Below are 1,153,433 nucleotides of genomic sequence, written 5' to 3' on the forward strand. Positions count from 1 at the left end.
CCGAATTCATCTATTCTACAGAAGAATCCTACGGAATTCTTCTATTCTGTAGATGACTCTCCTGGAGTTTTTCTACTTTATTTTCGCGATCACAAGGTTCCTGTTCTATTCTTGAGAAGTCTCTTGGGGACTCAAAATAGTTTCCCCAAAAAGATTAATCACTTAGATATATCTCCCTGCCACTAGAAAATAGATTACTCAACTAAAGTGTCTGACCCCATTTTCTCTTGAAAGACAAAAACTACACGTTCGTCGCTGTCTTGTTCACTAGAGTAATTCATCATAATTTTTTGAGGCATACATGTCAGTTAGCCGCAACACTTCTGTTAAACTTTTCTAGTCGCCTTGCAGCAAATAATCCGCCTAGTAGGCATTTGAATGAAAGATGACGATTTCTCAAATTCAAAGCACTCAGTCAGTAAGTCAGGCGGCCTACCCGTCAGCAATTCATCAGTTCATCCATCCATCCATTTTGACAGTAGATTCAAAACAAACATAACTCATAATCCTAATGAGGCATTTAATTTTGTTTTCGTTTTTCTTATTTCTACTGTCAGAATTAAGCCATAACTAACGAGAACTGATCATATGTGTGAGATAAGATGGATTTTCTGGGGGTTTCTTTTGTTGAGAGACTCACGTACGAATTTTGTACTATGGACTACTAGTACTACTCACTGATGGCTACAACTTTGATTAAAGTTAAAGATTGGCATTTGATTGCTGTTGTTGTTTTTAGGAGTAGAGTACACCAACAAACAGCCACACATTTTAAGCCCTTCTTCCTACTTACATCTCGGGCTACTTCATCTGTGGCTTCTACATACTTCATTAACTCTCAAGACAAATGATGAAATATGATTATGATTTATTATCAACGCTTTAATAATAAAGCAAACACAAAAAGACCGGCATTTTTTAAAAATCTATTTTGTTGGCCTGCTGAGATTGAGTGTAGATTTTACACTCGATTTAAAAAGTTTGCAGTTTAACAGAATATGGTTGAAGGTCTTTTCAATGTTTACCTTAGTCCATAAAAAAGGCAAACAAAAGCTGTTCTTATATCAAAATGGCAAAAATGTTATATGTACCTATATATATATGACATCGTCATCGAGAAGTATTGCCAAAGATAATGAATTGATTTCAATTTATTGTTTGTACAAAAAAAAACACAATTGATATCACAAGCGATAAGATTCTTGGGAAAATTGACTATATGTTTCTGAACAAATTTAGAAATTACTTATCAATCAAGTGGGTGATAATTTTGGCATGAAGGAAATGAACAGGCACAAGTGTGAAACTTCGTAGCACTGATGGTTCAGAAATCGATTTTCCTGGCCAAAACCCCAATTTTTGTCGTCACCGATTGTTAATTTCTGTATGAGATGATTCGATTGTAAACATATTGAAAGTAAAGAGACCAAAAATTAGGTCGAAATATTGGAAGATGTAAACGTGGCGTGCCACAGAGGGGAAACTTGTGTTAAAATTTGATCAAAAGCCCTAGAAAGCTCATTTATAGTCGGATTGATATAAAATTTTGCACAAAGCATATCTTCTGTACAAGGATTAATCCTATAGAAAATAATGAAAATCGGTTCAGATTTGGATGCAGCTTCCATATATATTCGCATCTGATATGAGATAAAAATGCACCAAAATCACTGAAATTTGACACATGCAACTAGCCTAAAAAACATTGAGCCAATTTTCAAACAAATCGGTACAGATGTATATATAGTCGCATATACATACATATATTTCATTCCAAAATTTTATTTTTTGAAACTTACTTAAATAAAATTTTTCTCAATTCACATGAGAAAAGCCGTGAATGTTTCTGAATAATGCAAACATATTTGATAGGTGTTGGTTTAGTTTGATAAATTAGAGCCCCGGTTATAACGCGGAGCAAAATTTAGTGTGAGTAAACCTCTCAATTCCATATAAAAATATTTCATATTTTAGTTGAGAAAAATTAGATTTTTTCGGAATGACGCAAATATGCGCAATTTTTTATGATTGAATCTGATATTTGAGGCTCAATCGCATAAAACATTAGAAGAAACTATGGTCGGAAAACGACGGGGAAATAGACTTTTTCACTATTGAAATTGTAGTAATCTTAAAAATGATCATAAACAATTTTCATAAAGAGGATATGTATTACCATTATTAAAGAGCAAAGATGTAAAATCAATCTGAAAAATTTAAATGCTAATCTTGTTCGGAGACTGTACAAAAACAATAAATCTTTAAAAATATTAGTTTTCGCGAAAATAATGTCATTTTAATGTTCACCTAATTTAGTTAGTTTTCGAAAATTTACTTTTTGTTTTCAGTAAGGCTGAGTTCAATCGACTGCTGCATTGGATTGGTTAATCTTACAAAGTCGAGGATGGTTATAGCAAATGTACAAAAGAGTCTGGTTGCCGTTTATCAACATTTTTTCATAAAAAAACGATTTTCATATTTTCAGTTTTGAGCAACTTTATGCCTATGTGCCCTCTGTGCGTCCGTACAAAAAAATTTAATCAAACTCGTCAGTTCTACTTGTTTTTGTTTTAAATTGATAATCGGAGGGTATACTCGTACATATATTTCGGCAAAATCTACTGAAACTTTCTAAATTCTTTCTGTTGTTGTTGTTCTTTTTGATATAAGATACAGCAGATTCAATACGGAACATCAATTTTACATCGCATTGCATTACAAATTGTCTTAGAGAAAAGAACACATAAGCATATGGGGTCCTAGTATAGGAAAAGTTGAAAAATTTAGCAAATTTTATTAATTTTTAGTGGTATAGGAAATTACCCTCGGAGTCGACTCCGGAGTCGGAGTCGTGACAAAAAACTGGCCTGGAGTCGGAGTCGAAGGAAAAATGGCTCGACTCCGAAACCCTGGTTTCCTCAATATCCCACCGAAATGGCTAAAATTTGGTAATTAGTTTTCGTTGGAGGTATAAATCTTTCCCCCAGAATTTTGTCGTTATAGGTTCACGCCTTTATCTCCCGATTTTCGGTATATTGAAGGTTGTGGACACAATAATCCACTGATACTGTATTTATTAATTTGGTATTTAGTCTTCATTTGGGATATAAAACATTCCACCTGAAATTTGTCGGTATAGGACCACGTTTTCATGTAGCGTCCATAGAACTGTAACTCCCGATTTGCGGTATTTTGAAGGTTTTATCCTCATTAACACCCCGAAATAGCTGGAATTTGGTATTTAGTCTTCGTTGAGGGTGTAAAACTGTTTTCATATAGCCCCCATAGAATAGTACCTCCCTATTTTCTTCAATAAAGATCGTGGTGGAGGCTATATAAAGCTCGGCTCGGCCGAACTTAACACCATTCTTACTTGTTCATTTTTCGTCGTTTCTTTCATAGGATTTTGGAGGAGGGATGGTTTATTAGCCCAACGCCCAATTCAAGTTTTTAACGTTCTTATGGGCGAACGTGCGGCACATGTTAGCTCACTACCTTTAACGGGTGTTAAAGGCAGCTCACCAGGTGACACCACGAGGATGTCAGTGTTCATTTGAGATGAAGAAGGGACCAAGATAAGTCCTAGGCTTTGCCATGTTAAAGTCGGTCATGGCCGCCACTTGGTCGCCAGATGAATTTAAACAGCTCCATGTCACCCTTAAACTTTTTCTAATATCTTTTTGTTGAAAATGTATAATGGAAGCGTCACGATCCGATCAAATATTTCGACAAGTAGCGTGATTGATCAGACTCAGTTCGTCGAATCACTCATTTCGGTTACATACATATATAAACGTGGCCTACGTTCATTATTTCGACGTATTAATTTTGTGTCAATCCTAACTTATAATACCCCCTCACCTAGTGATGTAAGATATAAATATTACTAACCGATTATAAGTTTACATCAAAACAAATGGTTACACATTTCAATCACATATATTTCGGCAAAATCTACTGAAACTTTCTAAATTCTTTCTGTTGTTGTTGTTCTTTTTGATATAAGATACAGCAGATTCAATACGGAACATCAATTTTACATCGCATTGCATTACAAATTGTCTTAGAGAAAAGAACACATAAGCATATGGGGTCCTAGTATAGGAAAAGTTGAAAAATTTAGCAAATTTTATTAATTTTTAGTGGTATAGGAAATTACCCTCGGAGTCGACTCCGGAGTCGGAGTCGTGACAAAAAACTGGCCTGGAGTCGGAGTCGAAGGAAAAATGGCTCGACTCCGAAACCCTGGTTTCCTCAATATCCCACCGAAATGGCTAAAATTTGGTAATTAGTTTTCGTTGGAGGTATAAATCTTTCCCCCAGAATTTTGTCGTTATAGGTTCACGCCTTTATCTCCCGATTTTCGGTATATTGAAGGTTGTGGACACAATAATCCACTGATACTGTATTTATTAATTTGGTATTTAGTCTTCATTTGGGATATAAAACATTCCACCTGAAATTTGTCGGTATAGGACCACGTTTTCATGTACCGTCCATAGAACTGTAACTCCCGATTTGCGGTATTTTGAAGGTTTTATCCTCATTAACACCCCGAAATAGCTGGAATTTGGTATTTAGTCTTCGTTGAGGGTGTAAAACTGTTTTCATATAGCCCCCATAGAATAGTACCTCCCTATTTTCTTCAATAAAGATCGTGGTGGAGGCTATATAAAGCTCGGCTCGGCCGAACTTAACACCATTCTTACTTGTTCATTTTTCGTTGTTTCTTTCATAGGATTTTGGAGGAGGGATGGTTTATTAGCCCAAAGCCCAATTCAAGATTTTAACGTTCTTATGGGCGAACGTGCGGCACATGTTAGCTCACTACCTTTAACGGGTGTTAAAGGCAGCTCACCAGGTGACACCACGAGGATGTCAGTGTTCATTTGAGATGAAGAAGGGACCAAGATAAGTCCTAGGCTTTGCCATGTTAAAGTCGGTCATGGCCGCCACTTGGTCGCCAGATGAATTTAAACAGCTCCATGTCACCCTTAAACTTTTTCTAATATCTTTTTGTTGAAAATGTATAATGGAAGCGTCACGATCCGATCAAATATTTCGACAAGTAGCGTGATTGATCAGACTCAGTTCGTCGAATCACTCATTTCGGTTACATACATATATAAACGTGGCCTACGTTCATTATTTCGACGTATTAATTTTGTGTCAATCCTAACTTATAATACCCCCTCACCTAGTGATGTAAGATATAAATATTACTAACCGATTATAAGTTTACATCAAAACAAATGGTTACACATTTCAATCACTCCAATCCCCTGGGTGGTCCTCCTATTTGCCTCATTACTTTCCAACACCTTTTTTTGTATAAATAAATATTGATACCACCCATCATCGTGAACATATTGTTTGTTTTTATTGAAGAGACAACAAAGTTACGAAAAATTATCGAATGTAGGTCTGTCTGTTTGTACATATGTACGTACGTAGGTGCCTTTATCTCGTTGATTTAACCTTTTATTGATATTTACGATATTTTTGCGTTAACTTTGTTAATTTAGTTTGTTTTTTTCGTACTGTGTTCGCCCTTTTTGATGGAACATCATCCTCAAGCAACCACACGATCACGTCATGTTTTACTGGCTGATTTTGTTGGATAACAACCAACACAACAGACATCATGGCCAACGGAAATCATGACAATAGCCAGAACTTGAACTGTTTGGAAAACGTTTAATCATAAAGTTGTTAATTGCAACAGCTTTCAAAGGAAGCATGTGCCACGCATGTGTTAAAAGTTTTTTGAGGCAAGAATGATGAGATAATTAATTTATAAGGAACTAGCAAATGCCCGCTACTTCGTATGCGGAAAGGAAAAAATATATATAAACAATATTTAATACGGGAATGGTAAATACTGGAGATTCTGTTGTACTAAGACCTATTTTATTACCAATATATTTTCGATTGTAGTCAGAATTTACAAAAAAAAAAAAAAAAAAAAATTGCAGTATCGCTTCCTTACAAACTACCATATTTTTTATAACTACGTATCATATTGCAAATTTTAGATTTGACTCCTGGTTTTAACCCTTCACTAACACAGCATTGCCTTCCAGTTCGAATTTCCAAACACTAAACTTTATTTCACCCCTTCACAACAACAATCCCGCACATTTACAATGCAAGGTTCTAGCTTTAGCGGTTTCGCCCAGAGCCCGAATAGGTCCGTTAAACTTTCGGCATTCCAAATGGTCATAAATATCCACGTTTTCGTATATCCCCATATAACGGTACCTCTCGACTTAGTGTATTTTAAAAGAAGAACAAATCTATATTGTCCAATTATCTTTAAATTTGGACATTGAATACTCAGAGGATATAGAAGTTTAATTTAAAAAATCTCCAATTCAATCCACATTTATTAGAAAAGATATTTCGAAGATTTAGAGTATTTTGAAGATCTTCGACACATTTTTCAACTGAAATTCGGAATTTGTGGCATGAAAGGTTAGAAAAACTTTTTTACAAAAAATTTTACTTAATGTGCACGGGTATGTCCACCGTATATAACGGAAATTTTTGTAGGCATTTCAATATAGGTGTTTTTATTATCAGGGGGTAAATAACTTCTAGTTAACAAAATTGTCGCATTGGATCACGTTTTCAAGTTAACAAACCAAAGCGGTCAGAACAAAAACATTTTTGAAAATATACTTCACGTTTGACTACTTAATTTCAGTCCACTATTTAGAAACGCCTTGGCGTTAACATCAAATCAATGGAACAATATTCAGTAAATTTTTTCAAACTCAGAACATTGTCTCTAATTTTAGAGTGATCTTCATAACAAATATTTTTCCATTTCTTATTTTTTTGTACAAATAACGTATTTCCAAATTATATAATCCCAGCTTTGTTCCTACACCCAACACCAAATTTATTACCTTAACTGTTTACACAATGCCAAAATGGTTTTGGTACCAACATGTTACCCAACTTTTCGTACACATAGGTAAACGTTTCAAAAATTACTTCCTTATATTCAACTTATATCCTAACCCCAATTCACTTTTCCAGCTTTATCCGTTCCTTTGAAACCCATTATAGTACTATTTAGTACTTTTTGTATAAATAAGTACGAATTTTCAAAACCACCTCCCTACCTCCACTCTAAACACCAATTGCTAATCTAATACCGAAATTCAAAATTCCAGTTCTATCCTTTACAAAATCACAAATTGTGAAAAAATCTGTACCATATAGCAAATACCAAAAGGTACCAAATTTTGTATAGCACTTTTCGTACACGAATTTCCAAAATGTGCTTTCATATCTCAGCTCTATTCGTTCATCTAAACCCAATTTATAGCCAATGTAGCTCCATTTAGCACTTTTCTATAAGTACGAATTTCCAAAACTACCTGAATCCTGCACTCCAACAATAATCTGTTTACGCAAATACAAATTGTGCTTCGTTCACATTAGTACGATTTTCTAAAGCTACCTCCATATCTCAATTCTATATTCCAACAACAATCTTAATTCCAAATTTCAGGATTCCAGCTCTTCAAATCCAAATCATACTAAACTCACTACCATTTAGGCCCTTTCGACCTTTGGTACTTCTTTCTTACTCTTCATCAGTGACCCCATTCCAAATTTCAGGATTCCGGCCCTATTCGTTAACCCATATCCAAATTTTACTATATTTAGTACTTTTCGTATACTTTTAATTCGAATTTCCAAAAACCTTTCTTTTTACTCTCCATCAGTGACCTTAATTCCAAATTTCAGGACTCCAGCTGTATTCGTTCACCCAAACCCAAATTGTACTAAATTTAGTACCATTTATTACTTTTCGTACACTTATAGTTCGAATTCCAAACTTTCATTTTTACTCTTCATCCGTGATCCTCATTCCAAATTTCAGGATTCCAGCTCTATCCGTTCACCCAAATCCAAATTGTACTAAATTTAGTACCATTTAGTACTTTTCGTGCATTTATAGTTCGAATTTCTAAAAACCTTTCTTTGTTACTCTCCATCAGTGACCCTCATTACAAATGTTAGGATTCCAGCTCAATCCGTTCACCCAAATCCAAATTGTACTAAATTTAGAACCATTAAGAACTTTTCGTGCACTTGCAGTTCGAATTTCCAAAAACCTTTCTTAATTACTCTCCATCAGTGACCCTAATTTCAAATTTCAGGATTCCAACTCTATCCATTCACCCAAATCCAAATTGTACTAAATTTAGTACCATTTAGTTCTTTTCGTACCCTTATAAAACTTTTACAAAAATCTTACATTGTTACTCTTCATCAGTGACCCTCTTTCCAAACGTCTGTATTCCAGTTCTATCCGTTCACCCAAACCAAATTGTACTAAATTTTGTACCATTTAGTACTAGTACTTATAGTTCGAATTTCCAAAAACCTTTCCTTAATTCCAAATTTCAGGATTCCAGCTCTATTCGTTTACCCAAACCCAAATTGTACTGAATTTAGTACCATCTATTACTTTTCGTACACTTATAGTTCGAATTCCAAAAACCTTTCATTGTTACTCTTCATCAGTGACCCTCATTCCAAATGTCTGTATTCCAGCTCAATCCGTTCACCCAAATCATAATTGTACTAAATTTAGTACCATTTAGTACTTTTCGTACCCTTATAGTTCGAATTTCCAAAAACCTTTCATTGTTACTCTTCATCAGTGACCCTCATTCCAAATGTTTGTATTCCAGCTCTATCCGTTCACCCAAATCCAAATTGTACTAAATTTTGTACCATTTAGTACAATTCGTGCACTTATAGTTCGAATTTCCAAAAACCTTTCTTTGTTATTCTCCACAATTGACCCTAATTTCAAATTTCAGGATTCCAGCTCTATCCGTTCACACAAATCCAAATTGTACTAAATTTAGTACTTTTCGTACACATAAGTACGAATTTCCAAAATCACCCTCATGTCTCAATCCTACACTTCAACAGTAATCTTAATTCCAAATTTCAGGATTCCAGCTCTATCCGTTCACCCAAAATCCAAATTGTACTAAATTTAGTACCATTTAGTAATTGTCATACACAAAAGTACGATTTTCCAAAACCACCCTCATTTCTCAATCCTACACTTTAAAAGTAATCTTAATTCCAAATTTCAGGATTCCAGCTCTGTCCGTTCACCCAAATCCAAAATGTACTAAATTTAGTACCATTTAGTAATTTTCGTACACATAAGTACGAATTTCCAAAATCACCCTCATGTCTAACTCCTACACTTCAACAGTAATCTTAATTCCAAATTTCAGAATTCCAGCTCTATCCGTTCACCCAAATATAATTTGTACTAAATTTAGTATCATTTAGTACTTTTCGTACACATTAGTACGATTTTCCAAAACCATTTAATTACATCAACTCCACTTCCCAACCTTGATTTCCATACCAAATTCCATGATTCTAGCTATATCCGTTCAAAATATAAAATTGGTACTAAATTTTGTAAATTTTAGTACTTTTCGTACACTTAGAGGTCGAATTTCCAAAAACCCTTTGGTACATCTTTCTAGCTCTCCATCAGTTACCCTCATTCCAAATTTCAGAATTCTAGCTCTTCCCGTTTGCCTAATACAAAGGGTACCATATTTAGTACCTTTTAGTACTTTTCGTACACTTCTAGGTCGAATTTCCAAAAACCCAGCCTTATTTCACCCCTACACACCAACAGCAACCTACACCCAAAATTTCAACTTTCTAGCTTCAGCGGTTTCGTCTGGGCGTTGATGAATCAGTCAGTCAGTCAGTCAGTCAGTGAATACCTCACCTCACTGCTCTTTTATATATATAGATTAATTTGCTATTATTAGTGGAATATATTTTTTATATATTTCAATAAAATGACAAGCCCCTTTTAGTACGAAACATTGATAAATTTTAGCTATTAATATTTTAATTTGGTGTGTAGATCCTGTTTTAAGACGCAGGCGATGAGTAAGTGGAATTTGTTCAATAGCACTTTTGAGAGAAAGATAAAATACTGTAGTTTAGAAAATTATCAGAGTATGGACATACATACGTTTAACATACGTTTTGTGCTAACTATTCCAATCCACTGCCCAACTCTAAAGAGATATACCCACGACTTGGAAGGTTAATTGAACATGGATCATCTGTTTCTTTTTACAAGTCATATATTGAGGAAATGATTTAAAATTAGTCATCAGTTAACAAAACCCAGCAATGTGGTATCAATAACCTCTTCAAAATGTTGGGTATTTAAACGATCATCAAATAATAATAATTAATAACCAATCCCCCTACAATAATTTACTCTAATATCCAGATCACATTCTTTGCTGCTGTCTTCATTTAGAAACATTTCTTCTTAAAACGCGATATGGCAATTTGAAAAAGATGAAAAACAAAACAAAAAACATTTTAAGTCAAACATCATCACAACGACGTTTTTTAATTACATTCATCAACGTTATTATCTATTAAATTGAGGAGTATTTCCTTCTTAGCGGTAACATTTGAACAGAAAGCTAAACCTAAAATGGATTTTCAACTAAATATTGAAAGCCAGCTTCTTTAATTAACTCAAGAATTTTTCAGAAAAAAAAAAAACAAATATGAAAGAAACACTTGTGTTCTGTGATCTCGAACTCCGTTATATTTCCCATTAAAAATTTTTGTTTTACACCCTCCTCCTCATTCGATGACATCACATAATAAAAACTATGTTGTGTGTATGAGTAAGCCAAAAAAAGAAAATAGAAAATCCATTGTTTTTCACAGGTTCACTTCTCTGAACTTTAACACAACAATTAACACTTTCCTGTCACGGTGATAATTGGAAAACTCACAAACTCGCTCGGATCTACTCATTTACCACGATGATGATGAATTCTTTACATATTTACTTTTGTTATTTGGACCACATATGTATGTCCATAAGTCAAAACCAAACAGTAGTCAACCAAAAACAATTTCGAAAAAAGGTGCATGACAGAAGAAAATATTTCCCATAAGGCAAATGTGCAGCCAATAGTTAGTTAAGAAGTGTAGGTGTGTCTAGGTTGGCCACAAAGGGAGTATCATCATCTTTTTCTTCTCTGTGTAAGATTTCGCATCTCTTCACACACACTTGTTTGAAATAGTATTTTTTTTTTTTTTTGTGTATTTAACTGGAAAAAGTTAAAATTTTGTCCATTGGGTCACCCTGAATATTCAAATCAGTACTCACCTCTGCAGTCCTTCTCACCGCTCATCCAGCTGTTTCAGCATTACAATGGATATTCCATCACGGTCCAACGCTTTCGATGATTTAGCATTCCTGGCATTCGCAACATCATCCATTGTAAATTGTGGTGATTCCTCCTGCTCGACAAACTATCAATTGAAATAATTTGCGCACCTCCACGAATCAGTCAAAGTAACGTGGCCAACGTGACTGAGGTCTTGTCTTCCTTCTTGAGTGACTTAACCCACAGTTCACTTATTCCGGCTCCACTGATGCAACTCTTCAGATGATTTAACTTCTAGCGTCAGTTCGCTGACTCTGTGGTTGGGTGGTTGGCTCGACGAAGCTCATCACTCTCATTTGCTAATCCCGTCGCATCCGCTGGGGAATCTGGTCTTACTTCGGGTATTCGAGCAATGGGTATTTAGCGAGCGGCTGCAGTAGTGATGATGTCTCGGAACATCTTCTCTGCTACCCGAACATAAGTGTTGGGCAGATCTCCAAAATATGAATCTGTTCATCCAGCACTATACCTTTCCCCCAAGACCAGTCCTCGGCCTATTACCTGCAGTACAGCTTTTTATCGGCGGAATTATACGTTAAGTAACTTTACCTCTGCAGCTCCACATTTGACCCTATACATACCGTTTATTAGAGCAACTCAAGCGAGATAGGTATGTATTGAACAGACTGGTGAAATTGGAAAGTTAATCCTGATCCGATCCTTCCTCAATGCGTTGTAACCAACACAGCGCCTCGACCATGATATTCTTCCGGCTCATGACAATTTTTATTCCCTCGATCTTGCTTCGGTGTCCATTGCAATTAATTTTCAAATAAGATGCATTTTCAGGGATTGAAACAGCAACGGCTGTTGTTAAGTGCTGCGTGTGCGGCTGCTGTTGAGGTGTGTGGAGGATTCTCGTATTCTGATGACGACGTCGCCCTGGGGGCTGTGTTCACGCAGCATGCAGCGACATAATTCCCCACATGGACGAGTCCAGAGCAACCCCTGATATGCACTCCCGTCATCTGTTGCAGCTCACCGAAGGTTTGAGTGTGACAAACCGAGCACCTTCATATTGGTCATGGGTTTTCCTCCGTTTCGGACCAAAGAATTCGGAGCAGGCCTTCCAGGATATGCAGTTCCCAACACACAAAAACGATACAAATACATAAGTACACTGAGGTGGTAGTAGCTGGTCAATCCGGTATCGAAGAACCCAACGCAGTGGGAATGAACACAACCCCCTTGCTCTTTCCTGTGAAAGAGGTTTTTATACCCTCCACCATAGTATGGAGAGCATTTTAAGTTTGTTTCCGTTTGTATCGTACTGAAATAATCATATGCGATCCTATAAAGGGAACAATCCTCTTATACTACTGAAATTCAGAGTAGTATCTTTATTGTTGTATTTGGAACCGTTTTTAATAAATTAAATTATGCTAATCACTCTAGCATCCAGATAAATTGAGCCACATCAAGAGATGGGCTATATCGGGCCACGTTTTGGAATAGTTCTCTTATAACGATACCACCCGATTTCAGGTATTATGATGTTTTTAGCAACATTTTGTGACCGAATTAGCTATAATTTGTCATTCAGACTTTCTAGTGGTCAAGAAACTTCTCCACCAAAAATTGTTGATTTAGGTATACGTATCGGAATAGGCCTAATATAACGGTACTGCCCGACTTCAAATGTTTCTATGTTTTTATCGACGAAAATTTCAAAGATGTCAATATTACAAGATAGGAAAAGTCAATTGTTAAAAATTAACTGTAGAGGGAGTTAACCTCTGTTGCTACGATGTCATAGCAACATTCTGTAAAACGAAAACTGTTACTCATTGGAATATTGACAAGAAAAACATTAAAACTCAAGTTTGACGGCATTCACTTTTGATTTTTATACCCTATACCACAATGTGGAAAAGGGTATAATAAGTTTGTTTTCCCAAAAATTCATGTAACGCCGCGAAATATTCGTCGTAGACCCCTCATGTGGTATACCAAACTTCATATCTCGACGAGATAAAGCGATTTAGCGATGTGTGTCCGTCCGTCCGTCCGTCCGTCTGTCCGTCCATTAAAAATTGTAATCAAGCTAGAGGCCGCAATTATGGACCGATTGTCACGAAATTTAGTATGGAGGTCGGGTTTGGACCAGAATAGAACTGATTAGTTTTTGGCGATGATCGTGAAATGTTAAAGGGATGAAATGGACCAAAAACAAAATTTTTGCTCGATTTTGTAGCCGCTCTGTAGGTCGCAATAATAGTCCGATCGGCGCGAAATTTTAAACGTAGTTTTGGTTTGAGATGAAGAAGTAGCGTGCAAGTCAACGGTATGATCGGATAATATTTAGCGGGTTAAATTGATCAAAACTTTTGTGTGAAAATTGGTAAAATTTCTAATGCACATCTTATAACAGCTAGCCCGGAAAGCTAGTGCACAGGGATAGTGGTATAGGGTATCACATGGTCGGCCCCGTCCGACTATAGTCTGTTCTTACTTGTTTATTAAATAAGCAATAAAAAAAGTAAAGAAATAAATTTCAGCCACAAAACAAAACGTTAATGTTTTCTGCCGCGAGAAATGGGAATCAAAAACTATTGGCATTGCTGTTATCAATTCCAGTGAGTTGTGTAGCCATCTGTAACCAAAATGTGTAACTATTAGCATATGTTTTTGGAAAATGCATTTGTTCGGGACTTTATTGCTATACGTCTTTGAAAATTTCGAACATAGGTACCAGTCGATATCAAAGAACTTCTCCACCAAAAGTTGTGAACATATGTCCATGTTTTGGGACAGTTCCCATATTACGGTAACTCGCAATTGTCGGTATTTTTAGGATTTTAGCTACAATTTTTAACCAAACTAGCTGCAATTCGACATTTAAATTTCCTAGTGGTTACAAAACTTCTTCACTAAAAATTATCAACCTAGGTTCATTCGTATTTTGGTAAAGATCCAATATTACGGTATCTTACGATTTCAAGTAGTGTTCTCAGTGGTTAAAAAACTTCCCTACCACAAATTAGGGATATAAGTACTTTCGTGACAAAGAGAAAACTAATTATTATATTTTAGTTCAGAATATTACACATTACCGGCTGGATTTCTTGCTTAAGTTATTTCTGGTAAAAGACTTACAAAGACGTATAGCAATAAAGACCCGAACAAATGCATTTTCCAAAAACATATGCTAATAGTTACACATTTTGGTTACAGATGGCTACACAACTCATTGGAATTGATAACAGCAATGCCAATAGTTTTTGATTCCCATTTCTCGCGGCAGAAAACATTTACGTCGTGTTTTGTGGCTGAAATTTATTTCTTCACTATTTCTTATTTTTTATTTAATAAAAAAACAAAAGTCAACGCCATAAAAATTGAGTTTTAATGTTTTTCTTGTCAATATTCCAATGAGTAACAGTTTTCGTTTAACAGAATGTTGCTATGATATCATAGCAACAGAGGTTAACTCCCTCTACAGTTAATTTTTCACAATTGACTTTTCCTATCTTATAATATTGACATCTTTGAGACTTAATGGCAAAGGGCAACCTAGTTCGAATTTGGCTCGACCGTTATTTATAGTTGTACATTGCGTTTTCTTCTATTCCTGTGCTGCTTATATACCGAGGCTTTTTATTGGGGTTTGAAGACATTCGACGTATTGATATTTAGGTTCTAACTAACAAAAGTTATTATATACTTCATATCCTACTTAGTCCATACTTTTATCCCCTTCGAGTATTTCTCCAACGATTTCTTTTAACAAAGATCAATCAGCAATCGATCGAAATTGCTTTTCCGTACCACGAAAATGTTGATTACATTTTAAATATTTGTATAATTTCTTATTTCATTGGCCTTCTATCCTAAATGCGATAATTGTTGGAAAGTTTTCATTCAATATTGCAAAATATGTATAAAACATTTTTCCTCCAACAAAAACAGCTTGTTCAAAATGTAATGAAGCTTGACATGAACATACCACAAAAATGCCATATATTACAACATTTTATTTGTAAAGAAATTAGTTACAAACAATGAACACGGCAGACAGCATTTTGCAAATCACAGCAACAACAATCGGCAAACTACAAGTCCATAGTGTGGCAAACACCAAACAAAGTCCATAAATCCGTGGAAACAACTTACTTTTAATATTGTTTCCTCTTAATTTCTTTTAATGTGCCGTTATTCCATTACCAATCATTACAATTATTAGCGGCGGTTGTTTTCATCTCTTCTCACAAGACCAAAAAAAAAAACCGATGGCAGTGGATATAACCATCGCCATTAACATCATCATCGTCATCATCACCACCATCAACATCAGCTGGGTTGGTAGCAAATAACAATGATTTCCAAATGGTGGCAATTGGAGCTAATTTTACCGGGGCACTTGTAATAGGCTATAATGACACTCGCCTCTCTGTGGCTCTTATATCAGATATCTACTATGTAGCTAGACTGACAACTGTAAAAATCTATAAAAATCAAACTTATAATGGAATCTCTGATGACGGTGACTCTTTCTGTCCGCTGGAAACTGAACTGAGAAAAGACATAAAAGTTATTTAAGTTTTGTTTGAAACGACTGAAGTTTCATGACACCGAACCGATGGTATGTATGGTGCATGATGGTATTTGTGGCATGGATTGGAATCGAGTCGAAGCAAATGAAATAAATGGTGTTTGAACTTGAACAGATGAAACAGATTAACACCCAGATGCACAGCTGACAGCTTTGAGGTTAATAAGACAATTTTGTGATACTCGGAAAAATTAACCGGTGACAGGTGTTTTTAATTCCACGATAATTTATAGAGATATGTAAATTAATATGGCTAACCTTAAAAAAATACCAAATTTCAAATTTCAGGCACTTCGCTAAGATAATTTGGCTAAAACCTTCAAAATACCGAAAATCGGGAGGTACCGTACAATGGGGGCTATATCAAAACGTGGAACTATACTGACAAATTTCTGAGTAAAAGTTGTGTAGCCCCAAAGATAAGATAATGTGCAAAAACATTAAAAATGCCGAAAATTGGAAGGTCCCGTTCTATGGAGGCTATATAAAAACTTGGACCTACACTGTAAAATTTCTGAGGGAATGTTGGTTGTGTAGCCCAGAAGAACAGAAATTGTGGTTAAAACCTTTCAAATACCGAAAATCGGAAGGTACCATCCTATTGGGGCTATATAAAAAATTGGACCTATACCGACAAATTTCTGAGGGAAAGTTGTGTATCGCCAAAGAAGACTAAATACCAAATTTGACCCACTTCGGCAAGATAGTGTGGCTAAAAGCATTAAAATGCCGAAAATCGGAGGTTTCGTTTTAGGGAGGCTATATGAAAACATGGAACAATACTAACTAGTTCCTGGGGGAATGTTTTGTAGCCCCAAAGAAGACTAAGTACCAAATTTCAGCCATTTCGGTAAGATTATGTTGCGAAAACATTCAAAATACAGAAAATCTGGAGGTATCGTTCTATGGGGGCTATATCCAAACTGGTCCAATAATAACAAGGTTCTCTGGAAAAGTTTTGTAGCCCCAAAGAAGACCAAATATCAAATATCAGCCATTTCGGTAAGACAATGTGTCTGAAACCTTCAAAATACCGAAAATCCGAAGGTGCCGTTCTATGGGGGCTATATCAAAACGTGGACCTGTACTGACAAATTTCTAGGGGAAAGTTGTGTACACCCTGAGAAGGCCAAATAACAAATGTCAGCCACTTCGGTAAGATAATGTAGCAAAATCTCTAAAAATACCGAAAATCCGAAGGTACCGTTCTGTGGGGGCTATATCAAAACGTGGACCAATACTAACAAGTTCCTGGGGAATGTTTTGTAGCCCCAAAGAAGACTAAATACCAAATTTCAGTCATTTCGGTAAAATAATTTGGCAAAACCTTCTAAATACCGAAAATCGGGAGGTACCGTTCTATGTGTGGTATATCAAAACGTGGACCTATACTGAAAAATTTCCGATGGAAAGTTGTGTATCCCCAAGAAAACAATTGCCAAATTTCAGCCATTTCGGTAAGATAATGTGGCCAAAACCTTTAAAATACCGAAAATCAGGAGGTTCCGTTCTATGGGTGGTATATCAAAACGTGGACCTATACCAGCAAGTTTCGGGGGGAAAGTTTTGTGGCCCCAAAGAAGGCTAAATACCAAATTTCAACCATTTCTTTAAGATAATGTGGCTTAAATCTTCAAAATACTGGAAATCGGGAGGTACAGTTCTATAGGACCTATCTCAAAACGTGGACCTATACTGACAAATCTCTGAGGGAAAGTTTTGTAGCTCTAGAGAAGACTAAATATCAAATTTCAACCCCTTCGCTAAGACAATGTCGCTAAAACCTCCAAAATACCGAAAATTGGGAGTTGCCGTTCTATGGGTGGTATATCAAAATGTGGACCTATACCAGCAAATTTAGGGGGGAAAGTCCCAAAGTCCAAAGAATACCGAACACCAAATTTCAGCCATTTCGGTAAGATAATGTGGCTAAAACGTTAAAAATACCGAAAATCGGAAGGTACCGTTCTATGAGGGCTATACCAAAACGTGCATCTATACTGACAAATTTCCGGTTGAAAGTTTTGTAGCCCCAAAGAAGACCAAATACCAAATTTCAACCACTTCGGTAAGATAATGTAGCAAAAACCTTAAAAATATCGAAAATCCAAAGGTACCGTTCTGTGGGGGATATATCAAAACATTGACCAATACTAACAAGTTTCTAGGTGAAAGTTTTGTAGCCCAAAAGAAGGTTACATACCAAATTTCTGTCACGTCGGTAAGATAGTATGGCTAATACCTTCAAAATACCGTAAATCGGGAGGTATCGTTTTGTGGGGGCTATATCCAAACGTGGACTAACACTAACGAGTTTCACGAAAAAAGTTTTGTAGCCACAAAGAAGACCAGATACCAAATTTCAGTTACTTCGGTAAGAAAATGTTGCTTAAACCTTCAGAATACCAAAAATAGGGATGTACCATTCTATGGGGGTTATATCAAACCGTGGACCTAAACCAATTTCTGAGGGAAAGTTGTGTAGCCCCAAAGAAGGCCCAATACCAAATTTCAGTCGTTTTGGTAAGAAAACGTGGCTAAAATCTTCAAAATACCGAAAATCGGGATGTATGGGTCTTCTACATATCTCTATCCTAAATTTGCTGCTTGTTCGGGTCTGTTTATTCAATATAAACCTTCAAATTTAATCCTAATTAGGGATTACGCTCTATACACAATCTGGAACATATTCTGTACCTTGTAGAAAAAACAAAACTATTTATGGGTATTCTACATAGCCTTCAGCATCGCTTATCTGAAAGTACAAGAATTGATTCTTTTTATCACATAATCTTAAATTATTATAACATATAATGCAAAAACTTATTTCCTTCTCTATTTATTTTTCTCTCTTCCCAACAGTTTTCTCGTCATTAGATGCCATTACTGGTCAACCGGGAATTTTAGCCGAACATTCAATGCAAGTCTACGTAAACTTCCACAACAACAACAGCAGCACTTCTTTATTAACTACTTTCCCCTCAACCTTCCTACTACTTTCCACAACTCAATCTCGATCTCTCGAAAAATGTCAGAACCACTTAGTAATGATGTCAGCACCGAATCCTTGTGTACAGTTATAGAAACCAGCAGTAACGAATATTTATCCAATAAATTCAACAAAGATCCCATTAAATGTGCTTCACTAGAATCCCTGGATACCAATCGGATATCACCCATAAATAATCTCAAAACAAATGGTTGTTTGCGTAATTCCTTAGATGAAAGCTGTGATACGGACACTACCGAGAAGTCCATAAATAACGCCACGACAGAAGAAGAGGGAGAGGTGGTGGAAAAGAAACCACCCAAGACGAAATTGAAAAAGTCCGTTTCCTTTGATCCGAATGATGAAAAAATAAAGAAATTCATTGCCGGAGAACCGATTGTAGATCAACAGAATCCTTTCAAGACGAATGGTTATTTGAGTACAACAACACCAACCACAAATGGTAATGGTAGTGCAAAGAGAAAAGATAAGAAGACACCACCACCAGTACCGGCAAAACGTTCAACATTAAGTGTTCGCAAAACTGTTACCCAACAATTACGTGAACGGGAGCGAGAGAAGGAAAAGGAACGAGAACGCCTCAAAAACGAGGCCAATCAGCGCAAAAGTAATGGTATCATTAAATCACCTTCCGATGAATTTGTCACCACAGAAGAGGTCCTAAAGCAGTCGAAATACGTCAAGACCTATATTAAAAATCCTGATCCCTACTTTGTGTACGATCCAACAGTATTAGCAAGATTAAAATTTGAGGAACTTCGGGATATAGCTTTAAAAAAGCCACCAAAGAGAATAATAGCACAGAATGCGCCGCCACAGCCCCAACCCAGAGAACGTCTTAAGGAATTGAAAAATCGCCAAAACGAAAATAAACCCACAAAGCTGCCACTGACATTTAAGAAGTGCTCGAAACCGAATTATCCCGAATTGTCAGATTTAAAAATAAAAACTGGTACAGATTTGGAAGACAGTCTCTATAATCCGCTGGAAGTAACAAAGAATGCCAAGAAGTTTGATGAGCGTGTAAAGAAACTGCACATATCCTCGGATGACGATTTAGATGAAATTGAAGAACCGCTAACGAAAAGTGAATCCAGTGATGATAACAATATGAGTGGAACTCAACAAAACGCCGAAAAAATGCCACAAAATGAAAACAACAATAACAATGGTGGAGGCGGTGGAGGAGAACAACCATGCAGTAGCCGAGAACCATCACCACCACCCACAGGTACCTTTACCAATACCATAAAATCGAAAGAATTCCAAGAATATCTCGAAAAGAAAGGTCTAACATTAATACCCAAAAAGATACCGAATGGCGCCCAACCCATGTATGGCAATAAACCCCAACCGTATGTGGCAGGAGGTCCCATTAAACAAATAAGCTTTAAGGCAGAACCTGAACGTATCCAATTTCAAAGCAATGGTTCAGATAGTGTGGACAGTGCCGCAGCACGCAATAAACCATCAGTATTTCAGAGGCTTTTGGCTAACAGTATTTTTGCATCTCGACGGAAGACAACACCCAAAGAACCGGTTCCTATAATCAAGCCATTGTATGATGGCAGCAGCAGCAGTGAAAATGGTTCCTTAAAACCCATTAAACGAGTTGTTCTTGAACGTCAAAGTTTCCATGGTAGACCCAAGGCGGGAAATTTACTGAGTCCCGCAGAGGCTTTGGAGTTGAAACAACAATTGGAGAGATCTCGCAAAAGTTATGCCAGTGGGGATGACATTTCTCTATCGATCTCAAATGCTTTGGCAAATCGTGAACAAAATGGTAACGAGAATCTCACAAATACCACCAAATCCAATACCATTGGAACTCCTGGTTTGAGACGCAAGGAATTGCAAGGCAAGTCCATAACCAAGCCACCAAGAAGGACGTTGTCGCGTGAAAGAATTACAAAATATGAACCACCCAAAATGGTGCTAAGTGAAAGGCCAACAAATGTCAACAATAATCTCTATACATTGGCACGTGAACAACCGGCTCCAGCTCGGGAAAAGAACGATAGTAATTTCCGAAGAACCATGGATCGTCAAAGCATGATACCGAAACGTACAACCCAACAACAAGATAGGCAACAAGTTTTTGGTAGATCTTCATCAATGGACCGCAATGAAATTTTGAGAAGAAATGCCAATCGTGGCGCCCAACCCACATCGCCACCACAGCAACAACAGCAACACCATCAAAGATCCAACAGTGTCACAGGAGACACCTTATTGGCTCCCATAACCACTCGGACAGGAGATAATGTACAAGAGACCACATTCCCGGTAAATGATGGTCCACCCATTACCTCTACACCCATACGTGGTGGTGGCGCAGGTGGAGAGGGTACACAAACATCTGCCATCAGTACAAAAAATATTTCACCAATATCTTCAGTACCCAAAAAGGCTTCCCAATTGGGAGTCTATGTGGATCAACAGGAATGGGAACGTTTAAGAGCTATAAAGGAGCAAACCGATCGCGAGTTATACTATCGTGTTATGCAGCAACAACAGAAATTGCAACAACAACAAGATCAACAACAGCAGCAGAACATGAAATCCAAGGATCAACAGGATACGCCGATGATGGGTTCACCCTCCCAAAACCCTGGCAAATCTTCTCAAAATTTGGAAAATATTTATGAACATTTACCCGGTGGAAGTCAGGTACGTTTGGGTTCAGGACAGGAAGGCCAGTTCAGCCGAGGGTCACCACAACGCAACACATTCTCTGGGGTAATACGTTCCAATGCCAATCGCCAGGTGAAAATTATTGATGGTAAGCCCATCATAGCTCCTGAGGCCACAAACAAGACCAACCAGAATACCATGCCACGTTCCCAAAGCGTTTTGGGTAATGTTACAGCAAGGGGAGGTGGTTATGATAGTGAAACTCCAGAAACCCCAGTGGTGCTGCGGCGCAAAGGTGATAGCAGCAATCAACAAGCCACAACCACGCGACGCATAGGTGGCCTTTTGACACGAGAAGAAATTTTACAAAAAATTAAAGAATTTTGTCGCAAGTCTTTAAATAAAACACCAACCAATCAGCAGCCTGCCCAGCTGCAGGCCATCTATGAGAAACAACCAACAGCTACAGATTTATCGCCCGTATCATATGTTTCCGTGGAGACTCATCATAGACCAGGATCACGTATGTATGCTGCCCCCCAGGTGCCACAGCGAATGCACAGTTTACCAGCCCCAGCTACGGGACATTTTGTACCCATAGCCCAGGAGATTGTGACAGATCCTAATACCAATTCACCCATTTATGCCCATGTCGTCAAAAGAGGTAGTCTTCAATCCAATCAATCGGAATTATATGAAATACCACATCGTACTGCATTGGTTGCGCCACCAACACAATATATAATAAGAAGAGAACCAGAGTTGAAACCTGTCTACATACGTCCTGCTGGAACTTTGCAAAGACCTGAAAGTGCCTTTTCTCCAGCTCCCACACAATACATCTTGGTCGATGGTGATAAGTTACAACCAGCACAAATTATTACAGCCTATCCACCGGCCACGGAGTTATATGCCCAACCCCAATATATAAGACCTCATCAGCTGCAAAGCATGCCCGGTGCTGCTAGTTATGGCTATATAACCGTCCGGGAACCCTTGAATATACAACCACAAATTATACGACCCCGTTTGCACGACGGACGTAGTACTCCATTGATACTTGATCGCTCAAGTCAACAAGTGAGTCAAATCTATTGGACACCCCAGCATCATAGACTGCAACAGCAGGCGGGACTATTAACTGATCAAATTAGTCCACGTTACGCTCTAAAGCAGTCATCGGTATTGATGACCACGGCGGCAGGTCCAATGCAACAATCACAGTTTCAAAATCGTGCTACAACTCCCCTAATAATGGCGCAACAGCAACAACAACCATCTCAACTTTCACCCCATTTACAAAACATTCCATCGCAACAACTACAACAGCAACATCGGCAATATTCTGCTTCTCCTCTAATTAGGGAATCAACTCCCACCCAGCAAAGCATGCAGCACCACCCCAAACCACAACAGCCACAAATTCAAGAACTAACCAACTCCGTTTCAAATGCCCGACAAAGTCCAGCCTTTGATTGGGAAAGTGGTTCGGAGGCCGGAGAGGTACAACGTATTATGGAAAAGCAACAACAACACGATCAACACAAAAATGGTGAGTTAAAACGTGCAACACTCTTAAGGAATTTCAGGCTGAAAATGGCAAATTTACTTACGGGCAAAACTAGAAAATAGTAATCTCTATCAACTTCTTTCCTTCTATTTCTAATTAATTAGCAACAAAACTAATCATGTTTGGGATTGTAAACGAAACATAACAACAAGTGCTATGCTTAGTAGATTTAAGTAAAACTTAAAAAAACGAAACACTAACCCATTTAGTTATCTAAGGCATGTTGTATTTTCTTTTTCTAATTTATGGTTTTAAGTATTTAACAACAAAGTTTATGTTTAGATTTTGATAATACAACAACAAGAACAACATGTAGAGGTTTTGTTACTCACACACAAAAAACAATTTTTAACATTGTTGTAATTGGAAAAAAGAATAAAGTTGGTCAAATAAAACATAAAGGTGTACCTGTGTTTCTTCTCTATTATTTTCAATGTTTTTCAAATTTAACGGACAATTGGGGTTAGTGTTTATTTGCTACTAAAATATACAACACTGAATTGGTCCACACAAGTTGTGTTAGCCAATATTGCCAGATCGAAAAAATGTGGGTTATGGTACGGCAGCATTGCCAACAGTATAATTATACTTAGATAATAATACAGTGTTGTCTATAGTACATATACGAAATCGAATGGATTTCAACTGTCAATTCCTTTGCGTATACGCATGGTGTAAGAAAAAAGTGATACAATAATGCTTGGTTTACATTCGGCGTCTTTTCGTGATTTCGAAGCCGTTTCGTGATTTCGCGCGGAATCAAGCAAAATTTATCATGATTTCGCATACAAAAATGAAATCATATCATTTCGTGATTTCAGTGAAATCAACATCGAAATCACAGTACACATGATATACAACACTGTTGTTGCCTAAAAAAGTACCAAAAATTGCAACACTTTTCACGTATCACAATAAACAAGGTAGATGGTCAATTACTGCAACAAACAATTTTAGTATAAAAACTTGTAAACAATGTGAAAAGAATATTAAATTAGTCCATATTTACATTAGGCAATTTTCCTTGCGGCAATTGTCAGTTTGAAGGAGAGAGGGGTGAGGAATACGGTAACCCTTTGCCTCTCAACACCCTCTCTAAACGACAAACTGACAATTGCCGCAAGGAAAATTGCCTAATATAAATATGGACTTACTTTGTTACAATGCTATTTTTCAATGTGTTCCTGTACTTTTTTAATGGTAATGTTAGAAAAAAGAGCGAATTGTAAAAAATTGCTTCCTCATACAAATTTCTTAAAAAATACGGGAACGGAAAAATGACGGAAATTGCAAAAACAGGAGAAGATGGTGTTATTCGACGCTATTTTTGTTTAAAGAGAAGTGCAAGTCTTGCTAGATTTCGGAGTACGGGAACGCTCTAAAAGGGAAAACTACTGCAAGTAGTAATATTTTGCAGGTTCTGAGCACAACTTTTATCTATCAAAATTTATTATTAAGATGTCTCAACGATAAATTCATTTATTAGTACTATACACTATTAATACGATATATAGATAATTTTACTATAATCTTCGAAATAAAGTTGTAAAGTTCTATATTGTCGTATATTTTTGATGATTAATTCAATTTACAACAACTTGTTTTGAAAATTCATGTTCATCAGCTGCGCATAAGCATCTACCTTGATCATTGTGATATGTCTGAAATCAACAAAAAAATAAGTGTAAACACTAGGGTGTATTTCAGGATTTCGTGAAATCCAGTGGATTTTGGAGCGCAAGTGTAAACTTGGCATAAGCCTGTTCGATAACTTCGCAAGTAAAAAGTATTTGCAAATTCTTGCAAGTACTTGCAACTACTTCTCATTTCTCTTTTACTAAACAAGTTTGTTATCGAACAGCATTTTGCAAAATTTTGTACAAACTTTTGGGTTATCGAACATACCAACTAATGTCTTCACTTGCTGTCAAATCATGTTTTTAGTCAAAACTAAATAACAAATACAGTTGAACCTCGATTATCCGTGAATCGATTATCCATAAAACTCCATTATCAGGGAAAGGAAAACTCAGTTTTTTTGTTTAGTTTACCCCGATTAAAAAAGAAAATCTCTATTATGGGGGATTATAATTCATTCGACCAAATTTCAATGGACAAACCCATTGCTCAAATGAATTATTTTTGAAAAATTTCAAACTCATGGTAGAATAAAGTAAAGGTAGGCCACAGCTCACAGCTGATTACAATTTTTTTCTTTTTATGGCCTGATATGTCAAAAGCAGGGTTGACATTTTGTACTGCTTTTGTCATTATGCAATCATAAAGGTAGATGTATCGCTGAAGTGTTCCAACAAAAGACTTCTGCTGTAACACTATATCTTAAAATTGAAAACAAGGACAAAAATGTGTATTCGCGTGGCAAAATAAAATTGATGATTTTTTTAGCAAAACTTACGAATGAAAGTTTTATCAAATATTGATATTAATTTAAATTTGTTCCAAAAGTACGGGAACGTAAAAATTAAAATTTTTGTAAAAATTCTGCTGACATTTATCTGCAAATCGGATGCCAGCAATCACGATGTCAGATTAGCCAAACTTGTCAAGTAGAAAATAAGTGAATGAAATTTTTTCACTGTCATAAGTTTGGGAAGAACTTTTGCTATGTTTGGAACACTTTACCAACAAGAATATTCTGGGGCCTAGCCAAAGAAATGGTTTTACACTATATGGCACTTTTAACATATAAAAAGTGAAGCTCTAAGTTCCATATGTTTTTGTAATACGGGATAGCTATGCAGGTACATCTACCATTATTATTGTACCATGCCATTTGACGTTTTAAGCCATGGCTGCAGGGTAGCATTTCTCAGTGATTTTCATACCTGGCCTACCTCTCCTTTATTGTACCATTAAATTTATAATTGCTCTAATTTGTAAATATTTACAATAAAGCATATTTTTTATCAAAATTACAGGAAAACAGCGTTACTCCATTATCCGGGAAAATCGATTATCCGTGATGCCTCCGGTCCCGATAATCGAGGTCGACTGTATTTCGCTTCTATAAAGAACATTTGTGTACAACATATTTATTTAAACTTCGCAAAAAATACTTTATGGTTATCTTCTATCTATTGTAGATTCCTCGCGTATCAACTTTTGACAGCAAATAAAGACTACACCCCTGAATTCGCCTTTTGTATCACCTTCCTAAATTCTAATTTTTACTATTTTTTTTCTGATATCATAAAGGAAAAATTGTTAATGTAGTAAAAATTAGTACATTCTTGCAGGTTCTGGAACAGAGCATAAATATGCTTTATAAAATTTTTCATTTGACATTTATTTCCTTTATAAAAGTTTTCTTTTCAAATTTTCATAGAACAAGAATTGACCCCCAGTAATATTTATTTCCGAACAATTCAAATTAAAAGAATAATTTTGAATTGATAAATTAGTATAATTAAGTTTAAAGCGCCCTTGAATTTTTGGCCTTAAATTATTAACCAATACAGAATATATAATGGTCCACGCCTTCGATTAAAATCAGTCAAATTATCTTAAAATTACTACAATGAACTATGACCAAGCTCCCCGCTGATGTATGTATGTATATTTTATCATTAATTTGTTAAAACTCCAGTTTATGGCTATATTACACTATATGCTTTTTCACATGTATGTAATCACTTTGGGTATACTAATATACAGACCAGCTGATGTCATACATGTGAAAAATATATGGTGTAATATAACCATTATTTTGCTTTTCCGCTTGTTCCTAGACAATTTCTTCACACTGTGCAACCGTTGTATAGATGACCGAGATAACTCTCTCATCTTCCTATAGTTTATCTGACCTCTTCAAATTTCATGCTGGCAATGCCTCACGGAACAAAATAACAAAAAGAAATGCAAAAACACAGAATAACAACAAAAAGAAAATAACAAAAATTATTTTCATTCTCGTTCGTCGCCTGGTTTTGGTTTCAGCAGTTGTTTGACAAAAATAATTACGTAGTTTTCAAACAAAAACCAAAGCAAGTGGACGGTGAATCGGAATATAAATGACGGGCAAATTGTAACAAAATAAAGCAATCAAAAAGAAAACTTAAATAATACATAGCTGAGTGATATAGTATATAAGCCTTAAATGGCGGTGCTTGGTGGTGGTGTTACAAACAAGCAACAAATGAAATGCATCTTGAATTTTATTGCTGAAATTAATTAAACAAGAAACAAATTAATTACAGAAAATTAACAAAAAAATAGAGGAAAAGAAAACAACTTAGCAAATTTCAAGTTCTTTGTTGGATATTTCTACAAAGTGTTCCTGAAAATTGTTTGGGATTATAACAAGTGCAGCGCAGCGAGCATACATCATATTTGTAAGCCTGCATCTTTTGTCTACCTAGTTGACCAATTTTGCGTAAGTTGATGTTAATATTGTTATTGTTTGCTTTAGTACATTTGTAAATACTTTGTACTACTTCTAGACTGCCCGTCCTCCTATTTCCTGCTATTTTTGTATTGGCATTATGACAATTTATTAATGCTATCATCGTCATGCCCCTGCACAGTAAACAATAAAAAGCTATTTGTTTAGAATTATTCTTGGCCTTAGCCACTCATATCCATTGCATTATCACTATCAATCGATTTTCGGTTCATGGTTATCTTACATACCACCATTTAGCTGGTTCGATTGTTCTGGGGCTTACTTACCTTGAGAACGTCAAATGAAAAGTTGAAGGATTTTTGATTTGATTTAGATACATATGTATATACATACCTACGTGTTTACTTATTATGACGACAATTGTTTAGTGACCATGCGAAGTATGAGGAAAAATTTCTTCTTATAGCTAAAGGAGGAGTTTGCTTTATTATTAATTTGAAATGAAAAAAGGAAAGACTAGTTTTCCAACTATATTAATAACATCACCAGGATTATCATAAACATTTGAAAATTGGGATCTTTAAGGAAACGGGCGTAAAACTTATGTTTGTATCCTTACATGGTTTCAGTAGAGGGACTATCCCGCCCATTTTTAAGATATCGGGCACGATGTGGGTTGCTAGCGACAGGTTGAGATCTTTCGTAAGATAGTCGAGCCATTGTTTCAGCATTACCATGAAAATAACGAATGGTCCTAACGGCTTAGTTGATGGCATTTGCAACATCATTCCATTACAAATTGTGGTGGTACCTCCTCGTCTTAAAGAGATTTAAAACGTAGTGCTCTTTCTTCGCCCTGTCACATCCGATGTGCTAGACAAAATTGTCGATTGATATAACCCTCTTCGGATCAGCGTAACGTGACCAAGCGTGACTGAGGTCCTACCATCCTTCTTCCCAGGGTTTCGTGAGTGATGACTTAACCGGTACTCAAAATTAATTTATTTCAGCTACCTACAATGTTGCAACTCTTCCAGATGATTGATAGCCACTTGTTCCAGTTATGCTTACCGACCAACCTGTTAACTTCTAGCGTCAGCTTCAAAACTCTGGGGTCACTAGGATTGGTATTCTCCCAGCTTCTCCTGGGAAATGTAGTAGTTCTCTATTTAATTTAATGAATTAGATCTCTGTGAAACTAGGCTAATAAGCTTTCCCATGATTGGTGAAAGAGTTCCGTTCAGAGGTGATGAAGTCGGGCTGTCTGCTGGTGGAGACAAGACTGACCCAAGACAAAACGACGGGTCGACAGGTAACGTCAGTACCCCTTTGGTCATTATCTAGGACCGAATGTCAAAAACAAAATGGCAATACAAAATAATAGAAAAATGCGAAAATGGAACATACATATCTCACGAAAGTTTAAATTTTTTATCAGACCCTATACGTTAAGCACCGTTACCTCAGCTGTTCCACACCTGTAGGGGAATTCTGTAACTAATTTTTTGAGTTACCGACAAAAATCGGTAAAATAAAAATGCAAAATAACTTACAAAAATTTCTTTAATTGCTGAAATTATATGCATTTTCGTCGGTAACTCAAAAATGAGCTATTGAATTCTACTACTGACTGCCATAAAATCACTAGTGCCAGTCTCGGCGAGATAGGTCGGCATTGAGCAGCTGGTGCAACATGGAAGCTAGCCGCCACCTCCGCTTCTAGTGCAATTCTTCAATTTGTCATTCCGTTTGTAACGCATCGAAATATTCATCGGATACCCTATATAGTATATATATTCTCGATCAGGGTAAAATTCTAATTCGATCTAACCATGCCCAATGCAATTTTTAACATAGAGGTTTGTAATTTAGTATAGAAATTTCTATTACTTCTAGGATGTTTGGTATTGCAAATGGGCTATATCGGTCCACGTTTTGATATAGCCGCCATAAAGCGGTACCACCCCATTTCGATATTTTGAAGGTTTTAGCTTCTTGATCACACCGAAATGACTGAAAATTGGTACTTAGTCTTCCTTCGGGGTATACAACTTTACCCTAGAATTTTCTTCTTCTTCTTGTTCAGGGTGAAATTCTAAGTTGACATAACTATGTCCGTCGGTCCGTCTGTTTAGATCAAGATACAGCTCACAATTTTTAACATAGAGCTTTGTAATTTGGTATAGAAATGGGCAATATCGGTCCACGTCATTACATAGCTTCATTGTCACACCAAAATGGCTGAAATTTGATACTTAGTCTTCGTTGGGGATATAAAACTTTTCCCCAGATTTTTTCGGTATAGGTCCACGCCTTCATACAGCCCCGATAGAAGTGTACCTCCCTATTTTCGGTATTTTGAAGGTTGTGGCTTCAATATTCCACCGAAATGGCAGAAATTTGGTATTTAGTCTTCGTTGATGGTATAAGACGTTCCCCCAGAAATGTGTAGGTACAGGTCCACGCCTTAAAATATCCCGATTTTCGGTATTTTGAAGTTATGGTCACAATAATCCATCGAAGTGGCTGCAATTTGGTATTTAGTCTTTGTTGGTGGTATTCAACTTTCCCCTCTAAATATGTCGGAATAGGTCAACGCCTTCATACGAGTATAGCCCCCATAGAACGGTACATCCCAGTTTTCGGTATTTTCAAATTTAATATTATTCCATCCAATGACTGAAATTTGGTATTTAGTCTTCGTTGGGGTTGCAAAACATTCCACATGAAATTTGTAGGTATAGAAGAAGTGTACCTCCCGAATTTCGGTATTTTGAAAGTTAGTCTTCTTCATAAATCAAAGGAAACTAATCGTTCACAACTCGTGGTGGAAGGTAAAACAAGTTCTTACTTAACGCCATTCTTACTCGTTTTGTTAATTATTTTTTAATTTTAATTTTAGTTTGATTTGTCAACTGCAACTGAGTTAAAAATAAATAAATATTTTCAATTTTTTAAGGAGCTAAAATGGGTTGCTGTTCCTTACTGCACTCACAATATTTTTCTCTAAAATCTTCAGAATATAAATTTGATTTAATCTTATTATTTTAGCAGTTTAACCAATTCTCTTTACAATTACATTACATCCAAATGCCGTTCCAGTCACCTCCGGAATATAAATTGCAAGAAATGTTATAAAAGGTTAGCCAAATTACAATTGTGTGTTTTAGAAAACTTCAATGCATTGTAACTATAGAACCGAAAATATTCCCACTATTTAATCGTGATATTTATGGACACATTTAGGTACTTCTGGAGAAGAATCTGAATAATGTAAAAAAACATTCGCGTTCAAAAACCCCAGTATTTATTTAAATGTAGTAACATATTATTTTCCACCGCTTTGCAATATTTAAATTTATTTTTACGTAAACGAGCAGGAGTCAATACGTCGCACCTGATATTGCTTCTTTCATCGACAAATGTACGTGCAAAAAATCAATTTCTACCCGTTTAAAATAAAATACTTCCTAATGCGGATGTATTTATAAAATTTCATTTCAACTAAATAGAAGTATTTTTGTTAAAAATATTGTTTGAAAATTAATACCAATGTAAATTTAAAGAATAAATATAACATTTTGTAATCCATTCGTTTTACTCCAAGCTTGTGCAGTTTTTATATTGAATTGTGAAATTCGTACATACATTTAGTATTTGAAAGGTGTTTTTGCGATAATTCTTTTTATAGATTTTTTAATGCAAAATATCTGACGTGTTTTTTAATGCAAAATATGTATATGACGTGTTTTGTTATTAATGTGCCACAAGAAGACACGTATGCAGTTTGGTGTATGAGAATATTTCTTATTTTTCTGTTTCACAAAATTGCATCTTTGAGATACTATTTCTCTGTCAACTACAAATGGTCCAATAGCAAAAGCACACGACAAACGTAAACAACAAAAGCATTCAAATGACAAAATCTTTAGACATACTCACTGCCAAATTGCCTAGCAGAGTACATGCACATATATACTAATAAGGAATAGGAAAGGTGATAATTTAATAAAAAATAGGTCATTATTTGTATAATGTGGTTTTATATTTGGACGATATGAAATCTTTTTATGGTATCTTAGATTTGAAGTTAAAGAATTTTTTATATTGAATCAGATTAATAATTGTTTTGTTAATATGATTATAAATACAAACTCATATAGGTGTACTTGATTAATTAATTCAGAATAGAGAATACACCCATATTACATGTAATTTTTCGATGAGGCCAAGTAGGGCACTTTTGATGAATTTGTTCAAAGAATATAACAATTATTCTCATTCTCTCATGTAAAACCTAATCATATTCTGGAAAGAAACCGTTTATTATATTATATTGACGAGAGAGAAAATGACCTCTGGCCTCTCGATGGCCTATCCAACGCCACCTTCCGTATCCTCTAACTATTTTTGGTTCTCGAATTATTTGTCGTTTTCTGTAGTGGGATCTGTATGTTTGTACATGTATGTATGCGGCTAACTGACATACGTATATATGTATGTACGTATTTGTCGAATACGTTTTTAAAACTTGTTTACATGCAGTTCTAACTGTCATACTATACATAACGTATTTGTATTCGTATTCGCTAGTTAAATACATATTTATTTTCTCGCACATTCACAGGCCGATCCATCGTATTGTGAGAGCTCAGCAAGTTTATTTGTAGCATTTCTTAGGGGCATTCGGATTGATCTTAATAGCTTTTTATTGCGCTGAATTTGTATTCACGAAAGGCCAAAAAGTTTTAATCTGTATACATAACAGTGTAGTGTGATGTGATTGGCGCTAACAGGAGCCTGTCACCAAGTGGAACGAACACTGATCTTTGACACGGCCCATTCTCCTTCACTGATAGGTGAATGATGATTTACAATACTCTGACTCTGACTAGCTTTCTTTGATCATGGAGAGCAGTAAAGTCTCAAAGGTTTTTTTACAGCCGCTAACAAGAGTAGAAAACGGCCTACACAATAATTGTAACTCGGAACAATTTCTACAGAACAGGGGTAATATACTGTCTTTGTATACCTGTATTAGATTCGACCTTATATTTACAGGTCATTGTCAAGTGATGTTTGGAAAATCCATGTAAATTCTTTGTTCCTGGATATGAATTAGACCTTTATTATCTTTGCTACTGGCGACAAAGGTAATATTGGTCTGTACGACACTATTTTATCGAAATACTTACCTCCTTTATATAGCCGACCTCTCTACCTACCCTACCCCAGGGTTGAAGAACAAGGACTTCTATATCCATATAGGAACTTAAATGTAGTTGTGGAACCTTTATAGCAGGGACCAGCTTCTTTGCAAAGACTGTATAGTGAGGTGCCCACTGAGTTGTTTTTGTATTTGCTTCTCTCTCTCACTTACAGTTTAAGTGAATGAAAATAAACATCATGTGGTTGTTGTTTTCTTCACTCATATATACACACATACTAATGGAAATTCTTGGGTGACTTCTGCATGAGTTTGGAAGTTATAAAATCTAATATAATTTTATCTTTAAATAACTAGTAATTTGTATGGTTTAATATATAACTGGCTGATGAAATAGATTCTGTAGCTGGTTTTCGAATTCTCTTCGTATACGCCATCATGATGCGGATCATGGTGTGTACGCGATCCCCACAAAAGGGGGGATTTAAGTTAAGAATAACCCCCTATATTTCAGGTCAGATGACTGTAGAGTAAAGCCCTCACATAAAGATGCCGTTGGTTTATTTGGCATTTTAGTGGGTAGGTATACTATTGTTCACCAATGTTTTGGTGTGGGCCCGATATATCCGTACCGTCCGATTTCAGGTATTTTGAGGCTTTTATCGACATTTTCATCCCAAATGAGATGTAATTTAGCCTTTAGAGTTCCTAGTGACCAATAAAATTTTGGTACCAATAATTTTGGACATAGGTTCCCGTTTTGGGGTTGCCCCATATAACAGTACCGATTTGAGGATTTTGTTTTTAGCTACATTTTCTGACCGAATTAGCTATAATTTGGTATTTGGTGGAGGGTATGAAAAATTCGGCGTGACCGAACTTGACGCTTTTTTGTACTCTACACCATAATATGAAGGATATAATAACTTTCTCATTCCGTTTGTAACACATCGAAATATTCGTGGGAGCCCTATTCTTGATCAGCATACAATTCTATATAACGGTAACTCCTGATTTTCGTTATTTTATATGTTCTAACCTCATTATCACACCGCAATTGCTGAAATTTGTTCTTAAGTCCTTCTTTGAGCTACAAAACTTTTTTCTAGGAATTTATCAGTAAAGTTCCACGTTTTGATGTATCCCCCATAGAACGGTACCAACCGATTTTCAGTATTTTGAAGGTTTTAGCCTTCAGTATTTAATATATAATCTTCAATGGGTGTATAAACATTCGAACTGAGAATTGTCGATATAAGTCTATGCCGCGTTTTGACATAACTCCCACAGAACTGTAACTTCCGATCTTTTTTTGAAGGTTTTACCCAAATTAAATAACTGACATATTTATGTTATTCTTCGTTGGGAATATGAAACACTCCCACAGAGAATGGTCGGTATAGGTCCACGTTGTGATGTAACTCCCATCGAACGGTATATCCCGATTTTTGGGTATTTCGAAGGTTTTAGCCACATTATCCAAACGAAAAAGCTGATATTTGGTTTCAATATAAATATCGGTGGAGGGTATAAGAATTTCGGCCGGGCCGAACTTAACGCCCTATATTACTTATTTAATTTTATTTATTTTCAAATCTTAATTTTTTTCGTGCAAACTAAATACACAGTTTCGATTTCCAGACTAGAGAAAATATTGAGTAGTGATAACATACAATAAATTGTTATAATTTAATTCATCTGTTTTGGCCCGATGGCTTTGAATTAATGTTCGGTTGTTAAATAAATAGAATAAATATCACATTCTTCAGAGGTGGCGGAAATCTGTCGGAATATTGCTCTGTTCCAGAGCATGCAAGAATCTAAAATTTTACTACGGTAACAATCTTTACTTTATAATATCGAAAAATAGTAAAAATTTGTAGATTCTTACAGTTCTGCAACAGACCATATAATTCATGACATATTTGCTCTGTTCCAGAAGCTGCAAGAAGCTACTACTTTTTACTACGATAACATTTTTTCATTTATGTTATCGAAAAAAATAGTACAAATTAGCAGATTTTTGCAGTTCTGGAACAGACCAATTATTATTAGGTTTGTCCTCGTACTTACTAAATGTTGCTGAAAGATTTTTTCAGCAACTTTTCCTTTATACAACTGTCAAAATCTGCAACATTAGTAATAATTATTTAATTTAATTTAATTAATTTAATTTAATTTATTTGACAATCACAGTAACCTAGCCCATAGGGCCAAGAGCGATTCTAAAAACAGCTATACAATAGCATAATTATCACGTAAAAAGACACAGCTATTATTACAAATTATCGAGTTCGCAGACAGGCATATTATGGAGTACACGGACAGGCATATTGTTGTTGTAATAATAAAAATTGTTGGTCGGTTTTCAATTGGTGTGTCTTTTTACTTACTAAATGTTGCTGATACAATTTTCAGCGACTTTTCCTTTATACAACTGTCAGTTTTAGAAACATTTGTAATAATTTTTACAAATTATCGAGTACGCGGACAGGCATATTATTTCACTTTTAAACAATTAATTTGGCAACCCTAATATTTCGTATACCTCCCACAAACAAAATCAACACACAAAACATGAAATTATTTTTAAAAACAATCCACACGATCTTTGTTTTTCGAGATCATTGGACACAAGACGTTTTTCTTAATACCACACTCAATATTTTTGCCGGCCCAGCACCAACAACAGTTGCAGATAGATAGGTAAGCGCGTAAGCAGCGTGCGGGCCCATCATTAGCAGACAAAGAAAATAAGAGCTATCTTTTTTTCAAAATTAATAATTGCGCCTTGTTTTGGCTCACAGAAAGAAGAGGGAGGTTTAGTGAATGAAACAAAGAAATAGTTTTGTAAATATTCACAAGATATTGCAATACGTACAAGCAAGTTCAGGTACGTTAGACTTGATACATTTCTAGACGCGTCAGTTATCATCTGTAAGGCAATGTAGTTCGTCAGCGGTTACATGCTTGTTGTTTAGTATACCTGCAACTGATAAGATAAACACGCTTGAGAGAGATATTTATAAATGTACATAAAATATATTGTTTATTTTTTATTATTTGTGTGTTTTCTTTTACTCAATATTAATTTTATATTGTTGTTCTTGTTTGTTTTCAGATCTAAATTACATACATTTGGATTTGCATAAATCACATCAACTACAACAGATTCAACAGAATGGATAAATCTGAAAAACCGGAGCAGGAGGCAGCAGTTAATAAAGATCATAAAAAAGATTTTAAAACATCAGACACCACCAAACTCAGCAGTAGTAGCACAGCACAATCATTAGATAGTAATTCCTCCCCCCACGATGATGATTCAATTACCACCAGCACTGAATCTTCAGACACCTTTGAAACATGGACCTTGGTAATGGATAAAAAGAAGACAAACACTGAAGGAGAAGAACGAGTAGAAATTTTAAATAAAACCGATGATGAAGACAGTATTGAGGAAGCCGTTGAAAAACATGCCGATGAGGAAGATGAAGAGGACGAGCATCAAGCTACTGCAATGGATAGCAAGAAACTTCAAGAGTAAGTTCTTATATAAAAGTATAAACCAATATTTTTTTAACTTGTTTACCTCCTCTCCAGATTCATGCATGAAGCTGATGACCTATCCGATGGCATCTCAATTATCAGTGAAACAGAGGAGGTTGGCCGGCTATCACCTCATCCTTATTTGAGAGATCATTTGCATGATCTGAATTTAAAATTTGCCACAATACCCACACCAGAAGAGGAGGAGATTATGACAAAGTTAAGGGATGAACGTGTGGTGCAGCAACCAATAATTGTAACAAGAACAGAACAAGAATTAAGACAACGTCCTGGAAGATCCGATGAGCGAAACGAAAACGACAATGAAGACGATAATGATAAAAACAAAGCCATACAAAAAATGGCAAGCTGCCAAACAATAGCAGAATTAGGCAACCTAACACCTATTGTAAAACGTGGCCTGCAAGGAATTTTCTATGTTGGAGTTGCCTTGGCATTGCTCTCTTTACTTGGACGTTTGCGTAATCCAACATGGGGCTCTTCGAATCCGTCCTCTGCAGAACTGGAACAAAAACTCACTGATATGGAACTGCAAAATAATCTTATGAGAGCTGAAATTGATTTACTAAATAAGCAGGTCAAATATTTAAGCAATCTAAATGATCAGCATCATCAAAGGAAGACAGATAAATACAACAAGGGTCAATACGACTCTCAACCCTATGAGGGTAAGCGCTTCAAAGCTTGGTCAGGTAATGGTGACTCCCTCAGGCCTGTTGAAATTACCAAAGAAGACCTCCGTAAGCCCTACAGATGTCCTGATGGCTCATTTAGAGAATTTGCTGGTATGTGTGTAGAGAACAAAGGCAATGAACCCAATATTGTTGAACAATTTGGTCAAGTTGTTGAAGATTTTAAACAGCAATCCGATACAATACAGGCGTTTGAAAGGGTGGCGGAGGATTTACATGGCCTAACTGAAAATCCTTTTGATCAAATTCAGCAAATTCTCAGCGAGCAACAGGAACCGGATATGAAACTGAGACAAAATTTCGATAAACAGGCAAATCAGTTTTTAAAAAATAAACCTGTTTATCAAAGTAATGAGGATCCCAAGCAGTTTGAAACAACAGAAGATAAAACCGGCGAAACGTTAGCAAACGAAAAACAAGGAGAAAAGGTACCCGATTTCGATATGTCCAAAAGCTATTGGAAAACTAGAGGCAAACGTGACAATAAACATCGTGGGGCTGGTGGTAGTTTTGAGGCCCAGGCTTACGAGAAAGAATCCAAGAAATCCTCACCAGCAGAAGGTGGCAAAAATTTTGAGCATCACTCCAAGGAAAATTTTGAAAAATTTAAAAATGAAGCCAGGTCTAAATACTACAGCAAACATAAGGATGATGATGACGAATCAAAGGAACGTTTTAATAAGCAACGTGAGAGAAAAGACTCCAAGGAACATGACTACAATAAGAGACGTGGAGGAGAACACAACAACAATTCAAAAGAACGTTATCAAAAACGTGGCAGTAAAGAAAACAACAACAATTCCAGGGAACGTTGGAACCACAAACATGACAGCGGTGAAGATAATTCCAAAGAACGTTTTAACAGCAAACGTTCTAAACCAAACTCATCCAAAGAACGTTTCAATGACGAGAAAATACCACATGGTGGTAGTGGCGAATGGCAGGAACAATATATGAAACACCGAGAAGAGTTGCGCAAACAAAATGAACACAAGTACAGTGGAGAGAATAAAAATTGGTTTATGAAACGTGGTGATGGTAGAGAATTTAAACGTAATGCTGATATACGTTATAGATGAACCGAAAGATGGAGGTTTGATTTTTACCAAGGTGTGTTGTACTGAGTTAGAAATTAAATTTTATTGAGAAACACATTTATTTTGTAAAGGAAATTTCATGTGAAATTTGTGTAAATTGTAATTTAAGCTAAAATTTTCTTATAGACCTGACGATTATATTAGTATATAAGTTTGATATCCAAAGACATATTTCAAAAATAAATGAAACGTAAAACATGTTTGTTACCCTATAGCCGATTCTTTGTGATACAAAGTGCAGCTTTGCCTAATCTGTTTCGATGCAATGCATTGTGGGATCAGCATGCTTTCAGGTGTATTGTGAAGTTATCCTCTAATCACAAAACAGAAGATGATTGGGACTGGGAATGTTAGACAATGGTCAAACAATAGTTCAGCCTTTATTTCCCTCCTATCCTTCCATCGACTATGTTCTTCCTCAAGGACTATGTTTTACTATGGCGTACAAGAATTGAACAAGAAAACATAAAATTCACATTAGGCCTACTGGTCAATAGATGACATTTATCCACATTTAGAGGGCTTCTTGTTGACATTGACTGCCTCATATCTTGTCGAGATATACCGATCTATATTAGACTTGTGTCGTTCTTGAACGAACCGGTTCAAAAGAACGACTCCGTGAAAAGAACGAACGGATCCGTATCCAGCACATTCTTTTATATCGTTCATTTAGATCCCTGATGGCCAAGACATTGCTGCTTACAAAATTAGCAGCAGAACCATCACCTTTTGTTTTACAAAGATTTAAGATTTAATTTATTTGGCCTTTCATTTACAAACATTATAATTAGATAGAGTTGTTATGATATTATGTAAAACTTATGATTTTAATTAGTTTTACAAACAAACTCACGCAATCAACTCCAAATTTGCACACGCAAAACAATCTATGATTCAGTTAGCTACAATCGTTCAGTAAATCAATGGCTCATATGGTTCATCTCGTTCTCTAAGCTCCTCTGTTTCTTTTTGCTTCTTTCGTTCATATTCAAAAATGTTACCACCACCATTTTTTACACACAGACAAACTCACACAAGCTGCGTCAGCGCTAGCATCACAAAAAGCGCTAGCATCACAAAAGTGGCTCATATCGTTTCGTTTGAACGAAAAAGAGCCAAAGAACGAAGTGAAAGATCCGGATCTTTTTTGTGAACGGAATGAAAAAGATCGATCCGCTCAATGAACGAGATTGCCCAACACTAATCTATATATGAAAAAGAGTGTGGTCTATAATCACAATTTTGGGTTTCGGATATAAGCTAACGTAGATCCTAAAATTGTGTTAGTTTAAATTTATTTTTTGAAACTCAGTTCATTCAAGAAACATTTGTCTAAAGTTCCTCTACAAAATTTGTTTCTCCATTTAATTTAATTTCTGACAAAGAAATATGTACTAAAATTTTCACAGATATCTCCCTTAAATACTAGATTAAGATTTTATTAAAATTACTTTCAAAACAAATATTTGTACTTTCGAAAAAAATCCAAATTTGGTTAATTTATGCAAATTACGTTATTTTGTGTTGTGATAGTTGAAAAACTCCCCGTATAATACATAATTACCTATGTACACCTAAATACATACATCCATATATACATATACTTAACTCCCAATTGTAAAAAATGCTGTTTTTATTTACCATATTTTAAAAATGTTTTTAATATATTTTATTATAAAAAATTTTATTTTACATTTTTAAGATATTTTATTTTTTTCTTCACAACTAAATAGTTTTTACCTTTTTGCACATTTATTTTTAATTTCATAACCTATATATTATGTATATGTATTTACTTTGTGAATTTATTTGTTGTATATTTTATTTGACCATATAATTGTATAAATTAAGGCCACTTCTCAATAATTGTTATTCATCCCATTAAGAAAAGAATTTAGAAATTTAAATATATATTATATCAAATATCCTACATTTGTATCTATGTAATTATTTAATAATAATAATAATAAAAGAAAAATTATACTAAACAAATTAATAAAAAATATATAACGAGATTTTTTATTTACCAGGTGTTATCAGGAGGAGTTTATTAAGCGCATATGATTGCCCAGACTCCATTCAAAGACATACATACAATTGTAGAGTCTAGACAACTGCATTTGAAAAATAGTTACAGAGGCATGTTAAAATAAACAAAACTAACACAACAACATGGTACCAGAGCCAGTTTTAAGTGATACTAGTACAAAATTGACCCCTAAGTAATGCAAACGGAAAAAATTGACAGCTTTTGAGTCCTAAATAAACGAAAGGCCGTCATTTGCGAATATTAAATCTCAAATTAAAATCACCACCTTCGTAAACAACAACAGAAGAGAGGAACGATACAATATACTGGGATATGACTACAAACATAGTAACCTGTAAAATAGATAGTACCACTTACGTGTAATGCATAATGGCTTACGTTCGAGGAAAGAAAGTTTACAGTTGATTGCACTGTGAGGGGTCTAAAGTGGAACTAGTTACTGTAACCTTGAGAATCGAAAAATTTCCGATACGGAACTAGTTCATATTGCTAGCGGGTGGTGCATAAAGGCTGCCTTCTGTTCATCTGTGTACAATCCTCTGTACCCCTGTTGCAATGTGGGAGAAATTCAAGCTAATTCGGTTGGAAAATGTGGGCATGTATCTAAAGTTAGCATATTCTGACTTGCAGAAAGTTTCTCTTAGAACCAGAAATGACAAAATTCAGGGAATTTAGACAAAAAATTTACGGATTTTGAAAGTTTTTGTAGAATTCATTTTTAGGCACAACAATGAACTGTCCAATTTAGTCGACCTGTGTGCCGTGACGTAGGAAAACTCAGGACTAATGGATATGATCGGTTTGTCATACCGCATCCGCCACATTCAAACTTCGATGAGATGTAAATACATAGCTCCCAGTGAGTCGTTATCAGAGGGCTATAGAACTGTGTTTGAGGTACATGAAGGAGTGGACAAACATATACCATATTTGAACCTGATCTATATCTGGTAGATATATTAGGATGTATAAATATGGACCAAATAGGTCAGTCCCTTCAAGAGTTATCGTGCGCTAAATTTTTCCGAATATTTTTGAACATTTGTGTGCGAGGTTCCTAAAGGAGCGGACCGATATGGATTATCTTCGAACTTAAACTATGTTTGGACAAAATATTACGAAGGCCAAATTTTGGAGCGAATCGGCAGATCCGTTGGAGAGTTATCTTGCGCTCCAACCACTACACACTGTGTCATAGTAGTTTTTTTTGCAACGTTCAGTATATTTTCTCAGGAAGTATGGACTTGCCCAGATGAAACTTGTACCGTCGTATGGGGGACAGCGAATACAAGTTGCTACAACAAAAATCAAAGCGGTTCTAGAACAGGTCCTAAACAGACCTTTCCGAAATTTTGTGTGGGAGGTACCGGAAAGCGTGGACCGATTGTGTCCATATTGAAACCTCATCTAAGTCTGGTAGAAGTTTTACGATATGCAAAGTATGGACCAAATCGGTTACTCCCTTCAAGAGTTATCGTTCGCACAACTTTTCCGAACATTTGTGGAGGAGGTACTGGAAGGAGTGGACCGTTATAACCCATCTTCGAACTTAAACTAAGTTTGGTGCGCACGATAACTCTCGAACGCATTAACCGATTCGAACCAAATTTTGCACTTGGTAATATTTTGCCCAAACTTAGTTTAAGTTCGAAAATGGGCCACATCGGTCCACTCCTTCAAATACCTTCCACACAACAGTTCAAAATTTGTCTGTAAAATGGTGTGAACGATAACTCTTAAAGGGAGCAATCGATTTGATCCAAATTTTGCAGATCGTATAGTTCCATTCAGATATAGATCGGGTTGGAATAGGGACTATATATGCCCACTCCATCGGGAACCCCCCACACAAAATTCGGAAGAAGTGAAGTTTAAGAGATCTCCTCGGATCGTTTTGATTTTTTTTCAACAGGTTGTCCTTGCAGCTCCCTTTACGACGGTAAATTTTTTGTTTCGGGCGCGAGTCCATACTTCCGGAGATAATGGCCTAAACTCTTCAAGAAACCCTGACTACACGAAATAAAATGGAAAATCTGTAAAATAACTCTTGCAGGGAGTTTCTGATTGATCATGGACATTCTATGGACATTGTATTAATTCACCCAGTCGTGTATCAGGTTGGAATATGGGCTACATCGGTCCACTCCTTCGGGTACCTCACACACAAAATTCGGAAGAAGTATAGTTTAAGAACTTCTCTTGAATCGTTTGAAAATGTTCAGTAGGTTGGCCCCCTTTACAACGTCAAAATTTTTTTCGGAGTAAGTCCAAACTTCCTGATGATAGCCCAAAAGCTCAAAAAAACCCTGTCTGCGCATACTAAAATGGCAAGTGTGAAAGATAACTCTCAAACTTTTTCAAAAATTGTCTACAAACTTAGTTTAACGTATTTTTTATTAATATTCTCGTTTATAGTTAAGCTTGATGATCGAAAATTTTTTGCAAGTGAAAAAGGAAAGCCAAGACTCGAACCCACACAGTCACCAAATTACTTGATCTGGTTTCGCTGTTAGTTGAGCTCTTCAGACGTATCGACAGTGCACTATAGGTCAAACAGCCCATTTTACTGGCCAAAAGTCAGATTTCGCACTTTGTATTTTCACTTATTTTGTGTTACATTCTTGTAAGAAACACTTCAAATATAATAAAAATAAATTTTGTTTTTGTATGAGAAATTATACCGTTACATGGCAGGCTGCCAAATATGTATTATCCAAATATCTTTAAAAACTTGTTAACGAAATATGTTTACTTGTATACGTTCCGGGTGAAACAAAATCACAATATTAGCATAAGTAACGATTTGATTAAAAAGTATTCGATATCTATTTATCAAAAATGCCATCCTATCATCATTTATGTGTATAAATAGTTATTAAGTGGGTGTTAACTTTGAATTTTCGAAGAAAGTAGAACATTTTGAGGTCATGTACGCTTGTAAAGCCTCGGCAACGTTCGGCAATGAAAGTGAAAACTGAAATTGGTTCATTAACTCGTACCGAATGCAGAAAATTTTATGTGATTTTGCGTAAATTTGCTCGACAGGAATTATACAACTTTTTTTAGGTTACCATATTTTCCATAATATTGATTTTTTGAAGTCAGGGTTAAACCTCTTACCAAATAATGTTAGCCAAATTGGAGTCTACAGCATTCTGCTGTGTTCTAAAGTAAAATTATTTACAAATCTTTTATAAATATATACAGTTTTAGTTAAAATATGTAACATCATATTGTGGGATTTTCAAGGTAATAATTTTAAGGCATATTCACATTAGAACTAAACTGAAACACAACAAAAAAACTTCTGAACATATCGAACGTCGATGCCTTCAATCCTGTAGACAAATAACAGACCTTCCAGTTTTTGTCCCCAGCGGGTTAAGGTACCAGTTGTGTATTTGGTCCATAAAGGGTTAATTTTTTGGCCCACGTTGTTCCATTTTTCTCCCTGAACCTAAAAACGCTATATTAACTTAAACCAAATACTTGTTTTAACTTTAAGACTTTTGGCCAATAAAATGGCCCGTTTGACCTATAGTGCAGTGGGATGGTTTCTCTGTCCTAAAACTTTTAGTTTTTCAAATGCAAATGTGTTTTTATACATTAACGGATATTTGGCCGTTGAAATGTATTTCTTCATGACAAACGCTTTTTTGCGCTGCCTTTGAAGTTATGAGTTTGGCTTTGAACGCAAACACGCCGTGACAAAATTTTTTCATATGTTTTCAAGGACGCAGGTTCAAATCGCAGCCGGGCTCAGTCTATTTTTTATTTTTGAAATTTTGCCTGTTAGGGCGAAGATCATTTTTAATGATTTTTATTAAGTTTCTTGTTTAGAGTTAAGCTGGATGATCGACAATTTTTTGCAAGTGAAAAAGGAAAGCCAAGGACTCGAACCCACACAGTCACCAAATTACGTGACCTGGTTTCGCTGTTAGTTGATCAGCTCTTCAGACGTATCGATGTTTTTATTAGTTTAACATAATTTAATATTACGAGTTACCTATCAGAAGTCAGTGTTCGAAAATAAACACTATGGTATCGTACCGTACCGTTCTGTACCGTACCAAGGTGGATAGGTACACTACGATAGTGTACCGCTCCGGAACACAAACACTAAAAAATATTTTAGTGATACTGTACCGGAACACAACGATAAACGAAGTGTACCGCATGCCGGAGCACTAAAAATCGTAGTGCTCCGACTGCGGAGGACTAAAAATCGTAGTGTTCCGACTGCGGAGCACTAAAAATTTTAGTGTTCCGACTGCCGGAGCACTAAAAATCGTAGTGCTCCGACTGCGGAGGACTAAAAATCGTAGTGTTCCGACTGCGGAGCACTAAAAATTTTAGTGTTCTGACTGCCGGATCACTAAAAATCATAGTGTTGGAACACTAAAAAATAATAAAGGTATTATGTTTTCTTAGGAAAATTAAATATTTGGTTAAATTTGATCATATAAAAATTAAGATAAACTGTTACATGCATGTATGTTTAAATATTTTAAACACATTGCGAAATTTGGTCAAAATTATGAAAAAACAAGTAAAAAGTTGTTAAGTTCGGCCGGGCCGAACTTTTTATACCCTCCACCATAAAATAGTCTTAATTAAAATGTAATAATTAGGGTCCTTTCACAATTTTAGCTGGAACAACTTTTCGACAATGGATAGAAGCCTACTGCCTCCCACTATTGCTTAAATTACACTGTGAACACAAATGTTGGGGCAGCGATAATTCCTTTTGGAGATGAAAGCCATTGGTGTGTGTATATTAAAAACCCCGAAGGACAGATGCGCCGTGAGTCGAACTTCCGTGCTATGGCGTGATGAAGTTTTTGCAAGAGACCTCGTAAGCCATCATGAATTAGCATTATATCTTCGTTTGTTGTTTTTGTAGAGCACTTAAGCAACAGTGAACAAAGATATAACGATAATTCCTGATTGCCCACAGGGTCTCTAACAAAAATTTTATCACGCCATAACGCGGAAGTTCGACTCACGACGGATCAGTCCTTCGGGTTTCATAATATACTCACCAAGGCCTTTCTTCCCCAAGAGGAATTTTCCGTGCCCCAGATTTTCACCTCCATTTTGTTGCACAGTGTTATCTAATCTAATCTAAAAAATGTGTTCAACTAGGTGAAAGGTACCACCTACGGGACTATATCAAAAAGTCAACCTATCTTTAAATTTTTTTGGCGGAAAAGTTTTATAGCTGCAGGGAACTTCAAGAGTCAAATTGAGGGTAATTTCATCAAAACAATGTAGACCCTCAAAAATGGACCCATGTTGACGAATTTTAGTGAAGAAAGTTCGTGACCACTGAAAATTCCCGAAAATCGGGAGGTACAGTTATATGGGGACATATACCAAAATATGGACCTATATTGACGATTATTTTTTAATAGACAAAATTGTAGCTAAAATTCTCAAAATACCGATCATTACAGCTAGTTCGGTTAAAAATTGCAGCTAAAATTCTCAAAATACCGAAAATCGGGAGATACCGTTATATGGGGGCTATACCAAAACATGGACCTATGTTGACGATGTTTGGTGGAGATGTTTCATGACCACTGAGAACCTCAAATGGCAAATTACAGCTAGTTCGGTTAAAAATTGTAGCTAAAAATCTCAAAATACCGAAAATCGGGAGGTACCGATATATGGGGGCTATAGCAAAACATGGACCTATGTTGACGATGTTTCGTGGAGATGTTTTATGACCACTGAGAACCTCAAATGTCGAATTACAGCTAGTTCGGTTAAAAATTGTAGCTAAAATTCTCAAAATACCGAAAATCGGGAGGTACCGTTATATGGGGGCTATACCAAAACATGGAGCTATGTTGACAATGTTTGGTGGAGATATTTCATGACCACTGAGAACCTCAAATGGCAAATTACAGGTAGTTCGGTTAAAAATTTTAGCTAAAATTCTCAAAATACCGCAAATCGGGAGGTACCGATATATGGGGGCTATACCGAAAAATGGACCTATGTTGACGATGTTTGGTGGAGATGTTTAATGACCACTGAGAACCTCAAATGTCAAATTGCAGATAGTTCGGTTAAAAATTGTGGCTAAGATTCTCAAAATACCGAAAATCGGGAGGTACCGTTATATGAGGACTATACCAAAACATGGACCTATGCCCATATCCTTTGGGATATAAGTTTGTTGATCACTAGGAACCCTTAGTGCGAAATTATAGCTAATTCGGTCTGCAAATGTGGCGAAGAACGTCAAAATACCTCAAATCCGGAGGTACCGTTATATGGGGGCTATACCAAAGAGTGGACCGATATAGCCCATCTTCGAACTTGACCTGCCTATGGAAAAAAGACCCTCGCGTGCAAAATTTCAGCACTCTATCTCAATTATTGCGGACGCTAGAGTGATTACAACAGACGGACAGACGGACAGACAGACGGACAGACGGACATGGCTAGATCGTCTTGGAATTTTATCCTGATCAAGAATATATATACTTTATAGGGTCGCAAATGATTAGTTCGATGTGTTACAAACGGAATGACAAACTTAATATACCCTCCATACTATGGTGGAGGGTGGTATAACAATATTTAGTTTTTTTGTGGAATGAAGCACAAAGATCGTCGTGCCGGAGCACTAAAAATCGTTTTTTACCACGTTTTGAAACTATAAGGTAAAGAACCATACATGAATTTATTATGATTTCTGAGGAAATTAAATATTTATATATATTTTTTAATAAATAAAAATTGAAAGAAAATGTGAAAAACATCTGATTTGGTTCTTGGACAATGGAACACTAAAAATCGTAGTGCTCCTCAGTCGGAACACTACGATTTTTAGTGATCCGGCAGTCGAAACACTACGATTTTTAGTGCTCCGCAGCCGAACACTACGATTTTTATTGTTCCATTGTTTGGATTTTTAGAGATCCGGCAGTCGGAACACTAAAATTTTTAGTGATCCAGCAGTCGGAACACTACGATTTTTAGTGATCCGGCAGTCGGAACACTACGATTTTTAGTGCTCCGCAGCCGAACACTACGATTTTTATTGATCCATTGTCCAAAAATCAAATCAGGCGTTTTTCACGTGTTCTATTAGATTTTATTTCTTAATTTGTGTTTATTAAAAAAAAATTAAAAAATATTTAATTTACCTCACAAATCATAATAAACTCATGTATCCACAGTCAGGACACTACAATTTGTAGTGCGCCATTGTACGACAACCGAATCAATGTTTTTTATATTTTCTACTTAAGTTCCTAACGTTATTAATTAATATGTATACATACATGGATTTAAGAGGTGTATCTGAGTTTTTATGTCTTAATTTGTACTTATATCAAAAATTATAAATATTTAATTTTCATCGCAAATCATAATAAACTCGTGTGTGGTACATTATCATTACGTTATTTTTTAGTGTTCCGACATGTGGTACACAACGATTTTTTAGTGCTCCGACTACGATTTTTAGTGTTCCGACTGCGGAGCACTACGATTTTTAGTGTTCCGACTGCGGAGCACTACGATTTTTAGTGTTCCGACTGCGGTACCCAACGTTTTTAGTGTACCAAAATGTGGTACACTACGTTTATCGTTGTTCTCCGGAACAGTATCACTAAAATATTTTTTAGTGTTTGTGTTCCGGAACACTAACGCTAAAAATATTTTAGTGATACTGTACTCGGAGCGGTACACTATGTTAGTGTACTGTTTATTTTCGAACTCTGTCAGAAGTTTGCTCACTAAAAAATGTTGGTATATGCCAATGATTTGGTAGCCCCACATTACGGTACCTACAAATTTCACCTATTTTGAAGCAAACTCGTGATACAAAATCAATATATTTTTTTGGTCAGAGGCTGAGGGTATATCTCCGTCAGCAAAGCTGACTGGTACTTTCTTACTTTTTTAAATATTAAATCGAGAAAATTTCACGGAGGCCCATTTTATTCTATTTTTTATTAGATAGGTGATAAACAAACAAAAAATACAAAAAAGATTTTGTCTATTTGGACCAAACTTAAAGAAGTTATGGAATAATGCTTTGCCTATAGTTTTTAGAGAATTCGACTTTTTCAAGGCTCAATATCCATGGAACCGTAAAATTGAAAATGTACCGAAATGTTTTGCTGATGAGCTGCATCACCACATCAAAAAATAAAGGAAATCGAAAACCACTTTTTGAAAAAGTTTCCGGTTTTAGTCAGAAATGCCCACATGTATGTATGTCGAGATTTTGGTATAGCTCCCATATACCGTACGATTTCAGGTATTTTGAATTTTTTAGCTACATTTTCTCACTATATTAGTTATAATTAGGTATTTGTGATTCCTAGTGGTAACAAAACTTATTTGTCAAAAATTATGGACTTAGGACCATGTTTTGGCATAGCCCCCATATAACGGTAGCACACTATTTCAGCTATTTTGAATAGTATAAAAACTTGTATACATATCGCTCATTTACTCAAAGAGTGACACATTTCAAAAAAATCCACTTTCGAGGAAAACGCGTTTTAAGTTGACGAATGAAATTTGACTTTCCTCCTTTAAAATATTGTTGCACAAAAACTAAAATAACTACTTGGGCCATATTTCGCAAACAGCTAGCCGGATATCAGTGCTAAATTTCTGTTCAAGATCAAGCATGATTTGAAGTGTCTTAGTGCTTCATAAACTCAAAAAACTTTTGTGTTGAATTATGCGAACCTCGTAGTAAATGAGCTGTAACTCGACGAGTTTTAGAGATATCAGCGAGAAAATTTGATTTTTTGAGTTATGCCACTCTTTGAATAAATGAGCGATATGTAGGTCTACGTTTTGTTATAGCCACCGAATTTCAGGTATTTGACGTTATTGTCTGCATTTTCGGTCCAGAATTATTGTAACCCACCTACCAGTTGCTGATATTTTTCGAATTTTAGCCACAAGTTTCGAAAACGATATCATTCTCGAATGTTTGGCAAATTTTTATCTTGTGTTTTTCTTTTTTCGCCAAAAGTTCGAAAACGATATCATTTTCTAACATTAGGTGAATGTTTTTCTTCACAAGAAAAATTGTTTGTTTTAAAAAATATTCTTTAGTCTGTTCCAGTACTGCAAGAATCTACCAATTTTTGCTATTTTTTCCGATAACATAAAGGAAAAATGTCATCGTAGTAAAAAATAGTAGCTTTATGGCCGAGTTCGAACGGCGTGTCCTAAGAGACATGCAAGTGGTACAAAATTTTCCAAAATGCTGTTCGATAACAAACTAGTTCAGTGAAGAAGAAATGAGAAGTAGTTGCCAGTACTTGCAGGAACTTGCAAATACTTTTTACTTGCGAAGTTATCGAACAGACCTAAGATTATTACCTAGATTCGAAATCGAAGGTTTTCCAGCCACAAAGTCATAGACCAGGGCTGAGCTCGCATGTGTACTAGCACACAGGCAAATTGTGAAAACGTACTCTTAGTTTTTATGAACCATTAATAACACTGTGCTACAGTGAACATTTGCAGGGGTTCTAATGCATAAATTCGGTTTTGTGGGAGTCCATAGAAGACGAAAATACCTTTGGTTTCTTTGGGTCACTTCGGTTTTTGATTTTATAACGGTAAATGTAGTGAAAATGGGCTTTCTTGGATTTTCAACTTTAAACGGACATTACTTCTTTTTTCCACAACCGATTTTCACACTCTATTCTTTTTTAGAAAGGGGAGAATATTGTCTTTCGAACAAGCGATAGATTTTTAAAATCGGTTAACAAATGGCTAAGTAATAGTGGTTTTTATGTGACAAAAACGCATTAAAAACAGTAAAATGTTTTTCCGCTCTAGGCTGCGTAAACGATACCTAGCAGTACAATTATTCAATTATTTACTGTTAGCAAGTAGGAAATTTAGTTGGTTTTCCAAAATGGAAAAAAACCAACGAAATCGGTTGAAAAATGAATGCGCTATGGCATTTTTTGTGTTTCAACTTTTTGGTTTTTTTCATATTTTCCTTTATAAAAGATTGGTACCTTAGCATGTATGATTCTAATTGTGATTATCTTGCTTAACAATTACGCACAAGGTACCAATCTTTTATCCCTTAATTGCATGATTATTTCTTTCTTGGCGAAATTAATGGAGGTGATATATTTCGAGCTCCTAATTACGGAAAAAATAGTTAACAATTTTTTTGTTTGTATTTTTAGTATAATCTGAACAAAATACGAAATATTTCTTCATGTAATATTTTCTATACTTTACGAATTTTTCTTCAAGCATTATTTTAAAAAAATCATAAACCCTCTTTACTAACGGCATCTCAACTCATTATCACTTTTTAATCTCCAGAATTTTTAACTAAAAAAAAAAAATTAAAATAAATATAAAATAATATTTTTTGGCGTTTTATTTTCAAACAGCGGATTTCTATCTTTAGGCTCATTTTACTGTTAGTTACAGTTGCTCTTTCGAACAGTTATATATTTTTTTCTATGCAGTGGACCTTAAAAAGATATCTTGACACGATAAACGTAAAGTGAACTTGTCCTTTTATATATTTTTTTGGGATTTAATGAAATGATGGAAATTTCCATCTATATGCAAAGAAGGGTTATAAAGGAAAATATGAAAAAAAAAACAAAAAGTTGAAACACCTGCAAAAATCTTTTGTCAACTTTTGTATCACAGTGTAATTAAACGTTTATGCAATTTTGTTATTTATATTTTTAATAATTTGCATTGTGGACGATTTTAGACTGCATTAATGTTTAAAAAATGTTGAAATAATCAATGAAACATCAAGAAAAATTAAACATTAATTCTCCCTTAAATTTCCCACTCTCGATTTCATAGACTAATGAATCGTATAGACAAAGAGATTGTAGTGTGCTTCTTTTTTGTAGGTGTCGCCTTTACGGAAACTGCTTAATCGTTTCACTCAATTGCACAATGTTTTGGGATAAATTGCAGTATTTAGTTGAATTTGTTTATATGAGGATGTAGATCTGGCCAAAGATTATCCACATGTTGTCTTTTATCAGAATAAATAGTTTAAAATCTATAGTAACTATAAATAAAACTACTAACGCCATCTACCAATGTTCGAAAATTCGAACAAATCTATGTCTATACGATTCATTAGTCTCTGTTGATTTTGCTCAGCCCTGCTATAGACTAAAGCGGGGTACACACCGACAGTCAAAATTGACAGTCAACGTACATACATTTAGGATAATTTTCTGGCAAATAAAAACTTATGTTTTGCTAAACACTTTTGAAATACATTATGTAAAGTATTATTTGGAGATTAGAAAAGCAATTATTCAGCTAGACTTTGATATTAAAAAAATAGACCTCGATGACTGTCAGTTTTGTTGGTCAATGTGTACTATGCTTAATGAATCGTATAGACTATGCAAATTCCCCTAGTGGGAAAAAGTCGAAAAATATTGGTTGATTGGTTCAGAGCTGAAATGTGTATGTGTCTGTGCTGTGTGGCATTGCCATGTAATATTACAATTATTATAAAATAATTATTAGCAAAGACCTATAACTAGTATTGGATAAAGTGCATTTTCCAACGAAAATCCAATCTTGAGGTATAGATGGCGTTGAAATCGACTGGAAAATGCTTTTAGGTTAAAACTTTTGCACCATTTTCGGAATCCTAATAACACTGTGAACCGAAATTTTGGGGGATGGAAAATTCCTATTGGAGATGAAAGCCCTTGGTGAGTATATACAGAACCCCGAAGGACAGATTCGCCGTGAGTCGAACTTTCGCGATATGGCGTGATGAATATTTTGCTGGAGACCCTAAAAGCCATGTGGAATGAGCGTTATATCTTTTTTCGCTGTTGTTTAAGCTTATATTTAAGATGACATGTCTTCAGTCAAATCAAATGAGGATTTTTTTCGTAGAACATATCGACCTTCTAACATGCTTCCTTCAATGTCCTTTTCGTCCTTTATTTCAAGAACCGCAATAAAAGTGGCACAAGATGAAATTTTTCAGCTTCGGAATATTCTACAAAAATGTCGCTCGGAAGATTTTAGGTACGGTTCCCAAAGACATAAAATCGATAAAATCTAGTTTAAGCGGTCGTTTTTCACTTTTACCCGAATCTTGCTCAGACAGCCCTATATCTATTTATTTCAATACATTATTGTTAACCTATTGATGAACTAGCATTCTCGGAGCCATTAAAACAGTTGTATCTTGTTTTGCTAAGCACGTTAATTTCATTATTTTTTGGAATAAATATCCGGATATCCGAATTATGGAACCGGTTATTCTGATATTAAAACCGAATTTTTATCCGGTTTTTATGAACCGAATAACCGTATATGTAGATCATTAGAAAGCTATTAAAATTGTCCAACAGATATGACTAATATGCATTAGACGTTTTAAGCGGTTATGGTGCTGGAACAAAAAAACCGTTTTTTTTGAACCGTTTCTTAACGTCTGTGCGGATACATTTCTGTGCGTGAAAAAAATTATGATCATGACCTGGGGGGTGAAAAATTCTTTTTGGAGGTGAAAGCCCTTGGTGTGGACATACAGAACCCTGAAGGGCAGATCCGCCGTGAGTCGAACCTTTGTGTTATGGCGGGTTGAATTCTGCGATTGTGACCCATTATTGCAAGCGTAAAAAGTTACGTAACTGAATTTGAAGTGGGTTTAGGGTGCTACTGGGACAGTATGTGCTATGTCGGCGTAAGAATATTTTCGTGATATGCCCTAGCCTACTTAGGTTGTAAAAATTTTTGTTAATACTATTTATTGGCCTTGGAGGCTTTAGTATTAAAAATGAATTGAATAAATAAATAAATAAATAAATAAATAAATAAATAAATAAATAAATAAATAAATAAATAAATAAATAAATAAATAAATAAATAAATAAATAAATAAATAAATAAATAAATAAATAAATAAATAAATAAATAAATAAATAAATAAATAAATAAATAAATAAATAAATAAATAAATAAATAAATAAATAAATAAATAAATAAATAAATAAATAAATAAATAAATAAATAAATAAATAAATAAATAAATAAATAAATAAATAAATAAATAAATAAATAAATAAATAAATAAATAAATAAATAAATAAATAAATAAATAAATAAATAAATAAATAAATAAATAAATAAATAAATAAATAAATAAATAAATAAATAAATAAATAAATAAATAAATAAATAAATAAATAAATAAATAAATAAATAAATAAATAAATAAATAAATAAATAAATAAATAAATAAATAAATAAATAAATAAATAAATAAATAAATAAATAAATAAATAAATAAATAAATAAATAAATAAATAAATAAATAAATAAATAAATAAATAAATAAATAAATAAATAAATAAATAAATAAATAAATAAATAAATAAATAAATAAATAAATAAATAAATAAATAAATAAATAAATAAATAAATAAATAAATAAATAAATAAATAAATAAATAAATAAATAAATAAATAAATAAATAAATAAATAAATAAATAAATAAATAAATAAATAAATAAATAAATAAATAAATAAATAAATAAATAAATAAATAAATAAATAAATAAAATAAATAAATAAATAAATAAATAAATAAATAAATAAATAAATAAATAAATAAATAAATAAATAAATAAATAAAAAAGGCATTTATTACAGCTCTCTCACGAAAAATTATGGCTACCAACATTGAGCAAAATGTTAATGTTTGTCAAAACATTAGTTTTGTTCCAGAACTAAAAAGTTTTTACAATTTGTACGACTTTTACAAAAAAATTCTAAAATATTCACTTCTCTTTAAAAAAAAAATGGCGCTGAATGACACTCTCTTTAAAAACTTTTTGTCGGCGTCTGATTGGCTGGTACACCGACTTTGGCATTTGTTCCAGCTTTTTTGACGTTTTTTTCCATTTTTGCGTTCCCGAACTTTTTGAAAAAACTGTTGTGTGACAACAATTTGTCTCTCTTTCTCTGTTTTACGAGTTTTACTATTAAAAAGTACGGGAACAAAGCTATTGTTGTCCCTCGCTGAAAGTAAAGAAAGTTTAAATGGCATATGTCAAAAAACAGTAGACAGACAAGACAAATGGCAGAATCAGAAAAGTACGCCCCGTGTGCAATGAAATAAGGATAAATCACATTCCATTTCATACAGAATGTTGACGCTGTGCCTGATTTAAAGTTGATGCTGATAAATGAAATAATCAGGACTTCGATCTAGCATGAATTTATCCATACAAAAACGATGTATATTTGTTACAAGGCAATTTGTCTTGATTTGCTATTACCATTACAATAAAAATGTATAACATAAGTCAAAGGGTTTTGCTTATTCCATGATTTTTATTGACACCTTTTACCTTTGTCCATATTTTGATATTTTCTGTCGATAGGGAACTCAATATGCCAAACTTTGTCTAATACCTTTTTATAACTGAAACCGCTAGATACGATTATAGTAAAATATTCACCAATAACAACAATATTTCACAAGGTACGCTAAAAACTGGATTGCAAACCCCTCAAAATACACAGGTATTGGTATATGGCAGCTATACCAAATCATTGACAGCCAAACTATCTGAAATAAATTTTAAAATTTACCCGGCAACAGTTCTCAACCTGTAGTTAGCCAAATTTTTTGAACTTTTGTGGTAGTTGGCGGAAGGATTGGACCGATATAGTCTATCTTCAAATTAGTTTTAAGTTTGGAAGAACTATTACAATGTGTAAAGTTTGGACTAATTCGCTAAAAGCCATTTTAGTTGATGTCTGTATGCTTCTTACCGTTTTAGGGTAATTATCTCTGGAAGTATGAACTTGCCTCAAAAAAATTATATCTTCGTAATGGGAGATGCGATGGCTACCTGTTGTTAAAAATTCAAAACGATCCGGTGGATGGACTTACTTTTAGCATCTTCGCGAAAAATAACAATTTTGTGGGGGAGGTACCCGAAGCAGTGGACAGATGTAGTACATATTCGAACTTGAAACTTTAAGAGGTGTAAGTCGGTTGATTAGTTCAAAAGTTATCGTGGCCACAAGGCAAACGGACGGAAAGGGATAACTCGACTCCAAATGGTCTGAAATGGATTTGGTCTTAACATCGTATCTAATTGTGTATATCCTCGGTAACCTAAATGCTGTGAGTATAATTACATATAGGGGTTAGCTCCGTTGTTTGGCCACCTACGGCTTTGGCAGACTTTTGATTTGAATCTGGCTGCTTGCCCCACCCGGGATTTTGAAGAAATTTTACGATATTCCAATTTTTACTTAAATCAAATACTCAGTTCTTAACTTATCGTGTTCTTTTAGTTATTTTCGTTGTTGCGGTTGAGGATTTTTTAACAGTAGTCTTCCCATTGAACATAATTCAATTTGCATATAAAAACGAATAAATATTTATTAATAAAGACACAATTTTTCATAATACAAAAACAACATAGAAATATAAATTGAAGGTAGATTGTTGATGCTCAGTTGATGGCATCGTTGATGCCACGATTCGACAACAATGATAACACTCTAGCTCTGTTCCTTTACGTGCAAGAATCTTCAAGTTTTACAACTTTTTACTCGAAAAGCGTTCCTTTACTTCAGACACCATACAATTCATATGGAAGCAGATTACAACTTTTGCTACTTTTGCCGGTTTTACCACTTTCAAAAGTAAAGGAACAGACCATCTGTATTACATTAATAACAGCCCGTCCAATGGACATAACCGCAACTTCACTGGCATAATAAAAACTACTAATGGCCTGTTTCTCTAAGACGATTCAAATTCAAATTCGTTCGAACTACGACCAAACTCCTGTCATTTTCAACAAATTTTATTTGATTGAAAACACGAATGAAACATATTTTTGCTAACAAACAGAAGTTTGGTAGTAGTCGAACGAATTTGTATTCGAATCGTCTTAGTGAAACAGGCCATAAAAAGGTTAAAACATTAACCCAGCAAAATGTTCGATGCCAAAGATGACATTCAATCATGGGTGCAAGTGATCTAGCATGTCATCTTTTTAGCATCTTCATCGATGAATTTTATATGAGCGTGGACCCCAAAAGATGACGTTCTTTTCTGGATCCTAAGCATTTCATTTTAACCAATGCGTTGACATGTCATTTCCACCAATGCTTTGTCATGTCATTTCCACCAATGATTTGACATGTCATTTTTACCAATGCTTTGGCATGTTATTTTCACCAACCCCTTGGCATGAAATTTTCATGTCTTGTTTGGAAAATGGGAATGCTGTATTGAAATATGGTTTTCATGAAAAACAAAACTCTTTATTAATTCAAACGAATTCATGAAATAGCTACAATTAATTTATCAGTTTAGTTTTTCAAAAGTTTACATCCAAAATTGCAATGTAATCACCACCGCTGCAACGCAAAAGATTACTTCCTCCGTTCTCCGCAACTGATATTCTTTCATCTTACAAAAGGTTTTTTCAATTATCTTCCCATCACCAGTTCAGATTTCAACATGGACTCCAAATGCACTCATTTAAGTATTTTTATTTCGTAAATTACTTTTATTTTATAATTTTGTTATTTTATAACAACAGTTTGGTAATTTATACTCTATTGTTTAGTGACGGAAATATGTAGGGATCTACAACCCGGCTTGCTTTAGGGATCTCTAAGAACAAAATGTAACGAACGGGGAGGAGAGACTTTTTATGGAAAATACCATTTATGCTTAATTAATTTATTTTTAATTGTTTCTTTCCAATAGTAGTTTCTTCTTTATTTTCAGATTCTTGTTCCTTTTCGTTTCGGACTTTTTTTTTCAAATTCTAAGAAGCGAGATTTGATTGATTTCATTCTATGTCAGATTTAGAACAGACAAGGGAACTTTTAAAATAGCAATGTGTGCAGTCCGATTCTATTTTTAGCTCGATGGTTGGGACTTCATATTGTTACGGAATTAGATTTAACTAATCTCCGTGTAGACGTTGTTTTATTCCCCGATACGATTTGTACCAAATAAAACATGGTTCGTTTTAGATTACGTTTCTACAATGCTTTATTTACTTTATTACACTTATTCAGAACCGACTTTAATTACAAAGCACACAGCAAGTCTCTAGTTAGCACACAGCTCTTATTTCACCGATCTGTTCAGTTCAACGCTTAAAACACAACTCACTCGTCATTGCCAGTTCCCCTGTATTTATATCCCAAAGTCTCCCTGTTCGAGAGTCCTCTAGAAAATGTCTGGCAACTCCTCGAATATGTACAACGAACACACAGACGCACATTCGCACTAAGCGAACAACCAGACTCACATACATGGGGGATGATCAATGACGTAATTACAACAACAAATAAATGCAAGAAAAGAAGTAACAAACTAAACGATAATTACATGATTTTGGCAAAACAAACAAAAGAACATTAACAAAAGGTAATGTAACGACTAGAATGATGAAGAGAGTTCTACATGGTAGTTGTTGTTGCTTAAATAACATAACTGCGTAATAAAACGTTACGTTACAATTCAAATTTTTAAATTAACGGAAATTAAACTAAATTAACTTAAACCTATCAGTTACATTCGTAACATTGCCTCCCGCTTAAGCCTGTTCGTCCCGAATAGGCACAGTTCCCTCTCGGTGGTATGGGCATTGGTAACGCTGCCTCCCGCTTAAGCCTGTTCCTCTTGACTAGACGCAGTTCTCGTTCCGTAGTGGTAGCAACCGATTTAGATATACCTTCTACGCCGTCAGCTTTGGACTTTCGCTCCTCTGGACGTCGTTGTTTTCTGTCCAGCAATCGCAACGTTATGTCTTCTTTCTTCGTGGTCACCCTCCTAAGTGCCACCTGGTCTTCATCGGACTTTTCCTTCCTTGCTGTACGGCTGCTTTTCGATGGACCTTTCCTCGACGTACATATTCGCTTTTTCCCCCTCGTTGCGGGATTTTTCCACTTTCCTACGGGCCAATTGTCGGCGGCTTCCACCTTCAGCGTCCGGACATCGACAGTGATCTCGCCGGATTCTGCCTTCGGGCGATGTTTGCTTTTCTCGTTGTAGCCCACACTTATCGGTATTTCCACATTGGACCATGTCATCACACGGTGCTTTATGTCCAGGTTGATATCGAAGGCAATCATGAAGTCTACCCCAAGTATAACTTCTTCCACAATATCGGCCACTATAAAATCGAAATTTACAGATTTTCTACCCATGCTCAGCCTTTGGTAGGCCTTTCCATGAACCGTTGTAGTCTCGCCTGTGGCCGTCCGCAATTTGACTCCATTTACCTGCAATACCTTCCCTTTTACCAAATCCGGTCTAATAATGGACTTTGCTGCACCGGTGTCCAATGTCAAGTTACGCAAAACACCATTGATGAAGCCTTTAACCGTTAGGTTGTGATTCTCCTGCTGGACTATGGCTATAGAGATTGTGGGACCATCGTTTTCATCCTCTGCCAGCGGCGCCTCGTGATTGACGAAATTCACTTTATTTGATTCACCTAATGTCTCTCTTTCCAGATTCTTGACCACCGGTTGTTCGTCGCTTTTTGAAGGCGGTGAGGGGGATCTGGGTCTTGCTTGCCGCAATCTGCATTCTCGGGCCATGTGTCCAGTTTTCCGACAGTTATAACAAGTCTTTTTCGTTCTAGCAGCCCCTCGTTTCGCAAGCATTAGTGAATCTTTCAGCAGGTCGACAACGGTCTGGGAATTGTTGTCCTCAACTTCCAGCCTCCGCACGTTGTAAGCTTTAGGTTTCACCAGCATCTTCGCGGTTTCTTGGGCCAGGGCAAATGACACGGTTTCTGCAAATGTTCCCATCGGTGCCGCATACGTCGCATCGATCTTTATGCGGTCCACCAATGGATGTGTCTCTCCTGGATATGCCAGCTGCGCTAATCGCTCTATATCAGCCGCAAAGTCTTGTAAGGTCTCATTTGGCTTCTGGACTCTTCCCCTCAGTTCCATTCGGTAGATCTCTTGCTTGTGTTCACTACCGTACTTACGTTCAAGAGCAGCCATTATATCTCCATAACTGTTTCTAGAAGCGGCGGGAATACTCTGTAATACGTCAGCAGCATCACCCTTCAATGCCATAAGGAGTGATACCGCCTTTTCGTTGTCGTTCCAAGAATCTCTAGCAGCCACTGTCTCGAACTGTAATTTGAACACATTGAAAGATGTAGAGCCGTCGAACACTGGAGGCTTAATTTTTAACGCGTTATGGATAGCTCTCACTGGACCGCCTTTAATTTCCAGTTCCGACATTTTCTTTTCTATGCCCAGAATCTTCTCATCTTGAGCCAGAAATTTCTCGTCAACAGACAAAATCTTTTTATCCAACTCTTTAATTTGTACCTCCACGTTTTCTACTCTCTTTTCAGTCACTATCGTGATATTCTCGAGTTTCTCGTTAATTTTTCTAGAATTCTCTTCCAACTCCTCTTTTAAGTTTCTTGAATTTTCTTCAAACATCCTAGAATTCTCTGCCATTAAGTTTTCGGTGATTTTTCTGGAGTTCTCTTCTAACTTTTCCTCTAATTTGTCGTCGAATTTGGCAAATCTTTCCTCCAATTTTCTGGAATATTCTTCACTCTTTCTGGAATTTTCTTCCATTTTAGCATCTAATTTCTCCATCATTTTACTGGAATTTTCTTCATTCTTTCTAGACATCTCGTTTAACATCTTACTGTTGTCAGATCATCATAGCCAGCATTGATTTCAAATCGTCACCCCTGGCAGCTACTGAAGAAACTTCCTCAACGCTGGATTCGCCCTTTGTCGATAACTCGACTTCCTCCTTACCGTCGAACTCATATTCATCGATGTTCATTCCACGGCGCTCGAACTCTTCCAACAAGCGTTTTCGTAGTTCGGGCTTGTTGCCAGTAGAACACAACTCCAACTTACTTAGCTCCTTCTTCAAGTCTTCCACTCGTAGATCCTTAAACTTCATTGTAGGATGATCGTAATCCCACTTCTGACACCAATTGTTACGGAATTAGATTTAACTAATCTCCGTGTAGACGTTGTTTTATTCCCCGATACGATTTGTACCAAATAAAACAGGGTTCGTTTTAGATTACGTTTCTACAATGCTTTATTTACCTTATTACACTAATTCAGAACTGACTTTAATTACAAAGCACACAGCAAGTCTCTAGTTAGCACGCAGCTCTTATTTAACCGATCTGTTCAGTTCAACGCTTAAAACACAACTCACTCGTCATTGCCAGTTCCCCTGTATTTATATCCCAAAGTCTCCCTGTTCGAGAGTCCTCTAGAAAATGTCTGGTAACTCCTCGAATATGTACAACGAACACACAGACGCACATTCGCACTAAGCGAACAACCAGACTCACATACATGGGGGATGATCAATGACGTAATTACAACAACAAATAAATGCAAGAAAAGAAGTAACAAACTAAACGATAATTACATGATTTTGGCAAAACAAACAAAAGAACATTAACAAAAGGTAATGTAACGACTAGAATGATGAAGAGAGTTCTACATGGTAGTTGTTGTTGCTTAAATAACATAACTGCGTAATAAAACGTTACGTTACAATTCAAATTTTTAAATTAACGGAAATTAAACTAAATTAACTTAAACCTATCAGTTACATTCGTAACAATATAATACCAATTGTTTAGAAGTTTTAGTTGTTTGATATGCAGGAAATGTAAGACAACATCACGACGACAGTTCTAACAACTTTGGTCTGTTCCAGAAACTGCAAGAATCTACTTATTTTTACTACGATAACAATTTTTCCTTTATGTTATCGGAAAAAATAGTAAAAATTAGTAGATTTTTTTCAGTACTGGAACATACCAAAATGAAAATAAACAGGTGTGTAAATAAAATATTGGATCGATGGAATGGGTACAAATGCTGATGAAAATATCGGATCTTTCACGACTTCCTTTGCATTGGTTCAAATCCTAATGAAAAGATCGGATCTTTCACGACTTCCTTTGAACCAATGCAAAAGATGACATGAAATCACGTCATCGCAAAGAACCCCTTCCGTCAAATTTTGCTGGGAACATTTCTGTAAATTGTCTACATATTAACTTTTTTGATATTTATGATATGCATCTTTCTGCCTAATGCTTGTTCCGTGATTGGTATTTCCTATTTTTGAAAGCGTTTTATTATATTTTAATTGAAATATTGACATTTCGATATCGAACCTAAATCAAAATATTTAAAGGTACAATGAACCAAAATATAAAATATATGTTTCATATTGTTTCAAATATAAATTTCTACATACATACGTTATGTGTATATATGTAAGTTCAGTTATAAACATTTAGAAGTGATAAACTGCCACTATTATTGTCTAAGATCAGTTATTTCATTGTTGTTTGAAATTACATTAAGTGTGATTCTAATTGCCCTGTCGAAACCATTTGATAGACGTTTGGTTTAAAGTGAATTGAAAATAACAGTTATGTATAAATTTTATACGTATATACATACATATGTACGTATGTATGTATACAGGTTAACGTTTACTTTGAATATTAATTATGAACATGTTCTGTGTGTTCCCGTACTCAAAAACTTGCAAAACTTTCCAGATGTATAAAGGACAAAATATTAGAAATGTCGAATATGGTAGATACTTCAGGTTCTAGAAGGGACCATATATTTGTTTCAAAATTATATTTTATTCTTTGTCTAAAATACAATTACCATGGGAATTTATTTATAATTAACCACGATTACATTAAAAAATTACGTGAGTAGGCGGTTTGTGAAATAATTATTACAATTTGTTACCGAAAATGTTTTGAGAACATTCTAATAGCAGAGACAAGAACCTGTCAGTAGCAGAATATCGAAAAGTCTTCTGCTCACAGAAAACATTCAGCAGGTATCTTATATATAAAATACAATGTGTGTATGTTTGTATGTTCCGATTGTTCTTGAAAATTTCTGAGAATGTACAGGGAACACCCGTAGTGAAAATAGGCAGTATATTTTGTTGAATTTCGGAGGGGGCGGGGCATCTCCGCTATGCCCAACTCTTTTAAAAACGCTATTTTTGAAAAACATTTGCTAGGCAACGGTGGTTGAATCTCCGACCCTAGGTACTTATTTAGGGCCTAAAGACCCTACCACGCCAACTTGTACAAGAACGACCCCTGGTGAAAATATATTTTGGACGTACCTACCTAGACCCTATTTATTAAACCAGCTATTTTTGAAAACTTGCGAACGTATCGGTTAGAAAATAGATTTGCGAGGCAACGGTGGTTGGATCTCCGACCCTAGAACATTATTTAGGGCCTACAGATCCGAACACGCCCATGCTTTTAAATATGTTATATCTCTGAAACTACTCAACCGATTTTCCTGAAAATTTCAGAGAATGAAGAGGGGTGACCCCTGATTATAATATGATATATTTTTTATTTATTTTTTAATATTTATTATAATTATAAATTATAATAAAGAAAAACTATAAAAAAGCTAGCAATAAAAGCTATCGGCTAAGATGTGAAATAACTTAGGTATATGAGCATGGAATAAGGTGATATATTTACAATGTATAAACACAAATGCTATTTATATTTCATGATGTAAATTTAGGAATTTAAGCAGATTGTAAACACTGGATACATTGATGTGTGTAGCATCCAGATGGTTGGTTTGAGGATATATATTTTTTTGAATTTCGTAGGGTTGTGTCTCCGACCCTAGCCACTTATTTGTGGCCTTAAGACTCGACCACGCCCACATTTTATATTGTCCACCATAATATGAGGGTATAATTAAATTGCTCATTCAGTTTGTAACACATCGAAATATTAGCCGGAGACCCTATAAATAATATCTATTCCTGATCAGTAGACAGCTGAAACCTATGCAAATGCATATATGGTTAGGATGGTCGTAGAGAAAATCTGATTAGACATTTTGACATATTTTTACATATTTGCATAAAACGAGCATATGCAAAACAATATGCAAAAATATATACAAGGTTTTTTGGTCTAAATATCCCAACGAAATGGGATATTTTGGTATTAAGTCTTCGTTAGGAGTATGAAATTTTACACTTGAAATTTGTCGGTATATGTCCACGTCTTCATATAGCCCACACAGAACGATACCTTCGGATTTCTGGTATTATGTGGCCTCAATATTCCTCCGAAATGAATGAAATTTGGTATTAAGTCTTCCTTGGTGGTATAAAACTTTCCACCTGAAATTTTTCGGCATAGGTCCATGTCTTCATATAGCCCCTATAGAACGATACCTCCGGATTTCTGGTATTTTGAAGGTTGTGGTCTCAATATCCCTCAGAAATGGTTTAAATTTGGTATTAGGTCTTCCTTGAGGATATTCTTCCTTGAGGATATAAAACTTTCCGCCTGAAATTTCTCGGTATATATCCAAGTCTTCATTTAGCCCCCAGAGAACGATACCTCCCGATTTCCGGTATTTTGAAGGTAGTGCCCTCAATATCCCATCGAAACGGCTGAAATTTAGTATTTAGTCTTCGTTGGTGGTATAATATTTTCCACCTAAAATTGTCCGTTATTGCTACATGTCTTCATATAGCCCTCTTCGAACTGTCCCTCCCAATTTTCTGCATTTTGAAAATTTTGGCTCCAACATCCCGCTGAAATTGCTGGTCTTAATTGGCGTATAAAATTTTCCACCAGAAATGTGTGGTTATACATTTCTCTATTTTATTGACTTGTCTGAAGAGAATTTTAAAAAGAAAAATTGTACACACAAACGTTTTTGTACCTATTATTGAAATTTTTGTTGCATACGAAAATATGTAAAGTGCATAAATTTTGCATATGCAAATTTTTATGCATTTTGCATATTTTGCATATGTCATATGTTTCGATTGTAATTTAATCAGAACCCAAAAATATGCCCAGTCCCAAAATTTGACATGAATCGGACCAAAAATAGGGGTTGCATAAAATTCCGCTGTCTACTGATCAGCATAAAGTTTTAAGTCGATATAACCATGTCCGTCTGTCCGTCTGTTGAAGAGATACAGCTCGCATTTTGTATGATAGTAATTTGGTATAGAAGATTCTATTACTCCTAGGATGTTTGGTATTGAAAATGGGCCTTATCGGTCGACGTTTTCATATAGCCTCCATAGAACGGTACCTCCCTATTTTCGGTATTTTGAGAATTTTGCCCTCATTATCACACCGAAATGGCTGAAAATTGGTATTTAGTCTTCGTTAGGGGTAAAAAACTTTCCGCCTGAAATTTGTCTGTATAGGCCCATTCCTTCATATAACCCCCCTTTTACAGGTACCTCCCGATTTTTGATATTTTGTAGGTTGTGACCTAAATATCCCACCGAATTGGCTTGAATTTGGTGTTTAGTGTTCGTTGGGAGTATACAACTGTTCACCTGAAGTTTGTCGATATAGATCCACGTCCTTAGATAACCCCATAGAACGGCACCTCCCGATTTTCGGTATTATGAAGGTTGTAGCCTCAATTTCCCTCCGAAATGGATGAAATTTGGTATTTAGTCTTTGGGATTTTCCACCTGAAAATTGTCGACATAGGTCCAAGCTTTTATATAACCCCCATAGAACAGTACCTCCCGATTTTCGGTAGTTTGAAGGTTTTGTCCTCAATATCGCACTTAAAAGGCTGAAATTTTGTATTTATTATTCGTTAAAGGTATACAGATTTCTATCTGAAATTCGTCGGTATAGGTCAACGCCTTCACATAGCCCCCATAGAACGGTACCTCTCGATTTTCGGTCTTTTGAAGGTAGTGCCCTCAATATCGCATCGAAACGGCTGAAATTTAGTATTTAGTCTTCGTTGGTGGTATAATATTTTCCACCTAAAATTTTCCGTTACTGCTTCATATCTTCATATAGCCCTCTTTGAACTGTCCCTCCCAATTTTCTGCATTTTGAAGATTTTGGCTCCAACATCCCGCCGAAATTGCTGAAATTTAGTGTTTGGTCTTAGTTGGCGTATAAAATTTTCCACCAGGACTACCTACATACTTCTTCATATTGCCCATGTAGAATGGTACCCCCGATTCTCGGTATTTTGAAAGTTTTAGCCACATTATTTAACCGAAATAACTGAAATTTGGTATTTAGTCTTCGATAGAGATACAACACATTTTTACAGGTACAATACACCCCTTGCAAAAAATCAGACAGCATAGGTCCACGCTTTGGTATAGCCCTCATTTAAAATTTTTTCAAGATCTTATTCACATTTTTATGTCAATTGGTTGTAGAATTTTAGAATTTTGTGTTCCGAAAAGATAGAAAACTTACTCTCAAGAAACAATTCAAATCTAGGAACCGAGATTGCTGCAATTTGTTTTTGCCAATTCAAAAATTGTAAATATTGGACAATGTTTTGGAAATAACAACGATGACGCCCCATATGAGTTCTTTTGGAGGGAAAGTAGAAAGAGGAAGAATTTCGTACTTTCATAAACGAAAGGAACCTAAGAGTTCCTATTCACTTCAATACAGTTCGTGGTGGAGGGTACAAAAAGTTTAGCCCGGCCGAACTTAACGCCGTTCTTACTTGTTTAAATATGTTATATCTCCAAAACTTCTGAACCGATTTCCATGTAATTTTCAGATGATGTACAGGGATGGCCTCTGGTGAAAATAGGCTATATATTTTGTTGAATTTCGCAGGAGCGTGTTACCCCTGTGCCCTATTTTGTAAATGCGCTATATATGTAAATCTTACGAACGTGTACGCTTCCCCGACCCTTGGTACATATTTTAGCCATAGGACAGACGGACGGACGGACACACATAGCCAGATCGACTCGTCGAGACAATCATTTTGGTATTTCGATGCGTTACAAACTTTTTGGTCAAAACCAACTTAAAATACCCTCCCCACATAGTGGTAAAGGGTATAAAAACCAATGGAAAGAATGTTATGGCAGGCCTCGAATAGTTTCCTGTTATGGAGGTCCCGTCAAAGGTTTATTCCTTTTCCATGGAGAATTCTTGAAAATACCCCTATGTAAGATCTGTTAGGGGTTTTAGTCCATATACAGGTGGTTTTCTTGCAATGGTATTCCTTTGGACGGTATTGTTCCAACTTCTAAATGTATTTTCGTTTGGAAGGAATGTATTTTCGTTTGGAAGGTTATCTGTCTACTCGTATACCTTTGACATGTATTCGGTGTACAGAAGTTTATAAATTATATTTTGTGTACAGAAGCACTTTGACGATTTTCTGTATAGAAGTGAGCTTAAATTGATTTATTTTTGGAAAATCTGTATTTTGATAACTTTTGGAAAGTTGTTTGTTTCAGTGAGATCTTTAGAAGGACATTTGGGAAAATTATTCGTTCTCAGAAGGACTTCTTTTTATAGATTACTTTCTTCTATCTAAAGAAGGTCATTGAGTCTATAAATCACCTTTAAAGACCTCTGAATGGTATTCTGTCTGAATAAAACCTTTGAATGGTCTATTTGTAAAAATAGCTTTGGAAGGAATCTCGTTATCTACTGCAAAAATTCTACGGTCACAGAACAGTTTTTTATTTTCTTCGAAAGTTCGTTTTCTTCCAAATGATGAATACCATTGAAAGTCTATATCGCTCATTCACTCAAACAGTGACATAACTTAAAAAATGCATTTTTGTTTTTTCCACGACTTCTACTTTATCAAATGTTCATGTTGGTATCTCTAAAACTAAACAAGTTACAGCTTATTTTCTAGGAGTGTGACATAAATCAACAAAAAAAGTTTTTTGAGTTGATGAAGTACTAAGAGCCTTCAAATCATGCTTGATCTTGCAATGAAATTTAGCACTGATGGTCCAAGTAGTTATTTTTTATACCCTCCACCGTAATATGGAGGGTATAATTAAATTTGTTATTCCGTTTGTAACACATCGTAATATTCATCGGAGACCCTATAAAGTATATATATTCTTAATCAGGGTAAGTTTCTAAGTCGATATAACCACTTCCGTCTGTCCGCCCGTCTGTTGAAATCAAGATACAGCCCGCAATTTTTATGATAGAGCTTTGTAATTTGTTATAGAAGTTTCTATTACTCCTAGAATGTTTGGTATTGTAAATGGGCTATATCGGTCCACGTTTTGATATGGACCCCATTGAACAGTACCACCCGATTTTCGGTATTTTGAAGGTTTTAGCTTCATTATCACACAGAAATGGCTGACATTTTGTACTTAGTCTTCGAAGGGGGTATAAAACCTTCCCCCTGATATTTATTAGTATGGGTATACACCTTCATATAGCCCCCATAGAACGGTACCTCCCGATTTTCGGTATTTTGAAGGTTATGGCCACAAATAATCCTTTGAAATGGCTGAAATTTGGCATTTAGTCTTCGTTGGGGGTATTTAATTTGTCGCTTTAAATTTGTCGGTATAGGTCCACCTCTTCACAGACTGACGCAGTTAAAATTATTTATGTCAGATTACGCCTTCCCAGAAAGTATTTCTGTGGCTTACAGTAACAAAACTTGATTACTCAGCTGAAAATCTTTGAAGTTTGCTATAAAAATAGCAAATTGAATTCACATTGACAAACATTGTCACGTTTTCCTATGGGAACTTTGCAAACAAAAACAAGTAAGAACGGCGTAAAGTTCGGCCGGACCGAACTTTTTGTACCCTTCGCCACGAATTGTATTGAAGAACAAGTGGGCGCGATATCTATCGAAAAGATATGACTCTCAAAATAAGATCCACTTCCACAATGGACTATGTCGGTCCATTCGTTCAAGTACCTCCTCCGCAACATTATTAAACTTTAATCCTATTCCACATTTCTTTCGGCAAGTTCAAATGTAAAAAAGGGACACAAAATAAAAAGAGACACTAAATACATTCGATCTGTTCGTATATTAAAGTTTCAATTTCGGCAAATCCTTCTGATACTGTTTTACTTGTTTATTATACCTTCCACCATAATATGGAGGGTATAATTAAATTTGTCATTCCGTTTGTAACACATCGAAACATTCGTCGAAGACCCTATAAAGTATATATATTCTTGATCAGCATGAAATTCTAAGTCGATTTAACCGTGTCCGACTGTCTGTCTGTTCGTCTGTTGAGGGGTACAAAACTTTTCAGCTGAAATTTGTCGGTATAGGTTCACGCCTTCATATTACCCCATAGAACGGTACCTCTCGAATTTCGGTATTTTGAAGGTTGTGGCCTCAATGTCCTACTGACATAGCTGAAACTTGGTATTTAGTCTTTGTTGGGGGCACAAAACTTTCCACCTGAAATTTTGTTGGTATAGGTTCACGCCTTCATATAGCCCCCATAGAACGGTACCTCCCGATTTTCGGTATTTTGGAGGTTGTGGCCTCAATATCCCTCATAAATCTCTGAAACTTGGTATTTAGTCTTTGTTGGGGGTATACAACTTGTCATCTGAAATTTGCCGGTATAGGTCCACGCCTTTATATAGCCCAATAGATAATCGGATGAAAATGTGCACAAGTAAATTCCATTTGTGGCAAACCGTACTGAGTACATTTATGCTAAAAAATGTCAAGCTTTCCAATTGAAATGCCAAATGTTAGCCTGGCGGCCGATTTTTCATTACATTTGCATTTACGGTGTTCCGCACAGACTTCTTCACAGTGTCGTCCGTCTTTATTCGTCAAAAACAAAGGGAATGAAAAATCGGCCGCCGATTTTTCATTCCCTTTATCCTGCTCACCACCACCGAGAATAATTTGTCATACCTTTCTCATCCACTGTTTTTCGAAGTATTTTAGAAATTTATTAAAAATTTCCTTATCGTTTTGGGAAAAATTCTCTAATTCATTATTAAGTGTTATACATTTTTTGCCCAAAAATTTGATTTTCGTCGGTTAGTACAAGTAATTTGGAATTCTTGTGAAATCCCGACATGAATTCGAACTTCAAATTTAATTTTTCAACATCCATTTCTTTTTTTATTTTTCTTCAATTTTCTACCGCACTATTCAGTTGACACTTTCAGAATGAATCTCCAATTCAATAGCACATCACAAAACAGCTTCTGAGTAAACTACTCACTAAATAACGGTTCTTTTCATCGAAATTTTAAGTTTTGATATTTTTGGACATTGTGTCACCCCAAAAGTGTCATAATGTCCATGGACGTATTGTCGCAAATTTTTAGATTTTATGACACTCCCAAATGTGTCATTTTGTCCATGGACGCTACGACACTTTTTTTGGTGTCATAGCGTCCATGGACGTTATGACCCTGGACGTTATGACATGCCACCGAAAAAATATATTCATCAGAAAAAATAACTATTTCCCATATCAATATATTTCTTCATATCAATGATATGTAACCTCCTCCAAGTCCGAACGACGTGCCGCACACTAAAACACCGCTTATAGAAAATCTAACGAATTTTCATTCATGTTTTCCAAAATATTCAATCAAATGTGAAAAAATATTAGTTTTTTAAATTCCAATAATTTATAGACATTTCCTTATTTTGTTTACATTTTCCGATGACACTATCATTACAAACAAAAACAAATTTCTATGTGGTTGTTGTTGAGTTGTACTTGTTGTAGTATTTACTTTACATTGTTTCTACTACCATGCTGGCACGTGTACTCCCGTAAATTTATTTCTTTACTATATATTATAGCACAGAAGAATGGAACTACATATGTATATTGAATAACCGATATTACAGACATATCATTGAGTAATAAATAAAATATGTTACTTTGCAATATAAAAAAAATTTTCGATTGTCTTCCTTCGTTCAATTTGTGTTTGTTTACCAATATCTCACATGTGCACAAATGTTTGGTTTTTGGTTGGTATGCTAATTAACTGAACGTCGTTGATCTAAACGATCATTTTACAAACAAATTGTAATAACAGCCAATTGTTCTTATATTATAGTTGTCTTAATGTGACGTTTTTGCCAAGGCAAATAGTATGTTCTCAGATGCAGCAACAACAAACAACGAATGCTTATCATATCACTTACGTTTGCAATCTATTGGCTTGTTAGATTGCCCATCTGTATATAAAGATGCTTTAACGTTGTTTAAAAAACCAGTATTACTTCGTGTATAGTAAGATGAAGCTTCATCAACTAATAACAAAAAGTATTGGAGCAATAATTTTAGTTTGCTCCACAGCAATAACGGAAACAACAGCTCAACGTTTGAATAACCTAAGGAATTTAGGAAGTTCGACCGCTGATATTATACGTGGAGTTGGTTCACAAGCAATTAGAGAAATACCAAAACCGGAGGAGCTGTTCTACACCTCAATTCAAGTTTTATTTGGATTACCAGAAAAAACCGTTTTTAGTGTGATCAATCAGGCATGTAAGTTGGAAGAAAATGTTTTGGTTATTGAAATCATTTTAAGGCACTATAACGAACTAATCATTAGCGACAATATAAAGTATATACATATATTCCTAATCGGGATAAAATTCTATGACTTTCTAGACCTTAAAACCACTCTAGCGTCCCCAAAAATTAAGATAGAACGCTAAAATTTTGCACCCGAGTATCTTTTTTCTATAGGTAGGCCAAGTTCGAAGACATGCCATATAACGGCATATCCCTATTTTCGGTATTTTGAGGCTTTTAGCTCCATTTTTGACCGAATTAGCTGAAATTTGACATCTGAGGTTTTCAATGACCAAAAAACTTCTCCGCTAAAAATTGTCAAGATAGGTTCACGTTTAGGTATAGCCCCCATATAACGGTACCTCCCGATTTAAGGTATTTTGAGAATTTTAGCTACATTTTCCGCCCAAATTGGCTCCAACAGGTTAAAAAACTTCTGCACCAAAAATGGTGGATATTGGTCCACGTTTTGGTATAGCCCCATACAACGGTACCTTCAGATTTAAAGTATTTTGAGGCTTTTTGCTAACTTTTCTGATTGTATTAGCTGAAATTTGACACTTGAGGTTCCCTATGACCAAAAAAAATTCTCCACTAAAAATGGCCAACAAAGGTTCACGTTTGGGTAAGCCCCTACATAACGTTACCTCCCGATTTAAGGTATTTTGGGGATTTTAGATAAATTTTTTGACCGAACTAGCTATAATTAGACATTTGAGGTTCTAACTAGTCCTCAAACTTCGCCAACAATAATTGTCAATATAGGTCCATGTTTTGGAATAGTCCCCATATATCGGTACCCCCGATTATCGGTATTTTGAGAATGTTAGCTACAATTACAATAACCGAACTTCCTGTAATTTGACAGTTGTGGTTCCTAATTATAACTAAACATCTTCACCAAAATCTGTGAACATAGGTCCACGTTTTTGTATATCCCCCATATAACGGTACCCCCGATTTTCCGTATTTTGAGGATTTTAGCTACTATTTTTAACTGAACTATTTGTAATTTGATACTTGAGGTTTTCAGCGGTCCGTTTTTTGATATCCCCCATATAAAGGTACCAACAGATTAAAGAAATTTTTAGATAAATTTTTTGACAAAATTTAGGTATTTGTGGTATCCGTGGTCGAACAATTTTCGCACCTAACAGGAAACTAATTATTCGCGTTTAGTTCAGAATATTTTATTGTTGAGGGTATAAAAAGTTCGACCCGGCCGAACTCTTTATGTTTTTACTTGTTATTATACCCTCAACATTTATTCTAACGAGGGTATACACAGTTTTATACGGGCAAAATGGTTTTAGACCTCAAGTATGTTCGGACGAAATCCGTTTCAGACAATTTGGATTTGTTTTAGCCGTCCATCTTTCTGTCTGTCTGACTGGCTGGAGAGCATAACTCTCGAACGGATCAACCGATTCGGTCCAAAATATGACTTTTGTAATATTTTGTCCAAACTTAGTTTATGTTCGAAGATGGGCTACATCGGTCCACTCCTTCAGGTACCTCCACCACAATTGTGTCCACGATAACTCTTGAAGGGAGTGACCGATTTGGTCCATACTTTACACATCCTAATATATCTCTCAGATATAGATCAGGTTCGAAATGGCCTATATTTGTCCACTCCTTCGGGTATCTCCCACACAAAATTTCTTATAAATTCACTTTAAGACCTGTTCTCGAATCAGTTTGATTTTTGTTGAAGTAACTTGCATTTGCTGCCTCAATCAGTTTTTAGGGGCAAGTCCATACTTTCTGACAAAACAGTCCGAAAGGTGTAAAAAAACCCCTATGGCACCATATGTAGTGGCAGAAGAGCACTGATCAACCGATTTTGTCCAAAATTAGGCCTTCATCATATTTTGTCCAAACTTAGTTTCTGTTCCAAGATGAGTAGTACCGTTCCATAACTTCCGGTACTTCCCCCAATATTTAAAAAATACCACTAAAACGTTATCTCTTGAACAGGGCAACCAATTTGGTCCAAACTTTTGATCTCCTAATATTTTGTCCAAATTTAGTTTAACTTCTAAAATTGCCCATATCGGTCCTCTCCTAAGGCTATCTCCCCTACAGTAATTCAACATTTGTGACAAAAGTTATGCGATGACCCACTGAAATGACTAGTGGGCGCGATATCTATCGAAAAAATATGACTCCCGAAATAAGATCCACTTCCAAAATGGATTATGTCTATCCATTGCTTTCAGTACCTCCTTTAATCCTAATCCACATTTTTGTTGGCAACTTCAAATGACCGAAAAGGGCCACAAAATTCTGAAAAGACTCCAAATACATTCGATCTGTCCGTAGATGAAAGTTTCAATTCACATAGGCTAAGGCTATATCTCTGTCGGCAAATCCAACTGATACTTTTTTATTTGGTTTTTCTTTAAGGTTCCCTGTACTTGTCTTCCGGTGCAATAAATCCTCGTGTTACCCCCAATGTGGAGGAAATGTATTTTCAGTTGAGAACACCTTGTAAGAATATTAGTGTTCCTTTGTTGCAACCAGAAGAACTGGTTGCTCTACCCGAATTCGATATTACCCAAAAAACTGTTATCTTTGTTAGTGGCTGGAATTCCAATGGCAATGAATCTACTTATATTCAAGATTTTGCCAATGCTTACAATTGTCGTGGTGGCTATAATTTTGTGGTAAGATAAAAAGTTAAAATAGAATGGAAACATTTTAGTCTGTCATATCTCTTTTGTTCCCAGTATTTGAATACGGCCGATTCCATTCAAACCCTCTACACCTGGTCTGCTTACAATACAAAGGAAATTGGAGAGATTCTTGCTGAAAGTCTAAACAAATTAACTGATTACATCCCAGTGGAGAGCATTCATTTAATCGGACATAGTTTAGGTGGACAAATTGTTGGTTTTGCAGGAAGGAAATTTAAGGAATTAAATGGTGAACCTCTTCAACGTATAACCGGTTTAGATCCTGCCAATCCTTGTTTCAATGAAGGCGAAACTTTATCGGGAATTTCACGTGACGTTGCTGAGTTTGTTGATATAATCCATTCAAATCCTGGTGTTTTGGGAAAACCACAATCATTGGGTGATGTTGATTTCTATGCAGAAGGAAAGGCAGCTATAAAACCGGGATGTGTAAATTTTGGATGTTCACATGAACGTTCAATCCGTTATTATATTGAAACAATTTATCCTGGTAATGAACGTAATTTTTTGGCACAACGTTGTAATTCACTGGCTAGCCTTAATGGCGGCCGTTGTAATGGATCTGAGGAACCGTTGGGTTATGCTGTACCATACGACTTAACGGGAGATTATTATTTGAATGTAAATGCTAATCAGCCATATGGTAAAAATGCTCCAGTCGATTCAGTTGTCCAACCGAATCGATGTGGTCTTTGTGAAAGTCAATAGAAATTGAAATTCTGGACGACAACTAAATTTCAAAATAAATATTGTATGTATTTATTTATATTAAGCACTTGTTAATCAAATGTTATTGTTATCAAAATTATGTTAAATGTTATAATAAAATTCAATACATACCAAACTGTATATGAGAAAAAGTCAAAATTTTTTAATATTCCATTTGAAAAAAATTAAAATTTTTTAAAGCTACATGAAAGATTTTTAGTACATGGATTGAGAAAAAATTTCCTTCTCAAATCTGTTCGAGATATTAATTTTGGTTATTGCGCGCAAAAGTTATGGCCGTTTCAATTCTGATTATAACAACCAAATCTTATAAAAACGCTATTCATTATATTGAGAAACAGTGTTAATTCATGGTTTCCTAAATAATATATGCTTACTGAGGTCCCATAACTTTACTGAAAAAATTCTAAATTTTCGCGGAAATTAAGAAAGAATTCAAAAAAATTAGTGGTTTGCAAATAGTTTTAATAAAATTCAAACTGTTTATGCAACTTAAAAATATTTAAAAAATATGCACGTAATCTAAACATCACGAAGATTCAAATGAAACCAAAACTATAAAAATTTGTTTAGCGGTTTGCATATTATAACAAAAACAAAATATGTATTGAGGAAATTTATAACATTTTTGCAAGGGAACGTATTTTTTCAAATTTATTTTTTCAGTTAGTTGAAGAAAATGTAGGAAAACTAGGTCGGAGTTATTCATCAATTTTAGGTAAAATTCACGTGAAAACGCACATTTATCATTGTAATCACTTTTCGAATACATGCTAACATCTTGAGGAAGGAAGAGTAGATGTTCGTATAAATTTTGGGTACCTTTCAATGGGGAATAATTTTGAAGGAAGACTGTATCGGGTAATATATATTTTGAAATGCGTGTAAATCGCGAAATCGCTAATAATATGTACCAGGGACGTACGCAGGATTTCATTTCGGGGGGGGCCCAACTTGACCAAAAATCATGAAAATTAAAAATGTTGTGTGTCGTTACGTAAAGCTATTTTAAAGGGGTTTTAATTGATTTTATGTATATTAAATATTGCCACAAAATATATACATTCAAAAGAGAGAGATCACAATATTTTAGATACAAGATTGATTGATTGAGTCCTTGGATGAACCATATCAGACCACTTTCGGCATAGTTTCCTTACAAACGTTTTTAACCAAATTCTCCAACAGAACTGAAGTAATAACTAAAAAATCTTTCAATTTGATATTACCCATATAGATGTACGTTTTGGTGTATCCCAGAATTTTCGGTTCTAAATCCCGCAGCGAATAGCTTTCGAAACATTTTCTATATTCGAGGCTATTGGCATAGTTTTTAAAAATATCGTCAGTAATATGGATTTTGGAAATCATTTTGTTGGGAGAATTTCCATGCAAAAAGTGGTGAAAATAGATCCACGTTCGAACGCAGGGATTGCATTCGCGAATATGTCGAATAGATGTATACATTTTTTGGAGGATATAAACAGTTCGATCTGAACATAACGCCGTTTCTTCTTTATCACCCACTAACTTCAGTGCCATTAAAAAAGTTTTGTATTATTGTAAGAAAATGATATTCTTTAAGTGCATAAAAACACCAAAACTTTACTATTTTACCAGAAGTGATAGAGTCCGTGAAAGCCAACTAATAATTCAGAAAATTACAATAATAAAAGAAAAATATATCAGGAGCCGGGCTATGCAATCCACGACTCATAGACTCCGAATCCCACTCGCAGTACTGTTTGAGACTACGCAAACACATGGTCGAAAAAATATCTCTCAAAAAAGATCGGCAACATTTTAGCTAAATCCTGAAGAAATAGCTTAAGACGAAAAACTCCATCCATTTCTCCATTTCTATCTTAATTGTATGACTAGATGTTTATGGACTCGATGACGATGGTACAGCGGAGACAAACTTATGAAAATTCATAACTTTTGTTTTCTGTAAAACAAGTAAAAAGTAACAATCGGGTTTGCCTACAGAGATATACCTTCAGCCTGTGTGAGTTGAGACTTTTATATATAGACAGATCGAATAGGGACAAGATAGCCAATTTTTTTCTATGAATTGTATAGCGAAGAAATTTCAGAATTTAATATGTACGTTATTTTAGGATGTTTCGGTCAAATCGGATAATTGAAATTTTGTGTTGGAGGTATCTGAAGACGTGAATCGATATAATCCACTTTCGAACCTACTCTAGGTCTCGAAAAAATCGGATTGGACTTTGCTCAAGATTTTAGAGAAACATTTTGAAGTCTGATGTCCAAAGGAAGGTTGGACAAAATATTGCGAGATCCAAAATTTGGACCAAATCTGTTGATCTGTTCGAGAGTTATAATGGGACCGAGCCAGATAGACGGACAAACTGGGATAAATCGACTCCAAATTGTTTGAAGGGTGTTTCGTCCAAACATATGATTAGTCTAAGAACATTATTTCGATGAGGTACATTTTTATCGTTAGCCTAATGGTTGCGGGTTCAATATCACGGTGCTCTTGAACCAACGTTAAATGAATGGAGCTTACAACTGGGAAGTTTTTGTGGATTCTGAAACATCAATGTTCATAGATGAGAAAAATCCCAAAACAAGAAAAAATCGATGGAGGGATTTTTAAATAAGTTCACATTTCGTTCGAAATGGCGCTAAAGAAAATGTTGTAACTTTGAAAATTTGTTTGATTTGTTCCTAGGTTTCACCATTTTTGAGATATAGAAGTTCAGGTCACATTTTTAGGGTTTTTTGTTAGGTTTTCACGATTTGCTTCAAAATAGTAAGTCTTGTCGAATTCTTTACAAGATGGGGATTCGTAACTTTTTTACTCGGTTGTACCATTTTTTAACTTAAGTTGGGAAATTATAGTCCTGACATTGTTTTATAAGGAGATACAGTCAGTGAATTGTTTAAATTTGAATGGTAAAACCTACGAAAATACCTATCAAAATATCAACAATATTGTAGAGAATTTTTACTGCTAGAACATTTTCTTTAGTTCCATTTTGATAGGGCTTGTGGTTTCCCAGCAAAACCGTTAAAACCTAAAAAACCCTAAAAATGCAATTTTTTGTTTTTTGATTTTCTTCTTTCATTTAAAGTTGGTTCAAGAGCACCGTAATATACGATACAAATAACAGCAGATTTTAATACAATACCATATAACGAAAGTTTGAGCATTAATTTCGTTTATGGTAGTTTTCTGCTACAAATTTGTTACTGATAGGAAAAAATTCCGATGGGCACGCTATTTATAGCAGATATTATCACTTTATTATGTACAACAATACATTTTTCTCCATTATTTTATCCCAATGTTTTGCAACAAATTGATATAAAATAGGAATACAACATTTTTATTAAGGCAGTAAAACAATGTTCTAACAGCTTTTCGAGATATACTCCACGGAAAACCCTTGATATGTCGTATATATTGTCCAATAGACATTTCATTTTATATACTTCTAATCCGCACAATACTGAATTTGTAAATATTTTGAATACAAAATGAGTTTAAAGCCTCAAGACCTTTATATTTATTACAGAACTCCAAAACACTGGCATGGCAGTTCCAGTTTTACTGGAACTTTGTCTAAAAAGAGTGTTCAAACAAAAAAATTTTAAATATTTCTTAGACAACTTGATGACAAAGTACATTTTCAGTACAGAACCTTCAGAACAATATCAGTTATCATTTGAAATTTTAAAAACAAAATATATTTTATAGCATAAATGGTAATAATTTGATAAGTAGCTCAAAAAATTGTAGTCGACCAAACCATTTCGGGGGGGGCACGGGCCCCCAGTGCCCCCCCCCCTGCGTACGTCCCTGATATGTACAAAGTGCGCACACTTTTTATGCGCATCCGATTTCACTATCAACAGTGAAAAAATACATGGATCTAAACCTATTTCAATAAATGTAGCATCACACAGTATTTTTGGGATAAATCGGATACAGTTTCCATACGGCTTTACTTTTTAAACCTCTGTTTCCGCAAAAACGCGACAAATTTTTCAATTTTTGCAGTAGCCGATTTTCACGATCTATGATTTATTTGAACCGGACCGCGGAAAAACTAAAATATTGCGGGGTACCAGCACACTCAAAAGGATATTGTAAATACTGTACCCAAAAAATAGGTTTTTTAGAAGAAAAATGTCGTTTGTTTGGCCTTTGGCAGTAGATTACTGTGATGCTGTGTGGGCTACATGGTCAATATACATATCAAATTATGAGTAATCGCGAGTACTTTAATTCTATGATTGGTTTCTTCAAATACCTAAAATCCGGTTTCAAAGTAATTTTATAATGTACAATTTGATCACGACATTTAATTTAGCATCATTATACTCTACACCACTATGTGGAAAGGGTATTATAAGTTTGTTTTGGTAAAAATTCATGTAACACCGCGAAATATTCGTCGGAGACCCCCTATGTGGTATACCAATCTTCATATCTCGACGAGATAAAGCGATTTTGAGATGTGTGTCCGTCCGTCTGTCCATTATATCTTTGTTTCTGAAAGACACATTCCTCCCTCGTGAGTTTTATTTGGAAGACGATCTCTTGACCTCTCCATTGATGTCATTTATGTTGATGTATGTGATCAGATAACAGAGTTACAGCCTAATATATCCATTTTGTTTGTTTGTAGTGTAATCATAAACACGCTAGAGGTCGCAAGTATAGCTCGATAGTCACGAAATTTTGCACGAGGTAAGAGTTTACGTTGAAGAAAATGCCTATAATTTTGCATGATGATCTGATATTATTTAGCGGCTGGCATAGACCATTAATTTCGTATGAAAAATATACAAATTTTATTTTTTGTCTATGTTTTATTTCCTGGAGGGCATATAGCGGCAAAGTAGCAAACATGTGGAAAAATAACTACTGACCTTTCCCCTGATGCCATTTGCAACAATGTGTCTGCTAGATAGCGGGCCTACTGCCTAATATATAATGGGTTTTGTGTAGAGAACCACAATTTCCTCACATGCTACAAATTGTCTCTATCATGACAGAGAAAATTTCAGTTCAGTTGTCCAATTGAATGTTTATACAAATATTGCGGCATGGGGTCCCCTCACCACCTATTTTATACCTCAGGATTTACTGTAAAGGGGATACATACAAAATACGACCAAAGATGTGTCTCATCGAAATAATGGTTTTACATTTTTTTCGAAAAATTGTGTGAACGATAACAGGCGAAGTTAGCGATCGGGTAAGACTTTATCGGTCCACACCTTCGGGTATGTCCCACACAAAATTCGGAAAAGGGAAATTTAAGAGTCCTTTCGAATCATTTTGATTTTTTCAGCAGATTGTCCTTGCGGTCCCTTTTACGATGGTACAAATGCAATATCAAGTCCATACTGCCTGAAAAACAAACAAGAAACCTAAATAAAATGGCAAATCCGCAAGATAACTCTCAAGGGGATTTTCTGATTGGTCCAAACTTTGCACATCGTATTATTTCATCCAGTAATGTATCAGGTTGGAATATGGACTATATCGGTCCCGTGCTTCGAGTACCTCCCACACAAAATTGGGGAAAATTGCAGTTTGAGGACTCGTATCGGATCTATTTGAATTTTTTGAAGTAGTTTCTTTTCGCGGTCCCTATTGCAACAGTACAATTTTTCCGGGTTAAGTCCATTCTTCTTGAAATAGTGGTCCAAGGGAGGGACAAGGGAGGCTTCTCTTATATCAATGGATTCATATTAAGTTATTGATATGTGACCTATTTTTTATCGCTGATTCCAAACGGCGTGTCCTAAGTTGCCACTTGTAGAGACGATTTTCATGGCTGAAATACTCAGGAAATATCGCCAACATTACAAAGCGGTATTTTGCCACCGTTGAAAAGTTGATGTGGCCAGGCCTGGGAATCGAACCCGGACATTCAGCGTCAAAGGCGGTTGAACGTAGCTAATTCCTAGAGGTTGTGGTGTAGGGTATCACATGGTCGGCCCGTCCGACTATAGCCTTTGCTTACTTGTTTTTTATACAACAAAAACATTAAAAAATCGTTAAGTTCGATTAGGCCATTTTAGTTAGAACGGTTCTTTGTTTTCATTCTGTTACGAAAGTCCACAATTTTAGGTGGAGAAGTTTCTTAACAACTAGGAACCCTATATGCCAAATTATTATAATTTATTATTATTATTTATTAATAGATTGATAGTATTTCAATAACCCAGTAAAGTATATACGTTAGGGTGACCAAAAAAAAAAAAAATAACAACATTTCTTTTTTTAAGTTTGACCCAAAAACCTTATATATGAAATTTTATGGCGATCGAGTAACGTTAACCCATGCTAACCTAGCGATCCTTTTTCCATAGTAATTCGTATAGGGCCAAAGTAGCTTTTTCACCAAAATTCTCTAAATGCCACAATTATGGTTCATAATTGTGGCTAAAACACGATTTCTACGAACAATTTTGAAAATTGAATCGGATTTTGATATAGCTCTATAGGGCCCAAAATACTCAAAATCGACCAAATATCCATATTGGAGTCAAATCAAAATCTGATCCGATTTTCAATTTTCAATCGTTTTTTAGCCATAATAATGAACTGCTAAAGATTTTTCATCGATTGGACTATAATTGTGGCGTTTAGAGAATTTTGATAAAAATCTGCCTTTGATCCCATACAAACTACTATGGGAACAAAGATCGCTAGGTTGGCACGGGTTAACGTTTTTTGGGACACTCTAATATACATACATAAATAATTAATATACCATCTATACTTGGCGTAGCAAGAATGCTGTTTGCCAATTTATACAAATACTAGCAAAGTGCACGCTACTTATGCGGAAAGGATATAAAAGACAAACAAAATAACATTTAATATGGGAATGGTGAACACTGACATTTTTTTGTACTTATACAAATTTTAATTATTATTTATTTTTATTTAAGTTCTGTTTGCAACACTTTCGATTTAAAAAAATAAGCAGTATCTCACCCCTACACATCAACATGGAGCCACACTTTTTGAGGTATTTTAGTTAAGGGATTTCTGTCTTCATGAGGTAAAACATTCTTCTAAAAACTACACCCAAGCCCAATTTTAGTACCATTTAGTACTTTTTCGTTGCTTTAAAGAAGGTACTTCCAATTAGATTTTAGTCCTCAGCGAACATCATACCAAATTTCAGAATTTGTACGCATTTCAAAAAAAAAAACTTATTATATTATCGTTCACGCGTTACCAAAATGGTACCAATTTTAGTACTTTTCGTACACCTGGCTATAACATTCAAAAATTACCTTCTTATATCAACCCGCGATTCTCATTTCCAACTATATAAGTTCGTCCAAAACATATAAATACATAAGTACGAACTTCCGAAACTTTATCCCAATATATCAAAATTCCTGCTAAGCTCTTTACACATTAAGAAAATGTACCAATGTCTGTACCATTTAGTACTTTTCGTAGTATGACTTTCCGAAGCCATTTCCATATCTTAAACCCACATACCAACAATGGCTCTAAGAACAAATTTTAGAATTCCAGCTCTGTTCCTACACCCAATACTAAATTTATGCCGATTTGGTACTTTTCGTAAATTTATGATTCTGAAACCTCCCCATATATCAACTTCCTCAATCCCATACTCTAACAGTAATTTTCAGGATTCCAGCTGTATCCGTTAACCCATAACTAATTTTTACCAAATTTAGTACCTTTTAGCGCTTTACGTACCCATAAGTACGAATTTCCAAAACTACGTCAGTTCTACACTCCAACAGTAATCCTTATTCCAAATTTCAGAATTCCTACAACCTACAATCCAACAATAATCTTTATTCCAAATTTCAGGAGTCCAGCTCTATCCGTTCACTCAAATCCAAATTGTACCAAATTTAATACTTTCCGTACCAATAAGTACGAATCTAAGGGGTCGATTATGGATGGCAACCCAACTCCAGTTGCGTTGCCAGCAGCAAATTTAGTGATAGAAGATTCCATTTCTGTATTGAAATTCATACTTTTTTACATCTAAACGAATAGCCAAAGGCTCAAAACGCTGATATTGAATGAATTTGACAAAAATTTCTGTCGTTTCACTTATTTGTATTGTGTGATTTGCACTTCTGAGTTGCCATCCATAATCGACCCCTTATTTCCACATTTCAGGATTCCAGCTCTATCCGTTCACCCAAATCCAAATTGTACCAAATGTAGTATTTTTCGTGCTTAGGATACGAAAAGTACTAAATGGTACTAAATTAAGATTAATTCCACATTTTAGGAATACAGCTCCATCCGTTCATCCAAATGCAAATTAAGATTAATTCCACATTTCAGGATTCCAGCTCTATCCGTTAAATTAAGACCTTCCTTTCGTACACATAAGTACGAATATGCACAACTCTCTCAGTCCTACGCTCCAACGGTAATCTTAATTACAAATTTCAGGAGTCCAGCTCTACCCGTTCACTTAAATCCAAATTTCGTAATGTTCGTACGAATTTATAAAACTTCCTCAAACCTACAGTCCAACATTAATCTTAATTCCAAAGTTCGTACCCATAACTTCCGCCAATCCTTCACTTCAACAGTAAACTTAATTCCAAATTTCAGGTTTCAAGCTCTATCCGTTCGCCCAAATCCAAATTGTACCAAATTTAGTACATATTGTACACATAAGAAGGAACTTCCGAGACCATTTGTTTATTTCGACACCACTTCCCAACCCATACAACATTTCAAGATTCTAGCTATAACCGTTCAAAATATGCAATTCGTATCAAACTTAACGTAACGTAAGTAACTTTTAATACTTTTCGTACACTTATTGGTCGAATTTCCACAAACACTGTGGTACATATTTCTAACTCTCTATCAGTGACCCGCATTCCAAATTTCAGAATTATAGTTCCTCCCGGTCGCCTTATACAAAGGGTACCATATTTTGTACCTTTTTGTTTACTTTTCGTATCCTTCTTGTTCGAAATTCGAACAACGCACAGAGGGGAAATTTGTGTTAAAAGTTGATCAAAAGCCCTAGAAAGCTCATTTATAGTCGGATTGATATAAAATTTTGCACAAAGCATATCTTCTGTACAAGGATTAATCCTATAGAAAACAATGAAAATCGGTCCAGATTTGGATGCAGCTTCCATATATATTCGCATCTGATATGAGATAAAAATTCACCAAAATCACTGAAATTTGACACATGCAACCTGAACTGGCCTAAAAAAACATTGAGCCAATTTTCAAACAAATCAGTACAGAGGTATATATAGTCCCATATACATATATTTCATTCCAAATTTTATTTTTTGAAACTTACTTAAATTAAATTTTTCTCAATTCACCTGAGAAAAGCCGTGAATGTTTCTGAATAATGCAAACATATTTGATAGGTGTTGGTTTAGTCTGATAAATACGAGTCCCGGTTATAAGGCGGAACAAAATTTAGTGTGAGTAAACCTTGCAATTCCATATAAAAATATTTCATATTTTAGTTGAGAAAAATTGGATTTTTTCGGAATGGCGCAAATATGCGCAATTTTTTATGATTGAATCTGATATTTGAGACTCACGCGCATAAAACATTAGAAGAAACTATGGTCGGGAAACGACGGGGAAATAGACTTTTTCACTAGTAGTAGTAATCTTAAAAATTATCATAAAAAATTTTCATAAAGAGGATATGTATCACCATTGTTAAAGAGCAAAGATGTAAAATCAATCTGAAAATTTTAAATGCTAATCTTGTTCAGAGACTGTAGTTTTCGAAAATTTATTTTTTGTTTTCAGTATGGCTGAGTTCAATCGACTGCTGCATTGGATTGGTTAATCTTACAAAGTCGAGGATGGTTATAGCAAATGTAGAAAAGAGTCTGGTTGCCGTTTATCAACATTTTTTTCATAAAAAAACGATTTTATATTTTGAGTTTTGAGCAACTTTAGGCCTATGTTTCCCCTCTGTGCAACGCAGCCTTATCTGCACACCAAGAACAATCCACACTCAAAATTTCAAGTTCTAGCTTTAGACGTTTCACCTGATCGATGATCTGTCAGTCACGCACTCAGTTACTTATCACTAATCTCTTTTATAATATTAAGATATTGACACAAAGTATATAAATTTAATAGAGAGAGTTCATAATATTTTAAATGCAAATTTGAAATTTGAAACAGAGTATGATAATATCTTATTCCTTTGATGGCTGAAATTTGGTACTTAGTCTTCGTTGGCGGTATAAAGCTCTTCCCCAGAATTTGTCGGTATAGGCCCACGCCTTCATAAAGCCCACATAGAACGGTACCTCCCAATTAGCGGTATTTTGAAGGTAGCGGCCTCAATTTCAACATTTCAAGTGTAGAAACATTTCATACAACAGTGATCCTCATTAATAATGTCATTCATCGGTTCGTTCAATACCAGTGCTTCAATGTTTAATATTATTTAATACTTATAGTATACTTATTTTACGACAACCTCTAGCAGTGAGCCTGATAAATATATAATAAATCAGAATTTCTGCTCTATTCATTAGCCACATTTTGTACAAATTAGCACTTTTCGTACACATAAGTAAGCATTTCTAGAACTATTTCATATCTCTATCCGTTCACCCAAATCCAAATTCTAACAAATTTGGTATCATTTAGTACACATAAGTACGAATTTACAAATCTACCTCCATATCTCAATCTTACACTCCAAAAGTGATCTTAATTCTAAATTTCAGAATTCTAACCCTATCTGTCCCTCCAAATCCAAATCGTACCAAATTTAGCATCTTTTCGTACACAGCCTCCACTCCAACAGGAATATTAATTCCACATTTCAGTATTCCAGCCCAATCGGTTCACCCCAATCCAAATTCTACCGAATTTACTGCCATGTATAACTTTCGAAGGAATCCTAATCCTAAGTACGAATCCTAATCCTAATTCCAAATTTCAGGACTCCAGCCCTATCCGTTCCTCCAATCCAAACTGTACCAAATTTGATACCATTTAGTAACCATAAGTACGAATTTACAAAACTGTCTCCATATCTAAATCCTACATTCCAACAGTAGTCTTAAATCCAAATATTAGGATTCCAGCCCTATCCGTTCCTCTAAATCCAAATTGTACCAAATCTCCAAAACTAACTACAACAGTAATCTTAATTCCAGCATTCCAGGCATATCCGTTCACCGAAATCCACATTGTACCAAATTTGGTACCATTTAGTACACATAAGTCCGAATTTAAAAACTACCTCAATATCTCAGTTTAATCTTGATTCCAATTTTCGTGATTCCAGCTCTATCCATTCACCCAAATCCAAACTGTACCAAATGCGAGTTTCCAAAGCCACCTCCGTATCTCAACGCTATACTCTAACAGTAATCTTAATTACAAATTTCAAGAATACTGCTCTATCCAATCACCCAAATCCAAATTGTACCAAATTTAGTACCATTTAGTACTTTTCGTACACATAAGTACGAATTTCCAAAACTCTTTCCATATCTCAACCCTACACTCTAACAGTAATCTTAATTCCAAATTTTAAGATTACAGCTCAATCCATTCATCCAAATCCAAATTGTACCAAATTCAGTACCAATTTCCAAAACTTCCTCCATATCTCAACCCTACACTCTAACAGTAATCTTAATTACTTACCAACCTTGATTCCCATACCAATTTTTAAGATTCTAGATAAATCCGTTCAAGATATCAAGATAGTTCGAATTTCCATTTTTCTATCTTCCCATCAGTGACCCTCATACCAAATTTCACAATTCTACCTCTTCCCGTTTACCTAATACAAAGGGTACCATATTTAGTACCTTTTAGTATTTTTCGTACACTTCTAGGTCGAATTTCCCAAAACCCAGCCTTATTTCACCCCTACACACCAACAGCAACCCACACCCAAAATTTAAAGTTTAGTGCCTCAAATTTCAAAATATATGCAAAAATTCAACAATTTTTTACATTTCGCACCGTATCTCTAAAACCGTTATTTTTTTCTGAATATTTTCTTTTGGAAAAATATTCCCTGGAATGCAATACACAACTCTTCAGAACATGTCATTGTTGTAAAATGCCTCTATGCCGTTGTTTTCAGTACATTTTTCAACGACGATTTAATAAAAACAAGTAAGAAAAGTCTATAGTCGGACGGAGCCGACCATGGGATACCCTATACCACTATCCCTGGACAATTGTTCTCTCCGTAACTTTTTTTCAATGATTATGAAAATTAAATTATCAAATATCAGAGATGTAATGTATAATACTTATGACCAAAACCAAAAAGTTATCTAGCATGGCAAAGACATTTTTGTAGCAGGAAAGGAAAATTTACTTCACTCAAACTAAAATGTAATGAAACCCACTTATGTAGTACTACTACTTCCGTTGTTTAACCAATACGTTATTGAAATTTTTACCAATTTCACACAAAAGTGTCAGTCTATTTAACCCGCTTAGTATTATCTGATCTTCACGTTGGTTTGTACGCTTCTTCTTCATCATAAACTCAAAGTTTTTTTTTTAATTTTGCGGGTTATTGTTTTGACCTGCAGAGCCGCTACAAAATTAGTTAACATAGTTTTTGGTCCATTTCATTCCCTGAACATTTCATGGTCATCAGCAAAAATTAATCATTTCTATTCTGGCCCGAACCCAACCTCCTTAAAAAATTCGTTACAATCGGTCCATAACTGCGGCCTTAAGCTTGTTCACAATTTTTAATGGACGGACACACATCGCTAAATCGCTTTATCTCGGCGAGATATGAATTTTGATATACCAAATAAGGGGTCTAGGACGAATATTTAGTGGTGTTACATAAACTTTTGGAGAGACAATAAAAAAATTGGATAAAAATGTGGTTCTCTACACAGAACCCATTATATATTAGGCAGTAGGCCCGTTATCTAGCAAACACTTTATTGCAATTTACATCAGAGGAAGGGTCAGTAGTTTTTTTTCCATATGTAGGCTACTTACCGAAATATATATGTCCTCAAGGAATTAAAATATCGACCAAAAATAAAATTTTTATATTTTCAATACAAAAGTATGGGCCATTTCACCCGCTAAAGAATATCAGGTTATCATTCAAAATTGTAGGCATCTTTTTCGACCTATACTCTTACCCGGTGCAAAATTTCGTGGCTATTGATGTATAATTGCGACTTATAGCGAGTTTATTATTACACTACAAACAAATAACGGGATATATTAGGCTGTAACTCTGTTATCTGATCATGCACACCAACATAATTGGCATCAATTGAAAGGTCAAGCGTTCCACTTTCAAGTATATTTCACTTGTCCGGAATGTCACTTCCAGGAATTAAGATATAAGCTGTATATTAAAAATTTTCACAATTTTCACACAAATGTTTTGGTCCATTTAACCCTCTAAATATTATCCGATCGCCATCTCAAATTGCAAGCTTCTCCTTTGTGATATACTCTTACCTTATTTAAAATTACGCGTTGATCGGACTGTTATTGAGACCTACAGAGCCGCTAGAAAATTGGATAAATATTATGTTTTTGGTCCATTTCACCCGCTAAATATTTCACGATCATCACCAATAAGAATAGGGATCTATTCTGATCTGAACCCGACCTCCATACAAAATTTCGTGACGATCGGTCCATAATTGCGGCCTGTAGCGTGTTTACAATTTATAATGGACAGACGGACGGACGGACGGACGGACGGACGGACGGACGGACACACATCTCAAAATCGCTTTATCTCGTCGAGATATGAAGATTGGTATACCACATTGGGGGTCTCCGACGAATATTTCGCGGTGTTACATGAATTTTTACCAAAACAAACTTATAATACCCTTTTCCACATTGTGGTATAGGGTATAAAAATATCAATATCAGAAATGCGAGAATAAACTGTTGGTGTGAACTGTGTTTGAAATACGTGTTGTAAAAGATATGATGCAAAATACCGCTGAAACAACATGAAGTTTAGCCGATCCGATCCCAATAGTTTAGCCGATCCTGACCAGAATTTCAGCAATAATGTAAAATTTTCTATATTTTATAGATTTTGATGCCCTAGATGGAGTTTTTCTTATGTGGTTTTTTCAGAAGATAAGTTCTACTAATTTAGGGCTACAATATTGGTAAGGACAGCAAGGCCAAATTCCTATTCGTTTCTGAGATAAAGGCCTGATAAATGCAAAAAAGTGTAGATTTAGCCCGGTTTACAGGACAAACCGCTACTAGGGTATTTGTAGTCTAAATATTAGTGTTGGGCAATCTCGTTCATTGAGCGGATCGATCTTTTTCATTCCGTTCACCAAAAAGATCCGGGTCGTTTACTTCGTTCGTTGGCTCTTTTTTGTTCAACAATACATTTGACTGTATTATTTTCTTTTGAAGTCGTTCGTTCTCTGCTGCATATGACTCCGTCGTTCTTTTCACCGAATCGTTCTTATGAAAATGTTCGTTCACGAATGACACAACTGTTGTGTTACTTGCTTGTTTGTGTGCTAATGGGGGTGGTTTTGATATGAAAGAACCAGATGAACGAATTATGCAAAAGAAAGATATGACCGACCGATATGTGCTACTGAATGAGAAGAGTTACTGAGAGAGAGTAGCTCTCTGAATCATTGTTTGTTTTGTGTGGAAATTTGTGCTGCTTGCGCTAAGGCAGCGTTTGTTTAGAGTTTGACTGCAAAACCAATGCTGTTAATTTTGTAAGCAGCAATGACTCGTCCATCGGGGATCTAAATCATAGCCGACCAAGAAGAGCGAGCGCTTAAATTGTTTATGTGTGGGTAAAATTACACTGACAGAACAGGGTGATGATTTTCATATTGAGTGTGAAATGAAAAATATATTGTTGGCGCGTTCGCTTTGTATGACTTAAATTAAAAATAATATAAATAACTTCATAATTTGAAAAGTATTTTTCTTCATATGTTAATTTTTTTGAGAGAAAAAACAAATTGTATATAAAAATGATTTTTTAAGACTTTCTAAGCATACATACATTTTTTATTGTTGCATTGCAGACGAGGCATTCTGCGTCATTAAAAATATTAATACAAAACAAAAATCATTTTAAAATTCTTCCCTCCACATATTTGCTGTACAACTGCAAAATCTTTTCTGTGTACCCAAAAATAAACAAATAAAGCGGCATCAACCTGCTTGCATGAAATTCAGTACAAGACTGAAGTAAAAAAATCAAAACATTTGCTCTCTTACTTTGCGTTCGGGTCGCGTGTGTGTGATTTGCCGAAAAACTTCGTAACCAAATCAATACCCACGAACGGGTTTGATCTAAATGAACGATAGAAAAAAATGAGCTGGATACGAATCCGTTCGTTCTTTTGACGGAATCGTTCCTTTGAGCCGGTTCGTTCATGAACGACACAACTCTACTAAATATGTACTTTCAAAAAATGCATACTAGAAGTTGTTTGCATTTTCAGTGTTGCATAGTGTAATATAATAAATACCAAATTTTAGCCATTTCTGTGGAATGTTGAGGTCACAACCTTCAAAATACCTAATTTCGAGAGGTATGGGAAAAGTTTAATACCTTCTACGAATACTAAATATTATATTTCAGCCTTTTCGTCTTGATATTGAGGCCATAAACTTCAAAATACAGAAAATTGGGAAGTATCGTTCTATGGAGGCTATATGAAGACGTGGACTTATACCTAAACAAAATTTGCATTTAAATTAAAAATGGTGACAAAATTTAACGGCAAACGTTTTACTACTTGACGCTACTTGACGCTAAGCTTTGCCGACAGAGATAATATCTCAGGCTGTGTGAATTGAAACGTCCATCTATTGACAATATCGAATCTACTAACTACGGATTTTGAAGCTCTTTTTGAAATTTTCCGACAAAAAATATATTTGGTTTGAAGCTCAAAACTTTTGGGGAGGATGTACTTTAAGGAATTGACCGACATAGTCCATTTTGGAAGTGCATCTTGTTTTGGGATTCATTCCTTTTGATAGATTTTGTGATCACCAGTCATTTCAGTTGGTCAGCAGATATAGCGCGTACTATTTTAGTGACATTTTTTTAACTTTTGGGGGTGGGGGAAGGCACCGAAAGGTGCGAACCGATAGTGCCAATCTTCAAACTTAAACTTAGTTTGGACTAAATACTACGAAGGTCAAATTTTGAACCGAATCGGCTTATCCGTTCGAGAGTTATCGTACGCATAGTGTCATAGGGATTTTTATAGCTATTTTCTCAGGAAATATGGACTTGCCCCTAAAAAAACTTGCACTGCCGTAATGGGTGCAGGGAATACAAGTTGTTACAACAAAGATAAAAGCGATTCGAAAGCAGGCCTTAAATTGCATTTTTCTGAAATTTTGTGTGGGCGGTGCCTGAATGAGTTGACATATATAGTACATATTCAAGCCTGATCTATTTCTGGGGGAAATATTACGATGTGCAAATGATGGACCAAATCCGCCATTGTCTTCAGGAGTTATCGTGGGCACAAATTTTCCGAATATTTTCCAACTTTTGTGGGAGAGGTACCAAAGGGAATGGACCGATATGGCCCATCTTCGAACATAAACTAAGTTCGGACAAAATATTACGATGACCAAATTTAAGACAGAATCGGGAGATCCGTTCGAGAGTTATCGTGCGCCTACACTTGTGCCATAGGAGATTTTTACAACTTTCTGGCTATTTTCTCAGGAAGTATGGACTTGCTCCAGATAAAAATGTGTAACTTCATAATGGGGGCAGCGAATACAAGTTGCTAAAACAAAAATCAAAACGATCCGAGAGCAGGTCCTAACCTGAACTTTTTCCAAATTTTGTGTGGGAGGCACCCGAAGGAGTGGGCCGATAGAGACCATATTGGAACCTCATCTATGTCTGGTAGTAATTTCACGATGTGCAAAGTATGGACCAAATCGGTTACTCCCTTCAAGAGTTATCGTGCGCACAAATTTTCCGAACATTTTCCAACTTTTGTGGGGGAGGTAGCTGAAGGAGTAGACCGATAAGGCCCATATTCGAACTTAAACTAAGTTTGGACAAAATATTAAGAAAGCCAAATTTTGAACCAAATCGGCTCGAGAGTTATCGTGCACACCAGCCAGACAGACAGACGGACGGACATTGCTAAATTGACTCCAAATTGTCTGAAACAGATTTCGTCCCTTGTCCTTGTCTGTCCGTCTGTCTGTCTGTCCTGCTGGCTGGAGCGCACGATAACTCTCGAACGGATGAACCGATTCGGTTCAAATTTTGGCTTTCGTAATATTTTGCCCAAACTTAGTTTAAGTTCGAAGATGAGCTACATCGGCCCACTCCTTCCGGTACCTCCCCCACAAAAGTTCGAAAATGTTCGGAAAGTTTGTGCGCACGATAACTCTTGAAGGGAGTGACCGATTTGGTCCATACTTTGTATAGCGTAAACTTTCTACCAAAGTAATATGTGGTTCCAATATGGTCAATAGGTCCACTCCTTGGGGTACCTCCCACAGAAAATTTCGGAAAAGTTCAGTTTAGGACCATCTCTCGAATCGCTTTGATTTTTGTTTTAGCAACTTGTATTCACTGCCCTCCATACGACGGTACAAGTTTCATCAGGGGCAAGTTCATACTTCCTGAGAAAATAGCATAAAAGTTGCAAAAATCCCCTATGACACCGTGTGAGGTGGTTGGAGCGCAAGATAACTCTCGAACGGGTCTGTCGATTCGGTCCAAAGTATAGCCTTAGTAATATCGGTCAACTCCTTCAGGTACCTCCCCCACAAAAATTCAAAAACGTTCGGAAAAATTGTTCGTACGGTAACTCTTGAAGTGAGTGGCCGAATTGGTCTATACTTTACACATCCTAATATATCTACCAGATATAGATCAGGTTCAAATATGGACTATATTTGTCCACTCCATCCGGTACCTCCCACACAAAATTTCGGATAAGTTCACTTTAAGACATGCTCTCGAATCACTTTAATTTTTGTTGAAGCAACTTGCATTCGCTGCCTCAATTACGATGGTAAAAGTTTTTTTAGGGGCAAGTCCATACTTCTTGAGCAAACAGCCCGAAGACTGTAAAAACCCCCTATGGCACCATATGTTGTGGCTGTAGATTCACTTCCATAACGGTTAATGTCGATCCTTTTAGTATCTCCTCCGCAAAACTTTTGATCTTTAATCCTAATCAACATTTTTGTCGGTTCAAACGCCCAACATTTTGAAAACCCCCTAAATACATACGTAATTTGGGAAAAAATTGTTTAAATATACACAGGCTGAGGGTATATCTCTATCGGCAAAGCCGACTTATACTTTTTTATACTTGTTTTAATTATTTTTTATTTGTGATTGTGTTTGTTTGAAAAAACAAGTAATAAAAGTCTATAGTCGGACGGAGCCGACCATGGGATACCCTATACCACTATCCCTGGACAATCGCTCTCCACGGAACTTCTTTTCAATGATTGTGAAAATTTAATTATCAAATATCAGAGATGTAATGTATAATACTTATGACCAAAACCAAAAAGTTATCTAGCATGACAAAGACATTTTTGTAACAGGAAAGGAAAATCTAGTTCACACAAACTAAAATGTAATGAAACCCACTTATGCAGTGCTACTTCTTCCGTTGTTTAACCGCTACGTTATTGAAATTTTTACCAACTTCACACAAAAGTTTCAGTCCATTTAACCAGCTAAGTATTATCTGATCTTCACGTTGGTTTGTACGCTTTTTCTTCATCATAAACTCAAACCTTTTTTAAAATTTTGCGGGTTATTATTTTGACCTACAGAGCCGCTACAAAATTGGTTAAAATTTTGTTTTTGGTGCATTTCATCCCCTGAACATTTCACGATCATCACCAAAAACTCTCCTTAAAAAATTTGTTATTGAAGTTCAAATTGCCTTAAGCTTGTTTAAAATTTTTAATGGACGGACACACACCGCTAAATCGCTTCATCTCGTCGAGATATGAATTTTGGCATACCAAATAAGGGGTCTAGGACGAATATGTTGATGTTACATAAACTTTTGGAGAGACAATAAGTAGCATGGGATAAAAATGTGGTTCTCTACACAGAACCCAATATATATTAGGCAGTAGGCCCGTTATCTAGCAAACACTTTATTGCAATTTACATCAGAGGAAAGGTCACTAGTTTTTTTCCATATGTAAGCTACTTTGCGAAATATATATGGCCTCAAGGAATTCATATATCGACCAAAAATAAAATTTTTTATATTTTTCATACAAAAGTAATGGTCCATTTCACCCTCTAAAGAATATCAGATCATCATTCAAAATTGTAGGCATCTTTTTCGACCTATACTCTTACCCGGTGCAAAATTTCGTGACTATTGATGTATAATTGGGACTTCTAGCGAGTTTATTATTACACTACAAACAAATAACGGGATATATTAGGCTGTAACTCTGTTATCTGATCATGCACACCAACATAATTGGCATCAATTGAAAGGTCAAGCGTTCCACTTTCAAGTATATCTCACTTGTCCGGAATGTCACTTCCAGGAATTAAGATATAAGATGTATATTACAAATTTCCACTATTTTCACACAAAAGTTGTGGTCCATTTAACCCTCTAAATATTATCCGATCGCCATCTCAAATTGCAAGCTTCTCCTTTGTGATATAGTCTTACCTTATTTAAAATTACGCGTTGATCGGACTATTATTGAGACCTACAGAGCCGCTACAAAATTGGATAAATATTATGTTTTTGGTCCATTTCACCCGCTAAATATTTCACGATCATCACCAATAAGAATAGGGATCTATTCTGATCTGAACCCGACCTCCATACAAAATTTCGTGACGATCGGTCCATAATTGCGGCCTGGAGCGTGTTTACAATTTATAATGGACAGACAGACGGACGGACGGACGGACGGACTGACGGACGGACACACATCTCAAAATCGCTTTATCTCGTCGAGATATGAAAAATGGTATACCACATTGGGGGTCTCCGACGAATATTTCGCGGTGTTACATGAATTTTTACCAAAACAAACTTATAATACCCTTTTCCACATTGTGGTATAGGGTATAAAAACAAATGTTCTCTTTTTAAATTGACGCTGACCGCAGAAGGGGCTCCCTTGGAAACACAGTTCGAAAATAAACAGTACACTAACATAGTGTACCGTTCCGAGTACAGGTCGAATTTCCACAAACCCTTTGGTACATCTTTCTATAAAGTTCCTCCCGGTCGGCTTATACAAAGGGTACCATATTTAGTACCATTTTGTTACGTTTCGTATCCTTCTTGTTTGAATTTCGAAAAACGCAGCCTTATCTGCAGAGCAATCCGCACTCAAAATTTCAAGCTTCTAGCTTTAGACGTTTCGCCTGGGCGATGATCTGTCTGTCACTCACTCACTTTCTTATCATTTATCTCTTTTATATATTAAGATATTGACACATGGTATATAACTTCAATAGAGAGAGTTCATAATACTTTTAAATACAAGTTTGAAATTTGGAACTTAGAATAATAATATCTTTTGATGTTTAGAATTGAAAATGAACCAGATCAGATCACGTTCGGTATAGTCATTCCACAAAAACTAAATATTGCTTTTTTTTTCATATTTTTGACCAAATTTCGAAACTTGTTTAACTAATTTAAACATACATGGATGTAACAGTTTATCTTAATTTTTATTTAATCAAATTTAACCAAATATTAACCTTTGTTATTTTTTCGTGTTCCAACACGTGGGGCTGTTGCAACATTACGATCTTTAGTGCTCCGTAGTCGGAACACTACGATTTTTAGTGCTCCGGCATGCCGTACACTACGATTATCGTTGGGTTCCGGTGCAGTATCACTAACATATTTTTAGTGTTTGTGTTCCGGAGCGGTACACTATCGTACGGTACGGTACGATACCATAGTGTTTATTTTCGAACACTGCTTGGAACACCCTTGCTGTAATTTAATATTGTGCGTTGCCAGAGGACAAAAGCTAAATACGGAAAATTGTAAATATTTTTTCATGGTTTGACGCCCCATATGAGCTCATTTAAATGGAGTATTATCAGTTAAGATAGCTTAAGAGTTGCTTTCATAAATGAAAGGAAACAAATTGATCCTTTTTGTTTCAAAATAGTTGGAGGGTATAAAAAGTTCGGCTCGGCCGAACTTTACGTTTGTCTTACTTGTTTAATAATCATACTTTATCCCATTTATGTTGCTGTAATATTTAGTTATTACAACTAGTATATCACGAATATTGTCAATTATTTCATATTCCATTTCAGAAAAAAGGGATAAATTTTTTTCGCGCTACATCAACGATTTTTGATATGTAGGTTAAGAAAAAAATTTTTGTTGCGGACAATTTTTGGTTGTTGCGGACAAAAGTTATGGCGCTTTTATTTCGCTTTTTAAGAAAGAAAATATTATAAAAACGCTAATTATTTTATTGAGCACAATTGTTACAAAAAAGTTCTTTCGAAGTGACTTCAGCGAGTAGATTGCATAATACCTGCAAAATGTTACACAGAATTCGCGGAATGTACATAAAATTGATAAATGATTGAATATAAGTCAAATTTTTTCAAAATTAAGACCCATTTAGTGGTCAAAAAATTACATAAAAATTTGTTGTGGATCAAAACTTCACGGCGAATCAAATGAGACTACAATCATACAGATTGGTGTTATAGTTTCGATGTTACAGCCAAAATAAGCATATATTTTGGTCAAAAAAAAAAAAATAAATACACAACAAAAAAAAAAAAAAATAATTTTTTGTTTGAAAAAAATTTTTTTCGCATGCATTATGTAGTAGAAAATATTGTAAAAATCTATAGGAATACTTCCTTCATTTTGCTTAAATCCCCCAATAAAGTAGACGGATTTTGCTTTATTGACATTCATATTAAAGCTTTCTCATTAGGGAAGGTAATTGGGTTGATGAGGATATATCTCAAAGCTTCTGAAATGGAAATAGATGTCAAATAACCCATTTTAATATATATGCATTTTAAAATACGTGTAAATCGCGTAATTATCAAAATCATTTTGTCCGCATTTGATTTTCATGTACAGCAAGACCATATCTATTAAGTTGTATATATTTTTCGAAATATAATTTGGTGGCTAAGATGTAGCATCGGTTGCATCTTAGCATTAAAAAACCTATAAAATATCGCTACTTTGCGCAAAGTGCATACAATTTTTGTCCGCATCCGATTTCAGTGTCCACCGTGAAAATCTACATCGATATATATCTATTTGAAGGCGATCAATCAAGAACCGTGGATGTAGCATCACACAATTTTTTGGTATAAAATGAATGTAGCTTCCCTATCAGTGAAGTTTTCAAATCTCTGTTTCCGCTAAAACGAAGATGCTGCACTAGTTTTTTCATTGCAGTGGAAACGATCCGAAGAAAACGCGATAAAATACGCGATATTTTCGCGTATTTTATCGTAGGGGATGGAAGATACCAAGGAACGGTCCTGACCGGTTTTAACATGGCAAAGCCCAGGATTTATCTTGGTCCCTCTTTCATCCCAAGTGGACACTGACCTCCCCGTGGTGTCACCTGGGGAACTGCCTTTAACACCCGTTAAAGGTAGTGAGCTAACATGTGCCGCGCGTTCACCCATAAGAACGTTAAAAACTTGGGTTTGGGCGTCGGGTTAGTAACCCTCCCCTAGAAAAAACAGCCTACTATGAAAAAACGAAAGAAAAGAAAAACAAACCCCTCTAAAGTTGACGAACCCCGCAAACGTTTTAAGGACCATGATCTGCGAATCTGCACCTGGAATGTTCGCACTCTTTATAGAGAAGGTGCAGTCTTCGCATTGGCAGACGTACTTGAAAAGTACAAGACCGATATTACTGCCATACAGGAAATACGATGGATTGGGAAAGGCGTCACAACAACACCTAAAGGTGACGCACTGTATTATAGCTGCCATGACGTAAAGCATGAGTTTGGTTGTGGATTCGTAGTTAGTCGGAGACTAAAACATCTTGTATCCAGCTTCACTCCAGTGAATAAAAGACTTGCTGCTATTCGAATAAAAGCTAAATTCTTCAACATCAGCTTTATTTGCGCTCATGCTCCCACTGAAGAAAAGGACGAACAGACCAAAGATATATTTTACGAGCGCTTAGAAGAAACATATGACCGTTGCCCTGCCCATGACATTAAAATCATTCTAGGCGATTTTAATGCCAAAATTGGAAAGGAGAATATCTTTGGCCCAACAGTCGGGAAATTCAGTCTCCACAGTGAAACATCTGACAATGGTATGAGACTGATAGACTTTGCAGCTGCAAAAAACATGGTAGTTAGCAGTACCAGATTTAATCATCTCGATATTCATAAGGGCACCTGGCTGTCTCCAGATCAGAAAACAAGAAACCAAATTGATCATGTTGTGATAGATGGAAGACATTCATCGAGCGTGTTGGATGTACGATCGTTCCGAGGCGCAAACATTGATTCGGACCACTACCTTGTTGCAGCAAAGGTACGTACCCGCTTAAACGTAGCAAACAAAGTACGAACAGACACAACACGAAAGTTAGACATCGGTAAGCTGCAATCACAACAGATAGCCACAGCATATTCCACTCAACTAGCCCAATTGCTTAATCAAAGCCCTCCTCATCCCGATAACATATCAGCGCAATGGCAAAGCATTGCCCACTCCATGCAAACAGCCGCAAAATCCATACTTGGATACCAGAGACCTCCACCAAGGAATCCATGGTATGATGAGGAGTGTCGTGCTGCCACAGAAGAGAAAAATGCGGCATATAAGGCTACTTTACAATCCGTAGCAACGCGTAGCGCACGAGAGAGATACAGGGAGAAAAGGAGAGAGGAGAAACGTCTTTTCCGCGGGAAAAAGAGAGAGATGGAAAAGCGGGAGTGTGAAAAAATCGAGATGTACAGGAGTCAGAATGAAGTCCGAAAATTCTACCAAAGAGTCAAGCATCAAACTGATGGCTTTGGTACAGGCACATCCTCCTGTAGAGACCAGCAAGGTAATTTGGTAACTGATACAGATAGTGTACTCAGGATATGGAAAGAACATTTTTCAAATCTGTTGGTATCCAATAGCAGCGAAGACGACGAAGATACCACAGTCCCAATCCCAGAAGATGGTATTGAATGTATACCGCCCAGCCAAGATGAGGTAAAGACAGCAATAAATCGGCTGAAGAATAATAAGGCAGCAGGGGCCGATGGCTTACCAGCCGAGCTGTTCAAAACCGGAGGCGACACGCTGATAAGGTGTATTCATCAGCTAGTTAGCACCATCTGGCAGGAAGAACGAGTACCCGACGATTGGAACCTGAGTATCCTGTGCCCCGTCCACAAGAAGGGAGATAAGACTGTATGCTCTAACTATAGGGGCATAAGTCTACTCCCTATTGCCTACAAGATCGTGTCAGGGATATTGTGCGAACGACTAAAGCCAATGGTCAACGAGATTATTGGACCATACCAATGCGGCTTTAGACCTGGCAAGTCCACCATTGACCAGATATTTACCCTGCGGCAAATCCTGGAGAAGACCCAAGAGATGCAGATCGACACCTACCACCTTTTTGTCGATTATAAAGCAGCCTTCGACAGTCCGCTGCGCTCAAAGGTATTCCAAGCCATGTCTGAATTTGGTATTCCCGCAAAGCTCATCCGGCTTTGTAAAATGACTTTAACTGACACGAGGTCCTCAGTTAAAATAGGAAAGAACCTCTCCGAAGAGTTTGGTACCAAAAGAGGTTTCAGACAAGGAGACAGCCTTTCGTGTGACCTCTTCAACATCCTGCTAGAAAAGGTTATACGAGAGGCAAACGTCAAAAGAAGTGGCACAATATACACCAATAGTCACATGTTACTTGCTTATGCTGATGATATAGACATCATGGGTCGATCAGTAAAAGAAGTAACTGATACCTTTATAAAGGTCGAAGGAGAATCTGCTAAAGTGGGTCTGGCGGTAAACGGTGAGAAGACCAAGTTGATGGTGTGGACGCGCAATGCGTCCATTGAGCTCGGACCGACTGTGGAAGTTGGTTCCTATAATATTGAGGTAGTAAAAGACTTCGTCTACCTCGGCACCTCCGTCAACACAACAAACGACATCAGTTGTGAAATAAAAAGAAGAATTGTATTGGCCAACAGATGCTACTTTGGATTAAGTAAGCAGTTTAAAAACAAAGCCACATCTCGTCAAACAAAAATAACGCTCTACAAAACACTGATACTACCCGTGCTGATGTATGGCTCCGAAGCCTGGGTACTTGCGCAAGCAGACATGGCAGTGCTTGGTGTGTTTGAGAGAAAAATTCTTCGAAAGATCTACGGACCAATCTGCGTTGACGGTGAATATCGACGTCGCATGAACCACGAGCTGTATCTGCTATACAACGACATCAATATTGTTAAACGTATCGAGAAGCAGCGATTGCGTTGGCTAGGCCATATCAAAAGAATGAGCGATGATGAACCCGCTAAAAAGGCGTATGAATACATGCCACATGGCGGTGCACGCAGAATTGGCAGGCCAAGGAACAGATGGCGCAAACAAGTGGATGATGAGATGAAAAGGCGCGGTATTCCAGAGTGCAAAGCAACAAATAGAGAGGAATGGAGATCTCTTCTTAGTTCGGCCTATAGAACAAATGTTCTGTAATGGGCCAGCTAAGTAAGTAAGTAAGTAAGTATTTTCGAAAACAATTTTAAGTGATTTTTCTACTTTGGAATTTCTCGTAACTCGCGTTTTAGTAGATGGATTTTCAGGAGGAATGATTTATTAGATCCGGAACGTAAAAAACTAAAATGTGCAATGGAGTACGAAGTATTCTAGAGACAATTGCAAATATTAGACCCGAAAAATATGATTTTTGGAAAAATGTTCGCACAAAATTTCCGCATTTGGATGCAGATTTCTATGAAGCTGTGCAGACTACATTCACAATATACGTATCAATAACTCAAAATCGCAAGTATTACAATCCTCTATATGATTTTTTGAAAAACCTGTATGCGGAATAAAATTAGAAGAAAATTTCAAAAAACACTGTAAATTTGGCTTCAAAATGTCAGCATCATTTAATGGTAGAAGCAGTTCAAATTTTGGAAAGTGATACATTAGTAAGATAATCCTTATTTAGTTTGCTTCTACTTTTACTTTGACAGGAAAATCGGGAGAAGTGTGGTTTACTCACAAATCGAGAGAAAACAAAAAAAGACATGGTGGCTTCAACCCATTTTTACCCATTTTTTAACATAAATATAGCCACAGCTTCCACGCAAATTATCTTTTAAGGCCAATATTTTTTGCCACGTCCAAAAACATTTCATTTTATCCAAAAATATTTAATTTGTATAATATAAAATCACAAGTCGCGTGTTCTAAAAGGGTAAACCTTGGCTTCAGCTATGTTAAGTTTTCAAAAATATTGGTGATATATTGGATGGGAAAAAGTAATACTATATCGAGGGGGAAGATTCTGCTTCATAAATTGAAGAAATATGTCTCTTTTTAATGAGTTTCCTCTAAATATAATACCTTATTGCAGGAAAATTAATTCCCCTTTGTGATGTGGTCAACGATCTACTGTTTCGTTCTGTTTTATCTGTTTTCAAGGTTTGACATTAAACAATGCAATTTGATAACGAAATGCCCCACATAAATATCTCCGAGAGAATCATTGGCTACCTGTGCTTTTTATTTTTCTGCACTCAAAAACAATCAATTTAGAGAATAACATCGCGATAGATATGGTGAGTATCAGTTTTTCACAAATCCCCATACATGAACAGCATTTAAATAGACCGTTTGTTTCGAGATGCAGCTTTTATTCGCTTTATAAGTGTCGTATTGTTCAGTTTAACCAAGTTGCGGGTTGTTGTTTTTTATTAAATAATTGAAATTGCGTCAATGTGTTTTCGTTTTGAAATACTCAACAAGTGATAATGGATTCATTGAGTATTACTTTATGTCTGATTTTCGGTATTTTGGGGCTTTTTTATGCATTTCTAATATGGAATTTTGGTACCTGGAAGAAACGTGGTGTTCCTGAGGCTAAAACATATCCTGGCATTGGTACATTTCCATCTTTATTTACCCAGAAACGTCATGTTATCTATGACATTGATGAGGTTTATAGGTAAGGTATTTTTGTAAGTATGTATTTGATTATCATTCAAAACATTGAAAATATATTCAATTAAACACTTGATGTGAAATGAAAACTAGAGAGAGAATAAATAAAATGTCATTACTTAAATAAACAAGTAATAGTAGTGTAAATGAAAGTAAAGAATTAGAATTGGTTCCGATGAATTTTTATACTCTCCACCATGACACTTGCTAAATTGAATTAAACTGAAGCTTAAAAATGACAGACAATTTGATTAAAATGCAACATACAGCCTCGGAAAAAGTAGCAATACTGTCATGCATAATTATAATATTATTTTATTAGACAATTCTTTTTAAGATTCAGACACCTTGCTTTAGTAATAATTACACCGATAATAGATTTAAGAAAATTATAATAAATAATTTTTCTTATTTTTGTAAATTTTATACTTTTGCCTTAAAACTTTTCCAATGTATTTGCATAACTAAAACGTTTTCAAATAATAATTTTATATGTTTGGTTCATTGCTGTAATAAGTCCAAATTTATATTAGGCAATTTTCCTTGCGGCAATTGTCAGTTTCATGGAGTTTGATGCCTCTCAACACCCTCTCTCATCTACAAACTGACAATTGCCACAAGGAAAATTGCCTAATGTAAATATGGACTAAGCAAACCAACAATTTTTATTATGTTGTCATCGTTGTAAGTTTTGATACCAAACAAGTAAGAACGGCGTTAAGTTCGACCAGGCCAAACTTTTTATCCACCACGAACTGCATAGAAGTGAATAAGAACAATTAGTATCCTTTCGTATATGAAAGTACTCTTATTGCAAGAGTAGTATATATTAGGCCGGGGCGATTTGTGTGGAAGGAAAAAAGTGTTATCGGGCGCCTGGAGTTTCTGATTCTTGGGATTGTACTGAGCAAAAAAGTCAACTAGACCATATGTCTACGGTGAAAATCGAGCCCCCGGATTTTGACTTGAAGTTTTTTTTCAAGGTTTTTTGGATATTTTGGCATATAACAACCAAACCACTGAGATTTTCGATCCAACACAAAGACAACAATTGTAGCCAAGACAATAATAAAGAACTCTCTAGTACATCGCAAAAGCATTGGAACGCTCCTTCAGGTAGTTATGGCCTCGAGAAGGTGCACATTTTTCGGAAAATATCGATAAACGACACTGTGCTACAAAATGGAACTCAAAGTCAGTGGGTGGAAAGTTTCTTTTGGAGATGAAAGCCCTTGGTAAGTGTACTGAGAACCCAAAAGGAAATTTTCACCATAGGTCAAGTTTCCGAGATATTGCGTGATTAATGGTTTAATTTTGGCCCCTTAATTTGTGATCAAATAGCTTTATATCTCTCTAAAGCGTTATTGTAGCTTCATTTTGACATTACATGTCTTCAGTCAAATCGAATGGTGAATCTTTTTGTAGAATATTTCATCCCTCTAACTCAATTCCTTTCATGTCCTTTTTGTCCTTTATTTTTTGAACCGTAGTAAAAGTACCAAAAGGCGAGATTTTACACCATCCAAATATTCTACAAAAATGTTGTTCAGAAGATTTTAGGTACGGTTCTCATTGATGAGTAATCGATATTTCCCCGTTTTCATGGTTCTTTTTGACATTTTACCGGTTTTCGTTCAGAAAACTACGTTTTGTTTTTATGTATATTCATTATTGGTCTGTGGTGCTTCTGAAATACTTACCATAAATAGCTCTTGTAATGACGAACACTTTAATAACAAATGTTATTGGAGGACAGATCCGGTTATCTAAATTTTTGAACCGGATATTCCAATATTAAAACCGATTTTGGAACCGGTTTTAAGTAACCGATTAACCGAATATGTGTATCATTAGTAAGCTAATAAAATGGTCAATCAACGTAGCGTAATGGTTGAGTGTGTGGTATTTCGCTAGAATTCATTTTTCAATACAAAACTCCTTAGGCCATGTTAGCTCGATTAATCCAATTAATTATAATGTTTTTTGTTTTGTTCAATATTTATTTTGAAAAGCTTCGTAACCGACAAAGTTATAATCAGCTACTTGCTGTCATTTAATTGACCATTTTATTAGCTTTCTAATGATACACATATTCGGTTAATCGGTTACTTAAAACCGGTTCCAAAATCGGTTTTAATATTAGAATATCCGGTTCAAAAATTTAGATAACCGGATCTGTCCTCCAATAAAATTTGTTATTAAAGTGTTCGTCATTACAAGAGCTATTTATGGTAAGTATTTCAGAAGCACCACAGACCAATAATGAATATACATAAAAACAAAACGTAGTTTTCTGAACAAAAACCGGTAAAATGTCAAAAAGAACCATGAAAACGGGGAAATATCGATTGCTCATCAATGAGAACCGTACCTAAAATCTTCTGAACAACATTTTTGTAGAATATTTGGATGGTGTAAAATCTCGCCTTTTGGTACTTTTACTACGGTTCAAAAAATAAAGGACGAAAAGGACATGAAAGGAATTGAGTTAGAGGGATGAAATATTCTACAAAAAGATTCACCATTCGATTTGACTGAAGACATGTAATGTCAAAATGAAGCTACAATAACGCTTTAGAGAGATATAAAGCTATTTGATCACAAATTAAGGGGCCAAAATTAAACCATTAATCACGCAATATCTCGGAAACTTGACCTATGGTGAAAATTTCCTTTTGGGTTCTCAGTACACTCACCAAGGGCTTTCATCTCCAAAAGAAACTTTCCACCCACTGACTTTGAGTTCCATTTTGTAGCACAGTGTCGTTTATCGATATTTTCCGAAAAATGTGCACCTTCTCGAGGCCATAACTACCTGAAGGAGCGTTCCAATGCTTTTGCGATGTACTAGAGAGTTCTTTATTATTGTCTTGGCTACAATTGTTGTCTTTGTGTTGGATCGAAAATCTCAGTGGTTTGGTTGTTATATGCCAAAATATCCAAAAATCCTTGAAAAAAAACTTCAAGTCAAAATCCGGGGGCTCGATTTTCACCGTAGACATATGGTCTAGTTGACTTTTTTGCTCAGTACAATCCCAAGAATCAGAAACTCCAGGCGCCCGCGATGGTGTTCAAATCGCCCCACTCTAGTATATATTCCAATTGATAATACTTCCTTCAAAAGAGATCATAGGGGCGTCATCGTAGTTCTTCCCAAAACATGGATCAATATTTAAAATTTTTCGAATTGGGCTTTTGAACTCCTGGCAACACACAGTATTAAATTATAGCAATCTCGAATCAAAAATTTGACAAAAAACCCTAGAAAAACATAATATTTGACAATGCCTGACAGTGTGTTTGCGAATTAACGACCAATTCCGTAGAAAATTGTCACTAAAATCGTCAAAAAACTTTAAATGTTGGCTACGTTTTTATTGGGGCTATAACAAAACTTCATCGAGCCATAACGCGGAAGTTCGACTCACGTCGGATCTGTCCTTCGGGTTTCTCAATATACTCACCAAGGGCTTTCATATCCAAAAGGAATTATCTCTTCTCCAAAATTTGTGTTCACAGTGTAACAGGCAAAAGCTCATTCATTCGTGCAAAAGGAAGTAATTTTTTGAGATTTTTTTCATTTCATATTATTTTTTTAAACCTTGGTTTGTGCGTTACCTTTTTATATCCTCCACCCATAAAGTATGTATATTCTTGATCAGGGTAAATTCTAAGTCGATATAACCATGTTCGTCCGTCTGTCCGTCCTCCTGTTGAATTCGAGATACAGCACGCAATTTTTAAGATAGAGCTTTGTAATTTGGTATAGACGTTTTTATTACTCCTAAGATGTATGGTATTACAAATTGGCTATATCGGTCCACGTTTTGATATGGCCCCCATAGAACGGTACCACCCGATTTTCGGTATTTAAAGGCTTTAGCCTCATTATCACACCGAAATTTGGTACTTTGTCTTCGTTTGTGGTATAAAACTTTCTCCCAAAAATTTGTCGGTATAGGTCCACGCTTTCATATAACCCCCATAGAACGGTATCTCACGATTTTCGGTATTTTGAAGGTTGTGGCCTCAATATTCCTCCGAAATGGCTGAAATTTGGTATTTAGTCTTCAGTTAGGGTATGAAAGTTTCGATATGAAATTTGTTGGTATAGGTCAACGCCTTCATATAGCCCCCATAGAACGGTATCTCCGGATTTTCGGTATTTTGAAGTTTGTGGCATCAATATTCCAACCAAATTGTTGAAATTTGGTATTAGGTCTTCATTTGGGGTATAAAACTTTCTATATGCAATTTGTCGGTATAGGTCTACGCCTTCATATAGCGCCTATGGAAGGGTGCCTCCCGATTTTCGGTATTTTGAAGGTTGTGACCTCAATATTCCTCCGAAATGGCTGAAATTTGGTACTTAGTCTTCATTGGTACTTAGTCTTCCCACAGTAGTTTGTAGGTATAGGTCTACGCCTTCATATAGCCCCCATAGAAGGGTACCTCCCGATTTTCGGTATTTTGATGGTTGTGGCCTCAATATTCCTCGGAAATGGCTTCCTTGAGTCTAAAAACTTTCCGCCAGAATCTTTTCTGTATATATCGAAGTTTTGATATAGCCCCCATAGAACGGTACCTCCAAATTTCGGTATTTTGAAATTACTGAAATTTGGTATTTAGTCTTCATAAACATAAGGGAACTAATTGTTCTATTTTACTTCAATACAACTTGTGGTGGAGGGTGGGGCTTCGGAGTCGGAGTTGGAGTCGGAGTCTAGCAAATTTTGCTGGAGTCGGAGTCGGAGTCGTGAAAAAAGCTCGACTTTGACTCCGGGCAACAATCTGTTCTACATTTATCAAAATTTGTCAAATCAATTTAAATTACACTGTGCAACAAAATGAAGCTCAAAGTCTGGGGGGTGGAAAATTCCTATTGGAGATGAAAGCCCTTGGTGAGTATATACAGAACCCCGAAGGACAGATTCGCCGTGAGTCGAACTTTCGCGATATGGCGTTTTTGCTAGAGACCCTGTAAGTCATCAGGAATTAGCGTTATACATATCTTTGTTCACTGTTGCTTTAGCTTATTTTTGAGATGGTATGTCTTCAGTTAAATCGAATGAGGATTATTTTCGTAGAGCACTTCGACCTTCTAACTCGCTTCCTTCAATGTCCTTTTCGTCCTTTATTTTAAGAGCCGCTATAAAAGTACCACAAGATGAAGTTTTTCAGCTTCGAAATGTTCTGCAAAAATATCGGCCAGAAAATTTCAGGTACGGCTCTCATTGACAACAAATCCATTTTGTCGAGTCTTCGTGGTCGTTTTGTGCATTTACACTGTTTTTGTTCAGTCCTTCGGGGTTCTGTATATACTCACCAAGGGCTTTCATCTCCAATAGGAATTTTCCAACCCCCAAAATTTCGGTTCACAGTGTTATTTAAATGATCATAATTACAAAAAAAAAATTTACCCCCATTAGTCTTCTTTTGTTAGATTTTGGATTTACCGAACAGATTTATAGCGTTCCGGTTAACTTAAAGTTAAAAGTGATGATTGAATTTCAAAAAGGAGTTTCTTGAGTTTCAATGTAACAAGTAAAAAAGTATCATTCGGCTCTGCCGACAGAGATATACCCTCAGCCTGTGCAAATTGAAACACTTTTTTCACAAAAAAAAACTTATGTATTTATGGGGTTTCAAAATTTTGGTCGTATGAACAAAAATGTTGATTAGGATTAAAGTTCAAAAATTGTGCGGAAAAGGTACTTAAAGGAATGGACCGACATAGACCATGGGGGTGCCATAGGGGGTTTTTACAACCTTCGGGCTGTTTTCTCAAGAAGTATGGACTTGCCCCTGAAACAACTTTTACCATCGTAATTGAGGCAGCGAATGTAAGTTGCTTCAACAAAAATCAAAGTGATTCAATAGCAGGTCTTGAAGTGAACTTATCCAAAATTTTGTGTGGGAGGTACGGGATGGAGTGAACAAATATAGTCCATATTTGATCTATATCTGGTAGATATTATGAGAATGTGTAAAGTATGGACCAAATCGGTCACTCCCATCAAGAGTTATCGTGGCCCAATTTTTCCGAACATTTTTGAACTTTTGTGGGGTAGGTACCTGAAGGAGTGGACAGATATGGCTTATGGTTTGTTTTTCAACTTTCAGACTATTTTTTCAGGAAGTATGGACTTGCCCCTGAGGAAACTTGTACCTTCGTATAGGGGACAGTGAATACAAGATGTTACAACAAAAACCAAGGCGATTCGAGAGCAGGTCCTAAACTGAACTGTGGGAGGTACTCGAAGAAGTTTACCGATTGAGTACATATTGGAACCTCATCTAAGTTTGGTAGAAATTTCATAATGTGCAAAGTATGGAAAAAATCGGTTATTCCCAACAAGAGTTATCGTACGCACAAATTTTCCGAACATTTTCGAACTTTTGTGGGGGAGGTACCGGAAGGAGTGGACCGATATAATCCATCTTTGAACTTGAACTAAGTTTGGACAAAATATTACGAAAGCCAAATTTTGGACCGAATCGGCAGATCCGTTCGAGAGCTATCTTGCGCTCCAACCACTACACACGGTGTCATAGGGTTTTTTGTAACTTTCAGGCTATTTTCTCTGGAAGTATGGACTTGCCCCTAATGAAACTTACAGCGTCGTATAGAGGACAGCGAATACAACTTGCGTAAACAAAAATCAAACCGATTCGAGACCAGGTCCTAAACTGAACTTTTCCGAAATTTTGTGTGGGAGGTACCCGAAGGAGTGGACCGATTGAGTCCATATTAGAACCTCATCTAAGTTTGGTAGAAATTACACGATGTGCAAAGTATGGACCAAATCGGTTATTCCCTACAAGAGTTATCGTGCGCACAATTTTTGAACATTTGTGGGGGAGGTACCTGAAGGAGTGGAGCTATATGGCCCATCTTCGAACTTAAATCGAATCTGGACAAAATATTTCGATACCCAAAATTTGAACCGAATCGATTGATCCGTTCGAGAGTTATCGTGCGCACCAGCCTGCCAGACAGACTGACAGACGGACGGACATTGCTAGATCTACTCAAAATTGTCTGAAACGGATATCGTACAAATATACTTGGGGTCTAAAACCATTATTTCTATGAGGCACATTTTTGGTCGTATCAAAGTGTAAATACCCTCTTTAGCCTAAAGGCTGAGGGTATAAAAATATATTTTTAAAGCCTACAAATGGTTTCTTTTGGGTTTTCAAATCCATCAGACAGTAAAAGAACACATATAATAATGGACCATAATCTCTATTTTGACTACAAAATGCATATCGGAAACATTTTTGGGTCAATTGATTGGAATAATGTTTGCATGTTCCAAATATACTTAGGGAAGATCTTTTAGAAGATTTACAGGCCATTTTATAGAAGACTAACTGGTCTTCTCTTTTTTTTATTAGAAGTCTGCTGTGAAAAAACCTGTTTTACTTCTATGAAAGACATTGTAGTGCTTTAAGGGAAATCATACGAAAGACCTACTAGACTTCTTGCTGAATTTGTATGGGAAAAGTTAGAATCTTCTTAAAGACGATGTTCCTGAAGTCTGCTTTTTTATAATAGAATAGTGTGTGGTTATCTATAAGTAAACCTACTTAACCATTTCTCTCTCTATTTAAGGAGATATTCCCATGCTATCCTGTTGTTCTTCGATGAGAAGAGATCAAATGATTTTTCGATTATGTCATGCATCTGGGATAAATTTGTCAATATATTTATGCTGAGGAATGAAAAATATTTAACAAATTGACGTTAAATTATGAGCATTACCTCTATAGGATGGTGGATATATAAATTTCTAGAACTATTTAATCATTCCCGATTGTCAGTTCGGCTTAGCCGTACTAAACGTTGGTTTTACTTGTATTCTTTTTGAGGTGGTAGACAAAAGACACTTTCCACCATAAGATACTAACTTGTCATTACGTTTGAAACACATCAAAATATTCGTCGGGAACTTTATAAAGCATAAAGATGTGAAATTGCCGGTATAGGTTTACGATTTAGTATAACGGCACGGCCCGATTTTATGTATTTCGAAGGTTTTCTTTTGTCACATTACGGACAAGAATCCGAGATATTGTCCCTGAAGATGAAGAGTTATGTAGACAAAGGCCTACAAGTGTAAATCAAAATTCTTAACGGTTTGAAGAAAATTATCCTTTTTGACATAAAGGTTTCAAGTAACCTTAACCACGAAAGTGTATGTTAAGGGGTACTACGCTATTTTGGTCTTCTATCACGTTGCGGTGTTAAAATATCGTTAATTTTCCATAACTCAAAAAATTACAAAGAGTTTTACCGGTCAGTAATTATGGGAATTTGGCATTTCGAGGCTCATTGGGTACATGTCGGTGTTTAGGTAGAGAAACCTTGTACCGATACCGTCCGATTGCAGTTTCTTGGAAGGGGTTTGCTACATATTCTGAAGTGTGAAGTATGCTGAAATGCTTGTTACTTTGTATTCCGTATTGTCAACGAAAAAAAACGAACAATATAGGTCTATGTTTTGGTATCCTCCCAATGTAATGCATCTTGAAAGTTAAAACTGCGATGACTGTAATTTAAGTTGTGAATTTCATTTTATCTATTTTCGGAGTCGACTCCGGAGTTGGAGTCGGAGTCGAGAAAAAAATTGGACTGGAGTCGGAGTCGGAATCTGACCAAAAATGTCTCGACTCCAAAGCCCTGGGAATTTAACACCGTTCTTACTTGTTAATACTTAAATATAATTAACTTTTTTTATTCATTAATAGGCAAAAATTCATTTATTCTTGCTGCAGGAAATAATTTTTGAGAAAAAAATGTGAAAAGTGCCGAGAAAATACTCTTACTATTTTCCTAACAAATTCCTGACATTATATGAATGTAACATTTACGATTAAATTTTATTTGCATATTTAAATTTTTTATCAAAAGTCGAAAATTACAAAAAAAAACGAATTTTGTGAATTGTTTGCGTTTTAAGCCAATTGCCTGGAAATGCATGGACCTAATGAAGACTTATAAGCAAAAATCCACAATCCACAAAAAATTGTGGACATATCCGTGTTTTACGTCAATTTTTTCAACCATTTTTGTGACGTTTAATGTACTGTATATCTAACCATAAGTTATTTGTTTTCTTTGTACAGAAAATATCGAGATTCAAATAAATTTGTTGGCGTTTATAGCGGGCGATCACCACAACTTCTTATATTAGATTCCGAGTTAGTGCATCGAATTCACGTCAATGATTTCAAACATTTTCATGATAATGGAATTGGCGATACTGTAAGTTCTATGAAAATTTCACAAAGAATAACAAATTTAATAAGATCTATTTGAAAAATAGATTGATCAAAAATCCGATCCAATTGTGGCAAACAACCCATTTATGTTAAAGGGCGAGGAATGGAAAGAGAGACGCAATGAGTTAGTACCCGGCATGTCACCGATTCGGGTAAATCTTATTTGTTTATTTTTTTATTATATTAATTTTTCTTTTTTTCTCTCTCTCTCTAATTTAAAATGTTATGCCCAGATTAAAAATATTTATCCCGTAACTCTGGAGATCTGCAAACGTTTAACGGACTTTATAAGGGAGCAAACTAAAGTTGCAAATAAAAATGGATTTGAAGCCTATGAGGTAAGTAGAAAGAAATATACTTTAAGAAATAACTGCAGAAAAAGGAAGAATTTATTATATTATCTCTAAAGCTATGTCGAATTGGTGTTCTCCCCTCTTGGTCGGTAGAGCTCTAAAGATAATCGTTGCATCTCAATACGTTTATCTATACTGATGTCGTTGTTTAGCAAATACAGCAAATACGTCGACATTCACCGTCAAAGCAGATTGGCACGTAGATCTTTCAAAGAATTTTTCTCTCAAACACACCAAGCACTGCCTTATGTGCTTGTGCGAGTACTCAGGCTTCGGAGCCATATTTTAGCACGGGTAGTATCAGTGTTTTGTAAAGCGTTGTTTTTGTTTGACGAGATGTGGCCTTGTTTTTAAACTACTTACTTAAGCCAAAATAGCATTTGTTGGCCAACACAAATCTTCTCTTTATTTCACAACTGATGTTGTTTGTTGTGTTTATGGCGGTGCCGAGGTAGACGAAGTCTTTTACTACCTCAACATTATAGAAACCAACTTGCACTGTTGGCCCTAGTTCTATGGACGCATTGCGCGTCGACACCATGACCTTTGTCTTTTCGCTGTTTACAATGTCATCAATGTCATCAGCATAAGCAAGTAACATGTGGCTGTTGCTGTATATTGTGTGTTTTCTTTTGACATTTGCCTCTCGTATAACCTTTTCCAGCAGGATGCTGAACAGGTCACACGAAAGGCTGTCTCGTTGCCTGAAATTTCTCTTGGTACTGAATTGTTCGGAGACGTTTTTTTCCTATTTTAACTGAGGACCTATATGTGTTAAAGTCATCTTACAAAGCCGAATAAGTTTTGCGGGAATACTAATTTAAGACATGGCTTGGAATACTTAAGGCGTAGGGGCTGTCGAAGGCGGCCATATAATCAAAAAAAGGTGGTAGGTGTCGATATGCATCACTTGGGGCTTGTCCAGGATTTGCCGCAGGGTAAATATCTGGTCAATGGTGGACTTGCCAGGTCTAAAGCCGCATTGGTATGGTCCAATTATTTTATTGACCATAGGCTTTAGTCGTTCGCATAATATCCCTGAAACTATCTTATAGGCAATAGGGTGAAGACTTATGCCCCCATAGTTAGGGCATGCAATATTATCTCCTTTCTTGTGGACGGGACACAGGATACTCAGGTTCTAATCGTCGGGTACGTGTTATTCCTGCCAGATGGTGCTAACTATAATCCTTTAGCCGGATTATTGCAGACTTTACCTCATCTTGGCTGGGCGGTTTACATTCAATACCATCTTCTGGGATTGGATCTGTGGTATCTTCGTCGTCTTCGCTACTATTGGACACCAACAGTTTGTAAAAATGCCCTTTCCATATCCAGAGCACACTATCTTTATCAGTTACCAAATTATCTTGCTGGTCTCTACAGGAGGATGTGCTTGTACCATCAGTTTGATGTTTTACCCTTTGGTAGGACTTTCGGACTTCATTCTGGCTCCTGTACATCTGCATTTTTTCACACTCTCGCTTTTCCATTTCCCTCTTTTTTTCCTGCAGAAAAGACGTTTCTCCTCTCTCCTTTTCTCCCGATACATCTCTTGTGCGCTCCGCGTTGCTATGATTGTAGAGTAGTCCTACATGCCGCATTTTTCTCTTTGGTAACAGGACGACACTCCTGGTCATGGATTCCTTGGTGAAGGTTATAGGGACAAGGAGTGCTTTGATTAAGCAATTGGGCCAGTTGAGTGGAATATGCTGTGGCTATCTGTTGTGATTGCAGCTTACCGATGTCTAACTTTTGTATTGGGTCTCTTCGTACTTTATTCGCTACGTTTAACCGGATACGTACCTTTGCTGCAACAAGGTAGTGGTCCGAGCCTGTGTTTGCTCCTCGGAACGAACGTACATTCAAAACACTCGATGAATGTCTTTAATCTATCACAACGTGATCAATCTGATTTGTTGTTCTTTGATCTGGAGACAGCCAGGTGTTCTTATGAACATCGACATGCTTAAATCTGGTACTGCTAACTACCATGTTTTTTGCCGCTTGCGAAGTCTATCAGCCTCATTCCGTTGTCAGATGTTTCACTGTGGAAACTGAATTTCCCGACTGTTGGGCCAAAGATATTCTCCTTTGCAATTTTGGCATTGAAATTGCCTAGAATAATTTTCATGTCATGGACAGGACCACGGTCGTATGTTTCTTCTAAGCGCTCATAGAATTTATCTTTGGTCTGTTCGTTTTTGTCTTCGGTTGGAGCATGAGCGCAGATAAAGCTAATGTTGAAGAATTTTGCTTTTATCCGTATTGTATCAAATCTTTTATTCACTGGTGTAAAACTGTGTGTGCTGTGTCATAGCAGCTACAATACAGTGCATCGCCTTTAGGTGTTGTTGTGACGCTATTCCCAATCCATCTGTTTTCTGTATTGCAGTAATGTCGGCCTTGTACTTTTCAAGTACATCTGCCAATGCTTAAATGCACCTTCTCTAGAAAGAGTGCGAACATTCCAGATGCAGATTCGCAGATCATGGTCCTTAAAACGTTTGCGGGGGTCGTCAGCTTTAGATGGGGTTTGTTTTTCTTTTCTTTCGTTTTTTCATGGTAGGCTGTTTTTTTTCTAGGGGAGGGTTACTAACCTAACGCCCAAACCCAAGTTTTTAACGTTCTTAGGGTGAACGCGCGGCACATGTTACCTCACTACCTTTAACTGGTGTTAAAGGTAGCTCCCCAGTTGAAACCACGGGGAGGTTAATGTCAACTTGAGATGAAAGAGGGACCAATATAGATCCTGTGCTTTCCCATGTTAAAGCAGGCCAGGACCGTTCCTTGGCATCTTTCATCCCTTACGTCACCCCATTTCATAATATGGAGGGTATATTTATATTTGTCATTTCGTTTGTAACACTTCGAAATATTCGTACCTAAAATATATACATATGTCTTCCTTCGCTAAGACATTTCGAATTCAAATTCGTTCGAGTTACTACTACGCATTTGTATTCGAATCGTCTTAGTGAAACAGGCCAATATATTATTGATCAGCATAAAATTCTAAGTCGATATAACGACGTCCGTCCGTATGTATGTTGATATCAAGAAACAGCTCGCAATATTTAAAATAGAGCTTTATAATTGGTTGGAGGTGTCTACATTTCTCCTGGGATGTTTATACCCACAGCATTTATGCTAACGAGGGTATATACACTTTCACACGGGCAAAATGTGCCTGATCGAAATAATGGTTTTAGACCCCAAGTATGTTTGGACGAAATCCGTTTCAGACAATTTGGATTTGATTTAGTCATGTCCGTCAGTCTGTCTGGCTGGCTGGAGCGCACTATAACTTTCGAACGGAGTACCAGATTCGGTCCAAAATTTGGCTTTCGTAATATTTTGTCAAAACTTAGTTTAAGCTCGAAGATGGGTTATATCGGTCCACTCCTTCCGGTACCTACCCCACAAAAGTTCAAAGATGTTCGGAAAATTTGTGCGCACGATAACTCTTGAAGGAACTAATCGATTTTGTTCATACTTTGCACATCGTGAAATTTCTACCAGAATTAGATGAGGTTCCAATATGGACTCAATCGGTCCACTCCTTCGGGTACCTCCCACACAAAAGTTCGGAAAAGTTTAGTTTAGGACCTGCTCTCGAATCGTTTTGTTTTTGTTGTAACAACTTGTATTCACCGCCCCACATACGACGGTACAAGTTTCAGCTGAGGTAAGTCCATACTTCCTGAGCCAATAGCCTGAAAGTTGCAAAAAACCCCTATAACACTGTGTGTAGTGGTTGGAGCGCAAGGTAACTCTTGAACGGATCTGCCGATTCGGTACAAAATTTGGCATTCGTAATATTTTGTTCAAACTTAGTATAAGTTCGAAGATTAGCCATATCGGTCCACTCCTTCAGGTACCTCTCCCACAAAAGTTCAAAATTTTTCGGAAAATATGTGCGCACGATAACTCTTGAACGGAGCGACCGATTTTGTCCATACTTTACACATCCTAATATATCTACCATATGTATATCAGGTTTGAATATGGACTATATTTGTCCACTCCTACGGGTACCTTCCACACAAAATTTCGGATTAGTTGACTTTAATAGCTGCTCTCGAATGACTTTGATTTCTTGAAGTTGAAGCAACTTGCAATCACTGCTTCAATTACGACGGTAAATGTTTTTCAGGGGCAAGTCTATACTGCTTGAGAAAACAGCCCAAAAAGTGTCTAATATTAGTTTCAGTCCGAAGATAGGCATCAACTTCATGTACTTCCCTCCAATATTTAAAAAATGACACTAAAATGGTATGCACGATATCCCTTTAACGGGGCAACCAAATTGGTCAAACGTTGGATCTCCTAATATTTTGTCAAAGTTTAGTAAAATGTCCGAAATGGTACCTCCCCCACAAAAGTTCAACAATTGTGTCGATCTGTCCGTAGATGAAAGTTTCAATTCACATAGGCTGAGGGTATATCTCTGACTGATACTTTTTTACTTGTTTTATGTTAAAATGGGTTATATCGGTCCACGTTTTGATATAGCCCCAATAGAACGGTAGCTCCCGATTTTCGGTTCCATATCTTCATATAACCCCAATAGAACGGTACCTCCAGATTTTCGGTATTTTGAAGGCTGTAACCTTATTATACCAACGAAATGACTGAAATTTGGTATTTCGTCTTCGTTGGGGCTACAAAACTTTCTTCCAGAAATTTGTCGCCCCAGGTCCACGTCTTGATTTAACCCCATAGAACTGTACTTCGCGATTTTCGGTATTTTAATGGTTTTAGCCTCATAATCCCACAAACTACAAAACTTACTCCTTGAAATGTGTCTGTGCAAGTCCACGCCTTGTTATACCCCCATAGAATGATACATCCCGATTTTTCGGATTTTGAAAGTTTTAGCCTCATTATCACATCGAAATGTCTGACATTTCGTATTTAGTCTTCGTTGGAACTTCAAAACTTTCCCCCAGAAATTTGTTTTAACTTCATTATCCCACCGAACTGAATGAACTTTAGTATTTAATCTTCGTTAGGGCTACAAAGCTTTCTCCCAGAAATTTGCCAGTGCAGGTCTACATCTTGATATAGCCCCTATAGCCCCTCACCATCCTAACGAAATGACTGAAAATTGGTATTTAGTCTTCTTTGGGGGTAAATACTTTCCACCAGAATTTTGTCAGTGCAGTTCCACGTTTTAATATAGCCCACATAGAACTGTACCTTCCGACTTAAGGTATTTTGAAGGTTTTAGCCACATTATCCAGCTGAAATAGCTGAAATATATTTATTCCTCTTTGGTGTATTAAAACATTATCGCAAAGAATGATCGTTGCAGGTCCTCGTTTTGATAAACCCCTCATTCAAGGGTACCGTCCGATTTTAGGTATTTTTCGCCACGGCTGAACTTAACAATTTTTTTACTTGTTTTCTTTCAGCTCTGTCTTCGTTACACCACCGAAGTGGTTAGTGATTGCGTTTTAGGTATACATGTTGGAACGTTAAATGACAAACCATCCAGTTTTCTCGATAGAATCAAAAATCTATTCACCCTTACACCATCTCAGATTATGTATCAAATATCGGTTGCTTTTGTTCCCAGTCTGAAAAGGTTCTTTAAAACTTATTTTTTCACCAAGGCTAATGCAGAATTTTTCTTCGATCTTATGGCGAATTCCATTGAATTGCGGCGAAAAGAAAATAACCCAAACCGTGCAGATTTTCTGAACTTTTTACTGCAATTGAAGGAGAAGAAAAATTATGCAAATACAATTTTAACGGCACATGCTATGACATTTTTAACTGATGGCTTTTTAACGACATCACAAAGTGTCGCCCATTGCCTATTGGGGGTAAGTCGGGAAGAAATTGTTGTGATTTTCTTTAATTTATTATTAATGGTTTAAACTTTCAGCTGGCTAGAAATCCAGAGGCCCAAAAGAAATTGCGCAATGAAATACTCAGTAATATTAGTGAAAGTGGATTTGTTAGCTTTGAAAGTCTATCGGAAATGCCTTATTTGGACGCATGTTTTAATGGTAAGATTTTTACTTTCGGGAGGTACCTTTGTACGGTTATTTAAAAAAACCTCCTTTATTACTCATTATAGAGGCCATACGTTTATTTTCACCATTGTCTTCGAATACAAAGCTTTGCACCCAGCCATACGAATTTGTAGATACCGATGGAAAATCGTTCGAAATGAAGAAGGGTGAAGTTGTGTTTATATCCTATCACAGCATACATCATGATGAAAGGAACTATGAGGACCCAGAAGAATTTCGACCAGAAAGATTTTCACTCGAAAATGGTGGGGCAAAAAAATTCCGAGAAGAGGGAAAATATATGGGTTTTGGCGATGGACCCAGAATTTGCATGGGTAAGTATGATGTTTAATGTTTTACTTTTCTTTATTATATTAAAAAATGTCTGCTACTTTTTAGGAATGCGCTTTGGAGCAACACAAGCAAAGGCAGCCATTGTTGAAATTGTAAGAAATTTCCACGTGACAGTGAATTCGAAAACACGCAGTGATAATTTGTTGGACAAAAAGGAATTTCTAGCAATGTTGGATGGTGGCGTTTGGCTCGATTTTGAGCCGTTATAAGAGCTACAATATCGAAAATAATATAATAATTATAATTTTGTAATCAACCATGAAGTAGTTTGACAAAAAAAAAATTATACCCAAACATCAATCGTCTGCTCGAAATATAAGAGTGGGCAAAGAAACAATCTCCCATATAAACCCAACAACCATGTTTGTTTTTTTGTATTTTTTGTTGTTTTAAAGATTTTCAAACAAATTTTAAATTGGTTGGTACCCTTGCATGGTTGGTTGGTACCCTTGCTTTGGCAAAACGTTTTTCAAATTGGACCAATATTACAGAAGTTATGAGTATTTCTTTGCATGTAGTATTTACAGAATTCGACTTTTTCAATGCGCGTTATCACTGGAACCGTTAATAAAAAATCCGAAAATATACTAAAAATTTTTTTAAAAAACACTTTTTGAAAAAGTGTCCGATTTTACAAAAAATAAAGAAAAAAAATACCCATATATTCTTAATCAGGATAAAATTCTGAGTCGATATTGTCATGTCCGTCTGTTGTAATCACACTAGCGTCCGCAATATTCGATCTAGAACGCTGAACCAGAGTGTCTTTTTACCATAGGCAGGTCAAGTTCTAAGATGGGCTATATAGACCCATGTTTTGATATAGCCCCCATATAACAGTATCTCCCGATTTTAAAATAAATAAAATCAGCTGAGCCAGGCTGGGGTTTGAACACACGTCCTTGAAAAACACAAGGAAAAAAGTGTTGGCACGGCGTGTTAGTGTTCAGAGCCAAACTCATAACTTTCAAAGACTACGCTAAGCGTTTGTCATGAAAGCCATTGAACAAATATTCAGCGTTGTAAAAAAATGATTTTTGAAAGAGGAAAAGTTAGATGATAGCGAAGCCGTCCCACATCCGACATGTCTGAGAAGCCTTTACCAAAGGCGAAACATCCCCCTATACCAAGTGCGGATATTCCCCCCATACCAAGTGCGAATGTTATTCGAATGTCCGGCGCAACTTTCGAAAACGATATCACTGTCGAAGGATTAGCAAAAGGATACAAATACATGACAACAATGTTTATAAACAGTTACATGCATTGAATCGCAAACATTACAAAGAAGAAAAGGTACATAACAGAAATATCAACAGACGTCAGATAAAGTTAATCATGTCATAAAATCGGAACTCCGCTAAAAAATGCTTTTTCGGCAGTATCGTAAAAACTATCATCTTTCCTTCACTAATAATATTATTGACGATATTCGAATTCGAAGGTTTTCCTGCCACAAACTAAGCGACGGATGAATCGTTTTCAATTCGTTCTCGTGTGTCGCTTTCGAACAAAACATCCGCAAAACTATCGAAAAACATTCGAAAACGGATCGTTTGCGACAGCAATGGTATGGGGGGTTATTCGAATGTCCGGCACAACTTTCGAAAACGATAACACTGTCGAAGGATTGGCAAATGTTTTTCGGGTGTACACAAGCACGTTGTTCTTTTGTTCGTCAAAAGTTTAAAAACGATATCGTTTTCGAATATTTGGCGAATGTTTTTTCTTCACAAGAAAAAATGTTATGAGAAACATTTTTTACTTCGGAATTTTTTTAGTTTTAAAAAATAATTTTATGTAGTTCGTATAAAATTCCCATTTGCTTTTTCAAATATTTTCGATATAAATGCTACTTATAATATAAACAAGAAGTGATGATAAACCCAACATATGGCTAGGTTACAAATACAAGACAACAATATGTGTGTCTGGTTACTTGCAAGTTCTTGCTAGAAGAAATTTCTCCAGCAAAAACTTGCAAGTTCTTAATGAATAACAGAGAGTTAACAGAGACAATGTGAGTTAACAGACAACTTTCAGTAACAATTGGTACAAATTGTTGCAAACTTTTGAGTAACCAGACAGACTTAATGTTTATAAACAGTTACATACATTGAATCGCAAACATTACAAAGAAGAAAAAGGTACATAACAGAACTATTAAGAGACGTCAGATAAAGTTAAACATGCCATGTCCGCCAAAAATGCTTTTTCGGCACTATCGTAAAAGCTATCATCTTTCATTCGCTAATAATATTATTAACGATTATCGAATTCGAAGGTTTTCCTGTCACAAACTGAGCGACGAAGGAATCGTTTTCAATTCGTTCTCGTGTGTCGTTTTCGAATAAAATATCCACAAAACTATCGAAAAACATTCGAAAACGAATCGTTTGCGATAGCAATGGTATTTAGTACTTTGTCTTCATTTGGGGTATTAAACGTTCCATATGAAATTGTTCGGTATATGTTCACGTCTTAGTATAGCCTCCATAGAACGGTACCTCCCTATTTACGCTATTTTAAGGTTGAATTCTCAATATTGCACAGAAATGGCTGAAATTTGGTATTTGGTCTTCACTTTGCGATATTAAACGTTCCATATAGGTCCACGCCTTAGTATAGCCTCCATTGAACGGTACCTCATTATTTCCGGTATTTTGAAGGTTGTGTCATCAATATTCCACAGAATTGGGTGAAATTTGGTATTCAGTCTTCATTTTGGGGTACCAAACGTTCCATATGAAATTTGTCGGTATAGGTCCACGCTTTACTATAGCCCCCATAGAACGGTACCTCCCTATTTCCGGTATTTTGTAGGTTGTGGCCTAAATATTCCACCGAAATGGCTGAAATGCGGTATTTAGTCTTTGTTGGAGGTAAAAGCCTTTCTGACTGAAATTCGTCGATATAGGTCCACGTTTCGACATAGCCCCCATAGAAAGGTACCTCCCGATTATCGTAATTCTGAAAGTTCTGGCGTCGATATTCCACCGAAAATTCGAGAAGAGTATTATATTCAAGAAGAGAATTATCAAGAAAGGTCCGCGAGTTCTTATATTCCCCATAGAAGCGCATCTCTTAATTTTCCGTATCTTGAAGGTTTTACCGGAAATTTGGTATTTAGTCTTCTTTGAGCCTAAAAACTGTCCGCCAGAAATTTTAGGTATATACCGACGTTTTGATATAGCCCCAAGGAACGGTACCTCCCGGATTTCGGTATTTTGAAGGTTAGCCACTTTGTTTTGCCAAACAAGCTGGAATTTGGTATTTAGTCTTCTTCATAAACGAAAGGAAACTAATTGTTCCATTTTACTTCAATGAAACTCGTGCTGGAGGGTATAACAAGTTTGGCCCGGCCGAACTTAACGCCGTTCTTAGTTTTTTTTAATATATTTTCTTTCTAATTTACCGTTTTTATACTCTCCGTCATAATATGGAAGGTATAATTAAATTCTGGGCCAGCATAAAATTCTAAGTCGAAATAACCATGGTCGTCTGTTGAAATGAAGATACAGTTCGCAATTTTGAAGATAGAACTTTATAATTTGGTAAAGAAGTTTCTATTACTCTCTAGGATGTTGGTATTGAAAATGGGCTATATAGATCCATGCATTCATATAGCCCCCATAGAACGGTACCTCCCGATTTTCGGTATTTTTAAGGTTTTAGTCTCATTTTCATAACGAAATGGCTGAAATTTTAAATTCGGATAGGTCCAAGCCTTTATATAGAACCCATAGAAAGGTACCACCCGATTTTCGGTATTTTGAAGGTAGTGGGCTCAATATCGCACGGAAATGGCTGAAATTTGGCATTTAGTCTTTGTTGGTGGTATTAGATTTTCCACCTGAAATTTGTCGGTAGAGCTCAACGTCTTCCCCATAGAACGGTACCTTCCGATTTTCGGTATTTTGAAGGTTGTGTCCTTAATGTACCCCCGAAATGGTTGAAATTTGGCTTTTTGTCTTTGTTGGGGGGTGTAAAATTTTGCAACTTAAATTTGTCGGTATAGATGCATGTCTTCATATAGTCCTCGTAGGACGGTACCTTTCGATTTTCGGTATTTTGAAGGTTGTGGCCTCAACATCCCACAGAATTGCCTAATATTTGGTATTTAGTCTTCGATGGGTGTATACAAATTTCAACCATAAATTTGTCGGTATATGTCCACGTCTTCATGTAGTCTCCAAGAAGGGTACGTTCCGATTTTCGGTATTTTGAAGGTTGTGTCCTCAATATACCCCCGAAATGGCTGAAATTTGGTATTTAGCATTCGTTGGTGGTATAAACATTTTCACCTGAAATTTGTCTGTATAAGTCTAAGTCTGCATATAGTCCCCATAAGACGGTGCCTTCCGACTTTCGGTATTTTGAAGGTTGTGGCCTCAACATCCCACAGAAAAGCTGAGATTTGTTATTTATTATATTATACATATGTATATACATATATTTTGACAGGTACAAAACATTCCTTGCAATCGGAAAATATACGTCCACTCTTTGCCAAAGTCCCCATGGAAATTTGAAGGTTTTAATCACATGTCCTACCGAATTACTTGCAAAAAATGGAATTTACTTGTGAACATTTTCGTCCGATTCGTGCATCGATCAATCTTTGTATGTCAATAGAAAACTGGTTTAATGAATTCAATCGTGGGCGAAACTCGCCAATAACGAAGGTCGTCATGGTCGCTGAAAATATGCGCTTTTCCCTGAAAAAATTAAGCCGTGCGTGAACAGATAATGATAAAACGCCATATTATATACCGTAAAATATAGTCATCCTGGGGCATTTCTTCCCTCAACTAACATTTGATATTGCATGAACACCTGGCCTCATAAATGGATTCTTCTTGTTAGATCCAACAAAATTGAACAATCAAAAAATCAAAAAAAGGGCCTTGTGGATTGGTGCAAAGAAATTGTGAATAAAAACGATCACGGTGGTTCTAATGCCGTTTATGAGATCGGCAGAGATGAAGATCTATGCACCTTGGATCTGTGCTTAGGAGCCCCAAATGAAACAGGAATCGACCGTTTGGGTCTTCGAAAGAGAGCCAAATCTAAGGAAAGTGGTTCATGTAAGAAGCATATGGAAGCAAATGGTCTGTTTCTGTTTCTTCGACCATTTGCCGTAGCGACTACACGGCTTGAGAAATTAATTCTGAGTGGTATACTACAATTTGTTTGCCTGAAGTTTCCTGAGAAATTCGAAAAACAAACAAGCGAAGACGAACGGTTCTGCATCATGACAATACGAGCTCTCACACATCGTTTCAAACCGAGAAATTGACTTCAATTGATACGTGCATATTAAAAAAGGGGTGGTGATGCTGTAAAAGCGTTCAAAGCCCGTGTTTTGAGGTGTCTAAATCGGAGTGGAAGAAGTGAATCAACAATGGGTTTGGGCGCATTAAAAAATTTATAAATCATGCCGTTGGCTAGTTAAGGAAACAACAAAACTATTTTTGCTGGTAAATATTCTCGTTCTTGTTGTTGGGTCAAATAGTTATCGTCCAACCCTTGTATAACTTTTGTCTGCAACAACCAAAAATAAGCGTATTTGTACTTGGGCATTTTTTCTTAACCTATGTAACAAAAATAGTTATTGGCAACATTTCCTTATACCTCCTTAACCTGAAGGCAAAGGGGTGTAATGACTGGTTCTGCTCCGCTGCAGTGGTGTAGGGTAACACATGGTCGGTCCCTTCTGACTATAGCTATTTGGTGCTTTTGCGCCTAATACACTCAAATAGTTTTGTTATTACAACGCTATTGTAATTGTCCGACCAATCATTAAATGCAATTCATATAAATAAATTCCTTTCCCCTCTTTGCAAGACATATGTATGTATGTATGTACGCATGTATGTATGTGCTGCAATACTGAGCACTTGTTGCTCATCACTGATAGGCAGTACAAGAAGATAACAAACCTCAGCTATGATACTAGGCTTGAAATGTAAACATTTAATTTCAGTTTTTAGTCAACGACCGATGGAAACGGACAATAAATAGATCGGGGAAATAAAACATCGGAATAAATAAAAAATAAACATTTTTCTCAAACTGAAACATTGTGTGCGGAAATGATGCTCTTAATAACGCTCTGGCTAATGGCAGCCGCTAGCGGCTTGTTCTACATATTTTTGCGTTGGAATTTCAACTATTGGTGGTATTCAGAAGTAAATGGGCCAAAGCCTGAAATTTTCTTTGGAAATTTACCCAGTGCTGTAACGAAAAAACGTCATGTGGTCTACGATATGTGTGATATTTATAAGTATGTCCGTATGTGTGTGTATAATAACGGTGTGTGGAAGTTCTAATAGTGAAAAGGGTTGAATTACATACATATGTATATCCCTAAGTGAATTTGAACCCACTCGGATGGTTAATAACTGATGCAAATTTTTTTCGACATAGACCATTCAGTTGAATAACTTTCAATTGCTTTTAATTAGGCTCATAGAATATGAATCGATTGAATGAGTTGAGTGAGAACCTGGACCTATGTCCCCACTTTTTGGCGGAACAGCTTCATGGTCAATGAAACTCCAAATGGCAATTTACAGCCAATTCGGGCCGAAAATGTAGATAAAAACTTCAAAATACATGAAATCGGGAGGTACCTTTATAGGGGGGCTATACCAAAACCTAGACCTATGTCCACAATTTTTCGTGCAGTATGTTTCTGACTATTGGGAACTTTAATTACCAAATTACCGCCAATTCGGGCCGAAAATGTGGATAAAACTTCAAAATACCTGAAATCGGGAGGTACCGTTATATGGGGGCTTTACCAAACCTGAACCTATGTCCACAATTTTTCGTGCATAATGTTTATGACTACTAAGAACCGTAAATACCAAAGTACAGCCAATTCGAGCCAAAAATTTAGATAAATGCTTCAAAACACCTAAAATCGGGTAGTACCGCTATATGGGGGTTATAGGAAAAACTAGGCCCATATTAATATTAATTTTTTTGGGAAGAAATTTCAACAATTTCGATAGGAAAATGTGGCAAAACTTTCAAAATAATGGGGGCTATATCAAATCGTGGATCTTTACCGATCATTCTCAGCAAAAAATGTTGTGCAACCAACGAAAACGAAATACCACATCAATCGGGAAGAATGGTCTTAAATCAAAACATAGACCTATATCGACAATTCCTGACAGGAATGCTGTATATCCCCAGTGAAGACTATATAACGAATTTTACTCATTTCTGTAGAATAATGCGTCTAAAACCTTGAAAATGCCGCAAATCGGCAGGTACCTATTATAAGGGCTATATCAAAACATGGACCTTTACTGATAATTCTTTACAGGAATGCAGTACATCCCCAACGAAGACAACATATCAAATTTTACATATTCCTGTGGGAAAATCGAAAATCGAAGCTACCTTTTGTGGGACTATATCAAAACGTGGACCTGTACTAAGAAATTTTCGGAGGAATATTTTTTGTTTCAAAAAGACTAAATAGCTAATTTCAGTCATTTCGATGAGATAATATGGCCACAACCTTCAAATTACCGAAAATCGGGACGTGCCGTTCAATCTGGGCTTTATGAAGGCGTGGACCTATACCGACAAACTTCTGGTGAACACTTAGAAGACTATGTACCAAACTTCAACCATTTCGGAGTAATATTGAGAGCACAACCTGCAAAATACTGAAAATCGGTTGGTACCGTTCTAAGGGGCTATATAAAGTCGTGGATCTTTACTCAAAAATTTCAGGTGGAAAGTTTCGTACACTCAACGAAGACTGAATACAAAATTTCAACCATTTCTGTGGGTTATTGAGACCATAACCCTAAAAATACCGAAAATCGGGAGGTAGTGTTCTATGGGGGCTATATGAAGTCGTAGACTTCTACCCACAAATTTCAGGTAGAAAGTTTCATACCCCCAGCGAAGATTAAATACTAAATTTCAGCCATTTCAGTGAGATAATGAGGCTAATACCTCCATAATACCAAACATTTTTATGTACCGTTCTGTGGGGGCTATATGAAGGCGTGGACCGATATAGCCCATTTTCAATACCAAACATCCTAGAAGTAGAAGAAACTTCTATACCAAATTATAGAGCTCTATCTGAAAAAATTGTGCGCTGTATCTTAAATTCAACGGACAGGCAGACGGACGGACGGACATGGTTATATCCATTTAGAGTTTTACCCTGATCAAGAATATATATACTTTATAGGGTCTCCGACGAATATTTCGATGTGTTACAAATGGAATGATAAATTTTATTATACCCTCCATATTAAAATTCCAAATTCATCTATGGGGCTATATTAAAACATGCATCTACACCAAAAATTCTCTGTAGGAACGTTGTATTGCCATATCTAAAACCAAATATGAATTTTCAATACTGACAAATTTCTGGAGAACCATTGTGTGGCCACAAAGACGAATAAATACGAATTTTCAACCATTTCCGTATGAGAATGATTCTAAAATCTTTAAAATTTCGAAAGTTGGGAGGTCATGTTCTTTGGTGGCTATATGAAAACGTGGACCTCTACCGACAAATTTCTGGGGGAAAATTTATTGCTCCCAACGAAAACTGAATACGAATTTTCAACTATTTCTGTGTGATATTGAAGCTTGATCCTTGAATATACCGAGAATCGGACAGTACCGTTCTATGGATGCTATATCAAAACGTGAACTTTTGCTGTCCAATTTATGATGGAAACATTTTGTAGCCCCAAGGAACACAAAATTCTAAGATGTATCCATTTCTGTAGTATAATGCCGCTAAAACCTTGGCAACACAAAAAATCGGGCTATGCCGTTCCATGGGAGCTATATCAAAACGTGGACCTGTACCAACAAATTTCTGCGAGACTGTTTTATATCCTCACAGAAATCTATATACTAAAATATTTAGCCACTTCGGTATGATAATAAAGCTTATACCGTGAAAATACCGAAAATCAGACGGTGCCGTTCTATGGGTTCTACTATATGAAGACGTGGACCTATACCGAAAAATTTTCAAGTGGCTAGTTTTATACACCCAACGAGGACTAAATGTATATAAATAAAAATCAAATGTCGTTCGTTGGTAATGGCATCAGTTGAGAACGGCTGGAATGATTTCGATAATTCTTTCTGTAAAATGTTCGCCATAACCCGACTTGGGTTTTTATGCAAAGAAAATTTGACTTGTGTCAATTTTCAATTTTCATCATTTCTACAAAAACTACTAAACCGATTTTCCTGAAATTTCCAGGGCATGTACAGGGATGGCCCCCGGTTAAAACAGGCTACAAATTTAGTTGAATTTCGGAAGGGGCGGGGAGCTTCCCCTATACCATATTTTTTAAAAATGTTATATTTACAATAATTACGAATGTATATATCCCTTGGTCCGAAATGCTATATATTTGTAGACGAATTTCGGGGCCTATTGTTTTATAACCGCTATATTTGCTGAACTTATGAGTCCATCGGGTTGCAAATTAATTTTCGAGCCATGAAAAACTAAAACATATAAGTCCCAATAAGCGGGATAAAGACAGGGACATACGAGTACATGGACGATAATAGATCCTAAAAAGCATAATTATAATAATAATTGTTCCACAAACATCCCATACGGGACAAGGGACACTTCTCTCATATCAATGAGTGCACCCCGATTCATATTAGCTCAATGATATGGGACCTACTGTTTATTGCCGAGTCCGAACGGCGTGTCTTAAGACACCACTTGTAGAGAAGTTTTAAGCATAAATTGTCGAAAAAACCCGACAAAGTCCGTAAGAGGGTATAGGGAAAGGTTGCAGACGAAATCTGTTGATAAATTTAAAATCCTTCTCGGTTTGACAATGGACCGAAGAAGTGAGGTAGAAAATACCTGTTTTGAATTGTCAAGCATAAAGTCGATAAGGAGTTGTCATTAAAAATCATTACGACGGGCCAGCAACGAGTACCAGGGTCTAAGGGTATCGAATATATACGACCGATGAATATCCGCGTTCATAACCACTGAACCCAGATCAGAGAGCTGTCCATTCCCTCAGATCCATTCCCTCATCACGGTAGTAGCAGCTTGCTACATACCTGCTGGTCGAATAGCTGAAATAAAACCAAATTTCTCAGCAGAGACGACGGACCAGCAAATGAGCGCGATGAGCTTTGTCGTACGAACCCTGAAGACGCAAGAGTTAGAGAATATACTCTTGAAGTCAACAGGCGAGTAGTCGAACATAAGCGGGTAATGTTACTAGACCACCTGAAGCAATGCAGCATTGATACAGGTAGAGACATTTTCATAATATTTTTGTTCTACAGATAACTAATCAGCTTTCCGATGTATTAAAATCATTTGAATTCTAAGACGATCTAGTCATGTCCGTCCGTCTGTTTGTTGTAATCACTCTAGAGTCCGATTTAAGGTATTTTGAGGCTTTTAGCTACATTTTCTGACCGAATTAGCTAAAATTTGACATTTTTCCCAATGACCAAAACACTTCTCCACTAAAAATTATTATTATAATTAGGTCCACATTTTGATGTAGCCCTCATATAACGGTACCGCCGGATTTCAAGTATTTTGACGTTTTTAGCTACATTTGCAGACCGAATTAGCTATAATTTGTCATTTAGGGTTCCCAGTGATCAAGAAACTTCTCCAACAAAAATTATGGAAATAGGTCAATGTTTTATTGTAGCCCTCATATAACGGTACCGACCGACCGATCAGAATATTTTATGGTGGAGGGTATAAAAAGTTCTGCCCTGCCGAAAGTGCCGTTTTTTTTACTTGTTCTCAAAAAAATCTTTTTTTTTCTAATATTAAAATAATATTTGGGGTACTCTTATAAAAACTCATATATTAAATATTAAAAAAAAAAACATGTCCATTTGTGTAAAAAAGTTATAATTTATATGGGAAACGGTATGGAAACAAGTAAAAAAGTATCAGTCGGCTTTGCCGACAGAGATATACCCTCAGCCTGTGTGGATTTAAATACCTTTTCCGACAAAAAAACTTGTGTTTGTAGGTTTTTTTTTTTTAATTTTGGGCGTATGAACCGACAAAACACATTTGAACATAAACTAAGTTTGGACAAAATATTTAGAGATTCAAAGTTTGGACCATATCGGTAGCTACGTTTATGAGATACCGCGCTTACGATTTTAGCGAAGTCAAGTATTTTGACGTTTTTAGCTACATTTGCAGACCAAATTAGCTATAATTTGTCATTTAGGGTTCCCAGTGATCAAGAAACTTCTCCAACAAAAATTATGAAAATAGGTCAATGTTTTATTGTAGCCCTCATATAACGGTACCGACCGATCAGAATATTTCAGGGTAGAGGGTATAAAAAGTTCTGCCCTGCCGAACGTGCCGTTTTTTTTACTTGTTCTCAAAAAAATCTTTTTTTTTTCTAATATTAAAATAATATTTGGGGTACTCTTATAAAAACTCATATATTAAATATTAAAAAAAAAACATGTCCATTTGTGTAAAAAAGCTATAATTTATATGGGAAACGGTATGGAAACAAGTAAAAAAGTATCAGTCGGCTTTGCCGACAGAGATATACCCTCAGCCTGTGTGGATTTAAATACCTTTTCCGACAAAAAAAAACTTGTGTTTGTAGGTTTTTTTTTTTAATTTTGGGCGTATGAACCGACAAAACACATTTGAACATAAACTAAGTTTGGACAAAATATTTAGAGATTCAAAGTTTGGACCATATCGGTAGCTACGTTTATGAGATACCGCGCTTACGATTTTAGCGAATATTTTCGAACTTTTGTGGGGGAGGTAAAGGAAGGAGTGGACCTATAAGGCTTATAGTATAAGCACCACCTTCAAATTTCATATAATATTCGAAGAAATATTACTATATCCAAATTGTGGATGAACGCATTATTCGGTTCGAGCTCTCCAGCCACAACATATGGTATAAGTTGCTTCAATAAAAATCAAAGTGATTCGGGAGCAGGTCTTAAAATGAATTTATCCGAAATTTTGTGTAGGAGGTACCCGAAGATGTGGACAAATGTAGTCCATATTCGAACCTGACGTATATCTGGTAGATATATTAAGATGAGTAAAGTATGGACCAAATCGGTCACTCCCTTCAAGATTTATTGTGCGCGAGAGCAGGTCCTAAACTGAACTTTTCCGAAATTGTGTGTGGGAGGGACCCGAAAGAGTGGACCGATTGAGTCCATATTGGAACCTCGTCTAAGTCTGGTAGAAATTTCACGATGTGCAAAATATGGACCAAATCGGTTTCTCCCTTCAGGAGTTATCGTGCCCACAAATTTTCCGAACATTTTCAAACTTTTGTGGGGGAGGTACCGGAAGGAGTGGACCGATATAACCCATCTTCGAACATAAACTAAGTTTGGACAAAATATTACGAAAGCCAAATTTTTGACCGAATCGGTTTATCCGTTCGAGAGTTATCGTGCGCTCCGCGACGGACATGGCTTTATCAATTCCAAATTGTCTGAAACAAATTTCGTCAAAAATTAATTGGGTTCTAAAACCATTATTTTGATTAGGCACATTTTGCCCGTATGAAAGTGTATATAAGCTCGTTAGCATAAATGCTGAGGGTATAAAAAACACACATTTTTACACATGTAATTTCAAACCATTTATAAAAGTGTTAAACGAACGGAACGGGACTTGTACAAAAGTATATATGGACAAAAAGAGGACACTCTCAGGCATCATTCTGTGAAAACGAAACTTTGTTCCAAACTGTTCACTAAAAGATCTAGTTCACCAAATATGAAATTTCACTAAAATTTAGTACCTGAGGAAAAATAAAATAGCTCAATTCTTGTAAACGGTAGCTTTCACTGTTATTTGCGACAATATCAGATGTAGGAAATAGTTTTCAAGGCGCTGACCGACAGCGCTTGGGGTTATGACAAAGGAAAGTTGTAGACCTCTTAAAAAGCAATGGACCGGACTGTGGTAAGCTACGCTGTTCCTGTGTGGTGTGCAATATGATCTGATGTAGACGAAACGAGTCTGGTAGGATATGTAATATCTATAGAACATATGTGAGTTGAAGACCCGACGGATATGATTGGGGGTACTACCTATTTCATCTTAACAATTCTTTAAATTATTAATTTAGATTTGGAAATTTGATTAGATTTAATTGAATTACAAAATTATTAATATTAATCGTTGCAGTACCTATAAATATACAGATGATTTTGTTGGAATTTTTAAAAATCGTACACCACAATTGTTTATAATAAATCCAGAGTTGGTAAGGCGAATATATATTCAGGATTTTAAACACTTTCACGATAATGAAAGTTCTGTTATGGTAAATATTGTAATCAAAACAAAAATACCTGGATCTATCTCCCCTTTTCTTGTTTCAGATTGATGAAAAGACGGACTTTCTCTTTGCCAATAATCCCTTTGTAACCGGAGGAGAAAAATGGAAACAGCGTAGATCGGAAATAATTCCAGGGCTTACATTAAGTCGAGTAAAACAATATCAGCATCTGCATACATATGCATGAATGTGAAAAAATTTAATTTTCGAATTAATTTTCAGATCAAATCTATGTTTCCCATAACTCTGGAAATCTGTAAGCGTATGACAGATTACATAGAAATGGAGTTGAAAGTACCGTCTAGTGATGGTATGGATGCAAAGGATGTAAGTTTATAAAATTAACAAGTAAGGACGATATTTAGTTCGGCCGAGCCGAACAGAACTAAAATATTTTGAACTAAAATGGAATAATTCGTTGAATTTTTGGAGCAAAATTTGTTCTACCACGGATACCCCAGGTGCCTAAATATGGTAAAAAAGGTATTAAAATACATTAAATCTGTAGGTACTGTTATATGGGGGATATATCAAAACGTGGACCTATCTTGGTAATTTTTAGTGGAGAAGTTTTTTTGGTATTGGGATCCTCAAATATCAAATTTCAGCTAGTTCGATGAGAAAATTTAGCTAAATTGCCAAGATAGGTCCTCGTTTTGGTATAGCCTCCCATATAACGACACCTCCGGATTTTAGATATTTAGAAGATTTTAACTTCTTTTTTGTCCGACTTAGAAGTAATTTGACATTTGAGGTTCCCTGTGGTCGCAAAACATTTCCATCATAAATTGTCAACATAGGTTTATTATTTTTTATTATAACGCCGGTATAACCACACCTATGGATTATTTTTTTTTTGACAGATGTAACGGCAATTTGACATTTGAGGTTCCCAGTGGTCAAAAAAATTCCCCACTAAGAATTATTAATATAGGTCCATGTTTTGGTATATCCCCAATATATCGGTACCATCCGATTTTCGATATATTGGGGATTTTAGCTAATTTTTTTGTCCGAACTACCTGCAAATGACCTTTTGAGGTTCGCTGTGATCACAAAACATCCCCGTCAAAAATTGTCAACATAGGTCCATGTTTTGGTATAGCCCCCAGATAACGGTGCCTCCCGATTTCTGATATTTTGAAGATATTGGCCACATTTTTTATCCAAATAGCGGTAATTTGACTTTTGAGGTTGACAGTTGTCACAAAACTTTTCCAACAAAAATTGTCAATATAGGTCCATGTTTTGGAATAGCCCCCATAAAACGGTACTTCCCGATTTTCGGTATTTTGAGGCTTTTATCTCCATTTTTGACCGAACTAGCGGTAATTTGACATTTGATGTTTCCACTCATATCAATATGAGTTCATGGTTTGTTATAGAGTCACAAAACTTCTCCACCAAAAATTATTAATATCGGCCTTTGTTTTGGTATAGCCCCCATATAACGATATCTCCCGATTGTCGGTATTTTGGGGATTTTTGGTACATTTTTGACCGTACTACCTGTAATTTATTATTTAAAGTTCCCAAGACTTCCCCACCAAAAATTATAAATATAGATCCATGTTTTGCTATAGCCCCAATATCGACAATTTTAGGTATTTTGAAGATTTTAACTAAATTTTTTGATCACACTACCTGTAATTTGATATTTGAGGTTCCTAGTAGTCACAAGACTTCTTCACCAAAAATTGTTAATATAGGTCCATGTTTTGGCATAGCCCCCATGTAATGGTACCTTCCGAGTGGTCACAAAAATTTTTCCATTAAGAATTATTAATATAGTCTATGTTTTGGTATGACCCCAACATAACGGTATCTTTCGATTTTCGATATTTTGAGGATTTTAGCTAAATTTTTTACCGAACTACCTGTATTTTAACATATGAGGTTCGCTATGGTCACAAAGCATATCCGCCAAAAATTGTCAATATAGGTCCATGTTTTAGTACAACCCCCATGTAACGGTACCTCCCGATTTCAGAGGATTTTAGCTACAATTTTTAATCGAACTACCTGCATCTACCTGCATATCTGCACCAAAAATGGTCAGCATAGGCACACGTTTTGGTATAGCCACCATATTAGGGTACCTCCCGATTTTTGGTATTTTGACGATTTAACTACATTTTTAGGCGAACTACCGGGAATTTAACATTTGAGATTCCGTGTGTTCTAAAATTGTCAATATAGGCCCATGTTTTGGTATAGCTCCACCCCTATAACGGTACCTCCCGGTTTGTGATATTTTGAGAATTTTACCTACACATTTTAACCGAATTTTCTCTTATATCCATTTGAGGTTCTCTGTGGTCACAAAAATTCTCCACCAAAAATTGTCACAACACCTCTTTACTGAGAATTGTCAATGTAGGTTCATCTTTTGGTATATCCCCAATATAAAGTTACTTCCCGATTTTAGGCGTGTGGAGAAGTTTATCTACATTTATTGACTGAACTATCTGTAATTCGACATTTAAGGGCCTCAGTAGTCACGAAACTTCTACACCGAAATTTGTCAACATATCGCTCATTTACTCAAAGAATGACACATCTCAAAAAATTGAGTTTCGAGAAAAACGCGTTTCAAGATCAAACTTGATTTGAAGTGTCTTAGTGCTTCATAAATCCAAAAACCGTTTTGTTGAATTATGCCAAACTCGTAGTTAATGAGCTCTAACTTGTTGAGTTTTAGACATATCAGCTTGAAAATTTGACACCAGATGCAATAGAAAGAAGTCGTAGAAAAAATAGAAATTGCTAACTCAGAAAACGCATTTTTTGAGTTTTGCCAGTCTTTGAGTAAATGAGGGATATATCCACACTTGGATATAGCCCCATACAAAGGTGCCGCCCGATTGAAGACATTTTTACATGCATTTACCTTATTTAGGCACTTGAGGTATAAGTGGTCACAAAATATCTCCACCTAAAATTATAAACAGGAAAGGAAATAATTATTCCATTTTAGTTTAGAATATCTTATGGTGGTGAGTATAAAAGTTCGGCCCGCCCGAAGGTAACGCCTTTTTACTTGTTATTTCTATTTCTATATAACTATTTCAAAAATGTCTTTACTTCTTTCCAGTTAACATCTCGTTTTATGATCGATGTAATAGCTGACATTGTCATGGGCTTACAAAGTGATAGCTTTAAGGATGTGAAGTCTCCACTGCTAGTGAAAACACACGAAATGTTTCGATTTTCTCCGGTATATATGATCCTAGTAGGTCTATTACCCAGCATTGCTAAGATTAAGAAAGTTCGTTCTATAAGTAAAGAATTTGAAAACTATTTTGTTGAACTGATGAAGAAAACCATTGAAATGCGACAATCTCAGGCCGAAGCTAAAGGCAGGGTGGATTTTCTAAATTACCTTCTGCAATTGCAAGAAAAGAAAAATCTCACACACATGGAATTGTGCGCTCATGCCATGACATTTATATTGGATGGGTTTGAGACGGTATCTTCGACATTGGCTCACACTTTACTATTGGTAATTGTTATTGATTGATTTCGATTTTTGATATTTTGCCCATTATAAATTTGGTTTTGCAGTTGGCCCGTCATCCTCAAGCTCAGCAAAAATTACGCAAGGAATTTGAAGAAAATTTGTCTGCGGGAAATCGAGATTTTAATACAATTCATGAACTGCCCTATTTGAGTGCATGTATACTTGGTAATAACTATTGGCGTAAGGCGTAAAAAATAAAGTCCCACTAATTTAGTTTCTTTCAATTTTATTTTGCAGAATCTCTACGTTTGTTTCCTGTAGATTTATTTTCACGAAAACTTTGCACTGAACCCATTGTGTTGACAAATAAAAATGGCAAATCATTCAAAGTTCCCCGTGGTATGTTGGTCATAATACCAAAATATCCCATAATGATGGACAGCGACCACTATGAAGATGCGCTGGAATTTCACCCGGAACGATTTCTAGAAGAAAATGGTGGAGTTAAAAAGTATCTCAACAAAGGTGTCTATTGGTGTTATGGTGATGGTCCGAGAATATGTTTGGGTAAGTAAAATGAAGAGGTGAGCAAACATATGGGAATGAATTTAAATTGATTTCTCCTTATTTTCAGGTGTTACCTTTGGTTTTGTGCAGATTAAAGCAGCCTTGGTGGAACTATTAACGAAATTTCGTGTCAAACCAAATCCCAAAACTCGCACCGATTATGCCCTGGATCCCGTACATTTCGTGGCTCATCTCGATGGTGGCATATATTTAGATTTTGAATTACTATAAGTTAGATCTCATTTTCGCTATTCCACGCTAATTAATTGATTTACGCATTTGGAGCAATTAATGAATAAAGATCATGTTATAAGTCCTTCTTTAATTTTTATTTTTTTTTTATGCTCTTATAACTTGAAGGTTAATAGTTATTTGCTGGCAGAAGTGACTTAAATGTAGGTGAAACCCTATTTGTGGTAATTTGGGACGTTTTGGGATAGATATTTTGGAGTTTAATTAAAGCATGTAAAAAATCGATAAGTTCCGCCGGAGGAAAAGTTGTGTGACTGCAGGGAAACTACCGGTAGTTCCGTCAAACAATATAGCTAAGACCTTCAAATAACCGAAAATCGGGAGGTGCCGTTATATGTGGGCTATACCAAAACATGGACTAATGTTGCATATTTTTTTGGGGAACTGTTGTGATCACTAAGATCCTCATATGTCAAATTACAGGTAGTTAGGTTAAAAATGTTAGCTAAAATTCTCAAAATATCCGGAATTCGGGAGGTACTGTTATATGTAGGCATCGGATTTTTGCATATTTTTAAAAATTATAATGCAAATAATTCGTTTATTAAACAATAGAAACAGGAGCATTGTACGTATTAATGATTATTTTCAATATGACATCGAATGTCTGTCATTGGAACCATATAATGGGGGGCTATACCAAAACATGGACTGAAAATACCAAAAATCAAAATACCTACATATTTTGAAAATTTTCTTTAGGGAAGTTTTGGGTCTGCGGGGAACCTCAAATGCAAAATTAATTGTAAATTAGTCACAAAATGTAAATGAAACCCTAAAACTACCAAAAATCGGCAGATATCGTTATATGGCAATATACCAAAACATGGACCTATGTCCATAATTTTTGGTGCTATTCCAAATCATGGTGGAGAAGTTTATTGACCTGAAGGAACCCTAAATGCCCAATTACATCCAATTTGGGCAGAAAATGTAGACAACAAAAAATCAAAAATCTAGTCTAATCTCGATAATTGTGAAACCTCCGAAAATTCTGGTGTCCGGATTATCGAGAATTATCCCAAATACCGAATAGAAAGAAAACAAATGATTTTCATTGATGAAGTTCCTTATAGTAGGCGCATAATAATAATTTGTGTGCCCTCCGGCATAATATGTAGGTTATAATTAAAATTGTCATTCCGTTTGTTATACTTTGAAATATTAGTTGGAAACCCTATAAAGAATTGATGATGAACAAAAAATATGATAAAATTTTCCCCTAAACTGTATGTAACAGATCACAAACAACAACAACAAATTGCAATCAATTCCATCGACAACGCACAATTTGCATATCGTCGTTTATATGTCTGTACGTATGTTTATTGATCTTCATTTGATCGTACGCCCACGCAATGATGTGTACATAAGTTAATATGTAACATGCCTATGTAGTGCTAGGCCTCTGTCAGATGCTGCTTTCAAATTAGCTTAATTCTGTCGTTCTTCCCTGTCTTTCTTTAACGTTACTAATGTTCTTACTATACATACAATATGTACATATTTATCATTGACTCAGTCCATGCAAAACAATAGCTGTAACCATTTTTAATATGTTTCAAATAATCACTTTAACTTCGCCCTTAGTAACAAAAAGGTTGTAATAAAATAAGCATCGCGAATAAAGTCTAATTTACTTTATGATTTAATAAACTTTGTTTTATTTCTAATCAAGTATATATATTCTTGATCAGCATAAAGTTTTAAGTCGATATAACCATCGCTGTCTCTCCGTTCGCCTGTTGAAATCAAGATACAGCTCACAATTTTGAAGATAGAACTTTATAATTGGGCTATATCGGTCCACGTTTTGATATAGCTCCCATAGTACCGAAATAACCATGTCCGTCTGTCTGTTGAAATCAAGATACAGCTCGCAATTTTTAAGATAGAGTCCAATAATTTGGTATAGAAGTTTAAATTACTCCTTGGATGTTCAGAAAATGGAAAGGTCCATCGGTCCACGTTGTGTTATAGCCGCCATTGAACTGTACCTCCCGATTTCGGGATTTAGAAGGTTTTAGCCTCTTTATAACATCGAAATGTCTGAAATTTTGTATTTAGCCTTCGTTGGGGGTATAACATTTTTCATTTGAAATTTGTCGGTATAGGTTCCCATTTTCATATTGCCACCATAGAACCGTACGAGGGCTGAACGATAACTATCTGCCTAACAATGAAACCGCGAATATTTACTATAAAAAATAGTTTTATTGGTTTCCTTAGTAGTCTCCAGCATGATTTTTACGCCTTTTTTGCGCTCAAACCAATTGCTGAATCCCTTTTCCCACTCTGATTTAGACACCTCCAAAACATGGTTTTTTACAGCATCTTCTGGCTACGAAAATCGTTGACCACGCCTTTTTTTTCTTGATATGCTGGAATAAAATAAAGTCATTGGATACCCTGTCAGGGCTGGTTTGAATCGATGTGTGAGAGCTCGAATTGTCATGATGCAGAATGATTCGTCTTCTTTTGTTCGTTTTTTGAAATTCTCAGGAGACTTCTGGCAAACAAATTGTAGTGTAAGACTCAGAATTAACCGCCCTAAAATTTTGAAGCCGTATAGTCGCCACAAGGTCAGTTTTGCTGAAGAAACATGCGTCCATTTGCTTTGAAGTGCTTCTTACATGAACAACTTTCGTTGGATTTGGCTCGCTTTCGAAAACCTAAACGGTTTTTTCGGGCTCCTAAGCACAGATCCATGATTCGTAGTCTGTGACGATTTTATAAACGCCATTTGAAGCACAACTATCGTTTTTATTCACAGTTTCTTTGCACCAATCCACAAGAGCCTCCAATTTTTCTGGATATAACGAGAATAATCCATTTTTGCGGTTAGGTGTCCATGCAATATCAAATGTTGGTTGGTGAAGAAATGCGATACTGCATTATCCGTTCACGCACGGCTTAATATTTTGCTGGCACAACGGCCCCCCGACCTTCGTTTTTTGGCTAGTGTCGGCCACGATTGAATTCATTAAACCAGTTTTTCATAGTGCTATAGGATGACCCTTTATCCACATACAAAGATTTAATTTGATCGAAGTTGTGAAAAATGATCGGTCGAAAATGTTCACAAGTAAATACCTTTTTTTGCAAAGTGATTTTTTCAAGTCACTGTAAACAACACAACACAAGGTCGTATGACAAACTGTCTTGAGTACGTATAGCCAAAAAATTGTCAAACTGTGCAAAAAAATTCAAATGGCGCCTGGCAACACGGGATGTTGCCTTGGTCAGATAGTTTTCGTGTAGCCCTCGTACCTCCCGTTTTTCTGTAATTTGAAGGTTGTGGCCTCAATATCCCACTTAAATGAAATTTTGTACTATGTCTTCGTTGGGGACATGCAACTTTCCACTTGAAATTTGTCTGTATAGGTCCACATCTTCATATAGCCCCCAAAGATCGGTAACTCCCGATTTTCAGTATTTTGAAGTTTGTGGCCTCAATATCCCAACGAAATGGCTGAAATTTGGTCTTTAGTCTTCGTTGGGGCTACTAAACGTTCCACCTGAAACTTCGCGGTAAAGGTCAACGTCTTTATATAGCCCCCATAGAACGGCACCTCCTGGTTTTCTGTATTTTCAATGTCCCACCGAAATGGCCGAAATTTGGTATTTTGTATGTAGGTATAGGCCAAATCTTCATATAGCCCCCAAAGAACGGTAACTCCCGATTTTCAGTATTTTGAAGTTTGTGGCCTCAATATCCCAACGAAATGGCTGAAATTTGGTCTTTAGTCTTCGTTGGGGCTACTAAACTTTCCACCTGAAACTTTGCGATGTAGGTCCACGTCTGTATATAGCCCCCATAGAACGGCACCTCCTGGTTTTCTGTATTTTCAATGTCCCACAGAAATGGCCGAAATTTTGTATTTAGTCTTCGTTGGGCGAATAAACCTTTCCACCTAAAATCAGTATAGGGCTACGTCTTCATATAGCTTCCATAGAATGGTATCTCCCCATTTTTCGATAATTTGAGGTTGTGGATTCAATATCTCACCGAAATGGCTGAAATTTAGTATTTAGTCTTCATTCATATTGCCTTTATAGAACCGCACTCACGGAGAAAATTTTAAGTATAAAGTGATTATCATCAGTTAAAATATTATTCGTCATCGTAGATGACGAGCGTAGTAGTTTCTAATAGTTCGGCTCTGCCGAACTTAACGCTATTGTAAAAAAATAAATACATTTTCCTTCGTGATTTGTATGTAGTGTGACTGTCATTTCTTTTAACCGTTCGTTAAATTCTTAAAACAATTACAATCGTAAAGGTAAATATGTACGCTCTTTTCTGTCTTTGCAGTAAAACTAACTCAAAAAGACTCATAAACAATAAAAACAACCATGGTAGGTCCCTTTTAAAAATGTTATTTTATTTTTTTAAATTCTAACCAAATGTCACCCTCAAGTTGAGATTGCAAATGAATGGGATTGAATTGATTATCTCTTCTTGTTCTGGCGTTAACTGTGACTTCAAAGTTGCGAATAATTTCAACTAATGCACCTTTTAATTGTACTAGAGCAAAGTTCACACCTATAATGTAAAATAATTAATATGTTTCTAGGTTATGTAATATACATATTTTTATTTTCTTACCCAAACATGCTCTTGGCCCATTGCTAAATGCCACAAAATATCCTTTGTCTTTGTATCGTTTTAAAACTCCATTTAGAAGTCGTTCCGGTTGAAATGCATTCGGTTGGGCATAATACCCTGAATCGTTTAAAACAGCATGAATCGGTAACATAATTGTTGTTCCTGTAGCTATTTTCAATATTTCACCGTTCTTAGTTTTTAATTCGGCCGGTTTTGTACAAATTCGCATCATAAACGTTGTTGGTGGAAAGATGCGTATTGCCTCTGGAAAGAAAATTAGAATGATGAGAATGTTCACAGAGGATATGTTGGTTACAAGGTGGTTTAAGGCTGGAAATACTTTAAATTAACAAGTAAAAAAGTATCAGTCGGCTTTGCCTACAGAGATATACCCTTAGCCTATGTGAATTGAAACTATCATCTACGGACAAATCGAATATCGGCTACGAACAGACTCTAAACTGCACCTCAACAAAAATGTTGAAGTTTGTGGGAGGTTTCGGAACTTATCCGAAATTTTGTGTGGGAGGTACACGAAGGAGTGGACCGATAGAGTCCATATTGGAACCTAATCTATGTCTGGTAGGAATTTCACGATGTGCAAAGTATGGACTAAATCGATTACTACTTTCAGGAGTTATTATACGCACAAATTTTCCGAACATTTTCGATCTTTTGTGTGGGAGGCACCTGAAGGATATGGCTCATCTTCGAACTTAAACTAAGTTTGGACAAACTATTACCAATGAAAAAATCGATCAAATCCGTTCGAATGTTGTCGTGCGCTCCAGACAGACAGACGAACGGACATAGCTAAATCTACATTTTGCCCGTTAGTATAAATGTTGAGTGTATAATCAAGAATTTTTTTTATACTACGCTGAAGGCCTGTGCATAGCATTCTAGTTTATGTTACATCTGCTAAAAGAATAAAAAAAGTAAAAACCGTTAATGGCGGCTATACCTAAAAATGGACCTATGTGGACGATTTTTGGTGGAGAAGTTTCGTGACCGCTGAAAACCTCAAGTGTCAAATTACAGCTTGTTCGGTTAAATATTGTAGCTAAATTCCTTAACATATCGAAAATCGGGAAGTACCGTTATATGGGGGCTATACCAAAACATGAACCAATGTTGACGATTTTTGGTGGAGTAGTTTCGGGGCCACTGAGAACCACAAGTGTCAAATTACAGCTAGTTCTGTCACAAAAATTAACAAAAATCTCCAAAATACCTTAAATCGGGAGGTACTGTTATATGGGGCTCTACCAAAACGTGGACCTATATTGATAATTTTTTGTAGAGAAGTTTTTTGGTCATTGGGAACATCAAAAGTTAAATTTCAGCTAATTCGGTCAGAAAATGTCGCTGAAATGCTAAAATAACGGCAATCGGGGGTACCGTTATATAGAGGCTTTACCAAAACAGGGTGGAAAAGTTTCGATTTTTGGTGGAGAAGTTTCGGCACCACTGATAACCACAAGTGTCAAATTACAGCTAGTTCTGTCACAAAAATTAACAAAAATCTCCAAAATACCTTAAATCGGATGGTACTGTTATATTGGGACTATAACAAAACGTGGAGCTATCATGATAATTTTTTGTAGAGAAGGTCGTTGAGAACTTCAAATGTTAAAGTACTTTAAATCGGGAGGTAAGTTTATAAGGGGCATATACCAAAATGTTGACCTATCTCCACTTTTTGGTGCAGAAAATATAGCTAAAGTCCTCAAAATACCTTAAATCGAGAGGTACTTTTCAAAATTTTTGGTGGGAACCTTATTGGGAACCTCAAATGTCACATTTCAGCTAGATCGGCCAAAAAATGTGGCGGAGGGTGTAAAAACGACGGAGCAAAATTCGAACTTATGTACGAGTACCAAAGGTCTTTAATAAACTTGGGCCGTAGTAATCATATAGTTGTTCTTGGCGTACGTCATATAAAAGTATAATAATATCACTGCCTATAATATATCTCTGCTTACCATGAATGCATGCATTCAAATACTCCAATTTGGAAATCTTTTCAAAATCATTTCCTTCGCCCAATTGTTCAATTATCTCCTTGAACAACATTCTTTGACGTATTGGATCACGAGCTAACTAAAAGTGCAAAAGAAAAGAAAATAAATATTGTTTAATTTTTTGCTCCCGAAAAAATTTCACAACCCACCAATAAAAGACAATGAGCTAATACTTGAGAAATGGTCACATAACCATCCAAAAGTACACTTATGGCATGTCCAGTTAATTCATTCACTTTTAAATGTTTCTTTTCGTGAAGCTGCAGCAAATAGTTTAAGAAATCCGAACGATTTTTTTGATCTCTCTGTTGTTGCCTCCTCTTGAAGGAATCATGGATTAAGCGTACAAAAAAGGTTTCTATCGATTTTCGCACAAAGCGTAATTTTTTAAATCTCTTTAAAGCCGGTATCAGACCCGTAAGTACCATGTAGACGATATATATAAATGATTGCTCTGCATATGCTTTAGTATTGTAAAATATTTGCGGTGGGTTCTTTTTGGAAAATGTTTCCGCTTTTTGACCCAAAATACTGTCGCTAACAATTTCGCAGGTCAACCGTAAACTGAGCTATAAAATAACAAAATTTTGTTTAGTAATTGTTTTTTATTAATGTGTTTTATTCATGTAAACTCACATCATTGATGTTAAATGTCACCTCCGAGCCAAGCTTCTTATTTTCTTGGTCAATATAGTTTATTAATTTTTTGCAAATTTTTGAAGTCACCGAAAAGCCGGACTTTAGCTGAAATGATGACAAATTTTCAATAAATTAAATTTATTTTTTGCTAGTTTTATCCACTTACCCTAGACACTACCAAACCGGGTACGATTTCAGCTCTTCTTTCCACCCATTCATCTCCTTTCATAGCTGTGAGATTGTTGGCGAATGTGAAATCAGAATTTTCATCAACCTGAAACAAGGGAGGTGCCAATAGTAGTTAAGGCGAAAACAAATTTGAGTTTTAGGTGTGTGGAGATTCATTTGAATATGCACTTTTAAAGTCTGTTATTCGGAAGCTTATTGATAAAAACCAAAAATGTTTTACAATCGATAAATCCGAGTTTCAGCTGCGAACTGTTAACATATTCTATATAGTATGACTAAAATTTTTAAAATGAAATGTTGTATGAGGAATGCCATAATGTCGATGCTGTGTTGGCATCAATGTAGAAAAATGTGTAAAAATGGGTTGAAGCCAACCAGTTTCTTTATTTCCCTTCCGATTTCTAGCTTAACCGTACATTTTATAGGCCTATGCCCAAAGAAAGACTCAACGAATACTCCATGGCCAACATGATACTAGTGTATGATTTTTCGATATATCCACTGCATCCACCTAAAATTGATGCCGACATTTTGAAGCCGGAATTTCGTTTTTTTTTATTTTTTAATAATTTGTACGCTCAACAAGGTATTTTACATCGTTTAATGTATATCTCATGAGTGTGCTTTGTACAGCATCCTAATAATGATACGTGAATTTTCTTAAAAAACCTATTTTTGCGAGTAAAATTTGGTGTCATTAAATTTCCTTTGAACCCCGCGTGAATTTATTTTTTATGCAGCGCATCTAATGAGCCCATTCGCGTTTGAAACCATTCACTAAACGGTGGATAACGAAAATAGGAAAATTTGTAAAAATATATTTTGGCAAATCCGCGTACCAAGCCGCGATTTTTTCGAAATATCTGTATTAATAAAAGAGTAAAGTGATTGACTGACTGATTGATTCATCAACGCCCAGACGGAACGGCTGAAGCTAGAATATGGAAATTTTTACTTATGTACTAAATGGTACTAAAATTGGATTTGGGTTAGCGGATAGAGCTGGAATCCTGAAGTTTGGAATTAGGATTACTGTTGGAGTGTAGGTTTGAGATATGGAGGTAGATTCTGAAATTCGTAATTATGGGTACGAAAAGTTCTAAATGGAACATAATTTGGTACAATTTGTATTTGGTTTAACGGATAATGCTAGAATCCTGAAATTTGGAATTAAGATTGCTATTGGTGTGTAAGATTGAGACACAGAGATAGTTTTAAAAATTCGCACTTATGAGTGCGAAGTTGTACTAAATTTGATACAATTTGGATTTGGAGGAACGGATAGAGCTGAAATCCTGGTATTTGGAATTAAGATAGCTGTTGGAGTGTAGGATTGAGATATGGATATGGAGATATGGATGTAAAGGGATATCGATACGCTCAGAAGGCAAGATGCACATTTAAGTGTGGGGACAAAGCAACCCTCCATGTGCTCTGTTAAATTGTGTATCTATGATTAGGCTAAGTTAGATTAGTTTAAGTAGTTCTTAAGGAAATATTTTTACCCAGCAAAATTTGCGATGGCGTGATTTCATGGCATCTTTTGCATTGTTTCAAACGAAGTCGTGAGAGATCCGATCTTTTCATCAGCATTTGAACCCATACAAAGGAAGTCGTGAAAGATCCGATCTTTTCATCAGCATTTGAACCCACACACACACATACACATTTTTCTAAATATATAAGTTAATTATTTATGATGTTGTCGGAGACTCGAAATCACAACCAACGTTATTAAAACTCTCGTCGTAATGATAATGTCATTGCAAAGAGTTTGTGAAAATGACATGCGAAAGCATTGGTGGAAATGACATGCCAAAGCATTGCTGAAAATGACATGTAAAAGCATTGGTGTAAATGACATCCTTTGGGTCCAAAAATGAATAGCATCTTTTGGGGTCCACGCTCATATAAAATTCATATGTACGGGGTAAATAAAAAATCCGTTTTCATCTTCTCTTCTATTAATGTGAACTTGTCGCTAACGAAGTAGCGGGCACATGCTTGTACATAGATATTGAAAGAGAAATCGAATGCGCACCAACTGATTTTAACTAATTCGCGAATTTCCCTTAATTTTCTTATCGTTATAAGGTATCACTCTAAGCAACTAAGCCTTCGTGATTGTAAACCATATTTCTTGATGAAGTTTTAGCAGAATACATTAATTATTGTATGGGATTTTAGCGAAATAGTTGGAGAACTCCCAAATTTTTTTTCTAATTTTTCTAATCAAACCAAAAAATATATTTGAACAATATTCCAAAAGTAATTTTTCCTCTATTGTTTTGGCTATAATATGTAATTTATATACCCAATCTCTATAAATTTGCTATCATATTTTTCTACGCATTGTCCAGATTTCATAGATATTTATAATTTATTTTAATTTAAAATTTCGTGACGATCCGATCAATATTGCGACCTGTAGCTTGATTACAAAAAATTGAAAAATGGGATGCATTACCGACTTTTGCGATATCTCCGTTGTTTGGCCACCTACCCAAACCTACTTTCCAATAATGTAAAGGATCCTTCCATCGACAGGCTTTCCTTTTGGAATACACCTTCTAGAAGCGGAGATAATCGCATATGAATAAAACGTTGAATTTTCACAACACAAGTCCTGCACCAGAGTTCGTACAAAGCTTAAAAAAATAAATTAAAAATATCTACAGAATCTAGACAATGCGTAGAGCAATATGAAACCAAATTTATACAGATTGGGTATATAAATTGCATTTTATAGCAACAACAAAAGAGAAAAACTTATTATTGGAATATTGTTCCAAATATATTTTTTGCTTTGATTTGAAAAACAGTTGCATCACACAATGCAAAAAACCTTAAAATGAGTAAAAGTCGCGCAGAACAGCGGATGTGCCTCCAGATTCTATTTTTTGTAAAAGACCCATATTATTCGCGTATCTCTGTAATTTATGACATGCTTTTTCGCAAATATTATAATCGCGTTTAAAGGATACCATATATATAAATTTTTTCAAAGAAAATCGCGGCTTACTACGCGTATTTGTCAAAATATATATTTGCAGATTTTCCTTTCTTCAAGGTATATACATATATACACCGTTTTAGTGGATGGATTCGAATTCGAATGAAACAATTAGTTTCCTTTCGTTTATGAGGAAGACTAAATACCAACAGCAATTTCGTTTATATATATATGGGGATTTCTGAGTGAAATCGGACACTTTTTCAATATGAGGTTTTTGATTTCCTTTATTTTTTGCTGTGGCGATGCTGCTGATTAACAAAACATTTTAGTATATTTTCAAATTTTTTTTACTAACGGTTCCAGAGATATCGCGCCTTGAAAAAGTCAAATTCTGTAAAAACTACATGCAAAGAAATACTCATAACTTCTTTAATATTGGTCCAAATGGGACCAACTTTTTTTTGATTTGTACCTATGTTTTTTTGTTAGCTATCGAAAGAAATATTTAAAAGAAAAATGCACAGTGGGCTTCAATGCAATTTTCGGGATTTAATATTTAAAATCAATTTTTAAACATGATTGCACCCTTCGATTTTTTCAAAAAATATTTATGTTAAACTACGTTCAATTACAAAAATTTTAAGCCCCATGTGGTAAGGGGATTCGGAAGATTACTATTTTTTCTGAATTTTTTAAAATTTGTAAAATAGCTATCTTTCGATATCTATATATATATATATGTACCGACAAATTCCTGCAGAATGTTTTTAGACGCAACGAGGGCTAAATACCAAATTTCCGATATTTCGGTAAGATAATGTGGCTAGAACCAACAAATACCAAAAGTCAAGAGGTATGCTTCTATGTGGGATATAGGAAGACGTGGATCTATACTTATAATTCTCTTCTGGAATATTTTATAATCCCATGGAAGACTAAATTACAAATTTCTGTCATTTCGGTGGGATATTAACGTCACAACTTTTAGAATGGCTAAAGGCTATATAAATTTCAAATGGAAAGTTTTATACTCCAAATGAAGACAAAACACCAAATTTCAGCCAGATTGGTGGAATATTGAGGCAACAACCTTTAAATTAGAGGAAAAGTTAAATACCCCACCGAACACCAAATACCAAATTTCAGCGACTTCGATGGAGTATTGCGGCCGTAATCTTCAAAATACCGAAAATCAGGATTTACCGTTCTATGGGGGCTATATTAAGGGGTTACCCCTACTTGTCACTTTCAAAAAATGGGAAAAATTTTATTAGGTTATTTTGAAGTATAGGTTTTATAGAGTATACCACAAAGTAGATCGGAGCAAAATTGGCTGAGATATAACCGTTCAAATTGAAGAATCCGTTGAGTTTTGTGTGTAGAGGCTCAACTTAAAACGCGTTTTTCTCGAAACCCTTTTTTGTAAAAGCGTTTTGCGGCGCCAACGATAGCTCGAAAACGATTTGACCGATCTTCATATGGTTTGGTGAGCTTATTTTATACATAAAAAGCTTTTCTTCAAGTGAGACAGATTTTCTTTAAAAAATTTTTTGCCCGATTTTTGGACAAAAAAACGGAAATTTTTTATCGCTAAAATCGAAATTTTGACTTTGACAGCTCACAATTTTGTTTAAACCCGATTTTTTAAAATTCTGTTTCGCTTTAAGATAAGATTATTACGTTCTTAAAACGCCCACAAAAATCCGTTTTCGAGCTATCGTTGGCACCGCAAAACGCTTTTACAACAAAGGGGTTTGGCAGGTAGCCATTTACCACAAAGCTATGCAACATTTTTCAACAACAAAAATTCCAGAAGTAGTTTAAGATGTGTTCTTTCAGGAAGAAAAACATCTACCTAAAATATTTGTAGTTTCTTTGAAAAAAATCATGAAAAAAGGTTTTTTTGGTTACCCCTTAAGGGGTAACCCCTTAAGGCGAGGACAATTGGAACTATATGAAGGCGTAGACCTATATCGACAAAATTAGAGGGGAAAGCTAAACACCCCCACCGAACACTAAATTACAAATTTCAGTCACATCGATGGATTATTGTGGACATAAGCTTCAAAATACCGAAAATCGGGAGGTACCGTTCTACGGGGGCTATATTAAGGTGTGAACCTGTACCGACAAATATCTGGGTGAAAGTTTTGTATCCCAAAAGAAGACTAAATACCAAATTTCCGTCATTTCGGAGGAATATTGAGGCCACAACTTTCAAAATACCGAAAATCGGGAGGTACAGTTCTAAAGGCAAAAAATTTCATATGGGAAGTTTTATACCCCAAACGAAGGCTAACTACCTAATTTCAGCCATTTCGGTGGAATACTGTGGCCACAACTTTCAAAATACCGAAAATCGGGAGGTACCATTCTATGGGGGCTACAATGAAGGCGTGGACCTATACCGACAAAATTCTGTGGGAAAGTTATATACCGCCAACGGAGACTAAGTACCAAATTTCAGTCATGTCGGTGTGATAATGAAGCTAAAATCTTAAAAATACCGAAAATCCGGTGGTACCGTTATATGGGGGCTATATCAAAATGTGGACCGATATAGCCCATTTGCAATACCAAACATCCTAGGCGTGATAAAAACTTCTATACCAAAATACAAAGCTCTATCTTAATAAATGCGAGCTGTATCTTGATTTCAACAGACGGACGGACAGACGGACATGGTTATATATATATATAATTGTTCCACAACATCCCATAGGGACAAGGGAGACTTCTCTCATATCAATGAGTGCACCCCGATTCATATTAACTCAATGATATGGGACCTACAGTTTATCGCCGAGTCCGAACGGCGTGTCTAAGACACCACTTTTGTAGAGAAGTTTTACATGGCTGAAATACTCAGGAAATGTCGCCGACATTACTGAGACATGGACATGGACATTATGGACATGGTTATATCGACTTAAAATCTTATCCTGATCAAGAATATCTATACTTTATAGGGTCTCCGATGAATATTTCGATGTGTTACAAACGGAATGACAAATTTAAATATACCCTCCATATTATGGTAGAGGGTATAAAAATAGGTTTTTTAAGAAAATTCAAGCATTAAATTGTGGACTTTAGACTCCAATTACTAGGATACTGTAAGGAGCATACTCATGAGACATACATTAAACGACGAAAAATCACGAGTTCTATAATCCTATTATGAGTTTGGAACCTTATCTTTTCCGGATTATTAAAAAATTCAAAAAACCCCGAAATTCCGGCTTTAAAATGTCAGCATCAATTTTAGGTGGATATATCGAAAAATCATACACTAGTATCATGTGGTCCATGTAGTATTCTTTGAGTCTTTCTTTGGGCGGTGGCCTATAAAATGTAAGGTTAAGCCAGAAATCGGAAGGGAATAAAAAAAAACGTGTTGGCTTCAACCCATTTTTACCCATTTTTCTACATTGATGCTTGCACGTAAATTAATTTTAATGGTCGACATTATAGGATACCTTCTAAAACTCTTCATTTTAAAGAACTTCAGTCATACTATATAGAATATGTTAACAGTTCACGAAATCTGAAAGGGTGAAACTCAGATTCATTGATTGTAAAACATTTTTCGTTTTTACCATATGTACTCGATTTTCATCCAAAAACATTGGTCACCATAGCTATACCGGTCCTTCTTTTTGAGGATTTATTTGACGAATACGCAATGGTATTGACATTTGATTCCACCCTATATCAGGTATTTTACGTTTTTAGATCCGACCGAATTAAAAAACTTATCACCCAAAGGTTGTGGACATAGGCATGGAATAGCCTCGATATAGAGGCTCCGCCTGATTTCTGGTATTTCTAATTTTTTAGCTACATTTTTGGCAAAAATTTGATGTAATTGTAGATTAGGATCGCCGGTGGTCAGAAAACTTCCCCACAATAAATTCAAACATTGATAGTTTCGTATCTCGTAGTTGGTAGACCATGCCTAATCCGGCAAAAAAAATGGCACCAATATCTGGTTTGTATTTAAAATGCGTTTTCTTCAAAATCGATATTCGATATGAAAGTGTTTATATCAAAGCGTGTCGCTAAAATTCCCATTAAAACATGTTTTACGAAAACAGATGTATTTTTAACTCGCCTCTAACTTACCATTGTGGAAACTTCATTATCCCGAAAATGTTGAAAATCTTTAACCAATATTTGTTTTATCAAATCAGCATTGGTTATCATCAGCAGTGGTGTCCGGCAATTGTAAATACCCACATAATTATCTGTGTTTTTGTATGTTCTTGTGGAGAAATAAAAAAACATATGTATATTTCAAATACTATGTGAAAACGAGCATTTTAAGACGTGCCTTCCACTCACTCATATATTTCTTGTATATCACAGGCGATATGACGTTTCTGCGTAAATACACTGGGGAAATTGCCCAAAAATGGTCTAGGTTTGGGGCCATTTACACCACGTTTTTTCCAATAGTTAAAATTCCAAGCCAAAAATATGTACAACAGAACTAAATTGAAGAAAATCAACCAGAGTATTGTCGTTATCATGGTTTTTTATGCACTTTATTTAATATAACGCGTTTTGTTTCAAACACACAGACACGCTGTTTCCAGTAACATGCAACAAAAATGACTGGTGCCGGTGTATCAGATTTACTATTATTTTGCGTAGGTCAACTATGTTTATGAGATTTAATAATTGTTTTAAATTAAAAAAAACAGAAATTACATTCAGAGTTACATTTGAATAGGGGTGCGTATTTCATATTAAACCTAAATAAGCACGAAGTCTGAACCATAGCACATGTACAGTAGATGCCCGCATAAATGTTGCAAATGAAATGATGGTGTACATTCAACGTGTTGATTTTAAGCCGCGACAGATCATAGAACATAATTCTGTGTTTGAAACTTTTTTGAAGTAAACTGTAATGTGTTGGAATACCGTATATAAAATGAGTAAAGAAATAAAAACAGCTGAAACACGGTATGTTTAATAAAACTTTACAGGAATCTAATCAGTCTCTGATCTTTTTCTCTATGTCAACCGTTTTATTACGAGGAATCCATGAAATTAAGTGCTGGTCAAATTCAAATGAATCCAAACTGTTAAATATGAGTCGTTTATTTTATTTGGAAAATAATTCAACATTCTTAAAATAATAAAAGAAAATAAGAATTTTATTTCCAATATAGGTATTTAACTTCTTGGCCTTTCCCTTGATGAAAATTACAATGATATAGCTGTCAAATTCGACGTGCGTATAAGGGAAAATAGAAAAAATCCCCACAAAGCTGAATTTTTGGTGGAGAGCTAGGGTCTGCCATTAGAAGTAACGTTCTAAAAGTCCCCATCGATCGAATGTGTGCAAAAGAAGTTATTCAAAGTCAAAGGTAAATTTTTGGAGGCCTTATTCAGTTATATTTTTTCAAAAACGGTAAGATTTACCAAAAAGTAAGAACGGCGTTAAGATCGACCGGCCCGAACTTGTTATACCCTCCACCACGAGTTGTATTGAAGAAAAATGGAACAATTAGTTTCCTTTCGTTTATGAAGAAGACTAAATACCAAATTTTAGCAAGTTCGGTAAAACAATGTGGCTAACCTTTAAAATACTGAAATTCGGGAGGTACCGTTCCATGGGGGCTATATCAAAACGTCGAACTATACCTAGAAATTTCTGGGGGAACGTTTGTAAACTCAAAGAAGACTAAACACTAAATTTCCGATATTTCGGTAAAACCTTCAAAATACCGAAAATCAAGAGGTACGCTTCTATGGGGGGATATAGGAAACCGCGGACCTATACTGATAATTCTCTTCTGGAATTTTTTTATAAACCCATAGAAGACTAAATAAAAATTTCGGTCTTTCAATAGGATATTGACGTCACAACCTTCAGAATTACGAAAATCGAGAGGCACCGTTCTATGGGGGCTATATCGAAACGCGGACCTATACCGACGAATTTCATTCAGAAAGGCTTTTACCTCCAATAAAGATTAAATACCAAATTTTAGTTATTTCGGTAGGTTGCTGTGGCCCCAAACCTTCAAAATACCGAAGATCGGCAGGTACCGTTCACAAACTTCAAAATACCGGATATAGGGAGTTACCGTTCTATGGGGGCTATACTAAGGCGTTAACCTATACCGACAAATTTCTTATGGAACGTTTAAAAACCAAATGAAGACCAAATACCAAATTTCAGCCATTTTGGGGGAATATTGAGGGCACAACCTTCAAAATACTAAGGCGTGAACCTGTATCGACAAGTTTCTGGGGAAAAGTTTTACACCTCCAACGAAGACTAAATACCAAATTGCAGCCATTTCTGAGGAATATTGAGGCCACAACCTTCAAAACACCGAAAATCGGGAGGTACCTTCTATGGGGGCTATATGAAGGCGTTTACCTATGCAAACAAATTTCATATGGAACGTTTAGTACCCCAAAGGAAGACCAAATATCAAATTTCAGCCATTTCGTTGGATTATTGTGGCCACAACATGCAAAATACCTAAAATCGGGAGGTATATGAAGGCTTGGACCTATACCGACAAATTTCGGGGGGAAAGTTTTATACCCCCAACGAAAGCTAAATATCAAATTTCAGCCATTTCGGTGTGATAATGAGGCTAACCCCTTCAAAATACCGAAAATCGGGTGGTACCGTTATGTGTGGGCTATAACATGGATCTGTATAGCCCATTTGCAATACCAAATATCCTAGGAGTAATCGAAACTTCTATACCACATTACAAAACTCTATCTTAAAAATTGCGAGCTGTATCCCGATTTCAACGGAAGGACCGACTAACCGACAGACGAACGGACAGATGGGCAGAATTTTACCCTGATCAAGAATATATATACTTTATAGGGTCTCCGACGAATATTTCGATGTGTTACAAACGGAATGAAAAATTTAAAGTTTATTAAAATCAGCTAAAGTAGAAGTTGTACATTTAAAAAATTCTCTACAAGAATTGTCTGTACGAGTTGTTATAAGGAGGCGAACAGATTAAAATAACAACACCATGTGATACGTATTTCTATAAGCTTTTCGATACCCATTTTCAACAGAACCGTGTCTAACCCGGTTTTATGTTGCCAGTATTGGCTATTTTTTCCAAAACTGGAGATATTTTTCGGAAATGGGGACAACAATTTGTAATTGGTGATATGGGGATTTTAATGAGGAGAACATATCTAATTTTGGGAATTTTATGGGAAATTTTTGCGAGCAATTGAAATTTTTATAAAAAAATACGATACCCCATGAAATTAATAAAATCACTTGGGTTTTCAACTATAGTAGCTCTATATAAACTTCCCATGAAGGTATCACTGTTTTTTTATGTCAAATCTTTATCCACAAATACTGAATTAGAATTCCTATTAGTAAGTTGCAATAAACAAAATCTCTAGAAGGAGTTATTCCGAATTCGATATCTTGATAATCACTGTGACAATTCAGGAATATATAAATAAAGATAATTAAAGAAAATGTTTTGACCGGGTCATTATATACGGGAACAATAAATTGTGGTCCTATCTTCAAATGTTTTTAAAACAATATTAATACCAATTTACAGGAATATTCTAATAAAACATTAAAAAATAATTTAAAGATACGTCTATCGTTGTTCTAGCAACTGAAAACGTTTAATATTAAATTACAACTACTTTGGTCGGTCAGAGTAACTTAAACCTTGAAACACCCTAAGTCGGGAAGTATCGATATGTGAGATACATCAAATAGTGGATTTATATTTGCAGTTTCTGATGGAAAGGTGTACCAAGCCACAGATGTTTGAAATTGTGAGGTACTGTTGTATGGAGGCTGTATCAAAACGTAGGCCTATTTTGACTATTTTTAGTTTGAACATCTTACGACTGAAAAACCGAAAGTCCTAATAACAGGCTTTTTGGTATCACTGAAACCCTAAAATACAAATTACAGCTGGTTTGGTTTGAAAATAAACAGGGACTATACCAAACTTGGGCTTTGCCAATCGGAAAGGGTCTATAGAGTTCGGAAAGGGTCTATAGAAGCACCCTTTCTTTCGGAAAGGGTCTATAGAAGCACCCTTTCTTTCGGAAAGGGTCTATAGAAGCACCCTTTCTTTCGGAAAGGGTCTATAGAAGCACCCTTTCTTTCGGAAAGGGTCTATAGAAGCACCCTTTCTTTCGGAAAGGGTCTATAGAAGCACCCTTTCTTTCGGAAAGGGTCTATAGAAGCACCCTTTCTTTCGGAAAGGGTCTATAGAAGCACCCTTTCTTTCGGAAAGGGTCTATAGAAGTACCCTTTCTTTCGGAAAGGGTCTATAGAAGCACCCTTTCTTTCGGAAAGGGTCTATAGAAGCACCCTTTCTTTCGGAAAGGGTCTATAGAAGTACCCTTTCTTTCGGAAAGGGTCTATAGAAGCACCCTTTCTTTCGGAAAGGGTCTATAGAAGCACCCTTTCTTTCGGAAAGGGTCTATAGAACCACCCTTTCTTTGGGAACGGGTCTATAGAAGCACCCTTTCTTTTGGAAAGAGTCTGTAAACACCATTTCTTTCGGAAAGGGTCTGTAAACACCATTTCTTTCCGAAAGGGTCTCTAGAAGCACCCTTTCTTTCGGAAAGGGTCTCTAGAAGCACCCTTTCTTTCCGAAAGGGTCTATAGAAGCACCCTTTCTTTCGGAAAGGGCCTATAGAAGCACCCTTTCTTTCGGAAAGGGTCTATAGAAGCACCCTTTCTTTCGGAAAGGGTCTATAGAAGCACCCTTTCTATCGGAAAGGGTCTATAGAAGCACCCTTTCTTTCGGAAAGGGTCTATAGAAGCACCCTTTCTTTCGGAAAGGGTATATAGAAGCACCCTTTCTTTCGGAAAGGGTCTATAGAAGCACCCTTTCTTTCGGAAAGGGTCTATAGAAGCACCCTTTCTTTCGGCAAGGGTCTATAGAAGCACCCTTTCTTTCGGAAAGGGTCTATAGAAGCACCCTTTCTTTCGGCAAGGGTCTATAGAAGCACCCTTTCTTTCGGAAAGGGTCTATAGAAGCACCCTTTCTTTCGGAAAGGGTCTATAGAAGCACCCTTTCTTTCGGAAAGGGCCTATAGAAGCACCCTTTCTTTCGGAAAGGGTCTATAGAAGCACCCTTTCTTTCGGAAAGGGTCTATAGAAGCACCCTTTCTTTCGGAAAGGGTCTATAGAAGCACCCTTTCTTTCGGAAAGGGTCTATAGAAGCACCCTTTCTTTCGGAAAGGGTCTATAGAAGCACCCTTTCTTTCGGAAAGGGTCTATAGAAGCACCCTTTCTTTCGGAAAGGGTCTATAGAAGCACCCTTTCTATCGGAAAGGGTATATAGAAGCACCCTTTCTTTCGGAAAGGGTATATAGAAGCACCCTTTCTTTCGGAAAGGGTCTATAGAAGCACCCTTTCTTTCGGAAAGGGTCTATAGAAGCACCCTTTCTTTCGGAAAGGGTCTATAGAAGCACCCTTTTTTTCGGAAAGGGTCTATAGAAGCACCCTTTCTTTCGGAAAGGGTCTATAGAAGCACCCTTTCTTTCGGAAAGGGTCTATAGAAGCACCCTTTCTTTCGGAAAGGGTCTATAGAAGCACCCTTTCTTTCGGAAAGGGTCTATAGAAGCACCCCTTCTTTCGGAAAGGGTCTATAGAAGCACCCTTTCTTTCGGAAAGGGTCTATAGAAGCACCCTTTCTTTCGGAAAGGGTCTATAGAAGCACCCTTTCTTTCGGAAAGGGTCTATAGAAGCACCCTTTCTTTCGGAAAGGGTCTATAGAAGCACCCTTTCTTTCGGAAAGGGTCTATCGAAGCACCCTTTCTTTCGGAAAGGGTCTATAGAAGCACCCTTTCTTTCGGAAAGGGTCTATAGAAGCACCCTTTCTTTCGGAAAAAGGTCTATAGAAGCACCCTTTCTTTCGGAAAGGGTCTATAGAAGCACCCTTTCTTTCGGAAAGGGTCTATAGAAGCACCCTTTCTTACGGAAAGGGTCTATAGAAGCACCCTTTCTTTCGGAAAGGGTCTATAGAAGCACCCTTTCTTTCGGAAAGGGTCTATAGAAGCACCCTTTCTTTCGGAAAGGGTCTATAGAAGCACCCTTTCTTTCGGAAAGGGTCTATAGAAGCACCCTTTTTTCGGAAAGGGTCTATAGAAGCACCCTTTTTTTCGGAAAGGGTCTATAGATGCACCCTTTTTTTCGGAAAGGGTCTATAGAAGCACCCTTTCTTTCGGAAAGGGTCTATAGAAGCACCCTTTCTTTCGGAAAGGGTCTATAGAAGCACCCTTTCTTTCGGAAAGGGTCTATAGAAGCACCCTTTCTTTCGGAAAGGGTCTATAGAAGCACCCTTTCTTTCGGAAAGGGTCTATAGAAGCACCCTTTCTTTCGGAAAGGGTCTATAGATGCACCCTTTTTTTCGGAAAGGGTCTATAGAAGCACCCTTTCTTTCGGAAAGGGTCTATAGAAGCACCCTTTCTTTCGGAAAGGGTCTATAGAAGCACCCTTTCTTTCGGAAAGGGTCTATAGAAGCACCCTTTCTTTCGGAAAGGGTCTATAGAAGCACCCTTTCTTTCGGAAAGGGTCTATAGAAGCACCCTTTCTTTCGGAAAGGTTCTATAGAAGCACCCTTTCTTTCGGAAAGGGTCTATCAAAGCACCCTTTCTTTCGGAAAGGGTCTATAGAAGCACCCTTTCTTTCGGAAAGGGTCTATAGAAGCACCCTTTCTTTCGGAAAAAGGCCTATAGAAGCACCCTTTCTTTCGGAAAAGGTTCTATAGAAGCACCCTTTCTTTCGGAAAGGGTCTATAGAAGCACCCTTTCTTTCGGAAAGGGTCAACAGAAGCACCCTTTCTTTCGGAAAGGGTCTATAGAAGCACCCTTTCTTTCCGAAAGGGTCTAAGCACCCTTTCTTTCGGAAAGGGTCTATAGAAGCACCCTTTCTTTCGGAAAGGGTCTATAGAAGCACCCTTTCTTTCGGAAAGGGTCTATAGAAGCACCCTTTCTTTCCGAAAGGGTCTAAGCACCCTTTCTTTCGGAAAGGGTCTATACAAGCACCCTTTCTTTCGGAAAGGGTCTATAGAAGCACCCTTTCTTTCGGAAAGGGTCTATAGAAGCACCCTTTCTTTCGGAAAGGGTCTATAGAAGCACGCTTTCTTTCGGGATGGGTCTATAGAAGCACCCTTTCTTTCGGAAAGGGTCTATAGAAGCACCCTTTCTTTCGGAAAGGGTCTATAGAAGCACCCTTTCTTTCGGAAAGGGTCTATAGAAGCACCCTTTCTTTCGGAAAGGGTCTATAGAAGCACCCTTTCTTTCGGAAAGGGTCTATAGAAGCACCCTTTCTTTCGGAAAGGGTCTATAGAAGCACCCTTTCTTTCGGAAAGGGTCTATAGAAGCACCCTTTCTTTCGGAAAGGGTCTATAGAAGCACCCTTTCTTTCGGAAAGGGTCTATAGAAGCACCCTTTCTTTCGGAAAGGGTCTATAGAAGCACCCTTTCTTTCGGAAAGGGTCTATAGAAGCACCCTTTCTTTCGGAAAGGGTCTATAGAAGCACCCTTTCTTTCGGAAAGGGTCTATAGAAGCACCCTTTCTTTCGGAAAGGGTCTATAGAAGCACCCTTTGTTTCGGAAAGGGTCTATAGAAGCACCCTTTCTTTCGGAAAGGGTCTATAGAAGCACCCTTTCTTTCGGAAAGGGCCTATAGAAGCACCCTTTCTTTCGGAAAGGGTCTATAGAAGCACCCTTTCTTTCGGAAAGGGTCTATAGAAGCACCCTTTCTTTCGGAAAGGGTCTATAGAAGCACCCCTTCTTTCGGAAAGGGTCTATAGAAGCACCCTTTCTTTCGGAAAGGGTCTATAGAAGCACCCTTTCTTTCGGAAAGGGTCTATTGAAGCACCCTTTCTTTCGGAAACGACAACAACTCTAGTTGGGCTTTGTTGTGTCAAATCCAGCTTGGGTTTTATGGCTCCATTAAACATAATTAAATATTGACATTTATAGCAATTCTGGGCTATATCTCTGAAACCTTTGTGAATCTTCATCTGACCTCTGAAGCACGTTTGTAGAGAAGGGAAAGAATAAAATATTTGTAGAAGTAATGAACTCGAAAAAATACTTTTATTGCCTCAAATTTTATAAAATATATATTTCGCACCATATCTCCAAAACCGTTAATTTTTTTAATGTTTTCTTTTGGAAAAATATTCGCTGGGATGTAGTACACATACATATCTTCAGAACATTCCATTGTTGCAAAATGCCTCTATCACGTTGTTTTCGGAATAAACGACGATTTAATAAATATGGCAATAATATGGTGAAATCCGAAATGTGAGAATAAATTGTTGGATTGAACTGTGTTTGAAATACGTATTGTAAAATATATGATGCAAAATACCGCTGAAACAACATGAAGTAAGCATTTAAGAGTTTCAGAATGTTCTGAAGAATTTTTGAGAACTTTATTTGGACGATTTTTGCAAAAAGTTACTTGCTTCAACTACCAATAGTTTAGCTGATACTGACCAGAATTTCAGCATTTATGTAAAATGTTCGATATTTTATCGATTTTTATGCCTTAGATGAAGTTTTTCTTATGGGATTCTACTAATTTAGGGCTACAATATTGCCGAAGACATTAAGGCAAAATCCTAATCGTTTCTGAGATGAAGTCCCGATAAATGCAAAAAACTGTAGTTTTAGCCCGGTATAGATGAGGCCATAAAATCCGAACTGGATGTGACAGGACAAAACCCTACTAAAATCAACGCAACCCCTTTTTTTAATTTTTTTGTTCCGAATTGCAAATGGAATAATTAGAATTACAAATGGAATAATTCAAATTACAAATGAAAAAATTCGAATTACAAATGGAATAATTCAAATTACAAATGAAATAATTCGAATTACAAATAGAACATTTCAAATTACAAATGGATGGAGGGTATAACTAACTTTTTAATTCCATTTGTAACTTCGAAATATTCTTGATCGGCATAAAACTAAGTCAATATAACGATGTCCTTCAGCTGAAATCAAGATACAGCTCGCAATATTTAAGATAGAACTTTTTAGTTTGATACAAAACCCGATTTTCGGTATTTTTAAGGTATTAGCCGCATTATCCTACCAAAGTGGCTTAAATTTGGTGTTTAGTGTTCGTTGGGGATATGTCCGCATATTAAATTAATCAACCGAAATGGCTACAATTCGGTATTAAGTCTCCCTTGGAGGCATAAAATATTTCTACACATAATTATTGGTTTAATTCTACGTTCCGATATAGCTACCGTAGAATAGTATCTCCCGATTATAGATATGTTGGAGGTTTTAGTTTTATTGTCCTACCGAAATGGCTACAATTTGGTATTTAGTCTTCTTTGTGTGTACAAAATCTTCCCGTATAGTATATTTCACATATTTATATAGCTTCCAGAGAACGGAACTTCCCGATTTTCGGTATTTTTAAGGTTGTATCCACATTATTCAACCCAACATTATAGCAACATTATCCAACCGAAATTATTGAAGTTCGGCCCAGGTGAACTTAACGCCGTTTTACATGTTGACAATGAACACGTTTTCATGTAATTCATAAAAAAATACATTTAAATGCAAAATGATTTGTAGCCGAACACAATACACACTGTGCCACACGTACGAACATTAAGGTTTGTTTAAACGCTTGAATGTGCACAATCATCTGCTTTTTATTCTCTTAGGATTTATAGACTGTACTCATAACTTATACCCCGGTTACACTTAACCGGATTAACCCAGTGGGTTTGGATTTAAAATGTCAATTCCATAGCGCAAGCGTCAAATAAATCCTCTCGAAGTGGGTGAACCCGGAAAAAAAACTCTAGTGTAACCGTACTATTAGTAAGGGTAATATAAGTAGTTATATTTTTTTACATTACTTTCTAATGGGCTACCTAATAACTAACGGATCCGAATTTTTAGCGTAGTTCATCTCTTTTATTTTTATGGACCTATACTGATAATACTCTTCTGGAATACTTTATACCCCCCATCGAAGACTAAATACACTGAAAAGTTCTAATCTAAAATCGAGAGAAACCCTTCTATGAGGGTTAACTTAAGACGTGGATCTATACCGACAAACTTCTGGTAAACAGTTTTATATCCCCTACGAAAACTTTATACCACATTTCAACCCAATTCGGTACGATATTGAGGCCACAACCTTCAAAATACCGAAAACCGGGACGAAATATGATTCATGGTACCATATTTTGAAAGAAAAATATATATTATAGATATATGGTAACCTCTATCATATTCTAATAATAAAATTTTTGAAATATTTTAAAATGTCGTGGTAGCAGCAGAAACATGTTGTTTTTGCCTCTAATAAGTAGTATTTTTTATTGGAATTGTGATTTATTGCCCATTACAAGTTTTAAAAATATATTTTAAATAAAAGTTTTAGTTATTTAAGATCAACTTGGATATAATAGAATAAATAAGTATAATATAGAATACACTTATACTTTATAACAATACAAAACACCATTCAGTTCTCTCTGTAGTCTCTCCGTTTTGTTCCATACAAAAAATACATACATTCTTTTGTTTGTCATTTCGATCACTTGCATACGATTTATTTTATTTAATGTGGGGTCATTGACAAAACAAAATAATGCATAAAATTTGCACGAAACATTCGAAGATTCTTTTTATTTAAGAAGTGTTTGTTACATAAACCAGTAAGGAAAGGATCAAAGTCGGGCGGGGCCGACTATATAATACCCTACACCACTGTGAATATGTAAAATATATAAGGGAGCTAAATCCAAATCAGAACAGATTTTGATATTATTTTTCACATTTATTTGTAGAACAAATTCCGTCACATAGTTCAAATTTCATAAAAATTGGACATATATAGCGTGTTTCGTGCATCAAATGACTCAAATCGGTCGAAAATATATATGGGGGCTATATCCAAATCTGAACAGATTTCGATATGATTTTCCACAGTTATTTCTAGACTAACCACCGTCACACATTCCAAATTTCATTGAAATCGGACATATATAGCGTGTTTCGTGCATCAAATACCTCAAATCTGCCTAAAATTGTATATATGAGAGCTATATCCAAATCTGAACCGATTTCGATATAATTTGGCGCACTTATTTCTAGGCCAAATCGTACATATATAGCGCGTTTCGTGCATCAAATGCCTAAAATCGGCCAGGAATATATATAGGAGCTATAGCCAAATTTGAACCGATTTCTATATAATTTGGCACACTTATTTCTAGACTAAATACCGTTGCAAATTCCTATTTTAATTGAAATCGGACATATATAGTGTGTTTTGTGCACCAAATTGCTTAAATCGGACGAAAATATATATGGGGGCTATATCCAAATCTGAACCGATTTCTATATAATTTGGCACACTTATTTCTAGACTAAATTCCGTCGATCATTCCAAATTTCATTGAAATCGGACATATATAGCGTGTTTCCTGCACTAAATGCCTTAAATCGTTTGAATATATATGAGGACTATATCCAAATCTGAACCGATTTTTACCAAAATAAATAGCGTTCGTCCTTTGGCCAAAAAACTATCTTCCCCAATTTTCATGCGAATCGGACAATAAATGCGACCTGTACTTTGTTTACAAAAATACATGGACAGACGGACAGACAGACGGGCATGCGTAAATCGACTCAGAAAGTGATTCTATGTATATCCCTAAAAGGAACTATGGGTCTATCTCGTTTCCTTTTGCATGTTACAAACTAATGTACAAAGACATAATACCCCTTACCACAGGGTGGTGTAGGGTATAAAAACGAAACACAACTCAGGCACTGATATCTTTTTGCTACTTTTTGATTTTTCTTTGTACACATGTTCATAGCTTCATTCACAAATTTCATTCATTCATTTTGCTGAGCGGCAGAACCATTAATGAGAGAGCATTTGCTTTTGGCAGTGAACAGCTGACGTGCGTGCACCGGGCAAATTTCTTAGTTTTTGAGACGTTAAGCCCGATTGTGGTTGGATTGAGCATCAGATAATTACGAAAATATTACCATATATCGAGATTTTGGGATTTCTTGTTGTTGTTGTAGCAACGCATATATGTTCGTTCGTGTATTATTTCAGTTATCAAGTTCCTCTGTATCCAGACTCAAGAATTCTGCAACCTGGACTGGTTGCGTCCATAAAGAATGAGGAGACAGGTGAGTGGGGTTAGCTGGGCAGTTGAATAAATGCAGAGTATCGTGTGGTCCCAATCCACATGCTGGGCATATGTTGGGTATCGTGGCGTCAATTCTGGCCCAATACGAATTGAGGCGGCTGCATCGTCCGGATCTTAACTGAGCTAAAACCACTCGTGTTTGCCTTGGCAGCTGTCGTTCTTCTGCTGCGATGGATGGGGGATGGTTTCCAAGTACGGCATTCACACTGTATCTTCGTACTGCTTGTGCAACCATGTTGGTGTGAATGCGATTCAAGCCTGCCTGATAGGCTCGTTGATCTAGCGGTTCTCTCTCTAGATCATGAAGGTCTCTCCTGACGTGCCTGGGTGGGGGGCGCCTGTCCATTAAATCGTGACAGGGATGCTCACTGCGGTAACACCCAAGCAGGTACTGCATCGACAACATCTTATTGTGCTGACGCACCGGTAAAACCTTCGCCTCCTCATGAAGATGGTCCACTGGTGTCATGAGGAGGCACCCTGTTGCAGTCCTCAGGGCGGCATTCTGGCAGGTTTGAATCTTCTTCCACTGCGATGCGCTAACCTTTGCGGACCACGCTGGCGCCGCATAGCTTACCACAGACCGGCCTATTGCATTGTAGGTGGTCAACAAGGTTTCTTTATCAGCACCCCAAGTGCTGCCGGCCAGCGACTTGAGAACCTTGTTCCTACTTCTGATCTTATTGCAAATAGCTGTGGCATGCGCGGACGACTTGAACATGCTATCGAACGTTACACCCAGTATTTTAGGGTAGTTAGTGGTCGGAATCAGTGCACCATCGACCAATATGTTCAGTGGGAGCCTCATCTCAGCCGTCTATGTGGTGAATAGCGTGGCTGTGTATTTAGCGGCGGATATTTTCATATTCCTCAGATGGAAGAACTGCACTAGGTCAGCTATGTAGACATTTAACCTATCACATATGTCATCGACGATAGGACCCGACGCCAAGATCGTACAATCATCCGCATACATCACGATCTCTATGCCGTCTGGAGGGTGTGGAATTTCAGAAAGGTAGAGGTTAAACAGTTCCGGAGATATCACCCCTCCTTGGGGAACTCCCTGTTTCACTCTACGGGTTTTGGACTTCTTGTTTCTGAATTCTACAAACGACTGGCGTCCACACATATAGTTGATTAACCAACGTTTCAAACATGGCTGGAGATTAGTTTTCTCTATATCCTCGAACAGCTTGGCATGGTTGACGGTATCGAAGGCCTTCGATAGGTCAAGAACCACCATGACTGTTCGGTCGCACGGCCTTTTCTGGTTCAGTCCTCTACTGATATGTGTGGATATGGCGTCTAATGCTGTTGTAGTACTATGCATATTCCGAAATCCATGTTGATGTTGGGCAACTGCAAAACACCTTTTCATCGTGGGGAGGAGTAGCGCCTCTAGGATCTTTGCTACTGGCGACAGGAGTGAAATCGGCCTGTACGATTCACCTCTGCTGGCATCCTTGCCAGGCTTCAGTAGCGGGACCACCCTGCCAACTTTCCAGGCATCCGGTACAACATGGGTGGCTAACGATAGGTTGAGAACACTTGTTAAATACTCAACTCCAGGTTCATCCAGCTGCTTAAGCATTACCATCGATATTCGGTGCGGGCCCAACGCTTTGGATGATTTAGCGTTTCGGATGGCATCTGCAACATCGCTCATCGTAAATTGTGGTGGTACCTCCTCGGCTGGAAGAGTTCTTCTTATACGGCGTAGCACACTTCTCTTCGCCCTATCACTCTCGGGGTGCTCTATGAACTGCCGGTTAAAATAACACGCGCACCTCTTTGGGTCAGTTACTGTCACGCCGTTGAAAGTAACAGCCGTTCTGTCATCTTTCTTTTCCGGACTCGAGAGTGATTTAACCGTTGCCCACAATTTACTTATTCCTGCACCAATGTTGCACTGCTTCAGATGGTCTAGCCACTTTTTCCGCTTATGTTCGCCCACTAGCCTGTTGACTTCAAGAGTAAGTTCTCTAACTCTTGGGTCTTCGGGGTTCGTACGACGAAGCTCATCACGTTCATTTGCTAGTCCCGTCGCCTCTGCTGGGAAATTTGGCCTTATTTCGGGTATTCGACCAGCAGGTACGTAGCGAGCGGCTGCTTTAGTGATGATGTCTCGGAAAGTTCTCTCAGCTACCCGAGGATCTGAGGGGGTGGGCAATTGACTGAAGCGGTGATTGGTAAATTCTCTGAAACCTTGCCAATCAGCTTTCCCATGGTTCAGGAAAGTACGGCGTTCAGAGGTTATGAAGTCGGGTGGTCTGTTTACGGAGACGATGATAGGGAGGTGGTCCGAACTAAGGGAAATGACGGATTGCCAGGTTACGTCATTTATCAGACCTGGTGCCACAATGGTGATATCTGGCGAGCTGTGGCAGTTAGGAGCGTCTTGTAGGAGCGTCTTCATTCACCGTGCAAAACGTGGAGCTATCGATTTGCTCTGCCAGCGCTGTACCCCGCTGGTCATTACCTAGGACGGAGTGCCAAAGCTCATGATGAGCATTGAAGTCCCCTAGCACCAGACGGTTATCGCCCTCTAACAGCGAACTAATATTGGGCATATAACGTCGGGCACAGCTATTCATCGGCGGTATGTACACATTAAGCAGCTCTACCTCGGCAGTACCACTGCTACCCCCATACACTCCATGTATGGGTCACTAGAGCCAAGCTCAAGCGAGATAGGTCTGTACTGGACAGACTGGTGTATTAGGAAGGCAAGTCCTCCTCCTCCGCTTCTTGTGCGATCCTTCCGCAAAACGTTGTAACCATCACAACGTAAGCTACAGGTGGCGGTGAGCTTTGTTTCCTGGATCGCGGCGACCATGATGTTTTTCCGACTCATAAAGTCCACAATTTCACTGACCTTATTGCGGAGACAATTATGTGTTTGTGTTCGTGGGATTTCTTGTTGTTTTATATGGTGAACAGAATCAAAATTGGCAATATACATTATCGCCTTTAAAATAATATGTGCACCACAAACATTATTTGGTGCCAGACAAAATAAAATTTTGCACACCACCAGTTAAAAAAAAATATTTTTTCTCTGCGTGTATGGGGGCTATATCAAAAGCCCGTTTTAAATACGAAACATCCTAGGAGTAGTAGAAACTTCTATACCAAATTATAAAGATCTATCCTATATATATATATATATTGATTTCAACAGACAGACAAACGGACGGAAATGGATCTAGCATGGCCGTTAAGTTCATTTGCTGATAAGTTGATTTTGACATTTCTGACATTTCATTGTGGAACCGTTAAGTCTACCTTTCATCAAAACTTCATATCAAACGTAATGTGATTAATGTCTTTGCCGGAAAGAAATCATGATAGTGAAGGTAAACAGCAAATACTACAATGCTATTCGATTGAAAGCATTCCCTGGAGGAAATTAAATTAGTTTAAAAGTAGTTTATAACTGGTGTAAAAATAACCACAACTGGTTATTTTTCGATTATTTTACATTACGCCAACTAACTATGTTAACATGGGGATGAGCTAGGCGGTCGATAATTGTTATGGACTAATTATGGACTAATTTATAACTATTATGGACTAATTTATACCTAACTACTTTTTGATTTTTTATAGTCTGTTTAAAAATGTTGTTTTGTCTTAATGACAGTGAAAAACATTCTTTTATTCATTTTTTATTTCTTTTAATTTTCTCTTTTGGTTTTTTCTTTGACTTTTTTGACACCAGTAGTTTCTCAGATATGTTTCCTTGTTGTTCATCTTTTGGTATGGAGAATGTATCAAAATTAGTTTGTATAATTGTGTGTTGCATTTATATCGAAATAATTACGAATTCAACGAATTTATAGTTGATTGTAGAATAATTGCTTTGTAAATTACTATTTTCAAATTGGTTGATAACTAGTTGAAAAGTAGTGCAGTGATAATCAGTTTTCCATTTTGTTAGTTTTCAATCTGGTTGATCTACATACATATGACTTTTCAACCAATTTGTAGTTAGTTGTAGAATAATGCATTATATATGCTTTTTGCATAAATAGAGTGGTATTAATAAAAAATGAAAAACTATTTCAGAATTAATTACACAATCATTGAATATTTAAAAATGCAATTGCTGGTTGTAATAGTTGTAATTGCAAAACAACTATGATGATTTGCAATTTATTTGTGTACGTGTTTTAAATAATATATTAATTTAATTAATTTATTGTTCGTTTGTTATGCAAATTTGTGTAACGTGGTCACACTTTCGTTTTTTTATATGGATATGCCAAAAACCAAGTACGGTGTGATGTGCATATTAAGTGCATTTGTTTCATAAATAAATACATTGTTCAAGTTCTATTTCTTTATAATAAAAAAATTATTTATGGCTAATCAAGACATTTGGTTCACACTTTGCATATTTTGGTATTTTTTCCAGGCACAGATCAGCTTCGAATATGGACTATATCGGACCAACAAGTAACTTGCTTAAGGAGTAGGGCAAAGCCTTGTCAGAAATTTCACTTAATTATACAACAAATCATTTTCAAAGCAGGATATACGGATGTATTCTTAAGCAGGAGGAATATACTTATATTGAATATTACTGAAAGTTCTTCGTTTTCAATATAGAGTGAATATGCATCCATATTCTAATACAATCTTTCTGTAGCCTAAATTTGAAAGGGGGGTTCTATACAAATCATCCAAATTTTTTACTTGAATTTTTTACTTTATTTTGCTTTCGTTGTATAATTCATATATAAATCGGATTTGAATACAAGGGAATGACTAGATTTACTCCAAATACATGAGACAAAATATAAACAAATAAAAAAACGAACCTTTTATACCCTCCACCATAAAATAGTCTTAATTAAACTGGAATAATTAGTTTCCTTTCACAATTTTAGGTGGAAACATTTTTCGAACACGTATACTCCAAATACCTAAATTATCTAATCTAATCTGAAAAATGTGTTCAGTCAGTTGAAAGATACCACCTATGGGGCTATAACAAAGTGTCGACCTATCTTTACAATTTTTGGAGGAAAAGTCTTATGTTGACGATTTTTAGTGAAGAAGTTTCGTGAACACTGAAACTGTCAAATTACAGCTAGCTCGATTTTCGGTGGAGAAGTTTCGTGACCACTGAGAACATTAAATGTCAAATTATATATTGTGGCAAAATCTACAAAATACAGAAAATAGGGAGGTACCGTTAAATGGGGGCTATACCAAAATATAGACCTATGTTCCTGACCACTGACCACAAATTACAGCTTGTTCGGTTAATAATTGTAGCTAAAATTCTTAAAATACCTAAAATCGGGAGGTGCCGTTATATGGGGGCTATATCTAAATATGGACCTATGTGTACGAGTCTTGGTGAGAAGTTTCCTGACCACTGAGAACCTCAAATATCAAATTGCAAGTAATTTGTTTACAAATTTTAGCTTAAATCCTCAAAATACTGAAAATCAAGAGGTACCGTTATATGGGGCTATACCAAAACATGGACATATATTGACGATTTTTGGTGGAAAGGTTTCATGGCTACTGAGAACCTCAAATGTCAAATTATAGCTAGTTCAGTTAAAAATTTTAGCTAAAATTCTCAAAATACTGAAAATCGGGAGGTACCGTTATATGGGGCCTATACCAAACCATGGACCTATGCCCATATCTTTTGGAATATAGGTTTGCTGATCACTAGGAACCCTAAATGTCAAATTATAGGTATTTCGGTTTGAAAATGTGACTAAAAACGTCAAAATACCTGAAATCGGATGGAACCATTATATGGGGACATACCCATAATCGAACTTGACCTGTCTGCAAACAAAAGACACATCTTCCCAAAATGTCAGCATCCTATCTCGATTTTTGTGGATGCATACCTTGATCGACTGAGAATTTTACCCTGATCAAGAATATATATATATATATATACTTTATAGGGTCGTAAATGATTATTTCAATGCATTTCAAATGGAAAAACAAACCTAATATACCCTCCATACTATGGTGGAGGGTAAAACTTCAATACTTCATATCTTGTATAAATCGGAAAAATGGAGGTTGAAAAAAATTTGGTAGGGTTTCTATTCAAGTGAGCGGCAGTGTATGTATATATTCTTGATCAGGATAAAATTCTAAGACGATTTAGCCATCTAGCGTCCGCAATTATTGAAAAAAAAAAGTTGTCCACCCGAGTGTCTTTTTTTCATACGCACGTCAAGTTAAAACAGTGTCAAGTTTCTCCACTAAAAATTGTCAAGATAGGCCCAAGTTGGCACTAGCTGAAATTTGACACTTGATGTTCCCTTCCCAATGACCAAAACACTTCTCCAATGAAAATTACCGAGATAGGTCTACGTCTTGGTATAGCCTCCATATAACAATACCTCCCGATGCAGCTGTCACGAAACTTCTGCACCAAAAATCGTCCATTTTTTCGGTATAGCCCCTAGAGAACGGTACCCACAAAAAAAATCGTCTAAATAGGTCCTTGTTTTGGTATATGCCCCATATAAATGTACAGACAGATTGTTAAAACTTTTATATACATTTATTGACCTAATTTAGGCATTAGGGGTATCCGTCGACGAACAATTTTTGCACCTAATAAGAAACTAATTATTCCATTTTAGTTCGTTATAGTTTGTTATTGCGGAGGGTATAAAAAGTTCAACACGGCCGAACTTAATGTTTCAATTGTACAAGTTCCAAGCTGGACTACATCAGACAACCCCTTTGGTTACCTCTCTCACAAAAGTTCAACATTTTTGCTTAAGTGCAGTTTAAGGGACGTTCGATTATCATTTGATGATCATCCTGCTTACAGCGGTATAATATGTTTCGTGGGCAAGTTCGTGCTTCCAGACATAATGGTCTAAATGCTCAAAAAAGTCCTACTGGAATCAACTTAAATGGCAAGAGGCCACGATAATTAAAAGGAGTGACTGACATTGGTTCACTGATACTTACCCCACAACCACCAGAAAATGTACGCTAGAAACTTACAAAACGGTTGGCAAAGCTGCCTGATAATTTTTTACTTCTTACTTGAACTTGTTGAAACTTTGCAATTTCAATCCATGGAATTGTTATATATGTTTTTACAAATTTATTATATATAAAATTATTTCTCTAGTTTTAAATGTCCTACTCAATTTATATTATTAAATTCCAGCCAAATGCCACCATCAAGTCTCATCAAAAAGTAGGTGGGATCAAATTTATTGTCTGTGCGAGTTTTTGCATTGATGCGAATTTCAAAGTTACGTAGAATCTCCACCAGAGCTCCTTTGATTTGGGTCAATGCAAAACGCATACCTGCAACCCAAATTATGCTTATTAATAACATCAGAACTTTTTAGAAACTTTTCACAACTTACCTAAACATATACGTGGACCATCACCGAATGCCAAATATAAGCCCTGGTCTTTGTATTTCTTAAGACCACCATTGAGGAAACGTTCCGGTTCAAATGAAGAAGCATTCTCATAATAATCTTCATCCATTAGCACAGCTTGTAAAGGTAGAATAACAGTCGTGCCAGTTTCTATCAGCAGTGTTTTTCCGTTTTTATTCTCAAATTCAATAGGTTCTGTGCAAAGTTTGGTGGAAAATGCTCCAGGAGGGAATAGACGAAGCGTTTCTGAAAAATAAATAAAGAACGAAAGGGTTTATTGTCATTGGTAGTTTCACTGGACAGTTTTTAGGCGCCCGGACATAACTCTCAAAATGACTTGGCTTTGGGAGTTTTGCTAAAGCTTTGCACGTAGAAGGTCTGTGACCTGATCATCACATTTTCGACTTCTTCGTCGTTAGACACGTCGTTCGAACCCGGTGATAGGAAGTCCCATATTAATGACAAAACAAGTTAGAACGGCGAACTTTTTATACCCTCCACCAGGAACTGTATTGAAGTGAATAAGGACAATTAGTTTTCTCTCGATTATGACTAAGCTCTACCTCTTATTGCAGGAGTAGTATATCCCAACTGATAATACTCCCCTCAAAAGAGCTTATATGGGGCGCCATCGTAGTTCTTCCCAAAACATTGATCAATATTTACAATTTTCCGTATTGAGCTTTTGAACTCCTGGCAACACATTATATTAAATTACTGTAATCTCGCGTCGAAAATTTGACAAAAAAAAACCTAAAAAAAAACATAAATTGACCAATGCCGGCTAGACTTAAAGTTGAATATATATAGACAGTTAGTTTGTGATTAAGTTTTCCATCTTCTAGGTACACAAAAATCCAATTAACGACCAATTCGGTAAAAAACAAACCCATTAAATGGTGGCCTATACAGTCTGATTTTGTCAAGGGATATTTTGTACCTGTATAAATGGCTTGTACCTTTAGCGAAGACTAAATACCAAATTTCAGTTATTCCGTTTGAATAATGTGGCTAAAACATTCGAAACACCGAAAAACAGCAATTTCCAGGAAAATGGAATTTTTCATTGAAATTTTTGAAAAAATATTTGGTATTGTTTTTGGAGTTGTGAAGTTGTAAGACTTGAAAAAATGTATTTCATCGCCATCCTTATATAAAAAAAGTTGACTCAAAACGTATAAGGAGTTTTATATAGACCTGTAGTGCGATTCTCTAAATCATGTTTTGAGTTACCGACAAAAATTGGTAAAATTAAAACGCAAAATTATGAATGAAAAGTTCAAACAAAAGTTGACAACACTCTTGCTATCGGTAGAACTTTAGACTGATTTTTATTTATCGCTATCTTACTGAAAAACATCGTAATTACCGAAATTATAAGCAGTTTAATTTTATCGACAATTGTCATTAACTCAAAAAATGAGTTAGAGAATCGCACTACTGGAGGTATTTCAAGAGCTAAGCGGACAGATAACTTATCGAAACCGCCACTAAACTCACATATAACCACGTAAAAGCAGTACCTTTTGCAAATATGTTTGTGTACTTATCGGACCCGGTCAGCTTAAGAGATCTGAATTTATATATGAGATTCCGGAACCCTAATATTAAATCTTTACTGTTAAATACTGTCATTTAACAGGTATCCTTAGAGCACAGGTTTACAAAGGATATAATAATATGTTTAGTTAACTGAATTCCTTTATGGTGTCTTTAGATAATGAATAAAAGGTTTATCTCTCAATATATTATCAAAACAAAAAAATCTTCAGATTTTTAATCAAATTTTATCAGTTGCAAATGTTTTGAGCAGAACCAACTGTGAGTTCGAGTTTTGTTTTGTATATTTTTGTAAAATAAGTGTATTTTTTTCAAATTATTCTGTAAATCTTTAACAATAAACAATCAACCTACAAAAATATTTGCATTTGAAATCCATAAAATACCTCAGAACTATATAAAACGTGAAATTGTCATTCCAGTTGCAAATGTTTTAAGCAGCACTGTATATATATGTACTCCATAGGATCTCCAACGAATATTTCGATGTGTTACCAACGGAATGACAAAGTTAATTATACCCTCCATATTATGGTGGAGGTTATAATAGAATCAGGTTTCACTCATTTTAGTTTCCCTTGATCGCGGTAACTAATATATTCTGCTTATCATTTGCGAACAACCCAGCAAACCAATCGTACCGACATCGGATCAGAAATCATAACGATATCTTAACGAAAGTTGTATGAAGTGGTTGACATAATTTCGGAACGAAATGTCGGAGCGTAATCGGATCGTTTTCGGCCAGAATTCGGAACGAAATCGGAAGAAAATCCTTGGGAAATTCGGAAGGCGAATTTTGTCTTCCGAATTTTCGTGCAGATTTCTGAACGATTTCGCAATAATGACGTATGAAAATCGTAGATACCTTTCGAATCTTCGTAAAGATTTCTGAACGTTTTCGTAATAATGTCGTATAAATATCGAAGGAAAAAATTTTTCTCTGATGCCTTTTTATACCCTCCACCATAGGATGGGGGTATATTAAGTTTGTCACTACGTTTGTAACTACTCGAAATAATCATTGTAGACCCCACAAAGTATATATATTCTTGATCAGCGTGCAATTCTACATCGATATAGCCATGTCCGTCCGTCTGTCTGTCTGTCCGTCTGTGGAAATCACTCTAGCGTCCGAACGGATTGACATAGGTTGATGAAATTTTGGGAAAATATGTTATATTTACGTAGGACTTTTGGTATTGAAAGCGGACTATGTAGGTCCACGCTTTCGTATAGCCCCCATACAAAATGACGCGTGACGCGTCGTCGTTTTAAGGAATTTTTAAGATATTTGGCCCATTTTACCACCGAATTGGTTGTAATTTGGTACTTTGTGTCTCCAGAGGCCAAAAAATATTCCTACCAAAGTTGGGTTATATAGGTCCACGTTTTGGTATAGCCCCCATATAAGGCCCCATATAAAGTACGCATCATTTTAATATATTTTGAATGTATTAGACCCATTTGACCACAAAATTGGTTGTAATTTGGTAGTTTGTGTCTTCAGAGGCCAGAAAACATTCCTACCAAAGTTGGGTTATATAGGTCCACGTTTTGGTATAGCCCCCACATAAGGTCCCTTATAAAGTACGCGTCATTTTAATATATTTTGAATGTATTAGACCCATTTGACCAAAGAATCGGTTGTAACTTTGTATTTTGTGTTTCCAGAGGCTAAGAAACATTTCTACCATAAAATGTTTATATAGGTCCACGTGTTGATATAGCCCCCATAATACAATATCTCCCGATTTTCGATATTTTGAACGTTTTAGCCTCATTATCACACCGAGATGGCTGAAATTTGGTATTTAGTCTTCTTTAGGCGTATAAAACTTTCCCCCAGAAATTTGTAGGTATAGGTCCACGCCATCATATAGCCCCCATAGAACGGTACCTTCCGAATTTCGGTATTTTGAAGGTTGTGGCCACATTAGTCCAACGAAATGGCTGAAATTTGTGGTGGAGGGTATAAAAACTTCGGCCCGACCGAACTTAACGCTCTTCTTACTTGTTTATTGATCAATTTTTATTTATTTAATTTTTTATTGGAAGATTGTAACGTTTCTAATGTGTTTTACTGTTGTTATCATTTTGTAGTTGCAGTAGAACAATGTAAACGATGTATACGAAGTATGTTGTATCAACACTAGCTTGAGTTATTATATGTTGCATTTATATTTAAAATATTTAAAAATTGTATATGCGAATTTTATAGCCATCCACTTGGTTTTTCGACAACAAACTAAAATGAAACCAACCCCGTTGTTGTTAAATACATACAGAAGGTGGTTGTTGTGCGAAGGGAAATTTGTTTCCGACATTTCACTCTGAATTCGTACCGAAATCGGAAGAAAAACATTCGTAGATTGGAAGGGAATTTTCCTTCCGACATTCTCTCCGAAATCGGAACAAAATCTGAACGAATTCCCCTACGAAAAATCGTATAGAAATCGGAATGAACATTTGGTTTGCTGGGAAGAGAGACATATTTTTAATTCTCATGGTTTTATTGCAGAAATTAAACAAAATTCTTAAAAATATTAAAAAAAGTACAAGTCGACAGAGATGTACCCTCAGCCTGCCATATAACGATATGTTGTTTTTCCAAAACATTACTGCTGTAATGAATAATGCGAAAACTATCCGTGATAAAGTTTATAATAAATCCGCGAACACGTCTGAACCTGTTCATAAGGCTAAATGTTTGAATTTTTGTGGGGGAGGTACCGGAAGTAGTGGACCGATATAGCCCATATTCGAACATGATTTAATTGTGACATAAAAATTACGAAGCACCAAGGTTAGACCAATGTCAATCACTCCTTTCGAAAGTTATCGTGCCAATTAGGCGCTTAAGTTGGTTGTCTTAGTATTTAGATCTTCTGGAAAAGTATCAGGTAAAATGGACGTGCCCATGAAAGACATAATATCACTGTATACAGAACCACAAGAAGTATTTACCTTTGGTAACAATTTCAAAAAAAAATCTCGAACAGCCCTTAATAGACCCTCTTGGAACTTAATGTGCGTTTGGAGGAAATTTTACGTTGAGCACAATTTCGGCCAAATCCAATACTCAATTCGTCAATTATCGTGCTCTTGTTGTTGTTGTTGTAGAAACGCAAATACGTTGTTGTTGTAGCAGCATTAAACATACGTAGAATCATAGATTTAATGCTGCGTTGGCAGCTGCTCACCGAAACACTATAGTTTCGGGCCAATCCGGTATCTAAGAACCAGCCGCCGTGGGCTTGACGTTCGTCTGTATATTTTATTCAGTTATCTGGTTGCGATTTCACTGTATCCAGATTCAAAAATTCTGCAAACTGAATCGGCTGCGTCCATAAAGAATCACGGGGTTAGATGGGCACCTAAACAAATGCAGCGTGTCGTGAGGGTATCGTTCCTTCAAATCGGGTCCAATATGAACTGTGGCTGCTGCATCGTCCAGATCGTAACATGACTAAAACCACTCGTGTTTTCCTTTACAGCTAGCGTTCTTCTGCTGCGATATATTTGGTTGGTATCCGAGTACGGCGTTCACACTAAATTTTTTTCTACTGCCTGCGCTACTGCATCAGTATGAATTCTGTTCAAGCCTGCCTGATAGTATCGTTGATCTAGAGGTTTTCGTTTTTCCATTTAGACCTCTCTCTCCAGATCATGTAGATCTCTCCTGATGTGCCGTGGTGGGGGAAGCCAGCCCACTATTTCGTGACAGGGATGCTCACGCTGGTAACGTCTTGTTTTGTTGATGTACAGGTAAAATCCTCGTCTCCTCATGAATATGGTCCACTGGTTTCATGAGGAGGATTCTATCACTTTGTAGCGATAATATTTGCATATGACACTTTAATCTTACAACAGACTTCCAACAAGTTTTCTTTGTCGGCACTCCAAGTGTAGCCGGCCAGCGACTTGAGAACCTAGTTCTCGACTTGAGAACCTTGTTTTTTCTAATCTGGTCGCAAATAGCTGTGACTAGCGCGGATGATTTAAAACGTTACCCCCAATATCATGAGATATCAAGGCACCATCGACCAATATGTTCAAGAGGAGCCTTATTTCAACCGTTCAAGTGCTGAACATTGTGGCAGTAGATTTGGCGGCGGATATTTTCGTATTTCTATGTTGACATTTAACCTATTAGATATTTCATCAGCGATAGGACTCGACACCAAGATCGTACAATCTGGCGTAAGGTAGAGGTTAAACAGCTCCAGAAGTTTTCTCTATATCCTCGAACAGACACCATCACACACGGACCTTTTCGGATATGTTACTGTCAGGCCGTTGAAAGTAACTCCCGGGTTGCCAGGAAACGTCATTTATCAGACCGGATGCCTCTTATCCTCGTAGGAGCTTCTTCATTCACCGTGCAAAATGTTGATTTATCAGTGTGCTCGCTGTACACCTCTGGTCATTGCCATTGACGGAATGCAAAAGCTCAACAAAAAGCTATAACCTTCGCATGTTTAGTATTGAAAATGCCTCCCGATTTTCGGAATTTTGAAGTTTGCGGCCTCAATATCCACCGCTATATCTGGAATTTAGTATTTAGTTCGCTGGTGGAAGGTACAAAAATTTCCACCCACATAGAACGGTCCTCCCGATTTTCGGTATTTTGGAGGGATGAATTTTGATATTTAGTCTTCGATGGGGGTATAAAATACTTCGGAAGAGAATTATCGGTATAGGTCCACGATTTCATATAGCCCCCATTAAAAGTCCCTCCCGATTTTCGGTATTTTGACTATTTTTGCCACATTATCCAACCGAAATGGCAAAAATTTCGAATTTAGTATCGGTTTCATTCATTCAAGAAAAGAATTCTCGGTAAACGTCCTCGTTTTCCTATGCCCCCATAGAATAGAAACTTCCATTGTTGAGAATTTTAAAGTTTCAGCCAAATTTCTAAAATCTGGTTTCAATTATTTTTATGGTGGTGGGTATAAAAGGTTTGGCCCATCCGAACCTAGTACCGTTTTTACTTGTTGTTTTTATGTTAATTTGTCATGGTTTAGAATTTTAAACTTACCATGTATGCATGCATCCAGATAGGGCAGATCTATAATTGTATCGTAATCATTATTTGAACCTAATTTTTCCTGAATTTCGTTGCGAAGAATCTTTTGGCGGTTAGTATCACGGCCCAACTAAAATTAAATAAAAAACAATTATTTAAATAACGTGAATTACACGTACTAAGAACCAATTACCAAAAGTAAACAATGCGATAAAACATTAGCCGTCGTTTCAAAACCATCCAATAAGAAAGTCATGGTATGAGCTGTCAATTCAGGAATTTGTAGATTTTTCTTCTCTTGCAGATATAGCATATAATTGATAAAATCGACACGATCTTCATTAATGCCCTGTTGTTTTTGTTGTTTTCTCATGCTCAGTGAATTCTCCATTAAATCCACAAAAAACACTTCCACAGGCTTTGAAATGAAACGTAATTTTTTAAACTTTTTTATCCATGGCAACATACCAGTCAACAGCATATAAGCAATGAACACAAATGTTTGTTCAAAAAGTTTCTTGGTCATATCCAAAATGGGACTTGGTTTGTTGGTGAAAGTATCAGCTGAGAGACCCAGTACACAATCGGTTACAACTTCGCACGTGTAACGTAAACTAAGCTGATGTTATAAAGAGAGAAATAGAAATGGAATTATAATATTCGATTATTACACGAGTGATTGCTTACATCTTTGCCATCGATGCCATCTTTATTGCCAATTTTCATTTGTTGTTTTATATAATCGACCATGGTATGACAGACTTTATTTGTAACTGGAAATACGGTTTTAATCTGAAATGTGTTGTAGTTTGTAATAAGTTTTATTCGAAGTTGTAATATATTTTATGAAATTTCAATCTTACACGGTTTGATGTAAAACCCGGAGTCACTTCGGCTCTTCGTTCCTTCCATTCTTCGCCAGTTAGTACAAATGGATTATTACCAAGTATAAAATCTGTCTTTTTATCAATCTATAATAAAGAATTTAAAAATGTGTTTAATATTTTAAATAATATTGGGAAACAATTAGTGGTTCTCTAATTAGCCATAGTTTGGAGGTTATATTATATGTGTTACAATCAGAAAAACAAACTCAATATTCTTGATCAGGATAAAATTCTAAGGCGATCTAATCATGTCCGTCTATTGTAATCACTCCAGCGTCCGCAATAATTGAGATAGAAAGCTAAAATTTTGCACCCGAGTGTCTTTTTCCCATAAGCAGGTCATGCTTAAAGATGTGTTATAAAGGTCCATGTTTTGGTTTATCCCCCATATGACGGTACCACCCAATTTAGGTATTTTGACGATTTCAGCTAAATTTTTTGCTGAAACTTGACATTTGAGGTTCCCAATAGCCAAGAAATTTCTCCATTAAAAATTGTAAAGATAGGTCCATGTTTTGGTATAGGCCGAATTAGCTAAAATTTCACATTTGGTGTTTGAGGTTCCCATACACACAGTTCTTTATTATAAAACAGCATTCCGCAGCAGCGAGAGTCCTGTTTTTACTCTCTTTCACAAAAAACCTCTGTCCACCCATAAAAAATATGTTCTAACATAAAAAACAAATACAATTGAGATATGTTACAAAATGTTGCAAGCATATATTTGTTTGGACACAAACAAATTATGTTTGGATCCAAACATACATTTGTTTGCAATCAGTCCCAAAAAATGTTTGTTTGGATCCAAACATATTTCTAACATATATTTTTCTGCATGTAGGTACCAACAGAATGAAGAAATTGTAAGATACATTTTTTGACCAAATTTGGGTATTTGGGGTATCCGTTGTCGAACAATTTTTGCACCTAACGGGAAACTAATTATTCCACTTTAGTTCAGAATGTTTTATAGTTAAAAGCTCGGCTGGTATAAAAAGTTTTTTCATGTTGTTTTTTCTAATGTTCGTCGTAGTCCAGCTTTGGGCTTCCTCCCCTGTACACGATTTATACCCTATATCACACTCTGATTTGTAATATGCAAAACAAAACAAGATAGAGAATATCCATATGATCACATATGAGGCAATTTACGTATTTCCGTCTTTTTGTCCATGTATTTTTGTAAACAAACTAAATCGGGGAAGAAAATTTTTTTGTCCAAAGGACGAACCTTATTTATTTGGACAAGAATCGGATCAGGTTCGGTATAGCTCCCATATTTTTTTTTTCACCGATTTCATGTATTTGATGCTCCGAACAGGCAATTTAAGTCCAATTTCAATATAATTTGAAATGTGTGACGGAATTTAATCCAGAAATGAATTTGCGAAATTGTATTGAAATCGGTTCAGTTTTGAATATCGGTGGTGTCATGCTTAAGTGTTCCATACGCCATTTTTAACTTTTTGAGATGCAGTTGGTTTCTAGGTGTTTTCGGTATGTTCTTTCTGAATTTCAGACTTCTCCTATCTGCTCTAGTTTCCGAGATATCCACCCTTCCACGGGATAGCTTAAACTTTTTTCAGTTACAAATATTATATTTTAAGAACTTACATGTTTACATTTAAAAACCAGCAAGGTAAGGATCAAAGTCGGGCGGGTCCGACTATATGATAACCTACACCACTGTGAATATGTAAAATATAAATCGGAGCTATATCCCGATCTTAACCGATTTCGATATAATTTTTCACATTTATTTCCAGACCGAATTCTGTCACACATTCCAAATATCATTGAAATCGGACTTATATAGCGTGTTTGGTGCAGCAAATACGTGAAATCGGCCGAAAATATATATGGGAGCTATATCCAAATCTGAACCGATTTCGATATAATTTGGCACATTTATTTCTAGACCGAATTCAGTCACACATATCAAATTTCATCGAAATCGGAAATATATAGCGTGTTTGGTACAGAAAGTACGTGAAATCGGCCGAAAATATGTATATATGGGAGTTATATCCAAAGTTGAACCGATTTCGATATAATTTGTGACATTTATTTTTAGACCGAATTCAGTCACACATTCCAAATTTCATCGAAATCGGACATATATAGCGTGTTTGGTGCAGCAAATACGTGAAATCGGGCGAAAATATAATTTGGCACATTTATTTTTAGACCGAATTCAGTCACACATTCCAAATTTCATCGAAATCGGACATATGTAGCGTGTGTGGTACAGAAAATACGTGAAATCGGTCGAAAATATATATGGGAGCTATATCCAAATCTGAACCGATTTCGATATAATTTGGCACACTTATTTGTAGACCGAATTCAGTCACACATTCAAAATTTCATCAAATGGACGTATATAGCGTGTTTGGTGCAGCAAATACGTGAAATCGGGCGAAAATATATATGGGAGCTATATCCAAATCTGAACCGATTTTCACCAAAAGCAATAGCGTTCTTCCTATGGCTAAAAAAATTGAAGTCCCCAATTTTCAGCTGAATCGGACAAAAAATGCGACCTGTACGTTGCGAACAAAAATACATGGACAGACGGACGGACATGCATAAATCGACTCAGAAAGTGATTATATGTATATATTTAATACGGCGTTTATATTATAGTTTTTGCAGGGTTAACCTTCTTTGTGAGGATTAATTTGAAGTATACACAATGGAAATGGCATTTGAAACCCAGACCCACTGGGTTAACCCGGTTATATGTAAACGGCCTTTTAATTTTCAATTTAGAAGTTTTAAATTTATTGAGGCAAAAATGGAAAAATTGTTTTGTCACTTTGTTCCATATGGTGTACAATATTTCACATTTGTGTTATAAGCATGGATATGGAACAGATATCCATTTTTATACCCTCCACCATAGGATGGGGGTATATTAAGTTTGTCACTACGTTTGTAACTACTCGAAATAATCATTGTAGACCCCACAAAGTATATATATTCTTGATCAGCGTGCAATTCTACATCGATATAGCCATGTCCGTCCGTCTGTCTGTCTGTCCGTCTGTCCGTCTGTGGAAATCACTCTAGCGTCCGAACGGATTGACGTAGGTTGATGAAATTTTGGGAAAATATGTTATATTTACGTAGGACTTTTGGTATTGAAAGCGGGCTATGTAGGTCCACGCTTTCGTATAGCCCCCATACAAAATGACGCGTGACGCGTCGTCGTTTTAAGGAATTTTTAAGATATTTGGCCCATTTTACTACCGAATTGGTTGTAATTTGGTACTTTGTGTCTCCAGAGGCCAAAAAATATTCCTACCAAAGTTGGGTTATATAGGTCCACGTTTTGGTATAGCCCCCATATAAGGCCCCATATAAAGTACGCGTCATTTTAATATATTTTGAATGTATTAGACCCATTTGAACACAGAATTGGTTGTAATTTGGTATTTTGTGTCTTCAGAGGCCAGAAAACATTCTTACCAAAGTTGGGTTATATAGGTCCACGTTTTGGTATAGTCCCCACATAAGACCCCTTATAAAGTACGCGTCATTTTCATATATTTTGAATGTATTAGACCCATTTGACCAAAGAATCGGTTGTAACTTTGTATTTTGTGTTTCCAGAGGCTAAGAAACATTTCTACCATAAAATGTTTATATAGGTCCACGTATTGATATAGCCCCCATAATACAATATCTCCCGATTTTCGACGTTACGTTTTACCCTCATTATCAAACCGATATGGCTGAAATTTGGTATTTAGTCTTCCTTAGGCGTATAAAACATTCCCCCAGAAATTTGTAGGTATAGGTCCACGCCATCATATAGCCCCCATAGAACGGTACCTTCCGAATTTCGGTATTTTGAAGGTTGTGGCCACATTAATCCACCGAAATGGCTGAAATTTGTGGTGGAGGGTATAAAAAGTTCGGCCCGACCGAACTTAACGCTTTTCTTACTTGTTTATTTTTTTTTAAGTTCTCTATACTTTTGTATTCCAGCACATATTCCTCTATATTTTTGCAAATATGTTCTATACACTATTATTAATAATTCAATTCAAAATTATAAATATTTTCTTTAGTCAGCTCCACGCAGTTGTGACGCAAAACATTAAAATGCGATTATCTTAAAACATGCAAATGGCGTATGAAACACTTAGCCCACTTAACGCCTCGTTTAAACGTCACCAAAAATTGTTGCAAAAATGGACGTAAAATTCAGGTATTTTCGCATATTTTTGTGGGATTTTTTGTATTTTGTTATAGTATTTTCTGTTATCTGTCATTCCACGCCTATAAAGTTTCATTCGTCCTACGCATTTCCACGCATCTAAAATTCAAAAAAATCAACTTTTTGGTAATTTTCGACTTTTGATGAAATAAATAAATAAATAAAATTAATCAAAATTTTAATAAAATAAAATTTTAAACAAAAATGTTACATTCATATAACTTAAGAGATTTCTAAGGAATATAGTAACAGCATTTTCTCAATCAAAAAACAAGGGATTGTCATGTAGTAATACACCTAGTATATATATTAATTACCCTTCAAAGCTTTCGGCACTTTTAAAAGAAGGGTCGATTGCAGGAAAACTATTCGTTTTAGAGAAAATATATATTTTTTAAGAAATGTTTATAAAGTTTCAAAAATATAATTTTCATACAAAGTTTTAAGTTTTCTCGCAAAAAATCTCGGCGCTAAGTGGGTTAAGCATGACACCGACGATAAAGCTCCCATTTATCAGGTATGTGATGGAAAACGATTCGACTTGTTTTGCCATATATCGAAATCGTATATCTCTAATTTTGGTGAATATTTTAATGGAATTGAAAATGGATTATAAAATATTATTTAAATAAGGGACGTTTGTGAAGCAAAACTATATATATCATCAACGGCACTCCGATTATATACCATTCCGATTCTGCAAATCGAGTCGATTCGGTTTTCATCACATACCTGTATATTTTCGACCGATTTCATGTCTTCGTTGCGTCAAACCCAAAATTGGACAGACATTTTTATGAATTTTGTCAAATTTGACGGAACTTGGTCAACTTATATTAAAATCTAAGCCTGCCAGACATTGATCCATTCTTTACTGGGTTTTAAAACGCTATATTCAGAAACCTATTTGACGTATCTCCTTGAAAATTAATTTGCGAGAAAATGGCGGTTGCATTTCAGATGTAGGTACTTCTTTGAGGACAAATTACTGGACCGGTTTTCAAGAAATTTGCAGCAAATGTTCAAGGTTTGACGTGGTATTTTTATGGATTTCATACCTTTCCCACGTGATTTTTTTAAACGCTATAAACAACTTATTATCATATCGTTTGAGCATTTAATTTAGCTAAATATTTCAGAAGATGTTCAGGAATGAATTTCGGATGGCCTATTGTTTCCGAATCGCTATATTTGTTAAATATATGAACGATACGGCTTGCAAATTATTTTTGCGACACAACGGTGGTTTTGTCCGCGATCAAATGTTCTTAGTTGGGGCCCGAAGTTCCGACCAGAAACACTTTTTAATAAGTTTATCTCAATGTTCATGAAGAAACCCGAATCTGTCACCGTACTATGATTTTACAAATTGCCATAAATGGGTTCAGCGATACAAAAATATAGATATGTACAGCAGCAATGAAAAACTAAAATGATAGTCGTATATCATTTTAAAAAAAAATTCGACTTTAACAATTTTCTTTAACTTTTATAAATAGATCGCGTTACGATGAATATAGGGAACGGGGACAGTATCATTTACCGGAAAAATATTTTTAGGGTTTAAGCTACATTTTTTAACCCAACTAGCTGTAATTTGACATTTGAGATTCCCAGTGGTCACAAATCTTCTCTATTAAAAAATGTCAACATAGGTCCATGTTTTGATATGGCCAACATATAACGGTACCTCTCGATTTTTGGTATTTTGAGGAATTTAGCTACATTTTTGAGCGAACTAGACTCTAAACTTTAGTGGTTCCCCGTGTTTACAAAATTTCTCCATCAACAATTTTCAACGTAGGCCCACACTTCGATATAACCCCCATATAAAGGTACCGTCCATATTTTGGTATAGCCCCCCTATAAGGGTACCTCTCGATTTTGGGTATTTTGAGAATTTTAACTACATTTTTCGAAACTGCGATAGTTTAGCATTTGAGGTTCCCTGAAGTCACGAAACTTCTCAACAAAAATTTTCAACATACGTCCATGCTTTGGTATAGCCTCCATATAACGGTACCTCCCGATTTTAGGTATTTAGCAAGAGTTTAGCCATATATGTTGACCGACCTGTTTTTTGGCCTGTGAGGTCCACTGGTCACACAACTTCTCTACTAAACATTTCCAGTATATGTAGGTTTACTTTTTGTATAGGTCCCATATAACGGTACCTCCCGATTTTCGGTATTTTGAGAATTTTAGCTACTTTTTTGACCGAACTACCTGTTATTTTACATTTGAGGTTCTTAATGGTAACGCAACTTCTCCATAAACAATTATCAACCTAGGCCTCCATGGGGCCTAATATAACAGTAATTCCCGATTTTCGGTATTTTGAGAATTTTAAACACTATTTTCGCCGAAATAGGCATTTGAGGCGACGAAACTTCCCCAGCAACAATTCTGAGCATATATCCATGTTTTGTTATAGGTCCAATATAACGGCTCTTCCCGATTTTACGTATTTTGAGGACTTGGGCTATATTGTCTGACCGAACTACCTGTTATTTGACACTTGAGGTGACTAGTGACTATAAAACTCATCGAAAAATGAAAACCTAGGTCCATATTTAAGTATAGCCCCATGTAACGATACTTCTCTATTTTCTGTATTTTGGGAATTTTAACTACATTTTTACCGAAATAGCGGTAATTTGATATTTCAGGTTCCCAGTGGTCACAAAATTTCTGCACTCAAAAAATTATCAACATAGGTACATTGACATTTGAGATGCCCGGTGGTCATAAGACGTCTTCACGGTAAATTGTCAGCATAGGCCCATGCTTCGATATAGGCCTCATATGACCTCCGGATTTTAAATATTTGGAGGATTTAGTTGACCAAACTATTTGTAATTTGACATTGGAGGTGCCCCATGGTCACAAAACTTCTCTAATAAAAATGTTTAACATAGATCTACACTCTGTTAATTCTCCCCATTTAAAGGTGCCGCCGGATTGTAGACATTTTAGGATAAATTGTCTGGCCTAATTTAGGTATGATGGAAAAACTTTTTCACCTAAAATTGTGAACAGGAAGGAAATTAATTATTCAATTTAGTTCAGAGTATTTTATGGAGTGGCTATAAACAGTTCCTGTGAAAAAAGTCGAAAAGTCATCACGCTGGTGAGCAGACATACGTTTTATTTGGGAGCATATAACTAATGGGCTGTTTCACTAAGACGATACGAGTACAAATGCGTTCGAACTACTACCAAACATCTGCTTTTCTTTCTGAAATTTGGAATTACTATTACTGTTGGAGTGAAGGATTGAGATATGGAGGTAGTTTTCGAAATCCGTACATATGGGTACGGAAGGTACAAAATAGTACCAAATAAGGTACAATTTGGATTTGCGGGAACGGAAATTTAGAATTTGGATTACTGTCGGAGTGTAGGATAGAGGTATTTTGGAAATTCGTACTTTTGGGTACGAAAAGTACTAAATGGTACCAAATTTGTTACAATATGAATTTAAGTGATCGGATAGAGCAGGAATAGTGAAATTTGAACTTATGGTTACTATTGGGATACTTGTGAAAATTTTTACTTATGGCTACGAACAGTACTATATGGTACCAAATTTGGTACAATTTGGATTTGGGTGATCGGATACATTTGGAATCCTGAAATCAAAAATTAAGATTACTGTTGAAGTGTTGGATAGAGGTAGGGTTGGAAATTCGGACCCATGGGAACAAAAAGTACTAAATGGTACTAAATTTGGTACAATTTGGATTACGGTGATCGGATGCAGCTGTAATCCTGAAATTTGGAACTAAGATTACTGTTGGCGTGTAGGATTGAGGTAGTTGTGGAAATTCGTATTCATGGGTACGAATAGTACAAAATTTGGTACAATTTGGATTTGAGTGAACGGATATAGCTGGAATCCAGAGATTTGGAATAAGGAGTACTGTTGAAGTGTAGGATTGATAAAGTTTTGGACATTTTTAGTTATCAGTGGGAAAAGTACTAAATGGTACTAAATGTGGTACAATTTCTATTTCAGTGATAGGATACATTAGGAATCGTGAGATTCGGAATTTTAATTGATGTTGGAGTGTTGATAGAGGTAGGTGGATTTGAGTTATCGGATGTATCAGGAATACTGAAATTCGGAATTAAGCTTATTGTTTGAACTTAGCACTGAGGTAGTTTTGAAAATTTGTACTTATGAGTACGAAAAGTACTAAATGTTACCAAATCTGGTACAATTTGGATTTGGGTGAACGGATATAACTGGAATCCCGAGATTCGGAATAATGATTACTATTTGTGTGTAGAATTGATGAAGTTTTTGAAATGTTTAGTTATGGGTACGAAAAGTACTAAATGGTACCAAATTTGGTAAATTTTAATTTGTGTGATCGGATACATTTGGAATCCTGAAATTCGGAATTACGATTACTGTTAGAGTGTTGATAGAAGTAGGTTTGGAAATTCGTACTGGATACGAAAATTACTAAATGGTACCAAATTTGGTACAATTTGGATTGCGGTGATTGGATGCAGCTGTAATCCTGAAATTTGGAATTAAGATTATCGTTGGCGTGTAGGATTGAGGTAATTGTCGAAATTCGTACTCATGGGTACGAGTAATACTAAGGTACAAAATTTGGTACAATTTGGATTTGGGTCAACGGATATAGCTGAAATCCCGAGATTTGAAATAAGGAGTACTGTTGGAGTGTAGCATTGATAAAGTTGTGGAAATTTTAAGTTATGGGTAGGATAAGTACTAAATGGTACTAAATATGGTACAATTTGAATTTCATTGATAGGATACATTTAGAATCGTAAAATTGGGAATTAAAATTGATTTTGGAGTGTTGATAGAGGTAGGTTTAGAAATTCGTACTTTGGATACGAATAGTACTAAATGGTACCAAATTTGGATTTGAGTGATCGAATATATCTGGAATCCTGAAATTTGGAATTAAGGTTATTGTTTGAACATAGCACTGAGATAGTTTTGAAAATTTGTACTTATGGGTACGAAAAGTACTAAATGGTACTAAATTTGGTAAAAGTTGGATTTGTATGAACGGATAGAGCTGAAATCCTGAAATGTGGAATTGAGATTACTGTTTAAGTGAAGAATTGAGGCAGTTTTCGAAAACCTTACTTATAGGTACGAAGAGTACGAAATGATACAGTTTGGATTTGGATGAACGGATACACCTGGAATCTTGAGATTTAGAATTACGATTACTGTTTTTATTTTGTATTCAAGTTAGTGTAGGATTAAGACATGTCGTCGAAAAACGTGCTATAAGTGTACTCAATTTGTTCGGTGTAGGGACTGTGCTGGAATCTGTATGTTTTGGAGTTAGAGTGTGTATTGCAACGTTTGTCTCGCTGTTAATGTGTAAAGGTGAGATAAGACTGATCTTTTTGAAAATCGAACTAAAAAGGGACGAACAGTACTAAAATAAATATTGATTAAAATTCGCCATTTTCATATTATATATTGTTATTTGTTTTTATACCCTTTCCGCATACGAAGTAGCGGGCACATTGCTAGTTATTAATAATTTATCAAGTGCTTTCAAATCGAATTACAATTGAAATATTTCGAATAAGATCTAAAATAGGTGTACTAACAAAATCACACTACAGGTCCTTTTATATTCTTGTGACTTAAATCTCACTTATTTCTAACATTTCAGATATTCTGAAGTTTGGATTCGATTTCATCGATTTATATTCCCAGGTTAAATTAAATCCAAAGCGTTGCAAACATATGGACCAATCAGTTTTTTTATTTTAAAACCCACATAACGTATGGTTAACAAAATTAGAACTTACCATAGTTGAGGCATCATTGTCGTGAAAATTCTTAAAATCCGTTACTAAAACTCGTCGTATTAATTTCGGATTTATTACCAATAACTGCGAAGCACGACAGTTATAAATTCCAACGAAATCGTCTGATTTTTTATAAGCTCTAAAAAACGTATATTCATTATTTCCACAATATAATCAAATGCTTTGCAACCTACTCATAAATATCGCGAATATCACATGCTATATTACGTTTTTGTGTAAATGCACTAGGATAATTTCCCACAAAAGGACGAGGCTTTGGACCATTAACACCACGTTGTTTCCAATAATTATATGGCCACACTAAAAATAAGTACACCAGTAATAGAATTGCACATAATAGCCCCAAGGTAAAAGCTATCATCGTTTTTTTGCCGATTGGGTTGTTATATTATGGAGATCAGTATTTTTGTTTATTATTTTCTGTTCTATCTAAACGACCGTTACTATTTTGTTGAGAGTTCCATTTGCGAATGAAAAAGTTCAGCCTAATATTGCTCTGACTTAAACTATTCACAAGCCCATCTTGTTGAGTTGAAATTAAACAATTGTGGCAAATAAAATCTGTCTATGTATACAATTACGTGCAGCTGTCATTACGGACGACAACATCGAGTAGAATATTGAATTTTACGCTGACTCATTTCACTTGACAGTTATATACGTACTCAGGGGTGGGTAGAGATTGCTTAGATAAATGGAAAGCATATGAAAGAGATCATGTATTTATATCACGAAAGTCGCTGTCGAAATAAGTGAAATAAGTTTAATTAAAACGTTTCGACATGTTGCACATAAAAAAACGTTAAAGTACCGTTAATAATTGTCTATGATACTCGGGAAATTAATCCCCACAGCGTAGCGTAATCTGCGAATCTACACATGGAATGTAAATATTCTATATACGGAAAGTTCAGTTTACGTACTTGCGCATGTACTTGCAAAGTACAAGGGTACTGTTACAGATATGAGATGAATATTATGTATATATTGTTTGTTTTTTTTATTGTTGAAGTTCACTCTCATTTTCGATTGTTTGAGTGGAGTATTCCCCCATTGGCTCAACTTCATTTATTACCCTCTATTACAGAGAGTAATGTTTATCAAAACGAACTGACAGTGTTGCAAAATCTTACTGATCGCTACCAATATCATGATTTCATCCCGGCGAAGGGAATTATCAATTGGCTTCTCAGTTTTTGAAATGATGCCTTTTTAGCGAAAAACCGAACTCTTTAAGTGTCTAGTATTCTCATATGAATGAGAATCACACTCACTTTTCGGCTTTTCCAAAGAAGCACCAAAATCAAAATATTTTGCAACATGTCAGCACGTATCAACTAAGAATTCTTCGAATTCTGTGAGTTGAAAAGAACACCAACACAGTTGCCTGTGAGGTTGTTTATTGGAATTTTTTTTTTTTTTTGTTTTTTTTTTTTGTTTTTAACAAAGCTCCAATTCGTTTTGATAAACATTACTCTCTGTAATAGAGGGTAATAAATGGAGTTGAGCCAATGGGGGAATACTCCACTCAAACAATCGAAAATGAGATTGAACTTCAACAATAAACAAAACAAACAAAAAACAGCCGAGGCACGGGCGAATTGGAGCTTTGTTAAAAACAAAAAAAAAAAAAATTCCAATAAACAACCTCACAGGCAACTGTGTTGGTGTTCTTTTCAACTCACAGAATTCGAAGAATTCTTAGTTGATACGTGCTGACATGTTGCAAAATATTTTGATTTTGGTGCTTCTTTGGAAAAGCCGAAAAGTGAGTGTGATTCTCATTCATATGAGAATACTAGACACTTAAAGAGTTCGGTTTTTCGCTAAAAAGGCATCATTTCAAAAACTGAGAAGCCAATTGATAATTCCCTTCGCCGGGATGAAATCATGATATTGGTAGCGATCAGTAAAATTTTGCAACACTGTCAGTTCGTTTTGATAAACATTACTCTCTGTAATAGAGGGTAATAAATGAAGTTGAGCCAATGGGGGAATACTCCACTCAAACAATCGAAAATATTATGTATATATTATTAATTTTTTATACCCTCCAACATAGTATGGAGGGTATATTAAGTTTGTTTTTCCGTTTGTAACGCATTGAAGTATACATTTTCGACCCTATAAGGTATATATATTCTTGATCAGGATACAATTCTTAGCCATGTCCGCCTGTCCGTCTGTTTTAATCACTCTAGCGTCCGCAATAATTGAGCTAGAGCGCTATATTCCGCATCCGAGTTTCTTTTTTCCATAGGCAGGTCAAGTTCGAAGATGGGATATATCGGTCCACGTTATGTTATAGCCCCCATCTAACGGTACCTACCGATTTTTGATATTTTGGGGATTTTAGCTACATTTTTTACCGAAGTACCTGTAATTTAATATATGAGGTTGCCAGGGGTCACAAAATATCTCCACCAAAAAATGGTCAACATAGGACCAGGGTTTGGTATAGCCCCCATGTAACGGTACCTCCCGATTTTCGATATTTTGGCTACATTTTTTGACCGAACTACCTGTAATTTGACGTTTTTGATTTCCCAGTGATCGTAAAATTACTCTATCAAAAATTGTCAACATAGGTCCAGGTTTAGGTATAGCCCCCATATAACGGTACCTCCCGATGTTCGATATTTTGAGGATTTTAGCTAAAATTTTTAAACGAACTACCTGTAATTTGACGTTTTTAGCTAATTTTTTTTATCGAACTACCTGTAATTTGACGTTTTTGGGTTCCCAGTGATCACAAAATTACTCCATCAAAAATTGTCAAAATAGGTCCAAGTTTTGGTATAGCCCCATATAACGGTACCTCCCGATTTGAGGATTTTAGCTAACATTTTTAAACGAACTAACCGTAATTTGACGTTTGAGGTTCCCAATGGTCACAAAACTATTCCACCAAAAATTTTCAACATAGGTCCAGGTTTTGGTATAGCACCCATAAAACGGTACCGGTGAAGGGTATATCTCAAAAACCTATTAAAAAATTGTTTTACTGTCTTAATCACAATTTCGTATTCCTATTTTAGATCAATTTGTTGCTACATTTCAAATATTATTGTTATGCGTCATAATATGGTAATATCTGCTATAAGTAGCATGTCCACCTGAATTTTGTCCTATCATTAACAAAGTTTTAGCTGGAAGCAACTGTAAACGAAATCAGTGCTCAAACATTAGGTATATGGTATTAAGATCTGCAGTAATTTGTATTGTATATTGTACCCTCAGCCTTTAGGCTAAAGATAAAAATTTACCTCATCTAAGTAATGGTCTTAGACTTCTCATATGTGACGAAACCTAGTTAGACCAGTTCGTCCGTCTGTCTGGCTCGAGCGCAAGATAACTCTAGAACAGATTCGGCCCAAATTTCGGATCTCGCAATATTTTTGTCCAATATTTTGTCATATCGGTTCACTCTTTCGGGCACTTCCCCCACAAGACTTCAAAATGTTTCCCTAAAATGGTGCGCCTTAACCTATTTTGTGAGGACTTGGCTAAAATTTTGCAGAGCTTTTTAGAGATATTTCTTTGATCACGTTTTTGCGTAGTCTCAAACAGTACTGCGTAGTTTGTATCGCCAGACTCCTGATAAAAATGTTTTCTTTTTTCTTAATGTAATTTTCTGAATTTTGAGTTGGCTTTCACGACTCTATCACTTCTTGTAAAATAGTAAAGTTTTGGTGTTTTTCTACCCTCAGCATTTATTCTAACGAGGGTATATAAACATTCATACGGGCAAAATGTGTCTCCTCGAAATAATGGTTTTAGACCCCATGTATGTTTGGACGAAATATGTTTCAGACAATTTGGAGTCGATTGAGCAATGTCCATCTGTCTGTCTGGCTGTAGCGCACGATAACCAAAATTTGGCTTTCGTAATTTTTTGTCCAAACTTAGTTTAAGTTCGAAGATTGGCTATATCGGTCCACTCCTTCCGGTAACTCCCACACAAAATTTCGGAAAATTGCAGTTTTGGACCTGCTCTCCAATCCCTTTGAGTTTTGCTGTAGCAACTTGTATTCACTGCCCCCCATACGACGGTACAAGTTTCATCAGGGGCAAGTCCATACTTCCTGAGAAAATAGCCTTAAAAGAAGAAAATAGCCCCATGACACCGTGTGTAGTGGTTTGTGCGCAAGATAACTCTCGAACGGATCTGCCGATTCGGTCCAAAATTTGACTTTCGTAATATTTTGTCCTAACTTAATTTAAGTTCGATTATAGGCTATATCGGTCCACTCCTTCAGGTACCTCCCCCACAAAAGTTTAAAAATTTTCGGAAAAATTGTGCGCATGATAACTCTTGAAAGGAGTGACCGATTTGGTCCATACTTTACACATCCTAATATGTCTACCAGATATAGATCAAGTTGGAATATGAACTATATTTTTCCGCTCCTTCGGGTACCTCCTACACAAAATTCCGGATTAAGTTTAAGGTCCGCTCTCGAATCATTTTGATTTCTGTTGAAGCAACTTGCATACGCTGTCTCCTTTACGTCGGCAAGAGTTTTTTTCAGAGGCAAGTCCATACTTCTTGAGAAAATAGCCTGAAAGGTGAACAAAATCCCTATGACACCGTGTGTAGTGGTTGGAGCGCAAGATAACTCTCGAAGGTATCAACCGATTTGGTCCAAAATTTGGTCTTCGTCATATTTTGTAAAAACTTTGTTTCAGTTCGAAGATGGACAATATCGGCATTTCCCCCAAAATTAAAAAAATTTCACTAAAATGGTATGCTCAATAGATCTTGAACGGTGCAACCAATTTGGTCCAAACTTTTGATCTCCTAATATTTTGTCCACATTTATTTTAACTTCTAAAGTAGTCCATATCGGTCCTCACCTTATGGTTTCTGTCCCACAATAGGTCAACATTTGTGTCTAAGTGCAGTTTAAGGTCTGTTCGAAGATCCTTGGGAAATGTATACCGATGCTGTTCGTTGTGGTCTCGTTTGCAGCGACATTATGTTTTCCGTGGACAAGTCCATGCTTCCTGGCATGCTGATCGAAAGGGAATACTATGACCCACTAAAGTGACAAGTGGGCGCTATATCAATCGAAAAGATATGACCCCCAAAATAAGATCAACTTCCATAATGGACTATGTCGGTCCATTCCTTCAATTACCTCCTCCGCAACATTTTGAACTTTAATCCTAATCCACATTTTTGTAGACAAGTTCAAATGTCCAAAAAGAGCCACAAAATTATGTACGTAGATGAAAGTTTCGATTCATATAGGCTGAGGATATAACTTCAATGAGAAGTTTTTCTTTGGCAACCTCACACAACTCCGACGAAAGTGTTTGCGAAACAAACCAAACCTTTTCCACTGTTATGTGTCGTTCATTTTCAACGAATGCATCATAACAAAATGATATTGGTAGCTAACCAACTATACAAATCGTGCCAGTGTTTCTCAAATAGAACATTGGTTGCGTCATTTTTATTGGGATAGCTGATACAATTTTGTTTTTTTTTTTTTCAAAATAGCCTGGCTTAATCCCATTGTTGTTGTTTTATTATTTTAAAACAACTAATTTATTAGTGGAAAAAGTCATCCAGAATAATTCGAAAAAACAAACACCCACATAAACACTACTTTACAACAAGTAAAAACAAGTGATCAAAGGCTATAGTCGGGACGGGAATGACTATGTGATACCCTACACCACTATCCTGTGCATAAGATTGTCACCGGCAAATATTTTTAGGGCGATACTAAAGTTATCAGCCACCCTGACTTTTATACTAAATAACTTAGAGCTAACTGAACCAAAATAATTAATAATTAAAATCAGAAAATGCAAAATGGAATGTACGAGTATTACCGACTATATCTTCTTCTTTTATTGACGGGTTTTATTTTTAGAATACCTCTACTAGAAGCGAGATATTCCCATATGAATAAAACGCTGAATTTTCTCCACATACGTTTTTTGGCATTCCGACCCCTGAATACCATCACCAAAATCAATAGGATTCTTCCTCTCTGGGACCCACATTGTTTAACCACCTTCGCCAACATGCGCAGGTGTAAAGACGATATTTTGTCTAGTTGAGATATTCGCTTTGGAATAAAACGCTGAATTTTTCTCCAAATATTTTTTTGTCCGTTCTTCATCTTCGATCTTCACTTATTCTTCCCCTCCAGTATCCATATCAAAATTGCGACTTGTAGCGTGATTACAAGGTTTAGGTGGACAAACACACATAGTGTTCGAAATACGTTCGAACAGAATCATCTTTTTGTATTGATAACTGCTAGATGTTTAGGTTTAGAAGATCTTCTTACTTTCATAGATCATGATAAGAGTACTTGATATTTAGAGCTCTTTACATTTCTAATACATTTATTCTTAGTTGAATAGGCTAGAGAATATTATTTTAAGTTTTACGAGCGTCTTAAGTGCAGTGGGCACTTATGCCCTTTATTCCTATCTGCTAATGTAGCGACCCTTTGCGGGGGTAAATAAAATATGAATAGCCCACATTGTGCGATAAGTAGCGTTTAGTAGTTTAGTAAGATATGATTGTTAAAACACATAGCCTGATCGACTCAGCTCGTCGTCAAAAAAATGTGTGCAAATGTTCCCTTTATATGAACCTTATTTTAGGTGTCTTTTTTCGATAGATATCATGCCTACCGCTCAACGTACAATTAAGAGCTTTTGAAATGTTATATCGACAAAAATTTCAAAAGAATTCTCGAACAGAGGTACCGAAAGGAGTGGACCGATAAGTAGCATCTTCAAACTTTATCTAAGATTCACAGAACAAAATACGATATGCTAAGTTTAGACCAATGCAGTATCCAGTTCGAGAGTTGTTGTGCACATCAGCCACTACACATGGTGGCCTTAGATGATTTTTTACAGTTTTTAGGCCATTTGCTCTGGAAGTATAGAATTGCCACTGAAAATACTTGTACTAGTGTAATAGTAGACCAGAGCGCAACCTGTTGCAAAAACAAAATCAAAACTTTCTGAGAGTCGGTATTAAACTGCACTTTTCCGAAATTTAGTGTGGGGGTGGCCGAAGAAATGGACCGACATAGTCCATATTCGAACCAGACATAGGTCTGGTATTTATATTACGAGGTGCAAAGTATTGACCACATCGACTTCTGCCTTCCTGCGCACCATTTTAGCGAACAATTGTGAACCTTTGCGGGGGAGGTACCCGAGGGCGTGGACCGATATGGCCCATCTTTGAACACAATCTGAATATTACGATTGGATCTAGATTTACCCTTTAACAAGTAAAAAAGTATCAGTCGGCTTTGCCGACAGAGATATACCCTCAGCCTGTGTATATTGAAACAATTTTTCCAAAAAACGTATGAATTTAAGGGGGTATTAAAAATTTTGGGCTTTTGAACCGACAAAATTTTTTATTAGGATTAAAGATCAAAAGTTTTACGGAGGAGATACTAAAAGGAATGTATCGACACTGATTATTATGGTGCCATAGGGTGTTTTTATACCCTTCGGGCTGTTTGCTCAAGATGTATGGACTTGCCCCTGAAAACGATGTATAGACGATTTTTAAAGGTCAAAATAGCAAAGCAAATGGGATTTTTATGCTGTTTTCTCTGGTTCTGGTCCACAGATACTAAACCGTTATTCAATTCAAGAAAACATATATTCAAGAAAACAACCAACTACAATAATGTAGCAAAGGCATCAACAAACAACTTTCTGGGACATGCGAAATATCTATGAACGGTTCTGTACGGCAAATCTTTTGAAAATATTAAATTTTTAGAATTTTTCTCCGACTCTGTTCCAAAGATACCCAACTATCCAGAAATTTGATAGCTGTAAAAATTTTAAAAGAAATTTGACCTTGGCGATTTTGTCCTTACAGATGAAATTTGATGGATTATATGTATGTGTTCACAATTTTTGTTCTTTAAGACAAGAGCTACAACTTTGCCTCTGAGATAAATTCAATTTTCCTAACGGTTTGGAAGATATAGTCTTGACTAAATGACCCTTTTTACATTAAAGCCTCAAATTTTTGGAGGCCTATAACCGCAAAAGTTGATGACATAGGAAAAAACGGTGAGACACGTGTCCTCTCTTTTTTGGTCTTATGAATAATAATTTTCTTGCTGCACAGTGTAATCATTTAGAAATGTCATAAGAAAAATATAGGTAACTGTTTCTTTTTCACTCGTCCCTCTTAAGAAGCGTGTCGGATATGTAGTATTTAGTATATGTAGCCTTAATTAATTCCGTTCTGACTATAAGTACACGCGAACTATAATGATGACTTCAATATTTTATTATTATCCCTTATGTATACACGCGTGATATTTTTTAATAAAATGATAACCTGAAATCTGAACCGATTTCACAATAATTCTGCACACATTTTACAATAGCGTGTTTGGTGCATCAAATCAGCCGAAAATATGTATATATTGGAGCTATATCCAAATCTGAACCGATTTCAATGTATTTTGACATACTTTTTTCTACCCCAAATTCCGTCTTACATTCCAAATTTTATTGAAATTGGACAATTTTATTGAAATTTGATGCATCAAATACATGAAATCCATGAAAATATATATATCACCAATATTTTTGAAAATTTAACATAGCTGAAGCCAAGGTTTACCCTTTTAGAATACGCGACTTCTGATTCTATATTATACACATTAAATATTTTTGGATAAAATGAAATGTTGTTGGGCGTGGCAAAAAATATTGGCCTTAAAAGATAATTTGCGTGGAAGCTGTGGGTATATTTATTTTAAAAAATGAGTAAAAATGGGTTGAAGCCACCATGTCTTTTTTTTGTTTTCTCTCGATTTGTGAGTAAACCACACTTCTCTCGATTTTCCTGTCAAAGTAAAAGTAGAAGCAAACTAAATAAGGATCATCTCACTAATGTATTACTTTTCAAAATTTGAACTGCTTCTACCATTAAATGATGCCGACATTTTGAAGCCAGTTTTACAGTGTTTTTTGACATGTTCTTCTAATTTCATTCCGCAAACAGGTTTTACAAAAAATCGTATATAGGATTGTAGAACTCGCGATTCTTAGTTATTTTATATATGTGTCGTGAATGTAGTCTACACAGCATCATAGAAATCCAAATACGGAAATTTTGTGCGAACATTTTTCTAAAAATCATATTTTTCGGGCCTAATTTTTACAATTGTAATTCGATTTCCTCGTACTTGATTGCACATTTTAGTTTTTTACGTTCCGGACCTAATAAATCATTTCCCGTGAAAATCCATCCACTAAAACGCGAGTTACAAGAAAGTCCAAAGTAGAAAAATCACCTAAAATTGTTTTTGGAAATATCGCGTATTTTATCGCGTTTTCTGCGGTTCGTTTCCACTGCAATGAAACAACTAATACAGCATCTTCGTTTTGGCGGAAACAGAGTTTTGAAAACTTCACTGATAAGGGAGCTACATTCATTTTATCCCAAAAAATAGTGTGTGATGCTACATCCACGGTTCTTAATTGATCGCCTTGAAAAAGATATATATCGATGTAGATTTTCATAGTGGACATTGAAATCGGATGCGGACAACAATTGTATGCACTTTGCGCAAATTACGATATTTTATAGGTATTTTAATGCTAAGATGCAGCTGATGGTACATCTTAGCCTCCAAATTAAATTTCGAAAAATATATACAACTTAATAGATATGGTCTTGCTGTACATGAAAATCACATGCGGATAAAATGATTTTGATAATTACGCGATTTACACGTATTTTAAAATGCATATAAATAAAAATGGGTTATTTGACCTCTATTTCAATTTCAGAAGCTTTGATATATATCCTCATTAACCCAATTAGCTTCCATAATGGGTAAGCTTTAATATGAATGTCAATAAAGCAAAATCCGTCTATTTTGTTAGGAGATTTAAGCAAAATGAAGGAAGTATTCCTATAAATTTTTACAATATTTTCTATTACATAATGCATTTGAAAAAAATATTTTTTCAAACAAAAAATTATTTTTTGACCAAAATATGTGCTTATTTTGGCTGTAACATCCAAACTATAACACCAATCTGTATGATTGCAGTCTCATTTGATACGCCGTGAAGTTTGGATCCACAACAATTTTTTATGTAATTATATGACCACTAAATGGGCTTTAATTTAAAAAAAAGTAGACTTATATTCAATAATTTAGCAATTTTATGTACATTCCGCGAATTCTGTGTAACATTTGGCAGGTATTATGCAATCTATTCGCTGTAGTCACTTCGAAAGAACTTTTTTGTAACAATTGTGCTCATTAAAATAATAAGCGTTTTTATAATATTTTCTTTCTTAAAAAGCGAAATAAAAGCGCCATAACTTTTGTCCGCAACAACCAAAAATTGGCTCGCGACCAGATTCGTACTGGGAATCTTTTTCTTAACCTACATATCAAAAATCGTTGATGTAGCGCGAAAAACATGTATCCTTTTTTTCTGAAATGGAATATGAAATAATTGACAATATTCCTGATATATACACGAAAATATATATGGGAGCTATATCCAAATCTGAAACGATTTCAATTATATTTGGCATACTTATTTCTACATCTTTTTCCTTCACACATCCAAATTTTTGAGACTATATCTGTTACCGTTCTATAGATATTGTATAGATATCGGCTGTAAATTGGTCGAGTTTTTGATTCACGTATGAACGTCATTTCAGTTTTATATAATATATATTAATGTTAATATTAATATTAATTATATAATATACAGTCTGTCGCAAAAGTTAGTATACACCGTTGAAACCAAAATGTATTAAAGATAAATATCACTATAACTTCTTGAAAACAACAAACAATTAGTTTTATTTGATAGACAAGAAGGTTGTCTTCCGTATCAACAATTGAAAGTGTGCAATATTTGCATACATTAGCAAATGTACGGTTCGAATCCCAAAAATACCAAAATTTATGTCGCAAAAGTTAGTATACAACGGAGAATCCTCGTGGAACTGTGTAAAAAATTCTTGATATTTTTGAACAAAATGAAGCTAAATCAGTACTTAAGATCATAAAGAGTATATTAATTGGTTTTAATGGCAGTTATAGTACTTATAGTGACAAGTCCAACGTACACTGGATCGTAAAATCCACAAAAATTGGTCATCTACAAATACAACAACTGTAGCGGCAAAATTCCGAGTGTTATGTCCTGTTTATGAATTCTAAAGCCATGAAATGCTCAGAAAAGCTCTAAAGTTTCAATTTGGGGTGATCGTGATCGAGTTTCGACTTGTCCTGTTTGAAAGAACGGAAATTTCTTGAAGGAAATCCATACTTTTGAGGCCATTGTCCTTTTGAAACATGTAATAATCCTTAATCCTTACACATAAGGACTTTCCTTTTGAATCAATTTTCTCACAAATGTTGCCCCTTTTCATATTCCTACCAAAAATAAATAGTAGGAGAACCTCAAGTTCTGGTGTAAGCTCTACAGTGATACTCCACCACCACAGAAGGATATGATAGCTAATTTAAAATTTTAATACAGAGCTTTCTCTGCTGTTATAACGCATGGATTGTGCAAACACGTTCTGAAAAGCTGTGTTCGCTTCACTTAGGACCAAAATACAACTAAATGGATCAGTTAGAAGTAGTTCATTAGACATTAGTAGTAAATTATACATTAGGGATACGAGAAGCATATCCGCTACTGCTGAAAGGACGGTGGGACAGTATAACTGTAAGGCTTACAACGGACCATGAGGTTCTCCTACTATTTACTTTTGGTGGGAATATGAAAAGGGGCAACATTTGTGAGAAAATTTACTCAAAAGGAAAGTCCTTATGTGTAAGGATTAAGGATTATTACATGTTTCAAAAGGACAATGGCCTCAAAAGTATGGATTTCCTTCAAGAAATTTCCGTTTTTTCAAACAGGACAAGTCGAAACTCGATCAAGATCACCCCAAATTGAAACTTTAGAGCTTTTCTGAGCATTTCATGGCTTTAGAATTCATAAACAGGACATAGCACTCGGAATTTTGCCGCTACAGTTGTTGTATTTGTAAATGACCAATTTTTGTGGATTTTACGATCCAGTGTACGTTGGACTTGTCACTATAAGTACTATAACTGCCATTAAAACCAATTAATATATTCTTTATGATCTTAAGTACTGATTTAGCTTCATTTTGTTCAAAAATATCAAGAATTTTTTACACAGTTCCACGAGGATTCTCCGTTGTATACTAACTTTTGCGACATAAATTTTGGTCTTTTTGGGATTCGAACCGTACATTTGCTAATGTATGCAAATATTGCGCACTTTTAATTGTTATTACGAAAGACAACATTCTTGTCTATCAAATAAAACTAATTGTTTGTTGTTTTCAATAAGTTATAGTGATATTTATCCCTAATACATTTCGGTTTCAACGGTGTATACTAATTTTTGCGACAGACTGTATATAATTATTATATTAATTATATTATTAATATTAATAATTTATATTAATATATTAAAGCGGTAATAATAATAATATAATAATAAGTGGAAGTCGATTCTTACTTGGGATTATGGGACAAATATTCTGTATCGAATATTAATATTAATATTATTTTTATTATTCTTACTTAAGATTATAGGACAAACATTCTGTATCGAACCACCTCAATAGATGAATGGGTTAGTATATAGTAGATGAGTTAGTATTAGTTTGATACTATGAGTTTTGAAACGGTGACTACTCATTTTTTTGTATTTAAAATTAGTTTTGTTATTAAATTAAAACTAAATAATGATTGGTGGAAATGTGTCCCAAAATAACACGAACTACAGCAGTATCTACAATGATATGCCTCATTCACTGTGGTCCCCTATTATATTTATAAACAAGTAAGAACGGCGTTAAGTTTGGCCGGGCCGAACTTGTTATACCCTCCACCACAAGTTGTATTGAAGTAAAATGAAATAATTTGTTTCCTTTCGTGTATGAAGAGGACTTAATACTAAATTTCAGCAATTTCAGTAAAACAATGTGAGGTAACATTCTATGGGGGCTATTTCAAAACGTCGATCTATACCGACAAATTTCTTACGAAAATTTTTTAGGCTCAAAGAAGACTAAATACCAAATTTTCTATATTTCGGTATTGGCTATTTATTTCGGTGTGGCTAAAACTTAAAAAATACCGAACAGTTTTATATCACATTGATGACTAAATACCAAATTTCAGCCATTTTGGTGGAATATTGAAGACACAACCTTCAAGATAAGAAAAATCGGGAGGTACCTTTCCATGGGGCTATATGAAGGCGTGAACCTATACCGACAACCTACGAAGTCTAAATACCAAATTTCAGCCATTTGGGTGGAATATTGAGGCCACAACGTTCAAAATACCGAAAATCGGGAGGTACCGTTATATGGGGGCTATATGAAGCCATGGACCGATACCGACAAAGTTCTGGGGGAAAGTTTTATACCACCAACGTAGACTAAGTACCAAATTTCAGCCATTTCGGTGTGCTAATGAAGTGAAAACCTTCAAAATACCGAAAATCGGGAGGTACCGTTCTATGGGGGCTATATGAAGGTGTGGACCGATACCGACAAAATTCTGGGAGAAAGTTTTGTACCCCTAAAGAAGACTACTTAAAAAATTTCAGCCATTTTGGTAGGATAATGAAGCTAAAAACTTCAAAATACCGAAAATCGGGAGGTACCGTTCTATGGGGGCTATATGAAGGTGTGGACCGATATCGTCAAAATTCTGGAGGAAAGTTTTATACCCTTAAAGAAGACTATGTACCAAATTTCAGCCATTTTGGTAGTATAATGAAGCTAAAACCTTAAAAATACCGAAAATCGGGAGGTACCGTTCTATGGGGGCTATATCAAAACGTGGACCGATATATCCCATTTTCAATACCAACCATCCTGCAAGTAATAAAAACTTGTGTACCAAATTTTGACTCTCTATCTTTAAAATTGCGAGCTGTATCTTGATTTCAACAGACAGACAGACGGACGGACGGACAGACGGACATGGTCAAATCGACATAGAATTTTATGCTGATCAATAATATATATACTTTATAGGGTCTCCGACGAATATTTCGATGTGTTACAAACGGAATGACAAATTTAATTATACCCTCCATATGGTGGAGGGTATAAAAATATAACAAGTGGAATTGAATTGCCCCCACTCAACATTTAATACAATTTCGGCCACTTATCACTACTTTACATACGCTTTGATTGATAAACATCGTTTAGATCAATTAAAGTAGTGCTTCTCATGTGTGCGCAGTATACTCTCTCTTGCACCATTTCACTCAATACCTTACAATGTTGATATTTTTAATATGATAACAATGACAAAATGTATACAGTAGAGGCATTTTTCGTAAAAAACTGTGTAGAACCAGGGAAGCCAACTGTTCCGAGGTAAAAATCGCTACATCCACATACGCACCATAGATCTGTAGCGATTTTAACCTTAAAACAGTTGACATTCCTGCTTAAACAGTTTTTTTGTACGGCAAAAATCACCACAAGTAGCGGGAAAACCACTAACTTGGCACCCCTGTGTAGAACATAGATGGGCAAAATAGAGAGTATGTGTGAGAGAGAAAATGAAAATGCACTTTAAGAAATTACGTGCAAGCATTTTGTGGTCTCTGTCTTAATGATCTGTAAACATGTACATCACCTTGTTTGCTTTTTACATTTAAAACATAGAGTAAGAAAATAATAAAAATAAGAAATAAAAATTTATATTTAAACTTTTATATTTTTTGATCATATTATATCATTTTTTCCATAACATTATGCGCCATTTAATTTATGATAAAATGGGCAAAAATGTTTTCTTAAAACGTCAAATATTTTTTGTAAAATAATAAAAATTGTATTATTTTGTTAAATATTTTTTTTAACAACATAATTCCCCGAAAAAGAATTGTAGATTTTGTACATAAGGAAATCAAATCTATTTTTTTCTACGACTTCTACTTTATCTTGTGTCAAATTTTTATGTCAATATCTCTAAAACTCAAAAAGTTACAGCTCATTTACTACAAGTTTGACATAATTCAACAAAGAAGTTTTTCGAGTTTATGAAGCACTAACACACTTCCAATCATGCTTGACCTTGCACAGAAATTTAGCACTGGTCCAAGTAGTTATTTTATTAGAAAACTAATAATTCCATATTAGCTCGGAGTATTTCATGGTGGAGGGTATAAAAACTTCGGCCCGGCTGAACTTAACGCTTTTTAAGCACGATGTACCTGAGCTAACTTTGCTTACACCCGAAAATTGCTTACACCTGGGAAGTTTTTGCGGATTCTGAAAGTATAATATTCATACATGAGAAAAAAAAACAAAAAATCGACAGAGGGCTTTATAAATAAATCACGGTCAGAGTTTACGTGTTTGTTTTTTAGGTTTTTGGGACAATGCACTGTATCGCCCCCATATAAAAAATGTCATGCATGGTGCAACTTAACTAACTTTAAATGAAAACCGCTTACACCTGGGATTTTTTGCAGATTCTGAAACAGCAATGTCAAAGTTCACATTTTTAAGGGGTTTTTTAGGGTTTCAGGATTTTGCATGGACATTTCCACTGCTATAACAGTTTCTTCAGTCCCATTTCCATAGGACTTGCGGTTTCCAAAAACGTTAAAAAGCTCTTATTATTATTTTTCTCATCTATGAACATTGTAGTTTCAGAATCCGACAAAAAATTCCCAGGTGTAAGGACCTTTCATTTAAAGTTAGTTCAGGCGCACCATGCGAATATTAAAAAAAAAACAATATTTCAGATTTTTATATTACTTTTTACCAAAGGTACCCCAAAGTTTCAAAACCTCGAACAGCATTGTTATTTGCACAATTAAAAAAAATGGAAATTTCTCAATCATGATTGAAAAACTTTGCTATTATGATTGCGACATTTTGTAACATGGAAGGTAAATATAGTTCTGAACACACAACCCAAAACGATAAAGGACAGTAGTTTCGTTATATAACCGTTACATTGCACAGTGGATCTACTCATTGACCAAAAATAAAAAAAATGTATGTCAAATTTTTGGTAAAACATCTGGCAACTCTGAAAGCTATGACATGGACATTTTTAAAAATATATTAGTTTTTGTTCCATTCGCGTTCCTCTTAAGAATAGCTCCAAAATTAAGAACATTTGTTTAATATTTTTTGTAGCGAGTACAACTCACATTTTACGCGCAATATATTCAAAATATCGTGAAACTAATACGGAATACGAAATATTATAATGGATTTTAAAGACGAAAGTAATAGCTTAATTTTTGTTAAAAAATATCGATTTTACATCTTGTGGAATTCCAGTTAGCTGTATGTTTTCTTAGTGTATTTTGTAATGCCAATTCGATCCCAGCAAAATAAATTGGAAGTAGTGCAATGTGGACTAGTTCTGTCACGGCATGTTTTGATGCAGTTCAACTGGAGTCGTGAAAAAGGCACTCCAGTCCTCACATTTTAACCGCATTTGGATGCAATCCAAAGAATCACATCCACTTGTCACATTTTAACAACATCCGGATGCAGTTCAACGGAGTCGTGAAAAAGGCACTCCAATTCCTCACAATTTAACAGCATCCGGATGCAGTCCAAACGGAGTCGTGAAAAAGGCACTCCGTTCGCTACATTTTATTAGCAATTGTTAGAGATCCCTAAATGTACATAAATCAGATTGTACATCTCTACAGGCAGCGGCTTACATTTTCCAAAAAGAGATAAGCGTGTTAAATTGTCCAAACATTTGTTAATACAAACTAAATAATATTTAATTTGTGAACATTTTTCCGGCAACTCACGAGAAGAAAATTTCCGAATGGAGTGCTGTTGGAGTACGTGTCGAAATCTTAACTGGTGATGGGAAGACAACCCATTTAGCAAATGAAGGAAAAACAGTTCAGCTTGGAACAAATGCAAGCGGAGGAAACACGCATGCTTGCGATTGAATTCAATGGAGAAATTTCATAATTTGTGTTAATGTAATAAAGTTGTTAATATTTTTGTTTTACACAAATAATAAATGCACTTTATTTGTTCTGGCATATTTTGTAATGGCTTGTACAATTTCCGCAGAATGCCTGTATCAAAACACGTGCTTTGGACTGCCTCCTATTCTACCCCAAAGGGTTAGTTAAAATGCAATGCCAAAGGGTCAGTTAAAATGCAGTGCCAGAGCGTCAGTTAAAATGCAGTGCCAAAGGGTCAGTTAAAATGCAGTGCAATGGAGTGCCTCTTTCCGTAGTCACGCTCTTGTAAAAATCATGAGTGAAAATGCATAATTTGATGCACTTCCAGATCACTTGTACATATTATTTAACTGATCATCTGTATTAATATGAGCTGCCATCTAGTGCCAGACTTTAAATGGTGGATCGCACACTAAGGCTGCCCTATAATATGGTTTCTATGGATATATTAGGGATAACTCTTTTATCTGACCACGTACATTAACATAATTGACATCAATGGAAAGGTAAAGAATTCTTCCAAATATGACTTACGTGGGCGGCATGCGTCCTTGAGGAAAACACTATAAGATCTATATCAAAAAATCTACCAATTTTCAGACAAAAATATCGGTCTTTTTAAACCGCTAAATTGGTGGGTTTTTATTTTGTTTTGTAGATTGTTTGGTTTTCCCATGCCTATTTTGGCATCGTCTTGTTCATGACAGAATGTATTAACGGCATAAAACAATTCATACCTTATACCCCCTCCAGAGGGGAAAGAGGGGAGAATGCTACGCACAGGGTTTCTTAAAACAATGTTCGCAGTAGCACAAAGCTGTTACCAGCGCATTAGCTCGATATTTACACTGGAAATATTTTTGGCCACTTTCTCCATACAAATGGATCCACTGTGCAAGTTATCAGGAAACAAATATGCTATTAAATATGTAGTTAAAAATATAAATTAATATTATTAATAAATTTGAATAGTTGCAATAAGGTGCTGACATAGCTGTTAACGCCCTGATTGCGACAATAAGAATATTAAGTAGGGCAATAAGGTGCTGACTTTGTGTCAATGCCCAAATTGCCACAATATGCTTATTATACAATTTGGTGGTGGCTAGCTATACTTTTAGTTTTAGTTCAATTACATTTATACCTTTAATGGGAGCGGTTAGCTCGTACTAATAATAAAGTAATTCAGAAATCAATAACAATGTTGTGTTATTATTATGCATTGACCAAAGGCCAATGTGATGAAATAAAGATATTAAATGGATAATTGGCGCCCAACAATGTAAGATCATCCACGCCCAACTATAACAACACCATCATCTACATTTGGATCAACAAGCAACTGGAGATTTAGTTTATATTTGTAAATATTAAATTAATCAAAAATAAAGACATGTAAGTAGACTTTTTGATAAAACATAGACTTCAAAATTTTATGCACTTTTTGAGAAAAAAAAAAGAATTAAAAAAATAATGTGGAAATGTGTTTTAGAAAATGTGACAAGAATTTAATAATTCAGTGTAAGTGATATCGTAACATGTAACTAAAAATAGTTTTTTCGGCTAAATTTTTCTTTCGTGAAAGTTTCATCCTGAAGTGCTCGTCCATAATAGACATGGATATAATCGAGCTACAGAAGGTGATAGAAGCGGCGGTGAAAAATGCCGTCCGCGAACGAACGGAGCGATTAGAGAAACAATTCCAGCTTCAATTTGACGATATAACATCAAGATTTGACCACATTTATGCCAATAGATACTCCTTAGGTACGGAAGAGGATAGACGGAAAATTGACGATAGTTCTTCATGTAAAAACATGAATGTTTTTTCGGAAAAATGTTCGAATTCTATCGAAGCGAAAATGGTCAACTCTTCAGTTAAAATTGGTTACGGGACACCCGATGAACAAATAGAATTCCCTAATAAATTAAAGGAAACAATTAAAAAATTTTTGAACTAAATAAACCCAAGGAATTACTGACCCCTAACGAGGCAGTAACCTTAAACAGTTTAGTTCCAATAAATACAAATAATTCAAATTCAGTTCAGATAATTGAACAATCAAAAAGCCGTAATAAAATACGGAATAACTTTAAGAAATCGGACTTGAAGAAATCTAAGGTATATTCGACCTCTAACGAGGCTATAACCTTAAACACTTTAGCTCCGATAATTAATCACACGTTACAAAAAGTGTCGAGCACTTATAAACAATTGGATATAAATAAACCGAAAGAATTTTTGACCTCAAACGAGGCAATAATCGAAAAGTCTTTGGTCTGCTTAAAGTCTGATAATAAAATTATACCTATTAAAGTTAAATCTCAATTTAAAAATAAAGGACTTAGATATCCCCTATTTTTGGAGGACAAACAAAAAGAAAATAACAGTAGCGACAAGTTAATTGAAAATTTAAATGAAATAAATGAAGTTTCCATTATGGATTACAAGAAAGATTTTAGAAATTATAATAAAATGTATCTTCATGACTATATCAAAATCAGATTAAGTCAGTTTAAAAGTGAATTAAAAATAAAAAAAATGAAATACTTCAGCCAAAAGAAGTAACACAGTCTGATAAAAATGACAAGAGGGTTAAATATATTAATAAAAATTTTGTAAGAAAGAATTCACACAAAATTATAACACATGGTTTGCTCTTAGAAAAGAAGAGTCGATATAAAGTACTACATCGTTTGCTAATAAACAATAAAAACCCGTTAAGCAGATGTAATACACACAGGCAAAATAGGGTGTTTGACAAAGGCAAAAAAGCCTACTATCCATATTTCATACTTATTGCTCATTTTATTAAATTTTTTTTGCAATCTTTTATCTTATTTAATCTTATTTGTATTTAATCCAATTTAGTTGATTTTTAAGTTTGTTTTCTTAAAAAATATTAATTTATCCATTTAATATTTCGCATTATTAGTAATATTCATTAATCTCATATTTTGCCCATAGTAATCTATTAGAGTCCTCGTTTCTTAAAATTTCGAAAGTAGTAAATACAAGCAAAGCATCAAGTGAGCTCCTTTATAAGATTTTTTATGAGTATTTTAGAAAAATGCGAAAAATTAATAAGTTCTAAGGTTTTTCCACAAAATTGGTTTATAGATATGATTAAGTGTTTATTTCAACACCAAATGATACATTTGTTCATACAAATTTTCTAAAAACGATTTAAAATATCATACAATCCCATTTTTAGCATATTATTCAGCAGACAGGTTGAAGTTTTATAAGACAACCGAAGAAAAAATTGCAAACTGACGACAGCTTTAGCAAACCGTTCTATTTAAGCCATGAATGATTACATGATTTTCCGCACTTTAAGAAAGGGATTGTTCTTTCTTAGCCAAAGTAAAAAAATCATTGGTGCACTCAGATTTTTTCTCTAAATTTTTGTTCTTTTTAATTTTCCTTTCTTCGGACATTGTTTTATGGAAGAAAAAATGTTTAACGATCTTAGAAGTTTGATTAAAGGACACTCTTGATCTGTTAAAAATTTGTTTTTAACATAATTGAATTTTATTAAATGAATTTATTAGCAAAGATCTCACTTTACCATTAATTAGAAATTTCTTAAATCCTTCTCTGGATTAAATTCAAGTTGAATTAACAAACGAACCTCCACCAAAATTCAAAATTTACCCTAATTTCTTTACTACAATAAATATCCGCAATTTGTCCAATTGCTTAGTCCATCATTAAGATTGGCAGAATAATAGTAAATCAAACGCAAACAAACGATCCAAGGCAAATGTTGGTCTATTAATAGAGCAATTTCTAGTATCATTAAAACAAAACACATATTACCATCAGATATCTTCTACAAGAAACCTCTCAGAGCTGCGAAGGTAGAAGGTAGAATTTAAACTATAGGCATTTGTAAACAAAACAAAGGAAGTGTCAATAAAATATTTTAATTAAAAAATGTAACATTTGATTAAATATAATTTTCATTTTTAACGTTTCTATGTCATTTCACTAATAACTCGCAGAAAATATAACTCTTTCAAAATACTCGAAATCGCTAAGAATTAATTGACGCTTTTCAAACCCTTGTTTTGCAACTCTAAATTCACACGTACATATGCATATTAGGGCTTTATTTTTTCAAATTCAACAAAATACCGCACATATTAACAAGGTTTTCGCATTGTATCCACTTAGGTATTGTTTGTTCTGAGTTGAATCTATTGCAAACTTTACCTTATTTCATGAGCATTAGGCAACTTTAAAGTTGGTGTCAACTTTTTATTAATTAAATTTATTAATTTGGATTACATTTATGTTTAAAATATGATTTACATATCGCAATTTCGCTCACCGCTACCTTAACTTGACAGACTAGGTATTTCCTAAATCGGATGTACATGAATTTTAGAGAAAAATCGGTCACTAAAGATGTTCAGTAGATCGACATGTTTGCTATTGTAATGAATACACAAAAGCTCTTAAATTTTGCATGTGAGAAAAAAGGGCATAATAATGTTTAGACAATCTTGGACATTACTTTAGCCATAGCTAAAACCCTTAGAACTGATTGCCGCATTCTCTGAAAACTCTATCATGGATATGAGTGAATTCATCCTCCGTGGGAAATGATTTTAATGGTATTTTAACCTCATCGAAAATAGAAATAAAAGCACAAAATTTCGTTTTGAAATGGACACTTATATTACAGCACAGGTCAGCAATCTGAGTTTTTACTTATATAAATACTCCATGACTAGTATCATAATAATAATTCGAACAATTTTTCGACGATTTTTAAGAAGGGGAGTGGCCCGAAAGGTCAATTTGCGATAGATTTATTTGCTTTCTTTCCTTTTATTGCATTGTCCAAGCTGTATTTTTGTTTCTGTTTAATAAATCAATATTACAATAGCATTGCCGTTAGGTCCACAAAGATAATTCAAGAGATCAATTTCTTTTTTATACGCCGGTTAAAAAATCAATAGCGAAATGGGACGGAAAGGCAAATGAAACCAACTCATAGGCAAATCTTGGATATAAGTAATAATAGTGACCAAAATTGCACAGTTTCGCTCAAATTCTGAATTTTAAGATTACTGTCACACTAGCTAAATATAACGTTAAAAACTCCCCAAATTTAGGGAATAATAAATTGAAGTCTAATTATTGAAAGGTTTATAATTTTGCAATTTAATTAAAATTATTAGTTAATGTAAAATTATTAATTAATGTGAATTTATAATAACCATTTAGAATAAGTTATGTAGTGCATGTATTATTTATAATATATGTAGCTCACCTGCGATCGGATTGAATAATAAATCACCAAACAAACAGCAACCACGATGATCGAGCGACGACGATCTAAACGCGCGACTAAATAATGGTCAAGATATATTTACCAGGTTACATAAAGAGCACAACAACAACCCAACTTTGGCCGAAAATTCTTCAAAATATCAAAATGTTTGTTTAAGTTTTCAGACAGAAAGTTTTGACAGATTGAAACCAACCACCAAGCTATTTTACGCCACCTTATTATTCCATCATGCGCACTACTAAGTACCGATAGTGTCACCATAAGACATGTTTTCACCCACACTCCTGGATCCACTCGCTTTCACGAAATCCGAATATCCTAGAGTAGAGTCCAGCTGCCAAGCGGTCATAATATTTCCTGTAAACCATAACGACACCATATTGCAGTTGGAAGAAAATACAGTTGCAGAATGCGACGATAGGGTCATAGCTGTCAACAATTGTGCAAAGGTCAACCAATCAACATTCTGCAGAGTAATGAAAAGCGATACCTGTGCGCGTGCAATTCATTCAGGAGGTTCTGCCCAATGCCACACACAACCAAGTCACTTAAGACCTATAACCATCGTGGACGAGGGTGTAATAGTAATCAACGACCAATCCGTAAGGGTTAGAACAGATAACAGCCCTGAAATGACCATAAGCGGTACTTATCTCATCACCTTTGAGAACACAGCTACAATAAATGATACCAATTACATAAACCACAATGGAAACCTAATGAAAGCACCAGGAATAGCCTCTTCACCGTTACTGGACATCATTGGCCATAATGATGTTTTAAGCCTGCCGATGTTGCACCGAATGAATGAGCAAAACCTGAAAATCATAAAGGAACTTAGGGGTGACGTTGCATCAGATGGCTCCCCAAAAATGTTGTTAAAAATATAAATTAATATGTAGTTAAAAATATAAATTAATATTATTAATAAATTTGAATAGTTGCAATAAGGTGCTGACATAGCTGTTAACGCCCTGATTGCGACAATAAGAATATTAAGTAGGGCAATAAGGTGCTGACTTTGTGTCAATGCCCAAATTGCCACAATATGCTTATTATACAATTTGGTGGTGGCTAGCTATACTTTTAGTTTTAGTTCAATTACATTTATACCTTTAATGGGAGCGGTTAGCTCGTACTAATAATAAAGTAATTCAGAAATCAATAACAATGTTGTGTTATTATTATGCATTGACCAAAGGCCAATGTGATGAAATAAAGATATTAAATGGATAATTTGCATTGGTATAATTTCCATTAACGGAGAGGTGAAGTGTTGGTATTCAAGTTTCACGTTACTAATTTTTTTGGAATATGCCCACAGAATTTAAAATATGCACCTAAAATTGTATTTAGATATTTTTTTCTGAAAACAAATTATGGTCAATTTTAACCGCTAAATACTATCCGGTCATTATCCAAAGTTTCTTCAATTTCAAACTACGACAATATGAATGGTCTTCTATTTTGATCATGGATTGAAATATTCCCATTAAAAGTTGTATTGCTTTTGACAACAACAATAACATTTCAATACACAGACAAATATTAAAAACAATTTCTATAACGTCAAAAAATTGGGAAGATATTGATATTGGTCATGTTGTCATAGGCACGTCAAGTTCAAAGATGTGCTTTAACGGACCACGTTTTGGTATAGCCGCCATATAACGGTACCTCCCGATGTTCGATAACATGATGGGTTAGCTACAACTTTTAACCAAACTAACTGTAATTTGACATTTAAGGTTCTTAGTGGTTCCAACACATCTCCGCCAAAGTTTGCCAACATAGGTCCATGTTTGGAATAGCCACCATATCACGGTACCTTCCGATTTTAGGTATTTTAACGATTTTAACTCAATTTTTAACCGAACTCTCTGTAATTTGACATTTGAGGTTCTCACAGATCTTCTCCACCAAAAATCGTCAACAAACAAAACACGTAAATAAAGTTCCATGTTTTGATATAGCCCCCCTATAACGGTACCTCCCGATTTTACTTGTTACTTACTTGTTTGTTAATATTTTGTAATACATTAAATAATGACTTACGGATGCGAATTTTTACTGTATTAATCTGTGAACTGCTATCTGAGTATACATTTATTTACAAGATTGTCAGATATTATCATAATTCCAATCTATCGATGTTTATAGTCTAATATCTATATAGAATTACTATTGATTAAAATAACAATTTACGTGTGTTTATTGTAACAAAAATTTCCTTATTTGTGCTTTTCAAAATTCAGCCAAATACCTCCATCAAGTCTCAACATAAAATAGGTGGGATCAATTTTATTGTCACTGCGTGTCTTGGAATTGATGTGTATTTCATAATTGCGAACGATTTCGACAAGAGCTGTTTTGATTTGGGCTAAAGCAAAACGCATTCCTAAAAAATAAAATATTTATTATACCAACAATTTCTAGCAATTCACAAATAGAAACGTTTGCTTACCCAAACAAATGCGAGGACCATCTCCAAATCCCAGATATACGCCCTGCTCTTTATATTTCTTGAGGCGACCGTTGAGAAAACGTTCTGGTTCGAAATTATTGGGATTTTGGTAATGTTCTTCATCCATCATTATGGCTTGTGAGGGTATAACAACCGAAGTCCCAGCATCTAAATGTAAAATATTTCCATTTCTGTTTTCCAAGTCAGTGGATTCGGTACATATTTTCAACTGAAAACTCACCGGCGGGAATATACGTAGACTTTCTGAAATAGATATGAGACATGTTACATCGGCGTTATGTTCGGCCGGGACGAAATATGAACAATTAGTAACTTCTAAGCTCTTCATATACGTTAAGTATAACTCCTTAGAGGAGAATAATACCTTAAATGATGATAATCACTTTATACAAATAATCTGTGTGGAATTTTTTACCCATTGAGATTCCAAAATACTAAGTTACATCCATTCCAGAAGGAAAATGTAGCAACACTCTTTAAATGAGCTCGTCGTCGTTCTTCCTATCCTCTGACCAAACTCAATACCAAATTACAGCAATCTCAGTTCGAAATTGAGACCACAACCTTCAAAATACCGAAAATCGGGAGTAACCGTTCTATGGGGGCTATAAGAAGACGAGGACCTATACCGAAAAATTTCATTTGGAAAGTCTTATACTCCCAACGAAGACTAAAACCAAATTTTAGACAATTCAGTGGGATACTGAGACCATAAACTTCAATATATCAAAAATCGGGAGGTACCGTTCTATGGGGGCTATATGAAGACGAGGACCGAGGACCGACAAATTTCAGTTGGAAGCCTAAATACCAAATTTCAGCCAATTCGGTGTAATATTGAAGCTAAATCCTTCAAAAAAACCGAAAATCGGCAGGTACCTTTCTATAGGGGCTTTATGAAGACATTGATATATACCGACAAATTTCAGGTGGAATGTTTTATACCACCAACGAAAACTAAATACCAAATTTCAGCCATAGAAAAGGTATATTGAGACCACAACCTTCAAAATACCGAAAATCGGGAGGTACGGAATGTTTCATACCACCGACGAAAACTAAATGCAAAATTTCAGCCATTTCGGGGTATATTGAGGTCACAACCTTCAAAGTACCGAAAATCGGCAGGCACCGTTCTATGGGGGCTATATGAAGAAAAATCTTAGGTTAAAAGATTTATACGAAAACAAATTTCAAATTTCAGCCATTGCAATGGTATATTGAGACCACAACCGAAAATCGGGAGTTACCGTTCTATATGACGACAAGGACTTATACCGACAAATTTCAGTTGCAAATTTCAGACAATTCGGTGGGATATTGAGACTAAATCCTTAAAAATACCGAAAATCGCTAGGTGCCGTTTTATGGGCGCTATATGAAGACGTTGACCTTTACCGACAAAATTTCGGATGCAAAAGTCTTGTACCCCCTAGCGAAGTCTAAGTACCAAATTTCAGCCATTTCGGTGGGATAATGAGGCTAAAACCTTCAAAATACCGAAAATCGGCAGGTACCTTCTATGGGGGCTATATGAAGACGTTAACCTATACCGACAAAATTCGGGTGCCCCAACCGAAGTCAGCCATTTCGGTGGGATAATGAGTCTTAAACCTTCAAAATACCGACAAGCGGGAGGTAAGGTTCTATGGGGGCTATACCAAACAACCTAGGAGTAATAGAAACTTCTATACCAAATTATAAAGTTCTGTCTTATAAATTGCGAACTGTATCCTCAATTCAACATACATACGGTCGGACGGACCCTCCATATTATGGTGGAGGGTATAAAAATAAAATGTTACACATAAAAGTGTTAACATCTTGCACTCTCCTTACCATGTATACATGCATCCAGATATGGCAATTCCATAATTTTATCAAAATCATTAACATCGGCCAATACTTCGTTTATTTCTTTGCGTAAAATATTTTGGCGTTTCAAGTCACGACCTAACTGGAAGAGTACATATCACATTAAAACACCCAAAGGCAAAACGTTATTTTTAAAGCTTACCAGCAAAAGACAATGCGACAAGACATTAGCCGTAGTTAGAAACCCATCAATTAAGAAGGTCATTGTGTGAGCTGTCAATTCATTTAAATTCAATTTTTTCTTCTCTTGCAGGTGTAGCATAAAATTCAGAAAATCCACACGATCCTCATTTACACCTTTTGCTACTTGCTCCTTTCTCATGCTTAGAACATTTTGCATAAGGTCCACAAAAAACCTTTCTATCGGCTTGGGTACAAAATTAACTTTTTTGTATTTTTGTATCCATGGACAGAGACCGTGAATCAGGGAATAGATAATGAATGCAGGCGATTGATTGAATATTTGTTTCGTTTTGTCCAAAATAATGCTGGATTCTTGTGAAAAGTTTTCAGCTTTTATGCCCAAAACACAATCGGTTACAACTTCGCATGTAAAACGTAGGCTAAGCTAAAACAGAAGCAATTTCACCATGGATTCGTGTGAATATCGTGTTTTTTTTTCAACTTACATCATTTGTATCAATACCATCCTTGCTTGCAAGTAATGTCTGCTGAGCAATGTATTCTACCATGGCTTTGCATACCTTAGCAGTGACTGGAAAGACATTCTTAATCTGAAAAGAAAATTTTTAGTGAATGAAAACCTTCAAATCAATTATAATAGATTGGTATGATTGCATGCCAGTCTTACTCGATTTGTTGTAAGTCCAGGTGTTACTTCAGTTCTCCTTTCCTTCCATTCGTCACCGGTTAACATAAAGGGATTATTGCCAAATATAAAATCGGATTCCTTATCAATCTAAGGAATAGAGTAAGGTGGTAATGAAGTTAAATGTAGTCCAAATTCTTTGAAATGAGCTCAAGAAATACGTTTAGATTACTAAATCAGTTTGTTACTGAAATAAACCTAACGTCTAATTGGAATCTCTTCCCGAATGCTTTAAGACTAGTATGTTAGCTTCGAATAGTACCCGTGTTAACAGTAAATTTTCACTGTTCTTTACTAATAATTAGTCAGCGGAATTTTGACAAAAATAAAATAAATGCAAAAAATATGCAAAATGCATAAATTTTGCATATGCAAACAAATATTTCTATATGAAAAATGTAGAGAGGGTATTATAAGTTTATTCTGCGAACATCTCTTTTGGTATACCGATCTTCATATCTAGATCAGATGAAGCGTTCTAATTCTGTTCGTTAAGGTAGTATCAAGTAAAAAGTGCTAAATTCGGCCGGACCCAGGGACGTAGCCAGGATTTCATTTCGTGGGCCCACCTGACCAAAATTTTGAAAGTTCATGTTAGCGAACATTTCTTATTTAGTAATGATGTAATCCTTATTTTATACTTATAATACTGATGAAATAATTTTCTTTACTATTTTTTAATTAAAATGACGTAAGATTTCTTGGGCAATTTCCCCTTGTTTTCAGAACAATATATTCAAACAATATATATATATATATATATATATATATATATATATAGTAATGATGACTCACTGATTCACTGACTCACTGACTGACTGACTGATAACACTGCTCAACAAAATTAAAAAAGTTGAATGTTTCAGACAAAGTTGCAGTTGTTTCTAGATGAAATCGGCAAGTTATTTTCAAATCCGGTCCCGGTTTTTCTCCATCAGCTCTTGTTTTTGAGATATAGCTCAAAATCGGTTTTTACGAGTTTAACCCAGACTTTCGTTATTTTCGGATACAAACAAATATTTTTTGGTGGGTTTTTCTACATTAATATATTAAGGAGATTTTGTACGCTCGATACAAATCGTTTTTGAAATAGTTATGGTGAGTATATATCAAAAAATATAGAAAATGTACGACGGACCTTGTAAAAATTGCATATTTTGAGTACTTTAAGCTATAATTACGTCATCGGGGGAAGTCATAGGATCTTCATATGGCAATGCGGATATGCTTATGGTGTCTACTATATAGTCCACTATTCAAATATATAATATAAAGTTCATACCGCCCATGATTTGACCATAACCTAAAAATCATCATGAAGACTGCCATTGAAAAGTAAATGGTTTATGTGGTAATGATATATATCACTGGTAAATTATTTCCCTTTAGCAGTCTTCATGGCGATTTTTAGGTTATAGCCGAATCATGGGGGCTATGAACTTTATATTATACATTTGAATACTGGATTATATAGTAGACACCCTAAGCATATCCGGAGTACCATATGAAGATCCTATGACTTCTCCCGAAGACGTAATTACAGCTTAAAGTACTCAAAATATGCAATTTCTACAAGGTCCGTCGTATATTTTCTATATTTTTTTGATATATACTCACCATAACAATTTCAAAAACGATTTGTATCGAGCGTACAACTTCTACTTAATATATTAATGTCGAAAAACCCACAAAAAATATTTGTTTGTATCCGAAAATAACGAAAGTCTTGGTTAAACTCGTAAAAACCGATTTTGAGCTATATCTCAAAAACAAGAGCTGATGGAGGAAAACCGGGACCGGATTTGAAAATAACTCGCCGATTTTATCTAGAAACAACTGCAACTTCGGTTGAAACAAAAGTCCTGTTGACCAGTGTAATCAACGCCCAGACTAAACGGCTGGAGCTAGAATCTTGAAATTTTGGGTGAGGGTCACTCATGGTCCGAATAGGTCAGATAAGGCTCGGTTTTTGGAAATTCAAACTAGAACAGTACGAAAAGTACTAAAAGGTACTAAATGTGGTACCCTTAGTATTAGGCAAACGCGAACAGCTAGAATTCTGAAATTTGGAATGAGGTTCACTGATGGAGAGTTAGAAAGGTGTACCAAAGGGTTTTTGGAAATTCGAACTATAAGTGTAGGAAAAGTACTAAAAGTTACTAAATTTAGTACCATTTGGTATAACGTGAACGGACAGAGCTAAAATCTTGAAATTTGGAATGAAAATCAAGGTTTAGAAGATAAGTTGATATTAGGAGATGGTTTTGAAAATGTGTACTCATGTGTACGAATAGTACTAAATAGTACTAAATTTGGTAAAATGTGAATTTGGGCGAACCGATAAAGTTGGAATTCTGAAATTTGGAATTACTATTACTGTTGGAGTGTAGGTTTGAGATATGGAGATAGTTTTCGAAATTCGTACATATGGGTACGGAAGGTACTAAATAGTACCAAATAAGGTACAATTTGGATTTGAGGGAACGGATGGACCTGGAATCCTGAAATTTAGAATTAGGATTACTGTGGGAGTGTAGGATAGAGGTATTTTGGAAATTCGTACTTTTGGGTACGAAAAGTACTAAATGGTACCAAATTTGGTACAATATGAATCTAAGTGATCGGATAGAGCAGGCATAGTGAAACTTGAAATTATGATTACTATTGGAGTGTGGGATTGAGATACTTGTCAAAATTTATACTTATGGCTACGAAAAGTACTATATGGTACCAAATTTGGTACAATTTGGATTTGGGTGATCGGATACATTTGGAATCCTGAAATTGGAAATTAAGATAACTGTTGGAGTGTTGGATAGAGGTAGGTTTGGAAGTTCGGACCTATGGGAACAAAAAGTACTAAATGGTACTAAATTTGGTACAATTTGGATTACGTTGATCGGATGCAGCTGCAATCCTGAAATTTGGAATTAAGATTACTGTTGGCGTGTAGGATTGAGGTAGTTGTGGAAATTCGTACTCATGGGTACGAATAGTACAAAATTTGGTACAATTTGGATTTGAGTGAACGGAATAAGGAGTACTGTGTAGGATTGATAAAGTTTTGGAAATTTGTAGTTATCAGTGGGAAAAGTACTAAATGGTACTAAATTTGGTACAATTTGGATTTCAGTGATAGGATACATTTGGAATCGTGAGATTCGGAATTTAAATTGATGTTGGAGTGTTGATAGAGGTAGGTTTGGACATTCGTACTTTGGATACGAATAGTACTAAATGGAACCAAATTTGGATTTGAGTTATCGGATGTATCTGGAATCCTAAAATTCGGAATTAAGCTTATTGTTTGAACTTAGCACTGAGGTAGTTTTGAAAATTTGTACTTATGAGTACGAAAAGTACTAAATGGTACCAAATTTGGATTTCGGTGAACGGATATAGCTGGAATCCCGAGATTCGGAATAAGGATTACTGTTGGTGTGTAGAATTGATTAAGTTTTTGAAATGTTTAGTTATGGGTACGAAAAGTACTAAGTGGTACCAAATTTGGTACAATTTTAATTTGTTTGATCGGATACATTTGGAATCCTGAAATTCGGAATTACGATTACTGTTAGAGTGTAGATAGAAGTAGGTTGGGGAATTCGTACGTTGGATACGAAAATTACTAAATGGTACCAAATTTGGTACAATTTGGATTGCAGTGATTGGATGCAGCTGTAATCCTGAAATTTGGAATTAATATTGAGGTAATCATGGAAATTCGTACTCATGGGTACGAATAATACTAAGGTACAAAATTTGGTACAATTTGGATTTGGGTGAACGGATATAGCTGAAATCCCGAGATTTGAAATAAGCAGTACTGTTGGAGTGTAGCATTGATAAAGTTATAGAAATGTTTAGTTATGGGTAGCATAAGTACTAAATGGTACTAAATATGGTACAATTTGGATTTCATTGATAGAATACCTTTAGAACCGTGAAATTGCGAATTAAAATTGATGTTGGAGTGTTGATAGAGGTAGGTTTAGAAATTCGTACTTTGGATACGAATAGTACTAAATGGTACCAAATTTGGATTTGAGTGATCGGATATACTATCTGGAATCCTGAAATTTGGAATTAATGTTATTGTTTGAACATAGCACTGAGATAGTTTTGAAAATTTTCGCTTATGGGTACGAAAAGTACTAAATGGTACTAAATTTGGATTTGTATGAACGGATAGAGCTGAAATCCTGAAATGTGGAATTAAGATTACTGTTTAAGTGAAGAAATGAGGTAGTTTTCGAAAACGAAGAGTACGAAATGATACAGTTTGGAGTTCGATGAACGGATACACCTGGAATCTTGAGATTTGGAATTACGAGTACTGTTTTTATTTTGTATTCAAGTTAGTGTAGGATTGAGACATGTCTTCGAAAAACGTGCTATAAGTGTACTCAATTTGTTGGGTGTAGGGACTGTGCTGGAATCTGTGTGTTTTGGAGTTAGAGTGAGTATTGCAACGTTTGTCTCGCTGTTAATGTGTAAAGGTGAGATAAGGCTGATCTTTTTGAAAATCGAACTAAAAAGGTACGAATAGTACTAAAATAAATATTGATTAAAATTCGCCATTTTCATATTATATATTGCTATTTGTTTTTATACCCTTTCCGCATACGAAGTAGCGGGCACTTTGCTAGTATATATATATATATATATATATATATATATATATATATATATACTTTTAGTATAATTTATCAGTGAGTGTTACAGTGAGTGTTATGTAATTCAGTGATATCACTTCGGTAAGACCAAAAAAAAGATTATACAATCAGAAAACCTTAGAAATATCTTAACTTTTCCTTTGGTTCCTACTTCACAAAAGTTCAAAATCATGGCTTCAATTTTCCAAGGAAAATGGGATTAGTAAAGAATTGATTTATGCAGAGGGAACGTTCGGATATCATGGCGCACAGTGTCTTAACCGTGGCCAAAAATGGTCAAAAACAAGTACTTCGGAATACAAATTTATTGATGAGAATTGATAGTAAACATTTCAATTTGAAGGAATTTTAATTATGGTATTGATTTGTCAAGTTGTTTTGTCCATGTGAAGGTTCAAACCCGATACTTATTGGAAATATGCATTTTTGTTCTTATTTTACTAAAACTAATGACTTTTACTATGCTCCATTTTTTTCATATTTAAAGTAATTTATCATTTTAAAATCAATTTTTACAGCTGCTTTGGGTGTAATATACGTGGATTTACTTTTGTTTAGAAGTAAATAGGGATCATATTGTGTTTGCAGCTACCCAAGTCCGTAGTACTTAGTACATCGATTTTGTGAACCAAATTTTAAAATTACCCAGCAAAATTTGACGGAAGGGGTTCTTTGCGATGACGTGATTTCATGTCATCTTTTGCATTGGTTCAAAGGAAGTCGTGAAAGATCCGATCTTTTCATTAGGATTTGAACCAATGCAAAGGAAGTCGTGAAAGATCCGATCTTTTCATCAGCATTTGTACCCATTCCATCGATCCAATAGAGATGATGTTTGTGTTTTTATTTACACACCTGTTTATTTTCATTTTGGTATGTTCCAGTACTGCAAAAATCTACTAATTTTTACTATTTTTTCCGATAACATAAAGGAAAAATTGTTATCGTAGTAAAAATAAGTAGATTCTTGCAGTTTCTGGAACATACCAAAGTTGTTAGAACTGTCGTCGTGATGTTGTCTCACATTTCCTGCATATCAAACAACTAAAACTTCTAATTGGTATTATATGAAGTCCCAACCATCGAGCTAAAAATAGAATCGGACTGCACACATTGCTATTTTAAAAGTTCCCTTGTCTGTCCTAAATCTGACATAGAATGAAATCAATCAAATCTCGCTTCTTGGAATTTGAAAAAAAGTCCGAAACGAAAAGGAACAAGAATCTGAAAATAAAGAAGAAACTACTTTTGGAAAGAAACAATTAAAAATAAATTAATTAAGCATAAATTGTATTTTCCATAAAAAGTCTCTCCTCCCCGTTCGTTACATTTTGTTCTTAGAGATCCCTAAAGCAAGCCGGGTTGTAGATCCCTACATATTTCCGTCACTAAACAAAAGAGTATAAATTACCAAAATGTTGTTATAAAATAACAAAATTATAAAATAAAAATAATTTACGAAATAAAAATACTTAAAGGAGTGCATTTGGAGTCCATGTCGAAATCTGAACTGGTGATGGGAAGATAATTGAAAAAACCTTTTGTAAGATGAAAGAATATCAGTTGCGGAGAACGGAGGAAGTAATCTTTTGCGTTGCAGCGGTGGTGATTACATTGCAATTTTGGATGTAAACTTTTTTGAAAAACTAAACTGATAAATTAATTGTAGTTATTTCATGAATTCGTTTGAATTAATAAAGAGTTTTGTTTTTCATGAAAAACATATTTCAATACAGCATTTCCATTTTCCAAACAATACATGAAAATTTCATGCCAAGGGGTTGGTGAAAATGACATGCCAAAGCATTGGTTAAAATGACATGTCAAAGCATGGGTGAAAATGACGTGTCAAAGCATTGGTGAAAATGACATGTCAAATCATTGGTGGAAATGACATGCCAAAGCATTGGTGGAAATGACATGTCAACGCATTGGTTAAAATGACATGCTTAGGATCCAGAAAAGAACGTCATCTTTTGGGGTCCACGCTCATATAAAATTCATCGATGAAGATGCTAAAAAGATGACATGCTAGATCACTTGCACCCATGATTGAATGTCATCTTTGGCATCGAACATTTTGCTGGGTAGTGAAGTGGGAAAAAAATGTATAAAAGTGTATGTCGATATTATTTGCTGTTTGAGTTGTGAAAAGGGAGTACTTCAAATGTATGAAGGTGCCAGCTGCAGAGGTTTGCAGACGAACATGTCATTTCTCTTTTTTAGTGACCACCTCATTAGGGAGTTACCCCCTTTTTATATAAATGTTTTGCGGTGTCTACTAAAGCTCAAAAACGAATAAACCGATCATCACATATTTTTGTGGGCTTATTATGTACCTAATAATCTTGCTTTTGGACGAGAGACTTTTAAAAATATAAATTAAAAAAAAAAACAAGTAAAAAAGTATCAGTCGACAGAGATATACCCTCAGCCTGTGTGGATTGAAAGACTTTTTTCAAAAAAAAAAAAACTTATGTGTTTAGGGTGGTTTTATACACCGACAAAAATATGGATAGGATTAAAGCTCAAAAATTTGCGGGGTTATCAATGGATATGTCTTTTTTATCACACTAGCCTGCGAAAGACATAATATAGCTATATTCGGTAATATATTCGGTTCGAGCCCTCCAGCCACTACATATGGTGCCATAGGGGTTTTTTACAACTTTCGGGCTGTTTTCCCAGGAAGTATGGACTCGCCCCTGAAAAAACTTTTACTGCCGTAATTAAGGCAGCGAATGCAAGTTGCTGAAACAAAAATCAAAGTGATTCGAGAGCAGGTCTTAAAGTGAATTTATCCAAAATTTTGTGTGGGAGGTACCTTATCTATGTCTGGTACATATTTTAGGATGTGTGAAGTATGGACCAAATCGGTCACTCCCATCAAGAGTTATCGTGTGTACAATTTTTCCGAATATTTTTGAACTTTTGTGGGGGAGGTACCTGAAGGAGTGGACCGATATGACTTATCTTCGAGCTTAAACTAAGTTTGCAAAAAATATTACAAAAACCAAACTGTGGACATAATCGGCAGATCCGTTCGAGAGTTATCTTGCGCTCCAACCACTACACACGGTGTCATAGGGCTTTTTTGTACCTTTCTGGCTATTTTTTCAGAAGGTATGGACTTGCCCCTGATGAAGCTTATACCGTTATATGGTGGACAGTGAATGCAAGTAGCTACAACAAAAATCAAAGCGATTCGTGACCAGGTCCTAAAATGAACTTTTCCGAAATTTTGTGTGGGAGGTACACGAACGAATGTACCGATTGAGTCCATATTGGAACCTCATCTAAGTCTGGTAGAAGTTTCACGATGTGCAAAGTATGGACCAAATCGGTTACTTTCTTCAAGAGTTATCGTGCGCACACATTTTTCGAACATTTCCGAACTTTTGTGGGGGAGGTACCGGAAGGAGTGGACCGATATAACCCATCTTCTAAGTTTGGATAACATATTGCGAAAGCCAAATTTTGAACCAAATCGGTTCATCCGGTCGAGAGTTATCGTGCGCACCAGCCAGACAGACAGACGGACGGATATTGGTAAATCGACTCCAAATTGTCTGAAACACATTTTGTCCAAACATACTTGGGGTCTAAAACCATTAGTTCGATGAGGCACATTTTGCCCGTATGAAAGTGTATATACCCTCGTTACCATAAATCCTGAGGGTATAAAAATGTTGAACAGCCAAAGTCAACATTAGATTGACCGTTTTTTTGACCATTAATCACTCAAAAAACGTTTTTAAAGAAAAATTCTCATCTTTGAAGACAGCAGTTCGATGTATTCAATAGGCCCACAAAAATATGAAGACTGAACACCAAATTTCAGACATTTCGGGTGGATATTGAGGGCACAACCGAAAATCGGTAGGTACGCTTCCATATGGGCTATATGAATGCGAGGACCTACACTGACAGATTTCAGGTGGAGAGTTATATACCCCCACCGAAGAATAAATACCAAATTTCAGCAATTTCGGTGTGATAATGAGACTAAAATCTTCAAAATACCGAAAATCGGGAGGTACCGTTATATGGTTATATCAAAAAGTGGACATACACCCACAATTCTCTGTTGGAATGTGTCATACCTTTGCCGAAGACTAAACCCCAAATTTCAACCATTTCAGTTGGTTGTTGTGACTAAAACTTTCAAAATACTGAAAATCGGGAGGTACGGAGGCTATATCAAAATGTGGACCGAAAATCCCAGTTTTTTGTCCTCGACCAAAATTGATGCACCTATGATAACTCCTTCTATTTGTGGCCACAGTTAATATGAATTCGCGACATAGTGTGGCGTTATCCACTAGTATTTTTTATATTTGCAGGTAGATTTAGGAGTTATATAAATATAGGAAAACATGCCGAGATACGTGTCTTCTTTTTTTGTCTGTTATCACGCTGCGGTGTCAGAATAGGGTCAGTTTTTCAATTTTGGAAATTCAAGTGTCCAATCGTTGTTACTGTTATTGTCATTGAAGTTATTCCCTAAAGATATTTTGGCGTTAGTCAAAATGTGCCTCATCGAAATAACGGTTTTCTTTTTTGCAACAATTGTTCTCGGGCCCCTATTACTACAATACAAGTTTTTTCGGGGACATGCCCATACTTCCAGAGAAAATGGCCCGAAAGCTGTAAGGATTTTGGTTGTGTAGCCGCTATTCGATCTGTGCATAGATTATAGTTTCAGTTCACACAAGCTCAGGGTATATTCCTATCCGCAAAGCCGACTGATACTTGTTGAGGTTTTGACGAATGTGAATGTGTTTCCGATTTTTCTTTTTTGATTTCGTTTGTCGTTATAAAGTCATTTGCCGCAGACGGAAAACGAAAAAAATCTAGAAATGTGCATCCATTGAAAGTACTTCCCAAAATAAAATTCAAAAGAAAAATCCCTGAAGATGAAATTCAATGTAATTTCGTAATATTTGAAATAATATGCAATAAATAAAATATAACCATTGACCTCTATCTCAATAATCTTAGTTTTTTTTAACATTCGATAGATCGAACAAAACATAAAAATACGACAGAAAATCCTTTTTGTACAATAGCATTTACTAATTTGTAGGAAGACACTGCGGACACCATGAACTGTATTTTGTATATGAAAGTACTACGCTCTTTCTATTATTCCAGTAGTAGTATATTCCAACTGATAATGCTCCATTCAAAAAAGCTCATATGGGGCGTCATCGTAGTTCTTTCCAAAACATGGATCAATATTCACAGTGTTAAATTACAGCAATCTCGGTTTGAAAATGGAACAAAAAAACCCCTTGAAATACATAAAAATGGGAAAAACTATACTGGACTTAAACCTGGGTATATATGGACAATTAGTTTGCGTGTAAGTTTATTATCTTCTGGCAAAACAAAAATTTAATTAACGACCAATTGAGTAGAAAAATGTGACTAAAATCTTCAACAAATCTTAAATGGTGGCTACCCTTATATGGCGGCTATAACAAAACGTGAACCTATAGCGTCTGATTTCTTGCAAGTGACGTTTTTTACCTGTCAAAACCCCAAACACCGGAGAGTACCGTTCTAGACGTGGGCCTATACAGACACGTTTCTGGTGGAAAGTTTTATGCCAACAAGGAAGACTAAGTACCAAATTCAAACAATTTCGGTGGGATATTGGAGCTAAAATGTCCAAAATGCCGCAAATTTGGAGGGGCAGTTCTACGGGAGCTATATGAAGACTTGGAGCAATACCGAAAAACTTCATTTGAAAACTTGTATACCCGCAACGAAGACTAAATACCGAATCTTAGCCGAATTTAACCTATATGTAGACCGATGTTGACAGTTTTTGGTCGATACGTTTCGCGATTGCAAGGAATCTCAAACGTCTGCTTACGGGTAAACACAATAATTATGCCGTATATAACAAAGTATGCTTTAAAATCTGTAGGTACCGTAAAGTGGGGCTATACCAAATCACTGACATATACCAAACTTCTTCATAAAGAACTCGACATTTTAAATTAGTTTTAGAGTTATCTTGCATAATAGCCATTTTAGTATGAGTCGGAGGAATATCAAGGTCGCTGCGGTGCAAGAAACCAAGCTCAACAACAACTGCAGCTTACAACGCACAATGGTGCCCCAGTGGACAAAAATCGAAAAATGTGTTTTTGACTTTTTTAAAATTTTATGATTTCATTTTATTGAAAACACTTCAAATAGGACAATTCTGAAAGAATATTGTCGATATATGGTGTTACTATAAAGTTATAGCCCCTCAAACATAGAACATTTTTCGTTGGTAATTTATATTGAAATTTATATAAACGGACCACATGTTCAAGGAACTGTATTTAAAAAAGTTAATGGAATTATTACATCTTTTGAGATGGGAATTAAAGAGTGGTCAATGGACTTCCTCTTTGTGAAAAAAATGTGTACATAAGATGTACCGTTATGCTGATTGAAGCAATAAAATTTTATACAAAACTAATGCATTTCGTTTCTTTCATGAAACGTATCTAAAAATTGCAGCTTCGGCCATTTGGTACAAGAAACAGACATCCCTTTCGAATAAAATTATGCAAAAATTACATCCGACAAAATCCGATTCTTTGAGACACAACCAGATTATCATTGACAGTTTGAACGAAAAATCCATGTTTTCTTATTTTGCCTCAGTTTACCAATTCACTTTAGTTGACTGCATCCTGTTATTTTTGTTAATACGTTGTCAAAAAAAACTTAAAAAAGCTCGAATCTGGAATAATTTTGCCAATAGTTAATGCCAGTATTTTGATAGGAGTGGGATATTGTTGTTATATGTATGATAAATTCAAACTACAAACGTTCTAATTTTAGACATAGAGTATATTACAACGTTTGATTTGGGAAATAAAGAGTGAACATTGGCCTAAAAAAATTTACATTGTTATGATAATGAATCTATCTTGATTTAGTTGTCATGTGTTTTCGGACATTTTAAGTCAAATAAATCGAGATAGAAAACCGTTTGTATAAACATGACTATAGTTTCAATTAATTGTATTTCAAATTTAAACGAACTATGTGACAACTCCAGAAAATTTGTTAAAGAGGGAATATTAAAAACAAAAGTACCATTATATACAGAGACTTCATCCAAATCTGAAAAATTTTGTTTAAATCGGTTAAATTGAAGCAAAAAATCGCATGGTAAATTCGAAGGCTATTAAATTAAAATTGACTGAGTTATAACAAAATCGGAGAATGGTATACCGGGACTATATTAAAATCTGCCCAATCCTTCTGATGTTCGGGTAGCGGAAAGGACGTTCCGAGACATCATCACTGCTGCAGCCGCTCGCCATATCCCTGTTGGTCGAATACCCGAAGTAAGACCAAATTTCCCAGCAAAGGCCACGGAATTAGCAAATGAGCGTGGTGAGCTTCGTCGAGACAACCCCAATGACCCCAGAGTCAGGGAGTTGACACTGGAGATTAACAGGCTGGTCGGCGAGCATAAGCGGAACAAGTGGTTAAATCATCTGAAGAGTTGCAACATTGGTATAGGTGAATTGTGGGCAACGGTTAAGTTGCTCTCGAACCCTGGAAGAAGGGAAGATAGAACCTCAACCACGTTTGGCGACGTTACGTTGACTGACCCGAAGAGGTGTGCATTAGGGTTAGTCATTTTTTTTAGATTCAAAATCTGTGGAAATAGCATATAGGGCAGGCAAAAACAAGCAGAATTGCGTTTTTACTTTTTCGAAATTGTGAAAAAAATTTCCGCACAAAATGCAATTACTTTAGCTCAAAACCGACTTTTTTATTTGAATTTTTTTGTGATTTTTAAAATTTGATAATATTTTTTTAGATTTTTTTTTAGATTTCTCAAGCACTAATCCTCTATATCTTTCAATTATATTGATTTCTTTCGGAAATTCGTATCATCATCTTGCAATCGAGTTGTTAAGACGTACACAATGAACGCTCCCCCAAAAAACTCTTTGCGCGAAGTGTTTTAAATCTCTTGGTGCTAATATTATTGCATGTCATATTTGCAAAGCTAAATTGCATTTCTTCTGTGCTAAATTGGAGGAAAAACATATTGCTTTATTAAATCAAAACATCAACATTGTATTTAATTGTGATGACTGCCTGTCTGTTTCTTGTGAAATGATTTCTCAAATCTCTTCAATTTCAAATGAGCTAAGAGAACTAAAAGATAATAAGTTTTCTAACTTCATGGACGAGTTTAAAGAGTTGAAAGCAGAGTTCAATAAACTCTCGCGTAACCTTGAACAAATGAAGAAAATCAAAACAAACATTTCTATGCCAATGCCTTTCTGCTGTAACAAACCTGCAGTCCAACAATAATAGCAATAACACACGGTCTCAAGTTGATGCTATTTCGCAACAACAAGGCATTGTTTCTATTGATGATGCTACTTCTCTTTCTTCGTATCCAACTGCGGCTTCGGAAATTAGATCGAACATGTCTGAAGTTGCTAAGAATGATGAGTGGTCGAAAGTCAAACGACGTAGGCGTCGTAAACGCGTTCTTGCTGTCGGACAGAATTTGTCCAATGATTTGGATGTTGTTGCTAAAATGAAATATGTTCATGTTTCTTCATTCAAACCGACTACTACAAGTGAAAAAATAATTGAGTATGTCGTTTCAAATTCAGCGATTATAAAAGAGCATATTGTTTGTACGAGGCTGGTTAAAAAAGATGTCGTTGTAAATACACTAAAGCATGTGAATTTTAAAATTGGCGTTTCCCCTTGCTTTGGCCTAGAAATATAAAAATCCGACCCTTTGTGTTTTTTCCAAGAAAGGCAGCTGAGGAACCTGTCGAAGTCTAAGGTGAACACCTCAAAACTGAAGTTTCTGTATCATAATATATCTGGTATGCGGTCTAAAGCTGACAATATTCTTCAGTTTTCGATATCATGCGATTTTGATATTCTGATCATTACCGAAACATGGCTGAATGATGATTTTTACAATGCAGAATTTTTTGATCTTAACCAATTTCGAGTCTATAGAAAAGATCGATGTTATGAGAAGCTTGGTCTTACTAGAGGTGGCGGTGTTCTAGTGGCTGTCAAAAATTGCTATAATTCATATTCTTGTTGTGATGTGGTCGTTGATGATATATTGGATCAGCTTTTTGTGATGGTTCCCATGGAAGAAGGCATTATGTGTGTATGTGTTTCATACATCCCCCCAAACAGTTCTAATGAGTTATACGCTGAACATATAAATAATTGTTCTGTTCCAGAACTGCAAGAATCTACTAATTTTTACTATTTTTTTCGATAACATAAAGGAAAAAATGTTATCGTAGTAAAAAATAGTAGCTTTTTGCAGGTTCTGGAACAGAGCAAATATTCGTACTCTTTTTGAAAAAATGGGTTCAAATGCTCATTTTATTATTATGGGTGATTTCAATTTACCTGATTTAGTTTGGGTTGAATTGAATGGTGATTTGATTCCTTTTAATGCAAATAAAGAAGCAGAAATTAATATCATTGATTCTTTTTGTGACATTGGCCTTGTGCAAATAAATAATTTATTTAATAAACTCAATAAGTTATTGGACTTAGTTTTTATCCAAAATGTTTTTAAAACTAATGTATGTGAATATTTGATCCCATTTTTTCCTGCAAATTTACATCATAAACCTATATCAATTGAAATTGAATCTATACATTTCATTAAAAATTCTAATATTTTGCACTCTAAGGAATATGATTTTAAAAGGTGTAATTTTGATGTTTTAAATTCCATCTTTATTAATTTGAATTGGCCTGAATTATTTTGTGACGGAGATACAATGTCCTGTTATAATATATTTCTTAATAGTATATTAAATGTTTTTGAGAAGTATGTTCCGGTTAAGAAACCTATTGTCAATAACCATCCTTGGTATACAAAGGGATTAAAAGCTCTAAAAAATAAGAGAAACAAACTGCACAAGTCTTATCTTAAGACAGATTGTGTTGAGGTGTTTAATCAATATAAGTTATGCGTAAAGGAGTTTAATTTCCTCAATAAATTTTTATATAAACAATATTTACTTAAAATTGAAAATAATATTCATACAAATCCAAAGAATTTTTGGTCTTTCGTGCAGGCTAAAAAACGCTGTACTGATATTCCCTCTGCAATGGCCTATGATAATAACAGTTCTGACAATGCTGAAGAAATTGTAAATTTCTTTGCGGACTTTTTTCGCTCAAACTTCGATGTAAGTGTAAGCGATCATCATACTAATAATATTTCGTCAAACTTAAATTTAGGGCAAATAACTTTGACTGCCGATAATATTCGGAGTGCTATAAATAAAGTAAAAAATTCAATGAAGATTGATTCTGATGGCCTATGTCCATTTTTATACCCTCAGCCTTTAGGCTATGAAGGGTATATACACTTTCATACGGGCAAAATGTGCCTCATCGAAATAATGGTTTTAGACCCCAAGTATGTTTGGACGAAATGTGTTTCAGACAATTTGGAGTCGATTAAGCAATGTCCGTCCGTCTGTCTGTCTGTCTGGCTGGCTGGAGCGCACGATAACTCTCGAAGGGATGAACCGATTCGGTTCATAATATTCGGTTCGTAATATTTTGTCCAAACTTAGTTTAAGTTCGAAGATGAGCTATATCGGTCCACTCCTTCCGGTACCTCCCCCACAAAAGTTCGAAAATGTTCGGAAAATTTGTGCGCACGATAACTCTTGAAGGGTGTAACCGATTTGGCCTATATTTTGCCCATCGTGGAGCGTGTACCAGACATAGATCAGGTTTTAATATGGACTCAATCGGTCCACTCCGTCGGGTACTTCCCACACAAAATTTTGGAAAAGTTCAGTTTAGGAACATCTCTCGAATCGCTTTGATTTTTGCTTTAGCAACTTGTATTCACTGCCCTCCATACGGCGGTATAAGTTTCATCAGGGGCAAGTCCATACTTCCTGAGAAAATAGCCTGAGCGTTGCAAAAAACCCCTATGACACCGTGTGAGGAGGTTGGAGGGCAAAATAACTCTCGAACAGGTCTGCCGATTCGGTCCAAAGTTTGACCTTCTTAATATTTTGTCCAAACATAATTTAAGTTCGAAGATAAGCCATATCGGTCCACTCCTTCAGGTACCTCCCTCACAAAAGTTCAAAAATTTAGGGAAAAATTGTTCGTACGGTAACTCTTGAAGAGAGTGGCCGAATTGGTCCATACTTTACACATCCTAATATATCTACCAGATATAGATCAGGTTCAAATATGGACTATATTTGTCCACTCCATCCGGTACCTCCCACTCAAAATTTCGGATAGATGTTCACTTTAAGACCTGCTTTCGAATCACTTCGATTTTTGTTGAAGCAACTTGCATTGCTGCCTCAATTGCGATGATAAAAGTTGTTTCAGGGGCAAGTTCATACTTCTTGAGCAAACATCCCTGAAGTTCTAAAAAACCCCTATGGTACCATATGTAGTGGCTGGAGATCCATTCTTTTTAGTATCTCCTCCGCAAAACTTTTGATATTAAATCCTAATCAACATTTTTGTCAGTTCAAACGCCCAAAATACATGCGTTTTTTGGAAAAAAATTGTTTCAATATACACAGGCTGAGGGTATATCTCTGTCGGCAAAGCCGACTGATACTTTTTTACTTGTTAATAAAGAATTGCTTACAGTCACTAATAGATCCAATTCTTCACATTTTTAATAAATCTTTAACTGAAGGAGTTTTTATTGATCGTTGGAAAGTGTCGTACATAACTCCTGTTTATAAATCAGGTAGTCGCAATGATGTTTCCAACTATCGGTCAATTTCCAAGTTAACTACTATATCTAAAATCTTTGAACATGCTATTTATGACATTTTGTATTTTTCCACAAAGTCACTAATTATTCCTCAACAACACGGCTTTCGTAAAAATAAGTCTACAATATCAAATCTTTCAGTTTTCTCTGACTATTGTTTGTCAGCAATGGAAGAGAGTCTGCAAGTTGATGTAGTATATGCAGATTTTTCAAAAGCATTTGACAAAATTCCACATAACTTGTTATTGGAAAAATTATTGTCCCTGGGTATACATTCTTCTGTTCATAAATGGTTTTCATCATACCTCTATAATAGAGTATGTATAGTCCGTATTGATAAGTATGAATCTTTTCCTTATTTTCAGGTTTCGATTGTCCCCCAGGGCAGTATTCTGGGCCCCTTATTGTTTATTCTGTACATAAATGATATATTTGTTTGTTTTAAAAATTCAGAATTTTTGCTCTATGCGGACGATTTGAAAATTTATTCTAAAATAAGATCTTTTTCGAATATATCAGCTATGCAATTAGATCTTGATCGTTTCAATGATTGGTGTTTCTCAAATGGCTTAAAGGTTAACTTAAATAAATGTTTCAATGTAACGTACACAAGGTCACGAAACCCGTTTACTATTTCATATTTTTTGGGAAATTCAAGTCTAAAAAAGGTGGATGAAGCTATGGACTTGGGTTTTCTTTTTGATTCTAAGTTTACTTTTAAATCTCACTTGGATCAGTTAATTCCAAGAGTTTATTCGACACTTGCCTTTATTAAACGCAATGCTAAAGATTTTTCTGACCCTTATACTCTAAAGACTTTGTACTCCTCGTTTGTGCTGTCAAAACTTGAATACGGTTCATTGATTTGGCACCCTAATACACAGATTCAAATAGCAAGAGTTGAGAAAATACAAAAGCGTTTTATTAAGTTTTCGTTACCTCATTTGAATGCTATACATCCACGACCATCCTATGACATTCGCTGTGCTCATCTTGGTATGTTATCGCTTGAAAAGCGGCGCAAAATCAATTCAATGTTGTTTATATTTGATTTAATAAATGGAAATATTAATTGTCCACAACTCTTGGCTAAAATCCCATTTTGTATACCTACCCAGCAAAATGTTCGATGCCAAAGATGACATTCAATCATGGGTGCAAGTGATCTAGCATGTAATCTTTTTAGCATCTTCATCGATGAATTTTATATGAGCGTGGACCCCAAAAGATGACGTTCTTTTCTGGATCCTAAGCATGTCATTTTAACCAATGCGTTGACATGTCATTTCCACCAATGCTTTGGCATGTCATTTCCACAAATGATTTGACATGTCATTTTCACCAATGCTTTGACACGTCATTTTCACCCATACTTTGACATGTCATTTTAACCAATGCTTTGGCATGTCATTTTCACCAACCCCTTGGCATGAAATTTTCATGTCTTGTTTGGAAAATGGAAATGCTGTATTGAAATATGGTTTTCATGAAAAACAAAACTCTTTATTAATTCAAACGAATTCATGAAATAGCTACAATTAATTTATCAGTTTAGTTTTTCAAAAGTTTACATCCAAAATTGCAATGTAATCACCACCGCTGCAACGCAAAAGATTACTTCCGCAACTGATATTCTTTCATCTTACAAAAGGTTTTTTCAATTATCTTCCCATCACCAGTTCAGATTTCAACATGGACTCCAAATGCACTCCTTTAAGTATTTTTATTTCGTAAATTACTTTTATTTTATAATTTTGTTATTTTATAACATTATGATAATTATACTCTTTTGTTTAGTGACGGAAATATGTAGGGATCTACAACCCGGCTTGCTTTAGGGATCTCTAAGAACAAAATGTAACGAACGGGGAGGAGAGACTTTTTATGGAAAATACCATTTATGCTTAATTAATTTATTTTTAATTGTTTCTTTCCAAAAGTAGTTTCTTTATTTTCAGATTCTTGTTCCTTTTCGTTTCGGACTTTTTTTTCAAATTCCAAGTTAAATTTATAGAAGGTATGTGCATGAATTACAACAACTAACAAATTTACAAAAACAACATTGTTGGTATTGAAAATTAATTGTCAAAGAAAATATTGAATAATAGGGTCGTTCCAAAAATTTCCTCAGGAAAAACATAAATACATTGTGAAAATCCCCCAAAATAGAACAAATTTGAATGACAATGTAAATATAAAGCATTCAGAACTGTGGTAGGTCATTTTTACTACAAGTTTAGGAAGAAAAACAGTATTTTATGGAAGCAAATTTCGAATTTTCAAGAGTAGACCCTATTACATTTTGAAAACTAAATTTACAAAAAAAGTAAGAATACAGCTGATTGTCACTTCTACCTTCTATAAATGTACCTTGTCAAATTCCAAGAAGCGAGATTTGACTGATTTCATTCTATGTCAGATTTAGAACAGACAAGGGAACTTTTAAAATAGCAATGTGTGCAGTCCGATTCTATTTTTAGCTCGATGGTTGGGACTTCATATAATACCAATTGTTTAGAAGTTTTAGTTGTTTGATATGCAGGAAATGTAAGACAACATCACGACGACAGTTCTAACAACTTTGGTCTGTTCCAGAAACTGCAAGAATCTACTTATTTTTACTACGATAACAATTTTTCCTTTATGTTATCGGAAAAAATAGTAAAAATTAGTAGATTTTTGCAGTACTGGAACATACCAAAATGAAAATAAACAGGTGTGTAAATAAAAACACAAACATCATCTCTATTGGATCGATGGAATGGGTACAAATGCTGATGAAAAGATCGGATCTTTCACGACTTCCTTTGAACCAATGCAAAAGATGACATGAAATCACGTCATCGCAAAGAACCCCATCCGTCAAATTTTGCTGGGTAGTAGAATATCTTTTCGGCATAGGAATTTATTCTATACTGAAATATATCAAAGAAATTATACCCTTAATGGTCCTTTAATTAGGGGATTAAATTATTTAAATTCTATACCTAATAGCTATTTAATGGAATTTAACACATCAAAAAGGAATTTTAAAAATTTTTTGATAGATAATTTAATTTAATCTTATTATTGTAAATTAATAATAATAATTTTGTAATATTAATAGTCTGTAAGAACGTTGTTCATTAGACTCAATAAATAAATAAATAAAAAAAAATGGTATAGCGGCAAAACAGCTTTTTTATTTCATTCGGTATTTTTGCTTTAAAATTTTTGACCCAGTTATCACTGTTTTTTTGGACATTTTTGCAACTTTTTTTAAACGACATGGCGATGTGAACACAAACTATGAAAAAATAATTTAAAACTCAAAACGATATAAATTATGTATTATGACATTACTTCTGTATTGTCAAACTTTTATTAGAGCAACTCGTTTAAAATTTTTAAAACTGGGAAATGAAACCGAGTTGCAAATTTTAAAATCGATGTAGCTTAAAAACTAAATGACAGATTTTTGATCAAATTGCATATTTGAAATCGATGCACTAAAACCAACTAAAAAAAATTATTTCCAAGATTCTCAAATTTAAAAATTAAAAAAAAAGTAAACTAAAAAAGTTTGTTTTTAGCTAAAGTAATTGCATTTTGTGCGGAAGGGTTTTTTACAATTTCGAAAAAGTAAAAACGCAATTCTTATTATTTTTGCCTGCCCTACATGCCATTTCCACAGATTTTTGATATTCGAAAAAAAATGAAAAAATGACTAACCCTAGTGTGCATGTTACTTCAATCGACTGTTTGTCGAGCACCCCGAGAGTGACAGGGCGAAGAGAAGAGTATTACGTCGAATTAGATCTCTTCCTGCCGAGGATGAACCACCATAGTTTACAATGGATGATGTTGACAATGCCATCAGGAACGCTAAATCATCCAAAGCGTTGGGCCCTGATGGAATCTCCATGGTAATGTTAAAACAGCTGGATGAGCCGAGAGTGGAGTATCTCACTAAAGTTCTCAACTTGTCGCCAGCCACCCTCATTGTGAACCGTACAGGCCGATTTCGCTTTTGTCGCCCATAGCAAAGACCCTTGAAGCCTTAGTCCTCCCCAGTATCAGAGATAGCTATTAAGTTGCCAATCATCAGCATGGATCCGTAAGCAGCACAGCATGACAACAGCGCTGCACGCCATTACCACATATATTTGTCAAGGACTCAACCAGAGACCGCCGTGTCATAGAACAGTGATGGTGGCGCTTGACTTATCAAAAGCTTTTGATACAGTCAGGCAGTCCGGCCAAGCTTGAAACGTTGGATAGTCAATTATATATGTATGTGGACGCCAGTCGTACGTGGAATTCAAGAACAAGAAGTCCAAACCCCGTAGAGTGAAACGGGGAGTTCCCCAATGTGGGGTGATATATCCGGAACTGTTTAACCTCTACCTCTCCTGTAAGGAGCACACTCATGTGATATGCATTAAACGACGTAAAATCACGACTTCTATAATCCCATTATGAGTTTTGAATATTATCTTGTTGCGCGTCCGAATTATTAAAACAATTCAAAAACCCCGAAATTCCGCCTTCAAAATGTCAGCATCAATTTTAGGTGGATGCAGTGGATATATCGAAAAATGATACGCTAGTATCATATTGCACATGAAGTATTCCTTGAGTATTTCTTTGGGCATATGTCTATTAAATGTAAGGTTAAGCCAGAAATCGGAAGGGAGCATTAAAAAACTTGTTGGCTTCAACCCATTTTTGATTCTCCTAAAACACTTCATTTTAAATAATGTATATCATACTATATATAATATGTTAACAGTTCGCGAATTCTGAATGGGTGAAACTCGGATTCATCGATTGTAAAACATTTTTGGTCTTCGCCATAGGTGTATACTTTACAGGGTCGGAAATAATTATTTCAATGTATTACGAACGGAAAAACAAACCTAATATACCTTCCATACTTGGTGGAGGGTATAACAACAAAATTTCGGCTTCAAACCCCTCAATACATTTTATTCCTTCTTTATACCCTCAGCCTTTAGGCTAACGAGGGTATATACTCGTACACTTGGATACGAAAATGATGTACTTAATCGAAGTAATGGTTTAGACCCTACATATGTTTGAACGGAATCCGTTTCAGACAATTTGGAATCAACTTAGCCCTCTCCGTCCGCCTCTGCATATGGCTGGCTGGAGCGCAAGATAACTCTCGAAAGGAAGGGGTCCAAAACGGAACCCTGAGCTACACCATTATTTACGGGTAACTCGATGGAAGCTTTATTTTTTTAAACATTTGTGAAAGATTATTTAGATATTAACGTAGTAGACGGCAAGCCGTAGTCGAAAAGTTAAATAATTTCTCAAGCTTCAGAAGAAGAATTGAATCATTGACAGTGTAAAAGGCTATGTAAAAGGCTTTACTATTTGCTTACTCATTAAGTTTTCCATCACTTGTGTCAATAACGGTAACAATCCAATCGAGCGATAACCATTGTTTGATTTGGGAACAGGTATAACAGGTATAACTGTGTTTATGATAATGCGTTATGTGAGGAAGAAGTTGTGGCAGTAATAATCTTAAAAGCTTTGGGTTAATTCCAGCCAGTTCTTCGGCATTCGAAGTTATTTCTTTAAACGTTGAGATGACCTCAGCCAGCTCGACACATCTAAAAGAAAAATCATATTCTTTTCGTACAATGTTCAATTTGGAATATACATTTTTAGAAAGAGAAACATGATTATCCCCAAAAAACTTTGAGTTTATGTCATCAATATCAATGTCAGCATGTGAATTTTATCTAGTTTTCTGTATTTTTCGCCATTTACTTTTGCCGGTAACTGCTATAGAAAATCTGTTTTTGTAGTAAGTGGATTTAACTTTTTGAATATTGTAAGTAACTAGCTGTCTTGATGATTTAAACTTTCAGGCTTTTTATACTTTTTCCCTCTTTTATAGGTCATATCTCTTTGATAAATGAGTTGCTTTATGTAATTATTGAACCAATGTTTTTCTTTGTGCTTCGGCGATATAGTTTTTAGTGGCACACAGTTATTGAAAATGTGATTGCATTTTTCCTGAAAAGCAATTAATTGGTCGTTAACATCAAGCATTTGATCCCAATTTATGTGGAGTATGTTGTGATGCAAAACGCCATAATCAGTTTTATTGAAATCACGAAACGAAAATGTTTCCCTGTGGTAGTAACAGCAATATCATAAGTCATAAAAATCAGATCGTGTTTAGAGAATATTGATCGTATAAAAAAGCTTTGACAGATGATTTAAGAAAATTACATATATTAAACTGTTTGAGGTAGCATGGAAATGAGTTGCTGTTGAAGTGTTTACAGAGTGTAAATCAAACATTTGTAAATTGTCGGTCAACGTGTTTTCCACTAGGATGTTGCTGTTGAAATCACCGGATACAATGGTATCACTGTATGACATAGAAATACTTTGTAGTTCCGATAGAAGGTCTGTGATGTCTGATTGTTTGTTAGTTCAAGAAAAGTTCAAGAAAAATATATACATTTGGGGAGCTGCAATTAGATTTTGTTATAATTTTATATTTGATTCCACATTTCACGTAAATGCATGTTCCACCTACATTTGATTAAAGATCAGCTCGAAAATGTGTAAATCCGGGAATATTATATGTTTCGGGCACGCGAATAATATCAACACCAGATGATACGAAGATTCTGTGAAATTCATCAATTTTCTTATTAAGACTTTGGGCAGCAAACACCTGCGGCTTAGGATTTAGAATTATTTTAAAAACAAGTGAGTAAAAGAATGTAAAATCTATTGAAAAATATTGTATATTTTATTCTATAATGTCAGTATTGAGACAATTTTTTATATATGTTGGTAAATTTTTTTTGAGTGAACCAAATTCAAAAATAACTAAATTATTGGCAACAGTAATATGAAAGTATAATGATTTAGGCAACGCAAGAACATCTTCGTTGGCAACACTACAGGTAGATGACAAATGCCGTGACAGTTAGTTGGCAGTTTCGGTATTGTATGGGAGACCAGTCGTTGTCTGGTAAAAAGAGCGAAAGGTACTATTAAATTTATCAGTAGAGTCTACTGAAAGACTCTACGACAGCGATAGGCACCATGTTTTTCTATTGCATACTTTACGGGGCGTCATTGTGTAAGTGCAGGCGTTTGTAATTGGTTTATTTGTGTGCGTGGAGAGAGTAACGCTCATTGAGCGCACGTGGGCGCTCTCGTGCTTAATTAATCAATCACTCAGCATCAAAACACTTCATAATTTTTTTTTTCTTTTCATCGTTAAGGCCGTGACAGAATCAGCTCGTTGCTTGCTTTCAAATTTCAAATTATATGGGGAACGCCGGCTTTGAGTAAATTGTTTCTCTCATATGCGGAGAATAACTTTACCAGGATAAATCCATCATTTGCTGTTGTTTTTCGATTGCCATTGTTATGTTTTTTCAAACGCTGTATATATTTAATGTTTGGAGGCATAAAATTCAATTATGTGCATAAATTTTGAAATAGAATTTGTAAATTTTCATTTTCATAGAATGGCATTCCACAGAGGTGTATATTTGTAGAAACAGTCAAATTTTCTTGTTACGAAATTTGTTGTCTCAGCATTGAAAGCTCGTTGTCCTTGTGTTGTTGTTTGCTTTCAAGCATAATTATCTCCTTATTTAGTTCATCAAAGACAATGTATATATTCTCTTTTCCATTGGTTTTATAACTTCATCAACACTGGTTTAATCGTACTCTTTTATAGTGGCAGTCATAATTTCATTTTTTTTTTTGCGAACTTAATCTCTATTATAGGCCATTTATATATGAGTTCATTAGCCGGATTTAGGGCATTATCAGGATTTATTCGCTAAATCCAGTAATAATCCACCAGATTTCCCATACAAAAATAAATCCCATATTTAGTGGATTTGTTTTAAATCCGGAATAAATCCTCATATACAACTCTGCTTTTGCAACATGTTGCTTGAAAATACAAAAAGTTGCAAGCTAGCACACGAAACAAGGTAGATGCATCGGTGAATTGCTACTAATTTAAAATGCCAAAATTTGTAAACAAGGCGAAAAATTTAAATTTGCTTTGACATACAAAGTTGATTTTAATCAACAAGACTAATATTTACGATGTATATATGATTAAATAATTCATTATTTGCTCATTAGTTAGCATTAGTAGTATAATGTGCTAACATTTTCAATATTAAACAATAAATTTGTAATTTGCAGTATATTTTTGAGACGAATTCAATTTACAACAACTTCTTTTGGCGTTTCAAATTCGATCAGATGGGCTGATGCATCTACCTTGGTAGTTGTGCTATGAACAAAAATCAGCTGACTGCCATTTAAATCCTCCAAAGGTATATCTAAATGCAATGTGATTTGTACTGGATTTATGGCTAGTCTAAATGAGCTATTGGTTGGATAATTTTAGTGGATTTGTTTTGTGACAAGATGGGAGTATTGACTACACGGTTTACTATTAGCTGTGTCTTTTTACGCGATAATTAGTAATAATCTGCAGATTTTGAAGTTGTATAAAGGAAAAGATGCCGAAAAAATGTTTCAGCAACATTTAGTAAGTAAAAAGACACACCTAATTATTACTAATGTTATAGTCCATTGACTTCATTAGCCGGATTTAGCACATTATCAGGTTTTATTTGTTAAATCCAGCCAAAATCTACCAGATTTCCCATACAAAAATAAATCCTCGTATTGAGAGGATTTTTTTAAATCTAGCATAAATCCTCGTATACAAGTCTGTTTTTTGCAAAAATCTGTAAAAAAGGCGGAAAAATTAAATTTGTTTTGATGTACTAAGTTGATTTAAATCAACCAAGACTAATATTTACGATATCTAAACGATAAAATAATTCGTTTATTTATTTTAGATGGGCAAACTGCTATAGAATAATTCTTTATTTGCTCTTAAGTTAGCATTAGTAGCACAATGTGCTAACATTTTCTGTATTAAACAATAAATTTGTAATTTGACGTATGTTTTTTTGGACGAATTCAATTCACAAAAAATTCTTTTGACGTTTCAAATTCGATCAGATGGGCTGATGCATCTACCTTGGTAATTGTGCTATGATCAAAAATCAGCTGACTGCCATTTAAATCCTCCAAAATGTATGTCTAAATGCAATAGGATTTGTACTAGATTTATTAAATCCAGTCCAGGATTTATGGCTAGTCTAAATGAGCTATTACAGATTTTGACAGTTGTATAAAGGAAAAGTTGCTGAAAAATGTTTCAGCAACATTTAGTAATTAAAAAGCAAAGACATGGAAGAAATACGACTAGACAAAAAGCATGCAACAAAAAACATGCAACAAGAAACAATGCAGGTTGCAGGTAATTTAAAATCGCAATCTTGGCGGAACATTTCATGTAGTAGTATCAGAAACGAAATTTATGAATTAAAGGATCTATTCGAGAAGAATTCCATGTCATCGTGATCGTTAAATTCGGTTAAATACTTACAAAATGTATAAAAGAAAAAATGTTATTTTACCATATCGTAAAATTACATTATGTTAAATTCAAAAGCCGTTCACTGAAGAATGGTTTCAAAAAAAAAAATGTCTTATCTTGTTGAATTTATGACTTTGTAAAAACACACTCTTATTGTTGTTGGAGTTGAGAACATTTTTTGATTTTTTTGATATTTTTTTTTTGTACCGATGCAAACGCAGATATTGAATTATTGTTTGTTGTTAAAGTACTTGCAGTTAATATTATCAAATGCAATTTGGTTATAAAAATTATCTACAAATGTATTACTTTCATTAACAGAGACGCAAATAACTTTTGATTATATATTAATTTTTAATAAAGATCAGACACAAGTTTTAAGCACGACCGTTCACTTTGACGTTCTCTTTGCATCAAGTGAAAGATAATATGTTGACTTTCCACTTATAAACTACTTTTCTTACCGGAATATTTCATACAGAAATTAAAATATGGACAAATAAAATTGGGCCGGAACCAGTCCTCCATACAAAATTTCATTACGATTGGTCCATAATTGCGGCCTGGAGTTTGATAAAATTGTAATGTTCGGACTGACACACATATTTAATTTGATCGCTTTATCTTGACGAAATGTAAAGATTGTTATATCAAAAGGGTTCTCTGCATTGATTTTGGGCAAAATCAAACTCATAAACTCAAACATAATCATTATTTATAGTATACAAATAATTTTGAAAATATCACTTCTACTCACCATTGTTGTAAAAAAATTATCGTGAAATTTTTTAAAATCAGAAACCAATATGCGCTTCACCATTTTAGCATTGGTTATCAGTAGCTGTGGTGTACGCAATGAATATATACCCACATAATTGTCGGTGTTTTTATATTTTCTGCAAGATAATTAAGCAATTTGCATTTAAATAATTTCAACATTACATTTGGTATAAATATGTGTGTATTCTCCAAAAAAATATTTACTCATAAATTTCTTGAATGTCGCAGACCATATTCCGCTTCTGGGTAATGGAGCTCAAATAATTTCCAACAAACGGCAAAGGTTTTGGCCCATTAACACCACGCTTCTTCCAATAATCATAAGGCCAGATAAAAAACAGGTATAATAGGCACAGAACAATGCAAGTGCCGGTTAATATTGTCGATAGCATTTTTATCGGTATTTATTCGTTTGTGTTTACTGCTGTTGTTTATTTAGAGAGCGTTGTTTGCGATATGGGTCTTTAATAACGACTGACCGCTTGATATGAACTAGATTAACATGAATGTACATATGTTTTGTGCATAGCTTTTCGTTGTTTAGGTATTTGGTGTTGGGTGAATGTTAAAGCTTTTTCGAAAGCTTTTTTCGACATTTAGTGTGATGTGTATTCTACTTATTTTGAATTAATTATTAATTATTAATGGGGTTTTGGGTAGGGAAATCCCGCACCGGGAATTCTCGGTTTTTTGGTTACGGGATTTTCCCGGGAAAAAAAATCATATTTCATGATCATGAATGAATGAATGAATGAATGAATGAATGAATGAATGAATGAATGAATGAATGAATGAATGAATGAATGAATGAATGAATGAATGAATGAATGAATGAATGAATGAATGAATGAATGAATGAATGAATGAATGAATGAATGAATGAATGAATGAATGAATGAATGAATGAATGAATGAATGAATGAATGAATGAATGAATGAATGAATGAATGAATGAATGAATGAATGAATGAATGAATGTATGAATGAATGAATGAATGAATGAATAAAATATGCCCATAACTTTTATACCATAGAATCAGAATTCGATTAGATTTTACAGAATCAATAAACTAGAAAAGATTTGGAAATAACTTTGATCTACAAAAGTGTTTTCAGGGAAAAAGGTCCGAGGCTGAGGGTATATCTCAGTCGACACAGCTGACTGATACTTTCTTACTTGTCTCAAGCAATTTTAAGCATAAGAATAAAACATGCGATTTTCGAGGTCCATAAAATTGGAATTTCTGATCAATAATTTCATTGTTTGAGCCAAATCACTTTCCATGGAGCGATTTCATTAGCTTTGAATAATGGAAATGGCCATGGTACATTTTTTCATATTTTTTCGTTTTTAATCGATAGAGCGAAAACGTGTCATCCATTTTTGAGCCCGCAACTCTTTGAAAATATTGTATTTCATATACATAAGTTACTATGGGAAGATAAAAAATCACGGAAATATTGATCCACTCTCGTATTTTAAAATTTCCCGGGAATGGCGATTTTTGATTTCCGTTTCCTGGGAATGACAAAAACCGGGAAAACCCAAAACCCTAGCTATAGAACAAAACAGAGTCAAACACGTTTACATATAACTAGCTGAACCCGCTTCTTCTGTATTATAGTGCCATGACCCCGACTAATTATAAATGATATGTAAATTTAAATGTTCACGTTCGTCAAGCGCCGTTAATCCCAGATGAGCGGGCGGCGGTATTGAGTTGGTAACTCCGCAAAAACCTTATTTTTTGAAACCAATGTCAACAATGGGTGTTGAATTTTTTGTTTTTGTAAAATCAAACATGATCACGACATTGTTAACAATGTTTTTGAAAACTATCTTAAAAGAAAAGTGCAACATTTTTTTATTTAGCTCTATCAGGGCAACGCCGTTAAAGACTAGTATAATATAGGGCAAGCCTGGCTAATACAGGACTTTCGATATATTATTAGATTGTTTGTACGTGCTGCCTTTATGCCCTTATTGACTTTTCATAGTCATTTTTTGGAAAATAACTTCAAAAACTAGAAATTTCTAGTCAAATTGCCTACAAAGGGACATTAATTACAATTATGCCAAAATTACGCCAGGAACATAATTTTTTCTATCGGTATCAATGACAAAACTACTGAAAACGATAGGGAACCAATTATTCCACCATTCTGCTCACTAAGAAGGCATAAAAAGCCAAAAAATTGGAAATTATTATTGGATTATTGTGGTGCATAATTTTCAGTGCTCAATTTAAAAATGCCCTTTTTTTTGTTTTCCGGTAACATTTTAGTATAACGGTACTGTAAATGGAATACTATTGCATGTCATCTTAAAGAAACTTTTCAGCCTACAAAATTGTTTTTTGTATTGTTAAAAAATCTCACCTCGTTTTCAAGTTATCAACGTTTACATTTTTTATTTCAGGTTGCATCATTTTCAGTGACAGTCACTGTATGTTGCATTAAATGTATAATTATAGATATAAGTTTTTTTGAAACCATATCTTTATGTACACATTTTATGTAAACCGATTTGAATTTAATAAAATAAATAAAAAATAAAAAGTACATTTTGTGAACTCAACCGATATCATTCGGAAACAGAAAAAAGTGTTTTTCCTTTTTTGTATTTTCTCTTGAACTTTTTCCATTTTTTGTCGGCTCCAATTTTGCTCCGCTATAGCCGCTTAATTATACCCTACACCACACAGTGGTAAGGGGTATTATGTCTTTGTGCGTTTGTATGTAACAAATAAAAGGAAACGAAATAGACCCATAGTTCCTTTTTGGGATATACATATAATCACTTTCTGAGTCGATTTATGCATGTCCGTCCGTCTGTCCATGTATTTTTGTGCGCAACGTGCAGGTCGCATTTTTTGTCCGATTGAAAATTGGGTAATATAATTTTTTAGCCATAGGAAGAACGCTATTGCTTTTGGTGAACATCGGTTCAGATTTGGATATAGCTCCCATAAATAAATTACATCGAAATCGGTTCAGATTTGGATATCTTCTTCTTCATTTACTCATCTGTTATCCGGATATAAGTGATCGTACAATTCATCTTTTTTTAATATTTTTCGCATTTCAGTTATTATCTTATTGTATAATGGTTGTCAGCTCTCTGTGTCTTGCGGCATTCAGCAGATCAGTTTTGTTGGTATAACCTGTCCAGCCCATGATGTTTTTGAGCCAGGATGTTTCTTTCCTTCCTCTAGCTGGCCTTCCTTCAATTTTTCCCTTCAGAATTGCTTGTAAAATTATGTATTTGTTGTTCCTTAATACATGTCCCAAATACGCTATTTTGCGCCTTTTTATAGTTGTTATTAATTGCCGGCTTATATTCATCCTTCTTAGTACTACGTCATTAGAAATTTTCGCAGTCCATGGTATTTTCAGTACTCGTCGGTAAATCCATATTTCAAAGGATTCCAATTTTCTTTCATCAGATGATTTGAGCGTCCAAACTTCTGTTCCATATAACAGCACCGACCAAACATAACATTTTATAAAACGTAATTTTGTTGTTATGTTTATGTCATGACTTTTCAGGGTTTTACTATATTTACAGAAAGCATCTCGCGCCATCTCTATTCGACTTTTAATTTCTTTCGAGGGATCCCATTGTTCGTTTATTAACATCCCAAGATATTTAAAGTTTCTCACTCTTTCTATTTCTGTACCTTGTACTTTTAAGTTCACCTCAGCATGGGGATTTTTTCTGCTAATGATCATGTACTTCGTCTTCTTCATGTTGATTTTAAGACCATATTTCACACTTACACGTGCCAGTTTCTCTACTAGTTTTTGTAGACCGGATATGCTCCCTGCCAGTAACGTAGCATCGTCCGCATGCCTTATATTGTTGATTAGTTTCCCATGAATTCTGATTTCGACGTTTTCTCCTTCGAGTGTTTCTTGGAATATTTTCTCTGAATACACGTTGAATAACAGGGGAGATAAAAGGACTGATTCCAATAAAGACTTTTAATGCACTGGAGGTCGTTTTCTGGTATTCCAATAGTATTCAAGATTTCCATTAATTTGTCATGTTTGACGGTGTCGAATGCATTTTCATAGTCAACAAAACACTCGAACACATCCTTCTGGATATCTCTACATTTCTGTATTACAACTTAAATGCAGTATAATGCTTCTCTTGTGCCCATTCCTTCTTTAAACCTAAATTGGGTATTTCCCATGGCGTTACGAAATAAGTCCCCAATGAAATAAGTCCCCAAACTGAAAATGAAATAAGTCCCCAAATTTGGGGCGTTATTTCATAATGAAATAACTCCCCAAAAATTTGAATGAAATAACTCCCTAACGAAGTGAAATAACTCCCCAAAATAAAATGAAATAACTCCCCAAATTTGGGGACTTATTTCATTATGAAACAAGTCCCCAATTTTAAAAATGAAATAATTCCCCAAAAACTTTCATCGATTGTTATGTTTTTTTGTTCGTATGCAGCAAAAATAGTAATTGATAACATATACAGTTATACAACATAAATTTAGATACAAATTTTCTAGGCAATAAGGTCACTTGAAGGCGTTATTTTGTTCTGCAATTGAGTTATTTTTCAAAGATTTTATTTTCATCTAAAAAGCAAACTTTTCGAATTTCCTCTTGGAAAATATTTACTTTTGGTACCACATTTGTACACATGCCGTTTCTCTCATATATTATCCAAGTTAAAAAGATTTTCACCGTTATCTTACCGTTTTCCAATAACTCTGTTGACTTATCTATTTCACTGTCTTTCATAGGAATATTTTTTCTTTTTTTTAATAAAGATACATATTCAATGCTTTGAAATATTAAGAATTTGAATGTAAATTGTTTTGTTGTGAAAATATCAACCTATTTTCACAAAAAAAAAAAACAATTTACGATCAAATACGATGAATGGTAGTACGAGTAGTTGTGTGTGGGAAAAAGGACGTGTCTTGGTATCAAGTTAAAAATTCGCGCGAATTTTTAACTTGAAACCAAGACAAGTCCTTTCTCCCGCAAACAACTACTCGTACTACCATTCATCGAAAACGATTTAATACATATTCAATGCTTTCAAATATTAAGAATTTGAATGTAAATTATTTTGTTGTGAAAATAGGTTGATATTTTGGTATGAAACTAAAATTCGCGCGAATTTTTGTTTCATACCAAAATATTAACCTATTTTCATAACAAAACTATTTACGATCAAATATGATGAATGGTAGTACGAGTAGTTGTTTGTCCCCAGAAAAATGAAATAAATCCCCAAAAATTTAAATTATAGTTGTTGTTGTTTTGTGTATAAAATTTTGGGGACTTATTTTATTTTCAGTTTGGGGAGTTATTTCATTGGGGACTTATTTCGTAACGCCATTTCCCATGTGTGCTTCACATGTAGCATATATTCTGCTATGAATTATTTTTAAAAATATCTTCAAAGCATGACTCATTAAGCTAATGAGTCTGAAGTCACTGCATTTCTTTGCATTATTTATCTTGGGAATTGCGATGAAGGTGGATTTGAGCCATTCTTCTGGATAGTGTCCAGTGTTATATACATATGTGGTTAAAAAGGTTGATTAATAGTTGTATGTTATTGGAATCAATAAGCTTCAGCAATTCTGATGGGATTTCGTCCGGTCCTGTAGCCTTTTTATCTTTCAAGGATTTTATAGCGCATTCTACTTCGTACTGTGTTATAGGTGTTCCCCTTCTTGAAATTTGCAAAACGTCTCCATAAGGTGATCGTTCGTTATCAGTAAAAAGATTGGTAACGTATTCCTCCCATATCTGCTTCTTTCCATCCAAGTCAAAGACAGTTTCATTGTTTTCGTTAATTAAAACTGGATTAGATATTTTCTTTCTATATACACCGACGGATTCCTTTAGTTCCTTTAGAAATCATCATGTATACTTTGTAAGAATTCAATTTCCTGGCATTTGGCATTCAATAGAGCATTTTTGGCTGATCGGGTCGCGGATCGTATTTCCCTGTTTATCTCCCAGTATTTTTCATAATTTTTATTTTTGTACTTGCTTCGTTCATTCCATAGTTCTCGAATCTCGTCGGTAATCCATTCTTCTGTTCTTGATGATGTTCTCTTTCCCAGAGTGTTCTTTGCAGTCGTGTTTATAACATCTTTCACCTTGTTCCACAATGTGTGCACATTTTCTTCATTCAACTGTTGTAATTGTCTATTAATATTGTTTTGTAGCTCGTTTTTAATTGCCGAGTCCTTAAGTTTTTCTATATTCAGTTTATTTTGAGGCAGTTTTGTCCGATTCGATGCAAGTTTAATTCGTATATTTGCGACAAGTAAGTTGTGGTCCGATGGCACATCTGCTCCTGGATATGTCCAACATTTTGTAACACTGGAGAAATATCTTTTATTTATTAGGATGTAGTCTATTTGGTTTCTCGCAATTTGGTTTTCATTGTCCTGTGGGGATTTCCAGGTGTATAACCGTCTGGGATTTAGGGAAAAACACGTATTGCTCACTTTCATACAATATTCCTGACAGAATTGCACTAGTCTATCTCCTCTATCATTTCGTTCGCCTAGGCCATATTTTCCCGTAATATTTTTAACTTCTTGGGTTCCGACCTTGGCATTAAAGTCTCCTTGTATTATTGTTATTTCATGTTTTTTTGTCATCTTTAATAACTGCGCTATATCATTATAAAATTCTTCAACTTCATTCATATTTGCATCTCCAGTGGGAGCATAGACTTGTATGATATTAATATTTAGCGGTTTTCCACTTATTTTTATCAACATTGTCCTGTCTGACATTGGAACAAATCCCGTGACAAATGTCGCTATATGATTTTTAACAATAATATATACTCCTCTTCTGTGAACACCCATCTGGTTTCCTGAATGATACACCGTCATTTTTTCTGATCTGAAATCTCTGCATTCCGTCCACCATGTTTCGCTGACACCTAAGATATCAATTTGGAGTCGGTTCATCTCGCTTATTGTGTTATTAAGTTTTCCACTTTCGTAAAGACTTCTCACATTCCAATTTCCAATTACAAGTTTTTGTTTAGTTTTACCTCCGGGGATTCTTGGCACCCTCTTTTGGCCGGAGACTGAGGGCCGTTTGTTTTGCGTTGTATTGTTCATGTTTTGTACGATTTTCAAGGGATTATACATAAGTGGTTTCCCCTTGCCTTCTGATGGGTTTATAGTTTCCTTCTATATTTCAGCCGCCCCACTGGAGTACAGACGCTGCTTGCTGCCGCCGAATCTCGATCAGACGCTGCCTTTTTCCCTTTTTTTTTGGTTCGCCCCGCATATTTTATTTTTGCGGTACTCGCCATATCTGATGAGCGTTACCATATCCACCACCTGGGGAGGCGTCCGATGGGAGAAAAAAAAGAAGAAAAAAACTCCGCACGGAGATTTGGATATAGCGCCCATATATATTTTCGGCCGATTTGACGTATTTGCTGCACCAAACACGCTATATACCTCCGATTTTGATGAAATTTGGAATGTGTGACTGAATTCGGTGTAAAAATAAATGTGCTAAATTATATCGAAATCGGTTCAGATTTGGATATAGCTCCCATCAGGGACGTAGCCAGGATTTCATTTCGGGGGGGGCCCACCTGACCAAAATTTTGAAAGTTCATCTAAGCGAAAATGTCTTATTTAGCAAAGATGTAAATTTTATTTTAGACTTATTTTACTGATGAAATAATGTTCATTACTATTTTTTAATTCAAATGGCGTCAATTTTATCTTGTTTTTAGAACTTTTTTGACAATATGTCACAATTAATATATGGTCAAAATATTAATAATTCTATATATTTTTGCGCGTATCGATTATCAAATAATTCACAAATTCAGTGAATGAATGTTATGAAATTCAGTGATATCACTTCGGTAAGAACAAAAGAAAGCGGATACAATCTGAAAACCTTAGAAATATCATAACATTTAATTTTCAAATATCTTAACATTATAATTTTCAAAAATATGCAAAAATCCGATGTCTATTTATCACAAAGAATTTCTTAAGGCCGAGAACTAATGCTGAGCAATAGTAAGTCTATCCATCAAGAAATTCTAGCACCTAATCGCGGTTATGTAAATGACAAATTCTGTCGCCAAAACGTGAATCTGTCAATAGACTACTTTAGGCGTCCAATCGTCGGACTTCACTTATAGATATTCTGGTTTCCTATCCTGGATCTTCTCATAAATTGATCAGGAACAAGGTAAACTTTAGAATCCAGTCTTAAATTCTTTAAAAATGAAATTATGACACCCAATCCAAGGTATACATTATTTTAGCAAAAATCCATAAACACAATTTTGCCAATCTACATTTTTTATACTCTCAGCCTTTAGCCAAAATGTGCCTCATCGAAATAATCCCTTTAGGGCCAAGGTGTGTTTGGAAGAAATCTGTTTCAGAAAACTTGGAGTCGACTTAGCTATGTCCGTTCGTCTGGGTAGCTGCCTGGAGAGCACGATAATTCTCAAACAGATCAACCGATTCGGTCTAAAATTTTGCCTTCATGATATTTTGATCAACTTCGAAGATGGGCCATATCGATCTACTCTTTCGGCAAACTTCCGCAGATTATTTCACAATTGTTCAGCGAAGAGCAGTTTAAGACCTCCCTGGATAAGCTATGTAAGCTTAAGACCTCACTGGTCATGGATTCACTTCCTTTATGCTAATAACTAGCTGACCCGGTCCGCGTTGCTGGCCCGTTGTTTGGGTTCTCCGTGTAAACTTTAGTTATCTATCCAGCATTGATACAGCCATAATTAGGCATCCCTCTAGAAACTTCATAATATAAATCAATGTTTTGACATAAATTCCATGTAATCCCCCAAATTTAAGATATAAAATCTCTTTTATTATACCCTTCACCATAAATTGACAGTTTAAAGCACTTTGTGACTCATAATGATCGGTGTACGTCAATTAACATTGCTATATATTGGATTGTTGGTCTCGGTTGGGGTCGTAATTATTACTGCAGAGAATTGTCAGTATAGGTCCACGTTTTGATATAGCTCCCATAGAACGGTACCGGCTGATTTTCGCTATTTTTGAGCATTTAACATATATAGCTCCCATAAAACAGTACCTCCCGATTTTCGATAGTTCAGAGATATAGCCACTGTTCAGTATACGTCCTCGTTTTGATATAGCTCCCATAGAACGGTGGCGCCTGATTTTCGCTATTTTTGGTGGATTTAACCTCATTCAGCCCGATCGAACGTAACGCCTTTTTTCTTCGCGCTCTATATGCAATAGTGGTAAAATACCCCTCAGCGAAATGTATGTTCCTTCGGGATATGTATGGCAACATTTATATAATTCATAAAAAATTACTTCTAAAAATTGTAGTTGTTATTATCGAGATTTTGCTGTATTTAAAAAATGTATCTTTACCTAGCTATTCCAAGGACTTTGATTTCAGTCAGTGCTCATGAAGTTTCACTTCCCACATTTTGAGATTTTATCCGTAATTATAATATTTTCAAAAATCGAACACGATCGCGGTATTCTGATTCCAATGATGATGTTGTATTGTATATCAATAACTTTGTCTGATTTCCAATGGATCTTTCTGGAATTTCGATCTTGTGACATCTCAAGTTATCCGGATTTTACTGTATTCCAAAATCTGGAGTTGATCGCGCTGTCCCACTTATTGTTTAGTGTTCAGCGTTTGTAGCGTTTTTTAGGCACGCTTACAAATTATGTATATTATCTGAAATAATAAATGTTTGCAAATTTTGTGATGACCGCGATATTTCACTTTTCGCGATATTTCACCTCCGCGAAGACCATTCAGGGTCAAGACAGTAATTACAGTAGTATTGCAAACAATCTGTAAACAATGCGTTCAAAAATATCATGGAATTCAGATTTAAAAAAACAAAAATTTTTTAGAGGAGAACCTCCGGTCACTACACTTAGCCGTACTAAAATAGCTCACGACCGCGCTATCCCACTTGTTCAAGCTAGTGTTTATATCATTTTTGTGTCACGCTTACTAAAATTATGTATATTAATTGAAATAATACATTTTTGAAAACTTTGTGATGACCGCGATCTTTCAGGGAAAACAAAGATTTCAGATTTTCTTAAAAACATTGTGGGGGAGGTCCACCGGTCACTATTCCTAGCCGTATAAAAACAGCTTACGACAGTTCAAATTAATTGAAATAATACATTTTTGAAAATTTTGGGATGACCGCGATTTTCAATTCGGCGACGACCATTAAAGGTCAAGACTGTAATTACCATAGCATTGCAAACAATTTGTAAACAATATATTACAAAGTATCCTGAATTTCGCGGTTTTCTTAAAAAATTGTGGGGAGGACCACCGGTCACTACACTTAGCGTGATAAAAAATAGATTACGACCTATTCTCAGACCTAAAAACTCCACATACAAAATTTCATAAGATTTCCCAATCGATTTTTCGGAATTGCTTTATCGTGACATCTCAAGTTATCGGGATTTTACTGTATTCCAAAATATGGCGTTGACCGCGTTATCCCACACACAGAAGCCAGTGTTATAGCGGTTTTATAGTCACGATTACTAAAATTTGCTATACTATCTGAAATAGTACATTTTTGAATAATTTAGGATGACCGCGATATTTCACTTCTGCGACGACCATTTAAGAAAATATATAGCCTATTTTCACCACCGGTGTTCCCAGTACATTATCGGAAATTTTCCAAAAAATCTATTCAGCCCTTTTTGACTCTTTTCGTTTTTGAATAATTTGGAATGACCGCGATATTTCACTTCCGCGACGACCATTCAAGAAAATATATAGCCTATTTTCACCACCGGTGTTCCCTGTACATTATCTGAAATTTTCAAGAAAATCTGTTCAGCCGTTTTTGAGTCTATTCGGAACATACAAACATACAAACATAGTAACATACACACATTGTCTTTTATATATTAGACTAGCTGACCCGGTCCGCGTTGCTGGCCCGTTGTTTGGGTTCTCCGTGTAAACTTTAGTTATCTATCCAGCATTGATACAGCCATAATTAGGCATCCCTCTAGAAACTTCATAATATAAATCAATGTTTTGACATAAATTCCATGTAATCCCCCAAATTTAAGATATAAAATCTCTTTTATTATACCCTTCACCATAAATTGACAGTTTAAAGCACTTTGTGACTCATAATGATCGGTGTACGTCAATTAACATTGCTATATATTGGATTGTTGGTCTCGGTTGGGGTCGTAATTATTACTGCAGAGAATTGTCAGTATAGGTCCACGTTTTGATATAGCTCCCATAGAACGGTACCGGCTGATTTTCGCTATTTTTGAGCATTTAACATATATAGCTCCCATAAAACAGTACCTCCCGATTTTCGATAGTTCAGAGATATAGCCACTGTTCAGTATACGTCCTCGTTTTGATATAGCTCCCATAGAACGGTGGCGCCTGATTTTCGCTATTTTTGGTGGATTTAACCTCATTCAGCCCGATCGAACGTAACGCCTTTTTTCTTCGCGCTCTATATGCAATAGTGGTAAAATACCCCTCAGCGAAATGTATGTTCCTTCGGGATATGTATGGCAACATTTATATAATTCATAAAAAATTACTTCTAAAAATTGTAGTTGTTATTATCGAGATTTTGCTGTATTTAAAAAATGTATCTTTACCTAGCTATTCCAAGGACTTTGATTTCAGTCAGTGCTCATGAAGTTTCACTTCCCACATTTTGAGATTTTATCCGTAATTATAATATTTTCAAAAATCGAACACGATCGCGGTATTCTGATTCCAATGATGATGTTGTATTGTATATCAATAACTTTGTCTGATTTCCAATGGATCTTTCTGGAATTTCGATCTTGTGACATCTCAAGTTATCCGGATTTTACTGTATTCCAAAATCTGGAGTTGATCGCGCTGTCCCACTTATTGTTTAGTGTTCAGCGTTTGTAGCGTTTTTTAGGCACGCTTACAAATTATGTATATTATCTGAAATAATAAATGTTTGCAAATTTTGTGATGACCGCGATATTTCACTTTTCGCGATATTTCACCTCCGCGAAGACCATTCAGGGTCAAGACAGTAATTACAGTAGTATTGCAAACAATCTGTAAACAATGCGTTCAAAAATATCATGGAATTCAGATTTAAAAAAACAAAAATTTTTTAGAGGAGAACCTCCGGTCACTACACTTAGCCGTACTAAAATAGCTCACGACCGCGCTATCCCACTTGTTCAAGCTAGTGTTTATATCATTTTTGTGTCACGCTTACTAAAATTATGTATATTAATTGAAATAATACATTTTTGAAAACTTTGTGATGACCGCGATCTTTCAGGGAAAACAAAGATTTCAGATTTTCTTAAAAACATTGTGGGGGAGGTCCACCGGTCACTATTCCTAGCCGTATAAAAACAGCTTACGACAGTTCAAATTAATTGAAATAATACATTTTTGAAAATTTTGGGATGACCGCGATTTTCAATTCGGCGACGACCATTAAAGGTCAAGACTGTAATTACCATAGCATTGCAAACAATTTGTAAACAATATATTACAAAGTATCCTGAATTTCGCGGTTTTCTTAAAAAATTGTGGGGAGGACCACCGGTCACTACACTTAGCGTGATAAAAAATAGATTACGACCTATTCTCAGACCTAAAAACTCCACATACAAAATTTCATAAGATTTCCCAATCGATTTTTCGGAATTGCTTTATCGTGACATCTCAAGTTATCGGGATTTTACTGTATTCCAAAATATGGCGTTGACCGCGTTATCCCACACACAGAAGCCAGTGTTATAGCGGTTTTATAGTCACGATTACTAAAATTTGCTATACTATCTGAAATAGTACATTTTTGAATAATTTAGGATGACCGCGATATTTCACTTCTGCGACGACCATTTAAGAAAATATATAGCCTATTTTCACCACCGGTGTTCCCAGTACATTATCGGAAATTTTCCAAAAAATCTATTCAGCCCTTTTTGACTCTTTTCGTTTTTGAATAATTTGGAATGACCGCGATATTTCACTTCCGCGACGACCATTCAAGAAAATATATAGCCTATTTTCACCACCGGTGTTCCCTGTACATTATCTGAAATTTTCAAGAAAATCTGTTCAGCCGTTTTTGAGTCTATTCGGAACATACAAACATACAAACATAGTAACATACACACATTGTCTTTTATATATTAGATTTAGTTATAAGTAAAAATATAAAATAAATAAATTAATAAATAAAAAGAACTCTCTGGAAACGCTTTGCTTTTCTGCAACAAGTGTTCTCGGGGCCCCTATTACTACAGTACAAGTTTTTCAGAGGCAGGTCTATACTTCCAGAGAAAATGGCCCGAAAGCTGTAAAGAACACCTAAGGCAATCATGTGTAGTGGCTAGTGCGCACGACAACTTTCGAACCGGATACTGCGTTGGTCCAAACTTTGTTTATCGCAATATTTCAGCGAGCCTTATATGTACAAAATTCGAAGATTCGAAGATGGTGTTTTTCGGTCTACTTCTTCTGGTATTTCCCCCCAAATTTCATGAATTTTAGCTAAAGTGGTATGCGCGAGTTTTCTTGAACGGAGCACCAGATTTAGTCCAAACTTTGGATTTAGTAATATTTTTTCCAAACTTAGTTTTTGCTCGAAAATGGGCCATACTGGGGTACCTCCCTCACAAACCTTTTTACTGAAGGTATTCCTTGTGTTTAGAGCGGTATTATGTTTTTCGTGGGGAAGTCTATATTTCCTGACATAAGAGTTAAAAGGTGAAAATTATACTGTGGCGAACTGAAATGACTGGTGGGCGCAATATGTTTTAAAAGGAATGACTCCCAAAATAAGATCTACTCCCAAAATGAACTATGTCGGTCCGGTTCATTTCTCCATACCTGCACCGCAACACTTGTGATCAATGATACAATGGGTGTGTCTTTTTACTTACTAAATGTTGCTGAAACATTTTTTCAGCAACTTTTCCTTTATACAACTATCAAAATCTGCAACATTAGTAATAATTATTACTAATTATCACGTAAAAAGACACAGCTAATAGGTATCATTGTTTGCAAGTTCATACGTCCGGAAATGGATACAAATTTCTGAAAATCTCCTAATACATAGCTTTTGGGTTGAAGGATTTTGGCTGTGTAGCCGCTATTCGATCTGTCTATAGATGAAAGTTTCAATTCACACAGGCTCAGGGCATATTCCTGTCCGCAAAGTCAAGTGGTACTTGTTGAGATTTTGACGAAGAAGAACCTGTTTCCGATCAGTTTTTAGATTTCGTTTGTCGTCACAAGGACCGAAGGAGGAAAAATTAACATTTCTAGAAATGTACATCCATTGAAAGTACTTCCAAAAATACAATTGATGTGTGTTTCTATGACGTTTTCTTCTGGTTTTATTCGAAGAGTAATCAACAAAAAAATCCCTGAAGATAAAATTCATTGTAGTTACGAAATATTGCAAAAAATATTTAATAAATCAATATACATATATAAAGTAAAAAAATGTTTGTCCGTTTGTTTGGTTGAGCCGCTGAACTGATCTTCCTGAAATTTTCAGAGTATATCACTACATGGCCCTAAAGTAACATAGGCTATAAAAATTTCTGAAATTCCGCGTTGATCCGGAGATATAGCATCAGAATCGGAGGTACCTCCAAAAAGTTTAAATTTTTTATGCAAATATCTATGTGCAGGAATTTGGTCTAGGAATAAATTTGCAAATTATATTGAAATCGGTTCAGATATGGAAATAGCGCCCATATATATTTTCGGCCGATTTCATGTACATATTTGATGCACCAAATACGCTTTATATACCAGATTTTAATGAAAGTTGGAATGAGTGCCGAAAATTGGCCTACAAATAAATTTGTCAAAATATATTTTACCTTATCGTAGCGAAGCGCACCGGGTACAGCTAGTAAAAGCTCAATAATCTTGATTTTATTAACATTCGAAAGGTCGAACAAAACATAAAAATTCGACAGAAAAATCCTTTTGTTCAATAGACATTTACGACACTGCGGTAGAACAAAAATTATATCATAAAAAATGGTTGATACAGTTTTTTTATTGCAAATTTCAAACATAATAAAGAATTTGTAATTGTTGTGAATTTCAAAATAGTTCATTATAAAAATGTGTTAGAGAAAATATACAAACACTTAGAACCACAAATATTAAGCAACGGTTTTATCTTTTATTGTTGAATTGCTCTTATAAAAAATTTCAAAAACAAAATATCGCAAAAATCGTTTTTCTGGATGTTGTCTATAAGCCAAAGTATTGGACGTAATATGTTACAAACGTTCAATAAATACAAATAAACGTTTTGTTCTGAACTCAGTAACACTTACAGTCAGCCTAAAATTCCGATTAAACGCTTAAAGAACACCTTCGAACCTAACAAGAACTATGCATAAAATTGCTCAAAAAGCCTAACCTGTTCATTATTTTTATATTTTCAAATATGTTGGACAATAAGTATACCAATGTAGTTAAATAACTCTCTGTAATACTTCCAAATACTTTACAAATTTGTTGAACAATTTAAAACATTTTAAAATTTTACTGAAAAATTAAAAAATGTGTAACATAAGCTAATATCCTATGGGAACTAAAATCATTTAGGGGGGGGCCCGGGCCCCCCGGGCCCCCCCTGGCTACGTCGGTGGCTCCCATATATATTTTCGCCCGATCTGTCCAATTTTGATGAAATTTGGAATGTGTGACGGAATTTTGTCTAGTAATAAGTGTACCATATTATATAGAAATCAGCTCAAATTGATATATATCTCCTATATTTTATATATTCACAGTGGTGTAGGGTATCATATAGTAGACCCCGCCCGACTATGATCCTTTCCTTACTGGTTTTTTGTTGTTGTTGTTATTTTGCCGAAACAGTTTTGAAAGAAAACAATAAATTTAAAAGAAGTAAGAACGGCCCGAACTTTTTATACCCTCCACCACCACTGTATTGAAGTAAATACATATGAACAATTAGTAACTACTAAGCTCTTCATCTAGATTAAGTCTAATTCCTTTTGGGAGAATAGTATTTTAACATATGATAATCACTTTATACTGAAAATTTTCTGTGTGGAGGTTTTCTACGCACTGTGAGTGCGGTTCTATGGGGGCTATATGAAGATCTATACCCATAAACTTCTGGTGGAAAGTTTTATACCACCGACGAAAACTTAGTACCAAATGTCAGCCATTTCAGGGGGATATTGAGGCCACAATCTTCAAAATACCGAAATCGGGAGGTACCGTTCTATGGGTCTATATGAAGACGTGTACCTACTCCGATAAATTTCCCCAATGAAGACCAAATAACAAATTTCAGCCTTTTCGGTGGGATATTGGGTTTAAAACTTTGGAAATACCTAAAACCGGGACACCTATCAGGTGGAGAGGTTTATTCCCCCAACGAAGACTAAATAACAAATTTCAGCCATTTCGGTGGAATATTGAGGCTAAAACCTTGGAAATACCGAAAACGTGTACCTATACCGATAAATTTCTGAAATTTGGTATTTCAATGGGGGTAATACCAAATTTCAGCCATTTCGGTAGGATATTGAAGCCACAACCTCAAAATATCGAAAATTAGGAGGTACCAATTTATGGAAGCTATTTGAAGACTTATACCAACAAACTACATGTAGATAGGTTCATTCTCCCAACGCAAAATTCTTCGGAAATTTTTACAGAAACTATTCCTTGTGGTTGTGTTATGTTTTCTTGGGAAAGGCCAGAAATAAGGTCAAAAAACAATGAATTATATGGCGGCCAACTGGAATGAGAGTTGGGCGCGATATCTATTGAAAGGAATGGCTTCCAACACAAGATCTAAATACTACGTTGTTCTATTGTTTTCAAGTTCTTTCTCACAACACTTTTGTAAGTTCAGACTAGTTCCGTCAAACAATATAGCTAAAACCCTCAAAAAACCGAAAATCGAGAGATACCGTTATATATGGGGATATACCAAAACATGGACAATTTTTGGTTGGGAAGTATCGTGACTGCAGAGAACCTCAAATGTCAAATTTCGGCGAGTTTCGTCAAAAAATGTTGCGAAAACCCTAAAAATACAGAAAATCGGGAGGTACCCTATATGCCAAATTATAGCTAATTCTGTTTGAAAATGTGACTAAGAACGCCAAAAAACCTGAAATCGGGCGGTAACATTATATTAGGGCTATTACAAAACATGGACCTATCCTCATAATTTTTTGCACAGAAGTTTTTTGGCCATTGGGATCATAATATGACAAATTTCAGCTAATTTGGTCAAAAAATGTAGCTAAAAGCCTTAAAATACCTTAAATCGGGAGGTACCGTTATATGTGGGCTATACCAAAACGTGGACCTATCTTGGAAATTTCTAGTGAAGAAGTTTTTTGGTCATTGAACCTCAAATGTCAAATTTCAGCTAATTCGGTCAAAAACTGTAGCTAAAGTACTTTAAATCAGGAGGTACATTTAATAGGGGGCCTATACCAAAACGTGGTGCAGAAGCTTTTTTGGCCGCTTGAAACTCCAAGTGTTAAATTGGAGCCAATTTGGGAGGAAAATTTAGCTAAAATCCTCAAAATATCTTAAATCGGGAGGTACCGTTATATGGAGTCTATACCAAAACGTGGTGCTATATCCACAATTTTTAGGGCAGAGTTTTTTAACCTCTTCAAACTACAACAGCTGAATTGGAGCCAAATTGGGCGGAAAATGTAGTTACCCCTCATACCAATTGCGGATATTATTCGAATGTTCGGCACAACTTTCGAAAACGATATCACATTCGAAGAATTGGCAAATGTTTTTCGGGTGTACACAAGCACGTTGTTCTTTTGTTCGTCAAAAGTTTAAAAACGATATCGTTTTCGAACATTTGGCGAATGTTTTTTCTTCACAAGAAAAATTGTTTCGAGAAACATTTTTTTACTTAGAAAATTTGTTTGTTTCAAAAAAAATTTATATTGTTTGTAAAAAATTCCCATTTGCTTTTTTCAAATAATTTCGATATAAATGCTACGTGTAATATAAACAATAAGTGTTGATAAACACAATACAAGACAACAATGTTTACTAACAGTTACACTTCGAATCGCAAGCACATAACAAATAATGGCGAAAAAGACGCATAACAGAAACATCAAGAAACTCCGCCAAAAATGTTTTTCGCCATTATCGTAAAAACTATCGTTAATCATTCGCAAATAATATTATTAACGATATTCGAAATCGAAGGATTTCCTGCCACAAACTGAGCGACAAGTGAATCGTTTTTAATTCATTCTCGTGTGTCGTTCTCGAACAAAATATCCGCAAAACTATCGAGAAACATTCGAAAACGATATCGTTTTCGATAGCAATGGTATGGGGGGAAATAATGGCGAAAAAGACGCATAACAGAAACATCAAGAAACTCCGCCAAAAATGTTTTTCGCCATTATCGTAAAAACTATCGTTAATCATTCGCAAATAATATTATTAACGATATTCGAAATCGAAGGATTTCCTGCCACAAACTGAGCGACAAGTGAATCGTTTTTAATTCATTCTCGTGTGTCGTTCTCGAACAAAATATCCGCAAAACTATCGAGAAACATTCGAAAACGATATCGTTTTCGATAGCAATGGTATGGGGGGTAAAAACCTTATAGTACCTTAAATCAGGAGGTACCGTTATATGGGGGCAATACCAAAACGTGGGCCTATCTCTACAATTTTTAGTGGAGAAATTTCTTGGCCACTGGGAACTTAAAATGTCAAATTTCAACTGGTTCGGTCAAAAAATTAACTAAAATCGTCAAAATACATAAATTGGGTGTTACCGTTATATGGGGGCTATTCCCAAACATAGAGCTACATAGACGACGTTTGGTGGAGAATTTTCGAGAACACTGTGAACCTCAAATGTAAAATTTTAGCTAATTCAGTCAAAAACTGTAGCTAAAATACCAAAACGTGGACTTATCTTGAAAATTTTTAGTGGAGATATTTCTTGGCTATTGGTAACTTTAAATGCCAAATTTCAGCTATTGCGGTCAAAAAATTTAGCTAAAATCCTTTGTTATATGGGGGATATACCAAAACGTGGACCCCCCTTCGAACTTGACCTGCCTATAGAAAAAATACACTCGGGTGCGAAATTTGATCGTTCAATCTGAATTGTTGCGGACGCTAGAGCAATTACAAAAGACGGACGGACGTGCTAGATCGTCTTAGAGTTTTATCCTGGCTTTATATGGTCCCAAATGATTAGTTCGAAATTTCGTAATTTTCTTGCTTTATAACTGGGTTTCAGCCCTTAACAACTCTGGGATGAAGCCGAACTATATTTTTTATTTTCTTTAAAATTAAAACAATCCTTGGTTTTCATTTTTCTCTCATTAATTATTTATTTAATTAAAATGAATTTACATTACTTATGTACACGAGCTAGTTGATATTTTACAATTTTAAATTTGTCTTAATTCAACACGGCTAGGGTTTCTGTCTTACGTTTGAAGTTCTTATTCAATTTTTGGTTTCTTTGTTTTTATAAATACTTACAAATAGTTGTAAAGAAGCTTTCCAAAAGACTTATTTGTATAGTGTTGTGGAATAAATAGTTCAATAAATAATATTTTCCAATGAATTAAAAACAGTATTATGTTATATAAACCGTTTTACTTGAAAATTTGCAATGTTAACTACTGATGTGTTAAACATTTAGTAACGAAAATGCATTTTTAAAATTAATAAAAACAGGAAACAGAAGAAAAAGTAATAAATCTCCTTTTAATGTTAATTATAAGTAGGTTATAATGATTGAAATGGTATGGGTATAGGTGCCTTATGATAAGGTTTACTTGCCGTTGTACGTATAATTGTCGTCAAAACTTATACGCCCACAAGCGCTAGATTTATTAACACTGAATCACAATAATAAGAATCAAAAATACACCAATGAAAATGGTAACTTCAAATAAAAACCGAATATTTTCTTAACTCATTTGCAATTAAAAAAAGGATTTTCTGAAATAAAAATCTTGAGTCTGTTTCAATTTGAGAATCACATTATAGATTAATATGTTTATTCTCATATAAAAAATAACCTTTTGGTGTTGAAAACTTTATTTTATTTTCTTAGCCATAACCTAATGGAATAAATAATATTTGAATTAGTACGATAGTGGTATAGCTCATAAGTCTTGTGGTTTTAGTTTTTTATTTCAATGTATTTGAGTTTTTTTATAAAATTCCCCAATTAAGTGCAAGGTGAATATCAATACGTTAATACTAAATACACAATGTGCAGTGTTTATGTTAAATACGTTTTATGGAAACTTATTTCAATATTTCGGTTAATTTTACCCGTTTTATGGCAATATTGCTTTCCATAGAGCGCACGGATTCTCATTTAGTTCTATGTTAATATTGTGATATTTTTCGGCATATTTATAAAAGCTTATTTTGATTCTCTTCTATTATTCAATATTTTAACATTTCGTGCCCATTTAGTGTATGTTTTATTCGCACTCCTTACTTCTGGTTATTGTTTACAACATGTAATATTTCCTTTTTTCAAATCCTATTTAATTTGTGTATGTACTTTTATATTCTTATTTGCATTTACATAAAAAACTTTATCACAAAATATAGAACTGTGCAATTTTTATGCTGATTGGTACAATTTCCAATATCAGTGATAAACACAAACATTTTTGATTTTAACTTCTACAATGTATTGCTTTGAAAATTGCTAAACAGATTTATATTTTATATTTTAACTAAATGTATTTATAATTTTTTTATTGGTGCATACATACATATATCTATTGTTTTTATGTACATGTCATTGTTGCTAATGTGTATGTATATGGGTAAATAGTTTTTTGTAGAAAATAGAGTGTTTTTATAATATGCATAATGAAAACATAAAATTTTTTAATATCACAGAAATGTTATTTTGTTAAGCTAGATAACCGTCTATCTAACTATTTAATGAACTAAAACAACAATTGACAGCAACTGAGACTCAGGAGTAAAAAATGGGATATTTTAAACAGCAAACTTGTATAGAACATTGGTGGCGCTTTTTTATTGGGATAGCTGTTACAATTTTGATTTTCAAAATAGTCTGGCTTAATTCCATAGTTGTTGTTGTTTTAATATTTAAAACAACTAATTTATTAGTGGAGAAGGTTTGGCATTGTTCGCCAAGAGGTAATGCAGGGAAGACTAGTTTCGATCCTCGCCACAGGATCCCATCAGTTCCCTTGTTTTTTGTTTGTGGATATTCTCCACCGAAGTTATTTTTCAATAACTTCTTCAACAAAAAACTTTTTATACCCAAACATCAATCGTCAGCTCGAAGTATAAAGGTGAACCAAGAAAAAACTTCAATGAGAAGTTTTTCTTTGGCAACCTCACACAACCCCGACGAAAGTGTCTGCGAAAACAAAGCAAACGTTCTTCCACTGTTATGAGTCGTTGATTTTCAACGAAGACATCATAACAAAATGTTGTTGGTAGCTGTTAAAACAACAACAATGGGATTAAGCTAGACTATTTTGAAAATCAAAATTGCGAACAAGTATAGGGATCGCTATATTTTTATCTGTATTCCAAAAAGTTACAAACCCGTATTATACTCTTTTTGCCTTCCTCTAATGAAAACAAAACAAGCAAAAAGTCATTAAGTTTGACCGGGCCGAACTTTTTATACACTCCAAAATAAAATATTGTTAACCAAAATGTTATAAGTAGTTTACTTGCCTGTCCAGAATTTCAGGTGCAAATTTGTTCGACCACGGATAATCCAAATGCCCAAGTTATCTAATCAATTTAAAAAAATGTGTTCAATCAGGTGGTAATTTTATATGGGGGCTATATCAAAGTGTGGACATATGTATGTAGACAATTTTTCGTGGAGAAGTTTTGTGACTTCAGTGAACTTCAAATGTCAAATTTCAGGTAGTTCCGTCAGAAAATATTACCAAAACCCTGAAAATACCGAAAACAGGGAGGTACCGTTATATGGGGGTATGTAGGTAGGTACGTTAAATGGGGCCTATACCAAAAAGTGGAACTTTATTGAAAATTTCCAGTGAGTACTTTTTATGACTACTGTGAATCTCAAATGTCAAATTACGTGTAGTTCCGTCAAACATTGTAGCTAAAATCTTCAAAATACAGAAAATCGACCACTGGAAACCTCAAATGTCAAATTAAATTTGGTTAAAAATTGTAACAAAAACCCTCATAATACCGAAAATCGGGAGGTACCGTTAAATGGGGACTATACCTAAACATGCACCTATGTTGACAGTTTTTGGTGGAGTACTGTTGTGACGCCCTAAGAACTTTAAATGTCAAAATTCGATTAAAAATTGTAGCTAAAACAAGGCTTCGGAGTCGAGACAGTTTTGGTCAGACTCCGACTCCATCTCCAACTCCGGAGTCGACACCGAAAATAGATTCCACCACTTAAATGTATTAAATACAAAATCCAAATTGCAGTCACGAAACCTTCAAGATGCGTTACATCGGGTGGTATACCTGAACATGGGTCTATATTGTTCGTTTTCTTCGCAGGGGTTTTCTATCCTTTGGAAATCCGGAATACAAAGTAACACCAACTTCAGCATGAACATGTAGAAAACACCTTCAAAATAACTTAAATCGAACGGTATTGTTTTAAAGTTTCTCTACCAAACCAAAGACCAGCGGGTATATTTATAATTTTCCGAATTTGACTTATGAACCCAGTGAGACTTACGACAACACTGTTTGTAATTTTTTGAGTCATGGGAAGTTAACCATATTGTAACACCGCTGCATGATAGAAGGCCAAAAAGAAGACTATTACATGTACATTCGCGGTTATGAGTCGTAAAAGACTTGAGGCCTTGATGTCTAAAGGGATAATTTTATCCAAACCGCGTAGATTTTCAAGGCCAAAATCGAAGAGTACAAATTCCTTTTCCAATTTTTCTGGGGTTTTTGGTCTGTAGAAACGGATCTTAACGGTCAAAGTAGCAAAATAACTAAATTCAAGAAGACAATTAACTACAAAAATTTTCATAATGTCTAGGAACGGTTCTTAAAAATCAAATTTGTAAAACAACGTTAAAAAAATTCAATTTGTCTTCTTATCAAATATCAACATGTCTTAATTTTTTGTCTTCTATAACGCGGCGGTGTCAGAATATGGTTATTTTTTCGTGTCGCACAGTGTATTTTGACAAAAAGAACCTTCGAAATACATAAAATAGAGCCGTACCGTTATATTATGTTATATTAAATCGTAAACCTATACCGATAATCCTTTGCAGGAATTTTGTATACCCCTAGCGAATACTATATAACAAATTTAAGTCATTTCGGTTCGATAATGTGGTAAATTCCTTCAAAATAAGGAATATCAGTCAGTACCATTTCATAGGGTTATATCAGTCTGAATACCAAACATCTTAAGAATAATTTAAACTTCTGTACCAACAGACATATGCATTTACAAGACATTTTTATACTTTATAGGATTTCCAATGAATATTTCGATGTGTTACAAACGCAATGGCAAACTTAGTATCTTATGGTGGAAAGTGTCCTTTGTCAACGTTGACGAACAGAAGACAATCAGAAATGATTGAATAGACATAGAAATTAATATATCCACCATCCTATAATTCAATGTCGATTTATTAAAACATTATTAACTTAATAAATCTTCATGACAATACGATCTCTAACACATTGATTCAAAACAGCATATTAAGAAAAAAAATATGTGGTCAACGATTTTCGTAGTTAGAAGATGCTGTAAAAACGTTAAAAACCATGTTTTTGAGGTGTCTAAATCGGAGTGGAAAAGGGGATTAAACAATTGGTTTGAGCGGATGAAAAAGCATATAAATCATGCTGGAGACTACTACTGGAGACTACTTAGGAAAATAATAAAACTATTTTTGATGGTAAATATTCGCGTTTTCATTGTTAGGCCAGATATTTATCGTTCAGCTCTCGTATAAACAATCAATAGACCCAAAAATGTTTCCGATATGCATTTATTAATCAACATAGAGATTAAAAGTGTTGTATTTAATTTATGGTTAAAGAACTTTTGATTTAACAAATTTTTGATAAATGTAGAGCAAATTGTTGCCAGGAGTCGAACTTTTTTCACGACTTCGGCTCCCACCCCGACTCCAGCAAGACTCCGACTAAACTCCGACTCCGAAACCCTGGCTAAAACCCTCAAAATATCGAAAATCGGGAGGTACCGTTATCATGGGGGCTATACCTAAACATGAGCCTATGTTGACAGTTTGGTGTTAGTAGTTTTGTCACCCCAAAGAACCTTAAAGGTCAAATTACTAGTTCGGTTAACAATTGTAGCTAAAACCTCCAAAATATCGAAATTCGTTCGAAATATCCGTAATATGGGGACTATACCGAAACATCTACCTATGTTATCAATTTTAATGGAGTAGTGTTGTGACCCCTAATAACCTTATATGCAAAAATCTAGCGTTCTAGAGTGATTACAACAGACGGACAGACGAACATGATCGGCTCAGAATTTTATCCTGATCAAGAATATATACTTTATAGGGTCGCAAATAATAATTTCAATGTGTTACAAACGGAAAAACAAACTTTATATACCCTCCATACTATGGTGGGTATTATAAAAAACTGAACCATAAAGAAATTCCTAGGGAGAATCACTTTCCAATGGAGTTGACAAGAAATCTAAATATTTTTCCGAACATTAAAAAAACATATAATAAACAATTTAATTTAATTGTAAACAAAAAAGAAAAAAACGCTCAGCGGCATTTCCCAAAATTCCAGGTGAATAAATGGAATTTAATTTGCACTTCCAATACCAATTAAATTTGAGAACTTTTATTATACCCTCAGTCATTAGGCTAAAGTGCGTATATACACTAGGGTTATGACTTTTCGACTTTTTTTTTTCTCAAAAATGACTTCCTCTGAAAAATGTGTTGGATGAAAAAATTTTTTCTCAAAAATTATTTTTTATTGCACGAATGAATAAACTTAAGATTATTTATAACTAGAGCTTGGGAATTCCCGACTTTTTCTCATTCCCGGGAACCCGGGAATTCCCGGGACTATGGGAAATCGAATCCGTGGGGCATAGACGTGACAAAGAGTAAGCAAACATGAAGTACTTACTCCCTTTATGTCTAGTTTTCTTTAATTATCTCTTTGGAACAATATTAAGGATAAAATATAAAAGGGTCAAACAGCAATAGCAAACATATTATCTGGCAGGATAAACCCCTTGAAAGAACCAATAAATCATATACGGCATATGGCAGCTGTTGAATGAATATCCATATGTATGCGATCAAAATCCAATTATTCCCGACTAATTTACAGAGGTTATATAAAAATACTAGCTGAACCCGGTGCGCTTCGCTACCCCGATCAAGATAAAATAATATTGGAATGCTATACTTATACAGTAGAACTTCGATAATTCGTACCTCGATAATTCGTAATCTTCGATAATTCGTAACAAACAGCCGGTCCCTTGAAAAAATCGCGATATTTCGTAAAAATTACACGCATTTTGGTCCCCTCGATAATTCGTAATTTTTTCATCTCAAAATATTTTCTAATTTCATAAAAAAATTTTATAATTTTATTGTTAACATGTTTTTATTACAAATGTTTACGCACCAAATGCATAGCATCAATAATTCTTGCGAAATTACACAATCACTAAGCGATGTCAACGGTTTTTACCGTTAGTTTTTGTTTTTTTTTTTTGTTTTTGATGATGTTGTGTGTTTTCATTGTCAGTTTGTTCGCTAACTCAGTGGTGGTGTGACAAGAAGGAGAGCGAAGCACAGAATGGCAAACAAACGTACGAACAAAACGTTGTCTTTGTCGCAAAAACGAAACATTATTGAAGCAATTGATAATGGAGCAAAAAAAATTGATGTGGCTAAACAATTTGAAATCGCTCCATCAACGCTTACTTCAATCTTAAAAAAGAGAGAATTCATTTTGCAATCTTCTCCTAGCAGCATAGCGAAGCGGCAAAAGTTACCTGAATACCCCGATGTAGAAAAGGCTTTAGTTTTATGGTTTAGACAATGCCGAGAGTCTAATATGCCAGTTTCAGGTCCATTATTAATGGAAAAGGCCCAATTTTTCGCCAAAAAGTTAAATGTGAACAATTTTAAAGCAAGTAACGGCTGGCTTGATAACGTAAAAAAACGAAACAACATCACGTATAAAAAATTTGTGGAGAAAGTGCTGCCGTCGACGAAAATGTTTGCTTAGAATGGAAATAAAAACTTAAGGACCTCATAAAAGATTATGATGCCAAGGACATTTTTAACGCAGATGAGACTGGACTATTTTATAAATGCTTACCAGATCGCACTTTTTGCTTCAAGAATGAAAAGTGTCATGGTGGAAAACACAGTAAAGAAAGAGTGACTTTACTATTTGCTGCAAACATGGATGGCACTGAAAAACTAAAGCCTTTATTGATTGGAAAGTCAGCAAAGCCCAGGTGCTTAAAGAACATAAGAACTTTCCCAGTAGAATACCGGAACAATAAGAAAGCTTGGATGACAACTGAAATATTTAACGAATGGCTTCAAATGTTGGACAATAGCATGAAGAGTCAAAACAGAAAGATTATTTTATTCGTTGACAATTGCACTGCACACAACCGGTACCCCGATCTCAGCTTTATTAAGGGTATAATTAAAAATTTTAAAACATTATACCGTAAAGATATGGTTACAAACCTAGTAAGTTGTATCGATGAGAAAAGAGAATTTGTATTTACACTGCATACAGCTATGCTTATGGCTTATAAAGCTTGGATGAACATAAGCAAATCGTGTATTCAAAATTGCTTCCGAGCTTGCGGTTTTGTTAAGGATTTGATCTACAATTTATCCGATGAACCGAGTGTAAATATCAATAACGAGTTTCAACGTATTCCTTTTAATTCCGAGAATGCCGTTACCTATGAAGAATACGTAAATGTGGATAATGACGTTGGTGTTACTGGAAATCTGGGAGATGACGATATTTTGGAACAAGTTTCAGGGGAAAATGAAGAAAGTGATGACGATGATGGTGACAATCAACAAGAAGTTGTGACACATAAAGATGCAAAATCATCAATTCAAAAACTACGCTCTTTTTTTATCAAATCATGCTGTTGACGAATCATTATTTAACTATTTAGTACATATAGAAAACTCAGTAGATAAAATACGAGAAAATAGCCTTAAACAACCTCATATCACGGACTTTTTTCATGTATAATTTCATTTATTTTAGTTTTTAAATCAAGTATACTTATTTAAGCTATATGAATAACAGTTTTTGTTCTTTTTTCTGAATTTTTATATATTTTTTTCAATAAATGAAAAACCTCGATAATTCGTATTTTTTATTTTAACCTCGTTAATTCGTAAAAAAAAAAAAAAAAAAAACATTGTACCACAACATCCCATACGGGACAAGGGAGACTTCTCTCATATCAATGAGTGCACCCCGATTCATATTTAGCTCAATGATATGGGACCTACTGTTTATCGCCGAGTCCGAACGGCGTGTCTTAAGACACCACTTGTGGAGAAGTTTTTCAAGGCTGAAATACTCAGGAAATGTCGCCAACATTACTGAGGGGTATTTTGCCACCGTTGAAAAATGTTTGATGTTGCTTGGCCGAGGAATCAAACCCCCGACCTTCTGCGTGCAAGGCGGGCGTGCATACCATTGCACCACGGTGGCACCCATTCGTTAATTCGTAATCTCGATAAATCGTAATCCTCGATAATTCGTAAAATTTTGCTGGTCCCTTGAATTACGAATTATCGAAGTTCTACTGTATTGAAATTACTCTTTAAAATACTTTAATGCATACATAAATCAGATATGAAGGCTTTCTCTACACATTCAGTGCCGTGTATGGAGCTTATGTAAAGGCCTGGGTACATAAGCTGCCTCGACTGCTTGCCTTGCTTGCTTCTGATAAAAGAATAAAAAAGAAAAGGGCAACCCTGTTCGAAATTTGCTCGGCCTTCTTTATTCTTTTATTTTTGTTATGTCAGAAATGAAGCAGGAAAGCAAGGCAATGAGGCAAGGCTGCTTCTGTACCCATTCCTTTATGCTATTTTTGTATGGTGCAAGTAGTAAGACTCCTGCTAAATCCTTTCCTACATAACTACACCTAAGTGGGTGACATTTGCAAATGTCATATCGTCACCATAAATGTCCCCTTTAAAGAAGATAATTAAATTAGGAATAACGTTAAGATTGAGAACGTTTTTCCAAGGGCATATATCAAGCTGTTGTGACACCTTAAATTACTATTAGGGTAATTCCCACTTGCATTGACAATTTTTAATCCAATTATAATAATAATGAGGATAAGGACATGTCTTAAGTAAATATAGGTAATTGTTTCCCCTTCGCCCATCCCACCTAAGAAGTCTCTCAGATATATGATATTTAATAATTTTAGCCTTCATTTTCTCCAACTAAACGTACACGCATACTATAATGATGACTTCTACTGGCTCAAAGACACTTCTCTAAATAATGAATCAGATATTCAATATTTTATTATTATTCCTTATCTTTACTCATGTGATATATTTTAACAAAAGGATGACCTGAAATCTGAACTGTTTTCTAAATATTTTTTCGAACATTTTTTAGTCCAAATTCTGCACACAATTTACGCATCTCGACCGATTTCAATATAATTAATATATAGTCCCAATTCCTTCACACTTAAAAACTTCATTGAAATTGAAATTGATGGCGTTTTGGTGCATCAGATACTTCAAATCGACCAACATATGATATGAGAGCTACATCCAAATTTAGACCGATTTCGATATATTTTGGCACATTTATTTGTAGGCAAAATTCCGTAACACAGCTTTTTAAAGAACGACTTTTTGCCGTAATGGCGAAATGAAAGAAATAACTACTTTTTTACACCGCTATGTGGTATTTTCGATATTTGTAAAATATACAAAAAATGTATGACCCTATTTCACATATTTTTAATCTGCATAAAATGCCAATTCGATGTCCCTCAGTCTGCCCGTCTGTAGAAAAGTAGACAAAGCTCTCAACATTTTTGATGGAGTTTTTAATGAAAATTATACAGCTTTTAAGACTTTGGACGGGTCTGCAAGAGGAACGAAGTCTTTTGAAAGCCGCCAGAAACCGAAGGCTTTCGATAATTGAATAAAAATGTATTTAAATATTTTTAACAATTAGTTAAGTTAATTATAGTAACACGAAGAAGAAGGGGTGATTTTGTTATTGAAGATGATTTTATCGGTCGTTGTTGTAAAATAGACTCTTTAGAACAATACCACATTTTCGGTATCTTTTTACTAAACCAATAATAATAATAATATAAATATAAATAATAATAATAATAATAATAATAATAATAATAATAATAATAATAATAATAATAATAATAATAATAATAATAATAATAATAATAATAATAATAATAATAATAATAATAATAATAATAATAATAATAATAATAATAATAATAATAATAATAATAATAATAATAATAATAATAATAATAATAATAATAATAATAATAATAATAATAATAATAATAATAATAATAATAATAATAATAATAATAATAATAATAATAATAATAATAATAAAAATAATAATAATAATAATAATCATAATAATAATAATAATAATAATAATAATAATAATAATAATAATAATAATAATAATAATAATAATAATAATAATAATAATAATAATAATAATAATAATAATAATAATAATAATAATAATAATAATAATAATAATAATAATCATAATCATAATAATAATAATAATAATAATAATAATAATAATTTGAAAAAATTTGAAAAAAATTAAAAAAGCGTCTGAATCGCGAAATCCTCAAAATAGCTTGATGCGCATGTGGTTTACCAATCCGATCTAAACCCATTTCGATAAAATCCATCAAGAACCGTGGATGTAGCATCACACACTATTTTTGGGATAAATCAGATACAGCTCCCATGCCACAATTTTTTTAAACCGCTGTTTACGCAAAAACTCGAGTGATGTGTCAGTTTCTTCATTGAAAAGGAAACGATCCACAGAAAACGCGACTAAATCCGCGATATTTCCAAAAACATTCTACGCACATTTTTCGGTTTTTGCAGTTTTCGACGTTCTAGTGGATGAATTTTCACGATTTATGATTTATATGATCCAGACCGCCAAAAAACTAAAATATCTTGGGGTCCCAGCAAAATCTAACGGATATTGTAAATACTGTACCCCAAAAATAGCGTTTTTCGAAAAAATATCGCACTAAATTTTGGCCTTTGGCAGTGGATTACTCTGATGCTGTCTGGGCTACATGGCCAATATATGTACATATCAAATTATGCGTAAGGGGGATGCTGTGGAAATTTTGAAATGTGATACATTAGAAGTGTATTCTTCATTTTTATTCTTCTACTTTTACTTTGGACAGATATCCGTTATTTAAGCGGTTTTACCGTCAATCGAATAACAACGAAAAAACACGTTTGCTTCAACGTGTTTTTACTATTTAAGTGTTTTTATTCATTTATGCGGTCATAGCTTCCGCGAAACTTTTTAGCCACATTTTTGAGCGTTGATTAAAAACACTTCGTTTGATGCAACTATGGTCATATTTCGTGGTACACTGCAATATTTCGCGATTTATAACAGTGCAAACCTTGGTCTCATTAATGTTAATTTTTTTTGACTTTTTGCCATACACACTTTTCGCTAAAACTTTGAAAAAGGTGAAAATAAGCAAGTCGACAACAAAAGCCTCCAACAAAATGTGAGGTAACAATTAACTTTCTTCAAAATATATTTTTGCAAATTTTAGCGGATTTTTCCTTGGATAAATACAAACATTTTAAGACAAACTCGAAACAAATAGGTTGTAAATTGGTCGAGTTTTTGATTCACGTTCGAACGTCATTTGAGTTTTATATAATAGAAGATATGTTTCGCACTACCATCCTAGCAAAGCTTCCTTGATATCAAAGAGTGCTGTCCGATTATATTTTTAAAGTCAACGATATGGTATTTTTTTCCTATGGTTCAAAGAGGGTGTTAATCATATAACAAATCAGTTTATAGCGAACTTTCAGTACACGACTTCACAATTGCAACACGGTGGCACCAATGATTAAAGGCGTACTTATATGAACATTCATACCATAGTTATTACTGGCTTCCAATCCTAATATACTCCATCTGCCACTTATACATTATACAGTTTTTAATATTGCATACAATAATTTTGGAGAATACAACAATTCGAATAGATCACAGCTTTTATATCTTAGCAAATTAATATCCTTCAAGAACGCCATCAATAAAAATATAGAATCGAACAACAAGGAAATGGCTTTAAAAAGTTCAGAATGCTCCTATTCTTTACCGTAATCAACTAAAAACATAGAATTATGTGAGGTTCGAATTCCAGAGAAAAACACCAATTATCGAAAGGACCAAAATGTATATATTTTATACCAATTACCGCGATTTTTACAATGGACCCGCAATTACGAATAATCGAGGCACGAATTATCGCGACTCCACTATATTGCCAACATTAAATAACTATAAGGCAAACAAGTAAGAACGGCATTAAGTTCGGCTGGGCCGAACTTGTTATACCCTCCACCAAGAGTTGTATACAAGTAAAATGGAACAATTTGTTTCCTTTCGTTTATGAAACCTAGAAAATACCAAAAATCAAGAGGGACGCTTCCATGGGGGATATAGGAAGACGTGGACCTATACTAATAATTCTTTTCTGGAATATTTTATAACCCCATATAAGACTAAATAACAAATGTCAGTAATTTCGGTGGGATATTGACGTCACAATCTTCAGAATTACGAAAACCGGGAGGTCTATGGGGGCTATAAAAAGGCGTGTACCTATACCGACAAAATTAGAATGGAAAGTCAAATACCCCCAACGAAGATTAAATACCAAATTTCAGCCACTTCAATGGATTATTGTGGCCATAACCTTCAAAATACCGAAAATCGGGAGGTACCGTTCTATGGGGGCTATATAAAGGCGTGGACATATACCGACAAAATATGGAGGGTATAATCAAATTTGTCATTCCGTTTATAACACATCGAAATATTCATCGAAGACCCTATAATATATATATATATATATATATATATATATATATATATATATATATATATATATATATATATATATATAAAACTTTCCCCCAGAAATTTGTCGGTACAGATCCACGCCTTCATATAGCCCCCATAGAACGGTACCTACCGACTTTCGGTATTTTGAAGGTTGTGGTCTCAATATTTCTCTGAAATGACTGAAATTTGGTTTTAAGTCTTCAGTTGGGGTATAAAACTGTCCATATGAAATTTGTAGGTATAGTTCCACGTCTTCATATACCTTCCCGTTTTCGGTATTTTTAAGGTTGTCCTCTCAATATCCCCTGAAATGGCTGAAATTTGGTACTTAGTCTTCGTTGGGGGTATAAAACTTTCCACCAGAATTTGTAGGTGTAGGTATTAATATTACTTCCATAGAACGGCACTCACGTATTTTCGATATGTTGAAAGTTGTAGCCAGGGGTACAAAATATTATAACAGGCACAAAACATTCCTTGCAAAAAAAAACAGCATACTTCCACGTTTTTCCTATAGGACGGAATGACAAATTTAATTATACCATTCATAATATGGTGGAGGGTATAAAAACGGCGCGGTCAATTTTTATTCTATTTATGCTAACGAGGGTATATACATATACGGGCAAAATGTGCCTCATCGAAATAATGGTTTTAGACCCCAAGTATGTTTGGACGAAATCCGTTTCAGACAATTTGGAGTTGATTTAGCCATGTCCGTCCGTCTGTCTGGCTGGCTGGAGCGCACGATAACTCTCGAACGGATCAACCGATTCGGTACAAAATTTAGACAAAATTTTACAAATTTTACAAACTTAGTTTAAGTTCGAAGATAAACCACATCGGTGCACTCCCCCACAGAAGTTCAAAAATGTTCGGAAATATTGGGTGAACGATTACTCTTGAAGAAGTAACCGATTTGGTACATACTTTGCACATCGTGAAATTTCTAGCAGATCTAAATGAGCTTTTAATATGGAATGAATCGGTATATTCCTTCGGGTACCTCCCACACAAAATTTCGGATAAGTTTACTTTAAGACCTGCTGCCTCAATTACGACGGTAAAAGTTTTTTCAGGGGCAAGTCCATACTTCTTGGGAAAACAGCCCAAAAGTTGTAAAAACCCCTTTGGCACCTACGAGTATGTATTGGCTGGAGAGCACGAACGAAATTTTCGAACTGATCAACTGATTTTCAAAAATTTGGCCTTCGTCATATTTTGTTTGTGCAAATTTAGTTTTAGTTCGAAGATGGGCAATACCGGTCCACAACTTCCGGTACTTCCCCCCAATATTTAAAAAAGGTCACAAAAATGGTATGCACAATATGTCTTGAGCGGGGCAACCAATTTGGTCCAAACTTTGGATCTCCTAATATTTTGTCCAAACTTAGCCTCTCATTAGGTTACCTCCCCCACAAAGGTTAACATTTGTGTCTAAGCGCAATTTAGGGTCTGTTCGAAGATCCTTTAGAAATGTATACCGATGCTATTCGTTGTGGTACTGATACTTTTTTGAATTTTTCGTTCTATAGAACCTAAGTTTGGCCATGACGAACATTTAAAAAAAATATCCAAATCGGTCCAGCCGTTCTCAACTGATACAATAACCAACGAACGACTTTTGATTTTTATTTATAAAGATTATCCCCTTCGAGTTATCGTCTATCAATATTCTACAGACATATCCATTTACTACACGCAGAAAAATTTATGTTAGAAATATGTTTGGATCCAAACAAATATATCTTTGGGACCGGTTGCAAACAAATATATGTTTGGATGCAAACATAATATGTTTGGGTCCAAACAAATATATGTTTGCAAAATTTTGTAACATATCTCAATTTGATATGTTTGGGTAAAACATTTTTTTCATGGGTGGAGAGAGGATGTTTGTCAACGAGAGTAATAACAGTGCTCTCGCGGCTGTGGAATGCTGTTTTAAATAAAGAGTTGTGTGTATTGTATAATAGAAGACGTAGAAGCGAAGAAGGGGGCTTTGGTGGCATGTATGCGCCAAACGCGTGTGTTTCTTGTTTTGTTATTGTTATCCAACTTAGCTGGCGAAGAAGAAAAGAAGAAATGATATGAATTATATTTTTTTTCTTTCTTCAGTGTTTTAGTTGCCTTTGTGGAGTCAAGACGGTAAAGTGAGTGAATAAATCAGTGTTTTCTTAAAGAAATTGTGCTTTTTAGTAAATTAAATGCCCAATACATTTTATAATTGAATCGGAAAGTTGAATGGAATTATTTTATTGGACAAGGAAGAAATCGCATTTAATATTGGTAATTACATACATACTTATGTATATTTGAAATATGACATATCCATATTTATTTATTACTTTACATAATCATTTGATTCTAGATGCCGATTCCCCGCTGATGATTTCAACTATGAGGACAATTTGTTTTATTTCACAACTAAGGAGAAGCGTTCAACTACGTTTCTATATATTTTTCCTTTTTAAAAGTGTGACTATTTACAAATTATTTCAATCAGTTTTTCTTTTCTTAAAGTGTGTTATGTATTTCTTTGGAATTTTGTATGTACCTATGTGTTTGTTGTTCTTTTGCCTTTCAATAAAAAACCACAACATTTGTGTGTTTACTATAGAGATAGCCAGTGAGTTCTTACTGAGAGCAAGTGAGCACACATTTTAAAGTGTTTTACATTGAATTTTACGCTCCCTTGCTCTCAGTAAGGCCCCACTGGTGCATGTGTTTGTTTTTTTGTGCCTTTTGGGTTTGCATTTTTTTGCACCCAAATATATAAAATGTTTGCACCCAAACATAAAATTGTTTCCACCCAAACATAAAATTGTTTCCACCCAAACATATCTTTGTTTGCACCCAAACATATATATCTTTGCACCCAAACATAAATATCTTTGCACCCAAACATATATTTGTTTCCACCCAAACATATATTTGTTTGGAGACCTAAACATATATTATGTTTGGGACTGTTACAAACATATATATGTTTGCTGCAAAATAAGCTTGGGACATATGTTAGAGAGGCCGTTGTTTTTGCGTGTAGATATTTAAATTCTGGAAAAGACCAAAGAGATGCAAATCGACACATATTATCTTTTTGTCGACTTTATTGGTGCTTTCAGCATTCCTTTACTTCCAAAAGTATTACAAGCCAAGTCTGCGTATGATATTTTCGCAAAGCTGATAAATAATCTGTGCCTTATATACCTGGAGTAATGCAAAGAAGATGTTCTGCATAACTTACTTACTTACTTACTTACTTAGCTGGCCCATTACAGAACATTTGTTCTATAGGCCGAACTAAGAAGAGATCTCCATTCCTCTCTATTTGTTGCTTTGCTCTCTGGAATACCGCGCCTTTTCATCTCAACATCCACTTGTTTGCGCCATCTATTCCTTGGCCTGCCAATTCTGCGTGCACCGCCATGTGGCATGTATTCATACGCCTTTTTAGCGGGTTCATCATCGCTCATTCTTATGATATGGCCTAGCCAACGCAATCGCTGCATCTCGATACGTTTAACAATATTCATGTCGTTGTATAGCAGATACAGCTCGTGGTTCATGCGACGTCGATATTCACCGTCAACGCAGATTGGTCCGTAGATCTTTCGAAGAATTTTTCTCTCAAACACACCAAGCACTGCCATGTCTGCTTGCGCAAGTACCCAGGCTTCGGAGCCATACATCAGCACGGGTAGTATCAGTGTTTTGTAGAGCGTTATTTTTGTTTGACGAGATGTGGCTTTGTTTTTAAACTGCTTACTTAATCCAAAGTAGCATCTGTTGGCCAATACAATTCTTCTTTTTATTTCACAACTGATGTCGTTTGTTGTGTTGACAGAGGTGCCGAGGTAGACGAAGTCTTTTACTACCTCAATATTATAGGAACCAACTTCCACAGTCGGTCCGAGCTCAATGGACACATTGCGCGTCGACACCATCAACTTGGTCTTCTCACCGTTTACCGCCAGACCCACTTTAGCAGATTCTCCTTCGACCTTTATAAAGGTATCAGTTACTTCTTTTACTGATCGACCCATGATGTCTATATCATCAGCATAAGCAAGTAACATGTGACTATTGGTGTAGATTGTGCCACTTCTTTTGACGTTTGCCTCTCGTATAACCTTTTCTAGCAGGATGTTGAAGAGGTCACACGAAAGGCTGTCTCCTTGTCTGAAACCTCTTTTGGTACCAAACTCTTCGGAGAGGTTCTTTCCTATTTTAACTGAGGACCTCGTGTCAGTTAAAGTCATTTTACAAAGCCGGATGAGCTTTGCGGGAATACCAAATTCAGACATGGCTTGGAATACCTTTGAGCGCAGCGGACTGTCGAAGGCTGCTTTATAATCGACAAAAAGGTGGTAGGTGTCGATCTGCATCTCTTGGGTCTTCTCCAGGATTTGCCGCAGGGTAAATATCTGGTCAATGGTGGACTTGCCAGGTCTAAAGCCGCATTGGTATGGTCCAATAATCTCGTTGACCATTGGCTTTAGTCGTTCGCACAATATCCCTGACACGATCTTGTAGGCAATAGGGAGTAGACTTATGCCCCTATAGTTAGAGCATACAGTCTTATCTCCCTTCTTGTGGACGGGGCACAGGATACTCAGGTTCCAATCGTCGGGTACTCGTTCTTCCTGCCAGATGGTGCTAACTAGCTGATGAATACACCTTATCAGCGTGTCGCCTCCGGTTTTGAACAGCTCGGCTGGTAAGCCATCGGCCCCTGCTGCCTTATTATTCTTCAGCCGATTTATTGCTGTCTTTACCTCATCTTGGCTGGGCAGTATACATTCAATACCATCTTCTGGGATTGGGACTGTGGTATCTTCGTCTTCTTCGCTGCTATTGGATACCAACAGATTTGAAAAATGTTCTTTCCATATCCTGAGTATACTATCTGTATCAGTTACCAAATTACCTTGCTGGTCTCTACAGGAGGATGTGCCTGTACCAAAGCCATCAGTTTGATGCTTGACTCTTTGGTAGAATTTTCGGACTTCATTCTGGCTCCTGTACATCTCGATTTTTTCACACTCCCGCTTTTCCATCTCTCTCTTTTTCCTGCGGAAAAGACGTTTCTCCTCTCTCCTTTTCTCCCTGTATCTCTCTCGTGCGCTACGCGTTGCTACGGATTGTAAAGTAGCCTTATATGCCGCATTTTTCTCTTCGGTGGCAGCACGACACTCCTCATCATACCATGGATTCCTTGGTGGAGGTCTCTGGTATCCAAGTATGGATTTTGCGGCTGTTTGCATGGAGTGGGCAATGCTTTGCCATTGCGCTGATATGTTATCGGGATGAGGAGGGCTTTGATTAAGCAATTGGGCTAGTTGAGTGGAATATGCTGTGGCTATCTGTTGTGATTGCAGCTTACCGATGTCTAACTTTCGTGTTGTGTCTGCTCGTACTTTGTTTGCTACGTTTAAGCGGGTGCGTACCTTTGCTGCAACAAGGTAGTGGTCCGAATCAATGTTTGCGCCTCGGAACGATCGTACATCCAACACGCTCGATGAATGTCTTCCATCTATCACAACATGATCAATTTGGTTTCTTGTTTTCTGATCTGGAGACAGCCAGGTGCCCTTATGAATATCGAGATGATTAAATCTGGTACTGCTAACTACCATGTTTTTTGCAGCTGCAAAGTCTATCAGTCTCATACCATTGTCAGATGTTTCACTGTGGAGACTGAATTTCCCGACTGTTGGGCCAAAGATATTCTCCTTTCCAATTTTGGCATTAAAATCGCCTAGAATGATTTTAATGTCATGGGCAGGGCAACGGTCATATGTTTCTTCTAAGCACTCGTAAAATATATCTTTGGTCTGTTCGTCCTTTTCTTCAGTGGGAGCATGAGCGCAAATAAAGCTGATGTTGAAGAATTTAGCTTTTATTCGAATTGCAGCAAGTCTTTCATTCACTGGAGTGAAGCTGGATACAAGATGTTTTAGTCTCCGACTAACTACGAATCCACAACCAAACTCATGCTTTACGTCATGGCAGCTATAATACAGTGCGTCACCTTTAGGTGTTGTTGTGACGCCTTTCCCAATCCATCGTATTTCCTGTATGGCAGTAATATCGGTCTTGTACTTTTCAAGTACGTCTGCCAATGCGAAGACTGCACCTTCTCTATAAAGAGTGCGAACATTCCAGGTGCAGATTCGCAGATCATGGTCCTTAAAACGTTTGCGGGGTTCGTCAACTTTAGAGGGGTTTGTTTTTCTTTTCTTTCGTTTTTTCATAGTAGGCTGTTTTTTCTAGGGGAGGGTTACTAACCCGACGCCCAAACCCAAGTTTTTAACGTTCTTATGGGTGAACGCGCGGCACATGTTAGCTCACTACCTTTAACGGGTGTTAAAGGCAGTTCCCCAGGTGACACCACGGGGAGGTCAGTGTCCACTTGGGATGAAAGAGGGACCAAGATAAATCCTGGGCTTTGCCATGTTAAAACCGGTCAGGACCGTTCCTTGGTATCTTCCATCCCCTACGTCATTTAGTAATATTCAATTTAAGATTGAAGAAAATAAAAGTGATTTGTTTTCTTTTTTGGTATTTTATTTTAAATTAGTTTTTATTCAGTTTAATGAATTGGGGTTTTTTACATACTTTTGTATTTGAATTGATAGATACAAAAGCTTTTAAGAATTAGAAAAATAAATTAATTATAAGATATATATGTAGATATAATAACTTTGCTTCCTATACTACTCACAACTGAAAGAAAATATATGGGTTAAAAATTGCCTGCCAATTACTGTTCCATGCTCCGAACGTTTTTTTATAAGAAAACCACAAAATGAAAGGAGTATAGAGTAGCAAAAGCTGGCTGCTGCTGGTTGAAGAAATTCGTAATAGACAGCATGTATGATTTATGATTTTTAAGGACTGTGGTTTTGTGTATATTTTGTTTGTTTTTGCTTAAAATTTAGTTTAATGAAAAATTTTTGTTTTCCGTTTTGCTCTCTTAAATTTAACTAAAAATATATTTTCTGAAGATTTAGTTGAATTGTTGTGCAAAATTCAACATTTATGTTTTTTGTTTTGTTTCATATCTTTGGTATTTGTATGGCTTCTTGCTGTATTTCTTAAATTGTATTTCGTCTTAATACTTTAAGTTACCATATAACCATTTTGATTAATTTTAATATTTACTTTTTTCCTTAAAATTTTATTACAGATTTATTTTTACAGTTGTTGTTTTATTTATTAATTTTAATTTTTGTTGTTTTTTTGGTATTTTATTATAAAATCAGTCTCAATACAAGCCATCTTAATATTTTTTGCCTAACATGTTTGTTTTTTGTTTCAATTCATTTGTTTTGTGTAGTTCTATTTTTCCTGTTTGTTTTCTTGCAATTTTAGCCTAATATTCCATTTGGTAACTAAATAGCTTAACTAAATATTTAATAATATTTTAATAGTATTTCTCGTTGGGTTTCTTAAGCAGTAATTTTAGTTTATATTCTTTGTCCCAATTGTCAGTAGATTATAGTAAAATTAACTTATTTGTTTTCTCTTCTTTTTAACTAAATTAGTGCTTAGTATTTTAGCTAAGTTTTGTTTTCTATAAATATTGTGCATTAGTTAAGTTTTGTTTTTGTATTCTTAATAAGATATTGCTTTTTAAAATATTTAGATTTTAGTTGCTAATTATGGTATGATTGATTTGAGATTTCAACAGAATTAAAAAAAATGGTGTGGAAGGGCATTGTCAGTGTTTTCAAGTATGTTTTTGAAATTTATCACATTTTTCATAAGGTTAGTGATTTTGTCAAAATAATCTGTTTTCCAAAACTGTGAAATGTTTATTCACCTCAGCTTCTCTTATACATGCTTGTTTCATAGTTTTGAACGTTTCTAATTTTCAAAAGTTCATTACATGAAAACACTTTATAATGGCATAGAGTTTTGCGAAAAACAAAACAGAAATGTATATTAAGGAGACTTCTGAGTAAAATAGGACATATTTTCACCAAGTAGTAGCATCTAATTTCCTTTATTTATTTTTTTTTTTATTTTTTAACTGACGCTCACAGAGATATCGCGCCTGGAAAAGTGGAATTCTGTAAAAACAATAAGCCAAAAAACACTCATAAGAATAAGATTTTTTTTGTTTTTTATCAGCTATCTACTAAAAAAAATTTGCATAGTGGGCTTGGGTTTTTGCTATGTAATATTAAAAATCAATCCTAGATTTTCTTGAAAATTTTCTGTATTAAGCTACGATTAATTACAAAAATTTTAAGTCATAGGATTCGCATAATTTTTGCTGATTTTTTTTTTAATTTTTCAATACAATTTTTCCTTTACACCAGTGTCAAACAAAATAAATAAATAAAATATTTTTTTAAGATTTGTTTTGTTTTATTTAGGAGTTTATTTTAAGCATCTTAAAAACTAATTCATTTTTCGATTTTGAACATGAATTAGCAATTATTGTACCAGCCGTAAAAAAACTAAGTTAAATAAATAAAATAAAAATAAATATTTACAGCTCTGGCATTATATGAAGAGAATCCTAGCCGAATAATCTACCAAATATTAAAGTGATATTTTCTTCAAAAGTTGATTATTTAAATACGGAAGAGGATTTGTATTTGAGATGTACAATGTCTTAACCCATCGCGCACAAAAAAACTTCATTCGGTAATAACCATCAATGCTTGTACAATAATTTCTGAACTATTCTCAAAATCGAAAAATCAATCAGGTTTTAAGACGCTTATGATAAATTCCTAAATAAATCCACAAAACAAATGTTGAAACATTTAATTTTTTACTTTTTTTTGTAAAATAACTAATGTTTCACACAGGTATAAAGGAACATTTGTATTGAAAAATTTTAAAAGATTAAGCAAAAATAGTAATCATTCTAATCCCACTACCAAATAGGACTTAAAATTTTTGTTTTTCTTATTTACACGCCAAAATTCCACCCAAGCCCACTGTGAAACTTTTTTTTATTTGTTATGAGATAGCTGATCAAAAAAAAAACAAACAAAAAATTAAAAAAATATTTTTTTTATTTGAAAATTTTGCCTTTTTTAGGGCGAAGATCATTTTTTATATTAATTTTTAATTAATTTCTAGTTGGAGTGATGCAAGTGAAAAAGGAAAGCCGACGATTCGAACCCACACAACCACCACTATGTGACATGCATGTTTCGCCTTTGGCTGAAGAGGCTCTGATATATGTATTTGGACCAATATTAAAGAAGTTATGAGTATTTTTTTGCCTATAGTTTTTATAGAATTCAACTTTTTCAAAGTGCGATATCTCTGGAGCCATTAGTTAAAAAATCTGAAAATATACTGAAATGTTTTGCTGATGAGTAGCATCACCACAGCAAAAAATCAAAAACCAATTTTTTAAAAAGTGTCCGATTTCATTCAGAAATCCCCATTTATATTTGAATGAAAATAATGATAGGTTTGTTCGCGTACTTTCCAAGTAATATTTGCAATTTCTTTTATGAGAAAACATGTTGTTTTCGAAATGAAAAACTAAAATGTATTCTTAAATAATTTCTCGTTAGAGTCAAGCTTAATGACCAATGATGCAAGTGAAAAAGTTATGATTTTGGCTCTGAATACTAACACGCCGTGACAACACTTTTTGTCATGTGTTTTTCAAGACGTGGTTCAAACCCCAACGTGGATCAAGCTAATTTTTATTTTTATTTGAAAATTTTGCCTACTAGGGCGAATATCATTTTTAATAAATTTCTCGTTAGAGTCGAGCTTAATGACCAATGATGCAAGTGAAAAAGGTAAGCCGAGCTTTAATTTCAAGCATCAAATATTCGGCTATAATAGTCGCCATTGAAGATTACGTTCTCACCGACATCATTTTGAAAAAATATGGGCTGATGGTTTCACCAGCGGACAAACCACAAGAAACTTTTTTTCTAAATAAGGTTGCTCTTAACCGAAATGCGGCTACTTTTCTTGTTTACATACCCATTAAGCCAGAAATGGGTCTCATCCCTGAACAAAATTAGGCTCGAAACACATTCCTCAAAGAAAGCGAATTTTCGCAAGTTGAACGATTTGCAAATATTGATCTATCGTAAGTCCTTAATAAATGAACCTTGGCTATACCAAAAAATTTTGAGCAAATTTCTGATTGAAGGAGAACTCGTAATATTAAATTACGTTAATATAAGTCTGGAAGAAAATTTTGAAAAAGTTTGAGAGATATGTATATAGCACACTAGCATTTTAGAATGTACCGGCAGGGTTTTTTAAAGCTTTTGGACCATTATCTCAAGAAGTTTGGGACAAGGGAGACTTCGGAAGACAGAAACGAATTACGTCCAAACATACTTTGGGGTATAAACCATTATTTCGATGTGGCAAATTTTTGGTCGTATCAGTCTAAAGGCTAAAAGGTATAAACATTAGATATTGCATTTGATGTCAAACCCTATCTCTCCGCCAAATTTAGCTTTGTGGGAATAATTGATATTTCCCAATGTATTTTTATTGGACTAGAAATCCTCTGAAATCAAAATATGGTATTTACCTGCACCAGATTTAAGCACATTGATACATGTACGTAAGGTCACGTGGCTGTCATCTGATCACCTCAAAAAGGAACCTGACCGATCATGTTTCAATATATGAAAACCACCAATCGACCCGAATCACTACGTTGATGTATCAAAGCTTTAAACAAGACTGAAGGTAGCCAATAAAATGCGAAAAAAGTTTTTGACTTCCTGACTTTAAGTAAGTATTGTAAGTATTTTCTCCCACCCAAAAGTATAGGGTTTAGGGTAGCTCGTCTTTAAAGACTGAAAACTACAACCTGAAAATGGCCTCTTATTGGAAATAACTAGTTCCAATTCTTAAGCTTAGTTTTGCAAATAATACTTAACTTTCTTTCAAATATTTATATTCAGTTGAGATTTAACACATCAAATGACATGGAATAAATGATGGATGTGATTAAAAATAATAGATGAAATAAGGAGTGATTGTAGTGAATTTTTAGTTTGTAATTAATTTGGTTTTGTTTTTCTTGTTAATTTTTGTTGTTGTTGTAATAATAATAACAAACACAGCGCAAATTGTTGAGCACACCATTATGTTTTTTTGTTTTGTTTTATATTTTGTTTGGTTTATTAACTTTAATTACTAATTTATTTAATCTAATCATTTATCTAAGTTTTGTTTCTATCTTTTACAAGGAATATATTTCATTCTATTTATGGATTCTTTTGGAAAAGCAATACTCAGGTAATTGATGGTAACAATGTTCCTTCCCAGTATAATTAATCCTTACTAAATAATGGGTTTTATGGTACTTTTTGGTAGTAGTAACTACTTTCAAAACCCCATACTAACCCATTAGTTTTACAAGGGCATGTCGCAATGACCTACTAGTTATTCTGTGGCCATATTTTTATTTTATTTAACTTTATTTTGCCCTCTGCTGGATTTGATCCTGCGTACTTCTGATTTGCAGCCGAACACAATACACACTCTGGAACGCGTACGAACATTAAGGGTTGTTTAAACGTTAACATATGTACCACAATCTGTTCTTTATTTTGTTAACCCAAGTGCACAGTGACCTCCCCGTGGTATCACATGGGCAGCTGCATTCAACACCCGTTAAAGGTAGTGAGCTAACATGTGCCGCGCGTTCACCCATAAGACCGTTAAAAACTTGGGTTGGGTGTTGGGTTCGTAAACCACCCTTAAAAAACATCGTACTATGAAAACACAAAGAAGAAAAAAACAAACTGTTTTGAAGTTGACTACACCAAAAAACTTTTTGAGGACCATGATCTGGAATATTCGAACTCTTTATAGAGAAGGTGCAGTTTACGATCTGTCATTTTTACCTGGAAATTACAAGATCTATATTACTATTATATAGGAAATACGATAGACTGGGAAAGGAGTCACGACAACAACTAAAGGTGACGCATTTCATCATGGCAGTCGAAGGTTAAAACATCTGGTCGGTGGTTAAAACATCTGGTCACCATCTTTACACCGTTGAATGAAAGTCAAAAAAAAAAACACAATTTTTCAACATCAGAAGACATTGACGAGCAGACCAAAGATAATGTACATATGTTACGAGTGTTTAGAAAAGAAACATACTACAATTGTCCTGTCTAGACATTAAAGTTATTCCAAGCGATTTCAATGGCAAATCTTTGGCCCAACCGTCGGTAAATGCAGTCTCCACAGGAAAACATCTGACAATCTTATGAATCTGATAGACTTCGCAGCGACAAATAAAATTTAAGCCTCTTTACATTTATAAGGGCACCTGTCTGCCACCTGACAAAAAATAAGAAATTAAATCGATCATGTTGTGGTAGGTGGAGGGCATTCATCGAGCGTGTTGGATGTACGATCGTTCCGAGGAGCAAACATCGACTCAGATCACCATATTGTTGTAATAAAGGAATGTATCCGATTAAATGTAGGAAATAAAATACGAACATACACAACACCGAAGTTGGACATCGGTAAGCTGCAATCACAGCAGATAGCCGCAGCTATATTCGACTCAACTTGCCAAAATGAAAACACTTCTCGTTCCCACAACATATCAACACAGTGTGCAAAGTATCGTACACTCCATGCAACAACCACAAAATCCATTCTTGGATACCCGAGACCTCTTTCACGGTACCTAAAGTATGACCTGTAGTATCATGCGCTACCTTTAGAGCAGGAAAATGAGAGAAATGGAAACGAGTAAGAGCAGCGTTAAGGTCGGCCAGGCCAAACTTGTTATACCCTCCACCACGAGTTGTATTTAAGTAAAATGGAACAATTAGTTTCCTTTCGTTTATGAAGAAGACTAAATACAAAAACTTCAAAATACAGAAATTCGGGAGGTACTGTGCCATGGGGCTATATCAAAACGTCGACCTACAAATTTCTGCCGGAAAGTTTTTAGACTCAAAGCGGACTAAATACGAAATTTCCGATATTTCGGTAAAACCTTTAACCTACAGACAATCAAAAGGTACGCTTCTATGGGGGATATAGGAACCCTAGGACCTATACTGATAATTCTCTGCAGGAATATTTTATAGCTCCATGGAAGACTTAATAACAAATTTCAAACTTTCGGTGGGATATTGACGTCACAACCTTCGAAATTACGAAAATTGGGAGGGGGCTATACCGAAACGTTGACCTATACCGACGAATTTCAGGCAGAAAGGCCTTTACCTACCGACAAATTTCTGGGGGAAAGTTTCATACCCCCAACGAAAACTAAATACCAAATTTTAGCCATCTCTGATTTTTTTAGCCCTTCAAAACACCGAAAATCGGAAGGTATGTTATATGGGGGCTATTTGGCCACACATAGGGGGGGACAATATGAAGGTGCGGACGTAAACCGACAAATTTCTGGGGGAAAGTTTCATACCCCCAACGAAAACTAAGTACCAAATTTCAGCCATTTCGGTGTTATAGTAAGGCTAAAACCTACAAAATACAGAAAATCGGGTGGTACCGTTCTATGGTGGCTATATCAAAACGTGAACCTGTAATACCAAACATCCTAGGAGTAATAGAACCTTCTACACCAAATTACAAAGTTCTACCTTAAATTGCGAGCTGTATCTTGATTTCAACAGACGGACAGAAGGACATGATTATATCGATTTAGAATTGTACCCCGATCAAGAATATATATACCTTATATGGTCTCCGGTGAAACAAACGGATTGACAAATTGAGTTATACCTTCCATATTAAGGTGAAGTGTATAAAAATTATTATTATCCATTTTTTTTTTTTTTTTGAAGAAGTATGTTGGACTTCTTGGAATCCGCATAACCAAGTTTGCTTGCAACTAGCCGCAACTTATGCCAAGAAATGCCTGGAAAATTTAGCTTAAATCCCCAAAATCTGGGGGTACAGTTATATGGGGGCTATATCGAAACGTATACCTATGTTCACAATTTTTGGTGGAAAGATGTATGACCACCGAAAATCTCCAATGTCTAATTTCAGCTTATTTGGTCTGAAAATGTGGATAAAATCCTCCATATGGGAAGTGCTAAATTACAACTAATTTGGTAGGAAAGTGAGGCTTAAATCATCAAAATACCCAAAATCTGGAGCTACTGTTATATGGGGGCTATACCTAAACATGGTTTTAAACACTTCAACAGCAACACTTCCGGCAAAGAAAACCGCCAACTACACGTTTTTTTTTTTTTGATCTGCGGGAATAAAAATAAGTCATTAGACTCGTCAAAAAAGCTCTAGTTGGAGCCGATGTGTCAGGGTCGCCGCATTGTCATTCTGCTTAATGACTCCTTCTCTCTTGTTCGTTGTTAAAAATTCTTCGAAGACTTCAGGCAAACAAATTTTGGTGTACTACTCAGAATTGACCGTCCTACGTTGTTTAGGCGGAGTAGTCGCCACATTGCCAGATTTTCCAAAGAAACAGGCGACCATTTGCTTAGAAATGCTGCTTCCACGAACAACATTCTTCGGAGGGAAGGTACCCCACCCACAAAATTTGGAAAAGCGTCAATAATCGTCAACGTGTTCCAAAACTAGGTTTTGTTACCGTTTAATGCGATTTTATTCGCTGGCAACATAAGATATAAAACCCACAGCAATAAATCTAACCCAATCTCACTTAAATACCGCTATAAAAACACCTTTCACAAGATGATAGTTTTCCCTATGGTTATCGAGTTTGCAATAATACAGCAAGGTAAAGCTGGGTACACATTGCCAGCTTTGAATGACAGCTTAGCTCAAATAGTGCTTACTTGACAGTGCGACCGTCCACGTTTGTCGATACACGTAAATTTTGGGTGTTGGGCAGTCGGAAATCGATGAAAACTGTCATTCAAAAACCGCCTAAAGAGGGCAGTAGTAGAAAGTTAAGAAACCTGGGCTCATAAATTTTTTTCACAACGAAATGTATGTATATATAATTCATATTTTATCTCGAAAACATTTCAAGGAAGATTTTCATCCATTAACAATCCCAAACGAACATTTTCAGCTGATGTAATTCGACGGCGAGGAAAAAACTATTAAAATACCTGTGTTCAAGGTATGTGTATAAATATAGCCAATCCGTCTGGAAATTGCTATAGAACATTAAAAAAACTTATAAAATCGAGCTTGGAACTTTGTTTTCCTTAAAGTTTTTCGTGAAATTTTGGTCAAAATGTAGTTATCGCCTTTTATCTCATGCATTTCTAGCTTAGGTGAAAAATCGTCATTTTGGACCATAAAATCGTCAAATCGTCGTTTTTTTCAATTTTGGTCCAAAAAATCGTCAAAATGACGATTAATCGTCAAATTCGGCAACACTGACCCCACCTCCTCCGAAATTCATCAAAATATATTTTTTTATTTTCTCCATGGGACAACTTTGAACATTGTCTGTCATTCGTTCAGTAGTTTTATAGATATAACATATTTAAAAAAGTGGGCGTGGTCGGGTATTTATGCCTAAATAAGTACGGAAGGTCGGAGACATAACCACAACTAATATACTCATATATTATATTAGGAATCTTTTTACACCCTCCACCATAGCATGGAGGGTCTATTAAGTTTACTTTCCTGTTTGTAAAGCATCGAACTAAACATTTGCGACCATATAAAAATCTAAGACGATTTAGCCATATCCGCCTGTTGTAATCACTATAGCGTCCGCAATAATTGAGATAGAATGTTAAATGAGAGAGAATGTTACATTTTCTGATCGAATTAACTGAAATTTTACATTTGAGGTTCCCAATGACCAAAACAGAAAGAAATCCACTAAAAATGTCAAGATAGGACCACGTTTTTTTACAGCCCCCATATAACGGTACCTCCCGATTTAAGGTATTTGTAGGATTTCCCCCAAATTGACTCCAATTTGGCCCTAGGAGTTTCAAGAGGTCAAAAAATTGCCAAGATAGGCCCACGTTTTGGTATAGCCCCCATAAAACGGTATCCCACGATATTCGGTATTTTGAAGATTTTAGCTAAAATTGTTGACCGAATTTGCTGAAATTTGACAGTTGAGGTTCTCAGTGGTCCCAAAACTACTACCATATAACGGTACCCGCCGATTTTCGGTATCTTGAAGATTTAAGCTACAATTTTTAACCGAACTAGCTGTAATTTGACTTGAGGTTCTCAGTGGTCCCGAAACTTTTCCACTGAAAATTACCAACATAGGTTCATGTTTTGGTATATCCCTCATATAACGGTACCGACATTCGATATTTGGAGGATTTTCGCTACAATTTTTGAACAAACTACCTGAAATTTAACATTTGAGGTTCTCAACCGAAAATCGAAGCTTTTGGTAGAGCTCCTATATAACAGATTCTCACAATTTTTGGTATCTTGAAGATTTGTACTAAAATTTTTAACCGAACTAGCTGTAGTTTGACATTTGAAGTTCTCAGAGGACCCGAAACACCTTCACCAAAAATCATCCACATTCATTTTTAGCAGCAGATTGAAGAAAGTTTTAGATACGTTTTTTACCTAAATTAGGCATTTGGGTCGAATAATTTTTGCACTTAACGGGAAACTAATTAATCCATTTTAATTCAGAATATTTTGTGGTGGAGGGTATCAAAAACTCGGCCCGGTCGTACTTAAGGCTTTTTACATGTTAGTATTCATCACATAAAATTATGAACATTATCTCTATTAAACCCAATACTTAAATCAATCATCTGAGTTATGCCTTTTCGGTGTTTTTGTTTGGAAATGGGAAAGGATGATATCCTTATTGCATACATATATTCGAAAAATAACTACATATGTATTTCCTTAAATTAGTTTTTAAATGAAAATTAAATAATGACAACATTGTAACACTTCTTAACTATCAATTTTAGATATTAAAATGTGAATACGTATCTATGTGAGAATGTGTGTTTGTGTGTATCTATTTCTGCATTAGATTAGGGCTTTAAATTATCTTATCATTAATACCACAATATTTACGTTTTAGTGCCAATTTTATTTTTTGTTTTAATTATCCTCTCGTTTTTTTTTTGCGTCGTCTATAGGCTATCCGATTTTTTTAAATTTAATTCTACATAAGAGTATATATATATATGAAGGACAAAATCAATTCCATTTTGTAGTTAAGGTGTCACTATATTAAACTGCACATACACAACACAAAAATGTCCGTTAGTGGGTGTGTGGTAGTGAATGTTATTGGTATATGTGCGAAGGGGAAGTTACTCTTAAATACTAAAAGTTCTAACCTATTATATACACTTTACACTTTTTTGTTTTTTTTTTTTTTCTTTTTGCTTTGCTACATACATACATATGTATCTATGGAAATATATGATTTAAGCTTCTAGAAAAAACTACTTGTATTCGACATACTCTCATGTATGTCATGTCATTTAATCACTTGTTAAGTCATCTCCAATCAAACTACGATCCATGCCCTTCCAATTGCTGGTATTCATTTCGGCTGCCGTTATACCATATGCCTCGCTGGGAAGACGTTTCTGTCGACACAATGTCAATCGTGTCTTATTCGGTGATGTTGGTTGTAGCAGTGGCGATGATGCCTGTGGTGAGTCCATGTCATCGGTATTCTCTTCAGGACAACTATCCGATGGTGAGACAATACGTTCGCGGGTTTTTATTGATTTTTCTAAACGTCGCAAAAATCTATTTCGAAGGAAGAATATTATAAACATACATTGAATAAGAAACTTTAGGTATGGAGGTTTACCTGATTTGGATTCCAATGGCTCTTAAACGATTTATTTTACACTTAGGTTTTGGTGGATCTTCCTCCTTAACAATGCTGGGTGAAATTCGTCTTAAGATTGACTACATAAAGAAATTAGAAAAAGAAAATAATTGAAATTTAATTTCAAGGGACTTTCAGCTTTCCGATGACAAATGAGGTTGGAGCGTGTATCAATTGTCATAGGAGTAGTTTAAAGCTAACGTACATTGATGAATTTACATATATTTATACCAAATTTTATCTGTTTTCCATCATTATATTATCTCAATTTTAATTTGGCTTTTAGTGCTGAACTATTACGTTTTATTCTCCATATATATGAGAACTAAAGATGGGCGAGTGTCACCATCGTGACACGAAACAACAACAACTGAGCGCATAAATAACTTAGCACTTTAGTTATTATCAAGTATTAAAAATTTTAAACAACAAAATACTTTATATTGGGATGTACTGTTATATGGAACTATACCAAAACGTTGGTAATTTTTATGGAGAAGCTTTTTTGGTCATTGGGAGTATCAAATTTCAGCTAATTCGATCAAAAAATGTGGCTAAAAGCCTCAATGTACTTTAAATCGGGAGGTACGGTTATATGGGTCCTACATCAAAAATTTGACCAATCTCCACTATTTTTGGTACAACAGTTTTTGGATTTCTTGAAACTCCAAGTGCCAAATTGGAGCCTTTTTGTGCGGAAAATGTAGCAAAATTCCTCAAAATACCTCAAATCGGGAAGGACGGTTATATGGGTTTTATACCAAAACGTGGACCTATATTGACAATTTTTAGTTGAGAAATTTCTTGGCCATTGGGAACTTGAAATGTCAAATATCGGTCAAAAAATCTAGCTAAAATTCTCAAAATTCGATAAAATACACTTGACCAGCCTATGGAAGAAATACACTCGGGTGCAAAATTTTAGCGTTCTATCTCAATTATTGTGGACGCAAGTGTGATTACAACGGACGGACATGACTAACATGTATCCTGATCAAGAATATATGGGGATTTCTAAGTGAAATCGTACACTTTTTCAAAATGAGGTTTTGATTTCCTTTATTTTATTTCAGTATATTTTCAGATTTTTTATGACTAAATGTTCCAGAAATAGCACGCCTTGAAAAAGTCGAAATCTGTAAATACTATATGCAAAGAAACACTCATAACTTCTTTAATATTGGTCCAATTTAAATTTTTTATGTTTTATCAGCTATTGTGCACAGTGGGCTAGGACGCAATTTTCGCGACTTAATATTTAAAATCAATTTTTTACAATGAATCAATTTTTGAAAAATTTTAAAAAATGATGAAAACATATGTTTCTTAGGTTGGCAAGCCACACTTACATACATTCGTTTTTTGCCAAGTGGCTCGGGAGTGTCGCAATCGGCTACTTGTGCATTTCTCTAATGAGGAATATGAAAATATCCGCCACTGAATCTACCGTTCATCACTTAGGCTGTTGAACGAAACCCTGAACATATTGGTCCCTGTTGACCTACACCATTCTAGACCTCCAAATACCCCCAATATATGGGAAAGAAGGTCCTTAAGTTGTTTGGGACATACTCATACTTGTTATGCAAACATACTCAAAGTTCAAATGTGTCCAAACCGCGCCCTGAAGACTGCAGTATAGTCCCTCCATATGATAGCACTGTGCCATCTTCATGAGGAGGCATTTATTTCCACGGTATATCAGCACACGAAAGGTTTTCATGATCTAAGAAGAAAGGTTAATGGTACAAACGAGAATCGCTCGATTGTTGGGTATTTTGGGTAGGTTTGAATACATCTCGCGATGTATGATGCCTACCTAAAGGGGACCCTAAAAGTGTAATTTTTCGGAAGCGTTAATGAGTATTAGAACCCCGCAAAGGGAACACTAACAATAGTTGTGAATTTTCAAACAACCCATGTTAGTCTGAACTAAATAGATTTTTTCCGCGTAGTTCAAGAACCGTCATTGGTTTGAACTTAAGAATTAAGTGATTTTAAACAGATTTCTCCGCGAAGTTCAAACCCCGTTGTTGGTCTGAACTTAATAATTATGTGATCTTTAATATATTTCTACGCATAGTTCAAGAAACGTCGTTTGTGTGCACTTAAGAATTAAGTGGTCTTAATAGATTTTTCTGCGTAGTTCAAGAACCGTCGTTTCTCTGAACATAAGAATTAAGTCATTTCCAGTAGATTTTCCCGCGAAGTTTAAAAGCCATCGTTGGTCTGAACTTGAGAATTAAGTGATCTTTAATAGATTTTTTCCGCGCAGTTTAAGAACCGTCGTTGGTTTGAACTGAAGAATTAATGGCATGTTTCACTAAAGCGATTCGAATGCAAATTCGTTCCAACTACTACCAAACTTCTGTTTTTTAAAAAATTTTGGAAATGTTTTTATTTTCAATCAAACAAACATTTCCTACAACAACAGGAGTTTGGTAGTAATTCGAACGAATTTGAATTCGAATCGTCTTAGAGAAACAGGTCATAAGTTATTTTAACTAGTTTTTTCCCGCGAAGTTCAAGAGCCGTCCTGAGCCACAACATAAGGAAAAGTTACCGAAATCTCGTTCAAGAGCCGTCGTGGGCCAGAACATAAGGAAAAGTGATCCCGTACCTCGTTCAAGAGTCGTCGTTGGCCAGAACATAAGGAAAAGTGATCGAAATCTTGTTCAAGAGCCGTCCTGAGCCAGAATATAAGGAAAAGAGATCGAAATATCTTTCCAGAGCCGTCGTGAGGCAGAAGTGATCGATACCTCGTTTAAGAGCCGTCGGGGGCCAGAACATAAGGAAAAATGATCGAAACCTCGTTTAAGAGCCGTCGTGGGTCTGAACATTAGGTAAAGTAATCGATACCTTGTTCAACAGCCGTCGCGGGCCAGAACGTAGGACCTGACACCTGTAAGCCGCAGAGTTGACGTCATCCTCACCGCCACAGCACCGAAGCGGCCCACATCCAAGACGAACCAGCCGTGACCGAATCTCAGCGCAGTAGGATAATTAGAAATTTGATAGTGTATGTGCCGCTGAATAGTAAGCGTAAAGAGGGCACTCACTATCAAATTTGTTTGTCAAGTCGATGAACCCATTCTGTACGTATGCACTTGACAAGTGTGTAGTAAAACATCCAATCAATCAGTAATCGAAATCTTCAAATTTCCTTAAAAACTTAATGAATTTAAATGTTGTTTATTTCTTCACAAGCACTATATTCTAGTTTCAAAAATTGGTTTCCGACAATCTTAAACATGAACTATATTCATCGGTTTTATGGGGGTTCATTTTGAAAATCAAAACTGAAAAATTTACATTCTACTACAAATATTGACAATAAAATTTAATAGTGAGTGGCCTGCTTAAAGACCTCAACTCACCTATCAATCATGCTGTCGGGCCGATGAACCTTTTTTGTATGGGTGTGCATGACAAGCTTGTAGCAAAGCCTTCAGTCAATCTTAAAATTTTTCTCCAAAAATAAATTAATTTTAAATTTTTCTTTGTTTTTTTTTTTCACAAACATTATTATTTGTTTTTGAAAATTTGAAAATAAACACAATTCACCCACTGATGGGGGTTCATTTTGAAATCAAAAATATTTTGATTTTCATCAGTTTTGAAAAACTCACACATGCATTCTCAAATTTTCGACAAATGCTGTCGGGCAGACTGATAGGTGAGTGGACGCCTTTAGAATGTGTAACCAAACCCCTTTATTTCACTCTCAGTCAGTCACTTCAATAAAAAATTTCTGTGGCGAACCCATGCATGCAAGTCTATCCCAGCTACCAGAGCAAACTTGTCGTTACACATTGGAAGACGGCTAGTTGGAGCCCAATTGGAGGGCATACATCTAGTTTTGGTGGTTAGGAATGTTTTAATTGATGTTGGGTCCGGACTAGAAACGTGGGTTTTCAAACAATATTTTAAGAGATTAAATTTTCCAAAAGGTGACATAAAAAAATTCGAACCGGTCAAACTAAATACCATTTAAAGTTTTCTTGCATTTCGAAATAACTTACATCAGCCACCTCATCTTCACTGAGACTTTCTTGTTTTCTGGGCCTCTTCTCACGGTTGGGTGAATTAAGACCTGTAAATTGAAAATAAGAAGCAAACGAAATTTAAATGTGCCCACTGGCACGAAAACAAAGTCCATTAACTTACGTCTTGGCAAAGGTCTAACGGTTAACTCTTTTGTTGAATTTATACTTTCCGATGATGACGAACTACTCGCTACAGCATGACGGGTTAATAAACGTCTTTTGGGACTCTTGCGTGTCGTTACTGTAATGGCAGGGCATGGATGGTGATGTGAGTGGCAATGCTTATTGCAGACGTGAGCTATACTGCTGGGTGTCGATGATGTGTTCAGCGATTCCTTTGATGGCACATCAAGTTGTTGTTTCGTTGGCGATTGGGTTGTCGAACATTTCGATGATTTACGTTCTCGCTTCTTGCTACTACTACGCCGTTGAAATGATTGGGCCGATGTTCCTTTGCCATCGGACGATGGAAAATCATATAATCCATCGGAATCAGTGAATGGCAATTGATCTTTACGTCCATAGAAATGTGGCGAGAAGCGACCAATGCCGGCACGTTCACTCAATGGGCTTTCGGAACGTGACGACACCGGTGATAGGGTTTTGTCACCACAACCATCGATTTGTATCACAATTGAAGGCAGTTGCAGCTGGGCCATTTGTGGTACACAGCTAGATGTACAGGCTCCCGATGATGAAGCCAAAGTGCAGGGCGGTGGTTCTTCAACTTCGATTAGGACTTCTTCATCCAGAAACATGTCAAATCGTCGATGGCTTAAACGGGTCTCATCCAATTTTTCGTCCACATGATCTGTACCGATACCTTCATCATTTGATTCGATTAGAATATCATCGGAAAAGGTTTCCGAGTCTGATCGGGGACGATGACCATGTAAGCGATCCGTTTTAGCACCACCACCGGCGGCAGCTGCACCACCTGTGCACTTACCATTCGTAATGTTCTCTTTGCAACTTGGCAGTACCGATGATTTTCGTCGATTCATAAGATTCACATGTAGGGATAACCCCGCTCCCGAATGACCACTGCCAGGCGGTTCATCCATTTCGTTGGGATAGAGGGGATTACTGGAGCCACAACGGCTTGGTCCAGGACTGGCCATGCTCGAGTAACCCGAGGAGCTTAAATTGCTCTCCGATATAGTGCGATCCGCACGAGTGCACATTGTAAACGGACTTAGATAGCACATGCCGACCGGATTGGGTGGCATAAGACCCCCCGGGCCACCACCACCACCCATAATAGTCTTGGGAGCCGGCGACAATGGCTCTGTGTCCGATTCAAGTTCGCTCATGTTCGATGTTACCGTTATCATGGGCGGAACAAATGGAAAATCCAGAGATGTGGGTTTCTCAAATTGCTTTAAGAGCCTGCAAGAAAGATATTTTGATAAAAAGAAAAACACCAAAAATTAAATCGTAAAATTTAAAATCGTAACATCATTTTATTATATGGCATCCATTAGAATCTAAAATGAAAAAAGATTCAAATTTTATTTACATATACATAGAGAAAACACAACATGGCGCTCGGCAAAAATATTCTACCGCGTTAGTACAAAAAAGAAGAGTTTACTAAGTTACTTAAAATTAAATCGCAATCAAATTGAAATACTCAACATTTTCCATTATCTTTTCGTTTCTTTGAACTGAGATGCACAAAAGAAAATTTGTGTTAATTGTTTGATTTGTTGTATTCACTGTTGTCGTGTTTTGTTTGGCTGTGTGTATGTGTGTAGATTGTGTTGGATGGAAGTTTTCTTGTAATAAATTTTATAAAAAAAATGTAAAAAAAATCTAGATTAGATAAAGCTTCTAGAACTATATTATATCAATCAAAAGCCAAATTAGTTCAAGAAGATTAGCCCAAAGGAAACTCAACGAAAATACGGAAGAAAAATTAAAATGTATGAATGTAGTTGTATGCCGAACATATACTATTCAGGAAGTTATCCCTGGCCATAAAAGTTGCTTAGAAAGAAGAAAGTGACGGAATTAGTTAATTTGTCAGTATCAAGTATGTCTCAGCAAGGAATTCAAAATACCTAAAATAAGTCAAATAATCGTACGTTACTATATTTCTAGAAATTTAATTGGAAATTATAATTTAGTACAAAATATCAGTTAACTGAAAGGCATTTCCCTGATCAAACGCTCAATATTATGAGAACTGTCCGACCATAACTGTGAGCAGCAGGGTCTTGCAGGTTTTTGTCCCATAAAAGTTAAGAGTTTTTTATAACAAGTAAGAACGGCGTTATGTCCGGCCGGCACGAACTTTTTATACCTTCCACCACCACTGTATTGAACTACTAAGCTCTTTATCTACGTTAAGTATAAAAATCTAAAATGCAGCAACACTATTTAAAAGAGTTCATCGTTGTTCTTTCTGCCTAACACAATACCAAGTTACAACAATCTCGGTTCCAAAATTTGACTAAAACCCCTCGAAATACATAACATTGGGCAATACCGTTTCATGGTTTCACTAAAACCTACAAAATTCCAACTAACAACCAATTCGAAAGGACAAAACTCAGGTGGAAAGTTTTAAATCCTCTACGAAAACTAAACACCAAATTTCAGCAATTTCAGTGGGATGTTAAGGCTAAATCCTTCAAAATAGCGAAAATCGGGAGCTAAAGTTGTATGGGGACTATATGTAGCCGTGGAGATATACCGACTAATTTCTGGTGGAAAGTTTTTTACCTCCAACGAAGACTAAATCGCAAATTTTAGCCATTTCGGTGGGATGTAAAGGCCACAACCTTCAAAATACCGAAAACCTGAAGGTACCGTTCTATGGGGACTATATGAAGATGTGGACCTATACCGAAAAATTTTACCACATTTCAGATATTTCGGGGGGATATTGTGGCCACAACCTTCAAAATACCCAAAATCGCTCTGTGGGGGCTACATGAAGACGTGGACCATACCGTCAATTTCAGACGAAAAGTTTTATGCCTCCAACGAAGACTAAACACCAAATTTCAACGATTTCGGGGAGATATTGCAGCCACAACTTTCAAAATAGTGAAAATCGGTGGGTACCACTCTATATTAAGGTTTTGACATATACCAACAAATTTCAGGTGGAATATATTATACCCTCAACAAACACTTAATACCATTTCGGGGGGTATTGAGGCCACAACCTTCAAAATACCGAAAATAGGGAGGTACTGTTCTGGACGTGGACCTATACCGACAAGTTTCAGGTGGACAGATTTATACCCCCAGCTAAGACTAAATACCAAATGTCAGCCATTTCGGTGGTATACTGAGGCTAAAACCTTGAAAAAATCGATAATCGGGAGGTACCGACCTATGGGGGCAATATGAAGATGTGGACATATACAGACAAATTTAAGGTGAAACGTTATATACCCCCAACGAAGACTAAATACCAAATTTCAGCCATTTCAGTGGAATATTGAGACTAAAAGCTTCAAAATACCGAAAATCGGGAGGTACCGTTCTATGGGGTCTATATGAAGATGTGGACCTATACAGATACCTATGCAGGTAGAACGTTTAATACCCCCAATGAAGACTAAAAACCAAATTTCAGCCATTTTGAGAGATATTGAATAAGCAGCTTTCAAAATACAGGAAATAGGGAGGTACTGTTCTATGGGGGCTATATGAAGACGTGGACCTATACCGACACATTTCAGGTGGAAAGTTGTATACCCCCAACGATGACCAAACACCAAATTTGAGCCATTTCAGTGGGATATTGAGGCTAAATCCTTCAAAATACCGAAAATCGGGAGGTACAGTTCTATATTCACTCTATGAAGGCGTGGACCTATACCGAAAAAATTCAAAGGTTTATACCCTAAATGTGGACCTAATACCAAATTTCAGCCATTTCGGTGGATTATTGTGGCCACAACCTACAAAATACCGAAAATCGGCAGGTACCGTTCTATGGGGGCAATATGAAGGCGTGGACCTATACCGACAAAATTCTGGGGGAAAGTTTTATACTCCCAACAAAATTTCAACCATTTTGGTGGGATATTGAGGCTAAAACCTTCAAAATGCCAAAAATTGGGAGGTACCTTTTTATGGGGGCTATAGGAAGACGTAGACCTGCCAGGGTTTTGGAGTCGATCAATTTTTGGGTAGACTCTGACTCGAGACCAATTTTTCACGACTCCGACTGCAACTCCGGAGTCGACTCCGAAAATAAATTTCAAGACTCAAAGTGTATAAATTATTTACTTATCTCCAAGTTATCTACCCAGTGATAATACAAAATCCAAATTGCAGGCATTCCAGTGGAAACCCTTCAAAATGCGTTTAATCGGGAGGTACCGTCATATATCAAAACATGGACATATGTCTAGGGTGTCTAAAAAACCGGGTTTTCCAAACGAAACGGTTATCGGTTAATCGAAATTTTAAAACAGGTTTTTGGTTTTCAAAAATGTACAAAACCGGTTAACCGGTTTTGTGAAAGGGGTAAATTAAGTTTAACGACTTCGTTATTATATAATTATCTCATAATATTCGTGCTATTTGACATTAGGTGTGTCTTTTTACGTGATAATTTGTAATAATTATTACGAAATGTTACTAAATGCTGTCTTTTTACACAAAAGTTCAGTAAAAGAGAGCGAAGCGAGAGAATAATTATGACAGTTGTTTGCTAAAAGTTGCTGAAAGAACTTTTCCCAGCAACATTTAGGTAGTTCGATCAGCTGTTTTTTAATCATCTGCTAATGGTCAGCTGCTCAATGTCTATCTGATTTTTGTGGAAAAAACTATAAATATTACCATTCAGGTTTATTTATTGATTATTTTATTAATATATTCATTATTTTTTATTTATTTCGCTTAAAATTTAAGAACTTTTTCATTGCTTTGGAGTTATTTTTTCATTCATGCATTGGCGCCAATGTTTTTGTTTTGGTTATCAACTGATATTTTGCTAAAGTTTACTAAATGTTGTATTTTTACTTTTTTCTCTATTTTCGTATCAGATCTCTCTTACTCTCTGAAAAGAAGTTACTGAAAAATTATTACTGAAAAAGTAAAAATACACAACTATACTACCACGAAGTTGGGAAACCAAAATTAAGGCTGAAATTGTGCTCTAAGAATAGTAAAAACCCAAACATAAGTATATGTATAAGATTGTTTAGCAAAAGTATTATGTTTACATTTTATTAACAGCCTGTTTCTGTATGTCGAAACAAAAATATTTTTCAAATTTAAAGGTATCTGACATTTACAACTTTGCCCTACCTTGTGTTAGTTAAGTTTAGTTTACTTTCAAGAACACAATTTTAATTTAATATTAAAAATATTACTAATTTTTTAAAACCGGTTAACCGACACAAAAAACGTTTTTAGCGAAAACCGGTTTCGGTTTTATAACTCAAAACCGGTTAACCGGTTTTGGAGACCCTACATATGTTTTCTGCCTGGAGGTTTTCTCTCCTTTGACAATACGGAGTACAAAATAACCCCAACTTGAGGTGAAACATGTAGCAAAAGCCTTCAACATAACTCACATCGAACGGTTTCGTTATAAGGTTTCTCTATCAAAACATAGATTAATACTTCCAATTTCCGATTTTGACTTATTTACCCATTGGGATCCCAAGTACTTCGAAATACCTAACATCGGGCAGTACCGTTATATGGGTGCTAAATTAAATCGTGGACCGTGGAGCTACAATTCTTTGTAGAAATGTTTCATACCCCTAGTGGCTATGCAGTAAAATGCTTCAAAATACCAAAAATCAGCCTTTCTATGGAGTTGTACAAAAACATATGTATGTGTGCTTTGTTTTGTTTGTCAAATAGATGTGTGTCGGCATTTTCAATTATAATAATAATTATAATAACTATTTATTGAATTGATTTCTTCAAAATAATGAATGGAACCCCCTTTAAAACGTTTGTAAAAAATTATTTTGCTTCAAGAAAGTGTTGTGAAAATTTGAATTAAAATTTCCATGTTTTTCGCGATTTCGTATTGTTAAGCCTGTTGGTCGTACCCTACACCACTTGTAGTATAAGTTTGTTTTGATCCAAAAGTTTGAAACACAAACATAAACATTTTAAATTATGATTTCTTTGTTATTTCAAATAATAAGAATGTAGGTGAAAATGTATGCAGTACTGACCTGCTTACGGCCGCAGACTGCAATTGGATATTATGACTTGTTCAACAATGACAAGAAAACATTTGGTTTATCCAGTTTTAATACGGTTGGCCTGTAAGCAGACAAAAATTGTTGATATGCATTCAAATTTGTTAATTTAAGTCTTTGAGGAGGGTTACTATATGAACATTTGAAATTAGGTGTAAACTAAAGGAAGGTACTCAACAGTAGCCATAATATTACATTCATATTAGGATAGCAGTGGGTTTTAAAAAATATGGAGGGTGCTTACTCCTAAATGCCTACCACGGAATCGAAAGAGTAAGAGGTTGCAAAAACCAAAATTTCCAATTGATTAGATGGAACTCTTAAAATGGGTTTGGATCCCAAGTATGTATAAACAACGAAATCCGATTCATAGAAATTAGGGTTTTAGACCCCAAGTATGTTTCGACGAAATCCTTTTCAGACAATTTGGAGTCGATTTAGCAATGTCCGTCCGTCTGTCTGGCTGGCTGCTGCGCACGGGTACTCCTTCGGGTACCTATCACACAAAATTAAGACCTGTTCTCCAATCACTTTGATTTTTGTTGAAGCAACTTGCAATTACGACGGTAAAAGTTTTTTCAGGGGCAAGCCCAACTTCTTGAGAAAATAGCATGAAAGACGTAAAAACTATTGAGACCATATGCAGTGGCTGAAGAGCACGGTAACTCTCGAACTGATCAACCGATTTGGTCCAAGTTTTGGCCTTCGTCATATTTTGTCATAGTTTTAGTTCGAAGTTAGGCAATACCGGTCCACAACTTCCGGTACTTCCCCCGAATATTTAAAAAATGTCACTTAAATGGTATGTACGATATCTCTTGAACAAATATTGTCCAAACTTTGGATCACCTAATATCTTTCCAAATTTGGAAAAATTGAGGTACCTTAAGGTACCTCCCCCACAAAAGTTCAAAATTTGTGTCTAAATGCAGTTTAAGGTCGGTCGAAGATCCTATGGAAATTTATACCGATACTGTTCGTTGTGGTCCTGTTTACAACGATATTATGTTTTCCGTAGACAAGTCCGTGCTTACTGGCAAAGTTATACGATGACCCACTGAAATGACTAGTGGGCGCGATATCTATCGAAAAGATATGGCTCCCGAAATAAGATCCACTTCCATAATGGATTATGTTGGTCTATTCCTTTAAGTACCTCCTCTGCAACACTTTTAATCTTTAATTGTAATCCGCATTTTCAAATATCCAAAAGGCCACAAAATACTGAATAGACCCTAAATACATTCGATCTTACCGTAAATGAAAGCTTCAATTCACATAGGCTCAGGGTATATCTCTGTCGGAATAGGCGACAGATACTTTTTTACTTGTGGGGGTTTGCGTTTCTGGCCTAATACTATCACCTCCATTTGGAATTGAACACACTCTATACAAAATCGGTTTGGAACATGAACTTGGGAGTTACCCTTATGTGAGGGCTATCCCAAAATCTATACCTATTTTAAAAATCTTCTGCTGGATGGTTTTCTACTCCCAAAGAAACAAATATACCCAGTAAAATGTTTGATGCCATGGATGCTATTTAATCATGGGTGCAAGTGATCTGGCATGCCATTTTTTGGATCCTATGCATATCATTTTAACCAATGTATTGCTATTCCGACGATAATAAACCTTATATAGCTTTAAACATAATTAGATAAATAAAAGAAAATATATAAGTGCGTAAGTAAAAACACAAACTTCATTTCTATTGGATCGATGGAATGGGTTCAAATGGTGATGAAAAGATCGGATCTTTCACGACTTCCTTCGAATGGGTTCAAATGCTGATGAAAAGATCGGATATTCCACGACTTCCTTTGAATGGGTTCAAATGCTGATGAAAAGATCGGATCTTCCACGACTTTCTTGAATGGGTTCAAGTGATAATGAAAAGATCACATCTTTCACGACTTCCTTTGAATCAATGCATAAGATGGCATGAACACATTCCTTCATATTTTGCTGGGATACAATTTTTCAGTCAATTCGTTGGGAAATGTGGCCAAGGTTCCCGAACTAGGTAAAATCTGGGCGCAACGCAGAAACGCGGACCTACATTGAATATTTTCTTCGAAAATGTGTGCTAACCTCTGAGAAACGAAGATGTCAAATTAGAGCTTCATCAATTGGAAAATATGGTCAAGACCCTCGAAATAGCTAAGATCAGGGGGTACCCATGTATGAGGGCTATACAAAAACGTGAACCTACATTGATGATTTTTGTATAGATGGTTCATATTTACTAAAATTTCAAAATATCAACATTCGACGAAATTCGTTGGGAAATATGGGTAAAACGTCAAAAATACTGGAAATCGGGCTATACCCTTGTATGGCTTTTGGTTAGGGCTTTGAACCTACATAACACATTTTTTGTACCGATGAATCTATATATAATCCGAAGGCCATTTTCAAAGCATTATCATTAACCTTGCGATGTATAGCGCATGTGGGTCCCCAATATTGCCTTTGGTTAACTTTATATATAGGGGGCTTTAAAAAAGTTTGGCCTGAGAATCCAAAACCGTTTTGGAATTTGCCGTACCCCTGATAATAGGTATTATTATTATAAAATAAATATTATGTGAAATATAGAGATGGCCCTCGGGATAGAGGGTACAGCGATTATCTGTGGAAATTTCACGAAAATATCTGTTACAACAATGTGATTTGATTATCAGACCATTTATAGAATATTCTTCGATGTTCTATTATGGGATCTGTATGTTCGGCATACCACCACATCATACTTTACCAATAAAATTAGAAAACCAAAAAAAAGAGAAAAAATATTCTAACATATTCTAAAAACTTGATCCACCAAAACACTATGGGCCAAGAGAGCTATGTATAGGCAAACAGCCACACTAGTTAGTAGTTAGTACCATATTGGAGAGCAGCATACAGAAAAAAGAACAAACGAAACGTAATAACATAAATGAAGAACATTAAACAAACAACGACAACGGGATCTGTTGGATCTTTTTTTTGAGGAAGCATTGTGTCTCTCTACTTGTATACCTTTTTTGTTGTTGCTTATTTGGAAACATAAAACTGGTTTCACCTATGCTGGCTCGTTGCGGTGGCGGTGATCCGGGAAATATAATCATTGGATGACGATTCTTCGTTGGACTTGGCTGCTCCACCGTCAATGTGGGTATTATAAGATCACGTGGTCTTGGCTGTTTTTCTTCCGGTGTTGGTGGTTCCACGTCAATGGTAATGGCGGGGACGTGTACTTGTTGGATAGCAGGTGCAGCTGTTACCGCAACAGCTGGTGTTATACTTAACATGGGTAGTTTGTGGTAGAGGCCCAGACCACCTGGACCACTACTGCTGGCATTCGATGTTGGTTTGTTGAGTTCAGCCATTGAAGTGGTAGTGGTATCCGTTGGTGCTGTTTCCACATCTGAATCGATGAGTCGTGATGATTTCTCCTTTTGCAGGCCAATTATGAGCTTTTCCTTTAAATAAAAAAAAGAAAAGAAGAATTTGAAAAGAGAAACGCGATATTGTTAGTAACTTGCATTAATTTAAAAATTAATTATAATTTATTGTAGCTATGCTTCTAGAGAACATGTTTGTGTCTTCACTATCTAAGTGTCTAATAATATAGGTTTAATATATTATTTATTGTGTGTTTCTGAGGGGTTTTGGTGTAAAGCTAAAATCTAGTCTGTAATACTAGCTTGCTGAGGGCGGAACAATAGCAAAAAGGTATGATTGTATTCTTAGGCAAACAAAAACTTAAATAAAACAATGCATCATTGCCTTTCAACTGAACCATTTTCTTCGTTCATGTTTATTGCCAAATTCTATGACAATACCGCCATCAGAATCAACCTAAGAAAATATTTAAATAAATAAATGTCAATATTATTTATTGCTAACATATTTAATTATACTCTCTACACAACTATAGTAGGATGAAATTTTATGATGATCCGAAATAGAAGAGTCCATTTTAATGTAAGTAAATAATAAGTAAAGAAAATAATAAATCGTCACCTGAAATGCCCAAAGACGTAACCCTCAAAGGGCTATGTTGAGGGTTACGTCGTTGGGCATTTCAGTTGACGAATTAAGCTAACAAGTGTTAAAGACCACACAGAAAATATAACCTTTTTACGTTTTCTTTATTAAACTTTGTTTCTTATGGCCTTTGTGAGAGAACTCTATTGTTAGCACAATGATATGTGACGTAATTTTCACTGATATGTCTAAACGGCGCACAGTGCTGCCACAACAAACAAACATCAAAAACTGTGTTATTAAGTTTTTATGCTAACGAGGGTATATGGTAAAAACCAAAAATGTGTTAATGAATCCGAGTTTCACCCATTCCTAACTCGCGAACTGTTAACATATTGTATATAGTATGACTAAAGTTTTTTAAAATGAAGAGTTTTAGGAGGGATCCCATAACGTCGACCATTAAAATTAATATTCGTGGACGCTGTGTTCATATTTTTACGCGTTGTCTAGTTTCTGTACGTCGGATGCATGTCAAATGCTGTTACTGATATACATATGCATACATTCTCTCAATATAACAACTAAGAAATTTTAAGAATATTTCTTCTTTATAAGAGAATATAAAACACTATATCTTTTGCGCGCATAGGCCAATTTTGTGAACGCAAATAGATTTGAAACCAGGATTTTTTTCTTTAACCTCAATACCAAAAATGGTAGATGTGTTGGCAATTTTTTTTTTATTTTTTTCAAATGGAATTGTAAAGGAAGTTTGGTTTTTTTATTACCATATACACTTTCGTATGGACAATATGTGGCTCATCGAAATAATGTTTTAGACCCCAAGTATGTTTGGACGAAATCAGTTTCAGACAATTTGAAGTTGATTTAGCACTGTCCGTCCGTCTGTCTGGCTGGCTGGCTGGAGCGCACGATAACTCTCACCCGATTCGGTTCGAAACTTTGCCTTTCGTAATATTTTGTCCAAACTTAGTTTAAGTTGGAAGATGGGTTATGTCGGTTCACTCCTTCTAATACCTCCCCCACAAAAGTTCGAAAATGTTCGGAAAATTTGTGTGCACGATAACTCTTGAAGGGAGCAACCGATTTAGCCCATAGTTTGCAAATCGTTAAATTTCCACCAGACTTAGATGAGGTTCCAATATGGACTCAATCGGTCCACTTCTTCGGATACCTCCCATACAAAAGTTTGGAAAAGTTCAGTTTAGGACCTGTTCTTGAATCGCTTTGATTTTTATTGTAACAACTTGTATTCTTGAACTGATCTGCAGACCCGGTTCAAATTGGATTTCGTTATATTTTGTACAAACTTAGTATAAGTTCGAAGATAAGCCATATCTGTCCACACCTTCAGATACCTCCCCCACAAAAGTTCAAAAATGTTCGGAAAAATTGTGCGCACGATAACTCTTGAAGGGAGTGACTGATTTGGTCCATACTTAACACATCCCAATATATCTACCTGATATACATCAGGTTCGAATGTGGACTATATTTGTCCCCTACTTCGGGTACCTTTCACACAAAATGTCGGATAAGTTAACTTTAAGACCTGTTCTCAAATCACTTTGATTTTTTGTTGAAGCAACATGCATTCGCTGCCTCAATTACGAAGGCACTTTTTGAGAAAGCAGCCCGAAAGGTGAAAAACCCATATGTCACTATATATGTATAGTGGCTGGAGAGCACGATAACTCTCGAACTGATAAACCGATTCGGTACAAAATTGGGCCTTCGTCATATTTTTTCCAAACTTAGTTTCAGTTAGAATATGGGCAAAACCGGTCCACAAATTCCGGTACTTCCTTCCGATATTTAAAAAATTTCACAAAAATTGTATGTATGCAAAGTCCATGCTTGTTGGCATAATGGTCCAAAAGTTATACGATGACCCACTAAAATGACTAGTGGACGCGATATCTATTGAAAAGATATGATTCCCAAAATAAGATCCACTTCCATAATGGACTATGTCGGTCCATTGCTTTAAGTACCCCCTCTGAACGCTTTTGAACTTTAATGCTAGTCCACATTTTTGTCGGCAACATCAAATATCTAAAACGGGCCACAAAATTCTGAAAAGACCCTAAACACATTCGATCTGTCCCTAGATGAAAGTTTCAATTCACATAGGCTGAGAGTATAACTCTGTCGGCAAAGGCGACTGATACTTTTTTTACTTGGTTTGGTTAATTTTTTATAGAAGTCCGAAAGTCTTCTGCTAAGAGTCCCACTAGTCTTCTCATCTTATCTTCTACTATTGCACTAATATGAAAGACCTTGTGCTCCTCTATGAGAAATCCTACTGATCATCAACATGAAGACCAACATATTTTCTACATATGTCCTAAGATCTTCTATGAGGAAACATACTGGACCTCAAAGGAGAGATTAGAACTATTTCTATGAGAAGACGTACTGGCCTGCCTATGTAATTCTGAAATATATTGATAAAATTTTTCATTCCACTCTTTCGGGTACAATTCCACAATTTCAAAATGTGAGCTTTTGTTAAGTACTACAAACTTTTGTATTGGATCCAGTTTAAGAAAGAAAGCTTCCGTACAAAAAGCTTTTAAAGTTTTTATTTTTCAGAACTTTTGAAATTTTTTGAAGTCACTAAAGCAGATATTTAGCTGAATACAAGGTATACGGGCACACGACATAGCCGAAATGACATAACCGTTGGTTTCTCACTATTTTATAGTCGTATTTTTACATATCGTCACCATAAATGCCCGAAGTCGTAACCCACAAAATCAAAACTTTACAGGAGAAGCAAAAAACGTTATAAAATGAAAAACTGTTTTATGGAATATAATTCTTATGAGGGCGAGTATTCGGGGTATTATTAATCCTATACGAATTGGAGCAAGAAAACAGCAGAAGCGCTTGGTTTTGGGATGCGTCATTACAACAAAATCTGCAATATTATCCCATTTTCCGAAATGCAATTTCTTGAATAGGATCGTTGTTTTTGAACGTAGAAGCTTGAAATTTTGCCAGAGCATGTATTTGAACTTTATGTATCAGATCCCATCAAAAAACGAATTTCGATTTGCGTGTGGGTTTCGTCTTCAGGCATTTTTGGTGACGATGGTGGTTTATGGGGACGTTTTTAAATATGTATATGAAATAAAAATTATTTTAGTCATTAATAGGCAAAAGGACATTCATTCGTGCAACAGGCAAAATTTTTTTGAGAAAAAATTTTTTTCATTTCAAAATATTTTTTCAAAAAAAAATTGTAAATGGTTTGTGCGGAAACTTTTTTTATAATAAAATTGAATGAATGTTATTTTAGGCATTAGTAGGGAAAAGTTCATTCGTTCTCACTACAGGAAATCATGAGAAAAAATACCAAAAAGTCATAACCCTAATATCTCAACTTCCTGAATAAAGCCTTCCTACTTCAGAACCTCTTATAAAAGCGATAAAATTTTGGCGAAATATGCATGCAGAGAAATGCTTGGATATCAGGTGATCTCTCCTTGCATGTAAAATCATCGACATTGCCTTCATTCACCGTCCACCTTGACAAGGATGATATATTAATTTCTATGTCATGTCCCTCTGTCTGTGAAATCAATATAGAGCTTTAAGGTAGGTTATTCAAGCGTATGAGCGTATGTATCCTCACATATACATACATATTTCGGCAAAACCTGCTAAAACTTTCTAATTTGTTTCTGTTGCTATTTTTCAATCAAGCAGAATCAATATGGAACATGCATTATAAAATATCTTAGAGAAAACAATATATGAGCATGTATTGTCCAAGTATAAGAAAAAAATGAAAATGGTGCATGTTTTATTCATTTTCAGTGGTATATGAAATTACTCTCGGGGTCGACTCCGGAGTCGGAGTCGTGAAAAAAACTGACCTGGAGTCGGAGTCGAAGGAAAAATTGACACCGAAACCCTGGTTTTTAAAGAATTCGACTTTTTTAACGTGCAATGTCTCCGCAACCGTTAGCCAAAAAAACTTAAAATGTACTGAAATGTTTTGCTGAAGTCCCTATATACTTTATAGAACTCAGAACTCCACATATACTTTATAGGGTCTATGTAGATCATAAAAAAGTGTATGATAATGGAATGGAATGTTGGAAATCGTTTTGTAAAAATCTGTTGTAAAAATTTTGAGTTTCAAAGAGAATAACTAAGTAAATATTGAAATAAACAAATTAGAAAATAATATTAAAATTAAATGTACATTTAATTTTATAATGATTTTTTGACTTCTGCGCCGCTAGATCAATAATTTCGACCAGGGCACACTGGTGTCAAATTTAGTTCAACTTGCCTTGACGTTGTTTTTCTTTCTTCTTCTTTTCATTTAATTTCAGTATTCAGACGATACTGCTTTCATAATTAGATAAAAGCTCACATTGTGTGCTTTATTAAAAGGGTCATAATCGGTAACTCGTATCTTAAGCGTTTACCATATGTAATGCCTTTCATGCTTAATATAGCACACAACATTTTATAAACTACTACATAAACAGCGATCTCATTACAATTTAAACACCAAGACTATTCTTTTTACTGATTTTACGACTCGAATCAACGATAATATTAACGGTAAGGAATCCTATAATTCATAATGTATGGTAATTAATGACATTTCACTTACCGACAAATGTGAATCACTTCCATCACTCTTTTCATCATCGTCACTAAAGTCACCACCCGACAATGGATCTTCCTGGAATATTGGACTATTGGAACGATGTCCACGCTGCATAATTGGCGTCAAAGCTGGCGATGGTATGGGCGTGGGCATTTCACGTATTGGCGATAGGCACTTATTATTTATGCCACTGCTTGGTATCTCAAGCAATATTGTCGGTGGGTGGAGAAGATTATTCGTTGACGACGAAGTCGATGAAGATGGTGATGTGCTCTTGTGCGCATTGAGAACATCTAAGACAGGCACTTCGATAGTTGTCTGGCGATAGAATACCGGAGAGTCGGGGGGTCCACTAGAAAAGCTAACTGGTGTGTGCATTGATGATGTCGAAGATTCATCATCACCGGGTGCATCATCTTGGGGACTGGACACAGTAGGTGTTGTCGAGGGTGAAACAAATACCGAAGCTGATGTGGATGGTATGGCGGCCGTTGTGACATTTGATGTATTCGCAGCAGCAAAGTTTCTAAACATGGCCAATATTGAATCAGCACTAGAAACTTTGGGTCTAGCTGGCGAACCAATGCGACAACGTGGCGGTGGAAGACCCATGGTCAGGCCACTAAGCTGATTGTTGTTTGTGCTGCCCATTTCACTGCCACTGGTTTGTATGGAACGCAAACCGAAATCAGTTAATGCCAGATCGGAACTTGAAAAGGAATCACTGCCATGATTGGAAGTGGTGCTGTGCGGTGAGCGTATGTCATTGGTGCAGGGTGATGGTGGCATGGAACTAGCTCGCAATTGTATATCTGTTGGCAGGCTAAGGGCACTAGAGTTACGAGTTGCCTGTTTGGAGATGAAGGAAAATAATGTTTAGACAATTTGTATGTGAAAATTTAAATAAGAATAGTAAAAAAACAAGAACACACAAAGAGGATTTTGAAAACTAGATTTTCATTATCTAGCAATTACTCTAAAGACAATTTGAACACAGCGTGTTTATGATTCCCAGACAAACATTTGGTTCGAAATGTGAAAATGTGTTTGATGAATGACATTCGCTTTCGCAATGTGTTATGTTTTTTTTCTTGGTTGGGTGTTTTGTGTCATTTTTCTACTACATGATTGAATGGCTACAAAGAAGAAATCTCATTGCTTTGGTGCTTTTCAAATGATAATCGCAATTAATTTGCTATGAAGAATTTCTGTACAAATAGTTTGTGCTGTCAATTGTGTAAAATTTGTTTTGGTTTAGAAATATTAGAATTCAATACTTTTCTTTTTGAAGAGTTTTTTTTGTCTGTCTGTTTTTGTTTAGAGGAATGCCTCCTTTTCTTCTTCGTTGCTGGGATGAGTTCGTATGTAGAGACTCTTTGATTTTGCCTGAGAATCATAACCCTTCTAATCGATGTAATAAAAAAACAGTAGATAAAAATCAGGTTGATAAATGAAAATTGATAAATGAAAATTGATAAATATTAAACATTGATAGTACACAATATTTATGGTTTTGATAAAAATATTGTAATATACACCATACATCAACTTGAACCTTTGCACACACAAGCAAAAATGAAACCTCTCTTTACTCGCGAGCAAGCAAAGAGAGCTTCTCTCTCCACTCACTAACTGAAAAAGCATGCACTGACAACAGTGTTTGCTCAATAAATTTTTTCCTTTATACCAGCGTCAAACATTTGTTATTTCAAAAAAATAAATAAAAAAAATATTTTTCTATTTGGACCAATATTAAAGATCATAGCTTCTTTAATATTGGACCAAATATTTCTTTGCATATAGTTTTTACAGAATTAGATTTTTTCAAGGCGCGATATCTCTGGAACCAATAGTCAAAAAAATCTGAAAATATACTGAAATGTTTTGCTGATGAGCAGCATCCCCACAGCAAATAATAATAGAAATCAAAAATTACTTTTTGAAAAAGTGTCCAATTTCCCTCAGAAATTCCTATACATATTCTTGATATGCATAAAATTCTAAGTTGAAATAACGATGTTTGTCCGTCTGTCTGTTGATATTTTTAAAATAGAACAGTACCTCCAGATGTTTGGTATTTACATTGTTGTAGACTCGTTATCACACCTAAATGGTTGACATTTGTTATTTAGTCGTCGTTGGAAGCGTTGAACTTTCCCCCAGAATTTTTTGCTATAAGTCTACAATTTTATATAACCCCCATAAAACGGTATTTCCCGACTTTCGGTATTTTCAGAATGTTAGCCGCATTATCACATCGAAATGCCTGACATTCCATCTTTAGTCTTTGTTGAGAGCGCTGAACTTTCCATCGAAAACTTTTTCCTATAAGTCCATGTTTTGATTTAGCCCCTATAGAACGGTACCTCCCGATTTTCGGTATTTTCAGAATTTTAGCCTCATTGTCACACTGAAATTTGGTCATTTGTATTTCGTGTAGATCCATGATTTAATGTAGCCCCGATATAACGGTACCGCTTGTTGGGCGGCTCAAGCAAAATAGGTTTGTATTGAACAGATTGATGCAGCAAGAACTAGTTCCCTCACCTCCACTTCTGGTGCGATTCTGCCTCAGAACGTTGTAACCATCGCTATGCGACCATGATATTCTTCCGAATTTTCAAGTCCACTAATTTCTCGATCTCACCTGGGAGTCCATTGCAATTAAATTGCAAAATGATGCATTCTTAGGGACGGGCTGGTGTTAAGTGCTGCGTGGGAGGACTGCTGGAGAGTCTCATATTCTAATGATGATGACGATGAAGAATCAACCTTGTCTCTGCGATAATACCTAACATGGATGAGTCCAAAACAAACGCTAAGTTGCACCAATTTCGGACAGCAATTGCATCTCACCGTAGTTTAAGTGTGATGGATGCGCTTGTTACAGAACGAGCACATCCAAATTAGTAGCTGGCAATGCAGGATATGCAGACCCAACACAAACTATATAAATACAAACTTAGGTACACTTAGTTGGGAGCCCCTGGGTGGACCGCCGATGAAGTGCGGTTCTGAGAAAATCCGGTGTCGAAGAACCTGCCGACTTGGGTTGCTATACGTGCATCTACATTAACAATATTCTCGAAATACATAAAAACTGAAGGTTCTTTTATTTAAGCATGGACTTATATGGATAGTTTAGGGAAGTATTCTACATTCTGTGAAAACGAAATTAAAATCTGTTCTTGCAAGGAATTTTTTGTATCTGTCGAAATGATTTCGGTGGGATAATCTGACTAAGAATTTTAAGAAACCGAAAATCGTCCTATTCCAGAACATGGATCTACATATGTTGACAATTTCTGATGGAGAAGTTTTGTGACCACTGGAAACTTCAAATATTAAATTACATTTCGTTCGGTCTAAAAACAAATGCCCAGCAAAATAAATTGGAAGTAGTGCAATGTGGACTAGTTCTGTCACGGCATGTTTTGATGCAGTTCAACCGGAGTCGTGAAAAAGGCACTCCAGTCCTCACATTTTAACCGCATTTGGATGCAAACCAAAGAATCACATCCACTTGTCACATTTTAACAACATCCGGATGCAGTTCGGCGAAGTCGTGAAAAAGGCACTCCAATTCCTCACAATTTAACAGCATCCGGATGCAGTCCAAACGGAGTCGTGAAAAAGGCACTCCGTTCGCTACATATTATTAGCAGTTGTTAGAGATCCCTACATGTACATAAATCAGTTTGTACATCTCTACAGGCAGCGGCATACACTTTCCAATAAGAGATAAGCGTGTTAACATTTTCAAACATTTGTTAATACAAACTAAGGGGTAGTTTACACTATATGTAAATGTCATATGACATGAAATTTTCCATCATTATATAGTCGCTAATATGTGCAATATTGGGGATTTTCCTAGCGCCATTTACTTTGTGCGTCTACAACAGCAAAATTGTAATAAAATAACGTCTCCACATTGCCTGCATGGTTAGATATGGAATGTTTTAATTTCGTGTCATATGACATTGATAGATAGTGTAAACTACCTCTAAATAATATTTCATTTGTTAACATTTTTCCGGCAACTCAAGAGAAGAAATTTTCCGAATGGAGTGCTGTTAGAGTTCATGTCGAGATCTTAACTGGTGATGGGAAGACAACCCATTTAGCAAATGAAGCAAAAACAGTTCAGCTTGGAACAAATGGAGAGCGGAGGAAACACGCATGTTTGCGATTGAATTCAATGGAGAAATTTCATAATTTGTGTTAATGTAATAAAGTTATTAATATTTTTGTTTTACACAAATAATGCATTTTATTTGTTCTGGCATATTTTGTAATGGCTTGCACAATTTCCGCAGAATGCCTGTATCAAAACACGTGCTTTGGACTGCCTCTTATTCTACCCCAAAGGGTTAGTTAAAATGCAATGCCAAAGGGTCAGTTAAAATGCAGTGCCAGAGGGTCAGTTAAAATGCAGTGCCAAAGGGTCAGTTAAAATGCAGTGCAATGGAGTGCCTCTTTCCGTAGTCACGCTCTTGTAAAAATCATGAGTGAAAATGCATAATTTGATGCACTTCCAGATCACTTGTACATATCATTTAACTGCCTCTTTGGAGGCAAACTTTTTGCTGGGTGGCGAAACCCTTAAAATACTTTAATCGGGAGTTATCGTAGTATAGGGCTATACCAACACATGGGCCCACATTGACAAATTTTGGGGAAGAAGTGTTGTGACCACTGGGAACCTCAAATGTAATATTACAGGTGGTTCGGTCTAAAAATGTAGTTAATATGTTCAAAATACATAAAATCGGAAAGCCGTTATTTGGCGGCTATACAAAAACATGGCCCTATATTGACAAATTTTGGTGCAGAAGTTTTGTGACCACTGCGAATGTTGTTGTTGTAGAAACGCAAATATGTTCGTTTGTCTATTATTTCAGTTATCAGGTTCTGGTTCCTCTGTATGCAGGCTCAAAAATACTGCAACCTGGACTGATTGCGTCCATAAAGAATGAGGGGACAGGTAAGTGGGGTTAGCTGGGCAGCTAAACAAATGCAGTATGTCGTGATCGTACAATCATAAACATACATAACGATCTCTAAGCCGTCTGGAGGGTGTGGAATATCAAAAAGTTAGAGGTAGAGGTTACACATATCACCCCTAGTTGGGGAACTCCCTGTTTCACTCTACGGGGTTTGGACTTCTTGTTTCTGAATTCCACAAACGACTGGCGTCCGCACATATAGGTGATTACCCAACATTTTAAAAACGGCTGAGAGTAGTCTTCTCTATATCCTCGAACAGCTCGGAATGGTTGACCGTATCGAAGGCCTTCGATAGGTCAAGAGCAATCATGACTGTTCGGTCGCATGGCCCGTTCTGGTTCAGTCCTCTACTGATATGTGTGGATATGGCGTCTAATACTGTTATAGTATTATGTATTTTCCAAAATCCATGTTAATGTCATAGGAAGGAGTAGTGCCTCTAGGATCTTTGCTACTGGCGACAGAAGTGAAATCGGCCTGTACGATTCACCTCTGCTGGCATCCTTGCCAGGCTTTAGTACGAGACTACCCCGCTAACTTTCCGGGCTTCTGGTACAATATGGCTGGGTAAGGATAGGTTGAGGACACAACTATAGGTTGAGGACACTTGTTAGATACTCAACTTCGGGTTCTTTCAGTTGCTGAAGCATTACCATCGATATTCGGTGTGGACCCAACGTTTTCAATGATTTCGCGATTCGGGTGGCATCTGCAACATCGCCCATCGTAAATTGTGGGTCAATTACTGTCACGCTTTGGAAGTAACAGCCGTTCTGTCATACTTCTTTCCAGAAGTCGAGAGCGTTGCCCACAATTTACTTAATCCTGTGCCAATGTTGAATTGCTTGCATTTGCGACCCTATAAAGTATATATGTATATCGTCAATATAGGTGCATGTTTTTGTATATAACGGTACCTCCCGATTTTCGGTATTTTGTGGATTTTAGCTACAAATTCTAACCTATAGGTCTCTGGTTTGGTATAGCACCCATATAACCGAGCCTACCGATTTTCGGTATTTTGAGGATTTTAGCTAAAATTTTTAACGGAATTAGCTGCAATTTGACATTTGAGGTTCTCAGTGGCCACGAAATTTCCTCAATAAATATATTAACATAGGTGCATGTTTTGGTATAGACCCCATATAACTGTTCCTCCCGTTTTTCGGTATTTTGAGGACTTTAGCTACAATGTTTAACCGAACTAGTTGTAATTTGACATTTGAGGGTCTCAGTGGTCTTGCAACTTCTCCACCAAAAATCGTTAACAGAGGTCCAGGCAACTACCTAGTTTCGGTATTTTGAGGATTCTTCTACAAATTTTAACCGAACTAGCTGTAGTTTGACATTTGATGTGTCAGTGGTCAGGAAATTTCTCCACCAAAAATCGTCAATATAGGTCCATGTTTTGGTACAGCCCCATATAACGGTACTTCCCTATTGTCGGTATTTTAAGGATTTTAGCAGCAATGTTTCACCGAACTAGCTGATATTTGACATTTGAGGTTCTCAATAATCGCGAAACTTCTCCACCAAAAATCATCAATATAGGTCCACGTTTTGGTATATCCCCCATATAACGGTACCTCCCGATTTTCGGTATTTTAAGTATTTTAGCTACAATGTTTAACCGAACTAGCTGTAATTTGACATTTGATGGTCTCAGTAGTCACGAAACTTCTCTACAAAAAATCGTCAACTTAGGTCTATGGTTTGGTATAGCACCCATTCAACGGTGCTTACGATTTTCGGTATTTTGAGGAATTTAGATACGATTTTTAACCGAATTAGCTGTAATATCACATTTGAGGTTATCTTTGGTCACGAAACTGTTCCACTAAAAATCGAACTAGCTGTAATTTTACATTTGAAGTCTTCAGTGGCCACGAAACTTCTTAACTACATTGTTTGACGGAACTACCCCCAATTTGACTTTGGAGTTTCCCTGCAGTTATAAAACTTTTTCACCAAAAATTTTAAAGATAGATCCACACTTTGATATAACCCCGTAGGTGGTGCCTTTCACCTGGTTGAACGTAATTTTTATATTAGATTAGATAATTAAGGCATTTGGGGTATGCGTAGTCGAAAAGTTGTGAAAGGAAACTAATTAGGACAATTTTATGGTGGATGGTATAAAAAGTTCGGTCCGGCCGCACTTAACGACTTTTTACTTGTTCCACGTATGTTCGCCTACTAGCCTGTTGACTTCAAGAGTAATTGTTCCAGAAACATCCCAGGCGGGACAAGGGTGCAATGAGTGCACCCCGATTCACATTAGCTCAATGATATGGGACCTATTGTTTATCGCCGAGTCCGAACGACGTGTCTTAAGACACCACTTGTAGAGAAGTTTTACACGGCTGATATACTCAGGAAATGTCGCCAACATTACTGAGGGGTATTTCGCCACCGTCCAACCCCGACCTTCAGCGTGCAAGGCGGGCGTGCATACCATTGCACTACGGTGGCACCAAGAGTAAGCTTTCTAAATCTCGGGTCTTCAGAATTCTTACGACGAAGCTCATCACGCTCTGCTAGGAAATTTGGTCTTATTTCGGGTATTCGACCAGCAGGTATGTAGCGAGCGGCTGCTGCATTGATCATGTCCCGGAAAGTTCTCTTAACTACCCGATAATCTGAGGAAATGGGCAGCTTTCTGAAGCAGTGATTGAACCCTTGTCAATCAACTTTCCCACTGCGAATGTGTAAAATTTCCTCAAAATACCTAATATTCAGAGGTACCTTTATATGTGGGCTATACCAAAACGTGATCCTATATAGCCGATATTCAAACTTGACTTGCCTATGGAAACAAATATACTCGGGTGCACAAATATAGCCTTCTAGCTCAATTATTGCGGGCGCGATTACCACAGACAGACCGACGAACATGGTTTGATCGACTCAAAATTTTATCCTGATCCAGAGTGATGAGTTACAAACAGTAAAACAAATTTTGTATAGCCTCCATACTATGGCGAAGGGTAAAAAATTTAAATAAAATATTGAACTTGCAATTCTTTAAATAACTTCTAAAAAGCGTGTAGTGTAGAATTCTTAATAATATTTTTTTAATTAATTAGTTATGGCTATAACCATTGTTGGTTGTATGGTGTAATTTACATAACTAGATAAAATATTTTTTTTTTTCAATATATTAATTATTTTATATAATTTTATTTCAGCATCAACAAATACCTCCGATCCTGAACTCATTTCAGCTGAAACTTTATTCAGTAATCTTGCAAATGTCACCTTCTTCTCTAGTTTGGGATCGTTGATGGCACGCTCGACAGTGGCGGATGTCAAGGAGCCTGTATTTTCGGAAAAGGTTGTTTCCTTTTGATCGCTCTCCGAGTCCAAGGTGCCGCCGGCATGTAGACGATTCTCCGACAATGAAATCAATTCACCCAAACTTACTTTGGGTTTAGATGTTTGAGCGGCCGGTGAGACGAGCTGTTGTAGGATTTGTTTCTTTTCGGCAGCATTTTTCTTAACGGGTGTAGAATTGTTGCGCTTTTTGCGAGGTGAGGGTGAACCTGTAAAATAGTTGTCAAGTGGGAGGGAAAGAAAAGGAAAAAAAACAGTGTAACAAAATTAGTAATTTTTAGGAAGAAACACAAAAAGAGTTATTTATTGTTTCTTCTTTAAAACTAATTTGCATAGTTGTTGTTAAATTTTGATATCAAATTATTTAAACATTGAAAAAAAAAAACAACTTAAACTGAAATCTAGAAACTAATGAGAGTTGTTTTTGGAGTTTTTGGAAGATAGTTACTAATTTTGGGTTAATTTTGCTTGGCACTACAGTTGTGGAAGCAATCTAAGGAAAATAAGTTAGCTTAGGCTATAGAAAATAAAATGAAGATAGATTTGTTTTTAAGGAAGGCAAAGGAAATGAAGGCCATGCAATAACAATACTACAAAAGCTATTTGCTTTAGCATAACACATGGACCGAAAAGTATAGGGCCTTGTGTATACTTTTTAAAAAATTATATATTTTTATATCTCATAGTTATATATTCTATCTTGACCCATCTTCTACTGACCCATGTGTTAATTCTTGATAGCATTTCTCTAAAAAAAATTGTTAAAAGAACACAAAAAACCAATCCTTCCATGCGACAATTGTAATTATTATTATTTTTTTAAGAAAAAAAAAAACAAAATATTCTAATCACACCTATACACTTATAATAATATAACACAAACACATTAAAAATAGATATATTTTCATATAAAAATATTTATAGAATTAAATTCGCCCACCAGCAGCCACAAAAGTTGTCCGTAAACATTTTATATAGAAATTTGGTAATTTTTTTCTTTCAATTAAGTAAGAAATATATCATTATTCATAAAATTTATTTATATAAGGATTTGTTTGTATTTTTTTTTAATTTTATAAAATGGTCTCTTTCATTTGTTTTAATACATTCTGCTTTTTTTCGTATATAAGCAAGCATATGTATATTTTGTTTTCATAAAATGTTTTCTTCCTTTGGTTTTGTATTTTTTTAGCTATTTACAAAATGTTCTATATTAAAACTGAGGGGGGAAGTTACAGGGTATAAGCAATAATATGCAGCTTCTTACTATATGTATCATTGATTAGGGGACTACTTTTATAGTAAACGTCTGATTTGGTTCAAATGTTTATTCCACGAGGCCTATATTCAAGTGGAAATAAATTTATTGTTTGTCAAATATCGATGTTGCATTTAGAACAGTTTCACATTTTTATACCCTCCACCATAGATCTGAGTCAATATAATTAATTTACGCTTTTTAGTTTTAGTCACATTTTCAAACCGAAATAGCTAAAATTTGACATTTAGGGTTCCTGGTGAACAACAAATTTATATTCCAAAAATTATGGGCATAAATCCATATTTTGCTGTAGCTACCGAACTAGCTGTAATTTGACATTTGAGGTTCTTAGTGGTCACAAAATTTCTCCAACAGAAATCAAATGAAGTCATTGGAACCCAAGTCAGTGCTGTACGGCGGATGACCCATCAATTCCACGTTTTTTCTGGTCAAACAGGTGCTGGTTTGAATCGATGTGTGAGAGCCCACATTGTCATGATGCAGAATGATTCGCCTTCTCTTGTCCGTTTTTCGAACTTCTCAGGAGACTTCAGGCAAACAAATTATAGCGTAAAAATTCAGAATTAACCGTCCTATATTTCTTAAGCCGTATAGTCGCCACATGGTCAGTTTTGCTGATGAAATAGGGGACCTTTTGCTTCGAAGTGCTTCTTGCACGAACAACTTTCGTTGTATTTGGCTCGCTTTCGAAGACCCAAACGGCCGATTCCTGATTGGTTTCAGGCTCCTAAACATAGATCCTAAAAACGATCCTATAAACGTTATTTGAAGCACTGCCATCGATTTTGTGCACAATTTCTTTGGACCAATCCAGAAGAGCCTTTTTTGAGGGATTGTTCAGTAGGGTTTTGAGAAGAGAAATCCTGCACCGGGAGTTCTCGGTTTTTTGGTTACGGGATTTTCCCGAGAAACAAAATCATATTCCCCGGGAAATCGGGAAATATCTTTATACATTTATCACAACTAATATTGAATGAATAAATTAGCTATGCAGAATTCGATTAGATTTTACAGAATCAATAAACTAGAAAAGATTTGGAAATATCTTTAATCTACAAGAGGGCTTTCAGGGAAAAAAAGTTATAAAATCCGCACCAAATACATGTACTATAACGACGGATTTTTATTCTGTTCAATGTAAGTGCGAAAGAATATTTTCTATATTAAAGTCCCATTTTTATACCCTCAGCAATTGGGTTAAAGAAGGTCCGGCTGATAAGCTGGTGCGCACGATAACTCTCGAACGAAGCCACCGATCAGGTCAAAAATTTGACATTCGAGTTTTTTTCAAACTTAGTTTAAGTTCGAAGATGGACCATATCGGTGGTCCACTACTTCCGGTACCTTCCCCACAAAAGTTTAACAATTATCGCTAAAATGTTGCGCACGACAACTCTCGAAGGGAATAACCGAATCGGTGTTCATTTTGCATATGGCAATACTAGTTCCAGGCATAGAACAGGTTCCACACAAAATTCGGAAAAGGTGACGTTTAAGAGCTCCTCTCGGATCGATTTGAAATTTCTTCAGCAGTTTGTCTTTACGGCCCCTTTACGACTGTACAAATTTTGTCGAGGGCAAGTCCATACTTCCTGAGATAATGCCTTAAAAGCTCCAAGAAACCTTGACGGCAACAACTAAAATGGGCATTTGGCAAGATAACTCCCGCAGGATGTTTCTGATTGGTCCAAACTTTGCACATCGTATTATTTCATCATGACTAACAGGTTGGAATATGGACTATATCGGTTCAGACCTTCGGGTACCTCCAACGAAAAATTTGGGAAAAGTGCAGCTTAACAGCTCATCTCGATTTTTTTTAATTCGTTCCAAGAAGTTCTAGGCCCTGTTACGACGGCGCAACTTGTTTTGGGAGGTCAAGCCCACTCTTTCCGAGGTAATGTCCCAAAATCTCAAAAAAAAATCTACCGGTACCAACTACATTAGGTAGGTAGTACGTAAGATAAGCGTCGAAGGGATAAAGTACAGTACACATTGTCAGTTTTGAATGACGATTTTTTGCAATTATCGATAACTGTCCAACCGTCCAGCCACCACAAAATATTTTGTGGTTGCATGATGAATGACAACAATGAACGGCCACACTAGCAAGCAACAACAAAGCTGTCATTCAAAACTGACAATGTGTACTGCAATTAAATCTCCCACACTCTCTCTTTTAAATGTTTGGCAACATGTGCTGTGTGCGGCCCTAGTTAAAACGGTAAAAATATTTTCGGGGCAAATCCATACTCTAAGAAATTGGCTCAAAAACTCAAAAAGCCCCTGGAAACATCAGAAATATTTTGTTTGCTTCTTTTCTTCAGGTCCGACGCTGAGGGTATATCTCTGTTGGCACTCCTGACTGATATTTACTTACTTGTTTTAAACAATCTTAAGCATAAGAATAAAACATAAGATTTTCGAGGTCCATAAATTTGGAATTTCGGATCAATAACTTCATTGTTTGAGCCAAATCACTTTCCATCGAGCGATTTCCTAAGCTTTGAATAATGGAAATAGTCAGTGTGAGCAAAATCCGGGCAACATGGTGCATTTTTTCACATTTTTTCGTTTTTAATCGATAGAGCGAAAACGTGTAATCCATTTTTTAACCCGCAACTCTTTGAAAATATTGTATTTCATATAAGTTACTATGGGAAGATAAATAAATCGCGGAAATATTGATCCACTGTCTTATTTTCCCGGGAATGGCGATTTTATGATTCCCGTTTCCCCGGAATAATAAAAACCGGGAAAACCCAAAACCCTGTTGTTCAGTTTTGCTGGATCTAGCGAGAAAATACATTCTTGCGGCCAGATGTTTCTGCAATATCAAATGTTAGTTGGTGGAAGAAATGCACAAAGATGCCTCTATCTCACGGTATATAACATGGTGATCTCGCATTAGCCGTTGACGCACGGCATATTTTTTCTGGCACAACGACTGATTTTGGTCGACCTTCGCTTTTTTCAAGTCAAACAACACATCACATGGTCGTACGACAAACTGTCCTGAGCACGTCCAGGCTAAAAGCTGTGAAACTTTAAAAAAAAATCAAATGGCGCCAGGCAACACGCGGTGTTTCCTAGGCCAGGTAGTTTTCGTGCAGCCCTCGTACGATCATGTCAAAATTACGTCTGGAACATCATTTTTTCGGTCGGAATTTAGTAATTATTAATTGATTATTGCTGTACATCATTTTCAGAGCTAAATTTTAAAATAACCATTTTTTGTTTTCCCTTAAAATTTTGGTACTGTAAATGGAATATTTTTGTTTGCCATCTTAAAGACAACTTTGCATCCTACAAAAATGTTTTTTTTTTTAATTGTTAAAAAATCTCAACTTGTTTCAAAGTTCTCAACGTTTACATTTTTTAGTTCAGGTTGCATAATTTTCAGTGACACCCAATTTGCCCAATTTTATATATTTCGAAGGATTGTTGTGTCAAATCTTCGAACCGCGGTTGCTGTAACCTGGTTAGAAAGAACAACGATGAGCTCTTTTAAAGAGTGTTGCTACATTTTCCTTCTTAAGTGGATGTAACTTGATATTTTGGAATCTCAATGGGCAGAAAACCTCCACACAGAAAATTATCAGTATAAAGTGATTATCATCAGTTAAGATAATATTCTCCTCCAAGGTATTATAATGGTCTGTTTCTAAGACGAATCGAATTCAAATTCGTTCGAATTACTACCAAACTTATGTTGTAGTAGGAAATGTTTGTTTGAAAATAAAAACAGTTCAAATATTTTTTTAAAGAAGTTTGGTAGTACATATTTCGAACGAGTTTGTATTCGAATCGTCTTAGTGAAACTGGTCATAATTGTTCATATTTACTTCAATACAGTAGTGGTGGTGGAGGTTATAAAAAGTTCGGCCCTACACGCAGAGAAAAAATATTTTTGCTTTTGTTGGAACAAAAATATATGTTTTGGTTCCAAAAATGTATTAGTTTTGTTCAAACATTGTAATCCAAATCCAAAAATACCATCTTTTGTTCCAAACATAGAAAACAAAAACAACTTCCGAATTTCCGCAATATTGTTAAAATCGTTAACAATACGGATTGTAGGAACTATCATAATCTAATTTTGTTTACAAAAAGTATTGTCAACCCAGAAAACCAGCCCAGAAATTTTTGATTTGAGTGCATATACTTCTCATATACACTTTTCGCATAACTTGGATATAAATGTCGCGTATAATATTGCAACCATTGATGAACACAATACATGGTTTGCTGCATTGGCTGACAACAAAGACAAACAAAAAGCCACAAGAACCCACCACAACATAAGGAATAATTAAACACTATAACAAACATGAAAAGGAAAGAAGAATGAAACAAAACAGAAACAAATAAAAACAAGAGTCTCCCAAGTACATACACACAAAAACAAAGGTAAAGGCAGCATGTCATACAAACACACCACAACTCACCAAAATTGTTTTTTCAACACGGCATCGAATAGCGAGAGAAGAGAAACAAATTTTCGAAGAAAAGAGAGAAATATTGTTCAGTTGACACAAACTATTTTTGGATTTACAATACTACATGAGGAATCCAACAATATGTTAACAATACATATTTTGCTCTTGGAATATTGTTGGATCAAACATATTTTTTTCTCTGCGTGTACCGTTCTTGTTTGTTTCTGTCCTTGAATTGGACACACTTTTACCTTTTTACATAATTTGATTGGCAACATCGATATTTGAATACAACATTATTTTTAAAAAACGAATTTCGTTCATTATCTGTAATAAACAACAATAATTAAGTTCTCTATAATTTGATTTATTTTCATAAATTTTGCTAGATGTCTATTTGTTTAGGGGAGGGTGTTAAGCAGGTGCAAAAAGCATTTCTTACATTGTTTGGGAAGTGCAATTTTTGCGGATACTTTGTGTCTTCTTGGTAATATCACATTTGTGTAAGTGGCAGGGAACGAGGGTCATCCAAAACAAGCAGGAGGTATGTTGTACATTGGTGCAAAGCTGTGTCATAATATTTCCTATATACGTACAAAGGGAAAGGGTCACAATAACACAATTTGGACTGATATGTGTAAATTTTCATAATGTTGGGGGTTGAGGAATAGTTTACTTTTGTAAGAATGGTAATTTATTTTTAAAGGTGGTTTTTAAATTAAAACCTTTGGCGCACTTTTCTAAAATTTAACTCAATATTATTTCTAAATAAACAGGGTTTAATAGATTTAAGGAATTTTTTTCACAATGGAAAAACGATTCTCTCATTACGGCATTAAAGGCAAATATTTATGGGGATTTGAATGAAATCGGACACTTTTTCAAAAAGTGGTTCTTGATTTCCTCTATTTTAGTATATTTTCATTTAGTGAAGGTTCCAGAGTTATCGCGCCTTGAAAATGTCGTATTCTGTAAAAGCTATATGCAAAGAAATACTCATCACTTATTTAATATTAGATTAAATAGAACAAATCTTTTTCTGTATTTTTTGTTGTTTTATCAGCTTTTTAATAAAACAAGCCCATATTTACATTAGGCAATTTTCCTTGCTGCAATTGTCAGTTTGTTGATGAGAGAGGGTGTTGAGAGGCAAAGGGTTACCATATGCCTCACTTTTCTCTCCATCAAACTGACAATTGCCGCAAGGAAAATTGCCTAATATAAATATGGTCAAAAATAGAAAAACATGCACAGTGGGCTTGGATGTAATTTTCGCGATTTAATTAAAATCCATTTTTATCAACGATTTTACTCTTCGATTTTCTTGAAATTCTTTGTATTAAACTATGATCGGTTACAAATTTTAAGTCCTATTTGATAGTGCCCAGCAAAAATTCGGATCCGTTAGTCATTACGTAACCCATTACAAAGTAATGTAAACAAGCTTCTTTTCCCATTACAAGTAATCTGAAAAGTAATGGGATACTTCTTAAAAAAATTACAAGGCAAACCTACTTACTTTGCTCCTCACCAAGTAATGAGGACGGTGGCACAGTGAGTGTGTGTCCGACTATAAATCCTAGGGTTGTGTGTTCAACGCTCACTGTCGGCACGCGAGTTTTTTTAATTAAAAAATAACAGTTCGTTGTGCACATGTGCACTGCACATTTAAGTTCTTAAGCAACCATTAATGTTCGTGTGCGTGGCATAGTATGTAGTGTATTTGGCTAGAAATCAGAGGGTTCGTGTGTTCAACTCGCACAGCGAGCGAAATAAAATAAAATAAAAGTAAGAAGTGTGATGAAATTAAAAAAAATCTCTACATTAACTGTTATAAAAATAGAATTTTTTTCAACTTACTTTTCAACTTCTAGTGGCCACAGAATAACTAGTTATTCTAGTGGTCATAAAATAACTACAAACTGAGTGCGACATGCCCTTGTAAAAATAATGGGGAAGAAAGGGGGTTTGCGAGTAGTTACGGCTGCCAAAAACCCCTTACAAAACCCATGATTTTGGGAGGACTTTTTTGCTGGGTGGGATTCGAATAATTACTATATTTTCTTAATTTTTTAAAATTTGTCAATAAAAATGTTCCTTTATACCAGTGTGAAACATTTGTTATTTTAACAAGAAAAAAATAATAAAAAACAGGTAGAAGTCGTTAAGTTCGGCCGGGCTGAACTTTTTATACCCTCCATCGTAAAATATTTTTAACTAAAATGGAATAGAGAGTTTTTCGTCCAGTCCACAATTTTAGGTGCAAACATTAAATTATCTAATCTAAAAAATGTATTCAATCAGGTGGTACCTTATTATGGGGGCTATATCAAATTGTGGACCCCTCTTAGCAATTTTTGATGGAGTTGTGTAACTGCAAAAAACCTCAAATGTCAAATTACGGGTAGTTCCGTCAACCAATATAGCTAAGACTCTCAAAATACCGAATGTCTGGAAGTACCGTTATATGGGGGCTATACCAAAACATGGACTAATGTTGACAATTTTTTTGTGGGAAGTGTAGTGTTCACTAAGATTCTCACATGCAAAATTACAGCTGCTTAAGTTAAAACTTTTAGACAAAATTCGAAAAATACCGAAAATCGGGAGGTACCGTCATATCGGGGCTATACCAAAACATGGATCTATATTGATGGTTTATACTGAAGAAGTTTCGTGACCACAGATAAACTCAAATATCAAATTACAGAGAGTTCGGTTAACAATTGTAGCTAAAACCCTCAAAATACCGAAAATCCGGTACCTCCCTATATGGGGGCTATACCAAAAAATGAAGCTATGTAGACAAATTTTGGTAGAGAAGTTTCTTGGCCACGGAGAACCTAAAATGCCAAATTACAGCTAGTTCAGTTAAAAATTATAGCTTAAACCTTCAAAAGACCGAAAATCGGAAGATACCGTTATAAGGGGGCTATACCAAAACATGGACCTATGTTGACAATTTTTAGTGGAGAAGTGTTGTGGTCACTGATAACTTTAAATGTCAAATTACAGCTAGTTTTGTAAAAAACAGTAACTAAAACTATATGGGGGCTATCCATCCATTTCGAACTTGACCTACCTATGCCAAAAAGACACTCTGGTGCAAAAATATAGCGTTCTAGCTCAATTATTGTGGGCGTTAGAGTGATTACAACAGACGGACAACTTTATCCTGATCAAGAATATATATACTTTATAGGGTCGCAAGTCGAATCTCGATTATCGGTAAACCTCCATTATCCGTGAAAGGAAAACACAGAATTGTTTGTCCATTTTACACCGATTGAGTGTGAAAATCGTTATAATCCGGCGTTATAATTATTCGACTAATTTTTTATTGGCAAAAACAATGCACAAATTAATTATTTTAGAACAGTTTCAATATTTTAAACTTCACATTGAATTGATGATTGCTCTTATTTGTAAATATTTGCAAGAACACATATTTTTTCATTAAAAATGTATGACAAACAGTGTTAGTCCATTATCCGGGAAAATCGGTTATCCGTAATGCCTCCGGTCCCGACCATTACGGATAATCGAGGTCCGAATGTATAGCATTTTTAAAAAAATATGGTAAAGGGGAAGTACCCCGCCCCTTCTGAAATTCAACAAAATATGTAGCCTATTTTCGCCGGAACCATCGCTGTACATTCCCAGACAATTTCAGGAAAATCAGTTCAGCAGTTTTTGTAGTAAATATTAAAATTGAAAATTGAAAAAATTGGGCGTAAAAGTGGGCGTGCGTGGTCAATTTGTTTTATGGCGAACATTTCAAAGAAAGAATTATCCAAATCGGTCCAGCCGTTCTTAACTGAAGCCATTACCAACAAACGACATTTGATTTTTATTTATATAGATATGAAGAAGGATTTAAATCTGAGATATGCAATGGCTGAACCTATCGCGGGCACAAAAAAAACTTCATTCAGAAATACCCACTAATGCTGGTACAATGATTGCTAAACCATTTTTAAAATTGAAAAATGAAGCAGTTTTTAAGAGGCACAAGATAAATTACTAAATATAACATCAAAACAAATCTATATAAATGAAACTTTTTATTATTATTTTTTTTGTTAAAATAACAAATGATTCACACAGATATAAAGGAATATTTGTATTGAAAACTTTTAAAAAAATTAAGACAAATAGTAATTATTCGAATCCCACTACCAAATATTCGTATCCGTAGTTTAATAAAAAAATGAAGAAAATCGAAGAGTACAATAATTGTTAAAAATAGATTTTGAATATTGCATCCAAGCAAAATTTGTTTCTATTTTTATTAAGTAGTTGATAAAACAACAAAAAAGGCGCGATATCTCTGGAACCGTTAGTCAAATAAATTTGAAAATATACAAAAATGCTTTGCTGATGAACAGTATCACTACAGCAATAAAATAAAGGAAATAAAAAGACTCTTTTTAAGAAAGTGTTCGATTTCACTTTCAACTTTTCAATTGGATAAAATGAGTTGAAATTTATTATTTCTCGTATTCTGGACTGGAAAATATATTGTGCACGATATCAGATATCAACATGCGTGAATCGCATCTAACTGGAAAAATGCCATTAAATTTCCGATCTAGTAGCTCAAGAAATTACCCTGTGCTCTTGAACCAAGTGACAGGAGCTTACACCTGGGAAGTTTTTGCGGATTCTGAAACTACAATGTTCATAGATGAGAAAAATCAAAAAGCAAAAAAATTGCCGGAGCGCTTTTTAAATAAGTCGCGATCAAAGTTCACATTTTTAGGGATTTTTTTTAGGTTTTCACAATTTTGCTTGGAAACCGCAAGTGCTATCGAAATAGGATTTGAGAAAAAATTATAGCTGTAAAAATTCACTACAAGATTGACATTTATGATATTTTCGTAGGTTTTACCACTTTTGAGATATAGAGCTTCAAATTGGGACAATGCACTGACTGTATCACCTCCTTATAAAACAGTGTCATGTATGGTGCGCCTTAAGTAACTTTAAATAACCGCTTCAACCTGGGAAGTTTTTGCAGATTCTGAAACAGTATTGTTCATAGTTGAGAAAACTCCAAAAACAAGAAAAAATCTCTGAAGGAATTTTTAAATAAATCGCGGTCAAAGTTCACATTTTTGGGTTTATTTAGTTTTAGCGATTTTGCTTGGAAACCGCAAGTCCTATCGTAATGGGGCTAAAGAAAATGTTGTAGCTGTAAAAATTCTCTAGAGGATTGACCGTTATGATTTGTTCTAAGATTTTACCATTTTTGAGATATAGAAGTTAAGGTCACATTTGTAGGGTTTTTTCTTAGGTTTTCACAATTTGCTTGAAAACGGTAAGTCTTATCGAAATGGGCCCAGAAAAAATCCTATAGCTGTGAAAATTCTCTACAAGATTGACCTTCCTTTCCTAGGTCGTACTATGTTTGAGGTATATAAGTTTAAGTTGGGAAATTACAGTCATGACATTGTTTTATAAGAAGACGATACAGTCAGTGAATTGTCCCAATTTGAATTTCTATATCTCAAAAATTGTAGAACCTACGAAAATATCATACAGAACATTCTTGTAGAGGATTTTCATTTCTACAAAATTTTCTTTAGTTCCATTTTGATAGGGATTGCGGTTTCCCAGCGAAATCGTGAATATCTAAAAAAACCTTTAGAATGTGAACTTTTAATCGCGATTTATTTAAAAAGCGCCCTAGCGATTTTTTTTTTTTATTTTTCTCATCTATGATTATTGTAGTTTCAGAATCCAAAAAAACTTTTCAGATGCAAGCTCCTTTCATTTAAAGTTGGTTCAAGAGCACCGTGATTATTTTTACTAACCACACATTAGTCGTAGAAATTTTGAAGAAATGAACACATTTAAGGACATTATGTGCCCAAATACTTTTCCTAACAATATACATAATTCTAATATATAAATATATATATATTTTTTTCAATAAATAGGTATTTATTTTTATAATTTTGAAAACTGCGTTTCCTCAACATCTCAAAACATGTAGTGTACGAGAAATCCGAGAAAAGCTACCAATATGCAGAGAAGAAATCCCACTTCTTAGTGCCACGACAATTAGGTGATGACTTATATAAGGAAGTATTTAATATCTGGGTGCAATGCGTACATTATGTATAAAGCTTAAATAATTTGAATATTATTTAAAATATTTATATTTAAAATAACATCAAGAGATTAAATTTAAATTTGAGGAATTTTCAAAATTTATACAGAATTTAGGAAGAACACGTGTCAATACATGTGATAAAAAGTAATTTACAAGGTTGGTATTTGTGTAGGGGTTCAAACAGAACAGTTGTAGAAGAAGACACACACATATATAGACAAAAGAGAGGGAAAGAAATTCAGATAGTGGGGGAACAGTTATAGGATTTTGCTTATAGACACAGGGAAACATATTTAATTTATTTTGCAGAATAGTGAAATTATACAAGTGGTAGAAGAGGACGTGAAGTTTTGTGTTGAGAAAGAGAGAGTGAGTTTATCTCGTTATTCATTTTCTAGGTTAGAAAGGGTAGAAAGAGTTCAAAGTTTTGGCAACTCATATTTGGTATTGTGAATTAATTAATTATTATTTTTTGTTGTTTGTTATTTAATTTTTTGTTTGTTTAATTTTTCAATTTAGAATTTAGCCTAATCTTACGTCGGGGAGGCGGTCGTAACAGATCGTCAAGTGAAAATGTACGCGCTGCTGCCCCTCCCCCTCCAGGTACTGGATTGGGGCTGCTGAGGCTCAATAATGATGGTTTTCTTATACCCAATCTGTTGAATATGGACCGCGGTGCGCCCGGTGCGTTATTAACAGTCGATTGTGGTATGGCAGTTGTAAATTGTAATTGCTCGCGCAGTGATGTGTGATGATGATGCCCATGTACTGAACCAGGTGCTGTACGAATTATAAGAAGAACAAGAAAAAGGTAGAAAAAGAGAAAAAAATTGTTTTGTTTTTTAACATTACAAAAATAACCAATTTATAGTATGGCAAAATGGTATATTTTGTTGTTGTAGTAGTATTATATAATAATTATAATAATAGTATAATAATAGATAATTATAATAATAGTAGTAAGAAGAAAATTAAAAGGGAGAAAGACAATGACAAGATAAAAGATTTCAAACATTTTAGTTTAGCATAAGAAAGAGAGAGAAAAAAATTAAAAAGAACAGGAGGGTTTAAGACAGAAGGAAATTTTAATCAAATATATGAATAATACAAAGGATAATTGGCATTAAAATGATTTTTAAAAGTAGGAAAAAAAGTTAAGTGGAATTTAGAAAAATTTCTAAGTAAGTATTTGAAAGTGGCAATTCACACTTTTTGTTTTGACATTAAGAATAAATTTTGCAAAGCTTCAAAAGCATTTAATATGCATCCTTTGAAATATTTACAATGATCCAAAAGTCTTATACCAGAAATGTATACTTATGTCAGATTCCAATGAGATACCAATAATTTTTTAACTAATAAATTGAATGAATATTTCATTAAAAATAAAAGGAATAACACATGGCAAATTAACAGTCATTTTATATCAAGTTTAAAGCAAATAGAGATATTTCTTTGTTTTATGTAACTAAGAAAAAGTAAAAAGGTATCAGTCGGCATTGCCGACAGAGGTATACCCTCAGCCTGTGTGAATTGAAACTTTCATCTATTAACAATATCAAATCTAAGTATGAACTTGCCGACAAAAAAAAAATATATATATATATATTTGGTTTGAAGCTCACAAGTGCTGCTTAGGATGTACTTGAAGGAATGAACTTAGAGCTTTTGGAATACTATGCAGGGAAGCATGGACTTGCCCACGAAAAACATAATATCGCTTAAACAGGGCCACAAGGAGTAGCACCGAACAGATCCTAAACTGCACTTAAAGAAATGTGGAACTTTTATGGAGGAAAGCCACACACGTGGTGCCTTGGGGTTTTTTCAGCTTTCGAGCTATTTTCTCAGGAAGCACGAAATTGCCTCTGAAAAACTTGTACCGTCGAAATAGGGACAACGAATACAAGTTGTTACAACAAAGATCAAATCGATTTGAGAGCATTTTTCGGTTGCTTCGTTCATGAGCTATTGTGCTTACCATTTTAGGCAATATTTTCGAACGTTTGTGGGGGAGGTACAGGAAGGAGTTAGCCTAAAAGCACCATCTACGAATTTCGTCTAAAATTCTAAGAAATATTACGATATTCAAAGTGTGCGCCAACGCAGTATTCGGTTCGGGAGTTGTCTGTCGTGCGCACCAGCCATTACACATGCTGGCCATAGGGGTTTTTATAGTGAAATTTGGTGTGAGAGGTATCGGAAGGAGTTGACATATATAGTCCAAATTCTAAATTGATCTATGTCTTGTAGAAATATTACGATGTCCAAAGTGTGGACCAAATCTGTTACTGCCTTCGGGAAAGTAACACCCTTTTAGCGAAAAGTTTTGAACTATTGTAGGGGAGGTACCCAGAGGAGTGGACCGATAAGGCCCATTTTAGAACTTGATTTAACCTTGGATAAAATATTATGATTGTCAAATTATGGCTGGAATCGGTTTATCCGTTCGAGAGTTACCTCCATCCACAACACACGGTACCATAGCGGGTTTTTACAGCTTTCAGGTGATTTTATCAGGAAGTATGGACTTGCCCCTGAAAAAACCTGCACCGTTGTAATGGGGGCAGCAAATAAAAGTTGTTACAACAGAAATCAAAAGGATAGGTCTTAAACTGCACAATTCCTAAATTGTGTGTGGGAAGTACCCGAAGGAGTAAACCGATATAGTCCATATTCGAACTTTATATATGCCTGGTAGAAATATTACGGTTAGTCCCTTCAAGAGTTATCGTGCGCACAATTCTTGCCAAAAAATTTGAACTTTTGTGGTGGAGGTAACCAAGGAGTGGGTCGATATGGCCCACCTCCGAACTTAAACGAAGTTTGGACAAAATATTTCCAAAAACAAAGTTTGGACCGAATTGGTTAATCCGTTCGAGAGTTATGAGCTCCATCCAACAAGCCAGATAGACAGACAGACGGACGAAGCGCATTGCTAAATCGATTCCAAATTTTCTGAAATGGATTTCGTCCAAATATACTTGGGGTCTAAAGCCATTATTTCGATAAGGCACATTTTGTCCATATGAATGTGTATATACCCTCGTTAGCATAAATGCTGAGAGTATAACAATTACCAACAAAATTTGCAGAGGATATATACTCCTCCGCAGTTCCTCGAACAGCAGACGCACACGCTGCATAAGCCGTTGCTGTTCCACTCCCTGAAAACGCATCCTTTATGGAAATTCAATTGTAATGGATTCCGGGTAAGATCAAGAAAATAGTGGATTTCATAAATAAGAAGAATATCAAAGTCGCGGCGGTGCAGGAAACCAAGCTCAACAAGAATTGCAGCTAACAGCGTTGTGATGGTTACAATATACTAAGAAAGGCTCGCACCAGAAGTGGAGTTGGAGAAACTAGTTTTCCTGTGGTACCACTCTGTTCAATACAGCCCTAACGACCCGTACATGAAATATATGGGGTTAGCAGCCGGGGTCGCAACTAGGAGCTAGATTCGCTTACGGTATACATAGGGCCTCTTAATATCTGTAGTCCAGGTTATAGTCACAACATTAGCCAGATTTTGGTCATAAATGTTTGGTATTGTGGCGTTAGGTCCTTGGCAATGGCCAGAGCTGATTTATAGCTCTACGTTTTGCACGGTCAATGAGGACTTCTCCTTCAGATTTAGCGGAGAGTGTCACAGTTCGGCAGATATAATCATCGTGTCACCAACTGGTCTAACGAATAACATCACCTGGTAACCCGTCGTTTCTCATGGGTCAGATCATCTGCCCATAATTGTTTATCAATCAAGGGAGAACTAATTGGCCTAGTTTCAGTGAGTTTACTAACAACCGCTTCAGACGGGAGCTGACACTGCAAGTTATTAGATTGATCGGTAAACATAGGAGGTTCACGTGGTTAAATCATCGATCGTAACGTATGTGGATGATTGTACGATCAGGTACATTCCCTGATGTCATTTGTGAAAGACTGAACTTCTATTTGACTGATCTTACCACATTTTCCACGCGAGGAATATGCAAATGTCCGCCACTAACTCTACGGCCATTCTGTTCACCATATGGACGGCAGAGATGAGTACTGAGTTGAATATCAAGGTCGATGGCAGCAGAATTCCGACCAAGGTGACAGGGGTGACATTTGAGAGCATGTTCGTGCTGGATGTTATCGTGAGAGCCGTCCCAAACACCCGCCCAGGCATGTAAAGAGGAATCTTCATGATCTAGTAAGAGAGGTCCAACGTTACAAGAGAGAACCCTTAGACCAACAAGCGTATCATGCAGGTTTAAAAAAACATTTACACAGATGCAGTCGGAGAACATCCCCTATCTATCGCAGCTAAGGAGCGTCAGCGTCACAGTTCTTCCGCGTGAGTTTTCTATATTCTGGGTACACAAATTTCCGAAAATCTTAAATTAGGTAGGTACCATTACATGGGACCTTTGGCAAAACGCGGGCGTATGTTATCTGTTTTTTGCAAGGAATGTTTTTTATCTGGTTTTGTACACTGGTTATAACTTTTCAAATATCGAAAATCCGTTAGTATAGTTCTATGGAGGCTATATAAAGACGAAAATTTTTTGGTGAAAAGTTGTATACCCCCAACGACGACCAAATACCAAATTTCAGGCATTACTGTGGGATGTTGAGGCCATAACCTTCAAAATATATATGGGGGCTACGTTAAGATGTTGACCTGTACCCGCAGATTTCAGGTGAAAATTTGTATACCCCCAACAAAGACCAAATAATAAATTTCAGCCATTTCAATCATATATTGATGCCACAATCTTCAAAATGGGGGCTATATGAAGACGTTGACCTATACCGACAAATTTCAGATGGAAAGTTGTATACACCCAACGAAGACCAAATACCAAATGTCAGCCATTTCAGTGATATATAGAGGCCACAACCTTCAAACTAAGAAAAAAAGGGTGGTACCATTCTATGGGGTCTATATGAAGACGTTGACCTATACCGACAAATTTCAGGTGAATAGTTTTATACCCCCAACGAAGAAAGTCTAAATACTAAACTTAAGCCATTTCGGGGTGATATTGAGACCATAACTTTCAAAATACCGAAAATCGGGAGGTACCATTCCAACGGGGCTATATGAACCGACAAATTTCAGGTGCAAAGTTCTATACCCCCAACGAAGACTAAATACCAAATTTTATCCATTTCAATGACATATTGAGGCTACAACCTTCAAAATACCGAAAATTAGGAGGTGCCGTTCTATAGGGGCTATACGAAGACGTGGACCTAAACCTACAAATTTCAGGTGTAAAGTATTAAACCCTCAACGAATACCAAATACGAATTTTCAGGCTTTTCGTTGGGATATTGACACCAAAACCTTCAAAAACTGAAAGTTGGAAGGTACCTTTCTATGGGAGATATATCAAAACGTGGACCGATATACAGTCTGTCGCAAAAGTTAGTATACACCGTTGAAACCAAAATGTATTAGGGATAAATATCACTATAACTTATTGAAAACAACAAACAATTAGTTTTATTCGATAGACAAGAAGGTTGTCTTCCGTAATAACAATTAAAAGTGCGCAATATTTGTATACATTAGCAAATGTACGGTTCGAATCCCAAAAAGACCAAAATTTATGTCGCAAAAGTTAGTATACAACAGAGAATCCTCGTGGAACTGTGTAAAAAATTCTCGATATTTTTGAACAAAATGAAACTAAATCTGTACTTAAGACCATAAGGAATATATTAATTGGCTTTAATGGCAGTTATAGTACTTATAGTGACAAGTCCAACGTACTCGGGATCGTAAAATCCACAAAAATTGGTCATCTAAAAATACAACAACTGTAGCGACAAAATTCCGTATGTTATGTTCTGTTTATAAATTCTAAAGCCACGAAATGCTCAGAGAAGCTCTATAGTTTCAATATGGGTGATCTTGATCGAGTTTCGACTTGTCCTGTTTGAAAAAACCGGAATTTCTTGAAGGAAACCCATAATTTTGAGGCCATGGTCCTTTTGAAACATGTAATAATCCTTAATCCTTACACATAAGGACTTTCCTTTTGAGTTAAATTTCTCACAAATTAAGTCCCTTTTCACATTCCCACCAAAAATAAATAGTAGGAGAACCTCAAATTCTGGTGTAACCCCGCAGAGATACTCCACCACCACAGAAGGATATGATAGCTAATTTAAAATTTTAATACAGAGCTTTCTCTGCTGTTATAACGCATGGATTGTGCAAAACCGTTCTGAAAAGCTGTGTTCGCTTCACTTAGGACCAAAATACAACTAAATGGATCAGTTAGAAGTAGTTCATTAGACATTAGTAGTACATTAGACACTAGGGACACGAGAAGCATGTCCGATACTGCTAAAAGGCCGGTAGGACAGTATAACTGTAGCGCTTACAACGGACCTTGAGGTTCTCCTACTATTTACTTTTGGTGGGAATATGAAAGGGGCAACATTTGTGAAAAAATTAACTCAAAAGGAAAGTCCTCATGTGTAAGGATTAAGGATTATTACATGTTTAAAAAGGACAATGGCCTCAAAAGTATGGGTTTCTTTCAAGAAGTTCCCGTTTTTTCAAACAGACAAGTCGATCAAGATCACCCCATATTGAAACTTTAGAGCTTTTCTGAGCATTTCATGGCTTTAGAATTCATAAACAGGACATAACATCCGGAATTTTGTCGCTACAGTTGTGGTATTTGTAGATGACCAATTTTTGTGGATTTTACGATCCAGAGTATGTTGGACTTGTCACTATAAGTACTATAACTATCATTAAAGCCAATTAATGTACTCATTATGATCTTAAGTACAGATTTAGTTTCATTTTGCTCAAAAATATCAAGAATTTTTTACACAGTTCTACGAGGATTCTCCGTTGTATACTAACTTTTGCGACATAAATTTTGGTCTTTTTGGGATTCGAACCGTACATTTGCTAATGTATGCAAATACTGCGCAATTTTAATTGTTATTACGGAAGACAACCTTCTTGTCTATCAAATAAAACTAATTGTTTGTTGTTTTCAATAAGTTATAGTTATATTTATCCCTAATACATTTTGGTTTCAACGGTGTATACTAACTTTTGCGACAGACTGTAGTCCATTTTGAATACCAAACATCGTAGGAGTAATAGAAACTTCTGTACCAAATTATAAAGCTCTGTCTTAAAAATTGCGAGCTGTATCTTGATTTCAACAGACGGACGGACAGACGGACATGGCTATTTCGGCTTAGAATTTTTCGATGAAGGAATATTTCGATGAGTTACAAACGGAATGACAAATTTAATTATAACATCCATATTATGGTGGGGTGTATAATAAAGAAGAAAAGGCCAACCTAGTTCGAAATTGGCTTTTACTTCTTTTTTCTTTCCTTCTTTTTTTTAATTCTTTTTATTTCCCTTGTGTCAGAAATGTAGCAAGGCAAGATAGCCAGGCGACGAGCGTTCTTATTTATCCAGGCCTTAAACTCTTCAAAGCACCTGGCACCTGGGGCTGTGATAAGGAAACATTGGTAGCGACGTACAAAGCCATCGGTCGTTACGTCCTTAATTATGTATCCCCAGTCTGGACTTCCTTCTTCAGCGACACAAAATGAAGAAATTTGCAAACATTCCACAAATACATTTTTTAAATTTCTTTTAGAAGAATTTCAAAATGACTGTAAATTTGCACTTTAGTATCCTCACTATGTCCCTAGTAGTAGTAACAATACTTTGATAAAAAAAACTTACGTCGATTACGATCGGCTTCCTCGGCCAAGAGTTTCTCAATTTTCTCCGGGAAATGTCGTTTGGCACACCATACCAGGCCGATAACAGCCAGAACAACAAATACTGTAATAAGACCCAACCAAAAGGGCTCTTGCAGCATGCGTTCCGACAACGGCTTATAGGGTATATGCAGCATACGTTTTTCACAGCGATGTCCCTCCCACCATGCATAACAGCTGAAAATAGATAAAACAAATTGTTAACATTGCCATACACCAAACAACAACAACTCATATAAACACTTACCGACAAAAGAATCCACCATTTCTTTCAATGCAAACACCACGACCTTCACAAGGATTCTCCGAACACGGTTTCTGTTTTTGTTCACATGTTGTACCCATATAACCAGGTTGACAATGACACTAAAATTCAAATTGCATTATTCAATGAAATGGTATAACCTTAAATTACCTCAACGATATTTGTTTACCTTGAAATTATTTGTTGTCAGCTCGCATCTACCAAAGACACAAGGTTCTAGTTCACACATATCCAGGCCACAAAATCTACATATGCAACAATAAAGTGGGAGAGAGGGAGAGAGAGGAAAGTGTAAAGGAGTTTTGTTAAAAGTTTAGTCATTGCTAAAAGGATTAGTAGGTTGTGTGTAGCACACAGTTGTACAGTGAGTGCATTTACCTTCCAGTATAATGCCCTAAACATTGACAGTAGCTGCTTCCATTGTTGGCTATGCATTTGCCATTGTATTGGCAAGGATTCGGCTGACATGCTTCGACACTTAAATCCCCAGATACTAATTTCATTTTGTAATTATTATCTGAAAGTATTCGAAAGAACATAGAAAGAGGGAAAGGGTAAATGAGTTTGTGAGAACATGGATAACAAAACAAGTGTTAGCATGTCGTTTTGTAATTACATCTTGTCCTGGGTGAAAAGTTCACGTAGAATATTGAATAATGAAGATGTAGACAAATAAATTAAATGCCCAGAGATGTCAATAGTCATTCCATCAACAGTGTGTTTAGTTGGAACCTCCACACAATTTCGGGATATTAAACGTGTTTTTGTTTATATGCATTTGTAGATGTGTGAGTTAATAATATGAAAGATACCAAGCAACGGCCCGGACAGGCTTTAATATGGCAAATACCAGTACTTATCTTGGTCCCTCCTTCATCTTAAGTGGACACTGACCTCCCCGTGGTGTCACCTGGGGTTTCACCGCAGACTTAACACCCGTTACAAGTAGTTAGCTAACATGTTCCGCGCGTTCACCCATAAGAACGTTAAAATTGGGCGTTATGCTTGTAACCCCTCCCTCCAAAAAACATCGTACTATAAAACAAGTATGAACATTTGTGGCCCTTTTTGGACGTTTGAACTTGCTGACAAAAATGTGGATAAGGATTAAAGTTTAAAAGTGTTGGGGAGGAGGTACTTGAAGTGTTGGACCGATATAGTCCATTATGGAAGTGGATCTTATTTTTGGAGTCATATCTTTTCGCGTCCACTAGTCATTTCAGTGGGTCATCGTATAACTTTTGGACCAGTATGGCAGTAAGCATGGACTTGTCGACGGAAAACATAACATTGCTGTTAGCAGGACCTCAACGAACAGCATCGGTAAACATTTCCAAAGGATCTCCGAACAGACCTGCACTTAAACACAAATGTTGAACTTTTGTGGGCGAGGTACCCTAAGGAGAGGGCCGATATGTGCCATCACGGTGCTTTTGAAGCAAATTTAAATGGAAGGTGCTTGCACCTGGAAGTTTTTGCGGATTCTGAAACTACAAAGTTCATAGATGAGAAAATCAAAAAACAAAAAAAAATCGCCGGAGTGCTTTTTTAAATAAATCGCGATTTAAGTTGGATTTTTAAGGGTTTTTTAGGTTTTCACGATTTTGCTTAGAAACCGCATGTCCTATCAAAATGGGACTAAAAAAATGTTGTAGCTATGAAAATTCTGTACAAGATTGACCTTTATGGTATTCTCAGCGGTTTTACCGTTTTTGAGCTATAGAATTTCAAATTGGGACAATTCATATTCAATTCAATTCTGCATCGCCCCCTTATAAAACAATGTCATGACTGCAAAATCCCAACATAAACTTATATGTCTAAAAAATGCTACAACCTAGGATAAGTTACATAAGCCAGTCTTGTAGAGAATTTTTACAGTTTTTAGATTTTCCCAGGTCCCATATCGATAAGACTTGCCGTTTTCAAGCAAAATCGCGAAACCCTAACAAAAATCCTAAAAATGTAAACTGAGCTTCTTTCAGCGTGTTTTTGTAAAAATGCTTGTCTGTCACACGAACCATTCGTACTAAAACGTATACGTTCAAAAAATATAAAAGCTTTTATATTTCAGGGTTTCCATGATACTTATTTTGTGAATTTTGCATAGGCATCTGCACGTAAAATGTGTTACTTGATGGCAACCCCGATAAACAGATGACAAACAAAAAATAAGAAAAAATGTAATCAAATTTGTCCAAAAATATTTGTGATAATATGAAGAAACGGATGTACATATACGCGTGTGCTTCTATTCCCTTCCAGTTTTCGTGTGTTTTGTGCCATTTATTACTCCAATTATTTAATTTTCATTCAAAACGATGGGTCTTTTCCATTCGTTTATTTTTGACGTATTCGTTCGTCTGATTTTGTTACGAAAACCAAAAAAATTACGAAAATAAAAAGCTTTCATTTGTTTGTCACACGAAAACAAACGTCAACCGCTATGAAAACCAAATTGTGTCTTCGTTCATGAAATCGACGAACGAATGGGCAAAAAAAACATTTTACGAAAACAGGCTGTTTATCTCAAAAATGGTACAACCAGCTACAACATTTTCTTTAGCTCCATTTCGATAAGACTTGCGGTTTCCAAGCAAAATCGTGAAAACGTAAAAATCACCTAAAAATGTGAATTTTGACCGCGATTTATTTAAAAATCCCTACAACGACTTTTTCTTGTTTTTGGATTTTTTCATCTATAAACATTGCTGTTTCAGAATTCACTAAAACTTCCCCTGTGTAAGCGGTTTTCATTAAAAGTTAGTTAAGGCGCACCCTTCATAACATTGTTTTATAAGGGGGCTTACAATCAGTGCATTGCACAGTGTCCGATTTTCCGAAAAACCTGGCCAAAACTCTAAAAATGAATGGATTTTGACCTAACCTTTGGTTCTTATGTTTTTCGGGCCGCTGATTACATTTTTGATATTATTTAACCCTCAGGCGGTCATTGAAGGGGTCTTTCTGCTCCCTCCTCTTATAAAATGTGATCTTATCGGATCAAAATATTCTACAAATTTCTTCGCCATCAATTTTTACTATAGGTCCTAGAATACACCAAAACTCTATATCTTACCTTAACTCCAGAAATATGCAAATTAGAAAAACATTTTAGGGTTAATGTCGTACTTCATCAAAGTTTTGGCAAAATTGTCATACAAAGCATCATTTTAGAAGAATGGCGTCAAAGACAAAAATGTTCTCAGCTAAATTTCACTAAAAGTCACCAAAGAAATGAAATCTCTATTTGCATTACATACCAAGGAAATATCGGTATCAATTTTGCCAAAAACCAAGAAACTAAAATAGGGGTGCAAGCTTCCACAATTTCTACAGTTTTGGAAATATTTGCGTTAAGATCACTTGCACTTTAGGTGTAAAATGTCTTTGGCAACTTCACTGACAAGAATGCAAGGAATATTTGTCTCAAAAAAATTAACCCTTGTGCGAGTCATAAAAGGGGTCCTTTTGGTCCCTTTTTCCACAAATCTGTAAAATCTCTTATAAAATGTCGGATCAGACCAAAATATTCTAGAAATTTGTTCGCCATAAAATTTTACTATAGGTCTTAAAATATATCAAAACTCTAAATTATGCCCAAAGAAATATCACATAAAAACGAAAAGTGCAAATATGTGCAGGATGTTTCGATGGAAATTGGAAAAAACCCTTCCTTTTTATGAAATGATAAATTACACGGCCCAACTCGATCTTACTCACAACTATTTTCATAATTTATTGTGAAAATTGATCTTGAAAAAAATTAACAAGTACGGACATCAATTGTTAAAGAACGCACAATTCATTGGCGACACTGAACATCTTAAAAACGTTTCACATACCTTTCATTACAATTACAAAAAGAAAATATTTAATAACCGTTGTTTATTTTGCATATTATCATAGATTTATAAACAACTTAAATATTAAAACAAAAAATAAAATTCCAAATAGGGTAACTTCGACCTGCTTTTATACCCACTTATTAAACAAGAAATGTATATATTTTTTCATAACTACACGCAATGGGATCAATATCAATATCTGACCCTTTTTAGTGTAAATTGATAAAAAAAATTTTCTATTTTAGGCCAGGTTTTTTGGAAAATCGGACACTGTGCATTGTCCCAATTTGAACTTCTATATCTCAAAAATGGTAAAACCTACGAAAATACCATAAATGTCAATATTGTAGAGGATTTTGATAGACACAACATTTTCGTTAGTTCCATTCTGATAGGACTTGCGGGTTCCAAGCAAAATCGTGAAAACCTAAACAACCCCTAAAAATGTCAACTTGAATTGCGATTTATTTAAAAAGCGCTGCGGCGATTTTTTTTGATTTTTCTCATCTATGAACATTGTAGTTTCAGCAGTGAATACAAGTTGTTACAACAAAAATAAAAGCGATTCGAGAGAAGGCCATAAACTGAAAATTTCCGAAGTTTGGTGTGGGAGATACCCGAGGGAGTGTACCATTTAAGCCCATATTGGAACCTCGTCTAAGTCTAGTAGAAATTTCACGATGTGCAAAGTACGGACCAAAACGGTTACTCCCTTCAAGAGTTATCGTGCTCACAGATTTTCCGAACATTTTCGAACTTTTGTGGGGGAGGTACCGGAAGGAGTGAACCGATGTAACCCAGCTTCGAAATTTAACTAAGCTAGGACAATATATTACGAAAGCCAAAATTTGAACCGAATCGGTTGATCCAATCGAAAGTTATCGTGCGCTCCAGCCAGACAGACGGACGGACATTGCTAAATCAACTCCAACTCTGATACGGATTTCGTCCAAACATAATTGGGGTCTACTACTATTATTTTGATGAGACATTTTCTTTTTCATTTTTTGTTCAATATTTGTTGACAATGGACACTCACGGCCTTTATTCTTAATCGTAAGTAGGTTTTTGTAAAAGTTTACCACATCAGATAAAGGTGTTGTGTAAATTGTTAAGGTGGTTCTATCCTGTTGAACCATAAAACAAGTAAAAAAGTATCAGTCGGCTTTGCCGACAGAGATATACCCTCAGCCTGTGTATATTGAAACAATTGTTTCCCAAAATACGTATGTATTTAGTGGGTTTTAAAAATTTTGGGCGTTTGAACCAATAAAAATGTTGATTAGGATTAAAGATACAAAGTTTTGCGGAGGAGATACTAAAAGGAATGGATCGACATTGACCGTTATGGAAGTGGATCTCCAGCCACAACATATGGTGCCATAGGGGTTTTTTACACTCTTCGGGCTGTTTGCTCAAGAAGTATGGACTTGCCCCCTAAAAAAACTTTTCCCTTCGTAATTGAGGCAGCGAATGCAAGTTGCTTCAACAAAAATCAAAGTGATTCGATATTAGGTCTTAAAGTGAACTTATCCGAAATTTTGTGTGGGAGGTACCGGATGGAGTGGACAAATATAGTACATATTTGAACCTGATCTATATCTGGTAGATATAATAGGATGTGTAAAGTATAGACCAATTCGGCCACTCCTTTCAAGAGTTATCGTGCGCACAATTATTTCGAACATTTTTGAACTTTTGTGGGGGAGGTACCTGAAGGAGTGGACCGATAAGGCTTATCTTCAAACTTAAACTATGTTTGGACAAAATATTACTAAGGCCATATTTTGGACCCAATCGACAGATCCGTTCGAGAGTTATCTTGAGCTCCAACCATCTCACACGGTGTCATAGGGGTTTTTTGCAACTTTCATGCTATTTTCTCAGGAAGTATGGACTTGCCCCTGATGGTACTTGTACCGTCGTATGGAGGGCAGTGAATACAAGTTTCTAAAAAATCAAAGCGATTCGAGAGATGGCCCTAAACTGAACTTTTCCGAAATTTTGTGTGGGAGGTACCCGAAGGAGTGGATCTATTGAGACCATATTGGAACCTCATATTACCTTGGTAAAAGGTTTACGCTATACAAAGTATGGACCAAATCGGTCACTCCATTCAAGAGTTATCGTGCGCACAAACTTTCCGAACATTTTCGAACTTTTGTGGGGGAGGTACCGGAGGGTGTGGACCGATATAGCAAATCTTCGAACTTAAACTAAGTTTGGGCAAAAGCCAAAATTTGAACGGAATCGGTTCATCCGTTCGAGAGTTATCGTGCGCTCCAGTCAGCAGGACAGACAGACAGACGGACGGACATGGCTATATCGACTCCAAATTGTTTGAAACACATTTCGTCCAAACATACTTGGGGTCTAAAACCATTATTTCGATGAGGCACATTTTCATAGTATCAAAGTGTATATACCCTCCATAGCCTAAAGGCTGAGAGTATAAAAATGCTAATATTTTAGCATTTTTTCATAAATTCAGTAAAAAGTGTCTTTATGACGCACATGTGAAACCTGTTAGATATTGCAAATATCGGCTACTATATGCTCTTCACGTCCACAAAATATATAATATATAAAAGATATAAAGGTATTTATAGGCAAAATTGATTGGTTCTATTCAAATGAACCGGAGTGTATAAGACAGTTTTCTATCTTCTATGGTTATATGAGGGCTAAAACGTGATCCCATACTGTCTGATTTTTTGCTAGGGATGTTTTGTAGCTGTATAAATGTCTTGTACCTTTAGTGATGACTTAATGCCAAATTTAGGTTATTCCGTTTGAATAATATGACTAAAACTTTCAAAACAACGAAAATCGAAGGGCACTGTTCTATGAAGACGTGGGTCTATACCGATGAATTTCTGGTGGAAAGTTTTATGTCCACAAAAAAGACTAAATACCACATTTAAACCATTTCGTTGGGATATTGGAGCCAAAAATTTCAAAATACCGAAAATTTGGAGGGGCAGTTCTATGGGGCTATATAAAGAGGTGGGTCTATAACGACGAATTTTTGGTGGAATGTTTTATACCCCAAACGAAGATTAAATACCAAATTTCAGCCGTTTCGGTATTGAGGCCACAATCTTCAAAATACATACCGAAAATCGGGAGGTACTGTTCAATGGGGGCTATATGAATATAAGGACCCATACCGACAAATTTCAAGTAGAAAGTTGTATACCCCCAACGAAGACCAAATACCAAATTTCAGCCATTTCGGTGGGATATTGAGCCCACAACCATCAAAATACCGATAACCGGGAGGTACTGTAATATGGGGGCTATATGAAGGCGTGGAACTACACCGACAGTTTTCAGCTGAAAATTGTATACCCCCCAACCAAGACCAAGTACCAAATGTCAGTCATTTCGGTGGGATACTGAGGCCACAACCTATAAAATACCCAAAATAGGGAGGTACCGTTCTATGGGGACTATTTGAAGACGTATACATATACGGAAAAATTTCAGGTGGAAAGTTGTATACCTCCAACGACGTCCAAATACCAAATTTCAATCATTTCAGTGGGATATGGAGGCTAATTCCTTCAAAATACCGAAAAACTGGAGGTACCGTTGTATGAAGACGTGGACCTATACCGACATATTTCTAGTGGAAAATTTTATACCCACAACGAAAACTATATACCAAAGTTCAGCCATTTCGGGTGGATATTGAGGCCACAACCTTGAAAATACCGGAAATCGGGAGGTACCGTTCTATGGGGGCTATATGAAGTCGTGGACCTATACCTACAAATTTCAGGTGGAAATTACACTCAACGAAGACCAAATACCAAATTTAAGTCATTTCGTTGGGATAATGAGGTCAAAACCTAGACCGGTATAGCCTAGGGATACGTAATCGAAGTCAAAAATCGACTATTCGATCTTTCGATGTTTACCTTCATCGGAAAAGTCGACTTTTCGATCATTCGATTTTCATCTTCAACAATAACGTCGATTTTTCGATCTTTCGATTATGATCAAAGTCGACTAAAATCGATTTTTTGATCGATTTTAGAGCTTTTTTGATACATATCGCTGTCAACAGAGGGTGTTATTAAAATATTTGTCATATAAAAAATGTTGGGTAAGAAAATCGAAAGTCGACCATGAAAGGTCGACTTTTCGATTTCTCTATAACCAAAGGTCGACTTCGATTTTTAGACTTTTCAAACCAAAAGGTCGACTAATCGATTAATCGAAAGTCGACTTGCCTATCCCTAGTATAGCCCATTTTCATTACCAAATATCCTAGGAGTAATAGAAACGTTTGTACCAAATTATAAAGCTCTTTCTTAAAAAATTCGAGCTGTATCTTGATTTCAACAGACGGACATGTATATTTCGACTTAGAATTTTATGTATATATATATATATATATATATATATATATATATATATATATATATATACTTTACAGGGTCTCCAATGAATATTTCGATATGTTACAAACGGAATTATAAATTTAATTATACCCTCCATATTATAGTTGAGCGTATAATAAACTTGTAAATTATATTGACATCGGTTCAGATTTGTTTAGATATTTGTATATGTATAGTTGCCCGATTTAATGTATTTGATACACCAATGGCGACAGACAACTAAACCGATATACGGTCACCCGAGCCGCCACCGACAACATCGGTGCAACACACATACAAGCATTTCATTGAATATATAATCTTTACAAATGTCATCAAATGTCCCGAAACAAAATAATCTGCATTCTGGATATTCGTTTAGCCTATAAAACCATTCACACATGTATATTTACCTTTAAGAAAATTAATTAAAATTCTATGCAATTGCAGTTTATCTCTACTGTACCTTTTTTTCTTCAAATATATCCTAAAATTCATTTGCAATTTTATATTCCAATGAAAGAATTTAATTTGCCTTTTATCTGAGTGTGTTCGTATGTGTATGTAATGGATGAATTTAAATGTGAATGTTTTGTCATTGCAACGTTGCAAATTAAATAAATCAAACAAACTAACCCAAATAACAACAAGAACTACAAACAATGAATGAAGTGAACAAATTTCTGTTGAACTTCTGAGGAAATATATCTGAATCAAAATTTACCTATGTATGAATGTGTCACTATCTAGTTGCTTTTATTGTATGTGCATGACAATAGTAGCAACGCAACAACTGTAATAAAATGTCAACTCATCAGAAAATCATGGCGATATTTTAATTGTATCCCCTCAAGGACCTATGATGTTGTGCCGACTACTGTGGGTTAGTATAGAGAACAATGTAGTGGCGGTCTAAACTGTTAGAGTTGGGTAATCTAGTTTCTAGTTCCTAGTTCACTGTACTAGTTCCAAAACGTATCAGTAACATCATAAAATCTAACGTGTGATATTTTGTTTCTTTTTTGCGTTCGGGTCGCGTTTTTGTGAATTGCCGAAAAACTTCGTAACCAGCGAAAACCGTTTGTTCGGCACTGGTCTAAAGACTTTAGCATATATTTTAATACCTTCAGCATTTATTCTTACGAGGGTATATCACCAATATTTTTGAAAATTTAACATAGCTGAAGCCAAGGTCTACCCTTTTAGAATACGCAACTTGTGATTGTATATTATACAAGTTAAATATTTTTGGGTAAAAAGAAATATTTTTGGACATGGCAAACAATATTGGCCTTAAGAGATAATTTGCGTGGAAGCTGTGGCTATATTTATGTTAAATTATGTTAAAGAAGTAAGCAAAGGCTATAGTCGGACGGGACCGGACATGTGATACCCTACACCTAGGAATTAGCTATGTGCAACCGCCTTGCACGCTGAATGTCCGGTTTCGATTTCCAGATCTGGTCATATCAAATTTTCAACGGTGGCAAAATACCCCTTAGTAATGTTGGCGATATTTCCTGAGTATTTCAGCCATGAAAGATGGTATTAAAAGTTCATGTGACTTTACTAGGTGTTAATTATTTGTCGGCTTCAATGTTGTCATTATTTAAAAATCCTCAAAATATCGAAAATCGAGGGGGTACCGTTATATGGGGGCTACACCAAAACATGGACCCATATGGACGATTTTTTGTGAAGAAGTTTCAGGACCACGGAGAACCTCAAATATCAAATTTCAGCTAGTTCAATAAAAATTGTAGCTAAAATCCTCAAAATACCGAAAATAGGAGGGTACCGTTATATGGGTGTTGTACCAAAATATGGACCTATGTAAACGATTTTTGGTGGTGAAGTTTCGGGACCACTGAGAACCTCAAATGGCCAATTTTAGCTAGTTCGGTCAAAAGTTTAGCTAAAAACTTCAAAATAACGGAAATCGGAGGGTACCGTTATATGGAGGCTATACCAAAACATTGATTTATAATGACGATTTTTAGTGGAGAAGTTTCGGAACCACCAAGAACATCAAACGTCAAATTTCAGCTAATTCGGTAAATTTTTTTCACAATTTTTGGAATATACGTTTTTTGGTTATATGTCAAATTATAGCTAATTCGGGAAAATGTGACTAAAAACGTCAAAAAACCTGAAAATGGGCGGTACCGTTATATACATATATCAAAACGTGGACCGATATAGCCCATCATTAAACTTGACCTCCCTGCAAAGGAAAGGCTCATCTTCCCATAATGTCAGCGTCCTATCCCCATTTTTGTGGAGGCTGCAGTGATTACAACAGATCTACTCAGAATTTTTACGCTGATCAAGAATATATTGGGATTTCTGAGTGAAATCGACACTTTTTGAGGAAGGGGTTTTTGATTTCCTTTGTGCTTTGCTGTGTTAATGCTGCTCATCAGCAAACATTACAGTATACTTTCAGATTTTTTTTACCAACGGTTCCAGAGATATCGCGCTTTGAAAAAGTCGAATAAATATTGTTCCAAATAGAAAAAATCTTTTTTTTTGTTGAGTTATCAGTTATCTATTGAAAAATAGAAACAAATTTTGCACTGTGGGCTGGATGCAATTTTCACGGTTTAATATTTAAAATCAATTTTTATTAATGATTGTATTCTTCGATTTTCAATTTCTTCTTTTGTATTAATTACAAAAATTCTAAGTCCTATTTGGTAGTGGGAATCGAATAACTACTATTTTTTTTACATTTTTTGAATAAAGTTTTTCCTTTATACCACTGTGAACCATTTGTTATACATTTTTAACATTTGTTTTGTAGTTCTTTTTGGGAATTAATCATAAACATCTTTAAAAACTTCGAATTTTTCGATTTTGAAAATGGTTTAGCAAGTAACAAGAGTATTTCTTTTACATAGTTTTTACAGAATTCTACTTTTTCAAGGCGCGATATTTCTGGAACCTTTAGTCAAAAAAAAATCTGAAAATATACTAAACTGATGAGCAGCATCAACACATCAAAATAGAGGAAATCCAAGACCACTTTTTTAAAAAGTGTCCTATTTCATTCAGAAAAAGTGTCCTATTTCATTCGCAAATGGTTATTTCAATACGCTACAAACGGAAAAACATACTATTCATACTATGGAGGAGGGTACAAAAACATATCAGCAAAATTTAAATGATACCTAAATTTAGGATTCCGTGTACATACACATACAAGGAGCAAATACATAACTGGTACGACCCAAGACAAAGACATGCAATAAAATGAACATTTCAATAAATACAAACGAAAAATGAAATTTATTCAGTGGCCCAAACATAAAATGTCCCCAAACGCAGTCAAAGTGAGACGGAGTGACTGTCGTATACACATACCAACATTCATGTCATACGAAGTCAAAAAGATCGAGTTGTCCGTCCGCTCAACTATGGTCCATGTGTTGAAATTCTCACAAAAGTACTTGCTATTCTTCTGTTTTCATTTTTCACTTACCCCATTGCAGCCGTACACTACAATTAAGATTTGCAATGGATTTGGCAGTGGTACGCTGACGTATATACAGTGTGTTCAGGTAAGAGGTTATATACACCGGTGGCGGAGATGTCGGTCGTGTGTAGTACAACTGTTGCTGCAGCTGTTGCTGACGTAGTAAAAATTCGGCAACATCTGTTGTTGAAGCCCATGGGGATGTTGTCTCCATATGGCCTTTGTTCCTACTGCTGCTGCTGCCAGCAACCAGATGACTATCAACCACTACATCATTGTTGAGATGAAAATCATTAGCGCTAGTACTGCCACTCTGAAAGTAGTCTGGCTGTTGCATATGATGGTTGGTGGTGAAATAGTTATCCTCAATGGGACTGCCTGTGTGGACATTATTTGCATTTTGAAATTTGCATAGCTGCCATTTGGTACCATTATTGTCGGCGTAATTATCATAAACCTGCAAAATGTAAAAATAAAATATAATTAATATTATAGAATACAAACACATTACGAGAAGAGAATGATATTTTTATTAAAATTGAAATAATTTAAATGTTAATTTTCAAGTATGAGCTAAATTCTCTTAGACATTATAGTATCGTAATAATGAAATGAGATTATTAAGAATATTAAAATTAAACAATTATTAATTCCTTTTGAGTCCAGTGTTACCAATGTTTCTATGAGATCAAAATGGTGTAAGCACACTATGCGTTTATGCCCAACACCTTGGGCCTTCTTTTTTTGTGTTATATTATTGCAAACATTTGGGGTTTTTACCAAATAGTCTTTTTCGCTTGGCGATAGTATTGACGTGGATATTTCAATTGTAACAGGTATGTAGATGTATTCTACCGAACGAACGAATACAATCGACGAAATTTTGTATGTATGCTCTATAGGTCGGAGAAGATGTCGTAATCTATTTTTACAGGCTAAATAGAGGGGCTGGAGTAACTCCTCAAAGCCACATTTAATAAAGCTTTGTCTCTCTAGAAAAAAATATTCTTTAAAAATCCACGTTTTGTGGTCTATGGTTGCTTGAAAAAATATTCTTTAAAAATCTATGTTTTGTGGTCTATGGTTACTTACAAAATATTCTTTAAAAATCCACGTTTTGCTTGAGAAAATATTCTTTAAAAATCTATGTTTTTCAAGCAATCATTGACCACAAAACGTGGATTTTTAAAGAATATTTTGTAAGTAACCATAGACCACAAAACATAGATTTTTAAAGAATATTTTTTCAAGCAACCATAGACCACAAAACGTGGATTTTTAACGAATATTTTGTAAGTAACCATAGACCACAAAACATAGATTTTTAAAGAATATTTTTTCAAGCAACCATTGATCACGAAACGTGGATTTTTAAAGAATATTTTGTAAGTAACCATAGACCACAAAACATAGATTTTTAAAGAATATTTTTTCAAGCAACCATTGACCACAAAACGTGGATTTTTAAAGAAGATTTTTTCAAGCAACCATTGACCACAAAACGTGGATTTTTAAAGAAAATTTTGTAAGTAACCATAGACTTACAAAATATTCTTTAAAAATCCACGTTTTGTGGTCAATGGTTGCTTGAAAAAATATTCTTTAAAAATCTATGTTTTGTGGTCTATGGTTACTTACAAAATATTCTTTAAAAATCCACGTTTTGTGGTCTATGGTTGCTTGAAAAAATATTCTTTAAAAATCTATGTTTTGTGGTCAATGGTTGCTTGAAAAAATATTCTTTAAAAATTCACGTTTTGTGGTCTATGGTTGCTTACAAAATATTCTTTAAAAATCCGTGGTTACTTATAAAATATTCTTTGTGGTCAATGGTTACTTACAAAATATTCTTTAAAAATCCACGTTTTGTGGTCAATGGTTGCTTGAAAAAATATTCTTTAAAAATCTATGTTTTGTGGTCTAAGATTGCTTGAAAAAATATTCCTTAAAAATCGACGTTTTGTGGTCTATGTTTGTTTGGAAAAATATTCTTTAAAAATTCACGTTTTGAGGTGTTACTTACAAAATATTCTTTAAAAATCCACGTTTAGTGGTCTATGGTTGCTTACAAAATAATCTTTAAAAATCCATGTCTATGGTTACTTACAAAATATTCTTTAAAAATCTACGGTTACTTATAAAACATTCTTTAAAAATTCATGTTTTGTGGTCTATGGTTACTTACAAAATATTCTTTAAAAATCCATGGTTACTTATAAAATATTCTTTAAAAATCCATGGTTACTTATAAAATATTCTTTAAAAATCCACGTTTTGTGGTCTATGGTTGCTTTCAGAATATTCTTTAAAACTCCACTTTTAATGGTCAATGGTAGCTTACAAAATATTCTTTAAAAATCCACGTTTTGTTCTCAATGGTTGCTTTAGAAAATATTCTTTAAAAATCCACGTTTTGTTCTCAATGGTTGCTTTAGAAAATATTCTTTAAAAATCCACGTTTTGTTCTCAATGGTTGCTTTAGAAAATATTCTTTAAAAATCCACGTTTTGTGGTCTATGGTTGCTTACAGAATTTTCTTTAAAACTCCACTTTTAATGGTCAATGGTAGCTTACAAAATATTCTTTAAAAATCCACGTTTTGATGTCAATGATTGCTTTAGGAAATATTCTTTAAAAATCCACGTTTCGTTGTCAATAGTTGCTTTAGAAAATATTCTTTAAAAATCCACGTTTTGTGGTCTATGGTTGCTTTAGAAAATATTCTTTAAAAATCCACGTTTTGTGGTCCATGGTTGCTTCAAAAAATATTCTTTAAAAATTCATGTTTTATGATCTATGGTTGCTTGAAAAATGTTCTTTGAGAATACGTTTTGTGGTCTATGCCCGCCCGTCTGTCCAGCCGTCTGTCCATGTATTTTTTGTAATCAAAGTAACGGTTGCATTTATTGTCCTATCCGATTGAAAATTGAGGCTTTTTTTGTTGAGAATCGGTACAAATTTTGGAGAGAATCGGTTCAAATTCATGTTCAAACGATTTATGTACATGGTGAGCCAAACACGTTATGTATGGCCATTTTTAATGAAATATGGAATGTGTGGCGGAATTTTATCTAGAAATAAGTTTGCCAAATTATATTAAATACAATCCATCGAGATTTGGATATACCTTCCATATATATTTTCGACCGATTCGAGGTATTTGACGCATCAAACACACTATGTCTGTTCAATTTTGATGAAGCTCGGAAAAGTGACGGAATATGGTCTAGAAATACGTCCACTTTCTTATTTTCAGGTTCAGATTTGGATATACATATATTCTTTTGATTTCATGTATTTGACGCAACAAACACAAATGACGCATTTGATTTAGAAAAAATCCGCCAAATTATATCGAACTCGTTATGGTGTAGGGTATCATATAGTCGACCTGGTTCATATTTGGTACTGGTTTTTATATCCTTCACCATAGTGTGGAGAGTATATTAAGTTTGTTTTTCTTGCCCAGGATTAAATTCTAAGAGGAAATAGATACATTTTTTGACTGAAGTAGCTGAAATTTGACATTTGGTGTTCTCAATGACCAAAAACTCCTCAAATAAAAATTGCCAAGATAGGCCCGCGATTTAAAGTATTATGATGCTTTTACCTACATTTTCATACCGAATTAGCTGAAAATTGACATTTGAGGTTTTCAGTGGTCCCAAATCTTTTTCACCAAAAATCGTCAATACAGGTTCATGTTTTGGAATAGCCCTCATACAACGTTACCTCCAATTTTCTGGATTTCAGCTACAATTTTTTACGAACTAGCTGAAATTTGACATTTGAGGTTCCCAATGACTAAAAACCTTCTTCACTAAAAATTGCCACGATAGGCCCACGTTTCGGTATAAGCCCCTTTTACCGGTACCTTCCGATTTAAACCTTCTCCACTAAAAATCTTCAATATAGGTCCAAGTTTTGGAACAGCCCCATATTACGGTACCCCCGATTTTGGGTATTTTGAAGATTCTAGCTACAATTTTTTACCGAACTAGCTGAAAATTGACATTTGACGCTCCTAATGAGGAAAAAACTGTTCCACTAAAAATTGCCTAGATAGGCCCACATTTTGTTATAGCCCTTATAAAACGGTACATCCCGATTTAAAGTATTTTGAGGCTTTCGGACCGAATTAGCTGAAATTTGCCATTTGAGGTTCTTAGTGGTTCCAAAACTTATACACCAAAAATCGTCAACATAGGTCCATGTTTTGAAATAGCCTCAATATAACGTTACCTCCCGACTTAAGGTGTTTTGAGGATTTCAGCTAAATTTTCCGCGGAAATTGGTTCCAATATGCCACTTGGAGTTTCAAGAGGTCAAAAAATGTCTCCACTAAAATTTGCCAAGATACATCCACGTTTTGGTTAGGTCCCATATAACGACACCGATTTAGCTGAAATTTGGCATTAAAGGTTCTCAGTGATCCCAAACCTTCTCCACCAAAAATCGTCAATATAGGTTCATGTTTTGGAATAATCCCCACATAACGGTACACCCGATTTTAGGTATGTTGACTGTTTTAGTTAGAATTTTTGACCGAACTAGCTGAAATTTGACATTTGAGGTTCTTAGTGGTCACAACACTTCTACACAAAAAAAAAAAAAAAAAAAACTGGCAACATAGATCAATGTTTTGGTACCGCCCCATATAACGGTACCTTGCAAATTTTGGGAATTTTGAAGATTTTATCTACAATTTTTAACCGAAGTAACTGTAATATGACACTTGAAATTCTCAGAGGACCCGAAACTCCTCACCCAAAAATCGTCCACATAGGTCCATGTTTTGGTATATCCACCATATAGAGCTACCAACATATTGAAGACATTTTTAGATATATTTTTGACCTAATTTAGGCATTTGGAACAACAGGAAACTAATTGTTCCATTTTAGTTCAGAATATTTTATGGTGGAGGGTATAAAAGGTTTTGCCCAGCCGAACTTAATGTGTTTTACTTGTTATTTTTCAGAGGCTTTTACAGCTGCATTACGGCATCGGTATTCCCAGGAATTTAGATTCACCATTTGGAAAAGTCATTTTTTCCTTTATTCCACCGTTGCATTCTATGGAGTTGCAGCAACGTTTCTAGAAGGAGGGAGAACAGCTCTTTCGGAATATTTAAAGATATTTGGAGCAACGATAAAGCAATTGCGAAAATTTGTTATTCATCTAAGGTGACTTCAAACCAGACCACTGATGTCCTAATTTTGCGAAGGCATACAACAACAAAAAGTCAGGACATCACTGCTTGAGGCAAACACTTCCCCTTATTAATTGGTCCTCTACATAACATTTGTCCTATAATCCGAACTAAGAATAGAATTCCTCTTTTTTTGTTGTTTTTGTTTCCCAACTTATAATATGGTGTTCTTATTCAGTTAGCATTTAGGTTAAATAGGGTATAGGTATAAAGCGGGTATGGCACATGAAAATAATAGGTATAGAACCTAAGTATGTTTCGAAAAAAATCAGTTTCAGATAATTTTGAGTCGATTTTTCCATGTCCGTCCGTGTACAAAATTTGGTTTCACGCCAGACATAAACCACAAAATAAACACTTTTTTATGTGCAATTTACGTCCCCCTTGAATAGTATTTATTGGATTTTTTGGTGCGTTAATGACATGACCTAGCCAACGTAATCGTGGTAACTCTATAATATAATAATTGTTCCACAATCATCCCAGGCGGGACAAGGGAGGCTTCTTTCATATCAATGAGTGCACCCCTATTCATATAAGCAAAATGATATGAGACCTACTGTTTACCGCCGAGTCCGAACGGCGTGTCTTAAGACACCACTTGTATAGAACATTACTGAAATCCTCAGCACGGTGCTCTTGAACCAACTTTAAATGGAAGGTGCTTCCACCTGGGAAATTTTTACGGATTCTGAAACTACAATATTCATAGATGAGCAAAATCAAACAAACAAAAAATCGTCGGATCGCTTTTTTAATAATAATAAGTTGAAATTTGTAGGTTTTTTTTATGTTTTTACGATTTTGCTGGGAAACCGCACGTTCACGTTGGTTCAAGAGTACAGTGTCAGAAATGTCGCCTACATAACTGCGGGGTATTTTGCCACCGTTGAAAATATTTATGTTGCCTGGCCGGGGAATCGAACCCACGACCTTCAGTGTTCAAGGCGGATGTGCATACTATTGCACCACGGTGGAACCCAACGTGGTAACTCTATACGTTAACTATGTCCGTGTTGTTGTATAGCCGATACATCTAGTGGTTCATACGAGGTCGATACGCAGACCGTGAAGTCAACGATGGTTAACCCGCAGATCTTCGAAGTATTTCTCTCGAACTCACCTTAGTGGTTTTACGGCGGCACGGCGGATGACCCGTCATTTACACGTTTTGGCTGGTCAAAAAGACGCTGGTTTGAGCCGATGTGTAATAGCTTAAATTGACATGGTGCATAAAGATTCGTTTTCTCCAGTTCGTTTTTCGAAATACTCCGAAGACTTCAGACAATCAAAGGGTAGGTCAGTGTCCACTTGAGATAAAAGAAGGACCAAGAAAATTCTAAGCCATGTTTAAGCCGGTCAGTGTCGTTCCTTGATATCACCATACGTCACCACTTGTACCTAAGTTTTATTTGGCAAAAATTCTAATCATAGAAAGTTTTTAATGTTGTCCCTCCGAATGCAGCTGTTCAAACCATTATTCCATTATGGTCTGCAGTCCTCTGAACTATTTGTAAATTCTGCATTTCTTTAGTTTAAACTGAACCGTATCCTTTGATGGCCCATAAATATTCCATTACATTTTATACAACACTTGACATATCCTGTTTTAACTTATTCACCCACCTACATACATACATACACAACACAGACCTGCCCCATGCCAAATATAAGTAATTCATTTGTGAGAGAACACAACCATAAATTGTAAATTTAAGGACAAACACGCAAAATCACTTTCGTATTCAGACACTACTGCAACAGCAACAACTACAACCAATTTTGCTGTTGTCACACATTTTGATGCACTCGAGTCCATAGGAAGTTAGCATCAATGGCGTTTATCACCTTTGTAAACATAAACTTTATGAACGACATTCATATGTACGAGTACCTACCTCTATTATGTTGTTGTCCGGACATCCATTCTCGGAAAATTCCACATCATGCAATTCCAAGAGAATGTTATGGCCAAATGGTGCCACTAGATGCTGCGTAAAGTCAACATTTTCTGGCATATCATGCGGATAGTTCAGCTGATAAAGATAACCGGTGTCGTTGGTGGCCAACTTGATGACGCGTTCACGCTTTTCCATTTGACCAACTGAAAGAAAAAGGAAGTTGAATGACAAGAAAAGTAACAACAAAAAACTGTAATTCATGGAAAAAAGTTTATAGCATGAAAGGCAGTGAGTGATAAATTTATGCTCATGAATTATTGATGACGTTTGCGATGAAAATAAAAAAAAAACTAGAGAATGATATTAAATTGTCCATTGTAATGAAATGCTAGTTTAGAATCAGGAATATATTTAACTGTTAAGGGACTATTGAAGAAGGATGGCTAGTCGTTCTTAGAGAGACTATAAATAAATCTGGCAAACACATAGTTCTTAGTGATTGAATTTTAGTGCACGAAATTTAATGATTCAGTCACTGGACTTTTAAATAAAAAATAAGAAATAAGAAGAGTGATAAGAACTGATAACATTTAGAATATTTATCACCGATGAATCAATTTCTTTTGATTATACCCTCAGCATTTATGCTAACGAGGGTATATACACTTTCATACGGGCAAAATGTGCCTCATCGAAGTAATGGTTTTAGACCCCAAGTATGTTTGGACGAAATGTGTTTCAGACAATTTGGAGTCGATTGAGCAATGTCCGTCCGTCCGTCCGTCTGTCTGTCTGTCTGTCTGGCTGGCTGGAGCGCACGATAACTCTCGAACGGATGAACCGATTCGGTTCAAATTCTGGCTTTCGTAATATTTTGCCCAAACTTAGTTTAAGTTCGAAGATGAGCTATATCGGTCCACTCCTTCCGGTACCTCCCCCACAAAAGTTCGAAAATGTTTGGAGAATTTGTGCGCACGATAACTCTTGAAGGGAGTAACCGATTTGGTCCATACTTTGCCCATCGTGGAGCGTGTACCAGACTTATATCAGGTTTTAATATGGACTCAATCGGTCCACTCCGTCGGGTACCTCCCACACAAAAATTTGGAAAAGTTCAGTTTAGGACCATCTCTCGAATCGCTTTGATTTTTGCTTTAACAACTTGTATTCACTGCCCTCCATACGCCGGTATAAGTTTCATCAGGGGCAAGTCCATACTTCCTGAGAAAATAGCCTGAAAGTTGCAAAAAACCCCTATGACACCGTGTGAGGAGGTTGGAGGGCAAAATAACTCTCGAACAGGTCTGCCAATTCGGTCCAAAGTTTGGCCTTAGTAATATTTTGTCCAAACATAGTTTAAGTTCGAAGATAAGCCATATCGGTCCACTCCTTCAGGTACCTCCCCCACAAAAGTTCAAAAATGTTCGGAAAAATTGTGCGTACGATAACTCTTGAAGAGAGTGGCCGAATTGGACCATACTTTACACATCCTAATATATCTACCAGATATAGATCAGGTTCAAATATGGACTATATTTGTCCACTTCATCCGGTACCTCCCACACAAAATTTCGGAAACATGTTCACTTAAGACCTGCTTTCGAATTGCTTTGATTTTTGTTGAAGCAACTTGCATTCGCTGCCTCAATTGCGATGGTAAAAGATGTTTCAGGGGCAATTCCATACTTCTTGAGCAAACATACCTGAAGTTGTAAAAAACCCCTATGGTACCATATGTAGTGGCTGGAGATCCATTCTTTTTAGTATCTCCTCCGCAAAACTTTTGATCTCTAATCCTAATCAACATTTTTGTCAGTTCAAACGCCCAAAATTTTAAAACTCCCTAAATACATGCGTTTTTTGGGAAAAAATTGTTTCAATATACACAGGTTGAGGGTATATCTCTGTCGGCAAATCCGACTGATACTTTTTTACTTGTTTTAAGTAACTTTAAGTGTTTGTTACATCAATGAATTTGGCATGTGTTAAAAGTTTGGGGTCTGTTGTCCCTGTTTGGTTACAGTCGTCTTAAGCTGCGACTTGTCTACTATACCAAAACATGGACCTATGTTTAGGATTTTTGGTGAGAAACTTCGTTAGGGAACCTCAAATGTTCGGTAAAAAATTTAAGTTAAAGCATATCGAAAATGGGGCTATACCTAAACATGGACCTATGTTGACGATTTTTGGTGGAGAAGTTTCGTGACCACTGAGAACCTCAAATGCCAAATAACAGCTAGTTCGGTTAAAAATTTTGGCAAAAATCCTCGAAATACCGTAAATCGGGAGGTATGTTGACGATTTTTGGTGGAGAAGTTTTGAGACCTCAGGGAACCTCAAATATCAAATTACAGCAAGTTCAGTTAAACATTGTAGTCATAACCCTCAAAATACCGATAATCGGGAGGTACCGTTATGTTGGGTTATACCAAAACATAGTCCTATATAGACAATTTTTGGTGGATGAGTGTTGTGACCACTAAGAACCTTAAATAAAGGGTGTCCCAACTAGAACGCAATTTTTAAATTTGGTGCCATTCGAAATGTCATTGTTTGACATTTGAACAATTGTTATTGTTTGCAAGTAGAAGGTACGAGGTTAGTAAAAATGGAGCGCTATACGAATGAACAACGCATTCTCATTGTGAAATTGTTTTACCAAAATGGTGAAAGTTATGCAGCTACAGTTCGCAAATTGCGATCAATTTGGGGTCACAATAACGTTCCTGTATAGAGATTAATGGATAAATTTGCCGAAACTGGGTCTGTTAGTGAAGTGAAGACAACAACGCGCCTTCGACCAGTGTGATCGACCGAAAATATCGCAGCTGTACGTGATGATGTCGCTTAAACTCCATCCGCCTCAATTCAACGCCGAGCTCAGCAAATTGGTGTCTCCAACTCCACTATGCAACGAATTTTGACGAAAGATTAGCATCTTCATGCATGCAAAGTTCAGTTGACTCAGGAACTGAAGCCAGCTGACCATGGACAGCGAAGGGAGTTATTTAATTGTGTATTGGAGACAGGGACGTACGCAGGATTTCATTTCGGGGGGGGCCCACCATGACCAAAAATCATGAAATTTTAAAATGTTGGGTAGGGATACATAGCGCTATTTTAAAGGCTTTTAGTCGATTTTTTAACAATTATTGAGACAAGGTGTATAAAATAATGAAGAGAGAGCTTAAAAAATTTAAAATACAATTTTGGAATTTGATACAGAGTAATACATATTATGTATTAGTTCTTGGATATCACTATGCAACACTGAAAATGCAAACAACTTCTAGTATGCATTTTTTTAAAGTACATATTTAGACTACAAAAACCCTAGTAGGGTTTTGTCCTGTCAGATCCAGTTCGGATTTTATGGCCTCATCTAAACCGGGCTAAATCTACACTTTTTTGCATTTATCAGGCCTTTATCTCAGAAACGAATAGGAAATTGGCCTTGCTGTCTTTGGCAATATTGTAGCCCTAAACTAGTAGAACTTATCCACTTAACCACTTAAGAAAAACTTCATCTAGGGCATCAAAATCTATAAAATATAGAAAATTTTACATAATTGCTGAAATTCTGGTCAGTATCGGCTACACTATTGGGAGTTGAACCAAGTAACCTTTTGCAAAAATCTTCCAAATAAAGTTCTCAACAATTCACACCAACAGTTTATTCTCGCACACCAACAGTTTATTCTCGCATTTCGGATTTCACTACATTATTGATATTTTTATTAAATCGTCGTTGAAAAATGTACTGAAAACAACGGCATAGAGGCATTTTACAACAATTAAATGTTCTAAAGGGTTGTGTATTACATTCCAGGGAATATTTTTCCAAAAGAAAGTATTTGGAGATACGGTGCGAAATGTATAAAAATTGTTGAATTTTTGCATAAACTTTGAAATTTGAGGAAATAAATGTAGTTTTTCGAGTTCACTATTTCTGCAAATATTTTATTCTTGTTTTTATCTACAAATTTGCTTCAGAGGTCAGAAGAAGATTCGCATTGGTTTCAGAGATATAGCCCCGAATTTCTTTAAAAACTCAATATTTAACCATGTTTAGATGTGGCCATAAAATCCGAGCTGGATCTGACACAACAAAACCCAACTAGGGTTTCTTGTCGTTTGGGTCTGTACTTTCAAAAAATCCTCAGTTTGAATTGTTTGCATGAGATCACCTTAAAAATGTTGCACAGTGTATTTTTTATTGAAAATTACCATGTCAGACCACGTTCGGTATGGTTATCGGTATTTGTAAGTTGTACACCACATATGCTCACATTTTAGTATATCTCAGAATTTGTAATATCCGCAATTGTTTTCGCTAGATTTTCAGTATTCGAAGATCTTAATTTAATTTCTAAGAATATTGGCTATAATAAGGATTTTTGGAATTTTTTTGGTTGGAGAACCTCTATGCTGAAAGTAGTTAATGCATATCGAGATATCGCCCTTTTTTAGATCCATTTTTCAAAAAGTATTTAGTGGACAAATCTTTGACGCCCATACATTACATATTAACATCTTATAAACCTTTTAATTGGAATTTGGTATACTTTAATATATCAAGGTATTTTAATATCTTTTAAGTTATTTCTATACATTGAATACATCCGACATGGAATAATTCAAATCGAAAATTGTCTACTGCTATTGTGCGGATAACCTTACATAATATTTACCCAAGAAAAAAAAATTTAAATGCAAGAATTATTGCTCATAGCGCAAAAGGCGAGTGTTTCTGAATGTGCCGAATTAGTCCATTAAGCAAGTGTATCTCATTATGAGAGTCATTCCTTTCGATAGTTATCGCGCCCACCAGCCATTTTAGTTGGTCACCGTACATTATGTCAGAAAGAAGGGCCAAATAGGATATATACGATTTTAGGAAACAATTGAAACTTTTTTTGGGGCTGGAACTCGAAGTGGTGGACTAATGTGATTTTAACTAAGTTTGGAAAATATTACGTCATCTTTTGGGCTGGAGGAATAATTGGACCTTTTTTATGAAAATGAGGCAGGTCAATCGCAAACAGTTAATGGTGTTCGGTATAGTGAAATGATAACTAGTTTTTTCTTGCATAGAATTGAAGAAATGAATGTGGATGTCAACAAGACGGCCAGAGAAACAATTCAATTGCTGCATCAGTCGTTTCCCGGTCGTGTTATTTCGCGTTTTGGAGACCAGAATTGGCCGCCTAGATCGTGCGATTTAACACCTTTACGATGACTCAAGCCTTAAAAGAGGAAATTGGACGCTGCATTAATGAAATACCGCAGCATTTATGCAAAACGGTCATTGAAAATTTCATTAAAAGCTCGCGAGTGTGCCAGCAAAGCCGCGGCGACCATCTGCACGATATCTTGTTCCATACATAACATCATTCTGTGTACTTTACGATATAATAAAGGTTCACGATTTTTTTTAAATATCTGTGTTTTATTTACAATTTAAAAATTGCATTCTAGTTGGGCACCCTTTATTAAATTACAGATAGTTTGATTAAAATTTGTAGCTAAAATTCTCAAAATGTCGAAAATCGGGAGGTAGCGTTATATGGGGACTATACCAAAACGTGGGCCGAAATAGCCCATATTCGAACTTGACCTGCCTTTGGCAAAAATACACTCTGGTGCAAAAATATGGCATTTTAGCAGAATGATTGTGGACGCTAGAGTGATTACTACAGACGGACATGGGAATATCGGAATATCAGAATTTTATCCTGTCAGATTGCCGCACAAGATACACCTGATGATCACTCTCTCCAAGTGTGAAACATGTAGTGTAGTGGTTTGTGATGACAAATTTCTCTGACATTCTTTTTCATTTACAAAAACCTTCAGACGAATTAGCTCGTCTCGGAAGAGAAAAATAACAAAATTAAATCACATTATCATCATCGCCTTAACAGGTAAACATAAATAAAATATTTTAGCATCTCCTGTTTCTATTCATTTGGCTTGAGGTCAGAATAAATAAAAAAACAGACAATAATATGTCGACGACATATTTTGTATTATAAAGAAAGACGAAGTCGACTGCACATTAATGACATTGAATGCGTTTAACAAACAAATCCGTTTCACTATGGAGTGTGAAACACAAAACAAATTGCCGTACCTAGACTGTATAATAATCAGACAAAACAACCGATTGTTAATGGACTGGTAGCAAAAGCCCACGGCCTCCGGGCGAATTATTAACTACCACTCGAAACATCCGCGTAGAATCAAAATAAATATGGCAACAAATTTTATCCAAAGAGTGTTGAATATCAGTGATGAGAAATTCCATTTTAAAAACAAAATCAAAATAAGATCTATCCTAAAAATGAATGACTTCCCAAATAATACTATCAATGAATTGTTCAAAAACGCAGAACGCAATAAACCAGATCAAGCAATTCAAAATACGGAAAAGACATATAAGAGAGCAACATACATACCAGGTTTTTCAGAGAGATTTTCTTCCTCTAACATGTATAACAAAGAAAAATATCAACTAGCATTCAAAAGCAGCAACACGAATAACAATTTCTTCAGCCGAACGAAGTCGAAAATAACCCATGAAGACAAATCAAATCTAGTCTATAAAATTAAATGCAATGGTGACGGGTCCAATGTATGTCAAAAGACATATGTTGGTACAACACGATCGAAGCTTAAAACTAAACTCAGTTCTCATAAGTCGGATCAGAAGGCGAAAAATAAGCCATTAGAACAAAAAACAGCTCTTGCTGCCCATTGTATGCAAGAAGGACATACACCTAATTTCAAAGACGTGGAAATTCTAGCACAAGAAAATAATCAAAAACGTAGATACATTCTCGAGATGTTACACATTGTAAATGTACCAACTAAACAAAGAATGAATTATAAGTCAGACACCGAACACTGTGCTCAGATATACAGGAATGTCATTGAAAAGCACAAGAAAATTTAGTTGGAAAATTCTTGTCAAGAAAAGAGGATGTAATAAGCTGAGGAAGTAACACAACCAAGTAATTATTATTGGAACTTTTGTTTTATAATTCTGTAAAAATATGTAATTGTTTTTTAAAGCAATAATTCCCTGATGATGACTATCGATGATAGTCGAAATATTGGAAAAATAAATCAACATTAAAAAACAAATTTTGTCTGTTTTTTACTTATTCTGACCTCAAGCCAAATGAATAGAAACAGGAGATAAATCATACAAAAATATTTTAGTTTTACCAAAAATATTCTTGTACAATTTCTTAATTTGTATTCTTCCAATACTATTTCGCTGTTTTATTCTTTTCAGTGCATTTCTCGCTTCAAAAACAATTGACATGAAAAGAAGACTAAAGGTAAGGTCACATTAGGCAAATATTTGCTCCAGCGACTGGTAGTGTGCGCTTACTGAGAGCTAGTGAGGGTAAATAATGCATTCAAGTTAATGCTCCTATGTAAATTTACCTTGGTCCATACTGTTTGAAACTGTAAAATCCCTACGGCCACCAACTATAGCTGTTAAAAGGGATTTGGTCCAATATTTGCATATCGCAATTGTTCTTTCAAACTTACGTCAAATTCGATGATGGATGGACGTCCCACTTCTTCCTATACATCCCCCACAAAAGTTTGGAAAAACAACATGAGTGTATATCTCTATCGGCAAAGCTGACTGACACTTTTTTTACCTTAATGAGCAACGAACCAAATTCAGTGGACCCTTTGGGGTCCAATCCAAAATGTTGGTATTTTTTTGGTGTTTTAAAATATTTTCACAAAATTCTTAAAACATGCCAACTTTACTGGCCATTTGAATGTCCAATACAATCCAAAACGTTGACCTATGTTTTATAACCATGATACATTTTTCCATTTATTGGCATATAATGTCCGGCTTATATAACATTCTTATTATACCATCCACCATGATAGGAAGGGTATACTTAAATTTGCCATTCCGTTTGTAATACACCGAAATATATGTCGGATACCCTATAAAGTATATATGGTAATATTCAAAAAAGTTTTTCAATCGTTGAAGTTGAGGTTCACCATTTAATAAGTCGCGAACTGTTAATATATTTGTTTTAGCCACGATCTCATAATATGGACCATAACAAATAATTTTCGTGGAAGCTGCGTTGGTGGTAATATAAAAAAATGGGAAAAATGTGTTGAAGTAAACATGTTTTTTGAGTTCTTTTTTGATTTCTGGCCAAACCACGCAAAATTCGAACCTGTGCTCAAAGAACTAAAGAACTAAACTAAACAATACCCCTTGGGCAACATGGTTCTAGTGTATGACTTTTGGATATATACACTGCATCCCCCTAAAATCGATGCTGACATTTTGAAGTTTTGATTTCAGTGTTTTTCGAATTTTTCTTATAATTAGATGGTGCAACTAGATAATAATCCAAACTCGTTTATAGGATTGTAGAACTCGCGATTCCACGTCGTTTGATGTATATCTCATGAGTGTGCTCCGTACAGCTTCCTAGTAATAGGAGGCCCAAGGCGAAAATTTGGTGCGTAAATTTTTTGAAAAAACCTTTTTTTGGCTTTAAAATTTACAACTGTCGTACAGGTACCCCTGAACCCCGCGTGATTTTAGTTTTTTTTACGTGCCGGATCTAATGAGCTCTTCCGCGGTTGAATCCATCCACTAAAACGCGGGATATAGATACCTTGAAAGTAGGAAAATCTGCAAAAATATATTTTGACAATTCCGTGAATTGAATCACGATTTTCATTGATTATTTTTGCATTAATGTAATCCTTTATACGCGATTATAATATTTGCCAAAAAGGTGTGTCACAAATTACAAAGATTCAGGAGTAATATCCCTATTTATCCCAAAATAGACTCTGGTATCACATCCGCAGTTTTTGACGAATCTGTCTAAAATAATTTATATTGACGTATTTTTAATAGGGATCCATTGAAATCGGATGCACCTTATAATCATATGCACATCGCGTAATTTTTGTCCACTTGAAAGTTTTTTGAATAGTAAGATGCAACTGATGGCACACTTTGGCCGCTGAACGAAACATGGGAAAATCCATGCATATTGATAGACATGGACTCCCTGTATCCGAAAAGCACATGCACCTCAACCGATTTTAACCAATTCGCGAATTATACGGTTTTTAATTTCTATGTTTTTTCTTTGATTGTAATTTCAATATTACTCTCTACTTCTTATTTCTATTGCTTATCACAGAAAGCAAATATACTTTCACGATGACTAATTACTTTTCTTGTAGGAGTTTAAGCAAAATACTTCAGGATTTGGATCGAAATTTAGCGAAATAATAGAATAACTCCCAACATTTTTTTTTCAAATTTTTCGTATTTAACCAGAAATATATTTTTGAAATAATTTCCAACAATAAGTTTCCGTTCTTTGTTGTTGCTGTAATATGCAAGTTATAAACGCGATCTTTATAAGTTTGGTCTCACATTTTTCTACGCGTTGTCTAGATTCTGTACTTATTTTTAAATTATTTTTTAGAGATTTTTTGGACTCTGATTTAGAATAAATAAAATTTATTCCAAGATTTCTTCAATATTTTTTGATTTTCCGCGAAAATAAAAATAAATTTAGCAACTATTTTAGCATTTGCGGATAGATATCAAATGCTGCTAACGATTCATATATACATGTTCTTATTACAACACAATAGGAATTTCTAAATATTTTTTCTTTACAAGAGAGTAAAACCGCATATAAATTTTGAGTGCAGCATCCAATTTTGTGAACGCGAACAGATTTGAAACCACGATTTTTTTCGTAACCCATGTACCAAAATGGCGGATGTGCTCGCCAAAAAAGTTTTTAATTTTTTTTCTATGTAATTGTAAAGGAAATTTGAAATTTACCATATATTCATGATCAGCATAAAATTCTAAGTCGATATAAAAATGTTCGTCTGTCTGTCCGTCTGTTGAAATCGAAATACAGCTCGCAATTCTTAATATAAAGGTTTGTAATTTGGTACAGAAGTTTCTATTACTCCTAGGATGTTTGGTATTGAGAATGGACTATATCGGTCTATGTTTGATATAGCCCCATAGGACAGTACCTTCCGATGTTCGGTATTTTGAAGATATTAGGCTCATCACACAGAAACGGCTGAAATTTGATATTTAGTCTTCGTTAGGGGTATATAATTTTTCACCTTAAATTCGTCGGTATAGGTCCATGCCTTCACATGGCCCCATAGAACGGTACATCGAGATTTTCGGTATTTTGAAGGTTGTGGCATCAATGTCCGAACGAAATGTCTGCTATTTAGAATTTGTTGGGGCTACAAAACTGTCCACCTGAAATTCGTCGGTATAGGTCCAAGTCTTTATATAGCCCCCATAGAAAGGTACCTCCCGACTTTTGCTATTTTGAAGTTTGTGGCCCCAATATCTCATTTAAATGTCTGAAGTCTTGTATTTAGTCTTCGTTGGGAGTATAAAATTTTCCACCTGAAATTTGTCGGTATAGGTCCACCCACGGCTTTATATATCTTCCATAGAACGGTACCTCCCGATTTTCGGTATGTTGAAGGTTGTGGCATCAATATCCCACCGAAATGACTGAAATTTGGTATATAGTCGTCGTTGGGGTTATAACATTTTCCACCTGAAATTTATCGGTATAGGTCCACATCTTCATATAGCCCCCATAGAACTATACCTACGGATTTTCGGTATCTTAACTTCCATAGAATGGTCATTCGCAATTTTCGGCATTTGAGGGTTTTGGCCCTAATATCCACTGAAATTTGTTATTAAGTCTTTGTTGGGGGTATTAAACTTTGAGCCCGTCTTCGTGTTGTCCCCATAGAACGAACCCCCCATTTTCGGTATTTTGGAAGTTTTGCAAAATAATTCACTCAATTATGTTATTTAGTCTTCGCTAAAGATACACAAAAATTTTACATGTACAAAATTAGCCTTGTAAAAAATCAGACAATATAGGTCTACGTTTTGGTATAGTTCCCATATAACGATACCCCCATTTAAGATTTTTTCGAAGATTTTAGTCATGTTTTTCTACAGAATTGGTTGTTGGTAATGTCGGAAGACTGAAGATAGGTAGGAGGGAAAATACACAAACTAACTGAATTCTATATTACTCTGCTAGAAGGCGTTTCCATACACTGTGTAAAAGAAAGAAACTAGACCATTTCAATAATAATCTTAAAAAACTAGACATTGTCAAATCTAGCAAAGACGGGTGGGACTTATCAGAATCACTAAATCTAAAGATAACCTAAATGCCGAAGATTTTATGGAACATTTTAACTCACTTTTGAGTAAAGGTACTGATACACAAGACATAAACTGTTGCTTACCATTCTTTTTAGATCCATTTCTAGATTCTCCTTTTGAATTCTATGCATTACACAGTGTCATAAAAAATTGAAGCCTAATAAATCTCCTAGCCAGGATGGAATTTCTTATGAATTCATGCCCCTATGTCGTTCCTACATAATGTTTTCCTGGTTTTAATTGTATATTTCTAAATGAAGATATACCAATTTCATTTACAGAGTATATCATTATCCCACTGCATAAAAAGGGTGATGCTAACGACCCTGATAACTACAGAGGTCTGTCATTAATAGAATTTATCGAAATCAAAAATTATGATATTTTGAAATCTTCAATTTAATTTCAAATCTTCAATTTAATTTTCACAATCAAAATATTGAGATCGTTAACAATTATATATGGGGAATTCCAAGTGAAATCGGACAGTTCGGAGAAAAGTAATTTTTGATTTCAATTGTTTTTGGTTCAATTTATGCTCCTAGCCAACAGAACATTTTAGTATATTTTAAAATAATTTTTTGACCAACGGTACAGATATATCGCCTGCTGAAATTATTGCATTTTTAAAGAACTATGTTCAAAGAAATACTCATAACTTCTTTAATATTGGTCCAAATGGGACCATCTTTTTTTCGATTTGTTTGTTTTTTTATCAGCTATCGAAAGAAATATTTAAAAGAAAAATGCACAGTGGGCTTCAATGCAATTTTCGGGATTTAATATTTAAAATCAATTTTTAAACATGATTGCACCCTTCGATTTTTTCAAAAAAATTTTATGTTAAACTACGTTCAATTACAAAAATTTTAAGCCCTTTGTGGTAATGGGATTCGGACGATTACTATTTTTTCTGAATTTTTTAAAATTTGTCAATACAATTTTTCCTTAATACCGTTGTCCAAAATTTGTATTTCCTGTATTTTTGAAGCTAAGAGTACATATTTATCATTATATATTATATATTTATCATAAAAAATAGAAAAAAATCCACAGTGCACTTTAATGGAATTTTCGTTGATGCATTTTCAAAATCGAAAAATGACGCAGTTTTTAAGATGTTTGAGATAAATTCATAAATATAAAATCAAAACAAATATTTATAAATGAAACTTTTAATTTTTTTAATAAAATAATAAATTCTTGGACGAAGGTATAAAGGAAAAATTGTATTGACAAATTTTAAAAAAATCAGAAAAAATAGTAATCGTCCGAATCCCATTACCACATAGGGCTTAAAATTTTTGTAATTGAACGTAGTTTAACATAATTTTTTTTTTTAAAAATCGAAGGGTGCAATCATGTTTAAAAATTGATTTTAAATATTAAATCCCGAAAATTGCATTGAAGCCCACTGTGCATTTTTCTTTTAAATATTTCTTTCGATAGCTGATAAAAAAAACAAACAAATCGAAAAAAGATGGTCCCATTTGGACCAATATTAAAGAAGTTATGAGTATTTCTTTGCATGTAGTTTTTACAGAATTTGGCTTTTTCAAGGCGCGATATCTCTGGAACCGTTAGTCAAAAAAAATTTGAAAATATACTAAAATGTTTTGTTAATCAGCAGAATCGCCACAGCAAAAAATAAAGGAAATCAAAAACCTCATCTTGAAAAAGTGTCTGATTTCACTCAGAAATCCCCATATATATCTTGGTATGGATATTACATGCAACCTTCCATTTAAAAGACACCTTAAAGATAAACTTTCCACCGCCAAAATTGCTTAAATTCGGCATGGTCCAAATACACTGTGCAACATTTCCAAGGTTAATTTGTATAAACAATTTTAAATGCGGTTTTTATGAAAGTACTGATGCAATAGACAAAAACCCTCTTTGGGTTTTGTTTTATTAGATCGGGTTCGGATTCTATGGCCCTATGTAAACATGGGAAAATATTGACTTTTTAAAGAAAATCGGAGCTATATCTTAAAAGCAATACGAATCATTCCATGACATCCACAGCAAACTTGTAGATAAGAACAAGAAGGATGTATTTGGAAAGAAAATGAACATGAATAACATCATTTATTGCCTAAAATTTTATAATATATCTAAAATATCCGTGCTTTGTATATATTTCGCAGCGTATCTCCAAAACCGTCAAATTTTTCTTAATGTTATCTTTGGGAAAAATATTCACTGGAATGTAATACACAACTCTTGAGAACAAATAATTGTTGTAAAATGCTTCTTTCGCGATGTTTCTAGCATATTATTCAACGACAATTTGATAAATATATCAACAATACATGGAAATTTCAAATATGAGAATAAACAGCCTGTGTGAACGTTGTTTGAAATATGTTTTGTAGAAAGTATGATATGAAATACCGCCTAAACAACATGAAATAAGTGTTTTACAGTTTCAGAATGTTCTGAAGAATTGCTGAAGACAATATTTGGAAAATTCTTGCGAAAGGCTACTTGGTTCAACTCTCAATAGTTTGGCAGTTTCTTAATATGTACTTTCAGAAGATGGACACTAGAAGTTGCTTGCTTTTTCAGCGTTGCACAGCGATATATAGAAAATCCAAAAATTTCCAAAAATAATAAACTCAAAATATTTGAAGCATGCTCTAAATCCATAATATGCTATGCTGCGCAAGTTTCGGGCTTCCATAAATATGATGACGTTGAAAAGTTGTTTCGCTTTTTTATCAAGACAATGCTTTGTTTGCCTAACAATACTCCCAACTACATATTATATCTGGGAACTGGACTAAATTCCCTTTACTCTACCACACTCAAAACGCACTTTTCATATATAAATAAAGTTATCCAACTGAATGAGAACCGTTTACCACGCATCGTAGCTGAGGAGATCTTGAAACTGAACATTTCATGGGCAAAGGAGTGGTCAAATTTATGTCAAATCATGAACTATAATACTGCGAACAATAGTTTACCATTAAGCTCATACTGGAAAGATATAATTTCCGATTTAAATGAATATGAAATAAATGAATTCGAAGTGTAAGCCTGAAATTCTCAATTCCATGATTTATATCCTATGCTAAGCTATAGTTTTTTCCCAAATTTTATAGCTGATTTTTCAACTCGTACATCCAGCTTAATAATAAACGCAAGGGCTGGGCTAGTTGATTAAAATGCAAAAGCTTTTAAAAATAACACTGATGGGATTTATTCCATATGCAACACCAATGAACCGGAAAATACATTACACTTCATTGGTTTATGTCCTGTTTATAAGAGATTTAGAACAATTTACTTTAACAAAATATTAAATAAAAATGAAGTACTATCTATATTAAATGATGACACGAATTTATACTCTCTCTATTTATACTCTCTCTGTTGAAATCAAGAAAGAGCTTTGTTATTTGGTATAGAAGTTTATATTACTCCTAGGGTGTTTGGTACTGGTATTATAAACTAATATTTACATATTCTTATTTAAAAATATTATTTCGAGATGTGGAAAAAATCTCTCGCTCGTTGCTGAGCTGACGGGTATACACAAAATTTTCCTGGCTAATTGTTTTAAAAATTTTACATTATACTCTTTCCAAAAGTTTAAAACATCAGTCTGGCTAGATACGCCACTCGCTAAATATGTATCAATTTCTTTATCAATTAGAGACTTGTCCATTTTTCGTCTTTTTGCCAAATTTGGATCCAAAAACTCTGAAAATTCGTGTAAATGTGGCATTATAATTTCCTGTACATACTTAGAACCATGGCACAATTACCCAGGTAGTGGCATCGTAAAATTTTGAATATGTTATGTCAAAACTTTCTTTATGTTGTTGGGGAAATTACAACAAAAATTATTTTTTTATAAAGGGATTTGACTTTTCATATTCGATCAGCTGGTGTGATACCACTACCTGGTAGTTCTGCCATGCTTAGAACACTCTATGTTCTCACTTAGTATATCAAGTAAAATTGCTTTTACATTAGCTATTACGTCATTTCTTTTTTTTTCTTCTAATAAAAAATCATCTCCTTAAATGGCGGAAATAAAAACATCGCTATAAGATGTGTCATTGCTGGTACAAAGCGTTTAAGTAATGTAAACAACAATAATTGTTTTCAAATCTTTCATTTTAGCTTTCAAATCATTCATGAATTGAGAGTCAATGGTATCAATTGAGCAAACTTTCAAAAGTGTTTCAGACCAAACGGCAAAAATGTGCATAGTAGAGTATTTTTCCGAACATAATTTTTCGGAACACTCTTTGCATATTTTGAGAAAACCCAGTAGAGATTCTAGCTTTAAGTCAGATATACGATCCAACTCATTCTTTTCTAGCAAATTACTCTTAATCTCATTCTGGACTTGGTATATGCTTTCAAGCATAATATATGTTGAATTCCAACGTGTTCTTACATCTTGTTTTAACGTTTTCGACAATTTGTTGTTTAGCTCCGAGAGTTTAAAATATCTTACAAGCTTTTTTGATCAGTCCATCAGTTTTCCCAATTCGGGAAGAGGATGTTTTTCAACAACATCATCCATAACTAAGTTCAAATGGTGGCAAGCGCAAGGTATACGTTTAAAATCCGAAACAACGTTGGAACCATTGTCGGTTACAAATACAAAATTTCCAAACTTGTCTTCAATATCAAATTTAGCAAGATAAACAACTGACAGTATATTGCGTTAACCCGCTGAGTTGTTTTTGTATTTGCTTCTCTCTTATGAACAAAACAAATGGCAAACAAACATCATTTTTTGTTCTGGCCTCTCCATAACAAAACGGCAAAAGTACCAGACTACAAAAACGAAGCAAATAATTTTAGGTAAATTACAGTTGGTGAATTTTTTGGTCGGTTTTATATTCTTGTTCGATTTATGTGTTTAGTATGGTCTCTTGCACGACTTCTAAAGGGAGCCTAAAAATTTAGCACGATCGTGACACAAAGTGCAGATCGTGTTTGGTCATGTCGTGCAAAATCGTGCCTTAAAAAAGCACGATCATGCACGGCCAAAAATTTTTTTCGGCACGACACGCACAAACGCGGCAATTTTTGGAGAAGGCACGAACACGCACTACTCACGACACGACACGCGCCCTCCTCTAGCCTCATATAGCCCCATAGAACGGTACCTCCCGATTTTAGGTACTTTGAAGGTTGTGGCCTCAATATTCCACAGAAATTGCAGAACGTTGATATTTACCCAGCAAAATGTTCGATGCCAAAGATGTCATTCAATCATGGGTGCAAGTGAGCTGGCATGTCATCTTTTTAGCATCTTCATCGATGAATTTTATATGAGCGTGGACCCCAAAATATGCTATTCATTTTTGGATCCAAAGCATGTCATTTACACCAATGCTTTGACATGTCATTTTCACCAATGCTTTGGCATGTCATTTCCACCAATCCTTTGTCATGTCATTTTCATCAACCCTTTGCAATGACATTATCATTACGACGAGAGTTTAAACAATGTTGGTTGTGATTTCGAGTCTTCAACAACATCAAGCCTATTGTAAATAATTAATATTATATATTTAGAAAAAATTGTATGAATAAAAACACAAAACTCGTGTCTATTGGATCGATGAAATGGGTTCAATTCCTTTGCATTCGTTCAAATGCTAATGAAAAGAACGGATCTTTCACGACTTCGTTTGAACCAACGCAAAAGATGCCATGAAATCACGTCATCGCATTGAACTCCTTCCTTCAAATTTTGCTGGGAAGTCACCATTTTGGGGTATAAAACTTTCCCCCAGAATTTTGTCGACCCCCATTGAACTGACATTTGTGTGTGGTCTACATTTGGGGTATAAAACTTTCCATTTGAAATTTGTTGGTATAGGTCCACGCCTTTATATCGCCCCCTTGGAACAGTACCTCCCGATTTTCGTAATTCTAAAGTTTGTGACGTTAATATCCCACCGAAATTACTGAATTTTGTTATTTAGTCTTCCAGGGGGTTATAAAGTATTCTTGAAAAGAATTATTAGTATACGTTCACGTCTTCCTTTATCCCCCGTAGAAGAATACCTCATGATTTTTGGTACTTTTTAGGTTTTAGCCACATTATCTTACCGAAATATCGGAAATTTGGTAATTAGTCTTCTTTGAGTCTAAAAACTTTCCGAGGGTATTTGTCGGTACAGATCGACGAAATTTGCTGAGATATGGTAATTAGTCTTCTTCACAAACGAATGGAAACTAATTATTCAATTTTAAATCAATACAACTCGAGGTGGAGGGTATAACAAGTTCTGCTCAGCCGAACTTAACGCCGTTCTTACTTGTTTTTTATTTGTGCTGTTATACCGTAAATTCGGCCTGTATGACCTTCAGATCATATCCCATTGTCAAGTAAAACAATCGATTTTCTATTAACATAACAAAATGTATATATAATTGCATACGAAGACCTCAATTGTCAATAAAAGTTTAAACATAAACTACATAAAATGAAAAACAAAATCCTTTCTTACTTATAAAATATTGTCACTTACCCGTATGATAGATGGCTTGAAATCCCTTGCCCCTTGGATGCTGGCCCGTACGAAACTGTACACGTAGCTGTTCACGCAAACTAACAAACATACCATCGTTAACATGGTCAGAATTTTGAAATGGGCGAAATGCCCCATTACCCAAATCAATTTCTAACATTGCTTCCTGTAGAAAGTCATACTCTTTGATTTCCAGCCACACACGCTTACCCAACGGAGCTTGTATAACAAAGGCACAATTAAGATTGTTCAGCAGAAAATAAGGATAATTAGGACTTGATATGGTACCCTCACGGGAGGTGAGAGTACGCAGCGGGCATCCAGACACATCAATGGCCTTCCAAATAGCAGCAAATCCCATATTGGCCATGGAATAGTCACTGTGAAAATTTAGCATGACTTCATTGCTACTCGAAACAAAATCAAATTTAGACATATTCGAATCGTGAGTGCCACACCAACGAACATAGGGTAAAAAGGATTGAGCATTATCTGTTATTGGACCAGAACCATCACCGACAATTGTGCTGCGGCGTTGACGTTGGTGTTCAAAAGCGCCATTATTGCTGCTAGTTTTTACTGTTTTCTGTTTATGGCGAAGAGGTAGATGAAAAATTTTCCCCCTTTGTCCATCCCGCCTCTTGTATTTATGGTTATCTTTATGAGTTATGTGATGTTGTTTCCTACTGTATCTTTCCATGGACATGCCATTCCTTCTGTTGTCGTTACCATTGAAATGAATTTTTGACACTTTTCGTAAATTTCTTTTTGTACGATGTTTGTAAGCAACAATTCGCTGATGAAATTGCATTTCCTTATTTTCTCGTTTCAAAAGTTGAGTTATTTTCCTTTCAACTTGGTCGTCATAATAAAATTGGTTGTGTCCTTGCATTTTGGCAGTGTAACCTTTTTTGTGTGGATGTTTTGCAATACTTCTTCGTGATCTTCTTTTATCACGCTGTTGCTGTTGTTTTTGTTGTTGCGGTTGTTTATTTCTACCATTGGCCATTTCATCATCCCTCAATATGGTTTCATTATCGACACCATTGTTATCATCATCATCGGTGGTAGTCGTCGTCGTCTCATCGCTATTATCGTCATTGGCATCCTCAAGTGCAGCGGTTGTTATATCATCACCGTTTGTGTTGTCGTCAGCAACACCACCTCCATTGGGAACAAAATTATCATCACCAACGTCATGATTGTCACCATTGTTGCCCTTGTTGTTGTCCCCTTCATAAGCTGCAAATTGTTGGTGTGACATTAACATGGCCATTGGCACGGTATTCGCACCAGGTTCAAGTTGTATTTTCGATACAATATCATAATCCTGTATGCTTATGAAGTCGTAAAGGCATTCATCTTGTGACTCCAAATCGATTTTTTGAAATTGAACTATAATCCGCATTCGTTCTGGTGCTTTTATATGCACCCAATAGTTAATATTCAATGGATATATATTCGGATAGCCTGGAATGAAAGAGAACAAAAAATAAAGTTAAAAAATTATTGGAAAATAACTTTGAAATGTCACATTGCATTGTGGTTTTGTGTAAACTGAATTGGGGCGAGGGAAATTAATTAAAGGAGACATTCAGCGATCAAAGTATGCCACGATAACTATCGAGAGGAATAATCACCAAAATTAAATCCATTTCCAAAATGAACTATGTCGGTCCATTCTTTCAGGTACCTCCACCTCAAAAGATTAGCACTTTTGGGTTTTAATCCAAATCAACTTTGGTATAAAGTGTATAAATTTTTTATACACTACACCATAAAATATTCTTAACTAAAATGGAATAATTACAGTCGAAATCGCTTATAACGTCGGTCAAGGAACCGACCAAAATCGGACGCTATAAGCGATAGTCGTTATAAACGATATTTATAAAAGAGGTGAAATTATGTATAGTGACTTTTGAGTATAAATACGTTGTTTTATTAAGTAAATAAATAAATTCAATAAAATTTTTAATTTTTTCATTCTTTATACATAAGTATAAATTACTAAAAACAAAATAATAAAAAATAACGATATTAAATTTATTCTTCAGCATATATATTAAGTTAATATAGACTATGGTTCTGTTTCTAATAACCTGTTATTCTAGTTTGGGCTTTTGAATTACGACATAAGTTTTAATTTAACTCAGATCTGAGTAAGATCTTCTGAGTAAATAAATTTTTGAAGAGTTTCTATAGCTAGACACGTTCCTGACACTGACGGCATTTGAAATTCTGGCTCTGTAGTATCCTCAATTTCTTCGTTAGAATTGCCTTCCTCTAAAACTGCCAATATTATGTCGGCGTCATTACACATTGCAGATGTGAAAACATTGTCAACGATGGCAGCTAATCCATCAATATCTTCTACATGTTGGGAAAAATTAGAATGAAGATAACACGGCATCCAACACATTTAATTTCGTACTTTGATCCGTTTCTATTCTTGCCAGGATTGTGGATTTAAATGTTTTTATTCCACCTTAGTCCAAGGGTTATAAAACAGATGTGACATTGGGTGGCAAAAAATCAAGTTTAATTGAATTGAGACCGCCTACATGTGAGTCGTAAATCAGATCTCCCCATCTTCGAATATGTTGTGCATATGTTTGGTATTTTGCTGTTGTTTGAGTTTGAAAAAAATATACATACAACAAGTTATTTAGAGAAATTTTTCTTCTCCGTATGACTCGACGTTATAACCGATAGCAAAATTCAAATATTTCACAAAAAAACGACGTTACAACCGATATGACGTTATAAGCGGTGACGTTATAAGCGATTTCGACTGTAGTTTCCTTTTAGGTGCACAAATTTCTTCAATCTGTTGGCACGTTTGAATAGGGGATATACCAAACAAGTAAGAACGGCGTTAAGTTCGGCCTGGCCGAACTTGTTATACCCTCCATGAGTTGTATTGAAGTAAAACTGAACAATTAGTTTTCTTTCGTTTATGAAGAAGACTAAACACCAAATTCCAGAAATTTCGGTAAAACAATGTGGCTATTTTTTAAAATACCGAAATTCGAGAAGTACCGTTCAATGAACGCCATATGAAGGCGTGGATCTGTATGGACAAATTTCGAGGGAAAATTTTATACGACCAACTAAGACTAATACCAAATTCCAGCCATTTCGGTGGAATATTGAAGCCACAACCTTTAAAATACCGGTACAGTTCTATGGTGACAATATGAAAGAGTAAACCTGTACCTAAAAATGTCAGGTGGAGAGTTCTGCATCCCGAACGAAGACTAAATACCAAATTTCAGCCATTTCGGTGGAATATTGAGGCCACAACCTTCACAATACCGCAAATCGGGAGATACCGTTTTATGGGGGCTATATAAAGGCGTGGGTCTATAGCAACAAAATTCATATTGAAAGTTTTATACCGTAAATGAAGACAAAATACAAAATTTCAGCCATTACGGTGGAATATTGCACCCACAAGCTTCAAAATACCACAAATCGCGAGGTACCGTTCTATGGGGACTATATAAGGGCGTGGGCATACACCTTCAAAATTCTGGAGCAAGGTTTTTTACCCCCCAACGAAGACTAAGTACCAAATTTCAGCCATTTCGGTGTGATAATGAGGTTAAAAACTTTAAAATACCGAAAATCGGGTGTTACGTTTAATGGGGGCTATATCAAAACGTAGACCGATATAGCCCATTTGAGATACCAAACATGCTAGGAGTAAAAGAAACTTCAATACCAAATCACAAAGCTCTATCTTAAAAATTGCGAGCTGTATCTTGATTTTAACATACGGACGGACATGGTTATATCGACTTAGAATTTTACCCTGATCAAGAATATTTATACTTTATAGGGTCTCCGATGAATATTTCGGGGGGTACCGTTGTATGGGGGCTATACCAAAATATGGACCTATGGAGACGTTTTTTATTGGAGAAGTTTCATAGCCGCTGAAAACTTCAAATGTCAAATTACAGCTAATTCGGTTAAAAATTGTAGCAAAAATCCTCAAAATACCGAAAATCGGGGGCGTGCCTTTATATAGGGGCTATACAATGGATTTATGTTGACGATATTTGGTGGAGAAGTTTCGTGACCGCTGAAAACCTCAAGTGTCGAATTACAGCTAGTTCGGTTTTTACGATTCTAAGAATGGTTAAGCAATCGGCCGGCAGCTGCACCCGCGTATTTATACCCGCTTGCCTATGAATAGACGGTTCTAGCATCCCTCATGTAGAATGTTCCACAATGTTCAAACGAGATCCGGATGCACATACACCCATACTCGTATGCAAACAGACAAATTTAATGTAAACAAACAAAAGGAAGGTGCTAGCACCTAGGAAGTTTTTGTGGTTTCTGAAACTACAGTGTTCATAGATGAGAAAAATAAAATAAAAAATCGCCGGAGCCCTTTTTAAATTAATCGCGACCAAATTAAACATTTATAGGGTTTTTTAGTTTTTCACGACTTATTTGGAAACCGCAAGTCCAAAAATTTTACCTCGTGCAAACATTTGTCAATATTGAACTATAACTGCGATCTCTGACAGAATAATGGTTACACTACCCACAATTAAAACTGAGGGATCCCTGCGTAACCTAGGCTGTAACTCTTCTATTTGACCACGTACATCAATATAATTATCATCAATGGAAGGGTCAGGCTTTCCTCTTCTAATAAATATAACTTGCATTGGTCTAACATAGTTTCCAGGAATAAAGATATAGTCATTTCATTAGCAACTTAACTAATTTTCATTATCTGATCATCACGTTAAATTGCAAGCTGCTTCTCTGTCATAACCCGGACTGTACATAAAATTTCGCGCCGACTACCTTTGCAAAGCACAGCTACAAAATTGTATACAAAATTGTTTTTGGTCCATTTTACCCCCTAAATATTTCACGATCATCAAGACTATCGGGTCTATTCTGGTCTGAACCCGAGCTACAGACAAAATTTCGTGAAGATTGGTCCAAAATTGCGGCCTGTAGCGTGCGTACAATTGTTAATGTTAACGGACACACATCTCGAAATCGTTTTATCTCGAGATATGAATTTTGATATACCACATGGGGAGTCTACGACGAATATTTCGCGGTGTTACATGAATTTTTCGGAAAGCAAACTTATAATACCCTTTCCAGATTGTGGTGTAGGGTATAGAAATTTCAAGAAAATCGAAAACTAGACTAAAAGCTAAATCTAAAACAACAAAACATACAAAAAAAGTTTTTTTTTTAATTGGACCAATATTAAAGACGTTATGAGTATTTTTTTGCATATAGTTTTTACAGAAATCGGATTTTTGAAGAAGCGATATCTCTTAAAATATACTGAAATGTTTTGCTGACGAGCAGCATCACCACAGCACAAAAAATAGGAAATCAAAAACCTCATTTTGAAAAATTGTTCGATTTCACTCAGAAATATATGGTCGCAAATGATTAGTCGCTTTCTAAATCCAAAGATCCAAATTTGCAAAGTTTCAAAATAAATTGACAAATTGTATAATTTGATTAGACTAAGTAAAACGTACAAACATATGGAATTTTTAAAATAAACTTAGACACAGCTTAAACGAAAACTATGTCACCAATACTTATAGAAACAAAGTTTATGTGGTAGTTTGATGTCTTTGTATTTATTGCCACTCAATAGGTGCTTCATCACACACCCCATCTAACATATACTATCTGCATTATGTATACCATTTAATATGTATGTAGCAAGGATTTAAAATTTATATTGAAACATCATCAATGCAAAATTACATACATGTTACATGTAGTAAGTATACCAGCATAAACATATATTATACTTCGTACTCTTCTAAAATCAATCACATACATGCGACTGATTGTAGTGTTGTATGTGTCTCTGGTCAAGGTAAACCATCATTTGGTTAGCCAAGGAAATGCTTTCGTTAAACTGCACTATCAACAACCTTTATTCTATTTATATGTACGTGCATATGTATGTACTCACCTGGTGACACAAGACGTCCTTCCGTTCCAGTAATAGTAAAATTACTAAAAGCTAAACTTCCAAATGGTTCTTTCGGCTTCTTACACACATAACCACCAACTTTGCTACATTTTTGTGATTGCCAATATAAACCGGACGGCAACATTGGTGTGGGTGACATTTTCCATTGCAATCCGAGGCATATTGCATCAGGTGGCAGTGTATCGAACTGACCCTGGCCAGGTAGCCAACCCTGTGAAAATAAGAGACAAAAATTAAATAAAATATGTTTGTAGAAAAAATAGCAATGTAGAAATTTGTATACTTCATGAGGACGTATACATACATATGTACATATGTATAAAGACAAGTAAAAAAGTATCAGTCGGCTTTGCCGACAGAAATATAACCTCAGCTTATGTAAATTAAAACTTTCAGCTACGGACAGATCGACACAATTGTTGAACTTTTGTGGGGGAGGTAACATTAAGAGAAGATCGATATCGGCCATTTTTGAAGTTAAACTAAATTTTGACAAAATATTAGGAGATCCAACGTTTGGATAAATTTGATTGCCACGTTCAAGGGATATCGTGCATACCATTTTAGTGACATGTTTTAAATATTGGAGGGAAGTACAGGAAGTTGTTGCCAATCTTCGAACTGAAACTAAGTTTGGTCACCTTTTGGGCTATTTTCTCAAGAAGTGTGGACTTGCCCCTGAAAAAGCATTTACCGTCTTAATTGAGGCAGCGAACGCAAGTTGCTTCAACAGAAATCAAAGTGATTCGAGAGCAGGTCTTAAAGTGAACTTATCCATAATTTTGTGTGGGAGGTACCCAAATGAGTGGACAAATATAGTCCATATTTAAACCTGATATACATATGGCAGATGTATTCGGATGTGTAAAGTATTAGCCAAATCGGTCACTCCCTAAAAGAGTTATCGTGCGCACAATTTTTCCGAACATTTTTGCACTTTTGTGGAGGAGGTAACTGAAGATGTGGACCGATATGGCTTATCTTCGAAGTTGTACTAAGTTTGGACAAAATATTACGAAGGCCAAATTTTGAACCGAGTCTGCAGATCCGTTCAAGAGTTATCTTGCGCTCCAACCACTAAACACGGTGTCATAGGGTTTCTTTTAAACTTTTCAGGCTATTTGCTCAGGAAGTATGGACCTGCCCCAGATGAAACTTGGACCGTCGTATGGGATCCGGTGAATATAAGTTGTTTTAACAAAAATCAAAGCGATTCGAGAGCAGGTCCTAAACTGAACTTTTACGAACTTTTGTGTGGGAGGTACCCGAAGAAGTAGACCGAAGTGGAACCTCACCTAAGTCTGGCAGAAATTTCACGATGTGCAAAGTATGTGTCAAATCGGTTACTCCCTTCAAGAGTTATCGTGCACACAAATTTTGCGAACATTTTTGAACTTTTGTGGGGGAGGTACCGGAGGTACCATCTTCGAACTTAAACTAAGTTTGGACAAAATATTACGAAAGCCAAATTTTGAACGGAATCGGTTGATCCGTTCGAGAGTTATCGTGCGCTCAAGTCAGCTAGACAGACAGACAGACAGACGGACGGAATGGCTGAAATTTGTTATTTAGACTTCGTTGGAGGTATTTAACTTTCCTCTCTATATACATATGTAGGTTTAGGGCCGCGCCTTCATATAGCCCCCATAAAACGGTACTTCCTGATTTTCGGTATTTTGAAAGTTGTTGCCTCAAAATTCCACCGAAATGGCTGAAATTTGGTATTCAGTCTTCGTTGGTGGTGCAAACCCTTTCACCTGAAATTTGTAGGTATAGGCTTACACCTTCATATTGCCCCCGCAAAACTGTATCTCCCGATTTTCGGTATTTTGAAGGTTTTAACTTCAATAGTCCACCGAAATGGCTGAAATTTGGTATTTAGTCTTTCCCTTAGAAATGTGTCGGTACAGGTCCACTCCTTCATATAGCCCCTATAGAACGTTACATCCCAATTTTCGGTACTTTGAAGGTTGTGGCCTCAATATTCAACCGAAATGACTGAAATTTGGTATTCAATGTTCGTTGGTGATGCAAACCCTTTTACGTGAAATTTTTAGGTATAGGTTTACACCTTCACTTTCCCCCCGTAGAACTGTACCTCCCGATTTTCGGTATTTTGAAGGATTTGACTTTAATAGTCCACCGAAATGCCTGAAATTTGGTATTTAGTCTTCACTGGTGGTATAAAACTTTCCCTCCAAAATTTGTCCGTATAGGTCCACGCCTTCATATATACCCCATACAACGGTACCTCCCAGTTTTCGGTATTTTGAAAGTTAGCCACATTGTCTTACCGAATTGGTGGAATTTGGTATTTAGTCTTCTCCATAAATGAAAGGAAACTTATTGTTCATTTTTACTTCAATACAATACATACAAGTTCGGCCGGGCCGAACTTAAGGCCAGTGTTACTTGTTTCGACCAGATTGGATAATTTGGGGTATCAGTGGTCGAAAAATGTGGACAGGAAAGGAAACTCATTATTCAATTTTAGTTCAGAATATTTTATATTGGTGGTTATAAAAAGTTGGGGCTGGCCGAACTAAACAGCTTTTTACTTGTTAATTTTAGGCATTTGGGGTGTCCGTGGTCATAAGAATTGTGGACAGAAAAGAAACTACTTATTCCATTTTAGTTCAAAATATTTAATGGTATAAAAAGTTGGGCCTGGCCGAACATAACGAATTTACGTATGTTTATTCTTTTATTTTAATCATAAATAAGCAAAGTTTTATTCATTTCTACTTCAGGAAATTATTTTTGAAAGAGAAAGTCGAAAAACCATTACCCTTATAAAAATATATCTAAAATACAAAACTTTTAAGGTAATCAAAAACTTTTAAGGTAATCAAATTTGGTTATCTGTAACTTGGAAAAGCTCACAAGATAGAAAATATTGCAATTGAATAAAATAACATATTTTTTATTTTGTAAACCAATTTATATAAGGACAACTATGTGCTGCAAACAGTATCAAATATTCAACTATAGTTTTTTCAACTTATTCCACCAGTACTCTCAAAAATGTGCATAATCTATATTAATAAAAGAGTAAAGTGATTGACTGACTGACTGACTGACTGATTGATTCATCAACGCCCAGACGAAACGGCTGAAGCTACAATCCTGAAATTTTAGGTGTGGATCACTCTTGGTCCGAAGGGGTCAGATAAGGCTGGGTTTTTGGAAATTCGAACTGGAAGGGTACGAAAAGTACTAAAAGGTACTAAATATGGTACCGTTTGTATTTGGCGAACCGGTAGAGCTAGAACTTTGAAATTTGGAATGAAGGTCACTGATTGAGAGTTAGAAAGGTGTACCAAAGGGTTTTTGGAAATTCGTACTATAAGTGTACGAAAAGTACTAAAAGTTACTAAATTTAGTACTATTTGGTATTACGTGAACGGATAGAGCTAAAATCTTGAAATTTGGAATGAAAATCAAGGTTTAGAAGATGAGTTGATATAAGGAGGTGGTTTTGAAAATGTGTACTCATGTGTACGAATAGTACTAAATGGTACTAAATTTTGTACAATTTGAATTTGGGCGAACCGATAAAGTTGGAATTCTGAAATTTGGAATTACTATTACTGTTGGAGCGTAGGTTTGAGATATGGAGGTAGTTTTCCAAATTCGTACATATGGGTACGTAAGGTACTAAATAGTACCAAATAAGGTACAATTTGGATTTGGGGGAACGGATGGAGCTGGAATCCTTAAATTTAGAATTAGGATTACAGTCGGGGTGTAGGAAAGAGGTATTTTGGAAATTCGTACTTTTGGGTACGAAAAGTACTAAATGGTACCAAATTTAAGTGATCGAATAGAGCTGGAATAGTGAAATTTGGAATTAAGATTACTATTGGAGTGTGAGATTGGGATACTTTTGGAAATTCGTACTTATGGCAACGAAAAGTACTAAATGGTACCAAATTTAGTACAATTTGGATTTGGGGGAACGGATGGAGCTGGAATCCTGAAATTTAAAATTAGGATTACAGTCGGGGTGTAGGATAGAGGTAGGTTTGGAAATTCGGACCTATGGGAACAAAAAGTACTAAATGGTACTAAATTTGGATTACGGTGATCTGATGCAGCTGTAATCTTGAAATTTGGAATTAAGATTACTGTTGGCGTGTAGGATTGAGGTAGTTGTAGAAATTCGTACTCATGGGTACGAAAGTACTAAATGGTACCAAAGATAGTACAGTTTGCATTTGGGTGAACGGATATAGCTGGAAACCCGAGATTTGGAATAAGGAGTACTGTTGGAGTGTAGGATTGATAAAGTTTTGGAAATTTGTAGTTATGGGTAGAAAAAGTACTAAATAGTACTAAATTTGGTACAATTTGGATTTCAGTGATAGGATACATTTGGAATCGTGAAATTCGGAATTAAAATTGATGTTGGAGTGTTAATAGAGGTAGGTTTAGAAATTCGTACTATGGATACGAATAGTACTAAATGGTACCAAATTTGGATTTGAGTTATCGGATATATCTGGAATCCTGAAATTCGGAATTAAGCTTATTGTTTGAACATAGCACTGAGGTAGTTTTGAAAATTTGTACTTATGGGTACGAAAAGTACTAAATGGTACTAAATTTGGTACAATTTGGATTTCGGTGATCTGATGTAGCTGCCATCCTCAAGTTTGGAATTAAAATACCTGTTGAATTGTAGGATTGATAAAATTTTGGAAATTTTTACTTATGGGTAGGAAAAGTACTAAATAGTACTAAATTTGGTACAATTTGGATTTCAGCGAACGGATAGAGTTGGAATCAAGAAATTTGGAATTAAGATTACTGTTGGAGTGTAGGATTGAGATATGGAAGTGGTTTTTGAAATTCGTACTTATGAGTACGAAAAGTACTAAATTTGATACTACTTGGATTTGAGCGAACGGTTAGAGCTAGAATCTTGAATTTTGGAGTTAATATTACTGTTGGGGTTAGTTTTGGAAATGCGTACTTAGTTTTGGAAATGCGTACTTACATTTTGTACAATTAGGATTTGGGTGAAATTTAGCTCTCGAATCCTAAAATGTGGAATTAGGTACACTTAGGGGTACGAAATGGTTCCATGTATGGTACAATTTTGTGTTGGATGAACGAATAGATCTGGATTCGTGAGATTTGGAATTAAGATTACTGTTATCATTTGCTTATAACGTCCGATATAAGAAATATGTGCCATAAATATACAAAAAGTTGTAAATGGCACAGGATTTGGTACAATATGCTATTGTGTAAAGGGAATTTTGAAATAATAGGAGGAGGTTCGTATTTATGTGTTTACATGTAAAGTACTAAATAGTTCTATAATTGGTTTTGGGGGAACAGATAGATCTGGAAATGAGGATGGCGGTTTTTGGGTTAGGCCGTATTTGCGCTGACAACCTCAATTAAAATATCTCAAAAAATGTGGATTGCTTTTGATGTGTAGGCGTGACGAAAATCGAACTAAAGTGGTACGTATTAGTACACAAAATGTTTCCACCATTCTATATTATATATTGCTTATTTGTTTTGTATATTTAACGCATACGAAGTAGCGGGCACTTTGCTAGTATGTTATATACTAGTTGTCGTACTTACCTGAAATGTCATCGCTGTATCATCTGTCCATTCGAATTGGCGATTTTTCTCCAATTCAGCACCCAACCAGTAAATCAATTGTGGCGAGTAATCGATTTGGTTGCGGATATTGGATGTTATAAATCTAAGTTTCCACAGTTGTTTTGTTTGAAACCGCACACAAGCAGACACGTCATATCAATATGTGAGCATAGAAAAATATTAAAATAGAGAAAAAACAATTAAGAATTTCCTTTACAAAAGACTTTTTCATTTAAAGCAATGCTATCCAAAAATAGTAAATGGGTTAAGGTTATATTCCCTTTACTTTTAGGGCATAGTTCTAACATTTAAATATAATGGCTAATATAATCACCAATTTTTAATAATAACTGTATGAAAATATTCAAACATATATTGATCGTAAACGGATTTTCCTGGTTTCATTTCCTACTTCAAAATCAATTCAAATCACAGAAAAAACCTTCAATTGCAGAAGTTTTCAATAAAAAACCCCATTGCATTTTCCATCACTCACCTGTGTTCATCTGCCGATGACACTGACGTCAATGAGGCACCCATAGCTCGACACACCTGCTGTGCTGTATTCCAGTCGACTTCAGGATATGAAACAAATAAATAACACGAACCATTGTACGGTTTTAAGCGTTCGTTGGAACATTCAGATGCAGCTGTAAGAAGGAAAAAATGTAGAAAAATAAACCAAATGGAAAACAAAACCAATTGGAATTGAGAAATTCACAAAAAATCATGTTGTATTCCTATTGTTGATATAAACAATATTCAATCACTATTTTGGATTTTTGTGTTCTTGGGTTAACATTTCAAAATAAAAGTTAAAGAATTTGCAAATAAGTATAGTACTGTAATTTCAGCAAAATTATGTTATTTACATCCACCATGCAGTATTTAAGTAATCAAAGTCTATGTGTTTTACAGTAAGGAACAGAAATATACAAGAATGCAAACATTTAAAAACAATTACCCCCATTATTATAAGACTTCTTTTGTTATAGTTTGGATTTACCGAACAGATTAATAGCTTTCCGGTTAATATAAAGTTAAAAGTGATGATAGAATTTCAAGGAGGAGCTTCTTGCATAATAACTTTCAATTCAACAATTAGATTTTTAATGCCTCTAAATTGGTTTATTTTGCGTTTTCAAATCCATCAGATAGTAAAAGAACACATATAATAATGGCCCATAGAATTCTAAGTAACAATTACCATTAAAACTAAGTTGAATTAAAGTTGAATATGCAATAATAGAAAGTGAATAATGCCGATAAATTTTGTAAAGGCAAAAAAAGCTTTGTTTTAGTTCGCAGCAATATTTCAAAAGCTCATTATACATATGTACAGTAGGATGCAGACTTTTCGAATTTTCCCTTTAGCAGGAATGATTTTCCTTTATCAGGCTAAGTTTTATTTCATTTAAATATTGGGAGGGGTCACGCATAAGCCAACTTTACCAAAAATATAATTTTCAACAAAAAAATAGTAAAATAAAATAAAATAATATATAACGAAAAAACTCTTTTTTTTAATAATTTTAATCCAATACAATGTTAGGAATAATTTTCATTATTAAAAGCTCCATTTTAAGCTTAAAGCCATATTAATCAGAGGGCAAACAGTTAGTTTTTAAAGGGCCTGTAAAAGTGCTGAATAATGTGTATGATTGGGATATGAAGGTAGTTTTGGAAATTCCTATTTATATGTCCGAAAAGTGGTAAATGGAAATAAATTTGGAACCACTTTGTATTTGCCAAAATATAGGTTTGGATTCTGAATTTTAATGTTGGAATCACTGTTATTGTGTAGAATGAAGATAACAAAGAAATTTCCAATTTACAAAAAGTACTTAAATATGATATTTGGTGTAGTGAGAGAGCTGGAATTCTGAATTTTGGGATTATGGTCAGTGTTGATGTGCAAATCACAATTAATAACGCTCATATCTCAACCAATTTTTGTCCCATAGAATCGTTTTTTTGTAAAATATACTATTCTACTTGTACTTTATAAAAAGCCTACAAAAATTTTTTCGATTTGTAAAATTTGCATGTGGCGATAAACCCTTAACACCTCAGCGATATCTGAATGTCCTGCAAGTAGAACGGACTCATCCAACTGCAGTACAGATAGTCCTTCGAAGGATGACAGTGCAGTTTCAACGAGCAAAAGGTGGCTAAACCCAACAGGCAAGACGCTTTGTTATAAGCAAGATGCTTTGTTATAAACTAAAAACTGTCGTCCCACAAAGCAGCAACCGTGTGCCACCAGCTTTCCGTGGAGCGCATTGAAATTCCAACCCCATGTCAGTCGGGGACCCTTATGGCTATCTATAAGAAATATGCTTGGAAGGATCACTTGGTAAGCACACTTTATGAAATTAATCAAAAGGTGAGAAAGCTCAAACAATCGCAGAATGTGCTAGATGCCTTAAACTGTGCTCGGCTGAAAGATCACATGGTTCTTCGCTAAATCTTCATCGGTCGAATAAATCACCAATAATAAAAGATGATTGGGATTCAGCATTGATAAAACTTAAAAGAAACATTGAAAAATCGGATGGTACAGTCCATCTTATATGGAGGCTATACCAAAAGGTGGCCCTATGACTACATATTTTATTGCAGACATTTTTAACTACTAGGCACACTAAATGCCAAATAACAGCCAAAACCGATAAGGAAGATAAAATAACTTCAAAATACCTGAAATTGGACCTATACCCAAAAGTGGACCTATATAGGTTTTTTGTGAAATTGTTATCTTACCTCTGGAAACACAAAATCCCAAATTACAACCAAACCCGCAGTCATACGGGACTATTTCCTTCACAATTCCTTAAAGTCGCGTGTCGCGTTATACGGTGTGTTATATGATGGCAATACTAAAAAGTGGGCCTAGCTCTACGCACCTTGGTGTCGTAAGTTATGAATGATACCAAACAACGGTCCTGACCGGCTCTAACATGGCAAAACCAAGGACTTATCTAGGACCCTCTTTCATCTCAAGTGGACACTGATCTCACAGAGCAACCCTGCATTCAGTAGCAACGAAGCGTGAAAGAAACTTATCGGAAGAAGAGGAAAGAGGAGAAGCATATTTTCAGGAGAAAAAAGAAGAAGCAAGAAAAACGTGAGCGTGAGAAACTCGAACGTGAGCGTGAGAATTTAGTAACTGGTACCGATAGCGTACTGAGGATTTGGAAGGATCAGTTTATAAAGCTCTTGGTATCGAATATGGGCGGCGATGAAAATACTCAAGAACCAATCGGAAATGACAACGTTAATGTCTACCACCTAGCTAAAGCGAAGCGGCTGAAAAACAATAAAGGAGCTTATGTACTTCCCGCGAAATGTTGAAACCAGTTAATTGCGGAATTTTCTGTCGAGCACACTGTGTGAACGTCTAAAACCCATGGTCAATAAAATAATCGGGTCATACAAACGCGGTTTTAGGCCTGGTAAATCGACAATTAACTAAATCTTCACACTGCGCAAATTACGGGAGAAGACACATGAATGACAGATCGACACATACCACCTGTTCGTCGACTATACGACTGTCGGCATTTGGCATTTCCGCAAAACTAATGCGACTACGCAGGATGACACAAGATCAGCAGTTAAAATAGGAAAGAACATCTCCGAGCCTTTTAATACAAAACGAGGTTTCAAACAAGGTGGCAGTCTATCGTGTTACATATTTAACATCTTACTGGAAAAGTTATAAGGCCGGAGAAAACAGCGTGATACACAATAAAGATATAATGTTACTGGTCTACGCAAATGACATAATGGAAAAAGAGTCTGCCAAAGTGGGTCTGGCAGTCAACGGCGATTAGACGAAGTTTATGTTGTCAACACGCAAGTTGTCCAGTAGACTCGGACCAACTGTGGATATTGGTAATTACGATTTTGAGGTAGTAAATGACTTTACTTACCTTGGTACCGCCATAAATAACAACAAAGTAGAATATATGGAAAAACAAAATTATATTCTGCAAAGACGACTAAACCGTTCGAATATTGTTATAAGGGGTATTCCCCGGGGTATGGCAGATATCTCCCAGGCAGTCCTATCCATTTTCGACCTTTGCAATGTGAACTTGAGTGTAGCTGACATTCAACATTGTTGTTATTTTGAAAATGGGAAGTCTGTGCTAGTTAAACTCAATTCTGTGCTGACCAGGGATATTATAATGGCAAATTATCATCGCCGACACCCAATTTTACTCAGAGATGTTATAGGAGGAAACATGCAATCTCGTGTGTACTTGTTCGATCATCTTACTCCTAATGCTGTAGAGCTGGTAAATGCTTGTCGCAAGCTTATTGACAAAGATGTTGCAACATGGTACAAAATAATTAATGGTGATAACCCGTGTGCTAGAGTCACGTTTGCTAATGGTGGAATTAAGACTATTAATTTACGTGATTGTACACAAATTCTCCGTGAGTTGGATGAATCAGGCGAGCATTAAGCGAACGCAAATGTTATGAAATCAGCTGCTGCGTAATCAAGGTGCCCGTTTATGGAGTAGTGGCTCTCAAAATATTTATGAAGATGTTTTGCAATTCCGTTTTAATTGATTTTGCTGGGGATCCCCTTTGTATTGCGTTAAGAATCAATATTTTAATTTTTTTTTTAAGCATTCAATAGTGTTTTGCGTATTTTTGGTTCCCCAATTTAATTTATATTTTTCTATTTTTGTTATCATGGATGCTAATATTGGTCCAATTATAAGTAGTTCATCTTTTTTTAGAAATGTTCTTCGGCCTTATGAAAATCAGTTGTCATTTGGACACTTAAATTGTCAAAGTATCCGACCTTCAGCTAATAACTTAAAAATCAATGACTTGTGTAGCCTAATTGGTGAGAGTGGTCTTGATTTATTTGCTGTCTCAGAGTCTTGGTTGAAGAGTTGTGTCTCCTCCAAGACAATTTCCATACCTGCGTACACCCTTATACGAAATGATCGACCGAATTCTAGAGGAGGTGGGGTAGGGATTTATGTTTTAAAGCGTCTAAAATTTAAAGTTGTTTATCGATCACCAAACTATGGTGTAAGCGAGTCTCTGTTTATTGAAGTAGATAATGGATTTGTTAAAACTCTTTTTGGCGTTGTTTATTTGCCACATGGCAACGTTGATGTTTTTGAGGAATCTCATTGCGACCTTTTTGCAAGGTATTCTAATATTATAGTTGTAGGTGATTTCAACTATAATTTATTTGATTCTACGAAATCAAGGAGAATGAGGGAAATATCATTGAGATTAGGACTTACCATATCTCATAATTCTCTTCCTACCCATTTCGATATATCTCACACATCGACTTCTTTAATTGACTTTATGCTTTTTAGTCGCCCCACGTTGTTGAGGCATTACTCTCAGCTACAATGCCCTTCCATTTCCCATCATGCCCTTATTTTTGCATCGATGGATTTTTTTGTTTTTCCTCAAGAGCAACACTTTGAATATCGCGATTTTAACCAAATAGATTGGGACAGCTTATTCCGGTATTTATCCAGCGTCTCAATTGATAATGCTTTTTTGTCGGCTGATGTTAATTCTCAAATACATGCGCTAAATAGTGTCATAAACGATTTATATTCGTTTGTTCCCACGGTTTGTCGTCGTATCAATTGTCGTTTAGACTCTTGGTTAAAATCCAGGGAAATTGTATTTTCACGCTCTTTGCGCGACATTGCGTATGGTGAATATCTGAGACATCCAACTAGAGACAGTTGGAAAGTTTTTTGTACCTATAGGAATAGGGCGAAGTCTGTATTAAGGAAGGAAAGGCGGAAATTCTATACTAGTATGTTTAACGGTTTAGATTGCTCTCAAATATGGAAAAAGTTGCGGAGTAGTGGTTGTTTGGACGATGACTCTGACTCGGAGGAGTCTCCGGTCAACGTTGAAGATCTAAATGATTTCTTCATACAACCATCTTCTACAGTGGATTCGGGTCCTTTGGATCTTACTGGGTATAATGGTCAAGGTTATTCTTTTTCATTCAGTTGTGTGTTTGAGGAGGACGTTATTCGTGCTTTGGGTGCTGTCAAGTCTAATGCGGTGGGTTCGGACGGTATCCCTGTCAAATTTTTGCAGCTTATTTTCCCTTATTTGTCTGCTTACTTTCTGAATTTTTTTAATACGATTTTCACGACGTCAACATATCCTTCTTGTTGGAAAAGCGCCAGGGTTGTTCCCATTCCCAAAAATAAGGGACCTTTCGCTATGGACAATTTGCGTCCAATCAGCATACTACCAGCACTTTCTAAGGTGGCAGAGCACTTAATGAAGTACCAAATTTCGGACTACATTGAAGGAAACAAGATTTTAAATAATTTTCAGTATGGCTTCAGGCGTGGACATAGTACCACTGCCCATTTACTTCATCTTACTGACACAATTAGGGAGGCTGTTGATGCTGGTAGTTTTGGTGTTTTGGTAGCTCTTGATCTATCGAAAGCTTTCGATAGGGTAGATTACCAACTTTTGATTAAGAAATTGAAAGAGAATTTTCATTTTAGTAGTTCAGCGTGTAAATTAATTTACTCCTATATTTCCGAACGTTCGCAGTGTGTTCACTATAATGGTGTTTATTCCAGTGAGAGGCTGATTAGCAGTGGTGTTCCCCAAGGATCTGTCTTGGGACCACTTCTTTTTATAATGTATATTAATGACATACCTAATTGTATAATTACTGATAACTGTTTTCCCTTTTTTTATGCGGATGACATGCACTTGTTTTTTAGAAACAACGTTATTACTGACTTAGAATCTGATATTAATTACACATTAGAGTCTATAAGCCGTTGGCTGGCCTCGAATAATTTCACAGTTAATGTAGGAAAATCGAAATCTATGCTATTTAAGCCTATGAGAAGTGCATATCCAGATATTTACGTATGCATGAACGGATCTAATATAGAACTTGTGGATGAAATGACGTGTTTAGGCTGTATTCTTGATGATAGACTTAACTTTTCCAACCATATTCAATTTCTTTATTCTGGTGTAGTATCCACCTTGCGCAAGTTGTACTGTAGCAATTTGTATTTGCCGCAATTTATTCGGAAACGTCTTGCATTTGCTTTGCTCATGTCTCGTGTGTCATATTGTATTGAGATAGTTTCTGGCACTTGCCAGGACAATCTAAGAAAGATTGAGAGGTTGTATAACATGATTTTGCGTTTTGTTTTTAAGTTAAAGCGTTATGATCATGTCTCCAGCTACTCACTGCATTTTTTGGGAGTTCCCTTTAACACATATGTTGAACAACGTTTATTGAAAATGTTTTATTCTATAGTCCACACTAATTGCCCTGAGTTGTTGCGCATCAAGTTCATTTTTTCGCGTTCAAATCGCCAAAAACAACTTATATTTCCTCACTTTTCTTCCATGATTTTCGAGCGGTCGTTCATTGTAAGGGTAGCACGGATATGGAACCAACTTCCCGTGCTATTACGTACTTTCGCAATTCCTGTCCATATATTTGCAAGAAAATATGCTGAATTTGCCCTTAATCGAATTTAATTTACTGTTTGATTAACAGTGTTACCAGAGTAGTTCTTATAATATAAGATAAAATTCATATAAGATAAAATTCATTGCATTTTTTATTACGTTGTAATAATCATTCTGATATTACTTATACATTTTAGTCCGGTCAAAATAGACATTGAAATAGCAAAAATTCCCACAAAGCTGAATTTTGGTGGAGAGCTAGGGTTTGCCATTAGAAGCAACGTCCTAAAAGTCCCCATCGATCCCATGTGTGCAAAAAAAATTATTCGGGGTCAAAGGTCAAATTTTAAGGGTTTTTTGGTTTACGGATTTATTTTTTGATAACGGTTGATCAAATCAAAAAGTGACTAAAGTAAATATTGTAGACAGAAAAATTATCTATAAGTTTGACCTTTATAATTTTTTTCCTAGAAGGAACCATTCTTGAGATATAGCTGTTCTAAAAAACACATGATTTTTGTGCACTTATAAGGGAAATATGCACATATTCAGACGAACCGCCTAAAATAAGCGAAGTAATCGGGTCTGTCCCCCAAAAATATATATATTTTCTTGAAGAGCGAGATTATAGCTATCTTCTAAAAAAAATTCCAACAAAATCGGAGCTTGTTTAGTAGAGTTATTCAATGTTAGAGTCATTTTATGCAAAAATAGCCCATTTAACCCACATGTGTAATCGAAAGCCCAAAGGGAACGACCCCAACGAAAACTCTCCGATTTTTTTCAAGTTTTGTTCGAAGGTAGGGTTTGTTGCGCTGATTACGGAAATTTATAATTTTCAACGGTTGCGGATCCGGTTCGCCGGTTATTAGACCCGAAAGGCCAAATTTAAAAACCGGGTTAGACCCGGATCTACTGAACCGATTACTGCAAAGTGGATATCGTTTGAAAGCTTACGGAAGTATTTAACACATAGTGTCGTTACTTTAACCGGTTCGCCTCATAATGTACTTACGCGGCTAATTTTTTATTTGACTTTTAGATCTAGATATCTCGAAAATGGTAAGTCTTTTTTAAGAATCATAAAGACCAATCTTGTAGACAATTATTGAATCTACAACTTTTACTTTAGCGGGCTTTTGCTAAGTATTACCTTTTTTGAGAAAAATTAAAAAAACTGAATAATGCCTCCAAAAATGACCTTTGACCCCGAATAACTTGTTTTGCACACATGGGATCGATGGGGACTTTTAGGACGTTGCTTCTAATGGCTAACCCTAGCTCTCCACCAAAATTCAGCTTTGTGGGAATTTTTGCTATTTCCCCCTTATACGCATGTCTATTTTGACCGGACTATTTGGGGAACCACTATTTATGCCTTTTGCATTGTTTTTAGGTTTATAATTAATTTTGTATTACGAATTTAATATTGTTATAGTAGTTGCTATTTAAATGGTTAAGTATATTGTAATGTAAATTATGTTGGCTACGTTTAGCTTATGCATTACTATGTATGAAATAAATGAAATGAAATGAAAAAATAAAACTAACAACATTAGTTCTGTTTTAGAGAAAAATTCTTCGAAAGATTTATGGATCCATGAACCACGAACTATACCAGCCTACCGATATCGATATAGTAAAACGGCAGTGCCATGTCAGCAGTATGGGAAAAGATGCCCCCGCCAGAAAGGCGTTTGAATACGAGCCAGTCCACGGTATGCTTCCAAAGGAAAGGCCAAATCTCCGATGGAAAGGCCAAGTTAAAGTAAATATCACGAAAAATGGCTTCCAAAATTGGAGAAGTAAAGCAGCAGATCGGTGCATTGGGAAATCTATTCTTAGTTCGGCTTGTGGAGCAAGATCTTCTGTTTTGTATAAAACTATTTAAGTATGTAAGTTCTACGCACCTACAATAGATTTGACCAAAATTGTATCCACCTACTTTAATCCGTTCTGATGCTAGAGTTTTTCTACAGACGGACATGGATATATCGTATTAAGTAACGAAAAATTACATGAGATTAAAACACCACTCTACGGATATGGCACAATTTCTCAAACAAAGATGACGATGTTAACTAATACTACCTAAGGATTTGAAATGAGAATCTTAGTACAGAGCCAATTCCTTACGACGATATTCCTCACCTTAATGGCCAAATGTGGACCCATAATACATTTCACTAAAAGTTTTGGTCTAGACTCTGAGTTTCCTATTAAAACATTTTACCAATTTTTTAGTATTTGTAAAATAGCTTTAATCAAGAAATAAATCATGTGTAGAACAATTGAGGAGTGGTTCACTATTCAATGATATCTCCTCGGTTGAACAATGTGTTGGTGACATTAAAATATTTCAAATCGCTATGATTCACTACATGTGAGCCACGCGAAAACTTGGACATAGGACTGCAATATTTTTATTAGAGTATTTTCAAGTCCCTGCAACCCATACTGATACGAATTTCAGTTCGATATAACATCTAGAAGTATTTTTTCGCACCTTCCCTGTGAAGCGGTAACATATTTTTGTACTATCAGTGGTTTGCTGACATTAAATTCAATCCGTGAATTTGAATTGTGAGTTTGGAATTCTTTCTAGTTCGGTTTAGTTCTCTTCTTAGTTCTGTCCGTAAAATCACCATCAATTTACTAATTAGTTCTAAATCGAAAGTTAAAGTAAATAAACCCGAGTCTATAATTTTATGAACTTTTACTTGATAAATGCTTACAATAATCACTCGTCTTAATCTTCCTTATATTCATTAAGTCATAAATTTTTCTCAGTTCGTTTTTTGTACTCATCCAATTATGTTTAATAAAGTTAATATTTTTCAATTCCCAAGTAGTGTACGTATGTCATCATGTAAAAAGTACATACGTATTATTGATCTCATAAGCCAGCTGCAACATGCCCTTCGCAATATTTGTAGTTGATAAATTACATTAAAGTTCATATTAATCGTCCTGGGAAAAAACTCGATATGTTCTTTAGCGTACATGACATGCAACCAGCAGCTGCTGTGTTTCAATATTTTTTATTAATTGCATTAATTTATTTATTATTTGCTTTTGTGCTCTCGTTTATCGGTGAAGCAGTTGCTGTTATTACTTTAATATAAATATTGGTTTATTTGTTCTTCCATTTACAGTTTGAATGCCACAAAATCTACTTAAAATGTAAAATTTTGATGTAATTACAAGCGAACAACCACTTTAACAAAAATAACAATTAATCAATAAATAATAAATTAAATTTTAAATCGTTTTAATACAAATATATGTTTATTTTCATAGTAAGAGTAGGGTTAAATATGGAAATTGTATTTATTTATAATTATTACCGGCATATTTACATGCATGCAGTTGTTTTTTGTTCAGCATTAAATATTGCAAAAGTGTAAACGATACATTTATATAAAACACATAACATTTAGAATAATGAAATATGAACAAATTTTGCAGATACCTACTGTATCCATGATGGGAGGTTTTTCTAAGAAAACAAATTAACTAATTTATTAGAGAGGTATTAATTTTGTTGGTTGAATCGAATTAAATTTTGTAGGATGATATTGCAGTGAAAATTGTTTTACCGTTTCACATATGGTTCACGCTTTGCAAGATTTTATGTATAACATCCCTGCTAACATTTGCTATCTGTTTCTTGTCCAATAAGTTACTTGAATACGATTGCACCAACGAATGCGATTGTCGCATTCATATCCAAAAAGATCCAACTCTCGGGAAGAACTGTTCCACTCATTATATACTTTTTGTGAGTGTCTCATTTGAAACTGCAGAAAATGTATTAAAACGATAATATGGATAAGCATGTTCGCTTCGCAGCCTGAATGCCCGGGTTCGATTCCCAGACCAGCCGACATATTTTTAAAGGACACAATTAATGTAGGCTAAAAGACATACATATGTACGTTGATAAAATAATAAATATAATAATAAAAAATTACTAAATAAAAAAGAAAAATAATTTTTTTTTATTATTTAATTCTTTATATTATCCACGTATGTTTTAGAAATACTCAGGAATTGTCGCTTATGTTAATTTTGCCATCTGAAAAATGTGATGTCGCCGGACCTGGTAATCGTACCCCGGACATTCAGTTTGCAAAGCGAGCATGCTTACCATTGCACCACCTCGCCTATAATCCTTTACCGACAAATGTCTTATTTGTTCAATTTACTACAATTCTAAAAATACTTGATTTAGACAGAAAAGAGATTGTTCTGTCTAAATCAAGTAACCAAAAAGTTCCTGCACTCAAAATGAAAATTAGTTAGTCGTAATATGGTCATAGATTTGTTACTGTTATTTGCCTGCATTTCTCTGCATTACAGTTTGCAAGCTCTTTCCAGTGTAATTTGTTTTTGTATAACAATAGGAGTCGTATTTTTATCTAAATGCCAGTCCACACATGGTGACTGGGTACGATGCAAATGAGATAATAATGTAATTGTTATTGTATATTAGACATTTGTCGCATTTTTACAGAAAAAGAGTCACTAAAACGTCACGCATTGCTGAGAGAAGATAAAACTCACTTCAAAATGCTGGCAGGGATTCAAACAGTGAAGAAGATGATTTTAGATAATAGTCGAATCAATATCGAAAAGGTTTCTGGTAAAATTGGCATATCGTTCGGCTCATACCAACTAAGGTTTACGGATTTTTTAGACACGAAGATTGTTCCAAAATTGCTCAATTTTGAAGAGGAATGAGAAAGGATCGCACCAGAGGTGGAGGTGGGAGTTTAGCTTTCCTATTACACCAGTCTGTTCAATACAGACCTATCTCGCTTGAGCCTGACCCAGGTTACAAGCACAAGGCCGCTTTTGGCATGTCATAACCGTCTGGTTTTAGCTTACTTTAATGAACGTCATGAGTTGTGGCATTCGGTCCTCGGAAACGACCAGAGAGGTACAGCGTTGGCTGAGCAGATTGATAGTTCTACGTTTTGCACGGTCAATGATAACGCCCCTACCAGAATTAGCGGTGAGTGGCACAGTTCACCGGACAAAACCAACGTGTTACCTGGTCTGAAAAATGACGTTATCTGGCAACTCGCCATTTCTCTTGGATCAAACCATCTCCCCAAAATTGTCTCAATTAGCAGACCGGCCAATTTCATCACCTCTGAACGCCGCACTTTCGTCAATCAAGCGAAATAGCTAGCTACCCTCATTGTTCCTGAAGTCTGAAAAATGGGCAGGTTGGTCCTGCTACTGAAGGATGCCAGCAAAGTGTAATCGTACAGGCTGATTTCGCTTTTTTCGCCTGTAGCAAAGACTCTTGAGGCCTTAGTCCTCCCTAGCTATCCAGTTGCCTATCATCAGCATGCCATTTCCAAACACGTATTTGTCGAGGACTCATCCAGAGAAAGCTGTGTGATAGAACAGTGATGGTGACGCTTGACTTATCAAAAGTCTTTGATACTGTCAAGTAATCCTCGCTGTTTGAGCACATTGAGCAGACAACCATACGGCCAAGCTTAAAACGTTGGATAAGCCATTATATGTGAGGACGCTAGTCGTACGTGGAATTCAGGAACAGGAAGTCCAAACCCCGTAGTGTCAAACAGGGATTTCCCCAAGGTGGGGTGATATCTCCGGAACTGTTTCACCTCTAACCATTCTGTATTCCCTCTTTCAGACGGCATCGGGATCGTAACGTATGCGGATGATTGTACGATCCTGGCGTCAGTTACCTTCCCTGAACTCCTCCTCAGTTACCTTCTTACCTCCTTTTTCCACGCGTGGTGAGAAGAGAGTCGAATCTCAGGGTCGATGGTAGCAGAATTCCAACCACTAACTATTTTAAATTCTAGGGGTCACATTCCACAGCACATTCTCGTCGGAATACTACCTTGAAGTTATGCGCCTTTTCACAGTGGTGGCACTTACATGGGAAGGTTTAACAAAAATCCTTCTAGATTATATAACGAATTGAAATTTCTATCACTGGGTCCTTGTGTAATACTTCCTTACTTAGGTGGCCCATTCCATAAGCCGAACTAAGAAAAAATCCCCAATTATCTCTGTTTGTTGCTTCGCTTTCTGGAATACCGCGCCTTTTCATCTCTTCATCCACTTGTTTCCTCCATCTAAGCTTAGGCCTGCCAATTCTGAGCGCACCGCCATGTGACACGTATTTATACGCCTTTTTAGTGGGTTCATAATCGCTCATTCTTTAATATGGCCTAGCCAACGCAATCGTTGCATCTCGATATGTTTATCTGTACTGATGTCGTTGTATAGGAGATACAGCTCGTGGTTTATACGGCGTCGATATTCACCGCCAACGCAGATTAGTCCATAGATCATTCGAAGAATTTTTCTCTCAAACACACCAAGCACTGCCTGTCTGCTTGCGCAAGTACCCAGGCTTCGGAACCATACATCAGCACGAGTAGTATCAGTGTTTTGTAAAGCGTCATTTTTGTTTGACAAGATGTGGCTTTGTTCATAAACTGCTCATTTATGCCAAAGTAACACCTGTTGGGCAATATAATTCTTCTTTTTATTTCGAATACAAAGTTTTTTACTAATTCAAAATTATAGGAACCAATGTCAACTGCTGGTCCGATCTCTATGGACGCATTGCGTGTCGACACCATCAACTTGGTCTTGTCACCGTTTATCGCCAGACCCACTTTAGCAGATTCCCTTTCGACTTTGCAAAGGTATCAGTTACTTCCTTTACCGATCGACTCATGACCGAATAAGCTTTGCGGGATACCTAATTCAGACATAGCTTGGAATACCTTTGAACGTAGGAGGCTGTCGAAAGCTGCTTTATAATCGACAAAAAGGTGGTAGGTGTCGATCTGCATCACTTGGGGTTTCTCCAGGATTTACGGCAGGGTAAATTTCTGGTCAATGGTGGATTTGCCAGGTCTAAAGCCGCATTAGTATGGCCCAAGTATTTCGTTGACCATAGGTTTTAGTCGTTCGAACAGCATCACTGGCACTATCTTGTAGGCAATAGGAAGAAGACTTACGCCCCTATAGTTAGAACATACAGTCTTATCTACTTCCTTGTGGACAGGGCACAGGATGCTCACTTTTCAATAGTCGGGTACTCGTTCTGAATACACCTCATAAGTGTGTAGCCTCCGGTTTTGAACAGCTCGGCTGGTAAGCTATCGGCTTCTGCTACCTTATTATTCTTCAGCCGGTTTATTGCTGTCTTTACCTCCTCTTGGCTGGGCGGTGTACATTCAATACCATCTTCTGGGATTGGACCTGTGGTATCTTCGCCGTCTTCGTTACTATTGGATACCAACAGTTTGAAAAAATGCTCTCTCCATATCCTGAGCACACTATCTGCATCAGTCAGTTACCTTCCCTGAACTCCTATTGGACCGATCTTACCTCCTTTTTCCACGCGTGGTGAGAAGAGAGTTGAATCTCAGGGTCGATGGTAGCAGAATTCCAATCACTAACTACTTTAAATTCTAGGGGTCACATTCCACAGCACGTTCTCGTCGGAATACTACCTTGAAGTTATGCGCCTTTTCACAGTGGTGGCACTTACATGAGAAGGCTTGACAAAAATCCTTCTAGATTATATATCGAACTGAAATTTCTATCAATGGGTCCTTGTATAATACTTCCTTACTTAGGTAGCCCATTCCATAAGTCGAACTAAGAAAACATCTCCAATTATCTCTGTTTGTTGCTTCGCTCCACTTGTTTCCTCCATCTAAGCTTTGGCCTGCCATTTCTGAACGCACCGCCATGTGACACGTATTTATACGCCTTTTTAGTGGGTTCATAATCGCTCATTCTTTAATATGGCCTAGCCAACGCAATCGTTGCATCTCGATACGTTTATCTGTACTGATGTCGTTGTATAGGAGATACAGCTCGTGGTTTATACGGCGTCGATATTCACCGCCAACGCAGATTAGTCCATAGATCATTCGAAGAATTTTTCTCTCAAACACACCAAGCACTGCCTGTCTGCTTGCGCAAGTACCCAGGCTTCGGGTACTGCCTTTACCAAAGCCATCTGTTTGATGTTTCACTCTTTGGTAAAACTTTCGGAGTTCATTCTGGCTCCTGTACATCTCTATTTTTTAACACTCCCGCCTTTCCATTTCTCTCTTCGTCCTGCGGAAAAGACGTTTCTCTTCTCTCCTTTTCTCCCGATACCTCTCTCATGCGCTACGCGTTGCTACTGTTTGTAGAGTAGCCCTATATGCCGCATTTTCTCTTCGGTAGCAGCACGACACTCCATGGATTCCTTGGTGGAGGTCTCTGGTATCTGGTATGGTGGATTTTGCGGCTGTTTGCATGGAGTGGGCAATATTTTGCCATTGTGCTGATATGTTACTGGGACAAGGAGTGCTTTCATTAAGCAATTGGGCTAGTTGAGTGGAATATGCTGTGGCTATCTGTTGGGTTTGCAGCCTACCGATGTCCAACTTCCGCGTTGTATCAGTTCGTGCTTTATTTGCAACGTTTAGACGGGTTACGTACCCTTTACTGGAACAAGGTCGTGGTCCGAATATATGTTTGCTCCTCTGTTATACGGTACCAAGAATAATAATTGTATAGTAAACCTTCTAGTGAAAAATATCAGTATTTGTCCACGATTTGGTATTCTCCCATTATAATTAAGATGTTAATAGGTTTTAATAATGAACTCAGAGTTAAGAACACCACCTTAAAAATAAATGTAATATAGGTCCTCTCTGGACCACATCCTCCCTATATGGTAGTCATCCATTTTGAGATACTTTATAAGATTTAATCACTTTTCTGCAAAATTACCTGTAGTAAAATATTTTAGAGTCAGAATGCGGGGAAATCTTCACGTTTTGGCGTGTTAGTTTAATTAAATTCGATACAACCAACAAAACCAATTTCATTGCTATTAACTTGGAACTAAACTCGAAAAATACTTGTTATATAAATGAAATGGATATCAAAGTAAAAAAGAATAAACAACGAATTATTTAAAAAGAAATCTCTTTGCAAATACACACAAAATTGTATCATTACAAAATAGGACAAATCGACGATACAAAATTAAACCAAACAACTCAAAGACAAATCAGGTGTTGAAGACAAAACATAGAACAGATTTTTAAATAAAACTTACCACGCAACAAATGACTTCCTGGATAGATTTTAGAGTTGCAATTTTGAGGTTAAAATCATAAGCATAAATTGTTGTTTTGATTTTTTTGGCAATTGGTAGTAGAAGTAGCAGGTAGTGATAGTGGTGAAAATAGTAGTTATAGTTGTTGTTGTAATAAGATGAACATAGCAAATTATTGTTTTTGGGTTTATTTGTAATTTACATTGTTTAGGAGAAGAGGTGGTGTTTTTTTCAAGAATTACAGTTGCAGTAGAATTTTAAGTTTGGTGATTAAAAGTTGAAAATTTAGTTACAATTATAAGATAGGAATAGAAATACAGTAGAATAAAGTGAAAGAATATTAAATAAATTATTTATGGGATTAAAAAGTATTTATATTATAAATGTAATCTAACTACTTTACAATTTATTTATACTTTAATAAATAATCAATGTAAAATATTATTTCAATTGTTTACATTATGACAGATTATGAAGGTAAGAGATGAACAAGTGCTGGAGGGGTATGGTTGAAATTTTATAAATATTTAAATTGCTTGTAAACTGTATAAATTAATATAAATATGTTATCATGTTTGCATATATGCCTACAATAAAATGATTTTCTTGTGATTATCATGTTTAAGAATTTTTGTTAATTTTTAATTTTATTGAAACTGTTTTGGAAAGGTTTACTAACATTAAATTATCTCACTTAAAGAATATGAAGAATGATGAAGATTTGTGGTGATATCGAAATTTATAGGCATTTCGGCATTTCCCAAAAGTAATAACTTAAAAAAATTTAAGAACGACGTTAAGTTCGGCCAGGCCGATCTTTTTATACCCTCCACCACCACTGTATTGAAATAAATATGAACAGTAATAACTACTACGCTCTTTCTCTGCTTTAAGTATAATTCCTTGGAGAAGAATAATATCCTAACTGATGACAGTCACTTTATACAAATTGCAGGAATCTCGTTTCGAACATTTGACAAAAACCCCTCAAAATACATAAAATAAGGCAATACCGACCCATGGAGGTCAGACTAAAACCTACATACATATATCTATATGGATAGCTTTTTTCGAGTAAGTTTTCTGTATTCTGGGTACACAAAATTCCGAAAATCTTAATTGGATGGTACCCTTACATGGGCCTTTGTCAAAACATTGACGTATGCTGTCTGATTTTTTACAATAATGTTTTTACCTGTTGTATTCCTGGCTAAAACTTTCAAAATATCGAATATCCGTTAGAGCCGTTCTGTGGCGACTATTGCAATAACTTTTGATCAGCCTTTTAAAGTTAAATTTCCAAGCAGGAAAGAATGGAAAAATAGAACTCCACTGACGGGGTACGACATCATTGTATACACGAACGGCTCCAAGATGAATTGTGGAATCGGCTCTGGTGTCTACTCGGAAGATGTATATATGCATCCACAAAGCTACATGAAGATTGCAGTGTTTTCCAGGCGGAGATACTGGCTAAAGGAAGCTTGTAATATACTTCTGCAGCACCACTCACCAAACTCAATAGGAATTTTTGGCGACAGTCAAGCGGCGCTCCTAGCATTTAATTCAAACATAGGCACATCAAAGCTGGTGAAGGAATGTAAAGAAGAACTTGCTAAGCTAGGGCGTCTGACCAGAGTAGTTCTTACTTGGATCCCAGGTCATAAGGGTCTTGTTGGTAACGAAAAAGCAGACGAACTAGCTAGAGCGGGATCTGCCTCTAACGAACTTCCAAGGGCGTCAGTCGCAACACCAATGGGAGTAGTTAAAGGGGATATCTTCAAATACTATCTTTCACAAGCAGAGATCAGACGGGACAAGACTAAAACTTGTAAAATATCAAAATCTACATGGCCACACTACAACATCAAACGTACAAAGTTCCTCAAAAATCGACGGAACCTGGCAAGAATAATTGCGGTGCTAACCGGTCACTGGGCCATTGGTAACCATGCAAAGCGCTTACATATTCCACACAATGACTACTGTCGCAGTTGCGGAAACCAAGAAGAGGAAGAAACGGTTGAACACCTCCTCTGCTCCTGCCCTGCACAATTGCAAAGAAGATTGAAAATTCTAGGACGACCGTTCCTACACGATCAACCGAACTAGGTCTGGGAGACCTTCTGAGGTTTCTCAATTCATCAGGCTGGATAAAATTTATCAACATACTATAACGGAATAACAATCTCTACCCGAGTGGGGTGGTTTTCAAAACGATGTATTTAACATACTAATTGAGGATATAAAGGTTATAGCCACCACGTAAACCAACCAAACCTTAAAGGGTTTCCAATTAATTAAGTGTTTATCAAAGTGCTTTCCACATAAGTCTTAAAAACCACAAATTTTTCAATCGTAACATCGTCAATAATCTTTTAATTAAATAGAATGTCTAGCTTTGTGGTTTTTTGGGAAGTAGTTTGTTTATTTTCCTTTAAAATGAATGTATTCACATGTATGTATGAATATGTACATTATGTAAGTATTTAACCACATAATATAAAATGTTAATAAGCATGTATCTATGTTTTAATGCTTCATTTAATAGCAATAAATTTACATATAAGTGTAAATGCGAAATAAAATATAAGTTAACGAATCCGTATTTATGTATGTATGGTATGTAGCTGAATTACTTAATGAATATAATGTTAATGCATAGTTCATAGAAATATACAGTTAAGAACTGATGAATGCACATATATACATTGCTAGATAGAATAGTAATGAAATGCTTTAAATGTAAAATATGCAAATGAAAACTTTTAATAAGTGTGCAAAAGTAGTAATAAAAGAAATATAGGGATAATTTGAAATATTGTAGAATAAAAATTTAACCATTTTGTTTTTTCCCGACACAGTTAAATCTTTTATAATTGTGATGGAAAGGATATTTTTAACGAATTATCCTGATCTACTTAAAGGGAAACCAGATTTATAACATTTTATGTTTATTACGAAACTTAAAATGGATAAGGGTAGTTTCAGCTAACAGAAATACAATCAGTGTTATGACTGTTGCTCTAACAGGACATATTTTATTGAGTAGCACGAAATTTTCGCCTCAAGCCGAATAAGGTATACATGTGCTTGACCACAGTAAAATTATAAGCTGATCTAACCATACCTGATGATTCTTCGCAACAGTATGTTCTACATATATTAGTGGCTTCGTATTTTGTTTAATCAGGCTCTTGTTTGTTGCCCATTCGCGGCTACTTCCTTAGGTTGTGACTACTAAGAGGCTGGATAGGGCAGCCATCCAAATATTGCCAACGCAATAACGTATCTCTCGCCCACTTTATCTGGAGAGACGTATCGATTGCCAACCGTGATTTCCTAAAGTTAGATGCTCAGTAGCGGGGTTATCAAATTTGTTTATTGGTTACTGACAAGAATCGTTAAATTTTAACGCCAACAAGTAAAAACGGCATTAAATTCGGCCGGTCCGAACTTGTTATACCCTCCACCACGAGATGTATGGACGTGGAACAATTAGTTTCCTTTCGTTAATGAAGAACACTGTCCACTATTGTCCACAACCATTAAAACACCGAAATTGGGGAGGTACCGTCCTATTATAGCCCCCATAAAAGTGTGGGCCTGTACCGACAAATTTCTGGAAGAAAGTTTTATACCCCCAACGAAGACTAGATACCAAATTTCACCTTCAAAATACCGAAAATTGGAGGTACCATTCTATTGGGTATATCGCGTCTTGGACCTATATCGACAAATTAAGGGGAAGTTGAATACCCGCAACGAATACTAAATACCAAATTTCAGCCTTTTCGATGGGTTATTATGGCAACAAACTTCAAAACACCGAAATTGGGGAGGTACCGTTCTATTGGGGCCATATGAAGTCGTGCACCTATACCGACAAATTTAGAGGGGAAAGTTGAATGCCCCCAACGAATACTAAATACCAAATTTCAGCCTTTTCGATAGGTTATTGTGGCCACAACCTTCAAACACCGAAATTGGGGAGATACCGTTCTATGGCAGCTATACCTATACCAAATAGGATTTCCAATTTTTGTAATTGATCGTAGTTTAGTACAAAACAAGTAAAAAAGCGTTATGTTCGGCCGGGCCGAACTTTTCATACCCTCCACCATAAAATATTCTGAACTAAAATGGAATAATTAATTTTCATTCCTGTTCCCAACTTTAAGTGGGTACGTTAAAATGTCAGATAAAGTACATAAAATGCTTCATTCGGGAGGCCCTTTTTTGTGTGCCTATATGGTGCCTATATCTAACTATGTATGTTGACAATTTTTGGTGGGCGAGAAATTGGGAGGTACCGTTATATAGGGGTTATAATAAAACATGGACCTATGTTGACAGTTTTTGATGGGAGCCTTTAATGTCAAATAACTCCTAATTCGGTTAAAAATTGTAGCTAGAATTCTCAAAATACCGAAAATCGGTGCATAACGTGGGACCTTCAAATGTCATTAACAGCTAGTTCGGAGGTATGTGGGCTATACGAAAATATGAACTTAAATGAACAATTCTTGTTGGCTTTTAAATTTCAAATTACAGAAAGTTCGTCCAAAAAATAAAGCTAAGGTACGGAAAATCGGGAGGTTTGTTTTGGGGCTATACCAAAACATGGACCTACGTGGTTAAACATTTTAAGTAAAATCCTCAAAGTACCGAAAATCGGGAAGTATCGTTATATTGGGGCTATGTTGAAAATTGTTGATGCAGATGCTTGGTGACCACTACAACCTTCAAATGTCAAATTACAGTTAGTTCGGTTAAAAATTGTAGCTAAAATTGCCAATTACTGAAAATTGGGAGGTACCGTTATATGGGAACTATATCCGAACATGGTCCTATGTTGACAATTTTTTATGGAGAGGTGTTGTGACCACTTAGAACTTCAAATGTCAAATTACTGCTAGTTCGGTTTAATATTGTTGCTAAAATCATCAAATTACTGAAAATCGGGAGGTACTTTTATATGGGAGCTTTATCAATACATCGACCTTTCTTGACAATTTTTGGTGGAGGTGTGGTGACCACTAAGATTTTCAAATGTCAAATGTTCAAATTACAGATAATTCGGTTAAAACTTGTAGGTAAAATTCTCAAAATACCGAAAATCCGTTATATGGGGATACCGAAATCCGTTATACCGAGGTACCGTTATATGGGGCAATACCAAAACATGGACCTACGATCATAATTATTTCGAATATAAGTTTTTTGGTCACTAAAAACCCTAAGTATAAAATTATAGCTAATTCGGTCTAGAAATGTGAATTTAAACGTCAAAATACCTGAAATCTGGCGGTAACGTTATATGGGGGCTATTCCAAAACATGGACCTATGTCCACTAGTTTTGTTATATAAGTTTATATTGACACTTAAGAACCCTAAATGTCAATTTATAGCTAAATCGGTCTGAAAATGTAGCTAAAACGTCAAAATACCGTAAATCGGGGGTACCGTTATATGGGGGCTATACCAAAACGTGGACCTATGTCCAAAACTTTTGTTATATAAGAACTTAAGAACCCTAAATGTCAAATTATAGCTAAATCGGACAGAAAATGTAGCTAAAAATGGCAAAATACCGTAAATCGGGGGTACCGTTATATGGGGGCTATACCAAAACGTGGACCTATGTCCACAACTTTTGTTATATAAGTTTAATGACACTTAAGAACCCTAAATGTCATATTATAGCTAAATCGGTCTGAAAATATAGCTAAAAACGGCAAAATACCGTAAATCGGGGGGTACCGTCATATAGGGGCTATACCAAAACGTGGACCTATGCCCACAACTTTTGTTATATAAGTTTATTGACACTTAAGAACCCTAAATGTCATATTATAGCTAAATCGGTCTGAAAATGTAGCTAAAAACGTCAAAATACCATAAATCGGGGGGTACCGTTATATGGGGGCTATACCCAAACGTGGACCTATGTCCACAACTTTTGTTATATAAGTTTATTGACACTTAAGAACCCTAAACGTCAAATTATAGCTAAATCGGTCTGAAAATGTAGCTAAAAACGGCAAAATACCGTAAATCGAGGGGTGCCGTTATATGGGGCTATACCAAAACGATATAGCCCATCATCGAACTTGACCTGCCTGCAAACATGAGATAGGAAAAAAGGGCGAGACACGCGTCCTCTCTTTTTTGGTGTTCTGTCACACTGTGGAGTCAGAATATGGTTAATAAAACATGACTCGAAAAATTACACGCAGTGTAATGAATTTCTAAAGTTTTTTCATCGATTGGAAAATAATTGTAGCCTGTAGAGCGATTTTTTGAAAATTCGCCATTGGCCCACATAAAAAGTACTATGGAAACAAAGATCGCTAGGTTGGCATGGTTTCAGCAACTAAAGGATATTTTCATATTGACTCACTTGAAGAACCTTAGTCTCCTGATGATGAAATAGTTCCGTGAAGTCATAATAAAGTACCATGTTTCGGTCTCTGATAGGTCTAAATATGCTTCTATTACCTAGTACTTGTTAATAGATTATCGCGGCTTCTTTACAGTAATTCATTTGAAGAAAACCACCAGACATTTGAAACTTAGATGGACGAACATACGTAGCAAAGTCGATTACATTTTTCGAAAAAGTAAGTTTAGAAGGAGGGCAAGTAGATAAATAGGATCTATAAATAAATATTTCGACCAATCACGAATGTACATATATACCTTTTACAGCCTTAGACGAATACTTTGAACTTTTGCGAACAGAATATCAAATCCTAGCATTTATTATTGCCGATGAAAAAAAAAAAAAACACGGACGGACGGACAGATAGGTTGTAATGATTAAGAATTAAAACTTAGTAGGTTATAAAATAAAATGTGTGCCTTCAAAAAACAGTAAAATATTTATTAAAATACTTTTTACAGATTATTATATTATGAGAGGATTTCGCTTATCATTTAAAAATATGGACAATATATGACAACAAAAAAGTAAAACATGTTGAAAATGTCTAATAAAACAAACAACAAAAATACTCACTATTTTCCATATAAGTTTTAGCCTTATAACCACCAAAATGATGCGAATAATCCGAAACAAAATGCAATCCCAAATAGGATCCTTTGGAAACATAACGCAGCAACTTCAATTTAGTACTCCAATCGCCGCACAAACGTTTGGGTATCACATCTTTGTTACTTGGACTTGAAAAATCCTGTTTATCATTTCCCCCCAAAGTGGATGATGCTGGAGTATGATGATGACGATTATGATGTGGATGCTGCTGATAAAATGGATTACCATGTGGATAGTCGGGGGTTTGTATAACGAAATCATCGCGGGGACTATATAAACTTGAATAGATTTGTAAAAGTTTTTGATAATTGCTTTGTGACAAATCATATCCATTGTAATCGGTATTCATGGGAGCATAAGATTGATCACCACCACTACTAATGCTGCTATCGGCTGGATATTCCTCTTGGCTGTTGTCTGGTGAACTTCGTTTGCGAAATGTGCGAGAATTTAAATTTCTGCCGATGTCGTTGTTTATATTATTATTGTTGTTGTTGCGTGTATAACGATGCCGGTTGGAAGATGTTTTCGTTGGGTTCTTTAGTGACTCGGAGAATTTTGGTTCGGTTATCTCCAAATAATCATAAGTACAACTATAAAATATAATATAAAAAGACGTTTTTATTGCATTATTAAGTAAGTAATATTAAAATTAAGTAATAATTAAATTTAATAAAATAATTTTTAATACTCACCCTGGTTCATTTTCTATAACTAATTCTTCAAATTCGATGACAATGCGATAACCAGCTGGTGCTGTTATTGTTGTATAACAATTAGCATTATCTGGATATTGGCGTGGAAATGAAGGACTCCATATGGAAGCACGTGGATGTTCTTTGCTTAAGGACACAGTTTTGTTACAGTCATTTAACCAATTACGTCTCATTGATTCTGAGGAAGAGAAATAAAGTGGATTGGTTTAAAGGAGATGGTTATGTTTTGCACAATTTGTAAGGTAGAAACAATGGGAATCTTGTCAAAGTTCACTGAGACAGCTATGCCATATTCTATTCTATACAATTGGCGAATTTAGCAAATTTTAGGGAAATCTAAGATTTATGTCTCATAAAAATTCAGCAAAATGCTGTAAAATATTATGTCCTTTACCCGTACAGGCTCTTGGGAGTGGAAAAAGTACAAGTGGTTAGAGAAGACTACTTTAGAAAACAGTAAACCTTTTTTATAGCCTCCACCATAGTGTGGAGGGTATATAATGTTTGTTTTCCAGTTTGTTATGCATTTAAGTAACAATTTGCGACCCTATAAAGTATAAATGAGGAAAATTCTAAATTTTTTAATATTCCATTAGAAAAAAATTAATGTTTTTGAAGCTACATGAAAGATTTTTGGTACATGGATTGAGACAAAATTCCCATTCTCAAATCTGTTACTAATTTAGGTTTTTGCTCGCAAAAGTTATGCCGGTTTCAATTCTGATTATAAGAAAAAATTGTTATAAAAACGCTATTAATTATATTGAGAAACATTGTTAATTTATGGCTTCATATATGCTGAGGTACCATAATTTTAGTGAAAAAGTTGTAAATTTTCGCGGATATTAAAAAAGAATTGAAAAAATGGTGGTTTACAGCTTGTTTTAAAAAAACTCAATCTGTTTATGCATCTGAAAAATATTTAAAAAATATTTACGTAATCTAAACATTGCGAAGATTCAAATGAAACCAAAACTATACAAATCTGTTTAGCGGTTTGCATATTATAGCAAAAACAAAAAATATATTGAGGAAATTTATAATATTTTTGTAAGAGAAAATATTTTTCAAATTTATTTTGTGAGTTAGTTGGAATTATTCTTCTATTTTAGTTAAATTTCACGCAAAAAATTACATTTTTTATTCTATTTACTTCTCGAAAAGATATGGAGAACGTTAAAATAAATTTTGGGTTACTTTATATGGCATATAATCTTGAAATAAAACTGTATCGGATAACTTCTTCTCTTTTAATTTGTACACATTTTCAGGATTTACTTTGAATGCTAAGATGTGGCATCGTCTTCAGTTTAGTGTACAAAAACTGTATAACGGTTATAATTTGCACAAACTGCATACACTTTTTATGCGCATCCGATTTCACTATCAACCATGAAAAAATACATCGATCTAAACCTATTTCGATAAAATCCATCAAGAACCGTGGATGTAGCATCACAGACTATTTTTGGGATAAATCGGATACAGCTCCCATATCAAAATTTTTTTTAAACCGCTGTTTTCGCAAAAACTCGAGTGATGTGTCAGTTTCTTCATTGAAAAGGAAATGATCCACAGAAAACGGGATTAAATCTGCGATATTTTCAAAAACATTTTTCGCATATTTTTCTATTTTTACAGTAGCCGTTTCCGCCGTTCTAGTTCAGGGATTTTCACGATCTATGATTTATATGATCCGGACCATCAAAAAACTAAAATATCTTGGGGTTCCAGCAGAATCAAAAGGATGTTGTAAATACTATACCAAAAAATAGGTTTTTTAGAAAAAATATCGAACAAATTTTTGGCCTTTGGCAGTAGATTACTGTGATGCTGTATAAACTACATAGTTAAAATATACCAAATTATGCGTAATCGCCAGTTCTTTAATACCACAATTAGCTTTTTGAAATACCGGAATGCGCGCCACATATAGATCAAAAATACAAAAAAAAAACACCAAAAATATGGCTTCAAAATATAGCCATCAATAAAATGGGGAAGCAGTGGAGATTTTGAAAAGTGGTACATTAGAAGTATAGTCTTCATTTTGTATTCTTTCACTTTCACTTTGGCCAGATATTCCTTATTTAAACGGTTTGACTGGCAATCGAATAACAAAGTTAAAAAACTAGTTTGCTTTAACGTGTTTTTACCAATTTCTATTCATTAACGCGGTCATAGTTTCCACGCAAATTTAATTTTTGGCAAAATTTTTAAGCTTTGTAAAAAAGACTGCATTTGCAGCTATAGTGATATTTTATGGTATTCTGCAATAGTTCGCGTATTACAATAGTGCAAACCTTGGCTTCAGCAATATTATTTTTTTTACTTTTCGTCATATATTCGTGATCAGGATAAAACTCTGAGTCAATCTAACAATATCCGTCGGCTGTAATCTCTCTAACGTCCGCAAAAATTGAGCTAGAGTCCTAGATGTTTGCACCCGAGTATTTTTTCCACACGCAGGTCAATTTCGTAGTTGGGCTATATCCGCCCATGTTTTGTTATGGTTCCCATATAACTGTACCCCCCAATTTTCGGTATTTTGAGAGTTTTAGCTAAAATGTTTAACCGATCTAGATGTAATATGGCATTTAAGGTTCTTAGGAGTCACAACACGACTCCACCGCAAAACTGTTAACATAGGTCCATGTTTAGATATAGCCCTCATATTACGGTATTTAAAAGGTTTTAGCTAAATATTTAAACCGAACTAGCTGTAATTTAACATTTCAGGTTCTTAGGGGTCACAACACTACTCCGCCAAAAAATGTAGCCTCCGTTTAAGTATACATCCCGATTTTCGTTATTTTGAAATTTTTTAGATACAATTTTTAACCGAACTAACTGTAATTTGACATTTAGAGTTCTTAAAGGTCACAACACTACTCCACCAAAAACTGTCAACATACCAGAGGTCCGCAAAATGCCACTCGCTTTTAATGCGTATTCGCGATTTCGTGCTTTTTTCATTGCTTGCAATTGCCATCTCTGTTTAATGCTATTGCTTGCTTTGCCTTTACTTTCATGAGTGTGTGCCAATTGCACACACACAACACACTACAAGAGCTCGTTGCCTTTTTTGCTCGCTGCCTTCGAAAAAGCACGTTGCATTACAAAAGCAGTAGATATGTCTGGTCAAATTTACATGTTAATAAACATAAAAAAATTAATGTTGAGACAATAAGAACAATTACTAGTTTAGTTTATCCTATTATTAAAGAAACTCAAAGAAAAAGCGAAATTTGGCAAATGTATTCATTTATTCAAACAGAATATGGTACGATACTGTGTGGTGGTATGCAGTATTGTGCATACTGCATTTGCGAATCGTGTGAATACAAATGTAAAAGCAAGCAAGCATGCACTAAAGCAGTGAATCATTTTTTGGGGTGAATCTGCTTTTTGCACATTCAAATTTTTTATATGCAAGGCACTGCACTATTCGCTTTTGGGAAAAGGTAATAGAGTGTGCCTTTTATATGCATTTTGCGGACCTCTGCAACATACATATGTTCATGTTAGGTATGGTTAGGTTAGGTTGAAAAGATGGGCAATATAAAAATCGCCACATGTCCGTATGGACATACACTCAAGCCAGGGCTGCCTTGTTCTGCGACCTAAAATTTAGAATTTTGGAAGAAGATTATTGTTTGTGTTTATTTAAAAAGGTATTATTTTAGAAAATCTGTCCCATTTACATAATCTCTTAAGTTTTTGAACTCGCTTGCCATAATTTGTTTGAGTTCTTGTATAGTACCATAACCTAGGTGTTGGTTTCTCAGATTCGCGAAGGATGGGCAGTGACATAGAAAGTGTTCCAACGTTTCGTCGTCTTCTCCGCATGCTCTACATTCGCACCTCCACAAAATAGGTTGTTTCTCGACAAGCGTAAGGATTCCTGTCAGTCTACGAATGTCTTTTTTATTCATCAAGAGTAGTTCCCTCGTTTTGTCCTCGTCAGGGTTCCCCCATAGGATTTTTGTGTTTTTTCTCTTGACTTCGGTGTTCCAGAGGGATATATGAGCATATTTTGTCCATGCCTTTAACTCTATACGCGCCGCTTTTAAAGGCTTAGCGTTGTCTAGGTTTATCACAGTTTGTTCCCTAGCGCATTTTGCTAAGGAGTTAGCTGTCTCGTTACCCCTAATCCCTGCATATCCTGGTACCCATATAATGTTAACCGAACCATGATGGGAGTAGTCGTTAATTGACTTTTTACACTGCAGGACAGTTTTTGATTTTACTGTCTTGCTTGTTATGGCTTTGATTGCTGTCCGTTAGGATGTTTACGGTGGTTGGCTTTGTGTTAGTCTTAAAACAGTTCAGACCCTCTGTGATCGCTCGGATTTCGGCCTGGATCGTGTTATGATCCTGTAGTTGAAGGGAGATTATCGTTTCCTTGTCTACGATATAGACACCCAGTCCCGTCCTCCACCTTAGCACAGCCCCATCTGTAAAACGCTGCTTCCAGCTGGCATCCGTGCTAGGGTTCCATCAATCTACATGTCTCTGTCCGGTATTAATATTTCACACAAAGCCACCTCACTTGTTTCGGATATACGGTCTGTAACAATATGATCTATTGATTCACCCGTTGTAACCCGTAATATGTTTTGGTGGTATGTTTGGTGGTCTCTTTCGATCCACTCGCTCGCATCGACTTAAGTCTTATGCCTGCGATGGCTGCTTCATACCTTACCTGAATTGCTATTGGGTGTACAAACAAAATTTTCTCTAAAGCCCTAGTTGGTGTAGTCGTCATTGCCCCGCTAATACTTAAGCAGCACATTCTTTGGACTTTTTGCAATATTTTCACATTGCATGTTTTGTCCATAGTTAAAATCGGTATAATTACGTTTCTGTATAAGCAGTGTAGCATTGAAATCCCATTTTGAGCCTACGCTCTCCTACAGGTTGATCAACATCTGTGGGCTTTATTAGCCCTTTCCTGAATGTGGTCTTTCCATTTCAGTTTTCTGTCCAGGTTTACTCCTAGGTACTTAACTGTTGGAGAAATTGCTTTTGTCTTAGGTATATCCCCTATATAACGGTACCTCACGATTTTCGGTATTTTGAGGGTTTAACCCACAATTTTTAACCGAACAAGCTGCACCTTGACATTTAAAGTTATTAGGGGTCACAAAACTACTCCACCAAAATATGTCAACATATGTCTATGTTTAGGTGTAGTCCCCGTATAACGGTACCTCCCGATTTTCGCTATTTTGAGGGTTTTAGCTACAATGTTTGACGGAACTAACCGTAATTTGACATTTAAGATTCACAGTAGTCACAAAACGTTCTCCCTAAAAATTTTCAATATACAAGGTGGCGCAAAAGTAATCTTCCGAAGTTTTTTGGCTGTAATTTAAAAAAAAATGAAAAACTTTGATTTTTCTTGTGGATTATTTTTATACCCTCAGCCTTTAGGCTAAGGAGGCTATATACACTTTGATACGATGAAAATGTGCCTCATCGAAATAATGGTTTTAGACCCCAAGTATGTTTGGACGAAATGTGTTTCAGACAATTTGGAGTCGATCTAGCCATGTCCGCCCGTCTGTCTGTCTGTCTGTCCTGCTGGCTGGAGCGCACGATAACTCTCGAACGGATGAACCGATTCGGTTCAAATTTTGGCTTTCGGAATATTTTGCCCAAACTTAGTTTAAGTTCGAAGATGAGCTACATCGGTCCACTCCTTCCGGTACCTCCCCCACAAAAGTTCGAAAATGTTCGGAAAGTTTGTTCGCACGATAACTCTTTAAGGGAGTGACCGATTTGGTCCATATTTTGTATAGCGTAAACTCTTTACCAGAGTAATATGAGGTTCCAATATGGTCTCAATTGGTCCACTCCTTCGGGTACCTCCCACACAAAATTTCGGAAAAGTTCAGTTTAGGGCCATCTCTCGAATCGCTTTGATTTTTGTTTTAGCAACTTGTATTCACTGCCCTCCATACGACGGTACAAGTTTCATCAGGGGCAAGTCCATACTTCCTGAGAAAATAGCATGAAAGTTGCAAAAAAACCCCTATGACACCATGTGAGGTGGTTGTAGCACAAGATAACTCTCGAACGACTCTGCCGATTAAGTTTGAAGATAAGCCATATCGGTCCACTCCTTCTGGTACCTCCCCCAAAAAAGCTAAAAAATGTTCGGAAAAATTGTGCGCACAATAACTCTTGATGGGGGTGACCGATTTGGCCCATACTTTACACATCCTAACATATCTACCAGATATAGATCAGTTTCGAATATGGACTATATTTGTCCACTCCTTTTGGTACCTTCAACACAAAAGTTTGGATAAATTCAATTGCTGTCGAATCACTTTGATTTTTGTTGAAGTAACTTGCATTCGCTGCCTCAATTACGACAGTAAAAGCTTTTTCAGGGGTAAGTCCATACTCCTTGAGAAAACAGCCCGAAAGTTGTAAAAAACCCCTATGCCACCATATGTAGTGGCTGGAAAGCTCGAACCTTTGGTACCACCCACACAAATGTTCAACATTTTTGTGTGGTTAAGTATCTGTTCGAGGATCCTTTGGACATTTTTACCGAAGGTTTTCCTAGTGGCCCTGTTTACAGCGATATTATGTTTTCGTGGGCTCACAGTAGCCTATCTATCGATATCCCCGCAATTTTTTGAGCTTTAATCCCATCTATACTTTTGTCGGTTCATACGCCCAAAATGTTGAAAACCCCCCTAAATACATACGTTTTTTTTTTTGGGAAAAAAGTATTTCAATCCACACAGGCTGAGGGGGGTATATCTCTGTCGGCAAAGCCGACTGATACTTTTTTACTTGTTATTTGGTCTTTTAATTTTTTTACATCAAGTCGAGAATATGATATCTGATAAATGACCGCTGCCACAGTTTATTGTTGACATAAACCCGCGACTTCAAATAGCCCCACAAAAAGAAGTTTAGAGCGCCTCATCACTCATGATTATTTTTGATGAAAAATCATCTTCCTCTTGGTGGTGATTAAGGATGGATTGATCGTATGTTAGACGCGATTGGCGGTCAGCGTTTAACAGCTGATGCACCGTCTGGACTTTGTACGGAAACATCTTCAAATATCGTACCAAAATTCGCTGTACAGACCGTCAACTACGCATTGGTGTGGCACGTCGTCTGGTCTATGTCGAAGGCGCTTCCGTCACATCCTCGGCTACAGCAGCAATATTCTCTGCAGAACGGATACTCCGGGGTCTGCCATGCCTGGCAGCATCTCGTGTTGTGCCAGTCTCTTCGAAGCGAGCGGCTAAACGTCTGCGACGAAATTCACGTTGTGTCCAAGCCACCGACCGATTATTGGTCAAATAAATAGTCACCAATATTCCGCGTTCTGGAGCAGTGTAGCGTAACATTGTTTATCAACGTGTATTTCGCAAATGTCAAAACAGAACTGAAATTAGGGGCCAATCGCAAAATATATAGCATTTTCTGATAGGAGGATTACTTTTGCCCCACCTTGTACATAGGCTCCATTTAAGCGTACCTCCCGATTTTAATGTTTTGAAAATTTTAGTCTTATTTCATGACGGAACTTTGTGCAATTTGACTTTTGAAGCATCTATTGCGCACAACACTTCTCTCCCAAACTTTATCCAAATAGGTCCATTTTTTGGAATAGGCCCATATAACGGTACATCCCGGTTTCTTGTATTTTCAGGGTTTTGTCAACATTTTTAACGGAACTACCCGAAATTTGAATTTCTCTGTAGTCAAGAAACTTCGCAACCAAGTACTCATCCACCACATTCAGCCTTCGGTGGGATGCAATAGATGCCGGAGATGAGTGCATCTTAGGAGTTTCTCTGGGCTCGTCTATGTTAGGGACTACGACAGGGACTCTGTTGCTGCATGCTGAGTGAACACAACCCCCAGTGAGTCGTCGTCGTCATCAGAATACGAGCCCGCAGTCCCCTCAATAGCCAGCTATTGGAGGGTAATAACCGGCTGGTCTTGGGGGACTTTAATGCTCATATTGAGTTGTGAAATTCGGTCCTCGGAAATGGTTAGAGGGTATAGTGCTGGCTGGGTAGATAGACAGCCGCTGAAGCAAGGAAAGGATGCCAGCAAAGCTGAATCGTGCAAATCGATTTCGCTTTTATCGCCCGTAGCAAAGACTCTTGACTTTTTCAGACTACCCTTCGGCTAAGCTTTAAAGGTTGGATAATCAATTATATGTGTGGATGTCTATTGTACGTGAAATTTAGGAATAAGAAGTCCAAGCCCTCTAGAGTGATACAGGGAGTTCCCCAAGATGGGGTAATATCTCCGGACCTGTTTAAGCTCTACCTATCCTGCATTCCACACCGTCTAGGCGGCATTGAGATCTTAACGTATGCGGATGATTGTACCATCATGGCGTCAGGTACCATCCCTGATGTAATTTATAAAAGTCTGGAGCACACAATAACTCACGAACGGATGAACCGATTTTGTCCAAAATTTGGCCTTCTTATTATTTTGTGCAAACTAAGTTCAAAGATGAGCCATATCGGTCCACTACTTTAGGTACCGTCCCCACAAAAGTTCAAAAATGTTCTGAAAACTAGTACGCACGGTAACTTTTGAAGGCAGCAACTGACTTGGTACATACATTGCACATCGTAAAATTTCTACTACCTCCCACCTTCCTCTACATCCCACACAAAATTTCGGATAAATGCAGTTTAATAGCTGATTTCGAATCACTTTGATTTTTGTTGTAACAACTTGTATTCGCTGCCCCAATAGGACGGTACAAGTTTTTTCAGGGGCGAGTTTATACTTCCTGAGAAAATGGTCCGAAAGCTGAATAAAACACCTATGGCACCATGTGTTATGGCTGAGGTGTACGATAACTCTCGAACTGATCAACGGATTTGGTCCAAAATTAGGCCTTCGTAAAATTTTGTTCAAATTTAGTTTAAGTTCGAAGATGGACACTATCGGTCTACACCTTCCCATACTTCCCCCCAAAACTTAAACAAGTAAAAAAGCGGTAAGTTCGGCCGGGCCAAACCTTTTATACCCTCCACCATGAAATACTCTGATCTGTCGGTCGGTACCGTTATATGGGGGCTACAATAAAACGTAGTCCTATGTCCATACTTTTTGTTGGAGAAGTTTATTGATCACTGGGAACGCTAAATGACAAATTATAGATAATTCGGTATGCAAATGTAGCTAAAAACTAGAGTTGGGTAATCTAGTTACTAGTACTAGTTCCAAAACGTATGAGTAACATCATAAAATATAACGTGTGATATTAAGTAAACGCAGTTTGTTCATAGAAAAATATGGGCCATTGGAACTGCGAAGTGAACTAGATAGTTCCATATAGTTACTTTGGCACAACTCTACTAAAAACGTAAAAATACTTGAAATCGGGCGGTACCGTTATATCGGGGCTTTACCAAAACGTGGACCTATCTTGGCAATTTTTAGTAGGGAAGCTTTTTGGTCATTGGGAACCTCAAATGCCCGATTTCAGATAATTATGCTAATTCATAATTAAAAAATGTAAATAAAATCCTCAAAATACCTTAAATCGGGAGGTACCGTTATATGGGACCTATACCAAAACTTGGACCTATATGGCCCATCATCGAACTTGACCTGCTTATGGAAAAAAGACACTCGGGTGCAAAATTTTAGCGTTCTATCCCAATTATTGCGGACGCTAGAGTGATTACAACAATCGGAACTTCAAAAAGGTCCATACCGGTCATCTCCTAAGGGCACCTCCCCACAAAACTTCAACATTTTTGTTTAAGTGTAGTTTAGGATCTGTTCGAAGTTTTTGGTTTGGTCCTGTTATAGTGATGTTATGTTTACAGTAATATGTTTTTCGTGGGCAAGTCCCTGCTTCCTGACATAGTGGTCCTAATCCTCTAAGTTATACGGTGATCAACTGAAATGACTGATGTGCGGGATATCTATCGATAGGAAAGACTCCCAACACAAGATTCAGTTGAATGCGTTATTCGCAAAATCAATCCGTTTTAAACAGACATACACATTATCATTTTTTTGTGACAAAAAACATAATCTCTTCCTTTGATTGACTTACCATCATCCATGGCTCTCTCACATATCAAATAATTGTTGGCACTACAGTCTCGATCATTCCACATATAACGATTTGTGACAGGACTTCGGCTACTTTGTACTCCCGGTGGTGTTCGAAAGTAACGTCTCAATTCAATGCAATCCTGACTGCTAAGACCATCGTCATTGGGTTGTTTGTTATAGTGACCATGCTGCGACCAACCAGGAAACCAATCTGCAATTTCAAAGGAAAATGTATTTTAATTACTATTTTGTTTTTTTTTATTTCCCTTTTTTTCTTCTTCAAACTTACTTGTGTACTGAAATAACAGACCATCACTCCAACGAAAATCACCCTCATAACTTTTATCCGAACCTCCAACCCAATAGGCATTCTCATCCTTATAGCCTGGGCTCTTAATAAGTAATTCATTTATGGTCTGTTGCTGCTGTTCATTGCGTATCGAAACTAAGTGGCCACCCAGTTTGGAGCAGTATTTTTCACCTTCATGCCAGGACATGGCCAATTCAATGGCAGCTATGCAAAATTGTTGCATAGCAATCCAACCAAAGGCACAGTTTGAGACAATGTTTTTAAGAGGACGAGCCTGATACGATAAATAAATTGCTGGCATATTCAGTTTGCCGTTGTCGTTTTGCCACAGAGATGGCGTTGCCATTGGTGCTGATGTACGAAAAAGATGTACACTTAGGGTATTGCTTGTTGATTCTAATATAAAGCCACGTACATTACGAGTATCATTGACACAATGTGACCACTTGGCCGAATTGTCATTTTCGAATACTTTTATCACAAGACCGACACAATTGGCGGTGCCGGTGTAAGCCATTTGTAGATTGGCTTTGCTTATAGCCAAAAAACCAAATGAATCCAGACTAACCATATTGCCAAAGTTTTTCTGCTTCATATCTCCTCCACTGTGGGATGATAATTTTCGACCACTCGTTGAATTCAATTCAGATTGCCTCATCAATGGCATTAATGGAGAATAGGCACCAAAGCCATTAACATTGCCATTGTGTAGGGTTAAATTAATGACTTGTGCCGCAATTCGTGATCCCTTGCTAGATAATATCGAATAAAGTTCTTCTTCATCATCACCATTATCACCTTCCTCTGCCATCGTCATACCTTCCGATCCGAATTGTTGTTGGCCAAAAATTGGCATTGGTAAAATATCACTAGCATTATTTGTTACCATTCGTAACAGTACCCGATTACCATAGGGCAGATGTATACGAAAATAACACTCCAACGTATCCTTCATGCTGGGCCTTATGTAAAATTCGCCCGTTTGATTGCTTGTACTTACATTATAGCAATAATCGACTAATTTAAAACTTAAACTAAACATTGGATTCCTATAGAACTGTACAGATGTGTCGTCCCGCACATTAAAATGATATATTCGATCGGTGTTGTCAAGCTCCTCTAGCTTGCCGCACAATATCTTCTGGCGATTGAAACGCACAAAGCCACCACTGGTACATGGCACATTTAGGCGTTGTAATTCCACCAACATACCGGGTGGTGGATTTGGATTGGGATCGCTAACCCCCATTGAGTTGAGTTGCTTAAATTTAGGAAAATGAACTGTACAATCTATGCAGTATAAAGGCAATACGGTATAGTCCAATGTACCCATAGAGATTTCACGTAACATTAGATGGCAGTCTGAAAAGAGAGAAAATGGAAAGGAAAGCAAACACAGTTGGAATGAGAAGTGAGAAAGAAGGTTTAGGATAAAAAATTATATTAAAATTTGGTGTATTTTAAAATGCATATTATTTTTTATTATGACAAAAACTTAAATAATCTGTAATATTATCGAATGCATTCAATAACTGCAATGCTAAATGTATAAGGAATCTAAATCCTAATATATCCAAAAAATGTTGAAATGGTAGAACTTGTCCCAACTATTTAGGAGATGCAAACTTTCAAAACGCCGAAGCACGTGTCCTCCCTTTTTAGTTTTTTTTTTAAGCCGCCTTGTTCCCTTCGGCATTTCAACAACAATAATTAAAAAAAAAAAAAAAAAAATAGCTTAGGGCTTTAAAAGGTCCGTGGGAGCAGTATCTAATTTGACTTATGCGTCTTTTTTTGTCTGAGCCGTCCGAAGACGAACTCTCCCTTTTTAGTTCTTCTCTAATAATTCACACATGTAGTGTGATTGATAGATTTTTCAAACTTCTCCAATATGTGCTTCGACAGTTATAATGTGAAGATTGTTGGACTAAAAGATGGCTTGGTATTTACACCCCCCACCATAACATGGAGGTATAATTAAATTTGTCATTCCGTTTGCAACACATCCAAATATTCATCGGAGACCCTATTAAGTATATATGGAGATTTCTGAGTGAAATCGGACACTTTTTCAAGTTGGGGTTTTTGATTTCCTTTATTTTTTGCTTTGGGGATGCTGCTCATCAGCAAAACATTTTAGTATATTTTCAGAATTTTTTTATTAACGGTTCCAGAGATATCGCGCCTGGAAAATGTAAAATTCTGTAAAAACTATGTGCAAAGAAATACACATAACTTCTTTAATATTGGTAAAAATAGAAAAAGTATTTTTTTGTATTTTTGTTGTTTTATCAGGTATCTATTAAAAAATAGAAAAAAAAATTGCACAGTGGACTTGGATGCAATTTTTAAATAATTGAGAAAAAATAGTAATCATTCGAATCCCACTACTTTACTACTACTTTAGTAATTAATCGTAGTTTAATACAAAAAAATTTCAAGAAAATCGAAGAGTACAATCATTGATAAAAATTGATTTTAAATTTTAAATCGCGAAAATTGAATCCAAGCCCACTTTGCAAATTTTTTTCTGTCTTTTTATTAGATAGCTGATAAAACAACAACAAATACAATTTTTATTTTTATTTTAGGCCCATTATCACACCAAAATGGCTGAATTTTGCTATTAAGTTTTCGCTGATGGTATAAAACATTTCCCTAGAAATTTGTTGGTATATGTCCACCCCTTCATATATGTAGCCTCCATAGAACGGTACCTGTCGATTTTTAACATTTTGAAGGTTTTGGCCTCAATATACCACCGAAAAAGCTAAAATTTAGTATTCAGTTTTCATTGGGGGTATAAAACTATCCACATGACATTTGTCGGTACAGGTCCACGCCTTCATATACCCCCGTAGAACGGTATCTCCCGATGTTCGGTATTTTGAAGGTTGTTGCCACAATAAACCATCGAAATGACTGAAATTTGGAATTTAGTATTCGTTGGGGGTATTCAAATTTCCCCTTTAAATTTGTCGGTATATATCCACGCCTTCATATAGCCCCCATAGAACGGTACATCCCGATTTTCCGTATTTTGAAGGTTGTGGCCACAATAAGCCACCGAAATGGCTAAAATTTGGAATTTAGTCTTCGTTGGGGGTATAAAACTTTCTTCCTGAAATTTGTCGTTACAGCCCCACACCTTCATATAGCCCCCATAGAACGGCACATCCCGATTTTCCGTATTTTGAAGATTGTGGTCACAATAAGCTACCGAAATGGCTAAAATTTGGTATTTGGTCTTCGTTGGAGGTAAAAAACTTTCCGACTGAAATTTGTCGGTATGGGCCCATGTTTCGATATAGCCCCCATAGAACGGTACCTCCTGATTTTCGTAATTCTGAAGGTTGTGAAAGTCCCACTGAAAGGACTGAAATTTGTTATTTTGTCTTCAGTGGGGTAATAAAATATTCCAGAAGGGAATTATCAGTATAGGCCCACATAGAAGCGTACATCTTGATACATATTACACTGTCCAACATTTCCAAGGTAATTTTGTGCAAACAATTTCTAATGCGGTTTTTATGAAAGTACAGATGCAATAGACAAAAACCCTCTTCGGGTTTTGTTTTGTTAGATCAGGTTCGGATTTTATGGCCCTATCTAAACATGGCTAAATATTGACTTTTTAAAGCTAATCAGGGATATATCTTTCAATCTAATACGAATCTTTCCATGACATCCGCAGCAAACTTGTAGATAAGAACAAGAAGAATGTATTTCGAAAAATACTGAACACAAATAACCTCATTTATCGCCTCAAATTTTATAATATATCTAAAAATTCCGTGATTTGTATATATTTTGCAGCGTATCTCTAAAGCCGTCAAATTTTTTCTGGAATGTAGTACACAACTCTTCAGAACATATCATTGTTGTAAAATTTATCTATCGCGTTGTTTCTATTATGTTTTACAACGACAATTTGATAAACTCCTGTTGCCTCAGCTCTGAAATTTGGTCTCACTTCGTATATTCAACAAGCAGGTGTATAGTGAGAGGTTGCAGCAGTGATGATGTCTCGGAACGTCCTTTCTGTTGCCCGAACATCAGAAGGGTTGGGCAGATCTTTGAAGCAGTAATTAGTGAACTCTCTCAAAGTAGGCCAATTAACTTTCCCGGCGTTCAGAGATAATGACATCGGGCTGCCTGACAGATGGAGACAATTATGGGGAGATGGTGTGACCCAAAAGAAACGACGGTTTGGTAGGTGACGTCATTTGTCAGACCAGGTGACACAGTAGTTATATCTGGCGAACTGTGGTACTCTCCGCTAATTCTGGTAGGGACGTCCTCACTAAACGTAGTCGTTGACGTAGAGGTGGAGAGGAGGAGGAGAGCAGATTGATCAGCCAGCACTTTGCCCCTCTGGCCATTGCCGAGTATCGAATGCTACATTCATAAGCATTAAAGTTCCCCAAGACCAGTCAATTATGACCTTCCAAAAGCGGGCTAATGTTGTGCCTATAACCTGAAGTACAGCTATTTATCGACGGGATGTGTACGTTAAACAAATCTACCATAAGTGATATATGTAGGTCTGCATTTAACAGACTGGTGCAATAGGAAAGTTAATCTCCCACCTCCACTTCTGGTGCGATCCTTTTTGAGTACTTTGTATCCATCACAACGCCGTAAGCTGCAGTTTTTGTTGAGCTTGATTTTCTGCACCGCTGCGACCACAAAATTCACTATTTTCTCGATCTTAACTAGTAGTGCATAGCATTTAACTTGCAAGAAAGATTAATTTTCAGGGACTAGAACAGTAACGGCTGTGTGTGCTGCTGCTGTTGGGGACTGCGGGGAAGACACGTATTCTAATAATGACGACGACGTCTCACTGGTGGCTGTGTTCAAGCAGCTTGCAGCAACATGGTCCCTGTCGTACTTCCTTTAATGGACGAGTCCAGAGCAAGCACCCACTACCGACATCTATTGCATCTTACCGAAGTTTGAGTGTGGTGGATGTAGATGTGACAAACTGAGAGCATCTACATTCCAAATAAAACAAATACAAATATACATACACTGAGGTTGCAGCCCCTCAACACCGTTGCTGGTTATCCATCCCTTATATCACTTAAACTAGTGCCAGTAAGAACGTTTTCTTAAAATTTTTTACTTACCTTTGCGTATATGAAATTGAAAAGTTTTTCTATAGACCACTATTTGTGCATCATCGACATTGGCAGCAGCTTCATTGTGATAATGGTCATCACTTCCATTATTATCTCGGCTTTTGTTGCTTCCAGGACCACTATTTCCCATTTTCAAACGAAAAAATACTCTACATAGATCAAAAGAAAACAGGAAATAAAATTAAAAGATTATAGATTATGAAGAGGATTTTAACCTTTTTAAGGAATTATCTGACATCCCCACTATTGCTACTGATAAAAGTATAATTGATAAGGCAATTGTTAATTATGTACGAGTATCATTCTACGAATTTCGTTGTTTTACCTAACGGTAGAGTATAACTAAGGTCTAGTCAAAGGAAACTAGGAAGTCGTCATATCCTTCAACTTATTACTAAAGAGGTTATATACACTTTGATGCAATCGATACTGCAGCGATAGCATCTAATTGTGTGGCTGTACTGGAAGAATTTTTGCCTGTCGATTGAAATAACTTGCGCACCTATTCGGGTCAGTCAATGTAACGTCGCCAAACGTGACTGAGGTCCTAATTTCCCTCCTTCCAAGGTTCGAGAGAGAGCCCACAATTCATTTATACCGGCTGCAATGTTGGAACTCTTCAGATGATCACTTGTTCCGTTTATGCCCGCCGACCAACCTGTTAAACTCCAGTCAACTCCTTGATTCTGGGGTCACTGGGGTTGACTCGACGAAGCTCATCACGCTCAAGGGTTAATCCCGTCGCTTCTGCTGGGACGTTTGGGGTATTCGACCAGCAGGTATATGGCACGCGGCTGCAGCCGTGATGATCGGAACATCATTTTGTCTACCCGAACATCAGAAGCTTTCCCATGATTCACGAAAGTGCGGCGTTCAGAGGTGATAAAATTGGGCGGTCTGCTGATGGAGACAATAATGGGGAGATAGTCTGATCCAAGAGAAATGACGGGTTGCCAGATAACTTCATTTGTTAGACTTGGTGACGCGATGGTTGCGTTTGGCGAACTGTGACACTTTCCTCTAATTCTGGTAGGGGCGCACAGTGAAAAAAAATACCGATCACATACGCCAATTTAAAAATGATTGTTGCAGTATTAATCTAAGGTGTCCACAGAATGCAACGGCATTTAAAATAATTTGTTTTGCGTCAGTCTAAGCGGAACAACGGCCCGTTTTTGGTTGACAATTTTTGAACTAGTTTTCATAATATAGTTTAGTAGTAAATTTGTAATCGTCGCATGCTCTCTTCCTACAAAGTAAATTTAAAGCTTTATTGAATTTAACATTTCGTGAAGCAGGTGATTTAAAAAATGTTGAATATAAGATGTTATTTATTGCAACTCGGATTTTACACTTAAAACATGTGTCATCCGATTTTTTTCAAATTGAGCACTTTGTTAAAGCTATTACTAAGGAGTGTCGCGGGATGGCGCGTAGATTTTTTATTTTATTTTTAGTACATATAGTTCTTAACTAATTTGTAATATTTTAGCAGCAACAAACTGCAACATTTTATTTTATTACTATTTTTATTAATATCATTTTTTTATGTAAAAATGTTGAAATTAATGCGGAACCTTTCTATGGGGGTCATATCAATGCGTGTGTACCTGTGCCAAAAATTCTCCGTCGGAATATTTTATACCACCAACGAAGACTAAATGTCAACTTTCAGCTATATCGGTTGGATAATATGGCTAAAACCTCCAAAATTACCGAAATCGGTGGTACCGGTCTATGGGGGCTATATGAAAACGTGGTCCTGTACCGAAAATGTTTATAGGAGGATACCAAATCCTAGCCGTTTCGGTTGATTAATATGGTAGAAATCTTTAAAATACCGAAAATCGATAGGTACCATTCTACGGTAATAATACAAATTTACCAAATATATTAATAAATGAAGTAAAATTGTCAATATATAGCTGTTCATATCGAATTTATGGACAAACATACAATAAAACATAGACTTTTACTTTTGGCGCGCTAAATCGGTAGTTTTTTCCACTGTGGGGCGTCCTCGTGGACCGTGTAAGACGTAAAGCTTTGGATGATTTAGAGTTGCTGATGGCATTCGCAAAGTCACTCATTATAAACTGTGGTGGTTCATCATCGGCAGGAAGATATCTGATGCGACGTATTACTCTTCTCTTCGCCCTGTCACTCCCGGGGAGCTCGACAAACTTGTCACTCCCGGGGTGCTCGACAAATAACATGCGCACTTCTTCGGGTCAGTCAACGTAACATCGCCAAACGTGAATGAGGTGCTATCTTCCCTCCTTCCAGGGTTCGAGAGTGTCTTAACCGTTGCCCACAATTTACTTATACCGGCGGCAATGTTGCAACTTTTCAGATCGTTTAACTACTTGTTCCGCTTATACTCGCCGACCAACCTGTTAACCTCTAGTGTCAACTCCTTGACTCTGGGTCACTGGGGTTTTGCTCGACGAAGATCATCACGCTAATTTGCCAGCAGGTATATGGCGAGCGTCTGCAGCCATGATGATGTCTTGGAACGTCCATTCCTCTACCCGAATATCAGAAGGATTGGGCTGAAGCGGTGATTAGTGAACTCTCTAAGACTCGGCCAATCAGCTTTCCCATGATTAACGAAAGTTCGACGTTCAGATGTGATAAAATCGGGCAGTCTGCTGATGGAAACAATAATGGGGAGATGGTATGATCCAAGACAAATGACGGGTTGCCAGAAAATGTCATTTATCAGACCAGGTGACACGATGGTTATGTCCCGCGAACTGTGACACTCTCTTCTAATTCTGGTAGGGGCGTCCTCATTGACCGTGCAACGCTGTACCCCTCCCGAGGACCGAATGCCACAACTAATGATGTTCATTTAAGTCCCTCAAGACCCGACAGTTATGCTCTACCAAAAGCGGTCTAATGCTAGGCTTGTAACCTGAAATACAGCTATTTACTGGCGGGATGTATGCGTTCAGCAACTCTACCTCGGCAGTTTCAGACCTAACTGCTACCTCCATACATTCCATGAACATGCCATTGGGGTCAGGCTCAAGCGAGATAAGTCTGTATTGAACAGACTGGTGCAATAGGAACGCAAATCCCCACCTGCACTCCTTCCTCTATCTCGGCACGGACCAAAAGAATCCGGAGAGTCATTCCGGGATAAGCGGCCTCTTACACAGAAAAACGACATAAATACAAACATATGTACACTGCGGTGGCAGCCGCTGTTCGGAACACGGATTTTAAACCCAAACTTTGTATTTCTTAAGCCTAACATGTTCGGAGATATCTTCTATGGGACTTGTTTGACTCTCAAGTCAACTACACCAGTCTATTCACCTTAATTCGCTTTCAATTGCCAAAACTCTTGCTATATTTTTTGACATGTTAGTAAATGTATAAGTAATTCTCAAAAAAATTGTTGAGATAACATCTTTATAACTCACCTAAATTCAATGATGTCATTCTGCTCGCAGAGCTCATTAAGCCACCACATGGCACTGGTTTCACTACTAATGCCGCCCGCAGCATTAGTATGGCTTCTGACTGTTCCATGCCATTTGTTATCCGGACAAGTTTCTGAATACTCATCCGACATTACAGCACGTCGTCGTTGTTTTTTAGGTAGTGACTGTTGTTCTTTTTGTTGTTGCTGCTGCTGCTTTAGAGCTTGTACTGTGGCATCATTAAGCGTTGTTGCACCCGATACAACAGATAGTAGAGATCTTTTAAAATTCGCAGAGGATGATGGTGGCAATTCTTTGTCGTCGTAATGCCATCTGGCATTGCTGGCAGAATTACCATAGTTCTGATAGTTGTCTTCTGCCTTCGTATGATGTTGCTCACGTTCATGTTTTAGCTTAGAAGCATTTCGTACTTTAGCAAAATCTTTAAAAAATATATTTGTTGGTATATGACCAATATACTCAATATCATCCGCATCACCATAACCTCTTACATCCAACACGCCTTTGGATGCAGCAGGAACAGCAGTTGAGCCTGCATCTTCCGATGACAACGACGACGATGGTGATGATGAAGAGCTAAAATCATTTTTGTGCATTGCTTCCGTAAACTCATCTGTGGGCATGCTGGAAGTTTTACCATTGCCATTTATTGTGCCTTTAGCATTTTTCATCGGCTGGCGTTTTCCATTTTGTAGCGATGTGCCGAACCATGAAATTGGCAACTTGTTGCCAGCAGCCGGTTCACTGACAAAACTGCCGCGCTCTTGAGCATTCAACAACGATACGGTCTCTACAAAGAAATCCCCCGTGTAATAGATTGTCGGATTTTGCATTTCCGGTATTACTGTTTGTTGGTTTCGTTTTGTTGCTGGCCTTTTGAATGGTGGTGTTGGTGCTGGCACTGATGTTCTTTTCAATGGCACAGGAGTCATTGTAAGATGCACTGGTGTAGCAAAAAAACAAAAGAAGGAAACAAAAGGGGAGAAATACATAACTTTGAATTAGTTTTAATTATTTTGTAATGATAATATCAGGGGATATGTTTTATATAAATGGCTTAAGTATAACACATTTTTGTAATCCATGGTTTAGTGTTTTCGATGTTTGGCGGTTCATGGCTACGTATACCTGTTGTAATAATGTGTACGACCTGAATGGAGCACAACGGATTTTATGTACATTATTGATTTTGTTGGTATTGAGAAATAACAGAAGATTTATTGAGAATAACACTGTGCAACAAAATTCATTTTTTCTAGTTTTTTTTTCGAAATGTTCGAATTAAAATATATAGTGTCTTTGGCAACTTTAAAGGGAAGGATATGAGGAATATTTTTGTAAAAATATTAAACCTTATGCGGTTCATCAAAGGGGTATTTTGGTCCTTTTTTCGAAAATCTTTCAAAAATTCTTTAAAATGGGATTATACCAAATCCAGATATTCTACAAAATTGTTTGTTATAAAATTTTACTATAGGTACCAGAATACTCCAAATCTGCAAATCTTATCTAATCGCCAGGAATTTCTAAAAATGAAATACACATTTTAGGGTTAAATTCGGACTTCATCTGAGTTTATTCAAAACTGTCCCCCAAAAATATTCTTCGTCAAATTTCACTATGGGTTACCAAAGAAATGAAATATCTATTTATATTACATATCACTATTTATATTACATGCCACCGTGGTGCAATGGTAAGCACGCCCGCCTTGCACGCTGAAGATCGTGGGTTCGATTCCCCGACCAGGCAACATCAAACATTTTTCAGCGGTGGCATAATACCCTTAGTAATGTTGGCGATATTTACTGTGTATTTCAGCCATGTAAAACTTCTCTACAAAGTGGTGTCTTAAGACACGAGGTTCGGACTCGGCGATAAACAGTAGATCCCATATCATTGAGCTAATATGAATCGGGCTGCACTCATTGATATGAGAGAAGTCTCCCTTGTCCCTTCAGGGATGTTTGTGGAAAAATTATTATTACATATGTATCATGAAAATATCAGTAGCAATTTTGCTGACAAAAATATAAAAATATGTCCCAATTTGTTTGATGATTTTTTCCTTCTTTTTTCGAGTTGATACATTAAAGTAATATAAAACGTGGTTCTAGATGAAAAGTGTCAAAAGAAGAAAATTATATGATATGTTAATAGACATTTAATTTCTTTAGTAAGCCATAGTGAAATTTGACGAAGAATATTTTTATCTTTGACGTCATCTCTCTAAAATTATGTTTTGAGGGACAATTTTGAATAAACTCAGATGAAGTCCGACTTTAACCCTAAAGCGTGTTTTTCATTTTTAGAGATTTCTGGCAATTAAATAAGATTTACATTTCCTAGACCTTTAGTAAAATTGTATGACAAACAATTTTGTAGAAAATTTGGATTTGATATGATCACATTTTAAAGGAGTTTTTGAATGATTTTGATAAAAAATAACCAAAAAGACCCCTTTGGTAAACCGCATGAGGGTTAAAATATTCCCCACATCCTCCTCTGTAAAGTTGCCAAAGACACTATATACCTAAAATGTTAGGATTCCAAGATATCTTTACTCGAATATTTCGAAAAAATAGAAATGGACGGAATTTGCCCCGCCTACTTTGGTTACTTTCCGATGTAAACTTTTAAAACGCCGACAAACGTGTCTCATACTTTTAGCTCTACTTTCATAATCTACTCAGTTTTCCTTGTCAGTTTTTTTTTGTCGCACAGTGTAATTAGAGAAATAGTTTTCTTTTATCTGAATGCGAGTGCTCAAGAATACGACTGAGAGAATATACCAACTGAAATAATATACAGAATAGACTTTATACCTCCTACAATCTGCCATAAACTACACTTCTATCTTCCAAATTTCATAAATCAATCGATCAATCGTTCCCAGTTACCAATGATAAATGCAAACGCTATCCTTACAATCTGTTTCCTGATTGCGCACAAAATCCAGTGCAAATTCATGGCAAACAATTAAAAACATCCCAGAAGAGATAGGGAAGACTTCTATCATAACAATGAGTGCACCCCGAATCATATTAGCTCAATAATGTGGAACCTACAGTTTATGGCCGAGTTCGAACGGTTTGTCTTAACACACCACTTGTAGAGAAATTTTAATTGGCTGAGATACTCAGGAAATATGGCCAACATTACGCTTAATGGCAATTTTGCTACAAACCCGGGGCATTCAGCGTGTAAAGCGGGATAACATATTTTTGCGCCGCGACGACAATCAAGTGCTTTGAAAAAATATTCTAGCTGTGAAAGTTCTCGACAAGAGTGACCTTTATTAAGATTTACCATTTTTGAGATATAGAAGTCCAAATTGGGACAAGAAACTAACTCCCTCGCCTGCTTCCTGAAAATGTTAGTATGACATTTTTTATAAGCAATGTATAGGTTAATACCCGTACTTCAATTTAAGCCGAATTGTTATACCCTCCACCATAGTATGGAGGGTATATTAAGTTTGTTTTTCCGTTTGTAACGTATTGAAGTAATAACTTGATACCCTATAAAGTATATACATACCGTCTTGATCAGGATATAATTCGGAGTCAATATAGCCACATCAGTCTGTCCGTCTGATGCAATCACTCTAGCGTCCACAATAATTGCGCTAGAACACTACATTTTTGAACAAGAGTGCCTGTTTGCCATAGGCAGGTCAAGTTCGAAGATGGGCTTTCTCGGACCACGTTTTGGTATAAACCCCATATAACAGTTCCTCCCGATTTTTAGTATGTAAGCTACAATTGTAAGCAAAACCAGCTGTAATTTGACATTTAAAGTTCATAGTTGTCCACCAAAAATTGTCAACATAGGTCCAAGTTTTGATATAGCCCCCATATAACGGCACCCCCCGATTTTCAACAGTTTGAGGATCTTAGCTACAATTTTTAACCAAACTAGCTGTAATTTGACTTTTAAAGTTCTTAATGGTCACAATACTTCTCCACCAAAAGCTGCCAACATAGGTACATGTTTTGTTATAGCAACCATATAACGGTACCTCCCGATTTTCGGTATTTTGACTATTTTAGCTAGAATTTTTAACCGAACTATCTGTAATTTGAGATTTGGGATTTTCTGTGGTCAAGAAACTTCTCCACTAAAAATTGTCCACATAGGTCCATGTTTTGTTATAGACCCCATATAACAGTACCTCCCTATTTTCGGTATTTTGAGGATTTTAGCTAAAATTTTGAACCGAACTAGCTGTAATTTAACATTTGAGGTTATTAGTGGTCACGAAATTTTTCCACCAAACATCTTCAGCATAGGTCCCTGCTTTGATATAGCCCCATATTTTATTTTGAAAGCTGAGGTTCTTAGTGGTGACGACTTCTTCAGTAACAAGTTGTATTGAAGTAAAATGGAACAATTTGTTTCCTTTCGTTTTTGAAGAAGACTAAACACCGAATTACAAAAATTTCGTAAAACAATGTCGCTAACCATCAAAATACCGAAATTTGGGAGGTACCGTTCTAAAGGGGCAATATGAAAACGTCGATTTATACTGACAAATTTCTGGCGGAAAGTTTATAGACTCAAAAAAGGCAGAATACCAAATTTCCGGTATTTCGGCAAGATAATGTGGTTGAAATCTAAAAAATACCGAAAATCAATAGGTACGCTTCAATGGAGGATATAGAAAGACGCGGACATATTTTTCTTCTGAAATATTTTATAACCCCATGGAGGACTAAATATTGACATCACAACCTTCAGAATTAAGAAAACCGGCTGTTTCGAAACGTGGACCTATACCGACGAATTTTGGAAAGGTTTTTACCTCCAACCGTACAAATACCGAAAATCGGCAGGTACCGTTCTATGGGGGCTATATGAAGGCGTCGACCTTTATGGACAAATTTCAGGTGGAATGTTTTATACCACCAACGAAGACTAAATACCAAATGTCAGTCATTTCGGTGGAATATTGAACCCACAACCTTCCAAATATCGAAAATCGGGAGGTACCGTTCTATAAAAGCGATACGAAGGCGTGGACCTATACCTATAAATAAAGGCGAGGACCTATACAGACAAATTAAGAAGGGAAAGTTGAACACCCCCAACGAAGACTAAATACCAAATTTTAGCCATTTCGATGGATTATAGTGGCCATAACCTTCAAAATACCGAAAATCGGGAGGTACCGTTCTGTGGGGGCATTATTCAGTCGTGGACCTGTACTGACGAATTTCTGGGGGAAAGTTTTGTACCCCTCACGAAGACTAAAAACCAAATTTCAACCATTTCGGAGCAATATTGAGGCCATAAAATTAAAAATACCGATAAATCGGGAGGTACCGCTCCATGGGGGCTACATGAAGCCATGGACCTATACCGACAAATTTTATATGGAATGTTTAGTACCCCAAATGAAGACTAAATACTAACTCTAACACTTCCATACCAAATTACAAAACTCTTTCTTAAAAATTGCGAGCTGGATGGGAAGATAATATTCAGGGGTCGGAATGGCCAAAAAACTTATATGGAGAAAAAGTCTTATTTTAAAGCGAGTATCTCTGCTTCTATATGGGGTATACCAAAAGCAAGACCCGACCCGATGTAAAATAGGTTGTCGTAGGTGGTCAAACAACGGAGATATCGCAATAGTCGGTAATGCATACCATTTTTCCAGTTTTTCTAAGACGGACAAACGGATGGACACATATAGCCAGATCGACTCATCTCGTGGAGACATTCATTTTGGAATATATAGGTATGGGCCTGCCACCATTATTTCTATGTATTACAAACTTTTGGTCCAAAACCAACTTATAATACCCTTCCCACATTGTGGTGTAGGGTATACTAACCAAGCAATAAATCATGTTGTTATCAGGGTTTCGGAGTCGGAGTCGAGCAATTTTGCTGGAGTCGGAGTCTGAGTCGAAAAAAATAACTCGACTCCGACTCCGGGCAAAATTTTTTCCACGTTATAGAAGTATAACATTCAATTTGGAACAAGAACATTTTTTTAAAAATAATTATTTATTTTAAAAGAAAGCTAGAAGAAATTTCTATTCACACATATTTTGTTGGTCGAATTGACCCTTTAAATTTTTGCAAACAAAAGTAAAGTTCTATGACAATTGAATTAAGATTAGACCTTCAACCCCTTTTGCCAGAAGACTTACTGGTCTTCTCACAAAGGTCTGCTGGTTTTCTCATCTTTTTTGATGATAAGTCATCTTTGTCTTCTATTAGAAGACATTGTAGTCTCTATGGGAAAACCTACGGAATACCTGTGACACAAAATGGAAGTCAAGACAAATTCCTTTTCGGGATGAAAGCCCCAATTGAGAACCCCAAAGGATCTCATAGCTGAAATTTCTTAGTTATGACATAAGGAATTTTTTGATTGACTCCATCAATCATTGAGAAAATAGCTTTATATCTCTGTTTGGAGATATTGTTTTATCATTTTTAGATGACATGTTTTCAGTTAAATAGAATGAGGAACCTTTCTCTCGAATATGCTGTCCTTCTAGCTCAGTTCCTTCCACCTCCTCTTTGTTCTTGAACTAAAAAAGTAAAAGAAAATGAAATTTTATACAAATGTTCCACCGAAAATTATATTTAGGTTTCTCATATCTAAGAAATCGATATTGTCACGTTTTCATTGTCCTTTATCAGCTTTACTGGTTACTTTCTCAAAACACCATATTTTTATGTACATCGGTGAATTTCGCTAACTCTATTAACTATATATTAAATTCGGATGGGTACGCTTCTGAATTAGGTCATCATAAAGTTATTGTTGGTCAACGACAGATTCATCTCGCCATAACTCAGAAGTCTGACAAACGGCGAATCTTTCTTCTAGGATTCATTATATACTCAAATAACCGGATCTGTCCGCCAGGAACAGGTATAGTTCATGCGTATCCGAGTTTTCGACATAATCCATAGCATATACAAAATTCAGTTCAAGAAAACATGCATCTGCCTACGTGCTGGGTGGTATACACAATATATCTCAAATATTTCAATAAAATTATCCACTCCACACCAAAGTTCAAAATGTGAGCGCTGAATTTTAGTTTAAGGGGTGATCCCTACTTATAAATTTCAAAAAAAGTAGAAAGTATAAATAGCATAGAATATGTGGTCAAATTTTTAAGTCGATCGGAACAATATTGCCTTAGTATTAGCGTTGGATGGGAAAAAACAATTTTATTTTTAATGCAGCATATAAATCGAAATCGGCCACAAAAATATATGACAATTGGTTTATTAGTTTTCGAACTAGAGTTGGCACCTCAATATACTTTAATAAAAACAGGGTTTCATAGACGGCCTCAAAACTTCGTAACATTTTTCTTTTTCAGATGAAGAAAAAAATCTGCCAAAAGTTTTCTCGGAAAAAATTGCCCCTTCATTTTCACATATTTTGAAAGCTTAAAGATTTTCTCACGCGGAAGAATACCATCCAGAATATGAATCTAAAAGGAAAAACTAACACATTAGCCTAAATAAGCCAAATGTAGGAAAAAGTTAAACATTTGTGCATATTTTATTAATTTTTAGTGGTATAGGAATTCACCCTCGGAGTCGACCCGGAGTCGGAGCCGGAGTCGTGAAAAAAACTCGTCTGGAGTCGGAGTCGAGCCAAAAATACCTCGACTCCGAAACCCTGGTTGTTATAAACTAGTGGTGATCAAAAGTAATACAATGATAATACAAACAAGTAAAAAGCGTTAAGTTCGGCCTGGCTGAACTTTTTATGCCCTCCACCATAAAATATTCTGAACTAAAACAGAAGAATTATTTTCTTTTCTGTCCACAATTAAAGGCGAAGATATTTTATGACCACTGATACCTAAATTAATTAAAAACGTTTTCAATCGGTCAACACCTTTTTTGGTGGAGAAGTTTGGCCACCACTGTGACCAAATGTCGAATTACAGATAGTCGAAAAGTCGGTCGAAAATTGTAGCTAAAATCCTCAAAATGCCAAAAATCGGGAGGTGCCGTTATATGGGGGCTGTGCCAAAAAATAAACCTACGTTCACAGTTCATCGTGGAGATGTTTAATGTTCACTAGGAACCTCAACTGTCAAATTACAGGTTGCTCGGTTAAAAATTGTAGCTGAAATCCTCACAATACCGAAAATCGGGAGTTATCTTTATATGTGTATGGGAAAACATGGACCTATGTTGGCAATTTCTGGTGGAGAAGTTTTGTGACCACTGGGAATTTCAGACGGCAAATTGCAGGTAGCACGGTCATAAAATATAGCTAAAATTCTCAAAATACCAAACAACCGGGAGGTACCGTTATATAGGGGCTATTCTAAAAATGGACCTATGTTGATAGTTTTGGTGGAGATTTTTTGTGATCACTAGGAACATTATTTGTCAAATTACAGGTAGTTCGGTTAAAAATTGTAGCTACAATACTCAAAATACCGAACACGGGGAGGTACCGTTATTAGGGGCTGTACTAAAACGCGGACCTATGTTGACAATTTTTGGTGCATTAGTTTTGTGACCACTGGGAACACCAAACGACAATTAACATGTAGTTCGTTAAAAAATTGTAGCTAAATTTTTCAAATACCGAAGATCGGGGATACCGTTATAGGGGGGCTGTACCAAAACGTGGACCTATGTTGACAGTTTTTGGTGGAGATGTTTTGTGATCACTAGGAACTTTGTCAAATTACAAGTAGTTCTGTCAAATAATGTAGCTGAAATCCTCAAAATACCGCAAATAGGGAGATACCGTTATATGGGGGCTATACCAAAACATGGACCTATGTTGAAAGTTTTTGGTGGAGATGTTTTGTGATCACTAGTAACTTCACCTGCAAATAACAGATTTTTCGGTTAAAAATTTTAGCTGAAATCCCCAAAATACAGAAAATCGGGAGATACCGTTATATGGGGCTATACCAAAACATGGACCTGTGTTTATGGTTTTTGGTGAAAATGTTTTGTCACCACTGGGAACCCCAAAAGTCAAATAACGGCTAGTTCGGCCAAAAAATGGATCTAAAATCCCCAAATACCGAAAATCAGGAGGTACCGTTATATGGGTACTATATTAAAACGTGGGCCGATATAGCCCATTTTTGAACTTGACCTGCCTATAGAAAAAAGACAATCGGGTGCAAAAATATAGCGCTCTAGCTCAATTATTGTAGACGCTAGAGTGATTACAACAGACGTAGAGACGGACATCGCTATAACGACTCAGAATTTTATCCTGATCAAGAATGTAAATACTTTAAAGGTCGCAAATGTATATTTCAATGCTTTACAAACGGAAAAACAAACTTAATATGTATACCCTCAATACTATGGTTGAGGGTATAGGAATGGAAAACTAAAAGGTCCGAAAATATAATCCCAGCTAAATTTGATGGAAGCGGTTCCACGCAATGCAAATGAGATTGCAAATGAGACGCTAAGGATCTGAAAAATGTATAGAACTATAAAAATTCTTAGATGATTCTGGTGAACACTATGATTTGGCTCACAGCATCTTTGGCTTCGAGCATTTTAGTAGGTAAAACCACAATTAGTTTGCACAAAAAATGCCTAAAAATGTTAAACAGTGTAACAGTTGTGGTACCCAAAAATGCGAATAATAGTAAGTTAATGTGTTAATCTGCGAAGCATACCACATAGACATAATATATATTCAGAGTACAAAATGCATATTTGGACCGTTGTCATAAAAATTTAACTCTCATTGTTTATAAGCCTGTAAAGTCTAGGAAAATGCTTCAAATCCTACTTGACCCTAAAACCACACACAAAGCACCATATGTTCATGACCAGATATAAGCTATAAGAAATTTTTGAACCCGAACTACATTATGTCTTGCAGAGGCAAGGCAACATTGAAAACTCCCATTTAGGTCACGATAACTGGAGTTCAAAGCGATGGCGTTACGATAAGAATTCAGAACTGTTTTGAGTTAATATATATTACCTCCACTTTGAAAATTGCCCAACCATATCACTTCCCTGAAATTGTTCCAAAAGCTTATTTATTATATTCCGCATTTTCGCACCTACCACTTATCAGAAATTTAAAGTCTCTGAAGTGGCATATAGTGTTCAATGAATAGGCATTAAACTAAAAACGTTAATGACAATGTCATTCACGATGAATGCATGAGAATGCTTTGGTTGCCACCTCAAATTCGGCACGTTTGGACGTGGAATTTCACACTATTACCACAAAACTTTTGCCTAAATGTGGGTGATGGGTGGCAGGCATGGTGGCATTGATATTGCAAATATTTTCAAGCAAAAACCTCAACGTCAGAGGCAACCACGAAAAACTCATTATTATGCAATGAGATTTGAATCTCAGTTTTTGGTAAAAACTAGCAGTCATGGAAAGGGGGTCGAAAAGTGCATATCCCTGAAAAAACAAGCTTCTGAACCCAAAACGAAACTGCAAATTACAGTGTAGGATTTCCTAAATGATGAAAGTTTTTTTTTTTTATTTTTTGTTTTCGTTGTTTTTATGCATGACTTTGTCCACAAAGTTGACAATTAAGAGCAATAAGAAGCTTCTTGGGGTGGGGCAAAGTTTTTTTTGTTCAAGGCGTTGTTCTTTAAAAATATAGAAAATCATTCAGATTGTTGTTAACATTTTTTTCGAACGTTCAAAATTTAACCAAGGAGTCGAAAGTCAGTTATCGGAGAAAATTCAATAACGGGAAGGAGATTCTGCTTATTTTACCCTCCAGCATAATATGGAGGGTATAACTAAATTTGTCATTCCGTTTGTAACACTTCGAAATAAAGTATATATATTCTTGATCGGCATAACCATGTCCGTCTCTCTGTCCGTCTGTCGAACTCAAGATACAGTTCGCAATTTTTAGGAACGTTTAAATGCATTTTCACGACTGTGGCTCTATTATTTCGCACACCAGTATATATCTCAAAAAATTTAAAACCTGCGAAAATATCATAAAGGTCAATCTTGTAGAGAATTTTGACAGCTACAATATTTTTTCTAAATCCATTTCGATAGGACTTGCTGTTTCCAAGCAAACTTGCGAAAATCTAAAAAAAAACCCTAAAAGTGTGAACTTTGATCGCGATTTATTTAAAAAGCGCTAGGGTACAAAACTTCCCTTGAAAAAAATTGGACAGTATAGGTATATATTTGGTATAGCCCCCATATAGTCGTAGCCACCATTTATTTATTTATTTATTTACTGTCCATATATATCCAGGTTTAAGTCTAGCCGGTGTTACCCAATTTTATTAATTTTGAAGTTTTTTCGTGAAAGTTTCGAACCGAGATTGTTGTAATTTAATATTGTGGGTTGGCATAAAAATCATTAAAAAAATTATCTTCGCCCAAACAGGCAAAATTTCAAAAAATATAAGCATTTTAATTTGACCGATTTTTGTCGGTAGCTAGAAAAATGAGTTATAGAATTCCACTTGAGGAGTTAAATTCGGAAAATTTTGGAAAGCACTAGGATGGCGCCCCATATGAGCTTCTTGAAGTATCAGTTGGGATATACTACTCCTTATTGACTTCAATACCCTTCGTGGTGGAGGGTATAAAAAGTTCGTCCAGGGCGAATTTAACGACGTTCTTACTTGTTTTCAATTACATATATAGGGTGATCAGACTAGAGGTTCCTAACTTTGAATGGGAAATGTGTTTCCGCAGAGTCCAATTTTCGATGAATCGTTCGAAAATTTCGACTAGTAACTGATGAATGACACGCGTGATTTTTTGAACCAAGGCCTGAATTGAAGCTGGGTTGTCCGCATACACTTTAGATTTTACATATCCCCACAGGAAAAAGTCTAACGGTGTGAAATCACACGATCTTGGTAGCCAATCGACCGTGCCAAAATCTGAAATTGTCTGCTCACCGAAGTGTTCTGTTAATAAATCTATTGATTAATGTCATGTGGGGAGGAAGCGGTCTTGTTGAAACCAAAATGTAGCCGACATCACGAGCTTCAATTTCAAGAATCAAATAGTCGGTTATGATGGTAGCCATTGAAGGTTATGTTCTCACCGACATTCTTTTTGAAGAAATATGGGATGATGGTTCTACCAGCGGACAAACCACACGAAACCGTTGTTTTTCATGGATGAAGTGACACCTTTTGAATCTCTTTAGGTTGCTCTAAACCTAAATGTGGCTACTTTCCTTGTTTACATACTCATTAAGCCAGAAACAGGCCTCATCGCCGTACAAAATTTGGCTCAAAACACATTCCTTAAAGAAAGCGAATTTTCGTAATGATGTTGAACGATTTCAGATCATTGTTCAATCGTAAGTCTTTCCGCGATAAAATGCCAAGCAATACCAAACAAAAACAAGTGAGCATAGGCTATACTCGAGACGGGCCGACTATGTAACACCCTACACCACTACCTCTGTGCATAAGCTTTTCACTGCTAAACATTTATTTTAGGGAATATTATCCGACTATCATAAAATTCAATATGCTTCTCCCTCTCTGAGACCCGCCGTAGGCCACAAAAAATTTCGTGACGGCCGATAAAAATTGCGACATGTAATGTAATTACAAAAAAAAAAAAAAAAAAAAAAAACATGTTTAAAAGTATCAGTCGGCTTTGCCGGCAGAGGTATACCCTCAGCCTATGTGAATTGAAACTTTAATTTATGGAGAGATCGACACAATTGTTGAACTTTTGTTGGGGAGGTACTATAAGGAGAAGATCGATATCGGCCATTTTAGAAGTTAAACTAAATTTGGACAAAATATTAGGAGATCCAATATTTGGACGAAATTGATTGCCCCGTTCAAGAGACATCGTGCATACCATATAAGTGTCATTTTTTAAATATTGGAGGGAAGTACCAGAAGTTTTTGACCGTCTTCGAACTGAAACTAAGTTTGGACAAAATATGACGAAGGCCAATTTTGGACCGAATCGGTTGATCCGTTCGAGAGTTATCGTGCGCTCCAGCCAGACGGACGGACATGGCTAAATCATCTCCAAATTGTCTGAAACGGATTTCGTCCAAACATACTTGTGGTATAAAACCATATTTCGATGAGGCACGTTTTACCCGTACGAAAGTGTATATGGGCAATATTATTGAAAATTTAACATCGTTGAAGCCAAGGTTTACCCCTTTATAACTCGCGAATAATGGTTGTATATAGTACAATTTAAATGCTATTGGATATAATGAAATGTTTTAAGACTTGGCAAAAAATATTAGCCTTCAAAGTTGATTTGCGTGGAAGCTGTGGCTATATTTATGTTAAAAAATCGGTAAAAATGGGTTGAAGCCAATGTGACTTTTTCTGTTTTCCCTCGATTTGTGATTAAACCACATTTTTCCCGATTTTCCTGTCAAACTGAAAGTAGAAGCCAACTAAATAAGGATCATCCCACCAATGTATAACTTTTCAAAATTTGATCTGCGTCTACCATTAAATGATGCTGACATTTTGAAGCCAGATTTTAAGTGTTTATTGAAATTTTCTTATAATTTCGTTCCGCAAACAGGTTTTCCAAAAAATCATATATAGGAATGATTCTGATTAATTTGATATATGTGTCGTGAATGTAGCCTACACAGCTACAGAGAAATCTGTATCCAAATACGAAAATTCTGTGCGAACAAATTTCTAAAAATCATATATTTCTGGTCTAATTTGTAGAATTGGCATTCGATTTACTGTGCGTGATTGCAAATTTTGGATTTTTACGTTGCGGATCTAATCATTATTCGTTAAAATCCATCTACTAAAACGCGAGATAGGAGAAATTCCAAGGTAGGAAAATCGCCTAATATTGTTTTTAAAAATATCGCGCATTTTATCGCGTATTCTGTCGGCCGCTTGCACTACTATGAAAAAACTAGTGCAGCATCTTCCTTTTTTGCGGAAACAGAGATTTAAAAACTTCACTGATAAGGGAACTACATTCATTTTATCCCAAAAATAGTGTGTGATGCCACATCCACGGTTCTTGACTGATAGCCTTGAAATAGGTATATATCGATGCAGATTTTCATTGTGACACTAAAACCGGATGCGGAACGAAATTGTATGAACTGTGCGCAAATTAACGATGTTTTATAGGTTTTTTTTATACTAAGATGCAGGCGATGCTACATCTTAGCGTCCAAATTATATTTCAAAAAATATATACAAATTAAAAGATATGGTCTTGCTGTACATGAAAATCACATGCGGACAAAACGATTTTGATAATTACGCGATTTACACATATTTTAATAATGCATATAAGTTAAAGCGGTTTATTTGAACTCCATTTCCGTTTATTTCAACAACCCGATATTTATTTCAACAACCCGATAACTTTCCTCAATAGGAAACCTTCTATGTGAATGTAGATAAAGCAAAATCCGCCCATTTTCTAGTGAGTTTCAAGAAAAATAAAAGAAGTACTCCTATAGAATTTTTCCAATATTTTCAACTCTAGAATGCATGTGAAAACTATTATTCCAAACCAAAATTTGTTTTTTGTAACACAAATATGTGCTTATTTTGGCTATAATATCCTAACTACTATCCCGATGATTATAAGTTTGGTCTCATTTGATTCCCCGTGAAGTCTTTCTTTAAAACTGTTACTTTTTCTGTAATTTTTGACGGGTAAATAATTATACCTATATTTTCAAAAAATTTAAATTTAAATTAATTTAAAATTTTGTCAATTTTTTGTAAATTCCGCGAATGCTGAGTAACATTTTACAAATATTATGCAATCTACTTAATGACGTCACTTCGTGATAACTTTTTAGTGACAATTGTGCTCAATAAAATAATTAGCGTTTTTAATAATTTTTTCTTAAAAGCAGAAGTAAAACCGCGATAACATTTGTCCGCAGCAACCAAAAATTTGCTCGCGAGCGGATTTGTACTGGGGAATTCTTTCTTAACCTATGTACCAAAATTCCCCAGCAAAATGTTCGATGCCAAAGATGTCATTCAATCATGGGTGCAAGTGATCTGGCATGTCATCTTTTTAGCATCTTCATCGATGAATTTTATATGAGCGTGGACCCAAAAGATGATATTCATTTTGGGATCCAAAGCATGTCATTTATACCAATGCTTTGGCATGTCATTTCCATCAATGCTTTGCCATGTCATTTTCACCAACCCTATGCAATGATATTATCATAACGACGAGAGTTTTAGCAACGTTGGTTGTGATTTCGAGTCTTCGACAACATCAAGCCTATTTTAAATAATTAACCTTATATATTTAGAAAAATGTGTATAAATAAAAACACAAAATTCATCTCTATTGGATCGATGGAATGAGTTCAAATGCTGATGAAAAGATCGGATCTTTCACGACTTCCTTTGCATTGGTTCAAAGGCTAATGAAAAGATCGGATCTTTCACGACTTCGTTTGAACCAATGCAAAAGATGCCATGAAATCACGCCATCGCATGGAACCCCCTCCTTCAAATTTTGCTGGGATGTTAAACGGATAAAAGGAAGTGGTTATTCGGAAGGCAATGCAAGACAAATGAAACCCCGATCTAAAGCAGGTCATCTCGATATTGCTCATTTTTCCAAGAGAAAGAACGAACGGGAATACTCAAAACTTCTGACAGAAAAAAAAGATGCACGTAACGAGAATATTGAGGCAATGATACGGAAACGTGTACATGCTCAAAATTCTCGTCGGTCTAACACAAACATGTTTTTTAAAGACAACAACGATTATACTGTAAGTTTGCCGAAAAATGTTCTTATCAACCCGTGGTTTAACATATATAATGGCTTGAGATTGGATAAATTCAACTGATTTTAATGATATTGAAATAGGTCCAGAGAAAAACTCAACTTTTCTGCATTATCTACTTATGCAAATAAACAGGAGATCCAATAAACTGCAAACATTGGCGTTTGATCTTAGCGAACTATCAGACTCTACCAAAGACAATTTCTGGAGATTTTGGAGCAGTGGGTCTTCCTTAGTTGTACGCACAGAGGCTAAAAGTTCCAAAAAAGAAATTTCAGCACCTGCTAGACTTAAAAAACTTAATTCCAAGTGATTGTCATTACATTTATAGCAACATTCCTTATGAGAATTAAAAGTTACATTTGAATTGTTACAGATCACTTAATTTATATTAACTACCCAGCAAAATGTTCGATGCCGAAGATGCCATTCAATCATGGTTGCAAGTGATCTGGCATGTCATCTTTTTAGCATCTTCATCGATGAATTTTATATGAATTTTATTTTTGTCGTTGAAATACCCTACTAGAAGCCGAGATATTCGCAAAAGAATACAACTTTGAATTTTTCTCCACATGAATTTTTGTCCATTCCGTCCCCTGAATATTATCCGACCACCACCAATAGGCTTCTTCCTCTGTGGCACTAGCATCAACTCGCAAAATTTCGTGACAATTTGATCAAAATTGCGAACTATTGCGTGATTAAAAAAATGGAAAAATGGAATTCATTACTGACTTTTGCGATATCTTCATCTTTTGACCACCTACGTCAACCTAGTTTGCATCAATGTAAAGGAGAACGCTTCTTCTTCCATTGATGAGCTTTCCTTTTGGGATACCCAACTGGAAGTGGAGATATTCGCATATGAATAGAACTTTGAATATTCTCCAGATAAGTTGTTTACCCATTCCGAACCCTGAAAATTACCCAATCATCACCAAAATCAATAGGCTTCTTCCTCTGTGAGACAGACTCCCATCAACGTCCAAAATTTCGTGATTATCCGATCAAAATTCCGACCGTAGCGTGATTACAAAAAATTGAAAAATGGGATGTATTACCGACTATTGCGATATATCCGTTATTTGCCCACCTACGCCAACCTACTTCGCATCATTGTAAATATTGGATTTTCTACTTTCTTAGTCAGGCTTTGTTTTTGGAAAGTCCCCAACCAAAGCTGTGATATTCGTCATTATAATTAAAATCGCAAAAATGAAAAGTTGGGTTTTATTTGCGACTATTGTGATATCTTCGTTGCTTCACCACCTACAATAACCTACTCATCGTTAGAAAGGTGATATTTTCTACTTTCATTGTCATGTTTTACTTTTGGTATATCCCTTATAGCAGCTGAGATATTCGCTTTGGAAAAGAAAGTTGACTTTTTCTCCAAATAAGTTTTTTTGCTTATTCGGACCTCTAAATATTATCCAACTATCACCAAAGTCAATAGGCTTCTTCCCCTCCGGGACCACCATCAACACCCACAATTTGGTGACGATCCGATCAAAACTGCGGCCTGTAGCGTGATTTCAAAAAAATGGAAAAATATGATGTATTACCGACTATTGTGATATCTCCGTTATTTGCCCACCTACGCCAAACAACTTTTCATCATTGTAAAGATGGGATTTTCTACATTCATAGTCAATATTAGTTTTTTGGAAAGTTTCCAAACAAAGCTTGATATTCGTCATTATAATTAAAATTGCAAAAATGAAAAGTTGGGTTTTATTTGCGACTATTTTCATATCTTCGTTGTTTGACCACCTACGACAACCTACTTTACATCGTTCTACTTTCATTGGTATACGCCTTATAGAAGCAGAGATATTCGCTTTGGAAGAAAACGTTGACTTTTCTCCAAATAAGTTTTGTGCCCATTCCTACCCCTAAATATTATCCGAGCATCGCCAAAATCAATAGGCTTCTTACACTGGGTTTAGATGGACAGACGGACAGAAGGACGGACGGACACACATTTACAGATCGAATGAGCTCGTCAATCATTTTGATATATATATAAGTATGGGTCTACGACCATTATTTCGATGCGTTACACACTTTTTGGGCAAAACCAACTTATAATACCCTCCACACATTGTGATGTAGGGTATAAAGAACAAATACAACAAACAAGGAATTAAAATCTGGCTAATTTTAGGATTTGCGTGACCTCATTCTTTAATCGGTATATTTGTTCTGGGGTTGCTTTTTTCTATATAAAATAGCCCAGATATTTTTACCGTGTATCTCATTTAGCAATTGTCCAAGGTTGATGTTGGTTTTATTTCCTTTCTCTATCTTCATTTCGACGACATTTAAGTTTTTCCATTTAGACTTGAAAAACTGTTTACCCATCAAATTCAGTTTTATGCAATTCAAAGTTTTTAATGCTACTCAGTTCTGGCTGACAACAAAAACACTGGTTGCACAAATGTTTGAACTAAGAGTAAACAGTAGAATATCACAAAAGAAGTAACTTCAGCGTACATACTAAACTATTTTTCTATGTAAGAGAAACAAAACTTGCGAATTTCTATATTCCTCAAAATGCACAATATTAAAAAGTTCCACTGTACACATCATGTGGCAATTCATTAGAACTAAATAAGCCAAATGTTGCATTTCAATGAAATACCACAGATTGTGGCATTTATTTGTTGAAAAAAATCCTTTGTGAAGTTTAAGAGAATGATGTGGCAACTAAACATTGTGTGTAACAATGGTGGTAAATTAGTTTTTGGTTAACCAATTACTCCATCCGTAAATTTTGTTTACTTGCATAGAAGGCTATTTAATGATCAATGATGAATTGGTATTCGATCAATAACAGAACCCCTTCCACTTTTGTACATATTTTCCATGATGAATCGTTATTAGCCATAACTCTACTAATTTCGCAATAATGACATTAATTTTCATATACAAATGTGTAAATCTCTTAACAGAAAATACCCAAGCATTGTATACTTGTCCATCACTGTTGCTCCAAATGTACATGGATAGAAAGATTGCGTTATATTAACACATTTACCCTTTTACCCACCCCAACCTTCACTGCTCAATGGAACACTTGATGACTTTTTAAGCCTTTTTACCATTAGCTGTTATTTTTTCGTATCTCTAAGTGACTGCTGATGATTGACAATAATCGATGTTGGCAAACTAATGTTTAAGTATGTGTTTGGTGAAGAGTGATTGAATGTCAGATAGCTGTACTCTTTGCCAGACAACAAGTGTAAAGTGTCAATTCTCAATTATGCATATAATTTGCTAGTTTTTTTCATCCCTACAACAAGCATTCAGCCAGCCAGCTAACCATCGATCCACAACCATGTCACTGTTGATACCACTCATGGCTGTCAAAGTTGACGGGTTTTTCTTTCTCTTTATATTCCTTTATTTATTTTTTCTAACACGACTAAAATTTACATACAAAAAAGTGATGGGGGAAAATAACAACAATATTATCATAATCTAAATATTGCCTAAAGGCAATTGCGGTTATTATGGGTGGTATGGGTATAATTGTGTGGGAATGTATAAAATATAAATTTATTTTAAAATTGCTTCCTCATTTCGCCGAAAAGAAAGAAACTGCGTGGCACGCAAAGATGTATTACATAATATATAATAAATAATAATAATTGTTCAACAAACATCTTAGGCGGGATGTTAAAAAATATCAGTCGGCTTTGCCGACATAGATATACCCTCAGCCTATGTTAATTGAAATCTTTAATCCACGGAAATATCGAATGTATTTAGGGTTTTTTTTTCAGAATTTTTGGGCCCCTTTTGGACATTTGAAGTTGCCGACAAAATTTTCGGTAAGGATTAAAGTTCAAAAGTGTTGCGGAGGAAGTACTAAAGGAATGGACCGACATAGTCCATTATAGAAGTGGATCTTATTTTGGGAGTCATATCTTTTCGATAGATATCGCACCTACTAGTCTTTTCAGTGGGTCATCATGCAAACCCTTTAGTGAATTTTTTTAAATATTAGGGGAACGTACCCGAAATTGTGGACCATCTTCGAACTGAAACTAAGATTTTACAAAACATGACGAAGGCCAAATTTTGGACCAAATCGGTTGATTAGTTCGAGAGTAATCGTGCTCTCCAGCCGCTATATATGGTGTCATAGGGGTTTTTTACACCTTTCGGGCTGTTTTCTCAAGAAGTATGGTCTTGCCCCTGAAAAAAACTTATTGAAAGTTGCTTCATCAAAAATCAAAGTAGTTTGAAATTTTCTGTGGAAGGCGCCCGAAAGAAAGGACACATATAGTCCATATTCGAACCTAATCTATATCTGGTAGATATATTAGGACGTGTAAAATATTGGCACAAATCGTTCACTTCCTTCAAGAGTTATCGTGCGCACAATTTTTCCGAACACTGTTGAACCTTTGTGGGGGGAGGTACCTGAAGAAGTGAACCGATATGGCTTATTTTCGATCTTAAACTAAGTTTGAACAAAATAATACGAAGGCCAAATTTTGGACCGAATCAACAGATCCGTTCGAGAGTTATTTATCGCTCCAACCATCACACACGGTGTCACTACCATTACACTCGAGTCGTTCTGCATCATGACAATGGGAGCTCTCACACATCGATTCAAACCAGCGCTGTTTGACCGAATAAAACGTAGAATTGATGGGACATCCGCCATCCATACCTGACTGGGGATCCAATGACTTCATTTGATTCCAGCATGTTAAGAAAACAAGACGTATTCAACGATTTTCGTGGCCAGAATATGCTGTTGAATCGTACAAAAACCATGTTTTGGAAGATGTCTTATTCGGAGTGGAAAAAGTGCTTTAACAATTGGTTTGAGCGCCTGAAAAAGTGTATAAATCATGCTGGAGACACTTAAGAAAACGATAAAACTTTTTTTGATGGTAAATATTGGAATTTTCATTGTTACCAAGTTACATCCACTTCAGAGGGAAAATATAGCAACACTCTTTAAAAGAGCCCATCGTTTTTCTCTGTATCCTCTATTTAAAAACACAATACCAAATTACAGCAATCTCGGTTTGAAAATTTGACAAAAACCCCTCTAAATACATAAAATTGATAATGGAGGCTAGATCAAAACCCACATATATGTATATGGATAGTTTTTTGGTGGTAATTTCTGTATTTCGGTGGGGTATTGAGGCCACAACATTCAAAATATCAAAAATCGGGAGGAAGACTAAATGCTAAATTTCATCTACTTCGGAGGGATATTGAATCTACGTCCTTCAAAATACCGATAATCGGGAGGTAAGGTTCTATGGGGCTATAAGAAGACGTGGATCTATACCGATAAATTTCAGATGAAAAGTTGTATAATCTCACGAAGACTAAATAACAAATTCCAGCCATTTCAGTGGTATATTGAAGCCACAACTTTCAAAATACCGAAAATGCGGAGGTACCTTTCTCTGGGGGCTATATGAAGACGTTTGCCTATACCAACACATTTCAGTAGTGCGATTCTCTAACTCATTTCTTGAGTTACCGACAAAAATCGTCCAAATTAAAACACAAAATTATGAATGAAGAGTTATCTTGCTAGCGGTAGAACTCTACGACTGCTTTTTATTCTTCGCTAATTTACCGAAAAACATCCTTAATTACCGAAATTACAGGCATTTCTATTTTACCGGTATTTGTCGGTAACTCAAAAAATGAGTTAGTGAATCGGACTGCATGTGGAAAGTTGTATACACCCACTCATCGATAAAAATTGTAGTTCCACCTTCCATTTAAAGATGGTTCAAGAGCACCATGTTATTGGTATAGACGTTTTGTATTCACAGAGAGCCCCAAATGCGAAAGCGCGAGGTACTGTCATATGGGAGTTTCGTGACTTGGGGTTCCAAATGTCAATAACGAGTAGTTAAAATTATGTTAAAACTCTCAAAATACCGAAAATCGGAAGGTAACGAAATATGGACCTATGTTGGCAGTTTTTCATGGAGAAGTGAGCACTGGGACCCCCGGGGTTAACGTGTATCCGTAGAGACTATACTGTACCTTTAATCGGGAGGTACTGTTAAATGGGAATGTACCAAAACTTGGGCCGATATAGCTCATCTTCGAACTTGACTTGCCCACGGAATTATTGGAACGCTAGATTGATCACAACAGACGGACTCAGAATTTATCCTGATCAAGAATGAGTTTCAAACGGGAAAAAATCTTAATATACTCTCCACATTTAGGTGGAGGGTATAACATATTTGTCGGAACGTGTATCAAACATTCGAAAATTATGTATATTCGTTATCCATAATCTGAAATTGGTATGATGGGTGATAGTTAAATGTGTGTTTGTGCGTGTGTAAATTATATACGGCGAAAATAATAATTTTTTCCGTTGAACATTGATATATATCTAATTTGTGGACACAAAACCATGAATGTACGTTGCGGTTCTAATCGCAAACTAATGTGTGTACAGCAGAATGTTAACTCAGTATTATTGACCTGCAACATCTACGCATATTGAAAGCTTACTAGGTATGAGTAATTGGAATTCATTTCTTCTGAGGTCATAAATGTACAAACCACAAAATGGAAATAAAAGGATTTTTCTTCCACATTCTGACCATAATCTGCTACTCCGTGGTTGGATGTAATTGAATGGAAATGCAATTCAAACAAAAAACACACCGAAAATGTTCGCTTACCTTTGTAGAGCAGACCACAATTGATACCAAATTCGCTGGAAGTATCAAAGATGTCATGCTGCAAATGTAATTCTATTCGCATGCCTTGATGGGAGCGGGGATTATTGGATTTAGTGGTGTTGTTGTTGTTGACAACATTCGGCATAGTTGTATCAATGTCAACCGTATCGACGGCATCAATCACTGTGGCATCACTAAGAAAATTATCTAGTTGTGAGCGACAGGATTTCAGGGTAGACGTTATGGTACTTTTTGTTGTTGTTGCATACGATGATGATGAGGGCTTTTTATCTTCCTCCTCATCATCCTCCTCTCCCTCCTCCTCCTCCTCCTGTACAACTTGTTCGGAATATGACGAGGACATTACAGATTGGTGTTCCTGCTGTAATATCTGTGAATATTGGTCATTAGCAAAGGTCGTAGCTTGTGGCGTCAGTGGTTTTCCTCCACTGACATATGTTGTTGTCATCTTTGTCTCGACCTCCTTTGTTCGATTAAGCGGGGTCCCTGCATTGTTTTCTGCATCCACTTCTTGTGGATGGTCTTTTTCGGTATTCTTGTCATTTTGAGTTTTTGTTAATTGAAAATTAATTGCTTCGTCTTCTGGATTAGAACTGGGTGTGCTGATTGGTTCATTTGAAGTTTTTACTTCGGCATAATGACCCTTAACCTCCTCATTGTTGTTACTGTGGTCCAAGTCAATGTGTTGCCCTTCAGAGGTTATTGTGAAACTATCATTGGAAGTGGAGGAAGACACGTCTTCGTAGTCTTTGTTTGTTTCATTATTATCCTCACTGCTGTTGTTGTTGTTGTGGGTAAAGATGTTTTTCTTGTTGTTGTTATAATGGCTACCGTCATTTAGAATTTTCTTTACAACTTTTTGCTGTTCTGCTGCAGATACTGTCACTGCTGCTACAGATGATACTGATGCTAATGGCACAGGTGGTCCCGGTGAACGTCCTGGCGCTGGGTCACTGTTCATGTGTCCCACTGTCTGTATTGCATAGAGCCCAAATACTAAAAGGCAAATGACTAATTTCCTCATTATCACTGCAACAACTACAGTTTGTCAACTTCACTTTGTGGGACAAGGAACACTGTGCTGTTGCTGTGCTACGTGCTGGTGCTACAAATGATGGCGGCAACGACGGCGGCGGTGGCAATGATGGTCCACTTTGTTTTAATAGGATTTCCATAGACTTGGACTTTTTTCAGTTGTTGTCGAATTTTGCTTGGTTTGGTTAGCCTGGCTAAAAAATCCTTTTAAATGTCCAGTGAATAATTTTTGTTCGTATGCTTGGTTGTGGGTATTCCTATTCAGGGGAGTTGTTTGTTGTTGTTTTTATTTGCTGTGGTGCTACTCTCATGCAATCCAATTGTTGTCTTCTTTTCACTTTATTTTTTTCATTGACAATGGTTTTATTCCATTTGCGGGCAACAATTGTCCATGCATTCGTATTCGAAACCACAACGTTTGGTGTTATCCTTGTAATTGATTCGCTTGCCGTCGTTTGTATCCTTGTCATTATTCAATTAGGCCTTTGGCGCTTTTAACTTTTAGTGTTGTAGTTATTTGACCATATCAATGTAACGATCGTTCATCTAAAATGAGAGAAAAAAAGGGATTGATAGTTACAAACAGAAGCCAAGGAAAAAAATATGAGAATGCAGTCCTTTGAGGACTATATCATAATGTAGATTCCCAATTTCATGCATGGAAGTTTACTAGCGAAAATTTGGAGGTATAATTCTATGGTGACGTAATAATAATTTTCTATTCTTTGAGATTGATGACAATAATACGATTAAATGCAAAATGTATTATTGTCAATCTCAATATCTCTTATGCCAGACATTGAAAATATAACATGAAGAAATTTTAACTTTTAGGAGAGACAGGTGGTGAAGGAGCTCCTTTTCTCCCTTTTTACCTATAAACTCAAAACATTTCCATGAAGAGTAACGTAAATATTTGTATACCTCAGCCCAGGGCATAATTAATCCGGGTAGAGGCAAGTGTTGTTGTTCAACAAACGTAACAACAACCACATATAAATTTGTTGTTGTAAGCAAAATATAAAAAGTGTCAATAAATAATTTTTATTACAAAAGCAAGTAAGAACTTGTTATACCCTCCACCCTTTAGGTAAACTGGCCAATTAGTTTCCTTTCGTTTATGAAGAACACTAAATACCAAATTCCAGCAATTTTGGAAAAACAATGTGGCTAATTTTCAAAATACCGAAATTCGGGAGGTACCTTTCTATGAGCGCTATATGAAGGCGTGGACCTGTACGGACCAATTTCGAGGGGAAAGTTTTATACCACCAACGAAGACTAAATACCAAATTTCAGCCATTTCGGTGGAATATTGAAGCCACAATATTTAAAATACCGAAAATTGGGATGTACCGCTCTATGGGGATTATACGAAGGCGCGGACTTTACCGCCAAATTTAAAGGGGAAAGTTGAATACCCCAACGAAGACTAAATACCAAATTTCAGCCACTTCGATGGATTATAGTAGCCTTAACCTTCAAAAACCGAAAATCGGGAAGTACAGTTCTATGGGGGATACATATATGAAGGGTGGGCCTACACCGACACATTTCTGGGGGAAGGTTTTATACCAATAAAGAAGACTAAATACCATATTTCCGTCATTTCGGTGGAATTTTTAGGTCACAACTTTCAAAATACCGCAAATCGGGAGGTACACTTATATGGGGGCAATTTAAACGAGTGGTCCAATACCTACAAAATTCGGATGGAAAGTTGTACACCCCCAACGAATACTAAATACCAAATTGCAGCCATTTCGGTGGAATATTGAGGCCACAATTTTTATAATACTGAAAATAAGGAGGTTCATTTCTATGGGGAGATATTAAGGCGTGGACCTGTACCGACAGTTTCTGGGGGAAAGTTTTATACAACCAACGAATACTAAATACCAAACTTTAGCCATTTCGGAGGAATATTGAGGCCACAACCTTCAATATACCGAAAATCGGGAGGTACCGTTCTGTGGGGGCTATTGAGGTCACAACCTTCAAAATACCGAAAATCGGGAGGTAACGTTCAATGGGGGCTATATGAAGACGTGGACCTATACCAACAAATTTAATGTGGAACGTTTTATTCCCCAAATGAAGACTAAATACCAAATTTCAGCCATTTCGGTAGAATATTGAGGCCAAAACCTTCAAAATACCGCAAATGGGGGCTATATGAAGGCGTGGACCTATACCGACAAAATTCTGTGGAAAACTTTTATATCCCCAACGAAGACTAGGTACCAAATTTCAGCCATTTCGGTGTGATAGTGAAGCTAAAACCAGGGGGCAATATCAAAACATCGACCGATATAGCTCATTTTCAATACCAAACATCTTAGGAGTAATATAAACTTCTATACCAAACTGCAAAGCTCTATCTTAAAAATTGCGAGCTGTATCTTGATTTCAACAGAAGGACAGACAGACATGGTTATATCGACTTAGAATTTTACCCTGATCAAGAATATAAATATATACTTTATAGGGTATCCGATGAATATTTCAATGTGTTACAAACGGAATGACAAATTTAATTGTACCCTCGATATTATGGTGGAGGGTATAATAAATGTTTTTAAATTTGACCACAAAATTTTGAAAATCATGAATGAAAATTAGATTCTCTTCTAATCAGAGCTCCGAAATACTCGCTGGAATTCTACTCGCGAGTGAAATTCGAGTGAGTTCGAGCGGGAGCACTCGCGCGAGTTGAAAAAATAGATCGAGTATACTCTATTTTTACTCGGCAATCGCGAAGCATATTTCAGACTTGCTCGTTTTTACTCGCGAGTGAAAAGTGTTTGCGAGTACGAGTATTTGAAGAGTACGAGTTTTGCAAGAGAAAACGACTGGGAATGAAAATGCTCGAAATAGAGTACGAGTTTACTCGAAGAGTAAAATCGATTAAAAAAGAATTGATATATGTATTTTTAGAAAAATGTTTGTGTAGTGTTGGGGACATGTTTATGGGGGTAGTTGAGGGCGAGGAAGTTGATGGGGGCAAATTGTGGGAGGGTATGTTGGGGGGGGACATGTTGAGGGAGGACATGTTGAGGGGGACATGACACTACACAAACATTTTTCTAAAAATACATATATCAATTCTTTTTTACTCGATTTTACTCTTCGAGTAAACTCGTACTCTATTTCGAGCATTTTCATTCCCATACTGTGCCGCCCTCTCTCCATCGCAGAAATTTGTTTCGCTTCGAAACCATTAAGTTATTTTTTGTTCATATGTATGTATGTATGTATATTTATAACTTCATTTGAAGTTCAATGCTAATCCATAAGGTTCATCGAAAAACATAGTGCACCTGGACTAAATGTAAATGAAAGGTGCTTACACCTGTGTAGTTTTTGCGGATTGTGAAACTATAATGTTTGCAGACGAGAAAATTAAAAAAAAATCAATAAGAAAAATTTTTTTAAGTTCGACCAGGCCGATCTAATTAGTTTCCTTTCCAGATCAAAAATTTTAGGTGCAAAAATGTTTCTACCACGGATACTCCAAATGTCTAATCTAACCTAAACAAGTGAGCAAAAGCTTTAGTAGGGACGGTGCCGACTACATATGTGATACCCTACACCGCTACTACTGTGGATAAGCTTTTCACTGGTAAACATTTCTTTTAGGGAGATACTAAAGTTTTCACTCACCCTGGCTTTTATACCAAAATGATTTAGGGCTAACTGAACCAAAATAATTCATAATATTAGATTTGACAACTGTCGACAATCTAATTGGTATTGTTTGAAAGCTTTGCAGAAGAGAAGAAGAAGAGAAGCAGAAGTATTTGCCATTAAAATAAATACTTCAAAATATTAAAATTGGGATAATTTAGAGCTCTGATGTTTTACCATCAATGCCAACACATTTGTTATTAATTTAAAGCTCAGATGGTCTAGTTAAACATTAGGCAAAGACAGCAACAACAATGGAAGCATGCGATTTTGTCATTGTGTTTGAAATGAGTAAAGTTGTGTGTGCGTGTGTGAGTGTGTGTGTGTATGGAAAGAGTAACTTTCAGTGATATCAAAATTGCGGGCTGATGCCTGATGCTGGTCCAGTTTCACTATCAAGCTCTCCCCTTGGAATACGCCCAACAGAAGCAGGGATATCCGCATTGAAATTCTTGATTATTATGGGTTGCTTTTGTTGAAATGCACCCAACCAAGGTTGGGGTACTCGTCATTGTAAAGGTGATCTTTTCTGCTTCAATTGATAGGCTTTGCTTTTGGAATGCTCTTATTAGAAGCGGAGATATTTGCATAAGAATAAAGCAATTCTGAGTCCTGAATATTATTCCACTTTCACCAAAATCAATAGCGTTCTTCCTGTCTGGGACATCATCAGCCTCCAAAGATTCGTAACGATCCGATCAAAATTGCGAACTGTAGCTTGATTACCAAAAAAACATAAAAATGAAAAACGGTATGCTTTATCGACTATTGCGATATCTCCGTTGTTTGACCACATACACCAAATTACATTGCATATTTGTAAAGGCGAACTTTTCTACCATGCTTTGCTTTCGGAATACCCATACTAGGAGCGGATACATTCATATAAGAATAAAACTTTGTATTTTCCCCTCAAAAGTTGTTTGCCCATCCCCTAAATATGATCTGGCCATCACCAAAATCAATAGCATTCTTCTTCACTGGGACCCACATCAGCCACATCAGACGATCCGATCGAAATTTCAGCCTGTAGCGTGATTATAAGGACAGACAGACTGACACACATAGCTAGATCGACTCAGCTCGTCTAGACATTCATTTTGGTATATATAAATATAGGTCTACGACTACTATTTCGATGCGTTACAAACTTTTTGGCCAAAACCAAAATATAAACCAAAAACAAAACATGGACCTATGTTGACGATTGTTATTGAAGAAGTTTTGTGACCACTGAGAACCTCAAATGTAAAATTATAGCTAGTTCGGTTGACAAATTTAGCTCAAATCCTCTGTATATCAAAAATCGGGAGGCACCTTTGAATGAGAACATGGAACTACGTTGACGATTTTTATTGAAGAAGTTTCGTGACCACTGAAAACCTTAAAGGAGAAATTCGGTTAAACATCGCATCTCAAATGGGGGCTATACCAAAACATGGACCTATGTTGGTGATTTTTGGTGGGGAACTTTCGTTATCACTGTGAACCTCAAATGTCAAATCATTGTTAGTTCAGTTAAAATTTGTAGATAAAATCCTCAAAATAACAAAAATTACCGTTATATGGGGGCTATACCAAAAACATGGACCTATATTGACGATTTTTGGTGGAGAAGTTTCGTGGCCACTGAGAATCCCAATTGTCAAATTACAGCTAGTACTGTTGATAACACGGTCCGACAGCCAAAATGACACATGAACCGGACTATGCACGTCTGAAGCTATAGGCAAAATGGAGTAAAATGGCAGCTAGTTGTCAAATTACAGCTAGTTCAGTCAAAAATTGTTGCTAAACGCCTCAAAGTACCTTATATCGGAAGGTACCGTTATATGGGGGCTACAGCAAAACATATAAGTTTTTTGGTCACTAGGAACCCTAAATTTCAAATTATAGCTAATTCGGTCTGAAAATGTGGCTAAAAACGTCAAAATACTTTAAATAACACAGTACCGTTATATGGGGACTATACCAAAACATTAACCGATATAGTCCATCATCGAACTTGACCTGCCAGCAAACAGAAGACGACTCTCCCAAAATTTTAGCGTACTATCTCCATTTCTGTGAATGCTACAGTGATTACAACAGACAGACGGAGTCATTATTTTACTCTGATTAGGAATATACATATGGGAATTTCTGAGTGAAATCGGACCCTTTTTCAAAATGAAGTTTTTGATTTCATTTCCTTTATTTTTTTGCTGTGGTGATGCTGTTTATCAGCAAAACATTTTAGTATATTTCCAGATTTTTTTTTACTAACGGTTCCAGAATTCTGTAAAAACTATGTATATGCAAAGAAATACTCGTAACTTCTTCATTATACACGGTGCGCCTTAACTAATATTAAAAGGAAGGTGCTTACACCTGGGAAGTTTTTGCAGATTCTGAAACTACAATGCTCATAGATGAGAAATATCAAGAAACCAAAAAATAAAATCGCCGGAGAGATTTTTAAATAAATAGCGATTTAAGTTCACATTTTTAGACATTGAGACACTGACTGTATCGCCTCCTTATGAAACAATATCATGCTCAGTGCGCCTTAACTACCTTTTGAACTTCTATATCTCAAAAACGGTAAAACCTATGAAAATGTCATAAAGGCCAATCTTGTGAATAGTTTTCACTGCTACAACATTTTCTTTAGGCCCATTCACATGGGACTCGCGGTTTCCAAGCAAAATCGTGAAAACCTAAAGAACCCTTAAAAATGTGAGCTTAAATCGCGAATTATTTGAAAATCCTTCCGGCGATTTTTTTTTGTTTCTTGATATTTCTCATCTATTGTAGTTTCAGAATCTGCAAAAAATTCCAAGGTGTAAGCATCTTCCATTTAAATTTGGTTAAGGCAAGTGTATATACCCATGATTTGAACAAATCTTTTTTTTTTTATATTTTTTGGTGATATGTCAGCTATTTAATAAAAAATAGAAAAAAAGACAGCACAGTGGGCATTGATACAATTTTAGTAATTTAATATTTAAAACCAAATTTTAACAATGATTGTACTCTTCGATTTTATTGAAATTTTTTGTATTAAACTACGATTAATTACAAAATAGCCAATACATTTTTTTCTTGATACCAGTGTGAAATATTTTAAATTTTTAGTCATATTTCTCCAATTAAAAATTAGAGCTTACTTAATTTATGATTTATCTTATGTGTGTCCTTATGTATTTTGAAATATCTGACTATGCTTAATAAATTTTTTTATACACATTATTTAATAGTTCGAACTTAAAGAGCGAAATATTTATTTCCTCACTTCCCTTATTTTCGAAAAGCGTTAGCCTTTTTAATAGCCTTGACTATGTTTTAATTATGTATCGATTTACAATAAAATATAATTGCACATTGCTACGAATTACATTCATTCACGTTGGAGTCATTCAATTCATTATAACACAATTCAGATGGCAAACTAGCCTTAATGCAATTACAAATTCCACCAACAACTATAACAAACGTGGCAGCAGCATCGACATCAAGCAGCCAAACATTTTCAATCTGCTCGTGCATACTCAGCTCGTTTTCTGTACCATTCTTAACAAATTGTGACCAAGTGGAAAATAACAGAAAAAACGCAAACTTTTTTCTCATTAGAGTTACATAGCAGCGAGAAGGGTCACAGAGTGAGTCGTATAGCTCCAATTCCAAATTGCAGTCTACTTAGTTTGCCATTAAAATTCTCATATTTCAAAGTTGGCTTAATTTAATGAAAATTTGCTATATTATTAAGTGTGTTGCAATTGCAGTGGCACATTGTAATGGAATGTTTTAAAACAATTTTACAAACGCTGTCGATGTGGAAGAGCTATTGTAAACGGCTTGGATTCAAGTCTATTATTTTGTGCAAATACAAGGAAAGTTACAAACATAGGAGGATACAAGATTATTTGTTTTCAGTCACACGTTCGAAGTCCACCCATAACAAAACCATAAGAAAGAACCCAGTCGTTGTGTTGGCAAACAATCATTGTCACTATCGATGGAACAACACTAATCGATTAAGTAATCGATTAGTGTTGGGCAATCGAGCGATTCAAGGAATGAGGAACCAGTCCTTTTGCTCATTTTATTTCAATATTACATTTCAGTCTATCATTTTCTTGTGAATATCGTTTAGGATTTAATTAATGATGCGAAGATCAAAGATCAATACGTCGCACAGTGTTTCAGAAATCGATTTTTGTGACCAAAACCCCAATTTTTTATCGTATCCGACTGTTTATATCTATATGGGAATCGATAGTAAACATATTGAAACTAAAGAACAAGAAATTAGGTCAGGGCGACATGAACTATTTATATCCTCCACCATCACTGTATTGAAGTAAATATGAACATTTGGTAACTACTAAGCTCTTTTTCTACGTTAAGTATAATTCCATGGAGGAGAATAATATCTTAACTGTTGATAACACCGTCCGACAGCCAAAATTACACATGAACCGGACTACACACGTCTGAAGCTATAGGCAAAATGGAGTAAAATGGCACTTAACATTTTTCGTTTTCTCATCCTGTTGACCTTTTAAATAAATAAATAAATAAATAAATAAATAAATAAATAAATAAATAAATAAATAAATAAATAAATAAATAAATAAATAAATAAATAAATAAATAAATAAATAAATAAATAAATAAATAAATAAATAAATAAATAAATAAATAAATAAATAAATAAATAAATAAATAAATAAATAAATAAATAAATAAATAAATAAATAAATAAATAAATAAATAAATAAATAAATAAATAAATAAATAAATAAATAAATAAATAAATAAATAAATAAATAAATAAATAAATAAATAAATAAATAAATAAATAAATAAATAAATAAATAAATAAATAAATAAATAAATAAATAAATAAATAAATAAATAAATAAATAAATAAATAAATAAATAAATAAATAAATAAATAAATAAATAAATAAATAAATAAATAAATAAATAAATAAATAAATAAATAAATAAATAAATAAATAAATAAATAAATAAATAAATAAATAAATAAATAAATAAATAAATAAATAAATAAATAAATAAATAAATAAATAAATAAATAAATAAATAAATAAATAAATAAATAAATAAATAAATAAATAAATAAATAAATAAATAAATAAATAAATAAATAAATAAATAAATAAATAAATAAATAAATAAATAAATAAATAAATAAATAAATAAATAAATAAATAAATAAATAAATAAATAAATAAATAAATAAATAAATAAATAAATAAATAAATAAATAAATAAATAAATAAATAAATAAATAAATAAATAAATAAATAAATAAATAAATAAATAAATAAATAAATAAATAAATAAATAAATAAATAAATAAATAAATAAATAAATAAATAAATAAATAAATAAATAAATAAATAAATAAATAAATAAATAAATAAATAAATAAATAAATAAATAAATAAATAAATAAATAAATAAATAAATAAATAAATAAATAAATAAATAAATAAATAAATAAATAAATAAATAAATAAATAAATAAATAAATAAATAAATAAATAAATAAATAAATAAATAAATAAATAAATAAATAAATAAATAAATAAATAAATAAATAAATAAATAAATAAATAAATAAATAAATAAATAAATAAATAAATAAATAAATAAATAAATAAATAAATAAATAAATAAATAAATAAATAAATAAATAAATAAATAAATAAATAAATAAATAAATAAATAAATAAATAAATAAATAAATAAATAAATAAATAAATAAATAAATAAATAAATAAATAAATAAATAAATAAATAAATAAATAAATAAATAAATAAATAAATAAATAAATAAATAAATAAATAAATAAATAAATAAATAAATAAATAAATAAATAAATAAATAAATAAATAAATAAATAAATAAATAAATAAATAAATAAATAAATAAATAAATAAATAAATAAATAAATAAATAAATAAATAAATAAATAAATAAATAAATAAATAAATAAATAAATAAATAAATAAATAAATAAATAAATAAATAAATAAATAAATAAATAAATAAAATAAAAAATCACTTCGTTTTCCCCATCACTTACACTTTCGCGGTTATGGGCCCACAAAAGTTTGAGGACTTGTTGTCAAAAGGGACCATTTTGTCACGCTCATATCTTCTAAACAGCTAATAATTTTAATTTGTTCTCGGAGGCAACGCTGTAGCTCCTGTCTTAAAGAACAAATTCTGAACACATAAAATCCACCAAACCTCATATTTTCTTTACAATTTTTCTATGGGTTTGGTATACAGATATCAAACTGATCAAAATTGAAGCAAATAGCCAACTACAAAAATTTTCCTTATATTACTAATGGCCAAAACAGCAAAACAAGTGCGATTTTTATTCTTTTTCATTGTTATTGGTCCATAGATACTAAACCGCTCATAATTGAAGAAAACAATCAACAACAATAACGTAGAAAGGATATCAGTTAACAACTTTCTGGAATATACGAATTGTCTGAGAACGGTCCATCTATCACAAAATGATCAATTTGATTTCTTGTTTTTTGATCTGGAGACAGCCAGGTACCCTTATGAATATCGAGATGATTAAATCTGGTACTGCTAACTACCATGTTTTTTGCAGCTGCAAAGTCTATCAGCCTCATACCATTGTCAGATTTTTCACTATGGAGACTGAAATTCCCGACTGTTGGGCCAAAGATATTCTCCTTTCCAATTTTGGCATTAAAATCGTCTAGAAAAATTTTAATGTCATGGGCAGGGCAACGGTCATATGTTTCTTCTAAGCGCTCGTAAAATATATCTTTGGTCTGTTCGTCCTTTTCTTCAGCGGGAGCATGCGCGCAAAAAAGCTGGGGTGAAGCTGGATACCAGATGTTTTAGTCTCCGACTAACTACAAATCCTCAACCAAACTCATGCTTTACGTCATTGCAGCTATAATACAGTGCGTCAACCTTAGGTGTTGTTGTGACGCCTTTCCCAATCCATCGTATTTCCTGTATGGCAGTAATATCGGCCTTGTACTTTTTAAGTACGTCTGCCAATGCGAAGACTGCACCTTCTCTATAAAAAGTGCGAACATTCCAGGTGCAGATTCGCAGATCATGGTCCTTAAAACGTTTGCGGGGTTCGTCAACTTTAGAGGGGTTCGTTTTTCTTTTCTTTCGTTTTTTTCATAGTAGGCTGGTTTTTTAGGAAGGGTTACAAACCCGACACCCAAACCCAAGTTTTTAACGTTCTTATGGGTGAACGCGCGGCACACGTTAGCTCACTACCTTTAACGGGTGTTAAAGGCAGTTCCACAGGTGACACCAGGGGAGGTCAGAGTCAACTTGAGATGAAAGAGGGACCCAGATAAATCTTGGGCTTTGCCATGTTAAAAACGGTCAGGACCGTTCCTTGGTATCTTACATCAACTACGTCATATTTTTTGAAAAAAAAAAAAACAACAATGGCAGGATGTTTTCAACGGATTTTAATTCTTCAAGGACATTTTTGATATTCTTGTTATCCTTCAATCCAATAATTTATAATTATTATATAAAGCCAATACTCTCCTCTTTAATGTGACACCAACACCTGCATCGTGCGATGAGTACAAGTATATAACATATTGTTTTTGAAAAGGTCAACAGAATGAGGATATGAAAAATGTTAAGACCCATTTTACTCCATTTTGCCTATAGTTTCAGACGTATATAGTTCGGTTCATGTGAAACGAAATTTTTTGAAAATTGTCGGACGGAGTAATCACTTTATATTGACAAATTTTTGTGTGGAGGTTTTCTACCTATTGAGATCCCGAAATACCTTCAGAAGGACAATGTAGCAACATTCTTTAAAAGAGATCATCCTTGTTCTTTCTATCCTCTGACTAAACTATATACCAAATTACAGCAATCTCGGTTCGAAAATTTGACAAAAAATACCTAAAATTGAGCCATACCGGTCCAGGGGGGTTTGGCTAAAATCCATATATGTGTACATAAGGCTCAAAACGTCCTAAATAAAATTTCATTTAGGGGGTAGGCATTTCAAAAACAAGCTTTGTCTTTTTTTGGGCAGTCCTAATATTTATGGATAGTTTTTTGCGAGTAAATTTTCTATCTTCTGGGAACACAAACGAAGACTGAATACCAAATTTCAACCATTTCGGGATATTGAGGCAAATTACCGTTCTACGGGGCTATATGAAGACGTCGACCTATACATAGAAATTTCAGGTGGAAATTTGTAACCCCCAACGAAGACTAAATACCAAACTCCAGCCATTTCAGGGATATATTAAAGCCACAACCTTCAAAATACCGAAAATCGGGACGTACCGTTTAGTGGGGGCTATATGAAGACGTGGACCTTTACCTACAAATTTCAGGTGGAAAGTTTTATACCCCTAACGAAGACTAAATACCAAATTTAACCCATTTCGGTGGGATATTGAGGCAAAATACCTAAAAACGGGACGTACCGCTCTATGGGGTCTAAATAGACGTGGACCTATACATAAAAATTTCAGATTAAATACCAAATTTCGGTCATTTCGGTGGGACATTGAGGATAAAACCTTTAAAATACCGGAAAACGTCCTATGAGGGCTATATTAAGACTTTGACCTATACCGACAAATTTCAGGTGGAAGGTTGTATACCCCCAACAAAAACTTAATACCAAACTCCAGCCACTTCAGTGGTATATTAAGTTCTATGGTGCTATATGAAGACGTGGACCTATACACGCAAATTTCACGTGGAAAGTCTTATACCACTAACGAAGACTAAACACCAAATTGCAGCCTGTTCGGTCGGATATTGTGGCAATTTGCCGAAAATCGGTAATTACCGTTCTATTGGAGCTATATGAAGACGTGGACCTATACCGACAAATTTCAGATGGAAAGTTTTATACCCCCAACGAGGACTAAATACCAAATTTCAATCATTCGGGGTGATATTTAGGTCACAACATTCGAAATATCGAAAATCGGGGGGTGCCACATTCTACGGAGGCTATATCAAAACGTGGATCAATATAGAAAATTTTTAGTACCAAATATAATTAATACCAAAGTAATAGAAACTTCTGTACCAAATTATGAAGTTCTATCTTAAAAATTGCGAGCCGAATCTTGACTTCAACAGAGGGATGGACGGACAGACGGAAATGGCTACTTAGACTTAGAATTTTATGCTGATCAAGAATATATACTTTATAGGGTCTCCGACGAATATTTCGATGACTTATAAACGGAATGACAAATTTAATTATGTATACCCTGCATATTATGGTGGTTGATTTTGTGTTCAATTCTTTTTGTTAAGTAGGTGGCATTTTAGCCTTTCACCACCATTCATCGAGCTCTTTGGGTTTATGGTCGGTCTATGGAGCACACATCGACTCGGATCACTACCTTTTCGCAACAAGCATATGTACCCTATTAAAGGAGCACATTAAGTCCCAACAGATACAACGCGGAAGTTGGACATCGGCAATCTGCAATCGCAACAGCATATTCCACTCAACGGTCCCATATTCCACTACCATGTAAGGTTGCAAAGTATTGTCCACACCATGTCTCTACCTTTGGAAATTTTTAGCTAGTAAAAGGGACATTACGCATTTCTTCTATTTTGACTGGACTACCTACGCATTGAACAGAAAGGTGCAATATGAAACGTAGTCCTCCACCTCCACTCCTTAATTGATTTTTCCTCAATGCATTGTAACCAACCATCACAACGCTGTAAACTGTCATTGTTGATTTGCTTTCCTGCACCGCCGACTCATAAAATGACTATTTCCTCGATCTTACTGTCTGTCCATTGTCATTAAATTGCGTACTGGGTGTGCGGTTGCTGTTTGCGGGGACTGCGGGAAGTCTGGTATTCTGATGACGAATACGACGCACTGAGTGCTGTTTTCACATAGTTCCTCACATAGACGAGTCTACAGCAACCACTGATGTGCAACCACCACTTCCGATATATATATGCTGATACCAACACAGAAAAACAACACAACTACAAACATATGAACACTGAGGTGGCAGCCGATGCGAGGAACTCTCAGCTATTGTGGTTCTAGGTCAGTTCGGTATTGCAGAACCCGCAACCGTGGGACAATAAATATAAAATTTAAGATCAGATTCTTTAACTGTCGTCCTTTGAAATACAACCGAACAGACTGGGAATTGAGGCCAACGCCCTTATATTGCTTGTCTAAAAATCGCTTATCTGTGTAGGCCAATCAGTTGTAAATTGTGCGTTACGCCTTTTGGCCTTTCAGAAAAATTTGGGAATTTTAGGGACGATATAATTTTTCCAAATCGTTGGTATACAATACTAGCGAAATCGACAAAGAGATCACAGATTCAATCTCAACAGCAAAGAAATAACTTAAACCTTTCGAAAGTCGAAAGACGCTCAGCTAAAAACCAAGTTGATGGTATCGACATATAATGCGCCCGTAGAACTCGGACACCCTATAGAAGTTAGTACCTAAAATTTTGAGGTAGCTAGGGCTTCGACTTCTGAAAAACACATATAATTCGAATGAGAATTTAATCTTGCCAAACAACCGAACATAAATTAAGACAGAAGTTCATTTTTTACATTTTGGAGCACAAAATTCAAATACGCACGCATTTAAGAAGTTCATATTCGAGAAAGAATTAATTCAAAAAAACCATTTAGTTAACATTATTTGATGTTCAGGAATAATTCAGTTGCATAACTACATGTAATCTACATTTCACGATAATGTTTTATTTATTTGATTTGATGTAAATTTAATTCTCTGAGATTTACATAAGGACAAGTAAAACAAATACATTCCCCCGCCTCCTACAAAAACACGAACGGAAGAGATGTAGGAAAAACAATTGAAGTAAATAATAAATTTCACATCAGTCATCCTGCACGTAAAAACTGTGCCATAACAAAGATTAGCATAAATTAAATTTTGAGCGCTGTTTTATTTTTCTTGTTTTTGTATATTTGCCTCGGCATTTTTTTTTTGCGTTTGTCCAAGCACGTAAATTCTTTGAACAGGATATCTGTCATGTCCCCTTAGGATGAATGGTAAGTAACATCTGAAGTTTATTTTTATTTAATCAATTCTTCCTATACTGAATAAATTACTAATACCAACAGAAAAGGTCATAGTTCAATTGAGTTTATGCAGACTTGTTGTATATTTCCTTCGGAGAAAACAATGCTGGTTGGTTTTACGTATTTTTTGGGGGAAAAGTAAATAAACTTTGACCTTTACATACAAATATCGGAAACTGTGAATGTTTAGAAATTTAGTTTGAAGCTGAAACAACGTAGAACAGGCTTTGTCGCGTTGCAAAGTTTAAAATAATTCAATTGCAAATAACTTAGATAACTTCTAACAGAATTTTTGAATTTAGGGTTTAAGAATCTAGGTATAATTATAAGCATTTTCCAGAAATGAGAAACCCCAAAGTCTATATATATGGTAGGACAGTAAGATCAGCAGACTATTTTGCTGTCTGACCTCTGTTCGCTATATATTTTGTTAAATTTTTGTTTTTTTTTTTTTAACAACTTTGTTCATTGTTTATTTTATAACTTTTATTTTGTTTGTTGGGTAGTTGTTACATAAATAAATTCAAGGGATGCCACCAACATTTTTCGTTTTCTTTCGCGAGTTTTCAGTGCGGCTCCGAGTAACAATGACAATATAAATCGTTAATAGCACAAAATCATTATATTGAACATTAGACTGAACCGAAATAACAAAATTTCTTTTTTTAACTCCTAGACAGAGGAAAAAAGTCGAATCAAAATCAACACCGTCAACATGAGCACAGGCGTGCTCAATTTGACCACGTATGGTATCATTTTTGCTCTGGGTATACCCCCTAAATTTTTCCCATTCGATCCAAAAACCTTCTTCTTCTTTATTTGCCTATTCGATTTTCGAATGTTGGCGACAAAAATGCAAATATAAGTATAGTATTACAATAGTTTGAATTATTAAATATTGTTTATAATATCGGCAAAAGTCTCTCTGTTTCTAGCTTCGCTTAGCAGGTTTATGACGTCACGTATGCCGGTCCATTCTTGGATGTTGTTGATCCACAGAAGTTGTTTCCTCTCTCTTGTAGGCCTTTCTTCAAAGTTTACACGGATAATACTTTGCAGCAGTTTGTATTTTTGATTTCTCATAACGTGTCCCAAGTATGATGTTTTTCGTCTCTTTATGTTACACTGTGCAACATTTTTAAAATGATCTTGTGCAAACAATTCGAACCCAAGATTTTTTGAAAGTGCAGACCCAAACGACAAGAAACCCTAGTTTGGTTTTGTTGTGTCAGATCCAGCTCGGATTTTATGGCCCCATATAAACATGGTTAAATATCGAGTTTTTAAAGAAATTCGGGGCTATATCTCTGAAACCAATCCGAATCTTCTTCTGACCTCTGAAGCAAATTTGTAGATAAGGACAAGAAAAACGTATTTGGAGAATTAATAAACTCGAAAAACTACACTTATTGCCTCATATGTATTTCAAAATATATGCAAAAATTACACAATTTTTATACATTTTGCACCGTATCTCCAAAACCGTTAATTTTTTCTGAATATTTTCTTTTGGAAAAATATTTCCTGGAATGTTATACACAAGTCTTCAGACAATGTCATTGCTGTAAAATGCCTCTATGCCATTGTTTTCAGTACATTTTTCAACGACGATTTAATAAAAATGTCAATAATGTAGTGAAATCGGAAATGCGAGAATTAACTGTTGGTGTGAACTGTGTTTGAAATACGTGTTGTAAAAGATATGATGCAAAATACTGCTGAAACAACATGAAGTAAGCATTTTAGAGTTTCAGAATGTTCTAAAGAATTGTTGAGAACTTTATTTGGGAGATTCTTGCAAAAGGTTACTTGGTTCAACTCCCAATAGTTTAGCCGACACTGACCAGAATTTAAGCAATTATGTAAAATTTTCTATATTTTATAGATTTTGATGCCCTAGATGGAGTTTTTCTTATGTGGTTTTTTCAAAAGAAAAGTTCTACTAGTTTAGTGCTACAATATTGCTACGGACAGCAAGGCCAAATTCCTATTCGTTTCTGAGATAAAGGCCTGATAAATGCTAAAAAGTGTAGATTTAGCCCGGTTTAGATGAGGCCATAAAATCCGAACTGGATCTGACAGGACAAAACCCTACTAGGGTTTTTATAGTCTAAATAAGTACTTTCAAAAAATGCATACCAGAAGTTGTTTGCATTTTTAGTGTTGCATAGTGTTATTCAACAGCTCTTTTTCTCTGTGTAATCTTCTGAGAACTTCATTATTTGATATGAAGTGTGTCCACGATATTTTTAGGATGCGTCGACATGTCCACATTTCAAAGGCTTCGAGTTTTTTCATATCTACGGATTTTAAGGTCCATGTTTCCACGCCATATAATCGGACAGACCATACATATGTTTTAATATATCTTATTTTAGTTTTTAAGTTTACATTATGGCTTGTAAAGACTATTTTTATTTTTAAAGAATGTGTCTCTAGCCATTTCAATCCTGCAGGCTATTTTTTAGAAATGTCCCATTCGTTGTTGATTATAACTCCCAGATATTTAAAGCTTTGGACTCTTTCCACATTTATTTAATTTAATTTTTAATGGGGCCGCATTAGTATATGTATGACGTTTACTGATGACCATGTATTTCGTTTTGTTGATATTAATTTTAAGACCGTATTTTTCGCTGCAAGTGGTCAGTCTGTTGGCGAGTTCTTGAAGTCCTGACATATTATCAGCTATAAGAGTGGTGTCATCGGCATACCTTATGTTGTTAATGAACGTTCCATTTACATATATTCCTTTCCGGATATCATTTATCGATTCTTTGAATATTCGTTCAGCGTATATATTGAAAAGTAGAGGGGACAGGACACAACCTTGTCTAACACCTCTAGAAATATTAATATTTTCAGTCAGTTCGCCATTGACGTTGACTTGCGCTGTTTGGTGCCAGTACAAACTTTTTATGCATTCAAGCTCCTTGCCTTCTACTCCAATGGACAATCAAATCTCTATAATTTTGTCATGTTGGACCGTGTCAAATCAATAGAGCATTTTTGAACTAACGCTTGTAAGGCGAATAAAGCTTCGCGGGTTCCCATCCCATCTTTAAAACCAAACTGGGTGGTCCCCATTGCGTTTTCACATTTCCGGTAAATTCTGGAGTGAATAATCTTTACAAATATTTTGAGTGCGTGGCTCATTAGACTAATTAATCGATAGTCATTACAAAATTTTGGACGAGTTTTCTTAGGAATGGTTATAAAAATGGATGTGAGCCAATCTTTGGGATATTTACTAGTTTAGTAAACATAATTAAAAAATTTCGTCAGAAGGTTAATGTTTTCACCATCAATTAACTTTAACAATTCGGAAGGAATCTCGTCTGGTCCACATGCTTTTTTATCTTTTAGCGCCTTTACTGCTGTTTCAACCTCCGTTCTAGTGATATATGTCCCAGATAATTGTTGATCTACCGGCCTTTCGTAGATGGGCCGATTTTCGTCAGTAAAAAGGATTTTTATATACTTGCTCCATATGTTTTTCTTGTCTATAGTATCCAAAACAGGTTCATTATGTTCATTGTATAGTACTTTAGGTATTCCTCTGTTGTATATTCATTCCAGCAGCCTCCTTAATTTTTTTATGAAGATTGAAGTCGTCATGTAATTGTTGCAATATCTCTATTTTTCTGCATTGATCATTAAGATATTCATTTTTGGCATGGCGTATATTAATCTGTATTTCTCTATTTATTTCGTAGTACAGTTCGTAATTCGAATTCTTATATTTTCGCCGTTCTTCCATTAAGTCCAGTATTTGTTTTGTCATCCAATCTTTTCTTTGTGGCTTTTCTGTATAGGACAGATTATTGTCAGCAATAGTTTTAATGGCACATTTTATGGATTCCCAAATATTTTCTCTATTTTCATTGTTGACTGAGGTTTGTTCGTGGCTTAAAAGTTGTTTAACATTGGCTCCAACTGTTTGATCCTGTAGTTTCTGTATATCAATATTTTTCTTTTGTTTGGTCCGCTTAGCATATGCAGAAATTAATATTAATATTAAAATTAGACATTAATAGGTTATGATCCGAAGGCACGTCCGACCCCGGGTAGTCGACGTCTTTTTTATGCTTGAGCTAAAGCGCTTGTTTATAAGAATATAATCGATCTGATTTCTAATAACATTCTCATTTCTGTCAAGTGGCGATTTCCATGTATAAAGACGTCTTGCAGGCAAGCTAAACAAGGTGTTAGTTATTATCATTTTGTATTCTCGACAGAATTGTACAAGTCTGTCACTTCTTCCGTTTCCTGATCCTAAACCGTATTGACCCGTAATTCCAAGAACCATGTGTTTTCCCACTTTCGCATTAAAATCACCTTGGATAATGGTAATTTCGTGAGATTTTGTTAATCTTAGTAAGTCATTGATTTCTTCATTAAAGTTTTCTATTTCATCTTTGCTTTTGTCATCAGTGGGAGCATATACTTGAGTTATATTTATTTTTACTGGTTTTGTGTCGAGTTGTATAAACATAGTTCGGTCCGATTGCGGTATGTAATCTGTTACGAATCTTGCTATACTTTCCTTCATGATTATTCATACCCCATTCCTATGGTTTCTGTCCAGATTTCCAGAATAAAAGATTTTAATGTTTTGCGAAGTGAAATCTCCACTATCAGGCAACCAAGTTTCGCACACTCCTAGTATATCTATATTCAGTTTTTGTTGTTCCGATATTTAAAGTATTTATTGTTTTACCTCCGGGGATTCTTAGCACCCTCTCGTTTCCGAAGAATGAGGGCCGTATATTGTTGTTCATATTCATAGAAGCATGGTTTACAAGGGATCTTACTTCAGTGGTTTCCCGTTGCCTTTTGAAGGGTTTAAAGTTTTCCGTCTACATATTCAGCCGCTCCAATGGAGTACAGACGCTGTTTGCTGCCGCCAATTTTTGGTCAGACGCTGCCATTTTCCTTTTGTTTTTTGGTTCGCCCCGCATATTTTATTTTTGCGGTACCCATCATATCTGATGAGCGTTCCCCTATCCACCACCTGGGGAGGCGTCCGATGGGAGAAAAAAGTGAAAAAAATAATTCCGCACGGACCAAAAACCTTATATATGAAATTTTATGGCGATCGGTTAACATTAACCAGTGCCAACCTAGCGATCTTGGTTTCCATAGTAAATTATATGGGTTTCATTTTCACGAAAATTCTCTAAATGCCGTATTAATGGTACAATCGATGAAAAAACTTTACCAGCTCATTGTTAAAATGAACTGTTAACGATAACACATAGTAATTCGTGTGGGGGTCAAAGGTGAATTTTTATGGAATTACCCTAATTGCTGCAATTAATATCTAATCGAAATTTTACCAGTTCATTGCTGTGGCTAAAAACGAATTCTACAAAAATTTATTATGATTGACTAACTGGAACCCTTGCCCACTGACCCATAATTTTTTCTTTAGTACAACAAGACCTCGTATTGCGTCGTTGATACCTTAAAAAAAAAAAAACAAGTAAAAAAGTTAAGTTCGGGCGGACCGAACCATAATATATGGAAATTGTTTGTGATCACTGTGAACATTAAATGTTAAATTGCAGGTATTGCGGTCAACAATTGTACTTAAAATCTCCACAGTACCGAAAATCGGAAGGTACCGTTATATGTGGGATATACCAAAACGTGAGTCGATATAGCCCATTATCGGACTTGACCTGCCCATGGAAAAAAGATACTCGGGTGCAAAAATATATCGCTCTAGGTCAATTAGAGTGATTACAACAGACGGACATGGCAAGATCGTCTTAGAATTCTATCCTGATCAAGAATATATATACTATATAGGGTCGAAAATGATTAGTTCGATGTGTTACAAACAAAATAACAAACTTAATATACCCTCCATACTATGGTGGGGGGTATAAAAACTACTCATAGAAATTCGAACGACGCATAATGAAAATTGGTATTAACTAATCAACGACACAACTGCGAAAACGACGCAAGCTGAAACGACGCAAAGCGATGTCTTGTTGTAATTGTATGGGGAGTTCCATTGGACAACAAAGGCGAATTTTCACGAAATCCCTCTACAGGCCAATATAACACTTCATTGCTCAGTCAGTCAGCATATTCCAATTCTTTTAATAATAAGCCTTGACGTTGCGGAAAAACTTAGTACTGACATAAACGAAAGGAAACTACTCGTTCCATTTTACTTTAATGCCAACCGTGGAGGAGGGTATAGGCCCAGCAAAACTTATCTCCGTTCATACGTGTTACTTTTTACTTGCTTTTTGGAGCAATGCCGAATCTGTTTTGTAGACAGACAGATCCAATTTCTAAAAACTCTTATTATACTCTATACCACTTTATGGTAACGGTTATTATGTTTTTGTGCATTTGTATGTAACGAGATTGACCCATAGTTCCTTTTAGTGATATACATAGAATCAATTTCTATTTGTTTTGGTAAAAATCGGTTCAGATTTGGATATAGCTCTTATATTAGCTATTCAGAGCGACATGCTCTTATTATTTTATTTTATTTTATTTTATTTTATTTTATTTTATTTTATTTTATTTTATTTTATTTTATTTTATTTTATTTTATTTTTTTATTTTATTTACTTGCAGACCACTGTCCGCGTTGCACTATGTCGCGAGTTCATATTAAATATGTCCAAAAATAGAAGGATTTATCGTAGGTGTATCAATTTTGGTACACGTACTTATTATTGACTTACAATCTCCAGGACAAAAAACTGGGATGGTCGTTCCACGTTTTGAAATAGCCTCCATAGAACCGGATCTCCCTATTTTCGGTATTTTGAAAGTTTTAGTCACAATGACCAACCTAAATGACTGAAATTTGGTGGTTAGTCTTCGGCAGAGGAATGAAACATTCCAACAGAGAAATACGGGTGTAGATCCACGTTTTGATATAGCCCCCATAGAACAGTACCTCCCGATTTTCGGTATTTTGAAGTTTTAGCATCATTATTACACCGAAATTGCTGAAATTTGGTATTTAGACTTCGTTGGTAGTATAAAACTTTCACTTAGAAATTTGTGGGTATAGGTCCACGCCCCCATTACGTACCTTATAAGCCTACAAAAATACATGATGATCGGTCCGATATGCTAATATTTTTTCCAAAAATAATATTTGAAAAAACTTTAACGGTGTTGACATTAGAACATTTTGAACAAAAACGTGGAACACCCTCCCCATGTTACCATATCTGTCAATTTTGATGAAATTTGGAATATGTGACGGAATTAGGTCTAGAAGTAGATGTCCCAAATTATATTGAAATCCGTCGACATTTGGATATACCTCCCAAATATATTTGACATACTCACAGTGGTGTAGGGTATCATAGAGTTGGCCCCGCCCGTCTTTGATTCTTTCCGTACTGGTTTTTTCAATTTACTTTATATTTACATTTCATAATTTAAAGAACCCACAGTTACCATGTTTTCTGTTGAGTTAAGGTAACATTTTACAAACACACATTGTTCGTACTTCCATTCACTTCTACATTCCTTCATCAACTGCACAACTCAATTATACATATAACAAATATTTGTATTTCATTATTTATAGTATTTACGCAACCATATTCTTTTCTCTTTTATACCTCATTAAGCGATTCAAAATGCAGAATTTTTTCTTCATACTTTTTCATATTTCCGTAACAAAGTGTTTTTATTACAATTAAAATAATTGTATAATAAAAGAAAAAACACTATGATACAATGGATACCTGCCATAAGCACAATTTCGGGATTATTTATTAAATAAACTTATTTGTAGGCATAAATTAAGTTGACATTTCTGGACTAGAAAGAGGATTTAAATATAATACACTCCGTGATTTTATAATAAGAAAAACTACGATATACAAAGTTAAATGTCAACATCTAATGATGACCATCTCTTGTAGATAAAGAGCCATCCGTGTCCCGCAATGTTCATTTATGTAATTTTTTCCTGAATTTGTCCGGTTTGTGTTGAAGAGCTTCCAAATAAATCCTTCCTATCATAGCATTAACTATTTATTCACTTTATTCAACAATTTAAGAAAGAAAAAAAAAATATTTTAACAAAAATAAAATCTAGTAAATACTACTCTCATCGCAGAATAAACATTTTGTAGTGTTTCCCAAATTTAAAGAAAACATTTTCAAAGAGCGTACTCAAGTACGTAGTAACATTGTTTTGATAGCAGCGGTTCGTTCTATAACACAATTCTTTGAAGGGATTTGTTTTTTCTCCTTTCTACCTCCCTAAGACAACATTTATTAGTCTGTAAGAGTGTAGTTTTAAATGGATTCTTCTGTCGTCCTTGTTATACAATTTACATCCACAACTATTCCACTGCTTTGGTTTGGTTCGTTAGTAGTGGTCATTCTAAAGGTAGATTCATTGCTTCAACATGTTCTATTTGTTTGTCCTTCAAGCTATAAGAAATTGTGTGTTGTTGCCGAATTTTAATGGAACGGTAAAACTAACTTTAACTGAAATGGATTTAAAAAAATACACAGTTTCCCAGAATGACTCCAAAATGTATTAGATATGTTCAGCCTGTGGGTATCAATTGTGATGATTGTTGCCAATACAACAAACGTGAATACCAAACAAGGGAGAAATGTGAGTCGGCTTTGCATACAGAGATATATCCACAGCCTGTGTGATTTAAAACTCACATCTATGGGCAGCTCATCTACCGGTAACGCAATCAAAATCATTTTCACCAATTATGTATTATGTATTTAGAAGGTTTTCAGATTTTGCGGTCTGTTTTGGACGCACGAACTTGCCTACAAAAGTATATACATATTTGGATTAAAGGAACTCATCCCTTTATAGTCCATTTTGGAAATTGGTCTTATTTTGGAAGTCATTTCTTTTCGATAGATATCGCGACCTCCAGTTATTTCAGGTGGTCACGATATAACTTAGAGGGTTTGGACCACTACATCAGTAAGCATAGACTTCCCATGAAAATATAATATCGCTGTAAACAGGACCACAACGAGTAGCATCGGTATAAATTTCCAAAGGATCTTTGAACAGACCCTAAACTGCACTTAAACAAAAATTTTGAATTTTTATTGGGGAGACCGATATATACCATTTTCGAAGTTAAACTAACTTTGGATAAAATATTAGGATATCGAAAGTTTGGACCAAATAGGTTGCTCCGTTCAAAAGAGTAGGGTAATTTTGGGCGAGAAGGTGCCGGAAAATGTCCATATTCGAACTTATACTGAGTTTGGATAAACTAATACGAAGGCCGAATTTGAAGGCCAGTGTACTGCTGCCAATACACCTGGTGCTATAGGGGTTTTTTTTACAACTTTCGCATTTTTTTCTCAGGAAGTATGGATTGATCCTAAAAAACGTATACTGTCGTAATGGGGAGAACGAATACATGTGGCTGCCACAAAAATCAAAGCGATTCGAAAGTAGGTCTTAAACTGAACTTTTCCGAAATGTTGTTTGGGAGATACCCGAAGGAGTGGACCGATAAGATCCACATTTTAACCTCATCTATGTCTAGTAGAAATTTCACGATGTGCAAATTATGGACAAATTCGGTTACAGAATTCGAGAGCTATTGTGCGCACCATTTTAGCAAATAGTTTCGAACGTTTGTGGGGGAGGTACCCAAAGAAGCGGACCGATATGGCCCATCTTGGAACTTATACTAAGCTTGCTCATAATATTACGAAAGCCAAATTTTTTACCGAATCGTCTGATCCGTTCGGGTGTAATCGTCCGCTCCAGCCACTACACATGGTACCATATTGGTTGTTTACAGCTTTCGGGCTGTAAGCTCAGGGGCAGCGAATACAAGTGGCTGCAACAAAAAACAAAGCGATTCGAGAGCAGGTCTTAAACTGAATTTTCCTAAATTTTTTGTTGGAGGTTTCCGAAGGAGTTAACCGATAGTGTCCATATTGGAAACTCATTTATGTCTTGTAGAAATTTCACGATGTGCAAAGTATGGACCAATTCGTTTAAAGCGTACGAGAGTTATTGTGCGCACCATTATAGCAAAAAGTTTTGAACTTTTGTTGGGGAGGTATCGGAAGGTGTGGACCGATATTTTCCATCTTCAAACATAAACTAAATTTTAAAACATATTACGAAGGCCAAATTTTGGACCCAATCGGTTGATCCGTTCGAGAGTAATCGTCCGCTCCAGTCACTACACATTGTACCATAGTGATTTTTTTTACAGCTTTTGTGCTATTTCCTCAGAAAGTATGTATTTACCCCTGAAAAATCTTGTATCGTTGTAATGTACATACAATGTACATACAAGTGGCTACAAAAAAATCAAAGCGATTCGAGAGCAGGTCTTAAACTACACTTTTTCGAAATTTTATGTGTGAGGTACCCGAAGGAGTGGACCGATAGAGTTCATATTGGAACTATACTATACTACATATGTCTGGTAGAAAATTTACGATGTGCAAAGTATGAACCAATTCTCTTAAAGCCTTCGAGAGTTATTGTGCGCATTTTAGCAAAAAATTTTAACTTTTGTTCGGGAGGTTCGGAAGATGAGGACCGATATTATCCATTTTCAAACTTAAATTAAGTTTGGACAAAATATTACGAAGGCTAAATATTGAACCGAACAGGCTGATCCGTCCGAGAGTTATCTTGCTCTCCAGCTACCACACATGGTGTCATAGTGGTTTTTAGCACCTTTTGGTCCATTTTCTCAGGAGGTATGGAGTTGCCCCAAAAAAACTTATACTGTCGTGATGGGGACAGCGAATACAAGTGGCTGCAACAAAAATCAAAGCAATTCGAAAGCAGGTCTAAAAAGGAGCTTTCCCACATTTTGTGGAAGAGGTACCAGAATGAGTGCACCGATAGAGTCCATATTGTACTATCATCTATGTCTAGTGGAAATTTCACGATGTGCAAAGTACCAATTCGGTTACTCCCTTCAAGAGTTATCGTGCTCACAATTTTTCCAAACATTTTTTAATTTTTGTGGGGCAGGTACTAAATTTTGGACCGAATCGGTTCATCCATCGAGAATTATGCCAGCCAGACTGACCGACATACACACTGACGGACGTTGCTCATTCGACTTCAAATTGTCGGAAACGGATTTCGTCCAAACATACTTGGGTCTAAAACCATTATTTCGACGAGGAAAGGTACCTGATGCCAAGATTGTACAATCATCCGCATACGTTACGATCTCAATGCCGTCTGGAGGGGGCTAAACATTTCCGGAGACATCACCCCATCTTGACGAGATCCCTGTTTCACTCTAGGGGCTTGGACTTCTTGTTCCTGAATTCCACGTACGACTGTCGTGCACACACATATAATTGATTATCCAACGTTTCAAACTTCACCGGAGGGTTGTCTGCTCGATATCCTCAAATATCGTGTAATGCTTGACAGTATGAAAGGATTCAAGCGCCACCATCACTGTTCTATCACACGCCTTGTTTTGGTTGAGTCCTCGACTGATATGTGTGGAGATGGCGTTCATCGTTGTTGTCGTGCTGTGCTGCTTACGAAACCCATGCTGATAATCGGAATCTGGATAGCTATTTCTATCGCTGGGGAGGACTAAAGCATAAGATCGACTGTACGAATCACCTTTGCTGGCATCCATGCCTGACTTCCGTAGCGGGACCACCCTGCCACATTTTTTTGACTTCGGGAACAATTTGGGTGGCTAGTTACAGGGCTGCAACAAGGTAGGTAATGGATCGTACATCCATCACACTCGATGTCTGTCTATCACACCGAGATAAATATGTTGTCGAGATGCTTAAATTTGGTGTTTGCGAAGTCTCATTCGACATTGTTTTTTTTTTTAAGTTTGACAGTTTTTAGCCAAAGCGTACTCAGGACAGTTTCACATACGACCATGTGTAGAGTTGTTTACAGTGACTTGAAAAAATCACTTTGCAAAAAACGAATGGAATTTACTTGTGAACATTTTCGTCCGATACTTTTTCACAAATTCCGACATGAATAATCACGGCAAGATTGCATCGATCAAATTAAATCTTTGTATGTCGATGAAGGACCATCTTATAGCACTATGAAATACTGGTTTGATGAATTCAATCGTGGCCGACACTCGCCAAAAGAACGAAGTTCGTGAGGGTAGTCCAGAAGAAATTAAGCCGTGTGTGAACGGATAATGCAAGAACGCAGTGCTATATACCGTGAGATATTTATTTATTCCACCAACTAACATTTGAACACTTGGCGGCAAAATGGGATTTTTATCGTTGGATCCCCTGTCGATCGGTACATGAAATTTCGAAAAAATACGATTGCGGCGCTTCAAAAGTCGATTATAAGATGGTGACGAATCGTGAAACTATGCGTATGAAACCGAAAAATAGCAGCAATCGCCTGAAGATGCTGTAAAAACGTACAAAAATCACCGTTCAATCAAGCCCCTTTAAACAACCCAATACATAGTCGTATGTGAATCTGTTTTGAAAAAATGTCAAATGAAGGTTGGCGACACTGCGTGTTGCCTAGGCCAGAAGGTTTTTAGTGACCCTCGTATATACTGAATTTCCCGACCGTTGGGTCAAAGGTTTGAATTCACCTTTTCAATTTTAGCATTTCAATTTTTTCATTTGTTCTTTTTTGTTTTTCATTTGTTATTTCTAAGCGCTCCACAGAGGGGAAACATAGGCCTAAAGTTGCTCAAAACTCAAAATATGAAAATGTTTTTTTTTATGAAAAAATGTTGATAAACGGCAACAATACTCTTTTCTACATTTGCTATAACCACCCTCGACTTTGTAAGATTAACCTATCCAATGCAGCAGTCGATTGAACTCAGCCAGACTGAAAACAAAAAGTAAATTTTCGAAAACTAAGGTTAACATTAAAATGTCATAATTTTCGCGAAAATTTATATTTTTCAAGATTTATTGTTTTTCTACAGTCTCCGAACAAGATTAGCATTTAAAATTTTCAGATTGATTTTACATCTTTGCTCTTTAATAATGGTGATACATATCCTCTTTATAAAAATTTTTTATGATAATTTTTAAGATTACTACAATTTCAATAGTGAAAAAGTCTATTTCCCCGTCGTTTCCCGACCATAGTTTCTTCTAATGTTTTATGCGCTTGAGTCTCAAATATCAGATTCAATCATAAAAAATTGCGCATATTTGCGCCATTCCGAAAAAATCTAATTATTCTCAACTAAAATATGAAATATTTTTATATGGAATTGCAAGGTTTACTCACAACACCTATCAAATATGTCTGCATTATTCAGAAACATTCACGGTTTTTCTCATGTAAATTGAGAAAAATTTAATTTAACTAAGTTTCAAAAAATAAAATTTGGAATGAAATATATGTATATGGGACTATATATACATCTGTACCGATTTGTTTGAAAATTGGCTCAATGTTTTTTTAAGCTAGTTCAGGTTGCATGTGTCAAATTACAGAGAATTTGGTGCATTTTTATCTCATATCAGATGCGAATATATATGGAAGCTGCTTACAAATCTGGACCGATTTTCATTATTTTCCATAGGATTAATCCTTGTACAGAAGATATGCTTGGTGCAAAATTTTATATCAATCCGACTATAAATGAGCTTTCTAGGGCTTTTGATCAAATTTTAACACAAATTTCCCCTCTGTGCGCTCGTAAAATGGGGCATGAAGGTAAATAAAAACGATGTTCAAAAATTTAGCTATTATCCGAATTGTAGCAAGTCTTTCATCCACCGGAGCAAAATAGGAGAACAGATGTTTTTAAGTCCGACTAACTAAAAATCCGCAAAGAAACTCAGGCTTTATATCATGACAGCTATAATAGAGTGCGTCATCTTTAGATGTTGTTGTGACGTGACGTGTATCGGTAATGTACCTTGCATTAACCACTGCGTAAAATGCACCTTCTCAATAAAGAGTCCGAATATTTCAGGTAGATTCGCAGATCATGGTCCTCAAAACATTTGCGGAGATCGCCAACTTTAAGATTTTTTCATTATTATGGGAGAACGTGCCCACATTTTAGCTGTCCATATTCAAAGGGTGTTAAAAGCATCTCTCCAGCTAACAGTGCCCAATTCATATAACGGCTGTCCCAACTAGAACGCATTTTTTCGTGAGACTAGAACGCAATTTTTAAATTTTAAATAAAACACAGATATTAAAATTTTAACGTAAAGTAGACAGAATGAGGTTATGTATAGAACAATTGTTCAAATGTCAAACAATGACACTTCGAATGGCGCCAAATTTAAAAATTGCGTTCTAGTTGGGACACCATATGTTCTGGGTTTTGTCATGACAAAGCAGTTAGGTATATTAACACCACCACCATAATATGGAAGGTCATTCCGTTTGTAACACATTATTCACAACACATATTCATGATCAGCATAAAATTCTAAGACGATATAACCATATTCGTCTGTCCGTCCGCCAAATGTGACATTTTTGAAGAAGAATGTTAAAGAAATGTATGAACATTTTTCATTTCGGGGGACCAGGCCCCCTCTTGCGTACGTTCCTGATTGTGGCCTCAATATCCCGATGAAATGACACATATTTCGTATTTAATCTTCGTTGGGGGTATAAAATTTTCCACCTGAAATCCGTCGGTATAGGTGCACGCCTTCATATAGCGCTCATAGAACGGTACCTCCCGATTTTCGGTATTTTGAAGGTTGTGGCCTCAATATCCCGATGAAATGGTTGAAATTTGGTATTTTGTCTTCGTTGGTGGTACTAAACTTTTTACCTGAAATTTGCTGGTATAGGTATACGTCTTCATATAGCCTCCATATAGGCGTACCTCCCTATTTTCGGTATTTTGAAGGTTGTGCCCTCAATATCCCACCGAAACGGCTAAAATTTGGGATTTGATCATCGTTCCCACCTGACTTTGTTGGTATAGGTCCACGACATCATATGGCCCCTATAGAACGGCACCTCCCATTTTCGGTATTTTGAAGGTTTTGCCTCATTATTCAATTGAAATGACTGAAAGAGGGTATTTTGTCTTCATTGGTGGTACTAAACTTTCTACCAGTAATTCGTCGGTATAAGTTTACGTCTTCATATAGCCCCCATATATGCGTACCTCCCGATTTTCGGTATTTTGATAGTTGTTGCCTCAATATCCCGATGAAATGGCTGACATTTGGTATTTAGTCTTCGTTGGGTGCATAAGACTTTCCGCATGCAATTTGTCGGTATATTTCTACGCCTTCATATATCCCCCATAGACCGGTACCTTCCGATTTTCGGTATTTTGAAGGTTGTGGCCTCAATATCCCTTCGAAATGGCTGAAATTTGGTATTAAGTCTTCCTTGGGGTTATAAAACATTCCACCCGAAATTTCTCGATATGGGGTCACGTCTTCATATAGCCCCCATTTAAAGGTACCTCCGGATTTCTGGTACTTTGAAGGTTGTGTCCTCAATATCTCTCCAAAATGGCTGCACGTCTTGATTTTCGGTATTTTGAAGGTTGTGACCCCAATATCCAGATGAAAAAGCTGCAATTTAGCATTTAGTCTTCAATGGTGGTATTAAACTTTCCAGCTGAAATTAGTCGGTATTCATGGGTCCATGTCTTCATATGGCCCCAATATACAGGTACCTCCCAAATTTCGGTAGTTTGAAGGTTGTGCCCTCAATATTCCTCCGAAACGGCTAAAATTTGGGACTTGATCATCGTTGGGGGTATACAACTTCCCAGCTGATTTTTATCGGTATAGGTCTACGCCTTCATATAGCCTCCAAAGAACGGTACCTTTCGATTTTCGGTATTTTGAAGGTTGTGGCCTCAATATTCCACCGAAATGGCTCAAATTTAGCATTTAGTCTTTGTTGATGGTATTAAACTTTCCACCTGAAATTCGTCGGTATAGGTCAAAGCCTTCATATAGCCCCCATATAGGCGTACCTTCCGATTTTCCGCATTTTGTAGGTTCGTCGGAGACCCTATAAAATATATATATTCTTGATCAGCATAAAATTCTAAGACGATATAACCATATTCGCCTGTCCGTCCGTCAAATGTGACATTTTTGAAGAAGAGTGTTAAAGAAATGTATTAAAATTTTTCATTTCGGGGGACCACGCCCCCTCTTGAGTACGTTCCTGGTTGTGGCCTCAATATCCCAATGAAATGACAGAAATTTCGTATTTAGTCTTCGTTTGGGGTATAAAACTTTCCACCTGAAATTCGTCGGTATAGGTGCACGCCTTCATATAGCCCTCATAGAACGGTGCCATCCGATTTTCGGTATATTGAAGGTTGTGGCCTCAATATCCCGATGAAATGGTTTAAATTTGGTATTTAGTCTTCGTTGGGGGTATAAAACTATCCACATGAAATTTGTCGGTATAGGTCCACGCCTTCGTATGGCCCCTATAAAACAGCAGCTCCCATTTTCGTTATTTTGAAGGTTTTGGCCTCAATATCCCACCGAAATGGTTGAAATTTGGTATTTTGTCTTGGTTGGTGGTACTAAACTTTCTACCTGAAATTCGCTGGTATAGGTATACGTCTTCATATAGCCTCCATATAGGCGTACCTCCCGATTTTTCGGAATTTTGAAGGTTGTGCCCTCAATATCCCACCGAAACGGCTAAAATTTGGGATTTGATCATCGTTCCCACCTGACTTTGTCGGTATAGGTCCGCGACTTCATATGACCCCTATAGAACGGCACCTCCCATTTTCGGTATTTTGAAGGTTTTGCCTCATTATTCAATTGAAATGACTGAAAGAGGGTATTTTGTCTTCGTTGGTGGTACTAAACTTTCTACCAGTAATTCGTCGGTATAAGTTTATGTCTTCATATAGCCCCCCATATATGTCGAACATAAAGCTGTTCTTACTTTTATATCATATACCCCACTCTTCCAAAAATCCACCACCACCTTGGATGGGCTTGAAACATAAGTTAGAACATTTTGGTTTCTTTTTTTGTGGGATGGGGCTTGCTTCCTCAAAATCCATGCCTTGACTGGATCGCCCATTAAATGTATTTATAAAACTAGCAATCGTTTTCGACAACATTATTTAACGAATTGTATAGCCATTAAATGAATAACTGGTACTTTGAACAAAAAATTTCAAAACTTTACTGGATAAAGCAAAGTTTTAGTAAAATATTTCTTATCATCAATGTTTTTACACTAATTCCAAAAGTGAAAAAACTTGAAAAGTATTTTCTTCCGCATATAAGCCACTGACAAATACGTTTGCCATTTATAACTTCCATTAAACCATCAGGATTATAGTTGTCGTGTACGAGCAATATAACTATTTGCTGTACTTAAAATAATAATCTGAAAACATTGCAACTAATTATACGAAAACAAAAGAAAAGATGCTCTGAAGGAAGGCAGTCACTTTGTCAACAGTCATCCATGGCTTTAAGAGAGTAAGGAAGAAACTTAATGTATTCGCCGCGAATCCACGAACGAAAAATTGAACGAAAGAATGAAATTTCTTTGCTAAATTAACTCCATTGATGATGATGAGAATGTTAGCAGCGTTGTTGTGGATTACAAATGCAGTGTGGCATTTGGTTAAAATAATGAAAATGATTAAACGACTTTTCAAAATAAATGCTTCAGCAGCAATAGGAAAATCACTTAACGCTAGTTTTACTTTCTCTTTTTTGGTTGCTGTTTTGCTATTTTGATTTTCATTTCTTCTTGGAAGAGGATATGCTTGGTGCAAAATACATTATCATGTTTAATTTCTATTTTCATTGCATTTGAAAAAATTAACGTTGTCTAGAGTGTGTGTTAAAATATCCACCAAGAATAAACGTTGTTGCAGCTACAACGAATCGGCTAGGGAATCAAAGAGGAAACAACACAATTAAAATATGCCCCAAAGTGAAAACATTTAATTTATTGCAACGAAGGAAAACTATAGCGGAAATAAAAATGTCAAAATATTTGTTTCTGGCGTTGTTGGGGGAAATAAGTGAATCGTAATTGAGTGCCTCCGTGGTGCAATGGTATACACACCCGCCTTGCACACATAAGGTCGGTGGTTCGATTCCCCGGCCAGGCAACACCAAACATTTTTCAACGGTGGCAAAATACCCCTCAGTAATGTTGGCGACATTTCCTGAGTATTTCAGCCTTGAAAAACTTCTCTATAAGTGGTGTCTTAGGACACGAGCCCTCCCAGCCGAGGAAGTATCAACACACTTTAAGATGGGCGATGTTGCAGATGTCATCCGAAACGCGAAATCATCCAAAGCGCTGGGCCCACACCGAATATCGATGGTAATGCTAAAGCAACTGGATGAACACGGAGTTGAATATTTAACAAGTGTCCTCAACCTATCGCTAGCCATCCATATTGTACCAGAAGCCTGGCAAGTTGGCAGGGTGGTCCCGCTACTACAGCGTGGCAAGGATGCCAGCAGAGGAGAATTGTACAGGCCGATTTCACTCCTATTGTCAGTAGCAAAAATCCTAGAGGCACTTCTCATTCTCCCCCCACGGTGAGAAGATATTTTCAAGTTGCCCAACATCAACATGGGTTTCGAAAAATGCATAGTACTGCAACAGCATTAGACGCCATATCCACACATATCAGTAGAGGACTGAACCGAACAGTGATGGTGGCTCTTGACCTATCGAAAGCCTTCGATACTGTCAACCATGCCAAGCTGTTTGAGGATATAGACAAGACTACTCTCCATGTTTAAGTCGTCCGCGCAAGCCACAGCTATTTGCGATAAGTTCAGAAGTAGGAACAAGGTCCTCAAGTCACTGGCCGGCAGCACTTCGGTTGCTGACAAAGAAGCCTTGTTGACTTCTTACAACGCAATAGACCAGTCTGTGGTAAGCTGTGCGGCGCCAGTGTAAGAAATGTTAGCGCTACGCAGTGGAAGAATATTCAAAGTTGCCAGAATGCCGTCCTGAGGACTGCAATAGGGTGCCTCCTCATGACATCAGTGGACCATCTTCATGAGGAGGAGAAGGTTTTACCGTAGCGTCAGCGCAACAATATGTTGTCGCTGCAGTACTTGCTTGGGTGTTATAGCAGTGAGCATCCCTGTCAGGCTTCCCCCACCCAGGCACGTCAGGAGAGATCTTCATGATCTAGAGAGAGAGGTCCAAATGTATAAAAAACCTCCAGATCAACGAGCCTATCAGGAAGGTTTGGGCCCGAATGGACGCTACGATACCCAACACATGCCCACACGACACACTGCTTTTGTTTAACTGCCCAGCTAACCTCACTCACCTGTCTTCTAATGCTTTAAGTTCTCTAAGTTTTACACCCTCAACGAAGAATAAATACCAAATTCCAGCCATTTCGGGGAATACTGAGGACACAACCCTTAAAAATACCGAAACTAGGAAGGCATGGACCTATACCAACAACATTCAGGTGGAAAGTTTCATACCCCCAGCGAAGACTGAATACCACATTTCAGCCACTTCGTGTGTTAATTAGGCTAAAACCTTCAAAATACCCAAAATCTAAAGGTACCATTCTAGGGGACTTTTTGAAGACGTGGACCTTTACCAACAAATTTCAGGTGGAAAGTTGTATACGGTATTTCAACGAAACTAAAACCTTCATAGAAGACTAAAGGCCAAATGTTAACTATTTATGTGTGTTAATGAGGCTAAAACCTTCAAAATACCGAAAATCGGGAAGCACCGTTCTATGGGGGCATTATAAAGGCATGGATCTATACCCACAAAATTCACATGAAAGTTTTATACCCCCACAACCATCAAAATACCGAAAAGCGGGAGGTACCGTTCTACGGGGGCTATGTGAAGGCGTGGACCTATTTGCTGATGAAGACTATATACTTTATAAGGTCTCCAACGAATATTTCGATGTGTTACAGACGGAATGACAAATTTAATTATACCCACCATATTATGGTGGATGGTATAAAAATACTGACGTATGATTCTTATTAATTAGAAATATGATAATAACTGTCATACGCACTGGGGTTCAATTAACGTGATTACTATTCCTCTATAATCTAATTGCCAATTATGTCCTACCTGATAATCGGGAGGAACCGTTCGGGGGGGTGGGGGGGGGGGGGTGGTTATATGAAGGTGTTGGCCTATACCGACAACATTCAGGTGAAAAGCTGTATACCTCCAACGAGTAATAAATACCAAATTTCAGCCATTTCAGAGCGATATTGAGGCAAAAAAAAATCAAAATACCGAAAATAAGGAGGTACTGTTCTATAGGATCTACAGAACATAGGCGTGGGCCTATACCGATAAAATTCAGGGGGAAAGTTATGCATCCACTTCTTCGAGTACCTCCCCCACAAAAAATTAGGTTAAGTTTCAGAGCTCCTCCCGGATCGTTTTGCAATTTGTTTCAGTAACTTCTCCTTGCGGCTCCCTTTATGACGGTAAAATTTTTTTCTTGAGGAAGTCCATACTTCCTGAAATTTTGGCCTTAATTTTCCAAGAAACCCAAACGGCACCAACCAAAATGGCAAAACCACAAAATAATTCTCGCAAATTTTTTCAGAGTAAGTCAATACTTCCTGAGATAATGGTCCAAGCACCAAAACCCTCCCGGCACATACTTACATGGCTATTGTGCAAGATAATTATAAAACTTTTTCAAAAATGTATTTTAAACTTAGTTTAACGTAATTACGAAATACATACAACATCATATTGAGAGAAATTTTTCTTCCATCAATGGATCGACGTTATAACCGATAGCAAAATTCAAATATTTCACAAAAATCCGACGTAACAACCAATATGACGTTATAAGCGATGACGTTATAAGCGATATTTATTTGTGTGGAATATAAAAGGCAAAAATTCGGGACTTTTGGATTTCGTCGTTATAAGCGATATGACTGATTGACTGTATTTCGAGTCCTTTATGAAGAAGTTTTGCTACTAAAAATTTTTGGTATATGCCAATGATTTGGTACATACAGATTTTAAAGCAAACTCGTGATACAAAATTAATATATTTTATATACGGCATAATTATTGTGCTTGCTTTTATTTTTTGTCAGTGGCTGTGGGTATATCTCCGTGGGAACAGCTTACTGATACTTTCATACTTTTATCATGTAGTAAATCTGATATTGTGTCACTTTTTCAATTCAAGAAAAAAGGACATGGAAGGAACTGAACAAGAATGATAAAATTTTCTATAAAAAGATTCTTCATTCTATTTAACTGAAAATATGTTATCTTAAAATGATGAAATAATATCGCCAAACAAAGATATCTAAAAATCATTACAATCATCAGCTATGGGTTCCTTTGGGGTTCTTAACCTGCTCAATAGGGGCTTTCGTTCCAAAAGGGAATTTTACGCCACCAGACGTAGACTTCAATTTTGTGTCACAGTGTACACCTTTTTCACATGTAATTCGAAACATTCCAGTTGTAATTCGTAACATTTCATTTGTAATTCGAGAATTCCAATTGTAATTCGAATTATTCCGTTTATAATTCGAATTATTTCATTTGTTATTCGAATTATTTCATTTGTAATTCAGATTATTTAATTTGTAATTCGAATTATTCAATTTGAAATTCGAATAATTCCATTTGTAATTCGAATTATTTCATTTGTAATTCAGATTATTCCATTTGTAATTCGAATTATTTTATTTGATATTACAAATAAAATCATTCGAATTACAAATGGAATAATTCAAATTATAAATGGAATAATTCGAATTTCAAATGGAATAATTCGAATTTCAAATGGAATAATTCGAATTACAAATTGAATAATTCGAATTACAAGTAGAATAATTCGAATTACAAATTGAATACTTCGAATTGCAAGTAGAATAATTCGAATTACAAATGAAATAATTCGAATTACAATTGAAATGCAAATAAAATGTTACGAATCACAAATGGAATTCTCGAATTACAACTAAAATGATTCGAATTACATCTGAAAAAGGTGTAGTCATTAGGATTTCTTATAGAGGCCACAATGTCTTTCATATGAGTCGAACAGGCCCTTTAGAGAAGTCATCCTTGTTTCTATTAACGTCTTTGTGAGGAGACCAGTAGGTCTTCTGGCGGAAGACTTCTAGAACGTATGTATAGAGATGACGTTAAATGTCCAATTATTATTCAATTGCCATAGAACTTTACTTTTGCTTGCAAAAAATGAAGGGATCAGTTGGACCAAAAATATTCTCGTCGCATTTGGTGATAAAAGACTAGTATAATATATGTACCGTTTTTATTCTAAAAAACGGTGTACCGAATTTAATTTTATATGTTTATAATGTAGAAAAAACGTTCCCGGAGTCGAAGTCGAGTAATTTCTTTCGTCTCCGACTCCGTCTCCAGCAAAATTGCTCTATTCCGACTCCGAAACCCTGATTAAAATGTGAACCGAGCTATATCATTATTTCAACACAGGAACCGGCGGACAGACGAAGAAACGGATATGACCATTTCGACTTAGAATTGTATGCTGATGGAGACTATATACTTTATAAGGCCTCCAACGAATATTTCGATGTGTTACAGACGGAATGACAAATTTAATTATACCCACCATATTATGGTGGATGGTATAAAAATACTGACGTATGATTGTTATTAATTAGAAATATGATAATAACTGTCATACGCACTGGGGTTCAATTAACGTGATTACTATTCCTCTATAATCGAATAATGTCCTGCCTGATAAATTGAGAAATCTCAGAAGAAGAATCTCCCTGAACTAGTGTGGTTATCTCGTCGAGATCTTGAAGGAACAGTGGTCCTAGAGCTTTAAATCTCCGTTGTATAGGAGTGATTTTGAGAGTTTGAGAGAGTGACCATGTAAATTTGCCAACGTTTTAATATAGCTTCCATAGTTCTTGCCTCTTATCCCACAGAAATTCCGGAATTCGGCATTATACCTTCTTTATATATATATATATATATATATATCTTTATATATAAAACTCAATTGTCGTTTGTTGGTAATTGAATCAGTTGAAAACGGCTGGAGCGAATTAATTAATTTTTTGTGGAAATGTTAGTCATAGTCCAGTTTAGGTTTTTATGCAAAGAAAAATTGGCCACGCCCACTTTTCCGCCCACTTTTATAAATATGTTATATCTACGAAACTACTCAACAGATTTTCCTGAAATTTTCAGGGAACGTAGAGTGATGGCCCCCTGTTGAAATAGGCTACACATTTGGTTGAATTTCGGATCGGGCGGGGTACCTCCCATATGGCCTATTTTTGTAAAATGCAATATTTGCAACAATTACAAATATATCGCTTTGAAAACTAATTTCCGAGTCAATGGCGATTGTGTCTCCGACCTTACGTGCTTATTTGGGGCATTAAGACTGGACAACGCCCACTTTTTTAAATATGTTATATATACGAAACTGCTGAATCGATTTTCCTGAAACTTTCAGCGAATGTACAGGGTTGGTCCCCGTAAAAATAGGCTACATATTTTTTGACTTTCGGATCGGGCGGGTACTTCCCCTATGCCCTATTTTTGTAAAAATGCAATATTTGCAACAAATACGAATGTATCGGTTTCGGAATTTATTTACGAGTCAAGGGCGATTGTGTCTCCAACCTTACGTACTTATTTTGGGACTTAAGATCCGACCATGCTCACTTTCTAATTAGGTTATATCTACAAAACTACTGAAGTGATTTTCAAGGAAATCGCGATTTGTCTAAACTTTTAAATCTTTACAAATAAAAATCAAATGTCGTTCTTTGGTCATGGCATCAGTTGAGAACGGCTGGACCGATTTAGATATTTTTTATGCAAAGAAAATGTACGCCCACTTTTTTCAATTTTCAATTTTTATCATTTCTACAAAAACAACTGAACCGATTTTCCTGAAATTGCCAGGGAATGGGATGGCCCCCGCTTAAAATAGGCTACAAATTCAGTTGAATTTCGGAAGGGGCGGGGTACTTCCCCTATACCCTACTTTTTTAAAAATGTTATATTTACAATAATTACGAATGTATCTATTTCGGAAGACCTTACCCACTTTTTTAGGATCCAATGACTTGATCACACCCACTTTTTAAAATATGTTACATCTACAAAACTACTGAACCGATTTTCCTGAAAATGTCAGGGAATGTACGGGCATTAGGGTGGGGCGATTTGTGTGGAAGGAAAAAAACCTTAATGGGCCCTTCGCGTTTCTGATTCCTGGGGTTGAACTGAGCAAAAAAGTCTACTGGACCATATATCTACCGTGAAAATCGAGCCTCCCGATGTTGACTTTAAGTTTTTTATTGACGTTTTTTGGATATTTTGGCATATAACAGCCAAACCATTGAGATTTTCGATCCAACACAAAGACAAACATTGTAGCCAAGACAGCAATTGAAAACTCTTTAATACATCGCAAAAGCGTTGGAACGCTCCTTCAGACAGTTTTGGCCCTAAGAATGTGCAAACTTTTCGGAAAATGTCGATAAATGACATTGTGCTACAAAATTTGACTTGAAAAATATTCAAGTGTTCGAGGCAACGGTGGTTGCGCCCCCGATCAAGAAAAACTATATATTTACAAATTTACTTGAATGGTGAGGTTCAACGGTCCATCAGCCATGAAAAGCTAAAACATATAAGTCTCAATAAGCGGGAGAATTCGATTTAACCACTTTTTAACCTTTAAAATTAGATCGCTTTAGGATAAAGACGGGGACATGGACGATAGTAAATCCTAAAAAGCATAAATTGGCGAAAAATTACGACAAAGTCCGTAAGAGAAAAGAAAGGTTACAGGCAAAAAATCCTTTTCGGTTTGACAATAGACCGAAGAAGTGAGGTAGAAAATACCTATTTTTTTAATTTCCAAGCATAAAGTCGATAAAAAGTTGTCATTAAAAATCATTACGACGGGCCACAAACGCGGATCGGGGTCTGCTAGTATATATATATATATATATATATATATATATATATATATATATTGGGTGACGTAGGGGATGGAAGATACCAAGGAACGGTCCTGACCGGTTTTAACATGGCAAAGCCCAGGATTTATCTTGGTCCCTCTTTCATCTCAAGTGGACACTGACCTCCCCGTGGTGTCACCTGGGGAACTGCCTTTAACACCCGTTAAAGGTAGTGAGCTAACATGTGCCGCGCGTTCACCCATAAGAACGTTAAAAACTTGGGTTTGGGCGTAGGGTTAGTAACCCTCCCCTAGAAAAAAACAGCCTACTATGAAAAAACGAAAGAAAAGAAAAACAAACCCCTCTAAAGTTGACGAACCCCGCAAACGTTTTAAGGACCATGATCTGCGAATCTGCACCTGGAATGTTCGCACTCTTTATAGAGAAGGTGCAGTCTTCGCATTGGCAGACGTACTTGGAAAGTACAAAGCCGATATTACTGCCATACAGGAAATACGATGGACTGGGAAAGATGTCACAACAACACCTAAAGGTGACGCACTGTATTATAGCTGCCATGACACAAAGCATGAGTTTGGTTGCGGTTTTGTAGTTGGTCGGAGGTTAAAACATCTGGTCTCCAGCTTCACCCCAGTGAATGAAAGACTTGCTACAATTCGATTTAAAGCAAAATTCTTCAACATCAGCTTTATCTGCGCTCATGCCCCAACCGAAGACAAGGACGAACAGACCAAAGATATATTCTACGAGAGCTTAGAAGAAACATATGACCGTTGTCCTGCCCATGACATTAAAATTGTTCTAGGCGATTTTAATGCCAAAATTGGAAAGGAGAATATCTTTGGACAAACAGTTGGGAAATTCAGTCTACATAGTGAAACATCAGACAATGGAATGAGGCTGATAGACTTCGCAGCGGCAAAAAACATGGTAGTTAGCAGTACCAGATTTAAGCATCTCGATATTCATAAGGGCACTTGGCTGTCTCCAGACCAAAGAACAATAAATCAAATTGATCACGTTGTGATAGATGGAAGACATTCATCGAGCGTGTTGGATGTACGATCGTTCCGAGGAGCAAACATAGATTCGGACCATTACCTCGTTGCAGCAAAGGTACGTACCCGTCTAAACGTTGCAAATAAAGCACGGACAGACACAACACGAAAGTTGGACATCGCCAAGCTGCAAACACAACAGATAGCCACAGCATATTCCACTCAACTGACCCAATTGCTTAATGATAGCGCTTCTCGTCCCGATAACATATCAGCACAATGGCAAAATATTGCCCACTCCATGCAAACAGCCGCAAAATCAGTACTTGGATACCAGAGACCTCCACCAAAGAATCCGTGGTATGACCAGGAGTGCCGTGCTGCTACCGAAGAAAAAAATGCGGCATATAGGACTACTTTACAATCAGTAGCAACGCGTAGCGCACGAGAGAGGTATCGGGAGAAAAGGAGAGAGGAGAAACGTCTTTTCCGCAGGAAAAAGAGAGAAATGGAAAAGAGGGAGTGTGAACAAATGGAGATGTACAGGAGAGAGAACGAAGTCCGAAAATTCTACCAAAGAGTGAAGCATCAAACTGATGGCTTTGGTACAGGAATATCGTCCTGTAGAGATCAACAAGGTAATTTGGTAACTGATACAGATAGTGTGCTCAGGATATGGAAAGAACATTTTTCCAAACTGTTGGTATCCGATAGCAGTGAAGACGGCGAAGATACCACAGATCCAATCCCAGATGATGGTATTGAATGTATACCGCCCAGCCAAGATGAGGTAAGGACAGCAATAAACCGGCTGAAGAATAATAAGGCGGCAGGAGCAGATGGCCTACCAGCCGAGCTGTTCAAAACCGGAGGCGACACGCTGATAAGGTGTATGCATCAGCTAGTTAGCACCATCTGGCAGGAAGAACGCGTACCCGACGATTGGAACGTGAGCATCCTATGTCCAGTCCACAAGAAGGGTGATAAGACTGTGTGCTCCAATTATAGGGGCATAAGTCTGCTCCCTATTGCATATAAGGTAGTATCTGGCATATTGTGTGAGAGACTAAAGCCTATGGTCAATGAAATTATTGGACCCTATCAGTGCGGCTTTAGACCTGGCAAATCCACCATTGACCAGATATTTACCTTGAGACAAATCCTGGAAAAGACCCAAGAAATGCAGATCGACACCTTCCATCTTTTCGTCGATTATAAAGCAGCATTCGACAGCCCTATACGTTCAAAGGTGTTCCAAGCCATGTCTGATTTTGGTATTCCTGCAAAGCTCATTCGACTTTGTAGAATGACATTAACTGAGACGAGATCCTCAGTTAAAATTGGAAAGAACCTCTCCGAAGAGTTTACTACCAAAAGAGGTTTCAGACAAGGAGACGGCCTGTCGTGTGATCTATTCAACATCCTGCTGGAAAAGGTCATACGAGACGCGAAGGTCAAAAGAAATGGAACGATATACACGAACAGCCACATGTTACTGGCTTATGCCGACGACATTGACATCATGGGTCGATCGGTAAAGGAAGTAATTGACACCTTTGCAAAAGTCGAAAGAGAATCTGCTAAAGTTGGTCTGGCAGTAAACGGCGTAAAAACCAAGTTGATGGTATCGACGCGTAATATGTCCATAAACACCGCACCATCTGTGAATGTTGGTACCTATAATTTTGAGGTAGTAAAGGACTTCGTCTACCTCGGCACCGCCATAAACACAACAAATAACATCAGTTGTGAAATACGAAGAAGAATAGTGTTGGCTAACAGATGCTACTTTGGGCTGAGTAAGCAGTTTAGGAATAAAGCCACCTCTCGTCAAACAAAAATAACACTGTACAAAACACTGATACTACCCGTGCTAATGTATGGTTCCGAAGCATGGGTACTTGCTCAAGCAGATAAGGCAGTGCTTTGTGTGTTTGAGAGAAAAATTCTTCGAAGGATCTACGGGCCAATCTGTGTTGACGGCGAATATCGGCGTCGTATGAACATCGAGCTGTATCAACTATACAATGACATCAATATAGTTGAACGAATCGAGATACAACGATTGCGATGGCTAGGCCATGTTATAAGAATGAGTGATGATGAACCCGCTAAAAAGGCGTATAAATACGGGCCGCATGGAGGTTCTCGCAGATCTGGAAGGCCAAAGCTTCGTTGGAGCGAACAAGTGAAACGAGATATCACAAAGCTACATATCCCAGATTGGGAAAATACAGCTGCAAACAGAGAGGATTGGAGATTTTTTCTTAGTTCGGCTTATGGAACAAATGTTCTGTAAAAGGCCAGCTAAGTAAGTAAGTAATATATATATATATATATATATATATATATATATATATATATATATATACATATAGCCAAAATAATAAGTACATCATAGTTTATGTTTGATTGTGTGCTCCACAATCAGTTTTTTTTTTCAAAAAAGATGTGAACTGCTTTACATTTCGAAACTTCTATTCGTAATCAATGATGCAACAAGCATAAAACGCAAAAAATTGGTAATATTTTGTTTTTGTGCCACTTTTTTCTAAAAGTTCAAAATTTTGTTGGCAAAAAAAATAAGTACATTTTGGATTTTTTATTATTTACCAATAACCGAGTAAATTTTAATAAAGGTTGGTTTGTAATTTAGCTGTGCTAATAATATTAGACAAAAATAAAATAAAAATTAATTAGCGGATGGAACTAAATGAGCACTATTACACTGGAGAGGGGAGATTGGCGTCAAAATTAAGAAATGAGGGAAAACATTTTCGATAATAGCCAAATCCCTGGAAAAGCCGGTGGGTTTTTTCTAAAACTCATTGAAACCAAAATGAAACTGAAGAAACACGGTGTAGACCTAAAAAGGCAACAATAAACAGTCGATAGACCCATTGTTGCTTTTGTTGACGAGGTCTTCCTTAGCTAACAATGATATGGGTTGGTCGGGAAAAACTTACATGGACAAAATTGGCGAAATTTTCTTTAGAGCATTGAAATAAATATGAATAAAATAAATTTATTCGGTAACAATGACGGCAAGATGAATTTCAATCTCAAGGGAGAGGAATTTCATACAATAGTTACAAAAATCCAATTAAACACGGAGGTAGCCACCTAATGGTGTGAGACTGATTATTTTTTCCTGGTATGGTCTTTATCCAATATATCACATTACAGATGCTGGGACCCATTTCCAATACAAACACATATTGGTCAACACATTGTTGCTACTAACAGAAGAAAATTTGTTTTTTATATGGATTTTTCAACAGAACTACGGTCCAAAAAATGCATCCCTATATGTCAAGGATGGGTTCCAGGACAATATAATGAAGTAACTTGACTCGCCTATGCAGTAATCGGACATGAATGCAATAGTAAACCTTTGCGGACACTTAAAATAAACATCCAATTTGGAATTTTATTCAAAAAGTTTGGTATTAAATAACTTTTGAAAATTACAGCAAACTTCTAAGCAATATGCCAAAAAGAATACAAAAAGTAGGTCAAAATAAAGGTGGAAGCAACAAATATTAATAATATAAACATCCTAAATTACAATCTATCCTAAAACAATGGAATATACTAATATTAATTAATGATTTCCAAAATGTACTTATTATTTTGTCCATCAATTTTTATGACTTTTTTCTTAATATCGCATTTAGATGTTTGTTTATCTTGAAGATCTACGCAAAATTTACAACCTGCACTAACATTGAGGTATATATCTATTGCAAAGAATTCCCGAAAAAGATTTGGAGTTAATATTTCGAATGTGTTATATCTATTAACCTTCTATTTATATTTTGTTTTCTATATTCCCATATAACTTTAAATTTATTAAATTACTTAAGTATTATTCAAATTACAATAACAAGATAATACTTACCATCACATCGCGTCAGGTAAACTTCAACAGATCAACAATCTGCAAATAAAACGAAACCATTTTATAAATTTGAAATACATTATATTACTTAAAAATTATTGATTTGCATAAATGAATTAAATTGAGAATTTATTTATTTATTTTTGCATTTCCAAAGCAATGTCACCAACAATTATCACTTTTATTTGAAAAAATAAAAAAAGTAAAAAAACACACACATTTACACTAAGGTCACTGGTTATAAATTACATATTAATTTTTTGTTCGTATCGAATTTGTCCACACATCAAACGAGTCTGATGGAATTTATAGAAATACCAAACAAAAATGAAAACAATATGTGGTGTAATGAATTATAAACTATGACACCAATGAGCATCACAGAAATGACAAAAGATAATTTCATACAAAGTGTGTACACAGTGGTAGATACGAGAGGAATCAGAAAAGTTTCTGGCCTAACAATGAAAAGGCGAATATTTATTGTTATTCTTTTCATAAGTAGTCTCCAGCATGATTTATACAGTTTTTCATGCGCTCAAACCAATTATTGAAGAACTTTTTCCACTCCGATTAAGACACCTCCAAACGCTCCAGCAGCATCTTCTGGCGACGAAAATCGTTGACCACACATTTTTTGATGTGCGGGAATCAAAGCCACTGGGTTCCAAGTCAGGCCTGTAAGTCATATGACTCATCAATTCCACGTTTTGTCCGGTCAAACATGCGGTGGTTTGAATCCATATGCACATTTTTTTTTTTTTTTGAATTTCTCAGTGGACTTCAGGCAAACAAATTGCAGTGTACCATTCGTCAAGCCGTATAACAACTTTCATTGGATTTGACTCGCTTTCGAAGAACGCCACGGTCAATTGCTCTTTTGTTTTCCACACAAAATTTGGGAAAAGTGCAGTTTGAGAACTCGTCTCGCATTTATTTTAAATTTTTTGCAGAAAGTTGAGAAGGTACAAAAAACGAAATCCCTACTTACATTTCCTACCGAGGAAATATCGGAATCAATTTTACAAAAAAAAATAAAAGAAAACAGAAAATAGGTTGAAATTTTCCACCATTTCTCGATTTTAGAAAATATTTGAGTTAAGATTTTTTCGGAGTCCTTGCCTTTTACCCAGCGTTTACACGTGCCAGTGACAGTTCGAAAAATTTGAATTGGCTGCCAGTAACATGTCGAAAATGAAAAAAGAGTTGCCGAGACTATTTTTTAAAACACGTACATTTTTGTTTCTTTTAAGAATGCAAAGATTTAATGCATATTTTCAAATAGCTGCCAAGTGAGCCTAACAATGAGAGCCTAACGTTCGCCATTTTTGCCGAACATTTCGAAGCTGAAAAATGTCATCTTGCGGTACTTTTATTTCGGTTCTTGAAACAAAGGACGAAAAGGACACGGAAGAAAGAGAGTTAGAAGGTCCAAATGTGCTACAAAAAAGATCCTCATTAGATTTGAATGAAAACATGTCGTATCAAAAATAAGCCAAAACAACAGCGAACAAAGACATAACGCTAATTTCTAATGGCTTGTAGGGATTCCTGTGAAAGATTCATCACGCCATAACTCAAAAGTTCGACTCACGGCGGATCTGCCCTTTGGGGTTCTATATATACTCATCAAGGGTTTTCACCCCCAAAAGGAATTTTCCATCCCCAAAATTTTGGTTCACAGTGTTATCAAAAATAAATAGTTAAAAACTAAATGACTAAAATTTGAAATTACCAAAAAACGTTTTGAGTAAAATTCTAACAAACGTCACTTTAAACCAAATTACGGACAAAATATCTACTTTTACGGTCTGGCAGAATTATGGGAAGATCGAAGAACACATATAGCTGATTAGATTATCTCGACGATATATGAAAATCTATATACATATTTATGTATAAAAAGTAGATTCTTGGCCGATATTTCCAGGTGTTTCATGATTTTGGTAAAAACCAACCTAAAATAAAGCGGGTTCTAAGCTATATTAGTATGATACATTCTCCTCTGGACTTATATTCCGACTGCACTAAACAAATATATTATACAGATGGAATTAATCTGACTTGGTCCAATATATATTCAACTACTGTAGAGCTCTTTTTATTCCATCCAAAGGGGTAATCAAAAAATAAAATTTCATTTAGTTTAATGATTGAAATTACAAAGGGCCACATTTGACATTTGTCACCAACAGTTATTAGTGAACTTTATCGACACACAGAAATGTAATTCAATTAAATTGCAATTTCAATGACAACATGAACAAAAAAACAAAGGCTAGCTGAACAAAAACAACTTTGATGGAATAGAGGAAAATCAATTGAAGCATTACAATAAGCAATACTACGAAAAAATGTCATTTAGAGAAGGGAAAAAAATATTTCAATATGTATTCAATGACCTGCACAAGTGGTGCATAATTATGTCATTAGTTCGATATGCATGAATGGTGGTGCATTAGGTTTTTGTATATGACATTTTGATAATACATAATTGACAAATTGCGAAAAATTATAATTGAATTGGAATATTTAAATGTTGTGGTGAAGACCTTTTAATGGTGGGAGAGAAATGTAATTCAATGAAGAATGGGGGAAGGGCTTATATCACACTACTTACATAATTGGTCTCCTACAAATTTGGTACTAATAGTTTTTGATTTTTGACCTTTTCGTTGGGTTTTGTAACTCTTCGAAAGTGCATTGTACCGAAAGCCTGTCTATTACTCCGATAGATATGACTTAATGAAAGCGAGAGTTATCTAACCATTGAGAATCGGAAACGTCATGTTATAGTCACTGCAGTAGAAAAATTTTTTAAAAGGCTTCATATCACGTTATATTAAAACCAAAACCATGTCGAATACCAAATGCCAAATGTCAGTGACTAAGACTATCCAAATAACGAAATCGGGAGGTACATTCAACAGGGGCTATATCAAAATGTGGATCAGCACCGACCATTTGCAGGGGGAATGTTTTGTATACCCAAAGAAGACAACGAATTTCGCTTAGATAACAATCATCCCAGAAGGGACAATGCAGACTTATCTCATATCAATGAACGCACCCTGAATTATATTAGCTCAATAATATAGGACGCACTGCTTACCACCGAATCCGAACGGGATATCTTAAGACAAAACTTTTGGCAAAGTTTTAAATGACTGTGGCAACCCATTTCTGTTAAGTAATGTGGCCAAAACCTTCAAAATACAGAAAATCGGAAGGTACATTCTATGGGAGCTATATCAAAACGTGGAGCTATATCAATTCGTTGCAGGAATGCTATATATTCGCAACGAGGACTATATACCAAATTTTATTCATTCCTAAAAGATAATGCGGCTAAAATCGGACGGTAACATGGACCTATACTGAACATTTTTCGGGGTAAAATTTGTTAGCCCAAAAAAAAAAACTAAATTTTGGTAGTATTGTGTGGCTGAATCCTTTAAAATACCGAAAATCGGGAGATACCTTTGTATAAGGCTACATAAAAAAGTGGATTTATACCGTAAATTCTTGGTAGGAATATTATATATATATATATATCCCCAACGAAGACCATTTTTTACCAATTTCTGTAGGATAATTTAGATAAACCCTTGAAAATACCGAAAATCGGGTGGTACCCTTTTATGGTGGCAATATCAAAAAGTGGACCTATACTGACAAATTTTTCGGGGGACCTATACCGACAATTTTCTATGGAGCTACATTAAGACGTGGACCTTGAGATTTTTCAGTTGTAGTTCGAAACATTCCAGTATCATGTTTCGAATTACAAATAGAATAATTCGTATTACAAATAAAATAATTCGAAATATAAGTGGAATAATTCGAATTATAAATAAAAAAAATTGGATTTCCAATGAAATAACACGAATTACAAATGAAATAGTTCAAATTGCAAATACGCATTTTTCAGATGATTGCAAATACAGATGTTTCAAATGTAATTCGAAACATTCCAGTAAGATGTTTCGAATTAAAAATAGAATAATTCGAATTACAAATAAAATAATTCGAATTATAAATGGAATAATTCGAAATACAAATAAAACAATTCGAATTGCAGATAAAATAATTCGAATTACAAATGAAATATTTCGGATTACAAATAGAATAATTCGAATTACAAATGTAATAATTCGAATTGCAAATACACCTTTATGAAATGTAATTCGAATCATTTTAGTTGTAATTCGAGAATTCCATTTGTTATTCGTAATATTTTATTTGTAATTCCAGGCTTGCATTTGTAATTCGAAACATTTCAATTGTTATTCGAATTATACCATTTGCAATTCGAATTATTCTATTTGTAATTCGAATTATTATGTTTGTTCGAATTATTTCATTTGTAATTCGAATTATTTTATTTTTAATTCGAATTAATGCATTTGTAATTGGAATTATTCTACTTGTAACTCGAAAAATTTTATTCGTATTTCTAAAAACCAAATATAAAACCAATAGAACCAAAATTTTTGTAACTTTTTGCTTTCGAGTTTCAAATAAAATTATTCGAATTACAAATAAAGCAATACGAATTACAAATTAAATAATTCAAATTACAAATGGAATAATACGAAGGAAGTTTTGGAGCTCTGAAGAAGACCAACTATCAAATTTCAGCCATTTCTATAAAATAATGAGGCTGAAAGCTTCGACATACCGAAAATGAGGAGGTACAGTTCTATTGGGGCAGTATAAAAACGTAAACGTACACTAAGAACTTTCTAGGGAAAAGATGTTTTGCCCCAAAGAAAACTAAGTAACAACTTATCGCAGACCACTTCCAGACGATGCTGTTGAGATTATAGTGAGGTCGTGTGAAGAATAAAGTATTGTGCATGCGATTAGCTTAATTTGTCTAGAGGATCTTACAGTCAATGGTTGGAACATGGAACTATTACGTTGGTTATGACAATAGCTGATAATGTCATAGAAAATGCGTATGAACATCACTCTCATTCCGATTCATGCAGAAGGGGAATACTAAAACTTCCATTCGCCTTAAAAATGAGTGGCGAAAAGGCTAGGCTCTTGGAAGACACAGGCGTTAAGAACAGGCGTTCCCTTATAGACACCCAAATAAAAAGGCATGTACTGCTGTATATCCCGCTTATAACACTACATCCAGCTTTTATGCAATAAGAGTGATTACGACTAATTTGCAACCGACTTCGTTGATTTACGTGAAAAATGTACTCACCTTAAACTGTCAGCTTCTCTTTTTCAACACAAATTTTCACACTTATCAGCATCCACTTCTTAGCTTTACCGCAACTGCACTGGAAATGAGAACAATGACATTCTCGATGTCACCACAACCTATTTTCAAATCGAATTTTTCATTTCACTTAAAGGCAAATCAAGTGATTTATGGGCGTTCTTAGTACGAGATGGACGCACATACATACCAATCGATGTACACGAACACACACAATTGCAACACTTCACACAAATAAACATTGAAATCTCTTTTATTTTCCAATGGCATTAAGAAAAATTTTGCAGACATTTAAAAGAAAGGAAAATTGAAAGGAAAAACGTATTTTTAAAAAATACAGAGTAAAGAAAATCCTGCAATTTGTCATTTCCGTATAACAATTGAATTCTACTCCAGCATATTTGTTCGCACAGTTTATCATTGTGTGCGCGCGTGTTTGTGTGTGGGTATATGTTGCCTGACAAAGTAGAACTAATGGAATGACCAATGTACCATAATTTACAATGGCCAAGGAGAAATACCAAATGATCCATGCAACTGTAAAAGTGCACAAAATATTAGTAAATGGATTGTGGGGTGTTCGATGTACAGGTGTGCTGAGAGAAGGAGAGAGGAAGAATAAAAGAAATATGACTGCATTCTTTTTAAGTCATTTACGCAGACAATATATTTGAAATGTCTACAGCAAAGGAATGTAACGCAATTCTATTCAGTTTTCACACTGTTTTACGACAGATTGCAAGAAATTTTAAAATTTAAAAGGCTGTTAAAATTGTTTCTTTAATTATTTTTTTTTTCTTTTTTTGTACGCATGACATCTGTTTTGTGTATTGACCCGCAAGTTTGTTATCGACGAATTAATTGCATGTGATTGACAATTATATTAGCTTTCTAATCTTTATAAATAAAAATCAAAGGTCGTTCGTTGGTAATGGCATCAGTAGAGAACGGCTGGACCAATTTGGATAATTCTTTTTGTGAAATGTTTTTCTTTTTATGCTAAAAAAATTTGACCAAGCCCACTTTTTTCAATTTAAAATTGTTATCTTTTCTACAAAATCTACTGAACCGATTTTTCTGAAATTGTCTGAGAATGTACAGGGATAGCCCCCGGTGAATATAGGTTACAAATTTAATTTCGGAGAGGGCGGGGTGCTTCTCCTATTCCCTATTTTTTTAAAAAATGCTGTATTTACAATAATTACGAATTTATCGGTTTGGAAATTAATTTGCGAGACAATTGTGGTTGTGTCTCCGACCTTACCTACTTTTTTAGGATCCAAAAACTTGACCAAGCCCACTTTTTAAAATATGTTACATCTACGAAACTACTAAACAGATTTTCCTGAAACTTTTGGGAAATGTACAGAGATGGCCCCAGGTAAAAAATGGATGCACATTTTCTTGAATTTCGGGTGGGGTACTACCCTTTACCATATTTAGGTACCTCCAAAAAATTCTGATTTTGTATGTAAATATTTTTAGAACTGTTACAGATTCAATCTCCAAATTTGGTATGTGTGACGGTATTTGATGTGGAAATAAATTTACCGAATTATTTTCAAATCGGTTCAATGTGGATATAGCTCATATATATTTACATATATTTTCGGCCGACTTCCTTATTTTATGCACCAAACACGCTATTTATGTCCAATTTCAATAAAATTTGGAATGTGTGACCGAGCGTGGTTTAGAAATAAATGTGCCGAATTACATCGAAATCGGTTCAAATTTGGATAGACCTCCCATATACATATATTTTAGGTCGATTTGCTGTATTTTATGCACCAAACACGCTACGAGTATGTTCGTCCAGTTTCGCTGAAATTTGGAATGTGTGACAGAATTTGGTCTAGACATAAATGTGCCAAAATATATCGAAATCTGTTAAGATTATATCGAAATCGTTTCAGATTTGGATATAGCTCCTATATACATTTTCGGTCGATTTCCTGTATTTTATGCACCAAACTCGCTATATATGTATGTCCAATTTCAATAAAATTTGGAAGGTGTGACGGAATTTGGTGTAGAAATAAATGTGCCAAATTCATATCGGAATATAGCTCTGATATACAAGGAGAGTACGAAACACATGATTGGGCTTTGCCAAAACAGGGTCGAATAAATATTTGAGAAAACAAGCAAGTCGTCTTTGTCGCCTGTGTGGATTAATACCTTTACTATCGACAGATCCAAAATCGGCTTCACAGACAATATATTTATCCCCAAAATTTGTATTCTTGGAGTTTACAAAATTTTGTGGCCTTTTTTGATATTTAAGTAAGTTCATACCGGCAAAAATATCAAAACTTTAAGGGTACCTATCTTAGCGATTGTGGACGTTTCGAATTATTGCTCATAGCGCAAAAGGAGAGTGTTTCTGAATGTGCCGAATTAGTCCATTAAGCAAGTGTATCTCATTATGAGAGTCATTCCTTTCGATTCCAGCCATTTTAGTTGGTCACCGTACATTATGTCAGAAAGAATGGCCAAATAGGATATATGGGAAATGTTGCCAATTATTTCATATTCCATTTCCAAAAAATTGAATTTTTTCTTTTCGCGCTACATTAACGATTTTTTGTACATAGGTTAAGAAAAAATTCCCCAGTACAAATCCTCTCGCGAGCAAATTTTTGGTTGTTGCGGACAAATGTTATCGCGGTTTTACTTCTGCTTTTAAGAAAAAAATATTATAAAAACGCTAATTATTTTATTGAGCACAATTGTCACTAAAAAGTTATAACGAAGTGACGTCGTTAAGAAGTTTGGATAATATTTGTAAAATGTTGCTCAGCATTCGCGGAATTTACAAAAAATTGACAAAATTTTAAATGTAATCCGAATTTTTTGAAAATATAGGCCCATTTACCCGTCAAAAATTACAAAAAAGTAATAGTTTTAAAGAAAGAATTCACGGGAATCAAATGAGACTAAACTTATAATCATCGGGATAGTAGTTAGGATATTGTAGGCAAAATAAGAACATATTTGTGTTACAAAAAACAAATTTTGGTTTGGAATAATAGTTTTCACATTAGGCCGGGGCGATTTGAAAACCTTAATGGGCCCTTCTCGTTTCTGATTCCTGGGATTGAACTGAGCAAAAAAGTCCACTGGACCATATATCTACCGTGAAAAACGAGCCTCCCGATTTTGACTTTAAGCTTTTTATTGACGTTTTTTGGATATTTTGGCATATAACAGCCAAACCATTGAGATTTGCGATCCAACGCAAAGACAAACATTGTAGCCAAGACAGTAATTGAAAACTCTCTAATACATCGCAAAAGCATTGGAACGCTCCTTCAGGCAGTTTTGGTCTTAAGAAAGTGCAAACTTTTCGGAAAATGTCGATAAATGACATTGTGCTACAAAAGTTAACCCGAAAAATATTCAAGTGTTCTGATGCAAAATTATATCGTATTGGGATCCATGGACAACGACTATGCCTTTATTTCGTTTGGGTCACTTCGTTTTATTTTTTTTTAACGGTAAAAGATGTGAAAATCTGGGTTTCTTACATTTTCAAATTTAAACGGGCATATCTCATTTTTTCCACAACGGATTTCTTTTGATCCTTCTTCCATTTAAAGGGGTGAATAATATCTTTTGAATAAGCTATTATCGTTTTAAATCGGTTAACAAATGGCTATGTTATAGTGGTTTATGTCTGAAAAATCCCACAAAAAACCTATAAAGGAATTTCTCATAATTTTCAAAATAAATATTGAACAAAACAAAAAAACATTATATTTTTGAAAATTATGAGAAATTCAGTTATAGTTTTTTTGTGGGGGGTTTCAGACTTAAACCACTATAACTTAGCCATTTGTTAACCGATTTAAAACAGTAATAGCTTATTCAAAAGATATTATTCACCCCTTTAAATGGAAGAAGGATCAAAAGAAATCCGTTGTGGAAAAAATAAGATATGCCCGTTTAAATTTGAAAATGTAAGAAACCCAGATTTAGACACCTTTTACCGTTATAAAAAAATAAGACGAAGTGACCCAAACGAAATAAAGGCATAGTCGTTGTCCATGGATCCAAATACGATATAATTTTGCATCAGAATACTTGAATATTTTTCGGGTCAAATTTTGTAGCACAATGTCATTTATCGACATTTTCCGAAAAGTTTGCACATTCTTAAGGCCAAAACTGCCTGAAGGAGCGTTCCAATGCTTTTGCGATGTATTAGAGAGTTTTCAATTACTGTCTTGGCTACAATGTTTTTCTTTGTGTTGGATCGAAAATCTCAATGGTTTGGCTGTTATATGCCAAAATATCCAAAAAACGTCAATAAAAAACTTAAAGTCAAAATCGGGAGGCTCGCTTTTCACGGTAGATATATGGTCCAGTGGACTTTTTTGCTCAGTTCAATCCCAGGAATCAGAAACGCGAATGGCTCATTAAGGTTTTTTTCCTTCCACACAAATCGCCCCACCCTATTTCACATGCATTCTAGAGTTGAAAATATTGGAAAAATTCTATAGGAGTACTTCTTTTATTTTTCTTGAAATTCCCAAGAAAATCGGCGGATTTTGCTTTATCTACATTCACATAGAAGGTTTCCCATTGAGGAAAGTTATCGGGTTGTTGAAATAAATCATTAGACTTCTTTAACGGATTAGAGTTCAAATAAACCGCTTTAACTTATATGCATTATTAAAATATGTGTAAATCGCGCAATTATCAAAATCGTTTTGTCCGCATGTGATTTTCATGTACAGCAAAACCATATCTTTTAATTTGTATATATTTTTCGAAATATAATTTGGATGCTAAGATGTAGCATCGGCTGCATCTTAGCATTAAAAAAACGTATAAAACATCGCTAATTTGCGCAAAGTTCATACAATTTCGTTCCGCATCCGGTTTTAGTGTCACCATGAATATCTGCTTCGATATATACCTATTTCAAGGCAATCAGTCAAGAACCGTGGGTGTACATCACACACTATTTTTGGGATAAAATGAATGTAGTTCCCTTATCAGTGAAGTTTTTAAATCTCTGTTTCCGCAAAAAAGGAAGATGCTGCACTAGTTTTTTCATAGCAGTGCAAGCGGCCGACAGAATACGCGATAAAATGCGCGATATTATCAAAAAAAATATGAGGTGATTTTAATACCTTGGAATTTTTCCTATCTCGCGTTTTAGTAGATGGATTTTAACGAGTAACAAGTAAGTAATAGATCCGCAACGTAAAAATCCAAAATTTGCAATCATGCACGAGTAAATCGAATGCCAATTGTACAAATTAGACCCGAAATATATGATTTTTAGAAATTTGTTCGCACAAAATTTTCGTACTTGGATACAGATTTCTCTGAAGCTGTGTAGGCTACATTCACGACTCATATATCAAATAAATCAGAATCGTGAGTTCTTCATTCCTATATATGATTTTTTGAAAAACCTGTCTGCGGAACGAAATTAGAAGATAAATTCAAAAAACACTTAAAATCTGGCTTCAAATTGTCAGCATCATTTAATGGTAGACGCAGATCAAATTTTGAAAAGTTATACATTGGTGGGATGATCCTTATTTAGTTGGCTTCTACTTTCACTTTGACAGGAAAATCGGGAAAAATGTGGTTTAATCACAAATCGAGATAAAACAAAAAAGTCACGTTGGCTTCAACCCATTTTTACCCATTTTTTAACAAAAAATATAGCCACAGCTTCCACGCAAATTATCTTTTAAGGCCAATATTTTTTGCCAAGTCTAAAAACATTTCATTTTATCCAAAAGCATTTAAATTGTACAATATACAACCACTATTCGCGAGTTATAAAGGGGTAAACCTTGGCTTCAACTATGTTAAATTTTCAATAATATTGCCCATATACGATTTTAGGAAACAATTCAAACTTTTGTGGGGGAGGAAGTCGAAGTGGTGGACCAATTTGATTGTAACTAAGTTTGGAAAATATTACGTCATCTAAAATTTGGACCAAGTCTCCAGCCATAGAGGCGGACTGGGCTAAATGCTTGTCTGACCCGGCTTTCATCAGTAGAAAAGATAAGTATTTTTAAGGAAGTTCGTTGTAATAATATATTAATCTGGTTTTTGAAAGTCTGCTGAGAAACCGAAAACGTTTTAATATTAGGAGGCAACAAGTTCCATAATCGAACAATTCGGTTAAAAAAGGATTTTTATTAAATATTTATTTGTATCTGAGAGCTTCTAGAAGACGATAAAAATATATAATCAAATTAAAAAAGGAATAGAGGTATCAGATTTCAACAAACCGATCAAATGAAAACCCTACAAGCTGAAGGAAAAACTGTGAACAATTATTTCTGCAAACATCTACCATACGCAAATTTTAATATTTGACGGAAGCTGGACATAAAGTTGTTTATATTATTTCCGTGGTACCCAGTATTACCTCAATACCATAAAGAATGTGAACAATAAATTTGTCGAAATAAATATATAATTGGTTTTCGATATATAGTCCACGAAAACCCCATTTCATGCACTTCCCTTCCACAATATTGAACTCGTCATATTTTTTGATACAGGATACCATAAACCTCAAAAATGAACTAGCAAAGATGGAGTGTAATCATTATGGAACTCCGACTTCAGTTAATATTATTTTTTTTGATTCTGGAACGGTATGGCATAAAGCCGTAATACAGATAAATTTGAAAATTTCAAGCAAAAAGTTAAAAATTTTCGAACAAAAAAATCGAAATTATTTCTTACAAAATTTGTTAACGAAGTACATTTTCTGTACAGAAACTTCAGAAAATTTATGTTTTCATTTGAAATATCCAAACATAAAATTATTTTATGAGAAAGAAAAAGCTGATGATCTGTTATAGTAGCTAAAGAAATTTTTGGTCTACCAAATCATTTCGGGGGGGCCCGGCCCCCCTGTGCCCCCCCCCCCTGCGTACGTCCCTGGTCCCCATACAAGGCGGCGCGTGACGCGTAGACGTTTTAAGCAATTTTTAAGATATTTGTCCCATTTGAAAAACGAATTGGTTATTATTTGGTATTTTGTGTCTCCAGAGGCTAAAAACATTTCTACCAAAAATTGTTTACATAGGTCCACGTTTTGGTATAGCCTCCATATAACGCCCCATAAACTCTAAACTTATTGCAACAAGATGCGACACAAATGTGTGCAATTTTAAACATTTTTCTTGAAATACGATTTTTACGCATAAAATATTTCATATTTTGGAATTTATTGTTGCATTTTCATTAACTTTAGACGCATGGGTTTACAATTTCAGAACACGTTATGCATAAAAACCGTATTACAAAAAAATGTTTAAAATTACGCACATTTGTGTCGCATCTTGTTGCAAAAAGTTTAGAGTGTATATAGTACGTGTCATTTAGGATATTTTGAATGTATTAGTCACATTTGACCACCGACTTGGTGGTACTTTTGTACCATGTTTTGATATGACCCCCATAGGACGATATCTCCCAATCCTACCAAAATGGATGAAATTTGGTATTTAGACCTCCTTTGAACACCGACGTAGCTGAATGTGGTATTTAGTCTTTCTGGAGGCTATACAACTTTTCCTCCAGAAATTTGTCGGCATCGGTCCACGTTTGCATCCCTCATAGAACGTTGCCTACCGATTTTCCGTGTTTCTATGGTTTTAGCCTTAGTATCACACCAATATGGCTGGAAGTTGGTATTTAATCTTGTGTGGGACTACAAAACATTCTCTCAGAAATTTGTCGGTATCGGTCCACGTTTTGATATACCACCAAAGAAATGTACATCCCGACTTTCGGTAGTTTGAAGGTTTTATCCTCATTATCACACCGAAGTGGCTGAAATTAGGTATTTAGTTTTCTTCGGGATACAAAATTTCTCTCCAGAAATTTGTAGGTATGTGTCCACGCTTTGGTATACCTCCCACAGAAGCTACATCCCGGTATTTTCAAGGTTTTAGCCTCAATATACCACTGAAATGGCTGGAATTTGGTATTTAGTCTTCGTTTGCGCTAAGAAAATGCCACCTGAAAGTTGTCGGTATAGATGAACGTCTTCATATAGCCCTCATAGAACGGTACCTCCCGATTTTCGGTTGTTTGAAGGATTTTTCCTCAATATACAGTATAGTGTTGATAATCCGGACACTCGTTAATCCGGACAACGCGGCACTAGAATTTTTTATATTGTAGACCCTGTAATCCGCACATCACATATTTTTCTTACCTCGATAATCTGGATATCAGTTTCTTTTTCTATAGTGAGTACTGCATTCTTATTTATTTCATTCATTTCATTATTAACAATAACAATTGGAGTAAGAAAAAATAAAATGTCGGCCCAAATCTCGACTTTCTAGCTAGCCACTGTTGACTCAGTTATACAGTCAATATGGAAGTAATTATCTGAATCTGTCGAATGATTTTCTACCGTTCAACCATTGATGGCTGACTATGATGATAAGCAACAGTATTTAAAACCTACTGTTGGGTAGCCTAGTTCCATGAAAACTCGATATTGTGTTCCTTTCCTCCAAAGGAATTAGTTCGTTCGTCCTCCGATTAGTGCGAATGTACCTTGGGGACACGTAATATATTCCAAGGATTTTTTAAATAGATAATTTTAAATTATTTAAAGCTTTGAAGTTAATAGCGTGGTTTTTAATGGGATTTAAAGCTGAACGAGAAAACGAGTAGAGACGTTGTATAGAATTTCAAAATATTATTATTTTCTTAAATTATTTTCTTATTTTCAAAATCACAAGCAGCACTCGTACAATTATCAAACCAATATATTTAAATATAATTTTGTCTTATTCATTGGTTATAACATTTATATAGGATTGGACGATGAGATGAAGTCATTTGCCAATGGCCATACAAATGCTTTAAATATATTTACCATAATGCATTTAAATTCTGAAGCTCTATCGTGGGTCATAAGAGGTTCATGTCCCATGGACACATCGCTCATTTACTCAAAGAGTGAGAAATCTCAAACATTCGAGTTTCGAGAAAAACGCGATTTATGTTGGCGTTTGATTTTCCAACTTAAAAAGATTATTTCACAAAAAATAAAATAACTACTAGAACCAGAACAGTGCTAAAAGTCTGCGCAAGATCAAGCATGATTTGAAATGTTTTAGTGCTTCACAAACTCAAAAAACTTTTTTGTTGAATTACGACAAACCCGTAGTAAATGACCTGTAACTCTTTGAGTTTTAGAGATATTAATATGAAAATTTGACACAAGATAAAGTAAAAGTGGTGGAAAAAATATAAATTGCTAACTCAGAAAACTCATTTTTCGAGTTATGCCACTCTTTGAGTAAATGAGCGATATGGGTGACGAAGTTTATATCCTTGAAATAAAAATTTATTTAAAAAAATTAAGTTTCAGTGTTTTATTTAGAAGTGCACTTAAAACTAGAAAATAATTTGTCGCTTAGCCTCAATAAATATGTTCTTTCTCATGATGGCATCTCTCAAATGAAAGACTTGTCGTTTAATTTTGCCCCCATTTATAATTTAAATGTAAGCGTTTTTTTTTTGAGAGATTCCATCATGAGAAATAATATATTTGTTGAGGCTAAGCGACAAATTATTTTCAAGTTTTGAGTGCACTTCTAAATAAAACACTGAAACTTAATTTTTTTAAATTATTTTTTATTTTCAACTTTTTATTAGTAAATACATTTTTGTCAATTTAGGCCGAAAATTTAGATAAAAACTTTAAAATGCTTGAAATCGTGTAAATTTTTGGTGGGGAAGTTTCTGTACCATTGGGAACTCCAAATGCCAAGTTACAGCCAACTCTGGCCAAAAATGAAGATAAAATCCTTAAAACACTTGAAATCGGTTGGCACCACTATATGGGGGCCATACCAAAACCTAGACCTATGTCAACAATTTTTAGTGGAGAAGTTCCTGTACCATTGGGGACTCCAAATGCCAAGTTACAGCCAATTCGGCCTAAAAATGAAGATAAAATCCTTAAAACACTTGAAATCGGGCCGTACCGCTATATGGGGGCTATACCAAAACCTGGACCTATGTCCACAATTTTGGTGGGGAAGTTTCAGTACCATTGGGAACCCCAAATGCCAAATTACAGCCTATTCGGGTTAAAAATGAAGGTAAAATCCTCAAAATACTTGAAATCGGGTGGTACCGCTATAATGGGGCTATGCCAAAACTTGTTCACAATTTTTGATGGACATGGGTAGAGGTTTGTATGTATAATTGGAAATCCCAAATGCCAAATGACAGCTAATTCGGGCAAAAATGAAGATAAAATCCTCAAAATACCTGAAATAGTGTGGTACCGCTATATTCATGTATTGTTATCCAAATCTGAAAAGTGTGCAAAGTTTCAGTTCGATCCGTCAACTGCAACTGCGTTAAAAATGAGTTAATAGATCGAGTGGTACCGCAATATGGGGGCTATAGGAAAAAATGGACCCATATTGGATTTGGTTTCATATTCATGTATTGTCATCCAAATCTGAAAAGTGTGCAAAGTTTCAGTTCGATTGGCAACTTCAACTGTGTGGAAAATGAGTTCCAGATTTGAAAAGCAAGTTAAATAAAACACCGTAAAAATGCTAAAAATAGACCAATATTGGTTTTGATTTCATATTCATGTATTGTCATCCAAAAATGAAAAGTGTGCAAAGTTTTAGTTCGATTGGTCAACTGCAACTGTGTCAAAATGAGTTACCAGATTAGAAATGCAAGTTAAATAAAACCCAATCTTCATGTATTGTCATCCAAATATGAAAGGTGTGCAAAATTTTAGTCCGATTGGTCAAATTCAACTTTGTCAAAATTGAGTCACCAGTTTTGAAATGCAATTTAAATAAAACACCGTAAAACACTGTAAAAATGGACCAATATTGGTTTTGATTTCATATTCATATATTGTCATCCAAATATGAAAAGTGTGCAAAGTTTTAGATCGATTGGTCAACCGCAACTGTGTCAAAAATGAGTTACCTGATTTGAAATGCAAGTTAAATAAAACACCGTTAAAACACTGAAAAATGACATTTCATAATTGAGCGAAAAAATAATAGGGTGGATTATTTTTCCAAAAAAAATTATAATATATTATTTTTTCTCAGATGCCTAATCTTACCCATGTAGAATCCGAAATACCAGATTAGAACCACTTTTATACCCTCCTCCATAATATGGAGGGTATAATTAAATTTGTCATTCCGTTTGTAACACATCGACATATTCATCGGAGAACCTATAAAGAATATATATTCTTGATCAGGGTAAAATTCGAAGTCGATATAACCATGTCCGTCCGTCCGCCTGTTGAAATCAATATACGGCTCGCAATCTTTAAAACAGAGCTTTGTAATTTGGTATAGAAGTTTCTATTACTCCTAGGTATTACAAATGGAATTAGAAATGCAAGTTAAATAAAACACCGTTAAAACACTGTAAAATGGACCAATCTTCATGTATTGTCATCCAAATCTAAAAAGTGTGCAAAGTTTTAGTCCGATTGGTCAACTGCAACTGTGACAGAATTGTGTTACCAGATTTGAAATGCAATTTAAATAAAACACCGTTAAAACAATATAAAAATCGACCAATATTGGTTTTGATTCCCGTATTCATGTATTGTCATCTAAATCTGAAAAGTGTGCAAAGTTTCAGTTCGATTGGTCAACTGCAACTGTGTTAAAAATGAGTTACCAGGATTGAACTAAACGTTGGTGTCCGTTTAGTTCAAATCTGATAACTCATAACTCAAGTTAAATAAAACACTGTAAAAACACTTTGAATAAATAAACATCTATGGTATATATGTTTTTGACGACAAAAATACATGACACATAAATTACACTGAAGGAATATAAGAAGAAAATGTTGTAGCCACGAAATCGTGTTAGTCTGCATTGATTTTTTTTCAATGTTATGATTCATTTTAATTTAACATTATAAAAACATATGTTGTTATTGTAATCCTGCAAATGAACTTCTCTCTACAATTAGTCACTGAAAGATGTAAGCATATGACAACAATTATGTCTGGCATTGTATGCAGATTGCTCCCCCCATATTCCATTGTCTAACTTTCGTTACATCTTTCTTTAGCGCGTCATTACAGCAATTCAAAGTTTTGTAATTACAGACATAATTTTATAATTTTTTTAAACTTATTGTTAAAAGAAAAAATATTTTCGCTTTTGAAAACTTCGTCAATGAGCAAAAACGATCTAATAAAGGCAATAAATAATAAAATATAAGCATTTTTTCTTGTGAAAAATATAACAGATGTTGGCCAATTTTGATGGCGCCAGATTGTTCGCGGCAGTAGGTAGTGTAAGTTTTCAATTTCTTTTGTTTCGCAGCAACAAGGACAATGACGTTGCATTTTGTGTGACGCCAGCCATGCGACGATGATAGTTTCATTTTTGATGGCTAAACTGGAAATTTAAAGCGCATTCATTCAAGTGGATGCCGCCAATGGGGATGCAGGCAAGGGTATTATATACGTTGTACTTTTCTAGGGCCAAAACTAGACATTGTGTTAAGTGTCATATTTCACGGTCAAAGCAGTAATCAGAGATGGGGAGAGAGAAAACCACAATAGAAGGCTATATTAATGTCTGACCTTCATTCATTTAGTTGTGAAAAAACACCAAAACTTCCTTGGAATATTTTCTAATTTTAAAATTACCACTTTTTTAAGCTCAATCATTGTCAAAAATATACATTTTGCAAGTACGTCATTGCCTTTGTTCGTCGATAAAAAAACTTTGTCTTTCCTTTTGAATGTGCCAAAGTAAAAGTTTTTTCTTCTTATTCTCAGGTGCCTTAGACAATACAATAACCAGATGGTTCATTCATTTCTTACTGCATCATAGTTAATCTCTTTCTTCACCCCCTTTACCCGGCTAAGCCAAAGTCATTGTGTTTGCCAAATGACAGCCAAGTCAATATTACCGTCATGTTATTCACGTAGGCGGACGGCAAACAAAAACTGTTCTCCATTAAAACTGTATTACAAAATGTTATAATGCGGATAATCCTAATAGACACATGTTCCTAGGCCGATGTATAACAACACCAGCATTCATAATTTCTTGTAATACCTATTACATAATGACATTTCATAATTGAGCGAAAAAATAATAGGGTGGATTATTTTTCCAAAAAAAATTTATAATATATTATTTTTTCTCAGATGCCTAATCTTACCCATGTAGAATCCGAAATACCAGATTAGAACCACTTTTATACCCTCGTCCATAATATGGAAGGTATAATTAAATTTGTCATTCCGTTTGTAACACATCGACATATTCATCGGAGAACCTATAAAGAATATAAATTCTTGATCAGGGTAAAATTCTAAGTCAATATAACCATGTCCGTCTGTCCGTCCGTCCGCCTGTTGAAATCAATATACAGCTCGCAATCTTTAAAACAGAGCTTTGTAATTTGGTATAGAAGTTTCTATTACTCCTAGGTATTACAAATGAGACATATCCGTCCACGTTTTGCCCCCATAGAACGATACCACCCGATTTTCGGTATTTTGAAGGTTTTAGTCTCATTATCACACCGAAAAGGCTGATATTTGGTATTTAGTCTTCGTTGGGGGTATAGCCCCCTTACCTCCCTATTTCCGGTATTTTGAAGGTTTTGGATTCAATATTCCACCAAAATGGTTGAAATTTTGTGTCAGTATATGTCCACGCTTTAGTACAGCCTCATAGAACAGTACCTCCCTAGTTTCGGTATTTTGTAGATTGTGGCCTCAATAATCCACCGAAATTGCTGAAATTCCACAGGTCCACACTTTAGTATAGCCCCCATAGAACAATTCCACCCAATTTTCGGTATTTTGAAGTTTTAGCCTCATTATCAAATCGAAATTGCTGAAATTTGGTATTTAGTCCTCGTCGGCAGTATAAAGCTTTCCCTCAGAAACTTTTCGGTACAGCCCCGATAAGACGATACCACCCTATTTTTGGTATTCTGAAGGTTGTGGCCTCAGTAGTCCACCGTAATGGCTGAAATTTGGTAGTTGGTCTTCATTTTGGGGTATTAGGCGTTCCATATGAAATTTGTCGGTATAGGTTCACGCCTTCATATAGACCCCCATAAAACGGTACCACCCGATTTTCGATATTTTGAAGGTTTTTACCTCATTATCACACCAAAATGACTGCAATCTGGTTCTTAGTCTTCGTTGGAGGTATACGACTTTCTCCCAGAAATTTGTCGGTATAGGTCCACGCCTACATATAGCCCCCATAGAACGGTACCTCCCTATTTCCTGTATTTTGAAGGTTGTGGCCTCAATATTCCACCGAAATGGCTAAAATGTGGTATTTGGTATTAACTTGGGGTATTAAATGTTCCATATGAAATTTGTCGGTATAGGTCCACGCCTTATTATAACCCCCAAATAACTGTACTTCCCGATTTTCGGTATTTTAAAGGTTTTAGCCTCATTTTCACACCGAAATGGCTGAAATTTGGTATTTTGTCTTCGTTGGGTATACTTCCCGATTTTCAGTATTTTGAAAATTGTGGCCACATGAACCCTCAGAAATGGCTGAGATTTAGTAATTGGTCTTCTGATTTGTCGTGGCAGGTTACGTTCCTCAGTTGCGATAGATAGTGGATGTTCTCCGAAAACCGCATTCACACGGTAGTTGCTTATGTCATCTCGACTACATCGGCGTGAATACTATATAAACCTGCTTGCAAGGCTTATTGAACTAAGGCTTCTCTCTTGTAACGTTGGACCTTTCATTCTAGATCTTGAATATCCCTCTTGACATGCCTGGGTGGGGGTTCTATCCACCATATGGTGATTACGATGGCTCATGGTGTTACTGTACTGGAAGAATCTTTGTCTCCTCATGTGTATGGTCCACTGAAGACATAATGAGGTACCCTGTTGCAGTTCTCATGGCGGCATTCTGGCAGCCACACTATGCCCCACATCAATTCCGAGAACCGAATACCACAACTCGTGATGAGAATTAAAGTCCCTCAAGACCAGACGGTTATGACCTTGAGGTTATGTTGAGTTTGTTTTAATGCATCGCCGCGACCATGATATTCCAAATTCCAATCCCTGGAACAACAACGGCTGGTGTAAAAAGCTGCGTGTGCGGCTGCTCTTGGGGAGACTTCGGCGGAGTCTCGTATTCTTTTGGACGACGACGACTCCCTGGGGGCTGTGTTTACGCAGCATGCCGAACATAATCCCTGTCATAGAGCCTCACATGGTCGAGTCCAGAACAACCCCTGGACGAGTCTAGGATAGACCGAAGTTTGTTGGTGGTGGATGCAAGAGTTTTCCTCCTTCCCGTCACGGACCAAAAGAATCCGGAGTAGGCAGTCCGGAATATGCAGCTCCCGTCACGGACCAAAAGAATACGGAGTAGGCTTTTCGGAATATGCAGCTCCCAAAAGCGATACAAATACAAACATGTGCACTATGGGGAGGCAGCCGCTGTCCGGAACGAGGGTGTCGTGTGGTTCCCGGTCAATCCAGTATCGAAGAACACGGCGCAGCGTGGTAACCTTATATGTGGGCTATACCAACATGTGGCAATGATATTTTCAATACGCCCAGAATACAAAAAATGAATTTATATGAAATCAGTTGAAAATTTGGTTAAAACCTTCAAAATACTGTAACTCGGATAATATCATTATATGAGAGCAAAGTAAAGTAGCGCAACTTAGCACCACTACAATATTTAATCAAAATTTCATTAATTCATTTAAAATATTGTCATCTCTGTCATGATTTCAAAGCCTGGAAGACAGACTAATAGGCATCATTAAATCGACGTAGAATTACATGCTGGTATCAGAGGAATATTACGACATATTACAAACGAAATGCCGAATTGAATATAGAGGACGCACAAATGTGCATTAACCGCTATATGGGCGCTACTGTACCATAAACACGCACCTATATCTACCAGTGTTCGTATTCGTATGGACAGTCTTCTGACTACTGGAAATTCAAAAATCCTTACCAAAAATAAATATTCCTTCTTGTTTCCCCATTACTCGTTTCTTATAATTTTCTATACTTTGAGTCTTCCAAGCCTACACATTATAGCACAACGTTAAAACTTTTCTATTTGAGTATTAAATTTTACAAATCCTTTGGAGAGTTAGTATATCCTATTGCAAATATGTACATTAAGTCCATAGAAATCACATGGACTATTGTTTGTAGGCCAGAGGATGTTAGTGAAAACTTGTTACAATCTCTGCTGTTGCAAAGCAGATGAGCATGGATGTAGAAACTAATACATACGAATGTGTGTATGTAAATAAAGTGTATATACAGTATTATATATATTATATTATAATAGCTAAATGAAACTAATTGAAAAAAGTTTCGTTAACAGAAAGGGAAATAGACGTTGAAAGTGATAACTGGACGCCTTGACATGTAGTAGACTTAGTTGTCAAGTCCTTGGTAAGGAGGCTATGGCGTGGTCGACTTAATTCCCTCTTTTTATATGTATGTTAAGGTCTCTTCAGCTGTATTTGGATTACAGGTCCATTCTATACTGCTTTTGAGAGTCCTATACTATGCCAACATTCACAAAAAAATCATAACGTTTTTGCTATATTTTCAGCAAATATCCCCTGTTATAATAAAAATGTACCAAAAAAGTGTTCCATTTGTAGGCTCATCTGAATATGTTTGAATCAAATAAAACTAAAAAACACTACTAGCTTTGCAAATTTTGCTCAGTTTTTAGCTTTAATTTAGTAAAATGGAGCATTTCGGTCAATCCTATACAAAGTTTGACCCACTGATTAGGTACGTGGGGTCAAATCTCAACCCGGAAAAGTTACAAAGAACATTTATATAAAATCAAGAAATATTCAAAAAAACAAAAAAATAAAACGTTTCGGTAATCCTGCTTTAAATGACTTTTAATCTCGTAAGACCCCTCGAAACCTTCGAAAATTGTCTGAGAGCAAATACCAAGTGTTAGCCATAATATTAGGATCGATAAACTACAAAGGTCATTAAAAATCTAAGCACTTGCATGCTCAGAACTCCACCACAGTTGACCACATGTATCATAAATTTGGTTTGGAAAAATACCTCTTTGACGACAAATAGCGTAGAAAATGTTAATTAAAATTTAAAATATTTGCGACTTTCAAAAATTGAGCGCTTTTTGGTAAATTTTTATTATAACAGGGATATTTGGGATATGTCCATAATTTTTGTTGGAGAAGTTTCTTTATCACTGGGAACCCTAAATGCTAATTCGATCAGAAAATATACTTCTCTGCATTGTGGGGACGCATAACAGTGGGAGTAGTTAATTTGGTTTGCATATGCGGCTACGAGAGTTTTTGAATGTTTCTGTTGAATTCGCATTTAACCGAATTCGTCGGTCACATTTATTCTTGAGCTCGAGTCGTCATAAAATTGGGGAAGAGTTATTTGCTTCAATGCAAAGAACTAAGAGAACTGATGAGTCCAAGTGGCGTTGGACGAAACTAGTATTCTCTGCCCTTCCCTAAGTAAATCAATTTTAACTACCCCACTTTAAAAACTTGTTGTTTTTAAAATTTGAAAACAACAAATCTGTGATTAAGCTGGGTCTTACTTTAAAAATAAAAAATACCTAATACCTCAAAATACTTCAAATAGGGAGGTACCGTTATATGGGGGCTATACCAAAACGTAGATCTATCTTGGAAATTTTTAGTAGAGAAGATTTTTGGTCATTGAAAACCTCAAATGTCAAATTTCAGCTTATTCGGTCAAAAAAATGGAACTAAAAGCCTCAAAATAACTTAAATCGGGAGGTACCGTTATATGGGACCTATACCAAAACGTGGACCAATCTTCACCATTTTTGGTGCAGAAGTTTTATGATGTCTTGAAACTCCAAGTGCGAAATTGGAGCCAATTTGGGAGGAAAATTTAGCTAAAATCCTCCAAATTCATTAAATCGGGATGTACCGTTATATGGGTGCTATACCAAAACGTGGACCTATCTTAACACTTTTTACTGGAGAAGTTTCTAGTCCTCAAATGCCAAATTTCGGCTAGTTTGGTTGAACTTGAACAAGTTCGTTCACCGGCATATGGAAAAAATACACTCGGGAGCAAAATTTTAGCGTTCTATATGAATTATTGCGGACGCTAGAGTGAGTTTTTTCTTCTTTTTTTCTCCCATCGGACGCCTCCCCAGGTGGTGGATAGGGGAACGCTCATCAGATATGGCGAGTACCGCAAAAATAAAATATGCGGGGCGAACCAAAAAAAAGGGAAAAAGGCAGCGTCTGATCGAGATTCGGCGGCAGCAAGCAGCGTCTGTACTCCAGTGGGGCGGCTGAAATATAGAAGGAAACTATAAACCCATCAGAAGGCAAGGGGAAACCACTGATGTATAATCCCTTGAAAATCGTACAAAACATGAACAATACAACGCAAAACAAACGGCCCTCAGTCTCCGGCCAAAAGAGGGTGCTAAGAATCCCCGGAGGTAAAACTAAACAAAAACTTGTAATTGGAACTTGGAATGTGAGAAGTCTTTACGAAAGTGGAAAACTTAATAACACAATAAGCGAGATGAACCGACTCCAAATTGATATCTTAGGTGTCAGCGAAACATGGTGGACGGAATGCGGAGATTTCAGATCAGAAAATATGACGGTGTATCATTCAGGAAACCAGATGGGTGTTCACAGAAGAGGAGTATGTATTATTGTTAAAAATCATATAGCGGCATGTGTCACGGGATTTGTTCCAATGTCAGAAAGGACAATGTTGATAAAAATAAGTGGAAAACCGCTAAATATTAATATCATACAAGTCTATGCTCCCACTGGAGATGCAAATATGAATGAAGTTGAAGAATTTTATAGTGATATAGCGCAGTTATTAAAGATGACAAAAAAACATGAAATAACAATAATACAAGGAGACTTTAATGCCAAGGTCGGAAACCAAGAAGTTGAAAATATTACGGGAAAATATGGCCTAGGCGAACGAAATGATAGAGGAGACAGACTAGTGCAATTTTGTCAGGAATATTGTATGAAAGTGACCAATACGTGTTTTCCCCTACATCCCAGACGGTTATACACCTGGAAATCCCCACAGGACAATGAAAACCAAATTGTGAGAAATCAAATAGACTACATAATAATAAATAAAAGATATTTCTCCAGTGTTACAAAATGTTCGACGTACCCAGGAGCAGATGTGCCGTCGGACCACAACTTACTCGTCGCAAATATACGAATTAAACTTGCATCGAATCGGACAAAACTGCCTCAAAATAAACTGAATATAGAAAAACTTAAAGACTCGGCAATTAAAAACGAGCTACAAAACAACATTAATAGACAATTGCAACAGTTGAATGAAGAAAATGTGCACACATTGTGGAACAAGGTGAAAGATGTTATAAACACGACTGCAAAGAACATTCTGGGAAAGAGAACACCATCAAGAACAGAAGAATGGATTACCGACGAGATTCGAGAACTATGGAATGAACGAAGCAAGTACAAAAATAAAAATTATGAAAAATACTGGGAGATAAACAGGGAAATACGATCCGCGACCCGATCAGCCAAAAATGCTCTATTGAATGCCAAATGCCAGGAAATTGAATTCTTACAAAGTATACATGATGATTTCAACCTCCACAAGAAACTAAAGGAATCCGTCGGTGTATATAGAAAGAAAATATCTAACCCAGTTTTAATTAACGAAAACAATGAAGCTGTCTTTGACTTGGATGGAAAGAAGCAGATATGGGAGGAATACATTACCAATCTTTTTACTGATAACGAACGATCACCTTATGGAGAGGTTTTGCAAATTTCAAGAAGGGGAACACCTATAACACGGAACGAAGTTGAATGCGCTATAAAATCCTTGAAAGATAAAAAGGCTACAGGACCGGACGAAATCCCATCAGAATTGCTAAAGCTTATTGATTCTAATAACGTAAAACTATTAATCAACCTTTTTAACCACATATATAACACTGGAAACTATCCAGAAGAATGGCTCAAATCCACCTTCATCGCAATTCCCAAGATAAATAATGCAAAGAAATGCAGTGACTTCAGACTCATTAGCTTAATGAGTCATGCTTTGAAGATATTTCTAAAAATAATTCATAGCAGAATATATACTACATGTGAAGCACACATGGGAAATACCCAATTTGGGTTTAAAGAAGGAATGGGCACAAGAGAAGCATTATACTGCATTCAAGTTGTAACACAGAAATGTAGAGATGCCCAGAAGGATGTGTTCATGTGTTTTATTGACTATGAAAAGGCATTCGACACCGTCAAACATGACAAATTAATAGAAATCTTGAATACTATTGGAATACCAGAAAACGAACTCCAGTGCATTAAAAGTCTTTATTGGAATCAGTCGGCACGAATTGACGTAAGTGGAGAACCCACAAAAGAAATTGCCATATCAAGGGGTGTTAGACAGGGATGCCTTTTATCTCCCCTGTTATTCAACGTGTATTCAGAGAAAATATTCCAAGAAACACTCGAAGGAGAAAACATCGGAATCAGAATTCATGGGAAACTAATCAACAATATAAGGTATGCGGACGATGCTACGTTACTGGCAGGGAGCATATCCGGTCTACAAAAACTAGTAGAGAAACTGGCACGTGTAAGTGAGAAATATGGTCTTAAAATCAACATGAAGAAGACGAAGTACATGATCATTAGCAGAAAAAATCCCCATGCTGAGGTGAACTTAAAAGTACAAGGTACACAAATAGAAAGAGTGAGAACCTTTAAATATCTTGGGATGTTAATAAACGACAAATGGGATCCCTCGAAAGAAATAAAAAGTCGAATAGAGATGGCGCGAGATGCTTTCTGTAAATATAGTAAAACCCTGAAAAGTCATGACATAAATATAACAACAAAAATACGTTTTATTAAATGTTATGTTTGGTCGGTGCTGTTATATGGAACAGAAGTTTGGACGCTCAAATCCTCTGATGAAAGAAAATTGGAATCCTTTGAAATATGGATTTACCGGCGAGTACTGAAAATACCATGGACTGCGAAAATTTCTAATGACGAAGTACTAAGAAGGATAAATATAAGCCGGCAATTAATAACAACTATAAAAAAGCGCAAAATAGCGTATCTGGGACATATATTAAGGAACAACAAATACATAATTTTACAAGCAATTCTGAAGGGAAAAATTGAAGGAAGGCCAGCTAGAGGAAGGAAAGAAACATCCTGGCTCAAAAATATCATGGACTGGACAGGTTATACCAACGAAACCGATCTGCTGAATGCTGCAAAACACAGAGAGCTGACTACCACTATACAATAAGATAATAATTAAAATGCGAAAAATATTAAAAAAAGATGAATTGTATGATCACTTATATCCGGATAACGGATGAGTAAATAAAGAAGAAGAAGAAGAGTGATTACAACATACGGACAAACGGATAGACAGACGGACATGACAGACTGAATTTTATCCTGGTCAAGAATATATATACTTTATAGGGTCCCAAATTATTAGTTCTGGAGGAGGGTTTAAAAAGCGAAATTTTCAAACCTATCCAGATGAGCGGGAAACGCCTACCCCCGCCTACCCCCTATTTTTTCCATTTGAAACAAAAACCTTATACATATGTAAAATTTTATGGCGATCGATTAACGTTAGCCCGAAAATGCACTTTGAATATTCGTGAAAATGCACTTTTGGCCCCGTACAAATTACTAGGCACGGGTTAACGCTAGCCGACCGCCATAAAATTTCATATATATATATATATATATAAGGTTTTTGAATCAAATGGAAATAATTTAGGAGGTAGGCGATTGTTGGGCCGCCCTAATACTCAGTCTTCACTTCGACAAGTACATAAACCGACATGTCCCCTCGCATCGGATGTTTTCGCGTGGAAACGAAGAAACAGACATTTATAATTTCCAAAGCCAAAGAAACAAGGGACAATAAAGCACACTGGAGGGGAGTTAGATACTGTTAGTTATGCACATAAAATTTCAAATACTAGCTTATAGGATTTCAGTTGGTAAGATCTAAAATCATATTTGTGAGGAAGTTCGAGAGAAACTACCTTCACGCAACTAAAACGGAACTTTGTATTAACGAAATTCCCACTTCAAGAACAGGAGGAATCCCTACAAGGCCCCTAAGGAGGTGACGACATTGGAGACCTCTAGTTCAAATTAGGATACATCCTCTCCCTAGGCGGCTGAGCCACAGCCTTCAAAAATGGCTAAGAAAAAACCAGAAGGAAGTCCCGAAATACTCCGGGACGGTTTCATTTGATGGAAGAAAGTCAGCTGATGAACAAAGGGAAATCATCTGATTTAGATGCAAACAAGAGCAAACGAAGTAGTGATGGGTCTGCACGGTGTGCCTTAACAAATTTAAATGGAAGGTGCTTACACCTCGGAAGTTTTTGCTGATTCTGAAACTACAATGCTCGTAGATGAGAAATATCAAGAAACAAAAAAAAACGCCGGAGGGATTTTAAAATAAATCGTGATTTAAGTTCACATTTCTAGGGGTTCTTAAGGTTTTCACGATTTTGCTTGGAAACCGCGAGTTCTATTTAAATGGGTCTAAAAAAAATGTTGTAGCAGGGAAAATTCTCCATAAGATTGCTCTTTATGATACTTTCGTAGGTGTTACCGTTTTTGAGTTATAGAAGTTCAAATTGAGACAATGCACTGACTGTATCGCCTCCTTATAAAACAATGTCATTAGTGCAATTTCCCAAATAAAACTTTTATATCTTGAAAATGGTACAACCTAGGAAAAAATAAATCATCCAGTCTTGTAGAGAATTTTCACAGCTTCAACATTTTCTTTAGTTCCATTTTGATATGACTTGCGGTTTTCAAGCAAAATCGTGAAGATTTAAGATAAAAACCTAAAAATTTGAATTGAACCTCTATATCTCAAAAGGTAAAACCTACGAAAATATCATTAAGGCCAATCTTGTGGAGAATTTTCACAGCTACAACATTTTCTTCAGACTCATTTCGATACGACTTGCGGTATCCAAGCAAAATCGTGAAAACCTAAAAAACCCTAAAATTGTGAATTTTGATCGCGATTTATTTAAAAATCCCTCCTGCGATTTTTTCTGTCTTTTTTTATTTTTCTTATCTATGAACATTGCCCCAGCAAAAATACTCATTACAAATTGGCCTACTTTCTCATTATTTTAACACGGGCATGTCATAGGGAGTAAGTACTTATTTTTTGGCACTTAAAAGTAAATAATAAAGTACTTAAATAAGTAGTTACGACTTGAAGTAACCAGGGAGTAACTACTTATTTATCCACTTTTTAGTGGTCAAAAAATAAGTACTTACTCCCTATGACATGCCCGTGTTAAAATAATGAGAAAGTAGGCCAATTTGTAATGAGTATTTTTGCTGGGGCTGTTTCAAAATCCGCAAAACCATCCCATGTGTAAGCTGTTTCCATTAAAAGTTAGTGAAGGGGCACTGTGCATAATATTGTTTTATAAGGGTACGATACAGTCAGTGCATTGTCCCAATTTGAACTTCCATATCTCAAAAACGGTAAAACCTACGAAAATATTATAAAGGCCAATCTTGTGGAGAATTTTTTCTGCTACAACATTTTCTTTAGACCCATTTACATAGACCTCGCGGTTTCCAAGCAAAATCGTGGAAACCTTAAGAACCCCTAAAAATGTGAACTTAAATCGCGATTCATTTTAAAATCCCTCCGGCGATTTTTTTTTTTTTTTTTTGTTTCTTGATATTTCTTATCTACGAGCATTGTAGTTTCAGAATCAGCAAAAACTTCCAAGGTGTAAGCACCTTCCATTTAAATTTGTTAAGGAACACCGAGTCTATCACAGCGTCAAATACTTAATAGTTCGCCAGCCCGCATTCGACCAATTCAAAATCATAACCAGTGGTTATAATATGGATGAAGTCCTCCTAGGAACAACCTCCTGCCGGCAATTATCGACAAGACTGATCCCAATGGGCGCATCAGCTATTGCCACCGGTTGCTGGTGGAATAACGTATAAGGTACTCTCATTTCGAACGTTGTTGAAAAGAACAACGTACAGCTAGTTCACGTAGCTCTATACAAGGGACTCAAGGTAATTAGCTGCGAGAATTGTGAATCTGTAGATCTTCTTTTTCTAGCAGTTAATGACATAGGCTCGCTTTGGGAAGGTAGCAAATTGACAGCTGACCTGTTACAGAGATACCATGTGGGATGATAACTTCATAACTTTAGTATGGGCAGAATACTGAAATTATTCGAGAAACAGAATTTTGGCCTTCAGATGGGAAAGTGGGGAATTCTTAACCCCCTTTTCAGAAGAAAGAGTTTCCGACCGACAAATCTGGAGAAGACTAGGAAGGTTATACTTCCAAATTCCGAATGTGCCGATAATTCTGCATCATTGCAAAGCTGCTGCTGAACTCCTGAAATCCTCTCGCCCTTTGACATCCCCCTAGTCCAGGAACCTTATTTGTATAAAAAATATGATGAACAGACTAAGCGACAACACTGTGTTCTCCAGTAGAGGTGATATTACAATGGTACGGATGGGACGGTCCCTTAATATTGTCCTCGATCTATATGCGGTACGAGGACCCCGACCAACCAGGTATGGTCACGAAGGAGCTGCGTTACAAACTGGGTAGCATAGGCTTGGTAATCATTGGGTGCGTTGCAAATGTTCACTCTTCCACTGGTTAAAGAGTGACAGAAATGTCAGGTAGTGCTATTGACTACTCTAAGTTAAGTGAAGATGCAGAAATTTTAGACGCCCTGTATTATAGCTGCCATGACATAACGCATGAGTTTGGTTGCGAATTTGTTGTAGGTCGGAGGTTGAAACATCTGAATGAAAGACTTGCTACAATACGAATAAAAAAGCTAAAAAGTAAAAGCTAAATTCTTCAACTACAGCTTTATTTGCGCTCATGCTCCCACTGAAGACAAGGATAAAATGCGGAAGTTGGACATCGGTAAGCTGCAATCAAAACAGATAGCCACACCATATTCCACTCAACTGACCCAATTTCTTAATCAAAAATCTTTTCGTCCCGTTAACATATAAGCACAGTGCAAAAGTAATGCCCACTTCATGCAAACAACCGCAAAATCCATACTTGGATACGAGAGACCTCCACCAAGGAACCCATGGTATGACCTTGAGTGTCGTGCTTCAAACGAAAAGGAAAATGCGGCATATAGGGGTGCTATACAATCAGTAGCAATGCGTATTGCATGAGAGATATTGAGAATTTTGGTGAAAACTATGGCCACAAAGATCGCTAAGTTGGCACATTTTTCCAAACTGTTGATATTTAATGCTACAATTCCCACTCTGAAGATAGTATTGAAAATATACCGCGTTCATAGAACTCGGACAAACTGTTGAGGTTGGTTAAAATAATTTTGAGATAGTTAAAGACATGGCCTACCTCTACACTGGCACTACAAAAAAAAATCAGTTGTTAAATAAGATAAGAATAGGACTGGCTAACAGATATTTCTTTGGCTTAAATGAGCAGTTTAAAAACAGAGCCGCATCCCGTTAAACAAAAAAAAATCGTTAGTTATTAAGCTCTACTCCAGCGAGAAATTAATTAAAATTAATTGTTTAAGGATTGCCTATTTTGGCAACCCCGGAATATGATTAATATGAAATTTATCACACCCCTCACTCAAGGGTTCGACTTGAGTACGCCAAGCTTTCTATTGTGGTCAACGCAAACCTTGTCCCTGGGACAAATCACAAATATTTCCCGTACTAATGGCACAAACACTGAAAATTATTCTCTCGAGGAAAAATACTTCTTACCAAGAATGACAGCTGATCCTTACTCGTTGGTGCAACGTTGTTTCCACTTGAGGCAGATATTCAATTTATTAAGATGATTCACCTTGTTCAACAGCCAGCAATTATCTGCAACAACAATTCATCCAAACCACGGAAAATTCTATTTAAATTGATCCAGCCAGAATGCCACTGCACGAAATTATGTTGCCTCCAATGTTTACTTTGCTCCACGGGCAATTTATTTAAATAAAACCATTGATTCAAACAACCTTAATGAGTAAGGCTAATAACTTTGATAATCTTCAATTCAACCCCTGTTAGGTTATTCTGTTTAATATTTTTTCACTGGCCCTTTACCAAATTACAGACGTATTTCTGTTTCAATTGTTCTAAGCAAGAATGTTTTATTTCTCAAACTTCAATATTTCATACATCAACAGTAGCGGTATTGTTTTTTTATGCATTTACCAGTAGCGAAAACGTCAACAGAAGCAGAGCTTTATTTACAAAACTATGTGTTGATATGTATGTATGTACATTCGTACACACATATTTATTTCTTCTCTTCGGTTGATCTCTCTCGACTACTGACTAATATCAACAACAACATTACGCTTAATATTTAAGGCGAATTCAGATTTAAAGAAAGAATAACAAAATAAATACAGGAGGTTCTCGCTATAGGAGAAAGTAATTACTGTAAAGTAAATTAATAAATGAACGAATTGGAAACAATTTGTAACACAAAACTTACTGCATTTGAGGCAATATTAAGCTAATGTACGAACTAAAACACAACTTTTAAATATAATTACAGTAAGTAATATTAACTCTGGATCTTAGGGAAAGTTGTCAATCCATAAACAGCAAGTGACTTAACATGCCGGGCCCCATTGAAACTCCTGGTTTCAATCGAACTTTATTCTTGAGGAAGCACTGCTAATTTTGCTACCGGTCGCCTTAGTACAGATTGTGACGTCTTGACATCCGCCACTCGAGCAATTCCATCTGCCCCTGGGACAATGTTGATTACACGGCCTATGATCCACTTCATTGGAGGAACGTTATCCTCGTGCACGACCACTAGATCGATAATTTGAATATTTCTTTGTGGCCTTTGCCACCGATAACGATGTTGTAATTGTGACAGGTACTCAGAATGCCATCTGCGCCAAAAATGAGATTTGATAGCTGAGATTTTTTGCCAGTGGTGAAGATTAGTTATCTCAGAGCCATAAATTGTCCTCTCGGGAATGCTTTGCAAAGGGCAGCCAATTAATAAATGTCCCGGAGTAAGGGCTTCTACATCGTTAGGGTCTGTTGATACAGGACCAATCGGGCGAGAATTTAAAATTGCTTCTATTTCAACCAAGGCAGTGCTCAATTCTTCAAAGGTCAGGCGAGCGTTAGGGAGTGTTCTGAACAAATGGCCTTTGGCTGATTTAACGGCCGCTTCCCACAATCCGCCGAAATGCGGTGCCCTTGGGGGAATAAAAGAGAATTCAATTAGGTTTGTAGAGGCATACTTTTTTATCGATGCTTTGTTAGATTCTTCTTGGAAATATTTGTGGAACTCTTTTAGTTTCGTCTCGGCGCCGACAAAATTTGTTGCATTGTCACAGAATATTTTGGACGGAATTCCTCTGCGACCAATAAATCTCTTTAAGGCTGCTATAAATGCATCGCTGGTCAAATCTGAGACAGCTTCCAGATGTACGGCCTTCGATGCGAAGCAGACAAAAACGGCAATATACGACTTATATGGAATTTTTCCTCGGATCCTGAGGTATGTAGGTATTGGACCAGCAAAATCCACTCCTACGACTTGGAATGGACGAGAACCGGTAACTCGGTCCCTGGGTAAGTTTCCCATAACTTGAGTAAGCAATTTCGGTCTGTACCTAGTGCAATGTATGCACTGATGAACCACTTGTCGAGCCAAATCACGACAGTTGACAATCCAAAACTGTTGTTGAACAAGGGAAACCAAAGCTCTGGGACCAGCATGATAATTAGAGCGATGAATGTGAATTACCATGGTCTTGACAAAAGGATCAGTTCTGGGCAAGAGAAATGGAAACTTCATGTCTGGTGTCAGATCGGAATTTAACAATCGACCGCCAACTCGGATCAACTGCACTTCAGAAACTTCGTCTATAAATGGAGCCAATGATGATAACTGACCAGAAAAAGAACCATTTTTTGAGACTGCCAAAAACTCGTCTGCAAAATAGTAGTAACTATACGGTGAAGAGAATGTTTCAATTCATGTGGAGTAATAGTATGTGAGTTATGTAGTTTCCTTGAACGAAAGCGAAACATATATGAAAAAATTCTGAGACATTGAAAATAGTTGCTGTATTTATGAATGGCCTTCAATATATAGGGTAACTCTTCTTTTTTGGTCACTAACGCTGTTTTACGCCTTTCCATTTGCAACTCACATTCACTTAGACTTGAAACAGAATGATTTGGCCACTCGGAAGTTGGACCCATGAGGAATGAAGGGCCTTGGAACCACGATGATTTTGCCAAATCGGAAACAGAGCACCCTCGGGACACTAAATCGGCTGGATTTTGATCAGTAGGAACATATCGCCACAGGACATCAGGACATGTTTCTTGGATCTCTGCGACACGATTACCAACAAAGGTGGATAAAGAGGAAGAATGTGAATTGATCCAATGAAGGGTAATCTGTGAGTCCGACCAAAAATATATACTGGAAATCGAGAAATTAAAGTGCTTTTTCAATTGACTCCAGAAAGTAGCTAGCAAATGTGAAGCACACAGTTCTAACCGAGGCAGTGTTCTTGTCTTTAAAGGGGCGACCCTGGACTTTGACGTAACCAAGTGTACTGCTACGTTGCCATCGGCATCTTTACAGCGGAAATAGAAGCAGCAACCATATGCTTTTGTGGAAGCATCTCCAAAGCCGTGAAGTTGTACGTCAATTGAATTCGGCAACCGAATATATCGAGGAATTTTCAACTGAGACAAATTATGGTAATCAGCTACAATGGCATTCCATGCCGAATCAATTTCTTGGGGAACAGACTCGTCCCAGTCACATTTTAGAATCCAAAGATGTTGGAGCAATATTTTTGATTTAATGACGAGAGGGCTAATTAAACCCATTGGATCAAAAAGCGTTGAAGTAAGGGAAAGAATGTTTCTTTTAGTGTTATGCGAATACGTTTTGGATGGCCGAAATTCAAAATGGAACGTATCGTCGGTTGAATGCCACGTCATACCCAGTGTGCTAGTAACGTCATCGTCAAGCTTCATCTCCTTTATCCCATTTTCACATGAGATAAAATCGGGACAGTTGCTGTGCCATTTCGAGAGAGGAAATTTCGAGTAAGATAAAATTTCTGATACCTCTTCCTTCACGCGTTTCAAAGAGGCAATATCATCAGCTCCAGTCACTATGTCATCAACATAAAAGTCATTTGTGATTACGGCCTTTCCCGTTTCGTATTGTTTGGGAAACCGTTCTGCGGCATAGTGTAGACTTCTGATGGCAAGATATGGTGCCGAAGCCGTTCCGTATGTCACGGTGTTGAGGGTGTACGTTTTTACTGGCTGAGTGGAGTCTTCTCTCCACAGAATAAGCTGGAGCTGTCTGTCCTTAGGGTGAACCAAAACCTGACGATACATCTTTTCGATATCAGCTGTCATCCCATAACGATGACACCTGAAACGAAGCAAAGTGATTAATAAATTGTTCTGAATGGTTGCACCCACCATCATAATTTCATTCAGGGATATTTGCGAGGAAGTACGACATGATGCGTCGAAGACAACACGTAGTTTTGTAGAGACGCTACTTGGGCGTAACACACAGTGATGTGGAATGTAGTAGTTGGGGGAAGAAATATCGGCAGCACTAATTTGAGACATATGACCCATTTCCTCATATTCCCTGACAAATCGTACGTAATCTTTTTTTAAATCGGGATCTTTATTCAAATTTCGCTCAATAGACAAAAGTCGACGCAGAGCTATATCACGCGAATCGCCAAGACCATTTGGATGCTCCTTTAATGGCAATTTAACCATAATTCTGCCATCTGGTTGAACAGATACTGTTTTTACAAAGTGCCGCTCGCATTCTTCCTGCTCTTGGGACATTGTGTGATATTTGCCTTCAACGACGTCAACTTTCCAAAGCATTTCGATATTTTTATTTAGCTCTTGTAAAACGTTCTCATTTTCTACAATGGTGTAAGTGGATTTACTTGTTGGTGTCAAACTATCGCTGACATACTTCCCTGAGACAATCCATCCCAGGAGAGTTTTCTGCAATGTAGGCAAATTGTCGCCAAGACGAATTTGACCAACGGACAGGAGAGTAAAAAATGATTCAGCGCCAAGCAACATATCTATTCCTCGTCTTCGGTGAAAATCTGGATCAGCTAACTCTATGTTAGAGGGTAAATTAAAGTCTTTAATGGACATGTTTTCATCGGGGTGATATCCAGTGATATTTCGAGAAATAAGAAACTCCAGAGACATGTTAAAATTATTTAGGCGAGACCTTATAGTCGTTTGAGTTTTATGAGCGACTTTTAATTTGGAAGAACCAACTCCAGAGACATCTGTAGAATTAGAACATTTCTTTAAATTGAGAGAATTGCAGAGACCTTCGCTCATAAAATTAACTTGAGAACATGAGTCGAGGAGAGCACGCCCAAGTTTATAATTTCCCTCCGAGTCACGAACCAATACTAAAGCCGTAGCTAGAATTACATTGCTCACTTGAGGGTAAGATTTGTTTTGAAAAGTGCTATGTGTAGCAGCAGTGGACGTTGAAGGTTCTTCTTCTTCCTGAGGGCAAGACGATTCCTTTTGCTTATGTAAAAGAGAATGATGACGTTGTTTGCAGAATCTGCAAGAGTATTTTGAGGGGCATTGTATGTAACCATGCCCTTTTGATAAGCAGTTGAGACAAAGTTTTTGTTGTTTGGCTTGCTCAGTTCGCTGAGAAGGAGTCAAAACGATGAATCGTTGGCAAGTGGATATCAAATGACCTGATTTCGAGCAATGACTGCAAACGAAATCCTGAGGCACGTTTTTTGTAACAAATGAGTGTTGCTTTTGATTACTATGAGAGTAATTTGTTGTTGTAGCAGGGGTAAATTGTTTCGTTGACCTCCGGCACTGAGCGTCCAATTGTTGACAACGCTTGTCCAACATGGAACAACACTCTATCCAAGAGGGCAATTTAGAATAGTCGATGAATTCATCCCATCGAGTTTTGGTTTCAGCATCGACTTTACTCATTCCAAGATGAATTATGAAGGCATCACAAATTTGTTCGTACGAGCCAAGCGATTTTAAGGAGCTATAAAGAGCTGAAATTGTATCCACAATGTTCCTCAATTGTTTCGGAACAGGTTTATTCGATTTTGGAAGCTCAAACATCGAGGTAACATTTTCGAGGAAGATTAGGGTATCGTTATCATACCTTTCTTTCAATCTTTTGAGGGCGCTAGGGTAATTTTCATCAGTTACCTGAAATGCTTTTATTGTAGCAAGGGCTTCCCCACTGAGGCATGACAATAAATGATTAAATTTTTCCGATGTGGAAATGTTTGGGTCATTGTGAACCAAATTTTTGAACGTATTTATAAAGTTCTTATATTCCAAGTACTTCCCATCAAATTTTGGCAATTTAAGACTGGGTAATCTATTGGATGGGGCTTGAGGCAACATAAAAGATTGTTCTGCCATGCTAGGACGTCTACTTTGCCCCATGAGAGTAAGAATTTTAGACTTAATAGTCACATACAATTCCTCAATATCAGGTCTACCAGAGTCCTTAGGAGCCAATTTTTCTATCTGGCTTTGATAGTATGAAGCTTGCTTATAGTGCGACTCAATAATTCCCAATCTGCACTCCAGCTCTGTATGAGACAGTGAAGTGTTGGTTTCAATTATATTTTTGATTCGGGTCATGCTACCCTTTGAGCAGCCACGTTGTTGCTTCAATTCTTCAATAGTTGTGTCCCTTTGGGACACCTGAGCTTGTTCCTCATTCATTTTGAATTAATTTATTTAAATTGAAATTCTATTGCGCAAGAAAATTTCCAAAGAGCAAAATTAATTTCCAATAAATCCAAAGATGGCGAACAACCTTTAGGCAAAGTTTGGTTGAGAATGTTGTCTCGTTCTAATTTTTTCAGAAATTCGATGAAAGTTCTTTATGTAAAAGAAGCACTTCAAAATTTACAAAATGGCGCAAAATTATTCAAGAAGCGAAAGCAGCGGGCAAAACACCAAATGCACTTGGTTAGAAAATCAGAAGATTTATTGTTATGTACAAATAGGTCCTGTCACGGTCGCCAATGTTTAAGGATTGCCTATTTTGGCAACCCCGGAATATGATTAATATGAAATTTATCACACCCCTCACTCAAGGGTTCGACTTGAGTACGCCAAGCTTTCTATTGTGGTCAACGCAAACCTTGTCCCTGGGACAAATCACAAATATTTCCCGTACTAATGGCACAAACACTGAAAATTATTCTCTCGAGGAAAAATACTTCTTACCAAGAATGACAGCTGATCCTTACTCGTTGGTGCAACGTTGTTTCCACTTGAGGCAGATATTCAATTTATTAAGATGATTCACCTTGTTCAACAGCCAGCAATTATCTGCAACAACAATTCATCCAAACCACGGAAAATTCTATTTAAATTGATCCAGCCAGAATGCCACTGCACGAAATTATGTTGCCTCCAATGTTTACTTTGCTCCACGGGCAATTTATTTAAATAAAACCATTGATTCAAACAACCTTAATGAGTAAGGCTAATAACTTTGATAATCTTCAATTCAACCCCTGTTAGGTTATTCTGTTTAATATTTTTTCACTGGCCCTTTACCAAATTACAGACGTCTTTCTGTTTCAATTGTTCTAAGCAAGAATGTTTTATTTCTCAAACTTCAATATTTCATACATCAACAGTAGCGGTATTGTTTTTTTATGCATTTACCAGTAGCGAAAACGTCAACAGAAGCAGAGCTTTATTTACAAAACTATGTGTTGATATGTATGTATGTACATTCGTACACACATATTTATTTCTTCTCTTCGGTTGATCTCTCTCGACTACTGACTAATATCAACAACAACATTACGCTTAATATTTAAGGCGAATTCAGATTTAAAGAAAGAATAACAAAATAAATACAGGAGGTTCTCGCTATAGGAGAAAGTAATTACTGTAAAGTAAATTAATAAATGAACGAATTGGAAACAATTTGTAACACAAAACTTACTGCATTTGAGGCAATATTAAGCTAATGTACGAACTAAAACACAACTTTTAAATATAATTACAGTAAGTAATATTAACTCTGGATCTTAGGGAAAGTTGTCAATCCATAAACAGCAAGTGACTTAACATTAATATTAAAACAAGTAAAAAAGTATCAGTCGGCTTTGTCGGCAGAGATATACCCTCAGCCTGTGTATATTGAAACAATTTTTTCCCCAAAATACGTACACGCAGAAAAATGTATGTTAGAAATATGTTTGGATCCAAACAAATATATGTTTGGAACCGGTTGCAAACAAATATATGTTTGCAACATTTTGTAACATATCTCAATTTGATATGTTTGGGTAAAACATATTTTTATGTTAGAACATTTTTTTCATGGGTGGAGAGAGGATGTTTATCAACGAGAGTAATAACAGTGCTCTCGCGGCTGTGGAATGCTGTTTTATAATGAAGAGTTGTGTGTATTGTATAATAGAAGACGTAAAAGCGAAGAAGGGGGCTTTGGTGGCATGTATGCGTCAAACTCGTGTGTTTCTTGTTTTGTTGTTGTTAACCAACTTAGCAGGAGAAGAAAAGAAGAAATGTTATGAATTATATCTTTTTCTTTCTTCAGTGTTTTAGATGCCTTTGTAGAGTTAAGACGGTAAAGTGAGTGAATAAATCAGTGTTTTGTGTTTTCTTAAAGAAATTGTGCTTTTTAGTAAATTAAATGCCCAATACATTTTATAATTGAATCGGAAAGTTGAATGGAATTATTTTATTGGACAAGGAAGAAATCGCATTTAATATTGGTAATTACATACATACTTATGTATATTTGAAATATGGCATATCCATATTTATTTATTACATTACATAATCATTTGATTCTAGATGCCGATTCCCCGCTGATGATTTCAACTATGAGGACAATTTGTTTTATTTCACAACTAAGGAGAAGCGTTCAACTACGTTTCTATATATTTTTCCTTTTTAAAAGTGTGACTATTTACAAACTATTTCAATCAGTTTTTCTTTTATTAAAGTGTGTTATGTATTTCTTTGGAATTTTGTATGTACCTATGTGTTTGTTGTTCTTTTGCGTTTCAATAAGCAACCTCAACATTTGAGTTCTTACTGAGAGCAAGTGAGCACACATTTCAAAGTGTTTTACATTGAATTTTACGCTCCCTTGCTCTCACTAAGCGCCCACTGGTGCATGTGTTTGTTTTTTTTTTATGTGCCTTTTGGGTTTGTATTTTTTTTTGCACCCAAACATATAAAATGTTTGCACCCAAACATAAAATTGTTTCCACCCAAACATATCTTTGTTTGCACCCTAACATATATATCTTTGCACCCAAACATAAATATCTTTGCACCCAACCATATACAATAGTATATGTTTGCACCCAAACATATATTTGTTTCCACCCAAACATATATTTGTTTGCAGACCCAAACATATATATGTTTGCTGCAAAATATGTTTGGGACATATGTTTTTTTGCGTGTATGTATTTAGGTCGTTTAAACCGACAAAAATGTTGATTAGGATTAAAGATCAAAAGTTTTGCGGAGGAGATACTGAAAGGAATGGATCTACATTGACCGTTATGGAAGTGGATCTCCAGCCACAATATATGGTGCCATAGGGGGGTTTTACACTCTTCGGGCTGTGTGCTCAAGAAGTATGGACTTGCCCTAAAAAACTTTTACCATCGTAATTGAGGCAGCGTATGCAAGTTGCTTCAACAAAAATCAAAGTGCTTCGATTGCAGGTCTTAAAGTGAACTTATCCAAAATTTTGTGTGGGAGGTACCGGACGGAGTGGACAAATGTAGTACATTTTCGAACCTGACCTATACCTGGTAGATATATTAGGATGTGTAAAGTATGGACCAAATCGGTAACTCCCATCAAGAGGTATCGTGCGCACAAATTTTCCGAAAAATTTTGAACTTTTGTGGGAAGGTACCTGAAGGAGTGGACCGATATGGCTTATCTTCAAACATAAACTATGTTTGGACAAAATATTACTAAGGCCAAATTTTGGACCGAATCGGCAGATCCGTTCGAGAGTTATCTTGCGCCCCAACCACCTCACACTGTGTCATAAGGGTTTTTTGCAACTTTCAGGCTATTTTCTCAGGAAGTATGGGCTTGCCCCTGATGAAATTTGTACCGTCCTATGGAGGGCAGTGAATACAAGTTGCGAAAACAAAAATCAAAGCTATTCGAGAGATGACCCTAAACTGAACTTTTCCCAAATTTTGTGTGGGAGGTACCCGAAGGAGTGGACCTATTGAGACCGTATTGGAACCTCATATTACTCTGGTAGAAAGTTTATACTATACAAAGTATGGACCAAATCGGTCACCCCCTTCAAGAGTTATCGTGCGCACAAACTTTCCGAACATTTTCAAACTTTTGTGGGGGAGGTACCGGAAAGAGTGGACCGATGTAGCTCATCTTCGAACTTAAACTAAGTTTGGGCAAAATATTACGAAAGCCAAAATTTGAACCGAATCGGTTCATCCGTTCGAGAGTTATCGTGCGCTCCAGCCAGCAGGACAGACAGACAGACGGGCGGACATGGCTAGATCGACTCCAAATTGTCTGAAACACATTTCGTCCAAACATACTTGGGGTCTAAAACCATTATTTCGATGAGGCACATTTTCATTGTATCAAAGTGTACATATATACCCTCCTTAGCCTTAAGGCTGAGGGTATCTCAGCCTAATAGGAACAATTTACCCATGATAATGTTGGGTTCCGGAGCCTGGCTATTTGCGCAAGCAGTGCTTGGTGTGTTTGAGAGAAAATATCTTCCAGAGATCAACGGGCCAATATGCGTTGATGGTGAATATCGACTACTCAATTTATTTTTTCTATCCTTTTCCAGCACAAAGATAAAGATAAAGGACGGACCTTCGTAATTCGAGACTTCAACTCTTGGGGAGGTACAAACACCGGCTATGCATAGAAAATCTTCGCCAATTTTTGGGTATTATATCCATATTTTTGTTAATATGTCCGTAATCAGATAGCGGTCAAGAAAGGCGAACGTAGTCGGTTCCGAAACACTATACACATGATTTTTTATACCCTCAGCCTTTAAGCTATGAAGGGTATATACACTTTCATACGGGCAAAATGTGCCTCATCGAAATAATGGTTTTAGACCCCAAGTATGTTTGGACGAAATGTGTTTCAGACAATTTGGAGTCGATTGAGCAATGTCCGTCCGTCTGTCTGTCTGGCTGGCTGGAGCGCACGATAACTCTTGAACGGATGAACCGATTCGGTTCAAATTTTGGCTTTCGTAATATTTTGCCCAAACTTAGTTAAAGTTCGAAGATGAGCTATATCGGTCCACTCCTTCCGGTACCTCCCCCACAAATTTCGGAAATGTTCGGAAAATTTGTGCGCACGATAACTCTTGAAGGGAGTAACCGATTTGATCCATACTTTGCCCATCGTGGAGCGTGTACCAGACTTAGATCAGGTTTTAATATGGACTCAATCGGTCCACTCCGTCGGGTACCTCCCACACAAAAATTTGGTAAAGTTCAGTTTAGGACCATCTCTCGAATCGCTTTGATTTTTGCTTTAGCTACTTGTATTCACTGCCCTCCATACGACGGTATAAGTTTCATCAGGGGCAAGTCCATACTTCCTGAGAAAATAGCCTGAAAGTTGCAAAAAACCCCTATGACACCGTGTGAAGAGGTTGGAGGGAAAAATAATTCTCAAACAGGTCTGCCGATTCGGTCCAAAGGTTGGCCTTAGTAATATTTTGTCCAAACATAGTTTAAGTGCGAAGATATGCCATATCAGTCCACTCCTTCAGGTACCTCCCCCACAAAAGTTCAAAAATGTTCGGAAAAATTGTGCGTACGATAACTCTTGAAGAGAGTGGCCGAATTGGACCATACTTTACACATCCTAATATATCTACCAGATATAGATCAGGTTCAAATATGGACTATATTTGTCCACTCCATCCGGTACCTCACACACAAAATTTCGGATACATGTTCACTTTAAGACCTGCTTTCGAATCACTTTGATTTTTGTTGAAGCAACTTGCATTCGCTTCCTCAATTGCGATGGTAAAAGTTGTTTCAGGGGCAAGTCCATACTTCTTGAGCAAACAGCCCGAAGGGTGTAAAAACCCCCTATGGCACCATATGTAGTGGCTGGAGATCCACTTCCATAATGGTCAATGTCGATCCATTCCTTTTTGTATCTCCTCCGCAAAACGTTTGATCTTTAATCATAATCAACATTTTTGTCGGTTCAAACGCCCAAAATTTTTAAAACCCCCTAAATACATACGTTTTTTGGGAAAAAAAAGTTTCAATATATTCAGGCTGAGGGTATATCTCCGTCGGCAAAGCCGACTGATACTTTTTTACTTGTTTTTTTTTTTTTTTTTGAAGAATTATTGACTTTTGGACTCTAATTTGTGATATATGAGTATAGTGTGAACCATTTTTTTGTTATTCGGTCGTTTTAATCTTAAAATGTATGTTTTCTTGTACCTCACAGTACACGAGTGGTTGCAATTATTTTAAAATTTCTTTTACATTTTTTTGTCTTTTTCTAAAGAAAATTTAATATTCTGCAACAGCATAGCTAAAAGTAATTGTTCGAAAAACATCACCACTGAGAGCATTCATTCCTCGGTTCTTGGCTGAACAAATTAAAAAGAAGTTCTACGAAAAAATCCCTAAAACGATGGCGGTGACGTGCATGTAATATGAATTTCCGTACTGACACGTTACTCATACGTAAAGCCCAACGTCACAGCAAAGCTCCTAGGCAACATAAACATAGTATCCAAAATAAATGTGTGACAGAGAAAAACAAAAAAAACCAGCACGCGGCATGCAATATCGCCAATTTTGTTCAACAGGCCACATGCAAAAAACAATGCAACAGCACATGGAATCCCTTTCCAAAAGCTCACTCTTACACACAACAAGGCAATCCAAACTGAATGGAAACATGTAAAAAGTCTTTCAGTTCGACCGGGCCGAACTTTGTATACCCTCTACCATAAAATATTGAATAATGAGTTTCCTTTCCTGTCCACAATTTTATTAGCGACCACGAATACCCCAAGTGCCTAAATTATCTAATCTAAGAAATGCTTTCAATCAGGTGATACCCTATTCTGGGGGCTATATAAAAGTGTGGAACTATTTTGAAAATTTTTAGAGGAAAAGTTGTGTAACTGCATATATCAAATAACAGTTAGTTCGGTTAAAAATTGTCGCTAAAACCCTTAAAAACCTAAAATCGGAGGGTACAGTTATAAGGGGGATATAACAGAACATGGACCTATGTTGACAATTTTTGGTGGAGAAGTGTTTGGACTAATAAGAACCTTAAATGTCAATTTATAGCTAGTTCGGCTTTAATCCTCAAAATACCGAAAATCGGGAGGTACCGTTTTGTGGGGGCTATACCAAAACATTGACCTATTTTGACAATTTTCAGTGGAGAAGTGTTGAGACCGCTAAGAACTTTAAATGTCATATTACAGCTAGTTTTGTTAAAAATTGTAGCTAAAATACTGAAATACCGAAAATCGCGAGGTACCATTATATGGGGCCTGTACCAAAACATGTACCTATATTGACAACTCTTGGTGGAGAGGTGTTATGCGCAATGGAAGCTTCAAATGTCAAATTACAGCAAGTTCGGTCAAGAAATACAACGAAAATTCTGAAAATACCGAAAATCGGAAGTTACGCTTAAATGGGGCCTATACCAAAAAGTTTAATTATTGGAACTTTTTAGTGATAACTTTTTCTGACTTCTGGAAATCTAAGATGCCAAATTACGGGTAGTTCCGTCAAACAATGTAGCTAAAACCCTCAAAATACCGAAATTCGGGAGGTACCGTTGTATAGGGTCTATACAAAAACGTGGGCCTATATTGGCCATTTTTAGTTGAGAGGTTTTTTGACCTCTTGAAACTCCAAGTGGCATATTGGAGCCAATTTCGGCGTAAATGTTGCTAAATCCTCTACATACCTTAAGTAGGGAGGTAACGCTATATGGGGCTATTCCAAAACAATATAGGTCATATTGACGATTTTTAGTAGAGAAATTTTGGGATCATTAAGAAACTTAAATGTAAATTTCAGCTAATTCGGTCATAAAATGTAGGAAAACCCCTCAAAAAAATTTAAATCAGGTGGTTATGGGGCTATACCAAAACGTAGACCTACATGTATAGCCCATCTTCGAACTTGGTCTCCCTATTGAAAAAGGACACCCGGTTGCAAAGTATTAGCGTTCTATGTTAATTATTGCGGACGGGCATGGCTATTTCCTCTTATCCTGATCAAGAATATATATACTTTATGGGGTCGCAAATGTATATTTCAATGCGTTACAAACGGAAAAACAAACTTAATATACCCTCCCTACTATGGTGGAGGGTATAAAAACAACTGAGCTTTTTGAGCGAATGCACCGCACCGGGCCAGTTGAAACTGTAACTTACAAACATATTAAAGACTCACTCATGTTGTAGCCACCTAAGCTATGTACAACTAATACCACTTGTACAAGTTTGTTGGTAGCTGTCACTTTTTTTCCTTTCTTTGTTATTTTAGCTCTTGTTCGTAATTTTGCCGTGCGTAAAAACTAAAACGAATACATTACGTAAATCACTTTAAAGCATGTTGTGGCATTTGTAGGTTTAACATTAACATATTTCCGGCCCAAATACCATTCTAACACCCCAGCTTTATGCACGGCGTTAAGGGAAGAAAGAAAGAGCGTTGGCAATGGGTGTGTATGTGTGAGCGTGGTGCAGTTGCATGTGATTTTATGCAAGTGAGGTTGGGTGTTTTGCTTTCCTTCGCCTTCTTGTCGTCAATTTTCTATATCAAAATGTTATTGTGAGGTCTACGACGGCTCATATCGTTAATACTCTACTGCACTTCGTGGTTAAGTGGGTTTTCATTAGGGGTGGAAGGGTAATGACGTTGACATTGAACAAGGTAAGCCAGAAATTAAAACGAATGACACACAATTGCTTTAGCGAAATTTATTGAGTTTTAGTTACACTTTGAAGGTGGTCAAATATGTATTTATTGTGCATATGGTGTACAACCTCTATGTAGTGGGTGGTTAATTTTCTCAAATTTATCCGAAAAGAATAAATTCCGAAACTGTGCTATCTCATTTTAAATCGAGTGTATTTTTGTGCAAACAAATATTGACGACTATTTATGATTCTCACAATTAAATAAAATTAGTGAGAATCAAAAAGATAGGCAATTTTTATACCCTTCATCATAGTATGTAGGGTATAATTAAATTTTTCATTCCGTTTGTAACAGACCGAAATATTCGTTAGAGACCCCATAAAGTATATATATTCTTGATCAGCATAAAATTCTAAGTCGACGTAATAAGGTACGCCGAAATGGCTGATTTTGGTACTTAGAATTCTTTGGTAGTATAAAACTTTCTACCCGACATTTGCGGCATAGGTCCACGTCTTCATATAGACGGTACCTTCCGATATTCGGTATTTTGAAGGTTTTAGCCTTAATTTCCCAACGAAATGGCTGAAATTCGGTATTAAGTCTTAGTTGAGGGTATAAAACTTTCCACCTGAAACTTGTCGGTGTAGGTCCACGTCTTCATTTAGCCCCAATAGGACGGTACCACCCGATTTTTCGTATTTTCAAGGTTTTAGCCTCAATATACCACTAAAATAGCTGAGATTTGTTACCAAGTTTTCATTGGGGGTTAAAACTTTCTACCTAAAACTTGTTGGCCCACGTCTTCATATAGCCCCCATACATCGGTATCACCCGATTTTCGGTATTTTGAAAGTAGTGGCCTCAATATCCCACCGAAATGGTTGAAATTTGGTAATTAGTCTTCGTTGGGGGTACAAAACTTTCTAACTGAGATTTGTCGGTATTGGCCAACGTCTTTATTTAGCCCCCATAGGGCGGTACCTCCCGATTTTCGATATTTTGAAGGACATAGCCTCAATATCACCCCCGAAATTTATCGGTATAGTTCCAGAAAAAGTTCTAGTCCACTAAAATTTAGTACCTGTGAAAAAATATAGTAGCTCATTTTGTGTAAACGGTACGATAGTTTACCAAAACTCTCTCCCAACTTAACAATAAAAACAATGAACCCAATAATAATCTGTAATTGTTTCCTAGAAGAGCTATTTCTTTCTCAAGAATTGCAAAATATCGCATTTAGGAACACGCCATGGCCACCCACACTTTCCATTAAGTTGACCTAATTTCTTGATTTCCTTAGTTTCCATATGTTTACTATTGAATCCCATATAGAATTAAAAAAATGTGAATTAATTTCGCTATAACTCAGAAGTTTGACCTATTGCAAAACAGTCCTTTGGGGTTCACGATAATATCTTCATCGACATTCATCGCCAAAAAGAATTTTTCACCCCCAGCCTTTGATCTCCATATTTGTGCGAACTGATATTTTTTCTTAAAAACGGTTTAAGAAAACGGGTTTCTTGTTCTAGAACTGCATATAGCAAATTTTCATAAGCGAATTAATTTAATTTGATTGACAACTCTATAAGCTTATTAATGGTATACATATAAGTTTAATCGGTTACTTAAAACCGGATCAAAAATCGGTTTCAAAGTCGGAATATCCGGTTCAAAAACTGAGATAACCGGATATATCCTCCAAGAAAGATTGTTATTAACGTGTTCATCATTTCAAGAGCTATTTGTGGTAAATATTTCAGAAGCACCCCAGATGTCTACATAAGCAATAACCAATTGTTATGTCTACATACCTATACATAACCAATAACGAATATACAGAAAAACAAAACATAGTTTAATCCTGAACCAAGTCCGAATAAATGTCAAAAATGACTATGAAATCGGGACAAAATCGATTAGTTGTCAAAGAGAACCGTACCTAAAATCTTCTGAGCAACATTTTTGTAGAATATTTGGATGCTAAAAAATCTCATCTTGTTGTACTTTCACTACGGTTCAAGAAATAAAGGAAGAAGAATGAACTGTTCTACAAAAAGATTCGCCAATCGATTTGACTGAAGACATGTCACCTCAAAATGAAGCTACAACAACGCCAAACAGAGATAAGTATTATTGTCTCAGAAACTTGACCTATGGCGAAAATTTCCTTTTGGGTTTTTAGTATACTCATCAAGGGCTTACATCTCCAAATGAAATTTTCCACCCCCCGAAAATGCTGCTGCACAGTGTTATAAAACAACAATAGACCCCCGAAATTCATCCACATATATATAGCATTTTGTACCACGGGACATTCCCGAACATTTTCTGATAAATTCAGGATAATCGGATCAGTAACTTTGCATATATAACATATTTAAAAACTTGGGCGTGGTCAATTTTTCATTCCATAAAAACTTAAGTTGGGCTATGACGAACATTAAAAAAAAAGTATGCAAATCGTTCCATCCGTTCTCAATTGATGCAACGATTGATTTGTGTTTATAAAGATTTGAAAATGGGTCGCGGTCGCGTCTTAAGGCCACAAATAGTTACGTTTGTAGAAGAAACAAACACTATTGTCTCACAAATTAATTTTCAAACCGACACATTCGTAATTATTATAAATATAGCATTTTTAAATAAAATAGTGTATAGGGGAAGTACCCCGCCCTTCCGAAATTCAACGAAATGTGTAGCCTATTTTCAGCGGTGGCCATCCCTGTACATTCCATGACAATTTCAGGAAAATCAGTTCAGTAGTTTTTATAGAAAATATTAAAATTGAAAAAAAGTGGGCGTAAAGGTGGGGGTGGTAAAATTTTCTTTGCATAAATACCTAAGTTGGGTGAATGGCGAATATTTAAAAAAAAAAAATTATCCAAATCGGTCCCGCCGTTCTCAACTGATGCCATTACCATGTCGTTCGTTGGTAATGGCATCAGTTGAGAAAGGCTGAACCGATTTGGATAATTATTTTTTTGATTTGATTTTTATTTATATAGAAGATTGGACAGATATAACGAGATTGGTGCAGGGAGGAGAACTCAAAATGGCCGAAAATATACATGTATATGGGGGCTGTATCTAAATCTGGACCGCTTTCGTTATAATTGGGCACATTTATTAATTGAACGAATTCAGTCTTATATTCCAAATTTCATCAAAATCTATATGACTGATTTTTATGAAATTTGGAATAGCGTGTTTAGTGCATCAAATACCTGAAATCGGCCGAAAAAAATGTGTGAGCTATATCCAAATCCAAATTTATTTCTTGACGAATTCAGTCACACGTTCCGAATTTCATTAAAATCTGACATATGTACATATATAGCGTGTTTAGTGCATAAAATACGTAAAATGGGGGTGAAATATATATGGGGGCTACATCCAAAACTGAACCAATTTCGATACAATTTGGAACATTTATTTCTAGTCCGAATTCAGTCACACATTCCAAATTTCATCGACACATACCGCGTGTTTGATGCACCAAATACGTGAAATCGGCCGAAAATATATATGAATGCTATATCCAAATCTGGACCGATTACGATATTATTTGGTACATTTATTTCTAGACCAAATGTGTTCACACACTGCAAATTTCAAAGAAATCGGACATATACAGCGTGTTTGGTACGAACGGACGGACACGCATAAATCTTTTACAAAGAATTTATTTTAAGAGAAGTTAGAAAACGAGTATGAATATGTTTTTTTTTTTTTTGTAAAAATATTGTCAGTACTATTATTTTAGAAATAGTGGTAGTGGCATCGTAAAATTTTGAATATGTTATGTCAAAACTTTCTTTATGTTGTTGGGGAAATTACAACAAAAATAATTTTTTTATAAAGGGATTTGACTTTTCATATTCGATCAGCTGATGTGATACCACTACCTGGTAGTTCTGCCATGCATTTACCTCTTCAATTTTTTTTATAATTTTACTCAAAAGCTACGAATGCTTTTGCGGATATATTTTACGTTTTTAAGGCACCACATACAAATCAGAACTCCTTCGACTTAATTTGGGATATTACCGTTATAAGTTGACAAAAATAATACTGGATATTAAAAATTTGATGTGTTTAGAAAATATTCATTTAATTCAGAATCAAATTAGTTAATTTTTCGATTTTTGAATCACTGTGCATTGTGCGCCGTCAGTAGCGAAACCAACTTTCCCAACACCGCATTGGAACAAGTTGTGCACTACTCAACTACTGACTCATCCTACAGATTCGACAATACGATAAAAATTCTGTTCAGCCTAATTAGTTAATCTTACACTGGCCATTGTTAATAACACGTTAGTTAGGAACCTAAGCTTTTCTCTGCATAACTGCTTTTCTAATTTAACCCTTATCCAAACACAACATCAAAGGTATACGATCCCACTTAATTAAACTAAAACATATATACATACTTAAAGTAATTAAAATTATCGCTTTCAGCAATCTTTAATTTCTTGGAATTTCCACAACGAACTGTAATTCATCCCTGAGGTTTGCCACAGTTTGCTACAGATTAAAAAAGTTCAAATACATTTTGCATGTTTCCTGCTACAAAAGAAAAGGATTTTTCAACGTGAAAGTTAAGCGTAATAACAACAACAACACTACATAGCTTCAACAATAACTATGGCAAGGAAATTTCATGCAGATTATTCAACAGCATAATGAAGTGTGATGTAAAAACTTTAAATGCTAAAGTTATGCTAGAAATTTAATACATGAAAAAGGGAAAGAAACTTTCACCCTAGTTTTGTGCATTTTTCCTCCAGCTTTACGGAAAATTCTTGTTGGAGAATTTTAATGTAATAATAACAGCATCAGCAACACACTTTCTACAACGTCATAAAAATTCGCAACATAAGTTAGAGAGGAAACTATCAAAAGGCAGCCATCCATCCATTGGCGTAAGAGTTCTAGTTTGGATTTAAGTGAAAGGGGGGTTTTTGAGTGACTTCATTTACATATTGAGAGCTTAACCGTTTCTAAAGATATTTCAAGCCCCCGCCAAACATAAGCAAGAGCTACTGCGCCATTGAAAAAAAACAGGATGCTGAACAGTTTTTTAAAAATAAACTTTTCGTCGTTTTATTTCGTGTGAGTTGCCTCTAACAAGAAAAAGCCCAGCGGGTATAGAAGTTACACACTTTCTGATATTTTGTTGCTACGTAAAAATAACACATCATTGTGTGAGCAATTCGCAGTAATGAGAGGTGTAAACATACTTCTTCTCATTTTCACACTCACATAATTTTCCACTTTTAAAAAGCAATGCAAATAACATTTGCTGGGCAAAATAACGCACCCAGACTAATGTTAAAAAATTTATAAATATAAATAGGTTAAGAATGGAGGCAGGTACATACATATGGATATGTGATGAAAAACAGCCACACAATCACACATTAAAAACAAGTAAGAAAGGCGTTAAGTTCGGCCAGGCCAAAATTGTTATACCCTCCACCATGAGTTGTATTGAAGTAGAATGGAACAAATAGTTTCCTTTCCTTTATGAAGAAGACAATACCAAGTTCGGTAAAACAATGTGGCTAGCCTTTAAAATACCGAAATTCGGGAGGTACCGTTCCAAGGACGCTATAACAAAACGTCGATCTATACTTACAAATTTCTGGCGGAAAACTTTTAGACTCAAAGAAGACTAAATACTAAATTTGCGATATTTCGTTAAAACCTTCAAAATACGGAAAATCAAGAGGTATGCTTCTATGGGGGATATAGGAACCCTCGGACCTATACTGATAATTCTCTTCTGGATTATTTTATAATCCCATGGAAGACTAAATAACAAATTTCAGTATTTCGGTGGGATATTGACGTCACAACCTCCAGAATTACGAAAATCGGAAGGTACCGTTCTATGGGGGCTACATGGAAACGTGGGCCTATACCGACGAATTTTGGTCAGAAACGACATTATCTCCAACAAAAACTAAATACCAAATTTCAGCCATTTCGGTGGGTTGCTGTGGCCACCAGCTTCAAAATACCGAACATCGGGAGGTACCGTTCTATGCGGGCTATATGTAGGCGTATACATATATGGAACGTTTAATACCCCAAATGAGGACTAAATACAAAATTTTAACCATTTCGTTGGAATATTAAGGCCACAATCCTCAAAATACCGGGAATAGGGATTTGCCGTTCTATGGGGGCTTTACCAAGGCGTGGACCTGTACCGACAAGTTTATGGGGGAAAGTTTTATGCCCCCACAAAGACTAAATACCAAATTTCAGCCATTTCTGAGGAATATTGAGGCCACAACCTTTAAAACACCGAAAATTGGTTGGTACGATCTATGGGGGCTATATGAAGACCTAACATTTTTACTTTGAACGTTAAGTACATCAAATGAAGACCAAATACCAAATTTCAACGATTTCGGTGGATTATTGTGCCCACAGCCTTCAAAATACCGAAAATCGGGAGGTATCGTTCTATGCGGGCTATATGAAGGCATGGACCTATACCTACAAATTTCTGGGGGAAAGTTTTGTACCAAAACAAAGACAAAATACCAAATTTAAGCAATTTCTGAGGAATATTGAGGCCACAACCTTCAAAACACCGAAAATCTGGTGGAACGTTCTATGGGGGTAATATGAAGGCGTGGACCTATACCCACAAATTTCTGGGGGAAAGTTTTACACCGCCAACGAAGATTAAGTTCCAAATTTTAGCCGTTTCGATGTCATAATGAGGCTAAAACCTTCAAAATATCGAAAATCAGGTGGTACCGTTCTATGGGGGCTATATGGACCTATACCGACATATTTCATACGGAACAAAATTTTAGCTATTTCGGTGGAATATTGAAGCCTCAACTGTCAAAATACTGGAAATCGGGAGGTACCGTTCTATGGGAGCAATATGAAGGCGTGGACCTATACCCACAAATTTCTGGGGAAAAGATTTACACCCCCACAGAAGACTAAGTACACAATTTCAGTCATTTCGGTGTCATCATAATGCTAAAACCTTCAAAATACCGAAAATCGGGTGGTACCGTTCTATGGGGGCTATAAAAGGCATGGACCTATACCGATACAGACCAATTTCAGGTGGAAAGCTTTATACCCCAATGAAGACTAAATACTAAATTTCAGTCATATCGATGTCATAATGAGGCTAAAACCTTCAAAATACCGAAAATCGGGTGGTACCGTTCTATGGGGGCTATACGAAGGCATGGACTTATACCGACAGATTTCATATGGAACGTTTTATACCCGTTTATTTATGAAGAACAAATAAAAATTTTCAGTAATTTCGGTGGAATATTGAGGCCACAGCCTTCAAAATACAGGAAATAGGGAACACCGTTATATGGCGGCTATACTAAGGCGTGGACCTATACCCACAATTTTCTGCGGGAAAGCTTTACACCGCCAACGAGGACTAATTACTATACCGACAAATTTTATTCGGAACGTTTAGTCCTCCAAATAAAGAACAAATACTAAATTTAAGCTATTTCGATGGAATATTGAGGCCACAGCATTCAAAATACAGGAAATAGGGAGGTACCGTTCTATGTGGCTATTCTAAGGCGTGGACCTATACCCACAATTTTCTGCGGGAAAGCTTTACACCGCCAACGAGGACTAAGTACAAAATTTCAACCATTTCGATGTCATAATGAGGCTAAAACCTTCAAAATACCGAAAATCAGGTGGTACCGTTCTATGAGGGCTATATAAAAACGTGGGCCGATATAGCCGATATAGCCCATTTCCAATACCAAGTATCCTAAGTATCAATAAAAACGTGTATACCAAATTACGAAGCTCTGTCTTAAAAATTGCTAGCTGTATCTTGATTTCAACAGACGGACGGACGGACGGACATGGTTATATCGACTTAGAATTTTATCCTGTTCAAAAATATATAGGGTCTCCGGTGAATATTTCGATGTGTTACAAACGAAATGACAAATTTAATTATACCCTAAATATTATGGTGGAGGGTTTAATGAAAACTTAAAAGAAAAGTGAAGGCAAGCTGTGAAAAATCTAGGAATTTTTGAAACCTAATGATCCCCTTAAGGTTTAAGCTAATAGGTTATATTATGGCATAATTCATGGCAATGGCATCTGCTCACAAACGCATATTTCAAATGTATTTACTAAACATTTTCTCAGCTATGTATGTATGTAATAGCCACAAACATTTACATAATTTATTACACATAATCCAAGGTCACATTTATGTTTCATATTTTGTGACACTTTGGAATTTAAGAAAGGGAAAGATGTTACATATTATGGGCGATTCAAGTAGGGGATATTTTTCTTTTTTTGAATAGCCTGAGTCGTGCAATGCTGTCATCTTATTTTTGTTTAGTATTGTTTGGCATTTCATCATGGAAAGACTTTCGCCCGAACAAGTTTTACAAATCGTTCAACTTTATTACGAAAATGCATGTCCTTTGAGGAATGTGTTTCAAGCCAAATTTTGTTCAGCAAGGAGTCCCATGTAAAGATCAGCCTAAGCGTTTTGTGGCGGTAGATTGGCCACAAAGGTAGTCTGATATCACACAGTGTGGATATGTAAAGTCTAAAGAGTATGCGGACGACCCCGCTTTGATTCAGGCCTTGGGGCAAAACATCACACGTGTCATTCGTCAGTTACAAGGCGAAATGTTCCAACGAGTTATAAAAATTTGGACTCTACGGACATACCGTCTAAGACGTAGACGCGGTCAACATTTGTCTGTATTTTTTCTTTAAAATAGTTGGGAACCTCTAAATGGATAAAGCTTTATTATACAAAATGACGTTGACAAAAATATATTACGTCTTAAACATTACCTTAAAATAACAAGTAAAATAGGTATATATAATTGTTCCACAAACATCCCAGAAGGGACAAGGGAGACTTCTCTCATATCAATGAGTGCACCCCGATTCATATTGATATGGGACCTACAGTTTATCGCCGAGTCCGAACGGCGCACAGTGTTGCCTCGTGGACAAAAATCAAAAATTGTGATGTTAACTTTTACATATGTTCATGATTTTTTCTTACAGTAAACACATCCCATACAACGAATCTGAAAGAATTTTGTCGATATGTGCATCCATAATGAAGTTATAGCGCTTGAAATATGAAAAATATTTCCCAGGTAATCTAAAGCGGTAATCATATGAAAATTAGACAATTTTTAAATAACATTTTCTAAAAAGTTTGTTGATCAATTAAAAGTTTTGGATGGGGATTTGATGGATGGGCTATAAATATAAAATTTTAGAACAAAAAGTTGACATCAACTGCACGTGGGCAATGTACCGTTATCAAGAAATCAAAATTTAAATTTGTTAAAAAAATTCAAATTCTTATTATGTCGTAGAGCAGATCTTTTGATTGCCACCTATTGCCAACTCGGCTCTTGTTTTCCGTTAATTGGACATCTCTTCCAAATAAAAATGTGCAAAAACTTTCTGCGCATCCCTGCAACCTTCTGAGATATATCGGTTCAGATTTTATATAACCCCCATATATATCTTTTCCCAATTTAGCTACAACTTGTTCAATTTTGATCGGATAGCCTTCAAATTTAGTACGTGTTATTTTCTTAGGCCCCTGAATAGCTACACCGATTTTCGTAAAAATCGGTTCAGATTTGGATATAGCCCCCATATATATCTTCCCACGATTTTGCTATAATTCGCTCAATTTTTGATGAATAGCTTTCAAATTTAACATGGGATGTTCCTCAGGCCCCTGTTCAGTTTTACCTTTGACCTAGGTTGATGAATTTTTGCACAAGTACTTATGAGGGCACAGGAATGAAAAAAATCTACTTTGGTCCATATCGGTTCAGGTTTGAACATGGCTTCGATATATAATTTCGCCCGATGTCACTCAAGTATGGATAATTACGTCATATTTTCTTATTTAACCAATATCTCACATACATTGCGTGTTTAGTGAAAATATATATGAGAGCTATATCCAAATCTAAACCGATTTTTGCCAAAATCGTTGAAACTAAACAGGCCTTAAGAAAACATCCCATGTTAAATTTGAAGGCTATGTTTCAAAAATTGATCGATTTATATCGGTGAAAGATATATATAGAGCCAATATCCTAATCTGTACCGATTTTTGCGAAATCAAATCAAAATCAGTAAAACTGAACAGTGGGCTGAGGAAACATCCCATGTTAAATTTGAAGGCTATTCATCAAAAATTGAGGGATTTATAGCAAAATCGGGGAAAGATATATATGGGAGCTATATCCAAATCTGAACCGATTTTTACGAAAATCGGTATAGCTACTCATGGGCCCAAGAAAATATCACATATTAAATTTGAAGGCTATTCGATCAAAATTGACCGAGTTATAGCAAAATCGGGTAATGATATATATGGGGGCTATATCCAAATCTGAACCGATATGGACCAAAGTTGAAATTTTTTATTCCCATGTACTTGTGCAAAAATTCATCAACCTAGGTCAACTCCTTCTATTTTTGTCCACTTTTGTATGGAAGCGGCAACACTGTGCGGCGTGTCTTACGACACCACTTATAGAAAAGTTTTATATGTCTGAAATACTCAGGAAATGTCGCCAACATTACTGAGGAGTAAAATAGGTATTGCGATTGGAAATTTTGACATTTTTTAGCATAAACGTACTTAGGACAGTTTTACATACGGCCATTTATTAGGTTTGTCTGGTTACCCTAAAATTTGTAACACTTTGTACCAATTGTTGCTGGAAGTCGTCTATTAACGCAAAAGTCCAGCAAAAGAGAGCGATTCCAGATAGACATTTGACAGTTTTTTAACTGAGATTTTGCAAGTTCTTGCTGGACAATTTTCTTCTTGTAATCACTTGCAACAATTCTTCGTCGTGAAAACAACCAAGTATCTGTTTTTAATTATTCGGTGATTTATTTTTGTGCAATTGGAAAATAGTTTAATTTTGGAAACCGCAATTTTTTTTTGACCATAAAGTTGCAAATGGAAAAATTCCGTTTTTGATTAAACTTCCTTCCTAGTTTTAATAGAATACCAAATTTTTGTTTGCTTTGTTTTTATTTCTTGGCGAACAAATTGTTTTGTTTTGACAAATGCAATGCTGACTAGTTGGAGTCATTAAGCTCGGCTCCAACGAGAAATTTATTAAAATTATATTCGCCCTAATAGGCAAAAATTTTCAAATAAAACAAGTGAGCCAAGGCTATAGTCGGGTCGGGGCCGACTATGTGATACCCTACACCACTACCCATGTGCATAAGCTTTCGACTGGTAAAATTTTGCTCTGAATCTGTTCATTAATACAGGTCAATTTTATTGAAACGCACTTAAATACATCGTCAGTACAACTTAAATAAAAAATGGAGAAGTGGGATGTACTCCAACCATCAATATGCTTCTTTCTCTGTAGGACTCCCATCAGCCCCCAAAATTTCGTGACGATCCGATCAAAATTTAGACCTGTAGCGAGATTACAAAAAATGGAAAAATGGGATGTATTACCGAATATTGCGCTATCTTCGCTATTTGGCCACCTACGTCAACCTACTTTGCACCATTGTAAAGATGGAATTTTCTACTTCCGTAGTCAGACTTTGTTTTTGGAAGGTCCCCAACCAAAGCTGTGATATTCGTCATTATTATTAAAATTGCAAAAATGAAAGGTTGTGTTCTATTAGCGGCTATTGCGATATCTTCGTTGCATGACCACCTACGACAACCTATGTTACATCGTTGCAAATGTGATATTTTCTACTTTCATTAGCTTTTGATATACCCCTTATAGAAGCGGAGATATTTGCTTTGAAATAAAACGTTGACTTTTTTCCAAACAAGTTTATTTCGCATTCCGACCCCTGAATATTATCCGACCATCCGACCAGGCTTCTTCCTCTATAGGACCCCAAATAACCCCCAAAAATTCGTGACGATCCCATTAAAATTGCGACATGTAGCTTGATTACAAAAAAAAAAATGGAAAAATTGGATGTATTACCGATGGGAATGTTTACTTTCACAGGCAGACTTTGCTTTTGGAAATTCGCCAACCAAAGCTGTGATATTCGTCATTATAACTAAAATTGCAAAAATGAAAAGTTGGGTTTAATTTGCGGATATTGCGATTGTTGTTTGACTACCTACGACAACCAGTGTTAGAAAGGCGATATTTTCTACTTTCATTAGCAGGTCTTGCGTTTGGTATACCCCTAATGGAAGCTGAGATATTCGCTTTGGAAAAAACCGTTGTCTTTTTATCCACCTAAGATTTTTGCCGATTCCGACCCCTAAATATTATCCGACCATCACCAAAATCAATAGGCTTCTTCCCCTCCGGGATCCCCATCAACATCCAAAATTTCGTGACGATCCGATCAAAATTGCTACCTGTAGCGTGATTACAAGGTTTAGATGGACAGACGGACGGACACACATAGCCAGATCGACTCAGCTCGTCGAGACAATCATTTTGGTATATATATGTACGGGTCTAGGGCCATTATTTCGATGCGTTACAAACTTTTTGGGCAAAACCAACTTATAATACCCTCCCCACATAGTGGTGTAGGGTATAAAAATCAGCTTGAGACAGGCTTGGGTTTAAGCCCGCGTCCTTGAAAAACATATGAAAAGTGTTATCGGGGCGTGTTGGCGTTCAAAGCCAAAATCACAACTACCGCAGGCTGCGCTATAAGCGTTTGTCGTAGAAGAAATACAGTTTGAATGGAAATAAAGCTCATCACTATAAACAAACAATATTGCATTGAAAAGAGCGATGGTAGAGAAGCCACTCATTGCCGATATGTCTGACGAGCTGCTACCAACAGCGAAACTGCACTGTGGTTCCGCCCGTGGACAAAACATTGAAAAACATTACTCTCTGTAATAGAGGGTAATAAATGAAGTTGAGCCAATGGGGGAATACTCCACTCAAGCAATCGAAAATGAGATTGAACTTCAACAATAAACAAAACAAACAAAAAACAGCCGAGGCACGGGCGGATTGGAGCTTTGTTAAAAACAAAAAAACAAAACTCCAATAAACAACCTCACAGGCAACTGTGTTGGTGTTCTTTTCAACTCACAGAAATCGAAGAATTCTTAGTTGATACGTGCTGACATGTTGCAAAATATTTCGATTTTGGTGTTTCTTTGGAAAAGCCGAAAAGTGAGTGTGATTCTCATTCATATGAGAATACTAGACACTTAAAGAGTTCGGTTTTTCGCTAAAAAGGCATCATTTCAAAAACTGAGAAGCCAATTGATAATTCCCTTCGCCGGGATGAAATCATGATATTGGTAGCGATCAGTAAAATTTTGCAACACTGTCAGTTCGTTTTGAAAAACATTACTCTCTGTAATAGAAAGTAATAAATAAAGTTGAGCCAATGGGGGAATACTCCACTCAAGCAATCGAAAATGAGATTGAACTTCAACAATAAACAAAACAAACAAAAATGGAAAAATTTATAGCTTCGAATTTAATTGCGATTGAAATAAATATTCTCTAAACACATTAAATTTTTAATATCCAGTATTATTTTTGCCAACTTACAGCGGTAATAAGTCAAGTTAAGTCGAAGATGTTGAGATTTGTATGTGGTGCTTTAAAAACGAAAAATAGATCCTCAAAGCATTCGTAGCTTATGAGTGAAATTATAAAAACTTGAAGTGGTAAATCTTCAATTTCCAAAATGAAACTTATAGTTTATGGCATTGACAATATTCTTACGAAAAAAAAATAATAATTCGTTTTCTCACTTCTTTAAAAATAAATTCTTTAAAAATGCCTTTTTGTTCCATTTATAATATCACTACTATAAATTTATGTTGAGTTTTACTAATGTAGGCCCCGCAAGGGCAAGTCCGTATCTTTTTTAAAATACAGGGGAAAGTCTCTAGCTTACGATAAAAAAACAATCCAGCTGCCCCCATCTGCCATCCTGTAAGGTATTCCCCTTATACCACGCCTGTAAAATCGCCAAAATTCCGAAAATCGGGGGGTACGTTTATACGGGAGCTATACCTAAATGCGGAACTATATTGAACATTTTTTGCAAGGAGGTATGTTGTCCCCTCAGTATCGGTTGGAAAATTTGGCTAAAATCGTCAAAATACCGAATATCGGGAGGTACGTTAATATGGCAGCTGTACCTACCGTGGACCTATATCGAACATTTTTACCAAGGAGGTATATTGTCCCCTAAGAACTCCAAATGCCAAATCGGTTGAAAAATCTGGCTAAAATCGTCAAAATACCGAATATCGGGAGGTACGTTTATACGGGAGCTATACCTAAATGCGGACCTATATTGAAAATTTTTTGCAAGGAGGTATGTTGTCCACTCAGAACTCAAAATACATAATCGGTTGGAAAATTTGGAAAATTTCGGGCGGTACCTTTATATGGGGGCTACACCCAAATGTGGACCTACATCCATTAAAATTTGTTTTCTCTCTTTTGGGTTCGTTATAAAACTATGTTTAAAATTCCGAGGCGGTAGCTCGATTAGAACTATTTTTGGCACTCCTTTCCATACGAGTGGGACCACTGTGCAGTGGGCCTATTCTCTAACTTCTCTAAATTTCTAACGACAGTCGATATTGTTACTTTTTTCGATAAACTCATTTTAACAACATAATTAACAACCTTGTTATTCTGTAAACAAATTTTAACAACTTTTGTGGAAAATTTAGTTATATAAACAACACCCAAATTGTTGTAGTTTAAAAATCGACAAAACTTTTCAATATTGGATTTGCCTTTGGTTTGCGTTTATGTTTTGTTTTGGAATACATTCAAAATTGAAAGATTTTCAAAGTTGATCGTCAAGTTGTCTACATATTTACAGAATAGCAAAATCGTAACTGCAAACAATTTTTAGTGTCGACAACGTTGTCGATTGTCGGATTGTGTGGATTCGAATCTTCGCAATTCCTTTTTTACTTGTAACAAAAAATCATCGGTCCTTAAGCTCGACCCCAACGAAATTAATGAACATTTATTTTTAAATGATCTTCTTCCTAATAGGCAAAAATTTTCAATTAAATAATTTAATATTATTTATCATGGTAGAACAATTGTTCTACCAGGATTATTTATAATATTTTATATTAGCCATAGCAATTTCTTATACATATTTAAAGATTTGTCTGTTTTCTCTTCATTAATATTTTCTATATTTAAATATCACATGCTAATACCACAAACCACATGCTTAAACCACAAAATGTCAACAGCATACCGCAGTGATTTACAATATTTATTGTTATCAGGAACTTTTAAAAAAATTATTGAGAGAAATATATTTAACACACTGCACTATTCATCATCACTTCAGTATTATTACTATAAACTAAATTGTAGAAGAGAGTGTAAATACTTACATACTTAAGACGCAAGGAAGCAGATGTGATACACAGTCTCTTGTGTTATACGCTGAAAAGAATGAAATAAAATAAAACTATTATAAAACACTATATATACATATAAACAAGTAAGCATAAACTAAAGATGGGACGGGGCCGACCATGCAACATTAATTTTAGGAAGTGTTAATATTTGAAATAAAGGTATTTTCATAAATGTACATTGATTATGTCTTATAGAAAACTCGAAGAAGTAGGCGAAAAATAACTACAAAATATGTATTAGTTTTAATATATGCATACACAGACAATGGCGATTCTCTGATATCAATGCATCCCGATTCATATTAGTTCAATTATATAGGACCAACATTTTATCGCCGAGTCCGAGGTTTCATATTATTGAGCTTAACATAGAAAAATGGTGCACTCATTGATGTGACATAAGTATTTGTCTGTTCCTTCGTGGATGTCCGTGTACCCTCCACCATAATATGGAGGGTATAATTAAATTTGTCATTGCATTTGTAACACATCGAGATATTCGTCGGAGACCCTATAAAGCATATGCATATATTCGTGATCAGCATAAAATTCTAAGTGGATAGTACCACGTCCGTCTGTTCGTTCGTCCGTCTGTTGAAATCACTATACAGCTTGCAATTTTTTAAAAAATAGAGCTTTATAATTTGATATAGAACTTTCTATTTCTCTTAAGATGTTTGGTATTGAAAATGTGCTATGTCGGTCCACGTTTTGATGTAACCCACCAGCCTCAATATTCCACCGAAATGGCTGAAATTAGGTTTTTAGTCTTCGTTGGGGGTATACAAGTTTCCACCCGAAATTTGTCCGTATAGCCCCCATACAACGGTACCTCCCGATTTTCGATATTTTCATGGTAGTGTCTTCAATATGACTAAAATTTGGTAGTTAGTCTTCGCTGAGAGTATAAAACTTTACACCTGAAATTGGTCGGTATAGGTCCACGCCTTCATATAGCCATCACGGATTTTCCAGATTTTATGTATTTTGATTGTTGTGGAATAGGCCGGGCGATTTGTATGGAGGGAAAAAAGTTATAGTGGGCGCCTGGAGTTTCTGATTCTTGGGATTGTACTGAGCAAAAAAGTCCACTAGACCATATGTCTACGGTCCGAAAAATGTGCAAATTCTCGGGACCATAACTGTCTGAAGGGGCGTTCCAATGTTCTAGAGAGTTCTTAATTATTGTCTTGGCTACAATTTTTGTCTTTGTGTTGGATCGAAAATCGCACTGGTTTGGCTGTTATATGCCAAAATATCCAAAAAACCTTGAAAAAAAAACTTTAAGTCAAAATCCGGGGGCTCGATTTTCACCGTAGACATATGGTCTAGTGGACTTTTTTGGTGGTGTTCAAATCGCCAAACCCTATTGCGGAGTCAATATTCTACCGAAATATATGAAATTTGGTATATAGGCTTTCCACCTGAAAATGGGTTGGTATAGGTTCACGCTTTAATGTATCCCCCATATAGGCGTACCTACCGATTTTCGGTATTTTGAAGGTTTTAGCATCATTAACACACCGAAATAGTTGAAATTTGGTATTTATTCTTCGTGGGGTATGTATAACTTTCCACCTGAAATTTGTCAGGATATAGCCCCCATAGAACGGTACATCCCGATTTTGAAGGTTGTGGCCTCAATATTATACCGAAATGGCTGAAACTTAATGTTTAGTCTTCGTTGGGGTTACAAAACTTTCCACCTGAAATTTATCTGAATAGGTCTACGTCTTCATATAGCCCCCATAGAACGTACCACCCGATTTTCAGTAGTTTGAGGGTTGTGACCCCAATATCCCCCTGCAAATGACTAATTTCAGTCTTTAATCTTCGTTGGCAGTATTAAATTTTCCACCTGTAATTTGTCTGTATAGGTCCATGTCTTCATATAGACTCCATAGAACGGTACCTCCCGATTTTCGGTATTTTGGAATGCCAGACGTTTAAAAGCTCAATTCGGAATATTGAAAATATTGATTCACGTTTTGTAAAGATCTACGGTGACACCACATATGAGCTCTTTTGAATGTAATATTATCAGTTGGGATATACTTCTCCTGCAATAAGAGGAAGAGCTTAGCACTATCATAAACGAAAGGAAACTAATTGTTCTTATTCACTTCAATACAGTTCCTGGTGGAGGGTATAAAAAAGTTCGGCGCGGCCGGAACTTAACGCCGTTCTTACTTGTTTTCTTTACAATGTTCAGCACGCTTTTAAGACTCAACGTTAAGGAGCTAGTCATCTAAATAATCGATATAAAATTGAACCTTATGTTAGTGGAGAATATGTAAAATTCAGATTTTTTTAAGTTACATCAGTATTTTGTGTATTCACCCATTGTTTCCAATTTTTATTACACAAAAAATGTTTCCAAATATAACAGCTTCAATTTGCCTTGACTTTTCCAAAACAAAAACGGAAATTATACAAAATATTTGTTGGTATATTTGTTGCCTCAATAACTTTTCATTCTATTCCAAGAGGTTCACACTTTTGCCAAAAAAGCAAAGTTCATTTCTTGCTTCATGGTGGTAACTTTCACTGAGACGTGACAAATTGGTTGTAAAGTTATTTCTACATTTAAGAAGTTTGCATTTATGCACAGCACGTACCAATTGAACAGTTTCACTTATGTGAATTTTTATAGGCAGCTTGAAAGTGTGAAATTTTAGGTATGGTGGAATTTGAAAATATATTTTTTAGGTTACAAATTAAGTTTTGGGATATTGAGGGTGGTTCTGGCTATAAGTGGATTTGTGAAATGATACTTCTATCTTTGGCCAGATCGAATACGGGCTAATCAGCCAAAATCCTTTTTTCCAAAAAATAAGTATATAGGGGATTTTCAGAATTTTGTGGCCCTTTTTGGACATTTGATTTTGCCGACAAATTTGGATTAAAGCTAAAAAGTATTGCATTGTCTATTTTGGGTGTGGGTATTATTTTGGAGTCATTCCTTTCGATAGATATCGCAATAATTTAACGCTTTTGGATTATTATGTCAGGAAGCGTAGACTTTTTCACGAAAAAAAAATAATATGGCTCAAAACAGGACCACCAAGAGTAGCTTCGGTAAAATTTTCCAAAGGGTCCTTGGGCAGACTTTAAACTGCATTTAAACAAAAATGTTTTACTTTTGTGAAGGCTGTATCCTAAGGAGTGTACCGATATGGCAAATTTTCGAACTTTAACTAAGTTTGGACAAAGTATTACGAGATCCAAGGTATGGGCCACATCGATTGCTCCCTTCAAAAGATTTTACCGAATATTTTTGAACTAATGTAGAGGAGCTAACAAAAGTTGTGGGCCGATAAGAACCATCTTGAAACTTTATCTAAGATTCGCGAAAATAATACGATAAGCTAAGTTTAGACCGACGCAGTATCTGGTTAGAAAGCCGTGCAATCGAGTCACTACATATGGCGGCCGTTGGGGGTTGTTGCAGCTTTCCTGTCATTTACTCAAGAAGTGTGGACTTACCTTTTAATAAATTTTGTACCGTCGCAATGGGGACAACGAAATACAAGTTTTTGCAAAAAATGTATAGCGATTCGAGAACAGGTCTTAATCTCCACTTCTTCGAAATTTTATGTGAGAGGTGCACGAAGGAGTAGACCCATATAGTCCGTATTCGAACCTGATATATACCTCGCAGAAATATTACGATGTGCAAAGTATGGTCCATTCGGAAGTTATCGTGCGCACCAGTTAAAAACTTGAAACTTGATCCGTTAGAGAAATATCGTGCACTCTAGCTCTATTCCTCCTAGGATGTTTGGTATTGAAAATGAAAATAACGGTACCTCCAGATTTTCGGAATTTTGAAAGTTTTAGCCTCATTATCACACCGCATTGGTATTTAGCCTTCGTTGGGGGTGCAAAACTTTTCACCTGAAATTTTTCGGTATAGGTCCAAGGCTTCCAATAGCGCCCATAGAACGGTACCTCACGATTTTCGGTATTTTGAAAGGTTGTGGCTTCAATATGCCACAGAAATGGCTGAAATTCGATATTTTGTCTTCACCTGACATTTTCGGTATAGGTCCACGGCTTCCCATAGCGCCCATAGAACGGTACCTCACGATTTTCGGTATTTTGAAGGTTGTGGCCTCAATATTCCACCGAAGTGGCTGAAATTTGGTATTTAGCCTTTCAACCTGAAAGGTACACGTCTTCATATAGCCCGTATGGAACGGTACCTCCTGGTTTGCTGTATTTGAAGTTTGTGGCTTCAATATCCCACTGAAATGGCTAAAATGTGGTATTTAGTCTTCGTTTACAGTTAAACGTTGTCAGTATAGATCCCCGCCATCATATTGGCCCCACAGGTACCTCCCGATTTTCGGTACTTTGAAGGTTGTGTCCACAATATCTCACAGAAATGGCTGAAATTTAGTATTTGGTCTTCTTTGGGGATATTAAACTTTCTACATGAAACTTTTTGGTATAGGTCCGCTTCTTTACATAGGCCCCTTAAAAGTGTACCTGCCGATGAGGTATGGGACTACGTCTTCATATGGCTTCCATAGAACTTTACCCCCGATTTTCGTTATTTTGAAAGTTTTAGCAACATTATTCAACAGGAGTAACTGAAATTTAGTATTTAGAAAACATTTCTATAGGTATAAAACATCCATTGCAAAACGTCAGACAGTATAGATCCAAGGTACTGATGATTGTTCTTATGGCCTAGGAGGTTTCGTGTACCTTATGTCCGTGTTCAATAACGGACATAACTCCTAAAATCATTTTGGCAGTTATGTCGATTATTGCCTCTGAACCTTAGCTATTGACTTATAACAGGTGACATTTTGTAGCATAATTTCATCGTATTTTTTTCGCATTATGAAAGGAAATAATAAGAAATGCAATAACAAGACAACACAAATACGAATAACAATGCGAAAGAAAGTTCAGATTTTTATGCTTTTTTTTTCCTTGGGATTCTGAAGAATTTTCGAACTTTGATGCTGCATTTTTAGGAATATTCCTTGAAAAACTATCAAAAACTTAATTTCCAATGTTCGCAAAATGTGACATTGTTTTTTGATCTAAAAATTTCTTTATAGCTTCCTCTCACACGAAACTCAATCATACCCTATTTCAGCTAAACGTTTTGAAATTTTCCCAACTATTTGTGCCCACAAAAGTTATGTAGCACGCCTGGTAACAGTTCTTTCTAATTAGCCATGTTGCCATTAATGAAAGACAGACTCACAGCAGAACAAATTATTGATTTAACACAAAAGAGAACAACTAATGACAAAACAAAACGAACAAAAAGAACAGCTTTCATATAGAATAATAACTTAGTACATGACTAGCTCTGAAACGTGATTGCAACACTTACAAACTGCAAACATAAAGAAGAACATAACAATCATTTTGGCATTAACTCCTAACTTCGATATCCACTACCATAAGAAAACAACTTGTGTCCTTCCTTCACTTGGCAGTAGAATTCATTAAAAATATGTGTTCTGTTACTCTCGGTATTATCCCTTCGAGGCTTTAACCTTAGCACCGGATGGTACTCTGTGTTGTGTATGACGAAATGTCTTGCGTACCGTAACATATGAAAACTTTATGAGAGCTTTGTTTCATTCATTTTCATCCCTGTGGGGGCCTTTAATAACAAATAAGAATAGTTCTATTATGGTTGTTGTTGTTATTGTTACTGTAGTTCTTAGTAAAGTTTTTTTTGCTGTTATTGTCCAAGGTACGTTATTTGTTAATATACAATGAAATGTCCGTTCTGTTGGAAAATTGGAGAAAAGAAAAATGCATTAAAGGCCAAACTTAAATCTTAAATAAATTTCCATAGTTTTGGAAATTAAATACATGCTATATGCTAAATGGCCTTCGGAGTAATGGATGCAAATACCGAGGTAGAGTTGCTGAAGGTATACATTTCGCCAATAATGTACTCCAGGTTATAGGCCGAACATTAGCCCGCTCATAACGAGTTGTGGCATTCGGTCCTCGGAAACGAACAGAGCTGAGCTGGCCGAGCAGATTAATAGCTCTATGTTCCGCACGGTCAATGAGGATGTCCCTACCAGAAAAAGTGGAGAGTATCAGAATTTGCCGGACGTAACCATAGTGTCACCTGGTCGGACAAATGACGTCACATGGCAACCCGTCGTTTATCTTGGATCAAACCATCCCCCCATAATTGTATACAATAGTAGACCACCTGTTTTCGTCAACTCTGAACGCCGCACTTTCATTAATCGTGGGAAAGCTAATTGAGCGAGTTTCAGAGAGTTGACTAATCATCACTTCAGAGATCTGCCCAATCCTTCTGATGTTCGTGGAGTTTACACTGGAAGTTAACAGGTTGGTCGGTGAACACCAGCTGAATAAGTGGCTAGATTGGAGTCGGTATAAGTGAATTGTGAGCAACGGTAAAATCACTCTCGAACCATGGAAAGAAGGAAGATAGGACCTCATTCACGTTTGGCGACGTAACCTTCACTGATCAGAAGAGGTGCACAAGTTATTTCAATCGATCAATTCTGGGGCTAAGTTTGCGCCTGACTACAGCAGACGAACTTGCCAGAACAGAATCCTCTTCAAACGAACTCCCAAAGGCGACAGTCACAACACCAATAGGAGTAGGTAAAGGGATATATCCTAGCTATCACAAGCAGATATCTGATGAGACAAGACTGAAACATGTCAAATAATAAAATCTAGACATTGAAAGGGGATTCAAAACTCTAGAACGACCTACACTTCACCATCTCGCTGAGCCAGCCAAACTACGTCAAGGAGACCATCTGAGATTTCTCAACTCATCAAGTCGAATACTGCCTGCACAACCTTTCACCAAAAACTTTATGTATTTTGGGGGGCTTCAGAATGGTGTGGCCCTTTCGACATATGGACTTGCCAACAAAATCATTTATTTGAATAAAAGCACCAAAGTGTTGCAGAGGAGGTATTTGAATTAATGGAACGACATTGTCCACTTTGACAAGGGAAGTTATATTGTAAACAATTCCATTCGATAGATATCGGGTCCACCAGTCATTTCTGTGGGTCAACGTATAATTTACAGTCACAAGTAGTAGCTTCTGTAAAAATGTCCAAAGGATCCTCCAACAGAACTTAAAATCCGCTTAACTAACTCTGTTAAACTTTTATGAGGGAGGTATCCTAAAGTGTGGACCGATATGGCCCATTTTCGAACTTGATCTAAGTTTGGACAAAATATTACGGAAGCCAATTTTTTACCGACTCTATTGATCCGTTCGAGAGTTACTGTGCGCTCCAGCCAGACAGACTGAGGGACGGATATGGCTTAATCGACTCTAAATTAGATTTCGTGCAAAGATACTTGGGATCTGCAATCATTATTTCGATGAAGCACGATATGGTCGTATGACTGTGTATATACTCCTTTTAGCCTAAATGTTGAGGGTATAAAAATACTAATTGACGGTATGAATGTTACAGTCGCCACAAGCAGAAAAATATATGTCAGAAATATGCTTGGACCCAAACATATATTTGTTTGAGGCTGGTTGCAAACAAATATATGTTTGGATCCAAACATATTATAATTGTGTGCATCATATTTTTAAGTTAGGACATGGTTTTTATAGGTTGAGAGAGGATTTTTGTCAAAGAGTGTAACAGTAGGCTCTCGCTCATTTTATAATAAAGGTATCTGTGTTTGGGCAATAGGAGACGCATAAGCGACGACGCACAGTGTTGCCGCAGTAGACAAAAATCGAAAAATGTGATGTTAACTTTTATATATGTTTACATTTCTTACTTACAGTAAACACAATAGATACGACGAATCTGAAAGAATTTTGTCGATATCCATAACGAAGTTATAGCTCTTTAAATATGAAAAATATTTCCCAGGTAATCTAATGCGATAATCATATGAAAATTAGACCACCACTAAAATAATTATTTCTGAAAAGGTTGTTGATAACATTAAAAGCTTTGGATGGGGATTTAATGGATGGGCTATAAATATAAAATTTTAGTACAATAAGTTGACTTCAACTGGACCTGGGCAAAGTTCCGTTATCAAAATTAAATATTTAAATTTGATAAAAAAGTATATCTTTTGATTGCCACCTTGGCTCTTGATTTCCGTTAATTGGACATCTCTTCCGAAGCGAAATATGTAAAAACATTCTGCCCATTCCTGCAACCTTCTGCGATATATCGGTTCAGATTTGATATAGCCCCCATATATATCTTTTCCCGATTTTGCTGCCACTCGTTCAATTTTGATCAAATAGCCTTCAAATTTAGTATGTGTAATTTTCTTAGGCCCCTGAGTAGTTTCTCTCATTTTCGTAAAAATCGGTTCAGATGTGGATATAGCCCCCATATACATCTTCCTCCGATTTTGCTAAAATTCGCAAAATTTTTATTAAAAAGCCTTCAAATTTAACATGGGATGTTCCCTCAGGCCCTTGTTCAGTTTCACCGTTGTCTTACGTTGATGAATTTTTGCACAAGTACTTATGAGGGCACAGGAATGAAAAATATCAACTTCGGTCCATATCGGTTTAGGTTTGAATATGGCTTCCATATACATATAATATCGCCCGATGTCACTCAATTACGAATAATTACGACACATTTTCCTAATTTAATCAATAGCTCACATACATTGCGTGTTTAGTGCATCGAATACATAAAATCGGGCGAAAATATATATGAGAGCTATATCCAAATCTAAATGTCAAAATCGGTGAAACTGAAAAAGGGCCTAAGAAAATATCCCATGTTAAATTTGAAGGCTATTTTTCAAAAATTTACCGATTTATAGCAAAATCGGTGAAAGTTATATATGGAGGCTATATCCAAATCAGTACCGATTTTTGCGAAATCAAATCAAAATCGATAAGCTGAACAGCGGCCTGAAACATCCCATGTTGAATTTTAAGGTTATTTATCAAAAATTGAGCGAATTATAGCAAAATCGGGTAAAAAATCTGAACTTATTTTTGTCAAAATCTATGTAGATATTCAGGTGCCTAAGAAAATAACACATATTAAATTTGAAGGCTATTCGATCAAAATTGAACGAGTTGTAGCAAAATCGGGAAATGATATATATGGGGGCTATATCCAAATCTGAACCGATATGGACCAAAGTTGATTTTTTTCATACATGTGCCCTCATAAGTACTTGTGCTAATCAACCTAGGTCAACGCCTTCTATTTTTGTCCACTTTTGTATGGAAGCGGCAACACTGTGCGACGGGAGGATGAAAAAGTTTGTTTTTTCTTCGGTGGTACGCGGCAAAATGCTTGTGTTCTTTGTTGTTGTTGTTGCGATTTATTCTTCCACAAGCAGACATTTTTTCTGCAAATCACAGGCAACCTGGCAAGCGTAGAGGAAACGAAAAAATGATACGAGTTATTATTTACAGTTTTAATTTGTCCTTATTAATTGAATCCAAAAAGGTGAATGGACATATTTTATTGGTAATAACATCAATACATTTTTCATATACATACATACTATATGTATGTATGGATGTACCAATTTTTTACATTATACAATCATTTGATTCCAGATACCGATCTCCGCTGATGATTTTAACTTTAACAGGATAATGTTTTTTATTTCACAACTAACGAGGAGCTTCTGATTTGTAGCGGAACACACTACACACTGCGCTACACGTACGAATATTGAGGTTTGTTCAAACACGCTCTTGTCATCGAACTCATAACCTAGTAAGGAGCAATATAAATAGATATTTTTGTTTACATTACTTTGTAATAGGTTACATAATGACTAATGGTTCCGAATTGCTGGGGGATAAGTGGACTCCAAAACAATTGTGTAAAGATATATACATATATAGATCTTTAATGGCGGATACTTTATAACAATCTTGTAAGGAGCAATATTCATTGATATTTCAAATACATTTTCCATAATTGCCAAAATGTGCAATCTGTGATAATGTGTGTGTTGATTGGCGTAAATAACATTAATATCTTATGAGCTTTGTAATCCTCATCAAAATACATTATCTTTTATTGCCGTTGAATATATGAAATTGTGTATTTGTGGCATAAGCACTCTGCATTTGCTAATATCTTCTTACATTGTAGCTAATTAGTTTAGACATGGACACCCACATTTCTTGTGTTACAATTATCCACAAAATGCATTCACTTGCATACACATACATACATACGTACCATAAACTAAATAAAATGGTTGAAATTTATTAAGCATTACATGTCCAGTAAATTGAGTTCAATTAACCAATTTACAAATAACAGCAGCAATAACAACATGTTCATAATGGTATTATCACTAAAGTGTATTTTATTTGTTGTGTGGTTTCTGGGAGATTTGCCAAAAATACAATTAAGATGTATGCATATTTGCACGTACTATAGGAGTACATACATATGTATTTGCATTTGGGCGGGGCAATTTGTATGAATGGAAATAACCTTAATGGGCGCTTCGCGATTCTGATTGCTGGAATTGTACTTTTATCCAGGTTTTGTTTTTTGATATTTTGGCACATAACAGCCAAACTATTGAGATTTTTGATCCAACACCCAGCAGAAATTGTAGCCAAGACAATAGTTAAGGACTAGTACATCGCAAAACCATTGGAACGCTTCTTCAGATGAGACAGTGAAATTTTTCGGAAAATAATGATAAATGGCACTGTGCTACAAAAGTTGACCACAAAAATATTCAAGGGTTCTGATGTAAAAATTCGATTGTTTTGGGGTCCACGGACAACGAAAATACCTGTGGTTTGTTTAGAACACTTCCTTATATTGTTTTATTATGTTAAAAGTAGTGAAAAACGGGGTTTCATAGAATTTCAAATTTAAACGGATATAACTTCTTTTTACCCTACGCATTTCTATTGAATTGCAGCTAATTCAGAACTTAGGATTCTCAAAGGTCAAGATAAGCGTCCATAGGTACAAATTTTGTTCTACAAACGTCAAAATACCTGAAACGTAGACTTATGTCCATAAATTTTGGAAGAGAAGTTTCTTGATCACTGGAAACCCCAAATGTCAAATTATAGCTAATTCGGCAAGAAAAGTAGCTAAAAACGTCAAAATATCTCAAATCGGGCGGTGCCGTTATATGGAGGCTATACCAAAACAACGTCCGTCTTCGAACTTGACATGTCCTTTAACAAAATACCCATCTTCCCATAATTTCATCGTCCTATCACAATTTGTGTGAATGCTAATGTGATATGGCATAACTCATCTATTTTTCAACTGCTTTCCTCAGTTTTCCCTTTTTTTGAAGTTAGTTTAATTTCCTTTTTGGTTAAATTGAATAATTATACTGTTCGGTATCTTCCAAGTAGCCTATTTTATACATACATACATACCCTCCAGCATAATATGGTGGGTATAAATAAAATTGTCATTCCGAAATATTCATCGGAGACACTATAATGTATATATATTCTTGATCAGGGTAAAATTCTAAGTCGATAATTTGGTATAGAAGTTTCTAGTACTCCTAGGATGTTTGGTATTCAAATGGGCTATATCGGCCCACGCTTTGATATAGCCCCCATAGAACGGTAACTCCCGATTTGCGGTATTTTAAAGCTTGCGGCCTCAATATTCCTCCGAAATGGCTGAAATTTGGTATATAGTCTTCATTTGTGGTACAATATTTTCAATATTAAATTTGTCGGTATAGGTACACGACTATATATAGCCCCCATAGAACGGTACCACCCGATTTTCGGTATTTTGAAGGTTGTGGCCACAATATTCCTCCGAAATGGCTGAAACTTTTTATTTAGTCTTCGGTGGTGGCAAAAAACTTTCCCCTATAGTGTCGGTACAGATCCACGCCTTACTATAGCCCCCCACAGAACGGTACCTCCCGATTTTCGGTATTTTCAAGGTTATTTCCACAATAATCCATCGAAATGGCTGAAATTTGGTATTTAGTCTTCGTTGGGGATCTTCAACTTTCCCCTATAAATATATCGGTCTATGTTCACGCCTTAACATAGCCCCCATAGAACGGCACATCCCAGTTTTCGGTATTTGAAGTTTGTGGCCTCAATATTCCACCGAAATGGCTGAAATTTGGTATTAAGTCTTCGTTGGGGGTGCAAAACTTTCCACCTGAAATTTGTAGGTATAGGTCCACGCCCTAATATTGCCCCCATATAAGTGTTATTTTGAAGGTTGTGGCTTTAATATTCCACCAAATGGCTGAAAATTGGTATTTAGTCTTCGTTGGTATTAAAAAACTTTCCCGCGAAATTTGTCCGCACAAGTCCACGCCTTCGTATAGCGCCCATAGAACGGTGACTCCCGAATTTCGGTATTTTGAAAGTTAGACACATTGTTTTTCCGAAATTGCTGGAACTTGGTAATTTGTCTTCTTCATAAACGAAAGGAAACCAATTGTTCAGTTTTACTTCAATACAAATCGTTGTGGAGGGGATAACAAGTTCGACCGGACCGAACTTGTTGTTTGTGCGTTTTTTTTTTACATTTCAACCACTATAACTTAGCCATTTGTTAACCGATAAACAAATAATAGCTTGTTCGAAAGATATTATCCACCGCTTTAAAAAGGAAGAGGGATCAATAGAAGGGAAGTTATGCTCGTATACATTTAAGAATCTAAGAAAACCCTGTTTTTCACTACTTTCACCCTTAAAAAAGAATAAAACAAAGTGACTTAAACGAAACAAAGGTATTTTCTTTGTCCAACACAATAGAATTTTTACATCAGAACGCTTGAATATTTTTTCGGTCAGCTTTTGTACCGCAGTGTCATTTATCGATATTATCCGAAAAATTTACACTGTCTCAAGGCCAAAACTGCTTGAAGGAGTGTTCCAATACTTTTGCGATAAACTAGAGAGTTCTTCATTATTGTCTTGGCTAAAATGCTTGTCTTCGTGTTGGATCGAAAATCTCAATGGTTTGGCTGTTATATGCCAAAATATCAAAAAAAAAACGTGGATAAAAGACTTCAAGTTAAAATCGGAAGGCTCGATTATCACCGCAGACATATGACATAGTGGACTTTTTTCTCAGTACAATCCGAGTTATAAGAAACGCGAAGCGCCGCTTATCATGTTTAAATCGTCCCACCCTTATGTACATATTTAGATATGCAATAATAAAGTATTACCGTAAAATAATCACAGAATCAGAAGGAATGAATAAAATTTGCAAAAAAAAAACAATGGCATTTACTTGTGAACATTTACGTCCGATATTTTTTCATCGATCAAATTAAATCTTTATATGTCGACAAAGGACCATCGTAGAACACTATGAAAAACTGGTTTAATGAATTCAATCGTAGCCGACACTCCGCTTTCTCCGAAAAGCAGTGAAAGTTTCGTATGAAAGTTTCAACGTGTGGCTTTAGAATATCAAGCGAACGTCGTGAGTGTCGTCCCAAAAACGGCCGTTGTTCCAGAAAAAATTAAGCAGTTCTTGAACGGATAATTCAAGATCGTCAAGTTAAATACCGTAAAATAGAGCCAAGCTTGCACATTTATTCCATGAACTAACATTTGGGGGCAAAAATGGGGTTTTTCTCGTTGGATCCCGTGTTGATCGGTGCAAGAAATTTCGAAAAAATACGATCCCAGTGCTGTATATGGTTCCGTTGTTCCATCATAATATGGAGGGTATATTAAGTTTGTTTTCCGTTCGTATCGCATTGAAATAATCATTTGTGACCCTATAAAGAATACATATTCTTGATCCGAGTAAATTGTAAGTCGATCTATGCATGTCCGTCCGTCCATGGTAATCACTCGAGCACTCTAGGTCCACGGTAACTCCCTATTTTCGGTATTTTAAGGATTTTACCTTCATTTGTTTTACCGAAGTACCTGTAATTAAACATTTGCGGTTCCCAAAATTGCTCCACCAAAATTCGTCAGCATGAGTCCACGTTTTGGTATAATCCCCATATAACTGTACCTCCCGATTTTCGGTATTTTGAGGATTTCGACATCATTTTTTGACCGAACTAACTGTAATTTAATATTTAGGGTACCTAGTTGTCACAGAACATCTACACCAAAAATTGTCATCTTTTGGTATATCACCCATATAACGGTACCTCCCGATTTTCGGTATATTCGGAATTTTAGCTACCTTTTTGACCGAACTACCTATAATTTAAATTTTGGGTTTCCCATTGGTCATCCCATCTCCACAAAAATTTGTTAGCACAGGTCCATGTTTTAGTACACCCCTATATAACCGATTTTCGGTATTTTGAAGATTTTAGCCACAATTTTTAACCGAACTAGCTCTTATTTGCCTTTGAAGATCCAAGCGGTCACAACACCTCTCCACTAAAAATTATCATTATATTTCCATGTTTTTCCATTTTAACCCCACCTTCCGATTTTCACAACAACTCTCCACTGAGAATTGTCAATATAGATCCATGGCTTTGGTATAGGTACCTCACGATTTTAAGTGTTTTGAGGATTCCAGCCACATTTTTTGAGCGAACTACCTGTAGTTTGACATTTGAGGTTCTCTGTGGTCACAAAATTTCTCTAGCCCCCATTTCCCCCCACCTTATATAACTGTAACTGTGCCCTATATAACTGTACCTCCCAAATTTAAGGTATTTTGAGAATTTTTTAAATTTTTCACCGAATTATCTGTAATTTGATGTTTGAGCTGCCCAGTGATCACAAAACTTCTAGACCAAAAATTGTTCGCAAAGATCCATGTTTTTTTCTACATTTGAGGCTCCCAGTGGTCACAAAACTTATCCACCAAAAATTGTCAAGGTAAGTCCACACCTTGATATAGCCCCATATAAAGCTACCGCCCAATTGATGACATTTTCTTTATCTTATTTAGGCATTTGGGGTATCCGTGGTTACAACCAATTAGATCACACATTTAAACATTATTAAATCATGTACGGTATAATAATTAACATGTATATCGATGCCTTATAAACCATTCTAATGATTTACGAAAGAAAAGAAACAACCTTCTTCCCATCATAATCGTCTTCGATACTAAAATTTAACCTTACACTAAAAAAGCAAGTGTTGGCATTTATAAATATTTCCTTAATGCCATTCATTCAAATCCTATGCAAAAGGCCAAAACATACCAGATATTGCGATGACTATGATTGGGATGGGATTGGGATGTTGTCCAAAATGATAGTCCTGTTGACAATTTCATTTTTCAAAAATGCAAAAAGAAAAATTGTTGGTGGTTGGGGACAGTAATGCTGCAGCATTACTGTCACATCAACCCTAATAATAGGGTAATATGTATATCTATGTTCGTGTATGTGTGTTTGTGTGACAAACAAGCTCTTTATCATCATCAGCTAGTGCCTGGATTTACATTATCCACTATGGACATTAAAGTCAACATCATCGTTCATTTTATCATTATCAACAGCAGTAGCCGGAACAGTAGTATTGGTAGTGTGGCCACATTAGCCACAGCAGGCACATTTTATCCTTCTCTAATAAACCATGCAGATGTTGATTCAGATTCTCTGAAAAAAACACAACTGTTTTTCCATCTATTCGTAGAACAACTATCAGCTTGATATGTACTGGTCGTGGTTTCCTCATTGTTGGTTAGCAGTGAGAGAGATTACCCATCATTTGAGTTTGACACACACAAGCATTCGTATCTAAATGAAGTCTGGTCAAATCCTATTCAAATATGTAGATATTTTTTGAACAAAACATGGATATATTGTGGGCAACACACTGAGAGGAATTTGGAATTTCGTCTGAAAAATAGTGATGCGGTTGGTATCATACTACCAAGTCAGAATATTTTGAAGCTTTTATGAGAAACTATTTTTCGTGAAATTTTTAAGGATGGCTTAACATTTCTATACGATCAAAAAAGTTCTGAAGTTAGCAATTTTAGCCACATTCTTGTAGTACCATTTCCATAAAAGTTTTAAAGTGCTGCGCTGTTGGTAGATTGTTTTGAAATATTTACCACATGTGGGCTGGGCTCCGAGTAGAACCAATTTAGGGTAGACTCCGACTCCAGCGCAGTTTTTTTACTACTCTGGCTCCAACTCCGGAGATGACTCCGTAGATAAAAACCTCCACTTACAATTAAAAAAAAAATATTTATTAATCTTCCAAATTGTATCTGCTGTATATTATCTTTTTCGCGATGCCAAGGTGGTGGACAGACTTCACCACATACACTTTTAAAATCAAGGGGATGAAGGAGTTGTACTGAAGAAGTGTCTAAAGAAGCTTGTAGTGGAATTCTGTGGAATTCAGGAACAAGAAGACCAAGTCCCGTAGAGTGAAACTGAGAGTTCCCCAAGGTGGGGTGATATTTGCGAAACTGTTTAACGTCTACCCCTCCTGTATTCCACACTCTCCAAACGGCATTGATATCGCAAGGTTTATGGATGATTGTACGATCTTGACGTCAGATACCTTCCGTGGTATGGTTGGGAAAGACTGAACTCCTATTTGACTGATATTAGTTTTACACGCGAGGAATATGCAAATAACCGCTATTAAATCTAGGAGGTGAGCAATGAGTTGAATGTTATAGTCGATGGTAGCAGAATTCCGACCACCAACTACCACAAGATTCCAGGGTCACATTCGACAGCATGTTTAAGTCGTCTTCGCATGTCACAGCTATCTGCGACAAGCTGAGTTGTAGAAACAAGGTCCAGAAATCCCTAGCCGTTAGCCTTTGGGCTGCAGATAAAGAAATCTTGTTGACCATATATAACGCCATAGGTCTGTCTGTGGTCAGCTATGTGGCGACTGTACGGCCCGCGAAATATTTAAATATTTAAAACTCTCAAAATGCCATTTGAGAACTGCAACAGGGTGCCTCCACATGTCTTCAGTGATACATCTACATGAGGAGAAAAAGATTCTTCCAGTACAGCAACACAATAAAATGTTTCCGTTACAGTACTTGTTCGGGTGTTACCGTGAGAGTCATCCTCCTCCATGTCAGGAGGGATTTTCATGATCTAGAAAGAATAAGAGAGGTTACCAAACAACCTACAACCAAAACGATGCCCTTGTTTTTTTAAAATTAGGATGGGGTATGAGGACCCTCAACTGACTTTGTGAAATACTCATCTTAATTTTCACAGCTCGTGATCAGATTCTCTTTGTGTGTTCCTTTCCATTCTCCCCAATATCAGTCCCAATTTTTTTTGTTCTACAAGAAATGTTTGTTGGTTTGAGGGTGTGTGCGTGTGTTTGGTCTTTTTGCTTTGTCATCATAACGGTATGATGACTCTTGTTGCTGCCGTTGATAATGGCCGTTTATATGTATTTGTGGTTGTATCAATCCATATGAGAATCCAAATACCTAAAATACCCATGCAGACATATACTCGGACGAACATATGTTGATATATACTCTAACAAGATCCTTGTAATTTTTCATATAATGAATGGTGATTATTTCAATTTGCAATTCCAACGGATAGACCAACATGTCTTTGTTGTAGTCTGTGTGCGTGTGTAAGTTTGTTTCCTTTGGATGAGGCGTATCGTCTCATTACAACGTATTATCATTTTATGAATGCCTGATTTACGTTTCAGAAATTAGCATCCATTTGTGCCGATTGGCCTATAATGACAACAAACAATTTAGGATATTAAAGGCACAAAGCACATAGAAAAATGCTACAGGTGAGTGGTGAATAGGTTCAAAATGACATTTATAATAATTGAGTTCGTAATTCGAGCCAGACTATTATATTTAAGAGACATTTGGAAAGACATAAATATCTCTAGAACAAAGCCAAAGATTTTATGTCATATACACACATGCATATATGGATGTAGATGGGTATATGCTTGATTTAAGTTAGAAAACTTTGACAAAACTTAATTTTTAATAGGTAATGAAATGTTAGTTTACTTCAAAATTTGGTAGCCCAATGTCCATTACAAACTATGCTTTACCTCCATTGGAACATTAATAGACAGCTTTAGAACAGACAAATACACGAACTTTTATAGGAAACTCAAATTAAAGTTTGGTTTATGAAGCTTTTAAACAAACATAGACATGACACATGCATACAGTTTTTGTTCAGTCTCTAGTAAATTGTATATTTCAGACTAGGAATAGGAAAACTGTGTGTTTTCCCACATGAATAATTTATCTTTTAGACACAAGGCTTCCACAAACAGATCTGCGTATGTGTGCAGGGCGTAGGACATTTGTGTAAAGGGTGTTTTTGCAGCTACATAATTTTCTGTATAAATATTGATAAATAAAGATGTACAATAGGGTTATATAAAAACAAGTAAGAACGCCATGGCCGAACTTGTATACCCTCCACCATGAACTGCATTGAAGTGTATAAGAACAATTAGTTTCCTTTCGTTTATGAAAGTACTAAGCTCTTCTTCTTATTGCAGAAGTAGTAAATCCCAACTGATAATATCCCTTCAAAGGAGCTCATGTGGGGCGGTTTCACTCGTGGACAAAAATCGAAAAATGTATGTCGACAAATTTGATGATGAATGAAATGAATATTCTCTAAACACATCAAAATTTTAATACCTAGTATTATTTTTATCAATTTACAGTTTAGTCGAAGAAATTGCGATTTGTCTATGGTGCCTTAAAAACGTAAAATTCATCCGCAAAGTATTCACAGTTTATGAGTGAAACCATAAAAAAAACAAGTAAGAAAGTATCAATCAGCTGAGGGAGATATAACTTCAGCCACTGACCAAAAAAACCAAACACAATAATTATGCCGTATATAAATATATTGATATTGTATCATGAGTTTGCTTTAAAATCTGTACGTACCGTAATGTGGGGCTATACCAATTCACTGACTAAGAGAGGCATAACTCAAAAAATGCGTTTTCTGAGTTAGCAATTTCTATTTTTTCTACGACTTATACTTTATCTTGTGTAAAATTTGTATACTGATATCTCTAAAACCCAACGAGTTACAGTTAATTTACTACGAGTTTCGCATAATACAGCCCAAAAGTTGTTTGAGTTTATGAAGCACTAAAACACTTCAAATCATTCTTGATCTTGCACAGAAATTTTGCACTGATATCTGGCCAGCTGTTTGCAAAATATTGTCAAAGTAGTTATTTTAGTTTTTCTGTAATAATCTTTTTAAGTGGGGAAGTCAAATTTTAATCGCCAACTTAAAACGCGTTTTTCTCAAAACTAGATTTTTTGAGATGTGTCACTCTTTGAGTAAATGAGCGATATGTATACCAAATATTTTAATTAAATAACGTTAAAGTAAGTTTGGAAATTTTTGAAAAAAAAGTTTTAGAGTTATCTTGCACAATAGACATTTTAGTATGTGCCGGCGGGGTTTTAGAGCTTTTGGGCCATTATCTCAGGAAGTATTGACTTACTCCGGAAAACAATTATACCGATGTAAATGAGGCTGCTAGAACAATCTACTGAACATAGAAAAAAAGGATGCGGGAGGAGCTCTTAAAATTCACTTTATCCGAATTTTGTGTGGGATGTACCCGAAGAAGTGGACCGATATAGTCCATATTTTAATCTGATACATGACTGGATGAAATAATATGATGTGCAAAGCCTGCACCAATCAGAAACTCCCTGCGAGAATTATCTTGCGGACTTGCCATTTTGGTTGGTGCCGTCAGGGTTCCATGGAGCTTTTAGGCTAATATCTCAAGAAGTAAAGACTTGCGCTAGAAAAAAATTATACCGTCGTGAAGGGTGCCGCAAGAACAACCTACTGAAAAAAAATTCAAAACGGTCCGAGAGGAGCTCTTAAAATTCACTTTATCCGAATTTTGTGTGGGAGGTACACGAAAGGAGTAGACCGATATGGCTCATCTTCAAACTTAAACTAAGTTTGAACAAAATATTAAGATACCCAAAATTTGGTTCGAATTGGTTGATCCGTTCGAGAATTATCGTGTGCACCAGCCAGACAGACGGACGGACATGGCTAAATCGACTCCAAATTGTATGAAACCAATTTCATCCAAACATACTTCGGGTCTAACACCGTTATTTCGATGCGGCATATTTTGGTCGTATCAAAGTGTATATCACCAATATTTTTGAAAATTTAACATAGCTGAAACATAGGTATAAAAAAATATTTTTGAAGCATTGTGGCGTTTTTTATTGGGAGAGCGTTTGCAATTTTGTTTTTTCAAAATAGTCTGGCTTAATCCCATTGTTGTTGTTTTAATATTTTAAAACAACTATTTTATTAGTGGAAAAGATTTGGCATTGTTCGCCAAGGGGTAAGGCAGGGAATACAATAGTTTCGATCCACGCCACTGGATCTCATCAGTTCCCTTGTTTCTTGTTTGTGGATATTCTCCACCGAAGTTATTTTTCAATAACTTCTTCAACAAGAAACTTTTTATACCCAAACATCAATCGTCAGCTCGAAGTATAAAGGTAAGCAAAGAAAAAAGTTCAATGAGAAGTTTTTCCTTGGCAACCTCATACAACTCCGACGAAAGTGTCTGCGAAAACAATTCAAACCTCTTCCACTTGTATGTGTCGTCGAATTTTGACGAATGCACACACCAAAATTTGGTTGGTCTGCTTTACAGCAAAAACAACACACGTCGTGCCAGTGTCTTCAATTTGAAGCATTGTGGCGTTTTTTTATTGGGATAGCGTTTGCAATTTTGTTTTTTCAAAATAGTCTGGCTTAATCCCATTGTTGTTGTTTAAAAAAAAAAAAAAAAAAATATTTTTGAATAAAATGAGATGCTTTTTGACGTGGCAAAAAATATTGGCTTTAAAAGATAATTTGCGTGGAAGCTGTGGCTGTGTTTATGTTAAAAAATTGGTAAAAATGAGTTGAAGCCAACTTGTCTTTTTGTGTTTATACTCTCAGCCTTTAGCCTAAAAATGTGCCTCATAGAAATAATGGTTTTAGACCCCCAGTATGTTTGTACGATATCCGTTTCAGGCAATTTTGAGTAGATCTAGCAATGTCCGTCCGTCTGTCTGGCTGGCTGGTGCGCACGATATCTCTCGAACGGATCAATCGATTCGATCCAAAATTTGGCTTTCGTAATATTTTGTCCAAACTTAGTTTAAGTTCGAAGATGGGCTATATCGGTCCACTCCTTCCGGTACCTCCCCACAAAAGTTCGAAAATATTCGGAAAATTTGTGTGCACGATAACTCTAGAAGAAAGTAACCGATTTGACCCATATTTTGCACATCGTGAAATTTCGGTCCAAAATGTGACTTTCGTAATATTTTGTCTAAACTTAGTTTAAGTTCGAAGATGGGTTATATCGGTCCACTCCTTCCGGTACTTCCCCCACAAAAATTCGGAAATGTTCGGAAAAATTATTATATTGGTCCATACTTTGCACATTGTAAAATTTCCACCAGACGTCGATGAGGTTCCATATGGACTCAATCGGTCCACTCCTTCGGGTTCCTCCCACACAAAATTTCGCAAAAGTTCAGTTTAGGTACTGCTCTCGAATCGCCTTGGTTGTAACATCTTGTATTCACTGTCCCCTCTAGGAAGATACAAGTTTCCTCAGGGGCAAGTCCATACCTCCTGAAAAAATAGCCTGAAAGTTGAAAAACAAACCCTATGACACCATGTTTATGGGTGGAAGCGCAAGATAATTCTCGAACGGATATGCCGATTCCGGCCAAAATTTGGCCTTCGTAATATGGTTTCCAAACTTAGTTTAAGTTTGTAGATAAGCAATATCGGCCCACTCCTTCAGGTACCTACCCCACAAATGTTCAAAAATATTCAGAAAAATTGTGCGCACGATAACTCTTGATGGGAGTGACCGATTTGGTCCATACTTTACACATTCTCATAATATCTACCAGATATAGATCAGGTTCGAATATGGACTATATTTGTCCACTCCATCCCGTACCTCCCACACAAAATTTTGGATAAGTTCACTTTAAGACCTGCTATTGAATCACTTTGATTTTTGTTGAAGCAACTTACATTCGCTGTCTCAATTAGGATGGTAAAAGTTATTTCAGGGGCAAGTCCATACTTCTTGAGAAAACAGCCCGAAGGGTGTAAACACCCCCTATGGCACCCCCATGGTCTATGTCGGTCCATTCCTTTAAGTAACTTTTCCGCAAAAATTTTGAACTTTAATCCTAATCAACATTTTTGTCGGTTCATACATAAGTTTTTTGTGAAAAAAGTGTTTCAATTTGCCCATGCTGAGGGTATATCTCTGTCGGCAAAGCCGACTGATACTTTTTTACTTGTTTCTATCGATTTGTGAGTAAACCACAGTTTTCACGATTTTGCTGTCAAAGTAAAAGTAGAAGCTAACTACATAAGGATCATCTCAATGGTTACTTTTCAAACTTTGATATGTTTCTACTATTAAATGATGCTGACATTTTGAAGCCAGAATTATAGCGTTTCTTGAATTTTTCTTCTAATTTCATTCCGCAAACAGCTTTTTTCAAAAAATCATATATAGGATTTTAGAACTCGCGATTCTGAGTTATTTGATATATGTGTCGTGAATGTAGTCTACACAGCTTCATAGAAATCTGCATCCAAATGTGTAAATTTTGTGCGAACATTTTTCTAAAACTCATATTTTTCGGGTGTAATATTTGCAATTGTCATTAGAATACCTCGTACTCCATATCATTCCCCGTGAAAATCCGTCTACTGCAATGAAACAACTAGTGCAGCATCTTCGTTTTAACGGAAACAGAGATTTGAAAACATCACTGATAAGGGAGCTACATCCATTTTATCCCAAAAAATAGTGTGTGATGCTACATCCACGGTTCTTTATTAATCGTCTTGAAATCGATATACACTCCGGTTCATCTGAATAGAACCAGCCAATATTTGTCTACAAATACCGTTATATCTGACGAAAGGAGAGGAATTGTAAATTATAATTTTGTGGACATGTAGAGTATATAGTAGCCTATATTTTCAATACCTAACATGTTTCACATATGCGTCATAACGGTACTTTTTACTCGCTTTATGAAAAAATGTCAAAATATTAGCATTTTTAATGGTTCACCAGGATAGAACTACCCTAAGAATTTACACAAATCCTTTGTTAGATGTGGTAAACTTTAACAAAAAACTATTTATAATTATAAATAAATGCCGTGAGTGTTAATTGCTATCAAATATTGTGCAAAAATTTGTATTATTTGCATTCACTTTCCTGAGATAAAATATCAAATTTTGGATTGGAAAGGTAGAAATTTGAGTTATCTTTACCATATTTCCTCTGTTTCGGACTCATAAACCTATCAAATGTGCCCTTTTTGTAATTTAACTGTAGTATAGAAAATTTTGAACATAATTCAGTATAACATTTTGTCTTTATAATTTTTTTCTACCGATTTCTTCTTAAAAATATTTTTTGGAGCTCTATGCATCGATTTTCATCAAATTTGAAGACCATAATACAAATTTTTGCACAATATTTGATAGCAATTAACACTTACGGCATTTATTTATAATTATAAATAGTTTTTTGTTAAAGTTTACCACATCTAACAAAGGATTTGTGTAAATTCTTAGGATGGTTCTATCCTGGTGAACCGTTAAAAAATGCTAATATTTTGACATTTTTTCATAAAGCGAGTAAAAAGTACCGTTATGACGCATGTGTGAAACATGTTAGGTATTGAAAATATCGGCTACTATATACTCTACATGTCCACAAAATTATAATTTACAATTCCTCTCCTTTCGTCTGATATAACGGTATTTGTAGACAAATATTGGTTGGTTCTATTCAGATGAACCGGAGTGTATGTATATCGATATAGATTTTCATGGTGAACACTGATGCGGATGCGGACAAAAATTGTATGCACTTTGCGCAAGTTAGCGATATTTTTTAGGGTTTTTAATGCTAAAATGCAGTCGATGCTACATCATAGCCTCCAAATTAAATTTCGAAATACATATACAACTTAAAAGAAATGGTATTTCTGTACATGAAAATCACATGCGGACAAAATGATTTTGATAATTATACGATTAACAAGTATTTTAAAATGCATATAAATTAAAATGGGTTATTTGACCTCTATTTCCATTTCAGAAGCCTTGAGATACAGCAATTCAATTATCTTCCTCAATGGGAAAGCTTTAATAAAGCAAAATCTGTCTATTTTATTGGGAGATATAACAAAATGAAGGAAGTATTGCTATAGATTTGTTCAATATTTTCTACTACATAATGCATGTAAAAAATATTGTTTTCAAACAAAGATTATTTTTTTTACCAAAATATGTGCTTATTTTGGCTGTAACATCCAAACTATAATAATATATGTATATAATAATACCAATCTGTATGATTTTAGTCTCATTTGATTAGCCGTGAAGTTTTGATCCACAACAAATTTTTATGTAATTTTATGACCGGTAAATGGACCTTTACTTTGAAAAATGTTGACTTATATTCAATAATTTCTCAATTTATTTACATTTTGCGAATTCTGAGTAACATTTTGCACGTATTATGCAATCTACTCGCTGTAGCCACTTCGAGAGAAGTTTATAGTAACAATTGTGCTCATTAAAATAATTAGCGTTTTTATAATATTTTCTTTCTTAAAAGCCTAAAAAACCGCCATAACTTTTGTCCGCAACAACCAAAAATTGGCTCGCGAGCAGATTCGTACTGGGGAATTTTTTCTTAACCTTTATACCATCTTTGATGTAGCGCGAAAACAAATTTATCCTTTTTTTGACATGGAATGTAAAATAATTGACAATATTTGTGATATAACATTTCTAGCCTAAAGGCTGAGGGTATAATGAAGAGGTAAATGTAAAATTTTCAAAAATGAAAATGATAGCTGATAGTATTGACAATGTTTTTTCAAAGAAAAAATTATTCACAATTCGTACTCAATTCGATATTTTTAATATCGTTACTATTAATTTATGTTGAGTTTTACTAGTGTTGTGAGTATTTATGAGTCACGACATTATTTAAAAATAAAGGAGAAACCCCCAGTTTTTGTAAAAAAATTTTATATTCTCACACGAATTGTCAAATTTATTAGATCGATTTACTAGCTTTAGCGCAAATGTGGAACGCTGATTTTTGAATGAGGAATTCTTAACTGTAAATAGAACGTGTCTACGAAGAATTAGATCTGTATGTCATCTAGGGGCTGAGCTATGGATGCCCAAATTATTACAAATATAGACGAACGAACAAAAAATAGTTACAAAAACAGGGGGTTATGTCTCTAGTTTACGATGAAAAAATTCCAGCTGCCCCCACCCGATAAGTTATTCCCCTTATACAGGTGCGGTGAAAATTCCTAAAATTGGGGGGGGGGGTACGTTACAATGGAGCTATACCTTAATATGAACCTATATTGAACATTTTTTCCGGGTGGTATTTTGTTCACTGAGAATTCAAAATAAAAAGTTACATCCAAATCGGCTGGAAATTTACACTAAAATTACCAAAATACCGAAAATCGGGCGGTAACTTTATATGGGGGCTATACCTAAACTTTGACCTATAGAAGGTATACGGTTCACTCAGAACTCAAAATGCAAAATTATAATAATACTAGCGGACCCGGCGAACTTCGTCTCGCTATTAAGGAATACAATTTCATACAAAAACTCAATTTTCGATTTTTCCAATTTTCCGACTTTTCCAGAGAGATTTTCCAAAATTTTCTTCCGTAAAGACCTTCTCCTCGAAAATACGAATAACTGACAAAAAATTTTACAGAAATCGGCCTAGCCGTTCTCATTTTATGAATTACTATACATTTTTTACACCATTTTTATATATATAGATTGGTTGGAAATCTCGGTTCGAAAATTAGCCAAAAAAAACCAACGAAATACATAAAATTTGGCAATACCGGCCAGACATAAACCTGGATAAACATGGAGAGCTTGTTTGCGAGTAAGTTTTCTATGTTCTGTGAACACAAAAATCCAATTAACGGCCAATTCGCCAGAACAATGTGGCTAAAATCTTCAAAACAAAACCTTAAATGGTGGCTATTCCAAAACGCGAACCTGATTTTTTGCAAGGGATGCATTGTACCTGTATAAATGTCTTGTACCTTTAGCGAAGACGAAATGCCAAATTTCAGATATTCCGTTTGAATAATGTGGCTAAAACTTTCAAACCACCGAAAACCGGAGGGTACTGCACCATGGGGGCTACATGAAGACGTGGGCCTATGTCGACAAGTTTCGGATGGAAAGTTTTATGCAGGCATTTCGGTGGGATATTGAGGCCACAACCTTCAAAATACCGAACATCGGGGAGTAGTGTTCGATGGCGGCTATATGAAAACGTGGACAAATTTCAAATGGAAATTTTTGCACACCACAAACCTTAAAAATACCGAAAATCGGGAGGTAGTGCTCTATGGGGGCTATATGAAAACGTGGATATATACCGACAAATTCCAGGTGGAAAGTTGTATACCGCCAAAAGAAGACAAATACCAAATTTCACGCATTTCGGTGGGATATTGAGAGCACAACCTTCAAAATACTGAAAATCGGAAGGTACGGTTGGTTCTATGGGGGCTATACCAAAACGCGAACCTATACTGTCTGATTTTTTGCAAGGGGTGTTTTTTATCTGTGGAAATGTCTTGTACCTTTAACGAAGACTAAATACCAACTTTCAGATAATCCGTTTGAATAATGTGGCTAAACCTTTCAAAATACCGAAAATCGGAGGGTACCATTCTATGGGGCAAATATGAAGGCGCGGACCTATACCGACAAATTTCAGGTGGAAGTTTTATACCCCCAACTAAGACTAAATACCAAATGCCAACCACTTCGGTAGGATATTGAGGCCACAGCCAAAATATCGAAAATCGGGAGGTACTGTTCTATGGGGCTATAGGCATAAACCTATAACAACAAATTTCAAGTGGAAAGTTTTATGCCCCCACGAAGACTAACTACCAAATTTCAGGCATTTCGGTGGGATATTGAGGAAACAACCTTCAAAATACCGAAAATCGGGAGGTACTATTTTATGGGGGCTTTATAAAAACGTTGACCTATACCGACAAATTTCAGGTCAATGAAATAATTGGACCCTATCAGTGCGGCTTAAACCTGGCAAATCTACCGTTGACCAGATATTTACCTTGAGATAAATCCTGGAAAAGACCCAAGAAATACAGGTCAACACCTACCATCTTTTTGTGTCGATTATAAAGCAGCCTTCGACATTTTCCCAGGTTGGGAAAATACACTTACCTACAGCCAGCTATGTAAGTAAGATGATTCCTACAAATTTAGTACATATTTCACATAAGTCCATATTTACATTAGGCAATTTTCCTTGCGGCAATTGTCAGTTTGTTGGTGAGAGAGGGTTACCATATGCCTCACCTCTCTCTCCTTCAAACTGACAATTGCCGCAAAGAAAATTGCCTTATGTAAATATGAACTAGTATTGAATCAAAAATATAAATTTCTCATATAGTACATTTAATATTTGCATTTATTAGATGATACCTTCCCCATATGACTACCCGCTCAACTTACCCTTTAGTGACATGAATGTAGATCTTCATGTTTTTCTTTTCGTGTTGAACAAATCTCCCAACATTATTATGATAATACACCCTACAAACTTGCATTTATTTTTTCTGCTTTCATCGGAACTTCAATCCAGATATTTGTAATTACAAACAAATCGTAAGAACAAAGCCAAAGATTTTATGTCATAAACGCACACTTATGTATATGTACATGCACGTATGTACATTAGAGCAGCCCAAAAAACGACAACGTTTGAAACTCCTACCGCTAAATGTTTTCCATTTGATCCAAAACCTTATATAAGAAATTTTATGGCGATCTGTTAAAGCTAACCCGTTCCACCAGAGGGATCTTTGTTTCCGTAGTAAATTGTATGGAACCAAAGTTGCATTTTCAGTTTATTATTGTGGCTAAAAAATGAATCCTACAAAAAATTTTGAAAATCGGATCAGATTTCTAGAGTTGGGTAATCTAGTTCCTAGTTCCTTGTACTAGTTCCAAAACGTATGAGTAACATCATGAAATATGACGTGTGATATTAAGTATACACAGTTTGTTTAAATAAAAAATGTGGGCGATTGGAAATGCGAAGTGAACGAGATAGTTCCATATAGTTCCTTTGGCACAACTCTACAGATTTCGGTAATTTTATATAGGGCCCTAAAATCGGGCCTATACCAAAATCCGATCCGACTTTCACAATTCTTTGAAGGATTCGTTTATTTAGCCACACCAATGATGTGGTATAAAAATGTTCATCGTTTGGACCATAAATGCGGATTTTAGAGAATTTTCATGAAAATGCATCTTTGGCCCCATACAAATTACTTTGGAAGCAAAGATCCCTCTGGTGGCACAAGTTAACGTTGACCGATTTCCATAAAATTTTATACATAAGGTTTTTGGATCAGATGGAAAAAATTAGGGGGTAGGCGTTTAAAAAAATCGTCGTTTTTTTTGGTCCGCCCTAATATACATATGTAGGTATGTACACGACTTAAGGTAGAAAACTTTGCCAAAACTTAATTTGAATAGGTAATGAAATTTTATTAAGTTCTAAATTTGCTTCCACAGTGTTCATTACAAACTACACTTTTCTTCCATTTGGGTCATTAATGGACGGATTGAGAATAGACAAAAAAAAAACAAAAACTTTTATTAGAAACTCAAATTAAAATTTAGTTTATGTTGCTTTTCAACAAATATAGGCATGACGTATGTATACAGTTTTTTGTTCAGTCTCTAGTAATATGTTTTCTAAAGGCTAGAAAAACTGTGAGTGCTATTCCCAAATGAATAATTTATCTTTTAGACACAAGGTTTCCCTAAACAGGTGTGTTTATGTGTCCTAGGAGTGACGATTGGTATAAAGATTGTTTTTAAAGGTAATACAAATGTGATGAAATAGGGAACAGGAGTATATATTTACTCAAAGAGTGACATAATACAAAAAATGCGTTCTCTGAGTTAGCAATTTCTATATCGAGCCCTTCCCGCGAAAAAGGGGAGAGCGACAAAAAGCAAATTTTACAGGAGACGGTTTTTATTGAATAACTTTTGATCTAAGTAAGATTTTTTATTAAATTTTGGTATAGTACCGTTACTAAGCCCTATTTACAAAAAAAAAAAAAAAAAAAATAATTTGTGGAATATCTTTAATATAACGGTATTTTGTGTCGTTAAGAAGTGGCGGTTACAGTTAAAAAAAAAATTATATGAAACAAATAATTTTTAGAGTAATTCATATCTACAATTCAAAAACAAAGTAACTTTCTTTTATAACAAGTATTTATTCGAAAAATTATAAGATTAAAGCGTATTTCTTGTAATATACAGTAGAGTCGCGATAATTCGTACCTCGATTATTTGTAATCTTCGATAATTCGTATAAGTTGTAGGTCCCTTCAAGCCATTTCCCTCGCATTTTAACCTCGCTAATTCGAAATCCTCGATAATTCGTATAAAATTGCCGGTCCCTTGAATTACGAATTATCGAGGTTCTACTGTAGTCGAATAACTACATGGTATGTTAATGTGCAATTTTGATGTAAGCGACAATTCGCTGTCAACTAAAAACGTTAACAAAACAAAAAGGGTGCTTACATCCAAATTGTTTTTGCTCTAATTTCGTAACGGTACATGGAAGAGTTCTATAAATTTGGGAGCTGGTGTGTTGGAATATTCTTTATCAATTTCCGTAAAAAAAGAAAATCGAAAAAATTTCGCTTACATCTTTTTCAAGGGAAGGGCTCGATATTTTGTACGACTTCTACTTTATCTTGTATCAAATTTTCATGTTGATATCTCTAAAACTTGACGAGTTATCGATTATTTTCTTGGAGTTAGGCATAAATCAACCAGAAAGTTTTTTTTTTCAGTTTATAAAGTACAAAAAACACTTCAAATCATATTTCCATACATAACGACATAAATCTAAACAAATAAGAACGACGTTAAGTTCTGACAGGCCGAACTAGTTATACCCACCACCTCCACCACGAGTTGTATTGAAGTAAAATGGAACAATTAATATCCTTTCGTTTATAAAGAAGGCCAAGTACCAAATTTCAGCAAGTTCGGTAAAACAATGTGGCCAACCTTCAAACTACCGAAATTCGGGAGATACAGTTCCTTAGGGGCTATATCAAAACGTCGATATATACCTACAAATTCATGGAAGAATGAATAAGAAATTTTAGTATTTTGGTGGGATATTGACGTCACAACCTTCAGAATTACGAAAATCTGGAGGTACCGTTCTGTGGGGATAATATCGAAACGTCGACCTATACCGACGAATTTCAGTCAGAAAGGCTTTTACCTCCAACAAAGACTAAATACCAAAGTTCAGCCATTTCGGAGGGTTGCTGTGGAAACAACCTTCAATATACCGAAAATCGGTTGGTACCGTTCTATGGGGGCTATATGAAGGCGTGCACCAATATCGACAAATTTCATATGGAACATTATATACCCCAAATGAAGACCAAAAACCAAACTTCAGCCATTTCGGTGGAATATTGAAGCCACAACCTTCAAAATACCGGAAATAGGGAGGTATCGTTCTATGGGGTCTATAAACTAAGGCGTGGACTTCTACCGACACGTTTCTGGGGGAAGATTTTATTCCCCAATGAAGACTAAATACCAAATTTCAGCCATTTCTGAGGAGTACTGACTCCACAACCTTCAAAATGCCGAAAATCAGTGTTTCGGTGGATTATTGTGGCCACAACCTTCAAAATACCGAAAATCGGGAGGTACCGTTCTATATGGGCAATATGAAGGCGTGGACCTACACCGACAAATTTCTGGCGAAAATTTTTTTACCCCCAACGAAGACTAATTTCCAAATTTCTGGTATTTCGGTGTTATAAGGATGCTAAAACCTTCAAAATACCGAAAATCGGGTGGTACCGTTCTATGGGGCTATATCAAAACGTGGACCGATATAGCCCACTTGCAATACCAAACATCCAAGAAGTAATAGAAACTTCTATAACAAATTAAAAAGTTCTATCTTAAAAATTGCGAGCTGTATCTTGATTTCAACAGACGGACGGACGCACATGGTTATATCGACTTAGAATTTTAACCTGATCAGGAATATATATACTTTATAGAACGTCCGACAAATATTTCGATGTGTTACAAACGGAATGCAAATTTAATTATACCATAATAGGGTATAATTAAAACAATATTTATACCCTCAGCCTTTAGGCTATGAAGGGTATATACTAGGCCGGGGCGTTTTGTATGGAAGGAAAAAAGTGTTATCGGGCGCCTGAAGTTTCTGATTCTTAGGATTGTACTGAGCAAAAAAGTCAACTAGACCATATGTCTACGGTGAAAATCGAGCCCCCGGATTTTGACTTGAAGCTTTTTTTCGGGAATTTTCGGATATTTTGGCATATAACAACCAAACCACTGATATTTTCGATCCAACACAAAGACAACAATTGTAGCCAAGACAATAATAAAGAACTCTCTAGTACATCGCAAAAGCATTGGAACGCTTCTTCAGGCAGTTATGGCCTCGAGAAGGTGCACATTTTTCGGAAAATATCGATAAATGACACTGTGCTACAAAATGGGACTCAAATTCAGTGGGTGGAAAATCCCTTTCGGAGATGAAAGCCGTTGGTGAGTGTACTAAGAACCCAAAAGGAAATTTTCACCATAGGTCAAGTTTCCGAGATATCGCTTGATTAATGGTTTAATTTTGGCCCCTTAATTTGCGAGAAAATAGCTTTATATCTCTGTTAAGCGTTATTGTAGCTTCATTTTGAGATTACATGTCTCCAGTCAAATCGAGTGGTGAATCTTTTTGTAGAATATTTTATCCCTCTAACTCCATTCCTTTTATGTCCTTTTCGTCCTTTATGTTTTGAACCGTAGTAAAAGTACCACAAGACGAGATTTTACAGCATCCAAATATTCTACAAAAATGTTGTTCAGAAGATTTTAGGTACGGTTCTCATTGATGACCAATCGATATTTCCCCGTTCCATGGTCCTTTTTGACATTTACCAGTATTTTGTTGAGAAAACTATGTATTGTTTTTATGTATATTCGTTATTGGTCCGTGGTGCATCTGAAATACTTACCATAAATAGCTATTGTAATGACGAACACGTTAATAACAAATTTTATTGAAGGATAGATCCGGTTATCTAAACTTTTGAACCGGATATTCTGATATCAAAACCGATTTTGGAACCGGTTTTAAGTAACCGATTTATCGTATATGTATATCATTGGAAAGCTAATAAAATGGTCAATCAAATGACAGCAAGTAGCTGATTACAACTTTCTTGGTTCCGATGCTATAACAAAAAACCGATTTCTTAAACCGATTTTGATGTAAAATATCACTGGGTTGAAAAATTCTTTTTGGCGATGAAAGTCGATTAAGATATTTTATAAATCTGGAAAGACAGTTATGCCATAGGTCAAACTGCTGAGTTATTGTGAGATGTTGTTTTGTTATCATGCATTTAAAGTTTATCAAGAATGAATTAATTTCGCCATAACTCAGAAGTTTGAACAACGTCAACCCAGTGATATTTTACATCAAAATCGGTTTAAGAAATCGGTTTTTTGTTCTAGCATCGGAACCAAGAAAGTTGTAATCAGCTACTTGCTGTCATTTGATTGACCATTTTATTAGCTTTCCAATGATATACATATACGATAAATCGGTTACTTAAAACCGGTTCCAAAATCGGTTTTGAAATCAGAATATCCGGTTCAAAAGTTTAGATAACCGGATCTATCCTTCAATAAAATTTGTTATTAATGTGTTCGTCATTACAAGAGCTATTTATGGTAAGTATTTCAGATGCACCACGGACCAATAACGAATATACATAAAAACAAAACATAGTTTCCTCAACAAAATACTGGTAAATGTCAAAAAGGACCATGAAAACGGGGAAATATCGATTGGTCATCAATGAGAACCGTACCTAAAATCTTCTGAACAACATTTTTGTAGAATATTTGGATGCTGTAAAATCTCGTCTTGTGGTACTTTTACTACGGTTCAAAACATAAAGGACGAAAAGGACATAAAAGGAATGGAGTTAGAGGGATAAAATATTCTACAAAAAGATTCACCACTCGATTTGACTGAAGACATGTAATCTCAAAATGAAGCTACAATAACGCTTAACAGAGATATAAAGCTATTTTCTCGCAAATTAAGGGGCCAAAATTAAACCATTAATCACGCGATATCTCGGAAACTTGACGTATGGTGAAAATTTCCTTTTGGGTTCTTAGTACACTCACCAAGGGCTTTCATCTCCGAAAGGGATTTTCCACCCACTGAATTTGAGTCCCATTTTGTAGCGCAGTGTCATTTATCGATATTTTCCGAAAAATGTGCACCTTCTCGAGGCCATAACTGCCTGAAGGAGCGTTCCAATGCTTTTGCGATGTACTAGAGAGTTCTTTATTATTGACTTGGCTACAATTGTTGTCTTTGTGTTGGTTCGAAAATATCAGTGGTTTGGTTGTTATATGCCAAAATATCCGAAAATCCCTGAAAAAAAGCTTCAAATCAAAATCCGGGGGCTCGATTTTCACATATGGTCTAGTTGACTTTTTTGCTCAGTACAATCCCAAGAATCAGAAACTCCAGGCGCCCGTGATGGTGCTCAAATCGCCCCACTCTAGTATATACACTTTCATACGGGCAAAATGTGCCTCATCGAAATAATGGTTTTAGACCCCAAGTATGTTTGGACGAAATGTGTTTCAGACAATTTGGAGTCGATTGAGCAATGTCCGTCCGTCTGTCTGTCTGTCTGTCTGCCTGTCTGGCTGGCTGGAGCGCACGATAACTCTCGAATGGATGAACCGATTCGTTTCAAATTTTGGCTTTCGTAATATTTTGCCCAAACTTAGTTTAAGTTCGAAGATGGGCTATATCGGTCCACTCCTTCCGGTACCTCCCACACCAAAGTTCGAAAATGTTCCGAAGATTTGTGCGCATGATAACTTTTAAAGGGAGCAACCGATTTGCACATCGTGAAACTTGTACCAGACTTAGATAAGGTTTCAATATGGACTCAATCGGTCCACTCCTTCGGGTACCTCCCACACAAAATTTCGGAAAAGTTCAGTTTAGGGCTATATCTCGAATGGCTTTGATTTTTGTTTTAGCAACTTGTATTCACGGCCCCCCATACGGCGGTAAAAGTTTCATCACGGGCAAAACCCTACTTCCTGAGAAAATAGCCTGAAAGGTTCAAAAAACCCCTATGACACCATGTGTAGTGGTTGGAGCGCAAGATAACTCTCGAACGGATCTGTCGATTCGATCAGAAATTTGGCCTTCATAATATTTTGTCCAAACTTAGTTTAAGTTCGAAGATAAGCCATATCGGTTCACTCCTTCAGGTACCTCCCCCACAAAAATTCAAAATTTTTCGGAAAAATTGTGCGCACGATAACTCTTGAAGGGACGGACCGATTTGGTCCATACTTTACGCATACTAATATATCTCCTAAATATAAATCAGGTTTGAATATAGACTATATTTGCCCATTCCTTCGGGTACCTCCCACACAAAATTTCGGATAAGTTCACTTTAAGACCAGCTCTTGACTAACTTTGATTTCTGATGAAGCAACTTGCAATCGCTGACTCAATTACAACGGTAAACGTTTTTCCAGTGGCAAGTCCATACTTTTTGGGAAAACAGCCCGAAAGTTGTAAAAACCCCCTGTGGCACCATATGTAGTAGTTGGAGAGCATAATAAGTCTCGAAGTGATAGACCAATTTCGTCCAAAATTTTGTCTTCGTCATATTTTGTCCAAACTTAAATTAAGTTCGAAGATGGGCTATATCGGTCCACTCCTTCCGGTACCTCCCACACCAAAGTTCGAAAATGTTCCGAAGATTTGTGCGCATGATAACTTTTAAAGGGAGCAACCGATTTGCACATCGTGAAACTTGTACCAGACTTAGATAAGGTTTCAATATGGACTCAATCGGTCCACTCCTTCGGGTACCTCCCACACAAAATTTCGGAAAAGTTCAGTTTAGGGCTATATCTCGAATGGCTTTGATTTTTGTTTTAGCAACTTGTATTCACGGCCCCCCATACGGCGGTAAAAGTTTCATCACGGGCAAAACCCTACTTCCTGAGAAAATAGCCTGAAAGGTTCAAAAAACCCCTATGACACCATGTGTAGTGGTTGGAGCGCAAGATAACTCTCGAACGGATCTGTCGATTCGATCAGAAATTTGGCCTTCATAATATTTTGTCCAAACTTAGTTTAAGTTCGAAGATAAGCCATATCGGTTCACTCCTTCAGGTACCTCCCCCACAAAAATTCAAAATTTTTCGGACCGATTTGGTCCATACTTTACGCATACTAATATATCTCCTAAATATAAATCAGGTTTGAATATAGACTATATTTGCCCATTCCTTCGGGTACCTCCCACACAAAATTTCGGATAAGTTCACTTTAAGACCAGCTCTTGACTAACTTTGATTTCTGATGAAGCAACTTGCAATCGCTGACTCAATTACAACGGTAAACGTTTTTCCAGTGGCAAGTCCATACTTTTTGGGAAAACAGCCCGAAAGTTGTAAAAACCCCCTGTGGCACCATATGTAGTAGTTGGAGAGCATAATAAGTCTCGAAGTGATAGACCAATTTCGTCCAAAATTTTGTCTTCGTCATATTTTGTCCAAACTTAGTTTAACTTCTAAAATGGCCCATATCGGTCCTCTCCTTAGGATACCTCCCCCACAAAATTCAACATTTGTGTCCAAGTGCAGTTTAGGGTCTGTTCGGAGACCCTTTGGAAATTTATACCGATGATGTACAGCCATATTATGTTTTCCGTGGACAAGTCCATGCTTCCTGGCATACTGCTCCAACAGGTATAAGATAACCCACTGAAATGACTAGTGGGCGCGATATCTATCGAAAAGATATGGCTCTCAAACTAAGATCCGCTTCCGTAATGCACTATGTCGGTTCATTCCCTTTAATCCTAATCCACGTTTTTGTCGGCAAGTTCAAATGTCCATAAAGTTCCACAAAATTCTGAAAAGACCCTAAATACATTCGATCTGTCCGAAGATGAAAGTTCCAATTCAAATAGGCTGAGGGTATATCTCTGTCGGCAAAGCCGACTGATACTTTTTTACTTGTTTTTGTTAATATTTGCTGCATGGCGATGAGTTTGTTTTGCCTTTTTCTTACATATTCATAGAGCATGCCAAAAAAATCGTTAGGAAAAAAGTTTCAATTTTTTTATAAATGTAGTTGTTATTATTATTTTTTTTTTTTTACATTTCACATTCACATTTATACATATGTTGTTTTCTATGGAAAAGAGCTGATGAAAAAGGAAAACACATATACGCTTGTATTATTTTGTGGTGAATATTATTTTACAAATTATTATCCAATCTTTATGCAAATAAAACTCATTTGATAAAAATTTAAATAAGAAATTGTTATTCCAAAGTGTTATAAGTTTTGGAAGGCGATCATCAAATAGTTGTGAAAAACGAAAATTTACTAAAAAAAATCAGAATATTTCTTCATACCAATATATTTTAGAAGTAATGGACGGTAGTATAAATTATTCATTATCGATATATGTATAATTCGATATTAGAATTTGATAAATTTGATTAATATATTCATTTTATTTTCATGCAAAATGACCTAAGTCGTCTTGTGTTCTTTTTTATGAAAATGTTTGCGATTTACTACTGCTTATGTCGATATAAAAAGTTTATTATGACAATTATTTAAAAAATGCCCACTTACGTAGTTTTGCCATAAAATCTATCAGTAACAGAATATTTCTTCAAAAACGTAATAGTGATATGGAAAGCTCTCAAAACGTACAACTACGTGGCATCAATAACTTAAACTTTTCATAGGTTGACTATTGTATTTATGTAGGAAACCCACAGACATACCTGGCTAGCTCTTTACAAAAGATGGTCCAAGTAGTTATTTTATTTCTTGTATAATTTTTTTTTTTAAGTTGCGAAGTAAAATTTAATTAATTTAATTAATTAATTAAAACGTGTTTTTCTCGAAATTTCATTTTTTGAGATGTGACTCCCTTTGAGTAACCGAGCGATATGGTGATGTCGCGGATTTAATTTATACTAGCTTTAAACTTTTATTTAACTTGCTGTAGACTATTTTCAAACACCATTTATTTATACATAAATGTCTTAGTTTTAAGATATTTTATTAAGAAAGATAGAGTCTTAATAAAGACATTGAAAAGTCAACTTGTCTAACATTTAAGGATTAAGAGAACAACATTTCAGCATCATCAAAAGCACCACAACCCTAAATAAAGTCTCTCGTTACACAAAATTCAGTCATAAATTACAGTTTTTTATACATTTCTTAAGTATATTTGCTGTTCACATCTAGATAACTGTTTTTCTAACAATCTTTTATAATTCCTTTACACACAGTTCTTTAATTTTGAAGTACATATGCAAATTTATGTTCGTTCTCTGCCAGTTTATAACTAAAAAAGATGCACTACACTTAAACTTAATTAAAGTGTACAACAAGCACACACTAGAATAGAAAAGCGTAAATTAAAAATGTTTTCTCGCTGCCACAATCAAAGCAGCTGTAAAACTGTAAAAGCCAACTTTTGTCATTTATTTGTCTTAAGATTTTATTTTGTATACTCATACTTTGCATACGACTACTTCAAACAACAAATATTTTCATACGATAATTGCTAGGGCGTTTATTTTTTAAAAGCATTGCCTGAAAATACTTCTATGAAATTTGAAAAAAAATTTATTAAGAAGTTCCATTCTCTTATAACTACGGAGATATACATACATTAGGCCGGGGCGATTATAAACTTTAAAAGGCGGGTAGCGTTTCTGATTCCTAGGATTGTACTGAGCAAAAAAGTCTACTGTAGCATATGTCTACGGTAAAAATAGAGCCTCCCTATTATCACTTCAATATTTATACCCTACACCACTATGTGGGGAGGGTATTATAAGTTGGTTTTGCCCAAAAAGTTTGTAACGCATCGAAATAATGGTCGTAGACCCATACTTATATATACCAAAATGAATGTCTCGACGAGCTGAGTCGATCTGGCTATGTGTGTCCGTCCGTCAGTCCGTCCGTCCGTCCGTCTGTCCGTCTGTCCATCTAAACTTTGTAATCACGCTACAGGTCGCAATTTTAATCGGATCGTCGCCAAATTTTGGGTGTTGATGAGGGTCCCGGAAGGGAAGAAGCCTATTGATTTTAGTGATGGTCGGATAATATTTAGGGGTCGGAAAGGGCAAAAAACTTAGATGGATAAAAAGACAACGTTTTTTCCAAAGCAAATATCTCAGATTCTATATGGGATATACCAAAAGCAAAACCTGACAATAAAAGTAGAAAATATCGCCTTTCTAATGATGTAAAGTAGGTGCTCGTAGGTGATCAAACAACGAAGATATCACAATAGTCGCAAATAAAACCCCAATTTTCATTTTTGTAATGACGAATACACAGCTTTGGTTGGAAACTTTCCAAAAGCAGAGCCTGACTATGAAAGTAGAAAATCCCATCTTTACAATGATGCAAAGTAAGTTGGCGTAGGTGGCCAAACAACGGAGATATCGCAGTAGTCGGTAATATATCTCATTTTTAAAATTTTTTGTAATCACGCTACAGGTCGCAATTTTGATCGGATCGTCACAAATTTTTGGGGGTTATTAAGGGTTCTATAGAGGAAGAAGCATCTTGATGTTGGTGATGGTCGGATAAAATTTAGGGGTCGGAATGGGCAAAAAACTTATTTGGGGAAAAAGTCAACGTTTATTTTAAAGCAAATATCTCAGCTTCCATAAGGGGTAGTAGAAAATATCACCTTTCTAACACTGTGAAGGAGGTTGTCGTAGGTGGTCAAAGAGCGAAGATATCGCAATAGCCGCTAATAGAAACCACCTTTTCATTTTTGCGATTTTAGTTATAATGACGAATATCACAGCTTTGGTTGGCGACCTTCCAAAAGCAAAGTCTTACTATGAAAGTAAAAAATCCCATCTTTACAATGATGCAAAGTAGGTTGGCGTAGGTGGTCAAACAACGGAGATATTGCAGTAATCGGTAATACATCCCATTTTTCAAATTTTTTGTAATCACGTTATAGGTCGCAATTTTGATCGGATCGTCACGAAATTTTGGGGATTATTGGTGGTCCTATAGAGGAAGAAGCCTATTGATTTTGGTGATGGTCGGATAATATTCAGGGGTCGGAATTTGAAAAAAAAACTTATTTGGAGAAAAGGCCAACGGTTTATTTCAAATCGAATATCTCTCTTCTGTAAGAGGTATATCGAAAGCAAAACCTGGCGAGGAACGTAAAAAATATCACCTTTACAGCGTTGTAAAGTAGGTTGTCGTAGGTAGTCAAACAACAAAGTTATCGCAATTTTTCCATTTTTTGAGCAATCACACTACAGGCCGTAATTTAGACCTGTATTAATGAAGACATTCAGAGCAAAGGATCTAAGCTATCCCAATTTTAATATTTTGAGTTTTACCAGGCAAAAGCTTATGCACAGGGGTAGTGGTGTAGGGTATCACATAGTCGGCCCCGACCCGACTATAGCCTTGCCTCACTTGTTTTTTTATTTTTTCTCCACGTTTTTTTTTTTTATATTTTGGCATATAACGGCTAAACCCCTGAGATTTTCGATTCAACATCAATACAATAATTAAAAACTCTCTAGTACATCGCAAAAGCATTGAAACGCTCATTCAGACAGTTTTGGCCTTGACAAATTGTTCGGAGAATGTCCATAAATGACACTGTGCTACAAAAGTTTGGCAGAAAAATATTCAATCGTTCTGATGCAAAAATTATATCGTTATATCGTGTTAAAGTCTATGGACAACGAAAATATTTTGGTTTTATAACGGTAAAAGTAGTAAAATTTTAAACAGGCATGACTTCTTTTTCATAACTTATTTCTGTTGATCCTTTTTATACCTTCAACCATAACATATCGAAATATTCCTCGGAGACCCTATAAATTATATATCGTCACCATAAATGCCAAAAGTAGTAACTAACAAAATAATAATTTTACAGGAAAAGCAAAAAGCGTTATAAAATTAAAATTGTGGAATATTAATCTTATGAATGCGAGTATATGGGACATTATCAATCATTTACGAATGGAGTAAGTAATGAAACCAAAACCGTGGAAACGTTTGGTTATTACAACAAAATTTGCAATGTTACACATTTTCCGAAATGCCTTTTCTTGAATAGGTTAGTTTTTTTAACGTTGGAGGTTGAAATTTTGCAAGAGCATGTAGTTTAGTCTTATGTATTAGATTCATTAAAAAACTTATTATAATTATTTCTCTGTTTCTCTAAGGCGAATCGAATTCAAATTCGTTCGAATTACTTCCAAACTCCTGTTGTGTAGGTTGTAGTTCGAATTTGTATTCGAATCGTCTTAGTGAAACAGACCGTATGATTTTTTTGGAGATACGACTTCGGGCATTTATGGTGACGATCAGGGTAAAATTCTAAGTCGATATAACCATGTCGGTCTGTCCGTCCGTCCGTCTGTTGAAATCAAGATACAGCTCTTAATTTTTAAGATAGAGGCTTGTAATTTGGTATAAAAGTTTCTATTACAACTAGGATGTTTCGTATTGCAAATTGGCTATATATAGACCCCATAGAACAATACCACCCGATTTTCGACATTATCACACCGAAATGGCTGAAATTAGGTACTTAGTCTTCGTTGGGGGTATAAAACTTTCTCCCAGAAATTTGTCGGTATAGGTCCACGCCTTCGTATAGCCCCCATAGAGCGGTACCATCCGATTCTCGGTATTTTGTAGGTTGGCCACAATAATCCACCGAAATGGGTGAAAACTGGTATTTGGTCTTCATTTGGGGTATTAAACGTTCCATATGAAATTCTTCGGTATAGGTCCACGCCTTCATATGGCCCCCATAGAATTTTCCTCCCGATTTTCGGTGTTCTAAAGGTTGTTGCCTCAATATTCCTCAGAAATTTGTCGGTATGGGTCCACGCCTTAGTATAGCCCCCATAAAACAGTACCTCCCTTGTCGGTACAGATCCACGCCTTAGTATAATCCCCATAGAACAGTACCTCCATATTTCCGGTATTTTAAAGGTTGTGGCCTCAATATTTCACCGAAACGGCTGAAATTTGGTATTTGGTCTTCATTTGGAGTTAAACGTTCCATATGAAATTTGTCGAAATAGGTCCACTCCTTCATATAGCTCCCACAAATCGGTTCCAGCCGATTTTCTTTATTTTGAAAGTTTTAGCCTCATTATCACACCGAAATAACGGAAATTTGGTACTTAGTCTTCGTTGGGGGTATGAAATTTTCTCCCAGAAATTTGTCGGTATAGGTTCACGACCTCATTGCCCCATAGAATGGTACCTCTCAATTTTAGTTATTCTGAAATTTGTTATTTAGTCTTCCATCGGGTTATAAGATATTCCAGAACAGAATTATCAGCATAGGTCCGCGGGTTCCTATTTTGAAGGTTTTACCGAAATATCGGAAATTTGGTATTTAGTCTTCCTTGAGTTTAAAAACTTTCCGCCAGAAATTTGAAGGTATAGATCGACGTTTTGATATATCCCCATGGAACGGTACCTCCCGAATTTCGGTAGTATGAAGGTCAGCCACATTGTTTTACCGAACTTGCTAAAATTTCGCATTTAGTCTTCTTTATAAACGAAAGGAAACTAATTTTTCCATTTTACTTCAATGCAACTCGTGACGTTAACGCTGTACTTGTTTCTTTTTAAAGTGTTGAAAATCAACTCAACTACGAGAACCGTCGATATGAATACTATAGCCGATGTTTCGTGACCCCCTCATTTACCATGTCAACCATATTTTTAGAATTCAATAATAGACCTTCTGCATCGAGAAGACTAATTCAGCAGAGTATTATCGAGACAATTGCTATAGCCGAGTAACAACAAGCAAACTATTACAAGCCGAGTACCTCCAAGCCGAGTAATAAGTAATAGTATTAGGGGGACAATCGGAAGAGTGATGGGAATAAGAATAATATATTTGTTCACATAGCCAATCCTCTTCAAACGTCAACCTTAACCACTGTCTTCTTGTGACTTCGTGTCCTCTGTATTGGCGGTATAGCCCTAACTCGCTGCATGGAGGAAGTACCAGCAGCACTACCAAAATATCTGTAAGAACCAGCTCGAAGTACTTGAGGAATAGGGTCTACAGATAGGGATGGCAGCGGATGAGCCCATAAGAAAGAGCCGAAAGAAATTTAATTCGCACAGGAGGTCACAGGCAAATGCCAAATCCTCCCGAAACTGCGGCAAGCTCCACATGTCTAGGAGGGAGCACTTCATGTTCAGACAGTGTTTCAGAAACAACGAAGCCCTATGCTCTTGAAGGAGTTATGCGGAAAAGAAGAATAGGGTTATGACACCAAAAAACGACCCACATTTTTATCTGTTAAAAAAATAAAAATCGAAAATGACTGATATTACAAACATGCATACATATATAACAGACATGAGTTCGAGGGCAACTAGATAAGTTTCTGGCCTAGGCACCCTACGTGTCACCAGATGTCATTTAACATTTCCATTGGAGTGTTTTACATTTTTTAGCACAAACGTACTATCAAAAATCAATTTGCCAAAAAATTAAATTTTCTTGTAAACATTTTCGTCCGATAATTTTCGAAGGTCGTGAGCTCGTCCAAAAACGGTTGTTGTGCCAGAAAACAGTGATGCCGTGCGTGAATTGATAATGCAAGATCGCAGGGTGTCATACCGTGATATAGAGGAATACATGGGCATTCCTCCACTAGCATACATTCGATATTGCATAAACACTATGACTTTTTTACAAACTCATATACCATCATTTTGTCGATTATAAAGCAGCCTTCAACAGCTCTATACGTTAAAAAGTATTCCAAGCCATGTCCCATTTTGGTATCCTGCAAAGCTCATTCGGCTTTGTAAGATGGCATTAACTGATACTCGGTCCTCAGTTAAAATAGGAAAGAACCTCTCCGAAGAGTTTATTACCAAAAGAGATTTCAGACAAGGAGACGTCCTGTCGAGTGACCAGTTTAAGAATAAAGCCGCATATCGTTGAACAAAAGTAACAAAACAAATCTCTGATACTGCCCGTGCTAATGTATGGTTCTGAAGCGTAGGTACTTGCGCAAGCAGATAAGGCAGTGCTTGGTGTGTTCGGTAGAAAAAATTCTTCGAAGGAACTACGGGCCAATCTGCGTTGACGGCAAATATCGATGTCGTATGAACAATGAGCTATATCAGCTACACAACGACATTAGTATAATTGAACGAGATGCAACGATTGCATTGGCTAGGCCATGTTATAATAATGAGTGATGATAAGCGCGCTAAAAAGGCGTAGGCCAAGTCTTCGTTGGAGCGAACATATGAAACGCGACATCAGAAAACTCCATATCACTGATTGGGAAAATACAGCAGCAAACAGAGAGGAGTGGAGATCTTTTCTTAGTTCGGCTAATGGAACAAATGTAATGTAAAAAGCCACCTAAATAAGTAAGTAAGTTCATTGATGTAGTCTTAACGTATGAATATTCCAAAACCGTTATTTCGATGTGACACAATTTCGATACCCTCTTTAGCCATACGGCTAATGGTATTTTGTACAAAGATGTTGGTTAACATTTTTTGGCGAAGTAATATTAAATCAAACTGTGTTCTAAATATTAGAAATTACCATCTGCGGTTCAAAGGGTAATACCACGCAAACCGTATTCATTTTTGTGACAGGTTAAAAATAACATTTTTAAACATGTAAATGCTTTTACAACTAATTCGTTTGATACTCGTAATGTATGTATTTCGTTACATATACAGTAAATTTCGTATCAGAGTTAGGGTGTATACATATATATGTATATTTGTGTGTGCTTCTGTTTGTTATTTTCCTTCCACATTAATATCAAATCTTAGAAATTTAAATTGCAAAACAAAATTTCAAACATTTTTGACAGCTATGACTTAAGACAAGATGGTGGTGGTTGCCTCGATGTGAAGGATTGCTATGGTAGAAAGTTCTTTGTAGGTACTCCACATACAACCGCAAAAACCCAGAAATGTTGTACTGCAGATGAAATTTAAATAAATAAAAATTGAACACGCTTCTTTAGAGCAATGTGGTTTAAACGATATTTCACTTTTACAAAATTCTGGGAAATTTAAATTGACGTTTCTTCGCAAACTCAGCGATGTAGTGGCAAACACATGTACATACATACCTGTTTTTTAGGCGAACACACTTAAAAAAAATGTTTTAAAAAATCCCTTACAAAATTCCCCAGTATTAGGTATGTAATTATTTTAATGCGTAGCTGTTTTATTTTCGTTTTTGGTTATTAAATTTCCAAACCCAAATCCATACTAAACTAACAAAACGAAGATAAACATCATGCATTAAATTGTTGTTCGTACAAATAAAACTAGCGAAGTGTATAACGCACGGGATGGCTTACTGGCAGCCAAAGGTTAAAGGTCACTTTTACCAAAAACGAATGGAAAATAAATGTTTCTCTTTCTCGCCGAAAGGTTAAAGTTCAGTTAACCTTACCTTATTTTTCAGGAATGTATTTGAAAATGTGAAATTGTCACGCATCTGAAACGTCTTATCATCTTAACCAAGTTAAAAAGTTTAACATATGAAATGAAGGCAGAATTCTTAGCTATTTAAGTTAGCTACTCGTGTACAAATAAATATTATATACCTCTGATGAAATAATGTATTCTTCTCTGAAGTTGAGGATATGCATAAAAATTCTGGATGAAAGAAACAAGAAAAATTCTTGGTAGGAACTTATCGCAAGTTTAAGATTGAGGGTAGTAACACTTTAAGGAGAATAATCCATATATTTAGAGGACGGTAAGTTTATGTTGAGAAGAGGGACGATGAAAATCGCCACATATCCCGTATGGAAAATATACTTAAACCTAGGCACTTTTAGTCAAATTTTATAATTTGACATTTAGGGTTCCTAGTGATCAACAAACTTATATTCTAAAATGATGGTCATAGGTCCATATTTTAGTATAGCCCCCATATAACGGTACCTTCCGATTTTCGCTATTTTGAGGATTTTTGCTACAAGTTTTAACCGATCTAGCTGTGATTCGGCATTTGAGGTTTTCGATGTTCACAACACTTCTCCACCAAAAATCGTCAACATAGGTCCATGTTTTGGTATAGCCCCCAATACCTTCTGATTTTCGGTATTTTGAGGAATTTTGCTGCAATTTTTAACAGATCTAGGTGTAATTTGACATTTGAGGTTATCAATGGTCACGAAATACTCCACTAAAAATCGTCAACATAAGTTCATGTTTTGGTATAGCCCGCACATAACGGTACCTTCTGATTTTAAGTATTTTGAGGTTTTTTGCTGCAAGTTTTAACCAAACTAGCTGTAATTTGAAATTTGAGGTTCCCAGTGGTCACTGATAGTCCCCAAGTAACGGTGCCTCCCAATTTTTAGTATTTTAAGGATTTTAGCTAACATTTTTAACCGAACCAGCTGTTATTTGACATTTAAGGCTCTGTGGTCACTTCTTTACTAAAAATTTTCAACATAGGACCAAGTTTTGGTATAGCTCCCATATAACGGTACCTCCCGATTTACGGTATTGTGAGGGATTGTTTTAGTTAAAATTTTTAACCGAACTAGCTGTAATTTGGTATTTGAGGTTCTCTGTTTTTGTATAGCTCCCATATAACAGTGCCTCCCGATTTTTGGTATTTTGAGGGTTTTAGCTACACATATAACTTATATATTTAAAAAAAATTCTATTTGAGTACAAAACTATAATTATAATGGGAATTTCATACAAACATAAAATTATTTTTTGAAACAAAAAAATTTCCAAAGTAAAAAATGTTTTCGAATTTTTGGAGAACAAAAGAAAAAAATTTGCCAAACGTTCGAAAATTATATCGTTTTCGAAACTTGTGGCAAAGATTCGAAAAAATATCAGCAACTGGTATGGCGGGAAACGATTTGGAAAACACACACACACACTTTTACCCATGTAATTTCAATAAATTGAAAAATGTGTTAAACGGACGGAACGGGCGGATACAAAGGTATATGTATATGGGCTGAAGAGGACACGGGCATCTTTCTGTAAACCTTGTTCCCTAAAAGTTCTACTCCACTAAATTTGAAATTTTTGTTAAAAACTAAAATAGCTCACTTCGTGTAAAATCTACGGTCCTAAAGGAAACAATCCTGCCTACCTAACAAAAAATAACGAACACAATATCTATTTTAATTTCCGAGAAATAGCTATTTCGTTTTCCAGAAATTTGCAAACATGACGTATCCGAATAAAATTTTCATCTTTAGAAGCACACCACGCCCACACTTTACTTTCTTATTTGGTTTCCTCAGTTTTTAATATGTTAACTATCGAATCCTCTATAGAAATAAACAATCGGTGACCACAAACATTTTGGGTTTTGACCAGAAAAATCAAGTTCTGAACCACCGTGCGGCGCGCTGTTTTCAGCCTTAACGAAGTATTGGCATTCCGTCATGAAACACCTAAAAACCGTACTTTAGCGGGACCTGATTTCAATGATTTTGTTTCTACAAGAAACGTTGGAGAGAATGTGAATAAACCCGTGGAAAATAAAAACCCCAATTTAAGTCTTGCGACCGAAAATTATAAAGGTCAAGCATAAAAAATTGCAAAATTATTTGTGGAATTAAATATAAGACACAATTACTGGCAGAATTTTATATTGGATCCCGGTATATCAATGTCAAGTATGGCCTAAATCCATCAAAATATGAAATTCGCTACAAAACACATACGTTTAACAACACTGTGCGTCCAAATGTTGCACGTACGTATGTATATTGAGCAGCTGAGATTTGGATAAGCAACCAGACAGGTAGCTCAGGGTATTTGGCGAGTGTCTCGGAATAAACGCCAAGCAAAAAAAAAAAATCCTTACGAAATAATGGGGTTTTATAATGGGTTTTATAGTACTTTTTTCTAGTCGTAACTACCTACAAAACGCTCTACTAACCCATTATTTTAACAGATAAACTAGATTAACTGGTTTTTCTATGGCCACTAGAAGTCGAAAACTAAGCTAAAAAAACATGTTCTTATTTTAGAACATTTGAAGTGGAATTTGTTTTTAATTTCAGAACACTTTATATTTTTATTTTATTTCGCTCTCTGCTGGATTTGATCCTGCAAACTTCTAATTTGTAGACGAACACACTACACACTGTGCCACGAGTACGAACATTAAGAGTTGTTTAAACGCTTACATGTGCACTACCATCTGCTCAGCAAAATGTGCCTCATCGAAATGATGGTTTTAGAAACCAAGTATGTTTTGACGAACTCCGTTTCAGACATTTTGGAGTCGATTTAACAATGTCCGTCCATCTGTCTGGCTGGCTGGAGCGTACGATAGCTCTCGAACGGATCAACCGATTTGGTCCAAAATGCGGATTTCGTAATATTTTGTCCAAACTTAGTTTAAATTCAATGATTAGTCATATCGGTCATATCCTAGCCCTGTTTACAGCGATATTATGTTTTTCTTGGGCAAGTCCATGTTTCCTGATATAATGGTCAAAAAAAACTCTAAATTATATGGACGCGATATCTATCGAGAGGAATGTTGGGAGACACACTTCCAAAATGGACTATGTCGGTCCATTACTTTAGGTAACTCTTCCGCAAAACTTTTGAGCTTTTATCGTAATCTATATTTTTGTCGGTAAGTTCATACGCCCAAAATTCTGAACCCCCCTAAATACATAATTTGTTTTGTGGAAAAAATTGTTTCAATTCACACAGGCTGAGGGTATATCTCTGTCGGCAAAGCCGACTGATACTTTTTTACTTTGTTTTTTTTTTTAACAAAAAAAAAAACTCGCGTGCCGACGGTGAACCCTAGGATTTGTAATCGGACCGTACTCATTACTTAGTAAGTAGTTTTTTATTTCTTATATTACTTTGTAATGGGTTACATATTGACTAATGGATCCAAATTTCGGCTGGGCGTAAGATTTCATAACTAAAATTGGAACAGAGACTATTATTGGGCAAACTGACAAAAAATGTGTGCTTCTCAGTAAAACTTCAGACAAATCACGATAGCATGACATCGAAAAGCTGCCATCCCAACCGACAGGCGTAACTTTCACGTCTTAACTTGCCTAATTGATTGATGAAAAAATGCTGGATACTAAAGGCATACATCATTGCATTTCGATACTAAAGGCATACATCATGCAATTCTTTGAATTATTATGTCGGGCTGTTACCATATCGCTCATTTACTCAAAGAGTGGCATAACTCAAAAAATGCGTTTTGTAAGTTAGCAATTTCTATTTTTTTAATGACTCTACTTTATTCTGTGTCAAATTTTCATGCTCATATCTCTTAAACTCAACGTGTTATAGCTCATTTACTACGGGTTTGGCATAATTCAACAACAAGTTTTTGAGTTTATGAAGTACTGCAACACTTCAAATCATGCTTGATCTTTAACAGAAACTTAGCACTGATATCTGGTTAGCTACTTGCAAAATACTTTTGTGTAATATTTTGTAATATTTTTTATTATTTTTTTTTTTTTTTTTTTTTTTGTATTTCAATCGCCAACTTAAACCGATTTTTCTCGAAACTGGATTTTTTTTAGATGTGTCACTCTTTGTGCGATATTTCATCACATTTCAATATAAAATAAATTTTAATTTTTTCATCAAACTATTCATATGATGCAATAACTGTAATATAGTGCATTCAAACATGTATAAATAATTGTAAATAAAAATTAATTTCCGCTTTCCAATTAATGGTGTGTGTGGTATTTACCAACAACGTATTTACCTTTAACCCTTAATACAATCATAGAGGGTCAATAACGTAGCTGTTCGGGACAAAGAATTACTACATTGTAAAGAAAATTCGTTATAAATACACCATTTTGTGTGAGACTAGATAGTTTTGTTAAAAAAAAAAAAAAACAATTCGATATAAAAGGTTATTCTTTATAGAGACCTTCGTAATAGAGCAGTTTGACTGTATTTCTGTAAATGACTGCAGCTTACTCATTTATACAGCTTACATGGTTGTGAGTTGTGTGAATCCACTATACAAGTCTTATAGATAATTTTTATACCCCCCACAATAATATGGAGGGTATAATTAAATTTGTAATTCCGTTTGTAAGTCCCAATTTACATTGGGCGAATTTACTTGCGGCAATTGTCATTTTGTAGGAAAGAGAGGTGAGGCATATGGTAACCCTTTGCCTCTCAGCACCCTCTCTCACCTACAAACTGACAATTGCCGCAAGTAAACTCGTATAATGTAAATTGGGACTAACACATCGAAATATTCTTCGGAGAGCCTGTAAAGTATATAAGTTCTTGTTCACCATAAAATCCTAAGTCGAAATAGTCCGTCCGTCCCTCTGTTGAACTCAAGATACAGCTTTGAAGATAGAACTTGCACGCCTTCATATAGCCCTCATAGAACGGGACCTCCCGTTTTTTCGGTATTTTGAAGGTTTTAGTCTCATTTTCCAATCGAAATGGCTGAAATTTGGTATTTAGTAGTATTTGATATAGCCCCCATATATTCGTAACTCCCGATTTTCGATATTTTGAAGGTTGTGCCCTCAATATCGCACTGAAACGCTCAAATTTGGTATTTCGTCTTCGTTGGGGGTATTCAACTTTCCCCGCAAAATTGGTCGGTATAGTCCAGGCCTTCAAATAGCCCCCATAGAACGGTACCTCCTGATTTTCGGTATTTTGGAGGTTGTGGCTTCAAAATTACAGATGTAATAGCTTAAATTTGGTATTTAGTCTTCGTTGGGGTTATAAAATCTTCCACATGAATTTTGCCATATAGCCCCATAGAACGGTACACCCTGATTTTCGGAATTTTAAAGGTTGTGTTCCCAATATCCCAATGTAATGGCTAAAATTTGGTATTTAGTTTTCGTTGGGGGTATAAAACATTCTGCATGAAATTTTTCGGTATGGGTCAACGCTTTAATATAGCCCCAATAGAAAGGCACCTGCCGATTTTGCGTATTTTGAAGTTTGTGGCCTTAATATTTCTCCGAAATGGCTGAAATTTGATATTTAGTCTTCGTTGGAGGAATAAAACTTTCCACCTGAAAATTTTCGGTAAAGATCCACCTCTTCATATTGGCCCCATAGAACGGTACCTTTTAATTTTCGTTCTTTTGAATGTTTTAGCCACATTATTCAACTGGAATAATTGAATTGTAATATTTAGCCTTCGGTAAAGGCACAAAACATTATTACAGATACAAAACATTATTTGCAAAAAATCAGACAGTATAGCACAACGTTTTGGTATAGCACCTATATGAGGGTAGCCCATATCCAAGATTTTTTAGATAGATTTTAGTCACAATTTTCTACCGAATTGGTTGTAAATTATTATTTTGTGTTGCCTGAAGATGCAACACTTACTCGCAAAAATACTACTCTTATATATCCAGGTTTAAGTTAGACGTTATTGCCCAATTTTATGTAATTCGAGGTTTTTTTTGTAAAATTTTCGAATTTTTGAAATTGCTGAAATTAAATATTGTGTTATCAGAGGATTCGATTGTGTGTTACCTGAGGAGTCGATTCTTAAAATTGTAAATATTGGTCCATGTTTTGGAAAGAACAACGATGACGCCCCATATTCTGCTCTTGCAAGAAACTAATTGTTCCTATTTACTTCAGTAAAGTTAACGTCGTTCTTACTTGACATATGCATATTAAAGTTAAGGGTTAAGATATGGGTTAAAACGGCATTAACTATTTTCGGCGAAAACGTTTAATGGAGTCAAAATCTTAAATGAAGTATTGCTAAATACATAGGTAAACATTGTGTTTCCGTCTGTTTGTTATTGCACAACATGATTGTAATTATTTATTTCGTTTTAACGGAATTGGCAGCTGAAGCAATTTAATCGTTTACTTTTATGTCGTCAATGTTTTACTTTTTGATAAAGGAAAACAAAAAATCGTAAAATATGTATTAATATAAAGTCGACTTTTAGCATAGACTGACGACCGTCAGTCTTAAATTGCATTTACAGACATAATTGAAATTAATTTGTACATTATCTTAATTTTTATTGGTTGTTAATGGACAAAATTAAACGGAATTTTTATTGAATTGAGCAATTTAAAATACTAAAAATACTAGCAAAATTGTATAAATGTACACTACATTCTTTTAAATGCTGTTCAAAAGAGTCCGCTACAAGTAGTTATGAAAGAAAGAAATATATTTTTGTCTGTTTACTCGAAACGTTCGTAATCTCAAATTTTAGTCGTTTATAAAACAAGTAATATATCCAAAAAGAATAATAGTTGTTATACCCTACACCACTATGCGGAAAGTGTATTATAAGTTTGTTTTGGGAAAAATTCATGTAACACCGCGAAATATTCGTCGTAGACCCCCAATGTGGTATACCAATCTTCATATCTCGACGAGATAAAGCGATTTTGAGATGTGTGTCCGTCCGTCCGTCTGTCCGTTATAAATTGTAATCAAACTCCAGGCCGCAATTATGGACCGATCGCCAAGAAATTTTGCATGGAGGTCGGGTTCAGACCAGAATAGACAGACACCTATTGTATTGAAAATTGTGAACATTTTTATATACAGTTTATATCTTTAATCCTGGAAGACACATTCCGGGCAAGTAAGTTATGTTTGGAAAGGAAACTCTTGACCTTTCTATTGATGCCAATTGTGTTGGTGTGCATGATTAGATAGCGGAGTTACAGCCTAATATATCCAGTCATAAATACGCTAGAGGTCACAATTATAGCTCAATAGTCACGACATTTGGCACGAACCCCGTTTTATTTGGTACAAATCGTATCGGGGAAAAAACGTCTACACCGGATTAAGTTCAAACCCTAATTCTGTAACACAGGGACGTAGCCAGGATTTCATTTCGGGGGGGGGGGGCCCACCTGACCAACATTTTGAAAGTTCATGTTAGCGAAAATTTTGTATTTAGCAATGACGTAAACCTTATTTTAGACTTATATTACGGATGAAATAATTTTCATTACTATTTTGAATTAAAACTACGTAAGACTTCTTGGCCAATTTCCCCTTGTTTTCAGAACTTTTTTTGACAATATATCAGAGTTAATATATGTTCAAAACAATGGATATATTAATAATCGCACATATTTTTGGGTGTATCATTTATCGAATAACTCACTCCAATCGTTGTTATTGCCATAAAGAAGCCATTTGTAGTTATTTTCCTAAATATATTATGGTGCCCAATCGTAGATCTTATCACAAAGAATTTCTGAAGGTCGACAGTGGTTTTCTTGATCGAGAACTAATGCTGAGCAATAGTGAGTCTATCCATCATGAAATTCTAGCGGGTATGTAAATGACAAATTCAGTGCATCTGTCAATAGGCAAATTTTGACGCCCAATCGTCGAACTTCACTTAAAGAAATTCTGGTTTCCTATCGTGGATCTTCTCATAAATTGACCAGGAACAAGTAAAACTCTCGCAACCAGTCTTGAATTCATTTAAAATGAAATTCTGGCGTCCAATCCAAGGTATTCATAGGCACATATTATTTTAGCAAAAATCCATAAACACAATTTTTCCCAATCTACTTTTTTATATCCTCAGCCTTTAGTCAAAATGAGCCACATCGATATAATTATTTTAAGGCCAAAGTGTGTTTGGAAGAAATCTGTTTCAGAAAACTTGGTGTCGACTTAGCTATCTTCGTCTGTCTGGAGAGCACGACAATTCTCGAACAGATCAACCGATTCGGTCCAAAATTTGGCCTTCGTAACATTTTGTCCAAATTTTGATCAACTTCGAAGATGGACCATATCGATCCACTCTTTCGGTAACCTTTTACAGAGTATTTCAAAATTTTTCAGAGAAGTGTAGGTTAAGGCCTCTTTGTAAGCTTAAGACCTTAGTAGTTGTGGCTTCACTTCCTTTATTCTAATAATTTAGTTATAAGTAAAAATATGAAATAAATAAAAATACCTCTCTGGAAACGCTTTGCTTTTTTGAAACAAGTGTTCTCCGGGTCCCTATTACTACAGTACAGTATACTTCCAGAGAAAATGGCCCGAAAGCTGTAAAGAACACCTAAGGCTACCATGTGTAGTGGTTGGTGCGCACGACAACTTTCGAATCGGATACTGCGTTGGTCCAAACTTTGTTTATTACAATATTTCTGCGAGCGTTATATAAAGTTCGAGGATGGTGCTTTTCAGTATACTCCTTCTGGTATTTTCCCCAACATTTCAAGAAGTTTAGCTAAAGTGGTATGCGCGATTTTCTTGAACGGAGCAACAGATTTGGTCCAAACTTTGGATTTAGTAATATTTTGGTTAAACTTAGTTTTAGCTCAAAAATGGACCATACTGGGGTACCTCCCTCACAACCCTTCTAAATAGTTGTTTAATGCAGTTTAAGGTCTGTTCGAGGATCCTTAGAAATATTTACTAAAGGTATTCCTTGTGTTTAGAGCGGTATTTTGTTTTTCGTGGGCAAGTCCATATTTCCTGAAAAAAGCTGAAAATTATACTATGACGAACTGAAATGACTGGAGGATGCAATATCTTTTAAAAGAAATGAGTTCCAAAATAATATAAACTTCCAAAATAAACTATGACGGCCCGGTAAATTTCTTCAGGTACCTCCTCCGCAACAATTCTGATCCGAAAATGGCTACACAATTCTGAAAATCTCCTAATACATAGATTTGTGTTAAAGAATTTTGGTTGTGTAGCCGCTATTCGATCTGTACATAGATGAAAGTTTCAGTTCCTGTCCGCAAAGCCGACTGATTTTGACGAAGAAGAATCTGTTTCCGATCAGTTTTTTTCATCTTTTTTGTCGCCACAAAATCCTTTGCCGAAGAAGGAAAGAGGATCATTTTAGAAATGTGCATCCATTGAAAGTACTCCCTAAAATAAAATTCAAAGAGTAATCGACAGAAAAATCCTTGAAGATGAAATTTAATGTAATTTAGAAACATTGGAAAAAAAAAGTATCAGTCGGATTTGCCGACAGAGATATACCCTCAGCCTGTGCAAATTGAAACACTTTTTTCAACAAAAAACTAATGTATTTATGAGGTTTCAAAATTTTGGTCTCGTATGAACCGACAAATAAAGTTCAAAAATTTTGCTGAAAAGGTACTTAAAGGAATGGGCCGACATAGACCATGGGGATGCCATAAGGGTTTTTACACCCTCCGGGCTGTTTTCTCAAGAAGTATGGACTTGCCCCTGAAACAACTTTTACCATCGTAATTGAAGCAGCGAATGTAAGTTGCTTCAACAAAAATCAAAGTGATTCAATAGCAGGTCTTAAAGTGAACTTATCCAAAATTTTGTGTGGGAGGAACTGGATGGAGTGGACAAATATGGTCCATATTCGAACCTGATTTTTATCTGGTAAATATTATGAGAATGCGTAAAGTATGGACCAAATCGGTCACTCCCATCAAGAGTTATCGTGCCCACAATTTTTCCGAATATTTTTGAACTTTTGTGGGGTAGGTAACTGAAGGAGTGGACCGATATGGCTTATCTACGAACTTAAACTAAGTTTGGAAACAATATTACGAAGGCCAAATTTTGTCCGAAACCGGCATCTCCGTTCGAGAATTATCTTGCGCTTCCACCCATAAACATGGTGTCATAGGGTTTAATTTTCAACTTTCAGGCTATTTTTTCAGGAAGTATGGACTTGCCCCTGAGGAAACTTGTACCTTCGTATAGGGGACAGTGAATACAAGATGGTACAACAAATACCAAGGCGATTCGAGAGCAGGTCCTAAACTGAACTTTTCCGAAATTTTGTGTGGGAGGTACTCGAAGGAGTTTACCGATTGAGTCCATATTGGAACCTCATCTAAGTCTGGTAGAAATTTCATAATGTGCAAAGTATGGACCAAATCGGTTACTCCCTTCAAGAGTTATCGTATGCACAAATTTTCCGAACAATTTCGAACTTCTGTGGGGGAGGTACCGGAAGGAGTGGAGCGATATAGCCCATCTTCGAACTTAAACTAGGTTTGGGTAAAATATTACGATGGCCAAATTTTGGACCGAATCAGTTGATCAGTTCGAGAGTTATCTTGCGCTCCAACCACCTCACGCGGTGTCATAGGGGTTTTTTGCAGTTTTCAGGCTTTTTTCTCAGGAAGTATGGACTTGCCCCTGATGAAACTTGTGCCGTCGTACGGAGGGCAGTGAATACAAGTTGCTAAAACAAAAATCAAAGCGATTCGAGAGGTGGCCCTAAACTGAACTTTTCCGAAATTTTGTGTGGGAGGTACCCGAAGGAGTGGACCGATTGAGTCCATATTGGAACCTAATCTAAGCTTGGTAGAAATTACACGATGTGCAAAGTATGGACCAAATCGGTTATTCCCTACAAGAGTTATCGTGCGCACAAGTTTTGCGACAATTTTTGAAAATTTGTGGGGGAGGTACCTGAAGGAGTGGACCTATATGGCCCATCTTCGAACTTAAATCGAATCTGGACAAAATATTTCGATACCCAAAATTTGAACCGAATCGATTGATCCGTTCGAGAGTTATCGTGCGCACCAGCCAGCCGGACAGACCGACAGACAGACAGACAGACAGACGGACGGACATTGCTAGATCTACTCAAAATTGTCTGAAACGGATATCGTACAAACATACTTGGGGTCTAAAACCATTATTTCGATGAGGCACATTTTTGGTCGTATCAAAGTGTAAATACCCTCTTTAGCCTAAAGGCTGAGGGTATAAATACGACAGAAAATCCTTTTTTGTCCAATAGGCATTTACTAATTTGTAGCACGACACCAGTTTCAAATAACTTCAACCACGACACTGCGGTGGAACAGAAATTATATCATAAAAATGGTTGATATAGTTTCTTTTGCGTGAATTTGCAATTGTTATGATCGTCAAAATTGTTCATCACAAAAACGTGTTAGAGACTATATACACAAATTTAAAACCACAAAGATTAGGCAAGGCCTTTATATTTTATCAAAAATTTTAAAAACAAAAGATCACAAGAATGTTTTTCTAGATGTTGTTTATGAGCCAAAGTATTGGACGTAAGATTAAAACTCAGAGCAGAACTTAAACGCAATTTGTAAGAGTTTGGTAATAATCAAATACATAGATATTATATCCAGTGGAATGGTGGCGGTGTGTACTTTCTGCTTTAAGAAATAATTTTTTTTAAATGTTTGTTACCGCAGAAAAAATCGTCATATAGTATACAACCTAAGAATTAGTTTTTTTTTACAAAATTATAGTTTTATATTATAGACTTTTACAAAATTGTCCAAGTTTGTCTGAAATTCTGCCAACGGGAATATCTTCAGCAAAGGGTTCTGAATCAACTACATAATTACCAAGGTGCGATTTTTTGAGTTATATCACTTTTTGAAATTGCCCTCCTTGCAGAAAAAATATTTTTTTTTTTTAATTTTTTGTTTGTTGAAGGAAATATTAAACACAAAAAAGCATCCTATTTGGACTAAAAAGACATTTTCTTTAAAGAAATATTCACCATGTGTTCTGAAAATTTACAGATGTGTTGTGGTCAACATTTTTGATAATTATAGCCTAGGGATCGTGACTGCGTGATTTATTTGGTCTTTTTAAAAAATAATATTCATAAAGATCTCTTCGCGAATCAATATTTTAAACATATCAATGTTTATAAAAATCTTTTGGCGGATCAGTATATTAGTTCACTATAACCGTTTTTCTTTTTTTTTAACCACTTTCATTGGATTGGAACGAATAAAATAGGAAAATTGAGAATAGGAGTAGGAAAAAGAAAATTTGTTCGTTATATCCGGCGTTCGTTATAAACGTGTTCATCTGCAAAATTCTTATTAAAGCTTACTTTTAAATACTTTACGTTAAAATATTTGAAACAGTGCTTAAATTCGTCGCTATCCGCTTGTGCTTAAAAGCGGGCCTGTAAATCCTAACAAATTGTAAAAAATTCTACTCGCGGGGTAACAATTTTCGTTCGTTATAATCGTGGTCCTTTTAAAAAGTTTAATGTGCGTAAAAATATTAAGAAAAATTCTTTGGAAACACAAAACTTTATTCGCTATAAACGTAGTTTCCGGTTGGTTTTATCTTACTTTTGCATATAAAGTATTAAAAGTGTATAAAAAGCCCATAAGTCTACCGCTACTAATTTTTGCCTCAAAATACGCCCCCCGGGCCCCCCCCCTTGCTACGTCGGTGCTGTAACAGTATGTATGACCAGACGGCAAAAATATGTCGCAATTATATAAAATTAATTCAGTGGAAAACTAGTTTCCAGGGGAAGTGGTGTAGGGTATCACATGGTCGGCCCCGTCCGACTATAGCCCTCTGTTACTTGTTAAATATTTCTTTTTGGTAACTGAAATGAAAGGGATTATAATTCATTCGACCAAATTTCAGTAGATAAAAACAATGTACATACGAATGAATTATTTGGGAACAGTTTCAATCTTATAAACTTCACATCAAATGCTCAGTTGGCTATTATTTATAAATATTTGCAAGAACGCGTATTTTCGGACTATAAATATATGAGAAAGAGAGTTACTCCATTATCCGGGAAAATCGATTATACGTAATGCCTCCGGTCCCGACCATTACGAATAATCGAAGTCCGACTGTAATTGATATTGAATATAGCCCTAAATGATGACTTTTTTGTATTCAATTACACTGTGTAACATTTTTAAGGCAATCTTGTGCAAACAATTTAGATTTTGTTGTGTCAGATCCAACTTGGGTTTTATGCCCCAATCTAAACATCGTTAAATATTGACTTTTTAACGCAATTCTGGGCCATATCTCTGAAACCTATGTTCTGAGCCATATCTCTGAAACCTATGTTCATCTCACCTCTGAAGCAAATTTGTAGATAAGGGCAAGAATAAAATATTTGGAAATATTGCCTCAAATTTGTTCTTAATGTTTTCTTTTGGAAAAATATTCGCTGGAATGTAATACACCACTCTTTAGAAATTGCAATTGTTCTAAAATGCCTCTATCACGTTGTTTTCAGTATATTTTTCAACGACGATTAAATAAGTATGTCAATAATGTGGTAAAATCCGAAATGCGAGAATAAACTGTTGGTGTGGACTGTGTTTGAAATACATATCGCTCATTTACTCAAAGAGTGACACATCTCAAAAAATCTAGTTTCGAGAAAAATGCGTTTTAAGTTGGCGATTGAAATTTGACTTCCCATCTTAAAAAGATTATTACACAAAAACTAAAAAAACTACTTGGACCATATTTTGTAAACAGCTAGCCAGATATCACTGCTAATTTTCTGTGCAAGATCAAGCATGATTTGAAGTGTTTTAGTGCTTCATAAACTCAAAAAACGTTTTGGTTGAATTATGCCAAACTCGTAGTAAATGAGCTGTAACTCGTTGAGTTTTAGAGATATCGACATGAAAATTTGACACAAAATAAAATGGAAGTCGTAGAAAAAACAGATATTGTTAACTAAGAAAACGCATTTTTTGAGTTATGCCACTCTTTGAGTAAATGAGAGTTTCAGAGTTTCAGAATGTTCTGCAGAATTGCTGAGAATTTTATTTGGAATATTTTTGCAAAGGGTTACTTGGTTCAGCTCCCAATAGTTTAGCTGATACTGACCAGAATTTCGGCAATTGTGTAAAATTTTCTAAATTTTATCGATTTTGATGCCCCAGATGGAGTTTTTCTTATGTGGTCTGTTCAAGAGATAAGTTCGTTTTTGAGACAAAGGTCCGATAAATGGAAAAAAACTGTAGTTGTAGTCCGGTTTGGATGAGGCCATAAAATCCCAACTGGAACTGATAGGACAAAACCCTACTAGGGCTTTTGTAGTCTCAATATGCACCTTCAAAAAATGAATGCTAGAAGTTGTTTGCATTTTCAGTGTTGCATAGTGTTATCACAGTATATTAGGAAAATAGTTGTGAGTTCGGCTGAGCTGGGCTATTTACTGTAAAATTTTTTAAATATGGAAGTGTTTTTTTTTTACTCTCAGCATTTATGCTAACAAGGGTATATACACTAGGGTTAGTCATTTTTTTCATTTTTTTCGAATATCAAAAATCTGTGGAAATGGCATGTAGGGCAGGCAAAAATAATAAGAATTGCGTTTTTACTTTTTCGAAATTGTAAAAAAACCTTCCGCACAAAATGCAATTACTTTAGCTCAAAACCAACTTTTTTAGTTTACTTTTTTTAAATTTTTAAATTTGAGAAATTTTTTTCTGCAATAGTTATTCTTGGAAATAAATTTTTAGTTGGTTTTAATGCATCGATTTCAAATATGCAATTTGATCAAAAATCTGTCATTTAGTTTTTAAGCTACATCGATTTTAAAATTTGCAACTCGGTTTCATTTCCCAGTCTTAAAACTTTAAACGAGTTGCTCTACTAAAAGTTTGACAATACAGAAGTAATGTCATAATACATAATTTATATCGTTTTGAGTTGTAAATTATTTTTTCATAGTTTGTGTTCACATCGCCATGTCGTTTAAAAAAAAGTTGCAAAAATGTCCAAAAAAACAGTGATAACTGGGTCAAAAATTTTAAAGCAAAAAGACCGAATGACCGAAAGACCGCTATACCTTTATACGAACTTCCGAAAGAAATCAATATAATTGAAAGATATAGAGGATAAGTGCTTGAGAAATCTAAAAAAAAATATTATCAAATTTTAAAAATCACAAAAAAATTCAAATAAAAAAGTTGGTTTTGAGCTAAAGTAATTGCATTTTGTGCGGAATGTTTTTTCACAATTTCGAAAAAGTAAAAACGCAATTCTGCTTGTTTTTGCCTGCCCTATATGCTATTTCCACAGATTTTGAATCTAAAAAAATGACTAACCCTAATATACACTTTCATACGGGCAAAATGTGCTTCATCGAAATAATGATGATGACAATTTGGAGTCGATTTAGCAATGTCCGACCGTCTTTTCGTCTGTCTGGTTGGTTCGCACGATAACTCTCAAACGGATGAACCGATTAGGTCCAAAATTTGGCGTTAGTAATATTTTGACCAAACTTAGTTTAAGTTCGAAGATGAGGTTCACTCTTTCAGGTACCTCCCCACAAAAGTTCGAAAATGTTCGGAAAATTTGTGCGCACTATGACTCTTGAAGGGAGAAACCGATTTGGTCCATACTTTGCACATCGTGAAATTTCTACCAGCCTTAGATAAGGGTTAAAAATGGACTAAATCCGTATACACCTTCGGGTACCTCCGACACAAAATTTCGGAAAAGTTCAGTTTAGGACCTGCTCTCGATTTACTTTGATATTTGTTAAAGCAACTTGCATTCGCTGCCTCAAGTACGACGGTAAAAGTTTTTTTCCGGAACTAGTCCATACTTCTTGAGAAAATAGCCAGAAAGCTGTAAAAATCCCCTATGGCACCATATATAGTGGCTGGAGAACTGACCATCCGATTTGATCCAAAATTTGTCCTTTGTCATAGTTTGTCCAAAATTAGTTTCAGTTCGAAGATGTGCAATACCGGTCCACAACTTCTGGTACTTCCCCCCAATTTTTAAAAAATGTCACTAAAATGGTATGCACGATATCTCTTGAACGGGGCAACCAATTTGGTCCAAACTTTGGATCTCCTAATATGTTTTCCAAATTTTGGGTTAACTTCTAAAATGACCCATATCGGTCTTCTCCTTAGGATACCTCTCCCACAAAAGTTCAACATTTGTGTCAAAGTGCAGTTTAGGGTCTGTTCGAATATCCTTTGGAAATGTATACCGATGCTGTTCGTTGTGGACCTGTTTACAGCGATATTATATTTTCGGTGGACATAGTACATTTTTCCTGGCATACATTTTTCCTGGCATACTGGTCCAAAAGTTATACGATGACCAACTGAAATGAATAGTGGGCGCGATATCTATCGAAAAAATATGACTCCAAAAATATGATCTTCCATAATGGACAATGTCGGTCTATGCCTTTAAGTACCTCTTTTGCTACACTTTTGATCTTATATCCTAATCCACATTTTGGTCGGCAAGTAAAAATGTCCAAAAAGGGCTACGAAATTTCGAAAAGATCCTAAATACATTCGATCTGTCCGTAGATGAAAGTTTCAATACACACAGGCTGAGGGTATATCTCTCTTGGCAATGCCGACTGATACTTTTTTACGTGTTTTTTTACCAATTTCTGGCATCAGTTGATACACGCAGAAAATATATGTAAAAACATGTTTGGATCCAAACAAGTATATGTTTGTTGTTGTTGCGATTTATTATTCTCCAAGCTGGCATTTTTCTGTAACTCAGACTTAATCAGCCTAGGTTCGAAAAACGCATTTCGAAGGAACGCGTTTTAAATTGGCGATGAAAATTTGACTTCCCAAAATTAAATATTTTTACACAAAATCTAAAATAAATACTTGGGCCGTATTTTGCAAACATATCAGTGCTAAATTTCTATAAAAGGTCAAGCATAATTCGAAGTGTTTTAATGCTTCATAACCTCAGTGCTAAACATATCAGTGCTAAATTTCTATGCAAGGTCAAGCATAATTCGAAGTGTTTTAATGCTTCATAACCTCAAAAAACTTTTGTGTTGAATTATGCGAAACTCGTAGTAAATAAACTGTAATCTCGAATTTTAGAGATATCAGCATGAAAATTTGACACAAGATAAAGTAGAAGCCGTAGAAAAAAAAAGAAAAATAATTTTTTGAGCTATGCAACACTTTGAGTGTATTTTCGTAGACTATATTATTGACTATATTGATGGCCCCATGTCATTAAGTTAAGTGTGAAATGCGGTTATTATTTTATAGCCAAACAACGGATGAATTTTGCCAAAATGCAATGTTGCTTACATGTCTCAGCCATTAATGAGGTCATAAACACCAACAGTTATTAAATTCGCTTACCCGCTTTAATAGTCTGAAGTTTTTGCCTGCAAATAAGAAAACATTGATTATACACACATGTATTCATAATAAGAGAATAAAAAGAGGACATACATAGTTTAAGGGTATTGAAATCAACACCATTAAATAAATCATTGATGAAAATGTTATATTATGTTATTAAATAGACCTTTTAAATTATTTACTAAAATTTTGAAATTTATTGCAAAATAATTCAAAATATTGCACCATGTGACCTAACTACTTATTTTGATACGTACCTTTTTTTGAAGTATTGTATTTTACTTGCAACATCTTCAACACCTTTTTTCAAACATCTTTAAAATGAAGTGAATTATTTACATACATACATACATATGTACATACATACATACATATGTATGTATATGTTTCTGCTCTCCAAACCACCAATCATTACTGCTTTACAATTTCTCTATTCCTCAAAGTCATATAATAGTTCTCTTATCGGTGTTCAGATGTCCAATACAACGTAGTTAAACTTCGGACTTGCAATAAATTATAGTGACAAATTTATAGCTGCTTACACAAACAGGCCAATTTTTTACAAATGCTTTTACAAAAATGTTTTTTTTTCTTCTTTTTTATTGCTTTGACAGGTTTTGTATTTTGGTTATATTTCATTTAAAAGTCAAAGTAGATTTTACTACACATTGAACATAGATTTGGCCTAAATGGCAAATATAAGAAAATGTGGACAAAGTTATAGGTACATATTGTATGTACATATCTATGTACATGTTTGAAGTGTTCTTGGATAACAAACTTTTATTGACAGATTAATGTTCATTTTGAAAATTCAAAAAGCAATCACAATGCAATTGCAATTGTGTGTGTAAGGATCAAGAAATGTCGTTAGCACAAATTTCAAACCACATTGAAGCATTTTTTCATCGCCAATACTCGAATAGTTTTTCTTCATCGATAGTAGACTGAAGAAAATTATTCTAAATAAATGACATCGGAGACAGTTTTTTGTTGGGTTCGGTTGATGAAGACGAGAAATAAGTTTTTGAGGTATGTATGATGGTCAATACGGTAATTTCTCGATATAGATTAATGAAATAACATGAAATGCATTATGACAACAGTTTTTAGTGGGATTGCTAAACAATAGCGACATGTTTAGACAAGAGAGAAAGACAACAGTCGAACCAATGCTTTGTGATTCCATTGTTATGACTAAATTGCACTCGAAATATATCAGATTTTCATGATACTACATTATTTTTGCATTAATTTGCGAAAATTACTATTAAAGAGCTGACCTGAAATTTTGCCTGTTAGGACGAAGATCATTTATTATAAATTTTTATTAATTTCTCGTTGGAGTTGAGTTGAACGATCGAAGGTTTATTTTGTTTTGAGATTGGTTAAAGATATGTTAGAAATATGAAATCGATCATAGTAGGAATGACAGTTCAGAAGTTATGTTGCATGGAAAATTATTGTACCAATATTTTAAATCAAAAATTTTAAGCAGAACCTCTACTCATAATTTCAGTTCTAAATTGCTCTTAATTCAAAATTACAGTTAAATTGAATCAAAAATGAAATTGCACGTCGATGAGTCTTTCGATAACTTCAAGCGGAAATTATGAAAATTTTATTGGTCCAAAGTCTTCAGCATTTTCGTGACAACGTTTTCCTGCTTTGGGTATGAATACAACCTTTACCTGTCTTCAAGTCGGTGCTAAGTTATTGACGAATATATAATATTTTACTCCTCGCGCTTTGCAGCATTTTCGGTATAATACCATCTGGCCCCAAAGATTTGTAGGGAGAGAAACTATTAAAAGCACATATTACTTTACTCGAACTTATTATCTTGTCGGCTTCAGTGTTGTTTTTATACCATACACCACAATGTGGATAGGGTATTATAAGTTTGTTTTTCGAAAAATGCATGTAACACCGCGAAATATTCCTCGTAGACTCCCCCTATGTGATATATCAAAAAGTAAGCCAAGGCTAAAGTCGGACTGGGCCGACCATGTGATACCCTACCCTTTACCCCTGGGAATTAGCTTTCCACAAATCTAAATTTCTTTATGGAACAAATAAACTTATTGTAGGAAATAACTTTGTGGATTCTGGCACCGTATCACACCAAGCATAGATAATAATATAATAATTGTTTCACAAACATCCCAGAAGGGAAAAGGAAGACTTCTCTTATATCAATGAGTGAATGTACCCCGATTCATGTTCGCTCAATTACATGGGACCCACAGCTTATCTCCGAGCCCGGATGGCTTCTCTAAGACACCACTTGTAGTGAAATTTTACATGGCTGAAATACTCAGAAAATATCACCAACATTACTGCCACGGTTGAAAATTTTATGCTACCTGGTTGGGGAATCGTTTTGAAAAAAGGTGGCAAAGTGACCCATGCTGCAATTGGACAATTAATACGCTAGGGCACCATGTAATTTGCAATAATTCAAAAATTGGGAATGGGAAAATGTGGTTCTCTACACAAAACCCATTATATATTAGGCAGTAGGTCCGTTATGTAGCAGACACGTTATTGCAATTTGCATCAGGGAGAAGGTCAGAAAATAAAATACAGGCCAAAATTTTTTTTCTTTTCCATTTCACCAGCTAAATAATATCAGATCATAATCCAAAATTGTAGGCATCTTCTTCTACCTAAACTCTTACCTCTTACAAAATTTCGTGATTGTTGAGCTCTGGCGTGTTTATGTTTACACTACAAACAAAAAGGCTGGGTATATTTGGCTATAACTCTCTTATCTTATCATGTACACCAAAACAAATGACATCAATAGAAAGGTCAAGCGTTCCTCTTCCAAGTATAGCTTACTTGCCTGGAATGTCTCTTCCAGGAATAAAGATATAAGCTGTATATTAAAAATTTTCAGAATTTTCACACAAAAGTTGTGGTCCATTTAACCCTCTACATATTATCTGATCGCCATTTCAAATTGCAAGCTTCTTCTTTGTCATATACTCTTACCTTATTTAAAATTTCACGTTGATCGAACTATTATTGCGACCTACAGAGCCGCTACGAAATTGGATAAATATTATGTTTTTGGTCCATTTCATCCGCTAAATATTTCCCGATCATCACCAATAAAAATAGGGATCTATTCTGATCTAGGGCCTAATTACGAAACTCGATTCGATCGAGTATTTACTCGTGAATGAAAAATTCGAACTATGAAAACCTATGTGTTCTTAAAAGAACATTGAGAAGGTAGATGGTAAAAAAATGTGTTTATTTTGAAGGAAAAACTAAAAAAACAATTTTACTAATGAAAAAATCAAAATATTTATTGAAATCGTTGAATAATAAGTTCGGAATGAAGTTGTGCTAGAAAACTGTGCGAAATGATTTATTTTTGTAAAACTTGTTGACATTGTTGTACCAAATTGTAAATATATCTACCTTAGTAAATGTACGGTTGGTGACGCGAATAGATTTTCATAGTTTGATTTTTTCATTATCGAACAAATACTCGATCGAATCGAATGTCGTAATTAGGCCCCTGAACCCGACCTCCATGCAAAATTTCTTGACGATCGGTCCATAATTGCGGCCTGGAGTTTGATTACAATTTATAATGGACAGACGGAAGGACACGCATATCAAAATCGATTTATCTCGTCGAGATATGAAGATCGGTATACCACACTGGGGGTCTCCGACGAATATTTCGCGGTGTAACATGAATTTTTACCAAAACAAACTTATAATACCCTTTCCACATAGTGGTGTAGGGTATAATTTAGAAATCGCTTTAAGTGCGAGAACTTTTTTCACGTCCCCACGTCCCACTGCCATCCTATATAAATTTTTATTGTACATATTTCAATAATTATGTACAACATTCCCTTCGCTCAGTTTTGTTAACAAATTAAATTTTCTTTCTTTTATACATATTCAATTCTACAATCAATATCGTTGACACAAAAAAAAAACTTTGTGAACTACATATTTTAAAAAAGTTCACTTCTAACAATTATGAGTTCATGGACATTATAAGCACAATCATAATTAGCTACTGCTTTCCCCAAAATGTAATTAAAAGACCGAAACTTCTTTTCAAATTCTGTCTCAAACAAATGTTCACTCTCCCAAATGAAATGCTTTAGCAGACAAATTTCTTTCTTGGCAATATTAGCTTTCTTTTCTATAAAATATTTATTAAATTAATTAATTAAATTGCACCGGAGGATAATATGTTTGTAAATGTACACAGGGAATATGAAGTAGGAGAAAGGAGATGGAGAGACTTAACACATAACAGAACGAGTTTGAGACTTCATTAGCATAGTACCTTCACCTGTAATTACTTTCAACTTAGAGCAATATTAAATGTTTGTTATATGCATTCTACTTGCCTCAACTTAAATGAGGACAAAGAAAGAAGGTGAAGAACAAAATAGAGTTGTCGTTTCAGATTTTATTTTTAAATCGCTAGGTTTGGACATGAAAATTGTACACAATCATCATACTATATATGAAAAAGATACCAAATGAATATGATAAGGAATGATAAGGAACCCAAAAACTTCAACACATACATAACTATAATATGAAGCTGAATGCTGATTGTAAAATATAAGTTGAACTACACTCGACATTCAGAAACAAATCAGCAAACAAGTAACAATTTTGTCGTCCATTTTAGATGAGAAAATAATGAACGTATTGATACCATTCGTTTTATTTGAGAATAGAATGAGTATTATTCGCGAAGAAGCTACGAAAGCATTAAGTAACGAATCATTTTATAATGTGAATCAGACTTTTGTACCATTCGTGTGATGCTTATGCATGACACTACGCAACATGTATTGAACGCCTTGAACTTGAACGACTGTGCAAATTGTTGGCCTCATGCAGAACTCTGTAGTGCGATTCTCTAACTAATTTTTTTAGTTCCCGACAAAAATCGTTAACATTAAAACGTAAAGTTATGAATGAAAAGTTCAAATAAAAGTTGACAACGCTGTTGTCATCGATAAAACTTTACGACTACTTTTTATTGGTCGCTAACTTACGGAATAATATCGTTAATTACCGAAATTATAAGCATTTTAATTTTACCGATTTTTGTCGGTAACTCAATAAATAAGTTAGAGAATCCCACTACTGATGTGTACGCAGAAAAACATATTTCAAGAATTTTTACATATTTTCGTTCGTGATGTAGTGTTTTCATACTGTACAGGTACCTCACATAAGATACATGTGCAGTTTCTTATATCCATCCAAAAGCCACTATTTTTTCAAAAATATGTAAGATTTCCATGAGATGCAAAATCACTTTCCTATTTTTCCCCACTTTGCTCTCAATTTCCTCTCTTGTTTGGTAAATGCTCTCAACTTTGTTCTCGTCTTCTTTTGAATGGTCTCATCGTCTTACCACCACATTGACACACTATCAACATCAACCACAACACAACCCCCACCATCGTCGCACCTACAACACACAACCCGACTGAAATACAAATAAACGCTTTACGCTTAACTACCACCACAACTAATAAACCAAACCATTGGTGCTCGCTACCTTACGGTAGCGTAAAACAGGAGGAGGCATTGTGACTCACAAGAGAGCCCATGTGCTCTAAGTGAGCGTAAATTTGTTATCGCTCACAGCCTGAGTAGATGCTAACACGTTGTGAACAACAACAAATTTACGCTCATTGAGAGCACAAGAGAGACCCAAAAATTTTCTCTGCCTCACTCTGGCGTAAAACATCATCCGGCAAAAAGGGGCACACGTGCCCTTGATGAGAATAACAACAGAACAACCACCACTCAGTCTTCATTCAGAAGTCAAAGAAGAAGGTTCTGTTGTCGGTTGTTTCAATGATTTTTAATTTTAGCAATGCATTAACGCACACGCTGTTTGTGGAGAGAGTCGTATGCGTGAGACCACAAACAATGCGTTTGTATTAGTGCCGGATACTGGCGTAAAAACAAACCACACGTATACCCTCTTTATTTCTGATTTACCATTGCTTAGCAATGAAGAGAGTGTCTTACCACTACTAATACACCAACTATTCTGAGCACCCCTGAACCAAACAACTACAGTGCGTTTGGTGTTGAAAAAAAAAAAACAAAGTAATTGGCTGTACGAAATACTTCGCATCTAAAATTTTGTAATTTCTTTAATATAAAGGCAACATCTAATATCTCAACCTAGTGCTGATAGGTTCAACATTTATGTACAGTGGCGCCCAGCTAATTAGGGACAATAAATTCAGTAGATTACTCGATTACATTTAAAAATGTGAAGAGTTTTGTGAAATAAATTTTGCATATAAGGTATTGGTATAAGCACTATCGAGTGATGTCAAAACGTACGGAAATTCTCCATTTTCTATAAATGGTCCATATTAGCCTGGCCAGCTAATTAGGGACATTAGTAGTAAAATCAACTTTAAGGTTAATTGATGCACATTTTTATACAAGAATAGCTCGTGTTAGTTAGTTTATAGTGTATTCCACTGATTTCATGCTTTATCCCCACCGGAAGTCCTTAAAGGGGCCGAAGTATTACTGTAATCCCTAATAATATGCTTTAGACATACGAATTGTTCCACAAACATCCCAGGCGGGACAGGAGAGACTTCTCTCATATCAATGAGTGCACCACGATTCATATTAGCTCAATGATATGGGACCTACTGTTTATAGCCGAGGCGAACGGCGTGTCTAAGACACCACTTGTAGAGAAGTTGTACAAGGCTGAAATACTCAGAAAATGTCGCCAACATTACTGAGGGGTATTTTGCCACCGTTGAAAAGTGTTTGATGTTGACTGGCCGGGGAATCGAACCCACGACCTTTAGCGTGCAAGGCGGGTGTGCATACCATTGCACCACGGTGGCTTTAGACATTATTTTCCGTTATTGCACCAAAAATATGCATATTTATTTGGCTCTTTATAACAAAAATTATATTTTTAGTACCCCAGACATCGTTCCGAACCATACACTTCAATAGCCGCTCCATACTGGGTGTACATTTATCCTTAAATTAATTATTCACCAATTTGGTTAAGTCATTAAGGTGAAAATCCTATTTGTAGGCTTAATTATGAGGCATTTTTAAGTCAACAAAATGTGGTATTTTGGTCATTAGTATCCCGGCATAATGTAAAAAAAAATATTTTGCCGCTACCTATAAAATTGAGCAAAATTTAGATGAGGGATTATTTACATACACAATTTTTAAAAAGGCTGAAAAACACCCAACATTGATGGCAGCCCTAGGGATCCTTGAATTAGCTTTTGTATGGAACAAAGTACATTTTCACATCGAAATCAATCGATACTACTCATTTTTATAGTAGTTTTAATAATGTTTTTTTATAGTTTTAAAATGGTACACACAAATTTTGTTCCATGCCGAAAAGCTCCAGTTGTTGAATCATAACACATCCTTCAAATAGGATTTTCACCCTAATAGCTCATCCAAACTGGTTAATAAGTAATTCAAGAATAATTATAAAATGCCAGAAAATATGCATATTTTTGGGGCATTAACGGAAAATAAGGCCTAAAGCACATTATTAGGGATTATACCCAGCAAAATTTGACGGAAGGGGTTCTTTGCGATGACGTGATTTCATGTCATCTTTTGCATTGGTTCAAAGGAAGTCGTGAAAGGTCCGATCTTTTCATTAGGATTTGAACCAATGCAAAGGAAGTCGTGAAAGATCCGATCTTTTCATCAGCATTCGTACCCATTCCATCGATCCAATAGAGATGATGTTTGTGTTTTTATTTACACACCTGTTTATTTTCATTTTGGTATGTTCCAGTACTGCAAAAATCGACTAATTTTTACTATTTTTTCCGATAACATAAAGGAAAAATTGTTATCGTAGTAAAAATAAGTAGATTCTTGCAGTTTCTGGAACAGACCAAAGTTGTTAGAACTGTCGTCGTGATGTTGTCTTACATTTCCTGCATATCAAACAACTAAAACTTCTAAACAATTGGTATTATATGAAGTCCCAACCATCGAGCTAAAAATAGAATCGGACTGCACACATTGCTATTTTAAAAGTTCCCTTGTCTGTTCTAAATCTGACATAGAATGAAATCAATCAAATCTCGCTTCTTGGAATTTGAAAAAAAAAGTCCGAAACGAAAAGGAACAAGAATCTGAAAATAAAGAAGAAACTACTTTTGGAAAGAAACAAGTAAAAATAAATTAATTAAGCATAAATGGTATTTTCCATAAAAAGTCTCTCCTCCCCGTTCGTTACATTTTGTTCTTAGAGATCCCTAAAGCAAACCGGGTTGTAGATCCCTACATACATATTTCCGTCACTAAACAAAAGAGTATAAATTACCAAAATGTTGTTATAAAATAACAAAATTATAAAATAAAAGTAATTTACGAAATAAAAATACTTAAAGGAGTGCATTTGGAGTCCATGTTGAAATCAGAACTGGTGATGGGAAGATAATTGAAAAAAACCTTTTGTAAGATGAAAGAATATTAGTTGCGGAGAACGGAGGAAGTAATCTTTTGCGTTGCAGCGGTGGTGATTACATTGCAATTTTGGATGTAAACTTTTGAAAAACTAAACTGATAAATTAATTGTAGCTATTTCATGAATTCGTTTGAATTAATAAAGAGTTTTGTTTTTCATGAAAACCATATTTCAATACAGCATTTCCATTTTCCAAACAAGACATGAAAATTTCATGCCAAGGGGTTGGTGAAAATGACATGCCAAAGCATTGGTTAAAATGACATGTCAAAGCATGGGTGAAAATGACGTGTCAAAGCATTGGTGAAAATGACATGTCAAATCATTGGTGGAAATGACATGCCAAAGCATTGGTGGATATGACATGTCAACGCATTGGTTAAAATGACATGCTTAGGATCCAGAAAAGAACGTCATCTTTTGGGGTCCACGCTCATATAAAATTCATCGATGAAGATGCTAAAAAGATGACATGCTAGATCACTTGCACCCATGATTGAATGTCATCTTTGGCATAGAACATTTTGCTGGGATAGTAATACTTCATCCAAACTGGTTAATAAGTAATTCAGGGATAATTGTACACTCAGTATGGGGCGGTAATTGTAGTGTATGGTTCGGAATGATGTCTGGGGTTACTAAAAATATAGTTGTTGTTATAAAATGCCAAAAAATATGCATATTTTTGGGGCATTAACGGAAAATAAGGCCTAAAGCACATTATTAGGGATTATAGTAATACTTCGGCCCCTTAAAGGACTTTCGGCGGGGGTAAAGCATAAAATCGGTGGAATACACTCTAAACTAACCAATACGAGCTATTCTTGTATAAAAATGTACATCAATTAACCTTAAAGTGAATTTTACTACTAATGTCCCTACTTAGCTGACCAGTCTAATATGGACCATTTTTAGAAAAGTGTGTTGTACTTCCCCCACATCTGGTTAACCGTAGTACGTTTTGACAGCACTCTATAGTGCTTCTAGCAACACCTTATATGCAAAATTTATTTCATCAAAATCTACACATTTATTAATGTAATCGAGCAATCTATAAAACTGAATTTATTGTTCCTAATTAGCTGGCCGCCACTGTACATATGGTTCATATTGTTCTGTTATGCTCACAAGACGATAACAACTACAGTGAAAGTCATTCGAAGAAACGGTAAGTTACAATAATACAAAATAGAAGAATTAATAAAAAGTAGCAAAATTTTCTTGTATAACGGCCCAAAACGGCCCAACATTTAAAATTCAAACAAAACATATCGCTCATTTACTCAAAGAGTGACATAACGCAAAAAACACGTTTTCTCAGTTAGCAACTTCTATTTTTTCTAAGACTTTTCTTTATCTTGCGTCAAATTTTCATGCTGATATCTCTAAAACTCATCGGGTTACAGCTCATTTTCTACGAGTTTGGCATAATTCAACAAAACAGTTTTTTGAGTTTATGAAGCACTAAAACACTTCAAATCATGATTGATCATGAGCAGAAATTTAGCATTAATATCTGGCTGGCTATTTGCAAAATATGGTTCAAGTGGTTATTTTATTTGTTGTGTTATAATCGTTTTAGGTTGGGAAGTCAAATTTCAATCGCCAACTTAAAACGCGTTTTACTCGAAACTCGGTTTTTAGAGATGTGTCACTCTTTGAGTAAATGAGCGATATGTGGAATTCGGAGTAAAATCGATCTTTTTAAAAAACGTGTTTTTTTGGTTTTCTTTATTTTTTGATTTCCAGTATATTTTCGGATTTTTATACCCTCCACCATAAGTTGGGGATATATTAAGTTTGTCATTCCGTTTATAACTACTCGAAATTATCATTGTAGACCCCACAAACTATATATATATCCTTGATCAGCGTGCAATTCTACATCGATATAGCCATGTCCTTCCGTCTGTGGAAATCACTCTTGCGTTCGAACGGATTGAAGTAGGTGAATGAAATGTTGGTAAAATCTATTATATGTACGAAGGACTTTTGGTATTGAAAGCAGCCACGTTTTCGTATAGCCCCCCATACAAAGAGACGCGTGGGGCGTCGTCGTTTTAAGGAATTTTTAAGATATTTGTCCCATTTTACCACCGAATTGGTTGTGATTTGGTATTTTGTGTCTCCAGAGGCTAAAAAATATGTCTACCAAAGTTTGTTTATATAGCTCCACGTTTTGGTATAGCCCCCATATAACGCCCCATAGTATGAGTCACTTTAAGATATTTTGAATGCATTAGTCCCATTTGACCACAGAATCGGTTGTAACTTTGTTGTTTGTGTTTCCAGAGGCTGCTAAGAAGCATTTCTACCATAAAATGTTTATATAGGTCCACGTTTAGATATAGCCCCCATAGGACGATATCCTCCGATTTTCGGTATTTTGAAGGTTTTAGCCTCATTATCACACCGAAAAGGTTGAAATTTGCTATTTAGTCTTGTTTTGGGGTACAAAACTTTCTGCCAGAAATTTGTAGTAGAGGTCCACGCCTTCATATAGCCCCCATAGAACGGTTCCTCCCGATTTTCGGTATTTTGAAGGTTGTGGCCACATTAATCCACAGAAATGGCTGAAATTTGGTATTTGGTCTTCATTTGGGGTATAAAACTTTCCCCCAGAAATTTGTAGGTATAGGTCCACCCCTTCATATAGCCCCATAGAACGGTTCCTCCCGATTTTCGGTATTTTGAATGTTGTGGCCACATTAATCACCCAAAATGGCCCATGTTTTGATATAGGCCCCATATAACGGCAACATTTTTGGCGAAACTACCCGAAAGTTGACATTTGAGGATCTCTGCAGTCACGAAATTTCCCAAACAAAAATTGTAAACATAGGTTCATGTTTTGGTATTTTAAGGTTTTTAGATATATTGTTTGACGGAACTACCCGTAATTGATATTTTAGGTTCCCTGCAGTCACAAAACGTTTCCACCAAAAATTACAAAAATTACCGGATTGATCCGAAACCATAGTGTTTCGGTCAGCGGCTGCCAACCCAGCACCAGCTTCTACGAAGGTTTCTATGCTGCTACAACAACAACAACCAAAAATTGTGAACATAGGTCCACACTTTGATATAGCCCCCACATAATGGTACCCCCTGATTTAACACATTTTTAGATAAGATTAGATAATGTAGGCATTTGGGTTACCCGTGGTCGAAAAATTGTTGCTCCTAAAATGTGGGCAGGAAAGGAAGCTTATTATTCCATTTTCGTTAAGAATATTTTATGGTGGAGGGTATAAAAATGTCGGCCCGGCCGAACTTTACGACAGTTTTCTTGTTAAATATTAAAATTAGGATAGATTAGAATCTTTACAATTACTCTGATCATCAGCACCAAAAAATTTTATATAAAAATTTTTGAAACGGCAAGGAAAGAGCAGCATGTAACTCTGTGTCACTAAATTATTTGGAACGTCGCTAATAATGAAGTTAATGAAATGTCGACTGTTGGCACCAAATTATTATGAACTTCCGTACTATGCTTTAAACGGTGGCCCCCATGCTAGAACTGGCAAACCATCGATGGAAATATCGATATTATCGATACTTAATTTTTTACGACAATATCTGTGAATAGTTTTTTATATCGATACTATCGAAAATTATGACATCACTAAATAAAAGCCGTAGAAGCAATATCCATATATATTTCATAGAAAAAATTTCATCAAATTATGCGTCCCTAGATCAAGTTCCATAGTCCCGATCCACACTAGAGTGATTTCATTGAAAAAAAAAATCATGAAATTAAGCGTTTCGAGTTCTAAGTAGAGTAAAATAATGAAATTGCTGTAGTGAGGAATTCGATCTAAGAACGCCTAATTTTATACAATTTTTTAATGAAATTCACTCTAGCGTGGACAGAGACTAGCAGATGCGATTGATTCTACAAGCTTTTTGTGTAAACGAATAAAACAATTTTATGAAGTCTTTTAGAAGTTTAAGGAGCATGGCGCGGATGGAATGGTGGGATAGGAACGAGCTTGGCCGCCACCACCAACATCAGCCCAAACACCAAGGAGGTTGATGAAGAAGTTAGCTTGGAATTTAACGGCCATCATTTCTGCGGCATGATAGGAATGTTCGAGGTGTAGACCAACTTGATAACGGGCAGATCAAACTCGAAAACATTGGAAGTAGACGACATCGGCAACGGTGACCAAAAAGTTCATCGAGTTGGCCACATTTTGACGGAACATGGCTTCACGCAAAGCACGAACATTATAGTACTTTCTCTCTGAATTGGATAATGCGTTTGGGTTTTGCTATTTCTGGCAGTATACTGCAAATGACTTTATGACTTAGAGGAATTAAATTAGCATTTTTGTTTTGTATTAAAACTGTTTTTCTAATTTTTTAACTATTCTACGCACTCGTCCGACGAGTCAGTACCCGCTAGCAATATGAACTATTTTGTTTTCGGAAACTCGTCGATTCTCTGGGTTACAGTAACTAGTTCCATTTTTTCAGTCATATACGATCCCTCTCTTCTGTTGTTTATAAAGTGGTGGATTTATTTTGAAATTAGTAGTTAGGGGTCCATGCGAGGTTTCATGATGTTGAAGTCGTGAAAGATCTGGAGCCTAATTACGACATTCGATTCGATCGAGAATTTGCTCGTGAATGAAAAAATCGAACTATGAACACCTATGTGTTGTCCAAAGAACATTAAGAAAGTAGATGGTAAAAAATTTGTTTATTTTATAGCAAAAACTAGAAAACAACAATGAAATCGTTGAATTATACTACTATAGGTTTTCATAGTAGATTTTGTCATTTTCGAACAAATACTCGATCGAATCGAATGTCGTAATTAGGCCCCTGATCTTTTCATTAGCATTTGAACCAATTCAAAGGAAGTCGTGAAAGATCCGATCTTTTCATCAGCATTTGAACCCATTCCATCGATCCAATACATATGAATTGTTGTGTTTTTATTTATACAAATTTTTCTAAATAATAAGATTAATTATTTACAATAGGCTTGATGTTGTCGGAGACCCGAAATCACAACCGACGTTGTTAAAACTCTCGTCGTAATGATAATGTCATTGCAAAGAGTTGGTGAAAATTACATCCCAAAGCATTGGTGGAAATGACATGCCAAAGCATTGGTGAAAATGACATGTCAAAGCATTGGTGTAAATGACATGCTTTGGATCCAAAAATGAAAAGCGTCTTTTGGGGTTCACGCTCATATAAAATGCATCTATGAAGATGCTAAAAAGGTGACATGCCAGATCACTTGCACCCATAATTGAATGACATCGAATTTTTTGCTGGGTATCGCGTAGAACTAGTTCTGGACTAATTAAATTGCGACAATTGGAATTTTCATTGCTAGCAGGTAGCAATATAAAGTTAAATAATATTATTCTCAAAAATTATTCCGTGAAATTGGGCTGGAACAAATCTCTTCAAAGTCCACCTCGAGAGCACGAAAACTTAATGTACCGACGATTTCAAGTTGAATTTTCAGCGGTATTTCAACGACATACGATATGTAAACAAAACACGTTTGTTGGCCATTTTGGTTTCTAAATAAATATGGATGACAAATCTACGATAGTATCGATTTTATCGATAGTTTGAAACGGAAATATCGAAAAAATCGAATGGGGCCAATATCGATAGTTTGCCAGCTCTACCCCATGCGTGAATCAATATTACCAAATGATTAAGTATCACGAAAAATATATTTCAAGGACTAATATTTGATATTTTATAAAATATTTTTTCAAATGAAAACGGACCAAAATGGATTTTGGCCGACTATCGGACCAAATAAAAATTAAAACTTTTTCGGACCAAATTTGGTCCGAAATGTCCAAAACGGCAACGCTGGTGGTGGTTGTTAGTCAATAAAAACAAAACATCTCGCCAAAATTGTTTTCTTCAATCTCTCATAAGAAAACAGTATTTTTTTTTTTTTTTGCTTTATGAAAGACGTTCAGAAATTTGAACATTGGCAAGACTTTATGAACACTATTCCTAGAATGCAGTAATTTTTTTTCTGTGTACCTTCGCTGATTGTAGAAATTTAATAAATAGTTAAGAGGAGAAAAATTTCAAGTATTTCAGTTACGAAGGAAAGAGAGGCTAAAACGAAAATGAGAAATTAATTGCCAACAGTCTAAAGGGAAATTCACCGAAGAAGAGGTTCGCTTTATTTCCATTCACAAAAAATATTCATTAGTATTTTAATTAATGAATACAAATCAATAACACGTAAAATGAATTTAAATAACATAAACAGAAGCTTTAATTTGACGGACAGGCAAAGATATTATGAAATTGTTTTTATACCTTACACCACACATAAGGAACCGAGATAGACCCATAGTTCCTTTTGGGGATATACATAGAATCACTTTCAGAGTCGATTTATGCATGTTCGCATTTATTGTCCGATTCAGCTGAAAATAGGAGAATATCATTTTTTAGCCATATGAAGAACGCAATTGTTTTTTGTGAAAATCGCTTCACATTTGGGAGCTATATCCATATATATATGTTCGTCCGATTTCACGTATTTGATGCACCAAACACGCTACTCGTATAAGTCCGATTTCTACCAAATTTGGAATGCGAGATCGAATTCGGTTAAAACATAAATGTGACAAATTATATCGAAATTGGTTCAGATTTGCATATAGCTCCCATATATATTTTAGGCCGAGTAGAGCTATTTGATGCACTAAAAACCCTTTATCCGTCCAATTTTAATGGAACTTAGAATGTTTGACGGAACTTGGTCTGGAAATGTATGTGCCAAATGCTATCGAAATCGGTCCAGATTTAGATATAGCTCCCATATTTATTTTCGGCCAATATCACGTAGTTGCTGCACCTGGGGATTACGAAACTTCTTCACCAAAAATGTGAATATAGGTACATACATTGGGTGCCACCGTAGTGCAATGGTATGTACACCCGCTTGCACGCAGAAGGTCGTGGGTTCGATTCCCCGGCCAGGCAACATCAAAATTTTCAACGGTGGCAAAATACCCCTCAGTAATGTTGGCGACATTTCCTGAGTATTTCAGTCATGTAAAATTTCTCTATAAAGTGGTGTCGTAAAACACGCCGTTCGGACTCGGCGATAAACAGTAGGTCCCATATCATTGAGCTAATATGAATCGGGGTGCACACATTGATATGAGAGAAGTCCCCTTGTCCCGTCTGAGATGTTTGTGTAACAATTATATAGGCACATATTTAGGTATAGCCCCTATTTTCCCCGATTTTCGCTATTTTGAGGATTTTAACTACATTCTTTGACTGAATCAAGCGTTATTTGACACTTGATGTTCCCTGCAGGCACAAAACTTCTCCACCAAAAATTGTATAGTCCCTACCTAACGGTACCTCCCGATTTTCGGTATTTTGAAGGTTTTAACTACATTTTTTATTGAACTTATCATTTAACATTTAAGGTTCGCTGCCGTCTAGAAACCTCTCCAAAATTGTCAACATAGGTCCATGTTTAGGTATATCCCCGAATTTCGGTATTTTAAGCAGTTTTTTTTGACATTTGAGCTTCTCAGTGGTCACAAATCCTCTCCATAAAAAATTGAACCAAGGCTATGGTTTGGTATATATGTATAACCCATATATCGGTACCTCCAATTTTTCGCTACTAATTTTTTTGGCCGAACTACCTGTTATTTGACATTTGAGGTTCCCTGCCGCCACAAAACTTCTCCACCAAAAACTGTCAACGGAGATGTTATAGATACATTTTCTGACCAAATTTAAAACGATACCCCAGTTCGAAAAATCTTTCCACCTAAACCACATTTACACCTGGGAAGTTTTTGCGGATTCTGAAACTACAGAGTTCATATATGAGAAAAATTAAAACACAAAAAATCGCCGGAGCGCTTTTTAAATAAATCGCGGTCAAATTTCACATTTTAGGGTTTTAGGTTTTCACGATTTTGCTTGGAAACCGCAAATTCTTTGGAAATAGTTATAGAAATTGTTGTAGCTATGAACATTTTGTACAAGATTGCCCTTCATGGTATTTTCGTAGGGTTTACCATTTTTGGGATATAAAAGTTCAAATTGGGACAATGCACTCACTGTATCATCTCCTTATAAAACAATTTGACTGCAATTTCCCAACTTAAACTTATATATCTCAAAAATGATACAACCTAGGAAAAAATTATGAAAGCCAATCTTGTAGCCAATTTTCACAGCTACAATATTTTGTCTAATTTCCTTTTGATAGGACTTGTGGTTTCCAAGCAAATCGTGAAAATTTGAAAAACCCTAAAAATGTGAACTTTGGTCGCGATTTATTTAAAAAGCGCTCCGATTATTATTTTTTTTTTTTTTTTATTTTTCTCATCTATGAACATTGTAGTTTCAGAATCCGCAACAACTTCTCAGGTGTAAGCACCTTCCCTTTAAAGGCGATAAATAAGCTAAAACATATATGTTATACTAGCAGACCCTGGCCCGCGTTGGTGGCCCGTCGTAATTAGTTTTATTGACAATTTTTTATGGACTTTGCTTGACAATTTTCTACTTCACTTCTTCGGTCCATTGTCCATCAATATATAGCATTGTGGACATTTCTGAACATCTTTTTTAAAATTTCATGAAATTAGGTTCAGTAGTTTTGGAAAAATATGTAAAAATATAGATATAACATATTTATTTTGCCTCCAAGTCATAAGATTGTCTTATACATACAGCGTTTTAAAGAAAGGCGTGGGAAAGGTACCTAACCTCAACATTCGTAATTTTTGCAAATATGAAATTTTGAAAATGTCGGGAAGTACCCCGCCCCTTCTGGAATTCAACTAAATTTGTAGCCTATTTTATCCGGGGGACATCCCTGTACATTCCCTGGCAATTTCAGGAAAATCGGTTCAGTAGTTTTTGTAGAAAAGATTAAAATTGAAAATTTAAAAAAGTCTGGTTATGGCGAACATTTCACAGAAAGAATTATTGAAACCGGTCCAGCCGTTCTCAACTGATGCCATTACCAACGATTTATATAGATTTTTAGAACCATTGAGGTCATCAAACTTATGTTCAATTTCACTCAACTACTGATTTATTGCTAAACAAACTAAACTCCGCGCCACGCTTACGAATATTTAAATGCTTACACTTACATCAACAACTTTCCTACAAAGATTTCTAAGGACGTGTAACGGGAATTTAAATATTGAACATTCAGATTATAATGTTTTTAGGTATATTGCTTTAATTATTTCTGTTTCTGAGTGACATTTACCCTTAAACATGTATTTCAGCATTCTAAACTTCACAACTTCTAGAAGAAAATAACACAGAAAAACCATCACTACATGACCGACCGACTGGTCAAAATCACATTCCAATATTTGCCTTAGCTTTGGTTGCATCTGGAAAATATTTTAACAAGAAAATCTCACTTCGAATGTTTTCTACTTTCGGCGTCAATTTTAAATTTCGAAATGTGGTTTCCACTCAATTATACGAACATTTCTTTTCAAGCTTTTTCTTCAACCAACTTCTGAGTATTCCCACTTTGTTTTCAAATCATGAAGACAAAGAACAACGAATAAAAAGTTTCGCTTTTCCCAAATAACAAAATCGATATATTCTTCAAAAGTATAAATTTTTCTTTCGTTTAACGGACTTTGTCCATGAAGCTTGTGAAGAGTTGGAAAATGTTTTGTGTTGTGTAAAAAAAAAAAACAGATAAAAAAACTTCCGTCTATAGTGAAGTAAAGGAAGGAATTTCTTTTTATTTTGTTCATGCAATGGCAAATGTGGAGTATGTTATTTCTTGCCTCATTGACGTAAGCTTGTGTACAGACAGGCATTGATGGTGTACACGTGTTGCAAGTACCTAAAGCCTATAAGAGTATAAAAGGAAATGTGGTTTGTTTTAGGATTGGCAATTTGTTTTTTTCTCTTTGCTATGAACTCCATAAAATGAAATAGAAAATATCTAAACATGAAATAGGAAAAGCTGACATTCAAAAAAATGACAAAAGCATGGGTTTAGGCGTTGGTTTAGTAAATCACTTCATAAAAAGATCTTGCTGTAAAAAGAAGAAAAAAAGGACTTGCGAACCAATATTATGTTAATGGTGTCCGCAAACGTTATAAGGGCCATGATCTGCAAATTCCACACAGAATGTAAGGACTCTTTACAAAGCAGGCGGATATACATTGAATGTACCTAACTACTAGCTTAGAGAAATGAATTGAAATGACAAAGTCGTAACAACAACACCAAAAGTGACAAATTATTTGGCTTTGAGTGTGAATTTGTGGTTATACGTTGGATACAACTTTTCGTCTCCATATGGATGAAAGTCAACGGATAATACGGATTAAAGTCATAGGATGGGAAAGTCGTAAGAACAACACCTAAAATTGGCTTATTGTGTGGCATGAGTGTGGATTTGTGCTTACTCTGAGGTTACAACTTTTCCCTCCTGCATAAAGACCACATTAATAAATATCAGTTTTGCTTTCTCCAATGCTTCAACCAACCAATAATCTCCTACGAAATAAATTTCACTAATTGTTGAAAATTGTTCGAGGCATTTTTAATGCCAACATTACATAGTTGTTGTTGTAACAGTGTTTATTATTGTATGTTTGTGTGTTCGTTCTTCTGCTCAATCTGGCTCTGGGTCTATCACCAGTTCCAGGAATGTGGCTGGATGTAACCACAGATCCACTGGAGTTTTATGAGTAGCTTTGGCAGGGTAGTTGAAAAGGTGCAGTATGTTGTGTGGGCCCATGCCGTATGCTGGCAAATGTTTTGCACGGTGCGAACGAGATTTGCCCTATAAAAATTTAGGCGACTGCAATATCAAGAGCGTAGTTGAACCCAAACTACTCTGGTTTGTCGTGACAGTTGACGCTTCTCAGCTGCGATAAATGGGGGATGTACTCCGATAGCTTTATTCACACTATAATTGCTTATGACCTTAGCAACTGCCTCCGTGTGAATGCTATTCAAGCCTGCGTAATATGCTTTTTGATCTAGGGGCTCTATCCTGTATCGTTGGACCTCCCCCTCTCGAGAACGTGAGGATCCTTCTTGATGTGCCTGGGTGTGTCGAGCCTACCCACCAGATGGTGATTGGAATGGCTCTCGCGGTAACACCCAAGCAAGTACTGCAACGAAAGCATTTCCTTGTGTTGCTGTGCTGGAAGAATCTTTGGCTCCTCATGTAGATGGTCCTCTGAAGACATGCTGTCCTTAGGGCGGCATTCTGATTATTGAATATTATTCCATTGCGTATCACATAAACTCGCGGACCAAACTGACGCCGCATAGCTCACTACAGACCAACCTATCGCGTTGTATGTGGTCAACAAGGATTCTTTATCTGCACCCAAAGTGCTGCCTGCTATTGATTTGAGGTTCTTGTTCCTACTTTTCAGTTGTCGTGCTTTCGAATGTGAACCCTTGAATTTTGGGGCAGTTTTTGGTCGGAATTCTGCTACCATCGACCACGATATTCTCTTCTCACCTACGACGTCCATGTGGTGAACAGAGTGCATATTACTCGCGTGGAAAAAGGTGGTATGATCGGTTAAATAGGAGTTCAGTCTTTCACAGATGTCATCAGGGAAGGTACTTGACGTCCGGATCGTGCAATCATCTGCATACGTTACGAACTCGATGACGTCTGGATGGTGCGAAATACATGGGTGGAATCCATGCTGATGATCGGCAACTGGATGGCTATTTCTGACGCTGGGGAGGACTAAGTCCACAAGGGTCTTTGCTACGGGCGACAAAAGCGAAATCGGCCTGTACGATCCACTTTTGCTGGCATCCTTGCCTGGCTTCAGTAGAGGTTGGCAGGTTGAGAACTTTAGTGAGATACTCCACTCCCGGCTCATCCAGCCGTTTCAGTATTACCATGGAGATTCCATCAGGAACCAACGCTTTGGATGACTAAGCATTCCTGATGGCATTCTCAATATCGTCCATTGTAAACTACGGCAGGAAGATATCTGATGCGACGTAGTACTCTTCTCTTCGCCCTGTCACATCCGGGGTGCTCGACAAACTGTCGATTGAAATAACTTCCACAACTCTTCGAGTCAGTCAACGTAACCTCGTTAAACGTGACGGAGGTCCCATCTTCTTTCTTTCAGAGTTCGAGAGTGTCTTAACCGTTGCCCACAATTCTCTTATACCGGCTCCAATTTTCCAACGCTTCCGAGTATTTAACCATTTATTCCGCTTATGCTCGCCAACCTGTTAACTTCAGCTCCATGACTCTGGGGTCACTGGGGTTGGTTCGACGAAGCTCATCACGCTCATTTGCTAATCCCGTCGACTCAGCTGCGAAGTTTAATCTCACTTCGGGTATTCGACCAGCAGGTATATGGCGAGCGGCTGCTGGAGTGATGATGTATCGGAACGTCCTTTCCGCTACCCGAACATCAGAAGGATTGGGCAGATCTCTGAAGCGGTGATTAGTAAACTCTCTGAAACTCGCCCAATTGGCTTTCCCACGATTGACAAAAGTACGGTGTTCGGAGGAGATGAATTCGGGCAGTCTGCTAATGGCAACAATTATGGGAAGATGGTCTGATCCAAGAGAATTAGGGTAGCCATGTGACGTCATTTATCAGACAAGGTCACACGATGGTTATGTCTGACGCTATCCTCTAATTCTGGTAGGGGCGTGCAAAACGTAGAGCTACCAATCTGCTCAGCCAGCGCTGCACCCCTCTGCCCGTTTCCGAGGATCGAATGCCACAACTCATGATATGCATTAAAGTCCCCCAAGATCAGACGGTTGTGACCTACCAAAAGCGGTCTAGTGTTAGGCTTGTAACCTGAAGTATAGCTACTTATCGGCTTGATGTATACGTTCAGCAGGTCTACCTCGGCATTTCCACACCTAACTGCTACCCCTATACATTCCATGCACGGGTCATTAGAGTCAGACTCAAGAGAAATAGGTCTGTATTGAACAGATGGATCTGGTGCGACCCTTCCTCAATACGTTGTAACCATCACAACGCCGTAAGCTGCAGATTGATCTTTGTTTCTTTCACCGCCGTGACCTTGGTGTCCATTGCAATTAAATGCTGCGTATGCGGTTGCTGTTGGGGGGGACTGCGGGGGAGTTTCGTAATCTGACGACAACTCGCTGGGTGCTGCATTCAGCAACATAGCATTCAGCATTCAGCAACATAGTCCCTGTCATAGTCCCTCACATGGACAAGTCCAGAGCAATCCCTTAGATGCACCCACTCCTGACATCTTTGCATCTCTCCGAAGGCTGGATATGGGTGAAGATGCGGATGTGACGAACCGAGCACAAATAAGATTGTAGTATGTTCCAATTGCATAGCAGTATCAACATAAATCCACTTCAAAGTCAAGACACCAATACTGGGTACTCGCGTATCTGGTGTCTCTGAGAGAAAAATTCTTTGAATGATCTACACATCAGTCTGAGCAGGGACGTACGCAGGGGGGGGGGGGGCACGGGGGGCCCGTTAACAAGTTTTGTAAGAAATATTTTAAAAATTTTTGTTTGTAAGCTGTTTTTGAGAGAAACTTCCAATAAAATCTGAATTACTTCTTCATGTCATATCATACCACTATCAAAAGCTAATTCCTTAATGAATATACCCCATGTCTATTATTTATTCGAACTGTATAGAGCTCTCGAGGCTTAAAACTCATCCGGTTATAACAAAAATAACGAGTTTAGTATTATGGGAATGGAAATACATATATAAAAAAATCTATTGAATAAAATGTATGAAGGGTCGGTCCTTCGTGGACTACATATTGAAAGCCAATTAGAAATTTGTTTTACTGCCATCGCCAAAATTTTGTTATTCTGTTTTAGACAAATTTGCTGCTAAACAGTATGAGAAGATAATGAAGACAAATGAATTTTTGTGCGTCACCTGATTTTTACTTATCATTACCGAAGTATAATTGTAACCTCAGACTTTAGATTACGAGATTATATACACTAGGATTGTATAGATTTCATCAAAATAATGATTTAAGACTTCACATATGTTTGAACGATATTCATTTCAGCCAAGATGGAAGTGCTTACCACCGTCCGTCCGTCTGTATCTCTGTTTGTCTGGCAGGTTGTTACTCATGATAACTCTCGGTCCAAGTTATGGATCTCGTAATGTTATGTCCAAATTAAATTTAAGTCATATCGGTACCTCCGCCATAAAAAGTTCCAAAATGTTCAATAAAATGGTCGAAGGGACTAACCGATTCGGTCTAAAATCGAACCTAATATGGTTCGCAAGATTACTTCCAAAAGTGCATCAAGGTCCAAGAGAATATGTTTGGACAACATCTTCAGGTCTCTTATACAAGTCTAACATAACTGCAGTTTAAAGACTGTTCGATGATTCTTTGGACATTTTGTAGTCTTGTTTACAGCGATATCCTACTTTTCGTGGACAAGTTTATGCTTCCTGGCAAAGCTCTAAACACTACGGTGGCCAACTAAAAAGCTTATGGGCGCGGTAACTATCGAGAGTTGTGTCTCTCAAATAATTATTAGTGAATAATTATGTGTGGTTCAATAAGGATCGATTGTTATTTGTCAAAACTATATAGAACTAAGTCCATCAAAGTGTTTGTCATCGAGTCCAAAAACTTCTAACCGTACAATTAAGAAAACAAATTATAACGCTTCTTTTGTAACATAATATTAAAAGTAAAAATAATCCTGGTATCAGAATCTATCTCTTTCGGTAAATAACACTCTGCAACATTTTTAAGGTAATCTTGTGCAAATACATAATTTGAAGTGAGGATTTTTTTAAGTAGGGGCCCAAAGTACAAAAGCCCTAGTTCCGTTTTGTTGAGTCAGATACAGCTTGGATTTTATGGCCCCATCTAAACATTATTAAATATCGACTTTTTAAACAACTCGGGACTATATCTCTGAAACCAATGCAAATCTTCTTCTGACCTTTGCAGCAAATTTGTAGATAAGGGCCAAAATAAAATATTTGGAGAAATGAAAAAAAAAAAAATTTATAATATATCTAAAAATTCCATAATTTGTATACATTTCGCACCATATCTCCAAAACTGTTAAATTTTTCTTAATGTTTTCATTTGGAAACATATCAACGACAACGACAGCCGATATTCTTAAAAATTAGGCTAAGATCATCGAAATAGTGAAAATCTTGCTATAGCAAAGACAACGGCAATTCTTTGTTGTTGTAAAATTCTGCGATAAACCATAACGTGGACCTGTATGATTAAAAACTTCAATATGCTTCAATAAATTTTACATGGCGACATTACCGAACGTGGCCCGATATTATCTATTTTCAATTCTAAATATCCTACTCTGTAAATATTTAAAATTGCATCCTTAGTCCCAATTTACATTAAAAGATTTTTCTTGCGGCAATTTTTCTCGTTCTCTTTTAAGCTTGCCTCTTGCGTTTATACAGGCAATTCTGTTTCTGCAAGTTTTGTTTTCAAAACAATGAAAATAATGTCAAAAACGAAAAATATAAAAGGAATTGCCTGAAAATTGCCGGTACGAGCAATTTTTTTCCACTTCCATACCCCTTACGTGTCTCTCCTACAAACTGAGACTTGCCGCAAGTAAACTCGCCTAATGTAAATTGGGACTAAATATTATGAATTCTTTCTATTGAATTTATATACTTTGTACCATTATTTCATATAAAATATAGAATAGAATATGTGCCAAAATTTCCAGTCCATCGGGCAAAAATTTACCGAGATACCCATCGAAAACATTTATTGTGTTTTGTATGTAGCATAGAAACTAAAAACGTCTTTTCCTCGAAGTGTGCACTTTATATGTTTTTGTGGGACTATTGTACACATAAATCATCTGCTTAACCGAGAGAGTCTTAAAAAACTGCTGACGGAGTCAGAAAAAATATCAATTTTGTACGGTGTTTTGTTTTTGTTAAAATCGAAATTTTGATTTTAACTGTTGAAAATTTTTAAAAATTGATTTTTTTAATTCCTTTTCGATAATGGACAAGATTATTAGGTTCATAATGATCCCACAAAAATATATGCTGATCGGTTTATTATTTTTCAAACTACAGTGGGTACCGCAAACTGCTTTAGTAAAAACAGTGCTTTATAAGGGGGCATTTGAATGTAAGATTTGTCAAAAAAAAAAAAAAAAAACTAGAAGGTAACTTAAGGTTTAATCGATTTTTTATAAAAAATGCATGAAAATGGCTTAAAAGTAGCCATAACCCCTTAAAATAGCTTTACGTAACGCTACACAACATTTGAATTTTTCATGATTTTTGGTCAAGTTGTGCCCCCCCCGAAATGAAATCCTGCGTACGTCCCTGAGTCTGAGTGAACTAGCGAGTGAACTAGGAGTTATAACAACTACCTACCTACATTGACATAGTAAAATGTAACGATTTTCAATAACACTGTGCGACAACAAAAAATGACAAGGAAAACGGAGTAAATTATGAAAGTAAAGCTAAAAATATCAGACACGTATATCGGCATTTTCACAGTTTAGGTCGGGAACACACTGGAAGTCAGTGTCCACTTGAGATTAAAGAGGGACCAAGACAAGTCCTGGACTTTGCTATACTAAAGTCGGTCGGCCGTTCTTTGGTACCTTGCATCCCCCTTCGTCACCCTATAGCGAATTACAAATAAAATGAATCGGATTTCAAATGTAATAGTTCGAATTTCAAAATAGAAATGAAAAATTCGAATTACAATTAGAATATTTAGAATTACAAATAAATATCGAATTGCAAATAAAAAACTTCAAATTATAAATTAAATAATTCAAATTTCAATTGGAATTCTCAAATCACAAGTGAAATGTTTCGAATCATTCGAATTATATGTGAAAATGGTTTGGGAACCACCGTGGTACAGTTGTGACTACATCCGCTCTTGCACTCAGAAGGTCTGCGGTTCAATCCTTGAGCAGAACATCAAAATTTTCGTCCGTGGCAAATCCCCTCACCGTAAGCCAAGGCAAACTTCTCTACAATTGGCACCGTAAGACACACCATTCGGACTCGGGGTTAAAATGTAGGTCCCATATCATTGATCCAAAAAAACATTTTTTCTCTTTGTATGTATGTAGTTCTGAAAATGGCGTAGATTGCCAGTTTTCGAAAACTCGTTAAAGAATGTATGTATATGATCTCTAGTATAACTCATAAAAGTTGGTAAACATTTCTTTCTTCTTTCGTTGTGTAACAAATCAATGGATGCAGAATAACACGTGGGCAGAATTACCTGTATCTGGTTTTAGATACGTATATATGATGTCCATAAAATTTTACAATCACATATCCAATATTAAATATATTGTCACTCAATTCAGAGCAAAACTTCAATTGGCCTATAAAGATAAAATGTTGCAGCCAATCGGCTTTAAGTACTAATTTGGCAATGAAATCCTTCATGCAGATACCTAAATTGCAGTGGGCGACAAATTTCTACTAAGGTATGTAGGCCGGACATTTTGAATAATTTATTAAATTGTAATAAAAATGTTATACTGCCAAAATATTTATAATCCGAAGCGAAAAACAACAAATTAAATCCACAAGAAATATATACCTGCCAAGGCAAAGCAAATTCTAAGGAAAAATTAGAAAGACATTTAAACTTTAGTACTTTTTAGAAGAATTTTTATGTTTAATTTTCTAGAAAAATTCTATGCAATGTTTTGAATTTTGTCAAAGATAAAAATCTTTTGGCAAATGCCAAACCAAGGTCATGATGAGGAAAGGAAAAATAAAAAAAGTGCAGCTCAACTCTTTGGGTTATTTATTCATTGCCATCCAAACACAACGAAGACATTAGCCAAATGGTTGGCAGGTTAGTTGGTCTATGACCATGTCTTCGTTTTTGGGTTTATTTTACGTTTGTGTTTTTGGCAAAACACCTTAAACATATGTCAAGGAAAGAGAGACAAGCCAACGGAAGGAAACTTGAGTTACATCCAAAAAGAATAAATTGTGAAAATATGTGTGTCATTAAATCATGGCCACCAAACCAAGACGACAAGTGTACATAACACACATATATACATATGTTTGTATATTTAGGTATATACCAGGGACGTACGCAGGGGGGGGCCCGGGGGGCCCGGGCCCCCCCGAAATGGTTTGGTCGAACAAAATTTGTTAAGCTGCTGTAACTAGTTATTATATTTTTTTCTCATAAAAATGTTTGTATTTTTTGAGATTTCAAATTAAAACTTATATTTTCTTAAGTTTCTGAACAGAAAATGTACATCAATAACAAGTTTTGTAAGAAAATATTTAAAAAATTTATGTTTGTATGCTGTTTTTGAGAGAAACTTCCTATGAAATCTGAATTACTTCTTCATGTCATATCATTCCACTATCAAATGCGAATTCCTTAATGAATATACTCCAAGTTTATGTCATATTCGAACTATATAGAGCTCTCGAGGCTTAAAACTCATCCTGTAACAACAAAAATAACTAGTTCAGTTTTGTGGGAATGCACACTGGTCCCAACCTGCGAAAAAAATCGATATCAGCAAATCTCTGCGACAATTTGGCAAGTTTTTTCTAAACATGTTATATTTCAGTATTCCAGCACTGTTTTTGTAATTTATAACAAAACAATACACAAGAAGTTGACATTTGCGTATAATCTCTTAGAAACATTAAAAACATCAGTAAGGTTGAGACTTTTACAAGGCAAGTAACTCAAAATTGAAAGGATAAAATTATTTTTTTCGAAATGGAAGTTTTAGTACAAGGTTTTCTAATTACTTTTACATAAAAAATTGTACACATTATTCGCATAAAATGTGCTGGAAATCACATTTTTATAATACTTTCTTGTGGGGTTTTTCCAAGTCCTAAAAAAGGTTTTTGATCATGGCAAATTACAACCAATTCGGGCCGAAAATTTTGATAATATCTTCAAGATTACTGAAAACGGGAGGTATCGTAATATGAGAGCTATACCGAAACCTGGACTTAGGACCACAATTTTGGGCGCAGAAGGTTTTTGAACATTGGGAACCCCAAATACCAAAGTACAGCCTATAAGGGCCGAAAATGTAGATAAATGCTTCAAAATACCTAAAATCGGGTAGTATCGCTACATGGGGGCTATAGGAAAAACTGGACCCATATTGATGATGTTTTGGCTAAAGTATTTTTTTACTTATTTTTAGCATATACTAAAAAAATCAGATTGATCCGACGATTATAAATATTTTTGTCGCACCTTCCCATATTTCATATAAAATTCGAAAAATCGAACATGTAGAATGGAATATGTGCCAAAATTTTCCTGTCCATCGGACAAAAATTTACGGAGATATTAGCTTTCGAAGGGAAACATTTATTGTGTTCTGTATGTAGCATAGAATCTAAAAGCGTCTTTTCCTCGAAGTGGCACTTTTGAAAGCGGTGTCCACTATAGCTTGAAAACCGATGCTCCGGTCTTTATATGTTTTTTGGGACTATTATACACATAAACCATGTGCTTAACCGAGAGAGTCTTTAAAAAACTGCTGACGGAGTCCGTTTTTTAATATTAGGTTCGTAATGATCCCACAAAAATATATGCTGATCGGTTTATTCTTTTTCGAACTACAGGGGGTACCGCAAACTGCTTTAGTAAAAACAGTGCTTTATAGGCGGGCATTTGTCAGAAAGATTATACAAAAAAAGTTAGAAGGTAACTCAAGGTTTAATAGATTTCTTATAAAAAATGCATGAAAATGGCTTTTCTGATACTTATAAGTGGCCATAACCCCTTAAAATAGCTTTACGTAACGCTACACAACATTTGAATTTTTCAAGATTTTTGGCCAAGTTGGGCCCCCCCCAAAATGAAATCCTGCGTACGTCCCTGGTATATACATATATGTTTTACAACTGGTTGCCTTGTTTCCGCATTGAATATTTAAGCCACGTGTTTAATTGACATGGTGGGCGTTAAATTGCATAAATAAGTGATGGCTGGTGGCTGCCGATGGTCTATAAACTGATGTAAACCGTTTGGCACTGTTTCATGAGTATGTGTTTATGTGTTCTGTTCTGTTTTGTTTCATTTTTATTTTGCAATATTTGCAAAAGTTTCCGTTTCCTCTGCTATACCCTGAATTTGTGTATGTCTACTTGCTTGTTGTTGTTTCGTTTTCCATTTATTTGTTTTCCTTTATTTTTTCTAAAAGAGAATTTAATGTACTTTTGTTCGGGGAAACAGAAAACCAATAAAATAGCTTCCGTCTCTATTTAACAGATTGAAATTGTTGATACAAAATTTCATGGCCATCGAAGGTATTTTCTGTGGGGCGCAAAAGCAACAATGAATCTAGGTATCTTGAAAATGCCCATGATATAAAAAGCTACGTTGCTCCAATGACGCAACCATCATTAGAGACCGATAACACAAGTTGCATAGAAAAGATATTATGATCTTTAAATATTCTATACTAGCAAAGTGTCCGCTACTTCGTATGAGGAAAGGATATAAAAAAAACAAATTAAAAATGTTGAATATGGAAAATTTTGTTCTACTAATACCATTTTTAATCAGCCGTATCTCACCCTTACACATCAAAAGCGAGCTACTTTATTGAGGCTTTTTGATTAAGGGCTTCCTGTCCTCAGAAGGTAAAGCATTCTTGTAGGAAAATAAACCAAATACCAATTTTAGCATTATTCAGTACTTTTCGTAGCCTTATAGTAGGTATACAATACCATTTCAGCCATCAGCGACTCTCATACCAAATTTTAGAATTCGTGCGCATTTCAAAAACAAAGAAAAAACTCCTTATATTATCGTTCGTGCAACAACAAAATGGTACAACTGGGTATAACCGCGATTCTCATTCCCAGCTCTATGAGCTCCCCCAAAACCAATTATAGTACTTTGCATATAAAAACATAAGTATGAATTTCCGAAACCTCCTCCTAAACTTTCAAAAACTATACAATTCTGTACCATTTACTCATAGTATGCATTTCCAAAGCCAACAACATATTTTAACCCCACATACCAACAGTGACTCTAAGAACAAATTTTAGAATTCCAGCTCTGTTCCTACACCCGATACAACATTTAGACCGCATAGGTAATTTTCGTCAATTTATGGTACGTGGTTCTTAAAACACGTCCATATACCAATGTTACACACTAATACTCACCCTAACTCCAAAAAAATAAAGATTTCAATCAATTTTCTTATATTTATGTATTTACGTATTTCGACAATCACATATCTCAACCCTAAACTGACATTAATACAAAATAATAACAGTAATCGTAATCCAAATCTCAGGATTCCAGCTGTATCCGTTTGTTCGATACCAAATTGTACCAAACTTAGTACCATTTAGTACTCTTCGTAACCATAAGTACGATTTTCCAAAACTACCTCAATCCTTTACTTTAACAGTAATATTAATTCCAAATATAAGGATTCAAACCTACGCCCCAACAGTAATCTTAATTCAAAATTTCAGGATTCCAGCGCTATCCGTTCCCTCAACTACACATTGTGGCAAATTTAGTACTTTTCGTACACATGTAATGTGCACGAACGAGTGTGGTTTGTTAAAAATCACCAGATGGCAATGGCAATCGCAGAAAACATGATTTTATATCGGCTGGCTCAGTCGGCCGCACTCGTAGACACTTACAAAAAAATTATGTTATACCACTCAGTAAAATTATTTTGGTTGTTGTTGAAGCGCTAGTAGTCGTTGTTGTTGTAGTGGATACTCCAAGGTGTTGTTGGGTATCCCTTATGCCCACCCATGGGTTCCATAAGAACCCCCATATGGACCTCCAATAACTGAAGACCCCCTAAATTCATCTGGCTTACTCAACCTTTACCTTACCTTAATTGACCTTTTTCTTACAACATCATAATGTCCAATATAATTCGAGTTTCATTCCATTATTTTATTCATCGTCATGGATGACAAAAAAAAACTTATTATAATTTACTTAGGATAACCTTAGGTTTAGTTATGACTAATATTAAAATTCATAAAGTTCAACAGGTATCGTAATTGTATATATAATTCAATTTAAAGTGCATACAATCATCAACAGATGACTCAATGTCACTCCCATACAGGGTACCACTGTGCACCAAATGTAATTTAGACTCACTAATTTCCTGGCCTAATGAGCTCACTGGGTGGAATCGAAATAAAAGTATATGTTGTTCTCCTTTTAATCATGGATTAAAAGTATAGGTTGATGGGACTGACATTTTACATAAATCTTATAATATCAAGATAATTGCAAAACTTAATTCATTTCATTTGTATAGAATCATTTGATTTGAATGTTAAATTTAATAATAAAGGTTTTTGTATATGTTGACTTTATTGTCAACCGAAAACATATATAAAATTTAATAGGTTAATTGCAGAATAATATTAAAATTTCTTACAGCACCCCGTGCTAATATCTACATACCGACTGCAGGGTAACTTTCATCAAAAATGCTTTATAAGAATAGAGATGTGAATCACTAACAATCATTTCACAATTCAATCTAAAATCTGGGTCGAAAGTCCGAAACGAATTTAGATTCTGGTCTCTATGATTCCTACGTTCCTTGTATTTTCAAAAGCACTAATAATAATTTAGAAACTATCGTATCAACACAAACATTGCTAACCCGAATGTAGCCCATCCGGTTACCGAAAAAAGGTTAAAATTTTGCTTCTTAATGCAAAAGCACTTTAGTTCCTTTCCCTAATGGGAAAAGGCTAAAATTTATACCAAATAAAATCCAACAATAGTTTATAAATTACCATTACTGCCACGGAAATATTTATCTATTCTTTAAACAGAATAAAAGAAAACCTTTAAAATTCTTCTCAGCGTCAACAATAATGTATAATTACTACCAAAAGGGATAAATAATAAGTTAATAAATGGTAAACAATAGCAATGAGGGGATACGACAATATTCAACAGTAGGATCATATGAGATAATTATTTACAAATTGTCGTCGACATCATTAAATTCCTCGTTACTACAAAATTTTTCACTTTCTCAGAGAGAAATTTTAATAATAATTATAAAAAAATTATTGTCGCTGATCAAATTTCACTGAACTATTAAAACACATAAAAAAACGCAGCAATTATTCATTGTATGCTTATTAGTATTAAACAATCATTTCCAAAAACAAAAACAACTGCGTCATTCAAAGGCATATGAAATAAATTGTAAAGAGGAATTAGAAAACATAAAGAGAAAGAATGCAAAAGGAATGGCAAAATATTTGTTAGTTTTCTCTTCTCTCTTCCTACTCTCTTCTCGCTCCAAAACTTCTTTTCAATACTCAAAAATGTGCAAAGTGCACATGTTCAAAAAATACCGTTACCGAACCGTTTGTATGTGTATTAGTATGCACGAGGTAGCTTACCGTTACTTTGTCCAACTTCTAGAATATATGGCTACTTTTAAGTACATACAATAATATCACATAACTTATGCACTAAAATTATTTTAAACTGCACTCATACTTTTTTGAAATGTTTAACAATTTGCTCGGCTGACCGTCGAGAATGATGAAAAAAACTGGTTCCCCCACCTCCTAATCTATGATTGGAAAGTGGTGGAGACCGACACTATGTATTGTGTGGCGCACTATAAGTTCGCTATTTGACTCCAAGAGTTTCTGGGCACTAAGATTTCTGGGATTCTTAACTGTGATCTGACTGGTTAGTATATTCTGCGACAAAGTTGCTTACACGGCCTGACTGGTTACTTCACCGTACTTACTGCGCTTAATTCTCCGGATGACTTGCGTATTATTTTGTTTCAGCCTTTTACAGAAAAAAATGTTTTGTTATCCGGATGTAATAGTTGCAGGTAAGTGTTGGGGAAACCTCTTGTCTGGTATGGTGTTTAGGTTTGGAAGCCGGACGACTGTACCAAAGATGTTGTAGGTAAAATCATTTCAGACTCTAGGAACGGTCTTGCAAAAATGTACTGGGCACACCATGTTTAATGTTGGCAGCGTCTGTTGCACAACTTGCACCCTTAATTTTCTTTGCCTTTACTTTGATTGTATTTGTTCCAATTGGATTCCTTTGCAGTTTTACTGCCAAACACTTGTTGCGGAAAAATGAAATGATGCACAAGTATTTTACCCGTATGCTTGTGGCTGGCGGTATACCCACGCCATTCAACCCAAGGGCATGTGCAAAGTTTTTGCAGATTGCAAAAAACTGAAAAAAAATTCATTGTTAATTAGGCGAATATTCAATTAGCGATTTTCGCTAAGATTAACTCACCGTTTATTCAACAATACTTGGCAAATACTTGTGTCGTTTCCCCAATTGGGGACAAATTGTAATTCCGTGAAGTAAAAGTGGTTGGGGGGCACGCTTTAAATCGGCTGTACAAATTTTCTTTGCTTTAAACTTTACTTATTTGCACGAGTGGTTGGCAGAGATGTTAATATGCCGGCAAAATTTATGAAATGAATAATTTCATTATGGCGTCGTTTTTAATGACAAGAGAAAAGAAAGGATTGATGACAGCCGTGCGGCGTTGCCACCTTCCGACATTAATTTTGCAAAAATCAGCTGATGTAAATGCAGAGTTGACTCGGGTGACTCTTCATGAGTGGCGCAACCATGAAAAAGTTTCATTGGCTGGCAAAAAAATTTTTAATCGGATGACATAACACACATAAGTACGAATTTCCAAAACATCCTCAAACATACACTCCAACCGTAACCTTAACTCAAAATTTCAGGATTCCAGCTCTATCTGTTCACCCAAATCCAAATCGTACTAAACTTAGTACCATTTAGTACTTTCCGTATCCATAAGTAGGAATTTCCAAAACTACCTCAATCCTACACTCCATAAGTAATCTTAATTCCAAATTTGAGGATTCCAGCTCTATACGATCTTTTCGTACCCCCTAAGTACGAATTTCCAAAACTTATTATTACATTTTTCTTTCTTATAAATTTTTTTATTTTTTTATGTTTGAAGATTTCAAATGGAAACTTATATATTTCTGAAGTTTCTGAACAGAAAATGTACATCATTAACAAGTCTTGTAGGAAGATATTTTCAAATTTTTGTTTATATGCATCCAACATCCAATGAAATCGAAATTACTTCTTCATATCATATCATTGCACTATTAAATACGAATTTCGTAATGATTATACTCCATATTTGTTATGTCATATTCGAGCTATAAAGAGCTTTACATTCATCCGGTAACAAGAAAAATATCGAGTTCAGTATTGCGGGAATATAAGTGCATGAAAAAATGTCTATTGGATAAAATGTATGAAATCTCCTTCGTGGACTACATCTTGAAAGCCAATTAGATATTTGTTTCATTGACTTCGCCAACATTTTGTTATTTCATTTTTGACAAATTTATTACTAAATCGTGTGAGAAAATAATGAAGAAAAATTAATTTTTGTACATCACTTGATTTTTTCCTTATCATCAACAAAGTATAATTGTAGCCTCAGTCTTTAGGGTTACGAGATTATATACACGATACAAATGTGCCTCGTCGAAATAATGATTTTAGACTCCACATACATATGTACCTGTATTTTTGGTTGCCTGGCAGGTTGGAGCTCGTGATAGCTCTCGAACGGATCAACTGATTTCGTCCATGTTTTGGATCTCGTAATATGTTGTCCAATTAAATTTAAGTCATATCGGTATCTCCGCCATAAATTTCAATTTTTTCGCTAAAATGTTGCGTATGATATCTCTCGTAGGGAGGTATCAATTCGGTCTATACTGTGAACATCGCAATACTTCGTCCAAACATAGATCGAACCTAATATGTATTACATCGTACCACATCTTCAAATATCTTAAAATTACTTCCAAAAGTACATCAAGTTCCAAGTGAATATGTATGGACAACTTCTTCAGGTACCTCCCACACACAAGTTCAACATAACAGCAGTTTAAAAACTGTTCGAGAATCTTTTGGATATTTTATAGTCGTGTTTACAGCGATATACACTTTTTCGTGGACAAGTTCATGCTTTCTGACAAAGCTCTAAATTTTTCGACAATGTACTATGTAACTCCATTTCTACAGATTCCGTCTCCGCAAAAGTTTAACATTTCTACTCTTTAATCTAAATTAAATTTATTAGTAAAACGTTTGCATTTATTTGGAACGTCCGCAATCGTTAAGATAAATATCCCAAAATTGTCAATATTTTTATTGGTAAGTTTGTTCGTCCATAAAGGTCACAACATTCTAAAAACTACCCGAATACATATTTGTGTGGAAAATGTTTAGGTTGTGTTGAAGTTCAAATTGGCTTTTTTATTCTAATTCGACTGACTTTCAGTCATGTGTCAACCCCCCTTGTCAGAAATAGTCTACTACGTAAATCATCCAACTTGCGCATTCGGCGCAAAGTAATATTGACATATTCTGACAAGAGAGGTTGACAGTTTGCCCGCCAAAGTCTAGTTAAAGCTGCGTGGGGGTAGAGTGTGTTATTCGACACAAGGCAGAATAGACGAACTTCGTTCACGGACTCCGTCCACTTAACAATACTAACAATAATTATTGTTTACGAAAAAAGGTAAAAGCTTTACGAGCAAACATTCAATAAACATACTAAAAACCCTTGTGTTTTTATTTCTCTTCTTTTTCGTTTATTTACACCGCACAACCTCTACGAGGCAAACAACAACAAAAGCTACGCTTTAACATATACAGTCCACTCATCATTTGGTGTCCCACCTAAACTTTCTGCTTTCGCAGCTAAATATCTGGTCTCTTCAGGCTGGATTAAACAGGTTGTGTAGCCGGTATTCGATATATTCATAGTCGCAAATTCACACAGCCTGATGACACATACATATCTGTCGAAAAAGGCGTATGATAATTTTTTACCTATTTTCCAGAAATTAAAATTCACGATTTTTTAGTTCCTTTCCAAACGTTTACAAGTTCACATGTGGTCAATTTGCAAGGGCGGAGTGCTTGTTGATTAATTAGCTTATTATTAGCGAATAATTATGTGGGGTTCAATAATGATCGATTGTTATTTGTCAAAACTATGAAACATTTGAAACAATCGAGTCCAAAAATCCGACTTAAAGCATTTTGTTAGTTTTTCGATTGGTTTCTGATATTGGTTTTTGATGTTTGGCAAAGCCCAAACATGAGTTTTCTAGTCTCAAACAGTACTGCAAGAAGGATTCGGAGTCTATGAGTCGTAGTATTCTGTATAGTCTGATTTCTGAAGTTTTTAATTGGCTTGCAAAGATCCCATTTCTTCTGGTAAAGAAGTAAATTTGTAGCGTTTTTAAGACATACAAGATTATTGTATTCATCGGTTATCGACACACTACCTGGATATCCTTCTTTTTGGAATTATTTAATTAATGGAAGTCGCGTTATGTTCGGGTCGAACTGTGCCCTCCAACACAATAAAGCCCTGTATAACACTATTCGATCTACTCGCGAATAGTATTATATAGTTATTGTTTTAAAACGTGGATATATATTAAGCACTTTCTGCGTTCTCCAATTAAAATGAATTCCAAAATCTGTATTACTACCGATGTTCTTAACAATTAGGCTAAGAACCATCGAAATACTGAAAATCTTTCTATAGCAAAAACAATTGCAATTATTTGTGGTTGTAAAATATGATTAAAAACTTTAAAATACTGAAAACGGGAGTAAAATTTAAATGAAGACTATACCGAACATGGCGACTATATCGTACTCTGTAAATATTTTAAAATGTATCCTAAATGTTGTGAACTCTCTCTATTGAATTTATATACATACTTTGTACCAATATTTCATAAAAAACCAACTAACAACAACCTTTAACGGGCTATAGCCAAATTTTAAAAAATCGATATTGCAAAAAATTTCGATTGGATTGGTCAAAAATTGAGTGGGATATGAACGTTGGTAGGGAAACATTAATTGTGTTCTGTACATATGTAGCTTAGAAACTAAAAACGTGTTTTCCTCGAAATGGCACTTTTGAAAGCTGTGTCCATTGTAGCTCGAAAACGGGTGCTCTTCATATGTTTTTGTGGGTATTATACACCAGAGGTCCCCAAAATGCCACTCGCTTTTAATGCATATTCACTTTTTCGTGCCTTTTTCATTGCTTGCTATTGACATCACAGGCTTGTTTTGTCTTTTCTTTCGTGAGAGTGTGCACACCACACTAAAAAAGCTCATTGCCTTTTTGTTTTGATAATGCATTCCCTCGGGTGCCACCGTGGTGCAATGGTATGCACGCCCGCCTTGCACGCAGAAGGTCGGGGGTTCGATTCCCCGGCCAGGCAACATCAAACATTTTTTCAGCGGTGGCAAAATACCCCTCAGTAATGTTGGCGACATTTCCTGAGTATTTCAGCCTTAAAAAACTTCTCCATAAGTGGTGTCTTAAGACACGCCGTTCGGACTCGGCGATAAACAGTAGGTCCCATATCATTGAGCTAAATATGAATCGGGATGCACTCATTGATATGAGAGAAGTCTCCCGTATGGGATGTTATGGAACAATGTTTTTTGTTTCTTCGCTCAAGCACGCTGCAGTAAAATAAGCTGTAAATATTTCTAGTCGGATTTAGATGTTAATATACAAATAAGAATGAATATTGAGACAATAAAAACAAATATTAACGATGGTGTTTGTCGTATTGTTAAACAAACTAAAAAAGAAGCAAAATTTGGAAAATGTATCCATTTATACAGAAAATCATACAATAATTGAAAATGTTGTTATTTGTGTACACTGTAAAGTTTACAGTGTAACCGCATTTTAAAATATAATGGGAATCAGATATCAAACCTAGTTCGCCACAAATGCTACGTTCGACAACGAAATGCTCCTTTAAACGTCGCTAGCAACGAAGATAAAGAAAAATTCTTGGCGGCATGGGTTACTGAGGATTGTCGTCCGTTTTCAGTTGTTGACTTATAAAATGTTTATATTTAAAGTATTCAGTTTTCAATAATTTTGAAGAAAAATAGTTTTCCTTGGTACAATATATTTACATATATATTTGATTTGATGTATTAGCTAAATATGGTGGTGGTTGTTTTGTGGGTGACGATAATTTCGAAAACAGTACTGTGCATACTGCATTTGCGAATCATGCGAATACAAATGTAAAAGCAAGCACTGCGCGCACTAAAGCAGTGAATATTTTATAGGGGTGAATCTGCTTTTTGGCACAATCATATTTTTATGGGCAAGGCACTGCACTATTCGCTTTTTGGAAAAAGCATGAGAGTGTGTCTTTTATATGCATTTTGCGCATCTCTGTTATATACATAAATCTTGTGCTTAGTCGAGAGACTTAAACAAAAGCTGTTGACGGTGGCCAAAAAACTATCAGTTTTTACGCTAAAATCGAAATTTCGACTTTAACAGTTAATATTTTTTTAATGGAAAATTTTAACTCCGTTTATCTAAAAGACAAGGTACCGCAAACTGCTTTAGTAAAAACAGTGTTTTGCTAGCATTTGTCACAAAACTATGCAAGATTTTTCAACAGAAAAATTCATAAGATAGCTCAAGGTGTGGCTTTTCTGATGGAAAAAAATCTGCTAAAAAGTTTAGTAGATTTCTTGTAAAAATTCATGAAAAATGTTTTTTATGCTCAGTAGCTGACCATAACCCCTTAATATAGCTTTACGTAACGCTACACAACATTATAAATTTTCACGATTTTTGATCAAAGTCCTGCGTACGTCCCTGACCCCAACAGTAATCTTAATTAAAAATTTCGGGATACCAAATTTAGTACCATTTGGTACTTTCCGTACCCATAAGTAGGAATTTCCAAGACAAGCTCAATCCAACAGTCCAACAGTATTCTTAATTCCAAATTTCAGGATTCTATCCGTGATTTGGCACTATAAATCCAGATACAACCTTTCCAAAGCAAGCTAATCCTTTGGATAGGGAGAATCAATCACCCCTCCAAAGTCCCTGAAAAAGACCCACTTGAAATTACCAATAGGAATGATCATTATTCACAGCAAAACATCGTGTACTGGCTCCCATCATCTAGAACTATTCATTCTCGAATCCCCACCCGTTGTAAGCGATTGTTGGGATTATCTTGTTTTATCAAACCTTATTTTCTTACAAAATGGGCTACCATGAAAGTTTTTGGGTGATTAATAAATGCGTCGTCTGGACTGCCGAAGAGACGAGATATAATTAAATATAAATCCGTATGAAATTTGGAGTATTTTAATATTGTTCCCATATATCACTTGTTTTTTTATTTCCTTTTTGGGGATAAAATGCTTTTTGCCCAATTTTTATCCTTCCCTTACTGACTAATGCCAAAGATTTTTAAGTCTTTCAGAAATCACTTATTTTCATGACTCTACTTCAAAAATTAAATTTAAAATATGTTAGAATTTAAAATCATCAAGCCTTCTAAAACACCCAGAATTTGTTTGAAACCTCTAAAAGTATTAAAGCCAAAATCCCAACAATAGACTTATTTGTCTACAGGTTTTCATGTGTAGATAAAACTCTATTAAGATACGATTTTCCCTTCCCAAAAGCCAAGCACTTTCATTTTCAATTACTTGGCAGGATTTGCAAAAAGAACATTAAAATCCCACAAAATATCATTCTTTTCGCACACACACACACTGTCTCCCTCTTCAAACATACAAAGACACGAACATACCCTGCCAGCATTTGGGAGTGAGTTTCTCACTTCCTCTATCAGAAGTAATCGCATTCTGCACTTCTTTTCTATAAAATAGCGATCCCTTATAATTTTACAATAACAAATGCACTGCTGTACCATTTTGAACTTTTTGAATAACTAATTAGTGTCAGGAAAGGAGATCGAAATTCTATTATTGCTATTTTACACTAACAACGCTACTACTTACGACTATCGCGTGGGCAAACACTTTCTATGGCCTATGCAGACACTTCGATTGTTTACGTTCATTTAAGGCGTGTACAACCTTGAACTAATATAAGACATTAGTCTATCTGGTGCTTATATGGTACGGTGGTGCAGTGGTACGCATGTCTGCTTTGCATTCTTAATGTCATGGGTTTGATTCCCAGGCCAGGAAATATCACATTTTTAAAATTACAAAATTAATGTAGACGACAATTTCAATTAAGAATAGCTCTTTAAAAACGTACGTATTGGAAAAATAATTTGAATAATAAAAAATAAAAATTAAAAGAATAACAACAAAGAAAAATAAAAAAATATTTTTTTCGTCCAACCAATTTTATCGCTAAAAGAACTTCTAGACGTGGACGTTGTTGATTTTTTCTCGCACGGTAAGGATTCATCGATTAGAATGCGAGATCGCAGGTGTGTGTTTCCATCGCCTGGGAGTGACTGCTTCGGGTAATGTACGATAGTAAATGCTTGCTGGGATATAACCATATTCTCACAATTGTTTGCGACAAATTTTTACCTCGGTAAACAAGTGTAAGCTTTCCCTAGTAAACAACATTGAACTTTCTTGCCTTACCTTGGATGCCTTGCTTTAAGTGTTACAATTTTCTTTTGTTAACAAATTGAAATATAAATAAATAAAAAAGGAGAAAGATATAAAAATACAAACACATGTTTGAGATTGCTTATCCTTTTTTCGCAAGGGAGACAGATACATATTACACATATTGTGTTTGTATAGAGTGGGGAAAACATTTGAGGTGAATAGACGTTAAATGTTTATGTGAAGCCATCACACAAGAATCCCGTAAAAGTATCTTCAGGTTAATATTACCAAGGAAAACATCAACAAACAAGATACACACATACACACACAAAATACACTCACTCACTAACAAAAGCACCATAAAACCCAATGGCAATAAAACTGGATTTTTTGCTTAGATTCTATGAGTGTTATTTGTAAATATCCTTGACACCAAATTACATAAAATGAACTTTAAAAAATAACCGTTCATGGTATTAGTTTTGGCAATATTTTACATTGCCAACCAATACCCTTTGCATAAGGTAGTATATAGAGGGTAGGTTGGAGAGAAAGGGAAGTTTTGCAATTTACACAAAATACAATATGTTCCAATGAAAACATTATTTCAAGTGCAAAAAACTTAAACACCATCAATACAAACATCAAAGTGTTTGTATACAGTACCTATAACAAGTGAGCTAATGCTATAGTGGGGACGGGCCGACGATGTGATACCCAACACCACTACCACTGTGCAAGGCTTTTCACTGGTAAACATTTATTTTAGGAAGATAATTTCAGTGGGTCATCTTATAAGTTTTGGACAGTATGCCAGGAAGCACGGACTCGTCCACGGAAAAAATAAAATCGCTGTAAACAGGACCACAACGAACAGCATCGGTATACATTTCCAAAGGATCTTCGAACAGACCCTAAACTGCATTTAGACACAAATGTTGAACTTTTGTGGGGGATGTACCCTAAGGAGAGGACGATATGGAGGACGATCAATTCTAGAATTTAAACTAAATTTGGATAAAATATTAGGAGATCAAAGTTTGGACCAAATTTCAGTGAAATTTTCTAAATATTGGGGGGAAGTACCGTAAGTTGTGGACCGGTATTGTCAATCTTCGAACTGAAATTTAGTTTGGACAAAATATGACGAAAACCAAATTGAGGACCAAATCGGGTTGATCAGTTCGTTTTTTACACCTTTCGGGCTGTTTTCTCAAGAAGTATGGACTTGCCCCTGAAAAAAACTTTTACCGTCGTCTCAAACACATTCTTTTAGTTACAGACAAAAATCGGAAAATTAAAATGCATATAATTTCGGTAATTAACGATATTTGTCGGTAAGTTAGCGACGAATAAAAAGTAGTCGTAAAGTTCTAACGATAGCAAGAATGTTGTCAACTTTTATTTCAAATTTTCATTCATAATTCTGCGTTTTAATGTTAACGATTTTTGTCGGTAACTCAAAAAATGAGCTAGAGAATCGCATTACAGGTCTTAAAATGAACTTATCCGAAATTTTGTATGGGCGGTGCCCGATGTAGTGAACAAATATAGTCCATATTCAAACCTGATCTATATCTGGTTAATATATTAGGATGTGTAAAGTATGGACCTCCTTCAAGAGTTATCGTGCGTACAATTTTTCCGAACATTTTTGAACTTTTGTGGGAGAGGTACCCGAACGAGTGGACCGATATAACCCATCTTCGAACTTAAACTAAGTTTGGACAAAATATTTCGAAAGCCAAATTTTGGACCAAATCGGCTGATCCGTTCGAGAGCAGACAGACGAACGGACATCAACTCCAAATTGTCTGAAACGGTTTTCGTCTAAATATACTTGTGGTCTAAAACCATTATTTCGATGAGTGTATATGGTAAAAACCAAATTTCTTCTACAATTCCATTTGAAAAAAATTAAAAAAAAATTTGCGAACACATATCGTCTGCTCCGTCGGAAAAGGTCGTAAGTCCCTCTCAATAAATTTTTCAGGAGGAAGAAAAAACATGCCAGCGCTTTCTGTATTAAAGATTTTATTATGGTGGTAAAGGCAGTATTCTTCGTTAATTTATTCCGCTTCAATACCTGTACTTTGTTTGATAAAGTTCCGACGTGTTTGGGAGATAATTGGATGTCTTTGGACTTACGACCTTTTCCTTGTACAGTTTTGTATGTTTGTAGGGACTTACGACCTTTTCCTACAATTTACGGACGTTTTTAAAATAAAATATTTTACTTTACAAAACAATGTGGAAAGTTTGTTTTGTCCAATATTCGTGTAACATCGCGAAATATTCGTCGTAGACCCCTCCCCCTGCCATTTTCTCATATCTTGACGAGATAAAGCGATCTAGCTATGTGTGTCCGTCCATCCATTACCAATTGTAATAAAACTCCAGGCTTCAATTTTGGACCCATCGTCACGAAATTTTGTGGAGAGGTCGGGTTCCGACCAGAAGTGACCCCATTAGATGTTGGTTATGATCGAAAGGTGTGAAATGGACCAAACACACAATTTTTACCCAAGTAATATTCCGATCGGAGCGAAATTTTAAAAATGATTTGAAAATAAGCCTGCAATTTAACATGGTGATGAGATAATTATTAGCGGGTTTAATGGGCCAAAACTTTTGGGTGAAATCGTATATACATATAAAAGACAATGTGTGTATGTTCCGCATAGACTCAAAAACGGCTGAACCGATTTTTTTTAAAAATTTCAGAGAATATACAAGGAACAACAGGCGTGAAAATAGGCTCTATATTTTTTTGAATTTGGACAGGCCCTATTTAAAAAAAAAACGCTTTTTTGCTAAAGTTATGAAAATATCGGTAAGAAAATTAATTTTCGAGGCAACTGTTGTTGAATCTCCGACCCTAAGTACTTATTCCATGTAATTTTCAGATTATGCACAGGGATGTCCCTTGGTGGAAGTAGGCTATATATTTTGTTGAATTTCGGAGGAGGGGGTTACACCTGTGCCCTATTTTTTAAATGCGCTATATACATTTATAAAACCTACGAACGATTCCGTTTCCCCAATCCTGGCTACATATTTAAGCAATAAGACCCGACCACCCCCACTTTCTTAAATATGCTACAAATCAATGGAAATGCCAGATGTTATGCGTAACGAAGCTTTGGTCTTATTGGAAAGCAAGTGTTTAGATTAGAAGGCAACATATCGACAGCTATAGTTTCATCAGGTATATAAGATACATTTAATGAAGGTGAACACAGTCGGCATGCCTCAAGTCATCAGTTATTTGGCGGTATGTTAAAATTATATATCGACACCAACATTTCTGAAGATTTTTATACCCTCCACCATAAGATGGAGGGTATAATTAAATTTGTCATTCAGTTTGTAACATATCGATATATTCAGCGGAGACCCTATAAATATATTCTTGATCAGAGTAAAATTCTAAGTCGGTATAAACATGACCGTCTGTCCGTCTTTTGAAATTAAGATACAGCTCCCAATTTTAAAGATAGATCTTAGTGATTTGGTATAGAAGTTTATATTACTTCTAGGATGTTTGGTATTGACGCCTTCATATGGCCCCCATAGAACGGTACCTCCCGATTTCCGGTATTTTGAAGGTGTGGCCTCAATATTCCTCAGAAATGGCTGAAATTTTGTATTTATTCTTCGTTTTGGGATTTTTGTTTTTGTCTGCAAACCATGTAGAATCTTCAGCATGTAATGTCTTCGTGGGCTTAGGAAGTTTATCATCAGAGCTTTCAGAATCACCGTGAAAACCATAGGAAGCTAGACCCATCGTCTAATTCCATTCCAAATTCATACTGCTCTTTGTTATGAAAAACCATTATGTCTTCAATCAATTATTATTTTAGAATCATTTAATAATATAAAGATTGCACTTACCCGTCCGTTAGAAGATATTACTTTATTCAATTCAGAACACAAACTAATCTCGTTATGTGAATAAATGTCCCTAGAGAAACCACAAATTACCAGTTAATAAAGTTAAGTAATATATACGACAGTAAAACAGTAAAAATCTTGGTTTTTTAAATTTTTTTTTAATATATTAGGTACTTGAACACATACAGCATCCCAATTTGTATCAATGAAAAGGCCAGAAGTCCATTCTTCATAATCAGTTCGCTTATAGGGGAAAATAGATTTCAAATGTAAATTTTTGTTGCAATATAGAAATTATCACATTTTTTTTCAAAAGTTTGGTCCAAAGGCTCCGCCAAATATCATCCGATTATCATCCAAAGGTGTAGGCTAGTTCTTTACATTGTACCCCAACCATGGATGACGTTAAACATTATATCTGAACTACATTAGCTGTAGTATTCTTTTAAAGTATACATTTTCATGTGGACTTACGACATTTTCGTACTCAAATTTGTACGTTTTGTGGACTTACGACATTTTCCGACAAGGGCGAAACATATAGAAAAACGCGACATACTACCATTTTCTTTGTATCATACGACGTGTTTTGACGTGTACTATCATCCTGTAACAAAAACGCGATTTCCAAAAAAAGTGGACTTACGACCTTTTCCGACGGAGCAGACGATATATTAATTTTATTATAGAGGTTAAGAAAAAAATTTTACTTTCAAATCCGTTCGCTTTCACCAAATTGGCCGAAGAGCGCAAAATAGTTAGCGGTTTTCATTTTCGTTAAAAAAAAATATTAAAAAATTAAAAAATATTTACTAAATTTTTATTTTCGTGAAAAATCAAAAATTAATCTTGAAGTAAATCCAAATTATCCTCCCCCAGAGTCCGTAGAAACCTCTAAAAAATAAATTAAAAATATCTGCAGAATCTAGACAATGTATAGAAAAATATGACACCGAACTTATAGAGATTAGGTATATAATTTGCATATTATAGCAACAACAAAAGAGAAAAAAACTTATTGTTAAAATATTATTCCAAATATATTTTTTGGTTCGATTAGAAAAATTAGAAACAAATTTTTGAGAGTTCTCCAACTACTTCGCTAAAATCCCACAAAATAATTAATGTATACAGCTAAAACTTCATCAAGAAATATGGTTTACAATCGCAAAGGCTTAACTGCTTACGGTGATAACTTACAAGGAATATTACAACTTACAATCATTCAACAAAATTGATTGGAGAGAAGTTGTACATGGCTGATATACTCAGAAAATGTCGTCAACATTATTGAAGGGTATTTTGCCACCGTTGAAAATTTGATGTTGCCTGGCTGAGGAATCGTTTTGAAAAAAGGTGGCAAAGCCACCCATTCCACCTTTTTGTTCAACGTATACGCTTGGGCACCATGTAATTTGCAATAATGCCAAAACTGGAAATGGGAAAATGTGGTTCTCTACACAAAACCCATTATATATGTATTAGGCAGTAGGTCCGTTATCTAGCAGACACGTTATTGCAATTTGCATCAGGTGGAAAGGTCAGTAGTTGTTTTTCCATATGTAAGCTACTTTGCCGGTATATGCCCTCCAGAAAATAAAATGTAGATCAAAAAAATTTATATTTTTTATTTTTTATACAAAAGTAATGGTCCATTTTACCCGCTAAATAATATCAGATCTTCAACCAAACTTGTAGACATCTTCTTCTACCTAAATCTTTACCTCGTGCAATTTCGTGATTATTGAGCTAAAATTGGGTCCTCTAGCGTGTTTATGATTACACTACAAACAAATAACTCTGATATCCTATCATGTACAGCAACACGATTGACATCAAAAGAAAGGTCAAGCGTTCATCTTCCAAGCTTACTTTCCCGGAATGTCTCTTCCAGGAATAAAGATATAAGCTGTATATTACAAATTTTCACAATTTTCACACAAAAGTTGTGGTCTATTTAACCCTCTAAATATTATCTGATCGCCATCTCAAATTGCAAGCTTCTACTATAACTGCGGACTATTATTGCGGCCTGCAGACCCGCTAAATATTTCACGACTATCACCATTAAAAATAGGGATCTATTCTGGTCTGAACCCGATCTCCATATAAAATTTCGTGACGATCGGTCCATAATTGCGGCCTGGAGTTTGATTGCAATTTATAACGGACAGCTCAAAATCGCTTTATCCCGCCGAGATATGAAGATTGGTATACCATTGGGGGTCTCCGTCGAATATTTCGCGGTGTTACATGAATTTTTACCAAATCAAACTTATAATACCCTTTCCACATAGTGGTGTAGGGTATACAAATTAAAAATATTAAAGGTACATGAACATTAATGTTCTTTGCTATTACAGATTCATCTTTTCGCGTAATACCATGGCTTCGGATCCATAAGTCATTGTCTTGCAGGAAATGCGATGTGCCAAAAAAGGTGCTACAATAAAACATAATGATGATGCTGTATATCATAACTGCCATGAAAAAGGCATGAGTTTGATTAAGGGTTTGTGGTTAACAGGATGGAGCCTCAATCTTCTGGTAACCAGGTTCGTCCCTTGGACGAGAGACTATTGATAACAGCTAAATTCTTCAATTGTATCAGTGCAAATGCACATTCCGCTGAGAAGCACCCTGCATTCGAATATTAAATTAAGGATGTTGCATGCTGAAGAGGTGGTCAACAGTTTGATGATAAACTCGTGTGACAAAGGACATCCAAACACTATTCGGTGTTCGTCTTCTAAAATAGACGTTGTATCGTAGTAGTAAACTGTTTATTTCACAGTAGAAGATCTGAAGCTATAGTTTTGTTTATAGGCAAACATATACGATTCAACAATAAGTAACAAAAACGTTTATTCAACTTAGTTGTCTTTAAATCCAAAATACCTGTTTCTTACTGAGGCTTAGACCTTTTAATACTACATATAGGATAGACACAAACACACATACAAATGTATATACATACGTACATATATTCATTGCCATAATTTCTTAGAAATCAGATGAAATACTGAATTTTATGTGTGTGTTTCCATGAAAGTATTGCAAACCATATTCATCGGAAACCTATAGTGTTATGCTGTTTATTCGGAAACCTTTAGTGTTATGATGTTGCAGAGCTTAGCCATCAAGCAGCTCAAAGTCTGATATCACAGTTATTATTCTTGCTAAGAAATGTAAGATTTGAAAATAACTGCATCAGCAGAACGCGTTCTTACTGCTACAAACAATGCAAGTATAGCAACATAAGCAAAATACATACAATGGGTAAAGGTACAGCACAGTACAAAATGCCAAGTAGCTTAAGTCATAATTCAGGTGGAAAGTTCTGCACAATCAACAAAGACCAAATATCAAATTTCAGCCATTTCGGTGAATAATTGAGGCCAAAACCTTCAAAATAACGAACATTGGGATGTACAGTTCTCTGGGGGCTATATGAAGGCGTGGGCTATACCTATAAATTTAGAGAGGAAAGCTGAATACCCCCAATGAAGACCAAATACCAAATTAAATCCATATCGATGGATTATTGTGGCTATAATATCGAAAATCGGGTGGTACTAAAGCGTGAATCTATACCGACACATTTCTAGAGGAAAATTTTATACCACCAAAGAAGACTAAATAAAAAAATTCAGCCACTTCGGAGGAATATTGAGGCTACAACCTTCAAAATACCGAAAATCGGGAGGTATCGTTCTATGGGGGCTACATGAAGACGAGGACCTAATCCAACAAATTGCATATAGAAACGTGTGTACCACAAATTAAGATTAAATACCAAATTTCAGACATTTCAGTGGAACATTGAGGCCACCACCTTCAAAATACCGAAAATCGTGAAGTATCGTTATATGGTGGCTATATGAAGGCGTAGACCTATACCAATAAATTTCATACGGAAAGTTTTATAACCCAAATGAAGACTCAATACCAAATTTCAGCCATTTCGGTGGAATACTGAGGCCACAACCTTCAAAATACCGCAAATCGGAAGGTACGACAAATTCATATGGAAAATTGTATACCCCAAATGAAAACTAAATACCAAGTTTCAGGCATTTCGGAGGAATATTGAGGCCACAACCTTCAAAATACCGAAAATCGGGAAGGTACCGTTCTATGGGGGCTATATAAAGGCGTGGACCTACACCGACAAAATTCTGGAAGAAAGTTTTATACCCCCAAAGAAGACTAACTATCAAATTTCAGCCATTTCGGTGTGCTAATGAAACTAACTCCTTCAAAATACCGAAAATTGGGTGGATGGTACCGTTCTACGGGGGCTATATATCCCGATATAGCCCATTTGAAATACCAAACATCCTAGGAGTAATAGAAACGTCTGTGCCAAATTACAAAGCTCTATCTTAAAACTTGCGAGCTGTATCTTGATTTCAACAGACGGACATGGTTATACTTTATAGGGTCTCCGATGAATATTTCGATGTGTTACAAACGGAATGAAAAATTTAATTATACCATCCATATTATGGTGGAGGGAATAAAAGATACTAATTATATGCTAAAGAGGGTATCTTCCCCACAAAAGTTCAACACTTTTCCCAAAAAATGTGCGCACGATAACTCTCGAAGGCAGTAACCGTTCTGATCCATACTTTGAACATCGTAATATTTCTACGAGATATAGATCCTGTTAGAATATGGACTATATATGTCAACTCAAACCGAGTATTATATGAAATTCGAAGGTGGTGCTTATAGGTACACTCCTTCCGGTACATCCCCCACAAAAGTTCGAAAATATTCGCTAAAATGTTAGGCGCGATATCTCATAAAAGTAGCAACCGATGTGGACCAAATTTTGGATCGAAATATTTTGTCCAAACTTAATTGCTACTCCTTATGGTAGCATCCATTCAAATGTTCAACATTTTGGTTTAAGTGCGGTTAAGTCTGTTCGAGTTCCTTTGAAAATGTTTACCGTAGGTACTCCTAGTGGTCCGGTTTACAGCCATATTATGTTTTTCGTGAGCAAGTCCATGTTTCCTGATATAATGATCCCAAAACTTTAAATTATATGGTGACCAACTGAAATGACAGGTGGGCCCGATATCTATCGAGAGGAATGACTCCCAAAAAAAGAACCACTTCCAAAATGGACCATGTCGGCTAATTCCTTTAGGTACCTCCCCCGCAAAACTTTTGAGCTTTAATCCAAATCCTTATTTTTTGTCGGTTCAAAACCCTTAAATACATAAGTTTTTTTATTGTGAAAAAAGTGTTTCAATTCACACATGCTGAAGGGATATCTCTGTCGACAAAGCCGACTGATACTTTCTTACTTGTTTCGACTTCATGCTATACTATGTATTAGAATTCTTTAAACATATTCCCCGACCTTTTATATGAAAATATTAATAAAATTTACTACAAAAATATAAATAATTATGTGAGTGTGGCCAGACTCATGTGTTACGAATGCGACCAAAAATATGTTTGTCTAACGAAGAGTTAAATGTCAAAACTGACAACGAATAAAAACGTATAAAATCGTATATAGGTAACTGTCTGCATTTATTACTTATCCCATTTTATTTTTTAACACAAGTCAACCCAACATTTCCAGGTAGGGTAGATGCCACTCTATGCAATACACCATAGGGAATGTGTATGAATGTCAAACAAAATATGGATCATATTGTAACAGTTTCAGGGTTATGCAACGTCATTGTTTGTGTCAGTAACTGCAAATCAATACATACATACATATGTATGTGATAAGTAGAATAGCAAATTCCTGGTTTAGAGTGAAAAGAACTAAATCCCCAAACCTAAAAAATATATATTCAAGGACTATTTTATGTAAATAAAACGTAGACAAAAGAAGCAACGGCGAGAGGCGATAGTAATGGGATTACTCCCAACCCTCCCCACAATTGTCTGACTGTTGTCATATTGAGTAGTTGAAGGGATTTTTCAATCAATTCTATTGCTCGCAAAATGTTTTGTTGTCACCTAAAGAATACTCGAGAACACATCACACACGCTGATATTCTTTATTTTCATTTGTTTTGATTTTTCCCACTTAGAAATAAAACCTTTATTTGGAATTTGGTTTCTGCTTTTATTTACAGTTATTGTTTATTTATATTGATTGCGAATCCAAATGAAAAGTGAAATGAAAGTTTATGATTGAAGAGCACAACGAAAAAGCATAACGAATAATATTTATATGTATATAGGTATGTATGTATATGTGCAAAAGTAAACATTTCGATTGTGCGGTTTTTAGAAAATGTAAATAAATCCTTAGGATAAGGATGAACATTTCTAAAGAAATAATAAATGGTGGTGAAAATCATGAGGAGAAACGATAAGTTTTAAGTTTTCTAAAGGAAACCTGATGGAAATAACCATCTGAAGTAATATTATTTTATATGATGAATAGAATTGCGACATAAACGACTAACAAGCAAAAAAAGACAACAACTCATATTTATTTCCTCCACTAATGAGTAAACGATATACACTCCGTTTCATTTCAATTTTAATTGCTTTAATTCACTACAATTTTACAGTTTCGTAACAGTAACATTAAAAATTTGCAGTTGTACTCAAGTTGTTACAGAATGTGCTATTCTAGTGAAACACTTTAAACCATACAAAATTTGGGGTTTATTGAAAGAAAATTAAAACAAGTAGGAACGGTGATAAGTTCAGCCGGGCCGAACTTGTTATACCTTCCACCACGAGTTGTATTTAAATAAAATGGAACAATTAGTTTCCTAAAGACTAAATACCAAATTCCATAATTTTCGATAAAACAATGTGGCAAACCTTCAAAATACCGAAATTCGGGAGGAACCGTTCTATAGGTGCTATATCAAAACGTCGATCTACACAAACAAATTTTTGAAGGAAAATTTTAAGACTCAAAGAAGACTAAATACCAAATTTCCGATATTTCGGTAAGATAATGTCGCTAACCTTCAAACACGAATTCCGGGCTTTGCTCTATGGGGGCTATATCGAAATAAGGACCTATTCCGACGAATTGCAGTCGGAAAGGTTTTTAAATCCAAAGTAGACTAAATACCAAATTTTAGTCATTTCGGTGAAATATTGAGGCCACAACCTTCAAAATACCGAAAATTTGGATGTACCGTTCTCTGGGGGATATATAAAGGGGTGGACCTATAACGACAAATTTACCGGCGAAAGTTTAATACCCCCAATGAAGATTCAATGCCAAATTTGAACAATTTCGGTGGGTTATTGTGGCCACAACCATTCTTTGAGGCTGTATGACGGCGTGGACCTATACCGACAATTTTAATATCGAAATTTTTTTTTTTTTTTAATTTTAATTTGAACCCCAAATTAAGACTAAGTACCGAATTTCAGCCACTTTGGGGGAATATTGAGTCCACAACCTTCAAAATGCCGGAAATCGGGAGGTACCGTTCTACGGGTGCTATATGAAGGCGTGGACCTATGCCGACAAATTTCGCAAGGTACCCAAAAATAAAGACTAAATACCAAATTTCAGCCATTTCTGAGGTATATTGAGACCAGAACCTTCAGAATATCGAAAATCATGAGGTACGGTTCTATGGGGGCTATACGAAGGCATGGACCTGTACCGACAAATTTCTGAGGGAAAGTTTAATACCACCAACGAAGACTAAATATCAAATTTCACCCATTTAGGTGTGATAATGTAGCTAAAACTTTCAAAACACCGAAAATCGGGTGGTACCGTTCTATGGGGGCTATATCAAAACGTGGACCGATATAGCCCATTTGCAATACTAAACATCCTAGGAGTAATAGAAACTTCTAAACCAAATTACAAAGCGCTATCTTACAAATTGCGAGCTGTATCTTGATTTTAACAGAATGACGGACGGACGGACGGACATGGTTACATCGACTTAGATTTTTACCCCGATCAAGAATATATCGTCACCAAAAATGCCCGAAGACGATACCCACACGCAAATCGAAATTCGTTTTTTTAAGGGATCTGATACATAAAGTTAAAATACATGATCTGGCAAAATTTCAAGCTTCTACGTTCAAAAACAACGATCCTATTAAAGAAATGGCATTTAGAAAAATGGGATAATATTGCAGATTTTGTTGTAATGGCGGATCCCAAAACCAAGCGTTTCCTCTGTTTTGGTTTGATTTATTATTCCAGTCGTATAGGATTGATAATATCCCGAATACTCGCTCTCATGAAAATTATATTCCATAAAACAGTTTTTCATTTTACAACGTTTTTTGCTTCTCCTGTAAAGTTTTGATTTTGTGGGTTACGTCTTCGGGCATTTATGGTGACGATATATACTTTATGGGGTATCCGATGAATATTTCCATGTGTTACAAACGGAATGACAAATTTAATTATACCCTCCTATGGTGGAGGGTATAAAAATAAATGAAGGGACTTTATCGAAGCAAAACTTTTTGTTGAAAAAACTAATCATTTGCCACCATATAATATATATGTATCTGTTATTCCAGCGTCCGCAATAATTTTGCACCCGAGTATCTTTTTCCCATAGGCAGGACAAGTTCGGAGATGGGCTATATAGGCCCACGTTGTGGTATAGCCCCCATATAACGGTACCACAAGATTTAAGGTATATTTTTTGACCGAACTCGCTGGAATTTGATATTTGATATTGGCCAAAGAATTTCTCCACTAAAAATCGTCCATATAGGTCCACGTTTTGGTATAGCCCCTGATTTAAGGTATTTTCGATATATTTCCGCCGCTCCAATTTGGCTCTTGGAGTTTCAAGAGGTCAAAAAACTTCTGCACTAAAAATGGTGGATATAAGTCCACGTTTTGGTTTATGCCCCATATAACGGTAGCTCCCGATTTAAAGTATTTTAGCCACATTTTATGACCGAATTAGCTGAAATGGTGGATATAAGTCCACGTTTTGGTATAGGCCCCATATAACGGTAGCTCCCGATTTAAAGTATTTTAGACACATTTTATGACCGAATTAGCTGAAATTTGACATTTGAGGTTCTCAATGACCAAAAAACTTCTTCACTAAAATTTGCCGTGCATTTTTCCGAAATTTTTTTTTTAACTTTTGTGGGGGAGGTACCCGTAGGAGTGGACCTATATGGCTCACCTTCGAACTTAAACCAAGTTTGGACAAAATATTACGAAGACCAAACTTTGGACCCAATCGGCTGAACCGTTCGAAAGTTACCGTGCGCTCCCTCTACTGATGTCGTATGGGTTTTTACAGCTTTTGCGTAATTTTCTCAGGAACTATAGACTTGCCGCTAGGGAGGTACCCAAACGAGTTGACATATATAATCCATATTCAAACCTAAACTATCTCTCATAGAAATACTGCGATGTGCACAGTATGGACCAACTCAGTTAATACCTTCGAGAGTTATCGTGCGCACCATTTTAGCGAAAAGTTTAGAACTTTTGTGATGGATGTACCAGAAGGAGTGGACCGATATGGCTCATCATTGAACTGTTCGAGAGCAATCTTGCGCTCCAACCACTACACTCGGTGTCATAGGGTTTTTCGCACCGTTCAGTCTATTTTCTCAGGAAGTATGTACCGTCGTATAAGGAACAGGGAATACAAATTGTTACATCTGAACTTTTCCGAAATTTTGTGTGGGAGGTACCCGAAGAAGTGGACCGATTGAGTCCATATTGGAACCTCATCTAAGTCTGGTACAAATTTCACCATGTGCAAAGTATGGACAAAATCGGTTACTCTCTTAAAGAGTTATCGTGCGCACAAATTTTCCGAACATTTTAAACTTTTGTGGGGGAGGTACCTGAAGGAGTGGACCGATATAACCCATCTACGAACTTAAACTTAGTTTGGACAAAATATTACGAAAGCCAAATTTTGGACCGAATCGGTTGATCCGTCCGACATACGGGCGGACACGGCTAAATCAACTCCAAATTGTCTGAAACGGATTTCGCCCAAACATAGTTGGTATCTAAAACCATTATATCGATAAGGCTTATTTTACCCGTATGAAAGTGTATGTACCCTCGTTAGCGTAAATGCTGAGGGTATAAAAACTTGGTCTCCAGCTTCACTTCTGTTGATGAGGGAATTGCCACAATCCGTATAAAAGCGAAGTTATTTAAGTCTCATCTGCGTCCACTCCCCAACCGAAGATAAAGACGAACAGGAGATTTTGATGGTAAAAATGGTAGGGAAAATATCTTTGGTCACAAGTTCAGGCTTCATGAGGTAACATCCCAAAACATAGTGAGGCTAATCGCATGGTGTTGAGCATGTTCCATCACCTAGACAAACACATGGCCATATCGATCATGTTTCGATTGGCGGAAGACACTCTTCTCTCGATTCGAAAAGCGAACGCACTAGTCTTAATGTTACGGCAAAAGTGTGATGTAACACAGGACGGAAGCTGGATGACCCCACATGTGCCAAGGAATAACCCACTCAGTTCAAACTGCCGCAAAATATGTGCTGGGGCACAAAAAACAACCACCTAAGGCTACTGAAAGAAATAACGTAACCCTGCATTCAGTAGCAAGACGAAACGCGAGAGAAAAATATCAGGAGAATTCGGTTGGCAGACTAGTCAGGCTATAGGAAAGATTTGGAATTAAATAAATGACATTAAAATAAATAATTCGAATATACAATTTTCGAATGATTTGTGGTATAACTGCTAGTTTCCAAGCTTAGCCTTCGTCAACCCACTAAAATAACCAACCTCTTAGTTAATAACAGCAAATTAATTCAAAACATTTTTAGATTAAAATCCTCTACGTACGTAAATAAGAACGAGGGGAACTAGAAAAGTTTCTGGCCAATTTAAATTTTTTTATAAAGTTTAACAGTTCTTCAGTATTTTTTTCTTACGAGAAAATGAATGAAAAATAATGCCAGAGATATTATCACTAACCACTACATGACATGTTTCGCACTTGGTAGGTGCTCATCAGGTGTATTAAGTGACCGTCTGGCTATGCGTCATCACCGAGTTTTCGCGGTATATATACCGAATTGACTACTAGATTGCAATTAGGAATTAGATACAACGAAATTCAAGGGCTGAAACACTCGCTAAAAAACGAGGGTCGTCTAAAAAACGGCCGTTGTGCGTGAACGACTAAAGCAAGATACCGTAAAATAGAGGCATCCTTGGGCATTTCCTCCACCAACTAGATCCAGCACCGGTTGACATAATCGATCAAAGAAAGCTCTTGTTGATTGGTGCAAAGAAATTGTAAATAAATAAAATCACGGTGCTTCAAACGACGTTTATAAGATCATCACAGACGACGAATGTCGATGTATGCCTATGAGCCAGAAAAAAACAGTAATCGACAGTGGGAGTCTTCGAAGGGGAACCAAGTCCAACGAAAATTGTTCATGGAAGAAGCACTTCGAAGCAAATGGTCACCTTTTCCTTCGGCTAAACTGGCCATGTGGCCAAAATACGGCTTGAGGATCATAGGACTGTAAATTCTGAGTGGTACCTACAATTTGTTTACCTGAAGCCTGAGAACTTCGAAAAACGGACAATAGAAGACAAATCATGACACCATGACAATGTAGCTCTCACACATCGATTCAAACCATAGATTTTTGACCACAAAAAACGTGATATTGATGGGTCACCCGCCATCCAGCCATGACTTGGCATCCAATGACTTCATTTGATTCCCGAACATAAAGGAAAAAAGGCCCGGTCAACGATTTAGCAATGTCCGTTTGTTTGTCTGTCTGACTGGAGCGCACGGTAACTCTCAAATGAATTAACGGATTTGGTCCAAAATTATGCTACGTAATATTTTGTCCAAACTTAGTTTAAGTTCGAAAATGGGTAACTATGGGCACCTCCCCCATAAAAGTTCAAAACTTATCGCTAAAATGGTGCATACGATAACTCTTGAAGGCAGTAACTGATTTGTACCGGTCCACGTCTTGATATAGCCCCCATAGAAAGGTACCACCCGATTTTCGTTTTTTTGAAGCTTTTAGCCTCTTTATTACACCAAAATGGCTAAAATTTCGTATTTGGTCTTCATTTGGGGTATAAAACATTCCATATTAAATCTGTCGGTATGGGTCCACGCCTTCATATAGACCCCCATAAGACGGTACCTCCCGGTTTTCGGTATTTTGAAGGTTGTGGCCTCAATATTCCTTCGAAATGGCTGAATTTTGGTATTTAGTCTTCGTTTGGGGGTATAAAAGTTCCCCCTAGAAGTTTGTCAGTGCTGGTCCACGCCTCAATATAGACCCCATAGAACGGTACCCCCGATTTTCGGTATTTTTAAGGTTGTGGCCACCATACTCCATCGAAATGGCTGAAATTTAGCATTTAGTCTTCGTTGGGGGTATTCAACTTTCTCCCCTAAATTTGTCGGCACAGGTCCACGTCTTCATATAGCCTCCTTAGAAAGGTAACTCCCGATTTTCGGTATTGTGAAGGTTGTGGCCACAATAATCCATCGAAATGGCTAAAATTTTGTATTTAGCCTTCGTTGGGCGTATTAAACTTTTCCCTCTAAATTTGTCGGTATGGGTCCCTGCCATTATATAGCCCCCATAGAACGGTATCTCCCGATTTTCGGTATTTTGAAGGTTGTGACCACAACAACCCACCGAAATTGCTGAAATTTGGTATTTAGTCTACGTTGGAGGTAAAAACTTTTCCGACTTAAATTAGTCTGTATAGTTCCACATTTCGATACAGTTCCCATAGAACGGCACCTCCCGATTTTCGTAATTCTGGAGGTTGTGAAGTTCAATACAACTTCAATACAACTCGTTGTGTAGGGTATAACAAGTTCGGCCCGGCCGAACTTAACGCCGTTCCTACTTGTTTTGCAACATGTTGCACTCAAAGTCCCTATTACGAAGTTATTTGAGTGGCAGGTCCATACTTGTTGAGAAAATTACCCGAAAGCTGTATAAATCAATACGGTCAGCATGTGTAGTGGCTGGTTCGCACTAAAACTCTCGATCCGAACCCTGCGTTGGCCCACACTTTGCATATCGTCACCTCCTTCCGGTACCTCCCACACAAAAGGTCGAAAATATTCGCTAAAATAAACGGAGTAACCAATTTAGTCCAAACTTTTGATCTCGAAATATTTTGTCCAAGCTTACTTTGTGTTCAAAAGTGGGTCCTATCGGTATACTCCTTGGGATACCACCCACACAGATGTTCAAAATTTTTATGTGGTTAAGTATCTGTTCGAGGATCCTTTGGAAATTTTACCGAAGGTAATCCTAGTGGCCCTGTTTAAAGCGATATTATGTTTTTCGTGGGCAATTACATGTTTCCTGATATAATGGTCCAAAAGCTCTACATTATATGGTGACCAACTGAAATGACAGGTGGGCCCGATATCTGTCGGTCCATTCTTATAGATACCTCTCCCGCAAAACTTTTGAGCTTTAATCAAAATCCATGTTTTTGTCGGTTCATACTCCCAAGATTTTGAAAGCCCCCTAAAAACATAAGTTTTTTTGTGAAATTAGTGTTTCAAGTCACACAGGTTGAGGGTATATCTCTGTCGGCAAAGCCGAGACTGATCATTTTTTTACTTGCTAAATTTAAATCAAATAAATTTAATAAATATTTCAATGTGTGTTCCCTTGACCCTACTAAATTCGTTTTATTTAATAAAGACTTCTATATCTTTAACCCTAATCATAAATACAGTTCGTGAGACACTTTAATATACACACATCTATATACACACGCACACACTCACAAACTACATATCTAACTTCCCAGCAAACCAATCGTACCGACTTCGTAACGGATGTATCGTCCGAAATCGTAACGATATCTTAACGAAAGTTGTATGAAGTGGTTGACATAATTTCGGAACAAAATGTCGCAGCGACATCGGATCGATTTCGGTCCGATTTCGTAACGAAATCTGAAGAAAATCCTTAAGAAATTCGGAAAGGAAATTTCTATCCGACATTCGTTCCGAAATCTGAACGAAATCGGTACAAAATCTGAACTATTTCCTCTCCGAAAAATCGTTTAGAAATCGGAACGAAATCTGAACGACTTTGCTTCCGAAATTGTTCAGACGTGTCGGACATCAGACATTTGGTTTGCTGGGTTTTGTTAGCGTGTTTATATATGTGTGTGTTCTCTTGTTGGTAGTCCATTTATCCTGCCTATTTGCATAATAAATGACTGTTGCGTGTTGCTCAATACTTTGAAGTTGTTATTTGACCAGTCTCAGTTTCCCAACTGCCCCTTCCAATCCAATATCCTAACCAAAAAACAAGCCTTAGAATGCCACTTAAGTCATTCGGTTTGCGTGAAATAGGGCTGACCTGACTTAACTGGTTGGCATGAATGCTTGCGAAATAAATTCACATAAATCTTTTTCGTTCATATGGAAATTTCAAAGAACGTGAAATAATTTGGCTTATTTTTCTTTGACATTCCGTTTTTGTTCTTCTTCTTCAGTGCAAATGTGACTTTTTTCATGTTTTTGGGGTACCATGAAATTGGAACAGACTGCGTTTTAGAGAAAAGGAATTTTTAATGTGATTTCGTTTTGCTTTCCAAAAAAGGCAAATTAGAAAAAATGGAAAAAATAACACACAAATAGAACAAGCGTGGAAATGCCCCAATGCATGATTGTAGGTTTTCTGCGTTTTTGTGTTGTGATTAATTTGGGTACATTTTTGGGAATACACCACTGTATGTGAGGAAAGATTTTTTTATTTTGTTGGAAAGGGATACAGACCAAAATGTTACAATTAGCCACATTTGACTTTTTCTAAATTTTTGTACGCCGCTTCTCCAATTTTGAAAACCGTTTGGTCCTTTTTATTGTCGTTGAAGAATTGTAAACCAGTATTTCTTCGTCTTTGCAGAAGGATGGACGAACTACAACAAACCAATCATTTGGATTGTTGTTGTATATAATATGATTATTTAAGGATAGAAAATTATCTTTGTTTTTCTGTTTGCAACGCCATCAAATAAACATTGCGATCCTACTAATATGTATATGGGGAATTCTGAGTGAAATCGGATATATTTGCAACAAGTGGTTTTTGATTTCCTTAATTTTTTGCTGTGCTGATGCTGCTCATCTGCAGAACATTTCAGTATATTTTCTGATTTTGTTTTGATTAACGGTTTCAGTGATATCGCGCCTTGAAAAAGACGAATTCTGTAAAAAACTTTATGCAATGAAATACTCATAACTTCTTTAATATTGGTCCAATAGAAAAAAATCTTTGAATTAGTATTTTTTTATTTAAATGTTTATTATAATAAAATTATAATTATAAAGCACTAGCAACACAGGCTATCGGCTTAAATTGAAAAATTAGGAATATAATAAGGCAAAACAAAAAATGATTTCAGCATGAGCCAGGCTGGGATTCGAGCCTGGGACTCCGACAATAAAGTGACACGGTTGCCGGCGTCTTAGCGTTCTAAGCCAGCATCAATTTGTTAAAGATTCCGATGACAAATATTGATGATCAAAAAAACCTTCTGATACAAAAGGACAAATATAAATAAAGGTGGAAAAAACTGCCTTAGTATTTGTAATAAAGCATTGAAAAATAGGGTTACCAGCCAAGTCGGACTATAGGAAAGGTTTGGTATTAAATAACTTACATTAAAATAAATAAATAAATAAATAATTCGAATATACAATTTTCGAATGATTTGTGGTATAAATGCTAGTTTCCAAGCTTAGCCTTCTTCTCAGGGCTTCGGAGTCGGAGTTGGAGTCGGAGTCTGGAGTCGGAGTCTAGCAAATTTTGCTGGAGTCGGAGTCGGAGCCGGAGTCGTGAAAAAAAGCTCGACTCCGACTCCGGGCAACAATCTGTTCTACATTTATCAAAATTTGTCAAATCAATTTAATATATTTAAATGATCATAGTTTAAAAACTCTTAATCTCTATTTTCACTACAAAATGCATATCGGAAGCATTTTTGGTCAATTGATTGGAATAATGTTTGCATGCTCCAAATATACTTAGAGAAGATCTTTTAGAAGATTTACAGGTCATTTTAAGGAAGACTCACTGGTCTTCTCTTGTTTTTTTATTAGAAGTCATTCATGTCTGCTGTAAAAGAACCTCTTGGACTTCTTTGAAAGACCTTGTAGTACTTTAAGGGAAATCATACGAAAGACCTACCACGGTACCCCTTAATCAAATTTAAATGGAAGGGGTTACACCTGAGAAGTTTTCGCGGATTCTGAAACTGCAATAGCCGGAGGGCTTTTTAAATATATCGCGGTCAAAGTTCACACTTATAGGGGGTTTTTAAATTTTCACGATTTTGCATGAAAACCGCAAGTCCTATGGAAATAGGTGTAAAGAAATGTTGTAGCAGTGAAAATTGTCTACAAGATTGACCTTCATGATATTTTCGTAGGTTAAACCGTTTTTGAGATATAGAAGTTCAAATTAGGACAATGCACTGACTGTATCGCCTCTGTATAAAACTATACCATGACTACAATTTACCAACTTAAACTTATATATCTCAAAAATGGTACAACGTAGGAAAATATTGCAAAAGTCAGTCTTGTAGAGAATTTTCACAGCTATATGCTTTTCTCCAGTCCCATTTCGATAAGACTTGCCGTTCCCAAGCAAAATGGTGAAAACCTAACAATAAAAACCTAAAAATGTGACCTAAACTTCTATATCTCAAAAAGGGTAAAACAAATATTTTCTTTAGCCCCATTTCGATAGGACTTACCGTTTTCAAGCAAAATCGTGAAAATATAAAAAACCCTAAAAATGTGAACCTCAAGTAACCTTAACCACGAAAGTGTATGTTAAGGGGAAATAGGCTATTTTGGTCTTCTATCACGATGCGGTGTTAAAATATCGTTAATTTTCCATAACTCAAAAAATTACAAAGAGTGTTACCGGACAGTAATTATGGTAATTTAATATTTCGAGTCTCATTGGGTACATAATTGTAAATATACTCGTATGTTGGTGTTTAGGTTTGCTACATGTTCTGAAGTGTGAAGTATACTGAAGTGCTTGTTAATTTGCATTCCATATTGTCAACGAAAAAAAAAAACGAACAATATAGGTCTATGTTTTGGTATCCTCCCAATGTAATGTATCTTGAGTTGTCAATTTTATTTTATCTATTTTCGGAGTCGACTCCGGAGTTGGAGTCGGAGTCGGAGTCGAGAAAAAAATTGGACTGGAGTCGGAGTCGGAGTCTGACCAAAAATGTCTCGACTCCGAAGCCCTGCTTCTTCCACCCAATAAAATAACATTCTAATATGCCTGGTGACCGGTCTAACCACCCGTGAAACGTAGCATAATGGTTGAATGTGTGGGTCTTCGGTGGATTCCTAATTTTTCAATGTACCTCTTAGATCAAACAGCTCAACTCGAAAGAGAATTAATTCAAATATCACTCGAATAATGACCTTCAGCTTTATAAGGCAAAACAAAAAAAGAAAAACATCTTTTTTTGTATTTGTTGTCTTTTATCAGATATCTGACGAAAACAAGTATGAAAGGCGTTAAGTTCGGCCGTTAAGACCCTTCACCACGAACTGTATTGAAGTGAATATGAACAATTAGTTTCCCTTTGTTTATGAAAGTACTAAGCTCTTCCTCTTACTGCAGGAGTAGTATATCACAACAGATAATACTCCTCTCAATATAGTTATTATGGGGCATCATCATAGTTCTTTCCAAAACATGGACCAATATTTACAATCTTCCGAATTGTTGTACTGTTCTAAGGAAGGCGTGGACCTATACCAACAAATTCCAAGCGGAAAGTTTTATACCTCAGCGAAGACTAAATACCAAATTTCAACCAATTCGGTGCGATATTGGGACCACTTCAAAAATCTTCAAAATACCGAAAATCGGGGGTACCGTTCTCTGGGACCTACGCGAAGGCTTGAACCTATATCGACAAATTTCAGGTGGAAATTTGTATGCCCCTAACGAAGTCTAAATACCAAATTTCTGTTATTTCAGTGGGATGTTGAGGCCACAACCTTCAAAATACCGAAAATCGGGAGGTACCGTTCTATGGGGGCTATATGCTGACGTGGACATATACCGAAAAATTTGAGGTGGAAAGTTCTACACCCCCAGCGAAGACTAAAATCTAATTTCAGCCATTTCGATGGGATATTGAGGCCACAACCTTCAAAATACCGAAAATCGGGATGTACCGTTCTATGGGGGCTACATGAAGGCGTAGACCTATACCGTACATTTTCTGGTAGAAAGTTTGTTACCCCTAACAAAGATTAAGTACCAAATTTCAGCCTTTTTAATGTGATAATGCGGCTAAAACCTTCAAAATACCGAAAATCGGGGATACTGTTCTATGGGGGCTATATCAAAACGTGGACTGATATAGCTCATTTGCAATACCAAACATCCTAGGAGTAATAGAAACGTCTGTACCAAATTACAAGCTCTATTTAAAAAATTGCGAACTGTATCTTGATTTTAACAGATGGACAGACGAACATGGTTATATCGACTTAGAATTTTACCCTGATCAAGAATATATAATTTATAGTCTCCGACGAATATTACGATGTGTTACAAACGGAATGACAAAATTAATTATACCCTCCATACTATGGTGGAGGGTATAAATCAGAGATGAGCAGCAACAACAAATTTCCTATGCCCGCGGGCATAGGCAAAGCTATCGTACTCACACATATAGAGTAAACATCTTCGTGTGACTTCGTTAGGTTGGCGTGTTGTTTACATTCTTCAAATCAGTCGATGAGAAGAACGTTGGTTTGTTAGTGTAATACTAATGTTGGTCGTACGGATTTTTTATACTCACACAAGCGCAATATATTATCTGCAAATGTGTGTTTTGGCCATCAATGGTATAAATAGAAAAAGAATTTGTACAGTGGGCTTGGATGCAATTTTGGAGATTTAATATTTAAAATCAATTTTTAACAATGATTGTACTCTTCGATTTTAAAATTGAAATTGCAAAAATTTTGAGACCAATTTGCTAGTGGGATTCGAATAATTAGTGTCATATTTCCCTCAGAAAGCCCCATATATTCTTTTACAGCATAAAATTCTGAGTCGATATAGCCATGTCCGTTTGACCGTCTGTTGTAATCACTCTAGCGTCCAAAAGAATCCGGACTACTATCACCAAAAAATGCCCACATAGGTCCATGCTTTGGTATACACAGCTCTCTTATAAGGGTACCTGCCTGTAACTAAGCTGTTAACACAACCGATAGCCAGAGCAAATTCCAAGCATTCCTCCTTTGTAACTAATACAGATAGTGTGCGGGGAATACGGAAAGAGCATTTTTCCGAACTGTTGGTATCCATTACTAACAAAGACGACAAAGAGCACAGATCCAATCCCAGAAGATGGTATTGAATGTATACCGCACGGCCAAAGACAGCAATAAACCGGCTGAATAATAATAAGGCAGCACAAGAAGATGGCCTACCAGCCCATCTGTTCAAAACCGGAGTTAGCAGCATCTGGCAGGAATAACGCGTTCCGACAATTGGAACGTGAGCATCCTATGCCCAGTCCACAAGAAGAGAGATAAGACTGTGTGATCTAATTATAGGCGCATAAGTCTGCTCCCTATTGTATATATAAGATAGTATCTGACATATTGTGTGAGCGACTAAAGCCTATGGTCAAGGAAATAATTGGACCTTATCAGTGCGGCTTTAGACCGGGCAAATCACCCATTGAGCAGATATTTACCTTGAGACAAAGCCTGGAAAAGACCCAAGAAGTGCAGATCGACATCTTTCATATTTTTTTCGCTTATAAAGGAGCCTTCGACAGCCCTATACGTTCAAAGGTATTCCAAGCCATGTCTGATTTTGGTATCCCCGCAATGCCCATCAGTTGTGAAATAAGAAGAAGAATAGTGTTGGCCAACACGTAGCACGTGGGCTAAGTAAGCAATTTAAGACCAAAGCCACATCTCGTCAAACAAAATTAACACTTTACAATACACTGATACTGTTCATGCTAATGTATGGTTCCGAAGCATTGGTACTTGCGCAAGCAGATAAGGCAGTGCTTGTTGTGCTCGAGAGAAAAATTCTTCGAAAGATCTACGGGCCAATCTGCTGTATCAACTATACAACGACATCAGTATAAATAAACGAATGGATGCAACGATTGCGTTGTCTAGGCCATGTCCTTTGAATGAGTGATGAAGAACCCGCTAAAAAGGCGTATAAATATGGGCCGCTTGGCGGCTCAATCAAAACTGGAAGGCCAAAGCATCGATATATCGAACAAGTGAAATACGACATCAGAAAACGCCATATCCAAGATTGCGAAACACAACAACAAACAGAGAGGATTGGAGAATTTTTCTTAGTTCGGCCAGCTTAGTAAGTACATGTAACTAAACATTTGACCTACATTTTTTAAATAAACTACCCGTAATTTGACATTAAAGGTTCTCAGCAGTCATTACACTTCCACACCAACAATTGTCGACATAGGTCCATGTTTTGGTATAGCCCCCATATAACATAACCTCCCAATTTTAGGTATTTTGGGGATTTAAGCTACATTTTCATAAACGAACTACCTGCAGTTTGACATTTTGGTAGAAAGCTATGTGAGCTAAAATTCCCCATCGATCCAATGTGTGCAAAAAAATTATTCGGGAGTCAAAGATTATTTTTGGAGGTCTTATTTACTTTTCTTGGTTTTTCTTAAGACTATGGATACGCCGCCCAAAAAATTTTACCTTTAACCTCGAGTAACCTTTTTTGCACACTCCGAAGCAATTATTTTTTAAATAATTCCCTACAGATAACCCAAACAACATGTTCTGGTGGCCAACGTTACCTGTGTTTCACGACTGCAATCAAAAGACGTTGCTTCTAATGGTAAACCCAAGCTCTCCACCAAAATTCAGCTTTGTGTGAATTTTTCTATTTCAATGTCTATTTTGAGTGGGTATATAATATTTTGTTTGAGCAAATTCGTAAGATAATGTCACTATGGTGCAATGGTAAACACGTCCGCATTGCACTCAAAAGGGGTACCGTTCACTCCCCGTCCAGAGCATCAACGTTTTCACTTCTTGAAATATGCAGAGCTACGGCCATAAAATGGCAGTTTGTCATATGACCTTGTGTTGTGTTGTTGTCTTGAGTGACTTGAAAAAATCAATTTGCAAAAAAATGGAATTTACGAGCGAACCTTTTCGTCCGATCATTTTCCACAACTTTCGACGTGGATAATCACGGTCATGCTATAGCACTATGAAAAACTGGTTTAATGAGTTCAATCGTGGCCGACACTGGCCAAAAAACGAAGGTCGTGAGGGTAGAGCAAAATCGGCCGTTGTGCAAAAAAAAAAAAAAAAATTAAGCCGTGCGTGAACGGATAATGCAAGATCGCCATGTTATATACCCTGACATAGAGGCATCCTTGTGCATTTCTTCCACCAACTAACATTTTATATTGCATGAACACCTGGCAGCAAATATGGGTTTTTCTCGTTAGATCGCACTCTCTGACAATCGCTCAAACAAGACGCTTGTCGATTGGTGCAAAGAAATTGTGAATAAATACGATCGCGATACTTTAAACGACATTTATAATATCGTCACAGATGACGAATTTTGGACCTATGCGATCCCGAAAGAACAGCAATCGACCGTGTGGGTCTTCGAAGGCGTGCCAAATCCTACACGCAGAAAAATTTATGTTAAAAATATGTTTGGATCCAAACAAATATATGTTTGGGACCGGTTGCAAACAAATATATGTTTGCAACATTTTGTAACATATCTCAATTTGATATGTTTGGGTAAAACATATTTTTTATGTTAGAACATTTTTTTCATGGGTGGAGAGAGGATGTTTGTCAACGAGAGTAATAACAGTGCTCTCGCGGCTGTGGACTGCTGTTTTATAATAAAGAGTTGTGTGTATTGCATAATAGAAGACGTAGAAGCGAAGAATGGGGCTTTGGTGGCGTGTATGCGTCAAACTCGTGTGTTTCTTGTTTTGTTGTTGTTAACCAACGTAGCATGCGAAAAAGAAAAGAAGAAATGATATGAATTATATTTTTTTTCTTTCTTCAGTGTTTTAGATACCTTTGTAGAGTCAAGACGGTAAAGTGAGTGAATAAATCAGTGTTTTGTGTTTTCTTAAAGAAATGGTGCTTTTTAGTAAATTAAATGCCCAACACATTTTATAATTGAATCGGAAAGCTGAATGGAATTATTTTATTGGACAAGGAAGAAATCGCATTTAATATTGGTAATTACATACATACTTATGTATATTTGAAATATTTATTTATTACATTACATAATCATTTGATTCCAGATGCCGATTCCCCGCTGATGATTTCAACTATGAGGAAAATTTGTTTTATTTCACAACTACGTTTCTATATATTTTTCCTTTTTAAAAGTGTAACTATTTACAAATTATTTCAATCAGTTTTTCTTTTATTAAAGTGTGTTATGTATTTCTTTGGAATTTTGTATGTACCTATGTGTTTGTTGTTCTTTTGCCTTTCAATAAAAAACCTCAACATTTGTGTGTATACTATAGAGATAGCCAGTGAGTTCTTACTGAGAGCAAGTGAGCACACATTTTAAAGTGTTTTACATTGAATTTTACTTCCCTTGCTCTCAGTAAGCGCCCACTGGTGCATGTGTTTGTTTTTTATTTGTGCCTTTTGGGTTTGTATTTTTTTGCACCCAAACATAAAAAATGTTTGCACCCAAACATAAAATTGTTTCCAACAAAACATATCTTTGTTTTCACCCAAACATATATATCTTTGCACCCAAACATAAATATCTTTGCACCCCAACATATATATGTTTGCACCCAAACATATATATGTTTGCACCCAAACATATATTTGTTTCCACCCAAACATATATTTGTTTGCAGACCCAAACATATATTATGTTTGGGACTGTTGCAAACATATATATGTTTGCTGCAAAATATGTTTGGGACATATGTTAGAGAGGCCATTTTTTTGCGTATACGAAAGTTAGTTATGAAGGAAGCAAATGGTTACCTGTTTCTTCGGCAAAACTGACATTTGGCTATTAAACGGCTTAAAGGAACATAGGATGGGTATATAATAAGGTGAGTGGTACAGTAAAATTTTTTGTCAGAAGTCTTCTGAGAAATTCGAAAAACGATAAAGAGAAGACGAATCATTCTGCATCATGGCAATGAGACCTCTCACACATTAATTTAAACCAGCGCTGGTTTGACAGGACAAAACGTGGAATTGATGGGTCATCCGCCGTACAACCCTGGCTGGGGATCCAACGACTTTATTTGATTCCAGCATATCAAGAAAAATAGGTGTGGTCATCAATTTTTTAGAGAAAACATTTCGGCTTTCCATTACTGTCATTATTTGCTGTTAAAGGTCAGGTATTTGATCCATATTACAGCAGTATACGTTTAAATTCCTATGTATTCCTGGCAACTTCTATTCCAATAAATGCTTCTTATCTGGTAAAATCGCTTAAGAATGTATCATAACATTGTTAGGATGTCGTAACAACAAATGTAAAAAATTGAAAAATTGAAATCTTTATGTTTTTATATTTTTGATGTGTATGGTTTGACACACACAATTCATGCCTCAACCAATTTTGATGAAAAATATCGTAAAATTCTAACATTTTACAATATGTTGGTGGGTGTAATTGTCATACAATTCATCATCCACACACAAACATATGTCTGTGTTACGCAATGTTATGTTAACTATGCAAATATGTATGCTAATATGCATATATAATGTTTGTTATTACAGAGATACATAAATAATATGTGAATGAATAGAATATTTCCATATTATCTATTCATGCAAATACTAACCAATTTTAAGTGAACCAGATGGAATCATGATCTATCCAACCATTTATTTACGCATTTTGTTCATTTGGTACCAGACACATGATTCTGGTAGTGTTTTGTGGCAATATGTTAATTTCCCTTTTAAAACTAATCTATCTTTGTCATCAACCCAAATACATACTTACAAACATATGTTTATCGCAGCTACATTCATAGTCAAATCTGTGAGGGCATCCAAAACTTGTGACTTTTGACAAATATGAGTGTATGAATAGTGGTCTGTTATGAAAAATAAATTCAAGTAACATTTCCCATAGTTAGTGAAGTTTCTGACACAATAATTTTGGGAAGATACACATGGGTGCCATAAATTAATTATACCCTATACCACAATGTGGAAAGGGTATTATAAGTTTGTTTTTCGAAAAATGCTTATAACACTGCGAATTATTCGTCATAGACTCCCCATGTGGTATACCAAAATTCATATCTTTACGAGATAAATCGATTTTGAGAAATGTGCCCGTCCATTAAAAATTGTAATCAAACTCCAGGCCGCATTTATGGACCTGGACCCCTATTGTTTTTGGCGATGATCGTGAAATGGAGGGGGTGAAATGGACCAAAAACAAAATTTTCATCCAAAGTTGTAGAGGCTCTTTATGTCGCAGTGGTAGTCTGATCGGCCCGAAATTTTATGTATGATTTGGGTTTATGACAAAGAAGTAGCTTGCAAATTAACGTGATGATTACATAATATTTAGCGGATTAAATGGACCAGAATTTTTTTTTTTGTGAAAATTGGTAACATTTTTTACTTCTGGAAGATATGTTCCACACACGTGGGTTATATTCAGAAGAGGAATTCTTGCATTGAAGCCAACTATGGTTATGAACATGGCCAGATAATAGAGTTACATCCTAATATATACAGAGATCCCACAGCTTTAATTGTGGGAAGTGTAAACATAATCAAGCTAGATGTCGCAGTTATAGTTCAATATAATTGTTCCACAAACATGCCAGATGGGACAAGGGAGACTTCTCTCATATCATTGAGTGCACCTCGATTCATATTAGCTCAATGATATGGGACCTACAGTTTATCGCCGAGTCCGAACGGCGTGTCTTAAGACAAAACTTGTAGAAAAGTTTTACATGGCTGAAATACTCATTAAATGTCGCCAACATTAATGAGGGGTATTTTGCCACCGTTGAAAATTGTTTGATGTTGCTTGGCCGGTGAATCGAAGCCACGACCTTCAGCGTGCAAGGCGGGTGTGCATACCATTGCACCACGGCAGGGACGTACGCAGGGGGGGGCACAGGGGGCCCGGGCCTCCCCCGAAATGGTTTGGTCGAACAAAATTTTTAAGCTACTGTAACCAGTTATTATATATTTTTTTCATAAAAATGTTTGTATGTTTGCAGATTTCAAATTAAAACTTATATTTTCTTAAGTTTTTGAACAGAAAATGTACATCATTAACAAGTTTTGTAAGAAAATATTTCAAAAATTTTTGTTTGTATGCTGTTTTTGAAAAAAACTTACAAAGAAATCTGAATTACTTCTTCATGTCATATCATTCCACTGTCAAATGCGAATACCTTAATGAATATGCTCCAAGTTTATGTCATATTCGAACTATATAGAGCTCTCGAGGCTTAAAACTCATCGAGTAACAAAAAAAACGAGTTCAGTATTGTGGGAATGGAAGTATATGAAAAAATTCTTTTTGATAAAATGTATGCCATCGCCAAAATTTTGTTATTCTATTTTAGACAAATTTCCTGCTAAACAGTATGAGAAATTAATGAAGACAAATACATTTTTGTGTGTCACTTGATTTTTTTTCCTTATCGTCACCAAAGTATAATTGTAGCCTCAGACTTTAAGGTTACGAGATTATATACCATAGGATACGATACAAATAGGTCTTATCAAAATAATGATTTTAGGCTCCACATACATGCCTTTGAACGATATTCGTTTCAGACAAGATGGAAATACTTACCACCGTCTGTCTGTACCTCTGTTTGTCTGGCAGGTTGGAACTCATAACTCTCGAACGGATCAATCGATTTGGTCCAAGTTATGGATCTCGTAATGTTTTGTCCAAATTAAATTTAAGTGATATCGGCACCTGAGCCATAAAAGTTCAAAAATTGTCACTAAAATGGTCGAAGGGACTAATCGATTCGGTCTAAAATCGAACCTAATATGGACTATCTCGGTCCATTGGCAAAATTACTTCCAAAATTATATCAAGTTCCAAGAGAATATCAGCCCAATCATGAATGAAAATTCTGTGCGGAATTTCTCTCTTTTCCCTTCTTTGTTATCACAAACAAAAAATCCGCACGGAAAAATTCCGATGGAGAAAAAGTAGGTATCATGAACGTTCTCAAACATGTGTTTTCCTCCAAAAAATCTTCCTTGCAAAACTGAAGGGAGTTTATTTATAGTATTTCCCACAAACTTTGTACAAAACATGCAAAATAAATACTTTTGTTGGCATTTTATGCTAAAATCTTTAACTTGTGATGGAAATTTATTAAAAATTGAACAAATTTTACAAAATAACATTGGTTTGCAAACTCAGTCACTCTACACTTTTTGTACCGATCAACGATGGGATGAGAGAATTTTGAACATACAAAATTGCTTCACAACAATTGTTGATAAAGCACTGGATAAATGCATATTTTCAATTACTTTTATTTCAAAATGCATATTTTTTCAATTTTTGCCATTATTTTATTAAAAACACTCGTTTCTAATACAATCATGATAGTGGCAGTTCCATAGCACAATGGAGTCTCCTTGGAATTTTGCAATCATATTTGATATTTTTCATAATTAGTAACATCTTCTGAATGTCTTTGTTGTATAAAAGTGTAATTTTTTATTTTATTAAATTTGTTAATTTTGTATAAAAACACAAACACTTAACATTTTCTCTTTGTTTTCACAACAATTAGGGCACACAAGGTATGAAAAAGACCCTTCAGTGCTGCCAAATTCAATGATTATTTTTCTCACATTATTCATGATAGGAGGAATGTTCTCTCGATAAAAATCTATTCCGCGAGAACTGCATTCTGCAAGAATATTCATGATTGGGCTGTATGTTTTGACAACATCTTCAGGTCCCTCATACAAGTCTAACACAACTGCAGTTTAACGACTGTTCGAAGATCCTTTGGATATTTTGTAGTCTTGTTTACAGCTTTATCCTATTTTTTGTGAACAAGTTCATGCTTCATGACAAAGCTCTAAATTCTACGGTGACCAACTAAAATAGCACATGAGCGCGGTAACTATCGAGAGGAGTGTCTCTCAAAATAAGATCCATTTCTTAAATTAATTAGCTTATTATTAGCGAATAATAAAGCGGGGTTCAACAAGGATCGATTGTTATTTGTCAAAACTATATAGAACTAAGTCCATCAAAGTGTTTGTCGTCGAGTCCAAAAACTTCTAATCGTACAATTAAGAAAAAACATTCTAACGCTTCTTTTTTAACATTATATTAAAAGAAAAAATAATCATGGAATCAGACTCTATCTCTTCCGGTAAATAACACTGTGCCACATTTTTAAGGTAATCTTGTGCAAACAATTTGAAGTGAGGATTTGTTGAAAGTACAGACACAAAGTACAAAAGCCTAGTTGCGTTTTGTTGAGGCAGATCCAGCTTGGATTTTATGGCCCCATCTAGACATTGTTAAGTATCGACTTTTTAAATCAAATCTGGGCTATATCTCTAAAACCAATGCAAATCTTCTTTTGACTTCTGAACCAAATTTGTAGATAAGATTCAGAATAAAATATTTGGACACATAATGAACTGGAAAATCTATATTTATTGTTTAAAAAATATATATAGATTTCGCACCATATCTCCAAAACGGTTAAATTTTCATTTGGAACATATCAACGACAAGGGCAGCCGATATTCTTACAAATTAGGCTAAGATAATCGAAATAGTAAAAATCTTGCTATAGCAAAGACAACGGCAATTCTTTGTGGTTGTAAAATTCTGCGATAAACTATAACGTGAGCCTATATGATTAAAAACTTCAATATACTCAAAATGGGGCGTAAATTTTACATAGCGACTCGTGGCCCGATGTTGTCTATTTTCAATTCTAAATATCCTACTCTGTAAATATTTAGAATTGTATCCTAAATATTATGAATTCTTTCTATTGAATTTAATATTTCATATAAAATTCGAAAAATCGAATTTTTTGGCTCATTTTAAAATACATGTAGAATAGAATATGAGCCAAAATGTCCAGTCCATCCGACAAAAATTTACCGAGATATTAGCTTTGAAGGGAAAAATTTATTGTGTTTTGTATGTAGCATAGAAACTAAAAAGGTATTTTCCTCGAAGTGGCAGTTTTGAAAGCTGTGCCCACTGCAGCTCGAAAGCGGATGCTTCGGTCTTTATATGTTGTTGTGTGACAATTATAAACATAAATCATATGTTTAACCGAGAGAGTCTTTAAAAAACTGCTGACGTAGTCCGAAAAATACATTTTTACAGTGTTTTTTTCTTTGTTAAAATCGAAATTCTGATTTTAACTGTTCAAAATTTTTAAAAATTGATTTTTTTTAATTCCGTTTCGATAATGGACAAGATTATTAGGTTCATAATGATCCCACAAAAATATATGCTGATCGGTTTATTCTTTTTCAAACTACAATGGGTACCGCCATCTGCTTTAGAAAAAACAGTGATTTATAGCCGCGCATTTGTGAGAAAGATTTTTCAAAAAAAAAAAAAAAAAAAAATTAGAAGGTAACTCAAGGTTTAATAGATTTCTTATAAAAAATGCATGAAAATGGCTTTTTTGATGGTTATAAGTCGCCATAACCCCTTAAAATAGCTTTACGTAACGCTACACAAGATTTGAACTTTTCATGATTTTTCGTCAAGTTGGGCCCCCCCGAAATGAAATCCTGCGTACGTCCCTGCACCACGGTGACACCCAGTTATAGTTTAATACTGACAACTTTTTGTACGAGGTATGAGGTTTGGTCAAGGAAAATGCCCATAACTTTGGATAATGATCGGATAGTATTTAGCGGGTGAAATTGACCATAATTTGTAGTCGGAAAAATATCTAAATACTTTTTGGACCAGTATGCCAGTAAGCATTGACTTGTCCACGCAAAACATAATATCCCTGTAAACAGGGTCACAACGAACAACATCAGTATACATTTCCAAAGGATCTTCGAACAGGCCCTAAACTGCACTTAGACACAAATGTTGAACTTTTGTGGGGGAGGTACCGTAAGGTACCTACATTTTAGAAATTTAACTAATTTTGACAAAACGATCCAAAATTTGTTCAAGAGATATCGCGCATACCATTTAAGTGACATTTAATTATTGGGGGGAAGTGCCGGAAGTTGTGGACCGGTATTGCCTATTTTCGAAGTTAAACTATGACAAGATATGACGAAGATTAAATTTTGAACCAAATCGGTTAATCAGTCCGAGAGTTATCGTGCTCGCCAGCCACTACATATGGTACCATGGGGATTTTTCCGAAAGTTTGCGTGATAGGTACCCAAAAGAGTGAACAAATATAGTCCATATTCGAACCTATTCTATATCTGGTATATGTATAAGGATACGTAAAGTATGGACCACGTCGGTCGCGCCCTTAAAGAGTTATAGTGCGAAAAAATTTCCGAACCTTTTTGAACTTTTGTGGGGGATGTACCTAAAGGAGTGGGCTGATATGGTTTATTTTCGAACTTAAACTATGTTTGGACAAAATATTACAAAGGCCAAATTTTGGACTAAAATCGGTTGATCCCTTCGAGAGTTATCTTGAACACCAAACACTACACTCGGTGTCATAGGGGGTTTTTGCAACTTTCAGGCTCTTTTCTCAGGAAGTATGTACTTGCCCCTGATGAAACTTTTACCGTCGTATGGGGGGCAGTGAATACAAGCTGTTACAACAAAAATCAAACCGATTCGAGAGCAAGTCCTAAACTGAACTTTTCCGAAACTTTGTGTGGAAGGCACCCTAAAGAGTGGACCGATTAGTCTATACTAGAACCTCACCTAAGACTGGTAGAAATTTCACGATGTGCGAAGTATGGACCAAATCGGTTACTCCGTTCAAGAGTATCGTGCGCATAAATTTTCCGAACATTTTCGAACTTTTGTGGGGGAGGTACCGGGAGGAGTGGCCCGATATGCCCCATCTTCGAACTTAAAATATGTTTGGACAAAATATTACTAACGCCAAAATGGGACTAAAGAAACTGTTATATATTATAACTGTTATTTTCTACAACATTTTCTTTAGTCCCATTTCTATAGGATTTGTCGTTTCATAGCGAAATCCTGAAAACCATTTCGATGAGTTACAAAAGGAATGACAAATTTAATATACCCTCTATATTATGGTGGACAGAGAAATACCTTCGAATACCGGCTACCCAACAAAAATCATTTTCAGAATTGGGTGGCCCTTTTTGGGTGTATAAACTTGCCGACAAAAATACTGACTACTTGGATTAAAGCACAATAGTGTTGTGGTGAAGGCACCTGGATCCGTTTTGGAAGTGGTTCTTCTTTTGAAAGTCAATCCTTATATTAGATATCGCGCCCACCAGTCATTTAAGTTAGTCACCGTATAATTGAGAGATTTTGGAAGCATGGATGGAATTGCCTACGAAAAACATAATATCACTGAAACAGGACTGCAGAGCTTAAACCGCACATAAACAAAAATATTGAATCTTCTAAGGGAGGTACCGTAAAGAATGGACCGCGGTCCATTTTTGAACTTAAATTATGTTTGGGCAAAATATTACGAAATCCACAGTTAAGCCGTTTATGCCTTATCGTTTATGTCCGATGAACACCATCTTCGAACTGTTTCTAAGATTCACAGATATATTGCCAAACTTGAACCAACGCGGTATCCAGTGTGTTTAAGTTAGAAACTCTCTATTGGTATTTTCACTACAAATCTCCAGGGAGCCTTTTTTCGCCTAGTTCGGATCGCAGAGAGGCCTCCCTTCCTTAAGTGTTCTCTACAAACCCTCTGAGAAACTATGTTCGCTTACGGCGGACCGTAGGGTGATATTTCCAATCATTGCCCTACAAATCTTCTCAGAGACTATGTTCGCTCAGCGCGGATAGTAGAGAGTACTCTCTTGGTAGTGGAATTTCTCTGCAATTTCTCCCTGGAACTGTATTCGCTCAGTTCGGATCGTAGTGAGAACTTTCCAATAAGCAGTAATTGCCTCACTCACTTTCGGTTTTTATACAAAAATCACTTATAAGTCATCTCTTCACCAGAACGGAAGTACTTCTCGGTTAACTCGCGAATTGTAACGCGTCTCACCCCACACCAGGTAAAGTCATCAGTACTTTTCGCCTAAATAAATCACCTACACACCATTGCACATTGGTCCCAAATCCAAATTTTCTGGCAAAAACTATTTCAACGTCCATTTTGTATTGAAATTAATTATTATTTATAATAAATGTGCACAAACAGCAATTCTTACGTTTTAACGACCAAAATGACCAAAAACTGCCAAAATTTGTTGAACAGGGTGGTCCCGTTGTGTGGGGTCTAAACCAAAACATTGACCTATGTTAATAATTTTTGGTACGAAGGATTCATATCTTCCAAGAGGTCAAAATACCAAATTTCAGCCGAATCGGTCATAAAGTGTCGCTAAAATCCACAAATATCTAAAATCGGACAGTAATTTTATGTGGGGGCTGCGCTAAAAAATTGACCTATTTTCAAAAAAATTATACATACTTGTTTTCTACACTCTGAAACCCTTAAATATAAATTTTAAGGGAAATCGGTTGATAGATGTGCGTATTACCGTTCTATTTCAATTGGATACTACGTACAGTCACAACAGGTATTTACAAAAAATTCTCCCATCTTAAAATAGAAAAATCCACTTTATTTTAACTGTGGCAAATTTGAGCACGATTTTACTTCTGAATTTATTAGTACAGACCCCCTGCTATCTTCCAAATTCGATTTGGAGGTGGACAAATTTGGACATTTTTTTAAAAGTTTAAATATATTTAAAAATATTTGTAAAAAATAATTTTCAATATATATAAAAACATTGATTTTATTACGCTAATTTTACAAATTTCATCGTTCTTTTTGTAAATATTATGAAAGTACTCATTTACAGCTTGCCGATTCATAATAACTTTGGTCTCACTTCTGTATATTTATGCAGCGACGCAATACAACAAAAATTGTGTATTTTACAGCACAAAGTCTGTTTTATTTTTACATAAAAAAGTGTCAACTTTGGTACTGCGCCAATCAACGAATACTAAGGTTATTTACAAAAACTAATTATTTTCAGATCACTTGATGTGTTTTTTGTTATTCTGTGCAAAAACAAATTAAAATTTCGAAACTTCAAAAATAGGGTTTTGGCCAAAAATTTCCTGATTGAAACCTATGTGCATTGTTATTATTACAAAAACTAAAAACCTTTGTTTTATTTTCTCCTCTTATATTTATCGGTAACACTCGGGTTTGTATCACCATTGCTCATCTCCACAAACAACAACTAATCTCTGCGGCCTTTCTGAGCTACACCTAAACACAGTGCGTAGGAGTTTTTAACAGCTTTCGGGAAATTTTCTAGTATGGACTTGCCTCTAAAAAAATTGTACCGTCGAAAGGTTGTTGCACGAAAAAATCAAAACGATTCAAGAGGAGGCCTTAAACTAAACTTTTCCGAAATGTTTGTGGAAGGTATCCATATAGTTCATGTTCGAACCTTATCTATGTCCCGTAGAAATAATGCGATGTGCAAAGTACGGACAAAATCGGTTATTGCCTTCCGACCAATACTGTGTAGAAATATTATCTATCTCCAACGGAAACTTAATACCAAATTTTAGCCATTTCAGTTAAATAATGTGGGAATTGCCAGTGCCGATCGTCCTGTGCGGGAAAGTTTTAAACCCCCAACCAAATTTCAGCTAACTCTGTTGGATAATGCCGCAAAAAAATTAAAAGTCTAGATTATGTAAATATTTCTAATTTATCTTTTAGAGGTTTCTATGGACACTGGGGCAGAATAATTTGGATTATCTTCAAGATTTTTTTATTATTTGTTTATATTTCGCGAAAACAAAATAATTTTATTTAGCGATTTATGCATAAATTTTCTCGAAAAAATAAATAATATTATCGGCCAATTTTGTGAACGCGAACGGACTTGAAATCAACATGTTTCCTAAACCTCTATAGCATAAATCGTAGACGTGCTCGCAAATTTTAAATTTCTCAAATGGAATTGCAAAAGAAATTTGGTTTTTACCATATACGCTTTCATACGGGCAAAATGTTTAACGGTTTTAGAACCCAGGTATGGTTGGACGAAATCCGTTTCAGAAAATTTGGAATCGATTTAGCAATGTCCGTCCGTCAGTCTTTCTAGCACGATAACTCTCAAACGGATAAACCGATTTGGTCCAAAATGTGACCTACGTTATATTTTGTCCAGACTTAGTTTAAGTTCGAAGATGAGCCATATCGGCCCACCCAAAAATAGAAGGGAGTAACCGATTTGGTTTATACTTTGCACATCGTAAGCTGTAAAAACCCGCTAGGTCCCCCGGGTGAACCGATTTGGTCCAAAATTTAGCTTTCGTAATATTTTGTCCAAATTTAGTTTAAGTTGGAAGATGGGCGATAACGGTCCACTCCAACGGGTACCTCCCCCACAAAAGTTCAAAAAATGTTTGGAAAAATTGTGCGCACGATAACTCTTGAAGGGAGTAACCGGTTTGGTCCATACTATACACATCGGTAAATTTCTACCAGACTTAGATGAGGTCCCAATATGGAATCTATTGGTCCACTCCTTCGGGTACCTCCCACACCGATGCTACTCATCTATCTGTCCGTAAATGGAAATTCCAATTTACATAGGCTGAGGATATACCTCTGTCGGTAAAGCCTACTGACACTTGTTTACTTGTATCTTGATATATTCAATTTAAAGGTTATTGGGAAATTTATCTAGAGAACTATAGGCTTTCCGAACAAGAAATATATTACATCAATCAAACAACATGGCCAACCTGAGGAAAACGATTTGAAAACAGTCTGTAAATTGTAGACAACCCTAAAAGCTTTCAACTTTTCCTGGATATTTTCCATTTTCGAAATTTAGCATTTTATGCAGTGTTTAGACCCAATCAGGTACTCCATTAGAGAGCTGACGTGCTCACCGCCATTTGATTTGTGGTCATAGGGTATTTTTCGGAACATTCTCTAAGCAAAAATATGCAGTTTTGATTAGGACCACAATGTAAAACTTGGGTTATAATTTCTGAACTCAAATCAAAACTTTAGGGGAATTCTCTCATCAAGTATGTGTAAACATCTAAAAAAAATTATGTCGTTGTGAGCGGGGACCCAAGACATGCTTCGGTGAACATTTCAGAACCAAACTAGGATCTAAGGTTCTGCTCAAAAGAAAACAGAATGCTGTCTATCATTGCATAATAACAGAATATCTACAAATAAGGAAGGAAAAGTCAACGTAATATTCGGTATCTTTAAAAGGTATGAAGTTCTTCCGATAGTGCTAGATATTTTGCCTTTTGGTGTTAAATGTTGTATTTAATTGTATATTTCGTCAGTTAATGACAAATACATATTTTGTTTCTAAGTGTATAATAGAAACCTTGTAAACATTAATTATTCATTTGTCAATTAGGGGTTTACTTATGTATGTATTATCCATTTACAGCTGATATTTACCCTAATTTAAATGATATTCCCATAGGAAGTAAAGTGGTTTGATAAATACATGTTGGTAAATACATATACACATATGTATTTTTGATTGACACAATTAACAGACATGTAATTATGTACATGTATACATACATATGTATATGTTGGTGTGTTCCATACGCTGTATTTATTTGACTAATCGGTATTCTAATTAACTAAAAAACTAACTAACTTTAATGTCTCAAAACTCCGACTCGGCAATCCAACACGATGTAATGTACGAGACGTAGAGAGTAAGATATACCGGTGTTAATCAGATGGACTTTGGCATGATCCTTCTTTCGGTTCATGTGGTTTTGTGTTGACCTTATAGAAGTAACACCTGAGATGATAAGGGAATTCAATTAATAAAACTATCCAGAATGAAATATGTTTTAAGCAGCAGAATTAGTTACCCAACCATAGAATCAAACAAATAACTAGGAAATGCACACCTAAAGGACCCCAAAAGCGTTAAAAGTCTCTTAACAGAGAAGATGCAATTTACTTTGGGAGTACAAGTACGCAGAAGTGCGACACTATAGGCTCCATATTCAACATTGTGGATTTTAAAAATACTCTTCAGCTGTAGTTGGTGCACAGTGGCCAATTTTACGAAAAATCTGGCCAAGACTCTAAAAATGAATGGACTTAGACAAAACCTTTGGTTCTTATGTTTTTCGGGTCGCTGGTTTAATTTTTCATATTTTTTAACCCTCCGAGGTCATTAAAAGGGCCTTTTTGGTCCCTTCTCCTATAAAATGTGATCGTATCAGATCAAAATTGTATACAAATTAGTTCGCCATCAATTTTTACTTAGGTCCTAGAATACACCAAAACTCTATATCTTACCTAAACTCCAGAAATATGCAAAATTAAAAACACATTTTAAGGACGTACTTCATATGGGTTTTGGCAAAATTGTCATACAAAGCATCATTTTAGAAGAATGACGTTAAAGACAAAAATGTTCTCCGCTAAATTTCACTATAAGTCACCAAAGAAATGAAATCTATATTTGTATTACATACCAAGGAAATATCGGTATCAATTTTGCAAAAATACCAAGAAACTAAAATAGTGTTGAAAGGTTCTACCATTTCTGCAGTTTTGGAAATGTTTGAGTTAAGATCACTTGGAATCCTTGCACTTTATGTGTATAATGTCTTCGGCAGCTTTACTGACAAGAATGCGAGGAATATTTTTCTTAACCCACAAATCTTTAAAATCTCCTATAAAATGTGATGGAATCAGATCAAAATATTCTAGAAATTTGTTCGACATAAAATTTTACTATAGGTCTTAGAATACATCAAAACTCTAACTATATTCTGACATTCTGGATCAAAGAAAATTTGTACATATCTGCAAGACAAAATATCACATAAAAACGAAAAGTGCAAATATGTGCAGGATGTTTCGATGGAAATTTGTAAAAAAAACACTTCCCTTTTTATAAAATGAAAAGGTACACAGCAAAACTCGATCATACTCACATCTATTTTCCTCATTTATTGTGAAGATTGACATATAAAAAATCAACAAGTACGGACATCAATTAATAAAAAACGCGCACTTCATTGGCGACAATGAACATTTTAAATTCCTTTCACATACCTTTCATTACAATTACACCAACAAATATTTAAAAACTGTCGTTTATTTTAGATATAATAATATTTTAATAAACAACTTAAATATTGAGAAAATGTTTATTTCTAAATTGACCTGCTTTTAGACCCACTTATTAAACAAGAAACGTATATATTTTTCATAGCTACACGCAATATTTGACACAATTTAGCGTAAATTGATAAAATATTTTTTCGATTTTTGACCAGGTTTTTCGGAAATTTGGCCACTGTGCGGTGGGCCGAACAGAGTAAAATATAATCTACGGGCGCCTATGTTACAGTAACTTTAAAATATTTGGTGTGTTCCAGAACTGTAAGAATCTACTAATTTTGTGCTTTTCAGGGTAATTCGAAAATATAGCATTGTGGGTATATGTATATTGTGATATCAAAAATATATTTTATACCGGTAGAAATAACTAATAAGGAATAGAAATTCAAATAATTTGCATGCAAACAATTTTATATATCCCAAAATTATTCTTATTCATTTATTATAAGTCAGCTGCGCTAACGGTGATGTACCCTCAGCCTCTGACCAAAAACAGAAATAAACACAATAATTATGCCGTATAAAAATATATTGATTTTCCATCACGGATTTTCTTCAAAATACGTTGAATCTTTAGGTATCGTAATGTGGGGCTCTACCAAATCAATTTTAGTAAGCTAACTTCTGATTTTTGAAAAAGTTTGAGAATTATTTTTCGGATTTGTAATTTTAGTAGGAGCCGGCAGGGGGTTTTGGAACTTTGGACCATTATCTCAAGAAGTATGGACTTACCCCAGAACAATTTTACCGTTGCAATAGGGACCGTGAAAAGAAACTTATTAAAAAAAAATTAAATAGATGCGATTCGAGTCCTCAAACTGCACTTTTCCCAAATTTTGTATGACTGGATGAAATAATACGATGTGCAAGTTCGGACCATTCAGAAAATCCCCTTGAGAGTTATCTTGAGGATTTGCCATTTTAGTTAGTTTTCTTTTTGTTTTTCAGGGTTTCTTGGAGCTTTTCGGCTATAATCTCAGAAAGTATAGACTTGCCATTGCAATTGTACCATCGTAAAGGGGGCCGCAAGGGCAATCTGCTGAAAAATATTTCAAACCATTCGAGGGGCTCTTAAATTTCACTTTACCGAATTTTGTGTAGAAGGTACCCTAAGGTGTGAACCGATATGGTCTTACCCGATCTATATCTGGAATGAATAATAATATATGGAAAGCTCGGACCAAATCGTTCAGACACTTTTTCGAAAAAAAATTTAAACTTTTGTGGGGTAGGGGTGGACCTATATAGCCCATATTCGAACTTAAACTAAGTTTAGTCAAAACATTAACATTCGAAAGTTATCGTGCCCAACATCCAGCTGGACAGCAAGATCGACAGATGAACGAACAGGGCTAAATCGACTACAACGAATTTCGTTGGGGTCCAAACCCATTATTTAGATGAGACATATCTTTGGTCGTATTTTGTATGTATCCCCTTTACCCTAAATCCAAGAATAGAATAGGTGGCAAGGTGACCCCATGCTGCAATATTTGTATAAAAAATCCAATTGGACAACTGAACTGAAAATTTCTCTGTCATAATAGAGACAATCCCATGTAGCATGGGAGGAAATTGTGGTTCTCTACACAAAACCCATTATATATTAGGCAGTAGGCCCGTTATCTAGCAGACACATTATTACAATTTGCATCAGGGGAAGGTCAGTAGTTATTTTTCCACATGTAGGCTACTTTGCCGGTATATGCCCTCCAGAAATTAAAATATGGACCAAAAATAAAATTTGGATATTTGTCATACAAAAGTAATGGTCTGTCACCCGCTAAATAATATCAGATCAACATCAAAAATTTTAGGCATCTTCTTCGACCTAAACTCTTACCTCGTGACTATTGAGCTATAATTGCTACCTCTAGCGCGTTTATGATTACACTACAAACAAAAACTGGATATAGTAGGCTGTAACTCTGTTATCTGATAACATACATCAACATAATTAACATATAACTCACGAGGGAAGAATGTGTCTTTCAGGAACAAAGATATAAGCTGTGTATTAAACATTTTCACAATTTTCACACAAAAGTTGTGGTCCATTTAACCCCCTAAATATTAGCTGATCGCCATCTCAAATTGCAAGCTTCTTCTTTGCCATATACTCTTACCGTAGTTAAAATTTCAAGGCGATCGGGCTATTATTGCGACCTACAGAGCCGCTACAAAATTGGATAAATAATATGTTTTTGGTCCATTTCACCCGCTAAATATTTCACGATCATCTCCAATAAAAATAGGGATCTATTCTGGTGTGAACCCGACCTCCATACAAAATTTCGTGACGATCGGTCCAAAATTGCGGCCTGAACTTTAATTACAATTTATAATGGACAGGCGGACGGACGGACGTACACACATCTCAAAATCGCTTTGTCTCGCCCAGATATGAAGATTGGTATACCACAGTGGTATACCACAATGCTAATTATAATAAAAAGTTTTGAAGAAAAAAAAAATCAATTGTTTATAACCTCCGCCATAGGATGGAGTATATATTAAGTTCGTTTTTCAGTTTCTAACGCATTGATTACGATCCTAAAAAGTATATATATTCTTGATCAAGATAAAATTCTGAGACGGTCTAGATATCCCTCTGTTGTCCACAGTAATTGAGCTATAACGTAATATTTTTGCACCCGAGTGTATTTTTTTCATAGGAAGGTCAGGTTCGAAGATGGGCTATATCGGCCTTAAATTCGGTACAACCCCACATGATGGTACCTCCAGATTTTCGGTATGTTGAAGGTTTTAGCCACATTTTTTACTGAACCACCCGTAATTTGACATTTAAGGTTCCCTGCAGTCACGCAACTTGAGGGTTGCAGCTACCCTTTTTTGGCCGAACTAACTGTTATTTGAAAATCGATTTTTAATTTTTTTCACGAAAACCGAATAGTAGAAAATCGGATTATGGCATTTCACTGCGTATCCCTAGCCCGAAACCTGTAAAATACTCCATGGCACCATGTGTAGTGGGTGGAGCGCACGATAACTCTCGAACGGATCAATCGATCCGGTCCATAATTTACTTACGTACTTAGTTGGCCCATTACAGAACATTTGTTCCATAGACCGAACTAAGAAAAGATCTCCATTCCTCTCTGTTTTTCGCTTGACTTTTTGGAATACCGCGCCTTTCCATTTCTTCATCCACTTGTATGCTCCATCGAAGCTTAGGCCTGCCGATTCTGCGTGCACCGCCATGTGGCATGTATTCATACGCCTTTTTAGCGGGTTCATCATCGCTCATTCTCATGATATGGCCTAGCCAACGCAATCGTTGCATCTCGATACGTTTAACTATATTCATGTCTTTGTATAGCTTATATAGCTCGTGGTTCATACGACGTCGATATTCACCGTCAACGCAAATCGGCCCGTAGATCTTTCGAAGAATTTTCCTCTCAAACACACCAAGCACTGCCTTATCTGCTTGCGCAAGTACCCATGCTTCGGAGCCATACATTAGCACGGGTAGTATCAGCGTTTTGTATATTGTTATTTTTGTTTGACGATATGTGGCTTTGTTTTTAAATTGCTTACTTAGACCATAGTAGCATCTGTTGGCCAATACAATTCTTCTTCTTATTTCACAACTGATGTTGTTTGTTGTGTTTATGGCAGTGCCGAGGTAGACGAAGTCTTTAACTACCTCAAAATTGTAGGTACCAACTTCCACAGTTGGTCCGAGCTCTATGGACGCTTTGCGCGTCGAGACCATCAATTTGGTCTTTTCGCCGTTTACCGCCAGACCCACTTTCGCAGATTCTGCTTCTACCTTCCTAAAGGTATCAGTTACTTCCTTTACATTGCGTGGAATACCTTTGATCGGAGGGGACTGTCGAATGCTGCTTTATAATCGACAAAAAGGTGAAATGTGTCGATCTGCATCTCTTGGGTCTTCTCTAGGATTTGCCGCAGGGTAAATATCTGGTCAATGGTGGACTTGCCAGGTCTAAAGCCACATTGGTATGATCCAATTATTGGCCTTAGGTCCATAATTTGGCATTCGTAATATTTGTCCAAACTTAGTTTAAGTTCCAAGATGGGTCATATCGGTCGATTCCTTCAGGTACCTCCACCACAAAAGTTAAAAAATTTTCGCTAAATTGTGCGCACGATAACTCACGAAGACAGTAACCAAATTGGTCCATACTTTACACATTGAAATATCTCTAAGAGATATAGATGATGTTCCAATATGGACTCTATCGGACCACTGCTTCAGGTGCGTCCAACACACGCACCCCCTAAAATTTCGAAATGTTTGTTTAAGTGCAGTTTAGGATCTGTTTATAGATCCTTTGAAAATTTGTACCAATCCCAAAGTAAGATCCACTTCCAAAATGGGCTACGTTGATCCATTCCTGCAGGTACCTCTTCCGCAACACTTTTGAGCTTTAACCAAAGATTTATTTTTGTCGGAGACTTCATACGTCTAAAAAAGACCACAAATGCATAATAATTGGGGTGGGGGTTGGGGGGAAATTGGCTGTGTAGTCGGTATTGGATTCGATATTGTCAGTAGATGAAAGTTTAAATTCACACAGGCTGAGGGTATATCTCTGTCGGCAAAGCCGACTGAAACTTTTGAACTTGTTCTCCCTTACTTCTAATTCAAAGACCATATTGTATTCCTTATTCTTCTATTCAAAAGGCTTACGACACTTTTGATAATACCAAGGATGTTTAGTTTTTATCTTGGAACACAAGTATGGCTTTTGTGGTGACCTAAAGGGATTTTGGACTATATTTACCATTCCACATTATTGGGACTAGGAGTGTCATTTTCCAGCAAGTTGTTAAATTGAAGGGATCTAGTTTCGGCAATTTGTTATACCTACAGCTTCTCGACTTGTAGTGGTAGATAGTTCTTTTACCTCCACTTTGAATCTTAAAAGGAATTGCTTAGAATGGATTAAAGTAATTTGCACTTATTTTATTAAATTTTTCTTTAATATTCCAATAATATTATTTGCATTTATAGGGCGAAATTTAATATGCATTATCCCTCACCAAAATCAATAAAATACGTCCATACTTTCCTGAGTGTTTACTATTTCTAAGTACCTCTTAAAAGTGACAAGTAATTGTCTGCAGTTTGTTGACACTCAGGACTGACATGAAAAAATAAAACACTCTTGAACGTTAGACAGTTGACAGTAAATGAGTGCGGCAGGAGAACAGAATTTAAGTACCAGTTACACAGTTATATAGTTGTTGCAACAAGACAATATAAAAATCAATTGCCACGAATAGGAATAACACGACATAGGAACACAATCACACTGTACCGAGACAGCACAGTTCATTTGAATGTAAAGCTGGAAACAGTCTATGAATATCGCCTATCTATTCCTGCAGCATGGAAATGAGGTAGTGAACAAATGAGGCTAATGGTGTTTAATAGTAATACACACAAACACACTCCCATAAGAGCACATACATACACACACATCCAGATTATATCAACACAATCAACTTTATGGGTGACATGTAGAAAAAAAGCAAGCTATTTTCTTGTGACATTTAAGTTCACCGAACGAACAAAAAGCACAAATTACAATACGTTAAACGTTCACACACATTGTTGTAAAATACACATACACATACCGATTTATGCGAACATTGCTTTATATAGGAATGCGACAAAGCATAAAATATATGAAAGCTTTGAGGTACATACACCCATACACTCTTGGCCCCCTATATGAATGACTTTAGAAGCTGTCAACATTTAAACATTTATGTCACCATTCATTTCCTTTTTATCGTCACTTTATCGTATATCTCTCACCAATTATCCACCCAACAAGTCACCATGCGGGTAGGCGGCAATGAATGCACAATGTTACCACGCAGTCTAGGAACCTACTTTCAAATGCTGCATAAATAGACAAGTAGTTTGCATTTGTGTTCTGTGTCGCTTTTTTACACAACCATTTGCGGTATATGTATGTAATTCTATGGAAACGAAAACCTAATATTAAATGATTTCTTTAAATCGATGTTCCATAAAAAAGCCAACAATGAATTTTAAATAATAGCCACTTTTATGGAATACACTTAAAGAAAATGAATAATAATGCTGCCGCTAGAGAGGCACACGAATATAGGGAACGTAATCAGTATGCGAAAGACCACGACTCCGCTGGAAACCCTAGATAAAGTCAGTACATGCTATTAGAAAGCACCAACAATTTAAGAGGTAATTCAAAAATAAATCTATTCTTAGGACGAAGTTTATGGGCATGAAGAATATGTCTAACTGGCGGTTATAGCTGATGAAAAATTAAATGCTAAATCCTATATCCACAATTTTAGGTGGAGAAATTTTTGACCACTGGGAACACTAATCGGGTGACGCAGGGGATGAAAGATACCAAGCAACAGTCCCGACCGGCTTTAATATGGCAAAGCCCAGGATTTATCTCGGTCCCTCTTTCATCTCAAGTGTACACTAACCTCCCCGTGGTGTAACCTGGGGAACTGCCTTTAACACCCGTTAAATGTGCTGCGCGTTCACCCATAAGAACGTTAAAAACTTGGGTTTGGGCGTCGGGTTAGTAATCCTCCCCTAGAAAAAAAATCAGCCTACTATGAAAAAAACGCAAGAAAAGAAAAACAAACCCCTCTAAAGTTGAAGAAACCCGAAAACGTTTTAAGGACCATGATCTGCGAATCTGCACCTGGAATGTTCGCACTCTTTATGGAGAAGGTGCAGTTTGCGCACTGGCAGATGTACTTGAAAAGTGCAAACACGCCATACAGGAAATACGATGGATTGGGAAAGGCGTCACAACAACACCTAAAGGTGACGCACTGTGTTATAGCTGCCATGACACAAAGCATGAGTTTGGTTGCGGATTTGTAGTTGGTCGGGGGTGAAAACATCTGGTCTCCAGCTTCACCCCAGTGAATGAAAGACTCGCTGCAATTCGATTAAAAGCAAAATTCTTCAACATCAGCTTTATTTGCGCTTATGCTCCCACTGAAGACAAGGATGAACAGACCAAAGATATATTTTACGAGCGCTTAGAAGAAACTTATGCCCATGACATTAAAATTATACTAGGCGATTTTAATGCCAAAATTGGAAAGGAGAATATCTTTGGTCCAACAGTCGGTAAATTCAGTCTCCACAGTGAAACATCTGACAATGGTATGAGGCTGATACGAGTAGACTTTGCAGCTGCAAGAAACATGGTAGTTAGCAGTACCAGATTTAAGCATCTCGCAATGGCACGTGGATGTCGCCAGATGAAATAACAAGAAATCAAATTTATCACGTTGTGATAGATGGAAGACATACGTCAAGCGTGTTGGATATACGATCGTTCCGAGGTGCAAACATAGACTCGGACCACTACCTTGTTGCAGCAAAGGTACGTACCAGATTAAACGTAGCAAACAAAGTGCGAACAGACACAACACGGAAGTTGGACATCGGTAAGCTGCAATCACAACAGATAGCCACAGCATATTCCACTCAACTGGCCCAACTGCTTAATCAAAGCACTCCTCGCCCCGATAACATATCAGGACAATGGCAAAACATTGCCCACTGCATGCAAACAGCCGCAAAATCAGTTCTTGGATACCAGAGACCTCCACCAAGGAATCCGTGGTATGACCAGGAGTGTCGTGCTGCTACCGAAGAAAAAAATGCGGCATATAGGGCTACTTTACAATCAGTAGCGCACGAGAGAGGTATTGGGAGAAAAGGAGAGAGGAGAAACGTCTTTTCCGAAGGAAAAGGAGAGAGATGGAAAAGCGGGATTGCGAACAAATCGAGATGTACAGGAGACAGAATGAAGTCCGAAAATTCTACCAAAGAGTGAAACATCAAACTGATGGCTTTGGAACTGGCTCATCCTCCTGTAGAGACCAGCAAGGTAATCTGGTAACTGATACAGATAGTGTTCTAAGGATATGGAAAGAGCATTATTCCAAACTGTTGGTATCCAATAGTATCGAAGTCGACGAAGATACCACAGATCCAATCCCAGAAGATGGTATTGAATGTATACCACCCGGCCAAGATGAGGTAAAGACAGCAGTACACCAGCTGAAGAATAATAAGACAGCAGGAGCTGATGGCCTACCAGCCGAGCTGCTTAAAACCGGAGGCGACACGCTGATAAGGTGTATGCGTCAGCTAGTTAGCTCCATCTGGCAGGAAGAACCCGTACCCGACGATTGGAACCTGAGCATCCTGTGTCCCGTCCATAAGAAAGGATATAAGACTTTATGCTTCAACTGTAGGGGCATAAGTCTTCTCGCTATCGCCTACAAGATAGTGTCAGGGATATTGTGCGAACGACTAAAGCACATGGTCAACGAAATAATTGGACCATACCAATGCGGCTTTAGACCTGGCAAGTTCACCATTGCCCAGATATTTACCCTGCGGCAAATCCTAGAGAAGACCCAATAGATGCAGATCGACACTTACCACCTTTTTGTCGATTATAAAGCAGCTTTCAACAGCCCGCTACGTTCAAAGGTATTACAAGCCATGTCTGAATTTGGTATTCCCGCAAAGCTCATTCGGCTTTGTAAAATGACTCTAACTGACACAAGATCTTCAGTTAAAACAAGAAAGAACCTCTCCGAAGAGTTTTGTACCAAAAAAAGGTTTCAGGCAAGGAGACAGCCTTTCGTGTGATCTCTTCAACATCCTGCTGGAAAAGTTTATACGAGAGGCAAACGTCAAAACAAGTGGCACAATCTACAGTGTAGATTCTAGACCAATAGTCACATGTTACTTGCATATGCTGATGATATAGACATCATGGGCCGATCAGTAAAAGAAGTAACTGATACCTTTATGAAGGTCGAAGGAGAATCTGCTAAAGTGGGTCTGGCGATAAACGGTGAGAAGACCAAGTTGATGGTGTCGACGCGCAATCCATTGAGCTCGGACCGACTGTGGAAGTTGGTTCCTATAATTTTGAGGTAGTAAAAGACTTCGTATACCTCGGCACCGCCGTAAACGCAACAAACGACATCAGTTGTGAAATAAAAAGAAGAATTGTATTGACCAACAGAAGCTACTTTGGCTTAAGTAAGCACATCAAAAACAAAGCCACAACTCGTCAAACAAAAATAACGCTTTACAAAACCTTGATACTACCCGTGCTGATGTATGGTTCCGAACCCTGGGTACTTGCGCAAGTAGATAAGAGAAAAATTCTTCCAAAGATCCACGAACCAATCTGCGTTGACGGTGAATATCGACGTCGTATGAACCACGAGCTGTATCTGCTATACAAGTACAGTTAAACGTATCGAGATGCAGCGATTGCGTTGGCTAGGCCATATAATAAGAATGGCGTTAAGTTCGGCCGGGCCGAACTTGTTATACCCTCCACCATGAATTGTATTGAATTAAAATGGAACAATTAGTTTCCTCTATTTTATGAAGAAGACTTAATACCAAATTTCAGCAATTTCAAAATACCGAAATTCGAGAGGTACCGTTCTATGGGGGCTATATCAAAACTTCGATCTATACCGACAAATTTCTGGCGGAAAGTTTTTAGACTCAAAGAAGATTAAATACTAAACTTACGATATTTCGGTATGGTTATGTTGGCAAAACTTTCAAAATACCGAAAATCAAGACGTACACGCTTCTATGGGGAATATAGGAAGACGTGGATCTTTACTGATAATTTTCTTCTTGAATATTTTATAACCCCATGGACGATTATATAACAAATTTCAGTTATTTCGGTGGGATATTTACGTTACAACCCTCAGAATTACGAAAATCGTAAGATACCGTTCTATGGAGCCTATATAGAACGTTGGGCTATACCGACGAATTTCAGTCGGAAAGGTTTTTACCTCCAACGTAGACTAAATAGCAAATTTCAGCCATACCGATAATCAGGACGTACCGTTCTATAAGGACAATATAAAGGCGTGGACATATACCTAACAATTTCAAGTGGAAAGTTTTGTACCCCAACGAAGACTTAATAACAAATTTCAGCCTTTTCGTTGCAATATTGAGGACATAACATTCAAAATATCGAAAATTTGGATGTACCGTTCTATGGGGCAATAAACCGACAAATTTAGAGGGGAAAGTTGAATACCCCCAACGAAGACTTAATATCCAATTTCAGCCATTTCGGTGGATTATTGTGGTTACAACCTTCAAGAAACGGAAAATCGAGAGGTACGTTTCTATTGGGGGCTATATTCGGGGGGTATTGTTCTATGGGGGCTATATCAAAACGTGGACCGATATAGCCCATTTGCAATACCAAACATCTTAAGAGTAATAGAAACTTCTATACCAAATTACAAAGCTCTATCTTAAAAGTTGTGAGCTGTATCTTGATTTCAACAGACGGACGGACAGACGGACATGGTTATATCGACTTAGAATTTTACCCTGATCAAGAATATTCATACTTTATAGGGTCTCCGGTGAATATTTCGATGTGTTACAAACGGAATGACAAATTTAATTATACCCTCCATATTATGGTGGAGGGTATAAAAAGCATAAAAATGTATTCAATCGGTCGGGAACCTTATATGGGGCTATATCAAAGTGTGGACCTATGGTTTTGGTGGAGAAGTTTTGTGACCACTGGGAACCTCAAATTTCGAATTGCAGATACTTGGGTCAAAAATTATACCTAAAATCCAAAAAACCAAAATTCCGGGCCTCTCCCAAAACATGGACCTTTGTTGACAGTTTTTCGAATTGCACATAGTTCGGCTGTTTCAAAACGTGGACCTATGTTTAAAGTTTTTTGAGGATATATTTTGTGACAACTGGGAACCTCAAATGTTAAGTTCCAGGTAGTTCGGTTAAACATTGTAGCTAAAATCCTCAAACTACCGAAAATCGGGACAGTTGACAGTTTTTGGTGGAGATGTTGTGTGAACACTGGGAACCTCAAATGTCGATTTACAAACAGTTCGGTCGAAAATTGTAGCTAAAATCTTCACAATACCGAAAATCGGGAGGTACCGTTATATGGGGGGCTATACCAAAACATAGACCTATGTTTATAGTATTTAGTGGAGATGTCTTGTGATCACTAGGAATCTCAACTGTCAAATTACAGGTAGTTCGGCGAAAAATTTTAGCTAAAATCCTAAAAATATCAAAAATCGGGAGGTACCGTTATATGGGGGCTATACCAAAACATGAACCTATGTTGACCGTTTTTAGTGTAGATATTTTGTCACCACTGGGAACCCCAAAAGTGAAATTGCAGGTAGTTCGGTCAAAAAATGTAGCTACAATCCTCAAAATACCGAAAATCGGGAGGTACCGTTATATGTGGCTACACCACAAAAGTGGTCCGGTATAGCCCATCTTCGAACTTGAACTGCCTATAGAAAAAAGACACTCGGGTGCAAAAATATAGCGCTCTAGCACAATTATTGCTAACGCTAGAGAGATTGCAACAGACGGACAGACGGGCATGGCTAGATCGTCTTATAATTTTATCCTGATCAGAAATATATATATTTTATATGGTCGCAAATTATTAGTTCGATGTGTTACAAACAGAAAAACAAACTTAATATACCCTCCATGCAATGGTGGAGGGTATAAAAATAATGAATAACAACTAAAGCCGACTTTAGCCAATATTATCTGCATATTTAATAAAACCGCTGGAAACATTTTCCCATTTAAAATTCTCATAGTTTGTAACATTAAAAAAAAACAAACATCATTACAATTAAAACTGAAACCTACTTACCAAGTCTGTCTCTCCCTCGAAATGTCGAATAAATTTCACATACAGATGTCCTTTGGTGAATAACTGCAAATATACATAAAAAGTAAACAAAACCAAACATTAGTCATAAATTTAACCACTAACAAAATATTTATTTAGAAATAAAACACAAAAATGTGGTTTTCATAAACAAATTACTACTGGCATAAATTACGATTCAATATACAAAATTAGAAAACTTTTGCCAAAAAAGAAATGTATTCAATAAAAACTATAATTTACCTTTATACAATGCGGCAAATCGAAATAATAATTTTTGTTTTGTTTAACTTTCTACGAACGATTGTTTATTTTTCGCTTGACCACAATATTACTATATTTCATATACCACAATCACGTAGGACTAAAAATGCATATTTTGTTTGTGTTGGAGTGATGTGATTATATAATAAGTTCGAAGCACTACGCATTAAATTTTTCATGATCGACGTTTATTAATTTACATTAATATTTTAAATCATTTTAAAATTCCACTGATTTTTGAATGAATAAATGGAGGAAGTGTATAACAATACTGGCTGGATGATCGAATGATAGCTTATTTTAGACTTCAGAATACCGTTGATAGGACTTAGGTTATGTCAATTTAACACAGAACTTTAGTTAATGAATTTTTAAATGAAGCATGTGAAAATGGTGTTAAGTTCTGCCGGGCTGAACTTTGTATACCCTCCAACGTGAAACATTCCAAACTAAAATGGAATATGTGTTTTCCAATTTTTTGTGGAAAATCAACCCCTAATGCCTAAAAATAGTTCGAAAAATGCATTTAAAAATTTCTTCAATCGGGCTTTACATGGAGGTTTTACCGGTTGACCACTAGGAACTTCAAATGTCAAATTACCGTTATTTCGGTGAAAAAAATGTAGTTAAAATCCTTAAAATACTTAAAATCGGGAGGAAACGTTATATGGGGGCTCTACTAAAGCTTGGACCTATGATGATAAGTTTCAGTGGAACCGGTTATTTTACTACTGGCAACCTCTAATGTCAAATTACACATAGTTCGGTAAAAAAGTATCTAAAAGCATCAAAATACCTAAAGTCGGGAGGTACCGTTCTATGGTCCAAAACATGGACCTATGTCCTTAATTTTTGGTGGAGAAGCTTTGTTGACTGCAAGGAACCTCAAATGTTAAATTACAGATTTTTCGGTTACAAATGTAGATAAATTCCTCAGAAGCGGGACCACACTGAAAATTTTCAAGGCGTCTGGTACTATATATGTGGCTAGTGACAGATTAAGATGCCTGTTGAATACTCAACTCCAGGTTCTCCAGTTACTTGAGCATTAACATTTTGTTTTCATGTCAGCCCGACGCTTAGGATGATTTCGAGTTTCGGATGACGTCTGCAAATCTCTCATCATTAATTGTGGTGGTACCTCCTCGGCTGAGAAATCACCCCAGCGTCCGCAATATTTGAGATAAAACGCTAAAATGTGTGCACCTAAGTGTTTTTTCCGTATGCAAGATGGTTCGAAAATGGTATAGCCGCTATATAACAGTACAACCCGATTTAAGGTATTTTGAGGATTTTAGCTAAATTTTTTGGCCGAACTAGCTAAAATTTGACATTTGATGTTCCAAACGCCAAGAAATTTCTCAACTAAAAATTATCAATTTGGCACTTGGGGTTCCAAGAGGTCCAAAAACTTGTGCACCAAAAATGGTGGAGATAGCTCCACTTTTTGGTATAGCGCCCATATAACGGTACCTCCCTTTGGCTACATTTTCTTACCGAATTAACTGAAATTTGACATTTGAGGTTTCGAATGATCAAAAAACTACGCCACAAAAAATTATTAAGATAGACCCATCTTTTGGTACAGCCCCGATATAACGGTACCACCCGATTTGAGCTAAATTTCTTGACCGAACTAGCTGCAATATGAGATTTAAAGTTCTCAGTGGTCCCGAAACTTTTTCACCAAAAATTGTGGATATAGGTCTATGATTTATAATAGCTCTCATATAACGGTAACTCCAGATTTTCGGTGTTTTGAGGATTTTTAACAGAGCTAGCTGTAATTTTCCATTTGAGGTTTCCAATCACAACACGTTTCCCCCAAAAATTGTCAATAGAGATTCACGGTTTGGTATAGTTTCCTTGTAGCGGTACCTCCCGATTTTTTGAGAATTTTAGCCACAATTTTAAACCGAACTGTAATTGGTCATTTAAGGTTCCTAGCGAACACAACACTCCTCTACCGAAAATTGTCAACGCATGTCCATGTTTTGGTGTAGCGCCCATATAAGGTACCTTCCGATTTTTCAGTATTTTGGGGATTTTAGCTACAAATATCAAATTAGTTCAAGTCAAGTTAGTTCTTTTGACCGAACTACCTGTAATTTGATATTTGAGGTTCCCAGTGGTACAGCCCCGATATAACGGTACCACCCGATTTAAGGTATTTTGAGCTAAATTTCTTGACCGAACTAGCTGTAATATGAGATTTAAAGTTCTCAGTGGTCCCGAAACTTTTTCACCAAAAATTGTGGATAGAGGTCTATGATTTATAATAGCTCTCATATAACGGTAACTCCAGATTTTCGGTGTTTTGAGGATTTTTAACAGAGCTAGCTGTAATTTTCCATTTGAGGTTTCCAATCACAACACGTTTCCCCAAAAATTGTCAATAGAGATTCACTTTTTGGTATAGTTCCCTTGTAGCGGTACCTCCCTATTTTTTGAGAATTTTAGCCACAATTTTTAACCGAACTGTAATTGGTCATTTAAGGTTCCTAGCGAACACAACACTCCTCTACCGAAAATTGTCAACGCATGTCCATGTTTTGGTGTAGCGCCCATATAAGGTACCTTCCGATTTTTCAGTATTTTGGGGATTTTAGCTACAAATATCAAATTAGTTCAAGTCAAGTTAGTTCTTTTGACCGAACTACCTGTAATTTGATATTTGAGGTTCCCAGTGGTCGCAGCACTTCGCCCACAGTTTACCGCTGCCCACAATTTACATTACAATGTTCCAATTTTGGATTGCTTCAGGTGGTCTTACCATTATTTTCGCTTATACTCGCCTAGTACTTTGTTGATTTCAAGAGTATGTTCTCTAATCCTGGGTACTTCAGGATTCGAACCACGAAGCTCGTCACACTCAATTGCTTGTCCTGTCGCCTCTGCCAGGAAATTTTTTATAATTTCGGGTATTCGACCAGCAGATATGTGGCGAGCGACTTAACCAAGTAATGATGTCCCGGAAAATCGCCCTATCCGAGGATCTAACTGAATGGGCATCTCTCTAAATTCTCTGAACCCCTATCCTTTCGCTTTCCCATGGTTCAAAAAAGTTCGGATATCAGAGCTTGTGAAGTCGTTTGGGCTGTTAACGCAGACGATGATCGGAAGATGGTCTGAGTCAAAGGAAATAAAGGGTTGCCGGGACATTTCATCCGTCAGAGCGGTTGCCACAATGGTGATACCTGGCGAGCTGTGGCAATTTACTTCTATCATTGTAGGAACGTCTTCAATTATTAATGAAAATGGGGAGCTATGTATTTGCTCCGCCAACGCAATGTGTCTTTGGCCATTTCCTAGGGTTAAATGTCATAACTCATGATGTGCATTGAAATATCCTAGGACCAGACGGTTATCACCTTCCACTAGTGGCCTGATGGCAGGCAAAACGCGGGACACTACTATTATTCAGCGAGATATACACATTTAGCAGAATGGCTCACTAAGAGAATGGCACACTTGAGTGGAGCTCATACGAGATAGGTCTGTAATGGATAGACTGGTGCAATAGGATTGCAAGTCCACACCGCCACTTCTCAAACAACTTCTCAAGATGACGACGAATACACATGGAGAAACAAGTTGGGACAGCACGGAGCAACATAATCCCTATCGCTCTACCCCCTCAGGAAGGTCAGGCCTGAATAATTCCTGATATGTATCCATTCTCGGCATTCGTTGCATCTGACCGACACCGACCTATGGTGGATGAGCAGGTGACAAAACGGAAAACCATTGTCCGGTGTTACTCTTTATCCGGAGAATCCGGAGCAGACATTCCGGGACATAGGTGCAAAATTTTGCGACCATGGATACTCCAAATGCCTAAATTATTATATAAATTCCGTCAAACAATGTAGTTAAGACCTTGAAACTACCGAAAATAGGGAGGTACCCTTATATAAAAATGTTATATAAAATGTGGACCTATGTTGACGATTTTTGGTGAATAAGTTTTGTGAGAACCTGCCGCAAATCGGCAGGTACCATTGATAATTTTTGATAAAAAAGTTTTGTAACTGCAGCGAACCTCAAATGGCACATTCCGTAAAAAAAATTAACTAAGACCCGCAAAATAACGAAAATCGGGAGGTAAGGTTATATGGGACTATACCAAAACTTGGATCTATGTTGACGATTTTTAGTAAAACAAAGTTCCGTCACCATGAGAACCTCAAATGTCAAATTACAGATATTTCGCTTAAAAATTTTAGCTAAAATCTTCAAAATACCGAAAATCCTAAAAATACCGAAAATCGGAAGGTACCGTTATATGGAGGCTATACCAAAACATGGTTCTATGTTGATGATTTTTAGTGAAGAAGTTTCGTGACTACTGAGAACCTCAAGTGTCAAATTACAGCTAGTTCGGTTAAAAATTATAGCTAAAATCCTCAAAATACCGAAAATCGGGGGGTACCGTGGACCTACGTTGAAGATTTGTGGTGGAGAAGTTTCGAGACCACTGAGAACCTCAAATGTGAAATTACAGCTAGTTCGGTCAAAAAAAATTAACTAAAATCCTCAAAATACTTTAAATCGGGAGGTACCGTTGTATGGGGCCTATACCAAAACGTAGACATATCTTGGCAAATTTTTAGTGGAGATGTTTTTTGGTCATTGAGAACCTCAAATAAAATTCAGCAAATTCTTACAAAAATATAGCTAAAACCTCAAAATACTTTAAATCGGGAGGTACTGTTATATGGGGCATATACCAAAACGTGGACCTATCTCCACTATTTTCGGTGCAGACGTTTTTTGACTTCTTGGAACTCTAAGTGGCAAATTGGAGCCGATTTGGGCGGAAAATGTAGCTAAACTCCTCAAAATAACTTAAATTGGGAGGTATCGTCATATGGGGGCTATACCAAAACGTGGACCTATCTTGACATTTTGCAGTGGAGAAATTTCTTGACCATTGGGAGCCTTAAATGTCAAAGTTCTTCGAACTTGACCTGCCTATAGCAAAAAGACACTCTGGTGCAAAAATATACCGTATATATACCTAATCTAGCGTCCACAATAATTGAGCTATATTGTGGACGCTAGATTAGGTACCGTTATTACTTCAATGCGTTACAAATGGAAAAACAAACTTAATATACCCTCTATACTATGGTGGAGGGTATACAAATAATAACGAACGCGAAAATGCATTTGCTGAGGTGGCGCCCCTGGCCGAGATTGTGTTTCATCGGGTCAATTCGGTACATAAAACCGGTCGTCGTGGGACTGTTGCTTTTTTTACTGATCGATTTTTACATTTATTGCCTTGTCTAACCGAAAATGCAAAAAGAAACACAGGGTAATCATGAATAAAAAATCCGTGCGGATTTTTTCCCTTTCCCCAATTTTAGAATTTTTTATTTCCATATTTATGTGCAAGAAGGGAATATTTTTGTCGATTCGATGAGAATATTGCAAAATTAAGTGATTCTAGTAGTTTCCAACATTTTAAAATATCGATTTTAAAAGAATTTCACTTTTCAAAATTATTTTTCGTGCGGAAAATTCCGCGGGAAATATTCATGATAGCCCTGACAATTTCCTTAAATATATTTTTGTATAGTTATACACTAAACAGCACCGACGACACCGAAACCAATGATATTTATACATATTTGTACTTTGACTGTGATTGTGCTTTTTAACCTTTTTTACTAGAGTAAACATTAGTCTATGCTGTAATATGACACCAAAATACATACTTACACCCTCACACATAAAAAAACCCTCCCGCATATTATTGTCCTTACACACACGCACACTAACTCAAAGGCCGTCACACACACGAACACAATCCATTGGATTGTTTGAGAATGAAAAATACGTATTTATGTATTTTTAATGTTCATACTTTGATTCCTTTGACTGGAAAACACTTCTCCATACATTCATATTCGCACACGTATTCACATATTCGCCGACGTATCCTACTGTTTGCAAACATACACGATTTAAGGTTAAATATTGATTCCCAACATTTTTTTCTGTTTTCCTAATTTTTTATATAAAAATAGGATTTAAATATTCGCACTCTAACAGCGCGCTCGTTCACTCACTCTCTCTGACTCAACGACCGCACAGTAGAAAACAAACTAAACAGACGATATGACGGAAGCTTGCTTGTTTTCCGTTACTGTGCTTTTGTTTGTTATGTGTTGGTTTTGTGTCAAAGAGTTTTGGCATGGCAAGTGTCGAAAAAATTTCCTCTTTCCTTTGCTCTCTTCTCTGTCTCTGTCTCTCCCTCTCGCCACCGGCATATCGCATATCCTTCAAACAGGAAATGAGTGGTGCAACAACATGAAAATAATGTTGGCATGTTAACCCTTAATCAAGCGGCGAACGGAACATGAATTCAAGAGAGTGAAATAGATTTTCATTCATTGGCATTTTGGAATGAATAAATGGGGTTGTGTGTGTGTGTGCGTGTGCAAGTAAGTTTGATGCTCTCACCGGATTTATGTGTTGTAATGTTATTGTGGTTATTGTCGCTCGTGTTGTTGATTTAGTTGACTGTGGTTTGATTGTTTCCGTTTTAGCCTTAACTGTCAGATTTAACGAGAGAAAATGTATGTTTTAAGACCTCACCTCCACCAGTACAAGTAACAAATTGCAAATGATAATGTGAGCTTGAAGTATTATCACAATTGTCAAGAATTTGTTAATGGTATTGAACATAAATGTTTTACGGCCTATAGGACTAAGACAAAACAATAACAAGAACTGATGAACAGATTCCCAATTGTAAAAAATAAAATTTTCTTTGGTGATGCGCCGGATTGACTCGGAGGAATCTTCGAACAGGGGCCGTCACCTCAACAATTGTGTGTTTGCGTACTTTTCACCATGGGAGCTGCAATTTATCCCGCAATGTCTGCCCCGGGTACTTTTGTTCCGTAGCGGAATAGAGATGAATCCCGGGCCATGGATCCCTTCCCAGATCCACATCCAACACAATTTAATATCGGTGATATGTAATAGATGTAGGGAATGGGTGCACTTCCGAGACAGCTATGGCCATAGTCGTCTCCAGGATTACTGCGATAGGAGTTGTGCTGCTTCTTGCTGCGTCGTCGGAATATGAGACACCACTGTAGTTTCACCAACAGCAACAAACGCAGCATTCCTGCAAAACAATTGCAACGTCACCTGCAACTTTGTGATGGTTACAACGCTTTGTGGAAGGATCGCACAAGAAGCCGACGAGGACGACAGTCTATCCAGTACAGACCTATCTCGCTTGAGCTTGACACAGTGACCCATACATGGAAAGTATGGGCGTGTGGTACTGCCGAGGTAGAACTGTTTAACGTGTTCATACATCCGATGAATAGCTGTGTCCTGTGTTATATGCCCGATATCAGTTCGCTTTTAGATGGCAATAACCGTCTGGTGCTAGGGGACTTCAAAGCTCATCATGATCTTTGACATTCCGCCCTAGGTAATGACTAGAGGGGTACAGCGCTGGCCGAGCAAATTGATAGCTCCACGTTTTGCACGGTAAATGCCGATGCTCCTGCGAGGATTAGAGGAAATTGCCACAGCTCGCCAGTCTGATAAAAGACGTATCCTGGCAACCTGTCATTTCCCTTTTCTCAGACCACCTTTCTATCGTCGTCTACGTAAATATGCCACCGGATTTCATAAACACCGTACATTTCCGAACTATGGGAAAGCTGATTGGCAAGGGTTCAGAGAAATTACAAATCACTGCTTCAGAGAGCTGCCCATTCCCTCAGGTAGTTGAGAGAAAAATTTTGACGACATCATCACCGCGGCAGCCGCTCGCTACATACCTGCTGGTCAAATACCCGAAATAAGTCCAAATTTCCCGGAAGAGGCGACGGGTCTAGCAAATAAATCAGCGTGATGAGCTTCGTCATACGAACCCTGAAGACGCAAGAGTTAGAGAGCTTACTCCTGAAGTCAAGAGGCTAGTAGACGAACATAAGTGAAAAAGTGGCTAGACTACCTGAAGCGATGCAACATTGGTACATGTTTAAGTAAATTGTTGGCAACAGTTAAATCACTCCCGAAAGTCAAGAGCCCTCCCAGCCGAGGAGGTACCACCACAAATTAAGATGGGCGATGTCGCAGATGCCATCCGAAACGCGAAATCATCTAAAACGTTTGGCCCACACAGAACATCGATGGTAATGCTTAAGCAACTAGATGCACCCGGAGTTGAGTATTTAACAAGTGTCCTCACCCTATCGTTAGCCACCCATACTGTACCAGAAAGTTGGCAGGGTGGTCCCGCTTCTGAAGTTTGGCAAGGATGCCAGCAGAGGTGAATCGATTTCACTCCTGCCACCAGTAGCAATGATTCTAGAGGTACTACTCCTTCCCACGATGATGTTTTCCAGTTGCCCAACATCAATATGGATTTTGGAAAATTCATGGTGCTACAACAGCATTACATGCCATATCCACACATATCAGTAAAGGACTGAACGAGAACAGCCGTGTGACCGAACAGTCATGGCTCTTGACTTATCGAAGGCCTTCGATACCGTCAACCATGCCACTCTCCAGTCGTGTTTGGGAACGTTGGGAAATCAAGTCTATGTGCGGACGCTAGTCGTTTGTGGAATTCAGAAACAAGAAGTCCGAACCCCGTAGAGTGAAACAGGGAGTTCCCAAAGGAGTAGTGATATCTACTGAACTGCTTAACCTCTACCTTTCTGGAATTCCACATCCTCCAGACGGCATTTAGATCGTAGAAAGGAAATCAAAAACCTTATCTCGTAAAAGTGTCCGATTTCACTCAGACAAAATTCAGGACAAAATTCTAAGACGATGTAATCACTCTAGCGACCGCAATAATTGAGATAGAACGCAAAAATTTTGCACCACAGGGTCTTTTTTATAGGTCCACGTTTTGTTATAACCCCCATATATATTTAAGGTATTTTTAGGATTCTAGCTAAATTTTTTTGAACTTTGACATTTAAGGTTCCCAATGGTCAAAAAATTTCTCCACTAAAAATTGTCAAGATAGGTAACGGTACCTCCCGATTTAAGGTATTTTGAGGATTTTAGCTTTATTGGCTCCAATTTGGCACTTGGTGTTTCAAGAGTTCAAAAAACTCCTGCACCAAAAATGGTGGAGATAGGTCCACGTTTTGGTGTAGCCCCCATATAGCGTTACCTCCCGACTTAAGGTATTTTCCTCCAATTTGGCATTTGGATTTCCACGAGGTCAAAAAACTTCTGCACCAAAAATGGTGGAGATAGGTCCACGTTTTGGTATATGCCCAATATATAAACTTCCCGGTTTAATGTATTTAGAGGCTTTAGCTACATTTTTGACCAAATTAGCTGAATTTTACATTTGAGGTTCTCAATAACCAAAAAACTTCTTCACTAAAAATTGCCAAGATATGCCCGTTTTGGTATAGGCCCCATATAACGGTACCTCCTGATTTAAAGTATGTTGACGATTTTAGCTAATTTTTTTACCGAACTACCTGTAATTTGACGCTTGAGGTTTTCAGCGGTCACGAAACTGCTCATCCAAAATCGTCAATATAGGTCCATGTTTTGGAATACCCCCATTGTTTTACTCGTTTTGAATTCAAATCAGAGAAGATGTTAATTTTTACATTTTACTTCAATACAATGGTAAAAAGTTTGTCCCGGCCTGTATGAACTTAACACCTTTTTTACTCGTTTTGAATTCCAATTTGAGACGGTAACTACCTCTTTAAAAATGTCTAAATTACCTCTACTGGATTATCGTGTAAAATCTACGAGTATCTGCCATTATTTGTAACAACTAAAATAACATAAAAATCCAATAACAAGGCTGTAAATTGATGTCATAAAATTTGGTTTTATTTGTCATTGATATCTCAAGAGTACTTCGTCCCAAAAGTAGTATAAAATAATGGAACCAGACACAAAGGGGGCTTACAAAGACACTTGAGAGTTGAGTGATAAATGTTAGGAATATGTACACAGGAATAAAAGGGGACAAAGTAAATCCACTTACTTTCAATATTGTTAAAAGTTACTGTGTACTGTATCATGTAGGCAAATACGATGTGACACATATTTTCAGTTTTATGTGTGTGTTGGTTGTGACAATCTGTCTTTATTCCATTCTCTCAGGGAAATATGTAAAATTAGCCAAGTTAAATAAAAAAGAAATGAAGGGAAAATAAACGCGATTTTCTCACGTTAACAAGTTGCCAAGAAAGCAACACCAAAACGAAAGTGTTAGAGATCCATGATACAGATACGGTTTTATCCAACCATGCATTTTGGCATAAGTTTACTTACGACAACTAGTCAGTTAAAGCCATATCGATGTCAATGCACACCATCCTCACCAACCCCAATCCAAGGTGAAATAAGTTGCTATGGATTTATGTAAGTTATTAGCGTTAGCCAAGTTGGCTGAGGAGGGAAGAACAAGAAATGAAAAAGAATAAAGTTATTTCAAGTTTCGTTTTAGTTACTCGTCATAATGTCGCCACCATACAAACAGCGACACATGTTGCATGTCCCTACTGATGCTGTTCCACTTCTGCTGTTCGCTAAGTTGAAGGATACACTAGAAAAGTTTATGTGAAAAAGTTATCCATTGAAATAAGATGAGAAAGTTCAACAAATGGGTTCAAGGCAAAACGAATACATCAACAAACTAATCGGTATAAAGTTTATTGGATATATTTCCACGAATTGGCATGTAACCAGGGTTTCGGAGTCGAGCCATTTTTCCTTCGACTCCGACTCCGACTCCAGGCCAGTTTTTTGTCACGACTCCGACTCCGGAGTCGACTCCGAGGGTAATTTCCTATACCACTAAAAATTAATAAAATTTGCAAAATTTTTCAACTTTTCCTATACTAGGACCCTATATGCTTATGTGTTCTTTTCTCTAAGACAATTTGTAATGCAATGCGATGTAAAATTGATGTTCCGTATTGAATCTGCTGTATCTTATATCAAAAAGAACAACAACAACAGAAAGAATTTAAAAAGTTTCAGTAGATTTTGCCGAAATATATGTACGAGTATACCCTCCGATTATCAATTTAAAACAAAAACAAGTAGAACTGACGAGTTTGATTAAATTTTTTTGTACGGACGCACAGAGTTTTTTTTTTATGAAAAAATTTTGATAAACTGCAACCAGACTCTTTTCTACATTTGCTATAACCATCCTCGACTTTGTAAGATTAACCAATCCAATGCAGCAGTCGATTGAACTCAGCCTTACTGAAAACAAAAAGTAAATTTTCGAAAACTAACTAAATTAGGTGAACATTCAAATGACATTATTTTCGCGAAAACTAATATTTTTCAAGATTTATTGTTTTTGTACAGTCTCCGAACAAGATTAGCATTTAAAATTTTCAGATTGATTTTACATCTTTTCAGTCTTATCTCGTCAGTGAAACAGTGTACACACAAGTGCGGACAAAATTTTCAAGTTCATTTCTTAAAAAAAAAAACAACAAAAACTATAAACAGAAATATTCTTATTTCTAAACCAAAACAACAACATACTTTGTAATTGTTGTAAACATTAAAAAAGGGATTAGTGCTCTGTCGCAGAGTCTAATCCACTTTTGTAATCATCATGACTACGGACGATGACGACGACAATGCAGGTTGGCAAACACCTTCCCCAAAACACACAATAAAATCTACAGCAACAAAGCGCCAGGCAAATTCGCCAAACATTTATGACCGCAAGAGATTTGCATCAAACAACAATGCAAGCACAACCAGCAACGGTAACAAATTTTCAGCACTTATTGCAAATAACAATGATAATGATGATGATGGCGAAGACGAAGATCGCCAACATAATGAAGTTAAACCGCCTCCAATAATTCTTCCAAATGTTTCAAACATAAAACTTATGGTAACGGATATAACCAAGGTAATAAAACCAGAAGAGTTTTCCTTCAAATCATCTAGAGAAGGCCAAGTAAGGCTTATGATAAAAACCATAACATCTTATAGAGAAGTAATTAAATATCTTGATAACAAAAATATAAGCTTCCACACTTATCAGCCAAAACAAGAAAGAGCCTATAGAGTTGTTATTAAAAATCTGCATTTTACAACACCTATTCCTGAAATAAAAGCCGAACTAGAAAAGGCTGGTCATAAAGTTAGACATATTAGTAATATTAGAAACAGAAAGACAAAAATGCCGATGTCAATGTTTTTCGTTGATCTCGAACCGCAACCCAACAATAAGGATATTTATAATATTAAAGGTATTGGTTCCGCCAGAATAAACGTTGAACCGCCAATTAAGAGAGATGAGATAGTACAGTGTCATCGATGTCAGCTATTCGGTCACACAAAATCTTTCTGCAGGAATCCGTTTGCCTGCGTCAAATGTGGTTTAAGTCATAAAACCACAGAATGCAACAAACCAGAAAATGTCCCTCCTCAGTGCATAAATTGCCTACAACAGCACCCAGCCAATTACAAAGGTTGCAAGATATATCGCGATCTTATTCAAAAGAAACGAGGTAATTACAGACGCAATGAACAAATTGAAAACTATAATAATACCTGGAATAACAATGAAATGTACAACGAAAACGTAAATATAAATACTGATCACATGCAGAATACATACGCAAATGCCACAAAAAATACATCAGAAGATACCAACGCATTCAAAAACATAGAGATACTTCTACAGAAACAAACAGAATTAACAAATACATTATTGAATATGATGTCTCTAATTTTATCCAAATTATGCAAGTAAACATTCGCCTAGCTATATGGAATGCCAATGGCATTTCAAACCACATAAGGGAAGTAGAAACTTTTCTTAATGTCAATTACATAGATATTTTATTAATATCAGAAACACATTTCACAAATAAGAGCTTCTTAAAAATAAATGGATATGATTTTATCCACACCAACCACCCCGACAATAAAGCCCATGCCGGGTCTGGTATCCTAGTTCGATCAACAATAAAATATACAGTTTTAGATGGAATAAGTGAAAACTTTCTCCAAGCAACAAACATTCAATTAAAATCTAATGAAGGTAGCTTGAATGTGTCAGCTATTTATTTCCCTCCTCGCCATAGCGTGAGATGTGATGAATATGAAGAATTTTTTAAGTCACTTGGCACCAGATTTATAGTTGGTGGAGACTTTAATGCTAAACACCCTTGGTGGGGATCGAGATTAATAAATCCTAAAGGTAGAGAACTATACAAGTGCATAGATAAAAACGGATTATCGACTCTTTCAACAGGCACACCCACCTACTGGCCTACTGATATAAATAAAATACCAGATCTGCTAGATTTCATAGTCTATAAAGGTATACCTACCCAAAGATTGGAAATAAAAGGTTGCGATGATCTTAGCTCAGATCACTCACCAATTCTGATAAATTACTACACTTCAATACATATGAAAGAAAAACCGTATAATGTTTTCTCTCCAAAAACTGATATAGGCCAGTTCTGCCACATCCTAGATAGTCATCTCGATCTTCGTTTAAGTCTAAAAACATCAACTGATATAGACCTTGCAGTAGAACACTTTACAAATGCCATTCATCAAGCAGCTGCAATGGCAACTCCACCTGACAACTATGAAGGAACCATGCCTCGTGTTCCGCACTTTCAAATCTCTGACGATATATGCCGATTACTACGTGAAAAAAGAAGATTAAGGCGGCAATGGCAATATACAAGAAATTTACGTGACAAACAAAGTTTTAATAAGGCTTGTAAGGAATTAAAAACTCTGCTGTTTGAGCATAAAAATTCGAAAACTGCAGCCTTTATTGATGAAATAAATAATTCACGATATGACGAACACCTCTTATGGAAGGCCACCAAATACTTCAAAAGGCCGACCAAACGAAACATTGTCATTAGAAAAGAAGACGGAACATTCTGTAGAACCGATAAAAGTATAGCGGATACTTTTGCAGACCACTTAAAAAATACTTTCAAACCCTTTGAATTCAACAGTAGCCAAGACCTCAATAATGTTATGGAATTTTTGGATTCACCGTTACAAATGGATCTACCAATTAAGCATATTTCTCCAGCTGAAGTTCGCGGTGAAATAAAAAAATTAAACAAGAAGAAAAGCCCCGGTTATGACCAAATAAACGGGAATGTTGTCAAACGCTTATCCAGAAAGAGTATTATATTTCTTACTCAAATATATAATTCCATTTTGAGAACTGGTCATTTCCCATCACAGTGGAAATGCGCCGAAATAACTATGATTCAAAAACCTAACAAACCAGAAAATTTGGTGTCTTCATATAGGCCTATTAGTTTATTGACAACCTTCTCTAAAATATTTGAGAAACTATTTTTGCGAAGACTGTCGCCCATATTAGAGAATCACAACATAATTCCAGATCACCAGTTTGGATTTAGACCAAATCATGGCACACCGGAGCAAATACACCGAATAGTTAATGTAGCTACTGATGCTTTTGAACGAAAAAAGTACTGTTCAGCTGCCTTTCTCGATATTCAGCAAGCTTTCGACAGAGTTTGGCACTTAGGTTTATTATATAAACTAAAGAAGCTGCTTCCGGCACCGTATTACCTGTTCTTTAAAAGCTATCTTTCTGAAAGATATTTCTATGTTAAAGTTAACAACGAACGGTCAGAATTGACCGAAATTCAAGCTGGGATCCCTCAAGGTAGTGTCTTGGGTCCAATTCTCTATACAATATACACTTCTGATATGCCAACTGCAGAAGATGTAATGATTTCAACATATGCTGATGACACAGCGATGATTGCGGTAGATGACTCCCCTATAGAAGCTTCAAGACATCTTCAAATATATCTGAACAAGCTAGATAAATGGTTAAAGTGTTGGAACATCAAAGTTAATGCTGATAAATCTAGTCATATAACTTTTGCATATGGTCGACAAAACTGTCCTGAAGTTTATTTAAATGGCAGTGTTATTCCAGAAACAAACACTGTTAAATATCTTGGAATGACCCTAGACAGGCGACTTAAGTGGAAGCCTCATATACTAGCGAAAAAAGCGCAATTAAACATCAAAGCCAAAAAACTGTATTGGTTGTTGGGACCGAGATCAAAACTAAATTTAAACAACAAGTTAAGATTATACAAAACAATGTTGAAACCAGTCTGGTGTTATGGGGCACAGTTGTGGGGAACGGCGTGCAATTCAAGCATAGATATAATTGAAAGATTTCAGTCTAAAATATTAAGATTAATCACCAATGCGCCGTGGTTCATAAGGAATAAGTCTATTAGAACTGACCTTGGCATACCAACCGTGAAAGAAGAAATAAAACGTACAAGCGAACGATATTTGGAACGCTTAAGTAACCACGTCAACGCCGAAGCTATAGCTCTCCTAGATAGTACAAACGAAGTACGAAGACTATGTAGAACACATGTACTGGATTTGCCGTTTCGCAACTAAAACTGCTTGTATATATGTATATATGTTTTAATATAAAAAAAAATTAATAATATTTATGTAATTTAATGAAGTTACATAATATCTGTCATTGTAAATACATTATCTCATTTACTTATTGTCCTCGGACAGATTGTAAATAAATAAAGACACAAAAAAAAAAAAAAAAAATTTTACATCTTTGCTCTTTAATAATGGTAATACATATCCTCTTTATGAACATTGTTTATGATCATTTTTAAGATTACTACAATTTCAATAGTGAAAAAGTCTATATCCCCGTCGTTTTCCGACCATAGTTTCTTCTAATGTTTTACGCGATTGAGCCTCAAATATCAGATTCAATCATAAAAAATTGCGCATATTTGCGCCATTCCGAAAAAATCTAATTTTTCTCAACTAAAATATGAAATATTTTTATATGGAACTAGCTTAACCCGGTGCGCTTCGCTACACCGACTAAGTGAAAAATAAATGAATGAATCATACGTAGGTCACATTTACAAATTTTATATACTCTAACACTCCTGAGTCCACTCTCTCCTTTAAAGAAGATAATTAAATTAGGAACAACACTAAAATTGAGTACCTTAAGTATGAGGATACTTGTAATTTATTCAGCCTATTGGGGCATCTTAAATTATTCTTAGGATAACTGCTTCTGTTATTGATAATTTTTACTCCAATATTGATAGAGATATGTCAATAATGATAAACCTTTCATTGAAATGGGACGTATATATCAAATCAAATACATGAAATCGGCCGAAAATATACATGGGAGCTATATCTAAATCTGAACCGATTTCGAAATATTTTGGCACAATTATTTCTAGGCCAAATTCCGTCGCACATTACGAATGTCATTGAAATCGGATATATATATATATATGAAATCGGCCGAAAATATATATGGGCGCTGTATCCAAATCTGAACCGATTTCGATATAATTTTGAACATCTATTTCCAGGCTAATATTCGTCATAAATTCCAAATGCCATTGAAATCGTACATATACAGCGTTGTTGGTGCATTAAGCGTGTTTGGTGCATCAAATGCAGAAAATCTGCCGAAAATATATATGGGAGCTATATCCAAATCTGAACCGATTTCAATATAGTTTGGCACATTTATTTCTAGATCAAATTCCGTTACACATTCTAAATTTCAGCGAAATTGGACATATACAGCGTGTTTGGTGCATAAAAAAGAAATCGGCCGAAAATATATGTATGTGGGAGCTATATCCAAATCTGAACCGATTTGAATAAAATTTAGTAAATTTATTTCTACACCAAATTCCGTCACACAAACAAAATTTGGAGATTGTATCTGTTATAGTTCTAAAGATATTTGCATACAAAATCTAAATTTTTTGGAGGTACTTCCGGTTTTGATGCTATATCTCCAGATCAACGTGAAATTTCAAAAAATGATATAGCCTATTTTCATTCCAGGCCATGTAGCAATGCACTCTAAAAATTTCAGTAAGATCTGTTCAGCAGTTTTCGAGTCTATAAGGCACAAACAAACGTACAAACAAATTTCAATTTTATATATACATATAGATTGAAAGGTTTACTCACACTAAATTTTGCTCCGCGTTATAAACGGGGCTCTAATTTATCAAACTAAACCAACACCTATCAAATATGTCTGCATTATTCAGAAATATTCACGGCTTTTCTCATGTGAATTGAGAAAAATTTTATTTAAGTAAATTTCAAAAAATAAAATTTGGAATGAAATATATGTATATGGGACTATATATACATCTGTACTGATTTGTTTGAAAATTGGCTCAATGTTTTTTAAGGCTAGTTCAGGTTGCAGTGTCAAATTTCAGTGATTTTGGTGCATTTTTATCTCATATCAGATGCGAATATATATGGAAGCTGCATCCAAATCTGGACCGATATTCATTATTTTCTATAGGATTAATCCTTGTGCAGAAGATATGCTTTGTGCAAAATATTATATCAATCGAAGTATAAATGAGCTTTCTAGGACTTTTGATCAACTTTTAACACAAATTTCCCCTCTGTGGGAAGGGTCACATATCTTTTTCGTTTTATTTTGTCGAAATATGAAGATGGGTATGCCAACAGTAATTTGTTTCTTACAGATTTTACGAAAGCGAAATTTTGACTTCTACGGTTCCCTTTTTTTAAATGCATATTTTTTAATTCGTTTCGCTTAAATACACGATTTTTATGTTCTTAATGATCCCACAAAAACATATGCTGATCGGTTTATTCGTTTTCGAGCTTCAGTGTTCACCGCAAACTGCTTTAGTAAAAACAGTGTTTCGTAGGTGGCCATTTGTCAGAAAACTGTGCAATATTTTTCAACAAAAAAAAAAAAAAAAAAATCTGAAAGTAGCTCAAGGTATTATAAATCAGATGAAAACAATATCTTTTGGAAAAAATTGGTAGATTACTTGTAAAAATTCATGAAAAATTTCATTTTTCGTGCACAATAAGTGACCATAACCCCTTAATTGTGGACAAAATAAACTTATAATACTTTTTCCACATTATATTGTGAAGTATATAAGTTTTGTCATAAATGTGATGGTATATTAAGAAATCGATTCATATTGAAAGATGCAATTATAATTCTTTTGTCATGGAACATTACTAAATATAATAAATGCTTTGCTTACAAGTTTACTCATAGATTTCCAATAAAATGAATAAACGATTTATCAAAATGTTAATAAAGTTAATCTCTCTATCATAAAAAATAAAAACTCTTTTGATAAATGTAGAAAAAAACATTTTGCCCGGAGTCGGAGTCGAGCTTTTTTTCACGACTCCAGACTCCGACTCCGACTCCAGCAAAATTTGCTAGACTCCGACTCCAGACTCCGACTCCGACTCCGCAGCCCTGCATGTAACAGCAAGATGCACCCGTAACGCATAATTTAAAACGTACTATTGGGTTCATATGAGAAATTTATTTTTTTAACTTATGAAAACTAAGTTGAAAATTTTACTTTAGTTAAAGAATCAATTGAAAAATACCTTTAGACTACACAGCTATATAAGAAAATACACAATACTCAATTTAGTTTGTATATTACACTGCTCAACAAAATTGAAAAACTTGAATGTCTCAACCGAAGTTGTTGTTGTTGTTTCTAAATGAAATCGGCGAGTTATTTTTATATCCGGTCGCGGTTTTTCTCCATCGGCTCTTGTTCTTGAGATATAGCTCAAAATCGGTTTTTACGAGTTTTACCCAGAATTTCGTTATTTCCGGATACAAACAAATATTTTTTGTGTGTCGAAAACCCCGACACTAATGTATTAAAGATATGTTGCACTTTCGATACAAACAGTTTTTGAAATAATTATTGTGAATATATATCAAAAAATATAGAAAACATACGACGGACCTTGTAAAAATTACATATTTTGAGTACTTTAAGCTGTGATTACGTCATCGGGATAAGTCATAGGATCTTCATATGGCATACCGGATATGCTTAGGGTGTCTACTATATGGTCCAGTATTCAAATATATAATATAAAGTTCATAGAGCCAATGATTCGGTCATAACCTAAAAATCACAATTTTTTAGAGAGTTTTCACTCCTACAACATTTTTTTAGTCCTATTTCGTTAGGATTTAAAATTAGTTCAGACGTACCATGTGCAGTGTAGTGGTTTGTAATGACAATTACTCTGACATTCTTTTTCATTTGCAAACACCTTCTGATCATTCAGCTCGTCTCGAAAGAAAAAAATTAAATCATATGATCATCATCGAGTAAACAGAAAACATAAAATAATTATTTAAATGTTATTTGTGAAGTAATGCAGTTTTGTCGCAGTTAAAATTGATATGCTTTCGGGGGAAAGGCAGAAAAGACTATAGCTTCAGTCAACGGCATTTCACCTCATCAGTTCTCCTACTTCTTTATATAAAATTGGTACTGATTGAAAGCACAGACTGTCTGCTTATACCCTCAGCATTTATGATAACGAGGATACATACACTTTCATACGGAAATAATGGTTTTAGACTTCAAGCTTGTTTGGACGAAATCCGTTTCAGACAATTTGGAGTAGATTTAGCGATGTCCGTCCGTCTGTCTGGATGGCTGAAGCGCACAGATTAACTAATTTGATCCAAAAAATGGGTTTCGTAATATTTAGTCCAAACTTAATTTAAGTTCGAAGATGGGCCATATCGGTCCACTCCCTCGGATACCTCCCCAACATATGAGAATAATGAAGAAATCTTGCAGTAAATTGTTTTCTTATAACTCAGAGCCCATAAAAATCTCTAAAAAAATAAATTAAAAATGCGTATAGAATCTAGACAACGCGTAGAAAAAGCTGATACCAAAATTAAAAGATTGGGTTTATAACCTGCATACTACAACAACAACAAAAGACGAAAACTTATTGTTGGAATATTATTAAAAAACAAGTAAGCAAAGGCTATAGTCGGACGGGGCCGACCATGTGATACCCTACACCACAACCTGTAGGAATTAGCTATGTGCAACCGCCTTGCACGCTGAATGTCCGAGTTCGATTCCCATCAAATTGTCAACGGTGACAAAATACCCCTTAGTATTGTTGGCGATATTTCCTGAATATTTCAGCCATGAGAAACGTCTCTACAAGTGATAACTTAGGACACGCCGTTCGGACTCGGCGATAAAAACTAGGTCACATATCAATAACATAATATGAATCCATTGATATAAGAGAAGCCTCCATTGTCTTTACTGGGATGTTTGTGGAAAAATATATAAATTATACATTTCTAAAAAAAATATTCGAACATCGGAAAATACATATTGATTAGCCCCTCCTGCTACATGTTCAAATTGTCTTCGAATATCAAGTTCCTTTTTTGAATACACCTAAAATAAATAAATATATATACCATGCAGTTTGGTCTATTTGATAATTGGGAAAATTGCAAGTTTATTGAATCTATCGTCCAAAATTGTGCACTTGTACCTCACATATGCTTCGAAAATAGAAATTAAATTTTGCATGCAAACAAATTTATAAATCCCAAAATTATTCACACTCAATTACACAGCAAACAAGATAGTATAATTCAGCTGTGCTAACGGTAACACGAGTTTGCTTCAAAATACGTGGAATCTGTAGGTATCGTAATATGGGGCTATACAAAATCAATTTTAGTAAGCTAACTTATGAGTTTTGAAAAAGTTTGAGAATTATTTTTTTAGATTTGTAATTTTAGTTGAAGCCGGCAGGGGTTTTTGGAACTTCTGGACTATTATCTCAGGAAGTATGACTTACCCCTGAAAAGGGACCACAATAGGGACCGAGAAAAGAACCTTCTTCAAAAAAAAACATAATCAAATAGATCCGATACGGGTCCTCAAACTGCACTTTTCCGAAATTTTGTGTGGGAGGTACTCGAAGGACGGACCGATATAGTCCATATTCCAACCTGACACATGACTGGATGAAATAACATGACGTGTAAAGTTTCGACCAATCTGCTGAAAAAAATTCAAAACTATTCGAGAGGACTCTTAAATTTCCCTTTTCCGAATTTTGTGTGAAGATGTAGACCTGCATAGTCTTAGCAGATCTATATCTAAAAGGAATAATAATATATGGAAAGTTTGGAGCAAGTCGATTGCTCACTTCACCAGTTATCGTTCACATAATTTTGAACTTTTTTGGGGGAGGTGTGGAACGACATAGCCTATATTCGAACTTAAACAAAGTTTGGGCAAAATATTACGATGTACAACATTTGGTTCTAATCGGTAGATCCGTTTGAGGGTTATAGTGCGCACCAGCCAGCTAGACATTTAGAGAGACAGATGAACGGACAGGTTTAAATAGACTCCAAATTGTCTGAAACGAATTCCGTCCAAACATGCCTGGGGTCTAAAACCAATATTTCGATGAGACACATCTTTGGTCGTATAGTGTTTGTATCCCCTTTACCCTAAATCCTGAGGTAAAAAATAGGTGGCGAGGCAACCCCATGTTGCAATATTTGTATAAAAAATCCAATTTGACAACTGAACTGAAAATTGCTGTGTCATGATAGAGACAATTTGTAGCATGGGAGAAAATTTTTGTTCTCTACACAAAACCCATTATATATTAGGTAGTAGGCCCGTTATCTAGCAGACACATTATTGCAATTTGCATCAGGGGAAAGGTCGGTAGTTATTATTCCATATGTAGGCTACATTGCCGGTATATGCCCTCCAGGAATTAAAATATGGACCAAAAATAAAATTTGTATATTTTTCATACAAAAGTAATGGTCTATGTCACCCCCTAAATAATATCAGATCATCATGCAAACTTATAGAAATTTTCTTCTACCTAAACTCTTACCTCGTGCAAAATTTCGTGACTATTGAGCTATAATTGCGACCTCTACAGTGTAAATTACTACACTACAAACAAAAAACTGGATATATTAGGCTGTATCTCTGTTATCTGATCACTTACATCAACGTAATCGACATCAGTGCAAGGGTCAAGAGATCGTCTTCCAAATATAACAAAAAAGGGAAGTATGTGTCTTTAAGGAACAAAGATATAAGCTGTATATTAAAATTTTTGACAATTTTCACACAAAAGTTCTAGTCCATTTAACCATTTAAATATTATCTGATCGGCATCTCAAATTGCAAGCTACTTCTTTGTCATATACTTTACCATATTTAAAATTTCGGGTTGATCGGACTGTTATTGCGACCTACAGAGCCGCTACAAAATTGGAAAAAAAATTATGTTTTTGGTCCATTTCACCCGCTAAAAATTTCTCGATCATCACCAATAAGAATAGGGATCTATTCTGGCCTGAACCCGACCTCCATACAAAATTTCGTGACGATCGGTCCATAATTGCGGCCTGGAGCGTGTTTACAATTTATAATGGACAGACAGACGGACGGACGGAGGGACGGACGGAGGGACGGACGGACACACATCTCAAAATCGCTTAATCTCGTCGAGATATGAAGATTGGTATACCACATTGGGGGTCTCCGACGAATATTTCGCGGTGTTACATGAATTTTTACCAAAACAAACTTATAATACCCTTTTCCACATTGTGGTATAGGGTATAAAAATATTTTTTTTTTTGGTTTAATACGAACAATTTGAGAAAAATGTTTGGGAGTTATTCTATTATTTCTCTAAATTTCCATACGAAACCTGACGTATTTTGCTAAAACTTCTACAAGGAAAATAGTTTGTCATCGTGAAAGGATACTTGCTTTCTGCGATAAGCAATTAAGAAGCAGGGAGTAATATTGAAATTACAACCAAAGAAAAAATACAAAAGTTAAAAAGTTCCATAATTCGCGAATTCTTGAAAAATCAGTTGAGGCGCATGCGTTTTTTGGATACAGCGAGTGCATCTCTGTCGATATGTATTAATTTATAATTTAAGCGTCCAAAGTGTGCCGTCAGTTGCATCTTATAATTGTTCCACAAACATCACATAAGGGACAAGGGAGACTTCTCTCATATCAATGAGTGCACCCCGATTCATATTAGCTCAATGATATGGGATGGGATATGGGACCTACAGTTTATCGCCGAGTCCGAACGGCGTGTCTAAGACACCACTTTTGTAGAGAAGTTTTACATGGCTGAAATACTCAGGAAATGTCGCCAACATTACTGAGGGGTATTTTGCCAACGTTGAAAAATGTTTTGATGTTGCCTTACCGTGGAATCGAACCCACGACCCTATGTGTGCAAGGCGGGTGTGCATACCATTGCACCACGGTGGCATCTTAGTTGCATCTTACCATTCAAAAAACGTTCAAGTGGGTACAAATTTCGCGATGTACATATGTTTGTAAGGCGCATCCGATTTCAGTGACCGCCTATTAAAAATACGTCAATAAAACAAAAATACGTCAAACCACGGATGTGCCACCACATTCAATTTTTGGTTAAATTCGAATATAATTCCCGAATCTCAGTAATTTTTTATAAATATTATAATCGCGTATAAAGGATTCCATTTATGTAAACATTTTCAATGCGGGGAATTGTCAAAATAAATTTTTGCAGATTTTAATATTTTCAAGGTACCTGTATCCTTCGTTTTAGTGGATGGATCCGAAAGCGGAGGGGCTCATTAAATCCGGCACGTAAAAAAACTAAAATCACTCGGGGTTTACGGTTACCTGTACGTTAGTTGTACATTTTAAAGCTAAAAAATAGGTTTCGACTTCGGACTCCTATTACTAGGAAGCTGTACAGAGTACACTCATGATATATACATCAAACGACGTGGAATCACGAGTTCTACAATCCTTCATATAGGTTGGATCATTATATGGTTGTGCCCCCTAATTATAAGAATAATTCAAAAAAACTCCGAAATCAAAACTTCAAAATATCAGCATAGATTTTAGGGGCTTGCAGTACAGGTCTGAATGTTGCGTGGTTTGGCAAGAAATCAAGAAGGAACACAAAAAAAACTTGTTTACTTTTTGTATTACTACCAACACAGCTTCTACGTAAATTGTTTGTTATGGTCCATATTATGACATCGTGGCTATAACACTTCAATCAACAGAAATATATGCATTTTGTATAAAATATATTTACAGTTTGCGATTTATTAAAATCTAAACCTCAATTTCAACGATTGTAAAACTTTTTTCAATATTATCATATGTAGATCCGTTAAGTATATGGAATATGTATGTCAACTCCTTCCGATACCTCCCACACAAAATTTCGGAAAAGTGCATTTTAGGACTTCCTCTCGAGTCATTTTGATTTTTCTTGCAACATGTTGCGCTCAAAGTTGGTTTTTGCTTGGCTAATCCATATTTCTTGAGAAAATAAAACGAACGCTCTAAAAACCCCCACAGCTAGCATATCGTAATATTACTTCGATTGCACTGTGCAACATTTTAAGGTAATCTTGTGCAAACAATTTTAGCTGAGCATTTTTTGAAAGTACAGACCAAAACGACAGAAACCCTAGTTGGGTTTTGTTGTATCAGATCCAGCTTGGATTTTTTGGCCCCATCTAAACGTGGTTAAATATTGACTTTTTAAAGCAGTTCTGGGCTATATCTCTGAAACCTATGTGAATCTTCATCTAAACTCTGTAAACATTTTCGATGGAGTTCTTCTTATGTTGTCTGTTCAAGAGATAAGTTCTACTAGTTCAAGGCTGCAATGTGGCAATGCTACAGACGGGCAAGGCCAAATTCCTAATCGTGTCTGATAAATGCAAAAAGCTGTAGTTTTAGCCTGGTTTAGATGAAGCCATAAAATTCGAACTGGATCTGACAGTACAAAACCCTACTAGGGTTTTTGTAGTCTCCATATGTACTTTCAAAAAATACATACTAGAAGCTGTTTGCATTTTCAGTGTTGCATAGTGTAATTAGTTTGATCGCATGAAAAAGTGTATGAATCAAGCTGGAGACTACTTAAGAAAACAATAAAACAATTTTTGATGGTAAATATACGCGTTTTCTTTATTCGGCCGCAAACTTTTCTAGTTCCCCCCGCGAGTTGTTGAGCAATACAGTACTATATTATATAAAGAAATAAAAGCAATTTATGTTCTCCTACTGAATTTTACAACCTGAGGAAAAGCAATTGCTAAGTTTTGGATGCTTCTAGCATTCATCAATGTAAACATGGATGGACTCTTACACCAAACATAGTAACTGTTTTGATAAATTTGACCTTTAACAGTGTTTGGTCTTTTATTTGTAAAATATTATCTCAATTTTTTTTCTATGATTTTCGCCAACACCAGCGCAATAAATATGACTGCATTACAGACATTCGTGAACAGTTCCCCCAAATGGCACTCCAAACTTTGTTTGCTTAGAATTCATTGTCCGTATTTGATGTATACTTTTCTAATGTGTACACACTTTACGCTTAGAAAGTTAGTTTACATTCATTCAATAAATCAAAATGATTTACAATTTGATTTTTGGAAATTTATTTCCAATTCGAACTTTTACATTGTGAAATTATGCTAAGTAGCACAAAATGGAAATTAGATTTTTTTTCGAAAAAGATCTCATTTTGCGCTAGGAGGGTAAACTAATGAAGAACTTATTTTGGGAAAAAACTTATAACCTTGTCAGAATGAAAAATCTAAAGATAATTTATGCGATTTTGAAGTAAAAACATTTTATGGTCACTTCGAAGTGGTATGCATGTTATTGTTGAACGAATGCAATATCCCATTCTGTTTTTGGAGGACATAGATTTATTTTAAACATGTTTAATGATATGTTTAAAAACATTATTCATGTATTAAGGACATGTTTCACTATGTCGCAAGAAAATTATTGCGAAGGAAAAATACGTAAACTTTGGTTTTCATGGCAATATTGACTACAAAATTTTAAAATACATACTCGTGTATAGTTGTTTTTCTTTCGTTTTCATTTTCGTTCGGCATAGTGAAACAGGCTGTAAGTATTACAAACTATACTTTTATTTCTAACTGAACCAACATTATATTTAAATTTAAATTATAATATCAATTAAATTATTTCCGAGTGAAAATCAATTAAGTAACACTCGAAGGCCAAACAACAAACTGTCAAGGACTTGTATAAACTTTCTTTAAGCTTAATATTCTAATTTAAAATTGACACAATTGCAGGGAAGAGTAGAATAAGAAAATTGTTCATTATTTCCTTAGCAAACGCTATTGCTACAATTTTATCTACGACTCTCCTTGAAAGCAACAATAAATACTCAGAATATTGCATTCAACTGAATTGATTGTTGAACATCATTGAACACCACTTTGCTCCCGTTATGAAGAGACAGAGAGAGATGGAGAGAGGGGAAAATTGTAAAAACTTTTAGTAATTCTAAAAAGAAAACTCATTTTCAACATAAAAAATTCAATTCAATTATATTTTATTATACTCTGAACTAAATTTTTAATATTAAGAATAAATAAAAAGGTTGTAATAATACTTTCACAAATTTCAACATAAAAAAAGTATTAACGAAGCACTGTAAATGAGAATCAGTAAAAAAGGCATGAGTCAACTAGATTTATTTAGAAGTGCGACTTTGTATAAATTATTTCATTCAGTTTTTCTTTTATTAAAGTCTGTTTTATATTTATTTTGAATTTGTTATGTACCTATGTGTCTGTTGTTGCTTTTGCTTTTTTCTATGCTTTTCAATAAACCACCACTATTTATAAATGTGTGCATATGTTTGAGATAGCCAGTGAGCGCTTACTGAGAGCAAGTGAGCATACATTTCAATGTGTTTCACATTGAAATTTACGCTCCCTTGCTCTCAGAAAGCGCCCACTTGTGCATGTGTTTTTTTGTGGCTTTTGGGTTTGTATTTGTTTGCACCCCAAAAAAATATGTTTGCACCCAAACATATAATTTGTTTGCACCCAAACATATATTTATTTACAGGACCCAAACATATGTTATGTTCGGGACTGATTGCAAACAAATATATGTTTGCTGCAAAATATGTTTGGGGCATATGCCAGAGAGGCGTTTTTTTTCCTCCGTGTACATAAAATGTTTTTGAATCTTAACTTTTGTTTATTACATTCCGAATTCCTTATGGTTTGTGTTTTTTTTTTTAAATCAAATTATATAAATAAATAAAAAACACTGTAAAAAGAAAAATACAAATAAAAATTACAACTTTGTTTTCTTAAAAATACTGAGGGGTGCTTTAGTTTGGCCGATACTGTATATCTCAAAAATGGTAAAACCTACGAAAATATCATAAATGTCAATCTTACTGGTCACAGCTACAACATTTTCTCTTTCGATTTTCTCATTACGATAGGACTTGCGGTTTCCAGTTAGAAGAAATTTTAAACTTCTTGTGCGACCTGTGTTATTTCATCGTATTTTTTTAATTGATTCTCTACAATTTGGGAAATTGAAGAAGAGTATCTTGTTTCAATACACAAATTAGGACAAGTGAGGAGAATATATTGCGATTTTCGAAACTATAGTCTTCTCTACCTTTACCAACAACATAACATAAAATCGATCAAAAAAAAACATCCAAATCGAGATTTAACTAAATTACATTACAAACAAGTGAGTCAAGGCTATAGTCGGGTCGGGGGCGACAATGTGATACCCTACACCACTACCCCTGTTCATAAGCTTTTGTCTAATAAAATTCAAAATATTAAAATTGGGATAGCTTTGCGCCTTTGCTCTGAATGTTTTCATTAACACATTTAAGTGAATCGACAGTACAACCCAAATAAAAAATGGAAAAGTGGGATGTATGCCAACCATCAATAGGCTTTCTCTGTTAGACCCATATAAACCCCCAAAATTTCGTGAGGATCCGATCAAAATTTCGTAGTGTGATTGCACGAAAATGGAAAAAGGGATGCATTACCGACTATTGCGATATCTCTGTTGTTTGACCACCTATGACAACCTACTTCACATCGTTGTAAAGGTGATATTTTCTACTTTCCTTGCCAGGTTTTGCTTTCGATATACCTCTTACAGAAGGGAGATATTAACTTTGAAATAAAACGTTGGTCTTTTTCCAAATATTTTTTTTTTTTTTGTCACATTCAGACCCCTGAATAATATCCGACCATTATCAAAAATCAAAAGGTTTTTTCCTCTGTGGGAGCCCCAATAACACCCAAAATTTCGTGACGATCCAATTAAAATTGCGACCTGTAGCGTGATTTCCAAAAAAGTGGAAAAATGGGATGTATTACCGACTATTGCGATATCTCCGTTATTTGGATACCTACGCCAACCTGCTTTACTTCATTGTAATGATGGGATTTTTTACTTTCATTGTCAGACTTTTCTTTTTTAAGGTCCCGAACCAAAGCTATGATATTCGTCATTATTATTAAAATTGCAAAAATGAAAAGTTGTGTGTTTTATTATCGGCTTTTGCGATATCTTCGTTGTTTGACCACCTACGACAAACTACGTAACATCGTTGCAAAGGTGATATTTTCTACTTTCATCAGCAGGTTTTGCTTTTTATATACCCCTTTTAGAAGCGGAGATATTCGCTTTGAAATAAAACGCTGACTTTTTCTCCAAATAAGTTTTTTGCCCATTCCGACCCCAGAATATTATCCGACCATCACCAAAATCAATAGGCTTCTTTCTCTGTAGGATCCCCATTAGCCCCCAAAATTTCGTGACGATCCGATCAAAATTGCGACCTGTAGCGTGATTACAAAAAAATGAAAAAAATGGGATGTATTGCCGACTATTGTGATATCTCCGTTATGTGGCCACCTACGCCAACCTACTTTGCATCACTGTAAAGATGGGATTTTTTACTTTCATAGTCAGACTTTGTATTTGGAAGATCCCCTACTTTCATCAGCAGGTTTTGCTTTTTATATACCCCTTTTAGAAGCGGAGATATTCGCTTTGAAATAAAACGCTGACTTTTTCTCCAAATAAGTTTTTTGCCCATTCCGACCCCAGAATATTATCCGACCATCACCAAAATCAATAGGCTTCTTTCTCTGTAGGATCCCCATTAGCCCCCAAAATTTCGTGACGATCCGATCAAAATTGCGACCTGTACCGTGATTACAAAAAAATGAACAAAATGGGATGTATTGCCGACTATTGTGATATCTCCGTTATGTGGCCACCTACGCCAACCTACTTTGCATCACTGTAAAGATGGGATTTTTTACTTTCATAGTCAGACTTTGTATTTGGAAGATCCCCAACCGAAGCTGTGATATTCGTCATTATTATTAAAATCGCAAAAATAAAAAGGTGGGTTCTATTAGCGGTTATTGCGATATATTCGTTGTTTGATCACCTACGAGAACCTACTTTACATCATTAGAAAGGCGATATTTTCTACTTTCATGGCCAGGTTCTGCTTTTGGTATACCCCATATTGAAGCGGAGATATTCGTTTTGAAATAAAACGCTGACTTTTTCTCCAAAAAAGTTTTTGGCCCATTCCGACCCCAGAATATTATCCGACCATCACCGAAATCAATAGGCTTCTTTCTCTGTAGGATCCCCATTAGCCCCCAAAATTTTGTGACCATCCGATCAAAATTGCGACCTGTAGCGTGATTACAAAAAAATGAAAAAAATGGGATGTATTGCCGACTATTGTGATATCTCCGTTATGTGGCCACCTACGCCGACCTAGTTTACATCATTGTAAAGATGGGATCTTCTACTTTCATAGCCAGGCTTTGCTTTTGGCAAGTCCCCAACCAAAGCTGTGATATTCGTCATTATAATTAAAATCGCAAAAATGAAAATTTGGGTTTTATTTGCTACTATTGTGATATCTTCGTTGTTTGATCACCTACGAAAACCTACTTTACATCATTGGAAAGGTGATATTTTCTACTTTTATTGTCAGGTTTTGCATTTGGTATACCCCGTATAGAAGCTGAGATATTCGCTTTGGAAAAAAACCTTGTCTTTTTATCCACATAAGTTTTTTGCCCATTCCTACCTCTAAATATTATCCGACCATAACCAAAATCAATAGGCTTCTTCCCCTCCGGGACCCCCATCAACATCCAAAATTTCGTGACGATCCGATCAAAATTGCGACCTGTAGCGTGATTACAAGGTTTAGATGGACAGACGGACGGACGGACTGACGGACGGACACACATAGCCAGATCCACTCAGCTCGTCGAGACATTCATTTTGGTATATATAAGTATGGGTCTACGACCATTATTTCGATGCGTTACAAACTTTTTGGCCAAAACCAACTTATAATACCCTCCCCACATAGTGGTGTAGGGTATAATAATAAGTTATCAACAAAACTGTCAATGCGAAACTAAAATCCTTTTAATGTTTAAATATTAATTGTATTTTTGATATTTTGTACCTATATTCTCTAAGTATTTACTTTAATTAAAAAAGTTAATATGTATAAGCCATCTTTGACGTTTTGCATCCTTAAATATTATGTTACCGGATACGGAAATGACTGTTCGATATCAATCTAAACATATGCTTCAAAAATGCACGCACATTCAATTTGACCCGATAATAATTAATTTATCATCCATTTCATTTCATTTCCTTTCTTCTTTCCTTCCGTTTTGAAATATGCAATCTTTGAACTTGGAATTCGTTATTACCAAAAGTATGCTAATGACACTTAAACATTAATTAAAATTCTATATTAAAATAAACAAAACTAATAAACTCAATGGAAAGAAAAATAAAAATGCTATAATTTGCTTGTACCAATTATATATTTCATTATCGATAAGGACTGCTTGCTTATTAAAATAAAGCTACGCAATTTTAATTTCCATACTCGTATACACAATTATTATTTATATTTACAAAGCATTTAAACATACTCATTAGGGCTATAACCAAAAAAATACCACCACATAGCCGTGTAGAGCATGGAAAGCTATTATGAAATACGGTGTCAATTTTTCCCTACCGCGGAAAAAGTTTCCGCACCAAATGCATTGAAGTTCTGCAATGCATTTTTTAATTTTAGCTGTTATGACAACATATTTGCTTTTAATTAAAATTTTTATTTTTTTGTAATCTAATTTAAAATCATTATCAAAGCGTTCTGGACCAATTTCTTCTCAAATCGCGCCATTTCGGACCACATTAGGATTTTTTGACACTATTGCAATTTTTGGTTTTTCTTTATAAACTCGCGAATTTTATGATTATATTTATTGTACCTACCGGACAAAAGAATATGGGGTCATTTGCAACGAAGTCGCGAAAGTTACAGGCTGTTTTTGTTGACTTTGCCTGTGAGAATCGTATATGTTTTTTACAGAAATACAACACCAGTACCACGTGGGGAATTTTGTCCTCATAATGAAAACGCGTTTCTAAGATCGATTCGGTGAAAAAAGTTCCCGCATCGGCCGTGATTACTAAAACCCTTTTGATATTTTTTCTACTTAAAATTTTAAATTTGCTTTGTTTGAATAAATATTTATAGAAAAAAATACAATTCTCACAGGCAAAGTCAATAAAAACAGCCTGTAACTTTCGCGAATTAGTTGCAAATGACTCCATATTCTCTTGTCCGATAGGATAAAAAAATATAAACATAAAATTCACGAGTTTATAAAGAAAACCCAAAAATTGCAATAGTGTCAAAAAATCCTAATATGGTCCGAAATGGCGCGATTTTAGAACAAGTTGGTGCAGAACGCTTTGATAATGATTTTAAATTAGATTACAAAAAAATAAAAATTTTAATGAAAAGCAAATATGTTGTTATGACAGATAAAATTAAAAAATGCATTACAGAACTTCAATGCATTTGGTGCGGAAACTTTTTTCGCGGTAGAGAAAAATTGACACCGTATTTCATAATAGTTTTTCATGCTCTACACGGCTATGTGGTGGTATTTTTGATATTTGCAAAAAAGTGCAAAAAGTTATATCCCTAATACTCATGTATGTATACTTTATTGCACTCCAATAATAATATTTTAACGCATTTGAACTAAAATTTCTCCAACTCATTGTTGAACCCAATAATGTTATTTAGACAAATTTTCATTTTATGTAAATTAAATATGTTGGTAAATGACATTTTACATATCATTATCGAAAGCAATCAATGTTAAAGTGAATGAACATATGTACATATCGCTCACTTACTCAAAGAGTGCCACTTCTCAAAAATGCAGTTTCGAGAAAAACGCTTTCTTATTTGGTAACTGACATTTGACTTCCCAATTTAAAAATATTATTACACAAAACCTAAATTAACTACTTGGCCTATATTTCGTAAACATCTAAATTTCTGTGCAAGATCAAGCATGATTTGAAATCGTGTAGTGCTTTATAAACTCAAAAAAAAAAACATTTTTGTTGAATTACGCCCAACTCGTACTGAATGAGCTAATTTTTAGAGATATCAACATAAATATTTGACAAAAGATAAAATAAAATTCGTAGAAAAAATAGAAATTGTTAACTCAAAAAAAACACATTTTTTGAGCTATGCTATTCTTTGAGTAAATGGGGGATTTGTTGCATATAGCAGAATAAATCGTTGTACAAGCACACGTTTCCAGCAAAATGTACAATATAAAAGTACGTGAATCATTAGAGCAGGTGATTCCGATCTACTTCTTTTTACGTAAATGAAATCATGATTTTTACAACAATGTGCTACGGGTTTTTGCATTGATCTACACGGAGGAAAAAAGGTCTCTCTAACGCGATTTTATGTTGGCGATTGAAATTTAACTTCTCAACTTAAAAAAATATTACACAAAAATAAAATAATACTTGAACCAAATTTTGCAAAGAGCTAATCAGACATCAGTGCTAAATTTTACGGTTGATCCATGATTTGAAATTTTAATGCTTCATAAACTCGAAAAACTCTTTTGTTAATTTATGCCAAACTTTTAACTCATTGAGTTTTAGAGATATAAAAATGAAAATTTGACACAAGATAAAGTAGAAGTCGTAGAAAAAATAAAATTGCTAACTTGAGTAAATGAGCGATATGTCCCAAACATATTTTGCAGCATACATATATGGGGACCATCCCTAACATAACATATATTTGGGTTCTGCAAACAAATATGTGTTTGGGTGGAAACAAATATTTGTTTGTGTGGAAACAAATATCTGTTTGGTGCAAACAAATATTTGTTTGGATGCAAACAATTATTTGTTTAATACAATATAAAATACGATTTCTTCTTTGTCCAGTAAAATATTTTCATTCACCTTTTTGAATCAATTATAAAATTTCCAATTATAAAATGTATTGGGCATTTCATTTACTAAAAATCACTACCAGAAAACACAAAACACTCATTTTACGTCTTCACTCAACGATTGTCTTGAAGAAACTGAAGAAAAACTTATCTCTGACTTTCTCGTAAAAGGAACAAAAATAATTCACATAATTTTTTTTCTTTTTTTCTTCGCTTGCTTGGTTGGTTAACTGTGAGTTACAGAAAAGAAGCCTGCTTATGGGAGAATAAATCGCAACAACAAAGAACGAAACACACGCCTTTGGCCGCATACGCACCACCAAAGCAAAATCAAACTTTTTCACCACCCCATTGTCGCTTCTGCGTCTTCTATTGCACTATACACACTCTGTGTATAGGAAGGACCTCGTTTATTTTTGATAGTATGTTGGCTCAGACCCAGAGCAATAACAATCACCTGATATTTTAATGATTAACTTATCTTAATGCCATCATTGACCCGTATTATGTAATAGAAGTCGTAGGAATTTGAAGTTTCTCGATCAAAAATACCTAATTTTCAGTAGAATTTCAAGTTTATTTTGCACCATCTCTCTTCATTCATTCGTTTTTCTTTAGTTTTTTATAAAACTAAGAAGAAGCTGTCAATGTATGCCAAATTGTTAACGTATTACAAACAATTAAAGTCCACAGCTTTCATAAGGTCTTATTTCCCCGGTATTAAAGGCATAGTTCGACCAATTTTGGCGTTTTAAACTTGAAATAGCTTTTATTTATTCCAATTTTAAAGAATCGTAACAGTAGCATTCAAAATTTACATTTTTACTCAAGTTATTATAAAATGTGCTATTCCGATGAAACAATTTAAACTGTACAAATTTTGGGATTTTTGAAAGAAAATTAAAAAAATATATAACGGTACGTTATCGAAGCCAAACTTTTTGTTGAAAGGTACTTCATAAAATTACTAACCAAGATATATAAACTTTCCCGAGGTTATTCCACGGATATCGACTAAACAAAAAGCAATTTGAAATGTGCTATTGACATGAAACAGAGTGTACATATCCTAAGAATCGCTAATGTGTGTGTGCATATCTACACGTGTTGATAATTACCGTATAAATGAAAATCCATCCAAAATTACCGATTCTCAATGCTTTGGAATGTTTTTATACAATTTTAATGGTAATTTCATAAAATTTTGTGTTCAGGTTCAGATGATGCTGTTGGCATTAAATTACAATTACGAAATGTGTTTGTGGGAACAAATTTAAAATAGCATCAAACAAAGCTAATAAAAACAACAACAAATTATCAATTATTTATTTCAACGAGAATAAAAATGCATTTATGGTTGAAACATATTTATAAAACATATGCATGGCTTTGGGAGAATAGTTTATGGGAGAATGATTACAATAACTAACCGTCACTAAAATCTTCTAAACGCTATTGTCTATCTTGGGACTGGATTCACTTTTTGGATGGATTCCATTCTATAGTTATCGTGCGGAGCAGCCATTTTATTTGGTCACCTTAATTTTTTATTTTTAGATAATTTTTAGCGGCCTGGCAGGCCCATAGGAATTCTGTCATTGCCGATCCCAAGACCAGATGATAAAGGAGGAGGATTTAGGCGATGGATAGTAACCATACTATCCCTTGTAATAGAACCTGATACCACAAAAAAACAAAGGAATAAAGAAACAAATCCGTTAACATGGGGATTTGTGGTGCAGTGAAAAGCATGTCTGCCTTGCACGTAAAAGGTCTGCGGTTTCATCTCTGAGAGGAACATCAACATTTTTGGCGGTAGCTAGTCCCATCAGAGTAATGTTATGTAATTTGTTGAATACAAAAACAAATGATGTAATTTTTCTTTATTTTTAAGGAATTTTCAAGATTATTAACTTTATGTGTTTTTCAATACATTATATTGATCTGCCAAAATCATAGTTATCTCTTCCCATGGCTGCAAGACATTTCATTCAACTTGAGGTTCCGTTTTTTCCATATTCGATCAATTATGTGCCAATCTCTGCACCAGGCTCATCATTTGGGAAATCTAGTATAAATTTGAATTCTGTTATTTTTAAACAATTTATTCTGTAATAGTTACCATGTTTTGGTGGTCTCATTTATACTTATTTAGATGGCTTTTATTCTAAACAGAACATATTGCTACATAAGCCGGGTCTTTCCATTGGGGGTTTGTCGTCTAATGGCTCGTATTCATATGCCGGTGGCTTAATTCATCCTCTTGACATGGCCCAGCCAACGCAATAGTTGCAGCTCGGTACGTTTTACTATATCGGTAGGCGGGTACAGATCATAGTTTATAGACCGGGTCTCTTTTATACATATTTTTAATTCCACAAAAAGAAACAGGTTTCCAAACACAAAACATATTTTTCTTTTTGCTTTATAAGAATTTACATAGTATTTTTAATTAATATATGTAAATTTTGCCACTATCGGTCACTTTCTTCTGACTTTTATTTTCATTTTAACAATTACTTTTGCAGGTAAACAATTATTCGAGTACATGATTATTTTATCATTTATTGTACGGGTACTTTTCAATTTATTTAAACTCATGAATATTATGACAAAGATCGGATCCTTCACCACTTCATTTGCACTCATGAAAATTCGATGAGAAAGATCGGATCTTTCACGACTTCAATTGCACTCATGAAAATTCAATGAAAAGGATTGGATCTTTCACGACTCCAGTCGAACCCATGATAATTCGATGTAAAAGATCGGAACTTTCACGACTTTATTTTAACTCATGCAAAAGAACCAGTGAAATCATGATTTCATATGGAACCACTTCCATTTAATTTTGCTGGGTTTCTCTACGAAAAATCTTATAGAAATCGGAACAAAATCTGAACGATTTTGCTTCCTACATTTTCAGATGTGTCGGACATCCGACATTTGTTTTGCTGGGGATATAAGGGCGTATATGGTTTTAAATTTCTAGCTATTCGGAGTTAAAAACATCTGGTCTCCAGTTGAACGCCGTTGAATGAAAGGCTTGCACAACAATCGGGAAATTCAGTCTTCACAGTAAAATGTCTGACCATGGAATGAGACTAACAGATATCGCAGCAGAAAAAATGGTAGTTAGTGGTACCAGATTTAAGCATCTCGACATTCATAGCGGCATCTGGCTATCACCAGATCAAAAAACAAGAAATCAAATAGATCAATTAGTAATCGAGGGAACACATTCATCAAGCGTGCTGGATGTATGATCGTTTCGACGTGCAAACATCGACTCGGATCTCCACGTAGCATATAAAGTACGAACAGACACAACATGGAAGTTAAACATCTGGTACCAGGACTGTCGTGCCGCTACAGAAAAAAGAGAATGCGGCCTATAGGGCACGAAAGAGGTATCGTGAGAAAAATGAGAAATAGAAAAGCGAAAGTGTGATAAAATCGAAGTATACAGGCGCCAGAATGAAGTCCGAAAATTCTTCCAAAGAGTGAAATACCCAACTGATGACCTGTAGAGGCGAAGAAGTTAATCTAGTAACTGATACAGATAATGTGCTCACGATATGGAAAGATTTTTTTCCATAACTGCTGGTATTCAATATTAGAAAAGACGACGAAGATACCATAGATACGATCCCAGAAACAAACATTCTTTCTCGCGACAACATATCAGCACAGTTGCAAAGTATTGTGCATTCCATGCAAACAGCGGCAAAACCATACTTTGATACCAGAAACCTCCATCCAAGAACCCATGGTATGACCAGGAGTTTCGAGCTGCTACCGATAAGAAGAATGTGATTGTAGAGTAGCCCTATCTACAATCAGTAGCAACGCCTAGCGCACGAAAGGGGTATCGGAGAAACGTCTTTTGCTGTAGGAAAAAGAGAGAAATGGAGAGCGGGAGTGTGACAAAATCGAGAAATACAGGAACCAGAATGAAGTCCGAAAATTCGACCAAAGAGTGAATCACCAAACTAATGACTTCTCCTGTAGAGACGAGCAACATATGCTTACGGAAAGGTACTTAGATTGTTTAAAGTGCATTTTCCAAACTGTTGCTCTCCAATAACAAAGACTACGAAGATGGAACAGGACAAGTCCCAAAAAATGAAATTGAGTGTATACCCAGCAAACCAATCGTACCGACATAGTAACGATGTCGGATCCTAAATCGTACCGATATATTAACGAAAGTTGTATGAAGTGGTTGACATAATTTCGGAACGAAATGTCGGAGCGGAATTGGATCGATTTCGCCCCGACTTCGAAACGAAATATGAAGAAACTTCTTGGGATATTCGGAAGGACAATTTTTTCTTCGAATCTTCGTACAGATTTCTGAACAATTTCAGAATAATGCCGTATAAAAATTGGGGGTGCCTTCCGAATCTTTATAATGATTTCTGAACTATTTTGGAATAGTGTCGTATGAATATTGAAGGAGAAACATTTTTTCTTACTCCTTTCACGGTGCTCTTGAACGAACTTTAAATGGAAGGTGCTTACACCTGGGAAGTTTTTGCGAATGTTCATAGAAAAATCAATAAACCAAAAAATTGCCGGAGCGCTTTTTAAATAAATCGCTATTCAACTTGTCATTTTTAGGGTTTTTTTTAGGTTTTCACGATATTGCTATGAAACCGCAAGTCCTATCGGTTAGGATTAGAGGCCACAGAAATTGCTGAAATTTGGTACTAAGTCTTCGTTGGGGATAGAAAACTTTTCCCCAGGAATTTGTTGGTATAGGTCCACGCTTTCATATAGCCCCCATAAGTACCGATTTTCGTTATTTTGAAGGTTGTGGCCACAATAATCTACCGAAATGGCTGAAATTTGGTATTTGGTCTTCATTTGGGGTATTAAACGTTCCATATGACATTTGTCAGTATAGGTCCACGTCTTCATATAGCCCCCGTAGAACGTACATCGCGATTTTCGGTGTTTTGAAGGTTGTGGCCTCAATATTCCTCATAAATGGCTGAAATGTGGTATTTAGTCTTCGTTGGAGGACTGAAATTCGTCGGTATAGGTCCACGTTCCAATGTAGCCTCCTTAGAGGGGTACCTCGCGATTTTCGTAATTTTGAAGGTTGTAACGTCAATATCTCACCGAAAGACTGACATTTGTTTAGTCTTCCATGGGGTTATAAAATATTCCTGAAGAGAATTATCAGTATAGGTCCGCGGGTTCCTATATCCCCCATAGAAGCGTACCTCTTGATTATCGGTATTTTGAAGGTTTTACCGAAATATCGAAAATTTGGTATTTTGTCTTCTTTGAGTCTATATATTGACGTTTTGATATAGCCCCCAAGGAACGGTACCTTCCGAATGTCGGTATTTTGAACGTTAGCCACATTGCTTAGCCGAACTTGCTGAAATTTGGTATTAGAAATCTCATTTTTCCATTTTACTTCAATGCAACTCGTGGTGGAGGGTATAACGAGTTCGGCCTGGCCGAACTTAACGCTGTTCTTACTTGTTTTTTTTTGTTTTGTTTTTTATTGGAAGATTGTAATATCAAATGTTTCTAATGATCTTCATTGTGGTTATAATTTTGTAGCTATAGTAGAACAATGTAAACGATATGTTCGAAGTATGTTGAACCAATTAAAATTGCATTTGTATTTAAAATATTTAAAAATTGTATATGCGAATTCTATAACCAACCACTTTGTTTTTCGACAACAAACTAAAATGAAACCGAACCCTTGTTGCTAGATACATACAAAAGTCGTTTATTGTGCGAAGGGAAATTTGTTTCCGACATTTCGCTCCGAATTCGTACCGAAATTTGGTACTAAGTCTTCGTTGAGGGTATAATACGCTATAGCCCCCATACAACCGTACCTCCAGATTGTGGGAGTTTAGTTATGAATTTTATCGCGAATTATAACCACCAGCGTAATCTAAAGAGTAAAGAAGTAATATCATAGACAGACGGCAGCATTAATTTGTATTAAGATCTGCATTTAATTTTACTATGACAGATGGCTGTTTTGTTGTTTTTACAATGCAAATTGTGTCGAAGAGCATGAATATGCTCTCCCTCTTACATGAATATGGGCTCTCCTTTACAATATTGCCATACTGAAATACCTAAAATCAGTTTAAATTCAGTTTGATTGTGTGCATTAAGAACGTGGATAATGCACAAATTTATTTGAATTAAGGCAGTTATTGCAAATTAATGCTACCGTCTGTCTAGGGTATAACCTGAATAAAGTAAAGCTGTGTGGTTACTAGTTACTAGAGTTAGCTGTGGGCTAGTAGAAAAATAAAGTCTTGCGTGAATAACTGAAGTGAATAAAGGCAATAAAACATTGTAGGATCGTAATCCAGAAAGAACCCTGTTTTATTTGGTACAAATCGTATTGGGAAATAAAACAGCTTCCACACGGGATCAAGTTAAATCCTAATTCAGTTACAATATGTGTGTAATTTAGTCATAAAAATCACATAGAATAATTTTCATTTTTGAAAAAATATGTATGTTAACATCAAATTCCGTGGAAAACTAGTCCCTAGAGGAAAAAGTGTAGAGTATCACATATAGCACTCCTTTACCGGTTTTTCCATAGCTTTTAAAATTATTATTTTTTTAGTTTGCCATTCAAAACTTTACACTTTTTTGCTCGTTACATTTACTGTTTAAGTCTGTAGTAGTGCTGCATATCTCATGGATCTTGTTGGCCTTGTACAAAAGTGTTTATTATGCATGTGCATTCGTGTTTTTGTTTTTTTTTATTTGCGATATATGCTTCCTTTGTGTTGTCTATCCTTCAGGCTGCAGAAGGCGTCATTGTAACAGATAACTATAAAACTATACAAAAGAGGTAGTTTAAGAAGAAACACAATACAATTTGTTGTGTCTAAATGAACGTAAAGATATATGATTTTCATTCATCATTGAGGAGTACGAATTTCTATTTGCTGAATTAGGAATTTTATTCGTGTACTAAGTGGTTGATTATGAGAAAGAACATTTTATTGTTATCTTCAATAGTGTGTTCTTATATCTATGACACATAAGGCACATAGTTCTGCTTCAAATGTCTGCATATCACGAAACTAATATTCTTTCTTTTCAAGGCCAATTAGTCTGTGGAAAATTAAATTACTTCAAAATGAAATTTGCAATGTCATGGATATCGAAGAAATGCAAATTTTTCCGATAAACACTACATTTATCTAATTGAATTGCGCAAAGAGATATTGAAAAGTGTAATTAAATATGCTAATAACACATACACAAATGCAAACTCAATAGCAATTTAAACATAAATAGATGCATGCGTATGTATGTTGCCAACATACTAACAACGATACTGCTGCTTTAGACCACATAATTATTAATTGTTGATAAGTGCAATAAACGCAAACAGATGTATTGCCATAGCAGTGAATTTTACTACTAATTCTTGAACTGCAATTAAAGTTGAGTACATATTTGAGTAAACACCAAATAGTGAAATTATAATTATTAATATCAGTAGATACATATGGTAAAAACCAAAAAAGTTGTACAATCGATAAATCCGAGATTCACCCTTTCTGAATTCGCGAACTGTTGGCATATTCTATATAATATGTCTGAATTTCTTTAAAATGAAGTGTTTCAGGAAGGGTCTCATAATATCGACCATTAGAAAGAATTTACGTGGAATCTGTGTTGGTGTCAATGTAGAAAAATGGGTAGAAGCCAACAAGTTTTTTATGCTCACTTCCGATTTCTTTCTTAACCTTACATTTTATGGACCTATGCCCAAAGAAAGAATCAAGGAATACTCCATTGGAAATATGATACTAGTGTATGATTTTTCGATATATCCACTACATCTACCTAAAATTGATGCTGACATCTGGATGCCTGATTTTCGGGGTTTTTTTTAGTTTTTTTAATAATCCGGACGCTCAAAATATGATTTTCAAAACTGATAAAAAGATTACAGAACTCATCATTTCATGTCGTTTAATGTATATCTCATGAGTGTTTTTCTTACAGCTTCCTACTAATTGGAGTCTAAAGGCCAAAATTTGATGCGTGCATTTTCTTAAAAACTCATTTTTTGCGTTCAGAATTTACAAGTGTCATTCAATTTCCTTTGAACCCCGCATGAATTTAGCTTCTTTTTGCGACGGATCTAATGAGCCCTTCTGCGTTCGAATCCATTCACTAAAACGGTGGATACAGATAGCTTGAAAATAGGAAAATCTGCAAAAATATATTTTCACAAGTCCGCGTTGTAAACCACAATTTCCTTTGAAAAATTTTACATAAATGGAATCCTTTATACGCGATTATAATATTTGCAAAAAAACGTTTGCAATAAATTACTGATATACGCTAGTAATATGGGCATTTTACCCAAAATAGAATGTGGAGGCACATCCGCGGTTCTTAAAGAATCTATTTGCAATAGGTGTATAGTGAAGTATTTTTGATGGGTCCTACAGAAATCGGATACACATCAAAATCTTGTGCGAATTGCACAACATTGACCCAATTTAACCCCGATTTTTTTCCGTAGAGATAAAAATATTTTTCATATTTGTTATGATTAGTAGTCGTAAAAATAAGTCCTCTGAGAAAAAAATTCTCATTAATTGTTCGCGTTTAGGGAGTTAACAAATGTTGCCTCTAGGCAACTTTGGGCCATTGTGGTTATAAAAATTAACAAAGTTTGTTTCTTAAGTCTTTGTATTATCGTTATATTTTTTATTATTCATAATGTGGAAAAGCATAAACTGATTAGTTTTTTTTTTATTCTAGAGGAAATTTGATGCAAATGTAAAGGAAAAATTATCTGTATTTATTTATCATATATAGTTCACAAATTAGCCGCTTGATATCTTACATATCCCTAATATGTAATATGTATATTCTACCAAAAAAAGTGTCAATCTCATCTTAATTCAAGTAATATAAATAAAACATTTTTCACAAGCCCGAATATCCCAATGACCCTTTGTACTTCATTGAGTACCACCAACCAGCATTTTCATCTTCCACTAATGCAACAAGCATAAATTCGCCAATTTATTTAAAAGTACTTTCCATTTTTTATTCTTCTGAAATCAACCTACCGACACCGGCTTAGTAGTATAGGTAAATATCTCAAACGGTGTGGGAAATACGCATACACAAACATAAAAAATTGCCCACAGGCAACGTCGGGCCACGAAGGGTTAGGGTTTTTTGCATTGTGTGATGCAACTGCACATTTTTTGTTATAGGAGTTTCTACTACTTCTAGGATGTTTGGTATTGCAAATGGTGCTATATCGGCCCACGTTTTGATATAGCCCCCATAGAACGGTACCACCCGATTTTCGGCATTTTGAAGGTTTTAGCATCATCACACCGAAATTGTTAAAATTTGGTACTTAGTCTTCGTCGGGGGTATTAATCTTTCCCTCAGAAATTTGTCGGTATAGGCCCACGCCTTCATATAGCCCGCATAGATTGGTACCTCCCGATTTTCGGTATTTTGAAGCTTTCCCCCAGAAACTTGTTGGTACAGGTCCACTCCTTAGTATTGCCCTTATAGACCAGTACCTCCCCATTTCCGGTATTCTGAAGCTTGTGGCCACAATAATCCACCGAAATGGCTAAAATTTGGTACTTGGCCTTCATTGGGGTAATAAACCTTCCATATGAAATTTGTCGGTATAGGTCCATGCCTTCATATAGCCCACATAGAACTGTACCACCCGATTTTCGGGTATAGGTCCACGCCTTAATATTGCCCCCATAGACCGGTACCTCCCCATTTCCAGTATTTTGAAAGTTGTGGCCTTAATATTCCACCGAAATGGATGAAATTTGGTATTTGGTCTTCATTAGGGGTATTAAACGTTTCTTATGAAATTTGTCGGTATAGGTCCACGCCTTAGTATAGCCCCCATAGAACGGTACCTCCCTATTTCTCCGGTATTTAAAGGTTATGGCCTAAATATTCCACCGAAATGGCTGAAATTTGGTATTTGTTCTTCATTTGGGGTATTAAACGTTCCATATTAATAGATCCACGCCTTCATATAGCCCCGATAGGACGGTATCACCCGATTTTCAATATTTTGAAGATTTTAGCCTCTTTATCATATACTTAGCCTTTGTTGGAAGTAAAAGCCTTCCTGAAATTTGTCGGTATATGTCCACGTTTGAAGGTTGTGACGTCAATATCACATCGAAAGACTGAAATTTGTTATTTAGTCTTCCATGGGGTTATCAAATATTCCAGAATAGGATTATCAGCAAAGGTCCGCGGGTTCCTATATCCTCATAGAAGCGTCCTTTTTTCTAATTTTTTTAATCATACCAAAAAATATATTTGGAACAATTTTCCAACAATAAGTTTTTTCTTTTTTTGTTGCTATAAGATGCAATTTATATAGCCAATCTCTATAAAATTGGTTTCATATTTATGTATGCATTGTCTAGGTTTTTTAAATATTTTTTAATTACTTTTTAAGCTTTGTGCGGACTAGGGGGAACATTAGTTTGGATTTACGTGTATGGATTTGAAACCAAAATTTGTCCTTAACTTCTATACCAAAAATCGTAGATGTGCTCGCAAAAAAAATAATATTTTCAAAAGGACTTGCAAAGGAAATTTGGTTTTTACCATATACATATTTTATGAGATCGCAAATGAATATTTCGATGAGTTACAAACGGAATGACAAACTTAATATACCCTCAAAATTATGGTGGAGGGTATAAAAAGGAACGCGTACCTGATAATTAAAACGTGCGCATCCTAAATCCAGGGGACCCAAATATAAAATTGAAAAATTAACGCAAGAGATCGGAGGGAGTTGAAGTACATTCCTAGCTCGACATATGAGACTAATGTTCTGTATCGGACCAGCTTAGTAGGTAATTAACTATTTATGGGATTTGTATAACCATCGCTCCACTCACAAACATTATACAAATTACCACAAACTCCATTACAAATTATTCGCTAGGTTATCTCGTCTCGATTTTTTCTATAAAATGTTATTTGTTTCACGCAACAACTCAACATGTGCCTGACTTGAGCTCATAACAAATCTATGACAACAAATGCAAATATAATAAAAAGTGCTTTATTACATTATTTGTCGTTGGTGTTTCATAGCAAAACGAAAAAAGAAAACACCATCTAACTCTTGAAGTTAATATTCGTTTTAATGACATATCAAATTTGCATTTTTATGTGATTTTTTTCCTCTTGTTGCTGATGACTATAGCACAACAACTCTTGTCTCAGATTAGCTATAAATGTTCAAATTAGATTTTTTATATTTACAAGTGAACATTTATTTTTTTTCTTTCGTCTCCAGACACCAGTTGACCACCAGCATGTTAGCATATTTGACGCCATTACTTTGACGCAGACCTATCATCATCAGTTTTTTCTTTGTTGCTTTTCTTATTTTTTATTTTGTTTTACGATTGTCGTCTATGCCAACAACATTTCTTATTTACAGTAAAGGAAATCTTTGGATGAATGTTAAAGAAGAAAGAAATTATTTGAAAAAGTAAAATGAGTTAACTTTGAAAGAATCGCACTCATCTGACAACAATGATGTCGATTTAGAAGGTCACTTGTAGATCACCACAAATTCTTTTCTGAGAAAAGACAATGGGTCAACTTTGGAACGCCAATCATCAGTTGAAATGTTGTATACTTCCCGTATAACAATGCCTCCTAATTAACAGTCAGAATTCGGGGTCATTTGACATTTCAGATTTTAAGAAGATGAGGAAAAATGTTCGGCCTGGCAATTATTTTCTTTTCGTTTTTGAAAGTACTAAGCTCTTGCTCTTATTCCTTGCAAAAGCAGAATATCATAACTGATGATATTTCCGGAAAAAAGCTCATGCGGGGTACCATCGTTGTTCTCTCCAAAACATGGACCAATATCTACAATTTTAAATCCGTAGCACCGTTTTATGGAGGCTATATATGCAACAGTGGAGCTGCACTTCTCCAAATAAAGCGTGTCTACTAAGTAGTCCTTGACCTGAGCAGATTACTTGTAGATAACCTTGCGGATTTATGACTGACACGGGTTGGGAGTTCAATGCACTCAACGGAAAGCTGGTGGCACACCATTGCTGCTTTGTGGGACGAAAACTTTGAACTTATAATAAAGCGTTTGGCAATGCCTTTTGCTCGCACAAATACTCATTACAAAACCCCCTACTAAATTATTTTAACGGGGGCATGTAGAATTTAGTTTTTTTTTTGATCACTTAAATATGTAGTTAGAAAAGTAGTGATGACTTTTCGTAACTACTTATATAAGTGGCCAACAAATAACTACTTATATCGCGGGACATGCCCCTGTTAAAACAATGGGTTAGTAGGGGATTTTGTAATGAGTATTTTTGCTGGGTTCTCATTGTTAGGTATCGTTGAACTGGTAAGAGTGGACACAGTTGCTTCCATTTCTCATTCGCCTTTCACTGCGGTGATGTCCAACAGTTCCTTCAATGAATAAACGTTTTTATACCCTCCACCGAAGTATTATATTATATTAAGTTTGTTTTTCCGTTTGTAACGCATCGCAGTAATAACATGCGACCCTGTAAAGCCGGTCTGTTTTAATCACTTTAGCGTCCACAATAATGGCCCATCTTCAAAACTGATCTAAGTTTAGACAAAATATGTATTACGATGACCAAATTTCGAACAAAATCGCTTGATCTCGCTCCTGCCAGACAGACAGACGGACGGACTTTGCTAATTCGACCCCGAATTGCCTGAAAGGGATTTTGTCCAAACATTCGAGGAGAACTAGAAAAGTTTGCGGCCTAGGCAACACGTACTGTTGCCAGACGCCATTTTACATTTTTTAGCCTAAATGTAGTTAGGACAGTTTGGCATACGGGCATGTGTTGTGATGTTTACAGTGACTTGATTGAGAGACCTCCAAAACATGATTTTTGAACGCTTCAGCAGCATTTTCTGGCGACGAAAATCGTTGACCACGCTTTTTTTTCTTGATGTTCGCGAATCAAATGTAGTAATTGGGTGGCAAGGCATGGCTGTGCGGCGGATGACCCATCAATTAAACGTTTTGTCCGGTCAATAAAGCGCTGCGCTGAAATCTATTTTTGAGAGCTCGCATTGTCATGGTGCACAATGATTCGTCTTCTCATGTTCATTTTTCGAATTTCTCCGGAAACTTCAGGCAAACAAATTGTAGTGTACCACTCAGAATTAACCATCCAATCTTGCTTAAGCCGTATAGTTGGCACATGATCAGTTTTGCCGAAGAAACAGGCGACCATTTGCTTCGAAGTGCTTCTTTCCTGAACAACTTTCCCAGGATTTGGCTGGCCTTCGAAGAACCTCACGGTCGACAAGAGCCTTTTTTGAGCAATATCCAAATTGTGCTGGATCTAACGAGCAAACCACATTTTTGCGGCCAGGTATAAATGCAATATGATATGTTAGTTGGGGGAAGAAATGCTCAGGGATGCCTCTATCTCACGGTACAAGACATGGCGATCTTTTTAATCCGTTCACGCACAGCTTTATTTGGAATAACACAACACATGATCGTATGTTAAACTGTCCTGAGTACGTTTAGGCTAACAAATGTCAAACTTTCCAAAATATACAAATGCCGTCTGGCAACACTATGTGTTGCCTAGACCGCGAACTTTTCTAGTTCCCCTTGCAATTGGAGTCTTCGATCATTATTTGGATGAAGTAAATTTTGAACGTATGAAAGTGACCTAAAGGCTTTTTAACGAGATCTTCCTTAAGAAGACGCTAAGGCTTTTTGCAAAACTCGATAGAGAATTTTTGGAAAAGAACATCAAATCTTCTTAGGAAAGAAATTAAATTAAAAAGAAGATCGTAAGCACTTCTTAGAAAATCCACATGTATAACCCTCAATCATACTTATTAATTATACCCTACTCCTCTATGTGGGGAGTGTATTATAAGTTGGTTTTGACCCAAAAGTTTGTAACACATCAAATAATGGTCGTATACCTATATTTATATACCAATATGAATGTCTCGACGAACTGAATAGAATTGGCTATGAGTGTCTCTCCATCCGTCCGTTTGTCCATCTAAACCTTGTAACCACGCTACAAGTCGCAATTTCTATTCGATCGTCACCAAATTTTGGGGGTTGATGGGGTTCCTGAAGGGGTCGAAATGGACATAAAACTTATTTTGAGAAAAAGTAGGTTGTCCTAGGTCCTCAAAAAACGGAGATAGTTCAATAGTCGCTAATCCAACTTTTCATTTTTGCGATTTTAGTTGTAATGAGGAATATCACAGCTTTGGTTGGGACCATCTAAAAGCAAAACTTGACTATGAATGTAGAAAATGGAGGTCGCAATTTTGATCGGATCCTAACGAAATTTTGGGGATCACAGTGGGAAAGAAGCCTATTGAGTTTGGTGGTTACCGGATAATATTAAGTGGTCGGAATTGACAAAAACCTATTTGGAGAAAATTCCGTTTTATTTTTATGTGATTATCTCCGCTTCTAGTAGGAGTATTCCAAGAGGAAAGCCTGTCGGGCTAAAAAACATAAAAGATCTCCCATACATTGATGCAAATTAATATCGTATAATTACGAAATTTTGATTTTGGTGATGATCGGATAATATTCAGGGGTCAGAATGGGTAAAAAAAAAACTCATGTGGAGAAAAATTCAAAGTTTTCTTCTTTTGCGAATACACTCCACGTCGGTAGAATAGAACATCTAAATTTTTGTTAATGTTAGTTTATTTATCCCAAAACGAATGAATCTACGTTTTTAATCATGTAGGTATTAAAAGTCTATGATGTTCCGTATCAAACACAGAAAAAAATATGTTTCTAGCTCTTCGCGAAATGATTTTCTGATAATTTTTCCGATAGCACTAGGAAAAATAGGCATTAATTTTTGGTCATCAGGATTAGAGGTGGGCGAGTGTCGTGCCGTGAGTAGTGCGTGTTCGTGCCTTCTCGAAAATCGCCGTGTTTGTGCGTGTCGTGCCGGAATAAATTTTTGGCCGTGCGTGATCGTGCTTTTTTTCAAGGCACGATTTTGCACGACACGACCAAACACGATCTGCACTATGTGTCACGATCGTGCTAAATTTTTGGACTCCCTTTAGAAGTCGTGCAAGAGACCATAATAAACACACAAAAACCGAACAAAAATATAAAACCTACCAAAAAATTCACCAACTGTAGTTTTCCTAAAATTATTTGCTTCGTTTTTGTCTTCTGATACTTTTTGCAAGAAAAGATGATGTTTGTTGTTGATGTTTGTTCATGAGAGAGAAGCAAATACAAAAACAACTCTGCGGGTTAACGCAATACACTGTCTTTGAAAATCAGTTGTTTATCTTGCTAAATTTGATATTGGAGACAAGTTGGGAAATTCTGTATTTGTAACCGACAATGATTCCAACGTTGTTTCGGATTTTAAAAGATTTAAACGTAAACCTTGCGCTTGCCACAATTTCAACTTAGTTATGGATGATGTTGATGAAAAACAGCCTCTTCCCAAATTGGGAAAACTGATTGACTGCCCAAAAAAGCTTGTAAAATATTTTAAACAGTCGGAGCTAAACAACAAATTTTTCGAAAACGTTAAAACAAGATATAAGAACACGTTGGCTTGAGAGCATATACCAAGTCCAGGGGCTGGATTCTTGTTCTGTGAAAATTTGAAATGAAAAATATTTCCTTTATAATTTTTTTCATTTGACAGTTTTTTCCTTTAAAAAAGTTTTCATTTCACATTTGCATAGAAACAGAATTGAGCCCCAGAATGAGATTAAGAGTATTTTGCTTAAAGGTAGAACCTCTATTGGGCTTTCTCAAATTATGCAAAGAGTGTTCCAAAAAAATTAAGCTGGGAAAAATACCCTACTATACACTTTTTTGCCGTTTGGTCTGAAAAACTTTTAAAAGTTTGTTCAATTGATGCCATTGATTATCAATTCATTCATTTGAAAACAATTATTGTTTACATGGCTTAAACGCTTTGTACCAGCAATGGCACATCTTATAGGGATGTTTTTATTTCCGCCATTTAAGGAAATGATTTTTTATTAGAAGAAAACAGAAATGACGTAACAGCTAATGTAAAAGCGATTTGATATATAAATGGTTATAATTTTGTTTTTAAAATATTATTTTTGAGAATTTACAAAATGTCTAAAAAGTGGCGAAGACTGCCCACCCATGGGGCAGCTTCGTCATCGATATTGAACATTCTCCCACGGACTCTAATACTGTAATTTTCCCTACTTCCATAATTTTTCTTCCATAAATATCAACATTATACAAAAACGAACAAGTTTTCTATTGAATAATCAAAAATGATATTAAAATTCACAAAAAGTAAACGATTCTAGCTGTTAATTGAAGTAGGTACCTTGAATTTAGGTACAACAATCATATTATAACTGAAACAAGATACGTTTAGGATAATATTTGATTTTAACTTCATATTATAGTGTGGTATATCTATGGTATAAAGAATTTAAGTTAAACATGACATATTTCGAACATTAACGCACCACGCCCCTATCACGGCGTAGGCGCCCCACCCTTACATATTTTATATTATTTATATATTGACATTTGCAATTGCTTTTTTCGTGCGAATTATTGGGATTTATATTCTTCAGTAGTTGTCTTCTAACAGTATAAAATGTGTTTTTGGTATTACAAAATGTAAAGAAGATATCACAAAAAATACCTACCATAATTATTTTTCCCAATATCATGAAAACACAAAACCGCGTGCGTCCGCTATCATACCTATGACACAACTGCCAACTTTTGGGAGATGATAGATCTTCATTAACCTCACAATTTTGCTTTCAACGGATTTTTTTAGCACTTGTATTTTGCGAGAAAATCGGCGCTGGCGTACCCGCCCCAGTGGCGAAGGCGCCCCATGTTACAGTATATATATGTATCTTTTTTTTGTAATTTCGTGCGTGAGTGTGCGTGTTCGTGTCTTCTTAAAAAACGCCGTGTTTGTGCGTGAATGTGCATAAAAATTGTGTTCCGTGCTCGTGCATGTTCGTGTCTAATTTTTTAGGCACGCGCCCATCTCTAATCAGGATAGAACAGTCATTTAATTTTAACGAATTTTTGAGATATTAACGCCGAATTTTCTTTCATTCGATAAAGCAAGGGTTTTTAATCATTTTTCACCAAAAAACCTATAAATAATTCCGCGAACACCGAAATAACCGCGTAAAAGGGTTTAAAGATAATTGAAAGATAATTGAAACATCTCGGAATATCAATAGGAGTCGCGCAGTAGCGGCATATTAACAAAAATTTAGGTGTTCTATTCTACCGACGTGGAGTGTATCTCGACTTCTAGTAGGGATATTCCAACGTCAAAGGAAGGACGGAAGAAGAAAATATCACATTTACATTGATGCAAAGTAGGTTAGCGAATGTGGTCAAACAGGGTAGATGTCTCAATAGTAGGTAAAGCATCCAATTTTACATTTTTTGTAATAACGCTACAGGTCGCAATTTTGATGGGATCGGAGGTAGAATCATATTGAGTTTGGTTATAGTCGGATAATATTCCCTAAAATTAACGTTTACCAGTGAAAAGCTTATGCACAGTGCTTTTAGTGTAGGGTATCACATAGTCGGCATCGTCCCGATTATAACCTTTTTAAAAATATTTCGCACGAACATTGCCGATGAGAGCTCTAGCTCAGTGGTATGGGAACTGCTTTTATCGCCCAGTCCAATGGCGTGTCGTATATAATACGACAACATTTGTAGCGATGTTTCGCATGGATGAAATAGTCAAAGATTTAGCCACCCTTGAAAAATGTGATGTTCTCTTAAAGAAACCCATACTTCTCAATCTCGGTTCATATTGAAAATTATTGCTTGCTGTGTTTTATGTTTAGAACGTGATCTGATGCAAAGTTGCCCCTATCGGTCTGAGGGAGGTAATGTAAGAATACACAACGACGGCATTCTAAGTGTCTGTCAAGTTAGATATTCCGTGGATTTGTTTCTTTTTTGTCTTTTTAATGACTTTTGCAAACAAATGTCACAATGAAAATGAAGGCATGTTTTAAATCGTAACCAATAAAAAGTAACCAAAAAGCTCATAATACAGTTTTTCACGTACTCAATGTTGTTATTTGAAAAATGTGTTTCAGATTTATTGTTTTTAAAAAATGTTACACAATTGTATGGTTACATGATTTGCTACATTGTCAGCATTTTGGACCTGCAGGTCTATCTTATAACGATGGAATATGAACTAATAGTCATAGCATGATGCAATATGATGCATAGTAAGACAAGCTAATGTCTTCCCTTGCTGTCAAACCCTTTTTTTAAACAAATATTTCAGTTCTATCAAAAAACTGTATGTGCAACGTTTTTATTTTATTATTGGGAAGATAATTTTATTATTAAAGTATTTTTTGGTGGATTCAACACTATATATTATAAACACTATATATTATAAATTTGCAATTATGGCAAAGAGCTTTGGAAATTTTCAGACAAGGGTTGTGACAACAATTATCCTACAAGTCATTCCGACATACCACTACTACGATCTTCCCTAAGATTCCTATAGATTTGTCTGTTTTCAGATGAACCGTACGGTTTATAAAGGATTACAATTTTCACACTACTCACCTTATGTTAATGCCTTTCAAATTTATTTAACCTGAAAAGAAACAAGAAAAAAAAACAATATGAATAATTAAAACCCACAATAAATTTCTCTCACTAATATTATTATTATTATTAATTCATCTCACATAATAATTCTGTAATTATTTAATGCACTTTATTCTGAAATGCTTTTCGAATAATAACCAACATTTTCATTGCAGACTACATTGTTATTTAATATCCTGGGAATTGAATGTGAATTTGGATTCCTAGAAAATGAAATGAGTCATAAAATAATCAATATCATACATTTTTCGTTGCATTGACTACACACAAACAATTCTTAACATTTTGAATACCCTGAATGCCAAAGTCATTGAACAACATACATACATATGTATGGACATCGTGTGTATGCCAGTTTTCTCCCAAGTGATGATATCAACTGTATTAAGGATATTTTGCATTTCATTGGGGGGTATGTTTGTGTGGGATGGGTGGAACGAAATTTTTTTTTTTTGAGATAAAAGCATACACATCTCAATACTTCCTTTTCATTTCATGCTATTCATTAATAAAGAGATTACAACAACAATGTAACATATCAGAATGGAGGTTTTTTGGGTTTTTTTTATGAATCAGCCTCCCTCAACCCATGCCATGCTTGGTAAGAGTATTGACCGATAAAACAATTTGTAACAAAAGAAATATCCACAATTGTATTCAATGCGAAGTATCACGGCTTGAGATAACATCAGCCCCTTATTGTTGAATTGAAATTTCAAAGATAATTTATTGTTCTGCTTGGAATTCTCTATTATATGATTACTTTGCAAATACTTGAAATAACAAATTATTGAATAATCAAAAACCAGAAATCTACAACTGCAAAGCCAGATATTTGATATCTGCAATTTAGCACACTAAGCTGATCGAGCACGTATTTGATTAGCTCTATTTGTGTGGATTAAAAATAATTATCAAAATCCTCTTCGTACATGAACATAAATATGTTCTTAGTCTAGTGACAAATCCAAGCCACTTCTACATTAAGAGCACCAAATTCATCCACAAAGACATTCACAAATGCACGTTCAATTCCCCTGTAAATCCCGTGGGAATCCCCTATAGTCACACTTGCAATCAAATTGACCACATAATAATTAGTAAATTATTTCGTGGTTGTCTACTGGATGTGAAGACAAACAGAGATACTGATATTAATAGCATCCCGTTGCGGCGCACACCAAAAAGAAACCTCCAAAGCAGAGGTGGAAGCGAGTTGATTTTGAGTCGGTGGCGCGCCAGCGTGGAGTGCTTGAGTGTATCAAAGGCTTTTGATAAGTCAAGCGCCACCATCACTGTTCTATCGGACGGCCGTCTCTGGTTGAGTCCTTGACAAATATGTGTGGTAATGGCGTGCAGCGCACGCTTGTTGGCTTGTGGGTCTTTGTAGTTCAAAAAGTCGACACTTACACATTTTTCATGTGGTTGTTGTTTTGTCGAAGGTCAGACTAGAGAGGTTTCATTGAAAAAGTTGCGTTTAAATAGGTGTTCCACAATCGACCTCTACAATACTGCAATTTTGTGATTTTACTCTAGTGTGCAAGTCGATTGTGGAACGCCTAATTGAACGCAACTTTTTTCACAAAACCTCTCTAGTCTGACCATCGACAACACCTCACACAACGGATCGTATGTGCAGAGGCCTTTATGATGATCAGTAGTAGAATTCTGTAACTCACTTTTTGGCTTACCGACATAAATCGGTAAAATGAAAAAGGCTGTACCTAGGCCTTACATAAGCTGCCTTGCCTGCTTACCTTGCTTGGTAATTAGAAGGTACATTTGATTTTTAACATAAGTCGTGTTCCTTTACGTACCTGATGTTACCAGTTTTTACCACTTTTTACCTGCAAAGTGTTCCCTTATAGCTGGTTTACATTACGAAATCGAGAGGATTTCAACTGTCAATTCCTTTGCGTATACGTCAAATGAAAACTCATCTGAAATCAACTGGAATTCATTTGACTTTTGAGTAATGGAATTGACACTTGAAATCGAGTGGATTTCGTAAATGTAAACCAGCTATAAAAGGGCGTTTGCATTAGATGCTAGTGCTATTTTTATATAATTTTATTGTAATTTTTATTATAATAAATATTTGAAATAAATAAATAATAAACCAGCTATTACTTTAAAAAACATACAATTTATATGAGAGCTGTTCACCGCTTTTACCATTTTTGCCACTCCACTGTTACCATTTTTAAAGTAAAGGAACAGACCGACCAATGCGCCGAAATTCAGTCGCCGCCGACAAAATTTGAGTTCGCGCGCCGCCGTCGGTCTTAGAAGGATTCGGAAGCCGCCGCCGACAAAATCGATTCGCTTCGTTGTCTGCTCCAAAGCTTGAGGATACAGCGGACCAGATGAACACACAAGCATCAAATACCTTCTGGTTCACCATTAAAAACAGCTGACACCATAGCGCCACACATATTCTTGGCTTTCAGAAAATAACTCAATAGCCGTCGATTTCCGACAAAACTCTTCGACAAATAGCAAAGAGAAGCTCGAAACGACCGCGAAGTCTTCAATTCCAACATATCAGAAGAAGCGGAAAAGTTAGTGTCAGTTGGTAATATGCGCGGTGCAAACAACTCCATAAAACAGTTTGGAGGTAAGAACGCATGAGATGTAATGAAATGTAATCCACAACAGAACATTATCACGCTGGACCTGGCCTAAAGGTCAACGCCCACCAAGAAGAGCTATGCAGCTTCTACAGATGCTGAGGTACTGGCGCATTGTAAAAATTTAAAAATTTAAATTCTCTTGGCCTGTACATTATTCCGGCTGAAACGTTTAAAGACGGTGGTGAACCTATTGCTGAAGCCTTTACTGCTATAATAAGAGAATACTGGGTCCAGGAGACCATCCAAGATTGCTCAAAGGAGGGCAACATAATTACCACACCGTGGTAAATAGACTATTGTAAACCACCATACATTCTACGGTGAATATCCCCAAAAACCGACATATTATTTTGGTCATTACTGCCCAAACCGCAAATCATGAAAAAGAATATACTTATTGAGGCTAAGAGAAAAATTATTTTCTAGTTTCCAGTGCGATTATAAATAAAACACTGCACTTACATATTTTTTTAATTATGGTTTGTTTATTGGTGTTTGACCATTTTTTAAATAGTTATGAAAAACTCAAAAACACTCAATTTTGATGCAAGATATGAAAAACTCTAATTTTTAGACCGAGTTCGAACAAAAACTATTATGAAAATATCTCTATCCGTTCAAAAGTTACAAAGTTTTAACCAGGAAAAACTGTGCGACGGTAGTATCCAATAATTTTTGGACTTTTTTGTAATCGCCTATTTATTGGCAATATTTAAAGATTTGAAATTTATTAAAATACATAGATTTCGGGAGTAACTAATCCTAAGTCATCTTGTATAAAAACAAGAGTGGCTGATAACTTTAGTATCTCCCTAAAAGAAGTGCGTACCAGTGAAAAGCAAATGCACAAGGGTAGTGGTGTCGGGTATCAAATAGTGGTCCCCGTACCGGCTAGTCGGTCGCGGATATAGCCTTGGCTCACTCGTTTACTTATTTACTTGATATTATTACTATCTTGGTTTATTGCTGATATTTCATACCGCAAAGTGGTTTTGTAAGTGACGTCTTTCACTTCAGGCATTCTCGGAAACATGCTACTATCACATGTCCTTCACACGTTTCCTATGTGCGTTACTAAAACATGATATCACAAAAATTTATCTGTCTCTTATTTTCTCTTTATGTCCTCTAATTAGCAAATGTTGTTACCCAAAATTATATAAGTATTGTCAAATAAAATTAATTCCTTAATTAGACAGAATAAAAATAAATAACAAGCCCACAGGCAAAAACAATGTTATTAATGAAACTAATTAGAAAGCTGATTTATGATTATTATACAACCGATAATCTTAAAAATCTCATTATCCACATCACACTTTGATGGCAATTCCGCAGATTAATTGTTGCTTTGTTCGGGAAATTGTGTGTAGTAACAAAAAATGAGAAGTGAAAAAACCATAATACCTACGTGTGATGCATACGAAAACAATTTACCGAAATCCATACTTAAAACTCTAAAATATTGGCTATGGTTTGCTGGGTCGAATAAGTGTTGTCATGATGTATACGCCTATGTTTCTATTGAAATTGCTTTAAACACTCAATTGTCCATTATTATACGTTTTCTTTAACTATTGGATGGATTTGAAATCTCAAAATAAACCCATTTGGAGGACTTTAAGATATATTTTCACATTTAGAATTTAATCCCAAGAATGTCCTCCTTGAAAGTTAACCGGAACGCTATAAATCTGTTTGAAAATCCAATGAATAACAAAACAAGATTATAATAATTGGGGTATGGGTCATTAATATTATTTATTATTATTATCTTTTGTTATTGGTAAGAAATCTATTCGAACACTTAACCAGAAACAATATATAAAATGTAATAATGGGCTTATGACTCGGTATTTATCAAATGTATGTATGTAGATTTCACCTGTAGTTTGGACTATAACTGATTTTTTCAAAAACACTACAACTCTGAACTCGTTAGATAAACTGGATTTATCAACATTTGTATGCGTTACAAACTTATGTTACAGACACAACTTCTTCCATACCAATTTGGGGTACAACAATCTACGACAACCTCTTCAACAATATCATTATTTTCGTTATGACAGTCATTTACGTTAAGTGCTAAATAAATTATTATTACATTTTATCGTTATGATGATTGGATGAAGACATCAAACAGCATAACAACATATTGAAAATCAAAAATCTACAATGGACGCTTTCTATTCACAGTTTGGAATAAATTGAAATCGTTAAGCTTTTGTTAAATGTAAAAAAATCACAAAAAGACAACTGAAGAAAATCAATGAGAAAACAAATTCACTTGTCTTCCGTATTTTGCTTGTCTTCATCATGGAATGTCAAGGCATAGAAAAACGAAACAGAAACAAAGAAACAAAGTATTTCCCGAAAACAGTATACGTACATATATTAAGAAAACAACACAGAGTGTTGGTGGCGGGCGTAGTAGTGGTTGTGCCATGAAAAATGTTAATAGTTACGAATGATTGCTAACCAACCCCCGCGAGGCGTTCGAAAAATATGCAGAGTGTCTGAATGTTTCTGGCTTTGCTTTACATTTACAACCACTGAATCGATAATGCCTTTTGCTCATTCCAGCTTAGAGACGCCATTAATGTTATGTTTTCCTTTCATTGACAGTGAAAAGGCGGACAATACGAGAGACATACATCTAGTCAATACCAATGTGCCGGTAACTATTATTGTAACTATTGTATATGTTCACGATGGAGGTCATTGAAAATAAATAACCTTCTCAGAGCTCAGAGATACACAGGCAGAAATGATGATTTAGTTTGCATTAAAATAAAATAAAAATGAATTGAAAAAATTTATGTATGTATTGAGGGGGTTTTCGGGGGTTTGGGCGTATGAACTTGCCGATAAAAATATGGGTTTAGATTTAAGCTCAAAAGTTTTGCGGAGGAGGTACCTAAAGGAATGGACCAATATAGTCCATTTTAGAAGTGGTTATTATTGAGGGAGTCATTCCCCTCAATAGATATCGCGCCCAACAGTCATTTCAGTTGGTCACCATATAATTTAGGGTTTTTGGACCATTATATCAGGAAACATGGACTTACCCACCAAAAACATAATATCGCTGTACCTAGGAATATCTTCGGGCCCTTAACCGCATTTAAACAAAAAAGTTGAACATGTTGAAGCATCAGCTTGGAAATTCGTCTAATCTAAATATAGTATAGTCTCGATAATCCGGACACTCGTTAATCCGGACAACGCGGTAATCCGGACACTAGAATTGTTTACATTGTAGACTCGGTAATCCCGACATCACATATTTTTCTTACCTCGATAATACGAACATCAATATTTTTTCCTATCTTGAGCATTAGATTCTTAGGGGTCGATTATGGATAACAACTCAACTGTAGTTGCGTTGCCAGAAGAGAAATGCATACAATTAAAATAAGTGAAACCTTTAGCTATTAATTTAATTGTAAAAAAGTATAAATTTCAATGCCGAAATGGAACTTTCCATTATTAAATTTTCTTTCGGCAACGCAACTGGAGTTGTGTTGCTATCCATAATCGAACCGTTATTTATTTCATTGACGTTTTCGTTCTTAACAATAGCAATTGGTGTATAAATAAGAAAATTTAAAATTTTCGAAGTTTTCAGTCAAAATCTCGACTTACTAAATATCCACTGTCAACTCAGTTATACAGTTACTATGAAATTAACTATCTGAAAATATTTAATATAGATATATGGATTTCCTTAAAGTTTTAGTTACTTTCCAAGCATATGCAAGAATTGCCACTAGTACCAAAATAAAGCCAAGGGCCTGTAGATTTAAGATGTTTAGAATTTTTGCGGACATTTGCGGTTTTAGCAGTTATGACCAAAAGTTTAGCCCAGTTTTATGTGCTGAATTTTATTATCCTTTCTTACACTTATGTTCAATATAATGTTTCTTGTGCTATGAGCGATTTCTTTAATCATGGTAACTTCGAGCCGCACTGAAAACTCGTGAAAGAGAAATAAAAGATTTTAGGGGTATACACTTTAATAAATATTGTTTCATGTTTGGGACATCCTAATGTTGCAACACGCCAAAACGTGGAAATTTCCCCCGCACTGAGAACGTTATGACAGGTAATTCTGCTGAAAAAGATTATTAAATTTTATAAACTACCGAAAAATGGATGGTAACCCTGTGCTCAAAGTGGACCGATATCACATTTCTTTATAAGGTGGTCTTCTGGACTCTGAGTTCATTATTAAAACCCATTGTGTTTGAATATTTGGTTGAAATCTGCCGAAATAAATCGAGATATAAATCATATGGGTGTATACCAAATCATGGACCAATACCGACAATTTTTTGCGGGGAGGTTTACTATGCCATAAGAACTCCTGGTACCGGATTACAGCAAATTCGATTGAACAATGTGTTGGTAACAGTAAAACATTTCAATTCAGGATGATTCGTTACATGGGAACCATGCGAACCATGGACCTAGGACTACAATATTTTTGTTAGAGTATTTTTAGGTCACTAGGACCCATTGATAAAAATTTCAGTCCGATATATTATCTAGAAGTATTTTTGTCACACCTTGTCATATAAGTGCCACCACTGTACATTGATGGCTGGCTATGATTAGCAAAAGTATTTAAAACATAAAGTTGGATAGCCTGGTTCCCTGAAAAATCAATGTTGAGTAGTCCTTTCCTCTAAAGGAATTACAGTCGAAATCGCTTATAACGTCGGTCAAGGCACCGGCCAAATTCGGACGCTATAAGCGATAGTCGTTATAAACGACATTTATAAAAGCGGTAAAATTATATTATGTATAGTGACTTTTGGGTATAAATGCGTTGTTTTATTAAGTAAATAAATAAAATCAATTTAATTTTATACATAAGTATAAACAACTAAAAACAAAATAATAAAAATAACGATATTAAATTCATTCTTCATATCTGCTTCAAATAAAATATGGTGCTATTTCTAATAGTCTGTTATTGTAATTAGTGCTTTTGAATTCCGACATAAGTTTTAAATTTAATTTAGATTTTGAAAGACTTTCCAAAACACATTTCTGTTTGTAACATCTTCTGAGTAAATAAATTTTCGAAAAGTTTCTACACCTAGACACGCCTCTGACACTGACGGCATTTGAAATTCTGTCTCTGTAGTATCCGCAATTTCTTCGTTAGAATTTCCTCCATCTAAAACTTCCAACATTATATCGTCGTCATTATATATGACAGATGTGAAGACTTTGTCATCGATGGTAACTAATTAATCAATATCTTCTACGTGTTGGGAGAAATTAGAATGAAGATAAATGTCTTCAGAATCGTTCAAAGGACCACTAACAACCTCTCATGATGAAAACAATTACCAATGACAGAAGACGTTCCATTTTTCCATAATTCATCTACCAATAACACGGCAACCAACACATTTAATTTCGAACTTTGATCCTTTTCTATTCTTACCAGGATAGTGGATAATTGCCGACCCGGAAATGCGATTTTAATGATCTTATTCCACCTTGGTCCATGGATTGTAAAACAGACGTGATATTGGGTGGCAAAAATTCAACCTTAATTGACTTGACACCGCCATTTTCGAACATGTTGTGCATAAGTTTGGTATTTTGTTGTTGTTCGAGTTTGAAAAAATATGCATACAGCAAATTATTGACGTTATAACCGATAGCAAAATTCAAATATTTTAGAAAAACACGTTACAACAATATGATGTTATCCGCGATATTTATTTGTGTGGAATATATATAAGCGATATGACGTTATAAACGACGACGTTATAAGCGATTTCGACTGTAGTTCATTAGCCTCCTATTAGTGAGAAAGTCCCTTAACCCATTTCGTACTTGGTGTTCGATTTTTCGAACAGTAAAATCACTTCTTTTCAAAAAAATATTTATGGATGAAAAAGGTTAAATTTTAAACAAGTTTTTGTATATGTATAAAGTCTAATCTATCAGCAAATAAAAAAAAATTGTTCCCTTGACAACCCCCCCTCCCCCCTCTATGTTAAGGGTAGATTTTTGAAACCTATATGTTTGGATACTTTTTAAATAAATTTTAAAAAATTATAAAAAAATGAAATTAAAAAAGTAATCATGGGGAATTATTATATATATGGCCGTTTCACAAAACATAGAGAACTTGATTTACATGCGCAAGCGCGACTTTACAGATGTGCAAAGTTGACTGTTTGAAATTTCGAACGCTGGTACTTAACCTACATATCGATAGGTAAAAAAAAAATTTTTCCCTTGACAACCCCCCCTCCCCCCTCTATGTTAAGGGTAGATTTTTGAAACCTATATGTTTGGATACTTTTTAAATAAATTTTAAAAAATTATAAAAAAATGAAATTAAAAAAGTAATCATGGGGAATTATTATATATATGGCCGTTTCACAAAACATAGAGAACTTGATTTACATGCGCAAGCGCGACTTTACAGATGTGCAAAGTTGACTGTTTGAAATTTCGAACGCTGGTACTTAACCTACATATCGATAGGTATATCAAAACGTGGAAATTTACTGACAAATTGCGGGGAAAAGTTATTATAGCACCATATAAGACTTAATACTAAATGTCAGCTATTTCTAAAGGATAGTGCGGCTAAAATCCTGAAATAACCTAAAATCGTTAGGAACCATTCAACGGAGGCTATATAAAACGTCGACCTATGCTGACAAATTTCTGGAGGAAAGTTAAGTAGACTCAAAAAAGACTAAATTTGTATTAATATACAACCATTTCTGTAGGATAATGCAGCTAAATCCTTGAAATCTTCCGGAAATCGGGCGGTACCGTTCTATGGGGGGCAATCCAAAACGTGGACCAGTGCTGACACATTTCGGGGAAAAGTTGTATAGGTCCAAAGAAGTCTCAGTACCAATCTTCAACCATTTTTTCATATAAAAATGGTGAAATAAATCAATAAAAGGCAAATAAATCAATAAAAGGCAAATAAATCAATTTTATTTTACTTCAATATATATAGCTTAAGCGCCAGTGTTCGAAATTTCGAACACCACTTTCCGGAAAAACGAAAAATCGGATTTTTTTTTTTTTTTTTTTTTTTTTTGATTTTTGACATCAGTGGGTCCTAATTACCCTAAAAAAGTGCTTTGTTTTTAAAAAATAAATAAAAAATTTGTCTCGGTACGATATGGGTTAAAGGCATGTAATGTGTTCCAGGGATATTTTATCTAAAAATGTTTAAATCATTTCAAGTGTTGAAATTAATAGTTTAGTTTTCATTTGGATTTATAGCTAAACGAGGAAACGTGTAGAGTCCTTCCATAGTAATTTCAATAAATTTGAAACAAAGTTGTATGGCCCCTTTTATTTTGTTACTTTGACATTCAAAATCACCAGCAACTAAGGATTGTTGTATTGCATTCTCGTAATTATGCAACCAATAGATTTAATTTATATTTTGTCTTATTCGTAAGCTATAACATTTATATAAAACAATGTTTTTTTTATTTCGTCGACGAGATGAAGTCATTTAGTGATGTTCATAAAAATCGCTAAATATTCCCCATAATGAGATGAGTGCATTTGAATTTTGAAGTTCTATCGCGAGTCATAATAGGCTCATGTCCCATGGACAAGGGACATCAATATGTACAGGTACAATGGCTACAAAGTTTATATCCTTAAAAAACTATGCATAAGTATACACACAATAATATTTGCTTAATATGAATTTGTTTACCTTATTACTTACTTAGCTGGCCTTTTACAGAACATTTGTTCCATAAGCCGAACTAAGACAAAATCTCCAATCCTCTCTGTTTGGTGCTGTATTTTCCCAATCTGGGATATGTAGCTTTATGATGTCTTGTTTCACTTGTTCGCTCCAACGAAGCTTTGGCCTTCCAGATCTGCGAGAACCTCCATGCGGCCCGTATTTATACGCCTTTTTAGCGGGTTCATCATCACTCGTTCTTATAATATGACCTAGCCATCGCAATCGTTGTATCTCGATTCGTTCAACTACATTGATGTCATTGTATAGTTGATACAGCTCGTTGTTCATACGACGCCGATATTCGCCGTCAACACAGATTGGCCCGTAGATCTTTCGAAGAATTTTTCTCTCGAACACACCAAGCACTGCCTTATCTGCTTGAGCAAGTACCCATGCTTCGGAACCATACATTAGCACGGGTAGTATCAGTGTTTTGTAAAGTGTTACTTTTGTTTGACGAGAGGTGGCTTTATTCCTAAACTGCTTACTCAGCCCAAAGTAGCATCTGTTAGCCAACACTATTCTTCTTCGTATTTCACAACTGATGTTATTTGTTGTGTTTATGGCGGTGCCGAGGTAGACGAAGTCCTTTACTACCTCAAAATTGTTGGTACCAACATTCACAGATGGTGCGGGGTTTGTGGACAGATTACGCGTCGATACCATCAACTTGGTTTTTTCGCCGTTTACTGCCAGATCAACTTTAGCAGATTCTCTTTCGACTTTTGCAAAGGTGTCAGTTACTTCCTTTACCGATCGACCCATGATGTCAATTTCGTCGGCATAAGCCAGTAACATATGGCTGTTCGTGTATATCGTTCCATTTCTTTTGATCTTCGCGTCTCGTATGACCTTTTCCAGCAGGATGTTGAATAGATCTCACGACAGGCCGTCTCCTTGCCTGAAACCTCTTTTGGTAATAAACTCATCGGAGAGGGTCAGACTTATGCCCCTGTAATTGGAGCACACAGTCTTATCACCCTTCTTGTGGACTGGACATAGGATGCTCACGTTCCAATCGTCGGGTACGCGTTCTTCCTGCCAGATGGTGCTAACTAGCTGATGCATACACCTTATCAGCGTGTCGCCTCCGGTTTTGAACAGCTCGGCTGGTAGGCCATCTGCTCCTGCCGCCTTATTATTCTTCAGCCGGTTTATTGCTGTCATTACCTCATCTTGGCTGGGCGGTATACATTCAATACCATCTTCTGGGATTGGATCTATGGTATCTTCGCCGTCTTCACTGCTATCGGATACCAACAGTTTGGAAAAATGTTCTTTCCATATCCTGAGCACACTATCTGTATCAGTTACCAAATTACCTTGTTGGTCTCTACAGGAGGATATGCCTGTACCAAAGCCATCAGTTTGATGCTTCACTCTTTTGTAGAATTTTCGGACTTCGTTCTGTCTCCTGTACATCTCTATTTGTTCACACTCCCTCTTTTTCCTGCGGAAAAGACGTTTCTCCTCTCTCCTTGTCTCCCGATACCTCTCTCGAGCGCTACGCGTTGCTACTGATTGTAAAGTAGCCCTATATGCCGCATTTTTTTCTTCGGTAGCAGAACGGCACTCCTGGTCATACCATGGATTCTTTGGTGGAGGTCTCTGGTATCCAAGTACTGATTTTGCGGCTGTTTGCATGGAGTGGGCAATATTTTGCCATTGTGCTGATATGTTATCGGGACGAGAAGCGCAGCTTAGCGATGTCCAACTTTGGCGTTGTGTCTGTTTGTGCTTTATTTGCAACGTTTAGACGGGTACGTACTTTTGCTGCAACGAGGTAATGGTCCGAATCTATGTTTGCTCCTCCGATCGATCGTACATCCAACACGCTCGATGAATGTCTTCCATCTATCACAAAGTGATCAATTTGATTTATTGTTCTTTGGTCTGGAGACAGCCAAGTGTCCTTATGAATATCGAGATGCTTAAATCTGGTACTGCTAACTACCATGTTTTTTGCCGCTTGCGAAGTCTATCAGCCTCATTCCATTGTCTGATGTTTCACTATGTAGACTGAATTTCCCGACTGTTTGTCCAAAGATATTCTCCTTTCCAATTTTGGCATTAAAATCGCCTAGAACAATTTTAATGTCATGGGCAGGACAACGGTCATATGTTTCTTCTAGGCGCTCGTAGAATATATCTTTGGTCTGTTCGTCCTTGTCTTCGGTTGTAGCATGAGCGCAGATAAAGCTGATGTTGAAGAATTTGGCTTTAATCGAATTGTAGCAAGTCTTTCATTCACTGGGGTGAAGCTGGAGACCAAATGTTTTAACCTCTGACCAACTACAAAACCGCAACCAAACTCATGCTTTGTGTCATGGCAGCTATAATACAGTGCGTCGCCTTTAGGTGTTGTTGTGACATCTTTCCCAGTCCATCGTATTTCCTGTGGCAGTAATGTCGGCCTTGTACTTTTCCAGTACATCTGCCAGCGCGTAAACTGCACCTTCTCTATAAAGAGTGCGAACATTCCAGGTGCAGATTCGCAGATCATGGTCCTTAAAACGTTTGCGGGGGTCGTCAACTTTAGAGGGGTTTGTTTTTCTTTTCTTTCGTTTTTTCATAGTAGGATGCCCGACGCCCAAACCCAAGTTTTTAGCGTTCTTATGGGTGAACGCGCGGCACATGTTAGCTCACTACCTTTAACGGGTGTTAAAGGCAGCTCCCCAAGTGACACCACGGGGAGGTCAGTGTCCACTTGAGATGAGAGAGTGACCAAGACAAATCCTGGACTTTACCATGTTAAAGCCGGTCAGGACCGTTCCTTGGTATCTTTCATCCCCTACGTCACCCTATGTTTTGTTTACCTTATATATCAGGTTATTATCTACTAAAAGTCCATTATTAATGATTTAAACGTACAAAATTATATGCTTTTTTATTACTCGGTAATCCGAACAATTCGATAATCCGGACACCGCCAAAACATGTGGTGTATGTAAATAGATATGCTGTATGTAAAAGAGCTTAGTGCTCGCTGAGTGAGTGAGTAAGTGACATGTATATCATCGCCAAGATGAAACCGCTGAAGCTAGAAAGTTGAAATTTTGACTGTGGGTTGCTGTTGGTGTGTAGGGGAGAGATATGGATTTGGGTGAACGGATAGAGGTAGAAACCATAAATTTGGAATTAAAATTATTAATGAAGTGTAAGATTGAGATATGGGGGTAGTTTTGTAAATTCGTATTTATGTCTACGAAAAGTACTAAATTGTACTGAATTTGGTAAAACTGCAAGTTGGGTAAACAGATAGGGCTGCAAACCTGAAATTTGGAATTAGGAGTACTGGTGAAGTATAGAATTGAGATATTGCGGTAGCTTTGGAAATTCGTACTTATGTGTACGAAAAGTACTAAAGTGTTCTAAACTTGGTACAATTTGGATTGGGATAAATGGTTAGAGGCGGAATCCTGAAATTTGGAATAATGATTACTGTTGGAGTATAGGATTGAGGTAGCTTTAGAAAAGTTCTAAACGATACTAAATTTGGTACAATATCGATTTGGGTGAACGTATAGAATTTGAATTAATTATTACTGTTGGAGTATTCGTACTTAAAATGTACTACATTTGGTACTATTTGGATTTAATCGAAAGGATAGAGATGGAATTCTAAAATTTGGCAATAAGATTAATGTTGGAGTATAATATTGAGGTAGTTTTAGAAATTCATACTTATTGCGTACGAAAAGTAATAAATGGTACTAAATTTGGTAATTTTGAATTTGGGTGAACGGATAGAGCTAGGATCCTGAAATTTGGAATTTGGATTTTGGTGAATGGATAGAGTATGAATCTTGAAATTTGGAATTATGATTACTGTTGCGTGGAGGATTGAGACAGATTTCGGAAATTCGTACTTATGTGTACAAACAGCACAGAATTGAAATAGTGGTTGAAATTCGTACTTTCGTACGAAATGTATTAAATGGTACAATAATTGGTCTTTGACTTAAAGTTGAATTCTGACATATGGTATTATAGTCGCAGTTGGTGTGTAGGGTTGAGATATGGATGTGGATATACACTTCCGCTCACTTGAATATAATCCCCTACCAAATTTTTTTTCAAGCTCCATCTTTTTCTAATTTATAAAAGATATTAAGTGTTGAAGTTTTTTCATATTTGGTTATAATCAAGTGTAATGCATAACAAGACTTGTTTTATTCCTTCAACTGGTAAATTTTTGGAAGCGTACTGTCTAATAGAGTCGTAGATTTTACTCATAGGCCATTCTCATACATTTAAGATAATACTTTCCACTGTAGAATATGGCTGTCCTTCAGGATATCCGCATTTCTTCCGAAAAATTTAAATTTTGACGACTCGAAGTGTACAAAAATGAATAAATCGTGATGAAAATGCCTGTTTTAGAACACCATTGTAATTTATCCTGTGCATTTAAAAAAATGACGCCCAAGTTGAACATAATTAGTAATGCGTTCCGTTACCTTAAAAGCACCTTCATCGCTACAGAAACAATTTAGAAAGTAATCTTCCATTCAATGAACGCGAAAAGAATAGTTATATAGTTATGCAATTGTTTACTTGATGAGGAGAGTCGTTAGTAATTATTAAGCACTTGGGCATCAGTTAATTTCACTCTAAATGCATACGACAAACCACAAAGGAGTTAGAGTCGTGGTGTAGCCCCATATTACGATACCTCCCGATTTTATGAATTTTGAGAATATTGTCTACATTTTTTGACATTTTAGGTTCCCAGCGGTCAAAAAACTTGTCCAAAAATTGTCAACATACATAGGTCCATGATTTGGTATAAACGAGACATAACAGTACATCCCAATTTTAGGTATTTTGAAGATATAAGATACATTTCTTGACCCAATAACTGTAATTTGACTGTTGAGATAACCGGTGATCACAAAATTTCTGCAACAAAAAATTTCAATATAGATCGACATTGTGGTACAGACCCCAAAGAATAGTACCTCTCGATTTTATTTTTTTCATGATATTAAATAAATTTTTGAGCGATCTTTTATGTAATATAACATTTGAGGTTCTCAGTGGTTACAAAACTACCACAGCCCTAATGTAACGGTACCTCCAGATTTTAGGTTTTTTTATTTTTTATGACTCCCAGGTATTTATGACTCCCACTGTTTAAAAAATTCTCCACCTATAATTGGGGACATTGGTACTTCCGTAACAGAAAGAAAATTAACAATTTCATACAAGTTCAGAATATTTCATGTTGGAGGGTTAAAACATTTCGGCCCGGCTGAACTTAACACTTTTTTACTTGATTCTTTCTTGTAGCAAAACGACCGCTTCATTGAGAGATAACATTTTCCATAAAAATTTTCCCCAGAGTGTTATTGCCGAAGACACTTTATACCAATAATGCAAGGATTTCAAAGAATTTTGCGACCAATTTGTTATTAAAAATTCTCACAACTACTGTTAGGTTTGGTTAGGGATCAAACGGACCAGCCTACAGTTTGACCACAAAACCAAACAAAAAGAAGCAAACATAACGTTAGTCACATAAAATAACTAGCACAGCTTTCTGTAGACACACTAGTCATAAAATCTCTGACATTTTCAAACAAACAAACCAACAAACCATTATGGCAAATATTTTGCCGACACACACACAGACATACAAAAATAAACATTTTGACACCAAAACGTGTCTATCTGCTCTTATTACAGGACATTTATTATTGTGTATACACTCATAAACCAACACATATAAGACATATATGTATGTGTGCAACAGAGAGCTAGAGAGAGCTTGACTTTTCGTGTTTTGCTTTTATGACTTATGAATAACAAAATAAGTGAAAAGGAAAGCGAGCGTGTGAGTTAGGGAAGAAACGGTTGAATGATTGGAGCCCCAAAAAGTTGGTCAAACACAAAAACCACTACTCATGCATTCATTAATCATACAAGTCAAACGGAACGTTGTATTTGTTGGTAATGCCATTGGCGTCAGTAATCTGAATGTTTGTATCAAGAAGCATTGAATTGAATATTCACCCAAACTTACATTAGGTGTCCCAAAGGAATGTTAATAATTTAGGAAAATTTGTTCATAATTACATACACATATGTACGTATGTATATGTATGTAGAAGTAATCCAGAAGTATGCACATTAAGCTATTCCTGCAATACTTCAATACACCGATAAATAGCGGAAATTATTTGTAAGAAGAAATGGGAAAAGAAATTTGGGGGTTGGGCACAACCAAATACCTACATTTGTGACAGGAAATCAATAATTTATCATTACTTATGCTTTGTGTTTCATTTATTTACTTAAGTATTGCTATGTATATTTGTATATCGATATAATTGAATGGTTTTAAATTGTGGAGAAAAATTAAATAAAACAAGTAAAAACAGTGTCAAGTTCGGCCGGGCCGAACTTTTTACACCATCCACCATAAACTGAAACAAACATCCAAATTAATCTACCTCGCTTGAGGCTGACTCAAATGACCCCTACATTGAATGTATTGTGGTAGCAGACAGGTGTGGAACTGCCAATGTAAAGTTGCTTAACGCCCGCCGATAAATAGTTGTACTCCAGGTTATAGGCAAAACATTAGCCCGCATTTGGAAGGTCATAACCGACCTGGCTTGGGGGAATTTAACGCTCATCATGAGTTCTGGCATTCGGTCCTTGGAAACGACCAGAGGAACATAGTGTTGGCTGAGCAGATTTGTCAACAAGGCGCCCCTACAAGAATTAGGGGAGAATGTCACAGTTCGCCAGACATAACCTCATGTCACCTTGTCTGACAAACGACGTCACCTTGTCTGACAAACGACGTCACTCATTTTTGTCGATATATAGTGTCACTATAAAGTTAAAGCTCCTTAAACGTGGAACACTTTTCGTAGGTAACTTACATATATTGAAGTTTATATGAAAAGGACCACATGTTCATGAGTTGTATCTGCACAAGTTATTAGGAATAGCACAACTTTTTAATTGGGAATTAATGAGTGACCAATAGACTTGCATTTTATGAAATAAAACTTTACATAACTCACGAATTAGGTTTCTTTCATGGAATGTATGTAAAAATAGCAGCAAATTGCAGCTTCGGCAACAGACATCCATTCCGAAAAAAAATCTTTTTCTTCTTCACAACCACATTGACATGCCTATGAAAACATCTCAGATATAATTTAAAGGCCATTCAATTAAAATATTGGGGGGCTAAATTCAAATCTGAACCGATTTTTGTCAAAATCGGGGGCCTAAGAAAATATCGCATATTTAATTTGAAGGCTATTCAATTAAAATTGATCGAGTTATAGCAAAATCAGGGAAAGATACATATGGGGGCTATATCCAAATCTGGACCGATATGGACCAAAGTTGGAGTTTTTCATTCCTTTGCCTTCATTAGTACTTGGACAAAAATTAATCAACCTAGGTCAACTCCATCTATTTTTGTCCACGTTTACAAAGAGCCGGCACCGCTGTGCGACCCCATTTCATCATCTATGAATGTCGCATGGGAAAGCTAATAGAGAGTTCACTATTCACCGTTTCAGATACCTGTTCGGGTAGCAGAAAGGGCATTCAGAGACATCATCACTTCTGCAGCCGCTCGCCATATACCTGTAATCCGAATACTGGGGCGGCAGTATGGTCCGCTTGACAGCTGATGAGCATCAATAGATGATGAGCTGCAATAGATGGGGAATGTTCTCCGACAATCCCATCACACGGCATTTGTTTATGGTATCTGCGACTGAATCTTTGTAAATGTTATTAAAACCTGCTTGATAGGTTTGCTGATCTAGGGGTTCTTTCCTGTAATGTTGGGCCTATCATTCTAGATCATGATAATCTCTCATGATATACTTTTCCACCATACTCGTATGGTGATTAGGATTGCTCTCGCGGTAACACCCGAGTACTGAAGCAAGAGCACTATGTTTCAGTATTGGAAAAATATTTTTATCCACATGTATACGGTCCACTGAATACATGAGGTGGCGCCCTTTTGCAGTTCTCATGCAGGCATTCTGACAGGTTTGAATATTTTCCATCGCGTTGCACTTATATTCGCGGACCACATTGACGCCGTGTATCTTATCGCATACCGATCTATGGCGTTATACGAGCACAACAACGTTTCTTTATCTGCCCCAAGTGCTGCCGGCTAGGGACTTGATGACCTTGTTTCTACATCTCAGCTTGCCATAGATAGCCGTGACATGCATGCACGACGTGAACGTGCTATCGGATATGATCCCAAAAATATTTGGGTAGCTAATGCTCGGAGTTCTGCTACCACAGACAATGACATTCAATTCAATGCCCACCTCTGCACTCCATGTTGTGAACAGAGTAGCAATAGATATAGTGGAGGATATTTGAATACGACTTCAGCCTTTCACACACAACATCATGGAAGGTAGCCGACACCAAGATCGATCGGGGATGGAATAAAGGAGAGATAGAGGTACCACAGTTCCGGAGATTTCAACCCACCTTGGATAACTCCTTGTTTCACTCTACGGGGCTTGGACTTCTTATTACTGAATTACACGTCCATTAATATAATTGATTATCCAAAATTTCAAAAAAGGCGGAAGAATTGTCCGCTCATTGTCCTCAAACATCGTGGAGTGTTTGACAGTATCAAAGGCTTTTGATAATTTGAGCGCCTTGTTCTTGTTCTTGTTGAGTCCTCGTCTAATATGTTTGGAGATGGAGTGCAGCGCTGTTATCGTGCTGTGCTGCTTACGGAACCCATGCTGATGATCGGAACTGAATAACTATTTCTGACGCTAGGGAGGACAGTGGTCTTTAAAACGATCTGTACGATTCAACTTTGCTGTCATCCTTGGCTGATTTCAGTAGCGGGACCACCATGACCATTTCCCAGACTTCGGGAACGATGCGGGAGGTTATCGACAGGAAGAGAACTTTAGTAATATGTTTCAGCATTACAATGTAGATTCCATTAGGGCCCAACACTTTGGATGATTTAGCATTCCTGATGTCATTCGCAACAACATTATTTGTGAATTGTGGTGTTTCCTCCTCGGCAGGAAGAGATCTTTAGCGTAGTACTCTTCTATTCGATTAAAATAACTTGGGAACATCGTCGGATCAGTCAGCGTAACGTTGCCAAACGTGTCAGGGTCCGAGCGTGATTTACACTTTGCCACACTTCACTTATTCCGGCTCCAATGTTGCAACTCATTTGATGTTTTAGCCACTAGTTCCGCTTATGCTCACCTAAAAACTGTAAACTTTTATTGTGGCTCCCTGAATATGTGTCTCTGAGGTTTACTCGACGAACCTTAACAACTAAGCAGGTATAAAGTAGTGCACTTCTTGAGTATTTCTGTCCTGAAAATTTCTCTAAAAGTGGTGTGGTTAAAAGTAGGTCCTATATCATTGAACGAATATTAATGGGCATACACTCATTGATATGAGAGAAGTCTCCCTTGTTCCTTCTGGGCCATCCGGAACATCTTTTCTGCTACCCGAACATTAGAAGGATTGAGAAATTCTCTGAAACGATCTTTCCCATGATTGATAAAAGTGCGGCGTTCAGACGAATTTAAATCGGGTGATCTGCCTAAGAGGAACGGGTTGCCAGGTGATGTCAATTGTGAAATTCTGAAATTCTGCGCTAATTCTAATAGAGCTTTCAATCTGCTCAGCCAGCACTTTACCCCTCTGGTCATTTCTGTGGACCGAATGCCACAACTCATGATGAGCAATAAGTCCCCCGAGACCACTCGATTATGATCTTTAAAAAGCGGACTAATGCTGAACATATAACCTGGAGTACAGCTATTTATCGGGGGATGTATATTTTAAGCAAATTTATTCGTCAGTTCCACGCCTGAGCCAGGTTCAAGCAAGATAGGTCGGTATTGAACAGACTGGTGCAATAGGAAAGATAGTACCCAATCTCCACTATTTCTGGTGCGATCCTTCCTCAGAACATTGTGACCAATACAATGCTGTAAGCATGATATTCTTCCGACTCATAAAATCCCCTATTTCGTCGATCTTACCTCAGAGTTCATTGCAACCAAATTGCAAAAAGGTTGCATTTTCGGGGATTGGAACAGCAACGGCTGGTGTTAAGTGCGGCTGCTGTTGATGGAACTGCGGACACAACGACGACTTATTGAGGGCTTTGTTCACGCAGCATGCAGCCACATACTGACTGTCGTTGCCCTCAGATGGACGAGTATCTCACGGATGGGAATGTGACAAATCGAGCACGTTCATATTGGTCTTGGGTTTTCCCACATCCCAGTACGGACTTAAAAAATCCGGTAGGCATTCGGGGTTAGGCTGCTTCTGACGCAGAAAAAATAAACAAGTACAAACATATGTACACTGAGGTGGCCGCTGCCAAGAACACGAGTTTTGTGTAGTTCCGGTTCAATCCGCTGTAGAAGAACTCGCCGCGGTGGCTTTAACCTCAAACTCATGTCTATTTGCTACGAAGCTATAACACAGTTCTTCACTTTTCGTTGAAGTGAAACCCTTTCAATTTTATCGAACATCCTGTAAGCCTTAAATATCAGTCTTTAAGATTCCTGCTACTTAAAGGGCGTGTTTTCGATAAGATATTCCGCAATAAAATATAATAATTAGTTTCTTTCCTGCCTACAATTTTAGATCGAGAAGTCGGGAGGTTCTGTTCTATGGGGGCTATACAAAAAAAAATCACCTATGTTGACAAAGTGTATGTTTTCGATAAAGAGAAAATGGTCCATAGAACGTTTGTTGGGGTCATCAATATTAGACAGATTGCTTCGTATTTTTCTCCGTTTGTATAGCAGTAAGACTTTTTCATAGTAAGGATTACTATTCCGATTCCTAAACACAAGTCTTTACCTTAGTACTTTTTTGGCACGCATTACCACAATATATTTTTATGTGTGTTAAAGGTAGCTCCACAGCTGACACCATAGGTAGGCCAATGTTTTCTTGAAATAAAACAGAAACCAAAATAAGTTAAGACCTTTACAATATTAACGTTATTTAGGACAGTTATTTTTTCTCCACCCTAACCTAGTTAACCCACTAAAGTGATTGTCCTTGATTATATTATTAAATTCTATGGCCAATATTTATACATTTTAATTTTGAACAAAATATTGCCAAAACTGTCATAGAAAAATGTAAACAATGAATAATGTATTCCATACATTTTGTCATCCCACAATAATTCCGCAGCCGCTAAAATATTTTTGTTCTTTCATTCTCATCTCTTTAGAAATGTATCTATCACTATCGATATGCCATCATATCAGGAATAAAGCTTCTAAAAAAATAAAGCCATATTTATTTCAAACGAATACCAACACAAACACCCCTCATAGTCGCAAAGTATGCTTTAATATTTATAACAAAGCTCTTAACCTAGAAGTATGCTATAAAATAATAATTTCTTATGGATTTTCATCTCATGTGGGAGGTAGGCTTGCTGAGAGTTTCACCGACAATCTCGCACGTTGTTTATTTACAAAACATATTTCAAATATCAAATTGATGTTTTAATGAGATATGATTTTATTTATTATTCTGCAACTTGTTTTTTTTTCATTCAGAAAAGAACAGATATTACAACTGATTTAATAAGGGTTATACAAATATGATTTATGATCTGTCTGCCCTAGAGGCTAAAATGTAATTTGAAGGTAAACAAAGATAATGTTATTGATGGACTTGATTAAATCAATAAAAATATTTTAGCTTTTTATCAGCCGTCATAACATGGGAAAAAGTGTTCTAAGAAATTACGATGACCATGATTTTATTGGATTCAAAATGTGAAGGCCATATCGACACATATTCTTGAAATTGAGACCCTTCACACAAAGGGGTGCAATCGCAAAAAGAACGGAGTTTAATGGAAAGAAGTAAAAATGGTAAAGTTCAGCAGGGCTGAACTTTTTACACCCTCAACTGTAAAATATTCCGAACTTGAATGAAATAATTAGTTTCCTTTCCTGTCCACAATTTTTTGGTGGGGGAGCCAGGGGGCCATAGTAAAACATGCACATATGTTGACCATATTTGTTGAATAAGTTTTGTTACCACAGGGAAACTTAAGTGTCACACAAAAGGTAATTAAGTCAAAAATGAAGCTGAATTCCTCAAAGTACTGAAAATCGGGAGTTTTCGTTATATGTCGACTATCCCAAACCATGGACCTACATTGAACATTTTTAGTAAATAAGTTTTGTGACCACTGGGAACCTCAAATGTCAAATTGCGAGTAGTTCAGTCAAAACATGCAGCAAAACCCTCAAAATATACCAAATCAGGGGATACCGTCATATGAGGGCAATACCAAACCATGTACCTATATTGAAAATTTTTTATAGATAGTTAGAATAAAAACTTGAGCTGAAACCCTCAAAATACCTAAAATCGGGAGGTACCGTTATATGGAGGTTATACTAAAACGTAGATCTATGTTGAAAACTTTGAGTGGAAAAGTTTCGTAACCACTAGGAACCACAACTATCAAATGTGTCATCGATCCTTGTCCTACAGGAATTTAGACGGCTGCACCATCTCGTGCATAATTGAGCCAAATCTACTCTGGTTTGTTAGAATATCTTTCCATGGCGTTGCACTTATATTCCCAGACACAGCTTACCACGGACCGACCTATCCCGTTTTATGTGGCCAACAAAGTTTCTTCATCTACACCCCAAGTGCTGACTGCTAGGGAGTTGAGGTTCTTGTTCCTACATCTCAGTTTGTCGCAGATAACAGTGGCATGCGTTGATCACGTCAACATCCTGTCGAATGTGACCGATAGAATATTGGCGTAGTTAGTGGTCCATCGACGATGAACTAAGTGGGCGTAGATTCAGTTGCGGGATATTTGCATATTCCTCGCATGGAAAAAGTGGGAAGATCAGTCAAATAGGAGTTCAGACTTTCACAGATTGCATCCGGAAAAGTACCTGACGCCAGAAGTGGAATATAGTCTGGAGGGAACTCTCTGTTTCACTTAACGGGGCTTGAACTTCTTGTTCCTGAATTCCACGTACTATTGGCGCCCACATGTATAATTGGTTATCCAACGTTTTAAACTTGGCCAGAGGGTAGTCTGCGAGAAAGGATTTTGATAAGTCAAGCTCCACCATCACTGTTCTATCACACGGCTTGGTCTGGTTAAGTCCTCGACTAATATGTGTGGAGATGGTATGCAGCGCTGTTGTCGTGCAATACTGCCTACGGAACCCATGCTGATGATCGGCAACTGGATAGCTTTTTCTGACGTTGGGGAGGACTAAAGCCTCCCAAGATTTTGCTACGGGCGATTAAAGCGAAATTGGTCTGTATGCTTCACCTTTACTGGCATATTTTCCTTGTTTTAGCCGCGGCACTTCTCTGACCTTTTTCCGGCTCATCAAGCTGTTTCGGCAATACCAACAAGATTCCATCAGGTAATCGACAAACTGTTGATTAATCGGTGACAAACTGGCGATTGAAATAACTTGCGCAGCTCCTCGGACCAGCCAGGGTAACGTCGCCAAACGTGAATATCAGCCTTCTTTGCAGTGTTCGCTCCAATTTTTCAACTCTTCAGATGATATACCCACTTGTTCCGCGTATGCTCACCGATCAACCTGTTAACTTCCAATGTCAGCTCTCTGACTCTGGCGTCACTGGGGTTGGCACGACGAAGCTCATCACACTCATTTGCTAAGCCCGTCGCCTCTGTTGGGAAGTCCTTTCTGCTACCCGAACAGATCTCTGAAGCGCTGATTAGTGAACTTTCTGAAACTAGGTCAAGTACCTTTCCCATGATTGATGAAAATGCGACATTCAGAGATGATCAAATCGGGCCGTCTGCTGATAAAGACAATTATGATTCAAGAGAAACGACGGGTTGCCAAGTGACCAGGTGACAAAAATTCTTTCAGGAGGCAGGAGGCACCATTGTGGGCCGTCTGCTGATGAAAACAATTATGAATCAAGAGAAGCGACGGGTCGCCAGGTGACGTCGTTTGTCAGACAAGGTGACATGAGGTTATGTCTGGCGAACTGTGACACTCTCCCCTAATTCTTGTAGGGGCGCCTTGTTGACAAATCTGCTCAGCCAACACTATGTTCCTCTGGTCGTTTCGGAGGACCGAATGCCACAACTCATGATGAGCGTTAAAGTCCTCCAAGCCAAGTCGGTTATGACCTTCCAAATGCGGGTAATGTTGGGCATAGGCCCAGATTATATATAACCTGGAATATAACAATTTATTCACGGTATGTATATGTTAAGCAACTCTACCTTGGCAGTTCCACACCTGACTGCTACCCACCTTACATTCCATGTACGGGTCATTAAAGCCAGACTCAAGCGATATAGATCTGTATTGAAAGCTAATCCCCCACCTCCACTTCTGGTGCGATCACAGGTAATGTCACAGGTAATATATATATATATATATATATATATATATACATATCATTGATTATTCAACGTTCCAAACTTGGCCGGAGGGTAGTCTGCTCAATATTATCAAACAGCGTGAAGTGCTTGATAAGTCGAGCGCCACCGTCACAGCTCTATCGCACGACTTGCTCTGGTCGAGTCCTCGCCTAATATGTGTGGAGATGGCGTGCGGCGCTGTTGTCGTGTTGTGCTGCTTACGGAACGCATGCTGATAACCAGCAATTGGATTGATATTTCTGAAGCTGGGGAGGAATAAAGCTTCGAGAGTCTCTGCTACAGGCGACTAACGAGAAATCGGCCTGCATATTTTACCTTTACTGACATCTTTGCCGGGCTTCAGTAGCGTGACCACACTGCCCATTTCCCAGATTTCGAAATCGTAGTGGTTGACGACTTGAACAAATTGAGAAATTTGGTGAGATACTCGACTCCCGACTCATCCGGCTGTTTAAGCATTACTATGGAGATTCCATCAGGGCCCAAAGCTTTGGATGATTTAGCGTTCCTGATAATATTCGTAAAATCATCTATTGTAAATTGTGGTTGTTTCTCCTCGATAGGAAGAGATTTAATGCGACTTAGTAAACTTCTCGACAAAATGTCGATTAAAATAATTTGAGCACCTATCTGCCTTCCTTCCAGGGTTCGAGAGTGACTTAACCGTTGCCGTTGTATCGTTGCTAAAAACTTCCAGCAGACGTGTTTTTGCAAGCTCCCAATTGTTTTTACCGGCACTCACAACATACCTCATCCTGGATCCCGAAATTTGTTCCACACAATAGGACACACCAGACAGGCAGCGAGGAGTAAGGGCATCACTGTATAAACTACGGGTGACTATAATTTTTTATGTTTTTTCATCACTATTTACATAAAATCAAAAAGAAAACCACTGGAATAAATATTCGCCACTAACACTACCAAGTTTGTAAACAAACCATCAGCTGGACTGTTCTTTCAAACCTGTCAAATCTCTTGCAACGATAACAATCGAACAGCTGGCAATAAATAAGTGATATCGATAAAAGTGCAGTGGATTCCGTGCGTTTTGCAACACTGACTCCATCGAAACATATTCCGCCTAAAGTTATGCTAAGCTTTTCTAATAAATGAGCGCAAAGAGGACGTTACTTTCTATATCACCAGAGGTTACAGATAGCACTGCAAAGAAGCGTAACCCCCAAAACAATATGAATTCCAATACAAATGATGTGTTTTCCTGGAACAAATTGGGTGAAATGCTGGACGAAAAACTTAAGGAGGTAGCAAAAAAAGAAGACTTGATTGAGATGAAAAATGAAATACGAGAGCTACAAGAAGAAAATATTAAACTAAAAGAGGAGATGAAAAAACTAACGTCTCGTTTGGAAACCATTGATCGAAGGTCACGGTCGTCAAATGTTGTTGTTAGCGGCCTAAATTGTACGGCGTCTCTTGCAGCTAAAAGAGAGTTCCATAAAATCTGCACTGACGATTTGAAAGTGGATGTCGATGTGGTTGGGACGAGAATAGTTTCATCAGGAAGACTTTTTATTTTTACTTTGGGCTCCTGCACTCAAGCACAAAAAGTGTTATCTGCTAGGAGGACCTTAAACGGAAAGAGCATATATATCCAACGAGATTATACTGAAAGCGAGCAGAGCATAAGATATAATATGCGAAAGCTGAAAAACGAAATACTTAAGAAAAGAAGTAATGTAAATGTACGATTGGCTGAATTTTCGATATATATCAATGAAAAACGTTATAGCTGGTCCCAAAGGAAAATTGTCGCTGCTTCGGAAAATGATGTTACCTACCTTAGAGAGATTATTGGAGATACAATGTTCGATATTATTACTAGAAATAGTTACAATAAGAATAATACCAACACAACAACATCACAATAGCAACTCGAATCGTGCCATTTACTATCATATAACGTCTCCAACCTTCAAAAGGCACTTAATTTTGGCAATTTTTTAACTTATTTAAATAAATTTGATATATTTTTTCTTTTTGAAACCCATGTGGAAGCAAGCAAAATAACACATTTTTCATCCTTTTTTAAAAATTTCTATATACACTGGGTAGAAGCAACTAGGACAAATAGATCTGGCCGTGCAAGTGGAGGGTGTCTTTACGGGTTTAAAAAAGATGTTAAAAGTAAATGGAAGTTAGAATTCACTACAATTAATAATGTTACCGTTTTATCCACAAACCTCAATGGATGTGTTTTCTATTTGATTCCAGTATATTTGAATTGTACAAAATGGAAATCCGATGTAGAACATTTTGAAACATTTTTGAAGCAACTTAATCCTGAAAACTTCTGCATTATGGGCGATTTAAACGCAAGAATAGGTGAAGAACAATTTCTAGAAAACAGATTTTTTGAAGATTTTGAATGGATTAGTGGTTATCGTAGATCAAAGGATAGCACTGTAAACACGAACGGTAGAAAACTGTTGAATGTAATTGATGATATAGGTGGTATCGTTTTGAATGGAAGAACTATAGGTGATACAGAAGGCAACTTTAGTTTTTGCGGAGTTATGGGAAGCTCTGTAATAGACTATTACATATGCTCCTTCAGTTTTTTGAAATTCGTTGCAAATATGAGTGTGGCTACAAAAATTTTTTCGGACCACATGCCTTTAACTCTAGAGATTAATGTTCCTAGGGAATGTCATATAATAGGCAATAAAAAAGTATCTGTCCAAAGATTGCATTGGAAAGATAAGTACAAGGATCAATACAGATTCAAACTATCAGCTTTGTCGAGCAATTGCTACCTTAATATAAATACACAAACAAGTAACCTGATTGACACAATCAAATCAAAAATAAAACAATCAAATGTCTCAACTGAAAATAAAGCCGTATTTGAGCCGAAGCAAAAGTGGTTCGATTGGGGATGTTTTCGTCTGCGTTCAAGTATGATAAAAAGTTTAAAAAGATATAGAAAATCACACACACTAATAAATCGTCAACGATATTTTCTTTGTAAAGCTAAATTTCGTTCTTTATGTCACAAAAAGAAACTAGCTTATTATAATGACAATTTAAAGAAACTAGATTCTATAAGTAGCAGTAAGGACTGGTGGGCGTTGTCTAAATCTTTAAAAAAGTCGACTGACTTTCATAGAAGCAATCTTAACGCTGATCAGTTCAGATGCCATTTTGAACAGATTCTACAAAATACAGAAGGAGATCGAACTGTGAGCTGGTGTATGCCCTTTGTGGTGGACCCTTTTTTAGACTCTCCGTTAGAGTTTGTAGAATTACTCAATGTTGTCAAAAAGCTGAAACCAAACAAATCACCAGGGCAGGACGGCATACCTTATGAGTATTATAAAAATGCTCCTCATAGCTTTCTTAAAGAAGTCCTTTTTACCCTCAATAAGATATTTCTCCGTGAAGATATACCAGTATCCTTTACAGAATCAATATTAATTCCCTTATTAAAAAAAGGCGATCCTAATGTTGCTTCAAATTATAGGGGATTATCTCTTATGGACACCATTTCAAAAATATTCAACACCATTTTATTAAATCGAATTACGAATTGGTTGGAACGTAAAAACATTCTTAATGAATATCAAGCAGGCTTTAGGAAGGATTATTCCACAGTGGACAATATTTTCAATCTCGTTAATACGGTATATCTAAACATGCATAATAATAAATCCACCTATACTTTTTTCGTAGACTTTTCAACGGCGTTCGACCTGATTCCAAGAAACAGTCTATTCTTCAAACTGTCAGGCCTTGGTTTATCTACAAAACTAATAAGAATCCTTCAAGGTATGTATAATAATACAACTACTAAAGTATGGGATGGATACAATTTCTCAGAAGCTTTAAACGTAAATTCGGGTGTGAAACAAGGGTGTATACTAAGCCCAACACTATTTTCATTATACATCAACGATTTACCTGGTGAATTACCAGGTGGTGTCAATGTCGCTGATTGTAATATTAAGGTTTTGCTCTACGCAGATGATATAGTGATCCTATCGGATTCGCCTAATGGTTTGCAAGACATGATAAACGCTCTGCAAGATTATTGTACTAAATGGCGCTTGAAGGTTAATCTGTTAAAATCGAAAATACTTGTTTTTCGCAAATGTAATCGAATGAGACAAAATCTAAGATGGTACTATGACAATCAGGAAATAGAAATCGTAAACCGATACACGTACTTAGGAGTCGAACTAACATATAACGTATCTTTTAATTCTCACTTGCAAACGAAACTTGTATCTTCTAAAATGGCCATAAATTCAACATGGTCAAAATATCTCACCCAACCTAATATATCAAAAACCAATAAACAGAAAATTTTTACCGCGTGCTGCAGGTCTATAATGTTTTACGCATCACAAGTCTGGGGTTTTCAAAAATTTGAAAGCGTTTAGAAATTATTAAGGTTTTTCATTAAAAAAATGTTGTATCTTCCAAATAATACACCAAACTATGTCCTGTATCTAGAAACTGGTCTGTCAACCTTATATATTTCTACCCTGAAAAATCATTTTTGTTATATTAACCGAGTTTTGCGTTTAAATTCCAACAGACTACCACGTATACTAGCAGAAAAGGTTATTGAATTGAATACTTATTGGGCTAAAGAGTGGTCTAATATATGCCATAAATTACAGTATTCTCCTTCCAATAATACAATACCCCTTTGTTATTATTGGAAGGATATTATTGAAGCTTTAAATACTCAAGAACGTAATAATTTTAGTTGCCATGCTAGAAACTCTCAATTTCATGACCTGTATTCATGCTTACAATACAATGAAATACCATCTCGTACAAGAGATTTGTCTACACATGCAACAAGTCTAATTATTAAAGCTAGAGGAGGCTTACTAGATCTAAATGCCAGAAATTTTACTGGTAGTAATAACTCAAATGTTTTATGTACCATTTGTAATTTGAATCACCCGGAAAACACATTTCATTTTATAGGAGCTTGCCCTATATTTGCCGAGTACAGAACTATTTTCTTTGGAAAAGCAATTCTTGAAGAAAGTGAAGTTATTAGTATATTGAATGGCGCGAATTTCAATTCTCTATACAAATATATTATTGCAAGTTGTAAATATAGAAGATTAATACTAAATGAATACAACATGTAAATGCAAATCAATTTATTGTAAACGTAAACACTACAATCAGAAAAAATGGCTAACAGCAATATAGCTATGCCAAACATAGATGTATAATACATACTAGTTATATTTATGGACATATTTTATTGAATAAGCAATACAATTAATATGTAATATCATCTATTAATCAAATAAAAAAAATAAAATAATAAAATCTACTTATTCCGTCTGCTATGTTGCAACTCTTCAGATGATTTAGGCACTTGTTCCGCTTATGCTCACCGACCAACTTGTTATCATCCAGTGGCAGCTCAATGACTCTGGGTTTACTGCGGTTGGCACGACGAAGCGAGATATGTCTTTATTGAGTTGTGGAGTTGTGCTGATTGTGCGTATGTGTCTCGTATTCTGATAAAGGCCGACTGAGGGCGTGTTTGTTTAACTGAAAATGCATGTAACACCGCGAAATAGTAGTCGTAGACCCCCCATGCTGTGTACCATTTTTTCATATCTCGACGAGATAAAGCGATCAAGCCATGTGCGTCCGTCCGTCTGTCCATTATAAGTTGTAATCAAAATCCAGGCCGCAATTATGGACCGATCGTCACGAAATTTTGACTTATTTGCTGTTTTTTTTATTACAAAATGTACGTCCTCTTTTTTGGCCTGCAACCCTTCCCCAACCGTATATGTACTAAATTTTCATCCACATATATTTGCCACCGTAGGCCACAATATGCTTTAAGCTTAAGATAGGGCATTAAAGAAAAAACCAATTAGAATGGCGTTAAGTTCGGCCCGGCCGAACTTGTTATACCCTCCACCATGTGTTGAATTGAAGTAAAATGGAACAATTAGTTTCCTTTCGTTTATGAAGAAGATTTCAGCAGTTTACGTCAACCAATGTGGCTAACCTTCAACATACGGGGGCTATATCACAACGTCGATCTACAGCTACAAATTTCTGGCGGAAAATTTTTGGACTAAAGAAGACTAAATACCAAATTTCCAATAATTCGGTAAGATAATATGGCTAAAACCTTCGGAATACCGAAAATCAAGAAGTACGCTACTATGGGGGATATAGGAAGATCTGGAAAGTGTCTTTGGAAATATTTTATTTTATCCCAGGGAATATTTTATAACCCCAGGGAAGATTAAAAAGAAATTTAAATTTTTCGTGGGATATTGACGACACAACCTAAAGAATTACGAAAATCAGGAGGGAGCGTTCTATGGGGACTATATCGAAACGTGGACCTATACCGACGAAATTCAGTCGGAAAGGTTTTCACCTCCAACGTGGACTAAATTTCAGCTATGTATTTCGCTGGGTTGTCGTGGCCTTCAAAATGCCGAATTCGGGACGAACCGTTCTATGGGGGCTCCATGACGGCGAGATCCTGCACCAACCAATTTCTGGGGGAAAGTTTTTTCCACCAAAGAAGACTAAATTCCCAATTCCAACCATTTCGGTGGAATAGTGAGGCCACAACCTTCAAAATACCGAAAATTGGGAGGTACCGTTCTATGGGATGTAAACGATGGCGTAGACCTATATCGACAAATTTACAGGGGAAAGTTGAATACCCCCCAATGAATACCAAATTTCAGCCAATTCGGTGGGTTGTTGTAGCCACAACCTTCAAAATGCCGAAAATCGGGAGGGACCGTTCTATGGGGGCTATATTAAGGCGTGGACCTATACCGACAAGGAAGGAAGTTGATTACCCCCCAATGGTAATTAAATGGCAACCGCTTTTTCATCCTCTTTTGCTGACATTAACTTTCCAACAGCAAAAGAGGATGAAAAAGCGGTTGCAGTTTAACAACAAATAATACCAAAATAAACAAATAAAACCCTGATTATGACTATCGAAGATAGTCGAAATATCGGAAATAAAACATAAACTAAAACCCGAAAAATTTTCTGTTTTTAATTTTCTGACCTTAAGCCGAACAAATGGAAACAAAAATTACTGATCAAAGGTCAACAATATCTATATACAATTTTTTAATATTTTTGTTAAATAGCTGATTAAACTACAAAACATACAAAAAAAAGATTTTTTCAAATTGGACCAATATTAAAGAAATTGTGAGTATTTCTTTGCATATAGTTTTTACAGAATTAGACTTTTTCAAGGCGCGATATCTCTGGAGCCGTTGGTAAGAAATTGTGAAAATATACTGAAATGTTTTGCTGATTAGCAGCATCACCACAGCAAAAAATAAAGAAAATCAAAAACCTCATTTTGAAAAATGTCCTATTTCACTCAGAAATCCCCATATATACTTTATAGGGTCTCCGATGAATATTTCGATGTGTTACAAACGGAATGACAAATTAATTTATACCTTCCATATTATGATGGAGGGTATAATAAAGTAATTATTTTCCAATAATGTTAAACTTAGTTTGTAGTGTTGAAAAGCGTTTCTTTCATTTCCCCATATATCTACGAGTATATCTATAAAAGAGGAAAATGTTTGTACGTTTGTTTGTTTGTAATTTATGGACTCGAAAAGCACAGAATTTTTTTTGTTCCTGAAAATTTGAGGGTATATTGCGACATCGCATGAAAGTGAAATAGTCTATATTATATTTTGAAGTTCCACGCCGATCCGGAGATATAGCCTCAGGATCGGAGGTACCTCCAAGAAATTTAGATTTTGTATGCAGATATCTGATGAACGGTTACAGGTACTGTCTCCAAATTTGGAATGTGTGACGGAATTTGGCCTAGAAATAAACTTGCCAAACTATATTGAAATCGGTTCAGATTTGGATGTAGCTCCCATATATATTTTCGGCCGATTTCAAGTATTTGATGCACCAAACACGTTATATATGCCCGATTTCAATGAAATTGGGAATGTGTGACGCAATTTGGCCTGCAAGTAAATGTGCTGCGGGGTAGCGAAGCGCACCGGGTTCAGCTAGTATTTATATACATATAGGATTACAAATTAAATATTTTTGTTTCTTCGGCAAGCTATCTATGAAAATGAAATTTGCAACAGTATTAAAAAGTTGTATAAAATAATGTAAGTAATTCAATCCCCTATTACCAACCACACATCTTAATCTATTGCTTTAAACCAAAATCTTTAGACATTTGAACTGTAAATAGACAGTATTGACTTCTGACAATTTCGATTATTTCGGCCACAAGCTGTCATGTTGATTTCTTTTTTTGGTAAGTCAAAAGTCAAAACATTATGTTATTGTAATCTTCGACCTGGAATGTGATACCAAAACACAAAAATTCAAACACCCAGCATTACACACACACAAACAAAGTAAATATAATTCAAGCATGTATTTTATACGCAAGTGTATGCTGCTATGCTTTCTTTTTTTCGGCCCAACAAAAATATGCTAATCTTTTGTATACAACTGTATATTTGTGAGTTTTTGGATCCTTTTCATCTGCCCCGCATTACCACAATACTCACGCACACATTGACTTTATTTGATTGTATACTGTATAGCCGGAAATAGAATATTCTTGTATATGAAACATTTTTAATCTGTACATTGAATTTAAGTAAGTACTTTATTTATTTCTTAGAGTAATCCGATTTGCTGTTTTAAGTTTTCGCCCCAAACATTTATACAAACATGATTTAGCATGAATTGAATTAGTTTGTGCAGTGGCAGAGTTTCATAATTGAATATTTTCAAAAACAAAAATTAAAAATAAACTTTGTTTTTTTCTTAAAACTACCAATTTGACCAAAAATGTGTGTAAACTAAATCGTATTAGGGCTGTTAAGGCTATAAGGATTTATGGCATAAAAATACCCGTAATTATGTTAGGGGGTTTTAAAATTTAAATTAGTTTGCAGATCAAATTAATAAAAGTTTTGCTATGAAATGACATGCGTCTGTGTGTGTGGAAGATTTATAAATATAAAATATCTTTTTATTTGTAAACTATGTATGTACTTCATTCAACATATCGTTTATAAGAGATACTCACTTATGATAATGATTCATCTTAAAGGAATGACGTAGGCACTATTTATCCTAGTCTAAACTTCTGAGCCCTGTTCGCTGTAATTTTCAACAACATGGGAAGAGACATGTTCCCATCTTAACACCCGTGTTGCGGCCACCGACTGCCACCTCAGCGTATATATTTGAACCCTCCACTATTATATGGAGGGTATAATTAAATTTGTCATTCCGTTTGTAACACATCGAAATAGTCATCGGAGACCCTATAAAGTATATATGGTAATATTCAAAAAAGTTTTTCAATCGTTGAAGTTGAAGTTCCCTTTTAATAAGTCGCGAACTCTTAATATATTTTATAAAATATGAATATATTTATATTAATTGAAGTGTTTCAGCCACGATTTCATAATACGGACCATAACAAATAATTTTCGTGGAAGCTGCGTTGGTGGTAATATAAAAAAATGGGAAAAATGTGTTGAAGTAAACATGTTTTTTTTTGTGTTGTTTTTTGATTTCTGGCCAAACCACGCAAAATTCGAACCTGTGCTCAAAGAAAGAACTAAATAATACCCCTTGGGCAACATGGTTCTAGTGTATGACTTTTCGATATATACACTGCATCCCCCTAAAATTGATGCTGACATTTTGAAGTTTTGATTTCAGTGTTTTTCGAATTTTTCTTATAATTAGAGGGTGCAACTAGATAATAATCCAAACTGGTTTATAGGATTGTAGAACTCGCGATTCCACGTCGTTCGATGTATATCTCATGAGTGTGCTCCGTACAGCTTCCTAGTAATAGGAGTCCAAAGGCGAAAATTTGGTGAGTAAATTTTCTGAAAAAAACTATTTTTTGGCTTTAAAATTTACAACTGTCGTACAGGTACCCCTGAACCCCGCGTGATTTTAGTTTTTTTTACGTTCCGGATCTAATGAGCTCTTCCGCGGTCGAATCCATCCACTAAAACGCCGGATATAGATACCTTGAAAGTAGGAAAATCTACAAAATTATATTTTGACAATTCCGCGAATTGAACCGCGATTTTCTTTGATTATTTTTTCATAAATGTAATCCTTTATACGCGATTATAATATTTGCCATAAAGGTGTGTCACAAATTACAAAGATTCAGGAGTAATATCCCTATTTATCCCAAAATAGAATGCGGTGGCACATCCGCAGTTCTTGACGAATCTGTCTAAAATAATTTATATTAACGTATTTTTAATAGGGGGCCATCGAAATCGGATGCACCTTATAATCATATGCACATCGCGTAATTTTTGCCCACTTGAAGGTTTTTTGAATAGTGAGAATAACTGATGGCACACTTTGGCCGCTGAATGAAACATGGGAAAATCCATGCATATTGATAGACATGGACTCACTGTATACGAAAAGCACATGCACCTCAACCGATTTATACCAATTCGCGAATTATACGGTTTTTAACTTCAATGTTATTTCTTTGACTGTAATTTCAATATTACTCTCTACTTCTTATTTCTATTGCTTATCACAGAAAGCAAATATACATACTTTCACGATGACTAATTACTTTTCTCGTAGGAGTTTAAGCAAAATACTTCAGGATTTGGATCGAAATTTAGCGAAATAATAGAATAACTCCCAACATTTATTTTTCAAATTTTTCGTATTTAACCAGAAATATATTTTTGAAATAATTTCCAACAATAAGTTTCCGTTCTTTGTTGTTGCTGTAATATGCAAGTTATAAACGCGATCTTTATAAGTTTGGTCTCACATTTTTCTACGCGTTGTCTAGATTCTGTACTTATTTTTAAATTATTTTTTTAGAGATTTTTTGGACTCTGATTTAGAATAAATAAAATTTATTCCGAGATTTCTTCAATATTTTTTGATTTTCCGCGAAAATAAAAATAAATTTTGCAACTATTTTAGCATTTACGGATAGATATCAAATGCTGCTAACGATTCATATATACAATGTTCTTATTACAACACAACAGGTATTTTTAAATATTTTTTCTTTACAAGAGAGTAAAACCGCATATAACTTTCGAGTGCAGCATCCAATTTTGTGAACGCTAACAGATTTGAAACCACGATTTTTTTCATATCCCATGAACCAAAAATGGCGGATGTGCTCGCCAAAAAAGTTTTTAATTTTTTTTCTATGTAATTGTAAAGGAAATTTGAAATTTACAATATATGGTAACATGGGGCGCCTTCGCCACTGGGGAGGCTACGCCAGCGCCGATTTTCTCGCAAAATACAACTGATAGAAAAAAATCGTTAAAGGCAAAATTGTGAGTTTAATGAAGATCTATCATCTCCCAAAAGTTGACAGTTGTGTCATGGGTGTGATAGCGGACGCACGCGGTTTGTGTTTTCAGGGTATTGGGAAAAATAATTATGGTAGGTATTTTTTGTGATATCTTCCTTACCTTTTGTGATATCAAAAACAAATTTTATACCATTAGAAGACAACTACTGAAGAATATAAATCCCAATAATTCGCATGAAAAAAGCAATTGCAAATGTCAATATATTAATATTATGAAATATGTAAGGGGTGGGGCGCCTACGCCATAATAGGGACGTGGTTGGTTTATGTTAGAAATTTGTCATGTTTAACTTAAATTCTTTATACCATAGATTTACCATACTATATTGTGAAGTTAAAATCAAATATTATCCTAAACGTATCTTGTTTTAGTTATATTATGATTTTTGTACCTAAATTCAAGGTACCTACTTCAATTAACCGGTAGAATCGGTTACTTTTTGTAAATTTTAAAATAATTTTTGATTATTCAAGAGAAAACATGTTCCTTTTTTGCATAATGTTGATATTTAAGGAAGAAGTATGGTAAATTACAGTTTTAGAGTCCGTTGGAGAATGTTCAATATCGATGGCGAAGCTGCCCCATGGGTGGGGAGGCTTCGCCACTTTTTAGACATTTGCTAAATTCTCAAAAATAATATTTTAAAAACAAAATTATAACCATTTATATATCAAGACTTATAGTCAAGACATGCTAATATTTGTACCAAAAGTAGTATTTGAAAAAACTTTAACGGTGTCGGTATGAGAACATTTTGAACAAAAACGTGGCGAAGGCGCCCCATGTTACCATATATATATATATATATATATATATATATATATATTTTTTTTTTTTGATCAGCTTAAAATTCTAAGTCGATATTACCATGTACGCCCATCCGTCCGTCCGTCAGTTGAAATCAAGATACAGCTCGCAATTTTTAAGATAGAGCTTTGTTATTTGGTATAGAAGTTTCCTAGGATGTTTGGTATTGCAAATGGGCTATATCGGTACCACCCGATTTTTCGGTATTTTGAAGGTTTTTAGCTTCATTATCACACCAAAATGGTTGAAATTTGGTATTTAGTCTTCATTTGGCGTATAAAACTTTCCATATGAAATTTGTCGGTATAAGTCCACGCTTTCATATAGCCCACATAGAACGGTACCACCCGATTTTCGGTATTTTGAAGGTTGTGGCCTCAATATTCCTCCAAAATGGCTGAAATTTGGTATATAGTCTTCATTTAGGTAACAAAACTTTCCATATGAAATTTATTGGGATAGGTCCACGCCTTAATATAGCCCCCATAGAACGGAACTCCCGATTTTCGGTTTTGAAGGTTGTGACCTCAATATTCCTCCGAAATGGCTAAAATTTGGTATTTAGTCTTCATTTAGGGTATAAAACTTTCCATATGCAATTTGTCGGTATAGGTTCACGCCTTTATATAGCCCCCACAGAACGGTACCTCCCGATTTTCGGTATTTTGAAGGTTGTGGCCTCAATATTCCTCCGAAATGACTGAAATTTGGTATATAGTCTTCATTTAGGTAACAAAACTTTCCATATGAAATTTATCGGGATAGGTCCACGCCTTAATATAGCCTCCATAGAACGGTACCTCCCGATTTTCGGTATTTTGGTATTTAGTCTTCATTTAGGGTATAAAACTTTCCATATGAATTTTGTCTGTATAGGTTTACGCCTTTGTATAGCCCCCTTAGAACGGGAACTCCCGATTTTTAGTATTTTGAAGGCTGTGGCCTCAATATTTCTCCGAAATGGCTGAAATTTGGTATTTAGTATTCGTTGGGGGTATTTAACTTTCCCCTCTAAATATGACGGTATAAGACCAAGCCTTCATATTGCCGCTATTGAATTGTACCTCCCGTTATTTTCGTTATTTTAAAGGATGAGGCTTCAATATTCCACCGAAATGGTTGAAATCTGGTATTTAGTCTTCGTTTGTAGTATAAAACATTCCTCCGAAATTTGTCCGTACAGATCCACGCCTTCATACAGCGCCCATAGAACGGTACCTCCGGCATTTCGGTATTTTGAAAGTTAGCCACATTGTTTTACCGAAATTGCTGGAATTTGGTATTTTGTCTACTTTATAAACGAAAGGAAACTAATTGTTCCATTTTACTTCAATACAGCTCGTGGTGGAGGGTATAACAAGATCGGCCGAGCCGAACCTAAACTGTTCTTACTTGTTTTGTATTTGTAACGTTTTCCTATCTTGGGAGCAGCATATCCCAGAATGCTTGATCGGAGATCTTTTGGATCGTGCCGGAGAAAACCCCAGTAACAAAATGGACCTGCTCGGTTTGTCACATCCGCATCCCACAGACTCAATATTTCGGTGAGATGTAATAGATGCATATCAAGGGTTACTCTGGACTGGTCCATTTGAGGGACTAGTGCAGTACTTATGATACTGCGTCAACACATCCCAGAAAGGGACAAGGTAGACTTTTCTCATATCAATGAGGGTTACCCCGATTCATATTAGCTCCATGATATGGAACTCCTTTTTATCGCCAAGTCCGAATGGCGTGTCTTACGACACCACTTATAGAGACGTTTTTATGGCTGAAATATCATAGTTCCACCTTCAGAGCTCAGTTCGCTATCAGTTTCAACAACATGGGACAATTTCTCCATCCCATCCCACAATTTTATATTCAATCCCACGGCGGTGGGTTCTTCGAACCGCAACCACACAACATCAATGTAACGGCCAGCGGCTGGCACTACAGTGTACATATTTTAGTATTTGTATCGATTTTCCGTGTTAGGAGCAGCACACTTCACTTCGCTCTCGTTCAGAAACTTCCTCCATCTCGTCTATAAAGACTCCCTTCTGCTCGTCTATAAGGACTTCCTTCAACTCGTCTATAAGGACTTCCTTCAGCTCGTCTATAAATACTCCATTTAGCTCGTCTATAACGACTCATTTATAAAAATCTTCCTTCAGCTCGTCTATAAAGACTGCCTTCAACTCGTTTATAAAGACTCCCTTCAGCTAGTCTATAAAAACTCCTTTTTGCTCTATTCATTCAAAGACTCGACTCGTCTATAAAGACTCCCTTCAGCTCGTCTATAAGACTACCTTCAGCAAGCCTATAAACGCTCCCTTCAGATGGTCTATAAAAACTCATTTCAGCTAGTCTATAAGGACTCTATTTTATAAAGAACCCATTCAGCTCGTTTATAAATCCTCCATTTAGGTAGTATATAAAGACTCAAAAGACCCTCTTTAGCTCGTTTATTAAGCCTCCATTCAGCTAGTCTATAAAGACTCCCTTCAGTTCGCCTATGAATACTCCCTTCTGCTTGTCTATAAAGACTCCCTTCAGCTCGTCTATAAATAAAAACTCTTTCAGCTAGTCGATAAGTACTCGTCCCTAAAAACTCCCTTCAGTTCTTCTATAAATACCACATTCAGCTCGTCTATAAAGACTCCCTTCAGCTCGTCTATAAAGGCTCCCTTCTGCTCATCTATAAGGACTCCTTTCAGCACGTCTATAAAGTCGCCCTTATGCTAGTCTATAAAATTGCGTTAATCTGGTCTATAATGACTTCATTGAGCTCGTCTCTAAAGGCTCCCTTCAGCTCGTCTATAAAGTCTCCCTTCAATTCGCCTACATAGACTCCCTTCAGATCGTTTATAAGGCCTCTATTCAGAAAGTTTGTAGACTTCCTTCACCTCGCCCATAAAATTGCCTTCATATTGTATATAAAGACTCCCTTCAGTTCGTCTAAAAAAAATCTCGTCTATCAAGTCTCCGTTCTACTCTTCTATAAAAACTCCCTTCAACTCCTTTATAAAAACTCTCTTCAGCTCGCCTATAAAGACTTACTTCAACTTGTCTACAAAGACTCCCTTCAGTTCGTCTACAAAGACTCCCTTCAGCTCGTCTATAAAGACTCCCCTTCAGCTTGTCTATAAATACTCAATTCGGCTCCTGTATAAACCCTCCATTCAGCTCGTTTGAAAAGACTTCCTTAATTTTATCTTTAAAATTGCCATCAGTTCGTCCTCTTTAATTTAAACAAAAAATAACAATTGTTAAAAACTTTAACAACGAGAACAACAACTATTTCAATTGTCTTTTCAACAAATTTCCATATAAGAAAAACAACAAAGTATTTTATACCGAAAATATAATTAAATCAAAACATATTCAACATTGTAATGATAATTGAAATATTGTCAGCAATATTTTATAGACCCTCAAGGCAATTTGTTAGATCATAACAAGGGACACAGAATATTCACTGTTCCCCTTGTAAGCATTTGTACGTTTGTCCTTTGGTTTTTAGCCTTGAAAGCACAACCAATGTTCCCCAATCTATTTCGAAATGTCAACATAAAATGATGCACCCTGCATATGTTTGTATATCTAACATGCATGTAATTCAATACCAGTTATGATTCCGAAAAAGGGGTGCGAATAAAATGTAGTTGTTAGACCTATATATAAAATGTGTGTATGTATGTAAACTATTTCTGAAACCCACTCGCACTCGTTATGACGTGGCAAAAGTAAAAAAAAACTTGCTGACAACGACAAAATTTCGTTTCCTCAATATAAACAAATTCCGAATAGAGAAAATTGCTCAGTATTTCCTTCTGTTCCTCCTCCTTCTTTTTCCACCAATTTTGCTTCAAAATTCAACAAAATAAATATTTTTCTTAAAATTCCCCAAAAACTTGTTATTAGACGAAGAAATGATAACGAAAGGGGAACAAACAGGAATTTTGGTAAGTGAAAATATTTAACAAAGTGAAATATGAAACCAGCAATCCGTTTCTAACACTTCTTTGCGGATGTGGTGTTTGCTTTGGTTAAATATTTGTAAGATGAGACGAACAAAATTTGGGTATATTTCCCAAAAAAAAGTGTTATGGATTCAATTTGTGAAATTTGTTAGGGAGAGAAAAACAATCTGAGACCAGAGACACAGTAATTAAATGAATTTGTCCAAGAAACAAATAACAAGGGAATTATATGAGGTCCGCTTTTAGGAGGTAATAAACGTCTGATGTTAGGAGACATAAAAAAAAAACATTATAAGTGTTTATGCTGAGTCCAAGATACTGTCTGAAAAGCTAATGCATATATGTACAGTCGCGATACAGCGTTAATTTGCATTAACTGCCTTAATTCAAATTAATTCGTTCATAAAAATAAACTTGGTTTAGACTATGCACTTTTACGATGATTGTATGAAAATGACACTTAAATACACTGGATCTGCTAAACCAAGCATAGTCTAAACGGGGTATTATCCACATTCTTAATGCACAAAATCAAACTGAATTCATACTGGATGTAGGTATTTCAATATGGCAATATTGTAAAAAAGAGCCATAAATATGCTCTGAGAATGTGGAGCAACAACAAAATGTATGTACGATAACCATTGATGTCATGGACCAGGGGTGAGCACGCCTGTGTGCTAGCACACAAGCAAATTGTGAAATCGTACTCTTAGTTTTTTGTGAACCATAAACAATTAAAAATTTATGCAATTTTTTATTTATATTTTTTAATAATTTGCATTGTGGACGATTTTAGACAACATTAATGTTTAAAAAACGTTGAAATATGTAATGAAAGATCAAGAAAAATTAAATATTAATTCTCCCTTAAATTTGCCTCTCTCTCGATTTTGCTCAGCTCTGTCATGGACATAGATGGGCTTTCTTGCACGCCAGCGTTGCTGTGTTTTGTTTCTCTTTTTCGTTGTTACAACATAAATAAACATTTACGGGTCATTTTGCAAATTTGTTTTTAATATCATAGTTTTTTGGACTTGTTAAGATACCGTCTGCGTTTAAAAATTATTAAAAAAGCAAACAAATTTTAACAAAAACCCAGTTCTAATTTTCCCTTAAATTCTATTTAAGAGAAATTTTGCCCATCTATGGTCATGGACGATAATCCATGGTGTCAAAAATAAATGAGAGAGAATTGATGGGAGAGTAATGTTCCTTTGTTAAACCACGGCTGACATAGCTCCCATTTGAATTCGTTATTCTCTGTTGTTACGCCAAAGTGCAGGCGTTGACATCAATGACGATAACCCAAAAAATTTGTACAAATTCGTAACAAAATTGTCCAGTAAAAGAGAGCGAGTTGAGAGAGATTTGTCGACAGGTCTGTGACTGGGAACTTGCAAAATTTTTGCTGGGAAAATTTGTCCCGTAAAAATTTTTAAATTTGGCCAGCTGACTTTTAATCAGATGTTCAATGTAAACAGCTTTAAATGTACATTTTTGACCAAGAAAATTTTACAATTTCACATTTTTTAGATTCTAAAGCCTTGTGGATAGGATTATTGCTTTAAAAAAGTAAAATGCGATTTTAATATTCATGTTTTTGTTCCATTTGGTTTAACAATAGAACAAAATGTGAAAATTTCGTATTCTAAATGTTAACATTTCAAGTTGTTTACACTGAACAGCTGATTAAAAGTCAGCTGGCCAAACTTACAAATTTTTATGGGACAAATTTTCACAGCAAAAATTTGCAATTTCTCTGTCACAGAACTGTCAAAAAACTCCCCCAACTCACTCTTTTTTACTGGACAATTTTGTTATGGAACAGCATTCAGCGAAAATTTGTACGAATTTGCACAAATTCTTGGGTTATCGTACAATCCTAATATCGTCTGTCAGAGTCTAATTAAATGTTATTAGGTGTGTCTTTTTACGTGATAATTTGTACTAATTATTACGAAATGTTACTAAATGCTGTCTTTTAACACAACAATTCAGTAAAAGAGAGCAAAACGAGAGAAAATTTTTGACAGTTCCATGGCCCAATTATACAGTTCCCCCACCAGAAACAGACGATTTCAATTTGAGCTGTCAAAACTCATATTTGTCATTTGAATTCGCTGTAAGGTAGAGAAATGTTAAACTGTAAAGAAACAGGTAGATGCTTCTCGAAAAAGAAAACAAAAATATTTTGTACACTTAAAATGTCAACATTTGTTGTGTTTTATACGAGCATTTAATTTACAATAACTTATTTTGGCAGCTAAAGTTCGATAAGCCGGTATTTTCTGTTTTGTAAAACAAAAATAACTACGTTAACAACTTTTTCTCGGAAAATGTTTTGTATGTATGTATCTACCTAAATTGACAGTAAAGAAATTCGCCTCAAAAACATTACGTCACGGCGAAAATATATTTTTCGTCTCTCTTTATAAATTTTGACATTTCAAATCTTTGTTTTCTTTGAATTCGCTTGCTGGAGGACCTATTTTATTGGACCATGGACAGTTGTTTACTGAGAACTTGCTTAACATTTAGCAAGGTAGTCCAGCTGATCTTCAATCATCTGTTAATGGTCAGCTGTTCAACGTTTACGTGATTTTTATGGAAAAATACTGCAAATATTGCGAATCGGCTACATTTATTGATTAAATTATTTTTTATTTATTTTACTTAAAATAGAAGAAGTTTATATGTTTATACCCCAGTCTGATGAATACAGAGGTTATATGGTAAATTTCAAATTTCTTTTGCAATTCCATTGGAAGAAATGTTAAAAAATTTTTTGCGAGCACATCCGCAATTTTTGGAACATAGATTAAGAAAAAAGTCGTGGTTTCAAATCTGTTCGCGTTCACAAAATTGGATGCTGCGCTCCAAAGTTATGGGGGGTTTTATTCCCTTATAAAGAACAAATATTTAAAAATTCTATTTTTGCTGTAATAAGAAAATGTGTATATAAAGCGTTAACAGCATTTAATATGTATCCGCAGATGCCTAAATAAAGTGTGTTTTTTTTAAGCGCGATAGAACTTGAAATTGTAAAAAATAACACAAAAAATTAAATTGTAATAAAAAATTTTTTTTATTCGAAAGATCAATACGTGACATTAACATTTGAAAATGATTTCGTGCATATGGGCACCGCGGCTGTTCTTGACGAAGTGCATGCTGGACGTCCAATTTTTGGCCACTTTTTCGAGCACTGCTGGCCGTATGTCACGAATAACACGAACAATGCTGGCCTCCAAGGCATCAATTGTTGCTGGTTTATCAGCATAAACCAGTGACTTCACGTAGCCCCACAGGAAATAATCGAGAGGTGTCAAATCGCACGACCTTGGAGGCCAATTGACAGGTCCACTTCTCGAAATCAACTTATCGCCAAATTTTGATTTCAATAAGTCGATGGTTGCGTTCGCCGTATGGCACGTAGCGCCATCCTGTTGAAACCACATCTCCTCCGGATCAATGTCATCCATATTTTCAAACAAAAAATCATTGATCATGGTGCGGTAACGATCTCCATTGACCGTAACGCGAGCTCCGGCCTCATTTTTGAAGAAATAAGGTCCGATGATGCCACCAGCGTGAAAACCGCACCATACGGTGCATTTTTCTGGATGTAATGGAGTCTGTAGGGTCTCTTGTGGATTGGTCTCACTCCATATGCGGCAATTTTGCTTATTAACAAACCCGTTAAGCCAAAAATGCGCCTCGATTATGTACGCCATACAAATGACGAAGTCGTCTATAAGTTGCGCGAATCGACGACTGATTTTCAAAGTAAATTTGGATAATTTCGTAGCGTTGTTCAAGCGTCATGATGATTTGTCAGAGTATACTAAAACAAATAAAAAAAAAGTTTCATCAAAATTTAATTTTTTCTGTTACTTTTTACAATTTAAAGTTCTATCTAGCTTAAAAAAACACCCTGTATTTACTAAATGTATTTCTATTTTCGCGGAAATTCAAGAAATAGTGAAAAAATTTTGGAGTAATTTTAATTTATTCTAATTTAGAGTCCAAATAAAACTCGAAAAAATAATTAAAAATACGTACAGATTCTAGACAACGCGTAGAAAAATATGAGACCAAACTTTTAACGATAGGATTTATAACTGCCGTATTACAGCAACAACAAAAGACGAAAACTAATTGTTGGAATATTATTTCAAAAATATAATTTTTTGTTTAATACGAAAAATAGAAAAAAAAAACATTTTTGGGAGTTATTCTACTATTTCGCTAAATTTCGATGCAAGGACGGACGGACTTCGCTGAAACTTCTTCAGGGAAAATGCGATGACAAACCCGAAAGTGTATTTGCTTACTTTGATAAACAATAGGATTATGAAATAGAAAGTAATATTGAAATTACAACCAAAGAAAAAACATAAAAGTTAAAAAACGTATAATTCGCGAATTCTTTAATATCAGTTAAGGCGCATGCGCTTTTCAGATACAGCGAGTGCATCTCTATCAATATGTAGCGATTTTTGCATTTTCCTTCAGCGGCCAAAGTGTGCCGTCAGCTGCATCTTACTGTTCAAAAAACCTTTATGTGGGTAAAAATTGCGCGATGTACATAAGATTATAAGGCGCATCCGATTTCAGTGACCGCCTATAAAATATACGTCATTATAACAAATTTTAAACAAATTCGTCAAGAACCGCGGATGTGCTACCAAATTCTATTTTATACGAAATACGAATATTACTCCAGAATCTCGGTAATTTATGCCACACGGTTTTGGAAAATAATATAATCGCGTATAAAGGATTCCATTTATGTAAAAATAACCAAAGAAAATCGCGGTTCAATGCGCGGAATCATCAAAATATAATTTTGCAGAATTTCCTACTTTCAAGGTATCTATAACCGCCGTTTTAGTGGATGGATTTGAAAGCGGAAGGGTTCATTAGATCCGGCGCGTAAAAAAAATAAAATCACGCGGGGTTCAAGGGTACCTGAGTCACAGTTGTAAATTTTGAAGCCAAAAAATGGGCTTTTAATGAAAATTTACGCACCAAAATTTAGACTTTGGACTGGTATTACTAGGGAGCTGTATGAAGCACACTCATGAGATATACATCAAACGACGTGGAATCTACAATACAATCTACAATACTACAATACAATAAATAGTTTGGGTAATTATCTGGTTGCGCCTTCCAATTATAAGAAAAATTCAAAAAACCCAGATTTCAAAACTTCAAAATGTCAGCATCGATTTTGGGGGGATGCAGTGTATATATCGAAAAGTCATACATTAGAACCATGTTGCCCAAGGGGTATTCTTCAATTCTTTCTTTGAGCTCAGGTCTGAATTTTCCGTGGTTTGACCAGAAATCAAGAAAGAACACAAAAAAACTTGTAAACTTCAACACATTTTTACCCATTTTTTAATATTACCACCAACACAGCTTCCACATAAATTATTTGTTATGGTTCATTTTATGCGACCCCGGCTAAAACACTTCAATTAATATAAATATATTCATATTGTATAAAATATATTGACAGTTCGCGACTTATTAAATGGTGAACCTCAACTTCAACGATTGTAAAACATTTTTGAATATTACCATATACACTTTGTTCCAATCCGAAATATGAGTCATTGCAATAAACCCCACATATGATAATAATAAATCCGTTTCAGACAATTTGGAGACGATCTATCTACTCTAGAAGTGTGATAAACAATTTGGTCCAAACTTTGAACCAAATATTTCTTTCAAATTTAGATCATGTTCGGAGATGGACAATATGGAAACTCATACCTCCCTCCCAAAATTGTTTTGGAATTTTTGCTGAAAGTAGTGTTTGTGGTCCTGAACAGATTCATATAACTTTTTCTCTTAAGTAAATCAATGCTTCTTGAGATAATTGCCCAAAAACCCAAAAAATCCATACCGGTGCAAACTACAATGTATGATTTTATTTATTTATTTATTTATTTATTTATTTATTTATTTATTTATTTATTTATTTATTTATTTATTTATTTATTTATTTATTTATTTATTTATTTATTTATTTATTTATTTATTTATTTATTTATTTATTTATTTATTTATTTATTTATTTATTTATTTATTTATTTATTTATTTATTTATTTATTTATTTATTTATTTATTTATTTATTTATTTATTTATTTATTTATTTATTTATTTATTTATTTATTTATTTATTTATTTATTTATTTATTTATTTATTTATTTATTTATTTATTTATTTATTTATTTATTTATTTATTTATTTATTTATTTATTTATTTATTTATTTATTTATTTATTTATTTATTTATTTATTTATTTATTTATTTATTTATTTATTTATTTATTTATTTATTTATTTATTTATTTATTTATTTATTTATTTATTTATTTATTTATTTATTTATTTATTTATTTATTTATTTATTTATTTATTTATTTATTTATTTATTTATTTATTTATTTATTTATTTATTTATTTATTTATTTATTTATTTATTTATTTATTTATTTATTTATTTATTTATTTATTTATTTATTTATTTATTTATTTATTTATTTATTTATTTATTTATTTATTTATTTATTTATTTATTTATTTATTTATTTATTTATTTATTTATTTATTTATTTATTTATTTATTTATTTATTTATTTATTTATTTATTTATTTATTTATTTATTTATTTATTTATTTATTTATTTATTTATTTATTTATTTATTTTTTTTGACTTATTAAGGCGAAGGTCATTTTAGAGTGATATTTGAATTAATTCTCTTTCAAGTTGAGCTATTATGACCTAAGAGGTACATTGAAAAGTTAGGAATCCACCGAAATCCCACACATTCAACCATTATGCTACGTTTTATGGGTGGTTAAGTCCGATCATCAGGCATATTAGAATGTCATTGTTTGTCATATTTGGCAGAAATTTCGAAAGTCTCGTATAAGTCTATTTTTTCACCGAATGTCGTAGTCCCTGTGAACCTGATTCCATACTTGCTGTCATAAGTCCGAAAGCTCTAAAAATCCTACGATGACCAACTGATGGAAAGGAGTGTATTTCTTCTTATGGAAGTCAAGAATTCCCTGGATATAGACACAAAATATCTTATGACCCAACTCACAAGTTCAGATAAGATCGGATTTTTTCAGCAGATCTTCGTTATTGGCCTCACTTACCTCGATAATGACCCCAAAGTTCCAAAAACCCCAGCCAGGTGGTGTTCTTTTAATACATGAAGGATTGTGCATTTGATTCTTGTAGGCTGTGCTAATTGCCTATGTCTATGGAATAATTAGACCCACTGTTCGTTAAGGCTACTTCACAAACGCCTATAAATCGAAAAATCCTATATTTCCCAATTTTTTTATACTCATAGGCTGAGGTTATTTTGATTTGAAGTTAACTCCCTCAGAAAGTGGACGTTGGGGTTGAAGATACCAGCGACGGTCCAAACTCCAGGATTTATCTTGGTAACTTTTTAGTCTCATGTGGACACTGAATTTCCCGTGGTATCACCGGTGTCTTTAATACCCGTTAAAGGTACTGTGCTTGTTTTTGGATTTTTCTTATCTATGAACATTGCTGTTTCAGAATCTGTAAAACCTTCCGATGTGTAAGCACCTTCCATGTAAAGTTAGTTAAGGCGCACCGTGCATAGTTTTATGAGAAGGCGATGTAGTAATTAGCAATTTCCCAATTTCAACTTCTATATCTCAAAAATGGCAAAACCTAGGAATAAGTCATAATGGTCAATCTTGTTGAGAATTTTTAAAGCTACAACATGTCAAGAGGACTTGCGGTTTCCCAGCAAAATCATGAAAACCTAAAAACTCTAAAAATGTGAACTTTGATCACAATTTATTTAAAATAGGGATAGGTAAGTCGACTTTCGATTAGTGGACTTTTCAGTCAAAAGACTAAAAATCGTAGTCGACTTTTGTCTGGAGGGAGAATAGCATAATCGATTATCTTGTGACCGATTTTCGAGTTTACCCATAGATTGTTTAGTCCCGGTCCACTCTAGACAGATTCCAATGAAATAATTTAATGAAATTAGGCGTTATTAGATCAAGTTCCCCACTACAGTAATTTCATAAAATTACTTTTGTATGGAACTCGATCTAAGAACGCCTAATTTCTTGAAGTTATTGCAGTGTGGACCGGGACTTACTTGGCGCCTTTACAGTTTCAAATGAAAACTTGATTTTCTGCGGTTATGAAAAAATAGATAGTCGAGTTTTAAGACAACTGAAATAACCACCAGACCGAATAGTCTCATTTTTAGTTTTAGACCAAAATCAAACAAACGAAAAATCGATTATTGATATCAATTACCTATCGCTAATTTAAAATTCGCATCGGCGATTTTTCTGTTGAGTTTTCTCATCTATGAACATTTTAGTTTAGTTTGGTTTAGGCGCCCGTGCCTTTTTCCATTATCGACCCATCAGTGAAAATGGATAGGCTTTTCGAAAGTGGCATACCCTGCTCCCACTCACTCCTATTAGGGCTTATTACCTCCGCTATGTAAAATTGTCAAATTCGGTGGAGCCAACGTGGTGCAGTCATAAGGTCTGCGGTTCCATCCCTGAGGAAAACAGCAATGATCAACATTTACGGGGGGGGAAATCCCTTCAGTGTAATTTCGGCTTACATATCGTCGTCCGGACATGGCGATAAAAAGTAGGTTGCATATCATTAAGGCAATATGAATCGTCGTACACTCATTAACATGAGAGAAGAATCTCTTGTCCTTTCGGGGATGGGAACATATCTTTATATGTCAAATTCCAGGCTTATAGAAATGAAGTCAGTTTCAAAAATAAATTTCAAATTTTCAAAACTATAAACTAAATTGAAAAACTAAATCGAATATATGAAGCAGATCCAACCCATATCATTGAAACCTGGCAAAATTTATGTCAATTTTAATTCTTTAAAAATCAGTTAAATAAGAAATTTGTCCGTACAGTTCTAATTGCCGTTTCAAAATTTACTTGACGTTGCATAATAGAACAGTAACAACGCTGTTTTACGACCAATTTGAAAAAAATAACATGTACTTTGTCTAAGTGGAAGGTGTCATAAAACCATAAGCCAGAATAGGGGAAAGGAAATGTACTCGTTTTTTATGGTATGCCATGGTATGTGTTCATTATATATTTCATAAGTTCGCTCATTCGCCCTCACTTGTAATGCCATAATGTTGTAAACAATTTCTTGTTTTTAGACGTTTCTTTTTTCGCAACAACAAACGAACCCACAACCGACGGCCGTCAAAAGCACAGAAAAATAAAAAGAAGAAGAAAAACATCAGCAACAACTCAAATACATTTTGTGCTTAATCTACATTTTGCAATGCCATATAATTTTTTTCCACAGACCAACTAAACACCAACACATCCACTGTCAATGCCAGGGCCAATATCATTGCCACACAAAATTGTACAAATTGTAAGGGCTGCCTGCCTGACTGTCTCATTATGAGCACCCACTACAACAACTACCCACCATTAAATCACATGGTTTTTATCATTTTATTTATTCTACCACATTGTGCCCCGTGTTTACTGATGATACGGCACAGACAGCACAAACCAAATGTGTCACCAAAATATAAATTGCAATTCATTACAGAATCTTCTTCTTCAGAACAGAAACAGAAGAACAGACTTATAGACGCGCCAATAAAAAAGGGAATACGTAAAGGTGTGGAATTCTCTTATGTATTTAAAAAAATATATTTTTTTACGGCGTGCTTTTCTTGTTTATTTTTTTATACATCAAATGTTGTCAGCTGGTAATTAGAGATTGGCAATGATACAACAGCAACTAATACCTGCACATAAAATTCGAATGAAGGCTTTTGGATTCATATCAGGGAGTATTGCCCAATTTTGTATCAAGTACTACTACATATATAAGTTATCCTTATAAGTATACAGCGGAATTTTATACAACCACTGTCAGCCATTTAAGTGTGATGTTGAGGCCACAACCTTCAAAATATCGGAAATCGGGAGGTACCGTTCTATGGGGGCTATATAAAGACGTGGACCCTTGCGGACAAATTTCAGGTGTAAAGTTTTATACCCCCAACGAAGACTAAATACCAAATTTCAGCCATTTCGGTGGGATATTGAGGCTACAACTTTCAAATTAACGAAAATCGGGAGGAACCGTTCTATGGGGGCTATATGAAGACTGACAAATTTCAGGTGGAAAGTTTTATACCCCCAACGAAGACTTTATACAAAATGCCAGCCATTTAAGTGTGACCTTCAAAATATCGGAAATCGGGAGGTACCGTTCTAGGGGGGCTATACGAAGACGTGGACCCATGCGGACAAATTTCAGGTGTAAAGTTTCATACCACTACCGAAAACTTAATACCACATTTCAGCCATTTCGGTGGGATTTTTAGACCACAAATCCTTGCATATATTTTTGTATATGGTTTTGCATATGCTCATTTTATGCAAATATGTCAAAATATGCAAAATATGCAAAAAATTCTGGGCCTAATTCTTTTTATTTTGTGATAAAACGAGTTTCTGTCTATTCAGATTTGCTCTACGACCATCCTAACCATATATGCATTTGCATAGGACTCCGCTGTCTACTTATAAGATATCCTTATTAAGGCGAAGCGGATGAAATGCGGGTGTTCATGGATAGAAGACTTTTATGAGACACTGTATGAACAATAGACTTTTTATGAGATCTTTTATGAATAGAAGACCAATATGAGGTCAACCATAGAAAGAAGATCTCTATGGTCTCTTCTGTGGATAGAGACATTGATAAAGTTTTCTATGGACAGAAGACCTTTATGAGATCTTCTATTTACAGATACATTGATGAGGTCTTCTGTGGACAAATGGTCTTTATTAGGTCTTCCATGGACACAAGGCCTATCTGAGGACTTCTATGGACAGGATAACTTTATGAGGTATTTTGTGGACAAAACGTTTTTAGTAGGTTTTCCATGGAGGAGGTCCATGGATATGAGGTCTTCCATGTAAAGAAGGCCTTTATGAGGTCTTCTATGGACAGAAGGCTTTAATGAGGTCTACTATGGAAAGAAGGTTTTTTCTACTTCTAACTTACTTCTCCAATTTTAGATGCCATGTTTTGTGGTAGTTGATGATAGGAATTCTGCTACCATCGACCAGGACATTCAACTCTGTTCCCTTCTACGCAGTCCATATAGTGAGCACAGTGACCGCAGTGATTTAGCGGCGGATATTTTCATATTCTTCGCGTAAAAATAGGTATTAAGATCGAGCAGGTAGCACCTTAACCTTTCACAAATGATATGAGGGAAGGTACCTGACGCCAAGATCATACAGTCATCTGCATACGTAACAATCTCAATGCCGTCTGGAGAGGGTGGAATACCGGAGAGGTAGAGGTTAAAACGTTCCGGAGATATCACCCCACCTTGAGGAACTCCATATTTCAATCTACGCGGCTTGGACTTCCTGTTCCTGAATTCCACGTACGACTGGCGTTCACACATATAATTGATTATCCAAGGTTTCAAACTTGACCTGAGGGAAATCAGATCGATTTCCTCACACACCGAGGAGTGCATGACAGTATCAAAGGCTCTTGGTAAGTCGAGCGTTACAAACACTATCCTATCGCACGGCTTGTACTGGTTAAGTCCTCGACTACTATCTGTGGAGATGGCATGCAGCGCTATTGCAGTGCTGTGCCTCTTACGGAATCCATGCTGATGATGGACAACTGTATATCTATTTCTGATGCTGGGCTCAAGAACCTTTGCTATGGGCGACAAAAGCAAAATCGGGCTGTACGACTCACCTTTGCTGACATCCTTGCCTGGCATTAGTATCTAGAATACCCTGGTCATTTTCCAGACGTGGGACACGATGTGGGTAAATTACAATGGAAGATACCTAATGTCATCGTGGCCCCTGCCAACGTTAGACACTGACGATGCCTCTATGGTCATGCTAAAACAGCTGAATAAACCGGGAGTTCAGTATCTTACGAAAGTTCTCATCCACATCCGCCAAACGTGTTCTGCGTAACGTCGCCAAAAGTGACTGAGGTCTATCTTTCTTCTTTCAAGGATTCGAGAGTGACTTAACCGTTGCCCATAATTTTCATATTTTCTGTTAGTTTCCGGTGTCACCTCCTTGATTTTGGAGTCACTGGGATTGGTGGTTTTTTTATTTTCTGTTAGAAAAAAAATCTTTCTCTGTTCAAAAGTTACAGACGAAAAAATGATTCTGAACCACTGTTCAGAAGTATGTACCCACTTTAAAAATGGCATCAGCAGACCTCCCGATTTCATCAGTTCCGCTGCACTTTCATCAATCATGGGAAAGCTAATTGGCCTAGTTTCAGAAATCTGCCCGCTCCGAGACACCATCAGCCGCTCGCTACATAACTGCTGGTCGAATATTCGTAGTGAGACCAAATTTCCCTGCTGATGCGATGGGATTAGTAAATGGCCGTGATAAGCTTCGACGAGTCAATCCCAATAACCCCTGAGTCAGGGAGCTGACACTGGAGTTAACAGGCTTGTCGGCGAACATAAGCGGAACAAGTGGTTAGATCATCTGAAGAGTTGCAACATTGGAGCTGGTATAAGTGAAATGTTGGCAACGAGAGTGACAGGGCGAAGAGGAGAATATTACGTCGCATCAGATAACCACCACAGTTTACAATGGATGAAGTTGCGAATCCAATCAGGAACGCTAAATCATCCAAAGCGTTGGGCCCTTATGGAATCTCCATGGTAATGCTAAAGCAGCTGGATGAGCCGGGAATGGAGTAATTCAATAAAGTTCTCAACTTATAGCTAACCACCCTCATTGTTCCCGAAGTCTGGAAAATGGACAGGCTGGTCCCGCTACGGAAGCCAGGCAAGGATGCCAGCAAAAGTGAATCGTACAGGCCGATTTCGCTTTTGTCGGCCGTAGCAAAGACCCTTGAGGCCTTAGGCCCCCTTAGTATCAGGAAAAGCTTTGCGAAATTGCGAGCTGTATCTTGATTTCAACAGACGGACGGACAGACGGACGGACATGGTTATATCGACTTAGAATTTTACCCTTATCAAGAATATATATACTTTATAGGGTCTCCGATGAATATGTCGATGTATTACAAACGGAATGACAAATTTAATTATACCCTCCATATTATAGTGAAGGGTATAAAAAGATCCCGCACAAAGCACTTTTAATTTTGATGATATATGAAATAAAGTTATCTATAAGATAAAATGATATATATGTAATAATACAATGCTAAAATTAGTGAGAAATAAACGGTTATGTAATTTTGGTTATGTCGTATGTTCCTATACCTTGTTTTCAGTTAAATATCTGCTTACAGCGACTTCAAAAAATCGTCAAAAGTTCTAAAAAAGAAACTTTAAAAGCTTTTTGTGCGGAAGCTTTTTTAATCGAATCACTTTGTAATTAATATTTTATATATTCTTAGGTAAAAACTCATCAAAATATCATACAGGGATACGAGGTTGTAAAAAAAGTCATAACCAGGTTTTCGGAGTCGGAGTCGGAGGCGGAGTCGGAGTCAAGCAATTTTGCTGGAGTCGGAGTCGAAAAAAATAACTCGACTCCGACTCCGGGCGATTTTTTTTTTAAATCATTATTTTTTTATAAAAAAGGTATAAGAAAACATACATGCCAACGGTATATTATGCTAAGTTAAAGGACAATTCACAGGATATTTACTATCCTCTGAAGTGTAGTCTATTCATCCCTATTTTGTTGATCCAATTAATTCTTTACATTTTTGCAAACAAAAGTAAAGTTCTATGACAATGGATTTAAGGTCAGACCTTTAACCCCTTTCGTCAGAAGTCTTACTGGTCTTCTCACAAAGGTCTATTGGTATTTTCATCTTGTTTTTTATGGGAAGTCATCCTTGTCTTCTATTAAAGACATTGTGGTCCCTATGGCAAAATGGAAGTTAACATCTGGGAGAGGAAAAAATTCCTTTTCGGAATGAAAGCACCAATTGAGAACCCCAAAGGATCCCATAGCTGAAATTTCTGAGTTATGACATAATGAATTTTTTGATTGACCCCCATCAATCATTGAGAAAATAGCTTTATATCTCTGTTTGGAGATATTGTTTCATCATTTTTTGATGACATGTTTTCAGTTAAATAGAATGAGGAAACTTTCTGTCGAATATGTTGTCCTGACTTGCTATTTTGACCATTAAGAACCGTTTCTACAGAGTTCGTATGTTCTAGAAAGTTCTTTACTAAGATCTAAGGTAAATTTTTCTAGTTGGTTGTTTGCTTCAATTTTGATCGGTTTGATATCCGTAGATTAAACTCCGAGAAAAAATTAAAAGGGAAATTTGACCTTGACGATTTTGGCCTTGAAGGTGAGGTTGAATGGATTTTATGTGTTCATAATTATTATTCTTTAAGACGAGAACTACAATGTTTTTTCCACGAGTAAACCCAAATTCTTAGCGGTTTAGAAGATATGTGCCTGACAAAATGATACCTTTCGACATCAAGGCCTCAGGTCTTTGTGAAATGCCCAAAGGCGTAAGCCGTTATCCTTTGAGGGCTACGTCGTTGGGCATTTCAGATGACGGTATGCAGCATATAAACTGTGTTTTCTCGAAATCTGTCACAAAAATATATGTCAATTGGTTTATTAGTTTTCGAGCTAGAGTTGGCACGCCAAAATGCTTTAATAAAAACAGGGTATCGTAGACGGCCTCAAAACTTCGTAATATTTTTCTTTTTCAGATGAAGAAAAAAATCTGCCAAAACTGGCTTTTATTGAGCTTTACAACTGGGGGTCTCCTTTTAAGGCTAAGCACACTAAAATGTTGGCTTACATCCAGTTTGAAACTTGGTCATGAATTGCTCATAATTTTTATTGCATGTAGTCCTTATATTTTGTGTTGCCCCTTCATTCTCACATATTTTGAAAGCCAGAATATACTTGTGCAAAAAAAAGAAAAACCGGCAAAAACTTTCTAACTTTGCTATTTTCCAATGTAAGATTCGGGAGAAACAACATTCATATGTTCGAATGTATACGAACGAATGCCCTTTCTAATGAATATGTAAGGAAAAAACTAACACATTAGCCTATATAGGCCAAAATATAGGAAAAAGTTTACAAACTGTGCACATTTTATTAATTTTTAGTGGTATAGGAATTCACCCTCGGAGTCGACCCGGAGTCGGAGTCGGAGTCGGAGCCGGAGTCGTGAAAAAAACTCGTCTGGAGTCGGAGTCGAGCCAAAAATACCTCGACTCCGAAACCCTGATCATAACCCTAGTGTACATCATAATTCCAAATGGTTAGCAAGATATGACCGTCAGAAAATTTATCACTTTTTTACAAAAATGACATCGGGGCCTCTAACCCATAAAAAGTGTGTGACTTCTAGAAAAAATTAGAGTTATGAATATTTTTTATCATGTTACAGAGTGATATTCCAAACAAACATCATGCTACTATATAAAAATATAAGAATATTTTTCTGCTGACATATTCTTTCCATCTCGCAACAGTTCTTTCCAATCGATGTGTTTATCATTTCCGACATTGCCACATACACTCATTCTCACATATGTACATATCATTGACATCACTTAAGTGGACTTAACTGGGAAAAAAATAAAATTCACAAAACCCAGTATGGCATTTCAATGTTAAGTGTCTTGGTCACCGTGTCATTGAACACTGTTCAACTGACGACAACGGCGCTGATGAAGGTAGCAGTAGTGATGGTATCAATTCATTTCCCTATCAAAAGTGTCAAGCCATCCAGTCATTTAAACGACTATCAATGTTGTTGAGGTTGAGTTGATGATGTTGACCTTTAAACGATGTTAGGCCAGGTATTCAAAGAGGCAAGACCATTTTGCCCGTAATCTTGTTCTCGTTCCTCACTAACAAATGGGTGGCCAACAACAGGCTGCCATTAACATTAAATCGACATTTAGTTACCAACAGTTAAGGTTTAGAGGAGGTGGCATGCAGCAAGTAAAAACAAGAAATCGCGGTTTTCATTTATTTTACTTTTGCATATTCTATGGCTGAAACTAAAATGCCTCTCTTTCGTTCACTCCCGCTCTCTTGTTATCTCTTTCACAGACAACCGGCAAAACCTAGCCAATGTCGTTAGTTGTGTTACTTTAATACTCATTTAAAATGATAAGACCTTCATTACAAGGATAACACAGTAGCAGTAGGGGCCTCAGTTTGTGTGTGTGTGTTTTAAATAGAATTTCAACAAGCAGCCAAAATATAAACATTCATACACCCTCATCATCATCATGAACGACATCATTGCCTTCGTCATATATTCAAACCGTTCATATCGTCATCATCATTCATTGGTCTAGAGCAGAAGGATGTATAGTAGTGTCGGTTTCTTCTTATTTTTTTCTTGTCTGTTTGTCTTTTCAGCCAAAAGGATTGTGGCAATGGCCAGGGCTTCCAAGGACACGAAACTACACTTTAGTTGGTGGGCCAAAATAGAAGAGTAGGCTTTATTCCATAAATGGCTACCATTAAAAAAACCAGGTAAGACCAAAGAAGCTTGAGGACGTCGGCGACGATAACAACAAGGACACCGACTAACTATGCATGAAATATGAAGAGGCCAAACGTAGCTGAGCAATTTTTGCCAGCCGAAACGATAAGAAGAAGAGGAGGACTATCATATCCAAATGTAGCAATACCAAAGATGAAGCTCTTTTTTATTAACATTGTGGCCTCTGGGTAAATATTTTATTAATACTAAAGTGGAAAGCATACACAAGCTAAGTTACACACATACATACATATACAGGTATAGCAAGAATCTCTAATCTGACCAAGGTAAAGTAAGGAAGAGAAGAAGAAATTAAAAATAATTTCTAAAATTGCCATTTGAATTGGATTTTTGTTATTGTTGTTGTTTATTTTTAAAAATTAACATTTATTATATAAAGTGGCAGGACTAAAAGTAACAAGTAAAGAACAATAAGTCCGGCCAAGCCGACTTTCCGCCTTAAAATATTCAAAACTAAAATGGAATAATTAGTTTCTGTTATGTTCCAAAATTGTTCGACGAACACCACAAATGCCTAAATTAGGTCACAAAATGTATCTAAAAAATTCTGCAATCTGTTGGTACCTTTATATGGGGTATATTCCAAAATATGGACAAACACCAAATTACAGCTTGTTCGGTCAAAAATTGTGGCTAAAATCCTCCGAATTGCGAAAATAGGAGAGCATCGTTATACGGGGGCTATACCAAAAAAGGACCTATGTAGACGACTTTTGGTGGAGAAGTTTCGGGACCGCTGAGAACTTCAACTGTCAAATTACAGCTAGTTCGCTTAAAATAGTAGCTAAAATCCTCAAAATACCTTAAATCGGTAGGTACCGTTATATGGGGCTATACCAAAATGTGGACATATCTTGGTAATTTTTAGTGAAGCTTTTTGGTCATTTGGAACATCAGCTAATTTGGTCAGAAAATGTTGCTAAAAGCTTCAAAATACCTTATATCGGAATATACCATTATATGGGGGCTATACCTAAACGTGGTCCTATCTCGGCAATTTTTAGTGGAGAAGTTTTTTGGCCATTGGGAACATCAAATGTCAAAGTTCAGCTAATTCGATCAGAAAATGTAGCTAAAAGCCTCAAAATACTTGAAATTGGGAGGTACCGTTATATGGGGGCTATACCAAAGCGCGGACCTATAAAACCCAATTTCAAACTTGACCTGCCTATGGAAAAAAGTCACTCGGTTGCAAGCTTTAGAGTGACGGAAATGCCTAGATAGTCATAGAATTCTATCCTGATCAAGTAAAAAATGTCATATCGATTTTTTTGTATTTTTTGGGAAAGTAACAAAATTAAAAAATTAAGAAAAACTAGTGATGATTCGAATCCCACTACCAAATAGGACTTAAAATTTTTGTAAATGATCGTAGTTTAATAAAAAAAAAATCAAGAAAATCGAAGGAGTCAATCATTGTTAAAATTTAATTTTAAATATTAAATCGCGGAAATTGCATCAAGCCCACAGTGCAAAATTTTTTCTATTTTTAATTAAATTGCTGACAAAACATACAAAAAATATGAGTATTTTTTAAAAATAACTTTTACAGAATTCGACTTTTTAAAAGCGCGATATCTCTGGAGCCGTTGGTAAAAATAAATCTGAAAATATACTGCAATGTTTTGCTGATGAGCAGCATCACCACAGCAAAATATAAAGGAAATCAAAAAAGTGACCGACTCACTTAGACCAAAAAATCACACTATTTATAAAGATTTAAGCAGAACCTTTTGAAATAAATACTAAAAAACTCCATATTGCATTGTATAACACTAGGTTATTTGGTTTTTCTGGGGCATGTGGTTTAGGCCGTTATGGCGCCAAAATCAGGAGGTACCGTTATATAGGGGCTATATCAAAAAATGAAAATATGTTGAGAATTTGTGATGAGAAAATTACAGATAGTTCCGTCAACAAATTTAGATAAAATGCTGAAAATCGGGAGGTACCGTTATATCGTAGGTATACCAAAACATGAACCTATATTGATTTTTTTTTGTGAAAAAGTTTTGTGAAAATTAAGCTAAAATCCACAAAATATCGAAAATCGGGAGGTAGCGTTATATGGGGGCTATTCCAAAACATGGACCTTTATTGACGATTTTTGGTGTAGAAGTTTTGGGATCACTGAGAACCTCAAATGTCAAATTACAGCTTGTTCAATCCAATAAATTTAGGTAAAACTCCCCAAAAAACCCTTAAATCGGGATGTACCTTTATATGGGGGCTATACCAAAACGTGGACCCATCATTTTTGTTGCAAAAGTTTTTTGACCTCTTGAAACTCCAAATGCCAAATTGGAGCCAATTTGGGCGTAAATGTAGTTAAAATCCTCAAAATACCTTAAATCAGTAAGTACCGTTATATGGGGGCTATAGCAAAACGTGGACCTATCTTTTTAGTGGAGAAATTTCTTGGCCATTGGGAACCTTGAATGTCAAATTCCAGCTAGTTCGGTCAAAAAATTTAGCTGAAATCCTCAAAATACCTTAAATCAGTAGTCAGGAGTAGTTCTTCTTGTTTGAGGTTAAGCTTAATGTGTACATGCATATATTGTAATTTTTATTGATGGGCCCCATCGCCTCAAATTACATGTGAAATAAACGAAATAAAATCGGGTGGTACCGTTATATGGGGGTTATACGTATTGGTATGCCGAGGGCTGGTCTAAATCCATTATTTCGATGAGGCACATTTTTGGTCGTATCTAAGTGTAAGGTACATATGTATATACAATTTTAGCCTACATTGGCGGAGGGAATAAAGATGTCTTTGTCAAAAAAGTATTTCAACCATTAAATAATTACTTTAAAGAAGTAATCCTTTAAAATAATGATTGTAGATTTAAATGTTTGTTAAGTAATTCATTTTCTTGAATATTCAAAATATTCAACCAATTCGTATTAAATTTCATGTGAAAAACATTTGTTTGCCACCATTCTGTCACGTTTATTGACATGACAGTTTTGTACAACGAACTGACTAACTAAGAATAGTTGATTTTGACTACCTGCCATGGATGAGACAACAGAAAATATTTATGTATGTATTTTTATTTGCCAACAATTTGAAAAACTTTTTTCCTCGTTTTCGCTTTTTGCGCTTCTTACAGCAATTCATATTAACTAATTTGTTTATGACATTTTTGTATATTTGAATTTATGTCAAGCAATAAATTTCGTTTTCTGTCTGGTCTAACGTTATTATGGCAATAAAAGAAAAAAACAATAATAATTGTTATACACAGTTATTATTATATACAATTGGTGGAAAGAGGATTATAATTGGCATAAGAATTCAATATTGTTTTACATATGTATGTACATATGAACTTATAAAAATGTCTCCATGAATGCTCATATGCATTTAGTTATCATCTTCATTCGTACCTTCACTTTTGCCGTTACTAATTTCTTTGAAAATTATAACTGTTCATCAAATTAAATTTGTTTTTATTCTTGTATTGTTACAAAAAAGTTTCTGTACGATTATAAAAAAAAAACTTGCATGCAAAATGTAAATATCCATCGCATTTATTTATTAATTCTTGTTTAACAAAAAAAAAAAACAATAGAAACATATTTTGATATGCAACATATGTAAACAAAATAAATAATTTATTAATTATTCTGATAAATTCCATAAATTACAACTTTAATGCAATAAAAACACGATAACATGTCGTATATGCATTAAAACTTATTTTATTTTCCCTGATAAAAACTTTTGTGAATTTACACATTTTAATTATTAAAAACAATAATATTCGATATTTAAACTTGAAAAAAAAAACTAAACGTCGTCATTTAAATTTGACAGATAAAATATTTCATACAATAAGCCTAACAAGTAAAAATATCAGTCGTGTTTGCCGACAAAGATATACCCTCAGCATGTGTGAATAAAATTTTTAATATATTGACAATATCGAAATTAATACCGACTACGCAACCGAAAACCATTTCTCAATAATAGTGTATGAGGCGGTTTTTAGATTTTTTTTACACTTTTTTGACGTATGAACTTGCCGACAAAATAAATTTGAATTAAAGCTAAAAAGTATTGTGGAGAAGGTACCTGAAAGAATACATCGGCATAGTCCATTTTGGAGTCATTTTTTCGATGGATAGTGAGTCCTCCTCTCATTTCAGTTTGGTTTTGCAGGACTGTGGTAGGAAACATGGACTTGCCCACGAAAAACATAATATCGCTGTAAACAAGACAACAAGGAGTAACATTGGTATACATTTCCAAAGGTTCTTCGAACAGACCCTAAACTGCACTTTAACAAAACTGTTGAACTTTTGTGGGGGAGTACCTTAAGGAATGGACCGATATAGTTCATATTTAAACTCTATCTAAGATTCGCAGAAATATTACGTTGGGTAAAATGCGCACCGTTACTGCCTTCGAGAGATATCATGCGCACACACAGAAAAAAAGGCCTATCTAACATATGTCCCAAACATATATTTCAGCAAACATATATTTGTTTGCAAGCAGTCCCAAACAAATATTTGTTTGTATCCAAGCATATTTCTAACATATATTTTTCTGTGTGCAGCATTTTAACGAAAACTTTCGAACTTTTGTGGCGAACTTAAACTATGTTTGGACCATGCGCTCCAGCCACTACACGTGGCCAACTTTCGGGCCATTTTCTCAGGAAGTGTGGACTTTCCCCTCAAATGGGGGCAGCGAATACAAGTGGTTGCAAAAAGAATCAAAGCGTTTCGAGACCAGCTGTTAAATTTCACCTTTCCGAAATTTGTTGTGGGAGGTACTCGAAGGAGCGGAACTATATAGTCCATATTCAAACTTGAACTATGTCTCATGGTATTAGAAAGAAAGAAATATGTGCAAAGTATGGATCAAATCGGTGACTGCCTTCGTAAGTTATCATGCGCAGCATTTTAGCGAAAATTGTCGAACGTTTGTGGGGAAGTATCGGAAGGTGTAGGCTGTATTGCCCATCTTCAAACTTAAACTAAGTTTGGACAAAATATTACGAAGGCCAAATTTTTGACCGAATCGGCTAATTGGCTTCAGCTACCACATAGGTGGCATAGGGGTTTTTACACCTTTCGAGCCATTTTCTCAGGAAGTATGGACTTGCCCCTGAAAAAGCCGTTACCATCGTAATGGGGGAGAGCAGGTTATGAACTAAAGATTTCCGAAAATTTGTGTGTGAGGTACCCGAAGGAGTGAACCGATTGAGACCATCGATTATTATTAGCAACCTTCACAATACCGAAAACAAAGACATACAACTGTATTTATGTCTTTGCCGTGGGACTATGCCAAAACATGGATTTGTACTAACAAATTTCTGGGGAAAAGTTTTATGGCCCCATAGAAAACTAGCTAAAATCTTTCAGCTATTTCGGTGTGATAATGACGCAAAAAGCTGAAATATACCTGATATTAAATATCGGGAGGTACCGTCATATGGTGGCTATATCGAAACATGGACCCATACTGACAAATTCCTGGGCGAAAAGTTTTGTGGCCACAAATTGCAACCATTTCTGTAAAATAATGCAGCTAAAACGTTGAAAATACCGAAAATCGGGTGGTAGCGTTCTATGGGGGCTATCTGAACACGTGGACCTTTACTGACAAGATTCTGGAGGAAAGTTTCGTAGACCCAAAGGAGACTAAATACAAAATTTTATGTCATTTCGTTTTGATAATGATCCTAGAACCTTCAAACTACCGTTAATCGGGAGGTACCCTTCTATGAGGGGCTATATCAAAACGTGCACCATTTCGGTGTGATAATAAGGCTAAAAGTTTTAAAATACCGAAAATCGGGAGGTACCCTTCTATGGGGGGCTATATCAAAACGTGGACGAGTACTGGGGAAAGTTTTGTAGGAAAAGTTTCGGGCTGTACCATTATATGGGGGCTATATCAAAACCTCATCCAATATAGCTCATTTTCACTACCAACGTTTCAATACCCAAATTTCAATAACTCGTGATAATATGGTCCACACAAAATCGACGAATTTCATTGCGATTGCGGATGACCATCTTTGCACTTTATCTAAGATTAACTGAGAAGTTACTATATCCAAGGTTTGGACCAACGCACTATCCAGTTCGTATGTTGTCGTGCGCACCAGCCAATACGCATATGTATGTAAGAACATAATGCGTGCAGGGTTTTTATAGCTTTTAGGCCATTTTCCCAGTCCCACTTGTATGGGAAAGTGCGACAAAAATATTTCTAATCGTCGAATCGCTCTGATTTTTTTCAGTAAATGCTTAAAATAAGTCTAAACAAGTAAAAAAAGTATCAGTCGGCTTTGCCGACAGAGACAGATCGAATGTATTTAGGATCTTTTCAGCCGACAAAAATGTGGGAGGAGGGGACCGATATGGGCCATTTTAGTAGTTAAACTAAAATTTTACAAAATATTAGGAGATCCAAAGTTTGAACCAAATTGGTTTACCCGTTAAAGAGATATCGTGCATACCATTTTAGAATCCATATTGGAACTTCATTTATGAGTCCATATTGGAACCTCATTTATGTCTGGTAGAAATTTTACAGTGTGTAAAGTATTGACCAAATCGGTTACTACCTTTAAAAGTTATCGTTCGCAAAATGTTTTCGAACTTTTGTGGGGGAGTTAACTGAAGGAGTGGACCGATATGGTCCATTTTCGCCAGGTCAGGTTTTGTTATAGCCCCCATATAAAGGTACCTCCCGATTTCAGGTATGTTGAAGTTTTTATCTACATTTTCGGCCCGACTTAGCTGTAATTTAGTATTTGGAGTTCCCAGTAGCCAGAAACATTATGAATGAAAAATTGTGGGCATAGGTCCAGGTTTTGGTATAGCCCCTATATAACGGTATCTCGCGATATCAAGTATTTTGAAGCTTTTATCTACATTTTCGACCCGAATTGGCTGCAATTTGGTATTTGGAGTTCTCATTGACCAAGAAACTTTCCCACCAAAAAGTGTGGACATAGGTCCAGGCTCTGGTATAGCCTACATATAACGGTACCGTCGGATTTCAGGTTCCTTAAAGTTTTCATTGGCGGTGGGTCTAAAATAGTTCGGTCCGGGATAACTAAACATTTCTACTTTTTTCATTTTTGTATAGAGAATCATATATCAAAATTATACAAGTGTGTTAAAAATACACTCATAAGTAATTACCAAAACAAACATATCTAAATCTTGAAAGCGAAAAACCAAAACAAACAACACAAACTAGTTAGAACACAGAACTACAAAATACAACTACAACGACCAGATGCATCGTCAGTATTTTTTATATCACACGCGGAAATGCAAATATATGCAGCTGGAACCACATTTTTTGTAAACTTGACACTATTTCGAAGATTTAACAAAAAATATTCAGAGCGGTCTAGGAAGGCATAGTTAGTAAAATTCAACTTCAATTTTGAGGACTTAGAAAAATCCACAAAAAAGTATTTAAAAAATGTTATTTTTTAGCTAAAACTTCAATTTCGAAAAAAATTATTTTATCTTTTAATTTTTTAGGTATTTGGCTTATAAGAAGTCACAACCCTACTGACGTATTAAAGTCTTTAACTTCTGTTTTGATATATTAAGTACCATTGTTAATTACAAAAACATTGCTGGAATATTAAAATAAGATATGTTCAGAAACAATCTGCTGAATTTTTTGGACCCAATCGGTTGATCCGTTCGTGAGTTAGCGCACGCCCCAGCCAGAGAGTCGATTTGTCTGACACGATTTTCCTAAAAGCTGAGGGTTTAAAAAAGGTTATGCTATAGGTGTGATTATTTCAAATATAACGTCACAACAGAAAAATTTTCATTTTTCTCACTTAATTTATTTTCTATCACTTTACGTGCAAATTTTCGAAAGAAAAATTTATTGAGCACCAAAAAATTCATTTTTCACAAATTTTTACAAGAAATCTACTTTACTTTAACAGAAGATTTATATCATCCGAAAGGTCACACCTGGAGCTATTTTCGGTTTTTTGTTGAAAAATAAAGCATAGTTTTCTGACAAACGCACACTGGTCGAAACCAGTGATCTAGCGGCGCGAAAGTCAAAAACTCGAACTATAAAATTGCAAAATATTTTCCATTGTATCGATTACAGATACTGTGCAGACAAAGATTTTGTTTTTTCATTTTTGTTGTTGTAAATATTCACTCAGTTATTCACTATCAAATACAGGAGTTTTTGTTGCATCAGATTTTAAAAAATTTTTGCAAAAAATTAACTTCATATTTGTTTAAATGTTAAATAAATTCGTAATGAAACTGGACAAGATTTATTTTTAATTAATAACAGAGGGTGTGATTTAAATTATAAAAATTAGTTTGGGGCCTAGAGGTACTTAGTTATATAGCAATAAATTTTCAAAAAATTCAATTTTTTACTGTTTTTATGGGTTTTACGCGCTTGTTCCGTAGAGTGCATCTTGTAAACTTGGCCGAACTTAGGTTCGATTATTTTTTGGGGAATGAAATTGGACTCTCTGGATACGTAGTAGCTACATTAGGGCTGCAAATATTTGCAAATCTTTTGATGACTGCACATTTAAAAAAAGGGATTTCGTATGAAATTCATAAAAATTTAGCTGTGCATTTGTATGGGAGCTAAATCAAAATATGGTCCTATCTTGAGAAATGTTTGCAAGGAGGAGTTCTACCCCCGGAGACACAATAATACTATATTATAGCTAAATATGTTATTAAATATGGGATAACACGTAAAGATTCAACGAATCGGGGTACCATAAAAGGGGGTACATCGAAACATAAATCTGGGTTGAAAATGTTTTGTAAGAAGATTTTATACGCAGTGAGAACACGGAATGCAAAATTACTGCCAAGTTGGTTTAAAAATGTGGTCATGATATTCAAAATACCTTAAATTGGGAGGTACGGTTACATGGGGGCTATATCAGAACGTACACCTATGTCCATAATTTTTGGTGAAAATATTTTGTGACCACTAGGAACCCTAAGTACCAAATTACAGGTAATTAGCTACGAAATTGTGGCTTAAATCCTCAAAATACCGAAAATCTTAAGGTACCGTTATATGGGGGCTTTACCAAAACATCAGCCGATATTGTTCATATTTGGGCCATTATTACCCACAGGTACAAGCTGAGTTTGTGCCAAATTTCAGTGACGTATCTCAATTCGTTTGCAAGTTATTAATTTTGCGCCGCTAGATCAGTGCTTTCGACCACCGTGAAACGCCTGCCTTTGAAACATTGTTTTTACTAAAGCAGTTTGCGCTGCCCATTGTAGCTCGAAAACGAATAACCCGATCAGCATATATTTTTGTGGGATTATTAAGAACCAAATAATATTGTCCTTAAGCGAAGTGGAATTAAAAACTACCTATTTATAAAAATGGTGAACTGCCTAAGTCAAAATTTCGATTTTAACGAAAAATGCATAAATCCGTTAAATATTTTGTGAAAAATGTCTCTCACTTAAGAACAGGATTCTTATGTGTATAAAAATTCAACAAAAACATACGAGGATCGGCACATCCGTTTTCGAGCTACAGTGGCCATTTCGAGAAACACCCGTTTAAAGTGTCGGGGCTACATACAAATCCCTATGAATTTTTCCCTTACAATGCTCATATATCAGCCAATTTTGGTTAGTTTGCGGCATATTCTGTACCATATGCACTTCAAAATAAGATACTAAATAGTAAACATACGTTAAGTTCGGCCGGACCAAACTTGTTATACCCTCCACCATAAAATATTCCTAACTAAAATGGAATAATTAGTTTCCTTTCCAGCCCACAATTTCAGGTGCAAAAATTTTTCTAATCTAAAAAATATTTTCAATCGGGTGTAACCTTTATATGGGAGCTACATATAAGTGTGGGCCTATCTTGACAATTTTTGATTGGATTTCGGGTAGTTCCGTTTAAAAAAATTTTGCCAAAAACTTCAAAATACTGAAAGTAGGGAGGTACCATTATATGGGGCCTGTACCAAAACATGGAGCTATATTGACAACTCTTGGTGGAGAAGTGTTGTGCGCAATAGAAGCTTCAAATATAAAATTTTAGCAAGTTCGGTCAAGAAATACAACTACAATTCTTAAAATGCCGAATATCGGAAGTTACGCTTAAATGAGACATTTAACAAAAAGTTTAACTATATTGGAACATTTTAGTGATAACTTTTTCTGACTACTGGAAATCTAAGATGTTAAATTATGGGTAGTTCCGTCAAACAATGTAGCTAAAACCCTCAAAATACCGAAAATCGGGAGGTACTGTTGTATGGGGCTATACGAAAACATGGACCTATGTTGACGATTTTTGGTGGAGAAGTTTCGTGAGAACCACTGAGAACCTCAAATGTCAAATTATAGATGTCCATATTTTTTATACCCTACATCACAATGCGGAGAATTTATGTAACACCGTGAAATATTCAGCGTAGACCTGTGCCGTGACATAACTCCCGAAACGATTTTGGGAGTTATGTCCGCCTTGGATTGCGGACATAACTCCCAATTTTTTTGGGAGTTATGTCCAACCCCCCCTCGCGGACATAAGTCCCAATGGGAGTTATGTCCGTTTTTTAAAATTTTAATAATTTTCATTTATTTTTTTTTTTCATTTCACAATATAATTTATTATTGATTTAAATTTTTTAAGAAAATTAAGTACAAATAAGTAGTAGCCAATAGAAATCGAACTATATTCAATATTTGCCTTGAAGCCTATTTAAAATGAAAAATTCTGCCTGCGAAAAGCGCAGCAGGCGAAAATATTTGTGAAAAAATCGCGCGATTTTGTACAAAAATATTTTCACAATTTAAGAAGATAAAAGGTTTTTTAAAACTGTTCAAATACATTCAGAAAAACAAAAAGCGCGGCAGGCGAAAATATTTTTGAAAAATCGCGCGATTTTGTACAAAAATATTTTCACAATTTATGAACATAAAAAGTTTTGTAAATATATTTAAATACTTTGTGGAAAATTTAAGATGATAAAAAGTTTTTGTAAAAATATTCAAAAACTTTAAGGAAAATGAAAAGCGCCGCAGGCAAAAATATTTTTGAAAAAAATCGCGCGATTTTTTACAAAAATATTTTCACAATTCAAAAAAAAAAAGTTTTTTTTAAATTAGCAAATACTTTCTGAAAACCGAATAGCGCCGCAGTCGAAAATATTTTTGAAAACAATCGCTCGATTTTCTTAACAAATATTTTCAGAATTAAAGAAAATACAAACATTTTGTAAAAATATGCAAATATTTGAAAATCGCTCCATTAAAAAAAATAAATTTTTGATTACAAATTAAGGAAAAAATTGTATTAACATGTCTATATTGAAAAATTTAAATAATTATGATGTACATAAAATGTCTTCGTCGAATAAAGTAGTATGGTAAAAATTCTCTGAACTGCTACTGACATAATTTCGATTTCAAATAATTTTATGAAATCAGGAGGATTTTGTGGATACTTCGGCATCGGTTGGCACTTAGACCTTTTCAAATGTATAATTCCGCTAACATTCTACTCTATAATTTATAACAATTTTTATAATCATTAATTTCAAAATTAAGCAAAGAAATAATTTTGAAATTAAGACAAAATCGTTGGGAGTTATGTCCGCAATTTTTTTGGGAGTTATGTCCACTTTGTTTCACGGACATAACTCCCAACGAATTTTGAGAGTTATGTCCGCAAAGCAAAGCGAACATAACGCCCAAAATCACTTTGGGAGTTATGTCCGTGGGAGTTATGTCCGGGCACCTAGTAGACCCTCCATATGGTATACCAAAATTCATATCTCGACGAGATAAAGTGACTTGAAATGTGTGTCCCCCGTCTATTAAAAATTTTGTTTAAACTCCAGGCCGCAATTATGGACCAATCGTTACGAAATTGTATGGAGGTCGGGTTTCCACCAGAATAGAAACGATTAGTTTTTGGTGGTGCTCGTGAAATATTTAGGGGGTGAAATGGACCAAAAACAAAATTTTTTATCCGATTTTGTAGCGACTCTGTAGGTCGCAAAGTAAGGTTTGTGTCTACGGCAAAGAAGAAGCTTGCAATTTAACATGATGATCAGATTATATTTAGCAATGAAATGGACCAAAACTATTGTATAAAATTGGTAAAGTTGTTAGTATAATGACTATATCTTTATTCCTGGAAGATATGTTCCACCCTCGTAAGTTATACAGTATCGGCCAAAACTAAAGCACCCCCTCAGTAAATTTTTTTGAAATGATAATTTTTTTATGAAAACTAAATTATAAATTTATATTTTATTTTTCTTTTTATTTATTTATATCTTTATAATTGGAAAATGCAAAAATAAGGAATTCAGAATTCAATAAACAAAAGTTAAAATTCAAAAAATATTTTAGGTCGCAAATATAAGCGGGCAAAACTAAAGCACCCCCCAATTTGAGGTACAACAAAAACTATTGAAATCAATATTTCGTTGCGTATCCTCTATTCTGAATGACACAATCACATCTTTATGGTATAGAAGATACTAAATTATTAATTACTGCAGGCGAAATAATTGATTTTCGGAAAATTTAGCTTAAATACTCAAAATACTGAAAATCGGAAGGTACCGTTATATGGAGGCTATACCCAAACGTGGACCCAGGTCCACGATTTTTGGGGAATATTTTTTGTGACCACTAAGAACCCTAACTACCAAATTACAGCTAATTTAGTAGGAAAATGTGGTTAAAAATTCGAAATACCGAAGATCGGAAGGTACCGCTATAAGGGGGCTATACCAAAACATTAGCCGATATTGTTCATATTCATCCAAAAATGATGCTACAGCATCTACTAGTCAAAAACAATACGCTAACGTTTAAAAATTAGCAAAAGAACGAATTGCAGAAAAACGATAGACGCCGGCTTATTCAGTCGATAACCAGCAAAATAAACCTTTCATATCGACTAAAAATTAAGGAGCCAGATTGGCATTCGCCAAGACCCATTTGAACTGTTTTCCGATGAATCTATGTTTAATTTAAAGTATTCAGATGGTAAAAGGCTTGGACCAAATGGGCAACCGTTAAATCCTAAATATTGCAAAGACGCTGTAAAACGTGAAGGCGGAAGGTTTTTTGCTGGTCGTCGACTGAATAAGCCGCCGTCTACCGTTCTTTTGCATTTCGTTCTTTTGCTAATTTTTAAACCTAAGGGATTTAGTATTTGACCAGAGAATGCTGTAGCATCATTTTTGGATGAATATGAACAATATCGGCTAATGTTTTGGTATAGCCCCCTTATAGCGGTACCTTCCGATCTTCGGTATTTCGGATATTTAAGCCACATCTTCTTACTAAATTTGCTTTAATTTGGTACTTAGGGTTCTTAGTGGTCACAAAACATATCCACCAAAAATCGTGGACCTGGGTCCACGTTTGGGTGTAGCCCCCATATAACGGTACCTTCCAATTTTCAGTATTTTGAGGATTTAAGCTAAATTTTCCGAAAACCGATTATTTCGCCTGCAATATTTAATAATTTAGTAACCTTTATGACTAAAAGATGTGATTGTGTCATCCAGAATAGAGGATAAGCAACGAAATATTGATTTCAATAGTTTTTGCTGTACCTCAAATGGGGGGTGCTTTAGTTTTGTCCGCTTATATTTGCGACCTATAATGTTTTTTGAGGTTTAAGTTTTGTTTATTAAATTCTGATCTCCTTATTTTTGTATTTTTCAATTATAAAGATATAAATAAATAATAAGAAAAATAAAAAATAAATTTATAATTTAGATTTCATAAAAAAATTATCATTTCAAAAAAATTTACTGAGGGGGTGCTTTAGTTTTGACCGATACTGTATTTAGACGAAGTACTCGTGATCTTTCCACTGATGCCAATTATGCTGATGTACGTGGTCCGATAACATAGTTACAGCCAAGTATTTACAGGGACCCCACAGCTTTAATTGTGTGTAGTGTATCCATAATCTCACTAGAGGTCGCAGTTATATTTTAATACTGACAATTTTTGTACGAAGTACGAGATTTGGTCTAGGAAAATTGCCATCAATTTGAAATTGAGCATTGAGCATTGCGAGAAAAATATCCAAATTAGGGACAAGAAACTTGAAAGCCTCTCCTTTGATGCAAATTATATCAGTAATAAATGATGCATATCAGTTAATGATATCAATAGCAGTGCCCAGAGGAAGTCATGCAGCCGATGAAGACGATCAAAATAATTTGCGTTTTTATAATATTTTTTCTTAATAGCAGAAGTAAAACCGCGAAAACTTTTGTCTGCAACAACCAAAAATTTGCTCGCGAGCGGACTTGTACTGGGGAATTGTTTCTTTACCTATGTACCAACAATCGTTTATGTAGCGCGAGAAGAAAACATTTATTTTTTTTGGAAATGGAATATGAAAGAATTGGCAACATTTTCTATATACTTTATAGGGTCGCAAATTAATATTCCAATGCGTTACAAACGGAAAAGACAAACCCTCCATACTATGGTGAAAGGTATAAAAAATTCGATTTTTTTTTTAATTTTACAAGTGGCTATAACGTCTTAAGTGAAATGACTGATTGTCCTAAATTCATCGGAACTTTTCCACAAACGAATTGTGGTTGAACACGTTTGGTAACCCTGTCATAAATCGAAAAAAATGTACCAGGTTCATTCTAGAAAAAAATTAAGCTACATACCACCAGTTTTTTTAACCTTCCTTGGATCTTGAAAACCGTACCTGTAAAGAAAGAATTAAATTTTAAATGTTATTAAATGTTCCTTCAGGACAAAATATTATTTTACAAAAAATAAGACAAAACCACTTGATGAACATGCCTGCAAAAATTAAATCTGCCCAACCAAGTGTTAGCGAATGCTATAGAATTCCCACATCAGCTGGATACTTGTACATTAAATAGCTGTCAATTCTAAAAATAAGTCGACAGATACATCAGAAAATGAAATCAATGTTAAAGAGGAAAGATTTAATAAGAAGACAACAAAGTACCCATAGAACAGCGGCATGTTACTGACAGTAGTGAGGTGTTATGATGATGAGCACGATGACCATGATCATGACAATAATGATGATGGTGTGATAGTGATGCCATTTGAAAATAAGAAAAACATTGATTCAAAAGATTTTTACTGTTATTTGGAAAAAAGAAAGAAAATGCTACAGGATTTTTATGCATAGTAAAAGAATGAAGGGCAACGTTTAAATCTGACAGAAAGTTTCTCTGACAGTTTAATGAAATCAGAGTAAGCTATATTATAAAATTGATGATGACGAAAATGTGGTTTTGGCCAGTAGAATTAAATTTTGAATTACTGTGATAAGATGGATGGCTTAGCCTTCAACGAAACACCAAGCAAAGGACAAGGACATCTGCTACTGCGTAATATGCAACGTCTCGTTAAAAAGGCACTTTAAACATGAAAGTTTGCAAGTATCGTTAACATTAAAAAAAACAAGTAAGCAAAGGCTATAGTCGGACGGGGCCGACCATGTGATACACTACACCACAACCTCTAGGAATTTGCTATGGACAACCGCCTTGCACGCTGAATGTCCGGATTTGATTCCCAGGTCTGGTCACATCATGTTGGCGATATTTCCTGAGTATTTAAGCCATGAAAAACGTCTCTACAAGTGGCAACATAGGACACGCCGTTCGGACTCGGCGACACAAACTAGGTCACATATCAATGTCTTAATGTGAATACATTGATATAACAGAATCCTCCCTTGTCCCTACTTGGATGTTTGTAGAACAATTATATAAATTATACATTTCTACAAAATATTCTAAAATTGGAACATTCACATTGATTAGCCCCTCCTGGTACATCTTCAAATTGTCTTTGAATGTCAGGTTCCTTTTTGGAATACACCTAAAATCTTTATATATAAAACTCAATTGTCGTTTGTTGGTAATTGAATCAGTTGAAAACGGCTGGAGCGATTTGCATAAGTTTTTGTGTCCGCCCACTTTTATAAATATGTTATATATACGAAACTACTCAATAGATTTTCCTGAAATTTTCAGGGAACGTAGAGTGATGGCCCCCGGTTGAAATTGGCTACATATTTGGTTGAATTTCGGATCGGGTACCTCCCCCATGCCCTATTTTTGGAAAAATGCAATTTTTGCAACAATTACAAATGTATCGCTTTGAAAATTAATTTCCGAGTTAATGGCGATTGTGTTTCCGACCTTACGTGCTAATTTGGGGTATTAAGACTGGACTACGCCCACTTTTTTAAATATGTTATATATACGAAACTACTGAATCGATTTTCCTGAAACTTTCAGCGAATGTACAGGGTTGGCCCCCAATAAAAATAGGCTACATATTTTTTGATTTTCGTATCGGGCGGGTACCTCCCCTCTGCCCTATTTTGGTAAAAAATGCAATATTTGCAACAAATACGAATGTATCGGTTTGGGAATTTATTTGCGAGTCAATGGCGATTGTGTCTCCAACCTTACGTTCTTATTTTGGGACTTAAGATCCGACCACGCTCACTTTCTAATTAAGTTATATCTACAAAACTACTGAAGGGATTTTCAAGAAAATCGCGATATCGTTCGTTGGTAATGGCATAAGTTGAGAACGGCTGGACCGATTTCGATCATTTTTTCTGTAAAATGTGCGCCATAACCCGACTTTGGTCTTTATCCAAAGAAAATTTGAACATACCCACATACGCCCACTTTTTTCAATTTTCAATTTTTATCATTTCTACAAAAACTACTGAACCGATTTCCCTCAAATTCCCAGGGAATGTACATAGATGGCCCCCGCTTAAAATAGGCTACAAATTCAGTAGAATTTCGGAAAGGGCGCGGTACTTCCCCTATACCCTACTTTTTTTAAAAAATGTTATATTTACAATAATTACGAATGTATCTATTTGGAAGTTAATTTGTGAGACAATTGTGGTTGTGTCCCCGACCTTACCTACCTATTTTCTTGAATTTTGAAGGGGGCATATTTAAAAAAACGCCTTACCTTTATGAATAAAAATTAAATGCTGTCATAACCCAACTTAGGTTTTTTGGAAATAACAATTTACCACGCCCCCGAAAACAGGTTACATATTTTATTGAATTCCAGAGGGGGCGGGGTACCTCCCCTATGCGAAATTCTTAATAAAAACGTTATATTTGCAAAAATTATATATGTATCGGATTAAAAATTTACGGATTAATCCCCAATCTAGGTACTTCTTTGGGGCCTATAGGCCCGACCACACCTTTTTTTTAATATGTCATAACTCCAATACTACTGAAGGGATTTCCATAAAATTTGCAGCAAAAGCTAAATGTTTGCCGTTGTTATGTATATTGTATGAATTTCGGAAGAGGTGGGGTACCTTCCCCATGCCTTTCTGTTAAACGCTATACGTATAAGCCAAACTTATGATTATATCGGTTTCAGCATACATTTTGGTAGGCAATGAAGTTGTGTGCACCCTAGGTACATATTTGGAGCCAAAATACCGGACCAGGCCCACTTTTTTAATATGTTATATCTTGAAAACTGATGACCACGCCCACTCTTTCCAAAACATTATTTTTCCAAAACTACTGATCCTAATTTTCAGAAAATGTTCGGGAATGTCCCGTGGTCCAAAATGCTATATATTTGTAGACGAATTTCGGGACCTATTTTTTTATAATCGCTATATTTCCTAAACTTATGAGTGCATCAGGTTGCAAATTAGTTTTCGAGACAACGGTGGTAGCTCCCCCGATCAAGAAAAACTATATATTTACAAATGTACTTAAATGGTGAGTTTCAACGGTCCATCAGCCATGAAAAGACAAAACATATAAGTCTCAATAAGCAGGTGAATTCGATTTAAACATTTTTTTAACTTTTATAATTGGATCGCTTTAGGATAAAGACACGGACATGGACGATAATAAATCCTAAAAGGCACAAATTGGCGAAAAATTTCAACAAAGTCCGTAAGAGAAAAGAAAGTTTACAGACAAAATCTGTTGATAAATTTAAAATCCTTCTCGGTTTGACAATGGACCGAAGAAGTGAGGTAGAAAATACCTATTTTTGAATTGTCAAGCATAAAGTCGATAAAAAGTTGTCAGTAAAACTCATTACGACGGGCCAGCAACGCGGACCGGGGTCTGCTAGTAAATAAATATATATACAATGTAATTCGCTTTATCTCTGATATTTGATATTTGGGAAAATTGTGAGTTTATTGAAGATCTATCGTCCGAAAATTGTGCACTTGTACCCAGCGTTGCCCACAGATTTTGATCAGAAATCGCCAAAAAAATCGTCAAATCGTTGTAGCGGTTTTTATTCTCTTATAAAGAAAAAATATTTTAAAATGTCTTATGTGTTGTATTGAAAAACTGTACGCATATATCAGTAACAACATTTGACATCCATCCGTAGATGCACCATAATTTTTAAAAGTTGTTTTTATTTTCGCGGAAAATCAAAAAAAATTAAAAAAATTATAGAGTTGTGCCAAAGGAACTATATAGAACTATCTAGTTCCAATGGCCCACATTTTTATATGTATGTCATGATGTTACTCATACGTTTTGGAACTAGTGCAATGAAATAGGAACTAGATTACTCAACTCTACTAAATTATACTACCTCAGTAGCATAATGGTTGAATGTGTGGGGCTTCGGTAGATTCCTAATTTTTCAATGTACCTCTTAGGTCATAACAGCTCAACTCGAAAGAATTATTAAAAATATCACTTTAAAAATGAGCTTCGCCTTAATAAAGCAAAACAAAAAAAAAAACAAAATTATAAACATTGTCTTTATAAATTGCATATTATAGCAACAACAAAAGAGAAAAAATTTATTGTTCAAATATTATTCCAAATATATTTTTTGGTTTAATACGAAAAAACTGGAGAAACATTTTTACGAGTTATTCTACGATTTCGCGGAAAATCGACAAATAATAAAAAATCTTGAAGTAAATCCAAATTAACTTTCCCCCAAGTCCGTACAAAGCTGAAAAAATAAATTAAAAATACCTAAAAATCTAGACAATGCGTACAAAAATATGTAAACAATTTTATAGAGATTGGGTATTTAAATTGTAAAAGTCGCGCACTGTGCATACGATTTTGATGCGCATCCGGTTTCATTAGCGCCCATCAAAAATACGCCAATAAAAACCCCTATTTCAAATAAATTCTTGAAGAATCGTGGATGTGCCTCCACATTCTACTTTGAATAAAAGACCCATAATACTCGCGTATCTCTGTAATTTTTGACACGTGTTTTCGCAAATATTATAACTGCGTATAAAGGATTCCATATATGTAAAAAAATTGGATTTGTCAAAATATATTTTTGCTGATTTTCCTATTTCCAAGGTATCTATATCCGCGGTTTTAATGGATGGATTCGATCGCGGAAGGGCTCATTAGATCCGTTGCGTAAAAAGCTAAATTCACGCGGGGTTCAACGGAAATTGATGGACACTTGTAAATTTTAAATAAAAAATAAAATAGGTTTTTTTTAAGAAAATTCACGCATCAAATTTTGGCCTTTAGACTCCAATTACTAGGATACTGTAAGGAGCACACTCATTAGATATACATTAAACGACGTAAAATCACGAGATCTATATTACTTTTATGAGATTAAAAAAATTTATGATTATTAAAAAAATTCAAAAAATCTCGAAAAATTCGGCATCAATTCCACGTGGATTCAGGGGGTATATAAAAAAATCATACACTAGTATCATGTTGCCCATGGAGTATTCTTTGAGTCTTTCTTTGGGCATAGGTCTACAAAATGTAAGGTAAAGCCAGAACATAAAAAAACTTGTTGGCTTCATCCCATTTTTACCCATTTTTCTATATTGATGCCAACACAGCTTCCACGTAAATTAATTTTAATGGTCGACATTATGGGATCCCTCCTAAAACACTTCATTATACCCTAAGCCTTTAGGCTAGAAAGGGTATATTCACTTTGATACGACCAAAAATGTGCCTCATTGAAATAACGGTTTAAGACCCCAAGAATGTTTGGACGAAATTGGTTTCAGACAATTTGGAGTCGATTTAGCCATGTCCGTCCGTCTGTCTGGCTGGTGCGCACGATAACTCTCGAACGGATCAACTGATTCGAACCAAATTTTGGGTATCGTAATTTTTGTCCAAACTTAGTTAAAGTTCGAAGATGGGCCATATCGGTCCACTCCTTCGGGCATCTTCCCCACAAAAGTTCAAAATTTGTCTGTAAAATGGTGTGAACGATAACTCTCGAAGGGAGCAATCGATTTGGTCCAAACTTTGCACATCATATTATTCTTTCTAGATATAGTTCGGGTTCGAATATGGAGTATTGGTCCACTCCTTAGGGTACCTCCCAAACAAAATTCGGTTAAAGTGAAGTTTAAGAGCTCCTCCGGGATGGTTTTGAAGTTTGGTTCAGTAAGTTGTCCTTGCGACTCCCTTTACAATGGTACAATTTTTTTCTTGCGCACGTCCATACTTCTTGAGATATTGGCCTTAATGTTCCAAGAAACCCTGTCGGCACCAACCAAAATGGCAAATCAAAGATAATTCTCGCAGGAGTTTCTGATTGGTGCAGACTTTGGAAATCATATTATTTTATCCAGTCATGTATCAGGTCGGAATATGGACTATATCGGTCCACACCTTCGGGTACCTCCCACACAAAATTCGAAAAAAAGTGAAGTTTAAGAGCTCCAGTAGGTTGTTCTAGCTAGCGGCCTCATTTTCAACGATACTATCTTTTTCCGGAGTAAGTCAATACTTCCTGAGATAATGGTCCAAGCACCAAAACCCTCCCGGCAGATACTAAAATGGCTATTGTGCAAGATAACTCTAAAACTTTTTCAAAAATTTCTTCAAACTTAGTTTAACGTAATTTAATATTTTTGTGAAGAAGTTTGGTTACTAAAAATGTTTGGTATATGTCAATGATTTGGTATAGCCCGGTACATACAGATTTTAAAGCAAACTCGTGATACCAAATCAATATATTTTATATACGGCATAATTATTGTGTTTGGTTTGGTTTTTTTTTTTTTTTTTTTGTCAAAGGCAGACATCAGCACAGCTGACTGATACTTTCTTACTTGTTTTAAATAATTTCAGTTATACTATATGGAATATGTTAACAGTTCGCGAATTCTGAATGGGTGAAATTCGGATTCATCGATTGTAAAACATTTTTGGTTTTTACAATATGTCTGCCAAGAATAAAGATAAAGCTGTATAAAAGTTTTGGTCCATTTGACCCGTTAAATATTATGTGATCAACATCTCAGAATGCAAACTTCTCCTTGTCATAAAATCTTAGCATTATAAAATTTTTTAGCGAACGCACTATTGCAGTCGCTACAAAATCTATAAACTAGATTTTTATAAGATATCAGTCCCCAAATGTCCCAATATTTGGGTCCACTCCTTCATACATCTCTCGACCTAAGTTTTTAGGAATGATCAATTTTTAATGGAAAAAGGCTTACGATGTTACCTGTGTTATAATAAAAAAATTACTAAAATATGTTTTCTACCCCCGTTTAGTTACGAACTTGGTCATGGTCATTTATTACAAGATTTAATTCTAAAAATCACATTTTTCATCAAGACCCACACACACTATGTGTGTATTTGTAAACGCTGTATAGTTTTTCAGATTTTCTTTGCAATAAAACAATTCACTTAAGAAAATAACTAAAAAAAATAAAATCAAAGAATTTTCCGCAGACACGCTAAAACCAAATAAAGAATAAAGCAACTCGTTCAATCACAACTAATTCAATTCATACTCACACATTTATCAAAAAGCAAAAAAAAATAGAATTGAACAATGAATGATGGGAAGGATCAACGGCAACACTGTGGTTCACACACATTCTCCCACACTCTTTGTTTTTTTTCTTTCTTTTCACCCGCACTCAAGCATTCTGCAGCTTGTGGCTTTTGCTTAATGATTCAAGGACTTTTTTATTTGCAAAACATGATGATGTGTTGGTAAGTGTGTATTTGTGTTGGTATTTTTTTTCTTCTCCACATATCATTGTTTAAATCAATTCTCAGTTAAATTGAATCAACATTTTAAACCAATCATAAAATGGATTTTTATTCAGTCGTTGGTGTTTTTTTTTCTAAATATTGTTTTGTTATTGTTTTCCTATTTCCCCATCCTTACAATGGTTTTTATTTTGTCTTGCGCTTTATTTTGTTTTTATTTTCTTAATTTTTTTATTTTATACTGAAGGTCAAATGTGAGTGGTATGACTGTTTTGGTTCGTTTTTTATTTTTTTGTGAAACTCATTCAAATTTTTGAGACATTTTTCTTTTTGGTCTTTTTCATTTTGTTTTAGGAGAAATAGTGTGGGATATACGTGTGTCTTTTATAACAAAAGGTAAGAAAAAGATAGAATTTTCCTAAAGAAAAGAAAAATTCATTTGTCATAAGCCACACAAAAAGCTGATATGCCTGTCATGTCAGAGAGATGAGTAAAGTAAAAATTTGTAATAAATTACAAGGCAAAGAAAGTCATTGAAGCTTAAACAAAAACTCAGGTTAAAGAAAAGAAAAACACCTGGCCACAAGGACATCATAGCAGTAGGATTTTATGGACATATTGTAATCAAGAATGGATGACTTGGAAGATAATATCCATCATTTGGAATTTCAAATTGTCATGAATTTTTGTATAAAGAGAAATTTAGCAGTTTTTGATTTTAATTTACTTAAGTGGTCATTCTGTTCCACAAGCTAAATTAAGAACAGATTTGAAATAGCAACGATCTTTTCCTTTTCTCTCCAATTTTGTGTACTATGCTTTGAAATATAATACACTGTGTAACATTTTTAAGATAATCTTGTGCAAACAATTTGAACTGAGAATTTTTTGAAAGTACGGACCCGAACAACAAAAACCCAAGTTGTTTTTTTTTTTTTCAAATCCAGCTAGGATTTGATGGTACCATCTAAATATGGATAAATATTGACATTTTAAACCAATTCGGTGTTATATCTCTGAAACCAATGCGAATTTATATCTCTGAAATAAAGCAAATTTATATTATTTCGGGAAATAATGAACTCCAAAAACTACATTTATTACCTCAAATTTTTTTATATAATTGTTCCACAAACATCCAAGGCGGGACAAGGGAGACTTATCTCATATCAATGAGTGCACCCCATTCAAATTAGCTCAATTATATGGGACCTACAGCCGAGTCCGAACGGCGCACATTGGGGCAAAATTCCAAAAAAACGGAGATTAATTCAGGGAAGCATTTGAGAGAACCCAAGGCAATGAACCAATGTTAATATTTTTCGAATGTTTACACTTCAATCAATGTAACGGAACACAGTTTTGGTGCAAATTGAGAGATTGGAGAGGTATATTCGAAGCCCTCATAAATGGGTACCATAAAAACTATGAAGTGTTTTTACGGTTTTGCCTTCATTTCTTATTTGATGAATCCAAAATCTTCTAATATGATAAATTATTGATTAAGCTAATATTTGGCAAAAAATTATTAAGTTAGGTCAATATTTTAGTGTAGCTCCCATACAACGGTATCTCCCAATTTTATGTATTTCGTGGGTCTTGACCACAGTTTTTAGTACATTTATCTGTAAATTAGGATTTATAGTTCAGAATGCCTAAGAATTCATAGTGTAAAAATTTGTCAATATAGGTCAATGTTTTGGTATAGGCCCCTCTATATGCAGTCAAATTTGGGAGTTTTCGAATATTATATGCATACTAGCTGACCCGGTTCCGCGTTGCTTGCCCGTCGTTTTGGATTTCCGTGTAAGCCTTTGTAATCTGTTTACAATTTATGAGTTAAATATTGATCCCTCTAGATTTTCGAAACGCATTGTTGGCCCATCGTTTTAGTGACCAATGCACATTATCGGTGTTGTACTGTATTCTAAAATGTGGGATTGATCGCGCTTTCCCACCTATTGCAACCCTGGTTAAAAGCGTTTTTGTAGTCACGCTTACTAAAATTAAGGATATCTATAATTATACATTTTTGAAAAATTGGGTTGACCGCGATATCCCATTTCCGAGATGACCATTCAAGATCAAGACAGTAAAAATCATATTATTGCAAACGTTTTTTAAACAAAACGTTCAAAAATAACTTTCATTTCACGATTTCTAAAAAAATTTTGTGGGGGAGGTACCCTGGTCACTCCACTGACCACTATAAAAAGTAGTTAAAAACCTATTCTCAGACCTACAAACTCCACATACAAAATTTCATCAAATTCGGTCCAGCCGTTTCGGAGGAGTTCAAAGCCGAACACCGTGACAGGAGAATTTTATATATATAGATATTGCAACTAAACTGGTTCAAATTGTGAATTGTACATTTTGAAGGGATTGAAAATATTTCTATCAAAAATCATCTCTATATATCCTCGTTTTGGAATAAGCTCCATATAAAATATTCCGCTACTTTTTTAACTCTAAATACTTTTCAAAAATAGGGAAAATGGCTACATTTTAAATTAATTTTTAATATGCTTCTAAACTTCTTTGATAAAAAAAATATTACTCTTTATATACCTAAATTTAATTTAATTTTTTATGGTGCTCTTTAAATTATTAAAAATTCTTTAGCTTTATGACAGAGTAACTGTTGAAGTAAACAATATATGATCTTGACATTTTGGTTAAAGACTTACAATTTTGTACCATATTACCATGTAACGACAGTTATACCAAAAACCGAATTTAATTTATTTTAATTAATCTCCATTTTTTGCTATTTCACCCCTTGTGCATCGTCATAATTTTATATAAATCACTAGCTGACCCGGTTCCGCGTTGCTGGCCCGTCGTTTTGGATTTCCGTGTAAGCCTTTGTAATCTATTTACAATTTATCAGTTAAATATTGATCCCTCTAGATTTTCGAACCGCATTTTTGGCCCGTCGTTTTAGTGACCAATGCACATTACCGGTGTTGTACTGTATTCTAAAATGTGGGATTGATCGCGCTTTCCCACATATTGGAGCCCGGGTTAAAAGCGTTTTTGTAGTCACGCTTACTAAAATTAAGGATATTATCTACAATTATACATTTTTGAAAAATTGGGTTGACTGCGATATTCCATTTCCGAGATGACCATTCAAGATCAAGACAGTAAAAATCATATTATTGCAAACGTTTTTTAAACAAAACGTTCAAAAATAACTTTAATTTCACGATTGCTTAAAAAATTTTGTGGGGGAGGTACCCTGGTCACTCCACTGACCACTATAAAAAGTAGTTAAAAACCTATTCTCAGACCTACAAACTCCACATACAAAATTTCATCAGATTCGGTCCAGCCGTTTCGGAGGAGTTCAAAGCCGAACACCGTGACAGGAGAATTTTATATATATATAGATTATATATAGAAACAATAACATAATGGTAGACCTGCACAAGTTGTGTTATGTAGGGTAACCACAGACATTAAACCAAAACACGACATACTGTACAACAGTAACAGGGAAAATGAAGACAAAAACCCCAAAATGCAAACATTTGACCCACAGCTATTTCCACCATTTTTGACATAACTCAAAATGAGCAAGCAGGGAGCAAGTTTTGTTTGCGCAATATCAAAGAAAACAATCAAGAGAAAAATACAAAAATAATTCTCACGACCTTCTCGACACTCTTTTTTGTTATACTCCAATACATTTCAAAATTATGCAAAATCTGGACACATTTTGAGGAATTTTTAAACACATTTCTACAAGACTTTTTCAGTACAATTTTTTCCTAAAATATTAAGAATTATCTCTCCTTGAAATATCTATTTTGTAAATGCCAAGTTTATGTAGCAAAAACTACGTTATGGCGATTTAAAAGCAGCAAAATTTAATCATTTTCACCTGTTTCTTAAATTTTAAAAATATGTTCAATTTTAACACTGTGCTACACGAAAAGTAAAAAACATACGAATTTGCTATTTTGGCTAGTGAGGTAGAATTTTGTACTCGTTAACCCTGTCAAGACAGATTATCAAAAATTTGTGTTTCAATTTTTCAATTAAGACCCGTTTTTTTCAATCTTGCCCCAACGTGCGGCGTGTCTAAGACACCACTTGTAGAGAAGTTGTACATGGCTGAAATACTCACGAAATGTCGCCAACATTACTGAGGGGTATTTTGCCACCGTTGAAAAGTTTTTAATGTTACTTGGCCGGGAATTTGAACCCACGACCTTTAGCGTGCAAGGCGGGGGTGCATACCATTGCACCACGGTGGCACCCAAATTTTATAATATATCGAACATTTCATTAATTTGTATACATTTCGCACAATATCTTCAAAATTGTTAAATTTTTCTTAATGTTTTCTTTTGCGAGAATACTCACTAAAATGTAATACACAACACTTCAGAACATGTCATTAATATAAAATGCCTCTATCACTTGGTTTTTAGTATATTTTTCAACGACAATTTAATAAATTTGGTAATAATATGGTGAAATCCCAAATGCGAGAATAAACTGCTCGCGTGAACAGTGTTTCAAATAGGTGTTGTAAAAGATATGATACAAAATGTTTTTGCAGTCTCAATATGTACTTTCAAAAATGCATACTATAAGTTGGTTGCATTTTTATACCCTCATCATTTATGCTAACGAGGGTATATACACTTTCATACGGGCAAAACGTGCCTCATCGAAATAATAAATACTTGGGTTCTAGTATTTTTGGACGAAATCCGTTTCAGACAACTTGGAGTTGATTTAGCCATGTCCGTCCGTCGGTCTATCAGCCTGGCTATAGCGCACGCAAAATTTGGTTTTCGTAATATTTTGTCCAAACTTAGTTTAAGTTCGAAGATGTGTTATATCGGTCCACTCCTTTCGGTACCTCCCCCACAAAAGTTTGAAAATGTTTGGAAAAATTGTGCACATCATAACTCTTGAAAGGAGTAACCGATACTTTTCCTATCGTAATATCTCTACGGGACATAGATCAAATTCGAATAAGCACTATATAGGTCCACTCCTTCGAATTGTTCCCACACAAAATTTGTGCAGTTTAAGGCCTGCTCTCAAATCGTTTTGCTTTTTTGTTACAACTTGTATTCGCTCCCACAATTACGACAATACACGTTTTTTCAGGGGAAAGTCCATACTTCCTGAGAAATACACCGAAAACTTTAAAATTCCCCTATGGCACCATGTGTAGTGGCTGGAGCGCACGATAACACTGGAACGGATCAGCTGAATCTGTCCAAAATTTGAACTCCGATTCCGCATTACGACGGTACATGTTTTTTCAGGGGCAAGTCCTTACTTCTTGAGATAATGGTCCAAAAGCTTCAAAAAAGCCTGCCAGCTCCGACTAAACTGGGTAGTACATATGATAACCCTCGAAGGGGGAAACCGATTTGGTCCAAACTTTTGTACGTTGTATAGACGTCATAATTACACTGTGCTACACGAAAAAAATTAACCACATTCTGACACCGCAGCGTGATAGAAGACGAATTTCGAATTTTCGGATTTCGCGGTTAAGGGCTCCCAAAGACCTGAGGCCTTGATGTCAAAAAGGACCATTTTCTCAGGCTCATATCTTCTAAACCGCTAAGAATTTTTATTTACTCGTGGAGGCAAATAAAAAGAACTACAAAAATTTACCTAACATGTCAGTTAACAACTTCCTAGAGAAACATTCTAGGAACGGTCCTTCATCTTCAAAATTCACTAACAATTATATTATGGTTAATGCTCAGGTCTGGAAATAACAAACTGTTCAACACTCTAGAAAATTTGAAAGGTGTGTTATTTACGGAACTGACCAGGAAAGAATGGGTAAAACTAATGGAATTTTGAGCTTAAAGAGCCGCTTCTAGAATGTTCATATGTTCTAGAAAGTTGTTAACTGAGATCTTAGGTACACTTTTGTAGTTGCTTGTATTCTTGAATTTTGAATCGAAGAAAATCGGAGAAAAAAGTATAAAAATCGAATATGTTGTTGTGATTATTGTTGACCTGTTGGTGTTCTTATTTTTGGTGGTTTTATTTTGGCTTTTGGTCAAATGAAAACAAAGATGTTTGTGTTTTGTTTCTTTTTTATTTATCCGATATTTCGGCTGTCATCGACAGTCATCTTCAGGGATATTATTTTTATGAGAAAAGCAATAGTGTTGTAATACCGTCTATGCTGACGTCTATGCTGACGGTATAACAACACTATTGCTTTTCTCATAAAAATAATATCCCTGAAGATGACTGTCGACGACAGCCGAAATATCGGACTTTTGCGATATTTCGTTATTTGGCCACCTACGCCAACCTACTTCGCATAATTGTAAATATGGGATTTTCTACTTTCTTAGTCAGCCATTGTTTTTTGAAACTCCCCTACGAAAGCTGTGATATTCGTCATTATAATTAAAATCCCAAAACTGAAAAGTTGGGTTTTATTTCCGACTATTGAGATATCTTGCAGGTTGTTTGACCGCCTACGATAAACTACTTTACATCGTTAGAAAGGTGATATGTTCTACTTTCATTGTCATGTTTCGCTTTTGGTATACTCCTTATAGAAGCTGAGTTATTCGCATTGGAACAGAATGTAGATTTTTTCTCCAAATAAGTTTTTGCCTACTCGGACCTCTAAATATTATCCGACCATCACCAAAATCAATAGGCGTCTTCCCCTCCGGGACCCCCATCAACACCCACAATTTGGTGACGATCCGATCAAAATTGCGACTTGTAGCGTAATTACAAGGTTTAGATGGACAGACGGACGGACGTCACACATAGCTAGATCGACTCAGCTTGTCCAGACAATCATTTGGGTATACATAAGTATGGGTCTACGACCATTATTTCAATGAGTTACAAACTTTATGGCCAAAACCAACTTATAATACCCTCCCCACATAGTGGTGTAAGGTATAATTAACGGTTTTGGAGATATGGTGCGATATGTATACAAATTATGGAAATTTTCGATATTTTATAACATTTGAGGCAATAAATGTAGTTGTTCGATTTCATTATTTAACCATGTTTAGATGGTGCCATAACATCTAATCTGGATCTGACACAACAAAACCCAACTAGGATTTCTGTAGTTAGGGTCTGTACTTTCAAAAAATCAAATTGTTTGCACAAGTTTACTTTAAAAATGTTGCACAGTGTAATTCAAGTGCAAATAGTAATTGGACGAAATTGAAAATTCATCGTTGGTCCCATACAAATTACACTGTGCAACATTTTTAAAGTAAATTTGTGCAAACAATTTGATTTTTTGAAAGTACAGACCCTAACTACAGAAATCCTAGTTGGGTTTTGTTGTGTCAGATCCAGATTAGATTTATGGCACCATCTAAACATGAGGATTTTTTGAAAGTACAGATCCAAACGACAAGAAACCCTAGTTGGGGTTTGTTGTGTCAGATCCAGTTCGGATTTTATGACCCCATCTAAACATGGTTAAATATTGAGTTTTTAAACTCAATATTTAAACTCTGAAACCAATGCGAATCTTCTTCTGACCTTTGAAGCAAATTTGTAGATAAGGACAAGAATAAACTATTTGGAGAAATAATGAACTCGAAAAACTACATTTATTGCCTCAAATTTCAAAATATATGCAAAAATTCCACAATTTTTATACATTTCGCACCGTATCTCCAAAACCGTTAATTTATTCTGAATATTTTCTTTTGGAAAAATATTCCCTGGAATGTAGTGAAATTCGAAATGCGGTGATAAACTGTTGGTGTGAACTGTGTTTGAAATACGTGTTATAAAAGATATGATGCAAAATACCGCTGAAACAACATGAATTAAGCATTTTAGAGTTTCAGATTGTTCTAAAGAATTGATGAGAACTTTATTTAGAAGATTTTTGCAAAAGGTTACTTTGTTCAACACCCAATAGTTTAGCCGATACTGACCAGTTTTTTAGCAATTATGTAAAATTGTCTATATCTTATAGATTTTGATGACCTAGGTGGAGTTTTTCTTATATGGTCTGTTCAAAAGATAAGTTTTACTAGTTTAGGGCTACAATATTGCCGAAGACAATATTCGGCCTGATAAATGCAAAAAAGTGTAGATTTAGCCCGGTTTAGATGAGGCCATAAAATTCGAACTGGATCTGACAGGACAAAACCCTACTAGGGTTTTTGTAGTCTAAATATGTACTTTCAAAAAATGCATACTAGAAGTTGTTTGCATTTTCAGTGCTGCATAGTGTTATTATGGAAAATTCGAAGCCTCAGTGGCACGTGTTAACATATTCCGATTGTCCTCAAACTTTGGCAATCTTAAAATCTAACAAAACTAAACACTTTTTCTTTTGAGTTAAAACCAGCCTAATATACAGTACGTGTTGAAGATATTCCACATGGCGCATGTATCGTGGTAAGTCTGTAATGACCTACATATATTTGAAGTGTTATACTACTCACTTGCATTGATTTACATTCATTCATAAATTTATTATAAAGAGATCAATGTGAAGAGTTCATTAATTAAATTTGCTCTGGCGTTTGGAGAACTAACTCTTAACATAGTCTCTTCTTAATTTGCGAGTTTGAAAAAGCAACAGAGGAAACACCTAGACACATTTTTTTTCAAAATGCTATTCAAGCGGTGATAGTAAAAAAGAACCCGAACCCCCACACGACTGTAGCTGGCAGTAATACAGACTCCCGCAGTCCTACCTATATTATCATTCTAAGATGCTCTCGGAAGGTTATAGAAAAATTTCATGAAAAAGTCTTCATCTTTTAGGTAGTACATAAATAGGTATCCGTAGAAAAGAGGAGAGGCCAGAGTGATCTGATCGCTACCATTGCCGCAATATATATAGATAAAACTCATACCACTACTTTTTAAGTACATACATATGTATATTTGTAAACATATATTTTTGGATGAAAAAAGAAGCATTGCACCTTCCGCCACTGGTAGGAACTCAATAGCAAGCAAGCATTTGTCAAGTTGAGAGGGCGGAAAGCACGCTATAGCAAGATAAAAATGGATGTGTATCAAAGAGGAATAATGAAACCAATACTTTTCAACTTTAATCTGGCGCTGGTTTGAATCGATGTGTGAGAGCTCACATTGTCATGGTGCACCATGGTTCGTCTTCTCTTGTTCGTTTTCGAATTTCTACGGCAAACAAATTGTAGTGTACAACTCACTACAACACAACATGGTCAGTCTAGCCGAAGAAACAAGCGACTATTTGCTTCGAAGTGCTTCTTCCATGAACAACTTTCATTGGATTTGGTTCGTCATCGTATTTATTCCCAATTTCTTTGCATCAATCGACTAGAGTCTTTTTTGAGCGATTGTTAAATTGTGCTGGATCTAACTAAGAAATGCCCATGGATGCCTCTATTTCATGGTATATAACATGGCGATCTTGCTTTATCCGTTCGCTCACTGCTTAATTTTTTCTGGCACAACGGCCGTTTTGAATTTATTAAACCAGTTTTTCATAGTGCTATAGGATGGTCCTTTATCCGTGATTATCCACTTCTAAAGTTGTGAAAAATTATCGGACGCAAATGGTCGCAATTAAATTCCATAAAATAATCAACACAAAACCTGTTCGTATGTCAAACGTTTAGGGTAAAAACTGTCAAACTTTCCAAAAAACAAGTAAGAAAGTATCAGTCAGCTGTGTTGACGGAGGTATACCTCAGCCACTGACCAAAAAACCAACAAAACCGAACACAATAATTATGCCGTATATAAAATATATTGGTTTTGTATCACGAGTTTACTTTAAAATCCGTATGTACCATAATGTGGGGCTATACCAAATCATTGATATATACCAAACATTTTTAGTAACCAAACTTCTTCATAAAGGACTCGAAATATTAAATTACGTTCAACTAAGTTTGAAGAAGTTTTTGAAAAAGTTTTAGAGTTATCTTGCACAATAGCCATTTTAGTATGTGCCGGGAGGGTTTTGGTGCTTGGGCCATTAACTCAGGAAGTATTGACTTACTCCGGAAAAAGATTGAAAATGAGGCCGCTAGAAAAACCTACCGAAAAAATAACCAAAACAATGCGAGAGGAGCTCTTAAACTTCACTTTTCTTCGAATTTTGTGTGGGAGGTACCCGAAGGAGCGGACCGATATAGCCCATATTCCATCCTAATATTTGCAAAGTCTGCACCAATCAGAAACTCTTGCGAGAATTATCTTGCGAATTTGAAAGTTTGTTTGGTGCCGTCAGGGTTTCTTGGAACATTAAGGCCAATATCTCAGGAAGTATGGACTTGCGCAAGAAAAAAAATGTACCGTCATGAAGCGAGTCACAAGGACAACCTGCTGAAAAAAACAGGACGATCCGAGAGGAGCTCTTAAACTTCACTTTATCCGAATTTTGTGTGGAAGGTACCCGAAGAAGTGGACCGATATAGTCCATATTCCAACCTAATACATGACTGGATGAAATAATAAGATTTGCAAAGTCTGCACCAATCAGAAACTCCTGCGAGAATTATCTTGCGGATTTGCCATTTCGGTTGGTGCCGTCAGAGTTTCTTGGAACTTTAAGCCAATATCTCAGGAAGTATGGACTTGCGCAAGAAAAAAAATTGTACCGTCGTAAAGGGAGCCGCAAGGACAACTTACTGAACCAAACTTCAAAACGATCCCAGAGGAGCTCTTAAACTTCACTTTATCCGAATTTTGTTTTGGAGGTACCCGAAGGTGTGGACCAATACTCCATATTCGAACCCGAACTATATCTAGAAGGAATAATACGATATGCAAAGTTTGAACCAAATCGATTGCTTCCTTCACACCATTTTACAGACAAATTTTGAACTTTTGTGGGGAAGCTACCCGAAGGAGTGGACCGATATGGCCCATCTTCGAACTTAAACTAACTTTGGACAAAATATTACGATACCCAAAATTTGGTTCGAATCAGTTGATCCGTTCGAGAGTTATCGTGCGCACCAGCCAGACAGACTGACGGACGGACATGGCTAAATCGACCCCAAATTGTCTGAATCGAATTTCGTCCAAACATACTTGGGTCGAAAACCGTTTATTTCTAGCCTAAGGCTTGCCTAGGCCAGAAACTTTTCTAGTTCCCTATGTATAAACTGCTGTCATGTACAACTTCTTACCAGAGGTCACATAAGATGTCACTGAAAAAGTGCTAGCATTCGTAGTGCCCCAATAAGCCTAATACGACTTATTTTTTTTTAGAAAATCGTTACGTTTTTCACTAACATAACCTCAAAACACCAACCACTTACTTTAATTTCTCAACAAAGTTCAAAGTTCATTGTTTAAAAAAGAGGCAAATTCTATTTCTCCTTGAAGTCATGAAATCAAACCCACTTCGTTTATCAAAAGCCAACAACATTATAGAAAGTGCTAAGAAAAATAGAAGCAGTGGCAAAGGCAGCAAAAAAATTAAATGTTAAAACGCAATAAAGGTATTTTTCATTTCAGTCATTTGAGCATTGCTAAGTATGTTTGTGTTTGGATTCGTTTTTGTGTTATGTTTTTTTTTTTTTTTGTTCTCGCTCCATTTTTTTTGTTTTCCGCTTGCCATTGTGGTCTTTGACTGGTGTAACTGAAAGTGACGTTGATGATGTTGTGTGGGCCCGCATTCAAACAAAGAAAAGGGAGAAAACAACAGAAAAGAAACCAGCACACAAATGGTAAATTCTTTTTGTTAAAATTTGGCTTAAAAACAAACATGCAAACAATCAAATAAAATTAAAGCAAATACAGAATAAAAAGTTAAGTACCTTCTCATCAAGGAGAGTACACATGTGGCAACATGTAAGGAGAGAGATTGTTATAAATTGGATCAGCACCAGTAAATGGTTGCGAAAGAGGAGTTTACATGTTTGTTTTGGTCAAAACATTTTTCAAACGCATCAGAAGATATTTATATGGGTTTACAAAGACTTTGGAAGAATCACAAAGAATTCCCTACTTGTGGTGAATGATGTTGGGATTTTCTTTTAGGTATGTTTCGTCCAAAGAAAAAACTCTAACCCCCATTATTATGAGTATTCCTTTGTTATAGTTTGGATTTGCCGTACAGATTTATAGCGTTCCGTTTAACTTAAAGTTAAAAGTGATGATTGAATTTCAAGGAGGAGCTTCTTGGAATTAACATTTAATGTAAAAATTATATTTTTAACGCCTCCAAATTAGTTAATTTTGCCTTTTAAATCCATCAGATAGTAAAAGAACACATGTAATAACGGCCCTTAAAGTATAATTATAACCATTTACACTTGCTTTAAGTTAACCCTATGACCTTAATTCATATAATTATTATAGTTCCTTTGTAAAACTAGAACAAATTTGATCTTTAAATATTTTCATGTGCAACCTAACAATCTGTAATATTGTACAATAACATGTGTTCGATTGCGTGTTTATATAAACAAATATAACCAACAAACAACAACATGTGTAGAACATGCCAAAATTTCAACAAATAAATATTACACACAAATTTTACCAAGTTTTTCGGGTTTCCCCACCTAAATGCCAACTAAGTTAGTCAGTCAGGCAGCCAGTCACCAAGTCAATCTCTTGCCGATTTGTGTTTTTAGAACTGACAATATCACAAAACTTGTTGTATTTTGTTCGGCAGTTTAATTCAAATTTCATGCCAGACGTCAACACAAATATGTCAAAAACATATTTTAGTTGTAACAAATATTTCCACAAGAATAGGACAGGCAGCCAATTTGACAGACATGCATGCAGTCCAATAAAATAACAGAAATCAGTCCTAGAAACCTAAAGAAATTGTAATACTTTTTGGAGTATGAAGAGAGGTGAACTAAAATGTGAAGTTTCTAAAGTAAAATCAAGTAAGAGAGGGCTATAGTCGGACGGAGCCGACCATGTGATACCCTACACCACTACCCCTGGTAATTAGCTTTCCCCAAATCAAAATTTCTTTATGGAACATAAAAACTTATTGTAAAAAACCAGTAAGAAAAGGATCAAAGTCGGGCGGGGCCGACTATATAATACCCTACACCACTGTGAATATGTAAAATATATATGGGAGCTAAATCCAAATCAGAACAGGTTTCGATACAATTTTTCACATTTATTTGTAGACCAAATTCCGTCACATAGTCCAAATTTTATCAAAATTGGAGATATATAGGGTGTTTCGTGCATCAAATACCTCAAATCGGTCGAAAATATATATGGGAGCTATATCCAAATCTGAACGGATTTCTATATAATTTAGCACACTTATTTCTAGGCCAAATCCCGGTAAACATTCCAAATTTTATAGAAATCGTACATATATAGCGCGTTTCGTGCATCAAATACCTAAAATCGGCCGAGAATATATATGGGAGCTATATCCAAATTTGGACCGATTTGGCACACTTATTTCTAGACTAAATACCGTCCAAATTTAATTGAAATTGGACACATATAGCGTGTTTCGTGCACCAAATACCTTAAATCTGGCGAAAATATATATGGGGGCTATATCCAAATCTGAACCGATTTTTATCAAAATAAATAGCGTTCGCCCTTTGGCCAAAAAAAAACTATCTTCCCAAATTTTCATGCTAATCGGACAATAAATGCGACCTGTACTTTGTTTACAAAAATACATGGACAGACGGACATGCGTAAATCGACTCAGAAAGTGATTCTATGTATATCCCTTAAAGGAACTATGGGTCTATCTCGTTTCTTTTCATGTTACAAACTAATGAACAATAACTTTGTGCTGTCTGGCACCGTATCACAAGCTTAAATAATAACACTGTGTGTAATTTTTTGAGTCATGTTTTATTAACCATATTCTGACTCCACAGTGTGATAGAACACCAAAAATGAGAAGACACGTGTCTCGCCGTTTTTCCCTATCTCATCAACTTTCGCGATTATAGGCATCCAAAAGTTTGAGGCTTTGATGTAAAAAGTGTCATATAGTCAGGACTATATTCCAAACCGTTAGGAACTTTGAATTTATCTCAGAGGCAAAGTTGTAGCTGTTGTCTTAAAGAACGAAAATTGTGAACACATATAACCCATCAAACTTCATCTCCAAGGTAAATATCGCCATGGTCAAATATCTTTTAAAATTTTTCTAAATTTTTGTTATACAGCTATCAAACCGATCAAATTTGAAGCAAACAACCAACTACAAAAATGTACCTCAGATCTCAATAAACATCTTTCTAGAATATACGAACCCTGAAGGAACAGGTCTTAATGGTCAAAATAGGAAAACAATTGCGATTTTTATCATCTTTTCTCGGCTTCTGCTCCATAGATATCAAACCGTTCAAAATTCAAGTTTGTTATTTCCAAACCTGAGCAGGGGAATGTTAAAAAAATTTAATTGTTCGTGAATTTCAGCCCTAAGAATCATTCCTAGAATCTTCAATTGTTCTAAAAAGATGTTTATTGAAATCTTAGGTACATTTTTGTGGTTGACGGTATCCTTAATTTTTGGGCGGTTGCGTATCTTCGGACCAGAGTCGGAGAAAAGAGAAGTATAAAAATTGGATATTTTCAAAAGATTTTTGATATTTTTACCATTAAGAACCGCATATTCCAGAAAGTTGTTTATTGAAGCCTTTGCTACACTATTGTGGTTGACTGTTTTCTTGAATTTTGAACGGTTTTATATCTATGAGCAGAATCCTAGAAAAGAGGATAAAAATCGCAATTGTTTTGCTATTTTGACCATTAAGATCCGTTTCTACAGAGTTCGTATATTCTAGAAAGATGCTTACTGAGATCTGAGGTACATTTTTGCAGTTGGTTGTTTGCTTCAAATTTGATCGGTTTGATAGCTGTAAAACAAAACTTGAGAAACATTTTAAAAGAAATTTGACCACGGCGATTTTGACCTTGCAGATGAAGCTTGATGGATTATATGTGTTCACAATTTTTATTCTTTAAGACAAGAGCTACAACTTTGCCTCCGAGATAAATTGAAATTTCCTAACGGTTTGGAAGATATAGTCCTGACAAAATGACCCTTTCTACATCAAAGCCTCAAACCTTTGGAGGCCTATAACCGCGAAAGTTGATGAGATAGGGAAAAACGGCGAGACACGTGTCTTCTCATTTTTGGTGTTCTATCACACTGCGGTGTCAGAATATGGTTAATAATTTTCGTGTTGCACAGTGTAATATAATAATTGTTTCACAAACATGCCAGAAGGGACAAGGGAGACTTCTCTCATATCAATGAGTGAGTGTACCCCGATTCATATTCGCTCAATGATATGTGACCCACAGCTTATCTCTGAGTCCGAACGGCGTGCCCTAAGACACCACTTGTAACATCTCTACAAGTGACTGAAATACTCAGAAAATGTCGCCAACATTACTGAAGGGTATTTTGCCACCGTTGAACATTTGATGTTGCCAGGCTAGGGAATCGTTTTAAAAAAAGGTGGCAAAGCGACCCATACTGCAATGTATATATAAAAATCAAATTGGACAATTAATACGCTAGGGTACCATGTAATTTGCAGTAATGCAAAAACTGGAAATGGGGAAATGTGGCTCTCTACACAAAACCCATTATATATTAGGCAGTAGGCCCGTTATCTAGCAGACACGTTATTGCAATCTGCATCATTGGGAAAGGTCAGTATGTAGTAGGTGTATGTAGGCTACTTTGCCGTTATATGCCCTCCAGGAAATAAAATACAGACCAAAAATATTGTTTTTTTTTTTATTTTTCATACAAAAGTAATGGTCGATTTCACCCGCTAAATGATATCTTATCATCATCCAAAATAGTAGGCATCTTCGTCTACCTAAACTCTTACCTCGTGATTATTGAGCTATAATTGCGACCTCTAGCGTGTTCATGATTACACTACAAACAAATAACTGGGTATATTATACTGTAACTCTGTTATCTTATCATGTTCACCAACACAATTGACATCAATAGAAAGGTCAAGCGTTCCTCTTCTATGTATTGCTTACTTGCTCGGAATGTCTTTTCCAGGAATGAAGATATAAGCTGCATATTAAAAATGTTCACAATTTTCACACAAAATTTGTGGTCCATTTAACCCTCTAAATATTATCTAATCGCCATCTCAAATTGCAAGTTTCTTCTTTGTCATATACTCTTACTAGTCCATTGATCAAACTATTATTGCGACCTGCAGAGCCGCTACTAAATTGGATAAATATTATGTTTTTGGTCCATTTCACCCGCTAAATATTTCACGACCATCACCAATAAAAATTGGGATCTATTCTGGTCTGAAACCGATATATATGTATACATATGAATTTATTTAATTTTTAATGAACTTTAATTTCAATTTCTATAACCAATATCGCCTTAGTATTGCCTTTGCATGATCAAACGAGGAAATGAGTGTGAAGAAGAATAAGAAAATTGACACAAACATTATTTGCCTGTCTAAACTGCAAGGAAATTTTAAAAGAAATTGAGAAGAAAATTTTCCATACCAGTTTGAACGTATAAACCCGGACTTAACTCAAATTAAGACTGCCGTCTGTCTAGGCTATAACTGGATGTCCTCATAATCAGGTGATTTTAATGCATACAAATGTATGAATTAAAGCAAGGCAAATTTATATAAGGTAGAAGTGACAATCAGCTGTATTATACTTTTGTGTAAATTTGGTTTTCAACATGTAATAGGGTCTTCTTATGAAATTTGAAACTTCGAAATTTGCTACCATAAAATACTGCTTTTCATCCTAAACGTGTAATAAAAATTCCCTACGAGAGTTCTGAATGCGTTATATTTACATTTTGATTCAAATTTGTTCTATTTTAGAGGATTTCCAAAATGTATTTATGTTTTTTCCTGAAAAAAAAAATTTGGAACGACCCTACTATTCAATATTTTCTTTTAGAATTAATTTTCAATAACAACAATGTTGTTTTTGTAAATTTGTAAGTTGTTGTAATTCGTGCATATACCTTATATAAATTTGCCTTGATTTTTTGCTTATTTTTTGAGTAAATAAGCGATATGTGGTCCTTGTTACACCGGATGCTAACACTATTTATATTTTGCCATTATGGACAAATGTCCTAAATCTTGTCAATTTAAAGCCATTGATGAGCATTTCTTGGCTTCTATCATCACCTTCACTATCACTATGCCTCTGCTTATTAACAAATATTTTCTTTTTCGAATATTTTCTTAATTTAAATTCCTTTTTTGTGAATATCTTCATAATATACTTTTTATGTATTATAGGCCCATCGTTCATTAGAGAATCAATAATATTTTAATGATGGTCTGTTGTTGTTGTTTTGCCGCCCCAACTTAAATAACCTCATTAATATTTTTATGTTAATTTTCTTAATTCTATTCTTTTTTTGTGTTATTCTGGCGCTCCCATTTGCCATTCGCTGCACCACACGCGAGTCGTTAATGGACACAACCTTAACCAACGTCTTTGCTCATTGAAAAACATTCCAAATTATTATCTGTAATGGATTTGAACAGAATAATAATAATAATTAAATTGCTATATTATTCCATTATTATGTAGGAGCTAGCAACAAAAAGGGCTTTCCTAATAATAAAAAGTTAACAATTATCAGAGATACTTACAAGCAGTGAAATTGTATAATTTGAAGTATATTTTGTTAATTGGATTATTTGTTTATTGTGTATTGCCTTCTTAAGGAGTTATGGAGTACTTAAGCGAAACGAAATTAAAAAATATTAATTTTTAAAAAAATTGTGTACTGTCAAAGTCAAAATTTCGTTTTTATCTAATGAGCCAATAAAAAAATATTATATGTGGCCATAACCCCTTAAAACTTACACTGAGTAGTTGATGTACACACAAGGGCGTATACGTTTCATTGATACTAATTCGCTAATCATACGCTATCATTCCATTTATTTCATTGCTATTCAACAAAATGAAATGGAATTCTTTAAATGTGAACTAGTGATTTCACTACTTGTTTAGGAGCGGTTACAACAGTTACATAGCATCAAATTAATCGCAGTTTAACAGCATCCGAATGGCATCCAAATCACGTTTTTTAATTACTCAACTAATCTCAAAAGTAATTGGTAACACAAAAGGTACTTAGGCTTCGTTAGGTGTATTCAACTTTCCCCCCTAAATTTGTGGGTATAGGTCCACGCCTTCATATAGCCCCCATAAAACGGTACCTTCCAATATTCGGTATTTTGAAGGTTATGGCCTCAATATTCCACCGAAATGGCTGAAATTTGGTACTTAGACTTTTTCGGTGGTATAAAACTACTCCCAGATGTTTGCCTTCATACAGTCGCCTTAGAACGGTACCTCCCGATTTTTGGTATTTTGAAGGTTTTAACTTCATTATCAACCAAAATGGCAGAAATTTGGTACTTAGTCTTCGTTTGGAGTATAAAACTTTCCCCCAGAAATGTAGCCCCCATAGAAAAGTACCTCCCGATTTGCGGTATTTTGAAGGTTATGGTCGCAATAATCCATCGAAATGGCTGAAATTTGGTATTTTAAAGGAAACTAACTGTTCAGATTTGCTTCAATACAGCTTCAACAAGTTGGGGGTGTACAGCTTCGTTGGGAGTGTAAAACATTCCACCTGAAATTTGTAGGTATGAGTTTAAGCCTTCATATTGTCCCCATAGAACTGTACCTCCCGATTTTCAGTATTTTAAAAGTTGTGGGGCTTCAATATTCCACCGAAATGGTTGAAATTTGGTATTTAGTCTTCCTTGATGGTATAAAACTTTCCTCCCGAAATTTGTCCGTACAGATCCACGCCTTCATATAGCGTCCATAGAACTGTACCTCCCGAATTTCGGTATTTTGAAAGATAGCCACATTGTTTTACCGAAATTGCTGAAATTTGGTATTTTAAAGGAAACTAATTGTTCAGTATTGCTTCAATACAGCTTCAACAAGTTCGGCCGGGCCGAACTTAACACCGTTCTTACTTGTTTTTCCCATATCATTGAGCTAATATGAATCGGGGTGCACTCATTGATATGAGAGAAGTCTCCCTTGTCCCTTCTGGGATGTTAATGCAACAATTACAAAAAAAACAAAAACTAACCTTTACTGAAAATTTTGTATTGATATCTGCACAGTATTTATGGCCGCTCTTCTCATACAAGTCCGACCACAGTGCATTGTTGACTAAATATCTATACCCAAAATAAATTTAATATCAAAACGTCATATCCCTACCCTTAGGGTTCTTTTTCCTACTTTTTGCATAATTACTTAACGTTCATTTTGTATGCATTGAAGTGCCCTACATATTTGTATGTAGCACAGCACAACATAACCTGAATATATAAATCCATTACATTGCAATTTTATTTATGAAAATATTCTCATGTGGTTCTTGGGTCATGCAAGGGAATAGGGTTAACAAAAGTAACAAAAATATAGCTAAATTTTTAGAAATTTATTTTCTAATTCATGATGTATCCTAAAACAAAAAATTTTATTCTTATTAGGGATCGAGAGTGTTCAAGTCATTGAAGAAAGACCTATCAAAATATTTGCAACATGTTCAATATCAGCAACACTTGTAGATTTTATATACACATTTTCAAAATCCACATATTGAAGTTTTCCTATTTTATAACCCTCCATCATATATATATGCACCCTGTATATTTTCCCTATGAAAAAAGAGTAAAAAGTGTTCACACAAATATAAAAACATTCTGGAAAAAAACAATCACTAGAATACCTTCTGTTATTTTCCCACAGAATTTTAAATCGATTTGCATGAAAATCGACCACCTACCTACAAAAAGAAGAGAACTGGCAACTGGCAAGTTGTTCGTGCCATAAAACAACAACAGCAACAGAAAATTAAATGCAGTACCTTTCGCAGCATAAACCTATGCCAGACCAAACAACGGCCCTTTCATAAGTAATCAATTTTTTCGTTATTGTTGTTGCTGTTCTGTGACCCCTTTTTCCAAACGGACAAAAATATGCTCAAACAATCTTTTCACCGTTTCAATCCATCAACTGAGGTAACACCTTTATTTTCTGAAAATTATATACATTTTGCCGAAATTTGTTACCAACAAAATTGTATCAAACAATGATTGATTGAATTTTGTTGTTAAATTTTGGGAGCGATTTTATGAGAAAAGATTGATGTCGGAGAGCTTTAAAAGAAATGGTTGGAAAGAACTGTAATTTGGTGTTACATAGGGAACTAGAAAAGTTTCTGGCCTGGGCAAGACGTAGTGTTGCCAGACGCTATTTGACATTTTTTAATTAAATCAGAGTTGTATTTGAAGACAAATTGTCTGGTGTAAACGCCTTGTAAAACTTCTCTACAAGTGGTGTCTTAGGACACGTCGTTCGGAATCGGCAATAAACAGTAGGTCCCATATCATTGAGCTAATATGAATCGGGGTGCACTCATTGATGTGAGAGAAGTCTCCCTTGTCCCATCTGGGATGTTTGTGGAACAATTATTATAATTATAAACGCCTAGTAAAAGTACTCAGGACAGATTTTTTACTAAAATCTTTTTACAATTTAAGAAAATAATAACTGAACTACCTGTAATTTGACAGTTAAGGTTCCCAGTGATCACAAATCATCTCCTTTAAAATTATGAACATAGGGCAATGTTTTGGTATAGTCCCCATATAACCGTAACTCTCGATTTTCGGTATTTTGGTGGTTTTAGCTACAATTTTAAACAGAACTATCTGTAATTGAACATTTAAGGTTCCCAATGGTCACAAAATATTTCCACAACAAAATGCCAATATCGGTTCAAGTTTTGGTATAGCCCCCATATAATAGTACCTTCCGATTTTCGGTTTTTTGAGAATTTTAGCTACATTATTTAACCTAACTACTTATAATTTGACGTTTGAGATTCCCAGTGGTCACAAAACATCTACACCAAAATCTGTGAAAATAGGTCCATGTTTTGATATAACCCCAATATAACGGTACCACCCGATTTTCGGTAGTATGAGGATTTTAGCTACAATTTTTAACAGAACTATCTGTAATAGAACATTTGAGGTTCTCAGTGGTCAAAAAATATCTGCATCAAAAACTGTTATCATAGGTCCATGTTTTGGTACAGCCCCTATATAACATTAAGTCCCGATTTTCTGTATTTTGAGGATTTTAGTTACGCTTCCCTGTGGTTCCCTGTGGTCACAAAATATCTCCAGCAAAAATTATTAACAAAGCTCCATGTTTTAGTATAGCTCCCATATAACGATATACCCCGATTTTTGGTATTTTGAGGATTTTAGCTACACTTTATGACTGAACTATCTGTAATTCTCCACCAAAAACTGTGAACATAGGTACATGTTTTGGTATAGCCCCCATACAACGGTATCTCCCGATTTTCCGTATTTTCAGGAGTTTACCTACAAATTTTAACCGAACTACCTGCAATTTGATGTTTTAGGTTTCCAGTGGTCACAAAACATTTTCCTGTATTTACATGTAATTTGGCAGTAGGTGCTGCTAGCAGTCACAAATCTCCCCACCAAAAACTGTGAACATAGGTCCATGTTTTGGTATAGCCTCCATATAACTGTTCCTCCACATTTTCGGTACATTTTTTGACCGAACTGCCGGCAATTTGATATTTGAGGTTCCCAGTGACCACAAAACATCTCCACCAAAAACTGTGAACATAGGTCCATGTTTTGGTATAGCCCCCATATAACGATACCTTCCGATTTTCGGCATTGTGAGGATTTTAGCTAAAACTTTTAACTGAACTACCTGTAGTTTGATAGTTGAGGTTCCTTGTAATCACAAAACGTCCCCACCGAACATTGTCAACAAAGGTCCATGTCTTGGTATATCCCCCATTGAACGGTACCTCCCGATTTTCGGTATTTTGAGGGTTTTGGGTACAATTTTAACCGAACTACCTGCAATTGGACAGTAGATGTTGCTAGCGGTTACAAAACATCTCCATCAAAAACTTTTAACATAGGACCACACTTTGATGAGCAAATCGTTATTAGCTAAGGTATGTCCCATCGAAGTTGAATATAGTCATTAATATCGGACCATTCTATACCAGTCTAATATATAATTTGGCCCAAATCAGGATAATTAAGCGTTTATTTTAAGGTAAATCAAATGTTTTTAAAGAAAAAAAATTATCCAAACACCTTTAGAAATCGTTGTCGGTGCGGGAATTTTTCACCGAATCGAACTAAAAACCGCGTTTTCGTTATCGGGACAATACTTGGCACAAGGTACTGGCGTGGTTACAGCCCTAGTCAAATCTCTGCCAAACCGACCATACAAACCTGCTTTTTCTTGCCAAGGGTCTGAAAAAAAAACTTGATCTCCAATCAGCATTGCCCTGAGCAACCGGTGCTGTGAGCGTGCGAACAAAGTTATGCAAGACTCATACAACTCCTGCCGTAAGAAGAACAACCTGTTTTATGATTCCAAATTTTGGTCAATAATTTGGTTGATCGGTTTGAGGATTATCGGGCACATCAGCCAGCCAGCCAGCCAGAAAGACATATGGAGGAGGAACGGGGCTAAATCCAACCTAATTTTCTGAAACGGATTTTGTTTTAACTGAAATAACTTCTCATGGAAATAACATTTATGTATTCAAAATCTCTCAGTCGTGTGTAGCCAGGGTTTGGAAGACTGATGGCGCTTCAGTAGCTTTTGCGGCTCTGTATTACAGTCCTGCGGCCAACTTTCGGGAGGCTGATCTTCAGCCCTTATTCAACCTACGGTCGGAAGGAGAGGGATATATTGCGGTATACCTCAATGCGAAACACCCATCTTGGGATGGATTAGAGACAAATACAAGAGGTAGGGCTCTTGCTGTTTACCTTATTGTCTGCCCAAACTTTCAAATATTTTCTTCGGATGCCCCTACTAGACCCAACGGTCTATCCGGATCATTCATAGATGTATTTTTGCGAACACCAGGACTCCCCATAATGGGTGGTAATAGTTTGGCCACTGCCAATGACTATGAGTCTGACCACAAGTCCATAGAAGTGGTGCTTCACATGGGCGGTTTGGAATCGAGGGAAGTTAGGACCTTTCTAAACTTTGAAAAAATTAACATTAATCGTTATAGGGAAATAATTAGGGGGGTGGGGCTCTCAAGCGTTTGCTTTCCTGTGGATAGGAATGTGTCTATCGAGGAGAAAGACACGGCAGTCACTGGTCTGGAATCATTCCTCAGAACTGCAATCGACGCGTCTGTCCCAAAACAAAAAGCGAAACAAACATCCTTAGGAAACCTCCCTCCTAGAATGTTGGGCTTCATTCGGGAGCGTAGAAGAATTTGCAGGACGTTCAGCAGGACACAAGATCCCTCTCGTGTCCCTACATTAAGAGCTGACATTCGAAATCGGAGGAAGGTTTCATACTTCCTCGAGGGAATCACTGTAGACAGCAAAACCTGAATCTAGGGATTCTGTAGGAGATCTGAGGGGCCCAAATAATGAACCCATCTACGACGATAGGCTAAAAGCGGAAGCTTTGGTCGATCATATGCAGGATGTGTTGCGGTCCAGTTTTTCTTTACCTACGTTAACCGAGCTATAGAGGTGTTGGACGTTTGGTCTCCTTTGAAAAATTTTGTAGCTCATTTACTGCAGATGGCTCGTTAATTGAAAGCACTAAAAGAGAGAAATCGAACAATACGGACGTGCTTTCAAATCGCTCCTAATAACAACCAAAATTTTTCGCCTTTCTGCACTATATTAACGAACAAAAACCGGAAATATTAACACATCACAAAGTTACCACATCAAAACATTCGAAAATTTATAAATATTGGTGCATTTATTGTGTTTTCGGCAAAACAAAAATAAGACAAAACTCTTTGTTTATATTTTGTTGTTCGTTTTTTGCTTTGTTTTCACCCGCAAGTTGAGAGAAAGCTTTAATCCGTCGATGCTTGTCTCTAATCAAAACGTCAACCTGCGTTCCGTTTTTGTGCTTTCATACTAAAAACAAAAACAAAAAAACAAAAAGCTCTTTCCATAATAACTAGAGACTTTTTAAATATATTCCATCACCCTGTTGTGGTTGCTGAACCTGTGTATTGATCTGTTGCGGTTTGTGATTTTGCTAACGTGGTTTTATCACCCTGTTTACGTTACCCTGTGTTGCTGCTTATCGTTGTCCTCACTTTTTTTTACACCATTTACTTTGCCACTGAAGTTTAAATTAAAATATTATTTAAAATGAGCTGTCCTTTACGCAATTGTGCATTCGCGAAGTCTGATACGGAGAGAATGGTATCTTGTTGGCTTTACCTGGATTCGTATCACATTAAATGTCTTGATTTAACGCCTCGTACAGCGGACAACCTACAGGAGAATAAAGGGTTACGTTGGTGCTGTAAAAAATGTCGTGTCTATGATGCTGAATTTTTCAAGTTCTTCAAATCCACCTTTATGGAATTAAATCAAATGAGCATTGAATTCAATACTTTAATGGAAAGATTTATTAAATATAAAGAAATATTTAATAATACGTCTTCACTGGACCAATTTCTTCAATCTCCGAATGATTCCCTTCGTAAAAGAAAGAAGCCATCGGAAAACACTACAAACTTACTAAATAACGAATCTAATAATCTTGCAATTCCCTTAATTTCTATTCAAAATTCTCCATCAAAGATAGCATCACCACATCAAACAACTGAAAAGAATAATCTAACTGCAGATGTAACTCCATCGGGTTCATCAGAATTTCATTCACCGTTGCCATCACCTTCACCACCAAACGTTTTACGTAAAACTAATCCCCCCATTCCAAATTTAAGGGCAGTCACTCCCATGAAATCAATCTTCATAGCTCGTCTTGCTGCAGAAACTTCTGAAGAACATGTCTTATCGTACATAAAGAGCAAAATTAATGTTAACGCTGAAATTATGGTTTATAAATTTAAGTACACTCAACAACGTAGCAAGGCCTCTTTTAGAATTACTATCCCTGCAGAATTCTTTGATACTGTTTTACATGAATCTTTTTGGCCAGAGTACACTATAGTTCGCGAATATATTTATAGAGATATTCAGAGATTTAATATAGCTTATTTACCAAATGTCCTGTTAGATAACACTCAATCAAAAAACTAATTTCTAATTCTTCTTCTTCTTCTGTGGATGATTTCAGCATAATATATCAAAATGTAAGAGGTTTAAACACTAAAATATCATCACTTTTTATTGATAGCTTTGCTTTTGATAACGATATTATAGCATTTACTGAAACCCGGCTAAATAAAAATATATATGATGCTGAAATTCTTTGTCCAACGTTCCAAATTTTTAGGCGTGATCGAGTTAATAGTTCCAAAAGCAGAGGAGGTGGGGTTCTTATAGCTGTATCGTCTAAATACCCATCACATGAAATACCATTATCCCTATCGGATGATATTGAATTAATTGCCGTAAAAATTCGTCTAAACCATTTAGCTATACATATAACTTGTTCATATATACCCCCTGGATCAAGTATTAATATATATGAGAAACACACGCCATGCATTTCTGAAGCTTTTCAAACCGCGAAACCAAATGATATTTTAATAGTCCTTGGAGACTTTAACTTACCTAACATTAAATGGACCCATAATTCCGAATCCATGGATCTTTTACCTACTAACACAAACTATAACATTATCCAATCTATTGAACCATTATTTGGTCTTGGTTTATCTCAAATAAATGGCATTCATAACTCCCTTGGTAAATTGCTTGACCTAATATTTGTGAACCATCCTTTTAATATTCAACCTGTTCGGTGTGACCCCTTGGTGCGCCCGGAAGATAAATTTCACCCAACCATAAAACTAATTCTTCAATTACCTCCCATTTCTATTCCTGTTATAAAGCAATTAACTAAACCTATATATTGTTTCTCTCGTACAAATTATACAAACTTAAATGCTCTTTTGAGCTTAACAAACTGGTCTATACTCCAATCTTTTGACACACTTGATGATATGTTACAAAGTTTCTATACTATTCTTGAAAATGCCATGTCGAAAACTGTGCCAATATCTAAAATTATTAGACGTTCTGGTCCACCATGGAATACCGCAACTTTAAGTAAGTTAAAGAACAAGAAAAATAAACTTTATAAAAAATACAAGCAATGTGGTTCCCCTTCTGATTTTGCAGTTTATGTAGTTGCCAGATCGAAATTTACTATTCTAAATAATCGGCTGTATAGAAGTTATATTTCGGAAGTCAAACAAAAATTAGTTACAAATCCTAAATCCTTTTATGGTTTTATAAATTCAAAGCGTCAATCGCATACTTTGCCAAAAATCTTAAAGTTTAAAACTATTGTTGCGGAAGATGACATCTCTATATCAAATACATTTGCATCATTCTTTGAAACAACTTATTCAAATAAATCGTACAACAATGCAACCGAATATCCATATCCCTTGCCAGAATTTCCGTCCATAAATCTTCCTTCATTAACAGTTTCTGATGTGCTAACAAAGTTAAAATCTCTAAAAACATAACATCCCCAGGTCCAGATGGAATACCTGCCTGCATATTAAAGAACTGTGCTGAAAATCTTGCACTTCCTCTTAGTATAATGTTTAATGAATCTATTCGTGCCGGTCATTTCCCTTTAAAATGGAAACAGTCGTTTATTGTTCCCTTATTTAAATCAGGTAGTAGAAATGAAGCTACCAATTATAGAGGTATTGCAAAATTGAATTCAATTCCAAAATTATTTGGGAAAATGGTTACTGAATTAGTATCCTTTCAAGTTTCTCCTATACTGTCCAATCATCAACACGGGTTTCGAAAAAGTCGATCTACCATTACAAATTTACTAGAACTAACTTCAAATGTTAATGAGGGCTTTCGAAATCGTTGCCAAACGGACTGTATTTACACTGATTTCAGCAAGGCTTTTGACAAAGTAAATCATGAACTATTATTACTCAAACTAAACGCTATTGGCTTCTCGCCTTCATTACTTAAATGGATAAAATCATATCTCAGCGATAGAGAGCAAACAGTTAAATTTGGCACTGCTATATCCGATAAAATATATGTTACATCTGGGGTTCCGCAGGGGGCCATCTTGGACCGGTATTATTTACACTATTTATTAATGATCTGCCAAATGTTTTACAAAACTCCAATATTCTCATGTTTGCCGATGATGTCAAAATATTCCAATCATTCAGTGACCCATCGAATCAACATCTTCTACAATCCGATTTAGACCGTTTCTGTCATTGGTGCAATATAAACATGTTGGAGCTAAATGTCCTTAAATGTAAGCACATGTCATTTTTTAGACTAAAGAAGATTGATACGTTTTATTATCTTAATGATCAGATTGTTGAAAATGTTGTATTCATTAACGATTTGGGAATATTCTTAGACAACCGTTTAAATTTCAAGGAACATATTTCTGCCTTTACAAATAAGGCCTACAGAAATCTGAGATTTATCAAAAGATGGAGTAGAGAATTTTCAGACCCGTTGGTAACAAAACAACTGTATATATCATTTGTTCGTTCTACATTAGAGTATGGGTCAATTATCTGGGATCCAACTTATTTAATCCATATAAAAGCAATAGAATCTGTTCAAAAGCAATTTCTTTTGTTTTGTCTTAGGGGTCGCGGTTGGACAATACATACACTACCATCGTACAAATACAGGTTAAACCAAATAAAACTCCCCACTTTGAAAAGTCGAAGAACTATGTTGAATGTGTCCTTCATACTAAACATTATGCAAGGAAAACTATTTTCTGATTTTATCCTAAAAAAATTTTGCTTTAACGTACCAATCAGACAAACACGTAACTATCAGTTACTATATGTAGATTACTATCGGTCAAACTATGAAAATAATGATCCCTTACGCCGTCTGCTTTTGGAATTTAATAAATTTTGTAGTATAATAGATGTTTGTGAATCACGAGAATCAGTAAAAAGAAAAATTATAATATCCCTTAATGAATAGTTTCTGTTTTTCTCTATTTTTACTTTTTGTAAATTTTATATTTTGTATATATGCATGTACTTAGTATGTATTATAGTCTGTAAGGATTGTATTAATCTATAGACTTAAGTAAATTAAAAAAAAAAGTCAGATTCCTCCGACCTAGCTGTATCGGCAATGCTCTTTCCTGCAGGCCAGCAAAAAATGCAGTGGTTTGGACAAAATTTCCGACACTGTCCTTAAAAAAGCTGGAAAAGTCATTTTTGGCCCATCCTATTCAACCAGTGTCTAAATCTGGGTTATTTTCCAACCGCTTGGAAACAGGCTATGGTAGAACCCATCCTCAAAAGAGGCTCTCCGCCCGATAAGTGTGGAAGTTATCGACCGATATCGATGCTGCCTGCCTTTGGCAAACTCTATGAGTCCTTCATTTTGAAGCATCTGAAGGATCTTGTCGAAAACAAGAGAATCCTTAGAGACTGTCAATTTGGGTTCAGGGCGGGTCACTCGACGTCTCATGCCCTCTTGGTCTTTTCATCCTACGTGGTGAGTGGATTTGATAGGAAGCGGGGAACGATCGCAGTGACTCTGGACTTTGCCAGAGCATTTGACTCGGTCTGGCACGGCGGCATACTTTTTAAACTGAAAAGTTTTGGTTTGATGCTTAAACGTGTAGGCTGGTAGCGAGCTTTATGTTCAAAGTCGTAGACCAGCTCTCGAACGAACGACCAGTTAGAGCAGGTTTTCCCTCCTGGGTCCCAAGCTCAATAATATCTTCGTTAGCGACATGCCTGTAAGCCCCTGATGGATGTCTTGCACGAGAATATTCTGAAAGGAACTTTTCTTCGTGAGAAAATATCTCTTGGGTCAGACATTGAAAATATAACATGAACATTTTTTAACTTTTCATGAAAATTTTCATAGTCCGGCACAAGACTATGTGAAAATGATGGGGCAATACAAATCATAAGGACTACATGCAGTAAAAATTATAAGCAATTCATGACCAGATTTTAAAATGGATTTTTTCCTAGAAAACTACGAAACTTTTGTGATAGATTTTTCCCTTCATCAGTAAAATTTCCCATAGCGACCACAATGTCCTTCATTGGAGTCCAATAGGTTCTTTAATAGATGACAAGGATGACATCTCACAAAAGACAATGTGAGAAGAACAGCAGATTTTTGTGAGAAGACCAGTAGATCTTCTGAGAGAAGACTTGTAGGGCTTATGTAAAAGACGTTAAATGTCCAATTATAATTTAATTGTCATAGAACATTATTTTTACTTGCAACAAAAATAAAGGATCAACTGGATAAAAAATATTCTGGACATGCAATTTGTAATCAAAGTAGAGATGAAAGACTAGACTTCGAAGGCCAGTAAATATCCTGTGAATCGTTCTCTAAATTTGTATAGTATACCGGTTGCTTAATTGGTGTCCCGAATTTATTGTTATGCTTTTAATATTGTAGAAAGTCGGAGTCGAGTGGCATTATTAAAAATAGAAGAAGAAGGTTATTGCACAACACAGAAAATAAACTTATGTTTTACCATAGACGGTTCAATACGATAAACACCACTGACACCGTTTATACAACAGCTCAGTAGACCCTTTGTAAATATTGTACATAGTAGTTTTAAGTCTTTAGTTTTAGTCCTTAGTTTTTTGTATATAGTTTTTAAGCCTTTAACTCATGTTAATTTGCCCATTTTTTATATTGACATTTTGGGGCCTTCATAATCAAGTATTATTTTTAAATAATGATTAATATCAGCTTGCAGCATATCTGCAGCTTTTCATCATATAGTATATAGTATAGTTTTAAGATGATTATCAATAAAAAATGGCCATAGCCAAAAATCAAATTCAAAAATCTCTCTATGTGAAGTCGTATTTATATTCCACTTCTCATAATCCGTGGATTTAAATTTCATTTCTGCGAAATCATTTAGATTTTTCTTTTTTAAATTCATGAACGAAACCATAACCAATTCAACCAAATAGAGCGGGGGGAAGAGTTATTTTATTTCAATTCTATTATTTATTTATTTGTTTACCTTCAATTGTTTTTGCTTTGAATCACTTGTCGTTGTTTATGTTTATCTGCTGTTGTGTGTTTTTTATTTGTTGTTTTGCTTTGTATGTGTGAGTGTGGCAATTGCTATAGAATATCTGCAGGTCCATCCATGTGTATCCGCTGGCAATATTAGCTCACTCTGTAGCTGGCAATAGATTTGTCTGTTTGCTACTCTGCAAATGTGTGTGTTCTCTTTCTATTCACGTACTTTTGTTTATATATTTTTTCTATTTTTCGTTACACGTTCCAGTGGTTACACTGAAAGAACAAAAGGAGGAAGAAGACAGAAACAGATATTATAAAACATACATCAACACATACACAGGTTTAGAAGATACTTATTTATAAAAAACTAAGTAATAGATGGGAGATATTCCTACATTTCAGCATTGAAAAAGATCTAATTCTGATAGGACAAATGAGATTGTATGGCCCAATAGTCAACCAATTCAATGATCCCATACCATATTGTGAATCATGTACCATTGTTAACTTTAATTTAGTTAAGCATTTTATTTAAGAATATTTTCGTAGCCATTGTTTACATAAAATAATAGATAAATATATAAATACTTATATACGTCTATTATACCCTCCACAATAATATGGGGGGTATAATCAAATTTGTCATTCCGTTTGTAACACATTGAAATAATCGTTGGAGACCCTATAAAGTATATATGTATATTCTTGACCACCACAAAAATTCGAAGTCGAAATAGCCATGTCTGTATGTCCGTCCGCCCGTCTGCTGAAATCAAGATACAGCTCGCAATTTTTAGGATAGAAATTTATAATTTGGTACAGAAGTTTCAATTACTCCAAGGATGTTTGGCATTGTAAATGGGCTATGTCGGTCCAGGTTTTGATATAGCCCCCATAGAACGATACCTACCGATATTCTCAAGGTTTTATCCTCATTATTCCACAGAAATGTCTGAAATTTGGTACTTAGACTTTTTAGGAGTATAAAACTTTGCACTCGAAATTCGTCGGTATAGGTCCACATCTTCATCTAGCCCCCATTGAACGGTACCTTCTACAGGTCACAAAATATTTCCACCAAAAATATTCAACGTAGGTCCATGTCTCGGTCATTTTGTGACCGAACTACCTGTAATTTACCTTTTGAGTTTCTCACAGGTCACAAAATATCTCCACCAAAAAACGTGAGCATAGGTACATGTTTCGGTACAGCCCTCATATAACGGTACCTCCCGATTTTCTGTATTTTGAGGATTTTAGCTACATTTTGTGACCGAACTACCTCTAATTTGACGCTTGAGGTTCCCACGGGTCACAAAATATCTCCACAAAAAATTGTCAACATAGGTCCATGTCTCGGTATAGCACTCATATAACGGTACCTCCCGATTATCGGTATTTTGAAGGTTATTGAGGGTTATTATTCCACAGAAATGGCTGAAATTTGGTACTTAGACTTCGTTATGGATATAAAACTTTGCACCCGGAATTTGTCGGTATAGGTCCACATCTTTATCTAGCCCCCATAGAACGGTACCTCCCGATTTTCGGTATTATGAGGATTTTAGCTACATTTTGTGACCGAACTACCTATAATTTGGAATTTGAGGTTCCCACTGAACACAAAATATCTCCACCAAAAACCGTGAGTATAGGTCGATGTTTCAGTATAGCCCTCATATAACGGTACCTCTCGATTTTCGGTATTTTGAGGATTTTAGCTACATTTTTTGACCGAATTACCTGTAATTTGACGCTTGAGGTTCCCACAGGTCACAAAATATCTCCACCAAAAATTTTAATATAGGGCATGTCTCGGTATAGCCCCCATATAACGCTACCTCCTGATTTTCTGTATTTGGAGGGTTTTAGCTACACTTTTGTGCCCGAACTACCTGCAATTTAACATTTGAGGTTCCCAGTGGTCTAAAAACATTTCTATCAAAAATCGTTAACATAGGTCCATGTTTCGGTATAGCCCCCATATAACGGTACCTCCCGATTTTCGGTATTTTGAGGATTATAGCTAACTAGCGAACTACCTGTAATTTGACGCGTGAAGTTCCCACAGGTCACAATACATCTCTAACAAAAATGGTCAACATAGGTCCATGTTTCGGTATAGCCCTCATATAACGGTACCTCGCAATTTTAGGTATTTTGATGATTTTAGCTACATTTTTCTGGTCTAATTACATGTAATTTAACATTTGAGGTTCCCATTGGTCAATAAACATTTCCACCAAAAATCGTTAACATAGGTCCATGTTTCGCAGTAGCCCCCATATAACGGTACCTCCCGATTTTCGGTATTTTGAGGATTTTAGCTACATTTTGTGACAGAACTACCTGTAATTTGAAGTTTGAGGTTCCCACAGGTCACAAACTATCTCCACAATTGTCAACATAGATCCATGTTTCGGTATTGCCCCCCTAAAACGGTACCTTTCGATTTTCGGCATTTTGAGGATTGTGGCTACATTTTGTGACGAACTATCTGTTATTTGACGTTTGAGGTTTCCAGATATCATAAAATATCTCCACCAAAATTTGTCAACATAGGTCCATGTTTTTCTACAGCCCCCAGATAACGGTATCTCCCGATTTTCGTTGTTTTTGGACCGAACTAGCTGCCATTTGCCATTTGAGGTTCTCAGTGGTCACAAAACGTATCCACCAATAATTGTCAACATCGGTCCATATTTTCGTATTTCCCCCATATAACGATACCTTCCTATTATAGGTATTTCGAATATGTGAACTACTTTTTAGCTAAATTTTTTACCGAACTACCTATTATTATTAACGCTTTACAAAAACATGTTTGGTTCCGAAGAATGGGTACTTGCGTAAACAAGCAAGGCAGTGCTTGGTGTATTTGATAGAAAAATTCTTCGAAAGATCTACGAACCAATCTGCGTTGACGGTGAATATCGACGTCGCATGAACCACGAGCTGTATCTGCTGTACAACGACATCAATATTGTTAAACGTATCGAGATGCAGCGATTGCGTTGGCTAGGCCATATCATAAGAAAGAGCGATGATGAACCCGCTAAAAAGGCGTATAAATACGGACCGCTTGGCGGTGCACGCAGAATTGGCAGGCCAAGGAATAGATGGCCAAACAAGTGGATGATGAGATCAAAAGGCGCGGTATTCCAGAGTGCGAAGCAACAAATAGAGAGGAATGGAGATCTCTTCTTAGTTGGGCCTATAGAACAAATGTTCTGTAATGGGCCAGCTAAGTAAGTAAGTAAGTACCTATTATTTCACATTTGAGGTTCCCAGTGGTCACAAAACTTTTCCCCCAAAAATTGTCAACATAGGTCCATGTTTTGGTATAACGGTACTTCCCGATTTTCGTTATTTTGAGGATTTGTCGTAATTTGTCATTTGAGGTTTCTAGCGGTCACAACACCTTTCCACTGAAATTTGTAAATATAGGTCCATGTTTATATCTAGCCACCATATAGCGGTACCTCCCGATTTTAGGTATTTTGTGGACAGGAAGGAAAATTTAATAATATGCGTTTCATGGTGGAGGGTATAAACAGTTCGTCACGGCCGAACTTAACGCTTTTTTACTTGTTTTACATTTAAAGGTACATGGCAGAATAAACTGCATATTGGGATAAACTCAAGAGTTCGACAAAAAATTCCGCAGTGCTATAGGGGTCAACGGTGGGGACACTTTTCAAAAATTTGTATTCGTCCCATCTCATGCGTTAGGTTCAGAAGATAAAGTTTTTTTGCGTTAATTGTAATAGTTTTGGTCACACTGCAAATTATGGAGGATGTACCGCATGAAGTTAGTAAAAGTTGTCCAAGCTGTCTTAGTTAGTTACTTAGTTGGCCTATTACAGAACATTTGCTCCATAAGCCGAACTAAGAAAATATCTAAATTTCTCTCTGTTTGTTGCTTTGCTTTTTGGAACACCGCACATTTTCATCTCGTATTCCACTTGTTTGCTCCATCGAAGCCTTGTCCAGCCAGTTCTAGCATGTACCGCCCGTGTATGCCCTTTTAGCGGGTGCATCACGCAATCGCTGCATCTCGATACGTTTATCTATACCGATGTCGTTGTATAGCAGATACAGCTCGTGGTTCATACGACATCGATATTCACCGTCAACGCAGATTGGCCCGTAGATCTTTCGAAGAATTTTTCTTTCAAACACACCAAGCACTGCCTTGCCTGTTTGCGCAAGTACCCATGCTTCGGAACCAAACATGTTTTTGTAAAGCGTTACTTTTGTTTGACGAGATGTGTTTTTAAACTGCTCACTTATGCCAAGGTAGCATCTGTTGGCCAATGTAATTCTTCTTATTTCACAATTGATGTTGTTTGTTGTGTTTATGGAGGTGCCGCGGTAGACGAAGTCTTTTACTACCTCAAAATTATAGGAACCAACTCCCACTGTTGGTCCGAGGTCTATGGACGCATTGCGCGTCGACATCATCAACTTGGTTAGCAGACTCTCCTTCGACCTTCATAAAGGTATCAGTCACTTCTTTTTCTGATCGTCCCATGATGTCTATATCATCAGCATAAGCAAGTAACATCTGGCAATTGTTATAGATTGTGACACTTCTTTTAACTTTTGCCTCTCGTATAATGTTTTCCAACAAGATACTGAAGAGATCACACGAAAGGCGGTCTCTTAGTCTGAAACCTATTTTGGTACAATACTGGTCGAAGAGGTTCTTTTTAACTGGGACCGGGTATCAGTTAATGTCATCTTACAAAGCCGAATGAGCTTTGCGGGAATACCAAAATCAGAAATGGCTTAAAATACCATTGAAATTATAGGGCTGTCGAAGGCTGCTTTATAATCGACAAATTATGGTAGTTGCATTTCTTGGGTCCTTTCCCAGATTTGTCTCAAGGTAAATATCTGGTCGATTTACCCGGTATAATATTTTCGTTGGCATTGATTACATAAAATAATAGATAAATATGGTAAAACGTCTTTCCCAATTTCATTTGAAAAGATTAAAAAAATGGGAGCACATGTTCGATTGTTGGTATAGAGGTCAAAAACAAATTTGGTTTCAAATCCGTTCGCTTCCGTTCGGTTTTTAGGAAAAAATTTAAAACCAGCATTCCATATCTATTCGCATATGTTTAAATATTTATTAAATTTATTTTTATTTTCGTGAAAAATCAGCAAATAATAAAAAAAACCTTGAAAAAATCGAAATTGTAATGCCACAGAATCTCTACAAACATCTGAAAAAAAAAACAAAAAAATATCTACAGAATTTAGTTAAAATCAGTTGATACGCTTTCGTTTTTGAATACAGGGAATCAATCTTTTTCAATATTTATGCATATTTCGATGTATCACTCAGCGACCAAAGTGTGCCGTCAGTTGCATCACGCAATGCAAAGAACCTTAAAGTGGGCCAAAGACGCGCAATGTGCATACGATTTTGATGCGCATCCGATTTCAGTAGCACCCATCACAAATACGTCAATATACACCTATTTCAAATAGATTATTCAAAAACCGCGGATGTGCCTCCACATTATATTTTTTGTAAAAGACCCATATTACTCGCGTATCTCTGTAATTTATGACATGCTCTTTCCAAATATAATAGCGCATAAAGGATTCCATTTATTTAAATAATTTCAAAGAAAATCGCTGCTTAGTATGCGGATTTGTCAAAATATATTTTTGCAAATTTTCCTACTTTCAAGATATCTATATACGCGTTTTTAGTGGATGGATTCGTACGCGGAAGGACTCATTAGATCCGTCGCGTAAAAAAACAACTAAATTCACGCGGGGTTCAAAGGAAATTGAATGACTCTTGTAAATTTTACACTCATAAAATTGGTTTAAAAAAATTAAGCATCAAATTTTGGCCTTTGGACTCTAATTACTAGGATGCTGTACGGAGAACACTCATGAGATATAGATTAAACGATGTAAAATCACGAGTTCTATAATCCTATTATGAGTTTTGAATGTTATCTTGCTGCACGTCCGGAATATTCAAAAACTCAAAAAAAAAACTCGAAATTCTGCTTATTTTGTCATAAAATCTGTGGGTTGTCCTCACACATTCATTTTTAATGGCACCCAGCAAAATTTATTTGAATTTGTTCTATGTGAAGTAGTGATTGAATAGCTTTTTTAGAAGCAGTCCACGCAGAGTCATGAAAAATGCATTCCGTTCTTCACATTTTGACAATGTCCGATTTGAATCCATTTCATAAAATATTCACATTTTAGCTATGTTTACATTTGTAATAACATTTTGCAAATAAAATTCTTAATAACACAAGAAACAATTTATTTTATGGTATTTTAATTACTCAGCAAAATGCTTGTATCCAAAAAGATAATCATGGGTGCAAGAAATGTCAGACTGCATATTTGTTTGTAGCCAAACAAGTAAAAAAGTATCAGTCGGCTTTGCCGACAGAGATATACCCTCAGCCTGTGCAAATTGAAACACTTTTTTTCACAAAAAACTTATGTATTTAGGGGATTTCAAAATTTTGGTCGTATGAACCCACAAAAATGTTGATTAGGATTAAAGTTCAAAAAATTTTGCGGAAAAGGTACTTAAAGGAATGGACCGACATAGACAATGGGGGTGCAATAGGGGGTTTTTACACCCTTCGGGCTATTTTTTCAGGAAGTATGGACTTGCCCCTGAGGAAACTTGTACCTTCGTATAGGGGACAGTGAATACAAGATGTTACAACAAAAACCAAGGCGATTCGAGAGAAGGTCCTAAACTGAACTTTTCCGAAATTTTGTGTGGGAGGTACTCGAAGGAGTTTACCGATTGACTGCATATTGTAACCTCATCTAAGTCTGGTAGAAACTTCATAATGTGCAAAGTATGGAACAAAACGGTTACTTCCTTCAAGAGTTATCGTACTCACAAATTTTCCGAACATTTTCGAACTTTTGTGGGGGAGGTACCGGAAGGAGTGGACCGATATAATCCATCTTTGAACTTGAACTAAGTTTGGGCAAAATATTACGAAAGCCAAATTTTGGACCGAATCGGCAGATCCGTTCGAGAGTTATCTTGCGCTCCAACCTCTACACACGGTGTTATAGGGTTTTTTGTAACTTTCAGGCTATTTTCTCAGGAAGTATGTACTTGCCCCTAATGAAACTTACAGCGTCGTATAGAAGACAGCGAATACAACTTGCGTAAACAAAAAACAAAGCGATTAGAGACCAGGTCCTAAACTGAACTTTTCCGAAATTTTGTGTGGGAGGTACCGGAAGTAGTGGACCGATTGAGTCCATATTGGAACCTCATCTAAGTTTGGTAGAAATTACACGATGTGCAAAGTATGGACCAAATCGGTTATTCCCTACAAGAGTTATCATGCGCACAAGTTTTGGGACAATTTTTGAACATTTGTGGGGGAGGTACCTGAAGGAGTGGACCTATATGGCCCATCTACGAACTTAAATCGAATCTGGACAAAATATTTCGATACCCAAAATTTGAACCGAATCGATTGATCCGTTCGAGAGTTATCGTGCGCACCAGCCAGCCAGACAGACAGACAGACGGACAGACAGACAGACGGACGGACATTGCTAGATCTACTCAAAATTGTCTGAAACGGATATCGTACAAACATACTTGGGGTCTAAAACCATTATTTCGATGAGGCACATTTTTGGTCGTATCAAAGTGTAAATACCCTCTTTAGCCTAAAGGCTGAGGGTATAAAAAGTAGTTGAATCATGAGTGCATGTGACTATGTCTTTTTACGTGAAAGAAGTCATGATTTTTACAAGAGCATGGTGCAGCTAGGATGCAATCAATTTTAGATGTTTATCACCTTTTTTGCATGAATCTATGCAAGAAGCGTTTAAGATGTTTTTGGGTATTTTTGATTAATAAAAGCTAACTTTCTAGAATAAAAGTATTTGATTTTGCACTCAGTCGCTTTTTAAAATGATTTATTTGAGATATTCCATTGTTTTATATTCATTATATTTCAATTTCACTAAGACTATCGAACTATTATCAAACTACTCTTTTTTCAAACAAAAATGTTCTACAAAAACATGAGTTTGGTAGTAATTTGAACGAAACTTGAGAAAGAGCCCATTTGGAAAAAATATTTAAAAGAGTTGTAGTAACTTCTAATTAATATAGAAGTTACTACAACTCTTTAAAAATATTTTCCAAATGGCCCTGAGGTCTCAAATCAGTGAAAATCCTCGCTTAATAGATGTTAACTTCTCCCATATCCTCAAAATGCATGCTTGCGAAAAATCAATTCAAAATACATTCCATGGAATGTATATTTATTCACTACAAAGAACTAATGCAAAATGTGTGCATAAGAAGCAAATTAGACAGTATCCTCACTGCACCATGCCCTTGTAACAATCATGACTTCTTTTACGTAAAAAGATGTAGTCCGAAATCACTTGCTCTCATGATTCAACTACTTCTTTGGTTACAAACATTTTGCTGGGCAGATATTCCCGCTGTTTTCATAGTTTATAGTTGCGTATACGTGTGGTCAATACGTATACACTCCAGAGGCTACAACATGGAAAATGTTACCCCATTACAACAGTTCATGCTTTTGAATATTCCCCAATTAAAAATAATATAATATTCGATAATCTTTCTTGTCAGAAAAATGCACTCCAATTACCCCCACAAAAAACAATTAACCATATCAAAAATATGTTACTCTATTGCCTGAAACCGAATTCAATCCAATACATTTAAGGTATAGTACAAAGAGCTTTACAAATATGCGATCTTTGTTACCACCACTCCGTCTCTCCCTGGCCCCCACACATTTTTTGCTTCTTCACCTTATTATTCGTGTTCCTGATTATACAAAAAGCATTGCGTGTATTTTTCGAATTCATTTCAAGAACAGTTGATATGTTTTAAAGTAGATTTCTTTTTTCTACGAAAGGACACAGCAATAATATGTAAGCCATCAGAACCACCCGGTTTTTACATTTTCCTCGTAGTCGTTTATAAAGAAACACAACCATGAAAATGTATATTTCTTTACATTGAGGGAGGTTATGTTTCTTTTTCATATTTTATTTTGTTCAAGTACTATCAGCTGCTATCTAAATATATAAGGACTTGGTTTGCCATCAACATTCTTGAGGCTAACCTACATTGAAGTACATTGCGTTTTGCACGAATTCCAACCAGGTAAGAGTTTGAAAATTTAATATAAACAAAAAAATCGAATTTAAGACATTTTATGGTATTTAGAGAACACAATACTGGCGGATGATGGATGTTTAATATTTTGTGTTTCTGAGAAAGTTAGAATTTTTCAAAATATTTTATTTGGAGTAACATAAGGGATGAAAGATATCAAGCAACGGCCCTGACCGGCTTTAACACGGCAAAGTCCAGGATTTAACTTGGTCCTTCTTTCCTCTCAAGTGGACACTGACTTCACCGTGGTGTCACACGGGGGTCTGCCTTTAACACCCGCTTAAGGTAGTCACCTAACCTGTACCGCCCGTTCACCCATAAGAACGATAAAAACTAGAGTTGGGCTAGTAACCCATCCCTCCAAAAACATCGTACTACGAAAAAACAAGTAAGAAAGGCGAAAAGTTCGGCCAAGCCGAACTTGCTGTACCCTTCACCATGAGTTGTACTGAAGTAAAACGGAACAATTTATTTCCTTTCGTTTATGAAGAAGACTAAATACCAAATTTCAGAAAGTTCGATAAAAACAATGTGGGTAAACTTCAAAATACCGAAATTCAGGAGGTACCGTTCCATGGGGGATGTATCAAAACGTCGATTTATACTTACAAATTTCTGGCGGAATTTTTTTAGATTCAAAGAAGACTAAATACTAAACAACAAATTCAGTCTTTCGGTGGGATATTGACGTCACAATCTTCAGAATAACGAAAATTGGGAGGTACCGTTCTATGGAGGCTATATCGAAAAGTGGACGAATACCGACGAATTTCAGTCAGAAAGGCTTTTCCCCCAACAAAGACTAAATACCAAATTTCAACCATTTCGGTGGGCTGCTGTGGCCACAACCATCAAAATACCGAAACCATCAAAATACCGTTCTTTGGGGGCTTTATGAAGGCGTGGACCTACACCAACTAAGCACAAAATTTCAGCAATTTCGGTGGTATATTGTGGCCACAACCTTCAAAATAGCGAAAATCGGGAGGTACCGTTGTATGGGGGCTATATGAAGGCGTAGACCTACACCGAAAAATTTCCGGGGGAAAGTTTTATACCCTCAACGAAGACTAAGTACGAAATTTCAGCCACTTCGGGGTGATAATGAGGCTAAAACTTTCAAAATACCGAAAATCGGGTGGTACCGTTCTATGGGGGGAAGTTGTATACTCTCAACGAAGACTAAATACCAAATTTCAGCCAGTTCGGTGGGATATTGAAGCTAAATCCTTCAAAATACCGAAAATCGGGAGGTATCGTTCTATGGGGGCTATATGAAGAAGTCGATCTATACCGACAAATTACAGGTAGAAAGTTTTAAACACCCAACGAAGACTAAATACCAAATTTCAGCCATTTCGGTGGGATATTGAGGCAAAATTCTTCAAAATACCGAAACTCGGGAGGTATCGTTCTAAGGGGGCTATCTGAAGACGTGCACCTATAACGACAAATTTCAGGTGAAAAGTTTTGTACACCCAACGAAGACTAAATATCGACTTACGGCCTTATCGGGGCGATATTGAGGTCACAACATTCAAAATACCGAAAATCGGGAGGTAATGGGGATATATCAAAACGTGGACCGATATAGTCCATTTTCAATACCAAACATCCTAGGAGTGATTGAAAGATCTGTACCAATTTATAAAGCTCTATTTTAAAAATATATGGGGATTTCTGAGTGAAAACGGAAAACTTTTCAAGATGAGGTTTTTGATTTCCCCTATTTTTTGCTGTGGTGATGCTGCTCATCAACAAAACATTTTAGCATATTTTCAGATTTTTTTTGACTTACTGTTCCAGAGATATCGCGCCTTAAAAATGTAAAATTCTGTAAAAACTATGTGCAAAGAAATACTCATAACTTCTTTAATATTGGTCCACATAGAAAAAATCTATTTTTTTTTGTATTTTTTGTTGTTTTATCAGCTATCTAATAAAAAATATAAAAACATTGCACAGTGAGATTGGATGGAATTTTCGCGGTTTAAAAATCGCGATTTTAAAATTTTAAAATCAATTTTTATCAATGACTGTACTCTTCGATTATCTTGAAAATTTTTTTTGTATTAAACTACGATTAATTACAAAAATGTTAAGACCTATTTGGTAGTGGGATTCGAATGATTACTATTTTTTCTTAATTTTTTAAAATTTGTCAATACAATTTTTCTTTTATATCAGTGTGAAACATTTGTTATTTTACCAGAAAACAAAAAAGGTCCATTTATAAACATTTGTTTTGATGTTTTATTTAGGAATTTATCTTAAAAATCTTAAAAACTTTTTCATTTTGCGAAATATCACATTTAATTTTGGCCTTTGGCAGTGGATTAATGTAGACATTAGAAGTTTTTAAGACTCTGGCTGTTATCACGATTGGTAATTGATATCCCATTTTAGTATTTTGATGCTCGATCCAAGTTTAAGCCAGTTTCAATTAGACCTTTATGTAAAGATCTGAGAAAAAAAAAACGTATCCATACGAACAAGTGATGTTTTAGGTCCTCGGCATCTTAACTGCATGCAGAACAAATATTTTCCTCATATTCAAAGAATTGGATGATTGGCTTATATGAGGGTTTTTTTCTACACAATTCCTTAAAAGCAAAATTTAAAAAAATACTTCTGAAGTTGCCCTACGAATATGTTTATTAAATGGCTTTAAATCTAACATGTTTTTAAAACATGCTTCATTTTTGTTGTCAATTTCATTGAATATCTGTATAAATAACGTAAATTCCCAAAACTCCTGCGCAATGCAAATTTAAAATGCGTTTTAGGTTTTTGGATTGTATAAAACACAGTTTTCTAATGAAACTGAACTAAATGAAGTATTTTTGAAAGAAAAACGTAAGTTTATATACAAAAATAAAGTACGGTGTATACCAGCCATAGTGTGATATCAAAGTTAAAGCCTACATTTCAACCGTAAAAGTTGGCAATTTTGGCCCAAAACTCAAGTAAACATATTTTTAATGTCCTTTTTCATTCAGACTCCTATTTTTAACAAAAATTTTGAAGACGATTTATAATATTGGCATATGGCGAAAACCAAAAATCGTTTGCAATTCCATTTGAAAAAAATTAAAAAATTTTTTGCGAGCACATCTACAATATTTGGCATAGAGGTTAAGAAAAAATTCTGATTTCAAATCTGTTCGCGTTTACAAAATTGGACGATGCATATAAAGAAAAAATATTTAAAAATATCAAAAAATAAATTAAAAAATATGTGCGGAATCTAGACAATGCGTAGAAAAATAGGATGCCATAGGGATTGGGTACATAAATTGCATATTATAGCAACAACAAAAGAGAAAAACTTATTGTTGGAAAATATTGTTGCAAATATGTTTTTTGGTTTGATTCGAAAAATTAGAAAAAATATTTGGGAGTTCTCCATCTATTTCGCTAAAATCCCATACAATAATTAATGTGTACTGCTTAAACTTCATCAAGAAATATGGTTTACCATCGTGAAAGCTTATTTGCTTACTGTAATAACTTATAAGGATAGGAAATTAAGAGTAATATTGAAATTACAATCATTCAAAAAATGTGGAAATTACAAAAAATGTGGAAATTAGTTAAAATCAGTTGATGCGCATCCGTTTTTGGATACAGCGAATCGATTTCTTTCAATATCTATGCATATTTCGATGTTTCACTCAGCGGTCAAAGTGTGCCGCCAGTTGCATCACACAATGCAAAAAAACATTAAAGTGGGTAAAAATCGCGCAATTTGCATACGATTTTGATGGGCATCCGGTTTCAGTGGCATCCATCAAAAATACGTCTATATACACATATTTCAAGCAGATTCTTCAAGAACCGCGGATGTGCCTCCACATTCTATTTTTAGTAAAAAACCCATATTACTCGCGAATCTCTGTAATTTATGAAACGCGTTTTCGCAAATATTATAACCGCGTATAAAGGATTCCATTTACGTCAAAAATTTTAAAGAAAATCGCGGTTTAGTACGCGGATTTGTCAAAATAAATTTTTGCTGATTTTCCTATTTTCAGAGTATCTATATCCGCGGTTTTAGTAGACGGAATCGATCGCGGAAGGTCTCATTAGATCCGTCGCGTAAAAAAACTAAATTCACGCGGGTTAGAAAGGAAATTTAATGGCACTTGTAAATTTTAAACGCAAAAAATAGGTTTTTTAAAAAAATTCACGCATCAAATATTGGCCTTTAGACTCCAATTACTAGGATGCTGTAAGGAACACACTCATGAGATATGCATTAAACGACATAAAATCACGAGTTGTATAATCCTATTATGAGTTTTCAATATTATCTTGTTGCGCGTCCGAATTATTAAAAAAATTCAAAAAACCCTGAAATTCCGGCTTCAAAATGTCAGCATCAATTTTAGTTGGATGCAGTGGATATATCGAAAAATGATACACTAGTATCATATTGCCCATGAAGTATTCTTTGAGTCTTTCTTTGGGCATATGTCTATAAAATGTAAGGTTAATCCAGAAGTCGGAAGGGAGCATAAAAAAACTTGTTGGCTTCAACCCATTTTACATATTTTTCTACATTGATGCCAACACAGCTTCCACGTAAATTAATTTTAATGGTCGACCTTATGGGATTCTTCCTAAAACACTTCATTTTAAAGAATTTCAATCATACTATATAGAATATGTTAACAGTTCGCGAATTCTGAATAGGTGAAACTCGGATTCATCGATTGTAAAACATTTTTGGTTTTCGCCATATGTATGAGAGAAAAACATTATTTTGTATGTTTTCAATTTCGACTTATAAAATTAATGCTTGTAAAAAGATACGCAGATACAATGACAACTCTAAAAAAATACCTGTCATTCGGCGACAGATATGAAAATAAAACAGCAGTTTTTCCTCGAGAACATTTTAAAGTTGTAATTTAATATGCAAAAGAGATGTTGTTCGCATTGTCTTTACAGAAAAAAAATATTCTGACGATTTTCATGAAATTAAAATATGCAACCGTACCGACAATAAAATATTTATGTATAATATTCAAAGAAGCTTATTGTAAGGAGCTTTTTAAAGTTGTTCTTTTGTATGAGAAAAAAAACAACAAAGTAATACGCTGTTGTTAATTCAAGCGTAGCGGGGTGTACGTACATATTTTATACGAATTTTGGAGAGAAAGGACAAGAGGAACTTCTTTCATGGGAATGAGTAAGACACTGTGTTTGTAGCATTGCAGGATATAAGTAAAGGAAATGTTTTTCATATATTACAGCCAAGGAGCATAGACAAATATATAAATATATGTTCTATAGTCGCGCGGGTGAAGTAGGGGATAAAATATACCAAACAACAGTCCTGACCGGCTTTAACTTGGCAAAGCCCAGGATTTATCTTGGTCCCTCCCTCATCTCACGTGGACACTGAGCTGCCTTTAACACCCGTGGGGAACTGCCTTTAACACACGTTAAAGGTAGTGAGCTAACATGTCTCGAGCCTTCACCCATAAGAACGTAAAAATTTTGGGTTTAGACCCAATTAACTGCGAATCTGCACCTGGAATGCTCGCACTCTTTATATGGAGGCGATACAGTCAGTGCATTGTCCCAACTTGAACCTCTATATTTCTAAAATGGTAAAACCTACGAAAATATCATAAAGGACAATCCTGTAGAGAATTTTCACTGCTACATCACTGCTCTAATCCCATTTCGATAGGACTTGCGGTTTCCAAGCAAAATCGCGATACCTAAAAAATTCCTAAAAATGTGACATTTGACCGTGGTTTATTTAAAAATTCCTCCGGCGAATTTATTTGTTTTTTGATTTTTCTCATCTATGAACATTGTAGTTTCAGAATCCGGAAAAACTTCCCAGGTGTAAGCACCTTTCATTTAAAGTTATTTAAGGTGCAGTGTGTACAGTTTACGAACTGGCGGATGTACTTGCAAAGTACAAAGTCGATATAACTGCCATACACGAAATAAGATGGGTTGGGAAAGGAGTCACAACAACATCTAAAGGTGACGCACTGTATTATAGCTGGCATGACACAAAGCAAGAGTTTGGTTGGGGATTTGTAGCTGGTCGAAGGCAAAAAGTTTGGTCTCCAGCTTCATCTCCAGTGAATGAAAGACTTGTAACAATACGGATAAAAGCAAAATTCTTCAACATTAGCTTTATTTGTGCTCATGCTCCCACTAAAGACAAGGACGAATAGACCAAAAATATATTTTACGAGCACTTAGAAGAAACATACGATCGTTGCCTCGCCCATGACAATAAAATTATTCTAGGTGATTTTAATGCCAAAATTGGAAAGGAGAATATCTTTGGCCCAACAGAAACGGGAAATTCAGTCTCCACCGTGAAACATCTGACAATGGAATGAGGCTGAGGGACTTCACAAGCGGCAAAAAACATGGTAGTTAGCAGTACCAGATTTAAGCATGTCGATAAGAACACCTGGCTGTCTCCAGATCAAAGAACAAGAAATCAGATTGATCACGTTGTGATAGATGAAAGACATTCATCGAGTGTGTTGGATGTACGATCGTTTCGAGGAGCACACATAGACTCGGATCACTACCTTGTTGCAACAAAGGTACGTACCTGTCTAAACATTGCAAATAAAGTACGATCAGACACAACGCAGAAGTTGGACATCGGTAAGCCGGAAACAAAACAGATAGCCACAGCATATTCCACTCAATTCGACCAAGTGCTTAATGAAAACACTTCTCGTTCCTCCATGCAAGCAACCGCAATTCATACTTGGATATATGAGACCTCCACCAAGAACCCATGGTATGACCAGGAGTGTTGTACTGCTACCGGAGAAAAAATACGGCATATAAGACCACTTTGCAATCATTAGCAAGGCGTAGCATACGAGAGAGGTATCGGGAGAAAAGGAGAGATGAGAAACCTCTTTTCCACAGAAAAAAGAGAGAAATAGAAAAGCGGGAGTGTGAAAAAAATCGAAATATACACGAGCCAGAATGAAGTCCTAAAGTTCTACCAAAGAGTGAAACATAAAACTGATGGTTTTGGTACATGCACATCCTGCTGTAGACACCAGCAAGGTAATTTGTTAACTAATAGTGTGCTCGGGATATAGAAAGAGCATTTTTCCAAAGTGTTGGTATCCGAAAACGACGAAAACGACGAAGGTACAACAGATCCAATCCCAGAAGATAGCATTGAATGTAAACCGCCCGGCCAGGATGAGGTAAATACAGCAATAAACCGACTGAAGAATAATAAAGCAGCAGGAGCAGATGGCCTACCACCCGAGCTGTTTAAGACTGGAGGCGACACGCTAATAAGGTGCATCAGATAGTTAGCACCATCTGGCAGGAAGAACGTGTACCGATGATTAAACCTGAGCATCCTGTGTCCCGTCCTCAAGTAGAGAGAAAAGACTGTGTTCTCCAATTACAGGGGGCATAAATCTGCTCCCCATCGCATATAAGATAGTATCTGCGATATTGTGAAAACGACTAAAGCCTATGATCAACAAAATTATTGGGGCTTTAGACCGGGTAAATCCACCATTGACCAGGTATTTACCTTGAGACAAATCTAGGAAAAGACCCAAGAAATGAAGATCGACACCTATCATCTTTTTGTTGATTATAAAGCAGCCTTCTACAGCCCTATACGTTCAAAGGTATTCAAAGCCATGTCTCATTCGGCTTTGTAAGATGACATTAACTGATACTCGGTCCTCAATTAAAATAGGAAAGAACCTCTCCGAAGAGTTTATTACCGAAAGACGTTTCAAACAAGGAAACGGCCTGTCGTTTGATCTCTTCAACATCCTGTTGGAAAAGGGTTATACGAGATGCGAAGGTCAAAATAAATGGAACAAAATATACAAACAGCCACATGTTACTCGCTTATGCCGACGATCGGTAAAGGAAGTAACTGATACCTTTGAAAAGGTCGAAAGAAAATCGGCTAAAGTCTGTCAGGCAGTGAACTGCGATATACCAAGTTGATGGTATTGACGCGTAATACGTCCACAGATTTCACACCAACTGTGGGTTGTTGGTACCTACAATTTGTAGGTAGTAAAAGACTTCGTCTACCTCGCCGCCATAAACACAACAATCAACATCAGTTGTGAAATAAAAAGAAGAATAGTGTTGGCTAACAGCTGCTACGTGAGGCACTAGAAAACTTTCTGGCCTAGACAACACGCAGTGTCGCCAGGCGTCATTTGACTTTGACCGTTTTTAGCCCAAGCGTACAATTTGACATACGACCATGTGTTGTGTGGTTTACAGTGGCTTGTTTGAGACAACTCCAAAACATGATTTTTGAACGCTTTTACAGCATATTCAGGCGACGAAAATCGTTGACCACACTTTTGTCGTGATTTTCTGGAATCAAATGATGAATCAAAGTCATTGGATCCCCAGTCAGCGCATGACCCATAAATTCCACGTTTTGTCCGGCCAAACAGGCGCTGGTTTGAATCGATGTGTGACAGCTCGAATTGTCATGATGCAAAACGATTCGTCTTCTCTTGTTCGTTTGTCGAATTTCTCAGGAGACTTCAGGCAAGTAAATTGTAGTGTAACATTCATAATTAACCGTCCTACATTTCTCAAGCCGTATAGTCGCCACATGGTCAGTTTTTCCAAAGAAACAGGAGACCATTTGCTTCGAAGTTCTTCTTCCATGAACAACTTTTGTTGGATTTGGCTCGCCTTCGAAGACCCAAACGGCCAATTCCTGATTTGTTTCGGGCTCCGAAGCACAGATCCAACATTCGTCGTCTGTGACGATCTTATAAATGTAGATTGAAGCACCGGGAGAGTGTTTTTATTCACAATTTCTTTGCACCAATTTACAAGAGCCATTTTTTGAGCGATTGAACAATTTTGTTGGATCTAGCCAGAAAAATCTATGTTTGCGGCCAGGTGTTGATGCAATATAAAATAATGATTGGTGGAAGAAATGTCCAAGGGTGCTTCTATCTCACGGTATGTAACATGGCAATCTTGCATTATCCGTCCACGCCCTCACGACCTTCGTTTTTTGGCAAGTGTCGGCCACGATTGAATTCATTAAACCAGTTTTTCATCGTGCTATAGGATGGTCCTTTTCCGACGCACAGTGGTTCAAAATCGTTTTTTCCTGGTCAAAACTCTGTAGCTTTTGAAAGGATAGATTTATTTTCATAATTCTTTTTTTTTCGACAGATAACACTTTCAGCTTTCCGACCTAAAAAGCCTAAAGTGTAGCGGTTACAGAGGAATTCCAGGTCAAAGTTAAAAGGTCGAGTTTTTTCAGATTTTGCATCAAAATATGAGTGTTTTTGAGTTTTTTATATGTTCTAACTCTTGAAAAAGGTCAAACCGCAATAAAAATATCATAAAAATTCAAAAAATAAAAAAAATGGAAAAAAATTTTTTCAAATTTATTTTTTTCAAAAAATGTAATTTTTTTCCAATAAAAAAAATTCCTTGGGTTTTCATAAAACTTTTAAAACTCTTATAAAAACTCATATATTAAAAAATGTCCATTTGTGTGAAGAAGCTATCATTTATATGGGAAACGGTATGGAAAAAACAAACATTTCTACCCATGTAATTTCAAAAAAAAAATCAAAAAAAAGTGTTAAACGGACGGAACGGTACTGGTATGGGCTGCAAAAGGACACGCCCAGGTATCATTCCTTGAAAACGGGACTTTGTCCCAAGCTGTTCCCTAAAAGTGCTAGTCCAATAAACTTGGAAATTTACTAAAATTTAGTACCTGAAGAACAATAAAATAGCACACTTCGTGTAAACGCTACTGTAATTTAAAGGCAACAATCCTACCTACCTAACAAAAAAACAATGAACACAATATCTGTTACAATTTCAGAGAAATAACTATTTCTTTCTCCAGAAATTTGCAAACATTACGTATTTTCCGAAATTGGGAAACATTTTTCGTCTTAGGAGCACGCCACGCCCACACCTTGCTATATTTTGATCCAAATTTTTGCTTTCCTTAGTTTCAATTTGTTTACTAGCGAATCCCATATAGAAAATAAAATCGGTGACAACAAAAAATGGGGGTTTTGGCCAGGAAAATCGATTTCTGAACCACAAAGATTTACTTTGATCGATTCACTCTTGCCGTGATTTTCCACGTCGAAAGTTTTGAAAATTATTCGGACGAAAATGCTCACAGGTATGTAAATCCCATTTTTTTAAATGTGATTTTTCAAGTCGCTGTAAACAACCCAACACATGGTCGTATGTCAAAATGTCCTGAGTCAAACTTTCCAAAAACAATGTCAAATGACGCCTGGCGATACTGCGTGTTGCCTAGGCCAGAAGGTTTTCTAGTGTCCCTCGTACTTTGGGCTAAGAAAACAGTTTAAGAATAAACCCACATCTCGCCAAACAAAAGTAACACTTTACAAAAAATCGATATTGCCCGTGCTAATGTATAGTTCCAAAACATGGGTACTTGCGCAAGCAGATGAGGCAGATAAGCGTTCGAGAGAAAAATTCTTCGAAAAATCTACGGGTCAACCTGCGTTGACGGTAAATATCGGCGTCGTATGAACAACGAGCTGTATCAACTATACGAAGACATCAGTGTAATTAAACGAATCTAAATGCAACGATTGCGTTGGCTAGGCCATGTCATAAGAATGAGCGATAATGATGAACCCACTAAAAAGTTGTATAAATACGGGCCGCTTGGTGGCTCACGCAGTACTGGTAGGCCAAGGCTTGGACGGAGCGAACAAGTGAAATACGAGTACAACATCAGAAAACGCAATATCCAAATTGGGAAATACAGCAACAAACAGGGAGGAATGGAGATCTTCGGCTTATGAAACAAATGTTCTGTAAAAGGCCAGCGAAGTGAGTTCTAAAGTCGCGCAGCATTATCGATGTCCACAGATCTACATCATATCCCTTTGCTTAAAAAAAATAAATTTAAATTTAAAAATTTCCAATTAAAAACTTCCACAATAATGGTTCATTTAGTAACTCCTTTTCTTTTGGCAAATTTTTAAACCTCATACTCAAGAATGGTTTCAAATTTCAACTAATCTACGGACCACAAAAACATTCACTTGGCTTAACATTAGAATATTAAAAATATTTAAATACATAAGTGGATTACCAAAGAAAATTGTGAACTTAATGCAAGGTAACTTAAAGTAAACAATCACTTGCTATTAGATTTTTTTCGTAGAAAAAAGAACTTTAGCTATCCTCAATAGCATTTCCTTCCCTTGGGACCAGCAGCCACAGCCAGAATAGCTGTTTTTTGCAGCCATGGACATCCAGTCACACCGAGAGAAAGAGTGTGTATCTTTTGTGTAGATAAGTGGCAATAGAATTCATGGAAATTAATTGGATTTAAAGATGTTAAAACAAGTTGCCAATTAAGGGCAATTAAATTTTATAAATACTGGTGTCACACTCTAGTCCCTAACAATAAATGGGTCATTTAACTTTAAACGAAATGAGGCTAAGGACAATTTCAATTTAGAATATGTGTGTGTGTGTAGTTGTGTTGAGAGTAGATGTGTCTTGGGATCTAATTAATGGTAAAAATTAAAAACTGAAAGAGATTTGTTTTGTGCAAAAGGGATATAAATGACAAGGGATTACTTGTAGAAACTTGGTATAACAAATAGATACCCATTTTTATCACTAAAGAATATAACTTCTGTTTGTAGAGGACAATGTTTAGACAAATGTTCCGGTTCTAAAAACCTTGAAACGTTGCTATTTATTTTCCGTTCGTTTTTCCACATAATGCTTTTTACGATGTATATACGAGGGCTGTACGAAAACTTTCTGGCCTTACAATGAAAACGCTAGTATTTACCATAAAAATAGTTTTATTGTTTCTTTTTTTTCAAAATAGTCTGGCTTAATCCAATTGTTGTTGTTTTAATATTTTAAAACAACTAATTTATTAGTGGGGAAAATTTGGCATTTGGCATTCGCCAAGGGGTAAGGCCTTACAATGAAAACGCTAGTATTTACCAAAAAATAGTTTTATTGTTTTTTTTTCAAATAGTCTGGTCAGTTGTTGTTGTTTTAATATTTTAAAACAACTAATTTATTAATGGGGAAAATTTGGCATTGTTCGCCAAGGGGTAAGGCAGGGAAGACTATAGTTTCGATTCACGTCATGATGAGGATGTCCTCTTTCAGTCCATATATACTTTTTTATCCGTCCCGGTCTGTCTGTTTAACACTTTTTTTTTAATTTATTGCAAAGACATCGGTAAAAATATGTGTTTTTTCCACACCTTTTACCACGTTAATAATAGCTTTTTAACACAAATTGGCATGTTTCTAATACTTAAGTTTTTATATGAGTTATATGAAAGCCCAAGGAATTTTTAAATGGTTTTACTTAGCTCACCCCGTTTGTTTTATTATTTATTCTTGGGTCAAATTTAGTAATTCAAATTTCACCCTCTTCCTGTCAACCGATTAATCTGAAATTTTGTATACACTTTGGATTTTGGTGACAATACAATTATGTTTATTCATTATCATTATAAATTCAAGATGGCCGCCGCTACAAAATGGCGGATAACGTAGGTTTTATCAATCCCATCAATATGAGTATCAAATGAAAGGGCTCAACAAGCTGAATACAATACACTATAAAAAAATTGAAATCCAAGATGGCGGCCGCTACAAAATGACGGATAACGTGGGTTTTATCAATCCCATCAATATGAGTATCAAATGAAAGGGCTCAACAAGCAGAATACAATACACTATAAAAAATTGAAATCCAAGATGGCGGCCGCTACAAAATGGCGGATAACGTAGATTTTATCAATCCCATCAATATGGGTATCAAATGAAAGAGCTCAACAAGCAGAATACAATATACCGTAAAAAATTGAAATCCAAGATGGCGGCCGCTTCAAAATGGCGGATAACGTAGGTTTTATCAATCCCATCAATATGGGTATCAAATGAAAGGGCTCAACAAGCAGAATACAATATACTATAAAAAATTGAAATCCAAGATGGCGGCCGCTACAAAATGGCGGATAACGTAGGTTTTATCAATCCCATCAATATGGGTATCAAATGAAAGTGCTGAACCAGTAAAATACAATGTACTATATAAAATTAAAATCCAAGATGGCGGCGTCTACAAAATGGCAGATAACTTAGGTTTTATCAATTCCATCAACATGGGTATCAAATGAAAGGTCTCTACAAGTAGAATACAATTTACTATGCAAAATTGAAATCCAAGATGGCCGCCGCTACCAAATGGCTGATAACAATTTTTTATCTATCCCACCAATATGGGTATCAAATAAAAGGGCTTGACAAGAAGAATACAGTGCACTATACAACCTCAATATTTAAGATGGACGCAGTCACTAAATGGCGTATAATTAAGATTAAAATTTAGAAATTGAATCTGTAATTTAGGTATCTGATTAATCCAGCTTAAATCCACCACCCAAGTCAAGATTTTTTATCGTGTTGAGGACTGTGTGGCGTTAGGGTGGCTAAAAATGATACGTCGTTAGCGGTACACCACCCAAGTTAAGGTGAAAGGTTAAAACGCGCCGAGAACTGTATGGCATTAGGGTGGATAAAAATGATATGTCGTTAGCGTTTTCCCCTCAAGACTCAGGCGCATCTTGTTGTACATAGCCTTGCCCCTTTATTGGACCTCTGGGGGGGTCTACCGTTAAAATGTCCATTACTCGTGGGAACAAAATGGTAAAAAAATATAAAAAATACAAACACAAATAAAACAGAAACTACAACACAACGTAAGCGAAGGCTTCAAAAAGCGAAAGAAAAGTATAAAGCAAAACGAGCTCAAGAAAGTGAAGGTGATAGAAATAGTCGATTACAGAAACGACGGGAACAATTAGCGTCAAAAACACCTGAGCAATATGAGGCCAGGTTAACAAAGCAACGTGAGCGATACATACAGATGATAGCGTCAGAAACGCCTGAAGAATATGAAGCCAGGTTAACAAAACAACGGGAGCGATACACACAGATGTGTGTTGCCTTTAATACTATCATGGGCTTCTACAATACATAAAATGCAGGGCAGCACTGTGGATCACGCAGTCGTATACTTAGGTGCGAAACTGTTTGAAGAAGGTCAAGCCTACGTGGCTCTTAGTAGAGTAAGATCTTTGCAGGGACTACGTATAGAGGAGTTGGACTGCAATAAACTAACGGGCAAGAAACCTTGCAATAATGAAGCACTAAATGAATTAAACAGAATGCGAAACAAAAACTAAAAACTAGAAAATAAAAATAGGTAAAAAACCTTTTTAAGTTAAACGGTTTTATGTTAAACATACATTGCAATGTTTAAGATAAATGTACTAAAAACCAAAAAATAATAAAATAGATACAGTCGTGGGAATTATAAACATATGCATAGACTAGACTAAAATAAAACCGTGGGGCACGTCAATTGTCTACAAATTATCGACTTAATGTGCGATAGAAGAATCGTTTAATTCGTCGTTAGGCAGTTGGCCCGCAGACGGTGAGGAAATTACTTACTATTTTCTTGGTCCTGGAAATTCCAATAGTTATACACTCCATGTAAATAAAAGAGATGTTTCAACTAGTTTATCGTTGGACATTCACACTGCTGGCTGGCGAGGAATGGTTTCACTGCTCGTAGTTTGTCTTTAATCGACAAAGTACTACTCGCTCACCACTATGAAACCCTAAAACTCGCTTATAATCGAGCTTGCTAGCTTGTTTCCACATTCTAGCCCTACTTATCACACGTCCATCGTTGTCGGTTGAACAACTGCCTAATTATAGTGTAACATTACAAAACAAACATTTTAATCAACGATTGTAGACAGTTGACGTGCCCCACGGTTTTATTTTAGTCTAGTCTATGCATATGTTTATAATTCCCACGAATGTATCTATTTTATTATTTTTTGGTTTTTAGTACATTTATCTTAAACATTTCAATGTATGTTTAACATAAAACCGTTTAACTTAAACAGGTTTTTTACCTATTTTTATTTTTAATTTTTAAACAAATTTTAAAATTTTTTAAAAACAATTTTTGATTTCTTTTTTTAAATTTTATAATTTTTTTTAATAATATAATATAAATTGTTTGTATTTTTATTGTTTGCTTATTGGTATTTTTTTTAATAGATTGTAACATATAAAGAAACTCAAAAACACCCATAGTCTAATGCAATATTGAAAAACTCAACATTTTACCATTAACCTTGAATTCCTCTGCACTTTGTGTACAAATCCAATATTTTGTGCCAAAAATACTAAAATATTATTTTTTCACAAATTCCCACAAAATTTACATGAAGTGATAGAAAACAAGCTAGCTAAAAGAGGAACATGAACATTTCGTTAGTTGTATCGTTACACAGTATGTCCAAAATGGGTTTTTTGTGTCAAAAATCTATATTTTCTAAACGGATAAAGATAGAGCTATGAAATTTGGAGGAGATGTTTATCAGATATAGATATTTTATTCCATGTAGTTAATAGCTATTCGGTAATCGCCTTTTATAGAATTTTATTGAATAAAAAACGTTTTTAGAAATTCTAAAGTTTGCTTAATATAGATACATTTAAATTGATAATTTCTTAGAGTTATTTAAAATACGTTTTTAGAAATGTAGAAACACTAGGGGACCCGGCGAACTTCGTTTCGCAGTTTGTAAGAAGTCGTATTACTGAAGTCGATGGCTTTGTTGTCGAGTTCAATTGCAAATATTTCTTTGTTTTGAACTATTTAGGACGATCTTTGACGCAGATGCCCATTAGACAATTGTACTTTCGATAATTGTCAGTTTGTCGAAGAAAGAGGCTATTGAGAGGCAAAGTGTTTCTATTTTCCTCGAATCTCTGTCCCATAAACTGACAATTGGTCAACTGTAAATCGAGATGCACATTTGAAACAAAGTAGTATCGTAACGCCCCCATTCGTATCATAATCGATGGTTTTTTTCTTATCAGTACCTCCTACTTCTTGCTTTTGATACCATCAGCCTTTAGGCTAAATGTGCCTCATCGAAATAATAGTTTTAGACCCCAAGGTTGTTGGACGAAGTTCTTTCAGACAATTTGGAGTCGATTTAGCCCTGTCCGCCCATCTGGCCGTCTGTCTGGCAGGTGTACACGATAATTCTCAAACGGATCAACCGACCCTAATTTTGAACTTCGTATAACCTTGCCCAAACTTAGTTTAAGTTCGAAGTTGACCCATATTGGTCCATTCCTTCTGGTACCTCCCCCACAAAAGGGCGCAATCGATATGGTCCAAACTTTGCAAATCGTATTACTCCTTCCGGATATAGATCGGGTTTGAATATGGACCATATCAATCTACTCCTTCGTGTACCTACCACACACCATAAATGAAGTTTAGGAGTTTCTCTCATATAGTTTTGAATTTTTTCAGCAGTCCATACTTCCTGAGATACTGGCCTAAAAATGCCAAATCCTAGCTAGCATGTCATCTTTTTAGCATTTTCATCGATGAAATTTATATGAGCGTGGAACCCAAAAGATGCTATTCACTTTTGGATAAGTTCCCTGGCGACTTTTATTCATACTTTTTGTTTGTTTTAGAATAGTAGTAAGATAAATAAAACATTTCAAGAACAACTTTTGTCATTTATAAATTATCGTATGTTTTACAGACCGTCCGTTAAATCGGACGCTATGTAATTAGAACACTTTGTGTGTGATATATTTTGTTACTGTTCTTGGTTTGGAGTTGCTTGTTGTATTTGAGATAAGTTCATTTACTCCTTTGACATCATATTTGGCTTTGATTGAAGTAAATCATGTCATATTTTACGTCGTAACGAATATTATCGAGTTAACATATACTGAAAACAATGAATTTTAACATTTTTCTCATTTTTTGTAATAAACAAGCATTAAAAACTTGAAATTTGGTGGGATTCACTTCATAATTACAAATTGTGATATGTTTTGAATCATCCCAAACAGTTTTATTCAGTGCATCAGCCTAAATAAAGGATTGGCGTAAGAAATAAAAACGTCCGTTTAAACGGACGCTATGCACTAATGGGTTAAACATGTCATTTACACCAATGCTTTGACACGTCATTTTCACCAATGCTTTGGCATGTCATTTCCACCAATGCTTGGCATGTCATTTTCACCAACCCTTTGCAATGACATTATCATTACGACGAGAGTTTTAACAACGTTGGTTGTGATTTCGAGTCTCCGACAACATCAAGCCTATTGTAAATATTTAATCTTATATATTTAGAAAAAATTTTATAAATAAAAACACAAAATTTATCTCTATTGGATCAATGGAATGAGTTCAAATGCTGATGAAAAGATCGGATCTTTCACGACTTCCTTTACATGGATTCAAATGCAGATGAAAAGATCGGATCTTTCACGACTTCTTTTGCATTGGTTCAAATGCTAATGAAAAGATCGGATCTTTCGCCACTTCTTTTGAACCAATGCAAAAGATGCCATGAAATCACGTCATCGCATGGAACCCCTTCCTTCAAATTTTGCTGGGCCCCTACTATTATATTCACCACCGTGCAGATAAGTGGTTTCTGTACTAGCTTACAAAAATCACAGTGGCCGAAAATTTTCTTAAAATTACTAATTAAAGAGGTATTAAATAATAATATTAGCAAAATTTTCGAAATCTACGCTATTTTTTTTTTTAGACTCAATATATTTTTGAAAATACATTAAATTGTATAAAATCGATAACAATTCGACAACAAAAGGACACCCTGTCTACATATCGATACAGGAATTTTGCATTTTATTTTGTTCATATTCTTTGCGACTAACTTAAGATTATTACCAAGTCAGAAACAAAATTCATCCTTTTTGATTAAAAACTTTGAAAGAATCAGAACAAAATCGTCCGCTACAAAATCTTTAAATCAATCCATCTATATATTTAACAAATTTCAAGTTGAAAATATAATTCACTGTCAACATCGCCAAAATATTTGATCAAATCTTGGAGATGAATATACCATATAAAGCGTGAAATCAAATGTGTAACCAAAGTGGTTTTAGGCAAATATAATTTCTGTGCAATTGCGGCTTCCACTAAACCACTATACGTGGTTCCGAAGAACCTAGTGATAGTGCCACAATATCTCACTTGGAACTGTACCAAAACCATACGGAAAGTCCACAACTAATAGGGTACCTGCCAAACTCGACATTTTATGACCGTCCTTCAGAGATTTCAATTTCATAAGAGGAGCTAAGTACGTACCAACGATATTTGCAACTCCAATTTGGAAACCGAGTCCTCCCAGCATCAAAACCATAAAGTGGTAGTGTCTCCAAGAAAAAGTAAACTTCCCGCACATATTATACACAACACCAGATCACGCTGCCCACAGGGTAGTCGTGCATCTATATTCATCCAGCGATACATTGATCAGTATGACGATATGTACCAACATAACCTGATAAGGACACCTTGGAAGCTCGATAAGTGTTCCATATACCATTCCCTATTTATCTGTGCTGGCTATACGAGAATTTTTTTCTTGAAGAACTCAACCATATACGGACACAACGCAATATCAGCATATGTAATCTTGGAAGCCGTAGAAATTTGATGTTGCCTCAGCGTATTTAACAACAGACATAACCTATCATGGCAGATTACATTTCATGGTCATGTAGATTATATTAAAAATACAAAACCATTAAGTATTATATTAATATTTCTTATGCTATTTCCAGCACTGTGATATACCTGTACAGTTTATTTTTTTCCAATATTACAACACCTTACTTTGCCTCAATTTTATGTACGGAAAATTAAAAACTTACGGAAACTTCATGTATTTTTGAAATCAATGGAATACTTTTACATCACATATGATTGTTAAAAATCAGTTGATATAAAACTATTCCAATTGTCATGAATTAACATCCTTCACACATACTGTACATATACTTATCATGTTTCCGTCAGTGTAATTCTTATATAATATCTTAAATTTTATTGCATGTCAAAAACCTAAAACCTTATCACATGCGAGAAATCAATCACAACATAAAGCGAACGTTTATACCATCCACATAGAAACTATCTAGATTAACCAGCTTCCAGGAGAAGGCGGTAAGTTTGCTTACAATGTTATAATATTTTAAGAGCAACACATCTCTGTTACAATATCTGACTTTCTCTTTTATATTACATTGTTTTTTGAAATATGATTTCATACTATTGGATCTCTAAATCTCGTCATTGATGTCTTGCTCTTAAAATACAAAAAAAGATAATTATTCTCTTGGTGTGGTGATTTCTAACAATTGCAATTAGTGTTACATATTAACCCCATAAAAGGGACAGAATCTACACTTTCCTATATCAATTCAGAAAATTTAAAATAATTAAAACTAGATTATTAATCACATAAAATTGAGATATATGTATGTATATCGTTTTGATTAGAATTCATAGTATTAGGTATTATTTTGTTAATATTATTTTAAATTTGATATGAATAAACAAATAATTGAATTCATAATGAACTGTTAATTAAATTAACGACGTTTTCTTACACTCAGTGGTAACAATTTAAATACGGTTCAATTGCATTGGTTCAAATGCTAATGAAAAGATCGGATCTTTCGCCACTTCTTTTGAACCAATGCAGAGATGCCATGAAATCACGTCATCGCATGGAACCCCTTCCTTCAAATTTTGCTGGGCCCCTACTACTATATTCACCACCGTGCAGATAAGTGGTTTCTGTACTAGCTTACAAAAATCACAGTGGCCGAATATTTTCTTAAAATTACTTATTAAAGAGGTATTAAATAGTAATTTTAGCAAAATTTTCGAAATGTACGCTATTTTTTTTAGACTCAATATATTTTTGAAAATACATTAAATTGTATAAATTCGATAACAATTCGACAACAAAAGGACACCCTGTCTACATATCGATACAGGAATTTTGCATTTTATTTTGTTCATATTCTTTGCGACTAACTTAAGATTATTACCAAGTCAGAAACAAAATTCATCCTTTTTGATTAAAAACTTTGAAAGAATCAGAACAAAATCGTCCGCTACAAAATCTTTAAATCAATCCATCTATATATTTAACAAATTTCAAGTTGAAAATATAATTCACTGTCAACATCGCCAAAATATTTGATCAAATCTTGGTGGTGAATATACCATATAAAGCGTGAAATCAAATGTGTAACCAAAGTGGTTTTAGGCAAATATAATTTCTGTGCAATTGCGGCTTCCACTAAACCACTATACGTGGTTCCGAAGAACCTAGTGATAGTGCCACAATATCTCACTTGGAACTGTACCAAAACCATACGGAAAGTCCACAACTAATAGGGTACCTGCCAAACTCGACATTTTATGACCGTCCTTCAGAGATTTCAAAGGTCATAAGAGGAGCTAAGTACGTACCAACGATATTTGCAACTCCAATTTGGAAACCGAGTCCTCCCAGCATCAAAACCATAAAGTGGTAGTGTCTCCAAGAAAAAGTAAACTTCCCGCACATATTATACACAACACCAGATCACGCTGCCCACAGGGTAGTCGTGCATCTATATTCATCCAGCGATACATTGGTCAGTATGACGATATGTACCAACATAACCTGATAAGGACACCTTGGAAGCTCGATAAGTGTTCCATATACCATTCCCTATTTATCTGTGCTGGCTATACGAGAATTTTTTTTCTTGAAGAACTCAACCATATACGGACACAACGCAATATCAGCATATGTAATCTTGGAAGCCGTAGAAATTTGATGTTGCCTCAGCGTATTTAACAACAGACATAACCTATCATGGCAGATTACATTTCATGGTCATGTAGATTATATTAAAAATACAAAACCATTAAGTATTATATTAATATTTCTTATGCTATTTCCAGCACTGTGATATACCTGTACAGTTTATTTTTTTCCAATATTACAACACCTTACTTTGCCTCAATTTTATGTACGGAAAATTAAAAACTTACGGAAACTTCATGTATTTTTGAAATCAATGGAATACTTTTACATCACATATGATTGTTAAAAATCAGTTGATATAAAACTATTCCAATTGTCATGAATTAACATCCTTCACACATACTGTACATATAAGTATCATGTTTCCGTCAGTGTAATTCTTATATAATATCTTAAATTTTATTGCATGTCAAAAACCTAAAACCTTATCACATGCGAGAAATCAATCACAACATAAAGCGAACGTTTATACCATCCACATAGAAACTATCTAGATTAACCAGCTTCCAGGAGAAGGCGGTAAGTTTGCTTACAATGTTATAATATTTTAAGAGCAACACATCTCTGTTACAATATCTGACTTTCTCTTTTATATTACATTGTTTTTTGAAATATGATTTCATACTATTGGATCTCTAAATCTCGTCATTGATGTCTTGCTCTTAAAATACAAAAAAAGATAATTATTCTCTTGGTGTGGTGATTTCTAACAATTGCAATTAGTGTTACATATTAACCCCATAAAAGGGACAGAATCTACACTTTCCTATATCAATTCAGAAAATTTAAAATAATTAAAACTAGATTATTAATCACATAAAATTGAGATATATGTATGTATATCGTTTTGATTAGAATTCATAGTATTAGGTATTATTTTGTTAATATTATTTTAAATTTGATATGAATAAACAAATAATTGAATTCATAATGAACTGTTAATTAAATTAACGACGTTTTCTTACACTCAGTGGTAACAATTTAAATACGGAGTAGAAGAAGTAAGGGTCCATACAATATTAACCATTATGGACAAAGGTAGGTGCGGGTTAGAAGGTTACTTCTCAAAACATCTGAGAATTTCCAACTTATTAAAAAGCAGGTGATTAGAATGACCATATAAATTTGTCCTTTTATTTACTCTTTTTTATATTGGGGATTTAGTAATATATCGTGTTTATACCCTACACCACTATGTGGGGAGGGTATTATAAGTTGGTTTTGGCCAAAAAGTTTGTAACGCATCGAAATAATGGTCGTAGAACCATACTTATATATACCAAAATGAATGTCCGTCCGTCAGTCCGTCCTTCCGTCCGTCTGTCCATCTAAACCTTGTAAACACGCTACAGGTCGCTACAGGTTTGATCGGATCGTCACGAAATTTTGGATGTTGATGGGGGTCCCGGAGGGGATGGTCGGACAATATTTAGGGGTCGGAATGGACAAAAAACTTATGTGGATAAAAAGACAACGTTTTTTTCCAAAGCGAATATCTCAGCTTCTATACGGGGTATTCCAAAAGCAAAACCTGACAATAAAAAGTAGAAAAAATTGCCTTTCTAATGATGTAAAGTAGGTTCTCGTAGGTGATCAAACAACGAATATATCGCAATAGCCGCTAATAGAACCCAACATTTTATTTTTGCGATTTTAATAATAATGACTAATATCACAGCTTTGGTTTGGGACTTTCCAAAAGCAAAGCCTGGCTATGAAAGTAGAAGACCCCTCTTTACAATGATGTAAACTAGGTCGGCGTAGATGACCAAATAACGGAGATATCGCAATAGTCAGTAATACATCCCATTTTTCCACTTTTTTGGATATCACGCTACAGATCTCAATTTTGATCGGATCGTCACGAAATTTTGAGGGTTAATGGTGGTCACACCGAAGCCTATTGATTTTGGTGATGTTTGGATAATATTTAGGGGTCGTAATGGGCAAAAAACTTATTTGGAGAAAAAGACAACGTTTTTCCTAAGCGAATATCTCAGCTTCAATATGGGGTATACCAAAAGCAGAACCTGGCCATGAAAGTAGAAAATATCGCCTTTCTAATGATGTAAAGTAGGTTCTCGTAGGTGATCAAACAACGAATATATCGCAATAGCCGTTAATAGAACCCAACTTTTTATTTTTGCGATTTTAATAATAATGACGAATATCACAGCTTCGGTTGGGGATCTTCCAAAAACAAAGTCTGACTATGAAAGTAGAAAATCCCATCTTTACAGTGATGCAAAGTAGGTTGGCGTAGGTGGCCACATAACGGAGATATTGCAATAGTCGGCAATACATCCCATTTTTTCATTTTTTTGTAATCACGGATGTCGGATCGACACGAAATTTTGGGGACTAGTAAGGATTCTACAGAGAAAGAAGCCTATTGATTTTGGTGATGGTCGGATAATATTCAGGGGTCGGAATGGGCAAAAAACTTATTTGGAGAAAAAGCAAAAGCCGCTAATAGAACACAACTTTTCATTTTTGCGATTTTAATAATAATGACGAATATCACAGCTTTGGTTCGGGACCTTCCAAAAGCAAAGTCTGACAATGAAAGTAAAAAATCCCATCATTACAATGATGTAAAGCAGGTTGGCGTAGGTATCCAAACAACGGAGATATCGCAATAGTCGGTAATGTGTACGTCCCATTTTTCCACTTTTTTGGAAATCACGCTACAGGTCGCAATTTTAATTGGATCGTCACGAAATTTTGGGTGTTATTGGGGGTCCCACAGTGGAAAAAACCTTTTGATATTTGATAATGGTCTGATATTATTCAGGGGTCGGAATGTAACAAAAAAAATATTTGGAAAAAAGACCAACGTTTTATTTCAAAGTTAATATCTCCCTTCTGTAGGAGGTATATCGAAAGCAAATATCTCCTGGCAAGGAAAGTAGAAAATATCACCTTTACAACGATGTGAAGTCGGTAATGCATCCCTTTTTCCATTTTTGTGCAATCACAATACGAAATTTTGATTGAATCCTCACGAAATTTTGGGGGTTGATGGGGGTCTAACAGAGAAAGAAGCCTATTGATGGTTGGCATACATCCAACTTTTCCATTTTTTATTTGGGTTGTACTGTCGATGCACTTAAATGCGTTTCAAAAAAATTTACCTGTGTTAATGAAGACATTCAGAGCAAAGGCGCTAAGCTATCCCAATTTTAATATTTTGAATTTTATTAGTCAAAAGCTTATGAACAGGGGTAGTGGTGTAGGATATCACATAGTCGGCCCCGACCCGACTATAGCCTTGGCTCACTTGTTTAAATTAATTTAATACTCGGTCCATATTAAAGAATATTGTAATTTGTTTAGTAGGGAGTTTATAATAATATCTGTAGGTTCAAGTGCTAGCAATGCATTTTATTACACTCTTGTACATTACAATATTTAGCGTAAAAATGGTAATATTTCGCTGTTTAAATTATGTTTTTTTAGTTTTTGAGTTCTTCCTTAAACTACAAATAAACGGGTCGGACGATATCAAAAGTCGATGGACAAAGTCTTCGTTTGTGGCCTTTCTAGAAATCTTGCGCGTAAAGTTCTGGCGGTATTTCCGCATATTATACCAACTATAATTCTCTAAATAAACTTTACACGTATCTTGTGTGTATTTATCAAATTTGTCTGTATGTATTGATTTACCAGACAGCAAGCATCCTAAAAAAATTATTAATTCCACACCTACACCATTATATTGGATGTTTTTTGGGTTCTTTGAAAAATTTCCTGGCAGAATTGCCATCATTCGTGTTTCCAGAATTTGCTTTCGGCATATCTATTAGTAGTACCATTTCTTTTCTGAAAGTTTTTTTCAGTTCCCGTTCCCTTACTTGTCATTGCTTTATGTCTAGTCTATACGAAATTCGTAATATGCACTCCATGAATCGTATCATAGTGGAATGCAGTTGGGATCAACAGTTATGTCTCGAAGTGTTGATGGGCTGTTCATCAACTTTGGAGATGCACCACATATATAACATTTTTGATGGGAACTGTAATTTGATATAGCTGTACAAATTTTACCATCAATCATACAAAGTATCATTTCTGTTTCAACTTTAAAGTCCTTATCATTTAAATGTACTACTGTTGGGAGCAGTTTTGAAATTTCCTTCTTGCTAGCAATAATTTCTCTTATTATTAATTCACTAGTTTCCTCTGCGTATATAAATTTCATAGGACGACAATATTTTGTTGATGATTTTTCAATAATATATTTTTATCATTCGTTTCATCGTTTTTTGTAAACATTTGAAGGGGAACCATGAAAAAAAAACAAATTTCGATCAGAAAATCCATCGTTTGAAGAAACTTGTTTATACTCATTTTGTTCAGCTCCATCACAACCCAACTTTATAATTATTTTTGCCACTTGTTTACCTTTAATAAAGGTTAAATTCCCTCCTTCTGCTTTGCACAATCTGGTAATTGTGTAATGAATTAATGACTGTACATTAATATCAACTCTCGATTATTCAATTGAAATATTTTCTGAATAACACAATTTCTTTGCGGATTTCACATTTTTTGTACTATCATAGCCAGTGCTTCATCAGAAGACATAGCATAATCATTACCTGTCGTTATTTCAGAAGAAGAATCTTTTTCTCGCAGCATTTTTTAGTTGTCATTATTAGTTGATTTTCATCTACGTTATGTACAAGTTGATTAACTTTTCGGTACTTCGTTCTAACAGAAACGTCATTAAAATTTTTCTTGGGACGTCCACGAAGAAACTTGTTCGAAGTTTTTACAACAACAGCATTTTCTATATTAAAAGTAACTTGCAACCATAGTTTATGCCTATCACAAAATCGATTTTTATTTCTTCCAGCTTCAATCCACATTTTTTGTAACTTGGAGTAAAATATTTGTGACTTATCTTTTACCTGAAATCGGCCGGTATATAAAATTTTTGGTAAGGAGATAGCTTACTCGTAGAAAACGTTATATTTCAATATTTAGCTAGATCGGTTGATTACACTGTGTGTAATTTTTTGAGTCATGTTTTATTAACCATATTCTGACTCCACAGTGTGATAGAACACCAATAATGAGAAGACACGTGTCTCGCCGTTTTTCCCTATCTCATCAACTTTCGCGGTTATAGGCCTCCGAAGGTTTGAGGCTTTGATGTAAAAAGGGTCATTTAGTCAGGACTATATCTTCCAAACCGTTATGAAATTTGAATTTATCTCAGAGGCAAAGTTGTAGCTCTTGTCTTCAAGAACAAAAATTGTGAAGACATATAACCGATCAAACTTCATCTGCAACGTTAAAATCGCCATAGTCAAATTTCTTTTAAATTTTTTCTCAAGTTTTGTTATACAGCTATCAAATTTGAAGCAAACAACCAACCACAAAAATGTACCTCAGATCTCAATAAACATCTTTCTAGAATATACGAACCCTGAAGGAGCAGGTCTTAATGGTCAAAATAGCAAAACAATTGCGATTTTTATCCTCTTTTCTCGGCTTCTGTTCATAGATATTAAAACGTTCAAAATTCAAGAAAGCAATCAACCTTAATAGTGTAGCAAAGGCTTCAATAAACAACTTTCTGGAATATGCGAAATGTCTATGAACGGTTCTTAATGGTAAAAATAGCAAAAAAAATTTTGAAAATATCCAATTTTTATACTTTTTTCTCCGACTCTGGTCCAAAGATCCATTTCTGCAGAGTTCTTATATTCTAGAAAGATGTTTATTGAGATCTGAGGCGCATTTTTATAGTTGTTTGTTTGCTTCAATTTTGATCGGTTTGATAGCTGTATAACAAAACTTAAGAAACATTTTAAAAGAAATTTGACCATGGCGATTTTTACCTTGCAAATGAAGTTTGATGGATTATATGTGTTAACCATTTTTGTTCTTTAAGACAAGAGCTACAACTTTGCCTCTGAGATAAATTCAAATTTTCTAACATTTGGAAGATATAGTCCTGACTAAATGACCCTTTCTACATCAAAGCCTCAAACCTTTGGAGGCCTATAATATGATTAATAATTTTCGTGTTGCACAGTGTTATTGTAGGTAAAATCCTAAAAATTCGTAATATCGGATGGTACCGTTATAAGGGGCCTATTTCCCGGCGTCACACTTGCTTGCAATTAATCTATTGAGAAATTGTTAGTTCGAGAGCTCCTCTATATTTGAGTACCCCGTGGTAGTTTTTAGTTATTTCCTATTAGAGTTGGGCAATTGAACGACCTAGTTTACAATCTAGTTCAATGAACACCGGTCGTTTGTATGAACAAAATGCGTATACTTAATATGTCACGTTAGTTCGTATGATGTTACTGATACGTTTTTGAACTAGGACAGTGAACTAGGTCGTTTAATTGCAAAACTCTATTTCCTATTAAAAAAGAACTTATTAAAAATATACACGTAAAAAAGTGTTCAAAACAAATCCGGTTATTATACAGAACAGGAACGCAAATACATTTACTTCTAAGCACAGTTTAATACGTCAGGTTTCGTATTATCGGATAGCAAAAAGAACCGTTAAAAATTCCAATAACTCGTTATAATATAATATATTTGAAATAATATAACATGATTTTTTTCGTTGAAAAAATATTCAAAATGGCAAGGAAATTCGTTTATTTTGTGTGGGCCATATTGGCAAGAGTTATTGGAATTATTTAATGGTTCATTTTGCTATCGAATAGTATAAAGCCTGATGTAGGTCCACGTTTTGATATAGCTCCCATATAACGGTACTGTCGCTTTGACGTTATAAATTTAAAAGATATATGAATTTTTTATAACTCCGCAAAATACAACATCTCCCCATATTTCATAGCCCTATCGTCATCCGTTTAGAAAATATAGGTTTTTGACACAAAAAATCCATTTTGGACACACTGTGCTAGTTGCGGAGCACAGACACACTGTGCTAGTTGCAGAGACCGAATTTAATCGTTTTTGATGTATCTGAAACAAATGTGTTATATGTAAAAAAAAAAATTAAAAATGTTGAAAATTATTTTATCCGTTCAAAAGTTACAGATTTTTGAACAGGAAAAAACGATTATGAACCACTTTACCTCGTACGAACCACGAGCTGTATCTGCTATACAACGACATCGGTATATTTAAATAATTTACAACGGCATCGGTATATTTAAATACAGATGTAGAGATACAACGATTGTATTGGCTAGGTCATGCCATAAAAATGAGCGATGATGATGAACCCGCTAAAAAGGCGTATAAATACGGCCTGCATGGCGGTACAAGCAGAACTGGAAGACCAATGCTTTGATGGAGTAAACAAGAGGAAGACTATATTGAAAAACGTGGTATTCCAAACGGAAGCATCAAATAGAGAGGAATGGAAGACTTTTCTTTGTTCGGCTTGTGGGACAAATGTCCAAATGTAGAGAACATACTAACTTACACAAATTTATAATATTCTATCCTAAATGCGTACAAATGATTACAAAATTGTGTCAGGAAATGTTGCACGTTTAAACACATTTCGACGACTTGTAGTACTCGTAGCAAAGGCAAAACAACAATAATGCAAAATTCAGGGAAACGGTAGGGCTCAACAAAAAAAACGCACTTTAAGTGAAAATGGAAACATAAAAATTACGTGTATTACATGGATGTATTTATGCGTGTTTTCGTGCTTTTCGTGTGTATGGTTTGGTTGTATCTGTTTGTCTCTATTAAAATAAATCCAATATAGTGAACGATAAATATCATTTTGTGTTCGAGTGTGAGTAAAAAAAAACACACGCAACAACAACAACAGCACTTATCTATTACAATGACTGGATGACTGTTTGGTTGTCGGTTTATTTGTCCGTCTGCCAGCCAGTTGAGTTGCTTTTTTTAGACGCTCTTGCTCCGCTCTTTCAAATTGTTTTCCCATTTCCCTATAGCTAGCAACCTCGTTTTATTTTGTGAATCCTGGTCCGTTGATGTTTTTCTCTTCGCTTTGTAACTTTTTCCACTTAATTTTATTATAGTTGTCGCCATACTTATGTTCGTCGTACTTGTCATCCATTTAGTGGCCCTGCTACACCCATTTGTTGTTCAACCTTTTTTTGTCGTTGATGGTGTGTTGTGTTTTTACTATCAATGTTATTATCCATGTTTTTTTCTTTTTTGATGTTATTCTTCTTGTTGTTGTAGTCATTGTTCGTCGTCATTGCCCCCTTATTCATTGTTATTGTTTTTTCTCTGCACAAAAGAAAATTGCAATTGTCAGTGAGAAAAGTGTTTTAATTTTTATTCACTCCGTTCCTTTTTTTCCAACTTGAGAACATCGTAAAAAGTGAAGTGAAATAAAGCTTTGGGAATTCTATGAAAGAGCTATAAAATTCAATTTTATTTAAGCCCCTTTAAAAACAGGCTGTAATCCTTTTTGAAGTCCGACAACAAAAATGTTACCAGCCTATTTAGCCATGTCAGTCTCTTGTTGTTTAGGTTAAGGCAGGTGGAACATTTGTTTTATATTCATTAGGGCAGTTCCTACATAAGGATGTGTCCACACTACAGCCATCTGATCGATGTTTAAATCGTTGATAGAATATTTGAACTTAATTCTGAGTCCAACACCCGGTTCTTTGGACTGTTGCCAGTCCTGTACCCCATATCGAAATGTTTGAATCTGGGTACAAAAATATATATGTTCTGAAAGGGGACACTCTCACGCATTTTTCTGTGAATGCAAAACTTTGTTTCATGTTGTTCTGTAAAAGTTCTAGTCCACTTAAGTTGGAGTTTCATTAAAATTTAGTACCTGAGGACAAATAAAATAGCTAACGTAGTGTAAACGCTTACTTACTTAGTTGGCCCTCTACAGAACAATTGTCCTATAAGTCGAACTAAGCAAAGATTTCCATTCCTAACAATTAGTTGCTTTATTTCTCCAGTTTGGAATACCGCGTTTTTCGATCTCGGCTTCCACTTCCATAAGTACCGCCATGCGGCCTTATACGCCTTTTTAGCGGGTTCATCATCACTCATTCTTATGATATGGCTTAGCCAACGCAATCGTTGCATCTCGATACGTTTATCTTTACTGATGTCGTTGTATAGCCAACCGATGCAACTCATGGGTCGTACGACGCATCGTTTTTATACGCTTCACCATAATTGGAAGGGTATAATTAAATTTGTCATTCCGTTTGTAACACATCGAAATATACATCGGAGACCCTATAAAGTATGTCGCCCTTTTTGTAGAAAATTTACTTCTGTTGAAACTGAGGTATGGGGTATTGTAACTCGCGAATTGTTGTAATATACAATAGCTTTTGAACGCATTTCGGTAAAATAAACTGTTCTAGCCCGATTCACCGATGGGTTTCTTAAAATAATAATTTGAGCGGAAGCTGTGGTCGTTTTAATATAAAAAATAGGAAAAAATCGTTGAAGGAAACGAGTTTTTTTAAGTCAATTTTTAACTAGCGGCTTTACAATACAATGTAGAGTATAATGTTCAAAGAAGAAGTTAAAGAATATACTTCAGAGATGAAGTTTCTAATGTATGATTTTTTAATATAACCACTGCATCAATCTCAAACGGATGCTGACATTTTGAAGACTGAAAAATTGGGTTTTTTGAATTTTTGCTCTAATCGGGACGCGCAACTGCACTCGTTTAAAAACTGATTATGAGATTGTAGTACTCGCGATTACGCATTTTTTGATGTATAACTCGGGCGTGTAGCCTTCAAAGGTTCACAACAATCTCAGCTTAAAGTCGAATTTTTTGTGCGTAATTTTTTCTAAAAAAACAGTTTTTTGGATTCAAAATTTACAAATGCCTTTCGATTTTAGTGGAAACCCGCGTGAATTTAGTTTTTTTACGTTCTGAATCTAACAAGCCTTTGTGCGTCTAAATCCATCCACTAGATCGGCGGATATGATACCCCTCAATTTTTGAAAATCTGCAAAAAATGTTTTTTAAAATACCGCGTATTTAGACGCGTTTTAGATGTGTTATTCCTACTTAGATAAATAGAGCAAAACGCATATTTAAAATGTGTGAAAACAGATATTGAAAAACGTTCGCGAATCCGGAGATATAATAGATTTTTTCTAAAAACTGAGTGCGATGCTACATCCACGGTTCTTGATGGATCGCATTGAAATGACATATGATGATGTAGTTTTTAATGGTGATCATTGAAATCGGATGCGCATAAAATGCAAATGTACTTCGTGGAAATTATGGGCATTTTACTGTTTTTTGCACCCTAACATGCAACTGATGCTACATCGTGGTCGCCAAATGGAATTTCACAAAGTGTATATCAAATAAGAGGGGTTGATTCGCTGTTTTGGAAAATCGGATGCGCATCTTGTGATTTCCAATATTACGCGGTTTATATGCGTTTTAAATGATGTAATATTCAATATAACATTATTTTAATGTTATGCCACAATTGGAATTCCTTGTAATTTAATATAATGTTCTAAAAATATTCGCCAATAGGAAAACTATAAGCGAAAAATTTGTTGCAACGGAATATCTTCATTATTGCGTGAAATTTAGACGAAAATGACGAAGAACTCAAACATTTTTTCTTCAACCTTTCCTATAAAACCATAAAAAAATAAAATTAGAATAACATGATTTTTATTTTTTTTTCGTCATATTTTCTTTGTATTTTTGCAAATAATATGAATACTATAGCTCCAAACTTCACGACATAGGTTTCATTTTATTCCTCACAATGTCTGGATGCTGCTATAATTTTTATATATATCTTTTTTGTAAGTATAAGCGCTATTGTTTCAAAAATATGTTTGTAAATACGTGAAATTATTTAACAAATTTAATTTTTCGCGAATCCATTGAAACTTTTCGAATTTTTTTTTTTGCATCATCGCAAATGGTGCGAATTCAGTTAATGATAATAGGATATAACAGCTTACTGTATTAAGCCGCGATTTTTTTAGAATTTTTTCTAATTAGCACAATTAAAACGGCCATATCTTTTGCGCGCAACGATCAAAGTTGGTAACGAAAACAGATTTGGAATGACGATTTTTTTCTTAATGTATGTACCAAAAATCATAGATGTAGTAACAAAATTTTTTTGTTGATTTTTTCGAAATGGAAAAGACGATTTTAGACATTTTTGCTGATGTATATTATTGATCTGGGTAAAATTCTAATCGGTATAACCATGTCCGTCTGTTGAAATCAAGGTACAGCTGGCAATTTTTAAAATAAAGCATAATAATTTGGTATAGAAGTTTCTATTACTATCCTAGGATGTTTGGTATTGCAAATGAGCTATATCGGTCCACGTTTTGATATAGCCCCCATAGAACGGTACCACCCGATTTTCGGTATTTTGAAGGTTTTAGCCTCATTATCACACCGAAATGGCTGAAATTTGGTATTTAGTCTTCATTTGGGCCATTATACGTTCCCCCGGAAATTTGTCTGCACAGGTCCACAGGCCTTAGTATTGCCCCCAGAGAACGGTACCTTCCGATTTTCGGTATTTTGAAGGTTGTGGCCACAATAATCCACCGAAATGGCTGAAATTTGGTATTTGGCTTCATTTGGGGTATTAAACGTTCCATATGAAATTTGTCGGTATAGGACCACACCTTCATGTAGCCCACATAGAAGTTGCCTCCCGATTTTCGGTGTTTTTAAGGTTGTGGCCTCAATATTCCTCAGAAATGCCTGAAATTTGAAATCTAGTCATCGTTGGGGGTTTAAAACTTTCCCCCAGATAGAACGGAACTTCCCTAGTTCCGGTATTTTGAAGGTTGTGGCCTCAATATTCCACCGACATGACTGAAATTTGGTATTTGGCCTTCATTTGAAATATTAAACGTTCAATATGAAATTTGTCGGTGTAGGTCCACACCTTCATATAGACCCCATAGAACGTACCTCACGATTTTCGGTGTTTTTAAAGATGTGGCCTCCATATTCCTGAGAAATAACTAAAATTTGGTATATAGTCTTCACTGTGAGTTTAAAACTTTCCCTCAGATAAGGTACACGCCTTCGTATAGCCTTCAAAGAACGGAACTTCCCTAGTTCCGGTATTTTGAAAGTTGTGGCGTCAATATTACACCGACATGCCTGAAATTTGGTTTTTGGTCTTCATTTGGAATATTAAAAGTTCCATGTGAAATTTGTCGGTATAGGTCCACGCCTTCATATAGCCCCGATAAAACGGTACCACCCAATTTTCGGTATTTTGTAGGTTTTATCCTCATTATCACACCGAAATGGCTGAAATTTGGTACTAAGTCTTCGTGGGGGTATAAAACTTTCTCCCAGAAATTGGTCGATTTAAGTCCACGCCTCCCGATTTTCATAGCAACCCACCGAAATGGCTGGTATTTGGTATTTAGTCTTTGTTGGAGATAAAAGCCTTTCTGATTAAAATTCGTCGGTTTAGGTCCACGTTTCGATATAGCCCCCATAGAACGGTACCTCCCGATTTTAGTAATTCTGAAGGTTGTGAGGTCAATATCCCACCGAAAGACTGAAATTTGTTATATAGTCTCCCATGGGGTTGTAAAATATTCCAGAAGAGAATTATCAGCATAGATCCGCGGGTTCGTATATCCCCCGTAGAAGCGTACCTCTTGATTTTCGGCATTTTTAAGGTTTTACCGAAATATCGGAAATATCGAGTTTCGTCATCTTTGAGTCTAATAACTTTCCGCCAGAAATTTTTAGGTATAGATCGAAAAATTTACGTTTTAGGAGCACACCACCATGTTTTGGTTTTCTTAATTTTAATACGATTACTATCGAATCCCATATAGAAGACAACAAAAATTGTGGTTTGGCCAGAAAAATCGATTTCTGAACCATTGTGCGACGTCGATATTCACCTTCAACGGAGATTGGTCCGTAGATCTTTCAAAGAATTTTTCTCTCAAACACACCTAGCACTGCCTTATCTGCTTGCGCAAGTACCCAAGCTTCGGGTAGTATCAGTGTTTTGTAGAGTATTACTTTTGTTTGACGATATGTGATTTTATTCATAAACTGCTTACTTAGCCCAAAGTAGCATCTGTTGGCCAATACAATTCTTCTTTTTATTTCACAAATGATGTTGTTTGCTGCGCTTATGTCGGTGCCAGGGTAGACGAAGTCCCTTACTATCTCAAAATTGTAGGTACCAACAACCCACAGTTGATGCGAGATCTGTGGATGTATTACGCGTCGATACCATCAGCTTGGTCTTGTCGCTGTTTATTGCCAGACCCACTTTAGCAGATTCCATTTCGACTTTTTCAAAGGTATCAGTTACTTCTTTTACCGTTCGACCCATGATGGCAACAAGTGACTATCGGTGTATATTTTGCCATTTCTTTTGACGTTTGCATTTCGTATAACCTTTTCCAGCAGGATGTTGAATTGAGTACACTAAACGCTGTCTCCTAGTCTGAAACCTCCTTTGGTATTGAACTGTTTTAACTGTGGACCTAGTATCAGTTAATGTCATCTTACTAAGCCGAAAAAGCTTTGAGGGTATACCAAATTCAGACATGGCTTGAAATACTTAGGACCTAAAAGGGCTGTTGAGACTGCTCTATAATCGAAAAAGTTGATTCGTGTCGATCTGCATCTCTTGGGTCTTTTCCAAGATTTGCTGCAGGTTAAATATGTGGCCAATGGTGGATTTGCCAGGTCTAAAGCCGCATTGGTATAGTACAATTATTTCGTTGGTCATAGGCTATAGTCGTCCGCACAATATCCCTGACACTATCTTATAAGCAATATGGAGTAGATTTATGTCACTGTAGTTAGAGTATGCAGCCTTATCTCCTTTCTTGTGGACGGGATACAAGGTGCTTAGGTTCCAATCGTCGGTTACACTTTCTGCAAACTAGCTGATGCATACACTTTACCAGCGTATTGTCTCTAGGCTTCTGCTATCTTTTTACACCCTCCACCATAGTATGGAAGGTATATTAAGTTTGTTTGTAACATATCGCGCAATTTACGGTATTTAGAGGATTTTAGATACAACTTTTAACCGAACTAGCTGCAATTTGACACTTGAGGTTTTCAGAGCTAACGAAACTTCTCCAACAAAAATCGTTAACATAGGTTCATGTTTCGGTACCCCTCGATTTTCGATATTTTGAGGATTTTTGCTACAATTTTTGACTGTACTAGCTGAAATTTGGCATTTAAAGTTCTTAAAGGTCCCGAAAATCCTCAACCAAAAATCGTCCACATTGGTCCATGTAATTGTATATCCTCAAAATAATGGTTCCAACAGAATAATGGAATTTTTAGATCCATTGTTTTAATCTAATTTAGGTATTTGGGGTATCCGTGGTCGAACAATTTTTGCACCTAACCAGAAACTAATTATACCCCTTTAGTCGAAGGCTGCTTTATTAGCGACACAGAGATGTCGATCTGCATTTCTTGGGTCTTTCCCAGGATTTGTCTCAAGGTACTCGTAATATGCCAGTATGCCAGATATTATCTTATATGCAATAGGGAGCAGATTTTTTTAAAAACTAAAATGTTTAGTTTTGTTAAAATTTAAGATTGCCAAAGTTTGAGCTCAATCGGAATATGTTAACACGTGCCACTGGTGCCTCAAAGTTTCCATGGGCCCTTTATATAGCTAATATTAAAATCTGCCCGATTTTCAAAATTTTTTGTAGGATTAATTGTTTATCCACTACAAAGAACTGGTAAACTGTTTTCATCGATTGGACAATAAATGTGGAGTGATTTTGTGAAAATTTGCCTTTGGCCCCATAAAAATTTTAAAGAAATCGCTCTACAGACCACATTTATTGTCCAATCGATGAAAACAGTTTACCAGTTCTTTGTAGCTTCCGTTTTGTATCTGTTCGTACTTTATTGGCTTCATTTAATAGAGTACCAACCTTTATCAGAGTCGATGTTTGCTCCTCGAATCGATGGTGCATCCAGAGTGCACCATGAATGTTTTTCGTCTACCACAACGTGACCAATTTTCTAGTTTTTTGATGTTTTGATAACCTGGTGCCCTTATGATAGTCGAGATGCTTAAATCTGGTTCTGCTAACTACCATATTTGTTTTCCGCTGCAAAATTTATTAGCCTCACTCCGCTGTCAAATGTTTCACTGTGGAGACTGAATTACCCGACCGTTGGACCAAAGATATTCTCGTTTCCAATGTTGGCAGTAAAATTGCCTGCCTAGTATAATTTTAATATGGGCATGGACAGGGCATCGGTCAGATTTATACCCTCAGCCATTAGGCTAACGAGGGTATATACGACCCCCAAGTGTGTTTGGACGAAATTTGTTTCAGACAGTTTGGAATTGATTTAGCCCTGTCCGTCAGTATGTCTGTCCGTCCGTCTGTTTCCTGTCTGTCTGGCTGGTGCGCACGATAACCCTCTACGGATCAACCGATTCGAACCAAATTTTGCACTTTGTAATATTTTGCTCAAACATAATTTAAGTTCGAAGATGATGCATATCGGTCCACACCCCCCAAAAATTCAAACATTTTCTATAAAATGGTGTGAACGACAACTCTCGAAAGAAGCAATCGATTTGGTCCAAACTTTGGACATCGTATTATTTTTTCCAGATATAAATTGGGGACGAATATGAACTTATTGATTCACTCCTTTCGGTACCTGCCACACAAAATTCGGAAAAAGTGTAGATTAAGAGCTCCTCTCAGATCGTTTTAAATTTTTTTAAGCAGGCTCTGCTTGCGGCTCCCTTTGCAATGGTAAAATTTTTTTCTTGGGTCAGTCTCCCTGAGATAATGACGTAAAAGCTTCATGAAACCCTGACGGCACCAACTAAAATAACAAAAGATAACACGAAAGCCCTCGAAGGGAGTTTCTGATTGATCCAGATTTTACACATCGTATTATTTAATCTAGTCATGTATCAGGTCGGAAAATGGAGTAAATCCGTCCCGTCCTTCGGGTACCTTCCACACAAAATTTGGGAAAATTGCAGTTTGAGGACTCGTCTCAGATATTTTAAGGTTGTTTGCAGGGTCCCTATTAAAACGGTAAATCTTTTTCCAGAGTAAGTCCATACTTCATGAGATAATCGCCCAAAAGCTCCAAAAAAATCCTGCTGGCACATTGCATTTTATATAAGGCATATTAATTGTGTTTTTTTTCAGATGATGACGGTATATCTCAACAACTGACTGATATTTTCATACTTGTTTCTTTGTTCTTTTTTTCGGAGAATGCTTAAAAATTTAATAGCTCTTATGAATGAACGTGTTGCTCACTACCTTTATCGTGTGTTAAAAATGGGTCACCAGGTGTTACGGGCTGGAAGCCGGGTGACTTGATATGAAAGCAGAACCCGGATAAATCATGGAAGCCTGGGCGCACTTTATATAAAAGCAGAACCTGGATAAATCCCGGACTTTGTTGCACAGCACCTGTTTGCTCACTACCTTTAACACGTGTTAAAAGTGGGTCATCAGGTGGCAAGGCGTGGAAGGCGGGGCTCACTTGATATAAAAGCAGAACCCGGATAAATCCTGGGCTTTTCCATGTTAAATCTGATCACAACTTACGTCACCCACGAGTAATGTAAACCTGTAATAATTTTCTTCTTTCTCTTTACTCCTTTTTCTAAGAAGATAAAATCTTCTTTTAATAAAAAACAAATCCCAGGAATCTTTTCAGTTGACCATAAACTTTCCATAGATATTTCATTATCCTTCCATAATCCTCTGGATCCCCTTTATCACATTTATTGAAAGAGTGTATGAGAGAAAAACAAAATAGAAGTTATTTTGCCAAAGGCAACGAAAATAAAGAAAATCAGCAATACCAATATTGTCGTTATTCATTCTTAGTTTCTTCGCCAATCATCAAAGACGAAAAAAGAAAATAATAAATTAATTGAGGTATTATTTTCCAGGATTAGATCATTTATAATTGTCTTTAGTCTCCTTGTTTTAGTGCTGTAGTTTTATCCTTTTTTATTGACTTTTGCTGGTCGTCTCGTGTTTTATTTTAACGTTTAATGTGTGTTCAGATGATAAATGTTCGTATGTTTAACATTGAATTTATTAAAGTAATATTTAGTTTAGGTCAAAGTATCATTGACCCTGATTCAGGTTAGATTGGGAAAAGTAAGATATATTTGTAATATGGCCTGTTGGTGCAATGGAACTTTGAACAAATATTTTCCGCGAATATTCCAGAGGGCAGAAGATAAGGGGCCTAATTATGTGATTCGATTCGATCGAGAATTTACTCGTGAATAAGTTTTCGACACGAGAAAAAAAACGGCATGATAAGACTCGATCGAAATCACTGATCGAATGTTTCGAGAGTAACCGGTAATCGAACTATTTGTTCTCTGGGGAAAGATATGAAGGTAGACGTCAAAAAATGTGTTTATTTCAAATCAAAAACTAAAAAACAAAATTATGAATGAAAAAATGTAAATATTTGTGGAATTTTTTGAACACTACATTGAATAATAATTTCGGAATGAAGTTGTGCTAAGAAAATATGAAAATTATTAATGTTTGCAAAATTGTTTTGTCATTCTTGTTACAGATTGCTAATACATCTACCTTAATAATTCTCTCTCAAAATAAATGAGAGAATTTGGTGGGTGTTTTGCATTAGCCTCTCTGAGAGAGTATTTCCTTTGGTAAACAAAGGGGATGAACTATTTAAAATGCACTTTATTAAAAGTTGTTCACCTATAAAATAAAACCTATTAATATTAAATATTTTTTTGTTTTGCAGAAATGCTTATTTTTTCAACTTATATTTTAACGACTGCAAACACTAATTTTTGGTTAATGATAGCATGCATATATATGTATTTATTTTAATTATAATTTTATCACAATTTCTTAAAACGACTGAAAAGGACTTTTCCCAATTTCTCTTATTTTGTGTAAAAAATGCTCACAATTATTTACTAATATCATTTTTCCTCTATAAACCGTCAATAAACAACAATTTTTTACATTTTAAACACAAATGCAATAAGAAATTTTTCATTTTGTTTGTTTACGATAGGCCATTTGGCTACGAGAAATTACTCGCAAATTTATGCTCAATTTCTCGATAATTTTACTCGATAACGAATGTTGTCATCCCAACTTTGAGTACTCGGGTCGAAACAACTCGATGTCGAATCACGTAATTAGGCCCAAGGTCTCCCAAAGTGAAAGTGCAGTCCGAATATATGTTTAGCTGGATGATGTGGGACATATAGGGAGAAGAAGCAAAGCATATTTTCAAAGGAAAGACCAGAAAAAACGTGAGCGTGAGACACTCGAGATGTTCAGGAGTCAGTATGAAGTCCAAAAAGTCGATCAAATATTCTTAACTAAAATGAAGTAATAAGTTTGGTTTCGTGTCTACAATTTTAGGTGCAAACATTTTTCGACCACTGATACCCCAAAATACCTAAATTAACTATTCTAATCTTAAAAAATGTGTTCAGTCAAGTGGTAACTTTATATGGGGCTATATCAAAGTGTGGACCAACCTATGTCTACAATTTTTGGTTTAGGAAGCTTCATGACTGCAGAGAACCTTAGTTCGGTAAAAAAAATGTTGCCAAACCCCTCAAAAAATCGGTAGGTACCGTTATCTGACCAACAGGAGCTTCAAATGTCTCATTACAGCATATTTTGTCAAGAAATAAAGCTAAAATTCTCAATATACCGAAAATCGGGGGGTACCATACCAAGCATGGACCTATGTTGATTTTTGATTATTGCTGTTGTTGTAGCAGCAAAGAAACCTACATAGAAGCATATGTTTAATGCTGGGTTAGCAGCAGCTGGCTGAAACACTATGGTTTCGGGTCAATCCAGTACGGCGGAGAAGTTTCGTGACTACTGAGAACCTCAAATGTCAAATTACAGCCATTAAAAAAGTTATAGCAAAAATCCTCAAAATCGTTATATCGGAGTTATACCAAATCATGGACCCATGTTGGCAATTTTTGGTGGAAAAGTTTCGTGACCACTGGGAAGCTCAAATATATGTATGAGCGTGGATATATATGAACGTAAACCGACATAACGCATCATCGAACTTGACATGCTTGAAAACAAAGGATGCATCTTCCCAAAAATTTCAGCTTCCTATCCTCATTTTTGTGGATGCTAAAATGATTACAACATACGTCGGACGAAAATACATTGATTAACTCACAATTTTACACTGATTAAGAGTCGCAAATGACTAATTCAATGCGTTAAAAACGGAAAAGCAAACCTAATATACCCTCCATACTATGCAGCGATGAAGAAAGGCAACTGGAAACTGATACAGATAGCGAATTGAGGATCTGAAAGGAACATTTCGTCAAACTTTTGGTATAGAATATGTGCGGCAATGAAGATACCCCAGAACCAATCCCAAAACTAGACAAAGAGGGGTCATGACAACAATAAATTTGTGGAAGAACAATAAGGCAGCAGGAGCTGCAGGGCTGCTTGCCGAACTGTCTGGAGAAATGCATACCCAACGATTGAAATCTCAGTCTGTTATGTTATGGCCAGTGCAGAAGAAAGTAGACAAGACGATTTGTGCCAACTACAGAGGCATCGCATATAAAGTGCTGTCGGGAGTATTGTGTAAATGGCTAAAACACATTTTCAATGGAATCATCTGGTCATGCAAATGCGGCTTTGAGAAACTATAGTAGACCAAATCTTCTCTTTATGCCACAATCTAGAGAAGACTCATGAAAAACACATACCACCAATTTGTCGACTATAAATCCGCCTTCGACAGTCCACTTAGATTGAACGTATTCTACGCCATGTCTATATTTGGTATTCCGGCAAAATTAATTCAAATTCGACAGTCCACTTAGGTTAAACGTATTTCACGCCATGTCTAAGTTTGGTATTCCGGCAAAATTAATTCAAATTTGCACACAACAGATTGATGTCTTCTTCCACACATATTGATCAAAACGAGCCGTAACAGCCACATTGGAAAAACTGAAAAGGAGTCTTCTGCCAAGACCATAAGACGAAGTTTAGACTCGGACCAACTGGGGACATTGAAATAGTAAATGACTTTATTTACTTCGGTGCCGCCGAAGGTCTTTAGAACGGGTCTTTAGAGGTACCCTTTCATTTAGAAAGGGTCTTTAGAAGCACCCTTTCTTTCAGAAAGTGTATATAAGGGTTCCTCTAAAGACCCTTCTTTAGAGGAACCCTTTCTTTCAAAGGCATCCTATCTTTCAGAAAGGGTCTATAGAAGCACCCTATATTTCGGAAAGGGTCTATAGAAGCACCCTATATTTCGGAAAGGGTCTATAGAAGCACCCTATATTTCGGAAAGGGTCTATAGAAGCTCCCTATATTTCAGAAAGGTTCTATAAAAGCACCCTATATTTCAGAAAGGTTCTATAGAAGCACCCTATATTTCAGAAAGGTTCTATAGAAACACCCTATATTTCAGAAAGGTTCTATAGAAGCACCCTATAGTTCAGAAAGGTCTATAAAAGCACCCTATCCTTCAGAATGGGTCTATAGAAGCACACTATTTTTCAGAAAGGGTCTATAAAAGCAGCCCATATTTCAGAAAGGGTCTTCAGAAGCATCCTTTCTTTCAGAAAGGGTCTATAGAAAGGTCTTAGAGGCACCCATTATTTCAAAGGCACCCTATCTTTCAGAAAGGGTCTATAGAAGCACCCTATAATTCAGAAAGGGTCTATAGAAGCACCCTATAATTCAGAAAGGGTCTATAGAAGCACCCTATAATTCAGAAAGGGTCTATAGAAGCACCCTTTATTTCAGAAAGGGTCTATAGAAGCACCCTATCTTTCAGAAAGGGTCTATAGAAGCACCCTATAATTCAGAAAGGGTCTATAGAAGCACCCTATATTTCAGAATGGGTCTATAGAAGCACCCTATCTTTCAGAAAGGGTCTATAGAAGCACCCTATAATTCAGAAAGGGTCTATAGAAGCACCCTTTATTTCAGAAAGGGTCTATAGAAGCACCCTATATTTCAGAATGGGTCTACAGAAGCACACTATCTTTCAGAAAGGGTCTATAAAAGCAGCCTATATTTCAGAAAGGGTCTATAGAAGCCCCCTATCTTTCAGAAAGGGACTATAGAAGCACCCTGCTTTCAGAAATATCTATAGAAGCACTTCAGAAAGGGTCTATAGAAGCACACTATTTTTCAGAAAGGGTCTATAAAAGCAGCCCATATTTCAGAAAGGGTCTTCAGAAGCATCCTTTCTTTCAGAAAGGGTCTATAGAAAGGTCTTAGAGGCACCCATTATTTCAAAGGCACCCTATCTTTCAGAAAGGGTCTATAGAAGCACCCTATAATTCAGAAAGGGTCTATAGAAGCACCCTTTATTTCAGAAAGGGTCTATAGAAGCACCCTATCTTTCAGAAAGGGTCTATAGAAGCACCTTATAATTCAGAAAGGGTCTATAGAAGCACCCTTTATTTCAGAAAGGGTCTATAGAAGCACCCTATCTTTCAGAAAGGGTCTATAGAAGCACCCTATAATTCAGAAAGGGTCTATAGAAGCACCCTTTATTTCAGAAAGGGTCTATAGAAGCACCCTATATTTCAGAATGGGTCTACAGAAGCACACTATCTTTCAGAAAGGGTCTATAAAAGCAGCCTATATTTCAGAAAGGGTCTATAGAAGCCCCCTATCTTTCAGAAAGGGACTATAGAAGCACCCTGCTTTCAGAAATATCTATAGAAGCACTTCAGAAAGGGTCTATTGAAGCACACTATCTTTAAGAAGGGTCTATAGAACCAACTATCTTTCAGAAAGGGTCTAAAGAAGCACCATACCTTTCAGAATGGGTCTATAGAAGCACCCTATCTTTCAGAGAAGGGTCTATAGAAGCATTTTTTTTCAGAAAGGCTCTAGAAGCACCCTATCTTTCAGAAAGGGTCTATAGAAGCACCCCATCTTTCAGAAAGGTGCTATAGAAGCATCCTATCTTTCAGAACGGGTCTATAGAAGCTCCTTTTCTTTCAGTAAGGGTCTATAGAAGCACCCCATCTTTGAGAAAGGGCCTAAAGAAGCATCCTATCTTTCAGAACGGATCTATAGAAGCTCCTTTTCTTTCAGAAAGCGTCTATAGAAGCACCCTATCTTTCAGAAAAGGTCTATAGAAGCATCATATCTTTCAGAAAGTGTCTATATATAGATGCATCCTATCTTTAAAAAAGGGTCTTTAGAAGTACTTTTTCTTTCAGAAAGTGTCTATAAAAACGCCCTTTCTCTCAGAGAGGATCTATAGAATCATTACTTTATTGAATTGCTCATATTCTGCGCAACGTGTCCACACACCTCATGTAAGACGGATTCTACTGATTTTCCCTTGATATAAGCGTGCTGAGATCGACTGATCTCTTTGGAAGATCCAGTAACCTTTCGACCGACACAGATACTTTTCATACCGATCTTTGAGCAAGCAGATAAGACAATACTTTATTGAAAGTAAATATCCGATAAATCGCAAATTCCGAAATCCTATCGAACTCGAAAATTTTAAACCTATCAAATTAGAAACTCAAGAACTCAGTATCGGACCTCCTAAGTGTATTAAATTGTAAACACGTTCGCCTTGAACTCAAAATCCTTTCAGCGTAATATCACCTGAGTATTTCAGCCATGTAAAACTTCTTTATAAGTGGTGTCGTAAGACACATCGTTCAGACTCCGCGATAAAAAGTAGTTCCCATACCATTGACATAATATGAATCGGTGTGCACTCATTGATATGAGAGAAGTCTCCCTTGTCCCTTCGTGGATAAGTACAAATTTTATTGGAAAGCTTTGAAAAGTATTCAATAACCAAAAGAAAAGAGTCAAATTGATTTTTTGTTTTGTTTTGTTGCAAATTCATTCACATCGTTCAGCATCTCTTCAATAATTGAAAATTTATGGTTATGTGCTGAGGTTGTGTGCCAACGACGAAAGTTTTCTCTATTGATGTTTTGAATTCATTATTTGGCCATTAGAATAATATTTTGACCAAAATGCCATTCATGGGTTATTTGCTTGCTTGCATTGTCAATTGGAATAAATACATACGTATTTGTATAAGAGGGGGAGAGAGAAGGAGATTGAGTATATTGTTATTTTGTGATGTGGGGAGAAATACTCAACTACCCTTCGAATACTACGTAGGAAGATGGTGATTGACAAGAACATGAGAAGAATATCAGGCAGAAGGCGAGGAGTAGGATGAGGCGCACAAACAAAAGGAACAAGTCAATTCTATTCAATTTTTGGCCAATGTCTTTGAAGTTAAATTGCGTGTATCTTTTGGCAATGGAAATCTACAACAATACTCAAAACAACAACAACAAAATACTTACAAAGAATATTTTTAAAGTTGAAATGTGTATTTACATTGAAACAAAAGAATTCACATTGTATCCTACGTCTGTATGTGTGTGCAATATTTGCACTGTTGGTGGGGAAAAATTTAATGAACATTTATGTATAGCAAAGAAAGAATTCATTCAATTTTCGTTTTAATTTTTATGGCAAAATATTTGGCGTTATTTCAAAAAATCTGTTCCATACTTTAAATGACTGAAACCAAAAACGCTGAAAATTGTGTAATAAATTAGCTGTTTCTTTTTTTGTGTGTAATTGCTATTGTCGTCAAAGCCTTTCAACTTTGACAGTGAAAATGTTGTTGAATTCAATTCGCTGGAGGGTTGTTGCTACAACCCCACTTTAATGACACTTAACAATTAGGCAGGCAATTGTGTAATTGAAAATTTATGTTTATGTATGTCACGAATTTTGTATATTATTTTGGAATCGCAAAAAAATTATTAAAATGTCCATAAACATTTCATTATATTTCGAGGAATGATATCTATGACATATGGAATGAAAGATGCCAAGACCAGAAGTGAAATAATCACCAATCTTGGAGTGGTGCCATTAGGGTAACTATCTCTTAAATGCGTTAAAGGTTGTTAGGCAATATGTGGCGCTCAATACGCTATCCTAACAAAATGGGAAAACGAAGATGGGCTCTATCGGCCCACGTTTTGGTATAGCCCCCATATAACGGTACCTCCCGATTTTTGGTATTTTGAGGATTTTAGCCACAATTTCCACAGAACCGGAGAAATAATTTGATATTTGAGTTTCTTTTGGGTAACGAAACTTCTTCACTAAAAGTAGTCAACATAGATCCTTGTGTTGGTATGGCCCCCACATAACGATACCTCCGGATTTTCCGTGTTTTGAGGATTTTAGGTACAATTTGTAACCAAATTAGCTGTAATTTGATATTCAAGGTTCTTAGTGGTCACAAAAGTTATCCACTAAAAATTGTCCATATAGGTCTACGTTCTGGTATAGCCCCTATATCGTCATATAGGATACAACCTAAGAATTATTTATTTACAATGTTATAATTTTATAGATTTTTACAAAATTGTCCAACTTTGTCAGAAATTCTGCCACCAGGAATAACTTCAGCAAAGGGTTCTGAATCAACTATATAATTACCAAGGTGCGATTTTTACGTTTTTTAAATTATATCACTTTTCTGAAGGTGCCCTCCGTGAAGAAAAAATATTTTTTTTATTATTTTTTTTTTTTGGTGAAGGAAATATTAAACATAAAAAAGCATCCGATTTGAATTAAAAAGACATTTTCTTTACAGAAATATTCACCATGTGTTCTAAAAATGTGCAGACATGTTGTGGTAAAATTTTTGTTAATTATTGCCGTAATACGTTCTAACTAGGGATCATGATTGCGTGATTTGTTTGGTCCTTTTAAAAAAATAATATTTATAAAGATCTCTTCTCGAATCAATATTTTATACATATCAATGTTTATGAAAATCTTTGGGCGGATTAATATTTTAGTTCATTATAACCGTTTTTTTTTTTCTTTTATTTTAACAGCGTTCATTTGGATGGAACGAATAAAATAGCTAAACTGAGAATAGGGTATAGGAACAAGAAAACTTGTTCGATATATCCGGCGTTCGTTATAAACGTGTTCATCTGTAAAATTCTTATTAACTTTTAAATATCATATGTTAAAATGTTTGAAACAGTGCTTAAATTCGTCGCTATCCGCTTGTGCTTAAAAGCGGGCCTGTAAATCCTACTAAATTATAAGAAATTCTACTCGCATGGTAATAATTTTTGTTCGTTATAATCGTGGTCGTTTCAAGAAGTTGAATGTGTGTACAAATATTAAGAAAAAATCTTTGGAAACACAAAACTTTGTTCGTTATAAACGTAGTTTCTTATAACCGATGTTCGCTATATCTGAATTTTACTGTTTAATTCTTTGTTTTATCTTACTTTTGCATATAAAGCATTAAAAATGTATAAAAATACCATAAGTCCACCGTTATTAATTTTTGCCTCAAAAACAAGCCTAATTACCTATAGTGCAGTGGTCGGAATATTTTTGCACCTAAACTTGTAGACACGAAACCAAACTTATTACTTCATTTCAGTTAAGAATATTTGATCGACTTTTTGGACTTCATACTGACTCCTGAACATCTTGAGTGTCTCACGTAGGGTGTCCAAAACCGAAACCGGTTAACCGGTTACCCGGTTTTGAGTTACAAAACCGAAACCGGTTTTCGCCAAAAACGTCATTTTCGGTTAACCGGCAAAACCGGTTATTTGTGTCGGTTAACCGGTTTTAAAAAATAGTGATATTTTTAATATTTCACTACAGTTGTTTCCTTGAAAGTAAACTAAACTTAACTATTAACCTTTAAATTTGAAATATATTTTGTTTAAAATGTAAAGTTGTGCCAATCTAGTTCACTACGCAGTTCCAATAGCCCACATCGTTTTTATATGAAAACTGCGTATACGTAATATCACACAGCAGTTTGTATGACATTGTTCACACGTTTTGGAACTAGTACAGTGAACTAGGAACTAGAGCTGTAGTAGCTACAATTTAAAACCAACCAATTAAAGATCGACGAATGTTCACTATGATCAGCCTCACTAGGGGAAGTCTGTGCATAATTAACACAATCTTTAGACGAATGTCAGGTTATAAAGGGTAACGGTAACAAAATATATGTAGGATTCAGGCATTTCACGATAACTTGAGGTTGGCAAAGCGAGACGAAGAATCCGGACTTAATGAAATGTAAACTTAATTCTTTTGGTACACAATTTTATATTTGTATGGTTTACCATTGTTAGAGCACAATTTCTGTCTTAATTTTGCAGCACCCATTTCGAGGTTAAATACCAAATAACAAGGATATTTTGAGATAATTATATAATAACGAAGTCATTATGCTTAATTTACCCCTTGTCGCACATTTTTAATCAACTATTTATAAATTATGAGCAATTTTGTACCTATTTAACAAAACCGGTTTAAACCGGTTAACCGGTTTTTGAAAAAATTTAAAATTTCGGTTAACCGAAAACCGTTTTGCTTGGAAAAACCGGTTTTTTGGACACCCTAGTCTCACGCTCACCTTTTTTCATTTCTTCTTCTCCCTATATGTCCCATATTATCCAGCTAAACATATATTGCGACTGCACTTTTACTTTGTAAGACCTTACCTTCTGCCCTCTGAAATATTCGCGGAAAATATTTGTTCAAAGTTCCATTGCACCAACAGGCCATATTACAAATATACCTTACTTTTCAATGATACTTTGACCTAAGCTAAATATTACTTTAATAAATTCAATGTTAAACATACGAACATTTATCATCTGAACACACATTAAACGTTAAAATAAAACACGAGACGACCAGCAAAAGCCAATAAAAAAGGATAAAACTACAGCACTAAAACAAGGAGACTAAAGACAATTATAAATGATCTAATCCTGGAAAGTAATACCTCAATTAATTTATTATTTTCTTTTTTCGTCTTTGATGATTGACGAAGAAAATAAGAATGAATAACGACAATATTGGTATTGCTGATTTTCTACATTTTCGTTGCCTTTGGCAAAATAATTTCTATTTTGTTTTTCTCTCATACACTCTTTCAATAAATGGAATAAAGGGGATCCAGAGGATTATGAAAGGATAATGAAATATCTATGCGGAAAGTTTATGGTGAACTGAATAGATTCCTGTTTTTTTTTATTAAAAGAAGATTTTATCTTCTTAGAAAAAGGAGTAAAGAGAAAGAAAAAAATATTGCAGGTTTACATTACTTGTAGGTGACGTATGTTGTGATCAGATTTAACAATGCAAAGTCCAGGATTTATCCGGGTTCTGCTTTTATATCAAGTGTGCCGTCTCACCTGATGACCCCCTTTTAACACGCGTAAAAGGTAGTGAGCAAACAGGTGCTGCGCAACATGTTCATTAATAACAGCTATTACGTTTTTAAGCATTCTACGAAAAAAGACCAAAGAAACAAGTAAGAAAGTATCAGCCAGTTGTTACGATATACCATCATCATCTAACCAAAAAATCGGAATTTTGTGTGGCAGGTACCCGAAGGAGTAGACCGATATAGTCTATATTCGAACCCGTTTTATATCTGGAAAGAATAATACGATGTGCAAAGTTTGGACCAAATCGATTGGTCCCTACGAAAATGTTAGAACTTTTGTGGGGTAGCCGAAGGTGTCGACCGATATGGCCCATCTTCGAATTTAAACTATGTGTGGGCAAAATATTTCGAAGTGTAAATCCACTTCCAATCGGTTGATCGAGACTTATCGTGCGCATCAGCCAGACAGAAGGCAAACAGACCTACAGATAGACTGACGGACGGACAGGGCTAAATCGACTCCAAATTGTGTGAAATGAATTTCGATGAGGCACATGTTTGGTCATATCAAAGTATACTCGTATATACCCTCGTTAGCCTAAAGGTTGAGCGGTGTCCTCTGTCCACGATTTTAAAATTGTTCTAGGAGATTTTAATGCCAAAATTGAAAACGAGAATATCGCTGCAGCTCCAGCGCGCTGGAGAGGAGTGAAGCCTCTAGAGTCTTTGCAACGGGCGACAAAAGCGAAATTGGTCTGTATGATTCACCTTTGCCCATTTCCACATTTCGGGAACTATATGGGTGGCTAGCGGCAGTTTGAGAACTTGATAAGATACTCAACACCTGGATCATCTAGCTGTTTCAGCCGCGGCTGCAGCAGTGATGATGTCTCAGAACGTCTTTTCTGCTACATGATCATCAGAAGGGTTGGGCAGATCTCTGAAGCGTTGATTAGTGAACTCTTTGAAACTTGGCTAATTAGATTTCCTATCATTGATGCGGCATTCAGAGGTGATGATATCGGCCGGTCTCCTAATGGAAAATGTTATAGGAAGATGTTCTGACTTTAGAGAAAAGACGGCTTGCCGGATGACGTGATTTGTCAGACCAAGCGACACGATGGTTATGTCTGGCGCAATGTGACACTCTCCGCTAATTCTGGTAGAGGCGTCCTCAATAACCGTACAAAGCGTAGAGCTATCAATCTGCGTAGCCAACACTATACCTCTCTGGTCTTTTCCGAGGACGGAATACCATAACTCATGATGAGCATTTAAGTCCCCCAAGATCAGATGGTCCTCCTACGGAAGTCTCCTATTCTATAGGAACCTCATACGGAAGTCTCCTATTCTATAGGAACCTGCTACGGAGGTTTCCTATTCTATAGGAACCTCCTACGGAGGTCTCCTATTCCTACGGAGGTCTCCTATTCTATAAGAACCTCCCTCGGAGGTCTCCTATTCTATAGGAACCTCCTACGGAGGCCTCCCATCCTATAGGAACCTCCTACGGAGGTCTCCCATTCTATAGGAACTTCCTACGGAGGTCTCCTATTCTATAGGAACCTACGGAGGTCTCCTATTCTATAGGAACCTCCTACGGAGGTCTCCTATTCTATAGGAACCTCCTACGGAGGTCTCCTATTCTATAGGAACCTCCTACGGAGGTCTCCTATTCTATAGGAACCTCCTACGGAGGTCTCCTATTCTATAGGAACCTCCTACGGAGGTCTCCTATTCTATAGGAACCTCCTACGGAGGTCTCCTATTCTATAGGAACCTCCTACGGAGGTCTCCTATTCTATAGGAACCTCCTACGGAGGTCTCCCATTCTATAGGAACCTCCTACGGAGGTCTCCTATTCTATAGGAACCTCCTACGGATGTCTCATATTCTATAGGAACCTCATACGGAGGTCTTCTATTCCATGTATATTCTATATCTATCCTATTAACATATAATGACTAATATTCCAACTTCAGTTGGGCCAATTTCAACGAGATGGACCAATATCAAAGAAGACATTCTGAGCTTTATTGCCTTTGCTCACTTGTTTCTCACTATGAAAGTACTTTTATTAAACAGTATTTACATATGAATTTAAATAATATGATTAAAGTTCAGTTACGTATGTATGTGTGTATGTATGTATATGACTTAAACTAATAATTCCACGAGTAAGTCGAATAGTTTTCTAAAAATAATTCTACTATATGTTACGTATCATTTCACCCATATTGCCATTTAAAATAAAATTTCTTTTGTATTGTAAATTGTCATAAAATGTACGAATAAATCACACCCATGTGGCGTGTACGTGCTGTAGTTTTATTGTAAATAATGGCATTATAACTCATACGCAACAATGACATATGTATGTCTTTCTTTTTGCGGCGGCACACGCAAGGTGCTTTTAAAATTTAATTAACGTTTCTTTTCTTCTGATTTGTGAAATAATGCTAAATTTATAATACAAAACAATTTTCTTTAACAAATATTTGTTCTATTTAGCATTTTCAGCAGTATTTTGTTAAGGACCATAAAATGTGTAATTGGGATTTATTTTACAGCATTTGTTCTTGCTGTTTGAACACAGCTATAAATGTGAATACATACATATGTATTTATGTATTTCCGGACTATCAAATTCAAACAAGTTACAAATATAATTTTTGATACCATGTACAGATGTATGTACATTGTACATTAGGGTTATAACTAAAAAACACCACTCCACTACCATGTGGGGAAATTTGTGCTGATAACGAAAACGTGTTTCTTTAAGTCGATTCGATGAAAAAAGTTTCCGCCCCGACTGCGATTACTAAAACCATTTTGATATTTTTTATATTTAAACATTTTAATTTGCTTTGCACGGTATTCTTGAACCAGTTGTGAATGAAAGGAGTTTACACCTGGGAAATTTTTGCGGATTCTGAAACTACAATGTTCATAGATAAGAAAAATAAAAAACAGCAAAAATCGCCGGAGCGCTTTTGAAATAAATCGCGGTCAAAGTTCACATTTTTAGGGTTTTTTGGGTTTTCACGATTTTGCTGGGAAACCGCAAGGCCTATCAAAATGGAACTAAAGAAAATTCTCTACAAGATTGTTTTTTTTTTTTTGTGATTTTACCATTTTTGAGATACAGAAGTTCAAATTGGGACAAGGCACTGACTGTATCGTCTCCTTATAAAACAATGTCTAGATTGCAATTTTCCAACTTAAATTTATATATCTCAAAAATGGGACAACCTATGAAAAAATTACGAAAGCCAATCTTGTAGAGAATTTGCACAGCTATTTTTTCTAGTCCTTTTACGATAAGACTTACCACTTTCAAACAAATCGTGAAAACCTAACAAAAAAAAACGTAAAAATGTGACCTGAACTTCTATATCTCAAAAATGGTAAAACCTAGGAGCAAATCATAACGGTCAATCCTCTAGAAAATATTCACAGCTACAACATTTTCTTTAGCTCCATTAGTCCAAACCTAAAAATGTGAACTTTGACACGATTTATTTAAAAAACGCTCTGGCGATTTTTCTGTTTTTTTTTTTTATTTTTGCTGTTTCAGAATCTGCAAGAACTTCCCAGGTTTGAGTGGTTTTTATTTTAAGTGAGCTAAGGCGCACAGTACATGACATTGTTATTTTTTCTAATCTCATTTCGATAGGTGGCCGAGCAAAATCGTGAAAACTTAAAAAACCCTAAAAATGTAAACTTTGATATCGATTTATTTAAAAAGCGCTCCGGCGATTTTTATACCCTCCTCCATAATATGGAGGGTATAATCAAATTTGTCATTCCGTGTGTAACACATCGAAATATTCTTCGGAGACCCTATAAAGTATACATATTTTTGATTAGGGTAAAATTCTAAGTTTTGATGTAGGCCCCATAGAACGGTACCACCCTATTTTCGGTATTTTGAAGGTTTTAGCCTCAATATCACACCGAAATAGCATGAAATTTGGTACTTAGTCTTAGTTGGGGTTATAAAACTTTCGCCGATAAATTTATCGGTATAGGTCCACGCCTTCATATAACCCCCATTGAAAGGTACCTCCCGATTTTCGGTATTTTGAAGATTTAGGGCACAATAATACACCGAAATGGCTGAAATTTGGTAATTGGCCTTTATTTAGGTTATTAAACGTTCCATAAGAAGTTTATCGGTATAGGTCCACACCATCATATTGCCACCATAGAACGGTACCGCCCGATGGCTGAATTTTGGTATTTAATCTTCGTGGAGGGTATACAACTTTCCACCTGAAATTTGTCGGTATAGGTCCACGTCTCCATATAGCAACCATAAAACGGTTCCTTCCGATTTTCGGTATTTTGATGGCTGAAATGGCTGAAATTTCATATTTAGTCTTCAACAACAAATTGTGGAAATTCTGAAATAAAATTAAATAATTATTTTATTGCTGTTACGAAAGTGGCAATCGTAACAGAAAGAAAATTAATTATTTCATTTAAATTCAGAATATTTCATTATGTATAAAGCCCGACCTGTTTTTTTTTTCTTGTCCCTTTTCGATTTTAACGTAGTGATAATTTCCCATCCCCAGTTCATTAAGCTCCAATTATTCATTACATAGTGTTGTTATCTTTACAACGTTTGCATAATTTTTTTTAAATTTTTATAGATTAATTAGAAAAATTTTCTAATGTTATTATTAGCCACTGTTAGCATTTTTTTATTTTTCCAAAAATTTCGAAAATACCTTTCAGCATATCCCTTGAAATCAATATGCAAAACACGATTTTAATTTAATTTTATAGACAATGAATATTTAAAAAGCCTCCGGCTTGTGACATTGCGACTAGACAACGTCATGGAAAACAATGGCGGGCTGGCGGTGATGGAAGTGACGTTAAAGTGCAAAATAACTTTGTTTTTGTTGTGTATGGTAACAATGTTCATTTCTGAGAATCGTTTATATTTCGAAATATTAAAATGAAATTGTGAAAAGTTTATTTGCTAAAGTTGACTACAATAAACTTTATTTGCGGACGCAAACAGATAAACGTGGTGTATGCGCATATTAAATAGCTTTGCTTAAATAAATTTGGAATATTCAAATGGCAAATACGTTTTTTAATTGAATAAAATGAGTCAGTACTTTTTTTAACCTAAATTTTATCAAACTTTTCCACATAGGACTAATGTTTGCCTAAATTTAAAACAGTTTTTAGGCTAATATCATTGGTCAATGGACAGCTGAGAATTTGTAATTCTCCATTTATTCCATGTTTGTGCACAACAACAACGTTTTTTTATTATAACTAAAACATACATTAAGGCGCCACAAACCACATTCCCAGCATGTAAACAATTGGAATTCCCTGGAGAGTGTATGAATTGCCCAAAACTAATTTACAAATTGCTCATACGTTACATGTTCATATATGGCGGTGAGTGTGCTGACAACTGAGAATAACAATGACTTGTATGTGTGCGTACTTTTTTGCAAATCATTAATATTTGTTTGCTAATTATGGCTTTACGTATAATTGATATTGATGAGCAAAACACCAAAACTTTCAACTAAAAACTAACAAAGTTTCCAACCGAATTATTTGTAATCCCAAATAATACACGATTTAGTACGTCTTAGATACATATCAATTACAATTAATTTACTTTTTTTATAAAACCAATAATATACCAATTTATATGCTATCAATTAAGCACTTAGTAATCTTTATATAAATACATGTTAAAAAAGCAACTAAAAGTAGGAATATTAAGAGAAAAGTTAATGAGAATAAATTAGCCCACAGGTATAAAATGAGCTGCCACTGTACATGAGTTTTCTGTGATCAAAATATCATTTAGGAAATATCTAGAGTTTTTCTTTCCAAATAATTGAAAGTATATTGAAGAAAGTTTTCAACTTTCACAAGAAGCTACACGAAATTTTGTCAACAAAATGAAACAAGTTGGATTTCTCGTCCGAATTTTTCGGTGTTTCTAACTCAAATTGCTAATTATTTTTAAATCCTGATGCAGTTTTTCTCTATCAGCTCTTGTATTTGAGTTTATTAAGAAGACACCGAAAGCTCGATGCAAACACTTCTTGCTATATTTGTAGTGAACATAATATAATATATATATATATGAGATCCACATCGCAATTATAGATTGTTGCAGATTTTGGTACAGACCAATTGCTTTTAAATATGTCACAAAAAATATAATAGATCAGTCAAAATAGACCCTAATATCCAAAAAATTTCCAATCAAATCCATTTTGTAACACTCTTCATATTTTCTCCATAATATGGAGAGTATAACTAAATATGTCATTCCGTTTGTAACACATCGAAATATTCATCGGAGACCCTATAAAGTATATATATTCTTGATCAGTGTAAAAATTCTAAGTCGATAGGACATGTCCATCTGTCCGTCCGTCGGTCCGTCAGTCTGTGAAATCAAGATACAGCCCGCAATTTTAATGATAGAGCTTTGTAATTTGGTGTAGAAGTTTCTATTACTCCTAGGATGTTTGGTATTGCAAATGGGCTATATCGGTCTACGTGTTGATATAGCCTCCATAGAACGGTACCATCCGATTTTCGGTATTTTGAAGATTTCAGCCTCATTATCACACCGAAATGGCTGAACTTTGGTACTTAGTCTTCGTTGGGGGTATAAAACATTCCCCCAGAAATTTGCCGGTATAGGTCCACGCCTTCACATTGCCCCATAGAACGGTACCTCCCGATTTACGGTATTTTGAAGGTTGTGGCCACAATAATCCACCGAAAATGCCAAAATTTGGTACTTAGTCTTCGTTGGGGGTATACAACTTCCCCCCAGAAATTTGTTGGTATAGGTCCACGCCTTCATATTGCCCCCATAGAACGGTATCTCCCGATTTTCAGTATTTTGAAGTTTGTGGCCACAATAATCCACCAAAATGGCTGAAATTTGGTATTTGGTCTTTGTTGGAGGTAAAAGACTTCGAGACTGGAATTCCTCGCAAAGGTCCACGTTTCGATATAACCCCCATAGAACGGTACCTCCCAATTTTCGTAATTGTTATTTATTCTTCCATTGGGGTTATAAAATATTCCAGAAGAGAATTATCAGTTTAGGTCCGCGGGTACCTATGCCCCCATAGAAGCGTACCTCTTGATTTTCGGTATTTTGAAGATTTCATATTTAGTCTTCTTTGAGTCCAAGAACTTTCCGCTCAAAATTTGTAGGTATAGGTCGACGTTTTGATATAGCCCCCATTAAACGGTACCTCCCGAATTTCGGTATTTTGAAGGTTAGCCACATTGTTTTGCCGAACTTGCTAAAATTTAACATCAACGAAAGGAAACTAATTGTTCCATTTTACTTCAATACAACTCGTGGTGGGGGGTACAATAAGTTCGGACTGGCCAAACTTAACGCCGTTCTTACTTGTTTTTTAATTATTATTTACTGTCCCGTTTACTACAAAGTGTGTAAGGTTTGAAGGCCCTCGGGAATACCTAAATTTTTTCTTGTCATATTAATTTTCCTGAAATCCCATTGGACCATAAATGCGTTTTTTTAGAGATTTTTCGGGAAAATGCACCTTTGGCCCCATTCAAATTACTATATAAACAAAGATCATCAAGGTGGCACGGGTTAACCTTTTTGGGTCAAGTGGAAAAAATGTTGGGTCAGTCTAATGTATGTACATACATAATGCGACCCTACAGCAAATTATTCTTTTATTGCGTTACAAAGTAAAACCAAGTTGCTTAGAAAATGTGGCTGAAAGCTTCTAAGTATTTCATACAATATTTCGTATAGAAGTTTTCTATCCACTGAAATCTCAAAATTCAAATTTTTAGTAAAATTACTTAAAAATGCGAGACATTATGAAGGAGTGGCCCTAAATATTGTGACATTTCGTAGTCCATACTCAGGACCTATTGGCCTGACTACCCGCTATTAATATTTCAACACGATCCGAGAAGTGACCTTAAAATAGATTAAAGAGCCCAAGGGTTGGATTTTTGGTGGCGGGGGACAGGAGAGATCTGAATATATGCACCGATATAGTCCATCTTGGAACTGGATCTAATTTTAAAAGTCATGCCTTTAGATAGGCGTCAGTCATTTCAGTTGGTTCCATGTTCCATGTATATACCTAAAAGTTCTAATCCACTAAAGTAGGAATTTAACTAAAGTTTAGTACACGAGGAAAAATAAAATTGCTCGATTCTTAATGGCGACAATCATACCTACCTAACACAAAAAAAAACATTGAACTCAACATCTGTTAGAGTTTCCGAGAAATGAGTATTTCTTTATCCAGAAATTTGCAAAAATTACGTATTTTCCAAAATAGGAAAACAAATGTCGTCTTTTGACCTATTTTTTGGTTTCTTAATTTCAATATGTTGTTTATGGCACCTGCGACTGCATCTGTGCGTGAATGTGAATTTCTCAATCGCGTTGCACTTATATTCGCGGACCACAACAAGTTTTCCTTATTTGCATTCCAAATGCTGCCGCCTAGGAACTTGAGGATCTTGTTCCTACATCTCAGCTTGTCGTAGACGATATGAACTTGCAGAATTTTGGGGTATTTTGTGGTCGGAATTCTGCTACCATCTACCATGGCGTTCAACTCAATGCTCACCTCTGCGTGGTAAACTCAGTCAAATAGGGGTTCAGCCTTTCACAAATGACATCAGGTAAGTTACCTGACGCCAATATCGTACAATCATCCGCACTCGGTCAATTAGCCTTCCCATAAAAATGGCACACCAAAGCAGGGATATTCACAATTATAATTCAATCAATCTTAAAGAAGTAATTTTGAGCTTTAAATCGATCCAAATTGTGTTACAAAAAGTGGTCAAATCTAGAAATAGATACTATTTTCCATGGCGGACACATTCTAAGGGGAGAAATTGATAATGAATGTATGCCGTCTGAACTTTAAATTAAACACCTTAGCTCAGTCATACGGACGGACTGACAAGGCTAAAGCGACTGAAACGGACTTCTTCCAAATATACTTCGGGTCTAAAAGCATATCGTCAACATAAATGCCCGAAGACCTAACCCACAAAACCAAAACTTTACAGGAGAAGCAAAACAAAAAACAAGTAAGTATCAGTCAGCTGTGCTGACGTGGATGTACCCTCAGCCACACCCCAAAAACAACAACAAAACCAAACCGTATATAAAATATATTGATTTTATATCACGAGTTTGCTTTAAAATCTGTATGTTTCGTAATGTGGGGCTATACCAAATCATTGACATATACCAAACATTTTTAGTAACCAAACTTCTTCATATAGGACTCGAAATATTAAATTACGTTAAACTAAGTTTGGAAGACATTTTTGAAAAAGTTTTAGAGTTATCTTGCACAATAGCCATTTTAGTACGTGCCGTCAGTGTTTTGGAGCTTTTGGGTCATTATCTCAGGAAGTATTGACTTACTCCGGAAAAAATTGTACCTTTGCAAATGAGGCCTCTAGAACAACCTACTGAAAAAGGAATAAAAACGATGCGAGAGGAGCTCTTAAAGTTCACTTTTTCCGAATTTTGTGTAGGAGGTACCCGAAGGAATGGACCGATTCAGTCCATATTCCAACCTGATACATGACTGGATGAAATAATGCGATGTGCAAAGTCTGCACCAATCAAAAACTCTCTGCGAAAATTATCTTGCAGATTTGCCATTTTGGTTGGAGCCGTCAGGGTTTCTTGGAGCTTTTAGGCCAATATCTCAGAAAGTATTTACTTGCGCAGGAAAAAAATTGTACCGTCGTAAAGGGAGCCGTAAAGGGAACCAACTGAAAAAGTTTTCAAAACGATTCGAGAGAAGCTTTTAAACTTCACCTTATCCGAATTTGTGTGGGAGCTAGCCGAAGGAGTGGACCGATATAGTCCATAAACCAAGTTTAGACATAATATTACGATACTCTAAATGTGGTTCGAATTGGTTGATCCGGACGGACGGGTATGGCTAAATTTGCCTGAAACGAATTTTGTTACCTTATCTTTAGTCACAATTCTGTCACACATTCCAAGATTAATCAAAATTGGAGATACCGACATCACGTAGATCCTTCATCAAATATATTATATCGGGCGAGTTATATCCAAATCATAACCGATTTCAATGTAACTTGGCAAACTTATTTCAATACCAAACTTTTCAAATTTTATCAAAATCGGTTTAAAATATATATGGTAGCTACATCCAAATCAGAACCGATTTCAATTTAAATTGGCAAACTTATTTCTAGACCAGAATCCGTAACACGTTTGAAATTTCATCAAAATCGTACAAAATTTGATTGTTTGGTGCACCAAATACCTCAAATCAGGTGAAAATATATATGGGAGCTATATCCAGATCTGAATCAATTTCAATATAATTTGGCAAACTTATTTCTAGATGAAATTCCGTAACACGTTTCAAATTTCATCAAAATCGAACAGAATTTGCGTGTTTGGTCAACCAAAGACCTCAAATCGGGTGACTATATATGGGATCTATATCCAAATCTGAACCGATTTCAATATAATTTTGCAAACTTATTTCAAACCAAATTCCGTCCCACGTTTCCAATTTCATCAAAATCGGGCATTATTTGCGGGTTAGGTGCACCAAATACCTCAAATCGGGCGAAAATATATATTGGAGCTATGTATATCCAAATCTGATATAATATAAATTCTAGACAAATTCCGTAACACGTTTCAAATTTCATCAAAATCGGACCGAATTTTATTGTTTGGTGCACCAAATTCCTCAAATCAGCTGAAAATATATATGGGAGCTATATCCGGATCTGAACCAATTTCAATATAATTTGGCAAATTTATTTGTAGATCAAATTCCGTAACACGTTTCAAATTTCATCAAAATCGGACAGAATTTGAGTGTTTGGTGCACCAAATACCTCAAATCGGGCGAAAATATATATTGGAGTTATATCCAAAGCAGAACCGATTTCAATATAATTTGGGAAACATATTTCTATACCAAATTCCTTAAGACGTTTCAAATTTCATCAAAATCGGACAGAATTTGCGTGTTTGATGCACCAAATACCTCAAATCGGGCGTAAATATATATTGGAGTTATATCCAAAACAGAACCGATTTCATTATAATTTGGGAAACATATTTCTAGACCAAATTCCGTAACACGTTTCAAATTTCATCTAAATCGGTCCGAATTTGCGTGTTTGGTTAACCAAAGACCCCAAATCCAAATTGGGTGAAAATCGGACCGAATTTGCGTGTTTGGTTAACCAAAGACCCCAAATCCAAATTGGGTGAAAATATATATGGGAGCTATATCCAAATCTGAACCGATTTCAATATAATTTGGCGAACATATTTCAAACCCAAATTTCGTCACACGTTTCTATCTATATATCCAAATTTGAACCGATTTCAATATAATTTGGCAAACATATTTTAAACCCAAATTTCGTCTCACGTTTCGAATTTCATCAAAACGGGACAGAATCTGCGTGTTTGGTGCCCCAAATACCTCAAATCGGGCGAAAATATATATTGGATCTATATCCAAATCTGAACCGATTTTTCCAAAATAAATAGCGTTCGTACTTTGGCCAAAAAATGATCTTCCCCAAATTTTTGTTTGAATCAAACTTTAAAAGCGACCTGTACTTTGATAACAAAAATACGTGGACAGACGGACGGAAATGCATAAATCGACTCAGAAAGTGATTCTATGTATATGCCTTCCTTTTGCATGTTACATACAAATGAACAAAAACATAATACCCCTTACCACAGTATGTTGTAGGATATAAACATTTTTTAGAATATCAAAAATTAATTAATAATTTATATTCGTTTGTAATATTGACCATTTTCTTTTAAATGAAAATCGCTTGGTGTAAGTAATACGTTTTATAATGGCAACACTTTCTCGAAGAAAACAAAAAATAGAACATAATTTCTTATTTACCTTTTAAGATTTCAAAAAAGTTGTTTTGAAGTGCTTTATGATTGATTGATTTGCTTTATATTTATTTTCTTGTGGTTAGTTGATTTTTTTCTTTTTGGTTTTTCTTTCTGTGGTCTGGAAACTTTTTTATTTATTTTTAGTAACTTTGCTTTTTTACTTTTTTTTTTGAAAGGTCTAGAATAAACACTTTGCTAATATACTTATATATGTATGGTTGTTTGTGTGTGTGAATTTAACGAACAAATGGTGCTTTAGAAAAATTATTCAGCTCTAGAGATATTTTATTTGTATGTATATATTTGCTTTGCTTGTAACTTTATTTTTTATAATTTTGACTTAAATTTACTATTTTGAGATTTTCTTTGAAGAATTTTTTGCAATTATTATTTGTTATTTAATTTTAAATTACACTTAATATTTTTGTTTTGTTTTGTAAATTAATCACTTAAAATTTATGTTATTTATTTTTTTATATCTAATTTATTTATAGGTATAATTTTCTTTAGATTATTCACATTTACACAATAAGAATTCCTTGCTTACAATATTGCTCTTGAGATCATTACTTTAAATGAATTGAGAAGTTGCGAATGAGTAATGTGTAGTAAAGTTAAGAGAGAAAATGTTAACTTCTCTCAATTTGTTTTAATTGTGTTGTGTTGCTCTATTAAAACATTAAACAGGTAACCTTAACAATCGTCATAATTATCATGGTGGCTATCGTCTTCATTATATCGTTTTGGGTTTCTTTTTTTAATCAGAATATAGGCAACGTAATTTGTGTTTGTATGCGTGAGTGTACGGGTTCAATCACAATTATTAAGGCATAGTATGGCGACGGCAATGGTCCTCGTGAAAACGGAGTCTTGAAATGAAGTTGAGTTGAGCAGAGAGCATACGACGACTTAGTTACACAGAAAATGAAGAGTGCTGGTGTTTGATTGTGCTGGTTGGTTGGTATATTTACGTGGCGTTTTTATTGTTGTTGCTGTTTTTATTTATGTGTGTGTTTTATAATTCTATTGTGAAGTGTATCCTTAAAAGAAAAACACAAGCACATTTTTATATTTCCCAAGTTATTTTTTGTTAAAGTATCCTTAAGTGTTGGCTATGTTTTGTTTTTGTTTTCCCATTTGCTTAGCTTAGTGGCATACTAATACACGTTGATGCCACACCACCACCAACACTGCTATCAACATTGCGCGATAACGATATAGAAAGACGAACAACGGCAACGAATGCGAGCACAACAACGACGACAACGGTAAAACGTACAACGGCGCGACGTTAATAATAACAACAGCGAACGACTGTCACGACAACGACTACACTACTAACGGTGCTGTTGATGTTGATGATGATGACAACAACGACATACAACGTCTATAACTATGTGTAAACGGTTTTGTTATTTAGCTTTCAAAAGTAGTAAAGAGCTTATATAAGATATTTTTGGTTTTGTAATTCACTTATTGTATTTTCCTTCTATTTTGTTGTATTTTGCTTCTTCTAAAATTAAATTGAATTTATTTTGTTGTAACACTTGTGCCACACTTCTTCTCTCATTCCATCACTTGTAGTTTCATTCCATTTGTTTTTCTTAGCAAATCACTTTTACTTTGCCAAAGGATCACCCTCTTGTAATTTTCCTTTTGGCCTTTTTTTATTATTCTTTTTTCCTTTCCCCTTGTTTGTGGTTTGTGATTTCCTCAAGTTCTAGTGGTTGAAAGCGCGTTTCGTCCTGTCTAATGCGGTCAGTATGTTGTTAACACGTCTAGAACCTCACGAAGACTGAATTCGCATTTTATTCAACACCTTTCAAAAAGGAAAATCCAAAGCTTTTTAACGAAACATCGTTTTCTTTTTGTTGTTGTGGGTTTTTTTCTTTGAACAAGGAATAAAGCTTACCTTTTGACATTAACATTGTCCACTTTGTGGGGCAAGAGGATGTAAGCTTTTTTGTTTTGAAATTCACCACCATGAAATATAACCAAGAAGAAGAGAAGCTTACTACTACTACATACTACCACCACCACGAGAATAACGTTTACAGTAGTAATTCTGCAGCCGCATGAATTGTCGTGACATGTGTTCAGTGTTGCCAAAGAAAACTACATATGTTAAGGAAAGGAAAGCATGTTAACTAATAAGTCGCTAAAATGGTTCGTGGATTTCTGTATGAAGACCTGGGGCTGAATTCTGTTTCTATGAAAACACAAAATGAAAAGTTTTTTTACGTTTTCATAGCCTAGCTGATTCATGTTCTGTGTAAACAAAAAAACAGCTGTTTATATGTTTTCATATGAAAGGAACAATGCGAAATGAAACACTTTTTTTCATAATCACACATAGTAGGCGATTCTTCTTCTATGTAACCATGAAAAAAAATTCAAAAATATTATCATATGAAGAATATTTTTTCCCAAATATTTTTAAAGTGAAAATGGAGAAGATAGCTCGTGGTAAGAGAGCCTCGGAAGCTCAAAAGGAATATTTAATAAATTTTCTGGAAGAGAATGTGGATCTCGCAAACGATAAGTAAGTATAATTGATTTAAATAATGTTGTTGTGAGTAAAAAAGTGTATTTGTTTTTTTACAGATTTTGTACCGTCGATGGAGCCAAATACAGAGAGGATAAGTGGAAGGAAGTGGCTGGTAATTTAAATGCTCTTGGAGGAACAAAAAAAGATGGTCCCAAATGGAGAAAGTATTGGACTGACTTGAGGTATATTTTCTACTCATTATGTTTATATTTACATTCATGATTTGTTTTGTTTTACAGACAACATACTCGGTCAAAATACATGTTAATAAAAAAGGAGGAACAAAGAAGTGGCATAAATGGTCTCAGAAAGATGAAACAACTTTCTGAAATAGAAGAGAGAATCATAAACATAACAACTAAAGAAGCTGTTGACGGTGACGAAACTCAAGAAATGGGATTCCAAAGTATCCAGGAGGAATCAACAAATAACGACGCAAATGGATTTTGTATTTCTGAAAACATGATGGAAATACTAACAGAAGATGTTGAAGATACGACAGAAAACATCGAAATACTAGAAAATACCAGTATTTCTATGAATACAAACCAGAGAAAATCAAAACGAAAGTCCAATCGAAACATGGATGAACCCCAATTCGAAAAATTATTTAAAATAGAAGAGCAAAAGTTGGAGCTCATGAGAGCTGCAAACAACTTAAAGGAAGAAGAGATAAGAGCAATAAAAGATCAAACGGAGGCAATGAAAGCCTATACCCAAGTAAAAATTGATATTTTACAACAATTGCAAGACGTAATTATAATTCTTTCTAATAATATTAGCGCTTAAATTTTAATTGTTTTCATTTTTGTTTATTTGAGAATAAGACTAAGCTAATGTGAATTGAAATAAATAAATGTGTATGTACTGTGGACATAATACATACAAAACAATAACATAACATACTGTTGCTATCGGTAGGACTTAATGATACATTTTTTATAAGAAATAAAGATTATCTAGAAAAACAGTCTTGAACTATTTGCGAACGTTGTCGCTTAGCCATATTTAAGATATTGCGGTTTGAAATATCCACAGATGCCATTGTTGGTTCCTCTATCTCATCCAATAGCTCCAAATCGATGTCAGGATTGGGCACTCTTCTACGAATCAAGTAGTTATGTAGGACCAAACACGCGTTAATTATTAATCCAGCTTTTGGTGGGCTATAATAAAGAGTCCTTTCTTTAGACAAGCACCGAAATCTTGATTTCAATATACCAATACATCTTTCAACCAATGCCCGTGTAGATTTATGCGAGATGTTATAGTTTTCTTCAGGAATACATGAGGTTGAACTTATTGGTGTCATCAACCACGGCTGTTTTTAATTAATAGAAAAAATATGTATTCGCTTCCTTGTATTCAATCAGATATTACCTGTAGTGGATATCCGCTGTCTCCAAGAAGCCAAAAATTACGATCACCTTCAGAATATAAATCTTCTAGGGTTCTACAGGCTTGAGAACTTCGCCACACATATGAATCATGTGCAGTGCCTCCAAATTGGGCATTAGCTGCCAGGATAACATAGTCCGAATCACATATTATCATAACATTTTTAGAATGTCCTCCTTTACGGCAATAGTACACATGCTCTATCTCACGCTTGGGTGCGGATATTTTAATATGTGTTCCGTCTATAAGTCCAATCACACCCGGGAACTTATATTTCTCCATAAACTTTATCTTAATAGCTGGAAAATCTTCCCTCTCTGGGAACTTGATGTAAGTGTGGGAAATACTATTTAGGGCTGAAGCAACGATAGTTACGCATCTGCTAACTGATGTTTGAGACAGAGCAGACAAATTATCCTGTCCCACACTTCGTTGAAAGCTACCAGTGGCGAAAAAGCGTAATGCACTTAATACAATTAAATGACATGGGATGGCATGTATCCGGCTTGAATTCGGCATAAACGGTTTCAGTTCTTCAATTAGTTCTATACACACACATTTGGGCATCCTATACAGATCAAAAAACTGTGCATCTGAAGCTATTTCAAATGGATTTTGGTGATCCCGAAGACTGCGACGGAGTTTTCTTAGGGAGTTCCTATAACGTACAATTCGGAACCATTTAATTTATTGAAACATACACAAAATCTCTTACACACCTTTGTTCTTCGCGGAATCTTTGTGTTAAATTGAATAAAAATATTGAATTTGCCATTTTTATAGTAATTTATTCCTTATGTTTATGTTTTTGTTTGGCATGTTTACAATTTTTTGTTTTCATTTATAATAACAAACTTGCAAATGTTTCATTGGAACGTGGAATTGAAACATTGTTTTCATAAAATTAACCAGAATCGCAATATGTATTTTTATGAAAACTCTCTGTGAAAACTATTGATGAAAACGAAAATGAAAACATTCTTTTCATTTCACATTTTCATAGAAACAGAATTGAGCCCCTGTGGTCTACTATATGAAGACATATGGTCTTCTATATGAAGACCTATGGTCCTCTATGTGAAGACCTAGGGTATTTTATATGAAGATCAATGGTCTTCTATATGAAGGTCAATGGTATTCTATATGAAGATCAATGGACTTCTATATGAAGACCTTTAGTCTTACATATGAAGACCTGTGGTCTTCCCTATGAAGACCTGTGGTCTTCTGTATGAAGACCTGTGGTCTTCCACATGAAGCCATGTGGTCTTCCACATGAAGCCATGTGGTCTTCCACATGAAGCCATGTGGTCTTCTGTATGAAGAACTGTGGTCTTCTCTATGAAGACCTTTGGTCTTCTATATGAGGAACGTGGGGTCCTCTGTATGAAGACCTGTGGTCTTTTATATGAAGAACTGTGGTCTCCACTATGAATACCTGCGGTCTTCTATATGAAGAACTGTGGTCTTCTCTATGAAGACATGTTGTCTTCTATATGAAGACCAGTAGTCTTGCATATGAAGACCTATGGTCTTACATATGAAGACCTGTGGTCTTCTATAAGAAGACCTGTGGTCTTCTGTATGAAAACCTTTGGTCTTCTATATGAGGAACGTGGGGTCCTCTGTATGAAGACCTGTGGTCTTCTCTATGAAGACCTTTGGTCTTCTATATGAGGAACGTGGGGTCCTCTGTATGAAGACCTGTGGTCTTTTATATGAAGAACTGTGGTCTCCACTATGAATACCTGCGGTCTTCTGTATGAAGAACTGTGGTCTTCTCTATGAAGACCTTTGGTCTTCTATATGAGGAACGTGGGGTCCCCTGTATGAAGACCTGTGGTCTTCTCTATGAAGACCTTTGGTCTTCTATATGAGGAACGTGGGGTCCTCTGTATGAAGACCTGTGGTCTTTTATATGAAGAACTGTGGTCTCCACTATGAATACCTGCGGTCTTCTGTATGAAGAACTGTGGTCTTCTCTATGAAGACCTTTGGTCTTCTATATGAGGAACGTGGGGTCCTCTGTATGAAGACTTGTGGTATTCTATATGAAGACCTATGGTCTTACATATGAAGACCTGTGGTCTTCTATAAGAAGACCTGTGGTCTTCTATATGAAAACCTGTGGTCTTCTATATGAAGAACTGTGGTCTTCTCTATGAAGACATGTTGTCTTCTATATGAAGACCTGTGGTCGTCTATATGAAGACGTGTAGTCTTGCATATGAAGACCTCTCTATATGAAGACCTGTGGTCTTCAATAAGAAGACCTGTGGTATTCTCTATGAAGACCTGTGGTCTTCTATGTGAAGACCTGTGGTCATCTATATGAAGGCCTGTGTTCATATATATGAAGACTTGTGGTATTCTATATGAAGACCTATGGTCTTAGATATGAAGACCTGTGGTCTTCTATGTGAAGACCTGTGGTCATCTATATAAAGACCTGTGTTCATCTATATGAAGACCTGTGGTATTCTCTATGAAGACCTGTGGTCTTCTATATGAAGACCTGGTGTCTTTTATATGAAGACCTGTGGTATTCTATATGAAGACCCATGGTCATCTATACGAAGGCCTGTGTTCATATATATGAAGACCTGTGGTATTCTATATGAAGACCTATGGTCTTACATATGAAGTCCTGTGGTCTTCTATATGAAAACCTGTGCTCTTCTATATGAAGACCTGTGGTCTTACGTATGAAGATATGTGGTCTTCTATATGATGACTACTTTATAAAGACCTGTGGTCTTCTATATAAAGATCTGTGGTCCTGTTTATAAAGACCTGTGGTATTTTATATAAAGACCTCTGGTCTTATATATCAGAACCAGCATTTTCTCTCCCTGAAGAATACCTGAGGTCGTTTATATTAAGACTTCTACACCCATCCTTCTCTTCGCTCTAATGAAGGAGACAATATTTGAAACATAGAATGACGCGCATTTAGTGTTTGTCTTCCTGGCTATAAAGGGATGATCCTCTTGTTCCTCCCTTTGGAAAACTACGTCCAATATCTCGTACTAGCTAACCTTTAATTTACGTACGAAGAATATGACTTGATTTTTCAACCTTTCCAAGAGGAAGTAATGTTATTGGCAATCTCCTGGCAACCCTGGATAAATTAAAATACTACAGACAACATGTGTTACAGGTGCTCCTGCTGCTGTTAATTCTCTATTGAATTCATTTTGTTTTATCCCATGGCAATAACAGTAAGAAAAGCAAACGTTTTCTTTTGTATTTTTTTATACAAAAGATGTAAGGAGAACTCGCAGATTCCATGGAAATAGAGTTTTATAATTGTTGCTTTCTTGAGTTACGAGTACTATGATGTAGACATTGAATTCGCATTGACATGCATACTTTCATACATACTACATTTGTATGCATTAAAGTCACCTGTTTATGCGGACATGCAGCACAAAAGAACCGTAAGAAACCTTGCTCATACCGACTACGATATATGCTATGCATTTCTTCAATAAGATTCAACTAGATCCAACGAGTTCAATGCAATGCACGGTGGGGCCAATAGCAGGTTTTCGAGGCAAAAAGTCAATTTTTGAAGTGAACAATTTAAAAAAAATAATAACGGATTTCGATTGCCAACACTCTGAATCACTAAAAATAAAAACATAAATCAATCTGGTAACATCACATAGCGACATACTGATCTGGCAATGGTGACATATATTCTTATGCATCATTTTCTGACATTCATCATAAATAAGTAGTGAAAGCATTTTAGGCGCCAAAAAGAACAATTCAACATTTTTATATTTTTTAAAAATGGAAAGCTTTTCAATTTGTACGTAAAATAAGATAGTGTAAACATATAATTAAAATGTTATGTGTGGTAAATGTATTTTTGAGTTAAGATGTGATGTCTTTTTTGGAGTATTTTGCTTTGTTATTCATGTGTTCTCTGGAGTATAACTTTTGAGATCTAGGTAGATCTAGGATATTATATATATGTGGTGAAAGGTATTAATGTGTACTATCATTTTGTGAAAAAACTAGCTGCGCCCATCTGCGCCTTTTCATAAAAATCTGATTTCAAATGTCTTAATACTTAAAAATATGAACAATTTTATGTTTTGGTTGGAGAATAATCGGAAACCCATTAATGTCAGCAATAGGATTTCGGAAAAATTTAATAGACGTATTGGCGACAACCAAATGGTGAAACTAAAAAAGCAATTAATATAGTCTGTGCGCACCTTAAACAGAAGTGGTTTAAATATGGCCGGAAAAAAGACCGTTTTCTAAAAATATTATCGAGTCGGTTATCTACTGAGACCATTTTTAAACTAGTAGATAATGATGTTGTGAGGAAAAAAGGTCGCCCATATGTTGGTTATAGTGAGGGAAGCCAACAACAAAAGAGAAAAATTGCCTCAGAAGTGCCATCTGAATATGGGGACAATACTCAGCTGTTGCTTCATGCCGCTTCTGTTGCTTCCAATAAAGTAAAAGAAACTTATTTAAATATCATTCTTAAGGAACCTGCATCGTCTCCATCTCACCCATATAAAATGAGAAAAAAAAATAGTTCTAACGAAAAATTGATATTCCCCTGTTACCTGAAGAAGAACTAAGCTAAGGGATATACCTAAACTCAATGAAATTTAAATTACTTTATTTTTCTTTAAAAACAGAATTGCACTAAATTTTAAAGGAATTGGATGCATATTCTGGCTTGGGTGGATTGAAAGAATGACGTCGGGGTTCAACGGTTATATGGGAGCTATAATTATATCTGAAACAGAATATATGTATAATTTCAAAGATATCGCAGACAAACTTTGGCTTTTGTGGAGGAATCTTAGCCGATTTGTACTAAATTTGGAACCTCTTTTTATTAACTTATAAAAAAACACAGACAAAACCATGGAATTTGAACATATGTGTATAGGGGAGCTATATCTATATCTGAACCGATTTCAATATAACTTGACAAACTTATTTGTTGTCCGAATTCCGTAATATTTTCCAAATTTTATTGTAATTTGATGGAATTTGCATGCTTGGTCAAACATTTTCCTGAAATCGGGCGAACATATACATATATGGGAGCTATACCCAATTCTGAACCGATTTCAATATGATTTGCCAAAAATGTTTCTAGACCAAAATCCGTCACACATTTCAAATTTCATCAAGATTGGACATACATAGCGGGATTGGTGCACCAAATACCTAAAATCGGGCGAAAATATATATGGGAGCAATATCAAAATCTGAACCGTTTTCAATATAACTAGGCAAACTTATTTGTAGTCCTAATTCCGTGGTATTTTCCAAATCGCATAAAAATTGGGTAGAATTTGCGTCTTCGGTTCATCAATTGCTTGAAATCGGGCGAACATATATACTGGAGCTATATGTATATATGAACCGATATGAACCAAATTGGGCATATTAGTTTCTAAGTCCATTATAAACATCTGTACAAAATGTTGAAGGTCTAGCTTGCCCCAGTGATTTGTTGCCAAAAATACCTGTCATTGGCCCCATCGTGCAATGTGACTAAGGAAAGGATCAAAGTCGGGCGGAGGCGACTGTATGATATCCTACACCACCACGGTTTCAGTATAATTTGGCAAAATTTTTCCTAGACCAAATTGAGTCACTTTTTCCAAATGGAATTGGGCATACATATATGGAAGCTGTATCCAAATTAGAACCGATTTCGGTATACATAATTTCGCAGACTTTTTCATAGTCCGAATTCGGTGACATTTTCCAAATTGCATCAAAATTGGACAGAATTTGCGTGTTGGGTGCACCAAATACCTTAAATCGGCCGAATATATATATATATATATATATATATATAGAAGCTCTATCCAAATCTGAACCGATAAAAATATAATGACTGTCGAAATAATCGTTGGCGACAATATAAAGTATATTCTCAATTAGGGTAAGGTTCTGAGTCGATATATGCATTTGTTTAAATCGCTCTAGCACTTGGAAGTTCTTCTTGACAAAGATAGAATGTTCCCATACTGTGTACGTGAAAAACACAAATGATAAATATCATCTGGTTGTTGTATGTTAACCAATACATTCACACATGTTATAGTATGGATATGGTAATCACTGCTCTAGCATCTTACAAGCAAGTGAAATCAAAGATAGGCTATATCAGATCATATAGCACCCAAATAACGCACAAGGATGCCAGTGGTCAAGAAACTTCTCCATAGACATGTATTTTGAAGTTTTACACACCCTTTCGGTCTTTTCCACCAACAATTTTGGACATAAATCCACGATTGTAGTGCCCCCATATAAATTCAGGTATTTTGTATTTGTATCTGCGTTTTCGCACTAAATTGGATGTAATTTGGCATTTAGGGGTTTAAAGTGGTTAAAAACTTATCTACCAAAAATTGCGGACAAAGGTCCACGTTTTGGACATTGTATATAGCCCCTGTAATGCCATACCGCCCGATTTAGGGTATTTTCAACATGAGGTAGTGGTTTTCCCGCTAATTGTGGTGATTTTTGACGTACAAAAACCACTGTTTAAATAGCAAAGCCCAACAGTTCCGAGGTAAAAAGCGCTACAGACCATAGCACAGTGGTGGCACCTACATGGACAAAAAAAATACTTCTAGATAAAATATTGAACTGAAATTTTGTCAATGGGTCCTAATAGCCTAAAAACACTCTAACCAAAATATTGCAGTCCTAGGCCCAAGTTTTCGCGTGGTTCCCATGAAACGAATCATCCTGAATTGAAGTATTTTACTGTTACCAACGCATTGTTCAACCGAATTTGTGTAATCCGGTACCAGGAGTTATTTTTGTAAAGTAATCCTCTCCGCGAGAAATTGTCTGTATTGGTCCATGATTTGGTATATGATATATGATTTATATCTCGATTTGTTTCGGCAGATGTTAACCAAATATTGGTTTTAATAATGAAGTCAGAGTTCAGAATACCACATTACAAAGAAATCTCATATCGGTCCACTTTTGACCGCAACCTCCATATAGGGTTAACATCATTTTTTTTTTTTGTACTTTATAAGATTTAATCAGCTTTTTCAGAAGAATTACCTGTAATAATGTATTTTTGGTTCTCAGTGCGGGAAAAATCTCCACGTTTGGCCGTGATCCAACATTAGGGTGTCCCAAAAAAAATTATTTGTTAAAATGAATACCCCCAATTTTTTTTCTTTTTTTCGCGAGATTTCAGTGTAGCCCAAAGTAAAGGATAGTAAAAATACTCAAAAAAATATAAATTCAGGACCTAAAAACTGAGTTAAGGCCCCGGCACATACGGTCCGTTGAGCGTCGCGTTACAACAGCCACATGAAAACTTCAAGAACAAACTTGGCATCACTTACACTTCATGTGCACGCAGAGAAAAAATATTTTTCGCTTTTGTTGGAACAAAAATATATGTTTTGGTTCCAAAAATGTATTTGTTTTGTTCAAACATTGTAATCCAAATCCAAAAATACCATCTTTTGTTCCAAACATAGAAAACAAAAACAACTTTCGAATTTCCGCAATATTGTTAAAATCGTTAACAATACCGATTGTAGGAACTATCATAATCTAATTTTGTTTACAAAAAGTATTGTCAATACAGAAAACCAGCCCAGAAATTTTTGATTTGAGTGCATATACTTCTCATATACACTTTTCGCATAACTTGGATATAAATGTCGCGTATAATATTGCAATCATTGATGAACACAATACATGGTTTGTTGCATTGGCTGACAACAAAGACAAACAAAAAGCCACAAGAACCCACCACAACATAAGGAATAATTAAACACCATAACAAACATGAAAAGGAAAGAAGAATGAAACAAAACAGAAACAAATAAAAACAAGAGTCTCACAAGTACATACACACAAAAACAAAGGTAAAGGCAGCATGTCATACAAACACACCACAACTCACCAAAATTGTTTTTTCAACACGGCATCGAATAGCGAGAGAAGAGAAACAAATTTTCGAAGAAAAGAGAGAAATATTGTTCAGTTGACACAAACTATTTTTGGATTTACAATACTACATGAGGAATCCAACAATATGTTAACAATACATATTTTGCTCTTGGAATATTGTTGGATCAAACATATTTTTTTCTCTGCGTGTGGTTTTGGTTTTCACCGCTCAACGCGTCACACAACGGACCGTATGTATTTGGCCCTTTAAAGTTTTATTCATAAATGATAAAAACTACAGATTTCCGCAAAAAATCTAAACAAATTTTTAATCTAAAGACCCTTAACTTCAATTTGGTACTAGTGGCGATTCTTCGTCTGCCACAAAAACAACATTCAATACGCCTGAAGATCGGCTTAACCACCCGTGAAACGTAGCGTAATGGTTGAATGCGTGGGACTTCGGTAGACTCCTAATTTTTCAATGTATATAATAGGTCTAATAAGCTCAACTCGAAAGAGAATTAATTAAAAATCACTATAAATGACCTTTGCCTTAATAAGGCAAAAAAAAATCTTGCTTATGTTTGGAAAGTAACTAAAACTTTAAGGAAATCCATTCATCTATATTAAATATTTTCATTTTGATCAATATTATAAATAAGATATTTGGGAACCCTTGCAAATTAGAGGAATTGTTATAATTTACTAAATCAAAAATTTACTAAATCATTCAATTTAAGTTAAGTCGTGAGTAATAGTCTTTTATTTCAAAAAGTTAAGTCGTGGATAATAGTCCTTTGTTTCGGAAACTCGCTTATAATATAACCATTTTTCTGACTTTCAAAATATTTTTTTCTCCAAAATTAGTCATGTTTGTAAGCGTTTTGTCCTTAGAACCCCCGAAGAATGGCAAAAATAGGTTGAGTTTCGAAAAATTTGAAATGCGTAGAAGTAATATGCAACTTTAAATTTTTAAAATGATTTTCTGATTTTTGTCGCTGGGCGCATCCACCTGCAAAGGTCCGAGAGAAAATCAATTATTACATTTTAGTTCAGGATATTTCATGGCGGAGAGTATAAAAAATCTGTCTGTTTGGCTGGCTGGAGCGCACAATAAGTCTCTAATGGATCAACTGATTCAGTGCAAATTTGTCTGTCGGAAAATTTATATCCTCAGCCTTTAGGCTAAAGGGGGTACACGGAGGAAAAAACGGCCTCTCTAACATACATACATATGTCCCAAACATATTTTGCAGCAAATAATACACATTTTCCTCAAAGTTGAAATCAACATCGGGAAATCGGCATCAGGAATCAAATCATTATATAATGTAATAAATAGGTACATCCACATCCATATAAATATTAGCACATTTTAATGGTTTACGAGGATAGAACCACCCTAAGAATTTACACAAATCCTTTGTCAGATGTGGTAAACTTTTACAAAAAACTATTAATTATTATAAATAAAGGACATGAGTATTGATTGCCAAAAATACTGTGCAAAAAATTTGTATTAGGGTCTTGGAATTTAATGAAAATTCATGCTTACAGCTCCAAAAAATATTCTTATGAAGAAAACGGTAGAGACAATTTATAAAATCAACATTTTTACTGAATTATGTTCAACATTTTCAAGACTACAATAAAATTACAAAAAAGTCACATTTGATAGGTTTATAAGTCCGAAACAGAGGAAACATGCTAAAGATAACTGAAAGTACTACCTTCCCAATCCAAAAATTTATATTTTATCTCAGGAAAGTGAATGCAAATCGATGGGTTCCAAACAGTTTCGTTGGCTGTAGACATCTACAGGTCCAAAAAATAAAGAAATTCCCACCACCGAACGCTCCATGTCAACATGAAGCCCGTGGAATTTGAAGAGGTTTTACAACATTTGATGTGCATAAACAACTTAGCGATAGGGGAAGGCAGACGTTAATTTTTTCGAAAGAAAATTGTTTAATTTTGATGGTTAAGCTGGGTATACATTGTCAGTTTTTAATGTTGATATTTCGAAATTATCGATAGCTGTCAAACCGTCCAGCAACCACAAAACATTTTGCGGTTGCATGCACGCAGAGAAAAAATATTTTTCGCTTTTGTTGGAACAAAAATATATGTTTTGGTTCCAAAAATGTATTTGTTTTGTTCAAACATTGTAATCCAAATCCAAAAATACCATCTTTTGTTCCAAACATAGAAAACAAAAACATCTTTCGAATTTCCGCAATATTGTTAAAATCGTTAACAATACCGATTGTAGGAACTATCATAATCTAATTTTGTTTACAAAAAGTATTGTCAATACAGAAAACCAGCCCAGAAATTTTTGATTTGAGTGCATATACTTCTCATATACACTTTTCGCATAACTTGGATATAAATGTCGCGTATAATATTGCAATCATTGATGAACACAATACATGGTTTGTTGCATTGGCTGACAACAAAGACAAACAAAAAGCCACAAGAACCCACCACAACATAAGGAATAATTAAACACCATAACAAACATGAAAAGGAAAGAAGAATGAAACAAAACAGAAACAAATAAAAACAAGAGTCTCACAAGTACATACACACAAAAACAAAGGTAAAGGCAGCATGTCATACAAACACACCACAACTCACCAAAATTGTTTTTTCAACACGGCATCGAATAGCGAGAGAAGAGAAACAAATTTTCGAAGAAAAGAGAGAAATATTGTTCAGTTGACACAAACTATTTTTGGATTTACAATACTACATGAGGAATCCAACAATATGTTAACAATACAAATTTTGCTCTTGGAATATTGTTGGATCAAACATATTTTTTTCTCTGCGTGTGATGAACGACAAAAACGAACGGCCACATTAGCAAGCAACAACAAAGCTGTCATTCAAAACTGACAATGTGTACCCAGCTTTGTGGTGTTCACACATCTTTTACTCATGGTATAAGTACCGAAAAAATATTTCTGATCCGTTATTGCACAAAAAAGAAAGCCTATGTTTCTGTGCTTTTCATGTCATGCGATATATTCTAAATCAAAGCACTTGATGTCGACATGACGCGTTGGGCGGTGGAATTTTCTCTATTTTTTGGACCTGTAGATGTCCACAGCCAACGAAACTGTGTGCATTCACTTTCCTGAGATAAAATATCAATTCTTGGATTAGAAAGGTATACATTTGAGTTATCTTTAGCTTATTTCCTCTGTTTCGGACTTATAAAACTATCAAATGTGACTTTTTTGTAATTTTATTGTAGCCTTGAAAATTTTGAACATAATTCAGTAAAAAATGTTGATTTCTACCCATTTCTTCATAGGAATATTTTTTGGAGATCTATGCATGGATTTTCATCAAATTCCGAGACCCTAATACACATTTTTTGCACAATATTTGTTGGCAATCAACACTCACTGCCTATATTGATAATTAGACATCGGATTTTTGCATATTTTTGAAATTTCAACCCATTGTAACTGCGTTATTATATTGTTACGGAATTAGATTTAACTAATCTCCGTGTAGACGTTGTTTTATTCCCCGATACGATTTGTACCAAATAAAACAGGGTTCGTTTTAGATTACGTTTCTACAATGCTTTATTTACTTTATTACACTTATTCGGAGCTGACTGTTATAGCTAAGTACACAGCTTTACTTTACTTCTTTACTAGTCGATGTTTACACTTCGGTATAAAATTCACAACTAAAACGTCATTGCCATTTCCCCTGTATTTATACCCCAAAGTCTCCCCGTTCTAGAAGTATCCACAAAATCTGGCAACATCTCGAATCTGTGCAACGAACACACAGACGCACATTCGCACTAAGCGAACAACTATACTCACATACATACATGGGGGGGAATACAATTGGACGACAAGCACAGTAATGACGTAACTACAACAACAAACAGATGCAAGACATAACGAAGTAACAAACTAAACAATAATTACATGATTGTGGCAAAACAAAACAGAAGCACATAAATGAAAGGTAAATAACTAGAATAATGAAGAGATTTCTACATGGTAGTTGTTGTTGTTGCTTAAATAAAGTAACTGCGTAATAAAACTTTACGTTACAATTCAAATTTTTAAATTAACGGAAATTAAACTAAAATAACTTAAACCTATCAGTTACATTCGTAACATTGCCTCCCGCTTAAGCCTGTTCGTCCCGAATAGGCACAGTTCCCTCTCTGTGGTATGGGCATTCGTAACACTGCCTCCCGCTTAAGCCTGTTCCTCATGACCTGGCACAGTTCTCGTTCCATAGCGGGCCAACCGTTCTAGATGTACCACCTTCATCTTTGATCTAGGGCTGTCGCTCTTCTGTATGCGATACACGACGTCATTTATTTTCGTGACTACCTTGTAGGGGCCTTTCCAGTGCGTTTGTAATTTGGGGCATAGTCCTTTTTTCCGTTGTGGGTTAAACAATAGTACCAGTTGCCCTTCTTGGAACCCATCAGTATTTGCCGCTCGATCGTACCTTGAAGGCGAGGTACGATCGAGCGGTTGCTGACCATTTTTATCCGATGGCGTACTGCATCGTGGACTTCACTGAAAGAGTTTTGACTGTTTTCATCGTTATCAGATTCGGGGTTTGGTGTGGCACCGAAGATCAAGTCACCAGGCAGCTTTAATTCATTCCCGAACAAAATTCTGGCTGGAGTTCGAGATGTGGAGTCATGAATGGCCGACCTATAGGCTAGTAGGAATTTTGGAATATACCTTTCGTAGATGCTCTTCCAGAGTGCGATTAAATCTCTCCACCATGCCATCTGATTGTGGATGCAGGGGCGTTGTCCTCGTTTTCTTGATTCCGTAGGTGTCACACATTTCTTTGAAGATCGCTGACTCAAAATTTCTTCCTTGATCGGAATGAACCTCGGATGGGACACCATAGCGACAAATCCAATTCTTGCTGAACACATCCACTATTGTCTTGGCTTCCTGGTTGGGAATGGCATAAACCTCTGGCCATTTGCTGAAGTAATTCATGACCACTAAGACATACCGGTTCCAAGAGTCGCTTATTGGAAACGGTCCAGCCACATCCATTGCGATTCTTTCAAATGGAGCTCCTGAATTATACTGTTGCATGTGGCCTCGACTCTTCCGGGTTGGACCTTTAGCTCTTATACACCTCTCACAATTGGCAATCCAGTCTGCAATGGATTTCTGACAGCCGACCCAGTAGAACCTCTGCTTTATCTTTTCAGCAGTCTTTGTTACACCAAGGTGTCCTCCACTTGGACCATCGTGAAACTCTGACAAGACATCTTTTATTTTGGAGTCTGGTACGACAATCAAGTTACGGTGAGTTTTTCCATCGTCGCTCTCCCACTTACGATGTAGGCACCCATCTATTATAAGTAGACTGTTCCACTGGGCCCAATAAGATTTCAAAAGGGGGCTTTCGGTCGCTATTTCTTTGCGACTAGGGCGTTCGCCCATTTCCATGGCAGAAATTAGTTTGCCTAGGGTGCGATCTTTTCTTTGTTCCGCCGACCAATCCTCGCCGGACTCAACCTGCAGTAGCCGGACATCGACGATACTTGCTTTGCCTTCAGCCTTCGAGCAATGTCTGCATTCAATTTTGCATGGCCGACGCGACAGGGCATCAGCATTACCGTGTTTTCCACCTTTTCTGTGCTCGATACTTAGGTCATAACTCTGAAGCCTTTCGATCCAACGGGCCAATTGACCTTCCGGGTTCTTAAACTGGAGCAGCCATCGCAGAGCGGAATGATCGGTTCTTAGCAGGAAGTGCTGTCCATACAGGTATTTGTGATAGTGTTTGATGCTCTCCACAACTGCCAGCAGCTCTCTCCTCGTCACACAGTAATTCCTCTCAGGCTTTGACAATGTTCGGCTGTAGTACCCGATGACTTTTTCTTGGCCGTCTATTTCCTGGGAAAGGACACCACCGATTCCGTATGCACTGGCGTCAGTGTCCAACACAAACTTACCACCGGGTACAGGGTACGCCAAAAGAGGAGCTTTGCAGAGCATGTCTTTGAGTTTTTGGAATGCCTCTTCCTGGTCGTTGCTCCATAGAAATTTCTGCCCTTTTTGAGTCAGTCGGTGTAAGCTTGCGGCAATGTTGGCAAAATTGGGGACAAACCGACGGTAATAGGTGCAGAGACCCAGAAGGCTTCGCAGCTCATGGAGGTTTCGAGGCTGCGGCCAGTCTCTGACGGCTTTAATTTTCTCGCTATCCGTCGATATGCCCTCCGTCGTCACATGGTGCCCCAGGAACTTCACCTCTCGCTGGAAGAGGTTACACTTCTTCGGGTTAAGTTTTAGACCCGAAGACGATAGCTGCTGGAGTACATTCCTTAAATTCGTGAGGTGTTCGTCGAAGGTCTGTCCCATGACTATGATGTTATCCAAGTATATAAGGCACGACTTCCACTGCAACCCTTTCAGCACCCGCTCCATCAGCCTTTCAAAGGTGGCCGGGGCGTTGCAGAGCCCGAATGGCATGACTTTAAATTGCCAGAGACCGCCGTTAACGCCAAACGCTGTCTTTTCCTTATCTTTTTCGGCTATCTCTACCTGCCAGTAACCACTCTGCAGACCGAGGGTAGAGAACCATGACGTCCCGGCTAAGGTGTCTAGTGTGTCATCGATTCTTGGGAGCGGGTAGCTATCTTTCTTGGTGACATCATTTAGTTTTCTGTAATCCACACAAAATCTGGTACTTCCATCTTTCTTCTTGACCGTCGTCACATGGTGCCCCAGGAACTTCACCTCTCGCTGGAAGAGGTTACACTTCTTCGGGTTAAGTTTTAGACCCGAAGATGATAGCTGCTGGAGTACATTCCTTAAATTCGTGAGGTGTTCGTCGAAGGTCTGTCCCATGACTATGATGTCATCCAAGTATATAAGGCACGACTTCCACTGCAACCCTTTCAGCACCCGCTCCATCAGCCTTTCAAAGGTGGCCGGGGCGTTGCAGAGCGCGAATGGCATGACATTAAATTGCCAGAGACCGCCGTTAACGCCAAACGCTGTCTTTTCCTTATCTTTTTCGGCTATCTCTACCTGCCAGTAACCACTCTGCAGATCGAGGGTAGAGAACCATGACGTCCCGGCTAAGGTGTCTAGTGTGTCATCGATTCTTGGGAGCGGGTAGCTATCTTTCTTGGTGACATCATTTAGTTTTCTGTAATCCACACAAAATCTGGTACTTCCATCTTTCTTCTTGACCAGTACTACTGGGGAACACCAGGGACTCGACGACGGTTCGATCACACCACTCTCCTCCATTTCGCTTATCAACTTCTGGACTTCGTCCCTTTTTGCCAGTGGAACGCTTCTTGGGGCCTGTTTTATTGGTCTTGCGTCTGCTGTGTTTATTTCATGTTTCACCACCGATGTTCTTCCTTGATGCCCTTTTGTAGACGCAAAGGTAGAGGCATGTTTCCATAATAACTGCTTGGCCTTGTTCTTCTCGGAAGGTGATAAGTTGTGTGTCCATTCTTTGATGTAACCATCGAGGTGCTTCTTTTCCGTGGCTGCTGATTTTTCGGTGTTATTTTCCAAATTGATTACAGCTTCGGCTGGTGTACATTGTCAAAAGTCGGAAAATTGGCAAATTTGTTCTTGCTTATCTGACAGGTTCAAAACTCTAACTGGAATCAATCCATCGTCGTTGCTTTTCACCAGGGCATTCGCTATTAAGATGTTACTATTTTTGTTCTCTGCTGGTTCCACCACCCACAATTTCCCGACTCCACAATCTCCATCCATTGGTACCCATATCAATGTTTCGGCACAAGGCGGTATAATCTCTGGATGTTCCATAGTCAGACGTCTAATAGGTGTGTTTTCCTTGTAACCCATATTTAATGGAATTTCCACATTGGACCATGTCATCACACGTTCTTTCATATCCAGATTAAGACCAAAGGCAATCATAAAATCTGCACCTATTATAACTTCGTCTACGATATCAGCAACTATAAACTCGTAATCGACCGATTTATTGACAATAGTTAGTCTCACGGTTATCTTTCCATGTACTGCCGCAGGCTCCCCTGTTGCTGTGCGCAGTCTGACTCCATTTAGTGGCGTTATCTTCCCCCTGGCCAGATCTGATCTGATGATGAACTTTGATGCGCCTGTATCCAAGGTCAGAATTCGCTTGTCGCCATTGATATAACCAGTTGTTGTAAGGTTGTGGTTTTTCTGTTGTACTATCGCTATGGAGATTGTGGGGCCGTCGTCGATGGGAGCCAGTTCACGCCCCGCTGGACTGGCTCGATTTAGTTTAACGGTGACTCATTTGCAGAACGTTGAGCCACTCTTTTACTTTCTTTTGACGGGGATGGTGACGATGACCTCGATCGCTGGCGCTTCGCTCTACATTCACGCGCAAAATGACCCATTTTGTCGCAATTGTGACACCTACCTGGGGATTGGTGATTATTCTTGCCGTCTCTTGTGTAAGGGCGTACGACACGGTTTCAGCAAATGACGATTTTGGTGACGCATACGTTGCACGTTTGATCTCGGCGTCACGTATACCATTCACAAATGTTTCGATTTTCATACGGTCCAACAATGGATGGTTTTCTCCTGGATACGTCATTAGCACCAAACGTTCTACTTCCGTTGCGAAGTCCTGTAAGGTCTCATTTGGCTTCTGTACTCTTCCCCTTAATTCCATTAGGTAGATGTTTTGCTTATGTTCGCCACCGTACTTACGTTCGAGAGCAGCCATTATATCCCCATAATTGTTTCTAGAAGCGGCGGGAATAGTCTGTATTACCTCAGCAGCACCGCCCTGCAATGCCATAAGTAGTGATACAGCCTTGTCATTGTCGTTCCAAGAATCTCTAGTAGCCACGGTCTCGAACTGTAATTTGAACACATTGAAAGAGGTTGAGCCGTCGACCACAGGAGTCTTGATTTTTAAGGTGTTATGAGTAGCTCTCACTGGGCCACCTTTGATTTCCAGTTCCGACATTTTCTTCTCCAGGTTCACAAATTTCTCGTCATGGGCCAGAAATTTCTCGTCAACAGACAGAATCTTTTTATCCAACTCTTTAATTTGCACCTCCATGTTTTCTACACTCTTTTCAATCACTATCGTGATGTTCTCGAGTTTCTCGTTAATTTTTCTAGAATTCTCTTCCAACTCCTCTTTTAAGTTTCTTGAATTTTCTTCGCTCATTCGACAATTTTCTGCTTTCATTTCCATCATAAGTCTGGAAGTTTCTTCATTCTTTCTAGACATCTCTTCTAACATCTTACAGTTGTCAGATTTCATTTCCGCCATAAGTCTGGAAGTTTCTTCATTTTTCTTATTCATTTCCAGCATCATCATAGCCAGCATTGATTTCAAATCGTCACCCCTGGCAGCTACCGACGAAACTTCCTCAACGCTGGATTCGCCCTTTGCCGATAACTCGACTTCCTCCTTACCGTCGAACTCATATTCATCGATGTTCATTCCACGGCGTTCGAACTCTTCCAACAAGCGTTTTTGTAGTTCGGCCTTGTTGCCAGTAGAACACAACTTCAACTTACTTACCTCCTTCTTCAAGTCTTCCACTCGTAGATCCTTAAACTTCATTGTAGGATGATCGTAATCTCACTGCTGACACCAATTGTTACGGAATTAGATTTAACTAATCTCCGTGTAGACGTTGTTTTATTCCCCGATACGATTTGTACCAAATAAAACAGGGTTCGTTTTAGATTACGTTTCTACAATGCTTTATTTACTTTATTACACTTATTCGGAGCTGACTGTTATAGCTAAGTACACAGCTTTACTTTACTTCTTTACTAGTCGATGTTTACACTTCGGTATAAAATTCACAACTAAAACGTCATTGCCATTTCCCCTGTATTTATACCCCAAAGTCTCCCTGTTCTGTATCCACAAAATCTGGCAACATCTCGAATCTGTGCAACGAACACACAGACGCACATTCGCACTAAGCGAACAACTATACTCACATACATACATGGGGGGGAATACAATTGGACGACAAGCACAGTAATGACGTAACTACAACAACAAACAGATGCAAGAAATAACGAAGTAACAAACTAAACAATAATTACATGATTGTGGCAAAACAAAACAGAAGCACATAAATGAAAGGTAAATAACTAGAATAATGAAGAGATTTCTACATGGTAGTTGTTGTTGTTGCTTAAATAAAGTAACTGCGTAATAAAACTTTACGTTACAATTCAAATTTTTAAATTAACGGAAATTAAACTAAACTAACTTAAACCTATCAGTTACATTCGTAACAATATAGAATTATATCGTTCCAGGGCCAAACCTATATAGTTTTGACCCGCAATGATAGAAATTCGATGCCATATTGAAAATAATCAACAATAAGTACAAAGCTCTAGCTTATATTGTTTAATAAAAAATTTATTTGCATTATAATTTTCAAAAATATGCAAAAATCCGATGTCTATTTATACTTATTAATTTGTTTTTTGTAAAAGTTTACCACATTTGACAAAGGATTTGTGTAAATTCTTAGGGTGGTTCTATCCTGGTGAACCATTAAAACATGCTAATATTTTGACTTTTTTCATAAAGCGAGTAAAAAGTACCTTTATAATGCATATGTGAAACATGTTAGGCATTGAAAATATCGGCTACTATATATTCTACATGTCCACAAAAATATAATTTACATTTCCTCTCCTATCGTCAGATATAACGGTATTTGTAGGCAAATATTGGTTGGTTCTATTCAGATGAACCGGAGTGTATGTATGTATGTGTATGAAAAATGTATTGATGTTATTACCAATATTAAATGCGATTTCTTCCTTGTCCAATAAAATATTTTCATTCACCTTTTTGATTCAATTTTAAAATTTCCAATTTTAATATGTATTGGACATTTAATTTACTAAAAAGCTCAATTTATTTAAGAAAACACAAAACACTGATTTATTCACTCACTTTAACGTCATTACTCAACGATTGTATTTAGACCAACATAATTAATGCCATTTTTTTCTTTTGCTCTTCGCTTGCTACGTTGGTTAGCAACAACAAAGCACGAAACACACGGGTTTTACCGCACCACCAAGGCTTCTTCGTCTCCTATTACACCATACACACAGCTCTTCATTATAAAACAGCATTCCGCAGCCGCGAGAGGCCTGTTGTTACTCTCTTTGACAAAAATCCTCTCTCCACCAATAAAAATATGTTCTAACATAAAAAATATGTTGGTAGCCAAACAAATAAAATTGAGATCTGTTACAAAATGTTGCAAACATATATTTGTTTGGACACAAACAAATTATGTTTGGAACCAAACATATACATATTTGTTTGCAACCATTCCTAGAGATGGTATTTACCCGGTAAATACCCACACGGTGGGTAAATACCGGGTAAATACCCATTTGTGGGTATTTATTTGGGTATTTACTATATTGAATCGCCAATACAGCATCTTACACCCTATTTCTGGGTTTAGGATGCGAAATCGTTTCAAAATGGATAGTTTAACAATACTTTAAACAAGTGGGTAAATACCCGAGTATTTACCCAAATATAGGGTAAAAACTCTTTATCTGCCAAACCACGTGACGTAGGCTGACGAAATTTGGCTAAAAACTTTCTTATATCAATAGTATTAAAGGTATTGAAAATGGGATCCCTGGTCCATGTTTTGATATAGGCCCAATATAGCCGCACCTCCCGACTTAAGGTATTTTTCATATAATAGCCACATTTTATAACCACGTTCTCTTGTAGCCTCCATATAAGGGTACCCCGATTTCAAGTATTTACTCAAAAGTGGGTAAAAACTCTTTAACTGTCGAACCACTTGACGTAGGCTGACGAAATTTGGCTCGAATCTTACTTATATCAAGAGAACATCTGATATTGAAAATGGAGTCTCTGGGTCCATGTTTTGATATAACCCAAAGACCCCATTTTCAGTACCTGAAGTTATTTGATTAAACAAAGATTTAAGTCCCTACGTCAAGTGGTTCGGCAGTTAAAGAGTTTTTACCCAAGGTTTGGGTAAATACTCGAAATCGGGGTACCCTTAAATGGGGGCTATTAGAAAACGTAGACCTATGTTGACAAATTTTTGCAAGGATATTTTCTACATAGTGAGAACTCACTGTGCCAAATTTTGTCAGCCTTAGTCAAGTGGTTCGGCAGATAAAGAGTTTTTACCCAATATTTGGGTAAATATTCGAAATCGGGGTACCCTTGTATGGGGGCTATAAGAAAGCGTGGACCTACGTTGAGAAATTTGTGCAAGGATATATTATAATCCTTGAGGACTCACTGTGCCAAATTACAGCCAATTTGTTTGTAAAATGTGTCTAATAGATGAAAAATACCTTATATCGGGAGGTACGGCTATATGGGGGCTATATCAAAACATGGACCCATTTCCATTTTCAATATCAGATGTTCTCTTGATATAAGTAAGATTTGAGCCAAATTTCGTCAGCCTACGTCAAGTGGTTTGACAGTTAAAGAGTTTTTACCCACTTTTGGGTAAATACTCGAAATCGGGGTACCCTTATATGGGGGCTATAAGAAAGCGTGGACCTACGCTGACAAAATTTTGCAAAGATATTTTATACTCATTGAGCACTCAATGTGCCAAATTACAGCCAATTTGATTGTAAAATGTGGCTAATTGGTGAAAAATACCTTAAATCGGGAGGAACGGTTATATGGGGGCTATATCAAAACATGGACCCATTTCCATTTTCAATATCAGATGTTCTCTTGATATAAGTAAGATTTGAGCCAAATTTCGTCAGCCTACGTCAAGTGGTTCGGTAGTTAAAGAGTTTTTACCCAAGGTTTGGGTAAATACTCGAAATCGGGGTACCCTTATATGGTGGCTATAAGAAAACGTGGACCTACGCTGACAAAATTTTGCAAAATTATTTTATGCTCATTGAGGACTCATTGTGCCAAATTTCAGCCAATATGATTGTAAAATGTGGCTAGTAGGTGAAAAATACCTTAAATCGGGGGGTACGGTTACACTATGCAACACTGCAAATGCAAACAACTTTTAGTATGGATTTTTTTAAAGTACATATTTAGACAACAAAAACCCTAGTTGGGTTTTGTCCTGTCAGATCCAGTTCGGATTTTATGGCCTCATCTAAACCGGGCTAAATCTACACTTTTTTGCATTTATCAGTCCTTTATCTCAGAAACGAATAGGAATTTGACCTTGCTGTCTTTAGCAATATTGTAGCCATAAACTAGTAGAACTTATCTTTTGAAGAAACCACATAAGAAAAACTCCATCTAGGGCATCAAAATCTATAAAGTATAGAAATTTTTACATATTTGCTGAAATTCTGGTCAGTATCGGCTAAACTATTGGGAGTTGAACCAAGTAACCTTTTGCAAAAATCTTCAAAATAAAGTTCTCAACAATTCTTTAGAACATTCTGAAACTCTAAAATGCTTACTTCACGTTGTTTCAGCCGTATTTTGCATCATATCTTTTACAGCACGTATTTCAAACCCAGTTCACACCAACAGTTTATTCTCGCATTTCGGATTTCATTTTTTGGCAGCAGTGATCAGAGAACGAAGCCGATCGGCTCAAAGCCGGCGCACAGCCGCCGCCGACATGTTCGACAGATCTAAGCCGCCGCCGATGTAAACGACTTTCAACGGCTGTTATTTATAGTCGACTAAATCGGCTTAGTCGTTATATTATGGTATATTGTCAGCATAAAAAATCGTGGAATCATTGTTATCAAAAAATAAGAATTTATAAAATATAAATGTGATATACAAAATAGCTAAAAGATTTAAAAAAACCATGAAATTAAATTCGGACTAACGTTTTTTCTATAACAGCCATCAACTGGCACGATAATGCTACCTGTATTATTGTACCATGATATAGGCTTAGCTGACGTAGATGTTCTTCGTCGGCTTTAGTCGACTTTTAGCCGCCGCCGAATGTTTTGTATGGCAGCCGCCGCCAGCCGCAAATACCCATCGGCTTCCTTCCCTGGCAGTGATGTCGTCAACCCAGCATCTAATCTATGCACCAACAACAACCAATTGATGCGTGTTTACATAACGCTTATAGCAAACACGCCGGTAAGTAATTGGGTTGGAGCGATGATAAATGGGTTTATATTCATATATTGAATGTGTGCTCCTTGTTACAGGAATTTTGGCCTACTGGTCGCGCTATTTCGCGTATTCCTGTGTCCGTGGGGTGGTACTCATAGCTCTGGACAGCATGATTTTCAAAACATGTGCCGTGGCGGTCTCATGTTCGTTCCTACCAAGGTTTTCTGCCCTAGACACCTGGAGGTCAATGCAAACCAAAGCCTAGGTCTCTAGGCTGAATTCCCTTTGGTCAATTCAGATATAGTACAAAGACCTAGCAAGCTATTGCCTTCCACAAGCCCATGAAGATCTGGGCCAGCGACCGTCGCCGCTCTACATCCTGGTCCCGTCGTCGTATACTACAAGGATGAAGGTTTTCTTCGGTATCCGTATTTTTTTATGAAAAAAATGTATAAAATCGAGTAAAAAAGTATCAACTGTTGTTGTAACAATGTTTATTATTGTATGTTTGTTCTTCTGCTCAATCTGGCTCTGGGTCTATCCGTATCAGTCGGCTTTGCCAACAACATATACCAACAGCCTATGTGAATTGATACTGTCATCTAGGCACAGATCGAATGTATTTAGGGTCTTTTCAGAATTTTGTGGCCCTTCTTGGACATTTGAACTTGCCGTCTTATGTTTGGTTTGGTTTGGCGTCTTTTCGTGATTTCGAAGGCGTTTCGTGATTTCGCGCGAAATCAAGCAAAAATTATGATGATTTCGCATACAAAAATGAAATCATCTCATTTCGTGATTTCAGCGAAATCAACATCGAAATCGCAGTACACATGATATACAACCCTGTTATTGCCTGAAAAAGTACCAAAAGTTGCAACACTTTTCACGTATCACAATAAACAAGGTAGACGGTCAATTGATGCAACAAAAAATGTTAGTATGAAAATTTGTAAACAATGTGAAAAAAATATTAAATTACTTTGTCACAATGTTATTTTTCAGTGTGTTATTGTACTTTTTTAATAGTAATGTTAGAAAAAAGAGCGTAAAAGAGTGTAAACTTGTCAAAAATTGATTCCCCATACAAATTTCTTAATAAATAATGGAACGAAAACTTCTGCTAAACTTCGGAGTACGGGAACGCATTTTTAGCACAATTTTTATCTATCGACATTTATTATTATGATGTCTCAACGATAAAATCATTTTTTTTATTTTTTCATTTGTTACTACTATACACAATTAATACGATGTATAGATAATTTTACGATAATTTTCGAAATAAAGTTGTAAAGTTCCATATTGTCGTATATTTTTGATGATTAATTCAATTTACAACAACTTGTTTTGAAAATTCATGTTCGATCAGCTGCGCATATGCATCTACCTTGATCATTGTGATATGTTTGAAATCAACAAAAAAATAAGTGTAAACACCGGGATGTATTTCAGGATTTCGTGAAATCCAGTGGATTTTAGAGCGCAAGTCTAAACTTGGCATTAGACTTGTCGACGGAAAACTACGAACAGCATCGGTATACATTTCCAAAAGATTTTCGAACAGACCCTAAACTGCACTAAAGCAAAAGGTGAACTTTTGTGGGGGAGCTATACTAAGAAGAGGACCCATTTGGACCATTTTAGAAGTTAAAGTAAATGTGACCAATATATTAGGAGATCCAAAGTTTGGACCAAATTATTTGCCCCGTTCAAGAGATAAGGTGCAAACCATTTTAGTGACATTTTTTAAATATTGGGGGCAAGTACCGGAAGTTAAGAATCGGTATTGTCCATCTTCTAACTTACACTAAGTTTGAACAAAGGCCGAATTTTGTACCGAATCGGTTGAAGAGGTGGAAAAAATAAAAAGATCGTTTTATTGGGGTAAGGACAGTCACAGATTTATCTCATAAGTCATTATCCTTATTAAAATTCAATTCAACTTCCGAAACGTCATAAAACGGCATTGTTTCAGTTATTGCTCGTGCATTGTAAAAGTATTTTAAAATGCACATCGTTGCAAAATCTAATTTGCGTTTCAAATGCACAACTGCGACGTTATGGAATAGCAACAAAGCAACTGATATTTCGGATGTCAGCCATAGTCTTCCGCTTTTTATACCCTCAGTCTTTATGGCCAAAATGTGCCCATCGAAATAAATCTTTTAGACGCCAGGTATGTTTGAACGAAATCCGTTTCAGACAGTTTGGAGTCTATACTTAGTATAAGTTCGATGATGGACAATATTGGTCCACACCTTCCGGTACCTCACCCAAAAGTTAAAAATGTCACTTAGATGGTACACGGTATATCTCTTCAACGAATAAAGCAAACAAATTGATCCAAACTATGGATAATATTTTGTCCAAATTGAGTTTAACTTCTAAAATGACCCATATGGACCCTCTTCTTATTGTACCTCCCTCACAAAAGTTCACCATTTGTGTTTAAGTGCAGTTTTTCGTGTGTAAGTCCATGCTTTCTAACGTAGTGGTCCAAAAGCTCTAATTTATACGTTTACCAACTGAAAGTACTGGGCGCGAAAAGAAAGTGGGAAGTGTTGTTTTCCTCGGGGAAAAATAATATAATGTTGTAGTCATGATTACAGTGACTAGGTGCTATTAAATTCTCGACACGCCCTATTCCATCTTGGAGTCATTTCCTTGTAGGATTTTTTGTACCTTGTGGTCATTATTTCAGAAAACAAGAACATGCCCATGTTTGAAGGAAATATTACGATGTGCAATACCAAATAAACTGCATTTAAGGAAAAATTTTGTGTGGAGGTATTCGAAGAACTGAAACGATATAGTCATACCTGATCTAGGCCCGAAAGAAATGCTATTTTTGGACTAAAATGTCTGAGATTTTGTTGTAGTGGTACCGGAATAAGTGGGCCGATATGGTTCATCTTCGAACCTTAACGAAGACAAAATATTACGATTCCCAAAATGTTAACCAATCCGTTCAAGAGTTATCGTGCGGACCAGCCAGACAGACGGACGGACATGGACAAATCAACTTCAAATCGTCTGAAAAGTATTTTGTCCAAAAACGCTTGTTCCTCAGCCTAAAGGCTAAGGGTATACACATTTAGCCTTTATGTGAACCTGGAACCAGATGTTTTAACCTCTGTAAAATTATAAATCCGCAACAAAATGCATGTTTTATGTCACGGCAGCTAATGTGAAATTGATCAATGATTGGAAAAAATATTACGCGGACCAACATTTGGACCACATCGGCTGATCCCTTTGAGAGATTTTCTCCAGCCAGCTAGACGTACAATCTGTCTGAAAATTAAAACAAAAAAATAATTAAATTGATTTGGAATTTAAAATGTAAATAAACCTGACATGTATATTTTAACATATGGTCTGTTCCAGAACTGCAAGAATCTACTAATTTTCACTATTTTTTCCGATAACATAAAGGAAAAAATGTTATCGTAGTAAAAATTAGTAGCTTCTTGCAGGTTCTGGAACAGAGCAATGTACATACATACAAAGTTTGTCAAAATCATTTTGTCAATGAAGGGACTGCAAAGCGAATACAACTCTGTGAGCTGTGAACGTGAGGTTACCTTGTATCATTAGTTGTGTCTTTTTACTTTTTCAGTAAGATTTGCTCAGTAACATATTTTCAGAGAGTAAGAAAGATTTTTCTCTTTCACACCGAAATAGAGAAAAAAGTAAAAAGACAGCATTTAGTAAACTTTAGGAAGATAACAGTTGATAACCAAAACAAAAATATTGGCGCCAATGCATGAAAGAAAAACTAATTCCATGGCAATGAAAAAGTTCTTCAATTTTAAGCAAAATAAATAAAAATAATTATTATATTAATAAAACAATCAATAAATATAGCAGAATCGTAATATTTACAATATTTTTCCACAAAAATAAGATAAACATTGAGCAGCTGACCATTAGCAGATGATTAAAAAACAACTGATCGAAATTGCTAAATGTTGCTGGGAAAAATTCTTTCAGCAACTTTTAGCAATTTCTCAGCAAACAACTGTCAAAATTGTTCTCCCACTTCGCTCTCTCTTATACTGAACTTTTGTGTAAAAAGACAGCATTTAGTAACATTTCGTAACAATTATTACAAATTATCACGTAAAAAGACACACCTATTGTATCATGATGTTGTGTAAACCCATGTAACTTTTTCGTTTTAGAGCCCTTCCTATTTTTGCATGGTAGAACAAGAAAAGGTAGCAGCAATACCCAGCTGACTGAACTGGGTTGTAGTGTTAGTGTCAAATTTCATATGACATTTTATACATTCATTTCTATTTCGATGTTCATTAGGGACATATATTTTTTGAGAAAAAAATATATCATTCGGAAAAAACCATTTCCCAGAAAGACTTCTTCATATCAATGATATGTAACCTCCTCCAAGTTCGAACGATAAGCCGCGCAGTAAATCACCGCTTGTAGAGGCGATACAACGTTTGTTAATATGTGAGGTATTTTGTTAAAATTTAAAAAAAATAAAGCCCTAATAAACATGTGCTTCTTTGATTTCTAAAACAAAACATTGAAACTGCTTCTCCTTTTTCTATGAATTTCCAGCGACCCCAAACTTTTCTGCAAGAATTCTACTTTCTGCGAGAATTTATGCATTTAGTGGAATGATGTGGAACCATAAAAATTGAAAATGTAACGAATTTTCATTCATGTTTTCCAAAATATTCAACCAAATGTGAAAAATTATTAGTTTTTTAAATTCCAATAATTTATAGACATTTCCTTGTTTTGTTTACAAATACAACTGGCAGTAACGTTACAAACAAAAACAAATTCCTTTGTGGTTGTTGTTCGAGTTGTATTTGTTGTAGTATTAACTTTACCTTGTATTTGTTCTACCATGCTATTTTTGTATGTACAATAAATAGAAAACAGCTGATTTGTTTGTTTTGATGAAAGCAGAAATTTGCAAAATTTGCTGAGAGAAATAATTTCTTAAAGAAACTTAAATAATAGTACGTTTATATATAACCGGATTTAACAAACCCACTGGGTTTTAAATGTCAATTCCATTACATATACGTCAAACAAATCCTGGTAATGAAGGTTAACCTCCCAAAAAGCTCTAATATAAACAGAATATAAATCGATTTGATAAAGGATTTGTTTACATTTATAGGTTATGTCACACAAAAAAAAAACATTTACTGGTGTAATAGCAAAAATTATAAATCATATGTAAAATGTAATTTTTCGCACACACAAAGAATTACACGAGGACAAAAAAATTCAAAGCATAAACATGAAATACACGTAATTGGTCTGTTCCAGAACTGCAAGAATCTACTAATTTTTACTATTTTTTCCGATAACATAAAGGAAAAAATGCTATCGTAGTAAAAAATAGGAGTTTCTTGCAGGTTCTGGAACAGAGCAAATGTAATATAGCTATTACGTTTAAGAATCTTCAAGTTTTACCACTTTTTACTCGAAAAGCGCTCCTTTACTTCAGACACCATACAATTCACATGGGAGCATTTGACAACTTTTACTACTTTTGCCGGTTTTACAATTTTCTAAAGTAAAGGAACAGACCATTAGAAAATGAAGAAAATATAAAGTACAGTACACATTGTCAGTTTTGAATGACGATTTTGCAATTATCGATAACTGTCCAACCGTCCAGCAACCACAAAATATTTTGTGGTTGAATGATGAATGACAAAAATGAACGGCCACACTAGCAAGCAATAACAAAGCTGTCATTCAAAACTGACAATGTGTACCCAGCTTAAGAAGACGCTTTGTTGGGCTGTCAGTTTTCAATATAAACAATGCTTCTTCTTATTAAGGTAAAAGTATCAATTGTTGACAAAGTGTTGACTTTGTCACCATAATAGTAGACAAAAGCTCTGTTCCTTAACGTGCAAGAATCTTCAAGTTTTACTACTTTTTACTCGAAAAGCGTTCCTTTACTTCAGACACAATACAATTCATATTGGAGCAGTTTACAACTTTTACTACTTTAGCCGGTTTTACCATTTTCAAAAGTAAAGGAACGCTTTTTGAGTAAAAAGTGGTAAAACTTGAGGATTCTTGCACGTAAAGGAACAGAGCTAAATTTTTATCAACCAATTTGACTTAATTCAAAAATAAAAAACATAATTTTTGCAAGCTTTTTTAACCATTTATTTTCACTTTTATTATTGTTTGAGTATTTTTGTGTTTCTCCATCATATAACAACATAAAACAGTTGCATTTTCCGGTAGTATATGACAAAAAAGCAGGGTAGCAGGGTTGCTTATAATAGTATGGTGTTTTCGTGCGTTGTTTAGAATAAATGACGTAGCTATCGTCATTTATTTTTGTATGGTAACCGACGAAAAATGTTGCCTGTTTTAGCAAATAAATGACGCAACAGCTCTAAACCCTAATTTTTGTTCTAATGTAAAAAGCATATAATGCCAAGTTTATACTTGCGCTCCAAAATCCACTGGATTTCACGAAATCCTGAAATACACCCCGGTGTTTACACTTATTTTTTTTTGTTGATTTCAAACATATCACAATGATCAAGGTGGATGCATATGCGCAGCTGATAGAACATGAATTTTCAAAACAAGTTGTTGTAAATTGAATTAAGCATCAAAAATATACGACAATATAGAACATTAAAACTTTATATTGAAAATTATCGTAAAATGACCTATATATCGTATTAATTGCGTATAGTACTAACAAATGAAAATATCAAAAAATGATTTTATCGTTGAGACTTCGTTATAATAAATTTTAGCTCTGTTCCAGAACTAAAAAGTTTTTACAATTTTTACCACTTTTACATATTTTCGTTCCCTTACACAAAATGTATATGAAAATCGTTTACGACTTTTACAACTTTTACCACTTTATAAAGTACGGGAACAGGCCATTCGATAGTTAAAAATTGTGCTCAGAACCTGCACAAAATTAGTACTTGCAGTAGTTTTCCCGTTTAGTGCTAAAAATGCGTTCCCATACTCCGAAATCTAGCAAGACTTGCACATCTCTTTAAACAAAAATAGCGCCGAATAACACCCTCTTCTTCTGTTTTCTGCCATACAATTTTGGCCTAGTAGACATCTAATATTATAGCCGATACGTTGATTTTGATATTTATGCTGGAGTTTTTGCAATTTCCGTCATTTTTCCGTTCCCTTATTTTTTATGAAATTTGTATGGGGAAGCAAGTTTTGACAATTCGCTCTTTTTTCTAACATTACCATTAAAAAGTACGGGAACACAATAAAAAATATCATTGTAACAAAGTAATTTAATATTTTTTCACATTGTTTACAAATTTTGATACTAAAATTTTTTTGTTGCAGCAATTGACCATCTACCTTGTTTATTGTGATACGTGAAAAGTGTTGCAACTTTTGGTACTTTTTTAGGCAAAAGCAGGGTTGTATATCATGTGTACTGTGATTTCGATGTTGATTTCGCTGAAATCACGAAATGAGAGGATTTCATTTTTGTATGCGAAATCATGATAAATTTTGCTTGATTCCGCGCGAAATCACGAAACGACACCAAATGTAAACTAAGCATAAGACTACATGTGTTCTACTTTTGCACCACACACGCTTTGGGAATACGGACGTATTTAGGCATGTCTGTTAAAAATGGTAAGACTATGTTTACATTTACGAAATCCACTCGATTTCATCTGTCAATCCCTTTGTGTATACGTCAAATGAAAACTCATCTGAAATCGATTGGATTTCATCTGACGTTTGAGCAATTCTCCGAATGTGAACATTCCATATTTAATGAAACTTGGTAGCACCGGCACTATTGACAACATTGATCAGCTGTTTATGTTCTGTTCAACTATTTTTCGGCGCACTTGGACCACTTTTATAATAAATTTCCAGAAATTACTCAATAAAACCGAAAACAAACAAACACAGAATGGCTAGTTATGATGCCTATGGTACACCCACTAAACCGGATAGTAATTGTCGTACATGTACCGACTTCAAATCATGGTCTAAACAACAGCGGAATATATTTCAAAAGGCAGCTGATGTAAGTGACTTGGTGTTTAGTGTAAAGGAGATGTTCCATAACTCATGTTTTCTTATTTTTTAGAATAAAGAAGCTGCGAAAACTGGTGGAGATGGAGGTGCAAAGGATACGAGTATGCCTCGTGAAGATTGTCCCTTAGATAAATCACGTTTGGGTCAATCTACATGGGGTTTACTGCATACCATGGCAGCATTTTATTCGGATAATCCCACTGATAATCAAAAGAAAGATGTAAAAACATTTTTCGATGTCTTTTCCCGACTATATCCCTGCGAATATTGTGCTCAAGATTTTCGAAAAGAGTAAGTTTTTTAATTCTATCAAGATGATGCAATATTTTCGGTAGTTGTGAATTAATACATGTTTTTATTTATAGCCTCAAAGAAAATCCTGTCCAGGTGAACTCTCAAAAGGAATTCTCGTTGTGGTTGTGTGACTTTCACAATAGAGTCAATGTCAAATTGGGCAAACCGATATTCGACTGCAGTAAAGTGAACGAAAGATGGAGAGATGGCTGGTTAGATGGTTCATGTGACTAATTAGGATCCTGTATTGTCAATATCTAGCAATTCATGTTGTTGTCCTATTGCATCGGTTTTAGTTTTCCTATCCGATAACAAATTTTGCCAGAACCATGTATTTATTATTAGAAATTTTATATATTTATAAGGAAACCAGGACATATCCTTTCTGGTAGAATATGGGGTTTCCTTATAAACCTTTTCTAACTTGTAATCATTCTGTAGTGTATCCTTATGTTGATTGGGAAAGAAAAAACTTCATATATTTTTTCTTTAGCCACGTTATTTGTAAATACATACCAGTGTACAGTTGTTGTAAACACAGTTGTTTTTGTATCTTCGGCTAATTTTGCACGTGAGCTATAAAAAGCCGTAGAGAGTAAGAAGTGTGTTGAGTTATTACCCAAATAGAATGACTTGATAAACTTTATTCTAATGCATCCAATAATGAAAGAAATTATAAAATGTGACTCCAGAATAGACGGAGTGTATCCGGAAAACAAGGAGCCAGTTCGAACCTAATAATAGTACAATCTAAATAATTTAGGAGATTCCGAATTTAACTTTTTACCATAAATACAGTTTGTCAAGTAATTGTTTTCGAACCAAGGAAACTAAAATTTTTTTGTATAAATTTATGAAAAATTAATGATAATTATGATCAAAATGTCGGTTTTTTTTTTGGAAAAATTGGTTGGTCGACTTATTTAAGACAAGATAGGATGTATAAATAAAAAACTAACCCACTTAGTCCAACAAAAAATAACGAAAAACAATAACTACGTGTAATGCAAGTTGTCAATTAAATGTTTTCGATATGTAACCGAGGTTCCAAAACACCCCATATTTTCGGTAAATATTTGAAAATCATGACTTTTATGGATTTTATTCTTAACACGGATTAACTATTAACATGTATGAACAATATTAGGCATCGAATATCCGTACTAGGAGTATTACCATATGGACCAAAGGTGTACCAGGTAATATTACATGTATACAGGGTCCTATAGGTCTTAAACCGGAAATATCTAAAAAATTAAGAATTTTTGTGGGTTTGTATAGTTCACTAGTATGGATTGCCATCAACTAAAATAAATATTGTCTCCAGCATAATTAGATCAGGAGGGTTGCCAGACCAACTAAAAAGGTACCAGATTATATAAACACCAAACGGGACCACTTGAGTCTCAAAACCGGGCACTGAAGTTTGTTGTTTCACTTAAAATTAATTAAGATATAATGGCATTTCACGAAACAATCGGAAATATCGCAGTAGGAGACAAAAATTGCTTAGAAATGTATGGGATACAAATTTCGACAATTTTCAGAAATTTCGACAACTACGATCTATTGGACACATTTCGCGTATTTTGAGTACTACTGTCGCATATCTTTAAGGGGAAAATAATGCTGACGGAAAAATAATACCTTAGTGTTACCATGGAAGCCAAACAACTTAGATAATTCCTTTTAACTGGCACAAAACAGTTTAAATCTGAAGCCTATTATAAAATCAGTATAGACTGAAAATACCTTGCATGTGTATTTCTAAATATATGTTGTACTTTTATGTCATATTTTGGTTTGTATTGGAGAATTACCTTATCCCTTAATTCAATTTGAGTTAAATAAACAAATCTTAAGCCCTTGTTATGGATTCAGGTGGTCTCATTTACTGTTTATATATCCTGGTAACTTTTTAGTAGATCTGGCAACCCTCCTGATCTAATTATGCTGGAGGCAATATTTTAGTTGATGGCAATCCATCCTAGTGAGCTATACAAACTCATAAAACTTCTTAGTTTTCAGATATTTCCGGTTTAAGACCTATAGGACCCTGTATACATGTAATATGACCTGGTACACCCTTGGTCCATATGGTTACCCTCCTAGTACGGATATTCGATGCCTAATATTGTTGATACTTATTAATAGTTAATCCCTGTTAAGAATAAAATTCATAAAATGTAATGATTTTCAAGTATTTACCGAAAATATGGGGTGTTTTGGAACCTCGGTTACATATCGAAAACATTTAATTGACAACTTGCATTACACGTAGTTATTGTTTTTCGTTATTTTTTGTTGGACTAAGTGGGTTAGTTTTTTATTTATACATCCTATCTTGTCTTAAATAAGTCGACTAACTAATTTTTGCAAAAAACCCGACATTTTGATCATAATTATCAGAAATTTTCATAAATTTATACAAAAAAATTTTAGTTTCCTTGGTTCGAAAACAATTACTTGACAAACTGTATTTGTCTTCAGTAGTAGAACATATGAGACTGGGTTAATCAAGGCAAATTTATATAAGGTAGAAGTGACAATCAGCTGTATTTTTACTTTTTTTTTGTAAATTTGGTTTTCAAAATGTAATAGGGTCTACTTATGAAATTTGAAACTTCGAAATTTGCTATCATAAAATACTGCTTTTCATCCTAAACGTATAATAAAAAATACCTACGAGAGTTATGAATGCGTTATATTTACATTTTGATTCATGTTTGTTCTATTTTAGAGGATTTCCAAAACGTATTTATGTTTTTTCCTGAAAAAATTTTTGGAACGACCCTATTATTCAATATTTTCTTTGACAATTAATTTTCAATAACAACAATGTTGTTTTTGTAAATTTGCTAGTTGTTGTAATTCATGCATATACCTTATATAAATTTGCCTTGGGGTTAATAAACCAAGCCCTCAATCTTTTCATCCTCATGTCGTGTACGATAACTCCGATCATCAGTCTTGGAGAAATTTTGCCTGTAAACCGCGTTTTATGTTGTTGTAGTAGGACGGAATAAGGCGTTATTACGAGCGATCTTCTGCTTTTTTGTATAAAAATCAGATAAAAATATATATTCTTGTGTTCATAACAGTTTGCGATGTAGCTCTTAAACTAGATTTAAGCTCAAAATTTGCTAACAATTTGTAATATTTCCTTAATGGACAGCCTTCGGCGGGGATACGACCTATAATTCTTATGGCTAAATTAATAAAGAATAATGAGCCTTCCTTCACTCGTCTATAAAACTTCCTTCAGATCGTCTATAAAGACTTCCTTAAGCTCGTCTATAAAGGCTCCCTCCAAATCGTCTATAAATACTCCCTTCAGCTCGTATATTGACACTCCTTTCAGCTCGAACATAAACACTGTCTTCAGCTCGTCTGTAAAGACTCCCTTCAGCTTGTCCATAAGGACTACCTTCAGCTCGTCCATAAAAACTTCCTTCAGATCGCTTATAAAGGCTCCCTTCAGATCGTCTATAAAGACTGCTTCAGATTGTCCATAAAGACTCCCTTCAGATCGCCTAAAAGGACTCCCTTCAGTCCGTATCATCCCTATAGCTCATCTGTAAACCCCTTACTTATGTACGGCGGACGTAAAAGCAAAATTCCTTAAAAAAAGTACTGACTTCATAAATGCAATATTTACATTGGAAATATTGACAATGTCATATGAAGACAAAGTAAACTGCATTAATGAATGAACACATTGCTTTACTTTGTTTACTTTTCAAAATTCAGTTTTTATTGAAGTAAATTTATTTTTTTTTTAATTTTTTTACATACCAAAAATTGCGGATTTGTTCTAATTGTTTTTTATGTATTTTTCTGGTTTTTTCGCAAATGTCTTATAACAGTACTAAATAAATTTCACTTGCCAGCGCAACACAAATGGTAATACTGCACAAATTTAGCAATTACTGCGCAATGTGACGCGTCTTGTTGCATTTATGAAGTCAAAACGATAGGCCTGTTCGATAACTTCGCAATTAAAAAGTATTTGCAAGTTGTTGCAAGTACTTGCAACTACTTCTCATTTCTCTTTTATTGAGCAAGTTTGTTATCGAACAGCATTTTGTACAAATTTGTACAAACTTTTGGGTTATCGAACAGACCTAATATCACGTGACTCATCATGTTGCATTTATGAAGTCAGCCAGCATTTTTATAAAAAATATCCTTTTTCAATAAATATGTTAATTAAAGCTTAAATGATAGTTTATTTAGTATACAAACCTTTCAAATGGAATCATCCCAATTTCTATGATGCCTTTGTATATATCCACTGTTAATTTACGTATGCAGACAAATTAATTTAATGACTACTTTTCAAACGTAGCCAAATTGAAAATTGCATCAAATCATTATTACTATTTATTTTAAATTAAATTAAATTTGTAAATGGAAATGTGAATTCCAACTTATTTCACTACAACTTCGTTACCAATTTAAATACAATTTTTGTCGTTTTCTTTTTTTGTTGTTGTTTTATTTTAAATAGAATTCACAATTCATTTTAAATTTTGGGTTTGCGTAATAACAATAGACGACAATAGTGTTACAAAGCTAAGTTTTGAATGGCAAAGAATTTAGATTCTGCCGGGGAAAGTGCCACTTTCAAGTTGATCGTTCCACTTTTCAACCCAGGCATTGGGGCACATGGAGTTGAATACCTTCTTGAAATAATTGCAGGGTTCGTAGTTGGTACCACGTTTCTTCTGGCAGCGATGGAAATCCACGTAGGATTGGTAGCAGTAACGGGTCACGTTTTGGTTGGGGAAACGTGGATCAAAAGGAGCGGTTTCCAATTTAGTCATGTTTGGTGTTGTATCGCCTTTTTTCGACATGGAGAAATTTGAAAGTTTTAAATTAATATTAGAGAGCTTTAAGTTTGAATGCAGTGAGTACAGCAAAGTAATGAAATATGTTTTATTTTGTAGTACACAAACAATATGAGATGGGAGACAAGCAAGCGTACAAGACAGCATCCAAATGGAGTTGTTTTTTGATTTAATGGATAGATCGTTATCATGGGATTTGATTTATTGTTAATCAAGAAAAAGAGAAAAAGGCAATATAAATACAAATAGATGTTATAATTAATTTAAGAATTTAATTTGAAAATGTTGCTATAAGATATGAGTATATTTTCATTTTTACAAATCTGCAGTCCTGATATTTAATGAGATTTTTATTAAAACAGAGTAAGCTTTTTCTTATTGGAACTTATTATATTCTTCTTTTAGTGATGTTTTAATTACTGCCTCTTCTAATACATACTATTGTGGATTTTAAATATTAACCAGTATACAACAGATGTAACATGACAGTACATTAGGGTGGTTCTAAATCGATGTCGTATTTTTTAGGCTGAACCCTTCCCCCTCCTTAAAAGTGTTTAGTTGGCTGATTTCCGTATCGTCAGTTGCTTCACAAATGACTGAAAATCTGCGATTATGTTTCTTAACGCCGTTGTATTTAACAACTGCGAAGCTACGTGTTTCAAAACGTCAAAATACGTATTTTTAACGCAGGTAAAAAGCAAACATGTGTCATTTTTATTTATGATACATTTGAAATATTTTACGAAGTTTAAACAACACAAAGCAAATGACCATACGGAAGTCAGCCGTTTTGTTAGAATTTAAGATTGCCAAAGTTTGACCACAATCGGGATATGTTAACACGTGCTACTGAGGCCTCAAAGTTTCCATGGTTGTTGTTGTTGGGGCATACCTACGTGAAGCACAGGTTTGATGCTGGATTGGCAGCCGCTGGCCGAAACACTATGGTTCGGGTCAATCCGATACGAAATAACCCGTTGCCGTTGTTTAGCCATAACAAAGAACTGGTAAAGTTTATTCATCGATTGGACAATAAATGTGGTCTGTAGAGCGATTTCGTGAAAATTCGCCTTTGGCCCCATACAATTTTTTCAATTTCAATTTTTTTATTGGGTCTTTTCGAAAAATATTAAGAAGTTCACAATTGCATAAAAAATAAGCGGCTCTTTCATATTAGCCCCATACAAATTACTATGGAATCTTCCCGGCCCTTTACAGAATTCTACTACAGAGGTAAGTTCGTCTGTCCTCGCAACATCGGTCGGAAGGAACCGTTATACGTGGACCTATGTACGTATGTTTATGTGAGGTACCGTAATACCAGTAATGTGGAAATGTCAGTAATACCATACTGTGGACATATAGCGCCAATTTTTCGTAGAGACCCCTTGGAACCCCTTGGAACCTTAAATGAATTATTGCTATTTTTGTATGAGCAAGTACAAAAGTACTTTGCCGACTGAGATATACCAATAAATGTTTATTTAGGAAGATATTAGATTTTGTGGCCCTTTTCGGACATTGAACATGCCGACAAAAAAATATAAATTTGGATTAAAGTTCAAAAGTGTTGCGGAGAAGGTACCTTTTATGAATGGGTCGCCCATTTTGAAAGTGGATCTACTTTTCGGAGTCATTCCTTTAGATAGATATCACGGCTACCGGTCATTTCATTTGGTCACCGTATAATTTTGAGCTTTTTGGAGTACCTTCGGTAAAAATTTCCAAAGGATCTAGACATTAAACTGCACTTAAATAAAAATGTTGTACATTTGTGAGGGAGGTACCCTAAGAATTGAACTGATATCGCCCATTTTCGAACTAAGTTTAGACAAAATATTACGAGATCCAAAGTTTGGATCAAATCGATTTCTCGGTTTATGAGATATCGCGCGTTTGTGAGATACTGTCATGTAAAGGGGGACTGGACAACCTGCTGCAACAAAAATCAATCGAGAAGTGGTTGTAAACTGCACTTTTCCGAATTTTTTGTGGAAGGTACTCGAAGGAGAGGACCGATGTAGTCCATATTCGAACTTTATCTACATCTGGTAGAAATATTACGATGTGCAAAGTATGTACCAAATCGGTTTCTACCTTCGAGATTTATCGTGTGCACCATTTTAGAGAAAAGTTTTCAAATTATGTGGGGGACGTACCCGTACTAACTTCGAACTTAAACTATGTTTGGATAAAATATTGCAAATTATAAAGCTCGATCTTCAAGATTGCAGTTGTATCTTGATTTCAGCATACTGACGAGCTGACATGGTTATATCGACTTTGAATTCTATGCTGATTAAGAATGTATTTGCTTTATAGGGAATATTTCGATGTATTACTAACGGAATGACAAGGTTCTTCCTCTACATTATGATTGTATAAAAAAGAAGATCTATTAGGGTTTTTATCATAAGTCAAATTCAACCTACGGCTGCCACCCTCATTACATTCTTGTATAAACGCTGACAGTTTATTAAAACAGACTAATGACCTGTTTCACTAATGGTATGTTTCTCTAAGACGATTCGAATTCAAATTCGTTCGAATTGCTACCAAACTCGTATTGTTGTAGAAAAAAAAATATTTGATTGAGAACACAATGAATCAAATATTTTTCAAAAAACAGAAGTTTGGTAGTAAGTCGAACGAATTTGTATTCGAATCGTCATACCCCCATTATTACAAGTCTTCTTTTGTTATATTTTGGATTTACCGAACAGATTTAGAACGTTTTGCTCAACTTAAAGTTAAAAGTGATGATTGAATTTCAAGGAGGAGCTTCTTGGCATTAACTTTCAATGTAATAATTATATTTTTAATGCCTCCAAATTGGTTTATTTTGCGTTTTCAAATCCATCAGATAGTAAAAGAACGCATGTAATAATGACCCTTAGTGAAACAGGCCATAAGAAAATTCGAATTCGTTCGAACTACTACCAAACTTCTGTTTTTTGAAAAAATATTAAAATATTTAATTCACTTTTTTCCAATAAAACAAATATTTCCTACAACAAGAGGAGTTTTGTAGTAATTCGAACGATTATAAATTGGAATAAATGATGGAATTTCGGATTTAATTAGGTCAAATTATCACTAAATTGTGGTAATCATTCAGCTCAACTCCGAGGAATTAATAAAAAAACAAGCCAACGTTTTTTAGTATTTGTGGATGAGTTTCCGTAAAATGATAATTGATATAGCCCATGTTCGAACTTTATTCAAGTTTGGAAAACATATTAGACTGCGTAAAGTTTGGAACAAATTGGTTATTTTAATTTTGAGAGTTATGAGCTCACTACGTAGACATATATACGGACGGACATGGCTAAATTGACTCGTAATTGCATAAAATGGGCATATGCGTAAATTCGACCAGAAATGCCCAAGTTAAATTACTTTAATGAATTCTGGTTCAGAATGCGGAAATATAGGTTTTTGTACAATTAGTAAATGTTCCATAACGTTCCAACGATTTCAAGAAACTTATTCTTCTGCCGACATTACGTTTTCAAGGGGGTTTCTTTTGCAAATTCTAAAGCATTTTAAAAACCGAATTACATCCATATCATAATGTTTTTTCACTTACAACTTTTATCCAACTTGATGGTGCCACCTAATTAATAATTTTAAAACATTTTCATTTAGTCCATATTTACATTAGGCAATTTTCCTTGCGGCAATTGTTAGTTTGTTGGTGAGAGAGGGTGCTGAGAAAACAGAAAATTGCCGCAAGGAAAATTGCCTAATATAAATATGGACTTTTATTAAATATATATGTGGATATAAAAAAAATACTTTTCATTTTTGTTAAGATCATTGGCTTTTTAGTCACTATTTTTATTGTTGTTACGGGGGCTTCCAGGTGTTATTATACGTTTGTAGGTTTATAGATCGAGAGAGTTAAACGTTTGAAAATATCTATGGACATTTTCTTCAGATATTAAAGTGTGTTTGTGTATATATGTGTGGCCTGTATTGTATATACTAATTATATAATTAGTTTATATGTGTGTAATATATATTTTAGTATATATAAATGTATCTTACAACTACATACCTACAACTAAACTTATGAATAGAAAAAAATTAAAATTAAAAAATGAAGAATAAATTTCAAGATTCTCATTAAGAAAAAAAAAAACTGATTGGAAAAAATGACGATCCGCTTACGACCGTTTGGAAATGGGGTTAAAAAAAAATATGAAACAAAAAAGTAAAAATATGGAAAAATAATATATGCACAGTTCAATATTAATAGACAGACTCATCATGTTTCAAGTTCATTTTCACTTGTTTTGTTTTTTGTTATATTCTCTTCGCTCATTTTCAACGGTTTCGTGTTTATTTAATTAATGGTCTGTTGCCTTGCTCCGATTCACAAGCTGTATTTTTGTATTTATTAACTTCAGCCAAATATAGAGACCAAAAATCTTTGGGGTCATTACTGACTTCTGTTTGGGCCTTGGGTTTAGCAACAACTCCCGTTTTTAGAATTTTACCACCTTTACGACGACCCACAATGGGAGGTGGGGGAGCACTTTTGCCTGTGGCTGTGGCCACCAAATATGGTGCCGTTGCAGGACTTACAGAGGCTGCAAGAATAGGTACTACTGGATTTACAATAGCCGGCGGTACTACTGCAGCAGCTGCTGCCGCTGATGTGGAAGGTTTAACCTGTTGTAACTGCTGTTGTTGTTGCATTTTCTTAAATATTTCCAAGAATGAACCATCATTGGCAAATACCGGATGTGATGCCTCGGGTTTGGGTGGCGGATAAACTTTACCCTCTTTAGCCAATGCTTGTCGTAACTTTTCTTCCATTTCTCGGTGAATACGAGCTCGATCTATTGGTTCATTTTCATCAAATTTATAAATAGTTTTGTCAGAATCATTTTCATCTTTTTGTTGTGGCAATGGTAAATCTTCTAGATTATCTTGACTTTGAGAGTCATGGCTTTGTTTAGATTCTTGGGAATTGTCATTCGATGCTTCCGTTTCTTTTATGGCATCTAGAGTATTTTTATGCGGCTTCTTGTTGGATTGTTCTTTTTCGTCTCTGTCGCCGCCACGGTAATGTGAGGATGATCTTGATCTAGAACGTGATTTGGAATTTCGTCGCTTATAATCTCCTCCCCTTTTTCTATCATCATCGTAGTCATCGCGACGACGTTGTTGCCGCCGGTAATAAGCCGGTGACCTGGAACGTGAACGAGAATAGGAGCGAGAACGTGAATCACGATATCTTTTTGAGTGTGAAGAATGCTGACTGCCACTGTCAAGACGTCGTCGTGAAGAATGACCACGACTACGACTACGGCTGCGACTGATAGAATAGCGGCGACGATGACCACCACCACCATAGCGACTACGGCTTCGACTACGACTTCGTGATCGACTATAGTCGTCACGTTGACGACCATACGGAGATCTGCGATTTGAGTGACTGCGTCTACTATCTCCTCCTTTACGATATTGATTATAATGGTCATCGCTTCTCGACTCTATGTCGAAATCATCTCGTCGTATACGTTGACCACCACTGCCACTTGCCATTTTCAAGAAATTCGTATACTGCGGTATGCGTTTAGGGTGTTTCGTTTGTTTGTTAGCACCAAGCCACCAATGTGAGCCAAGTACCTGCAAATCAAACCATCATCCTCATAATTAGAATTTTGTGTCTATGTATTATTGCATTACAACAGTTTATACCTATTCTTTTTTCATGCTATATTTTTCTCTTCAAAATAGTTTCGTTTCTTATTTCACATTAAATATTTTCTTGTTCATTTTGCCAAAAAAATCTTCCAAATAATATTTTTAACAATTTTTTTTTTTTTTGGAATGTAACAAGAAAATATGAACTTTACAAAAAATATACTTTGTTTTTTAAAAGTTTAAAGAAAAATATTTGTATAAAATTGAATATAATTGGACATTACTTGATTCTTTTCTTATAAGGGCTGCTGCTGCCGCCTTTGAAGTGCTGTTAATTCCAGCTTTATTCCGCTACGTTGATGATGGTTGGTTGCTTAGCTGGGAGATAGGCTGCTTAGTGCTGATGATTGTTGGTTATGTTGGCTGTTACCACCGCCAGCCACTGCTGCTTTGGTCCTGTCTTATTTTTAGCGTAGAAATGAAATGTATTTGTGTGTAAATTCCTGTATAAAAAATGAACTTGAACGCATGAATATTTTATGTCTCCTCTTGAACTGTGCATTAAAAAATTTCTTTTTTTTAGAAAACCAAAATTTCTAAATAATTTTATGAGCAAAAATCATACTTCCTTTCCATTTTTCATAATTTCTTTCTATTGTACCCCTACACCACAGTAATTCTTAAATCTAAATTATAATTTTACTTTGTTTGGAGCATTTTATGCTCCATGAAAAGAAGTTTTTTCTTTTCATAAAAAATTCTCGTTATGTAATTTTTTCTTCCATTGGCTTTTGCTTGCTGTGTATCTCACCCTTCTTGCTCGTTACATATAGAGTGGTGCAGTAATCACATCACAAAAACTTTTCTTCTCCACAAAAACCACAAAATCATTTTCAATAATTTGCTTACTCTGTTTTAATGTTCTCTTGTTGTAAAATAAGAAATAATGGGTGTTTTTTTTCTGTGTCTTTTTGTTGTTTGATAACTTTTGCATACCTTTTGCAGGTTCTTTGCTTCCTCAAAAGAAAATTTTTCGCTGCTTCAACTCGACTGACTATGTCACGGTATCTCCTAAATAATGTGGCCGATTGAAAATTTTCGTAGCTTCTATTCGCTCGTTTTTGCTGAATAACTCGTTGCTGAAGAAATGTCTAGTTGCTTTCATGCGGCCGACATTACACGCATTTGTCAAATGGTGGAATTACAACTCTGTATGGTTTATAGGGTATAGTATATAGTGACGGAAATATAATGTCAAAATAATTTCCAGTTGTCTCTCTTAAAAGTTCAAAAATGTTCACGTTACGCCCATAGCTAATATTGAACGCGACGTACGACATTAATTCACCATCCTACAACAAAAGCGACGCTCCAAGAGCGTATTATGCTTGGCTTACATTTACGAAATACACTCGATTTCAACTGTCAAATCCATAGGTTAAACGTCAAATGAAATCCAATGGATTTCAGATGAGATTTCATTTGACGTTTGAGCTATGGAATTGACAGTTGAAATCGAGAGGATTTCGTAAATGTAAACTTAGCATTACCCAAATACGTTATGACAGAAATCCCGTTTAAAACAAAAAATCGCTGTCATTTGTCATCACCAATAATTTGAAAATAAAAATCGTGGAAATATACAGTATCGGCCAAAACTAAAGCACCCCCTCAGTAAATTTTTTGGAAATGATAATTGTTTTATGAAAACTAAATTATAAATTTATTTTTTATTTTTCTTTTTATTTATTTATATCTTTATAATTGGAAAATACAAAAACAAGGAATTCAGAATTTAATAAACAAAAGTTAACATTAAAAAAATATTTTAGGTCGCAAATATAAGTGGACAAAACTAAGGCACCACTCCATACCCCCTCCCCCCCCCCCCCCCCCCCCCATTTGAGGTACGGCAAAAACTATTGAAATTAATATTTCGTTGCTTATCCTCTATTCTGGATGACACAATCACATCTTTTAGGCATAAAGGATACTAAATTATTAATTATTGCAGGCGAAATAATCGGTTTTCGGAAAATTTAGCTTAAAACCTCAAAATACTGAAAATCGGAAGTTACCGTTATATGGGGGCTACACCCAAACGTGAACCCAGGTGGATTTTTGGTGGATATGTTTTGTGACCACTAAGAACCCTAAGTACCAAATTACAGCTAATTTAGTAGGAAAATGTGGCTTAAATATCCGAAATACCGAAGATCGGAAGGTACCGCTATAAGGGGGCTATACTAAAACATTAGCCGATATTGTTCATATTCATCCAAAAATGATGCTACAGCATCCACTAGTCAAATACAATACCCTAACGTTTAAAAATTAGCAAAAGAACGAATTGCAGAAGAACGATAGACGCCGGCTTATTCAGTCGACGACCAGCAAAAAAAACCCCTTCATATCGACTAAAAATGAAGGAGCCAGACTGGCATTCGCCAAAACCCATTTGAACTGTTTTCCGATGAATCTATGTTTAATTTAAAGTATTCAGATGGTTGGACTAAATGGGCGTTAAATCCTAAATATTGCAAAGACGCTGTAAAACATGGAGGCGGAAGGTTTTTTGCTGGTCGTCGACTGAATAAGCCGGCGTCTACCGTTCTTTTGCAATTCGTTCTTTTGCTAATTTTTAAACCTAAGGGATTTAGTATTCGACCAGAGAATGCTGTAGCATCATCTTTGGATGAATATGGACAATATCGGCTAATGTTTTGGTATAGCCCCTTATAGCGGTACCTTCTTCGGTATTTCGGATATTTAAGCCACATTTTCCTACTAAATTAGCTGTAATTTGGTACTTAGCGTTCTGAGTGGTCACAAAACATATCCACCAAAAATCGTGGACCTGGGTTTACGTTTGGGTGTAGCCCCCATATAACGGTAACTTCCGATTTTCAGTATTTTGAGGATTTAAGCTGAATTTTCCGAAAACCGATTATTTCGCCTGCAATAATTAATAATTTAGTATCCTTTATGCCTTAAAGATGTGATTGTGTCATTCAGAATAGAGGATAAGCAACGAAATATTGATTTCAATAGTTTTTGCTGTACCTCAAATGGGGGGTGCTTTAGTTTTGTCTGCTTATATTTGCGACCTAAAATGTTTTTTGAATTTTAACTTTTGTTTATTAAATTCTTATTGTATTTTTCAATTATAAAAATATAAATAAATAAAAAGAAAAATAAAAAATAAATTTATAATTTAGTTTTCATAAAAAAATTATTATTTCAAAAAAAAATTACTGAGGGGGTGCTTTAGTTTTGGCCGATACTGTATATGCTTTTGTTCCATTCCACATCTGAGTGATTTCATTGAAAAAATTGGTGAAATTATGAGTTTCTAGATCGAGTTCCATACTCTAAAGCCACACGCTGAAGCTTTCATACGAAACTTTCCCATTATTTTGGCGTTCATAGATCGAGTTCCATACTAAAGTATTTTTATGAAATTACTGTATTGGGGAACTCCACCTAAGAACGCCAAAATAATGGGAATGTTTCGTATGAAAGTTTCAGCGTGTGGCTTTAGAGATACTAGAGTAAAATCTTACAATCTTGATAGGATTGAACTAATAGTGCGAAAAATGTTAAGATATATTTTTCAGTTGGGTATCCATGAACATGTTCGTGCCTTCCAATTAACATCTGTTTTTCTTGGTTGCAATTGTCGGAATTACATTAATCTGCGTACAGTTCTTCATTTTTACAAAATAATGAGAACTCAACAACCTCTAGCTTTGGTTCGAGAGTTCTCCTTTATTAATTCCACACGCAACATAGTCGATGGTCAGACTAGCAAGGTTTCATGAAACCAATTTCGTTAAAGTTTCTTTTCAAATTTCGTTAATGTCCACACACGTTAACGTGAAATTTAAGATCTTTGCGTGTCCTCTTTATTTTACCATTCGCGTTTGTTGTGTTTCTCATACCAATAAAAACAAAAAAAGACATAAATAAACCAAAAAACAACACAAAATAATTAACATTAATAATTAAATTAATATTAATAGTTAAATTTTCACTATTTCATTAATTAAATGTTTTTATTAAATATATTTATGTTTGTTTTGTTGTTAACGTTTGCTTGAGAAAATAAAAATGAAAGAAAATTGAAGAAAAAATCTTGCAACGAAGAACAAGAAGAGGCAACACAACAAACACAGAAAACCATGTACATGGTTTTCACTACTTCATACCCCTCGCCTATAAACTTGACGTCGCCATGTTGAAATCGTGCTAGTCTGACCATCGACATACAAATTGATGTTCCATTACTTCGAACTTCTACTTTCGAACACTCTTACCTAGTTCGTGTTTATCGTGTATGGAACTGTTTTCCAAGTTCGCTAAGAAAGTTTTGCTATTCTTACTCCATCTATAAGAAGTTATTGAAATCACATTTTAATGGTGAATTAAATACATACATACATACATTTACTCATTGCTATGGGATCATTTATTTTTTATTTATAATTTTACAATATTCATATGGCTGGGGGGCCATCCTAATTATTGTTACTTTTTTTTTTAAATCTGTCTATTCTATCATAGTTTAGCACTATATTAAGTTACAGCCAGTTTCTGTATGTCGAAAGAAGAATGTGTGCGAATGAAACACGCCCGAACTTTAGTTTTCGAAAATATTTTACCTTTACCTTTGCTTTTGCTTCAAAACAAAAAACAAATTTGAAAAACACACAAGAATTTGGACGTGTTTCTTTCGCACACATTCTTCTTTCGACGTACAGAAACATGCTGTTAATCTTCCAATACATGTATAATTGGCCTTAAATGACTTTCTTTGTATTGATGCAAATTGAAATTGAAATTGCTGTAGTGAGGAATTCGAACCAATGGTAGAAACACAATCAGCCTGTTTCTGTATGTCGAAAGAAGAATGTGTGCGAATGAAACACGCCCTAACCTTAGTTTTCGAAATAATTTTACCTTTGCTTTTGCTTCGAAACAAAAAACAAATTTGAAAACACACAAGAGTTTGGTCGTGTTTCAATACTTCTTACGACATACTGAAACTGGCTGAATGACTTTTGTTGCTTGCTTCACACTCAATCCCAGCAAAAAGTTTTGGAAGTTATGCATGTGGAGTTATGATTTCACTATATCCTTCGATGCAGTCCACACGGAGTTGGATACAATTTTTAAGCAGTTGCTTTAGAGTCCCGCAAATATGTTCGCAACTTAAGTTGTTATTTCTTTATTTTATAACAAATTCTTCGAAATGTATACACTCTTGTTTACCTTTTGAAGAAATGTGTAGGGATCAACCAACTGTTTTTTTTCTGTATGGATCTCTACAGCAACTGCTTATAAAATGTATCGAACGGAGTGCATTTTTCATAACTCTGTTGGACTACATCGAAAGATGTTGTGAAATCATAACTCCAATTGCACAACTTCCAAAATCTTTTGCTGGGTTGTAATGTACACTTGTAGTGATTAAACTGCATCTACGGATGCAAACTTTTTGCTGGGATTGTATGTAAATGAATAAAGGCCAAGTACTAGCTAATTCAAATGCGATCCTGCACTTCTTCAATCTTTTACACAAATGGAGGCTTGGCTAAGCACGAATTTCTCATGCTTATCCAATAGTAACAGCCCGTTTCTTTATGTCGAAAGAAGAATGTGTGCGAAAGAAACACGCCCGAACTTTAGTTTTCGAAATAATTTTACCTTTGCTTTTGCTTCAAAACAAAAAACAAATTTGAAAAACACACAAGAGTTTGGACGTGTTTCTTTCGCACACATTCTTCTTTCGATATACAGAAACAGGCTGTTATACTATGTTTACATTTACGAAATCCACTCGATTTCATCTGTCAATTCCTTTGTGTATACGTCAAATGAAAACTCATCTGAAATCGATTGGATTTCATTTGTCGTTTGATCAATGGAATTGACAGTTGAAATCGAGTGGATTTCACCGTCAATTTCTTTGTGTATACGTCAAATGAAATCTCATCTGAAATCCATTGGATTTCATTTGATGATTAAGCAATGGAATTGACAGTTGAAATCGAGTGGATTTCGTAAATGTAAACCTAGCACGAGCCTCAATTTCTGTAAAAGAATAAAGAAATCCAAGATCGCATTTTTATTAGGTAGTACCTGGCCTTTGTTCATTTACATGAACTTGAGCGTGAAGCAAGCAACAAAAGTCATTGTGTTTCTACCTTAAGAACGCGTACTTTCATGAAATTTTTTAATGAAATTCACTCTAGTGTGAACCGGGACTTAGTCCCGGGCCACACAACAGTAATTTCACTGAAATTTCGATATGAAATTATGCGTCTCTAGATCGACGTCCATAGTAGAGTAAAATCATAAAATTGCTGTATTGGGGAATTCGATTAAAGAACACCTAATTTCATGAAATTTTTTAATGAAATTCACGCTAGTGTGGACCGGGACATACATGGGCGAAAATCAATACAAGTGGACAAGCACACTAATGACGTAATTACAAAAACAAAACATAAAGAAAGTACAACAAAATGAAAACAAAAGCACATAAATGACATGTAAAGTAAGAATTGGAATGATTAAGAAAATTCTACATGGCAGTTGTTGTTGCTTAACCCTGCGTTTACAAATGACAGAACAGTTGAGTTCATGTATTGATTGTCAAAATCCAAAAACTTGCCTATGTGACGTAGGCGTCCCGACAACTGCAAAAACAGTTGTAAAATTATGAATAAAAAACATCGATTTGCTTTTGTTTTCTGTTCACTTATTTTGTTTTGTTCATTGTCTTTTGTTTTCAATACATTTCAATTATTATCTCACACATTTTAACAAAAAATGTCAAAAATTGGTTAACCCTACTGTCTGTGGAAAACTGATGGACAGCTGGGAGACATCCGACAAATTTACCCTGCGTTTACAAATGACAGGACAGTTGACTTCATGTATTGATTGTCAAAATCCCACAACTTGCTTGTGTGACGTAGGCGTCCCGACAACTGCAAAAACAGTTGTAAAATTTTGAATAAAAATCATCGATTTATTTTTGATTTCCGTTCTCATATTTTGTTTTTGTTCATGTTCTTTTGTTTTCAACACATTTCAATTATTATCTCACTTATTTTTACAAAAATGCCAAAAATTTGTCTTCCTTTCTGTCTGTGAAAAATGATGGACAGCTGAGAGACAAACAACAAATGTATGTATGTGTTAGTAAATCAGAGTTGTATTTGAAGACAAACTGTCTGGTGTAAACGCCTAGTTATGTATGTGTTAGTAAATCAGAGTTGTATTTGAAGACAAATTGTCTGGTGTAAACGCCTAGTAAATAAAAGCTTTGTTCCCGTACTTGTTAATAGTAAATCTCGTAAAAGAGAGAAAGAGAGAAAAATTGTTGCCACACAAAAGTTTTTTCAAAAAGTTGGGGAACGCAAATATGGAAAAAACGTCAAAAAAGCTGGAACGAATGTCAAAGTCGGCGCACCAGCCAATCAGACGCCGGCATCCATGTTACTATTTTTTACACGCTCAAATTTGTCGAGTAAAAAGTTTTTAAAGAGAGCGCCATTCAGCGCAATTTTTGTTTAAAGAGAAGTGAACATTTTACATCTTTTTTGTGTACGGGAACGGGGTTTTGGGTAAAATGTGTAAAAGTCGTAAAAATTGTAAAAACTTTTGAGTTCTGGAACAAAGCTAAAGTAACTGCGTAATAAAACTTTACGTTACAATTAAAATTTTAAATTAACGGAAATTGAACTAATAATACTAATAGCCCGTTTCCACGGTACGTCGTTCGATCTCTATTCGTTACTCGACCCATAACTACGAATAAATTACTTATTTCCCCACACAAAATTCTATGAACGAACGACGATTTTTCTACGTTGTTCGATTAGAAATACTCTCTGAACGACGAATAAAACAGTCCCATCCCTAACAAATGAGAGAATTTATCGAAAAATTAATTATGACATGTCTAAATTCAAATTGAAAAATTTGTTGAAAACACAAAAAAATTTAGAAAAAAGGAAAAAGATGAATGAAAATTAATGAACTAAACATTTTATATAGATGCAGAAGGAAACAAACACATTTCTTGTCCATTAGTTCAAAATCGCGTAAAAAATCAGAAACAAAAAGGAAACAAATAACTGAAAATCTGCATACGCAAATATAGTTTTGACATGTCTCTTTCTCTTTAATTTTGAAAATAGAAACATATAAAAATATATTGAAAATACAAAATTATTCAGAATTTATGGAAAAAATGAATGTAATGTGTGTAGTTAAATAAAGAAGATACATTTGAAGGAAACTCTATTGCTTTTCCTATTCATTTAATGTATATTTTATGTGTTTTCGGTTCAAATTTTCGTGAAAACATGGAAACAAAAATGAAGGAAATTTTGTTTATGTTTCTGTTAATTACGAATGGTGTCGTGGAAACGGGTTAATTCGTGTACGTCGTTCGACAGGCGAACAACGTAATTGAAACGCTCGTGTGAACATGACATAACAAATGTACAAATAAAAATTATTGTATCGTTGAAGCATCATAACTAGAAATTTTGATTGATAAATGGTCACTTCCACAAATGCAAGAATCCACATATTTTTACTATTTATTTTCTCGATAACATAAAGGAAACATTTTTATCATAGTCGATGGTCAGACTAGAGAGGTTTCGTGAAAAAAGTTGCGTTTAATTAGGCGTTCCACAATTATAATTAGAGATGGGCAGTGGGTAAATACCCAAAGGGTAAATACCCGGTAAATTGGGTAAATACCGGTTAAATACCCATTTGTGGGTATTTATTTGGGTATTTACTATATTGAATCGCTAATACAACATCTTAGACCCTATTTCTGGGTTTAGGCTATGAAATCGATTCAAAATGGATAGTTTTACAATACTTTAAACAAGTGGGTAAATACTTGGGTAAATACCCGAGTATTTACCCAAGTGTTGGGTAAAAACTCATTAATAAAGCTGAAAACAGATACAACGTTTGATTAAAGTTTTGCGTTGGGCGTCGAGAAAAAAACAACAACAGGGCGACGACGATACCAAAGTCCAGCGTTGGTCTGTTTGTTGGCCGTTTTTACACTGTTGGGCATGATGCCGAAAAATTCAAATTCATTTGAAATATATGCCGACAAACAGATAAACGCTGGACTTTGGTATCGTCGTCGCCCTGTTGTTGTTTTTTTTTCTCAACGCCCAACGCAAAACTTTAATCAAACGTTGTATCTGTTTTCAGCTTAACTGCCGAACCACTTGACGTAGGCTGACAAAATTTGGCTCAAATCTTACTTATGTCAAGAGAATATCTAGCATTGAAAATGGGGTCTCTGGGTCCATGTTTTGATATAGCCCTCATATATCCGTACCTCCCGATTTAAGGTATTTTTCATCTATTAGCCACATTTTACAACCAAATTGGCTATAATGTGGCACAGTGAGTAATCAATGAGTATAAAATATCCTCGCAAACATTTGTCAACATAGGTCCGCGTTTTCTAATAGCCCCCATATAAGGGTACCCCGATTTCGAGTATTTACCCAAATTTTGGGTAAAAACTCTTTAACTGCCGAAATACTTGACGTAGGCTAACAAAACTTGGCATAAATCTTTCTTATGTCAAAAGAACTTCTGGTACTGAACATGGGGTCTCTGGGTCCATGTTTTGATATAGCCCCCATATAGCCGTACCTCCCGATTTAAGGTATTTTTCATCTATTAGCCACATTTTACAACCAAATTGGCTATAATTTGGCACAGTGAGTCCTCAATGAGTATAAAATATCCTTGCAAAAAATGTTCAATATAGGTCCACGTTTTCTAATAGCCCCCATATAAGGGTACCCCGATTTCGAGTATTTACCCAAATTTTGGGTAAAAAATCTTTAACTGCCGAACCACTTGACGTAGACTGACTACACTTGGCATAAATCTTTCTTATGTCAAAAGAACATCCATCTGCAGTACCAGAAGTTCTGTTGACATAAGAAAGATGTAAGCCAAATTTTGTCCCCAACAACATAAAGAAAGTTTTGACATAACATATTCAACATTTTACGATACCACTACCTGGGTAATTGTGTCATGACGTATACCTAAAGGCCTGCGTACATAAGCTGCCTCGCCTGGTTGCCTTGCTTTCCTACTCCATTTCTGACATAATAAAAATAAAAGAATAAAGAAGGCCGAGCAAATTTCGGACTGGGTAGCCCTTTTCTTTTTTATTCTTTTATCAGAAGCAAGCAAGGTAAGCAGGCGAGGCAGCTTATGTACGCAGGCCTTAATAGAATCGGCATTTGAAATTAAGTGGGTTTGCTAAATCCGGTTATATATAAACGTACTATTATAATCAGCTGATGTTGCCGTTGTACCTGTATTATTAGGTCTGTACAATAACCCAAAAGTTTGTACAAATTTGTACAAACTTTTACAAAATGCTTTTCGATAACAAACTTGTAAAGTAAAAGAGAGCAAATTTGGAGACTTTTATAACTGAGAACTTACAAGTTTTTGCAAGCAAAATTTTCTTTGTTAAGCGGGGTACACACGATCAGTTTTGTCTGTCGATTTTTCGGAAATGTCGATAAATGTCAAACTGTCCAACAGCCACAAAATATTTTGTGGTTGCCTGATGACCATGATTATTTGAGCAAAACTGACAGTCAAAACTGACCGTGTGTACCCCACTTAAGAATTTGCAAGTTTGATCAGCTGATTAAAATTCGAATGTTTTGTGTCGGATTTACCTTTGGTTATTAAAATAAATAATGTCAAGTTTACACTTGCGCTCCAAAATCCAGTGGATTTCACGAAATCCTGAAATACACCCCGGTGTTTACACTCATTTTTTTGTTGATTTCAAGTATATCACAATGATCAAGGTAGATGCATATGCGCAGCTGATATAACATGAATTTTCAAAACAAGTTGTTGTAAAATGAATTAATCATTAAAAATATACGACAACATAGAACTTTACAACTTTTTTTGGAAAATTATCGTAAAATTATCTGTATATCGTATTAATTTTTGTATAGTGCTAACAAATAAAAAAATAATTTTATCGTTGAGACATCATAATAATAAATTTTGATAGATAAAAGTTGTGCTCAGAACCTGCACAATACTACAAGCATGTTCATTGGCATCTAATATGATAGCTGACACGTTGATTTTGACATTTATGCTGGAGTTTTTGCAATTTCCGTCATTTTTTCGTTCCCGTATTTTTTAAGAAATTTGTATGGGGAAGTAATTTTAGACATTTCGCTCTTTTTTCTAACATTACCATTAAAAAAGTACGAGAACGCAATGAAAAATAGCATTGTAACAAAGTGATCCAATATTTTTTTCACATTGTTTAAAAATTTTGATTCTAAAATTTTTTGTTGCAGTAATTGACCATCTACCTTGTTTATTGTGATACGTGAAAAGTGTTGCAACTTTTGGTACTTTTTCAGTCACAAACTGGGTTGTATATCATGTGTACTGTGATTTCGATGTTGATTTCGCTGAAATCACGAAATGAGATGATTTCATTTTTGTATGCGAAATCATGATAATTTTTGCTTGATTCCGCGCGAAATCACGAAACACCTTCGAAATCACGAAAAGACGCCGAATGTAAACCAAACATAAGAGAAGAGATAACTAAATAAATTATGGACTTATTTTGTAAAATAACTTATTTTGTAGTTTTAGTTGTTTTATTTCTAAGGTATAAAATACCAACAAAAAGCGGCGCATCCATGGAGTATGAGGAACACTATGTGGACGTCCAGCCGTTAATTTATGATATGGAAAGAGAATTATTTTTGTAGCAACCCAGCAAAAAAGTTCGGAAGTAGTGCAATGCAGAGTTATGATTTCAATACATCTTTCGATGCAGTCCACACGGAGTTATGAAAATGCACTGCGCTCGATACATTTTGGAAGCACTCGCTTAAAGATCCCTAGCCAACCAAGCCAATTTTTTGATCCCTACACTCGCAGTCTTTTTTTCTGAACACAAGAAAGAGTGTTAAAATTCTAAGAATTTGTTCATGGTAGAACAAATACAAGGTAAAGTTAATACTACAACAAATACAACTCGAACAACAACCACAAAGGAATTTGTTTTTGTTTGTAAACCTTAGTGTCAACGTAAATGTAAACAAAACAAGGAAATGTCTATAAATTATTGGAATTTAAAAACTAATAATTTTTCACATTTGGTTGAATATTTTGGAAAACATGAATGAAAACTCGTTAGATTTTCAATTTGAATGTTTCCATATCATTCCACTAAATGCATAATTTCTCGCAGAAAGTAGAATACTTGCAAAAATGTTTCGGGTCGCTGGTAATTCATTGAAAAAAGAGAAGCTGTTTCAATCATTTGCTTTTGAAAACAAAAAAGCACATGTTTATTAGGGCTTTATTCTTTTCAAGTTTAACAAAATACCACACATATTAACAAATATTATACCGCCTCTATAAGCGGTGTTTTAGTGTGCGGCACGTCGTTTGGACCTGGAGGAGGTTACATGTCAATGATATGAAGCCGTCTTTATGGAAATAGTTTTTTTTTATGATGAATAAATTTGTTCTTGAAAAATATATATCCCTAATATACATCGAACATAGAAATAAATACATAAAATGTCGAATGGAATTTGACACTAACACTACAACCCAGTTCAGTCAGCTGGGTATTGCTGCTACCTTTTCTTGTTCTACCATGGAATTTGTTTTATAAAAAATAAAGAAATACAAACTAATACGGCGTTTATATTATAGTTTTTTGCAGGGTTAACCTTCTTTATGAGGATTTATTTGAAGTATACACAATGGAAATGACATTTGAAACCCAGACCCACTGGGTTAACCCGGTTATATGTAAACGGCCTATAAAGTTATGAACATTGCTGTAATTCACGAGACGCAAATTATTTTTGAAGTGGAGTTTTTTGGAAATCTGAACTGAAGTAGGAGGAAAAATGAAAAACCATTTGGATCTGAAGCAATGTCAATTTCGATGTCATAAAAAGCAGAGTAGAGGAAGTAAACTTAAAGGCCTGCGTACATAAGCTGCTTTGCCTGATTGCCTTGCTTTGCTGCTTCAATAAAAAATAAAAGAACAAAGAAGGCCGACCCAATTTCCAACTGATGGCAACCCAGTTCAAAATTTCGTCTTTATTCTATTATTTTTATTACGTCAGAAATGAAGCAGGAAAGCAAGGCAATCAGGCAGAGCGGCTTATGTACGCAGGCCTTAAGCCCTCGGCACATACTGTCCGTTTAGTGACACGTTGGGACACGCGTTGTCCCAAAACAGTTAAATTATGTTTAACTTTAATGCGTCAGCCACATTGTTGTTTTTCAAAAAACTTGGCTTCACTCAAGTCCAATTTACATATGCATATTAAATGATTTCGTTTTACGAAATCCTAGAATCAAATGAAGTGTATTTACATCTGTTTTTTTTGCGCCATTTGCTTACGCACACAATCGCACATACACACTTATACAATAACACAAACACACGCACACAATACATTTATTCAAAACATAATATCATAAACAATACAAAAACAAAAAAACATAATTTCTGCAAGTTTTTTAACCATTTATTTTCACTTTTGTCATCGTTTGAGTATTTTTGTTTTTCTACAACACACACAAACAAACAAAGACATCATAAAACAGTTGCATTTTTTGGTAGTTTATGACGAAAAAGCAGGGTTGTTTTCGTGCGTTGTTTAGAATAAATGACGTAGCTATCGTCATTTAGTTTTGTATGGTAAATGACGCAAAATGTTGCCTGTTTTAGCAAATAAATGACGAAACAGCTCTAAATGACGAAAAAGTTGCTAATGTAAATTGGACATTACACTTTTTTCATGTGGTTGTTGTAGCGCGACGCTCAACGCACCGTATGTGCCGAGCGCTTTAGTTACGATCAAATTTAAAGGAGAGTTTTTATAATTTGGGTTAATGTAATAAAGTTAATATTCTTGTTTTACACGAATAAGCAATGTATTTTATTTATTTTGGGATATTTGCAATGGCTTGCATTTTATAACATCTTTAGACTGCATTTAAATTCAATCCAAAACACTACATCAAAGGCTGTGATTTGGATCGAAAATGGAGTGCATCCTAGCTGTGTGTCGTGGAAGCAAAATGGAGTACATCCTAGCTGCGCGCTCTCTTGTAAAATTCATAGGCGAATTCATAGGAAAAGATGTACTCCAGCGGCAATTGTTCTAGTGATTTAACTGCATCCGCGGATGCAAACTTTTTGCTGGGAATTGATAATCAAATAATTTTCGTAAACAACCTTCAATTGTTAAATTAAATCTTATAGTAAGTTTACATTTACGAAATCCACTCGATTTCAACTGTCAATTCCTTTGCATAAACGTCAAATGAAATCCTGTCGATTTCAGACGAGTTTTCATTTGACATATACGCAAAGGAATTGACACTTGAAATCGAGTGGATTTCGTAATGTAAACCAAAGCCAAGTTTACACTTTCGCTCCAAAATCCACTGGATTTCACGAAATCCTGAAATACACCCCGGTGTTTACACTTATTTTTTGTTGATTTCAAACATACCACAATTATCAAGGTAGATGCACATACGCAGCTGATCGAACATGAATTTTCAAAACAAGTTCTTGTAAATTGAATTAATTATCAAAATATATGACAATATAGAATATACAACTTTGTTTCGAAAATTATCTTAAAGTTATCTACCGTATTAATTGTGTATAGTACTAACAAATGAAAAAATAAAAAATTATTTTATCGTTGAGACATCATAATAATAAATTTTGATAGATAAAAGTTGTGCTCAGAACCTGCAAAATATTACTACTTGCAGTAGTTTTCCCGTTTAGTGATAAAAATGCGTTCCCGCACTCCGAAATCTATCAAGACTTGCACATCTCTTTAAACAAAAATTGTGCCGAATAACGCCTTTTCTCCTGTTTTCTGCCATACAATGTTGGCCTCTTAGAAACTAGCAGCAAGCATGTTCATTTGGTACGTTGATTTAACATTTTTGCTGGAGTTTTTGCAATTTCCGTCATTTTTCCGTTCCCGCATTTTTAAGAAATTTGTATGGGTAAGCAATTTACGGGAAAACAATGAAAAATAGCATTGTAACAAAGTAATTTAATATTTTTTCACATTGTTTACATATTTTGATACTAAAATTTTTTGTTGCAGCAATTGACCATCTACCCTTTTTATTGTGATACGTGTTGCAACTTTTGGTACTTTTTTAGGAAAAACAGGGTTGTATATCATGTGTACTGTGATTTCGATGTTGATTTCGCTGAAATCACGAAATGAGATGATTTCATTTTTGTATGCGAAATCATGATAAATTTTGCTTGATTCCGCGCGAAATCACGAAACGCCTTCGAAATCACGAAACGACGGCGAATGTAAACCAAGCACAAGCATTATCCGCCAAACTTCTTGTTTGTCAAATCAGCTGACTTCTTGCAAGTATTTGCAAATTATTGTTTGATAACATTCTGCAAATTTTTATCTTCGAGAGAGTAAAATTAGTGGGGAGAAGTTACTGAGAACGTGCTGAGTACTTGCAAGTACTTTTTACTTGCGAAGTTATCGTACAGACCTATTGTACCATGGGTCCGAATCAGGGCGAAACCTATAGTTCTGCGTGTTGCGTGTGCGTTCAAAAATACAAAAACAAAATACATGCATTTGAAATTGAAAACAACAACAAATACATGTATTTTGTTTTTGTATTTTTGAACGCACACGCAACACGCAGAGCTATAGGTTTCGCCCCCAGGAAAAAACGATTACTGCTAAACCTAAATAACGACGGGACGTACACAATTATTTCACCAACCTACCAAAACAACGCTCTCTGAGCGTACGCATTACCCAAATACGTTGAGTCTCAAATCACATTTAAAACACAAAATCCGCTACCGAGACTTATGTTTGGTTTACATTCGGCGTCTTTTCGTGATTTCGAAGGTGTTTCGTGATTTCGCGCGGAATCATGCAAAATTTATCATGATTTCGCATACAAAAATGAAATCATCTTATTTCGTGATTTCAGCGAAATCAACATCGAAATCACAGTACACATGATATACAACCCTGGTTTTGCCTAAAAAAGTACCAAAAGTTGCAACACTTTTCACGTATCACAATAAACAAGGTAGATGGTCAATTGCTGCAACAAAAAAAATTTTGTATCAAAATTTGTAAACAATGTGAAAGAAATATTAAATTACTTTGTTACAATGCTATTTTTCATTGTGTTCCCGTACTTTTTAATGGTAATGTTAAAAAAAGAGCGAATTGTAAAAAATTGCTTCCCCATACAAATTTCTTAAAAAATACGGGAACGAAAAAATGACGGAAATTGCAAAAACTGCAGCAGAAATGTCAAAATCAACGTATCAGCTATCGTATCTAGATACCAATTAACATGCAGCAAGTTTATACTAGGCCAAAATTGTATTGCCAAAAACAGGAGAATAGGGTTTTATTCGGCGCTATTTTTGTTCAAAGAGAAGTGCAAATCTTGCTAGATTTCGGAGTACGGGAACACATTTTTAGCACTAAACGGGAAAACTGCTGCAAATATTAATATTTTGCAAGTTCTGAACACAAATTTTATCTATCAAAATTTATTATTATTATGTCTCAACGATAAAATCATTTTGTATTTTTTCATTTGTTTATACTATACACAATTTATACGATATATAGATAATTGTACGATAATTTTCGAAATAAAGTTTCAAAGTTCTATATTGTCGTATATTTTGATGACTAATTCAATTTACAACAACTTGTTTTGAAAATTCATGTTCGATCAGCTGCGCATATGCATCTACCTTGATTATAGTGATATGTTCGAAATCAACAAAAAAATAAGTGTAAACACCGGGGTGTATTTCAGGATTTCGTGAAATCCAGTGGATTTTGGAGCGCAAGTATAAACTTGGCATTACTTAAATGTTTTCATCCGTAAAACAAATAATTTTCCTTTGCAATGAATTGTATTCCATTTTTTTTGGGCTTTTGTTTTTAAAATACAAAGCACACACACATAAAAACAATACGTTCTGTCAAAGTTAAACTTTTTCAACTTACAAAAAGTATACGCTCGACGTATTTCGGTAGTTCTTATAAGAATACATGTGTTCTACTTTTTTCACCACACACGCCCTGGTTATACGGACGTATATAGGTATGGGCCTAATATAAAAATCGATTAGATGTTTAGATCCCTAGCTTGTCATAAAAACAAGACTTAAGAACCCCTACCTAATCAGCTCCACACAAAAACATTCCCCATCTCCAAATCAGATGTGCGGTAACTCAAGTCGAACTCGTCGTAGTAGTCCAGCACGGGATGGGATATTTGTGATTGCCAAGCAGTAGCGAAATAGAATTTGTTGTATATATGAAATTAACAAATTAAATAGCGAAATACAAAACCAATATACTTGTAAATACGACAGCGACGTATGCGTCAATAGGAACAGCGCGACAAAAGTCAAATAGCACAACCACCTATCACTGTAACGAAATAAAGGCCGAAAAAGAAACGGGAAGACAACACAAAATTTGTGAATTGCACTAAAAACACTTTGCCAAAGGTTAATTAACAGGGTTTTATGTAAAATAATTAAAGGTAAAAACGAAACCGAAAGGAGTGAGGCAGAAATTGTATCTTTTTCGTATTTTGTGTGAATGTGGATATCGGGGAAGACGAATTTTTGCAAATTATAACACTTTGACATTTCCATACTAATCAAACGAATCAAACGTGGTTAAAAGAATCGAGTTAAGAGGCAAGGAGGTCAGAACAAACAGCCAAACAACAAAGCAAGTGGAAATTTCCATTCCTCCTTTCCTGCTTACATTTACAAAAGAAAAAGTTTAAGTTTGTGTGTCTGTAATAAAAGTAATATTATTATTTGTTGTAATTTTCTAGTGTTGTGTTATTGATTTATCGACTTAAAAAGCAGTAAACATAGACATGGCTCCCGCTCTAAGTAAACTACGTGAAAATCAAAGTGCCATTGTAGGGCTAACAGGCATTGCATCCGCCCTCTGGATTATTGCCTATGGCAAAATGAATAACAAACGCAGGTAAGAGTCAAGCTATACAACTGAATAATGTTTAAACTAAATACGAATATTTTCCATACTCAAGTTCTAAAGTCCAGCTGTAATTTTAGCGAAATGCCGAACAAAAGAAATTCTTTGGCCCTCATGTGTCGTCTTTGGTGTTTTAAATTACTAGCTCATGTGTTTTTGGAAAGTCATTGTCATTGCTAATAGTGTGAGGTCGTCGTTCGAACATCAACGCTAGAAACCGCTAGTGACTGTGTTTCATTAGTTCCGTCTGTCTGAGATTGAATTTTTTACACAATTATTGTGTTGGCATTGTTTGCATGTTTTTAACGACATGCCGCCGATTGGCTCATTGACTTAGTGGTGGCTGCCTTGCCTGATCGTCTCTAACTAGTTTGCAACAGCCATCTACTAGGCACAACTAAGGAATCCGGTTTTTAACATAAGTCCAAGTTTGTGAGATGTGGGTTATGTTAATACCTGTATTAGATGTTACATTTGATATCTAAAAAATTTCAAGTGCATTTTAGCAGAGCTTTGTTGTTTTTGGACAGAGCATATTGAAATTAATTTATGTATGTCCTTGAAAATGAAGTGAACGCTACTAAAAAAACTGTTTTTGGATGTTTTCCGCTTTAAATTAAGCCAGTTTTGGTACAGCAACCAGTTTAAATTGTTTTGCAGTTTTTATAGGTACACTAAACAAAAAACAAGTTCGTTTTTTTTAAGGGGCTGGTACAGAGGAAAACAGTTATAACTCATTCTTATAAATAGGTAGTTCTTTATTAATCGACTTAAATTTGATTATGTCAAATGTTAATTCGTTACTTGCAGCCTGCAATACTCGATATTGTAATCATTACGTTGTTGTAGTAATAGTATTGTGATATGTTTGTATGTTCCACTGTATGGTGATGGCTCTCACGGTAACAGCCGAGCAAGTACTGCTACCATTGTGTTGATGTACTGCAGACATGAGGAGTTCCTTTGTAGCAGTTCTCAGGGCGGGCGACATTCTGACAAGTTTGATAGTTTTTCCATCGCATGCACTCATATTCGCGACCATACTGGAGCCGCATAGCTTACCACAGACCAACCTATTGCGTTAAATATCGTCAACAAGGTTTATTTATCTTCACCCCGAATTTGGGTAGGGACTTGAGGACCTTGTTCCTACATCTCAGCTTGTAGCATACAGCTGTGGCCTGCGCGGACGACATGAACATGGTGTCTGTTTAAACTAACTCTTACTCTTTTTTAGACAGATGCATAAACGATACATATTTATTTCGATCTGCAATCCCTACTTACAAAAAATCCCAAAATAAAAGGGAAAACGTCAAACTCAACCATATTTTTCACCACACCTCTTATACGCCCGTCAGAGCCATATCTAAAAGTCGGTTTCCGTTCTGTAAAAATAAGACCTCCTTCTTGTTCATAATTAGCATCCATACTGGTAATATCATGAGAATAAATCCATTACAATCAAACATCATAATACACCTGTTTTACTATTTCTATTTCTTTGCATTGGAATTGTTCTGTGGAGTGTCAAAGAGAAATATTTTGGCTTTCCTTTTGATTTTGGTTGGTTCTTGCCTCATGGAATTATTGCCTCCATCAATCAACTAGACTTCTCATCTCCGAGAAGAAACAGTGTCGAATGGTACCCCTAGAATTTTGGGTTAGTTTGTGGTCCCTGCTATCATCGACCACGACATTCAAGATTTAGTGGCGGATATTTGCATATTCTTCAGTAAGATCAGTCAATTAGGAGCTCAGCCTTTACAAATGACATCTTGATGCCAAGATCGTTCAATCATCCGCGTAATTTACGATCTCAATGTCCGGAGATATCACCCCACCTTGAGAAATTCCATGTTTCACTCTACTGGGCTTGGACTTCTTCTGGCCGGACGGTTGCCGTTCGATGTTCTCAAGCAGCGTGGAGTGCTTGACGGTATCAAAGGCTTTTGATAAGTCAAGCGCCACAATGTGTGAAAATGTAGTGCGGCGCTGTTGTCGTGTTGTGTTGCTTACGGAACCCATGATGATGATCGGAATGTTGATAGCTATTTCTGACGCTGGGGAAGACTAAAGCCTCAAGGGTTTTTGCTACGGGCGACAAAAGCGAAATCGATCGATTCACCTTTGCTGGCATCCTTGGCGGGACTACCCTGGCTCATTTTCTAGACTAGTGAGATACTCGAGATTCCATTAGGGCCCAACGCTTTGGATGATTTAGAGTTCCTGCCGACATTCGAAACATCATCCATTGTAAATTGTGGTGGTTCATCCTCAGCACGACAAACTGTCGATTGAAATAATCTGCGCACGTCTACGGATCAGTCAGCGTCAACGTCGCCAAACGTGACTGAAGTCCTATCTACGCAAACAAATTTTTTTTTTGAATATGTAAATTTTTCTTAAACAGCCCGTCTTCGGCCGGGGAACAAAATATTTTTTAAATTGTAAATTTTTCACTATGTAGCCGAACTTTAACAAGGAAATTTTCGCAGAGGCCCATATCTCGGGAAGTATGGACTTCCGCAACAAATGTTATATATATTTGTGATCAGGGTGACGAGATCTACCTGTGGAATATTTTTCATCCCGATCCCGCTCTCTGTCTCAGGGGTCATTGGGGTTGGCACGATGGAGCTCATTACGCTCATTTGCTAATCCCGTCGCCTCAGCCCGGAAATTTGCTCTCTCTTCGGGTATTTGACCAGCAGGTATATGGCGAGCGGCTACAGCAGTGATGATGTCTTGGAACGTTCTTTCTGCTACCCGAACATCAGAAGGGTTGGGAAAATATCTGACGCGGTAATTATTGAACTCTTTGAAACTAGGCCAATTAGCTTTCCCATGTTTGAAGAAAATGCGGCGTTCAGAGATCATGAAGTCGGGCGGTCGGCTGATGGAGACAATTATGTCGATTATAGGTTCATTAAATACACTGTATTACCATTGGTGAAGGGTGCTTTCAATTACTCATTAAATCCTGCATAAAGTGGTACTTAATGTTTGGTGATTGACTGTACTCATGGAGCTCATATTCCATGACAACGAGAAGAACGTGATCCAGCATATGATGCTAAACACGTGAGTGGGTGAGCTTTTTCTTAGAACATTTTCTGCAGTCGAACTAAAACGCCTCAAAATCAGCACAATTGTTACCCTCAGTTTCTAACATATTCCCATCTTTTAATTTGAGGGTAGCCAACCTAATTTCTATAGATTCATGCTGATGCTCAAAGCTCTAAAATCCAGATAAAGCGTGCTTAATTGTAGATAGCCTTGTGGCTCACACACTGTTGCTGCTTTGCAGCTTTGAGCTTATAACAAAGCGTCTGGTAATACCTGTTTTGCCTTCTTTTGCTCGTTTATGCTACATTGTCATTCACCCAAAGACTATCTGTACTCCTGTCGAATGAGTCCTTGCTACTTTCGGAACATTCACTTGTCGCTGAGCATGAATTACAGACTCTTCCCTTGTCTCATTCACTTGGATGGGATTTAAATAAAATGTCATAAATGTGGTTTCTGTAAGAAATCATCCCCGCAAGTACCCAATGGAAAACACACATCAATAAAAGGTGTAATTTCTTTCCCCCTTCAAATTTAATTTAAACTGAGTAGCTAGCATAAAAGAACCCAAAGAGCAATTTAGCATGCAATTAGGAGGGTCTATAAGTTTTCTACTACGATCCAAAATAAAAATTCAAAGGTGATGTGGTTGTTAGTGAAAGATTGTAAGATTTGAAACATTTATCCGTTTTGGATTTATATGACTTAAATCTGTTTTCACATCTGTTTTTTCGTATTAATTGTTATTTGAAAGGCCCCTTAAAATCTCCATAGGAATACTATTCAATCAGAACACTACCGCACCGCATGAGCTATTGGATTGGAGTGCGATTCATATAATGATTGCATTTCATTGCAATATAAGTATTTTATAACCATGTTCGACTGTATAGGGGCTTTATATAAAATAGTTGGTGTTTTTGTTGTTGTTATGCATATTATTAGGCATTCGTTTTGTAATTTGCAAAGTAATGCGCAAAAATAATGAAACTTTTTATATAGCAACGACATGCAGATACACATAGGTCATGATAACCATTTGTTAAAATATTAATAAATTATTAAAATATACGCTTGATTTAAAAGAAATACTATATGTTTTTGTAAACCATTTTAGCTTTAAAAATCTTGTAGAATATGGATCATTTAGTTTGTAATACACCTGTTATCATCAATAGTGATCTTGCAAAATAATGCTATATGTAATTTTTTGTAAACTATAACAAATTACTGTTGGGGTAGCAGACAATGCACCGATGTCTGCAATGTCGCTATAATGTTTTTGTTCGTCTGTATTAATAGGTTTTCAGTTTTTTTTTTATAATTTTGCAATGTAAAACAAAATCTCGATATTGTAGTATTTTGTCACGCTCATATTAAGAGAAACCGATATAAAAAGCTCATCTAAAATATACACACGTTGGAAGATGACTCCAAAATCGATTTGTATAACCTCACGTTTTTATTGTTTCACTTTTTTCAGCAAGCATGTTTTGTTATAAGGAGAACTAGTAGTTTTTTTGTAATTATGATTTTACTTGCAGAGAAGAGTGTATTACCAAAGTATAGTGTAATCATGGCTGAGGTGATATAAGGTTTATCTTTATGAATGCTTTAATAAAATTATGACGGTGTGAAGGTTGTGAATCGAAGATTATTTAATGTTTATTTAGTTGAGCCTATTTAGCAATGCCCCAAGTTGACGTTGTGAAAGATTGGATTTTTTGTGTAAATTTATCATCAGTTAAATATTAAGTGTGTATTCCAGTATACAAAAACTTGTAAAACTTTCCAATTTTATAAAGAAAAATGGTAAAACTGACAAAAAATATTAGATTCTTGCAGGTTTTGGAAGAGACAATAAAAATAAATCTAGACAGACGGCAGAGTTAATTTGCATTAAAAATGTCCTAATTTGAATTAATTTTTCAGCCTGACAGACGATAGTATCTGCATTTATGAAACAGCTGTTTGTGTTGTTAGTTTGTACCCAGCAGACCATTTCATAAAGCTTTACAAAAGTTCGCCAAAATATGCGAAACAAATACACTTTCTACCTTTGATATTTTCACCACGATCAAGCAAACATAGATTTAATTTATTCGCGATATTTTTGAGTCTTTTTAATGTTATAAAAATATTGCAAAACTTTAAAAAACATTTGAGGAAGATATAATTTTCGATATAATTGGTATGGTGGGTAATGAAATTTTTTGTGAAAATAAAAATTTGAAAAAGAGATTTGTTAACGCTGCCGTCTGTCTAGGGTATAATGTAAAAATTATGTCTTTGAAGTTTCCAAATTAGTTTTCCCCTTTAAAATAGCACTAATAACAAATGATACTAATAATGAATGATATGAAAAGGCAAACAATAAAATTAAAAAATAGCAATTCAAATCGGGTGAATCGAACAAATTAAAAATAATATGTTTCTAATAAAAATTGGCATCTATAAACTAAGGGTATTAACAAATTTTTTTACACCAAGGCACCAAGGTAGAAGTGACAATCAGATATATTTTTACTTTTTTTGTAAATTTGGTTTTCAAAGTGTAATAGGGTCTACTCATGAAATTTGAAACTTGCTATCATATACTTATACTATACTTTTTTCATCGTAAACGTGTAATAACAATGACCTACGACAGTTTTGTATGCTTTATATTTACATCTTGATTATTATACCCTACACCACTATGTGGTAAGCGGTATTATGTGTTAGTGCATTTGTATGTAACATACAAAAGGAAGCGAGATAGACCCATAGTTCCTTCTAGGGATATACATAGAATCACTTTCTGAGTCGATTTATGCATGTCCGTCCGTCCGTCCGTTCGCAACATACAGGTCACATTTGTTGACCGATTTCGCTGAAAATTGGGGAATACCATTTTTTTAGCCGTCTGAAGATCAAGTTCGAAGATGGGCTATATCGGTCCAAGTTTTGGTATAGCCCCCATATAACGATCTTTTAGGGATCTTAGCCACATTTTTTGCTTGAACTAGCTGAAATTTTACATATGTGGTTCCCAGTGGCCACGAAATTACGCCACTTAAATTGAGCCAAATTATATCGAAATCGGTTCAGATTTGGATATAGCTCCCATATATATGTTCGCCCGATTTCACGTATTTGCTGCACCAAACACGCTATATACTTCCGATTTCAATGATATTTGGAATGTGTGACTGAATTCGGTCTGGAAATAAATGTGCCAAATTATATCAAAATCGGTTAAGATCTGGATATAGCTCCGATTTATATTTTACATATTCACAGTGGTGTAGGGTATTATGTAGTCGGCCCCGCCCGACTTTGATCCTTTCCTTACTGGTTTTTTTCTATTTTAGAGGATTTTCAAAATGTATTTATGTTTTTCCTGACAAAATTTTTAGAACGTCCCCATTATTCTATATTTTCTTTGACATTAAATTTTCAATAACAACAATGTTGTTTTTGTTGTTGTAATTCATACATTTACCTTATATAAATATGCCTTGATTTATACTGTGTATTAAAAAACTTGGTTTTGTGTGAAAAAGCAGAAACTAAAATATTTGCACTTATTTACATAATAATAATTTTCACAATTCAGTAATTTTTGTCGATTGAAACGTTGTTAAAATGTTTATTATTTGTAACAACTACAAAACAAACATAGAAGATTGTTGTAAAATAAACAATGAGTAACGTTGTTAAAAGGCCCCTTGCAGTGCGTTTCTCTAACTTCATTTTTGAATTACCGACAATAAGCGGCAAAATTTAAATGCATATAATATCGGTCACTAACGATATTATTCGGTAAGTTAGCGACCCATAAAAAGTAGTTGTAAAGTTCTACCGATAGCAACAGTGTTGTCAACTTTTATTCGAACTTTTCATTCATAATTTTACGGTAACACAAACATGAGTTACAGAATTCCACTACTGAAATCATTTGCAAATTAGATATAGTTAACAAAAAAAAAAAAAAAAAAAAAAAAAAAAAAAAAATAACAACAAGAGAGAAAAAACTATCGTCGGGACGGGACCGACTATGTGATACCCTACACCACTATCCCTATGCATAAGCTTTTCACTCGTAAATATTTCTTTTCGGGAGATACTAAAGTTTTCACCTATGTGGCTTTTATACCAAATTACTTAAAGTGAACTGAACCAAAATAATGTTTAATTTTATATTTGACTACTGTCGACATCTACTTGATACTGATTAAAAGCTTTGCTCGTCTTCTTGATTAGCATTTTACATGTTTTTAATACACCAAATAGAAGCAGAGGTATTTGTCTTTAAAGTAAAAACTTCAAAATATTAAAAATGTGATAGCTTAGCGCCTTTTACAATAAATCTGATATTTTACCATAAATGCCATATTTTGTATTAATTTAAAGCTCAGATGGTTTAGTTTCATTATCTAGTTCTTTCCTTGGAATATGTCCAACAGAAGCAGAAATATATGACATGGCAATAAAATTCCATAAATTGGAATATCCCAGCGTCTTTTCACAAATGTTGGTTACATTTTAAACTCAATATGCTTGTTCCTCTCTGGGAACCCTATTAACCACCAAAATTTCGTGACGATCCTATCAAAATTGCGACCTGTAGCGTTATAACAAAAACTGGAAAATGGGATGCATTACCGACTATTGCAATATCTCTGCAGTTTGACCACGTACGCCAAACTACTTTGTAATAATGTAAAGGAAATCGTATCTTCTTCCATTGACGGGCTATCCTTTTGGAATGCGCCTACTAGAAGCGAAGATATTCGCATATGAATAAAAGGTTGAATGTTCTCCACATAAGTTTTTTGCCCATTCCGACTCCTGAATATTATCCGACCATAACCAAAATCAATATGCTTCTTCCCCTCCGGGACACCCATCAACAACCAAACGTGAAGATTCGATCAAAATTGCGACTTGCAGAGTGATTACAAGGTTTTTATGGACAGACAGACGGATGGGTGGACGGACATACATAGTCAGATCGACTCAGCTCGTCGAGAAATTAATTTTGGTGAATATAAGTATGGGTTTACGACGATTAATTCGATGCGTTACAAACTTTTTGGCCAAAACCAACTTATAATACCCTCCCCACATAGTGATGTAGGGTATATTTAAAACGAAGTCAGATAAGAAACAACCCAGCAAACCAATCGTACCGACATCGTAACGAAATCGGAATGTCGGATCCGAAATCGTAACGATATCTTAACGAATTTCTGAACGAAATGTCGGAGCGACATCGGATCGATTTCGTTACGAAATCTGAAGAAAATCCTTGGAAAATTCGGAAAGGAAATATCTTTCCGACATTCGCTCCGAAATCGGAACGAAATCGATACAAAATCTGAACTATTTCCACTCGGATAAATCGTTTCTCCACTACTGTTTTTATGCGAATAAGACACAAAATCCAGTTAAACACTACCAAAAATTCTGGAAGAGTACGAGTGGTGCAACTAAATGTTGAATCATTAAAGAAACTGTTTGACGTCACCATTGTAAAAGGGAAAATGTACATCCACATTAGGCCGGGGCGGTTTTTATGGAAGGATTGTACTGAGCAAAAACGTCTACTATACATATACCGCATATGTATACGGTTAAAATCTAGCCTCCCGATTTTGACCCAAAGGAACCAACGGTATTTTCGTTGTCCATGAATCCCAAAACGATAGAATTTTGTCATCAGAACGCTTGAATATTTTTCTGGCCAATTTTGTAGCACATTGGCATTTATCGACATTTTCCAAAAAATTTGCACTGTCTCAAGGCCAAAACTTCCTGAAGGAGCGTTCCAATGCTTTTGAGAGAGTTCTTACTTCTCTACAATTTTTGTCTTAGCGTTGGATCGAAAATCTCAATGCTTTGGCTGTAATATGCCAAAATATCCAAAAATGTGGATAAATAACTTCACGTCAAAATCGGGCGGCTCGATTTTCACCGTGGACATATGGTCTAGTAAACTTTTTACTTAGAACAATCCCAGTAATAAGAAACAAGATAAAAACGCTAATGTGTAAGACACTTTGTTTAAACTCAAAGCTGTCGTTCCACAAAACAGCAACGGTGTGCCCACCAGCTTTTGGTTGAGGGCATTGAAATCCCAACCCCAGTCAAGAATCCACAAGGCAATCTACACGGAATCTTCTCGTTGAAAGAGTAAATGGTCGGCACGCTTTATCTGGAGATGTGGAGCATACACTTTGAAGGCAATCACCTTGAGAGCTTTGAATATCAGACCGTGGTCCTCAATAATAAATCTATAACTTTCGTTCCCAACAGCTACGCTTTAATGATGTTTGGCTGTAATACGTTTATCATTCCATTTGTTCCAATTAATTATCCAAATTAAATCTACATACATATTTTGGTACACGATTATAGTAAGAATTCGACTTTATACCCACTAGGCCACAGTTTAATTACATACTTTAACTTGTTCATTAAAAATAATTATGAAATAGACTAGACACATTAAAATTCTATCTTATGGGTAATGTTTTATAATAATTGTGTTATATACACAGTATCTGTAAAGAGAATGTTAACACTCAACATTTAGTTATTCAAATTATTTTTGTATATATTATACAGCAAAAGTGATCTGGAATGATATATATTTAGGTTCCTTTAAACTCATTCCAAAAATGAATAAAAGCACTAAATTCACAGAAGTGCGGTAGAGGCCGGCTTGTCCATTCGATGATCACAAAAAATCCTTTCATGTCGACAAAAAATTAATAAGCCAGACCCATCTGAACTGGAGTGTCCAAAAATGGAGGACTGTGATGTTTTCTGATGAATCTAATGGGTCTATTCCGTATTGCGACAAGAGTCGAGTCGCGTTACCAGTCGCCTCTGCGACAAAATTTAAACATTTTATTACCTAATGCGATCGAAAGTAATCGCCGATAACGAGTTATCGTTACTGAGAGGAACTTTTTTTAGTGGGACGTACGAAACTACCATTCACCTGGTGTACGGGTTGGTGGATCAAACTTCTTAATTGATCCGCAACATCAAAAAGTTGCCAAAAAGTCTGATCCAATTTTTACAATTACGAATACTGAAACACCAAAAAGAAATCACAACACCCTTTGTCTTTTGCTAACTCAATTTATGGTTGCACCTTTAGCAGATATCTCGGAATAAGGTCACTAATATTTTTGCACACAATTATTAATAAGCAAAAACCGAAAAATCTCTTTGACAAACTAACATTTGCCCGTTCTAATAGAGGAAAAATATTAAAACCCGTCAGAAGGTGAAGCCAAGATTGGAATGCCACTTTTATATTTATACAATACGTCTTTGGAATACTCTACCACATGAGATTCAAAGCACCAGCAACGCGTTTGTCTTTAAAAAAATGATGTTTAGTTTATTCCACAGTTAAATAATTGTATTTTATATGAGTTTATCCATTTTGTATATCCTTTTCTCTTTTAACAGTTTTTAACATGTTCTTTACATTCAATTTTTTCACCTTTTGTATTTTAAGTTGGATATCTCATAGCATAAATAATCCTGCACTTTAATTATAAGATGTATTTCTTGTTGTATAGGTACTCAATAAATAAATATTAAACAAATTCACTTAAAATAAATGGAAATGTTACTTATGTTTCAATTTTTCGTTTTTATTCACTTGTAAATATTCACCGCGGCAGCTAATTTTTTGTCGCCCGAAAATCCGTAATGTAAAAATTGCAACTGGCAACGCGACTCGACGCTTGTCGCAATACGAAATAGACCTGTAAGTTTAATTTAAAGGATTCAGATGTCATAAGTCGTGGACTAGATGGGCAACGGTTAAATCCTACATATTTCAAAGGCACTGTATAACATGGAGGCTGAACATAATGGTCTGAAATTTTTTCTCGGGGCAAGGGATTGGACCGGTTCATAAAATTAATTGAATTATGGATTGTTTCAAGTATCGTAACGTATTAAAAGGCGTGATGTTGCCTTATTCTGAAGAAGAGATGCCACTTAGATGGACATTCCAGCCAAAACATATATCGATAGTGGCCAAGTTGTGATTCCAAAACAATTCGACAGAAGTTCTCTATTGGCCTGCCCAATCCCCTGATTTTAGCTTTCGATTGGGACTTGTGAGAGATCTTTAACTCAAAAATCAACCGAAAAAAATGCAAAACCAAAGAAAATGTATTTGAAGCCGCAAATGTAGCCTGCTGAGAAGCAATATCGCCTGAAATAATTAATCATTTTTTTTTGTATGTACAGTATAGTCTCGATAATCCGGACACCCGTTAATCCGGACAACGCGGTAATCCGGACACCAGAATTTTTTACATTGTAGACTCGGTAATTCGGACATCACCTATTTTTCTTACCTCGATAATCCGGACATCAATATTTTTCCTATCTTGAGCATTATATTGTTATTTATTTCATTGACGTTTTCGTTCTTAACAATAGCAATTGATTTATAAATAAGAACATTTAAGTTTTTCAAAGCTTTCAGTCCAAATCTCGACATACTAGACATCTACTATTAACTCAGTTATATAGTCAATATGAAATTAACTATCAGAATCTGTCAAATAATTTTTCTATCCTTCAACCATTGATGACTGGATATGATAAAGAACAGTATTTAAAACTTAGAATTGGGTAGCCTGTTTCCCTGAAAAATCAATGTTGGGTCGTCCTTTCCTCTAAAGGATTTAGTGAGAAAGTCCCTTGGGGGCATGTAATGTATTCCAAGTACATATATTTTACCTAGAAATGTTTATATCATTTACAGCGTTGAGGTTAATAAGTTAGTTTTCATTGGGATTTATAGCTTAACTAAGAAACGAGTAGAGTTCTTATATAGGAAAATCAATAAATTTAAAACAAAGTAGTATGGCCCCTTTTATTTTCAATTTAAATTTCAATTTATTTCCATTTTATAATGCCCAGTCTTTCAACCTTAGGGCTGTATACTACATTTGAGTTTAAAATAACAAATTGCATAACTTAATATAGTAGCTTAAAATTAATAAGGAAAGGCTGTTAAACTACTCCAAACTACTACTATTTTCTTTCTTTGACATTCAAAATCACCGGTAACAAAGGATTTTTGTATTGCATTCTCTCTAGTTATGCAACCAATATATTTAAATTATATTCTGTCTTATTCGTTAGCTATAGCATTTATAGAAAACGATGTTTCTTTCGATTTCATCGACAATCAATGTATATAAATTAGACTGACCCAAAAAAACATTTTTTTCTATTTGACCCAAAAACCTTATATATGAAATTTTATAAAGATCGGTTTCACCTAAATTACCCTGGAGGCATATAAGACGTAAATTGTGTAGCCAGGGAAGTTGCTTCTGGTCTTAAAATGGCCGCAATCCATAATATTTGCTTAATATGAATTTGTTTACCTTATATGTGTCAGGTTATTATCTAGTAAAAGTCCATTATTAATGATTTAAGCTTAAAAATTTTATGTTTTTGTTATTACTCGGTAATCCGGACAATTCGATAATCCGGACACCGCCGAAACATGTGGTGTCCGGATTATCGAGATTATACTGTATATGTATATTTATTGTGTGTATAAATTCATAATGTACAATAATTTAACATTTTTATGTAAGAGTTTAGTTTTTACAAACTTTTCTACTTAATAATTAATCATTTAATTTAGAACTTTTGGTTTTTTAAATGCAAATGTGTTTTTATACAATAACGGATATTTGGCCGTTGATTTGTATTTCTTCATGACAAACGCCTTTTTTGCGCTGCCTTTGAAGTTATGAGTTTGGCTTTGAACGCTAACTCGCAGTGACAACATTTTTTTTCATATGTTTTCAAGGTCGTGGGTTCAAATCCCAGCCGGGCTCAGCCTGTTTTTTATTTTTTGAAATTTTGCCTGTTAGGGCGAAGATCATTTTTAATGATTTTTATTAATTTTCTCGTTTAGAGTTAAGCTTGATGATCGAAATTTTTTGCAAGTGCAAAAGGAAAGCCAGGACTCGAACACACACAGTTACCAAATTATGTGACCTGGTTTCGCAGTTAGTTGAGCACCTCTTCATACATATCGACTGTGGAATGGCTTCTAATTTTTATTTGTTCCTTAAATTGGCGGTGCTTTAGTTTTGTCCACTTATATTTGCGACTTAAAATGTTTTTTGAATTTTAACTTTTTTATTAAATTCAGAATTCCTTAGGTTTGTGTGTGTGTGTTTTTTTCAATAATAAAGATATAAATAAATAAAAAGAAAAATAAAAATAAATCTATAACTTTGTTGCCTTAAAATATTACCATTAAAAAAGAAATGAGCTGAGGGGCGCTTAAGTTTTGGTCGATATTGCATATGCAGTGCTACTCAAAACATTTGCAACTAAAATGCCGATTTCATTCACGTTTGAATATTTTTTGGCCATTTCGAGTTTTGAAATATTATATACAATATACTTATTTTTTGTATTTGATTCATTAGTTGTTGTAATTTGATTCATTATCGTCCCTACGTTCAAGATTTAAAAATGATTATTCAGTTATTAACACTGGCGTTATAAACATGTGTGAAATAACGGAGAAATACATGTTTTACCCCAAAACATTTACACCCCGTGGTTCGAATATCTATAACATTATTTTTGACGAGTCATTTGTATTAATTGGCATACGATTTTTTTAATTAGTATACAGTTATTGTTGACCTTTGATCAATAATTTTCTTCTATTTGTTTGGCTTAAGGTCAGATAGAATTAAAAACATCATATTTTCAGTTTTTTTGTTTTTGTTCTATTTCCGATATTTCGACTATCTTCGATTGTCATTATCAGATTTTGCTTACATACATAAATATATATAAAACAATCATATAATAACATTTACATTTTCTCTACGATTTTAATCAGGCCATTGATAGCTTTTGTGGGAAAATCGCTCATTTTTAGAATGGTTTTTATTTTCAATTAGTTTTGTTGTTGTTGTTAAAATTCTTGTCACCTATGTTCAGTACCCTGTTGATAATTTTTTAATTAGAAGGAGGCTGTAATGAACTTTCATTATAAGTATATTTACATTCGACAGTAACTAAAAATTTTGAAATTTTCACTTTTCATCAAACACCGATACACAATAATCAACTCCACCTATTGTAAAAATCTCCCATTATTTTGTCTACTCTTTCGTCAAAAATGTCATTAAGTGGATAATCACGGCAAAAGTGTATCGATGAAACAAGTAAAAAAGTATGCCGACAGAGATATACCCTCAGCTTGTGTGGATTGAAATACCTTTTTCCCAAAAAAAAAACTTATGTATTTAGGGGGGTTTTCAAAAAAACTGCGGGGATATCGATAGATATATAGGATCCAAAGGATCCTCGAACCACACAAAAATTTTGAACACTTGTGTGGGTGGTACCACAAGGATTGGACAGATAGGGCCCAAATTTGAACATAAACTAAGTTTCGACAATATTTAGAGATCCAAAGTTTGGACCAAATCGGCTGCTACGTCTATGAGAAATCGAGCGTACCATTTTAGCGAATATTTTCGAACTTTTGTGGGGGAGGTACCACCTTCGAATTTCATCTAACATTCGAAGAAATATTGCAATATCCAAAGTGTGGACGAACAGAGTATTCGGTTCGAGCTCTCCAGTCACTACATATAGGGCTGTTTTCTCAAGAAGTATGGACTTGCCCCTGAAAATACCTTTACTGCCGTAATTGAGGCAGCGAATGCAAGTTGCTTCAACAAAAATCAAAGTGATTCGAGAGCAGGTCTTAAAGTAAATTTATCCAAAATTGTGTGTGGGAGGTACCCGAAGGAGTGGAAAAATACAGTCCATATTCGAACCTGATCTGTGTCTGGTAGATATATTAGGATGTGTAAAGTATGGACCAAATAGGTCAAGAAGATTTTTAAAGATTTGTGGGGGAGGTACCTGAAGGAGTGGACCGATATGGTGGTGTCATAGGGGTTTTTTGTACCTTTCAGGCTATTTTCTCAGGAAGTTTGGACTAGCCCCTGATGAAACTTATACCGTCGTATGGGGGGCAGTGAATACAAGTTGCTACAGCAAAAATCAAACCGATTCGAGAGCAGGTCCTAAACTGAACTTTTCCGAAATTTTGTGTGGACCGATTGAGTCCATATTGGAACCTCATCTAAGTCTGGTAGAAATTTCACGATGTGCAAAGTATGGACCAAATCGGTTACTGCCTTCAAGAGTTATCGTGCGCACAAATTTTCCGAACTTTTGTGGGGGAGGTACCGGAAGGAGTGGCCCGATATAACCCATCTTCGAACTAACTTGGACAAAATATTACGAAAGCCAAATTTTGGACCGAATCGGTTGATCCGTTCAAGAGTTATCGTGCGCTCCAGCTCCAAGCGAGCAAACTCCAACGAAAGTTGGCACTTTGAAGCAAATGGTCGCCTGTTTCCTCGACAGAACTAACCATGTGGCGACTATACGGCTTGAGCAGGGTAGGACGGTTAATTATGAGTGGTACACTACAAATTGTTTGCCTGAAGTTTCCTGAGAAATTCGAAAAACGAACCAGAGAAGACGAATCGTTGTGCACCATGACGATGTGAGCTCTCACATCTCGATTCAAACGAGCGCATTTTTGTCCGGACGAAACGTGGAATTGATGAGTCATCCGCCGTAGAGCCCTGACTTGCAGCCCAATGACTTCATTTCATTCCCGCACATCAAAAAAAAAAAAAAAAAAAAAAAAATAGGCGTGGACAATCATTTTCGTCGCCAGAAGATGCTGTTGAAGCGTTCAAAAACCATGTTTTAGAGGTGTCTCAATCAGAGTGGAGAAAGTGCTTCAATACTTGGTTTGAACGCATGAAAAAAGTGTATAAATCATACATAAGAAAACAATAAAACAATATTTCGCGTTTTCATTATTAGGCCGGAAAGTTTTCTAGGTCCCCTCGTATAAACAAATAAAACGAAAAATACATTTATAACGTTGTTTTCTTAAAAAAAAGTATCATTTAAAAATGTACTGAGGAGCGCTTAAATTTTGGTGGATACTGTATGTAGGTATACCTCTAAAAAACAAAAACAGTTCTATTTGACATCCATACCTACATTTTGACGTATGGAACGTATTTTCTTGTATTGTATCTTTAATCTTTGTGTTTTCTATTTTAAAAAAAAAGTCAAATTAAAAATAAAATGCTATGTTTTTTTGAAAAGCAAAATTATTAGTATCAACAAGTTAATACATTTAACTAGTTTCCATAGCATTTTATTAGCTTTAAATGGTGTGTTGTGGTGCGGCAATATCGTATCTAGGTAATACGGTCGTTCAAAGATCGCTGTTAAGTTAGAAATTATTTTCGTTCTTCGCGCTCGAATTTAAGTTATGCAGTTATTAATAAAATGTTAAACATATTCACGAATATTCAATGGCATTTCTTTAATTCAATTAATATAACACTTAGTTTTTTTTCTTATATTTTTTTTCTTTTCATTTGAATATACTCATTAAAATAGTTAATTTTTTTTGTTGGAAATACGATTGTCTAAAGAAACATTTTATTTCATTCTAAGAGTGATATTTTGTAGGCGTTTCACGGCTTATTTGGGAAATTGGCGCATTAAATACTGTGACAAAGTAAAATCAGCTGAGGTATTCTTAAAATAACCACAAAAATACCAAATTTTAATTGTAAATCATGAACATATTAAATGTTGTTATTTTATCGACGTCAAAAAAGAAAAAATAAATAAATAAATCATTTTCCCAAATACATACTTAGATACGTTTTTTATAATTGTATATATTTTTGTCAATATAATTTAATTAAATTTTTGACGCAAATTAAGGTTCTTTACAATTACCTTGTTCCTCCTAAAATAACACTGTGCAACATTTTTGAGCCAATCGCGTGCAAACAACTTCTGTCCAGAATTTTATGAAAGTAGAGGACCAATAGGCAAAAACCATATTTGGGTTTTGTTTTCTTAGATCGGGTTCGGTTTTTATGGCTTCATCTAAACATGGTTAAAAATCGAATTTTTAAAACAAATCGGGGCTGTATCTCTGAAACCAATACGAATCTTGTTTTAACATCTGCAGCAAACTTGTAGATAAGAGCAAGAAGAAAATATTTGGAGGAATAGTGAACTCGAAAAACTGCATTTATTGACTCAAATTTTATAATATGTATATGTAAAAATTCTATAATTTGTCTATATTTCGCAGCGTATCTCCCAAAATGTTAAATTCTTCTTGATGTTACCTTTTGGGAAAATATTCTCTGGAATATAATACACAACTCTTGAGAACATTATATTGTTGTAAAATGCCTCTATCGCCTTGTTTATAGCAAATTTTTCAACAACAATTTGGAAAATATTTCAATAATTCATCGAAATCCCCAACATGAGAATAAACAGCCTGTGTGAACATTGTTTGAAATAAGTTTTGTAAAAGGTATGTTATGAAATACCCCTTAAACAACGTGAAATAACAATTTTAGAGTTTCAGAATGTTCTGAAAAATTGATGGTCACATTATTTGGAAAATTTTTAGAATGGTTACTTGTTTCAACTTCCAACAGTTCAGTTGTTACTGACCAGAATTTCAGAAATTATGTAAACTTTTCTATATTTTAACTAGTTTTATGCGCTAGATGCAGCTTTTCCTAGTTCATCTGTTTGACACATAAGTTCTACTAGTTTAGGGCTACAATATTGCTCAAGACTGCAAAGCAAAATTCTTATTAGTTTCGGAGATAAAGGTCCAATCACTGGAAAAAAGGCTCATTTTAGGTCGGTATAGATGAGGCCATAAAATCTAAACCCGATCTAAGAACACAAAACCCAATTAAGGTTTTTGTAGTCTCAATATGTACTTTCAGAAAATGCCCATTAGAAGTTGTTTGCATTTCCAGTGTTGCACAGTGTAAATTTCAATTTTATTTTTTATGTTAAATGTATGTTTTTGTATATAAAACAACTTTCAAAATAAGATAAATTGGATTATATGCATACATACATACGTTTTTCCCAAAAACATCGTTTTGAGTTAATCAAAAACAGAGGCTGTTTCTTTCGGTTAACAGCTATTTAAACATTTTAATATTTTCATGTGCCCGCGTTACCCAATAAGAATGATAAAAAGTTGGCTTGGGATTCGGGTTAGTAACCCACAACTGCTATAAAAAATGAATAAAAACAAGCCCCTCTAAAATTGAAGACCACCATAAACGTTTAAGGAATCATGATCTGCGAATCTGCACCTGGAGTGTGCGGACTCTTTTTAGAGAATGGGTAGTTTAGGCATTAGCAGATGCACTTTTAAAGTAATTAAAGTAATGCATAATCTAAAAGTGACGCACAGTATTATGCAGTATCGGCCAAAATTTACTGAGGGGGTACATTTTTTTAAATGATAATTTTTTAAGAAAGCAAGGTTATAAATTTATTTTTCCTTTTATTTATTTATATCTTACTATTAAAAACACAAACATAAGCAATTTAGAATTTTATAAAAAAAGTAAAAATTAAAAAAAAAAAACATTTTAAGTCGCAAACATAAGTTGACAAAACTAAAGTACCCTTAAACTTAAGGAACAAATCAGTAATGGAAGGATCAAAGTCGGGCGAGACCGACTGTATGATACCCTACACCACTGTGAATATGGAAAATATATATGGGAGATATATATAAATCTGAACGGATTTCGATATAATATGGTATACTTATTACTAGACTAAATTCCGTCACACATACCACACAAAATTGTACATACACTCCACGTCAGTAGAATAGAACACCTAAATTTTTGTTAATGTTAGCTTATTTATCCCAAAACGAATGAATCTTCGATTTTAATTTTGTGGGGATTTAAAGTCTATGATGTTCCGTATCAAACATAGAAAAAATTATGTTTCTAGCTTTTCGCGAAATGATTTTCTGATCAATTTTCAGATAGTACTATGAAAAATAGACATTTATTTTTGGCCATCAGGATAGAACAGTCACTTTATTTTCGCGAATTTGTGAGATATTAACGCCGAAATTTCTTTCAGTCGATAAACAAGGCTTTCTAATCATTTTCCACCAAAGAAAACCTATAAATTATTCCGCGGACACCGAAATAACAGCGTTAAAGGGTTTAAATTGACAGATATATTAAACATCTCGGAATATCAATAGGAGTCGCGCAGTTATGTCATATTTCTTCACAATATGATAGAATATGAAACAGACAAGCTCGACGGATACAATCGAGTGCTTCGGATGCTGATAAGATGGAACATTTTCAAAATAATTATGAAAACGTCAAAATTTCTCATAAAAACCATGATGTTTTTATCAATAAAACGGGTTTTCCGCGAACAAGTCTGCCGTTCAAAGGTTTGGAAATATGCTCCACATTTAGAGGAAAATAATCTGATATGAAAACAACCGCTATTTTAATACACTGAGGGAAATTTTAGCTCATTTTCAAATTGAACACACCCTTTGGACTTTGAATTTTATATGTGTTCTTATTTCGGTGTCCGCGACTGTTCTCAACAGTGTAATGCTCCAATATAAATGGACCAGGTTATGCTCTCCATACCGGATTTTACGAATTAGTATTTTTTTAACTGAACTCGCAAATGTAAAAGACCCGTTTTCGCGGAAAAACACAGTCATGGAAATTGAGGTTTTAGGTTTCGTATACTGTTTTAAAAAGTACTAAAATTTCTCTCAATGTATGAAAATAACTGTTGTTTTCGTATCAGATTATCTTCCTTCTAATCTGGAGCATATTTCCAAACCGTTGAACGGCAGACTTGTTCGCGGAAAACCGTTTTATTGAACAAAACGTCATGGTTTTTATGAGAAAGTTTGGCGCTTTTCATAATTATTTTGAAATTGTTCCATCTTATCAGCATCCGAAGCACTAGATTGTATCCGCCGAACTTGTCTGTGTCATATTCTATCTTATTGTGAAGAAATATGACATAACTGCGCGACTCCTATTGATATTCCGAGATGTTTAATATATCTGTCAATTTAAACCCTTTAACGCTGTTATTTCGGTGTCCGCGGAATAATTTATAGGTTTTCTTTGGTGGAAAATGATTAGAAAGCCTTGTTTATCGACTGAAAGAAATTTCGGCGTTAATATCTCACAAATTCGCGAAAATAAAGTGACTGTTCTATCCTGATGACCAAAAATAAATGTCTATTTTTCATAGTACTATCTGAAAATTGATCAGAAAATCATTTCGCGAAAAGCTAGAAACATAATTTTTTCTGTGTTTGATACGGAACATCATAGACTTTAAATCCCCACAAAATTAAAAACGAAGATTCATTCGTTTTGGGATAAATAAGCTAACATTAACAAAAATTTAGGTGTTCTATTCTACTGACGTGGAGTGTATATAGGGTGTTTGGTGCAGCAAATACGTAAAATCGGGCAAAAATATATATGAGTGCTATATCCAAATCTGAACCGATTTCGATATAATTTGGCACATCTACTTTTAGACCGAATTCAGTCACACATTCCAAATTTCATAGAAATCGGACATACATATATAGCGTGTTTGGTGCAGCAAATACGTGAATAATTTGGCACATTTATTTCTAGAACCAATTCAGTCACATCAAAATTTCATCAAAATCGGACGTATATAGCGTATATCCAAATCTGAACCGATTTTCACCAAAACCAATAGCGTTCTTTCTATGGGTAAAAAAATTATATTCCCCAATATTCAGCTGCATGCATAAAAGAAAGTGATTCTATGTATATGCCTGGAAGGAACTGTATGGCTATCTCAATTCCTTTTGTATGTTACATACAAATGCACAAAGACATAATACCCCTTACCACAGTGTGGTGTTGGGTATAAAAACTAGTGAAATCAACATTTCGTTGCGTACCCTTTATTCTGGATGACACACGCACATCCTGTAGGCATAGATTAATTATTTCAGTCAAGATTATTAACTTTTGGAAAATGTAGCTTAAATCTTGAAAATACTGAAAATCGGGAGGTACGGTTATATGGGGGCTATACCCAAACGTGGTCCAGCATTTTTGGTGGAAACGCTTTGTGTCCACTAGGAATCCTAAGTGCCAAATTACAGATAAGAAAATGTCGCTTACATCCTCAAAATACTGAAAATCGGTAGCCGATATTGTTCATGTGCATCCAAACATTACGCTACAGCATCTTCTGGTAAAATACAAAATCGCAAATATTTAAAAATTAACAAGAGAACGGTTCCCAGAAGAGCGACAGAGGCCGGCTTATTTAATCGACGACCAGCAAAAAAAAAAACCTTTCATATCGACAAAAAGTGAAAAAGCCAGACTGGAATTCGTCAAGACCCATCTGAACTGGAGGACTGTGCTGTTTTCTGATGAATCTAAGTTTAATTTAAAGGATTCAGATGGGATAAGGCGTGGACCAAATGGGCAACGGTTAAATCCTAAATATTGCACGATAGTCTGGAATTTTTGTTGAGGAAAGCGATGGCACCAATTCATAAATTAATGAATAAAATGAATACACTTTTCAAAATAGAATCAGGGGGGAGGTTATAGACATAACCCTCACTAATAAAGACGAATCTATTATCAGTGACTGGAGGGTATCGGAAGAATGCTCCTTTTCGGATCATCGGAAGATATTCTTCCAAGTCTCTGTTAATGGCATTCGACAGCCACCATTTAGAAATCCACGGAAAACCGACTGGAACAAATTCAATGAACTAGTAAGCTCCAAGCTGGGAGTGTCACGATACCCCCAAACAGCCACAGAGGTTAATAGTGCAGTGAATCACGTGACAGAGGTTTTGGTGGACAGCTATGAGACCGCCTGCCCACTCACTTACCCAGGCAGAAGATGTCAACCGGTCTGGTGGTCGAAAGATCTGGCTAATCTCAGGAAGATTAGCAGAAGGCTCTACAATAAAGCCAACAAAACGAAGTTGTCCACAGATTGGGAGAACTACAAGGTATCTTTCAATAAGTACAACAGCGAAATAAAGAAGGCTAAACGCAGATCTTGGGTCTGCTTTAGCGAGTCTATAGAGGGAGTAAAGGATGTAGCCAGGTTTCGTAGAGTACTGTCGAAGGACCCTAAATCCATCGGCAGTATCAAGCGGGATGATGGCACATGGACTAACTCCGGTCTAGAAACTCTGGATCTCCTGGCCAAAACCCACTTTCCCAACTGCATGGATGCACCAGATCGCTCAGCCGATCCACCAATGTGTAACCAAGCCACAGGCGAAGTGAGTGTCATCGATGAGATCATAAGTCACACAAAGATAGCTTGGGCGATAAACACTTTTAAGCCCTTTAAATCACCTGGTCCAGATAGTATCTTCCCTGCTATGCTACAAAACGCATTGGAGGTGTTGATACCACACCTGGATCATATTTATAGGGCCTGTCTACGTCTATCGTTCACACCGGTTCTGTGGAGGGAGGTCACGGTGACATACATCCCCAAAGCGGGGAAGTCAAGTCACACGCTTCCCAAAGACTACAGACCAATCAGCCTATCTTCCTTTCTATTGAAAACGTTAGAAAGATTGCTTGACCTAGGAATAAGGTCCAAACTTGGAAACAGTGTTATTAGTCCTGCCCAACACGCCTACATCAAAGGCAGATCGGTGGAGACTGCACTTAATGAAGTCGTTGGTTTAATCGAGAGGAATATGATGGGCTCAAACTATACGTTAGCAGCGTTTCTAGATATAGAAGGCGCCTTTAATAACGTCAAACTCGAATCCATCCACAATTCACTCTTGAACTTAGGTGTTTCCACTACACTGATCAATTGGATCGATGGAATGCTTAGCGGCAGGATAATCAATTCAAATATCGGTGAGACCTCCATTCGGAAGTCTGTCACCAGGGGCACACCACAAGGAGGTGTATTATCACCACTGCTGTGGCTCCTGGTGATTAACGAAATACTTAAGGAATTTGACCAACTACGTATAAAGACTGTAGCTTATGCTGATGACGTGGTCATAATGATCACCGGGAAGTTCCCACAAACGCTATCGGAACTCATGCAAGGAGCTCTGGACAAATTATCAAGATGGGCGCACAACAATGGACTTGGGGTGAACCCATCTAAGACAGAGCTGGTTCTATTTACGAACAAGAGAAAAGTCAAACCATTCACCCTACCAACGCTGGATGGAGTGGCCCTAAAGCTCTCCCTAGAGGCCAAGTACCTTGGCATTATCCTGGACCACCAACTAACGTGGAAAAGGAATGTCGAGGAACGTGCCAAGAGAGGACTTATAGCCCTTTATTCTTGCAAGAACTCTATTGGTGAGAGTTGGGGTTTGAAACCACAGGTCATACACTGGATTTTTACGGCCATAGTTCGCCCCATTCTAACTTATGGTTCATTGGTATGGTGGAATGCTTTGAGTAAGACATCCCTTCTCCGTAAGATTAATGTCGTTCAAAGAGCGGCATCTCTCCTAATTACCGGTGCCATGAAAAGCACTCCACAGGCTGCTCTCAATGTATTACTGGATCTTCATCCGATGAATCTCGTGGTACAGGAGTTGGCAGCAAAGAGTGCTCTCCGACTCAAGGAGTTAAATTCATGGCGTAACTTCGACTACGGCCATGCTGCTATCTTACGACAATCTGGACTATCGGTGGGTTTGGAGGTAATCAGTGACTATATATAACACCACAATTACACTTCGACGACATTGAAGTTCGGATACCTGACAGAGAAGCCTGGACCCACAACTCCCTACCTCTACCCGGTATAGAGATTTATACCGACGGATCCAAGATGGAAAAGGGAACAGGAGCGGGCGTCTACAGCGATACCCTCAACTTACGGATCTCGTACAAGCTAAGCGAAAATTGTAGCGTCTTCCAAGCCGAAATCTTTGCGGTCACGAAAGCAGCAGAATTGATTAAAAACATGGAAGGGGATATAGCCGGACCGGTGACTATCTATGTGGATAGCCAAGCGGCCCTAAAATCACTTAGATCCCATTCAATCAAATCTGCTGCGGTCTTGCACTGCAGGAAAGCTTTGGAGGCCCTACGATCAATCGTTACCTTGTGCTGGGTCCCGGGGCATTGCGACATCGAGGGAAATGAAAAGGCGGATGAACTGGCACGTCGCGGATCTGAGTCAAACGACATCGAAATCGATAACTCAATCAGGCCACCCCTGTGTCACTTCATGCGGCTCCAAGAACAAACATACAGGGAGAAGGCTGGTCAGATCTGGAATAACGAACCTGGCTGCAAGGTATCAAAGGCAATCTGGCCCAACCTCTCCAAAAGGAAGACCACTTCCCTACTCTCTATGAGAAAACCCGATCTAAAACTAATGATTGGAGTTATCACGGGACACTGCAGGATAAGATCAATGACCTGCAAATGGGATAGAGATGACCCCACGGACTACTGCAGATTATGCGAAGACGAAGAAGAAACAGAGACGATTGAGCAGTTATTATGCCGTTGTCCAATGCTCAGGACCAGGAGAGTTCAAACAATGGGTGAACATACATTATCATCTCTGACAACATTCTGCCAAGCCGAGCCGACAACACTGCTTCTTCTCGCCAAGGGTCTGAAGTGGCTTCAACACGAACAAACTACAGCATCTTAATACGGCTAACCTCCTTACTCGCTCTCTCTCTCTCCTTACAAATAATCTCTCAATCCGTAGCACTTACTTAATCATTCTCAACTATCCTCTAACTTACTTAATTATTCCTTTTTCCTATTTCTAAACTCGATATGCTATTATTTCTTTTCTTTTCTCCTACCCTTACTATAGGATGAACACAATGGACCATAAGGTCTCCGAGTGGAGTGGCTGTCCAACACGACAGCTGCGCGTCCTTTAACCTAACCTAACCTAACCTAAATTAATGGGGTTGTGGATCATTTCAAGTATGGTAACTTATTAAAATGTCTGATTCTGCCTTATGCTGAAGAAGAGATGCCACTTAGATGGACTTTCCAGGAAGTTAACGAGCGAAAACATGTATCTAAAGTGGTTAAGGAGTGATTCCAAAACAATTCGACAGAAATTCTTCATTGGCCTATCCAATTCCCTGATCTTAGCTCTCGATTGGGACTTGTGGGAGATACCCACCAAAATATTCGATGCCAAAGATGCCATTCAATTATGAGTGCAAGTGATCTGTCATGTCATCTTTTTAGCATCTTCATCGATGAATTTTATATGAGCGTGTACCCCAAAATATGCTATTCATTTTTGGATCGAAAGCATGTCATTTGCACCAATGCTTTGACATGTCATTTTCACTAATGCTTTGGCATGTCATTTCCACCAATGCTTTGGCATGTCATTTTCACCAACCCTTTGCAATGACATTATCATTACGACGAGAGTTCTAAAAACGTCGGTTGGAATTTCGCGTCTCCGACAACATCAAGCCTATTGTAAATAATTAATCTTATATATTTAGAAAAATGTGTACAAATAAAAACACAAAATCCATCTCTATTGGATCGATGGAGTGGGTTCAAATGCTGATGGAAAGATTGGATCTTTCACGACTTCCATTGCATTGGTTCAAATTCTAATGAAAAGATCGGATCTTACACGACTTCGTTTGAAGAAATGTAAAAGATGCCATGAAACCACGTCATCGCATGGAACCCCTTCCTTAAAATTTTGCTGGGTAGTTAACCCTTTCGGTGATTCTATGTCAGTTTTCTTGTATTATCTTATTTAAAAAAAATCAAAACAATTTTTTGATTGGTGGACAATACACATTGTTATGTCTCAAAGAACGAGCGTTTCTCGAGTGCTTCTTACTATGTCATACGGCATAGATTTTTCCCAACGGAAAATTTTCACTTGGTTTGACTTCCAGATCTTCTATAGTAGGACCCCCAGATCTTCTATAGCAGGACCCTCAGATCTTCTATAAGTAGACATCACGTCTTCTATAGGAAGGCCTGCAGGTTTTCTATACGAAGTCCTTCAGATCTTCCATAAGAAGGCCTTCAGACATTGTATAACAATTCCTACAGATTTTCTAAAATAAATCCTCCAGGTCTTCTATAAGATGTGATCCAGCTCTTCTGCAAGATGACCTCCTGGTTTTCTATAAGTTGACCTCCAGGTCTTCTATAAAAAACATGCATGTGTTCTATAAAAAACCTCCAGATCTTCTATAAGAAGACATTCTGGTCTTCTATAAAAATTTCTCCAGTTTTTCTATAATAATACCTCAGATCTTCTATAAGAAGACTCTAGGTCTTCCAGAAGAAGCTTTCAATATTCTAAAGAAGACCTCCAGATACTCTATAAGAAGACCTCCTGTTCTTCAATGAGAAGACACCCAAATCTTCTATAAGAAATCCTCCGTCCTGCCTTGCTATGAGAAGACGTCCTTCTCTTCTAGTAGAAAATGTCCTGCCCTTATATGAGAAGACGTTTTGCTCTTCTATAAGACCTCCTCCGAAAAAAATTGCGAAACCAAAGACAATTCTGAAATACTTAATAATTTAATATCCTCTACGCCTACAAGATGTGCTTGTGTCATCCAGAATAAAGGATACGCAACGACATTTCACTAGTTTTTTCGTGTTCTTTAAGTTCATTTGTTCACTTATATTTGCGACTTACAGCGTGTTTTTGTAAAAAGTTTTTGCCCATTCGTTCGTCGATTTCATGAACGAAGGCACAATTTGGTTTTCATAGCGATTGACATTTGTATTCGTGTGACAAACAAATAAAAGCTTTTTATTTTTGTAACTTTTTTAGTTTTCGTAACAAAATCAAACGAACGAATACGTCAAAAATAAACGAATGGAATAGACCCATCGTTTTGAATGAAAAATATATAATTTGAGTAATAAATGGCACAAAACACACGAAAACTGGAAGGGAATGCATTTTTATTCATTTCCATAGAAGCACACGCGTATATGTACATCGGTTTCTTCATATTACCACAATTATTTTTGGACAAATTTGATTACATTTTTTTCTTATTTTTTGTTTTCCATCTGTTTATCGGGGTTGCCATCAAGTAACACATTTTACGTGCAGATGCCTACGCAAAATTGCCAAAATAAGTATCATGGAAACCCTGAAATATAAAAGCTTTTATGAAATAGACGAAAGCTTTCAGATAAAAACGAATGGTTCGTAAAATTTTACAAGAACCAAATTTTTAACGTATACGTTTTAGTACGAACGTACGTTTTAGTAAAACGTATACGTTCAAAATTTGGTTCTTGTAAAATTTTACGAACCATTCGTTTTTATCTGAAAGCTTTCGTCTATTTCATAAAAGCTTTTATATTTCTGGGTTTCCATGATACTTATTTTGTGAATTTTGCATAGGCATCTGCACGTAAAATGTGTTACTTGATGGCAACCCCGATAAACAGATGAAAAACAAAAAATAAGAAAAAAATGTAATCAAATTTGTCCAAAAATAATTTTGATAATATGAAGAAACGGATGTACATATACGCGTGTGCAAATTGCATTCCCTTTCAGTTTTCGTGTGTTTTGTGCCATTTATTACTCAAATTATTTAATTTTCATTCAAAACGATGGGTCTTTTCCTTTCGTTTATTTTTGACGTATTCGTTCGTCTGATTTTGTTACGAAAACCAAAAAAATTACGAAAATAAAAAGCTTTCATTTGTTTGTCACACGAATACAAACGTCAACCGCTATGAAAACCAAATTGTGTCTTCGTTCATGAAATCGACGAACGAATGGGCAAAAACTTTTTACAAAAACACGCTGTTAAAATATTTTTTTTCATTTTTTTTTTTATAAAATGCTGAATTTCTTCTTTGGGGTTGTGTTTTCTTTAATAATAAAGATATAAATAAATAAAAAGAAAATAAAAAAACAAATTTATAACTTTGATTTCTTAAAAAAATTTCATTTAAAAAATGTACTGAGGCGGTGCTTAAGTTTTGGCCGATACTTATGAAGTAAAAAATGCTCTAATTGTAAAAAAGTGTCGTCCGGATTATTGAGTAGAAAAATTTTATTTGTTAGGTTAAATAAAATACAATTATATTTCTATGACCTATAACCAACCTTGGTAGATGTTAGATTTCTTTCGCCATAAAATGCATTAAATTAAATCTATTTGTGTTCAAAGTATACGATTTGTGTTGGCCTTTTGACTGCTGTTAATCGATTGTGCATTTTATACTAATTTTGATAATGAAGACTAATTAAATTTTTTGTGCTTGAAATTAATTTTATTAATATGTATTAAAAAATCTATTTTGTATTCTTTTTCTAATTTATCCAAATAAAGAAATACATATATTAGGTGTACAGGATAGTACACCTTGTAGATTGGGTATATACTTAAAGGACATTGTTTATATTTGAATTTTTGATTAGTTGACCATACTTAAGAATCATCACTTTAAAAGTTATATTTTAATACATAAATAAAATACATTAAATTTGTTGTTGTATATGAGTGGTGCAAGGCCTAAACAAGGTAGCAATGCTAGCCAAATATTTATTGTTGTTGTTTTTTCTATTTACAAATTTTCTATAGTCATGCTGAACACGTTGTATCTATAATTGTTTATTATAACGTCATCGACGCCACCATATCTGAACACCGTCGTTGTTCATTTGCTGTGCCTTGGGCGAACTTCAATTTGCACAGAGGGTTAGTCGTTGGATCGCAGAAATCAAATGTTAATTCCAACCTAACATTTGTTTGCTTTGTTGTTCTCTCTGGTGCGATTGCTTTATCTTTGTATTATATTCTTTAGTATACACTATTAGTTTATAGGAACAATAAATTATATGTAAAGATGAGTTGACAATGCGTTTAGAAACCATGTATTTACATCGTTTATATGCATGTGGACTTTTTTAATCGTTAAAGAAACATTTTACAAAATAATACCCTGACAAATTTGTAATAGCAATATCTCGGAAAGAACGATGAACGCTAACACGCCGTGATAACACGTTTTTCGTATGTTTTTCAAGGACGTGGGTTCAAATCCCAACAGGCTCAAGCTGATTTCTATTATATGAACATTTTGCCTATTAGGGCGAAGATAATTTTTAATATTAATTTTAATTAATTATTCAATAGGCAAAATTTTCAAATAAATCAATAAAAGTTTGAGCCATGCTGGGGTTTGAATACACATTAGGGTGTGGCGATTTGTATGGAAGGAAAAAAACCTTAATGGGCCCTTCGCGTTTCTGATTCCTGGTATTGAACTGAGCAAAAAAGTCCACTAGACCATAGGTCTACCGCGAAAATCGAGCCTCCCGATTTTGACTTTAAGTTGAGATCCATGGACAACGAAAATGCCTTTAGTAGGTTTGGGTCACTTCGTTTTATTTGTTTATAACGGAAAAAGTAGTGAAAATCTGGGATTCTTACATTTTCAAATTTAAACGTGCACATCTTTTTTCACAACGGATTTCTATTGATCCTTCTTCCTCGTAAAGGGGTGAATAATATCTTTCGAACAAGTTATTATTGTTTTTAATCGGTTCACAAATGGCTAAGTTATAGTGGTTTATGTCTGAAACCCCCCACAGAAAAACTATAACTGAATTTCTCACAATTATCAAAATATTGAACAAAACAAAAAAACTTAATATTTTTGAAAATTATGAGAAATTCTGTTATAGTTTTTTTGTATTAGACGACGTAAAATCACGAGTTCTATAATCCTATTATGAGTTTTGAATATTATCTTGTTGCGCGTCCGAATTATTACAAAAATTCAAAACACCTCTAAATTCCGGCTTCAAAATGTCAGCATCAATTTTAGGTGGATGCAGTGGATATATCGAAAAAGGATACACTAGTATCATATTGCCCATGAAGTATTATTTCAATCATACTATATAGAATATGTTAACAGTTCGCGAATTCTGAATGGGTGAAACTCGGATTCATCGATAGTAACATATTTTTGGTTTTCGCCATATACATATATTATACAATGTACAGTCTGTCGCAAAAGTTAGTATGTAGCATTGAATTCAAAATGTATTAGGTATAAAAGCGTTTTAATTAACGATCAATGGAACATATCAAACGAAATAAAGCGTCGAGTGGAGATCGCCAGAAACGCCTTTTTTAAATACAAAAACATACTTAACAACCACGAAATAAGTCTCGCAACCAAGATTAGATTTGTAAAATGCTATATTTGGTCTATATTACTATATGCTGTAGAAACTTGGACCATCAAAAGGGCAGATCAAAAAAAAAAAAAAAAAAAATTGAAGCATTTGAAATATGGGTCTATCGAAGAATTCTAAAGGTGCCATATACATCGCACACTTCAAACCAAGAAATTCTAAGACGAATGCATCTCGACAGACAACTTTTGCACACTGTCATATCAAGAAAAACCGCATACCTTGAACACTTGATGAGGAATGATAAATACAAGTTTATGCAATGTATTATTAAATGTATCATAGAAGGACAACGACCAAGAGGCAGAAGAGAGATATACTGACTAAGTAACATCTAAGAGTGGACAGGATACAGATGTGAAACAAATTTGCTACATGCTGCTAAAAACCGAGAGATGTCAATAATTTCATAATATAAAGTATTAAAACATATTCAGATGTAATACTATAACATTGTATGGTCGCTTAATATCCGAAAAACGGATCCGCAAATAAAGAAGAAGATAAAAAGCACTATAACTTAAGGCACAAAACTCAAAAGGACAATGGCTCCAAAAGTATGGGCTTCCTTCAGGAAATTCGAGTTTTTTAATCAGGACATGTTGAAACTCGATCAAGATCATCGTATATTGAAACTTTAGAGCTTTTCTGAGCATTTCATGGCTTTAGAATTCACAAACAGGACATAACACCCGGAATTTTGTCGCTACAGTAGTAGTACGAGTATTTACAGTCTGTCGCAAAAGTTAGTATACACCGTTGAAACCAAAATGACTTAGGGATAAATATCACTATAACTTATTGAAAACAACAAACAATTAGTTTTATTCGATAGACAAGAAGGTTGTCTTCCGTAATAACAATTAAAATTGCGCAATATTTGTATACATTAGCAAATGTACGGTTCGAATCCCAAAAAGACCAAAATTTATGTCGCAAAAGTTAGTATACAACGGAGAATCCCCGTGGAACTGTGTAAAAAATTCTCGATATTTTTGAACAAAATGAAACTAAATCTGTACTTAAGATCATAAGGAGTATATTAATTGGCTTTAATGACAGTTATAGTACTTATAGTGACAAGTGCAACGTACTCTGGATCGTAAAATCCACAAAAATTGGTCATCTACAAATACAACAACTGTAGCGACATAATTCCGGATGTTATGTCCTGTTTATAAATTCTAAAGCCATGAAATGCTCAGAGAAGCTCTATAGTTTCAAAATGGGTTGATCTTGATCGAGTTTCGACTTGTCCTGAAACATATAATAATCCTTAATCCTTACACATAAGGACTTTCCTTTTTAGTTAAATTTCTCACAAATTAAGTCCCTTTTCACATTCCCACCAAAAATAAATAGTAGGAGAACCTCAAATTCTGGTGTAACCCCGCAGAGATACTCCACCACCACAGAAGGATATGATAGCTAATTTCAAATTTTAATACAAAGCTTTCTCTGCTGTTATAACGCATGGATTGTGCAAAAACGTTCTGAAAAGCTGTGTTCGCTTCACTTAGGACCAAAATACAACTAAATGGATCAGTTAGAAGTAGTTCATTAGACATTAGTAGTACATTAGACACTAGGGACACGAGAAGCATGTCCGATACTGCTAAAAGGCCGGTAGGACAGTATAACTGTAGCGCTTACAACGGACCTTGAGGTTCTCCTACTATTTACTTTTGGTGGGAATATGAAAGGGGCAACATTTGTGAAAAAATTAACTCAAAAGGAAAGTCCTTATGTGTAAGGATTAAGGATTATTACATGTTTCAAAAGGACAATGGCCTCAAAAGTATGGGTTTCTTTCAAGAAGTTCCCGTTTTTTCAAACAGGACAAGTCGAAACTCGATCAAGCTCACCCCATATTGAAACTTTAGAGCTTTTCTGAGCATTTCATGGCTTTAGAATTTATAAACAGGACATAACATCCGGAATTTTGTCGCTACAGTTGTTGTATTTGTAGATGACCAATTTTTGTGGATTTTACGATCCAGAGTACGTTGGACTTGTCACTATAAGTACTATAACTGTCATTAAAACCAATTAATATACTCCTTATGATCTCAAGTACAGATTTAGTTTCATTTTGTTCAAAAATATCAAGAATTTTTTACACAGTTCCACGAGGATTCTCCGTTGTATACTAACTTTTGCGACATAAATTTTGGTCTTTTTGGGAATCGAACCGTTCATTTGCTAATGTATGCAAATACTGCGCACTTTTAATTGTTATTACGGAAGACAACCTTCTTGTCTATCGAATAAAACTAATTGTTTGCTGTTTTCAATAAGTTATAGTGATATTTATCCCTAATACATTTTGGTTTCAACGGTGTATACTAACTTTTGCGACAGACTGTACATCTGAACAATTTTTTTTGGGTTTAACGATCCAGTGTGCGTTGAATTTGTCACTATAAGTACTACAACTGCCATTAAAACTAATATCCTCTTGCCTTTTTTCTCTATCTCATCAAATTTTGCGGTTATAGGCCTCCAAAATTTTGAGGTTTTGATGTCAAAAGGGATCATTTTGTCGGTGCTATATAATTTTCGAAGAACATTTATGATCTTAGGAAACAAAGCATCAATATGTGCAGAAAAATCAAGTTTAGAATCGATAATGACACCTAGACATTTCATCTTGTCCACAAAATTAATAGGGGAACCATCAATAAGTATATTTACACTACCACCTAGACGACTAGTGGTAGCAAATGTCATCGTCTTAGATTTAGAAACATTAATCACCAAATTGTTGCTATCTAACCAATGTGATATGTTGCATAATGTAGAATTAATATCAAACTGCAATTCGGCAGCTGTTTTACCATTAAAAAATATATGAATGTCAAAAGCATACAAAAACGGAGTACACCCACGTCTATTGGAAATATCAATATCACAGAACACGGGACCCAGAATAGAACCCTGGGGTACTCCACTGTATATATTGCGAATATCGGAAACACTACCATTGAATGTAACGAATTGGGAGCGACCTAACCAAAAATATGAAATTAATGCACAAACAGATGAATCGAAAAAAATAACTCGATTGAAGTTTACTTATCATCTTGGAAATATCCACTCGATCAAATGCTTTGGATAAATCCAATGCAACTAGAAGTCCATTTTCACCTCTGTCAACTGTCTCTCTAATGGCATCAGTTAAATCAATCAGAAGCAAAGTAGTACTAAGCCCTCGTCTGAAACCATACTGGCATGATTTAAGAAGACGATAGTTATCAATAAAGTGCTCAGTTTGCTTCTTTATTAGATGCTCAGCGACTTTAGATAAGGCTGGCAAGATACTTATAGGCCTCATGTTTTCAATACCCTTTAATTTCCTTGGCACGACGCGTGCAACTTTCCATGCTTTTGGGAAGACGGAAGTTGTAAATATAGTATTAAAGAAATAAGTTATATGCCTAGAAATATATGGAAAAATTAATTTGATAAAATTATGGGTATGCCGTCTACACCCAAGGATTGAGATTTTATCCGCGACAAGGCTTGTAAAACATCCATCTCATAAACACAATTAAATGAAAATGAATAGTTAACATTCACATCGGTTGAATATACTACATCTGCACTACCAACAATATAATTTTGTGCGAAGAAGTCATTCAAGACTGTAGCATCAAAGTTCGTTTTATGATTATCGTCATTACCTACAAGACCTCCTGCACGGAGATATTTTCAAACTTGTGTTGGGTCACTCCTAAGGACAGATTTCGCTCTGTTTATAAGAGAGCAATATATTGTTACGGAATTAGGTTTAACTAATCTCCGTGTAGACGTTGTTTTATTCCCCGATACGATTTGAACCAAATAAAACAGGGTTCGTTTTAGATTACGTTTCTACAATGCTATTCTATTTACTTTATTACATTTATCCGGAACTGACTTTAATTACTAAGCACACAGATTGTCTCTAGTTAGCACGCAGCTACTCTTTTTTTAGCCGATCTGTTCAGTTCAACGCTTAAAACACAACTAACTCGTCATTGCTAGTTCCACCTGAATTTGTCTAAAAATTCCCTCGTTCAAGAATCCTCTAGAACACGTCTGGCAACACCTCGAATCTGTGCATCGAACACACAGACGCACATTCGCACTAAGCGAACAACAAGAGCAATACAAGCTCAAACAAATACAAGAAATAAAGAAGTAGCAAACTAAACAATAATTACATGATTATGACAAAACAAACAAAAGCACGTTAACGAAAGGTAAAGTAAGAACTAGAATGATGAAGAGAATTCTACATGGTAGTTGTTGTTGTTTAAATAAAGTAACTGCGTAATAAAAACTTTACGTTACAATTCAAATTTTTAAATTAACGGCAATTAAACTAAATTAACTTAAACCTATCAGTTACATTCGTAACAATATTGTCCAATTATGCTGAAAAGGGTTTCGCAAATACTTCTTATATGCCATATCACGTAGAGAATTAGCCAAAATTACTGATCGACATTTTAGCCAAGTATCAACAACATTAACAACTCGTTTCGTGATAATAGGGACGAAAGAAAAACGATTCTCCGTAAGCGAATCGAAAAACGAATGATGAGCATCAACATCCGAGGTGTAATAGATCCAGCTAAAGTCGATCTGAATTACTCTCCCAATCGATATTGTTGAAGTCTCGATACTCTACGATGCGTTCCGAAACAGCTAAGTTTATTTTAACTACACCAAATATTAAGGCGTGGTGAGAAATTGCTTGGCATTGGCCTGGCCAGAAAAACTGAGTGGACAAGAATTGCTGCAAGCAAAGAAATCGATTAACGACACAGTGTCAGTTGCAACATTATAGTGTGTAGGCATTGTATAACAATATTATATTATGGGTTTTCAGAAGTTTTGCCGTATGAATGTGCCGACAAAAATGTGGATGTGGACTAAAGCTCAAAAGGGTTCGGTACCTGAAGAAATGGACCGACATAGGCCATTTTGGAGGTAGGTCTTATTTTTCAGTTTTTCACCGTATAATTTAAAGCTTTTGGAACATTATATCAGCAAGCAAACGATCCTCGAACAGACCTTAAACTGCAATTAAAGAAAAACGTTGAACTTTTCTGAGGGAGGTACCTTAAGGATTCGGCCGATATGGCCCATTTTCGAACTGAGACTAAGATTGGACAAAATATTACGAGGTCCAAAGTTTGGCCCCAATGAGTTGCTCCGTTTATAGGATATCGCTCGTACAATGTTAGCGAATATCTTTGAACTTTAGTGAGGGAAATATCGGTAGGAGTGGACAGATAAGTACCATCTCCGAACATTGTCTAAGATTTGCAGAAATATTACGATATCCAGTTTGGAACAACCCAATATCCAATTTGGAAGCTGTCGTGCGCATCTGCATCTACATATAGTGGCCGTAGGGGTTGTTTTAAAGCTTTCCGGCTATTCTCTAGGGGTGTATGGACTTGCCCCTCAAAAAAAATGTACCGTCGTTATGGGTCAGCCAATACAAGTTGTTGCAAAAAAATCAAAGCTATTCGAGAACAGTTCTTAAACTGCACTTTTCCGACATTTTGTGTGGGAAGTACCCGAAGGAGTGGGCCGATATTGTCCTGATCTATAACAAGTAGATATATTACGATGTGCAAAGTATTGACCAAATCGGTTGCTGCCTTTGTGACTTATCGTGCGCACCATTTGTACTTTTGTGGCCCATCTTCGAACTTGATCTATATTTGAAAAAATATATTGCGAGAACCAAATTTTGGTCCAACTCGGTTGATCCGTTCGTGAATTATTGTGCGCTCCAACCACTACACATGGTGCCATAGGTTTTTTTTATATTTCGAGCTATTTTCTTAGGAAGTATGGACATGCCCCTGATAAAACTTGTACCGTCCTAATGGGACAGCGAATACAAGTTGCTACAATAAAAATCAAAGCGATTCAAGAACTGGTCCCAAACTGAACTTTTCCGAAATTTTGTCCGGGAGGTACCCGAAGGAGTGGACCGAAAGAGTCCATATTGGAACCTCGTCAATGTCTGGTAGAGACTTCACGATGTGCAAAGTATGGACCAAAACGGTTGCAACCTTCAAAAGTTATCGCGTGTATAATTTTTCCGAAAATTTTCGAAGTTTTGTGTTGGGGGTACCTGAGGAAGTGGACCGATATAACCCATCTTCGAACCTACAATAAGGGACAAAATATTACGAAAGCCAAATTTTGGATCGAATCGGGTGATCCGTTCTTGAGTTATCGTTCGCTTCAACCAGACAAACAGACGAACGGACATGGCTAAATCAACTCCAAATTGTCTGAAACAAGGTCTAAAACCATTATTTCGTTGAGGCACATTTTGCCCGTATGAATGTTTATATACCCTCGTTAGCATAAATGCTGAGGGTATAATAAATAATGTTGGTTATTAGCTTCCGATAGTAAAATGGAGAAAAGTATGACCGCTAGTCGATTTGGCTTGTTTACTTAGGTGACCCTCTACAGAACATTTGCCCTATAAGCCGAAATCAGAAAAGATTTCATCTCCTCTATACGAGGGCTGCACGATAACTTTCTGGCCTAACAAGGAAAACGCGAATATTTACAATCACCATTGATGAAGCACTTTTTCCACTCCGATTGAGACACCTCCAAAACATGGAAACAAAAATTGTTAATCACGCCTTTTTTCTTGATGGGTTAAAAGTTAGGGCTGTACGGCAGATGACCCATCAATTCTCCGTTTTGTCCGATCAAAAAGGCGCTAGTTTGAATAGACGGGTGGGGCTCGCATTGTCATGGTGTACAATGATCCGTCTTCTCTTGTTCGTTTTCGAATTTCTCAGGCAACCAAATACTAGGCCCCACGTTCGATTTGTTTCGGGCTCATAGGCATAGAAACAATATTCGTCGTCTGTGACAATCTTATAAACGCCGTTCGAAGCACCGCTATCGTATTTATTCAAAATTTCGACAATAGCATTATTTAGCGATTGTCAAATTGTGCTGGATCTAACGGATGCGGCCTGGTGTTCATGCAATATGAAATGTTAGTTGGTGAAAGAAATGCCAAAGGATGCCTCTATCTCACGGTATATAACATGACAATCTTGCATTATCCTTTCACGCACGGCTTAATTTTTTTTGGCACGGCGGTATTGGATGAACTCACCAGCTTCGTTTTTTAGCGATTGTCGGCCACGATTAAATGTATTAAACCTTTCGTCTGTCCATCGAAACCTTGTAATCACGCTACAGGTCGCAATTTTAGTCACCAAATTTTGGGTGTTGATGAAGGTCCCGAAGGGGAAAAAGCCTATTGATTTCGGTAATGGCCGGATAATATTCAGGGGTCGAAATGGGCAAAAAACATATTTGGGGAGAAAGTCAACATTTTATTTCAAAGCAAATATCTCCGCTTCTATGAGGGGTATATCAAAAGCAAAACCTGGGTAGAAAATATCACATTTGCAACGATGAAACATAGGTTGTCGTAGGTGGTCAAACAACGAATATAGCGCAATAGCCGCTAATAGAACCCAAGTTTTCATTTTTGCGATTTTAATAATAATGAAGAATATCACAGCTTTGGTTGGGGACCTTCCAAAAACAAAGTCTGACTATGAATGTATAAAATCCCATCTTTACAATGATGTAAAGCAGGTTGGCGTAGGTGGCCAAATAACGGAGATATCGCAATAGTCGGTAATACATCCCATTTTTTAATTTTTTGTAATCACGCTACACGTCGCAATTTTGATTGGATCGCCACGAAATTGGGTGTTAATGGGGGTCCCACAGAGGAAAAAACCTATTGATTTTGGTTGGTAATGGTCAGGGGTCGGAATGTGAAAAAAAACTATTTGGAGAAAAGGCCAATGTTTTATTTCTTCTGTAAGAGGTATATCGAAAGCAAAAACTGGCAAGGAAAGTAGAAAATATCACCTTTACAACGATGTAAAGTAGGTTGTCATAGGTGGTCAAACAACAGAGATATCGCAATAGTCGGTAATGTATCCCTTTTTCCATTTTTTGTGCAATCACACTACAGGTCGGAATTTTGATCGGATCCTCACGAAATTTTGGTGGTTGATGGGGGTCTCACAGAGAAATAAGCCTATTGAAGGTTGGCGTTTTTATTTGAGTTGTACTGACGATACACTTAAATGCGTTTCAAGAAAATTGATCTGTATTAATGAAGACATTCAGAGCAAAGGCACTAAGCTATCCCAATTTTAATATTTTGAATTTTACCAGTCAAAAGATTATGCACAGGGGATAGTGGTGTAGGGTATCACATAGTCGGCCCCTACCCGACAATTTCCTGAGATAATGGCCCAAAAGCCCTGCCGGCACATGCTAATATGACTAGTACGCAAGATAACTCTCAAACTTTTTCAAACATATTTTCCAAACGTAGTTTGACGTATGTAAATATTTCAAGTTCTCTATCAGAAGTATGCCTACTAAAAACTGTTGGTATATGTCAATGATTTGGTATCGCCCCACATTGTGATACCTACAGATTTCACGCATTTTGATTTGTATTTACATACTTTTGATTGTATTTAATTATTTTCTTTAGGTCCGAGGGTGAGGGTATATATCCGATATACTTTCTTACCTAAGAACTATTCTTATTTGTTTTGTTATTAAAATTACAAAAAAAAATCTATGTTGGATTTTGATGTGACTAAAAACCTATTTATTCTTTTTTGATTGTACGATTTTATTTATCTATTCAAAGCTTGGATATTTTTTCCATTCATATTTAAATCGTATTCAACAGTCAGTTACCGTGCTTAGCTAGCTATCACTTGGTTTGAACCTCATTAGTTTATTTTCTCTAAAATAATTTTTCGATAGATAAAAGCTCAACGATGGACACAACAAAAACCATACGCTAAGAGATGGTCGACAAATAAGACACGCCACACGATCAAAGTCCGCCACAAAATTAATTCAATTCAAAGAAATTATAAGGTTATGTTTGTCTATGTGAAACTAAAAGAAATGTTAGACAAATTATAATGATGACCAAGTAAAATTGACGAAATATGATAAAGATGATTTTTAAAGATTTCACCATTTTGCAGAGAATAATTATGAATTTGATTTGCAGTTTTAAGAAATAATATTTGAGAAATAATTATACACGTGTTGTTATAGCTAGCGTTCTTTCTCTCTTAACCCTAAACTTAGTAATGAGTATCCTATAGCAAGGCAATAATAAATGTTATCTGAAATATTCAGCAGTCATTTTGCGATGACGATATAATTCTATTTAGTCGTTCGTTTTGTTATCTCCCCCATGTTTCTATTGTTATAATTACAACACTGATAAGATTTTATTAGAAGCACATTATCGGCCAGCATGATAATGACCACCAAACAAAATGGAAAAAATGTTTTTTTGCTTCTAATGATTTTTTGTTGTTGCTAATTTCAACAAATATTTTATTTCCCGATATAAACAAAAAAATATTATTTGTATGAGTGTTGTACCATGTGCCTTATGTCTTTACCCAGTAAACCAAATGGTGCGTCAACGGAACAAAATCGAAACAAATTTAGAGACTAAATCTGAAGAAAAGCCTTGGGCAGGAGAATTCATTTTCGACATTTCGCTACGCATTCGAAACGAAATGGAAAATCGAATAGAATTCGAAACGATTTTTTCGGAAACTCTGAAACTTCAAAATCGTCGGACATGCGAGATTTGGTTTTATGGGTGGGTTCTAACTGCCACTTGCATGGGTAAATGCTAAAAACAATTTTGAAATTACTCTCAATAATAATAATTGTTCCACAAACATCCCAGGCGGGACAAGGGAGACTTAAGCTAGGGTCACACTAGGCAAATATTTGCTCCAGCGACAGGGAGTGTGTGTTTACTGAGAGCAATTGAGAATAAATTTCAATGCATTATTTACGCTCATTTGCTCTCAGTAAGCGCACACTGCCGGTCGCTAGAGCAAATATTTGCCTAATGTGACCCTAGCATTACTCTCAATAGTCGAGTCAAAATAGACATGCGTATAAGGGGGAACGGTGCTCTTGAAACATCATTAAATGAAAGGAGCTTACATCTGGGAAGTTTTTGCGTATTCTGATGTTCGTAGATGAGAAAATCAAAAAAATCGCCGGAGCGCTTTTTAAATAAATCGCGATCAAAGTTCACATTAAGGGTTTTTTTAGGTTTTCACGATTTTGCTTGGAAACCGCAAGTCCTATCGAAATTTGATTAGAGAAAATTTAGTAGCTGTGAAAATTCTTTACAATATTGACCTTTATGATATTTTCGTAGGTTTTATCATTTTAGAGAAATAGAAGTTCCTTATAAAACAATGTCATGTACGGTGCGCCTTAACTAAATTTAAATAAAAACCTCTTACACCTGGGAAGTTTTTGCGGATTCTGAAACAGCAATAGATGAGAAAAATCCAAAAACAAACAAAAAATCGCTGGAGGAATTTTTAAATAAATCGCGGTGGTCAAAGTTCACATTTTTAGGTTTATTTTAGGTTTTCGCGTTTTTGCTTGGAAACCGAAAGTCCCATTGAAATGGGGCTAAAGAAAATGTTTTAGCTGCGAAAATTCTCTAGAGGATTGACAGTTATGATTTGTTACTAGGTTTTACCATTTTTGGGTAAATACATATAATGTGGGACAATCTTGTAGAGAATATTCACTACTACAATATTTTCTTTATTTCCATTTTGACAGGGCTTGCGGTTTCCCAGCAAAATGGTGAAAATCGAATAAAAAACCCTAAAAATGTGAACTTTGACCGCGATTTTATTTATTAACACCTCTTGCATCTCTTTAGGTTGTCCTTAACCTAAATGCGGCTACTTTCCCAGTTTACATACCCATTAAGCCAGAAATGGGCCTCATTGCTGAACAAAATTTGGCTTGAAACACATTCCTGAAAGAAAGCGAATTTTTGATAAAGTGTAAAATTACACATGTGAAGAAGTAAGCCAGCCGCGTAAGAACATCATGAGGCGGACCGGTTAAAATAATATCGTCATGTCTTAGGCATTATCATAAGCTTTCAAAACACTATGAAGTAATCGGTTCAGTAGAAACGGGTCTAACCCGTTTTTAAATCTGGATTTTCGAAGCAAATTACCGGCGAACCGGATCCGCCGCCCATGAAAATTGTACATCTCCGTAATCAGCGCAACAAACCCTACCTTTTTTAACAAAAAATCAAAAAATCGGAGAGTTTTCGTTGGGTTCGTTCCCGTTTGCTTTCGACACATGCAACATCCTCCCATTTTGTTGGATTTTTTTTTTAAAAATAGGTATAATTTCGCTCTTCAAGGAAACATATATTTTTTGGGAACAGACGCGGTTACTCCGGTTATTTAAGCCGTTTAACCTAAATATGTGCGTATTTCTCTTATAATTGCATATACATGATGTGTTTTTTTAGAATCTCAAGAATGGTCCTTCTACGAAAAAATTAGTAAGACTTGTAGAGAGTTTTTCTGTCCACAATATTTGCTCTAGTCACTTTTTGATTAGACCCACCGTTTTCAAGAAAAAATGCGAAAACCTAATAACAGTTTTTGCACACATTGGATTGATGGGGACTTTTAGGACATTGCTTCTAATGGCAAATCCTAGCTCTTCACCAAAATTCAGCTTGTGGGAATTTTTGCTATTTCAATGTCTATTTTGACTCGACTACATACAAGGCAGTTACGAGGGCAGTTCGGAAACTTCTTAGCCTAGTACAAAAAGCGCGGTATAAACAGAAAAAAGTTAAGTGTTTTGGAAACTTCCATCTCTGTTATGAACACATGTTAAATTTTGTTTCGATCTGGCAACTCCTTCATATAGAAAAGGTGTTCAAAAAAGACGCATCCGCAATTTTTTTACAATGGACAAATTAGAAATGCCTGCTGTCATTAAATATTTACATAAAAAGGGTTTATCGGGACAAGAAATTCATAATGATATGGTGAATGTGTTAGGTGAAAGTGCTCCTTCATATGCAACAGTAAAAAATTGGGTTGCTGAATTTAAACGTGGTCGTACAAGCACTGAAGATGAACCACGTAGTGGACGTACAAAAACAGCAACAACAACAGAAATTGTAGCCAAAGTGCATGATATGGTATTAAATGATCGACGAATAAAAGTGCGTGAAATTGCTAATATCTCAAATGATCGAGTCCATTTAATTTTGCATGAAGAACTACAGATGAAAAAGCTTTCTGCAAGATGGGTGCCGCATAAGAATGAACATTTCTCAAGCTTGTTTGGATCGTTTTAAGCGAAATAAAATGGATTTTAACCGTCGTTTCATAACTGTTGATGAGACATGGATCCACCAGTATGCTCCAGAGACAAAAGAACAATCCAAACAATGGACTGAAGCTGGAGGAAGTGCCCCAAAGAAGGCAAAAACAATTCAATCGGCTGGTAAGGTTATGGCAACGGTTTTTTGGGACTTCAAATGTATTTTATTGATTGACTATCTGCAAAAGGGTAAAACAATAAATTCAGAGTACTATTGCAACCTTTTGGATCAATTAAATGTACAAATTCGAGAAAAACGTCCTGGCTTACAACACAAAAAACTAATTTTTCATCAAGACAACGCACCAGCAATGAATTAAAGTACGAGTTGCTTGACCACCCACCTTATTCTCCTGATTTAGCTCCCAGTGACTTACTTGTTCCCAAATCTAAAAAAAATCCTTGCTGGCAAGCGTTTTACCTCAAATGAAGATGCAATTACAGTTGTAAACCACTATTTTGAAGACCTTGAGGAAAAATATTTTATTCAAGGGATAGAATTGCTAGAAAAGCGTTGGACTAAGTCTATTGAAGTTTCAGGAGATTATATTGAATAATAAAAATATTTTTGAAAAACTTACTATTCTCTTTCATTGAGAGGCTAAGAAGTTTCCGAACCGCCCTCGTACTTCGGTTTGCAAATTAACAAATGTGAGTGTATTGGTTTCTTTAAACTGTCACTTGCACACGTAATCACAGGGAAACATCAATTTTTTTCTGAGCATTAATCCTGGGATTATAGCTATACGTGGTTTTAATCGGGCCATTATTTTTTTAGCCACTTTGGGCGAAAAAACCGACAGCGGCAACATTGGCCGCTGATAATGACACACATGTACGAGAGGAAGATTCTCTATGTAAACAATACACCACCCTCGCGTATGGCGTGTTAAAGTAAATATTTTTTGTTTGTTTACTGAGCTTATACATACAAAAATTTACTCTCCTGAATATAACAAAAAGAATTGAAACCTATTACAATTTGTAGTTGATATTGCGTCATAATTTTGAGAATTATACACGGCAAATGAATATAATTTACCAGGTTTTATTAGGGTGTTGCATTTTATACAGCGATGAATTAATAGGTATCTAGTTTTTACACTTGAACACTGATGAATTCTTACAAAAAATCGAAAACGGTAACATTGTACTTTTTTAAAGCATGGAAACGATAATTAATTGGCAAAGGTTCAGAGGATTAACGAATCACCGCTTCAGTGAGCTGCCCATTCCCTCAGATCCTCGGGTAGCTGAGAGAATTTTCAGGGACATCATCACTGCTGCAGCTTCTACATACCTGCTGGTCATACCAAATTTCTCAGCAAAGGCGACGGGACTAGTAAAAGAGCGTGATGAGCTTCGTCGTACGAACCCTAAAGATCAAAGAGTTAGATAACATACTCTTGAAGTCAATAGGGCTAGTAGGCGAAAATAGGCGGACAAAGTGGCTAGATCACCTGAAGCAATGCAACATTGGTACAGGATTAAGTAAATTGTGGGCAACGGTTAAATTACTCTCGAATCCGTGAAAGAAGGATGATGGAAGGGCTGTTACTTTTAATAGCATGATAGTAACTGATCCGAAAAGGTGCGCGTGTTATTTTAACCGGCAGTTTAAAGAGCATTCGAGAGTGATAGGGCGAAGATGAGATGAGTGGGTGCTACGCGGTATAAGAAGAGCCCTCCAAGCCGAGGTGGTACCACCACAATTTACGATGGGTGATGTGTGGAGTTATTTTTTGTTCATTTTTTTTCTCCCATCGGACGCCTCCCCAGGTGGTGGATAGGGGAACGCTCATCAGATATGGCGGGTACCGCAAAAATAAAATATGCGGGGCGAACCAAAAAAAAAGGAAAACAAAGGCAGCGTCTGATCAACAGTTGGCGGCAGCAAACAGCGTCTGAATTCCAGGAGGAGCGGCTGAATTGAAGAAGGAAAACTACAAACCCTTTAGAAGGCAACGGGAAACCACTAAAGTAACATCCCTAGAAAATCATACAAATGCAATGGATATAAGAAATAACACACGGCCCTCAGTCTCCGGCCAATCGAGGGTGCTAAGAATCCCCGGAGGTAAAAATAAAACAAACATAAATATCGGAACTTGGAATGTAAGAAGTCTTTACGAACCAGGAAAACTAAACAATACCATACACGAAATGAAAAGAATGAAGATAGATATACTAGGAATCAGTGAAACATGGTGGACCGAAAGTGGCGAATTTAGATCACAGAATACGAAAGTATATCATTCGGGAAACAACGAGGGTGTTCACAGGAGAGGTGTTGCAATCATTGTAGAGAATAAAATAGCCGATTGTGTAAATGGATACATCCCATTATCGGAAAGAGTGATGATGATAAAAATATGTGCCAAACCACTTAATATAAATATTATCCAGGTCTATGCACCTACGTGTGATGCAAATAACGATGAAATAGAAACATTTTACAACGATGTTGAACAACTTATGAAAATGACAAAGCCACATGAGATCACGATTATCCAAGGAGATTTCAACGCCAAAGTGGGACAAATAGGAACAACCGGTGTTACGGGAAAATTCGGACTAGGCACCAGAAATGAAAGAGGGGACAGGCTTATACAATTTTGCCAAGAGCACAAAATGAAAATAGCCAATACTCTATTCTGCCATCACCAAAGACGACTGTATACATGGAGATCGCCACAAGACAGTAGAGAAAATCCTGTTAGAAATCAAATCGACTATATAATAATAAATCGACGATACTGTTCTTGTGTTTTGAAATGCTCCACATATCCCGGAGCTGACGTCCCCTCCGACCATAACCTCCTATTATGTAAAATTCGCATAAAGTTGGGAATGCCGAGAAAAAAGAACCAAAAAAGCAAACCTGATGTAGAAAAACTGAAGGATCCATCAATAAAACAAAGGGTAAAAGAATATATGAACACCGAACTTAACAGTGTCAACAGAGAATACACTGAAGATTTGTGGGACAAAATGAAAACAATTTTTAAAACAACCACAAATATCCTAGGAACAAAAGCAAACCAAAAGGAAGAATCCTGGATCACAGAAGAGATTCTAGAACTCCGCGAAAAACGAAAAATATACAAAAACAGCAACTACGAAACTTATTGGGAAATAAACCAAGAAATTAAAAACGCCACAAGAGCTGCAAAGAACGCCCAGTTAAACAAACAATGCGAAGAAATTGAAAAGTTACAGAGATTACATGACGACTTCAACTTACACAAAAAATTAAAAGAAGCATCCGGAATATACCGGAAAACTCATCCCGCTCTACTCATAGATGAAAACAAAAAAGCTATTTTCGAGAAAGAAGAAAGAAAGTGTGTTTGGTACAAATATATTAAAACGACATTTACTGATGACGAAAGACCAGAAAATAACAGTATCACCGAATCGGACATGACAGGAAACCCGATCACCGAAGACGAAATTAAATCGGCAATCCAATCAATGAAAGATAAAAAAGCCGCCGGCCCTGATGAAGTACCCGCTGAAATTCTGAAATTAATCGAAGATAACAACATTCAGCTACTGTTGAAACTCTGCAATCATATTTATGACACAGGACAATACCCAAATGACTGGCTAAAGTCCACGTTTATAGCTATACCAAAAAAAGCAAATGCCCGAACATGCGGTGATTACAGACTCATTAGTCTAATGTGCCATGTCCTAAAAATATTCATTAAAATACTACACAGAAGAATATACCCCAAGTGTGAGGCATATATGGGGAAGACACAATTCGGCTTTAAAGAAGGCATGGGAACGCGAGAAGCACTGTTAAGTATTCAAGTCCTTATCCAAAAATGCAGAGATGTCCAAAAAGATATTTTCTTATGTTTCGTCGACTACGAAAAAGCCTTCGACACGGTCAGGCATGAAAAATTGATGGAAATTTTGATTGATACCGGTATAGCAGAAAAGGAAATAAGATGCATAAAAAACCTTTATTGGCAGCAAACTGCAAATATTCAAGTCGATGGAGAACTTAGTGATGGAAGAGGTCATTGACCTAACCCTTTCTAATTTAGATGACTCTGTCCTGAGGAATTGGAGGGTATCTAAAGAATGTTCCTTTTCGGACCATATGCAGATATTCTTTGATGTCTCTCTGGACAGAGGTCGCCAAATTCCTTATAGGAACCCACGAAGGACAAACTGGGACAAATATACGGAACTAACGAACTCGCAACTAACTCCTAATATTAGTACGGAAACAGTTGATGACCTCAATGGAACCGTTAAAAATCTCACTGATGTTCTTCTTCGTTGCCATAAGGAGTCCTGTCCACTAACATATCCTGGGAGGAAATCTCAACCGGTGTGGTGGAGCAAGGAGCTTGGCGAACTTAGGAAAAACACTAGACGACTGTATAACAGGGCGCATGAGACTAAACTCGATATTGATTGGGACTCCTATAAAGTGAGTTTCAATAAATATAAGAGTGAAATCAAGCGGGCAAAGAAAACATCTTGGGTTAACTTCTGTGAGTCGGTAGAAGGAGTTAACGACGCAGCTAGGTTTCGACGACTACTCTCCAAGGACCCCAAATCCATTGGAAGTATCAAGAAACAAGATGGTGCGTGGACAGACTCCGCCACTGAGACTCTTGATCTCCTTGCGGAGACCCACTTCCCAGGCTGCAAGGATGAGGATACTGTCAACAACGAGCGTGACGACTTCCGAGTTCAGGAGCCTTTGGATTTGGTACTCATTGACAGGGTGGTCAACAGAAGTAGAATTAAGTGGGCGGTCAGCACTTTTAAGCCTTATAAGTCTCCTGGGCCGGATGGCATAACGCCGGCGATGCTACAATTTGCATCACCGACCTTATACCAAATCCTGGAGGAGATTTTTTAGGGCGTGCTTGACTTTCTCTTTTATACCGGGGCTGTGGAAGGAGGTAAAGGTAACTTACATTCCCAAAGCGGGAAAACCTAGTCACTCTGCACCTAAAGACTACAGACCCATAAGTTTATCATCCTTTCTCCTTAAGACACTCGAAAGACTGATCGACCTGGAGATAAGGAGTCAGGTAGACACCGTCTCTATAAGCAACTCACAGCACGCCTACGTTAAAGGTAAATCTGTTGAGTCTGCCTTGCATGAGGTGGTCGGCTTCATTGAGAAAAACATGGAAGACTCAAACTTTACCTTGGCTGCCTTTCTAGACATAGAAGGAGCTTTTAACAATGTAAAACTTGAGTCCATTAATCTCTCACTGAAGAAAGTTAATGCACCTGAACCCCTAACGTGCTGGATTAATAATATGCTTCAAAGCAGGATTATAAATTCTAGCATTGGGGAGATAAAAATAAGGAAAACAGTGACTAGAGGCACCCCTCAAGGAGGTGTGCTCTCGCCATTACTGTGGCTCCTTGTTATAAACAATATTTTGATGGAGCTGGACAATCAAGGTATCAAAGTTGTTGCTTATGCCGATGACGTGGTACTGCTGATTTCCGGTAAATTTCCGTCAACCATTTCGGAGCTTATGCAAGGAGCACTATCAACTCTATCACGCTGGGCCAAGGCTAATGGCCTTGGGGTTAACCCAACGAAGACGGAACTGGTAATGTTCACAAGGAAGCGTAAGCTCGGCGCCTTTGTTCCACCAACACTGGATGGGGTGCAGCTCCAACTCTCCCCCGAAGCAAAGTACCTTGGCACAATCCTTGACTGTCAATTGCGATGGGATAGGAATGCTGAGGAGCGGGCGAAGAAGGGAATGATTGCACTTTATTCATGTAAGAACTCCATTGGGAAAAGCTGGGGACTAACTCCTTCGATTATACACTGGCTGTATAATACAGTGGTTAGACCCATCCTATCCTATGGTTCTCTCGTTTGGTGGCACTCATTGTTTCAAAAGTCAACATCCACTAAGCTCGATAAGGTACAAAGGGCCGCCGCAACTCTTATTACTGGAGCTACCAGGAGCACGCCACAGGCTGCACTGAACGCAATGCTGAACTTAAGACCATTGAGTATCAGCATTAAGTGTCAGGCAACCAGGAGTGCCCTGCGGCTTCATGAACAGGGTCTTTGGCGTGGTCGTACCTATGGGCATGGGTGTATCCTGAATGAATCAGGTATTTTTGTGAACCATTGTGGCAAAATAAGTGACTATATATCACCAGTCTTAAGATTTGACGATATAGTAGTCATTATACCTAGTAGAGACGACTGGAACCGCAGTAACCCCCCTCTGGGCGGTCTGGCTATATATACAGACGGCTCCAAGATGGAGGAAGGTACCGGTGCCGGTGTCTACTGTGAAAGTCTATCACTTGAACGCACATACAGGCTAGACAGCAACTGTAGTGTGTTCCAGGCTGAAATCTTCGCGATTTGGAAGGCGGCGGAATTGATTAAAGATCTGGATGCAGAAATCTTTGAACCGGTGACTATCTATGTGGATAGTCAAGCGGCTCTTAAAGCCATCAAATCCTGTAACATCAAATCCGACGTCGTCCTCAAGTGTAGAGCAGCTCTGGATGCGCTAACTAACGGCTTTCGGCTATGTTGGGTACCTGGACATCGTGACTACCAGGGTAATGAAAAAGCAGATGAATTAGCTAGACGAGGATCACAGTCCGCTGATCTAGCTATCACTGACTCTATCAAACCACCCATCTGTCACTTTTTCCAAAAAGTCGAAGCGTTCTCTGACGAAAGAGCCAGTGAATTGTGGCGCAATGAACCTAGGTGCATTGTGGCAAGATCCATATGGCCGTCTCTGTCAGCCAAAAGAACGAATTCGTTGTTGAACCTGAGCAAAGCGGAAGTGAAGGTAACGACGGGAGTCATCACTGGACACTGCTATGTCAGGGCCTTTACCATTAAATGGGATAGGGATGTTAATGACTACTGCAGACTCTGTGAGGATGAGGAGGAGTCGGAGTCGATCGAACACCTCCTGTGTCGTTGTCCAGCTCTGGCTCGTAGACGACACAGACTAGTGGGTGTTCGTTTTCCGCCGTCTCTAACCTTCTACTCAACTGTGGAACCTACTGTAATCTGCAACATCGTTAAGAATCTAAAGTGGCTGGGACAGCGCAACCTAAACGCGTAACGTCTTTGTCTTTTCGATTATTCTGCCTACCTCGTCTTCTTATCTGTTTCCTAGCTCTTTTAATACTTCTTATTCCTATTTATCTATCCATCCTATTAATTCTATTCTATCTCTCTTATCTATTTTTATCTCTCTCCACCTTTTCTAAAGGATGATCACAATGGACCATAAGGTCTCCGAGTGGCGCAGTCACATTTAGTGGCTGCACATCCTCTAACCTAACCTAACCTAGTGACACTGTATTAATATCCAAAGGCGTTAGACAAGGATGCATCCTTTCACCATTATTATTCAACATATATTCCAATAAAATATTTCAAGAAGCAGTAGAAAACGAACAAATTGGTGTAAGGCTAAACTACTCTGAAGTAATAAATAATATACGATACGCTGACGACACAACATTAATTGCCCGTAGCCTACATGGCCTACAGAGACTAGTTACCTTACTCAATGAAAAAAGCGAATTTTACGGTCTAAAAATAAATATTAAGAAGACGAAATATATGGTAATAAGTAGGAGAAATAACCAAAACAGCACATCGCTCATAATAAAAAATGATGAAATAGAACGGGTAAGGAACTTTAAATACCTCGGGGTCCTCATAAATGACCAATGGGATGCGTCAAAGGAAATAATGTGCCGAATTGAAGTAGCTAGACAAACTTTTTTCAAATATTATAAAACATTAACAAGTCATGACATCAACATTGCAACGAAGATGCGACTTATTAAATGCTACATATGGTCCACTTTACTTTATGCTGCCGAAACATGGACATTAAAATCAACGGACGAAAATAAATTGAACGCGTTTGAAATATGGATTTATCGCAGAACTCTAAAAATTCCATGGACAGAGCGTGTACCAAATGAAGAAGTGCTACGAAGAATGCACACAGAACGACAGCTGCTTGCCACCATAAAAAACAGGAAAACATCTTATTTCGGACACATAATGAGAAACGAAAAATACTCAGTCATCCAGAACATAATAAAATGCCAAATTGAGGGAAAAAGGCCAAGAGGAAGAAGAGAAATGTCATGGATAAAAAATATTCTAGATTGGACAAATACGCCAGATGAGAACAACCTTATAAATGCTGCGAGGAATAGAGAACTCACCATTGCAGAATAAATTTACACAATAGATATTAAATATACATCTAAAATATTCAATTTGTAATTGTATGATCGCCAAAATCCGAATACGGATCGGCAAATAAAGAAGAGAAGATGTTACATATAGTCATCTGAAATGCGAAATCATGCAAAGCGTTAATCAATGTTAATGCTTAAACAACGGGATGAACCCGGAGTTGAGTATTGGCAAGTATGCCAGTAGAGGTTAATTGTACAGCTCGATTTCCCTCCTGTCGCCAGTGGCAAAGATTTTAGAGGCTCTATTTTTCTGTTTGAGTAGCTGTTTTCCAGTAGTCCAACATCAACATGGATTCTTCCATCAGGGGAATATGAAAATATCGGCCGCTAAATCCACAGCCACATTTTCACCTTTTGGACGGCTGAAATGAGGCTCTCATATCGACCGATGTCCTAAATCCCACCACTAACTACTCCAAAATATTGGGTATAACGATACCATGTTAAAGTCGCCCGGGCAAGCCATAGCTATTTTTGATAAGATCAGAAGAAGGAACAAGGTCTTCAAGTCGCTGACCGGCAGCACTTGGAGTGCTGACAAAAAGACATTGTTGTCCTCTCGAACGGATCAATTTGCTTTGTTCCAAAATTTCCCTCCTAAGTTCGAAGATGGGTAATACCTGGGCCTGTTTATAGAAATATTATGTTATCCGTGGACAAGTCCATGCTTCCTGGCATATTAGTCCAAAAGTTATATGATGACCCACTGAAATGATTAAAATCACTTCTCGTTCAGATTACATATCAGCACAGTGGCAAGTTATTGTGATGTCCATGCAAACAGTCGCAAAATCCTTACTTGGATACCCGAGACCTCCACCAAGGAATTCATGGTATGACCAGGAGTGTTGTTCTGCTACCGAAGAAAAAATGCGGCATACAGTAGGGCTACTCTACAGTCATTAACAACGTGTAGGGCTCGAGAAAGAAAAGGGAAAACGAGAGAAATTTAAAAGCTGGAGTGGGAAAAATTGAGATCTATGTGAGCCAGAAGTCTGCTACCTATTTCGTATAAGATAGTGTCAGGGATATTGTGTGAACGACTAAAGCCTATGGTCAACGAAATAGTTGGGCCATATCAATGCGGTTATAGACATTACAAATCCACCATTGACCACATATTTAAGATATTTACCCTGCGGCAAATACTGGCAATGATCCAAGAGATGCAGATCAACACTTACCATCTTTTTTGTCGATTATAGAGCAGCTTTCTGTAGTCCCTTACGTTCAAAGGGATTCCAAGCCATGTTTGAATTTGGTATTACCGCAAAGTTCATTCGACTTTGTAAGATGACTCTAACTGATACCCGGTCCTCAGGAAGAAACCTTTCTGAACAGTTTAGTACCAAAAGAGGTTTCAGACAAGGAGACAGATTTTAGTGTGGTCTCTTCAACATCCTGCTGGAAAAGGTTATAAGAGATGCAAATGTCAGAAGAAATTGCACAATATACACCAATAGTCACAAGACGAAAGCGACATCATGGGTTGATCAGTTAAAGAATTTACTGAAGCCTTTAAGAAAGTCCAAGGAGAATCTGCTAAAGTGGTTTGTCGTGACAGCTTATGCTCCTCAGCTGCGATAGATGGTGCATGTACTCCGATGACTTTATTCACACTATATTTGCTTACGTTTGCGTTCACGGTGAATATTGGCGTCGTAAGAACCACGAGCTGTATCGGCTATACAACGACATCAGCGTAGTTAAACGTATCGAGATACAACGATTGCTTTGGCTAGGCCATAACATAAGAATGAGCAATGATGAATGAATCCGCTAAAAAGGCGTATAATTACTGGCCGCATGGCGGCGATACTGTCAGAACTGGAAGGCCAAGGCTTCGAAGGAGTAAACAAGTGGAAAATTAGAAGAAAACCCGCGGTATTCAAATTCAATGAAATAAACAACAAATATAAAGGAATGGAAATATTTTCTTAGTTTGGCTTATTGGACAAGAGCATCACAGAACATGGTATCAGTTGAAGTAGCACAGTTATTCTTCATGAACTGATGTTGTTTTATCCAAGAAAATTGTTTCTTGAAATCTAATATTTTTCACATGATTTTATTTATTTCGTAGGTGAGGTTTTTTAACAGATTCTTGTCTTGAAATATCTTATATAAATATATGGAGTAGTTCGATTTGTAATTCAGTATTAATCGGTCCTAAGGCTTAAAATTGCATTCTATGACTGAAATAAATATGATGGTTTTTCTAGATTTCCATATAAATATAATTTGTTTTAATTTCTCTTTTCGTATAAAGTTGTATTATTTTTTATGTTGACATGAAATTTTATTTAATCTATCCTAATTGTTTAATTTAATTTTGTCCTTTTTCTATTTTTAAGGAAAAACGCATACGATGAGCGGGTACAATACACAATCACAGAGAAGAAGGACAAGAAACCACCAAAAGCCCATGTCAATGCAGTGTTCTTCAAACAGTTGAGACAAATTTTGCGTAAGTATTTTACAATCCAAAATAAGACTTTCCAGTTTTAAAATTCCATTTCTATAAAGAATTTTTATCTGAATTACAATAGATATTCCAAACAGACATAAAAGAGGACATACAATTTAACTTATAAACGACGATTTCTTCTGCCACGGCTTTGGCTACGTCTTCGATTACGGCTGGTAGTTTCGTATTTCATTCGTGATAAAACGTCATCATCGTAACTGGACGATTGGACATTCTCAGATGATGGGCATAAATTACAAAATTGGGGTTCTGTTCCTATTTCAGTTCCTCTGCCGCTGCTTCCGCCTCCATTCTCCTTTTTGGATCTCATAATTTGTAAGGCGTTTTTCCACAATTTCTTGGCAGTTTCAATGCTGTTGCGATACAATTTCAAATATTTTCTTTGTACCAAATAAATATGATCTGTTGCATAACCAACACATAGTAGAAATGTTAGACTAATGGCAATGGTGGCTATTCCCAATATATATCGTTCCCAAACATAATAAGTATTTGGCTTTAATCCGGCGGCAAGTATTGTAATTTTACACAATTTACAAGTTATCATCTCAATGGTACACCATATTATTAATGAGCTGATTTCGGTTAGTAATTGACCGATTACTATCTCAGCTGCAATCTGGCATACGTACGGCAGATGTCTATATCTTAAAGGGAATATTTCAATATCCAAAAGTAAATCAAAAAATCCTATTATAAAAAGCCAACTTGCTAATGACGGTGCTGTTGAACAGAAATCGGATCGTTGCTCAATGAAAAATGAGATTCCCATTAGTAAATGTAGTGATGCTGTTATTGCAACTGCTAACCTTGACACCATTTCCTTGATGTGATGTTGAATACGAAAAATACGTCAGAAGTAATCAAAAATATAAGCAAAATAATGAGTTTTTAATATTTATTTATTTTATTGTAATGGTAATCACTGTTTACAAGGGTTGCCATTACGGGTAGATTGTTGATGTCCTACATGTTCCCTGTCGGCAATTATAAAATATAGATACAGATCAATATTGTTTTTATACTCTCAGCATTTATGCTAACGAGGGTATATAAACTTTCATACGGGCAATATGCGCCTCATAGAAATAATGGTTGTAGACCCCAAGTATATTTGGACGAAATCCGTTTCAGAGAATTTGAAATCGATTTAGCAATGTCCGTCCCTCTGTTTGTCTGGCTGGCTGGAGCGCACGATAACTCTCGAACGGATGAACCGATTTGGTTCAAAAGTTTAAGTTCGATGATGATCCATATCGGTCCACTCCTTCGCTCTCATATCACTCTTGGGGTACTCTTTAAACCTGGTTAAAATAACACGCGCGTATCAATTAATGTCATGCCATTGAACGAAAGAACGTTCTTCTTTCCCGGATTCGAAAGGAATTTAACCATTGTCTGCCTACAATTTACTTAATCCCTTACCAATGTTGCATTGCTTCTGGTGATCTAGCCTTCTTTTCCACTTATGTTGGCCTATTACACCTTTTTCAGATGCAATTGGAATTATTTTAATTGTAATTCGAGAATTTTATTTGTATTTCGTAACATTTTATTTGTAATTCAAGATTCTATTTGTAATTCGAATTATTCCGTTTGTTATTCGAATTATTCCATTTGTACTTCGAGTTTTCCATTTGTAATTCGAATTATTCCATTTGTAATTCGAACATCGTTTTCTTTGAATTTAAAATAAAAGAATTCGAATTAGAAATGGAATAATTAGAATTACAAATGCAATAAATCGAATTACGAATGGAATAATTCGAATTTCAAATGAAATAAATCGAATTACAAATGGAATAATACGAATTACAAATGGAATAATTCGAGTTACGAAAGGAATAATTCGAATTTCAAATGGAATAATTCGAATTTCAAATGGAATAATTCGAATAACAAATGGACTAATTCGAATTATAAGTGGAATAATTCGAATTACAAATGGAATTCTCGAAGTACAAATGAAATGTTAGGAATTACAAGTAAAATGTTTCGATTGTTATTTTGGTTGAGTGTGATATTTGATTTTAAGGACATCAGAAGTTTTCTTTGTCGATCTGAGGATCACATGCATTTAGTCTTTTCGTCCGAGATTCTCCTCAAATCCCCCCAGATACTGAGCATTCTACTATCTGCAACTTTTAAACACGTCTGGTAGCACTAGGTCATGCTTTCCAAAGAGAGGAATCTATATCTTTTAACAATATCCCTTGTTTATCTTTTAAAAGATTGTGCCTGCACCAAATTTATAATTTTAAAGTTTCATCTTGATTATTAACACTCATGTTTAAGAAAAATGTCTTTCTTTATCACGTATCATTTTTATAATCCATTATGTATCTGCATTTATAAAATTCCTTATTGGAACCCATAACCTATATTTTAATGCTGTGTCTATTTCGTTTTTTTTTGTAGCCATATTAATTCCCGGCTTCTGGAGTGTGGAAAGTTGGCTTTTAGTTGTAGTGGCTGCTTCACTCGTTGGACGTTCTGTCAGTGATATTTGGATGATTCAAAATGCCACTGTTGTGGAAAGCACAATTATCCATATGAATAAACCCGCCTTCCAAAAAGCTTTAATTAAATACCTAGCTGCATTGCCAATGGTAAGGATAGAAATTAATTCACAATTTCTTATCACTTTTCATAATTTTTATAATTTACATTTTTTTTTAGATTTCTGTTGTAACCAACATCTTAAAGTGGAGTTTAGGTGAATTGAAATTAAGGTTTAGAACGAATTTAACACATCATTTGTATAATCAGTACTTGAAGTAAGTTCAATAAATGTTTTACGGCCCTAATGACAACTATTATAAACGTATACCCTTTTAATTTCTTTTCAGTGGTTACACCTACTACAAAATGTCCAATTTAGATAATAGAATAGCGAATGCTGATCAATTGTTAACAACGGATATTGACAAGTTTTGTGAAAGTGCCACAGACTTGTATTCAAATATCAGCAAACCTATTTTGGATATTTTCATTTATGTTTATCGTTTGACCACAACTTTGGGTGCCAAGGTAAATTTCACTATTCTTTTTTTCAAATAGGCCCAATTTCATCATTGTATTCTATATTTTTCTATTATTTTTAGACACCCTCAATCCTTATGATTTATTTGGTTGTAGCTGGTGTTTTCCTTACTCACTTGCGTCGACCCACTGGTCGTTTGACTGTTGAGGAACAAAAACTTGAGGGTGAATTCCGTTATGTTAACAGTCGTTTGATCACAAATTCCGAAGAAGTTGCCTTCTATCAAGGCAATACACGGGAAAAGCTGACATTGTTGGCAAGTTATTCAAAATTACGTTCACATTTGCGTAAATTTTTGGAATTCCGTGTCGGTATGGGTATTGTGGATAATCTTGTAGGGAAATGTAAGTATATTTTTTGTAAAGCTATAATTGGATACCGATGATGTATGTTGTGTGTGTGTATTTCTTATTTACAGATTTTGCTTCTATTGTTGGTTTCTATGCTGTATCAATTCCCTTCTTTACTCCCAATCATCCTATGTTGTCCGGAGAAAATAGTGGTAAACGTTTACAGGTAAGTACATTCGTCATCGTCTGTAGAACTTTCGGTAATCGTACTGCGTACGTAATTATCTCAATGCCGTCGTGTGGGCTTCCATGCCCATAAAGGTAAGGGTAAACAGTTCCGGAGATATCACTTCTTGTTTCTTAATTCCACGTATGACTGGTAACCACACATTTAGTTGGTACCCCATGCTTCACCATCACTGTTTTGTGGCACGGTCTGTTCTGGTTGATGTGGTACTATGCTATTTCCAGATCCCGTGTTGATGATCCGCAACTGGATAACACGATCTGATGCTGGGAAGGAGTAACACCTCAAGTATCTTTGCTACTGGTGGCAAAAGTCAAATCGGCCTGTATGATCTTTGCCGGTATCCTTGTCAGGTTTCAGTAACCCTGCTCATTTTCCGAGCTTCGGAAACTATTACGTTGGCCAACGATAGGTTGAGGACCTTATTCATTGTAGTTTAGAATGGCGTCTACTTGTGTATGAATACTTTTTAGTACCACCCTGTAGTTAAATTCTGTAACCCTGTTGTAAGCATTTTCAATTCAATTTCAATTTATTTTCCATTTTGAAGGGAATGAATGCTGCTATAATTTAGCAGCACTGTTGCCATCGACACGTCTTAGCGACAGCTTTATTTTTATTGCTAACTTACCGAATATATTCGGAAATAAATAAATTACGATTGTCGCTAATATTGTAATTTTCTAGTACAGTATCGCACTACAGATATGCCTATTAAAATAGTGGTACTGTCTTATACCTCGGAACCTCTCTCTTTCATACCAATGAGTGTACCCCGATTCATATTAGCTCAAAGATGTGAGACCTATTTTTTATAGGCGAATCCGAACGGCTTGTCTTACGACACCACTTGCAAGGAAGTTTATGTGGCTGAAATACATTTATGTTGAGGGATATTGTTTTATGTGCATATTAAATCTGTTTAAAGTCATTGGGAGGCTGTAAACTTCAAGTAGGTAGATAGGTATCACCCATTTACTTTTCCTTTTTTACTTTCAGAACTATCGAAGGTCTAACTAATTGGCCTTTGTAGTTCATACTATTGGGTTACCACAATGCCTTGAGTCATTCCGTCGATGTTATAGTAGTTTTGAAATTCAATTATACATATGTATTTATATTTTGAATTTTATATTTTCGCTTTCTTTCTGTCACCTTCTAGGCTTACTATACATACGGTAGAATGTTAATTAAGCTTGCAGAGGCTATTGGTCGTCTTGTGTTGGCTGGTCGTGAAATGACTCGTTTGGCTGGTAAGAATTTCTTATTCCAAATTAAATTATACAAATTTGTGCTAATTTTTTGCAAATCTAATTATTTTTGTATTAAGGTTTCACCGCACGTATGACCGAATTAATTAAGGTATTGAATGATCTCAACAAGGGTACCTATGAACGTACTATGGTCAACAATGCTTTGGCGCAAGAAAGTGACTTTGGTCCAGGCAAAGGTGAAATGGTATTCGTTGATAATCTTATTAAGTTTGAAAATGTTCCATTGGTAACACCAAACGGTGATGTATTGGTGAAGAACTTAACATTCGAGGTTAAGTAAGTATACGAGGATTTTATTTACATGCATAACATAATTTTTCTAAGAGGATATACTGGATATACGATTTGCAGAATCGAAATTGTATATATTTGGGTTTAGATGAATGTTTCCTTCCTTTTTAAACCCAATTACTATTTCAATAAAATATTCACCAAACACGATTTATAAGTAATCGAGTCGAATTGGTTTCCATCACATATCTGATAATTTTTATGATACAAATATATGGTCTGTTTCAGTACAGCAAGAATCTACTAATTTTTGCTATTTTTCGATAACATTAAGGAAAAAATGTTATCGTAGTAAAAAGTAGTAGCTTCTTGCAGGTTCTGGAAACAGAGTAATAATTTTTAAAGTGGTCGTATTTCAAGCTTCAAAAACGAAAGTTTCATAAAAGAATAGATAAATATAGTAATTTTTCTCATTCTTCACCCTTTGTTTTGTTTGGTTTATACCCTTAGCATTTATGCTAACGAGGGTATATACTAGGGTTATGACTTTTTTACAACCTCATATCCCTGTATCATAGCGTGATGAGTTTTGTCATAAGATTACATAAAATCTTAATTATAAGGTGATTCGGTGAAAAAAACCTCACGCACAAAATGATTTTAAAATTGGAATTTATCAATATTATGGACAATTTTTTGAAGTCACTGTAAGCAGATATACAATTGAAAATAAACTTTAAAGCCACATGAGATAACTAAACCGGCATACCATTTATTTCTCACAAATTTTCTCCAATTCTGAAAATCGTAAAAAAGTCGTAATCGTTTTTATTCAAAGATATATATTTTTTAACAAAACACAAAAAATTTTAAATTTTTTCAAAGTGGTTTGTGCATGAACTTTTTCAATATTTGAATGGAATAAACATTATTATAATTATTAGTAGGATTATATTTATTCATTCGCGCAAAAAAAATTATTTTTGAAAAAAAAATTTTAATTTCATACATTTTTAAAAAAATTATTTTTTTAAAATCGATTTGTGCGTGAACGAAGCCATATGGTTAATTCAATGGCCAATTCAGATATAATTACAAAGATTCCACCTTACTTATTTTTTCCGATAACATAAAGGAAAAAATGTTATCGTAGTAAAAAATAGTAGCTTCTTGCAGGTTCTGGAACAGAGCAATGGTTTTAGACCCCAAGTATGTTTGGACGAAATGTGTTTCAGACAATTTGGAGTCTATTTAGCAATGTCCGTCTGTCTATCTGGCTGGCTGGTTTGCACGATAACTCTCGAATGGATTAACCGATTTCGTAATATTTTGTACAAGCTTAAGTTCGAAGATGGGCCACATCGGACCACTCTTTCGGGTACCTCCCACACAAAATTTCGGAAAAGTGCAGAACAAGTTTTTTGAGTGGCAAGTTCATACTTCTTGAGAAAATGACCCGAAAGTTGTAAAAACCCCATACGGCCAGCATGTGTAGTGGCTGGTTCGCACGACAACTCTCGAACCGAATACTGCGTAGGTCCACACTTTGCATATCGTAATATTTATTCTAATATTTAATGAAATTCGAAGGTGGTGCTTATTGGCTCAACTCCTTCCGGTACTCCCCCATAAAAGTTTGAAAACATTCGCTAAAATGGTAGGCGCAATATCTCATAAACGAAGCACCCGATTTGGTCCAAACTTAGTTTATGTTCAAAAGTGGGCCCTATCAGTCTACTTCTTGGGGTACCACTTATCCAAATGATACTGATGCTTTACTTTTTTACTTGTTTTTTTTTGTCTTTATCGTATGTCTATATCCTGAATAGTTTGTTAAGCTTTTGTTTTTAGTTTCATTATATATTTTTATGATAATAAATATATTTTTATCTTCTATTTCTTTTAGATCTGGTACAAATGTATTGGTGTGCGGACCTAATGGCTGTGGTAAATCTAGTTTATTCCGTATTTTGGGTGAATTGTGGCCAACATGGGGCGGCAAAGTTGTTAAACCTAATCGTGGCAAACTTTTCTATATCCCACAAAGACCTTACATGACACTGGGCTCATTGCGTGATCAGGTAAATATACAAAAACTATGTTCAAAAAGAAGTCTTGGAAAATTTCATTTGGTTATGAATGAAACCGGAAGGATATATTTCTTATAGGTAAAAAATGTGAGTTAACTAGGCAATAATCCGGTTATATGCTATACAAATATTATTTGAGCTTAATCCAAACTACAGTCGAAATTCTCTTGGGGATCGACAAATTACTATGTTATAGAGAAAATTCGTATATAGAAGAGGTTATTTTGTGTGAGAATTTCAACTTGTGCTTTAAAAACAACTTCGTTTTAGAAAAATATTCGTTACAGGGAAGTTCGTTATAGAGAAGTTCGACTGAATAAGAATGACTTCTAGTATACATAAAATGGAGATCATCTCAAGTGAACACTAGCATCCCCTTGGTGTTACCTGGTGAGCTTTAACGCCCGTTAGAACCATAAAATCTTGGCTTGGGCGTTAGATTAGTAACCCGACCTACAAAAAATCGTACTATTAAAATCAGAGCTCCGATTTACTCGCGAGTGAAAAGTGGGGGTATTTAGTGGTGGGGTTTTTGTTTGGGGTGGAGGGCTCAATTTACTCCCCCCCCCCCTTAACTTGCTAGAATTCGAGAAGAGTTTCACTCGCGAGTGGAATTCGGAAGATCGAATAATTCGAGTTACAAATGGAATAATTCGAATTTCAAGTGGAATAATTCGAATTTCAAATGGAATAATTCGAATTGGTTAGACATATAACATGCACTACAGCTATAAATCGGCGGGATGTATACGTTAAGCAATTCTACCTTAGCAGTTCCACACCTGCCTGCTACCTCCGTACATTCCATTTACGGGTCAGTAGAGCCAGACTCAAGCGATATAGGTCTGTATTGAACAGACTGGCGCAATAGGAAAGCTAATCCACCACCTCCACTTTTGGTGCGATCCTTCTTTACAACGCTGTAAACTGCAGTTGTTGTTTAGCTTAAAAGTGGACAATCTGAGATTTACATCAACATCAAATCTGTTGGTGTTAATGGTCAAATATCAGAGTTTTTGCATAGGGGGCTAAGCTATGCTTAGATGTGTATTAAACGTGCTCACACTAAAGAAAATTCCATGATTTTGCTCGGTCTGCCGGAATCGAAATTGCCACAACTTCCATTATCAACAATGTCTCATCCTTGTTGTTGTAACAGTTCGATTGTTTTCAATTTTGGAAACAGCGTCTGCTAAACCAGATGATATTCGTAGAGTTATTCGACTTTATTTCAGAGGTATTTTAAAAGTTTTACGTCCACGGGGAATTTTGAAGTGAATTCGTTCAGAAGTTGTTGGGTCCACATGTTACAAACAAACCAACAAAAATTTGTTTCTATTTTTTTAATAGAAAACGCAAACGAATTCATCATGTCATAAAAAGTTCTACGTATGCCTATCCTTCCGTGGTTTTGATATAGTCTCTCAGGTGCTTTTAATACAAAAATAATTTTTAAGGCATAGATTTATTGTTCTTATTCTATTCTACCATAAATTTCCTTTTTCTTTCCTTTGTTTCTTTATAGATAACCTATCCCCATACCCGTGAAGATATGCGTCGTGCTGGCAAAACCGACGAAGACATTATGCAGTACCTGGATATTGTACAATTATCCTATTTAGAACAAAGAGAAAATGGTCTCGATGCCATTGAAGATTGGATTGATGTGTTGTCGGGTGGTGAGAAGCAACGTATTGCAATGGCCCGTCTATTCTATCATAGTCCACAGTTTGCCATTTTGGATGAGTGTACAAGTGCTGTGTCTGTTGATGTTGAAGGCAAAATGTATAGCTATTGTCGTGAAGCTGGTATTACATTGTTCACAGTGTCTCATCGTAAATCGTTGTGGGTTCATCACGATTACTATTTGCAATTTGATGGTCGTGGCAGCTATGAATTTGGTCGCATCGATCAGGATAAAGAACAATTCGGTTCATAAAAATACTATGTCATAATACTAACACAGGAGCATCACGGTGCTCACAATGTACAGAAAACAACGAGCGATTTTCGCCCATATATTTTCAAACAACAACAACAATATTTGACTATCATATAGTGGCCAAGATTTCTTTAGTGTAATTATAAATATATTTTTTATTTTTATAGCTTTTTTTTTATTAAGTGTAGTCTTTTCATAGAACAATTGTGTTGAATTGATTTCTAAACCTAAACTTTCCATGGCACATAATTCCATTTTTTATAGATAATTCTCTGTCAGCTCTGAGCTACAAATCTTCTTAATTTTCGACATTATTTTGCTTAAGAAAATCGTTAACAATCCTTGGAATTGATTTCCTTTAAAGTATGACAAACGTTGGTGCTGGTTAATAATAGCAAACGAAACTAAAATGAAATTTATACAAAATTTATTTGTAAATTTATCATAGTTTTTTGTTTAACTAAATTAGGAGTTCTGGCACACATCCCCCTCCATACCACACATCCTTCCATATTTGCAAATCCATAATTTTAATATAACTGAATTCCTTAGCAGTTTGCTGACCTTCAATTCGTTTTGTATAGATCATTTGAAATGAAATTGTCTCCCAAAGCTTGTATATGTATGTGTGGTTAACTTGCTTAGATATATATATGATGAATGTATGTAACAATGTTGATATAAAAATAAACACATTTTGTATTACCAAAAACGAGAGAAATACAAAACAAAAACTACTTTTAAATTACTTTTAACGGTAGCTATCTATCTATAATGATTATTTGTATATATATGAATGTCATCTTTATATAGAAGGAAATGTGTATCTACTGAAAATAGTAAAATAAAACGTGAGAAAACAAGATATTATTGGTTTTATTAAAGAAAAAAAAAAAAAAATATATATATATATACTGGTATTATACAAATTGCCATTTAGATGCGATAATTTTGACCCCGACTGCGGCTTCTTCGACCACGATTTTCATATTTCCTAGGCGGCAAAGACACTTCGTCATTATCATAATTAGCCGACGATCTAGAGCTGCGAGTACTACGAGGATTATCTTCGTATTTCATGTCATCATAATATGGAGGAGATCTAGTGTTTCGAGATCTACGTGTAGAATCGATGCTTGTTTGTGTATTCAAAGTATCTCGTTTTAAAGTTTTCAATTGCAGAGATTTCCGCTTATATCCAGGTGAACGCAAAACAAACAAAAGAAATACTGAGCTTATTGTTGTTGCTAGTATTCCCAATAAATAACGTTCCCAGGTATAATTGTTTTCCTTTGGTAATCCAAATGCAATTTGCACAGACTTACAGATTCTCCATAAGATTCCCTCAATGCTACACCAAACCGTTGATGACACAAATTTTGTCAATAATAACGCTATTACAATTTTTGCCATCACTTCCCAACCAAATGGGATATGATTGTAGCGTCTGGGAAATTTCACGATATCCGCAATCATAGCAAAATATCCAACTGCAAATATGAATTGTGCAAGGTTTGGTGTGGTTGTGCACAAAATAGGCTTTTCTTGAATGAAATGTAACACGATCCATGTGAGATGTATAGTTGCTCCAATTGTTGCAGTCATTTTGGAATCGTAATTATTTTACGCGATATAATTTGAAAGAAATATATATGTTTACAAAATATGAATAAAATGTTTTTTATGAATTTATTATTAATAATAACAATTCTGGCAGATGTATATTAGAGAGGTTTTAAAAAATCGATGTCAGATTTTTTTTAGACGGAAGATTGCCAAAGTTTGAGCACAATTTAAATATGTTAACACGTGCCACTGGGGCCTTAAAATTTCCATAGGCCCCATATATAGGTAATATTAAAACCCGACCCGATTTTCAAAATTTTTTGTAGGATTACTTGTTTAGCCACTGAAATGAACTGGTAAACATTTCTCATTGATTGGACAATAAATGTGGCCTTTAGCGCAATTTCATGAAAATTCACCTTTGGCACCATATGTCCCGGTCCACACTAGCATGATTTCCTTGAAAATATTTGGCGTTCTTAGATCGAGTTCCCCACTACAGCAAATTTCATGATGTTATGCTTGGTTTACATTTACGAAATCCACACGATTTCAATTCCATTGCTTAAAAGTCAAATGAAATCCAATGGATTTCAGATGAGTTTTCATTTGATGTATTCGCAAAGGAACTGACAGTTGAAATCGAGTGGATTTCGTAAATGTAAACCAAGCATTACTCTATTACCCAGCAAAATCTTCGATGCCAAAGATGCTATTCAAGAATGGGTGCAAGTGAAATGGAATGTCATTTTTTCAGCATCTTCACTCATTCTTTTTACAAGAGCGTGACCCCCAAAAGATGCAATTCATTTTCAGATCCTAAGCATGCCATCTTTACTAACTCGATGGAATGGCATCTTCAACAATTCTTTGGCATGGCATCTATACCAATCCTTTGGCATGCCATCTTAACCAATTCCAAAGAATAGCATTTTCACTAATCTTTGGCATGTCATTTTCACCAAACCATTGGCATGTAATTTTCACGTCTTGTTCGGAAAATGGAATATGCTGTATTGAAAAATGATTTTCATTTTTTTTTATTATATTAATTCAAAGGAATTAATGAAATAACTATAATTTATTTATCATCATAAAGTTTACATCTATAATTGCAGTTTGTTCTAATTGTTGTAACATTAGTTAATATGTTTGTATTCTCATTTTTCTGCTTAATCTGAATCTGGGTCTATCGCTGCAAACTTAAGTTTCTTAGCAGGATTGGTAGGGCAATTGAAAAGGAGCAGTGTGTCGTGGGGGCCTGTGCTGTATGCTGGGCGGATGTTTTCCACGGTGTCATCAGTACTTGCTCTATAGGAATTTTGACGGCTGCACCATCCCGAGCGTATTGACCCAAAACTACTCTGGTTTGTCCTGACAGCTGGCGCTTCTCACCTGCGATAGATGGTGGATGTTCTCCAAGGACCGAATTCACACGATAACTGTTTACTGCATCTGCGACTGCATTCGTGTGAATGCTACTTAAACCTGGTTGAAAGGCTTGTTGATCTAGAGGTTCTCTCTTGTAGCGTTAGACTTCTCTTTCTAGATTATGAGCACGGCTTGCTCTGAGTGAGTCTTCTGCTAATATGGAGATGGCCTTCAGCGCAGTTGTTGTGCTGCTTACGGATCCTACGCTATTGATCGGCAACTGGAAAGTTATTTCTGATGCTGGAAGAACTATAGCCACAAGGGTCCTTGCTACGGGCGACAACAGCGAAATCGGTTTGTAAGATTCACCTTTGCTGGCATACTTTTGGGGCTTCAGTAGCTGGCCTATTTTCCAGACTTCGGGAACGATGTGTTTGGCAAGCGACAGGTTGTAAATTTAAGTGAGAAACTTGACTTCCGGCCGTCCCAGCTGTTGCAGTCTAAAGACCGCCGCTGCATGCAACAGAGTTTACTTCCTCCGCAACAGGTTTTGATTCATCTTACAAAAGGATTTTACTTCCAATCAGTGCAGTGCAGATTTCGACATTGACTCCAACTGCAGATTACTATTTCGTGAATTTTATTTTACAACGTTTTGGAAATGTTTGTTGTTTTGTAGGGGTCTACAAATCGACTTGTTGAGCGGGGTTCTCTAGTGCAGGCAAGGAAACTTTTATAATTGGCCTGTTCCTTTACTTTTAAAAATGGTAATTGTTGCAAAAATGGTAAAAGTGGTGAACTGCTCCCATATAAATTGTATGCTTTTAAAAGTAAGGAAACACTTTGCGGGTAAAAACTGGTAACCTCAGACACGTAAAGGAACACGACTAATACCAAAGAGTGCAGTCCGACTCTACTTTTAGCTCAATGATTGGGACTTCCTAGCATAATAAATCTTACATTGCTTTAAACGTACATATTTACATAAATAAAAGAATATATACATGTGTAAAAATAAAAACACAAAATTCATCTCTATTGGATCTTTGGAATGGGTTCAAATGCTAAGGAAAAGATCGGATCTATCACGACTTCCTTTGAATTGGTTCAAATGCTGATGAAACGATCGGATCTTTCACGACTTCCTTCGAATGGGTTCAAATGCTGATGAAAAGATCGGATCTCTCACGACTTCATTTGAACCAATGCAAAAGATCCAGTGAAATCATGGCATCTCATGGAACCACTTCCATAAAATTTTGCTGGGTATGGAACTCGTTCTAGTGACGCATAATTTCATGCAATTTTTTTAAGTGAAGTGTCACTATCAGGCATGTCACAGATTCCGATCGGAATAGTTGCAATTCCGAAATTTCATTTCGATCGTTTTTGTCTTAGCTTCTTTAGATTCCGACCGATTTTGTGAAGTCAAAAAACTTAATTATTTATTTTAAATGCGAAATTAAATGTAAATTTGTTAATAAAACAACATTTTAATTATTTCTAAGTGTTTTTAGAGTGTTTTAAAGTGGCAGATTTAAACAAAATAAAAATACAATTCCGTTTGCAAAATCAAAAGTGGTTTCATTCCGAAAAATTCTTCGTTTTTCGTTTTCTGAAGAAGCTAAATACGGAATCAATTCCACTTTCGATCGGAATTCGTTTCTGTGACATGCCTGTATATTGTGGAACGGGACTATGGGAATTTTGTGGCCCGTGTTAACATATTTTTCAACATATTTTATCTGCACTTTGACGACAAACGTCTTTAGAACTTTGAATATCAAACCGTGGTCATCAAGAATGCATCTATAGAAATTAAGTTGGTCCCGGGCCACACTAGAGTAATTTCAATAAAATTTTGACATGAAACTTTGCATTTTTTGTGGAAAAATGCATTATTTCAAGAAACTAATGTACACGGTTTCATGTGTTCTGCAATTTTGCTTTGTTGCAATATTCGTATGAAACAAACAGACCGTTTTATTTTACATTTTCTTTTAATTTTATGTCAAAATTTCAGTGAAATTACTCTTAGTGTGGCCCGGTACTTGGCTGCGCTAAAATTAAAACATGATAAAACTCAAACAATCGCAGCAGGTCTTCAGTATTACCTGGAACCAAACAACACCCGTGGTCCGACCAGCGGCTGCCACCCCAGTGTACACACGTTAGTATTTGTACCGTTTTCTGTGTTGGGAGCAGCATATCCCTGCTCAGGATTTTTTGGTCCGTGCCGGGACGGAGGAAGCCCCAGAACCAATATATTTGTGCTCGTTTTGTCACATCCGCTCTTTACCCAAATCCAAGCTTCGGTGAGATGCAATAGATGTCGGGAGTGGGTGCATCTAATGCGTTCTTCTGGACTTGTCCATGCGAGGACTCCGAGGTAAGATCGAGGAAATAGTGGACTTCATAAGTCGGATGAATATCACGGCTGCGACGGTGCAGGAAACCAAGTTTAAATACAACTGCAGTGTGGAACATCTTCATCAGGAGCAAGGATACTGTCAGTGAAGCAAAATAATGTGTTGCCCTCTCGATAGTTCCTGCTGTTCACCACACGGACTGCAGAGGTGAGCACTGAGTTGAATATGAAAGTCGATTGTAGCAGAATTCGAAACCCCAAACTGCCCCAAGATTCTAGGGGTCACATTCTACACCATCATACCCGGACGACGTGAACATGGTGTAGAATGTGACCCCTAGAATCTTGGGGCAGTTTGGGGTTTCGAATTCTGCTACAATCGACTTTCATATTCAACTCAGTGCTCACCTCTGCAATCCGTGTGGTTTCCTGCACCGTCACAGCCGTGATATTCATCCGACTTATGAAGTCCACTATTTCCTCGATCTTACCTCGGAGTCCTCGCATGGACAAGTCCAGAACAACCCATTAGATGCACCCACTCCCGACATCTATTGCATCTCACCGAAGCTTGGATTTGGGTGAAGAGCGGATGTGACAAAACGAGCACAAATATATTGGTTCTGGGGCTTCCTCCGTCCCGGCACGGACCAAAAAATCCTGAGCAGGGATATGCTGCTCCCAACACAGAAAACGGTACAAATACTAACGTGTGTACACTGGGGTGGCAGCCGCTGGTCGGACCACGGGTGTTGTTTGGTTCCAGGTGAATCCGGTATCGAAGAAACCGCCGCCACAGGTTGAACACATCTAATACGTACTGAAGACCTGCTGCGATTGTTTGAGTTTTATTATGTTTTAATTTTAGCGCAGCCAAGTACCGGGCCACACTAAGAGTAATTTCACTGAAATTTTGACATGAAATTAAAAGAAAATGTAAAATAAAACGGTCTGTTTGTTTCATACGAATATTGCAACAAAGCAAAATTGCAGAACACATGAAACCGTGTACATTAGTTTCTTGAAATTATGCATTTTTCCACAAAAAATGCAAAGTTTCATGTCAAAATTTCATTGAAATTACTCTAGTGTGGCCCGGGACCAACATAATTTCTATAGATGCATTCTTGATGACCACGGTTTCAAAGTTCTAAAGACGTTTGTCGTCAAAGTGCAGATAAAATATGTTGAAAAATATGTTAACACGAAAGAGACTCTGCTAAAGTCGGTCTGGCAGTGAACGGCGATAAAACCAAGTTGATGGTATCGGACACGTAATACGTCCACAGATCTCGCACCAACTGTGAATGTTGGTACATACAATTTTGAGATGGTTAGGTTAGGTTAGGTTTGGGGATGTGTAGTCAATATATATGTATATTGACTACGCCACTCGGAGACCTTTCGGTCCATTGTGATCATCCATAAAGAAAAAAGGAGGTTCAGAAATTACCTGAAAAAGAGAAGAGAAAAGAGAGAAGATTAAAGAAAAAAGGGGGTGTGGTTTGGAGAGTAATAATAAATGAATTAATTATAAGAAATAATGAAGATGTAATAAAGACAGAGAGGGTGGTTTTTTGGCGATGGTGGAAAAAACTGTCAGAGAAGTAGTTACGCTTATGGGTCGCGCCGTCCCACCCACTTCAGATTTTTAATGATGTTGTTTATGATTGTTGGTTCCATGTTTGAGTAGAAGGTTAAGCTTGGAGGAAAGCGTACTCCTGTTAGTCTATACCGCTTTCGAGTTAACATCGGGCAACGACATAGAATATGCTCGATCGTCTCCGTTTCCTCCTCATCTTCACAGAGCCTGCAATAGTCCACGCCATCATCCTGCCATTTGCCGATAAAAGCTCGGATGTTGCAATGGCCGGTAATGACTCCCGTCAATACCCTGATTTCTGACTTACTCAGACTTAAAAGCGAAGTTGTCCTCTTTGTTGAAAGATTCGGCCAAATGGCCCTTGACACGTTGCACCTTGGTTCATTATGCCATAGTTCCTTGGCCTGTTCTTCAAAGAACGTCTCCACCTTCCGAAAAACGTGACATATGGGAGGTTTAATAGAAACAGTGATAGCTTGACTTGTTGATTGAGATCCGTGTCTTGCCAATTCATCTGCCTTCTCGTTTCCCACAATGTCACAGTGACCCGGTACCCAGCAGAGTCGGACAGCGTTAGTTAGGTTCGCCAAAGCAGTTCTACACTCAAGAACGGCCTCAGACTTGATATTGGGGGATTTGATGGCTTTAAGAGCCGGCTGACTATCAACGAAGATAGTCACCGGTTCAAAGATTTCAGCATCCAGACTTTTTATCAACTCTGCGGCCATTTTGATCGCGAAGATTTCTGCTTGGAAAACGCTACAGTCGCTGTTCAACCTATAAGAGTACTCGAGGCAAAGCTTTTCGCAGTAGACGCCAGCTCCGGTACCTTCTTCCATCTTGGAACCGTCTGTATAGAAAGCCAGACCGTCCAGAGGAGGGTTACCACGGATCCAGTCATCTCTACTAGGGATAACGACCTCAAAATCATCAAATCTATGGATTGGTGATAAGTAGTCGCTGAACTTCCCCTGCTGATTTAAGCCAAGGTTTGGCCCTAGCTCTCGAAGAATGCATGCATGACCATAGGTGCTGTCACGCCAACGATTCAATTCATGTAGCCTTAGAGCACTACGTGCTGCTTGACCTTTGATGCTAATTCTCGTGGGCAAGAGGTTTAGCATCGCGTTCAGAGCTGCTTGTGGTGTACTTCTAAAAGCTCCAGTTATCAGGATCGAGGCTGCCCTTTGCACCTTGTCTATGCTGCCCGAGTTCGATTTGTGTCGAAGCGCATGCCACCAGACAAGACATCCGTAGGATAGGATGGGTCTCACCACAGTATTATACAGCCAGTGTATAATAGCTGGATTTAGACCCCAACTTTTCCCAATCGAATTCTTACATGAATAGAGTGCGATCATACCTCTCTTCGTCCGTTCCTCTACGTTCCTTTTCCATCTCAGTTGAGAATCCAGGATTGTACGTAGGTATTTGGCCTCAGGAGATAGATGCAACTGCACTCCATCCAATGTTGGTGGTATGAAGTCGCCAAGCTTTCGCTTTCTGGTGAACAATACCAGTTCTGTTTTCGTTGGATTTACACCAAGGCCATTTGTGGTGGCCCAACGAGACAGCTTTGATAAGGCTCCTTGCATAAGCTCCGAAATAGTGGACAAGAATTTGCCAGTTATTAGTAAAACTACATCATCCGCGTATGCGACAACCTTGATGCCCTGATTGTCGAATTCCGCCAAAATATTGTTTATCACAAGTAGCCACAGCAGCGGTGAGAGTACACCTCCCTGGGGAGTACCTCGTGTTACTGTATTCCTTGTTGTCAACTCTCCAATACTGGAATTTATGATCCTGCTCTCCAGCATTCTCTTTATCCAGCAGATCAGGGTTTCCGGGGTGTTGACCGATCTAAGCGAGAGATGAATGGATTCAAGTTTTACGTTGTTAAAGGCTCCTTCTATATCCAGGAAAGCCGCCAAGGTAAGGTTTGAGTTCTCCATATTTCTCTCAATGAAACCCACGACCTCATGAAGAGCAGTTTCGACAGATTTACCTTTCATGTAGGCATGCTGCGAGTCGCTCAGCGAGGCAGTGTCTACAAAGCTCCTAATCTCCAGATCGATCAGTCGTTCGAGTGTCTTGAGGAGAAAGGAGGATAGACTAATAGGTCTGTAGTCTTTCGGTGCAGAGTGACTGGCTTTCCCCGCTTTGGGGATGTAAGTTACCTTTACCTCTTTCCACAGATCTGGTACGCAGGAAAGAAACAAACAGGCCCTAAAGATCTCCTCCAGAATTTGGTATATCTGCGGTGCAGCAAATTGAAGCATCGCAGGAATTACTCCATCTGGACCAGGTGACTTATAGGGTTTGAATGTACTTACTGCCCACTTTATTTTGTTTCTGCTTACAACCTTATCAATGAGGCTCTCGTCCACTGACTCTTGGACTTGGAAGTTGTCACATTCAATGTGAAGGTTACTGGCATCCGTGCAGTCAGGGAAGTGGGTCTCAGCTAGAAGGTTTAGAGTCTCAAGACCTGAGTCTGTCCACGTGCCGGTTTTTTGACACTACCGATGGATTTGGGGTCCTTCGAGAGTATCTTACGGAATCTGGCAGCGTCGTTTACCCCTTCTACAGACTCACAGAAACAAACCCATGACTTCTTTTTGGCGCGCTTGATTTCACTCTTGTATTTGGTGAAACTCGCTTTATACGATTCCCAGTCACTGTCAAGTTTCGTCGAGTGCGCCTTGTTGTACAACTTTTTGGTGTTTTTCCGTAATTCGCCAAGATCCTTGTTCCACCACACCGGTTGGGATTTCTTCCCAGGATAAGTTAATGGACAGGCATCCTTATGGCAGCGAAGAAGGATTTCTGTTAGGTTGGACACCTTACTGTTAAGCTCAGCAACTGTTTCTATCCTTCCGGGGAGTGTCAGTTGATGGTTCGTCAGATCAGTGAACCTTCCCCAGTCCGTCCTTCTCGGGTTCCTATAAGGATTTTGGCGGACTCCGTCGAAAGAGATTTCAAAGTATATCCTCATATGATCCGAAAAGGAGCATTTGTTGGATACCCTCCAGTTCCTGACGACAGAATCATCTAAGTTAGACAGGGTTAGATCAATGACCTCCTCCCTGCCTCAAATTTTAAAGGTGGGATCGTTTCCTATATTACATATTCTTAGATTGTAAGATAATATAAAATTGAAAATCGACTCACCTCTAGTGTTTGTGTCTTTGCTGCCCCAGTGAAAATGGTGGGCGTTGGCGTCACATCCAAGGATAACGTTACAAACGCCCAGGTTCTCCTTCAGCAGCCTGTGTACCCCCTGATTTGGTGGATCAGGGTCCTCATACGGCATGTAGATTGATGACAGGAGAGTGGCCTTCTCCCTGCCGTTCTCCAGTCGCACCGTGCACATGTCTCCATTACTGTAATTAGATAGAAAGATTAGATTGAGGTTCTTCCTACCTACCACACAGGTCCTCACCTTGTCCCCTTCGGACGATGCAAAAACCTCGAAGTTGGCATTGTTCAGTCCAGAGACCTTATTTTTATATATATAAGGTTCCTGGACTAGAACAATGTCTACCTCTGAGTTCGTGAGGGACAGGAGTAGTTCGGCGGCAGCTGCTTTACAATGATGCAGATTAATCTGCAAAATGCGTAGCACCTGCCGCCTGCCTACTCCTACTGACTTCCGCGAGGTGGACTCAGTCGGAACCGAACCCATCCTGAACCGAAGTTCAGTTTTCCCTCACGAATCTTAAGGTACTCCTCTCCTGAGGAGTCTACCGCCATCTTAATGTCCATCCCTCCATTCTCCTTACAAGGGGTAAGACTCATTACAGTCCAGTCCTTAGTAAGGAGACCGGGGTTCTGGAGCTCCAGCATCCTCAGCAGCAGTTCCTTATCCACGGTAGGTGGGGGAACCCATGCTGGGAATACCTTCCTGGACGGAATCTCCGTTATAGACACCGCAGCAATTTTTGCCCCCTCCCAAAGTTCATCAAAGCCATTAACTGTCTTCTTAAGGTACTCTTGCGAGCTCCTGTTGAGACATTTAATGACTTTAACTCCCTTGTGAAGGAAGGCGCCACCAAACTGACGGTCACCCTGGTTCGCCTCAGTGGACACAATGGCTAAACGAAGCCGAGTCTCGAAGAGCAACCAGTGACTTTCGCTGATTTTCCCGAAGGGGTCAGCTCGGTCGATGATTGCAACTAGGAGCTCGTCATCGTTTGCCACCGTGGCCGTTTTGGCGTAGGGTTTCCTACGTCCTCGCTCACGTGCCTTGGTAACAGCTTTTCCTGAGGAGGTGGACGCCTTCTCAGTACTGGTGCTGCTTCCCTTGGCTTTGTGAGCAAGGACACCAGCATAGGAGTTCGCCGTGTTGACCGTCTGAGAGATCATCGTCTTCTTTGGCGAAGGCTGAGGGCCTTCTGAAGAGCGAACTCGCTTCACAGTCTTTGACTGCGAGGACTTGTTCGTCTTCTCCGAAGTCGATGGTGTCCCAGTCGATCCACCCGTCGTTACCCCCGAGTGGCTTGCGCAGGTCTTAGACACCTTCTGTTCGTCCGCTTTACCCTCATTAGTTGGGGTAGGAGCCGGATTTGGGACAGTCACCTTCTCCAGTTGACTACTCTTACGAGAATCATTTGGAGTCGGATTATGCCCCTTATCCTTTTCCAGTCCCTTCTGGCTCGGGTTCGGCTTCGGAACAGCTTTAGGTTCCACCTTGCTGTCAGAAGCAGCAGGCTTCACCTCTACCTTTTTGCTTGTCGCCGCAGTCTCTACTGAGTCTTTGGCTGAAGCTGAAGCAGGGTTCGGGAGAAAGATTTTGTCCACCAGGAGCTCGCATCTGGGTGCATTTGGATAGATTCTTTCGAATTTCCGCATGTACTTGAGCTTGCTCTTGATGAACATGATCTCTCTCCTAGTATGCGAGCTCGCGTCCCTTCCCACGAACTTGCGCAGATACGAAGCTGCACGCTTGTAGTGCCTCGTATCTGAAGCCTCTTTGGCGGAAATTGCGTCTGCGTCGGTGTCCGTCGATGAGGTTTCCTTGGATTCCCCAACGCAGGCCGGAGACTCAGAGTCAGTGGCAATTGTTGGAGCTTCCGTTGATTCCCCCTCGATGGTCATCGACTTAGAGTCAGTGGCTGTTGATGGATCATCTCTAGGTTCTCCATCAACATCCATTGACTCCGTGGCAATCTGCCTTCGAAGCTTAGTATCGGCTGGTGCCGATACAGGACCAGACTGGTTGCGACTTGTCTGTGGTTGCGAACCCAGGTTCACAACCTCTTCGACCACATCACCGTCAGTGGACATGTCGTCATCAGACCTTCTTGTTGACTCAGCTGGGATCACCGTAATGTCCAGTTCGTCGTCAGTGAGGGTGAGATTGTTGAGCATGTCCTCTGGTGGTATGGTCGGAACAATTTTGAGATAGTAAACGACTTCGTCTACCTCGGCACCGCTATAAACAAACAACATCATTTGTGAAATACAAAGAAGAATAGTGTTGGCCAACAGATGCTACTTTGGGCTAAGTAAGCAGTTTAAGAATAATGCCATATCTAGTCAAACAAAACTAACGCTCTACAAAACACTGATAATACCCGCGCTAATGTATGGATCCGAAGCATGGGTACTTGAACGAGCAGATAATGTAGTTCTTGGTGTGTTCGAGAGGAAATTTCTTCGAAAGATCCCAATCCGCGTTGACGGCGAATAGCTCGATTAATTCAAATGGTGAATATCGCCGTCTTATGAACCAAGAGCTATATGGCCTACAGATCGACATCAGTATAGTTAAACATATCTAATTGCTACGATTACGTTGGCAAGGCCATGCCTTGAGAATGAGCAATGATGACCCCACTAAACAGGCATATAAATGAGGGAGCCATGGCGGTACACGCGGAACTAGAAGGCCGAGTCTTAGATGGAGTCAGCAAGTGGAAGAAAAAATCAGAAAACACCCGAATTGGCAAAATATAGCAACAAAAAGAGGGGAATGGAGATCTTGTCTTAGTTCGGCTTATAGAACAAATCGCACCTGTTCAACAAAAGGGTAGTAACTCAAAATTTTCTACTCTTCAGTAGAGACAAAAAACAATTTATGTTAATATTAAAGGTATAATACACAAAAAACTATGCCATCGTAAAGATATCTTTTTTATATCTTTTAATTTATGTTAATATTAAAGCTATAATACACAAAAAACTATGCCATCGTAAAGATATCTTTTTTACTACACTACAGCACTGGACTTCTTTTTATTTCATTAAGTATTTGAAAATGAAAGAAATGTTTGTTTTAGTAGAAAATTTATTCCGACTTGTGCCCCTTTAACTGAAAAAATGGGCGGCGATTAATCACATAAAGAGGGAACAATTCGAAATACTACTCTTTTGCTGAAAAATCGCGATGTAAATGCCTGAAACATGTGGGCGCAACTTGAAATAAGTCTCTTTTGTCGATACAGAGTAGTTATCCTGAAGAGATGACAATTGACTTATCGGTATTTTTTGACGAAAGAGTAGGCAAAACAATGCATTGTAAAAAATTGCATATTAATTGTTCGTTTATGGCAACAAATTATGTAAAAACTAGACGGTTTTTTGTGCAAATCTCTTGCTATTGGCCCCCAAAACAACATTCCGCCTAAATATGCAAAGTTTATTTGCGATTTATAAAAATACGGCCAAAAATAAGAATTAATTACTAGTTGGAGGTGAAAATAAATGTATTGCAAAAATTACCAAATCTACGGTTTTTTTGGAGAATTACCAAAGTTATGTTCCTTAATGAGTTGTCTATCCACTTTGGACATTCATTGGAGCATTAATGAGCCTAGTTAAACCAAAATTTAAGGCTCGGCATTGTTACACTCTAAGGGTACTGGTTCCCCAATTTTTATATAATCTTGATCTTTCGTTGGAGGACTTTTTTCGAGCTTTATCCTTAAACTGGATAAGGGTTGATATCAGGAGTTTGGCCCGAGGTATTTATCTGTTTAGTTTTGTTATATTACATCAGCAACTTACACAAATAAGATTAATATGTCATGATCTGGCCTTTGGAATGGTGGTATTTGAACGTGTTTGAGCTTTTGGACCCGTTTTACCGACTTTCAGAATAATGAAATATAAATATTTCAGTGGGAATGTCTCCCAATCATTATTATGCCCATGAACCCGATTTTGCATACTTTTTTGCTTGGTAAAAAATATAGTACCCAAAAATTCGGTATTCCAGCTTTTCTAGAAGGTGTATAATTTCCATATTTTATGGATTTTATTAGATTTGGTGCACTTTTTGGTATTTAGTATGATAGCAGAGCATAATATCTATCCATTTAGTAAAAATGAAGTGGTTCCAGTCATATTGAGAGAGGAAATAGAGCTCTGTTGTAGGTCTTTCAAAATAATACATTGAGGGTCTATTTTTCCCTATAGTGTCCAGAGGTATTTGGATGTTTAAAAAGCCAAAATCGGTCCAAAATCGGCATTGGTCCATTATCCGACAATACATATTAAGTCAAATATTCATTCTTTACATACTTGTCTGCAGCCGATTCCTCATTGTTTATTGTCAACTAGCAAATGCCCGCTACTTCGTATGCGGAAAGGGAATAAAATATATATGAACAATATTTAATATGGAAGAGGTGAACACTGGCGATTCTGTTGAACTAAAACCTATTTTTAATACCAACATTTAATTGATTTAATTCCTTTTAATACTGTATTTCGAATTTCCCAAAAAAAAAATATCTGCCGTATTGCACCCCTACTATATGTTTTATTTCGAATTACCAATACTACGACCTCATATCACAGACATACACCAACAGCTACTCATATTGCTAATTTCAGACTTGACTTTTGGTTTTACCCCTTCACTAACACAGCATTCCCTTCCAGTACGAGTTTCCAAGCACTAAACTTTATCTCACCCTTTCACAACAATTCAAGGTTTTAGCTTCAGCGGTTTCGCCAAGAACCCGAAAATTCTACGAATGCCGAAAATTCTACGAACCTAATTTTCGGAATTCAAAATGACCACAAAAATTCGTATATCACCATATAACAGTACCCCTCGACTTAGTGTATTTTAAAAATAGAACAAATCTATATTGCCAAATTTTCTTTAAATTTGGACCTTGTATACTCAGAGGATACAAAAGTTTCATTTAAAAAAATGTCTACTTTAATCCACTTTTATTAGAAGAGATATTTTGAAGACTTAGAGTAATTTGAAGATTTTATGCACATTTTCCGACCGAAATTCGGAATTTATGGTTAGAAAAAAAAAACTTTTTTACAAAAAATTTTAGTTAATGTACACGGGTATGTTAACCGTATATAACGGTACATTTTTTGATGCATTTCAATTTAAGCCTTTTTATTATCAGGGGATAATAACCTTCTAGTTAACAAAATTGTCGCATTGAACCACGTTTTCAAATTAACATAAAAAAACAAACAAAAAATTGAAAAGATACTTCACGTTTAACTACATACTTCCAGTACATTATTTTTTATTATTTAGAAACACCTTCGCGTTAGCATAAAATCAATAGAACAATATTCAGTACAATTTTTAAACTCCGAACTTTATCTAAATTTCAGAATGATCTTCTTAACAAATATTTTTCCATTTCGTAGTTTTTTGTCCAAATTATATAATCCAAGCTTTGTTCCTACACCGAGCCCAAATTTAGTACCATTTAGTACTTTTCGTTCCCCTATAGTATGCAGTTCTCACTTTAACCGTTTACACAATACCAACATGGTTTTGGTACCAACATGTTACCAAACTTTTCGTACACATATGTAGGTAGGTTTCAAAAATTACTTCTAATATTCAACATAAATACCAACCGCAATTCACTTTTCCAGTTTTATCTGTTCCTCTGAAACCAATTATAATACTATTTAGTACTTTTTGTATAAATAAGCATTTTCAAAACCTCCTTTAAACCACCTCTCTAAACACCAATTTCTAATCTAAAACCGAATTTCAAAATTCCAGTTCTACCCCTTTACAAAATCACAAATTGAACAAAATTCTGTACCATATAGCAAATACCAAAATGTACCAAATTTTGTACCATTTAGCAGTTTTCGTACACGACTTTCCAATAACTACTTTCATATATCTGCAATGTAGTTCAATTTGGCACTTTTCCATAAGTACGCATTTCCAAAACTACCTCAATCCTACACTCCAACAGTAATCTGTTCACGCAAATACAACTTGTATCGAATTTAGTACCATTTAGCACTGCTTCGTCCACATTAGAACGATTTTCCAAAGCTACCTCCATATCTCAATTCTAGATTCCAACAGTAATCTTAATTCCAAATTTCAGGATTCCAGCTCTATCCGTTCACCCAAATCCAAAGTGTACTAAATTCAGTACGTTTCGTGTACTTATAGTTAGTCCCAATTTACATTGGGCGAGTTTACTTGCGGCAATTTTCATTTTGTAGGAGAGAGAGGTGAGGCATATGGTAACCCTTTGCCTCTCAGCACATACAAACTGACAATTGCCGCAAGTAAACTCGCCTAATGTAAATTGGGACTTAGAATTTCCAAAAACTTTTCTTTGTTACTTTCCATTTGTGACCCTCATTCCAAATTTCAGGATTCCAACTCAATCCGTTCACCTAATTTCAAACTGTACTAAATTTAGTACCATTTCGTACTTTTCGTACCCTTTAGTTCGAATTTCCAAAAACCTTTCATTGTTACTTTTCATCAGTAATCCTCATTCCAAATTTCGGGATTCCAGCTCTATCTGTTCACCCAAATCCAAATTGTACTAAATTTAGTATCATTTATTATTTTTCGTGCACATATAGTTCGAATTTCCAAGAACTTTTCCTTGTTACTTTCCATTAGTGACCTTCTTTCCAAATTTCAGGATTCCAACCCAATCCGTTCACCCAAATTAAAATTGTGCTAAATTTAGTACCATTTCGTACTTTTCGTACCCTTATAGTTCGAATTTCCAAAAACCTTTCATTGTTACTTTTCATCAGTGGCCCTCATTAAAAATTTCAGGATTCCAGCTCTATCCGTTCACCCAAATCCAAATTGTACTAAAATTAGTACCATTTAGTACTTTTCGTGCACTTATAGTTCGAATTTCCAAAAACCTTTCATTGTTACTTTTCATCAGTAACCCTCATTCCAAAATTCGGGATTCCAGCTCTATCTGTTCACCCAAATCCAAATTGTACTAAATTTAGTACCATTTATTATTTTTCGTGCACATGTAGTTCGAATTGCCAAAAACTTTTCCTTGTTACTTTCCATTAGTGACCCTCTTTCCAAATTTCAGGATTCCAACCCAATCCGTTCACCCAAATTCAAATTGTACTAAATTTAGTACCATTTCGTACTTTTCGTACCCTTATAGTTCGAATTTCCAAAAACGTTTCTTTGTTACTTTCCATTTGTGACCCTCATTCCAAATTTCAGGATTCCAACTCAATCCGTTCACCTAATTTCAAACTGTACTAAATTTGGTACCATTTAGTACTTTTCGTGCACTTATAGTTCGAATTTCCAAAAACCTTTCATAGTTACTCTTCATCAGTGACCCTCATTCCAAATTTCGGGATTCCAGCTCTATCTGTTCACCCAAATCCAATTTGTACTAAATTTAGTACCATTTCGTACTTTTCGTACCCTAATAGTTCGAATTTCCAAAAACCTTTCATTGTTACTCTTCATCAGTGGCCCTCATTCCAAATTTCAGGATTCCAGCTCTATCCGTTCACCCAAATCCAAGTTGTACTTAATTTAGTACCATTTAGTACTTTTCGTACGATTTTCCAAAACCATTTAATTACATCAACACCACTTCCCAACCTTGATTTCCATACCAAATTCCATGGTTCTAGCTATATCCGTTCAAAATATACAATTGGTACTAAATTTTGTAAATTTTAGTACTTTTCGTACACTTATAGTTCGAATTTCCAATAACCATTTGGTACATCTTTCTAACTCTCCATCAGTGACCCTCATTCCAAATTTCAATATTCTAGCTCTTACCGTTTGCCTAATACAAAGGGTACCATATTTAGTACCTTTTAGTACTTTTCGTACACTTCTAGGTCGAATTTCCAAAAACCCATCCTTATCTCACCCCTACACACCAACAGCAACCTACACCCAAAATTTCAACTTTCTAGCTTCAGCGGTTTCGTCTGGGCGCTGATGAATCAGTCAGTGAATACCTCACCTCACCGCTCTTTTATATATATAGAATATGGTTTAATACGTTTTTACCTGTCCGAAGACCCTCCGCGACGGCTTTTATTATCACTGAACTTTAGCCACAAAAGTCATAAAAATGCATAATGACTACAAAACTTTTCAAAAATTATTAGTTTTATAGTACTGCTTTTCCCTATGCAATGCATCTATTGTCACGTCAAAGTAGTAGGTAATTCTTATTTTAGTCCGTATTTGTAATAAATTGCAAATAAACTATGTATATTTCGACGGAATATTGTTTTGAGGACCAATAACAAGAGTTGTGAACAAAAAACTGTATAGTTATACCCTACACCACTATGTGGAAAGGTATTATAAGTTTGTTTTGGGAAAAATTCATGTAACACCGCGAAATATTCGTCGGAGACCCCCAATGTGGTATACCAATCTTCATATCTCGGCGAGATAAAGCGATTTTGAGATGTCCGTCCGTTCTTCCGTCCGTCCGTGTGTCCGTCTGTCCATTATAAATTGTAATCAAACTCCAGGCCGCAATTATAGACCGATCGTCACGAAATTTGGTATGGAGGTCGGTTTCACATCAGAATAGATCGCTATTTTAATTGGTGATGATCGTTAAATATTTAGCGGGTGAAATGGACCAAAAACATAATTTTTATCCGATTTTGTAGCTGCTCTGTAGGTCGCAATAATAGTCCGATCGCCTCGAAATTTTAAATAAGGTAAGAGTATATGACAAAGAAGAAGCTTGCAATTTGAGATGGCGATCAGATAATATTTAGAGGGTTAAATGGACCACAACTTTTGTGTGAAAATTGTCAAAATTTTTAATAAACAGCTTATATCTTAGTTCCTGAAAGACACCTTCCCCCCTCGTGAGTTATATTTGGAAGACGATCTCTTGACCTTTTAATTGATGTCAATTATGTATGTTGATGTACGTGATCAGATAACAGAGTTACAGCCTAATATATCCAGTTGTTTGTTTGGCTTAAACCGGCTAGAGGTCGCAATTATAGCTCAATAGTCACGACATTTTGCACGAGGTAAGAGTTTAGGTTGAAGAAAATGCCTATGATTTTATTTAACGGTTGATATAGACCATTACTTTTGTATGAAAAATATACAAATTTTATTTTTGGTCCATATTTTCATTCCTGGAGGGCATATACCGGCAAAGCAGCCTACATATGGAAAAATAACTACTGATCTTCCCCCTGATGCAAATTGCAATAATGTGTCTGCTAGATAACGCACCTTCTGCCTGATATATAATGTGTTTTGTGTAGAGAACCACAATTTCCTCCCATGCTACAAATTGTCTCTATCATGACAGAGAAATTTTCAGTTTAGTTGTCAAATTGGATATTTATGCAAATATTGCAACATGGGGTCGCTTCGCCACCTATGTTATACCTCAGGATTTAGGGTAAAGGGGATACAAACAAAATACGACCAAAAATGTGTCTCATCGAAATATAGGTTTTAGACCCCAAGTATATTTGGACGAAATTCGTTTCAGACAATTTAGAGTCTATTTAGCCCTGTCCGTTCATCTGTCTCTCTTAATATCTAGCTGGCTGGTGCGCACGATAACTCTCGAACGGATCTACCGATTAGAACCAAATTTTATACTTCGTAATATTTTGCCCAAGCTTTGTTTAAGTTCGAATGTAGGCTGTAGGAATGTAGGTAAGACTATATCGGTCCTTAGGGTACCTCCTATACAAAATTCGGAAAAGGGAAATTTAAGAGTCCCTTTGAATGGTTATGAATTTTTTCAGCAGATTGTACTTGCGCCGCAAATCCGCAAGTTAACTCTCAAGGGGATTTTCTGATTGGTCGAAACTTTATACATCATATTATTTTATCCTGTCATGTGTCAGGTCGGAACATGGACTATATCTGTCCGTCCTTCGAGTATCTCCGACACAAAATTTGGGAAAAGTGCAGTTTGAAGACCCGTATCGGATCTATTTAATTATTATTATCTTTTTGAAGAAGGTTCTTTTTACGTTCCGTATTCTGGTCCCTTTCCCGGGGTAAGCCATACTTCCTGAGATAATAGTTCAGAAGTTCCAAAAATCCCTGCCGGCTCCAACTAAAATTACAAATCTGAAAAAATAATTCTCAAATATTTCCAAAACTTAGAATTTAGCTTACTAAAATTGATTTGGTATATCCCCATATTACGATAGCCACAGATTCCACGTATTTTGAAGCAAACTCGTGTTACAAAATAAATATATTTTTAGAGGCTAAATGCTGTTTAATTGAATAAGAATAATTTTGGGATTTATAAATTTGTTTGCATGCAAAATTTTTGAATTTCTATTCATTATTAGTTATTTCTACCGGTATAAAATATATTTTACATATCACAATATATGGCCACAATGAACTATTTTCGAAGCATATGTGAAATACAAGTGCAAGTGGACGATAGATCTTCAATAAACTCCCAATTTTCCCAATAATCAAATATACCAAATTGCGTGGTATATATGTATGTATTTATTTTAGGTGTATTCCAAAGAGGAACCTGATACTCAAAGACAATTTGAAGATGTAGCAGGAGGGGCTAATCAATGTGAATTTTCCAATTGTCGAATATTATTTAGAAATGTATAATTTATATATTTTTCCACAAACATCCCAGTAAAGACAAGGGAGGCTTCTCTTATATCAATGGATTCATATTAAGTTATTGATAGTGTCCTATGTTGCCACTTGTAGAGACGGGTTTTCATGGCTGGAATACTCAGGAAATATCGCCAAGATTACCAAGGGGTATTTTGCCACCGTTATTATTTTTTTATTATTCTTCAACCTGTTTACAGCTGTCTGGGGGTATACACTCAATAACATCTTCTGGGATTGGATATGCCACAAATATGCGTCTTCCCTTTTGTGTTGGATACCAACAGGTTGGAAATATGGTCTTTCCATTTATTTTCCACTATCTGCATCTGTTACCAGATGTGCCAGTACCAAAAACCATCAGTTTGATGTTTTACTCTTTGGTAGAATTTTTCGACTTCATTCTGGCCCCTGTAAATCACGACTTTTTCGCACTCCCGCTTTTCAAGTTCTCTCTTTTTCCTGCGGAAATTACGTTTTTCTTATCTCCCTTTCTCCCAATACCTCTCTCGTGCACTCCGAGTTGCTTCTGATTATAGAATAGCCCTATATGCCGCATTCTTCTCTTCGGTAGCAGCACTGCACTCCTTGCCATACAATGGATTCCTTGGTGGAGACCTCTGATATCCAAGAATGGATTTTGCAGCTGTTTGCATGGGCAATACTTTGTCACTGTGTTGATATTGTTACGAATGTAACTGATAGGTTTAAGTTAATTTAGTTTAATTTCCGTTAATTTAAAAATTTGAATTGTAACGTAAAGTTTTATTACGCAGTTACTTTATTTAAGCAACAACAACAACTACCATGTAGAACTCTCTTCATCATTCTAGTCGTTACATTACCTTTTGTTAATGTTCTTTTGTTTGTTTTGCCATAATCATGTAATTATCGTTTAGTTTGTTACTTCTTTTCTTGCATTTATTTGTTGTTGTAATTACGTTATTACTGTGCTTGTCGTCCAATTGTATTCCCCCCATGTATGTATGTGAGTATGGTTGTTCGCTTAGTGCGAATGTGCGTCTGTGTGTTCGCTGCACAGATTCGAGGTGTTGCCATTTGCTCTAGATATTTCTCGAACAGGGAGACTATGGGATATAAATACAGGGGAACTGGCAAGGACGGAGTAGTTGTGAATTTTATACCGAAGTGTAAACATCGACTAGTAAAGAAGTAAAGTAAAGCTGTGTACTTAGCTATAACAGTCAGCTCCGGATAAGTGTAATAAAGTAAATAAAGCATTGTAGAAACGTAATCTAAAACGAACCCTGTTTTATTTGGCACAAATCGTATCGGGGAATAAAACAACGTCTACACGGAGATTAGTTAAATCTAATTCCGTAACAATTGGTGTCAGCAGTGAGATTATGATCATCCTACAATGAAGTTTAAGGATCTACGAGTGGATGACTTGAAGAAGGAGCTAAGTAAGTTGGAGTTGTGTTCTACTGGCAACAAGGCCGAACTACAAAAACGCTTGTTGGAAGAGTTCGAGCGCCGTGGAATGAACATCGATGAATATGAGTTCAACGATAAGGAGGAAGTCGAGTTACCGGCAAAGGGCGAATCCACTGTTGAGGAAGTTTCATCGGTAGCTGCCAGGGGTGACGATTTGAAATCAATGCTGGCTATGATAATGCAGGAAATGAATAAGAAAAGTGAAGAAAATTCCAAAATGATGGAGAAATTAGATGCTAAAATGGACGAAATGAAAGCAGAAAATTGCAGAATGGTTGAAGAAAATTCCAGAAAGAGTGAAGAATATTCCAGAAAATTGGAGGAAAAGTTAGAAGAGAACTCTAGAAAAATCGCTAAGGGCATGGAAGAAAAATTAGAGGTAAATTCTAGAACAATTAACGAGAAACTCGAAAACATCACGATGGTGATTGAAAAGAGAGTAGAAAACATGGAGGTACAAATTAAAGAGTTGGATAAAAAGATTTTGTCTGTTGACGAGAAATTTCTGGCTCAAGATGAGAAGATTCTGGGCATAGAGAGGAAAATGTCGGAACTGGAAATCAAAGGTGGCCCAGTGAGAGCTATTCATAACACGATAAAAAGCAAGCCTCCAGTGTTCGACGGCTCAACCTTATTAAATGTGTTCAAATTACAGTTCGAGACATTGGCTGCTAGAGATTCTTGGAACGACAACGACAAGGCGGTATCACTCCTTATGGCATTGAAGGGTGATGCTGCTGACGTATTACAGAGTATTCCCGCCGCTTCTAGGAACAACTATGGAGATATAATGGCTGCTCTTGAACGTAAGTACGGTAGTGAACACAAGCAAGAGATCTACCGAATGGAACTGAGGGGAAGAGTCCAGAAGCCAAATGAGACCTTACAAGACTTTGCGGCTGATATAGAGCGGTTGGCGCAGTTGGCATATCCAGGAGAGACACATCCATTGGTGGACCGCATAAAGATTGAGACATTTGCAAGTGGTATTCGTGATCCAGAGATAAAATTTGCGACGTATGCGGCACCGATAGGAACATTTGCAGAAACCGTGTCATTTGCCCTGGCCCAAGAAACCGCGAGGATGCTGGTGAAACCTAAAGCCTACAACGTGAGGAGGCTGCAAGTTGAGGACAACAATTCCCAGACCGTTGTCGATCCGCTAAAGGATGCACTAATGCGTGTGAAACGAGGGGCTGGTAAAACGAGAAAGACTTGCTACAACTGTCGTAAAGCTGGACACATTGCACGAGAATGCATATTGCAACGACCAAGGCTCAGATCCACCTCACCGCCTTCAAAAAGCAACGACCAACCGGTGGCCAAGACTCTGCAAAGAGAGACATCAGGTGAATCAGATACAGCAAGTTCTGCTAATCACGAGGCGCCGCTGGCAGAGGATGAAAACGATGGTCCCACAATTTCTATAGCCATAGTCCAGCAGAAGAATCACAACTTGACGGTTAAAGGCTTCGTCAATGGTGTATTGCGTACCTTGACATTGGACACCGGTGCAACAAAGTCCATTATTAGACCGGATTTGGTAAAAGGGAAGGTATTGCCGTTAAATGGAGTTAAATTGCGGACGGCCACAGGCGAGACTACAACGGTGCATGGAAAGGCCTACCAAAGGCTGAGCATGGGTAGAAAATCTGTAAATTTCGATTTTGTAGTGGCCGATATTATGGACGAAGTTATACTTGGTGTAGACTTCATGATTGCCTTCGATATAAACCTGGACATAAAGCACCGTGTGATGACTTGGTCCAATGTGGAAATACCGATTAATGTGGGCTACAAAGAGAAGAAAAGCATGTGTCGCCCTAGCGCAGAATCTGACGAAATCGCTGTAGATGTCCGTACGTTGAAGGTGGAAGCCGCCGAAAAATGGCCAGTACGAAAGCGGAAAAATCTCGCAACGAGGAGGAAAAAGCGAAGATGTACGTCGAGGAAACGTCCATCGAAAAGCGGCCGTACAACAAGGAAGGACAAGTCCGATGAAGACCAGGTGGCACTTAAGAAGGTGACCACAAAGAAAGAAGGTATAACGTCAAGATTCCTGGAGAGAAAGCAACGTCCAGAAGAGCAGAAGTCCAAAGCTGACGCAGTAGAGGGTACATCTAAATCGGTTGCCACCACTACGGAACGAGAACTGTGTCTAGTCAAGAGGAACAGGCTTAAGCGGGAGGCAGTGTTACCAATGCCCATACCACAGAGAGGGAACTGTGCCTATTCGGGACGAACAGGCTTAAGCGGGAGGCAATGTTACGAATGTAACTGATAGGTTTAAGTTAATTTAGTTTAATTTCCGTTAATTTAAAAATTTGAATTGTAACGTAAAGTTTTATTACGCAGTTACTTTATTTAAGCAACAACAACAACTACCATGTAGAACTCTCTTCATCATTCTAGTCGTTACATTACCTTTTGTTAATGTTCTTTTGTTTGTTTTGCCATAATCATGTAATTATCGTTTAGTTTGTTACTTCTTTTCTTGCATTTATTTGTTGTTGTAATTACGTTATTACTGTGCTTGTCGTCCAATTGTATTCCCCCCATGTATGTATGTGAGTATGGTTGTTCGCTTAGTGCGAATGTGCGTCTGTGTGTTCGCTGCACGGATTCGAGGTGTTGCCATTTGCTCTAGATATTTCTCGAACAGGGAGACTATGGGATATAAATACAGGGGAACTGGCAAGGACGGAGTAGTTGTGAATTTTATACCGAAGTGTAAACATCGACTAGTAAAGAAGTAAAGTAAAGCTGTGTACTTAGCTATAACAGTCAGCTCCGAATAAGTGTAATAAAGTAAATAAAGCATTGTAGAAACGTAATCTAAAACGAACCCTGTTTTATTTGGTACAAATCGTATCGGGGAATAAAACAACGTCTACACGGAGATTAGTTAAATCTAATTCCGTAACAATATGTTATCGGGACGAGGGTTGCTTTCATTAAGCAATTGGACTAGTTGAGTGGAATATGCAGAGGCTATCTGTTGTGTTTGCAACTTACCGATGTCCAACTTCCGTGTTGTGTCTTTATTTGCTACATTTAGACGGGTACATACCACAAGGTAGTGATCCGAGTCGATGTTTGCTCCTCGGAACGATCGTACATCCAACGCACTCAGTGAATGTCTTCCATCAATCACATCGTGATCAAATTGGTTTTTTGTTTTCTGATCTGGTGACAGCTAGGTGTCCTTATGAATGTTGAGATGTTTGAATCTGTTGCTGCTAACTACCATATTTTTTGATGCTGCAAAGTCTATCAGCCGCATTCCGTTGACCAAATATATTCTCCTCTCCAATTTTTGGCATTAAAATCGCCTAGAATAATATAAATGGCATGTGCAGCACAAATGTCATATGTTTTTTCTAATCTCTCGTAAAATATATATTTGGTCTGCTCGTCTTTGCTGGGGGCATGGGCGCAAATAAGACTGATGTTAAAAATTTTACCTTTTATTTTATTATAAATATTTCTCTTGATATTAAAACAGAATTAATAGCTTTCACTTTTAAAATTATATTTCTTCGTTTTTATACCCTCAGACTTTAGGCTAACGAAGGTATATAACACAAGTATATACACAAGTATGTTTGGACGAAATTCGTTTCAGAGAATTTGGAGCCGATTTAGCCATGACCGTCAGTCTGTTTGTCGAGCTGGTGCGCACGATAACTCTCGAACGGATCTACCAATTCTAAACAAATTTTGGGTATCGTAATATATTGCCTAAACTTAGTTTAATTTCGAAGATGGGCCATATCGGTCCACTCCTTCGGGTACCTCTCCACAAAAGTTCCAAATTATTCTGTAAAATGGTGTGAAAACTGAGTTTAACGTTATTTTATATATCAATATCTCTATGAATCAGAAGTTTGCTTACTGAAAATTGTACGGTACCAACAGATTCCACGTATACTGAAGAAAACTCGTGATACAAAAGTCAATATATTTTTGGTCTGTTCCTTTACTTTTAAAAATGGTAACAGTGGCAAAAAATGGTAAAAGTGGTGAACTGCTCTCATATAAATTGCATGCTTTTTAAAGTAAAGGCACGCTTTGCAGGTTAAAAATGGTAAGAAATGGTAACATCAGGTAAGTAAAGGAACAGAGCATTTATGTATATACGGCATAATTATTGTGCTTTTGTCTACACAGCTGACTGATACTTTTTTACTTGTTTTTTTTTTTTAATTTAAGAGTTAATGGCCCAAGTATTTCCCTTCGGAATCTCTACTACTCAACTAAATTGGAAATTGCATTGAGGTCATACGAATATTGACTTAGGGGTCGATTATGCATTGCCACTAAACTTGAGTTGCGTTGTCAATTGTCAGCATAACTGAGATGAAATGTTGTATTATTGATGTCAACCCAACTGGGTTGTCGATAAACGTGTTATCGATCAGTGTTTTTTCAAACTTTTGTACTCTATATTAATCCAAAAGGCACAATTGGCAAAAAAAACTATTTTAAAATGATAAGTCCAGTGGATTACTTTTTTATGATGAAGAAAATGTACAGGACATGACATCTATTAGAAGAAAGAAAGATCTGTATAATCAGTAAATTATTTTAGGTTTAAGGCGTATTTTCGATTGAAAAGGATGCCGTAGTTTACATTGTGGAAACGTTAAAGGATGACTTCAAAGTAAGTTACAGATCAACAGCAATACCCCCACTTTCAAAAGTGTGCGCTGCGTCGAAAGTTTTTGCGGACTGAAGTTTCCAAAAGTCCCATGACAATGATTACAACAATTGCATGGCTCAATCTACATTGTCGAACGTATTGAAGGAAGTTGTCCACTTGATAGAGGACAAGTTGTGCCAAAATTGGATCGTTTCGAAATTGTCGGAGGAGGAAAAATAAGACAAAACAAAAATCATTTTTAATTAATTCTCTTTCGAGTTGAGCTTATTAGACCTATTATATACATTGAAAAATTAGGGGTCTATCGAAGTCCCACGCATTCAACCATTACGCTACGTTTCACGGGTGGTTAAGCCGATCTTCAGGCGTATTGAATGTTGTTTTTGTGGCAGACGAAGGCAAAGCTTGGGAACTAGTATATTAGAGTTGTGCCAAAGGAACTATATGGTACTATCTCGTTCACTTCGCAGTTCCAATGGCCCACCTTTTTTCTTTGAACAAACTGCGTATACTTACTATCACACGTTATAATTAATGATGTTACTCATACGCTTTGGAACTAGTACCAGGAACTAGATGACCCAACTCTATAGTATATATATCGCACTTCATTAGATAAATGCATATGCGAAATTATGTCAGTTAATTGAAACTCCAAACTTTTCCTATAGTCCTGCTTGGTAATCCCATTTTTCAATGTTCACAAATATTATGGTAAATTATGGCATCTTCTTCTACCTAAACTCTTACCTCGTGCCAAATTTTGTATTATTAAGCAATAATTGCGACTTCTAGCGTGTTTATCATTACTCTACAAACAAATAACTGAGTATATTAGGTTGTAACTCTGTTATTTTATCATGTACACCATCCCAATAGACATCAATAAAAGGGTCAAGCGTTCCTCTTCCAAGTATAACTTACTTGCCGGGAATGTCTCTTCTAGGAATAAAGATATAAGCTGTATATTAAAAATGTTCACAATTTTCACACAAAAGTTGTGGTCCATTTAACCCTCTAAATATTATCTGATGGCCATCTCAAATTGCAATTTGCAAAATTGAATAAATATTATGTTTTTGGTCCATTTCACCCGCTAAATATTTCTCGATCATCACCGATACTGGCCTGAACCCGACCTCCATACAAAATTTCTTGCATTGGATAGTGAATAGCTGTGAGAATATTTACAACAACAACAACAATGTAAAAGCAAAATATTAGTCACCAAGAGTGTCTGTAATGGACACAATGGAAAACATTTCTCAGCTTTATAGTTTGATTTCTTGACTTTCGCGCTGCTAGATCTGTGGTTTCGACCAGTGTGTGGCGTTTGCATTATAGCTTTTTGTAAGGGTTAACCTTCTTTGTGAGGATTTATTTGTCGTTTACGCTATTGAATTGATATTTGAAACCCAGTGGGTTTATAAAATCCGGTTAAGTGCAAATGGGGTATAAAAAAAGGTCGCTCCTCTCAGTATGTTATCGTTATCGGCAACTTTTATTGGTAGCTTTATGTAATACAAATGTCAGTTGCCGCGGCAATGCAATCGAAGTTCTGTTGCAATACTATAAAAATTTGAATATCCTCATTAATATTCCTAAGCCAGGATAAGGCACCCAAAATGGTTCCATTACATGTAAAGAAAATGCATTTAATATTTTATTTCAAAAAATTCTATATTTTTTCATTTAATGTGTATTTATTATTGACCATTTTACAAAGTATAATATGACATAAACATATACATGGATACATATTGTATGTATGTAATTATTACCGGACATGATTAGTCTGATACTTATTACTGCCTTTATTCTTTCTTCACATTTTTATTGAATGTTTAACTTATACGCCGTTATCTTTTTTTACATACATTTAAAACTGCATAATTGATCATTTTGTTGAACTATTTTTGATGGATCAAATATTTTTTTGGAGATATTCACATTATGGAATGCTGGATTGGCTGCTTACTTAAAAAAATTGTTCGAGTGTTTCTTCTTTTAATTATCTTAGAAATAGTTTTTTTTTTTGTATGTATATTTTGCTAAATGTTGTTTTTTTTTTTTTTGGTTCTTATTTGTTGTTACTTAAAATGTCGTCTCATTGCAGAGATGAGATTCAAAATTGAAATGTATGAATAGGTAGGTATTTTGTATGTACAATAATAAAATTAAATATTGAATATTGGTTTTATAGTAAGTAGGTATAATGTTTGTATTTTGAGCAAATTGGATCCATTTAAAATAAATTTAATTTCTATGTGGCTATTGTAGTTGTATGTAGTAGTAAGTTAGTTGCAATGATCATAGTTTTTTATGTTACTCATTAAATCTGTAGTATGTATGTATTTTTAATTGAACACTGATAGTTAAAATAACAATCAGCCCTTTAACTGTATGCAGCAAAAATAAATTATATTTTTAACACCTTTTTTAATTAAATTTTTGTTCTTTAAAAATAGAAGAATAGAAGATCATAATTTGAAATTACAATAATATGTAGAATTCGATGAGCTTTCGAAGCACAATAAAAATGTTTTAATAGTAATAGAATAGTCCCGCTTTTCATCATCCCTATTTTAAATCCACATGTCGATTTCTTTAAATATTAAAAAATTCGAAAAATATCGCTTAGCTTCATCTCCGCTTACAAGTCATGCATGGATCACATCAAGAGCCGGGTAATGACCTCGATTATCCGTTATGTTCGGGACCGGAGGCATTACGGACAATCGATTTTCTCGGATAATGGAGTCAATTTTTTATAAACATATTATTAAGTAAAAAATAGCATAGTATTGTACACATGCTGGACACTACCGGAAGCAATTAGAACCGCAGGAGGACTCTCCAAAATACAATATTCCTACCAAGCTTTTCCTCAAATAGTTAGGAATGAGGTTGGACTCAAAGCTTACCTACGGCAAACAGATTGAGCATTTAACAACAAGGGCGGCAAAAATAACAGCTCAAATGAGTAGTAAATGAGTAGGTTGTAGGCAAAGACTGGTGGCCCTCCACCGAGCAGAAGAAAACTACTCATGGAGGTGGTTAATAGCATACTCCTTTATGGATGGATGTGAAATCTGGGCACCGACGCTGGAAACGCAGTCGCGAGCGCATAAAATATTAGGCATACAAAGAATTGTTGCACTCCGAGTGACATCAGCATTCCGCGCCGTTTTTAGCCGATATAATACTCGAGTCCGGCATACGACGATTGTGACGACATTGCCAGATGCGTAAAGCATTTTTCCATCCCGAACCGCAAAAAATTATTATTATTATTATTACTACTATGTTCCAGAACCTGCGAGAATCATCACATTCATCAATCATGGTAAAGTTAATTGATCCCGTTTCACAGAGTTCACTCATCATCGTTTCAGAGATCTGGCCAATCTTTCTGATATTGGGATAGCAGGAAGGACGTTCCAAGACACCATCACTCCTCACGGTGCTCTTGAATCAAATTTAAATGTCAACTTGAATCGCGATTTTTTAAAAAGCGCTCCGGCGATTTTTTTTTGTTTTTTGATTTTTCTCATCTATGAACATTGTAGTTTCAGAATCCGCAAAAACTTCCCTGATGTAAGCACCTTTCATTTAAATTTGATTTAGGAGCACCGTGTCCTGTTGGTCGAATACCAGAAGTGATACCAAATTTCCCAGCAGAGGCATCGATATTAGAAAATGAGCTTGATGAGTTTCGCCATGCCGACCACAGTGATCCCAGTGTCAAGGAGATGACATTGGAAGTTATAACTTTGGTCGTTGAGCATAAGCGGAATAAGTAGCTAAATAATCTGAAGAGTTGAAACATTGTAGCCGAAATAAGTGAATTGTGGGCAACGCTTAAGTCACTTTTGAATCCTGGAAAGAATGAGGATAGCCACAACCACGTTTGGCGACGTTACGCTGAATGATCCAAAGAGGTGCCCAAATTATTTTGTCGACAGCCGAAGAGAATTGTACTGCGACACATTAGATCTCTTCCTGACGAGAAGGAACCGCCACAATTTACAATGAATGATGCTGCGAATACCATCAGGAACGCTAAATCATCCTAAGCGTTGGACCCTGATGAAATTTCCATGGTTATGGTGAAACAGCTGGATGGGCCGGGGGTCGAGTTCTCAAGCTGTCGCTAGCCACCCACATCGTCCCCGAAGTCTGGAAAATGGGCAGGGTGGTCCTGCTACGAAGCCAGGCTGTTGTCGCCCTTGAGGTCTTAATCCTCCCCAGCGTCAGAAATAGCCATTCAGTTGCCGATCATCAGCATTTGCTCCGTAAACAGGACAGCACGACAACAGCGGTGAACGTCATCTCCACACATATTAGTCGAGGACTCAAAAAGAGCAAGCCGTGTGATAGAACAGTGATGGTGCGCTCGACTCATCAAAAGCCTTTGAAATTTTCAACCACTCAACACTGTTTGAGGACATCGTGCACTACCGTCCGTTTGATAACCAATTATATCTGTGAACGCCAGTGGTACGTGGAATTCAGAAGCAAGAAGAGCGAATCAGGTAGTTCCCTAAGGTGAGTGATATCTTCGGAGCGAAACAGGGAGTTCCCCAAGGTGAGTGATATATTCTAGGGGTCACTTTCGACAGCTGAGATGTAGGAACAAGGTCCTCAAGTCCCTAGACGGTAACATTTGCGGTGCGGATAGAGAAACCTTGTTTGTCTTGTGATAAAGGTTGACTTCCGTATCTTCAATTGCTGTGTGTTGTTTAAACTTTGTCAAAATGTTTCAGTTGCATACTCATACATTGATTCTCGAAAATGCAACTAAATGTATCAGAAATAAAAATGATACATGTTTGCTTTTTACCTGCGTTAAAAATGTGTATTTTTGACGTTTTGAAACACGTAGCTTCGCAGTTATTAAATACAACGGCGTTAAGAAACATAATACTTAGCAGATTTCCAGTCATTTGTAAAGTAACTGGCGATACGGAAGTCAGCCAAACTATGCAGCTCTAGTTTGGTACGCGACTATAAGTGGAACGCGATGGAAAAATATTCAAACCTGTTAGAATGCTGCCCAGCATGCGGTACAGGCATGCACGACACATAGAGAACAAAACGGAAAAGTAAAAAAAAAAACAAAGTTCTTGTAGCCTTGTAACAGGGACGAACGCAAGGGGGGCCATGGGGTAATGAAATTTTTTCATACAATTTTTTAAGATTCTTCTTCAAAAAAGTCATGATTGTTCTAGTAGGCCCCCCGAAATGAATTTCTGTTTTCGTTTCTGGTATGTAAGTATATCTGACATACATATTTAGTGTAATATTTTTGTATAGATCAAAATTGTTGTTGTTTCTTTATTACGGCATACATAAATGTTATTCATAAGTTGTGGTTGTTATTTTTATCTTTCACTTTTATTACTTAAACTAAAATTGATTTTATCAAAAATGATGTACTAATAATATTTCATACTAATTGTTAATATTATGTTTATAATTTTTTATTGATTGATTTTATTACATATACATATATTGTATAAATATTCTTACACAATTAAATAATTAACTCAAAATTGAATCAGAGTTAATTTAATGGATATTTATAATTTATCAATTTTCTAAAGAATATTCAAACTTATGCGTTATGTGTTTTTTTTTAGATAAATACCAATTAATTTTCTAGAATTTTTTTCTAATATCAAAAATATTTTATCTAATTAAAGTAGTTTTTGTTTTTCTCATAAATTTGTTTGTTTGAAAAATGTTGTTTGTACTTTGTTTTGAAATTCATATTTTAAACGATATGAACTATCCAAACAAAAGCCAATTTATCGGTTTTATTATATCTCGCAAAGTGATCAAGTAGTTGTGGTAAAACTGTTTGATTTGAGAAATATTTTAGAGTCAAAATTTGCACCAAACGAATTTTAATAAAATGTTTGACCGAAACATTTGTTTTATGTGACATTTTAAGTAAGAGTTCGTTTATAGTTTCGATTTATTTGACGTAAAATGTATGAAAACAACTGTCATGATAATAAGCAATAGTTGAAACGCACTCTAAGAGACATGACACAGATTCCGATCGGAATGGTTTCAATTCCGTAATTTCATTTCGATCGTTTTTGTTTCAGCTTCTTCAGATTCCCATCGATTTTGTGAAATCGGAAAACTTCATTATTTAGTATAAATATGAGATTAAATGTAAATTTGTTAATAAAACAAACAACGTTTTTATTATTTCTAAGTGGTTTTAGAGTGTTTTAAAGCGGCAAATTTAAAAAAAAATAAAATACAATTCCGTTTGCAAGAACAAAAGTGGTTTCATTCCGAAAAATTCTTAGTTTTTCGTTTTCTGAAGAAGCTAAATGCGGAATTAATTCCATTTTCGATCGGAATTCGTTTCTGTGAATTGCTGTAAATATAGTTCTGAAGGAGATTATAAAGAGGAGATTAAAAATTACTTAAAAAGTATAGCCACTCCTGCCAATCACTTTGCCTAATTTCTAGCATCATATGTATTATAAACAAACCATGTCTTTTATTTATTAATATAAAGGTGTTGCGAAAATATTATATAATATTTACTCCATAGGATTTCTAGTCCAGTTTATGGCATTGTTATACTCTCAGCCTTTAGGCTAACGAAGGAATATACACTTTGATACGAGGACGAAATTCGTTTCAGATAATTTAGAGTCGATTTAGCCATCTCCGTCTCTCTGGCTGGTGCGCACGATAACTCTCGAACGGATCAACCTATTCGAACCAAATCTTGCACTTCCTAATATTTTGCCTAAACTTAGTTTAAGTTCAAAGTTGGGCCATATCGAAATATCTAAAAAATGGTGTGAGCGATAACTCTCGAAGGGAGCAATCGATTTGGTCCAAACTTTATACATCGTATAATTCCTTCCAGATATAGATCGGGTTGGGGTACCTCTCACACAAAATTTGAAAAAAGTGGAAATGCCACAATACCAGAACTCAACCAAATTAGGGCAATCAAATTTAAAACCTTAAGACATAATTTCTCAAATAACAAAATTTAATAAGACCTCCTCCGAAGATAGAGAGCACAACAGCCTACTCTGGCTTAAGTGTATGTCCATACGGACATGTGGCGATTTTGTATCGCACCTCTTCTTAATCTAACCTAATCCAGGAAGATAATGCATAAAACCTGTTTTATGACAACAAGGTAATGGACTAAACAGACATATTTGAGTCCGACGCAAAATCCATTGATACCTAGGAATCCTACGTTGCTATGGAATCTTCTATTTCAATCCTCCCAGGAAGTTCACGATCAAAGAGATTAATGGTGCAGCAAATTGTTTATATTTTTTGTGTGTGTAATAGGGTTATGAATTTTTTACAACTATTCAACTATCCCTGTATGATATTTTGATGAGTTTTTACCTAAGATTACATAAAATCTTAATTATAAAGTGATTCGATTGTTGTTGGTTCGATTTAGTCCATCTTCGAATTTGATGTAAATTTGGAAGATCAATTCGTGCATAAGCCGATAGCTTTTATTGCTAGTGCTTTTTGTAATTTTTCTTTATTATAAATCAAATCGGTTATTACACCCTTCGACATTTATTGTGCGCACCATTTTAGCGAAAAAATTTAACTTTTGAGTTGGAGGTAGAGTTGGGCAATATAGTTCCTGGAGCGGATCGATCTTTCTAGTTCCTTTTGCTAAAAGGAACTACTTCCTTAATATAGTTCCATAGTTCCGAGAGCGATATAGTTTAATGAATCTTTCTCGTTCCTTGTTCTTTTTATTTCCTTCATTCCAAATAGTTCCGAGAGTGAAGTACTTTAACGAAACTTTTTCTTTTTGTTTTCATGTTTTGGTGAATGAATTGACAAAAAATAAATAAATTGCATTGATGTAACGAGGATGTGATTTGCGTTTATTTAACAATGTGGCCGAATCTGAATGATGAAGGAACCGAACGTGAAAGATCGAAGTGAGTGTGGAATTAAATAAAGAAAATGAATTATATAAATGAAAGGAATTATATGCACGGCTGGAACTATATGAACTATATAAATGAAAGAGTCGGATATAGTTCCAATAGTTCCTTGTCCGGAATAGTTCCTTGGAACTAGTTCGTTCCGGAACTACACAACTCTAGTTGGAGGTATCCGAAGCAGTGGTCCGATACGGTGCATTTTCGAACTTGATCTATGTTTGGACTAGATATTACGAGCCAAAAAGTTTGGAACAAATCAGTTGATCCGTTCGTGAGTTGTCGTGTGGACCAGTCATTCAGACAGACAGACGTGTTACTCAAATTTGTCAGAAACGCATTTCATCAAAGTATGAACTTGGAGAACTTGAGAACATTTTTGATAATATATAACATTCTCGTTAGCATAAAGGCTGAGGGTATAATATAAAAATGACTTATAAGGAATATACCATGACACTCCAGACTCTTATCTATCGGATTAAAAGAGCAACCATGAGTTCCAATAGTTAACAATTCAAAGGCCTACATTATGAATGAAAACTTTAAATAAAAATTGACAGCACTGTTGGTATCAGTAGGTCTTAACGACTATTTTATTTTGATCCCATGTGCCTAGTTTACCGAACATTTTGGTAATTATCGAACTTATAATCATTTTAGTGTTCCACTACTGTAGTGTGCTTTTTTAATGGAGTTGCTTGTAGAAAAAATATTAATATATACCTCAAAAATTATAGTTTTTGTCGAAAAAGGCTCAAATCTCAAGATTATCAACTGGAATCGAGAGTTAAACCTGCACGGAGTACTTCAACTGACCGCTCTAAAAGCTCTCATATATTTAACAAGTGAGCAAAGGCTATAGTCGGGACGGGGCCGACCATGTGATACCCTACACCACTACCCCTGTGCATAAGCTTTCCACTGATAAACATTTATTTTAGGGAATATAATCCGACTACCACCTAAAATAATATGCCTCTTTCTCTCTGGGACCCCCATAAGCAACAAAAATTTCGTGACCATCCGATCAAAATTACGACCTACCTGTAGCTTGATTGCAAAAAATGGAAGAATTGTATGCATAACCCACTATTGTGGTATCTCCCTTGTTTGACCACATTCGCCAACCTGCTTTACACCAATGTAAAGGTAATATTTTCTTCTTCCATTGACAGGCTTTGCCGTTGGAATTCCCATACTAGAAGCCGATATATTCACAAAGAATAAAACTACCTAGTTTGCATCATTGTAAAGATGGGATCTTCTACTTTCATAGTCAGGCTTTGTTTTTGGAAAATTTTCAACCAAAGCTATAATATTCGTCAATATAATGAAAATCGCAAAAATGAAAATTGGGGTTTTATTTGCTACTATTGTGATATCTTCGTTGGTTGATCACCTACGAGCACCTACTTTACATCATTAGAAAGGTGATATTTTCTACATTCATTGTCAGGTTTTGCTTTTGGTATACCCCATACAGAAGCTGAGATATTCGCTTTGGAAAAAACCGTTGTCTTTTTATCCACCTAAGTTTTTTGCCCTTTCCGACCCCTAAATATTATCCGACCATCACCAAAATCAATAGGCTTCTTCCCCTCCGGGACCCCCATTAACATCCAAAATTTCGTGACGATCCAATCAAAATTGCGACCTGTAGCGTGATTACAAGGTTTAGATGGACAGACGGACGGACTGACGGACGGACACACATAGCCAGATCGACTCAGCTCGTCGAGACATTCATTTTGGTATATATAAGTATGGGTCTACGACCATTATTTCGATGCGTTACAAACTTTTTGCCCAAAACCAACTTATAATACCCTCTCCACATAGTGGTGTAGGGTATAAAAATTATGCTGTCACTATATGTGAGAGATTTGTCAAAATGTGAACCAAAATTGATCATAATTTAACTTGTCCCATATCCAAAAACAGGTAGTTTTATTCACAGTCAGTTAAAACTTGCTAAAATGCCGCGTAATTTAACGGTAGAATTTCAGACAATAAGCATTGCCACATCCGATATGCCTGATGAGCTGCGTAACAGACCGCGAAGCAGATCGCATAATTTGGTGGTTGTATGGGAATCGCTTCGGGTGACGTAGGGGATGGAAGATACCAAGGAACGGTCCTGACCGGTTTTAACATGGCAAAGCCCAGGATTTATCTTGGTCCCTCTTTCATCCCAAGTGGACACTGACCTCCCCGTGGTGTCACCTGGGGAACTGCCTTTAACACCCGTTAAAGGTAGTGAGCTAACATGTGCCGCGCGTTCACCCATAAGAACGTTAAAAACTTGGGTTTGGGCGTCGGGTTAGTAACCCTCCCCTAGAAAAAACAGCCTACTATGAAAAAACGAAAGAAAAGAAAAACAAACCCCTCTAAAGTTGACGAACCCCGCAAACGTTTTAAGGACCATGATCTGCGAATCTGCACCTGGAATGTTCGCACTCTTTATAGAGAAGGTGCAGTCTTCGCATTGGCAGACGTACTTGAAAAGTACAAGACCGATATTACTGCCATACAGGAAATACGATGGATTGGGAAAGGCGTCACAACAACACCTAAAGGTGACGCACTGTATTATAGCTGCCATGACGTAAAGCATGAGTTTGGTTGTGGATTCGTAGTTAGTCGGAGACTAAAACATCTTGTATCCAGCTTCACTCCAGTGAATGAAAGACTTGCTGCAATTCGAATAAAAGCTAAATTCTTCAACATCAGCTTTATTTGCGCTCATGCTCCCACTGAAGAAAAGGACGAACAGACCAAAGATATATTTTACGAGTGCTTAGAAGAAACATATGACCGTTGCCCTGCCCATGACATTAAAATCATTCTAGGCGATTTTAATGCCAAAATTGGAAAGGAGAATATCTTTGGCCCAACAGTCGGGAAATTCAGTCTCCACAGTGAAACATCTGACAATGGTATGAGACTGATAGACTTTGCAGCTGCAAAAAACATGGTAGTTAGCAGTACCAGATTTAATCATCTCGATATTCATAAGGGCACCTGGCTGTCTCCAGATCAGAAAACAAGAAACCAAATTGATCATGTTGTGATAGATGGAAGACATTCATCGAGCGTGTTGGATGTACGATCGTTCCGAGGCGCAAACATTGATTCGGACCACTACCTTGTTGCAGCAAAGGTACGCACCCGCTTAAACGTAGCAAACAAAGTACGAGCAGACACAACACGAAAGTTAGACATCGGTAAGCTGCAATCACAACAGATAGCCACAGCATATTCCACTCAACTAGCCCAATTGCTTAATCAAAGCCCTCCTCATCCCGATAACATATCAGCGCAATGGCAAAGCATTGCCCACTCCATGCAAACAGCCGCAAAATCCATACTTGGATACCAGAGACCTCCACCAAGGAATCCATGGTATGATGAGGAGTGTCGTGCTGCCACCGAAGAGAAAAATGCGGCATATAAGGCTACTTTACAATCCGTAGCAACGCGTAGCGCACGAGAGAGATACAGGGAGAAAAGGAGAGAGGAGAAACGTCTTTTCCGCAGGAAAAAGAGAGAGATGGAAAAGCGGGAGTGTGAAAAAATCGAGATGTACAGGAGCCAGAATGAAGTCCGAAAATTCTACCAAAGAGTCAAGCATCAAACTGATGGCTTTGGTACAGGCACATCCTCCTGTAGAGACCAGCAAGGTAATTTGGTAACTGATACAGATAGTATACTCAGGATATGGAAAGAACATTTTTCAAATCTGTTGGTATCCAATAGCAGCGAAGAAGACGAAGATACCACAGTCCCAATCCCAGAAGATGGTATTGAATGTATACTGCCCAGCCAAGATGAGGTAAAGACAGCAATAAATCGGCTGAAGAATAATAAGGCAGCAGGGGCCGATGGCTTACCAGCCGAGCTGTTCAAAACCGGAGGCGACACGCTGATAAGGTGTATTCATCAGCTAGTTAGCACCATCTGGCAGGAAGAACGAGTACCCGACGATTGGAACCTGAGTATCCTGTGCCCCGTCCACAAGAAGGGAGATAAGACTGTATGCTCTAACTATAGGGGCATAAGTCTACTCCCTATTGCCTACAAGATCGTGTCAGGGATATTGTGCGAACGACTAAAGCCAATGGTCAACGAGATTATTGGACCATACCAATGCGGCTTTAGACCTGCCAAGTCCACCATTGACCAGATATTTACCCTGCGGCAAATCCTGGAGAAGACCCAAGAGATGCAGATCGACACCTACCACCTTTTTGTCGATTATAAAGCAGCCTTCGACAGTCCGCTGCGCTCAAAGGTATTCCAAGCCATGTCTGAATTTGGTATTCCCGCAAAGCTCATCCGGCTTTGTAAAATGACTTTAACTGACACGAGGTCCTCAGTTAAAATAGGAAAGAACCTCTCCGAAGAGTTTGGTACCAAAAGAGGTTTCAGACAAGGAGACAGCCTTTCGTGTGACCTCTTCAACATCCTGCTAGAAAAGGTTATACGAGAGGCAAACGTCAAAAGAAGTGGCACAATCTACACCAATAGTCACATGTTACTTGCTTATGCTGATGATATAGACATCATGGGTCGATCAGTAAAAGAAGTAACTGATACCTTTATAAAGGTCGAAGGAGAATCTGCTAAAGTGGGTCTGGCGGTAAACGGTGAGAAGACCAAGTTGATGGTGTCGACGCGCAATGCGTCCATTGAGCTCGGACCGACTGTGGAAGTTGGTTCCTATAATATTGAGGTAGTAAAAGACTTCGTCTACCTCGGCACCTCCGTCAACACAACAAACGACATCAGTTGTGAAATAAAAAGAAGAATTGTATTGGCCAACAGATGCTACTTTGGATTAAGTAAGCAGTTTAAAAACAAAGCCACATCTCGTCAAACAAAAATAACGCTCTACAAAACACTGATACTACCCGTGCTGATGTATGGCTCCTGGGTACTTGCGCAAGCAGACATGGCAGTGCTTGGTGTGTTTGAGAGAAAAATTCTTCGAAAGATCTACGGACCAATCTGCGTTGACGGTGAATATCGACGTCGCATGAACCACGAGCTGTATCTGCTATACAACGACATGAATATTGTTAAACGTATCGAGATGCAGCGATTGCGTTGGCTAGGCCATATCATAAGAATGAGCGATGATGAACCCGCTAAAAAGGCGTATGAATACATGCCACATGGCGGTGCACGCAGAATTGGCAGGCCAAGGAATAGATGGCGCAAACAAGTGGATGTTGAGATGAAAAGGCGCGGTATTCCAGAGAGCAAAGCAACAAATAGAGAGGAATGGAGATCTCTTCTTAGTTCGGCCTATAGAACAAATGTTCTGTAATGGGCCAGCTAAGTAAGTAAGTAAGTATGGGAATCGCTTCAGCTTTCCTTTTTCATATGCAAAAATCTTCAATCATTCAGCTCAACTCCAAAGAGATAATTTTGTCGGTAACGACATAAAGAGTTACAAAATCCCACTACTAATCTTTTCACAAATCTTCGTGGGAAATTATTTTTTTTATATAAGTTTATACTTAAACCACATAAACAAATTTACTCATTTGATCTTGTATCAACCCTTAGGTTAAATGTGTTATTTTTTATCAGACTATTTCGCAACACCTTTATATTTATATATATGTTTTTACTAGCAAATGCCCGCTACTTCGTATGCGGAAAGGAAACGAAATATATATAAACAATATTTAATACGGGAATGGTGAATACTGGAGATTCTGTTGTACTAAGACCTATTTTTATTACCAATATTTTTTCGATTGTAGTCAGAATTAAAAAAAAAATGCCGTATCGCATCCCTACACAGCTACCATATTTTTTATTTCGAATTTCCAAAACTACGTATCATATTGCAAATTTCAGATTTGACTCCTGGTTTTACCCCTTCACTAACACAGCATGCTCTTCCAGTGCAAATTTCCAAACACTAAACTTTATCTCACCCCTTCACAACAACAATCACGCACATTCACAATTCAAGGTTCTAGCTTTAGCGGTTTCGCCCAGAACCCGAATAGGTCCGTTAAATTTTCGGCCACGTTTTCGTATATCCCTATATAACGGTACCTCTCGACTTAGTGTATTTTTAAAGAAGATCAAATGTATATTGTCCAATTTTCTTTAAATTTGGACCTTGAATACTCAGAGGATATAGAAGCTTAATTTAAAAAATCTCCACTTCAATCCACGTTTATTAGAAGAGATATTTTGAAGGTTTAGAGTATTTTGAAGATCTTCTGCACATTTTCCAACCGAAATTCGGAATTTTGGTGCATGAAAGGTTAGAAAACCTCTTTACAAAAAATTGTACTTAATGTGCACCGGTATGTCAACCGTATATAACGGCAAATTTTTTGAAGGCATTTCAATTTATGATTTTTTAATATCAGGGGGTAAATAACTTCTAGTTAACAAAAATGTCGCGTTGAACCACGTTTTCAAATTTACATACCAAAGCGGTCAGACAAAAAACATTTTTTGATAAGATACTTCACGTTTGACTACTTAATTTCAGTACATTATTTAGAAACTCCTTGGCGTTAACATCAAATCAATGGGACAATATTCAGTACAATTTTTCAAACTCAGAACTTTGTCTCAAACTTTAGAGCGATCTTCGTAACAAATATTTTTCCATTTCGTATTTTTTGTACAAATAGCATATTTTTAAATTATATAATCCCAGCTTTGTTCCTATACCCAACACCAAATTTAGTACCTTAACTATTTAAAATGGTTTTGGTATCAACATGTTACCAAACTTTTCCTACACATAGGTAAACGTTTCAAAAATTACTTCTTTATATTCAACATATATCCTAACCCCAATTCAGTTTTCCAGTTTTACCAGTTCCCCTGAAACCCATTTGAGGACTATTTAGTAGTTTTTGTATAAATAAGTACGAATTTTCAAAACCTCCTCCCTACCTCCACTCTACAAAATCACAAATTGTACAAAATTCTATACCATATAGCAAATACCAAAAGTTACCAAATTTTGTACCATTTAGCACTTTTCGTACACGATTTTCCAAAATGTACTTTCATATCTCAGCTCTATCCGTTCACCTAAACCCAAATTATAGCCAATGTAGTTCCATTTAGCACTTTTCCATAAGTACGAATTTCCAAAACTACCTCAATCCTACACTCCAACAATAATCTGTTCACGCAAATACAAATTGTAGCGAATTTCGTACCATTTAGTACTACTTCGTACACATTAGTACGATTTTCCAAAGCTACCTCCATATCTCAATTCTATATTCCAACTGTAATCTTAATTCCAAATTTAAGGATTCCAGCTCTTCAAATCCAAATCATACTAAACTCACTACCATTTAGGACTTTTCGACCTTTGGTACATCTTTCTTACTCTTCATCAGTGACCCCCATTCCAAATTTCAGGATTCCGGCCCTATTCGTTAACCCATACCCAAATTGTACTATATTTAGTACCATTTAGTATTTTTCGTATAATTTTAATTCGAATTTCCAAAAACCTTTCTTTTTTACTCTCCATCAGTGACCTTCATTCCAAATTTCAAAATTCCAGCTCTATCCGTTCACCCAAACCCAAATTGTACTAAATTGACTAATATTTATTACTTTTCGTACACTAATAGTTCGAATTCCAAAAACCTTTCATTTTTACTCTTCATCAGTGATCCTCATTCCAAATTTCAGGTTTCCAGCTCCATCCGTTCACCCAAATCCAAATTGTACTAAATTTAGTACCATGTAGTACTTTTCGTGCACTTTTAGTTCTAATTTCTAAAAACCTTTCTTTGTTACTCTCCATCAGTGACCCTCATTACAAATTTCAGGATTCCAGCTCAATCCGTTCACCCAAATCCAAATTGTACTAAATTTAGTTCCATTTAGAACTTTTCGTGCACTTATAATTCGAATTTCCAAAAACCTTTCTTTATTACTCTCCACCAGGGACCCTAATTTCAAATTTCAGGATTCTAGCTCCATCCGTTCACCCAAATCCAAATTGTACTAAATTTAGTACCATTTAGTACTTTTCGTACCCTTATAGTTCGAATTTCCAAAAACGTTTCATTGTTACTCTTCATCAGTGACCCTCGTTCCAAATGTCTGTATTCCAGCTCAATCCGTTCACCCAAATCAAAATTGTACTAAATTTAGTACCATTTAGTACTTTTCGTACCTTTATAGTTCGAATCTACAAAAACCTTTCATTGTTACTCTTCATCAGTGAACCTCATTCCAAATGTCTGTATTCCAGCTCAATCCGTTCACCCAAATCAAAATTGTACTAAATTTAGTACCATTTAGTACTTTTCGTACCCTTACAGTTCGAATTTCCAAAAACCTTTCATTCTTACTCTTCATCAGTGACCCTCATTCCAAATACCTGTATTCCAGCTCTATCCGTTCACCCAAATCCAAATTGTACTAAATTTGGTACCATTTAGTACTATTCGTGCACTTATAGTTCGAATTTCCAAAAACCTTTCTTTGTTACTCTCCACAAGTTAACCTAATTTCAAATTTCAGGATTCCAGCTCTATCCGTTCACACAAATCCAAATTGTACTAAATTTAGTACCATTTAGTACTTTTCGTACCCTTGTAGTTCGAATTTCCAAAAACCCTTTGGTACATCTTTCTAGCTCTCCATCAGTTACCCTCATTCCAAATTTCAGAATTCTAGCGCTTACCGTTTGCCTAATACAAAGGGTACCATATTAAGTACCTTTTAGTACTTTTCGTACGCTTCTAGGTCGAATTTCCAAAAACCCAGCCTTATCTCACCCCTTCACACCAACAGCAACCTACACCCAAAATTTCAACTTTCTAGCTTCAGCGGTTTCGTCTGGGCGCTGATGAATCAGTCAGTCAGTCAGTCACTCACCTCACTACTCCTTTATATATATAGATTATTGCTCTGTTCCAGTTCTGCAAGAATATACTAATTTTTACTATTTTTTCGATAACATAAAGGAAAAAATGTAATCGTAGTTAGAAATAGTAGCTTCTTGCATGTTTTGGAGCAGAGAATATATTTAAGCCAAACTTTTTCATATCGATAGTTAGAAATAAAATTAATCGATCCATGTAGCAATTTCATTCTGTGTAATTCATAATATTTCAAATATTATAAAATATTAAAATAAATATTTATTTATAGAGAGAGGTATATGAAAATATTAGAACTTAAGTTTAGTTATATAGTGTGATGGCATACTTTACACATTTTTTTGAATATAAACTACATTAGTTGGTTTCACACAATTGCTCTAATAAAAAAACATAGCAACAACTATCGAACACAATTTTGCAGTCGTTTTTTCGCTTTATTTATGTATTTGTTGGATTTTTATTGTTCTCCCTTTTCTTTGCACATGAATATCATTTTATTTTGCCATCTCTATTTTAGTTTATCTTTTTTGTATGCATGTCAATTAATATACAATACTTAGAACTAAATATTATTATAAAGAATATATTATTTTATTTATACATATATAGTATGTGTGTATATATGATTATTAATTTATATAATTTTTTAATAGAATTTTATGTAAATTGTTTACTTTAGTTATATGACAATTATTTTAAATTATTTAACTAACTTATTAAAAAAATGTTTAAAAAGCGTTTAGCTATATTTTGACAACTAAGAACTTAAAATTGCACAAACATTTTATTTTTATTATCATTGTTTTATTATTGCAATAAATAAAAATCAAAAATAGAAAAAAGGCAAAAAATGGATTAGAATGATATTAACAGATATTGATTGGCACAAATTGTATTGAGTTGCTGATTAAAAAGGAGAAAAAGTGAAGTTACAAAATTATTTTCTTACAATATATTTCCAATATTAATTTCTAAAAAAGAATGTTTGGTTTAAAAAAAAAATATACATATACAAATAAAAAATTGAAAAAAAAACTCAAAAATTTACTCAAAGAGTGTTCACACAAACATTACCGAAGGGACAATGGAGACTTATCTAACTCATCCTACGCATCATGTCAATGTCACATTGATATACATATTCAGAGGCTATCACGAATAAACACTCCGTGTGGAATTTGTACTCTTTTCCCAATACCACAATTTTTAATTTCCATATTTATGTCCAAAATATGTCCATATTTTTGTCGATTCCTAAAAGTATGCTTTACCCAAAGAATTTTTAAATACGAATTCCGAAAATTGCGTACATATTTTGCCTCATCGAAATAATGGTTTTAGGCCATTTAGGTTTGGAAGAAATCCGTTTCAGACAATTTGAAGTCGATTTAGCAATGTCCGTCCGTCTGTCTTGCTAGCTGGAGCGCACGATAACTTTCGAAAAATTTGGTCCACCTAATGGGTCTATCTTCTATTGCCACTAAACTTGAGTTGCGTTGTCAGTTGTCTGCGCGACTGAGACGAAATGTTGTACCATTAATGTCAACTCAACTGGGTGGTCGATAAACATGTTATCGATCAGTGTTTTTTCAAACTTGTGACTTCTATTCGCCAAAAAAAAAAAAACATTTTAAAAATAATTGCGCTTTGGATAACTCTTTTGTGTTTTCTGGACAATATTTTAATATTTTGGCTGAGTTTTCGAGCAAATTTGGAAAACAACCCAAGATTGGAATATAACCTGCCCATTGAATCTTCGGATCGTTAAGTTTTACAAAAAATTATAAGTTCGGTGGAATTATGAAGAAAATGTACAGGACATTGCATCTATTAGAAGAAATTTGAGGGACAAGTCGAATCCATTGGAATTGCCATCTGCACTGTAAGCTGATGATCATGTTGGAAAGATCTGTATAATCAGTAAATTATTTCAGGTTTAAGGCGTATTTTCGATTGCCCAAGGATGCCGTAGTTTACGTTGTGGAAACGTTAAAGAATGACTTCAAAGTAAGTTACAGATCAACAGCAATACCAGCAATACCCCCACTTTTAAAGGTGTGCGCAGCGTTGCGATTCTTTGAGGGCGGAAGTTTCCAAAAGTCCCATGGCAATGATTTCAACAATTGATTTCATGGCTCAATCTACATTGTCGAGAGTATTGAAGGAAGTTGTCCACTTGATAGAGGACAAATTGTGTGTTTCGAAGTTGACAGAGGAGGAAAAAAGGCAAAATAAAAACCATTTTTATTCAAAAACGAAATTCTCTGGTGTAATTAGGAGGATGTTCGTCATTTGTACTTAAACTGAACCTACTGTATTTGTCACCAAATTCATTTGCAAAAGATTTGCTGCTGTCCGCTCCAAAGGCGATAAATTCACTTATTGTGATGGACCACCACCAGTGTCGTTGAAGTTTATTTTATTTTGAGGCATTTTCTTTTTCAACTTTGCTTTAAAGTGAATCCAGATTCTGCCACTCTTCAGGTGTTCGTGTTGGAGGTTCATGGCTGTTTAAACTGTCCGAAATGGACCTCCACGCTTCATCCGCTGTGGCTTTGGTTTCACTAAAACTCCCGAACTCCTCGGGCTAAGTTTGGATTTTCACTCAGTTTGTCAATTAATATTTCGAACTGTTGCTTTGTCGTTATTTTCACCATATTGATACACAAAGTTAATTAATGATGCAAAGAATCAATAATTGTTAACAAAATGTTTATTTTTCTTCTATTTTATTTCTTGTTTCTTCAAAAATGTTCACTGCAACTGAAAATTTGTGGTTGCTGAAAAACAGCCGCTTCGTCAACTGAGATTCGCAACTTCAGTTGAGAGTTGCCATACGTGGATCAATTTTGACAACTGGCAACGCCACTCAACGATAATTGTTATCGATGATCGACCCCTAATATTTTGTCCAAACTTAGAACAAGTTCGAAGATGGGTCATATCTGTCCACTTCTTTGGTTACCTCCGCCACAAAAATGGAGTACACGATAACTCTGTAAGCGAGTAACCGATTTGGTCCATTCTTACTGCGCATCATATTCCACAAAGTGACAAAGTATTGTAAACGTTTTACGTACCAGTAGTGCGATTATCTAACATATTTTTTGAGTTACCGACAAAAATCGGTAAAATTTAAACGCAAAATTATGAATGAAATGTTAAAACAAAAGTTGACAACACTCTTGCTATCGGTAGAACTTTACAACTGCTTTTTATTCGTCGCTAACTTACCGAAAAACATCGGTAATTACCGAAATTATAAGCATTTTCATTTTACCGACAATTGTCGTTAACTCAAAAAATGAGTTAGAGAATCGCACTACTGAGCCCTCCAAGAAGGAACTCATGGTATGAACAGGAGTGCCATGCTGCTACCGCAGAATGCTGCATGTAGGTCTACTCTACAATCATTAGCAACGCATAGCGCACGAGAGAGGTATTGGAAGAAAAGGGAGAGAGGAGTAATGTATTTTCCGCTAGAAAAAAGGGAAATGGAAAAAAGTAACTGCGAAAAAATCGAGATGTACAGGAGCCAAAATGCAGTCGGAATTGCTTTGGTGCAGGCACATCCTCCCGTAGAGACGAGCGTAGTTATTTGGTAACTGATACAAATAGTGTAGTCAGGATGTGAAAGGACGACGTAGATACCACAAATCAAATAACAGAAAATTGTATTGAATGTATACCGCCCGGCAAAGACAGCAATTAACCGGCTGAAGCATAATAAGGCAGCAGTAGCCGATGGTCTACCAGCCGAGCTGTTCAAAACCAGAGGCACCACACCTGATAAGATGTATACATAAGCTAGTTAGCACCATCTGGCAGGAAGGAGGGCATCCGACGATTGGAAACTGAGAGATAAGACTTTATAAATCTGCTCCCCGTTGCTTGAGTGTCAGAGATATTCAGCCCGAGCATGAATGTAAACTCCCCGTAAGTTTTGTCCCTCTGTCGTTGCAACTTAAAGGAGAGAGTGAGAAAACTCACGGGGAGTTGATATTCATTTCCTTGACCAACGGATTTAGTCGTTCGCACAATATCCCTGACACTCAAGCAATAGGGAGCAGACCAGATATTTACCCTGCGGCAAATCCTGAAAAAGACCCTAGAGGTGCAGATCGACACTTAACATATTTGTTGTCGATTATAGAGAAGCCTTCGACAGACCCTTACGTTTAAAGGTATTTCAAACCATGTCTGATATTGGTATACCCACAAAAGTTCATTCGGCTTTGTAAAATGACTAACAGATGCCCGATACTTAGTTAAATCAGGAAAGAACTTGTTCGAACAGTTCAGTACCAAAAGAGATTTTAGACAAGAAGATTGCCTTTCGTAGGTTCTCTTGAACATCCTGCTGGAAAAGGTTAAACGAGATGCAAACGTCAAAAGAATGTCACAATATACACCAATAGCCCAATCTTACTTGTTACGACATTGTCATCAAGGGTCGACCGGTAAAAGAAGTAACCGATACCTTTAAAAAGTCGAAGGAGAATTCGCTAAAGACAAAGCTGATGGTATCGACACAAAATACGTCCATAGAACTCAGACCCACTGTGGAAGGTGGTTCACATAATTTCGAGGTAGTTAAAGACTTCGCCTATAAACACAGCAAACAACATCAGTATTGGCCAACGAATGCTACTTTGGCTTAAGTAAGCGGTTTAAGAACAAACCCACATCTTGCCAAACAAAAATAAGACTACAAAACACGAATACAACCCGTGCTAATGTTTGGTTCCCAAGCCTGGGTAAAACATGAGTAAACTGGAAACTTTCTTTGATTTTCGAAATTAAAATTTGAAATATTAATTATTTTTATTCCTTGACAAGGGAGACTTCCCTCATATCTATGAGCGCACGCCGCTGCATATGAACCTAATGATATGGGACCTACATTTTACTGTCTTACAACACCTATTGTACAGAAGTTGTATTGTCGCTGAAATACTAAGGAAATATAAGCCAGCATTACACTGAGAAAATTTGCCACCGCCGAAAATGTTGATGTTCTGGTGAGGTAAACCGTAAACCGCAGACCTTCTATGTGCAAGGCGATGGCTCCCATTGTTCTTTGATTTAGTTTAAAAAATGCAATGTTTTCACGTTTTATTTTGGATTTTCCCAGTTTATTTATTAATGGGCGTGATAGTGAATGTGGGAATTATCCCGCAACTGTATATTTATAAGTGGGCTACAGTTGCCAGCCTTTTCTATTTTCTACGCTCTTTATTCAAACTGACTGCAGTTCAACACATATTCCAATTTATACATAGCTAACCCCGACAATCAATGAAAAATATTGCGCCTAAAAGTAAACTACATATTTTAGATGACTTTGTTGCCTGTTACGCAGTATTTGATGGAAAACTGGTCGTTTTCTTTAACAATCAAATAAATAGGTAAATAAAATGAAAAATAAAAACATATTTTTTCATGAATACAATTAAACAAATTTATTTCTTTTTATTTTCACACAAAAATTTTAAATTAAAAAAAATAAAATAATAAAAAAATTTGTAAAATATTTGTAGTAGTTTGTTGTTGAAAAGTAATAATTAAATTAAGTTGTTTTCCAAAAAGTATATGTATATTTATTTCTTATTTAATTTTATAACTAAAGTTTATAGGTTTTTTGTTGGTATTTTGAATAAAAACCAAAGGCAAAAAGAATTCATAAGTCCCAATTTACATTAGGCGAGTTTACTTGCGGCAATTGTCAGTTTGTAGGTGAGAGAGGGTGCTGAGAGGCAAAGGGTTACCATATGCCTCACCTCTCTCTCCAACAAAATGACAATTGCCGCAAGTAAACTCGCCCAATGTAAATTGGGACTAAGTTTAAGCAAGAGGTGGAAGTTTTTTAACTCTATTAAAGAAAAATAGATAACGCACAACGTTTTAATATTATTTGAAAAAAGGAAGGTAATGATAATGTAGTAACAGTTTTTTGTTAAATTTCATTCTATAAAAACAAATTGCAGCAGAATGAAATTTAAATACATATTAGCATTATATTAAAAGAAGGGAAGAAGGAAGAGAGAATGTAAAGCTCAGCCAGCGGAGCCAGAAAAAATTTTCTTGTAAAAAAACCTTGTAGTTTAAAAAATTATTGTGAAATAGGACCATATTTTTTATTAATTTCAAAATCATTGTTAATTTAAGGTCTCTGTTTTTTTTTTTTTTTTGTAATTGTTGTTTAATATTATAACTGTTGCTGTAAATATGTTACTTTAATTTAATTGTAATAAAGCAAAAAACCAAAATTATATCTAAGGCTACAAATCCAACAAAAATTCATTTAAAAAAATAGAACTATAAAAGTATAAAATTTAAATAGGTATCCAAAAAATAATTTTAGGAAAAGGCATTTTTAGGTCAACACAACTAATCAAAGAAAACAAATTATTTATAAACAATTTTAATATAACAATAATTAAATTTCAAATGAAATAACCTCAGGTATGCATAATAAAATTCACATTAAGTCTGAAAAATTTTGGGGAAATAAGGTCATGATGCTTTGAAAATGAGGTAACTTAGTTCTCGAATTAAATCATTAACCGTCAGTAGTTCACTTAATCTATTTTTTCAAATTTATATTACTCAGCTCCTAATAGCTTGCAGAACTCAGAATAAGCCCAGAGGTTAATTAGAAATAAATTTGCATTTCATGTTGTTATTGTTTTCTTTGTAGTTTTTTTCTTTTTAAATAGTAGTCGTTGTTGTTGTAATTATTGGTGGTAATGTGAGAAGAAAAGGTATTTTTTATCTACAAACTAATAAATGCTACACAAGAGAAAAACTAATTAAAATTAATATTGAACAGCAAATTATTTTTTGTTTTTTCTTTGTTTATAATCTAATAAAAATTTCTTAATAAAAATAAATGAAGTAGAATCGAATATTTTATCTATTTAAAAAGGGTTTAATGAAAAAAAACGTATTTTGCATTTTTGTATTATTTTTAGTTAAAAATCTATGCAGCCGTATCAACTTCTTCTACAATATGATTTGGTGATACTTCACTGGGAGCTGTGGACTGTTGTGCACTGGCCACACTAATTGGCGTCTGATTGTTATTTGCACTGATTGGGCTATTTGAGGGGCTCAGGCTAGAGCCATTGGCTTCAGCTACAACCCCACCGGCTGCTGTTGTTGCCGTAGTTGTACTAGTAGTGCCAACTACTCTAGCTCCGTATGGGGCACCCTTTAGTTTACGTGCCTCACGTTTTTGCTTACGCTGTTGCATTACCAAACGCAATTGATCCAATTTGGATTTTGTTTTCATATTATCCATTTCGGTGGCGCATTTCTGGCAGGTATGTTCACGTTCTCGTTCGCCGGTTTCACTGTGTATACGATAGCGACACTGACACACCTTACGATCATCGACGACCATCATAGATGACTGTTGCTGGTGGTGATGCGACGAGGACGAAGCAGCATGATGAGGTTGGGAACTGTTAGTTATATCTGTCTGGCAACAGGGATAGTTTTTGCTTGATTTACTGACGTAATGTCCATTGCATTCACCATAAGCACATATCGGTGAGGATGAAGACGATCCACCATTATTCATTGACGATGAGGAGGAAGCACTATTGCTGTGTGTTTTAATGCATTTGACACAGGAGGGATGTGAGGAGTGATGATGTTTTGATGAAAGCTGCAAAGAAAAAAGGAAAAGCATGTCAAAACAAAATATAAAGAAAAAAATTCTCAACATTTAATAAATAATATACTCATATAGGTTCTGGAACAAAGCAATTGATGGATATAAAATCTTGTGGATTTAGGCCAAATTAAAAACTATGTTTCCAAGCTTGTCTGTGTTTTTTGTGTACTTGTTCTGTAGAAAGGGTGAAAGTCACTTACATTCCGAAAGCAGGGAAACCTAGTCACTCGGCGCCGAAAGAATACAGGTCTATTAGCTTATCCTACTTTATCCTCAAGACACTCAAAAGACTGACTTGGAAATTATGAGCCATGTAGACACCACCCAAAGTTCTCTCTAGGGACACTTGGGCTGAACCTAAATCAGTAAGGGTCTATAGAAGCACTCCTTCCTTCAGAAAGGGTCTGTAGAAGCACTCTTTCCTTCAGAAAGGGTCTGTAGAAGCATTCTTTCAGAAAGTGTCCGTAGAAGCACTCTTTCAGGAAGGGGCTGTGGAAGCACTCTTTCCTTCAGAAAAGGTCTGTAGAAGCATTCTTTCAGAAAGTGTCCGTAGAAGCACTCTTTCAGAAAGGGTCTGTAGAAGCACTCTTTCTTTCAAAAAGGGACTACAGAAGGACTCTTTCTTTCAGAAAGGGTCTACAGAAGCACTCTTTCACTCAGGAAGAGTCTATAGAAGCACCATTTCTTTCAGAAAGGGTCTATAGAAGCACCCTTTCTTTAAAAAAGGGTCTATAGAAGCACCCTTTCTTTAAAAAAGGGTCTATAGAAGCACCCTTTTTTTAGATATTGTCTATAGAAGCAATCTTTCTTTCAGAAAGGGTCTGTAGAAGCACCCTCTCTTTCGGAAAGGGTCTATAGAAGCACTCTTTCTTTCAGAAAGGGTCCATATAAGCACTCTTTCTTTCAAAAAATGGTCTATAGAAGCACTCTTTCTTTCAAAAAGGGTCTATAGAAACACCCTTTCTTTTAGATATTGTCTATAGAAGCAATCTCTCACTCTTTTTTTCGGAAAGGGTCTATAGAAGCACTCTTTCTTTCAGAAAGGGTCTATAGAAGCACTCTTTCATTCAAAAAGGGTCTATAGAAGCACCCTTTCTTTTAGAAAGGGTCTATAGAAGCAAACTTCCTTTCAGAAAGGGTCTACAGAAGCAATCTTTCTTTCAGAAAGGGTCTGCAGAAGCTCCTTTTCTTTCGGAAAAGTTCTATAGAAGTACTCTTTCCTTCAAAAAGGTCTATAAAAGCACTCTTTCTTTCAAAAAAGGGTCCATAGTAGCGCTTTTTACTTTAGAAAAGGTATATAGAAGCAATTTTTCTTTCAGAAAACATCTAAAGAAGCACTCTTTCTTTCAAAAAATGGTCTATAGAAGCACTCTTTCTTTCAAAAAGGGTCTATAGAAGCACCCTTTCTTTTAGAAAGGGTCTATAGAAGCAAACTTCCTTTCAGAAAGGGTCTACAGAAGCAATCTTTCTTTCAGAAAGGGGCGATAGAAGCACTCTTTCTTTCAGACTGGATCTATACAAGCACTCCTTCTTTCAAAAAGAGTCTACAGAAGAACTCTTTCTTCCTGAAAGGGTCTGTAGAAACATTCTTTCTTTCAGAAAGGGTCTACAGAAGCACACTGTACCTCAGAAAAGGACCATAGAAGTACTCTTATATCCAGAAAGGGTCTATAGAAGCACTCTTTCTTTCAGAAAGGGTCTACAGAAGCACTCTTTCTTTCAGAAAGGGTCTATAGAAGCAAACTTTCTTTCAGAAAGGGCCTACAGAAGCACTCTTTCTTTCAGAAAGGGGCGATAGAAGCACTCTTTCTTCCAGATTGGATCTATACAAGCACTCCTTCTTTCAAAAAGAGTCTACAGAAGAAGAAGAACTCTTTCTTCCTGAAAGGGTCTATAGAAACACTCTTTCTTTCAGAAAGGGTCTACAGAAGCACTCTATACCTCAGAAAAGGTCCATAGAAGTGCTCTTATATCCAGAAAGGGTCTATAGAAGCACTCTTTCTTTCAGAAAGATTCTATAGAAGCACTCTTTCTTTCAAAAAGTGTCCATAGAAGCACTTTTTCTTACAGAAAGGGTCTACATAAGCACTCTTTCTTTCAGAATGGGTCTACAGAAGCACTCTTTACTTCAGAAAAAGTGTATAGAAGCACTCCTTTTTTCAAAAAGCGTCCATAGAAGCACTCTTTCTTTTAGAAAGGGTCCATAGAGGCCTCCTTTCTTTCAGAACTTTATGATATCTATATCGAGAAGCACCTATCTTGTATTGGCAAACGGATTTATTATAAATAGTGGAACATCGTAGAAAATTAAGTAATTATATACAGAGAAAAGATACGTGCCTAAAAAATTTGGCAAGGACATCTACGAACACTAAACTAAAATTTTTATGCACTTTCAAGTACAAACACGGGCGTTTTTCAAGAAGGTGCGACTCGCGCCCTCTTTACCCCTGTCCTGTAATTTATCGATGTGGATGACTGGAACAGAAGTAACCCTCCTCTGGACGGTCTGGCCTTCTATACAGAGGGTTCCAAGATGGAAGAAGGCACCGGAGCTGGTGTCTACTGTGAAATGATATATCTTGAATAATCTTCATACATAATAATCAAGTGGGCTTATTGGCCGACCTTGTATAGACCTTGGAATATATATTTTTCAATAATTAATTGAAAAAATACCAAAACATATACAAATTCTACTACTTACATGTTTACTCCTGGAACTATGGTGTATAGCACCCGGTGAACCACTGGCCGCTGCCACAGAAGCTGCTGCTGCTGCCGATGTTGATGGAGCCTCAAAACTAATACGTGCACCACGATGATATTGTGGAGTTGCACTCAATAGATCATTCAAAATGTGTATAACGGTAGAAATATCTCTTTTGGGACGTCCATATCTGTCCTGCAGAGCTGGATTAAGTGTACCCGAAAATGTCCCCGAATATATACCTTTACCATGATTTTTCATCGACTCAATTACAGCTCCTGAACCACTTTTGCGTGGTGTCTCTTCACTGGCAGAGAAATCAATTTTATTGGTAAAAACTTCTTTGGATAGTTTGCGTAGAGTTTGTGTGAGATTACGTGAAGCCTCGGCTAGGGTACGTGAATCTGAAACTATGCCGGATTCGTCTAATTCTATGGGTGTTGGTGTTGCAGTAACAGAAGATGATGGAGTTGCTGGTGTTGCAGTTGAAGAGCTTGAAGCCAATGGGGCAGATACCATTAGTGGTGTTGTGGTGGTGGTGGCACCGGGTAATGGTGGTGCTGCAGAAGTTGTAATCATTTTGGATTTTATGGGAGTTTGTGTAGAAATATTAAGGGTGTCATCACTTGAATTGAAACCACTATCATTTGATATGCCTCCACGATGGGGTGTTGATGATGACGACGAGGAGGAGGGATTGTGTTGCAACTTGACATTACTGGTGCTGCTGCTGTTTTGTACTCCAGGGTGATGATAGTGATGATGATGATGGTGGTGGTGATGATGATGACGATGCTTACGGGTAATTGCATTGTGTGCCGTTTTGTGTAATGACGACGACGATGAGGAGGAGGAGCGCGACGAAAACGACGCTGAGGAAGAATTGCAGGCAATATTCGTTAGTGGTGGCGGTGGGGGTGTAGTTAAAACGGAACCACCGTTATTAATAGACTTATAATTTGGTGTGCTGGTCATTATAGAACTTGTACGTTGTTGTTGTTGCTGAGTTAATTGAGGCGTCTGCTGCTGCTGTGAAGTAATACATGAAGTCTCAATACACTGTTTGGCGCTAACATGAGGAGGCATATTGCCACCAGCTCCGCTACTACCACCATTAAGTCTGGTACAAAGACATGAGGTTAATTTGGCTGCAATTGGATCTTGGCAAATTGGTGTTGGTACTGCTGCTGTGTTATTAGAACTAGATGTGTTAATAGCCGTTGTATGTGGACCAAGGGCCACTGCATTGGAGGAACTATTTGCGTTGCTGTTATTCGAAGATATACGGGGAATGTGTTTAATTGATGTTGTCTTAATGGGGCTTGAGACTAAGTTTGATAACGATTTTATGGGTGATTGTTCCAAAAGTGCGGCCTCAGCTGTGGAGGGTGTGTGGAAGGGTGATGCCACTGGCACAATGCCGGAACTGGGAACTGCTGTTGTAGTATTTGTTACGGATGAAGGTTGCCCGGTCGAACCAGCAGCATTTGTGGTGATAGCAGGTGTCAAACGCGACGGTTGAGCCATGGCAATGCTCTTAACAATATTTTGTAAACTTTCGTAGTCGCGTTTACTTAGATAAGAGCTAAAGTCGGAATTTTTAGAGTTTGGTGGCGGTGGTGGTGCAGTGTTACCAGACAATGAGGTGGATTGTGTTTGTGGCACGGATTGGGCAGCCGCCATTCTTACAGTTGGTGGTACAGAGGAGATGTTTTTAGTTACTCCTCCACGTGGTGTTTGACTGGAGGTATCCAATTCCAATTTCCTTACAGCAGCATTTTGGCCTACTCCTCCTGATATGGCATTTGCAGAGGCAATGGATCCTGGTACACTACTCCCAACACTAGCACCATTGTGATGATGGTGGTGATGGTGATGATGATGACCGCTGTGATTCATCGCCGATGCTGATGACGATTGGCCTGAACTTGATGAAGATCCATTAGTGGCAACGGTCGTGGATCCAGAAGCAGTTTGTGTGGAAGTACTACGACTACTGCTGCTGCGATGATGATGGTGGTGATGATGATGACTGGAACGTGTACGTGAGGAACTACTGCTGCAATTCGAACCACTGTGGTGAGCGGCACTGTTGACAGGATTAACCGTGCTTAGTTGTAATTGTATCAACATCATATGATCACCCAAACGCATACTTAGATTCAATGGTGTTTTACCACTTAGAAAATCATTGACTTGGGCATCATTGAGCGATTCAAGCGCTTGCATTACGGTGTTCTCGGGACGTTGAGCCTGCAAGAAAGAAGAAGAAATGATGTTATATTGAAAGAAAACAAAATTCTTGGATTTGTTTTGAAAATTGTTCCTATTAGGGCTAAGATCATTTTTAATATTAATTTTAATTAATTTCTCGTTGGTGTTGAGCTTAATGGCCGAAGATTTTTTGCAAGTGAAAAAGAAAAGCCTAAGATTCCAACCCTCACAACCACCATTATGTGACCGGGTTCGCCGTTGGTAGTGGCTCATCAGACATATCGGCAGTGGAGTGGCTTCTCTGCCATCGATCTTTTCTTCTTTCAAATGCAAATTGTTTTTTACAGAGATGGATATTTGTCCATTCAATCGGTATGACTTACACGGAACCTTTGGAAGTTATGAGTTTGGTTCTGAACGCTAACACACAGAGATAACACTTTTTTCACATGTTTTACAAGATATTTAGATAATAATCAAAAAATTATATAAATTTAATATTTTTTGAGGTAAGCATCGAGTTCTGTGATAAGGTTAGGAAACTTTGCAACTAAAAGATATGCACACAATTTTGTTTACTTTCCCTCACCAATATTTCATTATAAGTAAAAACAAATCAATGTCTTCGATAATAACAAAGTCTTCCACATGACATTGACATTGACCCACCTATATAAAAATGTGCTACGCTATGGCTTTTTACGACTCTTTTTTTGTTACTTACATGCCGTTCAAGTTTTGTAAACAAATAGCATTATTGCGTTTTATTTAAAAATATTATTGTGTGTCCAAACGACACCGGTCCTCTTCTCCTCCACATTTAACACCAAAACAAAACCAATGTATTGGTGGTGATGGCACCGCTAAAACCAAAATCAACAAAAACTTGGTACCCGATATAAACAACCCCTCTATTTCCCTGTACCTCTGTGGCTGTATGTTAATCTGGTGGGTGGGTTTGGAAGACAGCCAGTCGACACTTCAATAACAACCCCTTTGCTACAATATGGCATTTATATCACCGCCTACCCACACCTCCATGACACACGTCATTACATTGGCAAAAGTATACCACCAATATGTGAATGGAAATGATTTTCACATTCTCTGTTGACTTTGTGTCACACGCTTAATTAAAAGCTCATTTATTGTAATTGTGAGTAAAAGTATTTTTTAAAAGGGATTATAATTCAAGATAGGTGCTGGTTTGAAAGTTGAAAAGGATATAGAGATTTATGTTTGATCGGAATGTGTGAGTATCTATCTCTTGTTTGCAACAAGGGGCAACTACAAAATAGATGTTCGATCGTCTCTATTTCTTCTGCATCCTCACAATGCCTACAAGTAGTCAATGCCATAGTCATCCCATTTTGAAGTAAGAAATCTCACACTACAGTGACCCGTGCTAAGTCCCATAGTTATTTTCATCCATAACTTGTAGAGCGATAGAAGGGAGTTTGTTGTCTTGCATTCAGGCAAGAAGAGCTTTCTCGATATAGAAGTTTGCCGATGTAGTTTCACCGGTCTACCGATATACTTAGAGCCACCACGACATAGTCCGTCTGCTAATTCGTTTCCCATTATGTTATTATGACGCGGAAAGTTTATCGATGTGGTGTATATCGTACATGGCTGTCCTGCAATCCCGGACTTGTGAGCCTTGTGGGGGGTACTGGATTATCGACATATATGTTGTTGTTGTAGCAGCATTTAAACATACGTAGAATCCTAGGTTTAATGCTGGGTTGGCAGCCGCTGGCCGAAACACTATGGTTAGGGTCAATCCGGTACGAAAGAACCCGATGCCGTGGGATTGATCGACATATATAGGCACCGGTACTGTATGATTTCTTTCAAGTTTTTCGCCAAATTTTCTGCCTTCCTGATAGGAAGAATCTCTGCCGGAACAAATCTTCAATCGAGACCTAATTCTTTAAAAAAATAATCAAGGCTTTCGAATCATTTTTTTTTTTTTTTGCTTTTCATTGTTTTCTGTTTTTGGGTAATTGAACTTTTGCTACAATATTCTACTTTGGGAAAAATGTTATTTTTTTATTGGCGTGAATATCTCAAATAACAATGACAACAAGAGCAATAACAATGACATCAACAACAACACTTGAGCGATTCCTTTGTGTGCGCTTGGGCCTGACTGACGGACTGGCTGACTGACTGTAGATACAAAACCCGATTTGGTTGGGTTTGCCCTTTGTTGACATTTTGATAATTATGAAGAACCAGAAGAAAACAACAATAGCAACAGCAAAGTATATTCAAAGAATATTGTTGTTCGTTCCCCCTCCCCCTCTCTTCCAACCGGCATCTTAATAAAACAAAATCAACAAAGTACCAAGTCCATTAATTGCTATTATTTACGCAGATATTTTTAAATCACTATAAAAGAAGTTTAATGAAAATTATTGGATTTTCTACACTGGCTTGGAAAGAAGACAAACGCGAGGGATTTCGCAAAGGAAGTGTATGAGAATATTATTGGAGATTTGTTTTCAAAGAAAATTAGTATTTAAGGCATGATACGATTTTCTTCACAAGACGAGGTTTTGGGAAAATAGTGTTTTCAGAGAAGAATTGAATTAGCCTTCTGTTTATTGAAGGAAATTACGACTCCTTTCGAGTTGTGGTATCTAAGAAGGACACAGATTAGTCATTGATAGGCTATAATATTTAGTTCATATGTATGGTAGACAAATATTGGGTCGTATACCCAAATTTCAGGTACCAGAAGTACCAGTTTTAGGGACTTAATAGATTTTTGTTTACATAGAGGACAAAAATCTGCATATTTGTATGTACATAAGTGTCTGCTCGTTACAGATTTTCATTTATTTATTTTTGTTCATAACTGCTGCCATGAATTCATCTCAGCGTAAATGGGGCGCGTAAATGAGTGTGCAGACCAGACGGACATACCCACAAACACCTTTGAGTGTTCGGAAATTTCAGCTGCTACTACTGCTGCTAGAAAACCAGCGCAGCAGACACAAGTGGCTACGTGAGGTAATGTAATGAAAATTACGTCACATTTAGTTGAAATATTCACACAATGTATAAATAAGCGAAAACAAAGTGAAGTAAAGTAAACAAAAGGTGGTGGCGGTGGCCTGGTCTGTCCGGTGGGGTGGTCGGTCTACTATGCATATTTCCCATATATATTTTTCTCTCAATATAAAATGTGCTATATAAAAAATAAGTAAAAATAAAAACAATTGAAGACAAATACGGTCGAACTTCTCTAAAACGTAGGACTTGAGAACCGACGAATTACTACTTATAGAGAGGTTATTTTGTGTGAGAATTTCCACTTGGGTCTTCTCTTTATACCCTACACCACTATGTGGTAAGGGGTATTATGTGTTAGTGCATTTGTATGTAACATACAAAAGGAAGCGAGATAGACCCATAGTGCCTTCTAGGGATATACATAGAATCACTTTCTGAGTCGATTTATGCATGTCCGTCCGTCCGTCCGTTCGCAACATACAGGTCGCATTTGTTGACCGATTTCGCTGAAAATTGGGGAATAACATTTTTTTAGCCGTCGGAAGATCAAGTTCGAAGATGGGATATATCGGTCCACGTTTTGGTATAGCCCCCATATAACGGTACCCCCCGATTTAAGGTATTTTGACGTTTTCAGCTACATTTTCAGACCGATTTGGCTATAATTTGACATTTAGGGTTCTTAAGTGTCAATAAACATATATAACAAAACTTGTGGACATAGGTCCACGTTTTGGTATAGCCCCCATATAACGGTACCCCCCGATTTGCGGTATTTTGACGTTTTTAGCTACATTTTCAGACCGATGTAGCTATAATTTGACATTCAGGGTTCTTAAATGTCAATAAACTTATATAACAAAAGTTGTGGACATAGGTCCACGTTTCGGTATAGACCCCATATAACGGTACCCCCCGATTTACGGTATTTTGACAGTTTTAGCTACATTTTCAGACCGATTTGGCTATATTTTGACACTTAGGGTTCTTAAGTGTCAATAAACTTATATAACAAAACTTGTGGACATAGGTCCACGTTTTGGTATAGCCCCCATATAACGGTGCCCCCCGATTTTCGGTGTTTTGATGTTTTTAGCTACATTTTCAGACCGATATAGCTATAATTTGACATTTAGGGTTCTTAAGTGCCAATAAACTTATATAACAAAAGTTGTGGACATAGGTCCACGTTTTGGTATAGCCCCCTATAACGGTACCCTCCGATTTGCGGTATTTTGACGTTTTTAGCTACATTTTCAGACCGATGTAGCTATAATTTGACATTCAGGGTTCTTAAATGTCAATAAACTTATATAACAAAAGTTGTGGACATAGGTCCACGTTTCGGTATAGACCCCATATAACGGTACCCCCCGATTTACGGTATTTTGACAGTTTTAGCTACATTTTCAGACCGATTTGGCTATATTTTGACACTTAGGGTTCTTAAGTGTCAATAAACTTATATAACAAAACTTGTGGACATAGGTCCACGTTTTGGTATAGCCCCCATATAACGGTACCCCTGATTTGCGGTGTTTTGACGTTTGTAGCTACATTTTCAGACCGATGTAGCTATAATTTGACATTTAAAGTTCTTAAATGTCAATAAACTTATATGACAAAACTTGAGGACATAGGTCCACGTTTTGGTATAGCCCCCATATAACGGTTCATTTAAGTTCATATTTTCGTATAGCCCAGATACCTCCGAACTAGCAGCTGTTAATGACAGTTGAAGTTCCCACGTTATGTACCGATTTTCGATTCTACCGATTCTAGCTAAATTTTTAACCGAATTAGGAGTTATTTGACATTAAAGGCTCCCATCAAAAACTGTCAACATAGGCCCATGTTTTATTATAACCCCTATATAACAGTACCTCCCAATTTCTAGCCCACCAAAAATTGTCAACATATGTACATAGTTAGATATAGGCACCAATAAAAAAGGCCTCCCGAATGAAGCATAAATGTACATAAACATTATCTGACATTTTAACGTACCCACTTAAAGTTGGGGACAGGAATGAAAAGTAATTATTCCATTTTAGTTCAGAATATTTTATGGTGGAGGGTATGAAAAGTTCGGCCCGGCCGAACTTAATGCTTTTTTACTTGTTTTTGTTATAGAATGCTTCGTTACAGGGAAGCTTGTATCGAGAAGTCCGACTGTATTAACAAAAGTAGAAAAAGATCGTTGATAATGGATGTTGACGATGTTTTGGTTAATTCTGCATATATAGGGATATTCGAAAAATATTAAAAAAAAAAAAAACAAGAAAAAACGTTAAGTTGGACCGAGTCGAAGATTGAACATATGTCCACAATTTTTGGTTGATAAGTTTTTTGAGGGCTAGCCTATATGCCAAATTATAGCTTATTCGATCAGAAAATGTAGCTAAAATGACAAAATATCTGAATATCGGAAGGTACGATCGCTGTGTGTGTGTCAAACCGTCGCTAGCCATCCACATTGTCCCCGAAGTCTGGAAAATGATGGCAGGATATGTGAATCGTACAGACCGAGTTCGCAGACTACCATCTGGCTAAGTGTGGAACGTTGAATAATCAATTATATGTATAGTACGTGGAATTCAGGAACAATAACACCAAGCCCCGTTGAGTGAAACAAAAAGTTCCACACGGTGGGATGATGTCTCCGGAACTCTGTAACCTCTACATCCCCTGTATTCCACCCCCTCCAGAGGGCATTGAGATCGTAACGTATGCGGAGGATTGTACGATCTTGGCGTCAGGTACCTTCCCCTGATGACATTTGTGAAAGTCTGAACCCCTATTTGACTGCTCTTAACAGCTTTTTCTACTCGAGGAGACAGAGAAGAACCTCCGTAGGAGGTTCCTATAGAATAGGAGACCTCCGTAGGAGGACTGCAATTTTTTTTTTGTAACAAAAAAAAAGCTTGGCCAAGGCTGTTTATGATTTTCTCTAGTAAAAATCCGGTTCCACTCCCACGCCTTCTTTATCAGCTCTACTAACCACGAACCAACCGATAAATACTATTGAAACGATAAATGCACTTTCAGTTTCAATTTTGTTTTTAATCGCATACAAAATGCTTAGCTATAGAAGAAAACTGTTGTAGTATTAGTTGATGTTATTATTGTTGTATTTCTCATTTTGCTAGCTGGCATTTTTGTTTTGTTTTTGTAATAATAGGTTTTGATTATCAAATAAATATATGTAAATGAAATGGAAAATGAAAGCTGCTGTTTAGCTTTGTGTGTGAGAGAGAGTGTGTGTTTTATTTCTAGCAAATACAAACAATAGTCGGCATATATATATATATATATATAATTTTTTTAATTTCTGCAACACGTTGTCGTTGGATTTTTTTTATTTATTTACCTTTTTACAATTTTTTGTAGGCTTATCTTTTTATATCGGCATACCTTTTTGAAAATAGTATTTGCATATTCAGGTTGCAAAGATCAAAAGTAAATTTACTTTGAAACGCAACACTTTCGATTATTTGTAATTAATTGTTTGAAAAGTTTTGGAAAGTTCGCGTTACAATTTTGGAAGGTTGACATAAACTGCTGAAAGAAATTTCACATTACTTGGGGGTAAATCATTCTGACTCAGGCAAAAATACTTATTACAAAACCCCTTATGAATCCATTATTTTAACTATTATTTTTTGGGCTTATTTTAGTTCAGTTCGCGTTAAAATAATGAGCTAGTAATGGATTTTGTAATGAGTATTGTTACTGTGTATCTGTATATTTAACCCGTTTTCTTTGAGAACTATACCTTTTCTATAAAAGTTTTCCTTAGCTAGCATTCATTCTGTCCCAATATTTTATAATTTTCAATATGTATCCTTGATTTTTTTCTTTTTTGTGTTGTTGTTGTTATAGTTACCCACAACTGAGTGTTGTTGCCAATCAAAACAAAATTGCGTGCCTGCAAGTGATTAATAACAGATTGTTTTGTTTCTGCTGTTGTTGTTCTTTTTTGTAATTTAATTAAATAATATTTACGAGAATTTTAGAAAATTGTGTCTCTGGGTCTGGATGTCATCATTGCAGTCATAAATCCCCTTATAAATTCAAACAAATATGGGCCATTAAAAACAATTACAGTTGAATGATATCGTCGTAATGGAATAAAAAAAATGTGGTTGCGCTTTGTCTCCAAAAATATGACTATTTATAGAATATTTGATAAAACAAAAGAAGAAAATTGACATCACATAGACGTAGAATATTATTAATCATTGTCATTGGGGATAGCTTGCAGCTATTTTGGATGGCACGTTTTTAATACTTTTTGGATATTTTTTCTTAGAGAAAATAAATAAAATGTGTAATATAAAAAATATTGTTTTTTAATACATAAAATATTGGCGTTAATGAGAAGGCTCGAAAAAATTTTATATGGAAATGTTTCTATACTGATGACATTAGCTTCAACACTCTTCCATGGTCTAACAACAACAATAGCAATGATTTTAATTGACAACTTCATAATATTGCAACCGGTGACATTTTTATTGGTCAATTATAAACCATCCAATGGTAACTTGTCATTCCCAGTCATTGTTCGTTGATGTTATGCCTTAATAAATTGGAATCTCCACGTCAAGCTTAGCTTTCATTTTTGTGTTTTATTTTCGTTTTTTTTTTTTGTGAAATTTGTCTCTCATTTTGTTTTTGTAGTTTATTATCATAATCATTAATTCCTCTGATTTGCTACTGCAGGCCAACCTCAACTTCACCATTAATTTATCGATCGTTTGATTCGGCCATCAATCAATTGCCTGATTATGATGTTAACCTGGTGTGAAATCTCATATGATGACGTTGTTAATTGCACAATTTTTATTTTATTTTTGTTTTTTTGTTTCTTTCCTTTTTTTATTATAATCCAAACATTTTTGAATATTTCGATAAAACATAATAACAAAGTGTAAAAGAAGGTGAAACCTATATGCCTTCTTTTGCCTTATTGAGGGGTTTTTGTGCATCTATTAAGTGCTTATCACTGACCAAGACGATTTTGATCAAAACAAAGTTATGAAAGTTAATCTATTAAAAAAGAAATAAAAATGACAAAACAGGTGCTGTCCTATATTTTTTCGAAGAAGTTTTACTGTAAAATAAATTAAGTGAAAAATATCGGATCAATGAAAATATCACTCATTAACACGGGCGTTCGCGGACGCAAAAGGAAAAAATCAGAAAGGTGAAAGAACACCCAATTATTATCGAACCTAGTTGTATTGTATTTATTATTTATTAATTAATTATTATTTTTTATTAATTTTTATTATTTATTAATTATTATTGTTTAATAATATTTGTTATTAATTATTATTATTACTATTTATTTATTTATTATAATAACACTGTAGTAAATACAATGTTAATAAGAAAGGAAATAGCATTGACTACAATGGCCATCAGCTATATACTATTTAATAATTATTACTATTATTGCTTTTATTTATTATTATTATTATTTATTAATTATAATAATTACTTTTTTTATTTATAAATAATTACTTTTATTTATTATTAGTGTTAATTATTATTTTTATTTATTATTAATCAATTATTTTTATGGATTAATTACTATCATTATTAATTGATCATTAATTTTTATCATTATAATTTTTAATATTTATTAATTATTATTATAATTTATTAATAATTATTATTTAATCACTTTTGTCATTATTATTTATTAATTCCTTCTCCATTTATTACCTTAGTATAAACTATGTACGTATGTATGTGTTGCATTAAATGTTTAATTATAGATGTAAGGTTTTTAAACCATCTCTTTATGTACAAATTTTAATATAAGCCAGATATGAATTTAACAAAATAAAAAAAAACATATTTATTAAATATTATTACTACTATTATTACTATTTATTAATTATTATTATTATAATTATTATTACTATTTATTAATTAATCAATATTTTTATTTATTTATTATTAATTTAATTTGTTAATTACTATTTTATTTATTATTTATTAATTGTAATTATTTATTAATAATTATTATTATTTTTATTTATCAACAATAACTTTTATTTATTAGTTATTAGTTATTATTTATATTTATTAATTATTATTATGTATTAATTACTATTATTATAATTATTATTATTATTATAATTTATTAATTTTTGTTAGTATTATTTATTAATTGTTATTTATAAATTATTAATATATATTAATTATTATTTTTAATTATAATTTTATTTATTATTTATTAATTAAATTAATAATAATTAATTATTATTATTATTTGTGAATTATTATTTTTATTTATTATTAATCATGTTTTAATTATAATCATTATTTATTAATTATTAATTTTAATTATTATAATTTTTAATATTTATTAAATATTATTATTAATTAATAATTTTTGTTATTATTATTTATTAATTTTTGTTATTATTATTTATTAATTATTATTAGTAATACTATTTAATAATTATTTATATTATTATTACTTTTATTTATTATAATTTATAAATTGTTAATTATTTTTATTAGTGAATATTATTTTTATTTATTAGGAGGGTTGGCGTTTTTTATTTGGGATGATGACTTCTATTCTTTTTTTTTTCAAAGTAGTCAGGCTTAATCCCATAGTCGTTTTTTTAATATTTTATTAAAACAACTTTTATTTATTAGTGGGTAAAAATTGGGGATGTTTACCAAGGGGTACGGCAGTGAAGACTTTAGTTTCAGATCTCGCCACAGATCTTCATCAGTTCCCTTGTTTCTTGTTTTTCAACAAGAAACTTTTTATACCCAAGTGTCAATTGCTCACTCAAATAGATACGCATCCAAAGAAACACTTTGATCGAGAATTTCATTGGCACGACCTAAACTCGAACAACTGCACTTGAGTTTAGGTCGTGCCAAGGAAATTCTCGATCAGTGTGTTTCTTTGGAAAAACAAGAAACAAGGGAACTGGTGAAGATCTGTGGCAAGATCTGAAACTAGCCCTGTTCCTTTACGTTCAAGAATCTTCAAGTTTTACAACTTTTTACTCGAAAAGCGTTCCTTTACTTCAGACACAATACAATTCATATGGGAGCAGTTTTCAACTTTTACTACTTTTGCCGGTTTTACCATTTTCAGAAGTAAAGGAACAGACCAACTATAGTCTTCCCTGCCTTACCCCATGGTAAACATCGCCAATTTTTCCCACTAATAAATTAAAGTTGTTTTAATAAAATATTAAAAAAACGACTATGGGATTAAGCCTGATTATTTTGAAAAACAAAATTTTTTTTTATTAATTATTAATTTAATTTGTTAATTGTTATTTTATTTATTATTAACTAATTATCATTATTATTATTATTTACTAATTATTATTATTATTTATTAATTGTTATTATTAATTTTTATTATTAATTACTTATTATTATGTATTTATTTTATCATTATTCACTAATTAGTAGTATTAATTAATTTGTTATCATTATTATTATTATTACTATTATATATTAATTATTATTATTAATTAATTATTATTTTTATTTATCAATAATTACATTTATTTATTATTATTTAATTATTAATTATTATTATATATTAATTAATATTTTTATTTATCAATAATTACTTTTATTTATAAATTATTTTTATTTATTTATTATTAATTAATTATCTTTAGTGCTATTATTATGTAATTAATTATAATTTCGAAATAAGTCACATAATATATATTTATCACAAAAACTTAGGACCGTATAATATTAATCGAATAAATATTAGCTTTGTTTCAGAACTAAAACGTTTTTCAAATTTTTACCATTTTTACACATTTTACCAGAAAACCCGTCCCCATACGCAAAAAAGTTGTAAAATGTTAACTTCTCTTTAAACAAAAATGGAGCTGAATGACGCTCTCGTTAAAAAAATTTTAACACGACAAATATGAGCATGTAAAAAGTAGTAACATGGCTGCCGCCTTCTGATTGGCTGGTAGGCTGACATTGACATTTGTTCCAGTTTTTTTTTTACGTTTTTCCATTTTTCCGTTCCCGTACATTTTTAATAAAGTTGTATGTGTATCTAATTTTTCACAGTTCGATCTTTTACTACTTTGTTTTTGAAATTTGAATGCTATAGCATTCACGTCATCAGCATGTTATAGCAATCACGTCTTCGACCGTGTTCTTAATTTCAGTAGGCTATTTTACAAACTATCAGTTTTCGGAGTAAGTAATTTCAATGTCTGATAGATTTCTTATCGGCGAAAATTCACATTGTCTGCCTCGCAGGAAAATGTCGTAAGTTAATTTTTAATAACTTTTCAGCATGAAGAAAAAACACTAATACTTTCTGCATTAAATATTTTATTGTGGTGATTAAAACAATATTATTCCTTTATTTATTTTGCTTCAATATCCGTAATTTGTTTGATCATATCAAGCCGCGTTTAGGACTTACGACTCTTTTCTGGAATTCACGATCTTTTCCTCCACCATTAGGGTTTTGATAAAATATACAAATTGTTCCTAAACTGCACTTAGGCAAGCACTTTTAAGAAGGAATTACCCCGAAATTGTTGTCCGATATAGATCTTCTTGGAACTTGATGAATATTTGATAGAAATTTTACTATGTGCAAAGGTTGGTGCTTGCATTCAAATTACAAATGGTGACAATATTAAACGGCAAGCTTTTTATTTGGGAGATTCCATCATGAAGAAGAATATAAATAAAATTTTTAGTGCATTTGTAAATAAAACACTGTAACTTTTTTTTTTTTAAATTATTTTTTCACTCTGTTGTGTATAATATATAAATAGTTATATATAAATCATTGTTGAGTTTTTTGTAATATAAAATAATAATGTGAGGTCAATGCCAATGATGATCGGTATAAATTGTTCGTATGAATGGGATTAATGTCTTAAATTAACAGACATGCAATCAAAATGAACTTATGTCAAATTCATTGATAAGATTGTGACAGAATGTAATTTGTTCAGTAATATGTAAGCAACAATAAAATAAAATACACAAATGCAAAAAAAACCAACTGCAATATTTTATTTTACAACTAAACAATGTAGGACTGCGTAATAGTTGTTACACGTGCCCCCATGTAGTATTAGTATAACAATTTATAGAATGTACAGTTGAAGCTGGATTATAGAGATTTTAAAGAAAATACCAACATGCTAAAATTTTTGCTAGCTAAGCAAATAAGGTTAATAAAGACATTCTCATGATATTTGTTTGATATTTTATATTTATAGGATATACAGTTGAAACTGCATTACAAAGATTTTTAAGAAAATTTACAACTTTTATTTAATTTTTAAACACTTTAACGATAGCTTTCCCATGTTTTTCCTAATTTTTTAAATATACTGTTGCTTTTGTCAGCTTTTGTATATCTGACCCCGCTTATTTACATAAACATTTTGTTGATATGTAGTGTATATTTCTTTTTTAATTTTTTGATCTCTCACATCTTTATACTGATATTCACATACTCTCTCTACTCATTCGCTCGCTCGTTCACTTACTTGCCTATCACCTAGCTCCGCTAACTCTTTTATGTTAACTGGTATTGATAATTATAAAATAGTTGAGGGTTTTTTTGGTTATAACATTGTTTTTGTTGTGTTGTTGACCTTGGTACACTTTCGATACAAAAAATAAATAAAAACAAAAACATACAAAATCTACATCAACAACACACACCTTCACGTTTGAATATTAAGTTTTCAAAAAAATGCAAACTTGAAACATTATCAGAGAGCGTACATACATATGTATGTATGTACATTACGGTTATGAGTTGTTGATGAGTTTTTACCCAAGATTAGATAAAATCTTTATTATAAGGTGATTTTTCAATATTTAAATAGACAAAAAACTATTATAACCAATAATAGGCAAAAGGTCATTCATTCGTGTCACAAGAAATATTAAAAAAAAATTCTCCAAAGACAATTTGGAGTCGATTTAGCCATGTCCGTCGGTGTGTCTGCCTGTGTGGCTGGCTGTAGAGTTCTGGAACGAACTAGTTCCAAGGAACTATTCCGGACAAGGAACTGTTGGAACTATATTCAGCTCTTGCGTTTATATAGTTCCTTTCGCTCTTCTCGTTCCTATAATTTAACGCATACATCGATTTCTCTTCTTTGCTGTTTATTCGCTGCAATTTATTTATTTTTATGTCAATGCATCCACAAAACGATTAAACATTTCGGTGTTGGGAATATTTGGAACGAAGGAAAGAAAAAGAACAGTCAAAGAGAGAAATTCGGTGAACTATTTAGGTCTTGGAATGGAAAAAGAACTATGAACGAGAAAGAACTATGAACGAGAAAGATTCGTTGAATTATATGGGTCTCGGAACTATTTGGAACGAAAAGAACGATGAAAGAGAAAGATTCGATGAACTATATCGGTATCGGAACTATTTGGAACTATGGAACTATATTAAGGAACTAGTTCCTTTTTTGAAAAAGGAACTAGGAAGATCGATCCGCTCCGGGAACTAGATTGCCCAACTCTAGCTGGCTGGTGCGCACGATAACTCTTCAACGGATCAACCGATTCAAACCAAAGTTTGCACTTCGTAATATTTTGCAGAAACTAAGTTTAAGTTCGAAGATGAGCCATATCGGTCCAGTCCTTCAGGTACCTCCCCTCGTTCAGATTTCGTTCCGATTTAGGAGAGTAAGTAAATTTTGTACCCGATTTCGGTACGAATTCGGAGCGAAATGTCAAAAACAAATTTCCCTTCGCATAACAACCATCTTTTGTATGTATCTAATAGCAAGGGATTGGTTTCATTTTAGTTTGTTGTCGAAAAACAAAGTGGTTGGTTATAAAATTCGCATATACAATTTTTAAATAGTTTAAATATAAATGCAACATATGATAATTCAAGCTAGTGCTCATAGACTCAACATATTAGTACACAAAGTTTACACCATTCTACTACAACTACAAAATGATAACAACAGTGAAAATCGTTAGAAACGTTTGAAATTACAATCTTCCAATAAAAAACATAATAAAGAAAAAATTTATCAATAAAAAAGGCGTCAGAGAAAAAATCTTTTTTCTTCGATATTCATACGACATTATTCCGAAATCGTTCAGAAATCTTTACGAAGATTCGGAAAGTACCTCCGATTTTCATAAGACATAATTACGAAATCGTTCAGAAATCTGTACGAAAATTCGGAAGAAAAAATTAGCTTTCCGGATTTCCCAAGGATTTTCTTCCGATTTCATTTCGGATTGGACCGAAATCGATCCGAATTCGCTCGTTCCGAAATTACGTCAACCACTTCATACAACTTTCGTTAAGATATCGTTGCGATTTCGGATCCAACATCGGATGTAGCGTCCGAATTTCGTACCGATTTCGTTACAATGTCGGTACGATTGGTTTGATGATATAATGGTCTAAAAGTCTAAATTATATGGTGACCAACTGAAATGTTTGGTGGGCGCGATATCTATCGAAAGGAATGACTCCCAAAAAAGGACCCACTTCCAAAATGGACCATGTTTTGGTCCATTCCTTTAGGTTTAATTCCCCGCAAAACTTTTGAGCTTTAATCCAAATCCATATTTTTGTTGGCAATTTCATTCTCCCAAAATTCTGAAGACCCATACATTATTTATTTATAGTAGTGTTTCAATTCACACACACATTGTAGCATTTCTTTCTTGAATGCGTAAATGAAGTTATATATTCTCTTGGTGTAAATTCACTTAAATTAGAAAATTCTTAATCGCAAACAAAACAACGAAGAAACACACTTAAAATAGCTTTAACCTGGCGCCAGTATTCTTACATTATATATGGTTTTGTGGGTATATATACTCGTACATTTGTTTATACAGAGATATTTTAAAACGTTTGGCAAATTTTACAATCAGTATAAATTGTGCTTCTTTTAAAGGCATTTGTGCTAATTAAATGTTACAATGTAAGTGAACATGCCCAATAGACAATTTTTTCCTTTAAACATTTTGAGTTTTGAACGAAAAAAAATTATAGAATTTTTAGATTTTATTTCGACAACTGCCAAACTCCACTGCAATTTAATGTTCTAATACTTATTTTTTTCAAACTTGTCTTGAGGTCTTGAAATACATATTTGAAAAGATTTTTATCTTTTCGACTTATTTTAACGTTTAATATTTAATTTCTTTATTCCACACCTATATTAAAAACATTTGAATGAAAAATAAAACAATAACATATTCACAATGAAAATAAAAGTGAAAGCAATTATGCTATTTTTGTTGTTGGTTGCTCTCGCCTGGCTGAATGCATTAAATTTAGGTTAGTTTTAAATAAAACAAACCCTCCAAAAAAACAGACTTTTCAATGAATGACTGACTAACACACACATTCAACACTACCACTACATATTTGTTTTTTAGTGTTAGTAATGCCGCTATATGTTAATTATTTTTTTATAGTGTTGGTATTATCAGTTAACTGTTGACACACTAAATGCATTCGAAAAAAAAAACACTTGGCAACAAAAAGCCACACAAAAAATCCCCAAAAACTATGTTGTGTTTTCTGGGAAAATGCTCAAAATACCTCATAACACTTTAAAATACGTGCAATTACAAATGTAGGCCTAATTGTCACATTATTCCCCACCAAAAAAAAAAAAACCATTTGACAATTCATTTGAAAAAAAAAAACTAAACATTAAACAAAAACAGCCAGGTGTGGTAGTCGTGTAGTCATATCTATCTATTCACACTTTTGTAGTGATAGCCATGTTCCAACAATTTGAACGGTTACAAGTTATTCGTTTTTGAATGGCTGCTCAAATGTCATATATTTTTTTTTATCATTTTGGATAATTTTTGCAGACAGAGACATACCCTCAGCCTGTGTGAATTGAAATACTTCTTTACAGAACAAGTTGGAAAAGCGTTAAGTTCGGTCGGGCCGAACTTTTTATACCCTCCACCACAAATTTCAGCCATTTCGGTGGATTAATGTGGCCACAACCTTCAAAATACCGAAAATCGGTCTAAGGGGGCTATATGATGGCGTGGACCTATACCTACAAATTTCTGGGGGAAAGACGAAGACTAAATAACAAATTTTAGCCATCACGGTGTGATAATGAGGCCAATACCTTCAAAATACTGAAAATCGGGAGATATCGTCCTATGGGGCCTATATCAAATCGTGGACCTATATAAACATTTTATGGTAGAAATGTTTTTTAGACTCTGGAAACACAAAAATACAAAGTTACAACCGATTCTGTTGTCAAATGGGACTAATACATTCAAAATATATTAAAATGACGCGTACTTTATATGGGGCGTTATATGGGGACTATACAAAAACGTGGACCTATATAAACCAACTTTGGTAGGAATGTTTGTTGGCCTCTGGAGACACAAAATACCAAATAACAACCAATTCGGTGGTAAAATGGGACAAATATCTTAAGAAATCCTTAAAACGACGTCACACGTCATTTTGTATGGGGGCTATACGAAAGCGTGGACCTACATAGCCCGCTTTCAATACCAAAAGTCCTACGTACATATAATAGATTTTCCCAAAATTTCATCCACCTACGTCAATCCGTTCGGACGCTAGAGTGATTTCCACAGACGGTCAGACGGACGGACATGACTATATCTATGTAGAATTGCACGCTGATCAAGAATATATATAGTTTGTGGGGTCTACAATGATTATTTCGAGTAGTTACAAACGGAATGACAAACTTAATATACCCCCATCCTATGGTGGAGGGTATAAAAAACGTATGTTTTTAGGTGGTTTTCAGAAGGAGCTGCTTCACCTCCGATCTCTCCCAAAAGCTGTTAAAGTTTCGTATGAAAGCTTTAACGTGTGGCTTTAGAGTATGGAATAAAGTTATATATGATATAAAATGATATATATGTAATGATATGACGATAAAATTGGTGAAAAACAAAAGCTTATGTAATTTTGGTTATGTCGTGTGGCTTTAAAGCTTGTTTTGAGTTATATATGTATGTGCTTAAAGTTACTCAATTTTTTTTTTTCAAAAAATCTCATATATAAAGACTTTAAAAGCTTTTTGTTAAGATTTTATCTAATTTTAGTTAAAAGCTCATCAAAATATGTATGATACAGGGATACGAGGTTGTAAAAAATTCGTCACCCTATTGGTCACAGTATTTCGATATCCAAAGTGTGGAACAAATCAATTGCGAATATTTTGGAACTTTTGTGTGGAAGGTACCGAAAGAAGTGGACCTATAAGCACCACCTTAGAATTGTATCTAATATTTGAAAAAATATTACGGTATGAAAAGTCTGCCCCTACACTTGCTGGCCGTAGGGGGTTTTTACAGCTTTCGGGTCATTTTCTCAAGAAGTATAGACTTGCCACTCAAAAAAGTTGTACCATCGTAATAGGGACCTTGTGTACAACCTGTTGCAAGAAAAATCACAGCGATTCGAGAGATGGTCCTAAACAGCAATTTTCCGATATGTTGTGTGAAGTACCCGAAGGAGTTGACATATATAGTCCATATTATAAACTGATCTATTTCTAGTAGAAATATCACTCCCAAAGGTGTGGACGGAAATAGCCCATCTTAGAACTTGATTTAAATTTGCGCAAAATATTCCGACTGCCAAATTTTGGATCGAATTGGTATATCCGATGGAGAATTATCGTGCGCTACATCCACTAGACTTGGTGCCTTAACGGGTTTTTACAGCTTTCCGATATTTTTCTCAAGAAATATGGACTTGCAACTAAAATAACTTGTATCATCGCAATAGGGGCCTTGAATGCAACATGTTCCAAAAAAGAAATCAAAATGATTCGAGGGGAGGTCCTAAACTGTACCCGAAGAAGTTGACATCAATATTCCATAATCTGACCTGATATTTGTATAGTAGAAATATTACGTGTCCAAAGTATGGATCAAATCGGTTACTGCCTTCGAGAGTTATCGTGTGCACCATTTTAGCAAAAAGTTTTGAACTTTTGTGGGGAAGGTAGCCAAAGGAATGGACGGAAATGGCACATCTTAGAACTTGATTTAAATTTGCGCACTTACCGCGCGCTCCATCCATCCATCATGCCATATCAGGTTTTTACAGCTCTCAGACCATTTTCTCATTAAGTGTGAACTTGCCCCTGAAATAACTTGCACCGTCGTAATGGGGGCAGCGAATACAAGTTGTTACAACAAAAATCAAAAGGATTTGAGAGGAAGTCTTAAATTGCACTTTTCCGAAATTTTGTGTGGTAGGTACCCGAAGGAGTAAACCGATATAGTCCATATTCGAAAAATTACTATGTGCAAAGTATAGACCAAATCGGTGGCTTAATCGACTCCAACTGTCGGAAACGGATTTGGGGTCTAGAGTTGGGGTCTAAAACCATTATTTCGATAAGGCTCGTTAGCCTAAAGGCTGCGGGTATAAAAATGCCGAGTGTGGTGAAATTGAATTCTTAAGGTGAATTAACTTAACAGCCCTAAAAATATAACATAAGTTTTTCAGCTACACGCAGAGAAAAAAATATGATTGATCCAACAATATTCGAAGAGCAAAATATGTATTGTAAAGATATTGTTAATTTCCCAATGTAGTATTTTGATTCCAACAATTGGGTTTTGTTAAATCCAAAAATTGTTTTTGTCAACTGGACAATAGTTCTCTCTTTTCTTCGACAATTTTTTCTCTTCTCTCGCTATTCGATGCCGTGTTGAAAAAAAACAATTATGGTGAGTTTTGTTTGTATGACATGATGCCTTTATCTTTGTTTTTGTGTGTATGTATACCAACAAGGAGACTCTTGTTTTTATTTGTTTCTGTTTTGTTTCATTCTTCTATCTTCATTGTGCTTTGAGGTTTGGTGTTATACCGGAGTTTGTTATGGTGTTTAATTATTCCTTATGTTGTGGTGGGTGCTTGTGGCTTTTTGTTTGTCTTTGTTGTCAGTCAATGCAGCAAACCATGTATTGTGTTCATCAATGATTGCAATATTATACGCGACATTTATATCCAAGTTATGCGAAAAGTGTATATGAGAAGTATATGCAATCAAATCAAAAATTTCTGGGCTTGTTTTCTGGGTTGACAATACTTTTTGTAAACAAAATTAGACTATGATAGTTCCTACAATCGGTATTGTTAACAATTTTTACAATATTGCGGAAATTCGAAAGTTGTTTTTGTTTTCTATGTTTGGAACAAAAGATGGTATTTTTGGATTTGGATTACAATGTTTGAACAAAACAAATACATTTTTGGAACCAAAACAGATATTTTTGTTCCAACAAAATATTTTTTCTCTGCGTGAATTTGTCGACTTTTAGTGGCCATATTCTCTTATACGAGAGCTGAACGATAACTATCTGGCATAACAATGAAAACGCGAATATTTACCATCAAAAACGGTTTTATTGTTTTCTTAAGTAGTCTCCAGCATGATTTATACACTTTTTCGAGCACTCAAACTTATTGGCGAAGCAATTTTTCCACTCCGAATGAGACACATCCAAAACATGGGTTTTGAACGCGTATTTCAACACTCGCTCCAATGAAGTCATTGGGTCCCCAGTCAAGGCTGCACGGCGGATGACCCATCAATTCCACTTTTTGTCTGGTCAAACATGTGCTGGTTTGAATCATGATGCAGAATGATTTGTCTTCTAAAAAACATGTGTTTGAACGCTTTTACTGCATCTTCAGGCAACAAAAATAGTTGACCACGCCTTTTTTTCTTGACGTGCCAGTCAGCCAGCCTATTGTACAAAGTGTGAACTGTCCTCCTGTGCGTATTTCAACACTCGCTCCAATGAAGTCATTGGGTCCCCAGTCAAGGCTGCACGGCGGGTGACCCATCAATTCCACGTTTTGTCCGGTCAAACAGGTGCTGGTTTGAATCATGATGCAGAATGATTTGTCTTCTCTTGTTCGTTTTTCGAATTTCTCAGGAGACAAATAAATTGTAGTGTAACACTCAAAATTAGCCGTCCTATATTTCTAAAGCCGTATAGTCGCCACACGGTAAATTTTTCTGAAGAAACAGGCAACCTTTTGCTTCGAAGTGCTTCTTACATGAACAACTTTCGCTTGATTTGGCTCGCTTTTGAAGACCCAAACGGCCGATTGCTTCTGTTGTTTAAGGATCCTAAGGATAGATCCTAGATTCGTCGTCAATGACGATCATATTAACGTCGTTTGAAGCACCGCGATCAATTTTATGCACAATTTCTTTGAACTAATTCACAGGAGCCTTTTTTGAGCGATTGTCCAATTTTGCTGGATCAAACGAGAAAAATCCATTTTTGCGACCAGGTGTTTATAAAATTTCAAATGTTAGTTGGTGGAAGAAATTTCCAAGGATGTCTCAATCTCACGATATTTAACATGCGATCTCGCATTATTTTTTTCTGGCACAACGACCGATTTTGGGCTACCCTAACAACCTTCGTTTTTGGCGAGGGCCGACCACGGTTGAATTCATTAAACCAGTTTTTCATAGCCGTATAGGATGGTCCTTTATCGACATACAAAGATTTAATTTGATCGATACAATCTTGCGGTGATTATACACGTCGAAAGTTGTGAATAATTCACCAGTAAATTCCATTTTTTGCAAAGTGATTTTTTCAAGTCACTGTCCTGAGTAAGTATAGGCTAAAACCTCGTATGGTTCACAATCAATGTTACAGGCTTATGCCGCCCATTTTGGCAGTATTGGTTTATTAAAAAACGAAACAGACGTCACACTACATAAAATAAAGGTATATAATACCTCTGTTGTTATACCGTTCAGAAGCAATTGTATCAGACCTCAAGTACATTAAAAAAATATTGAAAAATTTATTTTGAAGTAGGTCACCGTGGTGCAATGGTATGCCACCGTGGTGCAATGGTATGCACACCCGCCTTGCACGCAGAAGGTCGTTGGTTCGATTCCCCGGACAGGCAACATCAAAATTTTCAACGGTGGCAAAATACCCCTCAGTAATGTTGGCGACATTTCCTGAGTATTTCAGTCATGTAAAACTTCTCTATAAAGTGGTGTCGTAAGACACGCCGTTCGGACTCGGCGATAAACAGTAGGTTCCATATCATTGAGCTAATATGAATCGGGGTGCACTCATTGATATGAGAGAAGTCTCCCCTGTCCCGTCTGGGATGTTTGTGGAACAATTATATAGGTCAAAATTTCAATCCAAAATTCTAGTAAAGAGAAACATTTTGAAGTTCGCCATCAGTTAAAGAATTTTAGAATTTTTTCTTGTTGGAAAAAATCCTATCCCCCATTTGGTATAATATCTAAATCCATTCTTTACGAAAAAATATATTCAATCCAAAAAAGCTTATGTATTACCATGAACTGCCGCCGTTGCTGTTGTTTGGCTGTCATGGGAATGTTTTCAATTATTTGTCAAAATGATTTGAAAATTGGTTGTGACAAATAATTTTTGCAAATTGTCGTGGAAAAAATTAAGAAAAAGAAATCTCACATGCCAACAAGTCAGCCAGCCTATTGTACAAAGTGTGAACTGTCCTCCTGTGCGTATTTCAACACTCGCTGGACATATAGAATAAAAACACTGTCTTGACAACATGGGTTGTATTTAAATTGTTTACGATGTTGGTGTTTTTTTTTTTTTTTTTTTTTTGTAATTGTTATAAATTTTTTGCTGGCAGACACCATCGTTGTTATGGATGCTTGGTGTGTGTGTGAACTTTTTTGCGAATAGAAAATTTATGAAAATGTGATGTGAAAGATGTCATAATTTTTTCATAAGAACAGAATGACAGGACAAGTCAGCACGAAAAGATATGGTGACTTGGGCTTTGGTGCATGGTTCCACATCATCTTTCCAGCGTTTTTTTTTTTTTTTTTTTTTTGTTTTTTTTTACTTTTCATTCAGTTAAAAAAAACAAAAGCTACTGGGCGTTAAAAGTTCTATACAAAACACAAAGAAACACAGATGCAAATATTTCGGCATCGATGCTGTGTGGCTTTTTATTTGTTTATGGGTGTTGTTATTGTTTTCATTTTGCACCAGACGTTTTATGAACTAAAATTAAAGCAGTAAGTAACATTTTAAAATATATTTGGTGATTTTTCTTTCTTTGTTGAAAGAAGGCAGATAAGTGAAGGAAGATTTAGGCATAAACGTATTCCAAATCAAACAGTTCTCAGAGGCCATGAGTTCTATATCACCACTTAGTTACACGTTCCTATCCTATTCTTGTGTTAGCTGTATACGTCACTAGTATGCATTTCTTCTGTCCATCCATCAGTCAGTTGTTACTCACAAAATTCAGTCATTCAAAAAAAAAAAAAAAAAAAATCGAATAAACTTAAAATAATATTTTTATGTCCACCACCATATATTTCTTCTCCCACCTCTAAGCCGTCCGCCAGCCAACAAGACAAAAGATAATTTCTGTTTGTTTGTTTGCCTTGTGTAAACGACAATGATGATGATAAACGAAGAAAAAAAAGAAACAAAACAAAAAGAATAATAAACGATAAAAATCATAACAATAATAATAAGTTTATGCCAAAGAATGTTAATGTTTCGAATGACAAAGAAATTGGTAAAAAGAATTATTTTAATTGCAAAAGGGCGTTGGTGAATATTGTAGCTCTCCACGAACAATCGCTCGTCATCAAAATTATTTGTTTGATTATGACTAAGGAGGAGCGACCAGGAGCACTGTGGACAGTTTGCTCAGCCATTGAAGAAATTGATTGTTTTGACTTTATGAAAAAAAAATCTACTTAAGAATCTTCAGTCACGGAAGATAACAAAGTTTATGCATCACTCCCTCATATGTAACACCTGCTGACTTGATGTTCCCCATACCTACCGATTCGTTTGATATATTATCGGATAACTCATAAAATACAAGAGATAAGGCTTCATAAATCGGATCGGCAGAATGGACACAAGAGTTTTTATACCCTCAGCATTTATGCTAACGAGGGAATATATACTTTCATGCGGGCAAAATGTGCCTCATCGAAATAATGATTTTAGACCCCAAGTATGTTGGGACGAAATCCGTTTCAGACAATTTGGAGTCGATTTAGCCATGTCCGTCCGTCTGGCTCGATTTGGTCCAAAATTTGACTTTCGTAATATTTTGGCCAAATTAACTTAAGTTCGAAGATGGGCCATATCGGTCCAATCCCTCTGGAACGTCCCCCACAAAAATTCAAAAATGTTCGGAAAAATTGGGAGAGACCGATTAGGTCAAAAGTTCTAAATTATATGCTGACCAACAGAAATGACTAGTGGCCGGAATGACTCCCAAAATAAAACCCTCTTCCCAATAGACTATGTCGGTCTATTCCTATAGGTACCTCCCCCGCATAGCTTTTAAGCTTTAATAAAATTCTTTATTTTTGTCGGCAAGCTCATACGCCCAAAACCCCCTAAATACATAAGTTTTTATACCCTCCACCATACATGTATGGAGGATTTAATTAAATTTGTCATTCCGTTTGTAACACAACGAAATATTCATCGGAGACCCCATAAAGTATGTATATTCTTGATCAGGGTAAAATTCTAAGTCCATATAACCATGTCCATCTGTCCGTCCGTCTGTTGAAATCAAGATACAGCATGCAATTTTTACGAAAGAGCTTTGTTGGTATAGAAGTGTCCATTACTCCTAGGATGTTTGGCATTGCTAATGGGCTATATCGGTCCACGTTTTGATATAGCCCCCATAGAACGGTATTCGGTATTTTGAAGGTTTTAGCTTCATTATCACACCGAAATTGGTGAAATTTATTACTTAGTATTCGTTGGGGGTACAAAACTTCCCCCACAATTTTGTCGGTATAGGTCCCCGCCTTCAAATAGCCCCATAGAACGTTACAACTCGATTTTCGGTATTTGTAAGGTTTTAGCTTCATTATCACACCGAAATGGCTGAAATTTGGTACTTAGTCTTCGATGGGGGTATAAAACGTTTTCCCAGAATTTTGTCGGTACAGGTCCACGCCTTCAAATAGCCCCCATAGAAAGGTACCAGTCGATTTTCGGTATTTTATAGGTTTTAGCTTCAATATCACACCGAAATGGCTGAAATTTGATTCTTAGTCTTCGTTGGGGGTACAAAACTTCCCCCACAATTTTTTCGGTATCTTCAAAATTCCGAAAATCAGCCACCGAAATGGTTGAAATTTGGTATTTAGTCCACGTTGGAGGTAAAAACCTTTCCGACTGAAATTCGTTAATTCTGAGGGCTGTGACGTCAATATCCCACCGAAATGACTGAAATTTGTTCTATCAAGGGTACGTTTCTATGGGGGATAGAAGCGTACCTCTTGATTTTCGGTATTGGGAAGGTTTTACCCACATTATCTTACCGAAATATCGGAAGTTTGGTATTTAGCCTTCTTTGAGTCTAAAAACTTTCCGCCAGAAATTTGTCGGTATAGATCGAAGTTTTGATATAGTCCCCATAGAATGGTATTTAGTCTTCTTCATAAACGAAAGGAAACTAATTGTTCCTCTTTACTTCAATACAACCCATGGTGGAGGGTATATCAAGTTCGCCGTTCTTACTTTTTTTTTTTTTTGGAAAAATTCAAGTCACACAGGCTGAGTGTATTTCTCTGTCGGAAAAGCCAACTGATACTTTTTTACTTGTTCTTAGATAACTGCTCATAATTGACAATTTTTGGTGGAAGCGTTTTGTGACCACTTTTAACTTCAAATGTCAAATAACAGGTACATAGTTCGGTCAGAAAATAGTTACAATTCTCAAATAACCTATAATATGGTGGTTATTCCAAAAACCTGGACCTATATTGACAAATTTCAGTGGAGAGGTGTTGTGGCCGCTAGGAACCTCAAATTGAAAATTAGGTCAAGCATTGCTTGATGAAACCCAGTACGGATTGGGATATTTATAAGATTAATTTCAATAAATACAAGAGTGAAATCAGGAAAGCTAAGCGCGGAACTCTTGGCTTATTTTTAAGTGAGTCTATAGAGGGAGTTAATGAAGCGGCTAGGTTTAGCAAGATACTCGATAAGGACCCCAAATCCACAGATATTATCTAATGGAGCAATGGTTCCTGGACTAACTCTGGACTAGAGTCTTTGGATATGCTATCAGGGGTTCACTTTCCCGATTGTGCGGATTTTGATGGTGTCCTGTCTACAGCAAGTCACAATCACACTCGAATCACCGGGACCGCTATAATACCGGCAATGTTTCAGAAGCTGGCAATTCTAACGTAGATTTTTAAAGCCGGCTGGCATTTCAAAAATACATATCTAGTCTGTGAAAAGAGGTAAAAGTGACCTACATCTACAAGGCGACGAAGTCGTGTTACACATTACCCAAGGACTATAGACGAATTGGCCTTTCTTCCTTTCTATTAAAAACTATGGAAGAAAGGTTACTGGATCTGAATATTAGAACACAATTAGATCCCAAACAGATCAGCAAATCTCAGCAAGGGTAAATCATTGGAAACATCCCTACATAAGGTGGTTGGACACATTGAGAAGAATTTGAAGAGTTCACGCTGGCGGCTTCCTCAACACAGAGAGCGAGTTTAATAATGTGAAGCGGTTAAAGCTGTTTTCTCACCTTTGTTATGACTTTTGGTGATAAATTAAATTCTTGTGTGTTTCGACCGGCTGAGGAATAAGGTGCGCATAATTTTAGCCAAGAGATTTGAACTTTTGTGGGGGGTACCCGAAGGAGTGAACAGCCGATATGGCCTTAAAGCGATGCGTCTTGTTATATGGGTGGCAACCCCACACGTTGATCTATTTATATAACCTATTTTCAATACCAAAAATTCTATGAGCCTACAATACATTTGACCAAAATTGTGTCCACTTATAACGCGTTGCTACCTCAAAATATTGACCTATATAAACAATTTTTGGTACAAGTGTTTTTTAAACTCTGCAAACACAAAATCTCAAATTACAACCAATTCGGAGGGCAAATGCGACTAATACCTTCGAAATTCCTTATAGCGATTCGTTTTATGGGGCAACTCCAAAACGTGGACCTATCTATATAGAGCGACGCGATGGGGCGAATAGTATGAAAGGAAAAAATCTTAATGGACGCTTCGCGTTTCCGATTCTTGGGATTGTACGAGCAAATAAAAGTCCACTATACCATACGTCTATGGTGAAAATCGAGCTTACATATTTGACTTGCAGTTTCTTTTCTTTTTTGGATAATTTGCAAATTTTCTTGTAAACTTTTGAAAATTTGACTTATTTTCAAAAATACAGTTGTAGCTATTGTCTGGGTGCTAGAATTTACCTAAACATATTACTTAGAAAAAAACTTTGTTTTCATGGTCAAAAAGTCGAAAATATAGAAAATTCACCATTTTATGTCACTTTTTTATTTTGGCTTACAACAGCCAAACCATTGAGATTTTCGGTCCATTGCTAAGACAAAAATTGTAACCAAGACAATAGTTAAGAACTCTCTACTTCATCGCAAAAGCATTGGAGCGCACCTTCAGGCAATTTTGTTTGGCCTTGTGAAAGTGTTAATTTATCCATACTTTCACCAAAAAATTGCACCTGTAAAAAAATTGATTCTCCTTTGCACCACTGTATTTTTATTATTTATTGTCACTATTCCCGCTTCGTTGCAAAGTGTATTTGTTTTCTTCTTTATGTAAACAGAATTTTTCTCAGTTAAATATAAAAACAACCAAGCCCGCTTCAAAATCGTAATTCGTTGATGGTGGCGATTCCTTTCGTCCAGTGCGAGTATAACAACAATTATTTGTTCACATTAACCATTCATGAAAATATTGTTTCTTTTTATGGTCAAATTATGTGTATTTTTTGGCAATAATTGTTTCTTGGCCGTAAATTCGTTCCACGACATTTTTATTTTATTTCATGACAAACTGTAGGGAAATTTGTAAAACTTGTAATGTTTCTTTGTCTGGGCAAGAAAAAAATTTAAATATTTATGTACTGTGTGGATGAGACAGCATAGAGAAAGAGGACCGACCATGAATAATTCTTGGTATTTGCAAAAACAATTTTTTGTTACGATTTTTTATCGAATACAAAATAATGTCTTTCATCCAGAATCTCCAAAGTTTCCTTTTTTAAATTATGACTTTTTTTGCTTTTTAAATTTGTAAAAAATTGTAGATTTTTGCAGGTTTTGGAACAGTGGAAATAATAACTTTACGTTAATGTTCTTCCTTCTATGCAAAATAAAGTTCAGAGGTGATAAATAAAAACATTGCCAATTACAAAAAAAAAATCTTTTAACTTATAAAAAATAAGCATATTAAATATTCCTTTGCCTTGAATGTATTTCAAATTCGTATTGACTTAAGTTCTCCCAGCAATTTTTCCTTTGAATCCCAAGATTCCCGATTCACCGATCCTTTGTAAAATTATTTGTCTGAATCTTGTCATTTTTTTTCAAAAAGAGGTATCATAAATTTAAGAAGCAGAAAATTAAGAGAATTTTGTTATGCTGTTAAACATTTGGTGCTCCCAGTGTGAGTGTATTTTCTTAAAGATTCGTGCATAAATAAATTTCGCAAACAGCCACCCACACAATCCAGCGGCAATGAACGGTGGCGTCAAGTGAATCTTAAAGCGTTAATGTAAAGTGACAAATTATCTCCGCTGTATGCATAATTTTTGACCTTATTTTCGGGTATTCCTCTTGTTCTTCTTCTTATCGAAGGCAAAGGGGAAATTTGTGAAATAAATTAATTTATAAATATTTACACCGGAAATTGAAGCAGATTTTTTTGTTTTTAATGGAAATGTCAATTGCGAGGAAATAAAAATATTTTTTAAATCCTAGAATTTTAACTAATCTATTGAATATCCTGAAAAATTAAGTTTATCCTAGCATGATAAAGCTCCAGTTTATCTCTAAAGAACGGCTTTCTATGTTTGTTCTCACAAAAATGTTGACATCTGTTCTAGTGTCATAAGTTTTTTACAACCTCATATCCCTGTATCATATTTTGATAAGTTTTTATTTAAGATTAGATAAAATCGTACATATAAGGTGATTCGATAAAAAAAAAACCTCACGCACAAAATAACATACATATACTCGTATATGTTCCCACAACATACCCGAAGGAACATGGGAGAATTTTCTCATATCAATGAGTGCAAGCCGATTTATATTGACTTAATGATATGGTTCCAACTTTTTATAGCCGAGTCCGAAT

At 35.7% G+C, this 1,153,433-nt stretch overlaps 12 protein-coding genes and 1 long non-coding RNA gene across 35 annotated transcripts in view; 6 read left to right on the top strand and 7 right to left on the bottom strand.

Annotated features, from left to right (window-relative positions):
* Positions 1-38,143, top strand: part of LOC141397412 (uncharacterized) — a 268,907-nt gene extending 230,764 nt beyond the window's left edge. For 7 of the 9 annotated variants that reach the window (XM_073973563.1, XM_073973557.1, XM_073973558.1 and 4 more), the window contains one exon: positions 18,691-23,443. In XM_073973563.1, coding sequence (XP_073829664.1) covers positions 18,857-23,104 — 4,248 coding nt within the window. In that variant the 5' untranslated portion in view covers positions 18,691-18,856 and the 3' untranslated portion in view covers positions 23,105-23,443. Of the gene's footprint in view, positions 1-18,690; positions 23,444-35,693; positions 36,116-36,175 lie in introns of those variants that run through there. The other 2 variants (XM_073973566.1, XM_073973565.1) reach the window with 1 other exon arrangement.
* A 31,927-nt stretch (positions 38,144-70,070) lies between these two features.
* LOC141397414 (vitellogenin-1-like) lies at positions 70,071-73,935 on the top strand. The gene is made up of 3 exons (XM_073973567.1): positions 70,071-70,346; positions 72,786-73,045; positions 73,109-73,935. The coding sequence occupies exons 1-3, from the start codon at positions 70,094-70,096 to the stop codon at positions 73,781-73,783; spliced, it is 1,188 nt and encodes a 395-aa protein (XP_073829668.1). The 5' UTR covers positions 70,071-70,093; the 3' UTR covers positions 73,784-73,935.
* A 26,741-nt stretch (positions 73,936-100,676) lies between these two features.
* LOC141398274 (uncharacterized) lies at positions 100,677-134,672 on the top strand. The gene is made up of 16 exons (XM_073975555.1): positions 100,677-101,002; positions 110,131-110,269; positions 110,331-110,438; positions 110,520-110,624; positions 116,057-116,470; positions 116,533-116,656; positions 116,728-116,997; positions 117,062-117,218; positions 123,087-123,302; positions 130,227-130,365; positions 130,424-130,531; positions 130,603-130,707; positions 133,475-133,882; positions 133,945-134,065; positions 134,138-134,407; positions 134,475-134,672. The coding sequence occupies exons 1-16, from the start codon at positions 100,809-100,811 to the stop codon at positions 134,636-134,638; spliced, it is 3,042 nt and encodes a 1,013-aa protein (XP_073831656.1). The 5' UTR covers positions 100,677-100,808; the 3' UTR covers positions 134,639-134,672.
* Positions 134,673-139,038: 4,366 nt separating this feature from the next.
* Positions 139,039-149,608, bottom strand: LOC141398276 (probable cytochrome P450 28d1). The gene is made up of 8 exons (XM_073975557.1): positions 149,421-149,608; positions 149,202-149,340; positions 142,098-142,229; positions 141,929-142,036; positions 141,442-141,861; positions 141,254-141,371; positions 139,269-139,532; positions 139,039-139,205 (listed from the first exon to the last, which is right to left on the bottom strand). Exons 1-8 carry the CDS (start codon positions 149,606-149,608, stop codon positions 139,039-139,041), a joined length of 1,536 nt encoding a protein of 511 aa, XP_073831658.1.
* Positions 149,609-168,311: 18,703 nt separating this feature from the next.
* On the bottom strand, positions 168,312-186,839 carry LOC141397415 (probable cytochrome P450 28a5). The gene is made up of 8 exons (XM_073973568.1): positions 186,423-186,839; positions 186,229-186,367; positions 176,163-176,270; positions 175,987-176,091; positions 175,493-175,918; positions 175,312-175,429; positions 168,690-168,953; positions 168,312-168,627 (listed from the first exon to the last, which is right to left on the bottom strand). Exons 1-8 carry the CDS (start codon positions 186,608-186,610, stop codon positions 168,461-168,463), a joined length of 1,515 nt encoding a protein of 504 aa, XP_073829669.1. The 5' UTR covers positions 186,611-186,839; the 3' UTR covers positions 168,312-168,460.
* A 23,811-nt stretch (positions 186,840-210,650) lies between these two features.
* Positions 210,651-241,001, bottom strand: LOC141397484 (probable cytochrome P450 28d1). The gene is made up of 8 exons (XM_073973843.1): positions 240,702-241,001; positions 240,475-240,613; positions 213,758-213,865; positions 213,576-213,680; positions 213,089-213,514; positions 212,911-213,028; positions 211,051-211,314; positions 210,651-210,984 (listed from the first exon to the last, which is right to left on the bottom strand). The coding sequence occupies exons 1-8, from the start codon at positions 240,887-240,889 to the stop codon at positions 210,818-210,820; spliced, it is 1,515 nt and encodes a 504-aa protein (XP_073829944.1). The 5' UTR covers positions 240,890-241,001; the 3' UTR covers positions 210,651-210,817.
* LOC141397490 (uncharacterized) lies at positions 236,559-318,611 on the top strand. The gene is made up of 2 exons (XR_012411410.1): positions 236,559-236,992; positions 317,627-318,611. It is a non-coding gene; the product is annotated as an uncharacterized lncRNA (long non-coding RNA).
* On the bottom strand, positions 289,795-945,178 carry LOC141397476 (uncharacterized). Of its 12 annotated transcripts, XM_073973772.1 has the most exons (34): positions 943,384-945,178; positions 874,196-874,473; positions 836,855-836,895; positions 764,468-764,498; positions 712,353-712,415; positions 620,309-620,334; positions 558,135-558,186; positions 497,330-497,368; positions 451,654-453,255; positions 429,204-430,167; positions 425,761-425,921; positions 420,611-421,993; positions 420,320-420,532; positions 410,224-410,422; positions 409,493-410,121; positions 402,471-402,488; positions 386,367-386,520; positions 385,850-385,973; positions 380,228-380,459; positions 374,245-375,714; positions 356,467-356,672; positions 349,363-349,813; positions 338,024-338,162; positions 337,815-337,890; positions 337,628-337,746; positions 337,343-337,557; positions 330,148-330,390; positions 317,640-317,980; positions 309,432-310,277; positions 303,821-304,263; positions 294,724-295,991; positions 294,579-294,649; positions 290,536-290,636; positions 289,795-290,471 (listed from the first exon to the last, which is right to left on the bottom strand). In XM_073973772.1, exons 9-34 carry the CDS (start codon positions 452,696-452,698, stop codon positions 290,198-290,200), a joined length of 11,385 nt encoding a protein of 3,794 aa, XP_073829873.1. In that variant the 5' UTR covers positions 452,699-453,255; positions 497,330-497,368; positions 558,135-558,186; positions 620,309-620,334; positions 712,353-712,415; positions 764,468-764,498; positions 836,855-836,895; positions 874,196-874,473; positions 943,384-945,178; the 3' UTR covers positions 289,795-290,197. The 12 variants fall into 12 exon arrangements, with proteins under 12 accessions (XP_073829873.1, XP_073829874.1, XP_073829879.1 ...); XM_073973773.1 differs by lacking the exon at positions 836,855-836,895 and having other exon boundaries at positions 558,139-558,186; XM_073973778.1 differs by lacking the exon at positions 836,855-836,895 and having other exon boundaries at positions 330,262-330,390.
* A 31,987-nt stretch (positions 945,179-977,165) lies between these two features.
* Alr (Evr1_Alr domain-containing protein Alr) lies at positions 977,166-978,790 on the top strand. Its single transcript, XM_073973846.1, has 3 exons — positions 977,166-977,398; positions 977,462-977,700; positions 977,775-978,790. Exons 1-3 carry the CDS (start codon positions 977,282-977,284, stop codon positions 977,935-977,937), a joined length of 519 nt encoding a protein of 172 aa, XP_073829947.1. The 5' UTR covers positions 977,166-977,281; the 3' UTR covers positions 977,938-978,790.
* Positions 978,791-982,063: 3,273 nt separating this feature from the next.
* COX6B (Cytochrome c oxidase subunit 6B) lies at positions 982,064-989,350 on the bottom strand. Of its 2 annotated transcripts, none has more exons than XM_073973850.1 (2): positions 989,211-989,350; positions 982,064-982,546 (listed from the first exon to the last, which is right to left on the bottom strand). In XM_073973850.1, the coding sequence occupies exon 2, from the start codon at positions 982,527-982,529 to the stop codon at positions 982,302-982,304; it is 228 nt and encodes a 75-aa protein (XP_073829951.1). In that variant the 5' UTR covers positions 982,530-982,546; positions 989,211-989,350; the 3' UTR covers positions 982,064-982,301. The 2 variants fall into 2 exon arrangements, with proteins under 2 accessions (XP_073829951.1, XP_073829950.1); XM_073973849.1 differs by having other exon boundaries at positions 982,064-982,595; positions 989,211-989,339.
* LOC141397486 (uncharacterized) lies at positions 986,361-989,043 on the bottom strand. The gene is made up of 3 exons (XM_073973845.1): positions 988,840-989,043; positions 988,499-988,717; positions 986,361-988,196 (listed from the first exon to the last, which is right to left on the bottom strand). Exon 3 carries the CDS (start codon positions 988,110-988,112, stop codon positions 986,901-986,903), a length of 1,212 nt encoding a protein of 403 aa, XP_073829946.1. The 5' UTR covers positions 988,113-988,196; positions 988,499-988,717; positions 988,840-989,043; the 3' UTR covers positions 986,361-986,900.
* A 16,146-nt stretch (positions 989,351-1,005,496) lies between the features above and the next one.
* Positions 1,005,497-1,069,678, top strand: Abcd3 (ATP binding cassette subfamily D member Pmp70). Of its 3 annotated transcripts, none has more exons than XM_073973839.1 (12): positions 1,005,497-1,005,917; positions 1,006,221-1,006,378; positions 1,059,565-1,059,677; positions 1,062,117-1,062,307; positions 1,062,378-1,062,475; positions 1,062,548-1,062,728; positions 1,062,803-1,063,085; positions 1,063,160-1,063,257; positions 1,064,441-1,064,531; positions 1,064,609-1,064,828; positions 1,066,690-1,066,864; positions 1,068,399-1,069,678. In XM_073973839.1, the coding sequence occupies exons 2-12, from the start codon at positions 1,006,266-1,006,268 to the stop codon at positions 1,068,810-1,068,812; spliced, it is 1,977 nt and encodes a 658-aa protein (XP_073829940.1). In that variant the 5' UTR covers positions 1,005,497-1,005,917; positions 1,006,221-1,006,265; the 3' UTR covers positions 1,068,813-1,069,678. The 3 variants fall into 3 exon arrangements, with proteins under 3 accessions (XP_073829940.1, XP_073829942.1, XP_073829943.1); XM_073973841.1 differs by having other exon boundaries at positions 1,005,521-1,005,882; XM_073973842.1 differs by having other exon boundaries at positions 1,005,560-1,005,680.
* Positions 1,069,679-1,119,528: 49,850 nt separating this feature from the next.
* Positions 1,119,529-1,153,433, bottom strand: part of stx (ubiquitin-like domain-containing protein stuxnet) — a 102,229-nt gene continuing 68,324 nt past the window's right edge. The window contains exons 3-4 of the mRNA XM_073973784.1: positions 1,122,961-1,125,216; positions 1,119,529-1,120,244 (exon numbers count right to left, since the gene is read on the bottom strand). Coding sequence (XP_073829885.1) covers positions 1,119,555-1,120,244; positions 1,122,961-1,125,216 — 2,946 coding nt within the window. The 3' untranslated portion in view covers positions 1,119,529-1,119,554. The remainder of the gene's footprint in view (positions 1,120,245-1,122,960; positions 1,125,217-1,153,433) is intronic.

This window comes from Musca autumnalis, unplaced genomic scaffold, assembly GCF_047663935.1.
Source record: "Musca autumnalis isolate F117 unplaced genomic scaffold, ASM4766393v1 scaffold_3, whole genome shotgun sequence".
In the NCBI taxonomy this organism is placed as follows: Eukaryota; Metazoa; Arthropoda; class Insecta; order Diptera; family Muscidae; genus Musca; species Musca autumnalis.

Bases quoted from the DNA above. Each gene is read 5' to 3' on its own strand.
- LOC141397414 (XM_073973567.1), top strand. From the start codon at position 70,094: ATGAAGCTTCATCAACTAATAACAAAAAGTATTGGAGCAATAATTTTA. The intron at 70,347-72,785 runs GTAAGTTGGAAG...TTTTTCTTTAAG, and splicing joins TAGTGTGATCAATCAGGCAT to GTTCCCTGTACTTGTCTTCC. The intron at 73,046-73,108 runs GTAAGATAAAAA...TTTTGTTCCCAG, and splicing joins GTGGTGGCTATAATTTTGTG to TATTTGAATACGGCCGATTC.
- LOC141398274 (XM_073975555.1), top strand. From the start codon at position 100,809: ATGGATTCATTGAGTATTACTTTATGTCTGATTTTCGGTATTTTGGGG. The intron at 116,471-116,532 runs GTAAGTCGGGAA...TTAAACTTTCAG, and splicing joins TCGCCCATTGCCTATTGGGG to CTGGCTAGAAATCCAGAGGC. The intron at 116,998-117,061 runs GTAAGTATGATG...GCTACTTTTTAG, and splicing joins TGGACCCAGAATTTGCATGG to GAATGCGCTTTGGAGCAACA.
- LOC141398276 (XM_073975557.1), bottom strand. From the start codon at position 149,608: ATGATAACGACAATACTCTGGTTGATTTTCTTCAATTTAGTTCTGTTG. The intron at 142,037-142,097 runs GTAAGTGGATAA...TCATCATTTCAG, and splicing joins CCGGTTTGGTAGTGTCTAGG to CTAAAGTCCGGCTTTTCGGT. The intron at 141,862-141,928 runs GTGAGTTTACAT...GTTATTTTATAG, and splicing joins TGACATTTAACATCAATGAT to CTCAGTTTACGGTTGACCTG.
- LOC141397415 (XM_073973568.1), bottom strand. From the start codon at position 186,610: ATGATAGCTTTTACCTTGGGGCTATTATGTGCAATTCTATTACTGGTG. The intron at 175,919-175,986 runs GTAAGCAATCAC...TTATAACATCAG, and splicing joins ATGGCATCGATGGCAAAGAT to CTTAGTTTACGTTACACGTG. The intron at 175,430-175,492 runs GTAATTGGTTCT...ATTTAATTTTAG, and splicing joins TATCGCATTGTTTACTTTTG to TTGGGCCGTGATACTAACCG.
- LOC141397484 (XM_073973843.1), bottom strand. From the start codon at position 240,889: ATGCTATCGACAATATTAACCGGCACTTGCATTGTTCTGTGCCTATTA. The intron at 213,681-213,757 runs GTAAGACTGGCA...TTTTCTTTTCAG, and splicing joins CTGGACTTACAACAAATCGA to ATTAAGAATGTCTTTCCAGT. The intron at 213,515-213,575 runs GTAAGTTGAAAA...CTTCTGTTTTAG, and splicing joins ATGGTATTGATACAAATGAT to CTTAGCCTACGTTTTACATG.
- LOC141397476 (XM_073973773.1), bottom strand. From the start codon at position 452,698: ATGAGGAAATTAGTCATTTGCCTTTTAGTATTTGGGCTCTATGCAATA. The intron at 420,533-420,610 runs GTAAGTTTGAAG...TTGAAATTGCAG, and splicing joins TCTGTTATTTCAGTACACAA to ATTGGTTTCCTGGTTGGTCG. The intron at 294,650-294,723 runs GTAAGTTAATGG...TTCAATTTACAG, and splicing joins CGTTAGACCTTTGCCAAGAC to GTCTTAATTCACCCAACCGT.
- Alr (XM_073973846.1), top strand. From the start codon at position 977,282: ATGGCTAGTTATGATGCCTATGGTACACCCACTAAACCGGATAGTAAT. The intron at 977,399-977,461 runs GTAAGTGACTTG...CTTATTTTTTAG, and splicing joins TATTTCAAAAGGCAGCTGAT to AATAAAGAAGCTGCGAAAAC. The intron at 977,701-977,774 runs GTAAGTTTTTTA...TTTTATTTATAG, and splicing joins GCTCAAGATTTTCGAAAAGA to CCTCAAAGAAAATCCTGTCC.
- COX6B (XM_073973849.1), bottom strand. From the start codon at position 982,559: ATGTCGAAAAAAGGCGATACAACACCAAACATGACTAAATTGGAAACC.
- LOC141397486 (XM_073973845.1), bottom strand. From the start codon at position 988,112: ATGGCAAGTGGCAGTGGTGGTCAACGTATACGACGAGATGATTTCGAC.
- Abcd3 (XM_073973839.1), top strand. From the start codon at position 1,006,266: ATGGCTCCCGCTCTAAGTAAACTACGTGAAAATCAAAGTGCCATTGTA. The intron at 1,059,678-1,062,116 runs GTAAGTATTTTA...TTTTTTTTGTAG, and splicing joins ACAGTTGAGACAAATTTTGC to CCATATTAATTCCCGGCTTC. The intron at 1,066,865-1,068,398 runs GTAAATATACAA...GTTTCTTTATAG, and splicing joins TGGGCTCATTGCGTGATCAG to ATAACCTATCCCCATACCCG.